Source organism: Nyctereutes procyonoides, unplaced genomic scaffold (genome assembly GCF_905146905.1).
Source record: "Nyctereutes procyonoides isolate TBG_1078 unplaced genomic scaffold, NYPRO_anot_genome, whole genome shotgun sequence".
Taxonomy (NCBI): Eukaryota; Metazoa; Chordata; class Mammalia; order Carnivora; family Canidae; genus Nyctereutes; species Nyctereutes procyonoides.
The window spans coordinates 26,968,905-28,122,337 of NW_026575134.1; the positions used below are offsets into that span (position 1 = coordinate 26,968,905).

The 1,153,433-nt window shown below is 39.8% G+C and overlaps 2 protein-coding genes and 2 long non-coding RNA genes across 4 annotated transcripts; 1 reads left to right on the forward strand and 3 right to left on the reverse strand.

The window, feature by feature from the left end:
* Window positions 1-655,767: 655,767 nt before the first annotated feature.
* LOC129494319 (uncharacterized) lies at window positions 655,768-667,870 on the reverse strand. The gene is made up of 4 exons (XR_008661327.1): window positions 667,453-667,870; window positions 662,672-662,799; window positions 657,914-658,220; window positions 655,768-656,779 (listed from the first exon to the last, which is right to left on the reverse strand). It is a non-coding gene; the product is annotated as an uncharacterized LOC129494319 (long non-coding RNA).
* A 247-nt stretch (window positions 667,871-668,117) lies between these two features.
* On the reverse strand, window positions 668,118-671,289 carry LOC129494320 (uncharacterized). The gene is made up of 3 exons (XR_008661328.1): window positions 671,133-671,289; window positions 669,282-669,515; window positions 668,118-668,966 (listed from the first exon to the last, which is right to left on the reverse strand). It is a non-coding gene; the product is annotated as an uncharacterized LOC129494320 (long non-coding RNA).
* Window positions 671,290-887,636: 216,347 nt separating this feature from the next.
* LOC129494111 (ATP synthase subunit d, mitochondrial-like) lies at window positions 887,637-888,083 on the reverse strand (the record flags this gene model as incomplete). Its single annotated transcript, XM_055300819.1, has 1 exon — window positions 887,637-888,083. A coding segment is annotated over one exon (447 nt), but the record flags the coding sequence as incomplete, so codon positions are not given.
* A 236,161-nt stretch (window positions 888,084-1,124,244) lies between these two features.
* Window positions 1,124,245-1,124,430, forward strand: LOC129494069 (ubiquitin-like protein 5). The gene has a single exon (XM_055300776.1). It carries the CDS (start codon window positions 1,124,245-1,124,247, stop codon window positions 1,124,428-1,124,430), a length of 186 nt encoding a protein of 61 aa, XP_055156751.1.
* Window positions 1,124,431-1,153,433: the final 29,003 nt, after the last annotated feature.

A 1,153,433-nucleotide genomic window follows, 5' to 3' on the forward strand; every position in this document is an offset into this window, starting at 1 on the left:
ATTACTTGGGGATCAAGGGAAATTTAACTACTGGCTTCAAGATGAGCTGTAAGATCTTAAACATTCTTATTAGACTCTCTAAGGCACATATATTAAAATTTGGAATTAAAACAAAAATCCTAGTTTTCAAGGCTAATGTGAGAATTACATAAGATCATGTAAGTGAAACTACATAATATAGTTCATGGCATGTGATCTATAGATCAATATGGATTTCCACTGGAGATTTAAGGGTAGAGGTGAGACATTATAGCAGATTCATAAAACTTTTGCTTAAATGTGTTTCTTTAAAACTGCTGCAGTCTGAGTCATTTGAGAACTAAATTCTAAGACATAGGTTAGTTTGAAATATATTTATTAAGGAGTTTCCTTGGGTTAGACACTCACAGAAGGGAATAAAACAGGATTGGGCAAGGGGGACAAGTTATGTTGATATGTAGGTGCAATCCAGCCTTCACCAATCCTAAGGGAACTCTAGAGCTTGAATGACCCCTCAAATCTGTTGCCTGTTTGGCCCACATGGCCAAGCCTTTAGAGTCCCATATTGTTCAGTCATTGACATGACCCACCATGAGAATGGGTGTGGCCTTGAGCTAAGCAGTAGTTTGCATCTGAGTCAATCCCTGAAGGTGCTGCTGATAGCTGAAGGTAGGCTGCTGACAACATTCCCAGGAGATGGGGTAAAAGGTTAAAAGTAGCCCAAGAGATTGGTCGCCACAAATCCTAATACATTAGAAGAAAATGGAGACCTCTACTCTTTCATTCAGTCACTCACTCAAGAAATATCTTTTGAGCCCTTATGTATTTGGCACTGTGCTGGGGCCTGGAGAGATAATGAGGAATAAAATTTGTCCTTGACCTTGAACAGTTGGTGGTCACTGTGGCAGAAGATTTGTATGTAAACAAATACATACAAGCTGGTGAATGCTATTTCAGAAGTAAGAAAAAAGTGCTATAGGAGCATAAAGGACAGAATAAACAACTCAGCAGGGGAATTTGGGGAACACTTCACCTTGGCTTCACCACTCATTTATGTCTAAGTAGCTGAGCTGTTTCTACACATAACTACAAAGAAATTGCTTGCATAATATATCACTTTCAATAGGTGCTCACTGAAACATTTTAAACTGTTGTTTAGAGCAAGGCTTTGTCTCCAGACAAATGTGTGCCCCAAAGTATCCATTTAGCTTATGGCATATAGCAAATCAAGTTTTTGCTCAAAAATTACAGAGATTTAGGTGTCTGTGTCAAGGGATGTGTATTCTTTGACTTGAGGAAGTTTTAAATGGCTGAAGGTAGCTATTCTTAGAAAAAAAAATAATAAAAGCCTTATTTGGGGGGAAAGAAAGGGAACCTGCACAACTTACTGTCACACTGGTTCAGCCTGGTGTTCGGACATAAGTACTCAACAACTGAGTACAAAGTACTGATTCACTCAATAATCAAATGCATATTGAGGGCCCATAATGATTAGAAATTCATGATATTATATACCTTTACATTCATTAAAAGCATAAGCCAGACACTAATGATGTGAGTCTTTTTTTTTTTTTTTTTGATGTGAGTCTTGAGACTATGATTTGGTCAGTCTGAACAACATATATTTTATTTTTTTTAACAGCATATATTTTAATTACTAATACCCATTTATAATCTGAACTTTTGGAGATGCCCTAAAATAAAAACCTAAAGAATAAACCAGCTGAAAGTTGAAAGAAGCAGAAGAAAACTAGAGCCTGCTTTGGAAACTGGACATGGAAAAGCACTGCGAACCCACAAAGTAGGCTTTTGAATCGCAGGGACCTGCAACTTGTTTCTTAACCTGTTTGAGCCTGAATTTTTTTTTTATCTACTAGAAAAAAATAGTATTCTCCCCAAAAATGCATTGTAATGTTTAAATAAGTTAATACATATTAAGTGCTTGGCTCAGAATAAGTACCCACAAATGTCAGTCCCTTTGATTTTCCATCCCTTGGAAATACTTTCTAAGAAAAATCACAATGGGAGATTACAGTGTTTAATAGGACCAGCTCCTTCAGTGAATGAAAAAGACACTTTTATTTCAGGGTTCAGAAAGGTTAATGTCAATAGTTATTATAAATAACAATTTCATCAGTAATGGCCCATACTGTCATTTACATAAATGCTTGAGAGTAAAAATGGCTTGTGTACATAGAAAACTTTGGGAGGCCTTATAAAACATTAGAAAGACAATGGGCATTGCTGCATGTAGACCTGAATTTTAATTTTAGCATCCCTGCAAACAAGCTGTGTGACCTTGTAGCAGTGGTTACTTAACCTCTCTGAGGTTCCATCAGTCACATAATATTGGGGATTAAATATTCCAACTCCATAGGATTTTTCTAAGGATTACCTAAAATAATATGCATTAACTGTTTGGTGTAGCTATAAGTTTTAGTCAGTAAATGAGCATAGAATCTTGCAGAATCCTCAACAATTTCACACCTGTCCTACCCTTTGGGTTCCCCTCTTCCACCTCTAATCTCCTTAGACGTCTGGCTCCTTCCTACTCCGTGTCATGAAAGTTTTGAAAATAATTTCTCTAATGGCGCCAACCTCCTTCACAGTTGGCTGTAAGCCCTTCCACTAAATTTTATCCCAGTTTATCAAACTGCACCCAGTACTGTGGCTAATAAGATAGAAATGGAGTTTCAGAACATAAACATTCATAGGATTGCAGATTGTTAGAGCAGGAAGGGACCTCAGAGATATCTATTCTCCTCACCTCATTTTACAGATGAGGAGACTGTGCTCTCTGCTGGGACTTAGAATGTCCTTCAGGTAAATCATTGGCTGTAGACAAGGTACAACTGACATCAGCTAATGGTGACTTTACAATTACCTTTAGAATTTACCCCTTAAAGGTAATGCTTATTTTTTCTTTGATCTCTAATTACTTTAATGTTATAAGGGTTTCCTACAATCTATGACTTCAAATACATCTGTATTTGGATATTTGAATTCCATCCTGAGAGCCTGACCACATTCTTCTACGTTTCTGACCCTCACTGCAAAACGAGGACAATCATGACTATTGTGAACTGTTACATAGGCTTCACTCTGTACTACAAATCAACTTCGTAATTTCTCCATCCTTTATTTCTGGCATATAATAATTTCCTTGATGTTAGAGACTTTGCTTATATGTCATTGATGTCCCAGATAACTTCGTAAATGTCGGTAGATTTAAATTTTTTTTTAACAGTTGGCAAAATTTATAGTAGCTGGCTACCACAATGATTATTGAACAGCAACCGGCATTTGTTGACTGTGAATGTCTTGCTAAGCACTGTTCTCTGCGCTTCAGTTATTAACTCTTTTGCCCTTCATATCGAATCTCTGAAGTAGGTGCTCTTATTGTGATCATTTTACAGATAAGGAAACTCAGTTACAGACATTACATAATTTGCCAGAATTCACATATGCCACAAGTGGGAATACGAGGATTTGAATTCCGGCGGACTGAGTGCCCACTGCACTGAATGAATGTTTTAGTCACAAGATGATTTTTTGAAGATCAGGAGTAAACTATCTGGATGTGTTCTGATCAGTGTTGTTGTTGGTTCTAACCCTTTCTCATTCTTGGGTCTCTGTTTTGTATGCTACATTATTGGAAATTATGGTAATGTAAATAGATCACATCATATGACTCGTGTGCAACGTTCAAAGGAAAAGTTCCTGCCCTGAACTCTCTAGGTCTCATAACATTTTACTCAAAGTCCTTCCTGCCCTTGTCAGCAGCAGAATCAGCAGCTGTAGCCAGGAGTGTCAGTAAAGAGGCTTGATTAAATATAAATACATCTATGGAGTCATATTTAAGGCAAACTTTTTAGGTCACTGCTGTTGGGAATAGAAAATGATTTTGGATTCTGAGTGTGAGATTAATTTCTAAATAAATGAGGCTGAAAAAATAGAGTACATTGCACCTATGGGTACCCTGAATCTAGTGACTGAGGAAAAACATTAAGAACAGTTTTAAAAACCACGTGGGGGTAGGCTGTAATATCTTTTGTTTATCTTCCCTCATAAAAAAAAAATCCCAGCCAGGAAGATCATAAGTGAAAAATGTATAATAACTTGCACTAGTGGCACCACTTAAATGAAATAGAAATTTCTTCCTTCCACTCATCTAATTCTCTAACTATAGAGGAAAATGAATAATATAAATATAATGTATTAAACTCAAAATTTATGCTTGAAGTTTTCTGAAAGCATTTGGGCTTGAAAGATAATTTGAGAAGATTTCTGGTTCTGACCCAGATGAGGCCTCCAGGTCCTCCTCCTTACAACTAAAGGACCTGTGCATAACCCAACAAATGAGCACAGAAACATGTAAAGGTGGAAAGAAGTTGGGCTGCCTACAAGCCTTGGAACTTGAGGAGCAACATAGACCTTGAGTTTCCTGTTTCCTCATTGGCCCCCAAATATTCAAGTCCGGGCCTTCAATTTGGTACAGTCAACAAATCAAGGGAAGCTTTGAGAAAGCCTGTCACCCATAGTCAGTTGACTGGGCAAGTGGTGACCCATGAGAGCCAGAAACCTTCTTGGCGATACTTAGGCTACTCAAGCCAAACACCCACACAGAAACCGCCGCCCCTTCCTCCATATTTCTAGGAGGGTTGAGTGAGTTGTTAAGGTTCCCCTCCATCAAGCCAACCCTAGGAAGCAGATTCACCCACATTGTGAGGATACAGTGCCTAGCAACGAGCTAATCTCCATCCCAGCTCAACATACACAGGCAGGATTCGTCTTCTCTAGCCAGCCATGGTGGTGTATGTGGTGTATGTATCTGAGTGGGGAGTTGGTCTTCATCCCCCAGCCAGCAGGAGGCTGTGGATGTCATATAGTAGAGCCCAGTGGTTAGCTGAATCTCTACCCTCTGCCCCATGACGAGACTCCAATAGATGGTGAAAGTAAGAGGAAACCAGTACCTTACTTTCCTCCACCTCTGGTGTCAGTGAGATCTAGACCTCCCGAACCTCCTCCTCTTGGCACCTCCAAGAGTTACCTAGGAGGTGTGAGGCAGTGGGGCTTAGCACACCACTCCTGGCCATATCCAGCTCCTCACCTCTGTGACAGAGGTGCAGTGGGGAGCTGAGTCTCCACCCCTAGCTGGCATCAATGAGGTGAAATGAGGTGGTGCCCAGTGCTGCTAGTTGAGGCTCTTGATATCATACCCTCTATTAACTGCATTTCTTCCCCCTTTTTCAGTTTCCCAATGTTCTGCAGATGATTTTTTCAGCTCCCAAATATTTATCCCAAATTCTTGCCTCAGGGTCAACTTCAAGATAAGACATCATAATATTTACTGAGATTTTTCAAGTCAAGAGCATTGTAGGAGTGGCTGCATTTCTGAAAAAGTAGTATCAAGTAAACTGCCTCTATTGTCATGGAGTCAACATTTCAGCGGAGACAGATTCATCATGTTAGAAAGAAATTAAAATAGGTTAAGTGTTATGAGGACAAATGAAATGACATAGGGACAATCTAATGCTAATGAAATATATAAGGCCCTTTGAGTTTAATCATAATTTCATGTCATTAAACCCAGGCTTACAAATTCCTTCGCCACTCCAACTCTTTCTAGAAGGCTTATCAACTAGGATGAAAGCAACATACATTTATTCATTCATTCATTGGCCAAATAAAACTTTATTAAAAATTAATATGGGACAGGCACTGTATTACACAGCTGACATTATGCTGGGACCATGATTTATTGAATCAACCAGAACATAATATCAGAGAGTGAAGTGTTGGCTTAAATGGAAGAGAACAGAGGAAGAGAGAAAACTCCTTCCTAAGGAGAAGAATAGGAGGTTTTAGCATCGAGGGAAGCACAACCCCTCTCTCGCCACCCTCCCACCGCCCTCCAGAATAAGACAGAAAATATCAGGATATAAAGATAGGTGATTCTACTCTGAATTTTCAGTACCACATTTGAAAAAGCTGAAAGGTTCATAGGGGGAAGAAAGGATAAAAGCTATAAAAACGTACTTGGAAAGTACATTTCAATTTATTTCAGTTCATTATTCTTTATCTACCTCATCTAAATAGTTCCTTTAAGTTAAAAAGATGGAATTGTGGAGTAGTCAATAGGGACCACAGAGGCAGGGACTGTACCTTGTTCGATGATGGAATCAAATGTCTATGCCATTGTGTCTCTGCGTGTGCCCTGTTTTAACCTTCAAGTCTCAGCATCCAGAAATTTCTGCCGTGATTAGCAAATGCCAGATCAATTGAAGAATTGTTGCACTGGATAGCAAGGGGTTAAATCATCCCTTGGAGACCGAAAATAGATTCTGATATTGGTTTTATTGAATCACTTAATTCTATTTAAAGACGGAAAGAAGCCTAAATGTGACAAATGTCTGGAATCCAGTAGTGCCATTTTACACAGGCCTTTCCTTCTTGGATTTGTCACCTATGAAAGGTCATCCCCTGGGTTACACTAGCACCAAATGAAGGATTTTGTTTTTTTTGTTTGTTTGTTTGGAGGGTTTTTTCGTGGCTTCTATCTAATATATATATATATTTTTTTACTTTTCTCATTTATATCATCACATCACCAAGATAGAACAGACATTGGTTTCTCCGGCATTTGTTCTCAAATACCTACAAATATTCTTGTGCCTACTTTAAAAATGTTTTTATTTAATCAGTTGCATACATCACTCAGTGCTTATAAAAAATTTTATTTAAGTTCAATTTAGTTAACATATAGTGTATTATTAGTTTCAAGGGTAGAATTTAGTGATCCATCAGTTGCATATGACACCCAGGGCTCATTACTTTGAGTGCCCTCCTTAATGCCCACCACCCAATTACCCCATTTCCTTACCCACCATCCCTCCAGCAACCCTCAGCTTGTGTCCTATAGTTCAAAGTCTCTTATGGTTTGCTTGTCTCTCTGTTTTCATCTAATTTTATTTTTCCTTACCTTCCTCTGTGTTAATCAGTTTTGTTTCTTAAGTGCCACTTGTGAGTGAAGTCATATGGTATTTGTCTTTCTCTGTCTGACTTATTTTGCTTAGCGTAATACCCTCTAGTTCCATCTGTGTCATTGCAAATGGCAAGATTTTATTCTTTTTTTTTCTTAAGATTTTATTTATTTATTTGACACAGAGCGAAAGAAAGAACATAAACAAGGGGAGTGGGAGAAGGATAAGCAGGCTTCCCAAGGAGCAGGGAGCCTGATACAGGGTAATCTCACAACTCTGAGATCATGACCTGAGCTAAAGGTAAATAGTTAACTGACTGAGCCACTCAGGCACCCCAAGATTTTATTATTTTTGATGGATGAGTAATATTCCATCAAATATGGAATTTTATTTGATAGAATATGTATATATATGGCACATCTTCTTTATCCATTCATCTGTCAATGGATATCTGGGTTCTTTACATATTTGGCTATTGTGGACATTGCTGCTATAAACATTGGGGTGCAGGTGCCCCTTCAAATCCCCATGTTTCTATTCTTTGGATTAATACCTAGTGCAATTGCTGGGTCATAGGGTAGTTTCATTTTAAACGACTTGAGGAACCGTCATACTGCTTTCACCAGTTTGCATTCCCACCAACTGCCTTTCTCCACATCCTCACCCACATCTGTTGTTTCCTCTCTTGTTAATTTTGGTCATTCTGACTGGTGTGAGGTGGTATCTCATTGTGGTTTTGATTTGTATTTCCCTGATGCCAAGTGATGGTGAGCATTTTTTCATATGTCTATTAGTCATTTTTATATTTTCTTTGGAGAAATGTCTGTTTATGTCTTTTGCCCATTTCTTGATTGGATTTTTTGTTTTTTTTGGGTGTGGGGTTTGATAAGTTCTTTATATATTTTGGATACAAGCCCTTCATCTGATAAGACATTTGCAAATATCTTCTCCCATTCTATTGTTTGCCTTTTAGTTTTGTAGATTGTTCCTTTTCTAGGCAAAAGCTCTTTATCCTGAAGAAGTCCCAATAGTTCATTTTTGCTTTTGTTTCCCTTGCCTTTGGAAACGTGTCTAGCAAGAAGTTGCTGTGGCCAAGGTCAAAGAGGTGGCTGCCTGTGTTCTCCTCCAGGATTTTGATGGATTCCTTCCTGTCTCACATTTAGGTCTTTCATCCATTTTGAGTTGATTTTTGTGTTCCTGTATTTATTTTTTATTACATTGACCACAATTAATCAAAGAAATTATTGTTTAATATTTTTCTTCACTGCTGAAATTTACTCAGTTTCGTAAGGGTAGAACCTGTCTTGTTCATCACCATCAACCACGTTGTCCAGTTTTCAGGAAAGTGCTTTGCACAAAGTAAATATTTGTTGGATGAATAGTGGAATGCTAAGAAAGCCTTTTTTAAATGGATGTATTTTAAACTTTAGTACATTTAAAAAGTCTGATATCTCTCCCATGCCCTCCCCTGCCCATTTTGATTCATTAAATAGGGTCAAGGCTTATGCTTTTCATTTCTAACAAGCCCAAGAATGATAATCAGGCTGCTGATTTGGGCACCACACTCTGGACAGCATTTTTCCACATAATGTTGGATCACTGTATGACCTAGGTAAGGAAACCAATGGTAAGGTTCCATGTCCACACTTAAATCATTGTGGCCTCTGCAGACCATTTAAGATACTGAGCACAGAAATCAGGGATTTCTGGTGTCCTCATATAAAGAATGAAACTCTGTAGCAGATCACTGTCTCCTATATTATGATCACTATCTACTTAGGCCCAGAGCAGAATCAGCCCAAGGGATTATGAGTTCCTTGGATATTGATACTCTGGACTATCCAGAGCACATCACTCTATTTTGGAGGATGAAAATACTCACATCATGGTTTTATATTTCTTCCTTATGTATCAGTTTTAATCAAGCTATTGACCACCACTATCTTCCTTCCTTCCTAGCCACTAATTTGTTTCTGAGTTTTGAAGGACAGTTTTTAAGGAACATGGAGTTCATATTCACCTGCCCCTTTCCTCACCATCTGAGATTGATTCCTAAATACCACATGTTAATTCGTGCCTAAGAGTGCGCAGAGCTATATTGCTTACTGGCATGAAAAATGGCTTATCTGTCTACTGCCACTTCTTGTAATTCTCATAATTTCCAGTTTCAAAGAAATTTAAATTAAACTCAGCTGTGATATTTTTACAATGACTGACATGTTAGTAGCTGTTTTGAATTGAATGAGTTGCAAATTACTGTACCTACTACTATCTTGAGGAATGGTTGTCTTAAGTTTTGAGAGAGAGAAAGCAGTGAGTTAATCAAGGAAGTTAGTGGGGAAAAGGTAATAACGTATATATGGGGAACTCTTGCAATTGCTACATGTTCCTGGTCCCATTCTTTTGAGGCAAAAGTAGGCTGCAGGCCCTGCACTTTGAACATTAAAGAATCTTTTCTGTATCCTTTTCTGGAGTTAGACTGTGAATGTTTGCCTGTTTTAGAAAACAAGGAAGACAACGGAATAACCATCTTTTCTTAATCTGATCTTCAGCTCTTTAGCTTCACTGATTTGGAGCTCTACAATCTGCCATTCCTCCTCATGGGGACTAGGGCCTTATGGTCAGTGCTGTTCTTCCCAGTCATAAGCTGATTTCCCTGGTCCATATAGGGCGTATTTCCTGCAAAGCATCTCCAAGTTTCCAACCTTCTATAAAAAGGAAGAAAGAAACAAAGAAAAAAAAAACATACTTTAACCAGTTTGATACTTGGCAAATGACTATTGTGAGAAAGTAGATTTTGACTTTCCCTCCAAGGTTCTAGTTTGCCTCTTTGTATCACACTGTGTTCTTAGAAATCACACATTTCTCATTCCTTCAATAGAACTGAAGAAGTCTCTATGTGAAAGATTATCATGAATCCCAAACTCGCATCATTGAACATTTCTTATTCAGGGTTCTGAACTGAGAGTGTATCTCCTCTCTCTTGTTTATACTTCATACTGGAAGAGATTGTCTCTTCTTGTTAATCCTCTAGCTTATTTTGTTCTAAATTTCTATGCTCCTGTCTATTAGTAGATCTCGTTGGCTCTTTATAGAGACTTCGGTAAGTGGGATTTTCCTACATCAATCTTCTCTTCACCTCCTACATTAATCTTCTTACCGCTTTCTCTTTTGGACATTGACAAATTAATGTCTCCCCCACCCTTGGTTCCTTTAAATACACAACCCACCTTCTTCAGCTAAATAGAGCCAGGATATCACCAGCTCCAAACCAGTGAACTTGAAACAAATGACCCTGACTTCCTAGAGACTTTGTATTGAATAAACAGCCTAGATTTCTATTTCCCCATGTGATTCACTGTCTCTGAGAAATGTTTTAGAAAGGAGCCATAAGGAGAGCAGTAACAACCGTACTTGGTATCTGTAAAGAGTCCTCGCTAACCAGTGTCATTACCAATGTAAAGCTTTTGAATATATTTTTCAGTAAACATTTCTTAGTCAAGGTACATAAGTGTTCTCATCTAGCAAAAAAAAGACAGACAGTGATGCAAAATATAAAAGACCTTGGTTGAAAAAGCACTGGAATAGAAAATACATCACATGTAGATGCTCAGAAAATATTTACTGACTTGGATAACACAGCAAATCAACTAAGTTCCTTAGAAAAGTACATGGATATCCAGCTCAATGTTTCTCTCCAAAAGTTCCCACTTGTGTATGCCTGTAGCACAAAGTACAGTTGTACTTTATACACAGGAGTGGGGGCTGAGATGCCTTTATTTCTTTACCTTCACTCCGTAGAAGCGAGAACACCTCTCCTCCTTTGTCTAATGCACTTGTATGATGATTTGGAAAATAATACAAAGAAGGTTGCTCCTTGAGGCAAGAGAATATGTCATATTGAACTCCATGGCCACAGCACCTAGCAGTATGTCCGGATTGTAGTAGCTGTCTGATGGATACTGACTGGATGAGAGGAAGACTGGAGGGAAAATAAGCAAAGCCATAAAAGAACTCTCCAAATCACACCCTCTCCGTTCAAATATTCATGAACTGATGAGGCGGAGAAATTGTTCTGCTCTGTTACAATATCTGTCCCCGTTCCCTCTTCCACACATGTAAGCAGCAAGCACTTACTGTCAGATTGTGACCCTGGGGAAGTCATTCATTTCCACTTGAACCAGCTGTTTCAAATAACTTGTGCATGTTGCGTTTACCAAAGGAAAATTATACCTTTTTTTTCTTTGATTTACTGAGGGATTTTTATTTGGAAAACATTTACTTGTATCTTTTAGCTGTTGTGATAGATTTCACAGCAGGCTCCTCACTATGAAAGAGGAACCCCTACAAATTCCTAACCTTCTTCAAGGCCTCTTGGGGTGCCTGGGTGCCAGGCAAAGGGGAACATGGAGGGATGTGTAAGGGGAGCACATCGTTCTGGAATCACTTGTGCCACGTCTGAGCATATGTATTGGAAAGCAACCTGTAGGAAGGGAAACAGTCAAGGTGGGGTTCAAATATTAGATTCAAAATTTTAAGTTATTGGGTCTTCCTATTCCACCTCTGTGAGAACAAATGTGAATAAAATACACCTCTATACAGCATATGCAATGTTTCCAGTACATAACAGGTGCTCAAAAATTGTAGGTACTATTTTAATCATTCAGGAAAAAAAAAACAAAACCCTACCCTTTTAAATGAAGAAACATTAAAACTTACATATCACTAGGGACATCATTAGGGAGCACTTCAGATAGTTTTTCCAAGAGAGGTGATGGAATTGCACCAACTTAGTAATACTCCACACTACACATTCTCTTGCTAGGTCCAACTTGTAACAAATAATTTGCATTTCTAGGGGGCAATTTCTTTGCCTGTGGTGTCAAAAAATAGTCCCAGCATACAGTAGATATTTAATAAGCATGTGTTTATTAAAAAAATGTGTACACTAGGAGAATGGACTGTGATGATGATAAACAATAGTGCAACATTCTTTAGTAGGAACTGACTAGATGCAGAGCTTTAGGTGTTATAGAATATAAAAATGGATAATGGAGACACTGCCTTTGCATGAATTGGTAGTCAGGGTATATAGGACATGTTCCAGGAAAAGTGAGTCATTTTGTGATGCAACTTCAGATTTGGGGAGATTTGAGATTTAAGGTTAAATATATTTGGAAATGTAGAATGATACAATATAATAAATGACCTTGAATTCTCAGAAGCCCGGCAAAAATGTTTGATCCAAAGGAAAGGCTGATCAGATGGGAGCAGTTAGGGGAATATTAAAATAGTCAGGTTTGCTAGTTTTCCAACTATGAAGTACAGGAAATACAGAGAGATGAGTGGCAGTGCTCCGTGATCCATACCCTTACACTGACCAGACTTTGTCTACTTTAAAATCAGTTATATATTGAAAAATAAGTAGTCTTTGGAGGAAGAGAGGAGATGACCAGCTCTGACTTAACATGTCAGGGGAAAACATAAGTCAAATTTGTTAGTTTTTGGACAATTTCAGTTCAGAGTTTGGTGAGTTAGAGTGAAAATCAAAAGATGGTCATAAGAGTCCATGCTGGAGTAAAGATGAAATTAATCCAGAAAAAAGCATGCAAGAGGAAGACTGGCTTTGATGAAAAGATGAAAAATTCTAGATACAAACTAAAGTGAAGCCAATGAATTCATAGGGAGTAGAACAAGGGATTTCACAAGCTAAATACTGCAACACAGGGATTCTCCAAAAGTTGCCCATAGACGTCTGCCAAATTGAATTGATCAGAGTTGACTTGGCAGCTTTAAAAAATTACACATTCTTGGGCCTTTGCCTTTTGAGATTCTAATTCTGGAGATCTGGGGTAGATCAGGGAAAGCCGTAATTTTTCTTTTTTTTATCTTTTTATTTATTCATTTATTTTTAAAAATATTTTTTATTTATTTACTCATGAGAGACAGAGAGAGGCAGAGACACAGGCAGAGGGAGAAGCAGGCTCCCTGCAGGGAGCCCGATGCAGGACTCGACCCCAGGACCCCGGGGTCATGCCCTGAGCCAAAGGCAGACACTCACCACTGAGCCACCCGGGCGTCCCAAGCTGTATTTTTCCTAAACATGCTTCTGTTTTCTGGTAGAGAGCCATTGGGCAGAATCACTGATCTACTTCAGCATCCTGAGATGTCCACATGGATTTTGGCCTAATTTGGCACCTTAGAAATAAACACTAAACAAATAACTGAAGGAAGAAAATATAAAAATGAAATCCACCAGTTTTTTTTTCCCATTGACACTTTTTTTGTTGTTCTCTCATAATGATTAAAAAAAAAAAAATTCCAGTCCTGACAAGCTGAAGTTTTGTTTTGGTGAATGTGGTCCTTTCAAGGAAGGGAGTGATACTCCATTTCTGTCATGAAAAACTTCCCTTCCCCTGCTGATGCCAAGATACTAAATTTTTTTCTTGTAAAGGAAATTAAAATGTGAAATTAAGGACACTACCATTTTAGCATTTGAGGTAACTGTAAGTATCACATGGCCCAACTATCTCATTTAAGGAAGTTGAAAATGTCAAAGGAATTATCTGGTTTGTCTTCTAGGTTAAAAGCTACTTAGAGGCCAGGATGATTTCTTACTTAATTTTGTATTCTCTGTACCTATTACGTTTCAGGTTCATGGTAAATATATATAAGTTTTATGTGCTATACCGTCTTACCCAAGATGTTTATTTCTTCTTTCCCTCTCTCTCCTGCATATGCACATATATGCACACATGTGCCCACACACACCTACATCACATATCGATCACTGGCTATGGTCCATTTGCAGTCAGTGTAATGTCAAGATTCACCACCTTCCAAAGTGTGGTTTCACTAGACAGAGCTATCATCTATTTCTTTTTTCAATAGACTACTTTAAAAAATTTGTCACATAGAGAGATAATGAAGAATTCAGTAATTTGCCATTTTCAGAGAATGTTTTCCTATTTTCAGTTCTTTCTCAATATGGGATGGGATGAAAATCTCAAGGTTGTAGAATTTCACACGAGGTTGTCTGTGAAGTCAGGCAATGGCTATGTTGAAATTACAACTTAAATAATAATCAGGACAATAGCTGAGCAATTTTTTACCCCAAGTGGAATTAGAAGGAGAAAAAGATTAACGGGGATTCAAAAGGAGTAGGGAATGTTTCAGATTTTCCTTCAGACTTTGAAGATATTTGCAGGGTTTTGATTGAATGATGGTGAACAATATAATAATCCATACATTTATAGAGAACTTTCCAATTTGCAAAACACCCTCACAAATCTTATCTCATTTAATTCACAAAGCAATACAATATTGTGATTCCAATGGATATTAGTTTCTTCCATTGGTAGATGAGGAAATTAAGACACCAAATGATTAATCAGAGACATTTGGGCTGAGTTACTTTTCTTGCACTTGGGAAGTTTTTTTATTCCTCTTGGTTACATAAAAATCAATGTGGGAGAAAGAAAGGCATGCTTTGCCACTTTTTTTTAAATGGCCAGGAAAGACCATCTTTGAGAAGATACCATGTGATGGTATTACAAGCAACACACTGAGCCGTGCCATCAAAAGTGATTCTGGATGGGCTAATAACTGACTTCAAGCAACTCCATTTTGCTTTTGAATTACATTTTTATCTTGGCGAAGACAAAGAACACAGCATTTTCAGTCTTCCTTAGCAGCTCTTAGATCCATAATAGCCCAATCCAATTAAAGGCCTATTCACTTCCACCATTACCATTACACTAGGTTGCTCTGCAAAGATAAAAGTAAGTTGAGCAAGGCAAATCCCATCTGAAGATGAGCAGTTCTGCCCATTTATTGACATCATCCTTGTCTTTTGTAGATTGGCTTGGCATTCATTTCATGGGGCTTTCAGGAGTGATTGTTTGCTAAGTGAATGAAAGAAAAATTGAAAGCATCAATGTTTACCTGACCTAAGACTTACATGGCAAAAGCTACGACCAAAAGCAAATTAATGAACACATTGGTCACAAACCATAGAGGCAAATGTTTGGAATGTCTGAAAAGTTTAACACTTATTTTACACTACATTGGGGACATTTAAGAGCTTTGACCTTAGCCTATAATAATCTGGGAAGAAAAGAAAGGAAAGGAAAGGAAATCTTAGCTACACATCTAACAAACTGAATTTGTATCTGATAATGTGAAATATTTATTTAAGCCAGCACAGCAGAATATGATAATCCATAGGCTAAAAATGCAGGACATGAGTTCTAGATGTTACCAGTAGTTATCAGTGTGCTTATCCTAAATCATTGGAGCTCTGTTGGGTTTGATCTAGAAGACCAAGGCAAAACAACTGTTCTGTAGTGAGAAAACCTAGGACAGGATTCTAAAATCTACAAGGAATCCCTCACCCTGCTGAATGTAGATAAATTATGCACAGACCCAAACATTGATATTATGCCTATGACCTAAGGCTGAAACCACAAACTTTATTATTAGCCCTTTCTCTGGAGACTTCCTAGACCAAGCTAATTCCTAATTGAGAGATAAGCTTAAATCTCATTTATCATAGACATTCTGGCAACATGTGAAACCCAGGTTCTCATGGAGGCCAGGAAAAATGCAAATTCTAAGTTACAAAATCCTTCATCATGTCAAAGTTCCGGCCTCAGTGCACTCCCTTGTTCTTAATCTTAACCCACCCTCTGGAGACAAATGAAGATGAAGTAGGAGTAGAGTGGAATGCATGTAATAAGAATTATTGAAATTTTATAAAAATATCTGACAAAATGCCAGGCATATAAAAACATTAAAGTTCAGTTATTATTATTATTATTATTATTATTATTATTATTATTACTATTATCACCAGCAGCAGCAGCCACAGCAAAACCATCTTAAAGGCTAAAAGCAATTTTATCGACTGAGTTAGCAACTTTGAATGTAATCGCTGTTCTCAAATGACACAGTATGAACTTTGCATCTATAGGACATAAATTAAAGGCACAGTGTCTTTCAACTGGGTAATCCAGGACATATGATTCCATCAAACAAGACCTGAACCTTCTCTGTGCAAAATATCTATCAAAACGTCAAGATAGCTGTACATCTGCATTCCTTTAACTGACACCCAGTTTTTCTGAAGCATAGATCAATGCCACCCAGGTGTGGGTGTGAACAAGCAGAACAGGCTAAACTGGCTGTCTTCAAATAATTTCCGCAAAAAGAAAGATGAGACTCGGTTATTCAAACTGAGCTAGGTACCCTATAGCCACCAGTTATCTTGGAATCACTGTCAAGCTATACCCTGCAACTCATATAGGTCCCACCTGGGGAGAGGGCAACAATGGTAAAAAAACAAAAACTCTTCCCAGGGGCATCATATGAACCCTTGAGAGTGCAATTTTTGTGTAGAAGTCAGACATTAACTTGCCTTTCTTCTAAAAACATGGTGACTGCCCTTTAGAGGCCATAGAAATCCTTAAGAGTTTAAGGAAACAGTATCAGCAGGTCATGTAGCCCTCAGATGACTACAGAGATTCTTTCTTCTTTCTTTCTTCTTTCTTTCTTTTCTTTCTTTCTTTCTTTCTTTCTTTCTTTCTTTCTTTCTTTCTTTTCTTCTTTCTTTCTTTCTTCTTTCTTTCTTTCTTTCTTCTTTCTTTCTCTTTCTTCTTTCTTTCTTTCTTCTTTCTTTCTTTCTTTTTCTTTTCCTTTTTCCTTTTTTTCCTTTTTCTTTTTCTTTTCTCTTTCAGAGATCTCTTTTTAAAGTAAAAGTACCCTGGTTTACTAAGGGAGTTTCTTGGAGGGAAAACCAAAGGTATTGTTATTTTTGTGTACCCTGCAAGCATTTATCTTGATGGGAGGGGCCATCCACTTAGATAAGCTGGTCAAAATGTATCCCTGAAATGCATAAAAGTCAAATTCAACTCACTAGCCAGAGTTGTTAGAGTGATCAAATTACCCTAGAATTTCTCCTTGCAGGCCAATCTCACACAATCACTAAGAGACATTTCTGTACTTGGCTTAATGCCATGGGCCAAATGGACAAGTCAATGCAGACTCTTAAGGAGAGAATCACCTGTTTCTAAGGTAGACAGTGATAATTTTTTGATTTGTTCAACTTGTTGGGTCCAGGACCAAAGGAACATGGTTAAAATCACCATTGTAGGATGACCTCATCCTGATACCTGGAATTCTACTGATACGAGCCTTTATTCAATGCTATAAGAGAAAATTTGAACTGATTTATTTCCAGACAAATCTTTTTGGATTAACTGGAGTGGTGATGGATTATCATATTCATGGGAACGTTTTCTAGAAGCCAAGACAGTGTAGGAAAGAGGTGTAAATATCTTGGGGAGGCAATTTTCCATGTGCTCCTATTTCTACATGTCTTACAAGCAGAGCCATTGACTCCTTTTGTTCTATAATATCTTTTCAAGGACATTTGTAGAGCAAACAGCCTTAGAAGATAGAGATAATATGTCCCTTTAGAGAATAGTGCAGGTTTGTTTGCCGTACCATAAAATAAAGATTTTATCTCTCTTGGGCAAAAATTAAGTAGCTTCATTGGCTATTATCAAAGATTTGGGTTCTCTAAGCGGGGATTCCTGTGGTATAAACATACATTGCATATGTAGATGTCACTTGGCTTTTTCTGTGTTGTTCTACAGGATTTGAGGTTCCAAGAACAGCAGAAATGCTGATACTCTAGATGCTGCTATTGCTGTGAGTAATAAAGTTCTTCTCTGATCCAGGAGTCTTCTCTCTTTTGCCACCTTCCGTTAAATTGTGACAGGCTAACTTCTTATTTTGCAAGTGAGGTCCAGAGTTCTTGAGAGGGTTGGCAGGGTGGTAGAAGTATGGTGATACGTGTTCTTAGTTTTTTTAGACTTTTGCATATCATTTCATTTTGTGTTAGCTAATTTTTTTGTAATGTTAATTACCAGATACTCTCTTAAAAAAAGATTCAGTCTCCAATGTGGAGGCTGATTTACCCTGAGATCATCAAGTGCAGCTTTTGTATCTCATTGGGAAAATAATTGCATTAGCAAATTGTGACTATTTCTTACCAGTCTTAAAAGTAAATTAAGTCAAGATCATGTACCACTTACTAGGGACAGATTCATAAGAAAACATGTGATATCTGTAAATATTCTACTAAAACTCCTTTGTTTATAAAACACATGTAATTTAAGGGTGGAGTAGGCTTATGCTGAGGCCACAAATAACCCTTAAAATATTAGTGGCATTAATATGTAAAATTTATTTCTCATTCACACACATTTTGCTAGCACACAACCACCCCCAGGAAGAGTTCCTTATGCAGTGAACTTAGCCATCTAGGTCTAGGCTCTCCATTTGTGCCTCCACACTCACTTCAGGGGGTAAGAGTGTTGGAATACTACATATAAGTTTTTCATTGCCTCAACATAAAAATGACACATGCCAATTCCACCCACAGTTCATGGGCCAGAATTATTCAGATGATCCCAAACAGGAAACTGAGAAGTGTAATCTTTCTTATGTTTATAAAAGATAGTGCTTTCTAATTTCCTATATAAAATTAGCAAAAAAATTACCTTTATACCCCATTAGCAAAAGAAAGTAAAAATTGAGTCTTTATCAGTTCCCACTGTCTACACAGGGAAAATAAACATACATAACCAAAAAAAAAAAAAAGAAAGAAAGAAAAGAAAAAAAACACCCTATAGGTAGAATGGTCAGCTGGTTATTCCTGAAGGGGATGAGCTGCAGGCATCACGTAAGACTCCTCTTACACCTTTCTATGAGATAATCTAACAAATGATGGCAACTGTCAGCCTCAGAAATGTTTGTATGAAAATTTCAGAGACCACTTTAAGTATATTTCATATACATTATCTCATTAAATCCTCATAAAACCCCACAAGTAAAGTTTTATTATGATTTTTATTTTTAAAATGAGGAAAAGTAGTTAAGGAGAGGTTGCCCATGGATTTAAAGCCAGTGGGGAATCCTAGCAGTTTAGCTCTTGAGTCCAGACTCTTCACTGCCTCTATCTACTGCCACTTGTCATATCAATGTACTACTAAGAAATGCATTGGACAAGGTCTACTAAGTGGTTGCTGTCTCTTAGAATCCTACAAAGTCTGTCTCACTGTTTAAAAGAAATGAGCTAAATAAATTTGGGTCTAGTTCCAAGTGTATCACATTTTAGCAAGTGAATATGCTAGAATATAATTTTGAGCGTGAAGACTTTGTGCCAATCTGGGTTAGTTTTGTGCTCCATTTTGCTTTGCAATTTGTATCACGAAGACTGATGAGACACTTTGAGGTCTTGGTTATTGGCTGATGTTTGCCTTATTTCAAGAGTACATAGGAAACCTATCCATATTTTAAAACCATCTTTCAAAATATGATTGTGTAAGGCATGATTATATTTGGGGTAGTATTCACAAACTAGTGAATTAAACTGGCAACAATGTTTAAATTTTACTAATTTAAAAATACAGGGTAAAATATTGGCCATATGTTAAATAATAATGATTTCTTATAGCATATAGTATATTTTCAAAGGAGTTTTATGTCTACTATCTGACTTAGGGTTTCAAACATCTGGTTAGTGAGGTAGAAAATATATATTGTTATCACCATAATAGGAATGGAGAAATTATGGCAGAAGTTAAATGGCTTTATTTATTTTTAACTATAAGTCAGGTTAGGCGACAACGAAATGAGATCTTTCTTAGATGTTAAAGAATGTGCAGTCTCCAAAAGGTAGAACAGTGAGTCAGTGATGGGATTAAACTGAATCAAATATAATTTGGTTAAGGTCCCATCAGGATAATATTCTGATGCTCTGGTTCTGACCTAGTTCAATTAAATATGAACAGAGAGAAAAGTGACAATTCAAACTGGTTTGGTTCATGGTTTGATTAATTGTTAATATCTTTAGACAATTAAATACATTCATGATCTTTTCCCCGTTGTAGACACATGGCTTGGTTGTAAGCAAGTTGCTAGTTGAGTTGGAGCACATTTAGGAAGGAAGTAGTGCTTAATTTTTAAGAGCTTATGATGTGTATGCTTCTTTATCACTTCATCTCTATTAGCTCTATAAAATACCTATCATTATTACCACTTACAGATAAAAAACTTAAAACATTAAGTTGGTTCAGTCACCCATTTAGAATTGGTGGTGAAAATTAGAATTGTTCTAATTTGTTCATTTTTATGACTTGGATGCTCATATGACTTTATCATACAGCATATGACTTTTATGTGTATGAGAGTGTGTCCATTCTTTATGGGGAACTATTTCTGATTAACTTTCTATTTGTCTGCACTTAATGAGAGTATTCTCTATGCAGAACTTCATGTCATGTTTCATGTACCCAAATAAGACAGACTGAAGACATTATCGAGAAACTTTGTAAAAAAAAAACAAACTATATTTTATGATTTTAACAGCACAGTAAACTGTTTTCTGTTTTTTTTTAAACAATGCTCACATCTGTATACTCTGGTAAATTCATTCCAATCATATCTGTTTACTGTCATACAAATATGGTCCAGATATTATGGACGATGCCTGAAGTCCCTAGGGAAAATCAATTCAAATTCATGGAAGAGTGATTTAGAATAAGAAAGGAGTGTAGAATTCATAATTCTACATCTGGATTTGGGAGAATTACCATTTAGATTCAGTGCTGACCCTGACTCAGGAGATTTGTCTTGATATTAAGAAAGCTTTTTTTGTATTACCATCATCCCTTCAAGCTAGGGTATTATTGCATCTTTGAAAACAATTGCAAACTAATAAAATCTGGGGGAACTCATCAGGTTTCTAGAGAGTTTGAATTCCACACGTGCAAACTGTCAGCTTTGAGTAAGTCATGCAAAACTCTATTTAAATGATTCAGCCTTTCCCTGAATATGGGAAATGGGAAATGTTATTCGGTAGTTAGAATAAAATTATTTGAATGGCGAGGAATAGATTAAACCTGCTCACAGTCACTGAGCAGAGATAATAAGAGATGATTTGAAAGTGGAAATAGTCATTTGTGATGGGCCTCGCCGTTAACACACTAGCACGTGTGAAAGCGTTAGAGAGCATAGGTGAAACCAGTGAGCATCCCCATCTCAGTAAATCAAGCTTTCATCATAGGTGTCTTCCTGCTAGAGAACATCTCCTACCTGCCCCGAGTTTCATCCCCAGCCAGCCCAGGGGGGCAGGGTAGAAAGAACAGAGATCCATCGGTGGAGGCAAATCTAGGAACTGTGGGCAAGGTCCCCTGAAGAGACCTTAGCAGGATGATTCCTGACAACCAAAATTCAGATGAGAGAACGCCAAGGGCATGTTACGTTAAATATGTGTGGCAGAGAGGTTTGGTGTGCGGTTTGGGGTTTACTCACAGCTGAATTGCAGCCCTGCTTCTGTCCCTTTCTAGCCTTTGTGTTATCCTGATTAGACAAGTTACTTAATTTCTTGGAGTCAGTTTTCTCATTTGTGACTAAGTGATAATTATATATATATATATCATGAACTGAATTAGGCCATATACACAAATGTGTGCTACGCTCTCTGGTCCATAGTAATGTTTAAATGTTATTTAAAATTCATGATCAAAAACATTATCAGACTTACAACTATTTGAATACAGAAGCAATATGTTTACCAGTATTTTTGATAGTTCATTAATCAGGATTTTTAAAAATCTTAATCAAGTTCGGTCCTTCATATAGCTGAAGCCCTGAAGTCCCTAGACAATCAAGAGAAGATACACTTCCCTAGAAAACATCTAGTTTTCCCTATGCCATAAAACCAATTAGGTTTCCACACCCGGAGGCTTTTATATCTTACCATTTGCAAAATATGGGGCTTCTCTGACAGTTCCCCAAGCCACAAGCCCCTCTCTCTGCTCTACTTAGGGGAGAAAACCATTTTGCAATTGCCTTTTTTTGTAATTCTCCTTGCCTCTTTTAGACTACCTTTAGTGTAAAATGCTTCCTGTGATTGATAAATTGTTCTTGTCTGTATTCACTGGTTAATTACTTTCCAAAGCATCTGTTGCTTGTCAGGCAAATATGTTCCACATTTTTGTAAAAATGGCTTTTCTTTCTGGAAAATTCATTCAAGACATTTTGTAATACAAGGAATTAGAAGATAAAGTCCCTCCCACTTGTTAGGCACATATTACCTGTCAGCCACTTGTCTAACCATTTCTTTTAATCCTCTTAGTGCCCTGAGAAACAGGTAGTATTATGCCCATTTATAAGCAAAAGAATTGTAGAAATTAAATAATTTACCATACACATTGAACTTGAATCTAGGTCTATATTGCTCTAAAGTTCTTGGAGCAATGTTTTCTGATTTGATATTTGGAGTGTGGGAATCATATCATGGAGACATGTTGTTGCCTTGCATAAAATGACAATAATAGCTATGGGTACATTCTCCATCACAATCACCACTTAAAATCCAAAATAATTTTACATCACAGAATGTCACTCTCAAGGAAATATTCTGTATGCAAGAAGGAGGTATGGGGGTAAAGGAAGTGTGTTAGGCAAAAGTCAGTGGTCTCCAGGACTCCCACTTCCCTGTATGATCCCCTCACCTTGCATGTGGGTGGGACTTGTGAATACGAGGAGTACTCACACCTGTGACTATGTTACATAATGTATCAGAAGGGATCTTTCAGATGTAATTTAGTTCCCTAATCAATTGACATTGAATTCATAAAAAGAGGTTACCCTAACCAGAGGTATTATGCAAAGCAAAATAAGTCAATCAGAGAAAGACAATTATCATAAGATTTAACTCATATGTGGAATTTAAGAAACAAAACAGAAGAGCATAAGGAAGTGGGGGGGGACAAAACAAAATGAAATTAGAGAGGGAGACAAATGATAAGAGACTCTTAACCATAGGAAACAAACAAGGTTACTGGAGGGGTGGGGGTGGGGGGGCAGGGTAACTGAGTGATGGGCATTAAGGAGGGCATGTGATGTGATGAGCACTGGCTGTCATGTAAGACTGATGAATCCATGAGCTCTACCTCTGAAACTGATAGTACACTAAATGTTAATTCACTGAATTTAAATTAAAAAAAATTTTTTTTAAATTAAAGAGGTTATTCTGGGTGGGCCTGACTTAACCAGATGAGTCTTTAGAAGAGATCAGATAAATTCAAAGTGCCAGAGACTGCTCCTGCTTGCACTGAAGTAGTAAACAACCAATGTTGTGAGCTGAACATGAAGAAAGCCATGTGGCAAGGACAAAAGGTCAGCCTCTAGGAGCTTAGGGCACTCCCTAACCAATACCCAACAAGAAAATGGAGACCTTATTCCAATAAATGCCAGAAACAAAATTCTGCTAATAACCACTCACTTTGGAAGGGGACCCTGAGGCTTAGGTGAGGTTATAGCCCTGGTTGACACTTTAGGATTTCAGCCTGATGAAACCCTGAGAGGACCCAGCTAATCTATGCCTAGACTTTTAACCTAGAGAAATTGTAAGATAGATCAATTTATCTATCATCTATCAATCAATCAATCATCTATCTATAGATTTAAACTGCTAAGTTTTTGTAATTTGTTACATAGTAATAGAAAACTAATACATTAAATTGAATGCCAAATGAGGGATAGATGGTAGGCACTACAGATGGGAAGTTCCATAAAGTAGAAATAAATCTGTTTCTGGGGAAAAGATGATAATATTGCTGTAGAAAAATCTTCAGCTCAGTGGGGACTGATGCTGTATACCAGACAGTTCCACTCTACTTTTCTCTGTAATTTATCATTTTCTTATATGATATATTGGTTTCCCCAGAAGCAGACTCTAAGACAAAAAAATTATGTGAAGATTCCCAGGAAAAGCTAGGTAGAGAAAGAGAAGACAAACAAGGGGGAGGTTTCAGGAAAAATCTTAGCAGTACTTGAATCTTACACAGGTAAGCTGGAATATAATTGCACCCTGAAGTTTACCCTTACTTGGGACAAGAAATGTGAGCTTTCATATTTAACAGTGGTCAGTCGTTGGCTAATTGCATCATGATGCTGGCATTGCCAGCTCATTGTGAGTGTGAGCAAAAACAAGCAAGTCCAGTAATTCAAGAGCATTCCGTGAAAGAGAGACATAGATGAGAATAGTAAAAAACAACAACAACAAAGCTGAAAGAGGTGGACTGCTGGCTTCCAGTTCAGCATGTAAGAAGCTTGAAAGTTACCATTCGGGGATCCCTGGGTGGCGCAGCGGTTTGGCGCCTGCCTTTGGCCCAGGGCGCAATCCTGGAGACCCGGGATCAAATCCCACGTCGGGCTCCCGGTGCATGGAGCCTGCTTCTCCCTCTGCCTATGTCTCTGCCTCTCTCTCTCTCTCTCTCTCTCTCTCTCTCTGACTATCATAAATAAATAAAAATTAAAAAAAAAAGAAAGTTACCATTCTGTCGTAACAAGAAGTGAAATCTGAACAAACGGAAAAAATCAACAACTCTTCTTAGATCCATAAGAGATATAAGGTCATAAGGCAAACCAACACCTTCAAAGTTGGAGAAAATGATAGATACAGAGAATTACAATTTACCAGAGCAGAAACTTCTGTGGGGACTACTAATGTCAGATTAAGAAACCCAGAACTATAATTGATGAATTTCTGCCTATTTCTATTAAAGAAATTGAATCAATAATGGATAGTCCTCCAAAATAGAAAGCACTGGGCCCAGATGGATTCCCTGGTGAGTTCTGCCAAAAATATAAGGAAAAAATTATATCAATTTCTATAAGTCTAAACACATCAAAATGCATATATTAGACATGTACATTTTTAATACCAGTTATAACTCAATGAAGCTTTGAAAAGATTGTATACTAGTTACATTAAATAAAGAAGCACAGGGAATACTTCACATATTTTATGAGGACAGCATTATCATAATATCAGAGCTAGACAAAGACATTGCAAGAAAAGAAAACTACAGACCCACATCTCTCATGAACATATATGCAGAAGTCCTCAGCAAAATACTAGCCAATAAAATACAGTGGTGCAGAGAAAGGGTTATTATAGACCACAACCAAACAGAATTTATCCCAGTCAGGCAAGGCTAGTTCAATATTTGAAATCAATTAATGTAATACATTACATCAGAAGGCTAAAGAAGAAAATTGGGCAGCCTGGGTGGCTCAGCAGTTTAGTGCTGCCTTCAGTCCAGGGCGTGATACGGAGGCCTGGAATCGAGTCCCACGTCAGGCTCCCTGCATGGAGCCTGCTTCTCCCTCTGCCTGTGTCTCTGCCTCTCTCTCTCTCTGTCTGTCTGTCTCTCATTAATAAATAAATAAAATCTTTTTAAAAAAGGAAGAAAATTCACAGGATCATATCAATAGATGCCGAAAAAGCATTTGACAAAATCCAACACCCATTAATGATTTTACACCCAGCTATTATAAAAGTTCATAGAAAACTAGGAACATAGGAGAATTTCTTCAACTTGATAAAGAATATTTACAAAACCCCCACAGTTGGTATCAGACTCACTAATTAGAAACTCAAAATTTCCCCATCAAGATGAGAAATCAGGCAAGGTTGCAGGATGCAAGGTTAATATACAAGAGTAAATAACTTTCTTATATACTAGAGAAGAACAAGTGGAATTTGAAATTAAAAACAGAATACCATTTACATTAGTATTGCCCACAAAAGAGCAATACTTAGGTATAAATCTAGCAAAATATGTATAAAATCTATGATAAAAACTACAAAACTCTGATGAAGGAAATCAAAGGAGAACTAAACAAATGGAGAGATATTCCATATTAATGGATAGGAAGGCTCAGTATTGTTAAGATGTTGGTTTTTCCTAACTCCATGTATAGACTCAGTACAAAAATCCCAGTAAGTTATTTTTTGAATATCATCAAATTGATTCTAGAGTTTATATGGAAACCAATGATAGCTAGAATAGCCAACACAATATTGAAGAACAAAGGTGAAGAACTGACACTACTCAACTTCAAGACCTACTGTAATGCCACAGGAATCAATACGGTATGGGATTGACAAAAACATCAAGAAATAGATTAGTAAAACAGAATAGAAAGCCCATAAACAGACTCACATAAATACAGTCAACTTATCTTTGACAAAGGAACAGAGGCAATACAGTGGGGAAAAATTGATGCTGGAATAACTGCTCATCTATATGAAAAAAAAATCTGAAAAGAGATTTCAACATTCTTCTCCAAAATTAACTCAAAATGGATTAAAGATCTAAACATAAAACACAAAACTATAAAACTCCTAGAAGACAACATAGTAGAAAATCTAGATTACCTTGGGTTTGTCAATGACTTTTTAGAAACAACACCAAAGACATGATTCATGAAAGACATAAATGATAAGCTGGAATTCATTAAAATTAAAGTCTTCAGCTCTGTTCCAGGCAATATCAGGCGAATGAAAAGATAAGCCACAGATTGGGAGCCTGCTTCTCCCTCTGTCTGTGTCTATGCCCCCCTCCTCCCTCTCTATGTCTATCATGAATAAATAAATAAAATCTTTAAAAAGTAAAATTAAAATAAATAAAATGGTCAAAATCTGGAACTCTGAGAACATGAAATTTTACTGAGAATGCGGAACAAGAGCTCTCACTCATTGCTGGTGGGAATGAAAAATGGTGCAGCCACTTTTGAAGACAGTTTGACGGTTCCTTACAAAACTAAACATACTCTTACCATATGATCCTGTAATTATGTTCCTTGGTGTTTACCTGAAGGTGTTGAAAGCTTATGTATACATAAACACTTGCACGTGGATGTTTATAGCAGTTTTATTCGTAATTGTCAAAACTTGGAAGGAAACAAGATGTCTTTCAGAAGGTAAATGGATAAACCGTCGTATATACAAACAATGGAATATTATTCAATGCTAAAATGAGTTTATGGGTTTATGGGTTATAAAACCATGAAAAAACATAAAGAAAACTTAAATGCATATTATTAAATGAAATAAGCCAATCTGGAAAAGCGACAAACTGTACGACTCCAATTATATGACATTCAAAACTATGGAGACAGATAAAAGATCAGTGGTTGCTAAGGGTTGGGGCAGGGAAGGCTAAATAGGCTGAACACAGAGGATTTTTAGGGCAGTGAAACTATCCTATATGACACTATTATGGTGTATGTATGTTACTGTAAATTCATCCAAATCTATAGAATGTACAAGAATGAACCCTCATGTAAACTATGGACTTTAAATGATAATTAAGTGTCAGTGTAGGTTCATCAGTGGTAACAAACGTACTAGGCTGGTGGGTTGATAATGGGATATAAATAATGAGGGACACAGTGCCCATATGGGGGCAGGTGTATATGGAAAATTTCTCTACCTTCTTCTCAATTTTTCTGTGAACCCAAAACTGTTATTTTAAAAAAAAGTCTAGAAAAAAAAGAAAAAAAAAGAAAAACAGAGAGGAGCATGATAATCCACTGGAAATTTGTCAAAGGATTCAAGTGAATCATAGGTGATGTACCAACGTCTATTATAATCATGAGCCATTGAAAAGATTACAGTTAAGAGCATAATAACTATGGAGTATTATTATGAAAATTTTTAAAAAACAGCAAATTAAGAGAATGTGTCTTTTATTTCTCCTATGACTTCCATTCATTAAATGACTATTATGTTCCAGATACTATTTCATTTAATAATTAGCACAACCTTATGACATTAATTCTACTAGAACCTCCACTTTACACATGAAGAAATTTTGGTTACAAGAGATAAAATTAGTTGGCTGTTTGTGCCTTTTTCGTGGGCAATCTGAGATATGACTTCTCTGAGTGAAATTGTGTGTCTACTCCAGTACACCAAGCCTTTACCACTTTGAGTAAGTTTAAGGTAAGGTGTTGCCACCTGTGGTCAAATAAAAACCATACAAAGTGTTAATATGTACCAGGGGGTCTTTATATGGATTAACACACTCAACACATACTTCAAAAGGAGTACATCTTTATCATTTTTGAGGATGAGGTGTGTGACTATGGTCTGCAAATATGACACAATAAGAAGTGTTTTAATACATTGCAAACATGGTTATAATTTCTCTTTCTCCCTTCCAGTCTCCTTTCCTTAGTCTTCTTTCCTTCCTTCCTTCCTTCCTTCCTTCCTTCCTTCCTTCCTTCCTTCCTTCCTTCCTTCCTTCCTCTATTCTTTAACAAACTTGCATTAGACATGACATTCATGCAAAACTCACTGTGGTATTAGTTTGTTACAAAGGATCAATTAAATATGACACTTGCCCTCTAGAAACTTAAAATCTATTACCCACCCCCCCAAAAAATCAGATGAATACATAAATGCTTGCAGTGTAACCTTGAAAGGGCTGGGGGTGGTGGGGCAGAGAAACTACTCTGTAGATATTTGAAGAAGGAAGAAATTTTATTCATTTGACAGTGTTGACAATTAAAACTAAATGGGATTCAAACTTATTGCAATGGAAAGACAAATCACCAGAAGTGGAAGGAACAGTATGAATAAATTCATTAAGACAGGAAGGAACAGCTTTTCTGGTATCCAGATGGTTCAATTTGGGTAGTAAAGGGGGCAGGTAGCATGCAGGTCAGGCCCAGAGTGTGGGCTCCAAACCCCAAGGTAAGAAGTTTAGGCTTTAACTTTTCCTCAGAGTTCAAAGCTCCAGTTTCTAAAACCCAGTTGGCTGAGAAGAATATCCGATTTTGAACAACCTTAAATGTGTGTTTTTACCCAAGATAATTGCCCATCCCTTGATGCAAAACCAAGGGCTATTTTAAGAGTTAGTTTATTTTGCTGTTTCACTAGATACCAAAGAAGATAATGTGAGGTGAAGCTTCTTTAAAATATTTTCTTATGACCAACAAACACCTGCTGTGAGATTGTGTTTATCTTTTATGTCCTTTCAATCTGTTTACCAATTTGCAGTTAGAAAACAAAGCAGCTAGAGTCGTGTTAAGTCTGGAAGCACAGTAATCCTCACCTCCCTTTTAGATCAGCATTAGTTCTATTGAATACACTTACTTGGTTTTTCGTTTGTTTTCTCAAGAAGGGGGCAAAAAACCTTATTTGTAAAATTTGCATTAATTATCTGAAATAGCACTACAGAGACGGTGGGTTTTGCTTTTTTTTTTTTTTTTTTACATTTATTTAAACAATCTGTTATAGGTATGTGGAATTGAGCATAGAAAGTAATGGACAAGTATTGGGGCGCCTGAGTGGGTAAGTGGTGGCTAACTCTTGATTTTGACTCAGGTCATGATCTCAAGGTCATGAGATTGAGCCCCACATTGGGCTCTGCTCGGTGGTGAGTCTACTTGATATCCTCTCTCTCTCCCTCTCTCTATCCCCCACTCACAAGTGCTCTGTCTCTCTCTCAAATAAATAAATAAAACTTTTTTAAAAAAGAAGAAAATAACGGATAAGTACTATTAACAGTTTCATTGTAAGTCAGTAGATGTGAAATCTCAAACCGAATCTCATCATATCAAACTACAAAGCACCCAAAAGGGTGGGTTTTTGAGTGCCTCCCAGAACTTAAATTACCCAAAGTAAAATTTCTTCACTGAGAAGGTTAACAGAGAGTATTACCCACTCTCTCTGCCTGAATGCTTATATGCAGGGTGAACATGTAATTTATTATCTAAAGAGGAATGGTTTTAACAGGAAAAGAAGGAGATATCCATAATTACAGCAGGACAACAACATACACACGAACCAGGCTAACTGGAGTACAGTGTCACCTGATATATGTACAAATCCAAAGAAGCTAGAGGATTTAGTGTAGATGCCAGACCCATTGTCAACATTAGCAGTGGCTGTGACTTCTCACTTCTTCCTATACTGTGAAAAAAATATTCTGAGTAGGACTCATTGATGGCAAAGTAGTTTGTGAGCTCCCCAAATTCTTGATTCTGGTCATGACTCAAATGGCCTAGAGAGATATTTGAATTTCATGGATAGATAACTTTTCCTTGGAACTCAAACTCAAGGGTCATATATTATTATTCCAGATAATGAAAGAGTTACATTTAGAAGGAATTTTAGGGGCACTTGGGTGGCTTGGTCGGTTAAACATATGCCTTTGGCTCAGGTCATGATCCCAGGGTTCTGAGACTGACCCCCACATTGGGCTTCCTATTCAGTGAGGAGCCTGCTTTTCCCGCTCCCCCTGCTTATAATCTTCTCTCTCTCTCTCTCTCAAATAAATAAATAAATAAATAAATAAATAAATAAATAAATAATTTTTTAAGGAGAAGGAATTTTATAAAATTTCCTGTCCTGAGCACTTCATTTAAGAGATATATTGATTTTGACTCTAAATGTGAAAGTGACTCATCTCAACTCCCATCTCGTGGTACTTACATGATTTATGAGAAACACTTCTTGGCTAATGATACAGGAAAGATATTTCTCAGGAAATGCATCAGTGTTGGTATCTCTCTGTCCTTTAACATTTAGAATTTCAGGAAGGAAGCATAGTGTGGAAAGATATTTGTGGGTAGGCAAATTGTATTTCAATTCTAGTGCTGCACTTACTAGCCAAGTGATTCTGGATTAAATACTTACCCTATCTGAACCTTCATTTTTTCATCACCTCATAATACTCCCTGTGAGTCAAGCTTTCTGATAAGCACTTTTATGATTCATCTAATTCTAACTTGTCACAGCAGCTCTTTGAGGTAGGTATTATTAATATCCCATTTGCAGACAATGAAGCTGGCACCTCTGTAACCTCTTTCCATGCTTTATTTTTTTGTTTATAGCGTTTTCATTTATATATTTATATTTCCAAGTAGTGCGTAATTTCCAAGGGACAGAAATTATGCCATTTTTTTATCATGCCGGACACATAATTTGGTGCTCAAAAATATATATTTTATAAGAAAGAAGGAAGGAAAGAAAGAAAGAAAAAAGCGAAAGAAAGGGTCAAAGAAGAAAGGAAAAGGGGAGGGAAGGACAGAGAGAATAAGGAAGGAAGGAAAGTAAGAGGAAGCTAAAGAAAAGTGATGTAGCTTTTCAGGATTTGAATTAGGAGTTGAACCCAACTAATCTGAACCCACAGTCCAGGTGCTTCACTACTGTATACTGTCTCTGCAGCTCACAGTGCCACTGTGAAAATTAAATGAGGAATTTCCTAAAGTAGGAGCTCAACGACTATGAATTCCTTCCCTTTCCTTCATCTTTGATCTGTGACTGGGCAATCACGTGTCAGAAAATAGAGATGCATTGCCTTGTCCAACTCTCAAGGGACTCATTCATACCAGAGAGCTCATTTAATGATTTAGAATGGATGAATATCTTTTTCCTTGGCAGAAAATCTATTCGAAAAAAAACAAAAACAAATTAAGATCAGTTACTTGATGCATTTATGGGACCCGATCCAAGAAACCCCAGAAAGGAATTACTTTGTCAGAGTCCGTCTCTTTCAACAGTCTAAGCTACTTTTTCAGTGTTTTTGATTAGAGTAGACCCTTGATGTATATTGATACTCTTATTATCATTATCATTACTATTAATGAAAATAACATTAGCACTTTCAGAGATGCATGAATGAATAATGATATATAATTTGTAACATTTCCAAAGTGTGAATTTGAATTTTCCATGACAGAAGACTGGTATTCACAGTAAGAGCTTAAGCTATGAAAAAAATAAGCAACATGAGGATGCAGAGAAATGGGATCCCTGTACGTTGCTGGTGCAGCCACTGTGGAAATGATTTTAAAGTGCCATAAGAAGCGGAACACATAATTAGCATATGGCCCAACAATTTCATTCCTATGTGTTTGACCAAAAGAATGAAGAACAAAGACTCAAGCAGATACTTGTATGCCAGTGTTCATTGAAGCATTGCTCAGTATTTCTGCATAGGGTGATAAGGAAGTTTTGGAAATAGATAATGGTGATGTTGCACAATATCATGAGTGTAATTGATTTCACTCAATTGTACATTTAAAAGTGGTTAAAATGACAAATTTTATATTTTATGGATTTTTACCACAGTAAAACATAGAAATAGCAATGTGACTTTTCAGTCCTTTCATGCCAAATGTAGTAACTCTCATAATGTAAATAGAGCATTTTTTTAATAGGAGAATTTTCCAAAGAGCAGAACTCTAAATGGATGTGAAGGGGCGTTGGACAATGACAAAGGAAATACATGAGTATCCATGGAAATATGATATGGAGACAGCTTGGTGAGAAATATTTTACAGCCAAATTTTAAAATGTATAGATTTCTCGGGAGATATTTCTGGTGAATGTTGTGGGTCTGTTGTCCCACCTAAGTTCCCAATGTTGAACTGCTATCTCCATAATGATATTTCCCAGCATGTAAAGAGAGAGGTCTCAAGATCAATAATTTAGGCAAGTTGGGGTTGATCATATAGATATTATTATTAGGGCACCACTCACTTTATTTGATATCCTCCTGTATATAGCAAATTGCCACAGAAAAGATCCTGTCTTCAGCAGTTCCATAACTCACTTTACCTAGAATTTATTCAGGCACGTTATCAGTAAGACAAATATTTACCACAAACTACAGTCTTGGGTAGTCTTGGGGGTTTAGTCTTGGGGCTACCACCTATAGTATCCATTCCCTCAAAAAATGGGAGGTCAGGTATGATAAAGTATATTTTTGATTAAAAACATGCCCATATTCTTCCCTGCATAATGATTTCTCTTTTCCTACTCATCTAGGGCTTGCCAATGTGACTTGCTTTGGCCAATGAAATGTGAATGGATTTTCCCGGGTTGAACCTTTAAGGACCGGTGTGTCGCAGGCTTCTCTATTCCATGCTATGGGAAGTGCTCCACACAGAGGCTGTTCTGTCAGCCAAATTAGTGATGGACATTTTCTGAATCTGGGAAAGAAGACGGGTAAATAATTGCAATCAGGAAAGTTAACAGTGATAGACCATAGCATTGCTTAAAAAATATCATCTCCTTTTTTCCTGTAGAAGGATTATGCTTCTCTGTTCCAGTCCCGGGCATGGCTATGTGGCTCATCCCACCAGTGGGAGCAGAAGTGGTGTATGTCCTGTCTGGTGAGCCAGTGTGTGGTGTTCCATGCGTCTTTTCTCTATTCATGACCTATAAGTATTCCATATGGAGGCTGTTTAGTCTGATTGTGTCCTGTGTTAACAATGACACGGAGCAGAACTATAGTTCATCCAGGGATGGACTACGGCATGCACGACAAAGAAGTTAGTATTTTTAAACCACTGACATTTTGAGGTTGTTTGTTGCCCCAGAGAGCCCAGCCAGACTAATAGATCAGGAAACCTAGGATATGCTAATTAATTATCCCATCTCCCTGGATACTGTGGATTGCCTTGGAATAGGCTCACAGGTCAAACCAGGCTAATTAACAATCTCTCCTAGCATTTGTCTTATTTGAAGAGTTGATTTCAAGGCAATAAATATTTAATCCAATCCTTCTGGGGAAAGTTGCCCTTAGAGAATGAAGCATAGAGAAGCGATGATGGAGGGGGACAGAGATTCCGTGTCATTAATGTCAGATTGTTAACAGGTATAATTGTTTCAAGCCAGTTACTCCTCCCAAATTTGGTTACATGAGCCAATGGATTTATCCATCCCTCAACTCACCATTTTTCAAATTTTTGTATATATTTGCATAATTTTTCCATTACTAAAAAGGCAAAGGTGTGTTAGACATTGCAGGTCAGAAAATGTGGAGCAGGTTCCTTAGCTACAGGGCTTGGTAAAGCTCTGTCTTTTTTTTTTTTTAATTTTTATTTTTTTTTATTTATGATAGTCACAGAGAGAGAGAGAGAGAGAGAGAGAGGCAGAGACATAGGCAGAGGGAGAAGTAGGCTGCATGCACCGGGAGCCCGACGTGGGATTCGATCCAGGGTCTCCAGGATCGCGCCCTGGGCCAAAGGCAGGTGCCAAACCGCTGCGCCACCCAGGGATCCCAAAGCTCTGTCTTGTACTAATGTGCCTTTTGTTTCTTCAGGAGGGGTCATATCATACGTAGCTATTCCCCGACTTGCTTTTGTCACAGAATCCGTCTCTGATTAATGCTTTGTAAAATCTGCTTTGGAAAACTCTGCTCTCTTAGTAACCTGTGGCTTCTGAGTGTCTTCTGTCCCGGAGGGCAGATCTGCAGCTCCGTGTAACCCAAATAAATGTCGACACAGGAATTCAACATACTCAACAGAGATGCGTGTTCTGACCGCCCTAAATGAGTTCACGAGGACATAATCTGCCAACACCCACCATTTGGAGAAATCATGAAAGATGATGGAATTCTGATGGGTGCCAAGGAAATTCTGATGGGCGCCTCGTTCTCTGAAGCTCCAGAAGAGCACCTTACCTACTCTGTTCTTACAGCCACATGAAAAAAAATGGTATTTTCAAGGATTTATGCTGACTGCACAAATTTATTACTATATTTAGGGGATACCTTTCATAATAGAAATCTGTAATCCTCCCATCAATTCTCTGAAGTCTTTCCTCTCCGTACAGTTCACTGTGTGAGCCCACACATCATCCCCACAACTCTGTCATGGATGGGGCCCGCCTGACCTACAGTGGACCCATCCGATTCTCTTTCCTTAAAAATTGTGATTAGGGTTAAAAGTCTGCTCCTGAATGTACTAGAAATGTAATACACACACTCCAGGAGATAAGCACAACTATTTTCCACTCTGAATGGAAAAATGGAAAAAAAAACAGGGAATATAAAATCTGCAGAGACGGGGGAGATGGGAGCCATATGTTCCAGGAAGAGCCAAGTTTCAGATGACCCTACATTTTAATTTCTGGTTCCTCCTGAGATAAAGTCGTACCAATGGACACTGGAGAAAATAGAACACAAAGAGAGCCTTAGATGTTTTCTTCTTGTTTTTGCAACTAACACAGATGAGTTTCTACCATTTCAAAGCACCTAAATGAAAACACTGGAAAAGAGCTCTAGAGAGAAAAGTTAAATTTCTGGACAAATACGGAGGGACAGTTGAAAATACTGATTCTCTTGTTTTACTTTATTTCTTTAATCTCTTAACTATTTGATAGGCAATATATATTACTTATGAGATATGCATACTTTGGTGCATTATTGAACCTCACCTTTCATCAATTTCCCCTTCTATAAAGTAGGGGTGATGAGAGGGATACCTGTATCACAAAATCATACTGAGGATTAAATGAGTTGATACATATAAAGTACTTAGATAAATATCAGGGATATACTAAATGCCCAGTCCATGTATTATTAATGTATTTTCTGCAGGATGTGGAAAGCTCTGGAATACCCTTTGTTTTATTCTCTGGAAGATATTAAAATTTTGTCATCAATGCTTTTAGGCAATTTTATTATGATACGGCTTGTTTGGGTGTGTGTATGTGTGCATGCTTAGGGATTATCTGTCTCAAGTTTATTGAGTTTTCCATTCTATGACTTTAACAGTTTCATTAAATTTGGGAAATCGTTGGCCATTATAACTTCAAGTATACTATGTAGTTACTCTACATTATTTTCTTCTGGGGCTTTCATTACAGATATGCTGAACCACTTCATATTTTCCAAGAGATGCTAAGGTTCTCTTTATATTTTTCCATCTTTTTCTTGCTTCTCTTTGTACTTCAGCTTTGACAGTTTCTATTTTTCTATTTTGTCGGGTTCACTAATCTTTTTTTCCTGCAGTCTCTAATTTGGAGGTTAATCTCATCCAGTGAATTTTTCATTTCAGACACTGTATTTCTACCTCTAGAATTTCCCTGAGCTCTATCACCTTTATATTTTTGATGTCCTCTAAATAGATTATTGAACAGATTGTTATAGCTCTTTTGAAATCCTACTCCGTCAACCCCATCACTGCTAACACTTCTAGATCTATTTTTATTTACTAATTATTCTTCTGGATTGGGTCACATTTTCCCGCCTCTTGGAATGCTTAGTAACTTTTTATTGAACGCAGGAATCCTCATTCCATCCCAATGCATTACATTGTTATGTGTCTGACTTTACAGCATTGTTTTAAAAAATGTTGAGCTTTGTCCTGTCAGGTAGTTAAGTTACTTTCCTATTGGCTCAATCCTTTCTGAACGTGTTTTTAAGTTTTTTAAAGGCATTTTAGTACAGTCTTTAGAGATAGCTTAGCCTTAGCACTGAGGCATGGATGGCATTGCTAGGCTCCCTCCCAAATGCTCTCGGTATTCAACAAGATTGGCCATTTTGACAGGTTGGAAGTCAGATATTTTCAAGCTCTGAGCTCTCTGAATTGTTTGGTTTATTATTCTTATTTTTTTTTTTTTTTTTTAACCCAGGCTCATGGAGCTTCACAGTCAAAGCTCCAGGGGACTCCTATACCGGCTGTTTTCTGCATAGCTCCTCCTTCTCTAAAGATCTTTTCTACAAATTCCGGCTAGGTCATTCTCTGCACTCTTATCTCTGTCCCCTCAACTCACCGAGACTGCCATTTTCCACTTAGAAGCATTCTCATGGAATCATCGTCCAGAAATTGCTTCCAGGCAAAAATCTGTTGCAAATTTAAAGCTCTTGTTTACTTTTCTCCTCTGAAGTATTACAGTCTTGTGCTGTCATCCACTGTCAGGAAAAAAATTTTTGAATATATAGTATTTTCTGTTTTTTATAATTTTTTTACAAGAGAAGGGTAAGTCGATCCAACTTATTCAGTTAATGCTGGGAATGGGATTCCCATCATTTTTATTGGTGGTTTTATAAATGACAAGTGGAAATGCATTTTGTTCTGGTAGTTTTCACAGTTAACACCACCGGTAGGGTTTCTGATACCGTCTTGCCACTGCTATTGTTCTTGGAATAGTAACTATTTTAGTGATTTCATGATCTTTTCTGGACAAAAAATTGTGCTCATTAGTAAATTACCTTGGCCATAAGTTAAATCAGAGATATATGGGCTCTAAACTTTTTTAAAGATTTTATTTATTTATTTATTTATTTATTTATTTATTTATTTATTTATTCATGTGAGACACAGAGAGAGGGGCAGAAACACACAGGCAGAGGGAGAAGCATGCTCCCTGTGGGGAGCCCGATGTGGGACAGGATCCCTGGGACCCTGGGGTCACACCCTGAGCCTAAGGCAGAAGCTCAACCACTCAACTGCGGAGCCCACCAGGCATCCCCTAAATAAACTTTCTTTCATAGACTTTACATATTGATATTAGTTACTCTGTTGGGTACCTACTATGTGTCACATTTTATATAAACGACCTTTAATTTACCTAATAGAGTATATATAAGGTAGGGAATTTGGAAAATTTTTTTATTTAAAACATTTAGTTGATTTACATGGCTTATGTAGCTAACACATATGCTATAATTTGAAGTCATAATTCTTCATCTTTGTCTAGCACAAGAAAAAGAAGAGGAGCTAAGTTAGGAAGTAAAGGTTCCACTCATGTGTCTTCAAATGATACTCAAGATGTAGTCTGTAAAGTGCTTCTGTTTTAGACTGTTAATTCTCCATGAGATTAGACTCTGACTTCCTGAACAAATTAAGCCACTAAACAGTGTTACACTCCTACTGATGATTTCCATAGCAAAACTTTCTCAAGGAAGGAAGCTGTGAATTATTGGTTTGTTTTTTTTTTTTTTTAACATCCTGTTGCAAGCATATATCATCATAAAATAGTAACAAACTGTTCATGTACTGGCACATGGGGCAGCGCAGTCTTACACCCTCTGGCTTCATAACACTGTATGACTCATGTAACTTCTCTCAACTGAAAATAAGAGATTTGAACAAAAAGAGCTTGCATCTTTTTTCCTACTCTTAGCATAATGATAACAAACTGTTTAGGGATAAGCACACATAACAGGGACAGGATGAAGTAAGCAAATTAATAAATATATCTTTTATTTTTCTCATGAAGGCACTGAGAAGTATCTGAAAAAATGTTTAATTTTTCTTATGGGTATGTTAGACCACTAGAAGACTGAATCTCCAGATAGCATGGCATTTAAAACACAGGTTCTTTTACCAGCTCAACCTTGGGTCACTTTCTCTGTGTCATTTATTATCGGTGTGGTCTCGAGCAATTACTTTAATCTCTGAGTTTCGGTTTCAATTATTCGAAAAATAGAGATAGCAATGGCCAGACCACAGAATTTTTGTGACTGTTAAATGACTACATGAACATAAAGGGGTTAGCTCAGTGCCCGTTATGGTATAAACAGATGAAAAAGTGGTATTGGCTATTAAATCAATTATTTGTACATATATTTTTCTGGCATCAGATGGCCTTTTTTTTACTTTGCCTATCTTATATCGCTCATATAGCCTTCACTTATATATTACTTATTTGTTTATGTTTATCCATAGAATTACGGTATAAATGTCTTTAGACCAGGTAACAGGGCTTAGTCATAAATATGCTAATAGCTCATGCACAATTATGATTTAATAAACACATGAATTAGTTAACACCCTACATTTATAACAATATACTAAGCTTTGCTGAGCTACACAGTACTTAGTACACTTAGTACTTAGTACACAGTAGTGCCACTTTTGGAGGTAACGGCTTGTCACCTAAGCACAGCACAGTGCCTTAGAGAATGACTGGAATGCTTAAGACAAAAAAACCTCATTTTTTTTCCTTTACTTTTTTTTTTTTTTTTTTCTGTCTGTATTCGTTGGCTGGGGCCACTTACAGTGGTACAAAATACCATAGACCTGGTGGCTTAAACAACAGAAATGTATTTTCCCACAGTTCAGGAGGCTAGAAGTCCAAGATCAGGGTGTTGGCAGATTTGGTTTCTCCTGAGGCCTTGCTCTTTGGTTTGCAGGTGGCCACCTTCTTAGGGTGCTCTCCCATGGTTTTCCCTCTCTGTATGTCAGAATTTTCTCTTCTTATGAGGTCACCAGTCAGATTGGATTAGAGCCCTCCCTACCAACTTATTTTAATTGTCCCTTTAATGACCTATCTTCAAAAATAGTTGTATTCTGAACACCCAGTGATGAAGTTCTGGAATATAGGTGAGGTCTGGAGCTGATGACCAGAAAACAGTTCTTGAGATGTCTGTGGTGCAAAGTGGTGATTTTATGAAACCCCCGGGGACAGGACCTGGGGGCAGGAAGAGCAGCTGCCCCGGCCTGGGAGGGGAGACTGATGATGTACCTGGGAGTTGGGGGGGGGCTTGGGGACAGCGTGCCCTCTGAGGAATGTTGGGAGCAAGGTCTCCAGGACCTGGAAGGGGCTACGAGCTGTTGTTGGGAAAAGGGCACTGATTACCGTCTAATAAAACCTGAGTCATGAGACCCTGCAGATGTGCATCATGGGCCATGTGCTGGGGGTGATCGTCAACACCGATCTCGGGGTGGGGGGGTAGAGATAAAGGACAGTTCTAAAGGGATTTTTATAGTTAAACTAGATTTACAGGCTCCTGGGGGTCGGGCTGAGATTGCCTTTTGCCCTTAGCAAAGTATTAACATGGAGGCAGCTGAGTCCCTAGAGGAAGGTCCCTCTGCCTGTTTCCAGGATTTGTCAATGAGCTGCTCAGGGCTTGTGCTTTGTCCTCAGCCAGCCCTGTTCTCCATCACTGGGGGTTAGGACTTCAACATATGAATTTCCGTGGGGGGTGGGTAGGATACCATTCAGCTCATAACATTGCCTTTTTCCTCTCTGCCTTGATTAAATTTCTCACTTAACTATAACGAGTCGAATGATAACCTGCTGGCCAAGTGTTTCTGTGTTGTGTGTGCACCTGTGCGAGTGAGTGTGTTTAAGGCCACACACTTCAGGATACAGGACATTCAAAATAAAAAAGTGAGGAAAATATAATACTCTTGTATTATATTTTCTTCGAGTCACCAGTATGTTCCTTCAGACTTCTGAAAAGCTGTATGCATGCCTTGGGAAGGGGATTTGCACTGTGGGTACTATAAAATCAGTATTCAGTGGGGGGTGCTTAAAAACTTTAGGATGGTATCCATTTTACACTTGAAAATTTATGTCAAGAAATTTCACTTCTCTCCAAGGAGCAAATCTCAAGTGATAGTTACAGCTAGGGTACCTTCAGTCCTTTCATTTTGTGCCTTAAGGGTGCACTGTCTTTCCAGCTGACAGACCTTTATGTCTCTTCTTTCGAATTGCATTTTACACAACTCTCTGAATCACCACAGAGAATCACCGTGATTAATCAATGAAGGCCAGAGAAATGAGAGAATAACCACTTATCTGTGCTCAGCTTCCTTTGATGCAATACATACAGTGAGCTTGAGTTTTAGGAGTTTGAAAGCTACATTTGATTATAAGCAGAACTTTTTTTTAATGATAGGAGCTGCTTCGTCTTTGCATTTAGAGTCACAAAGAAATTTATTCAAAGTATATAAGAACGAATCAGAATTAATGACAAAACTATAAAAATTTATTTTTATTTTAAGAGGGGCATGTGGTATTTGTATTGGTACTCACTTATTTTATGGAGTTTTTTAGTGAGTGGGAGTATTGACTAACATTTTGAAGGGTGCGGGAATATGCTACCCCAAAATATATCTTTTCAGCATATGGATTATTTTGAGCCAGGCCTTTAAGAACCAGGAGATGCAGGAAAAGCTCTAAAAACAGGTCACATGTTTTCCTTTTGTAAAGGAAACTGACATTTATAAAGGAAATTTCCATTTGTAAAGATGTATCCTTCTCCCACACCAGGAAGAAGAGGGCTCTTAATAACTTGAATCTTTGGAGAAGGCACCTATTGAAATCTGCATAACAAGCCCTGTTAAAAACCCTTGTTTACTATACTTTTCTTGGTCTTCTTCCCACAACCTGCCTACCCTCTCCAGAAGCCCCAAGCCCCTGTTTCCTTTGGTTAGCCTAAGATGATATAAAAGCCTAAATTCTAAGGACACTTTAGGGTTACTCATTTACGGGCGTTCCCCTGTATACAAGCACAATGCACATGTCAATAAATTTAGGTTTGTCTTGTTAACCTGTCTTTTGTTAATCTAATTTACAGTCTAATCTCCAGCTGGAGAATCTAAGATGGGTAGAGGAGAAGGGTTTTTTCCCCTCCAGTACAATGTTATGACCACCTCAGTGACAGAAGCTCACCTATTGGTGCTTTGGGATTTTAGCAAATTAAAATAACATGTTTGCTCACTTCTGAAATGTTCAAACATATTTCTCATCCAAGTAAATGGAATCTTTATGACATAGCAGTACTTAAAATTCTGTTCCTGAGTTTCCAAGAATAACTAGGAGAGCTTTCAAGCAATCATAGGGGAGAGAGAAAGAGAGACAGAGAGATGGGTAAGTAATCCATACCATTAGAAGGGATTCAGAACTAGGTTCCACAAAACGTACCTCTTTGGCATGTGGATTATTTTGAGCTGAAGACAATCAAGGCACAAAAGAGTCAGGAAAAACTTTTTCCCTCCCCCTTAATTGCCTCTAAGACTTGAGATGGAGGGCCTGGTCCAGGATGAGAGGTATCACTAGAGATTGAAAAAAAAAAAAAAAAAAAAAGTATGGTAGGCTGGGAGTAGAGGGGAGCTCAGTAGTGTCTATTTTGTTTTGTTTTTCAAATTTCTCTCCCTGTCCTATTTCTCTGCAAAGCATGTGCTTACCAGGCATCCGCTCTCCCCATCTTCCTGTGAATCGTCTTCCTTCCCATTGAAGCCCTAGAGCTCTACTCCCTTCTCTTTAGCTCAGGTGGCACATAAGCCTCAATTACCTCACTGTCATCGAGCCTTTCGTATCTTTGTGGGGCTCTTTTATTTTGGAATTAAATTTGTTTTTCTCTTGTTAATCTGTCTTATAGCAATTTAATACATTGGTGAAGAGAATCTAGAAAGGTAGAGGAAAAAAATTACTCTCCGACATTGTACATAGGTTGTCCCCTTCTTCAGTTATAGTTAATGATGTTTCATTCTTAACCTATTTGTGATAGTCTTTTATCATAGTTTTACTCATCTTTAGATGCCATCTGAATCCCTCTAGGTATGCAATAGTAGTAGCTTTTATAGAATACTTACCAGAGTTTTATTAGATTTTGATGAAATCCAAGGAATATTTTATTTTTTTAACCTTTTACTTGATTAAAGGTGTCCTAACATTACCAAGTTTGAGTACAGCTTGAGTATAAACTTCTGGCCCCTTTGGGTCAAATGTTATTCCATACTTATTATTCAAGATTCTGTCCTCCATTAACTTCTCAAATTGTGGTACAATGCAATTTTGCAAAAACATTGAAATAGGAATGCTTCACTTTTAATTGAGTGAGAAACCATTTGGAGAATCCTAAAATGCTATGACACTCCTCTCTGGGGAAATGTATATAGGTATTGACATGTGTTTTGTATGTAAGTTCAGGGTAATGATTGATACCCTATCAATGATTTCAAGTTTAAAAAAAAAAAACGCTTCTTAATAAATTAATTTGGCCCTAAGAATTTTCTGGAATCACTTCTTGGGCTTGGTTTGTGGAATCCCAAAACATGAATATCTCTGTTTAGTTTTGTTAAAAAGTTTGTTCATTTTTATGGCTTCTGCTGCCATAATTGTACCCTATCTAAAATATCTTAGATTATGAGGTAGTATTTTTTCTATCACATAATCTGCTCACCTAAATATTTTCAGTCATAGCTATCTTGGTTAAAAACAATTACTTACTTATCTTAGTCTGCTTGGGTTGCCCTAACAAGGTACCCCAGACTGGGTGGCTTACATAACAGGAATTTGTTTTCCCTTAGTTCTGGGGACCAGAAATCCAAGATCAAGGTGCCAGCAGTGTTGGTTATGTTAAAATCCCTCCACTTGGCGTGTGCCCGCTTCTTTGCACACATATGAAGAGAATGAGCTTTGGCATCTCTTCTTCTAAGGACACTAATCATATCCATCAGGACCCTACCCTTAAAACCTTATTTAATCTTAACTACTTCCTTAGAGGTCTCATCTCCAAATATAGCACACTGGGATTTAGGGCTTCAACAGAAGAGTTTTGCAGAGGGCAAAAACATTAAGTCCATAAAGCCACTATTAAGTAAGTAAAACTGAAAGACATAGGGAGAGAAAGAGATTTTTTTTTTAAATATACAAAAACATTCAAAGATGTAGAGAATAATAGATGTATCACACTTCTGTTTCTTTAAAAGTGGAGAAGGAAAATGCTAATTGGAGGGAGGTACTATTTGAAGAAATAATGCCTGAGAATACCCCTAATTTTTTTTTAAAGCAAAACCCAAATTTGTATAGTTTCAAAGAACACCATGCAGAAGAGATTAAAAATACACTGTCAAATGAGAGAAGACTGGATAAAATTAAATTTATTTTTTTTAAATATCAAAAATGATTTGAAAAAAAAAAAAAAAACTCCAGGAAAACGAAGCAGATTACATGCCCCAAAACAAGCATCAGGTTAACATTAGTATTTATCATCAGCTATGCAGTTGCAAGTAAATGAAGTACAAATTTTAAACTACTAAAAGAAAAGACATAAGAAACTTTAACATACAATTATATATCCACCTAAATTATCATTTAAATGTGAAAATGAAATATTAAATATTATCAAGTAGATAAGCCTTTAAAATTTTACCACATAGGAATGCTATTTGAAATTATTCTCAGATGAAGTAATCTAGGTATCTGTAAATATTTTCCTTAAGTCCAAGGTATTCCATATTTTCAGCTTTGTAGGTCACATAAGGTCTCTGCATATTCTTTGTTTTTCACAGCATTTCAATTATATAAAAAACATATTCTTAGCTCAGGTGTACACCAAAATAGGCTACAAACTAAATTTGGCTCATGGAATAGATAATATAATGTGAAGACCCCTGAAGGAATCAAATGAAAAGAGAAAAGCAATCTAAAGGATATAAAAAATAAAGAAGATCAAATAACTTAATAAAAAAATTACCATAAAAAAAACTTAGAGCCAGAATTAAAAGGATCCAAACTTCCTAACATTATGGTACATATTAAAAATAATAATTGAATGACATGCAAGGATAAATGGATGAAATATTATCTGGCTAACCCAAATCAACCCAAAATAATTTAAAATTAAATATATAATATTTGAATCATTAAATTAAAAATAAATCTTCATAAAGAAACAATAGTTAAAAAATATGAGATAAGATGAAAAAAATTTCCTGCTGTTATACATTTGTGATAAAAAAGATCATGATATAGTAATTATTACCATACACACTAGTAACAATATAGTCTCCTAATAATAATGACAATAACTAGTAAACCTGAGCTCAAGACAATAAACTGAAAAATCAACTTTTTAGTAAGCTGTTTTAGCACAGTTCTCTCAGAAAATAATAAAGCAGTAAGAAAATAAAATCCAGACTGTTTAATACTGTGATTAACAAGATTTCCTTCTCTGTTTGCCAAATAGTCCATAAGCATGGGACTGAAGACATGGTCATAAAACATGGAACAGAATCAACACAATAACCGTATGATCTCTGACAAAATAAAATAAGACTTGAAATAAGAGAAAAAGAAATAGTTTTAAAAAACTATTTGGAAATGCAAAAACTCTAAAACTAGGTAACTTTTGGATTAAGGAAGAAATCATAACTAAAACATAAAACATTTAGAACTGAAAGCAATTTAAGATCGTAATCAACCTTATTCAACCTGACTAGTAAACACGGAGCTCCAACAAACAGTAGGATATAACTTTATGCTTATGTAACAGGTCAAAATTAGCAAGTATGTAATTTTTAAGTGTTAGCAAGAATATAGGTAAATGGAAGAGTAAAAAAAGTGGTACAAAAATTCTATAGATCAATTAGGTAAAACTGTATGCACCCAATGACAGGGTAATTACCACTTTTAGAAAATATATCCACTCCCATCGCACAGATTTCAAAGGAAATGTAGAAGCTGGAGCATCTTGGTGCTGATTTTGATGGTAAACATTGTAGTTACCTTACATACTTTTCGTAGAGGAAGTAGGTAAAATGGGATGGATACATACCATGGGGTACTTATGCAATAGTCATGAGCAGCAAATTAGGTGTTCATTAAACCAATATAGATATATCTTTAAAATATGAGTTACATAACATAACATTTTATGTAAATAAAAAAACATGTGCATACATGAAATAATTTATATGCTTAAAAGATGCATTTAGAAAATTTTATAATAAATGCTGGTGGATAGGAGGAGGAATGACATACAAAAGAAAACGATATCATGGAAGGGAACAAAAACAAGGAGGACTTTGCAAGGAGCAATAATGACGGTTTGCCATAAACTGGTCAATATACTTAATTCAGCTCTCTGAACTTTAGGTCTAAGAATTAAAAAAAAATGAAATTATAGGCTTACAGTTAATTATGGGAGAATTAAATTTGCTTTCTGACAAATAAAAATACTGAAGATTAGCTAAAGGAGTAATGGACTGAACAAGAGGTAAAAAAAACCAGATACCCGGAAGAGCGCCCATTAGGTAGTTTGAAGTTTTGGGGTGTTTGAGAGGCTCCGTTGTTTGAGAGTCTGACTCTTCATTTCATCTAACTCATGATCTCCGTGTCGTGAGATTGAGCTCTACACTGGGCTCTGTGCTCTCCCCTATGCCCTGTTCACACGCATATACTCTCTCTCTCTCTAAAAAGAATATAAATAGTTCAAAGTGTTGCCTTAAAGTTACTTGTGAGACTAAAACCTGATAAACAGGGAAGAACTTGGATTTTTAGAATGGAAAGAAAATAAGCAAATGCGAAATACATCCAACACTATCATTTACTTAAATACAAAGATTGTGTAATTAGTTACGTATATAAGATTTTGTGGCTTCTCCAGGACAACCTCTACAGCCCTATGGCCAAAGCAGAAAGAGCAGGTAGGTGAGATAATTTAGAAGCATAGATAAGATTTATAAAATATTCAGAGGCTTAAATGTTCTTGGTTCTAGGGATAGAAGTCATGAGTGAGGAGGAAGGCCTGCACTGCAAAGAGTAGATTAAAAGTCGTAGAGAAATAGGTGGGAAATAAATGATTTAAGGATTTGATAATACTTCCAATGGAACGGCCTTAAAATATCTATTAGAGCTTATATAAAAACTAGTTCATAAGTTTGTGATTTTTTGATCATGTCAGTCAGATTTTGCTAAGTTATGCAGTGGTGACACTTTAAAAATCTCACTGGCTTACACACACAACAGTCCATTTCTCTCATTCTTGTTACATGGTGGTGGCTCCAGATCAGCTGTCATTCTTCTCTCCCGCATAAGTTGTCTTTGTTCCAAGATTCTGGGTGAAGAAGCGGCTCCTACTTGAGACATGAGCTTTTGCATCGCAGAGAGAAAGAGCAAGATGGCTGGCTCTTAAATCTTCCCTGGTTCTTAAAGCTTGTGCTCAGTCATGCCCAGGGTGTATCCAATCACATCCCGGGGCCAAAGTACGGCACATAGATCATCTCCTGCATCGGTAGGATGGGGGCTGTATATTCCTCCCAGTGGAGGCCCAGTAAATCTCACAACATCGGGGGAAAGTTCTTCAAGCCCTGACTCATCTTTTATAAAGAGAAGGTGGGAAGAAAAAGCAAGACTTTTTTGACTCACCTTTCATTAAAAAGTAGGCTCTCTCCTCACTATCTGTGAAAATGTCTGTCAGTTACGAATCCTTGCTCCTTTACTCTCTGGACACCTATTGGAAACTAGGAACGACAGACCAAGTAAGTAGCAGCATACTGATAAATTTACAAATTATTTGCGAGTGAATAAAGCTAAACAGAGGAAGTGGAGCAGTGGGAAGTAGTGGGGGTTGAACCGTCATTGCAAAAGTACTGAAATAAAAGGAATCTGCCTGTTTCTCGTGGGGTGGCTGTATGGGCTCCATTGAGCAGGACACCGACCTCATTGAATCATGAAGGACTCCGCCTCAATCTGGCAGTTGATGTGATCTGACTTCTTTTTCTGAATTTTTAGTTGGCATATAGAACATTACATTACCATGACTTTTCATTTCATCTTCCTGCTATTGATAGTAACACCATTAACCGTAACAACACTAATATTGGTGTGTGTTAGCTCATCATTTAAAAACACTCTCCTATAATCCAATTTCATTCTCACACAAATCCTGTGTGATACATTGGTTGGTTATCCTCTCATTTTACTCTTCCACCCCATCCACTGTCCCCCTTTATGTGCCATTTTGTGCGTTTCCTAGGACGGGCTGGGCTGATTCATACTGTTTTACCTGGACTCCATGATCTTAGACTTACAGTTGGGTTCGGTCAAGGGGAGAAGGGGGAGGTAACATGGCTATGGAAAGAAGTTTGACCTTTATCAAAGGACTTTTTTTTTTTTTAATTCCAAGAGCATCCTGAGAAGCTGGCAGGAGGCAGAGCACGTTTCTGTACATCCAAAGGCCTACCTGTAAGAGAGGAGTTACAACCCAACCCCTTCCTTGAGCTAAACAGGGAAAAGATTATCAATAATTTTATTAATAAAAAGAATTCTTCTGCTCTGCTCTTCAGAGATTATGCATTCTCTATAGGGAAAGAAAGAAACACCTAAGCAAGTATTTCATGAGGGCTCCAATGATACAATCTCTATTTCCAGTTACTCCAGGTAAGATTCTTTCCCCACATCCTTGCTATGCCATCACCATCACCATTATCATCAATGCCGTCAATAAATGGCATGCTCTAAAGGGAAGTTGTCAGTTGTTTCAGTTTAATGCAACATGGAGTTTTATAAACCTGAAGCCTCAGCATGTAGATGATACAACTGTTATTCATGACCCTTTGGACATACAAAACATGGGCATGGCCACCAAACCTTCTGAGCATACCCCAGCTGCCCTTCTAGCTGTCTTCGATACCAATGTCACAGTCACAAGGTGGGCCTGTTGAGCTCAGCCAAGGTCTACTCAGATCATGGCTTGGCTTTATCTTAAGTTAATATCCTAATGGAACCCTTGCTGTGGAATTTGCAACAATCCATTTGGGGAGGGGGGAGGAGGGTTACTTATGACAGCCTTCTCTTTTATGCCAACCAAAGCACTGCAATATAAATTAGTACCTCCAAACTGCTTACTCCCCGTAATTAACTCTGCTCTCGGAATAGCTGTTTTATAACTGTTGCAAATCAAAGTACTATGCCACTGAAGTATTCACTTGCCAGGAGACCGTGACATCTCATCCATTAAAGGGATGATGTTTAGAATGATGTTTAAAAGCAGACTCTTCTCCTTTTCTTTTTGAAAGATTGCTTTACTGAAGGGATATTGCCTTGAGTTGTACAGAGAGAAATGGGAGTTGAATCAGCAGCACTTGTACAATGTGTATACCTGCCCCCCCCTTACTCTCCTCCCAGGAGCTTTGGAATTTGCATGGCTTAGCCAACTGGAGGCTGTACTGATAGAACTCAGAGTGGGTTGGCAGCACTGGAATGTCTAAGAATGTACTAGGCTCATAGTCTCCATTTTTTTTCAGAATTTACCTCTTAAGAGGCAGACAGTGCTTTTGAGGACATGGCTAATAGTCCCTAATTCCTTGGGTGTTCATTGCGGAATGCTATTATCCTTGCTAAGGTAATTTGCTATTAATATGGATGTAATCCACAATGCTATCAAAATTTTCACTGTAATGCAGTCTTCATAAATGTCTATTACTGTTTGAACAGCTCCTGATTCCGGAGTTTGAATTAACCCCCTTGAAGATGAGTCATAGTTATTCCGCATGGTGCCACAGTGCATAGTTAGTTGCAAATTGAGCGGGGGCCAGGGGAGCATTAGTTACTCATGTAGACCGTACCTTCCTCCCACGGTCATATGGGAGAGGCCCAGATGGTGTGTATTACACAAAGGACGTCTCCTAGTTATGAGAAACTCAATAGCAGAATAAAACTTACGCCCCTAAAATCTGCCTCATTATTTGCTTCAAGTTAATGCTATCAATGCAATATGATGGATATACCTGGTGAGGTGTTTCTGCCTTTTATGCCTCTGAAGAAAGTGGCTTTGCTTTGTCCCATCATCAGCTGTTACAATCAGGAGTTAAGAAATTTTCTGTGCTTGAGACACAAGATCGAGTTGATGATAAACTAATGTTAAGAAATTTGAGGGATTTGAACATGGGGATTTGGAAGAGAAGAATTAATCTTTGAATAAACACAATTTCAAGATGCAGATAATTAAAATTTTATCTTTGATTTTGCAAATAGATTTGAAAATGCAGGAGGTCCATGAAAAAGCAGTCAATCTTGGCAAATGGCTTTTTTTTTTTTTCCTATTTCTTATTTGGTCAAAAACCCTTCTTCACAGTTGATTTTGTTCTTCCTATTCAGGGGTCCACGTTTCAGCTCCTTTATTGGACTGTGAGCTGAAGGTAAGAAAGGAAGCTTGGTGTGACTCTGTGCCCCCTCCAATGCCTAGCATATTTCGCTGAGTAAGTATTTAAAAGCTGTTTGTTGAATGGAAGTATGATTTAAGTGGTGGTGAGCTGCACTGGCTCAATATAATCCAGTCTTAAAACAAAGAAGTAAACACATGCTGACTTCTTCCTGACAAATCCCCTGCTCTATTTACAGTAGACCTCTCTGAATTTCCTTAAGGTGTGTTTTCACCAATGTTAGGATGTCCGCCCCTATAAGTAGTTCTGGTGACTCCTTGCTTTATACTTATCACTCAGAGAAGGTTGCATAAAATTTTCCGTGCCGAGTCTGCAAAAGTTGGTCAATAAACTAGAAGATACTTTGCACGCATAAATCTAATATACCAGCATTATCCGATTTCCAATATGCAAAATATACTTACATCCCATTTGTTTTTTTTGGAAAAAAAATAATTCCTGGCCTGAAAAGCAATGCAAATAGATGTCCTAAATTTGCAAATATTTGCCTGGCATTGACACTAGATTTATTTAATGCCATGACTTAAACATATCTTAATAGATTCCCAACATAAAAAAAGACAGTGAAAGAGCTTGGCCCGCTCAAATAAAATGATGAGTAAACAAATATAGCAGCTAATAATAGAAAGAAATATGACATAAATTACGGTAAGCTGGAAAGTAATTGTAGAAGTTTATGGTTATTGGGCTGAATCTAATATGATGTTAAATTTCTACTGGCATTTCAAGAGCTGTCCTAATTAATCAATTGATAATTGCAGCTATGATTACTGGCTGTGATTATGATTAATTGCCAATTTTGATTGATCCTCCAATAATTCCGGCATGTTCTTCAATATAGAATCTCTGCTGCATTAAGTAGGATTTTGGAGGCAGAGTTATTAAAAGCAAATAATCAAACCCTTCACTCTCATTATGGATCTGTCCTCAGGGGACAAGATTTGTGACGGTGGAATCATGGATAGATTCACAGTGGGGGAAAGCCAAGAGAGAACAACATTATGCTAGAGATTATTTTAATAAAATAGACTCATTGTGGAGATGGAGTGTACATTTTATAATGATTCATTCACTTCAGGCTTACATTCATTACACCCCCTACTAGTTGAGCTTCCTTCATTATAACAGTATGATCTCTTCAGCCCAGTCCAATCACTACTACCTTTTTCAGTCCTATGAGGAGTGGAAATAAATATCCCTGTGCTTTTCCAACTGTCACATAAAGAAAAAAAAAGTTCATTATCCAGTTCTTTGGGCAAGTACCGTGAACCTAAGGTCACAAACAGAGGAAAAATATTTCTGGGATTACATTATAAATAAGAAAGTCTTGAAAGTCACTTTCTCTAATATGTCCTTAACCTGGTGCCAGTGGAGGTGCACAAGGGGCAGTAGCGCTTCTGCAGCGGAACGCGGTAGTTTGTTACCATGAGAGCTCCCCCAAACTACTGATCGAACGTCTCTTTGAAGAGCCTCACACTTTAGGTTAAAACAGTCACTTCAGGAAGGTGAGCTTATTGGAAAATCAGACTCATTTTCAACAAATAAGAAAAGGGAATCAGAATATATGTGCCAGAAGGGCAGAGTACGTATCTTTTATGCTCTGCTGCAGCTTGAGTACTTTAAAAGTACCTATACTGGGGTAGAAATCCAAGAAATAATGAATACATGAAAACATGAACACTTGTACATTCCCTCCTCACAAGGGTGGAGACGTGGCATGTATTGAGAATTGACTCATTATCTCATTACATATAATTTATATTTAATTTGTATTAACTGCATTATATTGCATTATATATATTTCATCCTCCTAGCAGCCTCCTAAACCTTACTTAGAACCATGAAAACATTAGAAAGGTAAATAACACAGTTAAATCCACATAATAAGTAGTTGGCAGTCGAATAAAGGACTTGAGCTAAGCTCACTACAGCTCCAAAGCTCATGCTTTTAACTATTACAATTTTCTGCCTAATTTTCAGAAGTGCCTAGAAGGTCAGTTGTTTCGTCCCAATCTTACAAAACAACGGGCCAGGTTACCAGAGTTGATAGCGGACTTTGGACTTGAATCCATCCGAGTGTTGCTGAAACCCTTTCCTCCATGCCCTGCCTCTGCCCCATCTTTGCTCTTTGTGGATTTGCTTCCCCAGAGCGCTCTGCTCACAGAGGCTGATCTTCCAGTGATGTGTGACGCCACCCTCATCCCTAACTCTGTGGCCAGGATATGGACTTGTATTAGATTCCTACTGCTACTCTGACAAATTACCACAAACGTAGTGACTTAAAACAACACAGATTTATTATTTTGCAGTTCTAGAGGTTGTTAAGTCCAAAATCAGTCTCATTAGGCTAAAGGAAAGATGTCAACAGGGCAGGCCCCACCCAAGGCTGTTGGAGATAATCTGTTTGTCTTTGCCTTCTAGAGGCTGTGTGTGTTCCATGTCCCACGGCTCCACCTCAAAGCCAGTAGGCAGCATGGTGTTATCACGTCTTCTTGACTGACTTGCTTCTGTTTTCACAGCATCTTCTCTGACTCTGACTCTCTTGCCTCCCTTTTATGAGGAGACTTGTGATTATGCTGAGGCCACCCAGATAATCCAGGAAAGAATCTTCCCATTGCAAGATCTTTAATTTACAAAGTCTCTTTTGCCACGTAGGGTAACATTTTTAGGATCTGGGGATTAGGACACAGACCTCTTTGGGGAGCCATTATTCATCTGCTGTAGACCTATGTGGTCTCATCTGGAATGTCTTACCCTTCAATTTGCCTCAAGCATACCCATTTTCCTGCTTTTAGACTTGGGTTAATAATATATCCCTAACCTAAAAAAGAATAAGAACCATCGTTCAGAAATATCCATCCGTTTATGCTTGGCAAGTGTTGGAAGCCATATTAATATCATTTATTAAAGGCTCCTAGTTATTGAAATACTGACGAAAACAATGATAGAAAATGAAGACTTGCTTATATTTTAAGTAAAAGAAGGAGGATACAAGACAGTGTCAGCCTTGTAACATTTATGTATTCAAATAAGTTTAGAAGAAAATACAGGAACTTGAGTGTAATTTATGGGAAATTATTTTCATTAAACCTTCCTTAGTATTGTTATCTTATTCTCAGGCTTTCATCTCCTCCATGTTACTTTCACTAAACACCAGCCTTCACTGATATCCTATCTTTTCTAAATTATGCTTTATAATGTGCACCTGAAAATTTAGCTTACTTAGTATTGCATGGTGCAATCTTTTCTATCCAGCTTGCCTGTGTGTTTCAGAATCCCAGGCCACTTAGTGTGTAACTGAACATTCGACAAAGGTCTATAGATGATATTACATTCAACAAATACATGTGGAATGTATACTATGCACTGTCACCAGGTGTCCTACTTTGCCTGGACTAGAACCATTTATGTCTGTCTTCCCGTAGGAATTACTTAGAGGGCCTCTTTCACTTGCAAAAAGTATCCTGATTTGAGTGATAAATTATGTAATTCCTCTAGATACGTAGCAAGTGTTATGAGTCAATCTCGGTAATAACAGAAAGCTGAGGCTCCTATTGTCAACAAAAGAGCCCTCAACAATTTGAGGCAGTAGAGCCAGCAGAACAGTAGTTCTCCCAAATGCCTACATCCCCATCTCGTGAGCCTGTGACTATGTTATACTACATACACAGCATAGAGGGGTTAAGGTTGCATATGGGATTAAATTTGCTGTTCAGTTGGCCTCAAAATAAGAGGATTATCCTGGATTGCTAGGGTGCACTTAATGTAATCACAGGGGTCCATAAATGGAGAAGGGAGAGGTGGAAAAGAATAAGAGGCAGACGTGACTATGGAGGAAAGACAGAGAGAGATGCAACATTGCTGGCTTTGCAGGGGGAGGCAGGGTAGTATGACCCAAGGAACACGGGCCTCCTCTGGAAACTGGAGAAGGCAAGGGAGCAGATTCTCCCCCAGAGGAAATGCAGCCCTGCCAACACTTTAATTTTAGCCCCATGATACCCATGATAGACCTCTAGAACTGCAAGATAATGCTCTTGTGCTGTTCTAAGCCACTGCACTTGTCATAATTTGTTACGGCAGCAATAGCAAATTAGTGCCTTTTTACAATTCTGGGGGTGGGGGTGAAGAAGCCCAGTGGTCCTGGGGAGAGCAACCAGCCCGTGTTGAGAAGTGGACCTACGGCATCCCCCGATGTGCTGAGGGTGAGCCCGCGGCCAGCAAGGCTGTTCCAGCAGGCCAGGCCGATGTGCCAGGTTCACCGACCAAAGGGTGGATGCCTCTTTCCTTTGCCTGCTCCTTCATAGCTTTAAAATGATAAAACTGTCAATCAGGTTTTTAAGAATTCTCCCTATTTCCTTCCTCAACAAGATGACTGGCAATAATGGTGGCCAACCCTCCTGGTCTGCCCAGGACGAAGGGATTCCCCAGGGTGAAGTACTCTCAGCGCTAACATCAGGACAGTCCCAGGGTAACTAGGGTCGTTGTTTACCTTCCATATGGCACCATATTCCGTTCACCCAAAAATATCTCCAGGTAGGAATGTGTAGCATAAAAAAACAATAAAGAGAAAATAGAAATAAGCAAAAGCAATTGTTGATTATTAAAGTTTTAAAATTTCGGTTCATGACATTAAAATATATAAGGGGATACTCTTAGACATTCCCATAAAAATAGAAACTATATAAACTCAAACTTGAGGAACAATGCCACGTTTAAAATTTTGTGGGCTGTCTTCATCTAATAGATGTCACAGAAGGAAATGAACCAAATTAGCATCTTTCTTTCTTTCTTTCTTTCTTTCTTTCTTTCTTTCTTTCTTTCTTTCTTTCTTTCTTTTCTTTCTTTCTTTCTTTCTTTCTTTCTTTCTTTCTTTCTTCTTCTTCTTCTTCTTCTTCTTCTTCTTCTTCTTCTTCTTTCTTTCTTTTTCTTTCTTTCTCTCTTTTTTTCTTTTTTTTTCTCATGGAATCATGAAGTTGTATAATTGAAGGGACTTTAGATTTCTCAAAATTTGTTTCTGAGAAGTCCTAATGTCTATGGGATGCCTCAAAGATCATGGTCAGGAGCAGAAGGAAGATTGAGGGATGCTTTTCCCTCTGCTCCTGCCTGGACCAAAGCCATCTGTAGTCTTTATTTGACACTTTTCTTTGCAAAAGCAGTCTTTGGTTGGAATATAAGTGAGGCCACTGTTTTCATACAAACCTGTTTTGTCCCAAATGAGGAAACAAAATCCCACAAAGAGAAATTATTAGTCCAAAGCCACACGAGTTAAAACCTCAGGCTCCTGACCAGATCCTATTTCCTTTCTACAGGCACCTAGATGTCTTAGGAAAACACGTAGACGTGTCTTCTGTGAGAATATAGTGTCTGATAATAAAACAGATACCAACTAAAATGATCCAGAAGGTTAGAACTTGCACAATGTTTTTTTTATTGTGTGAAATCATAATATCACTAAATGTTAGAGCCAGAAGGAACGTTTTCAATTGTCTCATATTAGTTAGGATCCATGATCCATGGAGGTTAAGGGAGATTTTCTAAAGTCACTCAACTAATGAATGGCAGTATCAATACTGAAATCCAGAGGAATTCCATTGTACCACACTTTTCCCTTCATATTAGTTGTTATTCTTTTAGTTTCTTAAACAGTCATCCATAAAATTACTCAAGTCCAGCCTTTTCTTTGGACAATAACTATAATAAATATTGCCGGGATAAAATATTCAAGTAGTGAAGATTTAATTGCTGAATAATTTAGAACTGAAAAAGGAAAACAAGGACTAAATTTACTTACCAAGTGAGTCTACAAGGGTCCTCAAAGACATGTGATGATTTTCAGAAAGAATTAGTCAAATCCAAAGGCTTGCTTTGACTCTGTGTCTCCATTTCTCTGGATAGAAACAGCTCTGAGTTTAGTTGATTTGCCAAAGTAAATGAAAGCTATGCTATTCAGGATTCTGGGAGAGGAGATGTGCCACATGGTCTGATAAAAGCACTTGATTCCGATACAGTTGTGGCTGAAAATTAAACATGAGATTGCTGCTTCTTGAGGTAAGAGGAGCCAAAGCAGAGGAAGGAACTCTACTCACTGAGGAGCCCCCTCATCTTGAACCCTTCCTGGATATGCCAACAGCCTTCTCCTTGAGTGAAGTGTTCTGGGCCCTTTGATCTCCATCCAACAAGATAGGTCACCCACTCTCTCAGTGAGCTTGATCAGTAGTGAAAAGGAGTGAGTACTTCAGATAAGGAAAAGAAAGCGACGAACATTTGGAAGGTGTTACGCTGGATGCTTTATATATTATCTCAGTCAACACACAACAACACCCTAAGGGATAGATTTTTGCATTAAGATTCTTTGTATTGCAACTGACAGAGTCATAATGAAAACCATGTTAAAAGTATATGGGAGTTGAGGGTCTCATGCAGCTGAGAGTTCTAGGAATGTCTCAGGCCTTAACAAATGTGAGTCTCAGATACTATCCTTTCTCTCTCCCTCCTTTCTTCTCTCTTTCTCTTCATGTTGTGGCATCATTTCATGCACAGCAGGATGGAATACACAACTAGGCCTTCTGGGCTTAAATCACTTGAGTAACTCAGAGGATGTGGTTAACCTGGCATGGGCATGTGACCATCCTTGAGCCAATCTTCATAGCTAAGGAGATGGAGACTAAGACTGATCAAGTCTACATCACACGAACAGCCCTGGGGCAGGGGAGGGGCTAGAAGAAGACTGAAATGGAGGTCGTGTTAAGTTGGCGGTGGGTGGTGGTGGTGTTTCCCCAATAAAAGAAGACTTCTGTCAACAGAAGAGGAGGGCTACTGAACTAGCAAATGTGAAGAGGTGTCCATTGGAGTATAATTTTCCCCACGTAGAAATGAGTAATAAAGATTTCATGTGTATTTCAAGGTCATAGGACTAATACATACATGATAGATGGGACCTGGAGCTGGTTTACCTTATTCTGAAGTCTGTACTGTGTTTGCTGTAGGCCCTGTGCTGCTCCAGTATTCATAGACCCTTGAAAGGGATAGGTTTTTTTTTAAAATAATATTAAAATTACTATATTCGATTTAATAATAGGACTAAAAATCGTGCTATTAAGTTATAGAAATTATTATTTTGGGAGAATATAAATGTTTCTCTGGAAATTGTTTAGCAAGGAGCTTGGCTTTCATTGTCATTTTAAAATGTTTTAAAAGAGACATTACAATCTCTTAAGACCACTAGAAGAGTCTTTTAGTGGCTTAAAATGATTTTTTACATGATTTGAAGACTTTTCTCACTTACACAGCTCATAATAAAAAAAATTACTATCTTAACTGTTCAAATGGGGTAAGACAAATCTTTCATCCCTCTATAATGCTAATAGGATTTCAAAATGGCCCACCTTTTGGGCATGGGGAAATGTGGCCAGAAGAAGCAAAGTCCTAAAAAATAGAATTTTTTCAGTTAAAAAAAAAAAATTTTGGAATTTACATTAAGGGATTTATCCTACAGAAATAATCAGACAAGTACATAAATTTGGTTTCACAAGGATTCTCCAGTGTTAGAGATAATAGAGAACATGGAAACAACCCAAACATAGAGAGGATTGGCTAAATAAATTATGCAAAAATGCTTAACGTTTATTGAACCCACACAATGTGCTAAATATTGTACATAATAATAATCAAGGCACTTATTTATGTCTTTTCACTTTCACAATCAACAGTTTACAAATTATATTATCTCTATTACCTTCCTCTTCAGTTGAAACAAAACAAAACAAAACAAAACAAACAAAAAACAAAACAAAAACAAAACCAGAACAAACTGATTTGGAGAGAGTATGCTAAATATGAAGGATACTTATTTTTTAATCAGCAGAGCCTGGACTCAAATCCAGATTTATCTGCTTCCAAAACTCTTGCTCTGAACCATTATATAATATTTATCTATTCAGTGGAAAAATAAACCATAATTAAAAAATTTTATAATAATCTTTATAAATATGAGAAGGTATTTATGAAAATTATTAGGTTAAAAAAGGTAACAACTGAGAATGCCTATTGGGACCCTCATAATTTTTTAAGTTAGCATTTACTTGTAAGTATGGATATGCACTAACTTGTAAGCATGATTATTGTTGTGTAATGAATACAGGCCATTTTTACATTCCTGATTTTATTTTTTTTGTAATGAATTAATTATTTATAGTAAGCATGAAATACTTTCCTAATTATGAGAGTAAATTAATCACTTCCATTTTGGAAAAGGAAAGAAGTATTTTGCTCATCATTTCTCATCCCATTCCATCTACCTTTGTTAATTCATCCTGTCAGATACTCTAGTCCTTGAGATTTAGATCATTCCCTCTTTGTGTCCAAAGCTTTCCTGTTGGTAAAGGTTTACAGGATACCAGGTACCAGGTTAACAGGGTAACAACACTGAATTCCTAGGGCAGAAGGCTGCAGCTTATAACTGAATCTTTATGCTTCTCCTTGGGAAACATCAGCAAGCGCTAAAAATAATTCTTAAAAAATGAGTTCATCAAATATTTTCAACCTCCAGAAAGATTCAGGATTTGTTGGACTCTGGGAAATGATTAGGCTTTCTGCTTAATCCCCTGCTGAATTCCTATCTTGCTAATCCTGTGCTGTTCCGTGAATGATTACAAAGCTCTGACTCACTATGCTCCAATATAAAAAATAATCATTATTATTCCCTTGACCAAGAGTACTTTTGAAAAACTGCAAAATATTCCTCTGCGATTTTTATTTATTTATTTATTTATTTATTTATTTTATTTATTTATTTATTTCCTCTGTGTTTTAAAAATGGAGGGAAAAAAACTATAAAACTTAAAATTGTTAAGAAAAAAAGGGAATGGCTTTAATTGAATAATTGTCTTAATAAAGAGGCAATTTTGAAGGATCGTCTGTCTTCTGAAATTGCAAGCAGAAGTTCGGAGTTGTTTCTGGCCTCCTCCTTTCAATCGTGGTAACACTGGGAAGACCAAACAGAGGTTAGAATCACATCCTAGTTCAACACCTTCCATCGACAGACAACTAATGGATAGGAAACATGTTTTTTTCATGATGTAAGAAAGCTTTCAAACAGGATGTCAAAACAAAGATGGGTCTTGGATGCTACAGTGACATTCCACAACACCAGTCCCCTATGACTTCAGTCCATTTTTCTCCCTCTGATATTACAAGTGCACAGGGAGCCTTGCCCCAAATCTGTGAATAACAAAATAGCTTTTAAAATGCTCTTGAAGTTTTTGGCCTAATTGTTAAATCTGCTGCCATCATATGGTGACAAGTGAAGAGAATAAGGTCATCTGTAGCTCTCAAAGCTGAGATCCTAATTATAAAGAGCCAGAAAAATCCCCCTCTGACGGTGCAATTCCCCAATACCAATACACAGAATACATATCTTTTATTTTACAGAAATATAAGGGCTCCCACCAGAACACCAACAGAAGGAATCCTCTTCTACTTTGAGATTCATGGTCAAATTCAAGATATTTTGAGAAAAGGGATGCACAATGGACTAAACTGACAGCTTCTGCTAAGACAGAGGTAAGAACAGAGGTTAGGATCAATATAGGGCAGCTTTGAAACCGGACAGGTTTGCAAGTATTCTCTCCACGTGTGATTTTCTGCCCACAAAAGTTCCTCCTGACTCATGACTCTCCTACCATAGACATTTCTTTGCTATCTAGAAACGTCCTGACCTCACATAGGCGACCCTGGGAAAATAGTTCCTTGTCATAGGGCCAAATCATGATCACCTCACAGATGATCAAATCTCAACGGAATTTTGGTGATTACCCGATTTTAGGGATATCAACACCTATAAATGGCAGCTACTGTCTCCCAGCTATTGATAAATTCGGGACTACAACCAGCATCTCCTGCTCTTCCTTCCCACTGCCCTCTTTTGTCTGCTCCTTGTCCGGCTGTGGCTCACAATCAATATAATGATACATGTCCTATATCAGCCTAACGATTGACAACCCAAACCAAGTACAGCTGGCATCCACTTAAGTCCAGTCTTCGTGTACAGCCAATCCGAAGGAAAAACAATCCAATAGAAAACTACTGGCGACACAATTTCAATGTTTGCTTTGTCTCTGGAAAAAAATGGCAAAAGGTGGATGGTTGTGTAGGGGCCGAGGGAGAGAGGCTAATAAGCAGAGAAAAGGGGAAGAGGCATTTTTTTTAAATTTAAGCAGTGGTTCTTGGGACACCTCGGTGGCTCAGGGGTTGAGCATCTGCCTTCAGCCCAGGGCGTGATCCTGAGGTCCTGGTATCGAGTCCCCCATTGGGCTCCCTGCAGGGAGAGAGCCTGCTTCTCCCTCTGCCTGTGTCTCTGCCTCTCTCTGTGTCTCTCATGAATAAATAAATTAAATCTTTAAAAAAAAAAAGAAAGAAAAAGAAAAAGCAGTGCTCCTCAAATAGGGAAAATTTTGCCCCTCAGAGAATATTTGGTGTGGACTATAAACATTTTTGTTTGCTACAACTGGGAGGCTGCTCCTGGCTTCTAGCAGAAAGAGGCAGGGATGCTTCTTAGCATCCTTACGATGCCCATGACAGTCCTCCACAGCCAGAAATCATCTAGTCCAAAATGTCAATAATGCCGAATTTGAGAAAATCTGTTCCTAAGTATATCTTTGAAAACTTATTTCTATCCATATCAGCTGTTGGGCTCCCCCAACTTTTCTTCCCTTCACTTTCAGTCTCCATCACCAATTGTCTTCATGCTGAAAAGACATCTTTTCTCTTACAGCTCTTTCTTTTAGCTTTCTATGCATTTTTATTTGAATCTTCGCCTTCATATGCCTTATCTGCTATTTCCTTCCTTTCCCATTATACCCCCCCCCTTAACTGTGGTACAAAAAGCAGAAAGCTTCTTGGAAAGACAAAGATGGGATTATTGTCAGGAGGCAAAAGGGAAGGGAGAGAAGGTTGTGGACATTTACGCATCCGTGACATCTTTTGCTTCCGTCTATCAGCAAATTTACATGTCGTCATATACATCTTAAATGACAATGAGAGATCTCTGCATTTTTATATTTCAACTCCTGGTCGAGGGAATGAAATTACAGACTAATGCCAGAATTTCCCAGCATATAGAAGAAAGGCATTTTTTTCTATGTGTTTATGGCAGAAACCAGAACGTGAAAAGAAATCAAGTTGAGGGAGGCCGGGATTTACAGGGGACTTCAGACATTACATCAGGACATTCCATTGGTTCCTCGGGTGACCCCTCACTGACCTAGCTCTGTTCCCAGTCCCACCTGGATCAGAATCAAAAGTTATCATTTATAGGAGTAATAAACTTCTTGATCCTACTCTCACAGAACATGAAAACAAAGGGAATGTTATGAATTGATGCAAATGGACAATTGGAGGGAGAAATAAAACTTTATTTCTAGAAGACAGGTATGTATTCTTTGCCGTTATTGTTGCAATACAAAACACTATGAAACGAGGATCTTAAAATGATTGCGAACCATATGGCCCCACCGATAGGTAAGCATTTTATGTGACCATTTTACTATTTGATGAAAAATGTGTTAGAGAAAGTTTGGTTTATCCAGAAAAATGATAGTTTAAGGAAAAGGATATAGATGAGTCCATTATTTCTTTTCTTTTCTTTTTTTAAGGATTGAAAGATTGATTGATTTGAGAGAGAGAGGGAGAGAGCACAGTGGGGAGGGGCAGAGGGAGAGGGAGAGAGAGTCCCAAATGGACTCCACACTCAGCGCTTGGGGCTCGATCCCATGACCCTGAGATCATGACCTGAGCTGATACCAAGAGATGGTCAGTTAACCGAGTGAGCCATCCAGGCGCCCCTAGATGAGTCCAATATTTGTGAACCTGCCAACTTTTTGATATATAAAATGTTCCAAAATGTATATTCATGTTACATCAATACAATTCTAGATCAGGGCTTTGCTTTTTCTCTTATTCTTCTTTGTTATAAAATATTTCTTTATTTACTTTAGAAAGAGAGAGTGAGGGTGGCGGGGGAGGGACAAAGAGAGAGAGAGAGAGAATCTCAAGCTGACTCTCCACTGAACAGGGAGCCAAGGCAGGGCTGGATCCCAGGACCCTGAGATCACGACCTGAGCTGAAATCAAGAGTCTGAACCAACTGAGCCACCCAAGTGCCCCCTCCTTAATAGAAATTTTATAATTAAGAATTTTTGGATAGATTATGGATTACTTAAAGGTGAATATATAAGTACAGACACTTACTTTTGAAGAGCCCTTTATAAATAAACTAAATATTAGGAGATTATAACAAAATGTTTAATAAGCCATTGTACAAGTATTTAACTGATTATCTTGCAGACATTAAAAATAACATTTTTGGAGTATTTTAAAGAACACAGGGAAAAGCAGCATACACAAATTGTCTCATTCTGATTCTATTAAAAATAAACTCAAGATTTTCTTTCTTTGGAAAGAGAACTTTTATAAAAATTCCAAAATGGTGATTTTTATCATCATTTCTATGATCATGAATAATTTTTACTTCTTTCTTTATTGCTATGCTTCCTTTTTTTTTTTTGCCATGAAAAGACCTTACTGTTAAATAAGGGGGAAAATGAAGGCTAGTTTTAAGTGGGTCCTATAGAGAGATTTTTCTTTTTCTTTAATGCATCGCTAAAACCATTTCCATCCAGTCTATCTCGGAAAAGAGGGAGGAAAATGCATCTGTAGTAAACGAGGACCGCAGACAACAAAATGTGGCCAAATCTATAAACCCTCTTGCTTAGCAAAGCAATTTTTGCGGCTGCAACAGTAGGAATCAATTACTGTAGAACTTCAATACCGTGGTGTCGACAGAGTCTCAACTTCTGGAGTTGGAGCTTGGGAAGGAGTCACTTGCACTGGGCAGAGGGGCTAAGAAAAAAGACCAATTTGATAAAAAATGACATCATTTTACAAATCATTATGCTCTTACCCCATGCTCAAGGATAAGCAGTTAGGCAGGGTCATGGGATAGCCGTCTCCTGCGACCCTGCTGTCTCCTAGCACGGCTCTCAAAAAACCGAGCTCAGCTCCCATCTCATTGGGCTGATAGGAAAGGAAGGTGTGTGGTGCTCTACTGTCAGTGTTATGCTGGTTTATCGGTCCTGTGTTCTGTGTGCTACAAATGGGAATTTACGTGGACGGAAATTCGGGAAAGAGAGTATCTCCAATAGAGTCAAGAATAGCACAACTTAAAAAAAAAGAAAAAAGAAAAAAAAAGAATAGCACAACTTTCTAACGCTCAGAATCCAGGAACAGCGCATTCTCTGGTAGGTTAGTTTTGCAAACCTTGATTTGCATTGCTTTTGCAAAGCAGCACCAGGGCCTGTCAGGGAGTCCTCAGAGTGCTGTCATTGCAGAGGTCACTTGGTCCTTTGGATTTTGAGAAATGTTGCTTCCAGTAGTGGTTGTCTTATCATTTTTTGGAAATACGGAGGAAATTAGGCATAGAAAACCTACAAAGAACTGCTTATAATGAACCAACCCATATACATGACCAGCACAGAGTGCAGAGGTCTCTTTTAATCGACAAACTTTGGTGGCCTACTAGCAATCTCCATTTGAATGACAGCCTCATGCACAAGTCAAAATAACATGCTAAACGTTGAACTTTTTGTTTTTCTTCTTTGCTTCTGTCCCCCCACACCCCATTTTATTGTGGTATGAATACCTAACCTGAGAACTACCTTCTTAAAACATTTTAAGAGCACAATATAGTCTAGTTAACCATAAGCACAAGGTGGTCCGGCAGACCCAAGACCTTACTCATCTTGCGTGACTGTAACTTTATGCCCAGTGGTTAACAATTCCCTGTTGAACTCTCCATCTCCTAATCTCGTGTCTTACCCATCCCAGTGAGAGCTGTTTATTAACACTGAAGCAAGAAACTGAAATTCTTGACCACTTCCCCTTTGTTAGCACCGACAACTCACTCACGGGCAAGGCTTTTTGGTTCACCCTCCTAGGTCCCGCCTTCTTTGGCTGTGATCTAGTGGCTTTTCCACTTCCCTCTGGTGCTCCTTTCACCCCTTGGCTTGTGCCATCATCGTAGCTTCTCTGGCTGTACGTTGGACACTCATTCTGCCCACATTCCACTCATTCCCCATATGCCAGCCAAACTGCTTCTTACAAATCATAGTGCAGATTCAAGCTCTCCATGGGCCAAAACCTATCATGTCCTCACTACATGTGGGTTAAAACTCAGCTCTTTAAGATATGGCCTATCGACCATATCTATGGACTAGATCCTTATGCCCTTTTAAAATTCCCCTCTTGCTACTTTCCACTTTTATGATCCACACTCCAGTCATCATCAAATACAGCAATGTTTTTCCAGCATCCAGGCTCTTCTCCATATAAGTTTACCCCACTTAGTTTTTCCTGGCTAAATATCTGCGTGTTCTTTAAATCAGAGCTGAAACATTACAAGCACGTAAGTGAGGACTTCTCCAGGTTGCAGATTGGAGAGCTACCTTGGCATGGAGCTGCTCGGAGGTCCGCAGGAGCAATTCAGGAGCTGACCCCACATGGGAAGGCCCTGCTTAAGCTCGGCCAGTTTCCAGCACTGCGACACCCCAGCTTTGGTCCTGACCATGCTCTTGGGCCTGTTACCCTACCAGGGTGGTTCACATATGACTCCACTTGGTGTTGGTAATAATTTAAGACTCCTATTACACCATAAATCAGAGCTGGCTGCTCAAGAAAAGTATAAACTTTGGAAACAAAGTATGGGTTCTTTTTATAGGGTCCTTATTTTTTCAGAATTGGGGCAGAGTGTTGTTTGAATGGCTCCGCTCCTACATTTAAGCGTAGGAATAAATATAAATTGTGCTTTAGCACCTGCTGAAATTCAGGTCATGATGTTACCTAATATTTGATTCACCATCATAAGTGGTCCTCATCGAAGAAGCTGCTTTGAGTTATATAAGCTGCAGAGACTTACGCGGGCAATGCCTATAGACACAAACATATTTTTATAGTGCGTTTCCCTCCTGTATTATTTCAACTCCTACACTACTCACATATTTATAGAAGCCTCTGGTGATTCTTAACGATGTTGTTCAGTTTAGTTTCTTAATAATTTCCTTGGTTTTATGCTAACATTCCTGCTGTTGATTGTTCTTTTATTTTAATTATGCCGCATTCTAAGCAGTGCTTCTGGGAGCGGGTTGGAGTTTACGCCGCAGCACATTACAGGTGACTCTAACTTTTAAAATCCCATTAGGAGCAAAATTCCTACCCTTTGCACTTTGGTGGGGGTAGGTGGGTAGGGCCCCATCAATACTAAAAATATATATATATATATATATATATATATATATATATATATATATATATATATTACTTGACCGTAGGGGCCAATGGCCACTGTAGTAAGTCAGCAAATAAAAATGATGGTGGCTAACACGGATTGGCTAACATGGATTGGATGGTGGCTAACATCCAATCCATGGATTGGATTGGACATACACATCTGCAGAGCCCGGGTCAGGTGCTTGATGTTCCATCTTTCATTCACCCCACAAGCCTATGAAGCAGGTGTTATCAACATGCCCCTTTGCCTCACACAGACCTAGAGCATCTCACTGCGGCCCAATGCGCCGGGTGGTGAGGAAGGCAGCCCTCTCTGACCCCCACACCCCCAGAGTCCCTGCTACTCTTCTACTTTTTTACTGTAAAAGTAAACCTTGCTTCATCCTACAAGTAGGAAGAGAAAAACCACACCTGGTCATCCAAGCTTTTCCTTGCATAGGAGCACCAGGGGTTTTAAAGAATTGTCTTGCTGTTGAGGGGTTAATCATTTAATTGATATCTCCAGTTTAAGAAGTAGAGCCTGTGTTCTCTTGGGGCTGGTGACTCGCTTTTGATAAGTAAAAGCAGAAGTGACAGTGTACACCTACAGGGACGAAGTCATAAAATGTGTTGGGACATAAGAATGTTGTTCTCAATCGAATCTTTTTTTTTTCTTTTTTTTTAGATTTTTATTTATTTATTTATTTATTTATTTATTTATTTACTTACTTACTTACTTACTTACTTACTTACTTATTATAGACAGAAAGAGAGAGAGAGGCAGAGACACAGGAGGAAGGAGAAGCAGGCTCCATGCCGGGAGCCTGACGTGGGACTCGATCCCGGGACTCCAGGATCGCGCCCTGGGCCAAAGGCAGACCCCAAACTGCTGAACCACCCAGGGATCCCCTCAATCGAATCTTTTCTTTTAAAAAAAATTATCCCACCTTTCACATATTCATGTTTTATTTCACCTCCTAAACCATAAATCCCTTGAAAGGATAGGCCTTGCCCAGTTCTCCAGTGTGTGTCTGCCAATATAACTTGGCAGAGAGGAAGCACTCAACCAGGGTGTATTTGATTGGTATCATCATCTCCCTGTTTTTTTATGAAGCTCTTCGTGATTAGAAAAACAACTTCATAATTTGAGATAATAATTATTATTATTTTTTTTAACCATCGTGCGGAATTTTACTGGGGCTAAAAATAGAGACTTGGAGAAGAATGCCAGAGGACTCAGATGGGATCTCAAAGGCTGCATCTGTAGATGTGACCATGTTCTGATCAATTCAACATTGAAAGAATCATCCAGCTGGTGCACGATGTTGAGTCCATGAGCATGGTGATAAAGAGCATAAGACCTAAGTCTCAGCTTCTTGTCCTTTTAGATACGGATGATAAAAATGGGTTAGCTTGAGGGAAAACGTAAGATCATCTCTGTGGAGTGCTTCATAGAGGTCAACAACTATTGTTTTTATTTTCACCTTTTTTCTTTTGTCCCATTTCCTCCACTGAAGGACAGGTACCGAACTGAGATGATGTTCTAGACATTTTTTTAGTATTTTCTGGTACACAGAGAGAGCCTTAAATATATGCTGTGTGAGGAAGAAAAGAATAGAGATAAAGGTCTTCATATCATCCTAACAAAGTCTGTGAAACAACACAACCAAAAAGAGGATATTTAATGTAATTCCAAAGCCATAGACTGGAACACACCAAGATGGGACAGAGAAGAGAGATGGCTAGATGTGGAGAGCAATTCCGGTGCGGGGGAACAAAGAATTCTTGTGCAGAGGTTCATATTCACGCAAAACTGTAATCCTCCGGTCATCAACATCACAGAAGGATACAAGTAAACATGCAGCACACTATGCAGATATTTGCATTTTTATACGAACAATTTTTTAATGATGTCACAGATAAATGTTAACTAATTTCATTTTTAATTAGTTTTAGGGTGTAGAAGAATTAAAAGTGGTTATATTTAGAACTTATTTAATTAAAATGGATAAACTATATTTCAAGTGCATAATATAGATAATCTCACTAGGTTCTACTCCTGGCTATACTACCGACTTAATTAATAGGAAGAATTGCAGCATATTAATGAGAAGAAAATGGAAACCATTGCCTTCTTCCTTTATTGTGATTGCAAGTCATTCCAGTTCTGGGTAAGCGGGTAGTTGATATCGAAGGCAGGAAATGTTTATTATTCAGTGCAGTAGGCTGCAGTGACATTTCTTATCATTTCTGCATAACTGTGCCAGAGGGTCTGTAAATAGTATTTGCCAAAGGCAATTTTACACATTCATAATATCCTTTGATGTCTGGGCTGGGCCCCACTCACAGAGCCCCCGAGGCTATCTTTCTGCTGCTCCTGCAGGCCGATAAACCGGTGTGGGGGTTTACAGAGAAACAAAACAAACTCAAGAAAATTTCATTTAGTGATTTTTGAATTCACCTTGAGGAAGCCCATGCCTGGCAGAGAGTGGCCATTTAATAAGTAGTTTTCGGGAGAGGGGAGGCCAACGTGCGTCGAGGGCACGGAGAATAATTTCAAGAGAGCAATTTTACCTTCTGGGTGGCTTTGACTTGACACTTTTTCAGCGTAGGAGAGAGAAGATGAGGAAAGCGAAACCCTCATTCCCTGCAAGATGAATAATATTTAATAATGAATTAACAGTTACTGATGAGCTCTTGCTCTGCTCACTGGCTGAAGGGACTTCTGTCCGTTTCCTCATTTATCACAGTGTCAGACCTCTAAGGTCGACGGGGAAACTAAGACGCCTAAAGATCACCCAAGAGCACACAACTAGTAAGTGGTAGGAAATTAAAGGAAAAAAAAAAAAAAGAAGGTGAAGAAGACGACACTACATGTATTTCCTGTTATTTACCAATATCGCTATATCTTAAAGCCCCAAATTACCCTATCTACCTCCCCTGACCAAGCAACTACCCCTAAAATGACCCTGTATGTTTTCTTTCAAAAATCTATGATTTTCAGAAATTACTATATTTATGTCATTCTGTTTTGTTTTTTTTTTGCTTAGTTTTTCGATTCATGCTTATTATTTGTCTCTAAGAATATAAGTGATTCACAGTCTCATCTACCATTTATTTATTCTCTACACCTGCACAAGGCTCATTTTTTTCTTAAAAGTCCAACATCTGTAATGAGGTATATAGCTCTGCTTTTTTTTTTTTTTTTTTTTTTTTTTTTTTGCTTTTTTGAATGATGTTTAGCGTCTTCAACCTGGCATTCAAGTAAGTCACTCTGTCAGTCTGTCTCCCCCGGGTCCACAACGGCCTCTAGGTCACTGTAGCCTCTGCCTCCTAGTCCGTGACACCCGGGCCTGCTCCCACCTGCGTGCTTGAAGCTGGCTCTGCTCTCACAGGTGTAGCCACACGTAGGCCCCGCTGCTATCCCTGTGGACCTCATTAGCATCCACCCGCATCCTCTCCCTGGGCCCTGGCCCCACGTTTCCTGGCCTTCCGCCACCCCTTGGTGGCCCTGTGCCTGGTGGCCCCTCTGTGCCCAGCTGGAGTCTCCAGCAGATGGTCCCGTGCTGGCGAGGCATCCTCTCCGGCACCGGGCAGGCCAGGTAACGGGGAGGTAACAGGTCCTGGCTCCCTGTGGTGCCTTGGGTGGCCCCTTGTTGCGCAGGGAAGAAATGGATCCTGCCCAGATCTCCCTTCGGGAGCAGTGGCCCATTTTCCCCAGCTGCTGAGAGTCACGGTGGGCAGAGAACCTTGACTGTTGGCCCATTTCACCTATGGCCTCCACCGAAGGGACACACGGTGCCTTGTCCCCAGGGCCCCCTCCCGGGCTGCCAGTGTCCGTGACTGCTCCACACGGGACAGGCCAGGAGCCTGACCCCCAGACCCCTCCAGCAGCTCTGCAGGGCCACTCAGCTGCAGGTCTCCCGAGAGGCCCCTGTGGCCACCACTGCGCTGGTGGCCCCTCCTGTCGGGCTCTGTTCCTTCCCTTCTGGGTTGTCCCAGGCCCACTCCTCAAAGAGCCTCCTACATCCTATTGATTTCCTTTTAAAGGCTTTATTTGTTTGTTCGAGAGAGACGGAGATAGTGACAGAGGTGGGGAAAGAGCAGGAACAAGGAGAAGAGGGAGAAGCAGGCTCCCTATGGGGAGACCGATGTGAGGCTCGATCCCAGAACCCCAGGGTCACGCCCTGAGCTCAAGGCAGACGCTTGGCTGGCTGAGCCCCCCGGACGCCCCAAACCTCCTAAGTGAGAGACTCCTCAGAGTCCTCCTCGCAGAGAACCCCGCCAGTAATACTCCCTGATCATACACTGTGTGATCACACGTGTCCCTTTTCTCACCGTGAGGATGACGGGGGATACGGATGAAAAAAAGGAGCAAGAAGAGAGACAAAGACAATCAAAAGGGACAATTAGAGGGAATCAGTGAACTCGTCTTTGCATTTTGCGGAAAGCTTTTGTTTTGTTTTGCTCTATCTGTTGCACCGTTGGTCTTAGACGATTTTGTCCTGCTCTTTAAAAATCATCGTCCCTATGAAGGTAGAATTATGACCATTGTCTTTAAAAAATGATGGGTAGGAATGTATGAGAGGAAGAAAATGACAGTCAAGGTGGAGTTGCACAGCCGCAGCGGACAGATAGCATGGGGACACGCTCGCCAGGCCATTTGCTCTCCAGCCTCAAGGAGAAATAAATAATTGTCATTTATTAAATAAATTACTTACTTATTTATTTATTTAATAATATAATAATAAATAATATAATAAATATAATATAATAAATAATAATAATAAATAAATAAATGCCATTTATTTCATTTATTTCATCCAAGAAAAAGGAGAGGACATCTCGGAATTGCCAAAGAATGCTCATGAACGTATTTTGGAAACCCCCAGAGTGAACACTCAGACTGTCCTCAAATACCAAGAGCACGTCCTCCCTCTGTCTGGGCCCTGCACCCCGGCCGACGGGGAGAGCCTGCAGCACCCCCCATTGTCCGTTTGTCCCTCGGGAGCTCGGCCGTGGGCCTCACTCTGGCCGCACCGACCCCTGGGTCAGCCCGCCCGTAAGCATGCTCGCCAGCGGTGCCACTCCTGCATTTCACAAACATTCAAAAATATTCAGGCAAATTGGCTAGCTTCTTAGCAACCATCTTCATAAAAATGAACAGCTTTGGTAGTGAGAACAAGCATTTCAACCCCTTGAAAGTAACAGCAGAGGTGTTTTGCTTCCACTCTGCCTCCCCGATGAATATTTAGCCTCTTTTTCTTGAAAGGAAAGAACGAATCAAGCACAGAATTTTTTTTCATTTCTCAACTTCATGTTAGTGGCAGTGGCGGGTTGGCGTGCCTTTGGGGGCAGCCTTGATGCTTGCTTTTCTTCCTGAGAAAAACTGCATTAGACCCCCCCCAAAAAAAATGCCCCTGAGATTTAATTATCTTTCTATATTATTTTTCACTACAAAGACATTTATTCTTTTATTGTGTTGCTCTGTTGAAAAAAAAAAATCTTTAGTAGATGCACTTTTTTTTTTTTCCTAATGGTAAAGGCAGCATGACTTCAAAGATGGACTGCTTGCCTTTCTTGTCTTTGACAAAAGGAGCCGAGCGCTTTGAATGATTTCAAGGTGACATGAAGGCTTGTGGTCAAGATGGGTATGGAAAATAAAGGAATACGGAATCTGGGGTATTGCCCCTTGAGATGCCTCATACTTTTTGCCTCCGTTTAGGGGTCTCTAATGATGGCTGGTAACACGGAGTTCGTGTATTTAGGCTTTTATATAAAAGTAATAAATCGTTTTCATGGATGTAGAGGTTGGGGTTGACAATGGACATCAAAAACAGACAGAAGCCAAGGACTCTAAAATAATAGGGACCCGCAGAAATCCTCCTCGGGTCTTTGATCTCTGCTTCTCTTGGCACACACGTTCTTGTTTTCATTTCCCTTTCTTACCAGGCGTCCCGGTGCACCTGGCGGGATGCACCTGCCATCAAACGTGGTGAGCTTTACGGTCTTCCCACTCAGCCACACGGAGACTCTCCCATTCTTTCCAGGTCAAATTTTTAGGGAAGACTTGTGCTTGACCCAACCAACCTAGAGTGTCTGTTGTCTCCCCATTGTCCAGAAATCCTATCCGAGTCCGTCATCCTGGAAAGTCGTGGCAGCTCCCTTCTCAATCACATGGATAGGGAGAAGGGGAAGTGTAAAGAGAACTAATCAGGACAACTACCTGAAAACAGGGGTTGTGTCCATGTTACGCTTTGGGTCATGATGGTCAACTATTCATCTGAAAATAGGAAAAAAATAGGAAGGGAATGTTTTGAGCATAAGGCTAAATGGCTCCTTTTTTTTTTTAATTTTGACTAATGTATGTTTGAATCTGGCATTTATTTGCCTATCAGGAGAAGCATCTGGATACTTCATTGTTAATGAATTCATTTTGTGTGTCTCTGTTTATTCATTCATCTATCTTCTCCGTCAAGCTGAAGGTCCTTTTGTTTCTTTATTGAAGGGATATAGAATTAGAAGCATATAGGCACCTTCAGGTAAGGAACACATGCAGAACAAATCAAGGATCGTTCCAGAATGAATCAAGGATCGTTCCAGAACGAATCCAGAATCTCAAGGACGGTGGGTATGTGGGGCTGAGTACGCCCACTATTGACACGGACACACACACACTCATGATGGCTCAACACAAAAACCCTTTATTCAATACTGAGAGGAGTTTTCCTTCCTGCTGATGCTTAGAGACTCAAGCTCCTTCTAGTGACCAGTGACTAGGCCATTCCCTGGACTGCGGGTGCTCTTCCGGTCCTCTGCATCTGATCGGCTGGTGAATGAAGAGAGGGAATGGGAGGATTTCATGAAAATCTTCGTAAAGACCAGGCCTAGAAATGGCATGCTTTCACTCCTTCTGCATTCCTTAGGTAGCTATACCGGAGCCCCGGGAGTCTATGGTGTGCAATCGCACAGCAAGAAAAAGGAAAAGTACTGCTTTAAGGACCTGAGCAAGAGGGGGCCTCTGCTCTGGGCTGAGCCTTTTACACAGAGAGTCCCAGGATTTCCTCCGGTTGCACCACTCCCTGTAGGAAATGAGACCACGGGGCCGAGATCCCAGGGGGCCTGGGATGCTGGAGTTCTCTGGAAACAAAGTCCTTCTAATCATTCTCAGGTGCAGCTTGGTGCTCTTTCCTGGGTTCACCTTCTCAAAGGTCCCCTATGTGCATCCTTTTGTCCCAGGTGTAGCCAAGGACTGGCTCTTTGTGAGGAATTTGGATGAAACTCACAGGGGCAGACCCGGTGTACATGATGCCCTCATCGTGCAGCACGAAGCTCAGGTGGACTGGAAGAGGGGGACGCCCCGGGACAGGGCTGAGGGCCCGGGCCAGGCCTTCCCATGCTGTTCCTAGCATGCAACTCTCAAGAGTTCCAGAAGTCTAAATTCAAACCTATGCTTCCACGGTTTTGTGAAGGTATTTGGTAATGCAGGAAGCTGCAATATGTTTTATTTAGCAGGTTGTCAGCCTGGCTTATAACTCGTAAACATCGAGGTGTGTTGTGTGTAGGCCTCCACCTGTATTCTTGCCCTGAGCCTGGAAAGTACTAGGGATGGTGCTTGTGGCAAGCCGTAGCAGCCTCTGACCTAGTGCATGGCCAGTGTGACTTATGCTCCACTTGGTGTGCTTCTGAAAGGAAGGGGGAAACTTAAAATAGTTCTATTAGACAAAAATAAAAATTTCATTGCTGTGTTCACCAAGCCTTATTCAATGGGCCATTTCTGCTTCTATTACCTTAAGCACTAATAAACCCTACAAAGCTACTAATGAACACTTTGGTTTCATTTAATAATAGCTACCACCCCCCGCCCCGCAACTCTCAATATGTGCCAGACACTGTGCTAACAATTTAATGTGCTATCATGTGTCTAACGGTTCTTCTTCTTCTTCTTCTTCTTCTTCTTCTTTTTTTTTTTTTTTGGTTCTTTCCATTATCATCCCTATTTGACAGATCAGGAAACAGAAACTGAGGAAGGAAACTGCAGATCTAGAATACAAATGCAAGTCGGCCTCGATCCAAAGTCTCTCTCCAGTGATGGCACACAAACGATTCAGGTAGCAATGCATTGTAGGTATCAGAGAGGCCAGCCCCCAACTTGCCCATTGGGATTCTTGATCTGTCTCTGTCACAGTCCAGACAAGTATGTGACCTGTCTGGACAGAGACACTGCCCGTGACACGTGCCTCCATGTACTAATACACCAGGAACATTAGCATATTAAGGCAATTTTTAACTTAGAAATTGTGATGCATTTGCATGTTTATAATAAGGAAAAAACGGGTGACATTACAGCCAAGGGACCAGGGCTCCTATGCCAGTTGCAGCCCTTCTGACTTGTATTGGGTATAAAATTTTCTTTTTTTTTTAAGATTTTATATTATTTATTCATGAGAGACACAGGCAGAGGGAGAAGCAGGCTCCCTGCAGGGAGCCCGATGTAGGACTCGATCCCAGGACCCCAGGGTCACAGCCTGGGCTGAAGGCGGCACTAAACCGCTGAGCCACCCGGGCTGCCCATGAAATTTTCAATATTCCCATGTCAATGAGTCATGCACATAAATGTCAGTTTGGGAAAGATAATTGTACTCAAAATTTAAAGATCCAAACTTTCTGAGTTGTCTTCATGTTTATTTTGTTTTCCTTCCTATTGTGTGGATAGAGAGAGATTACAGTGATGCTTGAGCAGAACTTGGAGATTCTTTTTCTTTTTCTTCTTTTTCTTTTCTTTTTCTTTTCTTTTCTTTTCTTTTCTTTTCTTTTCTTTTCTTTTCTTTTCTTTTCTTTCTTTTCTTTTCTTTTTTCACATGTGGCCCAAAGCCAGTTCTCTGGGGAAATTTGTGTCTGTCTGTGTGTTGTCACCATAAGTAGCAGAATCCTCAAATGTGTTATCCGGACTGAGACACTTTTGAGGATGCAATGGGGCGCTATCGATAAGGATGCATCAGTGGAAACAGTCCCAGGAAAATGGAGCTCGGCGCTGTCACAGGGCGCCTATTTGTATGACATTCTCGAAAAGACCAGAGACGGCCACAGATGGGAAGCCGGCAGAGGCAAGGAGTGGAGTGAAGGATTAATGGCATGGGGGCATAAGGAAATTTTTGGAGATGATAGAATGACGATTGTGTGTTCATGACCGTGCGCACTTGTCAGAACCCACAGAACCAGGCACCGAAAAGTGGGTTTTACCCTCTGTACATCATACCTCAATCAAAAAACAAAACAAAACAAAAAAACAAAAACAAACAAACAAAAAACACCACAAAACAAAACAGCAAGTGTAGGAGGTCCTATAACAGGAATGGCAGAAACACGATTTTAAGGATCCCTTCTTCTGTACTTTTGGCTATGACACAAACATTTAAGCAGCCCACAGCTGTCAAGAAGAAGCAAAACGAGCAAAACGATTATTACATCTGCTTTGTGACAAAGTTACAGAATCCATCACTTAGATCATTCGGAAAGAGTAAAATCTGAAAAGAGGAATTTTCTTCCTCTATCACCCCCCACACCAGGTAGGTGACAGCTCAGCCACACGGCAGGGGCCAGAGTCCACATGCGCCGTTGTCCTTTGTGGCGGGTGGGACAAAAGTGGGGGGGGGTGTTAGCGAGAGAGGACCTGGGCGGGTGGCTGTGGTGAACCCCGGGAATAGATGGCTGGGGATAGTGCTCAGGGAACCAACGACAGATTGGAGCGTGCCGGGGACGTCCCCTGGGCAAGGGCATGAAACCTCAGGAGGACCAGCAGGTAGTAATAAGGCAGCGCCACACAGGCTCTCTATATTGATTGACGGTGGGGACGCTGGGGGCTCAGTGAGTCGAGCGTCCGACTCTTGAGTTGGGCTCAGGTCACGACCTCTCAGGGCTGAGAGTCAGCATGGGGTCTTCTTGAGAATCTCTCTTGCTTCTGCACCCCCCTCATGCTCTCTCTCTCTCTCTCTCAATAAATAAATTAAAAAATATATATATATATATAGGTTATCTTGGTGGGATGGCATTGATACCCAGGGATTGGTGAGGTCAGCAGAGCTGAAGTCCTGCAACCTTACGCGGACGTCAGTAGGAGCAAGCTAATTGCAGGACATCTTTCTCAGATGCCAATGCCATTTTCATATTGGCGATAACACCACTGTTCAGTTTAAATAAGTTCCTGGATCCATAAAAAAAAAAATGAAAAATGCCTGTGTGTGATTAGCATTGGGTAGGTCGTAACCCGTGATTGCCTTAAAAAATAAATAAATAAAAATGCCCGTGTGTGATTAGCACCGACTAGGTCGTAACCCACGATTGCCTTATCCTGTATTTTGTCCTATGTTTTGACTTCAAAAGACCCGTGTCATCGACTTTCCCAGAATGTTCCGAGGTCTCCGAGACCCCCCACAGCTCCAAAACCCAGAGGCCCCGCGATTGCAGTCTTGCCCACGGGCCCAGAGCAGCCTGGCACCTCCAACCACGTTCGTGGACGGCAGCGCACACGGTCTCGAGAAGAGCTTTGAGTTCTTGCCTTGACCTGCACAGTTTGCACGTGCGGTTTTTAAAAAAAGAGGGAATTCCTGCGGCTGCCTGGTGTGTGTGGGGCTGCGGCCGAGCCGGGGTGGGAAACCATCGTCCGTGGGAGCATCAGGGGCTGCTGGGAGCTCAGCAGAGGGTGGACCCGACACCAGGACCGAGCGTTGGCAGTGGTCGTCAGCCCGAGGCCAGCAGGGCACAGACGATGACAGGTGCCGTGGGTCGCGTCTCCGAGCTCGGGCAGCTGGCAGCTGGCCGCCCCCCCGACCGCAGCAGGATGCTGGGCCAGGTCACCACCTGGCCTCAGGCATCAGGATCTCACCCTTGCACGATTCTGAGCCCCCGGAGGTGGACGAAGCACTGCGGGGCACACACGACTGTGTGTGACATAGACACACATTTTAGCGGATTCACTGTGAGATCCGTTGGTGCTTCCCCAAGACCGTTTGGGGGGGGCTAACCTAGAGCCCGGCCCCTACATTCCAAGGACTTGGGGAGTACGTGTGAGGCCCTTGGGGGGTCCAGACCCCTCCTTGGGGATCTTGGCACATCCCCTGCCCAGACTAGGATTGAAGCCTGGGAGGGGATTGAAGTGATCTCCGGAGAGCCGTGGTGAGCTGGGGCACCACTGCACCCTGCGGGGCTTCTGCAGACCTTGGGTGCCCTGGCCTCGCCAGCCCTGAATACGGGGTGGGGGGTGGTCTGGGCCCCAGCACGAGGCCTCCGGGGGCATCTCACCTTCCACTCTTGGCCATCGCTTGGCAGCGCGCCTTGGCCCTGCTCCTCGGGTGGGCGGCCACCTGGGCCCTGCAGCCCTCGAGGCGAGCCATTCACGCTGACTAAGGTGCCCTAGAAGACCAGACTCCGAACGTCTGTGTGGTCGCCTTACCAAGCACGCCGCTGCACAGTCACGTCTGGCATTTCAGTTCGTGTTGGGCCAGGGTCTCTAACTTAGGGACCCGGAGTGCGGGGCGGGGGGCGGGTGGGGAGAGCTCTGCAGCCTGTCTGTCCTTCCAGCGTTGGCTTCATTGCAGTCACTGCATTCATTCACGCCTTCATTCATTCTCCCAGTAGATACACGTCAAGATCCTTCTTGGGATAAGGCTCCTCGTTAAGCCCCGGAACGTACTAGAACCTGATGTGACCTGCGGCATGGGGTGCGGGCTCCGCCAACAGCTGCATTAGGGTCAAGTAGAGCGTGGTCAAGAATACAGACCCGGGGGCCACAGCTGACGTGCGGAATCACAGTCCCTCTTGCAGGGGCCGGACGGGGCCTGGGGCGTCGGGTCTCCCTGTGGGAGAAAGGAGACTAATTAGAAAAGTATCGTAATTTTTTTTTAAGATTTTTATTTATTTATTTATTTATGAGAGACACAGGCAGAGGGAGAAGCAGGCTCCATGCAGGGAGCCTGATGTGGGACTGGATCCCGGGACTCTAGGATCACGCCCTGGGCCAAAGGCAGGTGCTAAACGGCTGAACCACCCAGGGATCCCCAAAAAGTATCATAATTAGGACAGTTGTAGGGGTCTTGGCCAGAAAATCCCAGAAGCCTAGAATGAATAGCAGAACTGAGGAGTTACCTAAGAGGAGATGGGACTCAGCCAAACTGGTGACAGCGGGAGGCTGATGAGCAAGCGCCTTAGTTTGGAAACTTCCAAGCCACCGAGTCTGGGCGGGCACGGGGGCCAGGCGGAGGCTGGCAGGTTCACCCCGAGAACCCACCTGCCCCCCAGGACTCCGGGGAACGATCCTGAGCTCAGGTTTGCCAAAGCACAGGGGGGCCGTCCGCTGTCCGCTGAGGTGACCCCATCAGGTCCACGGCCTTCCTGTTGAGGCCAAAGGCAGGGAGGGAGGGAGGAGAGTTCAGAGAACTAGCTCGGAGAGCATCACCTACCTGCTGCCTCTCGGGCGAGACACCTGAGCCTTGTTTCCACTGCTCTTTAACAGCTGATCCCACCTTGGCGGTGAAAATATTTCAGGGACTCCCTTGGGCTAGAGAAATCCAAGTACGTTAAACTAGATGCCTTTGCAACATCAGCCACCGAAAAGCCCCAGATGCTACAAGCCGCGCTGTCTCCCGGTTCCAGGGCCTTCTTGGTGGCCCTGGGCAGGATGGGAGGCACTGGTCTTACACCTCCGTCGGGATCTTTGCTATTTTTACTTTCTTTTCGGTGACCCTTAGGAAGGGCACAGTTCACCACGAAGCCTCAACGTTGCTCAGCTGCAAAATTCGGCTTTTAGCAGAATGCTGTTAGCCACGTGGAAATCTGCACGTGTCACGCCTGGGCTAGGACACTTCCAAGGACTCTCCCTGCCTCCTGAACCGTGTCCTATCTCCTCCTGCTGCAATAGAGAACGTCCTGTGATGTAGTCGGACGCTGCTTTGCCAGGCTCACCCCCGCCTCACAGCCCAAGCACCTTTCCACCTCCAGCCAGACGGCGCCCGCACCACTGCCCAGGCCTGGTTTCTCGAATTCCCATCCACGCTGCGCTCCAGTGCACCTTCTCTTCTTCCAACTCTGCACATCCATCCCCCGGGGTCTTTTCCAAGCATCACCTTCTCGGCCCAGCCGTACCTGCATATGGATATCTCCAATCCATAAGTTCTCATAATGCCCTTTACATCCGTCATCTGCTTCTAAGGACGCAGGCGGCAACTCGACAAAGCCTTCCTTCCGGATCCTGGTCGTGTTCATCTGTATTGACCCACCAGGTCTGGATCGATGTCTTTCATGTACTAGCTTCTCAATACACATCCCATTTCGTTGGATGTGATTTGCTTCTCTTTCTTTGTGACCCTAAGTCCTCTTTTTGTCTTTTTTTTTTTTTTTTGCCTCTTTTCTATGCTGACCATCAAGTCCACTCTAGGTCCAACGAAAAAAGTGATCCTCAAACAAAGGCCAACAAACCCTACTGGAAACTTCAGAGGAATAAAGTCTGCTTCTCCCTAGGAGGATTAAGGTATATCTGTAGAGCACCCGGGAAGGGAAAAATCTCCTTGGTCCTGTTAATGGCTATTATTATTGCGGATTTCCACAGATGCAGGCAGTCTTAGAGTCTTGACTAACACTCACAAGGGAGTCTTAAAAAAGAAGACTTCTTGGGATAAGGCTCCGTGTTAAGCCCCAGAACATAGCTAGTGGAAGCTCCACTTAGCTAGTGGAAACAGGGGATGAAACCTTAAATGGTAAAGTCTCTTTGGGTTCTGAGCTTAACCCTAAAGATAATTAATTTTCATCGTAGAAATCCGGCCAATGGCTGCAGCATCTGCTTTGAGGAAGAGGAAAGCTTATTATTACTAGTTCCGACCTAGGCTCCATTTTTGCTTGCTTTCACAAAATTAAGTTCCACGTTAGTGGCTTTTCTTTTTTTCCAAGTTTACCACCCTTTGGTGCTTAATGGACACTTTTTGTTTTTCTAACGCCAGTTTTCAAAAATGCATAGTGATAAATGCGTGATGTGAAAATCTTACCTCTATCTCCAGACCTACTTGTAACCGGCCTCAGGAGGCCATTCTCTGGAATTGTGCAGTGCGTGTTGATTTGCAAACGGCAGAGCCTCCTGTGCGCTTCCAAGGGAGCCAGTGCTGAAACAGGGTTGAGGGCCCTTATTTATCTTCCACAAAGACAGTTAAACTGTAGGCATCAAGATGAGGAAAATGCGACTGAAGTAAACCATGAAAACACGCTTTCAGTTCCTTTAATCTAACTCGGGAGATTTCGACAGTTGAACACATAGCAATAATCTTTCTCAAAATATGATAATTCCTGTCAGCATGTATTTTTACAGAAACTTAAGAGCATAAACAAGTGAAAACACAATACTTTGGGGACAACGAGAATCCAGACAATAGAAAAAAAATTATGAAGAAATTCAGTTTTATTATTTTTCTACGTACCCACACTTGTATGAGCGCCACATCCAAAATATATTTGATTCTAGATTAAACAGGGCCCAACAAATAGATTTCATTTATAGTTAGGCCTTCTTTTTTTTTTCTAGTAATTGTGTCTAGAATGCTAGATAATTGTTTATCCTTTCGAGCAGAATGTCCCCCTTCCCAATTTCAAAAACAATATCAATTTTTGTAGAACACATTGTACTTGAAGTGCAAAAATACGTGTCGTATGCGAGCCAGTTTCATCCGCTACGTTTTACATTTAAAGATCTCAGTCTAGTTTGCACGTTAATTTACGTATTTAATTACATTAACTCATTAGCTTATTTAGCAAATATACTGTAACAGTGCGCTGGGTATTCAGATGGCCAAAAGGAAGAAAAAAGTACTAATCTTGACCCCAAAGGATGCATTCCACCTCTAATCTTAAACCCAAGCCTCACTTTTACATCTGTCTTACCACACATAAACGATCTATCACAAGTTACAACAATAACATTCAGCAGAGAATGAAGAGCAAGATACAGACCTACACAAAGCAAGGAACGCCTCCTGGGAAAGAGTTTTGTATGTCATTTACTAAAATAGTGGAGGATTCCAAAGTGGAGGGAGCCAGCCACAGAGGAGCTCGGGACAATTCACTGGGGTATTAGAGGAAAAAATAAAGAATAGTTTATTTTGACCTTGTGGTATTTATTTTGTGTGCGTGCTTGCACTGGTGTGATTTCTGATGTGCACGCTTTATGTCACGCCGAGATATATAACTAGTAAATAGATTCTGAGAGCGCTTGCTCTTTTTGTTTTTGACTTACGGTGCCAAAATATATAAAACATATATAAAATTGCAGACCACTTGGAATCGTCCAGCCACTGGACGATTTTAAGCTGGCAAGAATATAGACCCGTTTTGTGTTTTAGGAAGGCTGCTTGGTGACAATGTGGAGAGTAAACGCAGGGGAGTGAAAACGGACAAAGATGTTGGCGAAAGATGATGCATTTCTGAGCTAAAGGAGAAGACTGATAGGACATCTATCAGGGGAGAAGGAATGAGTGAGAATTAACATAATATGAGGCAAGAGGCTTTCCCCGTTTGGTTGTCTAGAGAGGGTCTACCTCCAAGATTCTAAGTTTAGTGATATAATCCACGGTACATCATTAATTGAGATATTTAATACAAGAATGGATTGGGGCTGATTAAAATAAGAGGAAGCATGAGTTCAGTTTAGCATTTGTGTTGGAGATGTGTGGGGGGCATGTTTCTAAGTCGAAATGTTCAGGTAGCAGCTGCATAATTAGGTAGTTTACTGAAAAGGGACCAGATGGTGACTAGATTTATGAGTGCTTTTAAACATAGATAGTAGTAGAGTTGTTTATCTTTTATAGAAGGAGGCCAATTTTAGATTTCTTGGAAGTACTTAAAACCTTGTGCATGGACGGAATAAATAGTTGCTTCCGTAGCATCACTTCTTAGTGCTAATTTTTTTTTTCTGAAAAAAATTATTATTGTATAGGCCCTACATTTGCAATCCCAAAGGTAGCAATCTTAGACTTTGCATATTTAATAGAATGAACATGGCTGGCCTAGCCCTTAGGATGGCTGCGGAGATCAAAAAAGGGCAAATGTAATTGCAAGATTGCAGCAAAGGCCAAGGATGGAACGTGTTACGAACGGTCTGCATCAAACTGAGACCATGATAAAGAGTTAAGGCCAAGAGAAATATAAGAGGTGTATCTAAAAAAATGAGAGGAAAGAGACAAACTTTGAATGTTAAGTGTCCTGTACTTCTCTATGCTGCCCACATTTTGCTAGGGCAAGGATTTTTATTACACTTGATGTAATGAAAGCTGAAAGAATTGTACATAGGAGAAAATAATATGATATCAAATGAGAAGCCGAGTTCTTCTGAATATTGTTAATTGATGGTCATTGGATCTTGAATCACAGAGTCATGTCTGTTAGATCTTCTCCCTCTTATAACTAAATGTTATATTAAGGGAGTATTATGGCAGATTCCAGTAGCTTTAAACATTTTTTTCATACAATTAAGCCTTCAGGTCTGATGACTATCAGTATATTCGTCTGGTACCTCCTGGACCTGGATGATGCGTGTACGTGTGTGGAGTGGTGAACATGTTTAATATGAACAGATATACATCCTATCCTATATATATATATATATATATATATATATATATATATATATATATATTTAAAGTGGTATCATACAAATTTAAACTAACATATAGTCTTCATTTACTGTTCACTGATTCATTCTATATATTTCTCATTTTTAAAAGCTGTGTGGTATTCCACACTAGGGGTATTGTGATTTACAAAAGCCATGGCCATTCTTGTAAGTCTCCAATTCTTTCACCATGATAAACAGTTTCAGTGACTCAAAGGGTAGTATTAAATTATAATTTCCCAAGGAATAAAGCCTATTATATGAAAAATACCTTTAAATTTATGATCATTGACATAAAACACTTATAGTATAAGAGGACTACAGATGAAGTCATCCAAGGGACTAGAAGACCACAACTGTCATCTCATATTCATTCTAGGACAAGCAGGATTACCCGAACAATTTATATTTTATATATAAAATGTGTATTGTGTAAGAGTGTGCCTGTGGGTGTATGTATGTCTATGTGCCAGTAATTGGATCTGTAGAAGTCAAATGCATGGATGCATGTCTGATATGATTACTAAGCCTTTCCTCCTCAGAACCATGAGTTGGCGTGAGATACAACTGAATTGTCTGAACAATACCTAAGCTCAAGAAACTTAAGTTTGGAAAACATATTATATTTTTCAGATGTTTTCTTTGCTGCCATTAACAACTCAACAAATTATCTTAGATAATAGAACCTGGCTCTCACTGAAGTCATTTCTAAAGTCTACAGTTTCTATTTACAGTTTAAGTGATGCTATCAGGCTTCAATTTTTCTTTCAGTTTTCATCTCAGGGAGACTTTCCTTTTGTGGTATGTAAAGCTTGGCCCATAATAGGTTCTTTGCAAATATTCTTTGAAAGAGTGAGTGATGGCGAACTCTATTATCCTAAGAAATAAGGAAAGCGATTCTTTTTGCCAACAATTCTAACAAAAATCCCATGAGTAGGCCTCATAGATCCAGTGTGGGTCACTGGTCTATCACTGAACCAACTTTGTGATCAAGAGACCAGAATGCACAGGGGCACCTGGGTGGCTCAGTTGCTGAAGTGTCTGCCTTCGGAAGCGTAGGTCATGATCTCAGAGTCCTGAGATTGAGCTCTGCATCTGGCCCCCTGCTCAGCGAGGAGTCTGCTCCTCCCTCTGCCCCTCACCTTGCTTGTGTAGTCTCTCTCCTTCTCTCAAATAAATACGTAAAAGCTTAAAAAAAAAAGAGTATGAAATGCACAGATGGGCCAGGTATCAATCTCTGAGATATGATACAGGAAGGATATAATTTGATCCAAGGAATCTGTATTGTGAAGCACAGATTTATGCCTGATAGCCTACTAGGTATTCTGAAAGATCTCAAGATGTGTACTGGATCTTCTCTATCTTAGAAGAATTCACCACTTGGTAAAGAAGCTAACCATGCAGGTATGGACTGGTAGACTTGATATTATCTATCCCTTTACTTCTGGGATTTAAAGGACCTTCTAACTTGTGCACATCATATAATCTGCAAATGAAACTCCATTAAAAGGCATTGTCAAATTATTATTATAAAAATAAAGTGTTCGGAACTTAGTAGTAAAGTTTTATGTGTATATAAAACTAGATCAGTCATTACTACATTTTTGCAAACTTCTTCAAAAGAAAGGTATCCCCCAGAGCTAGTATTGTTTGTTGTATCCAGAAGAAAATATAAATTTTAAAAAGTCTGTTTTTTGGAGGATGCAAAAATAGCACTGCAATGAGATATTTGAGTCAAAGCTGTGATCATGTACAGAGAGCTATGTTATAGTTTATTCTTTATGGTGAAGCCATATGTTCGGACTTCACTAAGAGTTACATGTTGTCTCTCGCTATTGAGGCCAAATGTATGCAGTTATTTTGGAAAGCCAAGTGGAATTTGATTGCTTATCCTGTCAACTTCTCCATCAGTTAAGGTGTTGGTTTAGGATGGTTTAGTGATAATGAAAGAAAAATGTATCAAGACTGTCACCAGCTAGAATGAATGAACAGAAAAAAAAAATGTTTGGCCTATCATCAGAGCTTTTGTACTGAAAGGATTAGAGCTTTTAAATTGACCTACGTGGAAAATATCAACATATGATCCTATCTAAGTTGTAGGCAAACAATAGCTCTTCAATGCACACGAATAGAGAGGGCACGGTAAAAACAGATTTAACTCATTTCCCCTGTGTTGTTTCTATTCCTGTGTAGTGTAGCCAACCCTTTCTTCACTGACAGTGCAAGGTAGACTTCAGCTCAAACACAGATGCTGCATCACAAATATTTAATTAGGCCTAAATTAATGAGGTTGAGGTTCTGCTGTACTGCCTTCTGAACCTCACATGCATTGACTTCTTATGGGCGAGGAGACTCACATAAGGAAATCTCTGCCTCCACCCAGTATTCCAAATTCAAATAATACTGACTTCAGCGTCTCATCATGGGAAATTGACATAATTAAGCACTCTTCAAAGAAAAATAGACTCTGATGCCTCTAATGCTATTAAATATTTACTGTGCACATCATTGCTGTAAATTCCCTGACAGAAAGTGGTTCTACCAAAGTAGATCAAATGGGAACATCACATCGCCTTGTAGCAACTGTATCCAGCTTTATAAATTATTAAGGAATATATATCTATATGCATAAAATATAAATGTAGTAGCTGCACAGTGTGGAGGCTGAAGAGTCTATAAAAGTATGTCTGGAATATGTTTCCCTGTATTCCCAATTCTTAGCTCAGACATGAAGCTTGCTATGCTTATCTCTGCAGGCAGGGATTCCCTCATAGTGAATGTTGGCCTGATGCTGCAATTAGAATCAAAGAGAAAATAATTATAATAGTGCAGTTCCTTGTGCAAAAAAATAGGAATTTTATATAAAAAATCATAAAAAATTGTATATATATAAAATTATATATATATATATATATATATATATATATATATATATATATATAAATCAAAGGAGTGAAAAAAAAACTTACTGAATTAGAAGACCAACCCAAATTATGTCAGATCTCAAATCAGCCTTTTCTGATGCGGAAATCGAATAGGCAAAGGAGAGAAAAACATCTGGGCTATGTCTGTTAATATGTTCTCACCATCCAGAAAAACTGGGGTCATCAGGAAGACTGACCTAACAGGAATGGCAAAGCTATCTTTTGGTAAAATGCCATTAATTTTAACTTTTGAGTGTCTCTGGATTCTAGATGGGAGAGCAGATGTGCTAGACGCTTTTCAAAATGACTCAATTAAAAAAATAATTATTTGAGAAAGTTAAGATATTTGGTAATGACTACGAAGAGAATCTGTAGTGAGCTAGTTCGAACACCTCTAAACTATATTCTGATTACTCACCTGGATAAGTATCACCTCAACCATGCTCAAAGAGAATGTATTGGTTATGAGGTTAACTAGTCACTGGAATCATATTTCAGAAAGTATTTCTTTAGAGCACCAGATAAATACAAATATATGTGGAAAGGGTGCCTGGGTGGCTCGGTCAGTCGAGCATCTGACTCTTGATTTTGGCTCAGGTCATGACCTCAGGGTCCCACTGCGGGTTCCTCGCTCAGCAGGGAATCTGCTTCTGCCTCAGCCCCTCCCCTTGCTCGTTCTCTCTCTCTCTCTCTCTCTCTCTCTTCCTCAAATAAATAAAATCTTTTAAAATAAAATTAAAAACCTCAAATGTATGTGAAAAGGAGTATTGAAATCTAATGAATATTGACCTCATATCTACTGGATACTCTCATAGGATTTTGCTTGACTTACATTTTTTTGGTCATGAAGAGGAATATGAAGTTAGTAGTAACATAATCACTTTTTACATGAAGCATTGAGGTTTATACAAGGGAGAAAATTTCAGGCCTTGAATTCAAATCCAGATCTGATTCAAAGATTCATGCTCTAGTCTCTACATAATGTTGCTTCTCTAAAACTACATTGAAACAGTACATAATTCAATGGTAAAATAGCCTATTGCAAAGTCGAGATAGGAAGATACAAAAAGGAAATAATAAGCAGGAGTTTGTAGGATCTTCTTCCAAGCGATCTCTTACTAGGATATCATTCCATACATTTTACCTTTTATCCCCCCCCCCATACTATCTGTTTCATCACAGGGTGCAGGCAGAGTTAGAGGTACAAATGAGCCAATAAAGTTAAGATACTCTCTTTTGCTTGTTCGCTGTTTCATTTTGTTTTGTTTTTTAGTTTTAGAATTCTAATCTCAAAATAAGACTGAGCGTCTTCTACTGATTATACTGAGATTGGCTCTATTGTATTTTTTCAATATAATCATGATATGACCAGTTCTATAAATTTCGTTCTTAAAAGAAAGCATTTACTAATAATGATGCTTAAACACTCTAAGAAATCTCCAAGGATCTGAAGAGCTTTATGAAATTCTTTGTGAGATGGTTAATTTTTTCTTCAGCTTACTCTTTAACTTTTATGATAAGCACTTTCAAAAAGAAATGTTTTGTAGACTCAAGATAAATTCCTTAAATCAGTTAGAAATCATTTGCCTTGGTAATTGCTTGCTCCCTCTACCAGTTATCAAATAAATGCATGTGTACATATTGGACATTTTGATGAGCAAAGAGTATAAAAAAGCAGAACAAAAAATACCCATAAAAATGTAATTGTCAGTGTTCGGTATGCTTATTTCTTATTTTTTCTATATTTACTTTTGTAAACTTCATATTGTATATATATATATAATATACATATAAAATTTTATATGTGTTCATATACTTTTGTAAACTTCATATTATATTTATGTGTATATATTATCTATATACATATAAAATTTTTATCTAGCATTTTCACTAAATGTAAGGATTTTTCCCATATCACTATAAATTGTTCGTAAGCATAGTAATTCAAGGTTCATTAATGTTTACATTCTCAAGCTATGAATTATCACCCTAAAGTCAGGCTTTTATTTTATTTTATTTTATTTATTTTATTTTATTTTATTTTCCCTAATGCATATAATGCTTTGATCAGTACCTTTTTGCAAAGTTATTTGTCCACACTTTTAATGATTGCTATAGCATTGCTTCCTGGAAGGTAACTAGTTAAACTAAAGGATGTGAAATTTAAAAATAAATCAGCCGTTCATTCTTAAAATTTTTAAATACAAGTAAGAGTAAAAAGAACAGCATAATAAACCCTCATTAGCCCCCCCTGTTCATATACCAAAATTATTAATATTTTGTTCCCTTAGATTTTAATCTATTCCTTTTCTCTTTTTTGTTATCTTTTAATCAGTTTTTCAAGAGGCATTTTATCCCAAAATATCATTATTTTTCCTCCACTAAATTTTTCAGTATGCATTTCTAAAATATAAAGAACACCACTTTACATAATGGCTAAATCATTTTTGCACCTAAAAATTCACACCTAAATTCTGAAAATTAACAATTGCTTTATGTCATCAAGTACTCAACCCATATTCAAATTAAAAAAAAAAAACTTTGTTATTCAGTCAGTTGAAATCGTGATCTATCAAGTCTCCCCACTGCATTTGGCTTTCCTCTGTCATTTCTTAGATCTCTCAATTTATGAGTGTCCACTTTTACATCTTACTTCCTGTGCCAGTAATTGTTTTAAGGAAACAAGTCTGTTTCTCAGTAGAGCTTCCCACATTTAGGATTCATTTGATTGCTTATTCATGGGTCCTTCAGCTTACCTCCATATTTTTTGTTCTTGTAAACCGGAAGTTGGGCCCCCAAATCTTGGCAAGATTACTCTCTAAATGTTGTTTTATCCTTCATATTACATCACATCAGGAACCATACAAGGTCCTGATCTTGGCGATGGTTAAGATGATTGCTTTTCTAGTGTCAGGAGCTTGACTCTATTCTAAAGTTGCAAGTTTTCCAATATGATCAGTGCATCATTCATGGAGTCATACTTCATTCTCTGCAATAAGTTCTCTGTTTACCTTTCCTCTGGAGGCTTTAGCAACCGTAGATGAACTTCACTTAAATCAATGATTTGATTAGAGATTGCAAAATGAAAATACAAGTTTTTAATTCGTGTTGCTTAATTGTTTTCCTGAAAGATCTTTATCAGATTAAACACTCATATCGATATATAATTATATCTTTACCAACATGCCTTTGCCGCAGTATTGTTTTAAGAAAAATATTTGCTTGCTTGATAGATAGATAAAAATATACATATTCTGTTAATGATTTCTTTCTGGTATTTTTTTTTCTTTCCCTGCCTTCTATTATCATATCACAATTTAATGCATTTAAACTAGGGTAATAGACAAACCTTATGAGAGAATTGTATTTTTACATTATATATCAGGTGCCTTTCTTGATTTGTGTTTGCTGTTGCATTCAATCTTCTAACCATAGGTTATTTTGTTTTTTCTAAGAGAGAAAGCATGTGAGTGCGAGGAGGGTGGGGTGAGGAGGTGATCAGGGGCCGAGGGAGAAAGAGACAGAGGACCTTAAGCAGGTTCCATGCCCAGCCAGGAGCCCGACACAGTGCTCATCAGTCTTATGGCCCTGAGATCGTGACCTGAGCCAAAAATCAAGAGTCAGATGTTCAACTGACAGAACCACCCAGGCGCCCCAATAGTTAAATAATTTACGATAAACTGGATGTTGATCGCAGTGTTTCATGCTCTTAAAGATTTTTATGTGATGTATAACCTTAAAATTTGAGGTGTTTTTGTTCTTCTTTGGCCTCTTAATAATAGCTAATATGTTGAGAATATGCTTTGTGCCACACATGGTTCTGAGTCTTGTATTAATTACCTAGTTTAATATTCAAGGCAACTTTACCATCAGCCACAATTTTTAAAGATCATTTATTTATTTATTAAAGAAAGAGAGAGAGGGCATGAGTGGGGGGAAAGGCAAGAGGAGGGGGAGGATCAGACTCCCCGCTGAGCTGGGGACCCCCCCCCATATGTGGTGGTTGATCCCAGGACCCCGAGATCATGACCTGAGCTTAAGTCAGATGCTTAACCTACGGAGCCAGCCAGGCACCCCCCCTATCAGCAACATTTTGAGCATGAGGACATTAAGGTCCTTTAGACATGACAGTGTAATCTATACCTCAGAGCCAGACTGTCTCTAGAACCTGTGTGTGTAATCAAGGTACTGCAGTATTTCCAGCTATGATGCATCTTTAAGTTGTTTTCCTTGGGGGCTATTTAAATCAGAGACATAAAGTATCAAGTGATGACTTTTTTTGTCACTTTCACAAATAAGTGAAAACAGATCTGGGCATAAATTTCTTAAATCACAACTTTTTCCCCACTCAAAACACCATAGAAAAGTATTTTTATTTTTTTAATTTTTTTAATTTTTATTATTTATTTATGATAGTCATAAAGAGAGAGAGAGAGAGAGAGAGAGAGAGAGAGAGAGAGAGGCAGAGACACAGGCAGAGGGAGAAGCAGGCTCCATGCACCGGGAGCCTGATGTGGGATTCGATCCTGGGTCTCCAGGATCACACCCTGGGCCAAAGGCAGGCGCCAAACCGCTGCGCCACCCAGGGATCCCAGAAAAGTATTTTTAAATAATGTTTCTTGAAATAACAAGTATCAACAGAAAATATTGTATATTTTATGAGCGATTAAAGTAAGGCATTAAGTAGATTATCTGCTTTTGTTTTATTCAGGTTTCAGTGAACTTTTCCAGAAAAGGACCAGCTTAGATATTTCCAGCTATGTAGTCTTGGTTGAAACCACTTTATCATAGTGCGAAAGCATCGTGACAATCTATGAAAGAGTGAGTGGGACTGTGTTCTAATAAAGTTTTATTTACAAAAATAGGCAGTGGGCCATATCTGGCTTGTCGGTAGTAGTTTGCAGATCCCTGATTTTATTTTTAACTCCTGGGTATTCAGAGCATTCCGTCTGTTACCATATATTATGGCTCTTTAAGATGTCTCCAAGAGGCCACTTATTTACAGATTGCATAATGCTCTTAGCTGGAAAGAGAGAGGAACATAGGCCAACAGACGTCATCTTTCTAATCTCTGCTATCAGTTCCCTAACTGCTCAATACCTAACCCCGAAGCCAACGTCATGTATTTTGGGTGTTATTTATTGATCTATTTATTTATTTTACAGTTCCCCATACCTAGGTACAAACTTCTATTTAGTCACTTTTGCTTTATTGACAAATGATCTCAAAATCTCAGGGACACAAAAGAAAAAAAAAAACAACAACCATCTAATCCTCATGTCATAATATGTCGGTTGAGGGTCAGCTCTAAATTCACCCCTACTCAGTCCTTGTTCTCTTCCTTTGGCAGCAGAGTATCGTTCTCCACAGTGTGGCTGCCTGGTCAACAGCATCTCACTGCACAGACAATCTGGGGAACGCGGCTGGCTTGAGAAGAGCCGAATCTTAGCCCTCACCCACTCGCAACTGATAGGTAACGTGGGTGAGAAATGATGCTTCGTTGTTACAAACCACTGGGATTTTGTGGTTATTTGTTACTATGGCGAAGCTTACAAATATCTAGTCTCTTCATAGATAACGTAGCGGAAAAAAGGAGCCTTTGGGAAATGGGAAAGGTCGTCCGGGGCCAATGGCAAAAGGACGTACGTCTGGCTCTTCAGTTAGTTTCCATGCAGTAGAACAATACATATATGAGTTTATGTGTGTTTGTGTGCACATGTGCATATGTGTGTACATATGCGTGTGTGCAAAGATGGGAGGAAGGGGAGGGGGAGGGGTGGGAGGTGGGGAGAGAAGGAAGGAAGGGAAGGAGAAAATAAAGAATTGTTTTAGGGAAGCTCCCTCACCTCAGACTCGGGAGCAAAACTGTGGGACGATGTCAGTGAATCAAATATTTTTTAGTTTCTTATGGCCATCTGGGCTATTCTGGCTGAGATTTAAAAAAAAAAAAAATGCGGGATCCCTGGGTGGCCAGCAGTTTGGCGCCTGCATTTGGCCCAGGGCGCGATCCTGGAGACCCGGGATCGAATCCCACGTCGGGCTCCCAGTGCATGGAGCCTGCTTCTCCCTCTGCCTGTGTCTCTGCCTCTCTCTCTCTCTCTCTGTGACTATCATAAAAAAAAATGCATGCATAGTGTAAAAATATATCCTTCTCGGCCCATCTTTAGTGGTTGTGTTGTCATTGAGATTTCCCTCACACCTTGCTCTGTGATCTTATTTTTCAATTGTCATCTGGTGGTTAGCGTTTCTAAGTATTTTTAAGGAAATTTATTGGAGAACCTATTGAGAATTATTAGTGTTCTTCAATATTAAGCCAGGTTTAGTCTTCTAATATTTTTGAGCCGGTGTTCTCTCTCTCTCTCTCTCTCTCCCTTTCTCTCTCTCTCTCAATATAAATAGGACATTGCATATTTTCTTTCCCTAATGTTTGCTTAGTTAAAAGTACAAATCAACGTCTTGGAAAATAAGGAGATTGCAGTTTGGTGAGATTCGTTCGTGGCCATCATCACGTCTGTTAATTGTCAGCATGTTTGGGAACAATTGAGGAACAGGCTGCTGTAGCGGGGGGGAGGACGGGAGCCTTGGTGTCATGACTGTCCCTTCCTCCCCCCAACACACGTCCGCTGCATGGCAGAGAAGTGCTTTATGTTCCCTTAGCCTTCTCGTCTACCAGGAGACAATATCATACTGGATGTCAGGAAAGATTTATAGCCTGTTGAATTCACCTTTTTTTTTTTTTTTGCTCTCTTCTCTAAGAGTTAATGTAAGCAATAAAGAACACAAGCTCATGAAAAGACATAACTCTTTTTGTCAGCGGTGTCACTACGATTCAATACATTCACGTACGAGAAGCCAGTAGCGTCTGCTACAGTGCTGCAGCTTTACGAACCCTCCCCTCCCGCACCTCCACCTTCCCAGAGAAAGAACAGGGGAAATCGTATTTTGTCATATTAAAATTTCACCACAACAGAGGCCGTATTAGCCGAGAAGCTAAATCTCCCACCAAATCCGATGCTGTCATTTGTTGATTTATAGTCTTATTTCAGTATTAAGCTCCTTTTCTGCAGGTTGGGGAGGAGGGTTGGACTAGCCTCCTTTATTTTATTTTTATTTGTTTTCATTTTTTAGACTAGCCTTTTTAAAATTCACTCTTTTCAACCTGTTTATAGTTGCCACTCAGAACAAATGGTGGTTTCAGCAGACGAAAAGCACAAATTGTTTTCTTTTTCTCCAGCAGGTGCCTAGAAAAATCACTTACTCACTGAGGGAAAAGTGTATTCATTACTGCCTCCTCTCTCCTCCTCCTTCTCCTTCTTTTGGTAAATATAATTAATTTTTTCTAATAAACAGACTCTTTTTTAACTATTGCTACAATAGTTGTTTGAGTAAGCCTATACCCCCTCAATGGTAGTGCAGGAAACGTATCAATAAGGATCGGGCATTTATAGAGAAAGAACTACATGATTTCCCCAAAGTTGAACAAGTTTCTTTTCTAGTAATCATTTGGCTCTTCTGCATCAGATTTCACGGTGACGTGTTTAAAATTAAATTTTAAAAATCTATGATACAAATAAATTTATTTGGCCCTTTTTTTCCCTTAATGTCCCCCAGAGTAAGGAGTTAAGGGATCAACTATTATTTATAGTAAAGGCTGAAGTTGGGAAATTCATGGAAATATTACATACTAATGATAAGGAGGAGAAAGAGAAAGTGAAGAAATTATACAGAAATGAAGCTGAGCAAGAATTTCTGGTATTTAAAGAAGTATTTATGAATCTCAGAGCACAGGGGAAGTGATCTATAGGTGTGTGCCACGTAAATAGATAAAAACCCTCCTCCTCTGTACCTCTGAGCTGAGTGGTTAGTGAAATTAAATCAAATAGCAACATCTAATTGACATTAGGAACATTGTTCTTCCCTTCAGTCTGGGACAGCAGTATCATTAGCACATTGGAAGGAGTTTCTAATTTTTCCCCCTTTTCACTTCATCTAGACAGGTCGTCTTGATGAGGATGAATCATTGTACATGTGTCCCTCACTGCATACTGACACTGGCACATTTTTCACTGCTTTTTTTGTTTGTTTGGTGGCAATGAGTGAAGCCCCTGGTGTTAGCACAATTGCTTCAGTTTTGAAACACCAAATGAGATAATGAGACCCCAAGAGTCACTGATATAGAGGAGAATAGATCAGATAAGGTGATGGCTCTGTCTCCTGAGATTCCCCGTCGCTAAAAGCTGCTTAAATGTTCATTGCCTAATGAGTCTGATTGCCCTGAGTCTGAGCTGTGAACCAAGAGCAAATTTGGTACTTGATAAGGTTTATTAGAAGGCAGGGCATACGTTTACAGTAGGAGAAACGAACTTGATCTTTATAAGTGAAAATTGGCCAACCATGAGTGTGTGGTAGGGTGACAAAAGCCACAGAGAGGGAAACGTATGGTTTTACCCAGAGTAGATTGAACGGTCAAGACACTGACATGGAATTAGGTCTCTTACCAGCCACTAACTACAGAGAGGCCTTTTCGAGACTCTAGACCGTTGCATAAATGAACAAATACCGTGAGTGGTGGTTAATGTGTCATATTAGAGTCGCCATTCAGTGCCTCCCAGGCTTAGTTAACGGCTGAAGAATCCTTGTCCCAGCACATTACAGGTGCAAACTGTGCGAGGCTGATGTCTGGAAGTGCACCCAGGCCCTTGTTGCATACGGTTGTTCTTGGATACCTAGAAAACGTCTCCAACGTGCGCTGGGTTATGGATTCAGCCGTTAGGGATGTTCGGGATGGGATGACCAGTTTTAACTGGGCTTAGTCCTGGGTTTAGACTGGCAAGAGTCCCGACTAGCTCAGGAGGTGGGTACGTCAGGGACAGACGTCTGCAGTGAACATGGCACACGGTCTTGGCAAGAGGCAGCGTGATGTTGTCTTCCCTTCTGACTTTGGTCACTTTCGGTCATGTAGCTTTAGACCTCTGCATATCCTCGTGGAGACTCAGTCATCTTGCCAAGATGCCATACCCCCCCCCCCAGGAATATCCTCAGGATTGAATAAGGTGATGATAACTGTGAGAGCGATCGCCCTGCCCGCTGCGAATAGTGGACATGCAAGGGTTGGTCCTCGTGATGCATTAACTGGATCGTCCTTTATTCAAGCTGCGGAGTGTCAGGCTTGGTAATAAGAGCCGGAAACACTAAGCTCACTGAGACTCCGTGTCTGACCTCGAGGGTGGATACGTAATCATTAGTAAAATACTCCGAATCCAAAGCTAGTTTTTGGACATCTCACTTGGCATCGTAAGGGCGAGAAGGATGACAGTGGTTTAAACCCTTGGAGCGTTCGGGCGTCCTCCCAAGCTGGGCAGCTGCAGGCCCAGCCAGCTGCCGACAGGCCGGGGCGCCGAGGCGGGTCCCGTGTCCCTTCTGCTGTCCCGGCACCTCGGGAGCCGCGTGTGTGCTGTGCCCAAGCTGGGCCACAAGGTCGGAGACCCCTGGAGGCGGCGACATTAAGAGTACCCGGTGGCTGGACAAGACCCAGGGCTAAGCCCTCCGAGGTGCCCCTGGCCCCAGTCCCCATCTGAGGTCACCGTGGAGCCTTGGCAACAACGACAAAGCTGGAAGGTTCGGGGGCCGCCAGGCCAGCACCTGAAAACAGGGTGCACCTGCTGTTCTGGTCTTGCTAGACTGGGTGCCAGATGGCAGAGCCTGTCGTTCCCCGAATGGGGACCCCACGCCTGTCTGTACCACAGCTCCGGCCCCCAGCCACCCCCTGTGCTCGGCCACAAGCCCCACTGTGGCCCCATCCAGCCACTGAGCTGGCTGTTCCCACATGGACCTGTGGGGCCCCCCTGAACCCCCAGAGGTCCTCCCTGTCACCCTACGACCTTCTCTCTCCTAGTTACAGTCATGTCTCCATTCTTCTTTTCTTTCTTTCTTTCTTTTTTTTTTTTAAGATTTATTTATTCATTTAAGAGCAGGAAGGAGAGGAGCAGGGTCCCTGCTGAGGACGGAGCACAATCACAGGACCCTGATCGGCCTCATGACCGGAGCCACCTCCACTTACCAGTTCTTGATATTTTATTACTACTTTTGACTTTTCCTCCTCCATGTGGTGCCCCCTACCCAGGACTTGCTGTTGCCACTTGGGTAGCATGTGGGCCCTGAGGCCCGTGGACCTAATAGAGTTACCCCCCACCCCTGCTTAGCTGAGACTGGGAAGTTGGCTCTGAAAAACTAAGCTGACCTCGTCAGGTGGCTTAGGACTTTGTAACAGGTAGGAGAAGCAAAGTGGATTTGAATGGCCTTGGTAGTTTTGTAGATTGTTTACGGACTAAGTATAAACTTTTGTGTCATAGACCCAAAGCCGACTCTACTTCAAGGTCCTCTTCCCCCTCGGGGCCCTAGCAAGTACCCCCTCCCACGGCCGGAGCACTCTGACCAACCTCAGATGTGTCCTTTACACGGGCACGTAATCCCTGAGATGAGAAGATTATCTCAGCTTTACAGATGAGAAAACTGAGGTTCCGGAATGTCCAGTCACGCGTTGTAAGGCAGACGGGGGAATCAAGACTTGGAATCCACCACTCCGTGATTTCACAACTGCTCCTCTTTGAATTATGCGGTACTCTTGCTCCCCTCTTCCTACTTCAGAATCTTCACATAGTTCTGGCAACCCTCAGATAAACCACCCGGATCGCTAGGCTAGGGGCTGGCTCTCCAGGATCCCATATTTAAACACTAGCCCTGAGCAACTTTGGGTACCAGTGGGGCCGAGGCCTTTATGCTTCAGATGACCCTGCATCAAAGAGGCTTCCTGGACGAGGAGAGGGAGAGGATGCCTTCCTTCCCGCAGTAGGATTTTGTGCAGATGTCATATTGGTGCATTTGTGAGGTGCTCGTTTTGAAACTCTACGTGTTTGTCTGGCACACGACCCCTCAGTCAACGTTAATGAAAAAAACCACTAACAAAACAGTGCGGTGCCTTTTTGTTGTCTGTTGTCCCTAGATCTCTAGGCCTTTTATAAAAATTAACCAATTATGCCTAACCCTTCTACACAGTAGCCAGTATTTAACTTACTTAGTAAGTTGGTAGACTGAGGCAGAGTGGCAAACGACATGATACACCCACTACCTGCATCCCCCCAAGGGGACGATCAGTACCTCTCAGTAAGTGCTGACATTGCCCATCTAGGACTGAGCAGAAGTCTGCGCCAGCAGGACAGCGCTCTTCTCCCCGCCCTGATCATGACGGTAGAGGCCTTAAACATGGAGAAGGATCACAGGTCAGTAAACACGCATTTTGATGAATGGCTATGTGCTCTCCCAACAGAAAACCAGCTTCAACTCTAATAGTCACAACAGAAGGCTGAACCCAGAGCTCCCTTGATGAGTTCAAACCAAAGTTGTTCTTTCTACTTAAGACAAGTTGAGGTCGGCATAAGTGATGGGAGAGATTACCAGAACTGCTTTCTCCAGGGAGTCTGAGTTAGGATTTAAAACCTTCAAGAATGGGCAATAATAGATGAGGTCCCGCACACCTTGGGTTGCGCATGCATGATTCACCACCCACTCCCGTTAGCTTGCTGCCTAGTTTTGGACCCTATCGATTGGAAGCTGCATCACCAATGTAATGAGAACTTTGAGAGGAGAAAGTAAAAAAGAAACAGAAGAGTACTAACTCATTAAATGAAAATACCGACCGTCAGGTACAATTTGAGAAATGATTTTTTTAAAGAAATCTGTGCATCTTAAAAATCAAGGAAGTGCTGTGTCAATGCCTGATTAAAACTTCTCACAAAGATCCTCAGTAAAAACTCTAGGAGAATTGGCAGTTGCGTCTTTAATTTTTCCTGAATCATAACGCCTCTCTATGAAGAGTCATTTTAGTTTTGGTATACATATTAGCCTGCAACATTTATTGAGTATTTACTAAAGGCCTGATACTGCACAGACACCTCTTAATCTAATCCCTGTGCCAATTCTACTTGGCAAATTCTTTTATCTCCATTTTGCAGGTGCAGAAATCGGGGCTTAAGATGAGCAAAGAACGTGCTAAATATCATGTGACTAGTAAACGGCAGAGAAATATGTACGTCTAGATATGGAGATTCTGTAGTCCTCACCCGAGTCCTTCCTCATCAGTTAAAAAAATCTCAGTTGTAGGCAACAGAAACTGGCTATCACCAATAAAGCAGAAAATGACTTCCTGGAAAGATTAATATAAAGAAAGACTTGAGAAACCAGTAAAACTCTGGACATCCAAGTTGCGGAAATTGTTGGACAGTGTCTTTGGTTTCAATCGTTGCTGTGAACCCACTTCAAACACCTTAAATCTTTTGGTCGCTGTTGACAAGTTCCAGAGGAAGATTAGTTCTTCCTCTGGAAGTTCCAGCTGTCCAACGTTGGGTCACCTTCCCACACTTTAACTATTGATGGGCAGTGTCCATACCTAATAGTCCTTCCCAAGTGAATCCAATGGCGGGATGCAAGTGACCCCCAAAGCAAACAGTATACTGTGACTGCAAGAAGAGAGAATGGGTGGTAGACAGTAAAGAGCAAATGACCATTAAAAAGGTTTGGTCGGAAGGGATCTCTTTTTATGACAACAGAATTACATTTTTTTTAATAGTAGGGGAATACAGGTTTAGATTTGAATTAAAAAAAAAAAAGAGGCACATTTTGATCCTAAGTCTTCATATCATGTTAACTTGATGACACATCAGGAGGCCAGTCATCCTTCCTCAGTCCCAAAACCTTCTTCCTCTCCACTTAATGCTCTGGTTCTGCCTTCCTGTTTGTATTTGGACCTCATGGCAGCGATGACTGCCTTATGAACATACCCAAGCTGTCCTTTAGTGTCTCCCTTAATTCCTTTTTTTATCCACTAATTATTGATGGTCTAGTAGGTACTAAGCAATGTACTTGGTTGTGAATACATTTAGCTCCTGTGCTTATGGAGTTTGTATTCTGAAGACATTGGATAAGAAAACCCCAAATAAACATACTATTTTATTTTTATAAGCGTATCATTTTAAATTTAATTATTACAGTGACTATATCAGGTGATGGCCCAATTAATATCATCAGATTATATCATTCTATCCTTAAAATAGTTTGAATGTTAGCTTTTTCCCCCTTTTCTCGAATCCAATGTTTCCATTTCTGTAATAACCTATTGACCTTAATGCTAACCTCTGGAGCATATCATATATGTATACGTATCCCTCATCCAGGTAAAGGCCTGTGGATAATAAAGACAATTAGCAAGCTATAGGCACTCCCAGAGTCACATTTTATAAATACATATTTTTTTAAGCAAGCCGTATGTAGCATTTAACAAACCATTGACATTTAATTCAGGTCCAGTGCATAAAATGTATCACCATTTCTCATGAAGTGTTTTGTCAGACTTTTGACTGGATGACCTGCTGAAGGCCTCTGAAATGCTAAAATCATTCTACAAATTGGAAAATCGGGATATTGAATCAGTCGACCTTTAAGATCTCTTCAAGTTTCAGAATTTCATTATCATTATTTATGTAATTGAGTGACTTAGCAAACTAAGTTCCAGTGGAAGACCACATATTCCATTGTGGAATATTCCATATTGTCAGCAATTCCTTAATCTCACAAGCCAAGGCAATAGAATGGAAGAGCACTGTAAGTAAATAAACTAATCCCTCTATTCATTCAGCAGCTACTTATTGAGTCCTCACGGTTTGCATAGTTTCATAGGACATGCAGTATGAGTGGACTCACACATAATTCCAAGAAAGGACAATTCTGAAGAAGTGAAGATGGTTCATTAGCCAATATCCAAATACAAGGGATCAGGAGATATTTATATTTTACTTAGGTGTACGTACAAAGTTTGGAGGAGTTTGCTATTTTTTCATCTGATTTTAGTTAATGTTGCTAATTGTTTTATCGCCCTTATCTTTTGGAGGCTGTTCAGGTCTTCATAAAGACCTCAGGGATGACATTCCCCTTCCTTTCTTTAAAAGGACACTATAACTCTTCAACACATGGTGCTGGGAAAATTGGCCAGCGACATGTAGGAGAATGAAACTGGACCGTTTTCTTACACCAGACACAAAAATAAACTCAAAATGGATGAAAGCCCTAAATATGAGACAGGAATCCATCAAAACCCTAGAGGAGAACACAGGCAGCAACCTCTTTGACCTCAGCCACAGCAACTTCTTGCTAGACACGTCTCCAAAGGCAAGGGAAACAAAAGCAAAAATGAACTATTAGGATTTCATCAAGATAAAAAGCTTCTGCACAGCAAAGGAAACGGCTGACAAAACCAAAAGACAACCTAAAGAATGGGAGAAGGTATTATCAGATAAAGGATTAATATCTAAGATCTATATCCAAGATCTATAAAGAACTTATCAAACTCAACATCCCCAAATCAAAAAATCCAGTCGAGAAATGGGCAGAAGACATGAGCAGACGTTTCTCCAAAGAAAACCTACAAATGGCCAACAGATGCATGAAAAAATGCTCCACATCACTCAGCATCAGGGAAATACAGGTCGAAACCACAATGAGATACCACCTCACACCAGTGAGAATGGCTAAAATTAACAGGTCAGGAAACAACAAATATTGGTGAGGATGTGGAGAAAGGGGAACCCTCGTACATTGCTGGTAAGAATGCAAGCTGGTGGAGCCACTCGGGAAAACAGTAGGGGGGTTCCTCAAGAAGTTGGAAATAGAGCTACCCTATGACGTAGCAATTGCACTACTGGGGATTTACCCCAAAAATACGCACACAGTGATCCGAAGGGGCACCTGCCCCCCAATGTTTATAGCAGCAATGTCCACAATAGGCAAATTATGGAAAGAGCCCAGATGTCTACCTACAGATGAGTGGATAAAGATGATGTGATTAGGTATAGATATAGATATAGATATAGATATAGATATAGATATAGATATAGATAGATAGATAGATAGATGATAGATAGATAGATAGATAGATAGATAGATAGATAGATATAATGGAATATTACTCAGCCATTAAAAAATTGAAATCTTACCATTTGCAACAATGTGGATGGAATTAGAGGGTATTATGTTGAGTGAAATAAGCCAATTGGAGAAAGACAAGTATCACATGATCTCACTCATATGTGGAATTTAAGAAACAAAACAGAGGATCATAGGGAGGAGAGGGGAAAATAAAATAAGACAACATCAAAGAGGGAGACAAACCATAAGAGACTCTTTAACTATAGGAAACACACTGAAGGTTGCTGGAGGGGAGGGCGTGGGGGGACGGGGTAACTGGGTGACAGGCATTGAGGAGGGCACGTGATGTGATGAGCACTGGGTGTTATATGCAACTGATGAATCACTTGAGTTCTACATCTGCAGCTAATGATGTACTATATGTGGCTAATTGAATTTAAATAAAACAAAATTTAAAGACATATATAAGGATTAAAATAGAAGGGTCAGGCTATATGTGTTTTTAAATGTTCCTGACTTCAGATTGACAACCAGCGAGGTAAAAACATAAACTAAGTGTTATCAATTATTACATAAAAGAAGAATGAGAATTTCTAGTAAGATGGCAATATATCTTCAGAACAACAACAACAAAAAAATAAGAGAATGACTTTTCTTCTCTCTGAATGAGACCTTTAGCCATAGTATCCGGTATTTTTGCAGTTCCTCTAATACACTCTATAAGGTAGATTTTCTTCCTCTGAGAGTTTAGTTTAGAACGAAAACTTGCCCCCGTGTGCAGTATGTTTTTTTTTTTCTCCTTGAAAAAAAGTATGACATATCCCACTTAAAACTTCTTCGTTCGTCTCAATAATGACATATTAGCTAGGGTAGCAACAAACAAGTGGGCCATAAATAAGCAACTTTATTTAGCACCGGATACTGGCTGCTGCTTATGTTGGTATCAGGGCCAGGGATGGAGTCCTGGGGTCCTGGAGTCTAGCTATGCTTTCTCTTCTTGTTAAATCACACTTGGCTCTGATGTGAGCCTAAGATGTTGGGCAGATGTTATCAAATATGCTTCAATGAGAGGGGATCATAAAGCTCTTAAGTCATTTATCCATCTAAATGTCAAGTAACTAAATTGATATTCCCATCTGCTTAAAACCTTACTGGGAAGAAAGGAAAATGAGGAATGGAAATTCTAATTTTCTTTCAAAATGACTTCAGTGTGTTATCATGCCAGGGACATCTATTTTTGATGTTTCAAGTTTAGAAAAGAGGGATGGATAACTTTAGCGACTCTTTTAAATTTTATTTCTTTGAAATGCCAAATAATTATGTGCATTCTCTACACCCATGATTGAAAGCAACAGGGTTGTCCTTTAAAGAAAAAAGTGATAAAATGTTAGGTTAAAAATGGCAACCGGCCTGCCATTGTTGTGAGCTCCTTACATAGTTGTTTTTCTTTCTTTCTTATTATCACAGCTGAGAGCTGTCTTTTTACTTGACTCTACCTTCCCTATCAGCATGACCTCAATTTTCATCCCCGGGTGTGAGCTCTACACTCTATCAGCCGTCCTCCAAGTTTATGCAACAAACAGTCTAGAGATGTAGACGTGCCTAGCGTTTCATGGTCGCACATTTCCATATTGCGTCTCTTGTAAATAAGATGCAGCATGTAAATATGTGTTTATGTATTTATAAACTGCATTTAATCACAAATTGTGTGTTGCCTATTTACAGCATTAAAAAACCCAAATCACAGAGACGGTTATTGCTGGCATCTAAGAAAGTGCTTATAGCTAATGTATATGAGGGGAATCGCCATGAGCTAAACACCACCCTTGAGTGACTAAGCTTTGCATCCACCCTTTTAGCCCCCTGACACTGCGAGGCAGGCAGTATGATTATTCCTATTTCACAGATGAGGCAGTATTAGTATTATTCCTATTTCACAAATGAGGAATTATTATTCTTATTTCACTTGGAGTGATTAAGAAAGCTCTCCAAGATAACAGAAATGGCCAGTGGCCGAGCGGGAATTAGAACACAGGCCTACTGGCTCTTAGCTTTTCTATCAGTTTCCTATTGCTGCTATGACACATTTGTACAGCTTCAGGGGATTAAACAGTACAGTTATATTATCGTACAGTCCTGGAAGTCAGAAACCCGAAATGGGTCTTACTGGGCTGAGATCAAGGTGCTAGCAAAGCCGTGTTCCCTCTCAAGGGCCTAACCAGAGGCCCCTTGCTCTCCTGGGCTCATGGCCCCTTCCCCCGTCTTCACAGCCAGCAACAGCAGCGTCTAACGGAGTCCTTCATGTCTTGTCAGCTCTCGGGTTTGCTCTGTCTTTTCCTTCTTCCACTTTTAAGGATCCAGGTGATCATACTGGGTCCACCCAAACCATCCAGGATAACCGGCCTATTTTAAGGTCGGCTCATTAGAACCTTAATTCCACTCTTGCATTTTAATTCCCTTTTGTCATGTAATGTAGTGTATTCACAGCTTGCAGAGATTAGGACGGGGACCCTTTGGGGTGCCGTTATCCCACCTACCGCAGTGCTATGGACTGAAGATCTATGTCCCTACAAGACATTACATTGAATCCTAATCCCCGATGCGAGGGTATTGGGAGTTGGGGTCTTCTAGAGGTGGCAAGGGCTCTGGATTAGTGTCTACAGAAAAGAAACCCAGAGTGCTTCCTTGCTCCTGCCATGTGAGGACGCAATGAAAGGATAGCTCCCTATAAACCAGGAAAAGAGAGCCATCACCAGACCCTTGAACCTCCCAGCCTCCAGAACTGGGACAAATGGATGTTTGTTGTTTATAAGCCGCCCAGTCTATAGCATTCTCTTACAGGAGCCCAAATGAACTAAGCCGTAAAGCTTTTGCCATTATACCACACCGCCTTACTAAACATTGCCTTAATAGTATTAACTACATTTTATAGACCAGATTAGGTTGTTGTTGTTTTTTTTTTTTTTTAAGATTTTATTTATTTATTCATGAGAGACATAGAGAGAGAGGTGGAGACACCTGCAGAGGGAGAAGCAGGCTCCATGCAGGGGAGCCCGATGTGGGACTTGATCCCAGGACCCTGGGGTCATGCCCTGAGCCAAAGGCAGATGCTCAACCACTGAGCCACCCAGGCATCCCATATTTATTAATTTTAAGGAGAGAGTGGGTGGAGAGAGGGGCAGAGGGAGAAGTAAGAGAATCTCAAGCAGACTGCGCCCTGAGCACAGAGCCTGATGCAGGGCTCTGAGCTCACAACCCATGAGATCATGACCTGACCCCAAATCATGAGTCAGACACTTAAACCTACTGAGCCACCCAGGTGCACCCTTGTATTATGATTTTTAGATTAATACAGTTATTATGACCCTTCTAAAAAATAAAATTGTTGCCAGTCTTTCTAAAATTCAAGAGCCCATTCCTTACTTTGGTAAACATAGTTGGCTGAAACTGTTATGAACTATTCTAAGACAGTGCCTAGTATTTTTTTTTTTTTTAAGATTTTGTTTAGGGCAGCCTGGGTGGCTCAACAGTTTAGCGCTGCCTTCAGCCCAGGGTGTGATCCTGGAGACCTGAGGTCGAGTCCCACGTCAGCTCCCTGCATGGAGCCTTCTTCTCACTCTGCCTGTCTCTCTGCCGTTCTCTCTCTGTCTCTCTCATGAATACATAAATAAAATATCAAAAAAATAAATAAATAAATAAAGATTTGGTTTATTCATGAGAGACACAGAAAGAGAGACAGAGACACAGGCAGAGGGAGAAGCAGGCTCCATGCAGGGAGCCCGATTAGGGACTCGATCCCGGGACCCTGAGATCAAGGCCTGAGCCGAAGGCAGATGCTCAACCACTGAGCCACCCAGGCATCCCAATGCCTAGCATATTAAGAGTGATAGATAAGATTGGGTTTTTCCCTTGATGATGCAGGAAACAACACTTGAAGCTACACATGTTGGGACCAATGTCAAGGTCCTTAATGATCATGGCGTAGTAATGGAAACATAGCTCTGAAGACTAGAGTACATTAGGCCCTGCTTGTCCTTACGTATCCCTTGTTTTTTGTGTGTTTCCTCATCTCTGAGATGATAACATGTACCTTGAAGGGTGGTGAGGATTATGATTGATATATTTAAAGGAACCTGTCTGGCGAAGAATTGACGCATCATAAATGGTTAGCAATTAGCGGAATTTTGAAAAGTTGATCTCTGGTGTCTTGGCTTCTTGCGATGACGTATGCCTTCTGACAGCGTATTCATAAAACCTCTAATTATTGCAAAGACCGAATTGATCAAGTTTGGGTTAAATTCTTTATGAGCAATTAACCATCCAGAAGACTCAGAGGAGGGATCCAGGTAAACCACGGTAGAGACAGTCTTATTAAAGGGTTTGTGGGGATGGCAGAGACCAGTATTCTGGGAGACCTGTGGCTCAGGTCCGTGTGGACTTCTGTTTGAAGTGATGTATGGTGTCATTATTGTTAGACGTTCCTTCCCTACTAAAGTCTAACAGCTGCTTTGATATCTCTCTTCAGGCACGGAAACACCATATTGTACCAACTAAACCTTTACCAAATCAACTCTTCTCCATCATCCCTTACCTCAGAAAGGAGTCTCTTAGGCATTAATACCTTTGGGTACTAAAGCATCTCTGTAGGGGTGGAGTACTCACTCATACCAAAAACTTTGCCATTATCTTTTGACCTACTCCCAGGGTCAACCTCATCTCATTCCTCCTCTGACTCCAGAGGCAAATCCTGACACCTTCAAAATACACCAGAATTCTTCCCCTCTTACCATCATACCCCACTCTTTGGATCTATGCTCTTTGATAGAGTCAGTTTTATTCAGAAGACAATTGGAAGTCCCTATGGACATTTACAAGTCTACGCAGGACGTGGTCCCAAGTCACTGCTCTTGGGACCTCGGTTCATATTCTTTCCACTCTCTCACTGTGCCGCAGCCACACTTGTCTCATCCCTGATGCCTCAGGGCCTTTGCATTTGCTGGTCCATCTACTTATCATGATCTTCTCTGTATATCTGCATGGTCAGGTCCTTCACTTCCTTCTGGTTGTTGATCAAATGTCACATTTTCAGAAAGCCCTTGCCCTATTTACATGTATCCTTTCCAGAACTGTAACTCCTTCCTGTATTTGACCCCCATCGTACACCGTATGTTATCGTCTTAGACACCAATGACTTGAGGGGCAACATTTGTGTATTTACTACAAGAAAATCAGATTAACACGTACTTGATTGTAAGATGCATCTTGATTTCCAAGATATTATAAGAGTGCATTTTAGGATCAACAAAATGCAACTGTACTCATTTCAGTTACTTATTTTGATTATGGTATGTCTCCTTTCATGATAAGATAGGCTTCATTAGGTTAAGGATATCTTTATGGTTTTATACCGTTGTTTTCCCCAGCCTTTGAATTAGTGCCTGAAACACAGTTAATGTTTAATAAATATTTGTCAAATGAATGCCATTTGTCCCAATTTTGCCCTCTAAGAGTTCCTCATATACTATTAAATGATGAAATACGGTGTGTGTAATAATAAAGTTAACTTGCATATAACTTGTCATTTTCTCAAAGTAGATAGACATAGATTTTCTCCCTTGCCTATCACCTCCATGTATAAAATAGTGTAAAAAAGAAAAGTACCATGCCCAGGCAGGGCTATGGTCAGATAAGGACTATCCTCTCCCAATACGATACATTATTGAAAATTCCTATGAGAAAGAATTAAATTGAATGAATTATGTTGGTGAATTGATTGCTTCATTGATTTACTTGGGCCAGTCTGCCAAAGTGGGCCGATGCTGGTGGATTCAGGGACATGACTGACAGCGGTCCGTTGTTATAAAGTGTTGACCCTTGTGCCTGTCACATAAAACTGACCAGAGAATTGATTAGACAAAATGGGCACGAAAATCATCACATGGCAAACAGAAAAATTAAAGCCAGGGCAGGCCTATAGGAAATGTTGGAAGCAGATTGAAAATTAAACGACAAGAAAAATTAGATTGATGATAGGTACATAGGTGGGTAGGTAGATAGATAACACATCTATAGGTGTATTTAAAACAAAAATGCATATAAATATATGCTATGGGATAAAAGTACACATAAGAAAATAGTATTTTTCTACACTTGAACATATTTTATTTTATTTTTTTTACTTAAACATATTTAAAAAAGATTTTGTAAAAAAAATTGAATAACTAAGTTCCCTATATCTTTCCTCATGCCCATATTTTCAGCAGTAACAATGATCATTAACACTTGGTTGTCACACACATATTCTAAACCCACTCATATACATATAAATGCAATGTGACGTGGTTGTTTTGTATTTAACAAAAATAGCATCCTACTATACATACATTTTCATAAATTGTCTCAATCACTCAACTGGATCCTTCCACAAGAATATATACAAATTACACTTCTTTTCAAAAGTTACCGTATTGGGACCTAAGTTGCTCAGTGGTTGAGCGTCTGCCTTCAGCCCAGGGTGTGACCCCAGGGTGCCGGGATCGAGTCCTACATAGGGCTTCCCTGCAGGGAGCCTGCTTCTCCCTCTGCCTGTGACTCTCATAAATAAATAAATAAATAAATAAATAAATAAATAAATAAATAAATTCTTTAAAAAAGAGTTATATCTTACTGAATAGTATGGCTGTCTTATGATTAGTTAGCTAGCCTACAGTATCTCACATGTGTGCGTTGCTCTCATATATAATACACAAATGTCGTGTATTTTTTATATTTACCTCTTTCCATTGTTTTCTTATGTAGGTCTCTTTTCTTACATATTTCGTAGTTGTGCATTGTATATTTACGTCCTGAGATGGAGGATAAAATGTACAAGAGGGAGGGGTGCCTGGGTGGCTCAGTTGGTTAAGCCTTTGACTCTTGATTTTGGCCCAGGTCATGATTTCAGGGTCCTGGGATCAAGCCCTGCTTCAGGTTCTGTGCTTAGTTGGGAGTCTGCTTGAGGATTATCCCTCTCTTTTTCCCCCTTTGCCTTCCCCCCACTCATGTGTGGCTCTTTCTGTAAAATAAATAAATAACTCTTTGAAACAAATGTACAAAAGGTAAAATACTTAGCGGTAGTAAATGTGTGTTTCACTTGAAAACAAGCTTTTTTTTTTTTTAAGCTATCTTTGTATATTTGTTTGTTTTTACATTGATAAGGCCTATTTAAAAATATTGAATAGTCAAATCTTAAGATTTGGGAAATGCTGAAATGTTAGCCAGTCTGACCTCCCACCTCATGGGAACCCTTCAATGTAGACCTTTATACCTTCTCATTAGCTTCATTCTCTGCTTGATGACCTTTTGTCCCCTTCCTCTAAATAGTTTCACCCTTTAAAACTCAGCTTGTGACACCGCCTCCAAGAACCATTCTCTGCATGTCCCAAGGAATGAAGATATCCCTCTAGTGTCTTGAAAGTACTACAAAGTGTTTGCTGATCAGTGCATTTTCCAATCACTGTTGTAATTGCAGATGTGTTTACCTGTTTTTTCTGCTAGATTATAAGTCCCCTCATTGGGAGCAAACCCATCTTCTTTATTCACTTCTGTGTTTATAAATGTGTAAAATGAGGTCTAGAGAAGCACCAACACTTTGTTTGTTTAGTAGAATGGCTGAATGAATGAACACATGCATTATCCTTTTTTTTCTATGATCAGTTAATATGTATATTTGATATTTTAATAAATGTATGTGGTGTGTCAGTTTGAGGAGAGGAATGCTGCTTGGAAAGATGGCACTTAACTTGATATGACTCTAACTGATAAGAAGACATGTTGTGAAAAAAGGAGGAGAGAGGTGGTTGTTTTTGCAAGGATAGCTCATTTGCTTTAGTTTATTGATGGAGAGAGGTAACATAGGTTTCGTTCTGTTTGCTATTTCTGTGGGAAACCATGCAGCTCAGCTCTGCAGTGTCTGTCTCTCATTAAAGAGTTGTCTTAAGGAAACGATTCAGCAGCTGTCAGGGCAGTGCCAAAATGAGTCATTGATTTGCGATCAGGATGACCAATGCTAACGGATTCACCAATTCCTCAGGTCCTCTTAGAGCTCACCTTCTTGTCACATAGCCTAGCACTCTGGCAGCTGGCGTTCAAGTGAGGAATGACCCTTCACGGGGACCCTGGCTGTCTGCCTCTCTGTCACCAGGTTTCAGCCTCTAAGATACGTTTGTACCTTTCACTCAAATGTGTCTCACTAGAGCTAAGGGTTAAAAGATGCATCTTGATGTTCATGGTAAAGACATTCTCATGTGAGCAGCTGAGGTTCCATTTATGCGGGTAAATGAACCCATTCTACCAAATTCCAGGTGGTTCAGCACAATCCATGATGTTACTATTTCCTGATTATGAAATAGCCAAGGGACCTGAGAAGTCATCTAATTTTACTTTAGTAGAAACTGAAGCCCAAAAGGCTAAGAATTTCTGTTGTCTCAGCCAGAATTGGCTGAATCAAGGTTCAAATCTGAAACTGATGCCCTTGCTACTTTGCTAGAAACAGATCCTGGGGCACCTGGGTGGTTAAGTGGTTGAGTATCTGCCTTTGGCTCAGAGCGTGATCCCGGAGTCCTGGGATCGAGTCCCCCATCAGGCTCCCTGCATGGAGCTGCTTCTCCCTCTGCCTGTGTCTTTGCCTCTCTCTGTGTCTCTCATGAATAAATAAACAAAATCTTTAGAAAAAGAAACATCCTTTTTTTTTCTTCTTCTTCTTCTCCATTATAATCTGGTCCTGGAGATAAATATGACTGGTTGGTGAACAATCAGGGTGTTCAGTGGTTAGGGCAATTAAAAAAAAAAAGCGATCCTGGGTCTCTTTTTTCTCCTTTTCTCCGATTTTCACTTGATCTTAGCCAAAAGGCCGAGAAGCGATCTTCTCCTATTTTCAGAAGCAATGCAGTACAGCCTTTGGTGTAGAGTTTCTGAAGCCAGACTATACGGGCTAGGATCCGTGATTCATATGGTATTAACTAGAGGAATTGAGCATGTATCCTCAGTTAAAAAAAAAATGGTATAGTCCTAGCATCTACTTCATGAGGTCACTGAGTTTAAAAAAGCCAAAGTCATGTACATGGAACAGTGACTGACATGAACTAAGCTTTCACTAAATATTGCCTGTGCTTATTTATAGGTGTATGGGAAGGGGATGGGAACTTCCTATGCCTCCCTTCATATCTAGAGTGGGAGTGAGCTCTCATTTCGCCATGTATTTCTCAGATTTTCAGCTCCATCTCCTTTGTTCCATATAACCTTATGCCTCTGCTCACCTGTGCTTTGTAAAGGAATTAAGATAGGCTGGGGTGGAGGCTGATAGCATGGCTTTGAGTGTTAGTTGTACTGAATTTTGGAATGATTGGAAACCACACACTTCTTTGCCAGAACTACTGTCTAAGCGACTACAGAATGTTTTATGTATCAGCGTCGTAACATCAAGGGACCCACTTTCTAGCAAAGGTTGAGTGAAAGAGTATGGGATCGACTTGTGCCTTCATGCACCACACCACCCAGAAACTGCTGGCCCAGTAGAGCGGCAGACTGAGCTGCTGAAGACACAGATGGGGCACCAACCTGGAGGTAACACCCTGTGAGGCTGGAGTGTGGTCCTTTAGGACATCACATGCTACACATCCATTATGTGGTGCCACATCTCCAGGAGAGAAAATATATGGGACCAAGAAACAATAGCTGGGGGCCAGAAGGACTGCACTGCGCCTTCTGTTGGTTCCAATGATCCACTTCAGGAATTTGTGATCCATACCCCGCCCTCGACTCTGCACTCTTCTGGATTACAAGTTTTGTTTTCCAAGGAGGGAAATGCTTCCACCAGGCAGCCAGCCAAAGAGCCACTGAACTTTGAGCTAAGACTACCACTCACGTATAGGATGGTCTTCTGGCCATGGAACCAATAGGGAAGAATAAATGCCAGAGTCCTAGTGGGGAGACTTGGCCTGGACCATGAAGGAGTGCTGTGACACAGTGGAAACACGCAGAAATATGTTAGGAACCCACTTGGTTATCTCTAAGTGCTCCCTAGCCCAATATTGATCATACATGGATAAGTGCTTCCAAATTATATGGGAAGCAGAAATACAGATGACTCAGGACTGAAGGTCTCATTCACCCCATGTAGTGAGCCACCAAGACCAGCAGAGATGTTAGCTCGGAGCGAGGGAATCTAGAATGGGTAGTAATGGATGAAGATAAGGATCATCTGTTGGGACCAGTTATGACAGTGGGGACTGCAGTTCATCCTACCGTCTCCTTTTTGTGAGTTTTTTCCCCAGTAGAAGAGGCCCATCAAGGCCTTGAGTTGATATGGTCCATATCATGGCATCAAGGCCTTGAGTTGATATGGTCCAAGTGGATTTAAGTGGCATAAAGGGGAGACTGTAATAAGTGCTGTCTCTTTTAGGTCTGATAAGAGTCACCCAACTGCTGATTGGGTTGCTGGCTGAAAACTTTAAGTTCTCGGGTAAAAAAGGTTGACTAACCCCAAGTCAGACACCTTTGCGGGGTATCTCGTAAACAATTACTGATTGTGGCCGGGTGATAAAGCCGGGAACTTGCAATCTAACCTGTGACAACTCTAAAGGACTATCCTGACTCCAAAGCTTCTGGTTGGATTGGCTGGGGCCTGAATACTGTGCTGGAGCCTGCTTCTCCTTCTCTTCAGCCGTGCTTGTTTTTCATTTCCCTCCAGATGTCGACACCAAGAGCAGTCCCTAATACAAACCTAAGGCTGACTGCTAACCTAGACCTGGATTCTAATCTTTATCTCGGAGTTCCTGGGCACTTGCACCGGTGATATTGTCTGAACATACACCTGTATAAGTCAGGGACAGGATAGGCACGAGTCATTCCTTTCAGGAGTAGCCGTAAGAATAAAGTTTCACTAACAGTGCTGCTCCTTTTCCTTCTCATCCTCCTTTCTCCACTTCCTCCTTCCCTCCCCAAACTGGCCTCAAGTTGACATTCTTATCAACCCTTAATGCCTTCTGCAGAGAAAGTGAGGAGGATGGGTACCTTTGGTTCTGTTTAGTTGTTCGGTGGAGGAAACCTGACCTTCTCAATGTATTAGTTGTACTTTGCAGATTGAGAACTGATTATAAAAATCATTTATAGTCGGGCCAACCGAAGTCTTGTAAAAAAAAAAAGGAATATTTGTTAATGATGATAAAAAATCAGATTTTTAAATGTAATGATTTCTCCACAATTGGACTTTTTTTAAAGATTTTATTTATTTATTCATGAGAGACACACAGAGAGAGAGAGAGAGAGAGGCAGAGACAGAGGCAGAAGGAGAAGCAGGCTCCATGCAGGGAGCCCGATGTGGGACTCGATCCCAGGACTCCAGGGTCACGCCCTGGGCCAAAGGCAGGGGCTAAACTGCTGGGCCACCCAGGGATCCCCACAATTTGGATCTTTTAAAATGGACTTTCAAAGTTTGGCCCGGGAAGAAAACGTAAATAATTCTGAATTTTTTCAATTCGGAGTGGAAATTATCGAGGCAAGAGTATGTGACAAACTTGGGATGGTAATATGTCTATTTGGGAAAAAGGAGATAGAAATAGAAACGGACTAAAAAAAAAAGAGAAAGAAATAGAAATGGATTTGCTTTAATTGGTCTAAAAGAGAAATACTGCAGTATTTTTTTAAGATTTTATTTATTTCAGACAGAGAATGGGTGGGCACAGGATGTGCAGGGGTTGGGGGAGGAGCCGAGGGAGAGGGAGAGAGAGAATCTCAAGCAGACTCCCCCCGAACCCCCCAGCATGGAGCCCCATGTGGGGCTGGGCCTCACAACCCTGAGATCATGACCTGAGCTGAAATCAAGAGGTCGCTCAGTGGACCCAGCCATCCAGATGCTCCAGGATTGACTGTTGTATTAACTCAGATCGAGTCCAGCACCAGAGTAGTCACCTTTTAGTCCTGTCAGCACTGTGATAACCCCTGGCTCCTTGTACAAACGTAGGTGCTTCTGCTTCGAGGAGGCGTGTGCTTGTGCAGGCAGACAAGCCTGACACGCATTGATTAAAGTGCTTGGCATCTGTTAATAGAATTGCAGATGGGGACAGAAGTGTTTTAACTCAATTATGCCTCAAGACCTAAGGAAGTGGCTTGTATTGATTCTCCCAACTGACACTTTTAGTCTTCAGCAAATGGAAGGAGAGAGAAAAAAAAAAAAATAACAACAGCAAAAAACACCTTTGCTCCATTGTTGGATTCTTTCGTGATTACTGTTTATTGAGTGAATGCCCACTGTGTATCAGTCCTTCACGTTTATTCTAATATATGTTAGAAATGTTAGGACAGGGCAGCCCAGGTGGCTTGGCGGTTTAGCCCTTCCTTCAGCCCAGGGCCTGATCCTGGAGACCCAGGATCGAGTCCCATGTTAGGCTCCCTGCATGGAGCCTGCTTCTCCCTCCGCCTGTGTCTCTGCCTCTCTGTCTCTCTGTTTCTCATGAGCAAACGAATAAAATCTTAAACAAACAAACAAAAATGTTAGGACATTAGCCATGTTAGAGGTAGTAGATTGCCAAGGATGGAGGTCATATGTTTCCTATTTGACAAATAGGGGAAACGGAAGCTCTAATTCATGAGCTAGCTCCGTACTTCAGCACAGCAGATGGTGAAGGCTGTGTAGGAGCCTGGCCCATCCCAGGGCTACGGGGCTGCCTCACAAGGATGCTGAGACAATGAGAGCTTTGAACTCAAAACCAGCCATGATACAGGGTGGGTAGGACGAGCACTTCACAGGTGACGGGTGAAGCTCTTGCTCTGAATGACGAGAAGCAACTACATACTGCACATGATGCTTGCAGTAGAGTAGATAAGGAGTTTGAGTAAAAAAAAAATTTTTTTTTGAATTTGGTATTTTTAGTTGCAAGGCTCTCAAGGGATTCAAGTAAAAGTAACTCAATTTGTGAAATTATAGCATGTTGGAAGTAAAAGGGCTTTGAGGAGACTCTAGCTCTGTGGTAAAGGGAATAAAACCTGGTAGAGGGTGATGATTCTTTGTTACAGTCAACTCACCAACTTAATAGAATGCGCTTTTATCGGACAGTTCTATGAAGGTGCACGATTCACGGAGTGGACGTGATCTAAGAGGTCATGGGAGGCTTTCTAAGGGAAGTGTAATTGAATGGACATCTGTAAGAATATTGAGAGGGGAGCAGCCAAAGGGAGGGTAGAGATGGGGAAGACTATTCCAGGCAGATGAACAGAAGGCCCCCATGACAAGAGTGAGTAAGGAACGTTGAAAATATAGAAGGTACGAAACAGCTAACGAACGTGAAACCGAAAAAGTAGTTTGGAGTCTGAACACATGGGTGCTCTGGACCAGGTAGAGAATTTAATCCTTAATCCTAAATGCAATGACAACCCTTCGAAGTGTTTTTAGGTATGGATGGGACAAGGTCTAATTTGCATTTCAAAATGATTGATCCCTCTAACTAAGGTTGACTACATGGCGGGCACATCTATGGTAACTGCAAAGAGGTAAAAATATATCAATAATACTGGGGAAAATACTGACAATTTGAACAGTTCTGATATATAATCTATACAAAATAAATGCCCATGTTTTCAGGGCTGTGACAATGTAGCCACTATTATAATTAATCAATATACAGACCATTTCCATCACTCCCAGGGTTTTTTTTTTATGATATCTGTCGATCCATCCTTGGCACGTTAGCTTCTTCAACATTCTTTCATCTGTGTTTTTTTTTTTTTTTTCATCTGTGTTTTTTATAGTTTTCAGAGTATGGATCTTTTACCTCCCCGATTAAATTTATTCTTAAGTAGCTTATTTTTTATGTTATCGTAAATGAGACAGGTTTCCTGAGTTCCTTTATGGATAGACCATTGTTGGTGAAAGGAATGCAAATGATTCTTTTTCTAATGCAAACGATTCTTGAACATTTATTTTGTACCTTGCAACTTTACTGAATTTGTTAATTGCTTCTAACAGGTGTGTGTGTGTGTGTGTGTGTGTGTGTGATCTTGAGGGTTTTCTGCGTACAGGATTACGTCCTCTGCAAACATAGATAATTTTACTTCTTTGTTTCCAATTCGGATGTCTTTTATTTCTCTTCTTGTGTCTTCTTGCTCTTTCTTATACTTTGGTACTATGGTGAATATTGAATAGAAGTCATGAGGGTGGACTTCCTTGCCTTGTAGCAAATCTTACAAGAGAAGTTTTCAGTTTTTTCCCCATTGATTATGATGCTAGCCCTGGGCTGTTCATAAATGGCCTTTATTGTGTTATCCAATTTACTTACACATAAATTGTTTATAATAGTTATTTTTAAGGCATCATTGATAATGCCTCATCTTTCATTTCTGATTTTATTAATTTGAGTTGTCTCCCTTCTTTTTCTTTTTCCAGGTAAGGGTTGCCTGATGTCATATTTTTTTCAAAAAAAAAAAAAACAACTCTTAGTTTTTTTAAAAAAAATCTCTATTTTTCTATTTTCTATTTGATTATTTCTGTTCTGATCCTTATAATTTCCTTTTGTTCTGCTAACTTTGGGTCTAGTTTACTATTTTTTTATAGTTCCTTGAGGTTGTTAACTTGAGTTTTTTTTTCTTTTATAAGCTGAATGTTTATTGATATAAACTTCCCTCTTAATGCTGCTTTTCCCATAAGTTTTGGTAAGTTGTGTTTTGTTTTTATTTCTCTAGAGAGATTTGTTCATCTCAACACCATTTGTTGGAGAGATTGTCCTTTCCCTGTTGTATATTTATAACACTTTGTTGATTATCACTTGACAGTATATGCATGGATTTATTTATGGGATTTCCATTGTTCCAGTCATTTATATGTCTGTCTTTATGCCAATAAAATACTGTTTTGATTACTGCAGCTTTGTGATATATTTTGAAATCAGAAAATGTGATACCTTATAGCTTTGTTCTTAAGAATCATTTGACTATTTATTAATGTTTGTCTGTATGTGTGCATATCTGGGTTCTATACGAATTTTAGAATTGATTTTGCTATTTCTGTAAAAAAACAAAACAAAACAAAACAGGCCATTGGTATTTCAAAAGAGATTGCATGGAGTCTATAGATTGCTTTGGGTAATATGAGCATTTTAACAATATTGTCTTCCAATCCAAGAACACAAGACATCTTTCCATTTGTTTGTATCTTCTTTAATTTTTTCATCAGTGTTGTATAGTGTTCAATATACAAGTTTTTTTTTCACCTCCTTAAGTAAGTTTATTTCTAAGTATTTTATTCTCAGTGCCACCATAGAGGAAGGCTTTCCTAATTTACTTTTAGGGTAGTTTGTTGATAGAGTCTAAAAATGTAACTGATTTTTTTACATAGATTTTGTATCCTGCAACTTTACTGAATTTATGAATTCTAATAGTTTTTTTAATGGAGTCTTTAGAGTTTTTTTTTTAAGATTTTATTTACTTATTCATGAGAGACACAGAGAGAGAGAGAGAGAGAGAAAGAGAGAGAGTCACAGGGACACAGGCAGAGGGAGAAGCAGGCTCCATGCAGGGAGCCCGATGTGGGACTCGATCCCGGGTCTCCAGGATCATGCCCTGGGCTGAAGGCGGCACTAAACCGCTGAGCCACCCGGGCTGCCCTAGAGTTTTCTATACATTAGATCATATCATCTGTAAACAGGAAAAGTTTTACTTCTTTCTTTCCAATTTGGGTGGTTTTTAGTTCTTTTCCTGTCTAATTGTTCTGGCTAGAATTTTAAGTACTATGTTAAATAGTGTCAAGAGTGAGTATCTTTGCCTGTTCCTGAGCTTAGAGGAAAAAACTGTATAATGTTTGAGCAAACATTGAGCGTGATGTTTGCTGTGGGTTTTTCGTATGTGGCTTTTATTGTGCTGAGACACATTCCTTCTATACCTAAATTATTGCTCACTGAGAGTTTTTAATCACTAAAGGATATTGAATTTTGCCAAATGAATTTTTTTGTGTCTGTTGAGATGATGATATAGTTTTCATCCTTGATTCTGTTAATGCACTGTAGCACATTAATTGATTTTTGTATGTTGAACCATCCTTGTATCCCAGGGGTAAATCTGGTTTGATCGTGGTGTATGATCCTTTTACTATGCTGTTGGTTTCAGTTTGCTAGTATTTTCTCGAGGATTCTGCGTCTATGTACATCAAGGATATTGGCCTATAGTTTTCTTGAACTGGCTTTGGTTTCAGTGTAATGCTGGCCTTATAAAATGAATAGGGAAGTTGTCCCTCTGCTTCGACTTTCTTAAAGATTGAGAGGCATTAGTGTCGTTAATTTTTCTTTAAATATCTGGTAAAATTGAGGAAGACAAACTGTGAGAGACTCCTAATTCTGGGAAACAAAAAGGGTTGTGGAAAGGGAGGTGGGCGGGAGGATGGGGTAACTGGGTGATGGGCACGGAGGAGGGCATGTGATGGGATGAGCGCTGGGGATTATACTATGTTGGCAAATTGAATTTAAATAGAATATTAAAAATATATATTTGATAGAGTTAATTAATGAAGCCATTTGGTCCTGGGCTTCTTTGGGTTGAGTGGGTTTGATTACTGATTCAATCTCTGTACTACTTACTTTGAGGTCTCTTCAGACTTTTCTATTTCTTACTAGCTTAGTCTTGGAACTTTCTTTTAATGGAGTCTTTAGAGTTTTCTTTTTTATTTTAATATTTTATTTACTTATTCATGAGAGACACACAGAGAAAGAGAGGAAAAGGAACTTAAAAATTTATAAATTGGCATTACCTAGTAAGTTTTAAATCCTTTAAAATTATCTAGAAAGTTTAAATATACATCCTGGAATTCCACATTAATGTATATGACTTACAGAAATGTTTGCTGGTGGGCCCCAAGGGTTAAGTTCAAAAGTACTCAGTTATCATTCTTTACAATAGCCCCCAAATGGAAACAATCCAAATGTCCATCAGAAATAGAATGTGGTTTATGTATACAATGGAATATTCCTCAGCCATTAGAAATGACAAATACCCACCATTTGTTTCGATGTGGATGGGACTGGAGGGTATTATGCTGAGTGAAATAAGTCAATCGGAGAAGGACAAACATTATATGGTCTCATTCATTTGGGGAATATGAATAATAGTGAAAGGGAATAGAGGGGAAGGGAGAAGAAATGTGTGGGAAATATCAGAAAGGGAGACAGAACATGGAAGACTCCTAACTCTGGGAAACGAACTAGGGGTGGTGGAAGGGGAGGAGGGCGGGGGGTGGGGGTGACTGGGTGGTGGGCACTGAGGGGTGCAGTTGACGGGATGAGCACTGGGTGTTATTCTGTATGTTGGCAAATTGAACGCCAATAAAAAATAAATTTATTATTTTAAAAAAAGAAATAGAATGGACAGATACACTGTGATTACATTCATACAGTTGAATCCTAGACAGCAACTAAAATGAATAAAACATAAGTCACGTGACAATGTGGATGGATTTCCCAAACATTGCTGATCAAAAATTCAAACATGCAGCAATTCCTACTGGATAGTTTTTTATTAAATAAAGTCCAATGAGAAAGAACTAACCTGTAGTCTTTAAGGATACATAAACATGTGGTATAACAAAATAAGGAGCAAAGATTAATTACTTTAGATGCCAAGATAGTAGTTTTAGTTTCGTGCATAGTGAGGAGCTCTGATTGGGATGGGATGAGAGGGAAGTGGCTGATGGAATGCTGGTGGGAGTTTTTTGACTGGGTACTGACTGTGTGTGCCGTGTGTGATAACATGGTGTGGTGTAGATGAGCGTTTTTCTCTGTGTATGTGATAGTGTGTAATTGACATTTTTATTTCATATTAAAATGCAAATTAGGGGCACCTGGGTGGCTCAGATGAGGTTAAGCATCTGCCTTAGGCTCAGTTCATGATCCCACGTCCCTGGATCAAGCCCCACGTTGGGCTTCCAGCGCAGTAGGGAGTCTGCTTCTCCCTCTGTTTCTGCCTCTCCCTTCTGCTCATCGCTTGCTCACTCTCTCTCTCCCTCTCTTTGTCTTGAATGAATAAATAAAATCTTTAAAATAAATAAAAACCAAGTTAAATGTAGGAAGGACAGTTAGGAGGCTACTGCCCAATTTTTCAAGGGAGAGAAGATGGTAAGTTGAAGACTAGAAGTTGAAGGGTTAAAGGGATATCAAAAGGCATTTAGAGGGGATAGGGGATAGGGGGAGTACATTGAATTTTTGTGTTTTACATCCAAGTAGCTAACACTTATAGAGTGTTTGATATATAGGTCAAATTTCATTTATTTTTTCTGTATGGATACCAAATTACCCTAGCATCATTTATTAACGAGTATTTAAACTTCGTATCAATCCAATGGGGTAGGATTTATGGGTGAACAATCAGGATTTATGCCCTGATTTTATGGTGAGCAAACTGAAGCAAAGAGCAGTGAAGCAGCTTTAAAAGAGCAGGATAACCTAATATAGCAACTTAGGACTAACAGCATTTACTGAATAGCAGTGTTTTGAGGTATGAGGAGAAGTGCCTTAAATGCAGGTGCTCATTCAATCATCCAACCACCTGTGAAGCCAGCCCTACAGTGATCTCCATTTACACTGGGGGAAGCGAAGAGCCAACTATCTGTAAGGGTGGAACCAGGTCTCCCACACAGGTCTATTACTCTCTAAAACTCAGGCTCTAAATGACTAATCTGTCCTGCTTTGGCAATATGCTAAAAGTGATCATAGATTTGAAGTTGTCATTTTGGTTGTTCTATTGCAAAGCATTCACAGGTTTTCTTTGAGGATTTCAGCATACATAATCCTTGCTCCACATATCTTCTAAATCATAGAAGGGAGAGATAGGTTGAAAACGATGGAAGAGCCCCAAATTTATACTATTTCTTTTTTGATGTTAGCGTTTTATACACTGTCTGTAACTTTGACAGTTAACACCATACTATGGATCTTTAATATTAAACTGATCTAAATTCTTTCACTTCTGATTTTTCTCTTTGCTGCAAAATTTCCTATCACGGCTCAAGATGCAAATTTACAGTTAGCAGTCACCATGATTTCACTGTATGCTTCAGCTATGGGACATTAATATGCACAACTAGACTTTACTGTTTTCTATCTCCTATCTCACCGGTTCTGTTCTATAACAGGCTTCTTTGCCTGTTTTTCCCACAGAATAAATACTTGGCATTCTGATAATTTACTGATCATAATTCTTTATCATTAAATACGTTTGTTTTTTTTTCCCCCCAAGTGATGTTTCTCCTTCTGGAACTCTGACCTTTGAGACCTTGCTGAGCTCATTATTATTGCCAGTAGCAGATACCCAGCCCTCATCGGAATGCTCTGATAGACACTTCCTTCTTTGCTTGACATCAGACGTTTCACTTCCTGACATCTACAATTTTGTGAGAATTTTAGTGGCTGCCACAAGCCTGAATTTTATCCCTACTGATAGCATCATGCGAAGCATGCAAGAATGCCTCTCTCTGTATCATTAATGCATTAATGTGTCTATTAAATACATCTTTGCTGGCAATGTTTGACGAGCCAAATTAATTTCACATAATTACTTATGCTGCAACATTACTTTTCCTGTAATATTAGATTACTTTTCCAAGGTGTCCATATATATAAAATATTTGTGTTGCATATGTCCCCTTAATTTATATCTATTTATTCCTTCAGCGAATACTTTCTGAGCCCCCTTGTGATATAGCATGAAAAGTACAAAAAATGGGAATTTTCAACAGGAATAACATAGTAGGTACCCTAAAAACATTATTAAATGAATAAATGAGTGAACACAATAGTGACATAAATATTGAATAATTGCACACTTTGTCAAGAGTTTGCTTGAACTTCTCATGGGAGAAATCCAGAAATCCATCAGTTCAGGGACATTAGTTACTGGCAGTGATAAGAGAATGGGTACCACTTCCCTCTGGTTCAGGACTAAGGAGCAAAGGGAATTTTTTTATTTTATTATTTTATTTTATTTTATTTTATTATTTTATTTTATTTTATTTTATTTTATCTTATTTTATTATTTTATTTTATTTTATCTGAGAGAGAGAATGTGAAAGAAGGAGAGAAAGGAAGGGAGAGAGAATCCAAAGCAGACTCTGCACGGAGCACACAACCAGATGTAGGGCGATCTCACGACCCTGAGATCATGACCTGAGTCAAAACCAAGAGTTGGCTTCTTATCCAACTGAGCCACCCAGGCGCCCCTAAAAGCAAAAGTAATTCTATCTGAACCCTTGTTGAGAGTGAATTTCACTGTGTACGATCAAAGAAGTGGAAAGAGAATAAGACAATGAGCTACTTGAAAAATCACTAAAATAGAACAGGAAAAAAAAAGGAAAAAATTCTGAAATTATCTCATGATGGTAAGGTGTGCAGAGAGAGTGTTAGTAGCTGGCGGAAGAATAATAACTGCTAATGTGGAAATGAATTTAGACAAAAGCAGCAAATTCCACAGCTCTTATAGTTTCCCAGTGTCCTTCTATGCCATGTAACCCTCTTTCTTTGTTTTGTATGATGGCAGAGGGAGTGAGCCATTGCCAAGATGGCCGAGGCTGGACAATTTAAAATGTAATTAGAATAAAATAAAAGGCCCACAAAGCACAGTTGATTAGTGCACAATAAGGTGGCGGGCGTTACTCATAGTTTGAGCACTAGAGATCCATTCCCATCACTGATTCTTTTCCCCAGAGAGCCTGAGCATAGCAATCACTTCTGGGCAATAGGGCCAATTGCCTGAGGGTTGATGAAAATGAAATATGGTATCATCCCACTCGAAAATTTAATCAATAGTCAGGGAGACTGTATTCACTGTTTATGGTACTTCCTCTGGTTGCATCCATTTCTAAACCTGCAATATCTAGCCCCCGATCCAGCACTCTGCTGAAAGAGCTCTTATAATGGGTTTTAAGAACTCCCTATTTGCACAATTCAAAAGCATCATCTCAGTTCTCATTTGCTTTAGCCTCTCTCTGCGGTGTTTGGCACAAACACCATTTCATTTTTCTTAAAACATTTGCTGTGTTTGGCTTCCAGGGTCCCAATGATATTCATCATTCTTCTTGGCTGGGTGATAACTGGATCTCCTTCCTCTGTTTGGGGAAGTTTCCCTTTTTGGAGATAGTGCCCTTCTTCCATTTTGGAAACTGAAAATGCCATTCATTTTATCAGCTCTCATGGCAGCTAGGAAGCAAAACCATGTCCAACTTCTAAATTTTCACCTGTATCAGCAATAGGCCTTGATTCAGAATCAGTGATACAAACCAGCAAAGAATACAGAGTCAGTCCAGGTGACCAAGGACAGCCAAGGTAGCCTCTCTGTGACAGTTCCAGATGCAGTAACTGTAGAATTTCTAGTGGTGGAGTCCAGTGGCCTGTGCTGAGATTTTGTTGGGGTGTCTATGCTCATTAGGATTTTCCTTATGGTGTCACTATAAGTCTAGTATAATGGTAGTCATTCTTCATGGTTCTTCTCCCAAGTTATATGCTGCATGTCATGCAGATTACCTTAATGGACTCCAGGTGACAGAATGCCAAAGTACTCTAGAGCATGAAAATAATTGCATCTGAAAAACTATACAAAGAGTGAAATTCCCCCTTCTTTATCTCCTATTCCTCCGCCCTCCTCTCTCTTTCATAAAACATTTCAACTATATTTTTGATGGTAAATGTGAAATGGTCTATTATGCCTTGGTCAGTGACTCATTAAAGAAGGGATTAAGAGGGGATCCCTGGGTGGCTCAGCAGTTTAGCGCTGCCTTCAGTCCAGGGCGTGATCCCAGAGACCTGGGATTGAGTCCCACATCGGGCTCCCTGCATGGAGCCTGCATCTCCCTCTGCCTGTGTCTCTGCCTCTCTCTCTGTGTGTATCTCTCGTGAATAAATAAATAAAATCTTAAAAAAAAAAGAAGGGGTTAAGAATTTAGTTTGGGTTCAATCAATTGAATTGTAGAGTTAGAAAAAAAAAATCCCAAAGTAAATTTAATTCTATGTCACATTTGGTGTTTCACCTCCAACATGCAGCAGTCTATCTTCTGTGCAAACACCTAAATTATTATAATTGAAGTTTTAGATCGTGGAGTAAACCTAAAAACCTATGCTAATGCCACACTTTTTCAGAAGAAAACCAAGGCCAAGGAAGGATGAATGAGCAGCCTATGGCCGCATATTCATTAGTGGTTGATCCCTGTCTCTGGGTTCAGTGGTTTCTTTGCTGTACCTCTGTCCTCACTCTTGAGGCATCTCTAGCTGACCCTGACTCTTAGGACATTTTTCCTTATAATGAGCCCAAATTTATCTCTCTGAAACCTTCGTGGTCCACTGATTCCTAAACATGTAGAGACATAAAGAATGAGGTTAATCCCTCTTTGAGAAGACTGGTATTTACTTTGCTCAGAGTTTCTGATAAGTGTTCTCCAGGGTAAGAATTTCCCTAATTCCTACAACTTGGTGTTCACATATTGGCACCCTCCGAGTCACCCTCCCCTCTCCTGGCAGACTTCTGGGCACACTCCAGTTTATTTTATTGGGTAGTAGCTAGAACTAAACATGCTCTTTCTGCTGTACTTTCGCCAGCTTACAATTTGTCTCATTCGTTCTTATGAATAGGGAACCATGTGAGTCTGAAGTGACTCATGGAATCTTGGAAAGAATCTTGGTGCGTTGGAGGTGGTTTGGTAAACATGGTGTTTGGAGAACTATTTCAGAAGGAGGATAGTGAAGGCAGACTGTAAAATACCAGCTGCCCAAGGCATGCCAGAAAGCCTTTTCTAACAACTTACAGACTGCAGGGAAGTCATTTAAACCCTTTAGGTCCATGTTTGAACACGTGTAAAATAAGCCATGTGACTTAAGTGATTACTAAGGAATTAGCACTTGCTGGAGTGGAAAGAGCAAGAGGGCTTTGATTCTGAGGGTCTGATCCATTCACGTCCGAGCTCTGTTATTCACTAGCTACGTGAATCTGGGCCAGTAGCTCCTGTTTCTGGCCTCAGTTTCTTCCTCTTTAAAAATGTATACGTGAATAAAGGGAACTGAAGAGAAGAAAGTTACTGGAATTTTTATGGTGCTTAAGATTCTATTTCAATCAGCAAACAAACAGAAAACACCTCTCTTCTGCTATTATGCAATCCACATGCCTTACTCAACTATGATATCCTCAAAGCCAGAGCCTCCAGCTTGTGTAGAATAACTGAGGTTCTGGTTTTGTGAAAAGCAGTCATTTATATCATAGGTATTCTGTTCTTCCTTGGTTTAATTAGTCCTTTATTATCAGAACTAGTGGAATTGTATATTATGCAGCATTTCAACAAGCTTGGGAAGAGAGTCCCTTGAGCTGCTGTCATAAAGAGCCAACGACCAAGACTTCTCAACATGACCTCTTCCAGTAATGAGCTGTTTCTAACTTTATCCACATCATAGGCACTCAGACCATTAGCTGGTTTTGAAGAGCAGGTTGGGATACCAAAGACCATTATATGTGATGATCGATTTTTGTAAAAGCTGCATCTGGGGATTACCAACCAAACAAGTAGCAAGCAGACAGCACTGGATGCCTTTCTTCAGTTGAACATCAAGATGACCTAGCTTGTGGCAGACTCAGTCAGCTGGAAGAGGGTGTTTTTGTATTTCTTAACAACTCAAAGCAACCTCCTCCCAATCATCTCAAATTATCTGCAGCACAGGGGAATGAGTGGTCCATGAATTAATTATTTACAAAAAAGCACATGTACCACCACCCCTCGTCTTTTTCTTCAGCTGTGATTTGCCGTGCTCCTTTCCTAGGAGAAGTCAGAGGATGAACAGGTTCAACAATTTTGTATAATAATATCCTCCAGGGATAGCCTTATTTTTTTATTTATTTTTTTAATTTCATTATTTTGTGCTCTGGGGAAATTGACCAGAGAGCTAAATCTTGAGCAAATATTGCCTTACTAACTTGTAGTTGCAAGAAGATCTTTAACAAGGCATGTTTTTTTGATGGCTGGTGCAGTTATATGTTTCTTTGAGCCAAAAATTAAAAAAAGAAATCTCTGATGGAGATTAAGGTACGGTACACATTCCAAAGCACCGATTCTTTAGTAATCATAACCCATTGAAAATGAGAACTGGTATTAATTCAGTGGAGACTGTGTTCCTGTTGCCATACTAGGTGTAAGGTGCATTGCATGTTACAATACATCCAGTCTTCATAACCTTGACCTCACAACTAAGCACTCTTTACTCCCATTTTAAAGATGATGAAATTATTATCAGAGAGGTTTTCTGACATTTCAACAGGGCCTGCTATTTTACAATGTACTTTAATATAAATGATCAACTACTACTCTTTTGCATAGTCTTCAATGCAGGCTTAAATGGCCTCATTTTCTAAGTGAGCAAACAGACTGAGAGAAGGTTGGCCTTGGTAGCAAGGCTGTGCCTGGGCATCTCTAATGCAACGGCTTTAGTGACTATTTGTTGGGAAACTTATTTACCAAAAATTATTCTGAGGACCTTACCTATCTCATTTTACAAATCTTTCAAGCAATCATGCCAAACAGATACCTCCATTTTATAGATGAGGCAAGATGAATTATTTTGCTCAAGGGTATCCAACTAATGTATGTTGGGACCAGGGTTACGATTCAGGTTACCTGGACTCACTGCCTGTGATCGTTCTCCAAAAAATACACTGCACCACATTGTAGGTGATGGTGTATTCCTTGGCTTCACCCATGAATTCATCCTCTTGAAGTTAATGACACATTCAGGATACTGTCACATTTGCATTCTCCTGAAGTATACAAGCAGATAACAACACCAGCAACAACAACAATAATAAATACTGCACAGGGCTGTTGTGAGAATTAAATGAATTAATACGCCTAAAACACTTAGGACGGAGCCTAGCAGATAGAATTATTGAATAAATGCAAGCTTTTATTTTTGGCCAGTGCTGCTGCTGTTGTTTATTTTTTTCTAAGGCAACATAGGCTATGCTAAAAGTCTCATTTTCTTTCTTTTTTTTTTTTTTAAGTCTCATTTTCATCTTTGGCTCTAGTTAGAAGTGTTATTCGTGTACATGTTTCAAGTGTGGGATCAAAACTCATTATATTCCTGTGGACAAATGTTAGGGATATGACCCACATCCTCCAACTTTCCTTCGTGATATTCCCAGGTGCTCAAAACATAGAAGTTCTCAAGGTGGCCTTGTTATCTGCAGCTCTTCTTTTGCACAGCTCCTTTCTGAGTGTCCAGTTGTCACAGTGACACTGACAAGCACTGACAGGCTCGTAGGCTTCCCCCGGGAGTCTCTGCAGCCAGCCTGGCCCCACCATTAATGATCACCGCTGTGTGTTGGCACTCGCCTGCTGGTTATAAGTCAGACAGGCCCTTGCCTCACAGCCAGCATTCCCCGGAGTCTGCAAACTGACACGAGAGAACAGAATGCCTCTCTCTTGCCATAGCCTAATCAAGCCAGAGGCCCTAACTATCAAATTAGGATTCTTCAGGCCTTCAGCAGGAGAACTTATTTTTCTCTGCTCACTCTAGGGCATTAACCTGCCTGTCACATTGATCTGCATATGATATTTTTACTTAAGTGTCAGGAAGAGTCTTTGGGAAGAGCTGAGTCAAACTGAAGGGAAAGAAGATGAGTGTTGGGGATGATGATAGTCAAGATGGAATCTCATTTACCTAGGGAGGTAGCGGGTTTTGATCTTAAAATCATGACGTATCCTGTCTAAACCGGCCATTGTTGATGCCATCTAGAACTGGTACATTGTGACATAGGGAACACGAAGTGTCAGATTTTGTAGGTATAAAGGGAAAATCGAATGCTTTCCCTAGGGATAGTAGGGAAAACTTTTTGCGACATCTTAATCAGTGCTATGCAATTACTCTTTTTACCTGCCCATCATCACATGGACAAAGTTTAAGATTTAGCATAAACCAACCTGAGATTGAATCTGGTTTCTTTCTTTTTTTAAAAAAGATTTTTTATTCATCTATTCATGAGAGACACACTGAGAGAGAGAGGGAGAGGCAGAGACACAGGCAGAGGGAGAAGCAGGCTCCCTACAGGGCCCGATATGGGACTCGATCCCAGGACTCCAGGATCATGCCCTGGGCCGAAGGCAGGCACCAAACTGCTGAGCCACCCGGGAATCCCCTGAATCTGGTTTCTACCCTTCATAACACAGTAACCTTGGATGAAATATTTTAGCCCTGGAAGCCTCAGTAAAATATGAATTACTCATACTATTTTGAAAGGTTGTTTTGAGAATACAAAACAAAATCATCGACTTTGATAATTTCAAAGAAGTTAGAAAATGCTATATCCTCACCTGACTAGCTCAAAATCCCCTCTCCGTAGAGCCTTCCCTGACCCTACGTCATGTTGCCCCTTCTCCTTTACTCTGTTATCTCTAATTTTCCTGTTTATGTAGCTCATGAGAAGTATCACTATCTGAAATACTCTTGTTTTACTTATATGTTTGTTCAAGCTGGCTTATCATTCTCTCCACATGGCATCTCTTTTATTTCCTGGCAGTCAGAGCAACCTGTTACTTATTAGCAATAAATAAAAACTGCAAGTGGCTAAATGACTGTATTAGTTTCTCATGGCCGCTGTAACAAATTACCACAGACTTGATGGCTTACAGTAACACAATTGTTTCCTTCCTTTTTTTTTTTTAAGATTTTATTTATGAGAGAGAAAAAGAGGACAGTGGGGAGAAGCAGAGGGAGAAAGACAAGCAGACTCTGCACTGAGAATGGAGCCCACACAAGGCTCTATCTCATGACCCTGAGATCATGACCTGAGCCCAAACCAACAGTCAGATATTTAACTGACTGAGTCACCCAGATGCACCAACACAAATGTATTCTATTAGCGCTCTATAGGCCAGATGACCGAAATCCATATCACCAATCCCCAATTGATGTATAGGCAGAACCATGCTTAATCTGGGGCTTTAGAGAAAAATGTATTCTTTGTTCTTTTCATTTTCTTGTGGCTGCTGACCTTCTTTGCTTGTAGCCACATCATTCCATTCTCTGCCTCCATGGTCACCTTACTTTCTTCTACCTCTCTGTGCCAAATTTCCCTGTATCTCTGTCTAATAAAGATACATGTAATTGCATTTCTGGCCCCACTGATACTCAACAACAATCTCCCCATCTCCAAATCCTTAACATATTTCTGCAAAGTCCTTTTTAGCCATACAAGCAGCACTCACATGTTCCAAGGAGTAAGATGTAGATATCTTTTAGGGGAGGATATCTTACATTTCTACCACATGACTATTTTTTATTAATTTCTTTTAACAACCCTTCCTTCTATCCTTTCAATTCTTACGTTTGGACTTTCTGCTGTCTGTCAGTACTTATCATCTCTGCTCTTCTCTAAAATATTTTTTCAAGTCCTTATTTGGTCTTAGTACTTTCCAACATGTTGTGTAAAATAAAACAACGTATAATGTATCCTTATCAAAGCCCTCACTAAATTTGGTGGCAGTTAGTTGGACTTCCTTTTATTTCTTTTGATTTTAGGGCTATAATTACCATTTGATTTCAGCCTTTAAAGGCCTCTTCTTAATAGTGCTCAGCGAATCCATAAGTAATTATCAAGGACAATCTATGTTTTGGTGAAGAGGGCCAAAATAATTATAACACTAATCTAAGATGCCAATTGCTAGGTAATTATTCAGCTACCACCGGATAATTAACGTGTGTTACTTGTATGCTCAACCAGCTAACATTTCAGTTAGAACCTGATATAGGTCACCTAATGTCCTTGAAAGCTAGAGCAAAATACAAAAAGCCTGCCTACCCCAAAGAGTCTTCATTAATATTTAATTGATTGATCATATTGGACTTGACTCTTAGGACTCCAGGTTATTTGGACGGCAGGTATCTCAACTGATTTCAATTATTTTGGCACTTTTTTAACCTTGGGTAAACACAACACGGAAGTAGAATGTAATCAGCATTCTAATAAATATGGCAAACTCAAGACTATCTTTTGCATTTAGCATGCTGAAGCATTTTTCTCATATGGAGCGGTGGCAGGGAACTCCTACATGAAAATCCAAGTGGTCCCAATATAAATGCTGCTCACAAGTCCTCTGGCCACGATTTCTGGGAAGGTGGCATCATTTAATGGCATATAATTAAGTCCACAAAAGTTTCTGAAAGGCAGCTTAATGTCACTCAACAAGACTAAGCTGAATTGGATTTGTCTGTCTAAACACGGGGCTTACAATGAAAGTGCTAATCAAGCATCTTTTAGGTAAGCACCCCTTTCTCCTGTTTATTTTTGCCTGTGGGGAAACAGAACTGCAAAAAGCAAAACGGAAGAACTGTTGTTGCTTGATGAAATGTCAGGGGCCCTGAAGCTGCTCTCTTGTTAATCCAGTGTACTTATTTCCATTATAAGGGACTTTCTTGGGAAGAGTAGGCAGTGAGAATGGTCAGAGTGAAAAATAAACTTTAGCCCAAGGCAGTTACACTGAACATAGAAGAAGTGGAGGCTTTGGGTTTGCTGGAACAGAACTCTGAGAAGGATGAGACAGCCCTCATTTAGCTAGTTCCTGACTATTGCCTTTGATCAAAAGAACAAGAGGAAATGCATTGTTAAGGTCACACAGAGGGTTCTAAGGAAAATATGAGCCTAAGATTATTATCCAGGCCATGCAGGCCAATTTTCCTCTTGAGTATTATAAATTAAATCTGTTTAATTCTATTTCTTCCTCACCCCTCTTTTAAAATAATATCTAGCATGCAAAGCAGAAAATAATAGTATCTATCATGGTAAGTGGAAAAACAAAATAAATGACATCAATAACAATATTTACAAGAGTACAATTAAACATCCCTGAATTCTAAACACAGAATCCTAGATCAAGGAAGGCGATTTTGTGTATTTTACACAGTGTCTCTGAGCCTTAGTTTCCCAAGCATGGGTTCTGGAGCTGGACCACAAGTTTCAAATGCCATCTCTACCTTTTACCAACTGTGTGACCTTAGATAGATTATTGAACCTTATAGTTTCCTCATTTATAAAATGTAGATGATAAGAATACTTACCTCACCTGTTACCGTGAGGAGCAAATTAGTTAATGTGTAAAAAGTTAATGTGTGAGATCCAGTTAAAAAGCGTAAAAGTGCTCAATGAATGTTAGCAGCTGTTGCCATCCTTCTTATTACTGCTATTCTTTTCCTCATCTGTCAAAAAGGGAGCGATTTCTACCTCCCTGAATTATGACATATAGGAGAAATATCAATTCGGGTATCAGAGAGCAAGAGTTTAATCCATGACATGCACTATATTTACTGACAAATTTATACATTTGTCCCTCCCCACGTATGCACCTTTCTCCTGCTTGGTGCCCTCAGTCCATTCTCAGAGAAATTATGAATCATTTTATGGTCAGAAGTATAGGTACAGTGTCCATCTTTTCTAATTTTCTTCACCTTTCTTGAAAGAGTTTTTCCATAAAAACTTCCCAGAGAAGTTCGATTGATACAGTGATCTGGAGTCACCTTAAAATGCCTGGAATCCTTAAGACTGTATATTACAATATGTATGTTGAGGTTGAGAGGGGAAGAGTTGAATAAGGACTTCCCATTCCTCTTCTCAGTAACTATAACTCAAAGTATACCCTGCAAGTCCCATTTGCTTGCAAAAAGAATTGCTGATGGCCTGGAGAAGCAAATAAAAGAGTAAAGCAAGACAGAGGTGATCTAGCCCTCTCTCTTTGCTATAGCCCAAGAAAACACAGTAACTTTTCCATTGCTCCAGACTAGCTCTAAAATAGGAACCAAACAGCTGTGGAGACCCAGAAAAGACTCCAGCTAAGTCCATCTGGGAGAAAAATGGTGATGTTTGAACTAGTCTTTAAAAAATCCAAGCTAAGAAGAGAGGGAGGATATAATGTTTAGTGGTGAAAACACCATAGTCAAAGCATCGAGGGCACAATGATGCCTTCCTTTTTTCCATCTTGATCTTGGAGAATGTGTGATTTTATTTTCAACTAAAATGTAATGGAAGGACACAGAGATGTTCCTGAAGAAAGCCCTCCTGGATTAGGTATCTGCCATCGGATTATATGGACACCTTGGAAAACCGTTTCCACAAGCCCCACTCTCAAGGAGTGTACAGGCTAATGTTGAGTATAGGTAGGCAAAAAAAAAAAGAAGGAAGAACAAGAATGGATTTGTGGGTGTTCAGAGAAAGAAACTATAGTGAAACAAGAGAACCAAACCTAGGCTACATGTCAGGCAAAACTTTTCTGAAATAATTTATTTAAGTCAAGACCTTATTAAAAAGAAAAATTAAGGAAAACCTTGATCTGTTATTGATCAGCCTGGATGATATTTCTATACACTTATTGATACATTAGGTGTTATGTGTGAATATATATGAATATATATATAAATATATATACATATATACCTACTTTTTTAAGTTAGAGAAGTGAATTGTGAATTCCACCTAATTTGGGTGGGCAAACCTCTAAAAAACATTCTCGGAGAGCTCAAAAACTAAAAGTGGACTTTACTGATGTGCTCATTGGAAATGGCTGGAATAAGCAGTCTCTGAAGTTTCTTCCAACATTAAAATTATACAATTCCTTAATTAGTGCATAAAATGTGACAATCATTCATAGTCATTTATATATCATTTTATAGGGAATGTCTATTTTTTTTTCTTTTTGCTTGATTATTCCTGGAAGTCCTCTCGCCATTAGTACACCTCCTGCTAGTTGTAGGGAATGGCCAGTGAGATTGCTCACTTAAGCAGATGGAGATGGTATTGCAGAAGGATTCAGCATCTCTCTCCAGAGTCAGGCTGTGTGGCTGGAATCCAGGCGCAGACACATCGTCATAAGGTCTCCAAGCCTGTGTTTCCTTATCTATATAAAGGGAATGCTAAACATATAGTGGATAACAGGGGAATCCATGTAGAGCCCTTATCCTATGGGGTAGCAACTTTCTTTCAATCCCCACGTCACCTTTGAGCTAAGTGGACCCGTCTCCTCTACAGATGAGGAAACTGACAGTCATAAGTGGTTCAAGTTCCGCAACGCGTCTGCAGTCACAGAGTGCAGGAGGAGGGCTGCAGAATCCCGTCTCCTGGCACCAGGTGCATCACTCCTGTCTCAGAACAGCTGTGCCTCTCCCAGAGCTTCGAGGATGTCTGATAAGATCAGGAATGCAGGAGCAGCCCCAGCTGGATTCTCGTTGTGTACGCCTCACTCTGTAGTGTTTTACTAAATTAGATGAAAAGAAGAACCTCTTTACTTGCCTTGAACTCTTGGGAAGTGTGTCCAGACAGCTCCTTCCTGCTGACAGCTGGAGTAGTAAAATTTATGACTGTCATGCATTATTTTAAAGGAAGCAGATTCAAGGTTATCTACCTGAAAGCCTCTCCCTCCCTCATCTGCATTCAGATATACTTTCTTGAGTGGTTGCAAAGGGTGGTGTTTGAGCTAATTTGGGAAATTGCAAATGAGCACCCCTGATACAGGCATCATCTGTCAGTTGTGTCTGATGGAGAAAAAGAATGAAGCATTACGGATCTAAACGGTGGTGAGTGGAGTCAACCTCTCAGCACTCAGCCTACACCCAACAAGTCTTTTTTACTACTTCTCTTTGCTTTTTGGGATTAGCGTCCCCACCTTTCATCTTTGCTCATTTACGTGAACCCTCAGCAAAGCCGGGGCTCTGGGCTGCTCACTCTGGTCAAGATGCTGCTGGGTCTACCAGAACGATGTCCTTGTCAAAGCTCAGCAGGATGGGCACTCCCTGAAGACTCCTAAGCCTTCAACCCCTTGGCTCCCCCCAAGTCTGAGCTACAATGGCAGAAGCCTCTGGAAAAACAGCAGGGGTGGGGAGAAGAAGGGAGGAAAACAGAGCGTTATACAATCTGCACCAACTCAACTCCTTGAAATCCTGCTCGCAGGTTTCCAGAACGAGATTGAAGTGACGAGGAGGCTGTTCTGACATGTATCCAGGAGGTGCCTTGATGGTGACTGACAACTTGTTATGCAGAGGCTTAATTGAACCCGACGGCCTCATAAATGAAAGCCAGGTGCTCCAAGCCAAAGGGAAAGGAAGTGGCTGTTGGGCTTACTGTCTTCATTTCCCCAACAGTGGCCGACAAATTGCCATTTTACAGGGGCACCTCCTGCCAACTAGTTTCCTGGGTTTGCTGTTCCTATAATTAATTCTTGACCCTGGAGCCTCTGGCGTTTACTATGCAAGGTTCTCTGTGAGAGGTATATTATATTAAATAAAGCTATAAGGCCAGGGGGCATTGACTACAGCTGCTTTAAGGGACTGCGCACGAAGAATAACCCAGATCAGTAAGGCGTTCCAGCTTCCCGAACCAGAGTCTTCTGAGGAGAGAGCATTTGGAAATTAGAGGCCTGTAGGGAAATCTGGGAGGTATCTTTTCTTCTCCCAGAAGAGCTACCCAGAATTTATTAAATAATTGATGGAATTGTGTTAGGCGCTTTGCATAAATGGTCTTTGCTCTTCATCACAAAACTGGAACCGAATCATTCTCATCCCCATTTTAGAGATGAGGAAACTCAGACCTAGCGGAGATGCCAAGGATATTTACCCAAGGCTAGTGAACCGTGGAGTGGGGACTTGAACCCCTATCTGTTTGAGTTCCAAAGCCATGCAATTTGTTTTTAACAAACTGACAACATTTATAAAGTATTGCTCCGGGCTGAGGATTCTGAGAAGAAGTGTTAACAAGGACTCAAAGATTCCAATGATTGTATCAATAATAACTGTAAGGACGAGGATAAGAGGATGAGGGTAACGATAAGCACAATGATGGTAGCATAATGTTTTGAGATAGCAACTCATGTTAGTTTTACTCTTCTTGAATTTCTTTCCTTTACCCCTATTCCATCCGGGAGCACCTCCTGTGCTTTTACCTAATGTGCTGAAAATAGCAATCTTGGCACCTTTCGTTTTAAAAACCAAGAACCAGAGAGGAGAGAAGATTCTTAGATACAGATAAAAAAAATGTTTTAGATAGAAATGGGGAACAAGAAAATGCCCCATTTTATTCAGGAAGAGGAAGAAGAGGGAAAGCAGAGAGTCCCTGCTTCAGGGTAGTGATGGTGGTAGTGGGGGTGGTGAGGTTGTCAGTGAGACCTCAGAGAGTCAATGGCCACTTAGGATATGTAGGTTGTGGGAAAAACAACAGCCTTGAAAAGAGTTCAATACACTCAAGAATGATCTGGACATTGCAGAGAGCAGACTAAAGACTCATAGCACATGTCTCAGTGATAAATGAGTAACCAATGACCGGGACCAAATCACCTCAACTACCTGTTTAGAGCCATGGTCCAACCATGGAAGAGGATTGTGAACACAAAGTCAGCTTCAACCCTGCAAGTGAAATCTAGAAAATAAAATTCCATTGTATTATATTTTTTGGTATAAAAAAGAAAAAAAATTGTATTTGTATGCTTTGCATATCTGAGTATATAGACTCACGCTGCTTTAAAAATAGCCCTAATTACATTCTTATTGATCACTTTTAAGTGTATGACCACCTGTTATCCCTGTATTAAGTACTTTATAAACATCCCCTCCTTTATTTTCCACAAGTCTGTAGAATAGATACTTTTATTTATTAATTCCCTTTTATGAAGGTGGAATCTAAGGCTCAGTAACCTGCCTAACATTATACCGATGCCACATGCCCTTATGGCGGCAACATTTGCCACTTGCCATAGCCTAGTGATTTTCCTTCCCGACTAATGATTTCAATATGGACAGCACCATCTTTACTGTACCATAGTTGTCCTGGTTTTATCTGCAAAATACATGTGAACCTGGGGGGTATGCAGTAAAACAGAGATAAGCATATCGAGAACAAATCTCAGTGGACTGCTAGAAGGGGCAGGAGTGTGATTAAACTCTAGATCAGTTTAAAGTAAAAGAAGGATTTTAATTCACTTCACACTTGATTTTTAGCCTAACTGTTGAAAGAAAGGGACCAAGATTACATAAATGTGATGATAGAACTAGGGAAGATCAGATCATCGTCAGCAAGCGATTCTCTCTCTCCCATGTTCATGAAAGGAGTACATTTCCGTGTCTATTGGTCCACTGATGTCTGACTCCATCATTTGTCTTTCTTAAGCCCATGGGATATAAGCAGTCATGCTGCAAGCTTGCGGCATTGGTTCTACTATCTTAGATTTCAGTGATTTTTCCCTGAGAAGAAACTGCCCCCTCCTACATCCAGGGTAACCACTACCCCTTGAGCTGGTCCCAGAATGAACAAAAGCAGAATGAACCAATCTCTACGCTAAACTGAGCCTGGATTAACCTTCACCCTAGGGGCATCTGGGTGGCTCCCTCGGTTAAGTGTCTGCCTTCAGCTCAGGTCATGATCTCAAGGTCCTGTTTGCTCTCCCTTCCTCTCTGCCTCCTCCCCTCTACTCATGCTCATATTCTCTCTCTCTCTCTCTCTCTCTCTCTCTCTCAAATAAATACATAAAAACTTAAAAAAATAAATTTAAAAAACCTCCCCCTAAAAGTAACACAACCATGACCTCTAGATATATGAGCAAGAAGTAAATGCTTATTCTTGTATATTGTTGAGATTCCACTGTTCTATGTTACACGGCAAAAGCTAACTGATGCAATGACCAATATGAAAGATTGTCTGGGTGATCATATCTTCATTTTTAGCTCATCTATCAGAAATCAAAATTTGGTGAAGTCAGTCATGAGGATGATGTCCTCTAACATGCTGATATAATAGCTTATTTCTGGAGTATGATGTACTTCATGAACTAGAAGTTAGAAAAGTTTGACATAGAAACCAGAAACAATATGTAAATCTGTGTCTCCCTAAGTGAAGTCTCAGAGAAAGAGAGCAAAGAGATCTTCACTCTGCAATAATTGTGAGCATTAATTTCATCTAGTGGGTAGACATTCAGAATAAGAAGAATGGAGACAAGTATTGGTGCAGACATTTTTTTGGGAAATGGTTAAGGTACTCTTTAGGCTTAAAATTCTTCATCCAGAAAATGCAAATAATTACAATGTCTACTTTATGGAAGGGTTTCTTATTCATTCATTTTACAAATATTTATTAAACATTAATATTTATTGATTCACTAGTCACTGTGTGGAAGGTACAATGAGGGATAATACATAAAAAAAATAAAATAAAAGAGAGAGAGAGAAATTGCTTGTCTCGTGGAGTATATTGCCTGGTGAGCTAGACAATACTCATAAAGCCAAATATTCATAATAATTAAATAAATGTATAATTAAAAGCTTCAAAGTGTCATAAAATATTAAAATACATAGTGCACGTAATATATTTAGTATAGTGCTAAATTATTAATATTTTTTTTACATATTAATGCTTAACAAATGGTGATGGTAGAGCAGTGTGGCAGTTCTGATGGTCAGAGTGAAATTCCTGCATAGGTCCAAGTTCTCCTGAACCTTGGGATTTTTTTATTTCTCTCTCACTCTCTCTCTCTCTCTGTCTTTCTCTCTCTATTTTGGTGTCACTCTTGCTCTCTCACTGAGTTTGCTTCAGTTAAACAGAATAGCACTGACCAGGTTTTTCACTGCTGTTAGTTAATGATGGACTACATGGTCTTATCCATCTGAGTCTGTCCTTGCTAAGGCCTCCCCAAGAGGTCTCTACCAAACATGGTGGTGATCTGCATGGGACAAGGCATCCATGTAATCACCTCAAGGCTGCCATTCCATTTTGAGCCTAAGGAAGGGGATCACTAGAACCAGGGTTTCTGGTGTGTCTCTGACATTTCCGTGCCATTGGTGCCTAATGGAACCCAGGGGGCTCACAGAAGATGGTTCAGCAATGTCACAGAATGTAGATTATACTCAACTATCATGGGTCTGATTAATTAATATATTATGATAGAGGAGCACTGAAAAGGAGTAGCGGAATGCCTACATTTCAAGGTACTATTTCTATTCCTACTCTTTATGCACAGGTCACTGTGTTTGGTTAAGTCACTTAGTATTGCTGGGGTGTTATTTTTCTCATCTGTAAAATAATGAGGTTTAAGTCTGGATGAACAGTTAGATCCCTCCTCTTCCAACCATTCGTGATTGCACGAATCTGTTTCAATAACCTCTAAACTGGCCATATATGTACCAGAGACACATATTTTAGATAATATTTAAGATAGGTAGAAACCTACAGATTCACACACCATGTCTTCCTAATGTATTTTTGCCATGAAGGCCTTGATTTACATGATGATATCGATCTTAAAATTTCCCAAGGGGAAGAACTTTGAGTTAACCTGCTTTTCTAAGTTTAAGGCTACATACACATCCATTATAGAAGCTATATTTCTGTGGCAGCTGAACTTCTAAGTCTAAAAATCAATGAGGCAAAGCTGTCTTTATTGAGTTATTCCAATAATACCTATTTTCTTTTAAGAGGGACTTTGTCTAATGATAGAATTGTATAGCTGAAAAGAGTAATAGACTTCATCAGATTGAAACCATTATTTCACAAATGGGAGCATTCTTATCTCCTTTTATCCTGTGCCAGCTTGGATTTGGTTTAACTTGAGATTGTCCTACTACACTGCTGTCACTGTTATTATAGGATGAAGGGAATGAGCACTTATTGACCACGTACTATGTTAACTACTGCGACGGGCAACTGCATGTCATCACATTTGTACCTCACAATTTCAAAGCAAAGTAGATATTAATATCACTATTTACAGATGAAGGAATTGAGATTAAAAGTTCATGTCAGTTGAATGAGCAAACCTACTTTGTTGGAAGCAGAGCCAGGGTTTGAAGCTGTGCATGTTTATGTTATCTATTTATTTGATCTCCGAAACCAATGCTCTTTACATATATATACATAATATATATAAATTTATATATTATTTATGAGATATATATATATATATATATTTATTTATTTATTTTACATTCTCACTGGACAGAAGAGTTTTTAGCTTTGATCAATTTTTCATCAGGGTTCATGACCTGCACAATATTCAAGACCCTTGAACATTCATTCGTATTATTATAATTCTTAATACCATTATTAACAATCTACCTAATTGCAAAAATAATTTGGATACTTTTCCTGTGTGCATCAGTTAGGCTGGCCTGGATGGTGCCTCCCATATGCCAGTAACTTCAAATAACAAAGGTTCATTTCATACCCAGTCTCCATGACCATGTGGAGAAGGTGATAGCTTCTGGGTGGCCTGTATTCAATGAGCCAGAGTGATTTAGACTGCTATCTGGGCTATCACAGGTCGGGAGGACATAAAGAATGGGGAATCATGTAATTGGCTCCCCCATGAACCCATAATCTCTGTTCACGTTTGGTTAGCCAGCATTAGCAATATGGCAACAGATCCACAGGTGAGTTTGTGGGGTGTGGGGCCATAAATCTTTCTGGATGTCCAAACTAGAACAGCTATAATAATACCACACTAGAATTCCTACACCTAAATAAAATAAAATATAAAGAAGGAAATTAAAAACAAAGAATAAAGGGAAATTGAAAATAGAAAAGAGGAATATGTATTACAAGCTTCTCTACAACTAACATTGACAAGAATATTTGACTGAGTTTTCCCGCAACTAAAGCACAAGGAATATGTAATCATTTTAAGATTTACATTGTCTTTAGGGATTGGCAAACTTTTTCTGTAAAAGCCCAGAGAGTAGTTTTTTTTTTTTTTCAGCTGTGTGTGCCAGTCTTCTCTGTCATAACTCTTCACCTCTGCTGTTGTAGAGTGAGAGCAGCCATGGACAAGAGATAAATGAATGGAAATGATGGTGTTTCCATTTGGCTTGAGGGCTACAGTTGATGGGTTCCCCACCTATATGATCAGTACGCATCAGTTGCTTAACAATATTAAAGCTTTTCCTGGGTTAATGTTAGAGACAAATTTCTCCATTGGCTATGCAAAATGGAACTTTGGTGATGAACTGAGCATCTTCAGTAAAATTCCCATAATCACTGTGTTATTGCAACCTAAAAAGCCTTTCTATATGCAAGGTAAGGCACAATTCTTTGAGGTGAAAAAAGTGCTTGAATTCAAACGCTTCAGGTAGCCTTGCTTAATCTAGGAAAAATGTCTGGAATACATAGAAGATGGATAGAAAATCCTTAGCGTTCATTGATACATCAATAGTGTTTCTCATAATTTAACATTTGACTAAAAGCCAAAAGTGGGCAGCTGGTATCTAGAAAGAGTGTGGAATACAAAAATTCCAGGTGTAACCATAACATAAAATTAAAGAAAAATTAAAATTTCCTGTAAAGAGTGAGCTGACCTGCTTTAAAGAAAATTGGAGATCCTCTCCTAGGCTGTACATGACTGAAAGAACTCAAATACCTCATTAGGAGAAATGGTAATCTACAACCTAGGTGTTCCTACTCCCACGTCAGGCATCTTTCTACCCAGTGCATGAGCTTCCCCATAACTTCATGGGATTACATATGAGGGAATTTCAAGACTGGTCATCTAGAAACAGGCACACCTGTTACACTTAGTTTTGTCTTTATCGTAACTCCCTCACTTACGTGCCCTGTGACCTTGGGCGAGTTACTACAATTTTACAAACCCCAGTTTCCTTACTGGGTGATACTAAGATAATAATACAACCTCCTACATAGACTTGTTCTTAGTATTCAAAATGATAAGGCATATAAAATTCTCAGCACAATTTCTGGCACATAGTAACTGCTCAACAAAGCAGAGCTGCTGTATTTTACTCTTACTCATCCTTATAAAATAGCATGTGTTTTAATGCAGTTTGCAAGCTCTCTGCACCACGTTCATGCAGATTGATTCTCCCTCTCATAAACACACACTGTGCTGCCTGGATTTGACCAAACACTTTTTTTTTTAGATAGTGAGGATCTACCTTTTTTTTAAAAAAAATATTTTTTAATTTTTAATTTTTAATCTTTTTAATTTTTAATTATTTTTTAACTTTTTTGATTTTTTAATTTTATTTTTTAATTTTTATTTTTAATTTTTAATTTTATTTTTTTAATTTTATTATTATTATTTTTTAATAATAAATTTATTTTTTATTGGTGTTCAATTTGCCAACATACAGAATACATACAACACCCAGTGCTCATCCTGTCAAGTGCCCCCCTCAGTGCCCGCCATCCAGTCACCCCCATCCCCTGCTCTCCTCCCCTTCCACCACCCCTAGTTCGTTTCCCAGAGTTAGGAGTCTCTCATGTTCTGTCTCCCTTTCTGATATTTCCTACCCATTTCTTCTCCCTTCCCCTCTGTTCCCTTTCACTATTATTTATATTCCCCAAATGAATGAGACCATATAATGTTTGTCCTTCTCCGATTGACTTACTTCACTCAGCATAATACCCTCCAGTTCCATCCACGTTGAAGCAAATGGTGGGTATTTGTCATTTCTAATGGCTGAGTAATATTCCATTATATACATAAACCACATCTTCTTTATCCATCATCTTTCAATGGACACCGAGGCTCCTTCCACAGTTTGGCTATTGTGGACATTGCTGCTATAAACATCGGGGTGCAGGTGTCCCCGCATTTCATTGCATCTGTATCTTTGGGGTAAATCCCCAGCAGTGCAATTGCTGGGTCATAGGAGAGGTCTATTTTTAACTCTTTGAGGAACCTCCACACAGTTTTCCAGAGTGGCTGAACCAGTTCACATTCCTACCAACGGTGTAAGAGGGTTCCCTTTTCTCCACATCCTCTCCAACATTTGGGGTTTCCTGCCTTGTTAATTTTCCCCATTCTCACTGGTGTAAGGTGGGATCCCATTGTGGTTTTGATTTGTATTTCCCTGATGGCAAGTGATGCAGAGCATTTTCTCATGTGCTTGTTGGCCATGTCTATGTCTTTCTCTGTGAGGTCTCTGTTCATGTCTTTTGCCCATTTCATGATTGGATTGTTTGTTTCTTTGCTGTTGAGTTGAGTAAGTTCTTTATAGATCCTGGAAACTAGCCCTTTATCTGATACGTCATTTGCAAATATCTTCTCCCATTCTGTAGGTTGTCTTTTAGTTTTGTTGACTGTATCCTTTGCTGTGCAAAAGCTTCTTATCTTGATGAAGTCCCAATAGTTCATTTTTGCTTTTGTTTCTTTTGCCTTCGTGGATGAATCTTGCAAGAAGTTGCTGTGACCAAGTTCAAAAAGGATATTGCCTGTGTTCTCCTCTAGGATTTTGATGGAAACTTGTCTCACATTTAGATCTTTCATCCATTTTGAGTTTATATTTGTGTATGGTGCAAGAGAGTAGTCTAGTTTCATTCTTCTGCATGTGGATGTCCCAATTTTCCCAGCACCATTTATTGAAGAGACTGTCTTTCTTCCAGTGGATAGTCTTTCCTCCTTTATCGAATATCAGTTGACCATAAAGTTCAGGGTCCACTTCTGGGTTCTCTATTCTGTTCCATTGATCTGTGTGTCTGTTTTTGTGCCAGTACCACACTGTCTTGATGACCACACCTTTGTAGTACAACCTGAAATCTGGCATTGGGATGCCCCCAGCTATGGTTTTCTTTTTTAAAATTCCCCTGGCTCTTTGGGGTCTTTTCTGATTCCACAAATTTAAAATAACTTGTTCTAAGTCTCTGAAGAAAGTCCATGGTATTTTGATAGGGATTGCATTAAACGTGTAAATTGCCCTGGGTAACATTGACATTTTCACAATATTAATTCTGCCAATCCATGAGCAAGGAATATTTTTCCATCTCTTTGTGTCTTCCTCAATTTCTTTCAGAAGTGTTCTATAGTTTTTAGGGTACAGATCCTTTACCTCTTTGGTTAGGTTTATTCCTAGGTATCTTATGCTTTTGGGTGCAATTGTAAATGGGATTGACTCCTTAATTTCTCTTTCTTCAGTCTCATTGTTAGTGTATAGAAATGCCACTGACTTCTGGGCATTGATTTTGTATCCTGCCACACTGCCAAATTGCTGTATGAGTTCTAGCAATCTTGGGGTGGAGGCTTTTGGGTTTTCTATGTAGAGTATCATGTCATCAGTGAAGAGGGAGAGTTGGACTTCTTCTTTGCCAATTTGAAAGCCTTTAATGTCTTTTTGTTGTCTGATTGCTGAGGCTAGGACTTCCAATACTATGTTGAATAGCAGCGGTGAGAGTGGACATCCCTGTCTTATTCCTGATCTTAGGGGAAAGGCTCCCAGTGCTTCCCCATTGAGAATGATATTTGCTGTGGGCTTTTCGTAGATGACTTTTAAGATGTTGAGGAATGTTCCCTCTCTCCCTACACTCTGAAGAGTTTTGATCAGGAATGGATGCTGTATTTTGTCAAATGCTTTCTCCACATCTAATGAGAGGATCATATGGTTCTTGGTTTTTCTCTTGCTGATATGATGAGTCATATTGATTGTTTTACGAGTGTTGAACCAGCCTTGAGTCCCAGGGATAAATCCTACTTGGTCATGATGAATAATTTTCTTAATGTATTGTTGGATCCTGTTGGCTACTATCTTGTTGAGAATTTTTGCATCCATGTTCATCAGGGATATTGGTCTGTAATTCTCCTTTTTGGTGGGGTCTTGTCTGGTTTCAGAATTAACATGATGCTGGCCTCATAGAACAAATTTGGAAATATTCCATCTCTTTCTATCTTTCCAAACAGCTTTAGTAGAATAGGTATGATTTCTTCTTTAAATGTTTGATAGAATTCCCCTGGGAAGCCATCTGGCCCTGGACTTTTGTGTCTTGGGAGGTTTCTGATGACTGCTTCAATTTCCTCCCTGGTTACTGGCCTGTTCAGGTTTTCTATTTCTTCCTGTTCCAGTTTTGGTAGTTTGTGGCTTTCTGGGAATGCGTCCATTTCTTCTAGATTGCCTAATTTATTGCCATATAGCTGTTCATAATATGTTTTTAAAATCATTTGTATTTCCTTGGTGTTGGTAGTGATCTCTCCTTTCTCATTCATGATTTTATTAATTTGAGTCTTCTCTCTCTTCTTTTTAATAAGGCTGGCTAATGGTTTATCTATCTTATTAATTCTTTCAAAGAACCAACTCCTGGTTTTGTTGATCTGGTCCACAGTTCTGGTCTCTATTTTGTTGAGTTCTGCTCAAATCTTTATTAACTCTCTTCTTCTGCGGGGTGTAGGATCTATTTGCTGTTTTTTCTCTAGCTCCTTTAGGTGTAAGGTTAGATTTTGTATTTGAGTTCTTTCCAGTTTTTGAATGGTTGCTTGTATTGCAATGTATTTCCCCCTCATGACTGCTTTTACTGCATCCCAAAGATTTTGAACTGTTGTATCTTCATTCTCATTAGTTTCCATGAATCTTTATTTATTTATTTATTTTTTTGTTTTTAATCTACCATTAAGTCACTTTCTCTCTGGACAGAGACAGCAGGGTGACTCAAAGCATTTGTTTCAGCACTTCTCATGGATAAATGAACCACATTAACATGAGTGTTAACTTTTAAGTTTCCGAACTCAGCATCTATTGCTGGTTTTAATTTCTTTCCGAGAAAACACAGGTTTTCACCCATATGCTCACAAGTGGACATGTACACACACGCACACACACACACACAGCATGGAAGTCAGAGGAAAGGTCTCAGATCCTTAAGTCAGCTCAGCTGTCCTGTGGGGCAGCCCTGCCTTCGCTTTATGAGTCTGTAGAGCAGTTAATGGGTGCTGTGGATTTTTGCTGCTGCCCAGGAGGTTAGACAGTGTTTCCATTTATTGTGCCTCACTCTTGACCCTGTGTGTGTGTGTGTGTGTGTGTGTGTGTGTGTGTGTGTAAATGTTAAATGAAGACCCTGCTGCAAAGGAAACAAAGTGCTCTTGTATTTCACATAGCAATTGAAGGCCAGATTTTTCTTTTCTCTAACAGTGGGTTAATCACTTTCCCAACGGAAAATGTAATTGGACACACAGAGCAAACTTCAAAAGTTGTCTTTGCCAAATACCATTTGGTAGGTACAAGGTGGAAACAGGTTTTCTTTCCCTTCCTCCCTCCTTCCTTCCCTCCCTTCCTTCCTCCCTTCTGTCCTTCTTTCATTTGAGGAAAAAATAGAACAGAAGATGTAGGCTGATCCTCTTCAGTGTTTCCAAGTCCCCTGTAGTATTGCCTCTGCCTGCTTTTCAAAATTATTACCCATTTCCCCTTCTCCTGGAGTTGCCCCTCTTTCCAAGCTGAACTACTTCCTATTCCTTTGTTTTCTTGCTAATACCCCCTCTTCGTGGACGACTCCTCCCCCTGCCCCTAGCACCCCCTGGATGGATCCTATGCATTTAAAACAGTGGGCTAGGACTGCACAAATAGTCAGATAGTCACAAAGCAGCTGTATGCTGGATGCACAGAAAGAGGATAATGAGTTATTTTCTCTTCTCCAGAATATATGCTTGAAGCAAAGGATCACATGCTTTCACTGTAAACCACATACTTTTTAGAAGAAAATACTTAATAATTGATGGGGGATTTGAAATAATTGCCCTAAAGAGTTCAACAGTGAGAGTTCAGGAAGTGGGGCCTCTGATTTGTGGAGCCTCCCTAAGTTTTAGGGAGCCCCATTCTGACACCTTCTCTGGTAGGTGAGAGAGGCAGAGCCAGTTGGGGTGAGGAGGAGAGTCACCTAGGTCTGATTCCAAAGTGCCCTGCACTCACCACCTCAGTGGCCCTTTTCCCAAGCATGACCTCCCCAGGGTGGGTTTCACTGCTGATGTGGACACCCTGGGCTCAAGGGGTGGCCATGAGACTGCTGTTTGCAGGAGGCAGGATGGGCATGGATGGGCAGGTGGGGGTGTCCACATGCGTACACGTGGGGCCCTTCTTGCTGCAAGTCAGAATTATGGATAAGAAGAAAAGGAGCATGAAGCCCTAGGAGTCAATCATTTGGTTACTTTGCATGTTGTGGCAAAAGTATAGGGACAAAAAGTAGGGACAAGGTGGTTTAATTCCATTTGTTGACGAGATGTATACCTACGTGGCTTTCCTTTTGTATTCTTGCCTCCGGCCTGCCAAAGTTAGGGTGGGAGGGATAAAATGCCTTGCTCCCCAATGGCTCTTTCTTGATCTTCTCAGCCACCCCAGAACTCCCATGTCTCTAGGTATTGGCCCTGCCCCCTCCAGGGGCCACCTGTACTAGTCAAATGGGGGTAATTATTGACAGACATTTCCATGGCAGCTCATAAACTTTTGAAAGTGAGCTGTACATACAGATTCATCTTTGTGTCTTCACTATACCCATGGCAGTGTATCTTACGAATTATAGATAATAAATGTGTTGACTTAATAGAAAAAAAAATGTCTCCAGAAACACATCAATTTTGCCCATTTCTAGAATGTACCAGGCACATAAAAATTGCTTTTATCGAGGCCATTTGGTTACAACAAACACATGCAAGCAACACAATGAAGAATTCAAGGAGGGGCACCTGGGGGACTCAGAGGCTGAGCATCTGCCTTCAGCTCAGGGTGTGATCCCGAGGTTCTGGGATCGAGTCCCACATCAAGCTCCATGTGGGAAGACTGCTTTTCCCTCTGCCTGTGTCTCTGTCTGTGTCTCTCATGAATGAATAAAATAGAATCTTAAAAAAAAAAAAAGAATTCAAGGACACAGCCACAATCTCAAGGGGATGGACTGGGACCGGGACGCACAGGCACTGTGAGAGTGAGTAGGATGTGAGTGGGGTTTCTGTTGGGCTGAACGACTGCTCTGCTTGCTGCTGCTGCTGGGGCTGCTGGTGCTGCCCTCTAGACACTGGTTTCTCCTGCTCGCCAGGTGTCTGCTCCACGTGTTGCAATGCAATCCTCGGTCCTTTGGTTTGTCTCTACGGGTCAGCCTTCACCCAGAGAAATAGAAGCACTAAGCGATACATATGGAGACATGTACTGCCTGGAACCAGCCGACGTGGTGGTGGGGCCTGGGTGGGCAAGTCAGCAATGTATAGCGCGGTCGCTGCGGAGGGGTGGGCCGAGGCTGCAGTCCACAGTTTGGCTCTGAAGGCCTCTCAGTGGATTGAATCAGGCCCGCCCAGATCATCCAGGATACTCTCCCTTATTTAAGGTCTACTGATTTGGGACTTTAATCACATCTACTAAATACCTTTCTAGCACCAACTAGATCACTTTGATGGAGTAATTTGGCCTGTAGTTTAGAGCCACGTTGAGATATAAAGAGCACAGTTACATGACTCCTGGCTCTTAACTAGCTGGACCCTTTGCTTAGCTTCCCGCATGTAGACAGTCTTTTTTTTTTTTTGAAAGATTTTATTTATTTATTCATGAAAGACACACAGAGCAAGGGCAGAGACACAGGCAGAGGGAGAAGCAGCCTCCCTGTGGGGCCCAACGCGGGACTCGACCCCAGGACCCCGGGGCTGACGCCCTGAGCTGAAAGCAGACCCTCAAGCGCTGAGCCCCCCAGATGCCCCTAGACAGTCCCATTCTTATAGCTAAAATAATCAAAAGAAAGGATTATATTAATTTCTAGAAACTAATCGCGTCATCCGTGGTGACATGAAAGAGGCCAAGAAAGCAGCACGTCGGTCTGCTCCTTCCAGATGCTGTCATGGGCAGGCTCGTTAGAAGAAGCAGCATGCATGGCTAGCAAGAAGCCTGTCTTCTAGAATGTCTGCGTTTCCTCGGCTTTTTCCTTAATATCGTGGAAGTCAGGGGGCCAGACTAGGAGAGACAAGGCATAGCCACAGTTTCTGGCTTTTACAATGAACATCCTTGCCCAAAATGGAGTTTCATATTGATGAAATAAATTTGAAACATACACAAAAAATACATTCATGAGAGATATTAAATATAAAGGCAAGCCAATAAAATGCAGCCTGATCATAAAACTCTTAATTTGTTTCATATGTAATAATAATAATAATAATAATAATAATAATAAATATGCAAGTGAATCCTTGGCTATATTTTTTCCCCATATGTCACTAACACAGCTTACATTTATCAGTTTTTCTTTTCATCCAGAATTATATTTATTTGCAGGGTAAATACCAACTTGGCTTCATAATTCTGCAAGTATGTAACTTTGATGGAGATGATAAAATTTTACTCGTTTACCAATGGCAGCTCTCTCCCTCAATAGATCCAATTAAGTTTTCATCCTAAAGCAAAGTCTTCCAGATCACAGTGGAAACAAACAGTTGTCATGGGCTATGGATGAACTGAATGCTAATCATGGCTGGCTTCCTTATCCATGAAATGTTGTCTTCCAGTGACATTCAGAATAGTATAAATGAGCCATAAATTACATTTTCATTCTCTAGGCTCCATTCTGAAAATTCTGTAAATGAGTCATGCATCTATTTAGTTTGCTTTTGATGGCACAGATTGCTGCATCCTGTGGTTTTGGATGCCCAATATCTCTTGCTGATAAGCCTCCTTGTCCTCAGTGGAAGACAGAAAGGACAGACGTACGGAGGAGAGATTCTAAAAAAAACATTCAGAGAGGGATCCGTAAGAGAAGATATTTCGGGTGTGAGTTCAGTGGCATTCACTTCTGGACTAATTTGTAAGGAACTCCTATTTTTTTTTTTTTATAAAAGATACCAGGTTGGGTACTCTGAGTCCTCTATATAAAATATAGCTCAAGTTCTAAAAACTCGCTATCCAGCCTTAGGATAACAGCGCTCCCAGGGAGTATTCCAGCATCATCTAAAGCAGGACTAGTCTGAGGAAAAGCAGGCGGTGTTTTCTGGCTGTCCCGTGGAGGCCAGGCTGCAGCCCGGGGAGGGGTATCGTGGCGTCGTGGAGGAGTTCTGAGGGAGCCTGCCCAAGCACGGGCACACGGGTGCTCTGGGCACAAGAGATCATCCCGTGTGACTGCAGAGCAGGGCACAGCCAAGACGGTCAACGGGGCCAGATCGCCGAAGACCCTGGGTGCGAGGGTAACGTGTGTCTCCACGCCAAGGCGTACAGAGATCACCTGTGAACAAGTGCAATGAAGACTTTGCAGCAGAAATGTATCCAGGCAGAAACTTCCCTTTGTGCCCAGCATCTTCCATCCTGAGAGTGTGGTCGGTGGACCTTTGCCAGTTCTGTTCCCTGCTGGTTCCTACTGAGACAGATGCAGGAAATGAAATGAAATCCTTAAGATTAAAAAAACAAAACAAAACAAAACAAAACAAAAAACAGTTTGCTATGAGGCACATGATTTTGTGTTTTCTAATACATAATGGACTGAAAAAGGATTGATTCTCCACCAGAGGTAATCTGAGCAAGACCTCAGGGCTTCCCATGCAGGGTGCTTAGCCTATAGACATTCATTTTACAGTGGCAGCCAGAATTTTGCATCTGTTACCCCCCCACACTCTGGTTCCTAATTTCCCTCATCTCACTGGACATCTTCCTTAACTGCATTTGGAGCTTGACATTTTGCTATATTGTGTCTTTTTTTTTTATTTTTATTTATTTACGATAGTCACAGAGAGACAGAGAGAGAGGCAGAGACACAGGCAGAGGGAGAAGCAGGCTCCATGCACCGGGAGCCCGACATGGGATTCGACCCCGGGTCTCCAGGATCGCGCCCTGGGCCAAAGGCAGGCGCTAAACCGCTGCGCCACCCAGGGATCCCGCTATATTGTGTCTTAATCACGACATGTTAGAAGGAAAACTGTCAGAACATAGAAATTCACTCCATGTAGTCGAGAGTAGGGGTTGGAAAACCATGGCCCACAGTCTAAATCTGGCTCTCTATTTTGGGAATGAATCTTATTTGAACACAGCCACGGCCGTTTGTTTTCATTTTATTTGTAGATGCTTTTGTGCTACGACAGCAGAGACAAGTAGATGTTACAAGGACTGTGCAGCCTTCTAACCCTGAGACATGTACTAACCAGGCCTTTATGGTAAAAGTTTCCATGGAGAATGATTGAGTCTTGGAAGAGAAATTATTCACTAGGTACCCCAAATTCTTATTTTCCTGAAGGGCTAGCCCGGAAGAACTTTGGGACTCTGCTGAGTTTCAGGAAGGCGTTGAGAAAGAAGGCAGCCCCCAGATCCCAGAGTTGCACACGAACCTGGGAAGGTGTGAGAGGAAGCTCAGAGGACAGGCTGCCTTAGGTCGTCTCTCCTACCAAGTTTTCAGGTTAACACAGATGAGGATGCAAGCTAATGACATTTGATAGGACAGATGTCCTCCCTGTTAGCGATTTTAAAAGACCGTGTCGGGAATATATCCCAGAGGTATAACACCCCCCACATAAACACACGGGTGAAATCCAAGTTATTTCCATTAAGACTTTCTGCAGAAATGGGTTTTGGTGTTTGCTTGAGTTTCTAGGAGCATCAGGACAATCAGTAGAAGATTTTTGGCCTGTAAGGAGCAGGTTCTTGCATTTGCATATCTGGAATTATATAAAAAGGAAAAGATGTGAAGCAAAACTATGTGTTTTGTTTTTGTTTTTGTTTTTTTCTTCTCTGCATACTTCTCGCTACGTATCTGTGCAGCGGTTATCATCGTGGAGCGCATCCACGCTGGATAGTCTGCTCCATGGCACACATTTCCATATTCAGCTATATTCTCAGAGGCGAAATCACTCCAGAACTAAGAATAAAAGGAGGAGAACTAACTCTGCTTCAATCCTTTGTAAAACAAGAAAGGGTATGTTGTAAACCTGCACAACAAACCTACGCGGTGGGTTGGGTTACCCCTGCGGTGCAAATCAAGACACCGAGGTTCGAGGAGACATACATGTATCCTTGAGGATCCAACTCAAAATTTAATTAATTGGGAAGGTTTTTTTCTGAATGATACCCGCACCCAGGCCCCGCCACACACACACACACACACACACACACACACACACGCACATACATGCCTCCTATGTCTGCTTGCTTGGGTGCATCTCTGTATTTTTACCTCAAAGCAACTGGCATTTGCATTAGCTTCCTCTTGGTACAGATCACGGCACATGCACTGGTTCAATATAGCAGACGCTGATTATCCTTCATTTCTGGAGGGCAAGATTCTAACATGGCTCTCATTGGACTAAAACCAAGGTGTTGGCAGGATTGTATTCCTTCTTGAGATTCCAGGAGAGAATCCATTTCCTTGCCCTTTCCAACTTCTAGAGTCTGCCTTCGTTCCTTGGGTCCAGTGATGGCAGGTCAGATCCTCCTCACATCTTCTTACTCTTGTTTCTTCCTCTTCTACTTCTCTCTTCCAGTTAAGGATCCTCCTGATTACATGTAGGCCTATGTGGACAATCTAATCCTATTGTGAGGTCAGCTGATTAGCAACTTTAATTCTTCCTGCCATTTAAATTCTGTTTTACCATGTAAGATAAATACTCATAGGTTCTGGGGATTAGGGAGTGGACTTTTATTAGTGGAGGGGAGATTATTCTTCCTACCGCAATAATTGTGTTTACTTATCCATGAACACTGTCTCTCATGCAGATCACATAAGTGTAAGTTTGGGGAGGAAGAGGATGGTATGTGTCTTCTTATCAATGCTTCAGTCCCTAGCAAAGTGTCTGGTATGTAGTAGGTGAGTTTCTATCTTGAGAGACTGAATCAGAAGGCCTATGGACCATTTTAGTTCTGTACCAACTATCTTGATGGGAGACATCACTTACTTTATAGAAAAGAAAGAAGTGTGTATGGGTGCCTTTAACTTGCACCAACAATGTTATACTCCTGATTATTGAAGTATTTAAGTGTTCAGCTCCAGAGGAAGAAGGGCAAAGATCTCAATGGTAAGATAAATTTGACTTCTCTGCAGCATATTCCCCAACTGGATGAAAAGGAATAGTTTTCTTTTCCTTTGTTAAAATAGAGATGTTGGTGATTGTGAGACAGCATTATTCTGTGAAGTTGAGAGGAGCACAATCTAACCAGGCCCCCTTGCCAGTGTTGGATCTCTACCCGAGCTATGACATCTTAAGATTTATTTCTGATACCTATTAATGAAAGTTTGAAATAAATATAGTGTGATGAAATAAAGCAGTGACCCATATTTCACAAATAACTGGGTTTTGTCTACTGTCATATATTGCGTGGATTCTCAACTTTGGCCCTGGTAATATCTTGGACTAGATAATTTTTTATTAGAGGGGAACTGTTCTGTGCATCGTGCAATGTTCACCAACATCCTCGGCTTTTACCCACTAGATGCCAATAACATCCTCCTCGGCTGTGATAGCCAGTAAGATCTCCAGATGTTGTGAAATGGTCCCATGAGGTGGTCGACAAAAATCACACCAGTGGAGAAATACTGATAGAATGGGTTAGATCATATTTAAAGCAGTTACGTTATTTCCCCCTTGAAGGCTCTTGGATATTATGCTGGGAAGGAGAAGCTTTGATAACGTGTGTGTGTGCACGTGCACCCAATACACCCAGAATTTTCAAATGTGATTGGGGTGACATAGTTTCCGAGCCCCTCATCGAGGGTGCTTTGGGTGACCACAATAAGCATCCAAACTGGAGAGCTATGCCTCTTGTTCCTTTTTTTCCACTCTTTTTCAAGAATAAGAATTCCTTTATTTCTTCTAACTTTTTTCAGCTCTTAGAACCATCAGTTGCCTGTGCTTACTGTATTGTGGAAGCTGTTATGACAGGTTTGTAGGTGGGGCTCTTCTCTTTTCCCTCCTTGTACCTCTCAGTGTGTTAGTGAGGGAACTTGATGGCCTCTCACAGGAACACATTTTTGTGCATGCATTGTGTCAAATAGCAGCTGCTTTCATTTTTTAAAATATTTTTTTATTTATTCATGAGAGACACACAGAGAGAGGCAGAGACAGAGGCAAAGGGAGAGGCAGGCTCCATGCAGGGAGCCTGATGTGGGACTCGATCCCAGATCCTTGGATCACACCCTGAGCCGAAGGCAAACGCTCAACCACTGAGCCACCCAGGTGTCCCAAATAGCAGCTGCTTTCAAAAGCTGACCCAGAAGAGCCAGGCCTACCCTGGGGTGGCCCCTCCTCATCCTTGTACCACCCTCCCTGTACTTCTAGGAGAAGCAGGTGATTGATTCTGGACCATGTTATTTGCTTATGCTGATCATCTAATGAGCAACACAACTGCCCAGTAATTGGTTTTATTGGCTTTTCTGAAGTGCTGCGTGGAGTGTAACCATCAGAGAGTGTCTCTCTGTTTCCAGTGCAAATTGCTTTTAATTTTTTGGTTGCCTGATAAGCTAGTGAGAGAGAAATCTTTTAAGCACATAATCCTAGAGCCCATTGTTAGGAGTGATTTTATTTTCTTATCTGCTGGCATCCATTTCTAAGGAGTTTGTTCCCTTTAGTCAATAGTTTATAATTCCATAGCGAAGAAAAATCAGGAAGATTTTTGTTCGTTTGTTTGGATCTATCTATTTCTTCGCAAGATAAGCTTGCTGGCTTGGTCTTTGATTTACATAATTTCTGGGAACTACAAAGAACTTTGACCTCATCTTACCCCCAATATTTTTCTAATGTTCAACTTAGAGATTTATTTCTTTGGCAAATGTTTTTTGAAAATTAATCAAATCCAGATGGTCTGTCTTGACTTAATAACAATTTTGCAGAGCAATGTGTAATCAATAGGAGTAAGAAAAGAGCATGGATCAATTATTGGTAGAAACAGAAGAGAGAGTTCTGGAGAATACTGGAGACCATCATTACACACTTCTTGTATTAGACTACTTAGATCTGTAGCTCTCATAGGTACAATTGAGTATCAACCATATACCTTTAATGGATGGGTATGTTTAATGTGAAAATTATATCTGACTACTCCTACTAGAAAATAGAAAATTATCCATAAAAGTAAGTAATTTGTCTATTTCTTCTCATTCTTTTATATTTAATATGTAGAGTTCTTAGTAAGTTTATAATAAATGACTAAGTTAATAAGTGAATAAATGGGTGATAACAAAAAGAGATACAATAGTTATTCCTCTTTATCCTCTTTAAATTGCTGTTAAATTTGGGAGATACCCTGCCAGGAGGGTTGTCCATCAAAATTCCGTTTCAGATACATGGTACACCCACAAGACTTTATTGGTTTTTACCGTAGTCTCTGTACTCCAGGGATCTGTGTTGTGTTTGACATCCTGGGCCTGTAGGCATAAAAAGCTGTTTGGAAAGTAGAAAACATATAGGCTTTTGCATCATTTGATATTAGTCTGTATCCTATATCTTTTTCTCACTAGCTTCAGGACCTTAGACTTTCTGAGCCTCCATTGCTTCCTGAAAATATAGAAAACTAGCACAAACTATGGATTCCTTCTTCCAAACAATGTCAGAGAAACAACAGGTCAGGGAAGAAAGTTTGGATCTAAGAGTTTTTGTGCAAAATCCCTGGGGATACAAAGCACTTGTAGGAACTGATGTATGGCAACTGGCAAGCTTGCAGCACTAGGGATGATGTACCAAGAACAGAGAGGTTGTGGAGATTATTAAAGGTCTTTTTGCCCCCCTCCTTACCAGCTTGAAGGATTTCTGGCTTTCCTGATTCTTCAGAGAGTCAATAGTCAAGAGCTGTTGCTTGGGCTACTTGGTGTCAGTGATGCTGAAGCCAAGCTCAACCTGATGGGATTATATGGACAGTTTTACTCACCCTAACACTCCTCCCCCTTCCAAATCCCCTCCCCATCTAAAGAGAATATTTCTTCCTTTAGTTAGCTTGATGTTCAAAGGATTAAAAGGAGATCCCATGATCATATTATCTGTCTAGTGGAAAGGCAGCAAAGGAGGTGGATGACCGCAACTCTGAGGTACAACCCCTCTCAACTCTAAATTCACAGGAAGAACCCAGACTACTCGAGCCTTTGCTTCAGCTACTTCTCTGTACCTAATCCACCCAAAATTTTTAGAGACCTTCACCAAAATAACTAGATGCTTGGGAAATACAACATTAAAAGAAAACAGACAGAGCATTATCTATTACATGAATTTTCAAAAAAAGAAACCAATGATTTAAATTAATTTTAAAAAGTATATGCAGGGACATAAGGGAGAATATTCATAAATTAATCAAAAATGGACAAATTAGTCATAAAAAGTATGGTAGTTATCACAGTCAAGAGAACTAAAGAGACTTGATGATTAAATGTGATGTGGTATTCTGGATAGGATCCTGGATTAGAAAAAGGAAATTAAGTAAAAACTAAGGGATTCTGAATAAAGTATGGACTTCATTTAATAATAATGTGTCAATATTGACTCATTACTTTGGACTAACCTATCATATTAATGTAAGACGTTAGTGAAAGGGGAAACTGGACATGAAGGGTATGAGAATTCTACGTACTATTTTTGTGACAATTCTTTAAATCTAAATCTATCCTAAGATGTTTATTAAAAATACATAAGAATTTATGGTTTTAAGTCCATTATGCAAGGAGCTCAGTAGCATCTATCCTAATAGTAAGTAAAAAGCTGAACAAAGTGAAAAATCAACAACTCTATTTAGATCTTTTAGAAAAAGCGAGATTACATGGCAAACCAACGGCTTTAGAATCAGAGAGACAAAGAGAAAAATACAGATAATCACAATTCACTGGAGCAGAAACTTAGGAGCAGACTTCTCTGTGAGAACCAGGGGCATGACAGGAACACATCAACTATAAGTGGCACATTTCTTGAGGCTCAATGTGGACAAGTCTGAGAGTAAAAAATTCCAGAGCATCCCAGTTATAGGAGGGCCTCCACACTTCTTTGAATTTTATCTCCAGGAGCTTGATCAGATTATTATAGCAAATACTAGAGAAAAAAAAATCCCTTGTGCATTTTGCAGAGAGAGGAAGAAAGTAATCATTTATACATGCACCAGATCATTCTGTGTGTGTTTACTTGTTTAAAGGCTTAGTCTCAGAAGAAACAATTTTATCATAGTTTAAACTATTGGAGTTTTATCAGAGCCTAACCAATCTAGGGGAAGGGGAATATCCAACTCATGCCCCACTCCAGCTATTTTGTCCCATTGAAGGGAGAGAGGGGCTGAAAAGTTCTTGTCAAGTTCACAGCACAAGGGCAAAGTAGGTCTTAAAAACAAAGACTTAATCATAAACAACAGAATGCATCCATTCCCCCTATACCTTACTGCCATATTACTAAGGGCCTATTTACAGCAGTCTTTAACCCAGTATATAATATCAAGCTATCAAGAAAATATTACAAAGCATTCTAAAGCCAAAAATCACAGTTTGAAGAGATAAAACAAGCATAAGAACCAGACTCAGATATGGCAGGGAGGTTGAAATTATCAGACCATTAATTTAAAACAGCTATGATTAATATGCTAAAGGTTCTAATAGGTAAGTAGGCAGCATGTAGGTAAAGATGGGCAATGCAAGCAAAGATATCAAAATTCTAAGAATAACAAATACTAGAGATAAAAAAAAAAAACCACTGTATCAGATATGAAGAATACCTTCAATGGGCTCATTGCACGAGAAGTGGCTGAGAAAAGAATCTGTAAACTTGAGGATAGGTCAACAGAAACTTCCAGAACAAAATAGCAAAGATAAAAAAGTAAGACAATGTTCAAAAACTGTGGGACATGCATGTAATGGGAATACTAGGGGATCCCTGGGTGGCACAGTGGTTTGGCGCCTGCCTTTGGCCCAGGGTGCAGATCCTGGAGACCGGGATCGAATCCCACGTCGGGCTCCCGGTACATGGAGCCTGCTTCTCCCTCTGCCTGTGTCTCTGCCCCTCTCTCTCTCTGTGTGTGACTATCATAAATAAATAAAAATTTTAAAAAAAGGAATACTAGAAGAAAAGAAAGATGATAAATGAACAGAAGAAATATTTGAAATTACTGAGAATTTTCCCAAATTAGTGTCAAATATAGATCCAAGAAGTTCAGAGAATATCAAGCAGGATAAGTGCCCCCCAAAATCTACACCCATGCATATCTTATTCAAACTACAGTAAATAAAAGATAAATATCCTGAAATAAGACAGAGGAAAATAACACCTTACCTATATATAGACAAAGGAAAGAATTACTTCTGACCTCTCCTCAGAAATCTTTTTTTGTTTGTTTTTGTTTCTGTTTTTGTTTTTGTTTTTGTTTTTGTTTTGTTTTGTTTTGTTTTTTTCTTCCTCAGAAATCTATGTAAGCAGGGAGAGTAGAATGAAATATTTTAAATGTTGAGAAAAAAATCCAACAACGTAGAACTCTGTACCCTGTGATATTATTCTTACAAAATACAGGCAAAATAAAAGCTTTCTCTGACAAACAAAAATTGGGGGACTTTGCTGCCAGTAGACATTCCTGCAAGAAATGTTAACTAAGTTCTTCAGAGAGAAGGAAAGTGATATAGGTCAGAAACTCAAATATACATAAAAAAGAGCATCAGAGATGGAGTAAAGAAAAAATATTTTTAAAAAATATTTTATTTTTCTTATTCTTAATCAAAATAATAATAGCAGTGATATATTCAATTTTACACATGCACACACATATATATGTATACATACATATGTGTTTATATATGCTCAGGTATGCTTATTTATTAGTGAAATAAATGACAACCATAATGGAAAAGAAGGAGGAATCAGGATTATTTTATTATTATAAGATACTTGCACTACTCATGAAGTGGTATAATGTTATTTGAAATTGGATTCAGTACGTACCATTTACTTTGGCATGGATGGAACTGGAGGGTATTATACTGAATGAAATAAATCAGTCAGAGAAGGACAACTGTCATATGGTTTCACTCATATGTGGAATATAAAAAGTAGTGAAAGGGACCATAAGGGAAAGGAGGGAAACTGAGTGGGGAAAAATTAGGAAGACAAACCATAAAAGACTTGTAACTTTTGGAAACCAAGGCTTGCAGAAGGGGAGGTGGGCAGGGGGATTGGGTGACTGGGTGACAGGACTGAGGAGGACACTTGATGGGATGAGCACTGGGTGTTATACTATATGTTGGCAAATTGAATTCAAATAAAATATTTTAAAAATTAATTAATTTAAAAATCTGAAATTGGATTCAGATTAGTTGTAAAGGTATATTGCAAAATTTAGAGCAACCACTGAATAAAGAAGTAAAACTGACATACTGAGAAAGGGGAGCAAATGCAATCATATAAAATACTCAGTTAAGACCAAAAAGGCAGAAGGGGAGTGGGAAACAAAAATAGGAACAAAGAACAGGGCAACAAATAGAAATCATTAATAAACATGGTAGATATTCAGCTATACCAATAATCACTTTAAAGGTCAGTGGTCTAATTATACCTTTAAAACCCAGAGGTTGTCAGAGGGAATCAAAAACAAGACCCAGGCATATGTTGTCTACAAGAAATCACCTTTGGATGTAAATACACATAAGATTAAATGTGACAGGATGACTGCGAACTAACACTAATCAAAAGGAAGCGAGGGGAGCTGTATTAATGTTGGTGCAGAACGATGAAAGTCATCCGGAATAAAGAGGGGCGTTCCGTAATGATGGAGTCAGTTCTCCAAGAAGCTACAACAATTACTGACGTGTCTGACCGAACATCAGGGTGTCATAAAACGTAAGACATAAGCTGATTGAACTGCAAGGAGAGATACATGAATCCACCATTATAACTGGAGAATTCAATGCTCCTCTGTAAAAAATGGCAGAACAAGGTAAGGACATAGCTGAAGCTCTGTAACACACCATCAGTCCATCGTTTGTCATGAACATCTATAAACTGCGTCATCCAACAAGAACAGGATGCACGTTCTTCTCAAGCTCACGTGGAATATCCATCAACAAAGGTTATATTCTAGGTGCCACGACACACCTTAACAAACGTAAGAGCATAGAGCTCATACAATGTCTGCTGTTAGATCACCATCGGATTAAACTAGAAATCATTAACAGAAAGATATCTGGAAGACTCCAAAATAGTTAGAGATTAAATAACACATTTCTAAATAACAGAAGGGGTTCAAGGAGAAATCACAAGAGAAATATAAGAAAACATTTGGAACTAACTAAATATTGAAGCAAATTGTGTGGCATGAAGCAAAGACAGTGCTTAGAGGGAAATTCATAGCATTGAATGCCTATATTGGGAAGGAAAAACATCCACAGTCAGTAATATAATCTCTCACCTTAGGAAATTAGAAAAAGAAGAACAAATTAAATCCAAAGTACGCAGAAGAAATATTAGAGCAGAAACCAATATAATTGAAAATAGGAAATCAATAGTCTGAATCAATAAAACCAAAAGCAGAGTTTCTTTTTTTTAAAGATTTATTTATTATTGTTATTTTTTTTTTTTTAGAGAGAGAGAGCATGTGCAAGTGGAAGGAGGGGCAGACAGAGAGAGAGAGAATCTTAGGCAGACTCCCCACTGAATGAAGAGCATGATTTGGGTTCTGATCTCAGGACCCTGAGATCATGACCTAAGCCAGAACCAAGAGTTGGCTATCCAACCAACTGAGCCAAATAGGTGTCCTTGTTGCATTTTTTTTTAGATCAATAAAATTGATAAATCTCGGGACAGGCTAACTAAGGAAAAAAGAGAGAGCATTCAGATTACTAATATCAGGGGGAAAAAAAGAGAATAAATCATTACATATCCATTGAAAGGATGATAAAGTTATATTATGAATCTATCTATGCCCATAAATGTTATAACCTAGATGAAATGGGTCATTTCTCTGAAAAACATAATCTGGCAAAACTCACACAAGTAGTAGGCAATTTGAATAGGTTAATATCTATTTTAAAAATTGAATCAATAATTAATAATCTTCTGGGACTCCTGGGTGACTCAGCGGTTGAGCGTCTGCCTTCAGCCCAGGGCATGGCCCCAGGGTCCTGGGATCAAGTCCTGCATCGGATTCCCTGCATGGAGCCTGCTTCTCCCTCTGCCTGTGTCTCTGCCTCTCTCTGTGTCTCATGAATGAATAAATAAAATCTTTAAAAATAATAATGATCTTCCAAAACAGAAAGTAGGAGACCCAGACGCATTCACTGGTGAATTCTATCAAACACTGAAGAAAAAATTGCGCTAATTCTTTAAAATCTTTTTCACAGACTGGAAGGAAAAGGAATACTTTGTAACTCATCCTACAAAGCCAACATTACTCACCACCAAAACTAGAGAAAGACATAAAAAATCTTTAGACTGAGGTGCCTGCGGGGCTCAGTTAGTTAGGTGTATGCCTTCGGCTCAGATCATGATCCGGGGTCCTGGGATTGAGCCCCATGTCGGGCTCTCAGCTCAGTAGGGGGGTCTGCTTTTCCCTCTCTGTCTCCCAAATAAATAAATAAAATCTAAAAAAAAAAAACAAAAACAAAAACAAAAAACTACAGACCAATATCTTTCATGAACGTAGACATAAAAAAAAACTTCAAGAAATTACTAGCAAATAAAACCCAGAAATCAATAAAAATAATTATAAACCACAATCAAGTGGAATTTATCCCAAGTATGCAAAGCTGGTTCAACATTTGAAAGTCAATTAACGTTAGCCCATCTTATCAACAGACTAAAGAAGAAAATCACAGGATCAGGATCGTATCGCAAGAAGAAAAGAAAAGAAAACAATATTCGACAGAAATCAATACCCATTCCTTCTTTTTTTTTTCACTTTTCTTTTCGTTTTTAAATTTTTTTTATTGGAGTTCAATTTACCAACATATAGCACAACACCCAGTGCTCATCCCGCCAAGTGCCCCCCTCAGTGCCCGTCACTCAGTCACCCCCACCCTCCATCCACCTCCCTTTCTACCACCCCTAGTTCAGTTTCCCAGAGTTAGGTCAACACCCATTCCTAAAAAAATTCCCAGTAAATTAGGAAGAGAGGGGACCTCCTCAACCTGATAAGGAACATTGCAAAAGCCCTACAGCACACATCGTACTCAAAAGGTGAAAACCTCCGAGCTTTCCTGCAAAGCTCAGAAAACAACAAGGTTGCAGAATAGAAGTTTAAAATTAAAAAGGTCATTTTTCGATGTATCTTCAATGAATGATTGGAATTTGCATCTTAAAACACAATACCATTTACAAGATAGTCTTCCCAGCAAATGGTGCTAGAACAACTGAACATCTACACACACACACAAATCTAGACACAGACATTATTCTGATCACAAAAATCAGCTCAGGCTGGATCACACAAACCTAAACATGGAACGCAAAACTTTAAATTCTTAGACGATAACAGAAGAAAACCTGGGTGGCCTTGGGTGTCATGATGACTCTTCAAATGTGATAAATCTGAGAGAGATAATTGACAAGCTGAACTTTGTTAAAATTAAATGCCTCTACTCTGCAAAAGTCAAGACAAGCCACAGACGGGGAAGACATATTTGCGAAGGAAAACTCTGATAAATGAGTATCATCCAAAATATCCAAAGAACTCTTAAAACTCAACAAGAAGAAAACCAGCAACCTGGTTAAAAAATATATATAAGTGGGTAGAAGACCTGAACAGACATCTCATCAAAAATATATATATAGATGGCAAATAAGAATATGAAAAGATGTTCGATGTCCTATGTCATTAGGGAGCTGCAAACTAAAACAACAGTGAGATTCCACTGCGCAGCTCTTGCGGCTAGAACCTGAAACACTAGAAACAGCAAATGCTGATTAGGATGTGGAACAAGAGCCCTCACTCATGGCTGCTAGGAATGCAAAGTAGCACAGCCACTTTTGGAAGAATATAGATAACCAAAATGGTTAGAATTTTACTGAGTAAAGACTATTAAGGCAAATTTAACCAAGTCATATTTAACCCAGGATTAAGTCCTGCTTTGTTTTGTTTTATCCATTAGATAACGAGCATGAGTTCATGATCTAACTCTGGGAAAGGCTTTTGACAATAGTGATAATAGTACAAAAGAGCAAACTGTGGCAAAAATACCGTATTGATTTGATTAAACCCAAAATTAAGAATTTTGTTATGTTAGGGAAATGTGAATAAAGTTAAAAGGTAATAGATGGGGAGGGGAGATGAAATAAACTTATAAACATTTACATCTAGAATATACTAAGAACTTATTAAAAGAAAAATACAGGGAACCCAATAGACAAATGCACAGTAATATGGTATCTATTGAGATCAATTAATGTACGTAGATAGAATATGTAAAGGTTTTAATTTATTTGGTAGAAATGTCAGGGGCTTTACCATCAGACATAATTGACATTCTGACTCTGGGTGGATCAAATGCCTTAACCTAACTATGCTCCAGTTTCCTCATGAGTTACGTGGGTACAATAAGAATCCACCATCTCGTGATTTTGTTTATTTGTTCTGGGGAGGAATAGAGCACACCATCTAAAATACCTGGCCCAGTACATGCTGCTCATGAGAGCTCAATAAAAAAGAGCTCAATATTGCTATTATTACATCAAAGAGGTTTGATATGTTAAATCTTTCATCCAGAGAGTCTGTAAAATTGTCTTTGCATGTTTTAGAGCCTCTACCTATGAGAGGGAGATCCTCTGATTTATCTGATGTTGAATCATTTAACAGAAGGCCTGTATTGGAGTCATAAATTTTGAAGTTGTAAATGTTCCAAGGGGAGGGAAAAAGAAAAGGCTGTAGTTATTTTCACTTTATGCACAAGGCAATTGAGATGCAAAGGGTTCTTCACAATTTCAACTCTGTAAATTAGAGAGAAGTCTCTCTCTAACTCCGATGTGTTTGCCCTCTAGTGTTGTGTTCTTTCTGTTAATATTTATTGTCATTATTTCAGTTTTGTTTAGGGTTTTTTTTTTCATAGATTCTATGCGAGGCATTGCAGGTGCATCAGACAAAATTAGACAAAGTGTCCTCCCATGAACAGCATGTTAACAGTCTAGAAGGATTAAAAAGGTAAGAATTCTAAAATACAAAGAATTCTAAATACAAAGAATTCTAAAATTAGACGAGGGATTCTAAAATAATACAAAGAATCCTAAAATAATAAAGACTTAGGTAAATGCCGTAGGAAAGAGGTACAAAGGTCGCATACAGACTCAAGTGTTTGCTAAAGGCTCAGTGGGAGAGTAAATACATCAGATGGCTTTAGAATTAGAGAGTGTTTTGGGTAAAGACAATGTGAGCAAGGGCACAGAGGTTGAAACGAATGAAATATGACTGGGGTATGGAAACTAGTCCAGTTGAGCTTAAGAAGCACGTTTTAGACACTAATAAATGTTTTACTGAGGAGAGAAAATAGGGAAGGGAGGAGTGAGTGACGGGGAAGGAGGAAAGAATGATGGAAGGGAAGGAGGGAAGCAATGAACAAGCGAGAGCAACACCGTGAACGGTCTCAAATACCAGGCTGCGGCCCTAACGTCAATTCAATAGGCAGACGGGGTGTAACGAATGTCGTTTTCTTTTCAAGGTTGTGCGTCGGCCTCTTTCTAGCAAACTAGTTCAGAATCGGTGGTTGTGGGTGTGTAAAAGTTTGGCTTTAGTCACACGGATTTAAGATTTTTGCTGTTCTTTCCTCGGGATGATAATCTGAAAGAGCAAAAGCAAAGGCAACATGAGAGAGAGGAAATACACTGAAAGTCCAACCAGAAACCAAGCAAAATAAGCAATGTTTCTGAAACACAGTCAGGACCAAGAAGGATGGATGAATTATTACTCTGGCATTTCCTTTTGTTATTTGTGTCTAGAAATCAATCAACAGCTGAAGAAACTTGAGTAATTTATAAGTCAGGTGCCATCAAGTACTTGTTGGTCTCAAGTGGTGTAACCCGTCCGTGAATTCCTACGAAACCTGGTGACCAAAGGACACAATCTTATTACAGGCCTGACATCTATAATCTGGGACATGTTGTTCTAATGTGATGTAAAAACGTAAATTAAAAATACAATAGCTGCTGGAGATAGAAGTGCCCACTGACTGTATAAAATCTTCCCTCCGGCCTCACCATACCTTGTTTAATAAAAATAGATGTAGGTGATGGAACATTTATTATGGAAACAAGTTAACCAAAAAGACCTGTCAGTTTGATGGAGGAGGTTATTTGCTCAACAAATATCCAAGCACATGAGGCAATCTGGAAGTCCAATAGGGAAAGCAGGGGCACCCCTGTTTTCACTTTTCCCGACCTGCCCTCTCACCCAGAATTAAAGGTCTGAAGAGCTCTGGTTAGAAAAGTGTAAACATAGTTCAACTTCATCTGAGTTGGAAGGACGAAGGGGCGGTTGGTCACCTCGTGAGAGCAGAATTTAAACGAGAATCTTGTTCAAAATAGCCTGACCTTTCCCTCCCTGTACCCGTCGTGTCTCCCTCACTGCCTCCCCAACTCCTTGTCTCCTCATCTCAGAAACAGTAGTGTGACTCCCCAACCCTGTTTTAGCCCGTGGGGCCTATGCTCATGTGGTCAGTCTCTTGGCCAGTGCTCCATTGACCGAACTAACAGAAATCTGATGGATAATTCGGGGTGCCAAGGAGTTAGTTTGACAATGAAGGTGTAGAATTGACAGGCAATGCAGATGTTTCCTAACAGCCAATTAGTGTATCACGTTCCTGCAGGCTACACGGTAGGAAACATCCTCACTGGCAGCTACATCGGAGGGGATAATCAGGTAAAGAGGAGTCCATGAGGCAACGTGAATGGCTCACGGCACCGAATGATTACTGATGGAATTATTTCCAATCCTTGGGTTGACCTGAGATGGGCGCACTCAGGATCCTCTGCCTTAAGTTGTGTCAGATTGGATTGATTTTTTTTTTTTCAGGGAAGGCTGTTTTCAATGAAGTTCAAACTATCTCCAAACGTCAGTAGTTCAAAACAACATATGTTGATTTCTCACCAGTACCTGGTGTCCACGTTGGCCACGGTGGTTCTCATCAGGGGCCCAGGCCCAGGCCAAGGGCCTCCACCATCAGGATCCCCACCGGTGGTCGTGGCAGTCAGGCGGGCTGGGTGCTACCTCTTACCTGCCTGCTTCTCAAAAGTGAAGCACAGAGCTTTCTTTCAGGTTCTGTTGACTAAAGGAAGACACACGGTCACGTCTGACGTCAAAGCACAGGATATGCCAAACATGGTCCATGCCCTAAAGATTGAGAATTGGAATATTGTGAGCAGCCCTGAGGTCTCCCAAAACACACGAACAAATTCATACTCTTGAGTTCAGCTTTTCTCCATGTGTTATTCCGTCTGCACATCAAATGTCCTCGATTGTCTGCAATGTGACTTGATGTCCCATAACATCAGGTGTTCAGCGTCTCCTGGGTCCCATTCCTGTAACCCACACATGGGGCCTAGGCGTCTATTCCTTGCTTAGTGCAGGTGGCTTCCTTGGAGAGCAGAACTCGGTCATTACTCTTTGGCTCTTCCAAGTGCCCGTTCTTTGAGGGGCGCCAATCTGATGGCTGGGGTCACTCCGTGGACCCACGCCCGAGAACTACCCCTGGGCTACACTGCTTAGCAACTGTGTGGGCCCAGGTGCCATCGTTCTGGAACTTGAAACACGCTAAGATGTTGTGATAACTATGTGTTGGTTGTTCAAAGCTCTGGTTGAGGGGATCCCTTGGTGGTGCAGCAGTTTGGCGCCTGCCTTTGGCCCAGGGCACGATCCTGGAGACCCGGGATCGAATCCCACATTGGACTCCCAGTGCATGGAGCCTGCTTCTCCCTCTGCCTGTGTCTCTGCACCCCCCCTCTCTCTGTGACTATCATATATAAATAAAAAAATTAAAAAAAAAAAACAAAGCTCTGGTTGATTTCTCAGGAGGCAAAACCATCCTTGCCTCAGTATAGATTGGCTACGAGGCCTGTGATGTGGGGGGCAAGGCCTGGCATGTTCGCCCCAGCCCTCGGCCCCGTGCCCCGCTGCTGTAAAGCTGCTTCCTCTCCCTTGGGCCACACAGAGTGGTGACGGTCATCTCAGTGCAGTCCTCGGGGCACGGGCAGCAGACACGGGCACCAGGACACGGCCTCTGTGCAGACCATGGAGCACGGCACTCAGGACGCAGCTGGAGGCCCAGACCCTTCTCCCGCTGCTGCAGGGCCCAAAAAACGCTGAAACACGGGTTTGTGGGCACTGGGCGACGTATTCCGGATGGGAAGCCTGCACTTGCCCACTGTGCCCCTCGGTGGGGAGTTGAGGTAAAGCATAATATCTGCGTAAATTAGTATTTGTCCCCCATGTTCAAACTGGGAGGAAATCATCCACAGAGCGAAGCTCAGGTGTTTATTGCTATTTGTGGGTTTTTACACTGGACCAGCAAATTAGGCAAATGAGTTGCATGGATACGAGGGTTGGGGTGGGAAGCTGCCACCTAACAATCAGCGTGAGCCCCGTGGGCTGGAGCCGAACACCCACGTGGGTTGATGCAACTGATGTCAAATTACAAGATTTGAGGGACAACTGGTGTCGATTGAACACTTGCAGTTCTCTTTGTCTTCGTATGTTTGTCTGAAGGGAGGTGTGTGTGTGTATGTGTGTGTTGTTTGCTTGTTTGTCAGTAAATTGTTAATCGCCTAAAATGAAACAAAAGCAAACAACTCCTATAACTTCTTTTCCTCATCATTACCACATAGCCACAAATGTTTGCTTCTTCCATTGGGGGAAAAGAAGGGGGCTTTTGGTCTGAGCTTTTTCAGAAGTCGGAGTTTTATCTGTGCTTTTTTTGATATATGTTAAAGCTCTTCATGTCTCCCTCTTGGACATGAGGAAGAAATTTATAAAAAATTTCTTATAAAGAAATGTATAAAAGATAATCTCTGAATTGCTTTTTTTAGAATTTAAGATCTCCCTCCCTTTTTTTCTCTCCTTCCTCTCTCCCTCCTTTCTTCCCTCCTTCTCTCCCTTTCTTCCCCTTTGATTCTTTGATCAAGTATTTTTCCGAATGTCTTTTAAGCATCAGGAAGTGTTCTAAGCACTAGAAATACAGCACCAATATGTTGCCTTTCAAGGGATGGGAAGATAGATTATTACCTGGATGCAGCAAGTGATAAGAGCTGTGAAGAGACACCAGGCAGGTGGCAAGCAGGAGGTCTCTATTTTAGACCAGTTGGTCCGAGAGGTTGACATCTGAGAAGAAATCTGAGGGAGGCCATAGAGGAAGCCCTTGGAGTTTCTGAGAACGAACGTGCTGAGCAGAGTCAAGAGTAAGCACTGTGACTCTGAGCAAGAACTCGTTTGTGGGCAGAAGCCCAGTTTGACTGATTACAGTGACTGAGGTAGGACAGTGAGCCCAGAGGAGTGACCAATGGCCAGAAGCCAGGTTGAATAGAATCTTGTGAACCAGGCAAAATCCTGGATTTTATTAAGAATGCAAAGTGAAACCATAGAGGGTTTTGAGCAGATGAGTGAAATGATCTGCTCTACTCTTTAAAAGAACCCACCTTAGCTGCTCTATAGAAAAGGGACATTAGGGGGAACGCTATACTGTATGTTGGCAAATCGAACTTCAATATATATATATATATATATATATATATATATATATATATATATATATATAATAAAAAATAAAGAAAAGAAACATTAGGGAGAACAAGAAAGAAAGCGGTGGGACCAAGCAAGGCATGACCACTTCCATCCGGGCAAGGAATTAGGATGACGTGGACTAGAGTGCTGGCCACGGAGGCAAGAAGGAGACACTGGATCCTAGAACCCAATAGGACCGTGGGACCTGAAGACGCCCCAGAGGACCTGAAACAGAGGAGCATGGTCCTCCAGTGATTTCATGACGGGAAATCCCTTCACAGACTGAGATGCATAAGAACTGCATCGCTGGTGGTCGATCCGAAAGGAACTCCTTGCCCTTTCTTCTGCATTTCTCTCTGCCTGTTGAGAATATACGTGAAGCGTATATTCATACCAAACTCAAATTTTGAGTCTTGAAGATCTGACAGGTTAATCCAGATTTCCTTAATCATTGCAGAAGATAACATTTTCTAGCATAAAATGTAGTTTCATCTCCAAATGGGGAAGGGTAGTGACCTCCCATACATTTCATTCATGGTAAACAACTAATGACAAATATCAATTATTAGGACGTTGGCATGCAGACCCAGAGGCTTGACATATAGGGCGTTGTCTAGAGCCCTTGAAATCGGGGATCAGTAGTAGCTACTGGTCTAGTTAATATGAATATTCTCATTGCTGATTTTCCAGAGATAAAAACCCCACAGTCTTGAGGGAGGTAGAAATTAAATCCTGTTATAAATTATGTGCTATCTGAGGCTGTATTCCGCTATGATCCCACCCAGGCTGCCAATAAATAAATAGTTATAACACAGACTCTGTCAGAGACACAGTTCTATTGCCTACATCCATTCTCTGTTCGCTCCTTCTCATTTTATTTTTCTCTTGAGTTCTTCAAAAGAGAACAATCCCTGTTGAGTTATTTTTATCGCCATCCATTTCTTTTTAGAAGTTAACAATTCATGCAAAATAGGCTGTAATTTTTTTTTTCCTAAAGTATTTAGCAGGGCAACTTAGCTTGATTTCAAAAAGCTGTCCAGAGTGTTTTTCCCTTTCCCATCAGTCTGGACAGATTTAATTGGTAACTATGGCATAAAAATGCCAGATTTTGCTTCTAGATTGGTATGCATCTGGAAGGCATTTCCCAGCCCTTGGGATCACCTCTGAAGTCCTAAGATTGAACGGTGGCTAGATTTTTATACGTGAGGTATTTAAATCCCAGGTATTTTTCTAGGGAATTTCCCTCTATTGCTCTTTGAATTGCCATCCCCTGATTTCCCTCTCATTCCTGCTCTTTCTCACTTATGTAAGACAGTGAGAGCTGCCTCAGTCCACCTCACTATGATTCGTCATCATCCTGCGTGATTTTGCTACCTACATGTTGAATACTTTTAGCACCCTAACCTCTTATGCTTTTAAATCTTCAATACTTCATGTTGGGGAAAAAATTGCTACATATGAGACATCATTGAGTATGCTAAGAATCCATGTGCTAGAATCCCTACAATGGAGAAATCCATTAGGCAGATGTTTACGTTTTACAAAAAGAAACATGGAAGATTCTGATGTGTTGGCTAGATCAGAAAACCTAATATACTTCCTAAATGAGAATGACGATTTGGATTCAGCTCAAGGTTGCTTTGACTTCAATTTATTACTGAAATAAGAAACGGTACAAAGGAAATCCATGTGTTAAGGATAGGAATAGATGTGTTGTTCCCCAGTGCCTCCCTGGGTCCTCAGAGGTGCACCTGAAAATCAGCGGTCAGGGCAGCCTGCCAAAAGTGGGGAAAATGCTTCTTAAGGACATCAGAGCCTTGGATTCACTGTCTTTTGCACCATTTGTTTGGCTTAGAGGCGACATTAGTACTCAAGAGTCCATATTTTTACCATAAAATGCATTCCTCATGATGCACAGTTACATACATCTGCATTGGCCTGGTTATAAATTTCTACTTTGGGCCATAAACTTCCAAATTTTTGAAGATATTAGGCAGCAATCTATGATAAATTACAAAAATTCTCATAAACCATCAGCATTTTGGATGCATGGTAAAAATTTTCTACATCAAAGCCCGGTTCCTTTTGTTTACCACTGAAACCATACTACTTAGCAGTGCCTTGGTGATAGGTAGCGCTTACTAATAGTTTTAATAAAATGAGAGAAATCAGGCCAAAATAGAATTCATTTGCATTCTGAAAAAAAATTTGCTAGTTCGATCATATGTTATTAAGTTTTATTTTTTTCACAAAGGCATTTAGAACAAAACTTTCCAGATATCCATGGATGGAAGATGAATAGATGTGTATCACTGACTAATAAGTAGGCTTGTAATCTGACATTTTCCAAAGTATGTATATAAAGTGTGCTATGAAACATGTTCCAAAAAATAAAAGAGTGGATACAAAGAAGTTTTTATTTCCTTAGCAATTATTTCAATTTTCAGTTTTTAATAGTTTTGTTATTATTTAGGTGGGTTTTTCCCATTTTTTTCTATCTTCCTCCCCTCTCTAGAATATAAGTTCTATGAGGTCAGAGGTCATATCAGATCTGTTTACTGTTGATTCTTAGTTCCTAAAATTCCCCATAGTTTATAGAAGGTAGTGAATAAACAGTTGTTTAAATGGATGAGTAAATTCCGAGTTACACCAAATATGAGAGAAGGCAATTCTCAAATAATTTAATATGCTAACATGGTTTAGGAATCTAGACAAATGGGTATAATAGGTAATATCTTCTGAATTGTCCATCATCTGATGTGATCCACTTATAAATAGGAAGAAGAGATGAAAAAGATTTGTATTTTTGTAATATCCAGAGGCTCCAGTGAATGAAATTCATTATTAAACCCATAAAGGAGAATGAAAATTGAAAGGAGTTGATGGAGTTTTGCCAAAGAAAAAAACAGTGAATGGCTGCCATGATGTTCAGGCCTCATGAAAAGGTAGAAACGAGATGGATCCATTCATTCAACAACTATTCATCAAATTCCTGTTATTGCCCACATTTCTCTAGGATCTGGAACCACCTAGATAAAATCCAGACTTTCTACTCTCAAGAAACTTATATTTCAGTGAAGAAACAAATGGATAAATCTATGTTTATGCAAATGAGAAAATTGCTCTTTAAATAAAGGTTTCTATAAAAAATATATGTAATTAAAAAATCTACACCCCCCCAAACCTCATTTATATATGTATCAACAGCTAAGGCCAAGAGAAAGAAAGATAGGAATAAAAGAATGTATGTGGGAAGTTGGTGACTCTATGAACTTTTTAAAGAAAGTATAGGGTCATGAATACATATAAGAAAAACAAGTTATACTCCTGGTCTAATTATACCATTTTGGGCAAACTACTTCATCTTCTTCATCTATAAAATTAGACATTAGGCTAAATAATTTACTAAAATTTCTTAGTTTCCTACGATCTTTGTTATAACCATTACTTTTAAAAACCTAACTAAAAAACTAAGGCCAATTGATCCTTAATTATTTTTTTTTAACCCCAGAGGCTTTTACCCTTATAAACCAGAAACATCTAATCTTTCAGTTGGTTGATGTGCATGTTTGGGAAGTTTAACAATTTAATTCAGTTATCAAATGCTTTATTACATATCAGATTGACAAATAGAAATAAAAATATAACCACCTGCCATCTCTGAGACCTCCTTTCTTAACATCTCCTGTTGATATAGGTGGAAATGACCCTGATTTCCAAAATGAGAAAGAGAATAAAGAGGCAGAGCTTTAGTACCTACTGTCAGCATCCTAGGAAAATCCCATAAACTATGTCAATATTACAGGAGAAGAATTTAAGGCAGGTTGAAAAGTTACATGCATCTCCCCATAAGAGAGTGATAGCTGCTATAATTGAATATGGACAAGGCAGCTGGGCAAAGCAACCAACTTTCTGATGAAATTTAATGGGATGATTACTTAAATAGGAGGAATTGCTGATCTGAAGATACAAACCCCGCTGAGGGAGAGCAGCCTGTGCTCTGAGCTGAAGCAAAGGGAACTTAGAAGATTTCTCTTCTATAAATTAAGAGGGAAAATATAATACCTAAATTTTGACTCTTCTCTCTTTTTCTATTTAGGATTCTTTTTTTCCCCTCCTTTTCTGTTTTATGTTCAAGAGAAATATTTCAGTGACAACGACAAAAAGGAAGTGGAAAATCCTTCACATCTCCAGTAGTCAGGATAATTTTAATTATGCCTTTAACTCTTTTTAAATGCTAAATTATATCCAACGCTGATTGTAGGAGAAACTAGTGAGTTTCACCCCATCCCCCTCCTGTATCACTCCTTTCCTATTTAATTTTCTTTCTTTAAGTAAGTCCTTTGGACTTTTCTCCAGTGTGTAGAACTGTTCTGTTGCTTCATGCTCTGAGTCATCCCTGTCTTTATCCTCCATCATTTGTCTATTCTGTGATCCATTCTCACCAGTGAAGCCCCCTATCCAAAGGCACGTCACCTCCCTCCCCTGCACTCATCACCAGACCTGGCATTTTCAGTCATTATCACCTGCAGACATCTAGCCTGAGCTGCTTTAAGATTGATTGTCTTCAGAAGGAGTAGAGTGTTGCAGATAATGGGTGTTTTTGAGTTGGAGCAGGCTGCCTCTGAGATGGAGCATGCTCATCCTCCCCTTGCTATTTCCACCATCCAGTCATGATTTCCATTTACTTGGCTGCAGTGTTATATGGTAGAGAGTGTAGACTCCTTCCTACAAGATATTAATGGCATGAAAATTAGTGTGGCAGCAAGATAATAGGGTCAAATAGTAGAAGCCATCAGATACAATGTGTTAGAGTGGAATTCACTCAGAATTACGCAAATGACTTTATGTTCTCTTCTTAAGAATCAGAGGCCTGCAGTTATAGGTTCTTCAAATTAGGCAATATTAGCGTCTTCTATTTTACATTTTCTTTATAGTTATCTGTGTGTGTGGTATGAACACTTAAGATCTACTCTTTTAGCAAATTTCCAATGGTGAGAATGGAAATTGGTACTGCCGTTATGAAAAACAGAATGGAAATTCCTCAAAAAATTAAAAATAGAGCTTCCATATGATCCAACAATGTCACTTCTGGGTAAATACCCAACGGAAATGAAATCAGTATCTTGAAGAGCTATCTGTTCTCTGACATTCACCGTAGCCCAATTCACAGTAGCCAAAATATGGAAGCAACACCTAAGTGTCCATTGACAAATAAATGGAAAAGGAAAATGTGATGTCTCTATCTATCTATCTATCTATCTATCTATCTATCTATCTATCTATCATCTATCTTATCATCTATCTAGATATAGATATATATCATGATATTATACTTCCTTTAATAAATAGATCTAGCTAGAAGTACTACGTATAAGATGTGACTCTTCTACTTGTATGTGACAGAAACTTAGTTCAAACTGGTGTGAAAAGAAGTTTAAGGGGCACCTGGGGGGTTCAGTTAAGTGTCAGACTCTAGATTTCGGCTCAGGTCATGATCTCAGGGCCATGGGACTGAGCCCTGTGTCAGGCTCCATGCTTAGTACAGTCTGCTTGGGATTCTCTCCCTCCCTCTCCCGGTGACCCTCCCCTGGCCCATGCCTCTGCTCATGTTTGCTCTCTCTCTCTGAAAAAAGGGAAAATAAAAGGAAGAACTTCAACAAATTTCTAAAGCCATGACTGGGTTCAGGGGCTTGAGCTTGATTCTGATTTCCTGTCGTGTTTTCATTTTTAGGTACATTCTTCCAAAATGTTAGTCAAGACACTTAACCAAAGGTTCGAGTTTATGCCCTCGCTTTTAGCAAATGCCTTATTATTGACAGCAGTTTTGCCCCATTTGGACCCCACACCAGGGAGAACAATTCATGTGGTTTACAATATCTTTGGCACAACTTGGAGTCATATACGGCAGTGTTCTGTTCCTTCACCTCTTTCAGGTCCTTAGTCAAACATCAAGAGTTCAGGAGAGGCTCCCCCAACCCTGTAAACCTACAACACCAGTCTCCCCCACCTTCCTTGTTCTGTTCTCCATAGCACATGTCGCCGTGGGTGCACACATACCTCAAATGTCCTAGTCTGTCCATGTTCCGACACATGCCACTGGAATGTAAACTCCACTAGGAGGGTTTTTTGCTGTTTTGTTTTTTATTTTATCCACGTACCTAGAGTAGTGCCTGACACTAATATGTTCCAAACTAATAAATGGATTGATACTTCTGAAAAGGTCATTCAGGGCTATCAGCATATGAAGGAGGAACGAATGATACACGGGCTACAACAGTGGTTGTATGCTCCAGATCTTTATTCATAATGTCTTAGAATTTAATTGGGCAGAATCCATATAATTCTAAGTACTTCTCAAGCAAACCGTTACCTCTGAACATTGCCAATCCTTTAGATCTCATGCATAAAATGTTATAAGACATCCATCTCTTAATAAGGAAAAACATGCATATTTCTGCATTGAGGGCAAAACTGGCGGAGGTAAGCTGATTCATCTCATCCTTTAAGATAATGCCTGTCTCCATACAATGCAATTTGAGTGCTCACCTTACCATCTTAGAGGAGGACCAACATTTGAAAATCACTTGTTCGTTTTTTTCTGTAGTAAAAAGTGTGCGTGTGTGCGTGTGTGCATGCCTTTGGAATACATTTTAATCATGCCATTATTCGTGTGCCAGTTAGCTCTCTGACTCCTCCCATTATTTCAGACCATGATGGTCTTTGTTTTCTTCCAAGATAAGGGGCAAGAATTGGGGCCGTGAATCATAGATCCTGGCACAAACCCGATTGCCCTCCCCTGACAAGAAACAGTCCTAACAGTTTTCATGCTCTCGTGATTCCTCTCAGCTCAAGGCTGAGTCTGTTCCTGTACCAATGTAGCCCCACTTGGTGCTAGTCTGAAGAACATCTCCTCTGAGGCAGCCTTAGTTGGTTCTCACAGTGGTATTTTATATACAAAACATTTTATTCTGGCACCTAAGGACTCTTGATTTGAGGAGAGACACACATTGACAACTTATTTTCCAATAAAAAAAAAAATCCTAATTAACTTGAGAAAGAAGAATTAACTTATAATTGTTTCTAAGGTATCTCCAAAGACCAAAGTATTAATCAGTGAATAAATCACCTGACCAAATGTGTGAGCCAGCCTATTATCCTGTACTCATTTTTGGAGATAAAGTTGTGCTTTTCTTACCCTCTTAGCCACATTCTCTCTTTTCACCAATGTCTTAGATGAAGGGGGAAGGGGGACAAGAAGACCATAAAAATAACATGGGCATACAATTATTGAGAACTTGCTAAACACCTGGCATTTTTTTGAATGCTTTAAACAAATTAACTCCTTTAGTCTTCATGAAGACCCTCTGCAATAAATACCGTTATTGTGTCTACTTCACAGATTAAAAAAATGGAACAATAATGGTTTTAAATAACTTACCAAAGGTTACACAGTTAGTAAGAAGAAGGGCTTACTTACTTAATAAATATTTACTTAAACTCTGTCTAGGAGTCAAATCTAATCCTCAAAACCATATTCCCATTTATATTCATTCATTTATTCCTTTAACATTTATTTAGATTCTACTATATATTATATACTCTGTTGGGTACCTGGAATCTAGCATGAATAAAACATTTTGATCCCAGCCAAAATGACATTTACTTATGGACACTATCATCTAAGCGGAAATATTTTAGACGCTCAAAATGCCCATCTGGTTTCTCCTCGTATTTAGTTGACTTGTGAAAAATAATCACCATTTCATGATCTTTCTAAGTGCCCGTGGAAGATAATACTTCCATGCACTAAAAAGTCTCCATTCCTCCAACCTTCTTTTCTATAGTATCATGCACACATGCAGTTAGAAATCAGTGACATAGTGTGTATACATATGCATGTGTACATGGCACATATATGATAGTATATGTATATGGTTAAAACCAATCAAGTATAAAAGTATATATTTAACATAATCCATATTTCTCCATCAGACTTTTATCCTGGTCCTCCTCTCACCAAAGATACTTGCTAAGCTTTAGTTCTCTTGTTACCAAAAAAAAAAAAAAAAATTGCACATAGGTGTGCTATTATATCTTACCTGTCCTAATGACTTCTTCTTGTACACCTTTTTTCTCTAAGCACATTTAACTGTGGCCTTGCTCAGTGAAATAAGTCGATCCAAATAAGCCAGATGGAATGGGGATGTTAATTTATTCTAGAAAAGATGTGTCAGTCACTCTCAAAAATATGTGTTGTCTATTTTGCACATGATTCACATCAACCTTTCCATTTAATACACTTATAGGCTGTTTAGACTGTGTCTGTGCACACAGGAAACATCTGAATTTTGTTTCTTTCGATCTTTAGAAATTATGATTCTGATTAAATGAAAAACAACCTCTACATGTGGATTCAACCTCATATCTGATCTCATGAAGCGTGAGCTCTTGCTGTGTATATCATGTCCCTCCCCAAGATTTATCACTGTGTTAGGCACACAACCAAAAAATAAATACTTCTCTGAAAAGAAAATAGGCAGCAACACAATGTTAGTAAGATAATATAACACATGTGTTATAAAGCATGAATGAAACAGGGAGAATGTGATACTCATGTGTCACAGTATTTAAGATTGACCCTTGTGAGAAAGATGATTCACTGCTAGTGGAAAATGCCAGGATGCTTACACCTTATTCCTTATGACGAAAAATGGTGGGTGCATTTTGTTTTAGAGCGGTGCAATTTAAAGAATAAATATGAATAATCTAACCACTGAGTCTAGCAGACCTTAGGCCTAGGGGTAGTTCCACTGGAGGCCTGAGGAAGTGACTGCAGCCTGAAATACAAAGTCCACAACAGAAGCATAGTAGCCATGAGATAAAATTCTTTTCTTCTTCCCCTCCATGTCTTCCCTTCTCTTCTCTTCCTTTCCCTCTACCTCCCTTCCTTTTCCTTCTTTTCCATTCCTTAGAAGATCCAATGGTGCTTCAACGTTAATGGCAGATAGAGATGCTGCTTGGAGTCTTTGGTGGGTTCTTACCCATGAATTGCAGCACAGTTCTTTAGAAGTTTGGGCAAGGCCCTGCCATCATCCAGAGATAACTAATCTTTTGAGAATCAACTCTTGGCCCACTGCTGGGTTTTAATAGAGACTGAATGCTTACCGTGGCCACCAAGTAACCATGCATCCTGAGCAGGCCTCTCATGAATGGGGTTCTATCTGTCTCGCCAGACCATAAACCTGAGCGTGCACAGCAAGACGCTATCATGAGATGGAAGTGGCATAGGCGTGATTAGACCAGAGCTGGCTCTGAAGGCACAAGTTAATTACTGAAAAAAATGCCCTACATGCCCCTGGTCCCCACTCCTGCCAAACTGCCTTCTCTCTCCCAGCCTATGCCTGTATCCATAGGCATGGGATTTTATGGGTTTTATTTTCTATGATCAGGAGACAGAGAAAGGAGAGGACTTGGGCCTGATTTACAGATTATTCTACGTGATGTGTAGGTACCACCTGAGAGTGGACAGTACTACAGACCCTTTCTGGGACATCCCTGCAGGATGATAGTGAAGGAAAATTCCCTTAATGGGCATAACATCATACAGTGCCCCTAGTTGTTCACTTGGCTTGGAGGGAGAAGTGTTCAAACATGTAGCTATTACATGAGCCAATTCTTCATGATAATTATCTTTTTAATATTCAATCAGGTCTGTTTCTCTGAGAACCCAGGCTCATACACCTTCCTTTCCCATTCCATCTGGTTTTTTTTTTGTTGGCTTAAGAAGTATGTCCAGGGAAGCCCAGGTGGCTCAGTGGTTTAGTGCTGTCTTCGGCCCAGGGCATGATCCTGGAGACCCAGGACTGAGTCCCACGTTGGGTTCCCTGCATGGAGCCTGCTTCTCCCTCTGCCTGTGTCTCTGCCTCTCTCTCTCTCTGTGTGTGTGTCTCTCATGAATAAATAAATAAAATAATAATAAAAAAAGAAGTATGTCCAGTGTTTATCCAAGGTGGAAAAATTGCTAGTTGTGACTTTTGTTGTTTTAACCGATAATATATTCCTTATATGAATAGTGGGGCTCTATTTAGATATTATGGATAGATATTATTCTTTAGATATTATTAGATAATTATAAGCTCTTGATTAGATAATGTTGTTAGATAATGTTGTAACATTAACATGATATAAATACTATATAAGTAATTGATAAATTATTTTAAAACATTATATAAATTTTATAATATTAAGTGATAATTTCTTTGTTAGATGTAACAATCCTAAAACTGCTTCTGATCCTAAAATTGCTGTCTTTATCAGATTCTCTCTGACCTCCTTTGGACAGCTTTGGATTCCAAATGCTTCCTTCTCTTTAATTTTCTAATGTAACCAATGGAAGCTCCACTGCTACTGCTAAATTACTACAGGCAGAAGACTGACCAGATTTAGCATTTGAGATGGGGGATACAGTTGTCTTTCCACTTTTAAGGAGCCAGATTATCTTACAAAAGAGCTACAAGAGCTACAGGGTGGTCTTTGTCCCTTAGATCAGAGTCCAGAGCAAAACAGGAGAACCAGAATTCTAACAACAATGACTAGCATGGCACATAGCACATAATAGATGCTTAATTTATGCTCAGTGAATGACTCATTGACAGTGTGAATGTTCATATTCATGATAGCATAACTGACTGAATAAGTGAAGGAAGGAAGGAAACAGTTCAGGGACTGCTTGAATTTCTCCTCTCTTTTCTCCCCTCCAATAAGAGAGTGGGAAAGGCATGGGCAGGAGAATTTGCAGCATGACAGAAATAGCGTTGGGTGGACACAACACTGGTGGATATATCATAGTGCAAGCTCTGCGCAGCCATTAGGTCAATAGATCTTTTCAAAGAATCATCTTCTGGGATCATCCTGAGCACAGGGCTCCTTTTATATATAGGTGTTGGTATTTGTTGTATTTTATAGCAGAATAGGGACTCTGAGTTCACTAAAACCCTACCTTCATAGGAAAACTACTTTTCCTAATCTCTCTCACAATTATATGGGGATTTTTCACTGAATTGTAGTTGATTGGAATGTGGATAAAACTGAAGTTTTCTTAAGCTTGGTCACTTAAAAACAAACAAATAAAATCCTTCACTATAGCTTCTCTCTTGTCCTTTACTTCCTGGCCAGTGGTAGACTCTGACACAAACACTGTGGAAGGAACCCTCGTCCCAAAAGGACCCTGCAAGGAAGAAACAGCATTCACTCCAGTGTCCAATATTGCATAGTTTATGTGAACAGGGTATAAGTTTTCACTGTAAAGCCACTGATATTTTGAGCATGTTTGTTACAGCATGTAGCTTATTCTGACTAATGAGAATCAAGGATGAAACTGAACATCATCCCTACTCATAAATATGCCTTCCATCTCCTCCTATGCATGTTGTTCTTAGGGCCTGAGGTATCAGGTTTTTTTTTAATTTATGATAGAGAGAGAGAGAGAGAGAGAGAGGCAGAGACATAGGCAGAGGGAGAAGCAGGCTCCATGCACTGGGAGCCTGATGTGGGATTCGATCCTGGGTCTCCAGGATCGCGCCCTGGGCCAAAGGCAGGCGCCAAACTGCTGCGCCACCCAGGGATCCCCTGAGGTATCAGTTTTAGTGTTGTTTCTTGATGACTGTGTAGCAAGTTTATTGATGCATTATCAGTGACTGGTTTATATTCTTAGAATACTGGGAGCTGGGGCAGTTAGCACAAGGTTCATGGCCCTTGAGTCAGTAAAAAGGAAATATAGTTAGTGTGTAGATGTGGAAACAGAGAAACACTCAAGACAAGTCTTGTGATTTATGTTTTCTTTCATCCAAGAAATATTCCATAATTTTGCAGTGTACTTCTCCTAGAATTGCCTGGTAAGATTGCTCAGAACTGTTGTGGCCCAGGGACCACCGCCTGCCTTTCATTCTCCCTCTGTCCAACCAAGAGTCTGCATTGTGCCTAATCTGTCAATACTCAAACCCTGTATGTTGAGTATGAGGGAATGATAACTCTGTTGTTGTTTGAAAAGTCTCATGATCAAGAGCTATGTTGTATAAACCCCAGTAGATCATGATACCTGGAATTTAAGCTTGATGACATGAGCATGTATAAATCGTAAAATATCCTCCTTGGGAAGGGTCCATCACCACCAAAATTTTGCAGCTTAGACAATAATAAACACTTATTATCTCACACAGTATGTATTTGAGAGTGACTGAGCTGAGTGGTTCTGGCTTGCAGTCTTCCTCAGGGTTGCAGTCAAGAAGTCAGCTAGACCCGTAGTCATCTGAAGGCTTGACTAAAGCTGGAGGAGCCACCTCAATGACGGCTCATACACAGGACTGGCAAACTGATCTTGGCTTTGTCAGCAGGTCTCCATTCTCATCACATGGACTTCTCTGAAGAGCTTCTTAATGTTCTCATGATGTTACAGCTGGCTTCCTCTAGAAGCAGTTCTCCAGGAGCAAACATCTGCAGTGTCTCTCATGGCCCAGCTCAGATGGCACACACCATCCAGTCTGCAACGTCTTAATTGTCCATACAGTTCAGCCCTATTTATCTATGGTAGGAGGTGCTATACAAGGGAATAAATGGCAGAAAGTGGGGGTCATTGAGAACTATTTTGAAGGCTGGATAAAGAAGGTTTTGGAATATTTTGTGTTTAGGAAGGAAATATGTTTGTGGCTAAAGGGAGAGACTGGTAGATTGTATTATTTTTTTCCTTAAAATCACTCTCTGGACCTGTATTTACCAGCATTGCTGTAAACAAACCACAAACATCATATTTCTTTCTTACATTACTTCTCTGGCTGTGGGTCAGGCCACTTTCTCCACTTTATTATGTTCTGCTCTGCTCTGAATACTTCCTTACACTTCAGAGGCTAACAAAGTCACATGCCCAGGCCTGATAATAGGGGATGGAAAGATGTTCTGCCTACAGAGCATGTAAAGGGAAGGAATACAGTCTTCCTTATCACCTGTAGTAATAAGGTTCAGATGGAATTGATGTTGCAAATCAATTGACTTTAAAATAGGGGAGATGAACCTGGGTTATCCAAGTGGGCTCGTTGTAATCAAAACATCCTTAAAGGTGGAAAAGCCAAGCCAAAAGGAGATTCAGGGAGAGAGCAGGATAAGAAAGATGAGGCCCAAGTTTACTGGCTTTGAATGTTGAGAAGGGATACAAAGAGCTAAGGAGTGTAGGTAGCATCTTGAAATTGAAAGGAAAGAAAAAAAGAAAAGAAAAACAACAACAAAAAGCAAGAATATTGATTCTTCACTAAAACCCCAGGAGGAATTACAGCCTTTAACAACACCTTGATTTTGGCTCAGGAAGAGCCATTTCCAACTTCTGACGTCCAGAACCATTAAAACATTTTAATTAATTAATTAAAAAAATAAACACTGTCAAATTAAAAAAAAAAAAAACAAATCTGGACTTAGTAAGAAGAGACTGTATTCAAAAGGATTTTGAGGAGGGATCCCTGGGTGGCGCAGCGGTTTGGCGCCTGCCTTTGGCCCAGGGTGCGATCCTGGAGACCCAGGGTCGAATCCCACGTCGGGCTCCCGGTGCATGGAGTCTGCTTCTCCCTCTGCCTGTGTCTCTACCTCTCTCTCTCTCTCTGTGCGACTATCAAAAATAAATTTAAAAAAATTAAAAAAAAAAAAGGATTTTGAGGAGAGGTGGTGAGGAGAGGAGGTGAAAGGAGCTATTGCCGAGAGAGAAGGCTATTGTCATAGGGAGGCCACCCTTAGCATAAACTGCAAGCCTCTCGAGGGTCAGGCAAAAAGTGTTTTCTTCTATGGGGAGGAATAAACCAGGCTAAAAGGAAGTGGATGTGTGGGGAAATGTATGAAAGAGTATGACCTGAGAGGATAGAAAATTTGGAATGTTTTACCTTGATGTCTTTCTTAGAGGACCATTTAAGGAGGGCCATATGCTGCTCAAGCTGAAGATGGGTCAGAGTTCAGGGAGCAAATCTTAAATAGTCTTTAATAAGCATTTTATTCTAGTTGACGCGTGAGGACAGTTTGTGTAATCATGTGCGGGGCAGAGAATGGAAATCTGCGGGGTCTGTATCAGTCTTTGTCATAGGTAAACAAGTGTGGGGGTAGGGGCAGACATCCCTGAATCTTATCTAAGTCGTATAGGGAAGGATGGGTTCTTGTAGCAAATCCATTCCCAGAGCATGAAAGTAGGGGGAGGGAGTTCTTTATTTTTATGCTTTCCCAGGATCACAGGGCTCAGGCAAAACTAACATTTTCAAGAATAAATTTGTATTGTTTAAGCCATTAAGTTCACAGTAGATTTTTTGTGGCAGCAATAGAAAAGTAATATACTTACCCTTTGCCATGTGACTTGCAGTGCTTTGTTCGTGTCATAGCGACAGCTGACCTATAAATATCAGCATTTAACATAAGTAGGAAATAAATATCTCTTGGTCTAAACCATGCTGATTTCTTTTTTTATTATAGCCTTATGTTAAGGGCTGACAAAACATTACCTCACACAAGTCTCAAACCACTGTGCCACATGCTTACACACAGATACATATATGATATATGACATTGCCTGGAATGTACTAAGTGCTGAATGTTACTAATTACTAATTTGTAAAGTATTCTTACTTTTGTCATTGTCAGGAAATTCAAGTGGAGATGCCAAGTCATCAGTTAGATTCGTATGTCGTAGTTTAGGGGTGGAAAAAAATCTGAGTCCGCAACATATAGAGACTCCATGAGGTCACCTGAAGAGTTAAAGTCAATGAAATTTATGAGGCAAAAGAAAAGGATCGAAGAGTGTAAAGATAAGGGCCAGTTAAACAAAAGGAGCAGCAAGAGCAAATAATGACCCAGAAGCCAAAAAAAAAAAAAAAAATCAAGAAAAGAATTATCAATCATTTCAAATGCTGCTGATGAGCAAGTAAGACAAGAACTAAAAATGTACCATTGCATTTAGCAAAATAGAGATCAGTGGTGATCTTGGCGAGAGATGTTTCACTGGATTGTTAACGTCATGGTCCACCTGGAGTGGTTACAAGAGAGAATGACAAAAGAAGAACCAGAGACGTAAATATAAAAGCTTTCGTAATGATCTTTGTTGTAAGATGGAGGGAGGAATTGAGGTAGTTGTGGGAGAGGTATGTGGAGTCAAAGAAGTCTTTTTGTATTTGTTTTGTTGTTTCGGTATTTTCTATGGAAGATATATAAAGCATATTCAGACAGAAATGATCTGGTAAAGTGGGGGATTTTGATAATGTAGAGAGAAGCATGGAGAACTGCTGGGAGAATATTCTTGAATGGACCAGAGGGGTATGCAGGTGTCAATGCAAATATAGTCAGTAATTTGAATGTGGGTGCTCATGACCATTTTCTTCGAATTGTGTTTATCTTCTCAGTTGAGAGTGAAGACGGAGGAGGGAGTGCAGTTGTGCAGCAAGTCAAAGGCAGAGACTGGTCACTCGGGAAGGTGGACTAAAGAGGCAAAGAGGGACCTGCAGTGGGATTGCTGGGTAGCCATAAGGACCCACCTGGAGTTGGTCTCCATTAATTTCAAATGAGACCAGTCAGTTGTTTCTCTACTGGTAGATGTGTGGGTAGGGTTAGTAGAAGATACAACATAACCAGGATTAGATTAGATAAATCATCATTAGATCAGTCATCAAAAGAAGAAAAGGGAAAGCAAGTACACTATTCAGTGGTTACAGTGGAGCATGTTATTCACGCTGTGCATAAAGGAAGTGAGGACCTACGGGAGAGACCGCTGAAACCTGTGAGCAATGCAGTGCAGCCCTCAAAAAAGTGTAAAGACGTGTTGAAGTTGTGGTACTAGAAAGAATGTATTAGAAAGATGTGAGAGGGACGCTTGTAAGTGAGATTATGGAGACAGGCTGTCATTGGTAATGACAAAGGAATGAGCATCGGAGGCGAGGGGTACGTAAGAATGTTGGAGAAGGAGGTCATGGCATGAGAGGCCAGGACTCGGAAAGAATCATCCATTTGAACATTAAGATCTTCAGGAATCACCACAGGAGAGAGTGATACTGAAATGTGTCTGCTGAGATCTTACTCTACTCACTGTCTTGGGAGGGATGAAGCTATAACCAAATAAACAAAGATAAAATATCTTGCCTTGAGGACTTCCCAGTCTTGTCCTCAGCTGGTTCTTCCTGAGGAGAAACAGACAGGTACGTCTCAGCTGTGATGGAAAAAGGATTTCTCTCGGTGGCTCTTTATATGATCTAGCTAACTATTGGGCATCTTTATCAGCTCTCTCTGTTCTCTGCATTACTCATTTCTTTTAGTTAATTAAAAATCATTAAGTTTTCTTTACTTTCATTTATACAGAGATTTTATTTTTGGACATCAAATCCCAAAGCATACTGTAACTGTAGTCAGAGTTTTATTCGATAGCCTATTAAAAATTTAGGTGAGAGGGGAGGAAAGGAGTAGTGTGCAAAGGACTGACATGCTTGTGCCGCTCAAATTCATATGTTGGAATCCTGACCCTCAATGTGATGGATGTTAGGGGGTGGAGCCTCCGGGCAGTAATTAGGTCATGAGGGATGGTGCTCTCATATATGGGATCAGTGTCCTTAGAAAGGGACCCTCCAGGCAGGACTCTCTCCTTCTTCCATGTGAAGATATGATGATGAGACGTTGGCAGTCTGCAACCCAGAAGAGGGCTCTTACCAGAACCCAACCGTCCTAGCAGCCTAATCTCAGGGTCCCGGACTCCAGAACTATGAGAAGTAAATTTCTGCTGGTTGTAAGCACACAATCTATGGTGCTTTGGTATAAGGCTCACACAAATGAAGACATGGCCCTGGTGTCAAAATCCCACATGGGTTAGGTCAGTAGTCTCTAATCCTTTATGGGTCACAGAGTACTATAAGCAATGAAGGCAGATAATCCATTTACATGAGGGATTTAAAAAATAAAAAAAAAAAAAAAAAAACGTAGGCTTCTCCTAAGTCTTTCGTTTAGCTAAAATGTGTGCTTGGTAAAAGAATAAGCTACAGGAAAGACTTACTGGGTGGTATGTGCTTAAGGCATAGCTCTGGGTGATGTAAGTAAAGTCGAAGCGCACACTGGAAGAAAAACAAATAACAGCCAGATAAAATACTTAAGGAAATAAACAAGAAACATCTGTCAAAACAGAAACAAAAACGAAAAAGAGATGCCCAGGGCGTATAGGCTCCATCCAATTGAGGGAAACAAAAACAAACGGAAACAAGCCATTGACCTCAGATAGGTATTACCTGGGACAACTTCTCTATAAGTCGCTGTGAGGGACAACACCTTCACCTCCCTCCCCCCCCCCCACCATGCACACACTCTTAATTCAGTCCAATTAATAGCACACAGAGCCTGGGGGAGAAAAATGGCAATGGGGTTTTTCGATTTGATCTCCCTTCAGTCCCTTGTGTGCTGGTAAATGTGAAAAATAAAGCCATGTGTGCATATCACAGTATCAGTGATAACGGAGGCTTCCTGATAACCAGATGAAATGGAGTCACTCCTGTCCTCTACTGGGAGAGATACCACTCTGATATTAATTTCTGACATCACTCAAGGGGTTGGGTACTTCATGCCAAGAGTGACAGTGAACGAAATCACACATTAACTTGCTTGATTAGAAAACCTAAAGTTACTTACCCCTGGGGAGCTTCATGATCTTTTGCTACAAAAGCACAGAAGTTAAGCAGAGTAGAGAAGACCAAACGAAAACCCACTGTCTTCTCAATAATAAAGTTAAAAATCGTGGAAAGACATTACATGCAAATCCACCAAAACTAATGTTCTGTCCGAGATGGCTAACTCAGGATGCCAAATTAACTTTTTAATAGTATGGAAATCCATGCCATGGCTTTGGTCGGTGGGAGGGCTGGGGTACACGGGAGGAGGAGGACAAGGACTGTGAGAATGCACAGTCAGAAGGAAAGGTTTGTGAGAATCACTACTTAGTGAAAGAGTAGAAAACCATCACTTTTTTTTTTTCTCAGTCTTGCTTTGTCCAAGCCACATAGATGTGTGTGTGTGCATGTGTACGCCTAGACGTTTAGTATCTATTGTGTTTGTGAATATATGTGTTTGCATGCAAACACGTGAATATTCACATGTGCACATATGTCTGTTTCTTCTGGCCGTGTGAATATTTTTATGGTGCTTATTGTTGTGCTTGGGTTTTTTTCGTTTTTGTTTTGTTTTGTTTTTAGCCAAGTGTAAAGAAAATCTCATCACACTTCTTTCTTTTTTTTTTTTTTTTAAAGATTTTATGTATTTGTTCATGAGAGACACACAGAGAGAGGCAGAGACACAGGCAGAGGGAGAAGCAGGCTCCATGCAGGGACCCCGATGTGGGACTCGATTCCAGGTCTCCAGGATCATGCCTCTGGCTGAAGGCAGGCGCTAAACCGCTGACCCACCCAGGGATCCCCTCTCATCACACTTCTGATCAAGCCTACCATGTGCCAAAGTTAGACTCCTGACTCTGGGGCAGGTGGATACGGTCACTCATATAGAAAGGCAGTGCTTTTGACACACAACAAAGATGGCATAGACTTCAAATTGCTATCCTATAAGATTTTTCATGCTTTTATAAGCTGGTGCATGTAGCTTAACAGTTAAAGTTAAGGTCAACCCCAAAATAAATTGACCAAGTCCTCATCATAACAATAGCTAAGATTTTTTCAGACCTTGTAGTAAATGCATGCATTATGCTGACTTCTTCAATGTGATTATTTTATTTGATTCTCCCAAGAACTTGGTGGAGGAACTATTATTATCTCAATGTTATAGGCAAGAAAACTCAAGAGAGCTTCGACAGCCTCCTATGATGACACATGTGGCTAGAGAGTGGCAGCGGTGTAGGCCAGTGTGCCCTCTTATCCCAGAGCCCATTGTTAACCACTACACTGCACTCCAGATGACCTGGGGCCAAGTGCTTACTGAGATTAACCTTCATTAAAAACCTCAGGTACATTTGCTAACATATTCAGATCAGGATAAATAGTTCAGAAACCTACTATTCAGACAAGAGAAAAAAGAAGGCTTCATATATTTATATCTATAAGCATACAGCATTCGCAGCAATGCAATGACATTGCTCAGGGGAAAAAAATGGAAAACCCTCATCAACATTCACAAATTTCCTAAATATAATATAAAAATATATTCCTTGTCACACTTAATGACTATCTGCTGCTACTTGGAGTGAATGGAACTTCATTTGCAGACTTTTTTTGTTGTTTAAAACTGCTCTCTCTCTCTCTCCCTTTTTTATTTTATCAAACCCCTCAGAATCCACAAACAGCACTAGATCCAGAGCACCAATGTGGAGTCAAAACATGATTGACCAGCAGTAGCGAAGTAACAAAGGCAAAAAATCCACCACCCTGAAATAGCAGGCAGATACACAATGGAAAGCAGGCATGCTCCTCTAAGACATAGGTTTCTGGAAAATCTGGCCACTGTTTGAGGAAATGCAGCACTTTTTGAAACCCTACGTGTGAACGTCAATGTCCTCTAAGACACTGTTTATGAATATGTTATAAACTATGGGCAAATCTTGACTGCAATGACTTTCTCTAATGCTGCATCAGAAAGCCTGGTTTTGTAACCTCTACATCTTAAGACTATGGCTTAACTCTTTTCCTACCTCCAGTAGGTATTTCTCAGTCTACGTCTGCAGTGGGCATTATTTCCTTCGTAGCTACCCAACTCACATCACTATTTTTCTGCACTATATGCACATGTATGTATGTATGTGCATGTGGGGATATATGTATACACGTGCCGAACTGGCCATGGGTGTCAGTGCTTTAGAAAAAGGAGCATGCCCTGACTTTGCCACTTTCCCTTTACACATTTAGATCGCTTGCTTGGGTAACCCTGTAATCATACTTGAATCTAGAACTGTGACTTTATATATTTCTCAAGTCATTTTGGTTGTACATATTTTGTATCCTTAACTGGATAAGTTCAGCATAGGCATTGTGTCTTTTATTTTCTTCAGAGCACAGGTATATCAACTCTAGAATTTGAGAGCATATTTTGTGTGCTTATACATTTTTAGAGAATTTATCAGGTCCTCAAAGGAGTCCATTACCCAAGGAGATTTTAGAAGTCCAACAAAAATCTCCCAAGTTCACAACCATTATTTTATAACCTCCGTTAATTAATAGCTAGAAGAAAAGGAAAGTGTTTTGGTCAAAATCTATGCTATAGTATAAACTATACCAGTTAAAGCTAGACTGAACAAAAACGAGGTCACGTGACTGACAGGCAAAAATGCCATTTCACCACATCAATCTACGTTTAGATTCTTAATCAATATTTGCTTCAATCTCGTGTACCCTATAGTTTTTGAGAAACGTGTGATAAAAGAATGATTGAAAAACATATTCTCCAATTTCAAAAACATGCAAATCTGAATTATTTTTCTGAAATCTATCAGAATACTGAGACTGTGCGATTCTGTTCTGGATGCATTAATCTGGGATCATAGAATAAATAAATCTTCAGTGGTGATGATGACAATATCTCAAGGAAATGATGCTAGTTTTTAGGAAGTGATGTGAGGGTGTACTTACTGCTAGTGTTTTGCTTAGGAATGCTTTTCTTCCTCCAGCTATGGTGGCCAGTCCCATCCTAACTTTGCCATAAATAAAAATACAATTTGGGAAAATGAGAGTGTAGGAAAAAGAATGAGGACCGCTGTCCATTTTAGAGACCATCTGGTGCAATCCCAGATGCCATCAAATCTGTTGACTTAGAATTTTTACTTCAAGTGTAGTTTTTTTCCCTATAAATCTTTTCCTAAGTTCCACTTCATTCACCTTAGATTGCATGTACATTGGATTGCTCCATGTGCTAAGGCAGTATTTTCAGGAAGTAGTTCTTTTTCAGCACTTTTAAATCCCAAGATGAAATAAACTCCACTTCAGTAAGCTTCAATCTTTAAGGCACCAGATAGTTTCCTAAGTGCAGAACCTTCCTTTCTGAGCTCTTCTTCTCACTTAAGAAAGTAGTTTTGGTTTCACAAACCCCACCCACCTATTGTGTTTCCTTGAAAAGCACCAAAAATAAAAAAGTAGATGATCTCTTGAGAAAACTGTGAGTTTGTAATCTATTTCCTGCTGAAAATTACTTCAAAAGTCAATTTGAGTCGATTTTGAAAAGCAAAGAAAAAGCCCTCTGTTCGTTCTCAGTCAATATTACTTGTGACTTACTATCTCTTATCTTATGCTTTTCTTACTTTTCTTTCTTCTTTCACACTCTGCCAACCTTGAGGATCAAACTCCAATCAGTCATAAGCTATTAGGGAAAGATACTTGACAATTCCAAAAGAAAAAATATATATATGTATATAAAGACGGAGAGTATTTAGAGGTTAGAACTAAGACCAGATGAAGCATAGTTTGAAAGACTGTAAAGGTGATATTTCGCATATTAGCAAGGAAAATAAGTCTCAAATGTATTTCATTAAAAAAAGTAAGTGGGGCAATTTTAAAGCACTCAAGAGTTTTATTGAGTATCTACTATGATCCCTGCTCTATAAATGTATTCAGAGGAAAAATGCAAGGAAATAGAGAGTAAATCCAACGATTAAGTCAGTTACCATTTATAGGTAAGAAACAAAACATGGGTTTTGAAAAGTAAACTGACAACAAAATACCGATTGCTATAGATAAGGAGAATTCCAGAAACATCCCTGCCTGGGGAGTGTGCAGTATATTTAGTATTTGTTTTTTCACTTACACAGGTTTTTTCCACTTACATAACCTTTAAAGTTATGGGAGATTTTCATATCCGTTATCGCCTATTATCCCTGGATTAACATGTTAAAGTAGATAAGTCTCTTTGTGTAGGTGGGTAAAATGGGGCTCAGATGTCTTAAGTAACCTTCCCAATGTCGTATGTTCAGAGGACATGAGAACCATGACTTGAAACCATAAATCTTGTCTTGTGAACATTGGTCCTAAACTGATACGGGATGATCAAAGTAAATAAAATGCTGGAGCTTAAAATAGGAATTCTAAATTAAGTAATTTGCCATTTATGTACAGAGTGATCAAAATATTTCAGCCACTTTGCTGGGCATGGAGCCTATGTATGTGACTAAGACATAGCCCCTACCTTCCCAGTGAAGGCTGGGCAATACAAGTAACAATACCTGTTAACTATGATACGTGAAATGATTGAAGGAATGATGATCAAATAGTAGGGCTGAAGTGGCTTAGGAACATCAAGGATTTGAGGGCCTAGGAAGAAACAGGTACCTTGCCCTTAAGAGGGTCACCACCTGAGAAGAGAGAAGCTTACCATTTGAGAAAAAGGAGACAGTGCCACAGTCTGGTTAGGAGCCCAAGTCTTCAAGATGGAACATCTGCTTTTAAGTCCCTGTGCTGTAATGTTCTAGTTGTGGGACTTTGAGCAAATCTCTACTCACTAATAATGAACTATTGGAAAGAAAAATTGAGAAAACAATCCCATTTGCAAAAGCATCAAAAAGAATAAAATAGTGGGGCACCTGGGTGGCTCAGTCGGATGAGCGTGTGACTCTTGATTTATTTAGGCTTTGGTAATGATCTCAGGGTCATGAGATCAAGCCCCGTGTCAGGCTCTGTCCTGAGTGTGGAGCCTGCTTGGGATTTTGTATCTCCCTTGCCCTCTGCCCCTCTGCACCCCCCCCCCGCCAAAACAGAATAAGATATTTAGGAATAAATCTAACCAAAGGCATGAGACATTTGTACCCTGAAAAAAAAAAAAAAGAAACTGAAAAAAAACACACAAATAAATGGAAACTTATTTCATATTCATGGATTAGAAGAAATAAAATTGTTTAAATGTCTATATAACCCACAACAATCTACAGACTCAGTGCAGTTCCCATAAAGACTCCTGAAGGATTTATTACAGAAATGAGAAAAACAATGAGTAAAGAACCACAAAACACTTTGAATAACCAAAGCAATCTAGGGAAGGGAGAGTAAAGATAAAGGCATCACTTCCTGATTTCAGACTATTTTACAAGGCTGTCATCATCAAAACATTATGGAATTGATTTAAAAAAAAAACAGGACTCATAGATCAAATGGAACAGAAATAAAGATAGCCCAGAAATAAACTCATGCGTGTGGTCAATTTATTTCTACAAAATCTCCAAAAATTAACAATGTGGGGCACCTCGGTGGTGTGGTTGCTTAGGTTTCAGCTGGAGTTGTGATCTCGGGGTTATGGGATTGAGCACCGTGTCAGGATCTGTGCTCAGCTTGGAGTCTGCTTGAGAGTCTCTCTCCCTCCCCCTCTGTCCCTTCGACTTGTTCTCTCTCTCTTTCTCTCCTCAAATAAATAAAACTTAAAAAAATAGAATTAACAATGCAGAAGAGATAGTCTTTTTAATAAAAGATGTTGGGATGACTGGAGGCTCACATGGGAAAGAATGAAACTGGACTCCTATCTTATACCTACACGAACATCAACTCAAAATGAATTATGGACTTACATATAAGCACAAAACCACAAAAAATCCCAGAAGGAAACCTAGGGAGTGTGCTCCTTCATGTTGGTCTTGGCAATATTTTTTTTTTTTGAGTTGACAACAAAAATGAAAGCAACAAAAGCAAAAATAAACAAGTGATGCTACGTCAAGCTGAACATCCTCTGCACAGCAGAAGAAAGCCATGAACCATTGAAAAGGCTACCTACAGAATGGGAGAAAATATTTGTAAACCGTATATTCAATAAGGAGTTAATATACAAAATACAGAACAAACTCCGAGATGCAGGTAAGCTGCACGAACAGTTGGCCCGGATCCCTAATGCATCCCCATTGTTGCCCTATTGCTGCCCCCTCAGCTCAAACCCAGGGCTACAGGAGCTGCTCTTTTGACCACACGAGAGGAGCTCGATTCACGCATAGATAGTACTGGTGTGTAGTATGAGCTTCATCATAGTTCCCCTTAGGGGCCTCCCTTAGAGACAGCAGAGATGGGAAGTCGCCCCAGTGGGCAGGGCGTCCTGCAGTGCACCCTCTTATCTGCTTTATGTAGAAAAAGAAGTGGCCAAAAGTAGGAATAAATATGAATTCACGAGCAGTGGCAAGTGCCCTGGCTGACTGGTCAGCTGTCTGAAAGGAGTAATAATAACAGGGGCAGGAAAGTCTGGGGGGAAAGCATGTAAATAGGCCACAGAGTGAGTATCGGACGTGAAGATCTTTATTTCACGTGCACACATTGACTAGAGAGCATCTCCCACAGGAGAAGCTTTAAATGATTAAGAAGTTAGGAAGTCGGGGTGATTTGGCAGGGTGACTGCAGTCAGCTCCTGTCATCACCCTTCCCAGGGCTGGCACCATGTGTGCATCGAGGGAGTAAGTTATTCTGTCTATGGTGGGGATGGAGACCATCCGTAGACCCAACAACACGGGCTCCCCCGGGATCAAAGCCAATAAAGCCACCTCTGCCACTGAATGTGTCACCTGCCACACAGAGCGAACACTAGGCTCTCGAGACAGGCATCAGCCTCTCAGAAGCTGTACCCACAGCATTTAGGGGGCGGTGGTTACCCTTACGGAGGCAGATTCACACCCTGGATGGGAGCCTGTCTTTTCCACCTGCAGAGCCTCAGCCAGCACATCTACCCAACGGCTTACAGCTCCAACTAGGGGTTGCTTAGCCGAGCCAGGGAGGGGGTGGGCTGTGCACTTCTGGCAGAGAGAAAGAATGCAGTGACCAGATAGACTCTGATCGTCTACAGGTATCAGGGGCTTACACCAGAGTCGCTTCTTTATGAAGGATCATGTTTCCAGGATGACCAATGCATTTTGGATAAATGAAGAGAGAGCCTGTCCTAATTATTTGGGGGCTTGAAAAACTATAGAAGGAGAAGATCCATACATCCTCACAGGTGAAAGACAGAAAGGACAAAATCTTGTTTCTGCCCTACTCTCTTGGACTCGGTAAAATTTCAGAGGAACGATATAATCCATTGAAGAAAAATCCAGTTGGGGGCACCTCAAGATAGTCACTGTCAAAAAAAAAAAAAAAGGTATTCTCTGTCATCATTTTCTGAGTCCTACTGTGGGACATGGCACTTGTGTCATATATTGCTTGGCCTATTTTTTTTTTTTTTAGATTTTACTTATTTATTTGAGAGACAGAGAGAGACAGAGAGAGACAGAGAGAGAGAGAGAGAGAGAGAGAGAGAGAGGATATGAGTGAGGGAAAGAAGCAGAGAGAGAGGGAGCCCTACTCAGGGCTTCATACCAGGACCCTGAAATTGTGACCTCAGCCAAAGGCAGACACGTTACCAACTGAGCCCCCAGGTGCCCCATGTACCGTTCAGGCTTAAAAGGTGGTCATGGGTCTCATGGATATATTTGTTCGTCGGTGATAAATAATGATGGACCTGACCCCACTCCATTTCCTTTACATGTATTAATTCGTTTTAGTGTTATCTACAGTAATTAAACTATCATCAACTAAACTGCATAGCACAGGGAGCTGAGACACGGAGAGGTGACGCAGTGTAGTCAACTCAAAGCGTAGACATCTGGGGCACTTTCAGCAGTCTTCCAGAACCTTCCGAGTCCTTGACCTTAGCTACAGAGAGAGACCGTGTCTTCTTCAGGATTTGGATGGAAAAGAGCAGCGTCCCCTGCAAGACCCACCTAACATCAGCTTGCGTCAGGTTCCACACCTGCCATAAACTCTGCCTGACACAAGTCGGAATCTGAGATGTGGAGCACCGCTCAGTGTCCTGTGGCAGGCCAGGCCGCGCCTTCGGGAAGGAACTCCGTATCTGCTCGTTCTGACTCCATTCATTCCCTCGTCCAACCTGCGTCTGTACTTGGACTGTCTGACTCCTCCCCAGAGTCTGCTTCTCCTCCTTCCTCAAGCTCACATTTCCTCTTTGATCCTCTGGGCTACACGCACGACAGAGCTTACACACCTTCGCCAGACATTCAGGATGCTTCTGTCTTCACCACATATCGGAAGTCTGATTCATTGACCCAAGTCCTCTACACCCACCTTACTTTTTTTTTTTTCTTTTTTTCTTGGCCTCCATACTTTTACCTAAGCAAAGTCACTAAGCGAGGACACTTTGATTTTGGTTTTGTTTTCTTCTCTTCAAGCTTACACGGCTTATACCCACCTTTCAAGATACGGGTTAAAATACTACTTCTATAAAGTCTTCCCTCATCATGAAGGCACACCGTGACCTCTACCTCTTTGAAAAGACTGGATGACTTATTTGACATTTTTGATGTTTATCTTAATTGGTTTTATTTATTTTTTTTAATTTTTTTTTAATTTATTTATGATAGTCACAGAGAGAGAGAGAGAGAGGCAGAGACACAGGCAGAGGGAGAATCAGGCTCCATGCACCGGGAGCCTGATGTGGGATTCGATCCCGGGTCTCCAGGATCGCACCCTGGGCCAAAGGCAGGCACCAAACCGCTGCGCCACCCAGGGATCCCTCTTAATTGGTTTTATACACACACACACACACACACACACACACACACACACACACTAGCCTTCAGCAATCATGTCTCAAGTCTTTTGAACGATACTCCTACATTTGACATTCTGTATTTTGTTTGTGCTAAATATCTGGAATCTCGGTAGTATTGTTACATGTGATGTTTTAATCATGCATGGGCTTCGTTATTCCATGTTTCTCCATCACAAAACCCTAAGAGCATATTTGGTGCCTCGATTTAAGATGGAATACGTGAATAATGTTCGTTAGCTCCTTGGCCCGGTAGGCGACCCTTCCTCAAGGTGAGGCACTGACTCTTACTGGGTAGACCCAGGCCTCACATAGTATGCCCTGAGAGAAACTGAGTCACTTCCCCCGGGGCTTCTTTCAAGAAGGAAAAATCATTTCCACAGAGAGGAAATAATCAACTTCTCAGCGATGAGGTTATTGAGCTACTTTGGCTGAATAAATAGCTGTGTGCTCCACGGCCCATCTGGAAAAACCCCCGTTCTTATCATAGCTTGATGGGGCTATTATCTCTTCCCAGTAACACAACCGAAAAGACATATCTGGAATTTCAATCCCTTTCCAATGTGGAAGCTTCCAGCATGGGGCTTTCCCTGAGCCTCCTGCTGGGTGAGCTCGTCTCCCTGCTCCGTGGTTTGCCGGTGATGAACCGTAAAACAATCCATCTAACTCCTCTCCTCTTCTCTCTTTCTGCCCTGCCCTTCCCCAGTCTCTGCGTTTCCTGTTGCAAACCAAGCTAAACTATGCTAGTCTCTTCCAAGTCATCATTCTGGTGTGTGACCCTCCAGTCAAGACGCCTGTCAATACTTGCACGCAGAACCCTTGACTCTGGTTGCAAGTCAGCGTGTCCCCGTTGCACCTGCCCGCCCGCCCTCCACCGAGGAGTTGACACTTCCCATGCTCAGATGCCATCCGTGGCTCCCTGTTACTTAAAAAGTGGAGTTGCCATTCAAATTAAAACTGGATCAGGGATGCACGAATACTCCTCATGTTGAGATCTCACTGTGTCCCAGGGGACACCAGACTATACCTAGGAATAAACCTCCGCTGTCTATTTTGCATCATTGTCTTTTTAGGGGTCTCTGTTCCTACACGTTTTAAGGCCTGGTTCTCCAGCCTCCCAGGAAACCGTGAGCTGCCAATATCCTTCCAAGGATGCTTGGACCTGCAGTCAAAGAAACCTAGGATAACGAATAATTCTCAAGACACTAGATACGATTCCACATTCCTTTCTCTTCCAAGAAAATATATCTAAATTCAAGCGAGAGAGAAATAATTTCAGGTACGACTTTGAATCTACTGTTATTCTTTTTGAGAAGTAAGACATTCCTGGGCTTCATTACTTGACTAGCAGGACAAAATAGATTTTTTTAAAAAAATGGTGTGTCATTGATTACAATAAATCTGTGGTGGAATGGTTTCAGAGAAGGTTTCCGTTCCTCCCGCCCTCGTATAAACATGACTTTGCAATTTGGCTTCGGCACACTTCCCATCAGGAGAAAACATTTATTTCTCCAAACTTGGAATCTGAGCTTGGTCATGTGATATGTTGGCCAATGTGGTATCAGCAAATGTTCCATAAACAGAGGTTTGAAAGCTGTTTATTGGGACCTAACCTCTTTTGTTTGTAGTGGCAACACTAGAACCAAGATGACAATGAGCCCGACCCAGCCAGCTGGAAATGCAGAGAACAGAGATGCCATAGACAGCTTGACAAAGATCAGGCTCGTGGGTGTGTGGTCGTTGTAGATTATCTACTGGACAATGAGTCAGCAAATAAACACAGCCTCCTAAATAACCCTAGGTGAAACCAGCCAAAAACCCACCTGGCCAAGCCCAGCCCAAACTGCTAACCCAGGGAATTGTAAGTGAATATAATAGCTGTGGTCTTATCTCTTGCTTCTGGGGTGGTTTTTCATGGAGCAATAAGTAATTGATACGTAAACTAGTACCAAAACTTTCAATGACTTTGAGACTTCTTGGCAAGAAAGTTTTGCACAATTAGCAAAGGGTGGAAAAATTCAAATTCCTGTTGGAAGCTGCACAGCTATGCTTGTGAACCAGGTGGTTAACCTGTTGGGTATGGTGATCTTGGATTTGGAAATACGGACCCCATTGATTCCATCCATCTCTTATGCCCGTGGTCCTCTTTACATCAAAAACTGGAGTCTAACTCCTTTCTCTTACAATATTATAGCTCTCTGTGTTAAGCTCTATTGAAAGAGAGAAGCAAGCTGAAAAAGGTACTAATCAGTTTACAAGCAGAGATTAGAGAAAATGTGAGGAGCCAGGACTTGTTGGGTTGGAAAATGAAACTGTTCACAAATCCGCTCTCCCTAGCCAGAAGAAGGTTCTAAGAATAGGATGCCATCTGAAGACTAAAGACCAAAGCAGTTCTGTGACTATGAAAGCTTTTTCAGGACAAACACACTTGATTCAGGTAAATATTTTCATTTCCAGTTTGGAGATGATTAAAGCCAGATTCTGAAAGACAAAATCAGTGGTTTTCAAACTTTGTTCCTTAGAGCTTTCCTTTTCTGGGCCCAATGGGCTACAGGAAGGATAAAGAGGAAGATCTAAATGGGCTGATATCTGGGTCCTTCACCTTGCTCTGAGGAGAAAATTCTACCCTTGTCCATCATAAATATTTGACTTTCCAAGTAAGATTTGGATTAAAAAGTGCCTTTCAAAGGCAGCAAGAATCATGGCAGGCCTTAACTAAGGAATAGAATGGGGATTTGAACCTAGGTCTCTTGGATTTCTAAGGACATACCCTTTGTTTCCTTCATGTAGCTTCAAGCCCTGGAGTTGAGTGGTCTTGAAGACCTCCCACTCAGCCCCAGAGCTTGAAGCTACAGTTTTCTCTGTGGGTTGTATGAGGTTTATACACTGTATTTCTATTTCTAAAGCCAGAAACTGAGACATAATTTCTAACATCAGATGCAATAATCATAGAGAACATTCAAAATCTGGAATGTTCTGAAAAACTTAAGATGTGTAGTTGCCATATTATCTGACTCCCTAGAAAATACTAATAAAAAGGTCATATGATCTAAGCAGAACTGTTCAGGAGTGATTATAGAACATCTTAAATCAATTCATGAATGGATTAATTTAAAAAATCATTAATCTGTTGAAATTAAGCATCTATGCTACCAACTGGAGAAAGGGAATAAAGCAGATGAGCAAACCTGGCCTTTGGCTTTCAGGAACTCACAGTTTAGAAGAGTAAGCAGAGCAAATTCATAACGATTCAAAAGGACGTCTGGAAGGAAAAGGCTTGGACGGAAAATAGAGTAAAGCCCACGCTTCTCCAAACCAAAGTATCTCTCAACTAATTGGGGTTCCTAATTGTAGAAATTATAAGATAAGTAATGCTACATAAATTCCATTTTTCTTATGACAAAAAAGAGATGTCTCTTTTCTCAACTTCAGAGGAAGGAAATCATACATTTATGGATCGATGAGGTCTCAAATGATTATTATTGCTATTATTATTTTCAAATGTGAAAGACCATGGACACTCCTTTGCCCCAAGTGCCCTGATTCATGATCCAGTCATTGTTTTCAACATGAAACCATGCTTTCATTTCAAGTCTCTAAAAGCTAACCTAATGTGAGGGTGCCAGCACCATGTCACACGAGACCAAGTATGTGAAATGCCCAGAGAGGATTCCTGAATATACTTGTTTGATGTACATTAGCTTCTCTTTCTTCTGTCTTTCCAGCCTTAAAAGTAATGGCAAATGAGTTTTGTTTTTTTTTTTTTCAAAATGAGTACCTTTATTGTTAGCACCGTTTGATAGTTTTCCAGAAAGATGGCCACATAGACCATTCTGTCTATTGATGTGGTTGTGAGTACATCTAGGGCACCTGGGGTTGGCTGGTAGCAGGAAAACAAGAGCATGGGGTACCAGACAAGTTGGTGGGGTGTTACCCACAGAAATGCTCGACCACATTCACAATCTCAGGGGTGGGCACTCGTGTTTTGAAGAGGAGCAGCTGATGAATTTTTTAAAATATATATATTTTTTAATTTTTATTTATTTATAATAGTCACAGAGAGAGAGAGAGAGAGAGAGAGAGAGGCAGAGACAGGCAGAGGAAGAAGCAGGCTCCATGCACCGGGAGCCCGACGTGGGATTCGATCCCGGGTCTCCAGGACCGCGCCCTGGGCCAAAGGCAGGCGCCAAACCGCTGCGCCACCCAGGGATCCCTTAAAATATTTTTTTAATTGAAGTTTGATTTGCCAATATATAGTATGACACCCAGTGCTCATCCCATCAAATGCCCTCCTCAGTGTCCGTCACCCAGTCACCCTATCCCCCTGCCCACCTCCCCTTCCACTACCCCTTGTTCATTTCCCATATGAATTTCATCTTTTGTGAAAGAATGTGGCTGTCATGACCATCTTGTAGATGCTCTGGGGTGGGGAGTGGAATGGGCTGCCATCTTTGCAGCTGTATATATGTCTTTATAGAAAAGTAGATAATAAATATATAACTGCTCTCAGTTTTGTCTCTTAGAACTGGTTTCTTCTTAGTCATACTAAGGAAATTGCCTATATTCATATGATTTCTTGTAGGAAACCCTTTAATAGAATGCGTTCCATCAGACATGAATTGCTAATGATGACAGATTGGCAAACATTGATGGGTAGTTATTATATGCACTGTTCCATGAACTGTATGTGTATTCATTTAATTTATATAATCACATACTCGTAATCCCTGTTTTATGATTAGAAAACCAAATTTTAGAAAAATTAAATAATTTGATTAAGATCACACAGTGAGAACAGGCTTTAAACCCAGGATGTCTGGCAATATTGTTTATTGATGTGGTCTTTAGGCAAGTCATTTTTAATTTATTTTAATTTTTCTCAGCCTTGAAGGAAAACCAAAAAAAAAAAAAATCTGTTTTAACCTTTCTCATTTATGTTGATAACATCTGTGGCAAAAGTTCTCATTTATCTTGAAATCTTCATTTGAAAAGGAGGAAGCAGTTATAGTATGTGACATTATAATGTGGCTTAGGAAACCCATTCTATGAAAGAAAGCACAAAAGGTGAATTTGCACTACAATCTGCTAGTCTGTTAAATAAATATATAAAATGGGGCTTAAAATATGAGCCTAAAGTCAAATACCTTATGTCGCAAACAAACTTGTCGCATCAGTGAAAACGCCCAGCTGTTCTCCCTTTTCCACTCTTGACACAACCCATCTGTTCCGTCCAGCCAGGGGTTGTTCATCTTGCTGTCCGAGGGAGCATTTCTTCAAGACCCTGAGGTATCAATGAACCAAAGTCTGGCCAGTGGTTAAAGAAAGAGCTATGTTGACCTTTAGAAAATATTTTTATGCTTTTTCTCTCCATTCTCTTACCCCTCATCTCCCACCCCAGGGCCCCATATTCAGCTATTTCTATTAACCTTCGGTTGAGTGGACAAAATGTATTTTTAACAATAGCTAAAACCGTATTTAGGGTTTGCTTCTATACATCAGGCACTTTCTATATGTTAACCCATTTCATTCTCACAAAAGCTTACGATGTACAATGTATTAGTGTCGTGATCCTTTGACAGGTGACAAAACTGATATAAGAAGAAGTTAAGCTTACAGCACTGAGAAGACAATAAATGGGGATTTGAGCACATGTAGTGAGACTCCAGCCTTTATATCCCAAACTACTCTGCAATACTGCTCCATGGAACATCAAATCTCTTATCTAAATAGGAAAAGTTACTTAGTGAGTCAAAATTTTAAAGTATGGAAAAAGATGAGCATTGTTTTAATGAAATAGCCACAGACTCACATGAAGTTTATTTGTCTGTTTGGGGGAAAAAAAAGTGATTGGGGGACTATATCTTGTGCTTACGTTTCAGTGCAGAGAAATGTTTATTAGAATCTAAATTTTATTGTACTGATACCATTTCCTTTCTTGTGAAATGTGATTCTCAATGAAGTCCAGTTCCCATCGGTTACTTGACAGCCCTGTGCTAAGTTGTGACAATCGTAATATTCAGACTCATCCATACATCTTGACTTCAAATATTCTGTGCAGTTACCCCACAACTGCATTCATGTTGGTCATCCCCGTGGTGGGTTCGTAAGGCAGGTTTGTGACACTCATACTCCCCATAAATCTGAATCTTTATTACAGTGGTCTTCAGTTTTTATTTGAGACGTAGAAATCATGATTTAAGCCAACACTTACATGTTGGACATGCATTTCATTTGTAATAAATTATTTTATTGCAGAAAAAAAGTTTGAATTATGGTTACAGCATCATCAGGAAATGTGTCCTACCCAGTTGGCCCCAGGGCAACAAGTCTGTGTCCCACTCTGGAGTCATGAGAGATACTCAGTAATATTTGTTTATTAATTGGCTAATTAAATTATACTGAGATGGCATCTCATTGTGCAAAATAATAACTATACATCTGTTGCCTGTCTCATAAATGGTAGAAGATAAAGCATCTTCTTACCTTATCAGTCAGAGAGATGGCTCAGGTAATCAAGTGTGTTCAGGGCCTTAGACACCTGAGAATAATTATGACATGGGCTCTAACTATACAGGTAACATGTGGCATTGGATTCATGGGGGTGATTGAGTTTCCTCTCTATCGAACCCCAGGTGCCTGGGGAGAAGAAGAAAAAAAAAGCCAAGAATGAGGAACATAAGTGAGAAAGTAGAAAAATTTTAGGAAAAAAAAGACTTCTCTCCCCAATTTCCTCTGACGATGGAACTTTTCTACCCCTTCTTTCCTCCTTTCCTTCTTACCATCTACTTCGAAAATTTGAAAATAAGGCAAAAGTAGGAAGGAAAGAATGACCTAAAAAGTTTTTTGCTTTTGAAACTTTCTAGCCTTTTTTTTTTTACTTTATTTGTTTAATCAGATGCTTATTATCCTAGGACTGTTTTTGTCATTCCCTTTCTTTAGACTTCTAAATATTTAACTGCTTATCTTATATGTAAGAAGGAACAGAAATATACTGCCTTTCATGACCAGGAATTAATTTATCAGTTTAGCTCTTCAGCCCTTTGTAGGATGAACAGGGATCTGATAAGATGAGTAAAAGAAAAGGTTAATTTAGGGTGGAGATAGGGAAAAGGAGAGAGAATAGTTAAAGCAGAACAAAACGCTGAGGGACAACCCAGCCTATCCCTCTAGAAACACACTTGGCATTTTTCTGAGCATGAAAATAATAAGTGACTACTTCATATATTCCCCTTCAAATAACTAGTAAAATTAATTATATAGAATTTGAAAATTAAATAAATGGCAAAATCAGAAATTCTCCTTTGCTTTGGACACTGTTCTGTGTTCACTCTGTGAGTCAAATAGCAATATCTAAACAAGACATATGTTTCCTTTTTTAGAAAATAGATTATATTTATTCATTTGAGAGAGCGAGCAAGAGAGAGCACAAGCCTGGGGCGGGGCAGCAAGGGGGAGAGGGAGTAGCAGACACCCCCCCACCCCGGGGCAGGAGCCCAAGGGACATGGGCTTGATCCAGGACCCTGAGATCAGGACCTGACACTTAACCGACTGAGCCACCAGGTGCCCTGAACTTTGTTTCCTGTTTAATAGCTCAGTCTTTTTAATTCTTGCATTTTTTTTGTCCTGAATTTTTTGTATTCAGATGTTTGGATCATTTCACAGGGAATAGCAAATTAAAAGAGGACTTTTACCAAAACCAAATAACCATTGTTAATCGGTTTTATAATTATCTCATTTTTCCATTACGTCTATTCATAAAGTAGGTTATCTATGTACTGCCCATAATTTTGGTAACTTCCTTTCATGAAAAAATTGGGGGTAGCACAGTCCAAATTATGTGATTTCATGTTTTTAAGCTATAATATATAACATAGGTCCTCTAGTAGTGCAAAAGGGCGTATGGGAAAAACGAGGTAGCAATTACATTTTCCTGTGTCATGCAACCAACAGCTCAGTGAGATGGCCTTGGTCCGGGTCTGGGCTCTAATATTTACTTGTGAAGAAAACATGAGCAAGTAGCATCAATTCTCTGTGCCTGCCCTGGGTCACTTCTTTATTCATTATAATAGTTTATTATATATTTATTATATGAGTTTATAATAATAGTAATACCCAATTCGGGTTGTTGTAAATTTCCTATTCTCTTACAGAATAGGAAATACACCTAATTATTCTCAAAAGCCTTCTGGAGTTCAGCTACATATAATCTCTTAAAAAATATTTATTTGTTTGTTTGAGAAAGAGATAGAGAGTGAATGAACATCTCAAGCAGATACCCTGCTGGGCACAGAGCCCAAGGGCTGTGGGCTCAATCCCAGGACCCTGAGATCATGGACTGAGCTGAAATCAATAGTCAGACACTTAACTGACTGAGCCACCCAGGTACCCCGATTATCTACTTTTTAGAGCAGCATAACCTTGTGTAGTTGCAAGGTAGTTGCCTCCTATATCAGTTCCCGTATACAGACGCACTCAAGAAAAATTAGTTATTATTCTTTTGCACCTGGTTATAATTAATAGTGATTAGAGTTTTGTCAACAGTGGTATGAATTATGTCAAAGATTAGATGCAAACTGTAATAGGTGGCTTATTCACGTAGTAGTTCAGTTTTTGTGTTTTTTTTTTTTTTTGTTGTTGTTCTTAAATAATGATTCTTCAAAAAAAGTCCATATTGTTAAAAAGCAGGGAATGAAACTGGAATTTTCCTGGGTGACCTGAGGCAGCAACAGGCATTCATACCTGGTTGGGGACCTCATGGTAATTTTATTGCCCGGATGAAGAAGAGAAGAACTCAGTGCTCGTGAAGGCTGCTCCAGAGTCTCTATTTTCTGATCGAGAATTTCTTTCACAGAATAGGCGAGGGAGCCCTATACTTCTTGGAATAGTTAACATTCTCCTATCCCTGAAAAAGATGATTTAAACTGAATACAGCAGATCAAGGTGATTAGATATGAATCTGGAAGCAATACTTTCTGATTAAACAAAGAGAAGATGCTCATGCCGCTTGGAATACATTTTCCAATTTTCGAGTCCAGCTGACCAACCCTCTGATCAGGCCCCCACCTGCCATCTTTAAAACCAGTTGTTCTCACTAGCATCTGTCTCAAAGAAATAGCCTTTCTTGGGCTATGGTGGGCACCTGGGGCCCCAGTGGCCTTAAGCATTGCACAACTGAACTATGGAGTCACCACCGAACAATCTCCATGGCCCTCAGCACACAAGGTGGTTTCAGCCACCTTCTATCTAACCCTCACAGCACGTTTTACTATATGCATTCTATAGATGGAGATGTTTTTTGCAACCTAAGATTAAAGACATCACATGCAGCCACTTAGAACTGATGGTCTTCAGGCTTCCAAATAGCAGTTTTCTTAGCTCCAAGGTCTATTCACAACAGCAGTGTCTCTGGGTATCAAAAGGAGAATGGAAGCATGTAACGAGAGAAAGAGTTACCTGACCCTTTGGTGATCATGTACCACCTATACTCAGCTTTCATAAGCTTTCATTTCAGAACACATTACTGCTTCATTTCTAAGAGATCATAAACACAGCAATAGTATGGCAAACAAGAGCATGCGTGTTTTACTGACACCTATTGGGATTCAGAGTCCTCGTGGCTCCATATACTAAAATTTCCTAAAGCCCTGACTCCACAATCAGTACTTTGTTGCAAGAATTGCCATGAAAAGTTCTGAAATTGCCTCACAGTGCTTAGGATCTCAGTTTTATGGTGTCTATTCTTTTTCGGCAGCCCTCCTATTTTAAAAAATAGTTGTGTCTCTAAAAGCCCAGAGTGTGCAAGTGCACAGAAGCACAGATATGGTTTTTGTTTTGTTTTGTTTTGTGTGTGTGCAAATATAGGTAAAGCCTGTCTTGGTGATGCCTGATAGATGAAGGAGTTGGTGCTCAGATACGATTTTTCATACTTCTCTGAATGTTGAAAATCGAGGTGTTTGGAATCCAAAAGCATAATGATGATAAGAATCTTTGGAATGTTTGTTTCTCTGTGAAGCAGTTCATATGGCTTCTCTCAGCTTAGTCTAATGTTATGCTGGCTACCACACAGTCAACGCTCGGAGCTTACCCACTCTACGTGAGGCTAGCGTGTCATGTGTTTGCACCACTAGGTGCGGGAGAGGAACACGATGCCATAAATTCACAACAGAATCGTTGGGCGACGCCAGTGTTTTCAGCAGACTCTCTAAGGCAGGGAAGATGCAGTATTATGCTGTGTGATGGCTTTGGTGTCACAATACCTGATATAGGAGGCAACTACCTTGCAACTACACAAGGCTACGCTGCTCTAAAAAGTAGATTATCGGGGTACCTGGGTGGCTCAGTCAGTTAAGTGTCTGACTATTGATTTCAGCTCAGGCCATGATCTCAGGGTCCTGGGATTGAGCCCACAGCCCTTGGGCTCTGTGCTCAGCAGGGTATCTACTTGAGATGTTCATTCACTCTCTATCTCTTTCTCAAACAAACAAATAAATATTTTTTAAGAGATTATATGTAGCTGAACTCCAGAAGGCTTTTGAGAATCATTAGGTGTATTTCCTATTCTGTAAGAGAAGATGTTGCATTTCCAATTTGTTTATTTGATTAAATTTTCCATAAGACCCACTAAGATTTTGGGGATTGCCAGACCAGGTATGCATTCCGTGATGATATACCTTATCATTAAGTTCTCCCTCCAGGTTGAAGTAACAGAAAACTCAATCCAAATTAGCAGCAGTAAGTGGATTTTACTGGTTCACACAACTGAAATAGTTTGGAGGTAAGGCTAAGGCCTGTAGCAGCAGCTTAATATCATCCTCACCAAGTCTTGACAGGGTGCATTTCATTTTCAGGCTCCAGATTATTTCCCACACCTACCCATGCAGTGCCAAGGGAAGAGATAGGAGAATTCCAGCAGGCCTCTGCTCGAATGTTTAGATTCAGTCTCCTTTGTTAGCCCAAACTAGATGGTGCATCCATTCCCGAACCAATTACTAAAGATGGAGGAAACAGAACCTCAGGATTAGCTTACGCCTGAAGCTAGGAGTGGGGGTCAGTCCCACCAAACTGTGAGGCTAACACAATGGTGAGGAAGTAACTTACCAAAAGGAAATCAGAGTGCTGCTGGTGGAAAGAGGGGAACTAGAAACTAGGGAGGCAGGGATAAATAAATGCCTTTTACAGGTGCAATCTCGGGTTTCCTATGAGAGGTTGAAGCATTCGCCAGAACTGGAGCATAGATGGCATCCCTGTGGAGCAATGACCCTGCGAATGTTCAGAGTAAAGACAGCACCAGAATGTCACAGAATCCAAGGTCCAGATCTAAGGAGAAAGGGTATCGATGTTTTCTGCCTGGCGGAGTACCTTGGCCATATCAAAGGGCTTTGAAGATGGGGACTATTGTATTATTTTTATCATGACTCTGTTACAAGATTCTGTTTTTCTGGAAGAGGGTTCCTTTGGGCAAAGGTCAGGGAAGCTCTGGTTATTTAACTTAATGTCATGCCCTGACCACCCATGTTGCCTTTCCTCAGAGACTGAGACTTGCAGGCGAACTAAGGAAATGGAAACACTTTCTCTCCTTATTCTAAGTAAAGGACAAACCTAGAATCTGAGTATGATGAGATGAGTATTCCAGGGGTAAACTGAATATCATCAGAGCAGATAGGAAGACATTTGGAGCAAGTCTGTGAGTAGAAAGATCCAGGCTTTGAGGTTAGACAGACTTGAATTCTGATGTTAGTTTCATGTGTAGTTAAGGTGTGACTTTCTTCAGATTCAGTTTTCCAATTTCTAAACGGGAATCATATTACATGCATCATGGAGGTGGAAGATTAAATGTGGCCTATAGATGTAAATGTATATGGATTGGGACAATATCCATTGTATAAGAAATGAGCAGTACTCATTTCTTAATCTTCCTTTGTCTTTCTTGGTTCCTAGGAAGTGTTTTGACAGTATCCTCATTTACCACCTCTGCCTTAACTAATAACAGTAAAAATCATGCCTGATATGTGTTGAATATAGTTAGTACAATGGTTAAGAATACAAACTATTCCTCAGCCATTAGAAATGACAAATACCCACCATTTGCTTCGACATGGATGGAACTGGAGGGTATTATGCTGAGTGAAATAAGACAATCGGAGAAGGACAAACATTGTATGGTCTCATTCATTTGGGGAATATAAAAAATAGTGAAAGGGAATAAAGGGGAAAGGAGAAAAAATGAGTGGGAAATATTAGAAAGGAAGACAGAACATGAGAGACTCCTAACTCTGGGAAACGAATTCAGGATGGTAGGGTGGTAGAAAGGGAGATGGGTGGGGGGTGGGGGTGACTGGGTGACGGGCACTAAGGGGGGCACTTGATGGGATGAGCACTGGGTGTGATTCTATATGTTGGCAAATTGAACACCACTAAAAAATAAATTTATATATATATATTAAAAAAAAAGAATACAGACTATGAAGCCAGACAACCCGAGTTTAAATGTAAACTCTTCTTCTGACTCATTGGTAACATTGGGCAAGTTGCTTAACTTCTCTGGGCCTCAGTTTTCTCATCTATAAAAGGATGATAAAAAAAAAAATCTGACATCTATTGAAAGCTGACTCTAAGTCAGGCAGTCAGTCCTATAAAGCTTACTCAACCATCTTCACAACAACCCTGCGGAGTGGTGCTGTTACCATCCTGTTTTACAGACAAGGAAAAGGAAGCAGAGAAAGGTGAAGTAATTTACCCAAGTGATGGATCTGGGATAAAAATCCGGTCAGAGCGGGTCCCTGGGTGGCTCAGTTAGTTAAGCATCTGACTCCTGATTTCGGCTCAGGTCGTGATCTCAGGGTTGTGAGACTGAGCCCCGAGGTGGGCTGTCCTGGGCTCCGTGGGGCTACACAGGATCCCTCGCCCCCTTTGTCAGACTCTGTGGGGAGGCTCCATTGGGAGGCCCCATGGAGGCAGGAGGGCTCATCAGGAGGCCCCCTCCTGTGCCTCTCCTTAGGCTCCCCCTGTGTGTGGAGCCTGCTTCAGATTCTTTCTCTCCCTCCCTCTCTGCCTCTCCCCACTGCTCATGCCCTCCAGGTCTCTCTCTCTCTGAAAGTTAAAAAAAAAAAAAAATCCAGTTGGGGAAGCCCTGGAGTCACTTTGTTAACCACTGATTCTATTATTCTAAGAGTCACTTGAAAACCCTTCTCACATGTTACCTCATTGAATTCACTCAACGGTGAGACAACCTAAGTCATTGCTTCTGTAGTACTTACTCCTCATTTCAGAGAAAGGCTGAAATAAACAGATCACATGCACAAAGCAACCATGTGTTGCACCTGCTGTGAAACCTCTATTTTTGAAACCTCAGCCACTCTTTAATGATACTCGGAGACTAAGAATTTTGCACAAATATACAGTCTCCTGGTCTAACTGGAGCATTTGGTGGTCACAGAATTTTCTTCTCTCCTGTACAACTCCCCTCATGTGCCTTGCTACCTCACCTGCCTTTCCTCCCTGGATTCCCCCTGCAGGCCCCACATTGCCACTTGTCCTGGCCCCTGGGCTCAGAGGGCTCTTTGCACAGCCTGATTGGAATGATTGGCAGAGGGTGGTTGATCACCGGCAACTCCCCAAGTCATCCTGTGTCAAGACTTGCCTGACAAGGAGAAGTTTTAAGTGGTTGTAAGGAGAAAATAATACATAGCTGTTTTTTCTTCTTAACCTCCCCAATGAACTACATCTTTTGTAGTCACCCACTCATAATTTTTATAATTTTTTCACTGCCTTTAAAATCAACTTACATAAAAATATTTTAAAAAATTAAATGAATAAATAAAATAAAATTTATATATATATATATATATATATGTCATGGAATATTGGAACATATAGAAAAATTCGTCGAAGATAGTAAACACTATTTATGGACCTTAGCCACCTAAAGATAGCTGCGGCTAGCATTTAGTGTTGGTTGTTGTTTATCCCATCTCTTTGATATATGTGCATTCATGTATGATGTGTATAAAGTGGGGTATTCTAGGTTCTGAGTCAGTTCAGACAGAAACATGAATTGCTTGATTTTAATTGACTTATGTCAATTCTTTCATCCCCAGAAGATAACACATCCTTTATTTATTTATTTATTTATTTATTTATTTATTTATTTATTTATTTCACATCCTTTAATAGCACCTTGAACAGTCTGCATCTTTGAAATATGTGATGAAGGTCTGTTTAGTTTACAGGCTCCAATCTCACATTCAGCCCTCCTCCTCTGGCCAGGAAGGGGAGAAAGAGGGAGAGGATAAAAAAGTCTCTGAATACCCTGACTGTTGTAGTTTTCTGATGGCCATCACCTGTTGACAGCTTTTTGTTTATAAACAAAAAATTAAGAACAATTTGCTAAATAAAATGTACACATCGGGATCCCTGGGTGGCGCAGCGGTTTGGCGCCTGCCTTTGGCCCAGGGCGCGATCCTGGAGACCCGGGATCGAATCCCATGTCGGGCTCCCGGTGCATGGAGCCTGCTTCTCCCTCTGCCTATGTCTCTGCCTTGTCTCTGCCTCTCTCTCTCTCTCTCTCTCTCTCTCTCTCTCTCTCTCTCTCTGTATGACTATCATAAATAAATAACTTTTAAAAAATTAAAAAAAAATGTACACATCATCTTTTTCAATTTGCCATTTGCCTTTTGAAGTTGTGCAATTATTTTGTAATATTTTAAATACTTTGTAAACAAATCTAGTGAAAATTTTCCTATAAACCCTTCCTTTCCCTTCCTAAAATGAGAAAGTATAACTCCAAAGTCATATCCTTAACAGGTAAGTCTATCATTCTGTGTCTCTCAACTTCTAAATTCCTTCCAGGTATTATCTCATTTAAACCACTCAAAATTAATCAACACAAATCATTGCTTCTGTTAGTAATTCTAAAAACCTTCTAGGTTTTTTTTTTATTATTATTTTTATTTTAAGACTTTTTTTTTTTACAGCTAGCTCTTTTTTTTGTGTGTGTATTTTTTTTATTGGTGTTCAATTTGCCAACATATAGTATAACACCCAGTACTCATCCCGTCCAGTGCCCCCCTCAGTGCCCGTCCTTTAAACATTTTGGATTCACAGTGTACGTGATAAGAGTGGTGGGTCTCAATTTTTGTTTTGTTTTATTCTCCGAGTAGTTAATCAATTCTCCCAAAAGTCATTTATTTTTTTAAAATTTTTATTTATTTATGATAGTCACACAGAGAGAGAGGGAGAGAGGCAGAGACACAGGCAGAGAGAGAAGCAGGCTCCATGCACCGGGAGCCCGACACGGGATTCGATCCCGGGTCTCCAGAATCGCGCCCTAGGCCAAAGGCAGGCGCCAAACCGCTGCGCCACCCAGGGATCCCCCCAAAAGTCATTTTAAAAAGCTTTTCTTTCTCTGGGAGATTAAAGTGTCAATTTTACCTTCACTAAGGTCTCATGAGCTTTGTATTTTCTTTCTTTTGTTTCCTTGTTTGTTCCTGAGAAATATCACAAGTTTAAATTATTATAGAATACACATGTATAATTATTAAATACAAATAGTTAATTTAGATTTATTTGTTGCCTCATATTAGTCTTTTTTTAAAAAAAATCTTAGTAACGTGTTCTATAAGACAACTTTGCCAAATACTTTTAAAATTACATGGGATGTGATTTCAACTGACATCATTCTATAAGTTTATTAATAGGTAATTGAACATCTATTAATTCTTTTAAGAGGTAACTAAAATACTAAGGCCGCTATAGAGAAAGTGATTAAGTTTTCCCCCTCATTTATTTAAATGGAAAGTTTTATCTTTCAATAAAATGCGTTTTAATAATATTACACTGTTTATTGTCTATGGTGTTGATGGTGGGAATCTCTAATTCCTGACTTGAAGGGAATAACATCAACACCTATGTTCTCCTCCTTCATGTGTGCTATTGCTTCCTTGAGTGAGAATGTCTGTTTTACTCTATTTAACTCTGCTTTTATTTATAAGCAATAGCTATTTAATTATGTCAGAGGATTTCATGTGTGAGAAATACATTTATTTTAATTCTAACATATTTATTTTATGTGAACTTTTGATATTAATTTATGTGTTTGTTATGTTGTACCTCACTTATTGAGACTTCTGTGGGGAGGCTCAGATATGATCCATTTGTCAAAATTAAATTGGTTGCAGGGTAAATTGTCAATACATAGTAATAAGAGCAGCGATAATTAATAATTAAAATATATTGCACTCCTTCTATATACCGAACCATGCAAAACATTTTTTTCTGTGTTATATCACTTAATAGCACAACCACCCAAAAATCTATTTATTAGTTTCCATGCTATATGTACGAGGCCACTAAGTATTCCAGAGACAAACGAACCTGACCAGGGTGCTTCTATTAAAATTTATACTTATTGAGCTGAAAGCTGGGATTTTACCAGATAGTAGCCCCTTTGGTTCACTATGAAGATGCCAGAGATATAGGGACCAAAGAAAAATTGAAAACTGAGAGATTTTTAATATTCTGGATGAAAACAAATATTAGCTCAATAGTGGCTTCCACTTTTGCAAATATTAAGGGTTCATAAAGTAGAATTATCTGGAAGGTCATTCTACGTGAAGAGATACTATACACAGCTACACATTCCCCACCAGACACATAGGAAATAAGCAGACACAATCTACTGATGAAAGAGTCTTTCCAACTGAGAACAAGCTCACAGTGGTGGTCTCCAGAGAGACCTACAATGATTGGCGGCATCGTACTGCAAGGAAGTATTTCCCTGTCCACCCACCACCTCTCAGGCACCACTGAGTGACTGCAGGAGACTTTGGCAACATTAAATGCTGGATTTCAGGAATAAAAGATCCCTGGATAAACCATTGCAGATGTTGGGAGTCAACTTTTTCTTTTCTTTTGGGAGTTGGAGCTGTGTTTGGATGATCTTGTCTGTCCTGAGATCACTTTGGACTCATGAAAGAGTTGACATGGACTTAAACTTCTACAATCCTGAGGATTATGATCGTATAGACCAAATTGTGTTCCCCCTAAATAAACATGTTGACATCCTAACCCCTAGTACTTCCAAATATATGCATTTGGAGATGAGGTCTTAAAGAGGTGATTAAGTTGAAATAAGTCATTAGGGAGACACGTGGATGGCTCAGGGGTCAAGCACCTGCCTTCAGCTCAGGGTGTGACCCCAGGGTCCTGGGATTGAGTCCCACATCAGGATCCTTGTAGGGAGCCTGCTTCTCCCTCTGCCTGTGTCTCTGCCTCTCTCTGTGTCTCTTATGAATAAATAGATAAAATCTTTAAAAATAAAATAAAAAGTGTGGAGGGTTGGCCCTAATCCAATATGACTGGAATTCTTATAAGAAAAGGAAATTTGGGCGCACACAGAGACATCAGACATATGCACAGACAAAGGGACAGCCTGAGAGGACACAAGAAAAAGGAAAAAGGCCTCAGAAGACATCAGACCTGCCAACACCTCAATCTTGAACTTCCAGCCATCAGGATTGTGAGAAAACAAATTCTGTTGTTTGAGTCATCCAGTCCAATATTTTGTTATGACAGCCCTAGCCCTAGTAGACAGACCTGTTCTGGTGGAAGACAGTGACAGGACTGATGAATGCCAGGCTGCAATTCCACTTGGGCGCAAGGAACTCATCTAGCTAAGAGAAAGCAGAATATAGAAATTGGAATTTAGGGATGCCTGGGTGGCTCAGCGGTTTAGCGCCGCCTTTGGCTCAGGGCATGATCCTGGAGACCCGGGATCAAGTCCCGCATTGGGGTTCCTGCGTGGAGTCTGCTTCTCCCTCTGCCTGTGTCTCTACCTCTCTCTCTGTGTCTCTCTGTCTCTCATGAATAAATAAATAAAATCTTAAAAAAATTAGAATTTCATTTTGTTGGACAATTTAAGAATGTTGGATTATTTTTGTACTTTACAGAAACAAGATCATTTCTTTTTTTTTTTTTAACAAGATCATTTCCTTTGGACTTGAATTCAAAACAGCAAAGAGACCTAATGTTGAATTTATTTATTCCCAATAATTTGATTTGGGGAAGGGATTTAATGCCTACTTGGGGCACCACTGCGTTGTTGGCATTTTATAGTAAGAATTATCTTCTCTTATCAATTAATCTTGCTGTATGATCTCTGAAAGTCTTCGAGATGATTGTGACTGGATTTAATTTGGGGTAGGAAGTAAATAGGGTATACATTCTCATCTTTGAGTTTAGTGTCAAATTATGGGTGATTTAAATAATATATATGGAGGGATCCATTCCATAGCTTTCTGGAGGCAAAACTATACTATGTCGACCAGTCGTCCTAGAAGGATGTCCAAAGGGAGGGGATCAGAAGGATATACACACACACTGGAAATATCACAGAACAGACCTCCTAAGAATACTTTCAAATGGTTGGAAGGACTACGTTAGTAAGCCGCGCGCTCGGTAGGGGGAGCATTAGTAACATTCCAAGTTGTCTACCGAGAATAAAGACTGTTATAATTTTATTTTAAGCTGTATCTAGTCTTTATCTTGAGACTAGATACGGTTAGCTGTAGGTTTTTTTTTTTTTTTTTTAGCTGTAGAGTTTTTGATTGGTTAGTGAGTTTGCACCTTTGGGAACTGAGCTGAATTTCTTCTGTATAATAAAAGAGAGCCTGTAAGCTATGGATAATGATCCTTCTTTGCCACCTCCTTTACTTATTCTACACAGCATTTATCTTTTTCTATAAACAAACACTAGAAATATTAATGGAATATAATTTTAAAGGGATGCCAGACTGCTAGCCTGCCTGGGTCCCAGTACGGACTGGACCTTCCCTGACCCTGAGCCTGCACCAGATGAAGAGCTCTGGTGGAGGTCTTTAGATACGAAGGGACCATGTGGTAATACCATGACGTCTAAACACAACTCCTGTAGACTGTTCAGTACAGAGGTAGGTAGCTAAGGTTTGCTGAGTTTGAATGCTGAGTGTAAGGATTTTTTTCTTTTCTTTTTTATGAATTTCCAGGCGGAGGATCCAAGGTAGCACAGAGTCTAAGGCTCTAGGGGAGTATTACAGAGATGGACAATGGGGTGAGCTATTTAAATTCAAGAAACCTATACCTTGTCTGATATACTGGAAAATCTAAAAATGCTAATGTTTAGAGACCTCCGGTATTATGTAAAAGGTAGGTCCTGGGCCGTCTGGAAGCAGTTTGTCTAGCAGAGGGACTCCATTTAGGTCATGGGGGATTTCCGGCTGCCTCTAGGCCATGTCAGGATCTCCATGTGGGGTTGTTGTACCAGAACCAAAACCTGCACTCTTCAGGGTTCAAGCCACTGCTCTGCTGAGGTCCCACTTTGTCAGTCTTCCTATCAACACTCTGAGAGGAGCTCATCCAATGTGCAGACTAGAGATGAGAAACCTGTGTCTGAGGAAGTCGAATCTATCTAAATTCATGCAATAATTAGTAAAAGGCATAAAACTCACACAGGAGCAGCACTCAAGGGAAAAACCTGTCTCAGGCTTTACGTGTGTCACTTAGAAGACGCTGCTCAATCTTCCAGTGAAAGAAGGGAGACAAAGCCAGGTTTGCGTTGAGTATCAGTGAATGTGGGGAGGAAGAGTCCCTGAGAGGATAAAAATAAAAAAATAATAAAAAATAAATGAAAACTAAATAAAAACAATGTTTATTAAAAGGATGATTCAGAAACCTCATCATGTGTCAAGGAAGAGGGAGAAGCCAGAGAGGTAACGGAGGCATCGGCAGCACTCACGTACGGCTTTGGTTGAATGCTGCACTTGGGAAAGAGCGGTGTGCATTCCTGATTTATCTGGAAGAAGTATTTTTTTTTTTTTTAGGAAGTCTTATTCAGGAAAAGTTGGAGGGCACAACCTTAAACTGGTCAGCCCAGTGGTATTTATTTATCTGTTGAGTTTCTCTCTTGCTTTTCCTATGAAAATCTCAGGGTGCGTTCAAAGATCCCTTTTTCTTTCTCCTTAAACAAAAAAGTATGCCTCAAACATTACAATGAAGAGGAAATATCAGGAGAACAGCACACTAAGGGATATTAAAAAAATTTTTAAAAGGCAAAGGGGGCTTAGAAGAGGTCATTTTGATTGATAATGATAAATTCCAGTGGGATTAAATATAATCTAATTGAACTCTTTTACACACAATCTAATATTGTGGCCACACATTAATTGAGAATTTTAATTTCAATTTGTACTGTGTCCTTAGGGTACCTAATAGTCCCCCCCCTTTCCTTTTTCCTTTCCTCTTCCCTTCCTTCTCTTTCTCTTCCTTAATTCTCACCCCAATGGGCCATCCAATGTTACCTGTTGGAAGGGCATGAGAGTGATCAATCGTGATCGATCTTATTTTAACCTAGGAAATCTCTTGGCTTGGCGCCTGGACCTACACTTTAGAGGTTATATCTTTAAAATCTATAATCCATTTTCCAGCGTTTTATATGTTCTTCGGCCATTGACTATTGTGTGGATGAATCTCAGACCCTTCTGTGAGAGGAAATTTTGGCAAACAAAGCCTCGTCCCATGCCAGGCATCATTGCAAGTTCTCAAGCTGCTGCGCACTCTGGGATGGAAGCAGCCGATGGGAATGTCTGTCATTCCCCTCCCAAATCAGGACTCAGCTCCTCTCCTGCAAGACTGGCTTCGATGTGTCTGGGATGGACGAGTTCCATCCCGGCATCTCCGGGCATCTCGCTGTTGAAAGTTGAGGAAACACATGTGCGTGTCACCAACTAGTGTAACGCTCAGCTTCTGCAGCGAGTGGGGAATGACCCCATGAGAGCCTGGTACGTCCCAGTGGGTACGCCAGTGGGTGACGGGAGGGGACAGTGAGAATAAAAACTAGAGAGTAAGAGAGGAGGGAGGGATGGAGGGAAGGAAGAAAGGGAGAGAGGAGAGAATGAGAGAAGAGAGACAGAGACATAGAGACAGAGATGAAGGAGGGTGAACATTAGCAGAGGAGGGCACAACTCAACCGAATGAGCTGGTTTTTGTTTTGTTTTGTTTTGTTTTGTTTTTGTTTTTGTTTTGTTTTGTTTTGTTTTTCCAAAAGTCTTTTGAATTCACACCCTACAGTCGGTGTCCCCTGCTTTGTAAAAATATCCTGGGACAGTCTTTCGGCTTCCGTGTCATTGATGACCCCCGACGATCCTGCAGGCCCATCTCAGTCGCGTCTAATTCCTTAGAAAGTTCCTTGTGCTTTATTTCGTGTCCGTTTTCTGCTTTAAAGGAGGAGTGTCCAAAGCTCGGGATGTCTCCCTCCTCTCCTCTTCTCTCTCTGACATCGCCCCTTGCCTTGCGGAGACAACAGTGGGCTCCGAGCCAGCAAGGCCTGAAAAATGCTTAAGAAGCAGCGCAAATGGAAGGAGATACCTTCCTGTGACGTTGTCACTACGCTAAGTAGCACACCGGGACACTTGGCGTGGAGATATTTTGTTATTTCTGTGCCCTGTGCCATCGAATGAATATCAACCAGCAAATTGGTTTTGGGATACGGTGCATCGCAGAGGGGGGCGGAGGGTAGAGCGGGGGACAAGGGACAGAGACGAGAAGGAAGAGACACAAAAGCAGAGGAGCAAAGTCATGCAAAGCCCGAACCGTTTCCCTAGCTGCTCCGTTGTCCTTGTTGGCATCACCTGCTCAGAAAAGAGCACGTTTTTCTCCTGTTACCCAGGCTGCAGCTCATAAGTCGTCTCCTGGGCCTCAGTTGTCTTGTTTTAAAAACCGTGGGTCGGACTAGGTGAGCTTGAGCCCTGAGCCACTATTCAGGGGAGCCTGGTGCCAGGTTTCTGTGCAGCCGCTGTCCTGGTCGGAAAGGAGTTGTCACAGCCAGGCCTGGCCACCCGCTCGGCAAGGCCCGAGGCTCGGTGTCCCTTCTGCCCCTGAATCGTCATAGTTTGGGCACGGCCCGCTGCAAGGCCCGAGGAGTCCATCTGTTGCCTGAGATGCCAGCAGGCGGGGCTCCTGGCTCCCCTTTAGGGTGAGGCTCCCCTGTGCTGTTTCTAGATCAGGTTTGTTGTAAGAAAAAGAAATGCATTATTTTCATTTATCCTCCTTTTGGTCGATCAGCAGTGTCCTCACATAACAGTCAGAGTCCCCCAGATCCTCGAGGGACCGCTGGGCCCTGGGCAGCAGGCCACCCGGCAGATGCTGAGCGGCCCTCCACGGCGGTACTTCCTGGCAGCTCCGGGGTTGGGCCCTTGGCCTTGTGACAGACGAGAATTGGGCGGGGAAGATTTCCCATCACTCAGGAGAGCACATGCGCAGGCCAGCAACCGTCCCCTGTGGCCCGCAGAGAGGACATGGGTTGCATCAGAGCACGTGGCGGCACTTATTAGACACTTGGAGAATACTTGTTGACAAGGGAATGAATGACCTTTTCACGTCTTCCTTTAATTTTCTTGAAGTATACATAAACTTTTTAAAAATTTATTTTTATTTATTTTTTTCAAAATATTTTATTTATTTATTCATGAGAGACACAGAGAGATAGAGAGAGAGGCAGAGACACAGGCAGAGGGAGAAGCAGGCTCCCTGCAGGGCCCGATGTGGGACTCGATCCCAGGACTCCGGGGTCACGCCCTGGGCTGAAAGTGGTGCTAAACTGCTGAGCCACCCGGGCTGCCCTATTTTTTTTTTTTAAGATTTTATTTATTTATTCATGAGAGACCCAGAGAAAGAGGCAGAGACACAGGCAGAGGGAGAAGCAGGCTCCATGCGGGGCCCGATGCAGACTCGGTCCCGGGACCCTGAGCCAGAGGCAGATGCTCCACCCCTGAGCCACCCAGGTGTCCCCGTAAACTTTTAAAGATAGTAATAATACCCATACGACCCCTCTTCCAAAGACTGAAATCAGAACCCAGATTAATTCCACTGGGAATCCGTCCCAGGCTCTACCCAGTGTGATGTTGCCCCTCCTGGAAGTCACTGCGGGAAGAAACAGATGTCTTGCTGTCTCATTTGATAACACGCTACTTTTTCGGAAGAAACTGCAGATTCATGCGAGCAGCCGAGCACTTTTGTGGCTTGTTCCCAAGCGATGCCACCCAGCACCGTGGCTGGCATGGAACCGCTTTGCCAGCGCCCGGCGTCCGAGCCTGGGCAGGGCTCAGCTGCTGTCCCACCTGCACCAGGGAGGCCACTCACGGGAAGAAACAGAAGAAGGGACATAAAACAGGAACAAGAAACTGAGGTAGAAGCTGGGTGAGGAGGAGTGAGCCCAGGGGCCGGGAGAAACGGAATCTGACCTCTGCTTTGCCCATTGTCACCTCCCCCTCCGGGCCCTGAGAAAGCAGTGGGCTCTTTTTCATCCTTTCCTTGCTCAAAAGGCTCCTACGATGGAGGGAAATAGAAAAGGAGGGAGATGTGGGTGCTGTGGGAATATCAATCAGGCTGACTGCTAGCTTGAAAGCAGATGGAGTTAGGGAGAAACTTTGAAGAGGTGAAAGGTCATCCTCCCCAGGAAGAGGTCGAAACCCCGGTCCTGCCACCTTCCCCCTTGCTGCGTGAGGACCCTTTGGTTAGGAGGTGAAATTTCAGAATTTAGAGAGGAAGAGGAAATTCAGGAACGTTCTGACCTGGAAGCTCCTTGCCCTGTACCTCCCAGTGTCCGACGTCCTCGAGGGTCTCTGTTGACCCTGGACCACCCTGAACCACGCAAAGCAGAAACTAGAGCCAGTTACAGGAAGACTTGCTCTCTCTCTAGGAGGGAAAAGGAGACAAAGGATTAAATATTGTTGAGGTAAACCAGTGCAGGGCAAAAGGAGCAAAAGAGCTGGCAAAAGACTCCTGAAGTCACTACCTTGGTGTTGCGGGAATGATCATTATCCAGGTTTGTGGTAACAGCTCTATGGGACCGTATGTGTGTGTGTCAGTTAATAAAACTCCATATATAGTCAATAAAACTGTGTATATTCAAGCCTTTTATGCACTTTAACATCAGTGTATAGTATTAATAACATTTATACACATACAGCAAAACCAGAAACAAGTATATCTGCACATCAGAGTGAAACACGTAGGAACTATTTTTGATCACCTTTATTGAAATATAATCTACATAAAAGAAAATTCACGTGAAAAAAATATAAAAAAAGAAAAGAAAATTCACGTGGTTTAAGTATGTAGGCCATTGACTCTTTGAAAATGCAGATACCGCCATAACTAGGCCCCAATCAAAGTGTAGAGTCTTTCGATCTCCCAGACGGTTTTCCGTCATCACCTTGCAATGTGCCTTCTCTGTGCCACCTCCTGAACACAGAGAACCACTGAGGATTTTTGATCATGATGAATATTTTTCCTGGTTTTGAACTTGTTAGAATTGGAGTGTCTTGTGATCGGCTTCCTTGTTTCAGCAAAACACCCAAGATCCGTCCATGTTATTCTGTTTAGAGTATTACATTCATTTTTATCTCTGTGTAAGTTTTTCAAAGATTTTATTTATTTGAGAAAGAGCGAGCTCACGTAGGTGCCCGTGAGTGAGCAAGGGGAGAGGCAGAGCAGGTGGAGAGAAAACCTCAAGCAGACTCCCGGCTGAGCTCGGAGCCCCACTGGGGCTCCATCTCACTCCTTGGAGATCGTGACCTGAGCCAAAATCAAGAGTTTGATGCTTAACCAACTGAGCCACCCAGGCGCTCTTTCGTAATTTTTTATTGTATGCGTATACTCCAGTCTGCTTGATGGACATTTAGAAGCCTGCATAATTCCAAGAAAAAATATGCATATATATATATATATATACTTTTTTCTTGAGATATAGATGGATAGATAATAGATGATAGATTAGATAGATTAGATAGATAATAGATGATAGATTAGATAGATGATAGATTATATAGATAGATGATAGATATAGATAGATAATAGATGATAGATGATAGATTAGATAGATGATAGATTAGATAGATGTAGATAGATGATAGATGATAGATAGATAGATAGATAGATAGATAGATAGATAGATAGATAGTGAAGTCCTTCTAAAAAGGCATATGCTTCACCAAAAATAGAGAAGAAATTAATAAACACAAAGGTGTGGGGTCCGACAACAGAAGAGATGGTTAGAAACACTTCTCAAGATGGTACTGAGGTAGACTCCATGACCTGGAGCTTCCACAGGGCTTCAGGGGGGCTTGTAAAACCACCTCTTTCTCCCATTCAATGGCTCTAGCAACTTTGTCAAAAATAATTAGAATTGGCACGTGTGGGTCTATCTCTGGGCTCTTCCCTGAGACACTGACCTCTAAGTCTCTCTCCGCGTTCCGACCACATGTCTTGGTTACTAGAGCTGTGTGAGGTAAGCCTCAGGACCAGGGGGGAGAAGACCTCCAGCTTTGTTCTTCAAAGTTGCCTTATTTATTCTGGATTCGCAGCGGTTTGGCGCCTGCCTTTGGCCCGGGGCGCGATCCTGGAGACCCGGGATCGAATCCCACGTCGGGCTCCCGGTGCATGGAGCCTGCTTCTCCCTCTGCCTGTGTCTCTGCCTCTCTCTCTCTCTCTCTCTCTCTCTCTCTGACTATCATAAAAAATAAAAATTAAAAAAAATATTAAAGTCGCTGTATTTATTCTGGTTTCCTTACATTCTGGATTCTTTATGAATTTTAGAGTCACTTGAACAATTGCTCTAAAAATTCCTGATGGAAGTGAAATTGGAAGGGGTGTTTTTTGGGGAAGGATCCTTCCAATTCATGATCATTGTGTCTCTCCACTTAGTTGGGTCATCTTTAATATCAGTGACTTTTTGTTATTTTAAGTATAGTAGTCTCAGACACCTTTTGTAGACTTAATCATAGGTGTTTTATGTTTTTAAGATTTATTTTCCAGTTGCTTATTGCTTGCATGTTAGAATACAAATAATCTTTTTGTAGATTAACTTTTTATTTTGAGAACTTGCTAAATTTATATATTAGTTCTCACAGGTGTTTTTTTTTTTGGTATATTTTCTGGGATTTTTTATGCAAGCGATTATATCATAGTATTTGAAAATAGGGAGAGTTTATCTTTCTTTCTTTCTAACCTGTTTTTTAAGTGGTGAAAATAGGCATCCTCACCCTGTTCACCATCTCAGGGAATTCAGTGATTCCAACGATTCAGTTTTTCATTATTAAATGTAGACTGTAATGTTGTTGTTATTGTTTTAGGTGCCTTTTATCAACTGGAGGGATTTCCCTACTATTACTGGCTGCATAACAGTTTTTGTCATGACAGTTTTTTAATTTTGCCAATAATTTTATACATTTATGGAAATGGTAATATGATTTTTTTCTTCTTTATTCCATTGATAACAATACTTTACTGATTTTTGAGTATTGAACTGTCTTGCATTCCTGAAATAAATCCTACTTGGTTATGACATATTACTCACATATTCTTACATTCAGTGTTAATGTTTTAGAAGATTTTTAGATCTAAAGATCATGAAGAATATGGTTCTGTAATTTTTAAAATGTCTTTATCATGTTTTGATATTAGGATGATGATGAGCAATCATCATTACCTCTCCCTTTTTTGAAAAGACAGTTTACATAAGATTAGTTTAATCTCTTTATGAATATTTGGTGGAATTTATTAGTGAGTGAATTTATTTATTAGTGAAACCATATGAGCCTTCTGTTTTGAGGGGGAAGGTTTTTGATAGAAACTTCAATTTCTTTAAAACATATAGCACTATTCAGATAATTTTCTATTCATTTAAAATAAATAAGTTTTTTTTACCTAATGAGGCATAGTTAAAATAACTTTAAAGTTTTTTGTCTGATCGTTTCTATATCAAAATATCTTAGAGCGAACATACATTGGTTGTCTAGCCTTAGACAATTAGATACCTGGCTCTTTACACACTGAGTAATTTCAGATAATACCATGGACTTTGTGAAGTTTGTGTTGTGTAGATTCTGTGTCCTGTTAGTATCCTCTGGAGAATGTGGATGTTTTTGTTTTTCAGCCTCATTAAGTTTAGACTGCGAGTTATGTCTTGCACCCTCTGCATGGTAGTTTGGATTGTATTTCTCAGCCTTTGCCGTGCTGGTCAGGATCTGTCCCATAGATGTGGAGCTCAGGAGTTAGACTAAATGTTGTATAGATTCTATTTTCTTCATTCCTCTAAAGCAGAAATATGGGGTTTCATAAGACTTTTGAGATGCCAGGCTCTGGACTAGAATTTCTTTTTAAGACAAAGCCAGAAGACCAACAACAGGTAGGAAATTCATATCACGTGGGTTGCATGTACATTACTTCCTCAAGTTCCAAACTCTTCTTCACAATCCACCTGCTTGTGTCTGTTTTCACAACACTACCTAATTGTTGTTGCTGTTTTTGATGGTATATTTTGTTCAGAATTTTTAGTTGTATTTGGTGGGAGAGACGGGTGGTAGGGGGAACTTACACTGCCATCGCAGACTGGGAACCCCCCCATCTAGCCACCATTGTGTTTTGGATATGGATTTTATTACATTTAGCAACTTTGTATTCTTTGTTCCTTATGCACATTTTCATATATTTTGAATGAAATAACAGTTTAGTTTTTGTTGTTGTTGTTGTTTCAATTCTTATAACTTGATGTTTATAATTCCGAAGACTTTCATTCAGCACAGCGTTGACTCGAGATAGTGGTAATAGCATCCTTGACTGATTCCAGAATTAAGAGGCAATGCTCTAAATTTTATTGTCCACAAGTATTACATTTTGTAGTGATATAGGGTAGTTAAGAAACTTATTTTGCATTATTTGCTTACTAAGATGTATTTTCTTTTAAATTATGGGTGAGCATAGACCACTTTTCTGAATCTATTACTATGATCCAATGATTTGGCTCTTTTTAACTGGTAGTTTGGTGAATGACATTATACAATTTCTAATTTCAAAGCCATATTTCATGGCTGGATTTGGTTGGGTAATATCATATTTATGATTTTTGCACCTGCATTTTTTAATGGATGTTGACCTATAATTTTTACTCATCATATAATTCTTGCCTTACATTAGAATGAAGGTTATGATGGTATCATGGAAGGATTTTGAGAATACTGTCTTTTTCAATTCTCAAAAGTCTTCATACAATTGAAAATACCTGATTTTTAAATGTTTCCTAGATAACAACAATAATCTGGAGGCTTTTATTGAACTTTTTTTCTTTTTCCTTTTTTCTCTAAACTGACTAAATATGTTTTAGATCTGTAGGCCTGTATAAGCCTTTAAAAATGTTTTGAAATGTTATGTTTTATGAATGTTTCAAACATTCATCCAAGTTTCCAAACTTACTGCCATAGTTTCCTATCATACCATGTCTCTCTGTAATTTTTTCTCTTCATTTATATTATTATCAACTCTGCATTATCTGTTTTTCTCTTGATCAGTCTTAACAGAGATTTGTTTATTTTACCAGCCTTTCAAATAATCAACATTAAATTTATTACTCTCCTTTGTATCTATTTTTTCATATCTACCAGTTTCTTCTTTCCATCTCCTTTTGGTTGTTTCTGTTTTTCTTTTTCTTGCTTGTGATGTTGAGTGCTAGTCTCAATAATTTTAAGATTTTTATTGGGTTTTTGTGGTTCTAGTGTGAGTATTAATAGCTGTAAGATACCTCTAAGTTCAGCTTAACAGAATTTCATATTTGAGATAAAGGAATTCTTTAGTTTTTCATTATAGTTTCCATGATAATCTTATTTTTAACTCACATTACTTAACAATGTATACTTTTACTTAAATGTCTTGTTTCACATTTTTTCCCTCTACTTATATTTCTGATAATTATATCTAAATTAAATACATTATCATTAGGGGACATAGCATGCAAAATAATTGTTTAAGGGCTACAATATTCAATTTTTCCTTGAGAATAATATTTTTAAACCATTGAATGTAAGGCTCAGTATATGTCTAGTAGCTCAGCCACTACATCCTTATAATGTTATATTAATTGCTCAAAGAAAAGTGTTAAATTTTCTGAAAGTGATGAAAGATTTAACTTTTTTTCTTGTAATTTGACAGAGTTTTTTTTTTTTTTTGCCTTCCATATTTGGTTGCAAAATCAGTGACTCCATATGAGATTTGAATTCTAGATTTCCAGTTGAACCTCTTTAGTTCCACAATATTCTTTGCCTTAAAATTTACTTTTCTGATATGTGGTTATCCTACATTTATTTTACCTATTAATTTCCTGTTTCTATCTTTCCATCTTTTAAAAGTTTTAATATACTTCTATCCTTATGTTTTAAGTGTGCTTATAGTAATAATATAGCTGGGTTCAAAAATCTAATCTGAGGATCTCTTTTAACTTATTAATTGTATAAATAAAATTTCATTTATTTCTTTAATCACTGAAATAAGAGAATGGATATTTAATTTAACAAAGTCTAAATTTATTCAACTTCAGCACCCTGCTTCCAAATAATAATGAGAACTTTGAATACCTAAATGTCAGTCTTCTGTTACTTTCATACCTGCTATTTTTGGTGAATACTTTTTTGTTTTTGTTTTTTGTTTTTTTGGCTTTTTTACAGACTTTTAAAATACCCAAAGTAGACTATATTGCTATAATTTTGCACAGCCATTATATCTCACTTCCAGTATCATTTTTCTCTTGTTTCATGTTCCAATCATATTTTAGCTGAACTTGTAATTCTAACTTAGTAAGAGTTATTTTCTCTCAGCAATTAGCTTTATTTTACTCTTTGATTTAAAATATTTCACCTGAATGACATCCTTTTAATTGTTTGTCATATACATAATCATATTTTTCTCACTGCATGTAAGAGTTGACCTTTGTGTTTTGAAAGGTTTTTTGCAATAAATCTTTTGTGATTTTTTTTTCATATTTTAGAGTTCATTAAGCCTCCTGAATTAAAAGATGTTTGACTTTCCTGGGTTCTGGAATTTTTTTCTTTGATTTCTTTTTCTTTTCTAACACTTACTTATATGATTGGATGCATATCTACATTTGATTCACACTAGGCCTCATTTTATCCTTTTTGTATCATGACCTTTCTTTCATATTTCCTATTTCTATGCTTTAAAATCCACAATAGAGCTTAAGTATTTAATTATGAATTTCAGGAACTTTCTTTTCTTTCTTTTTTTTTTTTTTTTATGACCTTGATTGAAGAAACCAGGAACCAGAAAGAAATCTTGAACCAAAATGTCAAAGTTCAGGTATACAAACCAGGAACTCTGCTTTCACATCACAACACAGCCAAGAAGACAGAGGAGAAACTTGCCTGAATAACAATGCAACGTAATTACTAGATGCACGCATTCTATTTGGTGGTGAAATGAGAAAGACTCTTTCTCTGTACAGAGAAAGAGGTATATACGAGGTGAGTGATTTGGGGTGCATTATTTAATCTTTCTACACAATTTTCTGATCTGTGAAAATGGATAGGATAATAACAACTCCATGGTGCTTTTGAAAGACGACGAGAATGTTTTTAAAGCAGTGAGTATTGTACCTGGCACATTGAAAATAGCAATAAGTGGAATTAAGTTGGGGATTATAATACAAAAATAGTGGAAAATATGCCTGGAGATGCAGATGAAAGGATTCATATGAGAAAGATGAGTCGGAGTTTCCTGCAGGAATAAGAGAGTCCCAGGAGGAGAGAACAGGAGAGTTCTAAAGGTAGAGAACTGGCAGGTTCATAAAGAGTTTACATTTCTTAAGCACTTATTATATGCCAGACACGATACCAGTGATCAGTGAACTATTGCACTTGGGCCAATTCCAGCCTGCTGGCCATTTTTGTAAACAAGGCTTTATTGCAACACAGCCATGATCATTAGTTTACATATTGCCTATGGCTGCTTTTGCATACAGCAGCAGAATTCAATAGTTGCGACAGTGACCCTATGGCCCTTCTTATAGATAGAAATGTTTACCATCTGGCTCTTTGCAGTAAAAGTTTGCTGACCCCTGGAGTAGACTAACAACTAAGGGCCAAAGAGTGAATTGCCTCATTTAATTATCACAGTATTTAACATCAAGAGGTGTATGGTCAGTTAAAGAAAAGCAAGTACTAAAAAAAAAAAAAAAAAAAAAAAGAAAAAAGAAAAGAAAAGCAAGTACTGGAAATTGGCTCAAGTACGATATCGGGTTGGACACAGGGTATGTGGTGAAAGATAGGAGTTGAGGCAAGGGTCAAATTATAGGGACCCCTTGGTGGCTCAGTGGTTGAGTGTCTGCCTTCGGCTCAGGTCATTATCCCGGGGTCCTGGGATTGAGTCCTTCATCGGGCTTCCTGCATGGAGCCTGCTTCTCCCTCTGCCTGTGTCTCTGCCTCGCTTTCTGTGTCTCTCATGAATAAATAAATAAAATTTAAAAAAAAATAAAAAGAGAGTCAAATTATAGCCAGCTTTTAAATATTTCATTCACAAACATTTGAAAATAATGGCAAGGAAAGTGGGAGACTAGCTGATCCCATAGAGGATACGTTTCTAAAAACAGGTGTGTAGCTACCTACTTAGGTGGCCAAGAACAGACAGAACCTTATCTGCTACTTCTTCCCATCCTAAGTTAGTTTCTCCTCACCTCTTTGCTGCTTATGTATCACACCTTTTACTCTTTACTTCATCCAATAAGAATTTAGCTTCAGAGAGACTACCTCACCTTTATCAATACTTTCGTAGTACTCTCTCCTTGTTCCCCACCTCACCCATCCTCAGAATTTTGGGGTGTGTTTTTTTTTTTCCTGTTGCCTGATTACGTCTTACCTGAGTGTCTTAATTTTTAAACTGCAGTAACCTACACAGACTCTGACTTTCATTCTGTCTTGCCAAGATTTTTCTGAGCTTGTGAGTCAGTGTTTAAAATAAACTGTAGGAATTGGTCTGTAATGATCTTGGGATAGTTCACTCTCAGGAGAGGGCTGCTGTTTCTGAAAGTGGCAGACATACCTAAGTCATAAACATCAGCTCTAATTCCCCAAGGTAACTCTGTTTGTGTTGCAGTTCATTTTCAAGAAGGTGCAAGGCGTCTACCTCCAGGGGCTCCCAGAAAACAACGGTTAGCATAATTCTTGAGTTCTCCTGAGTGAAATGACATCAGTATTTGAGGTATGCAGATTGTGCAGGTTTACAGGAAGGAAAAACAAGATGGTGTGACCTGGTCAGTAAAGGCTTCTCAAATGAAATAATTGAATGTTCCAACTGAGACGGTGAAAAATACATGAGTTACAACGTACATGAGGGTACATGGCCTTCTGGACCAAACAACTATGATGTGTCATCAGAATTATTATTATATGTCACATTATTATTATTATACATCAGATTATTATGTGTCATCAGAATAATTCAGTTAGGGCAGCCCATGTGGCCCAGCGGTTGAGCGCTGCCTTCAGCCTAGGGCATGATCCTAGAGACCCGAGATCGAGTCCCACGTCGGGCTCCCTGCATGGAGCCTGCTTCTCCCTCTGCCTGTGTCTCTGCCCCTCTCTCTCCCTGTGTTTCTCATGAATAAATAAATAAAATAAATTTTTAAATAATAATAATAATAATTCAGTTAACATTTAGCCCTTCCAGGCCATTCATTCATTGATTATTTCATTCATCTACTTTTCCTTCAGCAATCATTCCAAGCACTGTGCAAGATAACTGGGATTTAGAAATAAAGCGCTCGAGCTCAAAGCTCAGTGTGGCCTAAGTATATATAATACAAATATACTCATATCATATATATGCATATATATATAATTCAGCTTACGTATGCACATGTGGAAATTGCACAATCATTTATGAAACATCTTGTATTGGTCGCCATTCTTAAATCACCTATAGTTTGGTAACAACCAGGCAAATTTGGGATTCGAGTAGCCACAGAGGTTCATAGAGTTTGAACAAATTATGGGAGGACACATCGTTTATAAGGGGCAGAGCTGGGAAATTTAATCCAAGGTTGTTGGTCTTTAGAACTGACTGTATGTTCCTCTCTATGTCACGTTGTCCCTCCAGGAGGCATGGGAATTGCAATGGCAGAAACATATTCAATAAGTAAGTCAACATAGGGGAAGACGTGACCCGCAGTGGGTGTTGCGATATCTAGGAACGACCCCTCAAGAGCTCGCGATTCTGTTGGAGAGGAAAACACTTTGTGCATGATCACTTCGCGAATGGGCCTTTCTTTCGCTGTAGGATAGTCTTCAACTGTGATCTAGAATTAGGGGCTCTTTAAGCAAATGTGCTTTCCACTGTTTTTTAATCCCTGGCCCAGTTCTTCTTACCCTCTAATAGAAAGTCTGCCCACAGAGATCCCGGGGCATGATTCCCTCCTAACCTCAGAGGGAGGTTAATATGAGATAACCGAATTTGCCTGTGTTAAATTGGAAGAGCCCAGGGTAATTCACATCTGAACGTTTTCCAATTCGAATTCCAGGCAGGCACTGAGGCTTCCTCTCGTTCTCTTCAAGGATTTCTACCACACGAGGAGCAAAAGGATGCTGAGAATAAGTTTAGAATCAAAATGAATTGAAGTTAGGGGTTTGGGTGGGCACTGGCATCATTCTTTGTGAGCTGAAGCCTTGACTAGGTGTTGGAACGACAAGGCATGCATGTGGGTTGTACCTGGTTTTTAGCCATCTTACTTCCTTTTGCCTTGAATACTATTAGTCAGGGTTTTCTAAAGAAACAGAATCAGTATATATTATTATTATTATTATTATTATTATTATTATAACCCATATTTTATATATATATATGTGTGTGTGTGTGTGTGTGTGTGTATGCATGTGTGTAGAGAGAGGGAGAGAGAAAGAGAGAAAAGAGAGAGAGATTTATTATGGGGACTTGACTTTGCCCATTGTCCATGAAGTGGAGACCTAGGAAACCTGGTGGTATAATTCCAGACTAAGTGTGAATGCCTGAGAAAGGGGAGGGGGCGGGGGCACTATGGTTTAAATCCCAATCCAAGGGCAGGAGATCGATATCTCAGCTCATGAGTCAGGCATGGTCAGGGGATCTACTTTCCGGGGTCCAATTCCAATGCTAATCTCATCCAGAAACACCCTCGCAGACACGCTCAGGATTAGTGTCTAATCTGGGCACCTCATGATCGAGTCAATTTAAATGTTAGATTATCTATCACAGGCCATCTAGGAGATAAAGTAAAAAATTATATAACATATGGAAAATATCAAGTGTGAGGATAGCAGGTTTTTCAGAAACAGTTTTTATTGTATTTCAGGGCACACTGAGGAACTACAGGGCTGGTTACAGGACATTCCGTCTTCTTGGCAGTGTCTTCTCATTGCCTACATAAGGACTAATTTCTCCTCCCATTCTGTATCAGACCGGTAGTTCCTATAAGACAATAAAAATGAAGAAAGACACGCAAAATATGTTTAAAATATGAGCGTAAGAATTTAGATTCAAATGACACTAAAATATCCATTATATTCCTATAGAATTTTCCTGTGTTAAGTCTCAATTTCTATAATTATCTCCTCCCAGACTGCCTCAATATGCAGACCCCCTCTTGAACAGCATGGCTCTAGGGAGGGACGGCTCACCAGGACACACGCATGAAGGCCTTTGTCACGGGGTTACGGTGACGGGCACGATGCTCTGCGTGCCCTGCACACTTACCACCTGCCTGTTAATTGCTTGCCGATGATTCTGGGTCCTTCTCAGGTGAGTTTAATGTTTTCATATTCTGTATTTTCTTCCTATTTAAATTCCTTCAGTTTGCTCCCTCTGGCCTTTGGTTTGTCTTTTGTTTTCTTTGTTTTTTTTTTTTTTTTTTTTTTTTTTTTAAGGCATCTTAAACAGCCTCCCTGTTACTGACTTCATGAAGAAACGTCAGGTAAGACGTGGCCCTTCTCATGGGGGGCACCACAACAAAAAGACTGCTTTTTCAGTAAAGTTTGATAGAGTCAGCAGAGTTGTCTGATGGTGACTGAGTTAGGAAGTTTCTTTTTTTGTTGTTGTTGCTGTTTTTGTGTTTCTTCATCCTGAATTGAAATAAATACAATGAAATGACATAGGAGTAGGGAATGTGATGATTTCAGTGACTCTGTGAGGTCATTGAAATACTGTTAAAATAATCAGAATGTATTGTTTTCCAGCACTGGAGAAATAAAAGACAGAAGGGATATGGCTGTGCAATACGAGTGAAAGATGAGGACACATTTTAATCTAGAATGGACAGGAGAGGTTAAATGGCATTGCTGATGCGATTACCACATCCGTGGTGAGAGATGCGTAGAGAAGGTGAAGAGATTGGATGTGTCTCATGGTACAGCACCGACGTGGTACTCAGACCCATTATCAAAATCAGGAGGAGGCAGTGAATTAAGAGCAGTAGACTGGAGACAGTTCTCGAGAGGTCATCTTTATAAAATGTGTTAAATGGAAAAGGTGTAAACACACTGCTGGTTTGGACACTTGCCTCCAAAGTGCCCAACCCAATCCGTGTTTCGACGTATAGAACTTTTCTCATTGAGGGCCTGTTCTCCTCAGCTGAAATGCAGCCTGAAATAGTTGGCTCCTTAAAGTGTTTCTTTTAAAAGAAAATTATTTATTTATTTATTTATTTATTTATTTATTTATTTATTTGAGAAAGAGACAGAGAAAGCAAGAGACAGAGCAAGAGTAGGGGGAGAGGGGTTGAGGGGGACGGAGAAGCAGACTCCCCACCGAGCGGGGAGCCCAATGCAGGTGCAATCCCAGGACCCAGGGTTCATGACCTGGGCCCAAGGCAGCGGGTTTAATCCACTGAGCCACCTGGGCACCCCCTTAAAATATTTAATTAATGTGCAATGAGCTCCTCTGAAGCAGCACACCTGCTGTATTAATATGAAATGAGAATAAATAAACTTTTTCCTTTATAGCTACAGAGACTTTATGCCCACAGGCAGGACTGAACATATTTGAAGCTTGTTTTTTTTTTTTTTTTTTTAGTCCTGTTTCATTTTCACTCAAGCTTTGAGAAAAGTGAATGCATCGTGATTTGGACAATTGAATAACACATTTATGCTAAGAGGATTCTTCGGGTAATCTCCAAGACCTAAAAGTCTGAGGAATCGAGGCACCTAGACTAGCCTTGGGTATTCTGGTCTTATTAAAAATGTGACCTTTTCATTCAGATTTCTTGGTTTTCTTGGGATCTTATGCTGATGTCTGCAAGTGTTTTTTTTTTCAGACAACCATAAATAAATGTCTTTGTTAGTGGTTGGATGTTAAATAGTATCTGCTCACTCTGGTTAATGTGTTAGATAAATTCCCCCTAGACAGTTACTAAGCGTTTCAGTCTCTCTTTGGCATTCTGCTCCATAGCCAGGTAAGGGACGCCGGGGTACCATTCACGGATTGCAAAATTGAGTATCTGTTTTTCCTAATATTTTTCCTAACAGTATCTATTTGGGGGTTCTTAAGCTCCATTAATTTATGACATGAAAATTTGACAATGGAATACACCTTTTAGAATGAATGACCTGTATTCCATCCAGATGTAGATAATTCAATATGCAGGTATGTATGTATTTATATAGTATATGCTTGTGCTGAGTAGATGTCAAGGTTAAAAGTATTGGGGTCCATCAAATTCTGACCCCACTCATTCCCGGCTATGAGACCTAGAGAATGCTGCTTGACTTCTCTGAGTTTTAGTTTTCTCAGCCTCAAAATGATTATAGTGAATGAACTCGCCTCGTGGAGTTTTCCTGAGCATGAAAAATGACAGTGTTTTTCAGATTCTTAGCACAGGGCCTGGGATATAATACTCAGCAAATAACAGCACTACTTCTGAACATATATTTAAATGGTTTAGAATTGAGAGGGAATTCCAGAACTCCTATGAAGTGGGCGGCATTAATTCCTTTTCTGCGATAAGGAAATTGGCTCAGAAAGGTAATTTGTACATCACACAGCAGGTTAATCCAAAGACGAAACCGAATCCATGTCGTTCAGTAAATAATCTATCCTTTGCAATTATGTAGTTGGGTATCTCTTGTATCCAGCGGTGTTGTTAGACCCTAATATCGCCTGTTCCTCCTGTACTCATTCTGTTGTTCGGGTTCTATTCATAGGACTAATATCTGCTAATATATTTGTACAAGACAAACACGCCCCTACGTTTTTTCCTTTACTCTCATCCTACTGCCTCACAATACTTCTGGCACCAGATTTGTGGGGTTTCCACACATTAAGCACTTCTCTGGTACCAGTCAAGTGTTCTACAGTTCAATTTGGTTCTGACACTGTCCCTAAAGTTAGTGTCAGAGCCCGAGGTTCAGGACTCAGTCCCCATTTCAGACACCAAATCCGAGGCTGTTCTGTGCTTCTGACATGCCAGCTGTAAATCAGGATCTCCAAGACTCCTTTCTTGGGTTTGATGGTTTGCCTGAAATGGTTCTCAGGACTCAGGGACACACTGACTTACAGTCACCAGTTTATTATAAAGGATATAATAATCAGTGACAGGCAATGGCAAGGGCACGTGATGGGATGAGCACTGGGTTATAAACTGTATTATGTTGGTGAATTGAATTTAAATAAAACATTTAAAAAATAAAGGATATAATAAAAGATATGAATGAGGAGTCAGATGAAGAGATCCATAGTGTGAGGTCCAGACATTTCCTGAGCATAGGGGTTTCTGTCCCTAGAGAGATGGGGTATGCCTCCCTCCTGGCATGTAGATGTGTTCACCCACCCGGAAGGTTCCTTGAAGTAACAAGACATAGAAATAAAGATCAAAAAAAGAGAACTTAAAGAGAACCTGATAGTGAGAATCGATGATTTTTCCCAACAATTCTCTTCTAAGCCTAGGTTGTTGGCAGCAATTAGAAATGACTGACCATATAGTGGCCGAAAGGCCAAACAGTAGCATATGGCAATGTTGCCAGTGTTCAAATGTCAGCAAAAACTTCGTGTTTGGAAACTAAGAACCAAAGCAGAGCTCAGAGCAGTTATGATTTCCCTTACTTAAAAATGAGCCCTTAATCTGAGTGGAAGGGCATTTGTTCAGTCAGGACCAGAGTAAGGCAATCCAGATAGTTCAAGACCAAAATACTAGAAAACATAAAATACCAAACTTCCTTCTAGGGCAGCGTTCCTTTGGCAATGGCTTGCCCTTTTATGATTCCTCTTGGGATTGGACAGTGGTGCATTGACTCTCGGAAGGATAAGCAAGGCTATTTTTGTCACCGTCGGTACAGACTAACATGAAGCTACATACATGGTAGCACTAGGAGAAGGGACCCAGGCCTATATGTCTAACAATCTGATAGATGCTGGGACTTAATAAATTCTCTCTCCCAAAATCCATCTCAGCACCAATGTGCCAAGGAAACCTGGATTGCTTTTATAAACTCAGAAATCCCTGTTGCCCTTCCCTATAGTAAATAGTACATGACTTTCTCAATCCTCCCTGAATGATGCCAATTTTTTGTATCTACTGGAAGTCAACATTGTTCCCAGCAGTAATCCTTAGAAATTAAGTGTGGAGACTCTAGTCCGGAATTCCTGAGTTCAGCCCCCACTAACTCTGGCCCCGAGCAAATTACTTAACCAAGTAATGCTAACCATTGCTTAACTCAGTTTATATATTTGAACTGGGGATTGCAAGACCTCCTGCCTCAGATGACTGCTATCAGAGAATAAAATGAGATAAAACACGTGAAGTGTTCAAAATGTTGATTGTCATCATTCATATTATGAGGGGAAAGCACAGTATTCAAAATAGATGAGCCCATCAGGAATAGGCAGGGGAGTTGGGAACTAGAGGGTCTGGGGTATTTGTCTTCTGAGAATTACCCGTGGGGGTGAAGCATTTTCTGACATCAGAGTACAAGGCAATCTCACATGAAATAGGTAAATGGTGCAGTGATCCCATTTCTAAAGTGAATTTATCCTGAGAAAGACACTAAGTTATAAAAGAACCAACGATACTTTTTTTTTTTTTTTTTTTTTTACAAAGTGAGAAATTGGCCAGATTCCGAAGCAGAGTGTAAGACAGAAGAGAGCCGATGGCCCTTGGCCAGAAAAGAACCAGAAAACCAGTTTAAAACTTTTGCTAAAACACTCTAATGAAACCATCCCATTGTGTCTGTATAATCATTTTCTGGTACCACACTTGGCAACCAACTTCTCTAGAGTTTAAGAGATAACAGTGTTCTGTTGAGAGGAAGTTTCATACCTTGAGTAAGACTGGACATTCAACCTATAAATAGTTTTTGTGAAAAAAAAATGTGCTGCTCTTACAATATTTCCAAAACCCTTCATTTAGAAAATTCAGCCTACAGAAACAAGAACACGGGTACATCAAGATTTATATACAAAGAAATTTATTTCAGTATTTGCATGGCAGCAAAGTTGTGATTATACAAAAACTGGGGAAATGTGGTTTAATTATCTATTAATGCATAATGATATAGAATAGCGTGCAGCTATTCAAAGCAATAAGTTAGATCAATACGCAGTTATGATGGAAGGAAGAAGGAATCAAAGAAGGGAAAGAGAAAGAGGAGAAGAAATAGGTAGCCCTAAAGTTCTAAATTTGACAAATCGGTCAGCTCACTTCAGCTAATGGGGGAGACCATCAAAAGTTTTCCCCGGAGTTTTTGAAAAATATCTCGAGTTATTTGTCTCTTAGAACTCATAACCGGATTTAACACCCGGCATATCCTTGATTTCCTACCCACGTCACCCCGACTGGTAATTGAATGAGAAGCAGCATGCCCACCAGACAACTGTGGAGCTTATTTCTTTAATATCAGCGCAACATCTCTTTCAATTCACACATAGTCCCCATCTTCAGATCTGCAGTCCTTAGACTTTTGAAGAATGAAGGCCTCCTTTGAGAATATGATAAAACAAAGTACATGGCACATTTGCACAAGTGTAACCCAGAGCGAGGCTGAGGATTGAGCCCTGGTGCCATTGTGGCATAGGCTTGTGATAAATGCCAGCTCTGTCCTCAGATGTTCCGATAAATAAGCCGATGTGTTTGGCTTTGAGCAAGATTGAGTTGGGCTTCTGAGACTTCAGGTGGATACTTTCTGTATCTAATGGGAGATAAAGAAGAAAAAGATAGGTGAAGATATGGTTAGGGGTAGGTTAGGTGGCAGAGAGTTGAACTAGTGCCAGTCTGGTGACACCAATGTTCTCTATTAAAAGAAGATTATTTCTGAAAGAAGAAGGATAGGATTGGGGGCATCGGACGTGTGTAGAAGATTTGAGAGAAGCGGGAGAATGAGTTGATCTGTATACAGAAACACTGTAATGTCCCGGATCAATTAATTTCTCAAAGTCTAATGTCGGAGGGTGCATTTAAAAAAAAAATCATTCAAAAAGATAAAACAGTCAAATACTTAGCAAAAATTTTAAAGAAAGAAAGTTCAAAAGTACTCCCAAATCCTACAACCTTAAGATCATTCTCTTTGGGGATGTTATCATTCAATGTCTTCCCATGTGCAAAATTTTTCTGCATTTCAGAGTCTGTCATTTTGTGGTCTTCCTTTTTTTTTTTTTCCACTTAACTAGAACTCATGTCTGTTTATTTACTGTCATTATAGGTAGATAAATTAAGATTTTTTAAAAAATCCTAATGATTCCTTTAATTTCTAGAAAAGAGGAATAATGTTTCCTTGGGTATATCATTATAATTTTCTGAATGTGTGTTTTACTCTTTTTGATGATACAATAATGAACATTTTTATATACAATGGTAAATAAAGAAGGAATTTCACTTGTTTTCCTTTCTTGAGCTCTTAGTTACTTCAAAAATATTTTCAATATATTTAGACACTTTCTTCCTAAACCACTTCTTCAAAAGACTCCACCAGCAACTTGGATTCTCTTTCCTAGATGTGTGAGTCATTCTTCTGTGTGTCATGAAATCCTGATAACGAAAAGACACTTGACAAGAAAGAAATCAAGTACACTCTTTCCATCAGGTTCTAAAATCTTAACTTATGAGACTGCGGTTATCTCAAAATACTAGATGGTATTTTTAGAAAGCTTTCCTAGACTCTTGTTAAAAAAAATAATGTAAAAAAAATGTTTATCAGTTACCGATACAATACAACTGGGGAAACAATTCTTTTTTTTCCCACTTGGGTCCATTTATAAACCCTGCTGCAAATACTGGTCCACGCAGAGACAACACATCCTTAATCTCTAAATAGGATCTCCTTCTTGTTCTCTGCTTTTACAGTGAAAATGATAGCAAGCCTTTCTACAGCCCATTACAATTTCCAGGGCACCGCTAACCTGCATCTTCTGGGTGCTTCCTTAGAGCCATCCTGGGAGGCAGGTCTGACTATTCACCTCCTTACGTGAACACTGATGCACAGGGAATTCCGTTGATACCTTCCAGGTCACATGGCTGGAAAGTAGGAGAATCCAAACTCCGCCCTTGCTGGGGTGCTGGATTGCTTAGAGGTGACTCTGAACAAATTAGTATCTTTTCTGGGCTGTTTTCTGACATTTTGGATGACATTATCTATTCTGCAGGATTTCGTAAGGTCACTCTGCTGAGATCCCTTTGTGTGAAGTCAACCGCCGTGTCATTGACCATGATGATGGGTCTGTTTCAACCCTTCTACTGTCTGTCCTTGTTTTCTTCACCTTTCTGGTGAAGTGTCCTGTTCCTTTGTTTTTTTTTTTTTTTTTTTGTGACCCCCTCAGTCTTGTGATTGTTTTGCCTCGGCCTTTTTAAATATTGCTATCTCCCTCAAGGTCTCCACTCCGCCCCCAAATGGTGCATGTACTCTCTCATATGGTCTCGGCCACTGCTTGCCGTGCTGTGTGTGGACATCCCACGGTAGCTGGCCGAGCTGTGTCCTCCAACACCATCCAGCCCCCAGTAACGCCCTCTCGTCCACCCGTAGCGGACCACTGCCAACCATGAAAGCACACCGTGCACGGTTCTGAATCATCCCTCTCTGAAATATTCTTTCTCCTGCTCTTAGATCGGTCAAGTCCACCATCCTTCATATCTCAGCCTGTCAATTATTTTCCTGGGAGGGACTTTTGTATCCCCCCACACACACGCACCCTCCTAGACTAAATCAGGCTCACCTATTATATATTCTCCTAGAATTTTTCTTCTCTTGATTTTATATACATCTTTACAGAACAAACATTTATTTGCATAGTTATTGGTTTAATATCAGTCTGATCCTCCAGAATATGGGAATGTGCTTGTCTCCCTTCTGGTGTATCCACGGTGTGTCACCACAAGCCCGGCTAAAGGAGAAGCTAAATGATTTCTCGGTACGAGCTGTAGAACGAATATTCCAAATGTCCTGTTTGGTGTCCATGTGCAAACATGAGCCCACTGGCCGCTGTCTCTGCAATGAGAGCTTTGGTCTATAGGGATCCTTGGAAATACCGACTTCTCTTTCAGAGCTGGAAATGAGAAGTTGATTCAGGCAAGATGAGCTTGGGGCGGGGTAGCCCAGGGAGGCCAACAACCCGAGATCCAGTTTGCTGGGATTCAGCCCCCCTCAGCCTCACTGCCCTGGAGGGTACCGGGAAACTGAGTCTGTCCATGGCTTCACTCCTGATTTATGGAAATGTTCAAGACCCAAGACTGCTTCTGTATTTCTACCAGAGAGATATTTATTACTGTTGGTGAAGGGAAATGCATTAAAAACAATTATTCAAAAACCAATTTCCCTGGCCCGTTCTATGTACGTAACACGCTGCTGCTACTGTCACAGATATTTGTGTTTTAAATAAGAGCTTTTTCACTCATAACACTTCATACTGCTGCTCCATAATTTAAAAGCTGAGAAAACCATGGTTGCCTGCCCATATTGATGAGGAGGCCCAATATGCCTTCTTGGGAGCTCTTATTTCCAGGGTGGTAGACGGCCACGAGCTTATGAAACAAAGTTCCATCGTGCATATTGATGTCGTGTTCTCTTTCAGAAGATAAAGGGCCACTTAATTTTGGGCAGAAGGTGAACTTAAGCATCTGATTAAAATTAAGTTATAAAATGTAGGGTCCCAGGGAAAGAATTTTATCATTCAGTCATGCCTGAAAATGAGTAGGCCAATTTCTTCACCTGGTTTTATTGAATTATCCTGGGGAACAGGATTCAAATCCTGACCCTGAGTTCTGGCTCTGACAGTTTTCAGCTATCAGGTCTTGCCGACTCCCACTTTACCTTGACTTCTTTTCTCTCAGGTCTTTCATGGGACAATAATCACAAGCCTCTTTCTCTCGAGAGACTCCGATTTGATGCATCTCTAATTTGATAATAAATGTAAAGATATAGGGCAAATTATCCAACAGTACACATGCCTGTAGTTGGGTTTTATTACTGTTATTAAATCTTAGTGAAGCTCCCTCTTTATCTTCCCAATTCCTATGTATACATTACATTTCCCCTAAATACATTTTCCGCCTGAGAATATCACAGATCCTCGTCTCTGATCTACCTTTAACGCCATCTGCAGCATCTTACTCTTCTAACATAACATCATAACCCTTATGGTAATTGCTCCTTTTGTTTCTGTCGTCTCCACTAGACAGAGAACCCCTTAAATACAAAGACCCTTCGGGGCTGCCTGGGTGGCTCATTGGTTAGGCGTCTGACTCTTGGTTTTGGCCCAGGTCATGATCTCATAGGCCATTAGATGGAACCCTGTGTGGGGCTCTGTGCTCAGTGGGGAGTCTGCTTGAAAATTCTCTCCCTCTGTCCCTCCTCCTACTTTCCCCATCTCTCAAGTAATAAAAAAAAGAAATCTTAAAAAAAATTACAAAGACCTTTCCTATCTTACACACTACCACCAGTGTCCAACAGACTACCTAGTATATATTCAGCACTCAATACACATTTTTGGATGAATGCATAATTACAGAGAACAATAGAAACTACAAGTCTGCAAAAGACACTATTTAATAAAAGAACATGAAATAACGTGGCCAAGAGAGCTATTTTCTTTTTCATGTTCAATGTGTGCAGGAGAGAGGGTTTCAATCTTGGCAAGCCATTAGCAGGGATTAATGAGTCTCGCCCTTGAATAGCTATACCTGTGGAGCTATTGATCTGTTAGTACCCAAACAGTGCTCTTCCCTTATCCACAGTAACTTATACCCTGTTTCTCTAAATACAGTCATTTTCCTCCAAGGAATTCAAGGAATGTTGCCTCTGCTCAACTGGTAACACGGTTCATTTGTAGTCACGTTTGGCATAACTGTGGGGAGCACTCTCTCGAACCCTCCAGATCCTGTTCCGATGCCCCCCCCCCAATGTGAATAGATATATGGTATTGCGCCTTCATTTCAGTTGCCTGCTCTATGCACAGAACAGAGCGGTGCTTCTCTCCAAATTGTAGAAACCTACACCAGGGAGGGAAAGCTTTTCAATAATAGCTTTGAAATAAGTTTCTTTGAAATAGGTAAAACTCTAAGAGTGGTTGTGGCTAAATAAAAAGCTGACTCTCACTCTAAGTCAGGATCACAATTCCCTCCTACTGCACGTTTCCCTAAAGAACCAGAAGAAAATAAGCACAGCCGCTATAGAGCTTTGGACTTCATTAGGCCGGGGGTGGGAGGTTATTTCCTTTTCTTACGAAGACTCTGCCTCAGTGGTTGATATGAGAGCTCCCCGCCTTGACCTCAGCCAAATCCTCCCTTGATGCAACCAGGATGTATATTTCTGGAGCTGAAGCAAAGCAATGAAATGACAGAGCATCATCTGCAATCTTTCCTTCTTCCTTCCTTCTTGATTTTCAGTATTCTGTTCTTCCTTCCAGAAGTCCTACTGAGTTCCTACCACTTTTCAGGCACTATCTTAGGTAGGGACTTGAGAGACACTGTATTAGAGAAAGGGCTTCTTTTCTCCCTGGGTACCCAGGCACTCATTGTGATGTCCAGGGTTCTCTTTTTTAGGTTAAATCATGGATTCATGAAGACATAGTATACTTTGATCTAAGAGAAACTTTGGAGAACCTTATTTAATGAATATGGAAACTGAGGTATGTATGTGAGGGTATTGTTACCAGTACCAACACTACCACTACGTCGATGATGATGATGATGATGATGATGATGATGATGATGATATCAAACCCTATTTACCAAGGGTCTAGATTTGGGGTAGGAATCATTATTTCATAATTCTTTATTAAGAAAGCTCTTTCCTCCCTCTGTGGGAAGATGTAGCCCTTCTGAAGTACATGCCATCAGATTACACTATCTAGTAGGCCTCTTTTGTGAAGTCATCTGTAGACTTCTTGAACATTCTTTAATCACTGAAAGTTTCAGCATTTGGTCACTACCCTTCTTGATGCTTGAATTCTATAGAGATGATCCATCTAGCAATTTCATGTCCCAGGTTTTGATTGCTTCAATCCAAACTCTATTTTCTTCTCTATTGCCTTAGCTATTTTTTTCAATAAATATAGTCTAGACCTTATAACTACCTATAGGTATACCACCTCCCAAATCTTGGTTTCAAACATCAACATTTATGATAAAGCTTCCAACTTCCAAGCCTCCCAGTCCAGTAATTATTCAGTTCCAGTTTTACTCAAATTCATTGACCTTACCACTTATTTTCCTAACCATGAACTCCATCAGGTCCTCAACTCTCCCATTTCACAGTTTATATGCTCTCAACCATCCAGAAAATCATTCTCTTATATACACACGAAACTCCCACCCCTCAGCCTCTTTGTCTTCCATCCCTTCCCCTCCTTCATCTTATTCACTTGGCAAAATCTTAACTTTCTACTGAGTCTTCTCCTATCACAAAACATAACCGGAGAAAAACACATAACATGCTATGCAATTGAGATCTCAGGACTCCTGGGAGTCCTACCAGGCAGTTGACCTTCTTACTTTCTTGCCACAGTTGACTGATTTGTCTTGCCTCTTATTTCAGTGAGAAAATGGAACCAATTATAAATGGACTATTTTATCTTCCAACCCCCAAATCTTTTAATGATCCTACATTTGTACCAATGCATTTTTCTTCCTTCCTGTTACAGTGAATGAACTCTACATTCTTATCAAGGGTATTCCTACACTTGCTCACTGAATTTTATATTGTCACCTATGCAAAAGCTTTGCTTCTGAAATTAATTGTCCCCTTTTCCTGTATTACCATTTTTTTCTACTGTGCTATGTCCTTCAGAATGCAAGCCTGCCATAATATGTTTTATCAAAAATAAAACAAAACAAGATGCTTAGAACCATTGTTCCATGAAATAGCACAAGTATCTGATTGTGTTTTTTCCATTTTACAGCAAAACTGCTCAAAAGTATAGCCTAGGTTAATTGTCTTCTTTTATTCACCTCACATTTTTTCATGAACCCACTCTCTGCAGGTTTTCTTCCCCAAAATTTCACTTAGAGACCACCATCTTACCAAACTCAAAGATCAAGTCTTAGTCTCTGTTCACCTCTTAACCATATTTTGCACAGTGAATGTCCTTGAAATCCTTTCTTTATTCAGCTTCCAGGATACAAAATTCTCTTGATTTTCTTTCTACTTTATGCACAGTTTCTTCTCCCTGGCCTTAGGTACTCTCTGTTACTTTTCCTCAATGATAATTGTTGATGTTCCAGGACCCAGTCTTACAGCTCATCTATCCTTATCTTTAGTAGTCCCTGAGGCGACTTTATCTAATTTTATGGCTTTAAATATCATCAGGATACTGAACATATCACTCTAGCTGTGTCCTCTCTCTCCAGCTTCAGGCTTCTGTATACAACAGCCCACTCCCTAGCCCCTTGCAAGCATAATGGACCTCCCAAATATATCATTTCCCAAAACGAGCACTTGATTTCCAACCCCCTTTCTTTTTATTCTCAATGTTTCTCATTTTAGTGTTGAGGACTACCATGTACTTAGCTACTTGGGTCAAGAACATTGATGACCTTTTTAATTATTCTCATTCCCTAACTCTGAAAATTCTGTCAGCTTTATCTTCAAAATACATTCTGAATCTACTTTTTCCACCATAAAATAGAAGCTATCTTTATCTTTCACCAATAGTGGTATGAAGGCCTCCAGTCTCCCTGTCTTTACTGCCTCAGTCCATTATCCTCAAGGCAGCCAAAATGAACTTTAAAGTTTGTGATAGTTCATACCACTCCTCTCCCCAAAATTCTACAGTGACTTTCCGTTCTGAAAATTGAGTATATACGTATGCTTGACATGTTCTGTATCACCTGGCTTCTCTGTGTGTCTCTAATTTCATCTCCTACTGCTTTAGACTATTAGCCCTCTTGTTGTACTTACTTCTAAGCACACTAAGCTCATTCTTGCCTCAAAGATTTTGCATTGTTGTTCCTCCTGCCTCCCACATTGTTTACTAGAGAAGTCTTCATAGGCCTCTTGCCTCTTTCCCTTGCTTAAGTCAGATATTTTCTCCAAAGCCATCTCTTTGGGAACTCTAGTATGACTACCGTAGCCCAAAACATGCCCCTACCAGTGGTTCTTCATTCTCATGAGGTTGTATTTTTCTTCATAGTATTTACTATGACCTATTATTATAATATAGACTTATTTGTTACTAACAGCTTTCTTATCAGAAATAAGGCCCATGATGGAGGGACTTACTTTTTTATACTTTATATTCATTTCTGTAACCACCTAGAACAGTACCTGGAATGTAGGATGCTCTCAGCTAATTCATGAATCTCAACAGTTAGTCCATCAGTTGCATTACTTTGACAATAACTTCTGTGAATTTGCACAGATCAAAGTGAATTATCAGTGAATTACATGATCTGTTCTTAGATCCTTTCAGTACCTTAAGGTTTTTAGAGCAGGTTTTCAATATCTTAAATTTTTAAATTGTAGGTTACAACCTATTTAGAGGATGGATCATAAAATCCATTTGGTGACCGTGACCCGTGTTTCTGAAAAATGAAATAGAATAGCAAATACTATGTGAGATCATGCATAGTAATGTTTCATGAAATATTTGATTTGTTTCCCAAAATACTTCCTTTAGTTACATACCTGTGCATATGTGTATGGAATAATGATATAAAAATATTTTTATTGGGGTTGCAGTCCAAGGGTTTGAGAGCTACTCTGCTGAGATTCCATTGTAGCAGGAAATAGAGTCTTTTCCCTTCTCCAAGGTTACAATGAACCCAACCAGCAGGGAAACTCAGACTTTACGAATGCAGGAATGCAGTGTTGTAGTCCGTAGCAGAGCTCCTGATGTTGAATGACTTGCTTTAATTAGTCTCTCTCTCTCTCTCTTTTATTTTTTTTCTGTCCCAAAGACTCAAAGGCTTTAAGCCCACTGAACTTGTCTTGAGACTCCTGCATTCTCCCTTTAGTACTTCCCCCACATCACCTTCTGAACTCATCCTTTTGTCAGAATCTCTCTCAGTCATCTTTCTTATCATTCTCCCTGTGTTTTGAAAAATTGATAACAAGGAGCCTGATCTTGTCCAATCAGATCTTTCTGATAAGTATTCATGGAGGTCTCAAGAAAAAATCAGGCAAAATCTGACTCAGCCCAGCCATGGCCTCCGTGTTGGAGCTCCTTGATGGGCAACAAAATGGGTCTACCAAAAAATTCACTTTCTTTTTGGTGCTTGTCTTTGTTTCTCAGAAATTGACTCCCTTTCCGCATTGCTCAATCTCAACTCTCTTGAGTGTCCTTTAGTATTAGCTTCAAATTGAAAGGACAGGAAAAGAAGATAAGAAAACGCAAGTGGTTTCTATTCCCAGACCTCCAGGGGAGCTCTCCAAGTTAAATGATATTCCTAATAAGGCCACACAATTTTACTATTTCCTGAAAGGAAAGGAGTAGTAACATTTGTTAAACAATCCTTATGTCCTAAGACCTCCATATAGGCAGTGTAAATTAGCCCTGATTTTCTTTATCTGCAGAGTTTTGTCTTGTAGTATTTTAAATAAATTTGACTTAATTGCCAAGATTTAAAAATCAGGTCTTACATAAAATCCAGGTTTCTGATTTCTCTGAAACAATCTGATGATGTAGTAAGAAAACAGATGATAGCTCCTGTCTTAGTTTGCTAAAGCTGTCATAATAAGATACCATAGACTTGGTGACTTAAACCACAGAAAATTTTTTTTTTCACAGTTCTGGAGGCCAGAAGTCCAAGATTAAAGTGTTAGCAGGCTTATTTTATTTATTTATTTTTTTTGAGTCCTCCCTTTGGCCTAGGATGGCTACTTTCTCACTTGTTCTCACCTGGTCATCTTTCCAATTGTGTCTGTGTCCTCATCTGCATTACATATTATATATATCATTATATTACATCAGCTATATTGCATGAAGGCCCACTTTAATTACCTTAATTACCTCTTTAAATGTTCATATTCAAAATATCATCACATCTTGAGGTGCTAGGGATTAGGACTTCAACATACGAAGTCAGAGAGAACACATTTCAGTCCCTAATTTTCCCCATGATAATAATTGACAGGTTCTGAGGTGTAGAGGTTTGTCCTCAATTTCACCATAATCTCCACGGCTCCCGATTGTCTACCTGAACCTGGGGCTGAGTATTAGTAATTATTTATCATTGAAACGGCTTGTTTCTAGTATATTAAATGCATTTAGAAAATATTCCAATTTTGGAACGCAGTTATAGAATCCCACTGGCCTCTTTATTGAATTCCAGCTTTATCCCTTCCTTTGAGAAAGTTGTTTAACGAATCGGAAGCTTAATTTGCACACCTCCAAAAACAAGACAAAAATACCTATTATTGTGAGAACTAAGTGGTTCAGAGAAATTTTTCAACCTGTAATCTTCCTTTTCCTTGCTCATATTACTTTAAAGTGCTTAAATATGCTTAAATGCCTTAATATGCTGAACAGGGTGGTTTAGAATAATTGTTTCCCTTTAAAAAAATATTTTATTTATTTATTTATTTTGACAGAAAGAGAGAGTGAACACAAGCAAGGGGAACAGCAGAGAGAGAGGGAGAAGCAGGCTCTCTGCTGAGCAGGAAGCCCAATGCGGGGCTCGGTCCCAGGACCCTGGCACCATGACCTGGGCCAAAGGCAGACATTTACTCAACTAGACCACCCAGGCACCTGAATAATTGTTTTCATTTTGAGATTCCCCTGAGCAGCAACATCAACATCACCTGAAAATTTTCTAGAAATGCAAATTCTAAGGCCTCATCCCAGACCTACTGAATCAGACCCGGGACCCGGGACCCGTGAATCTATGCTTTAACAAGCCTGTCAGGTAATTTTGAGGCATATCAAATTCTGAGAATGAAGGATATAGCTTGTAAATTCCTATAGTAAAGTCACTATGATTTCTCATTGGTTTGTACATTTATTCAGTAATCAAAAAATAATAGGTACAAACACCGAGAAATTCCATTTCTGCATCTGCAAAATGGTTGCATTATAACGACCTGTGTCGTAAATATTTTTATAAATATTCATCACCGTGTTTGTTTTGTTGGTATTAATGAACATTAACAGAAATTAGTGATGAAAGACAACACAAATGAACTTGTAATGAAAATAATTATTTACAGGTATTTTGAAATGGGAAATGAAAGAACATTTATTCACTCTACTTGGTTTTCCTTGTTAAATGATTCACTGGGTATCCAAGCAGCTGCCGTACCTTAGAGAGAGAGAGAGAGAGAGAGAATTTTTCCATCTAAATGACTTATCAAAATGGACAGCAAAATGGCATTTTCATTTATGTTTGAAAATAGAACAGTTCCAGAAGCCCAGCCACATTTAATCACTGTCCAGTATTGGAGTGGAGGGGAGAAGTTTTTAATAAGGGATAATGAAATGATCTGGAAATTTCAGTAGATGGAGGCAAAGCCTTGTCCTGATGGATTTGCACCACCACCAAGTAGAGAAGGCTCTTCGAGCTCAGCTTCTGTTGCAAAGAAGAGAAGAGTCTGACCAGGGGAAGACCTTGTTCATACTCTTGTCACGTCTCGTAATCCCAGCTACACAGCCTCACTCCATAGCTCAGTGCAGAGAACAAGGGCTTTAAGCAACCATGTCCCAGCTTTGTTTACTTTAGAAACAATTGTGGTTCTTAAATGTATTGCATATTTACCTTCAGAAAAGCTCTAAGGAGATTTCTATGTGTCATTTTGTTTATTCTTTTTTTTTTCATTTTGTTTATTCTTAAAAAAAATACACTTTGATGAACTTTTGTAGATAATGAAACAAATTGAGGGAAGTTATGTCCAAGGTCACCCATCTCACTCCTGCTGGACTCAAAATTCCACCTAGGCTCTTCTCATTTCAAGTCCTCGGATATTTCCACCATATTCACTATCTCTCCACATTTTTATTTTTTTTTATTTTTAACTTTTTTATTTACTTATTTACTTGAGAGAAAGAGAGAGAGAGAGCATGAGCAGGGGCAGAGGAAGAAGCAGACTCCCCACTGAGCAGGGTGCCCAACGTGGGGCTTGATCCCACGATCCCAAAATCATGACTTGAGTCGGAGACAGATGCTCAACTGACTGAGCAACCCAGTTGAGTTTCATAGACTATAAGGCAACCTCCTGACCCATTATCTCACCTAAACTTGTAAGACACATATGCTTGTATAAGATATAAATATATTGACCCCTATCTTCTATGAGACACAGTTTCTTTAGTAAAGAGACTATATATATATATATATATATATATATATATATATATATATAGTGTGTGCTTAGGGGACAGTCATCCAGTGGTAAGTGGTGAAACTAAGGCCTGAAACTAAATTTATCTAACTATGGGAAATGTGATCTGTGACATTATCACTCCCAATTCACTAAGGTAAGAATTTTTAAAAGTACACTGAATTTTTAAAAATCCTTACCGGATTACACTTTTACAAACAAATATGCTCACTCCTTTTTTGTTCGGTCACGGCTTTGGTATTATTTTCACGATGATGATGATGATGATGATGATGATGACTCTCTTTAAGGCCGTTGCTTCCAAAGTGAGCAGTTGCAACACGAGTTTCATCCAGGGCTCAGACAACTCCTTCCCTGGTGATGAAACTCCACGGGCCTGCACCTCAAACGTAAAAGTTGCTTCCTCTGAAATAGGAGCTGGTTTAAAATAGAAAGGCAGGCAGGAAGTGACTGGTCTTCAAACCCAACAGGAGGATGGACTCATGACTGGGACAGGGGAGATCCAGTGGTGGCAGTGTGAGGATTCATGACTGGGGATCTGACCTAGTTCACAGGCTCCACCTGAGCCGAAGGAGCCCTGGGCCATCATCTTAGTTGAACACTGACATTTATAGATTTGTCAGATATCAGCCTCAAGAATATGAATTTTGAAACTGCCTGACGAGGAAATAAAGGAGTTTTATATATATTTAAAGATATACTATGTTTTCACTGTGGGTCAGGTGCAAAGTTATAACTGCCTCAGGACCTTGAGAGATGAACCACCCCTGGCTTTTAAGAGACCTGAGTTAAAAAAAAAAAAAAGAGAGAGAGACCTGAGTTCAAGTTCTGACACTACCTATGGGCAAGTAAGTTTCTTTTCCTGTGACTCCCTTTGGGTATCTATATAATTATATGTAAAATAATCATTACTGCTGCCGCGTACACTGTGCTTAAAGTTGTGTAGGCACTGCACTAAGTACTCTACTTACAGCATCCCATGGCCTCCTTTAACTAGATATTAGAGTGTTCATTTTATATGGGAGGAAACAGGGCTCAGAGAAATCAGATGCTTTGGTTAGAGTCATGCAGATATCAAGGGGCCATTAGGTATTTGGACAAATTATTATTAAATCCAAAGATGGTCCTTTTGACCATGATGTATCACCAGCCTTGGCAGGAACCTGAATGAGGTGCTATAGCATGGCTTTAGAGTCAGATGTCTCTTGGCTAAAGTCCTACTTGTTAGTTAGCCCATCTGTGCCTCAGTTCCTTCTTCTGTTAATTAACGACACATCCAGCACCTCTGACATAGGATTATTTATAAAATAGAAGAACGTATGCCTTAAGTTCTTTAGCACAGTTCCTGTGTTCCATAAATATCATTACCATTGTTATTTTATTATTAATGTTAAAGTTTCCACCCAGCCCTCAAAGTCTATGATACAAAGGAAAGAGCAGAGCTTCAGGAGTGACCCCGAAGAGTACATTTGTTAATAGTAGCGTGGATTAGATCACAGAAAGGCGGCTTTGAAGAATTCTTTGTAGTGCCTTCCTAACTACCAAGATTGGAACTGAATCCATGAAGTCAAGAGCTCTGTGTTAACCATCTCCATAACCACAGAATCTCAGAGATTCTATTTAAAAGTGGCACTTAAAAAACAAAACTACTTGAGTTGTATTGAATTCAGTGCTTTAGTTGCACAGAAATGATTAGATTTTACAAAAACGTTCAACATGCATTTTGGATTAAAAATGCAACCACAAGGGGCACCTGGGTGGTTCAGTCCATGGAGCGTCTGCCTTCCACTCAGGTCATGATCCCGGGGTCCTGGGATTGAGCTCTCGGTTGAGCAGGGAGCCTGCTTCTCCCCCTCCTGCTTGTGCTGTCTCTCCCTCTCAATCTCTCTGTCAAACAAATATATAAAATCCTTAAAAAAACAAACAAACAAACAAACAAAACACTAAATACAAGAGCCCTTGGTCTTAAACTACAAAATACAAACTTATACTTCCAGACAAAAGCAATACTGAAGTGAAAATCAGTGTAGAATTTTTCTTCTTTGTTTTCAAAAATACCATCTGCCTTCATTAATATTCAAACGTAGATGAAGAGTATTTTTCATAGACTCCTTGAAATCTCAAGAATCAATAACTACTCCAGTGAAAGAATCAAATGCAAATTCCCTAGTTTTGAAGTGTTGGTTTTTTAAATGTTTCCTGTAGATGTTTTCACTGGACTTGGTCTAAAACATGATTTAAATGCTGTTAAAAGTCTGTGGTTTTTCAACTGTGCCAAATTTTGCTTGTCTTCAAATATCCACTCTATTTGTACAAGAATTCTCTCATAAGTATCTAAGCCATCTTCCACTGTCGTTAAAGGAATGAAAATGGCAAATAAAATATGAGTCTTTCCCAGTTATCACTCAAACCTCAGGGCAAAACTGGGACTTTTAAGAGGTCAAGAAAAGTGCAGCAACATTATTTCATAAGAAAAAGAAAATCACAACTTTAAGATTTAGGTCTATTCTAAATATCGTTCCTTATTTTAGGTACGGAATTACAGTCTCATATTGTCTAGCTAAAATAATTTTATTTTATAATTACAAAGTTAACATTTATATTATAAATAAGTGAAATCTGCAAAGGTATGTTTAAAAAGTGTAAGTTCTATATAGTGGTACTCCTCACAGATGCTGTTGTTTGTTCAAAATATATTTGTAAAGATCTTGCACTGCCTGAACATTTATGCTTTTCTATTTATTAATTTTATGGATCTAGTTATATTTTAATCATATATATATATAATATAGTCAAACATATCCATCTCTTCTTTGTACAATTTGTTATTTTAGAATCATTTCTCTCAGATATGAAAAATATTCTTCTTTCTATATGTGTTTTTCTATTATTTGATCAATTTAATCCTTTTATGTATTATAATTTTATATGGATGTGAGATATGCTTAAATTTTCCTTAATTGCTACCCTTTTATAGCTCCATGAATTATTAAGCAATTCTTTAACATAACTCTTTTAAAACTTACCTTAATGATACATCTATACCTTACCAAAGGCCATCTAATTCTGAACAAAGAAAAGAAAAAGAAAAATCACGGACAATTCTTTCTAAAAGGAGGTAAATGTCAAAAATATCACCCCTTAAAAAGCAAAAAAATTATCTCTGTTAAAAGCATAACAAATAATTTACTGATTTTTTTTTCCCTTCCAACAACACAGAAATATATTGATTGAACCAAAAGTCAGGCAGTCTGGTTGCATTTGGAGGGTGTGAGCATGTTTTCTGATGGACCTTATCTAAGCTGGAGAGACGAATATGCCAACTCCGCATGCCACCTGACTTCTCTGTATTAAAGCCAGCACCACAACAAACTCATTGATTTACGGAAGAAAAATTAAAAGAAACATGACCAATTAAATCAGTAATGGAATCTAGGCAATGCTTTCAATAGAACCTTTTCCATGCACAATAGGAAAAACATAAAGACCACAATATAGCTTAAATTGAAAAGTCGTATTTCAAGCGGCAGCTTGACTGTTTTAAGCAAAATCTGAACTCCTTTCCCGGATGGACTTTGAAATCTTGTAGTTCTGGCAATCTGGAATTTGCAACTTGGTGCTGCCCATGGATATGAACGGCTTCTGTGGTTTCAGGAGCACCTTAGTTATCCATCCCCATTTGCCATTTTTCTGTGGTGCAAATGTTGGCCAGATGATGGTTACTCATTCTCTTGTCCTCTGACCTTTGAGGTTTGACACCAAGGAGCAGGAATGAGCAGATAGGAACAGCCTGATGAGAAAGAAACCAGAAGTGAAATTAATAAACTTCCTCCTCTCTCCGATTAACTATTTCTTTGGGGATATCCTCAGTCTTCCCAAAAGGGACAAAGTAACTACCTCTTGACTTTACAAATGCTTTATAGGTAATAACCCAAATTATCCTTGCCCATGGTTCCCCAGTTTCAGCCACATTGCTGACTTGAACGAAGCAAGCAAGAGATCCAACATAATACTAACTCTATTAAGGAATCAGTCTTTTCTTTTTTCTTTCCCCTTGTGTAAAGAGGTGGCTAAAATCATCTGAAATTCTAGGCAGATTAAATATGCTTGATAATAAATTTGAGAACATTTCAGAAAAAAAAATTCAAAGCTTCAACTACCTGACTTTCTTAGAAGAACGTCTCCAATTTCAATGCCTTTTATCATCTTTCTTGAAAAACCGTTGTATTGTGATATGATTGACATAAAAAAAAACCTTGTATATTTTTAATATACCCGATTTGATGTGTTTGGAGACCCAAATACATCCATGAGGCTGTCATATCCTGGAGATGGGCAGAGTGTATATAGGAAGTGGAAACATTTTGAATCATGTCTCTTTTCACCCTAGGCGCTGAACCGGCTTTCGTTTTTATAGGGTTTCTGTGTTTCATATGTGAATCAGTACAGGAGAGTGTTTTTGTTTATCTTGAAATCTGTTCCTAATTCCTGTTTCGCCAAGACCATAAGAGATGTTTTCAAACAGGGAGTCCCTTTGCATATGTTGTTTTTAGACAAACACCAATAATCAAATCTGGTTTGTAGTAAATTAACATTGATCATAGTAATCACAGATGTGCAATTAACAGTTGGTCTCTACCTTTGCCCATATATGCAAAGAACTTTAAATCAGTAAGGAATTCACACTTTCTCTGCTTGTTCAGTTGTTTAGGGGAGTGGGTTGCTGATATGCATTTGAAATAAAATTCTGGCCTTTATATAAACATCAGTGTTTTGGGCTCCAGTCATCACTTTTTAAATTTGCAGTTAATATGTAAATTCATAATCTTAGCTACTTGGGGAGGTAATCTTGTAGAGAGAAATGCCAGGAGAAGTTTCTGAGCCTGTACTGATTTTACTTTATGGCAAATGTGAGCCATAGGACAAGATCCTGTGTACAAACATTTATTCACATTATTTCATTTACTTCTTAACGGTTCTGTGACAAGGGTTATTTTATTTATAATGAGGAGCTCAGGATCTGGATTCAATAAATTGTCTGGGGTACCAGCAAATGACAGGGTCAGGATGGTAACTTTAAAGGCTATCATTGTCTCATTGCATTTCGGATGTCTCTTTTCCCAAGCTTCTATTAAGGAATTGAGGAGTTGGCTGGGATTTGGCGCCTGACCATCCCCAGTGGTCTCCTTCACCTCAATGGCCCTAAGTTTACTGGATGGGGTTGGATCATCTCTGGGGTGGTGTCCGGCAAGATAACGTGCCTTATATTTTCTAATGAAAACTTACTATACACCTCTATTGTCTGTTCTCCAGGAACCAATATGCCAGTCAGATCCTATTCCCTCTTTGTGTAAAAGCCCCTAATATTTCAAATAACAAACTAAAAAACATCCTAGGATTCCTTCTCTTGGGGAATCCATCATGAACCTGGAGAAATAAAAGCAGAGGCCCAAATCAGACCTGGATACATAGATCCCAAACTGTTTGTAGCTACCCCCCATTCCTTTCATGGGCCTAACAAGATGGAATCTCTGAGCTGGTTGAACAGGTTTTCCATATGGGATCCAGGGACATGTGAGGGCCAGCCTCTAGACCAAGCCTCTGGATTAAAGAAACCAATAGCCTTGTGATCCTGTCTACAATTGCTAGGGATGCTTGGGTTATTGCAGTTACAGTTCTGATTGGTGCTCAAGTTACTCCTGCTCTTTCAAAGTAAATTTGAAATATTAAAAGTAGACTTATGTTCTAAGTTGTGACTTCTAAAATATGGGTATGCTCTATCCTGCCAGTGCTAGGCTGGAAATCTGAAAAACTCTGCGGGTGGTCTTCTCAACACCGACTTCGCTGCTCCTTCCACCTCCCTGGATTCACTGCCTTCCACCGGTGAGGCCACTTTGTTTGCTGCCTCCTAAGACCCAGGGAGCATAGAGTTCTGATTTAGACACTAATTCTCATGTTCTCTTTCTCAAAGAAGCCAACTTCATGATCTTCACTGTGACAACCATTTTCCTCAGCTGCAACTTTTTGCTCAAAACCTGTTTCAACCTCAAATGCCACAGACAGTGGTGCTGCATTAGCTGAACTGGTATCGTGCAAGCTGAGCACCCGGACATCTTGGGCACTGAAAGACTGGTCAAACATGATAGTCCTGTCTTCCCAGTTGTTGGTGGTGACATCTGATTCAAGATTGCCTATGGGAAAAGACCTCCCAGGAATGAAGTTGGATGGCTCACACTGGTTTAATATGTGAAATGGCAGGTGCATCCATGGTAAATTGGAGGTGCTGTCTGGCTCCCTTCTGCACAGACTATTTGTGCCTATGAAGGCATCTAATGGGAAGGGTGCGTGATGGCTCAAGTCACTGCACGCAGATGAGCTCACTGATAAGCTCCCGGCAGTTGGCTGCTGTTTGCCATCCTGGCTGGGGCTGAGAGCTGAACTTCGATGCTGCACCTAAATGGGTTCTGTGTGAGGGTACTATGCTCCTCGACCTCCTCACTGGGAAAGACAGGGGCAGAGTTCTTGCCATTAGGTGATGTAGGTGAGAGGATGTTTGGATGTAGGTGAAAGGATGCTGGAATACATCCACAGTGTCCCTCTCCTCTAGCATGAGGGTAGAGTTCACACCGTGTGATTTATATCAATATGATTCAGTGTGGCAAAGGCCTCTACTGTCAACACCTTGCTGCCAGGTGAATCACATTCACAGTCGTATCTTCCTTGGCCACTAAGAGCAGGGCTCAGTATTGTGTTTTTCATGCTGTCAACACAGAGCAGAATCAAATGGCAGAGTTGAAGAGCTGACCATCGAAGTCTCTGGTAGTTCAGGTCCTCAGTGATCTGTTCAAAGTGTCCACGAGAGTCACACTCTCTTCTTTCCTTACTGGAGGAGGCATCGACCCCACTTGCAGCCAGATACAACAGTATGAGAGGAAGTGGATATATCCATGATGGATTTTTTTCCCTCTTCTTCCAACTACACTACCTCAACCCTTATTTTCTATTCCCCAGATGGTTCATGGAGGGACTCTCACTTTTCATTTTTGGAAGACATTTTCAACAGATACAGCATTCTTTTTATTTAATAACAGAAGGATGTCTCCCTTGTTTGTTTTTTGACATGAATAGTTTCTGATGAAGCCATCCTTCTTAACGTTGCTCTCTTGTTTCCTTTCCTTTATGACTGTTTTTATCTTTTTGTTTGCCTGTTTTATCACTGGTGTTCAGTGATTTGATCATTCTCTGCCCTAGCTTCTGTTTCATTGACCTTCTTGTCTTTGTGGTTGCCTAATTTTCATATATATATATATATATATATATATATATATATATATAGTCCTTTTTCTTCTCTTTTTGGGCCCTCATTCCACACATATTTAGCTGCTTGGTTTTATATTGGAAGTGGTTTTTAATTTTTGTTCACTCTTATTTTTTACACTATACTTCATCTTTAATATTTCTATTGTTGTAACTTTAAGTTCATTTATAGTCATTACATCTTCAAGGTATTTTTCTTTTCAGATATTTATTTTTCAATTTCAGAAATTCCATGGGGATGGCATATGGGTGGCTCAGTCAGTGGAGTGTTCAACTCTTGACTTTGGCTCAGGTTGCAATCTCAGGGTCATGAGATTGAGCTCTAGGCTAAGCTCTGCACTGGGAGTGGAGCCTGCTGAATATTTCCACTCTCCTTCTGCCCGCCTCCCCGCCAATTCTCTTTATCTCACTAAAAAAAAAAAAAAAAAAAAAAAAAAAAGAGAGAGAGAGAGAGAGAGATTCTTTGATGTTGAGTTTAATAAGTTCTTTATAGATTTTGGAAACTAGCCCTTTATCTGATATGTCATTTGCAAATATCTTCTCCCATTCTGTAGGTTGTCTTTTAGTTTTGTTGACTGTATCCTTTGCTGTGCAAAAGCTTCTTATCTTGATGAAGTCCCAATAGTTCATTTTTGCTTTTGTTTCTTTTGCGTTCGTGGATGTTATCTTGCAAGAAGTTACTGTGGCCAAGTTCAAAAAGGGTGTTGCCTGGGTTCTCCTCTAGGATTTTGATGGAATCTTGTCTCACATTTAGATCTATCATCCATTTTGAGTTTATCTTTGTGTATGGTGCAAGAGAGTGGTCTAGTTTCATTCTTCTGCATGTGGATGTCCAATTTTCCCAGCACCATTTATTGAAGAGACTGTCTTCCTTCCAGTGGATAGTCTTTCCTCCTTTATCGAATATCAGTTGACCATAAAGTTCAGGGTCCACTTCTGGGTTCTCTATTCTGTTCCATTGATCTATGTGTCTGTTTTTGTGCCAGTACCACACTGTCTTGATGACCACAGCTTTGTAGTACAACCTGAAATCTGGCATTGTGATGCCCCCAGATATGGTTTTCTTTTTTAAAATTCCACTGGCTATTTGGGGTCTTTTCTGATTCCACACAAATCTTAATTTGTTCTAACTCTCTGAAGAAAGTCCATGGTATTTTGATAGGGATTGCATTAAACGTGTAAATTGCCCTGGGTAACATTGACATATTCACAATAATAATTTTGCCAATCCATGAGCATGGAATATTTTTCCATCTCTTTGTGTCTTCCTCAATTTCTTTCAGAAGTGTTCTATAGTTTTTAGGGTATAGATCCTTTACCTCTTTGGTTAGGTTTATTCCTAGGTATCTTATGCTTTTGGGTGCAATTGTAAATGGGATTGACTCCTTAATTTCTCTTTCTTCAGTCTCATTGCTAGTGTATAGAAATGCCACTGACTTCTGGGCATTGATTTTGTATCCTGCCACACTGCCAAATTGCTGTATGAGTTCTAGCAATCTTGGGATGGAGGCTTTTGGGTTTTCTATGTAGAGTATCATGTCATCGGAGAAGAGGGAGAGTTTGACTTCTTCTTTGCCAATTTGAATGCCTTTAATGTCTTTTTGTTGTTGATTGCTGAGGCTAGGACTTCCAATACTATGTTGAATAGCAATGGTGAGAGTGGACATCCCTGTCTTGTTCCTGATCTTAGGGGAAAGGCTCCCAGTGCTTCCCCATTGAACTCAACACCAAAGAAACAAACAATCCAATCATGAAATGGGCAAAAGACATGAAGAGAAACCTCTCAGAGGAAGACATAGACATGGCCAACATGCACATGAGAAAATGCTCTGCATCACTTGCTATCAGGGAAATACAAATCAAAACCACAATGAGATACCACCTCACACCAGTGAGAATGGGTAAAATTAACAAGGCAGGAAACAACAAATGTTGGAGAGGATGCGGAGAAAAGGGAACCCTCTTACACTGTTGGTGGGAATGTGAACTGGTGCAGCCACTCTGGAAAACTGTGTGGAGGTTCCTCAAAGAGTTAAAAATAGACCTGCCCTACGACCCAGCAATTGCACTGTTAGGGATTTACCCCAAAGACTCAGATGCAATGAAACGCCGGGACACCTGCACCCCGATGTTTCTAGCAGCAATGTCCACAGTAGCCAAACTGTGGAAGGAGCCTCGGTGTCCATCGAAAGATGAGTGGATAAAGAAGATGTGGTTTATGTATACAATGGAATATTACTCAGCCATTAGAAAAACGACAAATACCCACCATTTGCTTCAACGTGGATGGAACTGGAGGGTATTATGCTGAGTGAAGTAAGTCAATCGGAGAAGGACAAACAGTGTATGTTCTCATTCATTTGGGGAATATGAATAATAGTGAAAGGGAATATAAGGGAAGGGAGAAGAAATGTGTGGGAAATATCAGAAAGGGAGACAGAACCTTCAAGACTCCCAACTCTGGGATACGAACTAGGGGTGGTGGAAGGGGAGGAGGGCGGGGGGTGGGGGTGAATGGGTGACGGGCACTGAGGGGTGCAGTTGAAGGGATGAGCACTGGGTGTTATTCTGTGTGTTGGTAAATTGAACACCAATAAAAATTAATTTATTAAAAAAATAAATAAAAATAAACTATAGAAATCCAAAAAAAATCTTCCATTTCTTTTGTTGCCATTTTTATGTTTTACACTACCTGTCTGAACAAATGCAGATATATCATAACTGTTTTAATATGTTTGTCTGTAAATTCTACCATAGTTGTTCTTTCTAGATCTATTTCTTTCTTTTAATTTTATTTATTTATTTATTTAATTTATTTATTTATCTATCTATCTATTATTTATTTATTTATTTATTTATTTATTTATTTATTTTTAGAGAGAGAGAGATTGAGAGACACTATGCGTGTGCGCAAGTGGGGGGGACAAGGCAGAGGGAGATGGAGAGAGAGAGACTCTCAAGCAGACTCTACACAAAGCACAGAGCCCAACCTAGGGTTCAATCTCATGGCCCTGAGATCATGACCTGAGTAAAAATCAAAAGTCAGATGCTCAGCCGACTAAGCCACCCAAGTGCCCCATATTTTTTCTAGGTCCGTTTCTACTAATTTTCTCTTGGTTAAATTTCAAATTATTCTGCTTATCTGGATGCCTGATTTTTTTTAACTGGGTGCCAAACATCTTAAATTTAATGTAGTGGGTGCTAGATTTTGCTTTGTTCTTTTAAATAGTGGCAGATCCTTTTTTTTTGAGGGGTACATAGTTAATTTACTTGGAATAAATTCTACTTTTTTGAGTCTTGCTTTTGAGCTTTATTAGAGCCGACAGAAAGCCTACTTTATTCCAGGATTAATTTGACCTCATTATGAAAGTGATACCCACCTGAAGCCTTTACCCCATGCCTCATGAACTACAATGAGTTCCCACTCAGCCAAAAAAAAAACAAAAACAAAAACAAAAACAAACAAACAAAAAAAAAACATGAGCTGTTCAGCTATGTTAGTTTTTGGGATTGTTTTGGTCTACTGCTCTCTGTTTACTCTCCCACTGTCTTAGGTAGTTCCTGATGCTTAGACACATTAGCACTTAGCCAAAGACTTGAGGGGACCCCAGGAAGCATTCTAGGCTTCCCCCTCCATCTTCCTCATCTCCAGAAATCTAGCCATCTTGTTCTCTAGATACTCCACCCTCTGGTTCCTCAGTGCAGCATCCTGTCTTGGTCTTTGAATTCTTCTAATCTCACCATGGGCCTGGAAACTCCTTCCATACATTAATTTTGACCAAACATAAGGTGAACCTTGTTTACCTTTCTCTCAAGTATCACAGTTTTATGCTGCTTGTGTTCCAATGTGTGAAAACTCTTGTTTCATATATTTTGCTGCCTAATTTTCTAGGGATTTTGGTTTTTTGTTTGTGTGTTTTCTTAGTAGAAAGACAAACTCAGTCTCTCTTACTCCATCATGGCCTGAAGTAGAAAATTTCTAAGTTATTTATTTTCTATATTGTTTATCTTACAGTGAAATGTAAGCTTTATAAAGGAACAGATACCTCAGAAATCTAAGACTGATATCTCTATTCACTAAGGTACATCAACCACCACCTAGAATAGTTTTTGGCATAAAGTAAATTTTTAAGAGTATTTGTTGAATGAATGAATAAGGCAATATTATTTCACTGTCTGAGCTTTTCATCTTTTATAGTTCATTATTTTTGTTTTTCAGAGGAATCACTGATCCAACTGGAAGTTTTGGGTACCTGGCCAGTTTCTCTACTGCAGTTCACAGTTTGTCACTGTTTGGCAAAATCATATAAATTACACCTAGGAGGTTCTAAAAATTGTTAGACCTTAATGGTATTTATGAAGAGGAGGAGAAGAATAGCACAAAAACTTCAAGTGTTTCATAACACCTACAATTAGCAAATGTGACGTTCAAGGTCAATTTTCTAGTACAAAGTGATAGACTTGAATATTTATGCTCAGATAATTTTGAAAGCTCCCCTCCCCTCACTCCCTACTTCCTACATCCACTTACAGCAGGTATTCTTCAGTCAGGAATCTCTATTAATATGGAAACTCAGCTGGATGAAACTTAATCAAACAGTCAGTCAATTTTTAAATTAAAAAAAATAATAAAACACCTCTAGCCTTAAAAATTACTGTCATTAATCAGTACTAGGAACAGCAGCAAATAATAAATGAACCCCGAGCACCAATTGCAAAGAAAAAACTTTATGACCCTGTTCAGGGAGATTTGTCCTGGAAAGGCCTCAACTAACATAAGGAAGTGTGCCATTTGCCTCAGGACTTGAAAAAGAAAAAGAAAAAAGAGATAGAAAAGAAAAGCAACAGAGAGCATGAGGGGAAAAATTACCATCTTAAATACATTCCTACACATGTCAGAAATGAACTGACTTTCGAAAGCTATTACCTGTTAATTGGAAAATCACAGAGCAGATGGAACCAATTAATCTACAATTACAGAATCACCACAATCCAAACAAAAATAATTAACTCGTTTGCAAGATATGATTTTTTTAGGAAACTCTTCCTAATATCTCTAAAATTAGACAAAGACACACAGCATTTTATTGTCATGGGGGAGCTTAAACCATTCCCAGGAGCTAAATTTCCCTTCAGAATAAAAAGCCTTACTGTGAAATGTTCAGTTCTAGCTTCAAAAGAAAGGGCACAGAGGTGACGGTGACGTGTGCTAAGAACACTCCTTTAAGAATGTTTACTTGATATCTACTCTACATGAGCAACTGTGCTAGTTGCTGATTACGAAGTAGCGCCCAACAGCAGATAAGGATTCTATCATCCTGGAGCTCATAGTCTAGTGTGCAGCCAGACAGATGTCAGAATGCTGTCGTGATTGATGCTGTGAAGAGGGCTTACCTTGTATAGTATGTGTTGCAGACCGAATGGTGGTGTCCCCTCAAAACTCATTTGTTGAAACCTAGTCCCCAGTGCAATGGTATTTGGAGGTCTTTCAGGAGTGATGAGCTCATGAGGGTGGGGCCTTTATGAAGGGATTAGTGTCCTTATCAAAGAGGCCCCAGAGGGCTCCCTTGTACCTTCTTCCAGGTGAGGAAAATGTAACCCAGTCAGTAGATAACAGAACTCAGATTATAATGCTTACTTACTGAACAAATATGTATTGAATGCCCAGCACATTCTAATGACTGCTCTTGATTTTATTATTTATGATTGTGTCAATAAATAAAAGAGAAAAGAGAAAAAAATAGTCCTTTCCTATTGGAACTCTGACCCATTTAATGGAAAATACTTGATTTTATCACTGTCTCCTATGGGTTCCTCATCAAACAGAGTTGACACTTTCCCTTTCTAATTTCCCCTAGAACATGCCTCAAGGGCATATTCAACATATTGCTTAAGCAAAGTTATTCTGAAAGAACAATAATGAACAATACCTTAAGAAAATCTACTGGAATAGTGAAAAGTCATGTGGTCACAGGATGAAAATGGAGCCTGACCTGCCAGCACAATGAGGGAGTGGTTGTGCGACATGATGTGCCCAACGTTTGTCATCAGTCCTGGGAAATAGATGCCTGAAATTCTACCATAAAGTCTATTTAGTATTTTTACCCTTGATTTTTTTTCTTTATTAATAACTCATGAATGATGATTCCTAAATCTGTAGTAAAATGGGTTAGTCCTGGAGGATTGTATAGCTAAACCAAACTTAGGAGAAGGAGCTCAGGAAAGAGAGGTTGAAGGTACAGCAAAAATACTTAATCTGTGTATTGATGAATTTCTTCTGAGTATAACGCAGCCAGAAGTCCAAGGCAAACCATTTCAGAAACAAAAACTTACATTTCAGGTCAGGTGTGTTCCAGGTTCTCTTACAATGTCAATCACATCTTGTTCTGCATTTATCCTGAGTCAGCTTTCTTCTCTCTGGTCCTATTTTGCATTTAACCCTCTATTTGAAAAGATATGGCCGTTGCTAACCTAGGCTAATGTAGCAGTTATAGCTTTTACTCTCCAGGGAGAGCATGCTGAAATTTAAACTTTATAAGGGAGACTTAAACTGAATATAATTATATATTTTGTTATTAATGTAAATATTTAAAAAGACTTGAAAATCTTAAATATTTTTTAAAGTTGTTCTTTTTTTTCCTCTTTATTTTTATTATCATTTGCTTTGATTGTTCTATTTATTTACTTACTTACTTAGCACTAGGATATTGGAGATAGCAGTACTTATTGGTATTTCCTTCCTGTAAGGAACTGTGATAAGCACTTACCTGCATTAAATCACATTGAATTGTCACAGCCACCCTCTAAGAGAAGTCCTATCATTACAAGTATTTAAAATGAGTAAACTGAGTCTTAAAAGATACTGCAGGTCTATGTGTCCAATAAGCTGCCAACCTAAGATGTGGCCCAGAAGCGTCTTCTCTTAGGTGCTCTGCTGCTTTGCCTTTCTGACGGTATAGCAGGGGAAAATTAAGTAATACGACAGTGCTCCCTCAAAATTGAAATCCTAGATCTTTAATTCTTACTGAAGACTGTATTTTAAGAAATGATGTGGTGTAATGGAGATACCAAACCCTAGTAGTAACATGAATTCAAATCCCAATTCCATCACTGACTAGCTGTGAAAATTGAGGCACTCAGCTCAGCATCCATATACACAAGTTTCTTCCAATGTGAAAAATGGAATAATAATATCTACAGCAGTATATTTTGTGAAGATTAAGTGAAATGGCCTATTGCTTAGATAGTGGGCAGACTGCAAAGTAACCAATAAATAACATGAGAGCCAGGTAAAATATAAAAAGTGTTTATTTAAAGGTATTAGAGTGCTTCTGAACCAAGACAGAAATTGCCTCTACTGGGATGTAAAGCAGTATAACCACTTAGGAAGACTTGCTGGTGATTTCTTGAAAAAGGAACCCAGAGGTTCTACTTCTAAGTACCTAAAATAAATGAACATATGTTCATTCGAAGAGTTGTACATGAACATTTATAACAACTTGTCTGTGGTACGCCCCCTCATTGGAAACAACTGGGGTTCTTACTTACAGGTGAATGGATACATAAATTATTTTATGTCCATAGAGTGGAGTGAATAATGCACATCAGTGTAGGGAACTAACTACTGATGCCCACAACATGGATGAATCTCAAAATCAGTGTCCTGAGTGAAAGTAGTTGCGTACAAAGGAATACATACGATATGACTCCATTTATTTAAAATTGTGATAAATTCACAACAGTTTCTAATGACCAGAAACAATCCGTTGTTGTCCGAGGCTAAGAGCAGAGGCAGGAATGGATTGCAAGCAGATGTGAAGATCTTTACCAGGAGACAGGGATTTTAGGCATCTTGATTGTGGTGGTGGCACATGGGTACCTACATCTGTCAAATTTAGCGCGTTGTACACTTCAAATGGATGCAGGTTATTGTATGAAGTTTTACCATGGTAAAGCTAACTTAAAAATGGAGATGTAATGTGCATGGATTACAGGATTCAATATTTTATAGATATAATTTTCCCCAGCAGGTCTATAGATTAAATACATTTCAAATAAAATTATCCGTAGGGTTTTGTGTGTGTGTGTGCGCGCACCTGCATGTCGGTGCAAGTGCACTTTGTAAAAGTTAAGAAACTAAATCTATGCAAAGAACACAGAATAACTAAGACACTATTGAAGAATGACAAACAAGTGAGATGACTGTCATAGTGAGGCCTGTTATATATAACACCTTTGTCATTAAAACAATGTGGAACTGGCATAAAGATAGGGGCACTGACCAGTTGAAGTACAGAGAAAATCCAGAAATAGACCTACACACACATAGTTACCTAATTTTGATAAAGGAAACACTACAATTCAGTGAGAAAAGGATGGTCTTTGTGATAAATGATGTAAGATTGACTAGATATTTATAGAGATAAATAATAAATATTGTTCTGTTTCTTGCAGCGTATAGGGGAATTGATTCTAGATAATTTGGAGATCTACATGTGTAAGAGAAAAAAAAAGAACTTCAAGAAAAAAGATTGAGAGTATCTGTATTAACTTAAGGTAGCCAAAGATTTCTGAAACAAGAACAAAATTATTCATTGTAAGAGAAAACTTGATATAGAAGTTACATTAGAATTAAGATGAAATTGAGAGATGCCTGGGTGGCTCAATCAGTTAAGTATCTGCCTTTGGCTCAGGTCATGATCTCAGGGTCCTGGGATGAAGCCCCAACTCTTGGAGTTCCCTGCTCAGTGGGGAGTCTTCTTCTCCCTCTCCCCCCCACCCCGCTCAAGTCCACTCTCTCTCTCTCAAATAAATAAAATCTTGAAAAATATTAATTTTGAGCAGCCCAAGTAGCTCAGTGGTTTGGTGCCACCTTCAGCCCAGGGCGTGATCCTGGAGACCCGAAATCGAGTCCCACCTCGGGCTCCTTGCATGGAGCCTGCTTCTCCCTCTGCCTGTGTCTCTGCCTCTCTCTCTCTCTCTCTCTCTCTGGTCTCTCATGAATAAATAAATAAAATCTTTAAAAAAATAAAAAAAATAAAAATATTAGTTTCAAGATATGACTAAAATGTGGAAAGCAAATTCAAGTAGAAAATATTTCTACTGTGTTTATCTATCAAAGAGATAATATTGTGAATGTATAAAGAACATTATAAATAAGAAAGAAGAGAAAACAATAGAAAAAATGGACACCATTCTTAGACATTTTTGTTTAATTTTATTTTATTGTGGTAAAAACACTTCACATGAGATCTGTTAACAAATTTTTAAGCACACAATACAACGTTGTTGGTATAGGTACAATGTCTTACACCTGGATCTCTGGAATTTACTTGTTTAAATGAAACAATGCTCACTCATGAGTAACTCCCCTTTAATCCTCTCACTTAGTCCTGGCCTCCACCATTACACTCTGACTCTATGAATCTATCTTAAATAACTCATGAATGTGGAATAGTGCAGTATTTATCTTTATATGACTGGCTTATTTCACTTAGTGTCCTCAAGAGTCATTCATTTTGTCTAACATTACAAAATTTTGTTCTTTTTAAAGGCTGAATAGTATACCATTGTATCTGTAGATGGACATTACGTTTGTTTCCACTTTGGGGCTCTTGTGAATAGAGCTGCAAATGAACACAGGAGTGCTAATATTCAATTTCAATTATTTTTGGTAAATACCCAGAAGTGGCATCGCTGGGCCATGTGGTAGATCTATTTTTAATTTTCTGAGGAACATTCATGCTGTTTTTCCATAGCAGCTGCACCATTTTGCATTCTCACCAACAGTGCAAAAAAGTTTGAATAGACATTTCATTTAAAAAATCCAAATGGCCAATAAACTTAGGGAAATATGCTTAACTTCATATGCCATCACGGAAATGCAAATTAAAACTGCCAGAATGACTGAAACGAATAAAAAAAGTTTTATAATCACAAATGTTAAATGAGGATGTGAGGCAAATGGGATGTTCATACTTTTCTGGAGAAAGTAGACATCGAGATAGCCACTTTCGAAAACACTTTCTCAATATCTACTAAAATGAAACTAGCTTGTGACTTAGGACCCAGCAGCTCCATTGCCCAGTGTACACTCAACAGGGCTGCATGCTTACATTCATAAGCATTAGGCCAGTATGTCCGAGGCAGCATTATTTGCAATAGATTGGTAGTGGACACGAGCCATCAGTCACAGAAAGGGTGAATGCAACAAAACACTACAGAGTAATGACAATAAGTGAACTGCAACTCCATAAAGCATATGGATGAGCTTCAGGAATACGATCTTGGGAAGAAGTCAGACACTAAAGGAGTACACACAAATGATCCCATTCACATGCAACTTAAAAATGGGATTGTTCCTTTATGGTATTGAAGTAGGATCGCAGTTCCTCTTGTGCGGCTAGTAACAGAAGTGGGGCTGAAGGTGACTCTTGGGACGCACTTGATTCTCTGTTCCTTGATTCAGGCTCTGATCCCACGAATGGGTTCCCTTTGTGAAAATCCATGGTGCTGCATACTTAGGATAGCTATCCTTTCCATCATGTGTGTTATACTTCAATAAAAGGGGAGGAGGGATAGACCAAAAAAGCAGCACACATACGTCAGGAATTCACTTTATTTTATTTTATTTTTTTAAAATCACATTCCAAAAAAAATAAATAAAAATAAAAATAAATAAAATCACATACCATTTCATGAATGACTTAAGCTCATTGCTAGAAATTATCTGTAGAAACTAAGGAAACTCAACTTACAACTATTTCATCTCTGAGTATTTAGCATAAGCAAAACAAGACACTGAGAAAGAAGGAGGAAGCCAAAGAATGGGTAGAAATAAATACCCAGATATAAAAGAAGCATTTCTACCTCCAAGTTCTTTAGAAGTCCTTTGGAACTAAATTAGTGCCACATTCAAGAGTGATACCAACATAACTTTCTATCTTGGAGGAAGATAAATTGGGATCAAAGAAAAGAAGTACAAAATCTCATTTTTCTGTTCATACATATATATTCACATGTGTATATACATGTTTAAACATTTTTTTTCTTTGCTTCCGTCCTTTGTTCGTTCCTTCCCTTTTTCCTTCTTTCCCTCCTTGTTGTCTCCTCCCCCTCTCTTTCCTTATTTCATTCTTTTTTTTTCTCTTCTGTGATTATACAAATCCAAAAACACCATAGTTGAGCACCAGCCTACCTTCTCATAGGAATATCATTATCTTTTAGCTGTCATCCTCCTTTCCCACAGGTCAAGGCAAACTTACTTTTGCTGTGGTTCGTAATCCATTAAGTGTTGTCTTCAGAGGATAACTGACACCAAGCTTCTCAAACATGCTGGTGCCCCACGAACCACTGTTTCTCTTAAAGACTTAATAAAGTCTGTTAGACCCTTGATACTACAAGTGTGGTTCTCACACCAGCAGCACAATGTCATGGCCAAACTCATCATTTCTGGGATGCCTGGGTGGCTCAGTGGTTGAGCGTCTGCCTTTGGCTCGGGTCATGATCCCAGGATCCTGGGATGGAGTCCCGCATCGGGCTCCCCACAGGGAGCCTGCTTCTCCCTCTGCCTGTGTGTCTCATGAATAAATAAATTAAATCTTAAAAAACAATCATTTCTAATAGCCTCAACTTCTTGAACTTCTGGCCTTCTTCCACATTTTTCCTACAGTATTGGTACTTCCACCTTATTGACTATGAAACATTGTCATGTTCAAGTTTAAAAGAACTATTCTAGTAAATGTTAAAAGTAGCTCTAATTGTTCTTGACATAATACTAAATCCTAAATCCAAATTGATTTAAATGGTTTCAATGAATGCTCCTATCCATGATCCAACCCTCCCCACAACACCCACAACATTTGACCTTGGTTCGTTCTGATACGCATCAGTCAGGTCCTATACATTCTGTAGTTTGTGGGCAAGTTCCACCCAGAGCAAAGTTCACATTTCCTTGTTTAGGTTAAACTGACTCTGCTTTTGGTTCTAGAAGTAATGAGAGATATTGAAAGAGAAACTTGAGGGAGGCAGACATTATTTTGAGAAGCACCTATTCCAGATATAGGACTGCCAGATAAAATGCAGGCCACCCAGTTAAATTTGAAATTTAGATGAAAAACAAATTTGTTTTAGTCCAAGTGTGCTCTAAATATTGTATGGGCCATACTCAGACTAAAAGCACTTGTTGTTTATCTGAAATTCAAATTTAACTAGGTATCCCGTTTGATTTTATTTTAAGTAACTTTTAATTTTAGAATGGTTCTAGACTCACAGAAAAAATTGCAAAGATAACACAGTTTCCATAAGCTCTACTCCGTTTCCCTTCTTGTTACCATACTAAATTTTGTTTTAAAGATTTTATTTACCTATTCATGAGAGACACAGAGAGAGGCAGAGACACAGGCAGAAGGAGAAGCAGGCTCCATACAGGGAGCCCCATGTGGGTCTCAGTCCCGGACCCCAAGGTCACAATCTGAGCTGAAGGCAGATGCTCAACCACTGAGCCACCAGGCGTCCCTAGTTTTCATATTAGTCTAGTGCATTTGTTACAATCAATGAACTAATATTGAGACATCATTATTAACTGAAGTGATACTTTATTTGGATTTCCTTACTTTTTGCCAAAAATCCAGTTTCCATTCCAGCGTACCATTCAGGACACCACATTACATTTAATTGTCGTATCTTCTTAGACCCTTCTTAGCGGCGACAGTTTCTCAAACTTCCCTTGTACTGGGCAGGTATTTGTAAACTGTCTCAATTGGGATTTGTCTGATATTTTTATAATGATTAAACTAAGATTATATGTTTTTAGAAGGAAGACTATAGAGTTAAAGGGCTATTTTCATCGCATCATATCGAAGGTAATACTGTAGCAACATGACTCAACTTTGAACCTTATTTTTTAAGGGGTACATTTGGAGTCATTGCCTCCTGAAAATACCAAAAAACACACAACAACAACAACAACAAAACAAAAAAGCCCCAGCACTTAGATCTCTTTACATTAGATCCTAAAATACCTCATCCATCTCAGTTTGTCCCAGCACCTTAAATTTAGTAGGTACATATGGTCTGTTTGGGAAATGGATCATCAATGGACTATTTCTGAATCATACTATAGAAAGTACACATCTGAGAATACATTATTCATTCAGCTAATGTGCATTAAGGTTTCTTTCATTCAATGGAAATCCTCAAAAGGTGAATTTTCTATGAACTTTCTATTTCTATGATTTGATCTGCATTATGACAAATTTCTTTTTTCTTTTCTTCTTTTCTTTTCTTTTCTTTTCTTTTCTTTCTTTTCTTTTCTTTTCTTTCTTCTTTTCTTTTCTTTTCTTTCTTTTTTTTCTTTTCTTTTCTTTAGCTGAAGAATGAAGGAGGAACAGATGGCCCTGGACATTGGCTGGCAGATTTACTATATAACACAAAGCAATAAACACCTATGAAATCATGATTATAGAGAACATCCATAGTGAGTTTCCCAGACCAAGTAAAATCCATTTTGTGCAGGTTGCAGTTATCAAGGTCAGAGCCTAATTGGGTCTCCTTGGGAAACTGCTGGGTCTGGGTAGATTTCTTGAATGCTAATATTGATATTCCCTCTTGCCATTTTGCCATAAAGAAAGTGTAATTGTATCCTTTATCAGTTTAGCAAATACATATCTTCACAAATATCATTGTCTGAGTGTTGTCCAAAATCACAAAATCCATAATATTTTATGCATGTTATTTGCCAATCACTTAGAAGATACGGTATTTTTTACTCTGAGAAAACACTATCTTCTCTCAGTTTGTCACAACTTTTCAGAGGCTTTCACAGGTTTTCCTTGTGTTTTTGTTGTCTCTAACTTTCTGCTCTTGTCATCATTAAAACACTCTGTGCCCACTGTTGAGGAATTATTTTTCTAAAAAAAAATCAAAATAATTAAAACAATATTTGTTAAAACCCTATCATGTGCTAGTCATAATGGTGGGCTACCAGATAGCAAAAATAAGAAAGAATAAACAGTAATATTTACAAAAAAAAAATGTGAAAGAAGATCATGGTATACCTCAGGAATGATAGGAAGTTTAATTAATGGAAATGTAATGTACAGAGATGGAAAGGTAAAAGATAAAACTGTAAACTTAATATCAGGTTAGATCGTAAAAGGCCTTGCTCATCTCCTAAATGTCATGAACTTTATTTTAAGCACCAGTGTGCTAAGATTGAATCTGAGCATTTTTTGAAGACGTCACTGGTGCCTGTAAGAAGAAGAAAGAAATAAAAAGTAAATGGCCTACCCTGGAACAGATGAAAATCTACTTGAGAAGGCAAGACTTACGAACACGCGGTAAGGAATAATTCGAAATGGAGTATGGTCAAGTCATACTGGCCTAGAAAATATGTGATCCATAACTATTGGTGTTCCTTTAATCCATTGTCCTCATTCCACCAGGTTATCTTGTTAAAACATAAATCCAATAATTTCAATCTTTGCATTCCATGGCCCCTGAAAGTCTTCACAGATATTCTAGTGCTTGTGTAAAAAAAAAAAATTAAATTTCCTTAAAAAGTCTGAAACATCTCTAGCTCATGTGTATAACCAAGTTTCCTCTTCTTTTGCATTTCAACCCCACTGGCTGGTGTAGGCCACATGCAGCAATAATTAGTCCTACTACAGGGCTTCTCCTAACTTCTGGACCACCCTTCCCATCCTGACCCTTTCACTCTAATTCCAAGCATTTCACCTCAAGAGATATCCTCAGGAAAGCTTTCATTGGTCTCCCTAACTTGTACAAATCTTCATTATTCAGTTTTATACTGCTTTAATCAGGGTTCTGCAGAGACACAGAACCAATTGGTTGCAGAGAGATATATTGAGCTTTATTATGAGAGACTGGCTCACACAACTATGGAGGCTGAGGAGTCCCATGAGCTGCTGTCTACAAACTGGATGCCAAGGAAAGCCAGTGGTATAGTTTCAGTCCAAACCCAAAGGCCTGAAAACTAGGTGCACCTATGTCTCTGAGGGCAGAAGAAGATGGATGTTTGCCCTTCCTCACCTTTTTGTTCTCAGGCTCTCACTGGTTTGGAGGATGCCCACCACACTGGTGAGGGTGATCTTCTCTCTCAGTCTACGCATTCAAAGTCTAATCTGTTCTGGAGACACTCTCACAGACACACCCGGAAATAACGTTTTACCAGCTATCTGGGAATCTCATAGCCCAGGATTGTTGACACCTAAGATTAACCAGCACAGTAGAGTTCACTTCATTTGTGTCTTAGCTCTCAAGGATCAATATCCTTTAAGCTATTCACTCTTTCTCCTCCTACCATCCTTTTCTCTTTCTCTTTCTCATTTTTAAGTTCACATCAAAAAGTATATTTCTCAATTAAAGAAAATAATAAACCCCTTGACTCTATATTATCTTCTGACAACATGCCTATTTTTCTACTTTCCTTTACAGAAAAACTCCTCAGAAGAGTTTTATACCCATTGTCTATAGTTTTACTCTTGTCATTATTGAATCCATTTCAGCCCTGAACACTCTTCTAAAATAGTTCTCATTAAAGCAACCACTGACATAAATTCCTAAACACATGGACTAAACTCAGTCATCATCTATACTTGACAGATCACCAGCAATTATATGGTGCCCATTATTTCCTCCATGACAGTTTCTTCATTTGGTTTTCAGAGCACTACATTTGAAGTTTCTTGTTTTATGGGAAGCAGTCTTCTCAGTCTGTTTACTGGCTCCTCTTCCTTTCTCTGAGCTAATGTGGGACTGCCCAAGGACTTGGTCTTTAAACCTCACCTGAATTCCATCTGTATTCCCTCCCATGGTGATCTCATCCAAACCCATCCCTTAGATACTACTTATATTCTTATCACTCCCAAGTTTTATACTCCAAGCCCAAAGGTGGCTCCTGAACTCTTGGACATGTATCTAAGTCAAAATTCAGTATATTTACTTGTGCTCAAGTCAACTCAACTCAAACTTAAAATTGCGCTTCTGATCTCTCAACTCAAAACCTTCTCTTCTAGCTACCCTACGACCCAACAAATACACTGCTAGGTATTTACCCCAAAGATACAAACATAGTGATCCAAAGGGGTACCTGCACCCCAATGTTTGTAGCAGCAATGTCCACAATAACCAAACTATGGAAAGAGCTCAGATGTCCACTGACAGGTGACACACACTGGAATATACTACACAGCCATCAAGAAATGAAATCTTGCCATTTGTAATGATATGGATGGAACTAGAGGGTATCATGCTGAGTGAAATAAGTCAATAAGAGAAAGACAGTTATCATATGATCTCACTCATATGTGGAATTTAGAAACAAAACGGAGGATCTTAGGAGAAGGGAGGGAAAAATAAAATAAGATGAAATCAGAGACGGAGACAAACCATAAGAGATTCTTAATTATGGGAAACACTGAGAGTGGCTGGAAAGGAAGGAGGTAAGAGGATGGGGTGACCGGGAGATGGGCAGTAAGGAGGGCATGTGATGTAATAAGCACTGGGTGTTCTGTAAGACTGATGAATCACTGACCTCTACCTCTGAAACTAGCAATACATTATATGTTAATTAATTGAATTTAAATTAAATTAAGTTTAAAATAAACAACATTCTCTTCTTCCAGTCTTCCCTATTAACTATAAAATAATCCCCTAAGTGATATGGTCCCCAGACTCTGAGGGCATATGAAACTCTTGTCCCTTATACAGTTATGCCATACCTTCAGTCAATTAGCAGAGTCATCTGACATACTTTTAAAATATTTCGAGAATCTTACCAATTCAAATCACACCTCTTGTTATCACTTTGGACAAACTTACTACCATTTTCTTGTTCAAATTATTGTTATTGTCTCCTAACTGGTCTCTATAATTGATTCTTTTCCCTCTTTAGTTCTCTAAACAGAACAGTTGGAATGATCCTATTAAAAGTAAGATGAAGTTATGTTTGTAAAGAAAGTCCTTCAAGGGTGTCTGATCACGTTCAGAGTAAAGATAAAGTTTTTATCACCCATGAGGCCCTACACAATCTGGCCTTCCTCTGACTCTTTGATCTAATTTCGTGATTTTTCTTATTCTTTGATTCTGTTTCAGTCACACTGTTCATCTTGCTGTGAATTTTTTTTCTTTTTATTTTTTTTTTCTTTTTAAAGTAGGCACTCTCTCACTGTGGGAGTTCTTGGCACAAACAAAATAAGCTGCCAGTACTCAGTTAACAAACTGAAAGAAGGGCTCCTATTCTAGTTGGTATCTGAATTGTTAAGGGTCTGGGAAGGGGTGCCTATAAGCCTGTGCTTAAAGTAGACCAATTTAAAAGAAGGCAGGTTAATGGACACAAAAACCCCCTGAGCCGTTCCACTGCCTTGCTGTCGCATCCTCAGAATGACAAGATCTCTTAAGCTGACTGATCTGAAATTGATGATTTACCAATATCTGTGCTTAAAGAATGATGCAGGAACTGAGAAGTACCTGGTAGGTCATTATTATATTGTGTTTGGGAAAATACTGATTCTCTACCTTGTTGCAGTCTTATAGAATAGGAATGTCTAGATGATGGAGCTGATGAACCAGTGTTTTAACAAAGTTAGAAGTTATTATATGATTTTTAAGCTTATCAAAGTGCATTCCTTGTTGCAAAAAAAAAAAAATGTCCCTAGTGATCTTAAAGAAAAAAAAAATGTGCTAATAGGCTTAGCCCAGAAATATGCTTTAATAAGCAGCAGGGCTGAGAATCCATGGTCAAACAGTTAGAGATCAGTATTTGTTGAATGAATAAAATGAGTGAATGATTAAAATTAAATAATGAGTAAATAATTAAAATTTAATTATTATATGCTTGATGATTCAGATAAGTTCTTATTCTCCTTTTTACTGTCTTTAGCTCCTCACTGTGGGTTGAAGAATGAATTCCTCACTTCTGCATAATGGTTAGGACAGCTCTCATAATCTCTTGCCTGAAATTTCTGCCCTTGTTTTGTCTTTTTCTCATACTAAAGCCAGAGCTATCTAGAGGGGATCCAACCAATCATATGATGTGCACATATGAAAACTTGTAAGTGGTTGCAAGTGACAGAAACTCAACTGAAACCAGTTTAAATGCCAAAAGAAAAAAAAAAGAAAAAAAAACACCAAAGTCATTTATCAGCTAAACAGAACAGAGTTGAATCTTTGATTCCATAGGATTCTATCCATTTCCATTTTTCAGCCTAATTTCTCCCTTTGGCTTAATTCACCATCACACTTGACAGGCATAACCTATCTCTGCTTAGTGTAGTGTCAACCTCAGCAGTTTGGAGAGCTGGGGGGCTGGCAGGAAAGTCCGCTTCAGTCATATATCTGAGGCATCAATCAATTCTCATGGTCAACTGTGTGTTCAGCTGGACCCATTCCCAAGGGGAGGTTACTCCGCCTCTATATGGTTTGGGCTTCTCATAGCAGCTAGTGTCCAAGGGGAAGAAGGAAAAGCTGCCTGTCCTCGGAAGGCTTCTGCCCACACAGCTGCATTTGCTTGCTCAAAGACACACACAAGGTCAACTAAGATTCAGAGGTAAGAGAAACCAACTCTCTTCCTCATATGAGTTATGTGAGGAGTGACGTGCACATTTAAGAGGCAGTAGGATGGGGGCTTATATGGCTCTTCTTTGGATACCGCCCACTACAGCATAAATCCAGCTTAATTATTTCCATTGTTTAGTAGATTGTCACATCTGAAAGACTCCAGGCAAACTTAATAATTTTCTTGTCTCTATTCAAGAAGAGGGTTTCTGCTAATATGTTCTACAGACTTGTTGGGAAGCAAGTAGACCCTCTAGGAAAATGAAAAAAAAAAAGAATTTTCTTTAGACAAATAAATTTGTAAAGGATTACGCTAGCAAATGAATGTTTTCATTTGTAGGGATTCTTGGAGTTTGTAATAAGCTGATGTGCATTGTAAACCTCTCAAATGACAGGGGTCAAGAAGTTGAGTAGGCAGTGGGGAAGGTTACACAGTAGAGCATTTATTAATATATATGACTTGGAATTCTTTAGATGGAGCAATTTCTAGGATGGCTATTCCATAAGTTAAGCTTCCAAAACTCTGTCTCAACATTTTTTTTATAACTTCTAACAGTTCACTTGTCACACTTTATTGTGATTATTTGATTGTCACTGTGAGTTCTTCAGTTGTGGGAATTTTGTTGTCTTGTTACCTATCTCCAGCAGTCCCAGGGGCTAGCACATCACAGACATTTATAAAACAGTTCAGGAAGAAGAGATTTTTAAAAAGAGAGTGAGAAAGGAAGGCAGGGAAGAAAGAGAGCCTTAAAACTTTTCATTCTGTAAGTCCAGCCTTGATACACAGTCTGGCCGTTTTTGTCATGCCCGATTCAGCTGTTGGAAATCAGTTCTTCTGTGAAGATTTTTATGGCAGATTTATGGTGATTTCAGATGGGCCAAAGCCATGTTGTTCCTGCATGTTTCCATTGTAGTAGGAAGAAGAATGATCCCCTGAATGATGTCCACATCCTAATATCTAGAACGTGCAATAGTTAGGTTACCTGGCAAAGAGAATTAAATTTGCAGGTGGAATTAAGGTTGCCAATCAGCTGACCTTCTAATAGATTATTTTCCACTATATGGATGACTGCAGTGTAATCACATGAGACCTTAAAACTGGAAGAGGGAGGCAGAAAAGAGAAACAGAGCAATACAGCATGAGAAGAACTCAGCCAGATGTCGCTAGCTTTGAAGATAGAGAAGGAGGCAATGGGTCAAGGGATGCAGGTGATTTCTAGAAGCTGGAAAAGGCATGGAAATGGATTTTCCCCCTAGACCTTCTAGAAGGAACACAGCTCTACTGATACTTTAATGTAGACCCAAGTGACGCATTTTGGATTTCTGACCTCCAGAACTGTCAGATAATAATCATCCGTGTTGCTTTAAGCTACCAGGTGTGTAGTAATTTGTTACAGCAGCCATGGATGATTGTCATATTTTCTGGTTGACTAATAAATAAAAATAAATTATGTAGAAGCAAGAATAGTGCAGCCCTGGCTTCGCTTAATTTATTTTAATAGATTTAATTACCTTGATGCCACTCTGCAGCACGTTGGTAAATACACCATCGTTTATTTTGTAAAACTGACTAATCTAGATTACGAGATACTCTCAGTAAGGTGTTTGGTCCTGGGCTAATTCCACTATAGCAAAATATGCATGAGTATTCATAGAACAGGGAAATGGTTATTCTGTAGGTTAGAGAGCTCTGGGAAACATTGTGTTCTGAGGACGGTTTGCAGTTTACAGAGGCACAACAGATAATATCTTGTACGGGGGAAATAACATAAGCATTTCAAAAGAAGAGTATATAAATAATTTACTCAAAGGATGTTCAGGTATTTAAAGTTCCTTTCCTCAAGGAGCCAGTAAGCATCCCTTCTGCATTTGTTTGGTCTCACATAATGGAGATACATTGGCAAGTTAAACCATGGGCACTTGAGGATCATATCTTTCATTGGAGGAAACTGAGAAATAAAAATTTAATATTGAATCAGTGTTGAGTGATGCTCAACGATATGTACAAAATACTATAGAAATTCAGATCGAGAGTCTATCCACCAAATTCAGCAAACAAAAACCAACTTTACCAAGCCAATAATATTGCACTGTGCCTTTAAAGAGTTCAAAAGAACAAGTTGGAAAAATAGGTTCCAGAAATAGGGTGAAGACACATATAAAAGCATTTATATTCAAAAAATGAATTCAGTTTTAATGCAAAGTCATCTGTGGCACTGGGATAGAGACTATACTTGGAGGACATGCTGGAAAGGAAGAAGCATCTTGAGAACTTTTCCTTGAAAAACATGCAGGACTAAGAAGGTGAGGGTTTTCATAAACATACCAAGAATGTTGGATTTCACCCTGAAGCATGCGGGAAACCACTAAAGACATTTTGTTGTTGGTGATGGTTTGTTGCTGGTTTTTAAGCAAGCCTATAACATTGCAGATTTGCTTCAGAGAAATCTAAGGATGTCTGGACCGTGTATTGGTGAGATATTACTCAAGTGAATCAGAACATGACGAAAGCTGGAACTGGGAAGGGAAGGAAAAGGATTATACGGAGATGAGGGAATGGGATACACCTAAGCGACAGATTCTGTAGGATTTGGGGACTTGGGGATTGAGGAGGGTGGAATAGAAACCAACTCTAATGGTTATATTTAGGCAGCTAGTGACAGTTCAGACGTTCCTGGCTTATGATGGTCCAAGTTACCATTTTTCAACTTCACGATGATGCCCCCAGCACCGTATATCCAGGAAACACCCAAATTTTGGATTTTGATCTTTTCCCGTGCTGATGATATGCAGTAGGATGCTCTCTCCTGGGCAGGACGCTGGCCACGTCCCCTGTCAGCCACACATGATCAACAACTTATACACTTGCAACCATTCTGCACCCAAACAACCATCCTGTTTTTCAGTTTCACTATAGGGTTCAATAAAGTAGATGAGATATTTAATACTTTATGATAGAACAGGCTTTGTGTTAGATGATTTTACCCAACTGTAAGCTCATGAAAGTGTCCTGAGCTTGTGTGGAGTAGGCTAGGCTAAGCCGTGATGTTCAGTAGGTCAGGTGTGTTACATGCATTTTTGACTTTAACAGTATTTTAAATTTACGATGATCTTATCGGAATATAACCACATCCTAAGTTGGGGAAGACCTGTACTCTTCTTTATTCAGGGAGCATAATAAAGAAAACATATATGTCATCTCTCATAGTTCAGATTCTTTGGGATGACAGTAATAGAAAAAGCAAATCAAACTTGTTTTAAAAGATAAGGAAATATAGGGGCACCTGGGTGGCTCATCTTCCTTCGGCTCAGGTCCTGATCTCAGGGTCCTGGGACCAAGCCCTGTGCCTGGCTCCCTGCTCAGTGGGGAGTCTGCTTCTCCCTCTCCCTCAGCCTCCTCTCCACTGTTTGTGCTCTCTCTCAAAAGTAAGTAAAACCCTTTTAAAAAAAGATGAGGAAGTAGTCTCACCTATCTGAAATTGGAGTAAGAACTTTGAAGAAGCTTGATATAGTGAGTCATATAAATGATTCCAAAACATTTTATATCTCCTTTCAACTCTGCTTCTGTTGTCTTTTCGCATAAATTCAGAGCGCTGGCTTCAACAAATGTTTTTATATGACAATGCTTATTAAAAATGTGTCTCAATGATTGCTTTGAATATTTCACTAGGTTTATTTTTATTTTTTTGTTTCACTAGATTTAGATGATAAAAGCTATAGGTCTTCTCAATCCCATTCCTTTTCAGAAACAGAAAATAAATGCTTACAATTAAAAGTAAGAGTTCCCTGAATATATGCCTTCTAAAGTTGAAATAGTATAAAATTAACAATAGAATTTTAATATTAAATCCTGCACGCTATTTGAGCTCTCACAATTAATTTGCTCAAATGCTCAGTTACTTTTGTGAGAACAATTTCAATGTTTCCCTGTTCGCACGCTTTGTTTTTAATAATTGCAAGTCATTAAATATTAGGAAGCTGAAACGTTTTTTTTCCATTTCTTGAATAATTTGATTAAAGATTTTCAACTGATTTTAAATAGAATGCAACCAAAATTTAAAGATATTGTTTTCAAGACAAGTCCAGTACCACTGTAGAACACTTAAGTTGAATTTTCAAAGTAATTCTTGAAATTGTAAAATATTGGGACGCCTGGATGGTCCAGTGGTTGAGTGTCTGCCTTCAGCTCAGGGTGTGACCCTGGGGTCCAAGGATCCAGTCCCACATCAGGCTCCCTGCATGGAGCCTGCTTCTCCCTCTGCCTATGTCTCTGCCCTCTCTCTGTGTCTCTCATGAATAAATAAATACAATCTTTTTTAAAAAATAGTGTAAAACAGTGCTAAGATCTAGCTGAGTATGGTCAGAAAAGAGAAAGCACAAACTCACATTGAAATGTTTTTCTAACGCACCATCAACTTAAATTATACACACATACAAACACACACATTAAGTTTTTTAGAACTCTGTACATGAAGTAATTATAAATTTTAGCTATAACATATTTCAACACAATCATTAATTTGTGTGCCACAAGAAATTCCAAGTATGTTTCTGGTCAATAGCTTTTTGTCTTTTTTTTTTTTAATTTCAATAAGACCATTGTTTTTACCACAATACTGTAGTCTAACAAATTAGTATTTCATATTTCTTATCCTTGCAAAAACCAAATATTTTAGCTCAAAGGTTGAGCATTTTAATAGCATTCACATCACTTATACACTTCAAGAAAATGAATTGTACAACTTTCCCTTAATCTTGCAAATTGGATGATAAAATGTAATTCATTACTAGAATTAACTGATTTTCTTCTGAAGTATCTAATAATATTGATATACCACTTGGATCATTTAACTGAGCAGTTCTGCTCCTAATGGGATCAACAGTGTCATCTCTTCCTTTACTTTTCCTACCGGCCTGAGAAAACTTGGGTTCTCTAAGGAGAAGTCAGTTGATCTAAACGAAAAGTCATATTTTGTGGCATTTACATTCATGTCCCTTCTGAAGCTGGACATATCATTTGTGGTTCAATAAATGGATAACACTTTTAAAACAAATACTGAAGCTTCTTCTGCAGATTCATGTTCTCTAGCTTTCCTTCCCTGATAGTAGATGGTAAGCAATATGAAACCAATATTTTACTCAAGTTAAACATTTACCAACTTTTTGAGAAATAGAAATCTATGAAGTAATTTTTTAATTGCCTAGCTTATTGCTGCCAAAAGGTTTATTGCAATAATAAAATACCATACCACCAAACAACAAATTAGGTAAGTATCTATAGATTTACAAAATCCAATAAATATCAAAACCACTTAGCAAGAATGTTAAGACTATTCCACAGCTATTGATAAGACTATACAGTTACTGTTTCTTGTACATTTCTCAAATACACATCAACCTATAATTTCACATTGACTTGACTAACTGAAGGCCTCATGAGTTCCATCAAAGGTCATGGCAAAAATCCTGTGATAAATGGCTGATATTCCAAGTGGCTAGCAGGGGACACCTGATTAAAGATTTCTTCCACTCCCTCTCTAGACCTGAAAAATGTAACTCTTTCCTAGATGTCTTATCATAATCATTTTATTTTATCAGAATCTATGATGCAATGTGCTCTTGAAAGGGAGATGTTCTATATTCTGGAAAAGGAGAGTGAAAAAAACCCCTGATAATCTGATAGTCATGTGTTAAAGTTAGAACTGCGTTCAGTGCACATGAGTTTCATCCATTATTGTAGAAGATCATGGCAGGAGCTGGAAGTAAAATTTTAATGCAACTATTGTTAATAATACATTACTGAAAAATGGGAAACCTAAGACAAATGTCGAACTGAACAGGACTTGAAACAATAGGCATATATTTCAGACAAACTTGGATATATGTTCACCTATCCATCATATTTGTTGTGATTATGAATTCAGACTATGCAAAATATATTGCAAAGGTTAAATTTTAAAAAAAGCCATAAAGCACTAAATCTCACATTAATGTTGACAATGCCTACTTTTACTATTTCTACTGTGCTGACATAGTTCAGGTTTCAAGCTTCCAGTTCAATCTGAAGTAGATATAATGGCAAGAGCATGTCACTGAGTCTTATGGAATGGAATCAAAATCTGCCGATGCCAACCTCTGGCGCTGACACTGTTTCTCTGAAATGCAGAATATTGTAATCTGGGGATGGTAATGCCTCCATTGAATAGTTTTTGTAAGAATAGCATTAGTGAATAATGATAAAATTCTAATATTATTGTATTAGTTTGATACGTTAGTGTCCCTCTGTCTGCCCGTCTTCCTTCACTTCACTTTAAGTCAAGACTTTGATACTACCCACCCAACCACATTAGAAAGACTAGCTTAGAGGTAGAGACTATCTATATAAAGTCTCCCTTCTCCAATTTTCACTGGAATGGGAACCCAGTGAAGTGTTGGCAAAAGTATTTATAATCTGAATATAACAGTTAGTGGATTTGAGGAAGAAATGAAACTGTTTAAAGGCTTAATGGTGCATTTTAGATTCTGGGTCTCCCCATGTAGTAGTCTTGGCAATGTCTGGGACATTGAGGGCAGGATGAGTTGAAGGCCAGGTCAGGGAAGGAAAATAGTGTGCATCTGAATGTCATAATGGGATCCTTTGAAGAAACTAGCAATCAAGAAAGAGCAAAATAACGGTGCCTCTATGTTTCTCCAGAGTTGACTTCTGTTGAATCTAAATGGCCTTGTACCCTATATAACAAGTGAATTGCCAGATACAGGAACGTGCCATAAAAATCATTAAATAAAATAACTTGAATGTAAAAACAAGTATTATAAATCTGTCATTCATAAAAGAGGAACCCTGAAGTGTCCTTAGCTGTATGAAAAAATTCTCAACCTTGCTGATCTAGTAATTGCAAACAGGAGACAAACAAAAAAAAAAAAGCAAAACACAAATGTGCCACACCATTTCACACCCATCAGAGAAATAAAAATAAAGTTTAACAGTAGCAAGTGTTGGCAAAGATGTGGGAAAACGGAATCACAAAGTGATGTTAACACTTTGGAAAGCAATTCGACAATGCTTAGTAAAATTGATAACGTGCAAAGCCGATGAGTAGCCGTTGCATTTAACGGTTTATGTCCCATAGACATTCTCTAATGTGTAGAATAGAAAATCTGTGGAAGCATATTTATGGCAGCCTTGTTAATAACAGCAAAACACTGAAACTGACCAAACTTGAATACTGAAAAAATAAAAAAAATGGAACGTGATACGTTGCACAATTCAAAAATTGACATCGATTGAAAGGAATGAATTAGGCTTTATACTGTACATAACCTCAAAAACAAGTTTTGAGAGAAATAGCAATTTGAAGAATGATATATAAATTAAGTATATTTGTAAATTTAAAACCATGTACAGTACTATAAATGAACTCATATTAGTGGGTGTTGCCCATCTATTTACCCATCTCTATCTATCAGGAATCTTTGTGCATTCATGACTCTACCCTTCTGTGAGTCCAGAGGTACATCCATCTATGTTTTTTAACAGACGAGAATAATACCCCTACTAGACTAATATACTAAATAAATAACCAAATTTATAAACATAGTTAGTTGCCTGGGGATGAAGAGGAAATTGCCTGGAGTGAGACGGAGCTATAGGTCAAGCAAAATTCACTTCAACTATATTAATAATATATAGCTTTTTACAATTAGAAAAATAGACAAAGCAAATTTCCTGACATATAACTAGTGTCTATTTTAGGGAGCACATACAATGATAAGTTACACCATTTTTATTTCTATTTTAACCTTCTTTCTTATTTTCTAAAAACAATGCTCTGATTGAAAGAAATTAGTATGTCATGCTGGATTTTTAGCTCTTGAAATCTGAATATATTTTTATTGACTAAGAAGGCAAATATGGGCATGTGTGTGCAGCATCTGTAATGTGCAAATGGAACAATTCATAAGGGGATGGAATTTGGTATTTTTCCAAAGGACCCAGATCTATACACATCTTTCCCTGTTCATTCTGTCTGCAGTGAGAGAAGTGGCTCTAGGAAATAAGGTAATTATAGCAGATCAGAGGTAGAAGAGAACTCAAGAAATGAACTAAGATGATCTGTCATTTGAGTGATGAAGAAACTTAGGCCCAGGTAGCAGAAGCAGCTTGGCAAAAATTACATATTCTCAGTTCTCTAGACTTCTAGGTGAGCACACCATGCAGAATTATATGTGCTCATCCTGGGAACTCAAATTACTTGTTCCTATTCCAATGACTTTTGCTTCTGGGCAAAAGCAGTGAAGTCAGTGGCAATACTAATTAGCCATTCCTGTTGTAGTCTACCCTGAGCCAAATAACAGGGGTGGGGACATTGGCAGGGATTACCTCAAGGTCTGGCTTTCATCTATCAGCTGCCAGGTCAGCTCATGGGAACCACCCCCCCTCCCCCCGCCCCAGCCACCTCCATCCCCAATCCCTACATCCCCATGCCAGCTGTGTCTCCTGTGGCTTTGGCTTCACTCTCATTGATTTTGGGAAAGCTCAAGTGGCAAAGTTTCTTTTTGAGATATGCAGTTTTGCAGGGCTTTGGAGGCTTGAAATGGGCTTATTAATGAAGGCTGCGATTAGTTAAGAGAAGGTCAAGAGGGTTTAAACATGTATTGCTCTGGAAGGACAACATGGCACCAAATGAGTGACTGTTATTGATTAAGCATTTTGATTGTCTGCTTGGATAGTCAATCGATACTAAAGAGTCAGATTCCTCAAAATATTAAACAGATGAAGACAAGGATTTTAGTTTGGGGTCTGAATTCCTAATGTTTCAGTAAAAAGGAAGAAAGCTCTTTGCTTCTAGGTGAATTGCAGGAAAAAAAGTGAAGGCGGAATGATGGATTATTGAGCTACTTGAAAAGCAATAGTTAGTGCCTGTGGCTCTTGTAATTCACCCTGGAAACATGTGTCATGAGGCTTGTGGTAAGAGCACATCAGATGTAATGGGTACTTTTTTAGCATCAGAATGTGAGGGATATTTTTCTCTCAATTAAGGATAGGAAAGCAACCCCTTATTGAATAATCTATTTCAAACATTAAAATAAAGTAGTAACAATTTATTCTTCTCATTTTATAATTGAAAATAGCCCAACAATCCTAAAAATAGTGCTTCTAAGGTCTAAAAGGCTGTGTTGGGACTCAAGGATAGTACCATTTCTACCTCTTAGAGGTAAAGAGCTTGCATTTTTATGGTGCTTAGTTGGAACCAGGCCATGTTGACTCATTTATTTCTCACAATAAACCTCTGAGGTAGGTATTAATATTATCTTCATTTTATAGATGAGGAAACAATCACATAAAGATTATTTTGCCTAAAGTCAGTCAGCTGTCAGTAGCAGAGCTATGGTTTGAACTGAGGAAGTCTGTATTCCCTAATCCCTAGGCTGGTGGTTTTTAAATTTTAACTCACATCAGAATCACCCTGAGGGCTTGTTAAAACAAAAGATATTGGACTCTATCCCCAGATTTAGTAGGTCTGGGGTGGGACCCAAGAATTGAATTTCTAACAAGGTCCAAATTAATGCCATTACTGATGGTGTAACATTTAGGCTTTGAGCATCACCACACTAGACTCTATCTGCCATTTCTTGACTCCCTAAGATTCTACAGTATTGCAGTTCACACTGCAAACGCTACATATGTGTGACTCTTAAAAGCTCAGTTCCTTTCAGCTGTGGGGGTCTGTGGGGTCAGAATTAAATCACCAAAACATAATGCCAGGGATATTTCAAACCTTCTGATCAGTAGAACAGGTCAAAAAGAAATACAAAAGCATCAATCAAAGTGTAAGTTTACCATGCATCTTAACTATGTTTGAGGTCTAGACATGATATATGTTGTGACCAAAGAATATCATTTGTGAATTGAGTTATGAACATAGCTGTGTATCATTTTATATCATTTGAAGGTAATTATCCTATGCTCAATTATTTGGAGATGGTCCACAAGGTATATTTTTATACCCTTGGGTTGTTTCCTTTGATTGAAATGCTCCTTCACTCTTCACCGATAAACAGACATCCTATTTACACTTCAAGGCCTGTATTCAGCCTCTATTGTGAAGTGTGAAGTTTTTCATGTTTAAGAATGACTTGAAATGATAACTGTTCTCTAGACTAGTTTGTGGCAAAAGCTGACTGAACAAGTCGATAGCTTGAGATCTCATAATCTTTTTTTTATCCATTCCTCTCTACTGCCATATCAAGATGTCCTCAACCAAATCGTTGCCTTTTGCCTATTTACTCACTTTTCCTTGGCCTTGGGTCTGAGTGCCTCTAGTTCAAATACCAGAAGAACGTAAAGAATATGTGACTAAGGACTTAACTTTAATTTTGTCCACTGTGAGGTCCCAGGAAACAGATAGCTACATCAGTTCATCAAACAATTCTAAATTTCTATGAACTTCTCTAGAAAGTTCAACTAATGATGGGAGGTCTCAATTACCTTTTTAAGTTCAAAAACCTTCAAATGTCTGGCAAAATCAAAGCCATTGAAATGCATAGAACCCCCTAATACAACTTGCTTTATCCTTGAATCTTCCATGGCCCCATTTTTATGGCCTTAGAGAAATACTATCTAGCTTTGGAAGTTGATATCAAAAGAACATGAAGATAACTCCTAAATCTTCTGCAAAAAGAATGAAGGTTGGGGCAGCCAGGGTGGCTCAGTGTTTTCACATTGCCTTGGGTCCAGGGCATGATCCTGGAGACCCATCGAGTCCCACGTTGGGCTCCCTGCATGGAGCCTGCTTCTCCCTCTGCCTGTGTTTCTGTCTGTCTCTCTCTCTGTCTCTCTCTCTCTGCATCTCTCATGAATAAATGAATAAAATATTAAAAAAAAGAATGAAGGTTGACAATGTTGCTGTTTCACTCTGATTCAGACAATGGTTAGAGAAAAGTGAATCTCTCAAGATGTAGGGAAGGAAAACTTTTCCCTTTTAGGTTCTTTAAATGGTCAGTTTAATAATAATTAAGTTGACATTAAAAAAAGATTAACAGGAATTAAAAAAAAAACAAATTTAATTTTGTTCATAGGGGAACTCCAAATATATGAGGCTTTCCAGTAATCAGGCAATTGAAGCTTATGTGCCATCCTGAGCTAAGGAGAAAGGGGAGGGGTCTGGGAACTTAAAGGGAAGCCAATTCACAGGCAGATAGGAGTAGCAAATGTTTGGTAAACCAAATGTTTGCCATGCCATGCAGATAAGTCTTTCTGGTGTAAAAAGTTAGTTCTGGTAAAAGCTCTCTTCCTGGTATAGGCCTCCTGTCTAGATTATTTCAGGCAGTTAAGGGAGCAGTAAAAAAGCTCTTCTTAAGTCTGTTGGGCATTGGTTGTCTTCTTAAAATAATACACATGCCAAAGTAGCACATACTGGAGTGGCCTACCCTGAACCCCCAACAAAATCTACCACCCTCCTTCCTTAAGGCCCATATGCTGCTTTGGATCTGATAGAATTTAAAGTCAAAGTCAGAAGGAAATTATCCACTTCTTCATCCCCTGGTTGGAAGCTAGTCTTACTTGTGTAATCTGCAAGTAACTAGAAAACTGGTAATAGACTACCCTGGTATTTAGATGCAGAAAACTTCATAGAAGGAGGTCTTGTGTTAAACATCAACCATGGCAAACCCCAAATGTAGGTTTTACAGATAAAGACATCTGAAGCTTCAAGTGGTCAAGACAGCAGAGAAGCGGTAGAGCCAGATTCCAAGTTAGGTAGCTCAGATTCCAGACTCTTATGCAGCTTCCATTTGGAAATCAAACCAAACCAAATCACAACAACAGCAAAGCCTATACATTGTGAACCGTGCAAATTGTCCTGAAACACTGTATTAACCTCAGAGCATTATTTTGACTTTTAGAGAGGGCTCTTGTACTTAGATGATTTTTTGGCAAAATTATATGACCTTCATGGACTTCTTTCTCAAACCCTTGCTAATTCACTTAAGAAATGCCCATCTCCCATCCAAGTACTAACCAGGCCGAATCCTGCTTAGCTTCTGAGATCATACCTGGTTGAGCATATTCAGGTCATTATAATTGTCTATGCCACCTAGGGCAATCTATACATTCAATGCGATCCCTATCAAAATAACATCAACTTGTTTCACAGAGCTGGAAAAAAGACTCCTAAAATTTGTATAGAACCAGAAAAGACCCTAAATAGCTAAAGGATTGTTGAAAAAGAAAACCAAAACTGGTGGCTTCTCAATTCCGGCCTTCAAGCTCTGCTACAAAGCTATAGTCATCAAGACAGTATAGTAACAGCACAAAAACCATCATAGAGATCGATGAAAGAACACTGAGAACCCAGAAATGGGTTCACTCATTGAACCCAACTCTATGGTCACTAATTTTTGACAAATTATGAAAGAATATCCAATGGACAAAAGAAAGTCTCTTCCACAAATGGTGTTGGGAAAACTGAACAGCCACATGCAGAAGAATGAAACTGGACCATTTCCTCATACCGTACACAAAAATAGATTCAAAATGGATAAAGACCTAAATGTGAGACAGGAATCCATCTAAATCCTGGAGGTGGACACAGGCAGCAACCTCTTTGACCTCAGCCACAGCAACTTCTTACTAGACACGTCTCCAAAGGCAAAAATCTATTGGGACTTCATCCAGATAAAAAGCTTTTGCACAGCCAGGGAAACAGTCAACAAAACTAAAAGGCAGCCTAGGGAATGGGAGAAGATATTTGGAAATGACACATCAGATAAAGGGCTAGTATCCAAGATATATAAAGAACTTATCAAACTCAACACCCAAAGAACAAACAATCCAGTCAAGAAATGGGCAGAAGGCATGAACAGACATTTCTCCAAAGAAGACCTACACATGGCCAACAAGCACATGAGAAAATGCTCCACATCACTCGGCATCAGGGAAATACAGATCAAAACCACACTGAGATACCACCTCACAGCAGTGAGAATGGCTAAAATTAACAGGTCAGGAAATGGCAGGTGTTGATTAGGAGGCAGAGAAAGGGGAGCCCTTTTCCACTGCTGGTGGGAATTCGAGCTGGTGCAGCCACTCTGGAAAACAGTGTGGAGGGTCCTCAAGAAGTTAAAAACAGAGCTACCTTATGACCCAGCAATTACACTACTGGGGATTTATCCCAAAGGCACAAATGTAGTGATCCGAAGCGACACCTGCACCCCAATGTTTATAGCAGCAATGTCCACAATAGGCAAACCATGGAGACAACTGAGATGTCTATCTACAGATGAATGGAATATTACTGAGCCATCCAAAAATCCTGCCATTTGCCTGATGTGGATAGAACTAGAGGATATTATGCTAAGCAAAATAAGTCAAGCAGAGAAAGACAATTATCATATGTTTTAATTCATATGTGGAATTTAGGAAACAAAACTATCATATGGGAAGGGAGGGAAAAATAAAACAAGATGAAATCAGAGAGAGAGACAAACTGTAAGAGATTTAATCAAAGGAAACAAACTGAGGGTTGCTGGAGGGGAGGTGGGTGGGGGGATGGGATAACTGGGTGATGGACACTAAGGAGGGCACGTGATGTGATGAGCACTGGGAATTATATAGGACTGTTGAATCCCTGAAACCAGTAATGCATTATATGTTAATTAATTTAATTTAAATAAAATTAAAAAAAAAAGTGCCCATCTCCGAATTCCTCTTTCACTTTGGCCTTCCAGACTTTTATTGTTTGACTTCTGTAAGTCCTACACTGTGGCAGGTTTAAAAAGAGGTAAAGTAGTGAAAAATAACAGGCCTGTGGGGCCGCAAAGCTCTGTTTCAGTCCTCCCTCTGCCCCTCTGAGGAGGCTTGCACAAAACACTTCCTCTCACTGATCATTAATTTCCTCTACTACTGTGGTGATACTGAAATGAGATAATACATGTGAAAGTATTTTACGGATTCTAGAAAAAAACTGATGAATTCCACTTTATGAGGGCAACTGCTATTACTAGTCCTCCTGGCAAGAGAGGACCCTCTTTCACAGGAGGCATTGTGTTTGAAGAGGTAACTAGAGTATTAATGGAGGAGGAAGTGAGCGGCTTCTTTAGGCCAGCTCCCTACTGGGTGCAATTATCCAGAACAATTAAGCAGAGCTGTTACCCCAGTGGCCAGGGAGCTCTGGCTCACAGCTGTTCACATCTGTGACATGGATTCCACTGACAGGCTTTGGAGGGAAGAGGATTACCTGACACCGTCTCCACCAAGGACTGAGATAACAAAAGCTGCAGCGTTTGCAACAATGCCCTTGAAACCTTGAGCCACACCTCTCTCCAGCCTGGGCTGAGCTCAGACACTTGGCTTTATTCGCTTCTCAGGAGTAATGAGACTCTGGGGTGTTTGGGGGCATCATTAGCATCCTTAGGGAGCTGAGAATCTTTAATACTCCAGTCTTGGGGCAGCAGCCAGGACCGATCAGTTCCTGACTACAACTCCTAGGAACTGAGTACCTACTATGTGCACACTTGACTTCTGGAATTTTCTATCTTCTTAAGGTTAGACTGCAAAGTTGACTTCTTGTTTATGGCTCCCCAGTATGAGAAACTCGTTGGAAACATAGCCCACGACTAAAGAAATAAAAAGGCTCAGATACTCCGTTTCCCCATCTGCTCTAGGTTCAGTGCGGGCATATGAGCTGGGCTTGGTCAACGGGGTATTTCTTTCTGTCACTTTGAAATGGAGCCAGTGCTACAATAAAACATGTTCAGTACTAAAAACAAAGATGCATCCAGCATCTGTGGTGCCTGTGGCATCTGGACTGGTGGTGTCTCCCAGTATTAACCGTGTTGTCGCCATGCTTGTGTGACCACAGCCATTGTACTAACCCCTTTAGCTTCCTCAACATTCTGCCCATTTTGTACTTTCTAACAACCGAGGAGCTCTCCTTGATTCCTGACCATTCTTGATTTTATGGACTATCCAGTATGCTTTCGGTGGATTACCTTTCTGCTCACGTAACGTGGGTCTGTCCTCCAGACTTACCACCAAGATTGATTGATATAAATATAGTGATACTGAAATAAAGAATTCCAACTTAAAAACAAAAAAGAAAATAATGAGGTGAGGGGAAATTAAGGAATGCTCCCATTGATTTAAGCCTGACAAATGAAGTATATGAGTGCTTTCTCTTCTTCTAATTCGCTTCTGCATTCTCAACAAAAATATCTCACAGATTCATAGAATTTATAGGGCAGAAGGAAAAGGCCGTCTTGTCTAAATAACCTACTTTAAGGGAAGGGTGTGCTGCCCTGGAGAGGATAACTATAGCAAAGCTACTGGCAAAGCCAACACTAGACAAATACAAGCCTCCTTCTCCCTGACTATGTGCTCCTTCTGATGCAGACCTAGCTTCTTGAATCTGAGAGGAAAGACCCAAATTTTACAAGAATGAACGGTTGATATGGAATGGTACTTTTTTTTTCTGACTGTATAAAACTCTGTCCCATTCCAGGATCATGGAATGAACATTGAGATGATAAATAGAAACAATCTGGAAGGATCACTTTAGCCTGTAGGCAGTGGTGATTCCTGAAGGAACAGGTGAATGAATGCTCTCCTCATCTCCAAACTAATATTTCCCGGCCACGTGATAAGCACGTGTTAGCTCTGTGTTAAATGAATGAATAAAGAGTGAATGAATGTTAGAGGACAGATGGTCAGTCAAGTTGACACATAAATTAATCATCATAGCCGCTGACTAGCAAACACGCAACGTCTGATCCTGGTGATAACAGCTGTCTCTCTCTCAGTCCTGACTCTCTCTCCTTCTATGTGCTCCCCTCCCAAGTGCAGATCTGTTCCCATTGTCCTCACTATCTAAGGTCATGTCCCTTCATATTCCAGTCTCCTGCCCTTCCCAGCCCAGTCAATCTTTATTTAACTGTCCTTGGACATAATTAACCCTTTATTTCTCCCCCAATCTATTTATAAAGCATCTACTCTGTATCTTGCTTCCTGTGGGAATTTCATTTTTGTTTTTCAGTAGACTTTCTAGGTGTTTTCTCAGAAACACCTGCCTCATGCAAATCAAATCCTTTGACTTTCAAAGCTATTGTTTCTATAGGGCCTTTGACAGCCTATATTAAAAATTAAAAACTGAATCTATTTCCCTTTGCCTTACTGATACAGTAATCTTAATTCTCCTTGAGTTTTATCAGTGTCTAGTACATAAACACCCAAGAAATGTTATCTATAATAAATTATTATTATTACTAATATTACTATTCTTACTGATGAAGGAAGATCTTAATCTTAATTAAGATCATAATCTTAATTCTCCTTGAGTTTTATCAGTGTCTAGTACATAGATAAACACCCAAGAAATGTTATCTATAATAAATTATTATTATTATTACTAATATTACTATTCTTACTGATGAAGGAAGATCATAATCTTAATTCTCCTTGAGTTTTATCAGTGTCTAGTACATAGATAAACACCCAAGAAATGTTATCTATAATAAATTATTATTATTATTACTAATATTACTATTCTTACTGATGAAGGAGGATGTCACAATATTTAAGAATAGAGGAAAAACATAAATTCAGATTTATTGGTGCTGAGGTCTAGCAATCATTCAAAAAGAATGAGCTTGTTTTAAAAGGATTGATTTGTCAAAGGGATGTTACATGGACAAAAGGAAATAATGAATTTGAGAAACATCTTCATGTGGTACCTGGTATGTAAGAGAAGCTCAGTAAATTTGGAATGAATAGACAAATTTGTGCTAATGAAATAGAAACACTAAAATAACGTCCAGTGGGGGTTTATGTGAGATGTGAGAATAGTATAAATATTTTAGACTCACGTGAGAGAAAAGGCAAGTTTCAGTTACAGATTAGCATAGACATACACATTAGCACACACATGAAAAATGGCTTTATGACAGGCACAGAAGCTCTTGCGCCCAAAAATATGTATGCAAAAAATGAGGAACGGGAGATTGGAATGACTGAAGGATAGAAGAAAAAAAAAATAAAAGGCAGGAAAAAGGAAAAAGAGAGATGAGAGGAGGAAAGAACTAGACGAAGTAATGTGACTAAATGGCTGCCTAGGAAAGTCTCATAGAAATAAAATCTCAGTTCTGGATATTGGAACCTTCGGAATCATACCGATGATCTATTTATAGGAGTGTCTCCTCCTCTCTCCTAGACTACAGCTCCTTAAAGGCAAGCAGTAGCTTTGTGGGCTGATCTTTATCACTTCCTTAATGTGTTGCATAGACTTTGCACTTTATCAACTGAATGAGAGAATAAATACAGGAATAATTGATTAATAAATGAATGCACGGAAAGAAGCAACTGACTAGAAAATATAAGGAATCAATTTTTTTTTTTTTGAAGAAACTATTACCAAGCAGGGATAGCTACATGAGTAGGGCCAGAGGCCTTTTAGGTGTGATCTGACTGCCTAGTGCAAAGTTCTCCAGCTCAAAAAATAACTACTCCACTGCCTATCAAAAAGCCTGAAGTTTTCTAATAGAATTCATTGCTTTGGCCTCAAGGGCTTTTCTGCCTTTAAGGGTTGTCTGTTAAATTACAGATATCTCTGGGATATATAAAATGTGAAGCTATTATCAGCTGGAACCTCAGGGGGGATTAGTTGATGGCTGGTTGTTGGGAAGGTCTGTGCCTAGGAAGAAAAAGGAGAGAAAAGGAAGGGACCTAGCTTTCCTGAACGTTTCATATGTCAGCTGTTTTACATATATTATCTCCTTTTATCCTAAAAACCAAAACAACATCCAAACAAAACACCGCATAGTTGCTATTATTATATCCATCTTTACAGAGAGGAGTGGAGTTTATAGAGGGTGACTGGCCAGCCTGAGATAACTCTGTCGGTAGGGAGCAGAGCTGGGATTTGAATGGAGATTTGTCAGGCTGCTTTCTTCTTGGTAGGCAGAGCCCACTCCCCGAGGCCAGAGGAAAATTCCAGGTCCTGAAACACGGTGGTTTTATTTAGTCCTTGAAATACTGTGACATTTCCCAGCTTCCTTTCCAGAAAAACAACCAGCCATTTGTATTGGTTTCCTAGGGATGCTGTGTAACAAAATACCACAAACCAAGTGGCTTCAAAGAACACACATTTATCGGTTCATTCTTCTGGAGGCTAGAAGTTTAAACCAAGGTGCTGGTGGGGCCACGCTCCCTCTGAGGCCCCCAGGGAAGGAATCTTCCTTGTGTCTACTACCTTTTAATAGCCCCAGAGATTCCTTGATTTGCGGCATCGATATTGCCATCTATGCGCCCGCCTTCGTAGGGCTGTCATCTCTCTCTGCCTTTCTTCGTCTTCACATGGTGTTCTCTTTCTGGTGTCTCTGTTTTCTCTTCTTACAAGGAAACCAGATATGTTAGCTTAGAACTCACCCTATCAAATATGCCTCGTTTTAACCAGATTACATCTGCAAAGAACCTATTTCCAAATCAGGTCACATTCACAGGTCTAGGACTTCAACCTATCTTTTGGGGGTACACAATTCAACCCATAACATTATTTTACTTGATTTGTCCTGAAATTAAAAAAAAAAATATAGGGGTGTCTGGATGGCTCATTCCGTTAAGTGTTCGACTTGATCTCAACTCAGGTCTTGATCTCAGGGTCCTGAGTTCAAGACCCAAGTTGGGCTCCATGCCCATCATAGAGCCTACTTACAACCAAAAAGCAAAACAAACAAATAAATATATATTTATTATGTATATATAAATATACATTTTTATAATATATACATTATATATATTATGTATATATAAATATACATAAATAAATATACATACACACACACACATCTTTTCACCAAGTGGATGTGTTTCAATAGAAGATAGAGAAAGGAAGAGACAAAATAGAAAAAAAAAGGTTAGGGTTTGTTTCTTTAAAGAAGATAATTTAAAAAAATAAATAAATAAAAAATAAAGAAGGTAATTTTTTTGTCATGCTGGAGGCAATGGTATCCTGCATTTGCATTCACTCTAGGAAAAGAACTCCAGAGGGATTAGTGCCTCTAAGAAGCTTGACTGTGTATACTGTATGAATAAAATCTTGAGCAAAGCCTTCCTGGCCATATTTCCAAGCAAAACAGCTCAATACGTTGCCACTTTGGAGATGAAAATGCTTTAAATGAGATTACCTTTGCATTGAATCTGGGTTGCAGTTGGATGTGATTTATCCTTTCAAATGGCCAGTGGATTTGCAAGACCTTCTGGAGTGACTGACTTCTATTGCATATTTGCTGTTTTCTTATTTAGGGGAAGCAAAAACTTTAAAGATCAGAGCTGGAGCAAAAACACTTTCAGTTTTGCAAAAGATAGTCTTAAAGAGGACTGCATCTCCTTGAATTTGTTTGTTTAGCTTCTTTTCTATTTGTTTGTTTTTGCATTTGTGGTGCACAGATTTTTAGGGTCTCTGACTACCAACCCTGGCTTTATTACTTCAGGGCAAATCATTTATATTCAGCAGCTTTGGGGTGTAAACTAGAGGGGATAAGCCGTATAGGAGTTCTTTCCTACATAGTCCTTTAGATAATAATTCATCACAGCAAACAATGGAGGACTTACCTGTAGGCTCAACACAGCCCCTGTCCTGGACACGTTTCCTTGCACAGGTCTCATTTCTAAGGCTGACATTTGAGAAGATGGTGGAAGGCCTGTCTTCTGGTCAAATTAATTCCTTGCTATACAGATTTTCTTGCTTTACTTCCTCTTTTGACAGAGCCTTTCTGTGAGGGAATGGCACCTACTTCCAAAGAAATGTCAGCAAAATAGGCAATTAATATTAGTTGTCAACACATCTCGGTGGCAGAAGATTTGGGAGAGTTCTTCAAGCATTATTAGAATTCTATATTGAACACGGCTCGTGATGGAAGGCAAATGATTTCCTCAAAAGGGAGAGAAATAGGCTGAATTTAGAAAAAATCTCTACATCAACAACACACACACACACACACACACACACACAATTATCATTGCCTAGTATTTACTTTTATTCATATGTACTTTATTATTACCTTTAATTACAATGCCCTGCGTAAGACATAAAAATGGCAGCAATCAGAATTTAGGTCCTCACAAAGCTCAAAATGCAATACATGAAATATGACAGATGCATAAATGGTTCTGAGCAGAAGAGAGCACTGACGGAGTTGGCCTTCCCGGTTCCCTCAGCTTGCCTGAACTTCAGATAGCTTCTTCGGGTTTCCATGCCCTGATGTGCCCTCTGCCCTGGCCTTTATAGAATCCAGATGGCCTAATCACAGAAATCTTTCCTGTCTTTTCTTAGAGCATTTATTTTTGTAAATCTGTGATTGTAAATTATTTTTCTACTCCTTTACGATGTAACTTTTTTTTAGGAGTCTTTCGCCAGTTTTGTAACCCTTGATTATCTCAATGATTTAGGGGCCATCTCTCTGAAATAAAATCATCAAAGAAGATAATGTCCCTATCTCCCAATCTCTATGAGAACATAGGACCCTAACTGCCCTGTTCCATTTTGTAAAATCCCTCTTGTGATAAAGGTGAACATTTTCTTTTCTTTTGGGTAAGGCCAATTAACAAACACAGATGGCCTATGATCTGTCCCCTCGACTCATTCTTGAAAAGCTCCTATGCCTTTGTTTCAGAGACGTTGAATTCTAAGTGCATTCCAAGCACTAAGGTACATTCCCTGCAAACGTATGTCTTTTTAGGGGAAATCACTGAAAATTTCAAAACAATAGAGGAACTCAACCCAAATCTTTGACTTTTAATGAGTGGTGTTTTCAGAAGGAAAATAAGGGAAAAATAAGAGAAAGCCAAATAAGCAAACATAGAAAAAAAAAATTCTCACTTGCTTGAATACCAATTCAACAAATGATTTTTGCCAAATGAAAAAATGTATGAAAGCAAAGTTTTGAGTTTCTAGCCATTCATAACGGAGGAGTGCATGATGCGGATTGCTACAAGGATTTTGGGCTCTCTGTTCTCCTCATGATTCTTTTCTAACTTTCAGTCTTTCTCCTAACCCTTCCCCATCTCCATCTCTCTGCATCTATTCCCTTTTTCTATCTCCAACCCCTCTCTCCCCACTCTGCTGAAGATGGTGAAAAATAATGAGCAGAGAAGAAGTGGGAAACTGAATGATGCTAAGTAAAAATATTAAAGGATGGTGTTCAGTAAAGAGAGAAAGATGGCAGTTTCACATGAGAATTATTTGAAAAGGCTCATAAAGAAGGACAATTTCAAAGGTGTTGAATGTGTGTAGGGAAACCACAGAGAACAGTGTAGTATCCCAGGGCTTGTACCCCATGAGTGGAGTGCCACCCTAGTTTTGAAACTTTGAGAGGAGGGCAAAGTTTCTGGAATTGATAGATGAAAGAGCAATGTGTGGAGAGCCATCTGACAGGAGCTACAACTTCTGGTCTGTGGACAGTGCCGGCCGTAGCTCTCACAGAAGAATAAGCATTCCAACCTCTTTCACTTTCTTTTACTTTCTTGCTAATGGTTCCCATTGGCCTGATCCTTCTGAAGGCCAGGAGGCTGAGGGAGCCCATCGATGCCATCCCTACAGGTCAGTCTCAGAACTGAGAGGAGAATGGAGAAGAAGAAATTTGAATCGGAAGGGAGATGTTTGGCACAGATAAAAAGCAGGAAAACTGAGGCAATGGAGAAGGAAGACCCAAGAGATTGAAAACCCAGAGAAGGCAGGGAACATCAAAGAGCCAAGAAAAGGTGCATAAAGGACAGAGAGAAGGAAAACTGGAGTGTGGACCTGAGAGAAACAGGTAGGGGGTTCCAAGTGCAACCAAATTCTGCAGCCCTTCTGGGATCTGTCAAAGCATTAAATTAAAATTCTCATGAGTGTTTTTAATAGAAGCAAAGAAGAAGCAAGTCTTCAGAAAACAAGTCTCTTTTGGTGAATTTGGCACATTGTCATTGACAAATCGATCTTTTGGCGATTGGGACAGGCTTTCAGTACATTGATTTTCCTGACGTTGGATTGCCTCCAACTTGTATGATTAGAGAAATTTGGGCAATAGCAGGTTTGGTTTGACTGAATATTTAGTATCTGACAGGAAATGTCAGAGAGATTGGGGCCCACCTCGAGAGGCTATCAGCTTCTGAGCAGCTAAGCTATGCACAGCCTTACTGCTACCTTGATCACAGCTGATTGGATCAACAGTAAGTACAGAATTTAAACAAAGTAATTTTTGTAGTAGTAATAGCTAGTGTGTATTGAGTGTGTACTATGTGCCAGACACTATGCGAAATCTTTTACATGGATTTCTTCATTCACCTCTCATAATAGCCTGTGCTTATTATTTTCTGTTGGCCTCCCCCATCTAGACTCATCCTCCGCACTGTTCTGTTACCCAGATGACTTACTTCCACAGGTTTCATTCTTGGTCCTAATTCTGAGAATCACTGGTAGGAGATGGAGCAGTGGAAGAAGAGTTCAGAGAGGTAGGCTCCAGAGACCTCACCACCTTTCTCGTAGCGCCTGGGCTTTGGCAGTTCTCACGGTGTGGCCACTCACCCAAACTTCCAAACTCTCCACCTAGCTGGGTCTGGGCACAACATACCCTTAAGGTTAGAAAAGGAAATGGATACAATGGAATATTCTTCAGCCATTAGAAATGACAAATGCCCACCATTTGCTTCAATGTGGATGGAACTGGAGGGTATTATGCTGAGTGAAGTAAGTCAATCGGAGAAGGACAAACAGTGCATGTTCTCATTCATTTGGGGAATATGAATAATAGTGAAAGGGAATATAAGGGAAGGGAGAAGAAATGTGTGGGAAATATCAGAAAGGGAGATAGAACATGAAGACTCCTAACTCTGGGAAACGAACTAGGGGTGGTGGAAGGGGAGGAGGGTGGGGGGTGGGGAGTGAATGGGTGACAGGCACTGAGGGGGGCACTTGACGGGATGAGCACTGGGTGTTATTCTGTATATTGGCAAATTGAAGGCCAATAAAAAATAAATTTATTATTAAAAAAATAAAATAAATTTATAGCTCTGAAAAAAAAAAAGAAAGAAAAGGAAATGGAGTGGTTAGCTGAAACCTTGCCATCCTTTCTAGTCCCATTCTCTGCTGACTTCCTTAACCTTGCCCACCCCTTCTTAAGTACTTTATAGCCTTTCATTTGAGTGTACAATTTACATTCTTCCAAGACCTTGAAAGATACATAAACCCAGTTGGGAATATATTATAGAGATCTTATTTTACATATGAGGAAACAAATGCTTAGATGTTTACCATGTTTTTTTTTTTCCTACTGCTAGTAAGTGATAGGGTTCAAATTTAATAAGTATATTAGCTTTTAGAATCTTATATAATAATTATATTACATTTCTTCTCAACAACCAGGTCTTGAAGTTTGGGGATTCATCACTATTCTACCTGGCTTTCAACTATTCACCAGGCCCATGTGGCTAATAAGTAGCTAGGGTCACTTTTTGAAATGATAATACTTTAGATATAATAGTATATCTGTTTCTTTTCCCATTTTCAAAAATGGGGCTGCTAAAATTTTTAAATCACATATGTAGCTTGCATTATATTTCTATTGGCAGCATTGAAAGGGCTACCTACAGCCTTTCTGATGGCTTGGCATGGTGATTATCCTCTCACGTGTGAATAGTCCAAATTAGAAATTTCGTCAACTAGATCCTGTCTCAGAGTTTTGTGTGCATGACACACAGAATGTAACAGAATTACCTAGAAGTGGAAGTCAAAAGACACACAGAGAGAAGACAATAAGCAAGTGTGAAAATAATTGTGAATTACTAGAGGCATAAAGGAGCGCCATCCATGCAGTAAAGGGAGCAAAGAGAACTGAATTGGTAGAGTATGATTAGTAGGAACAGATGTGGAGATGAGTTACTCACTGTAAATGATGAGAACACTGTTGGAATGGAACAATTACTCAAGTAAGAGAAAAGATAATGGTTTATTAATAAAATCAACTGAATTTTTTATCTTTCATTTTTATTTTTTTGCTGAATCGTATTCTGACTCTCTATAAAGCCTGCTCTTTCAGGAAGCCAACACTGTTTTCTACCATCTTTTACTTCCTACATATTCTATTAAGCCCCAGTGATTAAGGGGCCCTCATTATGTGTTCATCTATTCTGGGAGAGCCTACATAACCTATTATGAGGATACAAGTTTGGGAGTCCTAAGACCTTCCTCATTCTGACACCAATTGCCGGTTCAGGCCTCTTCAAGATCACTGTGCAGTTTGGTAATTTGCTAGAAGGACTCACAGAACTCAGAGAGCAGCAGACTGTGCTTACTTCTCCAAGCAATGATGTGAAACCATATGCATTGAGTATTGCCAACCAGGGAAGTTCAACCAGGCTGTGGTGTTCAGAGTTTGAGCTGACAACCATGGTCCAACCCACCCTCACCCCACACCCCACCCCGCCTGCTAATAAATTACATTATGAGCATAGACTAGTGTGGCCTCAAGTTAAACAAAGATCTTCTTATCAGGCAGGATATATCAAGGGCTCAGAGATTATCTCTAGTAGTCAGGACAAAGAGCCAAACATTTCCCTGGGAGAAGTGAATCCTTTATCGCACAGTGAACCAGGAATTCAATGACTTTTCTCTGCACTCCCTGGGAGAAGTGGTGGGAGAATCATTGAATAATGGCTTTTTCTCAGCTAAGAATAAAATAATGCTTTTAGCCTGCTGTGTTTTCTTCTATGTATTTTCTTTTCCCTTTTATTTTAGCCCTATTTTAATTGCCCCTCCTCTTATCTCTATTTCCCTTTTGTTGATATCCCTTCAGTAACCTTGAACCCTTTGTGGTGACCCAGTAATTTAGGCAGAGCAAAGGCCAAGCTTTGTCTTCCTTGCAGAACCTTAGAAAATGCTTTCATCTTGTGCTTTTGACCAATATTATAAGAAGAGGAAATACAGCCTTTCAACTGCAGCTCAAAGACATAAATTTTTTCCATTTATAATGGTTGATTCCTTTTCTAAAAATGGTGATTTCTCTTTCCTGAAGAAGATTCATGGTATTTGAAGAGATGGACAAATCCTCCTCTCCATTTTCATAATATTTTATCGAGGAAATCATCCATTGATATAAAACAATCAGCATTAAATAATCTTTGAATCAGAGCCCTTTGGATTTTTAGACTCCAGATATTTTGCTTTGAGTTGGAAATATTTCCCCCACCCTAAATTTCAGAAGCAATAGAGAACATGACCAGAAGTCTCTTATACTCTACATGGCAAATAAAAGGAAGACAAACTGTCAGCCAAGAAAAACTCGCCCACGGAACCTATAAGATACTGTGAGATAAAAGACAATGCAAAATATCACTGGGAATGCTAGATAATGAAAAAGGGAAGCAAGAGAAACAAAGGAGTCCGGAATAATGGGAGCCCTACAAATCAGCAGCCTGAGATAGACCCTACACTGCTATGTGTTCATTCCATGGTAGGGCCACCATTTTGAAATTGTCTTAACCTCTTTATCCTTCCTTCTTTTTAAAGTTATAAACTTCATGCAGTCTAGTTACTAACGGAGCTTATTAACCATTTCTCCCTTGTCACTTCCTAGCAACTGGATCAAATTATCTTTCTCGGACTGTCTTGTTTGTGTAGGGCAAGTGACAGTCCTAGCCAGTGTATATTGAGCAAAAGTAATATCTATCACTCTCAGTGGGAGAATTTATTTGCCTGTGCAAAGGCCCTCCAGCTTTCTTGTTCCCTCTTACCAGCTTAGGTTTCCAGACAGTGGTTCCTCCACCAGCCTGGAATGCAATGACAATGAGCAGAATGAGCACCAAACCAACTCAAGATCTATCAGTAAGTGTAAGTGAGGTTTATTCCATTGTTGTTTCAAGCCAATGATATTTGGTGTTTTGTCAGCAGTATAACTTAGCCGGCTTTCACTGATACTCACAGCTATGAGAAATGAGAAGCAAAGTGAACCTAGCAATCATGAATGAAATTCACTTTTTTCCCCCTAAACTTTAAGCCCGAATATGATGCTGGCCCCTGTATGCATTATGGATGTAGAACCCTGCAAGCAGTTATTCATTTTGTGCTGACAATGCTTCCTAATGGAGAAATGTGAATCTTATCTCATTCAAGTGGACTCCAAAAGTTTCTGTGGCTCTAAACTCACAACTTTCTGCATATTGGTTGGGACTACTAAAAGGTGTGGAGGGGTGCCTGGGTGGCTCAGTCATTGGAATCTTGATTTCAGCTCAAGTCTTCATTCCAGGGTCCTAAAATTGAGCCCTATATCAGGTTGTGCTCAGCGTGGAGCCTGCTTGTCCCTTTCCCTCCTCCTGCTTGTGCACACACTCTCTCTCTCTCTCTCTCTCTCTCTCTCTCTCTCTCAAATAAAGGTATTCTTTATTTAAGTAAATACTTTAAGTATTTATTAAGTAAGTAAGTAAATAAATAAATAAATAAATAAATAAATAAATAAATATTTTTTTAAAGGTGTGGAGATATGATTAGTATATCTAACTGAAACATTTCAGGCCTCCAGGAGAGATGGTCAATTCAGGCATATAAGCATGCTATTGGATGTTTACGTTTACTGCAGAATGAGTGTGGCTGGGTTCCTCGCATTTCCCATCTTCCATCAGCTTCTGAATGCCATCTTAGGACCTTATTTCACATTTTTTCCCCCACTAATTCCCTTGCAGTATAATTTTTCAGCATGTTTTAAATGGTCTGACATTTAAGTTGTCTATACTTTTAACCTGTAAGAAGTGATGAGTCAAGGTAGCTGGGAGCCATTCTTTTACTTATCCAATGGTTGGTCTTTAATAGGATGATCCTTGGAGGGACAGCCCTGGAAGCTCGGATATAAACCTGGTGAGGTAGACTGAGAAGAGAGGCGATGTAACCAGTCAGGTTACACATTTCTTAACTCCAGAAATGTTCAGAACACTAGCATAGCTTTGTGCAGGAAGGAGTATGTGTGTGTGCAAAGCAAGATGTGGCCTTTAATATGAATCAGTCAACAAGATAGAATTTATGGAGCTCCATGTGCTATTTGACCTCGGATAATGGGAGTTCCATTTTAACCTGTGTAGTCATCTAGTGAAATATTTAAATAGTTATATATATATATTATTTTTTGCTGTCAAACCTAGAAGGCATCTGTTACCACAGTTTTATATTTGTAGATGCCAAGGGGAAAATCTGCATATGCATTACTGCCGAAACAGGTCTCTTTTAAGGCTCCCAAGGCTTCACTATTGTGACCCGAATCAGGCATTTAATGAGTAATAATGACAAACTGTAGATTTAACAGGTGAGCTTTGGAACATGCTACATGATTAACGACAGGATTCCCGGGATTGGTAGAAAACATCTTTATTAAGAGACTGTCAAACAGCTCAGAGACCATATGTGTGCTATCACATCTGTTTACCACGCTGTCTAAAAACCCATCTTGTAGAGTTAAAGCGACTGTTAGAAGTAAATGAGCAAGAAAACAACAATAGATTAATTGTCATAGTGAGTTTTCCCATCGCAGCCAGGGGTCCTGAGGTCAGAGTTGTCATTCTCTAACACTAAGGCACGAAGCTAGTTCATTCAGTTAACAAATATTTATTAAGCACCTATTATGTATGACATTTCTTCCCTCGGGCATTGGGAGTACAGAGTGGAAACCGACAAAAGAGCAAGAGGCATGGTTCCTGCTCTCACTGAGCTTTCAGACTAATACAGGAGAGGCAACATCAATGGAAGAATCAACAAGTAGATGGACAGTCTCAACTGCGATAAATATCACCAAGGATAATATATCATGGAGGAAACTGACCTAGTTATTCTCGTCTCTGTAAAACAAGAATGCCATGGCTGCCTGGCCCCCCGTATTCCTATGACCATTTGGAGATACTGTATATACTATATATAAGCTATGCTAGTGTTCTGAACATTTCTGGAGTTAAGAAATGTGTAACCTGACTGGTTACATCACCTTTCTTCTCAGTCTACCTCACCAGGTTTACCTCCCAGCCTCCAAAGCTATCTAAGGATCATCCCACTGAAGACCAACCATTGGATAAGTATACTATATATGTATATATTTTAAATATTTTATTTATTTATTCATGAGAGACACGCACACACACACACACAGAGAGAGAGAGAGGCAGAGACACAGGCAGAGGGAGAAACAGGCCCCATGGAGGGAGCCCGACGTGGGACTTGATCCCAGGTCTCCAGGATCAGGCCCTGGGCCGAAGGAGGTGCTAAACCGCTGAGCCACCCAGGCTTCCCGAGATACTATATTTTAAACAGACCTGAGATAGTGGTGGCATACATTTTTTCCTCATTTCTGTTTTCTTTAGACTTCTAAGCGCATCTAAATGCAGGGCATTAATCTTCAGATAAATTTTCCTGCTTCCTGCTGTATCTGAAATATAGTGAACAGTCTTATTAGCAAGAAATGCTAGCAGCCGTGTTGGCTCTACGTACTGGCCTACCTCTCTTCGCCGGTCACAATCCTGGCAGCTGCCTCCTCCCCTCTCACTCTATCCCCAAAGCTGTATTTTATTCCAGAAGGCCACCATCGGGTAAACTCATTTCCCCATCCTCCCCAGACAGTAGCATCCACATCTTGCCTGAACGCACCTACGTAAAATCAAAGAAACCTCCAATGAAAGTTGTCACAAATATATTTTACAAATAAAATACCTCAGACCATCCAGAAACCGTATAATAAACTTCAGCATAAAAGAAGAGAATTGCAACTATGGGGAAAACAGAAGAAATAAAACGGTGAAAGATGAACTGAAACAGTGGCAGACACAGAATTCTCATTTAGACCTTGCCTAGTTTGAGGTGAATGAATAATGAAACACGAGCAAATGAAGAAGCTTAACTCCCTTCTTAGGAATACATGGATGTTCCTGTGGAAGGCTACCAGGATAAAAAACTTGCTTTTTAAGGTCTCCTTCATACTTTTAATTCTGAAATAGCGTAGGCCTCCTATCATGTTGGTCTAATGGACACACTCTGGAAAGGTGGATAAGATGCTGACGCCTCCTACCGAGTGGTGCTTGGAAAGATGATGTCATTGGGTGTCCTTTGGCTTGTAAGAACTGAGGGTTAAATCACCCTCTTTGTTATTGACCCTTCCTGTTTAGGAACTGTGCTGTGATTTATACCTTATATTTTCAATGGAGACATATCATCTGAGGGGGCGTATCTTTGTTTATTTGTTTTTAATGATTTATGTATTTATTCTAGGGCATCCAAGCACAAGGGGGATATGGGAAGTGGGACAGAGAGGGAGACAATCCTGAGGCTGACTTCCCACTGAGCCCATTGCCTGAGGACTTGGGACTCAATCTCAGGACCTTGAGATCATGATCTGATCAAAACCAAGAGTTGGCTGCTTAACCAACTGAGCCACCCCGGTGCCCCTGGGTGGGGGTGGGGGCATGCATTTACAAGATACTTGGCTGGGGAAGAGGAAACAACACTGAGTTCCCATTTGTCATAACCTCATTGCCCTCACAGGGTGATCAAATGGACCTTGAGAGCTTGTTGGGAGGTTCCAGCAGGGTAGCGTCGTGTACCCTTGACCAAAGAACGGTCCTCCTCTCCCGGGGATGGTCATCCTCTTCCACTGAGTGCCCAGCTTTGGGAAGGATGCACATGGAGCAGTGAGGGCGGAAGGGGACACCTGCCTAGCCAGCCACATCAGCCGAATCAACCCTGGCAATCAATGGGGTGACAGATGTCGCAGCCAGATAGCCCTCACATCCTCACAAGGTGATTAGAATATAGGACTCAAACCTGCAACTTCGCTGTCCGATCCATACATGGTAACATGTCGTGAATGTCCATGGCATCAAGGCCTATCTGGTGATTACCACGGATGTAGGAATCAAGCCTACACCCTAAACAGCTTCCATACCCATGTCTTGTTCAGGCTAATTGAACTAAGCAGATTTTAAAGCTTACGGTCCAAGGAAAAATATTTTAGACTTCTGGTCAAGTGAGGCCCTTGGGAAATAAGTGAGCCTTAAGCTACCATCTCTCCTTCCACTGGTGGGGAAGGAAACATAGTAACTAACCCAAAAGAGCTGTAGATCAAGATTTCTGTTTTCTATTGCAGTGTCCCCAAAGTGTGGTATGCCTTAGGGAAAGGATATGAAACATAAAGCAGGAGAGAATGACTTTTTATGACTCTATGGTTTAAAATGCTCAGGCTCCTAAGAGAATCTAACTGTTGGCATAGAGAGAAAACTTGGGGAGAAATGGTATGAGAAGTTCAAGTTAACTTATTCCCATTTGCAATCACTCTGACCTTCACACTAGGAGAGGATTCTTTAGAATCAGAGAAAAATGAGATTCAGGGTGAAAAAAGAGGGGGAGGGATTGGAGGTAAGTCCTGAAGAAAAGAGCATTGTTTCCACTCCCTGTGCCAAGTTCTAGGCAGTGCTGAACCATTGGATACACTTATAGGATTGGAAGGCAGGGAGTGTGCCCTGGAGTGGTTAGCAAAGGTCCTTGCGGGAGGAGGAAGGGTCCTGTGTGCCCTGGGCACAGGCAGGAAAGGGGTTCATTGACAAGGATTCAACAGCAACAATAAAACCAACTACAAGTCTGCTTTTTATTATCCCCATGTGCAGGCTGTTCTAAACAAACTAATAAAATGCTTCTCTCAGATAAAGATATTTTCTAAGTCCTAAATAATTGCTGCTCTTAATGTTGATTTTCAATTATCTATATAAGCCTATACTTAGTTCATACTTTTAAGAAAAGTTATCCTTTAATAAATTTTTTATTCTACATAAAATTTATTTAGAGAGCTCCCAGTTTTTCAATTGAGTTTCAAGTGAGTTAATAATGTCCCCCGCCAAAGATATGCCCACATCCTAATTCCCAGAACCTCTGTGAATTCTGACAAATGGTCTCTGCAGATGTAATTAGGGTTCTTGAGATGGGACCATCCTGGGTGAACGAGGAAAGGGGACCCTACATTCAATGACAAGACTTTTAGGAGACACACCAGAGAGAGACACATGGAGGAGAGGCCTTTTGAAGACAGAGGCAGAGATGACAGTGATGCAGCCGTAAACCCAGGACCGTGAGGCCCATCTGAAACTGGAAGACTTTAAGGGGCAGAATATTGTTAAGGATGTTTGGAGGGAGCACGGCCCTGTCAACACCTTGATTTTGGATGTCTGGGCTATAGAACTCTGGGAGAAGAAATGTCTATTGTTTTCAATCACCAAATAATTTGACACAGTGGCCCCAGGAAACGGTAAGAGCCTCTACCCACCTGCTCAACTGTAAGTAAATTCATTCGTAGAGTAACTGTGTTGAAGGTTCAGGGTCCTTCCAGCTTCCTTCTGCAAAGTTAATGGCTCTCTACACCTCACTTAAGCAGAATATTTGGAATAAACGATGATGTTGCAAGGATCGTAAAGACAAGGAAACAGAACTTGAACTATTTTGCTTCTGCCATAATGTATGACTAATGAAATGTTTATTTGTGCTTAAAATTTTAAAAAGTTAAACAGAGCATGAACTGTGAGGTACAATACTTTTGGTGGGTGCCTATATATTTTAGCTCATGCATGAAATATTTTATCGAATTTAACTATCTTTAACATAGAACTTTTTGTCTTTTCATTGTAATCATTATTAAGTTACAACGTTATCACAGCAAGGGAGCATTATTTTTTATGTTTTCTATGAAGAAACATTAATGCAATTAAAGAGTATAAATTCATTCCTTCCTCCCTTTTTTGTATTGTTATGTCTATTATTTATTTTTTAATGGTATGATTCCATGTACAAAGTTTAATAAAAGAGGATTTTCACCAAAAGCATTTTTTCTGACCATAATTATTATTCACATCATTTGATAATTTTTGCTGACAATAATTTTTGGGACACTTAGGGAAGTTTCTTTAGACCTAAGTATATTTTAGTTTTACCTCTTCTAATGAGAGACATAACAGCAAAATGAAAAGATTAGAAATTGCCAATAAAATACATCTGGATTTCAGGAAGGCATTACAAAATAAAGCTATTCTGCATGTTTGATGTACAAGGGAGGAGTTTGAAAACAAGGTCTCTGGGATACAAGTATGCTAGGCATGCCCCCTGTTGGCCTGTAATCCTAGTAGAGCCCAATGGAAGGGCAAGACCCTACAGGAGAAATGGCAAGTGCTCTACTGGATAGATGAGATTGTGGCATCACAGAGGATCTCTTGTCCCAACATCTCTGGGAATCAGAAAAATTTCTATGTGCCTCATAGAGGTAATAATACAGCTAATTAGGTTACAAGATCTGTAGATGGCTCTACGGTGACCTTCATGAACCTAAATCTAAACACAACACAAGACGACACTGGCCTCAGTGGATGTTGGTTGAGGCGGATATCCGGAACCATTCTTTCCTGTTCACCGTTACCTTTGTAAGCCTTCTCGAATTGCTTAAGGAAGGGAGTAGGGTGGGGCATCCAACTGACCGAGATGTTTTTCTTCCTCCTTTGCAGGATGAAAGTCAATGATAGAAATGTAGCTGAGTTGAGAAAACTGAAGTTATGTTCTTGCTCACTTTTCACTGTGGACTGATTTCACATTACACAGAAGAGTAAACTGAGGTTAGATTTTGTGCCTGATGAAGGTCTTCAGGGCAATTGGAGAACTAAAGGTCTAACATAGGTCCATTTCATTCTAAAACCTCCACCTCTTCTTCCTATTACTTCAGGAACTATGAAGTAGTTCCTTTTCCTGATCTGTTGGAAAAGAAGAAATTGGACTATTGCAGGGGTGAGGCAAAGTGTTGGCCTCCAAGCTTTAGCACCCTGTCCTCCTAAAGTGAAGTCTGGCTTACCCTGGAGGAGCAGGGTGGCTCAGTGGCAGCTGGATTCATCCACAGATGGCTTTGAATCACAGCTTCCCCTCCCATCAGCTGTGGGGCTGTGAGGAAGTTTCTCCACCTGCATTACCTTTTATCCTCATCTCTTATATGAAAAGAAAAATAACAGAGAGGAATCGGGAGATTCGGAATGCAAATCTAAACATCTGGATCCTAGTAGGGCTTTAGAAACTAGAGTGATTTTATATGATCTTTTTAAGACATGACATTCTAGAATCGTCGGAAATGGCATTACCGTTCCACACACAGCCTCTGATAACTAATGTTCGGAAAAAGGTGTCTGGTAGCTGAGGACTACTGTTTTTATTTATCCATTGATTTATTGTTTATTTTTGCTGACAATGTTGAGTATCCAGGCCTGCTTGGTGGAAACAAAAAGGTTCAAACCTGATAGGGTATTAATTCCCTTAAAATTCTCTTTCTGTTATAACTTGCTGATCCTCTCAGCATGAAATTGATTAAGAAATTCACATCACTTAATTCTTTTCATAATCACCTAGTGCCAACCTTGCAAGGGAGAACTTTTTTTTTTTTTTTTTGTATGGGTAATGAGCCAAGTGAGGCATGCAGGGAGATAGAGTTGGCTATTCAAATACAAGTTTCTCCTTTCCTATGAACTGCCCAGATAAGCAATATTCCCTGCTGAGCTCCACAGATTGGAATTTTAGAAGTCCAGTGAGTTCCTAGAGACAGAGAAAAAGGGATAAGAGGTAGAAGAGGGAAGACAGGTTGGGAAAAATGGTAAAAATGAGCAAAATATGACAATGAATAATGAGAAACCTTTGTAAAACGGAGTCTACGGGTTTGGCAGAGAGAGCTCTCGGGCTCTCAGGTAGCTGAGGAGCTGAAGGTAGTTCCCTCATGACTTTCAAGGTGGGCAGCCAATGAATGCTTTTGATTGTTTTCTTAGAGTTGTAGGGTGGACAATGGACCTCGACAAGAGGGTCTCAAGCCTTCACATGCTGCTCTTTGGAGGGTCCGCTCTGACTCTCCTCCAGTCACAGCCTTCCCCACATAAGCAATGCGTCCTCAGGGCCCCAGAAATAGGCCCACCCGTAGATCATGCCCCTTCTGGATGACACAGTGGCTATGAGAACACAGGAATTCCCTGCCTCTGTTGATCCTAATACATACCTTCTGAGGCTGGCTCTGCCCTTAAGGTTGAAGGCTGTTTAAGAAGGAGCATGTGTACAGGGCTAGGGACTAGGGGCTGAGCTGTACCCCCTAGGGCAGCAGAGGTCCTCCGATGGTGTAGAGCGAGGTCCAGAAAGAAGACAGCTGAGCCCGGGCTGGGTCTCCCAGGCAGCCAGGTTCTGGCACAGAACTCTGAGGACTCTGACAATTCTAAATTCAAACCTGACCTTCAAGGTCATTATAGAGGTCATAGAAAGAGCATTTTTTTTCTTTTTTTTTTAACAGCTTGAGTTCCACTTCTTACATATGTAGACCCGTGGCAAACAATTTTCCCTTGTATTCTTGCCAGTATTAAGGGTATTCCTCGAGAAACCCATTCCTGCCATCCTCGTTTTGGAGACAGAGGTAGGAAGCTGCACTATATGGTCTGGGTGATCATTTCCAAATCACTCTAATAACCGTTTCTGGAGGGATCATCTCACTCCAAAGAGGTTCATCCCCTGTGTTTTGATCCTCTGTGTTCACTTTGGGCCTTTCTCTTTAGCGTGGCTTTTATGTTTGCCAAGCAATACTTGGCGACACTTTGAAAGATACCCAGGAAAACACCATGGTCTACTCCATGGGTCAGAACTCTGTAACCCACACTAAAATAAGGAAGAGTCAAAGAGCGGAGGAAGCCACACAAAACCCAGAGACCTCTACCTCCACATAACCCTCCTAGGGATGTTCAAAAGCATGATGGATTGGACTCAGGATGGTGGGGCTACCCAAGAATCACTCATTAAGAAGCCAGAGCCTTAGAGTCAGAGTATTATCAATGCAGTCTAGAGGCTGATGTTCAGGTGGAAGGCTGGAGTACAGGAGGATGATTTGTCTTCATGTTCCTATACCAGGCATAAGAAAGAGTGAAAACAGCGCTCTGGGAATTCAAGCTTGTGCCAGACCAGGACCGAATGCCAAGGGCTGGAACTGGGCATAGAACTTGGTCTCAACCTTGTTCGGTGAAAGGGAAGGATAAGGCCAGGAAAAAAAGAAAATGTATATTCTGGGTTTAGAAAATGTTCAAATACTCACATTTGAAGTTATTTGAAGTCAGAAGACTTGGGACCTTAATGGTGTGGTCAGATCTTTGCACCTCTCATAGCCTTAGCTTTCTACTTCCTGGAAGTGCTGGGGGAATTGCTCTCAGCAGGTCCCTGCAAATGACCTTGACAGCCTTCAAAAGCTTCTAAGTTGGTGGCCACATGAATAACAGGGTTGGTTATTAGTGAAAAGTTAGTGATTAAGAATGGTCTTTTTTAAGAGTTTTAGCTTCTAGATTGGTGGTTGTCTATATAACTAGTTAGTCTTATCTGGGATTTAAATTGTCATAGCAAGAGGTTTTGTTGCTCACGTGTTATATGCTTTTCTTGTCAAATTTGTTCTAAGAAAATCCAATATCCTGAAGTTAACAGAATGATTTTCCTCATTCTGCGTTTGGATCTTTAAAACATTTTAAAACAAATCTGAAGAGCACACATCCTAACTCCTCCCAAATTATTAGATCTAACATACTTCCGGGTGACGAAGAGTTTTTATTTCTGCTGACTCGACATAAGGGCAGATCATGGTTAACAGCTGAGGGGGCAAAGGGCCAATAGTAAAGTCAGAAGGCCAGGAATTCAATCATGTTTTTGGCGTCTGGTAATTGTGTGTCTCCTAAGAAAGCTCTAACATTTCTGACTGTGATCATTCTTTTTTTTTTTTTTTTTTTAGATTTATTTATTTGTTTTAGAGACAGAGAGAGCAGCATGGGAGGGAGGGGCAGAGGGAGCGAGAATCCCAAGTAGACTCTACACTGAGCACAGAGCCCGACTTGGGGCTCAATCTCAGGACTCTGAGATCACGACCTGAGCCGAAGCCAAGAGTTAGAAGGCTAATGGGCTGCACCACTCAGGTGCCTCTGATTGTGATCTTTCTTACTTTAAAACAATGATAATTGTTCTACCTTATAAGTCATCCAGGTAATTTTGAGAAGTATAAAAAATGCTTTAAAGTGCTTTAAAGTCAGGTTCTAGGGGGAACACAAACCAAAGAAAGAGAGGAGCCTAGTTGTAAGCACATTATTATGAAATATTGACGGTTTGCTTGAAGTGTTATAGATGAAGGAATTTCTGTGGAATATAATCCACAGATTAGTGCAAATCCGTTTCCACAGGTACACAGAATGAGGGTAGGTGAGAGAATATGTGACAGTAAAAAAATGATTCCTCAGATTTAAGTGCTTCATTTACATACTCTACATTGCTACCAGAATGTTTTCTGTAAGCACAATGGCGATCATGTTACCCTGTTACTAAAAAAGTTCAAAATTTTTGAGCTGATAGCCTAGTAAATCAAGATCTAAGGTCCTTCACCAAATAGGTCAAATTCCTCTTGCTAGCTTGGGGGAAATAAAGAATAATTGTTCATGGATCCAGAAAATGTCCTAGAATTTGATTGTGTTGATGGTTGAACAACCATCAATATGGTAGAAAAATAAGCAAAGCAAACAAAAACCCACATTAAATGCATATTTTACATGAGTTAATTTTGTGGTACTGAATTATATTTCAGTAAAAGTCTTATTTCAAAAAAATCTTTTTCATATATTCTTAAAACTTACTGATGAATCCTTATCCTTACATAGTCTACTACATAGTAGCACCGAGGACTACTTATTTTTCCCTGAAGACCATTTCCCCTTACTCATTTATGCTTCATTGTGGGGTTTACTCTCCGACCGTTGTGCTACCTCTGGTTCCTGAAGTCCTGTACATGCCCGAAGCTAGCACTGAGCGCTGTCTCTTCCAGAGAATCTCTTTCACCATCACCTACCATAAAATTAATATCTTCTTCCATCAGGTCAATATAGCACATTTCCCAAAACGTTCTTATTTACAAAAAAATAAAAAATAAAAAAAAGCACCTGATTTCAATTTTTGGTGCATTTTAAAATAAAACCAAACTCAACCTGAGAAGAATTTCTCAATATGTGTCTGTGATCTAACTCCTTTATTATTGTAAGATCAAGAAGCCATGATACTCTATTTGCTTGTTTCCCCCAGTATCCATCTCGCCTGTGCAATTCATATAACATCCATACAATAGCATTTCTTACGTTAAATTTAAATATTGTACTACAGAGAATTCTCTACAGAGAATTTCCTAGGGGAAAATATATACTCTCACCTCTACATTGGCCTAGAGAATATGGGTCAGATGTTAAATATGTGAAATAAACTCTTCTCAAAAAGTTTCATTCACAGCCATTGATGCCAAAGGATGACAATCTCACTAAATACTGAAGAATATACTTTGAAAAACACATGCTAACATTTTATTCCTCAAGTTTTTCTAAGTCCCAATATTCCTTGTTCTTCTTTCCTACTGTCTCTAATTTAAAAAAATTCCTGTTCTCCTTTAAGATTTTTTTTTTTGACATTTTATCTGGGGCAGATTCTGAACACTATCCTATATTCATTTAAAAATGAACTCACTTTAGAAAGAGAAATATAAGACAGGGTGTAACTCACACTTATTTTTTTGTAGGTTATTATTCTAAACCATTCTTATAAATGGGCTCTAGAGTATTATTGATTTTGTATCATACTGCACTTCCTAAAATGAAGAGTTTTTATTTTCAATTTTCCATCTCATCATCTATTGAAGAGTATCACTTTCTCACAAATTAAAAGTTCATTACATTTTATGTTTCTATGCAGTGTTCTCTTCCTACTTCGATACATTGCTCTCAATGCACAGTTGGAATCGTCAGCCTTTGGGATCCTGATGTACTTAGTAGAGTTCCTGGCTGCAGGGGCTCAGCTGCCAGCAAAATGTCAGAAAAGGGAGGAGAAGTTGCTCTGAGGGAAGCAGACTTTCTCCAGGAAGTAAAGATTGTGAGTTGATACCCGGTTACTTATTTTTATGTGTATAGAAATGGACCTAATAGTCCATAATATGCCTAATTCATGTTAAGATGAACATTATTAATAATAATGTAAAGAAAAGAAAATAGACCCCATGGAAGTAAAATGACTTTGTCTGAGTAACAGCTTGTGAGTGAGAGAATTAGGGTTAAAAACCCCAGCTCTGCACAGGGTGTTATGCCATATGTCGGCAAATCAAACTCCAATAAAAAAATATACAAAAAAACATTCCAGCTTGTTTCCAAAGCTGGCGTATTTCCAACTTGCTCAAACCTTGAGTTCTCTGCTAACATATTTTTCTCAATGTCCAAATCTAAGTTAGATCTAAGTATTTATCAAATCCCTCTTTCCAATTACTATTATATAATTATTAAGACATTTTGCTATTGTCTCAGGGTCCTTTTGCCAACTTTCTACTTGATTTATTTTGTACAGCTCATTAAATCCGTATTTAAGTTAACTCATATGCTCAGGAATGTTCATGAAAAGTAAAAAAAGGGTGTGTTGCTGACATAGGCATTCACATTTGGACTGTCTAGAAGAGAGAAATAAATATCTTTGTTTTTATATTATTATATTGTTGGGCCTCTATTATAGAATCTCAGACTTTGCTTAATGAAGAAACAATCTTTATCCCCCTTTCTCTGTGCTTTGCTTTTATATCTAAGTTTGAATATTTTGCTTGACAAACCTCTCAGTCTCAGGAACCTCACCTATGTTCTTCCAATGGTATCTAGTTCTGAAAAAATATTACCTATGTTCTGATAAATATTAATATTTATTGAACCTATGCTGTCTGTCAGTTATGATGTAAAGCATATATATGTTATTCTATTTAACACAATAATCTCATTAAATATGGTATTAATACAATCTCCACCTTACAGATGAGAAAATAAAGTTACAGAGAGGCTAAGTATGGCTGTATTTTCTAAAAGAGAGCCACAACAGTGCTTATTTTTTTTTAAATCCCATACACCGTCTTACAATGTGATTTTAACAATTCTCCTATTGAGAGAGGGGATCTGTGTTTCCCACCCCCGAATCTGGGGAGAATTGTGACTGGAGAAGAAAAGGCACTCCCCAACGTACTCTCTTGGGACACTCACTGTTGGACCTCTTAGCTGCCCAATAAAATATCTGAGGACATCATGCCACCACGAAGTCTAGGTTTCACGGACTGGCGTCCTGTCCAGAAGCCACTGATGCCAGTGGAGACTTCATCTACTGCAGGATGTGTGAATGAAGAAGCCTCCTGATGATTCCAGTCTTGAGCCTCTAGTCCCCTTGAACTTCTGAGTCTTCTTAGATGAAATTTCATGAATATGGAGTAGAAATAAATTATCATTATGTTCTAAGTCTATGATCACAGAATCTATGAGTGTAATCAAATGTTTTTAGTTGCTAAATTTTGGTATAACTAGAACATTGCTCAAAGAAAAAAAAAACACCAAAAACCAAAAGCCAAAAAAACCAAACCCCAAAAAGCAACAAGAAAGTAAAAGATCTAAGATCCAAGCTTTCAAAAGTTTGATTCTAGAGCTCTTAGACACTATATCCCTTGTGCTTAGTTCCTTATGTAGAAACTGCCTGTTTATTTGTCTGCACCCCTACATGATTTATAAACCACATTAGAGCAGAGAGGTCCTTTCTTTTTCATCCAAAAGTGCAAGATTTTTTTTTTAACCTGTTTTCTTCATTTCTCTACCCCATAGCCCAGCATGTAGCAGATACTTGGTAGGGACTCAATAAATGTTTGCTTGATGACAGAATAAATGATAGGGTCTATGATGGGAAGTACTAAAAGCACTGATTTCCTCTTGTAAAATTCCATGAGCACCTAATATAAGTTGCTGTTTGCTAAACATCTACCTTTTGTACTATACTAAATGGTTTAAAATGTTCTTCTTTAGTCTTTCTATCTCCATAATGGATGTGTTCAAATTCATAACTTACTCCAGGCCACATAGTTTTTAAAGGAAAAAATTTGGATTCAAAATTTGACCCCAATATATGCTGGGTGCTCTTAGTTTCTTGCTTCTTTTTCTCTACCCTTCTGTTCTGCACTGTAAGCTGGGAGGCTGTACTCTATGGATTGTATCAATTAGCCTGTCTTTCCATCTGGCTTCTGATTGGCTTTTTCCAATAGAAGGTACCACCCGGAGCTGAGAGAACAAGAAGAGAGAGTTTGTGGTATTCATTTACCCTTATCTTTCTGTCAAGCTGTGGGTTGTCAGTAACTACATTTCTCTATTGAAGGCTACAACTTTTGGAAAGTGTTATTTTTAGCTGATTTCTCTCCAGGTTCCATTAACAAATCCCTTTCTTGCCCTTAGGTAGTAGATTCCTACTATTACTAGTAACTGATTTCTCTTAACTTCTCTTTTTTTTTCTTTTTAAGAGAGAATGTGAGAGAGAGCAGCAGGGATGGGCAGAGAGAGAGAATCATAAACAGTCTCCACACCCAGCAGAGAGCATCATATGGGGTTCAGTGTCATGACCCTAAGATCATGACATGAGCCAAAATCAAGAATTAGACAGTTAACCAACTGCACCACCCAGGTGCCCCTCTTAATTTCTGTAACACCTTTGTAAATATTCTCATTAAACTCTCTCTACTGAGTGTGCCATCTGAAGATCTTCTCTAATATACGTGGGGAAGGGCAGGGGAAATTGGGACGCACATATTATATGATTAAATGCTTAAAAGATTAAAATCCAGGACTCCTGGGTGGCTCAGCGGTTTAGTGCCTGCCTTCGGTCCAAGGGTGTGATCTTGGAGTCCCGGGATTGAGTCCTGCATTGGGCTCCTGCTTGGGGCTTGCTTCTCCCTCTGCCTGTGTCTCTGCCTCTTTCTCTCTCTGTGTGTGTCTCTCATGAATAAATAAATAAAATCTTAAAAAAAATTAAATCCTTCTACCAAACTACTTAGAGAATGTTCCATTCTCCCATCTTGACAGTGTTTTATTACAAAGAACCAGGAAGACTAAGTTTGAATACAGAATTATTGGAAGCCTTAGAATTCCAAGCTGAAACATGGAGACCCCTTCTGTTCCATGTGAACACTATCTTGCACCTTGAAGGTCCTTATGCACATACGTGTAGGACGCCTCAGACCATGTATTCCAGCTCCATCTATAGACACACAGTTGCTCATTGAGTGAGCTTATGGATCTGCATACTGGTGGTGTATTTTGTCAAGCCAAATCTTTTGAAGAGGTCCTTGTAAAACTTCCAAGTGGATACAAGTCATCCGAGTAGTAAATTTAAGGAGTACCACATACCTGAAGCATGATCTAGAAGAGTAAACGTGGCTCCTGGAGGACACAACTCCTTAAACTACAAACTCTTTTTCCTATGGGGAGGGATATGGGCTGGAAGAGGACTAAGGAGCATTCTCTAAAACAAGCGGCCCTTGTTTGATAATCTATGGAAGAATAAGTCATTCCTTCCCTTTCAGTACCCTGGCTAATGTATTATGTCTTATTTAGTGGGTTTTATAGCTCAAGAATGCAATTAATATGTATTAGAGAAGTCATGGTTGATGTGACATCCAGATCTTCTGGGAAGAAAGTTTAAGATTTAAAAGTTGGTATAGACACAAAATTTTTCCTTTTATTCTCTTTGAGTTTGGGAGTTTAGCTAATAGTATCATCATAAATGTCTAAGATAATGCACCACTTGCTGCAATAGTAATTTTGTGCCAGACAGGTAAGTCTAATCTATTCCAGATGAGTAGCTCTCTCTGCGGTAGGAAAATTCTGCCAGAAACTTTGTCAGGATTCCAGGTGACAAAGAGAGAACACCTACTCAACTAGCTGGTAAACTCACTCTGGTTTCAGAGAAACCCTGACAAAAACAGAACAAGGTTTAAAAAAATGTATATGACTATTCCTAAGATATAGAGTCCTAAGGTTTGAAAAACTGTTTTATTAGTGATTTGAAGTTTTGGCTGATAAAGGATTCCCCATATAAAGAGTTTGGTGTATGTATCTAGTTAGATATCTTCCTGACAAAAAGAGACTACCAGCAGTTACTCTTAGGTTAGTGTTCAAACTGGGAAACAGGTCATCTTTTGCCACCACTTCCAGACGGAGAATGCCCACTATAACTCATGATAGCTGAGCAGACAAATATTAAAAGGCGAAGTTCATCAGCATGGCTGATCTCTATTTAAGGCTTATTTTGTGGTTGAGGTGGTCCCACTCAGAAAGGCAGAGAAAAAGTAGAAAAAGGATGAACTACAGTTATCTCTAAACAAGGTTCACTGTTCAGGTTACAGTGTTCAAGGCAAATGAAGAACTTAAATGGCAGTGCTTTAGTATATGGTTTTTTTTTTTTTTTACTTTTAAGATCAATTATTTAAGCTCCTTGTCCTGCAAAGAGATCGGTTTTATTCCAGAATCTTAGGATGGATGGTCAAGATGTAGAGATCAGTGCTATTCAAAGCATGGTCCATGTACTAGCACCATCACCAAAGTGTTGATCACTGGCTTTTGATGACATAAGTGTAGTTTTCTGCTTCACAAAAGATTGAGAAAAATCAACTAGTCTTTTACCACAGAGAGTTTGAAGGAAAACAGCTCTTGATTACATCTGATTCATTTAATCATTTATTCTTCAAATCAGAAACTACTTTGAGCATCCGTGATACACTAGCCATTTTATTAGAGACTAGAGATAGATTGATGAACAAAGCCAACCATGATCCCTTACCCTCAATAAAGTTCAGTCTAATTGAAAGGACAGATATTAATCACATTTTTTATACAGATTCAAAACTGTAATTTTGGAAGGGAAACATGCTAAGGAAGGATTTCCTAAGGAAGAAAAAAAAATCTAAGAACAGATATAAGGATACTGGGTAAAAGAAGGAAGGAAAGAGCATTCCAGACAGAAGAAGCTGTACATAAAATAGTCCTGGGGAAAGAGGGAACATGACAGACAAGAATAAGAGAAAATATACTTTTTTTGGATTAAACACAGAACCGAGAGGGGACAGGTTTGTGGTACAGGAGGTATACTGGACCAGACTGAGAAGTTCCTTGTGGGCCATGTCAAAGAAATTTTGTTTTTATCCTAAGACTAGTAGAATGGCATGGAAAGATTTTAAACAGATAAATGAATTAATCAGATTGAACTTTGAAAAATTTGCTCTGGTTACTGAGTAAGAAAATGGAACTGGGTAACCTGAAAGAGTCAAGGAGACCAGGTCCTGAATTGTGCCCTCCAGGATGATATTTTGAGATCCTAACCTCTAGAATTTGTACCTCAGAAAGTGACCTTACCTGGAACGAGGGCTTTACAGAGATAATCAAGTAAAAAAGAGGTCATTAAGATGGCCCTAAACCCATATTACTGCTGTCCTTATGAAAGAGGGAAATTTAGACACAAAGATGACATGTAAAGAGAGGAGACAATTTGAAGACCCAAGGAGAAGAAAACATGGGACTAACATGATGCCAAAAAATGCCTATAAGCCAAAAAATGCCTTGATTACCAACAAATACCCAAGCTAGAAAAGCAAGGGAGGATTTTCCCTCAGAGCCATCACAGAAATCATGGCACTGCCAAGACCTTGGTAGTGTAATTCTGGCCTCCAGAATGATGAGACAATAAATTTATGTGTTTTTAAGTGACCCAGTTTTTGGTACTTTGAACCTAGGAACCCAGTACAGATGCTATTGAGAAGACCAGGTAAAAGATGAAGGTAGCTCATACTAGGATGGGAGTGGCAATAAAGTAGAGAATTGTTTCCTAATTCTCCGATGGTCTAATGATATACACTTAAAAAGGTAAAATTGACAGTGATAGACGACTGGATGTAATATGGAGGATAAAAGAAGAAGAAGGTATCAGTGATGACACCTAAAGTTCTAGATCATTCAACCAGGTAAATGGCAGTGCCAATCACTGACTTTGGAAACGTTGGGAAAGTATCAGATCAGTGGAGGACGATGACCTACTCATATTGAGCTGGTAGTGTCTTTATTAAATCCTAGAGGTAGTGGGAAATAAGGTCTGAAGCTCAAAGGAAGGGTCTGGGTGAGAAATAGAAGTTGAAAGTCACCTTCGTGGAAGCAGAGTAATGGAGGAAGAAAACATAGAGAAGAAAAGAGAAGACAGTTTAGGAATGAACCCTTGAGGAATATAAACCATTAACAGTTACATGCGAAAGTGTCTGTATATCATCCAAACTCTACCAAATCTTAAGGAGAAAGCTTGACTGTATAACACACACATAGATACACACATATTTCCCACCGGAGATAGTTCAACCATCTAGTCACATCATATATATATATGTAAATACATGTATATGTATATATGTATGTGGATATGAATTTATTACTGTGGAAGTTGAAGGTTGAAGGATTTTCCCTATTGCAGGAAGATGTGCAGAATTAAATAAAATCAGTCAAATGAGAAGAGCAAAGGCTATTTATTAAGAACCTGCTATAGCCAGAGTCAGCCACTGTGCTTGTGTTTTGGCAGAGACTCAAAAGCAGGCAGAGGGGTGGGGAAGCTTTATGGTGGAAAAGGGAAGGCTTCGAGTGTGTCCTCATTGGAAGCTGTGGCCCCGGGGAAGCCAGAAGCAGGCTAACCAGAAGTGGAGCATCCCACATGATTGGTTAGGGGAGTATATTTAATTTTTTCTGGCCCTAAGTTGGAAGTAGGAACAAAAATAAGGCATCTGTCAGTTATTAATCAAGTCCTGGCCATTTGGAGTCAGTTGTTACAGAAGTTATTGTTTAGCTTGAATTGTTCCTGGGGATACCAGCCTGGCCTCCTGGAAGTCTGACTTTCACTAGGCTGGCTTCCTGGGCTCTTAATTGTAGATAAAGGATTGGTTTCCTGGGCAGATTGTTGCAAGTTGCAGGTCAGCATTCTGTTTTTCTAGATGATCTAGCCATTGTTGATAGATCCAGTCTCTCAGGTGTTATTCAGGTAACCAAGGCACCTCCTGAGGGCACTGTCTGGGGTAGAAGCCTGAACCAGAAGCCAGCTGAAATGGATTTCTGGAACACACATATAGCCAAGGTTGTGGGTCCTGAGAATTGACAAAAATCATCACTCTAACTTAGGGGGCCAACTGGTGGAATCAATGCTGTGGCCTAGAGGGGTGTAGTCAGAGAAGTTCACAGGGGACTTCCTTCCATAAGATGTCAAGAGGAGTTTGTTGGGAGGGGCATATTGCTCTGTCTGGTGCCTCACGACCCCACTGATCCCATTTCTTCTGATTTCACTTCCCCCAGCCCAGCCGACTCGCAAGGAGCTCCTGGCTGCTTCTCCAACATCGAGGTGTGTTCTTCTACTGGGGCTTTGGAGTCTCTGCCTGCAAACCCCTTCCCCTAGCTATTCGCCAGGCTGACTCAGAACTCGGCTCCAATGCTGCGTGATCAGAAAGCTCTTCCCTACCCCCAGATGTAAAATCATCTTTTCCCTCTTTATCAGTTTCTTTCCCAATTATTTCCTGCTCTGCTATTTCCATAGCACCTCCTATGCTGGAATAGAAATGCATTTTTATTGTCCATCTCCCACAGTAGAATGCACCCTCCGTCAAGGGAAAGGCTTTGTTCACAATGATATCTCCAGAGCTGGAAACAATGCCCAGTTCTCAGGAAGTTGGAAGCAAATAGTTAATGAATGAGTGGAAAGCATGGAAGGAAGGCCCAGGAGTCCTTGCAGCTCTGTAGATGAGTTTGTATTTGGAGAAATCCTCTTTTGTTACTATTACTTTGCCATGTTTGCTTTCTAATCTGCTATGGCCTGGGGAAATTTGTGCAAGGATGGTAAAAGACAGTGGTAACTACAAAAAAGAAAAATAGCCAACAAGTTAGTAATATTCTACCCAAGGTAGTTCCTTCTGATCCTGGCAGTGTGATTGTGCAAAATACTATCATTAGGGATATATAAAACTCTGAACCTCTAAACTGAGTCCAGCCAGCTATAAATCTAAATATAATTTTTTTGCCATAAAAAAATAAAACTCTGAACCATTTTTTGCCACTTTTTTGTAAGTTTAAAATTACTTCAAAATTAAAGGTTAAAAAATCTTCCTCGTGGGCATTTATGATAGGTTCCATGGGATTGAATTGATTTATACATATTTCTCTGTATTTTCCATATTTTCTTGAGGGACCATTTACTTCTCTGGAAAGAGAAAGATGTTATAAGTCAAAGTAAAAAAAAAAAATTCAACCGAGATATAGGAATCTTGTGCACTCAGTCTCTGATTTTCAAAGTAATTGCACGGTCAAATGATTAATCAAGTTTGATTTGAGGCTTATGTAACGGGAAATACAAATTCAAAATCTTGATTAATTTTAAAATGTGATCATTCTTGAAAAATTTGCCATGATATTCCTTGAACAGTAATTGTAACTGTCCCCAATTGATAAAAGAAGGGATGTCTATAGAATGACTGCACTGTGATAAACGAAGACCCATACATCAAACTAGACCATAAACCAAATAACTCAGAATATTGGGAAGTGATAAAGGCTTAACAATTAAAAAAGGCACAGAAGAAAAACACTTGATGACGCTGGGATTTAGGAACAGGTGTATAATCAGCGGTAACTCTGAAGTAGCGTTGATCAGGACATTATTAGAACACTGTATACTATTATGGAAATTGCATTTTGAAAGCAAGTAGTTGAAATTCAACTGGGAATTGTACCAAAAATAAGGTGAATACAGGAGGTTTATGGGAATTAGGATTCAATATGACTTAGAATCTTTCCAGAATGTGCTAATTATGTGGCATGGGAGGCCTACGGGAAACATAAGGCATAATCCCTGACTTCTAAGAATTTAACAGATGTGTTAATAAGGCAATATGCACACGAGACCGAGGAGAAACTGCGCTGCAGAAATAAATTAAGTCTGCTAACATATTCTGTACAATTAGCACCATGGGCAGTCAACAGAGTGAGAAGTCAGAGTGGAATAGAGTTATCAGGAAGGGTTTCATAAGGAAGTAGACACCAGTATGTCCACACACGTTCCTCTGTTTTAGCTGGGAAAAAAGAGGAAGAGGGTGATAGAAGTCCAAGTGTGGGTCTTCAAGCCTTGGTCTACCCCATTTTGGATCAAAACTTTTGTGGGAAATTTGAATGTTATGCTAAAAATATTCTGTCCCAGTTTCGGAGCATTGGAGTCTAAGTGATTATGTACCATATTTAAGAATGTTTCCCCTTTTTATGATAATAATATCTATAATTGACATTATGGAGTATAATTTAATATTAAATGCTATGCAGATGATGCCATAAACATTTTCTCCATCCTGACAATACCCTTCAAAACAGGTACTATTATGATTTCCATTTTAGAGTTAGTTTTATCTGAGAGTCAAAGAAATTACTTGTCCAAGATAATAAGCTAAAAAATGGTCGCAGTCTACATTTGTCCATTACTAACACTTGAACTCTGATGTTTTATACTGCCTTTCCACTATTTTGAATCTATTACTACGAAGATGGAGGCAGGAACTCAGTCGTGTATTCGGTCAAGGGGAAGGTAGGAGGCGAGTCACATGATACAGGTGTTTTACCCCAAATCTGACTCTTTAAGCAACCTGACTTAAAAACAGACCCACTCACCGGTAAAGATCAGATTTCTGTGCCAGATACTGCTTGGTGTTGTGATGTAAGACCCCATGTCCCCTCCCACCTTGCTGTCTCCCTCTCCCTGGGCCCTTACGATGCGGTACTCGTACGAGCTCTCTATGATATGGACAACTTGTCTTTATCATACAGATTTTATCTTGGCTTATCATGATGGTCGGCTTCTGAAACTCTATGTGGGAAGCCCCGAGTGATACCGTCCTGGTCGGTGGGTGTGTTGGAGGGCACAGGGAGTAGAGGTCTTATCTTAAATCTGCATTTACACAGCAGGTGCATTTGCACAGAAGGAGTCATTTTAGACTTTGAGTGTACACATTACAGAAAATTGCATAAATATTGCCCACATCAACGATTATTGTTATTATTCTTTTGTGTCAGGTTACAATGGAGAAGGCTGATTATTTCACAGTTATAAATTGTCCCTGACACTGATTCTGTCTTTTGACTCCCAGCACCCGTCTTCCCACAGATGACTATCCATGTCCTGCCTGTAATTCCTCAGAACCTAACATAGTTCTGGGCCTGGGCTCTTACCAACAGTGAGACACTATTAATCAACACAAAGTGCTTTAAGTCTCAGCAACTGAAAAAGCACTGTGTAGGAGGCACTTATACACTGGAAAACATTTTTAAGACTACATTTGGTTAAGGGACATTATTAATGCATTCATGAATTCTATACTTGTATCTAAATATGTATATCTAAGAATATTATTTGTTCAAAGTGCTTTCTGTAATGAAAAAGAACTTGCCGAACTGGGATCTTTGGTGTAGAATGTAAAATTGGTGGAGATGCAAATACACTTTCATGTACCAGTGGCCCTTTGGTGCTCTAAGTGCCAACACAGCACCAATTGTTAGGCTCATGATGTGCTCAGATCTGCATAGAGCACCTGCCTTGGCCACATTAAAACTGTGTCCTATGGGGATCCCTGGGTGGCTCAGTGGTTTAGTGCCTGCCTTTGGCCCAGGGTGCGATTCTGGAGTCCTGGGATCGAGTCCCATGTTGGGCTCCCAGCATGGAGCCTGCTTCTCCCTCTGCCTGTGTCTCTGCCTCTCTCTCAGTCTCTGTGTCTCTCATGAATAAATAAATAAAATCTCAAAAAAAAAACTATGTCCTATGACTTGTTTTTTTTTCTGTTAAATGTCAAAAGTACTTTGAAATTATATAAAATATTTATTGATAAAATAAACCATGTATTTTATGTAAAGACGTCAACCGAAATGTTTAAGTTCTGTTGTCTACACTTTAAGGACAAGATAAAATAAATTGAAATATGTGTAGGTGGATGGAAGATTTATGGAGAGATGAGGGGGGAAGAGAAAGATGATAGAAAATTTGAGCTTCAAAAAGGACTTTCTGTAAGTTTTTACATTTGACGTCCATGGAAAACCTTTAAAAGGAGTAATTTCCTATTTCAAAAGTAAAGAAATCATATAGTTCAGATAAATGAGTCACATTACCCAGTTTGTAGAACCAGTGTTTACCACCGGAAATCAGGCCTACCTCTTCTCTGTCCCATCTCGATACCAGATAGTACGTCAGACTCAAAAGAGACAAACTTGATGAGGAGACAAAGAGTCATAGGCCAGGGTTACCCAAGAAAAGGTAAATGATGTAAGGATGGTTTCACAACTCTGTAAAGGGACTCTGGAAAGTGAAGGTCACTTCTGGGGAAAAGTCGATCTAGGTAGTATCAAGATTTTCTAGCAAAGTCTAGGGTGAATGCTTATCTGTAATAAGAATAAGGAAACCTAGAACGTGTATCCTGTCACGTCAAAATACAGCACGTTCTAGTATAACATACCACATATGGCATGGTATTGTGTTGTGCGATAATCCGGTTTTGTGGCTCTCTTGCTTATGAAATGTTTGCCTACTTCGTCCCATGTTTTCCTCCACTTCCACCCCTAGAATTGCCTCTCTTAAGAACCAGTTTCCCTTTAGTGAGGATTTATGATCATTGCTCTAAAGTGGTCCGGAGGGGAGCCCTGGAAGCTCATTTTCCCTGACACATCGAATATGTACATGCCACAAAATCAGCTACCCAGTGAGTTAAAACCCCATAATTGCAATAGTGAAAGGAAAATTACTCAAGCAGATTTGGTTAGCCACAGTAACAAGACTTATAACCTTTATGAAGGCCTTTGGGCCCTAATTATTCAGCAGCTGCTGCCAGGGCAAAAAACACCCACGTCTACAGGAGTTAATTTGCATTTTCCTTCCCTTTAAGCAGTGTCTTGTTGTACCTGACCTATTTTCGAAGCCCTCATCCCCTACCAATAACGAAAGTCCCTCTCTCGTTCTCCAGCTTGAAGAAAAATTGTGATTAATAAATTAACAAATATCCAAGGGACTTTAAAAAATGAGATTAAAAAATCATGGAGAAGGATAGACTCTGGCTACTTTCTAGCTGAGTAGTAAATACATCATGTCATCAAGCAGTTCCTTACTGGGCCAGGTTTTTAGGGAGACTTCACAAAAGCCACTGTCATCTGAGGAGCTGCCACAATCCATGATTTATCAAAGATGATTCTCCAAACATTTTGGTTACGATCGTGACCATCTGTTGGTTACTTCTTAACTGTGGGAATGTCGGAGTGAGATGAGTTATCTGGCTTTTGTTGTCACCTCCATTAAACATCAAAGAGTGAAGCTTTAAATTGAGCTATCCTTTCTAAGAAATTAGAAAGAATTAGCTAAGAAATTAACCATTTCTTTTTGTTTTCTTGGTGGTGGCGGTGATGGGGGGTTGGTGGAGTTGGGGGGAGGTAGACTAGATCCTTACCCAAATCATCCTGCGGATGTTTTCTTGAATGATGGCAAACTCCCACCCAAGGCTAAATGCTTGTTAACACCCATTGTCCCTAAAAGGATGATCAGTATAGTCTGAACCATAGAAAACTATCCCTAGGGGGTCAGGAGACCATGGGAGTCCCAAGTATAGCACGCGTCCTCCTTCTCAGATGCTTCCTCAAGACACAGATGTTCTGTTTCTACTCACTAGCATCGTTTTCTTTTCTAATGGACCAGGGGAAAGAAGAGGAAAATGAATTTGTTTGCTGTTCGTTTTTGTTTCCTTTGGAGGAGCTGCAGCAATAAGTCTGAGTGTGGAGGTATCCGCTGATGCATATGAGTGTGCGCGCACACACGCGTGTTACAGGTGATGTAAACATGGTGATACATACGTGATATATAAGACGGTGCCTAGTATACATGCATTACATATACATCATATGCATAATAATGTGAATATGTGTCATAATATATGTCATAATGATGACATGCACATATCAGAGAGAGATATTACTATTTTTTTTACATCTGTTGGCAAGACTAAGTGCATGATTTATGAAGCCTGATAGAAAATTAAAATGCGGGATCCCTGGGTGGCGCAGCAGTTTGGCGCCTGCCTTTGGCTCAGGGCGCGATCCTGGAGACCCAGGATCGAATCCCATATCGGGCTCCCGGTGCATGGAGCCTGCTTCTCCCTCTGCCTGTGTCTCTGCCTCTCTCTCTCTCTCTGTGTGTGACTATCATAAATAAATAAATTTAAAAAAAATTAAAAAAAAAAAAAAAGAAAATTAAAATGCAAGGCCTCTTGCTCCAGAGTTAAGAGTCGACCATGCTGAGAGCGGAGCTTTGCACCCAGCTCGGGCCGCGCATGTGGCTGTGCTGGCCACAGGTCGGGGCCGGCCCTGTCTGTGGGTCTCCGCACACCCTAGCTCCAGGGCCTTGGTCAGGTCAGCCCTGAGCTCTTCCTTAGCTTCTTCTGAGAGAAATGTTGGGAGCTTGAGTAAAAGTGAGACCCGTCAGCAATCCAGCTCATTACTAACATTAAACTAGGACATTTAGAGACGGAGGACAAGGGAAATAGAGGTCCTTCTCTAATTTGCGGGGAGAATCTTTTTGTTTGGCAATTTGTAAGCGGAATGCAAGAAGAGGGAAAATGAGGCTGGTGCCATCTTGTCAGTGATTTAATTATTTTCCCATCTACACTTGTTTTTGAAGCTTATCAGAGCAAAGTACTGTGGGCAGCCCAGCTGTCACTGTTATCATTGTGGCTCCGAGTGCTGTCGTCCTGATTCCCATTGTAATGCAATTAATCTTTTGCTTTGCACTAATGGATGAACAAGCATATTTACTGCAGCATAAAATCCTAATTATTTTTTGAACAGATGCATAAAGGGAATGTAAATTAATGGCAACTGACAATTGTGATAAATGTGTTCTATATCTTTAAATGTCAGGGTTCCTGCGTGTGTAGACTGGGCCGGGGGTGGGTACCGCCCCACTTGCCTTTACCTGCGTGAGGGGGAGCACTCATCGTGCTCACAGTCTGTTCTGGAAGCTGACTTGTACTCTCCACCATGCTGATTAGAAGTTAGAGCACGCTGGTGGGGCTGTCCTCAACAGAGTCGCGCTCCTCACGAGTTCTCTTGAGCTGTCGCTACTAGGAGATTGTTTCACTTATTATTACTAAGAAATCATAAGAAATCATTGCACTTATTATTACTAGGAAATCATTGCACTTACTATTACTAAGAAATCATTGCACTTATTATTATTGGTTCTAACCTAATACCTATAGCGATAACAGCAATTTTTAACTCAGCTTTGTTCCTCCTCCATACCAAGCACTGCCCTATTTTCACAAGCATTCCCTTATTAAAAATGCTCATAATTGCAACATTATGGAAACTCTGATAAACACAATTTGAGCAAAAAAAATCAAATAAAAAAAGAAAACAGCACATAATATGGGATTCCAGTTACATAAAGTCTAGGTATAGTAAAAACTGGTCTATTGTGCGAGGAGTCAGGAGACCGACTCAGGAGTCAGGGGGTTCCCATGGACTGGGGGAAGCCCGAAAGGGGCCTCCAGGGTGCTGGTGGTCGCCCGAGCTCCAAGCAGGTCCTGGCTACACAGACGTGTTCCGTTTGTGAGCATCTGTCGAGTGGCACAGTTGAACGCATGCACTTCTCACGAATACTGTACTCCAGTGACATCTTTAAAGGAAAGCCCTTCTTCCTTGCATGTCTTATCCATGGTATTCATTTTAAAACTGAGATGCAGGAGGCCCTGGATGGCTCAGTGGTTGAGCATCTGCTTTAGGCCCAGGTCATGACCCCGGGGTCCCAGGATCGAGTCCCACATCAGGCTCCCTGCATGGAGTCTGCTTCTCCCTCTGCCTGTGTCTCTGCTTCTCTCATGAATAAATAAATAAAATCTTTCTTAAAAAAACAACAACAAAAAAAAAAGCCCAAACCTGAGATGCAGAACACTTAAATAGAACAAGGTGGAAAAGCGAAAAAGGAGCAGAACATCAGCTGCTGGAGTTCAGGGTCCCCCACCCCCAGGCCGGCCTGGGTCGTCCTGCCCCCTGCCCCACACGCAGCTGGGTGGCATTGCGTCCTGTGTTTTGCTTGCAATTGCAGGGGAGCTGGGTCTGCAACACCCCGCACCCCAACTCCAGCTCTTCCGTTCTGTGTGCCATGGTATTTCCAACTTCGGGAAAACAGATGGATGTAGGGGGGGGCAAGGTTGTTTGCACGACCACGTGCCGGTTCATCCCTCCTGGGCACTTTCCGTCCATCACTGCCCTGTGTCCTGCAGGCGGCAGCCTGGGTGCTGCACTGTCACTAGCTGAAGCTGGTGCCCCTGCAATGCACCCGGAAGCTGCCAAGCATCTTGTTAGGAAGGACCCAGGCGCTGGTGGCCCTGACCCAGCAGATCCCTAGGTCCCAGGCCACTTTCCATCCATCACTGCCCTGCGTCTTGCAGGTGGCAGCCTGGGTGTTGCACTGTCCCAGAGCTGGTGCCCCTGGGATGCACCTGGAGGCCGCCAAGTGTGTTGCTAGGAAGGACCCAGGCACTAGTGGCCCTGACCTAGTGGGTTCCTAGGTCCCAGGCCGCTTCTGTCCGTCACTGCCCTGCGTCCTGCAGGTGGCAGCCTGGGTGCTTCACTGTCACTAGCTGAAGCTGGTGCCCCTGGGACCCACCGGGAGGTTGCCAAGTGTCTCGCTAGGAAGGACCCAGGCGCTGGTGGCCCTGACCCAGTGACTCCCTGGGTGCTACTGCTGCACAGGCCTCGGGCCAACCCCCGTGTGCCCAGGGCGTGAGCCCACTCTTGTCTCTGCCCTTCTCAGCACCTCCTCGGCCTGGAGGGACCCTTCTCAGCCCAGACTTAGTCTGGGAGTGACGGAAACGGGCACCCACAGGTTCCTGGAGGTCCATCCTCATTCACCCATTTGGTGGGTCCCTGTGTGTCATGCCAAACTGTGAACGAACCTGCCTCGGTTAAGTTACCGGAAGATTCCAGGGAACCGTGCTGGACCTTTCCTTCTACCCGCCTCTACCCCCTCCTGAACTTTGTACCCTCCGTCCTTGGCCCCTTCGTGTCCCAGTTTTCCCTTCTTCCTATTTATTTTGTTTCGCTTGAATTTAATCATCCGGCTTAAGCACTGTTCCCTTCATGTGAGCTCTGCTGTCCCCACCACACCTCATTGCAAACTAGATAAAAAAGACACCCTTCTCTTCCTTCAGCAGACACTCCAGCCAATGAACTAACACAAGTGACAGTGCTTGGTGCGACAATGGGGACAGATTTTTTTTTTTTTTTGCAGGTTTTCCTTCATCTCTGGTTGTCCCCTTCAATCTCGGGGAACCTTAGCAGCCCTGGACTAGTAGGTGGAATAATAGGGCCTGTCCATGAAAAATCATAGAGCCTCCAAGGGGAGCTGGATCATGTGTGCTCCAGTAATATTGCTGACAACTGGCTGCTCCTGCAGGGACATTCCACTCCGCTCAGGAAAATGAGCAGGGCAGAGACGAGCGGGTTGCAAAAATGCCTAATAATGCCCTGGTCAAATGTACAAAAGAAAGTGTCACATTGGGATGGACATCATTTCACAAATAAAATGGCTCTATTACATTTCTAAGAGTTCTTGACTTTTCAGCCTTTCTACGGAGCACTCATTAGAGTGGAAATAAATTATTTTATCTGCTGCCTTTTAACAACATCTCGAATGAATTTAGGACTGCCGAAGAGAAATGGGAAATTCTCTTAGAAAAGTCCTGCATCGGGACTCTACTATACCAAGAAAAACACAACTAATATATATTATGTGTATTTTACATTCTTTGATACATTGTACGTTGACAGTGTGATTTAAAATGTAAAGCACTGGCTTTTTAGTTAACAACGTAAATTCATATGTAACAAGATACTGGAATATACCAACATAGCATCAAATTAGATGAAATATAGGAGCGCTTGATATGCTGTTTATCTAGAGTTTTTAAAAACAAGGGAGATACTAAAACTATAATGTTAAATGAAAATTGCAGGGCAAACTGTATATCCAATTTGAGCATACATTAAGACATATGTCCATTGGAGTAGACTGAAAGGAGACACACCAAATGGTAGCAAGTTTTGCCTTGCATGGTGTGATTATAGAGGGAGATTTTTTTTTCAACATTCTTTTTGCCTTTCTGTGCTTTCTAAACTTTTACAATAAGAATGCATTACAGTGATAATAAAAACAAGGGGAACAAGCAAAAAAAAAATCATTGCTTTTAATGTGTAAGAATACAAATGTTTATTGCCGACTCCTAGTTACTCCATCATCACAGAGAAATATCAGACTGTGTTTGGATACTAAACTAAGTTAAGTATTTCAGGTCCCTCAGATAATTCCTGGATACACAGTGAAGAGCTAATCCCCTGAATTGTACTGTCCTCTTTTAGTAGAAGTCTCAGAGGTAAATTAACCCTTTGTAAATCACGTCTAGACAGAGGACTGTCCTGATACCCAATTGGAGAGCCAGGACTCAATAGCAAACACAGGCCTTCTCCCGGATAAGATCACATAAATATGCTCTGTGTTTTAGAAGCATAAATCACTGATCCTAGTACCTAAGTGCTTATCAGCCCCGTGTAGCTGGTGTCTAGCCTGTACCCTAGGTGAGAAAGAAGGAGCTGAGAAACGAATGCCATCTAATCCTGGACAGCAAAATCTCAGCTGAATTTCCTATGTTTCTTAGGAACTTTGGCAAAATACTTTGAAGGGGTGGTTGTACTTTGGTGGCGATGCTTTGTTTTGTTTTGTTTCTTTGTTTTTGGAGAGAGAAAGAAAATGAGAGAGAAAACCTCAAGCAGGACTCCATGCCCAGCCCAGAACCTGACAGTGGGCTTGATCTCACCACCATGAGGTCGTGACCTGAGTTGAAATCAAGTCAGATACTTAACCAACTGAGACACCCAGGCGGTTACACTTTGATGGAGGCATCCTGAGAACCTCCTTTGAAGGAGTCTTGTGTTCCTATAGTGAGGCATCTCCCTGAAATAGATACTTTGCTTCGATGAGACATATGTGAAATCCCAAGGATGGATTTTAGCTCCCCAAGTGAGGGGTAAACCATGTGCGCCTCCACGTAAGTGTCTTTTGCCAGGTGGTTAAACTCATATAGTCACAATGAAGTGGCTCATGTTCTCTTCGGTTCTGTCCAACTGGAGTGCCCAGCTTCTAATAGAAGAGGACGGATATTAGAAAATTCAGTAAGAACAAATCTCATTGAACAGACGTTGTTAGATCATCCTGTTCCCAGGTTCCTTTTGCAGAAAGAGTCCTTTGCTGTGATAAGAATGAATTGTGACATAGTTTTTTTTTACGTTGGGGGCTCACAAATTTGGTTATTGCCAGGCTTGGTTTTGAGGTCTCAATGCTTCCTTTTCTCTAGCAGGAAACAAAGAATAGTTTCATTCCTTAGGCAATAAAAGGAATCTCTTCTTTCCAAGCACTAGAACTAAAATAATGAGTGAGAAGATACGGTGTGGATAGTGGTCTTCCTGAAACATTTCTTGCAGGGAGAAGTATGTCAGAATGATTTGACTGCATAGTTTCTACATTAGAGACTTTGCCGTGAGACTCTAATCACTGAGAAATCAAGACGAAGCTAAGAAATGATGGTCCCTAGGTAATTAAAAAAAAAAAGAACAGAAAATAAAGCTTCTCATATAATCAGAAGAAATTTGCAATTTAGAGTAGAGAAGTGAATAGTAAGTGGGAAAAACGTAGTTTCAATAGGTTTTATTTATTTATTTTTTTCAATAGGTTTTATGATTGATGGGGGAAATCTTAAGCTTTATTTTTATTGTGTGTGTGTTTTTTGTTTGTGTTTGTGGTTTTTTTTTGTTTTTTTTTTGTTTTTTTTTTTTAGTTAATGCCGATCATTCAACTTGAAACTACGAGAATGTGCTTGATATGATGTCCGGGAAGAGCACTGCATAAATGGATCTACTGGGTGGTGTTACTCATTTTATACATATCTATCAGCTGTTACTATACAAGGAACTAGTTTTCCAAGTCTCAGAACCCTCAAACGTATGGTAGGATAACAGATTTGCTGCCCAATGTGATGATTTACTAGATAGGGCAGAAAGCTTCCTCCAGAAACACAGAATGGGAAGTGACAAAACATTCTCTATGAATTGAGTGAAAAGATATTTCGTAGTATTGCGCATATTTCTTTAATTTTGCAGATGGCTCTGTGGGCCCATGCCAAATTTGGAGAGCCTTACGTAACAATTTGATTAACTAAGTAGACCACTCTCATTGAGCATTGCCTTTCTGGTTGGTTCTAAATCAGATTGTAAGGATTCTATGAATGAGTAAAGAAGAGCTCTTGATCCCAAGGAGCTTAGAGCATGGCGTAGTGCCAAAACCCTTAGCAGAGTGTGTACCTGATTGCTTCTGACTTGATCTGTGTTACATTCTCAAAAAGGTAAGCATGCAATGAGTATATGGTAAACCCCTCAGGACTATTCAGTGTAGTTTTTTGCAGAAAAGTGCAGCTGTCTTCAAATGGGTGGTTATCAATAGAAAAGGCCATGTCATAATATGAATCATGTAAAGAATATTTGTTATACCTTTAGGGCTTCTTAGCCACTAGTCAGTACTTTCAAGTAGGTGCAGTTATGATCTTGTTAAAAAGAAGTGAGTGGTATGAAAATTTTGTCTGAAGATCGGTTGTTACTGTTTGATTACATTTTCTTAATTACCTAATACAAGCTATGCCCATAGTCTCTGTTAAATGCTAAATAACAGTCTTTATTAATTCTTTTACATATCAGCCCTCATAAAACACAAATTTTAGATTAACTCTTATTTTTTTTTTCCCCTTTTCCTTACTATTTTTCTTTATTAGAGTGTTACATCTGTATAAATGAGACTTTAAGGGAATGTCATCTTTATTTCATCACATACGATTCATATGTTCCAATTTCATGGAACCCCTTAGGATGTCTACTTTAGAAAGATTATGGCAATATCAAAACATCTATATTCCTCACATCCTATGAGTTTAAGACTGAGCTTTTAAAATATCACCTCCAGAGCAGATGTCAAACACCAAGGCCTAACCTCAATTTCATATAATGGAATGACTGTCAATGGATTATGTTAGGGGAACAGAATCTGTCTCTATTTTTGTGACATTGTGATTTCAGAGGAATCTTTTTCCACTCCTTCTGTAACATTTTGTCATCCACTGTCTCTCTTTAGAGCTGGGTGTAAAGAAGAAATATTCTTGCCTTATAGCTCTTTTCCTTTGCCTCACTCTCAGTGATACTTAACAAAGTGGCATACAGAGAAGAGGTTAAATAATTTAACTGTGTGAGACGAGTGTTCATGTGGGAATATTACAACACTTAAAATAACTCTTCCAGAGGAGTTTTACTGATGTGGGTTTTGGAGATTTAGATATGAATTTTAGACTTGGAAATAACATACTGAGAAATCATTTATGAAGTATTATTGAGTTACTGAGGGAATAACAAAAGGTTTGGCCATTTATGAGACTAGTAAGTAAAGCCATATATCTAGATTGGCCTCCGACAGAGCCATTCAGGTACAGTTTACTAACACTGATCACATGAAAAAGCTATTTCCTTTTCCATTTTTTGCTGTCTCATCAGCTCTTACAGATATACAGTAAAGTTCATTAAGGCATTTGGGAAAAACCCACATAGGTAACTCACAAACAAGTCCATCATTCAGTTTCTGAAATGGTTCCAATTAAAAGAGCTTATCTAACAAAGGTTAGATTAATATAATTAGAAACATGCCTAATTTGTAATGTTGAGATCCAAAGAAACAAATTGGACATTTCTGGGAAGGTGAATCGGATAGCTTTTTCACGTAACATATGCGATAGATACATGGAGTCATTTGCAATATGTTGAGTTCCTATTATCTTTTCATCCATTTTTAAAAATTCATTCATTAGTTCAACAAATGATCTACTTTGCACATCTACTATGTACTTAAGTACTATGTTAAGTTCTGGAATACCTGTTGGCCATGAGCCAAGACCAGCTTGGTCCCTGATTTCATAAAATTTATAGAGTCTCCACTAAAACCTTAAGAAAGAAAGAAAGTCATGTATATGATCCTCTCTGTGTAGCATGGGAAGCAAATGCAATAATGATAATGTGATGCTATGTTAGAGGGATATAAGAGATTATATGAGTTACAGGGCACTTGCTCAGTTTGGATTTCCAAAGTATCTCTGGTTGTATCTTTAAAAAAATCTTGAGAAACTATACTGTACATTCACCTTTTCATTAATAAACATTGGCTGCTATGTCAAAACTATTGTGCTAGTCTCAGGATAACATAGGAGAGAATAAAGCAAAGCATATACCCTTAGGAGTTTCATAGCCTAATATGCCTAGTTTATGGAGACAGTCATGAGAGGAAAATAAATTGCAATAAAAGTGCCTGGAAACCTATGGAGAAAAGAGTATCACCATCAAGGGAAATGTAGTGGTTGGGAAGTTTTACAAAGGAAGGGTCCTTATATTCGAGTCTTAAATGATAAAGAAAACAGACTTTCATTCTCGAAAGATGGAAAGATGGGGTATATGTCTTCTTCCATATTTATCCCTCTATGTAGTATTAAATACCTTGAAAATTATATATAACAAACATAATAATACACTGAAAGAAGTGAAAAAAAATGGAAGATGGGTTAGGGCCTCTGGCTCCAACAAATGACATGGTGGTGAAATTGTTAAATTTTGTTTCTTCCTCGTATATCCTATACTTGGAACTAAAGAAGGTGACAACTCAGAAATACCAATGGATATTGATTAAAATAATAATAATAATAATTAATAATAATAATAATAATAAATGAATTTAAAACAAAAAATTAAAAGCCTAATAAAAGCACACTAGTAAAACCAGAGTCTTTTCAACAGTAAGTGCTTTATTCTTTATTATTCAGAGAAAACTGTTACCCTTCCCACTCCCCACACGAGTGAAGTGTGAGAATGGAGCCAAGACCTCCAATCTCCTCAAGTTGAAACAAGGTGCCCCAACACCTGCAAACCAAGGTGGTGTCAGAGGAGGCTAAATAGAGAACTGAGACATTTGTCCTTACTTTCCCTGCTGGATGATGTCAAAGGAAGCCTAATATAAAGTCAGGACTTTTACCGCTAACAAGGCCACCCATTGTGTCAGTGAAGGTTGCAAGGGTAGCAGTAACGAAGCTCTCACACCCTTCTCAAGCCTTCTCCCCTAAGCAGAGATATGGTGAGACACCAGCACTCTGAGTTACATGCAGCAGTAAGGAGGAGCTCCCCTTTGAATGTCAACAGAAGCTGAGTGGAGAATCTTGGCTTCAACCTCCACATGGCTATGGATCTTCTTTCCTAGACCAACACAATGCTAGAAGAAGCCAGTGGCACAGTTTCATGGAGTATGAAAAGCAGACAGGCTCTAATTGGCTAATAGTCTGCTTATTGGGCCTGTGTTTTAAGTAATTGAATATTTAAATATTTAAGATTGGTGCTAGTGAACTCTCAAATGAACAGGACCCAGACTGCTCTGAAGAAGTAAACAACATTGGATGGCTATGTAGAGGTGATCTTTGACCCATTTATATAACAGGCTGCAAGAAAATATATAAAGAAGAATGGAATGAAAAATTTAGAACTGAAAAATAATAACTACAATAAATAACGATGGATGGGGATAAAAGAATAGAAAGGATGGAGGGGGGAAAACAAATCTGTCAACCTGAAGATAGAACAATAGAAATTAACCACCTGAAAGGCAGGTAGAAAATAAACAAAAAGGAATAGACGATCAAGGACATGTGGGACTATGACAAAAGATCTAATGTTCATCACTGGAATTCTGGAAAGAGATGAGAAAGAGGGTTGGGATCATAAAAAAAAAAAAAAAAAAAAAAAACCACAAACAAACCTGAAGATTCGAGTGGCATCTGGGTGGCTCATTTGTTGGTTAAGCATCTAACTTTTGGTTTCTGTTCAGATCATGACCTCATGGATCCTGAGATAGGACTCCATGCTCAGCAAGGAGTCTGCTTGAGATACCCTCCCTATGCCCCTCCCTTCATGCATGTGCAAGTGCTCTTTCCCGCTCTCTCTAAAATAAATAAACTTAAAAAAAATAGTCAAGAAGCTGAGCTTACACCTAAGATACTAAATCCAAATAAATTCATACCACAACACAATATAGACAAACTTCCGAAGAGTAAAACAAAGACAAAGTCTTAAAAGCAGTAAGAGAGAAATTACATTTTAATTACAGGGAAAAAAGCAATTTGAATAACAGTAGATTTCTCACCATACACCACAGATGCCAGAAGAAAGCAGAGCATTTTTCAAGTGCCCAGAGAAAAGAATTACCAACCCAGAATTCTATAGCTAGCAAAAATATCCTTCAGGAATGTAGGGAAAATTAAGATTTTCTCAGATGAAGAAAAACTAAGGGACTCCATTAAGTAGCAGGCTGACATTAATGAATGACTACCAAAAGTTTTCCAAACAAAGGAAATAAGGAAGCTTGGGACAGCAAAAAGGAAGAAATCCTAACAGAAAGAGCTAAAAATGTGACATAGGTATTTCTTCTCCTCTTGAGTTTTCCAAATTATGTTTGGTACTTGAAGCAAAAAGTATAACGCTTTTTATTGTGATTCTCAATGTAGAGGAAATATTTAAGAAAATTATATTACAAATGGGAGATGTAAGGTGCATGAAAGGAGATGGATTTTAGTACTTTTCTCTTTTACAGCATCAACACTAGGAGACTGATAAGTTTTGTATTTAAAATGTAATAGTGAACATAATCACTAATAAATCTATATATAAAAAAAAAACATACAGTCAGAAACGCTATAGAAAAACCAATACACAGTTCAAGTAATCTGCAGGAAGGTAGGAGAAAAGAGAAACATAAAAGCAGATAAAAAAAGAGGAAAAAACAATCAAATGGCAGACTTAAATACTAATCTATTAATAATTACATTACATGTAAATGGTCTAAATGCAGTAAATAAGTAGAGATTGGCAAAGTGATTAAAATATTTAACTCTATGAAGAATATAAGAATTTTTTTTCAAATAAAACAATATAGGAAAATTAAAAGACAAAGATGGGAGAAGATATTTCATGCAAGCATTAATTAAAAGAAAGGGAGAGTAGCTATACTGATACCAGATAAAGTAACTGTCATAGCAAAGAAAATTACCAGAGTCTGATAAGAACATTCTAGAGTAGAAAAAGGGTCAATCTACCACAAAAAAACATATCCTAAATGTGCATGCATTAAACAACAGAACTGTAAAATATATGAAACAAAAATCAATGAAACTAAGAGGAGAAACCCACAATTATGAGTGAAAGCTCTAATATTACTTTCATAATTAATAGAAAAATTAGGAAATCAATAAGAATATACAAAATCCATCAAGCCACTGAATTGAATTGACATTTATAGAAAAATCACCTAAGGGGCACCTGGGTGGCTCAGTGGTTGAGTGTCTGTCTTTGGTTCAGAGCATGACCCTGGGGTCCTGGGTTCGAGTTCCCCATCAGGCCCCCTGCAGGGAGCCTGCTTCTTTCTCTGCCTGTGTCTCTGCCTTTCTCTCTCTCTCTGTGTGTATCTCATGAATAAACAAATAAAATATTTTTAAAAAGAAAACTCACCTAAAAATAGGATAATATACATTCTTTTCAAGTGCCCATAGATCATAAACCAAAATAGACTATCTCATGGGCCAATAAACAGAGTCTGACAAAATAAAAATCACGAGATCATACTGAGTATCTTTTCTGACCACAATGGAATTAAACTAAAAGGCAATGACAGAAAATAACAAACATCTCCCAATACTTAGAAGCTGCACAACAACTTTTAAATAATTTGTGAGTCTAACTGGAAGTCTCAAGGAAAAGGAAAAATAAAACAGACGTTAAACTGAATGAAAATATAGAGATAGCATAACAAAATTTGTGAGACAGAGCTAACCAGTGCAGAGGAGGGAAATAAAAAGCACTAAATGCTTATATTATTGACTCAAATCAATAATTTAAGTTCCCATCTCCAAACCCTAGGGAGAAAACAAAACAAAAAACAAAAAAAAAAAAAAAAAGGAAGAAGAAGAAGACAACCCCAAGTAAGGAGAAAGAAGGAAATAATATAGATAAGAACAGAAATCAAGAAAGCTAAAAATTTTGGCACAAGCTAATGATAAGGATGAACCTTGAAGATATTATGCTTGGTGAAATAAGCCAATCACAAAAGGATAAATAATGTATGCTTCAGTTATATGAGTTCCCTACAGTAGTCAGAGTCATAGAAGAAAAGTAATAGGGTGATTATCAAAAGCTGGTGGAGAGAGAATGGGGAGTTACTGTTTAATAGGTATAGAGTTTCAGTTTAAGAAGATGAGAAAGTGGCCTTTTAAAGAGGAAAGAAAATGGTTATGGCTATAGAAGGGAACATGAGGGATCCGCATAATGATGGAAATGTGATGTTTTGCAACATGTTGCTGTTGGGAGAAGTTGGTAAAGGGTATGTATCTCTGTATTATTTCATACAACAGCTAGCAAAGATATAGTTATGTCAAAATATAAAGATTAATTTGAAAAAGTAAAAAAATAATAACAATAAGGAAAACATGTCTGGCCCAAGACATCCCAAACAGAGGTAAAATGAAAGTGAACAGTTTAGAAAGGATTTGAAAGGCATGGTGGACTAAATAGTGAGATCATTGCTTAGTGTATGTTATGGGAGAGTGGTTCCAGATGAAAATTGGGAAGGTGGAACATGGCTTGTTCTCTGAAATACGACACTGGCTAGCAGTGGGCAGAGCAGCAGAAGTAGGAGAAATAATGCTGATATTCAAGTTAGTTTTGTTTAGAAACTATAAATCTGAAAATTAGAAAAAAGTCAACAAAGTGTCCTGTGTTATCTTGGTAACCTTCAAATTGATTAATCTTGGAATGATTGGCTATTGGTAAAACCTGCCGAGCTAAAAATCAATGTTTAGTCTTCTTTGTTTATTATCAAAAGCTACACAAATTATATACCATTTTGATATCATTTTGTATCATTCTGAACCATGAGATAGTGTACGAACCAATTATCTAACCTTCTTCTAATGGTAACAGTTAAATTAATGATGCATGAGAAGGATGGACTAATTTGCTTATACTAAATTGTGATTTAAAAAAAGAGAGAGAGAGATTGTGACTGATGGCTTTTAAAAATGTGCTTTTAAATGTGTTTTCTGGCTTTAGAAGTCCAAATAAAAATGATGACATTGACTCTGTCTACATCTAAGTGGAAGCACTCCATCCACCCTTAATGAGCTGAGTTTGCAACTCAGAAATTAGTCTTCCTATGTCACGAGGCTCCTTACTTCACAGAGAAGCTGGCCGATGAGGTACCTCTGGTCAAGCTGCAGAGACTCCGCCATCAGAACTGTGCTGACAATTCTAATCCAGAGCGGAATTCTGTGTAACCAGCCCATTGCTCTTTAGAATTTGCAATGCTAGCAGGAGCACAATGTACTGCTGTAGGTAAAGTCAGCAATTGTAGCACTAAACTGCACTTTTAGAGCAAATAGGAAAGTGGCACTTTTGAGACCATAACTGCATTTTAATGACATAACTTTCTGCTCTCTAAGCATAGGTCAAACCAGAGAATCAAAACCAGAGGGAAATATTAGGAGAGAAGATGGTGGCATCCATAAATTTCATGCTTATCTGACAATAAACTTTCAATTAAATCTTATTTTATCTATGAGAGAAGACTTTCAGGATTGTATATATATATATATATATATATATATATATATATATATATATATATATATTTCAGTTATATTTGTAATAAATATAGGGCCTAAAAGAACGGATTGGTAGATAATTATTATTTTCATGAAAACTTGTGGTATGTGTGAATTAAGAGAACTAAATGGTGACTTGCTGTGGGGAACACCTGACACATATTATCTGAATACCCGAATGTGATCTGTGCATCCTCCTCTTATTATACACTGCATTCAAGTTGCTGTCCTTGGACCAGCAGCCTCAATGTGTCTGGCAGGGTGTTAGAAATGCAAATTCTATTTAAAAAAAAAAAAGAAAAAGAAATGCAAAGTCTCGGACCCCAGCCCAGACCTACTGAGCCGGAATCCGCATACTCACAAGATCTCCAGGTGCTTTGCCTGCACATGAAGTTTCCAAGCCCAGCTCCCAGTTGCATATTCTTGGCCCTTGTACTGGAGATAGTACCTTTATGGCAGGCTACTCTTGAGTGACAATGTGCTCAAACAGGTGGAAGTGCGTTTTCAATTTAAGGAGGGGAAAAAAACAGGATTGAAATTATTACTCAGCCATTAGAAATGACAAATACCCACCATTTGCTTCAATGTGGATGGAACTGGAGGGTATTATGCTGAGTGAGGTAAGTCAATCGGAGAAGGACAAACATTATATGTTCTCATTCATTTGGGGAATATAAATAATAGTGGAAGGGAATAGAAGGGAAGGGAGAAGAAGTGTGTGGGAAATATTAGAAAGGGAGACAGCACATGAAGACTCCTAACTCCGGGAAATGAACTAGGGGTGGTGGAAGGGGAGGAGGGCGTGGGGGGGTGGGGGTGAATGGGTGACGGGCACTGAGGGGGGCACTTGACGGGATGAGCACTGGGTGTTATTCTGTAAGTTGGCAAATTGAACACCAATACGAAATAAATTTATTATTAAAAAATGAAATTAGCAACAGAGAGCAAAGTAAAGGTAAACTAAGTTTGTCTCTATTGAAGGGGAAAAAAAAAAAAGCAACAGAAAGACTCGAGCAGGGATGAGGTTAAGGTAATAAACTGTCCTCTTTCAGCCCTGAATCTCTGCTGCCGGGCTCTTCCCTGGCCTGCTGGCTTATTCCAAGTCCCCGCTGTTGCAGAGCCCTAGTGGGGAAGGAGAAGGCGGAAAGGACTGGCTTGTTCTTCCTTTGGTTTTCTTCCTGTCATCATCTTCCCAGCATCTCAGAGATACCCAGCACCTGAGTATCAGCCGTTGTTCCAGCCTCTCGATTGTTCTTTCATTGCCTTTTCATGCTTTCCTAACTCCAGCCACTACCCTTCATTTCCCAGCCTTAGGGATGCTAGTTTACTTCCTCCAGTTATCATCTCTGGCTGATTTCGTGCTTTCTTTCATTTCTCCTCTGGCAAATGCATAAGAAATTGCCTACGTTAAATTATATCTGTTGAAATATACTGCAAGGCCTCAGTTTTCTTGAACGGACCCCAACTCATATGAAGGTCAGTGGAACTGAGTAGCTCAATTATAATCCCTGGTGTTTAAACATGTATTTTTTTTATTTTTTGGTCCAGAATGCCTTCAAAGGTATGAAAATTTTGCATTTCCATAGGATCTGCAGCTTTTTTTTAGGCTTGTAAATGTTCTTCATTATATCACATCATATTTTAAAACACTCTCATATCCCCTATTTGACTCTTTCCTTTGCACTCGCTAATAGGGTAACGGTAACAAGAATCCGAAGAGTAATGATTGACATTTATTATGCACTGATCTTATTCTGGGCACTTTCAACGGATTTCATGTTTAATCCTCACTCTAAGCCTGTGCTGTAGATTCTGCTGTAATCCTAATTTGACAGATACTGAGGTTTCTCCAGGTGAAGTACTTTGTCCGAATCACATAGCTAAAAAGTTGTGAAATTGAGGTTCAACCCATTTGTCTCACTACCAAACCATAAAATCCCACAGCCTTCTTTCCCAAACGAGTCATCTAGTTCTATTTGTCACTCTCCCCTGTTAGTCTCCTCTTGTTTCTTTTTTTTTTTTTTTTTTTTTTAATTTTTTATTTTTTATTTATGATAGTCACAGAGAGAAAGAGAGGCAGAGACACAGGCAGAGGGAGAAGCAGGCTTCATGCACCGGAAGCCTGATGTGGGATTCGATCCCGGGTCTCCAGGATCGCGCCCTGGGCCAAAGGCAGGCGCCAAACCGCTGCGCCACCCAGGGATCCCTCTCCTCTTGTTTCTTACTCCTCTGTTACTCTCCCATCACTCTTTAGCATGCCGCCCAGCCAATGCTGAAGCAGTGCCTGTTGTGCTCTGGGCACTGGAGATAGGGCGATCAATTAAATACGATCTCCGCCCTGAGGAATTTACTGTTTATTTGGAAGGGATTTTATGGTAAAGGGAGAAGTGTGAAAGAGCAGTAGGATTGCTCATATACATTTCCACTGGGTGTACGGTGGAGATAGGGCTGTGCGAATCATGCTTCAGGAGAAGGTCAGTGTTGCTGGGCATTGGGTTTCCACAAGAACATAAAGGCAGGGGCAGAAATATTCTTCAGAAACTCCAGAAGATGGACTCTGTGTGTCCTTCTAGGTGCAGATATCTCTTTGCCAGCATGACGTTTTTGGTTTACAAACCAGGACAGCCTAATGTTAGTAGATTTCTTTCTTAGATGGAAACTTAACAGGTTTTTTTGGTGTAATGTAAATGTTAATAGCATACTTAATTATAGTCCGGGCAGTATTGTAAGTTTTTCTGTGTATGCACTCACATTGCTAAAATATTTTTATTTATTTATTTGAGACAGAGACAGAGAGAGAAAGAGAGCACAAATGAGAGGAGAGAGAGAAGCAGGCTCCCCGCCGAGCAGGGCTGCATTGCAAGACCCTGGGATCATGACCTGAGCCAAAGGCAAAAAGCTTAACCAGCTGAGCCACCCAGGTGTCCCATTTTTAGAATTATTTTTAAATGAAAAGAGGTGCTTTCCTTATTCTATGGACAAAGAAATTGAGGCACATGTAGATTAAGAAAGTCATGCAGTCATTCAGCTAGGAAGGGCTACTAAAGCCACTCCTCTTAATCATTACTTATTTTTTTCAGAACTTTGAGATCCTCCCTTTGAGGTGGAAAAGAATAGGGCCATAGGAAGTACTGAGAACTTTAGGAGTGATTAGATCTTACCTTTTCTGGACGGTCTCACTTGCAGCTGCTTATCCCTGTTTGGAACTTGAAAACAAGGGGAGCTTTCCTGAGATAGTTGATTTATCAAATCCTGCCCTACATCTGTAGTCTCTGTGCTTCCAACAATATTGTATGTTTGGCTGATTAAAGTCAGAACCAGATCTCGAGTGCGTGTACGTGTGTGTGAGTGTAACCTGTACTTAGCCAGAAATAGCTCATTCCTACCCACAGCTTAGGCTGAGCTGTGCTCTGTTCTTCTTTTCGAGCTATCGCTTCCCTGTACCATAGCAGCAACCTAGCTTAGCTACCTTATGACAAAGAGGTTAATTGAATGGATTCAGTTCACCTTCAGGTAAGCTGGCAAAGCCACTCTAAGTCCAGCAGCCTCCTCCATCTCTGCCTCTCTCCTGTTCTCCATGTCCACCACTGAGGCTCCTCCTTCCTATTTTGGTACAATTTTGTGTATTTTCTAAACTGGCTCTCAGAGGGAGCCAGAGACTTGTGCAAATCTTATTTGTATCATCCCAGTTTGGAGGACCCTTTTTAGGCAGGCCGCCTCATGGGTCACCTAGACGTCTACTGATAAGTCTTTGAGGTGGGGGTCCAGGACTCATCTGTGGGGTGGTTCTGTGAGCTCTGGGAAGCCATGGCCCTCTTGGTGGCACAGCTCCTAGTTTCCTAACTGGGATTTACTTAAGGATCTAGAGCAAATTCAGAACCCTCATTGAGCATCTGTCTTTTCTCCCAGCTTCTGGTACTAGCCAGACCTTGTCACTTAGTTCTTAGGCCTGTAGCGTCTAGTGTTTAGCAGGTAAGCATCTCCTCCTGTGGAAGGCAAACATCATAATTGGTATGAGTAGTGCACCCTGGACTCCTCCCAGCTCACATGGGAATCTCATTTCTCCCTTATGACTCCACCCCAATGCCACATCCACCACGAAGATGCTTGGTGAAAGAGTGCCTAATCTTCCTATTCCACAGAAGAGGACCGTACACAGTGCGATGCAATGTGGTTTGTGTTCTCAGAGTCTTGGGACAGGGACCAGAATAGCTTAGGAACTCAAAAAAAAAAAAAAATGTTGATTGAAAAAATTCGATGAGTGCAATGTCTTGATTTGGTTTGGTTAATTTATCTGAATGTGTTTTGTTAGGATTTAGAGAACATTGTCTTATCTTGACTTCTATTACCTGATTAGAGAATCTAACTTTGGTATTCTTCTTATTTAAATGTTAAATCAGAAGGAAAAACAACATTTATTTGGTAGTTTGTGTCCTAGTGAATGCATGTTGACCTTTAATGATCATTATTTTCCAGTTGCATGCAAACTGTGGAACTAATAATCCATTCCAGGGACTAATATCAGGCTGTCATTTGTGGCAAGATCATCCAAAGTTATCTCCATCACAGAACATCATAGTAATATTCATAAGGCACATTGAGGTAAACAGAGGAATGTGTTGACAGTAATAGCTCCTTGCGTGCCCAGGGGATGGGGCAAACAGTATGTCAGTCATCACCCACTGTACAAGCATATTGAGCAGCCAGTTGGGGACATTTGATTATGCTATAGATAATTTAGAAACCTGCCTTCTCATTTTTTTTTGTTTGTTTCTAAATCAGGGACTACTGTTTAGCCACCTTTAAAGAATATTAAGTCTCAAAATTCAGATAAATCCTTTCCTACAAATAGTGAGTTTCCAGAAATCAAAAGCAATGGAGGAGCCAAAATGTTAGAGGAAGACAAATTTCGGAATGGTCCCTAATATCTAGCAGAAATCGTTATGGACAATAGATGCTCAATAAATACTGGCTGACTTAAAGTACACCATTTGCCCTAGTGATTTCCTGTCTTTTTCTCCCCCTCCCTCCTTTTCTGCAGGAGAAGAATTGTAAATATTATTCACATTGGCCCCGGCACATTGCAGATGCCTTCAGGTATGAACCACTGATCTCTATCGTAAGGTGCTCCACTCTCATCATTTATTCCTGCCACTTTGAAATTGTTGTTTACATAACTCTTTTTTCCATTTACTAAGTATCTGTGACCAGTACTAGTTTCATTACCCTCAACAAGCCCCCCCCCCCCGTGTCTTTTAAAAGTTACCCACTTTTTTTTTTTTTCTCAGAACAGGTAGGCTTAGTTATTGGTCTAAAGATAGGAAGTTAGCCAATGTGACCAATGGGACATAATAGCTGTCTCCTGGGGAGTCCCTTAGGGAGAACTTAGGCTTCTATCCTCTTAGGATACTTCTCAGTATCCTGGGGATTGAAAACCAGCTCAGTGCTGGCTGTAATGGGTGACCTAGGTGGCCACTTGTCTGCACTGCATTTTCCCATCCCTGTCCCCAAGAGAGGCCCCGTGGGGCCGGGGGAACCTGGAGGTGCCCATTGTGATAAGCTACTGTTCAAAGAGAGTGAGAAGAAGGTGACTCTCTTTTGAGAGTCAAATTTTGAATCATCCTCTACTTTCTGACTTTGAATACAATATGAGAACAAAATGTTCGGATGATACTATTCCTATCATCCTGCTGTCATGACCCAACGAAACTTCACAAGCAGTTGTCAGCCTCCAAATGTTTTGTTGGATTAGAAAACGAAAGCCCTATTTTTTAAGCCATCTTGGTGATATTTTATGTTACTGGGAGCCAAACCACATGATGATTAATGGATGACCTGTGGTTAGCTATACAGTCATTACACTATTTCCTTACCATCTCCCATGACTCTTAGGATATTTTCCATTTTAGAATTCTTCAGATTGTGGTTTCCTGATAGGTATTGACCACACATTTTAAAATGTAATTCAGCAAATGCTTGCTATCTCACTCCTCCATTAGACTGTGAGTTGTTCAAGGAAGATGTTTTATTAATCTTTGCATGTGCAGTATTTTTATGAAACCTATAATAAGTATTCAACAAATTCCTCTTTGATGAAGAATTCTTGAATTAAGTTAAATTTTTCTTACTGTGTGCTAGACATTGTGTTAGATTCCAGAGACACAAACATGAATATAATGTGCTAATTTCTCTTAGTGATGCATTTCATGATTTAGATGATATTTGGATTTTTTTCCTTCCAAAATACTAAAAAAAAAAAAAAAAAAAAAAAAACCTCCAAGGGCATAGTCTACATCTGCTTTACTTACTTATTTATTTATTTACTTATATTATTTATTTATTTACTTTATTTATTTATTGTCGTAGGATTTCTAACAAATGCTCTTCTATCTCTAAGATCATAAAAACCCAATGGAATTTAATAAGTGTCAAATAAATATTTCCATAACTGTGCACCCCATTATTATATCTGAACTCTGTGGCAATTACCTTAGGCAATCGTCCTTATGATCTGTTTGGGTTACTTTTATTATACTTCTCCAATATTTTATTTTTATATCTTCTTTCCTTTAAATCCATTTAAAAGCTTGCCACCATTTTCCATACATAGTTTCAATTTCTCTCTGTCTCTCTGTCTCTCTTTCTTTGTCTCTGGCAAGGACAAACTCTTCTATGAATAGTATAAACCTATTCTTTAAAATCTTGGCAGTTTTAGGTATTTGTCTCATAACATTTCACAAGTACCTCTTTATAGTCATCCTTTGAAATCAATATGGGAAAATTTGGGAGCATGGTTTTGTTTCCAGCCCTCTTCCTTGGGTTTTTACTTGAACACCTTTCTCACATTTTTTGTTCTTTTGCCAAACCCATTGCCCTTTTCAGTCAGTAAGAAGTGAGGCTAGAAGTTGTCATTCGTATGCTGGAGAATGACCAGAAGTGGTTTCAGATGACATTTGATTACACTTGTCTATGATAATAAGAAAAAATATAAGTTGTTCTTACTAGAAGATGATTGTACCTGACAAGCAAAGCTCGTGGTTTATTAATAATTAAAAATATCGCTGTGTTCTGCTACTGATGGAATAGTTAATCGCTTGTTCAGTCAATACCAATGTAGCATTTATTATTCATTAAAGATAAATGTAGTGAAATGGCCTTGAATTGCAATGTATTACAATGAGATTACTAAGGGCACAAAAAGTTGATTTATTATTTAGGAATTGATTAAACTTCTCTACTGATCTCAATGACTAGGATAACCCACCAGATCCCATAGTGACACAGAGTTTTAATTAAAAACAAAAACAAAATAAAATCCAGCTATTTAACTAGCTGGGAGCTAGTTGTTTTTTTTTTTTTAATTTTTAAAAATTGAAGTGTGGTTGACAAAATTAGCTAGGGACAGGATGCTCAAGATCGTGACAAAAGTGAAGGTTTTGCTTCTAGGATTAATATGGATTTCTTAGAGGTGATATGATACCCAGAAAGGATCCCACATTTTTCCAGGAGTACTTTCTTGATTTCTAGTGTAAAAACTGTCTTAGGCTCTTGCTTTTCACACATGCTGTACTGGGTCATTATAGCTCAGCCAAGTTTTATTCAAGAGCTTTATGTTCAGGTGACATTTTTTCCCCTTTCAGGTAGAGTTGGTTGAATTTTTTAAGGGCTTTATGAATGATTTATTCCCCTTTCTCTCTAGTTCTTCTAAATCTTCATACTCAGATCAGAGCCAAAGATGGACTTTTCTCCAATTCCTGTTCTACATTTTTTTTTCCCTGCTTGCAGCGTGACCAGAAGTGGAAACTCTCAGCTGAGGACTCACCTGTCCCTTCTTTTCAGGACCTAAACAGTCTTTTTCATTATAGACTATGCTACCTGCATACTTTAGAGGCCTTCCATTTCTTTCTAATGAGGTGATGGCATAAAAAGTAGGGAGATAGAGGAAGAAAAAACATCTATTCTAAGTAAGGATGGTCTCCATGATTTCTCCAATGGATTTGTGTCCTGCGTGTGGCTCATCTAATAGGACTGAGTTTTGATTTAGGTCAGGTTGCTACTGTCTTCAAGAACAGATGGACTTGAGCCTTGGTATGCAATAAAGAGGACTTCTCAGTATCCTGGGGTATTTAAAATTCATAGTAACAGCTGCAGTCAAGAAGCTTATGTTCTGGTGCATAAATAGTCATATGTTTGTTCCTTGCTATAGAGAATCATTTGTGTGTGTCTTTGAAAAAAAAGTTCAGATAGCATCCTGATATGTAAAGATGATACTACGGAAGGGGATTAGTATGCCAGTTCCCAAATTGCCCCCAAACTATAGCAGTGATACATCAGATCCAGGGATGGAAAAATAATTATTGACTTAGGACTATTTATTGAGTAAATACTATGTACCAGACACAATGTTAGACTTCAAGTTTTGGGATAAAGATATAAGGTGATGGGAAGAAAGAGATATAAATAAATAATCTCATTAAAATCTCATTACAATAGGACAGACTCCCTGTGACAATTCTCCAGTGTTAGAATATAAACTATTCCAAAATGAGACAATATTTAAAGATGTTCATATTTGCTGGGTTTTAATTTTGCTAGATTTAGGAAATTGTAGGTAATCTTCACTCTGTCTGGCCCTACACTACCAAAGCCTTGGATAACGCGAGAGGGAAATGCACTTTGGAACACCCTAAGTTCTCACAGCGATTCCTTGAAAGTGATCAAACTTGAGTTTGTTTCACAACCATTTTTCTAATTTTCCCAGATTGGATTCAGAGAGCTTTAATATCTGGCATGTGAAACTACTTCTCCTGCATCCTACATTCATTTATTCACTTTAAAGAGTTAATTAACACGGTGGGTTAGTCGTCTCTAGCGAAGATTACCACCTGGGTACTCCAGCTGATGACTCAAGTTCCTAAAGCCATTTTAAAAAATGTTTTTGTGGGGATCCCTGGGTGGCTCAGCGGTTAAGCATCTGCCTTCAGCCCAGGGTGTCATCCTGGAGTCCCAGGATCAAGTCCCATGTCAGGTTCCCTCTGTGGAGCCTGCTTCTCCCTCTGCCTCTCTCCCCCTCTCTGTGTCTCTCATGAATGAATATATAAATAAAATCTTTAAAAAAAATGTTTTTGTGTTTTTTAGGTTTCCAAATATTCTCTGAACACTTTTGGGGGGATTGACTCAGTTGCTTCACCTGTGCCCATCTCAGAAACAATGGGCACGCTTTCCAAAGATAAACTTTATTTTCTACCTATCTTACATTCATTGCCTACAATTTTCACAATTTCTAGTAAATGTAGGATTTTCAAATCACAGCCCTTCCCCTGGCTTGGATTTATACTTACTCTTTAAACAATAGGTACCATGTCCTTTCAGGTGCCAGATACTACTGTTCTAGGTGCATGGGAGCATCAGTAAGCAGGGAGAAAAAGGGTTCTATTCTTACGGAGATCATAATCCACTGGGAGTTGACTAGAAGCAGAGGGGAAGGAGAGATAACAAACACAGCAATCAGACACAGCAATTAGAATTATTCATAGAGTTATACATGGTACAAAAATAATTAAAGCAGAAAATGTAGTGCAGAGTGCTAAGGCATTTGTTTAGATTTTGTAGTTGGGGGAAGCTCTTCTGGGGTATTGATATATTGAGCTGAAGTCTGAATGCTGTGTAAGAGCCGTTAGTGCAAAGACCTAGGGGCAGACATATAGCAAGTGGAGATACCCTGGGATAGGCACCAACTTGCAGGTTCCAGCAACAAACAACAGGGCAGTGTGGCTAACACAATATGGGTGAGATGGAGTGCCTCAGTGTCTGATCCCAAATATCAGGCCCTGAGCCAAAGGCTATGCACATGCATCTATCAGAAAGTGAAAACCCAGGGAGAAGGAAGGCACAAGGGGAGGGGGGCATAGAAGGTGGGAAGGTAGGAGAGCCAACATGAGGATGCATTTTCAAGCTGGTGCTGAGACTGACTGCTTCATCTTAAAAGCCATCCTCTGCGAAGTCACTTGAAAAAAATGGAACTGGAGGACAGAAAGGGAGAGAATTATTCATCAGCTACACTTGCCAGTTGACCAAGGGTTTGTACCACAGGGTCTGATGGCTCCCTGAATTTCTGGAATGTATATGCTTTAGGGAGAGAACGCTGTTCTTTCACACTTGAGCATCATTAGAGAAGCCATGGGGCAGGAGGTGTGAGGCACATTGTGGGGCCTGAAGGAAGTTGCCATCAAACTGTGGCCATGTGAATTCAGTCCGGGCCTACCGCAAGCTGGTGTCCAGGGTGGTGGTTGGAGCAAAAGACCAGGAAGATAAGAAATGGTGTATAAACCACTTCTTGCAGAGTGACATTCACAGGGCTTAGAAAAATTAATCAAGAGCCAACAACTTGGAGGGCATGGTACAAGGTCTTGGAGGTCTAAGAAATCCTGGTACCAAGGGTAGACTTTATCCTGAGCATGTCGGAAAGACACTGGAAGTTACTGATCGGGGTTACGGCATGATGTGTTTTATATTTTAACTAGATGACTCTGACTTTCATGTGGAGAATTGCCTGTCAAGGAGTAAGATTGAACAGTTCCACCAGAGCAGGAGGTGGCAAACTACGACCCGTGGGTCAAATCTTGCCCATCTCCAGTTCTTGAAAATAAAATGTTACTGGAACGCAGCCATACTCATGCATTTCCATATTGTCTGTAGCTCTTTCACTCTCCTGTAACGGATGTTAGTAATTGCAGCAGAGACCATATGTCCTGCAAAGCCTTAAATATTTACTATTGACCATTCCTGAGAAGAGTTTACTGAACACTGTGTTAGAGCGGCCTTCCTATAGCCTCGTCCGACAATGCCGCAGTCCCGCCCGGCATCCTCAGTGGCTATCTGCTCTCTTGAGGACGTATTCTTACAACAACATTGGCTAGTGCACAATACAACTTTGGGAAGCAGATCTTTCTTCTTTCAAAATACTTGTCATGTTCAAAAACTGTGGTGTTTGTCTCATCCAAAGTGGAACAGTCTGCTGGGCAATACAACCAGTGCTTTACGCACGCATGCTAAGTGCATTAGTCAACTTTTTTGGACTTCAAACAAAAAAAAAAACGAAGAAAAAAAAATCTCAGTTGTTTCTAAGAATAAACGTCTCTTTTCTTTCACATGACTTGTCAGCAGTTGTGGGTGATGTGCTGAAACCCTGCCCCATGGAGTTTCTCAGTTTGGGATCCAAGCCGAAGACATAGTCCCTATTTGAGATATTTTATTTTTCTGGCAGATGAAAAGAATAATGACTTCTGGAAACTCAGAAGGAAGCCTTTGCTCTAATGAGGTGTGTGTTCCATCTGCCTGTGTTTCACTGGCAGGTGCGTCACAGGACCACACCCAACATCAGTAGAGGGAGATGGACACTATTCTGGGGGACGTGGCAAGTTGCATCTGAACAACCAAGCTTGTTACACACCATTAACAAGCTTGTGGGAGAGGAATTATCAGTTTTCCTATTCTCAGTGTGACTCTGCTCCAAATCTGCATTTTCTTGACTGACTGACGATAGCAGAGCTGAACCCTGTGAGCGTCTGTTTGGCCAGCGGGCTGCACCATGGGCTTTGTGGGTGGAGGGCGATGGAGGGATGTGGCAAAGCCTTGACAGGTGCGGAAGGTCTTGCTCCCTAGTTAAGGTGGCCAGATTCAGCACACGAAATAAAGGATGCCAGGTCAACTTGAGTTTCAGACAGATAATGAAATTTTTGTCACTGAGATATATACCAAAAATTGCAGGAGACATACTTCCACTAAAGTTTCATTCCCTGGCTATCACCTGGTGAGATCTGAACTTTATCTGCCCCTGTTCGGGCAGCCTGGTCCTCGTTCCAGCGTGATGTTCTTTGGCATAGGAGTCAGAGGATCGGGTGTGCGGGAAACACAGCAGCAGTCACATCAGAGGCGCACCGGTCAGCTGCAGCTTCTATCCTCCAGCAAGTTCCTCTGCCTCCCAGCTGCAGGTCAGACCCTCAGACAGGCGTCTTCACCACCAGGAGGCCTGGTCCTGTGCTGGGGCCACACCCTCTCCAAAGCATCTGAATCTCAGCCATGAGGGGAGGGTGCTTCTCACTATCCCCACCTTACGGGTAACACAGGCTCCCTGCACTTGCTACTCGTATGCCCCTTACAGTCCCTGTGCAGCCTTTTTCATAGTTTGACTACCTTTTACTAGTTATATTTCTTTTATTAAAATTCTTAGTTACTGGTTGGTTTCTCTGCCCTGGCAAGACCCTGAGTCACAGACTGGGGACATACTGTCTACCACAGGAGGTAGTGTAATGGTCAACTGTCCTATGAGGACGCATTGTATCCCATTTTACAGATAAAGAATCTGAGCCTTAAGGAGTTCACATCATGAGTGAGAAGTCACAGACTTACTGAGTAATGGAGGCTTGATGCAAACGTTTGATTCATGTTTATGGCTTCATGCCCTTAATTGGGCCCAGCTCTCTTTCCAGCCGCTAAATGGAAGATTATTTCAACATTTTCTCCAAATAACTAATATATTTCTTTGAAATATCAGCTGGTGGAGTGATGCCGCTTCTCTGTTCATGACTGTTCAGTGTGATTAGTTCGTTGTTTCAATAGAATGGTTTCCCCATTTTACAGGCAAAGGATTCGGGCAGAAAGAAACAACTGTTAGGGGAAAGCACTGCTATGAGTTGGACTGTGTCCACCCCCAATTTTATATATTGAAGTCCCATCCTCAGTACTTCAGAATATACCCTTATTTGGTGGTAGAGCATTTGCAGAGTTAATCAAGTCAATGTGAAGTTGTTCGGATGGGCCATAGTCCAATATTACCGGTGCCCTTAATAAAAGGGGACATTTGGGAACACAAAATTATACATAGAGGAAAATGATATAAGGAGACATAGAAAGAAGGTAGCCATCTCTGAGCCGCAGCCTAGAAAAATCTTCCCATATAACCCACAGAAGGAATCAACCCTGCAATACCTCAGTTTTGGATTTCTAGCCTCATAGAACTGAAAGATAATATGTTCTGGTGTTTAGGGCACCCAGCGTGTAATGCTTTGTTAGGGCATCCCCAACAAAGTCATGTGATTACTAGCACGTGTTGTCTTTTGATAGGAAGATGCTGTTGAATTTTCTCTTCTGAGGTTTTTCTAACAACGAGGAAAGACAACAAAGTTGTCTTACTTTTCTGTTCTTTTTGTAAAAATGGCACAGGTGACAGTTGACCTGGCTGGGAACATCTATGAAGCAAGACGTTGCACCAGCACGTAAACTCAGAGTCTGAGACAAGGATTGCGTTTTTACAGCCTGCTAATCACCTTCTCCGTGCTTTGCTGTTGTAAACGTGGTCCATAGACCAGTGGCATCTGCATCACCTGGGAGTTGGTTACAAAGTCAGAATTCCAGGCCTCGTTCCAGATTTACTGAATCAGAATCTCCATTTTAATAAAGTCCTGGGTTGACTGATATGCACATTGACATTCAGGATCCTGAGCATGAGACATCATTGTCCACTGGATAAGACAGATAGACAGACAGACAGACAAAAAAAACGGTAGGACTCATCCTTCTTTCTTTGTATTTTTAGAAATGTCTCAAGTGATTTAGATTGCTGAACTAGCTTTTTGGAGGCACTAGAAATGTTTAGCAGGTCACAAGTATATCTATTTGATTCACAGCTGGTTTGAAACCAATTACCTGAAGCTGAAATGCCTCTCAAAACTCAATAATGCGATAATTGCTCTTAATTGTTTCACTGTGACTTTTTCCTGCCTACTTGTTACTTGGATGCTAATAAATGAGCTCTCAAAACTAGGAAGAGCCTTTTGTTTTACCATTGCCAGATGTAGGAAGACATATGTGACATAAATTCAGCTTGTTGCTGTAATATATGGGTATTATGACACTCTCAATCATGAAGTGAAATCTATTAAAAATGATGCCAAGCAAAGCAAAAAGAGGAACGTCTAGCTACATGAATCTACCTTTGTTACTCTCAGATAGATACACCTTAAATAAAGTTGGTCATCAGCAGAATTCTCACAAAGCAAAAAACATGTATTTTTCTTTGGCTGAAAGTGGGATTTTGAATCACTTGCATCTTTATCTTAAATTATAATTTTTCTAATAGGAGATGAAATTTATTTTTTTTCATTGAAGTTGTACATTTTTTGTTTTAATTGGGAACATGAGAGAGCTATCCTTTATCTTCTGGCTAAGAGACAAACACATTTAGATCAAGAATTGAAAACCTTACCATTTTACCTGTGGCATTTGGATACCCAAAATGTTGAAAAAAAAAAAAAAGACACTCTCATTCACTCCTAGTTGACATGCAAATTTGTAAGAAAAAAATAGAGTCGAGCTGGCAATATTTACTAAATTTATAATTTTTTAAAAGATTTTATTTATTCATCCATGAGAGACACAGAGAGAGAGAGAGGCAGAGACACAGGCAGAGGAAGAAGCAGGCTCCATGTAGGGAGCCTGATATGGGACTCGATCCCGGGTCTCCAGGATCATGCCCTGGACTGAAGGGCAGCGCTAAACCACTGAACCACCGGGGCTGCCCCTACTAAATTTATAATTGCAACTATCTTGACACAACAACTAGAATCCTTTAGTTTATCCTAAAAAGGTTCAAATTACATGTGAGCAAAGTTGTTCATTACAGTGTTTTTTGTAAAGACAAAAATGTAGAAACACCCTAAATGACTATATTTCTATATTCGAGTGAAAAATAAAGGTTCAAAAAGTGTGTTTTGCATATCACTGTTTTTTATAAAAAAGAAAGTGATTGTGTCATTTTGGCTGCATATATATAATGTATATGCACAACTATGTGTCTATATATGTGCATAACTATGTATATACATAGTTATATATATATTTAAAACATACCTGGAAGGATACATGAGAAGCAAAAGCATGTAGGGAAAAAATATGGATGAGGATGAAAATTTTATCTTACATTCCAATTTGCTTTTTGGTTTCAGAAACATTCAAAGTGAAATTCAATTTACAAGTAATAGCAAAAGCAGCACCTGGGTGGCTCTGTCAGTTAAGCATCTGCCTTGGGCTCAGGTCATGATCTTGGTGTCCTGGGACTGACCCCTGCATCAGGCTCACTGCTCAGCAAGGAACCTGCCTCTCCCTCTCCCTCTCCTTCTGTGCTTTCCTCTCTCTCACCCTCTCAAATAAATAAATATATATATATATTTTTTTAAAAAGTAATAGCAACAAAAAAAGATAATGTCCCACAGTAAGGGCAACAAAACCAATTGTAACATTCTAGGATATTGGGTCAATATTGAAAAGTTCTAGAATAATATTCTGGTTGCTACTATGTGGTCTGCTAACGCCGATGCCAACGTTCCTTTAATTTTACTGTTGGAACCGTGCAAGGTATTTGTTTTGATCTTGTGCGTGGAGTAGGTACACGTTGCAAAATGTTCCGGGATGACTTTACACTTGTTGGGAATTATAATGAACATTGCTGTCTTAATCTGTTTTTCTGCTTGGGTCTTCCGACGTTCACTGTTTGCACTACCAAGCTGTGCTGGGCAAATTCTGGTGGAATAAACTGCGTGTATAATGAGAGACTCCCACTGTCCCAAAGAACCTAAACATGGTTCTATTTTATGTCTCGGGGCTTCCTGGCCACTCCCTTCCCTCTAGTAATTACCTTTCCAACACGGTCACTTTTCAGGATAGCAAGCCGCAGGCGTGGGCCACCCGCTGCACACCCTCCTGCTGGTGACTGGCCATCGCTGGCTTCCGGTAAGAACATTCTCCCATAGAGAATGCAGGTTATTAATCCAGACACAAATGTGAGATTCTCACTGGAGAAAAAAAAAAAAAAAAAAAAAAAAACTTCCTAATCATGTCTGAGTATTTGGAGAAATAAATCAAACACAGGGCAGAGATACATATAAGAAGTGGGTTTTGTGAAGGTGCCAGATAGAGTCTTGGGTTTGTCCACTTGTGGCACCAGAGGAGGCCCTCTCCTCCCTCTTGCTCATCCAGGCATAAGCTCACACAGAGCCACTCCTCCTCTCGCCCAAACACACCATTCACCGTTCTCAGCCTTTGAGCATTGGGTTTCCTCTGACAGCAAGACCTTCTCCCCACATCTGTCTTCTCAACTCCTACTTCTCCTTCAACACACAGAGAGCCTTCTCAGTGAGGCCTCCCAAGAGGCCTCCGTGTGTCCCATACGGCGTGATCCTCCTTCATCAGTGCTCCCGCTGGCTGAACCTACCCGTTTCTGCAGTGATGGCACGGCGTTGAAATGATTCGTTTGCCAACCTAGACAACGCATTCTCTCAAATCTCTGTATGTGTGCCAACAAAAGACGTAATTCTCAGCTTTGCACGTTGGATTCTTTGAGAAAGGCATAGGCTGTAAAAAGGAAATCACAATGTTATGCGGGTCATGATTCATTCTTCTTGAAAAGTACACTTGCCTGACATTGGGACCATCCCATAAAACCTGGAACTGTAGCTTACGGATTACAGATAGCCTGGAGAGGGTGTGAAGTGGTTGGGTTCACATCTAAGAAAGGGATTGCTCTCCGGACCTCCTGTGTGTGCTCCTGTCTCCACTTGTCTCCAAGTTGGGGAAGCACCGTCTTGATGGGGGAGCCTCAGGACATCGACTGGACTGTGTTTATGAAGGAGTGGAACCCCTGGACCACAAAGGGTCAGCACATAGCAGTGGATTTCTGGTTCTGGCTTTTTCTCTGTTGGAACTGGCAGGCAGTGTGTCCCTAGATTCTAATTTGGGTTTATCCCCTTGGCTCATTTATTTAGCCTAATCTGGCTCACCTGAGATTTTCATTAATTCTTGAGGCTCAAAAAGAACTTGAGAATTGACATTAATTTGCTTTAATTTCAGGACACCTGGGTGGCTCGGTTGATTAGGCATTCGACTCTTGGCTTCAGCTCAGGTCATGATCTCAGGGTCATGAGATCAAGCCCCACTCTAGGCTCTGAGCTCATTGTGGAGTCTGCTTGAGATTCTCTCCCTCTGCCCTTCCGCCTGCTTGCTCATGCATGCTTTCTCTCTCTCTCACTCTCAAATAAATAAATAAAACCTTTAAAAGTATGCTCTATTTTTTTCTGTTTTTTTAAACATATTTTTTAAAGATCTTATTTATTTGAGAGAAAGAGCACAAGCAAGGGCGAGGGAGAAGCAGACTCCCGGCTGAGCAGGGAGCCTGACATAGGACTTCATCCCAGTACCTTGGGATCATGACTGGAGCCAAAGGTTGACACTTAACCAACTGAGACCCCCAGGTGTCCCTTGTGTTTTCTGTTTTTGAGAACCTCGTGAAGCTAAGGATCAAAACAGCCCAAGGCAAGGATCTAGAATTTCTGGCTCCCTTACCATAGTATATCCCAACAATACCTTACCTCAGCTTTCCTTCTGAAATAGGGATACCCTCTAATCCCTTAACTAAGTGTTACAATGGAGCCTTATTATATTTGTCTCTTCTTTAAAATACTTCCATGCCACCTACCTGGATATGTATTTGGACATTTCTAAAAAGTTTGAGTTGACCTGAGCACCTTCCAGCTAGGAATGTTGACGGAGCCTATCACTGTTCATTAGTCTATGGGTAAAATTCCAGTATTCACAAGTGTAGGAGTTCTGAGTCAGAGCATTAGTGTGGTCAGAACACCGAGTTCCATGGTTGGAACGAGAACAGGTGGGTGTAGACTCCGGAGATATACATTATCTGCTAAAGAAATTCTAATAACCTTTCTCAAGGGTTCAAAGGAGTTGAAAACAAAAATAATATCTTAGATCCTAGTGCAAGCTGAGCACAGAATTTTCTAGAGAATCTAGGGAATTTTATTGCAAGATTTTGGAGAGAGTTTGTACCACCAAGATTGAGGTTGATTCTCTTCCAAGAAAAATATATCATCAGTGAGACCCTGACTAGAATTTGGAACTTGGTAGGATGTGAAAGAAAGACTTGTTTAAGACTTTGGTCTTGTACGTAGTCTCAGAGGCTTTGACGATAGCATTGTTTCACCAACCAAATATATCACATATATATATTAAAAAAAAGACCTTCAAAGTCACTTTAACAGCACCCAGGCTGATCTGTGTAACTCATTTTAATAACAAACCACAGTTGTAAAAGCACAGTCTTAAGCAAACATCTAACAACAAGGTGCTTATAAACAAATCAAAATGTAAGATGGGTTAATAAAAATATTCCTTCGGCAAGAAACGGCCTTGTTATGTAGAACTCAGACACACATACTGCAGATTTTCTTAAAGACAAAGATGTGATTGTATCCTTGACATGCATGTCCCTGGATTTACAATTTAGAATTGTGATTTTTTTTCCCCAAAAGCATATATCTGTGAGTATTCACTTGTAGTGGGTATGCAGAGTATACATTGGATTTAGCCCATACAATTTTTGCTTGGTCTGCACAGGGTTAATCTGCTCAATGACTATTAAAAAATAGAAAACATTTCTAATCAGTTGCCAATATTTAAGAATTGAGAGGTATCACATTATTTATAAAAAACAAACAAATTAAAACAAAAACACCAACATTTCTGGCTACTTTTAGAAAAAAAAAAAAAACTTTAGAAGATCTAGGCACCCAGAACTTTCATCCCTTTAGGACTTTTCTGTTTTACCCCTTTAGGATGACTATCCTAAATAATAAAAAGAACTGAGTCATTCCTGGTTTCTTCAGTCTCATCACTGTCCACTGACTCCATGGCACTAACGTTTACAAGTTGTTGCACTTTTCATGAAACGGGGCCATTGCTTTTCTTATGATTCGATTAAGAGGAAATGAAAATAATTATTGACCTCAAGCTTCTGTCTAAAAACAAACAAACAAACAAACAAAAACAACAAAAGTTTAGTAGAGAGAGCAATGGGCTTTTAACACGAAGCTGATTTCATTGGCTCCTCTAAACAAATATGTTTGCAAATTCCTGGTATGGAAACCTTCAAGAATGTGTCGGTTATAAAGAAAAATGCAACCAACATATTAACTACATCTCCGTAGTTGTTTCCACCAGAGCAGCCTTCAAAGTAGAGGGATATTGTAAGGTGGCCATCCCATGCTGCAGTTAGTACTGTTCTGATAGGAAAAAAAAAATCACTAACACAAAGGTATGCTTACTATTTCTATTGGTCTAGAGCAAGCTAAAAATGTAATCTCATGGTGGACAACTGGGAATCAGATAAAGGCACTCTTTCCTTGAAGGAGTTGATGAACGGTGGTGATGCCAGATATTGTTTATCGATGGACCTCATGCCATGGTTTCTCTTGGGCTTTACTCCTACCTTATTCCAGTCTAAGCCATTGAGACCTTGACGCGCTATGCGTATGACCTTGCTAACCATTTCACTCCATCCTTTGACAAGTGGCCTCAAAAAGACATGCTGAAGGACTAACTTTGGGTGCCTTTGAATATTACCATTTCTGGAAATAAGGTCTGTGCAGATGTAATTAAATTAAGAGTTTCTAGATAAGATCATTCTGCACTTAGGGTGGGCTGTAAATCCAATCATAGTGTCTTTATATGAAACAGAAATGGAGAAGACACAGACACAGAGAAGGCGGGGGGAAGACAGAGGCAGACATTGAAGTGACAGGTCTACAGGCCACAGAATGGCATGTATTATTGCCAGCTACTGCCAGAACCTAGGAGGCATGCATAGAACCGATTCTCTTCAGGGCCTCCAGAAGGATCCATCCCTACTGATAGCTTGATTTTGGACTTTTAGACCTCTAACCTGGATTTTGGACCTCTAGAAATGTGACGGAGTGAATTTCTGTCATGTTAAAATACCCAGTTTGTGGTGATTTTTTTAGAAGCCCCGGGAAAATGATACAGATTCTTAGGGACTTTATCATAATTAATACACTTCCAAATGTTTTTATTTTATAAACGTTCATAATCATGTCATCGAATTAAGAAGTGCATTTTTAAGTCTACCTATAAATTTAGAGACTTTGGAGAGACATTGACTAACAATTAGCATTGAAATGGATTCCTTCAACTTTGGGTTGTAGGAGCTGCTCGTTGCTTGTCTCTTGGCCATTCTCTCACTTAACTCATGGAATCTCTCATGTTGGCCATGCAACAGAGTTTTAATTAATGAAATGCAGTCATGGGTCTGGACTTCTGGGAAATCTTTAAAGTGGAGCATGCTTAGTTGTCACACCCTTTGAATTTTTGTTCCTTCCCTTCTTCTTGCCTGGAATCTGAACCTGATGCTAGCAGCCATCTTGTGACCATAAGCTGACAAGCATGGCTCTTGAAGAAGCACAGCAGGATTCCCAGTTGTCTCACTTAATATCAGCTCTGAACTGCCTATCTCTGATTCCCTCATTACAGAGAGGGAAAAAGAAGGATATCTTTCTAACATCCACTATTTTTTATGGGTCTCTATTTTTAGCAGCTAGACTCAATCCATGATATTCTCATCTAGCCTCTGGTTACTCTTATCATCTTAAGAATTTGTTTTTGAGTTAATACTATTAAGTCCTTACCATATGCCACACAATTTGGGTACAGTTTCACATTTAATCTTCACCTGAATATTGAGATATTATTATATCCAGTTCAGAGACAGAAATTGAGGCTTTAGGAACTTGAAGGCAGGTCTGGTCTAAGGAAGAACCTTGGGAAAAGTCTTTTATCTCTTCATGACTCAGTTTCCTTTGTAAAAGGAAGATAACAGTACTGAGCTACTTTATAGGATTGTAGTTAAGATTAAATAGTCTCATTCGTGTAAGTACTTAGAACACTGTGAGCTAATGAGGGCTAGGTAAGTGTTAGACATGATTAAGTTTTCAAATATGTCTGACTGCAAAGCATTTTAATCATCATACTACACAATCTGTTATCTTTTTAGAATTCTCCATGAAGAGGAATAAATAATCTTGATTCATAATGGGTCTTTGCCTTCACTTTCTGAGGGAAAGATATGGAAACTATTATTGCCACAAACCAGATTCAACATTAGGTACATTTATATCTTTCATCACATTATACTTCTCAGAATAACAAAGTAGGCATTAGAATCTCCATTTAATGTAAAACAAAGCTTATATAATTAAGTTTTCTAAGTACTAGTAATAAGGAGTGGCTCTAAAACCAAGATCTGCTTGTTTTGAGTTCAGCGACTTTTTTCCCTCTATACCACACCACAGTTACCTTAGCTCCTGTACATTAAACTCGGGTGTGTATGGATGGCGTATGTGCCCACAAAAAAATCAGGTTTTTTTTTTTTAAATTTGTGACTGTGATTTAAATGTACCATATTTTAAGGGTAGCTGACAGTGGAGCATGTGACCCTTGGTCTCAGGGTCCAATTAGAGCCCCATGTTGGGACTAGTGTTTGCTTAATTAAAAAAAACAACAACACCATATTTTAGAAGTAACTCTATTGTAGCAATTTCTAAGGCAACCAGTATCTAAATTACCTCCATTAAAGTCTCTATAGTCATAAAATTGTTTTAGGTTTTGAGTTCATGTTGTCAATATCCTTACGACTATCATTATGATTCCAAATTATTTCACAATGTCAAAAATCCTCTATCATGTCCATTATTTTAAATTTCTATTTATCTTATTTTCCATTCAGTGTCTGTAAGCAGTCATTTTACCTATTTTACCTCTTGGGCATATCACACGATGATATGCACATACATTTTCTATTTTTTTTTCTAGTCAAGCTATATAGCTTGTATGAGAAATACCAGTTTTTGGTTTAGAAAACCAAGATGTTATAATTTATCAAGAATGGACCCAAGAATTTGCTGTACTCTGATTAACATGTATTGGTGCTGGTGTCACAGATAAGAAACCATGCAGAAAAGATTGCCTTTTTACTCATAATCCGTGGTTTCCCCAAAGGACCATGTATTTTTTTTCCCCTAGTGGGGAGGCCAAGAACCAATGTAAATTTAGTGTCAGCATAACCTTGTGAGTCCTCTGAAATTTCACCGGCAACTAGCTTCCCATTTGTACTTGGAGTGAGATCTAGATGTCATTGTGCTGTAGTCAGGATCCATGGAGAATTGCTATTCACATTGGAGAGGAGTTTCCTCTCATTAAGAGCAAAAGAGACCAACTGTAAATGGCAAGGCTGCTAGGGACAACCAGGTAACATCAGCCCTGTAAATCCCAAGAGCTAGTCTCTGGTTCCAAGGTAGGTAGAGGATGGAACAGGAAGAACATCTCTTTCCTTTGGCTATTAATATCCAATTCATAGGGGGCCTTAAAGACTCAAGGCTCAAAACAGAGGTCTCTGATGACAAGGAAAGAGTACACTGGTCTGAATAATATTTAGATAAGATAATATGGGAAATATGTCAGTAGTCACCTTCACTTTAAAATAACTCTTGGGGTGCTTGGCTGGCTCAGTCAGAAGGGCATATGACTCTTGATCTCAGGGTTGTGAGTTCAAGCCCCATGTTGGGTGTAGAGATTACTTAAAAAAAAATTAGATCTTAAAAAAAAAAAAACTCCTGTCTTTCTATATTTTCCTGTGTCTAAAGACTTACTCTAATTCATAAATACAACTACTAGTTGACAACTTTTTATATTTTTGACTTTATAGGCTTATCCCATTTAATCACAGGCATAACAGGTGAGGAAATGTTACAATATTTAAGAGCTTGGGCATTAGAAGTAAACTTGTGAGATTCAGATATATGCAGTATCTTGGCCCTGCTTATTTGTCCACCTTAATCTTTGTTTTCATTCTCGGCAAAGTTGGTGTACTAAAGGTAGTATCTTATACCTTAGAAGGCCATGATAAGTTTTAAATGATATAAGCCAAACAAAATATATAGAACAGTGCCTGGAATAGATTGGTCACTTAAATGTTAAATTATCGTCATTATTCCCATTTTATAAATGAGGAACTCATACAGAGGAGTTCAGAGAGACCCAACACTTTCCCAAGATGAGATGGTGAGTTGGGCTAGATGGTGGTTTAAACACAGTCACTCTTAGCTATTTTAAATTCTATTTTACATTTTCATAGGATTGTTGTGATGTTTAAAAGATGCATTGTACATTCTAAGTGTTCAAAAGAATGCGATTTTATGATGTATCTAGCTGAATTCAGATAGACTCTCTCCCTAGGTTTAAATGACTTTTTTCATCTCAAAAGATCATGTTTTCATATTCATCTCCATTGCACTAGTAAAAGCCGGCAAATACAACTTTTCCTATGGTTTTAGTAGATACACCAAAGGTCAATAAAAACAATAGGTGCCAAGTTTCCCCACATTCCATACTGAACTTCCATTGAGAACTTGCAAAGGAGAATCAGAGCTAGATCTACAAGTGTTAATCATTTATACATTTCCAGTGTCTATGCCAAAATGAAGGGGCAATTCATTTCTTAGCTGAACATCAGAAAGCCTTTGGGACCACTCAAATATTTCATTCACTAGAACAAGAACAACTAGTCCACAGAATGAATTTGTAAGAACAGTGAGAGAAAGACCAAGGCTATTTTCTGTTAAAATTCTTCTGAAATCAGCCCATGTGATAAACTAGTAATATAAGCATAGTTTTTGGGGGGAGGGGGTTGTTTGTTTGTTTGTTTGTTTTTTGTCTTATATTCATCATCTCCACTGAGGTGTAAGCTCTTTGGGACCAAGATCATGCCTTCTTTTCCTATTGATCCTCAAAGTTTATGCCAGAATCTGTGCTCCATCGATATTGCCACCAGACTGGAGATATGATTAGTTATTCATAGTTGTCTAGACAGTGATAAACTTGTGAAATTAGACTATTATTGTGATCACTGAAAATAAGACTGCTATGGATTATAAACCACCATGTACATACCATGATATCTGCTTCAGAAGCTCTCAGGACCAACTGCATATATTCACAAGCAACTCCTAGTGTCTGCAAGCCTATGCATAAAACTAATTGAGGGCAGAGTCTTGCCTTCAGTATCATAAACTGGGTATTATGCATTCCATGTGTTTCATCCTTAGATATTTATTATGGCACTTAATTATATAAGCTTGTAATTGCCTTTCATATGGGGAGAAGTGAAATGGTGTTGGTTAACATCGGTGTTGCATAATGGGTGAAATTGCAAACTCTGTAGAGAAAGCACATCGGCAGCAGCTTGTGGTTCAATGATAGTGCAACTAACGTGGTGAGAAAATTAATATAATCATGTGCATAAATATTAGTCAATGTTTAAAAAGTGGGAAATTTCACATAGCAATTGAGATATTCAGCTTCAGTTGAAAACAGTGGTAGATCTGGGAACGCTGCTCTGGTATCTTCTGTAGCCACCATTTGCTTTGACAGTGGGACAGCTGAGTCCTTTAGACTGGAACATGAGCCCTTCAGACTGGAACAGTTCGGTGCAGTCACAATCTCTGACATTATCTATGCATCATCACCCCTCACACGTAACCTGTTTCACCCCTGTTCTTTACCAGTCATGCACTTTACAACCTTTTGTCTATGGCATTGGTCTTGAGTGTAAGAGTTTATGTATGGAACATTTCGCTTATTTTTTTCTGACCTCACAGAGTGTGAATTAGAGTGGATGGATTATAAGTGTCAGGAGTACTACTTCTCATAAATGTGCTCACTGAAAACCACTAGTACTTTAGGGCGTTTATTCTTATTGAGACCACATGTGGCTTCAGAATCCTCCTTAACCTCAGTGATCCAGGAAATCTAGCTAAATGCCCAGAGTTGGCGTATGCTCTGTATGAATTATCTATTAGTGTGTAACCACATTATTATAAACTTTATGACCTAAAACAATGCACGTTTATTATCTCATAGTTTAAGTCAGGAGTCTGGGTAAAATGTAGCTGGGTCTTCTGCAGGACCTCACAAGACTTCAAGTAAGATACTGGCCCGGGCTGGGTTCTCTGAAGAAGGATTTGCTTTCAAGATTAAGTGGTTATTGGCAGCTGTCCATTTTTATGGATTTTTGGACCGAGATCCTCAATTTCTTGCTTTTTGCCCAAGGCCACCATCAGCTCTTTTCCATACATCAGTTCTTCCCAACATGGCAGGTTATTTCCTCAGAGCCAGCAAGGGAGAGAGACTCCCCTCCCAAGATGGGTATTACAGCTTTAAGTGATGTACTTACGTACATAGTCATGTATATTCTGTTGCTTTTGACATATTCTACTGGTTAGAAGCAAGTCACCGACCCCATCACACTTAAGGAAAGGCGATTACACACAAAAGTAAATCTGAAGACACAGAGACACAGGGACCACCTCATAAACTGGCCACCACACTCAGGTAAAACCAGTTACCATCCCTGACTAATGCTCATTAATGACAGTTATAAAAACACAGCTGCTGACTTGTGTTGAGGCAAACATTTTAAACAATTAGAGCCACTTGTGAGTTAAATATGCAAAAAAAGGATGATTCAAATAGAAACATGAAACAAGGAGATCCAAGCATTTAATGAATATAGTGGGGTTGAGATTTGACTCCTAGAAGTTCCCTTCAAGCCTTAAATGCCCTGCAACTTATGAGCATTAGAAAAGTAATGCATATTTTGTGTTAAGCATGGGGGAAAGAAGAGAATATGTTGTAGACACTTGATACTGATAGTGTTGTGTTTGCTCCTCCGTGATATTGAAACTAAATAAATGCATTTGATAAAATACACATAATCATAGAATCCTAAGAATTGCCAAATGGAAAATATCACTTTCTAGAAACATTTATTGGACATCTACACTATGATTGAGACTGTTTTTGCATTGAAGAATAGAGGAATTACAAAAGGAACTTTTTCTTGCCTTCATCGAGTTACAGTCAGAACTATTGAAATGGGTCTCACAAGCAACATTAAAATAAAGTAAAATATGAGAGAAAATTAAGTCAAGTGTCACACTGTGGTTAGAGTCTGTCCCAGTTTTTCCCTTCTGATTGGGAGAGTCAAAAAGTATTCAGAAATCAAACTCCAAATATATGAATATTTTCTGCTACTACTGATACCTTAAACAAAGAGTCACTAAAATAGTTGGGAGAGATGCCTTTAAACCTTCACTTCAGAAAGAGAGCATTCAATTGATGCTTGATGGGAGACACCAGGAAAAAAAGACAGAAGACTTATTCCCATTAGCCCATTTATTTTGGTTATAAAACACACAACTGTTGAGATTCTAGGAAAGAAAAAAAGAAAAAAGAAAGAAAAGAAAAGAGAGAGAAAGAAAGAGAGGAGGGGAGGAGAAGCCAGGTGGGGGGGGGGAAGAGAGAGAAAAATAAAGGAAGGAAGAAAAAAGAGAGATAAAGGTGAAAGGAAGAAGGGAGGGAGAGGTATTAGAATTTTTCAACATAAACACATTTTGACCCCTATGCATTGTGATACCAATTTAAAATTCAACTAACCACAGGTTAGTTGAACTAACCATCCAAAATTAACAGCATAATTAGGAAGATGAAAGAACATTCAGTGAAGATTTTAAGTAGGACATATGCATCATAAAGGAGGAACCTACTTCTACTGTTTGCTTTTTGTTTTTGTTTTTCACTGATGTAGTCTCAGAACCCAGAATGGGGCCTGGCACAGAGCCTTGCTCCATAAATATTTGTTGACAACAGGCTGAGATTCTCTAACTTCTCTTTCTCAGCTATAGGCAACACTAACCTCTTTGCAAGAAAAAAAAAAGCCATAGATTAGTGAAATGGAGAACCTGGAGTGGTTTTATACTCTGAGGGTATTACCCTGACTGTGATTCAGGATCTGTATTTGTGTTGGCAGGTGCCTGAAATGGGATTTGCTCCCTCGCAGAATGTACTGAAACCTGTGTTTCTGAGTCTATAATTAAATGTGCCACTTATCTTAATGAGCACATGTCACTCCTCTGTGCAGAACCACTTAACACAGCTGAAATAGCCCAGTGATTGCAAAGAGCACACTGCAACAATCCTGTAGCATCGCTGGATAAAATTAGTTTCTGTGACAGTGTAAAAAAAAATTTTTTTAAGACTGTGTTTATCTTTATGATGCAGACAGTGGGCATGACAGGTGACTCTGTGACATGCAAAATGGTTCCAATCCAGGATGTCATTTGGAGAGGGATCAGTGATCACAAAGAGGTTAAATCTTGCCTGAAACTAAAGAAGTCCAGGTTAATCTTAGGGATTCCTTGGACTTTTCTCTTCAGAACAGCTCTGAACCTAGGCACCCACTTTTGCCCTGGAAGTCATCTGATGCCTGGTGTGCATAAATTGTGCTTCCCAAAAATGACATATTCAAGTCCTAACCCCTGGTGTCTGCAGTTGTGACCTTTTTTGAAAAAAAAGAGTCTTTGTAGATGTGATCAAGTTAAAGTGAGGTCATGAAAGATTGGGGTGGATCTTAAATTCAATGACTGATATCTTTGTAAGGAGAGAGAGGTTCGAACACACAGAGGAAAGCAGGCCATGCGCCGAAGGGGGCAGAAACTGGGTTGATGCAGCTGCAAGCCAAGGAGTGCCAAGGATTGGTGTCCACCACCAAAGGCTAGGAATTGGCCAGAAAGGATTCTTCCCTAGAGTCTTCAGAGGGAGCATGTCTCTACCAACACATTGATTTTGGACTTAATGATCTCCAGACTCGTGAGATAGTAACTTTCTCTTGTTTTTAGGCACCTAGTGTGTGATGATTTTTTGTACCTCTAGGAAATTAATACTGTGCCTTATTTGGGAAATAACCTCTATACTCAGAGGCACCTTCTCTCCTAGCCCCTCTCCTCTCAGTGCTTCAAACCTACTTCTTTTTAGTGAGAGTAAACTCCGACTTTGGGGTGGAGTAGTGCAGGCCTGCTTGCAGAACCAGTGCTTTCCTTCCACTTAAAAATTCTTCAGAACAAAATGACTCTATCTTGAAACACAGTATTCTGTGATGAAGGCCTGTTAACATTAAAGTACACAGTACACATCTGGAAAGAGAATTAATTGGGATGACCTTTTTTTTTTGGAGAGGATGCAATTTGGCATAATGTGCTAATGGACTTAAGTACTTAAAAACCTGTTTATTTGGGGGTGGGGAGCACTTGGTGGGCTCAGTCAGTTAAGCATCTGACTCTTGATTTTGGTTCAGGTCATGATCACAGTGTTGTGAGGTGGAGCCCTGCGTTGGGCTCTGTGCTCAGTGCATAGTCTGCTTGAGATTCTCTTTCTCCCTCTTCCTCTGCCTGCCCCCTGCTGCCATGCTCTCTCTCTCTCTCTTTCTCTAAAAATAAATAAATAAAATCTTTAAAACAACAACAACTTTCTTCTGGGCTCTTGGGTGCCTTAGTTGGTTAAGCACCTGATTCTTGGTTTCTGTTCAGGTCATGATCTCAGGGTCATGGGATTGAGCCCTACAATGGGCTCTGCGCTCAGTGGGAGTTTGCTTGAAAGATTCTCTCCCTCTGCCCCTCCCACCACTTGTAGACACACCTCTTTCCCTCTCAAATAAATCTTTTTAAAAAATAATTTAAAAAATTAAAACCTTTCCATTTTTTAGAGAATATCACTAAAGAAATGAACAATGGGCACAAAACCTTAGCTACATAGTTGTTTAGTCCATGTTATTAATAGTGAAAAAGCATAAAAGATTGAAGAAAAAGTATCAAAGATTGAAATGTCTGGGAATATCAGATTATTAAAATGAGCTACAGCTCAGCTTTCCCATACAATGGCTTAGCATATAGCTTTAAAAAATGGGGCTGTCCAATAGCCATTTTTAAACTGTGCTTTAAGGAGAATGTACATGTCTTGGGGGGATTTCACTGGCTATTTGCAGAGGTGAGGTCAGGCTCTCCTATGCCTTGCTCCCACCACTTAACCAGCTCTGCTCAATTTTATCTGTTTTATATATTGCGTTCCTGGGTAAAATGCCATTTGAAAAAATAAACAAACAAACAAAAAACAATAACCCCCAAAGCACTGTTCTTGCTATGGTTTGAGTTGTGTGCCCCCCAAAAGATGCTGAAATCCTAATTTTCTAGTACTTGTGAATTGAACTTTATTTGGTAATTGGGTCTTTGCAGATGATAAAGTTAAGATAAGGTCATTAGGGTAACCCCTAATCCAATATGATCATGTCCTTCTAAAAGTGAGAAATTTGGACACAGAGAAGTATGTGCAAATAAGGAGAAAGCTGCAGGAAGATGAAGGCAGAGTTTGGGGTGATTCCTGAGCAAGCCAAGGAATGCCAGAGATTGCCAGCAAACCACCAGGAACTAGGAGACAGCCGTAGGATAGACCTTCTGTCTCAATTTGAGGAAGGGATCAATTCTGTCAACACCTCGGTCTTGGACGTCCAGCCTCCAAAACTTTGAGAGATAAATTTCTGTTGTTTAAGCCCTCTAGTTTCTGGACTTCACCATGGCAGCCCTAGTATAGTCCTGCTGCTAACAGGGTGTGAGACTCATTTATTGGAAGCAGTACATACACTTAATATATTCCTTAGGATAACTTCATAAAGCCTCCCTGGTTCCTAAGGCTCGAGGATATACTGCATTGGATATGCTGCATTAGCTAGTTCCCTAGCCATGAGGTTCAGAAAGAGGGGGACTTGGAGAATCAGGAGGCTTCTTCTGTGTTTCTCAGAAAGGGGATTTTTTTTTTTTTTATAGAAAGGGGATTTGAACTGTCTTTTCCTACAACACCAACCATTCCTTCCCTGAGGAAATCACCACCTCATAAAGTACAACAACAACCAGATGTACCCCCCAAATGAGCCAGTGATGAAAGATATTGATATTTTTTAGAATAACAACCAATCAGATGAATCGAACTAATAGAAAAAGTGAAATAGGAGTGCTGAACAAGAGAAGTGAAAAGTGAGTGAGCCAATAAGAGTCAGTGATGTTCATGTGCTGCAAAAAATATTAACTTCTGAAAAGGGAACCAGGATTTCCAGTGCTACACTCATGGCCTGAAAGGTGAAATGGAACAAGCATCTTAGTATAGAAAGCAAAATTGCATAAAGACATAAAATATGAGAGAAAATGTGAGAGACTTGCGGGATAGACCTAGAGGGACTCAGCAGGCCAAGCATGTGAGTTTAAGGGTATCCAGTAGGAGAAGCTCCCACAAAGGAAGAGATGAGAAGAGGCAACCTTGAGATATGTAAAAATATATCCTAAGTTGAAATTATTAAAAATTATCCTAAGTTAAAATTAAATATGATTTGTCAGATTAAAAGAGCTCACATGGCAGGTTGAATTGGTGATAAAAAAGATACATCTAATCATAGCTTCATACAGTTCCTGAACTGTAAAGATAAAGAGAAACTCTTGAAAGTGCCAAGAAAAGTAGAAAAGACCAAATCCCATAAGGCATATAGGCAGATGTTGAAATTTAAAAAAAAAAATGTAGCCCTAAGGAGAGAACAGGAAAAGATTTCTAAGAATACGTGTTTCAGAATTATAAGCAAATTCTAGTTTTTTTCTTGTAATCTACAGGCTCCCTTCCACACCTTACCAACACACACAGTCACATACACAGAGACATATTACACAAATACCCTCTTATAGGGGCTGAGGTGATTCTAAAATGTTGCATGTAAAACATATTCCTATTCATGCAAGATCTGCACAAAAATATTCTGCTTTGTGATAAACTTGGGATATAACATTGTTGTACATGTGGACACGTTAATTTCACAAGGGTAATAAATTCACTCAAGTTCCACTTGCTGATGGACATGATCATCACATCCGTGCGGACCGCAGGGTCATGGCTTCCGAAAGGGAATCCTGGTATAAGTAAGAAATAGCTCAGCCAACAAGCTCTTTCCCGTTCTGAAATTTTCAAATACTTTTTCAAGTACCAATCTATGATGTTTACAAGTATTCTTGTTGACTTTGATGTCTTGAGTGGGTCGTCTATTAATGTAAGTCTTGATTCAGTCTTCATCAAAGTTCAGTGGTCTTCAAAGCATGGCTTATTATTTTGTATATACTTTTTCATTCATTTCAGAATATTTTATTTTTTATTTATTTTTATTTGTTTATTTTTTCATTTCAGAATATTTTAAACAGAATGAGTCAATGATAAAACTGAAGGGTAAGTTACAAGAAACCTTCTTTTGGTTGACATTTACTACACTCTACAAACTTTATTGTTCAAAAGTCTCAGACAAAATCTTGCAATTCCAGTTCAGCACCTAATTCTAAGCGAACCTTGGAAACATGTATTTTTAAGCAACTAAGTGGTTCCTTGTAGGTGGTTCTTGTACCCAACTTTGTGATTTATTCCTGGAAAGGGAAGTACATTAGATCTAATGTATGAATCTAAAGAGGCAGACATCCCTCTTCTCCTTCACATCATCATATCTACTACCACACTATTCACTGCCCACGTTTTTCTGAAGATTTTCTTTCTCCACTGCTCTTGTGGAAGCTCATTGTTATTTTTTTCTTGTTTTTAGCTTGCTTTCTAATTGGTCTCTAAAATTCACATGCCCACTAGAATGTACTGGTGGTTGAGAAGCATTTTTTTCATGTCTGGATAACTCTGCTTGGGCTGCCACAACAAAAAAGTCACAAATTAGCTGGTTTAGAGAACAGAAATTAATTTTCTTACAGTGATGGAGGCTAGAATTACAAGGTCTGGCCCCAGAGTAGATCAGCTTCTGATAAGGGGTCACTCTTCCTGGCTTATAGACGTGTCTTCACATGACCTTTCCTCAGTATGTGTGAGCACAGAGAACAAGCTCTCTGGTCTTTCTTCTTATAGGGACCCAAATCCCATCAGATCTGGACTCCTAACCTTATGACCTCATTTAATCTTAACTATTTCCTTAGCTTCTCCATCTCATAGCCAGACTGGGGATTAGGGCTTCAACACGTGAATTTTAAGTGACATAAGCATTCAGTCCGTAACCATGCTGCTCACCTTTTCCTCTGTTATCCCCTAGCATGGAGCCCCCTTACATCTATGGAAACCACAATAAAGTCAGGAAGTAAGTACGTCGTATGCCACATACGCTCGCTATAGAATGTACTTTCCTGGTCTCAAACTTTTGGACATTCAATGAATATTCGTTATGCATTTAATGTCTTAAAAAATGTCAACATCTTTCACTATCCTAACAATTACCTTGATTTACTTCTGGACACTTGAAAAGTGTCTTAATTTCAGCAAACATACTTGATCTCTAATACCTCTGTCCCTTTTCAGTGACTGCAAACCCTTGGCAGATTCCCAGCAATTATATTTATTTCACCAGGTGTGAGTTTTAATAAGAGTTTCTAATTAACAGAATATTATATTGACTAAATATACACCTCAGCTGCTCCATTTAACTGAATGTGATCTTTGCTTGCATATATGTATGGATATTTATAAACCCCAGTATTGTATTTTTATTTTTCACAAGTGTTGTCATGCCAAATCCCAAAAAAGTACCAGCCAACAAAATTAATGTCACACATAGGTGAGGCAATCATTTATACACACCCACGTACACAGACACACACATTGGTCAGCAAAATAAGTCACAGCTTAGATCTTTTTAATACAAGAACCTGAGAACATTCAGTGCCAAGTTAAATTATTTTCAAAAACTGTTGCTGCCACCAAAAGCATTCCCGAGACATACGGTCCCCTCCCAAGGATGTTGGTCACCAAGAGAGTCATCTGGGACAAATTAAAAATTCCATTCTTAACTTACCTCATCTGTAAAATAAGGGTGTTGCATTAGATAGCCTCTAAGTACTTTTAAGCTTTCAATTCTATGCTTCTGTGATTTTATTTTATGAATGATGTATCTATTTTAACTGACCAGAGAAAAATCCGTAGATGAATTTCTGCGTACCCAACAGAATTTACCAACCTGCCTTATACCATAAAGGAAGTAAAGAGAGAAAATTAATCTCTCTAGGAATTTTTATGCTATAGAAGAAAGGGTATAAGCAAAATGCTACAACAACCGTAGACTTCATCTTTTGAGAGGATAAGATGCAGTCTACTTTCTGCTTGGGGGGAAAAAAAGTAAATCCAAGAGACATCCCAGGAATAAGATAACCTGGGATTTTACAACTGTGGGTCATATTCTGAGGCTTTTCTGACCCACAGTCCTAGTGAATGGTGGGACGTACATTCTACGATAGAACTCTGCTCCGAGGAGGACAAGGGCAGAGACTGGAGAGGCTCCTGGCAGCACTGAGAGAGAAGGCATTCTGGGCTCCAATTTGAGGCTACGGGTCTGTTTGGTCACTATCAACACATTAGTGACTTTGCTATGTAAAGAGGGACTGTATTTCTTTTTTTTTTTAATTTTCTCAGGAATTATTACTAAAATGTGTTCCTATGAAGAAGTGGCTATGACCAGCTCTTGCATAGTGTGGTTTCAGGGATGTTACTGAAAAAAATTACTCTCTCAGGACCAAATTATGTTTTGATTATTTCTGGCCTTGAGATTTTACAGCAAACCTTCTAATGGATTTGTCTAACCCTGGTCTCTACTCCGGTACCTTCTAAAGCCAAGTTTTGATCAATTTAAAAGCTGCAAAGAAACCCCATTGTCTGATTGAGAAGGTAGGAAGTCCAAACTGCCCAAACAGCATTTTTATACTTGTCTCCCACATAGAATTTGTTAATCAGTTGATAAAATTTGTATTAACTACCTGATATATTTAGGCTGGACTCACCCTAAGCTTCTTGCCACAATAAAATACCTTGAGTAGGGACGCCTGGGTGGCTCAGCGGTTGAGCGTCTGCTTGGTCCTCAGGTCATTGTTCTGGGGTCCCCGGATTGAATCTCACATTGAACTCCTGCATGGAGCCTACTTCTCCCTCTGCCTGTGTCTCTGCGTGTCTCTCATGAATAAACAAATCTAAAAAATAAAAGTAATAAAAATAAAGCACCTTGAGTATATTTAATACAAATTATATTTTGTGATTTCTCTGTCTTTCCTAGCATTCTCCCTCTTTTTGTAAAGTTTTCTTTTTTTCACCATCTTAATACCAGATATATGCTTACGTATCTATAAAGCTCAATATGAATGTAATCTCTGTGTATGTGCATCAATTTCTTTGCTCCATCCAAGAATAAATAACTCAGTCTTTTTAATTAATTTTTTGAATGGTAAGGTAATAATACTTTTTTTTTTTTTGCAGCAAAAGGAGAGGTAGCATGTGAAAGAAAAATAGAATGTCCCCCTTCATTAATCTTCCCACAGCACTTTTAAGGTGAATTTTGTTTATGAATAGCACATATACAGAAAAAAACATAAATCAGGAGTCTGCAACTTTGTAAATTTTCACAAAATGAACATACCCAGAAATCACCTCCTGGATCAAGAAACAGTACACTTGCAGCAAACCAAGAGTTCCTATTTCTCCTACTGGCACTTCCCTTGAAGGGTAACTGCTGCCCCAGTTTCTATGATCTTAGATTAGTTCTGCCTCTTTTGAGATTTTGGAATCATACATTACTAATTGTCTTGGGTCTGGCTTCTTTTTGCTTAACATTATTCTTGTGAGATTCATCAATGGTCTTGCATGCATTTGTGCGTATATGCATACATACATGTGTACATACATGCATATGCATTACTTTGAAGTCTGGTCTAGACTTCAAATAGAAATAGAAACGCTAGATATACATATGGTGAATTTAGGTGAATATTGCCAGTCAGCAGTGGTTGAACAATTTATAATCACAACATCAGTTTTGCGTCTCAAATTGCTGAATGTTGGTTGGATCCAGGTCTGTTACATAAATTTCTTAGCCGTATTAGATCAGTGGACTACCGGGGACATTTTCTTCTTAAGACAGTGGAAAAAAAATACATAGTTTCTCAGCCTTCTTTGAGAAGTAGCATACTGTTACTTCTGTCCATATTTTATTGGCTAAATGAAATCAAATGGCCAAGCTCAACATCAATAAATGCCCCATCATTAATGGAAAGAGCTGCAAAGTCATATAAGAAATATGTGGATACTGAGAATAGTAAAACGTTGAAACAGGTATCAATGCAGTCAATCACAGTTTGCTCTCTCCATGGCATTTATTTATATCCCTCCCACACACAAAATATATTCACTCCCTAAGATACTCCAGAGGTCTTATCTTATCCTGGTTCAAACCCGGAATTTTATGCTTTATGTCAGGTCAGTATTTTTTTCCTCCTGTTTGAAATCTTTGGGGGAAAAATATAATTCAGCCCTATACATGCTAACACAGGGACAGAATAAATCACTTAGAAGGGTGGTGAATAGAGAACACATAACAATCACTGCATCTTAGAAATTCAGTAATCTCAGCGGACAAAATGGACAAAGTCGCTGTATCTGGCTATCCTTGGAACTTGAATGTTTCTTTATTGGGTTCTGGATCTGTTCACCAGGATTATTCCCAAGTCTGTGTGATTCTTGGATTTCTTGGATTCACTGTTGCGAGATTCTTTCTTCCCCACCATTTCTGTTGGCCATCACTTAAGAGACATTATAGAATATATCATTTTTGGAGATGGAGATGGTTTCTTAGGCTGTTCCCTGGCTACAGAAATTTATCTTATTTTATTTTATTTCATTTTATTTTTAAGTAGTCTCCATGCCCAGTATGGAGCCCAGTGTCTGGCTTGAACTCATGACCTTGAGATCAAGACATGAGCTGAGATCAAGAGTCAGATGCTTAACTGACTGAGACTCCTGGCATCCCCCAGCTACAGAGGGTCATTTTGAATTTGCCTAGAGGTCGTCTGAACTTGAACAGTTTTAGTCTTTTTAACTTTTCAAAATCTTTGTGGATTTTGCATGTACTGGAATTCAGTACACTCTATGTGAAAAATCACACCTATAGATATTAAAACATGACACTGTTTTTAGATTAATTTGTGATTTGTTTTTATTTTCTTAGGGCTTTTATGATCCTTACTGAGAAGGGAACAGTCTCATTTTTGTTCCTTTGATGATAATTAATTTTGTTTTCCTAGCAGCTTTTAAAATTTACTCTTTGTCTTGGGTTTTTAGTAGTTCTGTTATGATGAGTCTGTGATTTAGTTTTTGTTTTATTTTTGTTTTTTGTTTGTTCCTTTTGTATTTATTCACTTTGAGGTTGTCAAAATTTACTGAAATTGTACATTGATGTATGTCATAAGTTCTGGATTATTCATTTCATCTATTTCTTCCATCTTTTCCTTGATTTTTTTACACATATGATTTAAAAGTTCTTTTCCATTAATTCCAATATTTTGGTCACCTATGGATCTACTTTTATAGCTTCTTTTATCTCCTTGTGTCAGTCCTGTGTTTGTTTGTTGGTTAAAAACTGTAGAGGATGCAGATAATATTATTTTTCTCAGGAATGAGTTCATCCATTCCTACACTAGACACACAGGGTAGTGACTGATTATTTTAATCAAATCTTGTGTGGTGCTAGTCAAGGCTAAGTTGACTGGTAAGATTGAATCAACTTTGGTTTTTACCCTGTCTTTCTAGGATTTTTGACTAACCTACTGTATTCCATGGGACTCTGTCCTCTGACAGATGACAAGCTCTAACCTTTCTTTATTCATTTTTTTCTGCTTACGTTACGGTCTTCCCTCTACCAAGCAGAATTGGAGTTCAGAAAATTTACTAAGAGTAAATTACCAAGTAGTAATGTACTTCTCATCCCTTTAATATATGTGAAAGCTCTATTGTTTTTCTCTTGCTCTTCTGAGTTTTAACTCAGATTCTTGGCCTCCTGCTTGTAGCTAGAATCATTGAATGACCCTAGTTTCAAAGGATCAGTTTCTTTACTTGGAGTTATTTCTCTAATAAATCTTAGTCATTCTTTTTCATGTTGCTGCCTCTTCATTGCATTCAAACAGATGATTTATGTATTTTGTTCAACTTTCTTTTTGCTATAGGTGTATGTATTGGTGTAATACCAGCTACATTTCATACACAAGTAAAAAGCTTTCCTTCTATAACATGTATTAAAAAGTCAATTTTATCATACTGTGTGGTGATCTTTCTATGTATATCCATTTCTTTGAAGAGACTATGGGGATATGAACTTCTTGAGGGCAGAAATTGTCACTAATTGAATATTTTATGGTATGCATGACTCCCGATAGATTAGATATTTTACATATATGGGTATGAATCATATTTGGGTATGAATAATATAAATATTATTCCCTTGGGAACATAGTAAGTCATGTGAACTTCAACTAGAAAAAAAAAATAAATTCACAGGCAAACACATCTTCAAATATTTGGATACAACTAACTGTTACTGGTTCAACAATGCCTCAGTCCTCTTCATGAACTCTAGGTTAAAAACCTTCGAATGAAGGTAATGACAAATCAGTCAGTGGCTTCCCTATTTCCTTTTATCATGCTGTTAGAGCCCTAGATCACTTTGCAAAAGCATTATGTTTCTACAGCTATTACTTTGAGATGAAAATCCAATGAGTGGTAAGATAATAGATTTAATGAACAGTTGTAGGTTTTGTGGGTCATTCGTGGGTCATTTTTCCATGGTAAAATCAGCTTAATATACCTTGGAGAAATTTTATCTTTATTAAATGTATAGTAAATACAGATGCCTGATGCTAGCATTACAAGTCAACAAGTATCCTGGAAGTGCCTTCTGCCATGTGGGTCCTTTGTCCAACCAGTACTGACAAGAAGTTAGACCATAACCTTTGTTTCATTAGTTGGATAGTCTCTTCCAGAAGTCTGATACTTTACCTGAATAAGGCAAGAATACAAGTAATGGTTGGAGTTTGTTCATTCTGCTACTATTGCCTGGAAGAGATAGAATAATTCCTGTTACTAAGGCTTTCTAAAGTGTCCTGGTGGAATTCACTCCATAGCTTCTCCTCTAGACTGAACAGCATCCCTTTGTATCTTCTTAATAAATAAATTCTCCTTTTTGCTTAGTCAACTAACATGCCCGGATACACCATTATCACATTATCATTCATTATCCTCCATCCAACCATAATCATAATTCCTCATTATCTACTTCCTTCCAGAGCAAACAGAAATAATTATAGAGCACACATAATAGGACAGGGATATTTTAACTAGTAGATGGGGAGATGAACACTGGGAGGATAGACATATAGCATACCACATGAGGGCAGCAGATATTGCTGTAAATTGAAGAGATTGCCAAAGTCTATAAGCTAAACATTTACCCCATAGTTAATTTTGAGGGTGACAACATCAACATCATCATCTTTGTCATCTCCATCCTTAGTATCTGAATAAGGCATAGTGGTTTCTAAACAGTTTATTGCACATTAATATAATGGTTTTAATTGGTGGTACTAGAATTCATTATTTATAATAGAGAGATGTTAAGACATAAATTTTACAGTCCAGCAGCCATGTAAAGATTGAGTCCTTGTGACTTTCTTTTCAAAACTTTAGATTCTTTATCTTTGAAAAGAGATTACTTATGTAGTATTATAAAGACTAAATGAGGGACGCTTTGTGGCTCAGTGGTTGAGTGCCTGCCTTAGGCTCAGGTCGTGATCCCAGAGTTCCAGGATCGAGTCCCACATCAGGCTCCCAGGGAACCTACTTCTCTCTCTGCCTATGTCCTGCCTCTCTCTCTCCGTGTCTCTCTTGAATAAATACATAAAATCTTTAAAAAAATAAACATTAAAAAATAAAAAACAAAAAGACTAAATGAAATGGTATGTATTATACTTGCTATGGAGCCCACCATGTGTTAAGGACTCAAAAAAGCTTGGTACTACTATTTTTAAAAACAATTTTCTCCAAAGCAAAATTTGAAAACTAAATAAATCAAAGCTTTAAAATGTGAAAGACCAAATAAATAAATAAATAAAAGTAAAATAAAATGTGGAAGACCATCCAAATTCACAAATAAGGTATGTAAAAGAATAATAATATTTTTTTGACTCTGAGTTCAGAATTTCACCATTATTCCTTAAAATGCATATCAATTGATTGGCTATCTTCAGTGAATGAGTAGAAGCAGCAAAATTGTATTAAAGGATAGAATATTGTCCCATGAGAACTATGCTATTATTCTCATGTGGGAAATCACCTGAGAGAGATGAAGCTTTATGAGAGACATTGGTCTTTACATCTTTACTCTAAATAGTCTCTCAGGAAAAGACATTATTGAGTGTTGCTGAATATATCTGGAAATCCCTGCAAATGAAATCAAAGCCTTCTAGAATAACTGTATATTCTTGGAAATATGAAACAAGCCAGAACAGTCCCACTTCGAATGAATGGTTTTTTAAATGCTTGAGAGACCACAAAACAGAAAAGGATTTCTTAATATGAGAAGGAAGATGTGTCTAGTGCATGAAAAACCATACACTCAATTTACTGTAAAGAAGAAAATTTTAAAGATATTAACCTTGTGATTTGAATTGACTTTATTTTTTTCATTTCAAAGAAGCCATTCAAAAAGTAATACACCCTTGTAATGAAAATAGAAGAACAGCATGAACAGGTGAGGTGTAGACTGTGGGTAAGGAAAGGGAAAGGAGAGGCTCTGAGTTTGTGGAAAATGAGTACTATTTTCATGAAATTTTAGAGGCAGAAATAATTGTAGAGGTGTCAATCCATTATTTTCCTTTAAGATAAGAGGAAATGCATAATCAGAGAGGTTCATGACATTTTCAAGTTTGTACTACTAGTTAGGGGCAAAACTAAGTCCAGGCCTTCTTTTTCCATTATCACCATTTTCCATTTTTCAACAGTGGTTCCTCTTTCAAACTACTTATCTGTTAAATTTGAATACTAGCTATAAACACCCAATAGCTTTTTAATAGCTTCTTCATGGATTTTTTAAAAGCTTAGTGAGTATTTGTTCGGAACAGGTCCCAAATATGTCATATGTTATATGCTTTCAACAAATAAAAACATTACAATAGAAAGTTCAAGTATATCTGGAAACACATACACAATATGTAGAAGACCAAAAGTGTGGTCTAGCATGTATAAAGTACATAATTAAAAATTCCAAGGCAGTTAGGAAAGTGGCACTTACTGGTGACAGCTAATTTCCATTGCTACTTAAATCCATTTACTGTCTCCCAATTCTGCACAAAGTAATAGTAGACTTATTGAAAAGTCTGTATATTAAATGTGTCTGTATCGTCCCACTGATAAGTCCAGAAAATATATGCTAGGTGAATTGAAGAATGAAGATGTATCTCTCACACCACCTCCGTAGTCTAAGGCACCACGATTGTTCACCTGACCCTCTGGTTCCCCTTCACCTGTCCTCCCCTCATGTCTCTTTAGCTAGTTGTCATTTTTTATCCACTTTTTTTTACCATGTTTTTTTTTGTAAAAACAAAACAAAAACATTTTTAAAGCTCCTGTTGTTTTTCAGATATGTATTTATGTTCCTACTGCCTAGAACATTATATCATTTGATCAATACATGGCCAGATTTTTCTATTTATTCAGCTCTCAACTCAGAAGTCTGATTAGTACTTGCTTAAGGACAACTTCATCCCTATAGGCACCTATATATGTTGTGAGGAAATTGAGCAAGCAGTGTGGTTTGACTACCTCATGAAATCCCCTTGATTATATAATTATGAACTCCTTGGGCTTTCATTCTGGTTAAATTTATTTCCTTTTAACATCTACTGGTAATGGGACTGAAGGACATTTTTAATTAAGATGATAGTTTTGAGGAAATACAGAAAATAGGAAAGAGTAAATGGGGTTTGACTGCTGTTGCTTAATCTGTGTTAGATCATCCATACCTGCATTTGTAAAGATTTGGGAGTCATAGTACATTAATCTTCTGTGGCTGCTATATCAAATTATCACAAGCTGAGTGACTTAAACCATCAAAAATGCATTCTTTCATAGTTCTTGAGGCCAGAAATCCAAAAATCAAGGTGCAAGCAGGGTTCTGCTCCCTTTGGGAGAATTCATTTCCAGGTTCTTCCAGCTTCTGGTAGCTGGTGGCTGTTGACATTCCCTGACTTATGGCCGCTCTACCTGCTTTGTCTTTACATCTATCTTCTCATCTTCTCTTCTCTGTGTATCTGAGATCCTTGTGTCCTCCTCTCATAAGGCTACATGTGATAATATTTAGGGACTCCTCAGATAATGTAAGCTAATCTCCTCATCTCAAGATTCTTGAATTACAACTGCAAAATGTTACCATATAAAATAGTAGTTACAGGTTTTAGGAAATAAGATCTGGTGTTCTTGAAGAGGACCGTTCAGCTCACTACACAGAATGAGAAGGTGTTATGTTAGAAGTCTGCTAGAACCCTTTCCTGTATGAATGTTTACAATGGCATCCTAAGTAGATGGCATGTTGAGAGTTAAAGCTACTCCATGGTATTGCTGCCTTGGCTTCCATCTTGTTGGCCAAGTGGCCTTTGAGAGCCATAAGTTAACCCCGGCTCCTTCATGCATCTACTTGCCCTGGATAACAGCCTGCAGAGTCACAAGCAAACATCAATTCCAAATATGATTTCCCCAATAGCCCTTGTGATCAACACCCTCCCCTGCCTCCCAGGGCCTTTTCCTTACCCACCGTGTAAGATGCCCATGGAACTCACCAAATACCACTCTTTTTTTTCCCATGAGAGACACAGAGAAGGAGGCAGAGACATTGGCAGAGGGAGAAGCAGATTCCCTGCGGGGAGCCTGATATGGGACTTGAGGGACTTGATCCCAGGACCCCGGGATCATGACCTGAGCTGAAGGCAGACACTTAACCACTGAGCCACACAGGAGTCCCAAAATACCATTCTTTTGGTTTGAATTGAAAAATCTAGACTTAACCTGGGAACCTCAAGGCATTCCATCCATAGACCCTAATAAAGTTATGGCCCCAGATCTATTGCTCTCTCTGCATTTTCCTTTGACTTCCCTGTGTGGCCTCTCAAGGTGTGCTGTGTACATTCTCCAGGACCTGTGAGTAATAAGCTTACTTATTTCAGTTTCTCTTATAGTCTTTTTTTTTTTATTTCTAAACGCCAATACAGCAACTGAGTCTGCCTTGACTACTCTGTATTGGGTCAAGACATGTGATAGGATTTCTGCCTTGGTTTCTCCAGCAGGGACTAGAGTCCAGCCTGAACCCTAGCTTACATCAAAGACATCTTCATTCCTTCTGAGCGAGTATCCGTGAACTTTCTCCAACAAATTGACTCTTATTCCCCATGTATGTGTTCCCACATGCTTCTTAGCTACTGATGGATCTTGATCTGAATAAACAAATCAGTTCTCTTTCTAGGAGTGTGATAGCATCAGAGCCCTGTAGACTGTGTCAAACTGAGCATCTCTCAGGGTGACTGAATTTTGAGGGAGGATTCACAGTAAGTTTTTATCCTCTTCTGTAGCAATATTTCTTTTTTTCTGATAGAAACCTTCTCTTCTTTCTTCATAGCTCTTTCTATATCTTTCCCAACTAGCATAATTTCATTCTAATCACTCCAACTAAACTAGCAAGTTTCATATTTGCATATCTATCTGTCTGATTAAGAAAGGCTCTTCACTGTGTTTGATTTTTAAGGGAGGACTTTTCCTAATATGCTATGGTGACGTTCTTTCACCACTCCCTAAAGGAACCGAATATAATTAGGTAAGTCAATATTCCTGAGGTTAGAGGGATTGAGAAGAAAAGGAAAGTTAAAGAAAGATGGAGACAGCGTGCAACTCAATTTGTCTGCATTCATATATTTTGTGTCTCCAGCCTGAACTCTAGACATTATGTCCAACATGATTTAGAAGTCTAGTAGGCAACCCAAGCATAACTAGACTCTTGGTTCTCCCCACATAACCCTTACTCCAGTTTTTCCTTTCTTCTCAGTAATGGAAAATCCATTTTCTGGCTGCCTAAACAAAAATCTTTTTTTTTTTTTTAAAGACCAATGGCATTTTTAAATTTTTTTTTGTTTTATTTATTTATGATACGCACACAGTGAGAGAGAGAGAGGCAGAGACACAGGCAGAAGGAGAAGCAGGCTCCATACACCGGGAGCCCGACGTGGGATTTGATCCCGGGTCTCCAGGATCCCGCCCTGGGCCAAAGGCAGGCGCCAAACCGCTGCGCCACCCAGGGATCCCCATGCCTAAACAAAAATCTTAAAGTCAACTTGACTCCTCTTTTTCTCTCATACATACAATTTGTCCATAAATTCTGTATACTCTGTCTTTACATGCATCCTGGTGTTAAGCCTTCTCATCACCTCAACTGCTACAACCCTGCTGCCTTTTACCACAATCTCGTACTTTGATTATGTCACTTGTCTCCCAGTTGATTTTTCTGCTTTCACCCTTCAACCTTTGTGGTTTATTCTCTACATAGTAGCAGTAAACAAAGTCATACTATGTCACTTCTCTGTTTAAAACCAGTAGTCTATCATACTAAATAGAATTTCCACAACTGACAAATTATTGAACACTACGTCTGAAACTAATGATGTACTATATGTTGGCTCATTGAATTTAAATTTCAAAAATATACTTAAAAATAAAAATAGATAAAAATAATTTCCAACTCATGGCTTATAAGGGCCTACTTTATTTGACCCCAGATATCTTTTTGTCTTAATTTACTGCTTTTCCTCCCTGACTGCAAACCAGATTCAAACCCCCCTTTGTTCTTCCTATAACAGAACAAACTCAGACATTCGAAATATACTCCCTTTTTGGGTCTTTGCATTTGCTGCTACTTTTGCATAAAATACTTATTATTATGCTCAAAATGGCATGGCTTATATATATTTCTAGAAGTGCATCCTTCCACTCTGTGCTCAATTCCACTGTATCAGGGGCTTTCCATGACAGTCGTATTGAAAATACAATGCCCTACCATACTGTACGCACCAGAGTTTCTTTTATTTTCTTCGTAACACTTACCACCACCTAATTATAAGCCATTTTGTTTTGTTTTGTTTTCTGCCCTCTCTATGAGAATAAGGAATATGTTTGTTTTATGCTCGGTTGGATCCCCCCTTCTAGAACAGTGATAGCGCACATTAGGTGCATTTTGTCCAGTGAATGAATGAAAATATAATAAGCTTTTATGAAGTCCATTGCTTGAAATTGGAGTGAGGCAGGAAGAGAACAAAAACAAGGAGAGCTTGAGTCTGAATCCTTTCCTGTTTCTGCCCACCTTACCTTTGGCAAGTATGTTAATTTTCCTGAGCCTAATTTTTCTCAAGAGTAAAGCTTGAGAATATATATCTATATACATATATACATATATGCATATATTTTAAAGGATAATAAACTGCAGCCTGTGGTGGCATTGACACTCTCACACCCTTCTACCATTATGGCTGCAGAGGGATTGGTGGCTTTTGTTCTTGGGAGCCCAGTGATTGCTCACAGTTATTTATTGGATTTCTTTGGAGTAGTGGGTAAATTATAACGTGCTATATAGGAAAATGCCTTGTCTTGATAACTTCATATATTCAATAAAATTTTTTAAAAGATTGTTTATTCATCTGTTATACACGATACACACACACACGTGTGTATCAGAAACAGAGAGAGATTTTTAATTTTTTTTTTAAATTAACACATATGAACCACTTGGCCAGGACATAAGCCCTGGAACTCGGTAGAGATTACTTTTGGGTCTGCCCTTGTGGCCCTCCCCTCTCCATGCATCCCACTCACCTTGCCTAGATGATGTCTCACAGAAGAACTTCATTCCTATCAGAAAGAACCCAGTTGAGACCCATAAGGCTCCCACCACCCAGGTAATTGGGGTGTCTGCGCCTGTGCTTGTTTGTCAGCTTGGCTTGTTACAATCTGTACACATGTTTTTCAGCAGATGTTTGACATCATTTGTCTCCTAGCACAGACGGTCTCTACCTTGATTTGTGGTGAGATGCAGATTTGGGCCGGGAACTGCCATTCCAATCAGTGCTGCAAGAGGCAGTTTACCCGCAGCCTCATGCTGCTGCTCCCAAAGGATGACTCAAATCCTCACACTGTGTGTGGGAGGGAACATGACAGTTTAATTTAAACACCTCTGCCAATGCACCACCTTCTGAAAGATGCATTCTCTGCTGTACACTTGTGTTCCTGTTGTGCTGTCACTCTAGCTGGGCAGTCTCAGCCGCAGTTCCCCAGAGAGGAAGAGATGGCCTGTGTTCTTTTTTTTTTTTAAATTTTATTTATTTATTCATGAGAGACACACACACACACATAGAGAGAAAGAGAGAGAGAGAGAGAGGCAGAGACACAGGCAGAGGAAGAAGCAGGCTTCATTCAGGGAGCCCGATGTGGGACTCGATCCCGGGTTTCCAGGATCAGGCCCTGGGATGAAGGTGACACTAAACCGCTGGGCCACCCGGGCTGCCCATGGCCTGTGTTCTAACTCAACACGCTGCAGCACCAGGATTGTGGTGAAGGGGTTGGCTTCTGGAAGCTACCTGAGCTTGAATGCTGACGCTACGGCGATAGCTATTTGGCCAGGGACAATGGACTTAACCTCTAGGAACCTCAGTTTCCTCCTCATCTGTAAAATCGGGATGACTTAAGGTAGTACCTCTTTCCTTGAACAATTGTGAGTATTAAATGATGTCTTTCAAGTAGAACACTGAGAACACTCCCTAGAGTATAGTTCTTAGTAGATATAAGTGATGGTTACCAGGCATATAATTAAGAACAAGTTGAACAGTAGCTCAAAGAGCAATCAGAAGAGACCATTTAGAACCCCGGGACGCCTGGTGAAGACAGGCACGTAAAGAACATTAGCGCAGAACAACACGGTATTGGAAACCAAGCGGACCGAGGCAAAGACGTGGGCTAAGGGGAGTGGGGGGGGGACTCAACGGAGGAAGAGGATATCACTAGATGATGTTCATGGAGAAGGAGCTGATTTCATCGAGACCTGGAAACTGAGTCAAATTTAAATAGAAGGAATCAGTAGTTGACATTTTAATGCAAGACTGAGATGCCGTTAAAACTCTTTTTCTTACCAATGGGAAACCCTGAGTTTGGAGCTTTTGTTTCACGTGAAGGGTCTTTCAGACTTCGAAGTGAGGCAGTTGCACTCCCACGGCCCTGGTCACGGTGATCGGGTGATCGGAGGAGGGCAGGGGATGAAACCACACTTACCAAGTACTTACTATGCACTGAGTAATTGGTGCCAAGCAATTAGCTTTGACCCTGACCATGAGCTTCTGGGGCGGGGGGGGGGGGGGGGGCGCTGTATGCATCTTACAGGTGAGAAAGCAGACACTCCAGGGGCCTAGACAAGCCAAACCTCTCCTAGTGGGCAGACCCTGGAAGCTACGCCCAGGTTTAAATTGCTGTGTATCCTCAAAGAATCTTCTCTCTGCTTGGTCTTGCTACTGCTCTTAGAGGCTCAGAGTCATCCCCTCGGATGAATGAACATTCTGGACCCCCTCGGATCCATTAGCTCTCTCTTTCGACTTCCTGGCACACGTGAGACATAGCGGGATTCACTGGGCACACGGAGGAAACCAGACGAGGCTCCTTCCAGTCACTTCCACGGACCCTGCCGGGGCTGAGACATGTGTACAGAGACCACTCCTGACCTTGGCACCCCCGTCTGCTGCCTTTCTGGGACAGAGCTGGGAAGGGTGTAAACTGAACCCTCTGGGCGTCTCTGGCCCTGTCACTTCCTCTGGATTTCACTCCACCCCTGGAAATGGGGGGTGCCAGGGGATGGGTGGCAGCAAGAGCCCTACCAGGAGTCCTGTTTAGGGAGCCACCGGCAATTGTCCTTTGCCACCTGGGTGCCAGCTCTGTGCAGAATGCGTCTCGGAAAACGAGCGTTCTCTGCCACACCGCCTCACAGTTGGACTGGGCCACGAAGCAACATATGTATTTGTATCACACCAGTGGTAATGTTTAAAAGAGAAACCTTTTAAGTCAGTTTTCACATTATTCCAAATGATGGAAAAAGATCATTCTGTTTCTCTCTCAGGGGCTCGGAAGGCAGTCTCGTGATTCCTCACCAGTCATCGAGAGGATCTGGGGCTTCTGCACCCGTGACAAGCATCCTTTGGGATGCGCAAAGTGTCTGAGACACATCTGGTCAGACCCACAGTCCCGTGAACTAGCCTCCAAGTGCTGCGGCTTTCCTTTCCCTGCCTGAGCACTCGGAGCGACCCTTCCACCTTTGACCATATTTATCATCCTGTGGGCGGTTGTGTTGGAGAATTGTTGCACGATCTGCTCACCGAGTCTGCTTACCTCATCGGGCCTATTCTCTAGGGTCAGTCCCTCTTTTTGAATCCAGGTGTTAGTCTTTGATGCTCACCTGCCCTGAGCATGGACTCTTAGGTTCTAAGCCTTCTTTCATCCCAGACTTGGAATCTTGTTCTGTTTCATGAGTTTCAGACATACGTGAACACGGACTAACATACACACGTCCGTGCCTGGCAAGTTGCCTTGAAATACAACCTTGTCAGAGCTCTAGATCCTCTGATTACCTGCGTGAGAGCCACTGGAAGAAGCAGGGTATTTTTATCTGACTCTCTCTCTCTGTCACACACACACATTATGTTTATGTATCATCAGTTTTGCTTTTGAGAAAAATGAGACTCAGAAAAGTTAGCAAACTTGCCAAAGGTAAGGACAGAGAGGACAAGAAATCATTTCAGTTTTGGCAGCTGGGTAGACATTGTGGGAGGTAAGTGGGCGGATTCCCTATGTGTCACAGCTTCTGACTCAAAAAAGGAAAAGATAATTTAACTTTTATACAACATGTTAAAAATTTGTACAGTGCTTCTTCTCTCCTCCTATCTCTCCCTTTCGAACATGAAGAAGTGAGTTTTGTATCCATATCATAGGGATTCAAGGAGAGTACCTTCTCCACTCTACTGGTTCTGTGAATTTAAGTACCCACCAAAGGCTGCAGTCTTAAGAAGCCAGAATTCTAGAAGCAATAGTGTTGTCTCATGCATTATCATAAGCTTCTAGGAAGAGGGGTTATTGTCTAAGCTAAAAGAGTTCACACAAGGACCAAGATTGTCGTTTGGCAAGTTCAAGTTACAGAGGAGGTTGAAAGGATATTCTCGTGACAGCTGAGGGATGAAAAGGGACTGAGGATCCAGAGGGGCTGTTACAGAGGATGAAAATGCAGATCATCTGGACATCGAATGGGGGAAGTGGAGGAAGCTCTTTGGTGTTCTTGTCAAGAAAGTCAATGATGGGCTAAAGGTAATCTATGTCTTAATAAAAGATACATAAAGAGGGCAGCCCGGGTGGCTCAGCGGTTTAGCGACGCCTTCAGCCCAGGGCGTGATCCTGGAGACCTGGGATCAAGTCCCACGTCAGGCTTCCTGCATGGAGCTTGTTTCTGCATGGAGCCTGTTTCTCTCTCTGTCTCTCTCTCTCTCTGTGTTTCTCATGAATAAATAAATAAAATCTTTAAAAAAAAAAATAAAAAAAAATAAAAGATACATAAAGAGATCAGATATCTGTGATCGTAGTCTCTTACGCTTCAGGGTATGGAGTCACAGATAATATCACAATATCCAGTATTGACTAATGATTTGGTAAACAGCAGAGTTCTAGCGTAGAGGAAGAAATGCCATGCCGGAGGCCATTTCCCACTCCTCTCCTTTTTTTTTTTTAAAGATGATTTATTTATTTTTTAAAGATTTTATTTATTCATGAGAGACAGAGAGAGAGAGAGAGGCAGAGGGAGAAGCAGGCCCCAGCAGGGAGCCCGAAGTGGGACTCGATCCTGGGTCTCCAGAATCATGCCTTGGGCCGAAGGCGGCCCTAAACCGCTGAGCCACCCGGGCTGCCTTCCCACTCCCTTTCTGAGTGAGAAGGGAGAGTAAGAGAGAGGTTTGTAAGAGCATAAGCCATGGCTATGAGCATCCTGTTGGTCCCAGGAGGCTATGTGGACTATCGAAGTCAGGAGCAGGGGTGGGGAAAAGATTCATTATTATTAGCTATCCTTGGCCAGAAGGCTAGAAAGTGTTAGCTTTTAGTCTTATTGGAGAAAATCTATCCTTTCACGTAATTCCTCCCCACGTAGGGCATAGGAAAGCAGTCTTCTGGGAATATAGTGTCTGCTTCCCTCTTCACAGTGAATCCACACACAGATACAACACACACACGCACACACACGCGCTTCTCGCTCACATAGACCTCTATAGATTCCTTCCAATTTCTACAGAGAGATTTCCCATCTCAGACCCTCTAGCCTCTCAGTAGCCTGGATTCAAGGTGAGAGGAACAGGGACTTCCATATCCCCCGGATCTTAGATTGGTTAGAAAGGGGGGAAATGCATAAAAAGGTAGATGCTATTCCGAATTACAAGGCCTCACCCATTTTAAACATCATAAATGTGTGACACCACTAGCCCAGCCCCAATATCAGGAGGCAAGAGGAACTCAGAGCTTTCACAAGAACTGGAAGGAACCCCAGTCTATTTTTCTCTCGCTTTTTAGGTCTCCATAAACTTTCCCTATTTTCTTTTATTCTGTGGTGTTCTTCCCAAGCTCAAATTTTATGGTCGGTCATTATAATCACTTTGTGTTCATCTTCAATTCCCTTGACTCTTTCTCAACTATTAATAGTTTTTAACAAGCCAAACACTTTGGCCAAATCCCGCTCCCCGCCTCCCCAGGGCTCTGCCCATACAGTTGACTGTGTCTGCAACTTCTTGATCATCCTGGTTGACCCCACTTTAAATTCTTGACCACATATTTTAAGTGCACCCTGAAAGGTACTCAGCAGCCGTACCATTTAATGTTGGTGACTCACTCTCTTACTTTCATACCTCTGTTCTCTGTGGATGACTTTGCTTCCGAGTTCACTGAGAAAATTGAAGCAATAAGAAGTAATTTTCCACCCACCTCCACCCTACCTATGGACTCAACCAAGATATGAATCTCGTTACTGTAGCTGAGCAATACACATCCCTAACTAATAATCAGTCCCTATTTGCTTGCTGGATTCTATCCCCTTTTGCCTACTCAAAATATATCACTTAGGCAATTACGCCCTGTCTTTCCAACGTAGGGGATTTTTCCATCTTTGCTGGACCATTTCTTTCAGTAGCTAGGCATGCCACTCTTTTTCTCCTTTTGAAGAAAAAAAATCTTAGGCTCTTTCCCCCACCAGTTTTATATACCATTTCTTCTCCTCCCTTTGCGGTCTGTCCCTAAAACCATTGTCTGTGCTGATTCTTCTTTCCCTTTTCTCTTTCAAGCTCACCATCTTCCATCCCCTTCAATGACAGTGTTCTTGTCAAAATCAGTATGATCTTAAAGCCAATGTATTCCTCTTCTCAGTCTTCATCCTTCTTGATGTAGGCACTTGCTACTCTAAGCATGATGGTGTCTCTGCTCCTCAACACATCCTCATCATTTAGCTTCCAGGACAATATTTCCCTTGCTTTCCTCCTATCTTACTAGTCATTCCTCCTCAACTCTGCTTTGCTCCTTCATCCTCTCTTGCTGAACCTCCTGCAGTTGTTCTGTCCCAGAGATCATCCCTTAGTACTACTGTTTTCTTCATCCCCATTCACTTTCTCGGTGATCTAATATGATCTCCAGGCTAATGCCCTAGTCTGCCAGATTTATGCCTCCAGACTGGACCAAGATTCTGAACTCCGAGCTGATAGGTGCAACTCAACATCAGTTGAGTGTATAACAGACCTCTCACGCTTGATGTTTCTAAAACTGAACTTCTGGTCTTCCTCCCAAGTTCTGTTCTATCTCTAGGCTTTATCAACTCAGTTATGAAAACTCTAGCCTTGTAACTTCTGAGATCAAAAGTTTTCAATGATCCTGGATTTCATTTTTTTTTTTCCTCTTCTCAAACTCTACATCTGATCTCAGTGGAAATTCTATTTGCTCCACCTTCACAGCACATGCAGGATTTATCACTTGTTATCACCTCATGTGAGCCTTCTCACAGGTGGCTCTATTCCTCCCTTTCTCCCCTACACTCTGTTCTTAATATAGTAGCCAGAGCGATTATTCCTAAAAGTAAGTCAGATAATGTCCTTTGTTTGCTCCAGAGCTTCTAGTTTTTCCCATCTTCTGCAAAGTCAAAGTCAAATTCTATCCATTAGCCCACATCACTTCTCCAAGCTCAGCTTCAACTATTCACCGCCTCACACATTCTCCTCCAGATAGATATGCCTCTTTGCTGTTCTTGTTTTTCAAGAATGCAAGACACCCTCCTGCCTTATTGTCTTTGCGTGAATTGTTCCCCTTTTCTGCAGGCACTTTTCCTGTGGTTTCTACCCATCAAACTTTTGTACCTTCTTCAGATATTTAAGTATCACCTTTAGAGTTGGGTCTACCTTGGCCCCTCAGCTTAAAATTCTGTTCAGCCCCCATTAACCACATACACACCCTGTGTACCCATCCCCCTTACTCTACTTTTCCCCCCTCCTAATACCACTTACTGACATGCTACATATTAATTTTTCAAAAATTATGTGGATGTGGAGGTTTTACTCTTTATGTCTTTTCTCTATAATGTGGGCATCATAATAGCAGAGATTTTATGTTCTTTCTCAGTGATATATCCTGATTTTTTAGAATAATCTTTGACATACATTAAGGGCTTAAAAAATATCTGTAAAATAAATGAATGATTGAATGGGTACATGTGATATGGGAAAAAAAGGCAGAAGGAAATGCTGATAAAATTAAATGGCCATTTGACCTGCAGCCCATTGACATACTGAAGGCAGCCAGAGTATCCCATTCCTCCAGGAAGCTCCTGTTTTAATATTCATGTCTTGCTTGAGGGGAAAGCAACCTTAGTTTGACTCTAGCAAGCCCTCCTGTATTGGTGCATCTTCTTTTGCATGTGAAAATCCTTTTGGAACCTCCCTTAACTTTATTTCCCCCAACCCCAAAGTAGATAATCTGTTGCCTCAAAATCCTGGGGCCACAGGGAGCCTCAGGCAGCAGCAGCTCTTCCCGCCCACAGCTTCTGTCCTTGTGTTTTAATATAACCACCATTTTGCACCAAAGGCATCTCAAGAATTCTTACTCTGCATGGGCTCGAGACCCCCCAACCTCACGTCTATTCAAAAACGACATCTTGTGGACAAGCAATTTTTAGTTGTGCTAAGCAGCCTCACATGTAGAGAGAGGATATAGTCTTTGTCATCTCAAAGGACTGGGTTTGACTAGACCCCTCTACTACCATTTTTCATGGTGTGAACTGGTGTAAGTTATTTAAGAAAATCGGCGTAGTAGTATACTGCTCTTAGGTTTGTTTTAAGGAGGAAAAAAAGAAGGAAGTCAAGAACCTTTCACAATACCGGATCCATAATAAGTGCTCAGTAAATGGTGGCAAATACTATGTACCTTGTAAAGAGTAGCTGCTTTCATTTTTCCATCTCTTTTTGGCTTCAGAGAGAAGTAGATACTAACTGTGCTCCTTTGAGATACAAGTCAGCATTTGTGAGGCATCTGGGGCTAAGAACAGCTTCTTATCAGATTGTGTCAATAGTGCGCCTGAATTTAATGGGTGAGCACATTGTTTGCACAGAAAAAAAAGCAATTGTCTCTGTGTGATAGTTGTGTCTGATTAGCGACAACAATTGCTTCTCCATTTTCAAGCTCTGGTTCATATCAGAGTAATGTTTCTGCAGTGAATATTAGATGAAAATGAGATTGGGTTTTCTTTCTCTGACAGGCTGAGTACAAGCCTTTTAAGGCAAGAGCAAAATACTCCTACACAGGACATGAGTTCCATTTCTTTTAAATAGGTTGTCACAATACTAAGGACATAAAGCAGCTCCAGTAAACAAAGATCATTTCTTACAGTGGCATGGGATAGACAAAAGTGAAGGAAAGTTTTCAAAATGGAAAATGGGCCAAATGGAGAGAACTCTGCTAGGATTTCAAGATTTCAAGTAGAAATAGTACTACTTCTAAGGCCTCTCTCCTTCTCTCTTTTAAAATTTCTAATTCAGAAAGATGAATTGAAAAAGAAATAAAAGATAGTAAGATTTTTTTTTTTTTTTTTTTTTTTTTTTTTTTAGAAAATTACACAAAAAAAATCTCACCCAGGTCTTAGATTTTGGTCATGTCACTGTGTGAAAACAAATTTCTAATGTAATGAAAATCTGAAGGAGACTCATATATTTATTTCTCTGAGTTTTGCAAAGACAATTTCGTAAAAAAAGGACTGAGGCAGGGAACTGGAGGAAGTTTTACAATTGAAGAATATATCTTTAGAACAAAATTTTTTTGAAAAATTTTAAAGTAAAACCAATAAAAACCAATAAAAGGACTTAACAAAAAAAGAAAGGTATGTTTTCTCCTGGAACCATAATAAATTAGAATGGGAAGGGAATCTGTTGAATCTTATTTGTTTGTTTGTTTGTTTGTTTGTTTGTTTATTGTTTTGGGGGTTCCATTTTTAGGTGAAGAATGTGAACATCAGCAGTTATAAATGTGTTGTCCAGTGTCACACGGGAGTTATGCTAAGCACTAGTATCCACTCATGTTTCCTTCCCTGATGCATCATAATAAGATAGGTGGTGACATCAACTTATTGACTTCTGAAATAGACCAAACAATGGCTCAAAGGGAAAAGTGCCCTTGAGTATGTACAAACTCCGTAGGCATTGGTCATGAAATACAGTTAAAGCTTAAAAGGAAAGAAGGAAATCATACTCTGGAGAATTTTTTCCAAAGCTAAACTAGAATCTCAGCCCTTAGAAGTATTGCAGTGTGATGGCGGGACACTTATCATGAAATGGAGACCAAGCATCTAGCTCAGATGATCGATGATGTGATTCATTCAAAATCATTTAAGCATGACCTTGATACATAGGAGGTACTCAGCGCATGCTCCATGGCCTTCACTTACATGCTGTTTCAACTACACTATACCTTGTCTTTCACCAAGGGTCTCATCTGAGAGCTCAAGGCCAAGCCAAGTGAAAAGCATCTTTATATTTATATCATTCAGAGTCTTGGGAGGAAACAAGTGGAGTAATGCTTTAAAAAAAAAAAATGTAGTATTAACAGGAGTGCCCAGGTGGCTCAGTGGTTGAGCCTCTGCCTTTCGCTGGGGTTGTGATTTGCATAGAGTCTCACATTGGGCTCCCTGTGGGGATCTTGCTTCTCCCTCTGCCTCTCTCTGTGTCTCTCATGAATAAAAAAATGAAATCTTAAACAAAAAATAAAGTAATATTAACAAGGGTGGGGGCAGGGTTAAAGGAAACTAATAGGTAACGATGTCCAAGACCAATAATAGCATGGAACTGTTACCACCTGTAGGCCTGAAGGAGCAAATGGAATCAACAGTTAATGTAATCCAGAGAGAGAGGAACTATAGCAATAAAGTAGACCTGGCTAAGAGGAGACATACCTTTTTTATTGTCTAGTTAAACTTTTTGTTCTGAGATAATTGCAGATATGCATGTAGCTATAAATAATACACAGAAGTCTCACGTGCCCTTTTACCTAGTTTCCTCCAATGAGGGCATTTTGCAAAACTAGTATAATATCACAGCCAGGGTATTGACCATCAAGAGCCCAGACATTTCCATCACTGTAAGGAACCGTGATGTAGACTTTAGTGGCTCTGCTCACTTTCTTCTCCCTTTCGTCACTGTACCAAATCACAAGCAACCACTCATCTGTTCTATAATTTCTATAATTTCATCATCTCAAGAATGTTATTTACTGGAATTTTATAGCATGAAAACTTTTAGGATTGACATTTTTTACTGAATAATTCTCCAGAAATCCATCTAGATATTTAGGTATATTAATAATTTGTTCTGTTTTATCGCTGAGTAGTGTTCTGTGATTGAGGGTGGGGGGGGATATGCCAAAGTTTGCTCAACCATTCATCTGTTGAACAACATTTCTGTCTCTCTAGTTTTTGACCTTTAATGGATAAAGCCACTGTGAACATTCGTGTATAAGTTTTTGTGTGAACATAATTTAGTGTGTCTCTGGGATAAATGCTCTGGAGTGCAATTGCTGGTCATAAAGTAGTTGTATGTTTAGCTTTTAGAGAAACTGTCAATCTGTTTTTCAGTTTATATCTCCACTAATACACGAGTGATCCAGTTTATATCCTTGCCAGCATTTCATGCTGTAACTTAAAAAAAAAAAAATTTAGCCATTCTTATAGGTGTGTGCTGACATGTCATTGTAGTTTTACTATGTATTCTCCAATACCTAATGACGTTGGACATCTTCTAGTGCGCTTGTCATTTTTACTTCCTCTTCTCCATCTTCCTCTTACTCCCATCTCTCCATGTACATTTGCTCGTCTTGTAATTAGGTTATTTGTTTGTTTAATGGAATCTACATATGTTTGTACACTAAAACCCCAAGTCAACTGGAACCAGATCCATTTCATTTCATAGCTGTGTCAGACATCAATCCAAAATCTGAGGGTTTTTTGTTTGTTTGATTTTTTTAACCGGGAGTCCCTTATCTTCTTATTTTCTAAAATACTCGACTTGGCATTTTTCATAGTTGTAACATGAATCAAGCTCTATTCAATGCCAGGGGAATACTAGTACAATTTACAGAAGGGGAGGTGTTCCCAGAAGTGAAGCACCTGGGAAATTAGAGCTCTTTTTTTTTTTTTTTAAATTTAGTACTTCAGTGAGAGTCTTACAAATGGAATATGATTTTCAAAATGTCCCAGCTGAAAAAAAGAATGTTCCTTGCTATTGTTTAAGTCTGTTTCGGATGTTGCTTACTCTCTCTTGATTGAGAAAGATGGAAAGAACCTGTCAAGTCTCCCAATTAGTTTTCCATTTTATTTTCCATTTGCATTAAGGAAAGACATGGAGTAATGCATCCAGTGCAACATGTGCTTAATCATGCAGGGCCATTACCTAATTCCTATGATTCTTTAGGAAAGTTGTTTAGGGACGTAATTATATGAGAGTTTATTTTTGTAGGTGCCATAAATAATATTGGGCATTTAAAAAGGAGGTCATGGCTCTTTCTATATAAATATACTGGTCTTCCTTGATGTATAGTGGGGTTATGTCCTGATAAACCCATCATAAGTTGAAAATATCAGAAGCTGAAATGCATTTGATATGCCTTAATCTACAAAACATCACAGCTTAGCCACGATTACCAGAAATGTGCTCAGAGCACGTATATTAGCCTGCAGTTGGGCAAAATCATTTAGCACAAAGCCTATTTTCTTTCATTCTTTTTCACAAAGCCTGTTTTATAATAAAATATTGAATATCTCATATAATTTTCTGAATACCACACTGGAAGTGAAACACAGAATGGCTGTATGGGTACAGGATGGTTATAAGTACATCGATTGTTTACCCTCCTGGTCGCATCACTATCTGGGAGTTGCAGCTGCCGCCCCGCCCAGCATCATGAGAGAGGATCATAGTGCATAATCACCGGCCCAGGAAAAGATCAAAATTCAAAATTGTAAGTTTGGTTTCTACTGAGTGTGTATCACCTTTGCACCACCGTAAAGCTGAAAAATCCTAAGTCAAACCATCATTAAATTGAGGATCATCTCTATTTATAAAAGGAGCCTCAAGAGAAGGTGAGGGTGATTTCTTTTATCTCACAGAAAGGAGAAATAACACTGAAGGATGTTCTGTGGCCGACCTGCTCAATCCTTCCTTAGTACAGATGATTCAGTTATTATTCTAAATCATAATGCTAGGGGAGAATGAGGAAGTTTCCCTACTCAAAGAGTTCAGTGACTGTAACTTGCCTGCAGGGTGAAACCACTGCTCCCTAACGGGGCCTGCAGATATTGCACTTTGGGTCCATCCTACCCTTGAGGTATGAGAAATGCTCAGACTGCATTTCTGTGTCCTCCATGTCTGACTTCTTACCTATACCTGTATGCATTTGGTCTCTGCCTTCTGTAGATGCTGCTCGGTAGCATTCCAAGGACCCATGGAACTATGGCCACAAGGCAGATCCTGCAAGTTTTTCCTTTTTCCTCCCATTGTTATGCAAGATGGACTTTGAATACATAGATTATCTTATATATCTATGCATATTTCACAACTGCCTGAATTCAATCTTAAATGAAGTAGAATCAAGGCCAGAAAAGAACTACATTCCCTTCTTCTTTGTCACTGCCTAAATTATTTTTTTTTCAAAGATTTATTTATTTATTCATGAGAGACAGAGAGAGAGAGAGAGGCGGAGACACAGGCAGAGGGAGAAGCAGGCTCCATGCAGGGAGCACAAAGTAGGACTCGATCCCAGGACTCCAGGATCACGCCCTGGGCCGAAGGTGGTGCTAAACTGCTGAGCCACCCAGGGATCCCCTATAAATTCTTAACCATTGTCAATGATTAAGGGTGATTTTCCTTCCACCCTCTGAAGTAAGCTCAGAATCTACGAGAGAATCTAAAATATTTCCTTCTTTGTCAGCTAATACTTTCTCTGAGCAAGTTTATACATCTGAATCCTTGTCTGAGTTTTCATCTAGAGATCAACACTGTAATGTGAAGACAAAGAAAAGTGCTTTGTGTTTGAGGTTGGTTTATAGGCAAAGTCCTTTTCCTCGGTTATTTTCTTGAAGAAAAAATGTTATGTATTAACATTGAAGACATGTTAAAAAGTGTATATAGGGCACCTGGGTGGCTCAGTCCATTAAGCGTCTGCCTTGGGCTCAGGTCACGATCCTGGGGTCCTGGGAAGGAGCTCCACGCCGGGCTCCTCGCTCAGTGGAGAGCCTGCTTCTCCCTCTCCCTCTACTGCTCCTCCTGCTTGTACCCTCTCACTTTATCTCTCTGTCAAATAAATAAATAAATAAAATCTTAAAAAAATTATATAGATGTCATATCTCTATCTATCTATGATGATTTACATGGGAAGGAAAATTTAGGGAGATTACTTTGGATAAATACTGAGATATTATACTACGCTATACAATATATTTTTTACTGGGATAAAATCTTCTCCCCTTAATGCCCCTAACTGAAGGCTTCCACATGGAAGAGTAAAAGATCATTTTTTTTTTTTTACTTTAAAGATTTATTTATTTATTTGAGAGACAGAGAATGAGAATGGTGAGGGAGGGGCAGAGGGAGAACCTCAAGCAGACTCCCCACTGAGTGTGGACCCTGACACAGGTCTTGGTCTCACAACCCTGAGATCACATCCTGAGCTAAAACCAAGAGTCAGACACTTAACTGACACTGCCACCTGGGTGCCCCAAAGATGATCAGCTTTTGAGTGAGATAAATCTGAGTTCAAATTCCTTCTCCATCACTGTCCTAGGACAAGTGTTTTAACCAACTTAGTCTATTCTTGTTGAAGAAATAGATGACATTCTTAGAATACTAGCTTGGGGTTGGGGAGGCTAGAATCTTTTTAGAGCAGTTGGTTTCCCCAAGTCTGCCATGTTGGAAGGAAGCCCAAGCAAGCCATGGCAGAGGCCAGGTGGAGAGAGATGGCTGACCAGAATCCAGCTATGCTTGCCATCCAGCCCAACTGCCACACAGGAGTGAAGAAGCCGTCGGATGACTTTGCCAGTTGCCACTAACTGCAACCACATGAAAAGCCTCAAACAAGAATTGTCCACTGAACTCAGCCCACAGCTGATATACATATATATATATATATATATATATATATATATATATCTTTAAAATATTTTACTATAAATATAATGTTATATATATTATATAATATAATGCTATATATGTTATATATAACATATATGTTTATATAATATATATATAACATTTTAAAGACTTATTTGAGAGTGATAGCAAGAGAAAACACAAACAAGGAGGAGAAGGAGAGGCAGGCTTCTCTTGAACAGGATGCCCAATGTAGGGTTGGATCCCAGGATTCCAGGATCATGACCTAAGCTGAAGGCAGACATTTACTTAAACCTTGTGAGCTACTCAGGCATCCCTAAAATACTTTTTTAAATTTGTTAAAAGGACTAGAGATAGGATATAAAAAATCTAAGACTAAGCTCAATAAATGGCAATTGCCCAAATGATGCACAAAATAAACATAAAATACAAATACCGATTTAGATGGTACATAAGTTAAGAAACAATGAAAATTAAAAGAAAAATTCCTTTCTAAAAAGTGCTCTCTACTTAATATGAGATTACTTTCGGAAAGTGACAATTTTTTTTTTTTCCAGTCTCAAAGTCAGTTCCAGGATTTAAAATCACAAGGGAACTACTCTGTGCCTTTGTTTTCTCATTTGTAAAGTGGGAACAATAATAATACTTAGCTAAAAAGTGTCACTGTGATTATTAAATGAGTTAATATAGGACAATGCCTAGTATACGGGAGCACTACATAAATGTCTAATATTATTAGTATTAGTCATTTATCAGCACAGTCATTTATCGGCCCCAGAAACTCCAGATAAACAATACTTTTCTTTTACCATAAGTACCTCAAATATTGCATGATACATACGTACATGAAATTCAAATTTAACTCAGCATGCTACATTATTATTTGGTCAATCTGTCAATTTTAGACCTCACCAGACCACTTCCTCATGCGTAAAGTAGGGAAATAACACTGACTTCACAGGGTAGTTTGTATTTAAATTGCATGGTAAAAAATAGCTACTCATTTTCTCTAGGTCTTTGCTCAAATGCTACCTTCTTGGATTATCCTCGGTTAACTTATCTAGAATTTTGATAATCCTCCCATGAACTCATAACCTCCTTTTCTACATGTTTTGTTCCTCCTTGATGCTTGTCTAATCTAATATCCGATGTATTTTTCTACTTTATCTGTATGTTATATGTCTACCCCAGAGACTATAGCTCCATGAGGACAGAGACTGTTGTCTGTTATAGTCTGTTGCATCCCCAGTATTTGAAAAGTGCCTGGTACTTGCAGGCATTCAACAAATAATTGTTACTTGAATGAATGAATGAGACTATCAACTAATTATTGTTCATTTTCTTGTGCTCACCTTTCTATGCAACATAGAAACAAATGCAAAGTACTTGGCTCAGTAAATATTTTGGTCCTGTGAGCCCTGGGACGTTTGTGGGCAGAAAAGCAATGAGCTAATAGACATTGTCATAGGTGGATCTCTCTGACAGCCTAGGCACAGTAGCGTGAAGGGAAGAAACCAGACTGGCAGATAAGGGGGGTAAGAGGATATGGGTATAATATCAGAAACGTAGAACTGAAATTACCATGGGCAAAACCAGCTACAGTTTTAGTCAGAGTCAGTCATGTGGTTCCTCTTTCCTCAGTGGTGAAGGGTTATCTAGGAGATATGATTAAAATACACGTACAAACAAAACATGAGAGACACCTAAATCTGGGAAACGAACAAGGGGTAGTGGAAAGGGAGGTGAGCGGGGGATTGGGGTGACTGGGTGATGGGCACTGAGGAGGGGACTTGGTGGGATGAACACTGGGCGTTATGCTATATATTGGCAAATTGAACTCCAATAAAAAATAAATAAATAAATAAAATACATGTACAACTTTTCAGTTGAAGAAAATGTGGATAAGACTGAAATAAAAGACTCAAGTTCACAGCTTACACAGGCTCCATGTCCACCCTTCCTTCTACGACAGCACAGCCACTTAAACCCTGTGGGATTCTGAGACAAATTTGCCTCTAGCTTTGGGCAGATTCACAAGTCTACATTCTATAGAATGCTTACCCATAAAATGGGATAATGCCACAATCTGCCTCCTAGGGGATATTAGAGAGATTTATTGGTCAGGTTTGCTAAGTACTTTGAGGAGGGAAAGTGTAGTGCTGCTTGGGCAGGAGTTGTCATTTTGCATACCCTAATACCTGAAATCCTCAGGTTCCAGTCAATTCTTCATAATTGTTTGACCAATGAGCAGTGAACTCCATCCTTTCTCCCTGTCTCCTGGCAAAATCATGTCTGAAAAACTCAGAATTATTTATATCTGAAACTTAGCTTTTCTGGGCCCTTCAATGGCATGAATCATTGTTGTGTATACGTGATTACATATATTTATATATCCAATATACAGTAATTTCTTTGGGTTCTCAATTTGATTTATAATCTTCAGACAGTTTTATAAATGTCTCTGTCACTTGTCTGGAATGGATAGCCTCTTTGGGACCATTCCTGGTTGCTGAGATTTCCCACTGACTCAGGCCTTCCTTGTTTGCACGTATGCCTGACCATCTTAATGTTCAATATTTAATCAGAGTGAAATTTCTTTTATATGTAGGGCTACTAAAAAAAATGTGCTATCCATAATTGAATGAAGAAGCAGAAAGAGAGTGAAAAGCTGACAATGCATGGTCAGGCGATGGAAAAGCTGGTCACGTTTTTGTACTTATGAATGTTATGATTAAGTAAGAAAGAAGGATCATCATTTCAGGTCTGTTTGCCAGGATTATTTTCTCTATCTCTTTCTTTTTCTTTTTCTTTTTCTTTTTTCTCTTTCATTCAATACACAGAAATTTGGCCTCTTGGGAAAAAAAATGTTACATCTGCCTCCAAGAATAGTTGTACCCATTCGTGTGAAATAGGTGTCGGGGAACTTAACCCTTTACATGTCATAATTCATTGAGTAAATTGACTGCTAGGAAGTTGTAGAAAATAGACTTGATTGTAAGGAAGGGTATGTATTTGCCCTGAGTGAATTTTACAAGCGTCAGACGAACAAGCTTGGTAAACATTAATGTTATTAGCCAACATTTGTGTGGTATGAACTGTATGTCAGACAATGCCCTATGTACTTTCATTCATTACATCATTTAATCCTCTGAACAACCACGTAAGTTAGAAACTTATCATTGCTTCCATTGTACAGGTAAGAAAACTGGCACAGAGCAAGTTAAGAAGCTTTTCCGAAGTTGTATATCTGACAAAACATAGAACTGAGGTTTGAATTCGGGCAATCTGACTCTGATTCACTGTGTTACACGGCTTATACCATAAACAGATACTAACAGGTAGACTCCTGATTGCCCTGCTAACGCTCAGCCCAAAGATGTGAGGGTATATTTTATGAGACCTTTACTCCCAGTGGCCTTCATCAGGTGAAATTCTGAATTTTGGGGTAGCCACTTACTAGTTTGATCAGTCTTATATGTATTTCTAAGGGAAATAAACTACACATGAAATTAAGTCAATCTATTTGATTTGGCATTATTTGCTTTTTATAATAAAGCCATGGAGTGATTTTGCTAAATCACTACTTCAGGGCAGATAATTCACTCAGCATCTTCATAAGAGTATTGAATAGACTTGTCATAAAAGACTACAAAGTAACATACATAAAGTTTAATTAACTTGCCCAAAGTCACACACCAATTAAATGCCAGAATTGGACTTGAAACTATGTGTTTCTGGCTCTGGGCCATGTTGCTTACAATGCATAGCGCCTCTAGTAATACACTGCAAAGAGCTACAAACATGTAAATGTGCATGAGTATATATTTGTATAACAGACACTAAAACATAGAAATCTTGAAAAACATGAAAATGTTTGTTTTCCGATCACTTTAACTAGAACCTCTGCATTCCTATGGCTTATTTTCATAGGAACTTGTCAGGGATGAGGGAAGTAAGCTATTTTGTGACTACTGCATGGCTCCATTATGTCATGAATCCTTTTCCATTTGTGATTACTTTGGAAGAGAATAAAAATGGAGAGTCACAAAATAGAGCCATTCCGAAATCCCCACTAGGACAGTCTATTCAGACTGGAACATGCCTCACAATTATGTCAGTAGATTTTGCATTTTCTCTGTTTTCTTAAGCCCACGCTTGCTCATTCTTAACCATGTTAATTAGTGATTGGTCTATGCCTGTTTGCAATGACCTCTCATCTCATTTGCTCGTTTGCATTTTTCCTAAAATCTCCTTAAAAGGTTTTAAAAACATACCCTTTTCCACTAAATATTTGAAATAACAGCCGATGAAAATATTTAAACTCATTATGTGGTGATTTTTTTCCATGTGATGATCTTTCTTTGAATATCCATGTCCCCACCCCCCCAAACACACCATGCCTCCAGCTTTTTTCCTGGGATATAATGTGTGGCAGGATTCAGCTAGGTCTCTTTGGGTTCATCATCTTCAGAAAATTTATTATTTGTAGTCCAGTTTGCTTGGAATGTGTTATACTAAAAGGATAAGGGAGTTTCACAAATGTGCTCTATTATATCAAAGGAAAGCGTATTTAATAATAAAATGCTGAATGCCAGTATCTATATCTGAAACTTCAGAGACTTCTTTGCAGGTCTAAAATAGTGATGGCCAAGTTTTCATCTCCTGTGTCTACTCTGATCTATTAGTAATATGCCATTGAAGCACAACATTGAGAGTAATTCTATGGCCATGCCTGGGCTCAGTAGGATTTCTGAGCTCAATTAGTGATGTCTGTCATGATTAGGGAACTGGGGAATGATGGAACCGAGGCTAGATAGTTACCCTATTCAGGCCTAACACTTTCTACACAGTGATTTTCTGTCAATGTATTCCCAAGGATGGCCTGGATAATCCTATACTGTCATAACCTTGATCCGTGTCCAACAAGAGTTTTATTATTTGAGGGTTCTTACTAATGTCCAACCTGCATAGATTTGGTGTAATTTAGAGTTATTTCCTCCTGTTCAGCTCTATTTAGAAGTAGATTTGCCATACAATAGCTCTTCTTATATGTGAAGGCTGTCATTAAAGCATGGCCCTGGAGATTGTCCAGAGAGGGATGGTGGCTACAAATTGGGACATCCGCAATTGGGATGTGCATTGTGCTATATCTCCAGGCTGAGAAGCCAGTCTGTTTTCATGGAAAACAGACCTTCCTGTTTTATCACAGCAGGAACCAGAGGAGCTTTGTGAATAGAAGAGAGAAGTACGGGACAGTACTGACTTACACAATGCAGACTCATAATGGAAAACAAATTTGACCCATTTTATAACAAAGAACCCACTCTCCTTGGTGCTTCCATGGTCCCATTAGCTGTCTTTGGGCTCACAGAAATTAACTACACCATATTGCCTGATTGTTCTTCACCTTTTCTTTCATCCAGGCCTGTACAGTGTGGCAAGAGTTGACAAACCCTCATTATCAGTTGGGCCCAGATTGTGTAGATGGACAGAGAGATTTGAAAAAGTGCACTCAAGGAGTTTGCCAGAGATAACTAATGTGTTTTTTTAACCTGATGACATGAAATATAATAGAAGGAGTGGGGAAGAGTTTGATTTTTATCCAGCTGAATAGTCCTTAAATCATATGCAAGGGGGTGGGGGTATGGAAAAAAAATGGTCTTTGAATCTGTATGATAGATGTTTCAGCTTGAAATGGAAGACAAGATTCATTAATTGCCTTCCCTGTGACAGACACTGTCACATATTTTCTCCATGTTACTGTTGGGGTTGAAGGGGCCTGATAAACAACACCCCCCTCTTTTCTCCACTTGAGTTCAGAAGCAACTGGGGGACAGACATAGGGGATTGACAGCGAGAGGTGATAATGTCAGCTTCGTGACTGATGACGCTGTTGGAGAATGTGATTTAGACGCAGCCAAGTGTACCTGCAAACGCACTCCACTGATGTAGAACGTAAACTACAGGTCTATTTTATGGAGAAAAGAGATGAGAAAGTAAGATACACAATGAGAAAAAAGATAGTGAGAAAAGGAGCCAACCTCTTTAAGCCCAGCTGATCTTTACAAACTTAACAATCAGAAAAGTAAGTAGCCTTCACGCAGGAAAAAATAAGGAAGGGCATCAGTGGTGTTATGCAGATGAGAGCCTCCCCACCCCCCCAACCCCCAAGAGGGCAGAAAAGTGTTCCCGGCCAACGTTTTCCTTTACTGTGACAATACTATGAATGTTTGTTAGAGGCAAACATTCTATTTCCCGAGAGCCACTTCATCATGCATGGGTGAGAATTTCCACCCCACATCCTGGGACAGAAAGTGAAGACTATTTCAGGTGTCTCTTGACTCCGTCCTTATTCCCAATTCTTCCCCAAAGAAGAAGAGGCAACTATCTGATGGGTGAATTTAAGAGCAAGCACCTAGCAAACTTAGTTTACCCTCCCCTGACTTTTCCTTCTGTCTCTGCTTGCCTTCAGAGGTATCCGCCTTGGCAACAAACTGGAATGTGTATGCTCTTCCTTCTGGGGAGGGCTGAGCCTCCCCTCTGTGCTAAGGACCAGGTGGGTTAGACTCAACAGTTCTGAGGTGAATATAAAAAGCCCATCATGACCCCGTATCTAAGTACACCTCCCTTGTGCTTAATCAGTAATCAAACTGGCATTGTAAGCATTTTAGCATATTAACTAGAGGGCTTAACTCTCAATCAATTCTTAGGAAGACAAGAAAGGGGTATTTATGTATTTACGTACATCTTGGGCCTTAGTCTGCAGCCTTGGGAAGCTGCCATTTGGGGAGCAAATTGGCACAGATTGGAAGGCTGCTGATATAACCTAGAATGGTGACTTGAGTCTTAGGATTTGGGCATGGGTGACACAAAACCACCCACTTGCATAAGAAACAGCCACTAATTATGTCCAGTTTTTGAGATGCAGAGAGTATTTTTAACAGGAAGCCAGGTTTCTTGGGCTTTTGTGAGAAGCAACAAGGCATCGGTGAATAAAGCTGCTCTGGGCAGTCTTGACTGACCCAAGAAGGGGGAGCAGATTTTATATGAGCAAATGAAACTCGAGGCTGGAATGAAAAGTAATACTTTTATTACTAGCTACAATTATTTCAAACTAGCAGGAGTTTAGCATATAGGTCCCTTGGTCTGGCCTCTTGGAATGGGAAGGTAGAGCATTATTTTGCTGCTTTTATTTGGTGATTGAGCTGTGTCTGCAAGCGGGGATATGACTCTAAGCTTCCACAGAGCACTAGAATATGGTTTGTGCCAGGCAGCGTAGACTAAACCAAATCCCATGTCCCAAGTGCTCTACCTTTTTTATGTTGTTTTGAGCAGCATTTAAAGCCAACAGGGAGAATGGCAGGGAGGGCCTAAGCTCCTTGACTCACAGGCTTTGTCATAGCTCAAGATTTAAAGCCTTACCCACCGATCCCACATTGGCTCCAGATAGGTTAATTACATAATCTTTGAATATGATTGAAAATATCAGTGTTTTGCACTGTGATTTTACTTGTTGGAGGGTGGAACATTTTATATAAAGGAATGAAGGTTCTTATTATAAATAGGCTGTTGGCCCCCCTTCCCCCCCTTTTTTTTGAACTTAGGAAAGTAACTTCACATATTTTTATTCTAAGCCCAATGGCTAATAAGCCAACAAAGAAGGTCAGAAAAGTTTGCAGTCAGAACACTCTCTCAAGGAATCCATTTTGCTCAGGAAATCAAGTAGGAATTAGATGGCTTTGGGAAAAAAAAAATCTCAATTTCACTCTAAGTGCCAGGATCAGAGCAATCAGGTGATAATATGAAGGGGGATGGGGAGGACACACAGCATAATTAAGCTGAAAGAAGAGAGATATTTTGAAAGAGAAAGATTGATACATAGACTAGATGGATCTACACAGGAAATTAGATATTGGAAGGCAGGCTAAATACACTTGAAAGGGAAAAGAATGAACTCAGGTTGAACTGTTTTTAATAGGGGACTAGACAAAGGGCAGACATTTTCATTGTCTTTAGAGAAGAAAGGATGGCCAGAACCGAAACAAATCTAAGAGCACAGGAGAGACAATATCTCTCCCCTCCCAAGAGTCCTAGGGGAACCATTCAGAGGTATCCTCTTAACATTGTGGATAGAGGCTGTAAGAGCTATTGGAACCATTCTCTGAAGAATTGTCTAAATAAACAACAACAAAAAAGGAAATGAAGAGATTTGGGAGGGGAGGAATGGGGGGGATCGGTGTAGATGGGCTCAAGCCCTTTGCGATGACCACTAAGTTGACATGGATGGTATTTATTTAAACGGTGAATTCTATTGGCAGATCCCAAATTATCACTATCTTGTCTCTTTGAAACGGAGGATGAAACAGGATGAACTCTAGAGACATAAGCTCCTGAAAATAGAAATAATTTTAAAACAGAGGCCAGAAAGCAATGCCAAAAGGGAGAAAGAGTGGAAGTCCTCAGGTTCAACAATTCTTAGGGTGGGAGAGAAGGAAAGGGACAGGATTACATGTAAAATCCCAGCTGAAGTTCCCCTAAAGGGAAAGAGTCCACAGAGGAGAGCCTTAGAAATCCATTCCTCTTTCACTCACTGTGGGCAAAGATGTTGAAAATATTTTGATAACCATTGAAATAGTGTAAGTTAGTCAAGTCCCAGGAAATTTTAAAGTCAGGGAAGGGTAGGGTACCTGAAAGGGAAACATGGCAAAGGTACCCATTCTCGTGGTGCCACTGGGGGTTGAAATAGCACACTTCTGTTGGGAGTGATCCTTCACCAAAGGAATGAAGTGGAAGCCTTTCCCATGAGGGGGGCTTTGTAGGGTCAAGGACGGCCGCAGTGGGGACGGGAGGCAGAAGGCAGCCACGGGCCAGCCTGGGACCGGCTGCCTGAAAGTGGCCGTGCAAACCATGGCCCTGGGCTCAGTCCTGGGGTTGCAGTGACCTGAGGCTTGCAAGGAAAGGGGGCATGAGAGAGCCGTGGAAATCCTGGGCAAGGAAGAAGGAGCCCATGATGATCAGGTGTCTGTGAATGCCACCACTCCAAGGCTTGAAAATGCACCAAAGAGGACAGTGGGCAGCACCCAGGGGTCCACTGCTGGGTCTATATGTGGGTTCTCCCTTCCAGAGCCCATGGAAAAACCACTCTTCATCTCTCGAGTAGAAGTTTCTATAGACTGGGTTTAAACTCACACCTCAGGGACGGGGACACCGCTTGATTAGTACCTTGCAGAGCGAGAAAAGCAAGGTGTCCTTGGTCTCCCCAGCTGGCTCCGATGGACGTGAATCTCTGATCCACAGCAAAAGATGGGTCTGCATTGTACAGATACCTGGGGGGTAATGACAGCGAGCTGGAGGGGGGTCCTGGGGGACGGGGCAGTGCTTCTGCTGCTAAGTGGGGTAGACAGACGCTGTGGCCAGGACAAATGTGTTTCCTGTGATCACTGAAGTAAGGCACCCTGGTCGGATGCCCTGAGAAAAATATAGGATCCCTATAGGGGATCCCTGCCCCAAATGTATAATCAGCATCTAACTGTAAGGAAACGTCAGGCAAATCAGACTTGAGGGAGCGTCCGCAAGATCATTGGCCTGTAATCTTTGAAACTGCCGAGGTCATGAAAGACCAAGATAAATTTGAAAGACAAGAAACATGAAAGACAAAGAGAAGCTGTGCCAGACTGAACACATAACTGGACATGACAGCTAAACGAAGTGCGTGATCCTGGGTCCAGCGCAGGAAACAGGATACTCACTGGTGGGACAGTTGGTGAAGTCTGAATAGGGCCCAGATAATAATAGATAGATAATAGATAATACTATTGTATAAATGTTGACTTCCTGATTCCTAATTTTCCTTACTGTGGTCATGTCAGAGAATATCCTTTTTATGCAAAGACGCAAAGACACATCATGTTTTCAACTTACACTTAATTTTATTTTCCTTGAGAGAGAAACAGAATGATGAAACAAGACTGGTAAAACGCTAATATTTGTAGAATCTGGAATGAAGAGTGGACAGGTAGGGTTGCCAGATTTTGCAAATAAAAATACAGAACACCCAGTTAAGTTTGAATTTCAGATGAATAACATATTTTTATTACAGATTTTTCCTACATACTGAATGGGACATATTCATATTTTTCTAAAAAAAGTCTATATGAAACTTAAACTTATCTGGGTGTTTTGTATTTTATTTGCAGTATTGGGTACATATTTATACTGAAACAATTATTCATCATTTACATGAAATTCAAATTTAATTGGATGCTCAGTATTTTTCTGGCAACCCTACATACAGCATTTCTTCTAACAGGTTCTCAGTTCTTTCAAAGCAGAGTTTTAAAAAAAAAAATCAAAGGCCTATGAGATGGGGAGTCAAATTCACTCTGTTTTAGTGATTTTAAGACTTTCATCTGTCACAGTTAAAAAAAAAAAAAAAAGCCCAGGTTACTACCCTGGAAGGAGCATCCCTCTACCTGGAAATGTGAGTGAGCATCCTACCCGAGGCTGGGTGGAAGAGAAATCAAGGGGGCCGCTGGGTGGGTCAGGGGTGGGATGTCTGCCTTCGGCCCAGGGCGTGATCCTGGAGACCCAGATCGAGTCCCACATCGGGCTCCCCGCCAGAAGCCTGCTTCTCCCTCTGCCTGTGTCTCTGCCTCTCTCTGTGTGTCTCTCATGAATAAATAAATAAAATCTTAAAAAAAAGAAAAGAGAGAGAGAGAAATCCAGAAGGACCATAAGACATGTGGTATTTCATCTACTTGGATCTTTCCATATATATTTCTTAATCTCCACTAGAAATTTGATAAGGAGGGGGAGGTTTTTTTATTCTGATGGCATCATCCTACTGGAGTTCTTGCTATCACTTTAAGTCATTGTCTAACCTCTGACAAAACACGCTAGACACCTTGATTGCATATTTTGAGATGAGAAATGGAATCAAGTGTTGATTTTCAAGCTGGAATTGAGTTATGTGCTGTTGTGAACTCCTTCTGAAGTTTCTGGAGACACGTGGGGTGCAAAGTGGACAGGAGAACCGTGCGGGGAACAGTGGACAGCACTGGGGCAGGACTAATGCTGCACAGGCTGGCAGGGAAGGCGCATCTGTCTCACTGGGGGAGAAATGCTAACAGGTCAACTAGAGCTGCTTAGCTGCCTCCTCCGATCAGCTTTATCAGTAACAAAGCAGAATTTTCATATTTACCTTCCAAATTCTACAGTCTATCTTTCACTTTGAACAGCTTTATCAATGTGTAACTTATAATCACAAATATGTTTAAGGGTTGCACAATCTAACAAGGTTGCACGTACACAATACACCCATGATCGTCTCTGCACGGTAAAGCTAACGAACGTCGTCCTCATCTCAGCAAGTCCCCTTGCCTGCTACAGCTCTCACCTGTGTTGGGTGGAGAAGGGCGTGCTGGATGGTGTGAATGGGAACGATACCTTCCCAGGCAGGTCCCAGGAAATTCTTGGCAAACTAGCTGTAATGCTTCCAACCGCTTCTGTCTAACTCAGGATGGCGTCTTGGAGGAGCCGCGGAAGTGAGAGGGATGTGGTCTTACTGAGACGCTCTCGAATCTACCTTAAGATGTCCATAAAAATAACTGTTCGTTGACCATCGGTATTTTAATATTGATCTGCCCGACAGCCAGCTCTGACTTGAGGGGACTGTGATTCTAGTGGAGAACCAGCTCCCCCGAACCTCATCCTCCTCTTATTCTGTGCAAGCTTACTAACTTCTGCCTCAGGAGTTGAAATCTTTCCCTGCCCTCTTGTCTTACCTCTCAGGGGTCTTCCAAGGAAAAAGACATCATATTTATTATGCAAAACATTGGGTTTGACCCCCTGAAACCACTTTTTTTTTTTAATGATATGATCTCATAACCTATTGGATTTTGTGAAGGAAAGGAAACCCGTGACAGCTCAGTGCACCAACTGCTCCCCTTTCCTGGTGCACACTGAGCCCGCTCGTGACCCCTCACTCCAGGATCAGCACCGGGCAAATACTTCCAGTCATTAAAACAGACTCCGTTCAAGGGCCACGACTTGTCTGGTCTATTTAAAGACCGCCTCTTCATGCGTTCCCTACAGTGCTTCGGTTCCCCCAGGGGGACCTTAGGCCTGTGGTCCTGGTCTAGGACTTGGAGGGCCATGTACCTCCTGTCTTCTTCTCTTGTTGTACAGGGACTCGCCCTCTTTTCTGCATTTGCTTCCCTGATACCACAGCGAGGAAGAGAGAGAGGGAAAGCTGGTGCTATGTCCCGTCAGGTTCACTGTCTCCTTCCCTCCCAGGAGTGAGGGCCGCGCGTCTTGGTGGCTGTGGGCTCTGAGGCTGATGCCACTCCCACCCCCACACCACATGGCTGCCCTACTTTCCTTCTGTGCAGAAAGTGCTCAATTTCTGGTTCCTCCTTGGGCATAAGTTTGTCGGTTCGCTTACATAGTTCTTGTGCTGGACCCCTCCTCCTGGTCCCTTGGTCCCGCTGACTGGCTTCAGCTTTTTCATCCTTAATTCCCCTTAGCCTTGATTCCAGTTGTTTCCTCAGGCCTTGGTTGTGATCTAGTCCAGAAGATGCCCCTTTGGCGAGGCAGTGTTGTGTAAACCCCAGCCCCCTGGTACAGCCACAGGCAACGTGTCACGCCAAATGGTAGAGGTGTAGGCGGCTTCTCTAGCGCTTCCTCAACTCGACCGTGCCCTTCTCACGGATGTTTGTTTGCTGTGGTCGCATGAGGGCAGGTCCACAAACCCTGTGGCTTAATGACATTGTGTCAATGAATGAGATGCTAGGCTTTCCTTCTTATAAGATTTCTGACTCTTCACTCATTTGTCTCTTCAGGTCCTTTTTTGCTTCAGCTTCAGAGAGTAGAATCAAAGTACATGTCCTAGGGTCACATTCTCCCTCTTAAATTCACTTTTTCCCCTCACACCTATCCCTGTCTTTAGAATATGCAGACAAACCAATCAATGCCTTTAGCACTTGAAGCCAACCTGGAATCTCAAGTGAAGAACCAAACCCAGACACCAGTGCCTGGGTTACCAGTAATCACCTTCTCAGTGGTGCGTCATCGCAACCATAGCAGAATATATGATGGTTTAGCAAATATTCTTCTCCCCACTTCCGTGGAAAGAGTATTCTCATCCCCACCCCACCTACCTTGGGTTTGGTTGTGTGATTTTATTTGACTCCTGAAAAGTGAAGAGATGTGACTCAGCACCGACTTTAAATACATTTGTATGCTGTGGCCTGTGCTCTTACCGAGGCCATGAAGGGAATATGCACAGGGGGCTGCTCTTCCAGGTTTGGTTTTAGAACAGAAGGTGTAGAGAGCATGCTGGAACCCAAGCCCAGGCAAGCCACTGCTGACCCATTGACTGAGGGGCTTGCAATTACTGTCATTTTTGGTGTTTTTTTTTTTAAGATTTTTATTAATTTATTCATGAGAGACACATGCAGAGGGAGAAGCAGGCTCTCTGCAGGGAACCTGATATGGGACTCTATCCCCAGAACCTGGGGTCACGCCCTGAGCCGAAGGCAGATGCTCAACTGCTGAGCCACCCTGGTGCCCCTGGAATTACTGTCGTTTTAAGCCATTGATACTTTGGACTTGTTCACTGGTTAAGCAGAATCTGATTAATATGTCAACTCACATGTCTACACTAGTCCATAATCTATCGATGCTTCATGCTGCATCTATTAAACATTCAGGGCCAGCATCTTAGACGTGTGATATGTGTACACCCACATGATCGGACACTTGGTTTAATGCTGTGCTGTCACCATCATGCAATTAGCAATAATTTTTGAACAACAGACCCCATATTTTCATTTTTCACTGGAGCCCATTAAATTGTGTAGCTAGTCGTGTATCTGATTTAGGCAATTTAATGGAATTTGGCTGAGAGCAAACAGCAGTCTTATCCAGCAACATGATAACTCTGGCTTGTGCTTTCTGGGAAGATACACACACGTGTGTACATACATGCACATGATGTTGGCTTTGCTGGCGTAGTACTTTTCAATTATGAAACTTAGTAGCTATCGAGTCTTGAAAAGTTGCTTAAATTCTCTTAAATAAAGTTGATTTCTTTGTAAATTTTTTTTAAAGATTTTATTATTTATTTCTTCATGAGACACACACACACACACACACACACAGAGAGAGAGAGAGAGAGAGAGGCTGAAACACAGGCAGAGGGAGAAGCAGGCTCCATGCAGGGAGCCTGACCTGGGACTCGATCCCGGGCCCCCAGGATCACACCCTGGGCCGAAGGCGGTGCTAAACCGCTGAGCCACCTGGGCTGCCCTGTAAAATGGTTTTTATAACGACATTTCTGTTGTGGGTATTTGATACAAAGCTCTTGAAGATCCCTGATGGATGGATAAGGCTAAGTCAACAAATAAAAGGCAGTTCAGCAAAATGGGAATAAAACAATTGGAGAATAGAAGTTCATTAGCTTTTGCCATTCAAATGATGTAAAATGTCTCTACCCCTTTTACATGTAAAATAATTGTCTAGTTGTCTTTGAGGGATTAACCAACTTAGTCATCAGGACATTAAGTATTATTATTATTATTATTGTTATTGTGGTTTCTTATATTTTTACATGTCTATTTTTGCCAAGAGTGAGGTTCAAATTACGACACTTCATGGATAAGGAATACTTTATGTTAGATTAACTCTGAAAGAAGTGCCCAAGATTCAGACCAGCAGCAATCTCTTTCACGAATATGATCAAATAGATCAATTGTCGGTAAAGCAGAAAAGATCAAAGGCATGATATTTTAACTTTCACATTTATTCACTAATGCATTACAGTCAACAAAATGGACTAAAACATACTTAAAAATGTTTTTAAAAAATTATTCCTCTAACACTTTAATAGATTTAGACAATAATCTGTATGAGAGCATAGGGTTGAAATTTACCTTGATTCTTCCTTATTTAAGGAACATGTTTATTAAAACAAAACAAACTCACAACATTTTTTTTTGATAAGTAATAAATTAAGGCTGTAGCGGCCATGACTGGGAAAAGTGTGCACACAAATGCTTTTGCTGGACTCAGAATTCATGTGAGCCATTTAGTTTATTTTAGAGCTGCTCAGATCATTGTGAGTGAGCCATTTCGTGTCATTTCTACAGCAGGTTCCATTAAAGATTGCCAGGAAGCTGTTGGGCCTGTGAAAAGTTTATTTAGAGCTCTGGCCATCCTCTGTTACCTCCTCCAAGATGTGTGCCTGGGTGATTAGTGTGCAAGACTGAAGGAGTGAGGTGCACCTGGGTGGCTCAGTTGGTTAAGTGTCTGCCGTAGACTCAGGTCATGATCCTGGGGTCCTGGGATCAAGCCCTGTAATGAACTCCCCACTCAGTGGGGAGCCTGCTTCTCACTCTCCCTCTGCCCTTTCCCCCTGCCCATGGGCACCTTCTCTCTCTCAAATTAAAAAAAAAAATATATATATATATATATATATATATATATATATATATATTACATTTAAAAACAAAACAAAACAAAACAAAAAACAACAAGACTAAAGGAATGAGCACTGGGCTGAGAGAGTCCAAGGAAAGGTGTGTGGAGACACAGTCCATGGACATATGTGTGTATAGATGCATAGACCTAGCACACACCCACATATATATATATATACACACACCTAGAGGAAATTTGGTTCTGTCTCGTGGGTTCATTCCATCTACAGATATTTACTTAATGGCAGGCCCTGTGCTGAGCACCAACACTAGATGGGGAGCAAAGCAGGGCCCCGGCTCTGGGGAGCGTAATCTAGTAGTTAATTTGGAAGGAGCGGGGAGGGCAGTGCTTAGCCTGGAGCATAAGAAGGAAACCTGTTTATCACCCCTCGGCTAGTGAGTAACTATGTACTGCGCTCCTACTACGTAGTAATAAGTAAACTATTTGTGACATTATAGTTTACATCGTACAGTGTCTATTCATATACACTTGGCCATGATCTTTTGTGAACCTCTTTCAACGGCTTTATAGATGAGAAAATTGAGGCTGGGTGTGCCATAAATAAGGAGCTGTTACCTGGTAGGAAGATGAAATTTATCTTCTTGGGTAAAGGAAGAACCAAGGGGAGGGGTGCAAGCCACCCACAGACAGAGGGGGGGCGGTCTTAGAATGCTGTGAGTGGTCCCATCTCGGGAGTGTGTCCAGACGGAGGGTGTATACAGTCAAACATCAAGGAAGCAGGCGCCCTCTCAGATTCTTTCTGCCCTGGGATTCTGGTCCTATATGTGTCCTTTCCACTATCCCAGTGGTTTTCAAACTTCGTGTGTTTTACAGTGACTTTGGAAGCTTGATTAAAACAGATGCCTGGGCTGAGCCTAAACTTATGGAATCGGAATCTCCATAGTAGGATCTGGGACTCTGTTATTTCCATCAAATCCCACATCAAATCCTTGAAGTGAGCCAGTGTTTAGAACCACTGTACTACACCAGATGTTCTTATTTGTGCTTTAAGAAGCACTTTATGTATGTGTGTATGTATGTATGTATTATTAAAATATTTTCTTTTTAAGTAATCTCTACACCCAGCAGGGAGCTTGAAACTATAACCCAACGTCAAGAGTTGCATGCTCTACAGACTGAGCCAGCAGGTGCCCCAAGAAGCATTTTCAAGTAGTGGATCTCAAGCTTTTAAAAATCTGTTTTCTTTTTTATTGGGCTCAGAACACTTAGTAGGAGCGTCTACCCAGTTCACCAGTTAAGTGCATAGTGTTGCCAAGCAATTAACACAATGTTGTACAGGAGACCTCTAGTGAGTTCTCTGATTAGGAAACAGGTAGAAGTAAAGTCCACATATAAGTAAATAATAATAGAATAATAATTTCCCACAATACTTGTTTATACTACATATGATGAAACATGATCTTTTCTTTTGCATTTTGTAAATGCAGATTGAGCCTCAATAAATTAACGTCACTCTTTACTAATGGAGCTTGACATGCAATTTGAAAAGTACACTTTTAGGGGCACCTGAGTGGCTTCGTTGGTTAAGTGTCTGCCTTCTGCTCAGGTCCTGATCCTGGGATCCTGGGATCAAGCCCCTCATCACCTGCTTCTCCCTCTCCCTCTGTCCCCAACTCATTCTTGCTCTCTCTCTAGTGCTCTGTCTCTCAAATAAATAAAATCTTAAAAAAAAAAAAGAAGAAGAAAATAAAATAAAAATACACTTTTAGAGATATGGCCTCAGGGGCAATTCGGGTTGGACGTGGGAGTCTGCAGACCCCATTTGAACCAAGGCATCTTTCTCTCCTTTTTACATTCTTCGATTTTATATACTTTTTTGCCTAAAATTCCATATAAGAAAGTATTCTTTGGATTTAAAAGAAAACATTAAAAACAAAACAAAACAAAACAAAAAAACCTCCTTTAGCAATAGCAGGCTGCCTAACTCAGCCTTGACCCTAAAGGAGATAAGAATGATGAGTAAAATGCTATCTCTGACCTTAAGTTGCTTATCATATAATTGATGAGCTGTGACTAATCCATGTGAAGCAAATAGTAGATAATTAAGGACTAGAAACACACTGTGGAATACGAGCAATAGCTCAGGCCTGGGAGTTAAGGCATTGGATTACAAATATTTATTGAACTTTCACTGTGCACCAGGCTTTGTTCTGGGCATTGTGAATATAATGATGAAAGAGACATGGTTTCTACCTTCAAGGAGCTGACAGTCTAGAAGGAAAAGGAATCTGAGAGGCTTTTGCACGAAGATGTGATCATTGCCATCAAAGAAATACACTGGAATGCAAAGGAAGGAGCCCAAACCAGTCAAAGGGGTAGGGAAGAAGGAACTTCTGACCCTGGCAGTGTAAACTTGGGCCTCTGAAGAGGAGGTACCCAAGCAGAAGGAGCAGAGGACTGGTCAAAGGGGCTGCAGAGCAAGAGGTCTGGTCCTGGGGACTGTATGCAGCTCAGGAAGGCTGCAGGGTGGGGCAGGAGAGTACGTGGGGGCAAGTTATCAGGGCACAGAGCACACAAAGCCCTGAAGGTCACGTGCAATCATTTTGACCATATACTGAGTACTTTGGGGGAGTCATTCAAGTGTTGCCACCAGCAAGAGTGTCAAGATCAAATACGTGCTTAAGGAAAGTCCACCTGGACTCATGGGTAGAAAGGAGAAGGGACAGTGGGTTCAGGGAGCTAGGATCGGATCTTGCTGCAATATTTAAGCAAGAGGAAACTAAGACATAAACTGAGCCATGGCCAGTGTGAATAGAGCTGATGAGCAAAGTCCTAATTCTAATTTCGCTACTAACTAGAAGGAATATCTTGGGTGAGTCATTTAACTTCATGTCCAAAATGAGAGTATTGGAAAATGCGCTCTCTGAGTGTGATTTCCCTGCTCTCTTTTCTGAAAGTATCAAATGATGTCATAAATATTTTATCCTGGTTAAGGAGAAAGGTGGGTGGGTAGTTAATGATCAAGAAGACTCGGACTAGGTCAAATGTTTGGTCCTGAAAAATGTTGCGTCATATTTTAGATTTGCACTGAGATGAGTGGGAGACCCCCCCAAAAAAATCAGGTTTAAAATATATTAAATGTAACTTATTAAGTCAACTTCAATGGTCCGCATTACATACAATTATAGACAGAAAGAAGCACATGCTCTCTCCACTCCCTAGCTCCTTTCCCAGAGCTGTCTGTAGAGGCTGCTTGTGGGCAATTGGCTTGAGCGGTGGAAACACGAAGAAGACAAAAGGGCCCACAGTGACCACCCAGCTGGGCTGAATGCAAACAGGCTCATTAAGTGACCCACCTGGAAATAGCCTTAGGCCCTAACTAACCAGGGTGCCACTTACAACCAGGCACGGTTATCAGAAGAGGGAAGCCCCACAGTTCCCATACCCTGTGGCTCCAGCCTGTAACTATGGCGCCTCACCACCACCACCCCATGGCAGTCTCTCTCTTGCTGTCCTGCCCTCTGCTCCCTTGCAGTGTATTCAGTCAACTTCTATCTCCACTCTCCTGCCTCTGGTAAATCCTTTCACTGCCTGAGCCACTGGCCCCCACCCATGTGGGCCGCCCCATACAGTCGGAGCCCAGTTTTTTCCCCATTGGAAGCCAGTTGTAGCTTGAGCCTCGTCCCAGTAAAGTCTGATTTTCTGTGCTCTGGTATTTTCTTCTAAAAACATGTGTTGTGGTTGTTGGATAATTTGTAGCTTGCTGTAGATATTAACATTGCTTGTCTCTGGTAGCTGACTAATGTGCTTATTTTAGGTAGCTCATTCCTTTGATGGTAAAGATTATGCGCTGAGAGATATTGAGTGCCAATTTTGTGGAGAGATATTGCTTATGCTAATTCTTATGCCTGGGCATTTAATTTGGTGCATTTACAGTTCAGCAAAATTGCTTGGTTTTTCTTTTGTGGCACAAGGGGAAATAGATTTCTATAGAGTTTTGACTATTATTAAGGGTTATGGGAGCTAGAAGCTAATAATCATAATAATCACAACTATTCATCAAGTGCTTACTGTGTGCCCGGAGTTATTCCCAGTTTTTTTACTGTGGGGGGGGGGTAATTTTTTTTTTTTCCTTTTTGCACACTTTTTTTTCGTATAATCTTTTAGTCACACTGGAGGGTAGATATAATTTCCATTTTAGAGATGAGAAAACTTGAGCTCCAGGGCTCCCTTTCCAATCTACTTTGTTCTGTTTCAGCATCTGAGAGTGCTGACTCTCCTTTATGCTCCCCAGCCTCCTCCTCTCCCTCTTTCTCTGGTCTCCCCTCTCTCTGCCTGTCTCATTCTCTGTCTCATCTCTCCCTCTTTCCCTCCAGCCTTTCATCTTGCTCTCTCTCCTTCTTTAAGATGAAGACAAACAACATACAATGGCATAGACTAGTTATGGTGAAGTAATTAAAAGACACAATTAAAAATGAAAGGAATTCAATAGCCAATTTAAGTGACTTTCAGTATATATCCTGTAGATGAGATTCCCCAGGGTTTCTTTCTCTTTCTCTCTCTCTTTCCCTTTCTCATCTCAGCTGGCTTTGTGTTCAAGAGTAGCCACATTGCGGTACCCATCACCCAGTGGTCCGTTGTATAATGCCTGTCCCCACAGGGCATTAAACCAATTAGCGACGATGCTGGGAATCTCAGGGTATTGAATGAAGATACACAGGGCTATTTTGGATACATAAAATTGAGTCCAATCAGCAGACTTTTACAAACAGCTCTGAGTTTTCATTTCCAGCCTCTGCTATCTTCAGGTCAGACCGTGTGTTGGTGCAGGCCCATGGTTCTCCACCCTAGCTCCCACACCTGGATCCTCCAGCAGAGATCCCCATCTCTCTCCTAGGAGTAAGAACACAGGCTCTGAACTCACCATGTTGTCTCCCTGGGATTGACTCTCGATGCTGAGACTATTAGCCTCCACTCCACCCTGGTCACCACAGCTAAAAGTCTACCATTGGATAAATGTATTTGGCCTCAACTGTAAAGAGATTGATCTTTCTTCAGATGCAAATGCGCCAGTGTTGAAGGATGTCACAAGCTGAGAATATCAGGTCCAGGCAAGCCAGTGGATTTAACGGAGATTCGTGCTAATAGGTGGAAACAGAGAAGGAGCAGGGATGGGGGGTGGGGGTGGGGGGTGCAGTTTGCTGCTGCTGAGAACGAGAGCTGCCTGGCAGAGAGGCTGTGCCCTGCCACTCGGGGGGGGGGGGCGGTGAGGGAAGGAGCTCGCCAGCCAGGCCACAAACTTGCCAGTTACCCAAGCCAGCTCGCCCAGAGTTGCCTTTAAGTCAGGTTTTTGTTTGCTTTTAAAGGGTCACATCAGACTTAACAAAAGAAAGGATCATTTCATTGGCAAGACTAACACCGAAGCCCTGAAAGTGGATCACTGTACCTACTGGTAGTGTCGGAGGGAGCTCATGGTCATTGTTGGGCAGAAGGCGGTATTGATAGTGGATGGGGTGTCGATGTTGGGGTCTGTCTTCCTCTGCTTGGGCTGCTGGAGCAAAATGCCACAGACTGGGTAGCTTAGAAGAACATTTTTTTTCTCGTAGTTCTGGGGGCTGCGAGTCAGAGGTCGGGGTGCCAGCAGGATCAGGCGAGCGTCTCTTCCTGGCCCAGGGCTGGCACAGCCTCGCGTGGTGGGGAGTAGTGCAAGCGAGCTTTCTGGAGGCTTCTACACAAGAGCAGGGGTTCCTTAAGGGGGCTCCATCCTCAGGACCTAGTAAAGGCTGCACCTGCTAATATTATCACTCTTGGGGGTTAGGATCTCGATGCACAAACTGTTGGGGAGCACAAACATTCAGACCACGAAGCAGGCAGCTGCTTGGATTCAAGATCGAGCGCTGTGACTTACAGCTTTCTACCACTGAACCGGTGGCTTAACCTCTGCAAGCTTCGGCTTCTCCATCTGTAAAATGGGACTAAGACTAGAACCTCATCTGTAGGCATTTCAGCAAGATTATTAATGTAAGTGGCAGGTGTCATGACTGAATAGATGCTAGTTTTTCTGTTTTCATTAAACTGTTGGGCTCAGAAGCCAAGAGGTTAGGAGAGTTGGCTGAGTTGGAAATAAAAAACCGCAATCGCCCTGCTGTGTAATGTGCCTCACTCCGAGGAGCTGTGATCTCTTAAAACGAGTTACCACAAAGCACCTTCACTTTCCTTTGAAATAGGATTTCAGATCTCAATGTAAAGGAGATTTTTTTTATGCAAATATACCCTATGTACAGCATCTTGTGCCCTCTTCTGGCTCCTTTAAGAAATTCAAGCACATGTATAAGCTGCGTAGAAAATGCATTGCTTTTAGGAGGCATTTCTAAATGTGATTTCTCCATTTCTGGATGAGAAAGATGTATCTGTAATATGTCGTATGAAGACAGGAGTTATCAGAAATCTTTGATTTTTTTTTCCCCCAACAACTTGTTTTTGAAACGGAGATTTCATTCTGCTATTTTATTCAATCCTTCTTTATTCAACTCTTCCAGGGCTGGTTCTGCATATCATAACTACTAAATAAATAATTAAACTGTGCCAAAAAATGATTGCGGAGACTAAAATCTGAGGTCATTATAATTCCTGAGATAATTAATCAGATGTTTAAAATAGAACCAGCATGTGAGATCCTTTGATTATAGAAAAAGCCTTGGGCTAAAAGTCCCAGTTCCATTAAAGATTATATTGGATTTTAACTTATTTTACCCCAGCCTTCAAAAAAAATAAAAAATAAAAAATAAAAAATAAATAAATAAATAAATAAATAAATAAATAAATAAATAAATAAATAAAAGCGTGATTTTTTTAAAGGTGAGGCCATTCAGGCCAGCTGCTGAGCCTCCGTTTAGATTTTCAGGTGTGGTATGGATCAGCCCTGATGAGGCGAGATTGCTACACCTTTGAATAACAGTATCTGTGGGTACCTGCACTGTTTCACATCCCGCCAAGGTTGGCACGGCATGGCCAAAGGTTTCCTATGAGAGTGCGACACCAAAACAGAAGTCCACGTTGGTGAAGACAAGGTGGGCAGAGGACGGCTTGCTGAGATGGGGACGGTCACGGTCAGCAGAGGTCAACTTGTCCAAAGATCTATGGCGGAGGAGGGTCTCCTGCATCTCAGGGCTTCCTGCGGTGGGAAAGGATTAGTTGGACAGAAGGAAAGCAGCACTGGGGGGTTAGCCCTGTTGTCATGAAGAAAAAAGAGGAACAAGGAACTGAAGTTGAAAGCAGCGAGGCATTTGTGATGCCAGATGCAGGTTCTTTTATATCTTATGCTGTATAATGCGGGTGTCGCCCAAGTTGAAGAGTCATCATTCAGACTCTCATCTTCCAACCGATCCTGAGTTGCTAATGTCTAGAATTTATTTTGTCTCAAGATCACCTCACCCACAAAGAACTAAGAACTTCTCCAGCAAGAACCCTTGCTTAGTCTCTATCACTCTATCACTCAGGAGAATAAGCAGGTGCAAATAGACTACTCAGTTTGGACAAAGGAAAGTCATGGGAACATTTCCTTTACCATGTTTTAAAATACAGTAAGAGGATACGGTGCTTAAAATTGTTGTATAAAGTCCAAAGGCTACAGACTGAATCATGGAATTATTAGAAGACCCAAAGGCAAATGCTAGACTCGACACATATGATAGACGTCTGGGAGATAGAAGCATTTTTCAGTGATGGTGATTGAGGCAACTGCTTAAGTATCTGGGAGAAAATACTAAAGCTTCAAATAATATTACATACCAAAGTGTATTCCAGGAAGATTACCTGCAGCATTGACTCTTTAAAAAATGGAGAATGAAAGAAGAGTTAAATGTATATTGCTGCATATTTGCCTTTAAAATCATATTTTTACTGAGAAGTTACTGACAAAGGAATATAGTTGTGTCACTCAGAGGTTTTAGTTACCAAAACCGGAAACCTCTTTAAGTGCAAAAGGGAATTTGCTGAAGGGTGTCAGCATCTAGGATCCCTAGGATTGCTACGATAGTCAGATGACTATGCCTGGAGGCCATGCAACTAAGAGCCGGATGGTGGGGCACAGGGAGGCTCAATGGTTAAGCGTCTACCTTTGGCTCAGGTTGTGATCCCAGGGTCCTGGGGTTGAGCCCCAGGTAGGGCTCCCTGCCCAGCGGGGAGTCTGCTTCTCCCCCTCCCTCTGATCCTCCCCTGCTCGTGTTTTCATACGATACTCTCTCTCTCTCAAATAAATAAAATCTTAAAAAAAAAAAAAAAAAGATGCCGGATGGCAATAGAGATGACATACATCCCTACGTGCTCATGGTATAAATAAACAATGTGTATAAATACTTTATACATGATCCAAACCCCCTTTTTTGCAAAACAAATTATATATGCATGCAGAGAAATAAAGAAGACTCTGAAAAATAAAACCGAAAACAATAATGTTGGGTCCAGGAGAGGCTGGCCGGTAGAGTTTGGCTTATTTTTTAGACCATGTTCAGACATCTGCGTTTCTTAAATTCTGCATCGTACGCATATATTCATCTTATCAAAAAATAAGAGAAATAAACAGAACCAGATACCCTCATAGCCAATGTAACACGATGCCTGGTTTAGGATTAAAAGGAAGAGTAGACGATTTAAGACTCAAGGGCCTCTTTTTTCATGAGAAACCAGAGGACGAGTGAGGACACAGAGGCTCATCCAAGTGCTTGAGCAGAAGGCAGTGAAGCCAGGCCAGCAGCGCACGTATCCTGGATGTGTGTGTGTGTGAACATTCACTCATGGGTGAAAGCACAACTGTCGCCCCCCCCCCCCCCCGCCTACCACAAATTAGACACTTGAGTTTCCCTCATTTGGGGAAATCGCAGGGGGCAGCACATCTCGATTGTGGTGGATAAGACCCCCCTGGGAAAACCAGCTTCAGGATCATTGTAACCCCCTGCGCCCCCACGAACGCTCCTCTGTCCTCCTCTGTCCTCTTGCTCGGTACTTACTGTATTTGAAGACCTTTGTTTTTTTCTGTTTCATCTTGGGGATTTGTGTTTAATTTGTGACAACTGGACAATACAATACAGGTGATTTTTTTTTCTTCATACTTTCTGGTGAGTAGATGTGTAATTCTGATCCCATGAGGCTTCCCAGTTATGTGGGGTTTCATCACTGGGCACAGAAGGGAACATGGTATCTGCTAACGCAGCCTCTCTCATCGGTCTCCCCTTTGATTCGGCTTCCGAGGTAGTCCCACGGCACTAAGGCCCCTTGGAAAAGCCCTTTGAGATATTTTTATGAAAGAACCACGAGCTTGGAATTGCATCCAAATCAGGATGCTTACTTGCTTAGAAAGATGAGATTAATTCACTGTGAGAATTGCATAGAAAGAACATCTCTTTTGAGTTGCAAAACATACCAACGTTACCACATCTCAGAAAGAGTCATCATAAAGCACGGGATTTGGGGGACCGAGGAGAGATGGACAAGGCAGTCACCCTGTTCCGTGTGACAGTGAGCTTCACAGTGGCCGGGACCATGGTCACCTGGCTAGGTTGAGCACAAGCCCAGCATCGAAACCGTAATACGGGGCTCAGGGAAAGCTGGTTCAGTGAAGGCATAGATGTGTCTCTACATGTCATCCTTGCAATTATCATGGCCCCTGATCCAATGCCTGCTATTTGCCAGGCATCGTGTCAGGTACTTTACATATCTTATTTCTGTTTTGAAGGCTTTTTGGAGAACAATTTCGAGACTGACTATAAGCTTACAGTGCATCTGTTCAGTTCACAGTGCTTCTCCATCTGGAAAGCCTGTCTCCGGCCTAATCTACAATCCCCTCAACAGTTGCTCTTGTGATACGTGAGCCTGTCCTCTGGTCACTGTAAATTGGGCCAGGATATTTACTGAAACCAGGATATTTAGATCCCCTCTCCCATGAATTTGCAAATGAAGCTTAGACTCAAGAGATAGGAGGTGGTTGGAAGAGTAATATGCAAACTCCAGAATTGTGATTCTCTAGCAAAAGAGAATGGGGTATAAAGCAGGTGCAGAGAAGGAGGCAGAGATCAAAGATAGAGTCTTGACATTTATTCCCAGTATCTGTTTTTACTTAAAACTTAGCTTGAGATCCCTGAATTCTAAAGCCATCCTCTCGTTGCTTAAACTAGCTAGAATTGGTTTTTGAAAGTTAGAATCTTGGCTATTATAGGGTATAAATAAATTATATATACATGCATACCTACGTCCTTAGAAACATGTTTTCTAAGCCTCATGGCACATCCCACAGTGGATATTATCATCCCATCTTCGAGATGAGGATACAGGCTTAGAGGGTGGAAGCCGTCTTCCCGACACAGCCTACTTAGGGTAGTTAGAGTTGGTATTGCGCTGAGGTTGGGCTAGCTTAACAACCCCGTGGTCTTGCTGGCCTGAATATCATGCCTCGTGTGGATGCATTCATTCTTTTTGCATGCATTTGTGGAGGTCCTTTTAGGTCAGCGTTTCAATGGTTCCACCAGGGTTGCCAAGTATTTGTAGATACTTACATGGTGTCACATCCGTATTTGTCCATGTAGACTGCCAAAGGCCAGCTGCTCAGCTCAAGGTTGAGGAATCGTCTTCGAGATTCCTATCCATACCCCATGCACCATGCTCTTAGGAAAGATGAAATTAAGGAGAGATTAGCTTTCAAAAGACAGAGAAAGTGTCATAGGTTTCTGGTATCACTAAAACCTTTCAATGTTAAGCACTTACTGAGCTACTGTGTATGTTTTACCTGGATCAGATGCCCCCTGGTGTGATTTTGTCCCTGGCCTTCAGGCAGAATGTGGCTGCGATTGTCAGCGGAGTGGTAATGAACACCTGCTTTCAGAGTTGTTGTTGTCTCAGTGGTGCCCTGAAGAGGATCCCATGATACGATAGGCCAGAACAGTCTCAATCTTACTATGAAACACAGAGAAGTCATGTGATTTTCCCAAGGTCACAGAACTAGTTGGTTGCAGAGGTGGGGCTTGCCCGCTAAGAATGTACGGCCAAAAGAAATCATTTAAAACAATTTACATTATTTTTCTTTTTATTCCTCCAAATCACAGCACATGTTGATTAGATTCATGTCAGATCCATTATGCATGCTGCCCTCACAATCTGTCTTTTCCTGAATTAATGAAACGTAAAATGGGAAAATTATAGGTTTTATAGTTAGAATCTAGAGGGCTTAGGGTTCAGTATAAAAGCCCATTGTTAATTTCATGTATTCTGACTTATTTTATAAAATTCTATCTTTTTTTTGTATTAAAACTTAAAATTTCTCTAAATATGGAGGACTAAAAAAAAAAAAAATCACAATCACTAAGTCATTCTCCGAAGCCATGATAGCCTTAAAAAATGACATGAGTCATGTCATAGCACCTTAATTTATATAAAATTTATTCTTTCTGTATATGGTAACATACAAAATAGATGAAATGTAGACAATACGGTTGATACCTCTGGAAGTGGAAATTATTCAGGTTTGCTAATGCCCAAGAGAGCTTCTAGACATTATCTTAATAATGGTAATAATTAGAACAGAGTCCCAGCTAACACTTACAGACTATTTACTGTAACCCAGGTAATGTTCTGTTTTATATGCATCAGTTCTATCTTCACAACCACCCATGAGGTGGGGACTATTGGTAGCCTATTTTACAGATGAGGAAAATGAGGTTTCATTTGGTCCTGGCACTTCAGAGTACTACTTTCTAGGTAGGAACACGGTCTGTCCCATTCTTGGTCTTAAAATTCAGCCCACGTGTATATGTAACATTTATCTGGCTGCAACTGTAGTGTGACTGTGACTGTTTCCCAAGTGAACTCTTCTTATTGAAACATCAGGGTTCATAAAAATTCACCCCTTCATAAAGTTTTTTTCTTCTAAGGAATTTTCATGGTTTCTTCATCCATGTTCCCTTGACCTCCCCCACCCCCCCCAAAAAAAAAATAATCAGCCACTCTACTTTGGAACATCATTGACTTCCTAACCAATTCAAAGGACAATTTTTATTTATTAAGTTATTAATCGCTTTATGACACTTGACATTTTTAGTGATTCAGGGCCTTAATGACTCCTGAAGTTCTTAAAGCATTTCCTGCATGGACTTGCAAGGCACCATCCTCCACAGCTCCTCCTCCTGGTTTTCTGATCATTCAAGCTCTGTCTTCACTGTATTCCCCTCTTTCTGTTTGCTCATTAAATGATGGAAGTCCATGGCTTAGATCCTAAAGCAAGATCCACCATACAGAATGACATTTGGGATAACAAAAGATCTCAATAAATGTTAGCTGAATAATTTACCCCTTGCCTGTGGTTTCAATTATGACTCATGAACTAGCAAATGTGAAAAACAGAGCTCTTAAGTTTAGGAGCTTCTGATCCACCTCTAATGCCAGGCTTACTGTTACTATACCCTATTTCTCTCTCTCCTTCCTTCTTTTCTGGATGATTTATTCCTTTATTGCCTGTTTCTCACTTATATACACACACACTGAGGCCAATGGGATGTTGGGCATTGGGCTAGATGCTGTGTCTGTGGTGGTGCCTTCATGACAATTATTACCTCGGGGAGGCACCAGCCCTTTATACTATTTCCCTGCCTTTTTTCCTTTACCCTCCATTTCATTTTTCACATTCATGCTGGAGTATTCTTTGGAAAATACCTGTCACTATTTAAAATCCTTTGATGGCTCCACATTCAATGTACAGCAGAGTTCCAACACCTTTGATAGCTCAGAAGACCCTTTATAATTTGACTCCTGCCTCCATACCTAGCCCCAGTTCCTCCATTCTTCCACTGTGCCCTGTATTCAGACATGGCAAGGTCTTTGGTACTTCTTAATCATGCAATGGTTTTCTTCATGTAGGCACCTTTTTGCATATCGTCTTATTGGGAGTTGGTAGGGGAATGAGGGGAACCAAAAATAGCATTCCTCTTACCTGCCTGCGTTCAGATTTAATTTAGGGATAAACACAGAGTAAGATAAGTATAGAGAGTAAAATGCCACCTTCATCCTGACAACGTTTATATTAGAGTTGCTGTTTATACTACTAGGCAAGCAGACCCTCTAAATCCTAGAATAAACACCCTTATGCCATCTTCTAATCAAGGGCAGCACAGGCAGATATTAGTTGCACCATATGGGCAGAGGGTCTTTCCCCCTAAACTGATGGCATGGTCCAGAGAGAGAATACCAGCTGTCTGTGGGTGGGCCAGCTCTCAGGTGCAAGAGAGCATGCACAGCCCAGCTCTCCAAAATCACCATCTGAAACTGCAGAGCTCCTCCAAACTCTAAATATTTTTAAGTGAATAATGACATTTTATATTTTATTTTACTTTATTTTATTTACTTTTTTGAAGTAGGCCCCATGTCCAGAGTGGAGTCTTATCTGAGGGTTGAACTCACAACTCACAGCTCAAGACCTGAGCTGAGATCAAGAGTCGGAAACTTAACTAACTGAGCCACTCAGGTGCCTCTGGATTTTTTTTTTTTTTTAATTTTAAGTGGAGAACAAAAGCACCTCACTTTGCCTTAAATCAAAGAATGGAATTGATTAGCCACAAAACTGAAGAGCATGGCACTTGATTTTTTTTTTTTTTTTTTTGAGTGTGGTTGATTCCAGGTAGTGTTAGAGAACTTGATTTGTCTTCATCTTTGCTTTCCTCTCTCTCTCGATTCCAGCAGTCTCAGGCAGGTTCTTTCCTTGCTGGCTCCGTTACTAAGATGGTCATCAGCACCTGGCAACTATTCGAGAAGCTCATCTATCCCAATGGAAAGAGAACTCCACTTTCCAGATAATTCTAGCAAAAGGCCTGGAATGAATGTTATTAGGTCATCTAAACCTATGAAGTAAAGTAATGCCCATTTTTGATCAGACTCATCCCTCCACCGCCACCGGTAAGCTTCTAGGAACTGTGGTTAAAGTCGGGATTAACTGAAGGACTGAGATGAGGAAGGCGTGTTTTATCAAAGGGGTATTGGGGTTCTGTTTCAGAAGAAAGAGGATCTATTTCGGGCAGGCAGACACAGTAAACGTCCACACATGCCTTGTTCTGTGGGTGAGTGGAGTAATGAACCAAGGTAGACAGGTTGTTTAGCATCAGGGACACCGAGTCTAGGTGACACAGTCTGTTCTAGATTATGCACATTGTTAAATTATACTTCTCCATGATTCTGTTGCAGCCAGCCAGGAGACTATATTCATGTTTTGCTAAACTGGAAATCAGACTTTGTTGAAATAAGTGAATTGGGAAATCTCTTTGCTTATAAAGAAAGTACTGTTTCTCTGACAATTGTTGAAAAAGAAGCCTGTTGGAAATGAGGCAGGAAGCAGAAGAAACAGTAATCCTAGGCCCTGTTCTCACACAAAAGGAGGGTACATGCACCTCGGAGTTTTTCTAGTCTAGTTTCTCCTAGAATCTCTCTCTCTCTCTCTCACACACACACACATGCACCAACACACACACAGACACACAAGTACACTCTCAAAGGACAAATCACTATCTCGCCAAAAATGATAAAACACAAAATAAATACGCCAGCTTCCATCCAACAGAAATAAAACTACTTCCAAAATTTCAAATTAATGGTATGTGTCAGATTGTATTGACTCACTGTGAGAGAAAAATTGCAGTATTACTCATTCTGATTTAAAATATCATATTTAGAGGTCTCCACGATACGCGATGATCAGCAAAAATGGACCCTTTGTGTTCAGCCGCACGTGGGCAGGGGGGTCTGTGGCAGTTTTGCCAGGGGCCTGCTTGTGCTCAGTCCAATATGGCCTAATTTTATTTTCCTCACTGTCTCTCTCTGTTGTGTTTTTCTTTCTTCCTGTTTTTTTTTTTCTTAATGTTTGAAAAATACAATAGAATTGTCTTCTCAGCATGGGGATATCTGCATGTGTTAAAATTACATTTTCTATTTTAAACTCACTCCCTTTTTAATTTAAAAGGACTTGTCAGAACATGCAGTGTTTCCCCCCCCCCCCACCCCCGCCCCGGGAGAGAACAGGAAATACATAAGCCTGAGATCTCAGAAGAGGCAAAAGCCAATTTGTAGGGGAAACAAACAAACAAAAACAAAGAAAACAAAACATGGGACATTCTGGTTGATTCTATTTGGATTGGAATCTCTCTTGGGATTTGACACGAAGACCCTCAGCACAAAAAAGCAACAGCAAGGACTTGGATTTTAGAAAAAGAATCTCCTTGTCTGCGAGTTGTTAGGCGAGGCACTAACTCCCTTTTACCTCAGTTTCCTAGGAGACATTCAAGGGAAATTGCTCAATTATTAGTATCTATACACAGGTATATTCTGTGAAACTTAATGACAACAACATTTATTACACATCTCCCATCTCAGCCTCATAGTGTGGTTTATTTAGGGGGCCCTCTCCCTCCAAGGTAATAAACCACTCTACCATCTACGAATTTGGATTGGGTTATTATTTTACAGGTAAGAAAACTCACATTGATTGAAGGCACCGTGATGAATGCTGTGCTACATCTCTCAGAACCTCCTCAGGACTGTCTGCCCATTTCCCTAGCTGCCTGAAGTGTTGGTTGCTGAGGCTCACAGCTGAATTCCACGGGGGGAATTTCCTCTACCAAGGAAAGCTTACCCGTCACAGGCTACTCTAAGTCCCCGGGGGAGTCCTCTTCCCCTGACTAGTTGGTGGGTAGGTAGCAAAGTCCACTCTTGCTTCAATTATGGGCATCTATCTAGGGGCTGCCTGGACTCCAAAACCCCCTGAGGGACTGGCAGGGCCTTTGGTGCCATCAGATTGCAGGCAGCTTCTCCCTCTGACCAGTCCTCTTTCTATCACCAGTGAAGGGTGTTGATCAAGAGTACATGCTCTCCTTGATGAACCTTTACACAAATCTTCCTCCTGTGGTCCGTTTCTAGAAACCCCAGCCCAAGGCAAGCACCCAGAATAGGTGGCAATTAAATGTTTGATATTACGGTATTTACCAGAGACACTTAGATTAACAGTATGAATTGCTCTACAGTCAGTTAAGCAAAGGAAAAAAATGTAAACGCTTTGCCATTTTATGCTAATTCTTAGTGCATTGCTTGAATATTCATAGCTATGTATACATAATGCCTTATCAATTAATCTATAGCCACCCTATCTGTGAGATATATGAATGTACAATAAAGTCAACCCTGCTCCGAATGCTGTTGGCTCACTATAAGTAGGACCAGTGATTTTATTGGTCTTTTTTTTTTTCTCGTGTTATGCAATGTATAATAAGGGAATGTGTGGTCGTCAGTGCCTGAATGCCACTTTCAGTAATAGAAACGCCTTCTGGGGAAATAAGATTGGTGCCAGAACTAGAATATGGAAGCAAACTTGAAATTATTTCACTTCTATTTCAGAATTTTTTTTTTTTTAAAGGAAAAGGCAGCAAGACCATTTCGAGGGCTGCCAACCACACTGAGGCATTTGAATGAGAATTCCTCTATAGCTTTCTATAACCTACTAAATAGAAATCCAGTGTTCTTAGGTAGGTTATCTCAGCCTCTGTTCAATCTAGTGCCAAATTACCTTTGCACATTATCACCCACAGTCTCCCTTCATGAGCACTCCACATTTTTGGCCAAAGTAGATGGAGCTATTCCCTGAACAAAAATAAAAACAAATATGTAACATAAAATAAAAAAATAAAATGTCCCCTCCAAGATAGAGGGAGCCCACTCTGTGCCATTCTTTCTTGCTGATTACAACCGCAAATTCTGGACAAAACAAAAATAAATTGAAAAAAAAAACTAACTGAACTCTCTGAAAATTAAAAAAAAAAAATCAGGCAGGTGGAGGAGGGTGGTCAAACTGAAGAAATACCTTGAAAAGAGATAATCCTCTTCTCTTTTTTTCCCCAGTTTTTCCCCCCCTGAGCTGGAGCTATGCTAGTAGTGGAGGAAGCAGTAAAACTCTGAAAGAACCCCATATTTTTGGTGAGAGACACAACCAAGGAGCTATGTCTGAACCTGCAAAACCTTTGGGTCCCTACTGACCTTCATGTACAGGAAAGATGCAAATTAGTATAGAAAAGTTTTTAAAAACTAAATTGACATTGGAAATAGCACCTAAAGAAGGTAAGTAGAAGTTAAAGTTAGAAGCAAATTGTCAAATGCCTGCCAAAACAGCTACAACAACAACAAAAAATCAATATTCTGCAGTGGATGTTAGCAGGACCCAGCATCTATGAAATCTAATTTTCAAGTGTTCAGGGTACAATCCAAAATGAGTCAATATGCAAAGAACCAGAAAAATGATACAAGTTCTCAAAAGAAAAGACTATCAATGGGTGATACCCATGAGATGATTCAGATTTTGGAATTCTCTGTCAAAAACTTTAAGGAAGCTACTATAACTATGCTCCATGGTATAAATGTAAACACAATGGAAATAAATTAAGAGACAGAAAATTTCAACAGAGAAAGAGAAACAATAAAAAACCCACTAAAAATGTTAGAACTAGAAAATACAATACCTTAAATAAAATTTTCACTAAAAGGATTCTAAAGCAGAATGGAGATGACAGAAGAGAGTTGGTAAACTTGGAGATAGAATTTTTTTTCAATATGAAAAAAAAAGAAAAAAAGAAGATTCAAAGATGAACAGAGCAGGGACCTGTGGGGCAATGATAAAATGTCTGACATAAGTGTCACTGGAGTTTTCTCCCATAATGAGAGTAGAACTATATTTGAATAAATATACCTGTAAACTTCCTATATTAGGGGAAAATCATACATTTACAGATTTAAGAGCCTGTGAAAACCCCAAACAAAATGAATTTGAAAGTGAAAAATCACCCAGACATATCAAAATGAAACTGATGAAGACCAAGGATACAGAGAAAAACATCTTAAGGTAGCTGGAGAAAACGGATATATTACATTTGAAGGAACAAAGATTCACATTACCTCTCATTTCTCAGAAACTATGAAGGCCATTAAGAGAGTGGAATAACAAATTTAAATTGTTAAAATAAAAGAACTGTCAACCAGGAGTTCCATATCCAAAATATCCTTCAAGAAATAAGATGAAATAGAAACTAAGAGCATTATTACCAGCAAAATCTACTCCAAAAGAAATGCTAAGGGAAATATCCAGGCTAAGGGAAAATGTTACTAAATAACTTGAAAATTCAGAATAAAGAAAGCAAAAAACATAGTAGATATCTGGGCTAATTTACAAGACAGTTTTCTCCCTTGAGTTCCATAAAGTATAGATGACTATTAAAAGTGAAAATTATAGCAGTGTCTGGGAAGTTTGTAAATATAGATGTATGTATGACAAATATAATGTGAGAAGGGACAAGTAAAGTAACAAATGATTGTATAACTTCTACATTTTACTTGAAAAATGTTAGGTCTCTATATATTGTGAAAAGAGGTAGTCTCTGGAAAAACTACTAGAAAATAATACAGTGAAATATAGCCAAAATGACAATAGATACATAAAAATTAGGTACAGATGAAAATATATGAAAAAAATGTAATATCCATGATAAAAACTGTTAGAAAGGTAGGAATAGAAAAAGGTTTCCTTAACATGATAAACGTTAGTACAAAAAAATGTACATAGTGAAGAATGAATGCATTCCTTTGAGATCAGGGACAGGTCAAAGATATATGGGCTGATTGCTCCTAATCAGTATGATACTGGGATTCGTAGCCATTGCAATAAAACAAGAAAAAGTTATGAAGGACATACAATTGAAAAGGCATAAAATTATTAGTTGATGCCATTGTTGTCTAGGTAGGAAATCATAAAGAGTCTATAAACATGCTCTCAGAACTGGAAAGTAATCTCATTAAAGTTGTAGAACAGATCAATATGTTAATATCAATTGCATTTCTATATGCCAGCAACAAATAACCAGATATCATCATTTTAATAGTGTCATTTACCATAGCACCAAACAGCATGAAATGAGCATAAATCTGAAAAAAATACATGCAAGATCAGCATGCTGAAGTTTACAAAGCATTGAAGACAAGATTAAGTAGAAAGCTTTATCAAAAAAAATAAAAAATAAAAAAAGGAAGATATATCATGACTCAATATTATTAAGATGTTAGTTCTCCCTAAATTGAGTTATAGATTCAGTGAAATCTCTCCAAAAATTCTAGCAGGATTTTTAGACCGCTCGGCCATGCTACCGTGCTTCTAGCAGGATTTTTTATAGAAATCAACAAGCAGATTATTAAATGCTTTTGCAAAGTCAAAGGAACTAGAATAGCCAAAAACTTCTGAAAATTAAAAACAATGCTGTAGGACTCACATTAACTGATTTTAAAGCTTATAAAGTCATAGCGATCATAAGTGGTGGTTTTCATGGGAGGATGCATACACGGATTTTTGGCAAACTTGCTAAGATAATTCAAAGAAGAGGTAATCCTTTCAACAAATACTGCTAGAAAAGTTGGACATTTATATGTGAAAAAAATTAACTTCAACCCATATTATAGATCTTATACAAAAAAAAATGGGTAATACCTCTACCTGAAAAAACTGAAACTTTCAGATTTCTGTAAGAAAGCAGGAAAAAAAAATTGTGACTATAGATTTCACAAAGAATTCTTAGACTGGTCACCAAAATCCCTGCCTCTAAAAGAAAAAAAAAAAGATAATTCAAATACATTAAATGAAAACTTATGCTCTATGAAAGATAACAATAAGAAAATAAAAAAGACAAGCCACGGTATGGGGGAAATGTTTTTAAATTACATATCTAAACAAATAATTTGTGTCTAATATATATAAAGAATTCTCAAAATCCAGTAATAAGAAACCAATCAACCCAATTTAAAAAATGGACAGAGGAACTATATAAAAACTGCTCTACAGAAGATACTGTTTGACAAAGAAGCATATTCAAAGATGCCCACCATCATTTGCAGATGGATTAGTTTCCTAGGGCTGCCATAACAAATTACCATAAACCAGGTGACTTAAAGCAACAGAAATGTATTCTCTCAGAATTCTCTAGGCGAGAAGTACAAAAACAAGGAGGTATCAGGACCATGCTCCCATTAAAGACTTCAGATAAATTTTCTTGCCTCTTCCTGGTATCTTATAATTGGCAGTAATCCTTGTAATATTATTAATAATACTAATCTTAAAAAATTCATATTGCCATATTTTCATGTGGATGCCGGGAAACTCAAACTCCTACATGTTGTTGTTGGCGATTCAAAAATGGTACAGTTATTTGATTCAAACAAAAGACAGTTTGTTGGTGTTTCATATAGGTGAACGTATACTTCTCCATCTATCTCATTTTTTCATACCCAAGAAAATTGAAAATTGATGTTCACACAAAAAATGTCTACTCAAATGTTGATAGTGGCATTATTCATAATTTTCTAAAATTGGAAACAACCCAAATGTCCTCCTCGTGGCGAGTGGATAAAATCCATGATGCATCTACATGATGGAATATTATCAGCAGTGTTACTGATATGCACAACAATATGGATGAAACTCAAGATACATTATGCGAAGTGAAATATCAAATTCAAAAGACCACGTCCTGTCTGACTCCATTTTTATGGTATTCTGGAGAGATAAAAATCACAAGAAATAACAACAGAAATCAAATCAGTGGTTGCTAGGGGTGTGGGTGGTAGGAAATGTAGACCACAAAGAGGCGCAGGAGAATACTGGTGTGATTCAGTTGTATATCTTGATTGTCAGTGTCTCTAGGCATTTGTTAAAATTTATGAAGCTATACATCAAAACTGGTGAATTTTACAGTATGGAAATAAATACAATCCAGCAAATAAAAAGCTGGTGCCAGTACCTTGTGTGGTGTGTGTTGGGAACATAATAGTGTTAGTTCCTTTCTTCTCTTATGTGTCAAGGACATCTATTCTTACTGCTCTTTTATTTGTTTGCTAATTTTACCTATTTACAGTTTTCTTTTTCTTTCTTTCTTTCTTTTTTTCCCTTTAGAATGCTTGTCCCCTCTCCTAGCAACTTGATAAATCATCTCATTAGGAAATTCTTGCCGTGCCTGTTACATTCTTTGCTGCTTTGTCATATGCCTCAATCTGATCTTGTTTGGCCTTCCACACATGCAGCCATAATAACAATGTCTCTTGTGACCTAGAAATTGCCTGGTGACTTTCCATCCCTTGAAATTTATTTAAGAGGCTCTTTTTTTTTTTGTCCTAATTTCAAGTCCCATGAAACTCCCAAACCTTGTCAGTTCCCAAGGGCTTACACCCTTGTGTTCAAGAGCTTCTACTACTACCACTGGAGGTGTTGTATCTTGAGATAGAAAGTTGAGGCCCACTCCCTCTAAAAATAAGATTTTATTTATTTATTCATGAGAGACACAGAGAGAGAGGCAGAGACACAGGCAGAGGGAGAAGCAGGCTCCACGCAGGGAGCCCGACGTGGGACTTGATCCCAGGACTCCAGGATCGCGCCCTGGGCCAAAGGTAGATGCTCAACTGCTGAGCCACCCAGGCATCCCTAGGCCCTTTTTTATTTGACCTCTTCTTTGTTTTATGGCAAAAGCCACTGATGTGACACGTCTCTCAGTCAAGCAGACTTTACTAAAGATTTGTGAGAAGGAACACTCAAAATGTTAAATGCATATTATTCACTCCCATACTTAAATGTTTCGGTGGCCCATATCTGAGGTACCCTGCAGCCACCCACAGATAGCCTGGTTTCTATCTCTTCTGTACTTTCAAGGCCTATTATCTCTTCTCTCCTCCCACCTCTCACAGGAGCATAACCAGTTTCTTTTCTGTTCTCATAAAATGTAATTTCTCCACTAGTTTCTGCTTCCTTGCTTCCCATTGGTACCCACCCTGAGCAGCTTCTCAAGATCACTTCTCGAAGCCAGGTCTTCCTTAGAAGGGAATTCTGTTGTAGGGTGTTTTGATAGTAAAATGTACTCTTTTTTTTTTAATAAACTGAGGCACCTATCCCTAAATCATAAACATTTATCTTCATGTCCATTTTTCTCACTGTCCCTGAAATCAAGAATGGGTTTCAAAAATAAAACAAACAAAACAAAAAACAAAAAAAAACAAAACAAAACAAAACAAACAAAACAAAAAGAATGGGTTTTATCCCCCTCCCTTTTGCCCTGAAGCTTACACAGTGGTGGGTATATAGTAAATATTCAATAAGCAAATGAAAGTCCCTTAGTGCATCCAGGCTGCTATAAGAATGTATCACAGACTGAGTGGAACATTGTGGAATAAGAGAAAAAAAATATATATATAGATATATATATATTGGTCTCTACCTGGGGTTATTGGCACAGAGCTCCTAAAGCTGTTGGAATTTCCTAAATGATAGGAAAACTAGCAACATCTTTTGTGCATATATTTGGTCTTTGACCTTGGGTCCTGGCACGGAGCTCCTAAATCCCTTGGAATCTCCTGGGTGATAGGAGTGATTGGCATCTCTCAGTGGGTCCCCAGGTAGGAATTGGTCACCAGAAAGCTCAAGCCATGATTAGAAGCTTGGAATTTTCAGCCTCACCCATTCTCCCAAGAGAGAAGAGGGAGAAAAGAATGCAGTAATAATTGGTCATGCCTAAGTGATGAAGCCTCCGTAAGAATCCCAATAGCTTGGGATCCCAACAAGGTTTGGAATAGCTTCGGGGTTGATGAACAGGGGGAGCTGTTGAGGAGGTGACATGCTCCTGGTAGGCATGGAAGCTCCACACCACTTCCCATGTACCTTTTCCTGTACATCTCTTCCCTCTGGTTGTTTCCAAGTTTTATCTTTTTATAACAAACAAGTGATATAGTAAGTGTTTTTCTGGCTTCTTTGAGCTGCTCTAGCAATCCTGAGAAGGAGGTACTAGGAACCCGTGGTTTATAGCCAGTAGGTCAGAAGCACCCAGCTGGCATTGCAGAATTGCTTAATATGTGGAAAATCTCCTGTGTGGGTGACCAGAAACACCAGAAGTAAAGTTATATGTGAGTAGTAAAGGAGAAACACACAGGAGTGTTTATTTTTCCTTTATGTTTGTAAACAACAAACATATATTTGCTAGGTTCTGTAGGTCAAGGAGTTCAAGAGCAAGGTACCAGCGGATTCAGTGTCTGGTGATAGCTCACTTCTTGGTTCACAGATGACATTTTCCCCTGTGTCTTCACACGGTGGAAGGGGTCAGGGAGCTATTTAGGGCTTCTTTTACAAGAGCACTGATCCCATTTACGAAGGCTCCTACCCTCATGACCTAATCATGTCCTAAAGTGCTTATCTCCAAATACTATTACATTGGGGATTAGTATTTCAACATATGAATTTGGGGGGGTATATTCACCCTATAACAGAAAGAATAGCCAGGCTTTCTTTTTTTTTAAGATTTTATTTATTTATTCATGAGAGACACACACACAGAGAGAGAGAGAGATGCAGAGACACACAGGCAGAGGGAGAAGCAGGCTCCATGCAGGGAGCCTGACATGGGACTCGAACCCAGGTCTCCAAGATCACACCTTGGGCTGCAGGCGGCGCTAAACCACTGAGCCACCTGGGCTGCCCTAGCCAGGCTTTTTTTGCACATCTTTACACTCTTCCCCAAACCTGCAACATTATCTCTACTATTTCTCTATCATTTCTTCACATCCTTGAAGCTCCTACATCCCGTACCTGTGCAACTGTGGTGCCTTTCTTCACCTCTCCAGATCTTGATCCTCTGAACTCTGAATTTTATTTTCACTCTCTTCCACATCTCCAGTGAAGGCAAGAGTTGTGTTTAGTGTACTTACATAAAGTTCTCCAGTATATTATCATTTGATGAGAAGTTAAAAAATGCATTCATATATTTAATCACTATTTATTGAATGCTTACAATTTGCCAATCTCTATCCTAGGAGCTGGGTATATAGCAGGGACTCACATTGAGAAAAGCCATCCTCCGGTCCCAAAGAGCTTACATTCCAGTAGTGAGAATCTCAGAATAAGCATAAAACAAATACTTATATAACACGTATTTGGTAGTAAGTATATGAAGATAAAGTAGGGTTAGGGGATAGACAGTGTATGCATGCATGCTGGGGAAAGGGTCACTTAGGAGGAGGAACTGTCATTTTATGAAGATCATTGGGCAATATCTGATAAGATGAAAGTTAAATAGAAACCGAAAAGAGACAGGGGGAGGGCCATGCAGATATGAAGGAATAAAGCACTCTAGCATCCCACATATCTTGGGATGAGCGCCTTATATTTCACAAAGGAGAAAAGGAAAAGGAGAGTGTTATGTAGATGGAGAGAAATATCTCAAAGTACAATAGACATTCACTAATCCTATAGGCGGCTTAGGGGATCTGATAAGTGAGAGTGGGAAAAAGCCATTGTTTGGGAGCACAAGGCAGTGGCTTCTTTCACCTACTGTTGCAACCAGGTAGGCTGAGCTCTGTTAGAGCGAATCTGTGCAAGCGGCACCACAGAATGGCTCTCCTAAGTGCTCCACCTAAAGACGTATCCTGCTCATTCCTGTCATATCATCCTCCATCTTTGTCTCATAGACAGTTTTAACTGCAAAATATACCACTTAGGCTTTGAGTTTTGCAAAGAGGAAATATCAAAAGTTGTCAGGGGATTTGATTAAGGTGGGATCTTCTTTGGTCACTGAGAAATAGTACTTGATTTCCTATTTAATCACAATGACAATAAAAAATTTAGGGGGCACCTGGGTAGCTCAGTGGGTGAAGTGCCTGACTTTAGCTCAAGTCATGACCCCAGGGTTCTGGGAATGAGGCCCATGTTAGGCTCCATGCTCAGTGGGGAGTCTGCTTGTCCCTCGTCCTCTTTCCCCACTCCTGTGTGCTCTCTTCCCCCTCACCAATAGATGAAATCTTTGAAAAAAAAAATTAAGTAAACATAGGAGGTGACAACCTTAATTCTTTCGCAATTGAGAAGTCTTGGTAATCTTAAATAACCTAGGGCAGGATAAAGTTAGCATGAAGCATGGGAACTTTTTCTTACAAGACACAGAATTTTTGCCTTCAAGGCAGATTACTTAGAAGGTAAAGGAAAACCTTTTACAACCTCCTAGAGAGAGCCATACTCTAAGAAAAACGTAAGCATAAACTCTCATTGAAAATATTATAAATAAACCCATTATGTAAACCTTAGCTAGAACTGACCAATACAAATAAAATCCCATTTTCATGAACCTTCTACGGTTTTCTATACGGTTTTTTCTTAAGCTTTTCTCCAGGTTTTTTCCTTAAGCTTTTCTCCAACTTATTCTGGAACATTCAGTCATTTTACTTTAAGACAAATCAACTCTCTTTTTTATCTTAAAAAAAAAGTCTCTTAGAGTACACTTTCACAAAATGGCCAAAATGAACACATTCATTAACAGATAAAAATATATAGAGCTGCTCTGTACCATTAAATGTATCTCTTATATCTCTGTATCTCTTAAATATAAGAGGAAAACAATTATATAAACTTAAAATTATGCTTTGTAACTAATGTTACAGTATTCTTAAAATTTTTCTAGTTATTTAATGACTATTTGTTAATGAGCTCAATTTGCAGCAGTCTAAGATTTTAAATTACGTAAATATTTGGAAATTATCTTCAAACTTACATACTAAAAATATTACTGTTTAAATAAAGTTTGTCAGAGTAATGATTCAATTTGGTTAAAACCAGATTTAAAATTTTCATAATCATATTTTATAAGAAATAATGCTAGCTCATTTGATCAGTAAACATGTTTGGAAAGAACATACTCAAGTAGAATAAAAATGTGTACTTACATTATACTGATGACACTGATAACTCAGATAAAATATCTGAGTCTTTGTATTAAACCAAAATTATTCAACTAGTCTTACTCATTAAAGTTTTACCTAAGTATGTGAATATGAATTCTTAAAATGTTTCTGAGTTTCTACAAGAATGTCTCTTTTTCACACTGAAATTATTTAAGATTTAATTTCTTTAATTTCTGAAATATCAAGAATGGCCAATTATATAAATGCTTATTTATCTCTTTGCCAACCACACTAGAGTTCCTTTAACATAAGGATTTCAAATGTAATTGATCAGTGCTATCCAGAGATAGGAAAATATGACTTATTCACATAACTAGAGGAGATACTTTCCTGACTTGCAGAGGGAAAAAGTCCTAAACGTACAGACACAGAGAACTTCTAGTTATTTTTTTTTAAGATTTTATTTATTTATTCATGAGAGATACACAGAGACACAGGCAGAGGGAGAAGCAGGCTCCATGCAAGGAACCCTATGAGGCGCTCCATCCTGGGTACCCGGGATCATGCCCTGAGTCGAAGGCAGGAGCTCAACTGCTGAGCCACCGAGGTGTTCCGGGAATTTCTGGTTCTAATTCAAAATTTCAATCGTGAGTCCTGAGACAAGCATAAACAAATACAGATTCACAGGCCCGTTTCAAAGACCTGGTCTCTTCTCAGTGGGTGTACATTCTTAATTTATTTAAACTCAAAATACGCAACCAGAAAAGAACAACAAACTAGATTCTCTGTCCCCTTTATCCAAGAGATAAAAATCTCTTTAAATCATGAATTTCTTTTATAGAGAGATCAATAAATGGTTGATCCAGGTAGAAAAGGGAGTCTTCTGGTGACCTTATGGGAATCATGAGGAAGGATGGAGTTGAGTGTGATCTCACAATCCAGAGGGCACCATGATCCTTTGGAATTAGCCATTTCCCAGGACATGAAAGGATGGGGGAGTTTTCTTAACCATTTCTGCCTTCTAGAAATACAGGTTCAATACTGTCGTAGCTCTTTTAGGTAGATGCTATAGTAACCCTCATATTCTAGATAAGGATACTAAGGCATAGAGAGGTTAAATCTGCTACATGGTGGAGGGGTAGGAATCAAACTTTAAAGTCTCACGCTAGCGTCCATTCTGTTAGCCAACTTCTGCACCTACTCTGTTCCCTAAGAGCTTTCCACAAGGTTAAAGATGTTTTTTCCCTAGTCCATCACTTTTAACCCACAGAGGAAAACCCAGTAAATATTGGTGGATGAATAAACAAATAAAATAAAATAAAATAAAATAAAATAAAATAATAATAATTATTATTAATAAAAAGAAGAGAGTATGAGGCATCAATAGTGAAAGAAAGAAGAGAGTGAGGCAGGAAACGAACACAGTAAAATGGAGTGTGTGTGGGGGGGGGAAGACAAAGTAATTCCATTTTTCTGCTCCCTGGTGGTACACATTTTTCCTGCCTCTGCAATCTATAAAGGGAAAAAGTTCTTACTTAAACCATTTTCCCCAAATTCAGTCCCAGGATTTTTTTTTTCTTAGTCCCAGGATTTAAAAAAAAAAGAAATTATTTACTTAAGTAATCTCTGCATCCAATGTGCAGCTTGACCCTGAGATCAAGAGTTGCACCCTCTTCCACCCAAGTCAGCCCTGCACCCTGTCCTGGGAAAATTTTTAATCATTTAGGGACATACATTAATTACCCCTGAAAATGGAGAATGTAAATAATCTGACATTGTTACTAACAAAAAGTAGAGAGCATTGACCAAGTTGGAAGTTTAACCACCTATCTTCCTATCAATAACTACTTGGTATAACTATTTCTTTCTTGATTTGAGTCTCATTAAAGACAGACATTCTATCACATTTGTCTCTGCATCTTCATCACTTTACAATAGCCCTTGAGACATAGTAGATAAACAATAAAATGTTTAATCGAATAGAAAAAAAAGACTGTGAAATTACCTCTCCTTTTCAAATAGGAGGAAAGGAGAATTAATTCCAGTTAATATGATGTAAATATAACCAAAGTAGACTGACAAAATGATATGTTTGTTATAACTTCCCAGATAAAATTTGCAGTGACTTGCAGTTTGGAGTCAGAATTTATATTTTATCCTATAACCCACATAACACATAATAAACACACATACATGTACATAGGAGTCAGACTGAATAGAGCTGATAAAATATCTTGATACTGTTGATACCAACCATTTTCATATTTCATTATTGTACACTGAACAGAATTCCGAGAGAGTTTTTAGCTAAATTTTGAAAAAAACAAACAATAGAACTATTAAATGTTGAGTTTATTGTCATGATTAACATGTTAATTGAAAAATTTCAAGTAACTATTCAAATGACTATTCTTAGTTATTGTTGATATAGTGGGATGACCTAATTATTTCTAACCCTAGTCCTTGTCTAGGCTATCCATTGTGCCAGTATTTATTAGTCAGTTCCTTCAGATCTCCTCAGATTTAGTTGAAAATATTTTAAGGTTATTCTTACAACTTATTTCAGTGTGAAAATAGTTCTCTTAATAAAATAGTTTGCATGTTATTTCTTCTCATAATAGTAGTAATATTTATATTTTTTGCTAGTGGTATTTATAAAGCTTGTGTACATATCATTATGTTTGATTGTTACCATAAGCTTGTGATACAAATAGTTCATTATGACTGTTTGGCTTTTGATAAGGGTGTGTGTGTGTGTGTGTGTGTGTGTGTGTGTGTGTGGTGGGGTTGGGGGAGAGAGCTCACGTAGTATCTACGTCTCACAGTTACTAAGTCTTAGAAACGTGACTCCTAGTTCAATGATCATATTAATATAATAACCCAGTTGGCTTATACTCATACTTCTGCAAAGCTACAAATTAACAAACCAGCTAGGGATTATTCTGGTAGAAAAACATATCTATGACTTGAAGAAATGATGTTATTTGTGACAGACAAAGGCTTAGTTGTCTATACCTATTGGGGGTGGCGGTGTGTGTGTGCATCTTCCCTCTGATTTTCTAAAAATTAAAACCCAAACTCTATTAAAACCACGTATTCTAACCTGTGACATTTTTGCTTATTCTGAAATGGTTCCCAGAAGCAATAATGTCCTTAGAATTCCTTGGTCACTTGTATCGCAAACAATTCTAAATACCTTACACTCTTCTATTAGAAATTATTAACCAATATTTTGATGAGAAAAATTTACACGTTTGGCTCTTCAGAAGCACTGGGAAGTGGCAATCACAACACCAAAGATTGATATTGAAGAATGTATTTTAGCAATAATCAGCTTTTGGGATTTAGTTTTTAAATGGATCTTTTGGAATAAGCTGAGAACAAATAGTTGCCTAGCTAACCGGGACAAAGGAAAAGCAGACAAAAGGTGTTCCAAATTCTTTTCCACAGCCACACCACTGGATGAGCATGGTAGTCACAGAGGAGACTTTTTCTACTCATCATTGACCAAAGCGCAGTTCTTTTTTTCGGTGACTAAGTACGATCTTCCTCACTTTATGATAGGGTTCCATCCCCCTTAAACCATCTCATAAATTGAAGATGCATTTAATACATTGTAATCTACAGACCATTACAGCTTAGCCCAGCCTACCTTAAGCGTACTTAGAACACTTGCATTAGCCTACGGTTGGACAAAAATATCTAACACAATGGATGTTTTTAAGTAAAGTGTTGAATCTCACGTAATTAATGGAATACTGTATTGAAGGTGAAAAACAGCATGATCTTCAGGTACGGGATGGTTGTCAGTGCATTGTTCACCCTTATGGTCTTGTGGCTGACTGGGAGCTGTGGCTCCCTGACCCTGACCGACATCATGAGAGAGGTTCAGGCTGCATATCGCTGACCCAGGAAAAGATCCAAGTTCAAAATTCAGAGCATGGCTTCTACTGAATATATATTGGTTTTGCACCATCCTGAAGTTAAAAAAATTGTAAGTTGAGCCATTGTAAGTTGAGGACTGTCTTTACAGACCTTGAGTTATTCAAGCTATCACAGGGTCTTTTCATAAACACTAGTTTTGAAGATGAAAGATGTGGACAGAACATTATAACGCACCTATTCTTCTGGAAACTGCTCTTGAAGGAGGATGACTGAATGAGCATGACCAGAGTACTGAGGACCATTCCCTGTGGGTGGTGATGGTTACATACAAGGAGAAAGAGTCTGTATTTACATAGGTGTGTGCAAGAGTTCGTGCATGAATGTGCACAGACGCAATTCAACCTTCTTGAGTTAGAAGACAGCATTTCCTTCTTAACAGGTTTTTCTAAATTCTAAAGTTTTGTGCTATTTGAATTACGAAAAGAGCCAGAAGCATATTCACATTGTAAGTACTACTTTTTATCGAATATACTGAAATGGTTATGATACTAATGGCCAGAAGTTTGCCCCTCAAGCCAGGTGCCACAAAGTCAATCTATGCTGCATTAGAATCTATGCCGAATTAGGAGTAAATTTAGGATAATCTCTGAGAAACATCAGACTCCCTGGTTAGGACTATTATCCTTTAATGCCAAAACCCTGTGAAAAATCCCCTCAGAGACTTGATGAGGGTAGTGAGAAGGGGGTTCATGAGGTTCATTATCTACTTTTGGTTCTTTTGGCCAAAGGTCTAAATTAAATCAAGTTAAATGGTTTGCCTTCTTTTTTTCTTATGGTGAGGAAAAGCTACAAAAAGAAACCCCATGGGGATCCCTGGGTGGCGCAGCGGTTTGGCGCCTGCCTTTGGCCCAGGGCGCGATCCTGGAGACCCGGGATCGAATCCCACATTGGGCTCCCGGTGCATGGAGCCTGCTTCTCCCTCTGCCTGTGTCTCTGCCTCTCTCTCTCTCTCTCTCTCTCTCTCTCTCTATCATAAATAAATAAAAATTTAAAAAAAAATTAAAAACAAAAAAGAAACCCCATGGAAAGGAGTACCAAGAAAAAGCATGTTTCTCACTAAGGCCTTAAAAGATACCGATTTAAGACAACCACCCAAAGCCTGGAGTGAGGCGAGGAGAGATCTATCCGTTGTCAAGCAAGAAACATCATTCCAAGATGAATCTAAAGTGGAATAGAAATCCAAAGACAGAAAGTTATGAGATACTCCGTACATATGTGCATATGCTCCAAACTGTAGCATCATAATTAGTTTCCTGGATTCAAGTACATATAATTTTTCCCCCCTTGGGGAGAAGTAAAGGCAAAGACACCTGGATTCTAGTAGTTGGAGGAAGTTCTTAAAAAAATTTTTGGGTCTAATTCAATGCTTAATTATTCCTTAGATCCAGTGTTTCTTTGCTCTTAGGTGCGTATTCTTATTGAAGTATTTCAATTCACAATAGAATCCTGAAACATTCTAATACTGACTTCTTGTAAATGTTGCCTTCTAAAGAAATGTTTTATATCTTAAAAGTTAGAAATAGCCTTTTTTAGGTGTCACTATTTGTTCTCAAACCTGCTGGAGCTTTTCTTATAGTTAATCATCACCTTTATACTCTCTCTCTGTTTTGGAAGAAAAGTAGCAGGCCACTTTACCAATTGGGCTTTGTAAGAAATAAAGGGGATATGGAATATACAGGAGTATATGCCTAATAGCTGATCTCCTACTCAGTGAGGGATGCTTGCAAGATGAAAGAGTAAAAGGCAAACGTCTAGTTTCATTAGAGGCATAAGTACACAGATTCCTTGGTAAAGGGTGTGGTCATCATTAGCCGTGTAACCAACTATTTATGGCTCTCTGTATTCCATGAATGTAGTGGAATGGTGCTTCTCCACCACTTCAAAGTTAGGTGTGGTAATATAATTCGTTTTTTTATAAACAGAATATGGGTGGAAGTAATATGTGTCACTTCTTGGCAGAAACTTTTGAAAACAGTGTGTTATTGGCCGTATTTTTCTTGTGCATTTAAGGGTAGTTATAAAATCACCTGTCAAGGTGAAGTTTTTGTCAGCTGAGCCTTTGAGTGATTACAGTAAGATGTGCCCTTCCGCCAACCTGCAGAGTATACACTGTGTGAGCAAGGATTTCGGGGGTGCTGTTTGGCTGGAGTTTGTTACCACAGTGTAACCTAGTTTACCCTGACCGATGGGAACAGGGAATAATCTAAAAACTTTTCTCAATAAATAAATAAATAAATAAATAAATAAATAAAATAAAATAAAATAAAAACTTTTCTCCGTACAACACCACAAATAAACGACAATATAAAATATGGACTTTGGGTGATAACGATGTAGCACTGTAGGTTCAAGTATAACAAACGTACCACTCCGGGAAAAGATGCTGATAATGCAGTGGTTATGCATGTGTGTGTGTGGTGAGGTGTATGGGAATTCCTGTAAATTTCCCTCCATTTTGTCATGAACCTTAAATGGGTCTAAAAAAAAAAAATTAAAGTCTTAAAACAATATAAGTTGTCCCCAAATGGGTCTTAAAAAAATTTAAAGTCTTAAACCAATATAAGTTGTCTCTGGTACCCAGCATCATGTTAAAGTTGGCGAAGTTCTTGAAAATAATTTCTGGAGGACAAAGTACTTGCTTTGGACATCTGTCCACGATCAACAATAAGCCAGGTCAGTGGCCTTTCTCAGGTTTTGACTTTACACATCACATAACAGAGACAGAGTGTGGAAAAGAGTAAACGACAAACTAGCTAATGACGAGTTTTTAGTTGATGGAGCCAGCCTTGCTCCTGATGTAGGTCCTTTGTTTCTGCACTTTGTTCTGCTTGGAATGTATTTCTGCCAGATGTTTGCACGGCTGACTCTTCATCATTCATATATCCACTCACATGTCACCCTCGAGAGTAGATTTGTTGACAGCCTTATCAAAAATAGTTCCCTGTCCCATCATTGTCTATCATATAAATCTTTTATTTTCTTCACAGCTCCTAAACCATCTAAGGTATTTCTACATATGCTTGTTTACTGGTTCATTGGCTATAAGATGCTAATAAAATAGAGGTTCCATGATCACAAATATGCTGTCTGTCGGGTTCATTACTGTGTTCTCAGACCAAAGAATGGTGATTGGTATAAAACAGGTTATGAAATAACTTTGTGTTTGAATAGGTAATTAGAGATGTCTACTTCTGACCAAACCAGAGCAAGAGGGAATGGATTTTCCTTAATCCTTCCCTAAAGCAACCTGGAGAAAATATTGAAAGAATATTGGACAACAGTAATCACCAGATGGTCATCCCTGAGGGCAGGGAAATAAATGAAAGAACTCCTACCAGTTTTCTGGTGTACTGCATAGAGAGTTTCCAGGCCATATCACAGGTAGGGGGGCCCAAGTGGGGCCCGGCAGTCTCCCTGGGTTGAAGAAATAGAGGCTATCCCATCTAGAATTCACAGGGCAGAGTGTCAAAGAACTCCACTCTACAGAGTGAGAAAGAGCTGTAGATCTGCAGAAGGTCCATATTATTTTTCAACAGAAAACTGATCAGAACATGTGGGTGAGGGACTGCTAATACCAGAGCCACATGGAAGGGGGAGGTGATCAATCTCCAAGGCTTGCACAGGGCCAGGAACATTTTATGTTCCCACCAGTCAGAGTGAGAAAAATCCCATAAACAGGGACCACCAATTAAACAGGAGGGCATTGCCTTGATAGGGGGGATAAATGATCCTTAGACTAAAGGTTCCTGTGGTCCTGCCTAACAAGATGATGAAAAAACTCAATCTTCTTCTAAATAACTGTGTTCCAGAACAAATGTCAGGAACAGTTGAAAAAAAAAATCATTCTCCAGCAAGATCAAATTAAAAATCCTGGACATACTATCAAAATTACTAGGTGGGCATGGAAATAGTAACCCACAACCTATAGTGAAGGGGAAACTGGGAAACTCAACCAGTTGAAACCAATCTGAATTAGAAATAATTCAAATAGGGGGCACCTGGGTGGCTCAGTTAGTTAAGCATCTGCCTTTGGCTCAGTTCATGATCCCAGGGTCCTGGGATCAACCCTCGCATCGGGCTCCCTGCTCGGGAGGGAGTCTGCTGCTTCCTCTGCCCCTCTCTCTGCTTGTGCTCTCTCTCTATAATAAATAAATAAAATCTTTAAAAAAATAGAAAGAATTCAGATGGAAGACTTAAGTGGATAAGATATTAACTATATAGTTTTGAATTATATTTTATATTTTTAATTAAAGATAAACATGTGAAGGAGAGCTGTGGAAGATATAGAAAAAGACGCAAAATGAACTTCCATAAATGAAAACTATAATATCTGAGATAAAAGAGCGTACTATATGGGACTAATAGTATATTTGATGCTATAGGAGAAAATATTAGTGTACTTGCAGACTTAGCAATAGAAACTAAGTGAAACAAAAAACCTTGAAGGATGGAGAAAATTAACAGGGTGTTGGTGAGATGCAGGACAGCATCAAGTAGCAAGCTACCTAATATTCATGTAAAGTGGTATCATTAAAAGGGGTGGGGACACAAAAACTATGCAGAAATGCCTAAGATTTTTCCAATGTTGATGAAAACCAGAAACTCACAGATTCAAGAAGCTTAGTGAAACCTAAGTTTCTGAAGAAAACTACAATAAACTACACCACAGTCAAATTACTTAAAATAAAAATAAAGATTAGTTTAAAAAAATCTAAATGTCACCAGACTGAAAAGGACCATTACGCACAAAGGGACAATAACGGTAGACTTGTTTTGAAATAATGAAGGTAAGAAAACAACGGATCAAAAATTTTTTAAGAGTTTATTTATTTATTTATTTATGTATTAGAGAGAGCGTGAAAGTGCAGGGAGAGACAAAAGCAGACTCTGTGCTGAGCAGGGACCCTGAGTTGGGGCTCGGTCTTGTGACCCCTGAGGTCACGACCTGAGCTGAAATCAAGTCTGACGCCTAACCAAGTGAGCCACCCAGGCGCCCCTCAGATAGTTTTTTAGACATACAAAAGCTAAAATAATTCATCATCAGTGGCTCCAAAATACATTAAAGAATTGTTTCCAGCAGAAAAATGATACCAGATAGAAACGTGTAACTACACACATAAATAAAAGCACTGGTGAGAATGGTAATTAGGACGTACGTAAATATGTTTTTTTTTTTAATTTTAAAGTCATATTACACGATCAATTGACTTTAAAGAAATATAATATCAATTTATTGTTGGGTTTCTAACAAGGGTGATAGTTAATATATGACAGCAATAGCACAAAGTCCAGAAGAGAGGAAAGTAATGTATATTGTTATGTATTTGTAGTATAGATGAAATGGGGTCATATTACTTGATGGCTCTAACTTAAAGGTATATACTGTAAGTTATAAAACAACTAAAGAACTTCTTTCTCAGAAAGAAAAAATAGTAAAATAAAACAAATTTAGAAAATAAACCAAGTGAGATAAAATGAAATTATTAAAAATATTAAATGCAAAAGAAGCTAGAAAAAGGAGAAAATGGGAAAGTGGCAAATATGTAAAGCAGAAGTGGCAAGAGAGATTTTAACTGAATCTTATCAATAATTCCAATGAATTTAAATGGTTCAACTATCCCTAATTAAAAGTCAGATATTGGGCAGGCCTGGTGGCACAGCAGTTAGGCACCGCCTGCAGCCTGGGGTGTGATCCTGGAGACCCAGGATCCAGTCTCATGTTGGGCTCCCTGCATGGAGTCTGCTTCTCCCTCTGCCTGTGTCTCTGCCTCTCTCTCTGTGTCTCTCATGAATAAATAAATAAAATCTTAAAAAATAAAATAAAAACCTTTTAAAAAAATAAAAGTCAGATATTGTCAGATTGGATGGAAAAAGCAAGACACAAGTATATCTCACAAGAGGAAAACTGAGTTATATATAAAGACACAATCCTAAGTGTGAAAGGATGCGAAAGGTGATATACCACTAATACTAATCCAAAAAACTGAAATGGCTATATTGATGCCAGATTAAAACACGCTTTATAGAAAACAACAATACCAAGGATAGAGTCATTGGATAGAGATAAAGGGTTAATTCATCAGACGACGTATTAAATCTTCAACCTGTATTTATAGGGACAGAGCTTCAAAATGCACAAAGCAAAAACAGATAAAATTGGTAAGTACATCCATCATTACAGTGAAGAATTTCAACAGTAGAAAAAGTAGGACAGGATCCCTTAAAGAGCAGAGACAAACTGAATAACGTCATCCAACAACTTGTCCTAATTGACGCTTACAGAGCACTTCACCCAACAATGGAAGAACCTGCTCGGCTCTTAAGAGCACACGAACATTTACCGAAGGAGGCCATAAAGCAAGCTCCTAAGTTTCACAGGATTCAAATCAAACAAGAAATGTCCTCCGATCACAATGGAATTAATATTAGAAATCAATAACACAAAGACATCTGGAAAATCCCCCCCCCCAGTACTTTTAAGTTAAGTAACGCATCAATAAACCACGGGGTAAAAACTATTTTGAAAACAATGGAAAATGAAAACACATGTCAGATTTGTAGAGCGCAGCCTAGGAGGTTTTTAGAGGCAAATGTATTGCAGTAAATGCTTGTGTGAGAAAATAATCATCTCACAACAGTGGCCTCTCTGTGAAGCAGAAAAACAAGAGCAAATGAAACGCAAAGTACATAGAAGAAAAACAGTAAAGCGCAGAAATTGGTGAAATTAAAAACAAAGCTAGAGGGATCCCTGGGTGGCGCAGCGGTTTAGCGCCTGCCTTTGGCCCAGGGCGTGATCCTGGAGACCCAGGATCGAATCCCACGTAGGGCTCCCGGTGCATGGAGCCTGCTTCTCCCTCTGCCTGTGTCTCTGCCTCTCTCTCTCTCTCTGTGACTATCATAAATAAACAAAAATTAAAAAAAAAAACAAAGCTAGAAAATCAGTTGAACAAAGAGCTGGCTTTTTGAGAGGATCAATAAAATTGATAAACTTCTAGCCAGACTGATATATTAAAAAAAAAAAAAAGTAAACGCACAAATTTCTGACATGAGGAATGAGAGAGGGGATCACTATAGACCCAGATATTAAAAGGACAAAAGGCATTATTATGAATTAGTCAATAGCTAAGACGAGAGTAGTTTACACCACAAATAATAGTCAATCTACACACAGGCTATTGTGAGTTTATTTAAGGCTGGAGTTGAAAGGAAGAGCCATGATCAAGGACATACTGAGTTGTTTCCTCCAACATATTTTCGTTAACAACAATGACAAATTACCTAGGACCAGGGATTTGAAAGGAGCTGTGTTAGACTTTCTCCCGGGGGGTAAAAAGACCAAGGAGGTCCTTCGAAGATGCAGGTCATGCATGTAAAATAATAAAGCATAAGTCTTCCATGATATGGGTCAAATAACTCCTCTTTAGGTTGACAAAAGGGAGGAATTACAAAGGACCAAGCAGACCTCTCGGAGAATTTTGACCCAAATGGCTCGGCATTTTTGCCAGAATTACCCAAGATTACAGTTTCTGGGTGTAACTAAGAAGGCTAAATAAGTTGAGAAACATAGCCAAAGCTTTTTTTTTTTTTTCATATCCAAAGCTTAATCACTGGTTGAAATATTTTAAATAAAAGAACCAAGCTAATTTCAAGATGTAATTCATAAAAATTTAAAGAAGATGCAATAATAGAATGTAATCTTTTCAGCTAATAAACTAATTCAGAATCCTTGGTGTTTTTTGTTTTAGATTTATTTATTTATTCATGAGAGAGGCAGAGACACAGGCAGAGGGAGAAGCAGTCTCCACGCAGGGAGCCCGACATGGGACCCGATCCCGGGACTCCAGGGTCACGCCCTGGGCCGAAGGCAGGTGCTCAACCGCTGAGCCCCCCAGGTGTCCCAAATCCTTGGTTTATAGACAGACAGACTTTCCAATGGGCTAAGGAGGGAACAGATACTCTATTAGGTTCTTGTTCTGTGTTATGGCATGTGACATGGAGAACGAACACAAGCATGGAGACGTGCTGTAAATAAACCATGTTTAGTGGGAAAGCCGACACTGAAGCTTTCCCATAAGAATTCTAAGAGGGATTTGCTCACGGTGATGCTGGTGGCATCCTCCCGTACTCAGTATTGACTCCCAAGAAATAAAACCTATCCAAATTAAAGGCCTACATTTATCTCCTGTTGATGGTAGTTGTTGCTGACTCACTGTCCCAGACCCATTCTGGGAGTTTGGAGTTTTCCAATTTAGGATTTAGGCGCATTTCCTCCCCTTTAATCCAAATACACTGCAAGTCCCAGAGGACTGGGACCCTTCTTAAATGTTCACGTATTCTAATATGAACCTCTCCTGGGAGAGAAGCCTGCTCTCGCAGTATCACAGGAAGGGCCCGCAGGTGCCTGCCCTCCAGCAGCTCACACCAACCACTTGTCAGGTTCCCGAAATACACCACCTTTCAGGGATCCTTGGGTGGCGCAGCGGTTTAGCGCCTGCCTTTGGCCCAGGGCGCGATCCTGGAGACCCGGGATCGAGTCCCACGTCGGGCTCCCGGTGCATGGAGCCTGCTTCTCCCTCTCCCTCTCCCTCTGCCTATGTCTCTGTCTCTCTCTCTCTCTGTGACTATCATAAATAAATAAAAATAAAAAAAATACACCACCTTTCAGGGTTGATTAGGGGCCACTGCTGATACTAAGCCTCCTCGGAGGGAGGGAGGGAGGGAGGGAGGGAGGGAGGGAGGGAGAGAGGGACGAATTTAACTTTCAACAGAAATCAGATGTCAAAGAAACTTGCCATCAACTTCCTTATAAATATCCAAGCCACTCTGGATTTTCAGGATGCTGGAGGAAGAACAGCGGGCAGGCAGTGAGCTCTTTAATTGTAGGACTCCCTTATTTTTGATCTGAAACATTCCTTCAAGAGACCCAGGAAGAGGTGTCTGTGACTGGTGTCCTGTGGTTGTGGGAGGAGGTCATGTGGACCCAAGAGGTGAATGTGGGCCATCTGAGGCTTCCCCAATGTGCCCCCCTCCTCCCCATCCTGGGAATATCCCATGGCCCGTAGTCCCCACAGCTGTAGCCACCTCGAGGACGGAGCCTTGAGGGAGCGGTGGGTGTTGAGAGCACCTGCATGGTCTACACACCTGAACCCAAGGAAGGCCTCTATATAGGCCCTAGGACCCTGGCCCTCGGGCATGGGGATCCACTCCTCTGGCTGCTAAGTCCCTCTGCTTGTGAACCCGGCCACCTACCATGCTGGCGTGGCCTGCCCCTTTCTCGGGTCCCTCCTCTCCCTCTGTGCTCCTTGTGTTTAGGGGGCCAGGTCAGGGTTTCACCCAGGAAACCCCTGTGGTGTCCAAAGAACAGCAGCCGCATTTTTGGTATTTGTTTCCTATGGCAAAGTAGTTTATTCAATACATCACGGTCGTTCAGTGAAATGCGATATCTAGACACCCACTTACAAATGATAATCTGATGTAGTCTTTCGTGGAATCGCTAATTTAGGAACTATCCTCATTTCCTGGGGTCTTTTCTTGCATCGTTAAGCATTTTCATGTGAGCGCTTGGTGGTGTTCTGTTGGCTTCACAGCAAGTCTTGATGGGGAAGCTGTAAGCGGTCTTCGGGTTTTCTTTCTAAATATGCTGTTCCAGTCAAAGTGATCTCAGACAATTAATCAAGGAAGCAATTTCTCTGTTTTCATGAGCCTCGGAGCACATGGATGATTGCGGAAATGTGTTTGTGTGTATAATAAACTTTAGAAAGTGGCCCAGAGTTACTCAACAGTACATTTACAAAAACAAGATCAAAATAACTATCCGTAAAAGCACATTTACAAACAAATAGCTCAACGTCGAAAGAATCGGTTAAACGTAGCTACTGGTTGTATCGGTGGCTCACGAAGACACAGGCATGGGCTGTGTAAGGCCCGCGTCGTACTTCTAGGTCACTTAGTATGTGTCAGGAAATATGCCAAGCACGTAATAAATATTCATTCATTCCAGTCCCCACAATAATCCCATTAGGTAAGGAAGGACGTCCAGATTGCAAGTGAAAGGGAAAAATGAAGAGAAAGGAAGGGAGGGAGAGAGCAGGAGGCAGTCCTGGAGACTAACCGCCTGCCACGAGGAAGAACTAAAACTTGAACCGGGGTCTGCCTGGACTCCAGGGCCCAAACTTTTAAAACCACCTCTTACCAACATCTGGGCCAGTTAAGGCTGGGATTTGGTGGGCACTAACGATCGCCTCCAGATAAATAAAGGCTAAGATGATGTGCCGGTGTGTTAAAAGGCCTTTTACCCTGTGGCATGCCTGGAATTGTTGATCGACCATAATTGTTCATGCACTCTCCATGCTGGGTTTTTAATGCTCCACTCCCAAACACGAATAGCTCTTTAATAATATTGTTCATAGGGATCCCTGGGTGGCGCAGCGGTTTGGCACCTGCCTTTGGCCCAGGGCGCGATCCTGGAGACCCGGGATCGAATCCCACGTCGGTCTCCCTGCATGGAGCCTGCTTCTCCCTCTGCCTGTGTCTCTGCCTCTCTCTCTCTCTGTGACTATCATAAAAGAAATAAAAATTAAAAAAAATAATGTTGTTCATAAGGTGTGATCAAGGTGAAACAGAGCTACCGTTCTTACGTGGAAACCTTGAACATTTTTTTTATGTTGACTTTTCATGACCAAATTGACTTCCTCCCACTGATCTGGGGCGAAGTTAAATCTGGTAGTTGCTCTACGATGAACAAGGAGATCTTCAGAGGCTACATTTTATTAAAAAAAAAAATCCTAACTCCTAGAGATAACAGCGGCAAATCAAATGCTGGGGCCGTAGTACATACGATTCTCCTTTCTGATATCTGTAGCTGATGACTTTGAGTTTGTAAGATAGTGATTTGAGAGTGACATTTGGGGGCAAAAACACAAGTTGCCCTCCACGTTCTTATCGGTACCTCTAAGCCTCACAAAACTCTAGGGTTGATTTTATACTTTTGATGAGATTAGATGCAATGGTTTGCAGGTGTTGGTAGCAATCTCTTACCTGCACCCTCGTTTGTGACATCTGCTGACGGTTCCTGGTATTGCGGGGCTTTCTCCAACTGCCCAGGACTCACCTACTCAGGTGATACACCCTTAATTTACCTTAAGGAACTTAGTGAGCATCCTTGGCTAAAGAAGTACTGGGATAGGAGACCCAATCCTAGAAGGGTAAGTGGAGTCCTCCAGAGGCTGAGGGATTATTCACGTCACCTGTTCATGTATTTTTTTTTTTTTATCATTGCTTGGGATTAAAAAGAGATATCCTACATTTTCCCCCCTCTAAACCCCAAACTCATTCCATGTAAGGATATCCTATAGAGTGATATTTACTATTAACAGTTGCCAACCAGTCCCCCTAATGATGTAATGTCACTCAGACATTCTCCACAATGTGAGACATTCTCCACAATGTGACAGTTATGTGATTTAAAAAAAAAAAAAAAGCTGTGCATGAGAGTAAAACTGTTTATTTGCAGAGGACAGAGTCTAAATCCATATTAAAAATGGACAAGCCGAACCCAGGTCACTGCGCACATTGGTGGGGGCTGCAAAGCCGGACGCAGGAGCCAACCTTCTGTATTCCCCGGAGCCCAGGTGTCCCTAGTCCCATCACTCAAATTCGGATACTTGTTGCCAGCCCCGAGGTTCAGGGGCCAGAGCTGGATTCTTGAAATGGCTTTGCACGTCCGCTGAGCGGCCAGGCCCGCAGCGCCTACAGTTCCGCCTCGGTCTCCTTAGAGCCTATTGATAAAGCTAATTTGTCTCCCTGGACATTTTCCCCTCCTCTCGCCTGCCTTGGGGTGCCAGCTCCAGGCTTCTGAACCAGTAACCCCCGCCCCCTTCTTCTTCTTCTTCTTTTTTTTTTTAAATCCCAAACAGAATAGTGCCCTGGGCCGCGCCACTGCGGGACTGGGGGGATCCGGATCAGGATCACGCAGGTGCAGCCCTTCCCCGCAGGCCGCGCTGCCTCCCGGGCCCTGGCGCCCAAGGCCCCCGAGGCGCACACGCGCACACACGCGCACACACACGGGCACACGCGCGCGCACACACACGGGCACACGTGGGCACGCGCACACACGGGCACACGCGCGCGCACACACACGGGCACACGCGCGTATACACGGGCACACGCGCGCGCACACACACGGGCACACGCGCGCGCACACACACGGGCACACGCGCGCGTATACACGGGCACACGCGCGCGCACACACACGGGCACACGTGGGCACGCGCACACACGCGCGCGCACGCGCGCACAGCCCCGGGAGGCGCGCGCCGGCGGTCCTGGCCGCCCGGAGGAATCGGTGGCCGCCACCTTATTAGTATTCTTGCTCCGCGAGTGTCGCCTGCGGCCTGAGCGGCGGAGCGGCTGCGGGCGCAGCGCATCCCGCCGCCCGCACCCCTCTAGTAGCTCATCCTGCATCCCCTCCCGCAGAGCATCCCGCCGCCCGCATCCGTCTCGTAGCTCATCCTGCATCCCATCCCGCATCCCTCTCGCAGCGCATCCCGCCGCCCGCCGCGCATCCCTCCTCCTCCCTCCCGCGCATCCCTCCTCCCTCCTCCTCCCTCCTCCCTCCTCCCTCCCGCGCATCCCTCCTCCTCCCTCCCGCGCATCCCTCCTCCCTCCTCCTCCCTCCTCCCTCCCGCGCATCCCTCCTCCCTCCTCCTCCCTCCTCCCTCCCGCAGCCCCAAGCCGGGCCACCCGCGAGCACACGCCTCCGCCGCCGCTCCCGCTGCCGACCCGCGGGGAGGGGAGGGGAGGGGAGGGGAGGGGGGCCCTGGGATCCGGAGCCTCGGGCCCTGGGCCGCCGCCGGAGCGCCCTGGGAGGCCCCGGAGCCCTTCCCTCCAGCCGCCGCGGCGCGTACCCCGGGGGCGCGGGTGTCGGGAGCGCGGCCCGGGGCAGGTGCGCCCCCCTCCCCCCCACCCCCCGCAGGAGCCTGGGCCGCGCGCATCTGCCCCCGGGGCGCACCTGCCGCGCCCCCCCCCGCCCCCCCGCGCCGGAGGACTTTCGGGCTTACTTTTTGGCGGAGTCTCTTGGACGCGGTTTTGCCGGAAGATCAGATAAATGGAACCTTTGAAAACTGCATGTTTCTCCTCCTCTGCGACTTGACACGGGGAAGAAGGAAGGAGCGTGGCGCGGGAGGAGCGGGCGATCCCCGAGGCCCCGGGGAGGTGAGTCCGGGACCCCGGCCTGGGCTCCAGCCTGGCCGCTGCCTCCGAAATCCAGGTGCAGCTTCCAGGTGCGTACCCTGAGCCTGGGATGCTCCCGGGACCTCAGCGTGCGGCATGTGGGGCTATTTTCATGCCAAGGAGATCATTTCCCTGGGTGTCCCCCTCCCCCCATCCCTCTTCCTCTTATTTATCTAACATTCGCGCAGTGAATTCTGCTTCTGTGAAATCTGGAGAAAAAAAATAATAACGATTCTAGCCTTCTCTGTCCCTGAAATACTCTCTAAATTTTAAGGGGGAAACAAATCAGGAAAGCAACTGGCAGCGGCTCTGAGTGAGAGCAAAGTGTGTCTGCTCAGACACCAAGGGAAGGGGTCGGGGTGTAATCTGGACTCTTAGGATAACTTAATAGTAGACTTCCCCCCTCCCTCCCATGGCACTGTTTTTTATTTTATTTTATTTTATTTTATTTTATTTTATTTTATTTTATTTTATTTTTATTTTTGTATTTATTTTATTTTATTTTATTTTATTTTATTTTATTTTATTTTATTTTATTTTATTTTATTTTATTTTATTTTTCTGGAAGAGTTTGTCTGCTCTGGAGAGTCGCAAATGTGTGGAATACAGAGAAGCTGCTGCAACAGCTCTTAATTGGAACAAATGAGAACAAAGTGGAAATTGTTAAGTGTTTGGAACCTGCCTTTTTTTTTTTTTTTCTTGCACTGATTCTCTTGCAGTTGCATGTCATTAACCTTCCCGAAAGCTCCGTCCCCTGATGGAGGCCGGTGTCTCTCTGTTTGGGAAGCTCCCCTTCCCCTACGTGGTCCCCCAGGGAAGGGGGTGCACTTGCAAACTGCTCCTGAGGGTCCACCCTTGGCTGTGAGGCACGCAGGAGGCCTTAGGGATGCAGGTGACCTAGTCCAGCCTTTTGCCCCGCTCCGTCCCCTTAGTGTTTCCGGGCGGTTAGCTGTCCCTCCCCCCCCTTCCCTCTTTCCTTCAAAGTAAACCGCAGAGTGTTTTACCGATTTCCATCCCGAGGTGACTTAATTAAAGCAAAGTAGCATTTCACTGTGTTAGCATCTGTACTCCCAGGGTGTAGTTTTCTCTCTTCCTTGGCATCACTTAGCTTCTCCCACGAAGGGAGAATCACTTGTAAATAGATTTCTAAAATGCTGAGAACCCCCCCCCCCCCATAGAAGCAAAAGGGCTTCTATTCAGTCCTCAGTCGTGCATCTGGATGGGTGACCCTAAAAGGAAGGTGGCATCTCATGGAATGTCGGCCAGCTCGGGCTGCTGGCGTGAAGGCTGTCACGGAAGAGCTGACAGGTACCCTAAGTGGGCAGCTGAGCGCACCCCGAGGTGTTTCTCCAAGTGTGGGTGTCTGCGTGTAGGTGGAGGAATGATGCAAACTGTAGCATGAGCCTTCTTCAGAGACCGCCGGGGTCAGAGATTTAGTGGGGCCTCCCACTTGAGAGGCCACGGGGTTCATACTCCAGACATGAAGACTCTTTTCTCTAAAAAAGAGCCCCCCACCCTCGCCCCCCAACTCTGGCACTAAAAAGAAAGAAGGAAAAAACCCCTTTAGAGATGAGCTGATACCCTGGTCTTACCCTGGACTGTGCCCTCTGTCCCTCTGACGTTTTTGCCGAGTGGTAGGAAAGAAGCCCTTTACGGAGGCCAGGGTTAGGAGAGGCCCCCGCCCCCCAGCTGGCACTTCCCCCCTCACTGCTCTTGGTGCAGGTGCCCGGGAAACCGGCTCCTGCAGTAGCCTGTGCGATCTGTGGGTCCTGCCCACTATTTCTGCTCAGGATGTTTTCATCTGGCACTCGCAGCCCCAGTCACATTTCCTTTCTCAGAGAGGGGCCTTTTTCCTTTTTAAATGACTTGAGACCCGGGAGAAACTGCATCTAAAATCTCATTTCCTTTGTGGAGCAAACAACCTGGGACTTGTGGAACCTGAAGGCAGGTGTCAGACGTGTGCCCAAAAGGCAGAGTGCAGCGCCCTGATGCTCCAGCACGGGGGTGGGGGTGTGGGGGCTGGGGGGGGGGGGGCTGTGCACTGGGGTCGGGAGTGCCCCACACTCCGCCCGGACCAGCACCATTCCTTACGTTGGGCAGCTCCCAACGTAAGAGGGAATGGGGGGGAGGGAGCTTTGGGTATCCGGTCCCAGGTGCAAAGGACAGCATGTGACGTCTTCTGTTCCCTGTGGGGACTGACTGCTCTGAAGAAGGGGAAGCCCCATGGAAATGTCCTTCTGGAAGTTGGCAGATTAATGCCTCTTCTTATGGAGGCTGTGTAATGCGGACTGCTCCCCTCCCGTTCACATTCACACCCCGGGTGGGTGTGTTTAGCCTCGGGGTGTTGGTTTAAGGAAAAAAATAATTGCAGATTATTCTCAGCACCGTCCTGAAAATAACGATAGCGTCTTGGCTTTTGTGTATTTGAGATTTAGTTAATTGTAATGAGTGAATCTTCTAGCGATGCACACTTTCATTATCGCTACTTTTAGGCTAATAATAGAAGTGGGGTGCTAGCCAACTCAGGGGTTGCTGATTACAGCTCCTGCAGTGGGTAAAGCACCTCCGTGGTAGGTCAAGGTTTCCTGATGGGGTTTGAGCAGTGGTAACGTTGCATCTTTATTAGCAGAGGTAAGCAAGCAGCTTTCAATCAGAATAGGCTCCAGATCTACAGCTTTCTTCCTTGTTTTCTGGTTTTGTTTTGTGTGTGTGTGTGTGTGTGTGTGTGTGTGTGTGTGTGTGTGTGTGTTTAGGTTTATCAGGATTTGTTTTCTTAGTTTGGAAAAGAAACGGGAGGGAGGGAACTTTTTGCATCAGTACAGGTAACCTACCAGGGCTGCCAGAGAAAAGGCCGGAGTTTCCTACAAGGAATATATGCAGAGTTATTTATTTATTTATTTATTTTGGTAAAAGAATCAATGCCTTGAGTTTGTTTATTTGGGGGAGAATAAAGGAAATCCCAGTTCCTTCTCTATTTAGTTCCAGTCAGTTGGCCAGCCTTTCGGTGGGTCTTTGCTCAAGTGAGCCAACCAGGCCCAACATTCTCCAGTGTGTTTCTGTGTTTTTAAGACCCAGGGCACTTAACACATGAATGGCTCTTTCCTTCTGTAACAAACGGAGCTGACAGCTGGAAAGTCAGCCACTGAGAACCTTTAAAGGAAGCCAGAAAGCTCACCCAGTAAACTGAAGAGCTAAAGGGGGAGCTCTTGGAGCTCTAGCCCTGGAGGTGGGTGAGGACCAGGCGGGCTGGACTTGAAGTTTTGATTGCTGAGTCATTACAACAGCCTGGAGCTGTGTGTTAGCTCCAGGAACTGAGGCTGACATTGGGGCTCCTGCTAATAGAATGGTCTCTGGCACCAGCCCTCAGCAGAAAATGCAGACCCTCCTTGGGATGGAGAAGATCTAGTCTCCGAGGACAGATGCATGCTTGTGTATTCTTGCTATTGCTCTTCGTGGCTTAAAAACATCTTCTCAGGGCTCCTGCATTGAACTGCCAAGGAAATGATGGGTTAATCAAAGTGCAACTACAACAGGGGCTTTGCAACGGGCTGAATCAATCCACTTAATGATCTGAATCCCCGCTGGGGACCGCTTAATAGTCACAGGTAAAATGGGGGTTGGGTGGAGACTCGGGTTAGAATCCGGAGAAGGAGAGCCTTGGATTGAAAATTCAGTGTCAGTCAACGTGGGCAGTGCTGCTTGCTGGTCAGTAAGTCACTCAAAGTCTCGGAACTCTGCTGGCTTCCTATGCAGGTTAGCAATAAACATCCTTAACTTGGTGCTGTTGTAAGGATTATGATGAAATATTTTTTTAAGATGTATTGATTGATTGATTGATTGATTGATGAGAGAGAGAGAGAGAGAGAGAGAGAGGCAGAGACACAGGAGGAGGGAGAAGCAGGCTCCATGCAGGGAGCCCGACATGGGACTCGATCCCGGGACTCCAGGATCGTGCCCTGGGCCAAAGGCAGGCGCTAAACTGCTGAGCCACCCAGGGATCCCCAATTATGATGAAATATTACGGAATAAAGGACCTGTAATCACCCATTGGCGTGGACATAGAAGGTATTGCGGTGATGATGACTTCAAGAAAATAGTTTCTTTTGTGTGATCTTTCAATTGATTAAGCAGAGCTGGTCTTCATGATGGGTGATCGATATTTGTGGTGCTAAAATTGGTGTGTTTCCCAAGTGTGTTGACTGTACCTCATCTCAGTAATTTCTGTGGGACACTCTCAATTGTGGGTTTGTGTATGTGTGCACACACGTGCATATGAGCTTGTATCCGTGTGCAAGTGATTGACCAGCCTGTAGGAGGTATAACTTTAGATTCATGAGAAACAGGGAATGTGTCTGGAAGGGACAAAAAAGACTTTTGGGCAGTTAGCCTTTTCTGGGGGAATACACAGATTATTACAGGGTTTGTGGATTTTTAGAAAGCTCCTGTCCATAGTGAGGCCATTGACTGGAATTTGAGTTAAACTTGCAAATTATATCAATAGGATATTTATTTATAATGATAACATAGTCCATGATGAAGATTGTCACACTAAATTTGGGGGACGGATAGACTAGGATCAAAGGACTGAGTTAGACATCATTAGGACATGAAAATGTGATGCACCCCGGGTTTGGAGTCGAAAATGTGATGCACTCCGGGTTTGGAGTCGGACAGACTCAGGGTGAGTTATCTAATCTCTTCGATCCTCAGTTATCCAGTCTGTAACATAGGGACAATCAGTCCATCAAAAGGTCTCTGCGATGCATGAATAAATGAGCGTATATGCCCTTGACCCTTGAATCATGTGCGGATTAGGCACGCCGCCTTTCAGGCAGTAGAAAAATCTCATAACTTTTGACTCCCCCCAAAACTTAACAGCCTCCTGTTGACCAGAAACCTTACTGACAACATAACCAATTAACATAGATTTTGTAATATGCATTATATACTTCTTACAATAGAGTTGGCTAGAGGAAAAGAACAGGTTTTTAAGAAAATCCTAGGGAAGGTGTATTTGCTGCACTAAAACATCCGCGTGCAAGTGGACCCGTACCGTTCAAACCTACGTACGTACAGTACTTGGTAAAATCCTTAACGCTGAACTGGAACTCTGTAGGTAGTTCACATATATTGTCTCTCTCTTCTTCACCTGGCTTAAGGACTGGAAGACCACTCTATCGAGCGCACTTATGTGACTTACGTGGGTAGGCAAAAGCCCCAAATGTAATCAGAGAGCTAAGTAAAATTGGAGAGAGAAAGCTATATTTCTGTAAAATTAGCTCATTTCATGTACCATGATTTCATCAGATCCTTTCTCAGAGCAACCAGAGTGCCCTTTCCAGATGTCACCTCACTTACGCTCAGAACTTCCAAAACGATACTGAATGTAAGTAGCGAGAATCACGTGCACCCGTCCATATGTGGTTGCAGAAACACAATTCACATGTCAGCAAGCGGTGTTAACATGGCTCTTTATCTAACATCTCGTTCTGTTCACAGTCAATGAGAGGATGCATATTTATTACACACCTTCCAGGTACAAGCACTGTGATCGCTATGGGAGGCCTCCCTGGGCCCAGGCTTCTTTGCTGCAATTCCTGCACGTGGATGGGGCGACGCTGCAGTCTCAGGGCTGTCCCCTGGAATTTGGGCTCCGTAGTTAAACAGGATTAGGATCCCCCTGCAAGAAGATGACCTATGTGGGGCTGTGTCATTGTGTGTGACCTTTATTTAGCTCAAGTACATATTGCAGCAGATGTAAAAATCCTTGCTCCTGTTGGAGCTGAGCTGAGCTGTCAGTGATGAGTTCAATTCTGCTTTGCCAACTAACTGTGCACGGCTGGTACCACTTGACCTAGGTATTTCTGTTCTGCAAAGTCAGCCTTTCCCTATGCACGGAGGCAGCAGGGTTTTGTCCTTCAGGTTGTGGGTTTTTCTATCCTTATAACGAATGGATCGAGCTTGTTTTATGGCTTGCCGAGAAGGGAGACAAGAAGCATGTTCCCTGCATTTTTAAGGCCCCGTTTCTTAAAATCCAAATCTAGTAGCATTAGAAAGGGATGAAAGATGTCAGCTCGTTGAAATAGTAAATGCAACTTTACAGGCCTCCACCACAGCCTTGGGCATCGGGATTTGTGGTTAGGGCAGTGCACCGAACTAAATAAATTCCCCGAGCAATGTGCTGTAGGTACACACGTTGAGGGGACGTCATAAATTATAGCTAATTCTCTCATAGTCAACAAATCTATGTGCCAGACACTGTGCTCGGTAGGCTATATTATTCATACCTCTCAAAAAAAAGGTACGATAACCTTCCCATATTACAGATAAAGCAAAAAGTGATTCATTCCTTCGCCTAAAGTTCTGACTTCAAAACTTTGTATACTCTTCTACGTACACATAAGGACACTCTCTCTATATATACCATGTTGGGTTTCTTTTCTTTTTTTTTTTTTTTTCGATTTTTAGATTGAAAACCCAATGTTTCTTCATGTAAATTCTTGATCATGGACAGTCGAGAAGTAAGCCTTCTCTTAATGCAACTCAGATTATCCTGTTGTCCTCATAGGGCTCACTCTATCCTAGGAAAGATGTGGTCTCTGTCCCTCAAGCACCTCTGAAGGATCATCTCCGTAACCAATGGCTTGCTGATAGGAGTAAATCATCAGTGCTTTGAGGTAGAGCCCACCTTCGACAATGGCCCAAATCTCATGGGACCGTTTGGTATCCTGTGCCGCGTCGGCCGTTGGTGATGGCAAAAGTACCTACAGTTCCAGGGTGTGGGACTAAGAAGTGCGCGTCCTCGGGACCATCAAATCAGAAGTAGCGTTGGGCAATATCTGCAGAATGCACGTGATGGGCAGGGTCTCGCCACGTTCTCCTGCTCATTGGGTATGTTTGTACCTTTTTCCTTGTCTTACCTTGTGTGGTTGTTGTAAAACGATAAAGAGAAATAATATTTCTAAGGGACCAAGAACAGAGACTGGAATTTCGTTGGTGTCCGATAAAAGATATATCGTAATATTCACTTCCTTACAATGGTTAGCAGTACTACGATGGTCTGAGAATCTCAGCTTGTGTATGAACTTTGTGCTCCGCCGTGCCCGAGGCTATACAAATGGTTACCTCCCACGGGGGAACAGAAGAGTGAGCATCCAGCTCTGTGGGGCCACGGCAGCACGAATGAGAGGAGGAACATTACCCTGCAGCCGCATTGGTGTCGGTGGACGACCTGCTGATGGAACAGGTGATTTGGTGTGGAGCATCCAAGGACACTAGAGAACCAACCAAGTCAGTGCTTCGTGTGCTGAGGAATGAATGGTCTTCCTTCCTTCTTTCTTTCTTTCTTTCTTTCTTTCTTTCTTTCTTTCTTTCTTTCTTTCTTTCTTTCTTTCTTCCTCCCTCCCTCCCTCCCTCCCTCCCTCCCTCCCTCCCTCCTTCCCTTCCCTTCCCTTCCCTTCCCTTCCCTTCCCTTCCCTTCCCTTCCCTCTCCCTCCCTTTCCCTTTCCCTTCCTTCTCTTTCTTTCTTTCTTTCTTTCTTTCTTTCTTTCTTTCTTTCTTTCTTTCTTTCTTTCTTTCTTTCTTTCTTTCTTTCTTTCTTTCTTTCTTTCTTCCTTCCTTCTCTCCTTCCTTCCTTCCTTCCTTCCTTCCTTCCTTCCTTCCTTCCTTCCTTCTTCCCCTTCCCTTTCCCTTCCTTCTCTTTCTTTCTTTCTTTCTTTCTTTCTTTCTTTCTTTCTTTCTTTCTTTTCTTTTCCTTCCTCCCTCCCTCCCTCCCTCCCTCTTTCTTTCTTTCTTTCTTTCTTTCTTTCTTTCTTTCTTTCTTTCTTTCTTTCTTTCTTTCTTTCTTTCTTTCTTTCTTTCTTTCTTTCTTGTTAGACCCTAAAATTCTGTGAACTTGGGAATGTAGCTCCACGCTTGTCTATAAACAGGAAAAGGGGTCACGTCTTGAAAGCTTTCTTGATAAAGAGAAGAGGTAACAATCTTGCTTTGACTTCACGGTCTCAAAGAAAAAAAAATTCAACTCTGTCTTTTCTCTCATCCATGCAAGATTTTTCTACCTTTGTAGAAAGGTAGAAAGGTCATCTTAGATATATATATTTTTAAATCAGTGTTTGGTTGTAGCTGCTCCTTTTTAAAATATGTGAGCAAACCAGAATTCTGAGTGTTTGGTAAGCCATTCTAGAATGGGAGATTTAAATCTTTTATTTAGAACATCTTTATTTTTTTTTTTTTTTTTAGTATTCATGGGATGGGTAATGAGTCCCAGGAGCAAGACCAAGTGATGAGCGCACAGTGGTTCAGGGTATACTTTGGAAAAGTATGATTGGAATTAAAACTTCTGATCCTATGTGCTGGGAACCTTGTAGATAATGTGGAAGAAACATTTCAGTAAAAAAAGTTGTTTTTTTTGTTTTGTTTTGTTTTGCAAATGGGGACAAATACTTAGATCGCAGTAAAAATGAAGTACGAGCAGTTTGAACCATCCCTTCAATAAAGTGAAGTTGTACCTGAAAACAAGGGAGTGATTAGTAATACAAGCCGTGGGTGGATGTGCCAACCTTTTTCCCATTGGGCGCCTTCCCTATGTGTAGTGATCACCATGCCAAGGAGATAGAGACACACCAGGACAGCCTCCCACTCGCACTTCTTCTAGATGAAAGCCGTGTTTACCTGTGACTTTTGCTCAGGATCCTTCTTCTACCAAAGGACCTGGACTATATGAAATATGAAATGTTTTATTAATTACCTTGTTCTGACTTCAGTGCCCCAAGTAAAAGCATCCAGAGAAGTAGTCCTAAGTTTTTCTGCATTTCTCCTCACTGCAAATACTTTCGCGAACCCGAGACTTTTATTTATTTATTTTTGAAAATTTATTATTTTTTTTAAACCAGAGACTATCCTGTGGCTGAGTTCTTGTGTCCATCTGATGGATGCTTACCTCCTCTATCCCTTTCCTCTTCTTTGACCTGTCTTGCCTTACTGTGATTCTCCTGGATGTGCATTTGGCCCTTCAAGTTTTATTTTTATTTCTCCCATCACTCTAGGTGCTGAGGCATTTGGTTTTTCCCCTAAGTTTTCACTAAACAGAATTCTATGTTTCCTATCTAGTGCATGTATTTTGTTCTGTTTTTTCTTTTTCCTCTCCCAAGACTCATTTGACTGGAAATATATGATCTATATGTATATTATTCTACTCCTTAATCTCAGAACTATGACCTAGATCTAGATTAAGAACACTTTTGCATAAGTAAATCAGAGTTGATCTCAATGACTGCTTTTGTGTATAATATCCTTTTGCATCTGTGGCCATTTCAATGGTATCATTTATTGATCTCTTTCCTGAATGTCCACCGGGTTCACTACCAGTTGCAGTGAGGAACACAAAGTTGTGAGCAGATGACTTTTCTCCGCCCCCGCAGATACATCAATGTATCATGGCTAGGGTTCCATTAGCAAAAGGGAAATGAACTTGCTAAACTAGGCAGCACAGGGTTTAGAACCAAAAGATGGGGTTGATACAAATGATTGACAGGATAAGGTTATCACTGGGGAGGAGTTTGTGGTTGGGGAGTTCTAAGGAAGAAAGCTGAACGGAGCGGGGGTAGGGGGGAGTTAGCCCGAAATATAATGTGAAGTGACCATTTTTTCTATAGAGGACGTGAGAGAGAATAGGGCTTCCTTGTGAAGAGAGTAAGGAAATGTCATCAAGTAGTTGGCGGGTTAGAAGAATAAAGACATGGGGTGGGTCCTGTGGAAGGCCTTGGGGGGGAAAATCACAAAATTAACCCAGTAGCTCTCACACATTTAGCAGTATGATATCCCAGGTGGTAGGCCAGGAGCTTCAGCTGTGAAAAGGGAGTGTGAGGATTCTCAGGGTACAGATGAAGACGCGCCACCTCAGACAACTCCTGATTCGCCCAAGCTAATGAGTCGCCACATGGGGTGCATGATGGGCGCCTGCATGCGTCTGACTGCAGGGCCCAGACCTCCTGATCCCTCCCATCCTGATCTTTATCCTCACAAACCCTTACAGCCTTACAGTGCTCTGCATTTTCCCCTACTACCTTTCAGATTGCTCTGTACTCTGTACTCTTTTGGGTGAAAACTCCTTGCTGTAACTTTTTTTTTTGTTTTAACCTTAATTTTCCTGGAATCTTTTCTTCCAGTGATTGCCAAAAAAAAAAAAAACAAAAAACTTGGAAACAAAGATAGATGTAAAGACTCCTATCTGGCATCCTCACTCTGTCTTCCTTGTCGAGATCTGAGTATGTCCCTTTTCTGTTTTTCTGGAAGGGGAGCGAGTGCTTTATACAGATGGTCTGTCGGACAGACAGATGGTCCAGGCTTCTCTAATGGTATGTTCGAGAGAGAAACATGCCTGTGAACTGCCAGCCCAGAATGGAATGGCACTTAACACAAGCACGAAGGGTTGAGAGAAGAAAGTCTGTTCTCTGACCTTCCAGACTTTAGCTCAGTTCCTTAGTTTGGGATCCTGAGAGCCAGGACAGAGACTTTTTCTGCTGTGAGTAGATGCAGTTTCTTTTTCTCTCGAGCCAGAGGGCTGACGGTTCTACACCAGTAAACTCAGGAATTTACCAGGCGGTTGCATGGGGGCCCGTTTTTCTTGGCTTAGGGGCTGGGCCTGAGAGAAGGATCCAGGAGACCGAAAAGGCAGACTCTGATTCCGACTGTGCCTTGCGCTGGGAAAAGGGTAACAGCCGAGGGTTTTGCTCATCGAGAGGAAGCCACTAATCACATTGATTCTTTGGTCGTGACTGTCCATCTCTGTGGGCCCAGTGCACAGTCACCTGTGGGCTTCTGGTAAGTAACCCCTTGACTCTCTCCCCTGATGAGAGCGGAGCTAGGGAATCCCAAAACAGAAAAAAAAAAGGCTGATTCCCCCTTCCTGGCTGGGGTCTGAGCACCATTCCAGGAAACCCAGCCCTGCTCAAGGTCTGTTCTCCTCACCTGTGCTTCCTCCCGGAGTGGCCGGAGATGTGAGGGTCCACGGTGGAAGGACATCCTTCCCCACTCCTGGCTCCTGTTCCTGTCCTTCCTCCCGAGTGAAGGCCACAGAAGATGCGAGCAAGTCCTGTCCAGCCACAGCCCCTGTTCCTGGCCTGTGCTCGGACTGTCCTCCCACCTCTGGGCTTGCTGGGATTCCCCATGTCCTGCTTCCTCCTCTCCAGGTTTTTAAAGCCCTTCAGTCTTACACTCCAGATCCAAGCTTTCCAGCATCTACCTCTTGGGCCTGCCTCCTTTTTGGTAACATCCTTGCTCTCAAATCTGTAGCCTTTGTTCTAGTCGCCTTCTGCACACTTCACACTTGCAGGCAACGTAGGGCTTCAGATTTAGAGGCATCGCTTCTGCTTGCCCCTGTTTGCAGTATCGAGGTGCAGTAGCGGGCCCTCCAGCCCCCTTGCTAGGCACGGGAGAAGGTGCTGCCTTTGCATAAGGGCCTCCAGGCCTCCCAACCTGCGAACCCTAGTTTCATATTTGCCAGTTATCTCCCTCGTCTGCCATTTGACGTGAGCATCTTTTAAAAAGGACAATAAGGGCCTCCCCGGTGGCTCAGTGGTTTAGCGCTGCCTTCAGCCCAGGGCATGATCCTGGAGACCCGGGATCGAGTCCCACGTCGGGCTCCCTGCGTGGAGCCTGCTTTTCTCTCTGCCTGTGTCTCTGTCTTTCTCTCCTCTCTGTGTCTCTCATGAATAAACAAATAAAATCTAAAAAAATAAAAAATAGAAAAAAAGAGGACAATGATATTGCCTGCCCACTGGGGTTATAATAACTACCATTTATCCAGCATTTACAACTTTATACTCCTTTTCAAATGTCTAATGACTCCTCCCACCTCCCAACAAAGAGACTGAAGCAGATAGTATGTACACAAAGTTCAAAGAAGGAAAAGAAGGAAACCTTTAAGCTCAGAGAGTTTCAATAAATGGCCAAGGTCACATAGCAGCGATCTAGATGGATCGAGTCCCTGTGTCTGGAACTGTCACAGTATGCTGCCTTCTAAGTCCTTTAATATATATATATATATATATATATATATATATATATATATATATATACACACACACACACACACACATATATACATACATACATATATTATTTTAATATAATATATAATATTTTGTATTATATTTTATATTTTAAGGTATATATGATACCTTCTTTCAGAGGGGAAGATGTGGGATTTTTGTGTTTGGGTCTGTAAGAGGAAGCTTTGCAAACTTTAAAGCTCGATGCAAACGTTAATTGTGACTATGTTCCACCCTGAAATTATTTATGGATGGCACTGCATATATTTATATAGCTCCGTGTAACAAATAGCTGATTAAAGAGCAATCATTTCTCAATTTTAAAGCAGAAATATTGTGGATGCTTATGAAACAGAGCCGTGGAAACAGATGTGTGCGGCGGCCTGGTTGGTGTATCTGGTGAAATACAGTAGAACCTGAGTAAATTACACTAATGAGTTGGAGACCCGTTACAAATGACCACATTTGCCCAATTAGTGAGGGAGTAGCCTAGAGAACATGACTACTAAGGAAGCAAAGCTGGGAGAAAGGAAGGGCAGAGCCTCAGAGGAGCCTGGGAGATGGTAATGCACACCCACCCACCCACCCCCACCCACACGCACGTCCCAGTAGGTGCAGTCGCTCAATCTATCCTGGAATCCGCAGACACACGTACACTGTGCATCCATGTGCACCATGCTGGGCTGCCCGGCTCTGTGCCTCCCCTGGGTATCTCGGCCTTACAAGGGTGAAGAAGGAATAGAAACTCATGGTTTTGAGGTCCCCCCCCAAAAAAAATAAATGTTTCTATGAACTTTGAATTTTGCTACAGTTAAAAAAACATCATCATGTGGTAGACTGTGGTGCCACATGGTGTAGTCACGTTTTATGACAGGTGCTGAGGGTTGTCTTGGCAGCCTGAGCGCACCCACGGGGGTTAGCACCTTGGAATCGTCTGGGTCACGGTGCTTCCATCTACATTTGTCTTCGGACTCGTCCTTTACACATTCTCATGGGACAGGGCCCCTGACTCCCAGCGTCTTTCCAGAAGCGTATTGGCAGGGACCAAATGGGCGAGTTACCCACCGTCCTCCTCGGAACCCTAAGGTCTCAACACTAGAGCTCACCGAGCCATACACGTTTTAAACCTCAAGCATCTTTCACGGAGTTTCAACAGTTTCAAGGTGGACTTTGGTAGAGTCACCAGCCATCAGGCAGCTGCTTAGCTGCAGCTTTCGTCTCTTCCTACTGCCCACCGCCCAGTGTGTCACTGACGGTCGCTCGTAAGTCTTAGGTGGTTCTCAGTACGGACGCATACGCACAATAGTACTCCTGTGTCTCGGGTACAAATGGGGACACCAAGGCACAGAGACCTTAAGTAGCTTGACAGCAGCGCCAGAGCTAGTGATTGTCAGCACGAGGATCTGAGGACGTAGGGGTCACGCCTCGAAGGCTCTCACAGTCCACTCAACATGTGGCCGCGTTCCCAGCAGGCCTCCTGCTAAAATCAGGGCTCGCAGGCCCAGCTCTACAGAATGGAGATCACGGCCTGTCGAATTGCCTGCGTTCTCCTTCCTTTCTCAGCCTTCCCTTCCTGCTGGGCTTGGGTCAGATGTCCCTCCCACGTGGCGTCATTTCTTTGCTTAGGCTTGGGGCTTGAGACTGTCTCACGCCTCCTAGGGGTGTGCGGCCTGGCCACAGCGTGCTGCGGCCTGCTCGGGCCCTGGTCCTTCGTCCAGTCATTAAAGGCGAGGAACCTGGCCACAAGTCTGCAAACCCGGCCACGTGCACCCCCGGGTCCCAGGAGCGGTGGCTGCACCCTGGAGGCCTGGAGGCCCAGAGGCCGCAGGAGCCGAGCAGTGTGGCCTTAACTGCTCCACAAGCTCCTCCGCGCCCTCGATGCACCTGGAGGTGGCGAAGGACCCGTGCGTTTCTTCAGTTGCTGCCTTTATGCGTTTGCTTGGGAAAGAGCAACTGGGGAGCACCAGGGGGCTCAGCCGAGGAGCACCTGCATGCAGCCCAGGCTGTGGTCCCGGGTCCCGGGATCGAGTCCCGCCTCGGGCCCCCTGCACCGAACCTGCTGCTCCCTCGGCCTGGACCTCTCTCTCTCTCTCTCTCTCTCTGTATTTCTCATGAATAAATAAATAAAATATTGAAAAGAAAAGGCAAAAGAGGGACGCGGTAACCCGGCGGCGCCGATGGCTTCAGTGAGGCCTCAGCCTTGGCCTCTGTTCAGCTCTGTCCGTTTCATGCTTGTGAGTCACTATTCAGCAAATATTTATGACCTACCGGGTGCCCACCCTGCTAAACGTAAATAATGTAATATTTCAAACAGCTTCAGTATAGAAAGTTTGCCCCGCACACCCAGGGTATTACGTGTTACACACACACACACACACACACACACACACACACACACACAGAGTTCTTCATACTCCTATGTTACGATTCCTTCTTCATGCTCAGGTTTTTATTTGAAGGAAAAAAAAATTGACCCTTTCTGAGCCGTGTTTTAATGATTTGGAGGTTTACTCACATGTTCACATTTAATTCTCCCAGAGACTCTTTGAAAAAGGTGTTATGTTCCCATTTTATAGATGGAACTACTCAGGCTAAAAGGATGACGACATGATGGGTGGTTCAGCATCCTATAGCTAATGATTCAAACGTGTGTTGTCTGGCTTCCACCCCCAGGACCTTTGCGTCGTACCAGACCCCCAGCTCCAGCTGGGGCCGTGAGGTGCCCCGGTGCCTCTACTTCCTCACCCTGTCTCTCCTTCTATGGCTCCACCTCAACCTTAGCCCGTCCCCTAACTGACTGGTAGTTGACCTTCCCCTCTACTAGGTCTATGGAGCCCTTTTTGCAAGAATCGAACATTATTGCCCAGATATTGAAAGACACTTGTCTCATAGGGGCCACCGGGTGAGCCTTGGAAAGTCCTTTGTGTGGGGACACAGGTCTGGATTTGCTTTTATGGTCCATTTATTCAGCACTAAGGTGTCAAGAGCATAGGCTCTGGGGAAAAGGAATTTTCTCATTAACACCTCATGAGTTATTTCTTGGGAGATAGAGAGTATTTTCTTTGCATCGCATCTTCTGGGAACATGCAAAGAAAGAGAGATGGTGGACTGGAATAAGAAATCTTACTTTCCACCAGTTCTGAGGTGGATATAGCTTAAATATTTTTTTTTAAATATATATATATTTTTTTAATTATAGCTTAAATACCTGACGTAGAGCTAGCTCACGGCCAGATCTAAGCAGGAGGGTAAAAGTGAAGTGAGACTCTTTGCAGCCAGATCTACGGGGAGGGGATGGAAGTGAGGAGAGACTCCTTGCCTGCACCAACAAATTTGTCCCAATTTTATTTTCTTCCTTCTGTTATTGGACTGGATTTTGTTGTCCTCTAAATTCTCATCACCTTACTTGCTTGTTGTGCTCAGGCCTACGGAGCCGCTACCTGTCTTCACAAACGTCTGGTTAACGCACGCTAACTGGGAAATACTCACGGATACTTGTAACCTAGGAGATCATGGAGTTCATCTTCAACTTTATAGCCATCCTGGTTCGATGGCTAGTCTACGGGATGATCAAGGAGCTACTGTGTAAAGGCATTACTCATTATTCCTACTTTTTTTTTTTCCCTCTTCAAAGCCCCTAGCTCCTGGCCTATTTTTAGAAATATTCAATAGCAATATATATATTCAATAGCATTAGGGTTTACCAAATTGTTTCTTGTCTATGGAATGTACTTTTGCTCTGTTCATAAGACTCTGCTCTGACGTTTCCTTTACCGTCCCTGTGTTGTTTCATGCTGTAGTTACAAGTGCAGAGGGAAAGGTAATATAAAACAAAGGCTCACTGTGTGAAATTTGCTCCTTTCCACTAATTAGCTTCCTCTAGGCCTTTGTTAATTCTTATGATTGGTCATGCAAGTCGGAGTGGATATTGTGAGGTTTACTTAGCATCTATATTGAAGGGGAAAAGCAAAACAAAACAAAACAACCAAACCATGCTGAACTAGAAAGAGCTGTAGACTTGAGATTAGAATCATAAATCCTTCTATTTCTGAGCTCTACAACCTAGGGCGAGTCCCAGGACGTGCACTTTCTCAAATCAGCCTCATCCTTTTGTTGAATACGAATCCTACCTGTCTCAAAAGCCTCTTCTGTGATGCAGAAGATTGTGTCTATGAGGTATTATAATTTTTAGGTAGCATTTTGAAGATTAACTTTTTCAGATTATACAGTATGGAAATCAAATGGTTGGTTTCCTTTTAGCAAGAAAGAGACGGCAAAGGGAACAGTGTCCAAGCAGGTCTTGAGGAAACATCACCACTTTTTAAAACTGTTGTTTCTAAAATATATATATATATATATATATATATATATATATATATATATATATAGTTTCTATGAAACCAGCAGTTGTTTCTTGATGTTCACATTGGTGTAGAAAAAAATGTAAATCAACTGATATGTTCAGACATTGTGGATGGCTGTGTATATTCACAGAACGCTTTTAGAAAGCAATTTGACTTTATGGTCGGTCATAGATTTGTTCATTTACTCTGATCCCTTTCTGGAAATGTATCCCAAAGAAATATAAAACATGCAATATACACAAATATGCTAATAAATTTGTTCATGACATTAAAAGAATGTCATCAACCCATATGTCAAACCAAAAGCGATGGGTAAGATAATTATACATGGATATAAGGCAGCTACTAAAATTTACAACCTGGAAGACTTTGTATAATGACGACTATATAAAGAAAATAGGCATGCATATGTAAGTTTGGAAGACTGCGTAGCAGTACAGGCATGCCCCATTTTATTGTCCTTTGCTTTATCGTACTTCCCAGATACTATATTTTTTTAACGCATCGAAGGTTTGTGGCAACCCTGTGTCGAACCAGTTGATGGGCACCATTTTTCCAACAGTGTTTGCACTCTTTGTCACAAAGTGACATTGCGTTTTGGTAATTCTCAATATTTCAGACTTTTTCATTGTTGTTGTATCGTGACCTATGATCAGAGATCTTTGGTCACTGTATCGTTTCGGGTGTCGTGAACTGTCCCCACATAAGATGGCCAACTTCATCGATAAATGTTCGGTGTGTCCTGACTGTCCCTCCGACTGGCGTTCTTGTCCCTCCTCTCCTCAGCCCTCCCAGTTCCTGAGACCAGGCCATATTGAAAGTCGGCCAGTTAATGACCCTCCAGGGGCCTCTAAGTGTTCAAGTGAAAGGAAAGACTTGTACATTCTCTCACTTTATTTCAAAAGTTAGAAATGATTATGCTTAGTGGGGAAGGCAGAGCTCAGATAGGCAGAAAGCTAGGGCTCTTGTGTCCAGTGAGTCGCCAAGGTGTGAATGCAAAGGGGGAGGTTCTCCAAGGAAATTAGAAATTCTGTTCCCACAAACACGTGAGTGGTGAGAAAGCACAACAGCCTTATTGCTGGCGGGGAGAAAGAGCGAGTGGCGGAGTGGAGGTTCCGAAGAACCACAACATTTCCTTAAGCTGAAGCCTGATCCAGAACAAGGCCCTAACTCTCTTTGATCTCATGAAGGTTGGGAGAGGCGAGGAAGCTGCAGAATTGAAGTTTGAAGCTAGCAGAGGTTGGTTCATGAGATTTAAGAAACGGTCTCTCTAATATAAAGGTGCAGGGCGAAGCAGCAAGTGCTGATGGAGGAGCTGTGGCCAGGTATCCAGAGGGTGTGGCTAAGATAATTAATGAAGGTGACTCTGCTGAACCACAGATTTGCAATGCACAGGAAACCACCTTTTTTTTTTTTTTAAGATTTTATTTATTTATTCATGAGAGACCCAGAGAGAGAGAGAGAGAGAGAGGCAGAGACACTGGCAGAGGGAGAAACAGGCTCCCTCCCTGATGCGGGACTCAATCCCGGGACCCCATCCTGGGACTCCATTCCAGGACTCCAGGATCACATCCTGGGCCAAAGGCAGGTGCTAAACCGCTGAACCACCCAGGGATCCCCCATTAAATCGCCTTCTATTGGGAGAGGATGCCACCTAGGACGTTAATAGCTAGAGAGAGGTCAGCGGCTGGCCTCAAAGCTCTGAAAGGCCAGCGGACTCTCTTGCTAGGGCCTGGTGCATCTGGTGGCTTTAAATTGACACCAGTGCTCCTTTCCCACTTTGGAGACTCCTAAGGCCCTCGGGAATGATACTAAGGCCTGTGTTTTGTAAATGGAGCAGCAAACCTGGACGACGGCACAGCTTCTCACCGCATGGTTTGCAGAACCTCCGAAGCCCGCTGTTGACACCTACCACTCAGGAAAATGAATTTCCCTTCCCCAGTATTATTGCTCATGGACAATGCCCTGGGGACCTGATGTAGACGTACGGTGCGATGCATGTTGTCTTCGTGCCCGCAAACCCAACATCCATTCTGCAACCCAGGAGTAATTTTGACTTTGAAGCCTTATTAAGAAATACATTTCATGAGGCTATCAATGCCGTAGATAGTGATTCCTCTGATGGACCTGGGTAGAGTAAATTGAAAACCTTCCGGAAAGGCTTCATCATTTTAGATGCTTTGAAGAACATTCATAATCCATGGGGAGAGATCAACATATAAATATTAACAGGTTTTTGGAAGAAGCGAATTCCATTCCATGGATGGCTTTGAGCGGTTCAAGAATTCAGTGGAGGCAGTAACTGAAGATGTGGTGGAAATAACAAGAGAACTGGAATTAGACGCGGGATCTGAAGATGGGACTGGACGCTGCAACCTCATGATACAACATTCGCATGAGGAGTTGCTTGATATGGGTGAGCAAAGAAAGTGGCTTCCTAAAACGGATTATACCCCCCGAAGATGCTGTGACGATTGTTGAAATGACAATGGATGGTTGAGATTATTATGTAAAGTTTGTTACTGAGGCAGCAGCAGGGAGAGAAGATGGGACTCCCAGTTTTGAAAGCGGTCCTAACATGAGTAAAATGCCAGCAAAGACCATCCCATGCTACAGAGAAATTGCTCGCGGAAGGAAGAGTGGCCGACTTCATTGTTGCCCTGCTGTAAGAGCTTGCCACAGCCTCCCCAGCCTTCAGCAGCCCCCACCTCGACCAGTCAGCAGCCGTCACATCACCATCAAGGCGGGACCTTCCACCAGCAAAAAGTTGACTCGCTGAAGGCTCAGATCATTAGCATTTTTAGCGATAAAATATCCAATTAAAGATGTACATTGTTTTGGCTTAGATGTAATGCTGTAACACATCTAATATAGTATAAATATAACTTTTATATGTGCTGGAAAACAAAAATTCATTTGACTCTATTGCTCTGCTTGCTTATTTATTGAGGCGGTCTGGAACCACAATCTCTAACTATGCCCAATACTGGAATACTAATAATGTGACTGCATTATGAAATTTTTATTTTACTTTCCTAAGTTTTTCTTTTTTTAAGTGGTTTTTATTTCTTTTTTAAAAAAATAAATTTATTTTTTATTGGTGTCCGATTTGTCAATATACAGAATAACACCCAGTGCTCATCCCGTCAAGTGGTTTTTATTTCTGAGGGAAGAATGTGTTTGGACCAGTTAATATAACTCTTGGCTACAGTTAACAGCAATCTGACTCTGGAAGCCTAGATTAATTGGAGTTTTTTTTTTTTTTTTTTCTATTTAAGAAGTCCAGAAATTATAGGCAGTGATTCTATAACGTAATAGTGTGAGGGCCAGGGATTCTGTTGGTGTTTATCAGGTGAATGCTGAAGTTTTCATCCTGTCTACGTTCAAGGCATAGAGAGGAAGGGGAAAGGTACATGTTAACGGTATCTATCTCTTTTTTATTTGGAAGAAAAAGACTTCCAGCTTAAGTCTCTGAATGAGGACAGAGAGCAGATGGCCATCCCTACCTGGAATGGAGGCTGAGGGAAAGCCTGAGAGATGGGAAGGAAACATAAATTTGGAATTTACTTTGGAGTGGCCAATAAGCCATGTCTCCCACGATGGCCAACTGTGTCTCAGGGGTCCTGGTGGCCCCAGTATGAAGATTTCTGTAGGCCTCCTCTCTAGAGGGGTCCCAGTTTTACTACCTGTGTTTGTTTCTGCCACCTTCTAGCCATCTAGTCTGTAAGACCAACGCAAAGAAAATACAAAGGCTGGAAAGGGAAGTGAGTTTGATCCTTAATCCCTCATCCAGGATGCTGGACTCTGGTCAAAATCTCAGATTTCCTTAGCACGTTCAGCAGGAGTCCTGGGAAAGCCTTATCCAATTCCATTGACCTGAGTCTCCACTCCAATGTTGAGTTTCTCCAGTCATGCATATCAAGTAGTCATGAAGACAAAAGAGCCAGAGCTCTTCTTTTCCTCTGCCCCTGAGAAGCCTGGCTTTTTATGACTCTTTTGTTATCTCTGTATTATCATAACAAATGAGTGAACTAGCATCCTTCCACTAGATAGCATCTTTGGGCTGGAGATGAGTCCCTAAGACTGTACTTTCTTTATGTGTAGCATGTCACTCTCCTGGTAGCTTTCATTGGATTTCTGAAAGAAAGGTTTACAAAGTTCTTTTCATGTTGAGGAAAGAAAGAAAAATGGGGAGGAGACCATAGCTAAGATCTCTAAAATACATCTGGGATATTTCTTTCCCTGCTGTCACTGGCCCCAGTTGACCATCGTTAGTTGACATGATCAGTGGTGATCATTCTTACTTCCCCTGTCATTCTTACTTCCCTTTTTTTTTAAGATTTATTTATTTATTCAAAAGAGATGAGAGAGGGAGAGAGAGAGGCAGAGACACAACACAGGCAGAGGGAGAAGCAGGCTCCATGCAAGGAACCTGATGGGGGACTCGATCCCGGGACTCCAGGATCACACCTTGGGCCAAAGGCAGGCGCTAAACTGCTAAGCCACCCAGGCGTCCTCTTATTTCCCTTTAATCCATCCTTTAGAGTGGGGAAAAACGATTTTTTTATTCCCCTCCAAATCAGTAAAACAAAAATTTAAAACCTCTGGTGCATCTCTTTGCATTTAGAATAAAATTGGGATCCTTCCCTATGGTCCTCAGGTGTTCATTCAATAAAGGAATGAATGATGAAATAATGAGAAAAGTAGGTCTGTGTGGCCAGAAAGATAAACCATACAAGGTTGGTGCTAAGGTTTGAAAAGTTGAGTTGGAGCCAGAATTTAAGCAGCCCTGAGTGGTATGCTAATTGATTTGAAAGATGCTTGTTTCTCTACACTTCATCTGCTGCCATTCTCTTTCTGAGGAGTTCCAGCGGTATCCTACCCTAGGAGTCTCTTCCCATTGCTGTCTTCTTGTCAGTGCTGGATCCAGTGCTGGATCTCAACTTACATATTTCCTTTTCAGAGAAGTTTTCCCCATCTGTGCTAACTACAGTAGGACTGTACACACACAGCTACCATTGCTGTGATATAGCTTCCGTCTTAGCTCTTTGTTGGGATGTTTTTGGGAATTTGTTATATAGTAATTGTCTTGTATTGGGTCTGGCGATACCATGAGGATGTGAGATCTGTAAGATCAGGGATCTTCTGCACCTGGTGTCGAAATCTGTGCTGAAATATAATAGGCTTACTGTCAATATCCATCTAATTGATATGAAGAATAAAAATAATAAAGCCAATCTAGGCAGGTACAGTATCTGCTCCATGATATTTGCTTGAGAAGTGTTGATCTTTTTTTTTTTTTTTAAGATTTTATTTATTTATTCACTAGAGACACAGAGAGAGGCAGAAGGAGAGGCAGGCTCCCTGCAAGGAGCCTGATGCGGAACTCGATCCCAGAACCTGAGGATCATGATCTGAGCCACAGGCAGATGCTCAACCACTGAGCTACCCAGGTGCCCCAGGAATTGTTGATCTTTATCTAGTTCCCCTGTTTTGTGTCCATGAGGCTATGAGCTCTTCTAAGTCAGGTACCATATTGTAAGGATCTTTTTTTTTTCCTATGTCCAACATAACTCTCTGCCACAAAGAATTCGGGGGATTTTGTTTAAAAAAATGATGGAAGTAATGAATGAATGAAGAGATGCTTAACAAATAGACATTGGATTAGGGAAAATCATGTTCTAGGGGATAAAGGGTTAGGATGGCCAACAAGGTCTTGGAGGTGAATTTATAAAAGGCTTGTAGGATCTATGAACTCCTGAATCCCTATTGAATCCCTGGCGCTGAGGACAGTTTGTGGACTGTGTGTGTGTGTGTATAAATAGAGGGTGGAGGGAATCCCTGGGTGGCTCAGCAGTTTGGCACCTCCCTTTGGCCCAGGGCGCGATCCTGGAGTCCCAGGATCAAGTCCCACGTTGGGCTCCTGGCATGGAGCCTGCTTCTCCCTCTGCCTGTGTCTCTGCCTCTCTCTCTCTCTCTCTCTCTCTCTCTATGTCTATCATGAATAAATAAATAAATCTTAAAATAAAAGAAAGAAAAATAAATAGAGGGTGGGAGAGAGATGCTGTGTGATTAGAAAGGAAGACAACAAAAGTTTGAGGATTAGAAAAAGTAAACATTAGTTTTAAAGGGCCTAGACCCCAGACAACTAATTGGTTTGAGATTTATCAGCAATGAGTACCATATATTTTTTTAAAGGATTTATTTATTTAAGGATTAATTTATTTGAGAGAGAGAGAGAGAGAGGGAGGGAGAGAGAGAGAGAGAGAGAGAGAGAGAGAGAGGCAGAGACACAGGCAGAGGGAGAAGCAGGCTCCATGCCAGGAGCCCAACGTGGGACTTGATCCTGGGACTCCAGGAGAGAGAGAAATTGAGAGAGAGAGAAGAGGGGCAAAGGGAGAAGGAGAAGAATATCAAGCAAACTCCCTGCTGAGTGTGGAGCCTGACATGGGGTTCAGTCCCAGGCCTCTAAGATCATGAACTGAGCTGAAATCAAGAGTTGGGTACTTAACCAACTGAGCCCCCCAGGTGCTCATGGAACATCTTTATTATACTGGTAGAGGTGAGTTAATTCAGATGCTGCGGTAGTGTGGGAGGGCAAGAGTTTGGTGTCAGTTCTCATAAAATCCAATCTCTAATGACCCCCATTTTGGAAGCTCAGCTAGTATTTGCATTTGTCCTATTATTTCACCTTTAGGGATAATGTCTTTTCTGCCAAAAGCTTGCGTTCAAAGGTTTGATTATTTTAGATTAGAATGAAGAAATGTAAAATGTTTGCAGGTAGCATGATGCCTTTTATTAGGTCGTATATCAGATCTTGAGATTTATCAGGTTTATTGGATTATAAAACTGAAACCCATTATAGGAAAAGTACTGGTGATTGTTTCTTCCCTCTTCCTAAATGTTTAGGGACTCTTGAAGGATAAGCAGAGCTATCTTTTCAGTTCATGGAAATATCGGTGTAGGTCATTGGGAGATACAGTGTGGTCTGGAAGGGAAGATGATTTGGAGAAATGGAGTTTGGAACCTTAACTGGTTTTGCTTTTGAAAGTGGAATTTAGTGCTATAAAATAGTCTCTCTATGATGATTATGGCCATATATAAAAGGTTTCTGTACAACATCAGGCAGTGACTCATCTCTGTAAAAGATTCTCTGCTTTGTCTGCCTGAGTTCATAGACATCACTGTCACTGTAGGACTTGAGCAAGGCGAGGGTTTGTTTATTTAGGTGGTTTCTCCATGGATGGGCCTACTCTCCCATAAGAAAGATCTGACAACTTGGGGATTGGTTGTATAAGAAAGAGAAAATTTTAAGACTACATGGATTCTCCGTCGGGGACTGACTGCTTAAAAAATAGTGTTAGTTGAGGTTTGTTGAAGTCTTGACCTCACCTACAGGGACAGATGCCAGAGTCCGGTAGGGAGGCATGGATTCTCACAGGTTCAAAATGAGTCTGGACATCTAGCCTCTGTGGCATTAATTTTTTTCCTTAGTCCTTCCTAGGCTTGCCAGAAATCCCATTTTTTAAAAATTCTATATGCCTATCAAAACAGGAGAATCAGGGATACTGAATGTGTTATAAAAATAATGGAGTAGCCCTACTACTTTTGGCTTCTTTTGGTGGGGGTATGCCCACCTTACAGAGTTGTTGTGAAATAATACATCCAATAGATTTTCAAAAAGCAAGAGAGTACTCTGTATTGGGAAAAATAAACAGTTTTTAGGTTTTATGTCTTGGGGAAGCATGCCATATATATATATATAATTTTTTTACAATATGTAATAATTAATTATTTGGAGAGTTCAAGAAGTCTTGTATTAAACAACCATGTGTGATTTTATTTAACTCCATGTTTTCCAAAACTGTTTGACTGTGGAGCACTATTTTTATGGAGCATCTGTCAACACTTGGCAAATTATCAGTGCTCTATGAAACCCATTTGGGAATTGATGAGCTACATAATAATTATAGTATTAATAGAAATATAATTATTGACAAATACCCGTGTGAGCTATCATGTAAATATGAGAAGAGAAAACACTTTTTGGTGGCATAAGCTTCTAAAGAACATAGGATGTAGGTACCTCCTCATTTTAAATAATATATGAGAGCGTCTGGTTGAGTGCTTGACTCTTAGTAGATACTTCATGAATGTTAACCACTGTTAAGTCAGTAAATCTGCATTGAGAAACCAGTACCTTATTATCCTGGTACAGATAAACGTGTTCTCTTTCGTAATGGAATATAAGGTCTTTGGTGTCTAATACTTTGTGAAAGAATGAGAGGGCCACGATTTTGAATCTGTGTCAGTTTTGGTTAATATTCCACTTTCCACAGTAGCAGTAGTAGTGTCTACATAGAACATTACTGGAATCACATTCTGATATCCGATTGCATCTACAGCATACCATATACCATAGTTTCATCTTAGAATGTTATCTTTAGTCCTGCGAAATTCTGAGTGTTTTAGGCGATGGTGATTGCAGTAGGGGGGCAGCATCAGTATCCTGTCTTTGAGTGGAAATCCCGGAGCCTGGGCCTTGTGGACTTCTCACTTCCATTCCGTCTCTCTGATGTTGGCTGCCTCCCTAGCAGATGGGGCCAGCCTCTCCTCTGCAGAGAGGGCTGGTGAGAGGATTCTTCGGTTTATAAAATGCAGGATAACTGGGAACCGCATTCAGATACCACTTCTTTCCCTAACACCTCAGCCTGAAAACAAAACAAAACAAAAAGCAGACAAGAATAGAAAGAGTATTCTTAGCTGAGCCAGCATGATATGAATGCTGTATTACCAGCTGCTCTCGGAGCCGCAGATGCGCAGATCTCCAGACTTCAAGCTGCCCCACATCCTTCTCTTAACACTGAAGGGAGAAAATCCCCGAGTACTTCCCAAGTAGGAAGTCTCACTTAGCCAAGCTGACTCTCGAAGACAAGGAAACTCGTTCCCAGGCTCCAAAGAGTGGAAGCTACTAGGACGCAGATGGTAGGAATATCCTTAGGCATATCAGAATAGTAATGAATTCTTCTATTTGTAGCTTTTTTGGGCATAGAAATCTTTCCTGGGCATTGTATCATCTGGGACTTAGACAACTCTGGGAAGATTGTTTTCCAGATAGAAAAGTCGGACTGAGGGAAGCTAAAGAATTTGACCATGCATTATCAATCTCAACGTCTCAGATGAGCAAAGAGGAGGCGGTGAATAAGGTTTCCAGACTCTGTCTGTTTTAGTTATCTGGGGAGCTTGTTAAGCAGATTTCTCCTCCACTGTCCCCCTTACCCCCACAAAGATGATAATTCTTCAGGCTGTGCTTTCCAGATTTTAGCCTACTTACAAATAGCTCTGGGATCTGGGGAGGAGCCTGAGAATGTGCATTTCTAGAAGACCCGAGGTGATGGTTGCCAGTGCTGCAGGTCTATGGACCATCATCTGAGTAACTGAATCTAAGTGATTCTGATGGAGGTGCACACCTACAGAAACTATGTCAAGGATTTTTTAACCTATCAATTATTTAAGAAGTTCAGTAATTGAAATAGCAATTGGATCTGGTATGCTTTTTTTTTTTTTTAGGCTAAGAAAGCTATTAGAAATGTAGAATTATGGGGTACATGGCTGGATCAGTCAGTAGAGCATGTGACCCTTGATTTCAGGGTCATGAGTCTGTTGGATGTAGAGATTACATAAGGAAATAAAAATAATACGTAGAATTACAGTTGAGTAAGGGCAACTTTCAGAAAATAAAAACAGAAGCCCAGTTTGGAATTTGTGTTAATTTTCTTCTCATAGGATCACTAGTTTTGGCTTAAACATATCGTGAAAATTACATAGAAATCAAGAGTGGCAAGGCATGACTAAAATTATTGAGGGAAAGACGAGTCCCATATACTGTGTGGTATGGAGAGGTTTTTGTTTTGTTTTGTTTTGTTTTGTTTTGTGAAAAATCCAACCAGTTTTTTACTGTTGATGAGACAATAATACTGGGATGTAGATTTCACAACAGTTAATTTTATGAACTTCTCTATTTTGTGGTCTCGTGTTTTCTGAAAGTTCATATTATCCCCCTCCTCTGAGATGTTCAGCTATTATTTAGGGACATCAGACATTGTACTGGGGCATCGAGACTGAAGACACAGTGAGACCTCCTGGAGAATCTCTCCTTGCTCCCAAGCCACCTTTCCTCCTTCTCCTGATCTCCAGTCTCATAAAGCAACTGAGATATATAATTGATATTCCACTGTTTCTAATTTGCAAACTCAAAAAGTTTTAGGTAGAGCTGGACAACTTCCCACAGATTAGAAAGTGCTCTGGAGAATATTTATGAACGCCACTGGGTTTTATTATACTTCTCCCCCTACCGTAGGGGGAAAAACATTGATACCAGTTTGGACTTGGGGCTCAATACAGTAGGTTTAGGTTTGTTGGTTTGTTTTTAGATTTTTTAAAAGATTTTATTTATTTATTCATGAGAGACACTGAGAGAGGCAGAGACACAGGCAAAAGGAGAAGCAGGCTCCATGCAGGGAGCCCGAAGTGGGACTGGATCCTGGCACCCCGCCGTCACGACTTGAGCTGAAGGCAGACCCTCCACCCCTGAGCTCCCCAGGTGTCCCAGTAGGTTTAGTTGTTGTTTTTTTTTTTTTTTTTTTTTTTTTTTTTTTTTTTTTTTTTTTTTTTTTAGGTTTAGGTTTTGATGAAGCAGAAGTATTGAATTTTAAAACTCCCCCAGAGCATTGATCTTGAAGATATTAGAGGCAGGCTCCATGTTTGTGTGCATGGGTGTTTTATCATACATTTTCCCCCTACCTCTTTCCTTAGTTATTTTTTTTTTCTCCAGCAGTTTCTCCACTTACAGAATTAAAGAATCGCCTCTAAATCAGTTGTCAGCTACTACTCTCGCTCCCTCCTAGACCTTGACCAACTGCTTCACACTGAAGTGGCAGTGACTGATACAGATCATGGTGTCCCTTCTCCCAGAAATGCGTGCACTTTGATTTAGAAATAAAAATCTTTTTTTTTTTTTTTTTTTTAGAAATAAAAATCTTACGTCAGAGTTTGCAATTCCTACTATGGCGTTCCTGACTTAAAATTGGTTCCGTGGTTTGTCTCCTTTTGAATAAAGCAGGAATCCTGAAGTCCTACCATAGGAAGTGATTTACTTAATCCACGTTGGTTTCTGTTTTTATCTTGGTATTTATTTACTGTGTCCTTTATCGTCATCACAAAGTTTTCTAAGTTCCAAAAACAAGTTAAAATCATTAAGCCTAATGAGCCATTTCAGCCCAACTTTTCCTGTTGGCGCTCACTGTTAACTGGCACACAGCCGATGGCCTCTCTGGGAGAGGGGAGTACATTTTTGCATTGTTCTTCTAGATTTCATACTCCTGGACCCAGCCACTAGATGTCTCTGTAATTACATGCTGGACCGAATCAGAGAGCACACCCACCACAGAAACAAAGGAGGGCCTCAAGGACTTGGCCCCAAAATTCAGATCCTAATTATCATTAAAGCCAAATGCCCAAGGTAGTGCTAGTAAACAATATGTTGCTTGGTTACCTGCATGTGTTTATGTGGCTTCAGGTGAACAGAGCGAGGTCCATCAATCCTGAAGAGGGGCTCTAGGTAGGCAGTAAAATCCTGTGTTTCAAACGGGCGTGTATGTGTGTGAACATTCACGTGTGTGAGCGTGCGCGCGCACACACACATGCACATCCTCCTAGAAATGCTAGAACTTGCTGCTTGCAGGTAGATGGGGAGACGTGATCATCAGTGTAGAGCCTTGCAGTCAAATGCTTCCTATAAGAACATGTCTGTTACGGGTTTAGCTTTCAGAATGGAGCAGATGGATGATGACTGAGGGCCATACTGCCCAGAGAGCTCTGAATCCAGCTGCCCTTCACGTTACACCTTTGGTGATGGGCCAGCTAAGCTCCTACGGTTTCCTTCCGTCTTTCTTTCCTCCCTCCCTCCCTCCCTCTCACCCTCCTTTCTTTTTCCTCTTCTCTTCCTCCTATGTCTCTGTCACAATTAACCTTATTTCAGGAAAGTGTCCAAGATGATAAGGCCAATGCCATTTTTCCTGTTGTATGTTATGTTGGAGACTGAGTGAATGCAGGATTCTACTTGTTTGGTGTTTTTCTTACCCTAATCCTTCTTTTCTCCCCCTAGTTCTTAACTAGTGCCTCACCTAGGAGATCTCAAACACATATTGAATGGTGAATGAAGAGAGCAGTCTCTTTATACATAGAGATAAGTAGAAAAATCAGATTATCGGTGCAACAATATGAATAAGTGATTTTGTCTATATGTATAACAATATATAAAGACAAAAATATATATAAAGACACATAAATATTTTTAATAGTTGATAAGCATGATTTTGTGTCTAAGTTTATTAATTCAAGTTGTTTGACGATGCACGCTGTGCTCAGGTGAGATATACGCCATGACAAATTCGTTAAACTTCAAGAAAAAATTATGTATGAATCCGTCTATGGGAATCTATGCTGCATGTGAATTCCATGCCTCATTTCTGTAATGATGGGGGAAAAAACGAGATGAGGATAACTAGTAAGCAAATGCCCTTAATGACTCGCTCTCATAGGTAAATGACAATTCATGTACAACTACAAGTACACTCAAAGTGTTTGAAAAGTGTCTTTAGAGCAATACATTCTCATTAAGATCACTTTCTAGTTATTTATGAACAAGCCATTTTCTCCCAAAGCACAGAAAAACGGAGTTGAACCTGTTCCTGTCCAGCTCAAATGGTTGCAGATTCCACAAGGCGGGGGGGAGGCAGACGAAACCTCTCCTGTTTATCCACTGTCTTTGGTATCGGCGGTTCCCCACGCATCTGGTCAGTAGCTCAGTATGTCGCCATGAGCTCCCTTGAATTCCTGAAATACAACCATTTCTTGAGGGCAAGGACAATAGTTGTCTAGGAACTGGCACTTAGCAGTCAGAGTTCATTCTTTAGCTATCTGAAAGTTGCTAAAATTTCTCAAAGTCCATTTTACTTTCCTTCTTAGCATAAAGGGAAAAAAAACAAAGGAGAAATATGATATTTTTAATTCCGAAGGGTATAAAAATGGCTATAATTGCTAACGATTACCAGCCACTTAGCATGAGTGGTAAATTACAAGGTAATGTGGTTTCTTTGAAAAATAGCTAGCATTTATTGAGGGCCTCTTATATACCAGCTAGTATTCTTTGAGGTTTGCAATAATTACAATATTTAATCTTCAAAACCAACCCTATCCCTGTTATTGGAAACTGAGGTACAGGACGGTTAAGGAACTTGTTAATAAGTATAGACATTGGGCTTGAACCGGGACACATTAGTTCTAGGAACGCTGTGCCCTGAACAGCAATTGCTTCCTTACTGGTAGTCCAAGAGTTGTGTTGTGTGTCAGTGGTGTGGTTGCTTTATTTGGTGTGACTGACCCCATCTCACTGCTTACCGTACAGACCCCGTCATGCTTCAGAATGCTGAAGAGTATGTAGGATTTCAGTCCCCTTCCTTCAGGGAGATGCCCCGTACCGCTTAGGGACAGCTCACCTTCTCCTCATAGGCCTTTGTACCAGTAACCGTAGTGGCCTTGGCTACATTGCCTACATCTCACCTTTGTGGCCCTGGGGACCATTCAGTTGCACCTGCTGCCTCAGTTAGGCTACAAGCCACTGTCCTCCTTGTCTAGATTGATCTCTGGTATAAGATAGGCGACTGGGCATTTGTGGCTGGCGGGGAGTGGGGGGTGGCGTGCTGGTGCTGCTCCGTGTACGCTGGAGGTCGTCTTTCCTGGGGAAGACTGTTCAGCAAGGGGAGGACGTGACTGTTCTCCTCACACGTGCACCCCTGCGAGGGGCTGTGCACACCTCTGTGACTTTCCTGGCTCTCCAAGGCGATGCCCGTTCTAACAAGAACAGCCTGGCCTCGCTAGAGATTTCACAATTGTTACGCAGAAAGCAGAGACTCGCAGGGGCGTTAATAAACGTCAGAGATGGATGCCATATGCTGTCCTTTCCCCAGTCCACTCAGATGCAGTAAACAGCACCATCATCGACTTCGTTGTCCAAGTAAGAGTCTGAGCGTTAACCTTGATTCCTCTCTTTCTCACCTCCTGCAGTCCAAACCAGTAGCTAGTTCTCGGAGTCGACCTTAGGAACACAAATTAGAAACACGCTTATAAAATTCCCTGGTGGCTTCTACCACACGTGGAATTAAGAGTAAACTCTTGACAACTGCCCACAAAGCCCTGCTCTTCACACCAGAAGATAGAATATACGTCGCCTCTTCCTTCAATTCGGGCTGACCCTTGTTGCCTTGGACCCAACAAGTGCAGCAGCATCAAAAGTTCTGGGACCCTCGAGCTCAGTCTTGAGACTGGGAGCTTCTGCTTCTCTCCTGGGCTGGACGGTCACGGCTGGACAGCAGGTGGAGATGCTCCGGGGGACGACCGGCCATCGTGGGGGTCCCAGCCCCAGAAGAGCTCCCCGCTGACTAGTGAGGAGTAAGTACCGCCACTCAATATAACGGGAAGCCAAGAACTTTCTGGATGAGCTCTACCAGCATTCCTGACCCGGAGAACCTTGGGAAATTGTTTGAGCCACTGCATTCCACTGCAGTTCGTTATATAAGAGCAGACGACTGACACGGAAAGCTGGTACAAGCACGGGCATCAGGAATAGTCAGCAACCTAGGCGGGGCGCTTGCCTGGCCAGAGAGGACGGAGGCTCTGGCCTAGTTACAACGTCTGTGCCAACACGAGGTGGGCCGTGTGTCCGAGGAAGGCTGCCCACGTGCTGCTCTGGCCATCAGAGGGACGGCTACTTTGGGGGGCATTTGCATGGTGAGGTGTTAGCCCCAAACTGAGCTGGCACAAGAAATTCCAGGTGTGGACGGTGTCAGCTCCAGAGAACAGCGAGCAGGCTCTCTGTTTGCTCAGGACACCAACTCCAGGAAGCAGCCTGAGAAATCCCCAGGGAACATGAGGCCCCCGAAGCTATAGTTTACGGCAGGCACCAAAGAATAAGAGAGAAGTCAAGGTGCTTAAGAGAAGGGGGATCTGGAGAGAAGTCACCGGTGTGTCTGCATCCTACCTACTGCCGTCTTCACGGCATGGTTCCCTTAGCTGTCCTGATGGAACCATCCAGAATGTGTCTCTTGCTATCAAGGTACACATTTCCCAAAATGTGACCCCACTTCCTCAGATTACAGAGCAGCGCATCTGTGAGGGTATGCGTTAAAACAACGTTCAGTTTTAGAATACTATTTCCAAGGCGGAAGGTTTAAAAAAGATGTGACCATATTCTCTGGAGGCTTGAAAAACTGGAGACAGAAAGCTGTTGGTCTCTGCGCCCGTGACAGTCTCCCTTCCCCGCCTCGTCCGTCACCCATGGCTCCGCTCCTGGGAACAGCTGCTTGAAACCCAGGGACCATCCTTTCTAGATTGACTTCTTGACTTGAGCACGTGACCCCTCCTGAGAGCGCAGCTCCCCCACTTACAGAGCTGAAGTAGAAATCCCTTCATCAGGAGGCTAGAATGTAAATTAAATAATTAGTAATTTGTTAAACACTTTGAAAATGAAAATGCTAAGTATTGTTATTATTTCAAGGGCAATTTACTTCTTCTGATTCATTTGTAATTATTTCATCAAAACAACGTTCAGTAAGAACTGTTTGATGTGTAAAATGCCTTATGGGCCTTCCCTATAAGACTTTTGTTATCAAAATTAGTTGAGGCTCTTGCCAGCTGGAACTTGCTTCTACCCAAAAGGTTTGCGGTACTGTGAGTCTCACATCACTCCCTTTACTGGGCCTGAGCCTATTGAAAAAAAGAACAAAGCCCAGAGCAGCGACCCATCTCCAGACTATAGGAGTCCCTTCTTGGAAAATCGGACATGGACCAAGGCCAGACCCAGGTAGCATCAGGTATGGTGGTGGCCCCTTTCCCTGACCTTTACCGTCCTGGGAAGTCCCACTTCAATTTCTGGTGCCTAACTCGGTCTTTCTGGAATTTGCATACAGCTCTATGTCATATTGGAAGGTTGATGGGATACATCAAGTCCCTTAATAAAATGAACCATGGTGACCCCCAAACGATATATTTTTTTCAACTTTTCCAAAGTATTTTTGAGAGCAGGGGGGCCTAAATGGTTAATCTTCAGCAGGTACGGATCCTAACAGGAAACAGCCAGTGTGTATAAGTCTTCTTGAAATCTAGTTTTGTATCTTAAAATCACATAAATGTTGACTTTTCTCTATATTATATTCTTATTCAATATAACATTAGTGTTGAGGATTTATTGGCTGTGTTACATAATTTTTCCCCTTTCTACTTTCAATTACTGGTTTTAGAGATTTAGCAACTGTCTTTATAAATCTCCAAACATAGCAAGGGTATCAAGAAGGGGAAGCATGATGTTAAAGTGTCATCAGTCTAAAAAGACTTTTTAAGATGTGTGGTTACCTTTCTTCAGGCTTGAAGATGGATTAAAAACCATGTATACTGCATTACCAGCTGTCTATTCTATGAGCATCTAAAATCAATACATCTAAAACCCAAACTGGAATTTTCTCCCAACCCCCCTATCTGCTCTTGTATACCCCAGCCTTGTACATGGTCATTGCCCTAGAGAAACCATAAACTGACTGGGAGCCCTCCTGAGATCGGACCTCCCTCTCATGCCAAATGTACTCAGTACCATTGATCCGCTAATACTTTCTTTCACCTTACTTTATTTTTTTTTATTTTTTGAAGATTTTATTTATTTATTCATGAGACACACACACACACACACACACACACACACACACAGAGAGGCAGAGACACAGACAGAGGGAGAAGCAGGCTCCATGCAGGGAGCCCAACATGGGACTCGATGCCCAGATTCTGGGATCACGACCAGAGCCGAAGGCAGATGGTCAACCACCGAGCCACCCCAGGCATCCCTGTTTTTATCTGCTTTAATATTTTTATTTATTTATTTATTTATTTATTTATTTATTTATTTATTATTTATTTATTATTTATTTTTATTTTATTTTGCTTTAATATTTTAGATACAATTTTGTTTGAAGGAAAAAGTTTGAAGATAAAGAGAAGTGTAAAAGTTAGGGATCCACAGAATAAAGTTCAAGTTCTTCACCTTGAGCTTCCATGATCTGGACTCCTACCTTCTCTTTACCTTAGTTCCTGGTTCCCCAAAAAACCCTGTTACATATGCTAGTAACAGCATATGTAGGTCATTTGTGGGTCTACAAAAAATCTGTTCCCTCTACTTTCCTTTCCTTTCCTCCACCACCCGATCTCCTCTCCATGAAACCTCTTAAAAATCCGTCTCAGCCATTGTTACCTGAAGCTCCAAACTGTATGGGTCACTATTGTTAGGTATCCTCACGCTGCATTGTTTAGTTACTGTTAACGATAATAATACAGGGGTTACTATTTTTATAGTAGCATTTAATATTATCTCTGGCATCTCAAAACTGCTAAGTCTAATAAAGTAGCAACAAATGTGTTTCCAGTGATAAAACTGGCAGCACGGCCTAGTACAGAGAACACAAGCTTTTAGTTCACCTGTGGGCATTCATTCCAGCTATGTAGTTACTCAGTGGGTCTCTGCTGTAAGATCATTTATTTTCTTTGAGCCACAGGTTGTTGATTTGTTTGTAAAAAGGGGGGAAGTGCCCACTTAAGAAAGTTGGCCATATGAATTAATTGAATGGGGGCTTTCTTTTACCTTGAGTAGAACATTTGTTAAGATGATTTAGCGATTAATAGAAAACTGAATAAAATTGCTTTAAAATGAGAAATTATTCCACAAGCTGATGGCCAGGGGCGGAGTAGTTCTAGGTGTGGTGATTCAAGGGATACACCTGAGTCTATTATGCCATCTATGTGTTTGTCCTGCCATTTTTAGCATTTTGACTTTTGACCTCCGGTGTGTACCTACCTGGCCACCAGATGGCTGTCGTAAATCCCAGATATCACCTGCCCACGGTCATTTCTCTCCTGCATCAGTTCTGAAAAATGAGGATGCTTTTCAAGACATGCACCGGACCAATCTCCCCGCAAGTCTCAGGGAGAACAACTGTGCCGCAGACCTTTCCTGAACCAGGCACGGGCCAAGAGCGCGCATGCTCAAGTTGGTCTTGGTCAGTCATTATTTGCCATGGATCTCAGGAGAGCTTGGCCTCCTCTGAAGACAATGGTCACCAGGTTATCTGAACACGATCGCTTCAGTCAGTGTGGAAGAAGCAGGGAGATGGTAGCGGGGCAGACAGATAACTAGGACCTCTTCCTCCAGATTTGTACTTATTTCTCTAATAGCTCCTGCCTGGGGAAGAGAATACTTTCTCGGGAAGGCAGCTTCCTTTTCATTGACTCACTATATTCAATTACAGTTGATTTCATTATCTTCCCTTAAGTATCCTTATGGGGTCCGGTAATTTGGAATATTTATTTCATGAATAACACGAAACTCAGGATACAAAGAAGGACAAGGATCTGCTGCATGTGGGCCAGTTGCCCGTCTCACTGTGCTGTCTGGCGCCCTTGAACGCCTTCCTGCTTAATTAACATGGCGGGAGGACAGCATCACTGCGAGTGGGTTCAGCTTCCCGGATCGACCACGATGCTGATTCCACATTCATAATTAATTCTCCCCAGGGTTAAGGATGGAGATGTGGCTGATTAAGGATTCTCGGTGGATTATTGCAGACGTCTGACTCGCCGAAATGTTGGGCAGCCATACAGTGTCTTTTGGATCTACATAAATGTGGGATGTGGAGAAGAAAAGAGGCTTTTTTTTCCCCCTCCAGAAATCTCACTTGACATTTAGCAAGGGACATTTGTTAGAATGTCAGTTTGATAAAACTGTTTGCAGGAGTCGCCCAGCATTTGCTACTGAGCTATAACAATTGTTAAGAGCCATAATTACTCTAGGCGGGTTTAAAGAAAAAAAAATGTTATCAGAATATTTGGGCAAAATACCTCCAAGCAAGTAGCTGGGCTTCTTCTAGCTTCCTGTTGAGTTATGGTTCTTCTGATGCAGCCCCGCTGAATCCGAACTCTGGATTAGTAGCAAAGTCACCAACCATTGTCATGGCAGAGGGGAGCGTGGCCGTGTGTATCAGTGGTACGGGCTGCAGAAGTGTCTTCCAATAAAGAGGACATAGAGCCTAGGAGTCGAATTTTATATCTGGTTATCATTACATTAAGTAATAACAATAATAGCAAAAACTTGTACTGGCCTTACTATGAGCTCCTCAGTCTTCAGAGAGCTTTCCGTATAGGAGTTCCTTACATGATTTCAGTGCTGTGGAGCAAGGAGTGTTGCCTCTGTTTGACTGATGAGGAATCTTTGGCTCCAAGAGTAAAAGAAAGTTATGCAAGGTCATATTCAAATTTGAATCCTAGAAGATTCCAGAATTTCACTCATGGCTATCACCTTATCTCCTGATAGATCCCGTACATTCACGTGCCTTGTGGTGTGTGTGACTCTAGGGAGGGCTCTATATCCATCCCTTATCTACTGAATCGTTTTTTTTTATTATTTAAATATTTTATTTATTTATTCATGAGAGAGAGAAAGGAAAAGAGAGGCAGAGGGAGAAGCAGGCTCCATGCAGGGAGCCCAACGTGGGCCTTGATCCCACGTCTCCAGGATCACACCCTGGGCTGAAGACGGTGCTAAACCTGGGCTTTCCCTACTGAATCATTCTAACAGAAAAGCTAATGTTGATTGAGAGTTTACTATGTGCCGGGCGCTAGGGGGCACTTGTTATGGCCTTGGTTAATCCTCACAGAGACCTACGGGGCAGGTGTCATTGAGTCTTTAGGGAGACTCTTAACCCAGGAAGCTGGGGAAGGGAAATGTTAACTAGTTTGCTTGTAAGTGGTGAAGCCAACGTGAAAATCTGAGAAATGTGGCTCAGGAGCCCAGATGTGAATGCTGCCTATCTTGCTGAATAATTGCAAAATTATATATATACATACATATTTACCCACATACACATGCATTTTCGATAAGATGAAAAAAAAAAACCACCCAGATTAAAGAATGCTCGTATTTTTGAGGAAAGTGGCTATCCTATTAGCAATATACTTTGTCATTCCTTCATTTGTTGAAAGCCATTTTAAAACATTATTTTCCATGTGCAGTATCCTTACTGGGCACTGTTTGTAGAAAGGTAAAATTGACCTAGTCCTTTCGTCTAAAAACCTTAGAGTTGAAAGGAAACAGTCTTGGAATCACACAACCTATAATACAGTGGCTACTAAGCGCAACAGCATCTATTATCCCCTCAGAGGTCTTTCGAGCGAACCACTTTGGGTCACATTTTTCCTCTGTTTGTGGCATGGGGAGGAGGGGATGGCTGTGTTGCCCCTAGATCTCTTTGGAGAAACGATGTAGAAATTTATAAGAGGATTCCTGTGGAGTACTTGGAAGATTCTAAGAAAAGTTGCTTCATTACTATTTCAAGGTTCTATTATCCCCAAATGCCACTTCAACAACTATCAAAGGCTGATCTTCAGAAATTCTGTCCTGCTCTGTACACAAAGCAGGATGTTCTCTGAGAGGAAAAGGCAGTTCTCCTGCTGCATGGAAGGCCTATAGTCTTGCTGACCTCCCACATCCTTTGTTTGAAGCTGAGTCCCTGTCAGGTACAAAGATGCTGTGTTAGTTTGGTTTCTTGCTTGTTGAGTGAGTTAAAGACTCATTTAGACTACTTTAAGATAGAGATGGTTTCATAAGGGTACAAAGGGACAACATTAGAATATGAGTGTTACAAACATAGGCTCCAAAGCCCCAAGGCTTGGGTTTGGATCCTGGCTCCCCGAAGCAGTAGTCTTGAAACTCGCACACGTCGCCTAACCTCTTTGTGTCTCAGTGTTCACATGTGTTAAATGAGAGAAACAACTGTAATGAGCTCGTGGAGCTTCTTTTTAACGATTACCTGAGTTATTATATAGAGAGTGCTATGAGAGTAACTAGAATTAGAACAGAGTCAACATTCCAGAAGAGGTAGATTTTATTATTGTCCCAGGAATCTGAAGCTCTTGGCAATCTCAGGCTCTCTTAGCTACATGACATTCATGATTTTCCCTGTATAGCCTTTGTCTGGTATCTCATCATTTCAGTATCAACGTGGCCCCTCACAGTCTCAGCCCTACTTCATGTATCCTTCCATTTCCACCTCCCGTTGCCAATTGCAGTAATATCTCCTTGATTCTTAGACCAGATTCTTGAGAAAGAGACTCTCTTGACTCTGCTCGCTTTCTCAAGGAACGGTATTTCCCTTCGAGCAAGCGTTGTAGATCCGATGCTTGGTGTAATTGGCCGTGTGTTGGGTTAGTTTCTTAGTCCCTCTGGGATGCTGTAATAAAATACCACAGACTGTGAGATTTATTAAACAACAGAAATGTATTTTTTACACGTCTGAAGGTTGAAAGTCCAAGATCGAGGTGCCAGCATTGTTGGGTTCTGGTGAAGGCCCTCTTCTGGGTGGAAGACTATAGCTTCTTGCTGTGTCTTCACCTAGTGTAGGGACTAGGGAGCCCTATTGGGTCTCTTATAAGAATAGGAATCTCATTCGTGTGGACTCCATCCTCATGACCTAAGCATCTTTCAAAGGCCCCGCCTTCTAACCCATCATCTTAGAGGTTTGGATTTCATCCCATGAATTTGGAGAGACATACTCATTCAGACTACAGTAATTAGAGTTATTTGGGCCTGCTTGCTCATCGAGAGGTTCTATGGGTCAGGGTCCCACACAAGGGGACATTCTGCTGAGGCATGACCTGTCTAATGCAAATAGAATCCAGTAGAAGAGTGGAGTATGGTGCCAGGAAGGATGAGCTTTATAATATTATACAGTGAATTGTCTTACCATCTATATGTTCCTCATTTCTTCACTTCTACCTTTAGGCTAGGACTAGTCCCTCTTTGTATCTCCTGAACCAAGCATAACACTGGGTATACTGGGTGTTTAAACACTGATGTGTTATTTTAAATAGTTGGTAAATGAATGAAGGAATAAATATCAGTTATCCCCTCTATTTTCACTTGTGAAGATATTGCTTAAAATTAATACACTACTTACAATGAAGTTATTTTAATTTAATTCTGGATTCTATGAGCTTAAATTATGCTATATAATTTAAATTTCACAATGAACCCTTAAGATAACATTTATTGTTTCCATTTAAATGTGAAAAGAGAGCCCTTGAAAGAAATTTATCCGGACCCACATAGGTATTAAGTTGTAGAACAGGTATTTAAGTCCATATATGTTTTACTTCAGAGATTATGTTTTTCATGCTATATTATCATATGGCTGTGATCATGTCATTGATTTTTGGCCCACTTTTCTAGTCATCAAGATCTCTTTGAATGTTCTAACATTTGTTATCTAATTGTGCACCTTTTATCTTGGACAAATCTACAGGGTACACATTCTGTTTGGTTAACATTATAAGGTCAAGTATAGAACCCAATGACCCAACAGTGGAACCCTTCCTAACGATTGATGCCAAAGTAATTTGATTTACTCTCTGGGTGTGGTGTTCAGATAGTTACCAATGCATTTAATACTACTGTCAATCAGCTCACAATTCTTTGTCTTGACCTGAAGAAGGTTATGAGACACCCTACCAATGCCAAGGGGAAATGAATTCACACTTGCACAAAAATTCCATTTCCCTACAACCATTGTCCAGGCATACTTGCCTCTACAGTGCACCTATTCCTCATCACCTTATTTTAAAGGAAGCTTCAGTATTTACCCTCAATGGCTCATTACCCTCAATGGCTCAAAGGTGAATTAAAATCACCTTTAAAGGTGATTAAAAGATCACCTTTTAAAAAAATCTTGTCATTGGAAATTTCACATTTTCTCATTGTCTCGGAGCATATAATTTATTCATTGAGAGCTCTAGTTTTGTTGGAAAAAGGGAAGAAGGAAGAGAAAAAGGGAAGAGGGAAGAGCCTAACTTGAAATGCATGTTCTATCTTTGAGGGCATACACATCTCTTTCCTGTGTTTCACTATTTGCAAAAACTGATTGGGCCCAGACTCTAACCCCACATAGTAGCAAGGCAAGACTAAGGGAACAGTGTTTTGCCTTTGACTCTTGAGATTCTTTGAATTCACCATAGAGGTGAGGAACATGAATGGCAGCCCTCTAAAGCAATATTATTGACCAGATGGTATTTGGAAGAGTGCATTTTATTCCATTTAAATATTTCTTACCTTTAGAAAGAAGATTATATATTGGGCTACCATGCGGAGACAGAATAATGACACATTTTATAAATTCTATAAAGACTGAATGATCATAGACGGTTTATCTGTGGTATGTACCCTTTTGGGAAGTCACAATGACATAATGAAATCTGAGAATGTAATACAAGCAATAATATTCTCCCCAGAAATTCCCCCATAAATAAACACACACAGTAATAGATCTGACTTCAAGGGTTTTCACGAGTGAATGAGTCCTGCTTTTGGAAACCAAGTCAAGGGCCCTTAGGTCAAATAGTATTTAAGAAAAGAGGTAACGTTGACTTCCTCACCAAAATTGGTGGAGTAACTAAATTACAGAATTGTGTATTAAAAAGTAGATATTCTAGAACCCTTAGTTGATTTGAGTCTCTGGGAATCACTCTTTATTAAGACAGCTACGAAGTGTGTATGTGTGTGTGTGTGTGTGTTTGGATTTTGTTGCTCAGTAATAGACCTGAAAAACTGGCATGCTTCCCCACATTTCTGAAGAAGTTAATATCCGATCCCAGATCGGATTTCAGATATGTCTATGTACATCCGGTAGTTCTTGGAAAAGGTACATTCCTTAACATGGCATCATTAGATTGTTCAACCTAGGTTAGCACAGGAATGAAACTGGGATTAAGTACAGAGGAACATTTGAACTAGTCAGATAATAACTTATCAGTAAGAGCTGTGACCAAGCAAGTACATACAGTCCTTGAGAAAGGAAATATTAGGGATGCCGTAGGAGTGGAAAGAAAAAGGTAGAGATTAAGCATATTAATACATTTCTATACAATGTCTAGAAAATTGGCATTTGGAGCCCTTCATTTGGGGCAAATAATTTATTTGGGGAGGTGGGGATTGAGGGAAATGGGTGAAGGTAGTCATAAGGCAAAGACTCCCAGTTACAAGATAATTAAGTTCTGGAGATATTAGGATATTATGCACAACATGGTGACTGTGGTTAACTGTACTGTATCGTGTATCTTGGAGTTAATAAAAGTGGATCTTAGAACTTCTCATCACAAGGAAAGACACTTGCATCTGTGTGAGGCAATGAATAATGAGCTAAACGTATTTTGGTAAATTTGCAGTATGTGCATGTATCAGATGCTGTGCACCTTGGACGTAATATTTTGTGTCACTTTTTCAACAAAACTTAAAATATGAAGTCTAGCATTGGTTTTGCCTAAATTGGTATTTGATAGTACAGCCAGATAGAGAATGAGGCCCCTGGATCTTGGTAAAACCAACACCATGGATTCCATTAGGAATAAGCTTGGAAGCCTTTTAGGGCAGGGTTTATATTAAGTTCCAATCCTGATTGGAAGACCTGTGCCATTTTGCTGGTTTTCGGATCGGTGTTATTGCCAGTGACAACTGAGAAAGTAAGCTTCAGGGTAGGCTAAGATCTTGTGTAGTGTTTTTTAGTAAGAAATGTACTCTTTCAAGAGTCGCTCGATATAATCAGAGGCATGAGATTCATTGCCATATCCTGCATTTAAGCACCTTTCTGCTCCTGACTCTAGGCCTGTTGAAGAAGGGCAGCAGTTGACAATCAGCAGTTAACTTTTGCCTAGGCCAACCAGTTTAAACTTGTGCCATTAATTGACGCTCACAGGCCCATGGTTGCTTGTTAGACCCACCTTTTTTCTTAGTCAAACCCAGAAACTTCCCTGGTATCTATCCTGCAGCTATAACTTACTATTTTTCCCTTATATCCTATATAGGGGCATTAAGGTTGTCAGTGAGGACTCCCTGTGAACGTTGGCTTTGCAAGAACAGTCAATAGTATTGGTGGCTTTTCCCTCACAATTTTCCAGATAATTGTGCTATTTTAATTAGAGTGTGGATAGGTCTATAAACGAGTTGCTAGACTTTCAGTGAGGAGCGTCTATTTCTGTTTCAATTCACTATGGTATTCTCTAAGGAAATGCCAAAATGCTTTCCATCTGGAATTAGGAATCCTTTATTTTCATTGGGGAAATCTGTGCTTCTGGGAAACTCTTTAGTTTGGCTCATTACTCAGTTGCCATGCTGCAAGAGATGGAAAACATCGGAAACTAAAACATCTTACTCGACACTGGGGGTAGGTAGAGCAGTTTAAAGCAATTTTGATGCGTTCCCACAAACAGTATGTTAAAATCTTCTAAATGCGCTATGAAGTAGTAGTCGGGTAGGTGTTGATATTTACACTCTTCAGTTTAAGAAGCCTGGTAGCACTGTTAAGACTGTGGCCACTATGAAGACCCCCCCTGGCAAGTTCACGTCCAGGCCAGACGCCCGACTTGAGGCCGCCTCCTCCCCGCGGGTGCGCTGTCCTTCAGCCTTGAGAATCTGCAGGCAGGACAGGTAAGAGTAGGAAGCAGCAGGTAGAGAGAGCAAAAACTTGCCCTGATTGGACTGGGAGTTCGTGCTTTATGTTCTAGAAATAAGCAAGTGGTTGAGTGATGTGAGACAGTCAGGGGGGTTGGATTCAGAAGGCCTTGTCCCTTGTCGGCTTTGCCACCCAAGCTTTGGGATTTTGCGCACTCACCCTTTTAGCCTCAGGTTCTTCATTATGCAATGAACAGTATTGTCTGTGGGGATAAGTGGGCTGGTTCTACTCACAGACTAGTTTGCTGGAGTCTACCGTCAGGGAGGGTTTGATTCCTGAAAGCTGCCTAGATTCCAGGAAAAATGGGGATGAGCGGCCGGTGTTAGAGGGAAGATTATTTGCCTGAATCCTTCCATTTATTCCCCTTCTCCGGGTCTCTGGATCATAGTGTATATACACTCATAAGTCAGAGGAAAGAGACCAACAGCTTTATAGAAGGTTCTTTGAAAATGCCAAGACTGGGGGGTTATACTGATGCTCCCTATCCTTCCCCAACCTAAATTTGAGGCTTAGATGATCAGAACCAAGTAGCTGGGGGCAAGTAGAGAAACTGGAACAGAGAGAGCAGAGACCTGGTGGGGGTCTCTGTAACACCTGCCTCACCCACGGTAGGTTCAGATAAATCAAAGAAAAAGAACCCTGACTTATAGTGATTTACGGTGAGTGAGCGAGACCTTGGGAGCGCTGGCTTGATCTTCGGCTCTTCTCTGATCCTAGCAAGTTAAGCTAATGTAATGAACATTTCCATTGAACCATATCCTATATTCTTAGGGGTTGAGAAACAGTCATAAAATCAGAGAATACCAGAGTTGCAAGAGAATTTAGACAGCATCCATTCCAGTGATATATACATTTTTTCTTTTAACACAATTATACATGGGACTCCTCGGAGCTCATACAAATCCAATATCCGAAATGAATTATAACGTCACTCTTCTTCCTGAACCAGAGCAGCTCAGAGCTTTGGCCTAAGCCCCGTCGGGCACCCACAGTACTGAAGGTACATTCTTTGGAAACCATGGAGCTACTCGGAGGCCCGTCTCACATTTAGAGACTGAAGGCATGAACAAAGGAAGTTACTGTCCCGAGTCCCATGATGAATCAGTGGTGAAACTGAACAAGGACTTACGTGTCCTTACTCCCAGTTTAGAGCACCTCGTAACTCAGTGCACCATCCCCTTTGCTCAGTTATTCCAGGATCCCTTTTTGGGAGTCAATCTACTGGGAAGAGGTGAGCCCGGGATGGGCCCATTCGTCCCTGGACTGTCCACCTTTGTCACCCGCTGTTCTCCTGCATCTGTAACTGGCTGCCACTAACAGCAAGTGTTCGCCCGCACAGAGTTTGGGGTGGGCAAGGATTAGGGTGTGGGGAGATCTACTTCTGATTTAAACGCCTCCAATGCTTCTAGACCCAGATCCTTCTGAGATTAAGTTCCCTGGTTATTTATGGGTATCTTGTTTTCCTGCAAGCATCTTTTGCTTTGAAAACAAGGCGCCAGAGTCATTTCCAAGCAGATGCCCTGTATGTGGAAGGAAGATTGTGTCTAAATAGGCTACTTTTTCAAGTTTTAATTGGCCTAATTACTTCATGTTTGTAAAGTGCTTTGAAGAGGAAAGGTGCTGTATTAGTGCTGCTTGTTATTATTTTAGTTTCCCCAGCGGCATTTGCCGGTTTCTTAAATTGCCTCTCTTGAAGTGACCTAATAATCAAATTGCCAGGGAAGATTTCTTCCTTTTAATTTTTTTCCCTGGCTTTTTCTGTTTTTAGAGTACTATTATTCAAACATAAGGGAAATTGGGAGACTAATGATGTATAGCATAATTTTCTCTTTTGACTAATTCAACTTTCCTAGTATCTTTCTAGAGTCGAGGATGAATTAGGCCTTTTCTCCCTGCCCCTCTCCCAGATTCTGTCTCTGTGTTAGAGCTGGTTCTTCCAGAGGCAATATCTGCCAGTAGACTGTGATGCTGGGAACCTCTCTAAAGACCCTCAGGAAGTCTCACCATTTGCAACAACGTGGATGGAGCTAGAGGGCATCATGCTAAGTGAAATAAGCCAGTCAGAGAAAGACAATTCTAGGGTTTCACTCAGACGTGGAATTTAAGAAACAAAACAGAGGATCATAGGGGAAGGGAGGGGAAAAAGAATATGGAATCAGAGAGGGAGATAAGCCATAGGAGACTCTTAATCATAGGGCACAAACTGGGGGTTGCTGAATGGGACGGGGTGGAGGGATGGGGTAACTGGGTGACGGGCACAAAGGAGGGCCCGTGATGGGATGGGCAGTGGGTGTTATATGCAACTGATGAATCACTGACCTCTACCTCTTAAACCAATAATACACTGTTTGTGAACTGAACTTAAAGGGAAAAAAGCCACCATCAGGGCTCCTAGGAGACATAAGAAAGCACCGCAGCCCCTTGATAGTAGGGGGCGGGAAGGGAGAATGAGCAGCTCCTGTCCTAGAGGATCCCCCACTGGCAGCAGATAGAGGAGAGGTGGAAGGGCTGCCGGAGGAGCACAGCGAACCTCTTGGTGCTGTTTGTGAAGACAAACACCAACGGGATATTTCCTCTCTTGGGATGTCAGACTTTTTCCTCTCCCCACAGAACGGATATTTCTTTATGCCCACCTGTGATATGGGTAAGAAGTGGCTTAATTTTTGAGAAAACATTCCTGACTTCTGAATTAGATGAGAGAATAGCTTGTTTGTGGGGCATGAGGAGGATTCCTGCCCATTCTTCTCCACCACCACCCACTCCCACCCCGTGCAACACAATTCAGTGAGTTTAACCTCAGAAAGCACAAACTGGTGCACTTACCAATAGCTGTCGTGTATTAAGGGCTTCCTACATTTCAGGCAAAGTCCTGGGCATTACTCATCGTTTCACTAGACACAAGCTGTTTTTACAAGTGGGAATGTTAGCGAGTCAGAGACAACAAGCACTTGCTTGAATCCCACAGGGAGGAAGATAAAGAGCCAGAACTGGAATCCCGGTGTGTCTGCACAGCGCTAAAGCAGTCTTCTTCAAAGATAAGCCCTGAACATATTCAGGCATTGCCAGCAGGTGTAAAGCCCTCTATCTCATTTAATTAGCATCCCAGCCTCAATATGATCCTTGTAAGTTTCTCACAGACTTTGGTCAAGGAAACAAGCTCACAGATATCAGGTCACACGATTCAGGTTGCATCCACCAAGCAGTAGCGCCTCAAATTTAAATCAAGTGCTATGCACTGTTTGGATTTTCAGGTGTATCACAGATTTCAGTGGCAATCATATACTTTTATGCCATAGATATGTTTGTTTTTGGACCAGTGTTAGTAGCCAAAATCCAAGGATCATATTACAAGCTAGACCAAGTTGTCTGTAAAAGAGTAAGAGGCTGAACAAGACTTACTCTTGCCCAACGTGGGCAGGTTTACCTGGCTTGTTGATTAAATTGCCAGAACTGTCTACACTCTGATTCTTTTGAGGTTAATATCAGAGTTATTTATGTCCTGTTGTCTTCTTGAATATCTTTTGTGACAATAATAATCATCACTACAATAGTAGCTAATTTTGAACAAGTGCTTATTCATTGTTCTAAGCACTTTTCATGATTTAACTAATTTAATTCTTAGAATAACTCCCATAGTTGGTATCATCATGAACCCTACTTCACAAAAAAAGGAAATATGGTCAAATTTCAATGAATTAGAAAAGACTGGGAGCCTAAGTGTAAGATGGATTCTAGAGCAGTGGTCTTTATGGGAGAGAAAAATCCCTTTGAGGATTTCCAGACTGTATTTCCAGGTTCTTTTTTTTTTTTTAATTTTTATTTTATTTATGATAGTCACACACAGAGAGAGAGAGAGGCAGAGACACAGGCAGAAGGAGAAGCAGGCTCCATGCACTGGGAGCCCGACGTGGGATTCGATCCTGGGTCTCCAGGATCGCGCCCTGGGCCAAAGGCAGGCGCCAAACCGGTGCGCCACCCAGGGATCCCCTATTTCCAGGTTCTTATATAAACCGTTGTATTTTAGGATTTGAGGTCTTGCAGTAACTCAGACGACCTCATTCTCTTCATCCTGTACAGATTCTACTCTAACCAATTGGATAAAACTGAGCGGCAATGAAGCCAATAAAAATAAACGAAAGTTAACATAGAAAAGAGCAACAAAAGCTGAAGGGTGATATTAATAAGGAAGGGAGCTATCGGAGGTGGATTGTGCGGACCTGTAAAGAATCTTACCTCTCTTTGAGAGTTCAGTCCTTTTTTTTTTTTTTTTTTAAGATTATTTACTTATTTATTTTAGAGAGAATATGTGAGAGAGTGGGTGAAGGGGTGAGGGAGAGAATCTCCAGCGACTCTGTGTTGAGCAGGGGCCCTGATGTGGAGCTCTGAGGTCATGACCTGAGCCCCAGGCAAGAGTCAGATGCTTAACCAACTGAGCTACCAGCTGCCCTGAGAGTTTGGTCCTTTTTGAGAATTAGTTGCCTCAGCCTGTCCTCCCAGCTCGTTCTTTTCTCCTTGAGTCTCTATCGAATTTCTTGGTGTCAGAGAAGTTTAGGGCTCCTGGTACAGAGATGGAGTTTATACAACTAAACAGCTCAATCTTTTCCCCTCTCGGGCTGACTCTGGAAGGCAGGTAGCCTTAGGTAGTTTTCCGATACAGGAAAGTAGTTGTATATCTTTTATTGACTTGTGAGCAAGTCAAGGGGACATTTAACAGTTTAATGAAAAGAAAACTGTCACATTTAATTTTCCCAATTAACCACCATCCATCCATTGCGGAGTGCTAGATAATTCAAAGCAGTGTATTTTAATTGATCCATAGGATTTATTGAAGTTTCATGCAAATGAGGTTTTACAAATGGAATTTTGTTTTCATATGGACTTAATCTGAAGTCCAATCACTTCTAAAACCGGGTTCCTAATTTCAAGTTGATCCCCCCCTGGTTTTTGTCTCTGACCTCTCTTGTCAAATTTACCATTTAAAATCTTTGTGATCTTTGAACAAGCGCGTATATCTGATTTCAGTGGAGAAACCATTTAAAGATCTCTGATATTTTTGCATACGTGATTGATAATTGGTGCTCTGTACTTCCTTTAGGAGGCATATAATCTCTTTTTCTTTGAGGCTCTTAAGATTGATCCATGGGTTCAGGTGGTCCTCAGACAGCCCCATCTGTTTGAAGAGTTCCCATCCGCCATTCACCTAATGGATTTCATGTGATCATTGTCTAGATCGGCTATTTCTTTAGACGTTGAAAAATTATGAATTTCTCATTCTGTCAACCATTTGGCATTGATTAGCTGGTATTCTCCTATGAAGAGGGACATTCCCAGGAGGAAAGGGCATTTTTAGAACTGAAAGGGACCGAGAGATTCATGCTTCTGCTCATTTGGCTGGTAAGGAAACCTGAGTGCTGAGATGGTTTCAGAAGAAATGTGGTACTTGCTCAAGGCCACACAGATACCTGCCTTCTGGCTAGAACAAGGACCTAGTACCTCAATATGTAATAAGCAGTTTACCTGATGAGACTGTACATCTCCAGTGCCCCTGCCTGTAGGGGCCAGGCAGGTGCTACGTGGGTGCATCAGGCCTGTATGATACCTGGATGTGATGAGGCTTGTGACAAAAGTCAGGCTCTTGTGAAAGTATTTATTTATTTATTTTTTATTTTATTTTATTTTTTTAATAAATTAATTTTTATTGGTGTTCAATTTACCAACATACAGAATAACACCCAGTGCTCATCCTGTCAAGTGTCCCCCTCAGTGCCCGTCACCCATTCACCCCCACCCCCCGCCCTCCTCCCCCTCCACCACCCCTAGTTTGTTTCCCAGAGTTAGGAGTCTTTATGTTCTGTGTCCCTTTCTGATATTCCCCACACATTTCTTCTCCCTTCCCTTATATTCCCTTTCACTATTATTCATATTCCCCAAATGAATGAGAACATACACTGTTTGTCCTTCTCCGATTGACTTACTTCACTCAGCATAATACCCTCCAGTTCCATCCACGCTGAAGCAAATGGTGGGTATTTGTCATTTCTAATGGCTGAGGAATATTCCATTGTACACACAAACCACATCTTCTTTATCCATTCATCTTTCGATGGACACCGAGGCTCCTTCCACAGTTTGGCTATTGTGGACATGGCTGCTAGAAACATCGGGGTGCAGGTGTCCTGGCGTTTCCCTGCATCTGAATCTTTGGGGTAAATCCCTAACAGTGCAATTGCTGGGTTGTAGGGCAGGTCTATTTTTAACTCTTTGAGGAACCTCCACACAGTTTTCCAGAGTGGCTGCACCAGTTCACATTCCCACCAACAGTGTAAGAGTGTTCCCTTTTCTCCGCATCCTCTCCAACATTTTGTGAAAGTATTTAAATTCTCAAACTTTAAGACACTATGCTGGCCAAAAATATGTGCCAGTGCATACCTATTCTGAGTAGATGTTTAGACCATTTTCTAGGCTGTGCAAATGGATCTATCTCATTAGAGTGTGACAGAGAAATGGAAACTGCAAGCATTGGTTTCTGGCTGGCTTAATTGGTGGAATATGTGACTCTTTGTCTTGGGGTCCTGAGTGCAAGCCCCATATTGGGTTAGAACTTAGAAAAAATGGTGCTAGAGTCAAAGCACCTAATGACTGACCTATGACATCTAAAGGTAACAGTATGGCCTGTAATGCAGTCACCCTATATAGGGATATTATTTTCCTCAGTTTTTAAAGTTATTAAAGGGCATAGTCCCATCTACCAAAATCAACTTCCATAGACACGTATATTATAAACATGATGGGAAAGGTAGTAATTAACAGACCCTGAGAAAAATGGCGCAATCCTGAATTTGCATTCCATCTTCCTTGCGACTGGTCTTGTACTTCTTTTCCTTGCCGGAGAATCCTTTTGTAGAACTTTGGCATTCTACTCTCCCCTATTTCTCATCTCTTATATCGTTTATTCTAAGTCTTAGAAAGAACTTTTCGAGAGTTAAATAGTGTTTCTTACTTGGGCAGGGATATTATTATTATTATTATTTTTGCAGTTATCTGACAAGTATAAACCATAGGTAAATCGGTAGCAGAGATGTTTTTCCAACTTCAACAAGATAATGGAAGGATCCGGCAGTTGCATTAATTGGAAAAGTCGTATGAATCCCCGTGGTACAATGAAGGGTTGCCTCGGCATGTGTCCTGGGGAGAGCAGGGAGCCAGGGCCCGGGGACAGGGCAGCAGTGCCTCCACTACTCACTCTGTGACCCTGGGGTCTCAGCCAGTTGTTCTGCAGGTTGCCCGAGTGGATGGCGCATTGCTTTTAGTTGTACTCAACTCACCTGTGATTATAAGGCAGGTGGTCTACCTAAGGAAGCCTCCCAAGCCTTTCAAATCAGTTAGGCCCATGCCTGCATGTACACACACACACACACACACCCCTAATATTTGCTGAACGAATCGATTGCTACTAGGAAAGTGTTGCTATATAAAAATACCTTTACCGCATGGCGGCCATAGGATTCTCCCTTCCCCTTCTATAAACAGGCTTTCCTTCCTGGAAATTATTTTTTAACACGCCTCTAAAACGTGGACGCTTAAAGTTATCAATCAGTATAGATTAGTCACAAGGTCTTTTCTTAGAATTGTCAATTTTAACATTTATGGTAAAGAAGAATGTTGCGTCAGATGCCTTTAAATTTTAGATACTACTGTACCGAATGCCTGAGTTATTTTCTTCGAGTATGCAGATGTGTGTGTGGCGGATGAGGCGGGGAGGAAAGAGGAATACTTGGTAGTTTGGTGGAAGGTATGCTTGATCAGGTCCTAGCAACACCACGTAATCTGAGACAAGTGGGCCCTACCAGCCAGAGAGAAGTATCACAGTGATCCTAGGAGGTGGATCATACGTAGGGTGATGGGAAGCCACAGAATTCCCTTCAAACTGTGAATTCCCTGAGTTTCAAGGCCCTGTTTTCATCTCTTTGGGCTTTACAACAAAATACCATGGACTAGGTGGCTCATGAGCAACAGAAATTTATTTCTCACAGTTCTAGGGGCTGGGAAGTTCAAGACGTCTGCAGGATTCAGTTTCTGGTGTGGTCACGCTTCTGCATAGACACTGTCTCCTCAAGGCTATAACCTCGTGTGATGGAAGGGCGAAGGAGCTCCCTGGACCCCCTTTGTAAGGGGCCAGTCCCCTTCATGAGAGCTCCTTCCTTATGAGCCATAGGTTTCAACCTAGGAGTGTTGTCAGGACAGCAATGTCCATCAATAGCAGGCCCCTGTCTTATTCTTTTTTAATACTTAGGACCAAGCACATACACAGTCCTAAAGCAACATTTTGGGAACTGAAGTGAAAATAAGCTTCTTTTTTTTTTTTTTCTTGAAGATTTAATTTATTTATTTGAAAGCAAGAGTGAGGATGAATGGGGGGAGGGGCAGAGGGAGAAGACTCCCCGCTGAGCAAGGGGTCCATGCAGGACTGGGTCCAGGACCCTGAGACCATGACCTGAGCCACAGCAGACACTTAACTGACTGAGCCCCCCTGGCCCGGCGCCCGGGAACATAAACTCTGTGGGTGTTTCCCAGAGTCAATCCCTTAGAGGAAAAGATCTAAATCCAATGACTCGAGATGAAATCCTACCTTTTCTAGAGAAGGAATCTGTCCTTGTTAGAGTTCACATCCCTCATTACAGATTTTGGCTCCCCTCCCCCAGTTATGCCAGACACTTTACCTTTTCTGAGTCCCCTTAGCTCTCCTTACAGTGTCTCGTTGGTGTTAATACTGTCAAAATATTTATAGACTGTCTAGTACATCCTCACTTGGGCAAACAATACTTGTGTAGCTGCTTTAATCTGACCTCCTAAGTCTCCTCTCTGCCTCCTTCATCATATTCACTGCTCTCCTCTGGACCATTTCCAGCTTCACTATATCAAATCATCAAAAAGCTGCCAAAACGGAGCTTAGGATTCCTGAGCTGGAGGACAGCTGTGCTGTGAATGAAATGCAGTATCTGTGTTTGTATCCGGAAAGCACCACGTAGAGCCTTATATCCTTAGTTTTCCTCCTTTATTTACGTATTCCCTTTTGTATTTATTTATCTCACTGGACCGAGAGCTCTTTCAGGGCAGGATCAAGACTCCTTTTTTATATTTTCAGACTTGCAGTGCTTGAAGCGTAATAGGTGCTCAATAAATATTAACTGAGTCCAGTGATCTAAAGTATCACTGTCTTGTCTTCCCTCTCCCCCATATTACTTAAATGGAAACATTGGGTTTGGTCCTAAATGACATGGATTCCTCCTTTTCCTGGCTCCTGTCTTGTTTATGCCTTAAAATAGAACAAAGCCAGGGTATGTAATGAAGAAAAAAAATGCCCCCCTCTAGGGTAAGGTTAACTTCATTTTTATATCTTTAGTTTCTTTTTCTTTTCCTATCCAGTGCTTAAATTATTTAGATGGCAATTGCTTTGAAAATGGTTCTTGTTTACTTTTATTTTCCCAACAGCCCAAGAGAGTCTGTAGAAATCGGTGCAGTAAGCTAGGAAGATTCAGTAGTAATCAGTTTATACTTTTGTACTATTTTTTTTTTCCTGCTATGATATGAAGGAAAAACATTTTGGTGTTTTGTTTAAATAAAACACTTACTCTCGTGGTGCTTTTTATTGTCCTTATTTTGTGAATATACTACATTTATGAAATAGACATTCTCAGGTTTTTATCAGGACTATCAGGAGCAATGATAGAATGTTTTAAATGCCACATTCTTGGATTCGGACCCCTGAGAACATTTACTGTTTTATCTATTCAATTACGAATTTATTTTGTTTGAAAACTTCAATTTTTGCAAAAAGCTACGTGCACATTTTTACTTATCCTTTAATGCCTTAGGTGACACTACAGCAGGTTGCTGGAGCCCATCTAGTCCATCCTGCTGATCCATGTCGCTGCTGGAGATACTGAGGCGCTAGAGATTTGCATCTCATATAATAAAACGGTGGCACGTTCTAAGCCCTTTCTGAGTGAAGGGATGGAATGTTTTCTTTATTATCCAAGTGGATATTCAGTAGTTACCATAAGGACGCCCTCCTAGTGTTTCGAACCTGGTGAACCTTCCACTCTTCCATTGCCTCCTTAAATCACAGTCGCTTACTTACCTGTTACATTGCTCCTATGTCTTTTGCTTCTGCTTGCTGGCCTGAAACGTTCTGGGGATGGATGTCTCACTTAAGTGTGAAAAGCACATACACTTCTCTGAGTACGAATTTCCAGCTGGTGTCCGAGCTAACAAAATAGCTGTCCTTGCTGTTGTTAAAACCACATCCTTGTCTGCGGTGACATGAGTCCTGATGGATGGGTGGGTGGATAAATAGGTAGACGGCAGATGCAGCACAATGTTCCTGTAAGCTCCTTACACACGCACCCATATACCCATTGTTTTTATTTTTATTTTTTAATTATTATTTTTAAAGACTTATTTATTCATGAGAGACATAGACTGAGAGAGAGAGAGAGAGAGAGAGAGGCAGAGACACAGGCAGAGGGAGAAGCAGGCCCCTTGCAGAGCCCTGATGTGGGACTCAATCCCAGATCGCGGGATCAGGACCTGAGCTGAAGATGGGTGCCCTTCAGCCCCCCAGGTGTCCCTATACCCGTTGTTTTTAGAGATCTCTCCCATTCTGCCTGGACTAACTCTGGAGAGACCCCAGCCGTCTCTACCAATTCCATAATTAGTCACGTGTGAAAGGTACTTTGTTTGGGTGGCAGCTTGTTAGAAAGCGACCATGACCTTTATAGATCTCCACTCTATTAAGGACAATTAATAAGCTCTCGCCATAGGCGTGAGCTCTTTGCTTGGGGGAATTTTGAGGAACTTGTTGGAAGGGAACAGAAGATGATGGGATGGCAGGGAAGAGAGAAAGGTGGGCATCGATCAGTCAGCAGCCTAAGCAAATGGCAGGGCTGGATTCCTTTTAACTTGCTGATAGTCAGATATTGAAACGAATGACCCTGCCACTGTTGGCATCTCCAAAACGTGTATTCCGATTCCTCGAGCAGTTTACCTCTCGACTGTGTTCCATGTATCACTTTCAGTCTACATCAGGGATCTCTTAGTCCTGTGGCAGGGTTATTGCCAATGTGAGTATGTACACAGTGGGTGTACGTGTGAGCACGTGGTTCTTTTTTTAAAAAATGACAATTTCCACAATAAGGACAGAACTTGACTCCTAACTTCTCTCTTGGAAGTCTCAACTTTGATGTGAATGAAGAGAGGACGAAGAGGATAAGAACACCATCAACGCCGAGGGGAAGTTCTGCTCTTCTCAAGGGAGGGGGGCGCATGGGAGAAGACAAAAATCAACTCTCTTGCTATGTGTTAATTTTCATGTTGTAGAAATGCAATAACGTGTCCTGGCAACAGCGCCTTCAGGAAAGAGCCAAGTCTTGGTCGGCTGGCCAATTTGGTGTTTATTGGTTGTTTGTCACTGCCTGGCACCACGGTTCGCATAGATCCATACGTTTATTTCTCTTCGTTGGGATGTTGGGGGGACACTTGCTGCCATGATGGGACACCTGAACTTCACGAAAGGAGGCTCTTTGTCCTCTGCTTTAAGCCTCAGGGTTTAGTTGGTTGCAGAACATGACATTTCCACTTAAAAATAAACATATGTATGTATATAGTTACCTGCAGGAATTTGAACTCAGCAACTGATTTTTCTGTCTTTCTTCTGCCTCCTTTTGTTAGGTTTTTACTACAGGCTAAGACATCTGAGAAGTACAGTTGATGCTTGAACAACATGGGTTTGACCTGCATGGGTCTACTTATGTGTGGAAGTTTTCTGATAAATACAATGAAGTACTGTAAACGTATTTAAACTTCGTTAAGATCTTAGTGACATTGTCTTTTCTCTAGCTTGTTTTATTGTAGGAATGTAGCATGCATTATATATACAAAACGTGTTAATTGGTTGTTATTGGTGAAGCTTACGTTCAATGGTAGGCGGTTAGCAGTCAAGTTTTAGGGGTATCAGAAACCACAGATTGTCAAATGTGTCAGAGGTCACTGGCCCTAACCTCTGAGTTGTTCAATGGTCGAGATATATATATATATATATATATATAATTTCATTGTGTATATATATTTGCATATATGCCATTATATACATTATTTTTACCATTGCATACATAACTTTACATATTTTATAAATAAATATAAATACATATAAATATGTGCATTTATTTTAAAATATATACATTTTTATTTATAAAATATATAAAAATAATGGTATAGTGTATAGTGTTTCATTATATCAAATCTTCTGAGTCCAACTTATGAAGTATGGCTGAAATAAAGTCGAGTTATACTTACATAATTTTTGAGGTATTTAATTTCTTTGAAATAATTAATTGCGATATTTAGGTATATCGAGCTTTCTTCGTACAGGCTTTAGGTCAATTATCTGGTTTGAGTAGACTTTCCAAACATGTTTTTGAGTATCCCCTTCAGATAACCAGCTAGGCTATCTATATTTCTAACACCTAAGTGAAAAGACTTGAAGGTCACCGTGTTTTGAGTTTGAACCATGGCTTCAACATGCAATTGACTCTGAATTCCCACCCCCAAAATCTTCCCATTTGTTGATAAGGGATTGATTGCTATTTGATGGGTTATAAGTAAGTGCGGCTTTTTTTTTTTCATCGAATAAGTGTGTCTTGACATAGTGTGCAAACTTTCATTGTTTGAAGACAGATATGATGATCGATGAATAATAGATCATAGATCATTCTATAGATGAATAATGGGGCAAACTAACTTCTTTAAGTGTTGGTTAGGTCTCCCCCCCCCCCCTTTTAAACCCATAGACCCTGCTGCCCATACCTTCATTACACTGGGTTGTTAAGATTTTTCTTTCTATATATTTTTAAGGCAAAGGCCACGGTGTTCACATTTATGTTTTTAATGTGGCTCCTACTATAGAGCAAGGGTTTCAGTAATGTCTGTTGAATGATTGGATGAAAGGATAAATGAGGCAATTTTAATGACAGAGAGAGTCCCTTAGGATGTAATCGACATGAAATGAATGAGAAAACAATGACATTCATTTAGAGAAAAATGTAATGGATCAAATGGGATGCATTTTAACCAGACCTTACAATGGCTGCATGTATTCCCAACCCTACATAACATACATAAAAAAACACTTGAGGTATTGGAAAAAATCAAGGAAAGAAGGCAGTAAAAACTGAATGAACAAATGAGCACGTGAATTAAGGTCCACTAAACTTACCTGCCCCCAACTTCATAGCTAATGAAAGGCCCAGCAATGTTTCAAAACCAGATCCCTTCACAGTTAAACATTAGTTTTTACTCTCTCCTCACTGTTTCCTTCACCTTCCTTATCTTCAGTGATTAGGTTATTGCCTTGCTGCTATTTGCTGATTTTCATCCATTTCACAAACTGGACTGGAAACTCCATGAGAGCCAGAACCTTGCATTAGTCACCTTTCTACAACTTAGCATCCAGAGGAATAAATTATGCCAGATAGTCACTGGATAAATCATAAACAGAAACTTCCTCCTTGTATCTTGACAGAGAACTGCCCAACAGAACTCTGTAGTGATGGTTGTAGCCGATCCTAGGTCAGCCACTATCTACCTCCGGCTGTTGAGATCTTGAAATGTGACAAGTGTGAATAAGAAACTGAATTTTAAATGTTGTCTTAGTTTTATTTAAAATAAAAAGCCATGTGCGGCTACCTTATTAGACAGCCTTTTGCAACACTTGCTTTTTTGCTGCCTCAGCTTATCTTCACAATGATCCACTGAATTCCCTTTCCTTCTATTACCACGTTATCAACACAAAATGAAACTTGCTCTTCTAGAACCATTTCTGCCTTTACTGTATCACAATATTTGCCTTTTCCTCCTTATTCCCAGCATGATGCCTAATTGTCTCAAACTCCAAAATATTTCTTTATTCTGTTATTGACCCCATTAGAGACAATGTTTTTCATAATTATGTCCCATTTCTTTTTCTTCCCTTTGTTTTCCGGGAGTCTTTTTTCCACCTGATATCCATAGGAGTCCCAATGTTCCTATGCCTGAAATTGAGAATTAAGGTCACGGGAAGATAACCAAAAAGAATTTTCGTCAAAATCTTGTTACTGGTTGGACAGAAAATAATGAAGGGGGTGCAAACTGCTGAAATTTATCATAGAGCAGGAGAAAAAACACTGCAATGGGGAAAAAGAAGTACCTGGTGAGTACTTATATCAATTGACTCATGAGTGTTAAGTGTCAGGCTGTGAGCTCAACGTATTACATATACTTTTAAGTATAAAAGAATGTCTTCTTATGAGAATTATTTCTACCTGTATTTATACTTTTACTGAAACTAACACTCGACTCACAGTCTCAGGTTATCCAGTGTGCAAATGCCTATCGGGATCCCTGGGTGGCGCAGCGGTTTGGCGCCTGCCTTTGGCCCAGGGCGCGATCCTGGAGACCCGGGATCGAATCCCACGTCGGGCTCCTGGTGCATGGAGCCTGCTTCTCCCTCTGCCTGTGTCTCTGCCTCTCTCTCTCTCTCTCTCTCTCTCTCTCTCTCTATCATAAATAAATAAAAATTAAAAAAAATATTTAAAAAAATGCCTATCTAAAGATTTGAACTAATATCTACCTGTTTAATCTCTTAACCTATGGACTTTTTTGTAATTTTTTCATGAGACTTTCTTCAAAATGGACACTGAGTCTGTAATGAGTCCTGGAATTTTACCTCATGGTTAGCTAGTAAGTCTCAGTGCATTCTTACCCTTCTAGATCCTTCTGAGCTTAATCTCTATGATTTGTCAGTAAAAGCTCTTTCTTTTCTTTTTTGGTAGCATAGGCCAACTCCGCGAAAAAGGAAAATTGTTATTCTGTGCGGTTTGCATCAAATAACAACTCTTCGGTTGATGCAAAAAAATTAGTCATTAAGTATCAGCCATCTGCTTCTCTAATCTCTGTAAAGTGCCATATCAAATTGGCAGATACCACTGCATTTTAAGGAAAAAACCTTTAGTGTGAAAAAGTGACATTAAAGGTTTATGTCCTCTTCTTGTGGCCCAATAAACAATATTAATGGCAAAGCATGCAAAGGATTAATAGGTCCTCCCTGCAAGAGGCTCAGTTATAGCAATCCTGAGGAATTCTGCAGGCTAAAATATGAGCCCTACAGTACCTCCACAGGCATAAATTATTTGGTTTTTCTTCTCCTTGAAGGAGAGCCTGTCACTCTAAAGGCAATTTTTCTCTTTGATCCTTTCTACTGTAATTTCATGTACTCATTGCAATGCACCCTCCCACATGGAGCATGCTCCCTACCCTTAGCTTTGCACGCCATCTTTCCGCACCAGCCAGTCTCATGAAAATGAACATACTTCTTGGAGAGGTAGCATTTACCCCCCTCTTGTGTGTTCAGGGTATGTTCAGAACATTTTAGGAGAAGAGCGAACAAAATTGAAGCAATATTTGAATGAAGAAGTTTCTGGAGGAAGTGCCAACTTAAACTTGACACCCTCAGACTCAGTCTCTGGGAGGAATATTAGCATTCAGTGACCTAGCTGTACTGCTTTTTATAAATAAGGAGACTGGGCTCAACCTAATGAAGAAAGGCAACTAATGATAGCGGTTGGAATTTGCAAATTTTGGGTGCTTTTTCAGCTTTTTCTAGAATATTCTAGATTGCCTATTCCATATCTTACTATCCAGAGACATTCATCCTCTGCCTTTGGTTAGACATGAACAGGTTCAATTATAGTCATCAAACCATTTAAGAGAAGTAGGCAAATAAATGGCAGTTGATCCTTTTTTGGGGGAGGATTTAAGAAGGCTCTCCATATAACATTCCTACAAAACATGGTATCCTAAACATTACCCCTAGAAATTCAGACATTTAAAGACTGAGAAGTTAGTGTTGACCCTACTGGAATTAGGTCTCCATATGGTGGTTGTTATTATTAACTATCATTTTCATTAACATTATTGTTGGCAAATTATTTAGTATCTGTAAATCTCAACTTCCTTGCTTTCAAATGGGCATAATAATAGCAACAATGGAAATTAAACCAGTGAGCTCACTTAAGTGTCTAGCATGAGTCGAGCAGAGTGATTACCAACCCTCATCACCAACAAAGGGAAGCCATTAATGTTTTCATTCCTGAAACATTACTGTTTCTACTAGGACAGTAATGAAATGTTCTGGGATGGACTCTGTAAGTTTTCCATCCTTCAGAAGATTCTACTAAATAAGTAAAATATAATGAAGATACATCGTTCGCATCTGAGGAAGCTCCTCAGGAACAGTCCAGGGAAGACCTCTAGAGTAGGGAGAGTATGTCAGAGGACTTCCATGTCTGTCACGTACTTGTTGTTGAGATTGCCTTCACACACGTTAAGGCCGAGCAATGTGAGTAAATGAAGATGAAAAAAGTTGGGCAAGACATCACTTGGTTGGCTTTGGGGACCTGGGTCAATGCCCGTTGAGCAAGTGCAGTGTTACCCCTGAGAGTGTTTGGAAAAGTGTGGGAATATCTGTAATTGTTACTTGGCATTTGATGCCTCAGTCAGGAATTCCTAAAGTCCTGTATTGCATGAGACATTCACGCACACTGAAAAATTACCCAGCCCCAAATATCCAAAGTGCATTGCTGTTGAATAGACTGTTGTGATGGTGAGTGGCAGGAAGAGGTATGGAGAAATGTGTGATATCAGGCAACTAGGTAGAGCTGAGATCAGACATCTTTTTCTAAGCCATAAATTCATGAAAACTTAAAGTGAAGAGAGAATGAGCTAGAAGGTCATTTGTATAAAAAATACATATGATAAGAATTTTCAGTCTTTTGGGCTGGTTCAGATCTCTTCCCTCCCAGGAACATATCACTACCTCTCCATGTCCAAGTAGAGATAAAAATTTTATATCAGCAAGAGCTAGCCTTAGTCTTATAAGAAAGAAAACATAACTTTTGAGATTATAAATGCAGAAACTAGAAGTTATAAATATGACTAATTAGTTTTTGTCCATATTCTATATGTTCCAATGCAGTTTAGCACAGTGGCTGAGTCTGGGCTCTGGATTGAGACAACCTTGGTTTGTATCCAGACTTACTGTTTATTTCAGTGATCCTGATAACTTACTCTTTCTGTGCCTTATTTTTTTTCTTTTTTTTTTAAGGTTTTATTTATTTATTCATGAGAGACACAGGCGGGGGGGGAGAAGCAGGCTCCCTGCAGGTAACCCAGCATGGAACTTGATCCCAGGTCTCCAGGATCAGGCCCTGGGCTGAAGGTGGCACTAAACCACTGAGCCACCTGGCTGCCCTGTGCCTTAGTTTTCTTAAAAAAAAAAAAAAAACATTATAACAGTTCCTACACCATAAAGGTGTATTGAGTGTTCAATACACATGTTGCCCATTGTTGTTATTAGTGAATATTTTGAGTGGTGCATACTATTAAGAGAATTTGAGGAACATCTGCCAGATTATATTGCAAACATCAGAATATGGAGGAGAACCCTAAGAGAAAAGAAAGGAAGATCCTACGTATCATTCAAAGATTTAGACATCATCTAACGCATAATGACAGTTTGAAATTCATGTTTTCATTCAGCATTGGAAATTAGGCAGCAGTTAAGAATTTATTCTAATGCCTATCTTAATTTTGTAGGCTACAGTTTCACGCAGAGTGGGCCATACCTGTTTCCAAAGGCATCCTAACTCCTAACTTCCTTCTTGGAGTGCTTTAGACTTTTCCTTCTCCCATTTTCTCTTCCCTGTTTTTTTTTTTTTTTTTTTTTTTTTCCCTAGCCCCTGTCTACCTTAGTTCCTCTGTTACCACCTCTCTGTGATCCTACTTTAATTATTCATGCCACTACTCTTTGTTCACCACTGTGCAGTGCTTTTTGGTTAGATTGGTGTTTGTGTGTGTGTATGTGTTGAAGAACACAGGCAGTGAAAGACAAGGGATGGACCTTTGTGGGAGGGAGAGATTGGACAGAACAAGACCTTTTGATTTCGCTGGACCAGAAACCAGTGACATGGTCAGAGGGGTCTTAGTTTTTTCTCAATTCAACTTTTGATGTAAAATTTGGAAATTTAGTTACAATTCCTTGGTCATAGTATTTTACTCTCTGCAAAATGGGTGTTACAAGTGACCATATGTTTTGACCATACTTTTGCCACAAGTGAACGGGTATTGGTGTGCCTCTGTATAGTTTAAGGTGCTAATTGTTTCTTACATATAATTATTCAATTATTAAGGTGCAGTAAAGAAGGCTGAATTATAGTGATGGTCCCATCATGATCTGAGCTGCCACGGCTGCTGTTAAATTGCCAGGATGGCATGAAAACTCCTGTGTGACCCAGATGTCCCCGGGCCTGGTTACTGGCTGGGGAGGAATGAGTTCCCGTGGTGTTGCCACCCACACCTTGGTGGCTTGCTGTCCCGTCCACTGGGACTCAAGTCTGTTTCTGAGGAAGCACCTGCTTCAAGCCTAGGAGCTTTTCTTGGTGTCCGCGACAGGGGTGTACCTATGTCGGAGAGTGGGTTCTTGTTTCTTCCGTGCTGGCGTGGAGGCACTCCGTTCCCTGCCTTTGCTCTGAGAGTCTGGCCGTGTCCTCAGCTCCTGTGGCCGTCCTCGGCCGCGTTGGTCTAGCTGGCCTCCGGGCCCGGCATGGAGAGAGGCAGGCCTGCAGCGGGCCGGGGGCACCGCGCCTCCTCCGCCCTCCTTGGAGCCCAGCTGCCGCGTGTCCCCAGCAGGGGCAGGGGAGAAGGCCTCCTGAGAGGTCGGTACGAGTGTGACAGTCATCGCCAGGTGGGCACCGTGAGCCCCGAGGGCCCCTTCCTTTCCCTCTGTTGCTTCCCGTCCAGAAGCTGAACACAAATGTCGCACCTACAGGTTTTCTTCCTGTCGTTGATGGGAAAGAGTCACCGTCCCGCTTGGTGCCAGTCGGAGAGTAACAGGGATGAAACCGCAGCAAGGGCGGTGGTGCCCGTGACGGGAGCAAGGGCCCTAAGCCGAGCAACCGTTGCAGCAGCCAGTGGCCGCTGGGTCCTGGGCCCCCAGCTCTGCGGCCGCCTCCCATTGGGCTCTCCCAGCCCACCTCCGAGGCCCTGCTGCTGCTTCCAAGGATCAAAGAATCTTTCTCTCTCCCCAACCTGATTTCTTTTCTTTTCTAAATATGTATTTATCCACAAGACACAGAGACAGAGGCAGAGACCCAGGCAGAGGGAGAAGCAGCTCCCGGCGGGGAGGCTGAAGTGGGACTTGATCCTGTGACCTCAGGGTCACGGCCTAGGCCAAGGGCAGACACTCCACCGCTGAGCCCCCCGGTCCCCCATCTGATTTCTGATGAGCTGATAGAGACACTCCTGTGGCTGCGTGAGGCCGGCTTGTCTGGAGCCCACCTGTGAACTGCAGGGCGCCACACTCAGGTTGGCCAGCCAGCTTCAGCTCCCCCTCTGGGGATGGGGGCCCAGGCCGCCCTGAGTCCAGGGAGAGAGAGAGGGGGGCTGCTGCAGCGTGCCCGGTTCTTTCCTCTAGGCCCAGCCCATAGCTGGGGCTGCCCGGGGCCAAGGTGGAGTGTCGGGAGCACCCTCCTGGGAGCATCTGCACTGCCTTGCATGCTGGGGTCCACGTCCTCCATCCCAGGTGCCCATGTCTACTTTGCAGGTAAGGAAATGAAGCCTCTGAAAGTGAATCCAGCCTCGGGGACACATAGGTCAAATGTGAAAGGCCGAGGACCCGCAGCCATGTCCCCTTGGCCAGCATCTGCGCTCTCAGCCCCAGGTGGACTGCGGCCTGTATGGGATTCAGGGGGCAGGAGGCTGAGGGAACTTGGGCTCGTTCCCAGACTTGTGCCAATTACCCCTTTTAGAACTATCCCTGGGCTAAACACCATGATTGACAAGCGTGTAAGCTAAAATGGTGAGGAGTACATCCTCCGGAAGACACGGGTTCTGGAATCCCCTTGTGTATGCTGGAAGCACTAACACTACTGAAAACGTGGCCTGTCGCTGTTATGAACGTGTGATACCGGGTTTCCTGAATGCAGAATGCGCTGGAACACGCCACGGGAGCATCGGGGAGAAATGTGGCAGTCTCAGTTACACGAATTTTGGCAAGGCCTCAATATTTCCCTTCGAGTTCATCGCCTCTAACTGCAAAGCGTAACAACCCATAAGGTGTGCAACGTCAACTGTGCTCAAGCTCTTCTTGGGCGCGTTCATGGTTTTAAATTTAGCCTTGTTCCAGGTTGGGAGCCGTGATGGCCCTGGAGACAGGGGTGGTCTGTTCCCGGGAAGGGGGGTCTGAGAGAGAGGAGCAGCCTGCTGTTCACCGCTTCTTGGCCTTTGACACACGCCTGTGCCCACACACGCTCACACACAAACTCACCGTCTCTCACACGTTCATGCACACTCATGCGCACGTGGACACACATGCACACTCACGTGTACACGCATGTTCCCCCCCCACACACACACACATTTCCCTCTCTCTTCATTGAATCAGCCTACAAGGATCACTCTGTCTTCAGTATCACCAGCTTTGGGAAGGAAGCTTCTCGAAAGATACTCGTGCGAAACTCACCCATCGCACTATCCAGAGCTTGCTTGTATCCCCAGCCTCACCGTGAGAGTTCTTCTCTATTATGAGGAATCCCTGTGCCATCCCGGCACCCGTGGACATATACTTGGGCGACCTTTTTCTTTTCTTTTCTTTTCTTTTCTTTTCTTTTCTTTTCTTTTCTTTTCTTTTCTTTTCTTTTCTTTTCTTTCTTTTTTTCTTTTCTTTTTTCTTCTTCTTCTTCTTCTTCTTCTTCTTCTTCTTCTTCTTTTTTCTTCTTCTTCTTCTTCTTCTTCTTCTTCTTCTTCTTCTTCTTCTTCTTCTTTTCTTCTTCTTCTTTCTTCTTTTTTTTGCCAATTCTCCCAGAAGGCTCCCATAAACAACATGAGCAGTGCTCATTTTGGCATTCTCATTTGGCTAATGGAATATTATTTCTAAAAAAACAAAACCAAAACACTTGGAGGGGTACCTGGGTGGTGTAGTCAGTTAAAGCATCTTGGTTTTGGCTCAGGTTGTGATCTTGGGGTCATGAGATTGAGCCCCACGCTCTGTGCTCAGTATGGAGTCTGCTCAAGATGCTCCCCCGTACCCCCACCTACTCTCTCTTTCTTCCTCTCTACCTGTCTCTCAAATAAATAAGTAAATCTTAAAAAAAAAAAATCTTGGAGTTTTTTTTTGCAGCTTTTCTTTATAAGCTCCTCAACACCAGTGTTAGATTGCTTGTATGTATGCAGGAGTTACTATTTAAGTGACTTTGCGATTGTCGTGTCTCCATTATTTGAAATCTTATCAGAAGAAGTTCCTTTGGAGCAGTTAGAGAAGCATAACGATACGGTAAGTACGTCGCCCTAGAGCTCTATGCCAGAGGGTTTCTCAGATAAAGTCCTGTGTTACTTTCCCAGGGCTGCCATAAGAAATCATTACAGACTGAGTAGTATGAAGGGACAGAAAAATGTTCTCAGGGTCTTGAAGGCTAAAAGTCCCAAAGGTGGGTGTCATCAGGGTCTTGGTCTCTTGGAAGACTCCTTTCTGGCCCCTCCCTGGCCACTGGGGGCTCCAGGCCGGCCTCGGCTTCCCTTGGGTTGCGGTGCATCCTCCTCACCTTCATGTGCGTCCTCACCTCGGCATCCATCCTCGCGTGGCCTTCTCTCCCTGTGTGTGTCTTCACATGGCCTTCTTCGAGAGACAGTCATTGGATGGAGGGCTCACCCGCATCCAGTATCGCTTGGGCTCAATTAATTACATCTGCAAAGTAAGGTCCTAGTCTGAGGTTGCAGGTGAACAGGAACCTTGGGGGAACACTGGTCAACCCAGTATAAATCCTAAATGCAGCCGGTATCCAAAAAAGTCTTGCTCCTCACTCTTTGGCGGCCTCGCAGTGGTGGTTCTCTGAAAAGAAAGCTGGTGCGTTACCCAACTATATGGAGCCCGGTGGAAGACTGTTCCTGCTGGATGCCTGTGAGCGTAAACTCCGTTGAACACAGGCGTAAGAACGGGTGAGGTCGATCCTTGCAAAATAGAGAAACCGCTTCGACAACTGCAGGGCGTATGCTGTACACGTGAAACAGGCTGAGGTGGCCAAAATCCTTTTCCAGATCTTTCCATGAATAAAAATAGTGTCCTAGGTGAAACTCCCCTTCGCGAATTGCACGAGTGTGCTGGCGTGCTCATACCTGTTTTTGTATCTTTCCGTCTCAAATGGTTTTCTCCTACTTCTGTTTCTCTGTGGCTCCAATGGTTGTGTGACACCCACTGCCTCCTCCTCAAGCTATTTACAAGCATTTATTTTCCCCTTTTATCCTTCTTGATAGCTAGGTGACCTTGAACAAATTACTTAATAAATGATACTTGCTTCATAGGATTCCTATGACAGTTTAATGAAACGATCAATAAAAAAAAGCACCTCACACTGCTTAAAAATAGCAAGAACTAAAATATTACTTTCAGAGCCTGAATAACTGTTCATAAACATACCTATTTGAAGACACGTAAAAATGTTTATCAGTGCTTGATATTTGGCAGATAGTCGATAAACAAGTGACTGTTTCTTTTCTGCAATATCACAGGAATGGAGGGAGAGGGAATGTCTACCACTTACAAGCCTTGGGCTTTAGGGGTCATCAGGGAATACTCAATGGAGACACAAATAAGTGGATTTTATCATTGGAACCCATCTGGAATTCACCAGGTGATCATTACTGTATTGGCTGCCAAACGGGGGCATCATCCGCATCTCCATCATCTCATGCCGTGCCTGGCACATGTTAGGTGTGCAACACGCCTTTGCAGAGTAAGTCCTTTTACTGACATTCCTTGAGGGGCTTGTTTATTGCAGGTTCTTAGCACCCACCTCAGGCTTCCTGAATCTGAAACACTCAAGGAGGGAGTGGGGCCAAGAAAAATGTTCTGTTAAACATATTTTATAAATTATACTCATAAACCCCAGAGTTTGGGAGTTACTAATCTAAGGTTATTTCCCTTTCCCTTGGAAAAAGTTCTAGAACAAAGGATCGTTTCTTTCATCTTTCTCGTTTTGTTTTGTTTTGTTTTTCATTTCTTTAAACCTTTTACAAAATGAATGCTCTCATGGCCTGAGGTACCTTTTTTTTTTTTTTAAGGCAAATCTCAAGTTTTCATACTGCAGTTCTGTAACAAGTTCAATGTTTTCTCTTAAAGTTAGTTTCATTCACTTGTTTAGTCAGTAATTACTTAGTAGTAGTTACTATATGCCAGATATTTTGCTAAAAACACAACGGTGATGAAGACAAGCTTGGTCATTGCCCGTATGGAGGGATGGTGTGTCCATGGGGGGCATTCGTTAAACAGATCCTTCCCCAGATGACTGTGCATTTTTATGGTACTAAGTGCTGTTGGGGGAAGCCTGCAAGCGCTGGAATTCATAGACTGGTCACGTGACCTAATTTAAAGCACAGGTGAGCAGGTAATGCTTTTCCAAGGATATGACGATGATTTTGATACCTGAGGAGTGAGTAGGAGTTAGCCATAGGAAGAACGAGAGAAATGTGTTCTAGGTAGAGGGTTAGCAAATATAAGGATTCAGGAACAGGAAGGGTTTAGGGATATTCAAGGAACTTAAGGCCAACATGTCCTAGTAGAGTGATCCAGAAAGACACTGGTGGGAGGTGTGCATGCTGAAAGGTGGGCGGGAACCAGATGGTGCAGGAGCCTCTGGAGCTCATGACACAAGGGTTTTGGGTTCATGGCACTCTTCCCTCACACTGATATGCTGTAAACATTTCTAGAACCCCGAGCCAGCCCTTAGAAAGCTGTGGTCTGAGTGTCCCCCCTAATACTCTATCCCGCCTAGCGCCCTGCGTTCTCTCTTTCTTTAAAGGGCCCACCAGCTCAGTACGTAATGCAGCTGAGCACCAGGACGTTGGTCCTCCCTCCTGCAAATCCTCTGCAAACCAACTAACCTCAGTCACCTTCTTAGGCCGTTTTGTGCCTGTCTCCATTCTCTTAACCGCCAGCTCTGGATGGACCTACTTAGGATAGGACAGCAGCTGGGCCAAGTAGGTCCTTGCTACCTTGGTAGATAGTGTGCATTGTGCATCCCGAGTGCAGTTTCTTCCTTGGAGAGGTTTCTCTCATTTAACATAGCACAGCATATTGTAATGTCTTAAGAACGTTAATTTTGGGGTATGCATTAAATATTCACGGCCAGGGTTAGCGCAATCAGAGACGCTCACTGCGTCCTTCAGTGCTAATTGTGGAAGGGTGGGGAAGCAGACTCTAATGATCAGAGTCCTGCTTCTGTGCTGCCGGCGTGTCTATCACAGGCCAGTGGCCTTCATCGCAGGCAATTAGAGATGAGGTAGGTGCACCCCTTCTTGAAGTTTTCCTTTGTGATTGTTTGCTGCGGTTCTCACACTATACTAGGCTGGGTGAAGCCAAACTTGCAAAATCGGGACATTTTATCTTTGGTGCATTTCCATCCTTCCTCTAGAGGTTTCCCTGGGCCTCCGCAACTCAACTCTGACACCACTGCCCACACCCTAGCTCTTGTCTGCCTGTACCAAGCATAGCATTGTCCCTGCCCTGTATTTTACTTGTTCCGTGGTTTTCTACTTCTTTCCTAATAAGATAGCCATGATATCAATGATGGAGCCTTGGGACCGGAGTCAGATCTGTGTGCACATTTAGACACAGGCCTCTAATTCTTGGAAACTTGAAGTTTCCTTATTTGTGAATTAGAGTCCTAATAGTACATCATAGGGTTTCACAGTCCCTGCATTGATGTAACTGTGTTTTGTAAGCTGTGAAGTTCTTTATATCCCAGAACCCTAGCCAACCTTTTGAAAGCTGAGGTCTGGTTGTCTCTTCTAAATGATTCATCCCTCTTAACTGAGTCTATGTGGGTATGGATTAAACCAGTCATTGCCCATAAGTTGTCTTTCTTAAAATGTAGCAGAAATACCGTTGCTTCAGAATCTAGGTCCTAGACTAAATGCAAATTCCCAGTCCTGCTAAAGATAAATTTGTAGGTGTCGGGCTTGACAATCTGCTTGACAACGTATCTAGTGATGTCACACACTAACATTCGGGAACTGCTGCCTTTTGGGTTAGTTTCTCAGGCACAGAAGCATCTTTGTTGGCTGGTGTTAGTAGGCTAAAGTGGCCTCTAGTATTAAAGATCCTACAGTGGGGACCTGGGTCTAGAATTTGTGCTACTTCTGTGGTTTCAAAGGGGACGAAGGTGGGTGATACTGAGTCCTCTTTCTATAAGAGGACTTCCAGCCTCAAAGATGATAGTTGGGTCTGTGCGTATAGTAAATTATTTCTGCAGAGTTGTAGAGCAGTTCTGGTCTTTTTCAGGTTCATAGGGATGTATCTGGGGGAAAAGTATGTAGTCCAGGGCTAGAGGGACCCAGGAGCTATGACATACTGCAGTATTATAGCTGTTGCCTTACTGTTATCGATTTATGGCTTCTACCTTCTGGCTCAAGAGGTTATTTGAGCCCCAGACACCAAGGTTTTATTTTATCCAGCAAGAAGAAAGAAAGGCAATGAAATTTATACTCCAGGAAAAGGATAATATTGCACACCTCCCCTTATGTCACACTACCCGGAACTTATTCACATGAACATACTTAGCTGCAAGGGAGGCTGGAAATGTGGATGTCATTACAAGCAGCTATGTGCCCAGCTAGGGAAGAAGAGGGGGATGGATACTGAGGGACAGTCAGCAATCACCATCACAGGACCCATTATAATACACTGTCTGGTATCACAAAGAAAATAGGCCAAATTAAATCCCTGATCTAATAAGATAATTTCCATGGCATTTGATTGGACGTGCATACACGGATGCATATTCATATTTCTAGAGGCAATATAATCATGCAGTGCTCTTTTATTTTCCAGAAAGCAGGTAATTTATGTCACTTAAACAGTAAGATCATACAAATTTGTAAGCCAAATCTACTAATGGGCTACCTCTACTGGACCCTTTAAAATAACTTTAATTTTCTCAGGTTCTAAATATTACTGATCTTAAATATTTCAAATTGTTACCAATTTCTGCCTTAGCTAATTACTTCTCATTAGCAAGGAATAGAGTCACCTAGGTACCCAAAGTAGGAATGGGCTTATTTTGATACCGTATGTTGAAATAAATTAGGGATCACAGTTGCTGGATCTCAGGATCAGCCCTGGAAATGGGCCCTTGGAGATGAGGGTATGGTTGGAGAATCAGAAGATGGTTCAAAATTAAAGGCAGCTCCAGAGATTCCATAATCCTTTGTGACAAAATTTGTTGTCATGGGGCCGTTATGTTAATTCATATTATCCTTTCGTTTTTGTTTTATGTTATAGTGTCTGATCATTTTCCTTCAGTCTTTTGTGTTCTCAGATCATATATTTGTGGGGTTTTTTTTTGTGGAATTTCTTTCCATGATTATTTTTTACTAGTATTCACATTACTGAATAAATTAGTATTACTGAATCTCCTAGTTATACTTTAGCGAGAGACTCTATTTTTCTCAGCTAATTTAATGTCTTTGTAGAGAGTTTTTTTGGGTTTTTGTTTTTGTTTTTTAAAAAACTATGCCACTTTATTCATTACTGACAAAATTATATTTTGGTTACATAGAAGCTATTATGGTCTGAAATATCTGTGAAAAAATAGGTACGCTCTTACATTTAGAACTATACTTTTCAAACCTAGCTACACATCAAAATGACTTCTTAAATTAATCATTGAATATTAACTTTGGGTGCATAGCAAGGTTTGGGAACTATGATATGGTTATTGATATTTAAGGGACCACTTTAGTCTATTTTCCTTCATCAAGCAACTATTGGTAAGGAACTTCTTGGGTCTTTAGGTGTGGTGTGGTTTCCATGGCTTAGGATCATTCTATGATTGACTATGCTTGTTTCTTGTCTCTCACTGCTGGTCAACCAAAATGATTTGTAATTTATTGATGTTTTTCCTAGTTAGACAACCATCTTCCATCCATTTGGCTAACTCAGTGCATTCATCAAGGCACAGTTCAAGCATAATCAGCATTTGTAGCTCTTCCTTAGGAAGATGGGTTCAGTGACCCTTTCTGTTTTCCTAGAGTATTTATTCCATGCATCCTTTTGCCATTGTACTCCCCACACTCTACCATGATTGTTCTGGACAACTTGTAGGCAGGTCATTTGAATGGTTTTTAAATAGGAATATGTTGGCATATGTATGTTTACTCATATGACCGGATTATCTGGCCCTAGCAGCTGTATTGTCTTAAGTATCAGGCCATAGCCCACATTTTCAATGTCTTGCCTGGGACTCAGTACTTTAACTTAACACTATCACCACCCCCACAAGAAACAATCAAAACTCCTAACTGACCTTTCATTTCTTTGAGTATTATTCATTTCTTCCCTTTCAGTGTGTAGTAAAACAAAATGAAACAAACAAAACACACAGGCTGTGGGAAGGCCTAAGCAAAAATTTGCTGAATGGTTGTAAAGCACATATATCTTTTTCACATACCAGGAAAAAAAAAAGCTGAGTTTGAAGTACATATTATACTGTTCTGTAAACATACATCTATTTCAATTTACTCTCTACTCCCTTAACCTGATATCTTTTGATGCCTTTCAGAGCAAATTTGATGTATTTCTCTGTCGGGTTATAGAACAAGAAGACTTCAAAAAAATATCCAGGTGAAAGGGATTGTGAGAATAAAACAGATGTATCAGTTCTTGGACCATGATTGGAAAGTGATCTACTAAGATTAACCTCATCCCCAAGAATGGTTGGGAACTTGACTGGTAGGCACTTATCTTGGCCAACAAAGAGGTTTTAGATCTTCGGCCATTGCGACTGCCAACTAGAACTGTGTGGGGTGGTGAGGGTGGAAAGGCGTCTAGGAAACCGCCTAGCAAATTGTAAAGGGTTTTTAACCAGGGAATTACCCATGATATTTTGCCTAGAGTGATAGGGTGATATGACTAGTCAATTGCTTCTCGGGCATTTCCATTCTGAATTTTATCAAGCACCTGCATTCAACAAACACAAAGCAGAAATCACAATTTCTATCTCTCTCCTCCAAAGATACTCTGTATCTTTAAAAATTTCTTTGAATGATGTAAATAACATCTAGTCTCCTACAGATGAAATGTCATCTTGCTTGTTTTCCACCTTGGCTTCTCTCTCACTGTCTCACACTCTTTTAAACAGATACCACAATCTGTTGATTTTCCTTCCAAAAAAACAAAACAAACAAAAAACCTCTTTGTTTCAGTCACTCCTCTCAAAACTCACTGCCACTGATTTAGCTCAAGTGCTCCTCGTTTCTCGTTACCAGCCTTTTAACAGCACCCTCGACCCCTACCCCATTCTAGGCTTACCTGCCCTCTGAAGTATCTCCCCAAAGTATTATATTATCCTTCTATATTAAAAAAATGTGTTATCCCTTACCATAAGATATTGTCTAGTTTTCTACAGGGAAAAAAATACACAAATCCTTTTATCAGTCAATAAAGACAGTTAGCCCCCAGAGTCTGTTTTGCATACAGTCATAAAATCTTTATATTCTTGAAGGAAAACAACATGATTAGCCTAATGCTACTGTAAAGTAGTACAATGTGGACATGATACCAACTGAGAATTTACAGGAAATGAAACAATCCTCTATAGAACCGAATGCTATCATGTTGAATTGTTAATTTTAAAGCCTGTATTAGTTCACGAAGCTCTATTGTAAGGGTCATTTTCCTGTTCCACAAAAGAAGACAGATAAAGGAGTAAAGAGTCACAGCATTTTGATATACTAAGGTGATTTTTATTGCTTCCCTAGAAACTTTGTCAAGATCATAGAACATCTTTTTTTTTTTTAATCATAGACCATCTATCTATTCTAGTGTTTTTTTTTTTTTATATTCAATTGGTCTGTGAGGAACAACAGCATGTTCTAGACAGAAAGGAAAGTGTATACAACATCGGAGTAAGGAAAAGCTCTAGAAATGGTACAGATTCAGGGTAGCTGGGGCATTTAAGCATCTGACTTGACTTTGGCTTAGGTTATGATCTCAGGGTTGTGGGATAGGGCCCCATGACGCTCCATGCTCAGCAGGGAGTCTTCTTGAGAATCTCCACACAACCCCGATGCTCGATTGTTCACATTCTCTCTCTCTCCCTCTCTCTTAAATCTTAAGTTTCTACCATTTCTTTTTTTTTTTTTTTTCCCCAAGACTAAAGAAACACTTCCAGCCTGTGGTAGGCACAATAATTATGTACTTGATGGAAGGAATGAAACAGATAGTCAAATTGCAAAGGTATCTCTGTGAATGTTTTAACAAATGTATTGATTTTTTAAAATTAAAACATGAATAGAACAAAGGGCACAAAGTCTATAATCCAGGCAATAAGATTGTACCCATGATGACTTCTTACTTTTAATCATTATACCATGGTCATATATGTTCTTTACAACAGGGAAATCTGTGTGAGGGCTTATATGGGAATTCTCTAAATTGTCCTTGCAATTCCTCTATAAGTCTAAAATTATTTCCAAATAAAAAGTTTAAAAAGTAAATCTTGGAAAAGCACCCATGACATCACCTGCCCTTCCTCTCAAATCTCTGAGTATAATCTTGAGGTCGTCAATATGTTCTGGACGTGATTTGCCTCCTGTATTGTCCCATTTTGTCTTTTTTCTTTTGAAGTATTTAATTGCAAAGTAATTGGCTACAAAGTTCAGTGAAGAGCATTTTTATTTTTGCTGTATTTTTTTTTAAGACTACGGGGGAGTTTGTCATCAGTTTCTTTAAAGCTAAATGTGATATTTTGAACACTTCTAAAGAAAATTGTAAAGGCTTCCAGACCTAAGATCACACCAAATATTAGAACACAGGATTTTTAATCAGTTGACCCTGGATATCATTATAACTTAAAAGTTTAGGAAACCACATAAAATAATCTCTTTTAGTGACTCCTCAAGGCTGGTTTAAGATCTGGTACTGGCTTCTGACAAAAATTCAGTGGCCAAGAAGAAAATTATCTTCCGTATTAGATGTTTGGTTTTTATTTCATTAATATTCTTTAAATATCCTTCCTTTAATTTTCTTTCATATTTTTTGCTTATTTCTTAACTTCCCATTTTTTTTTCAAATTTTTAAATTTTTAATGCATGCTAGACTATAAATGTATCTCTAAATAGCATTTAACTACATCTCATAGATTTTTAATAGGGTATACTTTAATAATCATTAAGTTTTAAATATTGTCATTATTCTGTTTTTATTTCTACTGTGCCCAATGAGTTATTTATACATGTATTTCTGAAATTCCAAATATTTTTCTAGCTAGTTATTTCTACTTATTAACATAATTGAACTGTGGAGAAATCTTTGTAGTCAGGATCTTACCAATAATTTGAAATTTGTTGAGACTTGTTCTGTGGTCCAGTAGGTCTGCACATATCATAAATATAATGTGTGCTTGCAAAGGAAGTAATAGTCCACAGTAATTGGGTGTCTTATTCCATAAAATCCATTAAGAAACTTTATCCTGTTCTTTACACTGGGCAGTGATCAAACATGGTGCTCTTTGATCTGTCAGTTATTGAAAAAGGAAACTAAAGAATCTCCCACTTGGAAGCAAATTTGACTACTTCTCCTTTTAGATTCATAGAAATGTTTATATATATTCACATGTATATGTGCATGTGCGTTAGATTCATACTTTAGAGTTGTTAACACTTTCTAGGCAACTCTATACTGATTCTTTTTAGTTCTAGTAATGCTTTTGCTTCAAAATATTTTTTGTTTTAAAAAAAACAAAACAAAAAATTAAAACTATTTTGCTTAATCATACTATAAATGTGTATGATTTTTAAATATTAAAATGCATATGCGTCTGTTTATAATTCTAGTAGATAAACACTAGCATTTTATATAATATGAGTAGGGCTTTTTCAATCAACTGATAATAAAATCATTCAATAAACATAAAGTGCCTCCTGAACACAAAATGAGTGCAGCATATACACATTTTATCCCCTCTTCAAAAACTCCTCTTTAAGCCTTGCTATTAAATTACAATGCCACACCAATCTAACACAGATGTGTTCTTGATAAAATGTGTCCCCCAACCAGGACAATGAATTAAGAAAGGACAAATCTATTGGTGTGTTTGAGCTATAAGAATTGAGACAAGGGTAAGGTTTGCTATTCTTTTTTCTTAACATCGACTTGTCCATTTTCCTAATTGTTAAGTTTATCAATGTATATTCTATTATTGTATGAGATAGTGAGTAAGCCATGAGAAAAAAAATTAATATAATATCTATTTATTCTACTCCTTGAATGAAATGGATAAGATAAAAATCTATCTAAATCAAAGAGACTGGCATACTTTATATTATTCTTAGGTGGGCAGTAGTTATTTAGGACAATAGTTACTACCTCCTACTGAAATACTGATAAATAAGTATACATGAGTAGGATCGATCCAAAGCCCTCAGTATCCCAGTGTTAGTCATGAATGTATCATGAGATATGTCATGTCGGTCTGATGTTCAGACTACAACTGTACATATAAAAATAAACCTCTTGGAGAGTTTAGTTGGTTAAGCGACTCAGGTCATGATCCCAGATTTCCAGGATCAAGTCCCACATCGGGGTCCCCGCTCCGCAGGGAGTCTGCTGCTACTTCTGCCCCTCACCCTGTTCTTGCTCTCTTGGGTGGGCACACTCTCTTTCTCTCTCAAATCTTAAACAAACAAAACAAAACAAAACCTTTCCAGGTCTTTCATTTTTGAATAAGGTCCGTAAATAGCAGCAAGACAATGAAGGGTGGATAAAGCAGGTGCAAGGGCAGAGGAGTCAAGGTCAACAGGCACCCAAAACCTGACCTTCTGTCTGTGTCTCTCCAACCATATCACAAGCCTTGTTTTGTTTATGTTTGCTTGGCATCTCTTCTTCCCTTCTTGTACTTTGAAACACATCCATTTTCTTATGTTGTATATGTGTCTCTTGTAAACAACACAGAATTGTTTTGTTTTTTTTCTAGTCTAGTTGTCTGTTTTTTTTTTTGTTTGTTTTTTGTTTTTTTTGTTTGTTTGTTTTGTTTTGTTTTTTGTGGAGATTGAGTCATTTTACATTTGTTGCAGTTTCTTAAATGTTTGAATTCTAACCAGGTGCTGTGTTCTCAATTTGTTCTGTTTTATGTGTGTATATTCTCCTCTCTCTTCCATTGTTTCTTTCAACTGATGCATTTTCTTTTGGACTGATTTTTTTCAATGGTCATGATTCTATGCTTTCATATCTGTGATATTTGATTTTATGTGGTCTGTTTTTTTATAATGATTATCTTAGGAATTTTAAATTGTGCACCTATCGAATGTGAAGCAATTCAATATCTTTACTATTCCTCCAAACTGTAAAAGACTATAATATTTTAACTCTGGCCAACCGTATTATGATATACAATTATGGCTATAAACTTCAGTTTTATCGTTTTATAATAATTCTACAACACTCATATTTTGGCTTTATATAATTATGTCTTGTTAGTTTTACTTATTTCCATGCTTGGTCTGTATATCTTCATTGAAATCTCAGATCTGGGCAGCCCCGGTGGTGCAGCGGTTTAGTGCCGCCTGCAGCTCAGGGTGTGATCCTGGAGACCCGGGATTGAGTCCCACATCAGGCTCCTTGCATGGAGCCTGCTTCTCCCTCTGCCTGTGTCTCTGCCTCTCTCTTTCTCTGTGTATGTCTCTCATGAATAAATAAATAAAAAATCTTAAAAAAAAAAGAAATATCAGATCTTCCATATAAAATCATTTTCTTTCCACCTGAAGTTTATTATTATCACTTAAATATTGAGTTTATTCCAGCCCAAGAAATATAGCCATTGTGTATGTAGCATATGAACAATTGAGATAAAAATCTTAGTTCATCCTTTAGAACATTTAGTGATTATCTCCTTGTGGCAAAATAGGTATTAATGTGTCTAAAAATGTTAATTTTTCTGACCTTTATTTTCAAAAGATATGTTTGTAGGTTCTACAATCCTAGCTTCATTTTGATTTTCTTTCAGCAATTTGAAGGTAGCATTCCACTTGTCTTTGGTTCTGATTGTTTTTGAGACGTCAGCTGTTCTTCTTTCCAATCTGTTTTTAAACTCTAGAAACTTTTAAAATCTTTTGATCCTAAAGTTTTTGGTAATGGGCAGTTTCACCATAATGTGTTTATATGCCTTTCCTGCTTCAAATTTGTTAGAAACTCTGTAGTTTATCATCTTTCATTTGTTATGAAAAATTATCAGGCATTACCTATTCAAATATATCAGCCTCATACTCTTTCATACCAGTGTTTTTTCAATTCTTCACTAATTATGAAATATACCTTTATGTCTTTCTTTTTTACTATTTCATTTGCTGTGTCAGTTTAGCTCTCTCTCTGTGTGTGTAACACAGAGTCCGATTTTATTTTAGAAAGTTCTTGATACCTTTTCAAATATTCAGTCATTTTATATATACACATATGTACATTGGATTCTTTAAAATTTCAGTTTTTCATATTTTTTGACATTGTATTTAAAAATAAAGTTGTACTTGAAACTTTTCAAATATGCTCATAAAACTTAGAACTGCTTATTACTTTTTTCAATATTTTTTTTCTTTTTTAACCATATTAAACCTACTTAGTATTTGGCTTCTAATGGTTATAATAACTAAAGTCTCCACATGTATAATTTGTCTATTGTTTTTGGTCTATTTTTTGATGCCTTGTTTTCATGATGCTTTCTTTTAGGGGAGGTTTATAGGTTTGACATTGAGATTCTATTTCTTAAACTTGATTTGTTAGAAATTTCAAGGACTGTGTTGTAAGTGGGTTGCCCTGAAAACTGTGTGCTTGCTTCTAGTATATGCCTAGGGACTCTATGCCCAGAAGTACTTTAAATTACATTTGTGTCTTGAGGTTTTCAGATCACGCAGGTAGGATGATTTTCCATTACAATAGTATCTGAAAGTTGACTTATGATTATGACTTCTTAGAGAAGACGTTGTTATGGGCTGCATATTTTTTGTCCCTCCAAAATTCACTTATTGAAATCTTACCCCAAAAAAAGATGGTATTAGAAGATGGGGCCTCTGGAACATAGCTAGGTCCCAGGATACTGTTTCTCTCTCTCTTCCTCTTCTTCTAAAAAACATTGATCCAATTGTGAGGGCCTTGGCTGAGTAAGACTGATGTTTTTCAGGGTGGCTGGGTGGCTCAGATGGTTTAAACATCCTATTCTTGATTTCAGCTCAGGTTATGATCACAGGGTTCTGGGATAGAGCCCCATGCTCAACAGGGAGTCTGCTTTGGACTCTCTCCTTCTCCCTCTGCCCTTTCCCCTACTCACACACGCTCTCTCTCAAGTAAGTAACTCTTTTTTTTTTAAGTGGTATTTTTCTACTTCCTTTTTAACTATTGTTCATACTGATAAATTTTTATGAAATCACCAGAGTCACTTTGTGTCTAATCTGTCTTAATGTTTCAGACATAATCCTTGTGTTTCTGTGTGTGTGTGTGTGTGTGTGTGTGTGTGGAGAGAGAGAGAGAGAGAGAGAGAGAGAGAGAGAGAGAGACCCACACATACTTCTCTTGGACTCTCCACAGTAAGTACAAGACTCTGTCACCTGTCTTTGGCTCCTTGCTGTGGTCTGAGTGTTTCTATCTCCCAAGATACATAGGTGAAAACCCTACTCCCAGAGTGATGGTATTAGAAAGTGTGAGTTCTTCTTTAGAAAGTGACTAGGTCACTAGGTCTAATGAAAGGAATTAAAGTATTTTTAAATTTAAGGCCCAATAGAGTTCCATAGCCTGCCCACTGTATGAGAACACAGAGGAAGTTAGTGTCTACAACTCATAAAAAGGCCTTCAGCAGAACCAAAGCACACTGGCACCCTGATCTCGGACATTCACCCATCTCACATCAAAGGCTCTGCTCCCTGAATGATGGCACCGTGCTTCTCCAACAGACCCTGGTGTAGTATAGTAACTCTAGCAGAGAAACTCTTTGGGGGCAGCTGGGTCACCACACACAGAAAGGTTTCATTTGGGCTATTCCAAGTGGAGCCTCAAGAGTAAGGTCATCTCCTTGACCCAGGCTGGTTAGAGCTACTATACAATTGTAGCCCAAGACACCCTGAAGCAGACAGCTCTAACCCAGGAACACTGTGCAGTAGGCTGAGGCCAGCAAAGCCTTGTAGGTAGGACAGACAAAAGCCATGGGGGCAGGGTCTCCACCACAGTGGTTCTTAAAATTTTGCACTTGCTTGGGACCTGTTACCCCTTTCTTCTTTCCTGTTGCTCCCTTTTGGAACAGGAATGTCTGTTCTATGTTTGTCCCACCATTACATTTTGGACACATATAATTTATTTGACTCTTAGGTTCATGGCTAGAGAGGAGTATACCTTGGGTGAATCTTATCTTGAGTCTCACACATATCTGACTTAGAAGCTATTTAGATAAAATTTTGGACTGAGACTTTTGGGTTGATGATGGAATGAGTTAAGACTTCTGGAAGTGGGATGGAATGAATGTGTGCTGCATGTGAGAAAGACATGCAGTTTGGGACCTACGTGCAGAAGGTCATGGCTTCCATTCAAGTTTTTAAATGCTCAACCCCCAACATCATGGCCTTAAGAAGTGGGACTTTTGAGATGTGACTTGGAATGGGATTAGTGTTCACCTAAACGAGATCCTGCTGAGCTCCCTTCTAGCCCCCATGTCACATGAGGACACCCCCAGAAAGCATGGACTGTGGATCCAGAAGGAGAGCCCTCCCACAATGAGAGCATATGCTGGTGTCTTGATTTTGACTTTCCAGCCCCCAGAAATGTGACAGGTACTTTTGTTGTTTATAAGCTGCCTCGTGTGTCATATTTTGTTACAGAAATCCAGACAGCCTAAGATACTTCCCATGAGGTTGTGAATCTGGGCCTCAAGTTTGTTTGTTTGTTTGTTTGTTTATTTGTTTGTTTGTTTATTTGTTTGTTTAGGGACTCAAGGTAATGAAGCTAAAAGGTTCCCTCAACCCAACTTCACTGGTTTATTTTTTCTTTATTGGCTCTTTCATTTTTTTCTTGTTTATATTTCTGCCAGCTTATTGATGGATTTTAGTGGCTGTTTCTTATAATTTACCCAGTTCCTATTAATTTCTCTTTACATAGTTAAGATACCTGTCTATGTAAAGGATTAAGGACAAGGAAAACTTCCTTGGTTCACTGTAAGCTTCAGCATTCCTCAACAGGTCCCACTGAAGGATAGTTTCTATCTGCACATCATATCACCTACAAGTGTGAGAAGGGATATTAAAGCAGATATAGAAGAGGAAGACTTTGTCCCTGTAATTACTCAATACACACAACAAATCTGCACTCCAGAGGAAGGGATTCATCTCTCCCAGTTAGCTGAACTACACATACAGCGCCGTTCTCCTCTTTCTCTCATTCACTATGATATAGGTTGTTGCTATCGACGACAAAGCCAAGTACCTCGTCTCTTCTATTCAAAGAGACCCGACTGCAAATGCTCCCTCTGTTCACAATGATCCAATTTGAAATAAAGATTTTATTTTTTTTAATTGTCTAACCTAATGCTGTGCTTCCTGAGCCATGAACTACCTCTTGTCAACCTTGCCCCTCAATTAACTTTATTAAAATCTCCCAGGGCACAGTGGCCTTATCTTACCTGGTGAGGTGAGCAGCCCTCCAGAGCAACCCCCCCCCACCATGTGTGTGTGTGTGTGTGTGTGTGTTTAAATGGTGAAGCATGGAGCGTTGGGGGTGACTGGTTTCACCTTGCACTTCACAGCTGGAAGACAGGAAACCCAGCTGGTTTTACACAGCAAGACCACAGAGAGAAAGGAGTTTCATACTGAGAATAATTAGGGGGATATAAATCTTATTTAATTATTTCAACAGCATATCTGTATTTCTGCACAGCATTTACTCTGCCTTTTGCATCCCTGACCCATTCGTCTCAGCCTCCTGCCTCCGCTGTAGGGGTGGAGGCCAGAGGCTCTGAGGCAGGAGCCACAGGAAACCACAGCAAAGCGACCCCTCATCTTACTGGTGTTTGAGACCAACCAGAAAACTACAAAGCAAGACCTCAGGGCTCAAGTTCGGCAAGAGGATGCACCTGTTTTACACCAACCGAACCTGCTTCTGTGCTGCTTGTGTGGATGCTTACCCTCCGGCCCGGGCTGAAGGCTGCCTGGGAGGAGCAGCCCCCTGCAGCTGCTGACTCCCCACCACTTACCAGGACCCCCGGCACCACACTGGCTTCTGGAACCCCACTCGCATTCCTGCCCTTTCCCTGTGACTGTACCACCAGTGAATGGGAACACCGAGCGCTGCGGGAAGGCCCGTAACCATGGTGATGGGATGCGCTTTCTGCAGTGGCTCCACTGTACAAAGTAATTTATGCGGGAATGTAAAATCACAGATGTTTTGAACCATATGCAGGCTATATTTAACCACAGTGCCAGTGACAAGTTACTTGGGAGTTACTAATCCAAAGGAGGTGAGACCCAGTCGAATAATAATTATTTCTTCTCATTGTCTTGGTAGAAACCTCCCAGGGGCAGCCCCACCCCCGTTCTCCCCGCTACCTCCCCCATATGGGGAGTAACATCTGAGCATAGACAAGATGTGTTAGTGTGACTGTGACTGTGTGCGTGTGTGTGGTGTGTTTATAAGACGGTGGCACATATAGAAGGGGATGTACAACATGCACGTGGAAGAGGTAACGAGGAAAGAGAAAAAGCAAAATCAATACGGGGGGAAAAATCTTCCTGCCACCCTTCCTTTCTTACAGTGTCTCTATTCTTAAGAGTCTTGGTTCCATAGATGTTGAATTTTAGGCCAATAACTGAATTTTCAACTTGAATTTAGGAAGGAACATAAAGATTTCTTTCTTTAACTTTTAGGCTGGGAGTTACAGTAATTCGGAATAGCCCTTAGGTTAGTCATGTTTGTGACTCAATGACATCAATTACCTTCGTAGTCATCATCTAAAAGGTTAAATTGTCCCGAGTGTGATCCCAAATCCAAGGACATGTTTAATGTCTGAAGTATCTGTGTGCAAAATCACTAATCTTTTTGAGCCTGAGTTTTTAAACTAATAAATCCTCGGTGACCCCAAATCTTGCATTGAGTTATCCCACATGCAGCTCTTAAATATCAGAGTTGGTGACATGGATTATGCAGTCTATCTGTAAATTCTGCTCTTCACCTGTAAGACCAAATGCTGCTTCTGGGACAGGTTTTCAAAAAAGTGAAGCCCTTAGAAATCACGACGTTAATGCAGTACTTCGTGGCATAGGGCTACGTTTGGGCACTGCTGTTCATTTCGTCTTCAGAAGCGAAAGCAGGGAATATGAAACGGAAAGCAAACAATCTGCACTGTAAAAATTCCATTTCCCCAAGGCCCTTGGTGGTCTTGGTTGCGTTTTCTCCCTTCATTCCTGTATCTTCAGCTCGTAGTAGAATGTTTTGCATCTGCCTCTCTTAGGATAAAGTCTTCCCAGACTTTTGCCCCTTACCCTACCTCTTTGCTTACTGCTTTTTTCTTCTTTTCTTTTCTTAATTGTTTCTCCACTCATTGCAATCGAAAATGCCTCGCTGGTAATGAAGCGCATTTCCTTAGATCCAGGGGAGTCTCACCTTAGCAATCGTTTCCCCCTTCTTGGTGCCCTCCCCATTTCTGAAGCTCTACTGTGTAGTTAAGCAGTAACAGGGAGCCTCACTTTGACCCACCTTTCATAAAAGGGGTTTACTCCACAGTTCAGAGGGCAGCTGGCTCTTGGCACCTCCAGTTCTGCTCTGACTGTTGGTGGGATGCTTCCACGGGAGAAAGAGCTGAAAATCTGTTTTTTATAATAAAGCAAACTGAGTGGCATTAGAGACAATTGCCCTTGACTGTAGTAGATGGTTCTCGGCAGCCCACGCCACAACATGCACAAGACGCCACAGTTGGTTTAAAGATACATATATATCAGGGTTTTCCACATGGCCCTGACAACTTCCGATTTCAATGCTGTATATTTGAAGAAATCACTGAACTCTTCCACTCTAACTTGAGAAATCCTGACTAATGTCACTTATTCTTGAGATTCAGTTTTGTCTGTCCTCTTGAATGATTGCACACCATGCCATGGAAAGGAAGTGAAATTGCAAATATTTAGCAACAAGCATGTCTCTCCTACTTAGCAATGAGCGCATCTGACTCTTCATCCTTTCCCTCTTAAGAAATGTGAAGGGGTAACGGGGGTGCTGCCCCTGGAACTGTGAATCGCAGTGCCGAGAAGCAGTTGGTCCTTGCTATAGCCCAGGCTGTTGATGAGATCATTGAAATACATGCTCTTCTGGTCTTGAGAAAGATGACCCCTTGTTAGTGGTCCAGGAGGCAGAAAGCTCCCTTGGCGGGGAGAGGATGGCTCTGTAGCTCTTGTTAGCAGTTTTGGGCCTTAGCTAGGTGCCTGACACACAATATTTATTAAAAAAAAAAAATCTGTTGGAAGAATGGAAGGCAGAAAAGAAGAACTTCTGGGAAGTTAATTGAAGAGAAATGTCATTTTGCATATACTTCCCCTGAAACTTGTATGGCTCGTAATTCAAAGATCTAAGCAAAAACCTCATTCCCTGGAAAACTGCAGGTAACATAGGAGCCTATCTCGGACATGTGGTCCCCTGAACTAACACACTATCAAGATAACCACTGAGAATTCAGAAAGCTGGAATAGTAGATTTAACCTATTTTAGTCTAATTGAACTCCTCTTCCCTTTCATCATTTATTTCCATTGAAAATTGCCTCTGTTCTTCTATCTTCATTAACCCCTTCAGACTAGTCTTTGTGTCTATTTATTTGACAAACGCAAATTATAAATTAGTTTAAGAAAAATATTTAAATTATTCATAATTCCACTACTTAGAATTATCATGTATATATGTGTATAATTCTATATTCTATATATATATATTTTTTTTTTTTGAGAGGAATGGGGGTGGTGGTGGGAGGGAAGCAGGAGAGAGACAGACTCTTAAGCAGGCGCTCAGCCCAGCATAGAGCCCAACATGGGGCTTGATCTTAGGATCCTGAGATTATGCCCTGAGCCAAAATCAAGAGTTGGATGCTTAACCAATTGAGCCACCCAGATGCCCCTAGAATTAACCAATATTTTAAATCATTTTATTAATTTTGTGTTTTTTTTTCCTGTGTATATGCATATGTTGTATATTATATGCAAATATTTTAAAGTTTACAGTAAATGATTTTACATCAGTAATACTTCATAAATATTCCTTAGAGTGTAGGTAATATGCTCCTTTATGGAGAGAACGATTTATTTTATGATCATTTTATTGTTGGTCATTTTAAGTATCCCCAGTATTTAACCATTATCCAAGGTATGGGACTGATAATTATTTCCCGGGGGCCAGCCCTGGTAGTCCGGTCATTAGTTAAAGAGCTCTCTGTACCCAGCTGAGACTTGCATATCACCTACTTCAGTTAACCATCAGCCCCATTTACAGACATTTGGGCAATCTGTGAGGCTGCAAGGCATCTCAGACTCGTTATTTCTTTCTTTAGCAAGCCCCAATTTGTGCAGAGAAGCAAGGCTGGCAAAGTGACATATTCTTAGTAAATCCACTCCCCTGTGGCCAGGCAAAGAGGAAGAAATAAAGAGTGCAGTGGGTGTTTATATTGTAATTCTCCTGGGAATTCAGTCCATTTTTAGAGTTTAAAATTTTTGTTTGCTCTCTCTGCAGAGTGAATTTCTTTAGGAGGAGAAAATTTTACACAAATAAAATTAATGCTAATCTTCTTATTGTTAGATGTCTACAACATCCACTGTAGTTTTGAATATCGTGTTAAAATAAAATATCTAATTTCAGATGGATTCCTCAATCTGACAGACTTCACAGTCTGATCCAAACTTTCCTATCCAGCATCCTCTCTTAAAGGTCTGTCCAAATCCTATACTAAATTTCTGTATATCGAGTCTTGAGATCTCCTTGCTTACCTCTAGATATTTTTGTATGTTATTCCTTTGTCTAGGACATGTTCCTTCCTTGTCAGCTGATAATTCATGGGACACTGAACACATGCAGGTGCACGTGGTTACTCCCTCTTCTCTGCCATCGTAGTTTTCATTCATATTTCGACTCCAAGACTTGTGTAGAACTGTGCTGTATCACTTTGACTGTCTTTCTGCCCTCCCGACGTGGTGTAGGCAGTAGCTGTCCTAATATTTGTATCATGATAGATGTATGTTAGGAACGATACTCAGATATTTGTTGGATGGATAAATAGATGAACGAAAGGCACCCTGACTATTGGCTATAATGACCCAGCGTAATAAATGAGTCTCCTGATGCTCTGTATGCCTTAACCTTATATCTGAGCCCCACACAGTACTTTTTTGCCTTCCTAAGCACCCCATCCCGTAGGAGCCACAGTAGTTCAGTCTACAGGTGATGCTTCTAGCAAATGTGTATCTCCTCCATTCCCCAATATAAATAAACATCATTGGCAATAGAAACCTCTTTATTACAATTCCTGATTTCCTGTTAATACCTGGCATTAAACTTTCCTTGTTTTTTTTTTTTTTTTCTGTTTGGTTATGAAGATATTCTAATAGATAGAATAACAGTAAATGTCAATACTTAACCCCAGCATGTATGTTAGCAATTTTTGATATTTTACCGTATTTGCTTTGCTAATTCTTATCTTGGAATAGCTTAAAGGAAACTATATATATCAAACAGTTATCCCTAAATATTTCCATATGAACCTTGCACAAGTAAAAGCCTCGTCCTATGTAATTGTTATAATATTTTACACAAAAATCAATAATTTCTCCAAATCATCTAATGCCCTATCCATATTCAATTCCCTCTAGGTACCTCCACAACATAGTTTACTGTTGGTTTGTTTGAACTAGAATCCAGTAAATGTCTACACATCACATTTAGTTAATGTCCTATCTTTATTAATCTAGAACAGTCTTCCTTTTTTCCTTTTATTTGATGTTGATGTTTTAAGGAGATCATATTCTCTTCCAAGTTTATGATTATTTCTTCTTGGTGTTGTAACTCATTCCTCTATCATCATCTTCTTCTTCTTCTTCTTTTTTTTTAAATTCTTATTTATTTATTTATGAGAGACACAGACAGAGAGGCAGAGACACAGGCAGAGGGAGAAGCAGGCTCCCTGTGGGGATTCCCATGCAGGACTTGATCCCTGGGATCATGACCTGAGCCAAAGGCAGAAGCTCAGACACTGAGCCACCCAGGTGTCCCTCTCTATCTTCTTAATGCTCTATCAATTGGAAATTAAATCTGGAACATGATTATATTCATGTTAAGTGTATCAGGTAAGATTTTTTCATCTCTATTAAAGAAATATTTATTGCTTTATTTTCTTCTCCTGAATATGCATAAAATCAGTAGATCCTCACATCTGATGTAAGATTGTACCACATAGGGTCATAATATCACATAGTGTGATGATTCTGGTACATCTGGCAATATTGCAGACCGCTCAAGTAGAAATTAAACGGTAGAAGAGAACATGAAACCAAAAATATCAATTCAAACCTTAGGGCTATAAGATGTTGGCTCCAATAAATCTCATTAATTAAGGAAGGCCATGCAGATGGTTCAAAGCAATTCCAGTCCAAAGTCTAGAGGGTTTAAGGAAGTCATCAAAATCACCTATGTGATATGATGCTATTAACGTTCTACTTTGCTACTACTTGTGGCAAAAAAATTGGGAATTATGAAATTTGACTACAGGCTAAAAAAGGTTAATGCCATGATACGGACTATGGTGTATGACTGATAAAATGGGCCAAATATTGATATAAGTACACACACAAACATATATGCACATATGTGTGTGTGTATATATATATATATATATATATATACATATATATGGTCATTATGAAATTATTTTTATAACAATAGAATATATATATTCAATTTAGTATTATCCAACATTCAAAAAGCAGTGTTTTCCTCAATACTGAAAATATGAGCATATCAAGTAGAAATATGCTTATGCTTTTACTGAAGTTCTATTTGTTTGAACTTAGATGCTAATCCATAATTCTGATAAACACCTGCTACTGCTTATACATTTTTACTGAACCTATAAATTTGTGGCCTGAGTTTTGTAAAAGGAGTTTTGTAAAAATATTTTTGTATTTCTACCCTTTGCAAGAGATCATGGGCATTGAGATGCCTGGATTCAAGTCCTAGATTGTAAACTGACAAGGGATATTCTCAGCAACGTTGTCTGTAATGTAGCAATGTAGGAGCAACCCTACAAAGATGTAAAATTTGTTTTCTGCCAATAATGGGAGCAACAGAAAAATCCAACCTTTTTGATATCTTTAATCCTCATAAATGTGTATATATTATATATATATATATTAGTAAATATATATGTGCATGTGTAATATACACAAATTAATTGCATTCCTTTTTAAAAATACAGATCCAAAGGATTTTTGATTTATCAAATATAGTACTTCTCTGCTACCAAAAATGCTGAAAAAATTAGTAAAATATGTAATTGGGGATTCACTACTCACTGTGAATGCAAGTCCAATAGACCATATTGTGGCCCAAGTAGACTTCAGTCCCGTCAAATGTTTCATATGTATTCCACCCCCATAAATATGATTGGCCCAGGGAAAAGAATTTAGTAAGCTTTTAAAAGATTTGCTAAATGAAAAAGAAAAAGAAAAAAATTGCTAAATGAATAATGAGGTAATGTGATCAAAATCACAAAGAGGAAAAGGTATTTTTCCTCTAGATTTTAAAATAAGAACAGAATAAATTTTATTACTAAATAGCTAGATCTATTTAGTCATTAAACTAATTTGAGGTGTAGACCATAAAGTTACAGTTAATTTTTTTAGAGAATGAATATTTTACTTGGAGTGATTTACGACCCTTTCTGGAATATATTAGCGCTGTAAATATATAACTTCATGACGTCTTTTTAGCTGCCCTCTTGCTCACAAACCACACCTATCTCGTACTCCAGTCCTTTTGGCTACCTATCCTGTGTTCAAATGCTACACCAGTCCAGATTTACCCTAGAGTTGGGTGTTGTTGGTACAATGGTGTAGGCTCAGAAATGAGTAGGAATATCTGTTTTTCCATCCTCATAGTGATTAAAAAATAATAATGTTTAATAGTTCATAGTCTGGGTAATATTTAAAGCCCTACATTTCAGAATTACCCTTGTCAAATAGGACACATCAACTATTCCTGTTTCTGAAATAGCTTGCTGAATTAAGAACATTGATTCAGGGACGCCTGGGGGACTTAGCAGTTGAGCATCTGCCTTAGGCTCAGGGCGTGATCTTGGGGTCCTGGGATTGAGTCCCACGTCGGGCTTCCTGCATAGAGCCTGCTTCTCCCTCTGCCTGTGTCTCTGCCTCTCTCTGTGTCTCTCATGAACAAATAAATAAAACCCTAAAAAAAAGAGACTGGTTCAAAATGCTTGTACCGATATATGTGCTGGGGCATATTCTGAAATCACACCCACCTTCAACTTTTTTCATATGTCAAAGGGCAAAATCATACTCAATCATATGATTATTACTTATTATTACTCAATAAGTAATCATACTTACAGACAATAGTCACCTGAAATGTTTGTGGTGGGGATTAAAACAACGTTTGCATCAAGAGCTCAATAAATATTATCCTTCTTTTCATTCACTGTTATTCGGCTACCTCTCCCTGGACGTAAACCAAGTACAACCCTCCTAAACCTGTCCCAGGTAGGTGTACAAACTCTTGTTAGCTTCTATCTCCATTTCCCTGGAAATCAACGTGGCAGGAGTGAAATACATCGATGTGTTGTAAGGCTTTCTGCCTTGCCCAGCAAGGTCTTTCAAAGGGCTTGGGTGTATAGGAGCTCGGTAGAGTTATGATATATTCTTGGTACATTCTTCCTCATGAATATTTATAACTATGCTTCATTAGTTTAGAAAAAAATCTCTTTGAAGGGGATTCAGTTTTAGTAACCTTTAATGCCAGGAATCATCCCCATTTGCTAATCTGGGTGATTGGGAAGGTGCAGGGGCATAGTGTGTTTTCTTTGTCTTCTCCCAACTTACTTTAAGGTTATTATTTCACAGTCGAGATGCAAGGTGGCTTTCCACGTATCACATAACATGGATTTTACTTTGACCCTACAAAACCTGCCTTGCATTCACCACATTGTCAAAAGAACCAAAGCCAGAGTTTCTCTGTGTCTCTAGACATTGGAATCTGGCTTCCTAATATGAGTGAAATCTGAATCCCAAAACTTGGAAGACTTTGGAAAGTTTTATCTTGTGCCTAAATCTATCCTCCTATGGGCCTAAGTGGGAGTTTCCAAAATAGCACAGCTCCTGAAGCAAATGCAATAAATTGTTTTAGACATTTTATCAGCAACTATTCCCAAGAGTGATTGTTAAAATGACAGGATCCCTGCCCAGATTTCAAGACTTGAGAGAAGATGATGGTGGCAGGTAAGGTAAATTAAAGATATCAAAGAGGCTTGAACCTTTTGAGAAATAATATGTATATTTCAGCAGAAGTAGGTCTTATTTTTAATTTTATTTATTTTTAGCCAGCATGGAAATACTCCTCTTTCTCAGCAAAGAAAGTTTCATTAGGTCCAAGAGCAAGCACAAACATTTTAGGAAATGAGGAGGAAAGCTGGCATTCTTCTTACCTAACAGAGGTGAACAGAAGAAGGGACAGCAGCATGCAAATTGCCCAAATACAATTTGTCCTTATTTGTTATGACTTAAAAAATGAGGAGTTATCCAGGCAATCTTACTGAGAGATTATACCAGAGAGGTTTCTTAAATGTGAATTTTAATAACTGTGCCCTGTCTATCTTAATGCATATAATAAACCTGTAGCTATGCTTTTCCATCTTAGTGGCTTGTGTTCAGGAATGGCTAGTTTTAGGGGGGAGAAATCAAACTATTTGTTGAAAAATGTAAAACATTTCTATATATTTACCTCTCTGTGGAGGAGTGAAGTCCTCATGAGTTCCCTCAAGTACTTGTAGAGCCTCCTAACTAGTCCTTTTGCACCTCCTCCTTCTCTCTTTGGAAATCCATCCTCTAGATGCAGAGACCAACTAGACCACAAATAGGGTTATGTCACTCTCTTGCTTTGAACTTTTCTCTGAATGCTCATCATTTTGAGGAAGAAATCTGTTTCTTACACCAGTGTCCTACCCAGTTCCATGGCTCAGATATGGAATCTCGTCATCTACTGTTCTGTTCTTGGGTCAGCAGTGTTTCTACACTGCCCAAGTCTTATGTGCCTGTAGGTCCACCATGGATCCAGAACCTACCCTGTTATCTCCAGTACATGCTCCCCATCTCTTATCACCACCCTATTTTTTTTTTTTTTTAAGATTCTATTTATTTGTTCATGAGCAACACAGAGAGAGGCAGACACATAGGCAGAGGGATAAGCAGCAGGCTCCCTGCAGGGACCCTGATTCAGGACTCAATCTGAGGACCCCAGGATCAGGCCCTGGGCCACCCAGGAGCCCCCTCGCCTCTGCCTATTTTTTTTTTTTTATCTTGATAAATTAACTTTGAACTCAAGTTCTTTTGACATTTTCCCATACTCACCCTCGCCTGCCACCAGGTTGGGCTTAATGTTCTTTTGCTATACTTCTATAACATTCTGTATAAAACTCTAAAACTGCTCCATTATATAATTTTTTTTCCCTGTGAATTTTCCGCTGGTTATAATGCAAATTCTATAAGGAAACGACTTTATTTATCATGTTTTATTCAGGGCTTAGATTTTTGCTTAGCATGTGATTGGTGCTCAACCAGTATTTCTTAAACAAAAATGACCTCAAGTTCTACAGGAAAGGATGTTTTACATTTAAATGACTTCTTTGGAGAAAAATGCATGTGGGAATAGAGAATAAGAAGGCATCCTTTAAAAAGTAGTCAACTTTCTCTGCTATTTAGAAGTGAAAATGCAGGCTGAACAGGCTTGCCTACATATGGTTTCTTACAATAGATGTTTAGCATGCAGAAAAAAAATGCATCCAGTAACAGATGATAGACAGAGGACAGCTTCCAAATCCTGAAAGTGCTATGGAGCTTTATGATCCAGCAGCAAATATAAAATAGTCTCTAAGAGTCCCTTCCTCTTTCTCCTTCTTTGCCTCCCCCCCCCCCCCCAAAGGAATGTTGGATGAACTATCTCTGCCCTTAGGTAGTGAGGATTTTTCCATATGTTTTACTGGCACAGCCATTCATGGTTGTTGGCAGACCAACATTAGATAATGACTCATCGCAACATAAAGTGTTCAGAGCCCCAGCTGAAAAAAAAATCATTCTCAGAGTGTAATTTAGAGTTTTGGGCTCATTTGGTTTAGAGAAAACAGCATTACCTAATTCTGTTTGGTTGATAAGGACTCAGTTATTCTGCTTATTGATCTCTTGTCCCTGGGAAAGAATTTGTTAGGAAGAGATGCTGGATGTCTGGGCATTTAATGGGATTTTTGTCCAAACAGGTGTTCTATTCAGCTCTTATGGGAGTGAGAAGGATGCCACAAAGGGGGGACTGAGGGACAGGAGGGTTTTAGAAAGAGCTGAAAGGCAAACAGATTGGACTTTGATTGTTCAGGATAAAGTGACAGAAGGAATAATGGGTGAATCTCATTCTGTTTGGTTGGCAATTTATCGGAGGGTAGGATTGTCAAGCTGATTGTGGCTTTCAACTGTCTGAAACAAAGAAGAAGAAACTTGCCATGATTGGTACTTAGATATCTGCTATGATTTAAGGCCCGGGATCTGAGTACCCTGAGACATTTCTACCAGAAATAGATGAAATGCTAACTCAATATGAGATTTTGGCTCATCACATTGAAAGTAATTTCCTAAGCACTTTGTAAAATGACTTGGCACATTTTGGCTGCAAACTAAGGGGAAGGAATTGCTATTGGTCCAGAAATCTGGTTCACATGATAATCTGACTGCCCTACTGGGATAATTTTCTTCCTGAGCTGATAACCTTTTGAAGGAGGGATCATGAATCATTAAGCCAAATGTGAACCTGATGGCCTGGGTAACTGGGAATCCATATGGTAGGGAGGCCTTTGGACGTGCTTACAGCTAGAATTGCCAAGGTTCAGGGATCAAATACAAGTCAGGTTGCTGAGAGTAGATGCCTCAGTCGGATTTCCAGAGAGCCTGTCCCCAGTGTTGAAAAGAAAACAGGCTAAAGAAAAATTCTATATGTACAGTATAGACGTGCAGATGCAAACCTAGATGTACATATACAATCGTCTGCATTGGCTACGGTCCTTCATTTTACATCTGCAGAGTCTAAAACTCAGAACTGTTAAGTAAATTATAATGCAGAGTGAAGATTCAAGTTTATGTAGGTCTGGTTCAAAACTCCGTCTTTCCACTGTATAGAGCCAGGTTTATGAAATGTTGCTTGGCTATCTGGATTATGTAAGAACTTTCTTAAAAATTACAACTTATTCTGTGCAGCCATCTGCCTTGTTCACAATTCCGTTTTATCAGGTCTTAGATGAAGGGCCTGGATATGTTTTAAACATTTTCCTGAGAATAGGGATTGATATCCAGGTTTGGGTACCCCAGTAGGACATATGTGATAAAGACAGGGGGCATGATGTAGGAAATGAGACATGTAGAGTCACAATTTTATTACCACAACTCAGAAGGCTGACTGTGTGCTGAGCAGATGCATCACTCCTAGGAAGCCACCACCCCTGTGTCTTTTTACAGGAGAAGCACTATAGTGAGAGGTGAAAAAAAAAAAAAAAAAACCCAGACTGTCTTCAGAAATGCTGATTCAGATTCTGACTTGGAAAATTACTAAATCAACAAACTCACAAGTTTTTCAATCTCTGTTTGCCTCACTCTAGGGCACAATCCATTATATTGGTTTTCTGGGCTGCCATAACAAAGAACAATGGCCTAATTTTAATTTAAATACCTCTTTAAAGACCTTATCTCTACAGTTACATTCTGAAGTACTAGGGGGTTAAGACTTCAACATTTGAAATTTGGAGGGGACACTATTCAGATGGTAACATCCCTATTCAATGTGTAAGTGGTTATTTAATTAAAGATTTTATTTATTTATTTATTTGACAGAGAGAGAGAGAGAGAGAGAGAGAGAGAGAGAGAACAAGCATGGGGAGCAACAGGCAGAGGACAAGCGAGAAGCAACCTCCCCCCCGCCCCAAGGTGGGGCTTGAACAAAGAACCTTGAGATAATGACCTGGGCCACCCAGGCACCCTTAAGTGGTTATTTTTAAAGAGCCAATCAAGTAGCATGCATCAACATGACTTGTAAGCCAAAAGATATTATGTAGAAGTTGTATTTTATTTAGAACCATCAAATTTTTTTTTCGTTGGATTACTATGTTTGTTTCGACAGACAGCCGTAGAGCACATATATCAAATCCATGTTGCATTTGCTTCAGGCTAAAGTATTATCCCCTTTTGTCCAAACAAATTGTGTTTCTATGTATTCTTTTGTCTAGAATTACAGTTGGTCAGCAACCAAACAGAGCTGGTAGAGAGGACTAGTTGGAACGAGTCAGTTGATGTGTGGCCTTCGTCAGGATCTACGTGAACACTGGAGCATGTACCTGTGTATGTGCCCATGAGAACACACATCCCTTCATATGATTTACCAAATAACATAGCCAAACATTTCTAGCAGCTCTTTTTAAAAAATATTTTATTTATTTATTCATGAGAAACACAGAGTAGAGACACAGGGAGAGGGAGAAGCAGGCTTCTGCAGGGAGCCCATGTGGGACTCGATCCTGGATCCTGGGGTCACGACCTGAGCTAAAGGCAAATGCTCAACCCCTGAGCCCCCCAGGCGTCCCTCAGCAGCTCTTTTGAAAGCACAAATGTTAACCAGGTGGAAAAAAATATATGTTTTATTGAGTACTTGTTTTATATGAGGCATTATTATCCTAAGCATGAGGCCTACCTCAAACTCAGTGAATAATATTCTATACCCATTTTAAAATGAAAGAAATAGCCACAGAAATGAAATATTTCTCTCTTTCTGATTAGTAAGTGATAGAACTTGAATCAAATCCTGTTTTGCCTGATTGCTGAGCATAATTTTTATCACCTAAAGACATCATCCCTCCCCAGATGTCCCATCAGCCTCTGTGTGTTAAATCCTGCATTGTTCTGTTTGAAATTAGCTCCAGTGAGAACGCTGGCTCTTCAGTGTCTAAGGGAACACAATTTTGTGGTAGCAGGTTTTCTTAGTCATACTCCAGAAATTGAATGTACAGGACCAGAGCTTGTGATGAAAACTCAAACCTCAGACTCTGCTATTCTGAACATGATTACATAAAGGGCTTATAAAATGCTATTTCACATTTATCTGTACTTTGGAACAGAAAAATAATATACGTGGTAGGGCCCAAATAGGGCACACACACGCCATGTCCTTTCATTCTTTAAATAATCCTGAAAAAAAAATTGAAAAAATTTTGAGGGCACAGAGTTAGTTAGATATCTACCTGAAATACCAGCCATGTCTAGGGTTTGAATTGGAGCTCTTGGTGAATTTTTATTTGGGGATTTTAATTCAGCAGGTAATCTCTTCTCCTACCTAGGTGGGAGAGACTAAGATGAAGAGAACAGGCTTCATTTTGACTCAGACATATTATTCAGAGGATTTCTTAAAAACAGAGCCTAATTTATTGTTTTGAGTGATTTGAAGTGAAAACAAGCAATCAATTTTGTTGTAGGCACTTCTCCCTCTGGTAACTAGCTTATATCATAAAACTTTATTTCACCTGAATTTTCTTACTGCACTTGACGATCAATCATATAGTCTCAAGTGTATTCTTCTCTCTTTTGTACTTTTTTTTTCCACTGCTATTTTTTTTTTTAATACGTGGTTCCCTTAATTCAGCTTTTCCCCCCTTTTTGGTTTTGCTTTGGGATTCTTAAATTTAATTCTAGTGAACAATACCTGACTTGTTGAGTGTATACTATGTGGCAGGCAAGAAACAAAAGGCCACACATGGCCTAATGTGGAGAGTAATGAACTTCTCATATAATCCAGTGGAATCTTAGAGGGTCAAACTCCATCCCGTGAACTGTTGATCTCTTTCTAAAAAGGGCGTCTATTGGAGAAAAACTCCTAGTGTCAGTATGGATGTCACTCCATTGCTTTATATAACTCCTTACGGGATTTTGAGTGGGATCCCTTTATAAATATTTACTTTATGCGTTTTCTCATTACGAAGGCTAGCATTGATGTGATCATCACAACTTATTAATTGAAACTTGTTGATCAGAAGCCCGACAATCTGTTTGGTAATGGATGGTGCTTGTACAGCCAAAGTAAAATACCTGTTTTGATGGGGCGGGAAGGTCATGAACGATAATATTGAAAAATGATTCTTCAAGAAACCCCAATCAAGAAACGCCAAAACAACAACAAAAAAAAGGAAACCAAAAGTCAGTTTACTTTCCTCCTTTTCTTTACTCATGATGCTTATGGATCCAAAATGGTTTTGAAGGCACTGAAGTAATTTTAAGAAGGAAGCCGCCAGCCCGGGGTGGCTCTCATGCCTTGGTGGCCTACATAAGCCAACTGAAACCTGAGCCAGAGTCCATTCCTGTAAATGCACCTCGGCCAGGAAAAACACATTTACAACAACGGGTCACGAACAGGCAACTAGGCTCTCCCAAATATGACAGTTGCTCACCCGATGACCAGGTACCTCATTCCCTTGCTTTGCTTCTGCGACTATCCCGTGAAAGCCTTTCCCTTCCCTGTGGTCCGTGAGCACTCCTGCCACTTTTGGTTTGGCCCTGCCTAGTTTAAACCTGTGTTTGCTCAAATAAGCTCTTGAAAAATGTAATGCACCTCTCAGCTTATCTTGGAACAGAAGGCAGCATGATTTGGATAGGAACGAAGCAAGTGATCCCTGTAACGGTCAAGCACCTACTTGGTTTAATTCATGTGGTCTTGACACCTAGGAAGGCAAATGGATCAATTCAACTGGAGTGTTCAGAATAAGAAAACTGAGGGTAGAATTGAGGATTAGTTGTGTAGGCGTGTAAAGATTCAGGTGGCACTTGCTATCAGACTGCTGGAAGGTGTATTGATTGGGGTTGTTTGTCTGTCTGAAACCCTGAGAGTAGATATTTTGTTTTTAAGAACTTGATAGCTATTTTGAAGAGAAACCCAACTAGAGTTAAAGACATGAACTACCTGATGCCTAAAGTTTCTACCCTACTCTCTGGTTCTATGACAAAGTGCGATTGCTCCCTGGAAGACGCCCCAGGTGAACTGAAGAAAATGTCTGCCCCTGTGGTGGACCCCTGAAGACTTAGGTGAGAAGGTGGCCCATTTAACCCTGGAGACTTTGAGGCCGTGAGGGGAGAAAAAGACCACCGTGGGCTCCAGGGAAGGAGAAATAGCAGGGGGGGACAGCTAGAGAAGCAAAAGGGATCCCTTCTGTTCACCTGTATTACCAGCAGGCTAGTAAGCAGGGATGTTAATCACGGTGCATGAGACTTGGACAGGATCAAGGAGACCGTCCACTTCCCTCCCTGTGACAAGATGGATAACAGCTCCCCAAGATATCCAGGTCCTAACCCCCATGCATGTTACCTTACGTGTCACAAGAGATTTTGAAGCTGTGATCTGGAGTTGGGAGATTATACCTTGGAAGACAAGTCCATGTGATAGACGCAGAGGGAAGCGGAGTCTCCGGAAAAATCTGTCACTGCTGCCTGTGAAGATGGAAGAAGGAGCCAAGAGCCAAGAACTCTTAAGAATGTAGTTCTAGAAGCTGGGAAAGGCAAGGAAATGGGTTTTCCCCTTAGAGTCTTCATGGGAGCATGACCTGCCGGCACCTTGACATTCATTAGCTCAGTGACACTGACTTCAGACTCGTGACCTGCAAAGTTGCAAGAGAATACTGTTCACTTCTTAAGCTTGTAGTAATTGGTTATGGTGCCAACAGGAAACCGGCATATCACGTATATGTCCATCGTAGAGAAGATTAAGTAGACGATCTCCCCGCTAGTGATCCTGAATGATTCTGTGATACCAGTCCTGACCTCAGATGGGCAAGGACTTTACGTTGGGTACCTTTGAGAGAGAAGGTGGGTGGGGGTGCCTTTTATAGGCACTGAGATTCTCCATTAAAATCAATTTGCACTGCAGCTATTTACAGGCTGGCATTCAGTTCGTTGCCTTTTTTTTTTTTCTTTTAACCTCCATAAATCAAGAAAAAAAAGTTTGTTTGACTATATATAAAGCACAAAACTTGAGAAAATTCTAGTATTCCTAACAAAAGAGATAGGATTTGTGAGCAAGCGATTTTAAAATGTGTGAGAGGGAATCCCTGGGTGGTGTAGCGGTTTGGTGCAGCCTGCAGCCCAGGGTGTGACCCTGGAAACCCGGGATCGAGTCCCACGTCGGGCTTCCTGCATGGAGCCTGCTTCTCCCTCTGCCTGTGTCTCTGCCTCTCTCTCTCTCTCTCTCTCTCTCTCATGAATAAATACATAAAATCTTTATTCATGAGATACACACAATAAAATAAAATAATAAAATAATAAAATAAAATAGAAAAATAATAAAATAAATTAAAATAAAATAAATAAAATAAATAAATAAAATAATAAAATAAATAAATAAATAAAATAAAATAAAATAAAATAAAATAAAATAAAATAAAATAAAATAAAATAAAATAAAATAAAATGTATGAGAGACCAATCATGGAAGAGTTGTGAGATGTTGAGCTTGCAAGGAATGGCCTTCCCCGGGGCCCTCGACGTTGGATCAGTACTGTTCTACCTGCAGGATCCTTTGGTTGTCCATGTTACTCATTTAAATAAAAGCTATGCTTTACTTTAGTGTAAACTGTGTTTCCTAACTTTTTATAGACGCTGATAACACAAAGATTGTAGAGAACAGCGGGTCTATGTACAGACATACACACCTATGTCCATACATATATATGGGGGGGGGGGACTTTACTTAGACCATGGATGCTATCAAGTACTGTTTATTTCAGTTTTTATTTTTTTATTTTTTATTTATTTTTTAGTTTTTTAAATTTTTTATTGATTTTACACACATTTTATTTCCCATTTGGATACCAAGTATTATGGCAATTTTTTTCCTTCTTTTTTTAATATAAATTTATTTTTTATTGGTGTTCAATTTGCCAACATATAAAATAACACCCAATGCTCATCCCATCAAGTGCCCCCCTCAAGTTTATTTCAGTTTTTAATGAAATGTATTTCCTGTAAGATTTGTCTTTTGATTATAATGATAGTGTCTCCCTTTCAGGAGCTCAGATTGAATATGGGGCCGAACATATTAGAATTAGATTAGATTAGATTAGAATTAGAATTAGATAATAATCAGATGGCGATTAAAATAAAATTGTGCTTGTAGAACTGTATTCAAGAATCACCAGGACTATTTTTTTCTAGTGACACTAAAAATATGTTTAGTCCGTAACTTCATGGACATAATTGGGATCACAGCAGAGTTAGCCTGTTCTAGGCAATTAATGACCGGAACCATCTGGATAGTGTATTTAGAAAAAAATATGCAAGATGCTCAAATGTAAGACTTCTGGTGTTCCTGGGCAAATCATGAATGGAAAGATCCAAACTTTCTATCATTTCTGGTAATACACATAGATGCTTGTGTATTTGTGGTAAAGAAAGTTACTGTGCAAATCCTCTAGCTCCTGCCAGAGGATGAAGATGATGGAATGCGTTATGCTCTGGATTTGACCTCTTTTTCTATTATAACATTAACGAAAATGGAAACCATGGACAAGGTGAAAGCAAGATGCCTCTTTTCCAAACATGATCCAGTGACCTGGAGAAACATTCTGCTGCGGTGATATCACCATATCCATAAAATGAACATCCAGTCCTGCCTAGTGGAAGTGATAACTGTCAGGCTATCTTCTTGTTTTAAAGCCAAGGCTGTATTTCCTGGAAAAATGCCTGGTAATAATACTGTCCAAAATTTTAACATAGACTCTTTGATTTAAACTCAAACCATTTTTATATCCAATAGTAGTGTTGCAATTGATTTAAAATTTCCTTTTTGCAGATTTTATTTATTTATTTGAGAGAGAGCACACAGAGGGAGAAGCAGACTCGCCCCTGAGCAGGGACCCCGACATGGGACTGGATCCCAGGACCACGAGATCGTGACCTGAGCCGAAGGCAGACCCTTAACCAACTGAGCCCCCCGAGGAGGCCCTTGCAATTGATTATTAATATCAACTCTTTTAATGCTATTGGTACCTAGCATTGTGGTGGTCTCCATGGAGGAGAGAAGTATTTAAATTTATCTTGTTAGGAAGTGTATCATTAGAAATAAGATTTATGTGTATGGAGTAGAAAATAATGATGCAAAACAAAAGAGCTTCCCCATGAGCTTCGCTTGCTCCATCTCTGCCCTCCTCCTGAAGTACATTCTAAGTCCTTCTCTACGCTCCAGCAACATAGGCCTTATTTCTTTTGTTCAGTTGGCTTTGCTTTTTCTAATTATAGGTTCTTTGCATGTACTTTCCCCTCTGGTTGAATAGCCTTCTCGTTTTGCCAATTCATGTAATTAACTGCTTCTCTTAATTCAGTCTCCACTTAGGCATGGCTTCTTCAGTGCATGCTTTCATGAGCTCCCTGCCTCCCCATTTCTCTTCTCCTAAAGCCATGTAACTCTCTGTTGCAGTTCGCCAATTGTTTGTTGCCCTCGCAAGATCATAAGATCCATGCAAGTGGAGACTGGGCTTGTTTCTTTTCCATTTGACCCCAAGCTTCCTTGGCTACAGGTGGGTGAAGAGATGTGTAGATAGAATGACTGAAGTCCAATAGCGTTAGGGGAAATCTGAACGTGGAAGCTCCACGCACACGGTGAGCTCTGAGGTGGTCCAAGAGGATGGAGAGGAGATGCCTAGATAGTACCCGATCTAGGGGTGGGACTTAGGTTTTAGAAAAGGTGTGGTTGAGGAGATTTGCAGAGTTATGAGGTTGTGCGTGTGAAGTTAAGCATACAGGCTCTGGAGTCAGAAAGCCTGAGTTCAAATTCAGCTGGGCCAGCCAGCTGGTAAGCCTCAGGCATTTTATTTTCCTTCTTTAAGATATGGTTTCTTGGGAGGCCCTGGTGGCTCAGTGGTTGAGCGCCCACCTTCGGCCCAGGGTGTGATCCTGGGGTCCTGGTATCGAGTCCTGCATCGGGCTCCCTGCATGGAGCCTGCTTCTCCCTCTGCCTGTGTCTCTGCCTCTTTTTCTGTGTTTCTCATGAATAAATAAATAAATAAGTAAATCTTTTTTTTTTTTTTTTAAGATTTGGTTTCTTTATAAAATAGATCTGCTAATGATGTGCTTTGTGGTCTATTACAAGGCAATATTTTCCAAGTTTCAATCATTTGCGTTCTGTCTTTATGATTTTTGAATATCTGTGTTTTACTAGTATGCATTATTATTTTTTCCTTAGTTTTGCTTTCTCTTCCCACTTTAAAAAGGAAATGGTCTCTGGAATTAGAATATCTATAAAATCATGGTTTTGTTCTGCTAGCTATAGTTTCTCTGGTATGTTATTAAATTTACACTTAGCAATTTGAAACGTTCATAATATATCTGCAAACCACCCATAATTATCTCTTGTGCCAACAACAACATAGAACAGGAACACCAAAGCAGGGGGCTTAGGGGAAAGTCGGGAATACAGAGAAGACTCCTAAATCTAATCTCTCTACATTCCCAGAGTCAAGTCTTTTAGGAGACTTTGTCCTCTTTCTCTGTATGTAGGTCAAAGGGGAAGCAGAGACAAAGAAACGGATGCTGGTCACTTTACTTAACTAGAATTTTCAAAGACAAAATTCTCTATTATTTAGAATTCTTAAAAGGAAGGGCCTGTTCATCATGCTCTATTTTACATTTAGTCATGATCTTGATTTTCCAGCTTGGTCATTAATTGCTACTGCTATTACCACTGCTGGCTAACCTGTACGAAAGAATTAAGGACATGATCTACATCATAAACATTAGATAGGTTATTAGTTTTGCCAGTAATTAAAATGGAGAGAGTTAAGCTGAGAGAGATTTACATAACTTGTGCTGATTTATTACTCTTGGGATGGCTGACAATGAACTTAATGCTGTCTTAAGTTTCTTTCCTTTGATTGGCCTAAAGCCACAGTACTGAAAATGCAGGGGTAAATGAGTGCTTGTTAAATGCTTTTTGGAAATTTTGGGTTAAACATAAACATGTTACTTTGATTCAGGACTTTTTAGAGATATTAATATGTTAACGTGCTTTCACCCATCTGTGGAGTCATCCTTTTGGTTGAGTGATTTGTAAAATATACTTGGGGGGAAATGGTGACCTAGTTGGCTTCTTTTTTGCATTATCTAATCATCAAGTATACTAATCTAATAGCATAACTCTCCCACAAGAATATGTGGAAAATTGGCATGCTTTGAGTGCTTGGCCAAATGGTTGAAAACCCAGCGGAAGTAGATCGGATGTTGTGAATGCAATATTCACACAGGACCAGGACAGTTTTCAAGAGTGATATCTCAGCACTTAGTTTAGAAATGTGAACGATCTTAGTTCAAGATATACAACATGCCCGATGCCATTGAGGTTGGAGGACAGAGGATTAAAGTCACTCCAGAAACAATGCTAAAAATCTATGATCCAAAAAATGATAGAAGAAGATTTAATATAAGACTAAGATTTAAGACACCTGGTCATGACGACCCAACAGCGCAACAGCTATGTAGCTTGTATCTTACACACAATGACGCTTTTCTGAAAATGGTAAATGGGGCCCCCAACCCAAGAGTCCTAGTGCTGTAGTCCATCTGGACACTGGAGAAAGGGTATGTCTTTATAATTCATCTGCCTCCAAGAAACTCCTCTTCATAATTGTTATGAAGTCACAGTATGAGCTGCCAATAGATATGGAATCAAGAATTGAGGAATGCCTGGGTGGCTCAGTGGCTCAGGGTGTGATCCTGGGGTCCTGGGATCCAGTCCCACATTGGGCTCCTTGCAAGGAGCTTGCTTCTCCCTCTGCCTGTGTCTCTGACTTCTCTCTGTGTCTTTCATGAACAAATATATAAAATCTTAAAAAAAAAAAAAGGAATCAAGAATTGAAATCATGAGGATAAGTAGTTTGAGATCATACATAGTGGCTAGAACATCATCCATAATGTTCAACATGCTTTTGTGTGTTTTTTTTTGATACATGTTATAGGAACAGGTCTAACTTAACTAGGACAGGAGTGGTTGCATTAGCCTTAGTATCAATTGCGTATTCTATGTGATGTTGGGGACTATTAATGTTCTGGATGTGTTTTCAGAAACAAAGCTCTGTTTCAAGGTAGTAGGGTGAATGTTAAAAATTTACAGAATTGTCTGAAGGTTTATAAAGGAAGCCTGCTTGATTTTGATATTATTTCTGGTCATTTAAATACTTGAATGTAAATAACATAAGTCTTCCAGCTTGATTTATATTAATTAGGATACATTTTCAGGTCTTGTATTACAGTAGTGCTTTTGTACAAGTGTATTAGTTTAAGAAGTTGGGTGATGTTTTCTGACATGTTCTTTTCTTTGTTTTAAAACACGTGTCACCTATAGATTGAACCATATGATATTGCAGATATTTAGCCATATTTAACCTAAAAATGGGTATTTCACATGCTTGATCTAATGGAAAACGTTTGGGAGGGTCACGTGTGATATTTCTGCTTTCAGTTATCACCATTCACCTGAGGAAGTACCAACACTACATTACTTTGGAAGGACAAAAATATGTCATGAGTGTAAATGAACCATGCAACTATCTCTGGGAATATCATGTTGATATAACCACAACTTAAAATGTTTTAATTTAATCCCAGTTAGTTGACATACAGTGTTATTATCTTCAGGTATGTAATACAGTGTTTCAACAAGATGTATTCCCAACTTTGGAAGTATTAACAATATGAGCAGTGTCTTGATTCACGTTTTCTTCCAAGATTTTAAGTAATCTCTAGACCCAACATGGGGCTGGAGCTTACAACCCTGAGATCAAGAATCACATGCTCTACCAACTGAGTGATCCAGGCACCCCTTGATTCACTGTTAACATAGATTCTGATCACTTTTAGGATAATACCTATTTATGCAGAGAGGAAATTCAGAAGTTCATATCTTACAGAGCAACACAACTATCTGTGTACTCACATTTTTCTTTTTTTTTTTTCTTTTTTTTTAACTTTTATTTATTTATGATAGTCACACAGAGAGAGAGAGAGGCAGAGACACAGGCAGAGGGAGAAGCAGGCTCCATGCACTGGGAGCCTGACGTGGGATTCGATCCCGGGTCTCCAGGACCGCGCCCTGGGCCAAAGGCAGGCGCTAAACCGCTGCGCCACCCAGGGATCCCTGTGTACTCACATTTTTCAGCTTCATTTCACAGAGTACACTTTCCGGGGTATAATTTAGACCCACATTTCTGTTCATAATAGCTCTGTGAAGGATAAGGTACATTTATTTTCTGCCTCCTTCTTGTTCCCAAATTATTAGTCAGAAAGATAATTATAAGGTGAAGATGAACAATCTAATCCTCGTCCCTGAATCCCCCCTTTCCTTTTTTTTTTCTCTCTGTCTCTTTGCATTATTCATGTTTCACAGATGAGTTCAGTCAACACAGAACAAATACTAATGCTAGCGGTGTCATTTGCTGTATCCACTACCATATTTCCCACAGGAGTTTCTCTGAAGTGGGTACCTTTCTGCAGCCAATATCCCAGGAGGGATATTGGAACTTAGAGGGAGCAGCCTTTAAATTTCATATGCCCTCTCTGCATTATGTCTAACCTGAGCAGAATAAAATAAATGGGTGTCAGTAATAAAAAGAAGGTCAAGTTTACAGAACTCTGATGACTCAAAAGAGAAATGTGCTATCGTTTTTTTGAGAGTAATACTCTTTTCTTTCCTGTTTAGTTCACATCACCCTAATATTCAAAGCCCTCTACTTTCCTGGGATGGAGCAAGGAGGGAGATCTGGAGGGCATTCAGTCTCTGGTAGAGGAATGATGTAGCTCTGAGTAGTTGTTTAACATATTTATTTAATGCAGGATACCTCACTTATTTCTGGATTCCAGGAAGAGAGAACCACTTTCTAAAATCTCTGAACACATTGAAATGTGTTTGGGCTCTTTTAAAATAACTCCATTCTATTTTTTTTAAGTGCAATTGTGATTTGAGAATTAAAGGCATTAGGCCAAAAGTAGTTTAAAAAAAAACAAAAAAGTGTCTTCTCCAAAGCTTGGGCTTTCTATACCACTTCTGAGAAATCTCTTAAAAACTTGGGTAGGAAAATAAATAAATAAATAAATACATACATACATACATACATACATACATACATACATACTTCGGTAGGAAGTAGTGGGAAAGGCTCATAGACCTGGAATTCAAGAGCAATGTCAGCTATAGTCTTGGTTCTACCATTAGTGAAAATATTCTGGAGGTTTCTATGGAATGTTGAAGGGTTAGACTTTGACAGTTAGTGATCTAGTGGATGATGGATGTCGGGCAAAGCTCTTCATTTCTCCTGACTTCATTTTCCCCGCCTGTAAACAATTGGAACCAGTGGTTCAAAAACATATTATCAGCGCCATAGAACCTTTGTTTTAATTGCACATAAAATCTTATGTGATATTCCTAATATGAAAAATATTAGAAGTTTTCATTCAGAGGGGCCCTTTCTGGAATGAGGATAGCAGATCTGGATTCTTACTGTTTCCTACCCGTGCTTTCTGCTCTAAGATACCAGCAGCCTGAGGCTACTTCAAGCTGCACATTTTAAAGGCCATTTAAAAAAAAAAAATCTTTTATGTAGCCCCTTAGATTTCACAAGCCTGTTAGCTCATTTGTAAAATTAGAGAATCTAACTTGCTATGCACAATACCTTTAGAGTAATCCATTGATGCAGATTGATTCTATCCATGAAGAAACATTATCTATGAAGTAATCTAAGTACTTGGATATTTTATATTTTACAAAAAACAAAAAAACAAAAAACAAAAAACAAAAAAAAAATTAGACCCTTTAAATTTGAAAAATTGAACACTTACAGCCTTTCCTATTTTTGAGCCACCTATTCAACGGCTATTTGTACTGTAGGGATTCAGGATTGTCATAGGTGTGTTGTGTGTGTACACCAATGATGGCATCCAGTCACTATCCCACTCTAGCTTTTGAAAATGTTTTAGTTTTCAAATTCTCCTTAGACGGCCATGTTGAACAAACAGTATTCCATGAGTAAACTGGAAGGGGGACATTAAGGGAGAGAGAATGGAGTCTAAATAATCTGTTGATTATAAATGAGTAACAATGACCCTCTGCTGTAACTCAGGCCTTTTGGTCAGTTTCCTCAGCTAGCCCCTGCAGGGCCATGTGTATGAACCTAATATGTGGCAGATGAGGTGTAAATGACCCTTCCCTGTAGATCTATATGGCACCCTTTCCATTAATTAGGGACATGTGTACTTTTCAAAGCAATATCAAACTTTTTTTAGTCTTCCCCAGGGTGACAGTTACGAAAATGGGGACGGAATGCTCTGCATTGTAGACATTTGCACACATTATGACATTGTCTGGCATTAAGTATAAACTCAATATTTTACATTTGGGAGCAGATGATTAAGAATTTAGCATGAAAATTTTTGACCATTATCCCTTAAGGCCTCTTCTCATATCCTTAACTGGGTTGACTAGTCTGTACTTCAGTTGTGAATCAGTATAATATGAGAAAGAGGGCCATATTCAGCCAACTTTGCAATGCTGTGCTAAAATTAAATAGGATTCTTTGCTGTAGAACTTTTAAGAGCCTTTCAAATTAAAGTACAGTGTAAAATTCTAAGAGGGAAGTATATTTTGCAGTATTTTTGTGACTTTCTTGACTACCGAGTACTGGTTTTCTTCTAGGATATCTTGTGCAATTACCATTCTGAAAAAAAAAAAAAAAACATACTTGCAATACACTGGCTTAATCACTGTCAAGGATTTATTTTAGGACATCACTTTTTCTTAATTCACTCTGATCCAATTTCACTAACGTGGAAACAGAAAGTGGAATAAGCAGAGGTCTGTTTTGTGATTTTTCTCCTGGGGGAATGAAAGGTAGGAACAATTATCCTAGCAGGAATTCACAGGGAGAAGAGTCTTTCCATGTTTGTTTAATCATTGTTTCTTTGAGGGGAAAACCTCCGTGTGCAGGGTCTCTGATTGCAAGTGCAGGACGACTAGAATGGATTTAATTTTTCATTGGAAGGGTGAGCACTCTGTGTTTTGAGGAACACCGACTTCTACATCACATTAAATATTAATGACTAACTGCAATTCCTCTCTCTAATGTGCTTTGTTTTGGTGTTCGGCCAAGCCAGGAAGATGAAAACCCCTATGGGACCTGATATAGAATATAATTTGCTCTGCAATTTTGGTGGTAAACATGGTAATAAATTAGAGGGTTTAATGAATATGCATGCAAGAACCTAGAATCCTCCTCCTCCCCCTTGTGTTCCTCAGAATCCTTATTTTCTCAGATAATTTGTAGGGGTGACAAACACTATGGACTATGGTCATCAGAGTGACTTTAAGCTTGCTCACATCTCTTCATTAAATGTTTTCATGTAAATGTTTATTTTAAATTGTTTATTCTACCAAAGCCTTTTGCAAACACCTAGCCATTCTAGAATCTACCAGCCAACTCTTTTTATTTTTTAATCTGGAGTACAAAATCCTCTGTGACTCTGTTTTTATTGTTTATGGTGCAGAGATCGTGAATGAGGTCAGAGAAATCTGCAGGGACTATATCATGTGGGACCTCCGAAGCTGGGATAAAGAATTTAGACTTAAAAACAATTGCAGTGGCAGGTCCATTGGTTAAAGAAGGGAAGTGGTTCTATCTGATTTGATTCTTAAAGCATCATTCTATTTTCTGTATAGAAAATGACATGAGGCGAAGCAAAATAGGAAACCAGGAGAGCAGGAAAGAAGCAATCACTCTCCCTAGATATGATGGTAGTTTGGATTGGACCCCACCAAATGGTGATCACCATAATGCCAGAATGGCAAGTTTCTGTTTTATTAACTTATGCATATCCAGCAACTAGAACAGACTAGATAAAACTAGAGCAGAATAAATTAATTTCTTTTTTAAAAATACAGAAGGGGCATCTAACCAAATAATGATGTGGTACTCCTGCTACCTATCTTCCTCCATCTTCACCTTTCTGAGTCAGAAAAGAGTTTGTGCCTCACACTGTTATAAGTCTAGGGATGTAGAAATTAATAAAATAGCCAATTTGCTTCTTGGATGCCCAATCTTTAGTGACAAAAAGGTAGAGCTAGAACCTAGTATAGCTCTCGTTCATGAAATTTGAGCTCCTTTCATTATAATCTTTGCCATACTTTTGCCCAACATCTCTGTTTCTGTTGGAGAAGTTCTATTTCTGGGTCAAGAGAAAAACTCAAGCCATCTGGGGTTAATAGTCAATAGTGATTATTAGTTCAAGTTTCTGCCCAACTTTCAAAGCAATGGTTATGAGAAGCAGCAGTTAATTGTGTTTAAATTATCCTCCCTCCCTGCTCCACTTGCTCCTGATTTTCAAATATATATTTTAATTTGCAATTGAATGTGTTCAAACAACCACTTATTCAGGTGGGATTAAATATCCAGTATTTATCGAGCAATTTTTATTCAGTGTTGTTCAGTGTGGAAGCTGATTTAAGATCTGTTTTTAGCCTTTAGCTGGGGGGAATAAAAGTAAAATTCTGAAGAAAACTGTATTCATGTTTGTACTATAGACTTCCGTGAATATAGCTGATGGTCACTATGCTTGTTTTATATGTTTGTCTTGGACAGAAAACATCAGTGAGCAGTATAGAAGTTGAAAAGAAAGGAAACTCATTAATGAGAGCAGGGGTCAAGATAGAAAGGCTTTACAGAAAAGCTGAGGGTGAATTGGTCATAAAATAATCACTGGGATCCAGAAACTCTAAAAAGACATGGCTATACTTTCAAGGCAGAGGAGAAATTTATGAGTTGAAGCTGGAGTTGGGGTGGTGGGGGAGGAATACTGAGATTATCAAAGATTGAACCAAAGGCATTTGTTGCACATCAGAGGAACAGGTTTTGTTTGCTCATTTAATAGAAAGCTCTGAAAAGACATCAATTAAATGTGCTGAAAATTCAAAACTCATCTATGTGCTCTGACTAGCGGAAAGGTCTATAATTTGGTTCAATTAAATTTAAAGTATCTTCAATAAGATAATAAGACCTATTGTAGACCTGGTAAAGATTCTGATATAAGAAACCACCTGGGTTTTGCACCCATTTAAGATTATTAGCCAAATAGCTTGGATAAGAGATGTCACTTACATCTAATTTTAAAAGAATGTAAGACAATTCAATAAGATTAAAACTGAATACAGTTTTTTTTTTTATTGGAGCAAAGTACAAATACCTCAAGACTTAATATGTGATTGGCTGTTGAATAATAGTTGACTGTTATCTAAATTGGAACTTCTTGGAACATAAAACACCAAAATCTATCATAAGACGTGAAAAATAAATATGCAATTTTGTAAACATTTCTTACATAAGTAAATATAAAATAGTATTTAAAGCTTCACTGTAAGTATTCCCTTTGGAAGAGGTTTGTTCTTTCTTTCTTTCTTTCTTTCTTTCTTTCTTTCTTTCTTTCTTTCTTTCTTTCTTTCTTTCTTTCTTTCCTGGGCTGAACCAGCAAAGCTTTTAAAACCTTAGACTACCATGGTTGTTGAAGGCTTCATTTCCTGACTAAACTATCTATTGGATATTGGAAAAACATGTTCTTCATTACTGAAAGTATATTTTAATTATATCCAAAATTAATCTCATTTTCCTTGAAATTTTTGTTTGAGTATGTACATATGGCCCAGAAGATGCTGGAAAAGTAAATTTTGCTAAACGAGGATAATTTTCAATTTTTTTTTCTCTTTAATCATCCTCAATCTTCCATTCTAGTTGAAGAATCAGTTAATTACAAGTCATTCTTTGCTTATCATGTGACTTGATGCAGAGATGTTTGTAGTTGTTAGGCCTATGGACACATGCATTTGGTTCATCATTGGTGTCCTGGGTTGAATTATGGTCCCCAAAAGATACACCCAAATTTGAACCCTTGGTATCTGTGAATGTGACCTCATTAGGAAGAAGGGTCTTTACAGATATCATTAAGTAGAGGATCTTGTGATTAGCCCTTGCTTGATTAATTGGGTGGGTCCTAAATTCAATGTTCATAAGAAGAGAAGAAGTACACAGAGAAAAAGGCCATGAAAAGACAGACACAGAGAACCACCAAAAACAGGAAAAGGCAAGGAAGGAGTCCCCTCACAGAGCCTTCAGAATGACCCTTCTTGACACTTTGATTTGGACTTTGGCCTCCAGAACTCTGAGAGAATACATTTCTGTTATTTGAAGTCACCAAATCCGTGGTAATTTGCGACGGCATCCTAGGAAACAAATACAGATGGAGAGAAGCTTCTTATTTATAATAAAAATGGCTATAAATAAGTTTGTAAACCAAGCTTTTAAGTGGAGGGTCATTTGTAATCAGTCCCAGGAAGAGATTAGAAAGACTTTCTGTAGGGAACAAAGGGCCTAAACTTGAATGATTACTGGGGAGAAGAGCCTTGAATATCTAAATGGGGCTTATTTAGTGCCTCCATGCGACGAATGACATAATAAGCCTCATCTGAACTAAAAGAGGCTATGAAAATAATAACTATACTGACCTGAAATAAAAACTGTTATTATTTAAAGGAGTGCTGTCATTCATAGCGCCCAGGGTCAGTAACAGTGGAGGTAACTTCCAGGATTGATGCTAACTGCCATTATCGTGGTGATGGCAGAGGTGGTTTTGGAGGCCGTGATAATGGGTATCATTCCTTGAGACTCAAGAGTAGTCATAATCTAACCTCAGTTTTCTTCTCTGAAAAATAAGGGGGGGATGAAAAGTTTCAAAGTCTCTCCTATTCAAAAATGTCTTGGGGATGTGACTCTTTTGAGAAGACCAGGCATTGGTGTGCATGAAAAAGATCAATCAAGATGATTCTTCAAGTCCAAGGTAATCAGAATAGAACACTCAGTCAATTCTGAAGTACACATATAGCTTAGAGATGTTGCAAGTTGGTTTCAGACCACTGCGGTAAAATGAATACCACAAGAAAGTGCATCAAATGAATATTTTGGTATCCTGGTACAGAAAAGCCTCAACCCCTACCTCACTTCATATACAGACATTAATGTTAAATGGGGTGTTGATCTAAATATAAAAGTTAAAACCATATATCTTCTGGAAGACAACACAGGAGATCATCTTTATAACCTTCAGAAAGGCAAAGCTTCTGTAGTCAGGAAATAAAAAGTGCAGTCATAAGAGGAATGATAAATTTGTTTTATCAAAATTAAAATTTTCTGCTTATCAAAAGGCAGCATTAATGAGTGAATCACAGATTGGAAGAAAATATTTTTCAATACACATTCTATAAAAGATTATATCCAAAACATGTTCTTAAAATCTCATGCTTTAATAATCTCATTGAGATATGAAATCTCAGTAATAAAAAACACAACCCGATTTTAGAAATAGGCAAAAAACTTGAATAAACATTTTATGAATGAAGCTATACAAATAGCCATGAAGCTCATAGAAATGTGTTCCACATCATTAGTCGTTAGAGAAATACTAATTAAAAACAATGAAATGTCATTCCATATACTAGAAGAGGTAAACAAAACAAAACAAAACACTGGCAATAACAAATTCTGGCAAGAATGTGAAAAACTTATAACCATGATAGATTTTAAGTGGAAATGAAAAGTCTACATCCATATTGGTAACTGTTTGGCAATGTCTTATTAAGATAATCATACACCTATCCCAGCAGTTCTCCAAGTGTGATCTAAGGACCGTGAATACGTATTATATGACCTTATTATGTGAAGTCCAATATCAGACAAAACTGATCTATGATGATAGAAATCAGAGAGTGATTACCTTCTGAGTTAGGGAAAATTTGGTTTTAAGGGGATAAGAGAGAACTTTCTAGCATTTATTTAAGATAAAAACAACTATTGAAATCAGTGTGTATTACGGGCTTTTGTCGATTCTGTAAGGGATGCCTCTTCATGAGGCAGATAACTGAGAATTCATATTATTATTTTTAAAGATTTTATTTATTTATTCATGAGAGACACACACACACAGAGGCAGAGACACAGGCAGAGAGAGAAGCAGGCTCCATGCAGGGAGCCTGACGCGGGACTCGATCCCAGATCTCCAGGATCAGGCCCTGGGCCAAAGGCGGCACTAAACTGCTGAGCCACCCAGGGATCCCCATGAAAACATGGGATTCTTTTAAGGAAAGTGCTTAATAAATAAAGATGCCACTAATTCGGGCAAATAACAGTGAAAGAAGGTATGATCCTTAACTTAATGGACTTTACATTATTCTGGGGAAAACTAGTAGTCATTATTAAATAACTACAATTAGAGGAAGAGTTAAGAAGAAAATGGCGGGTCTGGGAGAGTGTGGAGCCTACCCCAAGAGTGGGCATGAGATATCCTTTTGTCCTTTTTAAGGAGCGTCTTGATGAGCAGATAGGATCCATGGTGGTGCTGATAGCCCGCCTCTCATCTTTGAGCTGTTTTTCCACATTCAGAAGCATTTACTGCATATTTTAGATTCTCTTCCACAGAGCTAGGTCATTCTAAGTTCACTAAAGAGAGCTGTCAATCTTTTCCTCTGGCATTTGTGCTAATTCTTCACTAACACCTCCACACCTAGCCTACTCCAATCCTTGGTGCAAGATGTCACCAGCACTTCCAGATACAGGCAAAACTGCTCCTTTTTACCTCTTTTACAGATCTTTTTACACTCCACCTTTCCATTTATTTCTCTTCCCTGAGAGCTTACCTTCTAAGACATCGACTGAAGACACAGTGCTTAATGAAGAGAGAGACACCATCCCCACTTCAGAGATCCTCGCTTGCTTTTATTTCTCCTGGAATCCTCAACCATAATGACTGCATACACCAGAGCTAGCAGGCAAAAGTCTCCGAATTGAAAGAATATAGATTCCATCCAATATTAGCCACATTTACTGAATGCACATTATAAAATACTCTCCCTAAAGAATCTATAAAATGTCCCATTTATTCTCCACAGCAGTACTATAAGCTATGTTTTTACTCTCATCTTTATTTTCTAAAGGAGAAAGCTGACTTACGGGCTTGAAATTACTTAGGTTTCATTAGTAATAACGAGCACAGAAAGATTTGGTCCTGAGACTTTGAGTTTGTTTGGAAGGATTCTGAAGACAAAAATGTTATAGCCCACTGCCCACTGCTTCCTTATCTAAATTAACTGTCTTTCTTACAAATCGATTAGTTCAATCCAGAAGTTTAAACATAGTCCCTTAACCAAGGTTAGTGGTAAATTGGAACTAGAGCCCAGATCTGATTTTCTTTCTTTTTAAAAAAAAGATTTATTTATTCATGAGGGACACATAGAGGAAGGCAGAGACACAGGCAGAGGGAGAAGTAGGCTCCATGCAGGAGCCCGATGCGGGACTTGATCCTGGGACCCCAGGGTTGTGCCCTGAGCCAAAGGGAACTGCTCAACCACTGAACCCCTCAGGTGCTCCCTCTTTTTAAAGTCTTTATTTAATTCCAATTAGTTAACATACAGTGTCATATTAGTTTCAGGTGTACAATATAGTGATTCAGCACTTCCATGCAATACCCCCTTGGTCATCACAAGTGCATGCCTTAATCCCTTTCACCTAATAACCTATGCTCCTAGCCCCTTCCCTCTGATAACTCACATTGTTCTTTATAATTGTCGGTTTCTCTGGAAAACCTTATGGAGGTTCCTCAAAAAGTTAAAAATAGAGCTCCCTTAAAATCCAGCAATTGTACCGCTAGGTATCTACCAAAGATAACAAAAATACTAATTGAAAGGGGTACATGCACCCTGATGTTTATTGCAGCATTATCTACAGTAGCCAAATTATGGAAACATCCCAAGTGTCCACTGACTAGAAGAAGAGGAGGTGCGCGCGCACACACACACACACACACACACACACACACACACACAGGATTATTACTCAGAAGTCAAAAAGAATGAAATCTTGCCATTGGAATGACATGGATGGAGCTAAAGAGTATTATGCTAAAAGAAATGAGTCAGAAAGACAAATACCGTATGATTTCACTTGTATGTGGAATTTAAGAAGCAAAATAAGCAAAGGGAAAAAGAGGCAAACCAAGAAATCGACTCTTAATTATAGGGAACAAATCTGACTTCCTATTGAGATCTTCTCACTTGTGATTAAGGGCTTAGAGATTCAAAGTAGGTCTTATGCCTCTTATATTTTCTTGTAAATAATTTTCCCAATGTGTTTAAAATGCTACAAAAAGGCCAACTGACTCTCTAGGATTTAGTTTGTGAATTCCTCTGCTCTCATGATTTAATCAAGTCTAGGGCTTTTTCTTGATGGAGAGTCTTTGTAAAAGCAAACATTTATAAAAATAAGAACTCTGTTTTGCCTCTAATATTTTAGCCACGTAAGATTTGGAAGACCAGTCAATCCTTTGATCCTCAATTTTCCCTTTCTGTAAAAACGATGAGCATAAAATCTACTACACAGAATTATTATGAGGATAACATAAGATAATGTAGCTCATTAAAGTTCTTAGTTACATTGGAGTTACCTTTGCCTTTTAAGCTTCTTCCTACTATTTAATAAATATGTGGGGAGTATTTCCTAAAGTTCTGGAGCCCTTCATTTATGTTTAGTTTTCCATTAGAACTTTTTTTTCTTTTTATCCTCAGCTTCAGCTTTTTGCTCAGTTAAAAGCCATTTGCTTGAACTTCACTGAGACTAGAGACCAGCTGGTTACCTTTTTGGAAATATTGCTCAATAAATAGGAAATGCCCTGCATTGTTAGATGCCCTCTGATGCGGGCTGTGAAATTCTGAGTTACATATTTTGCACTTAGAGTTTCTGTAGGGAAGAGAGCTGCGCATACTCTGGTAAAAGCACTTAAACAAGCCATCACTCCAGGTGCAGAGTACACTTGCATAGCTCAAACTGTTAGGAACATGTGTTGTTTAAAAAATAACTTGCTTGTGGTTCCTTTATTTGCTGCAGTGGAAGGGTAGAGCGAGTCTTTTCAACAGAAGTTTGGGTCATGGTAGCATTTCACGATGTCAATCCCTCATCTCTTTGATGTTGAACTAGGAAGCAGAACTGATGAAAAAATCCTTGTTCTTTGGGGGCCACCACTTTTACCTGTTTAGCTTCTAACAGATCTTTGCATTCATTTGGCCTCTTTCCTGGTAAAGTCAGTCATAGGCCATACTCAAGAATTTTAGCAGATGGACATCTTTATTTATAAACTACATTGTAGTATTTATAAAATACAGTACCTGTTCTAAAGGGTTGGAATTTATTAAATCATGACCTGTGCTTTCTTGTGAATTATCTTAATCTCATGATTTATTCAAGGACACAGCTATTTATTTATGTAGAATCTTTGTAAAAGTAAAGATTTATACAAGCTCAATTAAGAATGTGTGTTCTTCCTCTAATATTTTATCTATATAATGGTTGAGCAAGATCAATGAAGTGGAGAGCGATGAAGTGATTTCTGTTCATGTCCTTTGATAACTTTGTGAAGCAATTCTTTATATACAGTAGGTACCTTTGCCATTTTAAAACATGATGCCTCATTTTAAATATTCCAGTCTATCAGAATCTTGATATTAGCCACAATTGATTCAACATTTGCTCTATGTCACATACTCCTTTGTTTTACATGTATATTATTTGGCTTTGTTCTAAAAACAAGCTTTGGAGGTGGTATTGCTGTTCCAATTTTACAGTTGAAGAATCTGAGATGTCTGAAGTCATTAGCTAGATTTTAGCAGAGTTGGAATTTAAATCCAGAAATATCTTACTACACAAGCTATACCTGTTTGTTTTCCTATTTTGTATTCAAAATAGGCATTCTGGGTGCTCAGAACAATGCCAAGTGCTTAGATGGCAATCAGTTAAGTTTTATTGCCTTTAAGATTTCATTTTAATTTCGTGTGAGATTTGCTTCTGATATCTACACTCTTCCTTCCACACTGCATATATTCGTATTCTTATTGTGTCTTAGTTCCTTTCGTCCATTTGCACCGCTGCACTTCTATGTATAATGTGGCCGTTGCATTGAATTATTTTAAAGATCCCATAAAATGATGTTTGTTGAAGGCCTAGCATGGGACGCAATGCAAAGGCTATGGTCGATACATGCCAGAAACCTTCTCTTTCTTTGGTTTGGGGCTAAGGCCATTTTCAACAGCCCTACTGCCTGAAAACCTGGACCAGCCATGGCAAGGTCACAGGGGAAAGGAGACATGAAATTGGATGCTTGGAATAATTCCTGTCTACCTTATAGAAATAAGGCCTTCACATTTCTTTCCACTACTAACAGTCTCTTTTTGCAATCTTGTTGTATCTGTGAATTAGGAAGCGTGAATAAAAACTAGAGGATAGAGGACTGACCAGTGCAGAAATTCCCAAATGATGTCAAACACTCATGCCTGCTTGTTGAATTTGGCAAAAATAACTTGTTTCTTTCTACTGTAGTTAGCATTTTGGCGGTAGCTCCTGGCCCCTGACATATTTTTCTCTATGGAAGTCCTTGAGGAGACTGAGTTTGGAGGAAAAGATTTTACATATACACTTACTTCAAACAACCTCTTATGTGTCCTTAAAACCTGGGCAAGAAAATAGTTTTACTTTGGTAAGTTGATACATATTTAGATTATACTAGAACATCTTATTTAAAGGAACAAAATCTGCAATTCACAGTGACTCATCTTTTTAAGGGTAAACCTTTTTAAAACTGATTAATTTCCCTCCTTTCTATTAATTCTGAGTTTTATGCTTTGGATTTGCTTCAGTAAAGGCTACATCTAAGCTATTCATAGGGTCATGCTTTTGCAGGGGGCACTGGGGGCTCCTTATGCCTGGCCATTCATTGCTACTGCTAGAGTGTCAATGAACTAGAAATCATGCAGAATTGCGAATTTGAATGGCATGCTCCCTCGTCTCTAGGACTTGTGATTTAGTGAATAAAACATATCCGTGCAACATTAAAAGAAAAATACAATACCAACAAGAAGTTTGGAGAGGAGAAACAAAGATCAATGGAAGAGCAGAGGAGAGGGATATATCTCAGGGAAGCCTCAGTCCCTTATATATTCCTTCATTTTTTAAAAAAAATCAAGAGCTTACTGATGACCTGTTATGAATCAAAGACTCTTGTAAGCATAGATTCTGGGGATAAAGTGGGGAATGCACAATAGGTACTTAAGATGTGCTTGTTGAATACATGAGCGAATGAATAAATACAGAATCTGTGTCCTTATGAATCTTGCATCTATGAAGGAATCATAAAATAAATAAGAACTCGTACAACAGTTTCAGACAGAGGCAAGTATTGTGAAGAAAAATAAAACTCGGTAAGAAATGAGAGACCAAAGATGGGGATGGATAGCATTTTGACTTCTTAACACAGTTTCATGGTGTCTTAAGCTTTCAGCCTGGGCTTGAAAGTTAGATAAAATTTTGTCAGGTCGAATTTCTCTGTACTTTTGCTGCTCTGAGAGTTTTAATTTGCTGGTCTGCCTTTACCAATGACAGCCCATTAGAATAAAGACCACATTTGATTTACCTTAATACTCCAAGTGCTATGTTTAACAATGTATTAGGTTCTAATAAATGTTTGTAACTCAAACAGTTTGTATATAGGTAATGGGATAAAATAAGCAGAGATACTGATATGATGGAGGGTGCATTTGGGGATTTTGAATAGATACACATGGCTGGACTGTGGGTGTTTGGAGGGGACACCGGATGGTCAATTACAGTATTCATAATTGAGTAGGTGGTTGCCAGAGAGAAGGCTGACGATCTGTTAGGCTGGAAGGTTTGGATTTGAGAGGGAAGGCATTGGGTAAAGTCTTTGGAGGAACACACTCAGTCTTACTGTATTTGATAAGTATCAGAGTGTCTAATGCCTGTTAGGCACTGAGAAGTGCTGAATCAGGAAGTCACCAATTTTATAGGATTTGCCTATTGTTTGAAAGGCGGAGGGGCATGGGGGCACATGTAAATGAGAAGGGAAATCTAAAATGGCCTCAATTGTCCATCTGGCCTGACAGTGAGAATGATAAGGCATTAACTGGGGTGGAGAACACAGGTGGAGGACAGTGATCCTCAGGGAAGATGTTCCAAAAGCTCCCTGACCTTAGGAGTTCAAAGTTTTCGACCATTATGCAAAGCAAGCAAACAAAGGCATTTGGGCTGTGCTAGTAGAATGGGTGAAGCACTGGGTGTTTGGAGAACTAGAGTGGCTTCCTAGAGGCTCCCTTTAAATTCTTATCTCACCTCCTCTATATGGTAACCTCCTACTTAGTCCCGCCTCTAAGCTCTGCATCTTTACCTTATAAAGGATCTGTTAAGAAAACGTGAAAGGAAAAAAAAAAGAAAAAAGAAAAAAAAAAAGAAAACATGAAAGGAGAAGATTTCTGAAGAGGGGGAGGAAGGTGATCGAGCATCAAATATGAAGTGTTCTAGAAAACAACTCTGAGAAAATCTTGAAACATGGAAGTGGGAGGGAGCATCTGACTAATGAACTTTTTTTTTCCAGAGGTATTTTTTTCTCTTGCTTATTGTCATAGATTGACAAACAAAACCAACATGCCTAATTAGCATTTGCAACCGAAGGCATGATGTCAACCAAATAAAAGCAGATTAATGTTGATCTGTAAAAACAAGTTAGGCCACAGAATGTGGCATGTAAATAGCTGCCTTTTATTTCTGTGAGGAGTGGTTTTAATTTGTCTGCAAAAGTATTCTCAAATTAAAGGTCTTTTAGCTCACTTGCTTGAATGCGGGTAATAGAAAAAGTAAAGCTCTTAACAGCAGCCAGCTCCAGACATTCAACTTTTTGAACATTTCCATGCTCCTGAGTTTAAGTTGGGATATCTATTATTGCTGGTCATGTGCTCCATACATTTCCTAATTGGGTGCCCAGTATTGAATCTTGAGCCCAGTATTGAATCTTGTTATATACTTGAATAACAATTCTTAGAATTTGCAGGCATGTACAGCAGGATGCCCCTGTCATTCAGCTTGTTATTATTATTGTTTTTATAGCTTGTTATTATTGATTGTTTAATGATTTGATGGGTGTTCTAATTCATTCTAGAATAAACCAACAGAAGACTGAGCATTCTGTATGTTTAAGGGAGAAAAAGATGTAGGCCTCTGCAGTATTTTGCTCAAAAATTTATTTTGACCAGTACTTTAAAAATCAGTAGAAGCCATGCCATGCCTGGAATCCTAAATTATAAAGTATTTAGGTAATACATTTTTCTTTTGATAGAAAGAACCATTCTCATTCGCTTAGCATGGCCTTTTCCTGTTAAAATGGTTTATCTTAATTTACAAATGCATAGTAATAGGTTGTCCTTTCAAATACAATTTCCACTTCAGAAACTGAATAAGATGTCTACATTGTTTTATTGGAAAACCTGTTTACCTTCGTTTTTCTTTCTCCTGAATCCAGAAACTTTTTATAAGAGAAACTCTTGCTTTCTGGAAATCAAATATAGTTTCATAGATTGTCCCCATGGAAACAGCAATGTGATTCCCAAGGCTCAAACTAAAGTTCATTTTGCCTTCTTACCTTCTATGGGCATGTTGCTGTGGGTCCTACCATCACATACTGTGCTTCCCCCCACCCCCCAAAAAATCTGGTTACTTTAGAAGAAACGAGAAAACCCATTCTCTCCATTTTATTTCTGCTTTACATTTGAACAAAAGGGAGGAGAGTCTGAGAGTCCCATTATCTGGAATTTATCCAGAAAATCGAATAAACTTTAAGATTACTCTTTATCACGTTTACAGTGACACGCTGACAGTTTACGTCTAGAGTAAGGCAATCTAAAACTTGTATTCTGAATAATTCGGGGCTCATGTGTATGATTGTGCCAGTGGACCAACAGCCCACCTGGCCCTTTGGTGGAGGTTGACTGGGTTATCTAACAGCGTAGAGGCTAAGACCAAGACTCGAGCATGTTTCATAGCCACCCTGACTTATGTCCTGCAGTGCATAGGCGAACCTGGGAGGCATGTAGGGAGAATTTACTTTGAGTCATTCAACTGCTAAGAAGTAGAGTTGAGATGTCTATTCATTCTTCCTTACATATTAGAAGAATCAAGATTTCCTGTGTCATTGGTTTGACAAAATATCTTGAGAGTCATAAATATGCATCAATGAGTAGACCCCAAATGGCTAGAAGAACTTTGGATTCAAGAACAAACCCATCAGTCATTGGAAGAATTGGCAGAAATTAAAAGTGTTATTTAAAAAAAAAAGTTTATTTATTTATTCATGAGAGACAGAGAGAGGCAGAGACACAGGCAGAGGGAGAAGCAGGCTCCCTGTGGGGAGCCCGATGTGGGACTTGATCCCAGGACCCCAGGATCATGCCCTGAGCCGAAGGCAGACTCTCAACTGCTGAGCCACCCAGGTGCCCCTGAGATTATTGTTTTTAAAAGGAAGGCTAGGGTCACCTGGGAGCTCAGTTCCTTAAGTGTCTTTGACTCAGGTCTTGATCCAGGGTCCAGGATCGAGCCTCACATCAGGCTCCCTGCTCAGCCTCCCTCTCCTACTCCCCCTGCTTTGTGCTCTCACTTTCTCTCTCTCTCCCTCTCTGTCAGATAAATAAATAAATAAATAAATAAATAAATAAATAAATAAATAAATTTTTTTTAAAAAATAAAAGGAAGGCTAATTTTATTCCTTGTGGGGTAAAATAACCAATGAAACATGATTTCTTAATAGAGTTTTACTAAAAGTGTCATCTTTCTGTACTGGAAAATATAAGCAAACACAAGCTCAGTGTATTTTAGTCTGAAACATGAAAACACTCCAAGCCATATCGGAGTTGGAGCTTTCAAGAAATACATGCTCATGGCAGGTTCCTTCTCTGCAGAATGTGGTGGTTTGTTCAACTGATACAATATAACTTAGAGAATCAGAGAAGCAAAGGTAATAAGCCTACTGATTTGACAGAAAAAAAAAAACTTGCACGTTGCAGATTTGGCTTTGGTCATGCTGGTAGCTGGTCAATTATAGAGCAAGTCATTTCCAAAAAGAACCCCATGATGCTAAAGTACTATATTATTTAAGTTTGCCGTGCCGGGAAGGAATGGTCTCATAACCGGAATACTTTGTTCAGGGCCTGAGTCTGAAATGGATGAAATCTAATTTTTGTTTTTCAGATTTTTGTTTATTTTTATTTCCTCCCTTCAGCTCAGGATTTGAAGCCAATCATTTTCAATAGACCTAGGTTGGATCCTGAGCTTATTTCTTTAGCTAGTGCAGTACCCAGCTCCTGACTACAATCCCAGCAGACTTCATCCAAGGAGGAATAATGCTGCTGTTAGGAAGGAGAATGGATGTTGGCTAGCCAGGTTCAGAAATATTTATTGTAATTTACCAAAGAGAATACTAAGCATATAAAACATCCATGCGTGCTTCACTTTCTGCGAACAAAAGGCTTTTGGTAAGTTTGGGGATAGAAAAAATAAATAGTAATGTCATTTTAAACAGAAAGATTAGCAAGAGCAAAAAAGAAAAATCTACACTTGAGCAGAAACTCACAGTGTTTATGGGGAAATAGAAGGAATGAGAGAAGTAAATAGGAACTAAATGTTGATCTCTCATGCATGCTACATCTATGTTTGGTAAATTATTTTCAACCAAAGTGGACTCAACAACTCTATTTTTATAAACTATTTTGTAGCACTCTTTAATAATTTGAAGTTAACATTCATAAATTTACACAGGTGACTAAAATGAAGTCAAAACTGTGCTTTTAATGATAAAGAAAAAATAAATTTAATGAAAAACAAAAGTCTATCCCAAAAATACATATATTTTAGTATAGGTCCCTAAGCACAATTACAGAGAGAATTTAATAGTCAGATGCTCTCACCTGTGCTCAGGAATGCCACAGCTACAGATGTGAACTGACACAGGCGTGTTGCCTGGTTTCCTCTTTCATTACAACCTACATGAGGTAGTTTTCCAAACAACTGTTATTTTTTTTTTTTTTAAGCTTTTGTTGATCTATGAGAGACAGAGGCAGAGACAGAGGCAGAGGGAGAAGCAGGCTCCCAAGGGAGCCCAATGCAGAACTTGATCCCAGGACCTTGGGATCACGACCTGAGCCGAAGGCAGATTGCTCAAGCACTGAGCCACCCAGGCATCCCAGAAGTGTTCCTGCTTAGTTCCCAAATTCCATTTTCTCTCAGTTTCCATCAGGTAGTTGCATTTCTGGAAAATTTGGTGTATAATTAATTTAATGTGGGTTTTTTTTTGTAAAATGGGACGAAGGTCCAGTATTAATAATGTATATGTATATATATATATATGTGTGTGTGTATGTACGTGTGTATACACATATATAAATATATATAGAGAGAAATATTTTTTTATTTTCACTTACCCAATGTCCGGTGGGGTTTCTAAAGCTGTGCAGAATTGGTGTAACTCGTCCTCATGTGAGACTGTCCATGCATTGCAAGATTTCTGTCATTTCTCCCCATCAAAGGTCCATACAGTCTCTCATCACTATGACAACAAAGCAGCCCCACATTTCCAAACTCATATGGATGGGTGGGATTAGATTCTTTGAGAATTTTTTTTTTATTATTTACTTATGATAGTCACAGAGAGAGAGAGAGAGAGGCAGAGACACAGGCGGAGGGAGAAGCAGGCTCCATGCACCGGGAGCCCAATGTGGGACTCGATCCCGGGTCTCCAGGATCGTGCCCTGGGCCAAAGGCAGGTGCCAAACCGCTGCGCCACCCAGGGATCCCCTCTTTGAGAACTTTTAAGTGAACACAGTGAGAGAATGGGCATAACTAAGTCGCTTTTATTATTACTGTCAATTTGGAAAATAAATCACAAGGAATGAGCCATCAGGGCAACTGGAATCAGGAAAAGGAGATGTATTTGAAAAACATTACAGTCTGGGGACTGATTGGCAATGAAAGATAATGAAAAAGAAGAAGAGTTGTAGACATTGGGGTCGTGGTTGTATTTTGCTATGGGGTGGCGGGGTGATGTAAGCCAGAACTGGTACCATGGAAGGCAGCACGTTGCAAGAAGAATCCTGAGCATAGTCCTCCTTGACCGATGACATCTGATGTGTATCTCACATGGGCGTGTCAGTTAGGTAGCTGGAAATTTTGGTCCGGGACTCGGGTGGAAGATGTTAGCTGAGATTAGAGACTTGAGATTCTTCAGAGTATGCACACAACGGAAGGCTATCCAGCCGTTAGGAGAGGACAGAGATGCGGAGCCAGTTAGAGCGAATGGCAAATACAGGAGGACATGCTAGGCTTCTGAATTATATCCTGAGTTAGCAGCGTGCAGCCCTGAAGAAGCTCCCAGAAGTTGAATAGGCCAATGCCATTTAAGCAAGATAATAGCATTTGTTTGCTTTGGTCCTGCGTGAGACCCCTACTGTTCTTCAGTTGGATACGGTGGGGCCCATGATTCGAAGCACATCCAGGCTCGGATGCAAACTTGAGTTCGCATCTTACGGATGTTTGTTTGGACAAATCACCTAAATCTTACAGGGCTCCATTTCCCCAGCTTTAAAATGAAGATAGAACTATCCAGAGGGCAAGATAATTCGGAAGGCCTGTCTCGGGTATCAGAGGTACCCACGCAGCTGACAACCAGGGAACTCGCTGAGGCCACCTGGCCATGGGGATGGGGAAGACAAGCAGGACTCCTCAAGAGCTGTGTTTGGCTGGGGGAATTTGCTCCACGGAGGTATCGTATGGTGGCTTTACCTTGATAGGTCCTTAACCCTAGCCTGTTCCAGGTACACACACATGCGTGAGCTAAGGGGGCGTGTGGGGCTCAGAGAACAATTCGAAAGAGCTATTCTATAAATAAACAGTGCGGCCTAAAGAGCACTGCTTTGGGACATATCTCAAAGAAGTGATGGGAAGGGGTGGTCTTCACCAGCAGGCAGGGACTAAAGTGACCCTGCTGTTCTTGCAAGGGAAGGGGCTGTCCCCTGTGCCTGTCTGCGGAGGGGCAGGAAGGAAGGGGATGGAGGGACCCAGCTGGCCTATGGGAGAAGTCATGACACAAGGCATGGCAGCCATAGTCATGGCAGGAATCGGTTTGCTTCTGGTCACACACGAGGCACCCCTGGGGGCTCCCAGAAACGCACAGAGAACCACCTGTCAAAAGGCAGGCATGAGACCCATAAGGGAGGGAAACATGAAAAATATGACTTTATGCACACGAATATTCCTACTGAATACATTTTATAAACTTAAAGCCTATAGACATTAGTTCAGGCCCTAATACATAGTAAGTAAATTGGAGTATTAGAAGCCAATTTATGATTAAAAATCCATTTTTACCCTATATTCCTTGATGAAAAACAAATGGTAAGGGATAAAAACGAAACAAAAAAAATCACATATTTTGACACTAACATGTCAAAGAGAGATGGAAGGTCATGTTTCATTGTTTGAAGGACTATGGCGATGCCGTCAAGAAGCTTCCAGCTGTCCCCCACCCCCCATGGCTCAGGCTGCATATTCTGAGAGGCAGCGGCATACAAACTACCTTGTAATTGAAAAATCAAGGGAGATTAGGCCTAACTTTTCTTAATTAAATACTAATTATAATACCCAGACCATGAAGAAGGCAGGTTGCCTTCTCCCCAGAATATGTTAACATATAAAGAAAGAGAATGGGGTTTGACGAGGTCTACTGCATTTGACCCAGTTAAATCCTCAGTCTCCTGTAGCTCAGCCTTAACGTGGCCTCCGAAGCTCTTGAAAAGTTCCTGGGGTCCACTGGCTGCCAAGGCCACTGTAGGAAGCGGGTTTCTGGCCTTCTCCGCGTAGTGTGATTGACAGCGTGTGGTGTCAGGAAGGCCATGGTGCACGGGAGGTTTCTATATCGTCAGCCAGCTTCTCTTCACTGTGACAGGGTAGCAAGCCTTACAGTTCCTGACGTGCACACCACGACATGGAAGGGTTAGGCCTCGCTTGTGAAGGGTTTGTCGCAGGTGTGTGTGTGTACGCGCGTGCACATGTGAGCTCGAGTGTTAGGTCACAGTGTAAAGTCTGTATCTTACTGTGTAGGGTGGCCAAAACTATTGAACAGGACTCTACGCCTTATCTACGTTATTCATTCCTAAGTTTTGTGTGTCCCAAAGCTTTTAAGGAATCGGAGTACAATGGAACTGCTTCTGAGAAATATATATACACTCAAATATTTGCAAACAGTCTCACGTAGGGGCTGGACCCCTCAATAAACATCCATAACACAGGCCAACTCTGCGTTTAATAGGTGTGCGTGCACATGTGCACGTGCGTATACACACACCCTGAAGATAAGAATTGTGCAAGTAAAATGTCATTTTAGGGGACAATGGTCATCACTTTTATAGGTGAGTACATTAGGACTGCACGATTCTGAGATCATGGCAGTTGACCAATCAATACTGCGGATTAAATGAAATCTTGAACTTATTTTAGACACAAAAATCAGAATCCCTTAGCAGATTCCCGTGTGGCTAGCCGTCGCCATGACAGAAACTGTAATCTGGCACCAGTGACATTCAGTTTCCAGGGAACAGGGATAGAGTGTTTCTTCTGGAGAAAATAACCCATTCACAAAAGTAACTGAGTTTTATGTTTTGCATAAAGCATAGGCTTTTGTTTTCCTCATCCTCTTTGCTCATTTTCCCCCTGACTTTTCCCCATCTTATTATTAGTTTTTTAAAAGATTTATTTCTGTTAGAGAGGGAGAGAGAGAGTGTGCACACACAGGCAGCAGGGAGAGGTGGAGGGAGGGAGAGACTTATGCAGACTCAGCGCTGAACATGGAGCCAGATGCAGGCCTTGATCCTGACATGGTGACCTGGGCCAAAGTGAAAGTGTGATGTTTGACCCACGGTGCCACCCAGGTGTCCCTCCCCCGTTATCATAAAAGGGACTGTAAATGCTCTTCTTAGGCAAAAGTGATTCCTCTGGGGAAAGTTTGGGCATAGTACATGGGATGTATTTCAAATCTTGCAACCAGGCGTGACCCAATCCTGTCTTTACTTACATAAGGTACTGTGGGGCGGTGTTCATATGGCTTCCACTCAACACGGATGTAAGACATCACCATTAAAGGAATTCCATCCAAGCTCCAGAAAGGGATTTAGCAAAGTCTTCCAAATTACGCACTGGGCATGCGCTCTCATGCACTGGGCATGCTTGACTTCTGTCAAGCTGGTGACTTAAATTCATGATACGATGTAAAATTTCAAGATGTTACTACAAGGCCTTTCTAAGGGAAAAAAATGCACAACAAGATGAAGGGAAGATTTGAGTAAAGCTGCGCTGATAGACATAAAAAGCTTACTCCCTTCTGAACGTATTCTTCAAACTTCATTTTTATTTTCCCCACATCCCTGACTATCCTGATAAAATACGGGCTCACTGAATCTCTTCGCCCCGTCGATGTTTGGCTTTATGACAACTTTGGGTCCCGCAACAGAATGCCAGCTCTTACTATTTGGAGGACACTTCAGAAGGCACGGGCATTTATCGAGTGTGTGTGGTGCTGTTGGGAGCACTTTACAGGTAGCTTGTCGTTTAAACCTTACAGAAATTCCCTAGAGTGTTATTCTTCTGATACTCACGTCTTTACGGATCTTGGTGTGATTTCAACTCACTTTCCTCCTAAGATAGTATTTCTAACATCAGCATGAAAACCCCTTTCTTGAGGATGTTGAAATTTGAAGATAGGACCATGGGGTCTGCCTTTTATATTCTCCAGGAATTCCTGGTCCAGGTAGTCTACAGACCACAATTTAAGAATCTATATTTTAATGCTAATGGATACTTAAGTACTTTCTTGGGGAGGAGAGGTGGGAGAGAGACAGAGACAGAGAGAGGGGTAGAGGCAGAGGGAGAGAGAGGGTCCTAAGTAGGCTTCATACCCCGTGTGAAGCCCCAGGTGGGGCTCCATCTCAGGACTCTGAGATCATGACCTGAGCCGAAATCCTGAGTCAGATGCTTAACCCACTGAGCCACCCAGGCGTCCTCTTCAGTACTTTGGCTGTTTATCAAAATGAAAACCTGTTTGATTTGCTTTCTACCCTATGGCTGGTTCAGAACTTTGCTTACAATGAAGTGGTCCGCTCTTTAAGATCCAAGAGAACACTTGTTTTGAAATTCGCCTTTAAATATAAAGTAGACTGCAGCATTTTTATTTCAATTCCTTTACCAGAACGCCAAGAATTCTTTTAAATATTTTCCTTGGAGTCATTCACCACGTTCTAGTGATAGTAATCCTCTCAGATGAAAGATGTGCTTCAGTCTTGGTAAGGCAGCTGGGCTACGAGGAAAGCTAAGCGATCCCTTACGGTTTTCATTAGGTATATTGCTGGCAGACAGCATGGGGGGTGGATGAGTAATGTTAAGCAAATCCATTTTCCTTTTGGTGGATATTGTAGTATTTTTCACAGTTGGAAGAGATGAACTGGTATCCCCATAAAAAAAGTGTGTTTTTTCCTCTTCATTTAATGTTGATCACAGTGCGAAATGGCATTGCAGTGTGACACTATATGGTGTCTTCATCTAATTTCCCTTTTCTCCAGTGCTTCATTATTTCAATCAGAAAGCTTGCATACATTTAGCTTATCCCATGATGTCCTCTTGGAGAGGCTTAGGGAGTAGCACAGCAGTCTGCAAGGCATCGTCGCCTGGAGATCTCTCAACTGGTGGCTTAAGGGGAATATGGCGGCTTGACCACTGTCTTCAGTACTGACATGGTCCTGGGCTCTGCAGATAGAAGGTGGCATTCAGATCCCAGAGAGAATGGAGCAAAGAGAATAAGAGATTATGTAGATATTTTTTAAGAGTATAACATTAGGGATCCCTGGGTGGCTCAGCGGTTTAGCGCCTGCCTTCGGCCCGGGGCATGATCCTGGAGTCCCGGGATCGAGTCCCACATCAGACTCCCCGCATGGAGCCTGCTTCTCCCTCTGCCTGTGTCTCTGCCTCTCTGTGTGTCTCTCATGAATAAATAAATAAAATCTTAAAATAAGAGCATAACATTATACACATTCTATCATTAAGAGTCAGTAGTATCTTTATGGTAACATAACTTGACTTTTATACTGTTGACATTCTTTTGTTTTATTTATTCTAGTTTTCATCTTTTGGGGTATTTGGATTGTACTTGTATTCAGACTCTCAAGTTAGGCAGGGCCGTATAACTTGCTTTGACTAATGCATTTGAACAAAAAACAAATGCGTATATGTGAATGTGTGTGCACGTAGGCACATTTGGGCTTGTGTACGTGGTGTCATTGCCAAGGAGGAAGCTTTAAGTAGCAGTATAAGACTCTACTACATGTTTTTTTTTTTAATTTTTATTTATTTATGACAGTCACAGAGAGAGAGAGAGAGAGGCAGAGACACAGGCAGAGGGAGAAGCAGGCTCCATGCACCGGGAGCCCGACGTGGGATTCGATCCCGGGTCTCCAGGATCACGCCCTGGGCCAAAGGCAGGTGCTAAACTGCTGCGCCACCCAGGGATCCCAGAAAAAATTCTTTAGAAGAAAATGCTCAAGAATCATTTTGAAGATGATATCCAAGCTTTTTCTTTTTTTTCCTGGTGTATGAATTGCCTCTTCTTGATAATCTATGCAAGTCTTCCTTACCCCCAAGGAACGTTGGCCTACTTACAAATTCAAATGAGTAGTATTTCTAAAAATCATGGAAATTCAAAGGGAAAATACTTTTTTTCTAGTAATTACAGATGCCAAAAATCACCATAGAGTCTCTTGTGAGTGGAATTTACGGAAATGGCTGTATGACCATGAGTTATAGCAATAAATATTTGATTTGTAGGCTCTAGAATGCCTAAGTATAGTAGTGGGTTGAACCATATACTACTAGGTGGATGATCTTGGGGAAAATACTTAACCATTTTTTAAAAAAATACTTAATCTTTCTATGCCTAAATTTCCTCAAATATAAAACAATGTTGGCCATAGCAGGGACATCTATCTTAGTTTCTTTGTGGGGATTATGAGTGAAATCACTCAAAATACTGAAAATAGGGCCTGGCCCCAGGTAAATCATCTTTTTTTTTTAATTTTTAATTTTTTAAGAGCTGTTAGCTATTTTTTTACCATATTCCAAAAGGAATTTGTAGATTGCAGGTTGGTTAAGATAATTAATGAATTCTACAGTTTCTTTGAACACAAACTCTTTCTTGGTCTTTGAATAAGTGGATCATACTGTAGTGATAGACACTAAAATCTCTCACATCTATCATGTTGGGCAAACACTCAAAAAAAGTTACCCTATGTCTTAGAATTGTGTAAAACTGCAAGGATTGTCTTCAATAAAGTCAAATTCACTTGGCTTTTCATTCATTACTGTGGTAGGCAGAGTTCTGAAATGACTCCTCCACCCTAATTGATAGGCGGTGATGCGTGCTGTAGCCCCTCTGGGTACTCTACAGTTGTTATTGTTAGGTTATGTGACAAAAGGATCTTGCAGATTTCATGAAGGCTTCTAATCTGTTGACCTTAAGAGAGGAAGATTATTAGGTTGGCCTACCCTAATTACAGGAGCCCTTAAAAGCAGGGAGTTTTCTCTGGCTGCTTGTGAAAGAGGAAGACAGAGTTTGAAAATGTAAGAAAGGCTTTGCTGGAGGGATTTTGCTGTTGGCTGTGGTGTTGACATGTGCTCGAGCCAGGTCCCACATTAGGCAACTATGAGCAGCCTCTAGGACATGCGGGTTGCTAAACAGTCAAGAAGAGAGGACCTCATGCCTACAACCACAAAGAACTGAATTGTGCCAACAACCTGAAGTCTTTGGAAGCAAATTTTTCCTTAAAAGTCTCAGATGTAAACACAGTCATCTGGCATTTTGAGGTCGAGAGTCTGCTGTGCTGGACTGTGGCTGTACGGACTGTGTGGGGTCATAAACTAATGTTGTTTTAAGCCACTAAGTTTGTCTGCACTCATGCAGCATGGAGACTAGTGCAAGTTACTAAAAAGGGATATTGGGAGGTTGGACTGCTTTGTGAAAAAGAGTCATTTTTCATATGGCAAAAGTTAACCGGAGCACTTGTTTTGGCAAATGTGTGTGTAGAGCTGAGGAGAAGGACAAGTATAATGCACTATAGATGTCTAATTAGACAGAAATGGAAATCACCATTCTATTGAAAGCAATTTTCACAGAATCAAGAGTGATTTACCATCTGAAAAGACCTTGACCTTTGACTGTGAACTGCTGAACCACTTTTCCACAAGATTTGTTTCCTCATTGAAGCTTTTCTTTCATCATAGAGGGATAGGTTAACGCTCCCCACAGTGTAATTAAGGTCAGTTGTGAATCTAAACTTTGAGGATGCTTTCATGTGAAACACCTTTGGTTTAAAACAAAATTGCAGTGTAAGGCTATGGAGATGGACAGAAATCTTTTTTTTTTTTCCTTGAGAATATTTGCCAAAAATAACGATGCAAATTGGATTTTGTTTGTATTGTTGATGCCTGTAGAAAATGATTGGGTAAAAGTAAAAAGTAAAACAGTAAATATAAAGTAAACAGTGTATGCAGTCTTTTCACTAAAAAAAAAAAATGAAAAGATTGGTTACTGTAGTTGAAACTGCATACTTTTCAACTGCTATGTCTTAGAAAATAAAAGTTCCAATCAACATTTAGTTGGCAGTGACCGTATGGAGTGTGTATTTGAATTTATCCAGCTTGTGTTAAAATATGGCTTGTGTTAGTGAAACGTGGTTGCCTCATTCTGGACAGACCAGGTACTTTCTACCTACAGATCCACTAAGAATCTACCTACCTACATGAATCACTAATTCGACAGGGAGATTAATGCTTGTGAGTATGAATTGATTTATCAAAGTTATTATGTAGCAGATTTAAATCCAGAATTTATTTTTTAAAAATTTCAGTGTTTTGTTTCTATTATGCAGTATTTCATGTCTTTTTGACACAAATGTTATGGTAATGCTGAGTTAAAAGTATTTTGTTTCTTATTCAGTAACAATAATTAGCCTGGCTCATGGGTAATGTCATTTGGCATCACGTGGCCTCGGGGTCTCCCTCTTATGCTGCTACTCAGTCAATTTCAAGACTGCAACAGAAGGTGTGAGATCTGAAACAGGTGCCAACCAAATCTTCGGGTTATTTTGGCTCCAGAAATCTGTGGGAGAGTGTAGGAACTCGGTCCAAAGTTGGGGTTCAGTTGTATTCAGGCCCTAAATAGATTGCTTGGTAAAATATGGGTGCTCTGAAAGAAATATAGTGTCCGTGGATTCACATAGAATATGAAAGAATTGGCAACAGAATCTGAGTGTTCAGTGTCAGTGAGCTACCGTGTGAGGTCGTGTGTGACAATCCCTACACTACAAGCTCACCAGCTCCTTTGCAGAACTTCTATCCTCTGGAAAGGAAAAGCGAGTGAAATAAAACACACATACACAATACATAATCACAAACTCACACGGTGGAGAAACCGTCTGAAAGAGCTAATTAGGACGAGCTGAAGGGAAAAAGGTATCAGATGTTTATTTTTTGGGGGAAGGTCACCAGCAGCTTGAGGAGCAATATATAGGCTTCAGAGCAAAAGTAGATAATGACATTGAGGGATGATGAGAGAAGCAGACAGCAGAGAATAAGGACATAGTGCTGCAAATAGCAGCTCTGATGATATTTGAAAATCTGCACCCAAATCTCTTATGAGAAGAGGGAATAATTGGGAAGACAGATCTTGAGAGAATACTGAAAGCACTGCTAATTAAGTCTAATGACAACTGAATTTGCTGCATTTCTTTTAATGTGAATCATTTGTACTAGCAGGTGAGGCTGAAGGGTACATGCTATGGCATAAAAGCTATGCTTTTTGTTTCTAGAAAAATCCCAAAAGTTATACATAAGTCATTAGAGGAAGATAGTTACAACAAATCTACACCTAGACATTTATAATGTTAGCACATTAATATATCATCTTTATGGCTAAATACTGTTTATCAGTGATTATCCTTTATTGGTAAATATCCAGAATGGGATTCTGCTCTATATATTGTTTTATAATTTGTTTTTTCCAACAATATAAAAGGAGCCTCTTGCTATGTTGCTAACCATTATTTTATGGTGTTACTGTAATATCTGCATTATGTTTTGTTGAAGGCATATTCTATTCTTCACTAGATATACATTCCCCCTCCCACTTTTTTTTTTTTAATTCTACGGACAGTTCTATGCCACATAAACTTATAGCCAAATCTTTGAATACACATTTAATTATTTGGGATAAATTCCTAGAAATGGACCTACCATTTCAAAATACTGCTATTCCAGGGCTTTTGACAGGTGAATACCTAATTTATCTTCCAGCAAGATTGTATCAACTGATGATTTATGAGAGCCCCAGACACTTTAAAAATTAAGGGTATCTGGGTAGCTCAGTTGGTTAAGTGTCCAACTCTTAATCTTAGCTCAGATTTTGATCTCAGGGTTGTGAGTTCAAGCCCTGTTTTGGGCTCCGTGCTGGGCATGAGGCCTATTAAAAAAATAAAAGTAGCATATAATTCTTCACGTTTTTCCTACATGAATAAAAACTCCACTCCCTGTTGTGTTGCTTAATCTTATTTCCCTTCATATCTCTTGTGCTTAACAACTCCTGAGTATTATTCTGTGTATACTGTAAAGGTATTTGCAGCATGCTGATAACAGTAAAAATACAAATAAAATAAATGCATTATTATAACTATAGGGGAAAATTCTAGAAGAATATGCACGGAGCCCTTATTAAATTTAAGTTAGATATGGAATGTGGGCGTGAATAGAGGAGTGGAGGTGTAAAAGTAGGGTGACACTTTAAATTTTCTCTTAAACCATTTTTGTATAAGTAAGATTTTTTTTTTTTTTTTTTTTGCAATTAGCTCATTTCAAAGGTTAGTCGTAGGGCAATATTGTGGAAATAGAAAAGAAGGGAAAGAAACTCTTACTATACGCAAGACTTGACACTTCTAGTTAATGTGTAGGATTTATTTTAATTTCCATTAACCATTGGAAATCGATTCTATCCCTCCCCCATTTGCAGATGAGAAAGCAGTGGCTTTAGCTGGGTTGCATGACTTTTTCCAGGCCAAACAGCAGTGCAGCAAGGGAACTGGAGGTGAACTCAGGTTTGCTTGGTCTAGACTAATTTGCACTGGATCTGGGAGTTTGGTACAGAAACCTATGTTCTTTCCCGTGTGCTAAGCTGTCTCTCAGGAGGGCTGTGAGCTGACTTCTGAGATCAAGATGTCTGTGAGCAGAAAAGGGAACTGTTGGCTCCTTTGCAGAATCCTAGTTCTGAAGTTAATGAGTTAGAGTGTCTGGGAGAACCGGCTTCCCACCAGGTCACACAACGGGAGTCAGTGTTTTCTGACTCTCTGCATATCCAGGGCAGTTCCTTGCCAGTTCTCTTGGAACCAGCCTTGTGGTTTCATTTCATGCTGACAAGGACAAATTCCAGAATCTGATTTCAAGTGAATGGATGGTATTAAAAGAACGAAAAGTGGTGGTGAATTCTCGTATAAGGTGGCTGCTGTCTTTCAAGTATTAAAATAACTGTCTGCTTGCTTGCTTTTCTGAATAGCAAGAGTTGTTTTTTGTCGTTGTTTTGTTTTGTTTTGTTTTATTTTTTGCTACAATAAATGGCAGGGATACAGGGAAGGAGATTTAACAAAGTGTAATTATGATGGAAAGTCAAAAGAGTAGAAAACAATAGCTCTAAATGTGAGGAGTCCTCCAAAATGAACCATTATATAAAATCTGTAATTCACAATCCAGTAGAACTGAGGTTCCAATAAATGAGACTTGCAATCCTTAAACTCTTTTTGATTCCTATAATGGTATATCAAGATAGGGGTAATGAAAAAATAGAATTTGCACAAATTATCCTTACATACTGCTTTTTTTAAATGAAATATTTGAATCAGTTACTATTGCATTGGACAATAAAAAGGAACGCCCTGGCTCTCATAATTGGAAAGCCCAGAGGTAGGGCAGGCTTCATGTCTAATTGATTTAATCAACAAATCCCAAAATTTCTGCCTATTTTTTTCTGTCACTCAGAGACCCTTCATCATCCAATGACTCTCTGCCTTCATAGTTAAAGATTTTGTTAGCCACAGTGTATGCTATACATTTCTGCATTGAGTTATAGACAAAGAGAACACCACTACCAACATTTCAAGAAAGACCGGATTTCTCTTTGTCTCTTATACACTCTTCAGCTGATTACTGTTGCCAGAAACATTCTGCTAGAGCTGAAAATGGGGTCTATTGTTCCTGAAAATCCCGGACTCCGAAATGTAAAGAGGATCCACAATGACATCCCAGGATGTTATTTAAAGGAAAAGAAAACTTCTTTTTGGGGGAAGTATTTAAAAAACTATAGTTCATAATAATTATACTAAAGTGAAGGCTATCTCGGTATAGTTTATAGTGAAGGCGCAACACCATAGAATACCTATTTATTGAGCTCTTATTGTATATAGAGACACAGCATATAAATGTGTAGAGAGAAAATTTCTCTCAGTCTATAAGTTAAAGTTACTCTCTAAGGCAGGTTTGCTTCTCCATGTTGGTAATCTCTGTCTAATCAGCAAATTAACTCAAGACTTAGTGATTTTAAACCAATAATAAGCAACCATTATCTCTCATGGTCTCTGTGTGTCAGAAATTAAGGGAAGCTTATATAGGTAGTTCTGGCTAGGAGCTTCTCAGGCAGTTGTAGTCAAGAAGTTAGCTAGAGTTGCATTCATCTGAAGTCTTGGCTAGGGTTGGAGGATCTACTTCTAAGGCGTTGGTGGTTGGCAGTGTACCTTGGTTCCTCTTCACGAGAGTTATCCCTTAGGGCTGCTTAAGCGTCCTCCTGACACGGCAGCTGGCTACTCTCAAAGCGAGCAATTCAGGCAAGCAAATTGGAGGCTGCCTAATCTCTGAAATAACCCACAGTCACATTTGTAATATCCTCCTCATTGCCCTGGTCCATCCTATCTAATATGGGAGAGATCTGTCTCCTCAAGGTCATGAGGATCGTTGGGGATCTTTGTGGCAACCAAATGTAAATGTTGCTCTTTTTATACTAGAGATTCAAAAAATAAACAGGCTCAGATGGTTCAAGATTGTAGATAACCTCAGTGTACTATGCTTTCCACCACTGAGCTAATGAAGGCAGGGCTAATTGCTTCAAAGAATATTTTTCTCCTAGTAGAAATTCTCATTCCACTTTTCACAAAACTTTAAGTTATGTATAGCAACTACAATTGGTCTTATCTTGTAGATGATGAAGTCTTATTAGTGAGGCATCAATTACTTGTTCAAGGTCACTCACACTTTGGCAAACTGTTGACACAGGTGACCATCAGCATGCTAAAGACCTTAAAAATGTTTTTGAGATGAGCTCTCCAGGAACGTTAAAATTCAGCTAGTTTTATACTATATTGGGGTTTTCTCTTTTAATTGATTTTTTTAATTCAAATAACCCAAAAGCATCTTTTAAGCTTAATTGTAGTCGTGAGTCTCCTTACAGCAGTTCCAAAGAGTACTGTATTATACACTTAATACAGTTACTTAATACACTTAATCATGTGTGAAACTGACATTATGACGTCAGCCTAGAGGTTTGATTATGAACTTTATGTAATATGCATGCATAGAACTGTATATTATTATCTAATTGTATAACTTTCTCAACTAGTACTGTGCCTTGAACATATAAGGTGTTTAATAAACATTATTATAACAATTATTTTACTTTACCTTATAGGCTAAATTTAATTATATATACAACAAAACTGAAGTTTAGACATTTAAGGAGTATTTTGGAAACCTGGTTCTAGGCTCGATAGGATAAATTCAACACTTAATCTATATCTTTTTTTCTCTTTATTGTATATCTTAAACATCACTCCACCATTCCCTGCTCCCCATCCCAAACCAATTCACAAGGACCCTGGACTTCAAAGAAAAATAATCTCTATCATGGCCTTAGTGTCTCTCTAGGTCAGTCTCCCTAAAAATAGTCATATAGTGGAAAGATAATAAAGGAGAGAAAAATTATTTATGTGAAGAAATGAATGGATAGGATGACAATTTCTGGCTAATGATAGAATTGCAAGAAAAGGAATTACAACAGCTATTTAGAAATAGGAGGATCTTCCTTGTATGTTTAGATCACTGAACAACTAATCAAATTTTTAGTCATATGGTAAGAACTGTTTGGATTACAGAATAAATCACAAATATACTATTTCCTAAATCAGATGATTTGCAGGCTCTAAACATACTAGAGTATTAAGTCCATCTCTTAATAGTAATATTAATGGGATCAGGTAAAGCCTCTTCAACAATGCTTTTAGACATACTTGAGTGTATCCCAAACACTATCTCTACAGAGAATTTCTACAGAAATTCTGAATTCAATCAATCCTAGAGTTGGCCTACTGCCAATTGGATGAACTGAAGGGTAAGATATCTCTGTGTCTGTGAGTTCTGAAACATAGTTACACAGAACCCCATACTTATCCAGAGCTTGCTTTACTGCTAAAGCTCTTTAAGCTCAGAAAGGGAGGTAAAGCAAATTACTGCTTTTATCATAGTTCATCGGCTCAGCACCATTGCAAAGTGGCCCCAAGATGAGCCTGGCATGTGGTAGGCCAGAGAGCTTGAGATGTTTAACAGGGACTCTGATCAATGGAATTATTAGGTATATGATGTTAAAACAGCCAGACAAACCCAAATCTGGTCTCTTTCTTTGAAAAATATAAATGTAGGGCTGAGGCCTGCTTTATCTAAGGAAACCAAGGGTTTTCATTCCTGATACCTGAGAACGTGCTTTCCATCCCAAATTTAGGAAAACTGGGGCCCAGGATGACTCTAGGGGACCTAAAACTATCCCATTCTGCTGCTTGTTCCATTAGTGTATTCTTCTCTTGTTTCCTTGGGACTCTGGAGGAACATAAACTATAGTACAATAAAGAAAGCCCATCTAGATGTAATAATAAGGTTGCGTTGTGCTGGGCACTGGTCTTATCAATCCATGTGTAATGAACTGAGAAAATCCTCACAGATATAGGGGCGCAGAGATGTTAAGCAGATTTCTCAAGATCAGTGCTGCAGACTGAACATATGTGTCCCTTACAAATTGAAGTGTTGAAACCTAGTTCCCAATGTGATGGTATTTAGAGGTAGGACCTTTGGAAGGTGATTTGGTCATGAGGGTGGAGCCCTCAAGAATGGGACTAGTGTCCTTATAAAAGAGACCCTATAGAGGTCCCTTTCTCCTGTCACCATGTGAAGGAACCCTGAGAAGATTATTATCTATGAACTAGGAAATGGACTCTCACACATAATGAATCTGTTGGCTCGTTGATCTTAGACTTACCAGAATCTGGAACTGTAAGAAATTAGTGTCTATTCTTTATAAGCTACCTAATTTATGTGTTTTATGCTGGACTCAGCCTATCATTAACAAGTATTATGGTTGGACCAGCTCTTGGGATTCTTAAATGATTTCAAGATGCCTCAGTGAATAACCATCAGGGAACCTTGAAAAAATAAGTGTATTATTTACAGAACCTAGAAATTACACAGCACACCTAGGGCCACACAGTGATGTCACAGGTAGAGAGAGCATGCACAGGCCTGGAGTTCTGCTTTTATTGGGGTTGTGGGTGGGTGCTAAGGGTTTCTCGGGTTCATTCTTTATCAGTGAATTTAATATTCCCCCATAAGAGGGGAATTTAAAGAGAAAAAAAAAACAAGTGGCCCAAATAATAGTTATAAAAATCAAACAAGATCTCTAAAACAAGAGCCTTAGGATGGGGAGGTAGCCTGGCTCTCTATTGAGTTGTGTGGCTGGCAGTGTGTTTACTCAAGATAGTCATCTCTGTTTGAAGTGTACCCCCCTCGACTGAAGTTTCAGTCAGGTACTTATCATACAAAACAAACACAAAAACCTGCTAAGGCTTCTGCTACTCTGTGATGTTCTGTTGCAGCCGCTCGAATGGACAAAGACGGTCACACACTGAATAAGTAGCACATGGGGATTTGAAGGCAGGTTGCTTCGTCGTCTGAACTCCCAAGCATCACCATGGACCGATGCGTATGCTATAGGACCGCCCGCTGTGTGGGTATAAAACTGTTCTCCTGGGAGAGCCCGTGCAATCGGTGTAACCCTTTTCATTTTTAGAACGTTTCATGGGAAGGTATCTCGGCGCGTCTCAGGAGTTGTGAAAGCTGTGAATGAGGGATGGTGTTGGGAAGGGCCGAGAGATACAGGGGACCACTTAAGAAAGTACAGGACCCAAAAACTTAGGCGGAGGGTTTGGGAAATACAGAAAACCCAAGGAAGAAAAATAATCAGATTTTGGGTAGTTGGTGGAGTTTATGGGTGGGGGAGGAGGGTTTGGCATAAACTTAGTCAAAAATCGGGAACCAGGTCTTCTATGTTGATAGGGTGGCGTGATACCAACTAGCGTTAACATGAGGTGGCATGAGAGCTTCGGTTGACTTACAAGTTGTGTCCGTCTACGTTTTTCCTGCCTCAGTAGATGGCTGCCCTCCCATTCCAGTGTCTGCCGGAGACACTAAGGCGGTGTGGGGTACTATCCCCGGAGACTCATGCTATAATGAAGATCTGGAAACCCGACCTTCCGTTGACTGCCACAAGGCAGGAAAGGTAGGGGATGGACAGCGCAGGATATCTGTGGCATCTGATGGCGAGAACTGGAGGCCTGGAACGCCTGCGTGAGACAACTCCTCCAGCCTCATGAGCGCTACATTTGCTCTTACAGTTTAACATCATTTAGTAAATGATTTATTGTAGTGGGTAAAATAATGAGTAAGAATTGGATCACTGCCTCTACGAAGAATTTCTCCAAGAGTTTAGACAGGCCATTTAACTCTTAAGTGCCAAAATATATTCCCTGGTTAAATCAGCACATAACGGCTGACTTTCCACATGAGTTATTAATAATGCTTAAAAAAGAACATGGAGCATGTGTTTTATGCCGTAATTGAGAAATATAGTAAAGAGCGTATATTTATCTTGATGAAAAGTTGACATGACCTACCTACAACACTTTAACTACCCAGCAATCATAAAACAGTGTTTTGTCTACACCCTCTCCCCCTTTCGAATCTGCTCTCATTTGTTTCAATAAAATGATGGAGAAGCCTGAACGCCACTTTCTTCTTCTCCCGGTTTCTGCAAGAAGTGCGACACATCAAGAACGGGATGTGTAGGACGTGAGGAGTGAGTGTGCAGCTGTAGGCCCCATCAGCACAGAGAACTGACCCCTGAGTTGATCATGCCCCCTGAGCCTTCGAGAATCACCATCCAGACTGAATATAAAGCATGAGAATCCAAGGCATGGCATCGTTTTGGTGCCTAATATCACAAGCAGATCCGTAAGTTGAACTAGAGGAAGCTGCTAGTTCCAGAGTTATTTTAAACACGGGGTCCTCAAAGAAACTCCAGAACTGAGCTCCTTTGGTTTCTCACTGAAAAGCCCAGCTGGGATCAAATGCCCAGTCACTTGACTACTGTTAGAGATAATATTTCTGAACACGGTTCGTTACGGTGTTACACTGTCTCCTGGATTTATCTGCGGCCTATAGCCGAAGGGGGGGAAAGATATTAGAACCCCTATACTGAAAGGTTTTACAAGGCAGGTGCAAAATTGTTTAGATAGTATACAGAGTTCTATCTCAAATTTTGTCTGTATCTTAAAATTGAAAATATTTCCAATCCATGTCAATGTGAAAAGGCATAAATACCGTGTTGGAGATATATATATATATATATATATATATATATATATATATATAGTGAGTTTTTATATATATAGTGGGTTTTTCCCAATTCCTACTCCTTTTTTAGACTGATTTCTGTGAATACTTTAGTAACTTAAGTTCTAACTCCTTTAATTTTCACATTAACCCTGGGGAGCATATGCTATAATATACTTGGTTGATAGTTGTGTAAACCGAGCCACAGAGCTTGTTTGGATTGATCCAGATCCTATAATAAAGAAGTGTGGTGGAGGTGGAATTTGAACCTAGGAGGTTTAGGTCTTCAGTCCAGTTTCTTTAGCCTTATTTGCACAATTTCTACGCAGAAAGAGAAAAGTCGAGAGTCTGAGATATTTATGCGGTAGATCTTTGGTGTCCCACTGTGATGTAACAGTCACGATTCTCAGAGCACTTGCTATCTGGTTGTGTTCCCTGGACCGCATGATACGCCCTGAAGACAACATTGAAGATGAGCTGTGTAATCTGGCCAGTGCCCAGTAGAGCCAAGTGATCTCCCTCGAGACGCTGTGCCGCTCGCTACTCCTGCAGTGTAACTTGCTTTAGATCTTGTTTGCTGCTCTTAAGTGCCTCAGATTAAAATCCTAAAGTCTCCCCATTAGGAGGAATCCCGAGAGGAAGCTCGTTGAGAGGAAGGGGGGAGAGAAGCTGTAGAGACGGGACAGTAAGGTTCTGGAGCGTCGGTAGGAAATGAACACACCAAACACGGTGGAAGATTAGGAGGAGCAACCCGAGGTGGCAGCAAGGGTCTGCTGTGGTGGCCCAGAAGGGACAGACACTGATCTTGCTCGGCCTGCATTCTCCTAGGTGCTTCCGTCTCCCAAAAGCAAGGGAGCTCAGCGTGAAACTAGGGTTTTGAAGTGTGTGTGATTTTTTTAAAGAAATAACTGCTCTGGGAAACTATAGCGGGGAGTTAGCGTACTGGTCTTTATCTCTACTCTCTGTGTGTTTTGGTGAGGTTGCCACAGCAACGCTGTCATCTTGTAGCACACCTCGGTTCAGGTTTGACAGTAGGGTGGGGGAGAGGGTGCCGTGTGCATGTGGCTTTTCATTAATCTCATGGTTGATGGATGTAAAGTGGGAAGGATCTGTGTGTCCCTCATGTTTGCCTGCCTCTTAACCACAGTTACGTGTTCCTGGTAGTCCCCAAGGAGGGTCTCGTGGGTGCCCACGAGGAAATGGGTCAGAGACCGTGGAGCATCTTTTCCTTCACACTTCTGGCCTTCTTTGTGAATAGACATTGCTGCTTGCTTGGTCAGTGAGCCCTTCTCTTCATGGACGTTGGTCCCCATGACAGTGCACTGGACTGTCGCCCAGGTGGCTTCAGGGCACACCACCCCCAAGAGTGCCAGTGTCACTGGAGGTTACCTGACTGACCACATTTTAATCCCAGCCACTCCTATGAGGCTCCCCCATCCACCAGATGCACTGCCACCCATCGGCACAGGTGGGTCTTGCCACGGTGAGGGTCCAGGAGCCCGGGGTTGTGTCCTGTAGAGACGTTGTGTCTCTGAGACCCTGCACTGTTTGCTTTTGCCCCAGTGTCTTCTGTGAAACGACTTTTTCTCAAGGTTTTGCTCTAACAGCCCTTTGCTCTTCAGAAAGCTGAAGTCTGGATGCACGAGGGTCTGGACTTGGGGACGAAGCCAAGTAAGTGCCGTGCCCAGTGTGTCCCTTCTGCTCCTGCGGCGTGTAGCACCCTGTCCTGCTTCCTTTAGGACCAGTTGGATTCCCTTCTGTGTTTTAAGGACATTCCTCAGTGTCTCACGCGGGGGGCAAGCTCCCCGGTCAGGCCTGTCACAACCACCCCGGAGACTGTGCGCAAGCTCCGCCTGGAGCCGCCTCCACGGTGGTTTGCTCTGTGCTGCTTAGAAAAAGGTACGTGGTGAATGGAAGGTGGGCCCCTGGTACGCCCCTGCTGCAGGATATTGTGGCCTCTAATCTATCCCCACGTATCTATAAGCCCCCAACGTTACATCTGCTTTTTTCTATTGAGGAAAACGTACTTCCCCAGAGTTTTGACCTGGAAAGTTACCTCTGTCATTTGTTAGTGGCTGAGAAGAGGTGACAAAGTGACAGCAGGCACTTGGTCTACCTCAGTATCATTTACTCAGGTCCTTTATTGCCTGCTCACCTCCTGGTCGTGCTAGCTGGACATCAGGCTGGTGTCCCACAGGTGGTGAGGATCGCCCAGGTCTCCTAGAGGGGCTGCATGCGGGCAGGAGGTCGCGGCTGAGGACCCTCGGGCCTATGGAACACTTGTTTGCAGGACCCTCCCAGGAGGCAAAAGTTCCTACCTACGTTGAGTCTTTTCGGTTCCCATGAGAAGGGTACGTAGGGTAGCCGGGCTCCCGAATTAGAATTGTGTTTCAAATAATGGGAAGAAGAGGGATGGAGAAAGACATTTCTATGCTAAAGGATTTCAGATGGTGCCTCCTATTGTTGCTGATCTTCAGGATGCACATGGGAAAGGACGCAGGGGCTGTGGAAGGGTGGGCTGCTCTCCCGGACCCTGTGGAGGCCAGGCCCAGGCCCCGCTGGTAATGAGATGCGCCGCGGCAGCAAACTGCACTGTCCATTCATATTTCTTTTCCACCTGTCCCCACAATGGTGTCTGTTTGCTCGGCCCACACGCAACAAGGCTGTGTTTGTGAGTCAGGGCCCATTCATTGGCTGTCTATTTAGAAGTCTTGACAGAAAATCCCATGAAAAACTCCTCAATTCAAATTCCTCTTTAATGACTTGCTCCATTCACCAGAGATGGCCGGGGGAGGGTGTTTGGGCCTCGACTTCTTCCACTATGGGAGACAAGAAAGCATTTTTTATAAAGCTCCTGACGTGCTAAGGGTATTAAACAATAAGTCATGGTAAAGTGTTGAATCTGAGGGAGAAATCTCTCTCTCTCTCCCTCTCTTTCTCTCTCCTCCCCTCTCTATTTTTTGATAAAACCTTTATCTGGTTCACAAAATAATCTAACTATCCTTGACGTTTTCAACTTGAAAAATTGAGTCGCTCTGCATGCCTCCCTTGTGGCGGCCCTCCCCACCGTCAAGGGGGTGTCGGTGGCTCGACTGGTTCTCTCTGGACGTGTTGGGAGGATCCCATCCGTAGGTGCTCTGGTTAACAAAATGAAAGGACAGTTAATGATTTTCCAGAATTTTTGGCAAAGATTGTCGTTTAGTTAGTTGAGGTATATGGAACATGAGACCATCTCTCTTGGTGTATCCTATTCTCTCTTTTTCTTCCTACTTTATAGAAGAAATCCATTTGGTTCTAGGTAACCAACTCCTCCAACACTCCCTGATACGTGCATGATGTATGAGGACATCACAGTAGAACAAAACAGCTTTCCCAGCCTGGCTCCAGGTGTTCTCTTTCTTGGGTAGCTTTGCTTAGGCGCTCACTGTTGAAGGACTTTCACGGAGACGTCCCCAACAGTGTGTGCTTGCTATTGCTTAGTGCTCACTGCAGTCAGGAACAACATTTAATTCTTGAATTTTCCTCCTTAACAATGCATCATCCGTGAGCTTGGGGACTGTGCCTGACACGTTCATTTCTAGATACTCTCTACTCAAAACAGCGCATGGCATGTAGTATATGTCTAGTTAGTATTTTTTTTTAGATTTTATTTATTTATTCATGAAAGACACACACACACACACACACACACACACACACACACAGAGGCAGAGACACAGGCAGAGGGAGAAGCAGGTTCCATGCAAGGAGCTGGATGTGGGACTCGATCCCGGGTCTCCAGGATCACACCCTGGGCCGAAGACCATGCTAAACCGCTGAGCCACCCGGGCTGCCCCCCTCGTTAGTTTTCTTGAGTGAATAAATGACCGATTCACAGTCTGCCAATCTTTATTTTTCTAAAGAGCCCTTGCAAGAGTTTCCTAAGTAGAGAACAAATTGAAGAACACTCAGTGAATTCTTGATTTGCCATTAAAATGTTTTGCTTCTTATCTTTGGTTTTCGACATTAAATCTGTGCTGGAGATCGCTAAGGGATGAAGGTAAAAATAACAGTAGCTTCCTGTCCTCCATGAACTTAGATATCAGGATGATGACGGGAAAAAAAGACCCGTTCAGTGTTGTAGGAGAGAGAGAGAGAAACTCAGTGTGCTGGGATTTCAGACAAGAGAAAGTTTACTTTTTGCTCTGGGAATTAGGAAGTTTGAATGAGGAAGCTTCCAGGGTGAGGCAAAGGTGGTTTGTGCCTCAAACACAAAATGTAAGGGGGTGTCCAAAATCTCAATAATCAAGATTAATCCTGTTTTAATGTAGCATGTTACAAAATCAATATTAATGCCAAAAAAGTATCATGGTGAATAAAATATTATTATTATTTTTTTTTAAATTATTTATTCATGAGAGACCCAGAGAGAGAGAGAGAGAGAGGCAGAGACACAGGTAGAGAAAGAAGCAGACTCTTTGTGGGGAGCATGATGCAGAACTTGATCCTGGGACCCTGGGACCACCACCTGAGCTGAAGGGAGATGCTCAACTGTTGAGCCACCCAAGCTTCTTAAAATATTATAATTTAAAATATGATTGTTTTTCCCTTGGCCTTAGACTCCTTTACAAGGGGGCAAGGTCAATGTTTTGTAAACAGAGGCTCAGGAGTTGCCCATCCCCATGAAACACGGACAGAGGAGATGTTTTGGGGAGCCTGGAGTGACTGATAATGACCAAACAGATGACAGAGTCCACGCTAATAAGATTCTGGCCATAAGCCCAAGATTTGAGCCGTAAGTGTAGTATAAGACTAAATTATGAGCAACTTAGAATCTTTGGCTCAAAAATTAACATTATTATGCAAACAACAAGGAGCTGTTGAAAATTGCTAAGTGGAGAATGTGATACCATATTAAAAATACTCATGACAAATACACTTTCCAAAGTCCTCTGGGGGCTCTTCTATTGTTCTTGTGTCTTTGCCTAAAAGGCAATATATTAGAAAATTGCATCATCGTGTGCCCTTCAATGAGCATCAGATTCTAAAAGGGTTTACTATTTGATCTGAAGATTTTCCGACTTTGCTTAATCCACCCTACCGACAACAGTGCCAGTGAAGCCCTGTGTACCCTCACATGAGAGCATCACCTCTGAGACCATGGCAAAAGAGCCCTGCTGGAAGCTCTGTCTCTTGGTTTTGCTCTTCTAAGACTGAGCAGCTTCTCCTCCCTCACCTCTGAGGGACGCATTTATTCTCCGGGACGTATTGATGGTTCCCATAAGATTGCAGTCTCTTCTTCCTCTCTTCATAACATTGGTTTCCTTCTGGTGACATCCTGGTTCTCTTACCTAATATGTGTTTGTTTCAAAGTTTAACTCCAAGAAAGCCATGACATTTGTTTCAAAGTTTAACTCCGAGAAAGCCCTGATTTCCAGTATTTAGTCACACCCTATTGTCCAACCCTATTTAAATAGATTTTGGTTGAATTTAACAGTGATTTCCTAAACGTCCAACCCTATTTAAATAGATTTTGGTTGAATTTAACAGTGATTTCCTAAACGTGACTATGAACTGATTAGAACGCTATAGGATGGGATCCAGGCCAAATTTTCTGAATTTGGTAGAAGTAAAAGGGCGTTGATGTCTGTAAATTAATTGCAAATAGTTTAACCCGGGGCACCTGGGGGGCTCAGTGCTTGAACATCTGACTTCCACGCAGGGTGCACGGAGCCTACTTCTCCCTCTGCCTGTGTCACTGCCTCTCTCTGTGTCTCTCATGAATAAAAAAATAAAATCTTTAAAAAAATAATAAAGAAAACAAAATAGTTTGACCCAAAGAAATAGGCACAAGTAACTAAAAATAATGCTATAGAGTAAAAATCAGTAGAAGTGAACAGTGTGAAAAATTAGGAAAGCTAAATTGGCAAATGCCAACAATTGGTGAATCTAGATGAAAGGTATAGGGGAGTATATTGCTCTTGTCTTTCAAATTACCTGTAAATAGCTAAAGAGAGAGAACTAGAGTATCCAAGGAGATTTATGGGAAAACATTTTGGAATTTATGGTAAATATTCAGTGAATAAAGAAATTGGCAAGAGGGAATATAGAAAACTTGTTCAACATCCTTCTCTAATCTATTGTTCCAGCACCATGCTTTTTCTTGGATTTCTTTGTTTTAACTACCGTGGTCCAAGTCCTCATTCTTACATAAGCCACTCCTAGAATGTAACACTTAATCCCCTTTCCAGTTTAAACCACAGCAAGCAGTTTTAAGAAGAAAAAATTGCAAAGCAATTCAAGAGCAAAATTCATTTGTTTATTTTTCAGATTTTTTTTTCCCTCCACATTTTAGAATTTTAGGATCTTCCCACCCACGTCTATTTGACAATGAGGCTTTTCGTGACTCACCAATATCAAGTCTTAACAAAGCATTCAATTTGGTTTGCATACAAATGGGAATTCTTGAACCTTTCACCTACCTTTCATCAGGTTATTTACTATTTAAAATATTATAATTAATGCTTAATTCCAGTTAACTGTAATTACAGGTACATAAGATTAGAGCACAATGCACTAGGCACTTGGCAAGGTTGCATCCCAGTTCCTGGGAGCAGAGGGCAGGTCCTGCTAACGCGCATCAGCAAACATGCAGCCTGCTGTGGGCACAGGTTGTACTCGCAGGGACCTGAGAATACCAGGTAAGCCCGCAGTGCCATCAGGTCGAGGACACTCAAAAGGCTTCTCCTATATTTCAATTTTGTGTAAATTAATTTTTTTTACATCAAAGAGTTTTAAATTGTGGCTCTTTCAAATGCTTTTTGTTCCCAGTCACTCTCTGCCTCTCTTCTGCTCTCCACTCCACCTCAAATTAATAGAATGGGATTGAGAAATTGACTTTCGCTTGAGGTGTACCCGTGGTGTGTTTTGTGTGCACGTTGGAAAGGAGAAGAAGGTACTGATGTACTTGGGCTTCCCAGGGCGAGCGCCCCCGCAGAAGCTGCTAATTGGGTACATGGTAGCTGACCTCTTATCCCAGTTGGGACTGTTGAGAAATTCTGGCTAGGTAGAGTGACGACTGGTGATCGGAGGAGGACTGTGGGGGTTGGGGCAAGGGATGGACCGGTCTCTCGCCCCCAAGCCACTCTCCTCCTTGGAGATATGTAGACCTAGATTAAGGAAGGGATGAGGGATGGAGAAAACTCAAGAACTGTTTTCATCAAGATGGATGTACCATTGTGACCTCACTGAGCAGGGGTGATCGGTACTAGATTCCAGGGACCCATCTGAGTCAGGGACTGTGAGAAAAGTTTGGATTCCTTGCTTTTGAGAAGGACATAGAATTCATAGAAGAAAACAGGGATGATTCCAGTTCTCCATGGATGTGAGCGAGACTATATTTATCCCACAGGAAGAAGTCAAGTAAGTTAATATGAGCATAAACTAAAATCCCGACATGCTAAGATTTGGGCAAGTTGGATCATTAAGTTTCATATTGGATGCTTCGAATGAAGTTCTCCCATAAATACAAGCATCCTCCCAAATTCTATTATGTGATTAATACTGCAACGTGTTAGAAAATGGTCTCCCTCATGACTCTTCAAATTCCAAATGTTAAATTTAAATTCTAACCCATTACTTTACCCGTACTTCCATTGTGGTTTCATTTATCCGTGTTACCTGGTTTTTGTTCATGGTTCCTATTATTTGGGACACACATTTTTTTTTATTCCACCTAAATATATATATAAATATAAATATAAATATAAATATAAATATAAATATAAATATAAATATAAATATAAATATAAATATAAATATAAATATAAATATATAAATTTACAGTGGCTATGTACTCATTATGTCCTTCGGAAATGTATTCCATTTTTATAAATTTAATCAAATACTGTTCTTACATAAGCAAACCAGAATCGGCTTCCCTGTATTCATCAACAACCAGTCCTACTTTTCTTGGTCCAATAAAATTTGTTCTTTCCCATGTTAGTCTCTTAGATATATGAAGTATTATAAAGTTTCCATAAACATATTGTTGTGGTATCTGAAAGAAATTATGAATTTATTTTTTCTGGAAAGCTTCAATCCCTTAACACCATTACGTTATTTGAAAAGTTTAATGTTTATCATTCGAAGTAAGGATTTTTTTCAGCCTGTCTTCGCATATTTTTAAATGCTTTTATATTTCTAAATTTGTGATAGACCGAGAATTGACTTTATTTTTTAAATGCCTTCTCTCCTAATCTTATGATTCTTTGTCTTTTTATTTATACGTAGCAGACCACAGGAACTGATGACTCGTTGGTAGTAGGCTATAGAATAAATGGATATAGCAGTTACTAGAGAGTATCTTAGATGATATGACATTTTGATGCAGTTCAGATGGTTGAGAGAATTAAGAACAATGAGGTGGATTTCAAGTGCAATTGTTGAACAAATAGATGAACAAAAGTTGGGCAAGGTTTGGTATGATATAACTTTAATGAAAATAGCTCTGTATTTAGTACTCTAAGGAAGTCTTATATTCTTTTATCTTCTTCTTTATCTTCTTGCCTATTTTAATTTTGCTGCTTATAAGATCTCATTCTTTTATGTTTAAGTGATGTTCCCTTGTAGATATACAACATCTTTATCCTTCCACCTAACCATGGACACTTAGGTTGCTTCCATATCTTGACTATTATAAATAATGCTGCTGTAAACATAAGGGTGCACATATTTTTTCGAATTAGTGTTTTTGCTTTTTTTGGATGAGTACTTCATAGTGGAATTACTGGATCATATGTTATTTCTATTTTTTTTTTTTTTTTAGCTTTTCAAGGCACCTCCATACTGTTTTCCACAGTGGCTGCACCAATTTACATTCCCATCAACACAGCGTATGACAATCCCTTCTTCTCCACATCCACACCAAAATTGTTATTATTTCCTGTATTTGTTACTAGTCATTTTGACTGGTATGAAGTGATATCTCACCATGGTTTTCATTTGCATTTCCCTGATGACGAGTGATGTTGAATGTCTTTCATTTTTTCTGTTGACCATCTGTATGTCTTCTTTGGAAAAATGTTTATTTAGATACTCTGCCCATTTTTAATTGGGTCATTTGTGTGTGCACGCATGGGCACGCATGTGTGTTTCATGTTTTGTTTTTGGGATTTTTTTGGTGTTGATTTGTAGAAGTTCTTTCTATAGTTTGGCGATTAACCCCTTATTGGGTGTGTCACTTACAAATAACTTCTCATATTCAGTAGGTTGACTTTTTGTTTTGATGATGGTTTCCTTTGCTGTGTAGAAGCCTTTTATTTTGGGATAGTCCCTATAGTTTATTTTTGCTTTCGTTTCCCTTGCCTGAGGAAACATATCCATGAATACATTGCTAAAGCTGATGTCCAAAAGATTACTGCTTATGTTGTCTTTTAAGAGTTTAATGGTCTCAGGCCTCACATTCAGGTCTTATTTGTGTACCAGGACTGTACTAGTTTGATAGTTTGATTACTACAGTTTTGCAGTATATATTGAAATCTGGGATTGTGATAGCTCCATTTTTGCTTTTCTTAAGTTTTTTTTTTTTTTTTTTTTTTTTTTTTTGTTACTTGGGGCCTTCTGTAGTTCCATAAAAAATATTAGGATTATTTGTGCTAGTTCTGTGAAGAATATTATTGGCAGTTTGATAGGGATTTCTTTGGACCTGTAGACTGCTGGGTGGTATAGACATTTTAACAATATGAATCCTTTGAGTCAGTGAGCCTGAAATCTCTTTCCAGTTTGGGTTATTTTCAGTTTATTTCATCAGTGTCATATAGTTTTCATAGTATTTGTTTTTTTCTACTTGGTTACATTTATTCCTATTTATTTTAGTCCTTTTGGGGTGAATGTAAATAGAGTGTTTCCTTAATTTCTCTTTGTGCTACTTTGATGTGTGTAGAGATGCAACAGACTTCTGTGTATCAATTTTGTATCCTACAACCTTACTGAATTCATTTATTCTAAGAGTTTTCTGGTGATATCTTTAGAGTTTTCTACATAAAATATCATGTTGTCTGCAAATAGTGACAGTTTTATTTCTTCTTTACCAATTCAGATACCTTTTATTGCTTTATCTTGTCTCATTGCTAGAACTTCCAGGACTGTCATGAATAAAAGCAGTGAGAGGGGACATCCTTGTCTTATTCCTGACCTTAAGGGGAAAATTTTTCCATTTTTCCTTATTGAGTATGATATTGCCTGTGGGTGTGTCAAATATATGTTCATAATATATCTTTTATTGTTCATTTGTAAAATTTAACTCCTTTCCAAGTATCAAAAATAACTTTTTCTATTAATATCATAACATATACAACAAACATGCAGAGAATATTTTCCATTTATCTCTGAATTTGGGGAATTATCATCCAGTATAAATTTGATTAATATATTTCAGCAAAGGTAAAGGCATTATTTTATATTTTCCCATAAATGCTCATTTCCAGTTGTTTAAAAAAAGAAAATCTCAGTTCTTATGCAATGGCAAGCTGTGTACCTCTTGTTTCATACTCCTCAATAAGTATATTTGTTTTTCTTGGCAGATGACTCAGAAATTTTGTTAAAATTCCATTGACAAAGTTACATGTATTATCTCATATCTATTATCTAATATTACTGAAAGGGTAAGAATAAAAATAAAAATACCATGACACTTACTACCTTGATGTTTTTGGTAATTTTTCTAGAGGTAGATCCAGAGTTTGAAAGAGTAGCTGTATTTGTGTGAGGATTTAAGAAATGAGGAAGAAGAAAAGACTATACCAAAGAATTTATTTTCTCTAGTTTTTTGGCTGAAGTCCCAAACTGAAAGAAGTTGTTTTGGATTTGATCCTACTTCTCATTTGAAGGCCTCAAAAAAAAAAAAAAAAAAACACATTATAATTTGTCACCAGGGATAACACAGGTGTAAGAAACAGAAACACAGAGCAACCCCCAGGACCTTTTTGGAAAGCAGAGATCTTACAAAGATAAGGCTGCTTCTGCAGTGCAAAATCAGCCTCTTAGGATCTGACCACTGCATTTCTGTCCCTCTGAAACTTTTAAAAGTATTTGTCATTTAAAGATTGATTGATTAGTTGATTGATTGATTGATTGATTGATTTGAGAGAGAGAGCCCATGTGCCTGGGCACAGGCACAGGGGTAGGGACAAAGGGGGGAGAAAAATCCTCAAGCAGATTCCCTGCTGAGTGGGGAGCCCCAGGTGAGGCTCAATCTCACAACCCTGAGATCATGACCTGAGCCAAAACCAGAGCTTCCCCCTCCCCCCCATGTCAGGGTCTGAAACGGAGTGATCTACAATCTTGCAGGAACCATGGAATTTTGAATTGTTTACTGACTTTGCTTTGGGAAACACCTAGCAAACATTAGAGTAAGGATTGGCAGGTAAACTAAACCTGGATCAGGTGTTTCTTATCATACGTCACCACTCTGGTTACCCATTTGAACAGGACTTAGAGAAATTGGCATTCCACCTTGACTGTGGTTATCTATGAAATCATTCAACCCAGTCAATCACAAGACCTTCCCTTCCATAATCACTGGACTTTAATAGAAAAATTGACTAAGCACCAGGTAAACAGGTCCAATAAAAGGCAGCTTGAAACTGGTAATAGTGGATGTAATGTGATTTTTGATATTGTGTCACTGTACAGTAAGTGCTGGTAGAAAGTCATGGAGAACAAAGTTCCCAGGGTCAAGGTTACATACTGAGTCCTCAGATCTATTCTGTTTAACATATTTCTTGTTCTGAACATATAAACTTGAAAATAGCTGTGTAGTCTTTCCTCCAGTCCAGTTTTATATAATTAGAAAAATAAAAATAGAATACTATGCAGTTTTCTGAAAGAAAAATAAGCCATCTAAAACCCTACCAAATGACACAACTGTGATTCCAATTAAGCTTCTTCCCTTTCTCGTCTTTGCCCGCACACGTAGGTGTTCTACATCTCAGAAATGCGACACAATATCTTAGGTTCTTTCTTGTTTCATCTCACATCCTATGACCTGTGTTAGACACTCAAATATCAAGATGGATCATATATGTTCTCCAGTGTAAATATAAATATAACTTTACTTCGAATGGTCACAAAATGTACATAAAATGTGGTAGTCACGTTATGATTTTTAACTATACTCCTGTATTATCGTATACTTATCTTGGCTTTAATTTTCTACTGCTTTAGATACTGCTACAATACTGCCCCTTCCCATCAAAATAGTTCTTCTTAACAAATCCACAGGGAGAAGGAATGTGTCTTGAATTCATGGCTTTGAATACACGTGATTCATATGTGTGACTCAATTTGCAGTGTTGACAGCCATGTCTACGTGTCCCATAAGCAGCGAGAGGTGCTATTTTTAATGCATTTGTTTTTGTGATTACTGATTACTACAGGGAAAATTTAATGTCATAAGAGGGATTGTTATCCTCAGACCTTAACCTACTCAGAACCTCTAAGAATTATATTCCTTTAAGTCATTGCTGCATTAATGATGCTTCATTGACTGTGCATTATGACTCAATTACCCTTATCCTTGTTAATTCTCTTCCTCTGCCATAATAGATTTATTGGGATACTTTATGAAACTTGTAGAACCATAAATAGTCATGGATCATATTGCATCCTGAAAAGAGTGAATTCCGTTGGAATATAAATCCCACTGAAAATGAAACATGCACCTTTTAACAATAAGGAAAGCGGGGGGTGGAGGGGGCAGTATTATGTAATATTTTTTTCCCTCTGAAAGTCCTTTTACTTTGTATGTTCTTACAAATAAGCTATATTATGCTTTAATAATCAAGTGGAAGACATGTTTCTTTAGGATATACCATTTTATGACTGAGTTACTCACACATTCTTGAGCGAAAATGTACCTTGTGTGGAGACGAATGAAATTAAGGGTCAGAGTTGGCCAATGTGAAATCACAGGCAGAGCAAGTCATTGAGAAGCCTCAGCCTTACCTCTGTTCCTCTGTGTGAAGTTGTTTTCTCTCACGCTCTGTGGCCTGGATTCTCGAGACAGGGGCCTTTGTTTTTTTCCTCAAGTGATTTTTGTTTTTGAGGCTTACACGTTGGACCAAAGCCTGGGAAATGTGGGTGTAACCAGTACATTCTCTTTTGGGAAATAAATGGGTAGATTACTTCAGCATAATACCAGAGCTAAGAATAACTCCAAAGAGCCTATGGAAATTGGCCTGGATTATAGTCTTTTACTCTACCTTGAAGGTTTTGAAAACTGAATAACTGTGTCTCTGTTCTATTCAGTGAGGACATCTGACCAGGACAGTGAGGACACCAAGTTCAATGGTCTCTCATTTTACAAGGCCCGGAATGTGTGTGTGTGTGTGTGTGTGTGTGTGTTCACGTGTTTGTATGTTTAAAAACGTTAGTGAAGTTTTTTTTTTAATAATGAATTTATTTTTTATTGGTGTTCAATTTGCCAACATACAGAATAACACCCAGTGCTCATCCCATCAAGTGCCCCCCTCAGTGCCCGTCACCCATTCACCCCCACCCCCTGCCCTCCTACCCTTCCACCACCCCTAGTTCGTTTCCCAGAGTTAGGAGTCTTCATGTTCTGTCTTCCTTTCTGAGATTTCCTACCCATTTCTTCTCCCTTACCTTTGAGTGAAATAAGTCAATTGGTGAAGTTTTTAAATTATAAATAAATGCTTTTAAAAAGTGTGTGTTATTAAATTGTATGAGGCATGAAGTCAAAGTTATCTTCTCACTTGCCTTCCACCAATATTTTTAAAGTTAATATTAAGAATTTTCTATATGTTGTTCTAGAGATGTATTATGTGTGTATTTCAGTGGAATTTTGGTGTGTCATGCCAGTCATGTTTTTTCCCCATTCAACAGTGTACCGTAGAGCATTATGATTACTTCATTATAATAATACAAAGTTGTAGCAGATAATTTTGAAATACATGGATAAGTATAAAAGAAAAAAAATTGCCTGTTTTTACATTACCAGAATTTTACTCAGTTATATAATTTGAACAACATTTGGATCATACCATATATATTATGTTAAAAGATGATTTTTTTTCCCTCGGTGTATTTTGAGCATTTCCCATAGGTTTAAATGTTCCTCTATGACATGATATATTTTTATTTTAAAAGTTTATCAGAATTCATTTAGTTCACCTTCTGTTGTTGGATACTCAGATTGTTTTCATTATTTTTTCCCCAATATTATAAGGAATGCTTTCGCAAAAATGTTATATATCTGTTTACTGATCTCATGGTTTCCTAAAATTGAAATTACTGACTCACAGCATTTGAAACTTGTCAAAATATTACCAGATGGTACAAACGATCAATTGTGATGGTACCTAAACCATGCGATCAGTTGTAATATGTTACTGAACTACCAATTTAAGATGAAATGGTGATAATCAATTGGCATGACCGTGGTTAACAACCAGTTCCTTGTCAAAATTCTAATACAATAATATTAAGTATGAAATATCCTTAAATATTATATCATATTTAAAAGATAATATTGAGTATACAAAAATATTTTTATGCCTTTCTACCATCTTCTCTGCCATTTATGCTCTAGTAACTTGCAAATCTCAATGACTTAAAGCAAATTATTACTTCTCTGGTTTTGTTACTATTTGCTGTGGAGACTAGTCTGCGGCACTGCTTTTCTTTACGTTCACTCCAGGACTCAGGCTGCAGAAGCAGTCCTTATTTTGGCTGTAACTGGGTCTGGTGGCATGGGGACAAAGGGGGTGGGACCACAGATAGTCTTGAGCTTGAGCTCAGAAGAGACACACATTACTTCTTCACAATTCATTAGCCACAATGAGTCAAATTGCCATTCCTCACGTCAGTGGGGTAGAAAAATATAATTGTCCCACAAGGAGAGGCACTATAAGCTACAGGGTGAAGCTTGCCACAAATGTGGCAGGAATGTTCAATTCTCTCCCCTGGAGTAAATATTTTAGACCGGAGGAGGCTCTACCAGCATCCTAATTCTGAAAGAGGCTTAATGCTGGGAAGGGACTTTGACGTGATCCAACACTACACCGCGATACTAGTTCAGCCCTCTGCTTGGAAGCCTTCTAAGCCCTTGCTCTAGAGGTGGTAACGTAGACCATGTGTGATGTCATAGCACGGAATCTCTGCAGTATTCAGTATTGAAAGTACGCAATCCTTGGTCTCACCCACAGACACTCTATAAATTATAACCCCCCTGTCTTTTTTCCTCATTGCTACTGTGCAAGAAAGCCCATCCCATTTCAAGAAAGGTTACAGGGTGACTCTCGTCAAATGTAAGACCTGTACAATGTCTCCTCTGTGTGCGAATATGTGTCGAGAAACGCTCTCTGCAGTTTGTAGAAGAGGAGGGACAACGTTTTTATAGACCTCTACAATGTTTTATGATAAAAACCCTTCCAGTGTGTGTTGATTACAAAACCATCTCTTTCTACAAAATCCATTTTCTCTGTTTCCTCTCTCATCAGGGGCAGCCTCAAATAAGACTCCTCTCTGACAAAATGTTACAGCCCTGAATTTTGCAGTTGAAATGTTTCATCTTATATCAAGCAATTCAGTATGACCCAATACTAAGTGGGTGGAAGCCCTGAGATCCCTGGCATATCTTAGGAGGTAAAATGGCTCGGTGACATGAAGACGAAAGTAGACTATCTAAGGTCATCTGTGTATATGGCATGGTTGCCGACTCTCAATTTGTATTTATCACCCTCGTGTGACTCATATAAAACAGTAATCTATCCAATTCCAGTGTCTGAAATCGTTATCCCTCATGTCCTAATCCTCTCTCCTTCCTAGGTGGTAAATCTTATTTCTTGACTCTTACTGTGTGCTGTGAATACTGGAAAATCTAAGACTTTAAAATCATGTTTTTAATGTGCTCATACCTTACTGTTGCTATCCATACAATTATCCTTTTCTCTTGCACCAGGGACATGTTTTCATGAAGGTAAGTTTATCTTAATTTTAGCTTCATGCCCACTGAGCTAATGGAAGACAACATTGTAGCTTACTCTCTTTTCTCTTTGCTTGAGTTTTCGTGACGTTGACATTCCGGATTTTCTATATCACTTGTTGCTTAAGATAATTGAACTTTGCTGATTGGTGGTGTTGGCCCATATTCTTCCCAGGGTCCAGGGAACACGAAATCCAGGAACTTCAGTGCCAGAGTCTTGCCATCATCTAGATGGGAGGTTATTGATAATGCTTCTTTTATCATTGATTTAAACTAAGGTCTTTGTACATTTTAAGCTTTGTCCACCAACTGAGCTCCCTGGTCATGGAAGATTAAATATAGCTACAGTAATATAGTTTCCTCCAGGGAAGGCATCTAATGGGGAGAAATGAAAAAGTTCTCATTAGGCTTGTTCTGCGGGCTAATGTAGACAGTAGTAATAGAAACTTCATTTCTAGTGTTGGAATGTGAGTTAGTGGTCCTCAAGCTCCCTGCCCAGGAGTACGAATGAACTCGGAACATGTGTTCATGAGTTTGCCTGCATGTGAATAGTATATGGTCAGGAGCAAGCACAATGATGGTCAGTGCTCCACAGGAAGAATGGAGACATTTTGTCTATTTCCAGGATAGAGATGCCTTACGTCACTTCTCTACATGTCTTCTGGTCACTGCTCTCCCTCAGGAACTTGCTTAACTTACTGCCTGTTTCTCTTTGGCTCCTCAAACTGTTTCTTATAACTGCCCAGTACCACAGATTTATACTGAAGGGCTAGGAGTGGCCTTGCTTTTCTCCATTTCCAGTTTTTACTCATTATTCCTTTAGCATTACATTAGAAATAGAACTCCTCTGAAGCTCATACGACATTGTTAAGTTAATCTCTAGTTCCTCATTTGGGAAATCTTGTTTACTTATTTGCTTATTCACTGAATTTTTGGGTATATATGGTCCATTGTCTCCCTCCACTGAAACACCGTTCACTATTCTGAACAAATTCATAGGGTGTTTGTGAAAAACACACAACACCATAGCTACACTGTTATTCAATCTCCATTATTATAGTAAAGGAACCATGGACATATTTTGGTGACTTGCTCTCATGAAACATAGTAAAACATGTGACATAGTCTCACTTATAAAACCTAAATATATGAATGTATAAAAACAATTTTGTGTTGTCGTAGTTACCTTTTTGTTTTACTCTTAGTACACCTGATTTTAAATGCCATTTCTACCCATTACTTTGTCTTAACTTTATTTCTGTATTTAATTCTGTGGTCTACATTCTGCTTCTTAAAAATACCTATTTCTGTGGCTTCTATAATGTCATTTACATGAGTCCATTCAGGCTGTCATAACAAAATACCACAGACTGGGTGATTTCGACAGTAAACATCTGTTTTCTCACCACTCTGGAAGCTGGAAGTCCAAGAGCAAGGTGCCCTTGAGGCTGGTTTCTGGTAAAGGCAGTCTTCCTCTCTTGTAGATGGTCATCTTCTTGCAGGATCTCGTGTGTGTGTGTGTGTGTGTGTGTGTGTGTGTGTGTGTGTGAGTGAGAGAGAGAGAGAGAGAGAGAGAGAGAGAGAGAGAGACTAGAGCTCTCTCTCTCTCTCTCTCTCTCTTTTTAAGATTTGCTTATTTATTTTGAAGAGAAGGAGAGTGAGAGGATCCAGAGGGAGAAAGAAAGAGAATTTCAAGAAAACTCTGCAGTGAGTGGGGAGCCTGATGTGGGGCCTGGTCTCACAACCCTGAGATCATGACCTGAGCCAAAACCAGGGATCCGGTGCTCAACCAACTGTGCTACCCAGGCGCCCCTGGTGTGTCTCTTCTTGTGAAGAAGACACTACTCCCATCAGATCAGGGTCCTGCCCTTTATTAGCCCATTTAACCTTAATCACCTCCCTAGAGGCCCAATGTCCAAATAGTCACATAGGGGGTTAAAGCTTAAACATAGATTGGCGAGTGGGGGAGGGGAGGAGCATAATTCACTCCAAAAGGCCATTCTTTACAGGTTACAATACAAATTTCTTAACTTCCTGTGAGAGTTACACAGTTCATTATGCTTCTTTTAAAGATAGGAAAATTGATTACATAAAGACTATGACTTAAGGATAGCTCTGCCCAGCCAACCACGGTAGAGGTATGGTGTTTGTTTTCATGGCTGGTACCTCATGGGACACAATGTTACCAATACCTCAATAGATGACTATTGCACTGTTACATCATCTACAAATGGAGACTCCTTTACTTCTTCCTTTTTTACGTGTATTCCTCTTATTTCTTTTTCTTGCTATATTGCATTGGCTAAGACTCACAGTACTGTATGAGATCAGAGTGGAAAGAGTGCCTCCCCAGTTATTTAAAACGATAAAAACTGATTTTGAATCTGTTATTTTGGTTCTGATTTTGCCATCACTAACTTATTCTCTTTCCCTTTGGGATCCAAATATATGAAATTTGGGTTATTGAACCAAAAAATTATGAAACTCACCATTTCTGCAATTGTACCATGTGGTGTTTACTCATCAAAGAATCACCAAGTGAAGGGCCCCTGGGTGGCTCACTTGGTTAAGTGTCTGCTTTCAGCTCAGGTCATGATCCCAGGATCCTGGTTTCAAGTCCCATGGTGGGCTCCATGTTCAGCGGGGAGTCTGCTTCTTCTCCCTCTGTCCCTCCCCCCACTCTTGCTCTCTTTTTCTCTCTCTCAAATAAATAAAATCTTCAAAACAAAACAAAAACAAAAATGATTCACTGACTGAAAAGGCATTGTTTTCCCCTGGCACTGAGGTGGCAGTAGTGAGACAGTTAGATTAAAAACAAACAAAAAACAAAAAACCTAAAAATGGTGGTGAGAGTGGGAATCCTTGCTTGTGCCCAATTTTAAGGGAGAAAATGTTAGTCTTTCATCATTACATATGATATTAACTGTAGGCATTTTCTTGTAGATTAACCCTATCAAGCTGAAAAAGTTCTCCTCTATTCCTAACTTTCTGAGAGTTTTTCATGAATAAGTCCTAAATTTTGTCAAATACACTTTTCTAAAGTAATTAATATGATTATGTGATTGCTCTTACTTGGTGTGTTAATATGATAGATTACACTTTTTTTTTTTTATGTTAAGCCAGTCTTGAATCCCTACAATATACCCTAATTGGTCATGGCATAAAATTATTACTGAATTCTATTAGCTAATCTTTTGTTAAGGATTTTTGTACCTATATTCATAGTGGATATTGGTCAGTAGTTTTGTTTTCCTACTGTGTTTGTCAGGTGTCAGGGTAATACTGGCCTCAGAAAATGATGTGAGAAGTATTCTATCTTCTATTACTTTCTACAAGAATTGTGTAAAATGAATGGTAGTTGTTTTTTAAAATTTTATTAGAATTCTCCATTGAAACTAGTCCAATTTTTCTTCTTAATGAATTTTTAAATTGTGTATTCTATATTTTTTGTATTATAAGCTCTTCAGATTATCTATTTCATAATTGGTGATTTGTGTTGGATTGTGCATTTGAGGAAATTTCTCCATTTTATCTAAGTAGTCAAACATTTATATGTGTAGAATTATTTATTGTATTTTCTCTCCTTTTTTTAAAAAATAGTATTCTCTTATTATCCCTATAATGTCTACATGGTCTGCAGGGATATTCATTGTTTATTACTGATTTTGGTAATTTGTGTCTTTATTCTTCAGTTTTGCTAGGGGCCTGCCAGTTTTACTGATCTTTTAAAATAACCAGTTTTCTGTTTCATTTGTGTTCCATATTTTTCTGTGGTTTAAGATTTTATTTATTTATTTGAGAAAGAGAGAGTGAGCAAGCATGAGCAGGGAGAGAGAGAAGGAGACTCCCAACTGAGCAGGCAGCCTGATATGGGGCTTGATCTAGGGACCCTGAGATCATGACCTGAACTGTAGACAGATGCTCAACCAATTGAGCCACCCAGACACCTTGTACTTTTCTGTTTCTAAGATCACTGATACATGTTTTATCTTTGTTATATCCTACCTTCTGCTTTCTTTTTTTTTTCTCTTTTTCTTTTAATTTCTTAAGGTGGTAACTTAGTTTCTTAATTGGTATTTTACTTTTTCCTAATAAAAATATTTGGTTAGAGAAATAAGGTTTGTGCCCTATTATTTTCCCACCCAGACATATAAAACATTTTAATCAATTTATTGGGAGTGCTAAATACATATTAAAATGTTAGTGAATGTCCTTTTGCCATATTAGGTGAAAAAGGAGGTTAATAGAAGGAAGTCCTATACGTAGACCTGGGGATCTGAGGTGTTATAGGACAGAGACAGTATTTTCACTGGAACATTTTCATTGAATGCGGACTAGAATTGCAAACTCAAATACATGCTAAGGTCAGTATTGATCAGAAATGAGTAAAGTTGGTCCTGATTATATAGGAATGAATGAATGGGTTTTTAAATAACAATGGCTTCAGGGCATTACAGGTGGTAATTGACAGTCAGCCCCTCGTTTTAGCATTCAATAACTTCAGAGAACCATATGGAACATTAAGAGGGGGATTACTAGTACTTGACTCAGCTACTGTAGTGTAATGCTGTCAGGGAGCGGATGCAGATCCTGGACTACTGGCAGATTATGAACTGTCCCACATGATTCCCATCTTCTGATCTAGGTGCCCTGTGTACTCTGGAGAATGGGTAGGAACTTTGAACTAAAATGGGATTTTATCCCATGATTAGACTGTGTTATGCAACAAAGGTGAAGGGAGTTAGCAGAGGCAGTTAAGATCCCTAATCAGTTGATGTTGAGTTAATCAAAGGAAGATTGTCCTGGATGTGCTTCATCTAGTCAGGCTAACTCTTTAAGGGATTCATCCTGTCCCTATAGAGATTCAAAGTCATAGAGATACTCCCCTACTGACCTTGAAGAAGCAAGTGCTCTGAGTCCTACAGCCACAGGTAAATGTTTTTTTCAATAGCAGTGTAACCTTAGAAGAATACCCCCAGGCTCTGATAAGACCCCCGTGTGTAGCTAACATTTTTATTTCAGCCTCATGAAACCTCCCCAAAGAGAACCCATCTAAATTATGCCCAGATTTCTGACATACAGAATTTACGATATCGTTCAGACATCTGACTGGAGGTAATACTTTGGGGAAGTTCAGCCTCTTGTTAGGAGATGAAATACCTGGGAACAACCTGTCTGCTAACTGGTGATGTAATCTGGAGAAAGGATTATCGTACAGTAATCCTAGTTTCCTTCTTTGTCTCCCTTCATCTGTTCTTTTAACCTGTTGATCTTTGCTGACCTGCCAAATATTTCACCTTGAGAGGCTCATAGTCTATCCTCAGTTGTTGAATAAACTCTTCTCCATCCAGGCAGTGTGAGAACTTCATTTGCAGCCATTCTTATGGAGCTTGTATAGGGACTCGTACATTTTTTTTTTTAAGATTTTATTTGTTTATTCATGAGAAACACAGAGAGGAGAGAGAGAGACAGAGATACAGGCAGAGGGAGAAGCAGGATCCCTGAGGGAGCCCGACGTGGGACTCGATCCCAGGTCTCCAGGATCATGCCTGGGGCTGATGGCGGCACTAAACCGCCAAGCCACCTGGGCTGCCTGATATATGAGTGTTTTGAACTAGAATCATATCTTTGACACAAAGGCAAAAATGGAAAATAGACATTGTCAACCCTGGGTCCTTATTCCTCGTCTTTGAATGCAATGCATTTCCTTTAGAAAACTATGACCAGTCATAGTCATTTATTCGCCTGCATCTTTATTGACTGTGCCACCTCATAGCTTGTATTGTCCATGAAGACAAGGAGTTTGGCTGTTTTGTTCTACCAATAAAAGCCTATGAAAGGACTCAGCACAGGGTAGCTCAATAAATATTTTTTGAATGAATACCCTATCATTTAATGTGCCTGGTGTGTGTTCTGGACCTTCTTTCTCTGTTGTGTTTCTCCCCTATGTAATCAAAAGGTTGCTGAACAAGTACAAATCATAGCCTGAGGCTTAAGGTATTTATAATTTAGTTGAGATGAAGTGGAAGTCATTAATTAAGAATCATTCCAAAAAAAAAAAAAAAAAAAGATACATGCAGTCCAGAGAACGAGTACTAATGAGCCAGGGGAAGGATTTACTCGTGTGAGCTGAAGAAGTCAGGGATGGTTTCCTAAAGTAGGGAGAAAAAAATGGACTCAGAATATTAGAGAAAGTTTTAGGAGGAGAAAAATATCTGGAGCAGAAGACATGATTTTATCACTTGATACACCAATGGTTTGCAGTGGGTGAACTCCCGTCAGCTTGTGTATTTATGCGGGTTTTATTATTATTGTTGCAAATAGTTCCCAGGTATTTGTGGTTACATAAAAATCTAATCATACATTTATGAAGATAATGTTCTATTTTTTTTGAAGAGCCAACAATTCCTATGATTTTCATGCATGAGCCAATTTCTAGACTCTTGTTTTTCATCTTCAGTATAAGATACCTCCCTACACACACACTCACACACACACACACACACACACCCCTCCATTGTCTTGTGTTTTGGTCTGACTTGAGGGTTGTATCCTTTCTCAAAAGCACAAACATGACACACCAAGTTCCTATTTGATTTTCCTTGATGTTATTCTGTTTATGTAATAACCAGACCATGACCGACTTCTTTAATGAGATTTAATGAGATCCTATTGGCTTAGCTTAGACCTATCAGAAACACTGATGCCTTATATTAATAAAAATTATTAGGAGGGTTTTTTTCCCTCTCATTAATTGGATTCCCATTCAATTGTTGTTACCATTGTTCATAGAACAAAGGGAAATTCTTCAAAATATTAATTGTCAATGTTGCCAGGCTCTACTGGTATCTAGTAAATAAAATGCTTAAGTTTTATTTTACTTTGTTCTAGTTCCTTATACTACTAGAACTTGTGTATGGATTTTCTATCTGGTGTGATCATCTCCATATATATATATATATATATATATATATATATATATATATATATACTTGTTAATAGAGGAGAAGAGTAATGACAATTATAGAAGCAAAGTAGGATTAATCCACAAGACCAAATGGCAGCCAATCTTTTTTGTACCAATCCTATTAGAGCTCTCACTGGAAGGTGAAAAATATAACCCAGGGATTTCCTGAGAAGATTCATCCTTGTAGCCTATAGATTCCTTCTGCTTGGTTCTCCGTGCTGGGCCAATGTCTAGTTCTCAATTTTCTTATCTTCAAATATAAAAGTAAATATATTTCTATATCCATTAAAAGGTCATCTTCATTATCTTTTGGTGATTTGACTCAATTTCAAATTTAGCAGTTGAGTCGAAACTCAACCAAATAAAATTAAGGAGTACTTATTTATTCTTTGTGTAGTATACCTGTTTTAGAGGCAACTCCTTAAATTAAGAAAAAGAAATACTACGGGATGAGAGAAAGTGAAGCAAAACATGAATCTGGTTGCATGAGGGCAAGCCACTTTCCCTTTCAACTGGGCCTCTTGCTCTTCAAAAGAGATTGATCATATGGTGATTGAGCTATATAGGATCAGTTGCATGGTTTACTCCCTCTCATAACAAACTAAAATACGCATGAAAATTCATCAGCAAAGTCACAGAGAAGCAACCCGGGAAAATCTGCAGGAAACTCAGCATTTCCCACCTGGGAACCATGTCTCTCATGTAGGACATTGGTCTCCAACCTCCTCCCCATAGACTATGTCACTTCATCCTCTGGATCTTAGGCCTGCTATTATCGTTGCTCTTGCTATATTATGTTTTATTTTATTTTATTATTATTATTATTTTTGCTATATTATGTTCAGTGTACGTGTCTACCTGTCTGTGTTCCCTACTAGACTGTTAGCTCATTGAAGAACAGGACAGATTCTGATTAATTTTTATCATCAGTATCTTCCTTAGAATCTGCCTCTATAGTAGACATCCCAAAATAAACTGTGCTTGTTAAGAGGTGACACTACTGATCTACTTCCAGTAGTCTGTGAATTTAAACGTTTTACCCAGTTTTATATGTGAAGATATGCATGTGTAGACCAGTGGCTGGCTGGATGGGTGAAGGGATGGATGGATCCATGTAAGATAAAAAGTCTAGATGAGGCTCATGGTGTGATGACTGCCTGCCACACATTGTGCTAAGTATTAGAGTTACACCACACAATCTGATTATTTTTCCTGGGGCCTCTCACATTTATTCAGCATAAGCCCTAGAGTATAACCTGCCATTTGGGAAAGGAATACCTTCCCGGTTAAGTGGAACTGAATATCTTATTTAAGTTCAAATCCTCTGCCTTTGCCATGAATTCACACCAAATGGAATTGACTTGTTCAGAGATATTCACAACTTTGTGTTTTAGTGCTATTTTCAGATGCAGTAGAAAATAAGAAATAAAATATATAAATTGCTGTTTCTCACAACATAGTATTGGAGGGGAGGGAATCAGTGGTTTTAATAAATTATGACCAAGGGTTGGTGTTCAAGTAACACATATGCACACCCCCTCCCCAGGAATTCAGTCACATACCCTGAGCTGACCTGATAGCTCTCTGTTGTTGACAGATTGATGCTAAGAATGAGGAGAATTTAATACAGAATAAAAATGCAACTGTCTATGGGGAGGGCTGCTGGAGACAAGTGCCTGCAGCAGAGAGGCTGGGGAATGAATTTTTCAATGTGGATAATGAAGTGTGGTGTCAGTGGAAGCCAGTGGTAATTAGCAATGTGTGTAATAGGATGAACTTGGGTAAACTTGTCACCTCAACACTTCCAGGTGACCAGCAGCACAAGTGAAAGGCGAAGTGCATAAATGTCACTCTTACCCTTTGGTAGGAAAAGAAAAAAAAAGGTGAAAGGTGGTGGGAATCGATGAAGCAGCTGGATGAGAGCCTTTGGAACAGAGAATATTCATTACTTATGTTTGTATATTCATTCCTCATGTAAAATGTGCTTTCACAGAACTGTTTCCATAGTTATAGCAGGCTCCATCGTTTTTTTTTTTTCCATGATTGTTTTCTCATTATGTAGGTAATTTGAGTACATGTAGTAAACTTGGGAAGAACAGAGAAGAAAGTAAAAATGCCTCCAGTTAAAGAGAGATAATCATCGTTAATATTTTGGCATATTTTCTACCAGACAGCTTTTATGTGAAGATTTTACTAACAGGTGTACTCATACTATATTTACAATTTTATCTGATGTTCCATCTAACACTTGAGCAGTTTTGAGCAGTTAGTAGAAACGTCGTAACTTCAGCGAGCTTTCACTGTGCTGACTGCGGTCTAAGCGCGGTATATGCATCATGATGCAGTTACAGCAGTCCTGGGGGCGGGCGCTCTTACCACCTTCATTTCACAAGTGCGGAAGTTGAGGCACAGAGGGGGTATCTTTCCTAGTGTCACATGGATAATAGATACCAGAGTTGGCACTTAATGACAAGGAGATTGATTCCAGAATCCATAATCTCTTATCTCTTATCAGATCAGGGGTCAGCAGGGTTTTTCTGTAAATATTTGAGGCTTTGTAGGTCTTATGTGTCTGTCTCAACTACTTCGTTATGCTATTGAAGAAAATGACTGTAAGTGAGATATAATATACGATAATAATGAGATATAATATACAATAATGAGATATAATATATGATGAATAATAAGATGTAATATACGATAAGTAGAGGAGCATTTCTGTGCTCCAATAACATTTTATGGATGCTGGAAATTTGAATTTGCTCTAGTTTTCATGAGTCACAAAATAGTATTTTTATTTTTATTTATTTATTTTTAAATATTTTATTTATTTATTCATGAGAGACAGAGAGAGGAAGAGACACAGGCAGAGGGAGAAGCAGGCTCCATGCAGGGAGCCCGACGTGGGACTCAATCACCGGCCTCCAGGATCAGGCCCTGGGCTTATGGCTGCGCTAAACCGCTGAGCCAACTGGGCTGCCCACAAAATAGTATTTTTAAATGTGTTTTCAACCACTTAAAAATGTAAAGACTATTTTTAACTTGACACCTAAACAAAACCAGGCTGCTGATAGTAGTTCCTGGATACTTTCATTAGATAAGCTGATGCTTTATTCACTATCAGGAGCATCTCCAGTACTTAAGATTTAGGTTGTTTCAAACATAAAATGTTAAAATAAATAAATAAATAAATAAATAAATAAATAAATAAATAAATAAATAAATAAATAAAAATTTTATTTCAAAGAAAAATTGACCAAGATAAATGGTGCTATGGGGGATCCCTGGGTAGCTCAGCGGTTTAGCACCTGACTTTGGTCCAGGGCGTGATTCTGGGGTCCCGGGATCAAGTCCCACATCAGGCTCCCTGCATGGAGCCTGCTTCTTCCTCTGCCTGTGTCTCTGCCTCTCTCTCTCTCTCTCTCCCTCTCTCTGTCTCTCATGAATAAATAAATAAAATCTTAAAAAAAAAGAAAAAATGGTGCTATGCTGAATGTGCATAAAACTTTCACTATTTTTATAATATTTTCTTAGGTACTTTTTTATGTAATCACCCAGTGCTCATCACAACAAGTGAACCCCTAATCCCCATCACCTGTTTTGTCCATTCCTCCAGCCACCTCCTCACTATTAGCCATTAATTTGATCTTTTTAGTTCAGAGTCTGTTTCTTCTTTCTTTTTTAAAATATTTTATTTATCTATTCATGAGAGAGAGGCAGAGACACAGGCAGAGGGAGAAGCAGGTCCCCGTGGTAGGGGTGGGAGGAGGACTGATGCAGGACTCGATCCCAGGACCCCAGGGATAACCCCCTGAGCCAAAGGTAGACACTCAACCACTGAGCCACCAAGGTGGCCCTTTTCCTTGTTTCTCTCCCTTCTTTTTCCCTTTTCTCCTCTGTTTTGTTTCTTAAATACCACAAATGAATGAAATCCTGTGGTATTTGTCTTTGTTTACTGACTTATTTTGCTTAGCATTATACTTTCTAGCTCCATCCAGGTTGTTGCATTATGTGTATGTGAAAATATACATTGCCTTCCCACCCCCATATCTTCATTTTTATATTCATCATGTTGAATGCTTAAAAGTGGGCTTTGAAATGTGTACTGCTTACTATTTCCATCTCTTTTTTTTCCCTACTCCCCCCATTTTTAAGCCCTGGACACTGTTTACTCAGCTATCCAGTAGAGTTGCAACATGGCCTTTCTGAAAAATCGGTATGATGTAACACTAACGTGGTGGTGTGTGTGCGTGTGTGTGTTCTGATTACCTGGTCATAATAGGTATACACCTTAAAGCCTTTACAGCATCTTCCTGTATTCCTTGCAAGATTGCAAAAATGGAATGTTACTATTTTATCAGCAAGGTATCAAAATGCATTTATAAATCATTCTCAGCTTCAATCATGAATAAATCATTTAATCATTTGCTATTAGCAATTTAAAAACTATTATATATTATAAATATAGTTTATATTATATATAAGTATATAAATACAGTATATCTTCTCCAATTCCATAGGTTGTCTTTTTTTTTCCCCATAGGTTGTCTTTTTTTTTATTTTTTAATTTTTTTTATTTATTCAGGAGAGACACAGAGAGAGAGGCAGAGACACAGGCAGGAGGAGCAGGCTCCATGCAGGGAGCCAGACGTGGGACTCGATCCTGGGTCTCCAGGATCACACCCTGGGCTGCAGGTGGCGCCAAACCGCTGCGCCCCCGGGGGCTGCCCCATAGGTTGTCTTTTATGCATTTATCAACATTCATCAATCCATGCACACACGGGCTGCTTCAATATCTTGATTATTGCAAATAATGCTGCTATAAACATAAGGGTTCATGTAGCCCTTTGAATTGGTGTTTTTATATTCTTTGAGTAAATACCCAGTAGTGCAATTCCTGGATCTTAGGGTAGTTCTGTTTTTGACTTTTTGAGAAACCTCCATACTATTTTCCACAGCGACTGCCCCAGGTGGCAGTCCCACCAACAGCACACGAGGGTTCTTTTTTCTCTACGTCTCTGTCAACACTTGTTTCTTGTGTTGTTGATTTTAGCCATTCTGAGAGTTGGGAGGTGATACCTCATGCTAGTTTTGAGTTGCATTTCCCTGATGACAGTGATGATGAGCATCTTTTCACATGTCTGTTGGCCATCTGGATGCCATCTTTGGAGAAATATCTGTTCATGCTTTCTGCCCATTTTTTAATTGGATTATTTCTTTTTTGGGTGTTGAGTTGTCTAAGTCCTTTATGTATTTTGGATACTAGCCCTTTATCAGATATGTCATTTGCAAATATATTCTCCAATTCCATAAGTTGCTTTTTAGTTTCATTAATTATATCCTTTGCTCTGCAGGTTTTATTTTGATGTAACCCCAATAGTTTATTTTTCCTTTTGTTTGCCTTGTTTCTTTAAAAGTTTGGTAAAATCTGCCTATGAAGATATTTAGTCCTGGACTTCTGTTTGTTGGGAGGTGTTTTTTTTGTTTGTTTGTTTGTTTTTTGTTGTTGTTTTTACTTCTGTTCTTTTTTAAAAAAAACATTTTATTTATTTATTCATGAGAAACCGAGAGAGAGAGAGATAGAGAGAGAGAGAGAGGCAGAAACACAGGCAGAGGGAGAAGCAGGTTCCATGCAGGGAGCCCGACGTGGGACTCAACCCTAGGTCTCCAGGATCCTGCCCTGGGCTGAAGGTGACGCTAAACCGCTGAGCCACCAGGGCTGCCCTCACCCTATGTCTTTTGATTGGAACATTTAGTCCATTTACATTTCACGTAGTTATTGATAGACATGTATTTACTGCCATCTTATTACTTGATTTGTGGTTGTTTCTGAAGATTTTATCTGATCCTTTCTTGTCTTTCTTTCATGTTTTGCTGATTTTCTTTAATGATATACTTGGATTTTTCTCTTTATTTTTTTTTTGGATATTTATTAGTGATTTTTGATTTGTGATTGCCATTAAGTTTGTGTATACCATCTTCTGCATATAGCAGTCTATATTAAGTTGGTGGTTAAGTTTGAACCCATTACCCCTCCCTTCTCCCACATTTTAAGTTTATGATGTCATATTTTGTATACTTTTAATGTGAGTTCCTTGACTGATTTTTTACAGAATTATTAATTTTTGCTGATGTTGTATTTCCTATCTTCCTACTGTAATTTTTGGTCTCTGCTTTCCACTCAAAGAGTTCCTTTAATAAGTATATGCTGCAGGGCTGGTTTAGTGGTCATGAATTCCTTTCATTTTTGTTTAGGAAAGTCTTTATTTCTCCTATTCTGAATAATAGCCTGGCTGAATAGAATATTTATGAATAGAATATTTATGACAGTGAGTTTTTCCCACTCAGCACTTTGAATAGATTATGCAGTTATTTCTGGCCTGGAAAGTTTCCACTGAAAAGTGCACTGAGAGGCTTATGGGGTTTCCTTTGTATGTAACTGTCTTGTTTTGTCTTGCTGCTTAGATTTTTTTCCTTATCACTATCTTTTGCCATATTAATTATGATATGTCTTGATGTGGATCTACTTTTTTTTTTTTTTTTTTTTTTTTTTTTTTTGTTGGGGGTTCTCTGGGCCTGCTGGATATCTGTTTCCTTCCCCAATACAGAGTTTTCAGTTATTATTTCTTCAAATAACTTCTGTGCCTCTCTCTCTCTCTCTCTCTCCTTTGTCTAAGACTTCTATAAATGAATGCTGTTATGTTTCATGGAGTCCCTGAGTTTCCTAACTCTATTCTTGTTTTGCATAATTCTTTATTTCCCTTCTTTGTTCAGTTTGATTATTTTCCATTGCTCTGTCTTTTAGGTAATCAATTCATTTCTCTGCTTCTTCCATCCTGCTGTTTATTCTGTTGAGTGTGTTTCTCATTTCACTTATTAAGCCTTTTATCTCTGCTCTTTATTCCTTATCTCTGTGTAATGGTCTCACTGATGTCCTCCACTGTGTTCTCAAGTCCAGTGAGTATCCTTAGGATCATTGCTTTAAATTCTCCATTAGGCATGTGACTTATATCTGTTTTTGCTTAGATCCCTGGCTGTGGCCTTGTTCTGTTCTTTCATTGGATAAATATTCCTCTATCTTCTCATTTTGTCTAAGTCTCTGTGCCTGTTTCTCTGTGTTAGGAAAGTCAGGTATATCCTCTGTCCTTGAGGGAATTGGCTTTCTGAAAAAGAGGTCCTGGAGTACCCTGCAGTCTAGTGTCTGCTGTTCCCCAGGGGTGCCACTTCTTGGTGTGTCTCTATTGGGTGCTGTATGCACTCTGCTGTTGTGTCCTAGGTGCTTTCTCTTTCAGGCCTGTCAGTTGCAGAGGCTCTCTTTGACTGCTGTGGTGTTGTTTTCCTGGCCCGAATGTGGATGTTTTCACTAGGGGTGCTCCGTTTGGTTTGTAAAATAAGACCTGCCACTGCTGCAGCCAGAAACACGGCCTCACAAAACTCCTGGATCATAGATGAGGCTCACAGGGGCTTGGGCTGGTCTTCTGTGGGAGAGATTGAGGCAAGCATGGCTGGGAAGGTAGGTTCTTCCTGGAAGAATGTCTTAGCATAAACGAGTTAGGTAGGGAATGTAGGTGCTGGTTCCCACACATGGCTCTGTGTTTATGCAGAAGGGTGAGGGAGGGAGATGGTACCTGCAGGTTTCTTTGTTCCCAGTTGAGTCTGTTCCTTAACTCTGTCTGTCTGGGACATACGTGGAGATGAGTCACTAACCTCCCCACTGTGTGCCCCAGGTATGCTTCAGATTGGTGTTTTCACACTGTATGTCCACAGGCTGTTTGCCTTGCCTTTCCTCCAAGAGCCATTCTGCTGTCCATAGAGCTGTACCAGAACCAAGCACATGGACCTTTAAAACTTGAGGCTTCAAGACCCACTGGTGGCATGAAGGCATGAAATTTGAGCTCTCTCACTTCCTAAGCCAATTGCTATTGGGCTTCATTTTCCCCCGTGCACCCCCCCCCATGTGCTCGTGTGTCTCCTTCCCTTCTCCATGACCACAACTGCCTCCTCACCACACCAGCCAGGATTTGTTTGTCTCTCAAGCTGCACCTTTGCATTTTCTACCTTCTTCAATATGGCTTCTTCTCTACTTTTATTTTTTTTTAATTTAATGTAATTTAAATTTGATTAGTTAACATATAGTGTATTATTAGTTTCTGAGGTAGAGTTCAGTGATGCATCGTTGCATATGGCACCCAGTGTTCACTATATCACATGTCCTCCTTAATGACTGCCACCCAGTTACCCCAACCCCCTCCCCTCTCTTTTCTACCTTTAATTGTGGAGTTTGACTATCTCCAGATTGATTTCTGGGGTATTTAGGATGGTTTGATAATTATCTAGTTATATTCATGGTATGAGGCAAGCCTAGCGTGGTCCTATGCTGCCAGCATCTTCTCCTCCTCTTATATACTTTTGTAGGCTCTGTTCTGAGACTTGGTCTGCTCAGAGGAAATGAATACCTCTATTACAAAACAATATCAGGGATATACCAACATAGACTCCTACAGCTATTCTAAAAGGAGAGCATGTTTTGTTGCTGCTGTAGTTGAGCAGATATTGAATTAATGTATTGGCATCATGGGAAAGAAAATATTTTTTTAATATAAGGTAACCACATTTAAAGATGAGTTAAGGCAGTCCAGTGCTTTCCTTAATAATGTTTAAGAAAATTCTTTTGAGAAATTTTCTAAAATTTATTATCTAAGGTGTTCTATGTGTTTTGTATCTGAAGATGACAAACCATTGGAGAGCAAGGAAACAAATTAAAACTGTAAATTTAATTGAGCATTCTTTAATTTTATCCATGCCAAACACCTTTTCCTCCATTGGCTTTGATTTGATTTCTCTTAGAAATTGGTTTTATAGAGGGATGTCTGTTTTCTTGAATATTGATTTTTTAAAGCATTAAATAAATGCTATTTTATTACTTTCATTATAATAACATAGACTTGAAGTCAAAAGATGCTGAGATTTCATTTAAAGTCTTGGAAATGAGGGGTGCCTGGGTGACTTAGTTGGTTAAGCATCTGACTTCAGCTCAGGTCATGATCTCGGGATCCTGGGATCCAGCTCATTGCTCAACAGGAAGTCTGCTTGTCTCTTTACTGCTCCCCATGTCCTATTCTGTCTCTCAAACAAATAAATAAAATCTTTAAAACCAAAACAAAACCCCCTGGAAGTGGTTTTCCCGGTGACAATTTAAACATGTGCCACTAGACGGCGATGTGGCTAGCAGTTATTTTGCCCCCTGGTTTTAAAAATTAAATTTTCTTGAAGATATAATTAACATAGAACATTATATTAGTTAGTATTGCTTTTAAAAGCCAGTGAAATTGAAAAGACAGATTGAGTGCTGCCCAGATGGACAGTGGTTGTCACTGTCTGAGAAAGCAGAGTTGTGCCAGCGTGGTTGGCCCCTATGGAAGCCGGGGATTCAGAGACCTACATCTGTAGCTCCATGTGCTCTTAGAGGCCACATGTATTTGCTCAGCATCATGCCCTAGGTGGGCTCCCATAGTACCCTGGTCACTGCTGCTAAATGTAAGGAGAAGTGAGGAACCAAGCATGGAAAGACCTGGGCAAACCGATCAACGCCACAGAACAAGCAGCCCAAAGCTTCCATACACCTGTTAGGGGTGTTTTGTCCACGTAAAGATCCAAATTTGTGAAGCAATGAACATGTGTTTGTTGGTAGTCTTCCAAAAGCTGGCCTTTCCCCTACTGGAATTGATGGGTTCAGGCACCATAATGGAGCCCCAAGAGACTTTAAATCATAAGTGCAGTTCCGGTGTTTAAAGGGGGTATTTTAAACTCCGCAGGGATTTCCTTCTACATTCTCCAGTACCTCAGTGGTGAATTTCAAAGTTTGATATCCTCTGAACTGACTTCCTTTCTTCTTTATCACCATACGATTCCACATGGAAAACTAATCTCCCTTGTATCTCAAAAGAACTCTGATTTTCTACTTTTCATAGCATACTTAAAATCTCTGTCCAGCAGCCAGGGCTGTACATTTTACATAATTACCAAGAGAAAGAGGCAGTTCCTTGCTCTAACCATGTCGGTCCACTTACATGTTACGGATGCCCCCATTCTCTTAGGTCAGCACATCTTTTTGAGGGTGATATGTTCTTGGCTGGAAATTTCCTTTTGCATGACCATTCTACATCCTCTCCAGACACCTGTGAAACAAACCTCCATCACGGCCTTTGGGAAGATTTTCGAGAACCTCACTCCATCTATATGAAATAGAATGACCTAGTCGCCCAGTCCCTTTTTTAATGCTCCACTGTATCCTAGAAGATGTTCTGTTATAATATTTATATTATAGGGCACCTGCATGGCTCAGTTGTTGAGCATTTGCCTTTGGCTCAGGTAGTGATCCCACAGACCTGGGATCGAGTCCTGCATCCAGCTCCCTGTGGGAAGTCTGCTTCTCCCTCTGCCTGTGTCTTTGCCTTTCATGAATAAATAAATAAAAATATTTTAAAAATATTTATGTTATGTTGATTGCAGGGTTGTATTTTGTTTTGCTTCCTATTTTCAGGATTTTTTTTTTTTTTTTTTTTTTTTTTTTTTTTTTTTTTTTTTTGGTATTTGCGATGCCCACAAACTGAAGTCTGTCGGAGTGGCTTATTCTGTACTGTCATTAATCGAACCAGTGGGTCTTGACCCAGGCTAAATTTGAGAATCACTTAGAAAATTGTTTAAAATGCCAGGGGCTTGGCGATTCTGATGTGTGGCAGGTTTGAGAACCTCTGTCCTAAGCCATAGTCAAGAGGCCTGCTTACAGATCCAGCTGTGAAATTCTTCTCGGACATAATCATGCCATTCTTTTTTCTCCTCCATTGACAAGCCAACTGTATCATTTTTGAGACTCATCTCCAGCCCTATTTGATGTTCTGCCCATTTCTAACGGAAGACTGAGCACTGCTCAGTCTATTTCCAGAGCTGCCATGAATATTTATACGTTGCCTGCATCTTTACAAATTAGAGAACAGCAAGATGAATGAGAGTAGTGAATCAGAGAAGACACACAGTGTGATGCGGGCAGAAATTTACTATCTCATTTCTATTTAAAACCTGATGACTCAGAGAAGGAGGCAGTCCGCTTCCATTTCAGTAAATTCCTTAATGCTCTCCAGCATGGCACTTCGGATTTTAGCACGACTGGGGGTGACTTGATTTATTCCCAGGAAGAATATGGCTCTATGGGATGTGTGTGAGTATGTGTGTGTGTGTGTGTGTGTGTGTGTGTGCATGAGACTATGTAGTTAAGTTAGATTATTTTAAAATACAATAAAAAAAAGACATCACTAAGCTAATTGTTAATTATTTTTGTTAAGCCTCATTATCTATGTTGCCTTGGTGATGGGGATGTACCTCCGACCCCTAATGAGTAATTCTTAAGTCTGACAAAATGCTATTTGTTTCTAAATTGACTTTTAATGCCTTTGGTTTGCATTTTCTTCACTTAGTTAGCTTCCCAACAATTATTCATTAGATTTTCTTGCCTTTCCATCTTTCTCGTGCTCAAGTTCAAAATAGATTTTTATAGGAGACAAGTGTCGAGATTGATTGTGGTAATGTAACGATTTGACACTTCTGTGCTGGAAGGGCACAGAGACAACAATAATATGCATCCTTTTATCTTAGCTTTTGATGATCTAGCAAATGTGGAACCATTTAAACATCGCACATCGTAGCATCAAGTAAGGGAAGTTTTCTCATTATGGTATTCACATGCCTGTACCATAAATGCAGTGGTGAAGGCAACATAATTTCAGCAGACAGGAGGCACAGAGGGGTTGAGTGTGGTCTGTGGCATAAAATCACAGTTCGATATTATTCATTTCAGACTTAAACTTCAATACATCACCAAGAATCATGAAGACAGGGTTGCAAATCAGTCTTCTGGCTGCATAGACCCTTACTTCCAAAACTTCCAATTTCTCTCCTCACTTTTAACCACTTGGACAGGTAAATGTTGCTCGCTGTGATCTAAGAGCTCAGGGTATCCTTCTTCACCGTGGTCCAAACTGTCCATCTTTGCCAGAGTCATTGGAGTGAGAAAGTCTGACTTTACAGCAAAAACGTGGAAGCTTCCCACTCTTTCAAAGCTAGCCATTTCATTAGGCATTTATTCTTAACCAAATAGGTAGCGTGTGCATACTTTGTATTAGGCTCCATACTAAGCATTGAAGTTAAATCATTTCTTACTTATTTGGGAGAGAGGGAGACTTATTTGTCTAGCAGGGAGACAAGATACTAAATTCAAACATATTATCAGATATTCACTGAAAACCATGATAAGTGCTATGCGGTTGAGGCTTTGGAAAATATGACAACCTTAGACAGAGAAGTCAGGGTTAAACTGAGGGGTCAGACAAAAATGAATATTCGCTGAAGGAATAATGTTTGAGTTCAGATTTGAAGGATTTTAATACACATATTTTTGTAAGAACGGATGTGAGGGGGTTGAGAAATTATTATGGCTGCTTGTACTTCCTCTCTCAAGGGTCCTCGTGTTGTACAAGGGACATTTTACTCATGTTATGTTCATCGTTAAAGATGTTGATTGTAATTCTGGTGTCCAGGGAGCCAGCTGGTCTTTGATGTATTGGGCCCAGCAGCCATATGAGCAAAAGGGAAATAGCAGAGGTCTGGTTGCAGGAAGCCAAGGCTGAGGGGAGCATTCTTGAGCTCCTCTACTGAGGACAGGCTCTCAGGGGAAGGGGAGTGGGGGAAGCAGAACAAGTTGGGGTCAAAGGAGCTGAAAGCGCAGTTGAGCTTTAGACCCCTGGAAAGTCTTGGGGTTGGAATTGCACCACAGAAAGGTGGAGGGCAAAGAAGTTGACTCCTAGGATCCACTGCAAGTGTCTATTGGTGTGTATCTGTGTGTGTCTGGAGGGCCGGGCTGTGGAGTGAAGGAGGTAGTATTCCTGTGGCCTCCCAGGAAGGAGACTTCCTTTAGCCAGGGAATTCTTTTAGGAAAACAAAACAAAACAGAAATGAGAGCTGCTGTCATTAGCTGATAAAGGAGACCTGGGTGGGACACCACCAGCTGCCCCCCCCCCTCCAACACCGATTCACTTGGACCAGTAGCAGCATCACCTGGAGACTTGGAATGGGATTTCCAGATCCCCGCTGAAACCCACTGAATCAAACTCAGGGGATGGAGCCTGGCAATCTGCAGTCTAACAAGCCTTCCAGGTGGTTCTGGTATATGCTAGTGTTTGAGAGCCATGACACCACGGGGAGCATTTTAAATGTCTAGTAAAAAATAAATTAAAAAATGTCTAGCGGAAAGTTCACACTCCTCATTAAACTGGCTCAAAATCAACAAAGGGAGACCGTGGTAACCAAATTTCCAGTTCTAAAAAAAAAAAAAAAAAAAAAAAAAAGATTGATAGGATTTTAGGCAGCATCTTAAACATCGCAAACCAATTCGCAGGCATTGGATTGCCCCTTGCATTTTCTGTTGGCATTTGATCCTCCCCCGAAGCCCGGCTCAGTCATCAGAATCTGGGCTCACACCGTGGACCTCCCTTCTCTACGTGCTGTTGGTGAGCTGACCAGGGAAGTCGATCAAAGCAGCGACAAAGCTTATTGGCATAGGATGAACATGGCAGCGTGAGGGGGTGACTGATCTTACTTCTTTTCTTTTGGCTGGCAGTGTGGAAATACAGTTCTCAATATTGCATTCTTCCTAGAAGTTCTTCCTAGATCTTCCTAGATCTTTGAAAAGAATTACTTCTTTTTCTACCAAGACATTGGCTCTTAAAGCTGTGTGTGCATTTGGGACCATGTTTTTAAATTGAGTGTAAAATGACACATGGTTTTCAATTTATGTGAGATCAGTCATATATGGAAAATTCATGGAAGTGATTTAGTGACTGCACAGAATTTTTTTTTTTGTAATGTTTTGTCATTTACCACTCTCACATTTCTCCCTTTTTAATTGGGAAAGTACTACATCCAAACATCCATTTGTTCAAGTGTTTACAAATCGCCTACTATGTGCAAGGCCCGTTGTTAGATGCTGTGCATATATTAGTATGTGGATAAAGTTGTGGCTTCTCAAGCTGCGTATCCTCTATGTGAGTGTCCCGTTGCTGCTGTAACAAACTGCCATTAACTTGGGTCAAGCGACACAATTCCTCATCTTGCATTGCCAGAGGTCGGAAGCCTGAAATGGATCACTTGACTAAAATCAAGATGTCATTAGGGTTATGTTCCTTCTGGACTCTCTAGAGGAGAACCCATTCCCCTCGCCTGTTCCTGCTGCTACAGAGCCCTACGTTCCTTGGCTTGCAGCCCCACACCACTCCCTCCTCTTCTGGTTCCTGCGTCTTTCCCTTATCATGATTATTGTGATTACACTGGGTCCATCCAGATGGTCCAGATGACCTTCTACCACATGGTCCTTAATTGAGTCGCACCTGCAAAAATCCCTTTTGCCATGAAAGGAACATGTGCGTAGGTACCCGGGGTTAGGATATGAATGTACTTCGTGAGGGCAGAGCATTAATTTACTTACCACACCATCTAATGGAGAAGATTTAAAAACTATCCTGCAAATAACATAAAACGGCAAATTTTGATAGGCGCCAAGAAGGAGTCATAGGTCAGTCATTTACTATTGGAGGAATCAAGTAATTCTTTTGCAGTAGAGTGAGATTTAGACCGACCGGAAGGGAGTAGGCATTCCTCAGTTGAGTGGTATAAGGAATACTATCGAGACAAGAACCTGTGCCAATAATCTGGGGTGAAAACACGATTGGCTGATGCCAGGAATTAAGACCAACCTGGCTCGCCCAAATGCTGGGTAGCTGGGAAGGGAGGCCCCTGGAGACTCTCTAGATTTAGGGGCACCAGCTCATGGAGGTGCCGGTATTTCCAGGATTACGCTTCTCATCTTAATGATATTAATTTGTATTTCTGGATATTGTGAATTTTGTGATTAATAAGATGTCTCTTAGTGTCAGCTGCTCCTAAATTATAGTACCACCTGTAGCAGGTGGGTAGAAAATCCTGCTGATCATATTTTTAGCCTTACAGCTTCCCATCACACACATTCTTTTTCTTTATTCTTTCACCTCCCCACTTTAAAAATAACATTTCATCGTGGAGCTTTACATTTTTTTGTCTTATTTTTTTGTCTTATGAACCCGTGCATAAATTTTCTGAACAAGTTATTCCACCATTTTCTCAGTGCAGGGTAATCACTTTTAATGATCTGGTGTGTGGACAGTTTTCTTATGCAGATGTGTATTTATAGAGAGAATGATGTTGTACACGCGCTTCAGTAACCTGAATTTTTCCTTGTCACAGTCTATGTGGACAACTTCCTATGTCAATCACATACAATATTAGTATTTCAGATTTCATCGTAGTGATTTTGATAATGTACAATGACTACTTTGTGTCGTTTCCCATCTTTTCCTACAACAAACAGTGTAGCAGTAAGCACCCTTGTATTAGCCTCACACAATACATGATGTCTCCCCTTGGGATGAATTCCTAAAGGTAGAACTATAAAGCCAAAGGCCATTTTTGTTCTAGTTCTGATTTATGCTATCTTGACATATTTTCTACTCCCAGAGAGTGGCCTTAAGATCACTCTGAGCAATGTAGGGTAATTAAAGAAAACAGCACAAAAGAAAATATGTCCCACTGTTCTGCTTCTGTATATGAAGGGGACAGTAATGGTGGGGAGAAAACATGCATTTAATTATGTTTTTAAGATGTTATTATTTATTTATTTATTTATTTATTTATTTATTTATTTATTTATTTATTTATGAGAGACACAGGCAGAGGGAGAAACAGGCTCCATGCAGGGAGCCCGATGTAGGATTGGATCCCAGGACCCCAGAATCATGCCCTGGGCTGTAGGCAGATGCTCAACCACTGAGACATCCAGGGATCCCAATTTTTTTCTTTTATTTTTGTTTTAATAGAGTGGCAAATAGTTCCATTTAGGAAAATGGCATCGTCTTCTGTTTAGTTATTCAGAACAAAGATCTGTTCATCATCCTGGTTCCCCCTCCCCCACTCTCCCCCTGCATCCAGTCCATTAGCCAGCCCTGTCTAATCTCGCTGCTTCGCACCATCACCTTTGGTTCTCCCACCCTTGCCCAAGCTACTCTCATTGGACCATAACAATGACCATTCTGATCTTTTGTCTTTCACTCTTGAAACTTTTCAGTTTATTTGCAACACAGAAGCTAGAGGTGTGCTTTAAGAATGTCACTCTACTCTTCAAAACCATCCACTGGATTTCCCCCAGAGATGGGAGGAAGTCCTAGGCTCTTCTCCTGCCCACTCGGGCCTTACCCGTGTGCAAGGCAGGCTGCCTCTCCAACCCCTGTTCTCTCTTCTCTTCCTCCTCTTGTTCCTCTGCACCCACCCCACCTCCCAGCTGCTGCTGGACCTGCCAAGGGTGCTACCATGTTAGGGAGTTTATGTTTCCTGCTCCTCTCTCTCCCTTCCCTCAATTATCTGCAGACCTTGGTCCCTCACTTTTCCAGATCTCTGCTCAAATATCCTTTGCCCCCTCACCATTGCTCTCTATCTCCTCAACTGTCTTACTTTTTCTTGATAACATCAACTCCCACCTGGAATTGTGTTTTCTGTTCACTTACATGTGTGTTTACTATCCGTTGACTTTAATAAATATGAGCTGTGGGGGGCAAGTACCTTGTTTATATTGTTTGGCCAGGTGTTGGTTCATACAAAGCCTTTATAAATATTTGTTGGGTGGAGGCATTTATGTATGAACCAAGTGTGAGGCTCAGATGTAGGGCTAACCAGGTTCTGACCTTAATTCCTTCAGTCATCTGGTCACAGATATACTGGGGAATTGAATAATCTAGGTCATGCTTCTGACTTTTAAATAATGGTTTAAGAAACAAATGTTCTGCAAATTGTTAACATTTCTGATTAAGCGTGGCTCAAGTGTCCAAAAATCAGGTAGGAGGGGATGCCTGGGGGGCTCAGCGGTTGAGCGTCTGCCTTTGGCTCAAGATGTGACCCCGGGTCCCACATCGGGCTCCCTGCAGGGAGTCTGCTTCTCTCTCTGCCTGAATCTCTGCGTCTTTCTGTGTTTCTTATGAATAAATAAATAAAAATCGTTTTTAAAAAAAATCAGGGAGGAGGAGAGGAGGGGAAACGGTAACAAGCATATCTTCTTTCTTGAAACAGGACTACGGAAAGCATCTATTTTCTCAAGGGACTAGTTTCATTCTAATTCTTTAAACTATTGTTTCAGCATTTAATTTTTCCCCCTTTTTATAAGTGCTATGAAGTATGTGTGTGTGTCTCATTAACAAACCACAGCAGCTTAACGTGATTTGAAAAGGCTTTTCAAGTATATTGTCATCCCAGGTACCAGGAGATGATAGCTTTTAACCGCAGATTATAGACTTGAGGAAATACTTTATTCTGCTCATCTTAAATTTAGCTTTATTCTCTGTGCTGGTTCAACATTCTCTTGACTGAGGCACCTGAGACCCAATTTCCTGTGAGTGTGATGGAGATCAAAAGCATGTTTTGAGAAATGCTAAATGTAGCCCTGGATAATTTTGTATAGCAGCCAGAGGAGGTCTGCATCGGTTCCTAGCCACCCACAAAGCTAATTAAATTTACCCAAGTGAAAAGCAAACACCCACCCTAGTTATTTTGAGCTAACTTGCTGAAACACTGGTTAGATTTTAATGCACCCTGCACTTCCCCCACCCCAAAGCCAGAGGAGCCCAGTGCTTCCCCAAGAGTTCAGTGTAGACCACTGCTTCTTTTAGAAACCACTTTAGAGGAGTAGGACTGAAAACCTATGGCATTTTTTCTCACCAAACTACTTCGACAATATGTTTTGATGCTGTCTGAAGACTTGCTTTTCTTCTACCTCTCCTCTGTGGAGTAGAATTAGTTGAAAGTCCTGGAGCCCCGAAGTCAGATAGATCTAGGTTGGGTGAAATCTTCATTTCCCTCCTTTTGTGACTTTGGGAAAGTCATTTAGCCTCTCTGCATCGCACGCAGGAGAAAGAATAGAACCTACATCATAGAAGCTGCGGGAAAATTCAATCAGCTAGTATATGTAAAGAAGATAATTAGCATGTTGTAGTTGAGTATTACTTCCTTCCTCTCTGCCCCGCTTTTCTTAGAGACGCAATTATATTATTCTTTCACTCATTAAACAGTTTTCTTTAAGATTTTATTTATTTATTCATGAGAGACCTGGAGAGAGAGGGAGAGACACAGGCAGAGGGAGAAGCAGGATCCACGCAGGGAGTCCAACATGGGACTCGATTCCAGGACCCAGGGATCACTACCTGAGCTGAAGGCAGACACTCCACCACTGAGCCCCCCAGGGGCTCCAAAGTTTATTTTTGAGGACCTATGGTGTTTTACACACTGGAGTTTCAGTTGCTGCTATCATGCCTCATGTTTCTAGTGAAGAGAGACCGTGAATATGCAAACTAAAAGAGAAGGTAATGTTATATTGTGACACATCCTAAAGGATATAAAGCCTGGTTTGGGGCAAAGAGTGACCGTGAGAAGTAGGAGTTAGTATGGGTAGCTTGGTCAGAGACAGTTTCTTTATGGAAGTGACATCTGACCCAAAATGTGGATGCTGTGAACCTACTCTGTGATGAGCAAGAACCACCATTGTCAGTATGGGAGAAGAGAAGTCCATGAACAGAAAGTATAAAACCTTTTGATGTCTTCGTGGAATAGAAAGAATGTGAGAGAGGAGGAAAGACAGTTGTGGAAGGTGGGAAGGAAAACTTTGAGGTTAGATCCTATGGGCCCTAATCTATGGAATAGGACTTTTGGCGTTATTCTAATCTGCAGTGGAAAGCCTTCAAGGTGGTTTGAGCAGAAAAGTGATAGGATCACATACATACATACATACACAGAGGTAGATATAGATATATAAGATTTAGTTATTTATTTGAGAGAGAGAGAGCAGAAGTGGGAGGGGCAGAAGGAGAGGGAGAGAGAATCTGAAGCAGACTCCACTCCCACTGAGCATGGAGCCTGACATGGGGCTTGATCTCATGACTCTGAGATCACAACCTGAGCCAAAACCAAGAGTTGGACTCTTAACTGACTCTGCCACCCAGGTGTCCCAGGATCACATTTACATTTTTAAAGATCCATAGGTTGGACTTACTAAGAATGGACTGTGGAAGGACAAGAATAAAGAGGCTGGTGTGAGTACCTGAGGCAAGTGTAGTGGGTTGAATGGTGTCCCCAGAAGGACGTGTCCTACACCTAATCTCTGACCTGTGACTCTGGCCTTGCTTAGCGGTAGGATCTTTGCAGATGTAAATAGAATAAGAATCTCAGAATGAAATCCTCTTGGACTTAAGATGGGACCTAAGTCCAGTGATTGGATTTAAAAGAGAAAAGAGGAGGAGGGTTAAGACACAGAGACACACAGTAGCGAAAGCCAGATGATGATGGAGGCAGAGATGAAGTGATAGGTCTACCAACCACAGAACATCAAAGATTTCCAGCAGCCACTGGAAGTTAAGAGAACTGTATGGAATGAGTCCCTCCAAAAGAGCCAACCTTGCCAACACCTTGATTTTCAACTTCTGGCCTCCAGAATTAGAAGGGGATACATTTCTGATGTTTCTAAGTAACCAAATTTGTAGTAATTCTGAAGATAGCCCGAATGACCAGTGAGAGATTATTTATAGGAAGAAAAAGTGAAATTCCCATTGGATGGCTACAGAGGGTAGGCTGAAGAAGAAGAAACTGTCTTCTGCAAGCTATGATGGAAAGGAGTGTTTTTATTTGGCGCCGATGTCTATTTCTCATACTTTCAAAATCTCCTCTGTGAGGTGGGGGGACGTCTGAGAAGCAGGCTGCGTGAACAGACTCTGCTTCTCTAGGTGGGTCCATTCTATTCCCAGAGGAGCTCCCCTCCCTGCCCTCCCCCGCCTCGCTCTGTGAGGGTTGACTACAAGCTGCAACCAAGTCTCTCACTCGCGTGTGACGTAGTTATCTCCAATACTACTTTATCGTTCATTTCTAGCATATTAGCAGTAGCTGGTAATGAGTGCCCGCAGGAGGCCTGCTTTAATACAGAGAACTTCCTCTGGTCACCTGTAGAGCAGCAGCAGGCACCGGGATACCAGTGGGATGTGTACAGAGGCGTATTTTGTAATTAAGTAGAGTGAAGGTGATTTGAGGATGAGGCCCTTATTTGCCCTTGACATTTCCTGGGTGATGATAGGGAGTTAGCATTGACTTTTTTTTAATATCTGTAAGTCCTACACTACCGCTGTGCATGAGCCGAGTCCATCTCATACAATAGTACCCAAAGGCAGATATTAATAATATTAGAGATGAGCAGGCTAAGGCTTAGAGAGATCCAGCCCACCACTGGCCATGTTCTTACTCCCGCATACGGCAGGGCTGCATATTTGGCCGTCCTGTTAGTAACCAGGGAAGCTAGGGCCTGAATGTGGTTCTGTCTGAATCTAAGTTTTTCACATCTGTGGGTTAGCACAGCGCTGCCCGAATAATCGAGCCGTAGGCCTCCCGGATGGGTACAAGACTATTGCTTTTCAAGTTTGGGTGATAAAGGTCAAGCAGGTCATAGAGGATGATGCTGAAGCCTCTCAGGCGCCGGGGGCACGTAGGCCACTGTTGTTACAGGACAGGTTGGGGGGAATGGAGGGAAAGTCAAGGTTCTTCTTCCTCCTTAATTTCTAAAGGGAAATCAGCATGGGTCCCTCACTCCTGCAACTGGCTCAAGAGAGGCAGACCTTCAGGACTGACTGGATCATCTTCCCCGATTTTTTTCTCTCCCTCCAAGCCCACCTTCTCCCCGCTTTCCAGAGCTGACATTCTGACTTGAGCCCAGTCATTCAACACTAATTAGATGGGTACTTTGTGCTCTTTCTAGTTTGTTTTAATAAATTGTTCCCTCTCTGTTTTTTTTTTTTTTTTTCTTGAAATCCAGACAGGGTCATTTCCTTCTCCTTTCCATGACTTGAACTCTCAGCCTGGCTATGTTCTGGCTGTGGGTATGGCAATTTAGATGAAGGGTGGGAAGAGCCAAAGCACCTGGAGTAATGAACCCATTTCTTAAAAGGAAAATAATAAAATAAAATAATAAAATAATAAAATAAAATAAAATAGTAAAATAAAATAAAATAGTAAAATAAAATAAAATAAAATAAAATAAAATAAAATAAAATAAAATAAAATAAAATAATAAAGTAAAATAAAATACAAAGAGAAAGCCAGACCCACTTCTCTGACACTGCCCACTTGCACTTTGGATCTTTGGATCTTACGCATTGAAACTTGGTCTTTAAAAAAATCAGCAGTGTGGTCTGTGAGCTCAATTAACTTGAAAATATTTCTGAATGAATCACATAGATATTTTTTTATCTTTTGCCTCCAAGATATCATCAGGCTTCAACCTCTACCATTTGTCTGGTACTATTAGCCTATCCTACTAATTTGGTCCCAAAGTATGTTTTCTGTGGATTAAAAGAGAATAAATTTATGTCCCACACCTTGGCCATGATTAAACTCTGCTGACACGATAGTACAAATTTCCTTTGTAAGGCTAGATATTTTCTGCATGCCTGGCTATGAGTATTTTCTTTTTTTTCTTTCTATGGATTTTCTTCGATATTTGTAATTATATCAGAACAAACAGCAGATAGGCATTTTAATATTCTTTCAAAGTGCAGATGAATCTTCATGTCACATTATCAGGCACTGAGGAATTAAGGATACCCACGTTGCACTTGCACATCATCTATTGCATCAATAACCCGAATTCCAAATTAGTTAGTATTAATCAGTTGTGATTTGCTGGTGTAAATTGGAAGTGGCATTGTACACCAAAATTACTTATTACCAGTAAATCACTATGTGGATAAAGGGATTATGAGAATCAAAGACCAATTTTTAGTCTAGAAAAAAAATAAAGCACTACTATGCATTGAGTACTATACAGAGTGATGTGAAGAATTTAAAATAAGAAAAAAAAATAAAATAAGATAGTTTACCGTATGTAGAGCCCGATAGATTTAAGAAAATATGCAAGTGTTATCCCAAGCGCACCCTGTGGTATGCTATTCTCTTTTGCTTCATAACAACATTACTACAGCTCTAGTGGCTGAAACAGCACACATGGAAGGCCTCACAGTTTCTGCAGGTCACACACCCAGGCAGAGCTGAGCCCAGTTCACTGTTTCAGAACCTCATGGAGGCAACGGTCTAGGTGTGTGCCCAGCCTGAGGCCTCATGTAGGGTTCACCTGGGGAGTGATCCAGGCGATGGTCAAGGTGTGTGCCTGGCCTGAGGCCTCATGTAGGGTTCACCCGGGGAGTGATCCAGGTGACGGTCAAGGTGTGTGCCCGGCCTGAGGTCTCATGTAGGGTTCACCCGGGGAGTGATCCAGGTGACGGTCAAGGTGTGTGCCCAGCCTGAGGCCTCATGTAGGGTTCACCTGGGGAGTGATCCAGGCGATGGTCAAGGTGTGTGCCCGGCCTGAGGTCTCATGTAGGGTTCACCCGGGGAGTGATCCAGGTGACGGTCAAGGTGTGTGCCCGGCCTGAGGTCTCATGTAGGGTTCACCCGGGGAGTGATCCAGGCGACGGTCAAGGTGTGTGCCCGGCCTGAGGTCTCATGTAGGGTTCACCTGGGGAATGTTCTAGGCTATGATCAAGGTGTGTCCCCGGCCTGAGGTCTCATGTAGGGTTCACCTGGGAGTGATCCACTCCCAGGAGTGACCAGGCTTAATATGCACATTGTGAAGAAGGCTGGGACCCTGTCTCCAACGCATGACAGGCCCCCAGCAAGCTTGGGGCTCTTTAAGAGAATTGGAGGAACCTGGCCTCAGAGGAAATCCCACACAGCCCGAAGAAGCCTGGCGTGCTGCGTGCGGCGGGCGTTCCACAGTAGCATGGCACAAGTTTCAGGAATACACGTGTCTGCACAGCTGCGGTGACAGGAGCCCGGGGCAGGCTTAGGCCGAGGTAGTGAGTGCAAGCGGGGTGGGTGCAATGCTTTCAGAACACAGTTTGTGGTGGGGGGGATATTTGAAGATGATTTATATCCCTACTCTTCCTCGTGCTCTTGAAAATAACTAAAATTAAGTAATTACAGCATTCCAGGCAATTAATTATCAATTATTTTATCCTGATAAGACCTAATTATAGGAGTTCTGTTATTATCCTTTTTTCATAGACTGATGGGGTTTTGAAGCTCACTTCAGTTCACACACTGAGCAAGGGGTAGATCTGAAATTCATAATATATTGCAAATCTTAACCTGTGTCATGACAAAAAAAATTGATGTAATTAAAAAATATATATATATATTTTAATATATGCGCTGTTTACTGGACTGTAATTAAAATATATATATATATTTGGCAGACCCTAAAAGTAGAGCTGTTGGTAGCAATAGGTCTTGCACATCAGTCTTCTCGCTGGGCCGTGGATGTCTGTGGAAGGTGTGGGTAGGCCCTGCGATGCAGGTGAGCTAGCTGTTTGACAGATGTCACTTCTCTAGGGTTATAGAACACATTTATAGGGTATCTGTATTTTTTACACTTCACCGGGCCACCCTCCCCAGTCATCAGGGGAGCGAAGTGAACTCTAGCCAACACGTGGGCACTGTGGCCCCGCGGGGCAGGTGCCTTCCTGGGCTCCCGTGCGGAACAGGCAGGTGCCCTTTGCAGCGATCAGGGTTATCGGTACGTCCTGCTAGGTTACAGCGATTTTACTGCACGTCTCCCTCTTTCCTTCCCTTTGTACCAACGTTGCTCAGCGTAAAAGTATTGGCCTCTAGCAGTGGATGCTCCCATCTTGGGCGCTGAAGGGAATGCAGAGCGAAAACCAAAAACAAATGGAATTTTCGGTGGGGCCCAGTTAGCCTCTGCGCTGTTTACTGGACTGTTCCAACTATCGCCTTGGGTGGTTCTTACCTGGGGAACAGGAATGTCATCCACTCTCTTTCCCAACGGGTGATCTCCTCCTTGAAGCAACACAACAACATGCATATATTTCATATCAATCATTTTTCACTCGGTCATGCACTTGCCTAAATCAGATCACTACTAAGCACAGGGAAAACAGGAGAAAGGAGACTTGAGCCTACGCGCCACTGACAGGGGGGCTGAGGCTGCGCTAAAAGAAGCCTGTCATTCGCGTTCTGCCACGTGGGGCTTAAAGCAAGAGATTCAAATGGCATTAAGAGGATTTTAAAATCAAGATAAAGCTTTTTCTTATGCACCTCTGTCTCTGGCAATAAATCACCAGAGAACCAATAGAATATTAAAAGGACGCCTCATCACAGTTCATTTTTAATTTTGTCTGTGTTCCTCCCATTTCAATTGTTCTGTCACTGTCATTCTTAGTGAATAATTAAAATAAATAGAAGTTTCAGAATTTTCCGTTTTTTTTTCTTTTTTTCCGCTTTGAACAAATGTTGCCCCCGCCCCGAATAAAAGTGGGAAAATCAGAACCATATACCCTGTTAGGGTTTTGTTTACAAGAATTGCTGATATTGATAAGCCTTGTAAAGCGACAGGCATCCACACCCAGCATCAGAGGTTATTTGTCCTTGGCTAATTACAATCAGCACTTGATAATTTTCCCATGAGTTAAGTCTACTTCTATCATTTCCCTCTTCATTATGGATGATGGGGGTGTGGTCACAGGAATGTGGAGGGGATCAGTTAAAGAAACCTGAGCAAACTTTGTCCCCAACGAAATAGCGTTACTTATGTTGGAGTTCATGAATAATCTTATTGCCATTTTTCTTGACTATTTTTCCTAGCCACTCTGACATAAATTAAGCCGTAGGAAAAGTAATTGATTTTCTCAGATATTGTACCTCCTACCCCAAACCTTGTAAAAGAACAATCAACTATTGAAGAACATAATAATTAAAAAAAAAAAAAAGGCCTACGCCTGATACATCTCTGCTTCCAGAAACAATAATGAAATGGTATTTTCAGGGAGGTTGGTGATGTCAGAAGCTGGTGGGGAGTCTCTGCAGAGTCCCCAGCTGGAACTGTGACTCGTCGGGGGGTATGTGAGTAAGAGGACTGCTGCACTTCTGTGTGCCAGGACCCACTGAATCTAGATTCCAGGACGTTACCTAAAGGTTGAATGCCCTCCATGTTCCATTATGCTGATGAAAAACTATAAAGTTGCTATTTGTTTTCTGACAACTAGGTTTTTTTTTTTTTTCTCTCTCTTTTGCTGTTTCTTCTCTCCTTTCTTCTTTCTCTCAGTAAAGCCAGTGAATAGTGTCTAGGTGTCTAGGTTGAGCTGGTCATGGGTAAGACTCTGGCTTCACGTATTATTCTATGAATTTACATAGAATTCGGGGTTTTCTTGTGCTTTGAGGGAAAATTATTATCATTATTTTTTTAAGATTTAGAGAGTGTGTGCATGAGCAAGGGGGAGGGGCAGAGGGAGAGAATCTCAAGCCAACTCCTTGCTGAGCATGGAGCCCAGGTCTTCGCCGGGGATGCTCCATCTCACCGCCCAGGAGATCATGACCTGAGCAGAAATCAGGAGTCCATAGCTCCACTGACTGAGCTACCCAGGGGCCTTCCAGGCAAAAGTCTTGATTTGACTTGAGGGTTCCCTCTCCAATCCCTCTCCAATCCCCCCATCAGCACAGCTTCAGTCAGCCCCATTTTCTCTGCTGCAGAGCATGCTTTCAATAGTGGCCTTCCCAGGAAGAATGGATATGACATTGTCTTAATTTGTCATTAAATATTTCCTTGTAAGATGTTTAGTTGTATTTTGACTGTTCTGTCCATTCATTATTCAATCCTGGAACTTTACATTTTGTCAGTCCCTGTGGTGAACGCAGGAGAACAGTAAACCAGAAACAGAGTTAAGTCCTAACCTGCACCATATTTACCTGCTGTTTTACCGAGTAGCATGAGGAAAGCAGACTACTGTGGGTGACCGGAGCCCGGCATTCTCATCTCTTTTGTTACACGTCTCTGTGACCCGGAGCATCCCACGTCCAGGCAGTTAGATGTCACTTCACGTCATCTCACTATTCTATTGTATAACAAAGGTTTGCGGTCTTACGCCTTATATGTGGTGGGTGGCATGTAAGTGTCCCCCCAATTTGAATGTGTCGTTAACTCTAACAATGTAGGTCTTTTCTTTCCAATTAGATTGTAAACTCCTTGAGAGCAGAAGACAAACCTTAGAGTAATGTAAAGCCCTTGCCCCTATCCCAAGCCCTACTGGGATGTCCAGCCCAATTTCTGACACTCAGAAGGTATTTCCTGCTTGATTGTTTCTCACCTCTATGCTTAATTCATGAACCATTCTTTCAAGTGTGTTGATAATATCCTAAGGATTTTTGTTCACACGCTACGACAGAGCTTGAGAGTGAGAATGTGGGTTTGTAGGTACATGGCTTATTGTATGTGTGTTTTTTTTTTCTTGTTCAGAGAGCATATTCCTTGCCATTAATCTCCATACATCAACACTTTGAGCCATTTGACACCATCCTAGGCGCCTATTACTCGATTACAACTTGTCTTTAAAGCACAACTTATATGTACCTGAAACTATTTAGTTTTCATTTTAAATTGACGTGGAATTGATATAGAATGTCTAGTTCTTTAAAGTGCACATAATAGTGATATGTATTTTTTAAGATTTTTATTTATTTATTCATGAAAGACAGAGAAAGAGAGAGGCAGAGACACAGGCAGAGGGAGAAGCAGGCTCCACGCAGGGAACCCGACGTGGGACTTGATCCCGAGTCTCCAGGATCACACCTTGGGCTGAAGGAGGCGCTAAGCCGCTGAGCCACCTGGGGGTCCCTAATAGTGATATTTTTATGCTTTGCAAAATCATCTCAGTAAGTGTAGTTATCATGCCACCAAATTTATCATAATATTACTGACCATATTCCCATGCTGTACATTATTACATCCCAATGACTTGCTTATTTTGTAACTAAAAGTTTGCACCTCTCAATCCCCTTTATCTACTTCTCCCACCCTCTAGGACCTCCGACCTCTAGTAACCAGCAGTTTGTTTCCTGTATCAATGAGTGTTTTTTTTTCTGTTTTGTTTTCTCATTTATTTTGCTTTTTAAATTCCGTATAAGTGAAATCATATGGTATTTATCCTTCTCTTTCTGACTTATTTCACTTAGCATATACCCTCTAGGTTTACCTGTGTTGTCACAAACGGTAAGCTCTTTTTTGTGGCTGAGTAATATTCCCATTGTGTGTGTGCATATTACATATCCTTTTTACATTCCTTGATGAACACTTAGGCTGCTCTCTATCGTATTATGAATAATGCTACAATAAACCTAAGAATACATATGTCTATTCAAATTGGCATTTTTATGAAGCTGTTTAAAAATAATTTGCTATCTCTGTATTATTATACTAATTCATGAAATATTGTCACATAGGTAGATTCTGGGTGATAGAGAAAATATGAAGGTTATGTGCATAGTATCTTTCTAACTCCTAAGCTCATGTGACATGAGCTCCAAGGCCAACTTTAGGTCAACCTCCCCATTTTGCTGCATTTCTTCACCTTATCTATTCAATCAGTCTAGAGTACACTGATCTAGTCGTGCATGCGTTCATGTGTTCAACATTTATTGAGTCCCTACTGTGTTGTTAGGCACTGTGGTCCGTCTTAGTCAATAAGCACCTTTAAGTATGCTTTGAGCAAATGGTTGGCCATTACCTGGATGGATACTCTTGTGTTGACTGACCTCCTCTCAGGCATCTCCTTTGCCATGTATTAAAGTTTCATTTCTCTCCACATGCTAGCAGAGAATAATTATTTCAAAAGATCCAGAATAATAAAAAAGCTCAAGCCAAGAGGTGTTTTGCTTTTATTTTTATACTACTTTATGTAAAACAACCTCTTACCAGAGAGATTTTACTCTAGCTAATATCAGACTTGGTTTTCAGAAAAGGAATAATGCATTTTTAGACTGTTTTTATTGGGAGAGCACTCGCCTGTGCACAACTCTTAAACTATGGATGTGATTTTATGCTACCGAAGGTATAGATACTTATTCTTTAATGAGTTCTTTTTGATTCAAAGAATCAATAATAAATGATGACATGGAAGGGTGTAGTTATTCCCGAGAGTTTAAGTTTCATGTGCTCTGAAAAAACTTATTTTTAAACCCAACAGTTTTGATTAGTAAATTTCGCTTCTACCACAACTGATGTTTTGAAACTTTAGGTAGAGGTGAGGAAGAGAAATCTGCTGACCTCTTAAGGTGTTACTTTCTGTGACCAAATATAAATCAGGAAGTTATTTTTTTTCCCTTGTTTTAACCTAAGCAGTTCATTAGGAGCATTTTAAGAAACATGACACTAAGAGACAATGCAACATGTTAAGATGATATGATGAAAAAGCAATCCAGCAAGAAAGATGCTGATAGAATTCCATGCAGCATTTTTCCCCAAGGAAAACACTTAAACTCTCAGGCTCAGAAGTGAGCTCTGGGCTGTGTCACTACTGGGTTCCTCTGAGAGCCACATTTCCAGGAAGGCTTTTACCTCCTATTTCATTCTTGCTAAGAAAACCTGATGAGCGGGTGCACAGATGTCTTATAAAATATTTTAAGAAAACTTGTATATTTTGAACCAAATAGACAACTGAGCAAAACCTGCTTTAATATGTGAAGTAAAATACTAATAACAATAAGGATTTGCTTTGCTTAATTTGAAACCTAGACCAGCCACTGCCTTGGATATACCAACTGTTTCATCATCCTGGCAAGGATGAAGAGGACAATCCACAGTGATTTAGAAGAGGAAAATGTGCCAATGCAGAGCTCCAAGAAAGAGAAGCCCTGAGTTTTGCTCAACTCATCATTTTAGGGTGTAGAGGCATTCATTATTTAGAATATATTCAGTACCTCTATGTTTCTATTTTTTTTTAAAAAAAAACTATGCATGCTCATAGTTTATAGTAGTGGTCAGAGGTTTTTTTTTTTTTTTTCTGTAATGCTACATAATAAATATATTAGGCTAGGCTGGCCCTATGGTCTCTCCTGCAACTATTCAACTCTGCAGTTGTAATGTGTAAGCAGCCTCAGAATTATATAAACAAATGGGTGGGGAATCCCTGGGTAGCTCAGCGGTTTAGCGCCTGCCTTCAGCCCAGGGCGTGATCCCAGAGTCCCAGAATCGAGTCCTGCATAGGCTCCCTGCATGGAGCCTGCTTCTCCCTCTGCCTGTGTCTCTGCCTCTCTCTATCTCTCTCTCTCTTTCTCTCTCTCTCTCTCTCTCTGTGTGTCTCTCATGAATAAATAAATAAAATCTTAAAAAACAAACAAACAACAAAAAATGGATGTGGCTGTGTCCCTAGAAAATGTTCTTTTATATAAGTAAAGGAAGCTGCCAGACAGATTGGGCCAGCATGCTGTAGTGGGCCAACCCCTGCTTTAGAAGATCAAATAGTTGTTATAAAAAAAAATAGCAGTCCTAGTGTCTATCTTTTTCACTTATTTTAGTATCATTTTTAAAATCTGAACTCTGTATTTTGAAACAGCATGCATATATCCTGAATTTTCATCTTGAATTTTTATCTTCAATTTTTAGGTATCATCTATTCTGTCCTTTGGGATATATATGTATGAGATCTATCATCTATCTATCTATCATCTATCTATCATCTATCATCATCATCTATCTATCATCTATCATCTATCTATCTACCTACCTATCATCTATCTACCTACCTATTATCTATCTATCTATCTATCTATCTATCTATCTATCTATCTATCCATCTCATATTGTCCTTAATAGTGCCCCGAGTGGGTTTGGGGAGGAAGCAGAGGATTAATGCCTGCGCTCTACCCAGCAAATTTAACTGGGAAATCATACAATTGCCATCTCTCTATCTTACTGCTTGTCTCTAGTCTTCACGAGTGGAAGGAGATGATCACCATTCCATCTCCTTATCTTTATTTCCAAAAAGACATTTTTAGTCCCTCCCTTACTTGTCTACTATTTCAAACAACCCAGTTCCTTTCAACTTTATTCACACATACTATTTTCCAAGCCATTAACCTTGTGATTCTTGTGAACTTTCCTGAGTTCTTCTTAGTTTCTAAGCTGTAGTATCTAGAAAAGGCAAGGTATCTTTGCTTCATGTATTTTGGGGGAGGAGAACAATCTAAGACATACACAGGGCAATAGTTAATGGTAGATGGGTGACCACCAACTGAAAAGCATTGTATCCCCCACTTAATACAGAATCAAACTGTCCTCCAGCGGGGTTACAAAATTTGCCCAAGTTTACATAGGTCTGGAGGAGTAAGCCTGGGATTTGATCCCAGGTGGATTAGTTGTTGACATCAAAGTATCCAGTCTTTTTACCGCCGCATTGGTAGACTGCATGTTAGTAAGTGGAGATGATGGGACTCCTAGGGACCTGTAGGCTTGTAATCGAAGAACACTTAACCAGTTACAAAGGTATATATTCTTGAAGTCATTTGAATTTTTCAGAACACCATGCATGAGTCAGTAGACTTATTACACTTAGCAAGAAGTACAGTGAACTTTACAGGTGGGTGAATTGTTCAAGACTACACAGTAAGTTTTAGAGCCCAGTCTGGAGCCTAGTTGTTTGACTAGCTCCCTGAAAACATTCTGCAAATCTCAAAATAGGCTATACCTCACAAATCATAAGACATCGTGTCTAGTGTGGTATAAAATAGAATGATGTATCTTACCCAGTCTGGCATACGTGGGTAACCAACACTTTCCTCATCTCTACCCCAGACTGTCAGACTTAAGGTACAGAATTTGAAGGGGGAAGAAAATAAATCCAGGCATTCCTTGAGGTCAAAGTTCCAGATAGAATTATTTATCAAAAGACATCTGGAGATAAAAATAAATGAGTTTGGCTATGTACTTATTTCCAAAATCTTTAAGGAAGTAAATGTTACGAGAATAATGTAATTGCTGGATAGTTAATGTAATTATGCCCACCAGGAAATAACAAAAGTTACATGTATTGGTATGTTTTTGTAGAGAAAAATAATACAAAGTACTAGAAGGGAAGTCTGGAAATATTCTTTCTATGGTAAAGATAAGATGGGTTTGTGACCAACGAAGGGTCTCTGAGTTATGTCTACTTGAGAAATTAGAACTCCCCAGGCTTTCAAGATGATTTTCCTATAAACTTTCACTACCTTCACATAATTAGTTGTTCGCCACTGGTCAATTTTGTGCTCAGTGTATGATTGGGAGAAAGGCTGTATCTCGCTCCTATGGATGCTTCTTGGTAAATGATTTGCTTTAGTATCACTTCTCTTTATATAAATGGTGAGCTTGCAAGTTCTGGGCCATATTGCTATATTTACAACCCCCAGGAAATGAGAGATATGCTTATTTCTAGATTATTTATACCAGAAGCAATGGGAGTATTTGTAATATAGCCAGCCCCAGTACAACCCAGTTCTCTGAACTAAAGACATCCCTAATCTAGCACAGGGCATTCTAATTTCATGTCGAATATATGACGTCTTCCACTATGTTGATGGGCAAACTTGAAAGTTGCTGTTCATTAGTTAAAACTTGTTTTATTCAATCACAGTGAAGTGAGTTGATTTTTATGTCAATTATATCATTACATTTTTTTTTTTTTACTTAATTCAGTTTAGCCAACATTTGCTGAGCTCCTTCCTTTTATAAGGGACATTTTATAGTTGGGCTATAAAAATGTTCTGGCCCTCAATGGTTATATATTCTATTGGGTTTGATGTTATAAATGACTGTAATAAAAATATTAAAGTAGATTAAGATAAAATTTAGTTTAAGATGTATCAGGATGTCCTCTTTGGTTGCTTTCCTCATGTCACTGGATTATATAGATATTAAAACATATAAAACATTTTAAAGGTGTATCAGACCTTTTCTACGTGTTGGCCCAGGCTATACAAGAAAGAAAGTTGATTGACAAGTAATAGGTTGCCAAGATCTTAAAGACCTGTGGAGTCTAACATATTGTAATGTCTCCTTCCCTCAAAAATATAATAAACGTTCTTCAGCCCCTTCCCACAACTAAAATACTAACTCCACCTAAAATACTTTTTGGAAGATGCATTGACTTTTCAAACACTTAATTATATTAGTTATATTTTAAATAATTGCCTTTGACATCAAGGATATATATAGTCAGGTTAAAGTCACCACCAAGGGGATCCCTGGGTGGCTCAGCAGTTTAGCGTCTGCCTATGGCCCAGGGCACAATCCTGGAGACCCGGGATCGAGTCCCGTGTCAGGCTCCTGGCATGGAGCCTGCTTCTCCCTCTGCCTGTGTCTCTGCTTCTCTCTCTCTCTCCCCCTGCCCCAGGTCTATCATGAATAAGTAAATAAATAAATAAATCTTTAAAAAAATAAATAAAGTCACCACCAAAACTTAGATATTTCAGGATCATGTGCTAAAAAAATGCATTTTGTTGTCCACTTTTAGATATCGACTGCTGTTTTTTGCTTGGTCCCCATTCAACCTTTTCTTACTAATCCAGAAGTCTCATTTTACAACTATATATTCTAACCAACCCATAAGCTTTCCCCTTCTTTTCCTAAATAATATGATTTTTTTGACTATAGAAACCAAGAATCAACACATTAGTTTACAGATAAAAGAAAGGAAATTCATACATACAGCACACTCCCCAGAGGGCAAGTCTTGACTAGTTAATTCCATAAGGGGAGAAGTCAGTAAGGTTTCCTGGAGAAGGTGAAAGCTGAAATGGCTACAGGGAGGTGGCAAGAGTACATACTTGGCATAAGGAAAGTCAAGGAGGCAGCAGCAGAAAGACATTTGGAAATAGTGTTTAGTACCTGTGCACAAAGCTTTCTTTTTGTCTCCCCAGATCTATACTCCTCTGGCATTTGACTTCTGTGTCCTCTGGCATTTTCTTGGGTTTTCCCAGCATGGGGCCTCATTAGCAGGGAATGGAAGGAAAGGAGGAGAGCACGATGGGGATAAATCCGTGCTCTCACCAAATCATAGACTTCTCTTTGTGTTCTACAAACCCACTGAAGATAAGTTGTGTTCTTCTTTTATTAGCCTAGGTACTAAACCATACCTTGTGGCCTCCTTGTACTTGGCTGCACCATTGTAAATAGTCCCTTTATTAAACACTCCTCAGATTTGCCTCCGACATCTATTTCCTGTGGGAAATGTGATTGAGTTTCAGCATCATGGAGACTATGCATTTGGAACTTTGTGATTTTTTTTAAAGATTTTATTTATTTATTCATGAGAGACACACACACACACACAGAGAGAGAGAGAGAGAGAGAGAGAGAGAGAGAGAGGCAGAGACACAGGTGACAGAGAAGCAGGCTCCATGCAGGGAGCCCGATGTGGGACTCGATCCAGGGATTCCAGGATCCCGCACTGGGCCGAAGGCAGGCTCTAAACCACTGAGCCATCCGGGGATCGCCAAGAACTTTGTGATTTTGTTGCTAACCATCAATGCAATTTTTTAGGAATATACTTACCATCTTCAAAATTCTCCATATTTCTCACTTCTTTTCTACTTATATACCTACAGAATGATTGGACTTTATTACACATACACTATTTTGTTCTTTGGTGTTTCTGGGCTTGTGGTTGGCTGAGCTGACTTAGAAACTCTTTGTGCATCAGGACTGTTTTATCCACAGCACCACCAATGCAAGATCAAGCCCTGAACATGTCATGGTGTTCATGGTTGCTGGGCTATTTGATAGTGATGAATGTCACTTGTAGATTGGTCTCCACCTCTATCTCAACTTCTGAATAATCTATCACTCTATTCAGCTTCTTAATGGAAAACTTAAGGTGCCAATAACCCATCCAAATTTGAAAATTTTATTTGGTATAATGAAGAGTGATTTGTTCTAAGAAGCTCTGGGATTAGGTATATATGCTTCCAATAACTAGCTAGAAGTCAAAGGAGTTGAACTTTAATTTCTTGATCTATTTACATAAAGAAATCTTCAGTTCTCTGAAATTTTATGGTCTGTACACTTAAATTGTGGTGGATTTTCAGGGTGATCTAAACAGACTTTCACCAGTTCCTCTCAATGTAAAACAGCACATGCCACTATGAGAGCTTTTTTTTTATTTCAAGATTTTGTTCAAATTCCAGTTAACATACCGTGTAATATTAGGTTCAGGTGTAGAATGTAGTGACTCATCACTTACATACAACATGCTCATCACAACAAAGGCCCTCCTTAATCCCCATCACCTATTTCACCATGCCCCCCACCCAAGTCCCCTCTGTCACTCTCAGTTCTCTGTAGTTAAGAGTGTTTCTGGATTTGCCCCTCTTTCCCTCCCCCCATTCACCTGTTGCTTTTCTTAAATTCTTCATGAGTGAAATCATATGGTATTTGTCTTTGACTGTCTTCTTTCACTTAGCATAATACTATCTCACTCCATCCTAACCCAGTTAAAAAATGGGCAGAAGAGATGTACAGACGTTTATCCAAAGAAGAATACAGATGGCCGGCAGACATATGAAAAGACACATCACAGAAATAATGCTCAACATCACTTAGGAGGGAGCTGTAAATCAAAACCACGATGAGAGACCACCTCACACCTCTCAGAATGGCCAAAATAACATGGGAAACAACAGGTGTTGTGGAGGATGTGGAGGAAAGGGAACCCCCTCACACCACTGGTGGGAAGGCAAAGTGCTGCAGCCACTCTGGAGAACAGTATGGAAGTTCCTCCAAAAGTTAAAAATAGAGCTACCCTATGACCCAGCAATTATTGGTTAAAAATACGGATTCTAAGGGACATATGCGCCCTGATGTTTATAGCGGCTTTATCAACAAAATCCCAACTATATAGAAAGAGAGAAGGTGTTATTTTTTAAAGTTAATGAAATACTTCTCTGTTGTCTGGAACTGGATAAGCCTTATTTCTATTTATGGGTTAATCTGCATGGGTAAATGCTGATTATGCTATTAATACCATTTTCTGATTTCTACTAATCTTTGGGTTTGCTGGAAGATTTTCCTTCCTTTTTTTTTTTTTTTTTTTTTTTCGGATGTCTCACTCAATGCAACAGAACAGATGGGGCCTTGTATAACGTGGTGGGTCTGGATGCCACTTAATGGTTGGAATGGTTGACTAAACAATGCAATTATTATTTAATCTACCCACACTGGTGGTAGAGTGGAGTAACTGATTGGTTTACTGATTTGGATAGAGTTTGATAGAGTAAAAACAATAGTGTGTTACTTTCCCTAGGAGCCTGCTGGGTGAGACTTGCTCATTTTCCTGGATTGATTGATTGATTACTCTGTACATAGTACTTAGTTATGTTTTTTCCCAGGATGACTGAGCTATGCAGGAGTGTTGGCAGTGATATCGTGTTCCTGTGGAAGACGAGAATGGTCTGGAGAAAGAAACAAACCTACAGGCGCCAGCCTTTTTAGAAATCAAGCCACTTTCTACTAACCTACCATTTAGAATTTGTTGTTAAGATTTATTTTATCAAGTGCTGAGCATTACTCAGCTGCCCTTGCCTCCCCACCTAAAATCAGCCTTCAGTTTGGTATCTTTGATGTTATCAAGCTACTCTGTTTCTTGAAGAAAAGAGAGAAATTGTATTGGCTGCCTGTAGTCAGGTTGCTAATGTCAACTGATTGCTTGGAATGGCCCAGTCTATACCTAATTAGTAACACACTGGGATTGAACAGAGCTGTTGAATTTGTGTTCTAGAATTCCTTTTTACCATACCTATGGTTTTTCAGGGTTTCGGGAGGAGTGAGTAAGTACCAATGGGAGGAAAAACAGCGGCTGTGCTCCCAGTATTCTTTTACAATCTTACATTTGGCTAAAACAACGATTTTGCCTGGTATGTGATGGGCTTCCTGGCCCAAAAAGATGAATACAGAAAAGGATCTGGGAGATTAAAAGGTCAATGGATTATCCATTAAGCAATCAAGTCCCAATATACCTCAATTTGTCTGGGTCATGATTTATTGCCTGGGATAAATGGACCAAGATCTGTTAGTTTTCCCTTGGGACTATTCTCTTTCAAATAGCTACTACAGCCATTTCTTTGAGCCCTGATCACTATTGTGAGCCTTTTGACTAGTTGACAGTATTTTAAAATGACTTTTAAGTATCACCCAGCTCAGATTATTTTAGCTGATAAGGGCACAAAGCCTTTTGAAGGTCAACGGCAAATAACTAGGGGAATTTAATTCCATAAACAAGGGAAGAAGACCTCTCTATATTGTGTTCCATGCACATGGCAGGTGTCCAGATAGTCTGTTCATTGGAACAAACACTATTGGGAAGAAAAGGCCAAGCTTTGCTGAACTTGCCGGGAATAGTATGGTATGTTGATTTGCATTGCATTTGCATATTTAGTTTCTAATGGGTTAATTCCACCCTGGCATCAAACTCAGGAAAAGAAGCAGTTTCCTGTGCATACTAAACACAGAGTAGCTTTACTCCAACTGTTTTAACATTCTGAAATGTTCCCAGGCTCAGATGTCCTACAACCTTGGTTTTCCACTTGGGGAATGAGGAGCGTGATAGGATCCGTTGCTCGGTCCATTTTATTTGGCAGCTTTGGATGATAAAAGCTTTATTGATAACCAACAGTACGCAGAAACAAAGCCAGGGCGGTTAAAAGCAATCCTAGGGAAAGAGGCCTTGCCATTCCTAAAGAGCCTGCATTTTAAGGAAAATTCTATGCCACGGAGCATGTGGAGTTGTCAGCGTTTTCTCTAGCAGTTCTCGGCCGTGACTTTGCAAAGAGCCCCACGCCTGAATTCTAAGGCAGGGTTTCTTAGGAGGACACGGTCTTACAGTAGGAGAGGATTAACAAGGATGAGTCCTAGATCCTGTTGACTGTCCGCCATGCGTCCTGGTAACTCCCAGGCCCTTCCTTCATCTCACTAGACACCAAGTGGCCAGTTACACAAAATTCTAAAGGGAAATATTCTGGTCCCCTTGGGTAACCAGCTAAGAGCACAGATTGTGAACTGTGGTTTCATTCAGTGGAGCAATTCTGACTCTTGGGTAAATCACAAAGGGTTTCTTTCTTTTTTTTTCCTCCAAGATTTTATTTTAATTCAAGTTAGTTAACATACAGTGTAGTATTAGTTTCAGGAGTAGAATCCGATGATTCATCACATATATAGCACACCCGGTGCTCATCCAAGTACCTCCCATTTTGACCGTCCCTCCACCCTCCTCCCTCCAGCAACCCTCAGTTAAGAGTCTCTTACAGTTTGCCTCCCTCTCTGCTTTTCTCTTATTTTTCTTTCTCTTCTGCTATGTTCACCTGTTTTGTTTCTTGAACTCCACATATGAGTTAAATCCTGATATTTGTCTTTCTCTGACCGACTTTTTTTCACTTAGCAACAACCCTTAGCTCCAGCCATGTCATTGCAGATGGCAAGATGTCATTCTTTCTGATGGATGAGTAATGGTCCATTGTATGGAACAGATGTATTCCATATATTAAGCATCTTCTTGATCCTTTCATCAGCTGGTGGACATTTGGGCTGTTTCTGTACTTTGGCTGTTGTTGATAATGCTGCTATAAACATCGGGATGCATGTCCCCCTTCATATCAGTATTTCTGTATCCTTTGGATAAATACCTAGTAGTGCAATTGCTGGGTTCTAAGGTAGTTCTACTTTTAACTTTCTGAGGCTCCTCCATGCTGCTTTCCAGAGTGGCTGCACCAGCTTGCATTCCCCAATGTAAGAGGGTTCCACAAAGGGTTTCTTTGTAGATGAATGAACCCTTTTATTCGGTTTGGCTGTTGTATTTATATTTACCATGGTTTTAAGTAGTAACCTATGTAGTATTTTATTCCTGTGAAAACTCCCCCCACCACAGAGAGCCAAACTCAGGATTGACCGATGTATGTAGACCAGTTATTCCCAGCTTTGGAAAATGGAAGAATTGGGGACAGTTGTGGATTTACTGTGAACAGGTTCTTCATTTTATGTGCAATCCAGTATAATATACCACTTAAATAAGTAATATTCTTCTTAAGCATTTCATTTACTTTTCTCATATACATGAAGATGTTATCACAACATATAAAATATTACTCTAAAGCATTAACTTAATTCATAGTATCTTCTCTTGTATATTTTTGCAATAAATGGATATTGGTAAGTATTTTATGAGGTTGTAGGGTTTTTTTTTTTTGGTTAAATACTGTGGAGACTGTGTAGTTCTTATAGAAATGAATTAAAATGACACTTAAAAACTCAGCTGTTAGGATAAGAATTGAGGCTTGGTAACACGATCATTTCTAGAAACTCCCCAAAAAAAGGAGTTTAGGAAAGTTAAAATTACCCTGTGGCTGGTTCTCTGCTGAGTGCTTTTTCTGGGATGATAGGTCTTTATTCTAAAACTGCCTGCTAATATTATTCTTTGCCTTCCTGTGGGGTGCAGAGTTGTAGATTTCTCCAAAAAATTTGAATAAACATAAACTAACTTCTATTTCACAGTGATCTTAGGAGATAATAGAATCAGAATCATAAAATTAGGGATGGAAGAGATCTTAGCAATTTGGAGCTTAACCCTTTCATGTTACTGATGTGTATCTGTGTTGTCGGCCAGGGTCATGACAAGATTTGGTCAGCGCTCTGTGCCTATTCCACGGTGACACTAAGGCAAGACCCAGCCCTCTTTATTCCTTGGTCAAGATTTTTATGCTGTTACCACAATAGTACATGGAAAATGAAAAGCAGTTCAGCTTAAATGATTCTGGGCAAGCGTGATAACTCTAAAACCCTGCCAGGCTCACAATTTGGATAAGTTTGGACTATAAAGTCAGAAGTATGTGTTTAAATACATACAGTTAACTTAGGGTGACAGGAGCTACTGGGAGAAGTTTGTTTAGTAAGAATTGAAATTTTCATGGGAGAGGTAATTGAAGGAAATAAAAAAGAACCAGCTAAGAGATTTCTGTGGTCCCTTGCCTTGATTTTAATGATCACAATTTACCTCAGAGCCATGGAACAATCTGATACGTTAGTTCCTGAGGAAGGAGAAAGCTAAAAGCAGTGGCAGCGGGAATTCTCAGATTTGTTTCATGGGTGCCTTGAAAGCTGCTCTCCAGTAGGGACTGTTATACTTAACCAACTTTACAAGATTCTTTTGAGAAATAGGCACATGGGTGATAGGCTTGACTGTTTTTGCCCAAGGGAACATTTTGGTGGGCTCAGAATTTATTAACTGGGGTCATTTTTGTGACGTTTTAGACTTTAATTGTAAAAATAATGTTTCAAAAACCAAAGGCAGTAGAAAATATCACCCATAATCCTTGGCCGTGAAGGCCTCAATGCTCCCCTTAGCTGGACTAAATTTTAAGCAGGTTTCCTTCTCATCATCGGCCCCTGACCCTCTTTTCTTAGAGCATTTACTTTAGAAAACTTGAAATTATGATTTTCTTCTCTGCCTCTTTGGGATATAAATCTTCTTCCAGCGTCTTGCCAGTTTTACAGCCCAGAAATCTCTTTCCAAGGACCTGGGGCCATCCCTTTGAAATACAATCACCAAGAAAGAGAACGCCCATTCTCCCAGTTTCTGTGCATGGGGGAGGGTAGGAGGCCTACCTTCTGTAAGTACCAGTTAGCAAACATGTGGCCTAATCACACAACCTTCCCCCTGATAGGGGTCAGGATGATAATAAGAATAATGTGAAATTTAAGGTTTGATGAAGCAGATACCTTTATGCCTTGGTTGCCACGGACAAAGGGAAACTGAGCAACCACTGCCCTTAGGCTTGGCAATGAAGGGTCTGAAATAAACCAGGAATGCTAATGTACGCTGTATTAAAATCTTATAAATTGAACACCAAAACCAACCAAACAAATCTCCAGCCTCTCCATGAATTTCCTCTCCATTCCTTTTCCACTCACTCACCCAAGTGCTTAAAAACTCTCCTGCCTTGTGTTTCAGTGGAGTTTTCAGTCTCTTGGGCCCATTACTGGAGTCCCTCTCCTCTTTTGCAAGTGTCTTGAGTGAAGTCTTACGGGCCTGTTTACCTCCACCTAGTGCATTTTTTTTTTCTTTGATATCCTACAACTCTTTCTTCCTTCATATCCCTATTCAGTCTTTTTTCCATAAACATCTGGCATTGCATACGCTCAAAACGTGTCTACATCTTTATTTTCATTTATCCTAAGCATTTTTCTGTGTTGCTCTATAATGGTCATCATTGTCACAGGATACTCTTTACTATAATGCGTGTATTATTTTAGTTTTTTCTGCTTGAGACAAATGTTAGCTAAACAGGGTAGCGGCACACAATTACAATGTTTGTACAAATGCTCAGTCTTTCTCATCATATGGTAAGGCCACAAGAGTGTATTCATCTTTGTGTTATTTTGCTAATATTAAAGACATGAACATTAAACTCAGCTGTAGTAAGGAGGCAGGGTATGGTAATTAATGTTCATTTTTGTTAGTCAATTCTGGTAGGTTAGCTCTAAATTAATCCAGGCTGTTTCACAGTCCTTAATTGTGCCCTACAAAATGTGATCATGCACATTTGGCTATATATTATTGAGGATATTGTTTCCAAAAATACTTGTATTAGGCTGTGAGTGCTAAATGAGTTGGAATAATACAAAAAGAGAAGTAAGTGATAAGTAAGGGGAAAAGGGACAGATATTTCACTATTAATGAGCATACACTGTTCATACAAGGACATATTAGGGCATGACAAATAGGAAGAGAAAGAATGGTAACTTGTGGGAGAAAGAATGTAGAACAATCAGGGTCTCAGGTGGTAGGTGTAGGCAGCGAGCTGTACAAAACAGAATTAGATGTTAGTGATGAGGTTTAGAGGAGAGTTCATGTTGTGACATATTCTGTTTGTGTCCTTATTTGTTGCATCTCATGAAATGAAACCGTTTTCTTAATGATGGAGCTGAAATACTCCCTTAAGACGTTTTGAATTCGAAGGTGGTAATATGTCAACTTGCTCTTCAAAGGGTAACCAGAATGCTCTTTGTGAAATGAATACTAAATGATCTTGAGGTTTTTTGCTTTTTCTAGATATTTGGTTTCTTTGTTGGGGAAGGGTGGTAAATCTAAGGTCAAGGTAAAGACTAATAGGTATAGTAGAGATGAGTAAAATTTGACAGCTTTTTTTTTTCCACTATAGCCTACTTAAAAAAAAACACACACAAAAGAAGTTCTTTATAAATGTCTATGGGGGTAATATAAGAAACACTGTAGAATATTTAAAAGAATTTGCTGAACTGTGAAGACTGACATTTGAGTCATAAAATCAGATGTTGTTTAACAAAGTTAATACATTTTAAGCTTCTGTGTCTAGAATTCATAAAATGACAGTGATTTGTGATTGTGGAATTGGAAACATATTGGCTTGCATTTCGAACCATGTCAAGTTTAATTTAGCAGAGGTATTAATTCGAGGTGGTTTTACATTAATAGTTATAGAGAAACATTATTGGGACCAGAACACTCAGCCAGATGTACTAAGCATGTGCCCTATGGATTCACACAAGCTAAAGATGGATTCAAGCAAGATAAAAAGATGCCAAGTCATCATAAGCCTGTGATTCTTGGCTCTCTATCCCTATATCTCAGAAAGCCTGAGCCATCTGATTTCCCAAATCAATATTTCCTAATTATTATACCAGGGCTCATTATTTATATTATGTCAAGGAGAATTTTATTTCAAACATGCATGACCTTTATAAAGTGTCACAAGGTGTGATTGACGTGACCCTGTTCTATCTGGTGAGATTGCCTCACAAATGTTATATATTTGAAAGTCAAGAGTTCCCAAACTTTGTCATTCTTAATCACTTTTTAAGTATTCTTCTAAATCAGGCAAGTATAATTCCATTTTGTTGATTCTACTGATTGTTGTGAAGTAACTATTTAAGTAATTCTGAAACTTACTAAAAAAAAAAAAAATATTTTATGTGCCAGAAACCCTTCTATTCACTCCAGATATAGAAGCAAGCAAAAGAAAGTCACATTATGTTCGAGGTTAATGAGGAAAGAGGGCTAGTGACAAAATGCAAAATATGTCATAAAGAAAAATAAAGCAGGACAAAGGGATTAATTAATAGTAATGGGCCCAGGATGCTATTTTATATGAATCATGGAAATCTTTTCTGATAAAGACACATTTGGACAGAGCCCTAGTGGAAGCATGAGAAGGAACATCCTGAGGACAGAACATTCTTTTTTAATTTTTAAAAAAAGATTTTATTTATTTATTCATGAGAGACAGAGAGAGAGAGAGAGAGGCAAAGACACAGGCAGAGGGAGAGAGAAGCAGGCTCCCTGAGGGGAGCCTGATGTGAGAGACTCGATCCCCAGGATCCCAGGATCATGCCCCGAGCTGGAGTGAGGTGCTCAACCACTGAGCCACCCAGGTGTCCCAGGACAGAGCATTCTATACAGTGAGTACAAAGGCCCTGAGAAGAGCACATGCTGAGGTGGGTGTAGGGGGGTTGGTGTGAGGAACTGTTAGGTGAGGTGTGGATCTAATAAGGGTGCTTAGGTGGTGGTAGAAGCAGAGTCAGTGAAAGATATAGTGGGTGCTGTGAGTCATGAAAAATTACCAGGATGTCACCCTGGATAAGATGGGAAGGCATAGATGGGTTGTGAATATAGGGAAGATTTGATCTGACTCAAGTGTTCAAAGAATTACCTTGATATTTGTATGTTGAATAAAATCCAGGTGAAAATAGGAAGGATGGTTAGAAGTCTCATAAGAATTTAAGCATGGATGGAACTGGAGGGTATGATTCTGAGTGAAAAAAGTCAATCGGAGAAGGACAAACATTATATGGTCTCATTCATTTGAGGAATGTAAAAAATAGTGAAAGGGAATAAAGGGGAAAGGAGAAAAAATGAGTGGGAAATATCAGAAAGGGAGACAGAACATGAGAGACTCCTAACTCTGGGAAACAAACAAGGGGGGGTGGAAGGGGAGGTGGGCGGGGGGGTGGGGGTGACTGGGTGACAGGCACTGAGGGGGGCACTTGATGGGATGAGCACTGGGTGTTATTCGATATGTTGGCAAATTGAACATAAATAAATATAAATAAATAATAAATAAAAAGAAAAAAAAAAAGAAAGAGAAATAGGCTACCCATGAGGAGGGAGCACAACATGGAGCGAATCCTGAACATGGGATCATGCCTTGTTCCCACAGTGGATAATTAACTCTTTCCACTAGTACCCTACAAATCAACTGTGATCATCAAAAATAGTAATTATTTTGAAACTAACATTTGTATGTTAATATAGTGTAAAACATTAGGAAATGAAAATCTCTTATTGTTTTTAATTAATAGATGGTGTATTACCTAGAATAAAACTGATCTTTACTACTCTGAATGACTTTAGGAAAAAAAAATTAAAAAAGAATCTAAGCATGAGAAGACGGTTCCTTGGACCAGGGAGGTGACATTGTCGATAGTACAAAGCGGGCAGGTTCAGAGTATATTTGAATGTAAAACAGCAGGATTTGCTGATGGATTGGAAGTAGAATGTGAGAAAGGGAAGTAAAGACCAAACAAGGTCTTGGTTTGATAGGGTAGAATCATCAGTTAATGAAGTGGAAAAGATGGCACCTTGGATTGCAAACACATAGGAATTAAGTGAGTGTTTGGGAAGCTTTAACTGTAAGATACTCATTAGATATTTATTTGCAGTTGTTTAATAAAAAATGTCTGGATTATAGGAGACATATTGAGACTAGAGATGCCAATGTGGTCATCGGCATATGGGTGGAACTGAGAGCCATATTGGATGAAAACGTCTAGTGAGTAGGTATGGATGAGTCAGGAATACTCCATCAACTACGGACTGGGACCATGAAGCATGTAGCCTCAAAGGCAGGTTTGGAAGGTTTGGAAGAACCTTCTAGGAAAGACTGTCCTAGAAGCCGAGTGAAAAACACCTTCCAAGAAAGAGGGAAACATTAATCTCCAGTGTTCTTAATAGGTCAAGGAAGCTAAGGACTAAGCGATGATCATTAGGCATTTCAAAATGAAGATCAGTCGTAAATTGTTAAGAATTATTTCTGTGTAATCAGGGGGGCAAATGCGTGTTAGGGGTGGGTCCTGCAGAATAGAGGAAGGGACACGCAAACTGTTAGGATAGACCATTCTTTCCAGGAATTTGCTGTAAGGAGGGGAAAAAAGATGCTATGGATATTGTTGGGGAAGGTGAGGCAAATTCTCCTTCTTTGTGTGAAAAGAAGGAAAATTTATTATCAGAGATGAACCTAGTTAGTTTAGGAAACGATGGAATTCTAGTTTTAGGTACTATTATTTCTGCCACTACCTCCTTTCCTTTTGCCTTTGGGTAGATGGTTCTTGGTGCAAGTATATTCAGCTGAAATGAAGTGCATCCTAGCTGCACACCATCCTGGGGCTCGCAGACATCTTTTGACACTGAGTTGGGCAACAAGGATCCAAAGAGCTTTCTGCCAAACAGAAAAAAAAAAAAATGTGTTGTGCATTGTGATGCAATGTCCCTCAGCCGCAAAATGGGCCAGCTTGGAACTTCAAGTTGATTAAATTGGAATCAAATGGACTCATAATTCTGCACAGCAGCTTTCTGCACAATGGAGTTAAATTTACTACTACTCAGCCAAGGGTGGCACATGCCATATAATTTCACCACTCGTACCTCTTTGGGTTTTGATTTACTAGGAAGTGGCTTGCCGTTGACTGGAATGCAAACAAATGTTCCCTTTACAAAAGTGAGGGTAACGATGGCACTTTTCCCTCTTTCTCACATATGCACTCTCTCTTTCTCAAACTTTAGTACCACTTCTGTGACAATTAAGATAATTTGGTCATTTAAGTACTAACAGCCACAGCGGTCTTAGAACTACTTACTTTTTTAGTACTAAAATGCAGTAAAAGGACATTATTGCTTATTGGAATTTTAATGTCTTTTTATTGGGCTTGAACTATAAAGACCATGGAAGTTGACTTTGTATTTGTTCTTAAGTAGACATTGAAAAGCGGAAAGAAAGGAAAGAAGTTTATTAAAATTCACCTCAAATGACTCAAGTTTGAAACTACCTTGGCAGCGTCTTTTGAAAATACTGTTTTGACTTGGACTGAGAGGATTGTGGACAGCCGGGGGGGGGGGGATTTTTTAGGGGGGAGGAAGGAAGAGTTTGAGGCGAAGAAAACACAGAAGCCTCTAGCCCTTTCTTTCCAAAGGTGTAAAACTAATTGTGTTCATTATGTGGGTGAAGCCACTAATAGCTCAGATTCACACCAGATAACCCTTCATAATGTAGGTAGGCTGCTGGAAGCCAGGTGTGCCTTGTACTCTAGGCTGCAATGAGAGGTGAGGAGGGTCAGCTTCCTGTCACCTTCCCTGTGAAGGGCATTTTCAAGCACGAGTTTTGAGGAGTGAGCATTCTGAAAAGTTGTCTTTGCACATTGGGCATGATCACTCAATTAGAATGAGGCATCAAAGGGTTTCTTGGAGTGATGACTACTCTAGAGTTAGCAGCCCCAGGGTTTAATCCTACCTCTGCCACTTATTAATAGGGTGGAGTCTCTGAGCATCAGTTTTCTTCTCAGCAGTGGGGATGAGGGGGACACTAAGAACACTAAGAACAGCAGATAGTGAAGCAGTATTCGAAATCCTTTTGATTTATCAGCTAACTTAATTATCAACAACACAGATAGGTGGATATAATTTTATCCTGGTTTTGTAGATTAAGAAACTGAAGCCCAGGCAACCCGGGTGGCTCAGCAGTTTAGCGCCACCTTCAATCCAGGGCATGATCCTGGAGACCCGGGATCGAGTCCCACACTGGGTTCCTAGCATGGGGCCAGCTTCTGCCTCTGCCTGGATCTCTGCTTCTCTCTCTCTCTCTCTCTCTCTCTCTCTCTCTCTCTCTCTCTGGGTCTCTCATGAATAAATAAATAAAATCTTAAAAAAAAAACAAACGAAAGAAATTGAAGCATAGGACAGATAAATGAGCTTTGCAAGATCTTAGGACTAGTAAGAAGCACAGACTAGGTCTTACACCAGGCAGTCTGCTCCTTTGACCACACTCTGATTCTAACAGGGACCATAAAAACTAAAAGAGACAATGTAGGCAAGCTTCCTGGCATGTCGTAGGTCTTTAAGAGATGCTGAGTATTATTGATGGAGTTCAGAGATGCTATCTTCGTCTATTTCCAGTCAAAATATAGGAGGCCGGTATGGTAAGAAATAGAACTGGACCAACCTAGGGAAGGAAAAGTAAAGAATTTAGGGCAAGTATCTAATAATTTCAACTGAAAAATAGCCAAATCCAAACCAGGAAGATGAACACCACGTATTGTACTGAAATGTTGAACCACTAGATTGTATGCAGTGTACTCCATAAAATATACTGTGTGTAAAGTGTGTACTATATCATCATATTGTGCACTGTATGTTAACTGCGATTTAAATAAAAACTTAAAAAAAGTCTGTAGGGCAGCCTGGGTGGCTCAGCGGTTTAGCATCTGCCTTCAGCCCAGGGCGTGATCCTGGACACCCAGGATCAAGTCCCACGTCGGGCTCCCTGCATGGAGCCTGCTTCTCCTTCTGCCTGTGTTGTGTCTCTGCTTCTCTCTCTCTCTGTCTCTCATGAATAAATAAATAAAATCTTTTTTTTTTTTTAAGTCTGTGATTCAAACAGGATGAGACCCTTTCCACTGTCATTACCTTGATAAAAGTGCCATCTTCATTCCTTATCATTGCCCTTTGTCTTCATAACCATTCAAAACCTTCACTGTCGTTTCTGTATCAGCGGCTCCATCAGCCTCCTCACTGGCTTCAATCTCATCTTTGTTTCACTTTCTTTGACTTCATCTGACAAAGCTCTTCTAAACTTTTAGAAAGATGCCCTCTGCAACCAATAAAATGGGACTCTACTTTCGTTCGTCTTGGAATAAAGGGTATCACGTCTATTTGTTTATATCTGGGTTTACAAATTTCCAGGTAGTTAAGAACACCAACTGCTTGACATTTTAAAAGTATTATTTCTTTCTCCTTTTTCCTCTTTTTCTTATAACATAATAGAAGAGTTTCTTGAAAATAACATGCTGACTTTAAATGAAGGCCACTAAACTCTTAAAATGAACTAATTTGGCCTTGTTAGTGGGATTATCCATTGTCTTCTCATAATCTGACTATAAACTGAGAGCTTAATTAAACAGTGTCCTCTTTAGTTTGGTAAATAGGCCAATTTAGAGGAACCATTATTTAATAGAAAGCAATCTGAAGCTGTCCTAGGAAATGTGATTTAAAACCTTTTGTTATGGCCTTCTGTCAATCATTTAATATCCCTGAAACTTTATATCCCTCTTTGTAAAATACAGATATCGATGCCTACCTCAAGTCTGAAGTATTATATATGTAAATCTCCAACATTTTGAGGCCAAAAGTCAGCATTGAATTGGTTATAAAGCTGCTCCAAATTCTTTCAGAACCCATTTCTTCAAGCTCACTGTTTCTTCTTCTCCAGGCTGTGCTTGTAACCCTTGTGAGCCAATACGCTTGCTCAGACTCCAGCCATCATATCCAATTCCAGGCACCATGATACAGAAAAAGGGTTAAAAAAGACAGGTCCCCACTAACTTTCAAGGTGATTTTACAGAAGTCACATGCATCTCGAGACTTAGTCATATGGCCACACATAGCTGTGAGGAGGAATAAATGGGAATGTCATTTGCTTGGGCAGCACAGAACCTAGCTTAAAATTGGGCTGCTTAATTTTAAGAGAGAAGGTGATATTTGTTGGTAGGCAGCAAGATTGTTTGCCACAGATGGCAATGGTACCTATAATTTTATCTTTTAAATTGAACTAAAAAAAGTGAAAATCTTTACTGAAATGTGTTTCTCTTCTGATGCTTTATCTTTTAGCTTAATATAATGGATATGGAAACTATTAAAAGGTGTAAAATGACTAAGTAATTGTAAAAAGGGATGTTTGTTTCCTTTTATGGTGAGTGGATTCATAAGTGCATGTGTATCAAAAGTACTTGTATATTAAAGAATCATGAGCCAAGAGATAATTTAAATAAGGGTCAGAGATGTTTACAAAGCATAGGTAAGTGAAACATCAAAGGAATTTGAGATAAACTTTGATGGTTGAAGGAGGCACTTTTTGAGGCTAGCATAGGGTCACAATCTTTGATAGAATATGATTTTATTTTATGAAAACATGTCTATTTTGTTCTTACAAAGGACTGACTATTGAACTCATTCATATAGTATATAAGAAAAAATAATTAACAAAATGGCAATAAGTACATACCTATACTTTAAATGTAAATGGACTAAATGCTTCAATTGAAAGACATAATGTGGCTGAATGGATAAAAATAAGCTCCATCTCTATGCTGCCTATAAAATACTCACTTAGATCTTAGAACACACACAGAGTGGAAGTGAAGGAATAGAAAAGGGGATTATTCCATGCAAATGGAAATGAAAAGAGCTGGTATAGCTATACTTTTGTCAGACAAAACAGAATTTAAAACAAAGACTGTAATAAAAGAAAGAGATTACATTGTGATAAAAGAGTCAATCCAAAAAAAAAAAAGGTATAGCATTCGTAAATATTTATATTTACCCACCCAACATAGGAGGACCTAAGTATATATAGCAAATATTAACAGACCTAAAGGGAGAAATTGGCAGCAATATTGTAATACTAGGGGACTTTATTACCAGACTTATATCAACAGATAGATCACAGACCAAAAAAAAAAAAAAAAAAATCAATAAGGAAACATTGTGTTTAAATGACACATTAAACTACATTGACTTAATAGATATATTTAGAACATTCCACCCAAAAGCAGCAAAATACGTATTTTTCTCAAGTGCACTTGGAACATTCTCTTCAGGCCAAATTACATGTTTATGGCAGAAAGCAAGTCTCAATAAAATTAAGAAGACTGAAATCACATCAAGCATCTTCTTTGACCACAATGGTATAGAACTGGAAATCAGTTACAGGAAGAAAACTGGAAAAATCACACATATGTGCTGACTAAACAACATGCTACCAGACAACCAGTAAGTCAATGGATAAATCAAAGGGGAAAAAATAAAAAAAAACACACTGAGACAAATGAAAATGGAAATCAAAAATATGGAATATAGCAAATGCAGGTCTAAGAGAGACGTTCATAGCAAACAGGACCACCTCAAGAAACAAGAAATATCTCAAACAATCTAACTTTATGTCTAGAAGAAACAGAAAAAGAACAAAGTCTACAGTTAGTAGAAGAAAGAAAATATCAAAACGTAAGTACAGAGAGACTAAAGAAAAAAATAGAAAAGATAAATAAAACTAAGAGCTGGTTCTTTGAAAAGGTAAAACTGACACACCTTTAGCTAAATCCACTGAGGAAAAGAAATAGGATCAAATAAATAAAATCAGAAAAGAAAGAGAAGTTACAACTGATGCCACAAAATCACGAAGTATCATGAGACTACCTTGAACAATTTGTAGACCAAAAAAATTAGGTAACATAGTATAAATGGATAAGTTCCTAAAAACATACAATCTTCCAAGATTGAAATATGAAGAAATACAAAATCTGAATAGACTTATTACTTATTACTGTTAAGGTCATAGAATTGGTAATGGAAGAGCCTCTCAACAAACCAAAGTCCAGAATGAGATAGTTTCACTGGTGTATTCTACAAACAAAGAAAAATTAATATTTTCTTCAAACTTTTCCAAAAACTTGGAGAGAGGGGAATAATTCCAAACTCATTTTAAGAGGCTGGCATTACTCTGATACCATAATCAGACAAGGACACCACCAAAAGAGAAAATTACAGGCCAATATTCCTGATGAACATAGATGCAAAAATTTTCAACAAAATATTAGCAAACCAAAGTGAAGTGGGATTTATTTCAAGTTGGCTTTATTTCAAGATTAAAAAGATGGTTCAAGATCCACAAGTCAATCAACATGAAACACCACACCCACAAAGGATAAAAAGTATATGATCATCTCAAAAGATGCAGAAAGAGCATCAATAAAATTTATTTATAATAAAAACTCTCAACAAAGTGGGTATAGATGGAACATACTTCAATATAACAGAATTCAGGTATGGCAGTCCTGTTGCTAACATCAAACACAACAGTGAAAAGTTGAAGACTTTCCCTCTGAGATCAGGTACAAGACCAGGATGCAGATTCTTGTCACTTCTATTCAATATAGTATCAGAAGTTCTAGCCATTGCAATTAGACAAGAAAAGAAATAAAAGACATCCAAATTGGAAAGGAAGAAGTAAAGCTGTCACTATTTGCAGATGACATATTATACATAGAAAACCCTAAAGACTCCATCAAAAAGACTACTAAAATAAATGAATTCAGTAAAGTTACAGGATACAAAAGTCAATGTATAGAAATCCTAAGTGTTTCTATATACTAATAAACAATAGAAAGAGAAATAATCCCATTTACAAGTGCATTAAAAAAGAATAAAATACCTGGGGATAAATTTAACCAAGGAGGTGGAGGATCTATACACTAAAACTATAAGACATTGAAGAAAGAAATTGAGTAAGTCACAAACAAATGGAAAGATCTGTGCTCATGGATTGAAGTAATTGATATTGTTAAAATGTCCCTCCTACCCAAAATAATCTACAGGTTCTATGCAATCCCTGCCAAAATTTCAATGGAATTATTTTGTTGTTGTTTGTTTTTGTTTTCACAGAAGTGGAACAAATCTAACATTTGTTGGAACTACAAAGACTAAATAGACACGACAATCTTGAGAAAGAGGAACAAAACTGGAGGTATCATGCTCCCTGATTTCAAACTACACTATAAAGCTGTAGTAATCAGTACTGTATGGTATTGACATAAAAACAGACACCTAGATCGATGGAACAGGATAGAAAGCCCAGAGATAAACCCACTCCTATGTGGTCAATTTACCACAAAGGAACCAAAAACATACAGTGGGGAAAAGACCATCTCTTCAGTAAATGATGGATAAACTGGACATTCACATGCAAAAGAATGAAACTCAACTACCATCTTATGACACACACAAAAGTGAACTCAAAATGGATTAAAGACTGAATGTAAGACCTGAAACCATAAAATTCCTAGAAGAAAATGTAGAGGCAGAGCTTCTTTACATTGGTCTTTGTGCTGAACTTTTAGATTGGACTCCAAAAGCAAAAATAAAAAAGTACAGCTACATCAAACTAAAAAGCTTCCACACAGCTACGGAAGTCATCAACAAAATGAAAAGACAACTTACTGACTAGGGGAAACTATTTTCAAATTATATATCTATCCTGGTTAATATCCAAAATATATAAAGAACCCAAACAACTCAATAGCAAAAAAAAACAAAACAAAACAAAAACAAAACAAAACAAAAACTAATTAAAAAAATTGGTAGAGAATCTCAAAAGACATTTTTCTCAAGACATACAAATTACCGTCAGACACATGAAAAGATGTTCAACATCACTAATTATCAGGGAAATGTGAATTGAAACCACAATGAGCTATCACCTCACACTGATAAAAATGGGTGTGATCAACAGGACAAGAAATAACCAGTGCTGGCCAGGATGTGGAAAAAGGGAACCCTTAGACACTGTTGGTGGAAATATAAATTGGTGCAGCCGCTGTGGAAAACAGTAAGGATGTTCCCCAAAAAGTTTAAAAAGAGAACCACCACCTAACCCAGTTTTTCCATTTTAGAGTATTCATTCAAAGGAAATAAAAACACTATTTTGAGAAAAGATATATGCACCCTATGTTTATTGCAGCATTATTCACTGCATTCCCTGCATTATAGCAAGATATGGAAATAACCTTAGTGCCAATAGATGGATGACTGGATAAGGAAGTTGTGATACACACATGCGCATGTGCACACACACACCCACACACGCACACACACTGAATACTATTCAGCTATTAAAAAAAAGTAAATCCTGCCATTTGCAACAACGTGGATGGACCTTGAAGGTATTATATCAAGGAAATGTGTCAGATTGAGAAGGACAAATAGCACATGATTTCAGCTATACATAGAATCTAAAAATCAAAGCACAAGAAATCAAAACTCCTAGATACAGAGAACAACTTACTGATGGCTCTCAGAGGAGGTCGAGGGTGGGTGATGGGTGAAAGAGGCCAATGTGTAGTGAGGAACAGTCACTAGACTCCTGTGATGATCCCTTTGTAGTGTATGCCGATATTGAATCCTGTTGTACACCTGAAACAAATGTTATACACTACTTTTGCCTCAGTTTAAAGAAAAAAAAAAAGAAAAACAGATAGTTAGCTGTGTATATCATGACAAACATCATTAAATAAATACCTATTAGGTTCTACAGAATAGAATGTAACTTGTTAGGTAGAGCTTGTTCCCGTAATTGGAACTGGCATCCTGGATAGTAGAGGTTTATCCCAATACTTCATCTGTAAAAAATAAGACTAATAGTAATTGCCTATCCTGGCAATAGAAAATTCTACATTTAAGGTCAAGGAAGAATAATAAAGACATAGATAGATAGCATTAGCATTTTGAAGATGTTTGAGGGTATTATTTATAGGATGCTTAATGATTGATTTTTTTTCTTATTTTACTTTGTTCACCAGTCTGTTGATAAACTTGGCAAACAAATATACAGGATATGTGACTTAGTAGATGAAATATCTGACCCTTCAGATTTCCTGCATCGTATGGGTGCTCTCTATGTTTTTTTGCAGGCTTGTAGACTTTTCTACACAGATGGGTCAGCAGACCCAGGGCATGCCTGTAGAATAAGTTGGTGTGATTCTTACACAAAATTGCAGAGGGAAGAAGAAAATACATATAGATAAAACCAGAGTATGTTAGAAAGTGTAAAAATTTAGTTTGTCTAGAAAGGTGGTTGTACCCTGGAGATCATTATTCAAGATCTAAGGTTATAGGTATGGCTAAGAAAAAAAAAAAATCAAAACTGAAAAATTAAAGTGTTTTTTTTTTTTAATTTTCCTTATGCTAGTGTATCAACTTAAGTGGGATGACTTGAAAAAAAGCAAAATACTACACCTTAGAGAGTTAAATCGGAATGGCGTTTCTTTAGAAGGATTTTGAAAGGGAGGAATGATTATGCTCAGGACTAAACAATTTGCGAGAAACGTAACCAGAGAAAATGATAAAGTTGAGGCATGTTTAAACATCTCTTTCCTCATTAGCCAAAGGTGGGCACCTACGTGGCAAAGTCAACATAAAAATCACGTAGGGGGTTTAATCTGGAATATTTGAGGAAAGTCTACTGATAGTGAAGACACTTAACTCTCCTTTTTGCTTCCTGTGGTCTCACTGAGCACAACTGAGAAAATGGGCCATTATTCTTCCTTTAGAAAGATCCTTTCCACAGATCACATAGAAGAGAGGAGGGAGAGAAGAACAAAGTTAGGGTAAAACCCATCCAAGTTCTGCCAAAAGAGAAGTGATGCCTACAAAACTTCCCTGAAGAGTATCATCCACCATTATCACCATTGTCATGTTCAGAAATCTCTAATTATTATTATTATTATTAATTATTATTATTATTTAGAAATCTCTAATAGTAGGCATTTGAAGAATGCTTTAATTTGTGGAAAAATGGGTTCTCTAATGTACTTTCTCATTTTTAGAGAGACCACATTCAATACCATCAACACTAAGGTACTTAGGATAACCCCTAACCTCATTTAACAGCTTACCAGAATTAAAAAAAAAAAAAAAAAAAAAAAAGGTAATTAGACAACCTGGGCAAAGACACAGTTTTCATAAATTCTGGTCCATGACTCTCCATAGCAACACAGTGGCTCCTTTTAGCTTCCCAGCCAATAGTTATGGAACAGAGAAAGTGGATCTCATTGCATATATTTTAGGGGCTGTTTCCACCAAATAAGGAACAGAGCCCCATATTTTAACTCTGGTATTTCAAAGACCTGAACGTTTTTTTTTTTTTTTTTTTGGTTTGTTTTCCTTCCAGTTTCATGAAAGTGCTCCCCTGCAATAATCATACATGCATATCTAGGGAATTACTGAGTCTTTCCAATAAAATAAAATGCTGTATATCCATCCCAATTACTCAGCAATGAGATCATCCCTGTTCAGGGTCCTTCATGATCCCTAGTAGTCTCAATTAGAAATCCACTGCACAACAGTGGTATGGAGAAACCCATTTTGGCTTCTAATGCTGGTTTTCCATAGAAAGACAGTCTTGTTTAGTGCAGATTCTCATATATATAAGATCCGAGTGCTTTTAAAAACAGTATTCCATTACATAATCAGAATAAAAGTCTTTTTCTCTTTGTTGCTCTCCTTTAATATTTGTAGAGAAGAAACCTCCCCTTCAGTGATCTGTGGGTTTTATTTTTTTTGGGGGGGGGGCTGTATGTTTCTAATTTGATTGATCTTTCTCAGAGTCTGGTCTACTCATGCATTTTATCATTGTGATAGGAGCTCCCTGCATTTCTCTGATTTCTTTATATTTTCCCCAAAGTATGGCATCAGGAATTAGATTCGGTAATGCTTGGGGATGGCTGCAGTTACCTAAGACATCCTTCAGGCAACCGGAGCTAATTTAGCCTAATAGCCTGCAAATCTCATGATATACAAAACCCTAAATTTTTCCATTTTTCTTTGTTGTTTGCGGCAACACAAGACTGATTTCAAGGACACACTTTTAAGGCTGGGGTAAATGTTCAGAGTCTAAGTTTCGACACTCGGTTTCTGTTAAAGGAACAACCCGCTCTTTATTAATTTAGTAAATGTTAATCATTTTCACATGGACACATTTTTAGTGGCCAGGATAGGTGGAGTTATGTGAGGTTTGGGGAGTTTCAAAATTCATTAAGAAGAGTTCAGCAGCAAGCATTATGCCCAACAGTCATCAATTAATAGAAGTTCTTTAGATGAATGGATGAGAAGAAGAATAGAGGAGTAATTTTTAATTAATCCAATCAACAATGTCTGAGGGCTCATGCTGTATGAACTCCTGTGCTAGGTGCTGGGGATATATTGAGGTATGAAAACACACAAGATCCTCATCTTGGAGCTCATGTTGTAGTGGGATGAAAAGGAAAAAAAAAACAAGTTAATTATGTAGAAATTAAAAGAAAAAAATGGGGTTATCAGGATGGAGTAAGGGTATGCAATTTTAAATAGGATGGCCAGGGTAAGTCTCAGTGAGAAGGTGACATTTGAGGATGTGAAGAGAGTCCTTTTCCTACATGGGAGGAAGACTCCAGGTAGAATGATTAGCCAGTTCAAAGGCCCTGACTTAAAAGCATAGCAGCAAGGCCACTTTAGTCCGAAGGGACTATGACAAAGGGAAGAGATGGGAAGTACAGGTGAATTCTTGTGGATCATTAGGATTTTGGCTGTTGCTCTAAGTACGGGAGAATTTTGGTGGATGAGAAATACTTTTCTAGGAGAACCTACCAGGCTGGGGAGACATTTCCTCTCTAAGACCTAAAAATATGTCGTAGGTGGATAGGCATTCTGAACCCTAGAGTTCCAGTCTATTCTATCGCTGTAAGCAATCATACAGGTTAAGATCATGCAAGTCAAGTGTCCTATTTCATAGGTGAAGACATGGCCTAGGAAAAGATTTAGTCTGTGCAAGAAAGTATAGTTCAGTGTTAATTGTTTTGTTTGTTTTTACACCCATTCCTGGATCTTCATATGATGATTGTAAAAAGACATGAAGAAAGAGAAAGTTCTGAACGTTGATTTCATTTGTTAAGGCTAAACCTTTGTGGCAGGACACATGTGCTTCATACCTATATTCTTTCATTTCTATATTCTAACCAATATCCATAAAAATTAAATATTATTAGTTCATAGTTTCTTAAGGAAAGGGGCACCCTACCTAGTGGCTGAAGTTTGGGTTCCTATTGCAGCCCAATTTTTAAATCTTGATCTGTAACTTACTAGTTGTGTATCTAAGGCAGGTGGCTTGATCTGTTCAAGGCTGTATCTCCTCATCTGTAAAAGAGCAGCATTAATAGTGACTACTGCATAACTCATGTGAAGTTGAAATGAGTTAGAGCTCAACAATCTTATGTAAGTTTTTGATATATTATTTTAAGTATTATTAAATATAGGCTAATTAAATGAACACTTGTTGACACCTATATGGTTTCAGGCACTTGGACACATTAATGAATAAGCATTGCCTCTACTCTCAGAAGACCCTAGCCAGTGAGAGATGTCCTAATTTCAGTAATTTTTAAAAGATTCTGTCTATCATCTATCTATCTATCTATCTATCTATCTATCTATCTATCATCATCATCTATCATCTATTTATGAGAGAGGGTGTGCACATGTGAGAGTCAGGGGTAGGGGCAGAAGGTGAGGGAGAGGGACAAGTAGACTCTGAGTGCTGAGCACAGTGCCCCAACAGGGCCTTTATTCCATGATCCTGAGATCGTGACCTAAACTAAAATCAAGAGTCCGGCACCTTATTGATTGAGCCACCTAGGCACCTCTCATTTTAGTATTTATTTTAATTATACTAGCTAAATTGTATTAAAAAGCTACACGAAATACAATGGAGGGCAACGGGAGAGAATGTCCCTAATATGTATGTTAATGAATTAAATATGCTGTTTTAAAAAAAGAGTGGGAATTAGAACAATTTGAGAAATAAAAAAGTAGTACAGTAGTAGAGTTTTAATTTTTGGTGAGAAGTTCCCCCCCCCCCCAAGAAACTAAGCTAAACCATGAGTTGCTGGTGGTATTTGTACACCTGGAGTTAAGGAGGGGCATTCAAGGTGAGGAAGCTTGTTAGCAAAGAAGCAGAGGTAAGAAAATAAACGTTTTATATAAAGAACACATCACTAATTTAAATTACCAAAAATGCAAATTTCTACATCTTACCCCAAATATTCTGATGTAGTTGGTCTCTGTTGGGACCAAGGAATTTTTCTTTTCTTTTCTTTTTTTTCTTTTCTTTTCTTTCTTCTTTATTTTCTTTTCTTTTCTTTTTCTTTTTTTTTTTTTTTTTAGTAGTTTCCATGCCCAGCAAGGAATCAAACATGGGGCTTGAACTCACAATCCTCACAATCCTGAGATCAAGAGTCAGAAACTTTAACCCACTGTGCCACCACCCAGGCACCCCAGAATTTCCCTTTTTAGCAAAGCACCACAATGGCCAATACTGGTGATCTATGCAATGCCATTTAGGAAAAACTAAACTAGATCTAGAGTCCTTGAAGGGTTTTCTGCGAAGGTATGTTGGAGTTTGATTTGTGGCAGGCTTCCTAACAGCTTTAACTGAAAGCTAATATTTCAGGTAATTAACATTTTTTTTAAGACAGTGAAGTGATAAATAAGAGAAAAAAGCTTTGAAAGCACTGTTGACACTCTAGTAGAATGTAGACATTAAAAAAAAATCAGTGAATGGGGCTAACACCTATCCTTCACACCATCAGCATTCCTTAAAATGATAATGTTCCTCTGAGATATTGATGGTGCTTTTGTTTCTTGCAAAAGAAGTTCTCTGTCTTGGAGGCTGATGTGTCATGTGGCAGTTGCTACGGTAACTAAGTTTAAGGAATGCCATCGAGTTACCAAGTAAATAGTCTTGTAAGGCAGATATTATAGCTGACATGTAAATTAAGGCTGCCCTATCTCTGTCAGCTTTTCTATTGTGAATTCCCTTGCTTTCCATATTTAAGGGAGAACTCTTTTCCCTTGCAGAGATCTCACTTTCATAACTAGTAGAGCATCATTTGAATGCACAGTTGACATTCCCTTGTTTCTTATTTTAGGATTCCATACCTGGGCATTGATTCCCCAATCCTACGCTGAGCGGATGATAGTAGATAATTATGTTGGTCTATGTGAGCCCGATAAAAATTATTTTTGGTTACCAAGATTAGCAAGTAGTAGTTTCTGCTCTCAGAATTCATATAGGCCAAAGTCTTCTCCATGCTTTATGATGCTAATCTGTATGACTTTCATGTAAGTATTTATTAAAGCATTAGAGTAAACTCCAAACTGCGTTAATAAATGTCTTGGTCTTACTTCCAGAAGCTCTCTGGCTTCACACTGGGATCCTCCTCTTTCTGAGCAAGCACTTGAATTTTATGACTGAATGGCCACAGTTGTCAATTCACATCCCAAATTAGAGCACATGTGGTCACCTTTTATTTACTAAAATCATGCTAGCGTTTCAGGCACTTCACAAAAATGTTAATGTCAAAATTATTGATATTTAGCTCAGGGTGTAGCAAGCCTCCATTGATTTATTTTAGAAGTGTGCAAGATTCATTCAAACTGTTCTTTCTTTTGCATTCTTGAATTTCTCCTTCTAAATCAGGTCATACATTTAGAAAATGATGTTTTCACGATCCTATAACGTTTAACATTTTCCTTTTTGTCAAAGGTCACTGTAGGAAATAAACACATGAAGATTAATTCAGAGCTTCATAAAACTATAAAATATACAAGTCAAGATACCATGTGCTCCCCTTACATAAAACCCCATTGAATGGTTCTTTTGGATTCTAATGACTGGAATACATTTGGCAGTATATAGACTTGGATTTTGCTTTTTTTTTATTAATACATTCAAGAGAACTTTATAATCTTACATGATTTCATTGTGTTCCTTTTCCCTGGCCGTTGGAAAGTTACAGCTCAGCTATATGTACATGCAATAGGTTGCTTTTGACTCTTTTCATGATTTGGGACAACTGTCTCACCTCTATTAGTTAAAATTTTTGTTTAACCATGAAGTGGTTCAACAGAAAGTAGCCAAACTCCACCGAGAGAGGAAACAAGAGGTGGCTGTTCAGGCCCATGCGACACTTCAACACTTTGTTGATATCAGAGATCCGGGCTCTTTCTCTCTTTCTGCACATATTCTTAGTTCAGAGCTTCCATATTTGAGGTCAATCCGTAGTTAGTAGATGCTTGGGAAGGCTCCCACTGGCAGCCTATGTTCCAGGAAGAAGGTAGGAGAAGGCTGAGAGGTAAAAGTCATATCTAAGTTGAGCCAGTTTCCATTTTTCAAAATGCTTTCCTAGAAGTTACATCTAGAAAATTATATTTCTGTTCCGTTGACTAGAATTTAATTAGCCACTTCTACCAGTGGGTGAGCCTGAGAAGTAGAACCAGGCATACTGCCCCATACCAATTCCAGATTCCATTAGAAAGATGTGAGGAGAAGTGGTCAGAGGATAGTCAACTAGAGTATCTCAGAATATCTCCCCTCATCACCCTTCACTCCTTGACTCAGAGATGTTTTTACTAGCTTTAAATTTGTCCTTTTTATTTTCTTCAAACCCTGTTTTTGAAGCAGGTGGTATCTAAAAAGTAATAATTTACTAAATAATAGCACTAATCGCTCACATATGCTCAAGAACTGTGCTAAATATATTGCCTAAATGTTCTCATTTTATTATTTCAGAAGCGGGATGAGGTGAGTTCTAATTTTATCTTTATTTTTACCGATGATCCATTGATATATAAGAGAATTTAAATACCTTGCTGATGTCACCTGGCTAATATATAAGAAATACAGGTTTCTAATTCTTATATTTCTTTACTGACAGATTTGTCTGTTCATTAGTTTATATATTCTCTCATCCTACATATGAATGAGTTGATTTATATGCCCTGACATCCTTAGCTGGGGGAGGGAGTTTATATTTTTTTGTTTATCCCCCACCATGGCTGAGATACAAATTTTTCAGCAATTCTTCTACCTTTCTCTCTACCTGTACCTTCGTTTCATGTGAAAACTTCAAGCCCTGGATATCTAGGGGGTGATAGACTGAATTGGAGATACCACACTGTCCTGTAGCATATTTGAATCAATGCTTGTAAACTCATCCTGTTGATAATTGTTCAATACCTACCCTCTGACCGTAATGGAAACTCTCTGGCGGTGGTGTTTGTGTGTGCCACGTGTGTTTATGGTCCCTTTTTTATGTACATAGCTAGCATTTATTTCATGATTTCATTCATTCAACAAATTGTCGTTAAACAGCTTGTAGGTTTCCAGCCCTGTTGTAGGAGCAGGTGTCACAGCAGTGAACAGAGTCTTTGTCCTCATGAAGGTTATTGTCTACTTTGTGTACAGGTGAACTGTAAGCTTAAATGTAATATTGCAGATGATTGTAATGATAAGCATAAGAAGAAGGGAAGACAGAGAAGGCATTGGGGTGGGGGACAGAAGAGATGGCTGTCTTCTCATTATTAAGATGTCCTTGGATGAGAGACCACAAGGGCAGGAAGGAACAAGCCATATGGACTTCTGAGAAGATCATCCCAAGAAAAGGGAGCAGCAAGTGTAAAGGTCTTGTGTGTGTTGGGGGGAGAAGGGTATGTGAAGCTGTTTCAGGAACAGCAAATAGCGTATTCTCAAGGACTCATTAATAAACCAGACTAACAGATACAGAACTTTGAAGAATAAAGAAGAAATCCAATTGTGAGGTTATTTTCCAGTTCAAGTCTTCACATAGACTCCAAATCTAATTTTAGAAATAATGTAAATGATGCAGAAGCTAACAGGCAAATGGAAACACACACACACACAGAAATTCTTGTACCTGTGAATCTGCCCTTCAGTCTCACGTTCTCAGACAATCATTGCTTCCTCTCCGCAAGTGTCATCTTCGGCAGTGAAGGCAACATTCCCTGCATGATGGCTTAGCAAATGGGAATCACAGTGTTGGTTAGGCGCTTTACATGAAACCACTATCTTAATAAATCGTTTGGACCATCCTACAAGGTCACCCATCTCTTTCTCAGATAGATTCAGGGAGATTGTTGCTCAAGCTTCCAGGAAACTAATAGCCAGCAACCTTTGACCTTTGAGCAGGGACCTGAGTAAACATAAACTCAAGCTCTGCAATAATCAGGGGAATCCTGTTCCTGCAGAGAACAGCAATTATGCTGGTCTCAAGACAGCTGCCTGGTAGACATGATAGGTGTTTGGAAAGGTTAGAGTCCAACGAAACAAACAAACAAAAAAAAGCAAAAAAAAAAAAAAAAAAATCCAAAAAAACCAAATACATATTTTGAACCAAAGCGTCTTGGAAAATTTTTTGGGAAAGTCTAAACCACAGAGAAAGAAATAACTTCAAGTCCATGGTATGCTGTTGTAGTTAGAACTCCAAATTATGCTGAGACCACAAAAATTTATTTTATTGCTTTTTGTTGTTTTGTTATTTGTATAAACCAATTTTCTTTCTCTGTAAATACATTCTTTCAAATATTTATTAAATACTTACTGTTTCCTAGACACTGGCTGTTTGCACTTTTTTTAATTCCTGAATTTAGATAGTACCTGAACGTGCATTTAACTCAAGGGGATTGAATCTAAAGAATAAGTGATTCCATTTGAATACTTGAGACACTCCGCTTGGGAGGCAGACCTGTAACTGCCATATAAGAGAGGGATGATGTGCATCATCTAAATAAGGATGGCATCAATATAGACTCCAATGATACCAAAGTCCTTTTGGAAAAAGAAGAATTGGAGCTTTTGTACATTTGGTCTCCTTTCTCCCAGTTTTTCAATCTCCTAACACAAGTTGTAATCAGTGTCCCAAGATATGTTGGTTGATACGGAAGGAAGTTCTTTTTAAGAGGTGAATTTTGAAGGAGGCAGGGAGACAAGGACAACCTTAACATGGAACACTTCAAATTAATTCTTAATTTTACCTGCTTGCTAAGTTACATTCTACAACCATTTAGCAAAGTATAGAAATAAAATTTGACTTTTTTCCCTTGTATCTGAAACTTCTGTCAGAATAATATGACTACATGGTGAATTTAAAAAAAAAAAAAAAAAGAAGAAAGCCTTGCTATATTCTCAAATCTGCATAGAGTCACAGAATAAAACCTTTGTTTAGCTTATCATTTATGCATATGTATAATACTCCATGAAGATTGATGATAAATTTAAAATACTGAGGTGTCTAAAGAAGAGATCATATGGTCCCTGTTCGTCCTGCAATCCAGAAATAATTGTTAGCTTTGTGACATATTTTCTTCCAGGTTTTGATCCTTATGTAATTCATTTTACACGTCAGTCTCCCGTAACTCAAACTGAATGCCGAATTCTGTTTCCTAATGTCGTTATTTAAATATAGAATACATGGCTTTGCATATTATTGCAGAGTTTTCAGGACTAAAATTTGCAAATGGAGGTAATTGCTCAGCTGATAGTTAATGTTAATAGTTTTCCAGGGTTTTTTTGGTGTCATATTATAAATAAGTCGGATATTAACAACATTTTTTCCTCTAAGGCTGAAATTTCATGATGTCTTTTTATATGATTCTTTGTTTTTTTTTTTTTTTTTTCCAAATGAGAGGAATGGCTATTCACTTGGATATTGTTAACCTTTTGATTTTACTTCTTTATGTTATTTGCAACACAGGAATTACTTATTTCAGTAAGGAGTAAAAAGATTTTTGAAAATATTTTTATTTCCTTCAAATATTTAGCACATTCTAAGTATTCTCTAGATATTTATCAAAGTCTAAGGGAAGAACAGTTAGGAAGTATGATTTTTCTTTTGTTTAGCTTTTATTTCTGGGACTCATTGTCAATAGTCTCTTGTTTTGACAATTGCCTGGGAGATTATATTTGCTTCAGGTTAAATGCAGAATTGTTGAAATTCAAACATAAGCTCATTCAATGAAGGCTCTTATAATTGGCAGAAATGGACTTAACTAAACAGTAGCCTTGGCAAAATAAATTTGAACTGGCAGCCAATTCATAAAATTGCTAATTGTTCTCGCTTAACTGTGTATTTTAGTTGGCATTTGGTCCTTCATTATGACATGCATATATAGAGCCAATCTCATGTCCTTTTAATATTATTTCAACTTGAGCTCTCCAAATTACTCAGAAGTGCAGTTCACAAGTTAAATATTTTATGTGTTTTAAAGTATAACTTACACTAACATTCCAAAGAATGAGAAGATCTCAGTCCCCATGTCTCTGGCTATCTATATACACACATGTTATATATGTGCATACATACACACTTACTATCTGTTGGTAACTATTTTTTTTTTTTTTTAGTTTGAATATCACTCATTCAGTCAAGTGATATTTCCAGAACATAGGTGGTGGCCTTGGACACAGGGCTTTTGAAGTACAATTCCTATCTGAAAGCAGTGGTTCTCAGCTAGGGATGATTGTGGGCTTCCACTCCCTGGGGACATTTGACAATATTGGGAAACATTTTTGGTTGTCATTTCTGATGAGGCGTGGGTTGGACTAATATCTGGTGTTTACAGGTCAGGGAAGCAGCTCAATATCCTGAATTGCACAGGACAGCCCACACAACAAACAATTATCTGGTATAATACATCAATATTGCTGAGGTTGAGAGACTCTGTCTTAAAAGATCTCATAATCTCAGAGTAGGAGGCAAGGTATATTATTACATCAATGGAATTAAAATTGTAAGTGCCAAGAAAAACTATTTGTGGCAGAAATATAAAGGAAGATGTTGTCAACTTTCCCTGGAAAAGACTAAAAGACTTGAGAAAGTGATATTGAGTTAAAGGGTGTGAGAGGGGTCAAGGAGCAATCGTTTCAGGGAGAGAAATAGCTGGAATGAAGTCATGGAAATATAATATTACAACTACCTTAATTAAGCTGGAATTCAAAATGGTGTAATGAGGGATCCCTGGGTGGCGCAGTGGTTTGGCGCCTGCCTTTGGCCCAGGGCGCGATCCTGGAGACCCGGGATCGAATCCCACATCGGGCTCCCGGTGCATGGAGCCTGCTTCTCCCTCTGCCTGTGTCTCTGCCCCTCTCTCTCTCTCTGTGACTCTCATAAATAAATAAATAAATAAATAAATAAATAAATAAATAAATAAATAAAAAAAAATGGTGTAATGGAGCCCTGTGAAAAGTAAGTCCAACTAAACCAGTTGTCAAAGACTCAGTGATCAAGATTCATTTGTACAAGCTGAAGAATTTAGATGTCATCCTATGGTCAAAAGAAATCTACTGGAAAGATCCATGGGATAAAAGACTATTGATTAGTTTTGTTTTTGTTTGTTTGTTTGTTTTAAATAGAGAAAAAAATACCTCTGGCAGCCAAGAGAAAACTATATGAAAACAAAAATGATTAGAAGGATGGATATCAATTAAGTATAATACAAGTTAAAAGTCCAGAAAGCTGCCCTATCTCACTAAAAGTGGTGTTGATTGTAGCTGCTGTGTAATGATAATGTGTTAAGGAGGCTGGCTGGATGGAAATTACCTCTCCACCAAATGTGGCTGTTGAGATATCAAATCATTATTTTTTTTAAATGAGTTATTTGTAACACTGGTAGTAGACTAGTTCCTTTAAGGAGATGATCAGAGGAGAAAACCAGTCCTCTGAAAATGCTAGTATTTAAATTATTAAGCAGAGAAAGGGAAAATAACTTTTGTTTGCTGTGACAAGTAGTCAGAAGAGATATGATGGGGACAAATAAGGTGGCATATTGAGATAGAGCAGAAGGGTATCTGGTCACTATGTGAAATTAAGCTGATGCAGAATAATGTCCTTTCCACTATCAAATCCACCAAATTATAAAGGAAGTAGTTTTGAAATACTTAGCCAGAGTAAAGAATCAAGAAAGAGGACTCCTAAGATCCCAGGGGGGAAGAAAGAAATTCAAGGTAATTCTTTTTTTTTTTTTTTTTAAAGAATTCAAGGTAATTCTTTAGCTATAATTAGAGGTCCACATTCTCACAGAGTTACCAGAACTGGGGAACTGACCCTAATTGCTGAGTCTGATGCTTTCATACCCTCCCAGAGGAGCCCAGGACACAGGGTCCATATACAAGGACACTGAACATATATAACCTGCAAGATCCTTTGAGACAGGAAGTTATTTTGCTGCATTCTTGAAAGTGGAACTAGGAAAATGCCAACTGAAGTTGAAATGAGTCGTTTTGGGGAAACTGGCAGTATGAAACAGCTCTAAGCAAACTCAGAGTTCCAAATGGCTACTGCTTATGTGGTGGAAGAATGACAAGTTGGGAACTTAACAAAAGTCCTAATAAAAATTCAGTGACACCAAGGACACAATAGGGGGAATATGAGCTGCACTTAGGTGGGGGTTGCTGTGTACTGGGGCTCCTGAAATACCCCTGTGTCACTGTACTCAAGGTGCCATAACAAAATAGCACTGCCTCCATGGCCTAAACAACAGATACTTGTTTTCTAGCAGTTTTGGGGCTAACAGTCCAGATCAAGGTGTTACCAGGGCTGATTTCTGGTGAGACCTGTCTTCTTGGGTTGTGGCCATCTTCTCTCTTAGACTCACTTGAGGTTTCTACTGTGTACTTTCTTCTGGCGACTCTCCCTATAGGAACACCAGTCTCATTGGATTAGGGCCCCAACTCTGTGACCTCATTAAACCTTAATTATGTTTTTAAAGAGCCTATCTTCAAATGCAGTCTTTGCGGGTTCAAGGTTTCAACTTGTGGATTTTGAGGAGACAGTACAGTCCATAAAAACCTCCAGGAATAAAAAAAAAAAAACTCCAGGAAGATGACTTAAGAGTAAAATATTAAAGTCCCCTATGAAAACTCAAAAGAGAGTCAGAACATGCAACAAACAGAATTCACAGCCTAGAACTAGAGATAATAGAACTCTCTGGAAGAGACTTGAAAATATGTGTGTAAAAGCTTACATAAAGAAAGAAAAAGTACAGACATCAGACCCGGAGAAGGACCCTGATCTTGAGCTGTGGAGCACTGGAGCTGTATGATTTGAAGGTTGTGAGCAAACACATTGGTAATGATGTAGGTAAGTGTAAATAAGCATTAGTAACTTGGAAATAGATTTGATTAAATTATCCAGACATGCAGCATAGGTGCAAAGATAAAAAGAAAATAACATAGCCTACTTTGGAAGACAGAGAAGAAAAATTTTCAGAAGAGGAGACTAGAAATGAAGACATGATGGCTCTCAGTATTTTCCTGGACTGAAAAGGGATGCCAGTCTTCAGAATGACTGAGCGTACCACGTCCTTGACAGGATGATTAAAAACAAATCTACACCTAGATACATCGCAAAGAAACTTCAGAACTCACACCAACAGAAAATCTTGGAAGCGATCAAAGATGAAATATATTTTGCAATCAAAGGGATGAGGATTAGAATTACAGGTGCTGTCCTACAGTCATGTGGGGACAAGTAGCATCATGGAGGGATAACTTCAGAGGGTTGATGAAAAGTAATTGTTAAGATACAATTCTGCACTCACCCAAACTATAACTCAAGAGTAGATTTAAAGTTTTTTTTTTAAATACTCATAAAAAAATACTGTGAGGATTAAGAACTCAATCTCACTGAAAAACAAAACAAAACTATTGCAGCATGAAAATCAGTAAGAGGCAATCGAACCCCTCCTCTGAAAATAAGGATGGGATGGTGAATGGAACACTTCGATAAACATTTAGATGAGTGGGAAGTAACCTTAGACTGTAAAAATAATATGGATGGTTGGATAGATGGATTGGTGGATGATACATATTACTAATTTCTTTGTCATTTAAGATGAGGTGTCTTACAAGGCACAACCAAGACGACGTGGTCCATTAGGGGAACAAGTTTGGTGTGGATCTTATCTGCAAGGAGATTAGATTTACTGATTAATGTCAAACTCTTACCCATATATGTTTAAATTTTATGAGTGAACACCAACAGAAAAGAAAGAGAATATGTAGTCTCTAGATAGAAGGAAACGGAAGGGCGGGATAAAGAAGACTGCATGACTTGAACAGGATAAAAATGTGGACATAAAGGATACAGATGAACTAGAGGATAATGGTTTTCTCTGGGAGGAAAGAGTGAAATTGGGGAGGATTGCAAAGTGGTCTCCTATTCTTTCTAAGGTAGTGTATTTGTTAAAAACAAATAAACCAATAAAGCAAAATATTTAATGTTAGTTAAAACTGGACAGATGAGATTTGTTGGCTGTAGCTACTTGGCATGTTTCTTTATTATCTTTTTTTTTTTTTTTTACTTAACTATATTAACAAGTTTCTAAAAAATGTGCATTGGGGTTGGATACAACCATGCTCTTACTGCATATTACTGTGTAACTTGGTTGAATTTATTCAATTTCTTTAGGTTTCGCTTGCTTCATTTTTAAACGTGTACCATGATACAATATTCTCTACCTTCTGGGGTTGTTTTAGCAACGTAAAGTGTGTGCACGGTACCTGGAGGAAATATGCGTCCAGTGTATGGTAACTGATGTAAGTAAAACCGCAGCGAGAGCATGAGACCAAAGGGGAGTCTTTAAATCGAGAAAGGAGGTGTCACCCGTTACATGCTGAAGCAAAATGTCCACATAACTGACCGTTGGATTGAACTCTTACGAGGTCATTGGTGAAGTTTACCTGGGCAGCTTGGGGGGATTGGTGAGAACAGAAGACGGTGGGCCGGAGTTGAAGAGGGGAGAGGACGGATGAGAAAATGCTTGCAGCACATTGTGTAAAAGAAGGAGGCAAGGAAAAATCATGTACTTATTTATAGAAGCAGGAGAGAAAACAGATTTAAAAATGGGAGACTGCAAATGTGAACTATTTCAAGTAGTTTGGTTGTGGAGGAAAATAGGTCAGTGACTAGAGGTAGACAGAGGCTCGTGTGTGTGTGTGTGTGTGTGTGTGTGTGTGTGTGTGTGTGTGTGAGGCAGTGGTAAGGATTTTGGCATGTTAACGGACTGAAAGGAGAGATCCGGTGGGAAGAGGCAAGGTGAGGAAACAGGAAACGAGGTAGAGCACTGAGGGGTCAAGTCCCAGAAGGGGCAGGAGGGGTTGGGGTTCAAGAACACTGACGGAAGAGTTGGCCTTAAGCAAGAGAGAAGTAGGTGTTCTGAGATGAAAAGGCAGTGGACTGTGATGCTGCCGGTGGTGGTGTCTGCATCTTCCCTATTGAGGGTGAGAACTCAGGCCTTGAAATACTCCATGTTTCCTATGATGGAAAAAGTGGATTCAGACCCAACTCCTCTTCTCTCAAGAAGGGTTCTTTTTTTCTCTTTTTCTTTCTTTCTTTCTTTTTTTCTTGTGAGCAATCATCGTTTGACACTTCAAATCAGCACACGTGTTTCAAAAATTCTCGAAAGTTCCACAGAAGGGATGATGTGTCAAAGTTACTGGCTAAGCCTTTGGGAAATAAACAGGAACCAAGACTCCACATTTCCATGCCCTCTACAAAATCAGCTTTCCAAAAATAGCCTCATACAAGCGTAGTCACAGTTGAATGTCATGTTTCTATTATTGTGATGACATAAAATCATTAAACCACTGCTAGTAGTAAAAGCAGTCACATCTGGTAATAGAACTGCTCTGTGCCTACGCGAAGGGAATTGCATTTTAAATGACACATGGAGAGCAACGTCCTCCGGAGGGGAGTGGCATGGACTGAGGTTTTACTTCCACAGTGATTTATTAAATGTCCTCTCTGCTATTTCTGTAGTACTTAAGCTCTTGGTTCTGATGAGCGGTGTCAAAATTTCAAAGAAGTTCTCGAAAAAAACATTTAGTCATTTGCTGAACTTTTGTGTATTTCTTGTATTTAACGTAGCTGGAAAAAAATATTAAAAGTTTCCAATATCAAGACCCAAACCCACTCCCTCATTCTCTCAAGGCTCTTGGTCTGGACCTCTCATTACATCTTCTCTTAACTCCTATCACACAAGCAGAATTATGACCACGTACTACATACGGGTCCTAATGCTCACACAACCCAGCGAGAGAGAGGTGGCCATGGGGAAATGAGTACAATGGACATTTCAAGACTGAATTCAATCTTCCCAATATCAATTGGAATTCAAATTCTGGTCTGAATTTAAAAAATGAAAATAAAAAAAAATAAAAATAAATAAATTAAAAAATGAAATTTAAAAGAGACATTGAATTAAATGTCTCTCTCAGGTTCTGAACCTATTACAAATGGACCAGGAAGTTTTGACTTCCTCAGGCATTCAGACATCAATGCCATCATTAGTAAAGCTGAACTGAGAAATACGCTTTGTATATAAGCCAAAAGAGACTTCCCATCATCCCCCTAAAACTGGGCCCTGCAGTACCTGGTGAGAGAGTCTAGTTACAGAGCCAGTTCATTGCATGTAGGAATAGAAACCGCCTCTCACCTCTCACGAGTAGTTGGCACAGGTGCACTGACCTTCTACAGTAGAGCCCTCTTCTTATGGGGAAGGGAATGGTCAGAGGTGAGGATTGGCATCTATCTAACTCTTCCAAGAATGCCTATCAGTCCGGGGAATGGATGACCTCCCCAGACATAGCGTGTCCTCTTCTCCATGGCCTCTCATTCTATCAGTTTTATTAATTTAATACACTGAAGAGTCTCATTCTCTTTTATGTAATGAGCTTCTCAAGAATGCCAGGTGTGTCGATCAAAGCCAGGCCAAGACACCAGTGAGACCACACACTGGGACTGATAAAGGACATTATATTGGAGGCATTCACCAGGGGAGGGGTCTGGGCTCTCCAATTGCCCACTGTGCTTTGGGGACAGAATGCAAGGATTCAGCAAATTGAAGCATTGAGCTTCAGCTGGATTTCATGAAACTTGATTAGGAAAGTAGGGGCCCCCCCACCTCCCCAGCATGGTTAAGAGCTGGAATCCATCAACAGTGTCAGCATCGTCCTAGCGCCAAGTCATGTTCTGCCAAATTGGACAGCCATAGTTGTGAGGACATAAGCCTCTTCTCTGACAGGATCAGTGTGCTGGCCTGAGAGCCTGAAGGGTTCCAGCTCTTTGACATATTTGACCATGACCAAATTTGCTACCTCAGCATCTCAGCAGAACTGATTGCTTAAGCACTTTCCCTAGCCGACTTCCACGTGCTCTGCAGGAGGCCACATCCTCCTTTGGGGGACTGGCAAGCAGGGCGTATGGTTTAGACAAGCTAATTCTTCTCAGTGTTGGCCTGACTTGTCTTCTCATTTGGCACCAGGGTGCTGAGTGTGGTGTATTGTAATATATCACTGTTGAATAAGGAGATAATGCAGAGAGGAAGGAATAAATGAATAATTAGGTAGGGAGACAGTATCGTCACCGGGCTAGCTTTCCCTCACACCACCCCTCCATTCTCCTCTTTGAAAGGTGTCTAGGGCCTAAGCAGGAGTCTTCTTTGTCTCTTTTCCATGAGAAATTTCTCTGACCTGGAGCGAAGATTTAACCCGGTCATCAAATGATGCCGATCACATTGGTGACAGAGTTGCCGATTATAGAATAAGGGCTCTCTATGTCTCTTCATGAAAGCCCTTGAGTTTATTTTTTAGTTCCTTTTAAGATGTGATATGATCTCCTTATTTGTCCTAAAAATCCCTTGGAATTAAATCCTAAATTTTAATAATAGCTAGCGTTTTTGGATGATCACTATGTGCGGGTGCGGTGATAAACACTTGACATAGATTATCTCATTTAATCCTCACAGAAACCAAATGAAGTGTTTACTGTCATTATCCCTATTTGATGAAGAGGATACTGAAGCTCACAGAGAATTAACTTGTCCAGAATCATCTAATATCGAGTAATCACGAGTGAATGAGCTGAAAGCACACACAGAAGCCGGGACCAGACTTTGACTGAGGGGAGAACTTACAGAGACAGAACAGTAGCAGGTGAGCAATCGTCTCGATGCCAGTTGCACAAGGGAACCGGGCCACCAGTCGTAAGACTCGGAAGGGACCCCAGTCTTGAGCCGTGGGGCCCAGAAGCTGCGGGTGGAGGAACCACCGCCCCTTCTCTAGGATGGTTTGGAGCTGAGGTCCAGACTTTGTATTTGCTGCTCTATGCTGTAGCAGATGTGTAGCTTCCAGCCCGAATCCTCGACCTCAGCATTCATGACTGAGAGTTTACCACCCCAGGTCACAAAGGTTAATCCTTGGCTATGACCGAGCCATTAATTGGCAGAACTTTTATCCAAGTACCTTACTCTGATGAATGCCAGAGTCTCCCCAGTCTGATAAGATGAACAAGGAGAACCTGAGATAACGCTCCGTATGCACATTTCAAGGGGCAGCACGGTCTACGGTACACACCTTTCCTGCCCTGTATTTTTGTCTCTTGCTTCTAGTGGACCATTTGAAATATTTATGTAGTGTGCACCCACGTCTGGCCCTTACAGCTCACCATCCTGGTGTTATGTGCTCCATGAGAATGTGAAATTTAATTTGTCTATGAGTCACTCTAGGAGGATATGTTGTTGACCATGGATTTGATAGGCTTATCCTCTGGGATTTGAGGGGGCGGGGATGAGTGGGGACAGGAAAGCGCCTAAGAAGTAGGGTTTCTTGGAGGAAATGAAGTCACAGATACGGAGTTTGCGACTTCTGTGCTGTGAGTGGGCATGTTTAGGAGATTTTATACCAGAGTTGATGATATTAAGGAATTTGTGTCGTTTAGGTCATGCAGTTTGAGTTATTTGTCACATTGAATTTTATTTGTATATGTCTCAGCATCTAATTTCATGATTTCCAGTGTTCCTCAGTTTCACTTTATGAATTTATAAGCTTTATAAAATCTTGAGCTAAGAGAAATTGTTGGTAATTTAACAGTGAAAACACCCTTACTGCTAAGTAAGAGGTTCATGAGGTCAGGGCTGCGATCTGTTTTGTTAATTGCTGTGTGTTCCCCGTGCGTAGACGCCAGTCAGAGCAAAGTTGTCACTCCATGAATATTTATTGTTTGAGCAGGAAAGTAATGATGACTCTTTGGCTATGAAAATTGATTATTAAATCATTTGAATTCTCTTGGAATATGAAAGTTTTGCTTTTAGTTACGTGTATTTATTAAAATAGGTAGAGGTGAAGGGAAGGATTTTTCATACCAAGAATTCTTTACGTGTGAATATAATGAGATGGAAAAAGTGATCACCTTTTCTTATCTAACACCTCCAAATCATTTGGTTTTCAGTGGGAAGGGCCAATATTTCCAGAATATATATATATTTTAAATCTTGTGATTACACATACTTTCAGATGTATAGAAGTATGTATATGCGTGTGTGTGGTGGAGGGTGGCTCATGATTTGAAAAGTGTACTCATCTCTGGTGATCATCCATTGCTTTGTCTATATAACCTCCTCCCCTGCGCAAAAACAAAACAGGAATGTCCAATAAGGAAGGGCCAAATAAATCCTTAGTTTCAAAGTCCTACAAGTAATCCCAACTCGGCAGAGTATGGAACGGACAAGGTGAGGGAACCACCTAATGTTTTCCCCTGTGAACATTTCCAGTCTAATCTTATAGGCACAATATGAAGCCGTCATGTGTGAGGGTTCTGCTGGGCATCAATGCTGTGACAAGTAAATAGAAACTCCTTCAGGCCACGAAAAATGTCATGGTTCTAAATATAGCTGCACCTTTATGTCAACAGAACTTCAAGAAGATGTGAAGGTTTCTGGAGTATTAGTTGAAGGCGGTCTTCTGTTTTGACTTCTGTAAATTTGCTTCGGGGTGTGTGTGTGTGTGTGTGTGTGTGTGTGTGTGTGTGTGTTTCTTTTCCTGGCCCTTATCCATTTGACTTTCTTACCGATGACCCTCTCTCTGACTTTTCTTTAGATAATTTGAGAATACTGACTGTAGAGATGCCAGGGGTGAAAGGGATCTTCATCCCCAGTGAACTCCAAATAGCAACTTTCTTGTCTCATTCCCAGAGGAATTTTTTGTATCTTGTTGGAAGCATTCTGCTGTATTGTAATGTCTACAGGAAAGAATGATGAACAAATCCTCTCATTAACTACATTTTAATGGGCTTTGTTAAAATCAGCTCACCCCAGTCTCAAAGTGAAAACAGAAACAAAAATCCTGACCTCACAAATGAAATGTAATGAAAACAATATAGTAAAGACAGTGTAGACTCTATCACTGAAATTTAAACTTTTTAGATCCTAGTGGCTTTTTTTTTGTAAAAAATGCTAAAGAATTCTATCCTTATAAAATAAATATATACATAAAATCTGCAAAACAAGTTACAGCTACTTTTGAGAGATGTATTTGAAAAAGTCTTTTATTGTATCCTATAGAAATATCTTGATATCACATTAAAACCCCCACATTGTCGCAGTTTATTGTCAGACCGTTGCAATGCATGCATCACAAGACCATGCCATGCATGTCATGGGTTGAATGGGTTACAAGTGTGCTGGGATCATAAACCTTTTCTGCTTTTAGGCAGAAAGATAAGGTCAAGGGCAACTAAACCTGCAGCGTCTTTCTCCTCCCATTGTGAGTAAGCATGACAGTTTTCCCTTTTCCCTAGTAAGCCATCCAAGCCTTATTTTCCACATGATCCTTAACGTGAAATGGTTTGAACACACTGCTGAAGAATCATCCACTTATTCTTTCCATGGATGCTTCTGGAATACCTCCTATTTATGAACCAGTGAATTTGATAGGAGTGGGATAATAAAGGTGACTAAAGCTTATTTTGTGACCTTGAGGAAGTCATAGCCTACCACTAAACATACTACCACCCACCATATGTGTAGACTTAACTGGAACACGGAAGAGAGTCAGCCTAATTTAATTTGGAATGAGAAATGGGCTGAAGACACACATCACCAAAGAAATGATACTTAACCGAAGTTTGCGGGTTAATTGGAGTTTACGAGGAAGGGTGTATGTTGTGATGCTACTGTTTTTCCAATAGTTTTCTATTACAAGATTTTTAATGGTTGCATACTATTAGCAAGGTGTGGATAGAACACAATTTAATTGAGCTCTTTTTAGGCTAATTCCATTTTTTTGGCAGCTGTAAATGACGCTGATATAAAGATTCTTACAGCAAAATCATAGAACATGCCCTTCATTCCCTTCATAGGATAGAGTCCCAGTTGTGAAATCACTGGTTCAAAGAAGCAACACTTTTTAAAAGCTTAACTACATTTTATCAAGATAGCATCATAAAAGCGTGTGGCTTTGAGGTCAAACTTTCGTTCCAAGTATAAACATTTTTTTTTCTGTTGGTTATTTGACCTAGGTGACCTTCATTACTCTTAGTTTCTTGCTTGAAATGAAAATGAGGATCATAATAATTACCTTAAAAAGCTGCTTTAAAAACTATAGTGGAGGTTAATAAATACCTATGAAATCCCTCTTGTGTTTTTGACAATAGGTACCTTGGCCATAAAATCCAAGTGTCTTAAATATTGTAGGTTAGCATCATTCATGTATTTCCAGCAGGGAATGTGCACGTCTAAAATAACTGTGTGGTGTAGTTACACACAGTTCATCATATGGCCCAAATTTCAAAAAAAAAAAAAATCTGACCCATTATCCATATAAATAACTTTAGAATTGCTGGACTGCGCTCAGAAATTTGATCTGAAAAACAGAAAAGTTCTAGCCCTCGATGAAAAGACAGAAGCCCGGAATAAAATCCTCTTTCTTCCACTTATTTCCTGTGTCACTTAATTTCTCTGACTCTCGGTTTTATGACTTAGAAAAAAAAAAAGCATAAGGTCAAATTTTCGTTCTGCTTCAAAGAATAAAATGAGCAATGTAAATAAAAAAAAGATAGATAATAGATAGATCTCTAAATTGCTATTCTGATATAACCTATTATTCTTATTGGTTTTTAAATTTACCGTGAATCTTTTTACTGATTGGGAGAGAAGAGGCAGCAGGCAAGAGTGTACCCTTCCCTCATGCTTGTCAGTGGGTTACGCATTTTTCATATTCTATTGATGTGGGGCATTGACTGGAAGGATTGGGATTTATTTTTGAACTCCTGTCAGCACTCCATAATTAACATTGCCCAGAAGAGAAATGCTATTTTGCCTCCTGCATCATCAACACACTGTCAGCAAATAAGGAAGGCATCGTCTTTGCCATTATTACTGCTAATGTATGAAGCAGAAAAGAACAGCTGGATTTTCACACACTGGGCTGTTGGAAGCACTGGCATTTAGAGAGATTTATTTTCAATTTCTACCTGCTTCTATTTGCCTAAAAACGTCTTTAAAGGGGAAAAATATCATTTTTATCCCAAAGCTTATTTTTAACCTCCAAATTTAGGAGTTTACTGATTTCAATTTACTGATCTCAAAGTTGTTTATCTCAATGTCATTTTTTCTCCTTGACATAAAAATGCAAAGCTAATTGTTGATTGCTCACTGGCTATTTTACTCCTCTACCTTTACTCTTCTATTGTCTCTGTGTCCTAAATTTCCTGTACTATTTTAATTCTCTCTCCGGTCTCCAGTTTTGCTTATATTCATAGTGGCAATGAGTAGGGATAATCTTTTATAATGAAAGAATTGAAAAAAAATAGAATGAAGAATTGTAGGGGCTAAATCTTGCTGCAATCAGATGGCAATAGTGAGCTCAGAACTTTAAAAAGGAAAATCAATCAATCAATCTGTAGCCTCCATAGTTACAGTGTCCTAAAATTAAGTAGTCTAAGGTTATTTTCTTTGAGGTTTTTGTTTTTGTTTCTTCAGTGACAAAATGGGAATGTGAAATAGTACAGCCATCATAAAGCAATTTGATGCTAAAAAGCTAAATGTAGTTTAATGTTAAACATAGTTACCATTCTGATCCGGAAATCCTACTTAAAGGTGTGTACCTGAGAGAACTGAACATACTGTCAACCAAAAACTTGTACGTGAATGCTCATAGCAATTTTATTCATAATAGCCCTAGAGTGGAAACAACCCAAATATATGTCAACTGATGAATAAATGAACCACATAGAGTACTTCATACAATAGAAAATTATTTGCCACTAGAAAGGAATGAAGTGTAGATGCACACTTCAACACGTGTGAACCGTGAACTCATGGGCAGGAAAAGGGCAGATACAAACGGCCATGGATTCTATTATTTCTCTTACATGGTCTGTCCTAAAAAGGCAAGTCCACAGGAACAGAAGAGTAGATTACTGGTGGCTAGAGGTAGGGGACAAGAGACCCTGAGGGGAGATTGCTAATGGGCATGGGATTTCTTTATGAAGTGATGAAATATTCTAAAATTACATATCTATAATCATTGCACAACTTTGTGAATGTACTAAAAACCACTGAATTGTACACGTTCTTCCCCAACCCCCTCCACCAAGGATCTAAAAACGAAAAAGGAAGAAGCGGATGAATTATGTACTTTAAGCGAGCAACTTTTTGGTATGGGAATTGCATCTCAATAAAGCTTCTACAGAAAAAAAAGTAACACATCCATTAATAAAACATAGAAACTGGGAATGGCGGAAATGAAGGGGAAATGATGACTAAACAATTTATCATCATAAGCTTTTCATGTTAAACATTCTTTATAAACATTTCTATTTTTAAAAACCCCAGAATATCTTTTCACTAAACAAACCATGATTTACTTAAATATTTTTTTGTTTCAGTTGTAGGTCTTTGCCAACTAACTATTCACTAGTCTAGATTTTTTTTTTTTTCATTTTTATTGAGAACCAAGCAAAGTGTCTGTGGTCACTGATGCAAACCTGGTATTGTTACTCCAGAAGTAGTTACCAACTGGCAGCCTGGTAATCTAGAGCTGCTTGTCCTCTTACTTGGACCACTGCTGTCACTAGAACTCATCGTAGGAGTAGACTCCTACAAGGACATGGCCAACAGTGATTGAGGGTGTTCTTCATATACCCCTTACTTGGAGGAAAGTGGGAGGTCCGTTTTCCCTTCATTCAAAACAGATTTCAAGGCTTCACCTAGCTAAATGCTGCAGGCAGGTAATTCGTGAACCAGTAGACCACAGACTGACGGCCCAGGATGGAGACTAGAACAATAGGGTAGTGGAGAAGCTTCACGTGTCTTTTTACTAATGCAAGATTTAGTACATTTAAGGATATTACAATGAGATCAAATCAAATTTATTCCAGAATAAACAAATGAGAGTAAGAAATGGAGGTCAAATTGTGCTTTCACGGTTCTATATACAGCAGTTAGATCTCCGGGAAGGAACTTAATGCAAGTTGATGTGTGATTGTTCCAGTTTTAAAAGAATGTAATTCCGTTTATGTCTGGTTTCATTAAGGCTGTTGGGAGAGCACTTGAGTAATTCAAAGAGAAGAGAAATGTGAAAGGTACCAAGTGTACGTACAGAAGTGTGTATTCATCCTACATTCTCCTGTTATAACATGCGTGAGTCTGTCAACCTTAATGTGCAAAGTCTGTTATGATTTCATCTTGTATAACTGAGAGCTAGCAACTTTGCCACTCAGAGAAGTAATATGATCATTCTAAATTTGTCGCACGGAACCTTTGTAGTTTGTGACACGCTCACTACGTGGCAGAGACGATTCAGGGAGTAGATGTAAACAGACAGTCATGTGACCTGTTGGTTAGTGATGGATGCTTAAACTAGATTAAAATGAATGCGCTAACATTTTCTCTGTCGGTTTTCATCTCTTCAGCCTCCCAGCTATTTATGAAAGGGAGATATTTGTATGAGAAAAGATCCCAATTGGGGATTAATGCCCAAATCCCTACATGATTTCACACAATATAAACAACTGTTATCATAGGACTTTGTATGTCACCAAGCCATTTAATGGAGTGATTAACACATATCCTTTCATAATCCTGTGCAAACGTTTCTCCCCTATTTAAAAAAAAAAAATGAGTATAATTGACACGTGATGTTATGTTAGTTTTAGGTGTACAATGCAATGATTCGACAACTATTTATGTTACGTTGGGCTCACCGCAAGTGTAGCTGCCATCGGTCACCATGCAAAGACATTAACAATGTATGGAGACTGAGCATCAGAGCGATTTGAGCTTTTCAATAACCAAAGGATAGAAACAAGTACTAGGAAAGGACATAAGAAAATCAAATCACATTTATGAAGCCCCCATCCTAGTGCTATTTGAGAAGGTTCTAGAATGTTAACGCCTTCACTGCTCCAGAAATCATAGGAGGTAGACTGTCTTCTCTCTGAAGTAGAGAAAATAAAGCTAAAGCCCCCAAGCATAAGCCTAGTTCCTCACAGATTTTTTGGTGCAGTGCCATACATTTTAGAGCTTACTTTTTTTTTTTTTTTTTAATTTTAGACCACGTGTTCTAAACCCAGTCGTGATACTGGGGAGATGTTCAGCTGTAGCTTTTGTTGTGAAAACTGTATTATCACTGTCTGACAGCCCTTGATTAATTCCTTCATGCTGTAGTCACCTTCACCTTTTATTTGATCCACATATGTTTTTAAAAAGGCTGCAATTCACTCTTTAGTCAAGGCATTGGAAAAGCCCAAGATCAAAAGTAACCTCGATTGAAAACTTTGCTGTGGATAGACTCTTCTATCTTCAAATGTTCAAAATTGTTCTTGGAACAGGACCAGTTATAACCCTCCTAGACCCTCCCTCCATGCACGTTGGTCCGACCCCAAATGAAAGTATAAACAAACACAAAGCAAAGAGTAGTTAGTTGGCCTCGTAGTAACTGGAGGGAGGTGTGGACTCCGTGACATCTGGTAGGGAGCGATAGAGAGGAAAGAGCGCAGTCTGCGCTCACCCTGCAATGAATGAGGAAAGAAGTAAGAATATTGAGAGGTAAGCCCCATTCTTAGAGAGTTCCATCCTGTGTCTTTTCTCAATCATGCTCCTTTCCATTGGTGTAGTTTTTGGAATGTTGGTAGGTTTGGTGGAGTCCATGGCTGACAACCAAGAAGGATTTCTCCTGAGGTCTTTGGTGCAAAATGGTGGTTTTATCAAAGCATGGGGACGGGACCCATGGGCAGAAGAGCTGCTGCACCGGGGCTGGGGCTGAGGGGGGGACTGATTATATACTTGGGAGTAGGGGGTAAGGAAAAAAGGAGGGTTTCAAAAGAAGTTTCATAAGCCAGAGAGGACCTACAGGATACCAGAGGCCTTGCCATTGTCAACCTAAGGTGGCTCCTCCCTCTGGTGAAGCAGTAACATCAAGACACTTGGAACTTTCCTTCTGTATGTTAGTTTATCGCTAAGAATGCTTGTTCCTAGTAAATCACTAAGACTTGTAAACTGAGGGAGACTCTTGTTTTGCAGGACTGTGATCTCTATGAGGTGGCCTTTGCTTTGCCTTCCGTTTAGCCTAGGAACAGCCAGGAGCGCCTGAGGAGTGTCGCATCCAGCTCACCTGGGAGCAGGGGGCAGGGGGCTGTGGGTGTCAGCTTGTTCTTAGTCCTCAGCTCGCCTTCTGCACCATCGTTGAAGGGTCTGCAAACAATAACCTGTGAGACTCAGTTGCTCTCCAGTGAGTGAAGCTCCTTCGCTCTGCTCACTCCCTTCCCGGGCTGGTTGCCTGGAGGGCAGGAGGCCTGAGGCCGTGGTGCCTCTCCTCCCATCGGGCACTTGGGGTCCTGCCTCCAGGACGTGGTAGGCGGGGTGGCCTAAACAACAGCAGCGTGTTTCCTAGCAGTTCTGGAGGCGGGAAGTGCAAGTCTAAGGTCAGGGTGCCTGGCTGGGTTTTGGGGAGGCCCCCCTCCCTGGCCCCCCGACGGCCACTTTCTTGCTGTAGTCTCCCTCAGGTGGTCTCTCCCCTGTGTGCCCCTACTGGGTCTCTTTTCTGGGAAAGACACCAGTCCTATCAGCATTGGGGCCCACCCCTTTGCTCTATTGTATTTACCCTCAAGGATCTCCTCGAAGCTCCTGTCTCCACACAGTCCTACTGGGGGCTGGAGCTGTAGGGTGTGAGTCCTGGGGGGACAGTTCAGTCTGTACACGTAGGTTTACTTTACCTGGCTCAGAGCAGTTTTATTCCACCCCCGAGACCTTAATAATCACCAGAGGGATGGACAGGGGAGCTTTAAAAACCAATGCCCAGGTCTTAGCCCAGAACAATGAAACCAGAATCCTCCAGGCCAGGAAAGGGCATAACCAGCGCTTTTTAAAAGCTCTCCATGGGGATCCCTGGGTGGCGCAGCAGTTTGGCGCCTGCCTTTGGCCCAGGGCGCGATCCTGGAGACCCGGGATCGAATCCCACATCGGGCTCCCGGTGCATGGAGCCTGCTTCTCCCTCTGCCTATGTCTCTGCCTCTCTCTCTCTCTCTCTCTGTGTGTGTGTGTGTGACTATCATAAATAAATAAAAAAATTAAAAATAAATTAAAAATAAAAATAAAAGCTCTCCATGTGGTAATTTGTATATAGGATCGGAAACCAGAGACTAAGGTGTTTAGGGTCTGTTGGCCTGATCCATGTTGCATAGCATGTTGTGAGTCCCACTGGGGAAAAGGAAGGAGGAGTTAGTGCTGGCATTGTAAGCAGTTTCCAATATACTTAGGAATATATTCCACATATCGTGTTTATTGTAATCCATGCACCGTGTTATGTATGACCTCGGAAAATAGACATTTATACTATAGACCATGGTATCCTTGGGAATGTAAGTACGGTTCAAATTCAGATCCCACGACCTGGACATTTCCAAGAAAAATAAGAATGACACTACCACCCTCCTTGGTTATGAGATGAAATGAGATTTTACTTGCAGAGTCTCAAGGAGTCCGTCGGTATTATTGTTAACAACAGTTCAAGAAATCAGGTGGAAAGAACATAAAGTGTGTATTTTGTTCATGTTTTCCCTGATCCACTAAGATCCTCAGGCTTTGGAGCAGGAGTGTGAGCAGGTATCCCTGTTCAGCCTCACCGAGCTGAATTTTTTTTTTTTTATTTTTTTTTCACCGAGCTGAATTTTGCATATCCAGGTGGTGAGGCCTGGGACGGTGGTGGGCCGGGTGTAGATAGCGAGTCTTTCTGAAGCAGGTGGTTAGGGTCACGGCGGAGATCCGGGGGAAACTGAGTCAAGGCCTAGCGATTCCTGCTGCTTTTTGAGCTTCGCGAGGAGCAGAGGGCCCCGGCGGAGAACAGAGGCAGCCCGTCCTAGGCCGTTCCGGTTCTGTGGGATTATGAGATTGTTTTGTGGTACATTTTAAGAATCCACAACCCTGGGCAGCCCGGGTGGCTCAGCGGTTTAGCTCTGCCTTCAACCCAGGGCGTGACTCTGGAGACCCAGGATCGAGTCCCATGTCGGGCTCCCTGCATGGAGCCTGCTTCTCCCTCTGCCTCTTTCTCTCTCTCTGTCTCTCTCAATCTGTGTCTCTCGTGAATAAATAAATAAAAAGTAAAAAAGCCAATGTCGTTTGCCTCTAGAGATGTTCCCTTGTTGTCAGGAGGCTTGAGGAAGGCCTGGTGGTCTGATCGTCTGCATCTTGATGAAGTTGCCTTGGAAAGCTTTCCTGGGCTCTGTGCGCATCCGTGTCGTAGGTGAGCGTGCAAGGGGCTGAGGCGGGTTTCCTGGGCCTGCCTGGCCTGCACCAGCTGTGAACGGAGCCACTGGCCGCCGGGAGCATTTCCCTGGCCTGCCTGGTAGTGCAGGCCTGGAGCCCAGGGTCTCCTCCACAAGGTGTAGCCCCCAGGAGCCCAGCCACGCAGGTGGGTCATGTGGCCCTGTTGCCCCGGGTGCTGGGGCTCCTGGGGTAGGCTCGCGGCCACAGCTTCCCAAGGGCCCACAGCTCCCCCACACCTGCAACCCCACTGTCCCCACTCGCCAGTGGCCTGGCACCTAGAAGCTGGGCAGCAACCACCAGCCTCCGACGGGGGACGGCCTCCTTCGGACATCGGGGGAGCCTGATGACCTTGCCCGGCCTCTGTCCCCGGGAAGCCACAAGCGCCTGCCCCCCTCAGGGCCACCACAGCCAGGCAGCCTCATGGAAGCTTCTCCTCTGGCCACTTATGGGCCCAGGGGCCTGCAGGTCTAAGCGGTTCAAGCCAGGGGTGAAGCCACAGTGCTGCCCCTTTATTTTTCTTTTTTTTGGCATACCTTTTTCAATATGTGGCTTTGTGTTGCATTATTTGGGGGCAAAGGGCCTTGTGACCGTGGCCTCCGTGGCCTGGACAAGCCCTCTGTGCCTCCGTCTCCAAGTTTATCTCAAACCCTCCCTCGTTCTCTACGTTTCAGACACACTGGCTTTTTTTTTTAAAAAAAAAAAAAAAAAAAAAACATTTCAAAGTCATTCCTACCTCAGGGCCTTGGTCCTTGGTCATGCTCACAAAAAAGCCTCAGATCCAAGAAAGGATGCTACTCCCATCTAGCCCTGCGTGTCTCCTCCAGGTCATCTCCTCGGAAAAGCCTTTCTTACTATCTCGCCTAGAGCAGGCCGTCCTCCAGGGGGACCCACAGCACAGCCCATCTCTGTAGTATATGTTGTTGCAGTTGATGATTTTCTTGTGTGTTTACTTGTGGAATTTTTTTTTTTTTCTCTTCCTCAAGACCTGCAGGCCAGGATTGTGTCTGAATCGATCTTTGTATTCCGTGCACCTGGCACGCAGCAATTTCAATGAATATCGTTGGGAGGAAGGGAGGAAGAAAGATCAAGAATGAAAACACATACAAGGCGCTCGGCATATTTTAGCACTATTAAAGAACACCCGTGGTACATCCTAAGTATACATAATTTTTGTCAATCCCATCACAATAAAGCTGGAAAATGAAAAAAAAAAAAGGAGCAAGTATAAAAACAAAACAAAACAAAACACATTTTGCTGTCAGTTAGATGATGCCATTCAGCACAGTCTTAACTCCGGGAGTTAAGTTCCCAGCTTCCCAGAAGCTAATTTCCAAGAAGGGAAGCTAGGGTAGTTGGGTTAAAGCCATGAGTCTGAGAATGTTCTCTTCCCCAGTAGGCAAGCAGTGGCTCTCTCAGAGATTGCTTGGTGGGTGGTCTCTAGACTTGCCCTGTAGGTGACTCCTCGGCTTGTTGGAGGTGGTCCCCTGCGTGAGGATTTGGGCATCCAGCCATTGCTGCCGCGGTCATGCCACACCCGGGATGTTAAATGTTCAAGGCAGGAGACGGTGCCCAGTCAGGTTTGCATCGCTTTCAGCAGGCTAGTTGGCCAAGTTGGAATTTGGCAGGGCCATCCCTGCCTGTATCCCTCCCATCATTTCTTCTTTTACGGGGAGCAGCGAAATGCCTATGTGGATAATCTTAATTCCTTGCAGTCTGCATCATGGCACTTCTATTTCTAGAAGGCCAAGATAATACTTTCTCTCCAAATCTGTTCTCGAAGGCTCTTGTCTCACTGAAATTGCTTTTCCTGTCTCCACCAGCTGGACACTCAAAAACATTATCTCAAGAGGACCTATTTTAGTTTTGCCATCCATCATCTGAAGAAAAAAAAATGTGAAGACTTATTCTGATCTAACAATTGTATGTGGCTGCCTCAAAGAGAAAGAGATTGAAAGGGAGCAAAAGAAAAAAAAAAAAAGGTGCGATGCCTCCTACTTCTCATAAACATCACCTGTCATTGATTTCTCCGGGAGACGTGCTCCCACAGCCTGTGGGCTGAGAGGTGAGATTACAGGGGTAGCGTCACAGCGCTTCAGAGACTTCACTTACAGCTTGGCTTGCTTGCCTTACTCCAGGCACCGTTTTAAGAACCTTCCCTATATTATTAGTTCATTTAACCCTCCCATTCAACAGATGAAGTAAGTGAGGCACAGAGAGGTCAACTGTGGTGTCTGAGGTGACTCCTAGAGCTGGCTACGCTGGCTTCAGATGACTGACTTCAAGCACTACAATCTGCTCCCTCCATGGCAGTAGCTTTGTTGTCTCTGTGTTTCTGATTCTAGGTCTGTGGGTTACAGGGACTCTTGCACATATGGAAATAAACCTTGCAATTTTATTTAAAATATATCAATCATCTAAAACCCATAGCTTCAGGGGAAAAAATGCTTCCTGTTTGCTTTCAAGTGGAATTTCAGTCTTGCAATTATGATTCTACGTCTATGGCTGTCCAGTGTTTGAATCCCAGTTACCAAAGATGCAGTCTTTTCCCTCAGCATCGTAGAGGAGATTTGCAAAACCAAAGGGTTTATATTCAGAACCCTTTAGATTTGTGTTAGGGGTGCTTTCAAGTGTGTTTGATCAGAATGAAAGCCATGGAGAGTAAGCCACCCATTTTGTCTGCCCCAAGTGTAGGTCTGTATCCCATCCCCAAGGAGAAGGGAGGAGCAGAAGAGGAAACAGGGGATGGGGGCTGAGTTGAAGGACCTCCTGAAGAAATCAGGCCTTCCATGGTGAGCACAGCCCAAGAAGCTGATAAAAAGGATCAATTTTCAAAACAGGAGTTTCCAGTGACTTAGGCTCAAAGTATTATAACATCGGACTCCTTTAATGCATTATCGACTATGTGTGCATATATGTACGTATCCTGAGTCTCTGAGAGACTCGGTTTATTGTTAAGTAGTTGTGTGTGTGGGATTGTTGTTACACTACAGAGCTTCCATTTCCAACTCCCAAGGATTTAGAGAGAAGCTCAAAAGAAGTATATCGGAGACAAAAGCATTTCTCAGTGCTGCTATTTACAAGCAGGAAGACATTAAGTCACTAAGCCTCAGTTGTCATAGATCTAAAATGGGAACCAAGCAGCTCACTGTTTGAAGGCTCATTTGAGGGTTTGCAAGAAAGGATGCAAAAGGGTTTTAGTGCCATGTCCGATACGAAGAGGACACTCAGTAAATGACAGTCAATAAAAGGGAATCATCAGCTGAAAAGTACAAAAATCCTTGGCTTCAGGTTCATTGTTAACTTGGGGGGGGGCTGCTGCAGAATTAGCTCCCTGGTACCTGGTAAGCCAGTACTCATTCCATGGAGATGGACGATACAGTGATGGCAGGAAGCTGAGTCATTCCCTGCAGTTTTCCCCACTGTCGCTGTATGTGTCGATGTCAGCAGAAGGCCAGTTTGGACGAGCCCAGCTCATCTCTAAACTTCGCAGTGTAGGTCTTCTCATGAGGTCCTTAGTGCTGACACGATTGATCAATTAGGACGGTAGAGAGGGGATGGAGGAGGAGTGCCCAAGAGGACATGAGCAAACGCTAGAGGTGGCCCAAGATGATGGGCTGCCAGTGATGGGGCAACGGGGGCTTCTAAAAGGTGAAGTATCAAACCTATTTCCCAGCCATTTTGGCCAAAAACTATAGCACGCTTGCTTGCGGAGGTGGTGGTGGTGGTGGGGTTGTGTAGCGGCCATAGCATCTACAGGGCTTGAAGAAACTCAATTTAGAATCTAAAAATAAAAAAACAATAAAACCGAAAAACAAATACCCATATGCAAACAAAACCAACATGGCTTGTATAAACACTTTTGAATAATTAATTTTTTTTTTTAAGAAAAATCACCGGCTAAAATCTTTCAAAGGAAACCAATGCGTAATCTCCTTCTGAGATATTTATCAATTTTTAACGTGGAAAATTATTAGTTAGAATACCATCAAAAGGGCTTCTGTCCTTTGAATTTGTAAGTAGGCCAACGTTCCTTGGGGGTGAGGAAGACTTGCATAGATTATCAAGAAGAGGCAATTCATACACCAGGAAAAAAAAAGGAAAAGCTTGGATATCATCTTCAAAATGATTCTTGAGCATTTTCTTCTAAAGAATATTTTCTGGGATCCCTGGGTGGCGCAGCGGTTTGGCGCCTGCCTTTGGCCCAGGGCGCGGTCCTGGAGAGCCGGGATCGAATCCCACGTCGGGCTCCCAGTGCATGGAGCCTGCTTCTCCCTCTGCCTATGTCTTTGCCTCTCTCTCTCTCTCTCTCTCTCTCTCTCTCTCTCTCTCTCTGTGACTATCATAAATAAATAAAAATATTTAAAAAAATAAATATTTTTTTCTGATTTTTTTTTTCCTGTAAAATCAGTAAGTTTTCCTCCCATAGAAGTAAAGTTGGAGCCCCCAGGACAGGTTTTGAATACCTTGGAGACTGGGGATCTCCGTCAGGACCTGAAGGGGTAAGCCTAGAGCCGCCACTAGGTGTCACGTTGAGATCACTTTTGGGAACAGAAGCTCCCAAACTGGTTCCAAACAACAAGAGGCACCTTCTTGGTTAATTTCAGCTACTGTTTAGTTTCTTTAAATAGAGACTCTTACCCTGCACATGTCAAATCTTTGGAGTCTTTTGCTTTGTCTTACAGGTATTTACAACCATTTAAACTTTTCACCCCACCATGCAGGCCTAGCAGGAGGTAGACTTCAAAAGAGGGGAGGTTTGATTTAATGGGGCCAGGTTGTAGAGAGAAGGAGAGGTCTTTTTATTCTTGGATCCCCCATAATCCCCTCCAGGTCCCCCTTCCTAGGATACCTGAAATTAACATACAAATTGAGAAATAACCTTACTCTTACTATAAAAACTGCAGCAGGGATGCAATTGATTGCCACCCTAGACAAGTCCCATATATGGAAATTCTGGAGTTCCCACTGGTTTTCATTATCGCATCTCCTCATCATCAACCCCGCCACCACCCCCTCTTTTGGGCACCCCCTGCCCAGCTGAGGTCTCCAGCATTCTTCTTCCTGAGTCATTTGGTTAACTTTGGAAGGAATGTGACAAATACCAGTGTTCAATTTAGGGTGTTAATCATGCAGCAATTTGCTAATTCCAGAAAAAAAAAAGTGTTTTAAAAGAAGATAACTTAGGAGGGCAGCATTGTGACCACAGAGAAGGGAAATTCAGCACAATGAAGCTAGGTGATGGTGGAGGGAAGAGGATGGTTTGAAGCCCAAGGGATGGTGATTGCCTTCTGTTCTGGAAATTATTTGTATGGCTACCTATTCTGATACGAGTAAAGCAAGCCCTGTCTCTAGGCATGTACAGTATTAGTACTATAAATATATATTATATATTTTTAAGGATTAGGTAGGTTAATTCTACCTTAAAGAAAAAAAAAAAAAACAAGTAAAATAAAGAAATTGTGTTTAAAAATACCCGTAGGAGATCCCTGGGTGTCTCAGCGGTTTAGCGCCTTCCTTCGGCCCAGGGCATGACACCGGAGTCCCGGGATCGAGTCCCACGTCCGGCTCCCTGCATGGAGAGTGCTTCTCCTTCTGCCTGTGTCTCTGCCTCTCTCTCCCTCTGTGTGTGTGTCTCTAATGAATAAATAAGTAAAATCTTCAAAAAAATAATAAATAAATAAATAAATAAATGAATAAATAAACCCGTATTTCTGCAGGAGAACAAATCTCTGTGTAAAATGTATGAAAGCAAATCATAAGAAAAATTCAGAACCAGATTACATCCTAGAGTAGTCGGGTGTAATGAGCAGGCACAGATTGCTGGGATTTGAACACCTGTAGAAAGCTTCCTTATACCATAAAAAGACCGTCTTTTCACTCTCTGGAAATTTTCTCATTTTTAACACATTTCAGAATAACTCACTGAGGGCAGCCCGGGTGGCTCAGCGGTTTAGCGCCACCTTCGGCCCAGGGCCTGATCCTGGAGTCCTGGGATCGAGTCCCACGTCGGGCTCCCTGCATGGAGCCTGCTTCTCCCTCTGCCTGTGTCTCTGCTCTCTCTCTCTCTCTCTCTATCTGTCTCTCCTGAATAAATAAATAAAATCTAAAAAAAAAAAAAAACTCACTGATACATACCTTTCTTCAAAAAGTATTTTAGGAGTACCTATGGATACCTGCAATTATTCTAGAAACTAACAGCACCACGGTAAACAAGATCAAGATGGGTGATGTCTCCACCACGGCGAAGCTGGCATCCTAATTGGCAAAGCCGGAGTCAAAGAACCTAACAAATGACTTATGTCACAAGTGAGAAGAGTAGGAAGGGTGTGAGGTAGACTTAGGAGCTGGAGACTCCCAAGAGGCAACATGGGTTTTCTATAAAAACTTTCAGAGAAGCCAACAGGACCATGGAGATGAGCAAGAAGAGGTAGGCTTATTGGCCATATAATCTTGAGTAGATCACCGAGGCTTAGCTTACTCATCTTTAAAACGAGGTTGATGCTAAAGCAAAGTGTTCAACAAGCCAAAGCGAATGTTCAACAAACCTGTCCTCAAAGTTGCTACTCTAACTGGAATAAAATTCAAACACCTTGACATAGCCTTCGAAGCCTATCGATATTCACATCCTAAGATGACGACTTGCGTACGGAAGTACCCAGAAATGTTCTGTTCAGTTGGTTTGCAAGCCTGTGCGGAAGAAGAATCCGATGGTAAACCCTATTAGTAGCCCCACAGACTTTTCTAGCCACCTCTCATTTGTCACCAATCCGTTCAGCATCCTGTTCCCTTGCTGCCAAACCTTGGCAGGTAACCAACCCAGTTCTAGCTGATGAGACCTAAGAGAACATCCGAGAACATTCTTGTCCTGATAAAGGGACACACTGGAAACCTGCCAGTCCCCTCCTGGCTTTGAACGTGGGGGTGTGAGGACCTGCTACACTACTGCCTGATTGTCAAGGGAGAAGCCATCGAAAGCTAAGGATTATAGGAATATGGAAAAACCCTAGATCTTTGGAGACATTATTTAACCGTCGAATAACTTGGGAATAATCATCTCGTGACTTACCGTTTAGGAAATTACTAAGTGCTTTACTGTTGAAATCTGGGTTTATTTTTGAGGGTTCTCATGCTTTTACAAAACGGATCATAGCTGATGCAATTGTCTTTGATATTGCTATGTCGTCAGTGCCGTGGAAGGACCTGAAATCCAGACTAGTAATCATTTGTTGGCCAAACGAACTTCTTAAGACTTAATTATTCACTAAAGAAAGGCCCCTAAGACCTTACACTTTTAGAGTAATTTTGATCCAGGGTTGAAGTGCTTAAAAACAGTAGTCAAGACACCTGAGTTCTAGATTTTACTCAATACCAAAGTGACAGTTGGGAAGAGAAAAAAAAAAAAAAAAACTAACAGTTGAGTAAATACAGGGCTCCCAGGAGACTTGCTTCTATTCTTTATACTTATATAAAGTTTGAACTATATGTTTGTTTCCTGATTGTTTTCCTGAGGCTTTTATTGCTTTAATGAAATCACCCTCCTCAGCAATGTATCAGCCGCCAGTGTATATTGAAAAAGAACTCCGTGAAAATTGACCGTCTTTCCTGTAGACCAAACTTGGACATTTTATTTCCCATGACTCCCCTTTATATCTTTTGTTTAAATGCTCTTTTCAGAATGGCTCATCTTGCAGAGAGGACGTACGTGGGCCTTCTTTGTTTGGATTCTGATTTGTAGTTAGATTCTCAAATCGCTTGCATTACTTTTTCCTTGAAGCAAATGTTTCACTTTGCATTCAGAGTGTGTTGGCATTATTCACATTTTATGCATCCTGAAAATATTGCTATTCATAATAGATATTTAAGTATTTTTTTTATTTCTCACTTCCTGAAATTAAAAGATTCTTTTCAGTTACACCTGGAATTATGTTTTGAACCTGGATAGACTGTCATATTTATGGATATAGGTTTCTGTCATAATGCTATTTTTTAAATGGAAGACAAATAATCCTAGAACACGATGTATAGTATATGAACATATTCCATTGCTAGGAATCAGATATATACAATGGGTAAATAGTATAAATTTAATAATTCAAATACCTATGGATTATTTATTGCTGAAAATTGTTGTTATTCCTTCATTATTTCTGTCAGAAATCCTCAAAAGTAAATTACATATTTTAAGTTATTGAGTATTTTATTTTAAAGATTTTATTTATTCATGAGAGACACAGAGAGAGAGAGAGGCAGAGAAACAGGCAGAGGGAGAAGCAGGCTCCTGCAGGGAGCCCAATGTGGGACTCGATCCCAGGTCTCTAGGATCATGCCCTGAGCCGAAAGCAGATGCTCCACCACTGAGCCACCACCCATGCCCCCAAGTTAATGAGGATTTTAAATCCTGCCCAACATTTTCACAGAAAGTTTTTACCTCTATCTTTCTAAGTAAGGGGGAAAAATGACAGAATGGTTTTGAATTCAAGATGACCGGTGATAACAGCAGAAGGGATGCTAGTGATAGTGGAGGTGGTGGTGAATTTTAATTGTACTGATACCATCTCTCATCTCTTGAGCATTAACTATATGCCAGGCATTGTGATGAGCTGTTCGCTTGTAATACGTCACTGTTATTCCATGAAGTGAGTACTGTTATCCCCGTCTTATCCATGCAGACGAAGGCCTAGAATGGCTAAGTCATTTCCTTAAATCGTCTGATGAGAATACGTCTTGCAAAAAGTAAGTTGGAAGAGGCTAGGAGAGCAGTGAGCATCTGTGATGACTTAAGAATTCAGCACCTGTTAGGGTGAATGCTACAAAGGGAAGTGTCCCTTGCCAGTGCGAAGAAATTCCATCTCTATCTGGAGAGAAAATAAGCTCTATATTTTGCAAGTAAGGAGTTCGGGGGAGCCCTACACATTTCCCTCAAAACAGGTGTCGTTCAATGTTCTTTGAGTATTTCTGGGAAATAATATCACACCTGCAAATCCTCTAGAGAAACAGAATACAATGATGTGTAGGACAAGCAAACAGATTTCCCTTTCTTGTTATTTTCCAGAAGTTATTTATTTTATTTTATTTTTTTAGCATGGTGCCATCTGGGTTGCAGAGCCCAATAAAATGATAAGCCTATCTTCCCAAATGTCAGGATAGACGTCAGGATCCACCACCTCAGGCATCTTCTAGAAATAGAAAGATTGAATCCGGGCTTTATCAGCTGAAGGGCTTGTTTTCTAAAATAGTGTTGTCTTACGTTGTATCCATGAAGGAGTGCTCGTGTATACAGAGATCTATAGATGAATCCACTGCCAAGTAACAACAACAACAAAAAATTCTTACTTTATTATTGCAGTTATACCACTTGGTATAATTAAGTATAACTGCAGATTGTTTGCTGTCCCAGCAGAATGGGGACTCCATGCGCAGAACGTCCTTGCTGTAGGTCGCTGGCTTGGCTTCTTACCCTTAGGGTTTCGTCCAAGGGAAACCACGGGAGGAATTTCAAGCAGAAGAACAGAGATCAGTTTTAAGACTCAAGTGCATCATCTTTTCAGTCCCCTGTGGTTAACACAAGAGAATGAAGGTCTTTTATGGGACAGTTAATATTCTACTTGCAGGAAACTGGGGATAGGAGTTAATAAAAATTTTTATCCCTGAATGACTAATTAGATCCTGGCCTTAAGGGAAGTGTCAGCCCCTGCTTAGGTGGAGTTGGGGTCTCAAATCATCTGACTTGTTGAAGAATCGCAAGAACAGACCTGTGTCATCCTATCCACCGCCCTTCCACCCATCCACCCATTTATCTCTGCGTTAGTTCATGCATCCATTCACCCTTTATAGAACAGCCCCAGATGGAGACCTTCTAGTAAGTTCTGCGTCATTATTGGTCAACAGATGCTGATTTTGCCCCCTACCTCACAAAATGGGTTTAACCTTTCAATCTCCCCACGGTGGCCCAAGAGTGGAGTTCAATGAACTCAACCTGAAAATGGCAAATTGTCACTGTGTAAGCTTCTGGTATGGATTCCCATTGCCGCTACCACCAGCGTCTTATTGAGTGTCTTTTTTTTTTTTTTTTTAATATTCCTGAGTGTCTTTGGATGAGACATTTAACTTTTCGTCATCTAGAAAATCAAAGAGCCCCGCCTTTTAAATTTCCCACAACTGTCTTTATTTTTAAACGCTGTTGTCCCTGCCCTTTCCTCAAAAGAAAGCGAGCTGCTAGTAACCTCAGGTGTGTTTCTCTCTCCGAACAGAATGTCCCAGGTCATCAAAGAACATGTACCCTTCACTTGAGAGAGACGTGCCTTTCAGTGGACTTCAGATACAGCACATTTTGAAAATGTTCAAATCAGCATTTACAAATGTCATGGAGTTAATATTACTGGAGTGTAGAGCAAATGCAACAGATATTACTTTAAAAGCTCGGGGAAGAAAAAAGCTGGCTTAAGTGAGCAAATCAGAGTATCTAGGAGAATTAAAATAAGGAAGCTGAGCCAATCTGTGCTAGAAAAACATACGTACAGATATACAGCTTGCTGGTATCTATGGAGAGGGACTTACCCCTTTGGTCCGTTTTATGAATAAGTAACAGATTAGGAGGCTTGTGGCCTAAGCTTGAGAAGTGAGAGAAATTTCCCTCCTCTTCACGTCCTCAGACTCCATCTAAATTAGAAAGCCCAGCTGAAATTCTGACTCCCACAAAAAAATATCTTGGGAAACATGCCCCCTAAAGGAAATATATGTGTCTAACATTCATGTGTTGAATTTTTAGTTTATATTAGTGCTACTTTGCTCTTCCAATAAGGTATTTTACCCTCTTCATAGAGAAAGCGTTTGCACTTATTTCTGCTGCTATACTCAGGATAGCGCTTTGCACATAATAATTAGTAAAAAAAAAAAAATTGATTCGTTGTCCTAGTTAGATTATTGCCAGAATTGCACTCCCCATAAGAGATTACTCATAATGATAAAATTATTTATCAATAATTTTCCATGTATATCATTGTGTCTCTGTGGATTCTTCAAAGATTTTTTTTTTTTTATGGACAGCTTGGGGTACGTATTTCATATCTGCATCTAATAGGAATCGGTGTGAGATTTATTTTCTAAACTTTGCCTTCCTTTCTGTGCTTCTTTGGCTTCCCTTCTACATTTTTTGTACTTTAGGATAGAAGATTCGCAACATAAAAGCACCTTAGCGTAGGGCTGGAAGAAGTTTCCGAGATAACCTCTCTAGAGGAGGTGATGAAGTGCTCACCGAAGAGTTGTTTCCTTCCCGTAGTGCAGAGTGTTGGTGGAAATATCTGCTCAGTTTGCAACGGTTTTTCAGGCCCAATTGAGGCTCACTGGCCATGTGACTTATTGCCACTAGTAGGATTTGAGCAGACCCCATGGGTATCACACTTCGATTGAAATGGTTAGTAAGTGGGACGGCCTGCCTTTCCTCCTCTGCTGGCTCCGAGGACCTGAGGCCCTAGGAGATGGTAGGAATACAACACGAGAGGAATTTAATAACCAAGCCACGTGTACAAGGGGATCCACCAAACACCCTCATAAATTATTGGGTGAACAAAAAATAAACTCATGTTGTTACACTGCTAAGAGTCCTAGGAAACTTCTGCTATAGAAGTTAGCATGACCTTACCTAACTTAAGGACTTTAGGAAGCTGAGCCTTGGAGATGTCAGCAGGTTTAAATAAATCACAACTGTGATCGGAGCTTGGAACTGCTGGAACGGGCCATCCTTAGGAACTTGGATAAGCAAAGAAAGAAGCAGGTTGGGGGGGGGGTTCAAAAGATGTCAAAGGATGGAAAGAAGGGTCAGAGAACTATCCCATCAGTGATTTTTGTCTAGAAGGAGTCCTTGAGCAGAGAGTAGATGGGAGGACTCTCGTCCCTTCTCTTCCTCATCAAAGGGAGTAACTCCTAGGTTGGTTAAGTTAGGTTTGATGCAGAGGGCCAGCCTCAGAGCTGCTACGTGTGATTGCATGTGTGTATGAATTAATTCTGTGTATACTTTAACTTAAGGGAGGACACAAGAGAGGAGACTTGAAAGGATTTGCTGATTTAAAAACAACCCAAAACTCTGCTCCTTTCACAGGCTCAGACGACTTGCGTAGTTTGTTATCCATCCAAGGCTCCCTTCCGTTCCATGTAATGCCAGCCTTCCTTCTGATGTTATTCTGTTATTCTGCATCTGACTTCATGGAAATATAGGCATTTATCTCTAATCCTATGCCTATCTCTATCACCTTGCTATTGTTAAGTTTTATGTATTTTATTTTTTGGGGAAAAATATCTTTATCCAGAGAAGTTTCCTAAAGTCAAAGACAGAAAGACCACTGCGAATCTTCGGGCTGAGTATCTTCTCCATGTGCTGTGGGTTTCTGAAACATGTCCTACTTGACAACCATAGAGAGAACTGACATTTTGTGCAGCGCTGATAATTCTGATTTTTTTTTAATATCTTCATCTTTGGACTAATTAATGGTACATTTCTCGATGGCTAGATTCTGATTACTTATTGGTTTATATTTTGTCAAGCCAGCATTTGTGAAAAGACCAGGCCAAGTCCTGGCAAGGCTGATTTAAATAGTGTTTACATTGTCAAGCAGTTTGCAAAGGGCATGTTCACACAACGTGATTTGTTTTGCTAACCTAAAGAGAAAAAAAAATTTTTTTTGATAGAGAATTGGTATCTGGGGAAATGAAGTTGGAAGAGGAGGGATGGAGGGGCCTGTAAGAAAAAAAAAATAGAAGAGCAAAAGTGAAACTGTCTGAAATACATTCCTTCCCATTCTATAGTAGTCTTGGGGGGGGGTAATGAAGCATTGGTTATTTGTGTGTGTGTCCCAAGGAAGCTTACTTCTTCAGTGATCTGAATTGGAAACCCTGACTGCAGAGGCATAGCAAGCGCCTTCTCTTCTTTGGTATCAGGCTCCGCATATTTGATAAACGTGCCATTATGGCAGAGAGAATATTTTGTATCTGTATCAGTTATCCGTCATTGCACAACAACATCACTACAAATGGAGCGACTTAAGGCAACTCCCATGTATTATATATAGATTTTGTGACTTGAAAGTCCAGCATGACTTAACTGGATACTTTCTTACAAGTGTACAGTCAAGGAGCGCGCGGGGGGCTCAGTAGTTAAGCATCTGCCTTCAGCCCAGGGCGTGATCCCAGGGCCCCGGGATCGAGTCCCCCATCGGGCTCCCCGCAGGGAGCCTGCTTCTCCCTCTGCCTGTGTCTCTGCCTCTCTCTCTCTATGTGTCTTTTGTGAATGAATGAATGAATAAAGTCTTAAACAAACAAAAACAAGAAAAAAAAAAACAAGTCTGCAATCAAGGTCTTGGTTGGCTGGGGTTGAGGTGTCAAATGAGGATTAAATGGGGAGAATCCACTTCCGAACTAACGTGGTTGGTGGAAGCATCTAGGTCCTTGTGGGCTGTGGGACAGAGGGCCTTACTCCTTGCTAGCTGAGGGTCTGAAGGAAGCTCTGAATTCCTTGTCATGGGAGCCTCCCCAGAGCGGCCGTTTGCTTCCTGAAAGCCAGCAAGTGAGAGGGTCTCCCAGCAGGATGGCCACTATAAGCCCCCGCATGTAGGATCTGTATCCCATCACCTTTACAATATATACTGTGGGTTAGAAGCAAATCAGAGGTTTCACCCGCTTTTAAGGAGATTACACAGGATATGAAAACCAGAAGGCAAAGATAATGGGATTTATTTCTGTATAATCATAATCATAAAATCTCAGCACCTGACTTCCCTCAATATGAATATGTCCAAACAGGTTCAGAGAGATGAACTGATTAGCCAAATGGTAGGCAGTGCACTAATAACAAAACAGTACTGGAATCCAGGGCTCCTCAAGATACCGAAAAACCACCTTTCCCTCTTTTTTTTTTTTAAACTTATTTGTTAATAAACGCCTCGTAAGATTTTTAGAATAGGAGGTGCTCATTCATTCACTCAGTAAATATATATTGTCTGCTATGTGCCAGGCACTATTCCAGTCCCGGAATAAATCAATAAAAAGGATAAATCCCTGACCTCCTGGAGCTTACATGAAAATGTGAGAAGACAACAATGAACCAGTAACAAATATTAATGTGCAGCAAGTCAGGTGCTGTGGGGGGAGATAAATCAAAGCAAACGACTAAAGGCTCATGGGGTAGTGCTCTTTCAGGCGAATGTCTGTGTAAGGCCTCTGATAAATTCAAACTGAGGTAGAAATGTGAGTGAAATGGTTGAAACTCCATGTGGCCATCCGAGGTCCAAAGGAATAATGACTGTAAAGGATCTGAGTCCCATATATTATATATATATGACTATATCTGTATTGTCACATATTAATATATCATGTATATTTCTATATTTCTACAATAATATATTACTGTAAAGTATATATACTATATATATGTGTCTGTATATATATTTAATATATATAAGTAATATATAATACATTAAATACATATATAATACACATATATAAATACATATATTAAATACACATTTAACAAGCAAATTTCACCTATCTTCTTAGGCTTCAGTATGTCCTTGGGGGTTGACATCTTCCTCTGATGCAAAGTTAGATGCAATTTCCAAAGTCTGACAGCAAAGAGCTGCCATGGCAGGTTTGAACTTGGGTACCTGATTCCAAAATCAGAGTTCATGCCCCAGACGAGGGGTTACTTATTTTAAGCTGCCGAAGCCTTTCTAAAATACATCTCATGCATCAAGAAATATAAATGGATAGAGGTGGTGCTGCTTACTGCAGAAAGTAGGTGGGATGGGACCCCTGGGGGGCTTGGTGGTTGGGCACCTGCCTCTGGCCCAGAGTGTGACCCCGGGGTCCTGGGATGGAGTCCCCCACTGGGTTCCCTGCATGGGGCCTCCTTCTCCCTCTGCCCATGTCTCTGCCTCTCTCTCTCTGTATCTCTCATGAAATAAATAAATAAAATCTTAAAAAAAAAAACAGAAGGAAGGTTGGTGGGAGAGGCCTAGGACGCCACGCTAGCCATCCCAAAGCTCGGGGTTCCCAGGCAGCAGCCCCTGTGGGTTTAGAGCGCGGAGCTCAGCCCGTGAGCCGCCCTATCACAGCCCCCGGGGCCCCCTTCGGAGTGAGTGAGGGTTGTCACCCGAGCTCTTTGCAGGGTAGACAGTGGGGTGGGATGGGATCAGGGGACTACTGCATCTGCTGTGCAGGCCACTGGGGGGTGGGCGCCTGCAGACAGACAGACGGACGGGCATCCTACTGTGGGAACAGGCAGGAGGATGAGGGGGCCGTGTTGCATTGGCCGAGCACCCTGCTCCAGGTAGCACACCTGGGCCCATGGAAGGGGAGGCCATGTTCCATAAGCCAAGTCCCCTCCTCCAGGTGGTCCACCTGGGCCCATGGAAGGGGGGGCTGTGTTGCATCGGCCAATAGCCCTGCTCCAGGTGACCCACCTGGGCCCATGGAAGGAGGTGGGGGGGCCGTGTTGCATTGGCCGAGCACCCTGCTGCAGGTGGCCCACCTGGGCCCATTGAAGGGTGGGGCGGGGGAGGGAGGATCCATGGCCCAAGTATAGGCGAGAAGCCCCTGAAGGCCCCGGGCTGCTATGCAAGTCGCAGCTGAACCGTGGGACCCTTATCACCGGGAGGGCCTCCTCCTGCTGCCCCAGCGGCATTCTGTGGACACAGCGTGTTTGAAAACAAAGCGTGGCCAAGCTAGCGCCAGCTCGTCTCAGATCTTAAGCATCGAGCCTCTGGTGTGCTGCTACATGTATGTGAGAGTGTAGATGGGTGGCTTGGTGGTGGAGCCTCTACCTTCGGCCCAGGGTGTGACCCGGGGTCCCGGGATCAAGTCCTATGTCGGGCTCCCTGCATGGAGACTGCTCCTCCCTCTGCCTGTGTCTCTGCCTCTCTCTCTCTCTCTCTCTCTCTCTCTCTCTCTCTCTCTGTGTGTGTGTTTCTCATGAATAGATAAATAAAATCTTAAAAAGAAAGCAAACAACAATGGCCTCCATGGTGTGTGCATCACCGGGAGGCTGTTCAGCTGCCACGTCTACACGGCCCCGGGGCGGCAGGTTCAGGGACGCTCCTTCTCCCTCGCCAGGCCTCTTCCAGGAGGCGTCCACATCCGCTTCTCGCTTAGCCCCAGACGACGAGCCAATTGTCTGTTTGCCTCCATGGTTGGCCTGAGTATAGGGCTTGCAAGGCCGTTAGCAGATGGGGCAGGTTCCGTTGCACAGGGGAGCCCAGGGTCACCTGTCTGGGCCTCTGGTGTTGGTAGGGGGTGGAATGAGGGGTTGGGGCAAGAGGATGGGCTCTTTGTTCACATTTATGTAAAAATAAATCCATGCAGCACTGGATCCGACCCCACTGATGGCTCCACATGTTAGCTTTCACCATAAACGTGGCAGATGTTCCCGTGGGCCTGTTAGGTCCCTGCTTTCTGGGGCTGGCGGTCTAATGGGAGGACAGCAGCCTCAGGAGCTGGTTGGTTGCGGTGCCTGGTCAGCTGCCACAAAGAGGCAGACAGTGGCGACGAGGCCTGGAGTGAGGCCATCCTTGGACCCCCGAGCAGTTGGAGGAGGAGCGCAGCGGCGCGGAACCCTGCAGCCACTTTGTGACACTGCGGACCTGAAATGGGAGCTCACGAGGCACAACTGAGCTGGATCAAAGGTTGGGAAAAGTGTTTATTGCCTAATTACCCGTGTCGCCTTTGTCATCACCATCACCCCCTTCTTTTATCCTCTTCTTGTTCAGATTTCAAAATATCTACCTTGTGTCTCTCGGTGGTTCCCCTTCATCCCTTTTACCACCACCTGGGTCCAGGCCATCATCTTAATTAAAATAGCTTCCTAGTGAGCTTCCTGTCCTTGATTCTTTGCCGGTTTAAGCTTTCCGCTGCAATCTTAATACTGCAGCCAAATTTAAGAAATGTAAATGAGATCACATCATTCTTCCTTTCAAACCTTCCCTTTGCACATAAATCCAATCTGCTTATCATGGCTGGCAGGTGCCCCATGGACCTGGGCCTCTACCCTGCTCTCCCAACGTAGTTCCTGTCACTTCATCTTTTTTTCCAGACATTCCAGCTGCACTGGCCTTGGTTCCTCAAACTCATGAGCTCCTTCCCATGTTGGAGCCGATGTCTTTACTGGAAAAAAAGAAGTTTGTAATGTTATGTGCATGATGATACGTAAAGACCTCAGGGGAGTCAGGATTGCTGAGCGTATTTTGAAATTATCAGATGGTAGAAAATTTTATCTACACCATACACTGCAAGGACTTTTTGAAGGCACAATAAGTGACTCCGCTAACTTACTCAGCTTCCGACTGAAAGCTCTAGAAAAAAAAAAAAAAAAAGCTCTAGAAATCCTTACAAGATGCTTTCACTTTCTTAAGATTCTCCACCATAAAATAGGCGATTGTTGTCATTAACGTACAAATGACAAAACTGTGGCCCAGAAAGATCAAGTTGCTTATGGAGGATGGCGCACCTAAAGTAGTGGCTAGAGGCAGACCTTACTCTGAGGTTTTCTGACTTGAGGATACGGTCATTTCTCGCTTGGGTGCAGGCCACGTGTATTAGAAAAAGTGATGATTTTTACCTGACCTGAAATTACAGGGATTCAGCTTTCTATGTGTCTAATGAAAGTTCACCTCTAAAATCTCATAGATTCAGGTCCTTTTGTCTAGGATGTACGATTGGATAAATGAACGCAACCAGAAACTCCTTTCATAGTTACTTTTGCAAAGTAATCGTGATGGCTGTGAGTCAGCTGGATGATACCAATGTTTGTTGAATATGAATAGACCTTGGCCCCTTATTGTCTATCAAATGCTAGTTGGATATGAATCTTCACTTGGTCCCTTATTCTCCATCAGATGCTAGTTCAGTCTCTTTGGTCGATGGGTAGCGTTGCTTTAAACGTGGGTTTTCGACATGACTTAGTAAGTGGCTATTTAATTCTAAAAGACTTGATATAGCAGATGGTCAGCAAGTGTTAAGGCTTTGGGACTGTGGATGGGAAGCAACTTGGTCACACTCATCCTGAAATCATCACTGTAAACATTTATTTATTTATTTATTTATTTATTTATTTATTTATTTATTTATTTTTATCACTGTTAACTTCTTTGAGAAAGTTCCAATAGCTGCTAGAATGGTAATATTTAATTAAAGGTTGTTTTTTAAAAAAATAAAAAATATAAAGGTTGTTTTTCTTTTTTTTTTTAAGAACTTCATTAGCATATGCTAGACGAGCTCATCTACAGTGTAGATAAAAATCTTATAGAACTAAACTTGCATGGGGATCCCTGGGTGGCTCAGCGGTTTGGCGCCTGCCTTCGGCCCAGGGTGTGATCCTGGAGTCTGGGGATCGAGTCCGGTGTCGGGCTCTCAGCATGGAGCCTGCTTCTCCCTCTGCCTGTGTCTCTGCCCCTCTCTCTCTCTATGTTTATCATGAATAAAAATAAATAAATAAATAAAATTTAAAAGATAATTAAAATATAATTAAAAAAATAAAAAAGAACTGAACTTGCTTTCGAGCAGAGCAAAGCAGTGAAGGGATAGTGATTGGTTAGTATGTATTTACCTCATTGGTGGGAGGTGATCTTGGAGAATGAGGGAGGGGGGCAGGTTGCTATAGCTCACTTGTGAGTAATGGCTCAAGCAGAACCGCATGGGGCCTAAGTAGACTCTTTGCTCTCCTACAATTCTCTACCACACCCCGAGGGTATCCATTATGAAGGCCAGACATTGATCCTTGGCATTTCAGTGATAAGCTCAGCTGTCCCTCTTTCTAGCTTACTAGGTTCATAGCAAGAGTACTTTCCTGAAGAAGCCAAACAGAGTTTGCAGATTCTACATGGCAGCCGTTGATTCCTGAGTGAAGGGAGATGTATTCTCTGAGGGTTCTTTAATGAGAACGGTGGTAGTTCAGGGAAACAGATGAACATTGGGAGTATAGGGTTTTTTTTTTTTGTTGTTGTTGTTGTTTGTTTGCCTTTGCCTTTGCCTTTCAATATGCACCAGATTCCTTTCCTCCAAATTCAACGTCTATAAAAAAGAATCCCTGAAAAATCTCATGCCTGTTGGGGCAAGGTTGTGCGTATGTGGCTGCACGGGGGAGAGGGTAAGGGTAGAAATCCGAAGAACCATATCAGGGGACAAGAAGGAGACACAATGTCATGCTTTTCATATGGCCACAGCAGAACGTATTTTGAATGAGAAGGGGAAGTTACTTCACTCATGGGGTGGAGGACAGTTCGTTCTCTAACTACTCATGTTTTGTAATTGATTAATGACTAACATTCTTAAAAGTTCTTGCAAAGATGAAGACTGATTCCTAAGCACGTGTCTTGAGGGTGACCAGTCATGAGGATGTGGAGCTGAGGTCTAAACGTTATTTTTTTCTCATTGCCTCTCAATTTATCAAACTGGAAGGTGATTGTCACACCCCTGTTTTGGCTCTCGTTGCAGGGATTTTCTGATAGCAAAAGCTGTCTCAAAAGAAGGATAATAATAGCCATTGGCTCAGGGATCTGCACATGGGCAGTGTTCCTGTGGAAAAATAGGAAAATTGTGATATTACAAGATGCCAGCTCAGGCCTTGAGTGATTTTCATCAGGTTATTAGTGCTGTGCAGTCGTTTTGAAGACTTGGTAAATGACGTAGTAGTAGATCAAGCACTCACGCACAGAAGCCACACAAGCACACACACACACACACACACACCCAAATTCAAATTTTGTTTCTGATTGAGAAGGGAAGACAGAAGCACATGGTCTTTCATCCCAATTTACTTTAAATGGGACTTAGTCTTTTTCAGGGGGTTCCTTTGGATTCAAAGTTCCTTTCTCTTGAGGTAGGAAGGAAACAGCATGTTTCTTTTTTTTTTTTTTTAAGATTTTATTTATTTATTCATGAGAGAATAAAGAGAGAGAGAGGCAGAGACACAGACAGAGGGAGAAGCAGGCTCCATGCAGGGAGCCCGATGGGGGACTCGATCCTGGGTCCCAGGTCCCCAAGGTCATGTCCTGGGCTGAAGGCGGAGCTAAACCACTGAGCCACCCGGGCTGCCCAAAACAGCAAGTTTCTACATGAAATCTATCAATTTAAAAAAAAAAAAATGCTTGTTGTTTGGATAGGTGTGAAAAGTATTTTGGCTTGTCTTAAATTCTTTTCTCAAAAGTTACCTCACTGATGCTAACAGCAACCTGCTGGCAAGTTGTGTTATGTCCATTTTACTCAGTAGTACATAGGGTATCATGACCTGGGCACTCCCTTCTTCCGGGGGTTCCTGGCGTCTGCTTGCTCCAGCTCTAGTCATACTAATCTTTCAGTCCATCCCTCATCTCAGGAAGCTTGCATGTGCTTTTAGGTCTGTCCACAGCACTCTATCATGTCCCCCTCTTCCCAGGTAATTCTTACTCAGCTCTCAGGTCTCCACTTCAGTGTCATTTTCTTCAGGAAGATTCTCCAGACATCAACCCCCCTTGACTAGATTTCAAATTCTGTACCGATAAGCTTGCCCCACAGTAGTCCTTGGTTTTTCTATAGATCCCTTATCACAGTTGTTAATTCACTGTTTAACGTCTGATGTTTTCATTGACCGTGATGTCCAGGACAGAAGAAAACATGGCTGCGTTGTTACCAGTACCTAGCAATGCCATCACTAAATCATTGTTCAATGAATGAATGAATGGTGCCCATGCCATAAAGTTAATTAGTGTCACAGTTATGACTGGAGCCTTGTTCTCTAGATTTCAGAAGTCATATTCTTTGCATTGCAGGGCATCGCTACATGCCTGTTACCTGGAAATGACTTCCTACGTTGGTGGGAACAAAAAAAACTAGTGTGCAGCTGTTGCTCAAAACAAGGTGAAGTGAAGCAGGGACCAAGTGTATTGGTTTTAAATGAATGCGAGTAGAGAGAGGCAGAAGAGGAAGGAATCAAATGTTAGGGAAGGAAAGAGGTAGAAGACTGTTATCGAGGTGAACTAGATAGTTAATGAGAAGGAAATGAGAAAGTTACTGAAAAGAAACCACAGTCCAGTTGGCATTTCCAGATCAGGTCCTCAGGCCAGAAATGAACTGCGTTAGTGGGAAGGCCGCTGTATCTGAAATTCCTGTTGGTGACATAGCCACGTCATGCCACCTCTTTGTCCTCAGTTTCCGGTTCTGCAAATGGTTAGCTTACACAGATTCTAAAATCTTCTTCATCTGTGGACCTCATTTATACACTGAATGGTTTTGTAGTTTGCAAAGAACTAGACTTCAAGACCTTAACCGCATCTATCCAAGGAAAAAGAGCCTTGGGAATTGCTTCTTTTCCTAAATGCCATGATTTCATGGTGCTTCTCATCCCTCAATGTGCATGTTCAATGGCCATGAATTCAGTTCTCCATCCTAGTTGGACGAGTGCTTTCCAAATCTGTCAGCCCCTGTACAAGCGGGTTCTGTAGGAAGCATATTAAAAACAGATTCCTGGGCCTTCCTCTTGAACAATTTGATGTAGAGAGTCTGATATAGGTCCCCTGAATCAGAACATTTATTAAATTCCCTGGTGAATCTAAGGCAGCTGTGTTAGGGGCCAGCTTCAGTGGTTCAATGAGCTGGGTGGCCCTGCAGGGATTAATACTGAGCACTCGCACTACAGATATCCTGACTGATTCCCAATTGGAGTTACAGCTGACTCCTCAATCTACCCTCTTACCCACCCCTCACATTTAGCAGTGGCATTTGCCAAACTGTTGTTCTTTATTTCTTGCTGTGTTGCTGTTTGTTATTAAACAGTGACTGCATTTTCCCCCTAGACATGACTGTGTTTTAGTGACGGGCGATGTGATTGCCTGTATATAACTGTTAAGGCACTTTGGAATACTTCTGGAGAAATGTGTCTCTATAAGTGGAAGTCATTATCATTGTGCTCAAATTGGAATTTCTAGTTTGAGTTTGAGGGCCTGGGATGGAACTTACTTTTGATTGCAGGGGAATCAACATTTCATATCATTAGTGGGTTGACTCATCCAAATGACGGCCCTGATTCTGTACATTGCTCACTGAAGTATCAAAATATCCATCCAGTGGTGAAGACGGGGAGGGAGGAGCACGTATGCAGATGACAGTACAGAACATTGAGTTCCACCATGTTCACTAGTGTGCCGGGTGTGATCATGCACAGACCTCAGCAGGTCAGTTGGAGTGACGTTATCGCCTTCTCCGGAGGTGCTAACGCAAGTACCAAACTAGACTGCTCAGGACTCATAAGCAAGGAAAGCACTTCCTCTTTCAGTGGAACACATTTTGATTTTGTCTTAAATTAGTCGACAAAAATACTTCCACACATGTACAATTTGTGCTTTTGCCACCAGCTTAGCCCCCTACAATGAACACAAACTCATCTTTTACTACTCCCTCTCGTCCAGCCACACCATTGTCCTTATTAGAAGTCAACTATGGGCCCTCCTCAGGAGACTTGCTCTTTCCTTTACCTACATTTTCTTCCCCAGAATATGGTGCCTCACATCAGCAAGGCACCATGTCATGTCAGGTCCTGGGCCAGTTGCTGGTGGGGCCTGACTCTGACTCTCCTACTTAAAACTGTCTTCCCATTGCCCCACCCCTGGCATCTCCCTATCCCTTTTCCACCTGTTTAACCTTCAGAGCATTTATCATTATTATACACAGTATAAGTATCACCTGTTCATTGATTATTACCAGTTTCCTATGTGAAACATAAGAACAGAGGTTTTGGTCTTTATCGACTTACTCCTATAATATGTTCAGTATCTAGAACCATTCCTAATATTGTGTAGTCACTCAGTAAATTTGCTGAATGAATGGATGCCTGATTGATGAATCAACCAAAGCAATAAGCTGAACTGCATGTAAAATAATTGACAGGGACTTAGCAGAAATAAGAGAGAAGAACCTGCTTAATTGACCTTAACTTTAATTTAGAGTTTATTTTAAAGACACTTATCTTCAGATGATTCTTTCTGTTATCTTCTTGTAAAGACCAAAGAAAAGTTCCTTCGGGGTCTAGGTAGTCCCAAAATCTTGGCTTAAGGTATCATTTGACTCTTTCAGAGATGTGCTTCTAAAATTGCCCATATTAAAAACAACAACAACAGCAGCAGCAGCAGCAACAAAAAGAAAACAACAGGCATGCCTGGGTGACTCAGTCAGTTAAACATCTGCCTTTGGCTCAGGTCATGATCCCAGAGTCCTGAGATTGAGGCCTCAGTTCGGCTCCCTGCTCAGCAGGGAGTCTGCTTCTCCCTCTTTCATTGCCCCCACCCTCTTCCACCCATGTTCTCTTTCTCTCTCTCTCTCTCTCTCTCTCAAATAAATAAATAAAACCTTAAAAAAAAAACTCAGCTTCATAGGAAATACTAGGTATTCATTCCAAAAATATCAGTAAATGCCCACTTTGTGTCATAGGGACAGGTTATGCGAATATAGTGGAATCCGGTTACGCATCTACAGTCCCTGCTATTGTGACTTTAATTTTTCTTTGGTGAGATGGACAGTTAAAGAAGCAGTCAGTGTGAAAGGAGAATTCCAGGCTACTCTGGGTGTGCATAGAATGAGTACTTACCACAGAAGGTAGAGTGCTTCTTACAATGAAACTGGAATGGGGAGTAAGAGCTGGACAAGCTGAGGAGGAATAAAAGGATCCAGGCAGAAGGAGAGCACATGGGATGGTGGTCATTATGTATCCAAGAGAGAATAGAGCTGCGAGAATGTCAGGTGAGAAGACAAGATGGCAGGAAAAGTGGCTGCAGACAAAGATCTGGGCCTTGAGAATTATGCCAAAGTATTTGGCTTTCCACCCAACAGCAATACAAAGCAAATCCTTAAGGCATCCACAAAACTTCTTTCTTCAGCATTTGAGTAGATTGCCCTTCCCTATCCTATTTGAAATTAGAGGTGGCCATTGACTTGCTCTAGTCAATTAAATGTGAGCGAAAGTGCCATGCCTCACATCCCAGCAGATTGATTTAGCAGCCAGTACAGTTGCCCTTTGAATGACATGGGATTGAGCTGTGCAGGTCCACTTATGCATGGATTTTTTTTTTTTGTCACTACGATTTAGACCATAAATTTATTCTCTTTGTCTTATGATTTTCTTAATAACATTTTCTTTTCTCTAGTTTACTTTACTGTCAGAATGCAGTATATAATACATATGACATACACAATATGTGTTAATTGACTGTTGACATTATCAGCCAGGCTTCAAGTCAACAATGGGTTATAGTAGTTAAGTTTTTGAGGAATATAAGGTTACATGTGGATTTTTGATGGTGTGGGCAGTCAGTGCTTTAACACTCACATTGTTCAAGGGTCAGCTGTATTTGGAGTCTTCCCTAACACTGCAGTGATTCAGAGTGATCACGGAGGCCCCATCAGCCTGGATCCTTGAGTACCAATGATGAGCAGAACTTCCCTGCTGACCCACAGTAGACATGCAATGTAGTTTGGTTTGTTTTATTTGGTTAAGTCACTGACATTTGGGGACTGTTGGTTCCTACAGAATAATCTAGACTCTTGGGAATGATAAAAGAACCACTAGCAGGTGTATAATATAGGGACATGGTTTTTTTCAAGATTACTTTGGCTGCGGTGAGAAAAAAAAAAGGGGAGGGGTTGGAGTAAGGAAAACCAGCGGCCTAGAAACCGGTTTTGAGGTTGTTATGGTAATGGAAGTGAGAGACGTTGCAGGAGTCACATGTATGTTATAAATATTAAAAAGGAAAAGTGGTGGCTGGGAGCAGGATTTCAGGCATCCATCGTGAGAACAGGGAAAGATGGGCAGATTCAAAATCTGTTTGGGGAGTAAAACCAACAGGATTCAGTAGCTGATAGGATATGAGGATGTGAAAGAAGAAGAAGGACATTAATGAGATTCCAAATTTCTGGCCCATGTAGCTGCATAAATTGAGCAGGATACAAAACCTTGAAAAGAGGATACAGTCTTTGAGACTCTGAGGGATAATTAGTTCAGTTTTAGAAATGCTGAGTTTGAGATGCCTCTCCAAAATCCAGATCTAGGTATAGGTAGGCAATTGTTTTAAAATTGGAGCCTGGGAGAGAGGCTTAAGCCAAAAGTACAGATCTGTGAAGCCCTAGGACATAGATATAAGGTACAGATGATAATTTAGTCCATAGCTGTAGGTGAGATCACCCTGGAGGTGTGCATTCTATGACAAAATGCAATTGGGCATGTCACTGAATGGCCTCGTATAGTTGGTAAGAAGATGCATTATGACAGAAAATGTCACGACTACATAATTCTGAAAAACAAAGCAGGTAACAAATTAAAAGCAGATTTGATTCGAGACAACCAACACGGAACTGGGGAGTCCAGAACAATACCTACATTTTTATTTATTATTCTTCTTATACCAAAGATTGGCCCAGTTATAAGAGAAATTATATATTCACTCTCTAAGGATAGCAGAGTTAATGATCTACTATTTTTAAGCTGTGGATTCTACAAGGAAGTGTATTTGCATCTTTATTTTATTCTGTCCTTTAAATCAGTAGCCAGGAAATAAAATGTAGAATTTTTGTTGGCAACAAGCTCCTCTTCCCATTTAATTATTTTGAAGGAATCCTAAGTGATAAGCTTATCCGTATTGCATAGCTCATACATAAATAACTCGATAAATTCAGTCCACAAAATGAACTCGGTTATGATGTTGGTGTTATATGTTATATGTTTATTTGCCTCTTCATTCGGAACCTTTTTTTTTTTTTTTTTGTGCCTACCATAAGCTCAGCAAAATGGTCCAATGGTCCATTTGGTTTTGCTTGTCATCTTTGGGGAATAAATGATATCGAGGTGATGCTCAGGTGTTCCATGGTTCATAAATCAATGGTTACTTATGATGTATTCTTTTTGTGTATTTAAGAAACAAAAATTTATCTCAAAAACTATGAATTTTACAATTTGGTCATTTTCTGAGACTAGACTTCTTTTTTCATGTCGGTTTGGCTCCCTTCAAAAGGCTATGGAAAAGTCCTCTGGTATGATTATCAAGTAAGAATAAAAACATTGATCCATGTGCTGACCTGAGAGTCACTAACTTTGTCTAGAGAAAAGAGGAGATTCTTTGCAGTAAAGTGATTTTCAGCTTGTGTTTTGAAGGATGGGTGTGAGCTACCCAGACAAACAAGGGAACAGTTATTTCAGGGAGAAACTTCAGGTAAGGTAGCATGTGCAAAAGATCTAAAATACCATATGGCCGGTCCTTTTCAGGGACACAGTGAATGTGGTGGAGAGGTAAATAAGGAGGCTGGGCGTGCCAGTGCTCACCACAATTTCAGATTAGCTCTAATTTTAACTTAACTTGACCTCCTCCCGCCAGAGAAACGATTGTGGAAATGATAATTTTGAAATCCATAGCTTTTAAATTTCAAGTTAATCATGTTGGCCAGCCTCAAAAGAGCTGTGAGCCAGTCGATACAATCACCGCACGGCAAAGAAGAGGATGTTTTATGATCCTACGTTAATTTGCAATTCCGGGATTTCTCGTGGAAGGAGCTGATTCTCCCAGTTGGTCCCACTGGATCATTTAAAATCAATTCAGAATGATGCCCAAGTGACTGTGCCACTCAGGAGAAGTTGTAGGAACTGCACGGATTCCCCATGTATCAGAGAGGAGAATGCAATTTTAGAAAACTCCCTGGAATGCCATCTTACCCGTCTAGCTTCTTCCACTAAATAGCTGGGAGAAGTTGGGTTTCTGGACTCATCTCAGCATTTCAGCCTGTATTTATATTATTTATTTATTTTTTACCATTTATAATATATTATTTATTTTATATTTATATTATTTATTTGTATATGTATATCATTTATTTTATATCATTTATTTTCATATTATTTATTTTTATATTATTTATTTATATTACTTATTATGATATTATTTACTTATATTGTTTTTTTACCATGAAGAATTTGGGGGAAAAAAGCCAGTATCCAGGGCCCCTTTGGCTTCTGCACTATACAATTTTACGTATGGTTGTACTATCCTGGGGAATCTTACCTCTGCTGGACTCTGGCACATAACGACAGAAACTGTGTAAATTGAATCCATCAACTTTTCAGTCCATGTTTTGTGTTAGGTTCAAGAAATGTAATTCCGAAGGGGCAGCTGGGAAACCCGATCGGTTTAGCGCCCAACTCTTGATCTCACTCAGGTCATGATCTCGGGGCGGGGTGGGGGTGTTGATCCCACATCAAGGCTCCAAGCTCAGCAGGGAGTCTGCTTGAGATGCTCTCCCTCTGCCTCTCTCCCTGGTTCGCACATGTTCTCTCTCGTTTTTTTTCTCTCTCTCAAAGAAATACAAAAATCTTAGAGAAAAGGGAAAGAAAAGTAATATTGCAGAGAAAGAAACAGCAGAATTAATCCCTACAGGCATGAAGCTCACGCTCCCTGGTGGGGAGGAGTGACCTCTGGGGGACCCAGGTGGCCCGGCCTTCTCAGAGCAGCTTCGGGGCCGTGGTCAGTCGGGGGGCACCAGCAACCCCCTCAGGAGCACAAGGCCTCGTGGTGCGGGAAGGTCAAGAGTGCGGATTCCAGTGCAGCATTTTACATGTTGGCTCCAGCTGCACAATTTAAGATGCCGCAGAGGTTTTATCTCAGATTGTGAACATTGATTTGATGGCATTCAGACTTTTTTTGATTAAGAATATGAATGGAAAATTGCCTTTTTTTTTTTTTTTTTTTTTTTTTTTTTGTAGTTTAGCCCCTGGAGTCACTTCTCTAAAGTATGTTCCTGGATAGCAGGTAGGGCTGTGTACCCGGTCCACCCTTCCTTGGTTAGCACCCGCTGACTTAGAGGCATTTCAGAGTGATTGCAGTTTCTCCTGCTTTTCTCTGTTGCTGCCGCTTGCCCATCTGCCGTTTGCCTCTGTGCAGCAGGTCTGGGTGCAGATGAGACAGGACACGGGGGCCTCGTGTGCCTCCCAAGGGTGCTGGTCACAACCGGACCTAATGGGGTGAGACGCCACAACTCTCGTTCCTGGGACTGGCCTGGTGGTCGTTCATGGCTTTCCCAGGGATGAGAGGAGAATGGGAACATGGGTGGGGTGTGGGGGGGCTTTAGCCTACGTCTGAGCATTGGAAGCATCCAGACTAGGTGGGGCATGGGTTGAGGGGGATGGTTTTAGATAAGTCAACCCACCAGCTTAAGGCTCACTAAAAAATATTTTCTTGCAATTTCATTTAGAATTTTTTACTCTGTGCAGTTTGACATACTTGTAGGTCATGCAGATAAAAATACCTAGTGTATAAATGGGTATGGAAATTAAACCCAAAAAGCTGAGTCTTGTTATCAATTAAGGAGTCAGCAGTACATATGATATTTGAAGTTAGGAGGATGGTTGAGATCACCCAGGTAGAGTGTACTCTTCTTCATATTTCTTTCAGAAATGATCCCACCTTGGGTACGTGTACCTGTTTTTCATGGGATGGAATTACCTCATATTAAATTAAGAGAAAAATGCCTTCTGTTTGACCATTTACGGATGAACTGAAAAAAAAAAATCCTCAAGTCTTACTGGTGATTTATTTTCCGTGAAATATCTTGTCATATCTTCCTATACTCATCTGAAGGTGGGATTGGAAGGAGGACATTGAAGTGCGTAGTATTTACTTACTTCCATCACATACAACACAATAAAGCTTACTGCTCTTAAATCGCTGTCTGGGAATCTCTTTATTAAACTTTTTTTAAAAATTTTTATTTATTTATGATAGTCACACACACACAGAGAGAGAGAGAGAGGGGCAGAGACACAGGCTGAGGGAGAAGCAGGCTCCATGCACCAGGAGCCCGATGTGGGATTCGATCCTCGGTCTCCAGGATCGCGCCCTGGGCCAAAGGCAGGCGCTAAACTGCTGCGCCACCCAGGGATCCCTGGGAATCTCTTTAAAGGCGATGGTCTTGTCTTGTTTATTGCTGTGACTTCACTGCATTTGCTGTTGAACATCATTTTTAATTAAAAAAAAAATCATGCCAAAGGGTTTTTTTCTCACCATGCTATATAATGGATCAAATTGAATCACAGTAAACTAACAAAAAAAAAAAAATTGAATCACTGTAAATAAAGTAGTATGCAGCCAAACGTTGTGACTGTAGAATCGAATCTGCCTCACATTCTCTCCCATATCCCCTTAATATTTACTTATATTCAGTGCTCCTGTCCAGCGTATGCTATAAATTCATCATGTGGGGGCAGGCTAGCGATCTGCTGGTTGCATTATAGCACAAGCCCCTGGTATTTTATGACACTGGTGGGCTCCTATGGATTGGTGTGCAATTACATGTGGATGAACTAAATGAAATTGCTATAGTCATGGGATAGAACTCTTCAAAGAAAAGGCGGACGCTAGCAATTTCCTAGGCTGTGTTTTAATTTGAGACTTTTTTTTTTTTTTTTTGAGACTTTTCTTTTTAGTTGCTTGCCCTCAATGCTGGAAAGATGTTAAAGAATTAAGGAGAAATCACATAAGGAATACGTTGATAAAACTTAGATTCTCTTAATCTGGAAATTGTTAGAACATTTATAAGTAGGGCTTGGAAACCACACTCTACGTAACTCCGAGCAAGGTAGGTAACATCGCAGAGTTGACTTCCTTGTTTGTAAAATAGAGATAATGATATTATTTCTTAATGTCCTTGTGAGGAATGGTGATTAGGTATGTAAAGTATCCGGATAGGGGATCGTTATGTGGGGCAGTTACTTCTGCCTCGGATTCACTTCGAGTGGCCTGGCATTTGCAGTGATGAGAGCAGAGGTTTAACTTCTGTGATAGCGATGGACTTTAGCCTAAACGGAGGTGTCCCCACTTCAGACACCTGCTAGAGGGCATTTCTGCTGATGGTTTAATATGGACTACCCCGCTGCACAGTGGCCAAGCGAAAATAAATCTCAGTGATTTGCTCAGTCGTTTCAGTTCTGAAAGGAAGCAGATCAGATGTGTAACTGAACCTTCCCTCCCGCTTCCAAGCACTCTAAATTTGGGTTCACGTATTTCTGGATCAAGAGGCAGCCCGTGACAAGGACCTCCCTTACCTCCAGTCTACACTAGTCATTTGGTTGATGACAGTTCCCAAAGCTAAAGCTGTCATGAAGTTGATATTGAAGATTAGATCCAACTCTTCAAGGCAGCTTTCCTCTTATAACGAACTGAGAACATCTACTGCATAAATTCAGCCATAAGTACTTAAAGATGGAGAACTGTAACCTAACTTAACGGTAGAGACCCTAGATTTTGGAACCGGGCATCTTAGGTCCATTCTGGAATTTGCTGCTCTTCAGATGTAAGCTGTTAGCTAAGTTTCTTAAACTCTCTGTTCTTTACCCTCTTATATGTATATATATTTTTAAAGATAGCCTTGTATAGATAAACTTAAACTCTGTAGATGCTTTAGAGGAGTGCCTAGCTGTAGGTGGTGTTGGCTAGCACTGAAATGTAAGCACGTTATCCACAGGCTGTCAGACAGTCAGGGAACCATGATGGCCTGACATCCATCGATGTTCAGTGGGGCCACTGTCCTAACCACTGGACCACTTGATTTGCATTTTTCACAGATAGTAAATCTCTGGTATCTATACAGGCAGAGCTGAGAAATAATCTCCCGTTGATTAGCCAGTCAAATTACTTGAATCACCTCTCCACATCCCATTCAGTACATAATTAGTGTTTATTTCAATTTTGCTGTTCATTATGCAAATTCCTTGCAAAAGCATCACAACTGGGGAGTGTGTGGCTCATGATTTTTTTATTGGCGGTCATTGAGATGAAAGATGGGCAGGTAGTGGGAAGCTTCTGCTGAGTTTCATTTGGTGACACTGTTCTGCATTTTGGCCAAAGTATCAGCACCATCACATTAGTTTTATTATCACTGTTAATTAGATGTGGGTGTCAGGAAAGTATTTCTAGTTGTGGAGTTGATTAGGTGATGAAGTGGTTCCCCGTGGTTTGCTTTCTTAAAGCCAGATCGGACAAGGGTTTGGAGTCAACATACCCCAGGGAGGAGTGGTGGGAATTAGGTGACAGAGTAAATGTTTTCCATTTCCTGCTATATTATTTGATAATGAAATGTGCTGATCTGCTAGTGCTGGAGGCGGCCTGCGTTCTCTCTGCAAATGAATGAGCTGTTCAGGTGCATCATCGCAGCCATTGTCCAAAAGGGAAAGCACTGTCAGCAGCTATGGCCTGCTCAAAGGGATTAGCAGAAGAATTAACCTTCTGTGGTGCGTAATAGTGCTGGCAGAGGGTTTTGTTTTCCTCCCGAGCACACCAACAACTTTGCCCACTTGGCTGTTTGAAAGATCTAGTAGAGTGTCGGGTGACAGAAAGGGTTTCACTTACATATTCCCTTCCAGAAAAGAAAACCTACATCTGTCTGTCTGTGTATCCATCCATCCATCCATCCGTCCATTCATCCATCCATCCATTGAGCAAAACGTACCTCACTGGTTGTGCTGCGTTCATCACATAATGGTAAAAGTCATGGCATTGTCATAAAACATATCAGTCTCTGGATTCAGAATCTGTTGCTGATAAGCAGTTGGTAAACTTTAGGCGTGACACCTAACCACTCTAAGTAAGCCTCAGTCTCCTTTGGCGCAGAGGGCGGGTAACTCTGGGTGTCACATGGCGCTGTTAAGAATTGCAGGTGTGTTTCTAAAATGCCTCACATAAAGAAAGGGTCCTACGCATGTTGGTTTGCCCTCATTTCTCTGACGTGAGGTGGATCATACTCAACCAACTCAATTTGACAAATAGTGATCATGTCCCTAGAACTGTGCTTGAAGCTGGGGAAGCAGTGCCAGACAAGACAGATATGACTCCAGTCCTGTGGGGCTAACGAATTATGACGAACACACAAGAACAACAGGAAAACCTGTTGGGTGAGCACAGAGCAAGTGGACTCAGGGTCCAGTGATGAGGGACCAGCCTCCTTGAGGGATTTCCAGTTTGGGAAGGGAGCTGAGGTTGGGGAGTTAGCCAGGAGAAAGAAGAGCAGGGCTCGGGAAAAAGCATGTGTAACAGAAGACGCAAACTCAAGGCCCCTTTGAGTAAGTGAATTTCTCAAAAATAAAAATCTGATATTTATTTTATGGAGGCATGCCCACCCACCAGTGACAATCCCGTGTGCATTGTGCTGCACCTTAAAGCAGGGGAAGCTTGAAGGTCAGATTACAAATGGGTCTGTGACCGAGGGTTGTAAGCAGTAACATTGGCTTGATAAATAAACTAAGTATTTTTTACCAAATCGGCTCATACTGAAGAACAGCAATGCAGTCTCATCTAGGAACTAGGGGAAAATGGAGCGAAACGTATGTGGCTTCACTGTCGGGCTTTGAGGACTAAGCGGACTTAGTAGATGCTTTCTATGTGCCAGTCTCCATGCTGAACACCTTACATGCAACGTCTTGTTTCACTTTATGAGGTCAGGGCTGTGTTTTGCTTATTTTTGACACTTAAAAAAAGTGGAGTCTTAGAGTCCATATATTATGTGTCCAAGGTGACAAAGCTACAATCGTATGCAAAATAAGAGAGACTTTGCAACCTTCATTACTAACCATCAGACTGTTCCAAACTACTAGACATCTACAGGCTTGCACAGAGCTCAACTAGGTTAAACATCACAGGGTAGAAGGTGTGTCATTTGGTTTTCATAGAAATTCCAAAGAACGGGCGCAGAGGGTGGAGAGCCTGGGTGGTGGGGCAAGGAATCCAGGAGCTGTGTGACGTGGCACCAGTCACTGAAACTATCTGAGCCTCGGGTTCTTTTGAGAAGGCAATGTTAATAATTTTTACCCTCATCTGTAGGTTATGAGGAAGCAATAAGACATGGTAACTGCTAAGGATGCTACTTGACACAGAGGAAGTGTCGTTTCCTGTATCTACCCAAGCATTCGAGGTTGTTTTTTTGTTTTTTGTTTTTTGTTTTTTGTTTTTATGGCGAGGTCGGGGGGGGGGGGGAGCTCTGTGAGATCCTCCACAGAGCAACAACCCTGATCCATTACTAAAATTATGGGGCTCATTGAGGAGGTTGAGTAAAGAATATCCCTCTTCTCCGCCTAGGTTCTGAACTAATTGAGAAATAAGTAAGAGAGAGAGAGTAAGAGCAAGAGTGAGAGAGAGAGAGACAGAGAATGCTAATGCATTTGGAAGGATAAAATAATGCCTTCACTGGTGATAAAAATAAGATTGGGGAACATAGCTTAGTCTGGGGGCCAAACGGGCATAGTAGCTGAATCCCATGTTGGACAGACTTACTGTCCAAGGACATCGCTGGGTGAGTAAAATACACAACGTGGAGGAGCAGAGGAATACCTGCCCCATGAGGTCAGTTTGCTCCCAGAGGGTACAGGCTAAACATTTTATTCTTCCCCAGTTTAGCAATCATTTAAATCTCCTATTTCATGAGATGCTGAGTGGTCAGAGGAGGTCAAGACAATCCATGGACTTTGTCCTGACTTTCTGTCCTGTAGCCTCAGGAGTGGGGTCAAAGCATTCCCCTCACTGTAAATCACAATGTGACTCACTTTGTTTCTGGATTGATGTCCCATTGCTGAGACTGCCCATCCAGGAGACCCCTGAAGCCTCCCAAGTTGAGAGCAGAAGCCCCTGTGTAAACTTCCTTCCTGACAGATCAGAGGGTCTGGTGTAGAAACGTGATGTTGGGACTGCACCTTCCCTGTGTGGCCCCTTGCCTGTGTACTGACCCCCCTAATGACGGATGCAGACTTCAGCCTCCAGGGATGACCCTCACCTCAAGCTCTGAGCACCTTCATTCGGTGACCGTTAGTCCAAGGCTGCCCGACCGTCTATGTGTTTGGCCCCATGCCCCGTGGCTCCTCATCACCCTGAGCTGCTGACCCCTGACCTCAGATCCGAGTTCAGCCAGCTGCCAGTTCAGTGACCACATTCTTTGAATGGCAACCAAAGTCATCAGCAGCCTACACTGGATGCCCCCCTTCCTTTTGAGGGCATCTTTCAGACTAAAGGGAGAACTGTGGGGCCCTGGACTACCCCACGTCCACCCGCTGTCACTCCCAGCTCACACACCACTGCAATCTGGGCACTGATGGGGCTGCAGGGCCACCTAAGAGGACTGGCACCATGCTGGGTGAGAAGGGCCTGTCCCATGGGATGGGTAAGTAGCTACCGGTGGCTGCGGTGGAGAGTGGTCATGTCCCACTCGAGTCACACAGGAGGCCGCCAGTACACCCAGTGCTTAGGACTGACAGTGACATGAAGGCCAGTAGGCGAGGGTATGGTAAGGAAGTTCTGGCCACGGCCTGGTGGCAACAGAGACCGAGAGGGTGAGGGGTGGCCTTTGCTGCGCAATAGTACTCCGACGCTCGGGCCACCCTGTTGGGTTGAAAGGGTGAACGCTATTGCTCTGGCAATCACCTCCCTCTATAATGACAGAACGACACTGGTTATTCTCTTACACGTGCGTAAGATGTACTCTGTTAGACTCAAATCGGGAGCTTTGGGCACAGCCAACAATGAGACGTAAAACCCATGCTGGACCCGGCATTTAAATAGGGTTAACTTTCACAGCCAGAACTTTTTGCAGGTGACTCCAGTGTTTCTGGCATGATTTTAATAAAAAGATATTTAATACCTGTAGGTTTCATGGAGATGCCTGTAAGAATCTTGTGAAGTCCGGAGAGGTACTCCATACCCTCAAGAGTAGATAAGGGTGCCATTAGGTCCAGTATCTGGATTTAACAGTACGTGTTTGAAGATGAATATTGTCCTATTTGTCAGTACCTGCTAATGGCCTGTGCCACAGGTGGTCACAGCACTTGGGAAAGCAAAAATAAGCAGGAGACGCTCTTTGTGATCAAGTCAGTGTAGCAGACGTCTTTGCTACCAAATTTCTCAGTCTTTACCATGTTAATGTTCATTGTCAGTATGCAGGCCAGGTAGAGGGGGCATTTCTATATTTATTGATGACTGAATGTCTTTTTAAAGAGTCTCACCCCACAAACCATTGGTTTTACATGGGATAACCAATCTCCTGATGACAGTGCTCATCGACATTTATTTTTCTTGCATTTTTACTATATATACGAAACACAGGTGTATTAGTGCTCTACAAGATGGCTGCCCCACTTTGATGACCTGTAGCACATGGGAACCATATGCTTAAAACTTAAATCATCAATTCTTCCCATTCCTTTGAAGCCAAAACAGATTTAATTCTCCCCATCTCAACTGATGGAAGCAGCAAGCTGGTTTTTGCAAGGATGACGCCGGAGAGCCACCTTCATCTCTACTCTGCCTCCCATCTCCCGTCCATGCAGTTGGCTGCCATGTTGCGTTGATTCTATCTCGACAAGGAAACTGAATTTTTTTCTTTATAAATATGGTGCTCCTTTCTTTGGTTCAGGCTCCTAATCTCTCTTTCCACTACTAGAATCTTCTCCTCCTTTTTCCTCCTCTGTAGCAATTTGTGCAAACTTTTTATGCACTTCAAAATTGTACAATAGTTATTGGGGTAGGTTTCCTCTGGTAGACAGAAAATTCTGAGAGGGAAAAGGCTATGCATCATTATTTTTTATTTATTACTGTCGAGCCACCTGCACTACACTCAATAATGTTATTTGAATAGATGAATAAAGACACACATGCCATTTACATCTTTTCAAGTCTTTTAAGATTAATTGGAAATAAACTACTGAATCCCTATTTGGACATGTGGCCATTATCCCTGGGATTGGCAACTCATATTCAGCGCAGAATTTTCTAGTTCAAATTGCTAAAAATGTTGAATACGTTTGGGGGAAAAAATCTATATTGAAAAAATGTATATGAAAATCTTTACTTCAGTATAATCTGTATTTTAGGTTTGTATTTTGATGAATGCCACTTAAAAAGGTCTCATAACAGAAATACCTTAGAGTGAAATTTGCAAATTCCAGTCATCTAAGGATGAAGAGAAAATTCCAGAAAACATAGAGATGCAATATTATTCTCTGCATATAAAACAAGTGTGAGCACACTAACACACAAACCCACAGACACAGATGGAGGTAAAAGGATGAGAAGAGTGTCCTATAAAGAAAGAGTGGTTACATTCAGGGAAGGAGGGTGATGAAGAGTGTGAGGGAGGCAGTGAAGAGAGACATCGCAGTCAGTTTCCCACCTCTCTAGACTTTTCTCTGACCCTCAGCACTCTGGGAAAGCAGTTTTATTCCCTTCTCCAGCTCCCTCGTTTGCTTATCAGCCTTGTCCATTCTGTCATCCAGCCCAGCTATCGAGCTTTTAATTGCAGCACTCTTGCTTCCAATTCCAAATTCCCTGTGCCATCCCCACACCCCTTAAAAAAATTCCATAAAAACTAGTTTTTGTCATACAGATATGATCGACCTCTTAATTATTGGAGAATACAGTTTTAGCCCTTCAGAAATCTTCAGTTTGCTCTGTTAGCTCGGTGGTCTTGTGAATCATATTTGTTCCTGTGCATTGGGTTTGCCAGTGTTCATGGTGCTGTGTTGCAAGTGTTTGATCGTTCTAGATCGCCTACTTCTCTATAGATTGGACAATAACTGCTCTCTGTTGTTGATGTATTTATTTGCCTCTGGGAGTGTGTGATGGCCTGAATGTGGAGCAGTGTGTATGTGCACGCGTACGGGGTGGATGAGGAATGAATGGTAGCTTTTGTTCTGCATGGAGGTAGCTTCCCATTCATGGTTCCTTCCCCCGCCACACTCACTGCTTTATCCTAGGACAAGGATGTCTGTGGCCCCTTCTTTGTATACCTTTCAGAAATCCCTTAAAATCCTTAAAAACCTTCTATTTTTTTAGATTTTATCTATTTATTCACGAGAGACAAACAGAGAGGCAGACACATAGGCAGAGGGAGAAGTCTCCTAGGCTTGTGGTGGGAATAAATGTGTTAACTTGTGTAAACAGTACCTGGCACACAACAACCACTCATCCCATCCTCTTAAGAAAAAAAACAAAAACAAAAAACAAAAAAACAAAAACAAAAAACAAAAATTGGGGCAGCCTGGGTGGCTCAATGGTTTAGTACCACCTTCGGCCCAGGGCATGATCCCGGGGTCCCTGGATTGACTCCCACATCGAGTTCCTTGCATGGAGCCTGCTTCTCCCTCTGCCTGTGCCTCTGCCTCTCTCTGTGTCTCTCATGAATAAATAAATAAAATCTTAAAAGAAAAAAAGGGAAAAAAATTACTTTCCTTTCATTTGAAGAGATTTTAGAATTGGACCTAGTTTCCTGGATGCGGTCTACCGACCTGAGGCAATTCTCTTTTAGTCTAATATTTAAATTCTCATTTGCTGAATGTACAACAGAACAAGCATGTTTAAAAAACCATATCGAAGCCCAGTGAGGAAGTGAAGGAAGTGGTGTGCTTGTTTTCCCTTCTGTTGAGGTGATGGTTTTTCCCTGCCCATGATTATAGATGTCATAAACAGAAGGCTTTGCAAGATGTATGGGCTTTTGGTGCAAGATTATAGGAGCCCAGACATATTTTTCATTACGTCCAGCCAATGGTAGCTTTAAGGAGAGCATATCCTGCTTAGGAAAAAAAAATCGCAGTTAGGTACAGACACTAATGTATAAATATTTGTGTTTAATGAATTTGATGTGGCTCTTGGCTGTATCCATATAGTTTTTATGTTCTGGCCTCCTTTATTTTTGTAATTTATTTTTTATCCTTCAATCCCCCCCTCTTCTTTTTCCACAGTTCCATGAACTTGTTGGGCATCCTTCCTTTATATGGGCTTTGATTTTGCTCTTCCCTGGCCTGGAGTCCATAGGCTAGATGCGCCTGGCTGATGACCTTGCTTCTCGCAAACTTTAGCTCAAATCCCACCTTCTCAGTAAAACACATCTTGATACCCCATTTATATTTTTTATTATTTAAAAAAATGTATATATTTTTTGAGTTCAATATGCCAACATATAGTATAACACCCAGTGCCCATCCCGTCAAGTGCCCCCCTCAGTGCCCATCACCCAGTCACCCTATCCACCCACCCACCTCCCCTTCCACCACCCCTTGTTCGCTTCCCAGAGTTAGGAGTCTCTCATGTTCTATCTCCCTTTCTGATATTTTCCACTCATTTTGTCTCCTTTCCCCATTATCCCCTTTCACTATTTTTTATATTCCCTGAATGGATGAGACCATATAATGTTTGTCCTTCTCTGGTTGACTTACTTCACTCAGCATAATACCCTCCAGGTCCCTCCACATCAAAGCAAATGGTGTTGATACCCCATGTAATACTACAACTGTGACCCTGACCTTTCTCCCCTTTCCTTACCATACTTTTGCTTTTCTTAAAAAAAAAAAAAAAAAAAAAAAAAAAAAAAAAAAAAAAAAAAAAAAAAAAAAAAACTACCACCTTTATACCACACTGGACAATTCACTTGTTCGCTGTGTTCGTTGTGATATAAGCTCCACGAAGGCTGGATATTTGCTCTGTTCGTTGATTTACTCCCAGTGCCTAGAAGAGTTCCTGGCCCACAGTAAGTATTCACAAAACGATTTGCAAGTGACTGAATAAATGTGTAGATTAATGAGCACTTCACTAGTGCCAGGTATGATTTAAAAAAAAAAAAAAAAACCAGAAAGCCCTATCTGTAGAAAAGGACAGTCAAAATGTTGACAATGGTGCCAACGCTACCAACCATCACATTGTGAGATATTAAAAGGACCAAACCATCTTTGTTTGCTTCTAATAAGTAAAATATTTATTCGATGCCCAGGCATATTGGCAAGAAACCTAGTGACACATTACAATTCAGGGGATAGGACCTACCATTTGTGGTCAGGTTCAGGGGATCGTGTTGGGTAATCATGTCTATTCTCAGCTTAAAAATCTCAGGAGATCTTCCATCGCGCAGTTGCGCTGATGCTGGGGCAGACACGCATGTGCTATGTTCTTTCTGTTGCTGTGATCTTTTCTAACAAGTCTGTTTATTTTTGCTTTGCGTAGATGGATCTGTGGGTTTTACAAAGAGTCGATTCAGATCATTAAATCCTACACAAGACTGAATAACAAAACAGAAAAATCTGTCCACAAAATGCTAAAATCCTTCCTCTGACTCAGAATTTTGCTTTTCTCAGTCTTTGAGTCATCACGTGGAAGATGGCTTTATTTGTTGAATTCCAGATTTATGGTGCCTTTATCCTGAAAAGGATGCGCGCGAGGAGGAAGCATTTATTGGGTGAGAAAGACCAGGTTTTAATTTGGAAAGCCATAAAAAGCTTAAATGGTTTTCTCAACTTAGGATGAAAAAGAGAGAGAGAGAGAGAGAGAGAGCAATGAGTGATAATAGGTATTCTGGTGTTCTGTCTTAAAAGATTATAAGAGTCTTTACAAGAGTCTTTACCAAGCCAAAACCCATCCATAAGCAATGCCTAATACTGGAATAGAGAGAGTGGGGCAAGGCAGGGGAGCGGTGGCGCATGGTGTGCTGTAGCTCTGCGAGGAAGGGGTAGGTCTCCTGTCGCTGTCCTCCCAAAGCTCTGAGCGGCTCAGAACCCGCCATTAGAGGAGGGAGAGCAAGGAGCTGCCACTAGGAGTGCAGCAGGAGGAGGGAGGAGCTAAGCATCCCCCATAGGCTTAGGTCAGGCCACCCCTACGCCTTCATCAGACCCCCTGAACGCCCCACTCCGTGCAAAGTAAGTGGAACACGGTGTGCTCCCTGCGAATGGAGTCTCAAGATAAATGTCATCCCAATGAACATATAACCCGGGCAAAATACTCTTGTTCTTGAGCGGATATCAAGCGGAGATCCCGAGCCCTGTTTCCAATAAGCTTGCAACCCCTAGGTTCGCGGTGATGGAAGACGTTCTGGACTATGAGTTGCCTGATTCCACCGTGAGGCACATTCTACGAAGATGTTGGGAAGAACCAAAGAATTCCCCAAGAAGTGGTTGTCTTTGGTGTAGGAGCCAGGTCTGGGGGCTCCCCCTGCACCCCGGTTAAAGCTCAGGAGATAAGATTTGTTGAACCAGCACCACCACACTGGAATCGGCTGCTATGCTTGTAATGCAGCGTCCAACACCAAGAAAATGATTGTTGCCACCTTCTCGTGCCCTACGTCCTTATCCTTCTCCCAGACCATGGAACCACGCTTTCCAGCTGGGGTATCTCCCGGCCGAGGTACTCCTGGGCCGGCCATTGACTATATAACCATGCCATGCTGCCAAATCATGCCTTCTAGGGGGAAATTTTAGAAAATTCTTCAGGTACAATCTCTTTTTGTCTGCACTTTTGGAACGTCCCTTCAACAGGAAGAGTAGTCCCAGTGAGCAGCTGGAAGCATGCCGTGCCATTGTGTGAACACCTCTTCAGATGATAATGGCTTGCTTCTTTTTTGCCAATAATATCAATTTGTTCTCTGGTGTGTAGTTTTGAGTGTCTGAACGTTTACTAGAATGCTATTAATATTGCTTCTTCCAGGAAAAAGAAAGTGTTCGTTCGAAAATAATCATTTTTAATTTGCCTTATTTGGAGCCGCACACAAAAAACACCTTTTATCATTTTGAAAAGGTGTTAGTGAAACTTTATAATTCAATTTGACTTTAATTCATCAGGTATTTTCTGAACACATAAGGTCAGCTAGACACTGTGCAGTGTCCTAGGGAAAGAGAAATTAATGAAAAAAGTGGTCAGTGTACCTGGGTGGCTCAGGGTGTGACCCCGGGGTCCTGGGATCCAGTCCCGCATCGGGCTTCCTGCATGGAGCCTGCTTCTCCCTCTGCCTGTGTCTCTGCCTCTCTCTCTCTGGGTCTCTCATGAATGAATGAATGAATAAATAAATAAATAATAAAAACTTTAGAAAAATGAAAAATTGGTTTTCTTGAGGAATGAGAGATATAAAAACAAATTTAATATATTACAGTGATAGGGACCATAATGAAATTAAGTACAAAGATCAGGGGTCAGGATACCTGGGTAGCTCAGCAGCTGAGCATCTGCCTTTGGCTCTGGGTGTGATCCCAGAGACCAAGGATCGAGTCCCACATCAGGGACCTGGGCAAAAATATTGTTGTTCTTGATGAATGGAGCCTGCTTCTCCCTCTGCCTGTGTCTCTGCTTTTGTCTCTCTCTCTTTCTCTTTCTGTGTGTCTCTCATGAATAAATAAATAAAACCTTTAAAAAATGAAAAATTGGTTTTCTCCAGGAATGATAGATATTAAAACAAATTTAACATATTACAGTGATAGGGACCATAATGAAATTAAGTACAAAGACCAGGGGTTGTACAGAGGAAGACATGGGAATTAGACCTGGTAAAGGAAGGCGGGCTGGGGAAGCTTTACAGAAAAGTTTTTCTCGTCCATGCCCAACGTCCAGAACAGTGCCTGATACATAAGTAATTATGAGTTGGCTTTGAAATCAAGGTAAAAACCTCACCTTACAAGAGTGCTAGTTTCCCGTGGCTGCTCTATCAAATCACCACAAACTTAGTGGCTTAAAATAGCAGAAATTAATTCTCCCACAGCTCTGGAAGCCCGAATTCTAAAATCAGTTTGAGCCAAAAACACCACGTTGATGGGGCTGCGCTGGCTCCGTAGGAACAGACAACCTGTTCCTTGCCCCTTCTATCTTCTGGTGGCTGCTGGCACTTCTCAGCTTGTGGTCAGATTATCCCAAATCTACTTCCTAATCACAGAGCTTCCTCCTCCCTCCATATCGACAATCTGCCCCTACCTCTCTTGCACAAGACGCTTGTGGTGCAGTTTCAGGGCCCATGCGGTTAATCCAGGATGATCTCGTTGCAAGATTCTTAATCACAGCTGCAATGGCTCTTTTTTTTCCCCCCAAATGAAGTAACATCTGTAGATTCCAGGGATTAGGATTTGATATCTTTGGGGGCCACCATTCAGCCTGGTGCACTGGAAAAAGGAGACCTTGACTACAGGCCTCAGGGACGACCGTGGTGCTAGGTGTGGTGTTAGTAAGAGAAAAGGGATGCTATGCCACAGGACACCACTTCTAGTAAATTAATTCGGTCATGATGGTGAGTAGTTAAACATAACGCTCTTCTTAGCCTGGGACAATCCCATAGTTTTTTGTTTTTGTTTTTGTTTTTTGCTTCCTAGAAATTCGTTCTCTATTTGTTGCAAACCCTATATAGCTTCAAAACTGTACTTAGTATTGGAGGTTGCTCATAGTTTCTCCTTCCATTAAACAGTGAAATCTCCCTGCGCTCTGTTTCAGGCTCTTTAATGATTCACTCATGAATTTATTCTGTACATATTTATTTATTGAGTCAACAGTGTGAGCCACGTCCTAGGTTCTAGGGATGCAAATATGGACAAAACAAAAACAAAAAACAAACAAAAAAAAAAACTTGAGCATCCTGCTCAATTGAGCAATGCCTGCAGGAATGTAGCTCTGGTACGTTCCCTGGTAGCTCCCAGTTTGGTGTAATCTAGTGCTGCTGTTACAGAGACGACAGCTTCAGCAGATTCTGGAAGGTTAGTGGATGGAGGTGACAAGCTAGCCTTGAGTGGGCAGAGAATCCCAGGCATTTGGAGCAGCATGAGCAAAGGGTGCAGTTACTAAGAATCATGGATTTGCCAAGGTACAAGTATCTTGATTCACCTAGAGTATAAAATGGAATTGGTGGAGAAAGAATAAGGTGGAGGGGCAGGCAGGAGAGGATGTGAGAAATCTTATTTTTTGTGGATAGGGATGGATCTTGGATATTAGCACGTAAGGCATGCCCTAACCTTATCCTTACCTTAGTTTTCTGGTTGGCTAATGGTGTTGGTTTATTGATATCAGAAGTGCCCCCCTCTTTCTGGACAGGCGACCAACAGCCTTCAGATGGAGTAACCTTCCAAAGACGGCCCATTCGTAGAGTCGTCCTTTGACTTTGGTCACTTCTCTCTAATTTTGCACAATATTATGTATGTATGAACCCTGATGACTCTCTAGGCATCCATTAGTTTGGTTTCCGAATGTTAAATCACGGAAATTTCTTGAAACATTCTCCCTCATATTTGAAGATACTTAGTGGCACAAATGGGTGCATTTTAGAGGTGAATTACCATGTGTACATTTGTAGATGACTTTTATGGCACTTTTTTTCTCTGCTAACTAGACCTGGGTCCATAAAATTATACTTTCTCCTGCGGTGGCTGAAGATATTACTAATGCCTCCCACTGACCCAGGAGTAGTATTTCTCTCGTTGCTCTGTGGGCCATCCGGCATCAAGGACTTCAAAGAAAACAGGGATTGAAATTTGGATTTTATGCACCAGAATAAGAGTCAGCAACAATGCAGCCAACTGGTGCGGGCTGTGATTTGATATAAGCCTGGATTTGAACCTGTGCTTCTAGCACTGTGCTACCTGTGGGCCTTTGGGAAAGGCATCCTCTCTCTGCATCAGTTCCTTATCCAGGGACTCTGGGATATGTGACCCTGCAGGGCGGGAGCGGGGATCCCCACGCCCCAGGCGGGCCTCTCCTTCCCCTCCCCATGCTCGGGTCCCCTTGGTTGAGCTCACCTGGAAGCCCTGGGACAAGGCGACTCAGGCCAGCACATCAGGGAGGAGGATGCAGCCCTCCCCACCCTGCACCACTGCTCCCTGGGGTCCTCCAAGCAGGGAGGCCACAGCACATGGGTTTGCGCCCTTCACTTGTTGGGCACCCTGAAAGTAATAAAACCTTGGTTCCTTCCTTGCTAGATTTTTCCACTAAAAATGTTTAGGCCTTAGTGTCCTGCAGCCACCCCTCCCCCCAAACATCCACACTTCCCTGTATCCCTAACTGTCCACGGGGAGCGTGCCCTCTGGGGCACCTGCGTGTGAAGGGGGTCACGGAACAGGCCTGCACCTGGGGTCGCGGCTCCTGGGGCCCCACGGGCGGAGGCCGCCCCGCAGCCGCGTCTTCGGGTCTCGGAGCAAGGAGGCAGCTCGGCGGGGCCACCCGAGGCTCCCTGGGGCCACTCGCACGCCTGATCCGGGGCCTTCCGTGTCCTTCCCCACGCGGGCCCTGCGCTCCCTGCCCGGCCGCACCCCCCGGCCTGCACCCCCCTGGTCCACCCCCCCAGGTCCACACCCCAGGCCCGCACCCACCCCCGGCCTGCACCCCTTTGGTCCACCCCCCCAGGTCCACCCCCCAGTCCACCACTCCCAGGTCCACACCCCCAAGCCGCACCCCCCCCAGTCTGCACCCCCCTGGTTCAACCCCCAGGCCTGTATCCCCCGGTCTGCACCCCACCTGGTCCACCCCCTCTGGTCCATGCCCCCAGGCCGCACCCCCTGGTCCGCACGCCCCCAGGTCAGCAACCCCCAGGTCCACCACCCCCGTCTGCAACCCCCTGGTCCACCCCCCCAGGCCCGCACTCCCCTGTCTGCACCCCCCCATGGTCCGCACCCCCTGGTCCGCATCCCCTGGTCCGCACCCCCTCCCATCCACCCACCCTGGTCCGCATCCCCTGGTCTGCACCACCCGGTCTGCAACCCCCGGTCCACCCCCCCCCCGGGTCTACACCCACCCTGGTCCAACCCCCCAGGCCCGCACTCCTCCCCGTCCACCCCTCGCCGCGCCCCCCACCCCGGTCCACCCCCCGAGGCCTTCACCCCCCCCCCCCCCGTCTACCCCCGGTCCACCCCCCGCCATCCGCTCCTCAGGCCCGCCCCTCCCCGTGGCGCAGAGTCGGAGGCAGGACACCTGCGTCTGGTGCGCGGGGTCCGGGTCCGAGGAGCTGAGCCGCCTGCCCGCGGGGCTCTCTCTCCTTTGACGTCATCAAGGGTGATAGAGATCGTGTGTTGGAGTCGGAATTTCGCGGAGGGCTTGGCTGAGAGCAGGTAGGCTGCGGAGAGACCGGCTCTTAGGAGGGTGTCGGTGGAGCGAACCCAGAGCAGGGGCGCGGTACATCAGCAGGTGTCTTAGAGACCCCAGCTCCCGGGCTCTGCTCCCTTAGGAGGTAGAGACCCGAGCTTCCGGGCACTGTTCTATTAGGAGGTAGAGACCCAAATTCCCCAGAACCATTCTATTAGGAGGTACAGACCCAAACTCTCCAGAACTAGTCTATTAGGAGGTAGAGACCAAATTCCTGAGCACTGTTCTATTAGGAGGTAGAGACCCAAACTCCCAAGCACTGTTCTATTAGGGGGTAGAGACCCAACTCTCAACTGTTCCATTAGGAGGTACAGACCCAAACTTCCCAGAACTAGGCTATTAGGAGGTAGACACCCAAACTCCTGAGAACTATTCTATTCGGAGGTAGAGACCCAAACTTCCAAGAACTATTCTATTAGGAGGGCTGTATCTGCAGCTTACTGGTGGTGGGACAGCTGCTTAGGTGGTTCTGGCTTTGTGTGTCCTTTTTGGGGCCAGAGGGAGAGCTCCGGAAAGACCTCCACCAAAATATGAATGGTACTTGTGCTTAGGGATGCTTCCTTTCTTTTCTTTTTCCTTTTTTCTTTATCTGAATATATTCTGTCTCTCTCCTTGATTTAGTAGCAGGAAGAGAAGTAATAAAAATCATTTCACTCTCAGTTATGCTTTTACAAGAAAAAAGATCAGAGGATATACTCAAGACTCAAGAAACAATAGGAGATCTCTGAACAAGTTGAAGTCCAAGTAAAACTTACCTGTTCCATCTGCAAAACAAAAAACAAACAAACAAACAAAAAACACAATAGGAGAGATGTAGATTAAGCTGGCAAAAATTATCTCTAATTTTTGAAAAATAATTGAGCCCCATGTTCAAAATATGATATAGCATCATTTTTCTAATGAACTTTTTTTCTCTTTCTTTCTTTCTTTTTTTTTTTTTTTTTTAGAACCTACCATCAGCTTGCTACTAGAGCTGAATTTAAGTGGGCATTTAGACTTCTGGACAAACCTTTACATCAAACTGGCAGTTTTTCCAACTAAGTAGAATGACGTGAAAAAGGGACACCATAATGAACTTTTCTTGAGTGGGTCAATGGAAAATGGCATTTTTTGGTGGGGGGTGGGGTCTTGAAGTTCCTGTTTGATTTTGGGGGCAAGAGTGGGGAATGAGCACTTTACTCAGAGGAAAGACTGCCAGCACTACGTGGATCATATCTGAGAGAACGATTCACTTAAGATACGTATAGTCTGTTTTTTTTAATTTTTTTTAATTTATTATTTATTTATGATAGGCACACAGTGAGAGAGAGAGAGGCAGAGACACAGGCAGAGGGAGAAGCAGGCTCCATGCACCGGGAGCCCGATGTGGGATTCGATCCCGGGTCTCCAGGATCGCGCCCTGGGCCAAAGGCAGGCGCCAAACCGCTGCGCCACCCAGGGATCCCTACGTATAGTCTGTTAATGAAATTTATAACTACTGACTTTTGAGGCCTGTATAGACAAAAGCAGTGTTCAAGGATGACTTAAATGTAGTCTTTTATAAAAGGAAGACAGGAAATTAACATCTGCTCTGTTGCAAAGAGGACACAGAGAAACAGAGAATTATATGATTTTGATAACAATGTTCAACGGACCTCACCTTAGCTGAGTTAAGAATCTCTAGGTGGTGCTTTTCTAACTACACTTAGCATCTCTTTCCTGAGTTTTCCCTTTACTTCTGATACTCCTTTATCCACACCACGCCCCCAAAGTTTCAGAGTGCTAGCTCCCTCCAAGAAATTCCCATGCCACCATAAGGCCAACTTTGCAAAACTCTACCTTCTTCCCTCTTCTCTGCCCATCCCACATGTTCCCAGGGAGACTCTTTCACCCCACAGATTCCCTGAACTGGGATCAATTTTTGCCTTTCCCAGCGCTTCATTGAAACAACATCAAACATCAGGTAATTGGAAGTTTCCTTCAACACTTTAGGTATTTGTCCACGTATTCTTTGAGGATGGGCTCAGGACCCGAGTTAGCGATGCCAGGGAGGGATGGAGATCTAGCTCATGCTCGTGGTGTAACTGCGTGGGTAGTAGTGACAGCTAGCCTAATTATCACTGTGTGCGAGACACTGGCACCATCTTGGCAACATTTTGGCATAGAATGCCTCACTTTCTCTCACAGGAACCCCGTGAGATAAATGTCATTATTTCCATTTGATAGATAAAGACTCAACCAAGGTCACATGCGAGTGAGTGATGGGATTAGAAGTCAAACAACAGCGCGATGAGCTCTTTCACAGTGTGCTGCACTACACCTCTTGTTGGCCAGAGAGCTTGTGCAGCGCTAAGTCCTCTTGTTATTTCTTGAGTAGCTTCCTGATAGTGTATAGTTCAGAAGAAAATGAAGACCATCAAGGTCATTTCTGCCTTCAACTTTGTGTACAGTTTTCCAAAACAAGATGTTCTAGACGGTATTGACCATTAAGGGCTCAGTCCACACCTCATCTTGCACACCTGCAAATTGTTTCATGTTTGATTCGGTGTCCATTTCTTCAAAAATAGATGATCTTAAGCATCTTTCATGGGCTTATTTGCCATCTACATACTTTTTTTAAAATTTTTTTTGGTGAAATGTCTAATTCTTGGAGCATCCAAGTGTTTGTTACGTCTAGAGTAGTAATAGTCTAAAGCCAACATATTTGTAGGGTTAACACTGAAAGATCTACTGTAAACATCATGTCTCTGGCATCCTATGGCTTTATTTCTCTAATTCTCTCCAAGACTGTGGGAGAGGAGCAGCCAAACATGGAATAGATGAGTATATCAAGCATAATATTGCTCTATCAATTTTACCAGCCAAACGCTGACCCTAATACTTGCCGCTAAGTGGCTTTTGATTTTTTTTGTGCGTGTGTGGCCTTTGATTTTTATTTAACTAAGTGCATTCATGATCTTTCTGGAGGTTTTGTTTGTTTCTTTGTTTTGTTTTGTTTTATTTTTTTTTTTAGGGGGAGCCCCTGTGAAGGATCTGAGTGCTAAGGAATTCATCATTTCCATCCAGCAAATAATGACATCATTTAGGGAACTACAGAAAAAGATATATTTTGGCTAAAAAAAATAAAATAAAATAAAAAATTTAAAAAGACATAATCAGAAGATGAGAAACACCAGAATGATAACACATTAATTTGTACAAATGCAAATTTATTCCCACTGGGACAATTACTAGGTAATTGTTTAAAAGTTGAAATCGCCCACAAGCTGTAAAACAGAATGAAGTGAGGGTTTGGACGGGATCACTCAATCTTCAGTTTGATGACTCCATTTTCAGTCATAAACTCATACAGGTTTAGGAGTCGGTGAATTTGTTTTATGGAAATTCCCTTCCACAGATGAGATTTTCCCCTGAGACCACCCTGATCTGTGGCCTTGGGCTAGTCATGCAGTAGATTGCCATATGATGCCTGAATATCTCTTTGTGTTTGATTTTTTCCCCCCCTAAGGGGAGTGTTCTTTCAAATGCATCACTTGGGGAAAGAAAAAAAAAAGTTTGTTTACAGACTGGTTTGTCCATTCTGGAAGGATGAATTTGAAGGTAGTAGACATATTCCAGGATTTAGCACATTTCTTGTTCCAGATCAAGTACTGAATAAATATTTAAGTGAATGGGCTGAGGAAATATGATGATCAAATTTCTTTTCTTTTCTTTTTTCTCTCTCTCTCTCTTTTTGAGAGAGAGGGGTTGGGGAGAGGGAGAAGCAGACTTCCCGCTGAGCAGGGAGCCAGATGTGGGGCTCAATCCCAGGATCCCAGGGTTATGACCTGAGCGGAAGGCAGACACTTCCGACTGAGCCACCCGGTGTCCTGATGATCTGGTCCCTTAATCTTATCCTTCCGTTGCTCCTGTGAACAATACAAAGAATCAGAATGGTGGAATTACTGGGTTCATTGCTTTTCTCTTTAGCAGCAGACACCTGGTTAAAAAGGAATTCTAGATTCAGTCAAGGAAATGTTCCCCAGTGTTTAGAATAAAATGTTGCCTGAGGTGAGAAGGGAATGAGTCTGTGTCATCCACAAGCAGTGTGGTCAATCAAGCACCCAACTCCAGGGTGGACTGATGGGGCTCTTAACCTTGAGAGTAGATAAGGCAATATTATGTTTGGTGGTTAAGTTAATACAGAGGAAAGTTAAATGACCCAGGCTAATGCTAACAATGAGCATATTCTTCATTCATTCATTCACTTAATGAATCTTTAATACAAGACCACTATTTTCTGCATGCTGGAGGTGTATTAAAAAATACAAAATAAAGTATCTGGTCTAAAGAGGGTCATATTCTATTAGGCAGGACAGAGTTACAAGTTGTTAATTATAATCAGCAATAATTTTGTAATGTTGGTAATATTGTTTTTTCCAGCATTTTGTGATATACATGGGGAGGCAGGGGGGCTGTTTTGTTGGCTTGTGAAGGATATGGATTTGCAAAATGCTCTCAAAAGATGTGTGGCCTTGGAGGATGAGCATAATCTTTTGCCAGGAAAGGAGGAGAAGACTTCATTCAGGATCAAAGCTTTTGATGGTTTTCAATCACTTCAATTTTCTAAATTTTATGATTCTTAGTGATACAGAAATGACATTGAAATGTTCAGTAAACACCAGCTCTTTGCCAAAACTGTGCTAGGTAAAGGGCTCACAGGGATCAAAGTGCTGTTCCTGTGTTTATTTTTTTATTTTTAATAATAAATTTATTCTTATTGGTGTTCAATTTGCCAACATACAGGATAACACCCAGTGCTCATCCCATCAAGTGCCCCCCTCAGCGCCTGTCACCCATTCCCCTCCATCCTCCGCCCTCCTCCTTCCACCACCCCTAGTTCATTTCCAGAGTTAGGAGTCTTTATGTTCTGTCTCCCTTTCTGATATTTCCTACCAATTTCTTCTCCCTTCTCTTCTATTCCCTTTCACTATTATTTATATTCCCCAAATGAATGAGAACATATAATGTTTGTCCTTCTCCGATTGACTTATTTCACTCAGCATAATACCCTCCAGTTCCATCCACGTCGAAGCAAATGGTGGATATTTGTCATTTCTAATGGCTGAGTAATATCTCATTGTATACTTAGACCACATCTTCTTTATCCATCATCTTTCGATGGACACCGAGGCTCCTTCCACAGTTTGGCTATTGTGGACATTGCTGCTAGAAACATCGGGGTGCAGGTGTCCCAGCGTTTCATTGCATCTATATCTTTGGGGTAAATCCCCAACAGTGCAATTGATGGGTCGTAGGGAAGGTCTATTTTTAACTCTTTGAGGAACCTCCACACAGTTCTCCAAAGTGGCTGCACCAGTTCACATTCCCACCAACAGTGTAAGAGGGTTCCCTTTTCTCCGCATCCTCTCCAACATTTGTGGTTTCCTGCCTTGTTAATTTTCCCCATTCTCACTGGTGTGAGGTGGAACCTCATTGTGGTTTTGATTTGTATTTCCCTGATGGCCAGTGATGTGGAGCATTTTCTCATGTGCTTGTTGGCCATGTCTATGTCTTCCTCTGTGAGATTTCTCTTCATGTCTTTTGCCCATTTCATGATTGGATTGTTTGTTTCTTTGCTGTTGAGTTTAATAAGTTCTTTATAGATTTTGGAAACTAGCCCTTTATCTGATATGTTATTTGCAAATATCTTCTCCCATTCTGTAGGTTGTCTTTTAGTTTTGTTGACTGTATCCTTTGCTGTGCAAAAGCTTCTTATCTTGATGAAGTCCCAATAGTTCATTTTTGCTTTTGTTTCTTTTGCTTTCATGGATGTATCTTGCAAGAAGTTACTGTGGCCAAGTTCAAAAAGGATGTTGCCTGTGTTCTCCTCTAGGATTTTGATGGAAACTTGTCTCACATTTAGATCTTTCATCCATTTTGAGTTTATCTTTGTGTATGGTACAAGAGAGTGGTCTAGTTTCATTCTTCTGCATGTGGATGTCCAATTTTCCCAGCACCATTTATTGAAGAGACTGTCTTTCTTCCAGTGGATAGTCTTTCCTCCTTTATCGAATATTAGTTGACCATAAAGTTCAGGGTCCACTTCTGGGTTCTCTATTCTGTTCCATTGGTCTATGTGTCTGTTTTTGTGCCAGTACCACACTGTCTTGATGACCACAGCTTTGTAGTACAACCTGAAATCTGGCATTGGGATGCCCCCAGCTATGGTTTTCTTTTTTAAAATTCCCCTGGCTTTCGGGGTCTTTTCTGATTCCACACAAATCTTAAGATAATTTGTCCCAACTCTCTGCAGAAAGTCCATGGTATTTTGATAGGGATTGCATTAAACGTGTAAATTGCCCTGGGTAACATTGACATTTTCACAATATTAATTCTGCCAATCCATGAGCATGGAATATTTTTCCCTGTGTTTATAGGCAAACGTATATAGTCCAGAAAGGGAGTGGGATCCCTGGGTGGCACAGCGGTTTAGCGCCTGCCTTTGGCCCAGGGCGTGATCCTGTAGAGACCCGGGATCGAGTCCCACGTCAGGCTCCCAGTGCATGGAGCCTGCTTCTCCCTCTGCCTATGTCTCTGCCTCTCTCTCTCTCTCTCTGTGTGTGTGTGACTATCATAAATTAAAAAAAAGAAAGAAAGAAAGGAAAGAAAAAGAAAGAAAGAAAGAAAGAAAAGAAAGAAAGAAAGAAAGAAAGAAAGAAAGAAAGAAAGAAAGAAGAAAGGGAGGCAGTGATGGGCAGGAATAATTACTATGGAATAGGGTCAACAGATTTATTTGTTTGTTTGTAAAGACTTCAATAGGAAGGATTTTAGGCTTTGTGAGACATATAGTTTTTGACTCTGTCATTGTGGCACGAAAGAAGTTGTAGACAACATGTAATGAATGGATGCGACTGTTTTTCCAATAAAACATCATTCATAAAAATGAACAGCAGGCAAGACTTGGACCATAGACTATAGTTCTCCAGTTCTTGAAATACAGTATAATAATTTCATAATAGAGACAAGAAGGAAGGAAATCCAATTACTAATTATGAGCATTAAAAAACAACAACAACAACAACAACACAAGTGCCCAGTAGGTAAGAAGAAACGATCAGCTTTGTCAACCTAAATAAAGAGGTGACCTGAGGCAAGCTCAAATGATCAGAAATTGAGTTTATTTGGGAATAGCAGAGGGATTGCAATTCGGGAAACTCATGCTGTAGAGCAAGCTTGAGGCGAATCCTTGGGGATTTGGGTAGACCGTATTTACAGGCAAGGAGAGCAAGAGAAGGAAGTCTAGCCATAGTCCATGCGGTATGTTCACCGGCTTGATGGTGGGGAGAGATCCTTGGTAGATGTTCATTGGTCAGGAGATAAACCTCTGTCTTCTGTAATTCAGGAATTTAACAGAAGTCACTGTCTCCATGCTTAAAGTCAGCTTTTCTGTGACACATGCGGGAGATTTTGTGTTTCATTACCTGTGGCTCCATTTTAGATGGCAACCCCCTTTCACAGCTTCACTAATAAAGAAATTCAAATGGAAACAACCTCGTGGTATTAGTTTTCACCTTTGGGATGCGTCGAAGGTCTAAAAGTGCGCCAGTGCCAGAAACTGGCAAAAGCGTCTAAATTTGTGCAATTCTTATGATCCATCTGGCAAAATGGTAGATGAAACTTTAACATGCATAGAGCTCTTGCTATGATTGTACACTTCACTCAATATGTTACCTACTCCCCCCCCCCCGCCTTTAGGCCTCACAATTATTATGTGGGTGATGTTATTACCACTATTGCACAAAAGAGGAAACTGAGATTCCAGCTTGCTACGTTGCTCACTTAGTGAGCATCACAGATAGGCTTTGAACCTAGGCAACCTGCCTCTAGTCTTGGCCTTGGACACACTGCAACGTAGCAGCACTGCCCCCCGCCCCCCCGCCCCCAACGAATCTGAATGTGTGCATTCTTTAGATTGCAGTGACGGTATAGCCAGACATTTATCCAGAGAAAATACGGCAGGTGCACGTGATTTAAGTGCAAAGGATGCGAGACTCTGTAAACATACAGCATTGAGGGATGGCGTCACGGAGGAGTAACACATCCACGCAATTACATACAGTATAGCTTTGAAATAGAGCTTTTGGTACAGACATGAAAAGGTGAGTGTGTTACAGGTTGAATAACAAAGCAGGCTCTGCGTTAATCTGTGTTGCATGGCCTCCTGTCTATATAATTAATATATAGTATATTAACGTATGGATATGCTGGAGAGCCTTGAGATGCACAACAGATTCATGCCACTGTTTACGCGGTGGCTGTGGGGTTCATGTGTGACTCTCTACGTCTCAGGATACATGCAAACAAATGTATGTGAATTATTTATTTATTTAATTTATTTATTTATTATTTTTTAATTATTTTTTTACTGGTTTAGGCTAGTTCTGTTTAAGAGGAAAAATTAGAGGTAAGCTCCTTGTTTCCCATTGTGTGTCATTTCCTTGGACTCTGAACTGGTGTCTGGAGTTTTGTCCTCTGTTGAATCACATTTCAGTGCCCGCTTGCTGCTTTGGGGCCACCTTGGAAAGCAATCGCCATGCACCCCTGCTTACAGCCATCCTATTTCCAGCTGAAAGCTAAAGCAGGGCAGTCTGACCACGACACTCACACTCCCTCTCGAGCAGCTCTGGCTTATGGTTTCATCCACTTTTGCTCAGCATCATTTCCATCTTCCCTTATGCCTCGGTGGGATACAGGGGAGGTGATAGAGTGGAAATGTCCCTGGGTGTCCTCTGGTCTGGAAATAGTGATGATTGCAACTGACATTGAGCAAGTGGCATCCCTTGGGTTTTCGGATTCTTGCAAACTCTAGAAAGTATGCTTATTAAGCTAAAAAAAAAAAAAAAAGAAAAGAAAAGAAAGAAAAGAAAAGAAAAGAAAAGAAAAGAAAAGAAAAGAAAAAGAAAAAGGATTGCAAACACGTGAACAATTCATTTGGCAAAGCTAGAAGTGATGACAGGATGTCGGAGAATAACCTGAAAAATACACGTTACCTATGATGTACAGAGACCAGTCTTGCCTCTCAACTATTGTTCCTTAACCTGGGCAGTACATTTGTAACAACTAGAATTTTAACACATTTTGATGGTTTCATACCCAAAGAGTTTGATTTCATTAGTCTGCGGAAGGATCCAGACTAATGGTGTTATGATGGCTCAAACATCTCCCTGGGAGTTAAAGTGTGTAGTTGGGAATGAGAAACACCATTCCAACTCCTTTATTTTGGGGATTACATTTAGGGGGAGAGATTTTATTTTATTTTTTTTTATTTTTATTTATTTATGATAGTTACACACACACACACACACAGAGAGAGAGAGAGAGAGAGAGAGAGAGAGGCAGAGACACAGGCAGAGGGAGAAGCAGGCTCCATGCACCGGGAGCCCGATGTGGGATTCGATCCTGGGTCTCCAGGATCGCGCCCTGGGCCAAAGGCAGGCGCCAAACCGCTGCGCCACCCAGGGATCCCAGGGGGAGAGATTTTAGAGAGCAAATCTCCAACTTCGTGATGGGTTTAGCTCTCATTTTCAGCACTGGAAACATCACTGGGGGTACCTCTGTTATCAGTGTTTTGAACCCATTCACTTTTGTCAGATTCAATAAAACAGTGGAAAAAAAGCTTTGAGTGGGAGTTGATATCAGCCACTCTTCTTTTTAGTTTTTTTTTTAATTTATTTACAGGTTTATCAGACCATGCTTTATTCCCTAAGCAATTGAAGGTCACATAGATACTTGTATTAGTACAAAGTAGGTGGCATTTATGATCTTCCAATGGAGAAAGTTCCATCTTTCAATGGAACTTTCAAGTGCTTACTAGTTCTAAAGAACTCGTCATTTAAAAAGGATGCCTTCTGATTGCCCAAGTACTATATGCATTCTCTTATTTTTTGAATTTTGCTTAATTTTTATCACATTTGTCAGAGTTCAGAAGCAGTCTTTTAAACCTGTTATATTTCACTTTGGCTTTGGAGATATTATGGTAATATTTTCAATGAAACAACAACCTTCCTTCTTTATCTCAGAATTTGCCCTCTGGGTCTCCTCTCCTGTAACCGAAATAAAAAGACTTAAGGTGGGAATAAGAAAGGAATAGGTCTTACATTCTTTGAAACACAAAGATTTAAATTATCCTTATGGAAAAGATCTATTTTATTATTCTACCAATAATCAGAACATATTTCTTGGCTTCTGAAATAAGTGACACAGACTCTGCTTTTCTGCACTATAAATGGAGGAATGCTTGTTTTTTGTTAAACTATATCTGTATAAGTCATTACCATAGTAGCTTAGCACTTTGACAAGCACATGATTTTAACACAAAACAACTCCAACTCTGCGAGTTCAATTTTAATGTCTTTCATATCAAAACAGAGCGCTTTGATTGATTTTCATTTGAGAGCCGTTTTTTTTTTTTTTTTTTTTTTGTTATCAGAGGTAATCTAGAGTTTATCAGGAAGGCCCACTCAATCTCTGTGCAGTTAGTCTTTGAGCATGCACAGAGCTCAGGAGCATGTTGGAATCTCATTCCAAAGAGTAGCAGGTCTCGGTTCTCATTCTGACAAAGATGCAGTCAGGGAGTTCCTAAGGGCATCTCTAGTAAGCACCAGATTATTGGTTCCTAAAGAATAGCTCCCAGGCCAGCAGTATCAGCATCACCAGGAAACTCATTAGAAAAGCAAATTCTTGAGCCCCACCCTAAACCTACTAAAAGAAAAAAAAAATGCAGAGAGTGGGACCCAGCACCATAGGTCCTAACATGCCCTCTAAGTGATTCTACTACCTACACCTTAAAGTTTGAGCACTGCTCTTCTCCAGACTAGGAGCTCCCTGAAGGCAGGGGTCATAGGTGACCCATCTCTCCTGGATCCTCAGTGTCTAGTATCAAGAGGGAATCCGGGAGTAGATGGAAGAGCCTGCATCCCTACTGGGAGCCGCAGAACGTAACCAACAAGCAACTGCTTGCTGATACCTGCAAGATCTGTGATGGCAAGACCTGAGGTTGAGTTTGCTTGGGGCTTTCATGAATGTTAATTCTACCCATGAACGAACCAAAGAATCATGCCAGGTCTTGATTGGTTATCAGATGCTCTTATCTTTTGTGAATCTTATCTCCGTCAGTGTCATTTTAAGGAATGGTTAAGGTAGACTAATCCTTAGCAGCCAGTATTTGACTTGATATTGTACTTACATCATGGCCAGTGAGTTAAATTCCTTTCCAGTAACCTGTCTGATTAGGTGGAGAGGAATTAAAATTATTGTCATTTATCAGATTGATATAATCAAAGCCTTAGGTCAATACTTTTCAAACCCTTCTTCTTCTTCTTCTTCTTCTTCTTCTTCTTCTTCTTCTTCTTCTTCTTTCTTCTTCTTCTTCTTCTTCTTCTTCTTCTTCTTCTTCTTCAAGTTAGTTGGATCCTTTTCTTTAAGTGAGATTTTACTACCAAGTTTTATATATCAAATAGTTAAAACAGTGACTCTGCTCAGAGCGTGGTGAGGATTTCGCCGGCAGCCTCCCTTGTTGGCTGTATTGGACACTTTATGTGGTCTTGGCTTGGAGTCTGGGGTCACTGAAGATGAAAGAGGCACACTTTAAAATGCCTTGTACGACAAAAACACTTTCTGACCCGTGCAGTTTCAATCGACATTTATATAATGCTTTATACTTTGCAAAAGCACTTTTGCTTTGAAATCACTTTTAACTGTTGTTGATAACCAATGATTCATGTCAATTGTGACCCTACTAGGCCTACTTTTAGAAATCTGGATATCAGAGATCGTATTCCTGAGAACTTTCTGACCTTTAATGTTCAAATGGTAAAAATATGTTGTTTTTTTTTCCCCCTCCTGGATTTTTCTATCCCCCAACAACTAAGGGAAGACTGTCTTGCCTACACATTTTGCTGCCTATTTCATTCCTTAGCAATTTCTTTTGTGTCAAATGCAATACAAACCCTGACTTAGGTAAGAGGAGACTTTAGGGAGAGGAGGGCCAGAACAAGAGGGAGCTCTGCAAGCATCTCAAAGTTAGAGAGAAAGATGATTTCCTTTTAGAGGAAGGAGTGAACAAAGCTGTAAAGAACTGAGGTGTGTGAAAGGTGATGAATGAGGTGATCAGTTGGAAGTCATCTGATCAAACAGGGAATCGGGGAATATTTTATCCTGAAATAGGATTCTTAGGAGTGGTTGTTAAAGAAAGCTTGTGTGTGGTTACGCCTGGAGGTGGACTGAGGTTTAGGGACCTCAGGGAAGGAGAAAATCTTAACCGAAGTTTGGTTAACAAACATTTTGTTCCATTTGATCAGCGTTAACAAAACAGTACAGCTAATCATTTATGAGACAAAAAAAAAAAAAAAGAGAGAAAAAAAAAAGGAATTTGGAGTCTGTCTGACTTTGTCATAAGTAAACATGGGGGCATCCTTGGATCTTCCCTAAGTCTCATAGGGAAGGGCGCTTCCGTACAGTAAGGTGTTTCCCAGAACACAAAGCAGGTGGAAGGTGAGATTTCTTAAGGTCATTGCTTTACAGGATCCCAGGGCGTGGATAAAATTTTACCTTGTTATCTGTTACTTCCATCATCTGAGTTACTTCTCATTGAGTGAAATAAGGTATTTTTTGTTTGTTTTTATTTCTGTTTTATAGGTAAAGACACTTAAGCACTATGCTTGACATCCCACGCAGACATTCAGATGCTGAATCTCAGTGTTCGTATCTGAATTTGGGGCTGGTTTCACTGCCCTGTAATGTGAGGAACAACACTGAGATGAGGGATTTGGGTAAAGGGTCGTCTTATAGCCCCGGAGCTTGGAGCTGCATAAATCAGGAAGCACTTGCCTAGAAGGGGGTCATTTGGGTTATGCTCCCCTCAGTCCCGATGCCCCAACCAACCCCAGCGCACACAGTCTTCCCGAGAGCCAGAGGGGAGGCTGCAGGCCGTATCCCCACCCACTGCAAGCAAAGCTGCTTTGCTTTAACTGAGCAGCATGTAGAGTTTGTGACCAAAACTTCAAGAAACGGATCCAACTTCTCAGAAACTTTTTGCAAGGTATTAACCTAAGGCTTCACTCTGACCCAGAACATTTCCTGGATTAACTTGAGGATTCTGCTGGCGAGATTCCTAGATTCTAGAAGTTTAATGGACTTTTTGGTGCTTGGATAACCTATTGATCAAAACTCCATTTTCTAGGTCTACTTTGCATTTACTCCTAGACTTACACTTTCTTACTTGCCTATATTTCTCCAGTCTCCTCATTACCATTGTCATGTGTGCAGCTCCAGCTTTTCATGCTGCTCCTGGCCAGTTATACTGCATAGACGTCTCCTACCTGGGTCGGAAGGTTCTAGAATATTATGTCCCAGAAAACAAATGTCACCTTGTGATGACTGGTATGAGCAAGTGTATTAGGTAAAGACACAGCTTCATTGATAAAACATATAGATCGCTTGAAAGTACCTTGCTCTAAGTTAGTTCTACCTCTGTAACTCTTGTTCTCTCTGGTTGTTATCCCTAACTTAAAGATAGAGTTGATTCCAGCTACAAAATCTTGTTTATGTAATTATTTTCTGCTTATTTTTAGAAACAGGTTGTAAGTGCTCAACCAAATAAGAAAGTAGCATATTGTATATGGCTTTTAGCCATGTCTGCTTTTGCAGAAGATAAATGCAGCTGTTACCTACTCCTTTTCTTAAAACAAAATAAGCAAACCAGTCCCAAATAGCTTCTTTTTTTTTTTTTTTTTTTTTTATAAATTAATTTTTATTGGTGTTCAATTTACCAACATACAGAATAACACCCAGTGCTCATCCCGTCAAGTGTCCCCCTCCGTGCCCGTCACCCATTCACCCCCACCCCCCGCCCTCCTCCCCTTCCACCACCCCTAGTTCATTTCCCAGAGTTAGAATATAGCTTCTGAACATAATCAGATGTAGAAGGCTCCGTTCACGTCTAACATGGCTTTTAGAAGGAAGCAGAGCGTCCTCAAGATTTAGAAGCTCTAAGAATGTTCTTTGTTTTGTTTTAAAAGGAAGTTTAATTACAAAGAAAAGCTCCACTCCTCCCTTGGGGGAATAGTATTTTTATAATGATAATAGTCTTTTCTTGTTGTAATTCTTTTGTAGATAAAGAACACATGTACTTGAAGCCTGTTGGAACTTATTGAAATGCATATGTCCCCGGTGGGTTTTCAGAATATCTATTTAGGGAGGAAGATTGATATAATCATGAGAGCTGACATCTGGTACAATTGGATATTTACAGTTTAGCCTTCACAGAGGTCTTTTTAAAATGACTTCTAGAGATTGCCTTATACATATTTTGTTTACAGGAATATCCTGAATTTCAGATATGATTTTCATGTCCTGCTTAACCATATCTCTTTTTCAGTATTCAAATCGAGTGATGCCATTTCCCATTCCATTTTAAGTCCACCATGCGATCAAGGTGTCCTTACCAAAGGAGTGTCAATGAGGTTACTGAATCTATCCTCACCTGTCACCTGCTGGCACCTTAGGCAGGAGGCCTGGGGACTGCACTGATTTCCACCTGCAGTGATTGCTGACCACTCACGATCGGTTTCTCCCCATGCTGTCCCACCACCATCATTGCCTATGCCAACTGCAGCTCATGGATCCTTGCTTGGATCCCCTCTACCACGTGGAAACTTGTTTGCCCACCTGAAGTCATACCTGTGTTCAGAATACCTGCCGTGAGGTCCTGGAGAGGTCAGGGCAGGCTAGGGGCCAGCATATGGATCTGATTGCTTCAACTACAAACTTGTAGTCCTTCTCTTGGGTTCCTAGGGATTATGCAATGTCTCTTTAACCCTAGAAACCATTTGTGGAGTTCAAGTCACAAAATGTGAAACAAGTAAGTGAATGAATGAAAGAACCAGTATAAGCCCTTCCTAGAGCTCTAATGTATGAGCTTTATTTGATTAGCAATTCTACTTTATACAACCGTCTTCCAGATGGCTATGCTGTGGGAGAAAAGGGGAAGTAGTACCCACACTAGCCTTTCTAGCCTCCTACATGGGTTCAAAGACTAGAGGTGGCTCCTCACACTGCTAATAACAATTTTGCCATAATTTTGCTCCAGATTGATGGACAGACTGTCTTTAAAGTTCTTTCTCGAGACGTTAAAGACAATTTACCAGAATATATTTCACACTTTGAGAGAAATGTTTGAAGGCTGACAAAAATGACAAAAATCGTTGGTAGATACCTTGTTTGTTTTATTTATCTTGTTTCTTCCACATGTTTCCATGAGTCAACTTTCTTCTGAGCAGCTCTAATTATATATTTTGGTTGTAGTTAATTTAAATCTCAAGATGCCCACCCACTAGCATCCTCCTTTTCATGTTATTAACAATGGGGGAATATACTCTTTTCAGCTATTCTAGGACTCAAGTAAAGTCATTGTCTCCTCAGACTTTTCTTTGGCAATGAACAGAAAATGTTTTAAAAGCAGTTGGATGATTCGAGAGAAGACAGTTCTTGTGCCATGGCTGTTGTTAAAAATGATGGCTGTACAATATAAAATATGATCATTTGCCCAAAACGCGTAGTATTATGTGTGATATTAGTCTTAAGTATATGGTCATTCCCTGTATCCATCCTGGGTATTTAAGTTTTTGGAAGAAGGAATTCAATGTGCGATGGTCCCTTGAAAGAGCTCTTCAAGACTGTCAATTAAAACCAGATATTTTATTCCCATTAGGACACAAAATGAACCCAACCAATGGCATGCTCAAAGGTAGAGCACTGGCTTGTGGCAGAGGGGGCAGGTGTTGAAGCAACAGTTCCTGGTAGGCGATGTGTAAATACAAGTTCTTAGATCCAAGAATTAAGCTGAGTCAATAACTGGCTTGTGGGGATTAGAAGGAAGTATGGAAAATCAGAAACCAGAAAGGGACCCAGGATTCAAAAAAGAAATGGACTGATGTGGGAAGAATTGAAAAATCCAGAAGCCAGGATGGAAATACTACACGTCCGAGTAATATCGGTTATTCTTCAAATTCGTACCTTTTCATTTCAGACTTCTGATTTGAGTAACTGTTGTTAGAAAGACAACATTAAAACACAGGCTGAAAAATGCCCTAGTTAACATTTTTTCAAATGTGCCCCCTTTCCTTAGGATACAGTCCAGATTCTTTTCTTTTTTTTCTTTTTTTTTTTTTTTTTTTTTTGATATTTATTTGAGAGAGCAAGAGAGCAGGAGCAGGGGCACATGGTGGAGAGAGAAGCAGAGGCACTGCTGAGCAGGGAGCCTGACGTGGGGCTCTATCCCAGGACTCTAAGGTCATGACCTGAGCAGGAGACAGATGCTTAACTGACCGAGCCACCCAGGTGCCCCCCCCCCCCCGCCGGTCCAGATTCTTTTTTTAAAGATTTATTTATTTATTTATTTATTTATTTATTTATTTATTTATTTATTCATTTATTTATTTATTTATGTTAGACATGAGAGAGAGAGAGAGAGGCAGAGACACAGGAAGAGGGAGAAGCAGGCTCCATGCCGGGAGCCTGATGTGAGACTCGATCCCAGGACTCCAGGATCACGCACTGGGCCAAAGGCAGGCGCTAAACCACTCCCGTCCAGATTCTTAACATACTCTTCAGAACTCGTATACTTCCTACCCTTCTAACTGCATGTCTGGCATTCCCCACCCCTTTTATTTATCTGTACAATCTAGTCTGAGTTGCTGTTTAGAAATGTAACATGGATTTTACTTCAGGGTCTTTGCACTTATTGTGTGTATGTGTGTGTTTCTTTTTCCTTTTTTTTTTTTTTTTTTTTTTTTTTTGTGCCTGGACCACTGTAGAACACCCCAACACCTAGAAGTATATTTCTAGTGCTTGGTATAGAGGCCAAGAAATCACAGGTCTGGTTGATATTGTAGCTAGACTATTTCTTGACTTATTTTTACATAAAAATGATCCTTTCTCTGGAGCTTAAAGAGGAACTACGTGTTTCTAAGTAATGAGAACTCATTGTGTAGTGAGATAACCCTTCATGGAGCAAGAGAAGGAAGGCATATACTCGTATTCTCATTGAGCATCTGTCATCCGTCAGGCACTGCTTACGGGTTTAGTAAATATTCTTATCTCCTTGTCATCACGAAGCATGTATTATTAGGATTATTATTTCAATTTCATATATAACACTTACATAGGTATGATCCATGTGGGTCAGGAATGTAATACCACTGAGATTGAAGTCCTATCCCTGAAGTCCAAATGATGTAAAAATATTTCAAGTCTTTGACTTCTATATTTCAGACTCATTAAAGGACCAGTTAATTGAAAACTATACTTGTTAATATTACTTTTTTCTTTTCTTTTCTTTTCTTTTTTTTTTTTTACCACATACCTTGGATTGTCTCAAATGCCTCGCTCTTTCTTTTCTCTCTAGTCTCGCTGCTAAATTTCATTTTCTTTCTCTAACACTTCTGTTTCTTACTGTCTTCCTCTTCCTCCACTTTTTTTATCACAAAGGCCCAAAAGAAACTACCAGCCTAAGCAGAAAAGGGACATAGGTGAAAGTTTGCAAAATTAGAGTTTTTTAGCAGATTGAAAGAAAGGAAAAACTATTTTCTTTACTGTCACACAGAGATGAAGAAGCTACAATTCTTATAGTCACTTGTCTATGTTAATCAGCCATGAAGTATGATTAGAGTCAGGAGTGTGTTTCTGTGTGTGCATGTGCACATTCACACATGAGATGGCACAACTGTTTTCCATGTATCACAGTGAGTCATTGATTTATGGATTTTCATGGTGAGATGATTTTATCACCTTCTCGCTAGCTTTCGAATAACAAGACATGCCTGAAAGGAATGGACTTGGCCATTCATGGCAGTTTGTTGGTTTTGTTATTATTGCTTGGGTGGAGGATCTTTCTCTTGACCCAGCTGTTAGGGGTTGACTATTAGTCTCTCCAGAAAGATGAATTGAAGTACTAACCCCACTTCCTCAGAATGTGACCTTACTTTGGAATGGATTATTGCAGATATAATTAGTTAGGATAAGGTCATACTGGAGTATGAGGGTGTCTAATCCAATGACTGGTGATCCTGTAAGAGTTGGCAAGGAAGGCTCTTCTTCTCAAGGCATCAGAGCAGAGACTTTTAACACCTTGGCTTTGAACCTCTAGCCTCCAGAATGATGAGATAAAAGGTATATATTGTTTTAAATCAATCTGTGGTACTTTGTGGCAGCAGCCCTATGACACCAATGTACCCCTTTTTAAGACAGATCACTTTGGCATATTATTGACAATCCCACGGTGGAGATCCGAGGTTGATCACTAAGGTGGACACATTCAAGAGGACTCTTAAATATTTCTCAAAAATTCAAGGAAATTCTAGCTCCACTGAAGTTGGTCCTTCATCTACGTCCTGTCTCCTTAGCTGTTCTCTAAGTTGTTTGGAAAGCCCTGCCCCTGCAATGGTTCAGCGGTCAGCCTGGGAAGGGTCATGTTGCAGTGGATGAGAGAACGTCAGAGGTCATTGAGATGGCCTTAATCTCTTCACACTCTGTGTCCCAGGTCACATTTAAGAGATGAAAAGCCATAATCTTTTGCTCTTATGTGTGTTTAGTTTTATTTCTTATCTCCCAGAGACTCTGTGAATTTAAATAGCAGATATGTAAAAATTATTTTAGGCCCTCTCATCCACCTGAAGGGAGAAAATAGTATTGTTACCTTCTGAGGAGGTATGTTAAAAATTGTGATCTTAATCCTGTAGCTTTTTTCTTGTTGATCTAATCTTTGGATTAGAAATTGAAAGTCAGGCGCCTTTTATTTTGAAAATAGATCATTGCCATTCTCATTTGTATTTCAGGAGCTAATAATAGTGCTATGATTTGCACTGTGCTTCTACCCACACTCTCCTTTTTGTATTTGCTGATAGCTATTAATAGAATAATTGCTTAATAAAAGGAGATAAATTCAAGTTATGAAAATTGAGCAACTTTCTTTAAAAATACAAGGCACATGTGATCATAAAATTAAAACACACTCTCAGTATAAAATCTGAAAAAATAAACAATGACGGAAACAAGCCACCCAGAGTTGCTCTACATGTTTGTCTTTTAATTTCCACTATTTTTCCACTAAAGTTTAATAGTTGTGTTTAACTATAGCTTTAATTCCACACTTGTCATTTAAGACATTTTTCCCTTTTAATACGAAATATTCCTTGCAAACACCATCTTTAATGACTGCATAATATGCCTTCATTAGGATATATCAGTTTATGTTAATTTCAACAAATTCCTTTTAATGTAAACTTAAAAATTAACAACAGCAAACTTAGAAATGACCCATTTCAAATATACTCATCTGCAAATTAAGATATCTAATGAATGGACACCTATGTTCAAACTGTGTCCACTTTTTGGGAATATTTTATATAAGCCCTCCCATTATCTCTTCTTTCTCCAAGCCCCAGTAGCCAGTGAGCTGGCCTGGAGATATGATGCTGATATATTCATTTGCCTGCTTCATGCCAAATTCTTTGGAGCATACCAGGATAATTCAGTAACAGCAACTACGTTGCAAGCACTTAAATAATAGAATATGCAAGGTCATAGCCATAATTCTAAGAAAATATTATCCTACAAAATTCACATAGACAAATGATACTGTAATTTAAACAGGAAATATTTCAGGTAGGGGCATCCAGGAATCATACATGGAGAAGATGGAGTTTTGTTTTTTTTTTTAAGATTTTATTTATTTATTCATGAGAGACACAGGCAGAAGGAGACGCAGGCTCCATACAGGGAGCCCAATGTGGGACTCGATCCCGGGACTCCGGGGTGACGCCCTGAGCCGAAGGCGCCCCTTAACTGCTGAGCCACCCAGGTGTCCTGAAAAGGTGGAATTCAAGTTGGAACTGGAGGTCAATATGCGTAAAATACTTGTAAATTTGAGAGGGCTGGGTGGAGAGAGAACTGTGGGAAGCAAAGGTCAGGGCTATTATTTTTAATAGCATATCTCCTTTAACCAGCTTCAAGTTGCTGAATTACCGATGTCTTCCCTCACTTCTGTAAGGTATTATTCTGATGCTCATAGCATATTGAACTCTTGGACTGCTAAGCAAGTCTGCAACACATTTGTGCATTTCTGCTTCTACAAATTATATTCTTAACAGGAGTCACTTGCTTTTGTTCCTGAAACTACTCCTGCCAATGGTTCTCATTATTGTAAATATACAGTAATTTAAAAGTGTGTGTCAGCCAAAGAAATAAAAGCACAAAAAAGAAAGGTAGTTATTTTTTCTGTGAATGCTAATAAGTCAATGCTTTGAAAAGATACAACATAGATGAATCACTTAAAAATAACAACAGAACTTGTCATTGGAAAAGTCAAATATAAGAGTTTGGAGGAACATTTTAAAATGTGTGTTCAAACTGCTTCATAGGTATCTTAAGAACTTCCTCTATTCAATGGATACTAAAACTGGAAAAGTATGTAATTGATTAAAAGATTTTCATTTATTTATTCATGACAGACACAGAAAGAGAGGCAGAGACACAGGGAGAAGGAGAAGCAGGCTCCCTGTGGGGAACCCGATGTGGGACTCGATCCTGGGGGTTCGGGATCATGCCCTGAGCTGAAGGCAGATGCTCAACTGCTGAGCCACCCAGGGGCCCAAAAGTATGCAGTTGATGAATCCACACTAAAGATAGAGAGAGAGGGAGGGAGATGGGAGGGAAAGAGGGAGAAAAAAAGGGAGGGAGGAGGGAGGGAAAGAGGGAGAGAGAAAGGGAGGAAGGAAGGAAGGAAGGAAGGAAGGAAGGAAGGAAGGAAGGAAGGAAGGAAGAAGAATAAAGAAAGAAGGAAGGATGGAAAAAAACCCTGGGGGTGGGGGGGAACCTAGGCTTTGCTTGACATGATTGACAAATGAATGCATATTTATGCATTTTTTTTCTTGGATCAAAATGTTTAAAAATTGTGTATTTTAAACAACCCACTTTTTAAATTAATTGCCTAATCAAAGATGAAAAGTAAATACATACTGAGTAAAAGAAATGATTGGATCATATAAAGATAGGAATTCCAGACTAAGAAGTAGTGAACAGTATTTTGGGGACATTTGGAAGATATTGACTGATTTGGGGCAAAGTGGTGGTATGACAGGAGCGTCATCTTACATGAACAACCATCTGGCCATCTTGCTGTAGTTGAATTCAAACTGTCAGACATTAACGGTGGGGATAATAGTAAAGAGTTTGATAAAATTGGGTGAGTAAATTATAACTATGATCTTAATTACTTGCTGGTTGTGAGAATGAGGACAAAGGTTGATAGTTTCAGGTGATCACAGGTCTTGGCAATTACTTACATGTAGTCTCAAGGAGATGATCCTGAGGTTTTAGGTTTGAAAAACTGGATAGGTGAAAGTGACATCAAGAACCATGGGAAACAAAAACAAAAACAAAAACAAACAAACAAAAGAACCATGGGAAACAAAGGAGGAGAACCAGTATTGAGGCATTAAAAGTTGCATTTCATTTAGATTTGTTCGGGGCTGAGCCTGAGTTCCATGCCCCACTCCCTCCGTCCAGTCAAGACATCTTACCTCCTATGCAGAGCAGATAAATTAGAGACAGAATCCAGAGCCTGGTGATTGAGACTCATTTACAGAAAGGAGAGATTGAAGCTGTAAGATGAAGATGCCGTCAGAAAGCATTTGAGCCTAGTGATCCCATCGTTTCAGAAGTAAGGACAGTTGAGAGGTTCAGTAGGAAGAGTATGTTAAGGAGAGAGCGAAATGTCTCTGATCTTAGAAGACTAAGATATTATTGGTGACTTTGGAGAGTCAGTTTAATATAATGGTGGGAATCTTCAGGAGCTAAGGAATGAGTCTATGGGAGGGTTATGAAATGGAGTCAGAGAATGAGCCCTTGACAAATCTGCCTTGAAAATTAAGAATAAAATAAAAGTGGTAATTTGAAAAAAAGAATATTTTTAAGAGTAGGAGGGGTCTTAGGAAAGTATTAAAGTGAGGAAAATAAACCTGCAGTTGAAGAACCCACCTGAGTTTTGACTTGAGAAAAGTATTTCATTAGGCAATTACGATAACACATTTTATGCATGAACTCTAACATTGAGATAGGTTTGTTTCATATCATGTGAATAAGAGTAGTTCATTGCGACAGCGTCTTTGCTAAAATAATGTAGAGAGTTGAGTAAGACTTACCTACAAATACCCAAATCTGAATATTTAGGACAAACTTAAAATATGAAAACAAAAATAGGAGAAAGAACATATACTTCACCAGCTTTGGGGAAGCAATACGAGTTAGAACAGTGCTGATCTTCTCTGTGTCGTTCCAATCTTAGTGTATGTGTTGCTGAAGCAAGCACTAGGGCGATGTTTTTCAAATTGCTGAGCATGTACTATATGGTTGGTACTCAAAACAAATTAATTTTAAATAATGCTTAAATAATAGTGGGGCACATAATTATAAAGAAATCCAATTTTCAGTTTTATATCATTTCATCTAAATATGTCAAGGAGAAGGTCCCAATTTGATGTTAATAGGTCTCCCACTTGCTAATCTCTTATATTAAAAGAAAATGGGCCACTATCTCAGAGCATTTGTGAGTCAATGATATGTAGCATAAACCTAATAATTTGCTTTAATTAAATTAATTTCATAATTGTCTTTTATGTATAGCAAATTATATTAATTGTCCAATTATTGTAAGATATAAAGCCTTATTTAAAATAAGCTCAAATAAAACAAGTGAGGTAATTAAATATATACTCAGTAAATGATAGTACAGATGATGGGGTTATAGCCTCACAGCAGTGAAAATGCTCCCAAAAGACAGGTGCCTGGGAAGCACTGGCTTGGAAAAAAAGTTTTATTCTGAGCATTAGAAGACATTTGATCTGCCAGTGGTTAATTTGTTCATTTTTGAGAAAGTTAGAATCATTCAGAGCTTTAGTGTCTTTATTTGGTAACTAGAAACACTCATTAGGGATGTGAGGAGGTCACATGAGCCAAACCCTGTTAAACTAATTGCATAATTCTCAGCATTAGATCTTTAAAATACATTAAATATTTGCTAGCATTTCTGCTTGTCATGGAACTTGTAATTTGTCCAAGAAAAGTGCATTCTAGAGGAGAATCTCATCTACTGATTTAACTATTTAATGAGCTCTTACTATCGGAAGGCACTGTCCTATCTTGTGAAAAAAAAAAAAAAAAAACACCTACATCTGTTCTCATATAGCTTATAGTCTTGTTTGAATAGAATCAAATAGCCAGTTCAATTCACGCATTAACACCTGTAGTTGGAGGGTTTTTGCAGACTCATCATAGTACCAAGCTCAATTATTTCATTTTGGCTGCTAGATAGGTTTAGGGCTGCCAAATAGAAAGAGATGTTTCTGTTGCATATATAACACACATTAAAGGTTTTCTACTTCCAAGATGATATAATTATTCAACTCATTTAGGATAACAACATCTTGTCCTAAGGAAATTCAAATTTAAGATCAGGATGATAGTGAGAACAGCTTCCTGACTAATCATGATGGTCTCCTCAACATTTAGCAAAAGCAAACACGGCTTTCCCTTTTAGCCATTGTAATAAGCCAGTGATATAAATAATGCAATCTTCCAATTAGAGGACGTAACTAGAACACATTCTTGATAGAAGAATCGGGAGTCAGGGTAACAAATTTGGGGCAGTGGAATCTTGGCTTGCTAAACAACGGTGGTGCTTAGGAGACAGGATATTAGGTGATGCCATGGAGCTAAATGATTTAAGATAATTCCATTGGTATAATTGGCTCCTCAGCTGGGACGCCTCGAATGGTCTCTCTCACCATGTGTTATTTCATCTCAACTTCTTCACCTGGGAGGGGAAGCGTTCCGAGAAGGCGATCTTGCTATGTTGGCACTTATCGAACCTCTGCCTGTTTCCTGTTCGTTGATGTCTCATGGACCAAAGTGAGTTACAAGCCTAAGGCAAGAATCAGTGTGGGAAGGGCTGCACAAGGGCGTAGGTACCAGGAAGTGGGATTCTTTTGGGGCCTACCACAATAATCTACTGTGGACCACCATTGCTTTTTTCTTTCCCTCACATGGAAAAATACACTGAACATCATTCAGGCTTCCCAAGTCCCATCAGTCATGGCATCGGGCTCGATGTCACAATCTTGTAATTTGTTTCAGGTTCAGATGTGGATAATGCGTCTCTGGTGCAATCCCTTTTGATCCAGAGACCTGTGAAAAGGATTTCCTAGGATTTAACAAAAAATTTTTTTCTATCTCATTCTTCACTTTGTCCTGAAGCCATTTCTTAATTTGAGATTCTTTTAGGGATGGTGGTAGACAGACTTAAAGAATATGAGAATTTTTTTTTAATACTAACAAATAAGTCTTGGCTATCTTCTATTTTTTTCTACCTTCTGATTTTTAATGAAAGGATTTCCTGTTTACTGCACTTGTTGTTTCTCTACCTTATCCTATGTTGATCACACAAGGCAAATGGCATTTTCAATATTCTGCTTCAAAATTACCTCAAACAAATATACAAATTCATTTGGCATGTTTTCCATTATTCAAGTTACTGCAAGTGACAGGTTTGTCAAGGGTTTTATAATCATTTTTTCTCCAGTTTCCAGTAGTAATGTCCTTATTTCACTTACCATTTCAACTAAAGAGTCTCCTTGCTGCCTGTCATGGGTTGAATTTTGCCCTGCTATATTCTATATTGGTCTGCTATATTCTGTAGGTCAGAGCAATTCATGAGGTCATGACAGATTAAAGTTTGTTTAAGCAGACTTTGCCTTGATGAGAGGAATTACAAAATAGCTTGACTGAATTTTTCAATCTACCCCAATCTTACCACATGGTTGTTATGATAATGAAATGACTATGTTTGAAAAGCACTTATTTGACATTAAAAAGCAAATATTTTAGTTTCTTTGTTCATTATATATCTTAACAATAATAATACAATAATAATAATAATATTTAGTGTTGTTTTAGATGAAAATAGTTATTGCCAAAATCTAAACTTGGAAACTCTCATTAATTCTTGGTTTTAATAAATGAAGAGTATCTTTGGGCAAAAGGGATTTTTTCTTTTTTTTTTTTTTTTTTTTTTTTTTTGAGGTCCTCCTCCTGTGGTCACATCTTAACTATTTTTATTCCATTATTCAGTACGGGCTTTTACTAATAATTTTATAGAGGCTATCATAAAAAAAATGATCTGCTTTCATGGGTGGTCACTCTAGATCCTAATAGGCCATGGTCTGGAGACATGTGGCCTCAGATACCCACCTTCCTGTGCATATCTTTGTAAGTTTTGATAACTCTGGAGCAACTCTGGGCTGTGGTTGGGACTGTATAATAGTTGTTTATTTTCCCTATGTTTTTGAGACAGTGACTTATTTTCCCTACACTCCTGTGTCCTGTACAAATACCCTGACAGTCTCTTGTTTTAGATGGAGAATGTGTGTGTATATATATATATAGAGAGAGTTAATAATACTATCTTATTCTATGCCTTCTGTGATCAGGTGCCCAGCCTTGGATTGTGATCTCAAATGTCTTTGTCTTACTTTACTTATTATTTTAAAGACATCGTATATCTGTTTCCAGTTCTTCTTCATCAAACATGAAGGAAAAAGTTCACCCTAGCTCCTGAGGAATGGACTTGATACAAATGTGTAAATATTTTACAGCTTTCATTTTCCAAAATCATGAAAACTGTCAGACTGAGTGAGTGAATGGTATAATGAAGAGAGAGAGCATATTTTTTTCTTGGATTTTTAATACAGAAACAATATTTTTATTCATAAATAATCACTGCTAAGGATCCCTGGGTGGCGCAGCGGTTTGGCGCTTGCCTTTGGCCCAGGGCGCGATCCTGGAGACCCGGGATCGAATCCCACGTCAGGCTCCCGGTGCATGGAGCCTGCTTTTCCCCCTGCCTGTGTCTCTGCCTCTCTCTCTCACTGTGTGACTATCATAAATAAATAAAAATTTAAAAAAAAATAATCACTGCTAAAATACAGCAACTAGCATGCTTGTTTAATGACTAAATGTCTATGTTCACAGATAGGAAATCAGATTTTTTAAAACATTTCGAAAGAAACAGTAGAATCTAAGAATTGAAGAGTTTGCTGTTTAGCAATCTCCACTTCTGGACATGCGTGCCTACCTTTGGTTAAGTTCATGGTAAATTAGTAGATGCTGCAGAGTGGAGAAGACAGTTCCCCTGGACCACTGGCACTGTTGAATGGAGCATGCTAATGATTTCTTGGGTTCATAGGACTTGTCATATATGTTCTACTAAAAAGTATTTGGGATAGAAAGAAAATTTGGATTGGGGCAAGAGACAGCACTCTAAACCTATGTTCTACTTACTAGACATATAAACATCATAGGACAGTATCTCTAATGCTTCAGTTGCTTCCTCTCAAAACTAATGCTAATATCCACTGTCTCTATCTAGGTTATGGGGATAAAGTGAAATACCATATGTTAAAGCCCTCTTCACACTCTAAGAGGCCATTCGGTTGTGATTTACCATTTTTGATATTGTGCTGCTCATGGCCATTGTTATTATCTCGAACTCCTCTGAGAGTAAAATTGCATTAACTCACCAAAGGAAGCCAGTAGGTTGTTCCTAATATACAACTGTGCAAAACTCAGTGACGGGCATTTAGATTTCAAAAGTCAATTGCTTAAGTATAGGAGAGAGAAGACGTGCTGTGGCAGACATTCACATAAAAATGTCCGGGGCATTGAGTTGATCTCAAGCGTAATATGAATCCTCTGTGTGATGTGATGGACAATTTCTGGCCTTATCATGAAGAAACGAGTTTACATACATGGGAAGCTGTAGTCTCATACCTTTCGGCATTGATCCAACCTGCCCCCCGCCCCAGTACTGTGATTCTTAGCTCAGCATTTTAAAGGATTTGAGGATAGAGTGATTCCAAGTCGATAGGTTTATGAAGAGGTCTAGAAAAGATGTCACGTAGGCAAAAATTGAGTGAACTCAGGGAAGCTGAGAAAGAATGAATAAATTTGTTCTGTCTTCCTCTGAAAACAAAGCTAGAATCAGTAGTAGAATTTATAAAGCACCAGATAGCATCTCGGTATAAGAAAATGTTTATAAAATCTATAGTTGCTTGAGAGCAAGAAACGATGCCTCATTGGGTTGAGAATTTACTGTCCTTGGAAGCACTTCAAGAGAAGCTGTATGACCCTCACTAGCACTTGTATTGTGTGAGAATTTCCAATTTTTTTTGGGGGGAGTTTTTTATTTGAGGACCTAGAGGTCTTCTGATACTTCAGTACACATATGGCTATCGTACTCCTGAATGCTGCAAAAGATTTAGAACATCCAAAGCCTCATTTTCTGAAACCCATAGAATCCTAACTTCAAGAGATACCATTCCATTAAAACTATAGCCTGCCTATAAAAATATAATTAGGGAGCCCCATGTATTATAACTCAGCTTAGAGAATGACAATACACATTGGCAGATCGAAAACTCTTCTAAAATAAACATAACTATTACATATGTTTGGCTAAATTTTCCCTTAACTTACTTTGTCATGCAATTTTATATATTCCATGTTTATTTGTTTATTTGCCTTTTTTTCTCTATTTCCAACTTGTGGAACTAATTATTGGCACAAGAAACTATATGGACATATGAAAATTCTTAATAATTTTCTAAAGAAATGATCCAGATCCCTTCTTAAAAATAAATATTGGGATCCCTGGGTGGCGCAGCGGTTTGGCGCCTGCCTTTGGCCCAGGGCACGATCCTGGAGACCCGGGATCGAATCCCACGTCGGGCTCCTGATGCATGGAGCCTGCTTCTCCCTCTGCCTATGTCTCTGTCTGTCTCTCTCTCTCTGTGACTATCATAAATAAATAAATTAATAAATAAATAAATAAATAAATAAATAAATAAAATTTAAAAAAAAATAAATATTTATTATTTTTTATATTGAAGTATAGATGGCATACAATATTATATTAGTTTTAAGTATACAACATAGTAATTTGACAATTCTGTACATTACTCAAAGGTCACCATGATGACCACAGTTACCATTTGTCAGTATACGGCGTTACCATGATATAGTTGACTATATTTCTCTGCTGTGATTTTTATCCCCATGACTTATCTATTTTATAACTCAAAGTTTGTGCTTCTTAATTTCCTTTGTCTTACCTGTCTCCCAATCCCCTTTTTCTGTGGCAACCATCAGTTTGTTCTCTGTATTTATGAGTCTATTTCTTTTTGGTTTTGTTTTTTGATTCCACTTTATACACACGAAATCATGTTTTTTTTTTCTGTTTTTTTAAGATTTTATTCATTATTTTGAGAGAGAGAGAGCCCATGAGATAGAACGAACATGAGTGGGGAGGGAGGCACAAATGGAGAGGGAGAAGCAGCTCTCTGCTGAGCAGGAAACCCGTTGGCGGGGCTCGATCTCAGGACCTGAGGACCATCACCTGAGCCAAAGACAGATATTTAACTGACTGAGCCACGCAGGCACCTCTATAATTGTCTTTCCTTGTTGAACTTATTTCACTTAGCATAATACCTTCTAAATCCATCCATGTTGCCATGAATGGCAAGATTTAATTCTTTTTGATCGCTGAGTAATATTCCATTGTGTGTGTGTGTGTGTGTGTGTGTGTGTGTGTGTGTGTAAAATACGCTATAATGGTATATTATGTATATTATATAGCATATTGTGTGTGTGTGTATATATGTATTTATATGTATAAAATCTTCTCCATTTATTTACTGATAGACACTTAGGTTGCTTCCATATCTTGGCTTGTAAATAATGCAACAAACATACAGGTGCATATATATTTATAAATTAGTTTTTGGTTTTCTTTGCAGATTCATCTTTTTAAACTTACATATAATTGAAATTCAGAGTTATTGTTTGTTCTCAAACAATAGAGCAGGCTGCATTATTAACTGAATTAATCTAGCTTCTTGGGGTGGGGCAAGAGATGAAATAAAGCAGGATACAACCCTCTCTGGCGTCATTTCCTATATTAGCAATGACTTCTAAGAAACTCAAGAGTGGACTTTTCAATAGAACCAATAGCAAGTCAGTCCTTCTCACCCTACTGACTATAGATTTAAGGGTTCAACTGTCACCTGACTAAAAACTGAAGTCCCCGGATATGTCTACAGGAAGCTCTGGTATTTTCCTGATAACTCACCTCACTCATTTCCTTCATCACTCATCCCTCAGGTACCACAGCTTTCATTTTTTTTTCCCTCCACTGGTTCGTGAGAGGAAGGTGATTGCCACACCGTGCGCCACCGATCCGGCATTTGTTCTGTCTTTCTTCGTCATGTAAGCCAGCTCTGGGTCATTGTTCCCCTACCCTTTGTAGGCTTTTCTATATGAGACCATTTGCTACGGATGCTGGCACCACCTCTGCTATTTAGTTTTCAGGCAGACTCTTCTTAAACTGTTGGCTGCTTAGAGCCAGAGATCACTGACCTACTTGGACTTGATCTCTGTCTCTTTTTCTGAGTTGATGGGATTTGCTCTATGACTAGGCTAACATCTGCCATGCTAGACATCCTCCATGTCTTCCTTTTTATTGTGCCCTCTAGTATGGGGCTAGCCCCCCATGGCAGTGTGTTCTAACTCCATCCTGTGATCTCATTCTGACAGGGCCAGCTAACGTGGTGAGGTTAATAAAGATCCTCATTAAGAACACATCCACTTAGTCTCTTGTTTTGCCTTACATTCCTTTCTCTGTGTGATTATATTCTAGGTTGAATTAGCTAACGTTCAGTGGTATAGCAAGCATTTAATTATATAGTACAGGCTACTGGGGTAATGAGAAGGGGAAAATCCAACGACAGATTTAAAATACGTATTTTAGGGAAAAAAGGACACAACATGTGTATTGGAGATTTGTCATGGTGCCTGAGTAGAGAAGTAGCCATTTTCAAATTTTGCTATTGGAACATTGATGTAGAATATGCAGTGCTTGTCAAACTTGCTCCTATTTAGCGTGAGAGAGCTTCATGGTGCACAATAGTCAGAGCTTTGTGAAACTGTAAGTACAATAAGATTAAGAACTAAATGACTTAATGACTAATGTATCCTATAAAATCATCATTCCTGCAACAAACAGCACTCTGAAAAAGGGCAATTGCAGAGAGTTTTAAAAAGGGAACCTCAGTGATGAAGCTTGGAGCAAGAGAAACCAACAGGAGATGGTGGTGACTCACCTGTAGGCTAGCAACAGTAGGTGAACTCTACTATCTCTAAGCCAAAAGGGCAAAGACAGTCAGTGGTTGTCACAATCCGTGAAAGCTGTAGTTTTAGGTGACACTGGGTAGCCTGATAGGACCTATGGCCTTCCTAAAGTAATATAGCCACCGCCGAACAATGGTCCAGCAGGAAGGAGCATGAGGAGTAAATAGTTGGCTCTCTGTCCTCCCAACCTTCGATCTATGCCAGTGTCCCTGCTATCAAAACTCAACTGGAATTTGGGGGCAGTGGAGCCCAGATAAGGCCATATATAATGATCTGCCCTCGAGGCACATAGTAGAGTGAGAACAGTGGGAAAAGGCAAACAAAAAACAGCCAACACATTTCCTAGGCCTTAATACCTTGTCTGGAACTCAGTAGGTATTTGTTGGCCACCTGACTGGCTGGCTTGGTTGGCCAGAAGAATGGATTGCTGAATGAATGGAAAGAAAACAGAACTTATTTATTTGTTCATTTTTACAAACATTTCTCATTTCTTGGCAGTTCAGTCTCTGAACCCACTGGTATGAGGAATTTATAATTATATGAGTTTTAGTACCCAGCAGGGCTCTTCTTTCCATGATGGAAGCTTAAGAGGCCAGGCCTTGGCTGCATATTATCTGTCATTAGGTAGCCCAGTCAGTCTGGGGGGACCAGGAAGATAAATTTTAGCACTGATTCTAGCGTTGGCAGTAGGACCGAGGTGGCTGTAGCGGTAGCAGTAGCAGCATCAGCTCCCAGTGTCCACAGGCAGCACTAGCCCTTTGTTGTCCTAGACGTCAATCTTCCCTTGCTTTCTGCTAATTTTAGGGCTTGCTTTCAGTCTCCTCTTGATTCTCTGTCTGTTCCTTCGCCTCCTTCTAATAAATGTTTTGCCTGCTTAAGTTCACTGGCGATTGTTTCCATTATTTGCATGTGAAAACATAAAGAAAACCTTTTATATTTGTCCAGGACCCAAAGATACCAGATCAAAGTTTGCCTTTTTCCTTTAGAGCTCTGTAAAAGGATCCTGCTACTATCTTTTGGAAGGTAAAAGTTTCTATACGTTCCTATGCTGGTTGATTTTTAAGAGCTAATTTGGAAAATTCAGCATTGCAAAATGCAACTGATACCCCCAGCCCCTTAACACAAAACTAGTTTAGTTTAATAGTTAGGACCTGTTAAGCATAACTGTGTTTAATCGAAGTGAGGCAAGATCACCTTTTCAAAGGAGATCTAATCTGAAAATCCCCACAAGAAGCATAGGTTTTGGGATCCTGAAAGTCAGGGAGACCGTGTAATAGAACCTATTCCTCTAGTTTGCATATGCAGAAACCCTAAACCATGTAAATTCTAGATGCTGAACTAATCTCTTGAGATTTTAGGGAGGGCTCTTAGTGCGTGAAATTTGGGGTCTCCTCCGACAGGTTATCAAACAGGACAGCAAAATCATAGCGTCCCTCAGGCGTTAAGAGCAATTTGGCTACCTAACATAAGTAAAAAGTGGGATTACCTTCATTTTAGGTAAATCATCCCCACGACTTGCTGAAGTGCAGCAAACTCTCCTTTGTGGCTTCTTCCAGAAGTGATTTATCTTCAACTAACTCCTCCCCTCATTAGCTGTGTCACCTTAGGGTAGTCTCTCAATCCTGTGGCATCTCACTTCTTTTCTATCTGCAAATTTGAGATAATTATAGTAGCTCTCTCATACGTAGGAAAGGAGGATTAAAATGACTTAATTCATGCAATATATTTAAAGTACTGCCAGGCATAATGAGCGCTCCATAAATGTCAGCTAAATGATACATGGATATGATCAGCAAGTAACAACAAAAATACAGAGGGAAACAAACAAAACAGAAAAAACCAAGAGTGGAGGCAAAGAGGGCCGTGGACAATAATACATTGCTAGAGCATGATAAACTCTACAGATTCCTTGAGTTAACCAGCATCGTATTGTTTACACAGTTCACAGTGTCCTTGATAAGTAAACAAATAAGCAAAAAAGAAATAAATGTGGGCCAGATACTTAAGGAGAAGCACAGCTATTCTTTGTATAAAGATGAGACCGGGGTTTCTTTCAGGAGTCATCCTAAATAGGACACTGTATGATGTAATGGGCGATGTCCTTGGCAATGCCCTCACAATGAGTGATGAGTTCCACGGGCCTGTTTATTTTTTAACAACCCCCAAACTAGGTCAATGGCATCACAGTACAGTTTGCTTTACTAAATAAGATAGATCCTGCCACGTACCAAGTGGAGGAGGTTCTGGATGTGGAAGAGAGAGAAGAAGGGTGGAAGTGGAAGGTGGTTTTGTCTTCCCAGAGGAGGGGGAAGCTACTGAATGGCTGGCGGACGGGCCTGAAGACTGGAGGAGGTGAAACTGAGTTTCTCAGTTGGGATATGAATGAAGTGGTCGTCAGAATGGGAAATGTTAGGGTTACAGGGACACATCAAGTGTGGCTGATAGAGAAAGGCACGGGCACTGACCAAAATCTAAATAAAGAGCAGATTCAGTTCTGAGCTCTCGGCTTCTGCAAGAAAGGAGCAAGACATGCGTGCTGCTTGCTCTCTTTGACTTTGGTTCCCTCCTCCGTGCCTTCAACTTCAGACTACAGGGCTTTTGAATCCTTAAAGTTCCTTCTGCTGCATGTTGGACGGCTGACAACTTTTGGGGGCTGAGGAAGCTGTCAAAATAAATTGCCATCATAATGCAAGAAGGAAGCCAAGCTCCGCGTCCCTCTTGATGCAGCAAATATGCACACTCAGCTAGAAGAGCAGCACTGTGCTTCGGCAGCCCACTGGATTAAGGAGATATATTGGTCAAGGGTGAATTTCCAAGGACATGCCTTTGGAGTTTCTGTGCAGTTCTTTGGTTTTTGCGGATAAGTCAGCTTCATTTTCTTGGGGCGATGCTTTTATGATGTGCGCATCTACATTTAGTAAAGGAATGAACCATTCTAGTAGTAGTAATTTTTAGAATTATGGCTGAAATTGGTTCTTTCGTATCTCAGGCCAGTCACCTTTAACACTTAAATGCCGACTTTTAGCATATGAGAGTTTAGCTGTTATCAATATCTTTCACTATTAAAATGGGTTTTATGATCCATGGAGTATTCAAATCCCCATTTTTATCTTAAATTCTAACAGTTTGATAATGAAAGTAAAATGAGCTAATGGGGATTTTCCTTTACTTCCTAACTAATAAAGAGATTTCCTTCCACTTTTGAAATGTTCCTATTGGTCCAGTTTGTTCTTTTTTTTTTTTTTTTTTCAATAATAATGATCACTGGGGAAGGCAGGCAAAAGGGCTTGGTTTGTACTTTTCACTGATTTAATAATGTTACAGTAAGATAGCCCTACAACTTGAGAATGCCTTTGACTTTACGTCCTACAAATATTTTCATTAGAAAATATAATATAATTATGTTAAAGGACACAAAAGTACCGACAGCTTGATGCTTAGGCCTACCGACATTATAAAGCAATGTCTTTTTTTACACGCCACTTTTTCCTTGCATGCATAAATTTGCATAATTCCAATCACAGTATACAGACTAATATTTACATTCCGCTATTTTCACTCAATATTATATCATAAAATATTCATGATTTTACTGAGACATCACCATTGCCATATTAAAGCTTGGCTACTATTTTGTTGTGTGATGCCTAATATTTTGTATCGCTAAACATTTGTATCAGCAAACCATTCCAAAACTAAGTGGGTCAAGATAAAACCATTTATTTCAGTTCTCAGGACTGCGGGTCAGCAATCTGAGCTGAGCTTAGCTGGAGAGTCCTGCTCTCAGCTGGGCTCTCTCGTGTGTGGGTAGTCAACAGCCGATCTGCTAGATGCCTTTGCTTTGGGGGGCTGGCTGGTTTTCAGCTAGAGCAGTGAGGAGGCCTGCAGCACAAGTTTCATCCTCCAGCAGGCTAACCTGGGGCTTGTCCACATGGTGGCTGTCAGAGTTCCAAAAGGGGAAAACGAAGCACTCAAGATGGAACTGGAAAAACTCATCCTTGCGGTTTTCTGTTTAGCCGAAGCAAAGCTTGAGGCCAACCCGGCTTCCAGGGGTGAGGAAGTAAGTACGGTCCAGCCTCTTGACCTGGAACTGCAAAGTCATGTCGCCAAGGGCATGACTACAGGGAAGGCTAGAAACATTCGGATGTCTAGAAAATTAAATATTTCTGTCGTGTTTAACACTTCAGTGTACATCATTGTGCTTGCTGCTCTTGTGTGTCTGTTTCTGTTGAACAATGTCAATAACATCTGCAAAAAAATTAAGATAAATTCCTGGGAGCGGAAGCATAAATGGGACGTAAGGGTATCATTATGATGACATCAAATGAATAGAGGGGTTTGAGTCCTTTTCCTCAGTTTCGACAACTGTTGTTCTCGCCTTTTGCAGTGTCTCAGCCCCTTTACCCACTGATCACTGTGCCTTTTCTCCAAAAGGAGTGTGTGTGTGTGTGTGTGTGTGTGTGTGTCCTTCTACTGTGTAATCACTGGGTAACTGAACTTTGCTAAATTCTATATGCATTAACTTAATTCTTCTGGAACCTGGTGATGTAGGTTATACTATCCCAATCTTATAGCTGAAAAACCTGAAGGTCAAGGAGGCTAAGTGGCATATCCAAAGCCAGACAGGATGCAGGCAGTAGAGCTGGAACTTGAGTCACAAGAGCAGCAAGCACAGTGATGTGTCATTTCATTTTCTTTCTTTCTTTCTCTTTCATTCTTTCTTTCCTTTCCTTTCTTTCTTTTTTCTTTTCTTTTCTTTTCCTTTCCTTTCCTTTCCTTTCCTTTCCTTTCCTTTCCTTTCCTTTCCTTTCCTTTCCTTTCCTTTCCTTTCCTTTCCCTTTCTCTTTCTTTCTTTTCCTTCCTTCCTTCCTTCCTTCCTTCCTTCCTTCCTTCCTTCTTCTTTCTTTCTTTCTTTCTTTCTTTCTTTCTTTCTTTCTTTCTTTCTTTTTTTTCTTTCTTTCTCTTTCTTTCTCATTTTTATTTGAATCCAAAGCCTACAGTATTAAAGACTCTGTGTTTGTCTTTCCTCCTAATGATATATATTCATATTCATATCCATTTAAATCTAATATGACTGAGCACATGCTAAGGTATTAAATAAATAAGGACAAGGGAGAGCACGTGAGTGCAAATGAAAAATCACAACAGAGAGATGCAGGGGAACAGGGTTTATAAAGTTGTAGGGACATAGGAGAGGGCTTGCTGTGGGCCCCCAGGCTCACCGTGGAGCCCTCACCCAGCTCCCTGATTGCTCGGGCGCCCAGCTGCACACGGACAGGGTGAGGGGCTACGAGACCTGCACGTGGCCTGCATGCAGCCTGCACGAGGCCTGCACATGGCCTGCACAAGGTCTGCACACGGCCTGCACGCGGCCTGACCACCTGGGCAGCAGCGGGGGGACCCACTGTCCCAGTGCATTGGGCTGGAAGTTAGAGTGCTGAGATTAGAAACCAGCCAGGAAGGCTCCACTGGTTTCTGTCACAGACCCATGGGTGTCAGGACCTGGCGACGCAACCTCCTCTGACGCAGGGCTGACATCCTGATACCTTAGCCTGCCAGAGTCGGCGGGACTATGACAGCTCCGGGCCCGGCATCCCAGATCCGCTCACTTCCAGGCTAGTTAATGCTGCAAATTATCCTTGTGTGATGAATTTCTGCTTATGTTTGTGATGGTCACGGGGCCTGTCACTCTGAATGAGATGATGCATGGAGTATTTCTAGTGCTCTTACCCTTACCTCGCAACCTGCTTCTTGCTGGATCTCCTCTACTAGAGGGATGTTGCCTCTGGTACCCGATGGGAGAACCCCGAACTTGGGTAGATTTCAAGGATCTGTAAGGAGCAGAGCGTTTTTTTGTTGTTGTTGTTTTGTTTTGTTTTTGTTTTCTGTAAAGTTGACCATGATGGATGGGCCGCACCAAGGGCACTGATGAGCTTTACACCTGTGTCAGCATCACATGTGCAGAATCCGTACAAGGACAGGCTGCTTTCACTCGGGCTCCTAAATGAGAGGTGTAGGTAACGGGGCAGGACAGGTGCTTCATGGCCGCTCTGAGTTCAAAGCACAATGGTGCACAAATCTTCAGGATTTTAAGGAGGAGAAGAGGGGACTTGGGCTTCCATCACTCCTGCAGAAATGCAGTGGATGCATTTCTGTGACTTTCTTTTTTCTTCTTCTTTTTCAATTATGGAAAGGCCAATCAGATTTCAATAGGATAAAATAAAACCCAGAGATGTTAGCCACTGGTCATTTGTCTAGAGTCATTGGACGCACAGAGAGGCTGGTGGTTATGGATTCCAGTTGCGATGTGTTGACGGCTAGCAGCATCGATGGACCCCTGGCCGGGCCGGGCACATTGCTGTGTGCACCCGTCCCCCTGTTACATGGCATGGGGCTCGCACCAAAGCCTTGTGGGCCCATTAATGATGAGCCTCATCACTTACAGCTGCAGGGGAGGCAGACTCGAGGAATCATCCAGCATATGCAAGGCCTTCGGAAGCAGCTTGACTGCTCAAATCCCGACTCCACCTTTTACTACCTTTGTGACTTTGGACAGGTCACTTAAACTCTCAGTCCCTCACTTTCTTCATTTATAGAAGGTAAATATCACTCCTATGTGAGTGATGAGGATTAAACATAAATCTGTTTAGGGACAGATGGTGGCTCCATTGGTTAAGCAGCTGACTCTTGGTTTCAGTTGAGGTCATGATCTCAGGGTCCTAGGATCAAGTCCCGTCCTAGTGCTTGGTCTCCATGCTTAGGGTGCAGTCCGCTTGAGATTCTTTCCCTCATCCTCTGCCCCTCCTCCCATTTACATTCTCTCTAAAATAAATAAAATCTTAAAAAAAATAGATCTATTAATATAATGTCGAGCACAGGGGTTCTCAAATTAGTCCCCTGAGCATCAGTTATTGGCAGCTCCGAGAATTTTTTTTTTTTAGAAAGGTGCTTTCTTGGGTCTCAACCCAGACCCAGTGAATCAGAAACCCTGGGTGTGGCTCTCAATTAATATGTCTTTTAATAAGTTTCCCCAATGTATTTCTGATGCTTGCTGACATAAAAAAAAAAAAAAAAACTGGAATAGAACAAAAAGCAAGTAGTTAAAAGATATTAGGGGAAAAATGCCCCTTTTTAAAAAAGAAATCAGTCCTGACCTGTATATTTAGCGAACGTTTCCCAACATTTGTATTAATAGAAAGTGACTGAAGAGTCAAGAAGAAATGAAATATTGACATTCAGCACCATGGAAAGATATTTTTAAATACTGGATTGTTAAAACTTGCGAAAAAGGAACAATGCAAAGTTTTGAGCACAGCGTTATACACAAGGAAGGCTGCAGGTCCTCACCCACGTGTGGACTGATTTACTGCCTTCAGGTATATCAGGGATGGTAACAAAAGCTAGAATGTAGCTTAATATGTAAGAGTGCAGCTTAGGAGTCACACGTCAGCTCCACTATTTATCGTATTGGGTGAATTATTCACCTTCTCTTTGTCTTAGGTTACTCGTTTGTGACATGGGAATGAAAAGTCCTAGGTAAGCTTGTTGTGGGGATTAAATGTAAAGTGCAAAAAGAAAAAAAAACAAAAACAAAAAACAACAACAACAAAAACAAACCCATAAAGTGTAAATAACACCTCTCAACACATTGTTCTAAAAAAATTAGCTCTTATAAATCAGTAGTAAGCCTGTCTTTGGTGCTTTATATGAAATCATTGAATCCTCCCGATGACCACGCCCAGCACCATCACCACTGTCCTCACCCGACTGGTGGGGCATCCGAGGACCAGGGAGGCTGAAACAAGCATTGTACCTGATGTGTCAGAGTGAGGATGCAAACTGGAGAGTCAAATTCCAGAGCTATTTTCTTAAGTAAAGAGAATACAGTTCTTGATATTTCTTGGCTTCCCCAGGAGCAATTACAGACATTGAGTGGGTTGCAAAGAACCGTCGGAAAACACTGGGCAAGGTTCCCCCCAACGAGGAGATGGCGTTGCCTTCTGTCCTTGGTCTACTGTGTTGTAGCAGAGATTGGGATCTCAAGAACCGATCTTGAAGAAACGAGTAATGTTAGAGGAGAGAACACGGAGGACCCCACAGCTGGGGGAAGTTCTCCCCGCCTTGAGCTCGGTCTGGAGGAGCTGAACGAAGGGGCTCACGTTGGATTGGGTTGGAGAGCAGAGTTTCCAAGAGGACAGATGGTGCGACGGATTCGACAGTCCCTCTGGCAAATCTCCTTCCCTGGCCTCGGTTTTTCTTATCTCTGAAATGTGACAGTTGAACTAAATAAATACCGAGGTCTTCTGCAGTAGTCGTACAAAATATTCTAAAGTAGTTTTCTAGGTATCAGGATGAAGGTGCAGGATAAAAGAGGCGATATTCTGAGAAAGCCGAGAAAGAGACTTGCCAGTATTTGGGGCTCGTCGCTTGAGTAAATCATAGCTCAAATACCCTGACACCTCAGAGTTGGGACCCCAGGAGCAAAGCAGTGTGGATTTATTTGCTTCTGGCTTCATCTGTAGCTTCGTTTCTCTTCCTGAATAAAACGTCGATTATTTCCCTACTGCCATCTCTATCGTGACAGTTTTTTTTCTACTTCATAATCATTTACATTATTTGATTTGTGATTATAGGGACTTGCTTTAAAAAGAGCGTAGGGAGGGCATGAAGCTATCATTTGTCTGTTGAGATCTATCGGTAAACAGTTTTCACCCTGGATCCCAATCTCATCGCTCTTTTTTTTATTTTATTTTTAAGATTTATTTATTTATTTTAAAGAGAGATTGGGGAGGTGAAGGGGCAAAGGGAGAGGGAGAAGATGCTCAAGCAGACTCCCTGCTGAGCGCCTGTAATGGGCAGGGTTGGATCCCAGGACCCTAACATCATGACCCAAGATGAAACCAAGAGTCAGATACTCAACCAAGTGAGCCACCCAGGTGCCTCCTCCAGTCCCACCATTCTCTAACACGGGGTTCTCCAATCCCATAGTGGGAAGGTACACGGTAACTACATGAACCAGAATAATGTCTTATGGTGAGGATGGGTGGGAACCAAGGAAGAGGGAGAAGATGTAAGAAAGATCCCATTTTGATGAATTTTTGAAAAATCCTACTTCCACAAAGTACTACATTCTCCAAACAAAAGAGAAAACTTCATGTCAGAAAATTAGTGAAGCCAGGCAAGGACGTTGAGGGCCCCCCGTTCCTGGACGTAATGCTCACCCGTGTTTTCCGGAGTTGAGTTTGGCAATGAATGTGGATGTGCTCGTTTTTCCTAGCAGCTCTCAATGCATTAAGTGTACCAGACGTCCAGTAAATAAATACATTTTCTAGTATTCTGGATAGGTTGTTAATTTTTATGGAAGTCGGTGACGATGATGATCTGGGTCACTGTGGAGTACAAGCAGGGTTTGCTTCACAGTCAAAATGAATGTTTCCAGCAGAAATAATCAGAACCTTTTTTTTTTTTTAAATCAGAACCTTTTTAAATGAGAATATGTTCTGTCAAGAATCAATAGTTCAGGGCAGCCCGGGTGGCTCAGCGGTTTAGCACCTGCCTGGCCCAGGGCGCGATCCTGGAGACCCGGGATCAAGTCCCGCATCGGGCTCCCTGCATGGAACCTGCTTCTCCCTCTGCCTGTGTCTCTGCTTCTGTCTCTCTCTCTCTCTCTTGTGAATAAAAAAAAAAAAATCAATAGTTTTCCGAATTACCATGATACTAATGAGTTTGTGAAAATGTTTTATACCTTCCACGGCACATAATATACAGATTAATGGACAATGATATATTTTGACGAGTAGATATGCTTATGGGCCTGCCATGCGAGTGAGCCTCCTTAAAGTGTAAACATAAATCCGACCAAAGGGCCCCCAAAATCCAGACTCCTTGGAGAAAAAGGTATTTCTCTGCCTTCACGTGAGATAATAGCACCACAGACAGAATTTGGATCACAACCCCCTAGGGAAGCCTAGTTTGGAGATTAAAAATCTCCAGTGCCTGGGGCCTCTGGGGGCGCTCAACCAGCTGAGTGGCCTGACTCTTGCTCTGGACCCAGGTCCGGATCGTCATGTGGGGCTCTGCACCGAGCAGGGAGTCTGCTTGAGATTCTCGTCTTCTCCTTCTCCCCCTCTGTCCCTCCCCTGCTCGTGCACTTTGTCTCTCTCTCTCTCTCTCCAAGATAAATAAATCTTCTAAATAAATAAATAAATAAATAAATAAATAAATAAATAAAGCCCGTTCCCAGCCCCAAATTATGGTGAGGCTCTAAATGACAGGATGGGTGAGTAAGCCAGAATTCGCCTAGGCTGCATCCAAGACATCGGACAAGCACTGCAAGTACCGTGAGACCGAGTGGAGCATGAGGGTGTAGACGTGTGTGTGAGCCTACGGGGCTGCCGGGCCGAAGGTGGGGCTAGAGGGCAACATAATGATGCAGCACTTGTTTTACTCAATAAGAATCATCTGTAACTAGTGCATTAACGCTTATCAGGAAACGTTTCATTCTCAAGTGTTGTGTTGAACATTTGCCCTGAAATTATGTTTGCACTTTTAATTGTCTTAGAGAACATGTTTTTGTTGTTGTTGTTGTTGTTGTTGTTTTGTTTTGTTTTGTTTTGTTTTTCCCTTGCTCTCATCCCATAAAGGTAAACTTAAGTTCTTTGGTGACATAATCCAACCTTCTCATTTAAGTGGTCTTCAAATTCATGAACTTGATATACTCTATTTATTCTCTTTCATCCATTTCAGAGGTTACAGTGTAAATACTCTTTGAAGAGCCACAAAAGGGCATCCTGGGTGGCTCAGGGGTTTAGCGCTGCCTTCGGCCCAGGGCGTGATCCTGGAGACCTGCATGGGGCCTGCTTCTCTCTCTCTGCCTGTGTCTCTGCTTGTGTCTCTGCCTCTCTCTCTCCCTCTCTGTGTGTGTGTGTGTGTCTCATGAATAAATAAATAAAATCTTTTAAAAAAATCTAAAAAATAAAGAGCCACAAATGACATACTTTTCTTTGCACAAAATTTTTCATTTTAAGATAAATTGTTGTAGCCAAATGCTTTATCAACCTCTGTATCTGAAATGCTAGTTTTTTTTTACAGTTTTATAATTTAAAAAAAAAGCCTTGTACAAGACTGTTAGAGAATTATATCAAATGCCCCCAGTTAAGTAACTGCATTGGCGTTTATTGATATTCTTTGACGTTACTGTGACTGTCACTACAGAAATGTAAGAAATACCGTTGAAAAGAATATAAACCAAAAAAAAAAAAAAAAGAAGAAGAAGAAGAAGAAAGAAAATAATATAAACCAAATGCTGAAAACAGAAGCAGTGGACTCTGAACAGTAGATTGAGGGCAGTGGGTGATACTATCACTCATCAGTAATAGTATAGACTTTTGATCATGAGGTTCTGGACACCACCTCCTACTAGTTAGAAGGCATTCAGTGATTTTCTGGGCTCACCTGAACCTCAGTTTTTATTTTTTTTCGTAGATAAATTCTTAAGGGGTTGTTATGCTCCAAGGCAATAAGGAATATGGAATATTTGGCACAGCGCCTTGTGCCAAATAAACACTCAGCAACACACGTTAGCCCTTGGCGTTGTTACACATGGCAGGTGTCCTTGGCAAGCTGCTGCCCCCGCATCGCCCACACCCCGCCTCTGCTTTTCCACAGCACACACGATGCACGCGCACTCGTGTGCACGCTTGTAGTCGCAGGAAGGGGAAGCACGGCAGTAAGGTGGCAGGACTGTCAAAGCAAGCGGAGGAGGCCTGGACCAGGGACCCAGGGACCAAGGTTGATTCTTCAGTTCCTTCACCGACTTGCTGAATCAGATCCGATAAGAAATTTTCTCTCTCTAGCTCTTTCCTTGCGGTGAAGATGACAGCTAGCTCTATTTCTCAATCAAACAGACGGCGAAAAAGTTAAAATGGCACACACTTCTTCCAAATAGGCACAAAAAAAGACAAGGAACCCGTCGTCATTCTTTTATTGGATGCTTTCTAAAAGGAAATACAGATCCTTTTTTCTTTGTATTATTATTATTTCATGTTTTAAAGACTCTCTTTTTTTTTTCTTAATAATTTTTTTTAACAGTGTCTCATATTGTTATTCCTCTCCCTTGGCATAGTACTCTGCGTTATTATTATTATTATATTATTATTATTATTATTATTATTATTATTATTATTATTTTAATGTTGGGCAAACCATTTCTTCAAAACTATCTTTGCAACAGGAAGCCGCTTCTCTGTAAACTTCCAACTCCGTCCCTCCCGGTAGAGATAAGCTATAGCTGCTTCTCAGTACGGCTTGCTGCTTCCATTACCTGGGCATCTCTTGTGTATTCATCCCATTTCGGTCATCCTAAACCAAGCTGTCGAGTCTGTGTGCCTTCACTGTATCTAGTTCTTCCTACTTTCCTTGAATTTATCCCACCTTACCACATGAATTTTATTTTATTTTATTTTATTTATTATTTATTTATTTATTTATTTTATTTTTTTACCACATGAATTTTAATTCAACGAATATTTATTGAAAAACTAATATACGCGCTTAGCCCTGAGGACAGGCACAACGATAAATGAGACAGATTTCTTTTTTCCTAGAGAGCTTATGGTCTAATGAGAAGATGGAAAGATAAACAGATAAACTAGCACAATAGGTTGAGTATGTGGGTATTTATGAGGTGCAACGGGAGCTTCTAGGAGGGGCATGACTTTGGGGTGGAGTAAAATTCTTCTGGATGATGGGATGCTGGAACTGAGTTTAGAAGCGTGAATAGAAGCTATCCAGGGGGGAAGACTTATCAGATATATTTTCCAAGCAGTCTGATCATCAAGAATGAGGTTGCAAGAGACTATAATGTATGCAGAGCTACAAGCAATAATATATGGGGCAAAGAAATAGGGAAATAAGTTAGAACAATGAGGATCGGGTAACAGAGAGTCTTTAATCCTGTTTAATAGCTTCATTGAAATATAGCTTATATATCGTAGAATTCACTTACTTTAAGTGTATGGTTCAATGCTCTTTAGCAAATGTACATAAAGAACCATTGGCGCAATTTAATTTTTGTTGGCATTTCCATCACAGCCACACCACTGCCACCAATAAAATCTTGTGTCCATTTGTAGTCACTGCCCATTCCCACCTCCAACCCTAGGCAACCTCTGATCTGTTTTTTGCCTTTACAGATTTGTCTTCTCTGGATATTTTGTATAAGTGAAATACATGATCTTTGTTTCTAGGTTATTTTACTTAACATAATGTTTTTTTGAGTTCCATTCATGCTGCGCGTGAGTCAGCACTTTGTTCTTACCAAATAGTATTGTGTTGTATGGACATATTGCCTTTTGGTTATTAATTCATTGCTTGATAGATATTTTCAATTGTTCCTACTTTGTGGCTATTGTGAATACTACTGCTATGAATAATTACCGTGCAGCTCTTTTCTTGAGTAAATACCTAAGAGCAGAAATACTGGACCATTAGGTGATTCTGCATTTTTTTTTCTTCCTTAAGGGTTTTATTTTTTTATTTTTATTTTTTTTAATAATAAATTTATTTTTTATTGGTGTTCAATTTGCCAACATACAGAATAACACTCAGTGCTCATCCCGTCAAGTGCCTGCATTTAACATTTTAAGAAACCGGCAAAACTGTTTTCCAAGGTGTTTATACCAAATTTTATATTCTTACCTGCAGTACATGAAGGTTTCCGTTTCTCCACAGCTTTGACAACATTTTAAAATCTGTTTTTATGATTACAGCCATCTTAGAGGGCATGGGGTTGCATCTCATTGTAGTTCCAATTTATATTCTCCAATAATTGAATGATGTTGAGACTATTTTCATGTGCTTCCTGGTTGTTTGTAGATCTTTTTGGTGAAATATTTATTCAAATCTGCTGTACGTTTTTAATTAGGTAATTTAACCTTCTAGTTTTAAGATTTTCTTACCTATTTTGGACACAAGTCTTACTACATGTGTGATCTGCCTACATTTTCTTCCAATTTGTAGTCTGTCTTTTTACTGTCATGTTGGTAATTTTTTAGGTATAAAAGTTACTAATTTTGATAATGTTTGACTTATCAAATTTTTCTAACATGGTTTTTGGTTCTTGATGTCAGTTCTAAGAAATCTTTGTCCAACCCAAAGACACAAAGATTCACTTCTATTCTTTCTTCTAAGAGGCTTAGGGTTTTAGGACCTTTATTTAGCTCTATGATCCAGTTTTACTTAATGTTTGTTATAGAGTTTGAATAAGGACCTAAATTCGTCTTTTGAATGTGGAAATCTAATCGTACCAGTACCATTTGTAGTAAAAACTATTGTTCCTCTATTAAATTGCCTTAGCACCTTTCTCAAAAATCAGTTGTAAAGGCTATAATGTAAAGGTTTATTTCAGAACACTTAATTCTATGCCATTGATCTATGTCTATTCTTATGCAAGTACTACACTGTCTCGATTACCATAGCTTTGTAGTAAGTTTTAAAACTGGAAAATGTTAAGTCCTCCAACTATGTTCTTTTTAAAGATTGTTTTGGCTATTTTTTTTATGCTGTTTTAAGAAACATTGGTTTATCCCTTAGGCAGCGCTTATCACCTCTACCAGACTGTAAGCTTTTTTAGAGAGGGAAGTTTGTCTTACTCATTTCAGTATCCATAGCAGCTGGCACATTGTACATATTCAAAATATGTTTGTTGGAACCATAATATTCACACCGTGCAAGATGACATTCTGACCACCCACTGCAATTGTTTAATATATGCTGGTGAGATTCTATAGGCTGCATTAGAAAGAGCACCGAGCTGGGAGATGGGCAACCCTGACTCTAGTCCCTGATTTATGATAGACTCAGAGTTGACCCTAACAAAGTGAAGAGCTACTCTGAGCCGGTTTCTGGATCTGTAGAGATGAAGTTAGTACTAACTGTTTTCCAGGATATTTTCTTGCTCTAAGATTCTCTGTGGGTATATGATATCTTTGCCAATTCAGTAGTTCCCCTTCATCTGTGGTTTTGCTTTCCACAGTTTCAGTCCCCTGCAGTCGACCATGGTCCGGAAGCAAATTGTCCTCATTCTGACATACGGTCAGAAATCCAGTAGTAGTTTAATGCTCCGTTTTAATGCTTGCATCATTCACGTCACGTCATCTCATGACGTAGGCACTTTATCTTCTTATGTCATCACAAGAAGAGGGGTGAGTACAGTACAAAAAGATTGAGAGAGAGAGAGAGAGAGAGAGAGAAAGGCCACTTTCCTAGAGCTTTTATTGCAATATAATTATGCTATTTTGTTATTAGTTGTTAATCTCTTCCTGTGCCTAATTTGTAAGGTAAACCTTATCATAGGTATGTATGTATCAGACCATCAGAATGTGGTATATGTAGGGTTTGGTGCTATCTGCAGGTTCAAGCACCCACTGGGGGTCTCGGAACACCCCCCTGAATATAAAGGGGGACTACGGTGGTAGGAGAATGCTTTTCTAATCAATTGCTAGGCGACAAGTAGTATGATAAGAGGATAAAAGAAATGTAAAATATGGACATTTTTTCAAGGAATCTGTAATCCAGACAAAGTTGTGGGTTGTACACAGTTAAAATAATGCCTACTCTTCAATCAACTTTCATAAGCATCATTGTTATGGAATATTACACCTTCTTTTATGCCTTCCCCTCGATACGGATGGCTTGCTTTTACATTGACATTCAGGTATTGAATATAATTCTGAAGAATTCCAGTTATATTTGGCAAGTCATCAGCACCTTTGTTTTTAACACACTTTGAGTTTTCTTGTTACTCAAGCTTCATGCATCAAGCACAGGGATTGAGATGCATTAGCATTCTTTCCTCCTGTGCCTTCCTAACTTACGTGGCAGCACAATTATCTCACCTGCCGTATTTGAGACTTTGGAAATGAGCATGGGGTTGTTTAAATCCAGTGCATTTCCTCTGCCCTGTGGTCAGAAGTGTTGCATGCAATCTAAAAATGTTAGAGGAAGAGAGAAATGAGATGAATAACCCAAATATAGTAGCTTATTTCAGAGATCATTTACTATTACAGCAACCAAAGCAACCATTTCTCAAAAATTGCAAGTAGGCAGCTCTACTTTCATGCATTATGATTTTTCAATGAGTTTAAAAGCGACATTTTAGCCCAAGGTCCTGTGGTTCGTTAGAGTGTATTTCTATAAGAGTTTGTGCCTGGCATCAGAAATTAGTTATTTTTTAATTAATTAAAAAAAAAAGCAAAAGAAAACCTCCATATGAGCTATTTTTCTTCTTTTAAGAGAGTTATCCTTCTGTGGACATTCAGCCACAAGACAAGAACTATAGACGGGAAACACAGGTTATAGGAACCAATCAATTTATGTATTACCCCCAAAGGGTAAAGGGCAATAAGTAAAATAAACATTTTAGATTCCAAGTGGTTTAGATTCAACCTTAATGATAGTAAAGAATGTTTTTTTTTTTTTTTTTTTTTTTTTTTTTTTTTTTTTTTTTTTTTTTTTTTTTTTTTTTCTGTAAGGGAGAGAGTATATAGAGTAATAACCAGAATTACTTGTTTGGTAAGGAGGAATTTGGTCTGTTTAACTAACTTATGGGAACTGCCTTAAGGGTTTTACACTAATACCAGTTTTTATTGAATATGTGTTTTTAGGTCACTAGGGTGCCAGCAAAGATTCATGTTCAGTTTTATTTGTGAGTGTTATGGGGAAGCAGAGGTGGGCTGGGGGGAAGAGTGTAAGAGTCTTCAGCATCCAGACCAGGTACAGGTTTGCAAGCCAAACCAAGCAAAGGGTTTCACTCTATCCAAAGAACAAAAGGAAGCCATTGAAAGATTTTATGTAGAGGAATGATGTACTCCAGGTGAAGATCACCTGGACAAGAGTGAGAATATATTTGATGGGGCACGACACAATTTCCAAGATAGTTTTATTCTAACTCCCCATACAATCTTCAAAAGTATGAAAATGGGATGGATATCAACGTTTAAGTGGCTTAGAACCAAGGCAAGTCCTAAATTCCTACCTATCAAGGAAGAATATTGCTTTTCCCCTAAACGACAGGGTGGATTTTCATGGGTCAAGCTGGGGACAGAACTTCTCGCAGAACTGCAGAAGGTGCAGAAAGCACAGAGGGGTCAGGATGCTCATGCATGTGTTCCAGGCATAGGGTCATGGCTGCTTTCCCCCTTCCTCCATGTAATATAGCAAGAAATATTTAAAAAGCCTGAAAGCTACTGGAAGAAGAGTAACATGGTGCACTTGAAACCTTATTAGGGAATTTTCAGAGAACTTTGAGTCCTAATAGATGATTCCATATTGCATAACCTCTGTTCCTCCTACGGAGCCTGTTGTTCGGATGTCTGGTGACATCAACCTGACGAGTCTCATACACAAACTATGAAACCCCTTCATTGCCAGGGTCGCATGCCCATCCCTGCACATTGCAGGCTTGGGGGTTGGGGGAAGGGAGGGAGGTGACAAGCAGCACCACGTGGGTGTAAATGTGGACCCTGAAGCAAGGCTCACCCTGTCCGGTCTCCTCTTCATTTCTAGAGCCTTCTGTGCTTTCAGAAATGGTGGGAAAACCAAGACAGTTTGAGCAGTGTACCACAGGGAGAGGTGTTTAAAGAAGGGGAGGATGCATTGTCATTGATACAAGAAAGCAACAAGGGATTGGGTTAGATCGAGACGCACAAAGCACTTTTAAGGATGTAAAATCACAAAGACTGAACAGACTTTCCCACCACGACTCATTTCCCTTCCTCAACCATTTTTTTTTCTTCCTGTCTTCCTTTCCTTCCTCCCTGACTCCTTTTCTGTTTCTCTTAAAAAGTATTCATTATAAGCACAATAGAACACTGACTCAATTGCTGCTGATGACACAAATGATCTTGGAAAAAAGCATATAGTCTTGAAGATTACCCCCAGAATGCTCCTCGTTTTTCATCCCATTCATTGTTGCTGATTAAAGTCTGACTGATGACTCGTCTCCTGGCTTCTCTGATGGGATTGATGGCTCTGAAGTGATCTTTGTTATCTGCTTCTGGATTACTTCATGCTTATTTGCTACATGTGTATTTTTTTTTCCTTTGAAAGGGAGGGATATTATCAAGATTTAATGGTTTTGAATCACATTATCATCCTTGACCTAAGAGGCCTGGGTAATAAGGTGAAGGACCACAAGATGGACAAGAATATTAATCATCTAATTTTTGAAAAAAAAATAATCCTGTGCTTTGCATATTTATTCCAAGTAGCGTGCCCCTGGTTGTATCATATGGTCAATTAGAAATAGAGATGATTTGAGGGACCAGTAGAATATTAATTCCCATGAGGTCAATACTGTATCTTCTTTGTCCCTAATATTTCATGGAGGTTGCTGTACGTAGTAGGTTTTCATTAAATAGTGAGTGACTATCTCCATAGTGAGAAACACGTTAGCACAGAGGGAGTTAAGATCAGTGTGTTTTGGTTTTAGGAGTAAACATTAATCATTGCCCTCTCCTCAGTCTGAGGTCTGAAGCAACTGGGAATTTAGACACAGAACTCAGGCATGTAGAAATTCAAATATCAGTGTTTTCACTAATAAAACTGATTTAGAGACTATATCTCGAACTGAAATCAAAATCTGATTTCCTTAGAATTCTTTTTTTAAGATTTTATTTATTTATCCATGAGAGACACAGAGAGAGGCAGAGACACAGGCAGAGGGAGAAGCAGGCTCCCTGCGGGGAGCCCGATGCAGGACTCGATCCCGGGACCCCGGGGTCACGCCTTAGGCCAAAGGCAGGCACTAAACCGCTGAGCCACCCAGGTGCCCCCAAATCTGATTTCCTGATGCAAACCCCTAGACCCTTGAATTATAGACTTAGTCTGTTAGAAATGGGATCACATTTTTTTCTCTTGAACCATCCAACCCAACTCCCACTTCTACTCCAGATCTGAAGATGGGCTCTACTTCCATAGGAGAGAAAATCTCAGATGAACTTTAATTTAGAGAAAAAGGGAATTCCATGTGAGTGAAGCCTGAGTTCACTGAGCTACAGGGGGGCCATGTTCCTTTTCCCAACCTCTTCATCTCTACTCCCATGGAGAAGAGTTCTGGTGAAGGAGACCTCATTTGTTCTTTCCCATCTATGAAATACTTTCTTCTTTATGAAAACCTAGGAAGTAGGAATTAAGAACCCCCCCCCCACACTTTCCTGCTGAAAAATGTAACAAAGAGGAAATCTGAAATTTCTTAATGGACTTGGAAGATACCAGAGAAAGGTCAAAGTCGTACTTTAAGGCTGTGAAATTTAGCCTGTAAGCCTTGAATGAAGTAGAAGTGGGAGCCACTTGTAACAAGCTCTCATTGTTTTTGACCTATTTTAAGAAAGTTATTTATTCAACAGATAAAAATTTACTGAACATATATACTAGTTTCCATTCTAGGTCAGAGAGGGGGACCTTTGAACAGAGAGAGAACTGCTTTGATCTCCTATAGACTTTATATTTTAATGTAGAAACCAGGAAATAGAAAGAAAAAACAAGTACGTGATGCCAATGAGGTCATGATTAGTACAGTAAGTACTATGAAGAAACATCTGAGTAGGTGATAGTTGAGCAGGAACCAGAATGAAATAAAGAGTCCAGAAGGCAAAGTTCTAGGACAGGTGTCCCAAGTAGGGCTAACAGGAAATGCAAAGTAACTTCTGAAGGAAAAGGGGCTTATTGGGAATGAATAAGAATAGATAGTTTTGAAACAGAAGGAAGAGAGTAAGACTTGGGATTCTGGATTTTAAAACAAAAGAAAACAAAATTCTTTTTCCTCAAGGTAGTAGAAAATCCCTCAGTCATTGGAACATTAAGAATAACATGATCAAATGTAGTTTTCAAAATATCTCACTGGATGCCTGCAGTAAAATTGCCACAACAGTGTCAGATGGAAGCGACCAGCCTCCCTCGAGAATTCTCTAGGGGAAAATGTGGCCGGTGCCATCGAGAAGCGTTTGTGGACAGTGTAGTCCTGTGATGTGCCATTCAAAGGACCTGGTGTTTTCAGGAGAGGGTGTAGAGACATAGCCTCAACGCGGCAATAAAGAGCAAGTAGTGCACACACTGCTTCCACGTCCTTAGAGTAGAGAAGAGAGGGGGAAAAAAAACAACAAAGGAAAAAAGAACAGCCTTAAAGATAATAAGAATTTAAGGCAGTTAATCACCGAATAATTGCTGTGCTCCCACGATAAATGTGAAGCCGTTGTGCTCGGCTCCCAGTTTTCTGCCCCAAGTTGGACTCATTTTCCAAATGCAGTCATAATGTATTGACTTTCAAAATATATTCAGGCATGTTACCGACAAGGAAAAAAAAATCAATGTAGGCCTTAGCTCTACCCCCAGCTACCTATGTGAGTGTTGGGCAGATAGATCTCTTCATTACCCTCTCCTCCTTGTGAAAGATGAATGGGAACATGATTGAAGCACAGAGAGTTTCAAAGTTTGATTGAGATGAAGTAGTTTTGCAGAGCTGATATTACATACTCCAGAGGCGCTCAGATGAATAAATGATAATCACTGTTATCAAAAAATTACCCCTACGGATGTGTACATACTTTGCAGGAACATAATATCACGACTAATAACTGTTTATTCAGGCACATTCCATATCCTGGAAACTGATGAAATACTTTCTATACATCAGTGACTTTTATGTGTATCAAAAATATCACGGAGAGCTCCAGTCACCCTGTGACGCATCCCTGTCTATTCTGGAATTAAAAGAACATCTTTGAAGTTATGTTCATGTTAATAAAAAATGCATCTCTTCATTGCAGGCACGTGCCATGAGGCACTTCAATAAGCATCATTCTGATCTGCTCTGATCCACTGCTGCCCTAATTATAGGGCTGGCTGTCAGCATGTTCAATAATTTTATTGTTAGAATAAGCAGCAGGATGTTGCACTGAGTTCTGCGTAAAGACCCAGGACGGTGCACTTTGGCTACAAAGTTGGGGAGTAATTCAATATTGGCAAAATAAATGGGTTACAGGAACTGCGTCATTCTCTTGTTTCAACTGTTACCCCCAAGGAATCCCTGAGCTCGTTGGCTCAAGAGAATACCCGAGATGCCTCTTCTCTGGATTCAGAGAGGCCACACCATCGATCCCCAGATTCAGAGAGTCCAGATGAGGTGTGGATCACTCCTCTCTACATATTTGTTGAGTGTTTACTGCAGGGAGTAGCGCCCTGTTCAGCCCTTTGGTTGTGTCACTGGCTCAAAGCACTGACCAGGTTTCGTGGGGAATTAGTAGAGACTAAATAATAGTAACTTGGGGTGGAAAGCTTCCTCTCTCAGGGGCTGTCTTATTTTTGGATACTTCATGCCACTAGAATAACAGAACAGTCTGAGTGAGCTCAGAAATAGACGTATAATACATGGAATTTACTGTGCACATATAATAAATGTGTGTATATAAGCATACTTATGTGTATATCTGTGTTAAATGTGTGAGAATATTGGGACACCTGGGTGGCTCTGTGGTTGGGCATCTGCCTTCAGCTCAGGGCGTGATCCTGGGGTCCTGGGATCGAGTCCCATGTTGGGGTCCCTGCAGGGAGCCTGCTTCGCCCTCTGCTTATGTCTCTGCCTCTCTCTGTGTGTGTCTCTCATGAATAAATAAATGAAATCTTTGAAAAATAAATAAATGTGCGAGAATATATATTCACACATATATATGTCTATTCACACACCTACATGTCATGTAAATATGTGCTTTAAAAAAACAGATCTTCATTAGAGTTGGGTTGAACCATACAAAGAATGGCAATTTTGGATACTGCAAATATTTTTCAGAGTTAACCTAACAGTACGTTTTCATTGTAGGAAAATAGAAAAATACTTGAGAGAATTGAACACGGAGATATTTAAAATCCCACTGTGCAGAGGCTTTTGTTCTAATCACACTTGTATAACTCATCCCAGTCTTTATTCTGTGTATTTCTGGCAGTTGTGATCCTACAGGCACCATTATACCCCACTCATTTATTACACCCTGGTTTCAAGCTTTGGCTGTTTTCCAGCTCTGAGGACCTGCACATGTTACCAAGTTCATCTGTAGGATAAGCCCAATGAATGAATCCAACTCACAGGACACCCATGGTATTCGAAAGAGAGAACATGGAAAGTGCTTAGATATGCCTGGACCCAGGTTAGTGCTCAAAACCAGAGTTGACTCTTAGTGATAAAGGAAACCTAGCCGTGTTTAAGGGCTACCTGAGATCTCATCAGATGAACGTTTCTGGGTATTACATTCTTATTTTCGGACACTTAGATCTTTTTCTACGTTTTGCTCAAACAGTAGCCAAAGTAACTTCATCATTCACTGAGAATGGCGCAACACCTGCTGCGTACTGTCTGTAAAGGAGTTAGAACCTGTGGGAATGATACCAAGATGTTCCACTTTTCTTTTTTTTTTCTTTAAAGATTTTATTTATTCATGAGAGACACAGAGAGAGAGAGAGGCAGAGATCCAGGCAGAGGGAGAAGCAGGCCCCATGCAGGGAGCCCGACGTGGGACTTGATTCCAGGACCCCGGGGTCACGCCCTGAGCTGAAGGCAGATGTCACACCCCTGAGCCCCCCAGGCACCCCAACACTGGATTCTGAGTTAACAATAAATTGCACATCTCTTCCCAAACCAGTCAGCCTACATTTGCAGTATCATTTTTTTTTAATATCCAAATACTATTCCCATAAATAAAGGTAGCAGAAAAGCTCCTATCTGTGGACATTTAGGCTGTCCATGAAAACATTTTGAGGGAGAGGGAATAGAATAATGCATTCTTATTTTTTAATTTTGTGTCCAATCATCTTATTAACTGCAAATATTTGTATCTACTTGCATAGTATTTATATTTCTAGGGTTCACTTATAAATACATAATGTTTATGGCATAATTATTCATATTTCTAAAAGTTAGAAGTATATCGTTTCTTTCAATATCCCTGGTGACTTCGACAGAACGTCTGTTGTTGTCTTAACATAATTTACAGCCAATTCAGATGGTGGATGGATAAGGTATTGGTGGTTTACTAGAAATATCTAAAAATCTATGACTCAAATTTTGTAAGTTATGTGTCAGGTGTGCATTTATGGATATTGGATGCTGTATTAAGAAAAGGAACATTGAATCTACTGACTCCAAGCCAAGTGTCTTTGTAAAAATGCACCAATATTTTTAAATCATTCTAGATATCTGAACTGCACTTCTGTTTGAATAGAAGATTGCTTGAGCAATGATCCTCTGAAAACTGGCCTTTGCATTACCTGGGATTAATGGTCAGTTCCTCAGTAAATGTCCTGAGTTTTCTGGACCAAGGCAAAAGTCATCTATACTCCTACTCACCAGTCATTAACTGGAGTAATGATGGATTTTGTGGAAGCATCATTGCTGCCATGACAATAATTGGCACTTTTAAGAACTATCTTGCTTGCTTTATTTTTCTTGATTGTTTACATTTGGCTACTGATCAAATGGCCATTTGGAAGAATTACTTGTTTTTAGCTCCATAATTACCAAATGCCATTTATCAGAATATAAACAGACGAACCCATATATTTAAATTCTTGTGTCTGCCACGTGAACAAGAAAGTGTGTAAAATCTATACTGACTGGATCTAGGCTGATGTTATTCCTTATCTCTGTGGATTCCAAGACTATTTTCTGAGGTGGTGTTAAATCCTAGGAGAAATGGGGGGGGGGTTCACGTTCAACATATGGATACTTGTACAAGGGGTGGTTGTATAACCTATTTTCAAAGGTGTATGTGTGTGTGAGATTGTTTTTTGTAGGTAGCCAGATTGTAACAATCAGCTTGGGAATAGCATGCATCTTTAAAATGGTTTCCTAGGGATCCCTGGGTGGCACAGCGGTTTGGTGCCTGCCTTTGGCCCAGGGCGCGATCCTGGAGACCCGGGATCGAATCCCACGTCAGGCTCCCGGTGCATGGAGCCTGCTTCTCCCTCTGCCTGTGTCTCTGCCTCTCTCTCTCTCTCTGTGTGTGACTATCATAAATAAATAAAAATTAAAATAAAATAAAATGGTTTCCTATATTTTAATCATTTAAAAATCCAAAAGAGATTTAAAAAGAGGTTGATTTCTTACCTCAACCTTCAAACGAGAGCTGTTGAGATGGTCTCGTTTGGTGGATAGTCTCTTTCAGGACTGAGTAGTAGTTATAGTTGCAGTTCTTAGGTCTTATTTTCCTCTGACCTATTTAATTATTACTTTTTTAGACTTTGCGGAAAATAAGGAATAAATTACCAGTGCCCTCTTCAAAGTTACTGTTGAATTTTCTTTTTCTCTTCCTCCTCAAATTATCAATTTGGTGATGGAGCAAGTTCTTGAGTCAAATTTTCTTTCTCTTTTTCATTTTCTTTTCCTTTTCCTTTTCTTTCTTGTCTTTCTTATTCCAGAATAGTTAACACACAGTGTTACATCAGTTTCAAGTGATCAATATCAGTTTCTTTTTTTTTTTATAAATTAATTTTTATTGGTGTTCAATTTACCAACATACAGAATAACACCCAGTGCTCATCCCGTCAAGTGTACCCCTCAGTGCCCGTCACCCATTCACCCCCACCCCCCACCCTCCTCCCCCTCCACCACCCCTAGTTCATTTCCCAGAGTTAGAAGTCTTTATGTTCTGTCTCCCTTTCTGATATTTCTCACACATTTCTTCTCCCTTCCCTTATATTCCCTTTCACTATTATTCATATTCCCCAAATGAATGAGAACGTACACTGTTTGTCCTTCTCCGGTTACTGTGGCCAAGTTCAAAAAGGGTGTTGCCTGATGGATTCTGGGATTTTGATGGAATCTTTTCTCACATTTAGATCTTTCATCTATTTTGAGTTTATCTTTGTGTATGGTGCAAGAGAGTGGTCCAGTTTCATTCTTCTGCATGTGGATGTCCAATTTTCCCAGCACCATTTATTGAAGAGAGTGTCTTTCTTCCAGTGGATCGTCTTTCCTCCTTTATCGTATATTAGTTGAGCATAAAGTTCAGGGTCCACTTCTGGGTTCTCTGTTCTGTTCCATTGATCTATGTGTCTGTTTTTGTGCCAGTACCACACTGTCTTGATGAACACAGCTTTGAGGTATAACCTGAAATCTGGCATTGTGATGCCCCCAGATATGGTTTTCTTTTTTTAAAATTCCCCTGGCTGTTTGGGGTCTTTTCTGATTCCACACAAATCTTAAAATAATTTGTTCTAAGTCTCTGAAGAAAGTCCATGGTATTTTGATAGGGATTGCATTATACGTGTAAATTGCCCTGGGTAACATTGACATTTTCACAATATTAATTCTGCCAATCCATGAGCATGCAATATTTTTCCATCTCTTTGTGTCTTCCTCAATTTCTTTCAGAAGTGTTCTGTAGTTTTTAGGGTATATTTTGAGAACCATTTGAATGGTAAATGGTTCTCCAACCTTTTATTTTCAGGTTGTAGGTGTCCTTCTGTCTAAAATGAGTCTCTTGTAGACAGCAAATAGATGGGTCCTGCTTTTTTATCCAGTCTGAAACTCTGCGCCTTTTGATGGGGTCATTAAGCCCATTCACGTTCAGAGTTACTATTGACAGATATGAGTTTAGTGTCATCATGATATCTATTCAGTCCTTGTTTTTGTGGATTGTTCCACTGAACTTCTTCTTAAAGGGGAGTTTTAAGAGTCCCCCTTAAAATTTCTTGCAGAGCTGGTTTGGAGGTCACATATTCTTTCAGTTCCTGCCTGTCTTGGAAGCTCTTTATCTCTCCTTCCATTTTGAATGAGAGCCTTGCTGGATAAAGTATTCTTGGTTGCATGTTCTTCTCATTTAGGACCCTGAATATATCCTGCCAGCCCTTTCTGGCCTGCCAGGTCTCTGTGGAGAGGTCTGCTGTTACCCTAATATTCCTCCCCATGAAAGTCAGGGACTTCTTGTCTCTTGCTGCTTTAAGGATCTTCTCTTTATCTTTGGAATTTGCAAGCTTCACTATTAGATGTCGAGGTGTTGAACGGTTTTTATTGATTTTAGGGGGGGATCTCTCTATTTCCTGGATCTGAATGCCTGTTTCCCTTCCCAGATTGGGAAAGTTTTCAGCTAGGATTTGTTCAAATACATATTCTGGCCCTCTGTCCCTTTCGGCGCCCTCGGGAACCCCAATTAAACGTAGGTTTTTCTTCCTTAGAGTGTCATTTATTTGCCTTAATCTGTCTTCATGGTCCCTTAATTGATTGTCTCTTTTTTCCTCAGTTTCCCTCTTTGCCATCAACTTGTCTTCTATGTCACTCACTCGTTCTTCCACCTCGTTAACCCTCGTCGTTAGGACTTCTAGTTTGGATTGCATCTCATTCAATTGATTTTTAATTTCTGCCTGATTGGATCTAAATTCTGCAGTCATGAAGTCTCGTGAGTCCTTAATGCTTTTTTCTAGAGCCACCAGTAGCTGTATAATAGTGCTTCTGAATTGGCTTTCTGACATTGAAGTGTAATCCAGATTTTGTAACTCTGTGGGAGCGAGGGCTGTTTCTGATTCTTTCTTTTGAAGTGAGGTTTTCCTTCTAGTCATTTTGCTCAGTGCAGAGTGGCCAGAAACAAGTTGTATTGGAACACGGGGGAGTATCACTGGTCCGTCCAGCTGGTCTTCTGGGGGAGGGGCCTGTTGCGTTGACTTTCAGGTGTTAGCACTTGGGGGAGCTGCTCTGCCCCTGCCTGCTGCAGGGCTCAGCGGGGGTTGTTTACCCCGCCAGGCCCCAGGAGGAACAGTCGCAGTTGCTATGGCAACTCTGGAAGCCTGGATTCAGCCTCCGCAGGAACTACGGGGCTCGGGGCTCTCGGCTCTCCGTCCGCAGGGCCTGGAGGCTCCGGGGCGGGGCCGCTGATCTGCTCAGCTCGGGGCAGGAGCGTCCTCGCTGTCTCGGGCCCTCCCGGCCTCTGCCTGTCCCGGGGGAGGCCGGATCCTGGGCTGTGTCCCGGCGCCCTGTGCTCCGGGGCCTGCGCTGGTGGATTCGCGCTCCCGCCCCGCAGCCCCCTCCGCGGAGCCGCCGCCCGAGCCCCTCCGAGCTGCTCCGGGCCCCGCCGTGCGCGCTGCAGCCCTTAGGGAGCTCGGAGCACTCTCCGGGGCGCAGGTGCCTGTTAGTGTCCCCGGGAGCCCGAGGGCATCCCCGCCCTCCTGGGTCCTGCCCCAGCTCCCTGCGAGCCCCTTTCCGCCCGCCCGGGAAGGTTGGTGCAGCTCCTGCTCCTCCGGGACGGGGCTCTCCTGTCCTGGGGACACTCGCCCCGGCCTCAGCCCGGCTCCTCGCGGGGCCCCTCCCCCTCGGAGGCCTTTTGTTCCTTTATTTCTTTTTCCCCGTCTTCCTACCTGGATAGAAGCGCGAACTCTTCTCACTGTAGCGTTCCAGCTGGTCTCTCTTTACATCTCAGGCCGAATTCGTAGATTTTCAGGATGGTTTGAAGGTTATCTAGGTAATTTGGTGGGGACAGGTGATTTGGGGACCCTGCTCTTCCGCCATCTTGCCCCTCCCCTCAATATCAGTTTCATCAGTTACATCAGTTTCAAATCACAATATCATGATTTGACAATTCCATACGCTACTCAATTGAGCCAAATTTTAAAACCTGAGGATAATCTTAAAACACTTCACCCTCTTGAAAAAGCCACCTGGTGATTATACACAAGGAAACAGGTTTCGGTAATAGGTGTTGTCAGTGTCTATGGAGCAGACCAACGGTGATTGCCATTCTTTACTGACAGCATAATATATGTCAAGGCACCATATTAGACATTTTACACATTCTCTTCTTTAATTTTCACCAAAAAAACCCACAAGAAAAATAGGCATTATTGTTCTATTTTTAGATGAAGAAAAATCAAAATTATTCAGTAGTTTGCTTTAGACTCAGACCTGGGTAAGTTCATTGCTTTGATATTCACTTGTTGGGTGAGCTTAGCCAAATTATTTGTCTGGTCTTCTATTTTATATATATAAATAAATATATATATATATATATATTTATATATATTTTATTGACAAAAATAGAGTATCAGAGGGTTTCTATAGAGATGAAAATAAATAATATTTCTGAGATACATATAATAATAAATAAGTAATTGTTATTCTTACCCCAAAGCATGCAACTAGTTAGTTTATGGGAAGGGACTACAAACAAAAACCCATTTTTTCAGAGAACTCATTAATTCATCATGGAAGCCATAAAAAGGAAAAAATTAAAGATAGTGCAACAATGAGTATCCAGGAAAATAATAAGATGCATAAAGGCATGGTGATTTAAATTCATGTAGTCTTTCAATAATTGATGAAGTAAATGTAATCATAATCAGGTTATGGAGGTAATGGAGATAAATTCAATATATAAATAATTCTATTTCTCAATGGTCTTCTGCTTCTTATGTTGATCAACTTTTTTCCTTGTAGATAATGAAATGACGTCTCTGAATTTCTCTGTTTTGCTAAGTTTGCCTAACACAGTCCTAGGATATTAAGTATCTGTTAAAAAATGATGATCAAGGACTTTTAAAGTATCTAAATGACAGAAATCGTATGTGCAGAAAAGAGTTAACAGAATTAAGAACTACTATCCTTTACGCTTCCCTGGTACCTACACTTAGATATTGAGAGAATTTCCACCATTCTCAGAGTTGTGAGGAGTGTATCACTGTGCCTAAACTGTTTGTACAAATAATGTGGTTTATGCTGAATGCCTGCTTCCATTCTGGGAGTCTGGAATTTTAGTGCATGCCAGGCAGAGAGAGGACACCTAAGTGATCAGTTCCTAGGAACAAGCCCAGGCACTGAGGTTGTAATGAGCTTCCCGGGTAGACGGCATTTTACAAGCCTTGTCAAAAATGATTGCAAGAGAATTTAAGCACATATATATATATATATATATATATATATATATATATACTGTGTGAATCCACTAGAAGAGGACACTTGGAAGTTGTCCCCCACGCCCCTTGGTCTGGGTCCAATGTGTCTTTTCTCTTTGCTAATTTTGCTTCGTCCTCTTTCACTGTAATGAATTATAACCATGGGCATGACGAGATGCTGAGTCCCATAGGTCCTCCTAGCACATCATCAGATGATTTGGGGATGCTTTTGGGGATCCTCAACACACCTTGGTTCAGAGATCACCAGGCTTTCCAAACACACCACACTGCCCACCCAGAAGCTCTAGGCACTACATTTGGCACGCAATGGCCAACCTCCAGGGTATTGAAAAGGAGGCTAGGAGTGGAGTGGGGTGGGCTGAAGTGGAGTAGGGGTTGTGGCAGAAAAACCACTGAGCATACGAGATAGAAAGGATAAATGGAAATACAAGGAAGGAGAAGGTTATTAGTGCCTTTGAATGATTAAATAATTATCTCTTCTCCCTCTAACCTGTTTCAGAACCAATTGAGAAATAAGGCAGAGGCAGAAGGTAGAAGCCAGATTACTATCTCTATTACTTATTAAAGCCCGTGTTTGACTTTATAAAAGCATAATTATTGAAGTCCCAGTGGGCTTGCTATTAGAATTAAATGAATTCACCTAATCCATGAGATTATTTATGGTTTGCTCTGTCCCCTTCCGTTACTCTCGTTGAGCTCCTTACCAGCACAAGGGAACCCCAGTAATAGAGAAGCACGATCACTCGACAGTGGAGACCGTGGCAAGTGGAAGGACCAATACTGACTTCAAATGCTATCCAATTACTAAGCAAGATAAAAGAGAGGTGGAGTTCAGTAGTTTGGAAAGTCAATGCTAGGAATTCACAACTGGTATGTGAGGGAACAGACGTAGTCCCAGAATAAGTTGTTCCTCAAGCTCTGAGACACTTTCAAACAGAAGTTGGAAATTTAGTCAGTTTAGAGATAAATCTATTAGCAAATTAGAATCTTAAAAGCAAGAGGCAAGGATTTTGGTACAGGTGGGCCATGTGAATGTCTCTGAAATAGCCTCTGAGGGTTTGGAAGTCTTTCTACCATAGCACTACTGGTGTGCTGCCAGCCTCATTAGTGAGGGTAGAGGTTGAGCTGCTGCACTAGAAACCCAAATATCAGTGATTTAAAATGTAAGTCTGTTTTCAATCTCACATGGTGGTTTAGGCCAGGCAAGGTCTAGTCTACCCAGGTTCTCGTTCCATCTTTTCCTAGGATATTGCCATCCATGCATGGTTGGAGATGGCTTACCATTTCACATCTGTTCTTGCCGACAGGAAAGAAGTATAGACCCCTTCAGTCTAAGAATATTGCCTGCAAGCTGCACATTCATTTTTCTCACCTCACATTGTGATCTTAGATTCATGACCGTACTCATCACGTCATGATCTTAGCTGAAAGTCAGGCCAAGGTGTGTCTTTTTTTTTTTTTTTTTCCAGGAAGCCATGTATCCTGCTTTTAAAAAAAAAAAAAATGGGGGTTTCAAAAAAAAATGTGGGTTTCATTCGTATAGAAAGAAAGACTTCTTATTGGAGACCAGCGTTTAAACACCCCAACCCTTTGGCCATCTATCTGGATTCACCAATTGATCCCTTTACATTCAAATACACTTACCTACTCCTCTAATTAAAAAAAAAAAAAAAAAAAAAAAAAAAAGCAAAAAAAACCTCTCCTCTGGGATATCTGGTTTTATACAGCCTTCTTCACGGTCCTGGATGTGATTTAGATTTTTGCTTATTAGGTTTGTAAGGCCGACGTGAGACCTCGGTCCCACCATGCAGGCAGTGGCTCCGTAGGCGTAGAGGATTTGTTTTGTGGATGCAATCTGCAGTAAGTCCACTTTAGCAGCTGCAGTTCACTGAGTGATGGCAGGGTCCCCGCTGGTGGCTGTTGGATGACTGAGGTCTTGCTATCAGTGGTAGCAGCGACGGTGCCATTCGGGAGCTCGCAGCTGTGGTAGGAACTTCCCAGTTCCACAAGCAGCATCTTGATGATTAGGGATTCAGAAACTTCCATGAAGTCTAGATCCCAGTGTTCTAGCTCTAGGAGTAATTTCTCAAAGCATAAGTGGGTCTATTTTTTTGCACCTTGCCAATGATCCCGTAAGCCATCTAACACCCGGTAATATCTTATTTCTGCTCAAACTGGCTAGTGTGAATTCTGTTCTTGGCAACTGAACCCTTCTGACAACTCAGTAGAGCTACCTTATAAATAAGTCATTCCACTTCTCTGTTTATTGATGGGAGCACAAGATAAAATTCCCCCAAGCAACTTACAACGTCCTCATAGATAGCTGATATTTATTGACAATCTCCATGCATTGGCATCTAAGAGGTTTTCCAGCACCATGATATTTGATGTCAGTGATCATTTATGTATTAGGAATTACCCTCCTTGTTCTGTAATGAGAAAACTGGGTTTTAGAGGAGTTAAACAGATCCTCGTAAAAAAACCTGCTTGCGGTTCAGAGAGCATTTGAAATCAGACCATCTGGTGTCACGGTTCAAGCACTAGGAAGACGTTCATTAAAATGATCATGAAACATATACTATATTGATTGACATTCTGATAAAGATGAAGTAGACACACAGGGTACTGGGACAAGGTGGACGCGTTGAGCGTGTTGATGGGTGCCATTGAACATTCTAGGTGGATGGGGGGGAGCGATAGCTGAATTGCCTTTGCATTAAAGAAATCATTCTGACTGGTGAGTAGAAAATGGTTTGAAGTATGGGCATGTCTAGATGTTCAGAGACCCGTTAGTTGGATTACGTAGGCAAAACCGGAATGGCCATGGTGTCAGCATGGCAGTGGTGGTAGGAATGGAGAGAAAGGTGAAAATGTGACTGACATATGAGAGGAATATTCAAGAAACAGTGATGATTAATTTGTATATGGGAAGTGAGAGGAGGGAATTGGTAGAGAGTAACATCCAGTGTTCTGATGGAGAAAGTAGTTTGATATTGATGCCATTTAGTTCATATTCATGGACTACAGTTCACAGAGGCATCCTCGGGATATAGGAATGATTCCTTGATGAAGGAGAATTGTACTAAGAATTTTGTCAACAGGATCCCTGCCTTAAAAAACTGATTTTTTTTTCCTTTTTCTTTCTTTCTTTTTTTTTTTTTCTAATCAGTGTCGGTGAGTTCCATAATATTGATCAAAAAAACAAAACAAAACCAAAACAAAAAACAAAAAAACAAAAAACAAAAAACAAAACAAAACAAAACCGATCTCTATTTCCCCAGAGACTCACTAATCTTGTTTGGGCTTTTCCACACATCACCAGTGATGAGCATTTAAGAGCAATCTCTTTTTAATTATTATTTATTTTTTTGAGTAATCTCTTTTTGAAAAAAAACTTTTAATAACACCTTGTGAAGTTACTCTTTCACAGAGGGAATAGAATTTAGAGGAGTAGCTTTTAACTGCTTTCAACTGCATTCTTTTTGTCTTAGCAACAGATCAAGTCAACAGGCCATTAAGAAAACACAAAGGAAAAAAAATTAAGCTCTTTTCAGAATATGTAACTGTCCTTATTATTAAACTAAATATTTTACATCACTAATAGTCCAATTAAAATAAAGCTGACTTTTTTATAATTTGAATTGAGGTAGCATACTATATGAAATGTGGCCTGAAATTAAAAAAAAATAATAATAAATTTCTGGAAACTCATATAGCAATGCTTAATCACATTTTCTCACTAATAAGTGCCATGACTTACAAATGTTTGTTTCTTGGAAGGAGTGCTTCTATTAGGTAAGAACAGCTTAATTTTACTGTTCTTTTATCACATAAAACATTAGTGTCCAGAGAATGTTAATGAGCACCATGATATTTTATTAGAATACTAGTAATAAAATTTTAGCCAAATGAAATAACTTTGGTATTTTATTTCAGGAATGCAAACTAATTTTATTATGGATCTGCTGTTCTTTAAAATATTGCAAATCAGGGGTACCTGGGTGGCTCCTTCAGTTAAGTGTCTGACTCTGGATCTCAGCTCCAGTCTTGATCTCAGGGTCCTGAGTTCAAGCCACATGTTGGTCTCCACCCTGGACGTGGAGCCTACTTAAAAAAAAGAAAAAAAGAAGAAGAAGAAGAAAAAAAGAATCCTGAAAATCAGACATAAGGCCATTGTTTGTGTATTTGGTTCATTTTTATATATTGAAAAGTAAAATTGAAATGCCACTTTATTCCTTTAACGGGGAATTTGGGATTTGATATACAGAGATTCAGAAACTGTTGATTTGGAGGAGAATAGGTTCTTTCATTCAAGAAGCAGAGAAACTTTCTTTAAGTTAGAAAGTAGAGAAGAAAAATAATGAGTGGTGTGCTTGCATTTAGTTTGATGTGTCTTAAAATCTCTTTTCTGAAGGAAAGGATCCCCTTCCTCCGAGGTTACTCGACGATAATGAATCAGGAACCCTGCTTGGTACGGAGGTTGCCAGTTGTGTCAATACTCCTCTCCGAGGGCTTGTGTGCACACCTCCATGTCTGTTACCACCTGGACTGAGTGCAAGGGTGGGCCCGAGAATTGCCATCTCTGATGCTCCTCCGCATCGAGCTCCAGGTGATCCTTGCTCTCCTGGAAGCATCCTGCACCGCTCCCGAAGCCTCCTAGGGAGGCCTGTGAGGAGGAAGGGTGAGGCCTCTGTCTCAGGCGTCTGGGTGAGCCCACTGCAAGGCACGTTGGGCCTGTTCTCCTCACCACACCGTGTGCAAACCCCGTGGCTACCCGTGTGTCCTAGACAGCTTAGAGAGGGCAAGTAACTCGCCCAGAAACACACAGCAAGCAGAGGTAGAAGTGGAATTTGCATCTGAATCTCTGAATTAAAGGCTCTTAAATAGGATGCAACCCTTCTGCTTGATGGCTTCCTTTTTCACAGCCTGATAGTCACAGTTGCCTCTAGCAACTGACGGTGACTACTCACATTTCTGAGCTTTTTATTTATTATTTTATTTTATTTTATTTTATTTTATTTTATTTTATTTTATTATTTTTATTTTTTAATAAATTTATTTTTTATTGGTGTTCAATTTGTCAATATAGAGAATAACACCCAGTGCTCATCCCGTCAAGTGCCCCCCTCAGTGCCCATCACCCATTCACCCCCACCCCCCGCCCTCCTCCCCTTCCACCACCCCTAGTTCATTTCCCAGAGTTAGAAGTCTCTCATGTTCTGTCTCCCTTTCTGATATTTCCCACTTATTTTTTCTCCTTTCCCCTTTATTCCCTTTCACTATTTTTTATATTCCCCAAATGAATGACCATATAATTTCAATCGGAGAAGGACAAAAATTATATGGTCTCATTTCTGAGCTTTTTAAAAGGCAACTCAAATTTCTGATATTTTAGGATCTTGAAATTTCACTTGCTCAGATCATCTTCACCACACCTCTCTCTGTGTGTCTCTCCTGAATAAACAAATAAAATCCTTACCAAAAAAAAAAAAAAAAGAAAAGAAAGAAACAGCAATATATTTGTGTGCACAACGTTATTTAGTCTGTCAATACATAATATCTGGTGATGTATGAGTCACAAAACTTTCACCATCACTCTGGAGTTCACAAACTAGAACTAGAGTTCACAAAATATTAAGAACCATTTATTTAGTAGGAATTTTGCCAGACTTCTTTAAGGAATAGGATTGTATGCCCAAGTTGGCCAGTAGTAAGTAGTGTTGCCCTAAAACAGTCACTCTCATCTTTGTGTTCATTTTGTTGAGAGGATATTTAAAGGTCATTTCTTAAATCTGATTCCATGTTCTTTTATTCTTAAAGTTTGCTTGAAGTCAAATTTCTGAATATAGGGATGGAGTAAGGTGAAGTCACCTTCCAGAAAAAACAAGGGTCATGACAGCCAGTATTGTCTTAACCTAAATTATTAAAGAGAATGTGGTCCAAGTGACTTCATTTTAAAACAAAACAAAACCAACAACAACCACCAAAAATACTTTCAGGAGAGTCACAGGACCACTGAAATATCGGTACCTGAATACAGAAAAGATATTTCAAAGCTAATTTGCCTTTCTAAAATATGTGTTTAAACACAGAATTGGAAACAAATTATCATAATCTTCTTAACATCAATGAATGCAGAGTTGTAAATAATTTGTATTTTCTAATAGCCATTGTGAATGAATTACCTGAAGGGAACTGTCATCTTCGGGGAAGAGTTTTATAGAAAGGAGTTAAGGAACAATTCTGAATCATCATTTCCTCAATGCCTTTTGAAAGAAGTAATTCCTTTATGGAACCACTGAGAACTGGATTGTGCTAATCACATACTTACCTACATGAACACATAAACACACTTTTTTTTTTTAATTCAAGAGCATACCATCTCAAAGTCCAAATCTTAAAATATTAAAAAAAAAAAAAAACAGTAACTCTGAACTTCAGAAAAACAAGTGGATATTATATATCTATATCTATCTATCTAAATCTATAAAATATATATATATAATATCTAAAATATTATTAAAGTAAGACACCATCAATTTAAGATGCACTATTACTTTTGTCCCTATAGGAAAAGAAAATGCCAACTATAATTTTATAACACCCTTGATGAAAAGATGCTTACTAATTTTAGAGACATGTGAGAAATAACGTCAATCTTAAAAAAAAAAAAAAAGATAAAATATAACAGTACTGTTTTGTCTATGGAGGCAATACCTGTTAGGGTGCCCCATAGTTTATCGTCTATACCAAAACTTGGAACTGTTGGGTCACTTTATACTGTACTGATTGGCAAGATTTACCTTCCTGGTTGTGATAAACTGACCTCGTGGCAATGTGATGAAGATGATCTGAGCACGTACATATAAAGCTTGTCGAAGAATGCACGGTGTTGTGCCCAAGATTGCAAATCCGAGAAACCACCAAGGAGCCAACACTGATGGAAGTACATGAGGGTTTATTTACAAACTCGAGCTTGGGTCCAAGTATACTCCATACAGCAGAGCAGGGACTTGGACCCCGAGACTAAGAAGCACAGCAGTGTTATAGGGGCCAGTGGCCAATGAGATTGTAACACACATAGAAAGTTGCACAGTCGTGTTGGTCCATACGCAGGTGGCCAATTGAATCACAATTTACCCTATAGCAACCATTTGAACTAGCCTATCACTCTGGTTAGAATTGGCACGCAGGTTTGGTGGGTAAAAGACAGGGTTTACATTTTTTTTTGGGGTGGTCAGAGGTTCCGCGTTCCTATGTGGGCTGGTTTCCGATAAGAGTGCTTAGTAGTTAAACTAGGGTTTGGGAGTGCCTTAAGCAATAGGCAGGTCAGGTGGGGGGTTTTACATGAGATGGCGGGTGTAGCACAGAATGGAGTTAGTCCTACTCTGCTTGTCCAGGGGTAGGGGATTTTTGTTACATTTCCTGGGTCCCACACACGGCACACAGCAAGTGCTCAATCAACATTAGCTCTTACCGTTGAACCATTGCCACCATTACTACTTCTCCTACTATTTCAAGAGTGATACACTTACATGAAAAGGGCAAAAACTAGTTATGGAATCTTTTCTTTTCAAAAGTCCCAAGGTGATTGGCTTGGGCAGCTGAGTATGAGAACCCAGGATGAAGATGATGTGACATTTGCTTTTTTCCTGGTCCAGATATTTATCAATGTTCAAGAGAAGTTGAAAATTAAGAATGTATTTGTCATTCTCATTCTTGAGCATTGGATAGATACCTTGATTTTACCTTTTTGCGTATGGAAATACCCAACTCTTGAGCTTCACTGGCTTGAAAATTAAAAGAAAAGTGTCACTACTAGACGTATAAGCTAAAGTCTGGGTGTAATACATGCAAATAAAATGCCTGAGTTGATCTTTGCTAACATCAAGACTTTAACTCGTAACTAATATTTACAGTATGCTCATCACTTTGATGTGGAATTCTAAGTAATCTTTCAGAGAATTAGGTTTCCACTACAAAAATGAGGATTAAAATAAAGGATATGTTTGTTTTGATTTTTTAAGCTAGAAATAAATTAGAAAAATACTTGATTTTGGAGTAACAGGTAGAAGGAGGCTGGAAGTATTAACAGCAGAAATAGTGATATTAAGCATGGATATTTGCCAGGCAATATGTCTAACACTAGTAAAATATAAGATTTTTAATCCTTGCAGCCACTTGAAAATACAGGAACTATTTGTGTCTTTAAGATACAGCCAAGGACACAAGCTCAGAGAGATTACGTGATTTTCCCGAGATCACACCCCTAGTAATAAGAAGAGCCAGTGTTTGAAACCAGATCACTTTGACTCCAGTGTTCTTTTTCTTAATCGCTACACCAGATGGTGTGTGCTTTTAGTTCACATTTAGAAGGGGTTAATTCTCTCTTTGCTGTTGCTGGTTCCACTGTTTCTTTTCTTGATAAGATCCCTTGATAATGTTCCTTCCTTGGCAACCCACGGAGTCCCCACAGGCATGAGCTTACATCAAGCCCTATGTTTTCCTTTGGAAAATGTTATTCAACACATATCAATTAATATGTGAGTTATTGCATTGCATACTTGAGAGGTTTGCACAAAGAAAATGCGGGCACAATAATTCAGGAGTTTGCAATTTTGCTAAGCATCAAAAGCACATGAGAATATGGAGCCTTGCAAATTTAGATATTCCCCACAGATTCACCGAATGAAAGTACATGTTTTAGTCTCTTACATTTTCCCCCTGGCACACATCACATCATTCCAAAGTTGGACCATCTATAATCTCTCTTGCCGTCTTGTCACAGTAGGCAAGTAGGGAAAATATGGCTATTATCTCTGCTTTCATATGGCCTGCCCAAATTCTGGTACCTGGGGGTCTCTACAATGTCCAATGCTTTGGAACATGACAGTGAGGTCATTCCTTGTCAACAAGTTGTTTTTTTTTTTTAAGATTTTATTTATTTTTTCATAGAGACACACAGAGAGAATGAGAGGCAGAGACACAGGCAGAGGGAGAAGCAGGCTCCATGCAGAGAGCCTGACATGGGACTCGATCCAGGGTCTCCAAGATCACACCCTGGGCTGCAGGCGGCGCTAAACCGCTGCGCCACTGGGGCTGCCCAACAAGTTGTTATGTAGACTAAGACCCCCCCCACACAACCCCGCCAACCCAACCCACCCCACCCCGCCACCTCTAGACAAGAGTCCCTTTTTTGCCATCACAGTGGTCCTGGAATAGATCAGAAGTATGATAAGAACGAGTACATCTTCCTTCACAGGTGCATCGTTTAGCCACTCTGAGGATGCACGATATTCTCTAGACACAGCATATGGGAACGGGAAGCACAGCGCTGGGAAGGCTGCTGAACGTGAGTTAAGAAAGTCAGTGGAAGGTTTATGGTCTGTGCTACACCCTTAATCCCATTTCATCTATAAGCTTAATTGTTTATAAGAAAGGTGCCAATCACAATCCCCTTGATAAATAATTTCCCACCTACCTGCTGGTGGATACGTAAATTGCATTTGACAACTTTCTGTAAAATGTTTCTCTTCCCAATCTGTTTGCGATTACAGGTTGAACAATAAAGTGACTACTATAATCAGATAAATAGCATGTCGTGGGCTAGCTAGAATTTCTCGGATGTTGTCAAATCTTTTAAGACTCGCCTCGCAGACTGCTAAATAGTTTTATAAGATTTTCTTAGGCATATCTTTCTTTTTTATCTTGCACAGCTGGTGAAGAAAGCGCCCCGACATCAGTAGGCCAATGTGACTTTTCTCTCATACGTTGTTTGATTTTGATGCTCCGAGACGTGAGATGTGGGCATTTTGTATTTGAAAGGGAAAACATATAATTTAGCAGCCAAACCACTCATTGGTGAAAAGGTATTTTATCTTTTGTTCAAACGTATTATCAGTATAATAAGCACCTAACCTAGCTATTTTTTGAGACCTCTGGTTCAAGGAGAATATTTAATGGGAGAAGGGGGGTGGAGAAAATCAGCCATAGGTCAAAAGGAAAGGAAAAAAAAATGACAAGACAGTATATCAGAATATGAAAGCCAAAGAAAAAAGAGCAAAACGGTAACACAGAGGATAAAGAATGAAGAAATAGATAAAGCAGCAGGTGAGAGCACAAACTTCGGAGCAGACTGAATTGGCAGCTATGCCACTTGCAAGCTGTGTGACCTTGGACAAATTATTTTATTTTATTTTCCACATTGCAAAAATGATAATGATAATCCCTGTTTGTTTTTCGTGTCAGTGTGAGAATTCAGTGGTGTTTTGTACAAAGCACAGCTCAATGTTTGGCACAACGTCACCGCTCAATCAATAGGAATCTGCTCTAAGACTGAACTCTCTAGAAAAGGAAGGACATGAGCCTTATAACCGTATTGGGAGTGGTAGGCTGTCCGGCATTGCTGTCTCTAATACCCTTCAGGGTCGCCTGTACTACATTCTGGTAACCCCCTCTGCTAGTCTCTAATTTCCTGATTATGTGGATCCAATTGCAAATTTAGAAACCCAACGGGAAGGATGGTCTGTCCCACTGGCCAACATCTGAATGTTCCATGCCTCCCAGATGGGTCTCCCCAGAGCTGATTCCACTGTATGTGTTTATCTGAGCTCCTGCAGCTTTGTGGCATTTCATTCTTCATGGACTTCCTGGGAGCTGATTTTAGGTGCACACATCAGTCAGAGCCTAATCAAGCTCAAAGCCAGCGGCTTCACAGGGGATGAGACACACGACCTTTGAGACCAGTTCAATCAAGGTGGCCCTTGGGTTCAGAGGCCCCGACCTGAAATAAATCTGGAGAGTGCCTTTTAAATTCAATGAACATTGATGAAACAGGTGCCCATAGGGAGACCTTGACTGTACGGAATAAATACATCTATCCCAGAGCAGCCATAAATAAAACCCTTTGGTTTTTATGCATAATTAATAGTAGAACCTAGTAGCTTGGCTGAATTATAATGACACATTCTGCAGTTACTCTTGTGTGCCCGAGCTTCAGTATAAATAGTATAAAATCATGAACCTAGACACTGTGGGGTGTGCGTGTGAAAACACGTTTTGTTTATTGCTTTATCTTATTCTTCATAGGCCGGTTAAGTGCAACTTTATTTCTGTGAAAAACGTTTTTGGATCGCCCTTTGGTGTGTGTTATTTTAAGCTGAGGTCTCCCTGCAATAGGTAGAAAATAGGGTGAACTGAAACCAAGATTGTTCCTCTTACCCTGTGGGATGTGCTGAAGAAAGGACCAGAAGCTCAGTGGGCAGAAATGGCTCCTCAAATACACAGCCCTCGCGAAGCCAGCAAATAATCCCGATGCTCAGACGTGGTGGCAAGGGGTGAAGGGGGCTGAGGGGTCTCTGCTGCGTTCTTGTGGGACCTTTTCATTCAGTGCCTTCTTATCTATGTAAAATAAGAACAATTGTCTTTTATATTTACTTGAAAAGGTCCATTGGCTCCATTAAAATGAGACAGATTTAAGTGTAGTCTGTTTCATATGGGATTCCTCACGTGCATTCAGGTTCAAAGGTCACTTTCCTTCTTGCCTTTTTTTTTTTTTTTTTTGGTGACACATTTGAATTAATGATGTACTTTTTGGATAGTTGCAACTTCTTACTTAAAAAGCTTGATTGAAAAAAAAATAAAAAGCTTGACTGATAGATAAAGTAATTCAGAGGTAATAATGTCATCTTTCTTATGACTTTCCAAATAAGCTCAGGGGCTGATGACCTCACGTTTCATTTTAGGAGACAGTTACTACTTCAGGAATCCTCAGAAAATGCAGCTGTGTCCAAGGCACTCAGAAGAGTATTCACTTTTTACTTTCCGACAGACGTCAATAGCGTTACGGTGAAACAATGCAGGGCTTCAGAAGGTAGCCCATACTCGCCTAGGTAGGCGACTAAAATAGAAATTTTAGAAGTATTTGGCCATGAGAAAAAGAAAAGAGAAAATGAGCAGGAATGCCTATCTCAGGGCAAGAGTACCTGTAAATGCAAAGACATTGTCCAATCCAAAGTCCAAATAAGAGCAGAGACTTTTATTTTGTATGTAAGCATTTGTGAAGATTTTTTTAATCTACTAAAAGCAAACACTGGAGCGACACAATTTAAAATTAAGTATTAAACCTTTTGATTCTTTCACATACTTGCCTCTTATATCCTCCACAACTCTGAACTTTTGTGTTCATGGCTAGCCACCCTCACTTTTGTCTCTCTGGGGGATACTGGTTTTTCTGTTTTGTTTTGTTTTGTTTTGTTTTTGTTTTTTCCTAGTAAATATACAATGGAGTCTCCTTGCAACTCCAAAACAACGTCCCTAACTGCATTATACAAAGCAATCTGACCTTCTCCAGAAGCTGTGTTTGGTCTCAGTTACAAGACTGTGTCTACACAACCAAAATGTGGTAGGAGGAAATGAATTGTGAGAGATGACTTACGCCTAAACATATGGGCCCTTTAGACCAACGTAAAGACGTTGGATTTTATTTCTGGCAAGTTAAGAAGCTAATAGGGGATTTTGAATATGGACAAAGAAACAATCCCCTAACATATATTTTAGAAGTATCGCCTTGGATGGCAAGTGGAGAATTAACTGTATGGGAGAATAAATAGAGGGGGCAAAGAAGTAGGAGGTGACTGCATCCATGGAGATAAGATATAATATGTGTCCATTAGCCATAGAGGTGTGGAGAAATGGTCAGATTTTGGAAATATAGTGACGGTGCAGCCTGTAATACTTGCTTATAGACTATAGATAGCATGTGGAAGGGGGAAAAGAGCTTTTTCAAGATTGTGTTTTTTGTTTTTGTTTGTTTTTACTTCATCTGCTGGAAGGATGGAGTTGCCCAAACTTCCAGTGGACACTGCTGTAGAAAGGCAAGTTGGGACAATGGGTGAATTAAAAGTTTGGTGTCAGACATATTGAGTTTCAGATGTATTAGATACTCGAGTAGAAATGTTGAGTGGGTCCTGACCTGAAAGATGGGAATTTGAAGCTTAGACAGTCGATTCAGACTGAAGATTGAATGTGGCAATCATACTGACACAGGCACTATTTCCAGCCGCAAGTTTGGAGAGAGGAGATCCTTCAATGAAGCCCTAGGGCACTTCAATACTGAGAGACGATGGGATGGATGCTGGGATGGGGCAGCAAGTGCACAGGGGAACCAGGAGACACTGGTGAACCCAAGTCAAGAAAGGGCTTCTAGAAGATAAGAATGACTTACTGATTCAGAAGTTGCTGAAGGGTTTGTTAAGACTATGACCAAGATATAACCATTGAGTTGGTAAGCTCGTGGCCTTAACAGGAGCAAACTGTAGAGTTGTAAGCTGAAAACCTGATTAGAGTGCATGTAAGAGAGAACATAAGGGGACCAACGGCAGATGATGCATATAGACAACTCTTTGGGGGATTTTGCTATATGGCGGTGGCGGGGAGTAGAATAGATGGTGACTGAAAGGGAATGTGGAATTGTGAGAGATTGGAGATTTTTGATGATTTTGGGGAGTGTTGGTAGGTTTGATGAAATGTATAACATATTTTTTAAAAGATTTTATTTATTTATTTATTTATTTATTTATTTATTTATTTATTTATTTATTTAGAGAGCACATGAGTGGGGAGGGTAGTAGCGAGGCAGAGGGAGAAGGAGATGGAGAATCTCAAAAACACTGCATGCTGGGCAGCCCCAGTGCTTTAGTGCTGCCTTTGGCCCAGGGTATGATCCTGGAGACTCAGGATCGAGTCCCATGTCAGGCTCCCTGCCTGGAGCCTGCTTCTTCCTCTGCCTGTGTCTCTGCCTCTCTCTCCCTGTGTCTCTCATGAGTAAATAAATAAAATCTTAAAAAACAAAACAAAACAAAACAAAAAAAAAACACTGCATCCTGAGCACGGAGCCCAGTGTGGGGCCCAATCTCTGGACCCTGAGATCATGACCTAAACCAAAATCCAGAGTCAGATGTTCAACCGACTGAGCCACCCAGGCGCCTGTGGGACGTATAGCATATTGATAATGGTTCAGGGGAGACTGAAAATTTGATTTTGTAATTGAAAGGGGCAGTTGCAGGAAAGGACCCCTTGCCTGAGTAGGTAATGATGGTACTTACTTCTCAGTAATGTTTGTGTTACATGGAGGCAAAGTCCAAAAGAAAAACAGGAGAGGGAATGTATGGCCCATCACAGAGATGTAATAAGGGCTGGCTGTTACCATTATCATCTGGAAACTGGCACATATTACTTATTCACATTCTGGTAATTTTATTACAACAGTGTTTTCCTACTGGAAATTGAAGTTGTTGAAAATATGGTGAAAAGAAACTTCTGAGAGCCATTGGCAATTGTCGCTCTCACCTTCACTGCGGGTATTGATTCGCTGGAGGAGGAAATGAAAAGCGAACAGCCTACAGCAAAGTGATTCTTGAGCCCGAACACCTCCTGCAAACTGGCTTCCCCATGGCTTCCTTGAAAGTTGATGGAGGTGGGGGGGGGTGCCAGATCCTGGAACACGCAGCACAATTCTCCTCTCCAAGGCCAGACCTGGATTTCCATGTCTATGGAAGCCCATTTGGGGAATTGGCTTCCATTATAAGTCTTTTTTGTTTGTGGGTCTAGTTTGTAGAAGGCAGTTCCTGAAATAAGCTGCTTAACCTGCAAGGTAGGGAGCTTGAAATGATGCTTCTCCATGATGAAGGTCATTGCTGATGGACAAGCAGGGAGTTGGTTGTTAAATTGCAGAGTTTTCAAGGACTTTCTATGAACTCCAGCTGTAATTCCAAACTGGTATTTCAGTAAGTCAGAAAGGATTTAAAATGGCCTATTTCCCCTGTTCTTTCTGGCAATTTGCTCTAAGCACTGATTATTTTGTCAAGCCTTTTGAGTGCAACGCTCTGCCTATAATATCTGCATCCTCTGATGGACTGTGGTTAGGGCAGTAAGTGTTGGAAATGAAATGTCTTGTTTATTTAAGAAAAGAGTTGAAAGTGAAACAGGGTTTGCTCTGCTTTGGGGAAGACTGAGTAAATGCTAAGGAGAAGTAATTGGGAGTCTTTATTTTAATATGAACAATCAAGTGCAGATAATCCCTACACGCCCAGAATGGCGAGGCAAATGATTTCATTATAGAATAAGGAGCACGCTTAAAATGAAGCGATCTCTGTTTATATTTTATTCAGGAGTTTTAAGAAGAGTCACATATTAAATATAAATCTATCATCCTTCATGCCTCTGTGGTTAGGAAATGTATTGACTCTTAAGGAAGAGAGGTTTTACTTATTAGCACTCTAGGATTCTTGATCTGAAGCTTCTTTTGAAAATCTAAATAATAGATGTTTAAGACATTGGAGTGAGGTCAAAGGAAATCCTGACAATTTGTTAGCAATGACAGCGGATCTGAAATATATTCTAGTAATGTTTTAAGCATTAATTTATTTCAAAGTTATGTCTGAAGTATCATTTAAAATTTTTTAAAGAAGAGCCCAGTGCAGAGTTTGAACCCCTGATCCTGAGATAAAGACCTGGGTTGAGATCAAGAGTTGGACACTTAATGGGATGAGCACTGGGTGTTATTCTATATGTTGGCAAATTGAACACCAATAAAAAATAAATTAAAAAAAAAAAGAGTTGGACACTTAACCAGCTAGGCCACCCAGGCACTCCAGCATTTTTCTTTATTTCTTTTTTTTTTTTTTGAGATATTATTTATTTATTCCTGAGAGTCACAGAGAGAGAGAGGCAGAGACAGAGGCTGAGGGAGAAGCAGGCTCCCTGTGGGGAGCCCGATGTGGGACCCGATCCCAGGACCCCAGGGTCACACCCTGAGCCAAAGGCAGACACTCAACCGCTGAGCCACCCCAGCGTCCCCAGCATTTTTTAATAATATCAAATCCCAGGGGAGAAGGTGTTTACATATCCTGCAAAACTAATTACCAAAATAAAGCAGGATACCATGGGTCTCCCTTATTATGAGTATGTATGTTGAGGCAGGGCTGTTTCCATTTCATAAATATTCTTATGCCCCTTATTGTATGCTCAGTAGTATACCAGGTTGGCACCCAGAGGGAACAAGGAGGGGGAGGAATGAAGGGGTCAGAATTACTAAATAAATAAATAAATAAATTACAAAATAAATAAATTACAAAATGTAATTACAAAATGTCATACGCATATGATCCATTTTTTACTTAAAGACCTAGAAGCTCACAACCCAGTTTTGGGGAGCTAACAGGTGTTCGCCATAGGACGAAGGGCCACCGATTCTATAATCAAAGCGCTTGATATAAAACAATAACAATCCGAATAAAAATGATCAGAACAGTTATACTATGTTGGATTTCTAATTGATGAATCTGACAGGGGATATAGGACTTGGCACTCTCCATCGAGCATGCAGGAGGGTAAGGCTTTGAGGGTCATTTGATAGAACGGGCTAGAAGGAAAAGCGAGGCTGTGCAGGTATGGAGACAAGGACAAATACATCAAGATTACGTGGTAAGCACTTCCCAGCCAGACGTGTGGTCCTCTAAGCCAAGAGGGGCTTGGGGAGCAAACAGACGCTCTTAGCCCTGCTCTTCTCCGCCAGGCCCAGCTCGAATGCACGCCTGCCAGCAACAATCATGTAGGGACCAGGGTCACTTGTCCTTATATTGTTGCCATTAGGATCTTGTCCTCAGCCAGACGAATGGAGTTTGAATAAAATATTCTCCTATATCAAGAACTGACGGTTGGAACCCCTGGGGGGCTCAGTGAGTGAGCATCAATTTGGGCTCAGGACATGACCCTGGGGTCCTGAGATCGAGTCCCACGTCAGGCTCCCTTCATGGACCCTGCTTCTTCCTCAGCCTGTGTCTCTGCCTCTCTCTGTGTGTCTCTCAGGAATAAATAAATACAATCTTTAAAAAAAACAAAAACAAAAACAAAAACACGGATGCTCTCATTCAGTACTAAGCCTCAGAGCTGTCCGTATGCATAATGAGTGCTGCGTTTCCGCACGATGGGCTCCTCTCTGGGTGAATTAGTAAAGAAACAGAACAGTTTTGGGGGTTCAAGCAACTGAGAATCATGAAATGTTTTTTTTTGTTTCTTCTTTTCCCCGAGCTTTCCTTCGGGATGTAGAGAAGGCAAACGGTTTACAAATTAGAATCAGTTGGGTATCTGACCCTGAGATGCAGAGCTGCCCTTTCCCCCTGCAGCCACCCCCTGGGACCCCACCATGACTCTGACCCAAGGCAGGGGCGGCCTTGCCTCCTCTTACCCTGTCGCGGTTGAGCCTTCCTTGCTTGTCCTCTACGCAGCAGCCACAACAGTCTTCTGAAATGCAGTTGTGCTCCCGTGGTGCCCCTGCACCCAATCCTCCAGGGTCATTAATAGCCTTACACGACAACCAAGGTCTTCATTGTGGCTTCCAAAGCTGTTCCCTGACAAGCTCTCTCTCCTTCCATTCATCCCATGGGGCCACCTCTCTGCCTGAGATGTGACCAGCTTACCCTCTCTTGCAGGGCCTCTCCCCTCCCTCCGTTATCTAACTGGAGCATCCCTCCATGACTCTTCCAAATGGCAGCTCCCATCATGCTGTCAGCTGCTGATTTCATGGGGCCATCCCTGGCCCCTCCACCCATTGTCTGCTCTCTGTGCCCTGGCACGCATTCCATCACTCCAGACCGGATTATTTGGTCTGCCCCTTAGCACTTGTCACTAGAAGAAAGAACCTTTATTCTCTGTCTACTTGATGATTCTGTGTCTCTTGCACCCTCAGCTAGTCCCCTTAGCTCAGTGAAGGCAAGGATCATATTTATTTTATTCAATATGAAATCCCCATCCCTGAGAGCAATGCCTAGCGGTATTATTTACTGAGTAAATAACAAAGGGATACTATCTCTCATGCAAAACTGGGAAGTATTTACTTCACAGGATCCGAGTGCCAAAATCATGTGCCTGGCCTACTCTCTGACTCAGCATGGAGGCTGCGCATCAAGGATGAATCCCTTTTTTGCTGACCTCTCATAATGTGGAAATATATTCTGCTTTAAACTACTGCTGTGGGTGGTATATTAGTTTTCTTGGGGCGTCATAATAAATTACCCAAAACTTGGATGATGTAATGTGACCAGTGTATTATCTCAATGGTATGAGCCTTTTAGAGGCTCCAGGTCTGAAGTCAAGGTGTCAGCAGGTCTTCAATCCCTATCTAATGGCTCCGGGGGAGGATCCTTTCTTACCTTTTCCCAACTTCTGGTGGTTGCCAACAATCCTTGCAGTTCGATGGTTTATAGCAAGAACATTCTAATATCTGCTTCTGTATTCACATGGCCATCTTTCCGTGTGTGTGTGTTTACCTCTGTTTTCTCTTCCTATAAGAACACCAGCCCATCCAAAGCCAGCATGACTTCATCTTAAGTAGTTACATATGCAGGCTGTATTTTCAAACCCAAGTCACATTCTGAGGTTCTGGGCACATAGGATTTCATAAGGAAATGATTCAACCCAATGCTCGCTATTGCCCATCATATTATGAATTTCTTAAGGGCAGGGGCCATGGATTTCTGTTCATCCTTATATTTCCACAACATCTGGCAGAGTGATTTCCTGGATTTAATGCGACAGATTTTTATTTATCCTTTTGGAAGAGGTTTTGGTGGTCAAGCAGTAAAAGAATGCTTTGACATTGAAATACGTAACAGAAACTTTCATCATACGAAGGAAAAGACAGTAAGCCAATCAGAGCCACTAGTCACATGACAGATTAATTTCTCCCTGTAGGTGGGTGTGTGATTCAAGACTTAATTTCTATGTAGTACCCTCCAAGCACTAACAGAATACATTAATAACAAGAGCTATTACCCCTGAGTCAAATCTGGGGTATTTCCATTCATTTTGGAAAACTTAAGCATGCTTCTCCTTCCGTATTATTACTTAAGATACATCGATCTACCTTGTTATCTATATTGAGTTTATTTTCCTAGACTTATAGAATCTTTAGGCCTGAAGGAGAACTTTTTAACACCTTGACAAAACTCTTTCACTTACCTAATTCTTGAATCCCTCTATGTCACCTCAGGTCCTTATCCAGCCTAAAAATAACAACGGTTTCTTCCCAGAATAAGAATACCTTGATAGCAGGGATTATGTCTCCCTTATCATTCATTTCATCCCCAGCACCCAGTATAGTGAGAGGGACAGGGTGAGTATACAACAATCACCTGTTGAGTGAATAAATGTACATCAAGTCACAGGCTTTTGGAGGATGCTTGGGAGTGGTTGGGCGCTGGACCAGGTGATGTACGACAGAGATTGATTCCAGGATTTATTGTTAATACCTTTCCTTCTGCGCTGTTTTGGCCACACACACACACATACAAACAGATGCAATGCACAGTTGCAAGCTGCAGTGGCCTCTAACTCTGACCCAAATTTTAGAACGTCCATCCAAGTAGGCAAACTGAACTTTTACCCAACCTCTGTATTTGCAGCTTTCCTATCTACAGTAGCTCCTCACCGAGGTGACCTACAGTCGAGTTTAATGGTCCTGTGTGCCTACAAGGACTGCCTGGGTGGAGAGTGACAGCAATTAAAAAGGGATCAGAGGCCAGTGTGACTCCCAAGGAAACACCTGGACTTAAACACCATATTCACTCTGTGCTGATGGCACGTGAAATAGTCTCGTGGTGCTCACAGGACGCCTTCCCTTTGGGATGGTACTAACATTGATGGCATTTTCAGTAAATGAACAAAATGAACAAAATTCACAATTCCCGTGTGAGGTTTCCCTCACACATGAGAGCATGTGACATGTCCTTCCAGCATGCTCCCACGATACCTTGTGCTTCTCTTTTTACAACACACTTCACGCTTGTGATTATTTTAATAGCTGCCTTCCTTCTGAAGAGTCCACTCCATGGGACAGGAGCCATGAAGGTCTGTCCACAGCCTCATCCCCAGTGTTCAGCATTGGACCCGGAATGGAAAAGATAACCATATGTTTTGTGGAGTTAAATTTAACTGGACATTGTTGGTCCCAAAAGGCAGGCTTCCCTCACAGATGAATCAATCAATCCAAAAGACAAGTTGCCTTCCAAATTACAGTAGAAAAACACCAACTCCAAATTCCCTTAAAGTGGTTCCTTAATTGGGCCTTTTTGCAGCTTTTCTGCAGCTTTTCAGTCTTCTGCAAAGTATGTTTTATGTTGCTGTTCTTTATGCATCTTGACAAAGAGTCACCCCAAATCATGTATCTTTTGAGAAACAATTTTGTTCGGCTCCTCTCCTTATAGATTAGAAAATGGCTTTGATTAAGACAATAAATAGTAAAAAAAAAAAACGAAACAAAAGAGATTCAAATGATCTATTAGAAAGTAAAGAAGAAGAGGCATTCAATCAAATCATTTTAATTGATTTGATGGGAGACAATTGGTTATGAGTTAAAACTGGGTTATTTAGGGTTTGGGACTAAAAATGGAACGGTTTCTTTCGGTCGTATTTTAATCAGCAACTTTGGCCCTGTAGGCTAGCGTGGAGATGTGAGGAATAGTCACATTGAGTATCTTCCAACACCATCACTGGGTATTTAGCATTTTCAAAAGACTGATTTATTTGTAAAGGAACCAGGAAAAAAAAAAATCATGTTCCTTGAAAACTCCCTTCTCTGGAAGTCTTCTATTGGACAGGGAGCCAGTATTATGCTCTCTGTTCAGTTTTCTCTCTTCTCCTGTGCATAGTTACAAGTTGCCCAAAAATGTTTATCAAATTCTGAATCTCTTTCTCTGCAGAGAATTGCAGTGTTATTCATCTTGGAAATATGAGAAAAAATAGCTTTCCTTCCTATTCCAGTCAAAAGTCACCATGAGGGAATGGGTGACTGGGGGTGAATAATCAGTCATGTTCATGGGGATTCCAGAACAAATGAGGATCAGAAAATGCATAGGAAGAGATTTGATTCAGACCGATGATTCAAAATTAGATTAGCAACTCATACTTGTGATCACACATTTTCGTCTGATGACTATTCTGATCTTAACTAATGAGTAGTTCCAGTCACGCTAATATATGACTCAGTGAACAGTGGTAATGACTTAACATGACAATTAAGTTCTAGAATCCCCTAACACTGGGGTTGCCGAAGTATTTCCCCACAACACAGGCGACAAGTAGAAATTATTGTGCTCAAAACCGTTTCAGTTAAAATGCACTAAATATCCTTTTGAGTTAAAATGATTAAGACCGTTGAAGACTTGAACATTTTAAATAGGAAAAAAGCATGAAAAGAAACATATTAACTCCTTTTAAAATCACCTCAGTGCAGATTTTTATGAGCTGAGTAACCCGAGACTTTCGAGTCTAGAACTTCTTCAGGGCTCTCCAACTCTGTCCTTCATTTAGTTTCTACCACGTTAGTTAATCTATTACTACATATAACAGTATTGCAACAAATGTAGTGGTTTAGAAAACATATATTTATTATCTCACCATTTTTTTCTGGGTCAGGACTCCAGGCCTGGTTTAGCTGTACCTTCTGCTTCAGAGTTTCACAAAGATGCAAGAAAGGCATCAGCTTGGTCTAGAGCTTCGTATGGCTTTGGCTAAGGAAGGATCTGCTTCAAGGCTTACACAGTTATTGGAAGAATTCAGTCCTTTACGTTTTATAACACTGAGAATCTCAGTTTGGTGCTGTTGGCCTGAGGCCACCCTCAGTTCCTTGCCATGTGGGCCTCTCCATGATGGCCCCTTGCTCTATCAGAGTGGGCAAGGGAGAGTGTCCTAGCAAGAGGGGCATTTAATCTTGTATCATGACATCAGGAGAGTGAGGTTGTTTCACCTTTGCCATAATAGATTGATTATGAGCAAACTTATAATCCTTATACACACTCAAGGGAAGAGGTGGCACAAGAGTGTGTTGTGCCTAGACGCAGGGACACTGGGAGTCATTTTTGTCCTGTGCCACACCTGTCCATGAAGTGACAGTCAGTGACTCTTGCCTGGCTTGTGGCTCTGAGCCGAAAGAGCCCAGAAACATATTGCTTGATTTTTAGAGGGGCAAATTTTCAGTCTAAGAGTGTGTTTTTAGTGGTTCCTAGAATTAGATTTCATGGATTGGTATAATTTGGTTGGGAAGAGAGAGAGAGAGAGAAAAAAAAAAAACAATGAGAAAATGATATAGAATTGCCAACTTTTATTTCACTAAAAATATGTAAAGGAAAAACAAGAAGCTATTACAGTTTTTTTAGTTATTTTTTTATTTTTTATTACAGTTTTTTTTAAAGAATGACCAGATACCAACTAAACAGTAAAGACAAAAATCTCAAAATAACGAACTTTCGTTTTTAACAGATATGTTTTTATTTATAAATTACAGATTTTTGTTTTTCTCTTTTCACCACAGAGTGGTGAAAAGTTGGTGTCTGCTCTTCACCATTTTTCAGATTGGTGTTTGAGAACTATTGTGGAATAGAAATGAGGTTTTTTTTTTCTTTAATAATTTAAGAAGTATAACGTTCTTAACTCTTAAAGAAATTAACTAGATTTATAACTTAAATATGGAACAAAATGAAACTTTTAGATATGAAAGTGAACAGAGACCATTAAAGGAAGCAGATGGAATAGACGATAGCAGATGCCAAAAAGAAATGAGCAGAAAGTAGGGCACTGAATTTGGCTCTAAGGTCTTTGGCCATCAAGTTTCCTTATGTAGATGACAAGTTTGGATAAGAGAATGTGTGACTCTAACTAAGAAGAGTGGGGTTTTTTTTTGTTGTTGTTTTGTCCCCCCCCCCAATTGAACTCAATCAGAATTTAACCCATAAGTTCTTCTGGGAAGGACTCATCTTTCTTGTAGTTTTACAGAATTTTAAGCAAGCCTTTTAAACAGAGGAAGTAGTATTTCTTCCAACTTCTCCCTTCTTATTTTCACCCTTTCAGCATTGTAATTGTATTACTCCTAGTAGGAAAAATGGGTACAAGAGGAAAGGCTGAGCAAGTGCTCAGAGACAATGTCTTGTCCCAGGTAGACCTGGTCTCTGGTGATCTTCCCCAATATCAAGCAGAACCTAGGGGATTTAAATAAAAGGTGTTAGGGATAGAAAGTAGTTTAATTGATCGTGATTTCCTTGGTCTCTGTGAAATATGATAGAGAAAACTTATTGAGGTACAGTTAGCATATGGTAATCTTTTAGAGGCTTATTTACCTTCCTTTGTTTGCTTTTAATGTATTATACTGGAGAGAAGAGCGTGCTATGCTATTGGCCTTAGATGAAAGAAGAGGAGAAAGATTCAGTGATGAAGAGGCCGGTAGTTTAGAGTGAATGGGAAAGACAAGACGAAAAATTAACAAAGAGGTCCAAGCAGGCAAGAAAAGCACAGCTAGAAAAACTCTCCTGGGAGAAGAGAAGAGGGAGAATCAGAAAATCACAGCATCTAAACATCAGTCACCAAAGAAAGAACGGAAGCGTGGAATTCAGACAGTCTTTGAAAAGCGTGGTTTGCAAAGGTGTTATAGGGGTCAGCTCAAAATTGTGTTTAAAACAAAACAAAACAAAACAAAACAAAACAAAACAAAACAGGTTATTGGAATATAATTCATTTTTTTCCACCCCTGAGACTCTTGGAGGGGCTGTCTTCCAGATGCACTCTTTGATGAGCTGAACTCTTTGTGACAGAGGTAGTTGGGTGAACCATGTGATAGCTGTAGCATTTTAGAAGTTAGTCTAGAAGTGGGATGACCTTTGTTCCATTACTGTATGAGTGGAAATTGGATTTGGTGAGGCTAATAACAGTAGTAGTGTATAAAAGACGTGATACTGTATTCATTGTTCACTTTCTGTGTGGTCCACACATGCAAGGAAACCCAACTAACTAGTGAAAGATCATCTCCATCGGTACAAATCACTAACTTTGACATATTAACTGTTCCAAGAGAGCTTTATGAGGCAGAACAACAGAGTATTCTTGGAACGGAGGACACAGATTTTTATCAAGAGCTTATGAAGCCATAGTCTCAAGCTTCTGGATGCATAACATGTTGTGGGAGCTTGGAACTCTTTTTCTTTTTCTTTTTTTAAGATTTTATTTATTTATTCATGACAGAGAGAGAGAGAGAGAGAGAGAGGCAGAGGGAGAAGCAGGCTCCATGCAGGGAGCCCAACGTGAGACTCAGTCCTGGGTCTCCAGGATCATACCCGGGGCTGAAGGCAGAGTCAAACCACTGGGCCATCGGGGCTGCCTGCCCTTGGAACTCTTTTTCACATAAAGAAGAGCTTCATAGTTTCCAGCTCATTCAGCTAGGAGAAGCTCTAGAATATAAACATGTTACAAACTCTCAGGGTGAGTCTAATGAGTGTTGTCAAAGGCTCACACTCTGAGAGGCATTTTCTTAGAGGAAATATCCATCTTAAGTTCGCCTGGAGGTAATTATTGGATTGCAAATTTCTAGGTAGGCAAGGACTCTAGAACTCCTTTTAAGAACTGTTATTTATTGAGTGCTGCTATACTTGGTATTTTTCATATATTTATGTGCAGTTGGACATCAATATGTATGTTCAAGGAATGTAATAGTATATTCATTTTTCAGATGGATGCACAAGCTGAGAGAGGTTCAGTGAATTTTTCATGGCCACAGAGATGAAATTATTATTCAAAATTAGTTCTCATTCCAAACAACGTATCCTCCTTTTTACTATGGAGGCTCTGATGCCTCCAGAATGCCACTGATACTAACTACATTTATAAGTACATTTGGAGTTCTCAGAGAAGTTGGTAAAAATAAATCTGTAAATTACCATTTACCCCCAGAAAATAGAGTATCCAATCTGATGGGTTAATCCCATATCCTGCTGTTATGGGTCATTAGTAAATTCTATTTCATCCACTAGAGACTTATTGAGTGTCATCTATATACAAAACATTGTTTTGGATACTGTATAGACCAGCAAGACAAAGTCCATGCCTTCTGGAATCTTCCACAATGCATTGATAGCCTTTCAGTCATTAAAAGCCACCATCCAGATCTCTGGATTCCCAGTCTTAGTTTATGCGATTCTATTCAGAACCTCAGAAACATTATGTTAATGACCAACAAAGAACACTCTTCCATCTTAGTAAATGACCCAGAAATTCTATTACTTCTAAATACAAAATTCATCTTATATCCGTACTTCCACTTGGTCCATGCCGCCATTATCTCTCACCTGAATTAATACAGTAACATCTTCCCAACCATTCTTTCTGATTCCACTTTTGCTTTTCTCCAGAACATTTCCTACATAGCAGCATACTGAGTTAACAGAATTAATGTTCCAAGGGATAAATTGACTCTGGGTATGTAACTGCTTCAATCCTTTCAATGGTTTCCCATTGTTCTTAGCTGAGGACTTAGCCTCCTTACAAAAGCCTATCAAACCCTGTATAATCCAGCATTCAACTCTTCAAACTCCTTACAAAATGTCTCCCTATTGCTTGCAATTCTTTGGTAATTCCAGCTTCTTTATTTCAGATCCAACAAGCCAAGCCCTTGTCTGTTCTTAGGGTTTTGGACTTATTTCCTCTGCCCGGGTGTTCTTTGCCCAGCAGGATCCAAGTTCCTCATGCAGAGTTCACCATAGTCTAGCCCAGGGTACTCAGAACAATGTCTAACACATAGAAGGTACTTGATTAATATGTGCAGTGTGAAGGAACACAAATTCAAAATTTTAAATTATTAATATAAATCTGTATTCATCACCAAATGATACCATGGTGCTCCCTGAGATAAATGAAAAGGGAAAATGTCTCCAGGTAACTTATTAATCATTATACAAGCAATGCTAGACATTTTCAAAAGGAGGTATTTCAAGATGAAAAAAATAAATAAATGAAAGAAGAATTAAAGCTAAACTGAAAGTCTTGAGTATAACATTTCCCTTTTCCCCATTCCCAGCACACTATGCAAAGTAGCTCAATTTGCAATTTATACACCTGCTCAGTCGCCTACCTTTTCATGAATGCACTTGTTTACTTGTTTTTAGTATCTACATCTTAAAAAGAGAAGGTTGAGAAAAGTATCTGCTTTGTAACCAAGGATTTCTTTTTTTCTTCCAAGGATTTTAGCATGAAGAAAAGTTATGACAGGGACAAAAATAAGTCTCAGTACAAAGTTGACAGGCAAATGTACCATGTGAGAGATCTATTGATAAAATGCTTTGAGAGGTCGGAAAGGGGAGAACTCTACAGAGGAGATGGGGGTTAGTTTTATAATTTGATCTCAGAGGAAAAAGGACTCAAAGAGCAGAGATGGATAGATCCCCAGGAGAGGGACACATGAGAAATGTAAACAAGAAAGAAAGTCTCAGCAAGTTGGCTATTTCTGGACTAGAAGAGGTCAAGAGGAGTTGTGAAAAATAAAGACAGATAAGGATTGAGTTTGATTATATACCATCCTAACAAAAATTACTGGGAACTGAATTTGATTTCTGTGATTAAAAAACATTATTTTGAGCAAGGAGTGGGGCTATAAAAGCTCTGCTTGCCGGAGATAAACCTGGGGAATCTCTCCTAATTAAAATATATACGCTGTTATTATTTTTTATCGACATATCATTCAAAAATATGGAATTCATTATTTTAATATGTATGGTTTGGTAGTTTCTAATATATTCACAACCATTACTATATCTAATTTGGGAACATTTTTGTCATCCCCAGAAATCCCCGAACCCATTAAGCAGCTACTCCTCATTGCTTCCCTCTTCCCAGCTCCTGACAAACACTAATCTGCTTTCTGTCTCTATGACGTTGCCTCTTCTTGGGATTTCATACAAATGGAATCATATAGCACATGGCCTTTTGTGACTGGTTTCTTCCACTTAGCATAATGTTTTAAAGCTTATTCATGACATGTCTTGGACCAGAGCTTCATTCCTTTTAATGTCTAGTTCTCCATTGTGTGAATAGCCTACATTTTAATTGTGTATTCCTCAGTTGATGGACATTTTTTAACTTTTTGGCCACTATAAGTGATACAGCTATGAATATTCATGTACAAATTCTGTATGAATGTGTGCTTCCAATTCTCTTGGGCATTTACTAGGAGTATGCTGTGGTCACCATGCAGAAATGGGATGGACACCACCCACCCAAAATTTGGTTTGCATATCAAGATTGATAATGCAACACATACTGAGAAGATATAAGATGTTTATTATAATGAGACTTTCTAGGAAAAGCAGGGCATATCTCTCAAGTTGGTCCAAATACTGCTCAAGAGGGAAGAAAAGGCACTTTTTTTTTTTTAATTGTGCTTGGGAAGTGGAGCCAAGATGATAATTTCCACAGGAGGGAAGGAAGATGAGTCATTTGAATCTCCCAGTAATGCCAGAAGAGAGACTAGTCATGCCTTCTTATCCATTTACGCAGATGTGGGGTACAGGTGGAAGAGGAAGGGGTTAAGACTTAAAAGCTTTCAGCAAAACTTAAAAAAAAAAAAAAAAAGGAAGACTCTAGAGTGCAGTTGCTAGGAGATAGGATAATTCTTTGTCTAGCTTTTTTGGCAATTGTCAACCTGTTTTCTAGAGTGGCCACACAATTTCTATTAGCACCAGCAGTGTTGAACAGCTGTAATTTCCCTAAATCCTTGACAACAGTCGGTACTATCATTATCATCATCTCATCATCACCATCATCCTAGTAGTATTAAGTGGGATCTAATTGTAGATTTTGATTTGAAATTTTTCTAATGACTAGTGATATTGAGCATCTTTGTATGTGTTACCGCCTTTTGCTTATCTTCTTTGGAGAAGGTTCACTCAAAGCCTTTGGCAATTTGTAAATTGAGTTATAGATCTTTCTGCTGTTGTGTGGTAAGTGTTCTTTGCATATTATAGATACAAGACTGTTATCACATCTGTGATTCACAAGTATTTTCTCCTATTCTGGGAGTTGTCTTTTCACTTTCTTTGTAATGTCCTTTGATGCAAACAAGTTTTAATTTTTTTTAAGTAGAAATATTTTTTTTCCTGTTATTGCTTTTGGTGTCATATCCCAAAAGTCATTGCCTAATATAACATCCCTAAGATTTATACCCATGTTTTACTCTGAGATTTTTATTTATAATACTCATTCTTACATTTTGGTCTTTTATCCATTATGAGTTATATCTTGTGTGGTTTCAGTTAGGGGGTCCACATTCATTATTTTGAATGTAACTATCCAAAACCTATGTAATCTTGATATTCATGAGGGTTATATTGTCAGTTTGCATATATTATTTCTGTGCTGGTCCCTGGAAACCATTACTGACCCCTTAAGATCTGCCAAATGGAAGTCAGTTATAGAGAGTTTTATTTTGTTTGCTTTCATGGCCAAGAATAGTCACATTATTAGGGTACTTAATTTTATCTGTAGTACAGTAATGAGGATGGGTAAGTGGCTTTGTTTTCTAAGCCACTTTTCAACATGAAACTAAGTTTGCCATTTCACAAGAGTTTTGATCACAGCAGTGACCAGGAGAGAAGGACCACCTATTCTGAAGTGCCTACACTGGGTGTTTCACTAGTCTTGCTCCCAGCTAACTGCTTCATTGATGCACAGTGGTCAGCCTAAATATGTGTGCAATTTAAATTCTTGTTGAAGCAAAATTAAAAATACCTATAAGCCAGGGATCTGTAGAGTTGCTTTGGATTGTTAGAACCATGATTGTTCTATCCCCCTTGCCATCGCATTGTAACAAGTGATTTCTTTAGTCTCCTCTGTTCTCTGCCTTGGAGTCAGACACTTTAATATCAGTAGCACTGGTCACATAACACATACAAAGTCTCTAAGTAGCGTCCTGTTTCCATATTCCCTCTAGGGCCCAAGAATTAGAGTCAGAAAAACATAATAAAGGGTCCTTCCACTTATTAATTGTATGATCTAGGTTACTTAGGTTAATTAAGTCTACGTTCTTGTCTGTTAAAAATGGGGGGGGGCAGCCCTGGTGGCACAGCAATTTAGCACTGCCTTCAGCCCGGGGTGTGATCCTGGAGACCCGGATCGAGTTCCACGTTGGGCTCCCTGCATGGAGCCTGCTTCTCCCTCTGCCTGTGTCTCTGCCTCTCTCTTTCTCTGTCTCTATGAATAAATAAATAAACTATTTTTAAAAAGGCAATGATACTTTCCTTACATCATGGTTATAAAGAGAAAAAGAGATGAGCCATGGTACAAAGCACCCAACCCAAAATCTAACTACTAAAAACACAGTAGTTAGTGTTAAATTCATATTGTTATAAGGACAAAACATAACTTTTACTTATTAGCATTTCTAAGAGCAAATCAACCATTAAAACTTTTTGAGGTGAAGATGTTAACCATAAATGTAGCCAGTTCAAGTATCATAGGAATAAAGCAGACCTAGTTTCTCTGCTCTTTTTCTTCCTACTCATCAGCTTGCTGGTCTTTAGATCTTAGGAACCAGGTTAAAAAAAATAAAAGGGATTTGTGTTTCTGTAAATTGTGTGTTTATTACTTCCTTCTATGAGAAGCAATGGCTACAAATTGAGAAGGTTGTTGTGCATTTTATATATACTTAAAATTTACCATCTGGAAGGTAACATTATTCCCTGGAGTGGAAAATACCCACAGGGTGCTCTTTGACTCACCTCATCAAAGGCTCACATCTCTCTGAGCTAGGAAAATGCTTTCCAGATGGAAGTCAGCACCCTGCAACAGCTGTTCCTTCCCTGCATTACATGGAGATTGCTAATCCAGTCTGGACAGGGAATCCTTGAGCCCTCACATCACATGAGATAGTTGTTTTTTTTTTTTCCTACCAAAGCTTTATGAACTCATCATTTGGCTTCTCTAATCCGTTCAACACCAAGGAACATAAATCTGTACTTGAAGTTAGCAGGGGCTCCCAGAAAAGGAGGGACGTTTGGACCTGGCAGATTAAAGACCCCAGCATCCAACCTATCTCTCTGTCTCCATGGTCTGGATTTCTCTGTCCATTCAGTGACACATGTTGAGTAGTAATTATCTTTCCACTAACTTGTTTCCAAATGTCTGGAGAGTGTACATCTTCCCATGGGAGTGCAACAGCTTGGAGAAGTATAAAAGGAGGAAGGAAAGAATGGGTCTCCCATGATGTCAACCATTAACTAAGCCATATGGACTTGCCAGTTAACCAATCGAGCTGCCTCACGTTTCCTCACCAACAAATGAAGGAAGTCAAGTAGAAAACCTGTAAGATTTCTTTCAACTCTAAATCTGTTGAGTAATTAAGAAGCAATAGCCTTTGTCTTAGCATAGAACTTATGAGACTGAATGACATCAGTATACAGCTTGGCCAGTAAACGGCAACCAAAATGGGGAAACAAATCAGTGACGAGTCATGATTTTCAGGAAATGTTTGTTGAAATGGACGACAGGAAGCATCTAATTAAAGCTCGGGAAAAATGAATTGTAACTATAAAGAAGGCTCAATGGTAAATATTCAAGGGAGAAGAACAATAGGCTTCAGGTGTTCTTTCTTATCCCACATGATAAAATGCCCCTGTAGCTCTTCTGATTCAGTAAAGATGTTCCAGAAGAGATTTGGCTTACCACAAGTACTGAACCACAAAATAACATGAAATTCATAGGCAATTTAAATGTCCGTTAGCTGGTAGTTACATTAATTTCATTGGAGGCATCTTGAAGACAGTTTTTCTGTACCAGTGTGTCATGTAATTGCATTTCAAGTAATTTGTTATGAAATGAGTAAATATTTACTCTGTTCTGAACTTTGGACATCTATTTAGCACTATTATATCTGAGCATGTTTTATATGTGTGTATTGTCACCATATACATTTGTAAGTTCCCTGATGGCAGTTAACAAATTTGATTCTACTGTTATTCTGACTGAGAACTAGATCCAGTCTGGTCAAAGGGTTATCACTCTAAAAACTATGACTGATTTTCTCTCATTATTTGGGAGTCAAGAGACTCATCAAGATAAACAGTGGACAGTTGGGGAAAGACTACTCCGATTGTGCTAATTTCCTGAATTCTTCCTCATTCTAAACTGTCGTCCGGATGATTTTGATGAATTCTTTGGCAACAACATGATCCTGGGCAGCCCGGGTGGCTCAGCAGTTTGGTGTGGCCTGCAGCCCAGGGCGTGATCCTGGAGACCTGGGATCGAGTCCCACGTCGGGCTCCCTGCATGGAGCCTGCTTCTCCCTCTGCCTGTGTCTCTGCCTCTCTCTATGTCTCCCATGAATAAATAAATAAAAACTTAAAAAAAAAAAACAAACAACATGATCCTACATTTACACCAAATGGGTTTGTTTCATATACTTCCATCCCTGTGGCATGGTGCAAAGTTTGTCTTCAGTCCTTCCTTTTGTTAGTAAAAAGTATATACTTCCTCTCACATTTATGCAATGTGCCACCAAGAACATTATTCATCATCTTGTCCAGTTCAAATTTTCTGGAAGACATGTGACACCTATAAATTAGCTTGTAAGAGATCACCCACAGGAAATGACAGTTCACAGATTATCAAAATGTGGGAGTCTCCCTTCTACTGCACTATGTCATGTTTGCATGATGATGGGTGGAGGCGTTCCCTATATGTTTTGTCAATTCTTTTGACCTATGATTTCAAGGTTCTCATCCACCAAGTGGGGGTTATTAAACCTTATCTCTCATTCTTGGTGGTTGTGAGGTTCAGGTAAATAGTATCTTAAAAAGCCATGGAAACCATATAACCCTGAACAGTGTCCACTAATGATTTAGATTCTTGTTATACCTGATGACTTAGTGTCTATATGATTTTGCCTCTATCATGTCATAACGGTAAAAAAAAAATAGATGTGATAGTTTAGTGTCAGACAGCTGTGGATATGATGGCTCATTTTATCACTGTTTGACCTTGGGTGACTCACCTCGCTTCTCCAAGCTTCAACTTTCCCATCTGTAAAATGGACGTAACAATGAGTAAGCATTCTGGAGCTAGACCTGGGATAATAATGCACACAAAGCACTTAGCCTGACACAGAGTAAGGACTGAAATATTAGATATAGAGATCTATGTAATAGATATATATCAATAATAGACTTGGAAAGTAAGAGGGGAGAATAAGCTTTGACACAAACTTCCTTATACAGCAAATTTGAAGAACATGAGTGACACTTAATGTTTTCAATTAGTAAAATGCCCTACTCACATCTAGCATCTTACTGGGACGGGGAAGAGCTGCTTACAATTCAATAACATGCTTTCTAGGCATGTCGACGGTTTGGTCTGAGGCCATAAAGTGCAAGAGCCAAGAGGGTCTGTGTGTCTCTTCCCAGAACTTGCCTATTTGGGGATCCAAGTCAACCTCAGAGAATCACGTCCTCCCGTGTCCTTCCTGGGCACTGCAGAAACATGAGAAGGAACAGGTCAAACCTATCAAATCCAAACTCCCAAATGAGATCCCTTCCCTCATATCCCTTCTTATCATGCCAGAAGGTTCTATTCGGTGTCATCCTCCTGGGTTTCTCTGAGGCTGGGATAAAACAAAGAAACAAAGAAAAAGAAAAAAAAAAACAGGTGGCAATAGTTCATTGGAATGCAAAGGTATAGACCAGGGCATTCTTTTATCTAGTAGTTGTTTCATGGCTCACAATTACTATCCATGCCGATTAGAGCGAGATAAATGTCTTTCCATGTGGCAAGAACTGAGAGACAGCTGCTCCTTTACTACTAGTCGTTTGTGTCCGTGATTTGTCTGAGGATTTTCATCTATTGTTTCACCCAGGACAGAAACATTTAACAGAAAAAGGAGGTATCCCTGTGATTGACACAAATTAACGCGTGGAATATGGGTCAGCATGCAACTCCGGCTGTTATTCTATTGCCCATTAGCAAACTGGAGATTTCATTACCCGGCACAGCTCCCTGAAGATCTAAGAGAAAAATGATGTGGGTGAACTACAGAGAAATATTAGAGAGAAGATGATGAAGAAGGGAGCTTCAGGGAGGTGGAGAGAGCAGAGTTGCAGCAAGGAAATGTGCATTAGACAGTGAATTATGCTTCAATTTTAATCTTTCCACCTACACTCCGTATGGTCTCTCCATGTGGCTCATTTTTGCTCTGACTTTTTTTAAAGTAACTTAAAATTACAAATTGGAGAGTTTTGTTTTCTGAAGGGACACAAAGTTAGATGCCTATAAAGAGACTGAGAGGTCAGATTTGGGAGCTCGTTCATTGTATCAAACGACAAACAGACCCACAGACCTTGAAGCCCACCCTTGTTCCCCGGGGTCCCATGCCTACGTGCTATCCCTGCTGAGGGCCCCTGCCTCCATCTACGAGCACTGGAACTGCGAGTCAGGGCCCAGGCATAGCAGAAACCCAACGGATTTTCTGTCGTTTGATGAAGACATATCACCATGGAGCAAGTAGCCTGCCCTTTACCAAAGAAGAGGCCTTCAAGGTATGGAAAGGTTAAACAATCGACTCTCCGAGTTACAAATCTTTTTGTTGGAAATGGATTGCAGTGCTCTTTCTTCCTCAATTTAGGGACTTAGGCTAGAGAATTTAGGTGGGCAAGTTCTTGTCAGCATATTTCGATTTGGGAAGCAAATCTTAGTACGGTTGTGGAAAGCCAACAAACGAGACCCCTCCAGATATCAAAAGCATCCACCTGTGTGAGCATATTGCACGTGTGACTGTGTTCGGGAGGCTGGACCTGCACATGATTGTGAGCAGGTGTGAGTGTGGAGTGCAAATGTGCAAGCGTGCATGAGTGATGTGCGTATCCGGTGCCCGGGTGTGTGAGCCGTGCGGGTGTGTGTGTGGGTCTGTGAGTGTACGTGTGTGTCTCATCGTGAATTATAATTCAGTCCCCGACTGTGACTCCTCTTAGCTTGTAACAGTCACGTGGCAGACATGATTTAGAGGATAAGGCTTTGTGCGATCCACGGGGCTGCACATTTCGTTATGACACAAACCTGCGTGAAAACACAATTTTAAAATTTAAAGAATGGAGCAGCACAAGCCTATCGCCCAACCATCTGAATGTATGTGGTTAAGTCCCATCTAGAACATTGACATATGTACACGTATGGACTAGAACATGTTCATGCTTTCCATCCTTCTTTGCTTGTGAGCATTGCTTTCTTGAATATTCTGAATTAGCATCTCTCGCAACATTAAAAACGAACTCCTTTGTTTATTGATCGCCTATCCCAACTTGACCTCAGTGATTGTGGCCATTCTTGCTAAGATTTCCCCCATTAATATTTTTAAGTTCTGGAAAAAAAAAAAAGATACTCCTCTCTGTGCAGAAAACTGGATATATGAAGGTGTTTCGAATGGGATGGTTCTCATTTCTCAAAACCTATTTGCTGTAATAGACCAGGAAAGCACATCCTTTTGTTGGTGACCTCTTAAATTCTCTTAAAAGATAAAACTGAGGTATATTAAAAATTTTAAGGGTTTATTTAAGCAAAAATCAATTTGAATGGAGTAACATTCAATCTAGCCGACAGGAAGGAGCTCCGAAGGAGCTGTAGAAAATGAAAGACTTTTATAGCCAGAAAGGAGCAGGAATAAGGAAGCTACTCTCATTTTTTTTTAATTTTTATTTTTTATTTTTTATTTTTTTTATAATGGGTTGGATCTTGCAAGCTTACTTTCCCGTAGAAGATGGTGGAGGTTTATCAGGAAGGTTACCTAACTAGTACTGAGCAGGCTACTCCTTTCTTTCTTTCTTTTTTTTTTTTTTTCTGTTAAAATTTTATTTATTCGACAGAGAAGGAGAAAGAGCACAAGCAGGTGGAGGGCAGGCAGAGGGAGAGGGAGAAGCAGGTTCCCTGCTGAGCAGGGAGTGCAACATGGGGCTCAATCCCAGGACCCTGGGGTCATGATGCTTAACCGAGTGAGACCCCTGGCGCCCTGATCATGCTACTCCTGATGGACTGATTTAAGATTCCATTTCTGGGAGAGCGAGAAGTGTAATTGGTGACCTGCTGTTAAGCATAGGCGACTTCACTGGGGCCTGTTGTCTTGTTTTAACGACTCTAAAATTTATTTCAACAGCAATCCTTTTCAGTGCGATGAAAAATTTCCCCTAATTTTAGCAGATCTTCAATCCGAGTGGTGTGAACATATCTGCACAGAACATAGACAGACCTGGCCTGGGGTATATGCCACTTACTGTAAAATATCAAGACGAAGAAACAACCCCCCCCCCCCAAAAAAAAAAAAGTTTTTAAACAAAGGAAAGGCTCTAGCTTCTTAGGACATTTCTTAGGAAATTTCATCTGGCTTCAAGGGTCCTTAAATACCAAAGAAAGTTCTTGTGTATTTAATCAGAAGAAATACTTTGGATTGAGTTGAGTCAATATTAAACTCTTTGATTTTCTCAAATGTCACACTTTGTATAAATCACAAGTGTTTAGAAAGAGGATGGCAAGCAGTGTTTGGAATTTTAGTTGTAGGTCGGGAAGTTCTTCATCCCAAGCCTTCTTCTTTACTTGGATTCCTTCTTCTTGGCGGACGTGTGGAGGCCAAGAGTCCATCAGAGACCAAGTAAACTGCTGCAGTGAAATGTGTGCTTCAGTTGACGGGTAGTATGGGGAGAGAACCATGGGGTTTGAAGTGCAGCGTTGACTTCAGTCCAGGTTCCTTTGAACCTCGGATTGTTTGGCATGTGTGCAGTCTTTGTTAAAACCAGTGTGTGCCCACATGTGTGTAGACACCTACGTACGTAATTTAAGAAATTTAGGTTCTGAAGGACCTGGGAAGTCTTAGGACTCTGCATTTGGTGGCTATTCCCTAAATGTTTGCTCAATGAGTGTCTGGTCCCACGGTTCTTGAGTTTTTGTTTGTTTGTTTGTTTTGTTTGTTTGTTTAAGATATGCATTCTTTAGAGAACATGATAAAACTGTTCATGAGAAAAAGCCATGTATAAACTCATAGAGAATTTTATATAAAATGGCCAGGGAATTAAGGATCCATGAAAGTGTCTGTCTGTGGATATGTGGACATTACTGACCCTCTTGATATGCCTTGTACTTGCTCCCAAACCAATTCATTTCCTTTTTTGCACAAGCAGAAACTGAGAAACTGACATCTAGAGGTCAAATGAATAAAGGAGGCCTGGGGTAACTAATAGGAAATAGAGGGGGTCTGTGGCAAGGTGAAGAACACATAAGCCTCCTACAGTGGGGGCTAGGAGGTCTTCACTCGAGCCTGTAGCTGGCAGGTAGGGGAGCGGACCCAGTGCCATCAGATTTCCCAGTGAGGCAAGAGAAGTCTGTAGGAAACATTTGCTTGAATGTACAATTTCTTGATATTTATTTATTTATTTATTTATTTATTTATTTATTTATGAGAGACACAGAGAGAGACAGAGACACAGGCAGAGGGAGAAGTAGGCTCCCTGCGGGGAGCCCAATGCAAAACTCGATCCCAGGACCGGAGTCACACCCTGAGCTGAAGGCAGATGCTAAACCACTGAGCCACCCAGGCGTCCCAAATTTCTTAATTTTTAATAACAACAACTAATTCTAATTGTTAAAACAAAACAAAAACACTTGACCTGGCATGCAGTGGGGTTATACCTCCTGTAACATCCACAATTGTGCTCTCTTTGTCTGGCCTGAAGCCTATGTACTGTAGACCGTTATTGATTTAGTGGTGGAACTGGGGAGGGATGCAAGCCCATCTGCTCCTGTGGATGAGAAGCTCCAAGGAAAGATACTTGACAGGAAAAAAAGAAAAAAAAGAAAAGAAAAGAAAGAAAAGAAAGGAAAGGAAAGGAAAGGAAAGGAAAGGAAAGGAAAGGAAAGGAAAGGAAAGGAAAGAAGAAAGGAAAGAAAAAGGAAAGGAAAGGAAAGGAAAGGAAAGGAAAGGAAAGGAAAGGAAAGGAAAGGAAAGGAAAGGAAAGGAAAAAAGAAAAGAAAAGAAAAGGAACTAGTCTTCAATGCTCCTTTCCCCCCTTTTTTCCCCTTTACCCCAGAGCTTGATGGTCCCCTAGAAGCTGCAGATGCTGAGATTCCCCTCCAGCCAGAATCTTCACAACAATAGTAGAGCACACACAGATCATTCTGCAAATGAAAACATCCCATTCATTCATAATTTTAAACTGACAGTATATTTAAATCCAACTCTGTAACGTCTGCCTACACATGATTATTAGAACAGGTATTTGTGAGTGGACTTTTTTTTTTTTTAACGTGGAATGGATCATATATTTAGGCGTGTGTATGTGCGTTTCCTTCCATGTTCCCAGTTTAAGGAAGTAAATGCACATTTCTTTCCTTGTTTTCTTGAGTTTATGAACTTGAACTTCTACGAGGCCCCCAGAGACCGTCTACAAATGTCCGTGTGACCAAAGGTGAGCTCAGGTGCTCTACATCATCTCTTCTCTGTCATTCTCCGTCATTAGGAAAAAAACCCCAAGACCTACCTCTCACCTCGTGGAGCGCATGGTAGTGCCAGATTTAGGAGTAGGCAGCAGGAGAAATTGTGGCTGGAATTAGAAGGATTGGGGGAGGCAAAGACAAGAGAAACAAGACTGGGGAAATATCTCATCCAGGGATTTTAGAACCTGGTGGGAAATTAGCATTGGAGATGTAAATGAGGTTAGGGAAATTAAGAGGATTAACTGGCTTACAGGGATTTATATAAAAATAAAGAGAAGATCACTGAAAACCTTTGGGATCTGCTCCCCCTCAACAGAACTAAAGCTGGTTTTGTTCTAGGTAGGGGTGTGCGTGTGTGTGTGTGTGGGGGGGGCTCCTCCTGTTTTGCCACTACTTCTGATTCGAAAGCCTTGGACCAGTAACTACAAATTGTTCTCAGAGCCTGTGTTGGTTCTCTCTTCCTCCGTGTGCTCCCTCTGGCCCGAGGCTAGCACCCGGGGACACCGGTCTGTCCCATCCTCGTTGGCGCTATGTTGTAACTTGCATCGTCGGTTAAGGGGCCACTGGCTGGAATCTAAGGAGAAGGTGTATCTAACAGCCTTCCCAACCTTTTTAGATTTTTCTACGAATCTCAAATGCAGACACTGCATTAGAAATAATTATCGTGACATGCAGGTCCTGTGACACGTGTCGCAGAGCTCGCTGTTCTTGAGTCACGGACAAAGGAGGCAGCCGAAGAGTAATCGAGCTTTGGATTGTATTGTCTAAGATATTTTAAACCACACACCCCCACACACAAAAAACAAAACAAAACAAAACAAAACAAAACAAAACACTTTAAACCACCAGGTGGTGAGCCACAACTTGAACAACTGGTACACATTGTCAGTGCCACCCCAAGAAAGCCTCTGGTGAACGGGGATGAGATGGTGATGGTGGGTCCCTCTGTGTGGGGAACCCGAGGATGGCCGAAGTCTCTCCCTGCTGTTGTTCAGTGCACAACCTGGGCCCTTCTGTGCTCTGAGCCCTGCATCGGTCACCAGCCTCCCCTGTGTCCCTGCTTCCTCTGCTCAGTGCTCCCACCTACCTGAGGTCATGTAATGAGGCCGCCCTTCCATCTTGGGGCAGGAGGCTGGTTTCCTCCTCCCGTGTCCTAGTTTCCCAGGCCAAGAACACTCTAAACTGACCTCCAACTTAACCCCAGAATTCTCCTACCCTCATCCACGCTATGAGTAACCTAAGCAAGTGCAACAACATGGCAAGGTCCTATTTGCCTCTGTGGACTATCCCTTGGTTGACTGGACAACCCCAAAGGATGCAGCTTTGATTGGGGACAGAGCCCAGCAAAATAATCGATCAAAAATAGATGCATCTGTAACATTTCATCATATCCAGCATATATGTGTGTGTGTATATATATATATATTTTTTTTTTTTTCTAGTCCAGAGGATGGGGCATAGACCTTCTTAGATACCACCATTATGGAAAATGAGGCTTACCTGTAGGTTGAGTATGGCTGAATGGTGATAATTTAGTGTTCTGCTTTGATGGAATTATCTTTGTAAATATTTAATTAAAATGAGTAAAGCAAATGCATTTACCATAACTAATTTCAATTATAACCCAGATGTGAAAACTTATTGCAATATGTTATATATGTTATTACATTATTTTTCTTTTTTCTTTTCTTTTCTTTGTTTTGTTTTGTTTTGTTTTGTTTTCAGTTACTAAAGGACAACTGACATGTAGAGTGTGTTGAATGAAAAGAACTAGGTTTTCTTCTTGGGCTAGACTCTTTCACCACTTTCATATGTGTGCCCTAGAGTGAGTGACATTGGATCTGTCGGGCCTACTGATGAGCTGTTTTAGGAGGACACGATGAACCGTGTCGAGGAGTCGACTAATAGCAGACAATACTGCAGATTTTGTGACACGGTTTTTATCATAATGGAAATGTTAGAACAACTGACAGGAAAACCAAGTGCCGCGGAAGGTTTCAATCAAATCTTTCTCTTTGGGGGATTTACAAGGGGGTTTTGGTTTGGAGCAAGATTTTCAAGTCTGTTTTAGGGATCCTATAGGTGGGTGGGTGTTAATTGCACAATAGAGAAAGAAGTCTAAGAGCTCTCACTTCTCCCCAGAATTTTGATCTGTATTACTTCAGCCTGAAGACCCAGCTCCCTAAGCATCAAGCCTGAACATTTCATCCCTTGTCAACCCAACAGGAGTTGTGGAATGAATTTCCTGCCAAAGGCTTGAGGGGTTTTGAGTCTGGAGTTGGCTTTTCCCAAAACTCCCACTGTATGTCTCACCTGCCCAGGTTATCTTTCTCTTGTTTTTCGTCTCCATCTCCAGTTTCCTACTGGAATTAAAGATCTTCCTTGAATCCCAGCTCAGCTGGGGATCTGACAACCTGCCTGACCCTGGAGCCAATTTGCCCTCAAGGAGATTTTCTGAAATCACGGGTTCTCCTTTCACACCGATGTACTTCACTAACCAAAGCAACAGTATGGCCCAGCGGCATCACCTGTGCTCAGAGATGGTGCCTGGTGTGTTTCCAGTGGAGCGGCCTCCTTAGAGATGGCCTAACCACCCGACTGACGCTGTCACTGTCTGGAGCTTGGCTGCCAATCTTCCTAAATGAGGTGTGTCGTTAGAGCCACTTGGTATCTGAATCCCACTTTTGCCTGGTCTTCGCTTTCTTTCCCTCTTCCGACTGGACTTCCTGTGCACCCAGCTTGTCCGAACACCGAGCCCATCCAGGATATCAGGATGGACCTTTACTGGTTTGTCTGGTGGCAAGCTATCTGGTGGGCATAGAGTCACATCCGGAGAGGGCCTCGGGCGTAGTGCTAGATGTAGGATTGTTTATCTGTAGAACCATATCAAGTTATTTAAACGCCATGCTACTTTTTCTTCATGCTTGATTAATCATCATCATTCCTAGAAAGTTTGTTTTACTAATTTAAAAAGTGACATATATAAATAGCCCTTTGTAATCTGCATCACCTATTTCTTTTTTATTTAGGAAGCATATAGTGGATGCCCACAATAGGATAGGTACTGCTCTGGTGCTGGCAGTGAAGGGAAGTGATATGATCAGAGCCCAGAGAGTTTACCACCTGGAAGGGACACAGAATGGTGATGGTGTTGGTATCCGTGTATAGCAGCAGCTTCTGGGGTAACTGTGAGCCGTTGCTTGATCTTTGGCCCCTTTGGGCACATGGTACAAGTACCTGCAAATCTTTTTTCAGCAATCAACCTCAGGTAGGGAGCCCTTTGGCTCTAAGGAGCTTTGTGAAAAGTGATGATATGATTTCTCTTAAAAGCTACTTGGGGGGATCCCTGTATGTCTCAGCGGTTTAGCGCCTGCCTTTGGCCCAGGGCACGATCCTGGAGTCCTGGGATCGAGTCCCACATTGGGCTCCCGGCATGGAGCCTGCTTCTCCCTCCTCCTGTCTCTCTCTCTCTCTCTCTCTCTCTCTCTCTCTCTCTCTCTGTCTATCATAAATAAATAAATCTTTAAAAAAATAAATAAAAGCTACTCGGTGTAAGCAGTATTGTAGACCAAATTGTGCATTGGTCATTTACACCAATGCATCTTCCGTTTCTTTTAGCTGGACGGAGGAAAGTGAGGTAAAGGAAAAAGCAAAAGAAGGGCATAGGATTTTCAAAGACAGAAACATTTTAGGAATGCAGATGTATTTTTAAATGTTTTCAGCCTAATAGCTGGCCTTGCATATAACAGGAGCTGTAGAGTGTATATATCTTCTCTCTCCTTACCTTCCCCTGTACACCCCAGAAATGTGTAAACACGCCTGTGCGTGCACACACAGGCACACACACACACTTTTCCTTTCTCTTACATGCCGGTGTTAGCCTCATTCCAAGAGCTCTTATGCAAGCGGAATGTAAGCAAGAAATCTGTCTTGAGATCATAAGTGATGATAGAAAATAAAGTCTCCTGTTTGGAAGGTTTCCCCAGGGCCTCATGGGTTAGCCTCATGGCCCATGTCTTTGTAGCCTTCGATGGGGAGAGAAAAGTGATGAGTGTCATGGGGCACGTTGTGTGACGTTTGTTGGGAGATTTGCACAGCATCGTTGGTTCCATGGGCAAGCATCCGCCTGAACTCTGTCCAGGCTTTTGATAGTGAAGGGAGGTCCATCCCTAAGGGCATCGCAGAAGTTACGATACACAATTGGTCTGAACATCTGAACACATCCAATACAACGTCGCCAAAGTCTCAAGGATTCCTTTTGAGGCTGTTGGCACTGGTTGACCCTCCCATCTTCTCCCTAAGGTTCAATGATTTAACTGTTTTCTTGAGGAATAAATAGCTGCGTACCTAGTGTAGCGTGGCTTGCACAAATAATTGTGTAAAAACTTACAGAGAGCGTGGCCCAACATCTTCGGCACATCCATGCTTTTTTCCCTGCTACGCTTTCCACAGTTGAAGTTGCCAGTATCAACAGCTATTTATTGCGAAATTTAATTATGCATGTTTTTTCCAGCCTTTATGATATACGGCAATTTCAAAAGACTTGTGAGCGTTGAGTTGCAAAAAAAAAAAAAAAAGACATACCAAGTTATAGTTCTTGATGTTGTTTCCTCTTTCCCCCTTCCAGACCCCAGCTTTTCCCCTTAGCTTGACAAAAATCTCTTACTTGTCCTCAAGAATCCTCGCTCCCAGGAACCAATTTTATCCCCTCCGTCCCACCAAGTGTGATTTGTATGGCTCTCCTCTGTGTTTCCAGAGCACCCCATCCACACCGACATTATTTATTCTTTTGCTTATTCACTCACATATCCTTTCCTTAAACATATATCAAATGTTAACAATGACCAAAAACAATGACCTAGAGTTTTCTACATTGAAATTGCCTATTTACAATAGTCTCTGGCCCTGCTTTATAATCATCTCAACGCAGAGATCAAATCTGATTTATCTTCTAATCCCAGGGTGCCAGACCAAGTCTAGAGGCAGTAGATGCTTAACAAATGTGTGTTGTACAGAGACACCGATAGAAGCTTGGGGCAGTTTTCCCAAAGCTAATCGAATTACAGGGGTAAATGAGCCAATGTCCTGGGCATTACTCTTAAATCATTTGATCATTTTGATTCGTAAATATATTCCGAATTGTTCTCTGTGCTTTCCTTGGGATAGGAGGCATGCTTACCGCAGAAGGCGAAAGCCAGGAACAGTGAGCAGCCTGAATGAGAATGCAAAAGTCGGGGGCTCAAACCTGCAGTCGCTGAGGCATCTACTCCTCAGAATGTATTTCATCTGACTGTTTGATAGGCCCACGTAGTGTTTTAAAGGACATGAAAGTAGGCAGGTGTCATGCTTACAGAAGCGTACAAACAGCTCAGCACCAGCTGCCTCCCTGGCTGCAGGTGTGCAGCCTCCGTTCTCTGCAGGTCTTGCGCTTGGGCCCTCTCTGGCTTACGGAAGCGCTGCCCCCAATAAGACACGTCTACTCCATCAGGATGCAATGGCCTGGTTTGGGCAACACCGTAGGACCAAACGCAGGCTTTAGGGTCAACTTTGCAAATGATTTTCCAGCTAACATCTCTTTAGGGTGAAAGATTCAGATCCCTGGTGGAGAACCTGCTAGCATGTCTTGCCAAGGCATGTACCCACCCCCGGATCCTGTGCCGTACTTGCCCCTCTGCTGTTCCCTTCCCAGGGGCTCAGTTGCCTGTAATCGCAGTTGCCCGCACCCAGCTTTGGTCTGGGAGCAGGGGGTCTCCTGTGCTTTCAGATTGTCAGTGTCGTGGCCTCGCAGTCTGGCCAGCGCCCACGTCCTTCCCCTCACCCGGGCTCCCCACGTGGGCACTTCATCATCTCATGTCATCAGAAACTCGGTGCGGGTGGTGCAGTCAGAACTTTGGAGAGAGAAAGAGCACGCTCGCATAACTTTCATTCCAGTACTTTGTTATGATCGGCCAACTTTATTATTTGTTATTGTTAATCTTTTACTGAGCCTGATTTATGAAATAAATGTTATCGTAAGTGTGTACGTAGAGGACAGAGCACAGTCTCTGTCGGGTCCAAGACTATGTTCATCCATTGGGTCTTGGAATGGATCCTCTGTGGGGAGGAGAGACTACACTATGTGAATGCATATACTTATATATACATGATGCCGATTATCAAAACATGATACATTATCCATTTATTGTATGACCTTATGTCGACTCTAAATCTTCTCTATATCAAGAGAGGGTCTTTTGAATCTCATCAGTCAGTTCCTATGAAAACAATCATTTTTTTCAGTTTAAACAATCAAGTAATATATAGGTACACACAGAAAAGGAAAGAAGCAGGGTGCTCGGTGGCTCGGGTAAGGAGTCGACTCTTTTTTTTATATTTTATTTATTTATTCATGAGAGACACAGAGAGAGGGAGAGACACAGGCAGAGGGAGAAGCAGGCTCCATGTGAGGAACCCGATGTGGGACTCGATCCCAGGACCCTGGGGTCACGCCCTGGGCCAAAGGTAGATGCTCAACCACTGAGCCACCCGGGCATCCTTTTTTAAAGAAAATTATATTGATATACTGTTACCAGGTTGGTTATAAAACATTTAAATATTTATATTTCAATTACATGATTAGTTTTTTTAATGGTTCTCCCACTTCATTATTTTTTTTATTTTTTTTGTTTTATTTATTTATTTATTTATTTATTTATTTATTTATTTATTCTCCCACTTTAAGAAATGACATTCCTAAGAGAGTTTGCATGTGGTTAAAAGTATGTGAATTGGTTTTGTCAACAATGAGCATCTCCTTCGTGCTAGGAAAGTTCTAGGCCTTCCTTTGTCAACAGAAGTGATTAGGAATTCTCACTATTAACTTCTAATATGCTTTCTTGGATTTCAAACCAAGGCTTTAATTTCTTTTTTTTTTTTCAAGGCTTTAATTTCTATACACTGTAAACAAAGACTACCACCCCAGTGGTATTTGGATGTGAAGTCAGCACCAAACAAAACTAAATAATTCAAAACTGTTTCAACTCACTGTCAAAAAAGTGATTGTGAATGAACAATAAAAAGCCCAAAGCCCAAATTATTAGAAGAGCAAATGCCAGAAGCCTACGGCCCTCAACATTATGCCGATTAAATTATTGATATTTTAATTAATTGTACTGAGTTTGACTAACTTAAATCTTATGCTATCTTTAGGAAAACCCTTAGAGTCTCCTTATGACTGTCTATTTAAAATAGCTGTCTGCCAAAGGGTGAGTTATAATAAATAAATAAGCTAATTCATGTTCAGTATTTGGAGAATGATGGTGTGCAACGGTCATTGTGAACACATAAGAAAAAACTTAACATTGAAATTACTGTGGCGATTCAACGCTTCTTTCCAGCCGTTCTTTGTTTGTGACCTTATTAGCCGTCTGTGTGGTAGGACATGTGAGCGCATTATTTCATAACCTTCTGAGTGCTAAGTTTCGGATTGTTTTTTAATTAGCATTTTAATTGCTCATCAAAGTAATTGAAGACAGAGTCAGAAAATGGAGCATTTGCTAATCCCTTTGGTACCAGTCAACGCTAAGTTTTCTCAAGGTCAAGTGCCTTGTGGTAGTACTAATGGAAGCTTGCATTGCTCTGAGCTCCCTGACACACGGTATGACAATTCTGGAGCTGGCGTCTTTGAGAGCAAGGGATTTTTTTTTCTTCCTTTTTCCTTTCTGAGATTTTAGCTTATTAAGAAAGAAAAGGAGGGGAAGGGGAGTTGATCTCTCTACAATGAAAAGACAAGAGACCAAGGGAATACTCCTCAGGGCCAAGGTTAGGTCAGATTAGGTATTTGCTACCTTAGCTGAGGTGTGATCTTGTTGGATCAACGCTGGGCTGTTTGTGAGAAGAGAGATTTGACATGACTTATTCAATTTTTTTTTTTTTAAGAAAATGTTTAGTACCTTCTATGTTGCAAACACTAGGCTGGTAACAAGCAAGATATAAATTCTAATTACCAAAAATAAAGAGCAGTAATTTGTGTTGTTGTATAGACTATACAGGGAACTGCGCCCACCACCACCAAGTGGAGGATAAACAAATGGAAGGCACACCTACAAATGAATCCTAGGAAGACGAGCAGTGTAGGGTGGTAGCTATAGCTATGTGCTTAGAGACTGCGGAGGTCTGAATTCAGGATTGCCATCTACTTGCTATGTGCTCTCTCTGTGCCTAAGTTTCCTCACTGATGACGTAGGGATATAGGGATGTGTCTCAGAAAACCATTGTGGGGATTCAGGAATTAATGTTCATAAAGCTTTAGAACCATCCCTGGAACATTTCAGTGACATTTTATTCTATTATTTTGACAATATGAACACAAGGTTAGTCCAGCGTGATGCCCATGGTATGAAGACCAAGATTTCCTGGCAAAATGTCTGTTAAAAGCTAAACATCTAAAAAAATAATAATAATAAAAATAAAATACTAAAATAAAATAAAATATAAAATAAAATAATAAATAAAATAAAATAAAATAATAAAATAAAATAAAATAAATAAATAAAATGGTAAACATCTCAGTTCTTAAAATATGATCCAGGTCATTCTTACTGGTTTTAAGCTGCTTGGTTACTCCTTCACTAGGATGTGACATTTTTTTTTCTCATTCATACACCTGTGCTTACCTTCTGCCTAATATTTTGGCTAATATGTCTTTCCAGAGAGCTTTAAGGAGACTAATATGCCAGCATCCAGACTCGGGGAGTAAATAAATTAGGGAATAATTTGGCTTTCGAAAAGGACTATCTACTTTACCCAAGGTGGGTGTTGAGGAAGATAGTCACGAACAAATAACTGAATCCAAGCCCACATGGAAAAAGAAATTAATTGCTTATCTACTTTAGATTATGTCAATTTCAAGCCAATCGTTTTACAAAATAACAGGACAACTGATGAATGGCCAGTTTGCCCCGAACAGCAGATCCTTCCATCCTTTCATTCATTTTTAAAATACAAATACATAAATATATTAATAAATATATATAATTAAAATATATTATTAATATATTAAATATATAATAAAATAAATGTGTGAATATATTAAATATATACTAAATATATTTATTTTATTTAATTAATTAATTAATTTATTTTTAATTCCTGTTTTTCTTTCTGCTATTCTGGCCAGATTTGGCCTTTCTGCTTCTGATCTCCTCTCTCCATGTACAACCCTAACAATAAGTACTCTATATATTTTTTAATATAGACAATTCATAGCCTCTCAACCCTGTGTTAAGTGTGACTTAAAGTGTTTTTAGAAAACTTCACTATTTTTTTAAGATTTGTAATATGCAATCCTTATTCAGTCTGCCTGCTATGTAAACACAAGTTAAAATATTCCCCTAGCTCTCTTCTCCAGCCTCAGCACTGTTTTTAAACTTCTTATGTCTAGAAATTCTAGATTTTCTCTGCTTATAATTTTATTCTGTTGAGTGAATAAAAGACCTTTAGGGATGCTTTTGAGCATATATCTTTTCACAGTTACATCTTTATTTAGTTTTTCATCTTTTTAATTTAGAGAATTTAAATAAAGTTAAATAATTTAAATTTAAACACTCTTTTTTTTTAAGATCTTATTTATTTATTCATGAGAGAGGCAGAGACACAGGCAGAAGGAGAAGCAGGCTCCATGCAGGGATCCCGATGTAGGACTCCATCCTGGATCCTGGAATCATGACCCGAGCTGAAGGCAGATGCTCAGCCACTGGTCCACCACCCAGGCATCCCTAAATTTAAACACTCTTCACCCCACTAAATGCTTTTATCTTGATTTTATGTGATATTGTTGCTTTTTTTTTCTCACTTGGTTGTTTTCAGATCCTCACTTATTTTTGTATTCTTAGTCTTAATATATTTATTTGGGTATGAAATAAACTGCCTATAGTTGCGTATTGGTTTGACCAATATGATAATCTTTGTCTTATTATTATTTATTTTTTTACTGTTTTTTTTAATTTTTTATTTATTTATGACAGTCACAGAGAGAGAGAGAGGCAGAGACACAGGCAGAGGGAGAAGCAGGCTCCATGCACCAGGAGCCCGATGTGGGATTCGATCCCAGGTTTCCAGGATCACGCCCCGGGCCAAAGACAGGCGCCAAACCACTGCGCCACCCAGGGATCCCTCTTTGTCTTATTATAGGAGAGTTTACTCCTAGTTAAATTTGTTGATATAATTGATGTATTTGGTTTAATATCTTTCAATTTTTAGATTTCCATTGCAGATTCCATCTTTTTGTAAAAAGCAGAACAGGGACTTAGCATTATGTTGCCTACTGATAAGAGCAGTTCTCGCTCTCTTTTTCTTCCATGTATTTTATCTTCTAATAAATCAAAATGTATTTTAGTTCTATATAGTTAGACTATAGAGTCAGGTTATATGACTTTGTGAAAAGCCAGACAGAGAAATCGATGAATCATACAGCACACGAGTACAGTACATTCCTGAGAGAAAGTGCCCTGGGCCTGACCCTTGATCCCAAGAGAACTTATACTGACCTGTGCCTTCTGTGGTTTACTATTTTTCCACTCTGGTAAAAGAATGCAGTTTTAATTTTGAAGCATTTGCAGCTTCTAAAGTGTATTGTCCTAAAAAAATAATAATAATAAAATAAAATGTATTGTCCTTGGTTGTCAAGTTGATGATGGGAAAAGAGTTGCATTTCTGCTTTTAAAGTCACAGTAGAAAATCCCTCCAGTTGTTCTGTTAAAGTAGTATCATCTCCTCCCAACCTTTGAAGTGTCCATTATTTTAGACCAAAGCCAAACCAGTGTGTGCATTGACAGATTACACACACATACGAGACACTCCGTGGCCTCTGATGAAAAGAGGAGATGCTACTATTGTACCTGGGATTTTTTATTTTTTCCCTCTTGGTACCAGCGAATGCCCTAACGACCCGACATAGACTTAATTCACATAATGATCTACCGTCCATGACCTGACACGTGTTTTAAAACAAAGCCCGTGGAGCACCACGGACCTCTCTGTTGCTCTTGCAACACTCAATCTAGTTCTCCCAAAGGTCCGTGCAGAGGACAATTATCTTTGCTTGCCTATGACCCTGGTACTTCCAAGCACTCGTGATTTTTCTCTAATTGAAGGCTTCACTACAACCCCAAACTTGGAGCACCTAAAGCCAAATGATGTTCATCTCCGTAATTTGCTTCTACGTGTTGTAGTGGCGTATACATTTAAGTGCTGTATGGATATATTTAGAAAGGTGAACTGCTTTCGGTGTGGTTACACATATACTAATAAAATCCTAAGCTCATAAAATAGAAGTTAGCCAAGTGCTCAGGCGGGCGTTCCTGTGGCGCGCTAAGATAACATATGGTGCATATTGATTCAGTCAACATGGATTGTCTAAGCGTATACTGTGTGCTCAGCACCGTACCAGCACCATGGAGATAGAAAACAGGAAAAAATTGATTTCCTTTCAACTTTTTTTCAATGGAAAATATTGATGCGAGCAAGTCTTTATGAGGGAACATACAGAACTTTTGTTGAAAAGATTCTGTGTTTATGATTTTGTCACAGAATTCATTACATCAGGGTGCACATGGCGCCTTTGCCGACTTAGAAGGCTGGGTGAAGGGGATGCTTTCTGAAAAAATACTCACTCCTGGGAGCCTGGGTGGTTCAGTTGGTTATGTGTCTGCGTGTCTGCCTTCGGCTCAGGTCATGATCTGGGGGTCCTGGGATGGAGTCCCGCATCGGGCTCCCAGCTCAGTGGGGAGCCTGCTTCCCCCTCTCCCTCTGCCCCTCCGCTCCTGGTGCTCTGTCTCTCTCACTTTCTCTCAAATAAATAAATAAAATATTAAAAAAAAGAATACTCATTTCTGAGGTCACTTAACTAGAAACAAATTATGTTTCTTGGCAGAAAGCAAGGACTTTAAGGAATAGCCCTTATTATGTAAAGTGTGGGAATCTTAGTTCCCTTATCTGGGCCATGGTGTTATTTATCATCCTGCCTGACATAGACTTCCCACAGGGTGTTTCTTCTGATAGAGTTAAAATACCGAGAGTGGCGGTTATAGGGTAGGTTTGAGTTATTGGATAGATAACTAAGCACTTTGTGTATCAGGCTCTCAGGAACCAACTATCAGGAAGTATTAAAATCTCGTATTCCCTTAGGGTCTGGTAGAGTCTTTGAAATAGTCCAGTGCACCTCAGCAGTGTTAAGGGAATCCAGGGTAGGGTGTTGTCTTTCTTTTTGCTTGTATTAGAGCTACGGGAAGGGTGGTTGGGGGACGGTAAGCATTCTAGGACCAGGGATAGAGTTGGCCATGATAACTGAGGTAAGAACCTCAAGGGTCAGGCTTTCCTCATTTTTTCTGAAAATTTTCTTTCTAGCAATAAGAGCTTGAGACTCAGGAATTAATTTTCTTGATCAGATGCACACGCATACACACACACACTCACACACACAGGATAGGGAATACTGCAACATGGGTCTGGTCCTCGCGGCTTACAATTTATTGTGAAGAATAAACAGTAAATAAATAAGTCAACAGATCTTTGATTACAAATCGAAATGAGCGCAGCAAAGGAAAAGGTCACCGGAGCAGTGCAGCTCAGCCTAATTTATTTTAAGGGATCAAGGAATGCTCAGGAAAATGACATTTCAGCTGAGCCTTGACAGATGAGCAGGATTTTAAGCAGGCGGAGGACAGAGGAAGGGGTGTTTCTGGAAGAGGGAAGAAGCTGTTTGAAGCCTTTGAAGTGGAAGAGACGCAAGGCCTTGGAGTTGCTGAAGACCGGTCCTGTCAGAGGAGGGCCCACCCTGTTCCCGTGTGGCCTCATCTGTACTGATCTCCTAGTTGTGTTTGCAGAGATCCTGTTTCCAGAGAATCTCCCATTCACAGGCCCCAGGGGTTGGTGCTTCCACATGTTGTTCCGGGAACATAAGTCAACCCATAGGAACAGGGTCTACAGACTACAGTGAGGAGTCACTGCCATTGTTCCGTGGGAAGTGACTAGAACGGCTCAAGCAGAGGACTGGCGTGTCTGATGTATTTCACACCATATGACACCATGTATATGACATGTAAGGAAGGGCAAAAGTCAGCCCAGTAGTTGCCAGGGGTTCGGGTCCTGGTCAGGGGATGGGCCACAGCAGGACTCCAGGCCACGTGGCGCATGGATGGAGATGTCCTATCATCCTGATGGGGATACAGGTTGGTCACCTCGTGTGTCGTGGCCCTGGACGGGGAGCATTGGAGGGTGTGTCAGTGATTACATCGGCGTCCATGAGGACGGACTCAGGGGGACCTGCCCTGGTGTGTAGTGGGGCCGAGGTTACCGCCGAGGTGAGACAGGCCCAATGCTCTCGGACTCCACCCCACGGACGTGCAGAGTCGGCCTGTGGAACCAGGTGTTAACTTGTCACCCGCTTCCCACTGTGGCAGCTTCACTGAAAGGTGAAGAGAGAGGTTGAGAACTTGGGCACCTGCCGGGCAAGGGGGGTGGTGCATGGAGGTCAAGGGGGGGGGTTCGGTGTCAACAGGAGAGAGGACAAGGATGGCACTGCTTCCCCAAGGGCTGTCCTTGCTCAGAAGAGTCAGGAGGAAAGAGAAACGAAGACCCCGAGCAGGAGGGTAGAGAAAGCAGAGGGCTTGGGGTGATGAGGTGAGCCCACCCAGGTGTGTGGAGGGGCGCAGGGGGCCGGGCCTCCCATCACCTAATGATGCTGCTCTATCAGAAGCTCAGCCCGCCACCACCATGCTCTGCGAATCCTCCCCCAGGAAAGGTGCCAGGGCTGGGCCAGCAGCGCTCAGGTGCCGGCCACAGAGCAGACAGCTACAAGCACACAAAGTGGATAGAAAGATATGGTTTTCTTATCGTAGTCACTTCCATTCCTGGCAGATTTTATGTGGGGGCAATGAAACATTTCCTTACTTGTTTTTGTTCAACAACGATACACGCTTCCCCCTTTCCTCCCCCCATTTTCAGTCTCGTTAATAGGAGAAATGATCAATTAACATTCTCTGCCTATTGTACTGCCATTGTGGATGGAAAAGGCTAAACGCTAATAAATCTTAGCAGAGATAATGTTGTGCCCATGGGATGGAATATCATTTTGAAGGCTTTTTCCATTAAGAGAAAACATATGATAAATACATTAAAACTCACGCTAATTCCCGACGTTGACATAGTAGAAAGCCGGAGTTTGATTCCAGCCCTCTGAATTAACAGTCCCAGGATGTTGGGCCAGGTACTATGACTCTTCTTTTCTCTGTTGTTTTTGTTGTTGTTGTTTGTTTTGTTTTTACTATGGCTCTTCTTAAATCAGATATCCTCCTGTGCAATCTAGCATATAATATATTATATAATATAATATATAATATATAATTATATATATTATATATAATATTAATATAATATATATAATACAATATAATATATTTATAAATATATTTATTATATTATACACAATATTAATATAATATTAATATGATATTATATATAATTATATATAATACAATATAATTATTAACATAATATATTACATATAATTATATATATATAGAGAGAGAGATTATCTGCTCCTTAAATTTGGGTATTGGGATTATTCTGTGTAGAGCACTTGGTAATGTCGGACACTTATTTTTCACTTCATTGATCCATACCTCCCTTCGCTTTTCTCCATAGCACTTATTATATAGCAAATATTAAAGCTTACTTGCATTCCCCCTCTCACCACAAGAAGATGTAGGAAGTATGAAGAGAAGAGTGTTTTATTTACTGCTAGAAGCCCAGTGCCTAGACCGGTGCCTGGCAGGTGACAATAAATAACTGTTCAGCTCCTGAACAAACGATTGTTAGCGATGATACTATCCCCTTCCTTTGTTCAGCATCATGTAAGTTAGCAGAGTGAAGTTTCTTAGCAGCAGGATTCCCTAGCTGTTTCTTGGAAACAATCAAAGGCTTTGCCTTGGGTACAAGTGCAAATAAAGGCTTTGCAGCCTTAAATTGGATGAAAACCCTTGTTCTTGCCCAATCAGGTGAAAATAACAGAAATTCAAGAAGATATCAGTAGTTGAGAACAGGGAGCCCACCCTGGGAGATCATCCTGACCCAAATGTTTGTTCAGCTACTTTACTCTGGACACTGCGTGACCCTCCACGATATAGAGATATTCATGAATAATGGAATGGAAGGAGGAAGAACTTTCCTTTATTTTTATCCTCGTTCACCATAAGAAGCAAGTGTTCTCAGTATAAGGGTATAAGGCAGGGTGAAAGGCTCTCTTGATTATTTTAAATTCTGGCTCCGATATCTACTGATCCTGTCCCTGGAGCAAAAAAAAAAAAAAAAAAAAGTTTTATTCATTCATTCCTTTGATTGATCTAATCTAAAAATACTCCAAGTTGTGTGAGTTTGGCACGGCTGAAAATCCTTCGCATTCCTTCAAACGTAGCCGTGACTTATGGGCACGTCTAATGGCACAGCACCTAATGATGCTGCTGCCACCGGAGAATTTTAGGGGCAAAGGTCTCCTCTGGAAGGAAAGTCAAGTCACAGGACCACACGTACATTTCTGGTGATTCTCACACCAGCGAAATTGCCAGGTGAGCTGCTAAAGGGGAGCCGTGGGTTTAATCCTCTGCTTCTCCAGTCCGAAAACCTCTCTCCATGCTCAGTCACTGGTAGAGTGAATAGAGACGGTGTGGCCTCAACATCATTGAGGCCACGCATCCTCTAGATTCACCACGGGGCAAGACTCTCCTGATTCCTCCGCAGCATTGCACTGCCACGGAAAGGATGGTGTGAAAGGACCAGATCCTCATATTAGTAAGATCATAAATCTTGGGAAGACATATGTTCACAGGAATATTAATTTGCAGTTTGGAAACCAATTGAGTCCAATTCTGCTCGTCCTTGTTCTTTTGTCTTATCTTTTCTAGTTGCACAGCATCCGAGATTGTGCTTATTCAGAAATACGTCTTTCCCCTTCTCCTAAGCACTTCTGCTCTTGGGGTTTTGTCCTCAGCAGAGCCACTCTTGAAAGTCTATACAGTCTTCCGGAAAATATCATCTCTACTCTTGCCTCAAGTGGTTTGAGAGATACAGAAATGGGTGAAGCTGTTTGATTGTCCTTGTTCTTTTTTGGGGGGGGGAGGGGGAACTGCCCTGACGTGAACGGTATGAGCTAATAGTTTCTTTTGTTCTTTCCTGTACTAATGTGAGTATGTACATTATTATTTTAGGTCTCTTTTCTTTGTATGCAAACACCATTCCATCTATTGCTACCCCTACACCTGAGAATGTAGATTGTGTCTACACCCCATCTGCAGATTCTTGAAAGTTTTTAAGGAGAAAGAGATTCACATCACTAGTTCCTTTTGATTGGAGCCACTCCAAGGGATCCCAGGAGAAGGACGGGTATGCAAGGGTTTTGGGTTTTTTGTTTTTTGTTTGTTTGTTTGTTTTTTCCTATTACCTTCAGTTTCCTGCCTTGCCCTAGGAGTACAGATACGGCCATTCTGAGTCTTTAGTGCCTCCTCCACTGACCATTTCAGTGGTCAATCTCCCTATGGTTCACTCGTGCTACTATTGATTTTAAATTTGCAGTAGGATGTCTCCCTGAATTTCATGCACTACTTTGGCACCTTCTTATTCCCCCCCCCATCAAATTTAAATGACACCAGTAATATCCCGGGTCACTCTCCTGAAATACATGTGCACTCCCTCACTGACAGAACCACCTAAAACCTGTACAAAAGCGTCTTTTAGTAGCAAGTTATTATCAAAACATTACTTAGATGAAGTGCAGGTAAAAGAATGTATGTGTCACACCGTAACAGGAAAAACATGATTATTGTTAATTCTCATAGAACTGGTAGGCTCCTGACCTGTTCGTTCTATACCTACCCTTAGAAAAACAGAGAAAATCGAGTCAGAGCAGGAGTTAACTGTTGAAATATTAATATTTGCTCTTGGGCAGCCTGGGTGGCTCAGTGGTTTGGTGCCGCCTTCAGTCCAGAGTGTGACCCCGGGGTCCTGGGATCGAGTCCCGCGTCAGGCTCTCTGCATGGAGCCTGCTTCTCCCTCTGCATGTCTCTGCCTCTCTCTCTGTCTCTCATGGATAAATAAATAAAAAAAAACTCTAAAATATATATATATTTGCTCTGGCTGAGAAAACTAGATTACTGTGCTAGTTTATCGTATCATATGAGGACATTCATTTAGTTCCTTGTAATTGGAGATTTTCCTACTTTACTAGAACAAGTTGACCTTGGTCATGTGGCAGATTGTGTATTGGACCTTAAGTAAGATAATAGCCATTGGGGCTCCATGGATTAAGCATGGGGGGCTCAGTGGATTAAGCATCTGTCTTGGGTTCGGGTCATGATCCCGGGGTCCTGGGATGGAGCCCTGCATCTGGCTCTCTGCTCCGCAGGGAGCCTGCTTCTCCCTCTCCCTCTGCCTGCCGCTCCCCCTGCTGGAGCTCCCTCCCTCTCTCTCTCTCTCTCTTTCTCTCTCTCTGTGTCAAATAAATAAATAAGATGAAAGAAAGAAAGAGAAGAAAGAAAGAAAGAAAGAAAGAAAGAAAGAAAGAAAGAAAGAAAGAAAGAAAAAAAAAGAAAGAAAAGAAGAAATAATAAAAAGAAAAGAAAGAGAAAAGAAAAGAAAAGAAAGAAAAGAAAAGAAGAAAGAAAAGAAAGAAAAGAAAAGAAAAGAAAAAGAAAAGAAAAGAAAAGAAAAGAAAAAGAAAAGAAAAGAAAAGAAAAAGACAATGCCAGCTGATGCTTTGTGTCCGCCAGGTGCCAGCAGTGTGGCTCCAGCCTGGGCTTCTCATTTATAAGATGGAAACGATCCTCTGTCCAGGGTAGACCACGTGCTTCAGTCGCCCGAGATCTTTCACTGGTTTTAGCCCCAAAGGTCCCATGAGAGGCCTGATTCTCTTCATTCCCAGGCGGACCCTCTTTGCCCTGCTTCACAGACTTGGGGTAGAAATAAGGATCTAAGAAAGCATTTTCGGGGAACAGGACTGGTCTCTACACGTGGAAGCAGTTCAGGGCGCAGTTACAATAGTGAAGGATTTTTGGTGGGATTTATGGGCCTCCAAGTGCATTTCCTGCCGAGCGAGTATGCCATCCACGACAGCGCGTCCTCCAAGTAAAACTGCAGGGAGCCCGGGTCCCGGACCAGAGTCTGGGGTAAGACAGGCCATCTCCCTTGTGTGCAGCCACACGTGTGTGCTGCCCTCCATGTCTCCCATCCGATGCACACCCTCCTCTCTGCGGGGACGGAGGCTTCTTCGATGCAGCTCTGCCTGGATTGCGATTGCTGGCTCCCCCATCCCAACGCGTATGACTTTTAAGAAATCTACATAAATCCTGTAAATTCTCATGTCGCATTTGTGAAATTCAGGGCTTTTTAATGTCTATCAAAGACGGTGTCTATTAAGGACTTAGCACAGCCCTGACTTCAGATTAGTTTTATTAGAAAGATGTCTATGCAGCACGAGTAGTCATCAGTACGACTAGTAGTCCGTAGTTGAGTCAGTAAGCAAGTCCTAGGAGTTAAGTATTGACACTTGAAGCCCAGGTGAGAAGCCAAGACCCAGGAAGATAAAGGATAAAAAAAAAAAAAAAAAAGCTGGACATTTCCAATAAGTCTGTTTTCAAAGCTAAGATGGGAACCAGGTTTAAAGAGTGGAATACGTACAAGGAGTCACTAGATGTTGAAGATGAACCGGGGACTCTGTTGAGAAATAGTTCAATAGCTCAATTGCTGGTTCCTAAAGGGTTGGCTCACTGTCCCAGTTGAATTCCGCCGAGCAGCCCCATAGGACTTCCTGTTCCCCAGAGGAGCAGCGGGACACACTTTACCTGCACAGCACTTTTCCAGGATCGCCTCACGTGATCTCAAAGCAGTCCTGTGAGTCATGCATTCCTTTTTCAAGTGCAAAATTGAGGCTCTCGGAGATTAATGACCCACCAGGGTGACAGCTTGCAAAGGACAGAATCTAGATCCAGATCCAGGCTTACGTCTGGATAACCAGTGTGTGGGCCCCTGTGTCCTCAGAGGCATTGTGATTTGCAGCACGTGCCCCCTGTGTCTGACACGCCAGAGATATACCCACGCTGGACAAATTTTCTGCGATGCCTGGACTCTGTCTTGAAAGACACGTTAGCAGCGACCCCTGCTTCCTCTTTCCTAAAACAGTACATGTTTAGGGGTGTTTCATTGCTAGTGCAAATCATAAAAACACAACGATGACAAGTTTACAGAATCAGCTGAACAACTGATGCTGAAAGACCCCAACAGCCGTGTAATATTAGAACCATTAAGCATTTGTATTTCACAGACTGTTATCGAATGACGTACGATGCGGCTCTTCAGTTTTTCTATGGCTCTGAGGAAAGCCTAAAGTGGGGAGTTTCACATAAACTTTTAAAAATTGACCTTCCAGTGGATAAAGGCGTTAAGTTCCATTAAATACATTTCCATGAAGCAGTAGTGATGATAATGGGGATCATGATGCTGAGGACGACGGCAACAGATAATGTCAAACACCCTTCTGTGGAGTTTATGGATCAATTTAACGCATTTTCTTCGGTTGAACCCGTACGCAGGAGAACAGATGGGTGTCCTATTTGTAGCTTATGCAGGTGAAGCCCCACGCCGGTCGGGTCATGCACTCAAGTCAGTAACAAAACCAGAGAGTTGAATAAAATACTGGCCTCGTAGCCGTCCACTTCGTGCTAGTTCCACGACTCCGCTCCTTCCTTCTGGCCCTAACGTTTTTGATCCTTTCCGCTCGTGAAGTAGTTACACTTGCTCATTTGGCGACTTTATCTTGTATTTTCAAGAGTCACCCTGTGACTGTGTTTGGAACATGTGCATTGGCTCTCCACGAGGCGGTGATGCCACCAGCCGTGGCCCTGTGCTCACAGCGATGGGGAGGCGGGTTAAGCCTTCCTGGTGGAAGAGTGAACTCTTCATGAAGTGACCACTTTTTTTTTTTTTTATCATCCTTTCTGCTCTCTCTCAATAATAGGATTTTGCATGCTTTCTTAACATCCTCGTCTTCACATGAATCTGGCCATCGCAGTACCTTAAAAATAGTTGGGAAGATTCTTTTGGAGACATTCTAGGCAAAGCATCGGTTCCCAGCGAGGGCCCTTCTAACTACATCTTTGTTGCCAAACCAACCCCACCGTCTTGCTCCACTTATACAAACTCACCCAAATACTTTGCCTGTGTAAAAGCATTGTGAGGTTGGTATTTGAAAGCCTGGTGCATTGTCACTGCTGATTTTAGGATGCTGTCTCCGAAAGCGACTTTTCAAGTCAAATTGTGGGAAAACGTAAATTATAAAAAGCAAAGAGGAGGCATGAAATTCATCGCGCCTAAAGGACAAGGCGCTGAAACGGCTGCAGGGGCGGGACAGGCCATGCAGGTGATGAAGGGGCATCAGGTGGGCACTGGGATTGTGTTGGTTTCCCAGGGCGACTGTAACAGAGTGCCAAGCCTTTAGGGGGCTTACAACATGGGTACATATTGTTCTGCAGGGCTGGAGGCAAGGAATCCCAAATCCTGGTATCAGTAGGGCCACACTCTGACAGCTTGTGGGGAAAATCCTGCTTTGCCTCTTCTAGCAGTAGGTGTTGGCTGACCGTCCTTGGCATCCCTCGGCTTGTAGCTACGTCCCTCCAGTTACAGGACTACCTCCTCCCTGTGTGTCTGCGTCATCTCCCCTCTTTGCACATCTGTCTCTGGGTCGACGTTCCCCCCTACTTGTATTGGATCAGGGCCCGTTCTAATGACATCATTTTGATTTGATTACCTTTGTTAAGACCCTTTTTTTCCCAAATAAGGTTAACGTGTGGAGGTACTGCGAATTAGGACTTCCAACGTCATGTCTTTTGGGGAGGGACACAGTTCAAACTGCAACCGAGGTAAACTGGCGTGTATACTGTCTCTATAAGGGCGGCAGCCACTCAGTGCCAGTCTATTGCTCAAATTTCAAAACTTATTTTATAAGGGAAACTGAGAATCTGAATATTTTATGGAAAATATAGGCACATTAATCATCTCCTTTTGTGATGACTGAATTAAGCATGTCTTCAGGTCTGATTGAGTCTTCTGCAAGCCCCCAAACTCTCTGACTGTGTGTGACAACAGTGGCCCGGCTGGCTGCCTGGCCAATTTGCCTGTGGCTGCCTTGCTGGTATAGGAGAGCACAATTCAAAATCTCCTCCTAACGTGGTTTGTTTTGTTTTTTTGGATTTTTTTTTTTTTTGGACAAAACAGCAGTATTTCTAATCAATTCCTACTTCTTAAGTAATCAAACAGGCTTCCTTCTTGCACTCAGCTACATTCAGTCCTCTCTAGAGAAATTTTTTTTTCAGCTTCCCCTAATTTTGCCAGATAATGATATAAAAAAATTTAAAAGCATCTAGTACAAAGTGGTGCATATAAATTATCATATATATGGGACCCCTGGGTGGCTCAGCAGTTGAGCAACTGCCTTCGGCCCAGGGTGTGATCCTGGAGTCCCAGGATCAAGTTCCGCATCAGGCTCCCTGCATGGAGCCTGCTTCTCCCTCTGCCTGTGTCTCTGCCTCTCTCTCTCTCTGTGTCTCTCATGAATAAATAAAATCTTTTTTTAAAAAATTATCATATATATTATATGGCTGTATCTGTAATCAAAGAAGCTATTTAGCTTTCCAAATATCTACCGGAATCAGAAAGATAAATATATTTTTTTCCTTTTTGCTATTTTGGTATATCAGTTCTCTTTCTCTGTCTTTTTAAACTTGAGCTCATACTGCATATAAAGTTTTAAACTGTACTTTTTGTTGAGCTTTTTCTCCTTTGTAAAAATAGTTTAACTGAAGAAGAAACAAGTGCCTAAGGTAAAATATTTTTTTTTAAAAAAAGGCAAACAATACCCAGAATATACTGTGGTTACACTGAAAAGGATTTGGGAGTGATGAAAGAAGCTGTAAAAGAGTTTATAAATCTCTCATAAATCCTTTTTCTTTCTTTTTTTTTTTTTTTAAGCAATTTGGTCAGAAAAATCTAATACTGCAAACGTACAACTCACCTAGGCGACAGGGTGGCCTCCACATCTCAAATACGAGTGGGTGAGGGAAACCATGATGGCTGCAAACCCCCGGTGGTGCCCAATCTGAGAGGGGCCCCTAGAGCCAGGAGGGGTTCCTGCGGGATATGCGTGTGCAGGGGTGCAGGAACCAGGATGGACACGGGCTAGGTTATCAGTTCTGGAAATTCAACATCTCAAAGTAGCTCTTCTCTGAATCACTGTTACCCGATTTCTGTGTTTGCAGTAAATTTTCTCAGCCTTAGCAAGAAGGGAGTTGAGGTCACAGAGACAGGCAGGGGCCAGATGATGGGCTAGTTAACGAATCAGGCTTTCATTCCCAACATGATAGAAAAATATTAAAGGATTTAAGGCCAGGAGTGTCTTATGTGTGAAGCCATCGCTCTACCTACTGTGGGCAGTATGGACTGTAGCATATGAGACAAACATCTCTGGAAGAGAGTGATGGCTTGGATTGGAGAATTGATGGAAAGACACCAACGTGGACGGTTTTGGAGACTGAGGCAGTAGAACCTGCTGACTGATTGGAAATGGGAGAAGGACAAGATGGAGATTCGGGCCTCAGTATCCTCCCTTGAATCCTAGGACTGCTAATTATTGGGAAGGTCTCAGGAGTAGGTTTTGGGAAGGAGGGAAATCACGTGTTGTGCAATGACTGTGGAAAGTTGGATATAGATCAAGTCTGTCTTCATTTCAGAGTCATCAGCATCCATATGGGATGGAGAAGTTGTTTTTTACACAAAATGGAGACTTGGTTAAAACAGTGTTCTATATATTTTTTTTTAAATAACCTATTTGGAAAGATTTCCATAACAATATCCTTGTTAAATATCATTCGTTTAATGACAAGGGATTTCCATTGTATTGTACTGACAAGCATTTCATGTCTGTAGCGGCCGGCTTTGTCCCTACTTCTCTCTACACATGTGGGTGTTTATCTGTAAGAGAAATTCCTAGAAGTGGGATTGCTGCATTCAAGCATATGTGCATTTAACATTTTGATAGATATTGCCAAGTACTCCCAACAATATATAAGAATATCTGTTTCCTCACACCCTCTCCAAATTTCATAATCTTTGCCAATCTGATAGGTTAAAAAAAAGTATTTTTTGTTATTTAATTTGCATTTTACAGAATAATTAGTGAGGTTGAGCATCTACCCATATGGTTTTAAGCTTCTTGAATCTCTTTTCTTTGAGCTGAACTGCCTGTTTGCCTGTTTTACTCTTTGCCTATTTTTTCATCGAGCTGTTGTTGTTTCCTTCTAGAATTTTTTTTCCTTTCTTTATTGTTCACAGTATATTTCCCAGATTTTCACTTGTCTTTGAACTTTGACATTTTTTTGAAACATTTTTGTTTTTTAATACAAGTTTATGACTTACGTGATCATAGTCATCTCTTCAGCATGACAGCACTAGAGATGAAAGGATGAAAGTAGTAGGAGTTAATATATTACAGTTCTTATTCCGCTGCAGAGTCGCTGGGTGCCACTGGGACACTCATTTAATCATGTGCCTTAGTTTCCTTCTTGTAAAATGGAAATCACAATCTCTGCCTTAACTTCCAGAACTTATTTAAAAAGAACTCTATGAATAAATATAATAACTCTCTTTTGGGTTTTAAATACTCTCAACATATGAATTTATGCATGTGAGATAGATTCAATAACATATTGAATGTGCAGCATTACAAAATGCTAGAGTTTCCACAGTGTCATGTAATCTTTAAAGCTACTTCTTCTTTAGCTTGTCCTTCTCCTTGTTTCTTATCGTCCTTTTTTTTTTTTCTCCCCATTTTCTTCTCTCTTTCTTTGTTCCCTGTGACGATATGTTTGGTTGCTGTTATGCTGGTGGAGACCCACGGTACATGCCCATCTGGATAAATTTGAAAAATTATAAAGGAAATAAATGCTTAGTGATCACTAGAGGCTCTGTCCTCTGTGTCTTTTTAATGATATCTGCATGATACTTAAACATGCTGATGAATTGGGCCAGCTAATTTGGGAGTTGTCAATACATATGAAAAGAGGAAGGATGGGTTCATAACCCCCTGGGAAGTGGTGAGACTATGGAGCGGAAAGAGCACTGACCCAAGGGTCTGCAGAACGGAGAGCAGGTTCAGATTCTCTTAGTAACTGGCTTGACAGTGATGATTTATGACTATGTCTTTTTATAAAATAAAAAGTTAAAAAAAATCACATTTCAGAACTCAATCAGAAGAATGTGGCTGTTTCAATGAACAAAAAATAAATTAGGAATGAGGATTGTGGATGATAGAATCAGTCATGCTCTCATCGTCTACAAAAACAAAATAAGACACCAACAAGGAAGTTTTGCAGAGTACTTAGAGAATCTTTGCGAAACACACTTTGAAGATCCTTAATCTGAATTATTGTTTCTTAATTCCTGACTAAAATGTTGAATTTTGTGACTCCTTTGCTATAAATAGCTGTTAAAAAGGAAGGGAAAAAAGGAGGAAAGAGGAAGGAGGGAGGGGAGGGAGGAAGAGAACAAAAGATATCATAATCCAGCCTCTACCCTGTACCATAAGGGGACTAGGAAATATTCCCAGAAGTCTTTTCTCTCTTACCTCACAGCAGATTATACATCCATATGATACTCATGTTAAATAATGAAGTGCCTGACGGGATGAGCACTGGGTGTTATTCTATATGTTGGCAAATTGAACACCAATAAAAAATAAATTTATAAAAATAAATAAATAAATTTGTACTAAGTGCCAAGAATTCTTATGTATATATAATTTGACCTTCACAATAAACCTATTCCTGGATCCTAAAAATAAATAAATAAATAAATAAATAAATAAATAAATAAATAAATAAATAAATAAATAAAAAATAAAAAAAATAAAAAATATAAAAATAAATAAATAAATAAATAAATAAATAAATAAATAAATAAAAATAAAGAAGTGCCTACAGCACTGCAGGGGGAGATAGGGGCCGGCCAGATTCCTGGGACTCATTTTGAAGGGTTTCTTATTTGACTGTGACTCTATGGTCCTGAATTCTGCAGAAAGTAAGTTCTATAAAATTCCTTAATGAGTGAACCCATTTCCCTAACATGTTTCCTACCTTTTATCTTTTACCCATGATCGCTAGGGTTGCATGATTAAAATGGCATGCAGTTCTACTAAGAAGAGAGCCATTGATAATATGCAAATGTCAGGGCTTAATTTTGTCCAGAAATATACCAGGTATAGATGAGCTTGGACACTGAACTTCTGCGTCCATCTACTTATGGTTTATCTACAGTATGTTAACTCCTCTGCTGTGTAGGTCATGGTGTTATGAGAATGAATAAGGCATGGTCCCTTCTTCCAATGAGTGTGCCCCCTAAGGAAAGAGATAAATATGTAATTTTTCACATCTGAGGTGATCCATCTCATATGGTGGCTGATGGGGGCTTTTTCATTGTTTTAACCTGCTTCCAGAATCAATAGATGTCGATAGGAGTCTTAACCCTTTCACATATTTCTCTGACATGGGAGTGGGCGCAGGGGGAAAAGAGCACTTTGCTGATAATGCTCATACTTCCTACCCAGCAACAGAAGACAGATGGCCTTGTTACAGCAAAAGTTCAGAAAAAACAGAGAAGGTCACCGCATGATGAGAAGTAGCAGCAGATATAGGTTTAACTTGGCGCTGGTAACAGTTTTGGCTTTTGGTTGGGAGGCACCTGAGGCTGAGAGGGAGTGTTGAAGACACCGAAAAGAGGACATTATTAAATGTGAAGCATCCTGCCTTATCTATCTTTTAGCTAATCTGGTGTGTCAACTTCCACAGACTTATTGACTAAAGAAGTGAGGAATAAGTGTTCTGTGGCTCTTTATAACCCTAGTCTCTGCTAGACAGCTCCCTGTTTGGTATTCACCATCTATTTATCTCATCCTTGTCCTTGACTCCATTTGCTGCATGTAGGCACCCTGGCGTCTCTGTTCACTAGGCTTTGGAATGTGATCTCTTGAGTGGTCATTCTGATGAAGTTCTGGAATATAGGTGAGGTCTGGAGCTGATGACCAGGAAAGAGTTCTTGAGACTCTTTGGTGCAAAGTGGTGGTTTTATGAAAGCCCAGGGACAGGACCCGTAGGCAGGAAGAGCGGCTGCCCTGGACCTGGGAGGGGAGGCTGATGATGTACCTGGGAGTTGGGAGGGGTTTGGGGACAGCATCCCCTCTAAGGAATGTTGGAAGCAAGGTCTCCAGGACCTGGAGGGGGCTGGCTATTGTTGGGAAAAGGGCACTGATTACTGTTTAATAAAACCTGAGTCATGAGATCCTTCAGATGTATATCAGTGGGCCACGTGCTTGGGGGATGATGGCCAACACGTATCTTGGGGGGGTAGAGATAAAGGGAAATTCTAAAGGGATTTTTATGTGTTAAAGTAGACCCACGGGCTCCTGGGGGTCGGCTAAGATTGCCTTCTGCCCTTAGCAAAGGATGAACATCGAGGGAGTTGAGTCCCTAGAGGAAGGTCCCTCTCCCTGTTTCAAGGACTTGTCAATGTGCTTTGTCCTCAGCTGGTCCTCTGTTCCCCCATCAATTCTTCCAAGACTTGATTCAGAGTCAGCCTACTGGTTCTTCCCACTTAGGAACCTCTCAATGTGAAATACCCTGGTGTAAGATGTCGCTCAGAGCCCTGCAGTTCCGCTCGGTCTTCAACAAAAGAATGAAAGTATATTTTGATCGCCAAGGGTACTTCAAACCGTGCTTAACGAGTAATATTTTAAAGTATTTATGAAGGCATGCCAGATGACCTCATGGTGCCTCTCCCCTCCCTTGCAACTGCTCACAAAACCGAAAAATGTGCAAACAACTTCCCTTTGTGTTGTGTCTGTTTTTATGTGTTTAGTGAAGCATATCAGAAGAATTGGATATGGGAAAAAATCTTGCCTTTTTATCTTGTCAATCCCTCCGCTGTGTTGGTTGACATAATCTCAAATGGATCTCAAATAACCTTCTTGTAGCCTCCCTGCCTCACCAGCCAAGGTGCCTGTGAATGTAGCATTTCCAAATGAGTCAAAGTCAAACTAGAAGATTCCGGATGTCCTTTACCTTGCTTGCTTTATATGACTCCTAGCTCGTCAGCATTTAGCATGTTATTTTGAAATACAGTCATACCTGCCTACTTGGCTGTTTTGGAATTTGTCTTTCTCCCTTCAGCCAAGAGTGCCTACAGAGAGACCTGCCTTTTTGCATTTATTAATTTGAATAGTGATTATTCCCTTGGGAAAGGTGTTATGTAAAGTTATTCGGATATTAAGAAAATACTTTAAGAAACTATAACCTATCTTTAAACTGGTTGTATTTATGGAGGTAGCACTTCTCATGTAAAAAATGAGAGAACTTCGTTGACAAAAGATCATCTTTTGCATGTTATTTTGTTTTGTGTTTGTCACTGCTTTTCAATTCTTTCATTATAGAAGTAACCTATCTACATAATAAGAGTTTGCAAAAAGGGTATAAATAAATCATTCTTAGCTCTGTAGCATTAATGCAACGTCTCAAATTAATATTTTAAAGTATTCTCTTGCATCTGTTTTCTTATGCATATTTTAAAGGTTGTAACCATAAAAGGCATATTTTTTCCTGCTTTTTTTTTCAACTTAATACATATCCTGAGCATTTCCCCATACTATTATGTAGTCATCAAACACACTGAATATTGAGCGTTCTCTCCCTTTCTATGATTGTAAATGGCCATAAGGTTTACTTTAAACATATATCACTGTGGCTCCTCACCCCATGCACTGAAATATTAAGACATGCCATTATTTAAGGCTATGAGACTAAATTGTTCAGCATGAATAAAATAAATACTGTTTGTAATTCTGGCCTTAATTTGATGGTTTGTAGCTCCTTCTCTTTACCTACCATGTAATGAGGTGCTTGTTGATGAAGTTGGCAGCAGGAACAGAGACACAAGTCTGTGACTCATGACGCTGTCTGATGACTACCCAGACTTACAGCTTGGTGTTTGGAATTTGGCTTCCCTTGAGATTTGTTCCAATTTTAATAGAAGCTGCTCTGCTCAGGCTTAACAAAAGCAGGCAGATCCAGTGGCAAGATGAATAATGGGCAATCTGAGAGCAGCACTTGGATAGACCTGTGGCAACCTTATATTAACAGGGTGTCCTTGAATTTATTAGGATAAAGAACCACCAGCAAGACAGGGTCACGCAAATCAGTCACATCTATACATGGGTCTATGTATAACTTAGGTGTGCATTTCTCTTTATCCCTAGGACTCTGTTTATTCAGAGTCTGCTACTTAAATTGAAGTGGCTATTAGATGACAATTGTTAATTTGTTTGTGATATTGAACTTCAAATTGCAGAGAGGAATTCAAAGAAGAATTAAGGTAAAGCTCTGTTGCCCTTCAAAGACTTTGCAAAACTGCTACCCGATTATGGAATAACTGAAAAAAGGAAAAAACACTCGGAGCAAATCTAAGCATTTGCTAATTCCTTCATTTAATGCAAGTGCATGTTAAATAGAAGACAATTTTATCTCAGCATCACAAATATCTATATTTTCCTAGGAATCCTGGTTGTTCAAAAAAAAAAAATTCCCATATATCCTCAGAAGAGGTTTGAGCCTACTGACCAGCAGAAAGATGTGTGAGGCTGGAAAAGAATAGAGTAAGATTCAAATATGGCATTGCTTAATACATGTCAGAGGTGGAAAGTAGCCAAGCCAAGCTCTGCTAAATCATCTCTTCTATAATCTAGGTCTTTTCCAGAAATCTCATTCCATTTGATTAATACCTTGGGTCAAGTAAGGGTTACATTAAAACTCAGAAGATATTTGCATTGTGGGTACATTTTTTTAATTATGTAGAGCCCTCTTAGCTTGTCAGACAAAACATTAGACCAGATTTAAGGGAGGCCAGGAAGGGGATGCCGTGTTGGGCGACTTTCAAATGTGGTCTTACAAGGCTCCCGGTAGTCTGACTCCCTTATGTTTCTCTATGAACTTCACTTATCACCAACACACTTATTTGCATGTCTTAAGAAGTTAAGAAGTTTGTCTTAGTAGAGATAAATAAATAAATAAATAAATAAATAAATAAATAAATATGGTAACACATAAAAGGATTTAGTTAGAAACTGAATTAACATATGACAATAGATTTTTCTTCCTGTTTTATGTCAATAAATGAGGCATGTGGCTGACTGAGGATTCACTTCAGTGAGAAGGACAGAAGGACAGGCCAGTACTGGTCAGTGGAAACTCCTAGGTTCTGAAGGCCAGCAGGTTGAACTTAATTATAGTTCAAAAATTTACTACCTGTGTGACCTTGGTCAGAGCCTCCAAATGTCAGTTTTGTTGATTGCAACTTACCTTTAATTTAATCAATCAAAAATACTTATTGGGCACCTCCTTCATAGCAGGCATTCTTCCAGCGACTATAAATTTGGCAGTAAAAGATCTCTGCCCGTCACAGAGTTTATCTTCTAATACTTTTAGGATTATTAAGCTGATTAAGTGAGAGCATGTATTTAAATCTTCTAGCATAGTGCCTGGTACAGGGCATTCAAAAAAATGTTCAGTTTTCTCCTATTTCTTCTAATTCATGAGTAAAAGTCTCAAGCCAGCTTAGTTGGGACTTGTGCACATGTTGACTTAACCTTTTTCTGCCAAATGTAGTCTTATTAAACAACATACAGGATTAGTCTTGTCCATTTCAAATATAATATCCTGTAACCATTGACCACACGCTCAAATGCTTATAGTGCCCACGCAGAGAAGGAGATGAGTGAGTCGAGTTACAGCAAAGAGAACAGGCAATGTGAGGATTGTGTAGCCAGGAGGATACATGGCCAGGCCATAGGGACTTCTAGCCAATCATTGTCATGTTGATAAACGGGCCCAGTATTGCCATTTCTGCTAATTTTGTAAGGGAAGTAGGAAATCCAGTTTATTATGTAAATTTCCAGATTGTGAAGTATAGGCCCCTCATGAATACACATCCATGCACATGGAGTATAGCGATTCCGTGCACACCTAGTAAAACAAATTAATTGGCCACAAGTTTGTAACATCTACCCCGATAGGTATTTTGGTCATACAGCTACCTACAGGATTGATGATTATTAAACCCAGATTAGATTGAATCTTCTCCCTTCCCGTGTATCCTTCAGAGTCTCTGTTTTCTGCCCTGGATGAGGTTCAGATCTGGTGAGCATCACAGTCACTGCTGGAACATCTTAAAAAAATACAAGTTTTGCAAACTTGTCTCTTACTTACTAATTAGAATCTCTCGAAATATAGCAAAAACAATTTGCACTTTTAGAAAACTTTCCCAGATGACTCTGAAGATAAGCCAGGCGTGGAAAGAATGGATGTACAGAATGAAGATGAGTCTTTTAGCATCCAAGGTGCTTCACAAACTTACCTTTTTTTTTTTTAAATTTTATTTCGTTGCTCTGTATTTTTTCATCCTCACATGCAGCCACTCCATGCTGCTTGCATTTCCATGAAGGTAACACCTCTTTCAGGCCGGATGCATCTGCATAGAGAGAGCCCACTTCATCACCCTTCTACTTTCTCTTGCAGAAAACCCGTCTTGAGCTTTCAACCACTGGTATCTCTGGTGCCACCTATGTCCTGCTGGGAAAACCTGGATCTTCCTTCTTTTGCATTTCCCACACACTTTGGACTTACCTGAATTAATGATACTTGCTGGGATATATTTTCATCATTTGTTCCCATGTGGGTCTTCCCTCTTATGTGTTGTGATAGCTTGAGCGGCTCTAACAAATACCTTAGACTGGGTACTTTGAACAGCAAACATTCATTTCTCACAGGCCTGGAGGCCGGGCAACCCAAGATGGAGGTGTCAGCAGATTCATCGTCTGTTGAGACCAAGCTTCCTGGCTTCTCACTGTATCTTCACCTAGCCTTAAGAAAACCCATCTGTCGTGTATCTTCACCTGGCCTTAAGAAAACCCATCTGTCGTGTGTCTCTTCTTAAAAGGGCACTAAATCCTTTCATGAGGACTCCATCCTTAGGACCTATTTACTTCCCAAGGCCCCATCTCTAAATACCACCACGTTAGGGATTATAGCTTCAATTTACAGATGTGGTAGGGGTTCGGGGGGGGGGGTAGGAGGGAGAGGCATGAACATTTGGTCAATACCATATAGTATTCAGAGTATGGCAGTGTTCTACCAAATGTTTGATCAATCAATCAATCAATCAATAAATGAGAAAAAAGAAAGAAAAATTTGGTGTAACAAGTGTAGCAAATTTGGTTTATTCTTCACTAAGTTCTCATTTCATCAACTTACAGGAGCTGTTCCATTAAGGAAAAGAGAGAATCAGAACTGATCCATTAGGTACTTAATTTGCAGAGCTTAACATTTTTAAACTGTGTTATTTTCATACATTAATATTATAGCAAGGACCAGGCCCACATTTATTATATATATATATATATATATATATATATATATTTTTTTTTTTTTTTTTTTTTTAAGAATTCTGCTGTCGCTTTCGAAATACACGATTTTGGCAATGCTGCAAATGACCGAAGACCCATGGTGGTGCTGTAATTTTTAAAGATGTCTATCCTTTGGTCAGAGTTTCTGTCCCAATTTAAGTGAACCCTTCGTAAGGACTAGAAAACTCTGTGAAGGCGAGAGCTAGACAGGGTGGCAGGGAGACAGGCAGAGAATCCTGTTCAACAAGACTAATACCAGCAGACATTTACAGTCTGTAACGGTAGCCAGGGACTCAGACAGCTTTATTGATGTGTCATCAGGCTGAGAAGAGAAGGCACCACAGCAGGGTGACAAGGACATGTTCTGTGTGTTCATCGATCTGCAGTCTCCCATGGGAAACTCCACATATTTCTGAATGTCTTGAGTGGTTTTATTGATGCAGCTCCTGCCAGCTGAGTGGGGAATTGGAGTCACCACATTTATTTTTCATGTCGTGTTAGCACTGTCATTTAAAAATTTAATGTGTACATAGATGATGTGAGGGAGAGGGGCTGTTGAGTATCTCATCTGATCATTTGGGGGAGGGGGTCTGCCGTGGAGAATTGCAAAACTCCAGTAAGTGAAAGGAGTACAAAATCTGCCTGAGATGTATTGTATGTGGCTGCTATTCTGGAATTTCTGCAATCCTTTGTTACCGAAATCCTGTATTGCTGCGGGTGATGAATCTTGACCCATGAACCAGCCAATGGAGCAAAACTGTCATCCAAGAAGATGATAGGGAAAGCTGATAGAACTTTAATACATGTCTAGTTTGTGAGTGGGTATATTCATGGGATAGATTGAATTAGGGCATGTCAGTGGATCATAAAGTCATAGGCCTAAGAAGGACTTTGAAAGGTTATGTAATCCATTTTTCTTATCTCCAAGCTAGAAAGGCTTTCTCTTGTATGGAGAAAAGAACAAAACAAAATTAAAAGAAAAAAAAAAATCCCGCAGTCAGTTTGGGGCATTAATTTCAATTTTGAAAGACATTCATGCATGCTATTTGCTTATAATTCCCTTTTATCATTAAATATTAAATTCATAATTAGTTTCTCATAAAAACAATAAATTCTGAAGCCTTTGTTCCTTGAATCTACTTTCTGACTTCTCTTTTCTGTAGTGTACTTAATTATTAATTTATCAGTTACCTGAGCCAACTTACTATATACCCAGGTATGATGCTAGGAATGATGTTCTAAAAATGTTCATCACAATTAAATGGGGAAGGAGGGAGCAATCCTTACAAGTCAGGACATTTGGAGAAGTCAAAGGAAAGCCTGCCCAAGCCTGGGTTGGGGTTGGGAGAGTGTGGGCGACATTAGTGTAGGTTTCTTGGAGGTAACTGAAAGTGTGTGTATTATTATGTACATATTTCACAACTAGAGTGTTTCAAAAATCTTTAAAACCATTGGTCACGGTAGAACGGGCCTTCCTATTTTTATTTAGAATGTTTTCTTCTGTCTCAGAGTCATGCATCATTCCTTGCTCTTTGTTAGGAACCTTACACTTGTAGCTTTAAAATATTTTTTTTTTCCATCTCAAGATATAACCCAAATCACAGCCTTCCCCTCATGACCAAGTTTTCTGAAATAATTATACACAACCCCTCACTCCTTAACCTATTAATATCTTGGCTCTGTCCCTACTGCTCCTGAGAAATACCCGTAGCAAAGATTGTTTAGGGACACCAAGGGGTTTTGAAAGTCCATATCTCATTTGATGTCCAAACAGCCTATGGCCTCCTCCCCAGCTATTCTCGAGTTAGGAAACCTGAACCTTTGGCCTCTGAAGACCTTCACTCATTCTTCTTCTGTGGTTGCCCGCCATTGTCTCTGGTGGTTTCTTTTCTCTTCCCTTTCATTCCAAGTGATGCTGATCACTGTGGTTCCATTTTTATCCTTCTTTCTTCTTTCTCTCTCTCTCTCTCTTTTTCTTCTCACAACAAGTGGTCTTATTTATTGATTTTATGAGCATGGGCTCTTCAACGATCCTTAACATTCTGGTAATTCACAAATCTCTGTCTCCCACACAGACGACTTCACACCAGGCGCATATACTGCGAGCCTCTGTAACGTGAGGGTCCAGCCCTGAGCTCCTCATCCCACTCGCAGCTGCTCCCTTCTCTGTCTCCTGATTCTTGACCATCCACAGAATGGCACCACCAATCACAGTCTGTTTGGCAGTCTTCACTATTTCTTCTTCTTCAGGAACCCCATCACTTTGCTCCTGATTTTACCCTTTGATATTCACCCACAGTTGAGAAGCATCAGTGACTATTTCTAAGGCCTTGACAATTTTTTTTCCCATTCATTTCAAGACAGGCAGTGTGAAATCTTGCAAGTAGAATCACCAAGAATTGCTAGATAAGGACCATTCCCGGTTCAAGGGCAGAGAAGATTGGGGTCCGCTGTCAGAAAATGGGTAGAGTAGATGATAGCTATTATCCACCCTCATAACTTAGCCATTCCTCTTTCCATCCCCTGGAATGCCTCTGATGCCATTGGGCACAAGAAAAAATATATATATATATCACCCATGGATTATTTTATTTTGTTGTAACAACCACCATTGTCTGCATTTTTAAAAAGAATGCTTCAGAGTCATAAACACAAAGAAAAGTATTCCTATTGTGAGAATCATAAGAACTGAAGTTAAGTTTAGCATTTTTTTCCCAAATGCATTGGGAAGCCTCCTAGGCTTTTGTAGCTGGAGCATCATATAATTCTATCAGCTGTGCGAATTATGTTTTATATAAGCAAAACAAAAGAAACAACAAGGATCAACATATGATAATATCTAAAATTAGGTTGTCAATAGACCATGGAGAGAAAACAAACAAGCAAATGATTGGAAATACATCTTGAAATTAGCATTACCAAGTCTTTTTGATGGATTGGATTAGAAAGTATCAAGTGATTAGATTATCAAATGATTGGATTAGAAAGTATCAAGGTTCTTTGCTTGACAAGTGGGTGGATACCTTACTAATTTTCTGAAATGAGGGAGACTAAGGAGAAATAGAATTTGGAGAGGTGCCAAGAGTTCTGATTTAGCGGAGTTAGGTTGGAGATGCCCATTCAATGGCTAAGTGAAGTAAGCAGTTGTGCATAGAGGCATGGAGGTGTATCAGCTACTATATTGTATAGGAGGGGTGCCCTTGCCTATTCAGCTATTCTTATACGAATATGAATCAGGTGTTTCCTCTGTGTTGACACAATTCTGTAGATATAGACACCTACAACCGAATGATACAGCATGGGTTGTGTTTCAGGAGCCTTCTCGCTGGGCACAAGCTGCATGGTCAAACTTCACTCTGATTCCCAGTTTACTTGCTTGCACAACTTTATCAATTAAGAGAAAAGGAGAGAATCAGTTCTCAGGAGCTTACTCAGAGTTGTATTCCTAGAATGTTCCTGAAGGATGTTGGAAGGGCATCAACAAAGATTCCTAGCTCACAGATATCGGTCAGTCCTCAGAACTTCACTTCTGGCACTTTTGGCGTATGTCTTGGTAAGAGCCCCACTTTCTGGTGAAGTCAGGTTTTTGGTCTATTGGTTATGTTAAAGAAGCTGGCATGGAGGTGTAAGGGGAAGACAAGGTGCTTAAGAATTAGAGATTGCTGGGGAAGAGTGGCAGGTGATATTGTAAAGGAAGTATAATGGAAAGAGAAAAGTTAGAGTGAAGGGAAGAGAGTGGAGTTCCAAGCTGGGTTAAATGATTTATCCTTTTGGCCTCTAAATATTATTTTGTAATAATTTGGTGGAAAATAGTTGCTATGAAATATGATGATTATCCTAAGGGATGAGGATTTAGAGAGCTGCAGATGGGGAGGGGGGTGGATTCTCAATGTGGAGGAAGCTTCGGCAGCAGGGGAAATTATATAATATACCTCGCCAGGGTTTTCAACTATGGGTAGGAGTAATACCCAAGACTTAATGGTGGACCTCCAAGCCAGAAATTCTGAAAGGCTCTCCCTCATCCCATGTTAATTGCCAATTAACATATCTCTAGCAGAGGGAAGCCCTCACTTTGTCAACATCCCCCGCTGCTACAGTGCAGCCAGTGTTTATGCTTCTGGGTTGAGTGTTGCCAACTCTCTTCCAGAGCAATGCTTGGGTTGCCAATTGGCCAGCAATGTCACGTTGCACCTCACAGTTAGTTAATAAAAATGCTGAAGAAAGAGTGCTTTCTTTGAGTAGAGTAATGCTCTGTGCTGCATTCATGAATTTTTTGGTAGAAGAGACTTACCTGGATGTTGGTAAGATTTCATGATTCTGCAATGCACTAATTATGCCAAAGTGTGTCAATGGTTTTCCTGGAAAATTGAGTAACACTCTATAACATGTTGAACTTTAAAACAAACAAACAAACAAACAAACAAACAAAAAACAAAACAAACAAAAACAAAAAATCCAACCACTTTCCAATGGTTAGAGGAAAAAGGAGCCAGAAGCAATAGTAATACACTTCATCCAGTTCCTGTTCTCCGCAGCAGAGGGGTGATAATAGCTTTTATAAATGCTGAAGGCCAGTGTTTCCTGCTATTGGGATCACTTTGAGCTTCATACTCCAGCTTCTGCACAGACTTCCTGCCCTATCATCCTCAAATTGTTATGTTCAACTGATGCTTTTACATTGTCTTGCTGCTGCTCTCCTAGTTTCTAGTGTCAGATTCTTGACTTGGGATTCACAGTTAAATGAACCAAAATGTAGAGTCATTACTTTCTGCCTTTTTGTCTCCAGTGACTTGTGTAACTCTGTGTTTTTCTCTGTGTGATGTTTGTAATAGAAATATTAGATGTCAACAAAGAAAAGAAAAGATACAAATGATGCTACGAAGATTTCTGAAGAGGGAAAAACATTCAAATCTGAAGTTTTAAACTGCAAATCCCTTTGTCAAAAAGGGAGAAGGAAAAAAAAAGGAATCAACAGAAAGTCTCAGAAGTTCTAATTCCGCAGCCTTTTCATTAAGAAAGGTTAAAATATATTCTCTCATAAGCCAATGATTTTAGTGGGTGCTTAAAAAATCAAACAGGCCCTAATTCGTCTGGAACTTTTCTTAATCTCTAAATTATTATGGATGGAGTGTACATAATGTACGGACAGGGTCAAATACGATACTGATGGGGCCAACCAAGAACATCCAACTCAAGATTTTATTTGATAATTCCGCAAATTTAAAACCAGAGAAAAACAATTACACATGCCCCAAATTTCCCACTTCTGAATAAAGGCAGGGCAGGGGGAGCTTCCCTCCAAGACCAACGATTCCCTCAACAACTCAGTAAAAGACGCTGCCATGGTACCTCTGCATCACATAAATTCATATACACAAAAATGGAACTTGGATTCATAAATACTTAGTCAGCTGAAATTATTATTATTTTTTGTTTTGGTTGCAATAGTCCCCTAATAAGTGTGTCAGATTTCACTCAAGCATGAATAGTTCATGAGCAGTTAGGACAGATCATGGTGGGGAACTTACCTCATAACTTCCTTCCTTTAGGGTTCCTTCATTGGCAGATGAGGAGAAAATAATTTCTATTTATGTCTGTGTCTCAGAAAGGCATCTGCTGGTCTCTCAATATCCTTATGGGAAAGAGAAATAAATGTTAGTTGAGAACACCAATTGGTAGATCCATAGTTTAAATTTATATTATAACTGTCTTATACTTTTTAAGGTCTGTTTTAAAGAGGAGGGGTTAGCTCTCCTTTGTGTGATATCAAAGCATGCTCCAGGACAAACGTGCAAAAGCCAAAGATATAATTTGCTTGGCTTTAAAATGTAATGGGGTTTCTTAAGCGTAGTGAATTTCCTGTTGCTGGGAGTTGAACACTCTCAACAAAAGAGAAAAAAACCTACATCTGACACGGTTGGATGTGGGTACAATACTTCTCAGGATATTTGTTGTCAAGACCCATGTATATTATAAAATTATTGGGAATTAAAATTGAAAAAAAAACTTCTGTTCATATATTTTATTATCAATAAAATGAAACAATGTTTTATTCCATTTTTATGTATTTGTCTTGAAACAAAATTTTAAAGCAGTTGTGAATTCACTAAAAATATAGTAAGCTTATCACATGTTAACACAGATAACATAGTTTTATAAGCCTATCTATGATTCAATAAATTTTAGTGAGAAAATGGCATTGTTTCACATTTTTGGGAGAGAGTTGGATTTGCATATCGGTTTCTCATTCAGCCTATTGAGATACTCGGTTTCATTTGAAGTACCGAGAACAACCTGCCCTCTCATGGGTTTGTAGTTTGAAAGGAGGTGGTGGTGGTGGTATTTTAATCACCTTTTCAGATAATTGTGCAAAAGTGCACATGAGAACTCAACAAGTAGAAGTCTCTCGAAGGTTAATTGCAATGTGGAATCTGAAGCCATATTGCTTTTTGTATTTGTTATATTAAGAGGCATTGGTCTAGCTCGCACTTTGATCTTTCACCAATGCATGATTTTGTAACATCGTGCATTTGGTCGTGTAAAAAAACACAAGATGGCTAAGATATACAGCAATTCTGAATACTGGTGGATTTTATTATCTCATATCAAAAAACCCCACATTTATTAATATCACTCATCTAATCAGAAAATTCTTCAAGTATTGGGAAGCGGTCACACTCACTGGGATGGATGCAATCAAATTTCAGATTTGTGTTTGAAAGACAACATTTTACCATAGGTCACAATGCAGGCTGTTGTTTTCTTTGAAGTGACAAATTTCTCTTTGTTAATTTTGGGGAAAATAGCTACCAAGTAGCTGAGTGTACAAAAACACAGTGTGTCTGTCAGTTGATTTATCAAATGAAAATGGAGCTCCAAGGAGCAGCGTGTGGTTCAGTTTACAGCTTAGTCACACGAGTCCTTTTCCTTGAGGCGGCCGTCGTACTTCCTTATGTCGTTGGGATTGAGTTAAATTGAGGAAAATTAGAAGTTTCTACTGCTTCATGGAGGAACATCTTAAGTGAAATGGGTATTATCTGGCTACAGTGTGGGTTTGAATACAGTAACTGCCAACTTGGTTTGTGCCGCTGCGTAGGTTACTGCTAAGGCACCATCACTTGGATCCACCGTTGTTTCTGAACCATCATTGGAAATATCCTTGCAGCAAAAAGGCAAATAACATCTTCCCATCGTTATGAATATGCTTTTGAATCGGTGGGGTCCCTTTGATGGCCTAGGGGCCTCCCAGCGTTCGGTGACCCAGGCTTTGAGAATCGCAGGCCGTGATTAATAGCACTGGGTCTGGATGAGATACTCTGTTTTGATTTCCGGCTCTACTACTTACAAGTCAGCGGCTTGGGCAAGTTAAGAAAATCTCTAAGCCTGTTTCCTTACCCCTAAAGTGGGGGTGACCATGGTACCCGCCACATAGGTAATTGTGAATAAAGACACGAATTTATAATCCAAGCAATACGTTCCTTGACTATAGTTAACATATTTTGACGTATGTCACCAGTATGGTGATGATGACCAAGCTGTTAAGGTCGGTTGTGTGATTTGGACCGGTTAGAAGTTAGGATGAAGGACCTTCAGATCGCATTCGATACTGAGATTATCTGATTATTTTTGACCTCTAAAAGCTATTGCCACCACCACCACAAAACTTAGGATTCAGCTACATCGATAATTTTTTTTTTGGGGGGGGAAGTTTTATGTCTTTCACTTCTAAACAGAATCAACCCAAATAAACATACCAAGTGAGTGAAACATAGCACGTGAGTGCATAGTGTGCAATATAAGGACAACCTCAAGCCTCCCCTTTCCCGTCAGAATAATTGTGCATAAATCTCTTCTGTATAAGTGGTAGCAGCCTTTTGCCTTATTTCTAGCTTTTTGCAGCATAACAGCGAGGTTGAGGAAGACCTGAATGTCTGGATTTGAATCCCATCTTAGTCTCCTTCTAGAAGTGCAGCTATGGGCATGTCTTTGAAGCCCTCTGAACGTCCATTTCCTCACCTGACAACTGAGGGTAACCCTTGCACTACTTCATGGAGCAGGTATGGAGGTTCACATTTGTAAAGTCCCACATACAGAAGAGGCATGCAAAGAAAAAAAAAAAAGTTCTCAGGTTCCTTTGTCAGAAAGGCTCTACTCCTGATGAACTTTTGTATGTGTCAGTTTATATATTCCATGTTTTGTGGCATCGCCCTACGGTTGGGATTGCCAAGGCAAATGAGCTCATCATATGTCCTTTGAAGCTCTTGAAGTCAAAAGGTGAAGTTGGCTTTTTTTTTTTTTTTGCATGAATTGTTGGTGAGCATGGATGACATGACGACATGGCAGGTATGGGAGAGACAAGGGTGATGCATTGAAAATATTTAATAGCTAGTAAGCCATGAGTACCATTCCAGAAAATGGATGCACAAAAAAAAAAAAAAAAAAAAAAGACCAAACAAACAAAAAACCAAGTGCTAGTCCTGACCTGGAGCAGGGACCTGCATCTTTAGCAGGCATTAACTCCTCATTTGCTGGGTGCCAGGAGATGCACCACATCCTATGACCGACACATTTTCTGTGGGCTCAGTGTAGCTGGACTCCTGCGTGTCAGCTCATTCTTTCCTGAAAGTTGGTAAGCCCAATTTCCCTGGCAGCAGGTGAGTTTGTTTCATCCCCTCTCGATACTAGGAGAATAATTTCCCAAGTGAAGTGACGTTCATGGGACTGAGCACAGGAGTTCTATTCCTAACTAGCTTCTTAAGAACTTGAACAGGTGGAGTAGCTTGAAGAACCAGTCCACGGCATCACCGAGCAGAGGACACGCTCCCCTCGCGCGTGACCTTTATGACTCCGGGCCAGAGGACCCAGTTCACTGTGCAGCTGAGACCCTGGCGGTCAGAAAGAACGATCATAATTGGAGCCGATGACGAGGAACTAGCATCACCTTACTCTGCATAACTGGGGCCTTTGAGTCATCGCTGATAACTTCCCCTGAAAAAAATAAAATTTGCTTTAGTCCTGTGAGCAGACACTGCAGGAGCCAATAGATCTCCGAGGAACCAGCTGGACTCGATCCTGTCCTGCAACTCATCAAAAGCCTTGCGAGGTCGGTTACCCTTTGCAAAATCTCCTAAGCATTGATCCTCACAGAGGCGGAGAGAGTTCAGCTGGGTTCTTTAATCCCACAAGGAGTCAGAGGCATTGGCACTTAGCAAATCCTCTTTTAATTTGCTCGCTGAGGAAATTCAATTGAGACATCATTAAAAGAAAAGAGGCCAGCATGGCAGCTTGGGCTGGTCTGGCTTCGAGCTGTTGCTGTGTTCAAGGGGTGGCGGTGATGGGCAGAATGAGATTTTCTTGCTTCTGGATAAGCTTCCGTCAAGGAGCCCACATTTCTTTCTTAAGCCAGAAACCAATACAAATTATATATGGATTAAAAAAGAACTAATAATAAAAACTATTATTTTTAATAATAAATTATTATTATAATAGTAATGGACCTGCTGGTCCTGACCTGGACCCGCTGGGTCCTTCTCCCAACAGTAGATAACGAGGTGATACCCCAGTTCTAGGCTCAGGTACCAGTTTGGAAACCCCTGGGGGGCATCAGATCATCAGATTGAAGGAGGCCGGTTGAAAAGCAGGGACTTCTGAAAAGTGGCTGGAAAACAGAGCAAAACTTAGGATGAGCGTTGAAGCCAGACGTGTGAGGGAGTAAATCAAAACTTAGACTTTTGTTGTTTTAGGCAAGTTATTAAACTCTCTCTGAATTTCTGTTCTCTGATGTATAAAATTGGAATAATACCACTTCCCAGGTGTTTCGTGATTAAATGCTCAATTTGCATCAAAAGTCTGGCAACTCGAAGGGATTTCCTGACACTGAGGTCCTCTCGGGGTCAAGTTCAGAGGCTTCGTCACTGAGCTCCTAGGGTTGGAGCCCACCTCCCCCATGTGCCTGACCCAGGAGAGGCTACTGGGTATCTTCAATCCTCTGGCCGGACAGAGCTCTATATGGAACACGCATCCTAGGGGCACCCGGGGGGGCTCAGGCGGTGAAATTTCTGGCTCTTGATTTCAGCTCAGGTCATGGTCTTGGTGTCGTGGGATCGAGCCCCACATTGGGCTCCACACTCAGTGGGGAGTCTGCTTGAGATTCTCTCTCTTTCCCTCTGCACCTCGCCTTACACCCTCTCTCTCTCTAAAATAAGTGAATAAATCTTAAAAAAAAAATGCATCCTTTATCAGAGGGTTTTTGTGAGTATTATGCAGAAAGGGCTTACAGAGTTCCCAGGGAAGAGCCAGCACTTTCTCTATCTTATCACAGCACATTAAGTATGTACTCAGGAAGCCGAAGGTGACCACAGGTTTCACCTTTGCGCCAGGATATTTGTGACAAATCATCAACTTTCTCATGCTTGCGGTTTTAAATTTTATCTTGTGTTCTTCTATTTCATTACTTTTGTGTTTTGTGATGAAGACTGTTCAAAGGAAATATTAAATGTTGCTCTACAGATTGCACACCTTTGTTAAAATTTTTCTTGATTAACCAAGTATCTCTGTTCTCAAGGCTAATGGTAAAGATAGCAACTACACTTTTGTCCTTGTTCTTGTTTTATTGTGGTGGGGCAGTAAGACTGGAGAACGTTTTTTTTTTAATATATTTATGAATTTATACAATGGCATTTCTATAGTTTTCCCAACCCTAGCTGCATGCCTGATTCTATTTGTTTTTTTTTGTTTGTTTGTTTGTTTGTTTGTTTTGCCTGATTCTATTTGATTTGTACGTTTCACCATTCATAATTCTAGGTCAGGCGTTTCTTTACCAACTGTGTTTTCCACCCTACCAACCATAGCCAGGCTCTTCTCACCACACCCAAAGCACCATGACCTAAACCTCTTTTGTGCTACACCTATCGGTTTTCCTTTTTATTTTACTTTTTTCTTTAAAGATTTTATTTATTTATTTATTTATTTATTTATTTATTTATTTATTTATGAGACACAGAGAGAGAGAGAGAGAGAGAGAGAGAGGCAGAGACACAGGCAGAGGAAGAAGCAGGCTCCATGCAGGGAGCCCGACGTGGGACTGGATCCTGGGACCCCGGGGTCACACCCTGGGCCAGAGGCAACGCTCAAGTACTGAGCCACCCAGATGCCCCTTCTTCTTTTTTTTTTTTTTTCCTAAAATAACTCGATTTCTAGAAAAGTTGCATAGATAATTGAGGAAACTCCCATGTACCCTTTAACAACATGTACTAATTTTACTCATTTTTGCTGCATTTTAAAAATAATATGAGTGTTTATATGTGTATGTGTGTGTGTATACATATATGTTGGTAATTATATGTGTTTAATTTTTTTAATCATTTGAGATTAGGTCACGTTCATCATGCTTTTTTACCACTTGATGCTTAATTACCATACAGTAGTAGTCATGCCCAGGATATTTAATATTGACACGATGATATTATCTAATGGATGATGACATGCTGGTTCAATTGTTCCAAAAATGTCATTTATAGTATTTTTTTTTAAATTCCCATATTGGATACAGTCCAGGATCATGAACACATACTGTGTTTAGTTGTCATGTCTCTTTGATCTCTCATACTGATTATTTTTTACTGAATTCCTACTGGCTTGCAATATTATATTGGTTTACATGCTTAAGATAGTGATTCAGTGTTTTTATACATTACAAAATGCTGACCATGCTAGGCCTACCTACCTTCTGTCACCATACCGAATTATTATAACGTTTTTGACTGTTTTCCGTATGCTGAACACCATAACTCTGTGGCTTGTTTATTTTATATGTGGAAGTTTGTACCTCTTAATCCTTGTCACCTGTTCCATGAGGCCTCCACCTGTCTCTCTTCTGGCCACCACCAGTCCTCTGTACTTGTGAGTCTATTTCTGTTTTGTTTTGTATGTTCATTGGTTTTTTTTTTTTTTTTAGATTCCACATATAAGGAAAACTAGACAGTACCTGTCCTTCTCTGTCCGACTTAATTCACTCAGCATAATGCCCTCCGGGTCCACCTGTGTTGTCATGAACGGCAAGATCTCATTCCTTTTTCTGGCTGAATAATATTCCCTTGTATGTATGTGTGTACATATATGCGTGTGTATTGTGTGTGTTCATGCACATGCATCTTTTATTTTAAATTTTAAAATTTTCTTTGGCTTTTTAAGTTTTTCTTTAAATTCCAGTTAGTCAACATACAATGTTACATTAGTTTCAAGTGTACGATATAGTGATTGAACGATTCCACACGTCATCTGGTGCTCTTCAGGACAACTACACTCTTTTACCCCCACCACCTCCCTGACCCTGCTGCCCTTTGGTAACCATCACTTTGTTCTCTATAGTTAAGAGTCTATTTTTTGGTTTGTCTCTCTCTGTCTCTCTCCTTTTTCCTTTTATTCATTTGTTTCTTACATTTCACATGAGCATGATCATATGGTATTTGTCTTTGATTTATTTTGCTTAGCATTATGCTCTCTAGCTCCATCCATGTGGCTGCAAATGGCAATATCTCATTCTTTTATATGGCTGAATATTTACACACACACACATACACACACACACACACACACACACATATATTCTTTATCCAGTCATCAATCAGTGGACACTTGGGCTGCTTTCACATCTTGGCTATTGTAAATAATGCTGCTATGAACAGAGGGGTACATGTATTCCTTTGAATTAGATTTTTGTATTCTTTGGGTAAATATCTAATAGTGCAATTTCTGGATCAGTGGATAGTTCTATTTTTAACTTTTTGAGGAATGTCTGTAATGTCTTCCACCATGGCTGCACCAGTTTGCATTCCCAGCAACAGTGCACAAATGTTCCTTTTTCTCTACCTCCTTGCCAACACCCGTTTGTTGTTTGTTTGTTTATTTTGTATTGTTGATTTTAGCCATCCTGACAGGTGTGAGGTTATATTTTACTATAGTTTTGATTTGAATTTCCCTGATGGTGATTATGAACATCTTTCATGTGTCTGTTGGCCATCTGAATGTCTTCTTTGGAGAGATGTCTGTTCATGTCTTCTGCCCATTTTCTAATTGGATTCTTTGTATGTGTGTTTGTGTGTTGAGTTTTGTAAGTTCTTTATATATTTTGGATACTAACCCTTTACCAGATATGTCATTTGCTAATATTTTCTCTCATTCAATAGGTTGCCTTTTAGCTTTGTTGATTGTTTCCTTTGCTATGCAGAAGCTTTTTGTTTTTTTATAGTCCCAATAATTTTTTTTGCTTTTGTTTCCCTTGCCTCAGGAGACATAGCTAGAAAAAAAGTTTCTTTGACTAGTGTCAAAAAAGTTACTGCCTGTATTCTCTTCTAGGATTTTTATGGTTTCAGTTCTCATATTTAGGTCTTTAATCCATTTCAAATTTATTTTTACACATACATATATCTTTGTCCATTAATTTATTGATGGACATTTGGATTGCTTTCGTCATGTTGATTTTTAATTGTATACTTTCTAGTCTCCTCTGTACTAGACTTAATCATTTTGAGGCAGTGCTATTGTCCATTTTCTATTAGAATTCTTTCATTACCGAGCATGGTAAATGATATATGAATGTACTTACTATATATTCATTATGAATGAATAAATGAATAAACTAATGAACCAGGTGGATTGGAGCAATAGTTTATTTATTTATTTGAACAGACTTGACAGATGTTCATCAAAACAGTAGCATCAACCACAACTATACAAGCAAATAATACTACGGCACACACTTGGGATTCATTGGGAAATCACACAGGGATGTATGTGAATAATCATAGCTTTTTATTCCTGTATTTCTCTCATTAGAAGTATATCAGAAGATGAGAGGGTGAATGGACAAAAACACATGGACAGATTAAGTTGAAAATGTTGAATTGATGTACCAACTGGATAACCTGTGTTTGTCCCCCAGCATGAGCCTTATTTGTTTTTCTTGTCATGGGCCTTGAAAGTGGCTTAAGAGAATTGAAACTGAAAATATGAAGACTGTGGATGTTACCAGTCTATGTTGTAAATGCTAACTAGAGTAGATAGTGCAAAATATATGAGGATGTTCCAAAGAACGCTGTTGGAATTATATGGAAGGATAGCTGTGAGATCCAAGAAGGATGTATGCAGTGATATTTGAGTTAGAAATATGGGACTAAGGAGTGAAAGGGAAATACAGAGGAGAGAGAGAAAATGAGTTTAACCATTTAGCTGTAATTGGCAAAAGCAGGAACATAAGCATGGTAGGGGCACATATTGAATATGGTTAAGAGTTCTTTTAGGTTTCATAGTACAGTTCTAGGATTCTTGCCTGGGAATAGAAGCTAGGCTGTCTGGATTTGATTGATAAATGATACAAATTGTTGAAGATTTTTAAATAGGAGTCTGTTTGATGAGAGTTGTGCTAAAACTAAATGGAGATGTATCTATCTCCCAAGAAGCATGCAGCCCATCTCCATTTCATAAAAGTTAAGGCAAAATGAATGTTTATTGAACCTTAGTGTACATTACATCAACATTCCACATGGCTGTGATGTTATTCTTCTAATGGATATTTCGTAGCTATTAAAACTTAAGAAGAAAATCGTTTGGGGTTTTACTTTTAATGACAAATTGGTTAAGACCTTTGAGATTTGCCACATCCCAGAGTTGAATATCTGCCAAACTACAAGAAAAGAAAAGAAAAAAAAAGTGTCTTTGTTACCATAGTTACAATGAAGTACTTGTTTCCTCCATTAACTGAAAGACAATATAACAAAAACAAAAAAGGAGACAAATTTATCTTCTCCTACTCAGCAACAATTTAGGGGAAGAAAAAGCAATGGACTCAGAACTGTGTAATTTTAATGACTGGCTCACTCTTTCTGAAATGTGTACAAGGGGGAAAAAGTGTTTATTTCAAAAGATGATGTGTATTTCAGAAGATAGTGATGATGATACTGAATATTATTGTTTTCATGACAAACTAAACCCATTAGGAAGGAATCCTGAGAACTATTAATAAGCCGCATAGACCCTTGTATTGCTCCCCTCCCTGTCTTGCTTCTCTCTCGTTCAAAAGCAGGCACAGCTGGAGTTCCATTAATGAGTGTCAGCGAGATCAGATGGGTTTTTTCCAGACCACAGACCGTCAGTTGTCATGACAATTTGATGTGGTTCTTTAGGTCAGATGTTGCCTGTAACTATCACACCAACTTATTTCTTCCTTGGGATGGGGGAGTGTTGGGTGTCAACCAGCTTTTCCTATGATCGTTCGTGATTCTGTCTGTTTTCTCAGAGAATTTTATCACCATCCAATTGGTATGGAGACAGCTCTTCATCTAGACTTTCTAACTAAAGACATAAGATTGCAGTGATATGGCAACTCAGAAAAAAGTCTTTTCCTATATTTGGAGGGGTATCCATGATTAATCCAGGCCTCGGCAATGTAAAATTCATGCCATCCTCTTCTCCCGTCCACCTTCCTTTTATTGTTCCAACCATATTCACAGGCTGCAGATCCCTTGCCTTTGAGCTCTTAGGAAAATTGAAGACCAGTTCATTCAACTGGAACATGTTGATACATCATGCCCCTTCATTTCCTCCTCTTCTATGCTTCTGTGTCATTCTGTTAATAATATCATTATAGAACTAACATACCAACAATTTGTTTAAATATCTTCTTCTCTATTAGTCGTGAGTTCTTTTTGATGAGAATGCACTCTCCAATAATGTAGCTGCTAGCCACATGGGGCTATTTAAATTTGAATTTATGTAATAAGGGTAAATCAAATTAAAATTTCTTCAGTCATTCTAGTCATTCTAGCCACATTTCACATATTAAGTAGTTGTATTGGCTACTGGGTACCATACTGGGCAGAGTTGATATAGAACGTTTCCACTATTTTAGATATACTAGTTAGGGAGGCCTGGGTGGCTCAGTAGGTTAAACATCTGACTCTTGATTTCAGCTCAGGCCATGATCTCAGGGTTGTGACAGAGACCCACATGGGGCTCTGCACTGGGTGTGGATCCTGCTTGGGATTCTCTGTCCCTCTTCCTCTGCCCCTCCCCCCACAAGTACACACATGCACATGCATTCTCTCTCTCTGAAAAGAGAAGAAAGAAGGAAAGAAAGAAGAAAGAAAGAAAGAAAGAAAGAAAGAAAGAAAGAAAGAAAGAGAAAGAAAAGAAAAGAAAGAAAAGAAAAGAAAGAAAAGAGAAAAGAAAAGAAAAGAAAAGAAAAGAAAAGAAAAGAAAAAAGAAAAGAAAAGAAAAGAAAAAAGAAAAGAAAAGAAAAGAAAAGAAAAGAAAAGAAAGAAAAGAAAAATGAACGAACCAGTGGGACTATTGTGATCTAACTTGCTACTCAAAGAGTGGTCCACAGACCAGCAGCCTTGGCTAGATCTCCTCTACAAATGCAGAATTGTAAACACTACCCCAAACCCAGTCTGCACTTTAAAGTATTACAGAGTCATTTCTCTGCATATTAAAACATGTAAAGCATGGGCCTAGTTAATAAATGTTTTTTTGAATGAATAAGCAAATGGATGAAAGAGCCCTCCCTACACAAGGGGAGGCCGGAAGAAGCCCTCAGAGTTTGGTGATTCCGTTTTAGATTAGGATCACCAGTTTCTACTCAGCATCCTTATTTGCCTTTCAACATCATTCTTTAGGGAGAGTAAAAGAAGGATTAGTCTATGTAAAATATGCAGTTGATATATGACTGAGTCAAGTATTTTACATTTTTCAGACACTGTTTCAGGGTACCTTATTCATCAAAGTATATTAGCATGTCTCCATAATCTCTGTCTGCCATTCCTTAGCTGTTGGTTCTAGGGGTGACAGTCAGCGATGTTTCTAGGTGCCTTAAGAGAAACATTGAATGATTTATCCAGAAATATTTATGGGAAGTTAGCCATAGAGAATTTAAGTTTGATTGAATAGAAAACTGCAGGTTATATCGTATTCTCCTTCTTTTGGGACCTTGAGGGGAAAAAAGACATGTCAGGGAAATAGTACCTTTCTTTGGAAATATTATAGATATTAATCTTTAATGTTTTGTTGTATAAATTCTTTGCTAAGCTGAAGAACCTGGCTTAAGATAAAGATTGGTAGGAGGAAAATCCTTGATACTTATCTGAATTGGTATTATCACCTTGGCCAATGGAATATTGTACCTTGTGGATTTTTTTAATTGATTTTTGTTTTCATACTGCTTAATCCATCTCCTTCCATTTGTTTGTGTTTATTGGGTTTATCTGTACCATCCCTGGAGTTTCACGGAGACTGCCAACTTCCTATATTCCAAGGAAAGATCTCCAATGGCTCATGTGGATACCGCATGAATGTGTGTGTAAACTCTGCCCTGCCCTAGGAAACACATAGTCTACATACTATCCTTGTCCCAGCCTGAGCTGGAAAAGATGAGAGGTACTTTTGGGGGTGCTGAGGCTCTGGGGTAGAGAGGCACAAACAGAATTCTCCAGCTGGAAGTGAAGAAGGGATATAGATGCTTGCCACAAATGAGCTGCATAAACCACAATATGTCAGATAGTTTGAATCTCAACTCTACTCTTCACGGGCTGTGTCACCTCACTAATGTCATTTAACCTCTTCTGGTCTGTTTCGTCAGATGTATAGCAAACTAGATAATAGTACCCTTCTCATGGGATTGTCAGGGTATTATTATAAGGATTAAATAATTTAAAGGGAGCCCGGTTGGCTCAGTTTGTTAAGCAGCCGACTTTCGATAATCAGCTCAGATCATGATCTCAGGGTCATGGGATGGAATGCCATAACAAGCTCCTGGTCACCAGGAGTCTGCTTGAGATTCTCTCTCTTCCTCTGCCCTTCTCCCTACTCCTGTGCTGTCTATTTCTCTCTCTAAAATAATAAATATTTTTTAAAAAAATAATTTAATATGAATTAGATGCTTTATGCCTCACAGATATAAGTGTTGCTTTTTTTTTTTTTAATTTGGACTGTGGTCACTAGGAGCACAAAGCTCATATTAATAGAATTTGCCTAGGTTAGTCATTTACATAACCTTGAAGATATTCGTTAGCTCAGCCCCTTTTGAATATGTCACAAGAAACTATAAAGTATGAGTAACACCTCTTTCCAAAGAGGGTATTCCAAACTACTTAGTAGTTCAGCAGTCGGGGATCTGTCATAAACTGCCACACTATACAAAAGATTAGGCTCTCTGTTTCCTCCTCACTTGGAAAACTCAACCATAACTGACAACAACTCCAATGAACGGAAGTCTCTGTTCTTGATCTGTCTTGATCCAGTTCTTTTTGCCTCATTTTTGTTTGTTTGATGTTTACTGAAGTGTTTGCCTGGATTCTGAGTTTTGGTGTGTACACCCCAGAAGTGGCTACAGAGTGTGCAGTTCAGTCTGTGCTAGGGAATTTCCCCTCCTCCTCTCCATATGACCGACTCTGAAGCCGCTCTAGCCTGAATTTGTTATAGCCCCCTTTTAATCTACTCTACAAGTTGTCCTTTCTCCCTGCAGCAAGAGAGGAGTACAGATGCCCCTTTGACAGGAACACACATTTCCTGCCCAGGAAGTGTTTCTCCTTCACAGTTGGCCAAGTCATCATTTCCTGTGTGGTTCCATTAAATGTCCTTTTGTTGAAAGAAACTGGTGTCATTCCCATTTCAATATCTGTAGACCCAATATTAATTACGAAGGATGCAGATTGTTCCAGTCACAATGGTATATACCCAAAAATACATCATTGTATTATTGTCTGCAGCTTGAATGAATTGCTCCATGAGCTGAATTTATGTCTATGAAAGCTGTAGTCAGCCACTTTCCTTTCATTTCAACCAAATGGGGCTTTCCTTTGTGATCAAGATATTCAAATGCCACCTACTCTCTGTCTGGAATTTTGAGGAAGCTAGTGGCTTATGGGAATTATGGGAATTTTTTTTTGTCCTGAAGAAATCATATAAAATTACTCATTGATTCCTTTGCAATGGGAAAGTGTTACTTTTATCCAGAGAGAAGAAGTAGGTAAATATATATGTGACTAGAACATCATGTCCAAGAAAGCATTGTTGTTTTAAAGAGATGATGGTAGGAATGGGTATTTTAAAATCCAATTATATGTGGATCTAGGCAAGAGATTGGTTTTTCTAGGTGAAACATAAAATGGCACCACCTTTTATTATGATTGCAAGAGAGAAACTTTTCATCTCTCATTGATTTCACAACATTCTTGGTTATGGATTGTCAGAGGCTTTTACTGTCACTAAATGGTGGTAAGGATGGATTTAGGTTTTATAAACTTCCATGTACAGTGAGGACACTTGAAATCATACTTCTAAGATATAGAAACCACCGAATGTTCACGAATGTTATTAGTTAGCCTGTGGTCTATACTGGGAAAAGAATGATGCTAAGGGCAATTATAAAACAGTCGCCTTCCACATAGGCCAACTCTAATTTAAGCCAAGAGCTGGTTTGCCAAAATTGTATAGTCTTGGAATTCTAATTCATTGATTCATTCATGCTTGCAGGCACTTATTCATTAAGTGATTACTTTAGATATATTTTGAGAGATTACTATTAGGTTCTGGAGTTCAAGTCAATGAGGCTGACGTGTCCTACCCTCAAGGAATTTATAGTATTGTGGGAAAGCCTGACAATAACGGTGTATTTATGAGGGAAGATACTGGGTGTCTGAGAATATATGGGAAAGGAATCCAATCTAGTGTGATGGTTCAGGAAAGGCTCCCCTGCATAGGTAACTAAGCTGAGAACTAAGAATGAGGGGGAGTGAGTCAAGTCAAACGTTAGGGGTTAGAGAGGAGAATGTGCAGATTATTCCAGGAAGAAGGAATACCATACTGAAAAATTGAAGATGTGGTTAAATACAGTGAATTCATGGAAATGAAAGAAGCAGGGAATAGCTGAAATGAAGGGAGTGAAAGGGAAGAGGTGCATAAGATAAGGTGAGACCAGGATTTATCAGTCTCAGCACTTTGACATTGCGGGCTAACTAATTCTTTGTTGTGAGAAAGCTGTCCTAGTAATGTAGAATTTTTTGCAGTATCTAGAGGTTCTGTAAACTAGAAACCAGTGCATACTCATGACCATTACGACAAAACTAACTCCAAACATTTGCAAATGTCCCCTGGGGTACAAAAATCTATGCACAATTAAGAACCAGATGGTAGGATCAATGAAGAATCAAAGCCTGTTCTGGGCTGCCTTGTCATAGCCTTGCTAGGAATTTAGATGTTTATTTTTGGGACAGTGGAAAACCTAGAATAGTTTTAACTTGGAGGATGATATAAGATTTACGCTGAAAAAAAATTGCTTGGATTATAAATGTGAGCCTGTGGATTATGGAAAGATAAGAGGATTTGGGATATCAGAGAGGAGACCAATGCAGTAATAAATTGACAAAATGATAGTAGCTTGGACTACAGAGATGGGGAGAGAGAAATGAAGATATTTGAGACCTCTCTCAGGGATAGAAAAGACTGAGCTTAGTGATAGATGCAATGTGGGCACTGGGATAGGAAAGAAGTAGGTGCCCATTCCCATACCTTATGACAGATTTCATTGTTTGTTTTTTACTTCTGCACCTTTCTCCTGTACAAACTTTATTCTATTTTATGCTTTCTCACAGTCTTTCCAGAATGCTCTCTGCATCCACTTGGGTTTCTGACTTGACCAATAGATAGAAATATCAGCATAGTAATAGGCCCTAGAATGGAAAAAAAAAAATAGATGTGTTTGTCAAGAGAGCAATGACTGAGTTGCATTTGGGATTTGATAAGTTGCAAGGGGCCTGTGAGATGCTCAAATAGAACTACAGAGCATTAATAGAAGACTGGCTTGGCAAAGTATACACAGAGGCACATCCTCCTTGGCCCCTAATTAATGGTACAGTCCTGAATATGTTGTAGTCACTGTGTCCCCCTAGAAAATGACTTGCACACCATGTAGAAAATATTTGGTAGAAAGAGAATGGAAAGAAGTCTTTTGCCAGACACTCTAGATATACTGGGAAAGAACCAAGTTCAGTAGTGGATATTTGACACCAAACTAGTGGTATATGCACATCCCAGACTTGGGAATCTGAATCAGTAATCAGTGCCTTCCTGGTTTGGTAAAATGATCTCATCTAGGGGGATGATTTGCCTCACAGTCATCCAGTCCTTCCTGGAATCCTTTTCTACTTCCTATTTTATCATGCCCTAAATTTTATAATTGGAGAAATAAAGCAACACTCCACTCAGTCTGTGCCACTCCATTACATTTCACTGGATGTTGAGCTGTCTATGAGCTGGATTTTGAAACATTGTAGTTGGCATCACTAGTTTTAATTAGTGCCTTTCTCCACATCCTAAAGCTTCTCCCTACCTTATTTTCTTTGTGGACTGTTTTTGATAACCAATGGCATCATGCTGGTTACAGACATTTTGTGACTGGTGTGCACAACAGGAATGCTTTGCTGACCTGTCAGATCACTGAATATGCCCTCAAGCCAGGATCTTGTTTTCTTTGAAACCATTGTTTGTTAATATTCAAGGGCCCCATAGCTGTTTTATGAGTGATTAGAATGGGAAATCTGATCAGACAATTCCTCCAATAGCCAAGGTAAATTAGGAAAGTAGCAGATATAACGCTGATTGTCAGTTCACCTCTTGGAAAAGGAAGAAAGAAGAAAGAAAGAAAGAAAGAAAGAAAGAAAGAAAGAAAGAAAGAAAGAAAGAAAGAAAGAAAGAAAGAAAGAAAGAAAAGAAAGAAGAAAGAAGAAAGAAAAGAAAAGAAAGAAAAGAAAAGAAAAGAAAAGAAAAGAAAAGAAAAGAAAAGAAAAGAAAAAAAGAAAAGAAAAAGTCTCTTTCCCCAATCTGTTTTAGTTGCAGAACTGTGGGAAAGCAAAGTGAGAGGTGATAGCATCACTTTCATTAAACAAATGCATATGGGATGTCATGTGATAAAAGATCCGTGAAGAAATATGATCTGAGCCAAGGAGCATATAATTGGCTGGATGGCTGTGATCTTCTTTCTGAGTGAATGTATAGTGATTGCTGCCATTCAAGTTCATGGAGGGCTTTACAGTCCCCACATTTTTAGAATCCCTTTGAAAACCAGCAACTTCCCAGATGAGACTCCCCTGTTCCTCTCAGTAGCTGTAGTGGAGACTGTGTATACCCTAATATCTTTGGTTCAAATCCACAAATACTGAAGGACCAGGACATTTAGGGAGTTTGCAAGGTCAAGAGGCATAGTATATGCAGCCTCTGGAATCTGTCTGCCTGGATCCAAATCCCATCCAGCTCTGCAACCTCTTTATGCCTCACTCTCCACATCTGTAAAATGGAGATGACAATAATACTTCCATTCCATCGAGTTGGAAGATGAAGTGAGTTTACATATGTGAAGCATCCTTGCCACACAAGAGATGCCGTGTTGAGTTTTCTATAGTCATGGAGGCAGGGCATATATGCAGTCATAATACAGTGGAATGCCAGAACAAAGTGCACAGCAAACAAGTCACGGAGAGGTGGGGCTATTTTACCCCATCATGTAAAACAGTGCTGGCGCTGTGTTTTATAGGATGCGGAATTTACCATGTTGGCAACTGGTGAAGAGAGCAGCCATAGAAATGGAACAGCATTTGCAAAGATGTAACAGATCAAGCAGCATGGGATTTCTTCTTTTTTTCTTCCGTATCATTATTTTTAATGTCCAATGTTTATAGTATGAGGGCCAGGGCTTTCTCCCCAACTCAAGTTTATAAATTTTTGATTGGCTTGTGAGACCAGTAGGGATACTTCTTATCTAATTTGGTTTCTGGGAAGACTTCATTCAGGTCCTCAATGGTCATCCGATCAAATGGAGTTATGTTCTTCATCTTCTCCAGCTCTTTTTCATATTCTTCTATCTTGGCCTTTGAGAGAGACAAAAACTCAGCACAGCTTTTCACATCTTCTTTTCCCTCAGCATCCACCTGGACAGTGTATTTATCCTCTGGCACAGGAACCTTCAGGGCATTAAACTTCTTCTCAAAGTCATCTACCAAGCAAGGCTTTGCCACATTGGCCTTGTAGTAAGCCCAGTCAATAGCAGGTGGTTTCTCAGGAAAAGTAGCCAACCTGGAGGTAAGCATCTTATTCCAAGATTTCAGGGAGTTAGCAATGGCCTTCCAGTTTGGGGGTATGATCTCCCCAAAAGCTACCCAGTCAATGGCTTTTATTTTTTTTATTATTTTATTTTATTTTTTATTTATTTATGATAGTCACACACACACACACAGAGAGGCAGAGACATAGGCAGAGGGAGAAGCAGGCTCCATGCACCAGGAGCCCGACATGGGATTCGATCCCAGGTCTCCAGGATCGTGCCCTTGGCCAAAGGCAGGCGCTAAACTGCTGCACCACCCAGGGATACCAGTCAATGGCTTTTAGAGCAAGTTTTCACTCAGCCGTCTTGAGATCCTTCACCGACACCAGCGGCCCACACTCCACAGCCCAGCATGGCATTTCTGATGAACTATGAAGACTGTGAACAGGATTTCAAAGCTGTAGGTCGTGAGGTAATGGGACACACAGCAGAATTTATGGACTGTAGGGCCATGCTTTACATATCAAAGAATTTGAACTTTACGGTGAAAGGATAAAGATTCTAGTTTGTAATTGTTCTAGCCTAGGGATTATATTGTAATTTATCTTGGCTTTGTTTATTAATCCAACATTCACGTTAGCCTGATGCTGCAAGCATTTGGCACCAATTTAACGGTCATAGAAGGGAGCTACCCTGTGTCAGAAACAGTGGTCACCGAACGTTGAGATTCATCAGCTCCTGAAGCATAATACTGTGCTGGAAAGAGAAATGTACTGAACTTGGAGCCAGAAGGCAAAGAAGATCTTCATCCGGTGGAGACTAAACTAAATAAAACTTAAGAAGTAGAATGATCGTTTGTAAGCAAAAGTCCCCCTGAAAGACAATAATTCATGTCAAATTTATAATTTATAAATAAGTGGATGGTATTTCTTGAAATTATATTTCTCCAAAGACCCAGATTAGCCCTCAGCATATCAATGTATTCTATATTGGATGAAACAGAAAAAATGTGAACACTACAATGAAAAAAAAAAACACTATAATGTTCACAAGTACAGAAATATTAATAGATCCTTTAGAGTAGCTCATTTTTTTAAATATTTTTTATTTATTTATTCATAGAGACACAGAGAGAGAGAGAGAGAGAGAGGCAGAGACACAGGCAGAGGGAGAAGCAGGCTCCAAGCAGGGAGCCCAACATGGGACTCAATCCGAGGTCCTCAGGATCACACTCCAGGCTGCAGGCAGCGCTAAACTGCTGCGCCACTGGGGCTGCCCTAGAGTAGCTCAGTTATTAATAAAACTCTTCACCAGGTGTTCAAGTTCTAGGCCTCCTGTTGGGGCTGGTTGACCTCCATGGCCTTGATGGGTTCTGAAAATTCTCCAACAGTGACTCAGAGAACACTGAGGGAGTTAGGGGGTAGGGTTCCATGCTCCCTTGTCCATCCTGAACTCAGCTGTAGGGACTCTTATCTATTGTGTATGAGAAGACCACCTAAATAGTTGCTTGAAGAAAGGAGGTGAAGCAGAAAAGGTTTTAAAAACCAACAGTTGGATTGAGTCATTTCCAAATGTCTTCCAAATTTAAAACAATTCTAGTTCCAGTTTTCATCTCTGCTCCAGTAGCCCTTGAATTCCTCCGGCACTAGCTGTAATGCTAAACTCTGGATCTTTTTCCCAGTAGAAGAATTCACACATATTTTAAAAATAATAAATAAACCAACCTTCTGTAATTTTGGCTCATTTGACCATATTACATTTTCCAGATCCTTCCTTTGGCCAACTCCAATGCCTTTCCCCCCCTCTCTGCATCTTTCCTGTTCCAGGGAATTCTTAGACCTTCTGCTGAGGTCCCAGAGGCAGCTTTGGCTACCCTCCTGGATCATCTTAGGGTTGCTTCGAGGAAAACAGTTCACATCTCTAGACAAGGCACTGTTTTGCTTCCTCTGTTAATTTTTTTTTAATTTCTTTCTTGCATCTAAACAGTAACTTGTCTTCTTGTCCTCTTACCAAGCAGTTCATCAACTTAAGTGAGCCCTGCTTTTTTTAGCAGACACCCACAAAAGCTCAGTGAGCATATAACAAGCATCTATTGGTTTGGGATCAGCTGGAAGGTTATGCTGACTCTGACCTTCTCATTCACATGTTCAAGGTTGGATGAATGTTGGCTGGTGTAGGCTGGCTTCAACTGGAGGATCCAGGAACTTGGGTCTCTGCCCTTCCTGTCTCATTCTTTACCACCTTCACCAAGGCATGTTCTCCTGACACAGAGCCAGAGGAACTCTTGAGGCATAAGTTTGGAACTGGCAGACTGTCGCTTCTGTCTCATTCTAGAGATCAAAGCAAGTTTCTTGGCCAAACCTCGTCAGAGTGTGGGCAGGTCACCCCATCCACAGGAAGGCACTGCAAAATTATAGAGCCAAGGGAGAGTCAAAGAAACAAGTCTCTTATTTCTAGGTTTCTATGCAGAGCACTAGGAGGTATTATGAGCATCTCTCAGGATTATGTAAAGTGTGTAAATGCATTGTGTCTGTAGAAAAGTGCTGGGGAGAATGGGGAAAATCTTATTACTTTTGCTCATACAGTTTTGACATCAACCATACAGTAGAAATCAAATCTCTGTCTGATTTGTTTAACCTTTGCATTTACAATAATACATGGCTAAATATAACAAGAGCATGCAACCTGATATATTAACTCTCCACATGTAATGATTAAGGACGCTCAGAGGCTACCCAATGTGCTAGCACTTTCCGAAGATGATAACCAGGTTCTGAGTCATGTTAAATTAAGCCGCTAAATCTCCTCCCCTTGTGTCTATGTTTATAAAAATGATGAGGCCATATTTTCTTATAGCTCTGTCGACAGTCAACCTGTAAGTGTTCTCATATTTGGGCTCTTCTCTATGACTTTGAAATGGCTGAGATACCTTGAATTTAGAGAATTTTGTTCTGTAGCAGATAACAAAAATGTAAACATATTTTTATGTATGTATATATAAATATAAACATGTGCACACATACGCACACTTATGCAAATGTACTCACATGCATATATTCATATATGATGTAAATGTATATATTATAGGCTGTATACATTATTTGACCTATATTTAACGTTTATAAAATACTTTCACATTCATCTCCTGAAGAATCTGCCCAGAGAGACGATCTGCTCAGAGGAGGACCTCCAAAATTGTTGACTGAATGAATCTACTACGACTCTCATTCATTTTCAATCAACACGTATTGATTACAAGGTTGAGGTCAGATTCTACAGTCCAAAATATACTCGTTCTGGGAGTTGTTTAACCACCAGGATTCAATTTTTCCATCTATAAAATGAATGTATACTTGAGAGTTCAATATGTTTATGCGTGTAAGTTACTTAGCACACTGTCAGGCACCGAATAAGTTTGAAGAAAGGGAAAGGAAGAGGAAGAAAGCAAAAAGAAGAGAAAAATGTCACCAACGGAAACATTGGTGGCAACAAAACCTAGAGGGAAATTCCACTGGAGAAGCCTTGTGTGAGGAGAGTGTCCAAGGGTCTGACGCCGAGTCTGAAGGGTGGATGCAAAGTGCATTCGGGGAGGGCAGGATGGGCAACAGGTTGCTCAGAGAAGGAAGGCAGGATCAAGGTGCACGACTACGGAGCAGCCACTGCAATCGGTTTCAAATATGGGAATGGACAGTAGGCCAGAGAACCATTGATTAAGCAATAATCCACACAGTAAGTAAAACAGATGGGTGCCTACAGGGCCTGGCAGTGGCCAGGAGAGCAATCGAGTCACTGGAGTGCATTTTGGAGGGTGGCAACCTGACCAGAAAGAAAATTCAGAGTGGAGTATGGGCAGGATCAGGAATCTGGCAGCACTGGGGACAACGGGAAAGGATTTTTCAGTTCACATACAAACTACTGAATAAATTTCTGTTATGCTTATTATGCACTCTGTAAAATTCTGGGCTACAAGTGATTTTCCTCTGCTTCATCGATGCCCAGGAGTGCTGAAAATAAAGCCACCACCACAGCAAAACAGTAACAAGGCCTCTTGTGCCAAATTCTGTGTCCCAGTGACTTCTTTCCTGTTCCCCCCACAACAGACTTGGTGTTGGATATGACCATCATTGTTTCAACGAGTGAGGGAGGTGAAGCCCGGAAAGTAAATTCCTCTACATCAGGCCTCGCTGCTTAATGTGTTGAGCAAACAAGGGAGTCGGAAACTTCTCAACTCACAGCCCTCAGCCTGCCTGCTGCCTTGAGGTCACTAAAGGCATATGGGGAGAGTCTGAGAAAGTGAAAGTAATTTACCCAAAGTCACACAGCCAGGACCTAGAGACTAAGTTTCATTAGTGCCAGGCTTGCAGAACTTGGGCGACGGCCTCAGGGTCACCTTCAGTGTAGTGAGAGAGACATGGACCCCGAGAAGCTAACACAGCTGTGGCAAATCGAAGAAAGCAGCGTCTGGTTGAATAGTGAATTTTAACAAATGCAGAGTAAACACAGAGATAAGAAACAAGTGTACTTATGTCTGTGGAGAAGAGGCAGGGCTTAGTTAGCTTTTTGGGTCTTTTCTTCCCTTTACTTCGGCATTTCCATTTTAATTATCCTTGGACACTTCCTGGAGGAGAAGGTCTTTAAGAAAAGTACTTTCTTAAGCACACACTTCTCTAGAAGCTGCAGTCATTTTACTGAGGACCCTTAAACTCTAGCAGTTTTGTATGCAAAGCACCAGCCCCAGAGCATCTTTGCTTAGGTCTCCTCCGTGACCGGTGAAGAAGAGACCGGTGTCAGGCAAACGTAGACCAGGTCCCAAGTCCTCTGTCCCTGACAGACCTTAAGAGTTTAACCGATGGTAGGGCCCCATCTGGAAAGTTTCTCTGCTTTCCATCCCATCCCCGGCAATAAGAGAATCCCAGGTGAGTTGGGGGGCAACTTGGACTTCTCCAGCTCTAACTCCTCCTCTTTCTTCAACTCCAGTCTGTAAGCTTTAAGGATTTTCTCATTCTCTATTTCTTAAAACACATATATGGCCGCAAACATTAATATGGGTAAAGTGTACGTAGGTGCTTTAATGCAGTATTGTCCTGTGTTGCTTTTGGTTAAGGATGAATCTATGACATCCCCGTTGCCATGCACCTACTCTAGGGCATCTCCTCTCACAAATACTTCTATCAGACTCTAAACACACAGACTAGCTCTTCAAAGGCAAAGTCAGTGGTTTGTTTTTGTTTTCTTTTGTTGCCGTTGGTTTGTGTGTTTTTGTGGTGATGGTGGTGATTCATTTCTACCACTTGCAGCTTCTCAGCACAGCATCTGGGGTGTCTGGTCTAGAGCAATCATAGAAATGCCAGCCACCACTTCAGGCTTCTCTGCCGTGCGTCAGGTCCTAACCTAAGCGTCTTGCCTGTGTGGTGGCGTTTCATCCTCATGGTCTTCTTATGAGGTACATTCCACCATAGGCTGATTTTACAGATGAGAAGGAACTGAGATGCATTAAGGAATAGAAGTAGGTATTTGTAGTAACTCTCGTTGACAGTTGATGGGAACTTAGGTTGATGGGAAACCTAAGGCCCAGAGAGGTCAAGAAATGAGTCAAAACCACAGAGTTAATAAGTAGAGGAACTGAAATTCAAACCTAGACATTCCCCCTTTTCATTGATTTCTAAGGATTTCCCAAGTATTGGCATTTCTACATTTTGTGATAATAAGACTGAGAAAACATTGCCTGTCACATTCCTTACAGGTAGACAAGCCACCCCTGCACATGCCTAAATATGACCGAACACTTAAAGATACAATTTGGGTAAAAAAAAAAAAATACTATTTGTGTGTGTGGTTCTCTCTCAGAATGCCCCATATTTCTCCATTGTTTGCTTAATGACGAAAAAGTGTTTTTGAGCTATGGTATTTCGTGGAACCCCGCATGCTTTTTGGGAGCAGAGCTGTACTCTTCAGAAGGAGGATTCTTTTCTAAGTAATGGATTTCCAATTGTATATTAGCAGTATGCCCACAAACAAATAATTATTTATAGTTTACAAAAACCCTTTCGTTTTCTATGGTCTCCAATGATGTTGAAGCTGTATCTCGAGGTAGGCAGGGGAGGACTTCTCAGTGGAGTTCAAAGCTCATCTCTCCTACTCACTATATGACATTAGGAAGTTGTTTAATTTCTGTGGGACTCACAAGAATACGCACACTGGTGTCTGAAATAATCTATTCCATTTTGAGTTTTGTATCATCAATGAGACTTATTTGAGAAATTAAGTTCATGTGCGCAACCAGAGCTCTGTACACACTCGGTCTGCACCTGTACGCTGCTACCCAGAATAGTGTAAAATTGAAAGACCTAACAGATGTTTACTGTGGTGGCATTGCACGATTCTGAAAGTATATTAAGGAAGGCCATCAAACCTGTGTGAACATGGCACAACGTTTGGTGGATTTTTTGTACATCAATTAAAAATGGTGGTAATCAGAATAATAATTGTGGACTTGGAAAATTAACCTCCCTTGATGCCTAAAATAGCACTGCGATTATTCCAGGCAACCGACCTATTAATCTTTTGCATTTGTAAAAAGTGGCGAGGTGCATCTTCCTTATCACACAACTGAGCACATCGGCCTCTGTATCCTGGAATAAGTCCGCATAGTTTAAATTCAGAATTAAGTCTTAATAGGTTTACTCTGCTCTTCAGTTTGCTAATAAGGCCTGTTATTTTCTTCTTCCTGGCCTGTTTATCTCACATAGTATTCCTGCAGCGCTGTGAGACTATTTCCAGCTACCCTCTCAGAAACAGTGAGTTAATTAATTAGAGGCAAAATGAACCTGCCCAAAAGTTCGTGGTGACTTTTTAGAATTCAGCCAAGTGAGTTGTCTCCTGTTGGGATAGATGGGAACATACGTAGCGCTTTGTATCTGTTGAGGATCAGAGCAACACCCTATATATTTGCAGAAGGATTAAAGTCCCTTCATTTAGCTGGCCTGGCTGGTGTATCTTAAATGCTTTAACACAGATTTAGTCGGGTAAGTTATTTGGCCAAGAAAACACAGAAAAGGGACTTTATTGACCTTATCAGAATTTGAATTCCTTGCCCTGGCTGAAGGTTTTTGTTTATTACAGCAGATTATTATTCTGGATACACTAAATCCTGGGTCAGGGGTCAGCACACGTTTTCAGTAAAGGGTCCTGTTTTAGATTCCTGTTGCTGTAACTCATAAACATAGTGGTTTAAAGCAACACATCTGTCATCTGATTATTCTAGAAGTCAGAAATCTTGAAATCAGTTTCACTGGGCTAAAATCAAGCCGTGAGCAGCCCTGCTTTCCAAACTCTGAAGACACTTGGGGAGAATCCATGTTCTAGCTTCTCGAGGCTGCCTGCATTCCTCAACTCATGATTTCTTCTTCTATCTTCGAGGCCAGCTGTGTCTCATCCTTTCTCCTTTATGGCTTCTGCATCTGCTGTTGCATCTTCTCTCTTTGACTTGGATTCTCTTCTAAGAGAATCTTGTTATGGTTCACTTTGTTATGGTTCACTTAATCGCATCTGCAGAAATACCTTATACAATATAAGGTGATGGGTTCTGAGACTCTTCTAAGGGACATTACTCCACCTACCATAGGCCAGTTAGTAAATATTTTAGGAGCCGCTGACCTTGGCTGTAGCTAATTTGTGAACAAAAGGACACAGCTGTGTCCCAATAAAACTCTATTGACAAAAAGGAAGCAACTGCCAGGATTTGGCATGTGGGCTATAGTTTGATAGCCTCTGCTGTAGACACACAACATCTTGTATGAATGTTCCTAAAAGATATTTCCTGTAATATTTTATGAAGTAAATAAATAGGCAGATAGATAAACAGTGGTTTAGAAGACATCCTTACAGATTTTTGAATTTGATGCTCGAAGAAAAACTCATAAAATAGGATTTTTTTCTATTCTTTTCACAGCTTCTAAATCCTGATCTCAATGTGAAATGAACTTTTATGCTGTAAATCCTTCCTCTTCCCATAGATCCTGTAGAGCCACACTAGTACGGATGGACCCTGGAAATCACCATTGACTTCCTTTATATTTTTGCATAATATAGACCTGCCTTGAGAATAGTAATGCCTATTGATAGACCAGTTATGCATTTTTCAAAAGGCATGAAAGATATAGGTAGGAAGAAATTATGGAATTGGTATTAAAAAGTTTGCTTTCCCTTTATTTCCTAAACTCCGAAAACTAAAAGTTTGGAACACAGCACAGATAGATACTGCGGAAGAACTGTTTGGAGCCCACTTTTTTGCCTCCTCCTATCAAAATGGAGACTTAATGTTTCAAGCAAAGTGGAGCAACTCATCACTTGTGCTAATCATCTTTTGATCCTTGCCATGTGAATAGATTCATGATCTGACATTTGCTATTCTAGTCACAATAGCTCTTGTCTCAGCAATTCAATTTTCAGTGTCTCATGAATTTAATACCTGCTCTTCTGATAAGAAGACTTGTAATAACTTATACAGCTGAACCTTTTCCAAATTTCCTGCTCATCTTAACATTTCCACCTTTCCATCTGGGTGTAGAGGATGGCCGCATGAAAAGGCAGATTTATCCAACATACTTTTCTCAAGCGCTACCATGTGCTAAAGTTGCAGTGTGACCCAGACACAAGGCATCAGATGCATCTGAGATGCGACAGCTTCAGTTGGATTTAGGCAGAAAAATAGGAAGCCACAGGCAAAGAACATGCATATAGTCTAAGCTGTATGAGGACCTGCCCCAGAGGAAAGAGTTATTATGGGCTTTTCCTTTGAATCTCTGAAGCTGGTTTTCAACACAACAGCACCCTCCAAGACCTAGCAGCAAACTCCCCCATCTCTTCCTCTTCCAAAATCTCTGCTTCTATTGGGTAAACAGCCAAGCTTCAGAATCTAACCTGAGAGACACTCCCCATCTTAGCAAATTTGCAGGCAACTGAGATCTGCCTTCAGCCCAGTGAATATATGCAAATTCTCTGACCTGGGTGACCAACATCTTAAGCTTTCCTCTGTGCTAGAACCTGCCCCATCAGGCAGATATTACAAAGGGAAATATGGAACTTAAGTACCAGGGACAGATAAGGAACGATCAACCATCTCATGCATCTAGAGGCCAAATTATGTTATCAAGCCACCAAATAATCCTTTGACTTCCCCAAAGAATAGTTCCAGAAGGATTAAACTGTAATCATAGAAAATTAATTTTATGCCTTGTTCAGGTCAATGTCACTTTAGCTGGAGAACAGTTAAATATATATACATATACATATACACATACACACACATATACACATATACTTATGTTTATATACATGAAACTATAAAAAAATAAAAGTAGCAATTATAGAATAAATGCCACTTGTTCATATCAATGTCATTACCTGGACAATGCTTTGGATATATATGCATATGTATGTGTGTATGTATACATATATGCAAATATATGATATTATATATATATGATATACATATATGTCTATATATGAAACTACAAAATAAAATAATAAATAAAATAAAATAAAAATAATAAAAGTAGTAATTATGAAGTAAGCGTGCCTATAAATTCAAGTTTATAGTTCTAATAGAGAATAAAATTTGAAATTGACGTTATTTTTATTTTATCTTGGCTATATGTCAGAAAGGAAACCTGAACACCTATAGAGGTTTGGTAATAATCCTTTTTTTTTTTTTTTGGTAATAATCCTTCTAAAAAGATTTTACAATATGATTTTAAGGTACTTTTAAAATAAATAGTATAATCCAGAACAACTTGTAGTAAGAACTCTAGGAAAGTCAATCTGCCCCCTCCTTCTATGTCTTTCCTTCTTTCAACTCTTGTTTATTTTACACGTCCTTTTTGTTGACTTACTAGGCATTGGCCCTTGTTAATAATGCAAAAATAATTACCATGATTACCTTTGTTCCTTATTGAATATAGAAATCACAAAAAAGCATGTAAACTTAAAGCCTGAATGTCTGTAAGATGATAGTGCCGTATATTGCTGTGTATTTACTCATCCTCTCATAACAGGCTCCGAAGCCATTAGAAGAGCCGTCACGGGGCAGATGTGCTTAGACCTTCTCAGCATTTGCTTGAACGTGACACACTTTTGCTAGAGTGCTGTGCTCACTGACAATTTTATGAGAACAGATTGACTCAAGAATGAATTAAAAAATAAAGTGCAGGGTAACAGTCTTGCAAACTGCAAATACCTTTAAAAAAATGTTTAAATCTAGGCACAGAATGACAGTTGTCATTTCATCATAAAGTCAGATACATACGCTCAAACACAATTAAATTCAACGAAAAAAAAATAATAGGTTGAAGGCTTCCATTGTGTTAAAATTTGGCATTACAGAGAACTGATTATGTTTATTGATTGGTGGTGCATTTTAATACCAAATATTGCACATAAAATAGATTTTTTGGTCTTTTTTTTTTTTCTTCCTTTTTGATTTGCCTAGGATGACCGACCGTCTTGGTTGGCCTGGGACTGCAGGGCTTTGGCCGATGTTCCAGGGACGTGGAGGTTTTAGTGATAAACCTGGGAAGTTCTGGGCGAACCAGGACAAGTCGGTCACCTGTGTGACACAACTGAACCAGGTAGTTACACGGGAAACAGTCTTATTTATTTATTTATTTATTTATTTATTTATTTATTTATTTATTTATGGAAACAGTCTTAGAAGCCAGTGTGCTAAGCTCCACGTCCTTAACGTGGCTGTCGTGGTCTGCAACAAGTTCCCCTGGTCCCTGGGCTTTGGCTCGGCCAGGCAGTAGAATTCTGTACGAGGCCTTTGAGAGAACGGATGCTCGTGGTCGCCCAAGTCCAGGTGCATCAGAGTCGAGTCAGCTCGGTGCCAAGGCTCCCGGGGTGCCAGGGAGAGCCAGTGCCCCGGGGCCCATCTGCACCAGCCTCTGCCCTCCCCGAGGTAGCAGGTGCCATGGCTGCCCAGCACAGGGCCAGCTCCTGGCCCCGATTGCTGGCCCTGCTCCTGCTGCGTCCCGCTCGCCCCATGGCCATGGAGGAGGCAGGCCCTCATTGTCCTTAGGAAGCCCGAAGCCCTCCTCCTCCCCGGCCCCTGTGCCCTCTCCGCGTGGCCTGCTGTGCTGCCAGCTTCTCCACATGCTGAGAAGTCAGGATCGGAGATTGCAAGGATTGAAAGAAAGGACTGTTTCTGGAGAACAAGAATGGTGACATGGTGACTGGCTCAGCCGTATAACCCCCCGGGGTGTGCATGTGATAGTCAGTTATTTGTCCACTCACAAAATTTGCCTGTTCGATATCCTTTAGCCAAAGAAATGAGGGGATTTATGCAACAAATTCATTTATTTATCCAACATTTACCAAAATTTATTATCTTGTGCTATTTCATGCGCCCTTCATGGCATTCACAGAGCTATAGGGAATATTAAAAATAGAATCATACAGGACACTCCGGGTGGCTCAGTCAGCTGAGCTTCTGCCTTTGGCTCAGGTCTTTTTTTTTTTTTTAAGATTTTATTTATTTATGAGAGACACAGAGAGAGAGGCAGAGACAGAGGCCGAGGGAGAAGCAGGCTCCACGCAAGGAGCCCGACATAGGATTCGATCCCAGGACTCCAGGGTCACGCCCTGGGCGGAAGGCAGGTGCTCAGCCGCTGAGCCACCCAGGGCCCACCCCCCCCTCTTTTTCTGAGTAACTTTTGGAAACAGGACATCTCGTACATTTACAAACACAATATACTCAAAATAGTCTTTGACCTGCAAGCCGGACTCCTCCTGCGCCATAGGCCATAACCATGGCCAAAGAGATCATAGTGAAGGGGAGATGCCCCTACCCCCTACCTTCTATTTGACACCTCATAAAGTACCTTCTTCCCCAGTGTCATGAGGGGACCAACACAACATCACCGTACAGCATTTTGGAGAAAGAAAACGCTAAAAGAAGAAAATGGAAATGATCTCGTATTTCCTCCTAGACAAGCCAGCATTCCATTTTTTTGAAGCTCTTAGTTCGATCCCCGTTAGTTGATGTATAGTGGACTACTCGGTTGTGCGACATGGCGACTCAGCACTCGCCCACGCCACCCGGTGCTCATCGCAAGCGAGCACTCGATTTTTATTTTTATTTTTATTTATTTTTTATTTATTTTTAAATTTTTATTTTTTTGCTGGCTCATATGGTAATTCTATTTGAGCACTCGATTTTTAAAGCATTCTGTTCCATTTTCTCATCACCTCTATCTATGGTCACATACACGGTGACGCATATGTACATTTGCTCCCTGTTTTCTTTTTTTTTTGTTTGTTTTTAATTTAATCTCTCATGACCTGTTTCTATCAATGAATAGTCTTCAAAATCATGACTTTACACTGTTATTTTTTTTTTTTAAGATTTTATTTATTTACCTGCAAGAGAGAGCACAAGCAGGGCAGAGGGACAGAGGGAGAGGGTGAAGCAGACTCCCCCCTGAGCAGGGAGCACAAAGCAGGACACGATCCCAAGACCCTGAGATCATGCCCTGAGCTGAAGGCTGACACCCAACCGACTGAGCCACCCAGGTGCCCCCACGGTGTTTTTTAATATGCACATAACATAAATTAAAACCTCATGGCAACGTAACATTTGATGTAATTTCACCTGGAATTATTTTGCATCTTCCGCACAGCCCTTGTTCTGAAGGAGGACTGGCTGGAGGTCTATCAACCTAAAACTGTCAGGAAGCAATGACGAGGCAAAGCACTTCCTGGGATCACAGAACTGAGAGTCAGGCTTTACAGATTTGAACAGCAACCCCGCAGTGTCCCACTAGGGAGCAAATGTCAGGAATCTTGACATGGGAAGGCTTGTCTATGTTGTTGATGAAGGACTTTGATTGGTGCTGGAGGCAGAAAAGGCATCTTGGCTACACAGAATTGGTTACCAGGGCTATCGCTCAGCAATACTGAGTGATACACATGGTTACTGTGGCCACGTGCAGGTGTTTGTGTGGGGTCCTTGGGGGCATTTGCTGCTCTTCGGCCCAATTCAAAGCTTCCTGGTTCCTGCCGGTGAGGATGTGCGTAAGGCCCATCTCCTTAGTGGCCTCTTGGCATCATTTAAAACCCCCTTCACATAAGAGACCCTGTTTTATTTCATCTCTTACAAGTCATACCACCCAGGATGGAGGAGGGTGTGGAATCAGGCCACGGTGTGGTCCCTGAGCCCCGTCTCTGGGGAATCAAGCTGAGGAAATGGTGGCAACGAGTCCTTCCTGTTATCCAAGAAGCTGCAGGCAGTCCAGTCTCACAAATCATCCTCAGTGATATTTAAGCTGGGGAAGAAATTGCAGATGATAGTTCCAGGTCACGGTCAATATTTGGATGCAGGAGGGGAAACCCAAGACCTGTTAGCTTTCTAGGATCACTCTATTATTGGCCACACAGTAACGGGACCCCCTATGTTACATGATTGAATTATTTGGGCTAGTTTATTACCTTGAGACAGGGATGACCATACTTGAAGTAGCTTCATTGGGTCTCAAAGAGGGATGTTAGAGTATTGACACCCTTGTGTTACCAAGAATCCAAGGTACTAATGCTACCTACAAAATAAAGGTGCTCTCCAGGTACTTAAGGAGGGATAAATTTTGTTCTCTGTGATGGGAATCATGCAACTGCCTCAATTCCAGTTTATGGAGTTTCAAAATGGTGTTCTAGAAGACAAAGTAATGATAACTTTCCAAGTCTTTCATTTATGCTAATTTCCAAAGCTGTGGTACAAAATGGATTATAATGGCAAGTCCTTGGTTGTGTCTTGTTTGGTGCAGTTGTTCTATCCCAAGATTAACAAAACGACGCCTGTGTTGTTTCTTGTGTTTTAAAGATGCGGATTCTGTCTAAATTTACATATCAGTATGGTTGGCGCCAATGGGATCCTATGCATAGAAGAAAAGTTCTTAAGCAATTGCTGGAAGAGAAATAAGAGTAAAGAAAAGCCCCTTGCATTTGGTGGCCTTAGTTTTTTTTTTTTTTCTTTTCTTTTCTTGCCATATTACCCTGATGTTACATGGACTGAGAGGAGACAGCTTGCTAGCTTCTCACCTGTGTTATGAGGCCTCCTTAATTAATTAATGCTACCTTTATGTAGATCCTTGTTTTTTTTTCCCCCCATAAGATGAATTCCTGAGACTCGTGATCACATTGCAGTTAAGCATTATTGAAGGTACAGTAGTAGCATGCAGCTTTCACCTATGACGTGATGAAATAAGGTGGAGAATATAAGAAAATTTGTCTAAAATTATGAAACCCGTGTGTTATCCTAGGGTTAGCTTTGACTGCTACTCTGGAACAGGAAAAAAAATAGTATTAAAAGGACAAAGAGAGATGCCCAGGTGGCTCAGTGGTTGAGTGTCTGCCTTCCACCCAGGGCATGACCCTGGAGACCTGGGATCGAGTCTCACGTCGGTCTCCCTGCATGGAGCCTGCTTCTCCTTCTACCTGTGTCTCTGTCTCTGTCTCTGTCTCTCTCTCTCTCTCTCTCTCTCTATTTCTCATGAATAAATAAATAAAATATTTTAAAAAATGAAAGGGACCAAGAATACTCAAAGGTTGTTGCTATGCCCGTGCTTCTAGAAAGTTCCTTGCTGCTCTCTGTTCCTTCTCTTTAGGCCACATTTCCCAAGCCATTCAGGAGGGTAACATCCTTGAAGGTTGAGCCAGTGGTTAGTTTTTATCCAACAGACATCAGTTAAGTATTGACTGTATCCAGTAGCCCAGGCACGATGTTTGAAAGCCTGAAGGCAGGTGCGTGAGCCATACTGAAGCCTCTCAGACGTACAATATCTAATGGGGGGAAGATGCCTATGACCTCGCACAGAGCTTTGCATTTTTATAAAGGCCAACAAGACAAATGATCGTGGACTATCGTCAGAGGATCAGAGGGCGTGTGCATTGCCACATTAGAAGGATCGAGGAAGCCTTTCTTAAAGAGATGGGCTTGCAGTTTGGTACATCCATTTTTGCTACTGACCATCTTGTAAAAGTCAAGAAAAGGAAAAACCTCTATGTTAAATTGTAAAACTCTTACTGTCCCGTGACCGGCCTCCAAAATATCTTGTTTTTCTATTCTTCCTTTACTTTACTTCCATAAAAGTCCGTGTTCTCTAGGTAGGATCCTTCTCTAGAGAGCTTTCCTCGTGAACTGTGTCATGAAAGTGGGAACCCGGCCTCACACCTGAAACAGGAAAATCATTACATCTAGAAGAAGAGACACACCTTAGAAAGATGTTATCTCATGAAGCCGTCCTCGTTAGTAGTTTCCTACGCGTACTAGTACTGTAGTAGGCAGCGCACAGTACCGACCTGCCTCGAGGAAGCTGACTGCCCAATGGCATAGGCCTAAGGCGCGTGAAGCACATGTGCACATGGCTGTGTACTCTCACCTGCGTGTGTAGGTGGTGGGGGAAGGGGGAAGAGACATGTGCCAGGTATACACAGACTCGTGCAGAGATGCCTCGAATAAACTGTTGACTTACATGTACGAGAGGAAATGCAACAGTTGTGGCCTCCTTCTTTGCAGGCCTCGCTGGCACTTCGGATCACGGGCAAGTGGTGTCTCTCGTGAAGCTTCTAGAACCTCCGCCCATGTGCTCTGCTTCACCCAATCATGCATGTGGCCAGCGGGCTTCATGTTAGGGCCCACTGGGTAGATCGTTTACAGGCCTTCCATGTGCTTTGCCAATGGGCTACCTCTCACTCACAGCAGCACCTCGATTCAGGGGCAGGGAAGGCGGCGGGATGGCCGAGGGAGGGCCCAGAAACAGGACAGGCTCCGCCAACAGAGCCATCGTGTTAGAACCGCCAGGCCGGCATCTATTTTACCGTAAATACTAATATGGGATGAAATGGGACTTTAGGAAAACTAAGGTCTAAAGCCAGCCTCCCAAGCCAGTGTGTATGCTCTCCAAGTCCCCAGAATGAACCCCGAAAAGGTTTCCTCCCTGGAGAAAGCCTTCCAGGCAAAGGAGGCAAGGCCTGGAAGACACAAAGGCTTTGGCCCACTTCCTCTCCTGTGACTTCCTAGCTGTTTTACGAGTATCGCTGATTCCACCAAGTTGTTAAAATCAGAAAGGCCTCGGCTACCTCGTAACAGCACTGACAGGATAAGGAGACTAGCGTGCAAAGCCTTGGGCAACGTGTGCATCCCACATATAAATTTGATTAACAATAGTCAACTTTCCTAAGCAATTTGTGATTAAAAAATATATATATATATATTTTAAAATATAAATAATTTTATATATTAAAATATATAAATAATTTTTATATATTAAAATATATAAATATATAATAAATTCTTAATATATAAATATATTTATAATATATAAATAAATATATATACACTATATATGTGTGTGTATATATATATATATAGAGAGAGAGAGTAGGACCTGTATGAACTCATTTAGTCTCAGAGCAAATTTTAAAATAGTCACTTTTAGTCCCATTTCAGAGATCAGAAACCTGAGACATGAAGAGATTAAGTGTCTTTCCCAGGTTAAGGAACCAGAGGCAATTGATCCAGAGCTCAATCTGAGGCAGTCTTCCTACAGAGACTAAACTTCCAGACCCTCTGCACTTCTCACGAATGATGTCGTTACTACTACCTCTGTCTCCTCCTACTGGGGTGGTGATACATGTGATGCTCTTCTTAATTTTACTTTACTGGAAAAAAAAATCCTTAACCTAGTACCTTCTAGTAGCATTATCACTTTTTTTTCTCCAAGATTTTATTTATTTATTCATGAGAGACACAGAGAGGGAGGCGGAGACACAGGCAGAGGAAGAAGCAGGCTCCCTGCGGGGACCCCGATGGGGGACTCGATCCCAGAACCTGGGGTCACTCCTGGAGCCAAAGGCAGATGCTCAACCACTGAGCCCTCCGGGCAACGCGGATTATCACTTTTTTAATGATTGCTTCTGGGATTCGCTTATCATAGGCCTCGTTGCACACAATTATTGATATTGTCCGAATTCTCGAGAGATGTAAGATCCAAGTTAAAAATATTTAAATGCCAACATATTAATTTTTCTATAACTCTAGGGAACAAAATGGATATACGCACAATTTATGTACCTAATAAAATCTGTGTAAATACTTGCTGGTGTGACCTACTTTCCTCCAAGCCCATCTCGTTTTCTTAAATCTGCACTTTTTGCATCAGGAAAACTCTCTCTCTTTGTTTCCCTCTCCCCTAGTTTCCTCCTCTTTATCAATGGGAACTAACAAATGCAGTAGGATGCAGTTCATGTCACACAGTGTGGGGTTCAGGATGGAACCCGATTGTCTCATCCCAGGCAAGGAGTCTCTACGTAGTATCCGTTTCTTCACTGGGGAAGAGTTTTGGAAAATAAGCCTTCTTTTTGTAGCCTTTTATTTGAGAGTTTAGCAGAAATAACACAAAATAACTCACCATCAAAGTATCTAGACAATCAATGCGCTGTCTCTACCCTCCATATTTTATTAGGTCGTTCAATGCCCTTATTTCTATGGAGAAGAGTGCTGCATTATTTCCATTACTTTCTCTGTGTTCCGACTAATATTTCACCTAAGTAGAAGGATACTGGGTGCCTGGAACTCATCTGAGTTCATCCTACATAAATCCTTGCATTTATTCATCCAGAATATTACACAGCCATTAAAAAGGATATGGTTCTGTATGTTCAGACATAAAAAGGTGCTCAAGATATATTAAGTATATTTGAAAAAAGTGTTGTAAGACAGTATGTTTATTAGAGTCTTTTTTTTTCCTCGAAAGAAGTAACATGATTCTACGCATATATGTATGTTTAGAAAAATCTCTGGAAGGATGTATTCTAAGATGTTAGCATTAGTGACCTACCTGTGAGGAATACTTGGGTGTAAGGGCAATGAGGCGCAGGACGAAGCATTCTTTGTTATTCATACACTGAACTGTATTGTTCGGTCTTGTGTGCTTGTTTAATATTAAATAGCACTACTCAGGAATCAGAAATCCCCAACTCGCATCACAGCTGTTATTATAGGATTCTGTGCTTACACAGAACCAATGGGACATTTCCTAACTTGGTGATGTGACAACCTTAACACATGGGAAAAGACAAGTGAAAACAGTAATTATAACACAGAAAAGCGTAATTGGTTCCATAAAAGAAGAGCACCTATATTTGAGAGTAGGGGAAAAATACATCTTATTCTACATGCTAAAGAAATTAAAAAAAAAAAAAAGATGAACAGCACCCAGCTGACAGTGAAAAGATGTTGGCCTGCAGATTGTTCAACTTGGAGGGATGTCTGTCTTTTCTCCTTTCTGTTGCGAGTGCCCAGAGTCTAAAAGGTGCTTGGTAAATGGGGCTTGCGGGAAAGAGGCGAGGAGGAAGGGGTGAGATGGGAAGTGCACTGGAATAATCACCTGCTCCCAGAGAGTCAGAGCTGGGGGGATACAGAGATTATCTCATTTCACTCTTCAGTGCCCTCCCCGAAGAACGATACGATTCCAGCATGGCACCCTGTGACGGATGGGACCTCACCCAAGTTCCCCCCAGAAACTTTTACTTCGTCTGCTTTTATTACTAGAAAGTTAATGACCTGGTTTAACTCTTATTTTAGCAACGAAAGACATTTTCCGATGAGTGAACTGTTTTCCCCGTTACAGGGATAGGTAGTGGTACGTGGACTTGAACCCAGAATTTCTGAATTCTTAGGCGTTTTCAGTAGTGTTTCTTCAGTGAATATGACCCCGGGCAAAACAGCTAGCTCGTCCAATGTAATGGGGCTTGAAGTATATTTAAACATAAGATGTGTTAGGGAACAGTGAACAGCTCAGATTGAATAGAACACATGACTTACACTGGGGATTCAGAAGAGAAAAATCCAAGCTCTGCTTCGGAGCCCTTTAAGAAGAGCTACGAGAAGTTTACGCATCCGGATGTGTCATGAGATAGGGGCAGGGGTGACTTCTGCTTTTCACCCAAATGAAGGAGAAGACACCAGATCCAACCTGCCTGAAACATCTAGAAAAAGTGCAAGGCACCTGCCATCGCGGTGCTCAAGACGGTGACTGTGGAGCAGCAGAGGGCAGTTGCCATCCAAAGAGAATGGGGGACGGCTGAGAGCACCAGGTGGGAGTTGTGCGGTGGCCCCGGCTGGGAGGCCAGGGGAGCTGGGTCAAGGAGGCCGGGGAGCGCCGGAATGCAGAGAGCCGCAGACAGAGACAGCAAAACAGGACAAGGAGAGCAGAGGATTGCAGAGGCCTGTAGAGAGGGTTCTTCTCGGCCTTTCCGCGGAGCAGTACAGGTGTGTGAAGGAGTGCTGGGCCCCGGGAAACCTGCTAAGGCCTACAGGGAATGCTGTCCCGTGCTCACCTGTTGCCACTGGCCAGGGGGGAGGACCTCACAAGTCCTGAGGCCCCTAATTCCTGAGTCTAGAAGAGGAGCTCAGCAGGAGCAAAATCAGCCCTCAAGGGGCCTCTGCTGTGTTGCCAACGGACAGAAACTAAAGGCATGATTGGAAAGGATCAGATTGTTTCTTTTCTTTTTTTTTAATATTTTATTTATTTATTCATGAGACACACACACACACAGAGAGAGAGAGAGAGAGAGAGAGAGAGAGAGGCAGAGACACAGGCAGAGGGAGAAGCAGGCTCCATGCACGGAGCCCGATGAGGGACTCAATCCCAGGACGCCCAGGGTCACATCCCAGGACTCCAGGGTCACGAAGGCGGCGCTAAACCGCTGAGCCACCCGGGGATCCCATGTTTCTAAGAATCTTCACCGCCTCCCAGAACAACAACAACACATCTGGAATCAATTCTGATTTTCTTAGTAGCCCTCATGTCTCCATTTTTAATCATAAAGATTGTGTGGTCATCGTGTGCATTTTACAGTTGAGGTGTTAAATGTTTTTACAAGCACAATTAATTAGGAACCAGAAAAACTAACATAAAAATAGTAATATGTGATCATAATGCAGTTTCTGTGACCCCGATTTCACAATTCCCCTAATTTTAAAAAATCTCACTATTTGCCTCTTTTTTTTTAAAGATTTTATTTATTTATTCATGAGAGACACACAGAGAGAGGCAGAGACACAGGCAGAGAGGGAGAAGCAGGCTCCATGCAGGGAGCCTGACATGAGACTCGATCCCGGGTCTCCAGGATCACACCCTGGGTGCCAAACTGCTGAGCCATCCAGGGATCCCCATCTTTTTCTTTTCCCCACCATAATTAATTGATAAAGAACTTGCTCTGATAAAAAACAGCCTGAATTTTTGAGATCAGACCCATATATATTGATGGCTCAGTCTTCGGGCACCAACCACAGTTACTGGAACTCTCCTTTGGGCCGGACTTGGAGGCACAGGTGACGCGGTTTTGCGTCTCTCATGAATCTGTCCAGAATACACAGGAGAAACCCCCTTCCCCGTGGAGACTGGGTTGCTTCGTACAACCACTGTTCTCCCTCCCTTGAACAAGAGAGGGTTCCAGATGCTCTTGCGGATTCCGCTGTAACAATAAACGTTTGCCTTGAAAGGGCTTCTGCAATAATTTATATTCACCTTCACGCTTATGACTGATACTTGCTTCATGAGTTTTAAAAATTGGGGTCACAGGCTTTCTGCGGTATATTAGGCATTAAGGGATGGCATTGGGTTTAACTGCTTATTATTTTCCTGGGTCTACATAGTCTGTGTAAGAGGTTATTTGCTTTAGTTCTGTGGCAAGTTAGCCAGAGCTGCTTGGTATCAGATTATGAAAATAAATAAGCAAATAAATGCTTCCTTGGCTAATTTGGTAGAGTACGGCCAGCTGAGAAGAGAGAGGGCAAAGGTGAATGCCACCGAGAGGGAGGGCATGGTTATTAAAACAGACTAAATGAGCCTGATTGCACAGTTCAGCTTGCATGATAACACTGAGACTGTACGAGCTGAGATGAATAGGAAAGATGGGAGAGTGTTTTTTTTTTTTTTAATTTGCCATTTCTCTTTATTGACAAGCATCCGTCAAAAGCGAGGTATGGTTTAAAGGTTAATATATGGACCCACGTTATTACCAAGACCATAGAAATAGCCTTGACTTATGCTTCCAAACTATCCAGAATGATCTTTCCTGGAGCATAATTCAGGGGAAAAAAAAAAAAGTGAACCAATGATGGGGTCTGACTTTACCAGGTGTTTGCAGAGTCGTCCAGGAACTGAGAGCCTAGTACCCTGGAAGCTTCCCCGTGCATGGCTCAACTTAGAGGTGCCAGAGAGAGGCAGCCACTTCAAGAGCTCAGGTCGCTCCCCCAGCAGAGAGTTTTTGGGAGATGGAGGCCCTAGCTAAATTATCTAAACCAGGCTTTTGTTAACGGAATCAGCAAGCTTCAAGTTATTTCAGCCTTTGAGTCTCTTAATGCCAGAGGCAATTCCTTTGCCTCTTTTCCAGTGAAGCTGGAAGAACAGAATTGCATCTGTTTTTGCAAGTCTTGCAGATTTATAAGTTTTTGTACTGAAGGTGAACCCCCTCATAAGAGAGTCCCACAAAATTATTCTTGAGAATAAAAATCTCACAGTTGATAGAGGAGGATGAAATATCATCTCCTCAAGCTGGAGGGTGAAACCCATTGCTGAAGCATCTGTGAATGGTGACTATTTCTAGCTTTTTTTTTTTCCTTCTTTCTTAGTAGGAACACTAATAAGGAAAATGTCAACTCTTCTTCGCCTAATGTAAGATACCCCCTTTGTTTACTGATAGAATTATCTTCCGATAATCTGGGGATTTTCCAAGTTGTTCTTTACAGTTTATCCAAGGGGAACTCACGTTTGTGGAGTAATAGGCCCTGGACACAATCGTGAGTGTCCACAGTACTTAAGGCCATCTTAAGATAGTGCTATTTTTGGCTAAGGGGACTGAAGTTGGGTGAAGTTAAGCATTTCCCCTCATAAGAAATATGCCAGAACCTGGATTAAAATCAGATCATTCTTTTCTCTCAGAGTAAAGCGGGGAAAGATGCAGGGCCTGCATGGAGGAGGGCCTTGCACCTCATCTTTTCAGACCTAACCGAGTAGGTCAGAGTTTTATGGCTTTTGATCATCTGTAATGAGGCTGCTGTTTGTCCAAAGTGAAATGTATTCCTTACTAGAGGGAAGAGACTACTGTATGTTAACATGCCACAGACGTCTGCTTTCATCATGTTCGTACCCGCCTTGCCCTTAACCCCCCCACCATCACCACCTCACCATCACCATCACCATCACCATCACCATCATCAATCGAAGCCAGTTTCAAATGGCGGGACACGGATGATATCAGAATCAGTGTGATGTCTGTACAAGCCCATCTAAATGGTTTGGATAAAACCTCTCTTGGGTCTAACCAGGAAGTTTTGTTTCAATGGTCCCTAACTCTGTAGCGAAGCCTCCTGATAATACGAGGAAACCCAACCGTAGCCCACAAGTGAGTTCTTAGAATTGCATTTCCCTTGGCAGGTAGATGGTTTTGCTCCATGCTGGAATGGAGGGTAATGGAGAACAGTGGTTAAGAATATGGGTTTGGGAGTCAGGCAACTGAGAATTGTAACCCAGTGCAGCCATTTGCATGATGGTGAGCAGTTATTTAAACTCTTCAAGCATCAATATGCTCCTCACAACTTGGGGAGAAAATAGCCTGCCTGCAGAGATGCCGGGAGAACGGAACATTACACTTGTGTGCAGCACCTAGCACAGCACCTAACACTCAGCTGCTGAGCATTTCCTCCCCGCAAGGAGTCAGCTGAGACTTGGCGCGTATCTGCTCGTAGAAAACAGTGCCAGGACGTACATGTGATCTTGCTGCCATTTTACATTTAAGAAAGCCAAGGTTTACAGAAGTTGATACGGAACGTGCCTCTCGTCACATAATGATGCCAGGGTTTGCATGTAGGCTTATGTCTCCTGTCGACACCTGAACTAAGCACGATCCTGTTCATTTTGTACCCGTGATCCTCATGTCACCATGAAACAAGTAGATGCTTAGTTGCTGACATAGGGAGTCAGTAATAGAGGCCCTGGCTTGTTAAATGACTCGTTTATGGTCACGTGGTTGGCAAAGGGTGGAGTGTGGATTAGAACCCAGGTCGGCTGGATACTACTTTGTCTTTCCTATTGGCGTCTCCCTCTCCTTCACCCCCTCAATTCTCCATCTGAGTACATTGGATACCTGATGGGACTCTTTCTACCGTGCAGAACCCATACCATGTCTGCCCAGCGTTACTCCCTTCGGTGACTCTGGATTACTTAGAGTCAAATCAAAGGTCTTTGTGGAACTTACCTGACTCTACCTGGTTGGAATCCCGTCTACCTCTCTGGTCTCACCTCTTGGCTGCCTGCCACCCCCCTTGGGTATATCCTACAGGCACTGCTTCTAACTCCCCCGCACTTTTCGTGGTGTTTTATGTCCTTCTGCCTTGTTTCATGGCTGGAATTGCATTTACCCATCCACCTTCTCATTTTCAAGACCCTTTCGGAAGTCCTGGTCCGTAAGTAAAGCTGAGCACTCCCCATGGTGGTGGCCATTGTGACTGACTGACAGTCCTAATGGCTGCTTTCACTGCTCACCCAGGCTTTGGCTGCTGGGCCGCGTCTCCGTTGACTGCTCCCAGCCAAGGCTGCTACTAACTCAGGGCTATTTCTGTGAAACGCTCCTCTAACAGGGCCTCTAGCTCAGGGGTGTCCCATTGGCCTAGTGGAATCTTACCTGAAACTGTGTAGCAGTTCCAGACTCTTTCCCTCCAAGCTTCTCTCCTTCCATTCTCCTCTACCTGTATCAGACTTCTACCATAGTCTGATAGCTATCTTTTCTTTCTATTGATCATTCACCCTTTATCCTTCACAGACGTTTTCCCCAATAAATTTCTTTTATGCCTATTTCCATCTGGAGTGTGCTTCTTGATGGACTTGAATGAACATAGCCTATGGGCGCCCTTCTCGCTCCTGTACATACACCGTCACAAACAAAATAATCACATTTATTACTTCTCTTTCCTAATTAGATTATGAAGACAGTAAAACCAGGGGGAAAAAAACCCCACATTTTATTACTTCATTTATTTTTAGTACTTAGCACATTACTTGGTACTTAGTAGATACTTAATAAGCATTTGGGTAAACGTGTGCTAAAAATATGGTCTTAACGGACATGAGCTTATTTAGGTGAAAACAAGCAAAGACTACATGCTGACTTCTCAGCTAACACCACCAACCAGTGTGAAGCTACCTGGAAGTTGGTTAGGATCGCGGATGGTCGGCTTGCATCTCAGAGTGTTGCATGTGGCTTCCATATGCCCAAAATATTTTCTTGAGTTCAGATGAGTTTTCATGCTTATGAACTTAATTTAACTAAACTGAAATCTTGAAATCTCACTGAATATCTCTCATCACTAAATGAAGCAGCCTTGATTAATCACTCTGAGCATTTCAAAATATTCCGTCAGTTAACCTATATTTAACATAAGCATCTGTAAAATCTATATGAGAGCATTCATTAGAAGGAAAGCGTATTCTTGGAGAGCTATAAAATCAGATAGTAATTCTTAATATTTCAAGTGAGGAATGGGGTATAGAATATTTCTATTTATTACTAGCAAATGTATTACAAATGTGCTCTAATCTATACAATGATAAAACTTTTTTTTGGTCAGGTTGGTTTATATATTTACATATATATATTTACACATATTTATATATATATATATACACACATATATACATAGACTTTATATATAAATTAGTCTATTTATAATTGAATTTTCTCTTCGCAGAAAATTACACTGGTTTGGCAACCTAACTGCAATACTATGTCATTGCTTAATACCAGCCGATTCTACTATTTATTTCTCTCCATTTTTCACACTTGGGATCTCTCTGTTAGAATTTTTTTTCCACGTGTGATCTCTTAAATATGGTTTGTGCTGCTCTTTCCCCATGGATGATGATGATACTAATAAATACCACTTACTAAGGGTCTACTATATGCACCCCCCCAAATTATGTGTTAAATGCTGTTATCCCCATCTTTCAAATGAGATACTAAGGATCAAAGAAGTAAAAGCACATGAAAAACTAGAACTAGATCGCCAGTGCTTTGGACACAGGTTGGCCTGATTTGGGACTATCTAATCTCAGCACAGTTGTTTAATGTTTTGACTATAAGGTTGAACATAATGTATTGAATATATATATATATTTAAATATTTAAAACATAATACAGTGCTCTTCTTAGTCCCTTGAAGTCTATCCTAGAAGCAACAGAAACTACTTGGGTTTTAATACAAAGGAAAATAATACAGTTTGCTATGTGGTCAAGCAACATGTGGAAAGTGGATAGTGTAAAAAAGGCAAAGGGTGTTAGACGAGACTAGAAAAGGGAGAGACCTGGAAGCCAATTATTGACATGTCTAAACAGGAAGGATTTACAGTCTAATCCAAGAATATAGGCAAGGGTATGGACAGGGGCAAAGATTGGAGAAATACTTCTAAACTAAGTGGCCTAACGATGTATGAACGGGGGCCTTTGGTCAAATCATGTAACCACAGTGAATCTGTTTGCTTCTCTGCAAAATGGAGATATCGAAATCAATTTCAAAGTGTTATTATGAGGTTTAAATAATAGTATAATAGCATGTACTTGGATGGCACATGCTATGGATCCGGGTACTTTTATAAGTACTGTAAGCACTTAGAATTCATTTCTATTTCTCACAGCTTTAATAGTTAAGTAGTATCATTGCTGCAGGATTGAGGCACAGTGAGGTAAAGGAAAAAGTGATGGAGCTGGGGCAATATAAAAATTAAAGTAATAGGGACGCCTGGGTGGCTCAGTGGTTGAGTGTCTGCCTTTGGCTCGGGGCGTGATCCTGGGGTCCCAGGATCGAGTCCCACATCGGGCTCCCCGCATGGAGCCTGCTTCTTCCTCTGCCTGTGTCTCTGCCTCTTTCTCTGTGTCTCTCATGAATAAAAAAAAAATAAAATCTTTAATAGCAATAATAATAATAATCACAGCACATATTATATGCCTGGCATACAGTGTTTTATAAATGCCTGCAATTAACCACGTTGATCAATGTCCTGAAGAGGTAGAACCAAATAGGACTCATTTCTGTAGCAGAATAATCTAGCAGTTGGTGTGAACTAAATGGATTGGATCCTCGTGGACACAGTGCAGGACCTATTCTCCATGCTGGGGATATAGCAGGTGAATTAAATAAGCTCCCACTTCATGGCATTTTTTTTTTCTTTTTCTTTTTTTCTGGTTGGAACAGATGTTCTGATGACTAGGTGATTGAGTGAAGGAAGCAGAGTTGGAAAACTATTTCTAAATTATTTTCTGCAACATATTTTTTTTTCTGGAAACATTTGCTGAAAAGCTGCCACAAGAAGACGACTCTGCAGCCTCTGTCTACTGCATTTCCAGGGAGGACAAGGGGACCAGGCTGGCGTCAGATTCTTTCATGAGCCCTCTCCCTTTTCATAGGGTTTACTTTAAACGCCACACGGATACAGGTCCAGACCTAGCTACAACCTAGCTTCTCCTTATTTTTCTGGTAAATCCTCAGCTCTTAAAATAGTGCCTAAAACAGCAAGCACTCAATCCATGTGTGTTGACGTAGCGGATGAGTGAATGAATAAATAAAGGGAAAATATTTTTTTTTTCACTTCGTAGACCATTCATTCCATACATAGAGTAAGATGATTTCTCAGGGTGAATGGAGTACTTAAGAATTAATTACTAACTGGCACGTGTGCTAGGGTTTAGGGTTGTGCAGAGAAGATGCGACAACTGGAAAAGTGGTTCTTCAGAGTCATTTATAGCAAGCATTGAGAAGATAATTTGGGCGACATTTATGTGGGCACCAAAACCACAGCATTTCTTTGAATTTAGGGATTGTCAGTATGGCGTCTTTGTGATTTTTTCTTACTTTCAAAATTCATGTGCCCAATCTTACTTTCAAAATTCATGTGCCCAATATAAATTGTCATTAATAAAAACATCAAAAACATTAATAACAAAATTAATCATTAAAACATTCATAATGCCCAATATAAATGTGTCATTCAGTGCTATATCATGCCCAATAAATCATGAGAAAACTTTCCTGTGTCCTCTACCTGGACACGTATAGAGCACATACATAATGATAGAATATATGCTATTTAGAAATTTCCTGTTTTTCACTCGGTATTGTATCAGAAGCATGTTTCTAGAGCACTATGTAATCATATACAATTATCATATTCCTCTGTGGATGATATTCTTTCTCTTTATCCCAAACCTATGTGGCTGCCCACCCTCCCCGTTAGTAGAGTTGTGCAGTTTCGTCAGTTCCAAATTGTGTCTCAAAACAGGGATTTGTAAGATACGTTCATTACATTGTCTCATTTTCTAGTTGGAGAAATGCTTGAGATTCGTATAACTAAGCAATTCCTTCCATTTAAGAGTAACGATACGAAAACAGTAGGAGCCAGAGTAGCCTGGTAGGAAGAATGGTGGGATGCCAAGTGGATATGAATTGTATGATCTGGGACCATCTCCTACCTCTTTTGGACCTCAGTTTCCTTGAGTCTGTCTCACGTAGATTGAATCCTTAGGGATGTCATGTTTACCTGCCTAAAATGTCCTACCCGCCTCAATCTAGCCATTGACATTTTTAAGCCCGTCTCTACAATACAGAATCAAAATCAATCATGTAATGAACTTACCCTACTATCAAGCATATTGTCTGTGTTCAACATATGCTACCTATGGCTATGATTATGATTATAATGACAGTGTTTATACCAAATCTCTCCTTGGTGTGGGACAGGTATATTCTGAAACTGTCCCTTTGTCTGTTGTCAGGCAGAGTGAATTATCTACAGGGTTTCCTCACCCTTTGCTTGGAACTCTTTCCTGTGACAGTTCAGAATCATTGTAGTGTTCTCATCCAAATGAAGAAAGGTCAGAGAAGATTAAGTTTTTTTTTTTTTCTCCCCTTGCCAGAATAGCTGTTTATCAGAAGGAAGTGAACTGTCAGAACCGGAGGAGGACCAAGGCTTGTTCATTTATCTTCACCCCCTTCTGCCAATGCAAGCTAACTCCTGATAGAACATTCTCAAGTGATTCTTTTTAAGCAACTTAAGCAATATCAATTAGACTGTTATTTGTCATAACTATTTTACTGGCTCTTGGTAATCATAGAGTGAATTATTGCTGTGACTCTCCAACATTACAATGAATCAGCTCACAGAAGCAATTACAAAGAAGAGTGAAGTACTCTTGAGAATACTGATCAAATACATACCATAAAGTAGCCAGGTCCTAAAGAGTCTTACCAGAGTATTAGTTACTCCATTTTTTTTAAACTCATTGCTAGGCTTCCAGATACTCACTAAACCTCCCCAGGTATAAAAGCAACTCTGCTATATTGACTCCAAATTATATATTCTGGGAATGACTCCACGATGATTATAGTTAACAATATTGCATTGTATGTCAGGAAATTGCTAAGAGAGTATATTTGAAAGGTTCTTATCACAAGGAAAAAAAAATAACAATGTGAAGTGATGGATGCTTACTAAAGGTATTGAGGTAATTCCGTATATTGTAGATACCTATTAATCTATCTGTCTATCTATAAAATCTTGGCTACCTTGAACTCATACAATGTGATATGTTAATAATATCTCACTAAACCTGGGAAAATGATTTTTAATTAAAATTGTTTTTTTAAACAAGCAAAAACTGAAACAGGCCCATAGATACAGAGAGTAAACTGGTAGTTACCAGAGGGGAAGGAGGAGGGTGGGCAGGCAAAATGAGTAAAGGGGCATGGGAAGTACAAGCTTCGAGTTATGGAATGAATAAATCACCAGGGTGAAAGTTATAGCATGGGGAGGGGCGCCTGGGTGGGCTCAGTTGGCTAAGTGTCCAGCTCAGGTCATGATCTTTGGGTCATGAGACCGAGCCCTGCATCGCGCTCCACTCTCAGTGTGGAGTCTTCTTGAGATTCTCTCTCTCTCTCTCTCTCTCTCTTCCCCGCCCATCCCCCCACCAGCTTGCATGCTCTCTCTCTCTCTTTAAATAAATAAATAAAATCTTAAAAAATAAAAGTTATAGCATAGAGAACATAGTCAATGTTGTATGATGACAAATGGTAGCTATACTTGTGAGCGTAGCATAACATATAGAATCCTCAAACTGCTGTGTTGGTCACCTGAAAGTGATGTAATATTGTGTGTCAACTATACTTCAATTAAAACAACAAAACAAAACAAAAAACTTTTACAATCTAGCTACCTAGATTGACATCTGTTTCACCATTTACTAGCTGTGTCCTTGTAGAAATTACTTAATCTCTCTATGCCTGTTTTCCATTTTCAATGGAGATAATTATTTTCAATGGAGATAATTATAATAGCAACCTCATGGGGTTATTTGAGAATTAAATGAAATAATACAGTAATCACTTAAAGCAGTCCTGATGTATAGTAAGTGCTCCAAACTGTCAGATATTATTGCTATCATTATTGACTTTATTATTAGAATAAGACATATTTTCCTAGCTCAATAAATCAGGTACATATAAATCACCTATTTTTTAGATGTTAATAATAGTTATAGTAGAAAATGGCCTACTTTGAGATCAAAAAAATGAAGTCTGATACTGAGTTCACCACAGATTAACTTTATAAACTAAGTCATATCTCTGAAAATCATTGTAATGCGATATACAATTTGTATCAGGATTGAAGTAAGATTCAACTATGTTGTATATTCAAGTTGTCATGTCTTATTTAGTACCTTTTGATACCCAAATTACATTTTTTACTGACTGTTTCATTTTATTTACTCAGCTCCCTAGGGAAAGTGATTGAGCTGATGTTATTATGTTAGTCTTATTGCTAAGGATCTGGGACTCAGAATGAAGTTTTACAAGCAAAATGTGGTGAACAGGAGGTGGACCCTAGTTTTTCTCCCATCAAAAGAATAAACTCCTTCAACACAATATATTTAAGCCCCTACCATGTACCAACCATAATTCAAGGCACTAGAAGTAGAACAGTACATAAAATCAATGAAAACTCTAGTCCCCATAGATTTTACTTGTTTTTAATGGGAAGAGAAGAATGATTTTCATTTATTTATTCTTTTAAAGATTTCATTTATTTGAGAGATGGTGGAAGGAGGCACAGAGGGACCAGCAGACTACATGCTGAGCATGGAGCCCTACGTGGGGCTCCATCTCGTGACCACGAGACCATGACCCAAGACGAAATCAACAGTCAGATGGTCAACTGACTGAGCCTCCTTGGTGCCCTGAGAAGAATGATTTTTAAAAGTCTATATGTGAAAGATATAGTTTATTAGATGGAATAAGCATTTTAAAGAAAATTAAAATATAAACAGGGATAGGCAGTATCAGGTGCAGGGTGTCCCTCTCTTAAATAGGGCAGATGAAGTTTTACTGAAAAGAATGAATGAATATCAGTAAATACCCAATGGAGGTTTGTAAGAGGTTCACCTGGATCAGCAGAAAAACATTTCTTGGAGAATGAACAGGAGAAGCAAAGCCCAGATGGTGAAACATACCTGGGATTTTGGGGCAAAAGCCAGGAGGTCATGGTGGTGTGAGCAGAGATGTCTGAGAGCTAACATAGGAGCAGATCTTTTAGGATCTTGCCAAACTTTTGGTGATTTTGGTTTTTATTAGAACAAAACGAAAGCTACTAGAAGGTTTTGAGAAGAGAAGAGACTTAATCGGTTTATCTATTAATATAATTATCCCGGCCACTATTTTGAAAATAAACAAAAGGAAGGGATAGAATAAAATAAGATTCCATTGCCAAAAACTTAAAACTATCTATAGTGGTTTGGACCATGATTTTAGAGATGAGGATGGGGAAAAGTAGTCGTGTTTTAGACACATTTAGGATATCTTTTGAAGTAAGCACCAGTGAGACTTGTTAATATACTTGGTGTGAGGTATGAGGGTAAGGGTAGAGGCAGGGTGACTCCACGTATGTTGGAATGAAAGAAAAAAAAATGGCAGGATAAAGTCGCCCTTACCTAAGAAGAAGTTTTAGGAGGTACAAATTAGAGCTCAGTTTTAGATGTGCTAATTTTAAATTGCCTATTAGCACTCTAAGTGGGTCTATCAAGTTAATAGTTGATATAGTATGGCACTCATGTCAAGGTATGGGCTAAAATAGAAATTTGGGTGTAAAGATATTTAGAGTGATGAGCTTGGATTAGCTCTCAGAGGGAGGTAGTGTGATAGAAAATAAGGGATGTTGAAGATATGAGCCATGGTGCATTGTATTATTACAAGGCTGGAAGAACAGATTAGAGAAGGAAACTGGAGGGAATGATGCTCTGGACGTCATTTAAATACAGTGTTTTAATTAAAAATCTGTGGGTATAGTGTAAAGTCCTGAGTGTAGCAAAACTCTATGCCAGATTTATACCAAGATAAAGTAAGAAGCCATTGTCCATTATATTTGAGTGTCCATTTTGTGCACAGGGCAGACAGTGATTAAGGGAAAACCAACCAAATAAACAACTTTCACAGATAAATCATTCTTCCTGCATTTAAAGCTCAAAGGCAAAAAAAAAAAGTAAAATAAAATAAAAAATAAAGCTCAAAGGCAAGGAAGATAGAATTAAGAACACTGCTTCTCAATCTCGTAATAAATGACAAGAAACACTGTGGGACCGTAGATAAGATATAGGTTAAGTTTGATAGGCAGCTGCAGGGGGGAAAGTCATATTTGAGCTGGGTATTAAATAATATCTAAGTTTTTTGGGTAGGAAATGGGAATGGACAAACAATAATGATATTTGCAGGCAGATAAGATTGCATGAGCAATGCCAGAGAGGCAGGAAAAGGCAGAGCATGTTCAAGAATGAGTAATAAATTCATTTGATTTTGCAAAGAAAGAAGGGAGTAAATGGCAGTAGACATGCCTTTTCGCCTTTATGGAACATCTTGGCCAACAGTCCAGTAAAAGAAAAATTGGATAAAGTGAGATATTTATCCACAACTAAATATTATGACTACTGTCATGCTTTAAAAGGCCTTTTATATTCTGGGAAACACCCATCAACTTCAAAAATAAAGTAGCAAGATGAGTTTATTCGAGAGTAGCAGAGGAGTTGCAATTCAGGACAGGCAAACCACGGTGAACCACAGGCAGGGGCGAGGAGACAATGGGACCATCATCTTTAATTAGGCCTTAGGAGGAGATTGGGGAGGATGGTTTTGCGGGAAAGCTGGGTAGAGAGGAACGAGTGTGAGCTTGTGGGGGTTTCTCCTTGGCTGCAGGCAAGCAGGAGATGAAACCCGCATGTGAAAAATGTGTTCCCTTACAGAAGTAATTTTCGTCTTCCGTCCTTTTTGCTGGTCACAGGCGAGGTTGGGGGGGGACACCCCCATGAGAACTCCTCTTCCAGGGTTTCCCACCTCCATCTTAAATGGAGGTACTTTTACTGATCTCGCCAACTTAGAATACAACCTATTGCACAATGAACATACACCTGGAAAACAGAGAAATAGAAATTCTTCCCTGTAAGTGACTCCATCTGATAGCTTTTAATTCAAATACTTTTTTTTTTTTTTTTTTACTTGGTCTGTTTTCTAACCTCTGGAAGTGTAATGCTGTGTTTTAATTGTAACACCTTCCTAGAAATGGTTCTCCGTCCTGCAAGGTTGCAGGCTCACCCAGTGCGAGTGGGGCCCAATCCACTGGAGCACCTGATGCCCTGAATGTATGTGAGTCCAACAGTAACAGACTTTTTTTGTTTTTAATTTTTAATTTTTTAAAAATATTTTTATCCATTTAATCATGAGGGACACAGAGAAAAAGAGAGACAGAGACACAGGCAGACGGAGAAGCAGGCTCCATCCAGGGAGTCCGATGTGGGATTCGATCCCAGGATCCTGGGGTCACACCCTGGGCCGAAGGTAGATGCTCCATTGCTGAACCCCCAGGTGCCCCCAACATTAACAGCTTTTAAAAAGTGAGAAGGAGAAATGATCTTGAATGTGATTTAAAGCGCCTCGGGGGTCCACTGTGCCCAGGTGTGCTCAGTCACGGGGTCCTGCTCTGGGGGAGCTCTCACTGGTGACAGGGGGGTTGTGGGTGTACCTGTGAGCGGCTTGTATTCTCTTCGGAGCACATGCACCATGGTTCCATCTGGGGACACGTTGTGTCCTAACGGCTGTGCCTCCAGTAGAACCTGGGGAGCCACGTGCTCATACCTGTCGCCCTTTGCCGCCTTTTGCCGTTCCGTCCTTCTGGCCTGATGCCGTGCCCAGCTGTACTCGCCTCCCCGACCCTGAGGTCCTGGGGCTCTCTCTCACCATTCTGTTCTCTCTCAGCTTTATCCCCTCTTGCCAGTGGCCTACAGAGTGTTTGCGTAGGTAGTTTTGTGAATCTTATGGGTCTTTCACTACATCTGTGCCCCATGCAGGCAAGGATGGTGCCTGTTTGCTGAGCCATCACAACTCTTCAGCATTTCCAGGCTGTCTGACCTGGAAAAACAAGTGGGACTTGACCACCCCGAGTATCTCCACACGTTCATGGCTTTTCCAAGTAGCTTCTTGGACTCCTCTCTTTCCCACACTTGCTCAGTTTCAGATGAAAAAGCCTCCTGCTTTCTAGCAAAGATAAGCACATCCGATGGGAACATTACTGAATTTTTCTTCATGGGACCTTAAAATACCTCTGTTTCCATCTCTAGGGTATTTCCTGTTTCCCCAAAATAACCTCTTACATTAGACTTCCATCCCAACACTTTACATTTTTTATCAACTTTATTGAGTGAGCTGTTCATCCCTCCCTGGTTTGCACCTCCCCACTTTCCAGGTCCTGTCCACACAAACACCAAATGTGCCTATGTTACCCTGATGGTGGAGAAATTCAACCAACTAAAACCAAATCAAAACAAGCGTCTTTCATCTCACTGCTCTCTGTCCACCCCCACCCCCCATGCCCAGCTAAGCTCCTTTTGGCCCTTCTGACTTCTCTATACAACTGTCATTGTCCTTTGCCAATTGATGGTAAATTCCACAAGAGAAGGGGCTCTTTGTATCCTGTTGTGCAGTAGAGCTCCAGTCTCTAGCACATCTAAGACGGTAAGGGCTCAGTGATTACATGAGTTAATTTTAGCTACCCTTTCACTTCCCACTCTCTACCTGAGTGTTAAAATGTTGCTTCCAGAGCTGCTTGAATTACTCCCACCGCAATAGTTCCCTTCTCTGTCATTCAAAACGCGGTGGCACTGCCAATACTTCTCTTGCATACCCTATCGTAATCTGTCTTAATTCTTGTTAACAGTAGGTGCATCATCACTTCCTCCGAATCTCAGGAGGTCAGGACAATCCTTTGGTTATTTCCTTGGCTCTCACATCTCTTAAACAAAGGGCTTGCCAGTCAACAATTATTCATGAGTGGAATTCACATGTTAAGCCTTAAAGGATCCTTTAACGATGCTCCGACCACGCTAGTATTACCTTTGATAAGATATTTTTGTCCCAGCGATAAAACTATGAACATGAGCTAGTATAGCCTTTTAAAAAGACATTTCAAATCATTAAGAATTTTAAAATGCTGTGCTGAAGGAATCATGATATATGTGCTTTGTATCTATGATCTCTGCATTTAAATAATCAGAATTCTCTATCCATATATATGTCATGGACACATATACATGCATTAGAAATGTGATTGTGACCACTTGGTAAAAGAACAGCCATTGATTACATCATCTGTAAGAGAATAAAATCTTCCTCTGGGTCCTTTAAATGCACCCAGTAAGTGCCCACAAGATGGAAAATCCTTAAGAAACTATGTTAGGCACCTGAGCAGAAACTTAAGAATTACCCCACACCCACCTTCTCTCTGTTTTCATGTTTGCCTTTCCAGAATATGTTCTCATGTTTTTCCCTGTTTGCCTCTCTTCTTCCTCCAACTCCTGTAGATCAGCAGTTGAGTATTTTTGCCCCAGGTCTAATCTTCTAAGACTCCTTTTTGAAACACAATTTCCACTATTAACTCCAGGCTGCACGCACTTAGGCCCATGGATGACATTTTCTCCACCGTGCACCTTGCTCAGGCCTTAGGAGACCTCATGGTCTGTGGAAAGGGATCATGCAAAACCAAAGTGATCGTTCGGTGGCTTGTGGGCTAAATAATTCATTGTTTAATTAACTGTTCTGTTTTCTCATTAGCTGTAACTTCGTGTAAAGAGAAATAATTTATTTAAGAAAAGTACGGTGGATTTAATTTGTTTTTCCCCCAGCAAGAAGTGGCCCAGGTGCAGACTTAAAACTTGAATTCTGTTGCTTGTGTAATGCTCACTCATACGATCAGTGTTTATCATGGGGGAGTCTGAAAAATCTAAATAAACTCCCAAAGCAAAAGCATTTTAAAAATCTAGAATCGTTAACAATTAAGGGGGATCTATAATGACTTAATTTGGGATGTCTCTCAGTTTCTGATTCAATGACCTGGATGACTCAATGGTCTATGCCTCCTCTCTATTTGGCACATGCATTAGGTTAATCCCTGAAATCCGATATGTGTAAAGGATGTATCACAGACACTTACCAAGAAGAACCTCAATTTATTCTCTGGGCTCCACTTAGTTGTTCAGTTTGATGTCCTTTGTTTTCATTCATTTTATGCTGCCCTCTGCTCTGGAGGCCAAGCTGTAAATGCAAGATCAAGGGCTCTAGAACCTTCTTTGGCCAACAGAAAGTACCAGCAAGAGATAATAAAAAGGAAAAGTGAAATCAGCGTACTCCTCATTCGGTAGGATCCCTTTCGGCACGTTTATCCAAGACTGGCTAGATCCTTCAGCCACAGATCTGTTCCCATCAAAGCTACCTTTGATGGGTGAAACATGGGCACACTGTCTACATGAGCAGTTCCCCTAACTATTCCCATCTGACCTTGAGGTATTCACGACTCTTTCACTCTCAGTATCCCAGAGCTCTGCACTCCAGTGGGTCTACACCCAGGTTACCTCTTTATAAATAGCTCCCTTTAAACTGTGCTCTCCATGACTTCTCTTCATCTGAATGTGCCCAGTATTTCCTATCAGGACTCTGGTATAATGTCTCTCTTTGAGATTCTTTAATTACTGTCATATTAATTAAAACTCTGCAAAATTGATCACTAATAGTAGTGAGCCACAAAATAAATGAAAATATTTAGGTAATAGGCACAAACTACATGTTAATCCAAAAAGAAGTCTTGGGAAAATGTGAGAAAATATTGCATTAGCCACGTTTGTCATTTTCTTCTATACATTGAGATTGGCCCCTAAAACACATTCTGGAATTGAATTATTAGAAGCTGGTACCATTCCCTGTGTACTCCCCGCCCCCTCCCATGAATAGATAGCATTGAATTTCTGCTGAATCTACAAGGGTTATAAATCAAACTTTTACCCATTTAATTTTTCCTTTTAGAAGGTGTAAGAAGGTAAGCTACTGATATGGCCAGTAGTTGAGCTCTTTTAGATCTTGATAAAGCCATCAGTTTGGTAGTATGGGTGCCCCTATTTACAAAAAGAAAGGAAAGAAGAAAAAGAAAGAAAGAAAGAAAGAAAGAAAGAAAGAAAGAAAGAAAGAAAAAAGAAAGAAAGAAAAAAAAGAAGAAAGAAAGAAAAAGGAAGAAGGAAGGAAGGAAGGAAGGAAGGAAGGAAGGAAGGAAGGAAGGAAGAAAAGAAGGAAGGAAGAAGGAGAGAAGAAAAAGAAATAAATAAAGAAAGAAAGAAAGAAAGAAAAGGAAGGAAGAAAGAAGGAAGAAAGGAAGGAAGGAAGAAGGAGAAAGAAAGAAGAAAGAAAGAAAGAAAAAAGAAAGAAAGAAAGAAAGAAAGAAGAAAGAAGAGAAAGAAAGAAAGAGAAGAAAAGAGAAAAAGAAAGAAAGAAGAAAAAGAAAGAAAGAAGAAAGAAAAGAAAGAAGAAAGAAAGGAAAGAAAGAAAGAAAGAAAGAAAGAAAGAAAGAAGAAAGAAAGAAAGAAAAGTCTTGGCTATCTTGGTATTTTTTTGCATTCAACAAGTCAGAGTTTTTTTTTTTGTTTGTTTTTTTTTTTAATGATTTGCTTTTTTTTTTTTTTTTTTTTTTTCATTTTGTTGTATTTTTTAAGAATAGGTGTCTCAGGGATCCCTGGGTGGCGCAGCGGTTTGGCGCCTGCCTTTGGCCCAGGGCGCAATCCTGGAGACCCGGGATCGAATCCCACGTTGGGCTCCTGGTGCATGGAGCCTGCTTCTCCCTCTGCCTGTGTCTCTGCCTCTCTCTCTCTCTGTGTGACTATCATAAATAAATAAATAAAAATTAAAAAAAAAAAAGAATAGGTGTCTCAAAGCAGCAGAACTGAATCTAATAAGAGATTTTATTTAATGAAACAGAGTACAGAGTACAGTTTTAAAAAGATAGACTGTTTCCGTCATAATGGCATTCTCTGAGAAGCACCTGCTTCCATATTGTGAATTAGCAAATTCCACATTTTAAGATGCGTTGTTGTTTTCAAAGTTTTCCAATTTTACAACTGCAGCCCATCTTATAACTGTGTAAAATAATTTAGTTTTCTATGTATTTTTCTTTTATGTTACATAAAATAGCAAATGTTCATAATATTTTAATGTATCAATTTCTGAGGTGACCAGACATTGGTGTGTGGGTGTGGATGTGCGTGTGTGTGTGAGGTCAGATGCGTAAGTGAATTCTGATAGATCATACCTCATCACTTACATGCCATCTACTTTAGAAAGGAAGTCCTTCCTATTTTAAACCATAAAAATTCCTGCAAAAACCCATAAAATTTAGATAGTGAAATAAAAAGGGAAAGTCATTAATTTCACTGCTTCAGGACAGGATTTACAAAAAAAATTTAGTGCATTTCTCTTTTAAACTTTTAAATGTTTGAAGTAAGTCATGCATGTTTTAGATCTACTTACAAAGAAAAAAAATATTTACCTTGATTCCTTAGAAAGAAGTACTAAAAATAAATGAAAAAGATTTCCCTCTCCCTGAGAGAACATATTTTTCTTAAAAAAAAAAAAAATGAGTATCTAGTGGTCTAACACATACACACACCTCTCCTCCCGGTAATTCAGGGGAAATCAAGTTCTGTGTGGAACACCAGAGTGAGCTATATATAACATGTTGTAAGGATGTTTCCCACTTGCGGGCAAAACTGTCATTTAGTTACTGTAGAAATTACATTTTAATCAATATGCCCTTTGCTATTAATCCATTTTTTGACTGTCCTAAGAGATTCTAATAATATGTCAGGAAAAATCACCCAGCTAACGAGTAATTCCAAGGAGAAAAAGGGGATCTGTTTCCTTTCTAATTTACCATGTACAGAATTGACATGTGTATTTTGTGTTCTTGATACTCTTGGAAGGACCTAGCGTCCCTTTGTGTACTCGAGATGCCTTTCTTGGCAACTTAAAAAATGTGGTTTTTGTTGGTGATGTAAATCCCATCAGCTATCAACAAATACACATTTCCTTAGCTCTGCTAAGGACCTGATGTTTGATGATATTCTTTAGTTGTCAATGCCTGCTGTGCTAGGGATATAAACTGGGTTTTAATGCGATCTAAACTGGTTTACTTTATTTATTGATTTTATTTACTACAATAGCAATACACATTCACTTAAATATCAGAATATATATGGAAGACTCTTAAGATCCTTGACACTCAGGATACTCCCTCGCTATAAATACAACCTCTGTTATCACTCATGCATGTTCACTTGGGCATTTTCTATATTCACATACCTATTAAAAAGGAAACATTTACAGTAAGTTTTTATCCAACAATTTATTGTAAATCCTTTCCTTTTTAATAGGTATGTATGTAACATTTTTTATAAGTTTCTATGGTATTTCTTTGTAGATATCTATCTTGATTTATTTAACCAAGACCCTAGTGTTGAAGGCATGTATCCAAATTTGTACTATTAGAAACAGAGCTGGAATAAACATATTCATAACTTTGGGTGCTACCCTTCACTGTTTTAGTAGAATATATTCCCCCAAATAAAATACTGGAGTGACACTCATAATTTGAGTGTTTTACATTCTTGCTAAATCTAGAAAGTTCTTATCAGCCATGTAGGAGAGTCATTGGGTATTAAAAAAAAATTAATTAAATTGCCTTAGTCCATTGGAGCTGCTATAACAAAAGGTCCTAGATGGGGTGGCTTAAACAACAAACATGTATTTCTCACAGTTGTGGAGGCTGCGGAGTCCAAATTGAGGAGCCAGTGGATTTGGTGCCAATGAACAGCCCCCTCCTGATCCACAGACATTTGTCTTCCTTCTGGGTCCTTACTTTGCTTAAAGTATCGAGAATCTTAGTGGAGGCTCTTTTAAGGACACTAATCCCACTCCGAGAGTTTCACCCTCATTGCCTGAGCACCTCCCAAAAGCCCCACTTCCAAATACTGTCACATTGGAGATTTGGTTTCAACCTACGAGTTTTGGGGAGGGGGGCACCAGCACTCAGTCTATAGCAGATGGCAATGCTGTTTTCTATTATTCTGATTTTCCTTTATCGTTAATAAGCACTAACATTTTTCATACATCACTTGTCCATTTTGGTCTGTCCCTTTATCACTTGCCCATTTGTGTTCTTATCTGGGTCCTGTATATGGAGGACAAAGTGAGGGTAAGAACATAATGTACAATATAGAGGTCACAGGGAAGAAGCAAAAGAGGAATTCTCCCCAGTAAGCATCACTGCCTGCTGGAAAGTAATCTCTTCCCCTGGAGACTTGTGATGAATTTGGCATTTGTACTGAATGCCAAAGCAAACATGCAATTTAGCAAAACTCTAGACTGACTGTTCTTGGCATTTATGTTGATTAAAGGAAAAACAAGTTAGACTTTGACTTTCTTTTTTTAACCACCTGTTAGCAGGTGGTATCAGCACTGTTAACAGTAAAGCTTAGGCTCATTCTACCTCAAACTTAGTGTTCAGAGGAAACCAGGAACACTTATCGACGATTGTTCTCGAACGTGGAGTACGAATTCACTGTTAAGTTCATTGTCAATAGACTTGTGAATTTTCAGCATCCATTTTATCCAGCTTTATTCTCCAGGGCCCAGAATAACGCCTGGCATATAGTAGAAGTTCAATAGGTGCATGAGTGTCTTCACTTTGCAGAGGTTGAACACTGAAGATTGTAGAGATTGGGTAATTTTTAATATGGTAATACAACTAGGAAGAACTGGTCTGGGGAGTCAATATCAATTTGTTCAGACCTAAACTCTATGTTCTAAATATTTCCTGTAACATCTTTTCTTAATTTTCCCCTTGCTATAATTTTTTTGGCAAGATAGGCTAGATTATACTATGAAGCAACACAATAATATCAGTAACTTATTTTTTTTAAGATTTTATTTATTTATTCATTTGAGACACACACAGAGAGAGGCAGAGACACAGGCAGAGGAGAAGCAGGCTCCCTGTAGGGAGCCCGATGTGGGACTCGATCCTGGGTCTCCAGGATCATGCCCTGGGCCAAAGGCGACGCTAAACAACTGAGCCACCCAGGGATCCCTGATTTCAGTAACTTAAAACAGGGAGGGTTCCCTATTGTGCATACTGGGTAACAATTGCTAGTTAATAGAGGACTCTGCTCTGGAATTTCTCTCCAGAATCCAAGGTGAGGTAGTTTATAGTCCCTAGACCATTTACAATTACCAAGGCTAAGGAACAAAGCGTTTGCAGGATTTTTCTTGGCTCATTCAAGCTCCAGCCAGAAGTGACATCTGCTCACATTTCACTGGTCAAAGGAGGTCATTCAATTTCTTGAGTGTCATGAAACTCCACAGAGCCTCGAGGGTGGGAAAGCACGATTGGGTGGGCCCAGGGAAATTATACACATACACGTAAGTGAGAGCATAGCAGGGGAGGCAGATACAAGAAGCTGATGTGAAGGTGGTACACGGGAGGGAAAAAAGTTAAAAAGTTGTGGTTATAGCGCCTCCCTCTCATCACCAAGGGCTCAGATGCCTCTGTGATAGTTAATTTTACGTGTCATCTGGACTGAGCCATAATACCTGGGTATTTGATCAGATAGTATTCATATTCCTGGGAAGGCGATTATCGGAAGGAATTGACATTTAAATCTGTGTACATTGAATAGCGCCTGCTACCTTCCATAATGTGAGTGGGCCACATCCAACCAGTCAAAGCCTTTTTTTCCCCCCAAGATTATTTATTTATTTATTTATTTATTTATTTATTTATTTATTTATTTATTTAGAATCCCAAGCAGACTTTGTGCTGAGTGGGGAGCCCAACGCGGGCTTGATCTCACGATCCTGAGATCGTGACCTGAGCCAAAAATCAAGAGTCTGACTCTCAACCAGCTGAGCCACCCTGGTGCCCCAAGCCAGTCAAAGCCTTAATAGAACAAAAATGGATTTCCTCTGAGCAGGAAGGAATTCTCACTGCAGTCTGTCTTTGTACTGGAACTGCAAATCTTGAATCTCTAGTCCCCACGCTTACTCTCTCTCTCTCTCTCTCTCTCTGTACACACATGCACAGCAGAGCAAATCCTTCATTTAAAAGAGATCATTTTTGAATAGGTGAAAGATAATATCCACCAGCATTAGTGCCACTTCTAGCAGGCAGTGAAATCTTCAGGCAGATAGAGTACCAAGGCTAATACGGAGAGGGATGAAATGAGGTCCAGGAGGGCCACAGATACGTGCACACACACACACACACACACACACACACATCCTGTTGGTTCTGTTTCTCTAAAGGATGCTGACTGATACAATCTCTTATCTCCACGCGGAGCTCACTGACTCCTTCTGCAAGAGACAACTCAGAGGAGGCAACCCGTTGCTGTGTCCAGCTCAGGGCCTCAGATCCTGATGGAGCCTCTGCAGTTCCTTGATTGGCTCTGGCTGAGGAACTTCTTGGCCTGGAGACCTACGAATCAAAGGGAAAATTGTGATCAAACACCGAGGAGAATAAACTCTTCCTGAGGGCTAGATACATTTTCTTTTCTTTCTTTTCTTTCTTTTTTTTTTTTTTAATGTTTTCTGATTAGATATAATTCTGCTCCGTCAGAGAGGTCAGCTCCTCTGTTTACGGATTCCCATCCATATTCTTTTGGTTTATCCTTTTAGGGGGAGCCATTTTGTTGTTGTTGTTGTTTTTTGTTTTGTAGTTTTTTGTTTTTCATTTTAACCGTTCTCCTGGGTCACATCTGAAATGCACCTGAGAGGCTCTGCTTCCTAGGAGGGATGAGCAGCCTTTTAACTCGTGGGTCTTTTGAAAATTTTAAGCATTTGGAGTCTTTTTCTCAAAAATTCAGTTAGCTTTGGAGATTACCTGTTTAACTCTGGTAGATGCCTACTGTTAGGTACTCTAGTGGTGCTTTTTAGTTCACATTTCTTAGCTTTTGATGTATTTCTTTAATTTCTGACTCCAATCACTTCTTTCTCTTTCTAGACTGAGCTATGGGCCCCCAGGGAGGTCCCTCTAGGTTTCATTGGGAGAACCACTCCGTTGGCTCCTTAATCCATAACGAATGGATTTAATTGAAATGAATTACAGGACAGCCAGATCCTTACCCTGAGACACCTTAATCCCTTCAGGGCTTTTCGCAATGGGTGTGATGGTCACACTTTTTATTGCTACATCTTGAGTTTCAGTGGACATTGCCCCTACAGGTATTGTTTTATATATCGTGCTGCAAGTCCCTGAATCCATGGACTGTCTGTATTCTCTTTAATTACTAATTACATGCTGTTTAATTATTTTCTGAGTTCATCTCTCTCTCTCTCTTTTTTTTTTTTTTTTTGGTGTTTTGCCAAACATCGACAACATAAAAGATCAGTATTCTGTATTCTAATTTTGCCCTGAAGATACAAGTGTATTATTTCTCTGGAATGCTTCCCAGCTTAAAAGAAGTGACACCTTTACCAAATGCTTTGCCATTACATAAGACAGGTTATCATTTTCTCCCTATAATAATCTGTTCACTATTTGTCATCTAGCAAGTCATGGTCACACATTTTAGGTCTTGATACGTCAGCGCTCTACTTTTTGGTATCAAGTTCTTTATGAATCTGACTAGAATAGTTTGGTAAAAAAAAACTTCAGGGCAGCCCAGGTGGCCCAGTAGTTGAGCGTCTGCCTTCAGTCCAGGGCGTGATCCTGGAGACCCGGGATCGAGTCTGGTGTCGGGCTCCCTGCATGGAGCCTGCTTCTCCCTCTGCCTGTGTCTCTGCCTGTGTGTGTGTGTGTGTGTGTGTGTGTGTCGTGAATAAATAAATAAAATCTTAAAAAAAAAAAAAAGAACTTCAACGTTATGTGCGGCTAGAGTAACAAAGGCTTATTAACTTTTTTTGACTTGCATGGTGTGCCCATGGTAGATCTGCACTATTCTGTGTCATCCTTATTCTAGACTGCGGGCTGAGGGACGTTACATTTCTACACTTTCATGGTTGCTGAGGAGGATAAACAGGAATGTGAAAATTGCACACCAACTCTCAACTCTTCCACCCAAAAATGACATGCATTCCTTCTCATGTGTTATTGAACAAAGCCATGCATGTGGCCACATTTAACTCAAAGGAATAGGAAATCCTGGCCTAGGTCTAGAAGGAAACCTGGAAATATGGAGCGAATGGTACTCATGGTTGTCACATCTTCGTACTCACTACTCCTTTATTTTTGAGAATCCCAGACTCTAACCTTCAAGAGGGCAATGTTATTTTTTCTCTGGAAAATTAATGAACTTGAGAAATTGAATTGATGAAATTGAATTATCTTAAGAATTAATGAACTGCCAGGAACTATCCTACGGCAGTCACAGTGAAGATTCACCAAATTAAGGACTTTTGTTTCCCGTTGGTAATATTCTTCTTCCTCTGTTCCAAATATATTCACAGGAGTCGTAAACACTGATCACACAACTCTACAAAACTAGTAGCTGGGGTTGAAGAAACTGCTTATTCAGTTCTAAGATGAGGGAAGTTAATCATGTTCTGGGAGCCAAATACATTCTCATCACACAGTACAATAATTTTTCATTAAAATGATAACTTTTATCTCTACTCCAAAAATCTGAAAACTTATGTGATGTGGTGTTGGGTGTGGGGAGAAAAGAAAGGAAGGTGGAAAGAAAGGAATGAAAGGAGATAGAACAAAAGAAGCTTTTATTGTTCTTATATTTCGAATCGTATATATCTACCTTTTTTTCTGCAGAATTAAGAATAAAAGTACTTTATCATATACAAAACTAGTCTGCAAAGTATCTGATGACTGAGTATTCCCAAACTTTGAATTTGTTATACTTAATGAGATGCTGTGCCATATCTCTTTATCAAACATGAAAAAGTGAGTTTACGTAGGTTTGCAGGGAATAGCACAACATAGAGGACTCTAAAAATACAATTCTGGCTTATGAGGAATCTATAACTTATTGAACTCTATCTCCATCAGAGCATTGGTACTAATTTACAAGGATCCAGACTGTATTAGGTTTTTCATTGCTGATGCTGCAAATTAACACAAATTTAGTGGCTTAAAATAACAAAGTTGGTATCTTATACTTCAGTATGATTGAAACCTGACGCTGGTCTCGCTGACCTAAAATCAGGGTGTTAGGAAGTACATGTCATCCTGGAGGGTCCATTTCTTTGCTAATTAAAACTTGGTTGCTTGGGGACACCTAGGTGGCTCAGCGGTTGAGTGCCTGGCTTCTGCTCAGGGTGTGACCCCAGGGTCCTGGGATGGAGTCCTGCATCGGGCTCCCTACAGGGAGCCCGCTTCTCCCTCTGGCTGTGTCTCTGCCTCTGTCTGTTTCTCTCATGAATAAATAAATAAAATCTAAATAAATAAATAAATAAATTTGGTTGCTTGAGGTTGTAAGACTGAGATCCCGGTTTCTTTGCTGCCTGCCAGCCGAGGGTCACTCCCAGCTTCTAGAGCCCATTGAGGTTCCTTAGCTCATGGCGTCTCCTTCTGCAAAGCTAACAATGGCAGAGCTAGTCCTTCTCACAATTCAAATTTCTCCAACCAACCCATTCTGTCTTTCTTTTCTACTTCCAAGGACTCATTGTGTTACTTTGGGCCTCTCTGGATAATCCAGGATCATTTTCTCATCTCAAAATCCTTTTCTTTTTTTACATATTTCATTTATTTACTTGACAGAGAGAGAGAGAGAGAGAGAGAGAGAGAGAGAGAACGCACAAGTAGGCAGAGCAGAGGCAGAGGGAGAGGGAGAAGCAGACTCCCCACTAAGCAGAGAGCCTGACGTGGGGCTCGATCCCAGGACCCTGAGATCATGACCTGAGCAGAAGGCAGACACTTAACCCACTGAGCCACCCACCCAGGTGTCCCTCAAAATCCTTAACTTTAATCATATCTTCAAAACACCTTTTGCTATATTCTCAATTCTGGAAATGAGGACATGGACATTTGGGGAGAGGGCATATTACTCTGCCTACCACAAAGGTCTAAGTGTGATATCTATGTGGTATCTGAGGTAAATGAGTGAATGGAATCATCAGAGTTTCCTGTTAGAAGGAAATGTGAGACTAGCCACTCAGATTTGGAAAAACCTAAATCTGGTTTACCCTATCAGCATGAGGACAACAATCACATGACTTCCTCATGCCAAAAGTCTGGAAAATTCATTATGCTTAGTCCAGAACTGTTTTCTAGCTGAGGCCCCATAACCCAATGCCTAAAGGAATATGCAACCAGGATGCTATCTCATTAGGAACGTGAAAGTGCTTTTTGGGCCCATAAATAATTATAGAAATAAAATGGGTTCATTTAATATCTTCACTATGTTTTGACTCTGAATGTGTGGCCATATCTGTTGAAAATGTCCTACACATGTGACTACAATTAGGGATGTGGGATTAAACTAACTGAGGTGGAGTTAATTAACCTAGAGAAGAGAAAAATTAAGGAGTATTTGAAAAGTGTCTTTATTTTGATAAGGGGCTAATACAGGAACGATAATTAGAAATGTGCTGCGCGTTCTTGGGCGTTGAAGTGGTTCCAGTGAATGCTTGCTTCCAGGATACGGATTTCTGTTCAACGTAAGGAAAGATTTTTTAATAATCTGAGCAATCTAAAACTGTATGGAAGTGCATCATGAGATGGTAACCTTCTTATCATTAGAGGTCAATTAAGCAGCAGCAGATGAGCCCTTAGCGGGGATATTATGGATAGATTTCAAACACTGAAGAGATGGATTATATGCAATTTTTAGTAATGTGGCCCTGTTTCCCTAATCAATTATCCAATTCTTAGTCCGACAGTATTTTTTTTCTGGCTTTTCATGTTTTGTGAAAATGTAAATATTAAATCCCAACTTATCTGAACTGATTGACCATAACTGTAAAGGAGAAGGGTTACGTGAAATGTGTAGGTACTTATATGATAAAACCGATCAGTGTTAGGATAAGCAATTAGGGATTGACTACGACACACAATTCCTCTGTTGACATTTATTTCCTGTGAAGCCTTATCCCAGAATGGTGATTGATTTTGTGGATACAGACAGACCCAGACCTCATGGAGTTTACAGATTCGTGGGAGAGAGAGAGAGAGAGACGATCAACTAATGAACCAAAGAACAAAATCGATAATCACCGATTATGATATTAAGAAGATAAGCAGGATTATAGGTTAAAAAAAAGAATAGCAAGGAGACCAATTTAAATAAGGGGATTTATTCAACTGAACTTGCAGCCTAAGGAAGGGCCAGGTCCTTCATGTAACCTTATGAGTTATTCATTCTTTCAATAGCCCTATGCGTTAAGAACTACTATTGTCTTAATTTTCTTAATTTCATAGAGAAAGAAACTGAGGCTGTTTAACAAAGATGTTCCTTTTCAAGGTTAAAGGCCTGAGTCTGTAAGATCCCCGAAGCTTATAGAGCTGGGACACAGGACATTCGGTTGTTTGGCCCTTCCTGACTCTGTGTTTCTGTGACTGAAGCGGACTTGAGCAACTTGGAGAGCGCGAACATGCGGGGCCAGCCTGTTCCCTCTCTGTGGGCTCGTGAATCAATGCTAACCTCAAGAATCCTAAACTTTAATGAAGTTTGAGTACCCAAAGGCAGCTGGAGCTAGTTATCATTTTTATTATGGACATAGATTGTGGGAGACACAGAGATACAGTAAAATGCAGTCAATTTCCCACTTTTCTATGCTACCATTTTGATATTACTGGGTAGCGAAAGTACATTGGTCTAATAAAAGTGATTTAACTAATGAGGAGGAGTATTCCTGTTGAAAACAAGCGGTTCCTTCTGTTGGGTTTAACTCGCCATTCAGGGTGGAACTACACGAGGTGGCAAATCCAGGTGAGGAAGAGTCCTGTGCAGTAGTCCCACCTACCTCGGCCATCGTGGAACATTTGGGGAAGCCACTTCATTTCTCTGAAACTCAGTTTCCCTGTCATGTTCATAGATTTTCTGACAGTGTCAGTGGAAAATCCATTAAGGCCAGTCTCCTCTTCACATTTAAAAACATTCATAGAAGCAGCAAATGCGAGTTTGGGAGTCAAGAGTCCTGCAGAAATGCATCTGTAGGAAGGAACGCCATGCCCAGATGAGGCTGCTTAAAGGGAACATAATGTGCCTTGCAGATGCTCAGCAAATAAGGGGGTCAGCAAAACTGATATAGGCAGTTTGGGACAATATCATTAGTATAAACCTCCCCACAATGTAAGTTATGAAGCCAAATTGTTAACTTCACGAATCAGATTTTATTTCCTTTCTTTGAATGTTTGCTGAGGTTTCTTTAAGTATGCCTGTGCCTTCATGCCAGCATTATATACAGATCTTCTTTGGCTTATGATGGGGTTATGCCCCAATAAACCCATCAGAAATAAAAAAAAATAAGTATTTTTCCAAGTTGAAGAAAAATCACAAATTGTAAATGAGTTTGGTAAACCTAACCTATTGAACATCAGAGATTATCCTCGCCTACAATTAAACGTGCTTTGAACACTTACAGCCTACAGTGAAGCGAAATCATCTCACAGAAATTTCTCTTTTCTGAGAAATTGTTACCTGTCTCACGGAACTTATGTAGCCCTACATGGAGAGCGACAAACAGAATGGTTGTGTGGGAACAGAATGGTTGTCTGTGTATCTGCTGTTGACCCTTGTGATTGACGCCTGGCTGGGACAGGATCATCTGACGTATCACCATTCTAGAAAAAGATAAAAATTCAAAGTTGAAAGTGCAGTTTTTACTGAAAGTGTATCACACACCATCGTAAAGCCAAAACATCGTTAAGTCATACTATCTTAAGTCAGGGACCATTTTTATTATTTGCCAAGCGATCTACTCTCTCTCTCTCTCTCTCTCTCTCTCTCTCTCTCTCTTTAATGTGAAGGTCTAATTTGAACTCCTTTATTTATTTTTTATTTATTTTTAAATATTTTATTTATTTATTCATGAGAGACACACAGAGAGAGAGAGAGAGAGAGACACAGGCAGAGGGAGAAGCAGGCTCCATGCAGGGAGCCCAATGTGGGACTTGATCCTGGGACTCCAGGGTCACAGCCTGGGCCAAAGGCAGTGCCAAACCACTGAGCCACCCAGGCTGCCCGGGCCTACTCTTTTTAAATGTGGAACACACACATGCACGCACAGACACACACACACACACAATAGTATTCCTCCAAGTTTGAGTAACCCATCGTGTTTACCATTAACACACATATTCTTATGATAAAAAAATTATATATATATATATATATATATTTATATTTATATCACAAAAGCTAAGCTTGCTTTATGAAGCGAAAGAGATGTTTCTCCGAGCTCACATGTGGCTCTGCATAAGCTCCTCGGGGATTCTTACCAAAGGGTAAAGCTTTGCGAAGGGCTCTGACCTACCATCATATGAGCTCAGGTGATCTTCATGCAGCCCACATACTGAGGCCAAGTGAGTGATTTCTGTGAGCCAGGTGGTGACCCGGGCCCGGGCAACCCGAGGCAGGCATGCACACCTGCTGCTGTGCACAGTGACCAAAATGGACGTGCAAAGTATGTCGAGCCCACGCTGTTTCCTTTTGCAATGGCATCAAACCATGTGGATATTGAATATCTATTCTGCGTGTCACCCTGTGGCGGGGGCTTTGCACTTGTTCGTGCAGCCTGCTGGATTCCCCGATGCCAGTGCTCCCATGTAGCGCAAGTGGTGACTCGATGGTGGAATGCGGTGGTTCTCCATGATCCTGCTTAATCATCACACCCATCAGATGGGTGGTTTTTCTTATCTCTTCTTTGAAGATGAGAACAGTGAGTCTCAAAAACATTAGAATTACTTAACTATCAAATGGAAGAGCTGGGTTGTGATTTGGATCCGACGAACCCTAAAGCCTGAGTAAGTTGATTATTTCATGAAGCCTGTTGTTCCAACACTATCATGTAACCCAGAATTAATAACCTAAGTCCCCTAAGATTCTTTTATAAGTGCAAATCATACATCAGAGGCCATTTATATCGTTTATTTAGGAAAATAGCGCCTCATAGCTGCTCTCAGCTCTAGGTATATGCAGCAGCTGGAGGCTGAGACTTTTTTTAATTTTTATTTTATTTATTTATTTATTTATTTATTTATTTATTTATTTATTTATTTTTGAGACTTTTTTTTTTTTTTTTGAGACTTGTTTTTAAAAGGGGAACACGCAAAAGCTGAGAGGCAATGTAGAATGTTCTTAAACTTCTCCTTAGGGAGAGTGACCTGGGAAATCTCTCAGGAGTACCCTTAGTCGCAAATACATATCTCTGTCTCTTTCTAGCCGCATTGTGGAGATAAGAAAAAATGACCTGATGGCAGGTGTAGAGCCGTCACCCCAAAATTTTAGAATTTGACAGCTGAAAAATTGTACCGCCTATTGAGTTTGATAAACAGAGGTATGCATCGAGGTTAATGTTTGTTTTGTTTTTTGGATATTTTTTTTCTCTAAACCATTGCACTCATCAATTCTTATTGTAGTCGTTTCACTTCTTTCACAATGAAACAGGATTTTTATGTAGCCACCGTAAAAGTTTATGTAAATATGTATTTGATGATAATAAACATCAGCAGAGTGGATGGGTAGAGGTTAAAAGGACCTAAGACACATGAAAAATTTAAAGAAGTGGATTTCAATGTCATGAATCACAATTTATGTTCTAGAATGGGAAATGGAGTGTGCAGTGCTAGTTGTGCTACGCCGACATTCTCAGATTTCCCACCCACACAGTTTGCACCTTTGAATATACCCAAGATAGTTCATTAATTCTGTTTCTTTTTAATGTTTAATATATAATAGAAGCTGTGATATCTCAAAAAATAGGGGAAGTTGATGCTCATAATTATTCTGCAAGGAAAAATCACCATTATTTAAATACAGATTAATGAATATGCGCTACCCAAATGTTAATACAGGTATTTAGCAGAGAAAAAAAAAAAAAAAAAACAGCTTAATGAGTCCAAAAGTTTTGTTCCTCATTTGACATGGTTGTCTTATTTTGTTTTCATTACCCTGGTTTTACATTTCTGCTGCTTCCTTTCTCCACTTTTATATTCCATCGAAACTCAATGCAAATATTCTTGTTTGTGTGAACAGACTTGACAAATATTATTGGAAGAAGCTCATTACCACTTTTGGAGAACATTTCAAAGTATGTACCATGGTGGGTCACTGGCTCTGTCGTTCAATTGGTATATGTTTTCACTACAAAATATAAACCATATGGGGACGCCTGGTGGCTCAGTGGTTGAGCGTCTGTCTTTGACTCAGGGCATGATCCCAGGGTCCTGGTATCAAGTCCCTCATGGGGCTTCCTGCATGGAGCCGGCTTCTCCCTCTGCCTGTGTCTCTCATGAATAAATAAATAAAATATTTTTTTAAAAAGAAATAAACCATATGACATAGTTTAAAATATATTAGAAAATGTTATAGCTTTCCTCTAAAATAAGGCTTCATTGAATTTTGTCCACTGCAATTATCTACATTCATCTACAGTTGACTTTGATATACAGATTTCATGTCACTCTTACAAACTACACTTTATAAATCCATACATATGGATATCAACCAGTTTTCTACCTTCAGATTAAGGCTGATTAAATGTCTCAAATAATCTTGTGTTACCAGAGGGTGGGTGTATATGTGTGTGTGTGTGTGTGTATTTTTTTCCTGAATTTCAATTAACATGTCTTAGGAAAACTTAGACTTAGTCTTGCCTCAAAGGATTGCTTTGCTTTCTAGACCTAAACCTCAAATGGTAATAAGACAACATTTTCCTTGAATTGCTTCACATGTGTTAGTTGTATATCTAGAACCAGATTATATACACGTCTTGAATAATAGCCTTAGGTCTTTTTCACCTAGATATTTGTGTGTATTCATATTCAAATTCTTCCTGATTCCTAAAGCTCCCCCCTTTCTCTTGGGTATTGTATTGAATAACCTAGATGCTCAATATATATTTGCTGAATCAAATCATATCTTTTTTATCTCCTCTAGTAACCATGACATTCTAGATCATATAGAAGGGATGCAATAAATGTTTGTTAATCAATGAGAGATGTTTCATAAACTTACATGTGAGAATCTTATCCTCAGTAGAATTGCATCAATATTCCTGTCAGATTACATAATCTCTCTCTCTCTCTCTCTCTCTCTCTCTCTCTCTCTCTCCCTCTCTTCTCTCTTTTTCTCCTTATTTATTTTAATTTTTTTTTTTTAAGAGAGAGGGAGAGTGTGTGCACCATCAGGGAGAAGGGCAGAAGGAGAGAGAGAATCTTAAGCAGGCTTCATGCCCAGCGCAGAGCCTGGCTGTGGCTCTCATGACCCTGAGGTCATGAACTGAGCTGAAATCAAGAGCTGGACGCTTAACTGACTGGGCCGCCCCAGGTATCCCTGCATAACCATTTTTAAAGGTTTTATTTTGATCTTTGATGTGTGTGACTCAAAAATAATCAGACTCCTGATTTTTAAAGTAAATTTATAAAAGGAAAGAAATAAAAATAAAGAAAATTTCCCATGGTTACTTAAAATAATAGATTCATAGTTGTCTATTAAATTTTCAGATTGTAATCAAGGCAGCTAGATAGACTAAAATGAGGATTATTTTTCTGAGATCCTAAAAACTCAGCTTGTCATTCAAGTATTGACCTTCAATACTTTTGTGAATTCAAGCAAACCATTAACCTTTTTGAGTTTCAGTTGTCTCCTTTGAACAAATAGTGTAATGATTATGTCTACCATGCAAAATGGGTCTGAGAATTAAAAACCAAACTATCCTATGTAAAAGGACTGAAAAGAATATCTAACAAAGACAGAAGGTCCAAAGGTGTCAGTTCCGAGATTTCCTCTCTTTCTGCTGTGCTTGCAGAATATAATTGATGGAGAAAGTATAGTAAATCACTAAAATAAGATACATAGGGTGAGTCTATTAACTTCATTAGTAGGAAAAAAGATGATATGCTATGTTTGAAGTTTCTGTGGACACTCTACTTTGAATGTATGGAATATGGAAGCAGAAAATTTTCATTGCGTTAACTGCTTGATTGCTGTGTTTTCATTTGCTTGCTTTTTAAAAAAATATTTTATTTAGAGAGAGAGAGAGAGTCAGGGGAGGAGCAGAGGGAGAGAGAGAATCTCAAGCAGATTCCCTGCTCAGTGTGGAGCCTAACGTGGGGCTTAATCCCAGGACCCCAAGGTCCCACCTGAGCTGAAGTCAAGATTCAGATGCGCAGCCAGTTGAACCACCCCAGTGCCTCTTGCATTTTTTTTTTTATAGATGTCTCCTTTTCACAGCTTTTCATCCTTTTCAATGTACTTTCTATGACTGTTTTATGACAATGGATCATATCTCAGCTTCAAATATTATCTGTTGAAGTCTATACGAAGGTAAATTCAGTGAAAGCTAGCTGTAATTCATCAACTCATTTAAAACTGCTACCTAAAACATAAAACAAATATAATCTTACATTAAGGAGAATCGATTCAAAAGTGGATAGATAACACATAGCTGACACAGAAAATTTACTTATTTAAGCAAGAAGGCAAGCATAATAAATTGTTTTTAACCCATAACCCCAAAGCTTCAATGGTGATGTTTACAGGGATGTCCACATTAAAAAAACAAAACAAAACAAAACAAAACAAAAAGACACCTGCAAAATGTTAGTTGTTCCATGTGTTATCTCATTCTGCATTAACTGCTAATATGGTTATAATGTCAGGAGCAAAATTAGAGTTTATTCTGCTGATTTCACCTTATAAACTTATGTTCCCTAAATGGCATGGGTAATGTTCCCATAATACGCAGCACAGTACTTTACTAGGAGTTCAATAAATGTTTGTTGAATTGAATTACCACATTAACATGTAAATTGTCAGATTGCAGGGTTTACAGCCTGTAAATCTTATTTTAAAATCCAGGTTTACACAAATTTGCATATTATTTAGAATGAATAAATTAAGCCCAAATCAGTGTCTAATTTATATGCATTTCCACAAACTCAGTGTAATAGTTTCAAGTGTGAACACTGACCAACAAGTTGGCTAGGATACCAAGATGACCTTACTCATTTGGGAACTTACAATGTTCAGTAGATTGCCCAGAATTTTGTTTCTTTACCAATCAATATTTTTTTTTCCAGATGAACTTTTTTGGAGATTTTTATTTTCAGTTACTCATTTACCAATTCTTGAATCCTGTTGCTTCGTTGATTGCATGTGTTTAGTTTGACAGACATCACTGCATGCTTCTCCAGTAAGTAAAGCTGATCAGGCCTTATAGGTAAATGATAAGTAGCCCCTGCAGTTTAGAGAATAACCAGCACCAGCCCCTACCCCCAGGGGCCCCTGGTGGTTCAGGGGTTGAGGGGCTGCCTTCTGCACAGGTCATGACCAGGGGTCCTGGGATCCTGTCCCCACATCGGGCTCCCCTCAGGGAGGGGGATGCGTCTGTGTCTCTCACGAATAAATAAATAAAATATTTAAAAAAAAGAATTATCCCCCCCTTTTTAAAGATTTACCTTTTTTGTTAAGTTCTTTTATTTTTCATTCAAGAAAAAGCACATGCTCTTGGCTTATAACGTTGCAAGAATATGCACCTTTTCTTTTGACAAGTTCATATATATAAACTTATGATAGGGGTTACCCTCTTTATTTGTCAAAGAAAAAAATAAACTGACTTATTCTTGGTTTCCTCTTCCCATTCTTTTACTCAGGTATGTAAATTCTGCAAATTTTTATAAAAAGTCTGAGGGAGAAACATCCAACATAATGTTTATCAAGTTATAGCACCAATTCAATATGCAGAACAACACCCCCCCCCCAAAAAAAAAACACAAAAAAAACAAAATCAGTTTCCTAATGCAGTGCCTCTAAAGTTAAGTTCTCTGTCTAATCAGGTGAAAACAACTCCTATATCTCTTCTCTTGTAGCACCTAATCCCAGCTTCCTTTATCTGCTCAAATAATTTTAAGTGAAGATACAGGAATTATTTAACAAGATGAGATTTAGCAAGACATTGTTTCCCAGGGTTTCCAAGGAAACAACAAAACAAAAGGGCAGCCAATTTTAAAACATTCAATTTTTTAAATGATGTAGAGAAGTATCATTGGTACTTATGATCTCAAAAATTTTTAAGGAGAGCCTAATCAGTCAAGACATTGAATAACATATTTCAGTTAGGAATAAAGAAAGAAGGAGACACTATAAAAAGAAAATGCTGTAAGGAGGAGGAATTGTATTTTAAAGGCTACAATGCTTCAAGGTGTTCAGTTGATGAAATCTTTGTCTTGTAGTCACCAAGCTTCCTTCTGTGTTTCTATAATCACAATGCAGTTTTTACGCTCTGCAATTATCTTTAATTACAAGGATACACAACCCCTTATTAAGCTAAAAGGGAGATAGTAGTTGTGCATATTAAAGAATCTGTGAACTCCAATAGCCTATTTTGATTTCTGAGTGATTTTGACACTCTTCTGAAGAGCGCTTGGCCTATTTTTTCTCTGCTTTTGGGGGGTCTGTTAAAGGAGAAAATGTGGAGGATATCCTCTTAATACCTGACGACGATCTGGTCCTACACGGGCAGCTAGAGGGACACGGAACGTGACACCACAGATGCTAGTTACGGTGGCTGGAAGAAAAAGGGGGTTCTATAACATTTCACTCAACCATGACTGTGGATTCAGCCAAAGACCTTGAACTGTTGGTGGAGGGTTTCCTTTAATTTGCAAGGGATTACTAAATTGGTAAGGTAGGAGTAACTGAGATATTGGCATATCTCTAGCTTGTCATTGTGGAGACAAACCCTTCCCCTGCCCAACAACGAGAACACCACCACCAAACACACATGCTCAAACGCACACACACACACACCACACACACACACACACACGCAAATCACCACCATCACTAACCTGTCTAGTCTAAATTTTTGTATAGTGAAGCCCTATTGTTCCAGGTTCAGCTGAGAGGCCCTTATTTTTAGCAGAGCTATCTTTGTTTGCTTTGTTTCTCTGCTTATCCCATACATCAAAATTAATCACCCCTTTCACCAGTGTTGCCATTATACAATATTTATAACTCTGTTTAGCCTGTATCTTATGCTGCTTCATATCCTTGTATTAACATGTCTGTCACCCTTAATGAATTGTAAGCTCTTTGAAAGCAAGTATTAATAGTTTTTACCCATTTCACTCGTTTTCCTCCCTTTCTGTGATATATATATGTGATATATCATATATGATCACTATATATATGATATATATCAATATATAAAATATAAAACACATCACATAGTTATATGGAGAGTGTAAATATGTGCACATAGTATATGTTGTATATTCATTAATTTTAAAATTAAAATATACAGATTGCCTTGTATATTGGGCTATGAAAAGGCAGTAAAATCATTCCACTTGCCAGCAAATTGTCTGTATTTCAGCAAGAGTATTAGATCGGATTCTTTTGCACATTTTATACATTGTTAACACTTTAACCCAAGCAGGTAAATTTAGTCCCTTCTCCTGCTCTCCAAAAAAGAAAAAAAAAAAATAAATGACTTGAATCAATCCAATTGATAGGATATTTCAGTATTTTCCAGTATCATATAGGGTTCTCTTACAAGATACTTGGGGAAGACAGCATTGTGTTGCTTCCTATCCGCTTTCCTTTCTGTGACTCCTCCCCGTAGACAGACAATGATCAAGCCTCTCTTTTCCTCTTCCTTCTCACATTTTGGACCCACTTAAAGAGTTTCCTTAGAGTATCCATTAATTAGGCAGTGATTTTTTTAGGTTGGAGAAAATTGGTAGAGATGCACGACAACTCTAACAAATCCTTTGAAAAATTTCATATCATGTAAGGTCACAATTTTACTCTCAGTGTATCAAGACATTCTTGTATGGCTGCATGGATGTTTACACATAATCACATTTGAATGTTCATGCTTCCTAAGGAGGATGAAAAGCTGGAGTGGCCAGTTTGTTTTTATCAACAACATACAAGCTGCATGGCTCTGAGATTTTACTTGTGGCCTTTGGAATTATAGTTCATCCTTTGGATTCCATTACTTTAAATGGTTTTTTTATTGCATGGTTCATAATCACAATTAAAGGTAAGTGACTTAAGCAAATGCATGTTTCATTGCCATTAGAGCATTTACACTAGTTGTGAATTCTGTATATAGAGGCATCCTTACATTTTTCTTATTAGAAGGCAAGATTTATGCAGTTTGTGAAATTTGTACCCTATTTCAGTATCTTTGAGAAATTTTTGCATAAAGAAACTACTTGTCAGAAAAATCTTTTCGAAGCACTATACCACACCAAAAACCAAGCCCAGATGGTTCTATAGGGACTTCTACGGAAACTTCAAATACCATACTGTACCCAAGCTATATAGATTTTTACAGAATATAGAATGAAATAACTTCCTTAATCTCTTTGTGACACAACTATAACATTGATACTAAAGCCCTGTAAAGATAGGGAAAAACCTGCAAATTAAAATCACTTACAAATGTTTATGGAAATATCTTAAATAAAATAGTAGCAACAGAATTCAATACCATATTAAGATAATTACACAAAATGGCACACTAAGATTTATTTCAGGAATGCAAGATGTTCAGTATCAGAACATCTGTTAATACAATCATCACATTAATAGATCTGAGGGAAAAATCACACGAATATTTCCATAAATATTGAAAAATTCTCCAACAAAATTTAACACCAATTTTCCACAAGCATATTCAATAATAAAATAATGTATGGATACTTTTCTAACCTAATGAAATAGGAATACCTCAGTCCTAAAGCCATTAACTTCCTTATTGGGGAAATTCTAGAGGCATTTCCATTAAAATCAGGAATTAGGCAGAGATATCTACTATTTCAACAGTTATTTGACACTAGTGGATTTAGCCATTGGAATTAAGGTAACACATGTAAAAGTGTAGAAATGAAGAAATAAATGTATTTGTAAGTGATATAATAGTATACCTTGGAAATCCTACAGACTCAATGTTAAAAATAATTCAAACAATATAATAATTCAATAAGTTATAAAACTAATGTACATTGTCAATCAGCTATTACTGCATAGAAAACCACCTAAAATGTTGATTTGAACAAATGGGCAGGCATATATTATTCTTAGATAGGATTTCTCAAAAGGTTGTAAGTTTTCCCTGAGTTAATGTATAAATTAGCTGATTTCAATAAAAAATATCAAGTATTTTATTGGGGCCAAATTATAAAAAGCTCATATAGAAAAATAAACATGCATACATAGCTCAAAAAATGGATAAGAAGAGAGATGAAATAGACCTATTTCATGCAAATTATATACAATTTGCTTTTTATATAGTTAAAGTGGCATCTCAAAATATTGAAAGGGTATTTTAAGTAAAAAGATAAATTTGCATTTATACCCATTCTTGTATATAAAACTTAACACCAAATGCATCAACATAATACATTTTTTAATACATCACACAAGTACTAGACACAAACATATTTGAATTCATTTGCAATTTGGCTAACTCAAAATATTTTAAATTGATAATTTGTATAATATAAAGAAATGTTGTATGACGAATATTAACAAACCAAAGTTAAAGGACCAATGATGAACATCAAGAAAATACTTGCAAATTATGTCACAGATAAAGGGCTAAAATCTTTTAAAATATCGCTTTTTAAAAAATAGTAAGAAAGACCAAATGCCTGTAAAATGAACAAAAGACAAAAATAGTCATTTGACATAGTAAAAGACATACTAAAGGCTCTTAGATGAAAAAGTAGTTAAATTTGTTCATAAAAAAAAAAAAAAACACAAATGGAAAAAAAATCCTGAAGTCTATTTTTCACCTTATCAACTGGCAAAAATTTGAAAGCTTGACCATACACTCTGCTAATAGGGCTCTGAGAAAATAGGCCATCCCATTCCTTTCTTGTGGGAATGTAAAATGATAACATCCACATTGGAAAGAGTTTGGTAAAATCTTAACATTCTCTCTATGCAATTATTTGACCCAGGAGTCCTACTTCTAGAAACATACCCTGAATACATACTCAAAATGGTGAGAAACCTATAAATGAGTTTATTCATTGCAGGATTTTGTATAAAAGCAAAAATAATGAAACAGATACACATTCAGTGGAATCCTATGTAGTCGATCCCTCCTTCCCCTAAAAGTATGGATAAATCTCCACTAAGGGATAAATAGTGATTTCTAGTGTATTTCTTTTTTTTTTTTTAATCTTTATTTATGATAGTCACAGAGAGAGAGAGAGAGGGGCTGAGACACAGGCAGAGGGAGAAGCAGGCTCCATGCACCGGGAGCCCGACGTGGGATTCGATCCCGGGTCTCCAGGATCGCGCCCTGGGCCAAAGGCAGGCGCCAAACCACTGCGCCACCCAGGGATCCCCTCTAGTGTATTTCTTAAAAGACAAGGCAAAGTTCACAATATTATATATAGAAGATATCATACTTAGGGCACCTGGGTGGCTTAGTTGGTTAAATGTCCAACTCTTGATTTCAGTTCAGGTCTCAATTTCAGGATTGTGAGATCAGATCCTACATTGGGCTCCATACTGGATGTGGAGCTTACTTAAAAAAAAAAAAAAAAAGATCCTTTACACATGCAAACACATATATAATCATATATTTGCATATTATGAATAAATATAGAATACATATCAATATAGTATTGTATCTTATATGGACAGGCATTAGTAGTGTATAAAAATGAGAATATTTACTCATATTTGCATATTTTATAAACAGAAACTAATAGTGAATAAACCAGAAACTAGTGAAGTAGTCATCTACAAGGGATAGACTGTTGTTATGAGGTTCAAGAATTAGAGAAGTAGATGGGACTTCTCTATATCTTTTTATATACTTGTGTCTTTTGCTCCATAATAATTTTTATTCTTTCAAAAAATTGACAATAATGGAGTAAAGAAAACATTAAGATTGAAACAAATAAAAACCAAAGCCTAACTTTTTAACCAAAAGTAGAGTAAAAGACGTAGTCTAAATGAGTTTCAAACACAGTGTTCTGTTGCATACTTTCAATGGGATTATAATCTAAGGATAAAAAGAAATGTTCTTCATTTAGTAGGCTTTGTTGGTACTGGAGTAGCTGTTTCAAAAACTTTTATGTGTATTGTAAGATTGGCAAATATGTTATCATTCTGGGGAGAGAGAAATAGAAATATGAAATTGGGCAAAGTGGAGAAGAAATCCCTGAATTAACATGAAATCATGATTTAAAACATCTATCATCTATCCCTTTATTTTCCTTTATAAAGATATACCTCTTAAAATCATGATACCCAGTAGCATTAGCACTTTTAGCACCAGGATCTTGGTTTCTAAGCACTGTTTATCATTAGAAGGAACCATTGGTCGTAAGAGAAGTGTTTCATTTCATGGCTCAGTTGGGAAGCTACAAGTTGAACCTGGAACATGTCGATCCACCAAGTAAGGAAATGCTGAAAAGTGATGGACACATTTCAAAACAAGACAGAAACTAACCTGAGGGTGTTTCAGCTGGCCAAATTTAGGACACTTGATACATCAAAATGAATAATGGAAATATTTAATACAGACTATATGAGTCTGTATGGATCCTAATTTTTTTTTTTAAGTGAGTGTGAAGAAGGAAAGTTGCCATTAACAGAAGAATGACATCTGATATTTTATGGACAGAATGAATGAAATAGAAAGTCAAACATTTCACCCCCACTACAGTCATAATTGATTCAGGCAAGAAGTACCAATAGATACTACAATCACTGGGGCAAATTTTATGAATAGGACATTCACACAATCTCTAGGTATTAATTTGCAGTTTAAGTTTTGTCTACCAAATAAGCAAGTATCATCAGTAATGTGACAAGCAGACATCATGTTCTTTAATCCATTAATTTCTCCTGATCCTGAATTGTGTTTCCATCTTTTTTTCCTATAGTAATGCTTTTATCCCTAAAAATTAATCACTTGGGCCTCTCTACAAAAACTGCTCTGTGTGCAATCACTCTGCAGTCTACTTGTGCCTCTGTTACGTATAGCTCTCCTACTCAGAAATACTTTTCATTAAGACACGGTTCTATAAAGAACACAAGCCTATGTTGAGAAGAGACCAATTTTATCTATGATAATCATAATTAGAATCATGCTAGCTTTTAAAAAAAATGGACACAGAATTCCAAGTTTCAAGAGAACAGTTTATTTCTCTCTCAAGAAATTGCTTATTATAGGTGTTCATGCTGAGAACTCCTGGAGGCATAGCCTCATCTGCTCTTAGCTAGTCATGACCAGGGGCACCGAGGGTCATAGCATGAAGGTTTTCAGGGGTCAGACATCATTCCAACTTGCATTCCTGTCGAGAAAACTTAGTCATGTGGCCATTCTTAGTGCAAGGGAGGGTGACAAAATGCAGTGTGAAGGCGCAGCCAGAGAAAAAGGAGAACGGCTTTAGGGGTACATTTAACAGTCTCTGAAATATGGCCCATTCCTTCGGGTCAGGCATCTGTAAATGAAGGTGCTTGGAATGGGGTCTTTACAAAATAAAATAGCTTCTGAAATGGCTCCATCCATGATCCGTAAAGAGAATTCTATATATTTGATTATATGCGATGAAATACAATTAAACCATAAAGAATACAGAGTGTGTTCTGTTATCCATCTTCAGGAACTTCTTAAAAAGAATTCAGTTCTTAATCTTAACACATGTATTTAAGGAAACAAAATAAGCTGGTTCTAAAAGCTATTCTGTGGGTGCCGCAGGGCTCTTGTGCTGCAATGGCAGGTCTGTGCTTAGGCCGCCACTGCCTGAAGGCCCTTATTGTTGAATGGGGAAAAAAAAAATCCAGTGCAACTGGGATTGGTTGTCGGTCAATTTTTTTTTTTTTTACCACATTACAAAAAAAAAAAAAAAAAAAAAAAAAAAAAAAAAAAAAAAAAAACTAAATAAATAAATAGATAAAATAAAACACATTACACAGGGAATTGTTAAAGGTGATAAAATTCATGCTGTAAACATTCCACGTTAAGTTGGAGCTTACTAGTAAACATTATCTTGCCAATGTTTCAATCCAAGGACAAAGTCTACCTAATGGAATGCTACTTTCTCTAACATTTGCAAACCAGACCTCAAAATGCATCTATAATTTTTACTTTGCAACCAGACTCAAATGCATCTATAATTTTTACTTTGTTTTTTGTTTTGTTTTGTTTTTTTATTTTTATTTTTCGATTTTGTTTGTTCTTTGTGTGTGAATTGGAAATTAGATTCCTTTTATATTTTCCTAATCTTTTACCAGTCTTACACACAGCTAGTCTCCAGCGAAACATTTCACTAATTCTCCTTATGGAAATTTTTATTAAAAAGTCAACTTACATTTTGTGAAAACAAATTTTTCTTTTCGCAGACATAATTTTGTAAGTCTATAAAATATTAAATCCTTTATGATAATAAAGGCAAAACTATGTAAAACTTTTGGAATCAAGCAAAACCTTATTCTTGCTTACCATACAGCTCAGCTGGGGAGTAGAAGAATACGGTAGGCCGTGGACTCGCCTATCTGCTGTGCTTGGTGAGCAAACTGTGGACATCAGTCAGTAGGCTTTATGGAGAAATCAGGGCGCTCTGATGAATCTGGCCAAGTCGGTTCAATGCAGGTCTGTTCAGAGAGCTTGGGTTGTGATTTCTGTACTCGGTATCTTCCCCAAGATTGATATCTGCCTGCTGCTATCTTTCCATCTCTCAAAGTGTTTCCTCTGAAAGATAAGCTTTATTATGTGATCCCTGAACTTGGGATAAGATTTTTATCCATTTTGTATGGGAAAAATCATTTCTTACAGAAGTCTAGAAGTAGACTCTTGATTTCCACAATTTCTTGGCTCTTCCTGTGAATTTTAAATTTTTCTCCCTGCAGTGGTGGATTGGGACATTTACTGTTTAATTACGGAATCCCTGCTATCATTTGGATTACATTTGAATCTATGATGAATTCATTAATGAGACGGGCCATTATTATGCATTGCATGGGCTTGCTTTCTCCAAGTCATGGTTCAATTAACTCTTCATGATTTTGTCCAGGGTTTCTGAATTCCAGGAAAACCACTCCCTGTGCTTGCTAAAGTCAATGCTTAATCCTCCTGTTTTAAAACAAACTTAGAAATAAAAATGTGCGTGGCCCTTGGCTTTGCTTTATTACATTTTTCTTTTGAGCTCAAACACCTGTTGTTAGGATCCTGAGTGTTATTTCTCAGCATGTCAATATATTTCAAGTTCCTTCTGTAAAACCTAGGTAGAGGGGAAACAAAGTTAAAAATTCTTAAATCTGGGCACCTGATAGTCTTCCCAGATTTCCATTTTATCAAAAATACGTGTAGTTTAGACTGTCAGAAATTTTCCATATTAGTAATTTCCTCTTACCTTTCTGGGCCCATAATTATGACTTCTCTTCCCTCATAATAGTGTTAATACTTTACATACTTGCTTTTCCTTTATTAAGCCCTTAAGAATTTCTCCTTGGGGGGGGGTGTGTGGAAGAGATTTCTCTTTCGAATTGCATGTATCTATTCCACTTCTGTGATCTCAGTGAAGTCAGGGGTGTGAATTCCTCACATCTCCTTCATGGGGCCTAGCACAATGCCTTATATTGTAAGTGAATGAGCATACTCCCTCAAGTGAAGTTTTTCTTAAGTATACTATCAATAATTCCTTTCATATTTTAATATATTCTTCTTTCACAATATATATTTTTGTTTTCATCTATATGTTCGCATGTATGTATTTATATGGATATATATACACATTCGTGCATATATAACTTTGCCCTATGTATATATGTCAAAAGAAGGGAAATGCCACAATTTAGAGTCCCCAGGCAGCAGCTTTCTTGAACTTCCAGTGTGTTTTGAAATCCGGTTTAAAGAATATGGATATTTTCTAATTGTTTGTACAGGCTCTACTTTCTATAATTTGCCATGACCTTAAGCTACCCGACATTTATAAAAGGCCTTAAAAATATTAATGTACAATCCACTGGATTTGAGGTGCACTTGTACTAATTGGAACTAAGATTCATCAGTGAGAAGATGTGATTTTCCTCTCTTATAAAGAGCTCAAGGAAATCTTGAAATGATATATTTCAAGGTAATGTCATGAGTGTTTCCTTTCTGCTTAGAATGGCTATTTATAGTTGTTTCAATTAATTCCTAGAGTGTGCAGGGCAAAGAATCCCTTTATCCTGTCATCCTATGGAGCTAAGGGTATGGTCTGTGCTGAGCTAGAGCAAACTTTAAAGCTGATCAAACTTCTAAGCAAAATCCTATATTATGATTAGTGATGGACCCAATCCTGTGAAGTGAATAAAGGTGAAGGAATCACAAAAGGTTCCAAGGTTGGAGTTGGATGAAAGAATCCAAAGGATGAACTGTGTATCTAAGCCTTATCTAAACCCCCTTGGTGGCTGGAATTGGGTCTGAAATCTTGTTAAGACACACCTTCTCTGGAGATTTTATGCCTTTTCTCATTTTAGTCAGGTCAGATGAGCCGAGAGCGTAGTTTTTTGGTTCAAAAGCACCAAGGGAAATGTAACAGAAATTGCAGAGGCAGCTTCCAGGATTGGGGAGCAGGTTCAGATGTCAGGACCACTTCAAAGCCTAGGGGACTATTTGGACCTAATTATTAACAGATAGCAATATATTAAAAAAATCATTTTTTAAGCTATAAAGTCAGTTATGTGGACTCAGAGAAAGCTACAGAGTAGCCAATGGCCAGATGAATTTCACTTTTGCAGAACAGAGAAAAGAATGAAAGAGATGAAAGACAGTTTTTACTGGCTTGTGCTCAGAGGGGGAAAAATGCAAAGCTGAATGTTTTGCATATTTTTATTTCTAAGCATCTTGAAAGATAAAAGAATCAAGCATCAATGTTGTCAAACACAAGATCATTTGCCTGGGATTCAAACGTGCTAGGGCTGCTTCAGGTGCTTTTCCCAAGTTGATCTAGGAGGACATTCCTCTGTGAGTGAGGCTGTGGAGTACTCACTGTTACTGTGATGTTTCTGGTTATTAACTCCTTGTGTATGTGTTTTGTTGGCTATAACTTTACACAGCCTTCCTAAAATTTGAGGAAAGTGATATTTTGTTCCATTTTATTATCTTAAAATATATGGATTATGGAAGTGCTCCCTAACTCAAATTTGGTTAGAAATGCTGTCTAACACACTCAGTTCTAAAGTGTAAGTATCCCTTCAATAAAATTTTATGTTTCATTAAAAACAGTTCTAGCAATTCTCATAAGTTTTCAATTTACCGTTTTCCCTCTGAATAATTATTTACACCAAAAACTCTGCTAAGTACTTCATAGGATACAGAGGTGATCAAAGCATAAATTCTGCACCAAAAATATCAGAAAACAGTTATCTAGCCAATCAACAAATATTTATTACAATTCTAATGTTGTAAAAGAGAGTAATATGGCCTAGAGGGATAATTATGAACAAAACAAATGATATACACATTCTTATGGCACTTACTTTCTAATGGATAGCTTGTATGAGAACATATATGGTGATTACAACAGAGTATGATACACACCAGAGTTACAAAGGTCATAAAAGGATCATATCTTAAAAGAAATAAATGAAAAAAATTAAAGGAGTGGTGGGTGATGAGGTATGGGTAGATTGTGGGTGGGTTGGGAGAAGGGTAGTCTCCAGAAGTAGCCATTGCAGACATTGTAATGCAAGTTAACATACTTTATTTTTTGGTTGGATAGAGGGCTTCCCTATCAATAAGGTAAAGAACTTAAGGAGTTTGCATATCATTCTGTTGTTGAGAAATACTGAAATTCTGGGATGCAGGAAGTGCTCGGTTCAGAGCGAGCATTGGAAAGTTTCCGACAAAATCCTGTAATTAAGTTGTTAATATTTTGTAAAATTATTTCTTGTTTCCTCCACCCAGAGAAAGTAAATAATACATGGTCACTAATATCTCTGTAAAATGATTGTGCTGCACTTGTAATAGATTTATCCAGAATATAGACTGCCCACAGTTCTAATGAGTCTCCTAAGAAAACCTACTCCATAAGATCTCTCAGAAACTGGTGAAATAAGTCTTTTCTTAGCTGTGTCTTTAAAATTGATGCATCATTAATAATAAGATACTAATCTGGGGGAGATTTATAATATAAGTAAATTAATTTATTAGTTACCAAAGAGTTTTAGAAATATTTATCTAAATGTTTCCCATCTTTGGAAAGACTTATAGTCTTACAGACTATAAACTGAGTTTAAGGTGAAATTATGGTTTGTGAATTGAAAGCACCTAACAGTTTTAGAACTAGAGAAATTGGTCAGGAAAAAAATTGATTCGGCAAGCATCTATGAATTCAATTAATGAATTAAACCAACGATAATTTGCAAATGATTTCATGGGTATTAGTGGGTCAGATAATGTGCAGATTTGTAATCTTGAGGTTAACGCAAAACTACATGTGTATTCCCTGAAAATTCATGATGCATGTCTTGATATTGCTATCAAGAACCAAGGTAGCTTGAATTCCCACGCTTAGATATGCAAGCCAGTAAGCAGATGATGTGTGTATGTGCACATGCACACGTGTGTGTGTGTGTGTGCGTGTGTTAGAATATGTCACTGAAATACATTATTTTTGGTCATCCTTTCAGCCTTTGAAGACAGTGCCTTCAAATCTGAAACCATATAGTATATAGTGTTTGGACGTCATAACATTGCATCTTGGTCATAAATCGATATACTTTCTATAGACTTAGCTGAAAGATTATGTAAAACCAGGGGTCTTATTACCTGTAATTGTGCCCCTGAGAATAACCAATCTAGTTAATCTAGAGAGCAGAGAACCATCTCTTTACATAATAAAAGTAGTACCTCCAGGATTACACTGAAATGGTTCCTTACCCCCCCCCCCCGTGTCCCTTATTGTTGTGGCAGCTTGAGACATGAGGAAGAAAGCTTGCTGTAGAGTTGAATTGATTAGGGTTCAAATCCTGATTCCTCTTCTCCTAATAATATTTTGATCTTGTGCATGTCTCTGAATTTCGCTGAGCCTTCTTGTCCTTACTTTAAAAACTGAGACGAAGATATCTAGGGTAATTTTGAGGGTTCAACATGTTGCAATAAGAAAAAGAAACTCTAGTTTGCAATCCCTTGAAAGCTTGGTAGATGTTGGGCATTCCATTCTGTATTTCTACTTCATACCAAGCTATCCTACTTCATTAGGTGGATAGTCTCCTTACTAGTGGGAACACTATTCTAAGTTTTTGATCCAAGTTATGAGGACAAATTAATTATTCAAAGAGTTATGCAGCACTTTGTTTTATTTTATTAGAACACAAATGTCTATATTTTATATTAAATTCTTTGATTAGAGCTTTTTGAAATCTAAATCCCTAGGAGAACTATGATTTTGATGATTTTGACAGCATAAGGATTATTTAGTGTGTGGTGTTTAGAATAAGAACCTAAATATTTAAACTCCCTACTGCTCGTAAATTGAGAAAATACAGGACATATGTCATACACTATGTTCTATTAGATTTTTTAATATATACTGATTATGAGCCAAATACTATATAAACACTATATTCCTTAACATATTAACTTATGCAACAACTCTATGACATAGATATTAACAAATTTGTTGACATCCAGAAAACCTGAGTAACTTCTTTAAGGTTAAACAAATAGAAAGTTGTGATGTTAAATCACAAACAGATTCTCTGACACAGTCTTACTTTTGGAGTATTAATATAGGAATGCCTAAATGCAGAACACCCAAAGACGACAATGGACAGATTTTTTATTCATATTAGCTTGAAGTATACACAGTGTGTATTATGTAATAGTTTTTCAAACCACATATGATTCAATATATTGTATTTTATGAATGTTTATTTTTCTTACATTGTAAAGTACTCTGGATTTTTTCCTTCTGACTTTACTTTCATAAAGAATAGCTGTTAATGGTATTAGAAATGCGTATAAACAGCAACAACAAAACAAAGAACACAGATGTCATGTACACTCACACAATATAGAAAACAGTTGTTCACATTTTTATATATACACTTGTGATACTTTCACGTGGAGGCACATACACAGTAGATATGTTATTCATAAAAATAGAAGCATGCCATGATGCTACTTTGCAACCTCTAATTCACATTAAATAATATATAATATATTATAAGCTTTTTTCCTTAACAAGGAATTTGCTTTCACAAAACTGAGCTTTGTTTTTAATGATAGTGTAGTTTGAATATGGATGTTCTGGGACATACCTTATCCTTTCGTTAAACATTTAGATTTAATGCTGCAGTGAACATGCTTTTTAATGAAATCTTTGTGCACATTCTAAATTATTTCACTAGCATATGTTTTTACAAGTAGAATATCTGGGTTATGAGGTACACTAAATTTTATAGCTTCTGATAGGTAGCTTTGCCAAATTGGCCTCCAGGAAGGCAGTGTTCTCTATGAGTGAATATTTGGTAGTTGTATTAATAATGGCTAATTGCCTTAAATAAAGATATTTAACATGTTAATTTAGTCCAAAATTCCTGAAGGAGAAAAAAAATAAAGACAGATAAGCATTTTGGTGTGAAATTACACTTGCTCTACAGGACCATTGCTACTTCATAAACATTTACCTTGGAAGACATAAATGTACACGCAAGAGTCTTCAAGTATCTGGAGAAGATATTTCATTATAAACATTCACCATAGCATGCCCTAAAAGTTTAAGATTTGGTTAATCAGAAGAAATTTACATATCTTAATGAAGAAATTAGCATATGGTTTTTATTACCATGAAATAAAAGAACTTTCTCCAGTTCTTTTTTGAGAAAGTTGATGTTGTGGATATGCTACTTAGTTTCCTTGAGGGAACAACATTTCCAAATAAGTGAAAATTGTTTTTCAGAAGTACTGCTTCCAAGTTGGTTAAAACCGATTCAACATTCTACCTTAATCTTATATTGAATGCAAATATAGAAAAATATATTTTCATGACTAATCTTTGGACATACACATGCAATAGATTGAGTACTGCCATTTAGGTATAAAATTTAGATACTTTAAACAAATATACATTCTGCTTAGGGAAACAAGCATCTAGAAGACAAAATACAAATCAAGAAAGACCATACAACACAACATAAAATATGAATTTTAATGTAGATGATTATTAATAACCTTCACATACGTATGTGTCTCTGTGTGAGAAAACAAATCTTAAAATTCATGGACACATCTGTTTTCAGGACACAAAAATACGTGCATTTATAATGTTTTAGAACCATAAATCTTTTGAATGTTGTTAGTCCTTTAAGTTAGTTCAATGACAGAACCTGGTAATGAAATGACATTTCTGTTGATCTGAAATCCATGGAGACTCAGCCAAGTAGGTTCTGATTATTAGTACTGAGGTCTAATTCTTTGTAAAAATGTGTATTTCCTTAAAGATAACATCTACATTTTAAATGTTATAGTAAAGGAGAAACATGGGAAAGCAAGTTTAATGAATAATTTTCATTAAAATGATAATCAATTTTTGAGTCAGTACCTTAATAAGGAACCATAAGGAGATAGGATGCAAACAAAGCTATAAAAATGGGCACAACATCGTTAATATTCCCAAAGAATTGGCAAAGGTGCCATTATTAATTCAAACTTTGCAGTGTACTCTTGTAATGCTTTGCATACAGAAAATAGATGTTATATAAAGCATACCTTGGGGAGACAGTAGACCTATCTTTTAATTTCTGTTGCAACTAAATAACAAACTCTATAAGCTTAGCAATGTATTAGTCACTCTAGGCTGGGTTATGCTGTGAGGAACAACTCCACAATCTGTGTTTTTATCAAAATCAAGTGTATTTGTTTCCCTGCTACAAGTTTAAAATGGGCCATTTGCTTCATATCTTACTCAAATACTTAGTAATTTTTATAAACTGAAAGATCTAAATAGTTGGCTGTAGTCAGGTTTAATAGCTTAGCAAAAATATTTTCTAGATGGTGCTACCTAATTCCTATTTCAGCCTATTAGAAAGCACATCTGACTGTCCTATTTTAGGTGATACTAAGTTTGATTAGTTGGATCAACAAAGAGAGTCAGATTTTGCTGTTTTTCCAACTAGATCTAGAATCCACTGAGAATTGTTGTCTGAATCAGTTATCTCATTGTGGTTTGCAAAATGGTAATTTTTCTAATTCTGTTATTCTGTAATTATTGGCTGGAGGACTTTTGTAAAGGACTCCTCAACAACTAGTGCTCCCCCTGCCAGATTTATTGAGATATAAAGGTCACATGACATTGTGTAAGTTTCAGACGTACAATCTGATGACTCAATACATGCATATATGAGTGGATAAAGAAGATGTGGTATATACTTACACATACTCACACGATGGGATATTATTCAGCTATGAAAAGGAAGTAAATTGTGCCATGTTTGCTTGATGGGACTTGAAGACATTATGCTAAGTGAAATAAGTTACACAGGGAAAGACAAATATATGATCTTAATTACATGTAGGATATAAAAAAAAAACCTCAAAGTCATAGAAACAGATGGTTTCCAGGGACTGGAGAATGGGGAAAATGGGGAGATATTGTTCAAAGGGTACAAACTTCCAGCTATGAGATGAATAAATTTTGGGAGATCTAATAAATAGCATGTTGACTATAATTAACAATGCTATATTGTATACTATATTGTATAAATAGTAGGTCTTAAATGTTCTCAACACACACACACACACACACACACACACACACACACACACCAAGGTGTGTTGTGAGGTAATGGAGGTGTTACCTAACCAGGAGTCTTTAATCGAGAAAGTCAATTAGTACAGTGTCAGAGAAGGATGTTTCCTTAATTCTCTCCCTTTATTGCCAGTTTTCAGACTAAAGACTTGGTGCCCTAGTTACCTCTAATGGCAATAATTTTTATCAGTTTGTGTATTTTTACATTGTAGAGGGAAATCAGAGAGGAGACAAAGGTAGGATAAAGTGCATTAATGATCAAGGCTATTCATGTAGTTTTTAGTCCTTTTTTTTTACTCATTTCTTCACTTAGTATAGAGTTCATAGTGTTCTAATATTGATTTCTTTCTGACTTTCAGAAGTTTTCTGTACATATTTAATAAAGAGAGATTTCTGCTGACATAAATTTGAATAACAAAAGATGTTGAGTATCTTTGGTAATTAATTTGAATCAGGACACAGTCTTAAAAAATCAGTAGTTGAGGATTAAGCTAGCCTAACAACTAGAAACACACGTTGTTATAGATCAGTGAATAAAAATAATATATTAAAGAATAAGCCATATTTCTAATCTATTCATTACTATAAAATCAAATTTACATTAAGAAATGAATAGTCTAAAGTCTGTCCTCTACGAACTCACAGAACAGATCTACAGGAGATTTAGAAGCTGGTATGTATTTCAAGATTGTGCTTTCTGGAGAGTCGGTCTGGACTCTGTAGGTGTTACTTCAATATGTTTGAAAATTAATATATAATATATTTTGAGTAGTAAAATTAAGATAGTTTCCGAGTTTGATCCACTTCATTTCTTTTATGTAAATTAACATTCATCTGTATGGATTTGTTGGAATCAGAAGTAGCAATCCTAACCACCTGTCACGTAGCACATAGCTTTTAAAGCAAGGCAATCTCTTTTCAGAATGAATGCCGTATTTATCAGCCTAAATAAAGATAGAGGGGTTCTTGGTAAATTGTTTTTCTATTCCTGAACATTTGCTTTTCAGTTTCTATATTCCATCACCGTACCTAGTTTTTTTGCCCCTGCTGTGTAGCCACTAAAGAGAAAATGAAAACTAACATCATATCCAAAAGTGAACCTTCCAGCCATTAACTCTCATAGCTCGGTTTAAACATTTGTCTAGAATTGAGATGTGGACATTCAAATGAAACCTGGCCACTTATTATTTACCTCAAATGCCTAATGCTATTATGCCTCCAATTTGCATCTGAGTTAGATGTGAACGGTGAAGCTGAGTAAGGGCAGTAAATACATGGATTTTATTGGTGTCATCACTTGGGCTTGCATCACAGATGAGAATCTTGGAAGCAGACACATGTTAAGAGCCTTTGTATTATTTAATAAGCAAGGTATATCCGAGGATTGACTCTATCTTTGCTCTTTATTTTTTAAAGGAAATTTCCCTGTTCTCTGCACATCTGAACAATAAAGAAAATTAAACATACTAATGAGCATATTGAAAATCACAAATGTAAAGTTTGTGAGTTTAGCAAATTCTGTTGCTACCTCAACAGAATTACTCTAGGCCTAAGAGATATCGTGAACATGAGTTTCACCATTGAAATCTCTGGCAGCAGTTTGTATTCTAAATGAAGTGACATCAATATTTACTTATGTATTTGATTAATAAATACTTGATATAATTTAGATAAATAAATGTAAATGCAATATTTATTGTTGATTTATTAATTACTATGTATCCTGAGCTCCGCCTTCCAGTGTGTGGAAGGGGTAATGTTCAGTTGACAGTTTCTTCCATCCTCTGCCCATCTCTGGATATAAAGGATTCTACCCTATGCATTCTGCATGGTGTAGCCATCCAGACTATAGGGTCATTCTGAAAGCAGTAATGCCCTCAGGGAATTCGAAGTTGATGGGAAATCAATAAGGGCTTTGATAAATAAATACTTAACATGGAACCTAGTACGTAGTAGATGCCAAATATATTTGTTGAATGAATGTGTTGTTGAGTGATATGCACTCTGGCCAAGTAGACTCAGCCTTTTAGAATTACTCACCTTGTGAGAACTGCAGTGCTTCAAGAAGCCTACCTTTGAGCATTGTTGATATATTTTTCTTCACTAAGATACCTGATAATGGCATGAAATCTGAAGAGTTTGCAAATGAGGTTGCCTGCTTGATAGTGGAGCTGTTTACAATTCCATTTGGAGTTTAAATGTAGCTCCAAAATAATTACAGAACTCATACATCAGAGGATTCAAATAGATAAAGCAGCTTTTTCACATGTCCCAGCTATAAGCCCCAGGATCCTTGGCCTTTGAGGATAAGCATGGATAATAGGAATAGGGCTGCTGTCTGCCATCCTGGGCATGGTCTGGTGTTACGTAACCATGCCTCTCTGTGCCACATGTTGAAGCTCAGATCTTCCATTTCTTGCTCCTTGTAAAGCCCACATTCACTTCCTCTAAGAAGATGACTTTAGCATTCCAAAAAAGTCAGTGTTCATATATTAGCCGGATAAGTTCTGAGTGATAATTTTATTTTATTTTTTAAAAATATATATTTTTAAGTAATCTCTACACCCAGAGTGGGGCTTGAACTCACAACCCCAAGATCAACGTTGCATGTTGCATCAACTGAACCAGCTGGGTGCCCCCTGAACAGTAATTTTAAATCTAGCAATTACATTATTCACTACTCAATAGTGCATTTGTGTATTGGATTGAGGTCTAGTAATAAATTTATTTATGACATGAAAAGAAGCCAAAATACAAATACATTAGTATGTACTTAAAAGATTTTTTTTTTATCGGAAAATTCAGAAGCAATTCAGTTAACAGCTACAGTCCCCCCCCACCCCAGGAAACTAAAAATTGTATAGTATTGTATACATCTTCTACATATATAGTATCAGAATCAAATTTTACCTACAAACAGAATTATGAAGTGCCTTTTAGAACTCAGCATGTCCCAAAGTACAGAAGCATCTGTACAGTCATAACTATTTCTAACATGCTGTCTACTTCTTTATCTTTAGAACATTTCTTTCAAAGAGCTAGTTCATGGTCCACATATAAATATTAGTCTAATTATTTAATTTTGGAGACAGATGTGTGATTTAAGCCCAATATTTTGAATACCATAACAAAAAGGTCACTTTCTGTAGAAATCCTCTATCAACTAATTTGAGCTAATTATTCAATGTCTACAACATGTTTTTGCATAATTTCCTCTCAGGAAAGAGGTATTTTCTTTTCTTTAAAGTAAATTTGTGGGGTACCTGGATGGCTCAGTCAGTTAAGCATCTGCCTTCAGCTCAGTTCATGATCCCAGGGTCCTGAGATTGATAACTTAGCCACAATGGTTCCAAAGGCTTTCAGATTTGTTCCTATACCTGAGAGGCATGACTCACAGACAAGGAAATACCTCTAATGTAATAAACTCTATTTCATTGAAGCATATTTTAGATGCTTTTGGATTGGTATTTTGCATATCCTATGCAACCAAAGTAGTGTTTTCTCAGAAGTGGATGTTCATTAACTACTGCATATCTACTAGCTTCTCAGCTAAAAATTCAGAGAAAAAAAATGTGACACAGTAGCCCCTCTGTCACTCCAGTGTCATCCTATTTGGAGGAGGAGGAAGACAATGAGGAGAACTGGAGGTAAGCGTAGTTAGTAAGTAGTTGCATCACATTGTGTTATGCCCTGGAATAATAGTAAATGTTAAATTGTGTAAGCGAGGACGGAGTTTGACACGTTGGGATGTACTTCACAACTGAACAGTCTTGGGTAAGTAGGACATCAGTGGGCAGAGAAAGGGGAGAAGGAGTTTCCAAGGAGGGAGGGATCAGTATTTAAAAAGATACAGGAGTGGGCAGGAAAGTGGAATGCATACTGGGACATAAGGCTGGCAAGACAGAGCAATGTCAGATGTAGAGGCCTTGAATTCCAGCCTAATGTATTTGGACTGTGTCCCGTAGGTAGTGTGTCCCTATGCCTTGGTTTGCCAGGAACAGTTCTAATTTATACCTGCTATCTTGGCATAATTATCAATAGTACCTTCTTTTCCATTCTTAGAAGTGTCAGGGTTTAGACAATGTAGTCTTTGGTCACTATTCCTGTAGGGAGCTTTTAAAGACTTTTGGCTGGAAAAATAACATGAGTCAATTTTTGTTTTATACCTCCCACTCTCAGATTGTTTAGAGCTCCAAACTGAGGCCTGGTCTGGTCAGTCCAGACCTTGTGGTCTGTTACCGTAAATACAGCTTTATTGAACCAGTCATTCCTAATTTTGACTTATTCTCGGTGGCTCTTTTCATGCCTCAATAGCAGAGTTGAATGGTGGCAATAGGGATCATATGATCTGTAAAGATGAAAATATTTATTGTATGGCCCTTGGCCAGAAAAGTTTGCTGACCCTCACTATAGAGTAGAGATAGAGAAGCTAAAACCAGAACCAGATAGATTGAATTATAATGTCTTTGTTTAATGTAATAGGATATGCCTTCTCCATTTCAAGTAATGTTTGAGTTTTGGTACTAGGGGCAGATCTACTAAAATACAGACATTTGAATATGACTTTTTTTTTTTTGACATGTTCTTCATATGGACAGAGATGTTTTACAAGAAGCCTTAACAAACCCCTACAAAGGTGCTTAAATTATAACATTTAGAAACAAAACAAAACAAAACAAAACAGCTATTTTAAGATCTTTTTCGTTCCAAAGCTCCTTGCCCAGGAAGAAGATTCCAACTGCCATTAAAAATCCAAAATAACGGAAGCCCCGGTGGCTCAGCTGTTTAGCACTGCCTTCAGCCCAGGGCGTGACCCTGGAGTCTCAGGATTGAGTCCCATGTCGGGCTCCCTGCATGGAGCCTACTTCTCCCTCTGCCTGTGTCTCTGTCTCTCTCTCTCTCGCTGTGTGAGTCTGTCATGAATAAATAAATAAAATCTTTTAAAAAAATCCAAAATAAATAAACCTCAAATATGAAAGTAATTCCATAGAAGGTCACACACAATGAGTATAAACAGTTCAGGCTGAAATGGCCTCAGTAGCACAGATCATAGGAAGAATAAATAGCAACCCCACCCCTTCCTTTATTCTTGGGAAAGAAGGACATTTGGCAACTGATTGGTTTTTATTGCTCTGAGCCAAAGCACCCAAAGCCGATACCTCTTGTTCCTAAATGATTTGCAAAGAAAAATAATCTGTGTATGAGTTGCCACTGTCCTGAGAAATGAGAGAGACATGTGTCCAGGATTTTTGTTATGTAGGATATACAATAATCAACCAGACTGTATTTAGTAAGATTATACATCAGAGAGAAGAGTACTTCTTTACATTCGAAGAAGGCTGTAAAATTATAAAGGGCTGAGACAGTATTTTTTTTTTAGTTCTACTAAACCATGTGATATAATATGTACTAGACCAGATTCTTTGTATCAAGCGGTTATCATATTATTTATAGAGGGAAAGACTGAGTCTCAGAAGGATGATATGATTTTTCTAAGTGCTTGTAACTGGAGCAAGTCTATGACCTCAGGCTTTTAGAACGCAAGTGCAAGGACCTCCCATTGTCTTACTTCTTAAACCTTTCCTTAGTACTTGTGATAGAATTCAGGGGTTCTGGATCTTGAGATATAAAGAAATATATACTTTATTCAAACCAATATCTAAGTGAAGTTACTGTTTCTGTCAATTATGAATGGAGATAATAAACTCTAGTCACATTAGTGGTTCCTGTGACTTTTTCATTAAAAAAAAAAAGACCTGTTTTAATAGCCCATTAGAGTTGTGTCAGATACCACAAAACATCATTTATACTCATCGTTACTTTGAAATCATTACAATTATTAGAATTACTATTAGATGTGCTCATTTGATGCCTGAATGAATAAATATGTGCATATATTCTTAAATCAAACAAATTTAAAAATTGATAATGGTTTAACAACATAATTTATTCTCTCTGCAATGCTATGTATTGTATTTTTGGGGAACTGTATAATATATATTATATTTATATATAATATATTATTATATATAATTAATATATAATATATTTATATATAATATATTTTATATATATTGTATAATATATATTGTATATGATTATACAATATATATGGTATATATATACAATTATATATATTGTTTAATATATATACAATATTTTATATATAAAATAATATATATTGTATACTATATATAAAATATATATTATATGTATATTATGTATTTAAAAACATTAACCTGAGATGGGGCATGCTAGGTGTCACCAAGGGAACTATGGCATCAGAAATCAAACTCCTCCAGGGTTTACAAAGTCTATTCAGGTACCTACTACTGTATAATGAATCACCCCAGAATTGAATAGCTAGAAACAACAGCAATTGTTAGTATCCTTTCTCATGTTTCTTGGGTTTGGGATTCACCACTGTTGTAATTACGCAGGGTCTGTCCTGCAGTTGTATCCAGATGTTGGCTGGAGCTGGCCTCATCTCAAGCCTTCCCCATTCTCAGAAGTTTCTCTTACAGGAGGCTGTTTGGCAATCTTGAAGTGTGGTACCTGGTTCCAAGAATGAGCATCCCAAGAGATCCAGGCAGAAGCCATATTGCCTTTAGGATCTAGCTTCAGAAGTCATGTTGCATCACTTCCACGAGAAAAGATGACATAGACCCCAGCTGTCTAAACGATGAGTCGCAACGTCAATCATAAATTAATGTACAATAGGATATATTTGGGTAGCCTCCTTGAAAAATATAGCCCACTGAATGTTCCAAGATTCTCCATGCTACCGAATCTTTCACACACTGTATCTTCTGCTTTAAACTACTTCACCTAATTTCTTTAATTTTACACTCCTGCTTTCCCTCTAAATCTAAAGTGAAGCACAGATTCTACTGCAAATCTCCCCCACCAATTTCTTTGCCCCTGTGTGTGTATATGTGTGCTGCTATTTTACCTTAAACTTTTCTTTGTGAGTTCACTGAAAAAATTCTAGTACTTGTTTTTTTTCATAGGCCTTTCCTCTTACTTTATTATGAGTTTTTTTGAGATTTTTATGTATTTATTCATGAGAGACACAGAGAGAGAGGTGGAGACACAGGCAGAGGGAGAAGTAGGGTCCTCACAGGGAGACCGATGTGGGACTCGAACCCAGGACCCCTGGATCACAACCTGAGCCAAAGGAAGATACCTAACCACTGAGTCACCCAGGCATCCCTCTATTGTGAGTTTCTTAAGGATAGGTTTGGAGATTTTCCTGGTTTCCCCTACATGACTTCCTACTAGTTACACATTCATAATGAACTAATTGTTGTGGAATCACTGCTCTTTCAAGTTCATCTGCCTTTCAAGTTCATGCTGCCTATTAGAACAAATCAGTCACCATCAAAAGAGTTAATATCCACCGTATTGAAAACTGTGAGACTCATAAGTAGTTATGGGGTAGCAACAACTTTATTAGCTCATTCCTTCCATAGCTAAAAAATGAGTTTCAGGAGACCACACTACCTGAAAATAACCAAATGGCATCACTGATTTTTACAGACTTTATGTGAATAACATCATCCCTGCCTCTAACCCAAATGCAAAGTCCCCACAAAACATTGCCGAAAACTTGAAAACATAATTTCTTCAAAAGAGAACAAGGTACTTGGTTAAAGCAGATGAAATATTGAGCCATAAATTAAAGGATCCATTGTATGAGAGAATTTTAAAATGCAGGTACTTAAGTTGTGTGGTTTTCTGACACATCAAATGACATGTTAAAAGGGACCAAGAAGTTCATGGAGGATTCATTTCAAATCCTGGTAAAGCAAGAAAAATTAACTTTGGAGAGCACCAAACCTGTTCACATTAATGTTAAATGGGGGTAAAAAAATTGTATCATTTTAGAGACTTATGTGAAACACGCAACTCTGGCCATTCCACAGGCTTTAGTTTTTTTGTTTGCTTGTTTGTTTGTTTATACAAGACAGAAAAGTTAGACAAGCTCACTGAGAAAATAATAGGAAATTCATAGCATTTGCTATATTTAGTAAAAAAGAAAATGAAAAAGAAATTCAGACAGAGGTAAGCGGTCTTCTAGGTTTTACTACAGTGAGGTGATACCCAATGAGCATCTGTGGTTACATAGAAACCAATGATGAATCTCCCATTTGAGAAAGACATATTCACAGAATGGGCAGAGAAGGTCAGTTTGGAGAGAGAAGTTTGGCTTAAACTCACCATCAATGAATAACAACAGATTTTGGTGAGACCGAGATGTGCTATACTACCATCCTAGAGGAAATGCCAGTGCATCTAGCTCCCTTTAATTAACTCATCAAATGAGTGTTTCGTTTTTTCTTTTCGTCGAATGAGAGTTCTGATAAGCACTTTTTATTTGTGCTGTGAAGCTTATCACAATGTGCACTTCATTCTATTATTTGAGGATTTAAAAAAATATAGTTCATGAGAGACACAGAGAGAGGTAGAGACACAGGTAGAGGGAGAAGCAGCAGCCCAATGCAAGACTCGATCCCAGGACTTGGGCTCACAACTTGAGCCGAAGGCGGATGCTCAACCACTGAGCCACCGGGTGCCTCTTATTTGGAGATTTTTTAAATCTTGACTCAATGCCTCCAACAAATGAGAAATATGAATGGATATCCAAATGACCTCATTTGTAAGTTCTAGTAAGAAATTATCTATTGACTTTATCTTCTAAGGAATTAGACTGTTGGGGGTGGAAATATTTTTGAACAAACCTAGATCACCCTGAAAATACATCCTTTGTGTAAATATTTGTCCTGGTTCTGAGAAACTTTTAGTAGATTATTTTTATCATTTAATTTTATGCTTGTGAATTTAAATTATTGTATACATTTCATCATTTTATACTAACAAGCCTATATATTGATTGTGTTAGTTATTAGGGTGAATGTGAAAGGACTTGCGGTTGGAGAAATATGATTCAGGTGACTTCCCATTATTATTTATTTAACACACAAGTTAGTTCTGAGAGTAACTGACCCATTCTTGCACGCTCTACGTTTTTATTCACCGATCACACACCGAGAGCAGCATCCCCCTGATATCCCCCCTAGATCCAGTGCCACGTTGCTGGAGGAAACAGATAACTCTGGCCCCATTGCACACCCAATGAACCTCAGTCTCAAGAGAGGAGATCCATGCGTCGATATTTTACAGAGGCTTCCCAAATGATTCTAAGGTGCAGCCAGGTCACAGCACCCTGGAAAGCATACACAGGCTTATTTCCAAATTTTTGCACTTCCTCTACAATTGCAGCGTTTAGGGTGGATGTTGTTCTGATGGCAAAGGGGAAAATGATATGAAGGACGTCATTTCCCAAAATATGGGAGGCATGATGTGACATTGAAGCCGAGGAAATCATCCCTGAGCTTCATTCTTCCCATACTGGGCCTATGTCTCCTCGTTTTTCATGGCCCATTTCAACAGGGCAGCTCACAGGGGCTACATCTGGGCCAGGTAGGCAGAGAATAATCTTCCCCTGCCTTACAATATTAAATGATAGGATGAGGAGTGTTATTGGGAAAAAATGCGTCAAAACCCTACATGTTTGTTTAAAAGAGGCTGTGGCAAAAACTCCGTATGGAAGAAGGCCCCGTGCAGTTTGATTCTGAGCTATGAGATTTATTTGGTGTTTAAAGTGTGGGGCTGTGATAATAAAACCCCAGTGTGATAAATAAATCTTTATCAACTAATACAGAGCTATCAGGAGATACTTTTCATTCCTCCGGAAAGAGCCGCGTTCTCATATTGTGGATTTCTCTATGCTTTGACTTCCTGATCTTTAATCTAAGAAAGACCCCCTGGCCTTCCCAGAGCTTGTGCTAGTCCTTCTGGAAGGAATTCAGTTCAATAGCATGCACAGTAGTGCTGCTACATACATCACAATCGGTCCCGTCACGTCGGTGGTACCAAACCTGCTTATTGCAATATGGGTTTTCACAAATATTCTATTTCATGATGGGCAGTGCATGGTCTTGGAAACACGAAACATGAGTTAGGTTTATTGGAGATGCATGACTCTGGATGAGACTCCAATGAAGGCAACGAAGTTAAAAGGAATTAGCATTAAGTTCTCCCCCTTTTTTTTTTTTTCTTTACAAGCTTTAGTTCACTTTTATTTTTCTTGTATAAAACTATGTGGTCGCCACAGCTGGAGCCTGGGTCCTCTGCACAGAGACTCTGGTGTGGGTTTTTAGAAGATGTTCGGTGAATTCCTGATGGGGGGACTCGGTGAATGCACTCTCTTTCCAGAGATCAGGGATGAGATAGCTGTAGGCCTTGGAGAACGCATCTAAAATAGCCTCGGCCAAGTTCCCCAGGGTGACAGTGCAGACCCTGGCCAGGGTGTAGCAGTCGTCAGGACCGCCCATCATGAGTCTTTTCTGCTGTTCAGGAAATGGAGTTAACTAAGCACGTGAACCGAAGGTATGGTCTGAATTGTCCAGTTCATGCTGGGTAGGTGACCAGTACTGAGTCAATGTACTGGAAAGTGAGAAAGTGACCCACAGTTTTAAGAGAAAACCCAGTATTTTTTTTTTTAATTCCTATTTGACTTGTTCTAAAAAAAAAAAAAAAAAAAATGTTTCTTTTTTAAAAAGTAGCTATGCTTGGTGGTTCTTCTTTTCCCCAAAGTGTACCAGATGCTTTATTCCTTGCAGTGACTGGTTGTCTCTTATGTGCAATGGGAGAGAAGGGAACAGAGTTCATTTGCAAATTGTGGGTACAGCTATTTTGTTCTGTAACTCAGAACCATCTTTAAGCTTCTAAAGCTACCACCTGAGAGATTCCATCTAGTGTTAGGGAAATTTTGGATACAGAAGGTCTGAACATCCAGATCTTAGGCTGGTGTTCCAAGCAAATATACAGAGCGCTAGCCATCGCTAAGGAACTCCACTAGCCAGTTGCGTGTCTCAGTTTGTGTGATTAGCACGACACCAGGTCTTGGTAATTCTTTATTATTATTATAATTAATAATTATAATTCCTTGCTATTCCCGTTTTGCAAAAATATAAACTAAGGCTTATTTGGAGTAAGAAACTTTCCCAAAGACATGCTGCTATTAGATAGTAGGATTTGAACACAGATCTTTCTTTCTAAACGTAAACATGAGGACAGCACTAGGCTTCTAAACTGTTAAGTGCTTTTATTCCCAATACCGTATTTTCTGGTGAGTAGCACTGAAATATCTTCTCATCTGCATCATTACGATTGGTCGTCCATTTGACTTACAATGAATAATAAACAGATCTGAAGATGAATTTTATTTTAAAATTTGCAATTCTAGGGCAGCCCGTGTGGCTCAGTGGTTTAGTGTCCCCTTTGGCCCAGGGCGTGATCCTGGAGACCCGGGATCGAGTCCCACGTCGGGCTCCCTGCATGGAGCCTGCTTCTCCCTCTGCCTGTGTCTCTGCCTCTCTCTCTCTCCCCCTCTCTGTGTTTCTCATGAATAAATAAATGAAATCTTTTTAAAAAATTAAATAAATAAAAAATAAAAAAATAAAATTTGTGATTCTAGTTCTGGTTTTTATCTATCCAGTCGACCGAAAACACTAATAAAAATGTTGTGATTCTGATTCTTATGGAGAGATGGTCAGAGGAATCAAAGTGAGATATGTAAACTGAATGTTTGTATGTGTGTATTTCATAGAAAGTATAGGAAATAGGTGTTAGCTTTTTCACTGTCCGTGTAAACAACTAGAATATAAACTGTATGACCTAGTATATAGGCCTCCCTTGATTTACAGCAAGTCCTCAAGCTCATAGAGTAGCTGGCATTTTGTACAGTTTCAGTATATAGTTTAGGATCAGTAAAGGTATGTGACCTACCAACTATGGTCTGAGTAAAATATTGAAACGGTGGCCTATGAGAAGAATCATTTTAATAGCAGAGATCCACAATTATTCCCATTACAGAAGGGAGTGTATAGAAAAACGCTAAAAAAATAATGAGAACAGTACAAAATTCTTGTCATCATGGAATAATTATTTTTTATTTTACAAGTGGACCAATCATGAGCTTACAGACTTTTCTTCCAACCATGCAATTAAATTGTTTATGCTGGAATATATATTTTAGATTTGTAGTCAAGCAGGAAAAGAAACCGTCTGCACTGTGCTTTTGTAACTTTCGGCCACTGGTACAAATGCGAGAGCTGCAGCATCCTCACAGCATGACACCCACATATCACCAATCCACTTACTGCACAACACCCTCAAAATGGTGGCCATCTCTGGTTAAGACTGTTGATTGTCAGATTGTAGTGAGAACTAAATGAGAGATTGGATTTGGAATTATTTTGAAAGCGATAAAAAAACACTGTCGATTAAAGAGCTATTAATTATATTTTTTATATAACTTTAACATTCTTGAACTGCCTTGCGGTTTTCTTTTTATTTGACCTTACGTGCATTTGAGAATGGGAGCTCCTCGAGGATTGGAACCTTGACCTGGTTTTCATTAGACAGTGCCTGGTACATGATAGGTCTTCAGTAATAACAGCTGGGGCACCTGGGTGGCTCAGTGGGTTAAGTGCCCAACTTTTGGTTTCGGTTCAGGTCATGATCTCAGGGTTGTGAGATGGAGCCCCGCGTTAGGCTCCATGTCCAGTGTGGAATCTGCTTGAGGTTCAGCCCTTCTCCTTCAGTCCCTCTCCCCTCTCTGAAATCATAAATAAATCTTAAAAAAAAAAAAAAAAAAAACAATAATGGGCAGCCCCGGTGGCTTGGTGGATTAGCACCACCGTCAGCCCAGGGCGTGATCCTGGAGCCCCAGGGTCAAGTCCCACATTGGACTCCCTGCATGGAGCCTGCTTCTCCCTCTGCCTGTGTCTCTGCCTCTCTCTCTCTGTGGGTCTCTCATGAATAAATAAAATCTTAAAAAAAAACAAAAACAATAATAATAGCACTAGATGCCATTATTGAAAGCTGATAAAGATCTCAATCTACAATTCATAAATGTGTAACTCATTTGTTTTAACTTTTCATCTCCTAGAAAACATGGCGTTGTACTTACTTCAGGTAGTCCCACCATGTGCTCAGAAGTAATTTTTTAAACTTGTTTCCATATTAGTTTCCTTAATTCTGAAATGGGGATAGTCCATGATGTGGAAACGTTGGGGTTTGGAGCCAATGGCCCAGAAAGAATGCTTGAGATGTCTTTGATGCAAAAAGGTATTTTTATTATAGCACAGGAACTATGAGTAGAAAGAGTTGCAGTGGGGTTGGGAGGCACGATTGATGATATACTTGGGAGATGGGGGAGGTGAAGACCAAGGGAAGTTTCCAAAAGGACTTTCATATGCTAAAGAAGACTCAGAGCATCCTGGAGTCCTAGCTTCTGTCAAGCTAAGGTTGTTTTTCCCTCTAGCAAAGCATTAACATTATGACTGAGAGTTCCTGGAGGAATGCTATAGTCTCCCTGCCTCAAGTATTTGTCAATGGGATGCAGGTTATAAGGAAATTTAATTTTGTCTACATTTCTTTCTGCCTTTGGCCTCCACATCAGTCCACACCCCCACAGGTTTGTTTTCACGGATGAATGAGATAATGTGTTTGAAAGTGATCTTAAGCTCTCAAGAGTCCATCAAATATTTTTAGTGACCCTAAGTAAGCTAAAGTTATATAAGGGACAAAACAAATGTCATGTCTCTGGGACCAAAATACTTTCTTAACAGAAAGTTATTTCTTCTATATCACTTACATAAGTCCGTATAGGGAGAAGGGGACAAGATGGCCCAGAAAAACAGTCTCTTAAAAATCATTATGAGTATTATGAAACACAGTTTTGATTTTTGACTTTAAAAAGCTGTAGGGGAAATCATGTCCAGCCTTTTTAATTGCAACTTTTATTATATATTATTAAGCACAGAAGTAATCCCAAGAGATGATCTATTACTTAACATTTCAAGTGCTGACTAAGCATGGGAAGTAGGCAGTCCTATTTTCCTGGAAACTTGTTGGTTGTGCGTGCATAGTCCTCTGAGGTTGAAAAATAGAAAAAAAAAAAAAAGTGGGGGGGATTCTCCTTCTCTAGAGCATTGATTTGGATTCAAAGCTGCAGAACTAAATCTCTTAAAAGTTTACAATGAAAACCTCCATCTGAGGTTTCATGCTGACTCATCTTGAGACGGTGTGTTAACAGTGTGGGCATAGCAGGGTTTTCTGGCATAAGAATGAGGACAAAGTGGATTCCCCAACTGTTTCTGTGCAGGTAAAGTTCTAATCTTCCGACTTCCTTCTTCCACCAACCTGGTCGGATTGAAATTTTCACAGTTGAAGCCTGAGCCCAGTGACTAGAGTGATGAAAACCCACTTCCCTGTTGCTTTCTCTGAATTATAGTGCTAAGAAGTAGCTTAGAGAGGCTTTATTCACTCCTCTCCCCCACCCCCATAATCTTCATAAATATCCATCAGTCAGTCCAGTACAGATATAGTTTAAGTTAAAACATTATGCTTGCCGTGCAAATGCTCTCAAGACAAGCCTCATAGGCTTCCTTAAAGCCAGATGACTATTCCCAAGTGTTTCCATACAAGTATTCTGGAACTTTCCATAGGTCTCCTTTCTCTGGACTTCGAACAACAACCAGAAGATGCACAAGTCATGAACTAGTGTGAGCTTCTCTCACCGGATCATGCAAAATGTCACAGTCCTTTGGGTTTTCCCAAACCATCTCCCTGGTGCATTGCCAGAGTGACATTATCTAATGAGCATGCTGGATGGGGTGAGGCAAGCTGAGGGATGCATCAGGTGCACTTGTCACAGATGCAGACCTCTGAAAGACTGGCTTTCAAGTCTGACTTGCAAATTGGATATGCCCTTCACTTTGGATTAGCCTCCAATTTAAATTCAACTGTTGTCATTTCCGTCTCAGCATCATATGCATTCTGATGGAAGGCCTTGAATAAAATTTCAGTACCAGAAAATTCTCTCTGTGAACATAATCCTAGGGAGCAACTTCGATAGGGTAAAATGAAATATACGCCAAATGCATTGCCTTACCCAGAGAACCTGCCTCTTCTTTTCCAAAATTGATGTATTTGAACCTTTGAGTGGCCTATACTACCAATTAGAAAACTGAATATGTTCTTTAGCTCATAGGACAGTAATAGTAATACTAATAATTATAGAAGGTAAGAGCTCTCTTAATTTTTTATTCAACCCTTCTAGTCACACCCAGAGGCAATGCAATTGCAAGTTTATAGGTAAGGAAGTGATGCCTGGGAGACATCAACTATCTGGCCCAGACTTTAGTCTGAGGTCTACTGTGACACAGGTCAAGGTTCCATCATCTTACTCTAAAGTCTCATTTATCTGTCTTACTAAATTGCAGATCTATATGGAACACAATGACTACAACGGCTGTAAGTTATTCAATACTTAAAACATCGAGAAAGCAGTGTTGTGTTTGTGAACAAGGCAAATACAGTCTCCAACCGTAGCCACCTTACAGTCTAACTGGGAAAACAAAACGGAAAAGCAAAAAAAAAAAAAAAAAAAAAAAAAGCTATTAAAATGCCATTTATCATACAGCAGGAGAATCCAGCGTGTTGTGTGAGGAAATGCATGCAGTCAAGACTGAAAATCGAATGCTAGAATTGGTCCAAGTGAAGATGGGGAATATAGGATGTGAGGTGAGATGGGGGGCAACTCTTAGTAAAAGGAATAGCACAGAGTTGGGTTTGAGGAAACGCACAAGTTAGTGAAGAAAATTACAGGTAGGTTGTTAGACCTGAGTGGATAGTGATGGAATAGAAAGAGCTTTCGAAGGAAGCAGGGGCCACAGTGTAGAGCTGATTAAACGTTTATTATCATACTAAATGCTGTGCTGATCACGTTATTTATTCTGACCTTTGCAACAGTGATACAAGTTACATATCATCACACTGAAAGGGTTCAGAACAGGTCTCCCCAAAAGGTGCTCCTTTAGCTGGTGGACTCTTTGGAGCTGAAGGCAGTAGAGATGGTGTGAGGTCAAAAGAAACTTTCCTCTTTCCTTAACCTAGAAGAATCTAATTTGGGGGTCTTCCCCAGAATAAGAGTTATTGCCAGAAATTAATTTTGTCTGAGTGACTCATCTGTATGACAAAGAAAACATCTGTTTTTCTTATCTCCCCATGAAATTCCCTCTTCCCCTTTGAAGCCCCGAGCGCCTACACCATGTCTTATTTCAGGATGGCATGTATGCCTCATTTTACCTTCCTGGCTCTGCACCTCTTATGAATGGGGTTTCCATAGAGACCACATTAAATTTGATCTCCTGTCAATCTGTCTCAAATCAACTTAATTCTCCGATCAGTTGGAAGAACCTTTGAATGATACGGAATTTTTATTTCCTCCCCGACGACACCATTTTACCAGTGGAGAGACTAAAGCTCACAGAATTAAGGTACCCACAGCACTAGCTATACCAGTAGGGGGACATGAGGAATCAAGTCGTCTTCCTGGTTGGTCTTTTCTGCACGTGTGAAAGAGGATCCCAACCCAAGTCCAGTCAATTCATTCTGCGATGATAAGGGGAATCATGTAGTCTTAATTATGGCATAATTGAAAATGTACGTGATTTTTGTGAGACTTTGCAACCAAGGACATCATTAACATTTAATGCTTTACCCACATTTATCCAACTTTGTAGATTTGACCTTTTATACTTTGCTGACCTTTTTGAGTTGTTAAAGGGAAATATCTTTTTTGTATTCCCTTCCCTCTGTTAGAGGAAAAGAAAGCCAAATGTATTAGTATTTATAGAAAAAATAAATGAAGAGAAAAAAAATAAAGACCACATTTCTTACTACTTTTTTTTTTCTTTTAAAGTAGAATTATCCTGGGCTTTCAACCAGAGACTTTGGGTTGCTCTGTTATTGATCTGTCTGTTCTATATAAAGATCAGACCATATGCATCTGTCCAAATTGGCAAAGATTCATTTATAGTCTTTGCCTTTCATACTTTTATTTGTTGCTTACTGCTACAGTCTCACACAGAAAATTTAATAGAATAAATCTCCATATTTCATCCAATAGATTAAAATAACTACAGTTTTTCCAAACACATATTTAACATAATGTAATTATCTTATGATCTAGATAGCTTTCATTTCTCTGGAAAAGTGGTTATTTCCCTATGTCCCTGATCATGTATTTTAAATTAACCCCATGAATTACTAAGGTTCTGCACACAATTATAAGTGTGTGTGTGTTCACGCGCGCACATGTTGGGCAGGAGGGCGAGGTCCCCACACCACCAAGCAATTCTTAGACAACAGCTGGCAGTCCTACAATTCAGTTCAGTTTTGACACTATTGACCTGGAGATAGCACCAAATTGCAACAGGTTAAGGGTTCAGTCCTACAGGACTGCCTCCCTGCCCAGACTTCAGATGCCGATCACGGGTCCAGGTTGTCATCCGCGCTTCTGACCAACCAGCTCCTGATTGAAGTTCTAAGTCCCCCTTCCTTGGGGTCAATTAATCTCCTAGAGTGGCTCACAGACCTCAGAGAAACATTTTACTTACTACCTCACTGCTTTATTATAAAAGGATATACTCAGGAACAGTCAGATGTCAGAGATGCATAGGTCAAGGAATGGGAGAGGGTGCAGCATTTTTATGCTTTTTTTTTAGCACCGCTTAGCCAAATCTCCCTGTGCTCACCAACCTGGAAGTTCTCTGAACCTGGTGCTTATGGGTTTTTATGGAGACTTCATTACATAAATATGGTTAATTAAATCATTAGTATTTGGTGATTGAACTCAATCTCTAGCCCCTCGCCTTTTTGCCATATGGACAGTCACTCAGATAAAACAGATTTCTAGTAATATCTTCTCCTGTGGCTGCTGTTTCTTAAAAATAACCACCTCAAGGTAAGCCATATGCAAAAGAGGCATTTTTGGGGTGACAAATTCTATTCCCCTTCAAGACCAAATACATATTTCTTCTTAGATCACTGTTAGTCTTTTAGTTTTCCTTCCCATTGCTACTGCAATTTAATCTTCTGCTTATTCTTTGCCCCTGCAGTTCCAAGGGGCCACCTTCTATTTGCTAGGTAGGACACTATCTGAATCATGGATCATGCCATAAAGCCACTTAGATCTTCAGACTTAGCTGAATATTGTCTTGTTTTGTTTCTGTCTTTGTTTGGACACTAGTATCCTTCTTGGAGTTTTATTTCTCTGGAAGAGAACCACAGTATGTGCTTTCCTCAAAGGTAGCCCACCTATTGGGATTTTAGGGATTTTTTTTAATTTTCTCAAATCACTGTTTGAGGTTACAGAGTTACTTAAGCCAGATGGTGGTTTAAACAGTGATCACGTGTCCTTTTGCATAACACTGGATAATGTATCTTTTATACATGAAAGGGGATAAATGCTGAGCATAGAGATTATGGAAAACTTGTTGAGAAGCCAAGAATCTGAAAATATGAATCTATGAAATATCTTAGTCTGGGGAGAATAAAGATATCTCAGTACAAGGCTGATTAATTATTAGTGTCTCCCTAGCACAGTAGCTAAGAATTTGTAGCCACGTATTTGCATACTTTGAACGAGTATCATGATCCATTGGGGATGTCTGTCTTGGGCAGAGGTAAGCCACATGGTTTTCAATTTTGCCTCACTGCATGAAGTCGGTCTAAATCAGAGGCCAGCAAACTTTTTCTGGGAAGGAACAGGGAATAAATACATTACAGGACATACTATCCCTGTCACAACTACTTTGCTACTATAGTCCTAAAGCAGCCAAATAGCAATACACAGGTGAATAGATGTTCTGTGTTCCAATAAAATTTTACTTACAAAAAAGGTAGCGGGCCAGATTTGGCTCACACACTCATCCAGGTTGCTGACTCCTGGTCTGAATAGTACGTCATGTAGCTTCATTTGAATGATCCTCCTATCATGATTTTTGAGGACATGAAACTCTTCATCTGGCCATATATTTGGTGGCAGTCTTGTATGCCTGTGCATTACCTAGCAACAAAAGAATCCATGACAACCCATACCTTTCCAGTTTGCCCCCATCTCCAGATGGGTGAACTGAGGCAGCACTTGTACATATTAAGGTATAAATTAGTACCTGTCGTATGCATTGTTTTTACCAAGGCAAGTGCAGCTAATCAGCACCAGACCTGGATGACCTGTGAGGCTCCAAGATGTGTTCTCATGAAAGAGATTTTGTACAAAGGGAAGACCTTGAGTAAGGGGCACATTTTATTTGCTGGCTTAGAGAGAGGATGTCTTGTCTTTTAAATTCTTAGTTGGCATAGTAAATTAGCCTCTCCATTTCCTTGAAAAATTTCCTCAAAGTTGAGCACTACTAAGGCACCTGGCTTCTGAGTATTTGGAAACATCATGTGATGTTCTTGGTGAGTAGACCAAACCCACGTCCTTGATGTTTTGAAATGAATGAGTCTGTGCTTTGTTGTTGGGCCAGAGAGCCATAGTCTGAAAGGTTACTCAAGTGAGGACAGCGGAACTGAATGCAAAGGATCTGATTAGCTCTGCTTGCCTTTTTGTGCTCTGTTTAAGCTATATAATAATTTCATCCTCTTCCTTGCACCGTGATGATAACTTCCAGTGCCTGAATCTCAGACTCTATTGCAAGTAGCAAATGATGATCCAAAATAATGTGTTCCCTATTGAAGGACCTCAAAACACCAATGACCGTGTCTCAGAAGAAATTACTTGTGTTCCAGGCAAATTAAAAATGTCCTTTCTGTGTGAAGGTAAACTGCAGCCGAGTAACTGCCCCTCAGGAAGGGACAGCATTTTGGGATAAGGACATTGGCTCATAACACAAGTGCTGAAGAGGTATGCGTGGCTTTTCTCCCATGCTTCTCTAGAAGCAGGACCCGGCCCACAGGAGACATGAAACTGATTCTAGGTGACAGGATCTGGATGTCAACATAGAAGTGTTTTATTCATCTTCTGTGCTGTTCCTTCATTCCTAAGGGATTTTTGGTCTGGGGAACGCTCTCAGAAGAAAGCTTAGCTAAGAAATCACTTTCTGAGTGATGCCTGGAGGAGATGGGCCATTGTCAACCCTCGTTTCTATCACCAAGTTGTTTGGGATTCCACACAGTGATACAGAGGTTCATATTTAAAATAATAAGATATTATGAAAACGGCAAAATATATATTTGGATTTGTTTTTAAGTTTGCTCATTTAGTAAGTGATTTCCATTTTCCAGAAAATACTCTGAAGCCATCTTCTATTTTGGTTTTAGCATTTCCATGTAAGTTACTAACATCTAAAACCATAGACTTCTGTAAGTAAAGACCCCACCTTACTCCTCTTTCCCATTCCCTATAGGAAGGACATAGGCCTTCCCAGGACTGTTGTGCCTTCTTGGGGACATAATCTCTCACGCCTTCTCTTGTTGCTTTTTCGTATTCACACCGTGCTCTTGACCACACTCCTGGATCTTATTCTTTCATTCACGTCTTCATTCTGCATCCTATTCCCATATTGTACCTAAACCTCAATCACAATTCAGGTTTTTGTAGTAGGATTTAACTGAATTTTGCATAATGTGGAAATGAATAATAAATTTCACACATTCCCATTCTTAATAGAACTAGAACTTTCTTGGCAAGAGTTTCCTTCGGGGCTGATGTTTCTCCTCAGGCCCTAGCTTTTCCACATTACTGAAACCTTTACCTCTCCTGCATATCCAAAGATCTTAAAATGTATTTTACTTTAAGGCAATTTAGCGTTTCCTTTTTCTGTCTTCACCCATCTCGGATATGCTCTGAGGGTGTTCTTTATATAATTGAAATGGCCCATGAAAGTGTCATAATATATAAAGACCTTAGAATTCTTCATCCCCTTTAATGGAGCACCTTTGTTTGCATCCTATATTAAAATGTTCTTATATAGTTATGAGATACACTGCATTGTTTAAGTTGAGGTGAAATCTATATGACACAAAATTCTGTGGCATTTAGGACACTTACAATATTGTCCACTCATTTCCATTTAGTTCCAGAATATTTTCATGGTCCCAAAATAAAAGTCTACTCATTAAGCAGCCCCTCCTTGTTATGGGTTGAACTGTATCTCCCCAAAAAAAGATGTGTTAAGGTTCTAAGCCCAGTATTTCAGAATGCAGTCTTGTTTGGGATAGAGGATTATTGCAGATGGGATTAGTTGAGATAAGGTCATCCTGGAGTAGGATGAGCTACTGATCCAACACGGCTAGTGTTGTTGTAAGAAGAGAGCCACGTGAAGATACCGCCTGAGAAAAGGTCTGTGATTACCAAGGCAAAGAAGGAATTATGCATCCGTTGAGCCAGGGACACCAAGGATCATGGGCAAGCCTGCAGAAGCTAGGGCGGATCAAGGAAGGATTCCCTCCTGGTTTCAGAAGGACCATGGCCCCTCCGACACCTTGATTTCAGACCTCTCACCTAGAGAACTGTGAGATAATATGTTTTTATTAAATCTCCCAGTTGGTGGTTCTTTATTATGACAGCCCTCAGAAACTGATTACACTCATGTTCCCTGCTGCTCTTGGCCCATGGCAACCATAATAATTCTGCTTCCTGTCTCTATGGCTATACCTGTTCTGGATATTTCATGTAAAAGAAATCATGAAAATCATGGCCCCTTTTGTCTAGCTTCTTACATGTAGCAGAACGTTTCTGAGTTCCATCATGCTGTATGTGTATCAGTATTTCATTTCTTTTTATGGGTAATAATATTCCATAATAGACGTATATCATGGTTTGTTTATCCATTCACGGGCTGATGGATACTTGGGTTGTTTCCATGTCTGAGCTATTGTAAATAGTTCTGCTGTGAATATTTGTGTACAAGTTTTGGGAGTTTTTGTTTTCTTTTTCAGTGCCTATTTTCAGTAATTTGGGGCAAATACCTAAGGGAGAAATTACTGGGTCATATGGTAATTTCATGCTTATATTTCTGAGGACACAAAGCATTTTTTGGTACCTTTTCTCTGACACTTATTTTATAAACAGTCTTCACATTTCATTTATATTCTCTCCATGAGTATAATTTTACTAAATACCCATAAAATAATAAGGTAACCAACCTTTACTGAATTTCTACTCTCTGCTGAATGTACTAAATATAAAACCAGGAGCCTTTCCAGCATCAGTCTCATTTCATCATTACAGCAGCTCAATGAAGCAGTCACCACTGTTCTCCCCATTCAGAGGAGAGTTTGAGGGTTAGGGAGTATAAATAAACTGACTCAGGTTTCTCAGCAATCTGGTGGCAAAATCAGGATGCGGAACTTTTGTGTTGGGCTCTAGATCCTATGCTCTTGTCTATCACACCATGTTCTACATCTCCACCTTATTGATACACCTGAATTAATAAAGGATTCCCTATTGATCTTGTTCCCAATGATTTGTTATATTCTGTGTCCCTGCAGGAAGTAACCTCTTCTGGAATCTATTTTGCTGCCGTCTATTTTTGGGCCTCTAGATAGTGTATGATCCCTTCTTTGTTACTACATGCTCTGGACCAGTTCTATCCAATAAAACTTTCTATAATGATAGAAAGATTTTACAATTTTGTACTATCAAATACACTGTCTATGGGCCACATGGGACTACTGAGCAGTTGAAATGTGGCTGACGTTACAGAGGAATTAAATTTTCTATTAAATTTAATTTAATTTTAAATATTATCTGACTAATGGCTTACATACTGGATAATGTTGCTTTTGACTTTTTCCATCCTGTGAAGACTCATTCGTCCTAATGGTCTTCTTCATGGTGCCAGCCTAGTTAAGTATGTATTTTCCTAAAATAAAGCCCACATTTTGTTTTATGGATAGTAATTTCTTAGGTAGCCCATCTTCAGTGTGGTGCCATAACCTGCAATCAAATAAAAATGTGTTGTTCTGAACAAATAATCCTTTTTTTTTAAATTTTTATTTATTTATGATAGTCACACAGAGAGAGAGAGAGAGAGAGGCAGAGACACAGGCAGAGGGAGAAGCAGGCTCCATGCACCGGGAGCCCGACGTGGGATTCGATTCCGGGTCTCCAGGATCGCGCCCTGGGCCAAAGGCAGGCGCCAAACCGCTGCGCCACCCAGGGATCCCTGAACAAATAATCCTAATATAAAATTTTTCATTACATTGTAAGGCTTTGCATTTGCAACATTTAAACAAATAGATAAATGTGACTGGATAACCTGAATAATAGAAAACCTGAGTTTCAGTTCCAGATTTTTTTTTTTTTTTTTTTTTTTTTTTTTAGTTCCCAGAACTCACTCTTCAAATCTTTGTTTTTAAGCCTTATCTAGAAAGCGAACAGTTTGGTCTGGATACTTATTTAACATCTCCAATTTAGGAAGACTTTTTTTTCTCATCTTTCTTGTAGTGATCATATGATACACACCTTCAGTCTTCATCCTAAGAAGCTCTGAGTCCATACACCTATGTCGTTTTAAGGATGATACAGACACTAAACTATGGTGTTCGGCTCTGGTTATTGGGACAGCTGTTTTCTGCATTAAATTCCTATGCTGAGGAAAGGGAGACAAGCTTGTCTTGATCACACACTTTACTGAACATTGCAGGATAAAACAATTTCATTGAAACATCTGAATCAATTAGGAAAAATGGTTTGTGTTTTATTTTGTTTACTCCCTTAAGCAAAAGCAGAAAATATGTTGCCTCTGCAATGTCAATGCCAGAAATATTCCATCTTACACATTTTAATTCTGTTAGGAGATGTGCTTAACCGAGGCTGTAAGCAGAGAATCTTTCATAAGGGGAATTAAGTATTAAAATATATAAATATATTAAACAATCTCAGCTAATTCTGGAAACACAAGATTAAAAAAAATGTTTTTAAAAAAATGTTTCTTCAGACAAAAGAAACATGGACAACTGGACTCTCTTTCCCAGGAATGAATATAACAACACATCCTGTGTCTTCCCAGAATTTTAGATTTTCAGCATAAAGTTGTTTAAGGTTTAAGATGGATTACAAATCGGTATCTAGTTAGAATAATTTCTATGAAAGAATTTTCTTTCATGTAACTCTATATTCATAATGCTTCAGAAACAGATTGATTTCTAGACTGCTTGCATTTTCAAAGAATTTTAGGAATTCACACCCTACAGACTTGATGAAGTTCCCTTTAAACCCAAGTTTTAGCATACAGGAATGGATGGCTCCCAGATATTTTAGAGTAGAGGTTTCCGTGTAAACTGGAGATATGAAACCTCTATGATATTGGAATATTTACCAGAGAAAGACAAAGTGAAAAAGTAAATAACTCTCTTTGTTCCTATATCTTTGTCCACCTAAGGAAAAAAATATATATATAAAGTAGATAAATAACAATCTAAAATAGAAATAATACTCTAATGCAAAATATACTAGGGCAACATAATATCATGAAACCAAGATAAATAAGACTATCCTGACTCTGAGTGTTAACATTGTGAAATGGGAGTTATAGCTATGGCTTCTGTTGTCAGCTTAAATTTTGTACCTACAGATTAAGGTTTCGTTTTGTTTTTTTTTTTAATGATTCATTCGAAGAATTTCTCAAGAAGCAGGAAGGCATGGTGGCCACACCCAATTCACAGCTTCATTTTTAAACATAGTCAGGTAACTGTAAAATGTCTTTTGAAAAACTTGTAGGCTGACACCGTACTCTATAGTTCTACCCATGCAAGATTCATAAAAATAAAGGTTGTGTTAATTAATTTTCCATGGAGATTTTAAAGCATTACTTCCTTCTCATTGGTTACTTTAATGCTGTGAAATAATCCTAAGACACACATCTCAGAAAGGCCCCAAGCAAGGCTATGCATAACAAGTATGCCAAACCTCTTCTACCCACTGCATATGGATGGTGAGTTGATTAACATGATATTAAAATGCAAAATAAAAATTGGATCTTCACTGTGCCCTTTCGGTTACTATTTTAAAGGTAGGGAAGGCATAAGGGATGAATAATAGACCTAATAAGAAACATTTCATTGGGTTTTTCATTATAGTAAAAACATCTCAGTGGAGAGATAAAATGCATTTACTAAATTCGCCAGAATGGAGATGTGATTGTTGGAACAGTTTAGGTACTTTATAATTCATTTTGCACTAATCTCTTTTCTGAAATCTGAGCACAAGGAAGAAAAGAAATACTTACTTTCATAATACAGTTGGAGGACACAGAAAATGGTCTTTATTTCCAGATATTTTAGATTATGAGTTTTATTCTGACAATCATTTTGAGCGAAAAAATGGAAGTATCAGCTATTAAAAGGAAATTAACTCCCAAATTGCAATTACAACAGTAACTTTAGTTAGTATGTCAATAGGGAAAGAATCATTTTCTAAATATTCATCTTTGGATGTGTCTTTTTTTTACATTTAGCCAATTTAGCTCTTGCCTTCAAATATGAAAGTGATCAATGGTTGTTTTTATCAAGGCTGAAAAAGTCATGTGACTGACCAGTCAACCTAAAAACACAGAAAATAGATAAACTCAGTCTCCAGTTGATTAAACTTTTTCATTACCTAGTTCTGTTTGGTCGCTCGGAAGTGTTTAGATGGTTTATAATGTTGCAGGTTTGCTGTCTGCAGCAGCAAAGCACCACTGGGAATCAAGCATTGTATGAAAAGAGTATTGCAGCTATTTCTAGCTAAAAGGTTAAGAGCTGATGGGAATTGGAAAATGGCAAAGGAAAATTCTCCATTATTGTGAATCACCCAGGTCAAGACACAGTGAGGGACCTAAACCAAACTCACTCACCCAGGTGGGAGGCCAGTAGTGGGCCCCCGCTTGAGAGCACAGAAATGCAGCTCTGGTCTCCGGACTTGGCCCTTCTCTTTTCAACCAACGCAGCAGCCATGCCACCGTGGAGGGTGACTGTTTTTGGTAAAGTGTTGTAGGAACCTGGAGTGATGAGGAAGCTCCTACTCCTGTTAGCAGCTATTTCACAGCCTTTCCTTATCAGGAAGCTGAGAGTGAGCATTAGTGGAGTGATCTCAAAATGCTAGTGTTTCTTGGCTCCACAAGATAAGTGCCATAAAAATCGACTACCCTTTAATCAAATACTGATGCTATTTGGGTAATATCTGGTGTTGCCTGGGGACATTCTTTCCTTAAAGCCAAGTGGTTCCAAGAGGGTATCGTTTGAGAAGCAGAGCAGTGTGGGATGAGAAACGGTATTTTGACAGACTCGAGGGTCAAGAGATTGCTCCAGAGAAATGAGGAAAATTGCAGAGTGATGAACAGAGGCCAATTAGCTACAAACAGAAAGGTACATCTTGTTGCCGCACAAAATCACCTTAGGTACTTTTGGTTCAGTTGTGATATTCTTGATCTCTCCTCCAGGTAATGTTGAGTTGGTGGTGTGGGCATGAACTGACCTAACCAGCCTGGGGAAAGATAAGTCAAATCCATGAAATGTGTCTTCTACACCGTCTCACCACTTGTCTTTTTCCTCCACCCAACTATCATCTGTCTCCACATCTGGCTGTTGGTTGTTATAATGACCTTACATTTTCTATCACACAGTTCAGTACTCTAAAGTTAATTTTTCCTTTTTTCCATACCACAGCACACTCTGTTCATTCTTTTTTTTATTTTTTTAAATTTATTTATTCATGAGAGACAGAGAGAGAGAAAGGCAGAGACACAGGCAGAGGAAGAAGCAGGCTCCATGCAGGGAGCCCAACGTGGGACTCGATCCCGGGTCTCCAGGATCAGGCCCTGAGCTGAAGGCTGCTCTAAACCGCTGAGCCACCCAGGCTGCCCCACTCTGTTCATTCTTCTAATCATTGCTAAGAGGACAAAATTGGGTTATGAATGATATCCAGTGCCTAAGTCCTCAATGATCTCTTAGATATTCATAAATTAAAATTGTTCAGTAGACAATCCAAATGATCCCCACCTTTATCTTTTCTTGTTTTTGACCTTTGGAGCTTTCCAAGTGTGTCTGAACAATGGTGGGACTTCAGGGAATAATTTTCAGATTGACTAAAGTTTGTTGCCCTTGCTTTTTTCCCCTATAACCCAAGTCAACGATTATGGTAATTCCTCAAACTGTGTGAAACAATGACGTGAAAACAAGCAAAACAAACAAAAGAAAACAAGCAAATAAACAAAAAACCTTGATGCACATTCAGCTGTTACCCTTTATTGTATGTTTCTGTGCCAGAGAAGTCATAGAATCATTCTTAAGTCAGACTTTCAGGCAACCGTTAATGGATCATCAGCAGCTGCCACCCTATTTATAGTTGGGGGTATGTGTATAGTTGAGTGGTTGAGGCAAAGAAATGTGCCGCTGTATGTCCCCTAACTTTTCCTTTACCTCTGACCAAACATCACAACCAACTGCAGTATCAGCTCTATTATGGAGATATTTTTAAGACTAAGCTAACTATATGGATATGATTTCAATATCAGGATACTGCTTCCAGGGAGGAGTAGGATAGAATGTCTATTGATCTACGACTGAGGCAGAAAGAAATGTTATGAAATAAGCCTCTAAATGAATTATTCACTTCTCTACCCTTGATCAACAGAATGATGCATGGTGTATTAGTATGCTTGATATATTAGCTCATGCCAGCTTTTCTTCAAATCCATATCCTATAACACACCTATGTTTACTCCTTAAGCTGTCCAAAATAGAAATGCAGTTAGCGTATGCATTTTTTTTAAATGCTTCCAATTCGTTATGATCTAAGTTTTCTGTTGGTACCAGAAAGTTTTGATTCTGGCCTCACTATTCTTAACTGACGATACTAAGTGAAAAATGATGTATGAGAATGTGGAGTTGTTTTACTCCTGTTAATTATGCTATCATATTGTTGTTCCTGACTGATGGCTCATGAGGATGTCTATCCTTTAATTTTATTTTAAGATTTTACTTATTTATTTGAGAGGGTGGGAAAGAGAGGGCAAGAGTGAGCACGAGTTGGGTATGGAGAGGGGCAGATGGAGAGGGAGAAACAGACATCCCGCTGAGTAGGGAGCCTGATGCAGGGCTCCGTCTCAGGACCCTGGGATCATGACCTGAACCCAAGGCAAATGCTTAACCAAACTGACTGCTCAGGCACCTTGTCCTTTAATTTTTATCATAAATTATTATTAGTATTTTCCAGTCAAATAAGCCTTCTTCCCCAGTTACATCATATCTAAGCCTTAAAGTGTTAAAGTGTACATGAAAAAACAGAACACAGGAGATCACATTTACTGAATTTCTCTTTTAGGGCATAATGCTCAACACTACTAGTATTGTTTCATATTATCTTGCTTAACTTTTATTTTAAACATCTTTGGAGTCACATTATCCCAGCTCACAGGTAAATAATCGATGGCTTAGAGAGTTTTTAAATTATATGCGCAAGGTCACAATTTAGTACATGAAGGGAGTGGTTTGGAACTGAGGCCTGACTTTCTCCACAGACCAATCAATAAGAACAGATCTTAGAATACATAATTTCAACTCTCGTCAGGGACCTCAGGTTGTGTGATACTTAAGTACTGTTATGATTTTTAAGTACCATTTAGAAATGGAGAGTTTCTGTAGAGATTGTAGTGGATAAAATGAATATCTTTTTTTTTTTTTATCTGTCCGGTTGCAGCAGCAGTTAACAGAAAACTGTGATCAAAAACTGAAATTTTAACTGTATGTCTGGGTTCAGGATTGGTTGATCCAGTTGTTCAATCACATCAAGAGCAGAATTCTTTCCATCTGCCTGATCTATTTTTGTTTGTGTTCCTTTTATACTCAGATCAGTACCAAGATGGATGTAGCACTTACAGATCTACCATTGTCCAGTGCAAAGGAGGGACCATTTCTTTCCATTCCTTTTGTTTTTGTTTTTGTTTTTGGAGTATGGAATGATCCTTAGCAGATCATCCCACTTTGACTCATTATCAGAGTTATATCACATTTCTATTCCTCTGCCACTAGTTGAAATGGAAATTAGATTACTGGGGAATCCCTGGGTGGCTCAGCATTTTAGTGCCTGCCTTTGGCTCAGGGCATGATCCTGGAGACCCGGGATTGAGTCCCACATTGGGTTCCCTGCATGGAGCCTGCTTCTCCCTCTGCCTCTCTCTCTCTCTCTCTCTCTCTGAGTCTCTCATGAATGAATAAATAAAATCTTAAAAAAAAAAGGAAATTAGATTATTAGGTTTGATTTAGAGCTAGCAATCAAAATTTAAACAAATAAATGTTGCAGAATCAACCGTATAGTTGCAAAGACACAGCTGTCTCCATACCACATATAGAGCTTTCAAGGGCCAATTTTCATCTCTCTGCAGACTCTCGGGCCATTCACTTATTGGATGAAAAAAAAAAAAAGTCATGAGCATTAATGATAAGTCTCAGTATTTATTTCATGTTATACAAATTTGTAGGCCTAAAAATCTACTATGCTTTCCTCTGCTTATTCACTTTTACTACTTATCTAAAGCTCCTCATACTTCCAAACACTCAGTTGTCTCAGCTATCAAAAGATTAAGGAAATGGTATTTAGAGGGAGGCATGTGAAATTGCCAATATTTTACTATATTGAACTTGCAAATATAGCGATATAAAATAGCTAATATGTGAACATCAACACAAAAGTGAGATAAACACTTGAGTGTAGTGCTTGGCAAACAACTCTTATGGAGTGAATGGTTTAAGAATCTTCAACCTGATTTGTTTTTTTTTTTTTAATTTTTTTTTAATTTATTTATGATAGTCACACACAGAGAGAGAGAGAGAGAGAGAGAGGCAGAGACACAGGCAGAGGGAGAAGCAGGCTCCACGCACCGGGAGCCCGACGTGGGATTCGATCCCGGGTCTCCAGGATCGCGCCCTGGGCCAAAGGCAGGCGCCAAACCGCTGCGCCACCCAGGGATCCCTTCAACCTGATTTGAATGGGTGCATGTAACCTTACCCCAAAGGTAAGAGCAGATTCCTGAGGTTTACTACCTAGAGTAGTTGACGGTAGAGAGTAGAAAAATCCCTCTGCCCTTTAGTTGATAGAAAATTACAATTTAGCCCAGAGAGAATCAAAACTCTCATTTATTAATTAACTTGGGTATTTTGAAAACTGAAAATAGGGTGTTATTTATAAATATCAACCAGTTGGGAGGCAAATAGTACAGGGAGTAGAAGCATGGTTCCAAGGAAGGGGATTTTAGAATCCCTGAGATGGGAAGTGTTCCTAGGCAATGAGCTGGGAGATAGGGTTGCTGAAAGCAAAGGGCTAAGAGAAAGTTCAAACTTCCAACAAAAAAGAGCAGAAGATGGGGATCCCTGGGTGGCTCAGCGGTTCAGTGCCTGCCTTCAGCCGAGGGCGTGATCCTGGAGACCCGGGATCGAGTCCCACGTAGGGCTCCCTGCATGGAGCCTGCTTCTCCCTCTGCCTGTGTCTCTGCCTCTCTCTCTCTCTCTCTCTCTATCATGAATAAATAAATAAACTCGTTTTCTTTTAAATAAATAAAATCTTAAAAAAAAAAAAGAGCAGAAGAATGATGTATTCCAGAGAGTACAGTGGCCTTCTTACTGGGGATAAATACAGGTAGTGGCCAGCCACATCCCAGGGTCACCCCCAAATAAGTGATTCTCCAACCATTAGAATCACCTGGAGTGCATGTTAAAACCCATCGCTGGATTCTAGCCATAGGATTGCAGATCCATTCGGTCTGAATGGAGCCCAAGAATTTGGGTCTCCAAGAAATTCCTACTTTATTCTAATGTTTCTGCTTGAGAGCCACTCTTCTACCACTTGGCTAGACTGTAGGGTAACAAAATCAGACTTTTTGATCGAAACAAATCTGTGCATCAAGAGCTGAAGGTGGCGGGATTTTATTGCTGTCTATAAGGACATTCTGTAGAATATGAAGAGCAGTGGCTTGGACATGAGAACATCCATGTTAGGATCCAGGAGACCAAAGGTACAGGAAGATGAGTGAATTGGAACAGAGCTGCAGTGTTCAAAGTTCAGCATCAAAATCTAGCAATCGAGTTGATGTATTGGATCTGTAGGGAGCCCCCAGGCAAACAGTGCTAACTGATCAGTAGCATCAAGAATTGTGGTCCAGCCACATAAGAGCCTTACAGAGTGAAGCACAAGGCATGGGCAGTGATTTATGACGTAAATCTGAACCAGTACAAGAGACGTTACAGCCACAAGGTCTTGACTCCTAGCCACCTGGCTGCTCATTTGACCCCACTGTGTGCTGGACAATGGAGCAGACATGGGCCACTTAGAGTAGATGTTGTATTTGTGCCTTACCCTCTGTAAGCAAGAAATGGGAGGCTGCAGGGTAGCTGCCGGAGGACCGGGTTCATTGTCCACAACCCTCTAATGTGGGTAAATCATTGTTTGCTATGAATATGCCCTGTGTTTAGTAATCTTCATTGGCTTCAACTAAGAGACGACGTTTTCTTAGACCTATTATCTCCGGATTTTTGTTGTTGTTGTTGTTTTTTGCCACCCAGACTGTCTCAGTCTGCTCTTTCCCACACTGGGTGGCCTAAACAACAACAATTTAGTTCTTACAGGTCTGGAGGCTGGCAGTCCCAGACGAAGGTGGTGGCAAGGTAGCTCTCACTCTGAGGCCTCTTCTCTTGCTTTGTGGGTGTCTACCATCTTTGTGCTAACAGGACCACTTCTTTGGTATAAGTAGGGATGGAGAGTAAGCTGTCTGGTATCTGTCGGAAACTAATCCTGTCAAATCAAGGACCCACCTTAATGACCTCATTTAACTTCAATCATTTCCATAAAGGCCCCATCTCTGGATATAACCACCCTGTGGGTTCAGGATTCAATATATGAATTTGGGGCATTGAGAGGACACAGACATTAGTGCATGACACAGACCATGGATAAACATAAGAAAAGTCTTATCACACAAAAACTAGGACTGAAACTAAAAATGATATAAACTGTACTATAAATCCCATACGCCATTGGTATACTGATTTTGGTTTAGAGATTAGGAAGAGTATTCTATTTCTTCTGTTAAAACAGACAAACTGGGTTTAAAATTCAACTGGAAAACATTCTAAAATTTTAGAAATAATATTTTAAACAGAAACGGTGATAGAGATGTAATGAATATTTACTTTAAAACCATGGTGATCATTAAGATATTTTATTTTTATATTTTCTAAGTTTGGATGACTCTCATACATAATCAGTGTGAAGAGAACAAACTATCTGTTCCTATGAAGTTGTGAATGTTGTTTGTGGCCTTTGCTTGTCCATTAATTCTAATGAGGAGAAGAGAATTTGATTGACGAATGGTAAATAGAAAAGATGAAAGTCTGTTCGATTCCCAGAGCATGAATGTAAACAAAATCACTAATATTAAGAAATCTCTCCAAAGCATATCTGATTTTTTCTTTTCCCTCACTGTTCTTTATAAATCCTTAACTTGAAAGTGAATTATTTTCTAAAACTTTCTGATCTTTTTTTTTTTAAGTCAAAACGGCTCAAAAGAAGAGAAATTTGATTTGACTAAAAAGAGAAATAGCAAACGATCAAAATGTTTTTACCAGTTCAAGGAAATCAGAAGCACTGATATATCACCAGATGGTAAATGGATTAGTGTTACCTCTAATGGTGTTTACTATTTTCAACTCAGTGTTATTCACAATTTTTATGTTATTTGGATTTTCAACTATTTCATTTATTGCAAAAATTCATTAGGTACAACACTAAAATCTGCTTTTTATATTCTATTCCCTTCAGTGCAGATTTATAAGAGTGCTGAAAAATTAGTTTCGTAGTTAGAAAATGGGGAGTTGGAGTAGATTATACAATCAAATGCCTGGTAGTAAAATAAAGAAATAGAAATAACATTGGTAGCATGAAGGCTGGTGGTTTGGGAGATGCACTAAGTAATAAATGGAAACACAATATCAGTGTGAGTCTATCTTTTGATATATATTTAAATTTGTTTTGCTTTTATAAGAGACTTCTCTGTCTTAATACTATTGTGTTGATTATTGTCACTGTAATATCATCCTGAGGGTTTTATCACTTTCTGCACTTTAAATGTTGATAGAAGTGATATAGGTACATATATTTTAGGTTTTAGGCACTCTTTGGAAATTCATTTTAGTTTCTGTGTAAAGTGATTTTTTACTTTCCGTACCTCCCCTTCTCCCCAGAGTCAATTACTTTTTATTCTTATTGTATGCCTATTGTATAAAAATATCAAAATAGCTTTTGTGGATACCAGTGATTTATATAGTAAATATTAAGTTTTGACAATTTTATATCACTTTTAGCTATCTTCAGCTTAACTATTAATTCATTTTTGAATTATTTTAAAATCAATATTGAATTGTTATATTTCAGTATGTCTCTCAATGTGCTTGGATATAGAGATAACTAGGCTCACTGATGGACTGCATGTGGAAGGTAAAATAAAGACAAAAAAATGATTTTATGATTATTACTTGTTGATGTTATTTTGCCAAAGCTCCTTGAAAGAAGAAAATTGCCATTTATTGAAATAGGGACTATCAGTTTGGGAGAGAGAAAAATGAATCACAGTATGTTTGTTTTAGGGTATCAGTGTATTTCTCTATCACCTGTGTGAGTCATGATTTTTTTCCAGATGTTTCAAACTTTTCGATTTGAAATTGAAATCATTTTTTGTAAGATAATTAGAGAATAGACACCATCAACATCATGTCTTCCTCTTCAGCAGTGAGGACATGCCTTTGCTTCCCACATTCTCCTTGGAAAGGCGCTAATCCTGTAAGTTACTGCTTTAGTATTTAATAGTTTTAGAGATCAGTTAACTAGAAGGATCCCTTCTCCCTCCAGACAGTTAATAGCCACAAGACAGTCAAGAATAATGAATACCCTTCTTGGGAAATTCAATTGCTTGCTGCCTCTTGGCCAGTTCACTTCATCTTAAATCATGCCATGGTCTTAATTCTAGGTTCAGTGAGGTTTGAGATAGGTGATGAGTGATTAGAGCAAATAATATCTTAATCTGAAAGTTGAACACACAATAGAGAAACTTTAGTAGAAAATATGTGAAAAAATATATCAGAATTTAGAGGCAATTCTACACTTGTATATTTGCCAGGGATAATAGAAGAAAGTGATGAAAAATCATATATATGCAAATGTAGCACAGTTTGACGGTCTCTCCTACTCATTTGCCCTTTCTAGGAATATATATATTTTGGGGACTATTTGAGTTAAAGTACATCTTCATTCCTACTTCCTCCCTTAAAATCTTGAGAAAATATAGATTCCTTCCAATCACCAATGAAGAGATGATTGGATTAAGGAAGAGACACTTATCCTTTTGTAATACATAAACAACAATTTTAAACATAAATAGCTTCCGGGAGGTTTCACTGACATTATATTCTTTCTGTATTTTCAGAGTCAAACATTTTTTTTTATTTTTTCTTTCTTTTTTTTTTTTTTTTTGAGTCAAACATTTTGAAATCAGAAACTCCGAAAACAACAAAACACAAAGACCTCTAAGTGTTTGAATCAGTAACTGCTCCTCATATGTGTCTCTCTTATATAAACAAACAAACAAGCAAATAAGCAAACTTCTTAAACCAACAGAGCAGACCCTATGTGTATAGCAGGTCTGGAAAAACTAATACACGTTCATTGCCAAGCTAGCTTACATGAGGGGAAAAACGAGAACACTGGGGATGTCTGTCTTAGCGGAGTCCAGGTGGTCGCTACCTAGATAGATGAATAGATCAGATGTAATTTTGAATATACATTTTTCATGAGTTGAGTGGCCCGATCCCAGAAGGAAATATTCTGAGACAAAACATTTTCATCAGGGTTGAAAATATTGAGAAAACTAAAAATGCCAAGTAAATTTTCAACAGTTGTTTCAATTAGCCAAAGCCATCTGAAAACCTTTTGGAAAACAAGAAAATAAAAACATGTGAAAATACTTCTCTCTCCTAATTCCATTTTAGAATTCTAGAACTACTCATTGAGAAAGATTTGAATGTCAGAAGAAGTAGGTTTTTTTTTTTCAAGTTTTTATTTAAACTCTAGTTAGTTAATATATATGGTAAACTTGGTTACAGGTGTAGAATTTAGTGATTCATCACTTACATATAACACCCAGTGCTCATCACAACCAAGTGCCCTTCTTAATCCCCATCCCCCATTTAGCCCATGCCCCACCCAAAGAAGTAGACTTTCTAGTTCATCTGGAGCTCACAGAAAAAATAACATTGAAAATACTGGCGGGGCTAACTACTGTCATAGTGTCCTTTTCACAATAAATCCTAAAAGCAGACAGTGTTTGAGGTTGTTTTGGCACTTGTAGATATAGTTAATTAAATGTGTCATTTTCAATAGTACTTGTTTTTGTTTTTGAATCTAAAATACATTCTTTTCAAAAGAGCAAATGAACAACTGTGTACATGAGTGTGTATATGTGTTTCACAGTCATTGGTCAATTTTTCTGCTTAAATATTAGGGATTTCAGTAGTTATGATCATCTTCACTGTATGCAAATTTGTTTGGTTATCAAATGGGTAAAAGCGTTTCTTCGACTTTGGCTATTATCTTTCCTATAATAATAAATAGAATTGCTGCATCTATGGAAGGAGTGTTCCCAGCATGACTTACACTAGATATAAAATATAACCACTAGTATCTAAATAAGCATTATAACATTTCATGGACATCATACTATAGTAAAGATTGATTTTGTGTATGTATGGATTAAAATTGTGGACCCAAAATAAGGTTTTGAAGTAGCTGGCAGAGTGGTCACCTAACTTTAGGTCATGCCTGCCTAGGAAGATGAGTAGACATAAAACATAGGACTGTGAATTCCTAGGCATACAGGGGAATTGTATCAATTAAGCACAGCTAAATGTATGGCTATTAAATGGAGGATCTTGCTTTTATACCAAAAAATATAAATCCAAACAAATCTACCTCAACTCCCTTCTTTAAAATTTTAGGAAATGGAAGTTAGAAAAATCAAGGGACTTCAGAATATGAAGCCATGGTTGTCCTATGATGACAGGAAAATGGAGAGATAGAGATGACATAATAAAGATGATGTTGGTGGATGCGATAGTAACAAATAATGGCCATTTATGGAGACCTTTGAGTAGTTTATCTCATGTAATCCTTGCAATCACCCTATAAGGAAGGCATTATTCTTAGAACACAGGGAGGTAAAGCTCGGAGAGAATACATACTTTGCCCTAGGATGTATGGCTGGTAAACGTTGGAGCTAAGAGTCAATTTTTGATCTGATCTGAATATAAAGTCAATGATTTTGAAATGTTTTCATTATTTTTTAGCACATACCCATTCTTATTCTGAGGGTTGTGTTATAAAATAAGGTTTTCTAGGAATCTTAAATGGATTTCTATCATATTAGGAATATTTGACCTACAGAGGAGAACATGAAGCAGTACTTTTAAGTCTTTGATGTTCCCCAAATAGTGCATAGAATCAATTCTAGAACCTTCCTTTCATACATATTTTATTACTGACATATAATTTCAGAGCATATGATATACCTAATAGCTCTCTGTAGGTGCTTAACCTGCTCCTACATAATGGGCCAGAACTTAGGGCAAATATAATTTGTATTATAAAAGTGGATCATCTGCTCTTTCATACAAAGCTTTCCTGTCATAGGTCATGAGATTGAATTGTTTTCCTCAGTGATGAAACCAGGATGGCATGGATTCACTTACCCTCACGTAGTGGAGACCTGCAGAGAAGGTTGGTTAGGCTGAGAGAGCAAATGCATGCCCCAGAAGCCAGAATTCTGTGTAATCGTTAAAGAACTAACTAGCAAGTCATGTGACTCTGGGCTCCTAAGTGTGCTATTTTTGTAGTAACTCTTTCCTTTTTAGATTGTTCCACTTTTTTTTTCTTTTCCTTTTGAACATACAATGACTGGAATTAAGTTGTAGAGACACACTTACCAATGTTGCAAATGAAGTGCTATGAATATGAAATATGTTGGATGACAAATTTAAGATCCAAAAATATCTTTACCAAAGGGAGCAATGGACCGAATCTAACAAGATGAGATGTAGTAAGAATACACACCGGCAAATTTAACTGCCATTATATTTTTACTGCTTATTGCTGATATAAGGGAACGCCATTGATGTTTTATGATTTAATCTAGCCAACATACTAATATTTCTCTTGTATTTTATAGTGAATTCTTCAATATTTTCTAAATATATAACCAGGCAATCTTCAAATACTAATATTTTTATGTCTTCCTTTATCTTTTATGCCTTTATCTGTAACTTTCATTCACGTTTCCTGCTTTATTTTGCATTTTCTGGAACTTCTAAATGGCTTCTTTTCTAATAAGTGGATTTCTAAAATCGAGTGTTCTTTGTCCTTAGTCAGTTCCATATCTTTGTAAGGATCATGGGTGGCATTAGAAACAACATATACTCTGAGAGATAGTTTAGAGATATGTTGGTCAAAGAAGTATGGACAATGGACCAGTGACAATCTGTGAACTTAACAACAATCCCTAAAAGTATAAGTACAGAAATGGAATGTCAGCGTTTAGAAATTTTATAGCGATTTGATCAAATAATTTTGTCTTTTGAATTTAGTAATAAAACCCATAGTCTTTTACTTTGTGTATCTTTGTCTTCATTTTCATAATATTTTATATAAGTGTCAGTCTGCAATAATGGGAAACATAAATTGTCCTTGATGGGTTTAGGAGCACTGCTCTATCAGGGATAAGAATATTGGGATGGTGTTTGAGCTAAATGAATTCTATGTTTATATTGCCTTTAAACTTCAAAAATTTCTGTATATAACTATCCCTATTGAAAACTATAGTTCTACTGTTTTGAGATAGTTCATATGACATTTCTAATCAAGTAACCAAAGTTTTGAGAATAGAATTAGAAAGTGTATATACTTATTCAAATTCCAGAATCCTAAGCTGTGTTAGTCATTTTTCTGGTTATTGTTGTTGTTTGGCTTTGTTTTCTTTCCATATGTTTTGTTGAGCCTCTTTCTTAGTCCAAAATCCAATCCACAACACTAAAAATGGAATATCAATGTTAAGATAGACCTATCAAGGAGCAGAGCTGTTGGCATTGTGGTTTACTAAATGTCTGAATTAATTTGATTCATATTTCCAGGAACCTTGTTTATTTAAATGATCTTCAGGGGATGTGAAGGTCAGGACAGGAATGACAGCTTCATGTAGAAACCTGCATCCATTAAGCCATCTCAGTAACAAAGATATATATATATATATATATGTATATATATATATATATACATATATATATATATATATAAAATCATTTATTTTAATTTTTGAATGCATGGCATATATGATAAATGGCATGCATATATGAGATATTTGTCCATGAATGGGCCCTAAATATACCTAATTTCCAGTTGCACTTATAACTCTCCTTCCTTCTCATCCACTACAGGTGGTATACTCGATTTCAAGAAGATATAGAAAATATTACTTTTTAAATTAGTATTAAATACATTATTTTCCTAGCTTTAGATCTTTATAATTTTAACATAGATCATATATATATATATGTATATATATATATATATTTGTAATTCTGTTCTATATTATTTTTCGTCTTACACATTACTGTCATGGGCAGTGTGTCACAATACTGCAGTTGTGATCTGCTCGTTATATGTAGAGCACACACATAGACACATGAACACACCTATATAACAGTTTTCATAAAAGACTATAAGGTAGAGAGTGATCTTTTTACTTAGACCCAATTCCCTTATGTGACAGATGACGATATCAAGTACATATCAACAGAGATGAAATTGTTTCCATAGTCATTCATCTGTAGTCTACGTAAAACAAGCTTTCTTGCTTAGCAGTGGTCTCTCCTTTCTCTCTTACTCTCTTTCTCTTTCGTGCAAACACAAACAGAACCGTTCATTCACATTTCAATAATTATTTCTAGAAACTCAGTATTACACACTTATTGGGTTTAAACATTTTTTAAACATTCTCTATTATTTGGGAGATAAATAATCATTTACAAATTGCTATATTTTCAGGGCACCTGGGTGGCTCAGTTGATTGAGCTTCTGAATCTTGATTTCATTCAGCTCAGGTCATGATCTCAGGCTGGCGGGATCAAGCCCTGCATAAGGCTCCATCCTCAGCAGGGGAGTCTGCTTCTCTCTTTTCCTCTCCCCTGGCCCCTGCTTATCCTCTCTCTCTCTCTCTCTCTCTAATAAATAAATAATTTTTAAACAATTGCTATATTTCAGGAATCACAAAGGATATATTCAGTTTATAACTTTGCTGATCATTATGGAAGCCAATACTCATACATGGCCATTGAGTGCTTGAGATGAGGCTGTCCAATTTGGAATATCCTATAGGATAGATATATTCCGAAGCTCAAAGTTTTTTTTTTTTTTCAAAGCTCAAAGTTCTAATTTGAAAATAATAATTTAAAATATCTTAGTGATATTTTTGTATTGGTTTTCATGTTGATAATATTTGAGATAGGTTTGTCTATATAAAATACATTAAAATTAATTTCACCTGTTTCTTATTAATGTTACTACTAGAAAATTTAGAGTTGCATACATGTCTCCCATTATATATATATATATAATATATATATATATATATATATATATATTCATTAAGTAGCCTGGTTTAGAATCTTCCATATATCTGTAAATATTTTCCATTTTGCTAACAATGCCCAGCAGAGACTTTATATTAGAAGACAAGTCAATGACAAATTCTGAGCCTGAGATTGGTAAATTCCCTTTATAGTTAATTTAGATAAGTATCAAGCCAAGATCTGCTATGCCTTTCTAAATATCATCTAACATTATAACCACACCCATGAAGTAAGTTTTACACAGCTTTAATTGAAATAGAAAGGTCAATAGAATTTTAAAGATTAACGGTATATGTTAACATTTTACAAGGATACAAAATATGCCAAGGTCTGTGAAGCCCTCCCATGCTTATGTTGAATTACATGTCATCACAATCATGGCCAAAATGCACCAGCTCAGAATATGTACAAAATAAGTGAATTCATATGATCTTAACAATCATTAATAATTATAAATATTCCCTTTTTTTCTATGTGATAAATTGTCTACTTCCTCTGTACTGCCTCTTCCTAGGTCCTTTAGTAGTTGTATTTAAATCATATCTAATTTTTGTTTTGATATTTTCAACATTTTATAAATTAGAAATGTACCCAATCAAAAAATAGTTTTTCTTTCAATATGTTGTGCCAAAAGTAAAAAAAAAAAAAAAAAAAAAAAAAAAAGACACTAAGGAAACAGAAGAACCAGATTCCAACCTTTGTTTTTATGAACTTGCCTTTCAATTTATCAGAGTGTTCTTCATTGTTAACTGAGATTGTAGTAGGTATTTTCAAGCCCCTTCCACTTCTGCCCATGATTTTGGGATCCTAATTATGATATTTCTTAATGAAACATGATGGTTCTGTGTTGTTCTGATTTGTGGTAGTAACTGTTATATCTCCAGTGCCTAGAACAGAGTCTGGCATATTAAAAAAAGTGTTTTTAAATTTGTTTAGCTATAATGCCCAAGCAGGAATACTACAGAAATTCTAGATATTAACCGGTTATTTTTAATATTTTAAATGTATATTTTCAATAATTTAAAATCTTCATTTATATACAGTTGGCCCCTAAACAACATGGGTTTGAACTGCGTATGGGTCCACTTCATGGATTTTCTTTTTTCATAAATATAGTAGAGTTCTGTAAATGTATTTTCTCTTCCTCTTGATTTTCTTCATAACATTTTCTTTTCAACAGCTGACTTTATTGCAGGAATACGGAGTCTTCCCATATTGCAGTAATACGGGAGTCAAAAGTTATAACTGGATTTTTTTATTGCACATGAGTCAGTGTCCCTTTATTCTCATGTTGTTCAAAGATTGGTGTGTTTTATGACTATATAATTTTAACTGTATATATTTTATAATTTTAATATTAAGTTTATATTTAATTATGAATTTAAGGTTTAAAATCTAATTACTTATTTTTATGACAGGACTGTTTCACCCTATGTGTCCTGGAGATGAGGGGCAGGAAGGCAGCTGCACCACATATGTCTGCTTGGGGCACTTTGAGTGGGTCTATTTCAAAACCTTAATCTAATTCCTACCTGGTTACTAAGGGATTAGATTATATTACAAATATTTGAATCCTTTCTCTCTTCTACTAGAGGATTATGAGATTCAATTTTACCTTTTATGCATCTATCAGAAATCAGAAGTAATCTTTTCAAGATTTATTTATTTTAGAGGGAGAGAGACAGAGCGAACATGAGTGCGAGGGGCAGAGGGAGAGAGAAACTCAAGCAGACTCCATGCTGAGTGTGGAACCCGATGTGTGGCTCCATATCATGACCCTGAGATCACAATCTGAGCTGAAACTAAGAGTCGGTGGCTGAACTGACTGCACCACACAGCTGCCCCGACAGCAAAAGTAATATTATAAATATTTATTTTATGCTTAGATATTATTCCTTAGAAGCCAATGAAAAGTCACTGTGTGTAACATTTAACATTCCAGTCGTGCATTCCTCAAGCATTTCTGGCACTGCTGCCCATTGTCTAGGATGTAATATCTGACCTCTGGAGAGACACCATAAAAGAGAATCAATATTTAAGCTTCTGGGGCACATGGATGCTTCAGTGGTTGAATGTCTGCCTTCGGCTTGGGTCATGACCCCGGTGTCCTGGGATCAAGCCTGGCATCCGGCTCCCCTCAGGGAGCCTGCTTCTCCCTCTACTATGTCTCTGCCTCTCCGTCTATGTCTCTCATGAATAAATAAAATCTTAAAAAAAATAAAAAAAATATATATATATATATGTATTTAAGGTTCTACTAACAGAGTGACATGAAAATACTGTTGGCAGCATTGGTGATAGCAACAAGTTTCTTTTGATGCTTCAGATCAGACACTGTAATTTATTTCTCAACAGCCATTTCACTGCAGCAGATTAGCTGACATCAACTATGATAAGTTCATCTTCTTTGCCATGGATTGGTTCAGGGGCTTGGGGGTATTAGGGAAAGAAATGTCTTGTTCTTGGGACCAAAGGGAGGTTAGTCATATAACTAAGGATGGATACAGATCATCCATTGGTGACCAGCTTACAAAGCAAGATGAATCAGCCTTGTCTTAGGCCACAGATGGGGGCTTAAGCAACAAAAATTCATTTTCTCACCGTTCTGGAGGCTGGAAATCTAAAAATCAAGGTGGCAGCAATATCGGTTTCTCCTGAGAAGCTCTCTTCCTGGCTTGCAGACTGCCACCTTCTGCCTGTGTCCTTACGTGGCTGAGAAAGAGCCAGAGTGAGCTCTGCAATCCCTTACTATAAGGGCACTAGTCTCATCATGAGGGTCTTGCCCCAACACTTTATCTAAACTAATTACCTCCCCCAAAGCCTTATTTCCAATACTTTCTTCATATTGGGGGTTAGGGCTTCAATATATGAATTGAGGGGAACACCATTCAGTCCACAGGAAGCCTCACATTGTGTACGTCGGTATGAAGGGTGAAGGGAGACTCCTGTATCAACCAGTTCTGAACCTGCAGAATGTGATTCCTTCATCTGTGAGTTCTCATATCTCCCTTTTATTTTGCATCAGTTTGATTTGTATTTTCTTTCTCCCTTCCTCCTTCTCTTCCTTCTTTTCTTCCTTCCTCTCTCCCTTCCTCCTCCCTCCTTTCTTTCTCTCTCTCTCCCTCAGTAAAGTGCTTACTAACTAATGAACTCTGTGTATAATCTCATTAGCACTAGAGGGCTACCATTCAGAATTGGCCCTGGGCACTGACTCTTGGTTCCGTTGAGCAATTTCTCTTCCAAGAAAACTTGGAACAGTGATAGGAGAGGGGAAATCTGCCCTTGGCAGGACTTTGGACATCAGGGACAGTCAGGAGTTGAGTGCTTTCACTGCAGCTTTATTCAGCATCTAAAGCAAGAATGGGGACACAATGAAATGCCAATTGGTATTACGTGTATCAACAGAGCAATGGAAGGTTGGGGGAAAAAAACACATAGTTGTCCCTAATATTTTGACACATGAGTTTATATCCATCCACATTCAAATCCATTGTTGAATATGTGTATGTATCTTTCCATGAGAAGCTACCTTCAGCCTAGCAAAAGCACGTATGCCATTTCCTCTCTTACTACTGCAGTCACATTGTAGTTCTGAATAGCCCATGCTTGTTTTTATACCTTAACAGCCCAAAACATGCAACTTATTCTGCTATTTGTCTTGCTTGCAAACACGTATTCATCCCTTAGGACTCTATTCAACCATTACTTCCTCTGTCAAGTCTTCTTTGAATGAGCACTGACCCACACATTTCCAGAAGCAATAATAATTAATTTTCAGTGTTTTTAAGACCTTTGTGGGTAACTCTTAAAAGCGTCTTACTGTGTCTGTATTATTAGTTTATCTGTACATCTAATCACGATATGAAATGGTATCCTGAGCATAGAGATTACACCATTTTTTTTTTGTTGTTGTTGTTTTCATAGCCGAGAACCTGACACAGAGATTCATTAATCTTGGGCTCAGTATTAATGTACATTTTTTGATTCTATGGAAAATGATTAATGATTTGATGGCCAAATCAACGGCCAGAATGATTTTTTTAAATCTTTCTATAGCACACATCTGAATTTGGACAATATTGTTTCAAATGGCCTTAGTTTTGGCAGAATGAATATTCTTTGGATTTTTTTTTTACACAACTTTCCAAAATGCTTGGTGTTAAATATCATCCAACAAAGTAATTCGAACAGCTTTTAGCTATATTCAGGAACAAGTCTGTAGCAATAGTCTTTGAGTTACTGTATTGCCAAAGAAATTACTAATATTTCTAAGCAGCTCTGTAACCATATGTTCCTCTGCAATAGCATTCCAGAATGTTTCTGTGCTACAGTTCCAGGGGCTGCAAACCTTTCCATCTCTGAGACAAGAATAAGAATTCATCCAGAGTTTCAACTTGCTTTATGGTTGTCCGAGCATACTATTTAAATATGGTATGACTTGATGATCGGAAGGAGTTTTCTGAACTACCTCTTCCTTTGTTTTTCCACCCTCAATATCATAATAATGCCCAAGCATGTTCTACATATCATATGACTTTTCATTTCATTTTCCAATGAACCAATATTTCCATCAAAGCAGAATTCAGAGATCTTGTTTATGGAGACATAATCATTTCTAGAGAAACCAATTATGATGTAAACAACACTGAGACTTCAGGTAGGAAGATGAATGGCAGGAAATACTGAATTCCGACTAAAATTTTTGTCCGTGCATTTTTATATTTAGAAACCAGGGTATGGACAGAAAGAAAATAATTAAAAATGTGTTGAGTAAAAATATGAACTATGTGTTAGAAAATAAATAGTTTTAATAACTATTCTGGTATAGTTTTGTAAATATTTAGATTTATGGCTTAGGTAGTTTGGTGGCAGACGGCAGTAGAGAATAGGAAGAATGGGGATTTTGTCATCCTAAGACTTTTAGTAATATTTCACAAGTACAGTTTTAAAGACTGATTGTCTAGTCCAAACCATTAATTTTGCCGATGAGGAAATGCAACACTGTAAGGTATAGAAAACTTGCCGTGGGCTACAGAAGTAGTTAGTGGCAGAGCCAGAACAGGAACTAAGCTTTTTTTATGACATTTTTTCCTATCAGTAATTTTCTGAGTTTAAAATATGGCAACATTCATTTGCATATATATTTTTTTCTGTATCCAAACCATTAAATGCTAAAAACCTGAACATTTCCATTCAGCATAAAGCTGGAAAATGTAAATCTGAGATTAAAGCACAGCTCAAAATCTCACATTGTTTAAATATATATGAAGAATTTGTTCATAGAACATGTCGATGCTTGTTGCCATTAGCTTGGAGACCTGGGAATATTCTTCACCTTAGTGAACTACGACATATTCTTCATGGAAATCAGGCAACTAGTTAATATGGTCTTTTGCATTTATGTAGCTACATCATCCTAGTGAAGTTCACTTATTTTCACTATATTAGGAAAAATACTTTGGCTTAATTCATATGGTTAAATCAAGAAAATCATGCAATATTTATGCATATAGGTGTTTGTGGATACTGTATACATTTACATAGCATATATTTCATTCTTTTTTAAGAGTATGTATGTTTGTGTGTATATACAAAATAAATATACACGTGAAAATTTGTTCAAGCATAATTTTGGCTTTATGTAATTTTTGTCATAGTCACTGCTTTTAGGAACATTTATCAATTAATAAGATGATGTCAATCTGTTGTATTGATGGACTTGTAAATTTGAGGGGACTCTAAAAAGGAACTGTGATGCTTTCTATCTTTTACGAGCACAAGGACATCTTGTAAAGCCTATAGAGCATGTTCTCTGGAATTGGAATAATTAATAATTCATATTTAATGACATGTATACACACATATATATGCACATTTCATTGTACCAAAAAAAAAGAAAAAGGAAAAAATAAAGAGAAGAAAAAAGATCCAGGTAGTTAGTATTTCCAGTCTGAAATATCCTCACCTTATTTATCAGCATTCTTTCTTTATTTTTTTTTTATCAGCATTCTTTATTGTCCAAATTTTCCTTTCTCTCTGGGGAACCATGAACTGGAGTTTACATGTAGTTTGTATTTATCACTGTATTGTGTAGATTTTACTGGTATTAGTTTTTAGTTCACATTAAAGAGTCCATGTATATCTATCTAGAAGATGTTTACAGGGATTTTTGTCTTTGCTTCTGGCTTCAGGCTCAAGAACTTTTTTTATTTTTTCCTTAACTTTCTGCCCATATAGCAGCTATACTTTGATTTTCACAGATATGTGTAATAATGGACAACAATACCTGTCTGAGACCTCAGAACATGTGGCTTCATTCACAGCAAAGAACTTCAGCTTCCTTAGGGAACATAAATTAGTACAGGCCCACTGTTTTGCAACTAAAGATGAAAAAAAAAGTAATTTATTAGCCTACAATGGATTTAAGCAAATAGGTTCAGCAGCCAATCTCCCAGACATGCTTAATTGAATATTCAAATTGCTACAGTCTTTAAACACTTGTATTATAATAAAACTGAGTTTTTGTGGGGCTTGAGGAAGTCCGTGCTCTTTAGATATTGCTTTTAAATCATCAAGACATGGTGACTTTATTGCATACATTATTACAGACTGAGTTCTTCGTGATCTATCTCAGAATGATCATGTTATCTAAGGACATTACATAATTTTTTTAGTAAAATACAGCTTCCAAAGAGAGTATCAATCTTCAGAACCCATGGAAGTTTTTGTTTCTGCTGTTAGTTTTGCTGGGTTTTGTTTTTACTAAAGGAGAATTAAACCTTCTCGATACTATTGTTCTCTGTCTGTATGGGAATATTTCAGCTAATGGACTGAAATCCTTCAAGTTCAAATGTTGTCCTGAAACTCAGCTGGCCTCTAAAAGTACATGGGAACATTTAAAATATAGGATAACATGGGGATTCCTGGGTGGCTCAGGGTTTGGTGCCTGCCTTCGTCCCAGGGCGTGATCCTGAAGACCCGGGATCGAGTCCCGCATCAGGCTCCCTGCATGGAACCTGCTTCTCCCTCTGCCTGTGTCTCTGCCTCTCTCTCTCTCTCTCTCATTGATGAATAAATAAAAATCTTTTTAAAAATGTCCTATGCACTCAAAGGATAGAAAAATTAAAAAAATATATATACATATATATATGTATATATATATATATATATATATGATAACATGAGTTGTCATGTCTCCATTCTCTCAACTGGTGTGAAAGGTAGTCAGGTGGTTAACAACCATCTCAAATACAGAAACCACTGGAAATGAGCTTGATGTGGGAAGTTCTAGCCTTTTTAATGTATCATTTCAGTAGGTCAGTCCAATACCATTGGACTTATTTACCATTTAGCATCTATATTTTAGATGTTTTAAAAGGAAAATACCTTATTTTTGTATGTGGGTGTAAAATACTTCAATTTTTAAAAGAGGGGGCATCTGACAATACCCTTGGGCAGAATCTTTCTCATTGCAACTTTGTGCTTCTGCTTATTATCCTCCTGCCTCAAAAGTAGCGGCAGCTCATCAGAACTCTGTTCGCAGTAATTGGTGAAATCTTTTTGGAATCCTTCAGGCTGTATAAATGTCAAATGCTGCTGTTATTGCCATTATTAATGGGGCTTTGGGTAGAGAGGGAGGAGAAAGGAATAGCTTGACTGTATTAACATGCATTGACTACATATTGACTGCAAAGAAGAATTGTATCTGCAGGAAGAAAGTTCAATTTCCATGATTTAGTAAGCAATTGAGAGATAGCAATCTGGCTAAGTAGAAAGGAATGATTTGCTCTTTAACAAGCAGTTAGTTATACCTGGGAGGGAAAATAACTCTCTCCTTTATAAATCCGCTCCTGGTTTTGTGCCTGTGGACACCGCAAGTAAGGGTGTGCCCCACAGAAAGAAATCTTCATAAACCCAGCAATTTTCTAATTTTACTCTCCTGTACCCATTGAATATATATGAGTCCCAAAGAATTTCAAAGAATAGAGATACATGAAGTGAAAGAAAAAGAAAAAAAAAGTGCTATTTTCATTTCTTTTTTCTTGGAAGGCATACACCAAAACAAACAAACAACCCTGTGCAATTGGCTTCTTTCGTTCTAGAAATCTTTTAGCTTTTCCTGGCTGCATGGCCTGCATCCAACACGTGTGGATGCTGAGTGGATTCTGGCAGGCTCTGTAACAGGATGAGTCCTGTGTCAGGACGGAAAGGAAACGCCCCCATATTGATCCACTTTTCTTTAAAAGACATAGAAATGGGAAAACTGAAGACCAGGTTAAAGCCATCTATGTGTTGTGACATATGCTTCAGCTTTGGAGCACTTTAGGATGTTTGTATTACCCTGAATGGCATTAATTATTATTATTCTTTTTAAGGATTTATTCATTTGAGAGAGAGCGGGTGCAGGGGCACACACAAGCTGGGGGGTTGGGGGAGGAGCAGAGGGAGAGGGAGAGAGTCTTAAGTGGGTTCTGTGCTGAGCAGACATAGGGCTGGATCGCAGGACCCCGAGACCATAACCTGCTCTAAAATCAAGAGTCCTTGGCTCAACCAGTGGAGCCACCGAGGCGCCCCATGAATAGCACTAATTATTTAAAGTGACTTTTACCTTATTGTTATGGCCAGTGAATGATTGAGTTCTTGCTGTGAGTGCCAAGTTGTATTTCAGAGAGGACGGAGTGAGTTTAGATGTGGCTTGAGATGTCAGAATGTAATTTGACAGGGAGAAGGGAAAGAGGCGTATATTAATCACCCATATCTCGGTGGCTTGGAATAGTGACAGCCTTTTTTTTTTCCATTTTTTTTTTCCTGTGATATTTCAATGTATTTATTTTCCCATCTGGCTAAACACAGACTCCTGTGGGTGATTCTAAAGAAACTGAGTCCGAGCGATCTCCTTTAAGAGAAGACGTGATGGAGGATTCTTTCTGGCTGCATCTGAATCATCTGTATCTTGGGGGCTGGGCATAGTGAGAGCCATTGTTTTTATGAATGGAGGTTTTAATCAGCGCTCCCAGAAACTACTGGGAGACCTTGAATAATCTAGTTGGCTTTTCGAAGTCTCATTTTCTCTGTATATGGGAAGGAAATTTTATTTATTTATTTTTTATCGGTGTTCAATTTGCCAACATATAGCATAACACCTAGTGCTCATCACATCAAGTGCCCCCCTCAGTGCCTGTCACCCAGTCACCCCCACCCCTCACCCACCTCCCCTTCCACCACCCCTAGTTCGTTTCCCAGAGTTAGGAGTCTCTCATGTTCTGTCTCCCTTTCTGATATTTCCCACTCATTTTTTTCTCCTTTCCCCTCTATTCTAATGGGAAGGAAATTTAAAAATCAAGCTGAGTTTTTATGAAGATTAAGTGATCTGGTGTGTGTGGAGGCACCTATAGAAGGTCTAGTCCTTAGCAGGTACCGGATAAATACCAGTTTCCCTCTCTTGCAGCCTGAAATGTCATTATCTCCTCTGTAATAGCCACTTCAAAGCACAGACCCACTCACCGGAGAAGAGCAGTGACCTGACCCAGCAGTGGAGCAGGAGGTGATGGCCACATCTATGTTAGTCCAGATGTCGTGAGAGGGCGTCCCTCCCTTTACCAGATCCCCTGTGACCTAGCATGTGAGACTGTGGGCGATTGAGTAGCTAGGATTAACAAGAAACAGTGAATACAATTCGAGTTTTGACTGGGGGCAAGGGACCCTGGGTCTCCCCCCATAGAGCCATGTGGACATTTCTAATAATGTAATATTGTGACTGGCAGGCCAGTTTCGAAATATGTATTAGATATTTCAACGAAGAAGACCATTAGCATGATGAATGATGCCTCAGACGTTCATGAATTTAGATGAGTACTGATAGAATGGTTAGAAAAACAAAGCTTGGTTGGAGTGAATATTTAAATGTGGAGATTTCCAGTAGCGGGAAGATGAATCTGGAGATTGGGGGTGATGGATCTTTGTAAGCGGCCCTACCTTGCTCCCTATTTTACATATGAAGCAAACTGTTTAGGAAGTAATCAAGGGGACTTTCTACTTTCCTTTTTAATTTTCATTTTTAATTTCATTAGTTTTCATTGTAATCTGTTTTTATTTTTTTTAATTTTATACGAAAACTATACATTTTTAACAGCTTTATTGAAATGTAATGCCATAAATTTCATATGTTAGAAATGTCCAACATTACGATTTTAAATAAAATCATAGAGCTGTAGAACTAGTAACAATTTCCAGCTTTAAAATATGTCAGTTTCCCTCCTAAATTTCCCTTATGCTTTTTGCAGTTATTTCCCACCTGTACCCTCAGCCCTGGGCAAACACCGATCTGTGTTGTGTCTGTAAACCTGCCTTTTCTGTGCATTTCAATATAAATAGAACCATGCACTCTGCAGTCTTTTGCATCTGGTTTATTTTACTTACTGTCAGATTTTTGAACCCCATCCCCATGGAAGTCCATCAGCAGTGCTTCAGTCCCATTGTACTGCTCAATCTTATTTCACTGTTTGGTTATACCATATTTTGTTTATCAGTTTTCCAGGAAATAGGCTTTGGATTGTTCCTCATTTTGGCAATTCTGAGTGCTGCTGCTGCTGTGACTTTTAGGTAGTTTTTCTTGTATGAACACATATTTCCATTTCTCTTGGATAGATTCTTAAGAGAGAGTGGAGTTGCTAGGCCACATTTAGGTTTATATTTAACACTGTAAGTGGTGAACTGTTTTCTAAAGTAGCTTCACCATTGACATTCCTTCCAGCAATGTATGAGGATTCCAGTTTTTCCACTTCTTTATGAACACGTACTATTAGCTTTCTTTTTCATTAGAAGGTATGCTGTGATATCTTCTTGTGGGTTTAATTCCTACTTCCCTAATAACTAGAGATGTTGAGAATCTTTTTTAAAATTTGCCTGTTAGCTATTCACATGTCTTCCTTAGTAAAATGTCTCTTCAAATCCTTTGCCAATTTTTAAATTGTTTGTTCCTTTTCTTATTATTGAGTTCTAACTATTTTTATTCAAATTCCTTATCAGGTATTTGATTATGAAAATATGTATCCTACTATGTTGCTTGTCTTTTGTTTCCTGACTGGTGTCATTTGAATGACAAGTTCAACTCTTTTAGAAATTATAAATTTGCCATCCTCTAGTGTGTAGCCTATTGATTCAGATCTTTGTAATAATAATTACAATAGATTTTTAAGTCATTATTCCAGACATGAAATCTCAATATGAAATAATAGAATAAAAAAGAGAAAGCAGAGAAAGCATATAGGATATTAGTTTTAGAAAAATTACCTTAAAAAATGCCTGTGTTTTTTTTAAAGTTAATCCTTTCTGTTTTTTCCCCCTCTCAAAGAACTTGAATGAGAGTAGTAGAAGTAGTTAAGCTAATTCTTAATAATAGCAATAATAATGAAAATAGAGCTTAATGTCATTAAGCATCTGGCAGTTAAAAAAACAAACTGAACTGTTACATATCTCAGCTTATTTGATTTAATCAGTAATTTAGTATAGCAAGATAGAATAATCAAGTAAGTTTGTCTAGTACCTACTAATACATAGAGCCAAGTGTTGTGTACATAAAGGTGGAAAGAAAAGCACTTAGCATCCCAGGAACTCATAATCCTTGAGGTGAATAGAGCATTAAATGATAGCTCAGTGAGTTGAATGCCATGAGGGAGGTTTTTATAGAAGGCATGGAAATAGCACAAGGGGATCATCCTAATCTTGACTTCTTAAACAAGGTGCCAGGATATAATCCATCCAGGTAAGATGTGTAGAAAAGGTGAAATAATGAGAAAAGTATACTATTTTGCATCCTGCAAATTAGCTGTTAATGAAGGCACTTTATGTAGGTATTTCCATAGTCTTAAGGAAAAGCAAACCACCAAATCCTGAGGCCCATGTGGCATAATTAACTTGGCTGAGTTCCTGACATGAGCACATGTGTGTACAAAGATTTGCAGACAGCATGCATCATTATACTGTCAGAGGGCATGGCAGTAAACACTATAGCCAATTACAAGGATATTATGAATATTGTTATAATAAAGGTGAAGAAAGTTGAAGGCCTAACTGAAGACACTAACGGGGGGAATAGAGAGGAGGATTCGGTTCTAAGTATTTCAGAGCAAACGTTGGTAAAAGTTGGAGAGTTAGACTGGATTTACAATGTAATGTAAAAATAAAGAGTCAATAAGGATTCTCAGGTTTCTAACTTGGGCAAATTAGTGGATGATGGTGTCATCCACTAAGTGAAAGAGCATAGGAGAAGGAGCAGAGTTTGGTGGACACGAGTGTTATCAGGCATCAGGGACCAGAAACTAGAGCTCCTCACTAAAACACCAAAGGTCTTACTAAACCATGCAATCCTTGCATCAAAGTGTACTTCTACTAAGAAGAACAGATTGAGTCCTGCCAAAATAACCCTACGGAAGCAATGCATCATATCTATCAGTCACTGAAATCCAGGTAACCTCATGAGTTGAAAGGATCTGAAAAATGATTCTCAGCACTCCTTATATGGAAAACCAGTCATTGGAGAATCATGGTCTCAGAAAGTACCCCTCCCCCTTCTTTCATTAGTGCAAAAAATAGTAATTGAGGAGCGGGATATTTCAGATAGCTGCCACCTGGATTTGCCTTCAGCTACATAAATATTGTGTCAGCTTCCTGCCTTGTACAGATCCACTGGGAGGCAAGTTTTCTGAATGAGGCAGAAACTTGATCAGGTTGGCTGTTCTAGCTCTTGATCGTCATTTATTATACCACTATGATTTATCGTAGAACAGAGACAGCTGTCACTATGCTAGTCTTGGATTAAGCTAACTGTTGTAGACAAGGCTCAGAGGGAAAAGGAAACAGTAGTCTATCAGCTTCTGCATTTTTGTCCACCCAGTATTCTCTGCCTTTTAAAAATAGATGTTATCAGGAAGGAACCACAGGTATTCCATCTACAAGTGGAGAGACATTTAAAGACCTTCACGATCACCTCTGGATATAATGTTATTTAGCAATAAGTTTGATGATAAAAATGTCAATTTGCCCTATGGAAACTAGTTTTGGTGGACTTCTTAACTTTAAATCATTTCAAAGTTGTTTCCTAAGCCCAGAAATCTCCCAGGTATTGGCAATTGCATGGTCTTCTAGGACTTACTTTTTTTTTTTTTTTTAAGATTTTATTTTATCCCATCACTAGATAATTGGCCATATACCCTTTTCAATCCATGAGTATGATGCTAACAATGATAAGTCTACATAAGGATGTGGCTGAAAAATATAGTCTCAATTTTATTAGCATATGGGTTATAAATGAATCGGCATGTGGATCCAGTGGCTACCATTCTGAACTCTTGCGTTGCATGCCCCCTAACACTCCCCTCTCAGATGGGAGAAAAAAAGGCAAAAATTTCAAGCAAAGTAGTGTGTGAAGAGCTTCCTGATATCCGTTGCGACTCTGTGACAAGATAGGACATCTGGTTTTGGTTTTCACATTTGCTCTTGGGTAACTTCTGCTGTGTTTGCTGCTCTCTGATCTCAGTGAAAAGCTGAGAGTGAAATCCAGGCAATCTGTTGGCACACAGATGCAGAATGATTGTGATATTCTTGCTTTTACATTCTGGTTTATCCTGGTTGCCTCTAGTGGCCTAGAGATAAGGAGCTGCCATTTTCCCCCCCTAAAGGAGCAGATGATGTAGTCAACATGTCTAAAACTTTTAAAGTGACAGCAAGCCTCAACTTTGATCCCTTTGAGCTTTATTTCCTTGTTCACCAGATGGACCCAAGTCTCTCATCTAGTCCAAGTGGGCTACTCCTTTCTCTTTGTAACAGGAGGTCAAAGAGGGTCCACCCAGATTTTTACTTTCACTGTTAACTCACTTTGTGAAATTGCATTACATAGTTTTGAGTACTTATGCGGAGAGCAGCTATATTCTAATAAGGAAGATATTTAGTTATTAGTTTCATTGCTAGGAAGTAAAAATGTAGGTCATTTCTCTATTAGGACACACATAATCAAATAGTACTGATAACAGTGTTGCCTTTATAATAAGCTCCTTTTCTTGATGTTTATCTGACAACCAGTTGGACTAGAGTTAAAGAGGAAGGTGCAGGTCGGCCAGTGCACTGAGCTGATGGCATTCCTGCTGAAATTGTCAGAACAGTAGCAACAGGAGTCAATTCTAATGAGGCCGTCATTGCTTGGGAAGGACACGGGCCATAATCATCAGCTCTACGAAGAAGAGGCAAGAAGAAAGCCACAGAGGATTATGGGTGACAGAGTATGGCCCCCTATGGAGAGCAATCAGGGCTCTTCTAGAAAAAAAAAAAATCTGAGAACTGCAAGCATAGGGGCTACTGACCCCAAAAGATAATCAGAATTAAGCATATATCAAGAATGATTAGGGAAATGGGGTCTGAGGGAGGAGCATGCTGTGTAACATAAGACAGAGGAGGATGGTGTGGATTCCAAAGTTCGCTGGGGTGACCTGGGCAGTTAGATTGCATCCTGACCATGGTATTCTAACCACACAAGTTGACCAATCTTTACTCTTTGTGAGGTGATGAATTCTGGGAGCTTGAGCAAATGCTTTGAGAAATTTTATGGAATTTTTAGATTCAAAGATCTATTTCAAGAAGTTCTCATGAAGAAATGTACTGTGTATGTGAGGAGGATATAATATGATGCACTATATTAAATAGATATTATATAAAATACATATGTCCTCCGTGCCTTTCCAGAATCTATGTGTGCCTTCTACACTTCCTATTTTCTTTCTCGCTTCATTTCCTTCTCCTTTTTTAACCCAAAAATTTTGTAGAGAACAAGTTCCACAGATGTGTTGCAAACAAATAGCTACTCTTGAATTGAAAGCTACTCTTGCCCTTTGGTGCCTTAATCTTTGATTATCCTAATTTTGGCAATGGCAGTTTCCCATTATCCACAGAACCTGCTTTTATGATGAATGAAAATTAAATTGTGCGCTGGGATATTTGCCATTGGAGCCTTATTCTTCCTATAGAGTACTTATCACCTATACATTTTTGTGACCTAGATCATAGAACAAAGATATTTATTTTCTTTTCCCATCTGGATGCTCTGAAACCAGCTTTTTGAAAGTACTAAAAAATCTGTAACGCTTTAACATAGAGAATCAAAAGCAGTGGTTATATTGGAAATGGAGTTTCTTTGCTGAAGCCTAGTTCATAAGATATTATAATCATTCTTTTACTGTTATTATTAATAGTGTGGCTGCTACTTATTAAGTGCTTATCTTCCATTAGTATATTCAAAAAGTGTATATATATATATATATATATATATATATATATATATCTGTTTCCATTATATGAACAAGAAGACTGAATAAGGTAACATAAGTCGGTGGCCTAACTCACTTAACTAGTAAAGTTTGTGAAACCTGAACAAAAACCTGTTACATGTGGCTTAAAAACCTGTGTACTTTCCATTATATTCTATTGCTCCAAATTAGAATTAATAATAGAAGTGAGCATCTTTTCCACTACATTTAACATTTATTGAATTGATATCCTTTGGAAGTCATAACATAAGCTAACAAGAAATACAAACAATTACATGTTAAACTGGGCAATACTTATGATGCAATAGTAAGAGAAAGGGTGATAAGTGAAATAAGAGAGAAAAGGTACATGGGGTTTGGAATTAAGCTACGACTCATTAATAATTATTGTTCTGTTCTGAAAGAGCCATAGCATTTGTACCGGCTTCTATATATTTTAATTTTTTGGTGTCCTAGCAAAGTAGCTATTATTCTCTCTGTCTTACACACAAGGACATGGGACCCAAGGGTGAAACCCAATATGGCGATTTATATATTAATTCAAAACATATTTGATAGCTTCCATATGATGTGAATAGGATAGGTCAAGGTTCTTGTCCTCAAGAAACTTCCATTCTTGTAAGAGGACAGTCAGCAGTTACTGAATGGGCATGACCTCTTGAAGCCATCTTAGCTGCTTTGAAGGAAATGAAGTAAGGAACTGTAATAGTGACGAGACCTAGGGCACAAAAAATGAGAAGATGGGATAGTGCTTTAGACAATGGGGTTAGGGAAGGCTTCTTTTAGAAGGTCACATGTAGAGTGAGGTCACTGGAAAGAAAAGAGACATGTAAAAAGCTTGGGAAAGCACTTTCCAGATGAAGGAAGCTCAAATATACAGGGGAAGGAATCAGAGTGCCCCTTCAAGGTACCAGGAGAATTCCAAGACTTTTTTTAAGATTTTATTTATTTATTTATTCATGAGAGACACACACAGAGAGAGGCAGAGACACAGGCAGAGGGAGAAGCAGGCTCCATGGAGGAAGCCTGATGCAGGACTTGATTCCAGGACTCTGGGATCATACCCTGGATCAAAGGCAGATGCTCAACCACTGAGCCACTCAGACGTCCCAAAAATCCAGGATTTCTAGAACATAAAGAATAAGGTTAGAGACCAAGGCAAAGGTCTCATTATGGAAGATCCTTTCAGAAAATGAGAAGAGTTTGGATTTTATTCTAAGTGAATTAGAAGCCAATGAAGTATTAAGCAAGAAGGTATTATTATCTGATACAAATTTTTGGAAAGATTTGTCTGGATTATAAACAGATGTGTAAAGATACAGGGGGATCATTTAGGCAACTATGGTAGCAATCCCAACAAACCATGGTGGTAACTTGGCCTAGGGTTGCAGTGGAATTGAAGAGAGTTGAGTGATATGTTTTTGAAAATATAATAAAAAAGGCATGTTGATTGATAGAGTGTGGAGATGAGGGAAATGGGAGAATGAAGAATTATTTATGTGTTTGGTGTAAGACACCAGATAGGTATTGGCGCCATTTACTGAGATGAAGAAGGCAAGGGAAGCAGGGGATTGCAGAAATGAAAAGTAAGAACCAGGAGCTCTATTGGGATATACTTATTTTTAAATGCTTATTAGCTATCCAATGGAAAATACTATGTTTAATAAATGAGTCTAGGCTCACATGGGAGATCAGGGCTGGAGATGGAGATGGAAATCTGGGAGTCATTAGCATATAGATATTATTTTAAACCCTGGGACGAAATGAGATCATCTTGGGAGAGAGTGTGAGTAAAGAACTGATGAAGACCCAAGACCAGCACTGGGTTGCTCCCACATTCAGAGCTCAAAGAGAGAAGGAACTAACAAAGGAGGCTGAGAGGTTGCTGTTGAAAAAGGTGGGAAACCCACACTGACACAGAGCCAAGAGAAGAAAGTATTTCTACAAGGAGAGTATTTACCTATGTGAATTGCTGCCAAAGGGTCAAGGAAGATGAGGCCGATAAGTGAACATTGGATTAGCCCACACAAAGGTCACTGGCAGCCTAGACAACAGTGATTTTAGTGAACTAGTTGAAATGAAAATCAGTGCTGAGTCTGGTACAAAATAAATAGTAGGTGAGGAAATGGAAGTGAGTAATAGGGACATTATCAAAGAGTTTTGCTGTGAAGGGGAATAATCAGATGAAGCAGTAGCTGAAAAGGATATGGATCAGAGGAAGAGTTGTTTAATTCTTTATTGTGGTGGCACCTAGGTGGCTCCATGGTTGAGCATCTGCCTTTGGCTCAGGGCGTGATCCCGGGGTCCTGGGGTCAAGTCCCACATTGGGCTCCCCCCAGGGAGCCTGCTTCTCCCTCTGCCTGTGTCCCTGCCCCTCTCTCTGTGTCTCTCATGAATAAATAAATAAATTTTAAAAAACCCTTAGCATGAGCAGTCTTAGGACTTCAAACCGTTACTTACATTTTAATCTTTCACAGTCCTGAAGGTCCTAAAACTTTGAAAAAAAAAAAAATAGAAGAAAAAGTAAGACCTCCCTGCGTTAGGAAGATAGTAGGAACATATCTCAACAAATTGCCTAATGGCCACCATTGACTGGTGCCATGTGTTTTGTAAGATGACACACCAGGATCAGGGATAGAGAGGTAAATGCATTAATTTATTCAAAGTGTAATGTGTAATGAGCACCTACTGTGTATCAATTACTCTCCCAGGTGCTGTCATTTCAATAGTGGAATAAACAAACAAGCAGAAAATGTCCCTTTCTTCAAGCTGCTGTTATTCTAATGAGGAGGAGGGAGATACATAGTAAATCATTAAATGAGTAAAATGGTCCATAGCAAAAGTGTTATGAAGAAAACTACAGCTAGTAAGAGATATTAGTAGGACTGGAAGGCGGGGAGAAGTAAAAGTCTTCAAAGCTATAGACAAGAAAGCCATAGTAACGAAATAGCATTGGAACAAAACCATGGAGGGCAAACAATGCTGAGAAATACAGATATCTCCGTAGATATCTGTGAGGCCAGGGCAGTAGAATCTGTGAGGCCAGGGCCCTGAAGTAGAATCTTCCTAGACCAAGTTTAGAAAGAATTTCAAGGAGAAGAGACAGAGGAACTGTACCAGATGCTTCCACTAGCTAAGCCCTGTGGAACAAGGTCATTTCTGATTTTGAGAAGAACAGTTCAGTAGAATGATAAAGGAGCGAGCAAGGTTGGAGTAGGTACAAGAGAGAAAGGGAGGGTATGAATTGGAGATAGAAGATACTGAAATCCTTTCAAGAAGTGTTGATATAAAGAGAAGCAGAGAAATGGGATGGTAGCTAGAGGGCAATGGGGTCCAGAAAGGGATTTTTTTTTTTTTTAAGATAGAACTATAATCTTGTGTTTGAACACTGAGGGGAATCCTCCAGCAGGTAGAAAATTGCTGAAGCAATGTCCCCTAAGAGGTGAGAGGGGATGGGAAGTGGAAGGTTTGGTGGTGGATGCAGAACCATCGACATAACCATGTTGACAAAGGTGGAGGGTATGGGCTCAGGCGCCTGTGTGTCTATGATGAGAGCTTGGGAAAGCTCTTTATGATGGATCCTCCTTAATGAAAGAGGAAGCTTGAGTTTTCAGCTGAGAGGTAGGAGAAGGAGATTTGGGTGGTTTGCTGAGCTAGAAGGCATGAAACAGTGATCTAAACTGAGAAAGGGTTGGAAAATAGGATTTCCAGGAAGCACTGGTGCCCCTGGGGATCAGTGGCTATGCATTTTAATGAGACTAGTCAGGGTGGTCCCATGAATTTTACAGCTCTGCTCAGTTGTGCAGGGGAGGGGGCAGGGGGGCCAGAGAATATCCCTTCCTTCATAATAGCTCAGGAAAAAGGAAAAGAAAGCATAAACAGTAAACAAAAATTAGAGAATATCTATTCATTGCTACAATCAAATTGCAGCAGTAATGGGAGTCGAGGGTTGAAAGCAAGCACTCTTGAAAAAAAAAATGGGGGTATCTGGGTGGCTCAGTTGGTTAAGCATCTGCCTTTGGCTCAGGTCATGATCCCAGGGTCCTGGGATTGAGTTCTGTGTGGGGCTCCTTGCTCAGTGGGGAGCCTGCTTCTCCTTCTCCCACTGCCCTCCCCCCTGCCCTTGCTGTCTCTCAAATAAATGAATAATTGAAAGAAAAGAAAAGAAAGAAAAGAAAAGAAAAGAAAAAAGAAAGGAAAGGAAAGGAAAGGAAAGAAAGAAAGAAAGAAAGAAAGAAAGAAAGAAGAAAGAAAGAAAGAAGAAAGAAGAAAGAAAAAAAAAGAAAGAAAGAAAGAAGAAAGAAGAAAGAAAGAAAAGAAAGAAAGAAAGAAAGAAAGAAAGAAAGAAAGAAAGAAAGAAAGAAAGAAAGAACTCTAGTTGACTTGGGTGCTAGTTAAGGGAAGACTATATAAAGAAAGAGGCTCAAGACAGGAGTAAGTAGGTAGGGATGAGAAACACATATTTCTTTTTTTTTTTTTCCAATATGTATTTAGTTATTTTAGAGAGAGCAGAAGGAAGGACCAGAGCGAGAGGGGGAGTGAGTCCCAAGCCGACTCCGCACTAAGCGTGGGGCCCTACGTGAGGCTTGATCTCATGACCTTGAGCTTGACCTGAGCTGAAACCAAGAGTCAGTTGCTTAAATGACTGAGCCCCCCAGGTGCCCCAGGGAACATATATTTCTGAAGATGCTGATTAATTCTTCATCTCATCATTTTTATCATCCAAACCAACATAGACTGTGAATCGGGAATTGTCTGAACGATGACATGCAAACACAGTATATGCTAATATCATAATGTAAAATATTGTGATACAGCATGCTGTAACCTACAACGTGATATTCAGTATAACTTGTAGTTTTATTATTTTTATTACTCTCATTTAATAAACCATTACTTAGTGAGCACTGTGTTGAGTTTTCATTAATTACAGCCCCTCACTCTCGCCGATTGGCACAGCAGCTGTTATTCTTCTTCCCATTTTATAAGAAGGACACCAACACACTTGTGATTGAGTGACTTGCCCGTGATCCTAGAACCAGTCATTCACAGAAATGGGATTCAGAGCCAGAGGGGCCTGAGGCCTATGTTCCTCCGGATAATCAACAACAGTGCCACAAGCCAGGGTGTTGAAAGCTGCTTGCGCCCAGGCGGAGTCAGGACCGGAAGTTGTTATTGGGACCTTGGAATGTTGTGTCCCACAATATGATCATTTCTAAGTGATAGCTTCCCCTAAGGTCCCGTACAAGTATCCTATAATTTTCTATTTCCTGCCACCTGCTCGTTCTCAAAGATGAGACTGGGATGTTGAATCACCGTGACCATGTGATACTGTATCTGAAAAGCAAGAGGTTCAAACGCCGCCATAAAACTCAGGTTAGAGACCTGCAGTGCCTACTGGTTTGAGAGTATTTACGACTTTGAGGACAGCTCTGTTTGCTCCTCAGAAGAGAGGTTAATTGTGTCACAGACAGGGATGGTACCGTCCTCAAGGCTTCGGCCCAGTCGGGGGAGCTCAGGAGTACACAACTGGTTTCTTAAACAGCAAGGTCAACAATGGAGTTGTCCCTCAGAGTCAGGCCCTCGATGCTGAGAGGGATCTGAGAGGATGAAATAAACACAGGGCATGCTGGCCCTTTGTTTTGTCCTTCTGTCTTAAAAAGATAGACTTAGGATCCTGGGGTTCGGGGTGGTGATAAGAACCAGGAGGTGAGAGGAATCCCTGTAGCCTGTCATGGAATGAGTAGCACCAGCCCATTAGTGTGAAAAGGAGATGTCCTGTTGGCTTCCAGACATGTTGGAATGTATCTCTGACAGTCTGTGAAGGCGATTCCTCTCCTTATTGACAACTTGTCAGTGTATTGGAGAAAGCGGTGTGGGGGTGGGGAGAAGTCGCTGAACAAAATTGGGGAAGGTGCCCAGAAAGTTAACCGAGTACTTTGAAAGCAACCGCATCCAGTTTTCTTAAGGGGGCGAAACAAAAATCCCAAGAAAGTATCTTACTTGAATCATTAATAATATTACTGCAGCTATTTCTGATGAATTAAAGAAAAAAAAAAGGAGAGATTTTTTTTTTTTTTTTATTCTGCTCAACTCAAACAAAGGCGGAAGGCCTCTTTAATTTTCTGTAATGTGGGTGATTGAAGGACATTTTCAGTTCAAGGTTGGCTTCACTCTGGCTTAGGACACAATTGGGGTATGCCTTTCTCCCTACCTGCATAGGGCTGTGTTTTTTTTTTTGTTTGTTTGTTTTTTTTTTTTGTGTGTGTGTGTGTGTGTGTTGTGTTTTGAAAAATAATGACCAATTCTAGTTTTAGATCTAGCAATCAAAAAAAAAAAAAAAAAGATCTAGCAATCAGATGCAGGCATTTCTGGGACTAACGTGAAATAAAGTGACCTAGTGACCTAACTCAAAACATACACATGCACGTGACTCACAAATAATTGTGTATTGTGATTTGGGTATTTGTATTTAAAAAAAAATACCTGCAACATTATGATATCTTACCTGCTTTTCCAGAATCATGTCCATCAAGAGACAGATTTTGTCATTCTTCTAAAAGAGGAGCAGATCTGTGTCACTGTCTCAGTCTCCAGATAACAGTGGATGGGACATTGTGTGATTTTTGAGGCCTGAACAAAACAGGTGCTGCAGCTTCTGCTTGCGAATCTTTTGGGACATGTGCCACGGGATCCCTGGGCTGATGTGCAAGAAGCCTAGCTTCCCTGAATTTGTGTGGCTAGAGAGCTCGGTGATGGAGATGATAGAGTTGGAGCTGGAGAGCAAATCGAATGGAGACAGAGAGAGAGAAGCCCAGGGAACCCCAAGTGTTATCCCTTCCCTCACCCCACTGTGGTTGGAGCCTTCTTGTCCCAGGTTCCAGACAGATGAGCATGTGACCCCCCAGATGAGTCTGGCTCCCTTCTTCAGGCCACTCCAGATGAGACCCAGTGAAACAAAATAAGCCCTTCGTGAAATGGAGCTTCACGAGCAGAATAAATGTGTTTTTATGTTTAGACCATTATAATTTGAGGTGGCTGTTGTACCACACCAGATAATAACAACAGTGGAAAGGCCCTTTCTCTTTAATTAATATAAATAAGAGAAGCCCGGTGCATCTAGAAATTGTCACTGTACAATACCAAAGACGAGCAGTAGGACATCTGAGATGTCGTAGGGCGCGGACTTTCCTAGCATTGCACTTTTCATCGCCAAGTCGTAAGGCCAGAGCAGGAAATCTGACTCCTAGGACCGTGGTCTTTCTGGTGAGCACCGTGAAACTATTATTTGTTAAAAAAGCAATCGCTCGCTGTACTGGACAACTGTACCTAATATAACACTGTGTGTTAACTATACTAGAATTAAAATAACTTAATTTAATTTAATTTTATTTAATTTTTTTAAGATTTTATTTATTTATTTATTTATTTATTTATTTATTTATTTATTTATTCATGAAAGGCAGAGACACAGGCAGAGGGAGAAGCAGGCTCCATGCAGGGAGCCTCATGTGGGACTTGATCCCAGGACCCCGGGGTCACGCTCTGGGCCGAAGACGATGCTAAACCGCTGAGCCACCCGGGGATCCCCCAACAACTTAATTTTAAAAAAGAGAAAACTCAAAATAAACAATGACTCTGACAATTGCATGAACACTGTGCATTTCACATCCCTGAACTGACTGGGCAGTAGCCTGACCAAACTGAAATTAAATATTGTTTGTCTGAGACTTAGGATCGTGACGGCTGTATCCATGGTGTTTGTGCAGTTGATGGGAGAAAGTGAAGAACGCGCTTCCCAGGACTGGGCATCAGCAAGAATCCTGGGCAAGAAATTCTTTGTAGATTGAGGATAGAAATAATGTCTTAGTTATTGTCACACTCCTGAAGGTAGTATTACTACACTTAGAATTTCTAGTTTCACGTATGGACGTATCTATCGCTCAAATATTCATATAGCCTCAGAGTTGCATGTAAGTGGAATATTACTTAAGATTTTTTTTAAACAAGAACCTGAAGAACCAAGTCAGGCTGGTTTAAAAACTGAAGGGCTCTCATAATTGAAAAGTCCAGAGGCTGAGTCAACAGTTCAAGTGAGGTGAGCAGACCTTATTTCCTCTTTCTCTTTTTACTTCTGAGCTTCAGTCTGTGGGTTTGCTTTATTCTCAGCATGCTTTCGCCCTAGCCGTCCCAAGAATCTGAAATCTGTAAGATCCCTAATCACTCTCTTCTCCCAAGTCCCGAACAAAAGACCTTGTTTTGCTAGATCAAGTTGGAGGATTTATATTTCACTAATCCATTTCTGGGGGCCAGGTAATGGGATTGAGGGTTAGCTTGGCTCAGCCCCCAATTTTGGATGTAAAGAAAATGTCCCCTACAACACGGCCCGAACTGAGGGTGGGTTCCATATTCCCCACCCCATTAGAGTGTTATTATCATAAATTGGGGTGTGTCCAATCACAGGGTAACCAGACACAGAAATGTCTACCTCTGGAAGTGATTTAGGAGTGAGTATATCTGAATATCCAGAAAAACTAGCACTATCTAGTGGGTTAACCCTGTGTTTCTATGGATTACCTTCAATAATGTTTTCGCCCAATGCAATGCAGGGCTAATTATTTGTGTGACTTTCTGCATAGAAGTTTTTGCCCTATTATAGCTTTTAGAGAGAGAGAGAGAGAGAGAAAAAAAATATATATATATATATAACTTTGAGTGATCTGTAATATCCCCAGTGTTCTCTGCTGCAAAATCTTTGGATGAAGTAAAGTAATAAGATGGGGAGACTTGACAATCTACTGGCTTATGATTTATCCAACTGCAAATTAGACTAGTTCAACTGGGTAGTAAGAATAATAATAATACACGCTGAGGGAACGTAATATACACGGGAGAAGAATAAAGGGAGCATTTCCCTCTGTTCCCATGGGCTTCAGAGAATGCTTATTAGCCAAGTGACTAATGTTCTCCTCTGAGTTGTGTCACTAAACATGTAAAGAACACGGGTGGTTATGAAACTATTTCAGTTAGGTGGTGCACATCCCGGGGATGTGAGGAGCTTAAAGAATATTTGGGTCGCTGGAAAAGTCACATTTCTTGGAACCATGTTTTTAAACTAAAGCTTTAGAAATATTCTTATTCTACTGAAATATTTCTTGTTCTACTGAATGTGTTTACATTTTAATTCAGGGTAAGGATGAGCTCAGTGTATAGACACATTCATCAAGTTTATATGCAAATGGAGCCCATGAGAAGGCTAATATTCTTAGTAAAATTAGAAAAAGACCATTGGGAAGGGGAAAGAGAAAGAAATTCATATAATAATTAAAGTTAGGTTTTGATCAATTACTTGATTTCCTTTAGGTTGCAAGAAAAATGTAGCCACCATCTAGTCAATCTATAATTATTTCTAAAGTAAGAATTTACAGATAGGGAAAACATGTCCTTGCATTTATTATCAGAAGGTTTTGTGTTTAACATGATGAAACCACACCTGATGGAGGCAGTAGTTGTGTGGCTAGTGGTTTATTTTTGGTTAAAGTGCAGGATGTCAGGTTCGGGCCATGATTGGGGTTTTTTTAAATCCTGGTTTTCCCACGTAACACATGATCTTAAACCTTTCTGTCACTCCGTTTCCTCATATGTAAAATGAGAATAATGATAGTACCTACCTTTTTTAGGACTGTTAAAGAACCAAATGTATTACTGTGTGTAGTGGGTTTTTAGCAGCTCCTGCCACATAGCAAATACCATAGAAATATTAGGGCCTTAACTGGTAGTTTGGTTAGAGTATTTCAGTTTGGAAACCTTCTAAATTTTGAAGGCAGTTACCCATTTTTTTTTTACCCTAGATTTTAGTGTGTTACTGAATTCCAATTCCATTATGATTCTGAATCCTTTTTTTGTATTCATTGATTTTTCTCTTTAAAAAAGGTTTCTTAAGATTTTTCTTCCCCCCTCACCAATATTTTGAAATTCACAAAGATGTTCTTAGGTGTGAGCCTGCCTGCCATCACCATGATGGGTCCATGAGAGTCCATTAAATCTGGAAATGTATGTGCTTATTTTTTTCTGAGAAATTGAATTATTATTTTGATCATTTTCTCCCCTCCATGTTTATTCTTCATACTCTCTGCAACTTTTATCATCAGGATATTAATCTTCCAGGACTGATTCTTAAATTTCTCATCTTTTCTTTCTCATTTTCTATGTCTTTTCTACTCACTCTCTATTCTGAAATGCTTAGTCCACTTTATTATATAATCCTCAGTAGAAGCATGGGGCTTAGGTATACAGTGAGTGCTAAGGACATCATAGCTTTCTCCTCTTCTCTTCTTTCTCTCCCTCTTTCTCCTTTTCTTCAACTATTGCTTCTTTTTCTTCTACTTTATTATTACTACTTCCCAAGCAATATATTCAGTTTCTTGGTTTTTGATTAAACTCTGTTTTCTGTGTCCTGTCTCTGCATCTAGTATATGTGGATCTCTGTTCTCATTGCAGGGAAATATTAAACAATGTAGAAGTGAACCAGGAAGGTTTTTGTAAACTATCGTTTATTAAACACCCCCCGTATGACAGAGAATCTGCTAAATTGTCTTCCTCTAAAGCATTATAATAGCCACAAAAAGCTTTCATGTAACTTTAGTCTTAAATAATTTTAGAAACAAGGACACGAAGGTGCCGGGAGATTGCAAAATTTAGCAAAAATTACAAAATGGGATTTGAATCCTGTTATTTCAGCTTCTAAACCTCATGCCTTAATTTCTCCACGATGCTGCTGTGGCACAAAGATGAATTCCAAAAAGGGCTGTCAGTACCATAGAGGGGAACCCAGCCCATTAAAGCATCCGGCTAATGCTAATTTAAAAGTGTGGGCAATGCATACCCTTTATGTAACCGCTGTGTACACGTCCCGGAGCAAAGGCAGTCTCCTGGTGTGTACAGTGGGTCTGGCCTCTGAGCCCTTGTGATTTCCTGCAGCTCCAGCACTACTTTGACAATGGAGTATAGCAAAATGACTTCTCCTAGCTGCAATTCTCACCAGGGAAGGACAAAGAAACGTGCAAACTTGTTGTTTTACTCAGATACAGGGATTTTTCATTTTGGTGAGCACAGAGGAAAATGAATGTGGTGGTAAAAGAGCCTGGCGGCTGTGTAGCCTGGCCTGGTCCTCCCTTGGCTAATGATGTATTTGAAATATGTTTTCTTCCATGTGGGAGAGTGACGTACTTTAATGCAAATTCTCCCTCCCTGACCTCCCAATGACTTTCCATCAACTGAAATAATATTTCTATTATGATTTATAATACACACATGCCATGACTTACAACTGTGGGGAGTTTTCATTCACTTATCTATCCATCACCCCATTCGCTCCATAACTTTTAGGTTGAACCAAATGAAATTGCATATATACTCAACTGTTTATGACCTGAGGAATGGTAATGTCTTATGGTCCAAAATAAGACTTAACTGAATTCTGAGTAAAAGTAACTGTGAGAGATTAAAAAAATTATTAGACCTAAGCATAGATGATTTGAACAAGAAGATTACATGCTTCTCCATACATGCAACAAATCTTTGTTGAGTGCCTACTGTGCCTTGAACTCTGAAGTTACACTGCTAAACAAAATAAATGTAGCTGTGCCTACATGAAGGTTCAAATCTTTTGGGAAAATGAAAATATACTCAAACTACTGTAGCATAAGAAAGAGGAAATTGCCTTAAGGTGGTATTGGAATTCAAAAGAGAATGATATGTCTCTCTAATGGCATTTAAAATGGGTTTTATGGGGAAAGGGGTTTTCAGCTGGACCTTGAACATTGGATAGGATTCAGTGAGGAAGGACACACCAGGTGAAGGGAACTGTAAATATGCCGAGGTAGGTGTTCGGTTCTTTTTTTTTTTTTTAATTTTTTTTTTTTTATTTATGATAGTCACAGAGAGAGAGAGAGAGAGAGAGAGAGAGGCAGAGACACAGGCAGAGAGAGAAGCAGGCTCCATGCACCAAGAGCCCAACGTGGGATTCGATCCCAGGTCTCCAGGATCGCCCTGGGCCAAAGGCAGGCGCCAAACCGCTGCACCACTCAGGGATCCCGAGGTGTTCGGTTCTTAAGGGACACAGTTATGAGTCTTGCACACAAATCGTTTCCAGTTGGTCAGGGAGGCAAAATGTAAAGAATTTTCACACAATGGAGAAGAATATGTGAGTTCACTGTAGGTATATACGTATCTGTTTTTCTTTGTGCAAAAGTAGTAATTCACTGTGGCTACAGAAATTAGGAAGGGCCTCTCGGTCAAGGTTTTATCTACTTTGCTAGAAAGAAGAATATCATGTAGATGGGTGGATGACAGAGGAAAGTTATCTCTGAGTCGAAGGAAAGCCAGTAGGGAGGGCATGGCCGTAAAGAAGTGCATGGCATATTTAAGAGACATAGTCTGATTAGAATGGAGCTCAGACATGACAGAGATGAGGCTATTCACAAATACTGGACTAGATAAAGGAGACGTTTGACAGCCATGTGGAGCAATTTGTGTTATATTCACTGTTCAATTACTGGAAATATATAAAAGGTAGCTAGCTACTTTTTCTTGCAAGAGCTAAGACCAGAGCTAGAGGAAGATGTGCTGGCCAGATCATTATTTTCTTGTATTATAATACAGTGACAGGGGATCCCTGGGTGGCTCAGCACTTCAACGCCTGCCTTTGGCCCAGGGCGTGATCCTGGAGACCCAGGATTGAGTCCCACGTCAGGCTCCCTGGATGGAGCCTGTTTCTCCCTCTGCCTGTGTCTCTGCCTCTCTCTCTCTCTCTCTCTCTCTCTCTCTCGCTCTCTCTCTATCATGAATAAATAAATAAAATCTTTAAAAAAATAAAAATAAAATAAAATACAGTGAAATTTGGCATGATACAGTAGGAAAAAAAAAGGTGGACTTGGCACTGAAAGATTGGGTCAATCAATTAATGCTTCTGAAGCTACTTTTCCTCAACCACCACCCCCCCCCAAAGAATTAGTGATTCCTTTGTCTAATTCACAAGGCCATTGTCAAGACTATATTCAAGACGAGGATGACCTCCTTCAGACAGATGGGAAAATCTGGTTGTGACGTGGCATTTTCAAGGATTTTGTGTGGCCCCGGATGAATGTTGTGGAAGTGAACACCTCTTAGGGACCAGCTAGCCGCCACCCAGGCTCACAGAGGGTATTTATTGATCAAGGGTGTACCAGCCGTGGTCACAATCAGATTCCCCCCTCAGTCGTAACTGCTGTCATGGCTGAGTGTTGTCCTCAAAATTTCCCCAGAAGGAGGAGACCATCAGGTAGCAACACACTCAGGTTCTGCTGAGACTCCTCTTAGTTGTTTATATGGACTTTGCCAAAAGTTTCTCAGTCGTTGTACCACGTGGGGCAGAGAAGATAAGGATACCTACCCTCACCGCCAGTGGGCAAGGAGAGATGATGAAACGGAGCCTGGGAAGCTGCAATGCAATTAATTAGAAAAACATTCACCTGGAATCTAGAGGACTTGGTACTTAGTCCAATTCTGACTTGAAAGCTCTGTACTTAGACTTAGTTCTCATTCCTCTTCCTCCTTCTCTTAGCTATAAGTTTTGGAAAACTTACTTATACCGTTTAAGAAAGATAACCTCAAAACCTTAGTTGTGTAGGACTGACCATCATTTTTCGAAGAGGAAATATGAGATTCAGAGAGAGGTTAAGTGTTTGGCCCAAATGCACTCGGAGAAGTAGGTGCTTTACTAGGATTCAGATCTAGCTCAGCCTCACTGCAAAGTTGGTCTCCTAAGCCTGCTATGCTGCTGTTCATATTTAAAATAAATGGGTAACATCGAACTTCGCTGACTCTATTTTAATCCACATTTATAATTATATAATGATGTTAGGATGTGCAAAACTAAACATTACGGAATTTCTTGGGACAGGAGAAAATAGAGAAAAACATAATGTAAAATGCCCATTAATAGGGGACTGGGAAAATAAAGTATAATAATTCTATAAAGTGAAATCCTACATGGGTCCATAAAAATAGTAAGGTAAGGCCATATGGGTTGATATGCTGCAGATATTCCAGCATCCATTGCTAATTATAACCAGCAGAATAATGTAAATCATGTGATTTAATTTCAGAAAAATGGGGGATCCCTGGGTGGCTCAGTGGTTTAGCACCTGCCTTCAGCTCAGGGTGTGATTCTGGAAACCCGGGATGGAGTCCCACATCGGGCTTCCTGCATGGAGCCTGCTTCTCCTTCTGCCTGTGTCTCTGCCTCTCTCTCTCTCTCTCTCTCTCTCTCTCTCTCTCTCTCGAATAAATAAATAAAAATTTAAAAAAAGTCCTTTAATTTCACAAAAATTATATGATACTATATTTGTTTATAAGCATATAAAATGAAGGATATAAAAAACTTGCTAATACTGGTAACTTCTCTGGTAACTGGTATAGAGAAACAAAGAAAGACTTAATTTCATTGTGCATCTATTATATATTTTGATTTTTATTACACACATAATGTCACCTATTTTTTTTAGAATTAAAATCAGACCACAGAAATTGAGGCAGTATCTATGTTTACTCACAGTTTCCAAATTCCATGTTTGAAATCAGAAAACTAACTCGTTTTGAACAACTCAGTATATTATTTCTGAAGAAGGCTCCCCGGTGGCCAAAATCCGAGACACTTGCACGTGTATGAAAAATGCATGTGTGTGCGATGCTACTTTCAGAGTGACGGCTGGGTGGGGGAAGCTGGTCAAAGGCTGACTCACAGCATATGGCCTCGCAGGTTTCTTGATTCCTGCACACAGAGCATTCTCGGCAAGGTCAAGGGCAGGCAAGAAAGTGATTCATTAAACTTCTGTGGTTGATGCGCACTAGATGTATACTGCAAGTCAGCATCTTGTACATGCAGGCCTTTGTTTAGAGGACAAAGACTTTTTCAAGTGAGGGACTTGAAGACTGCATGTGTAGGGATGAAGAGCCAACAGGACAGATTGTAGGCGCAAGAGGAATCCCATTGTTCAGACTCAAGTTACATTTTTTTTTTTTTTTGGAAAAGAAGACATTGTCATTAATAATAGTATTTCTCAGTCTGAGCTTCACTCCTACACACTTGAAGGAATTTAGCTAAATAACAATGGTAATGCTCCAATCTGTTCTTCATCATTTAGATGTAATGTGGCATGCTGTACTCCTTTGTCTATAGCCGACAATTACTGATCCTCTATCCCCAAGAAGCTTATCATCATATAAACACTTTTTTTTCTTTTGGGGCAAGCTACATGGAAATCAATCTCCAAAAATTTATTTACAGATAAGGTTAATATTAGCTATTGGAGCAGGAGAAAGTCTCAATGTCCTGGGGAAAAAGACACAATAGCCTCTTGGAGTAGTATAAAGTAGTTTTTCATCTGGTTATTCCCCTTTTACTCATTTTTCATATAGGTGAGTTACAGAAAATTGGATAGGTATTTTGATTTTGCATCAAAGTCACCATGTTAGTCTATCTAATAAGATATTCTCTTGTTTTTCTTTTCTGAACCTGCTAACTATAGATAATCCCCAAGACTCGTGGATCTGTTTTATGTAACTCTTTGCTTTAATGGTTTCATTTATGGCCAAGAGTCCCTATGACTTCCAAAGCTACTTTTTTTCTTTTTCTTTTTCTTTTTTTTTAATATTTTATTTATTTATTTGAGAAACAGAGCACAAGTAGGGGGAGTGGCAGGCGGAGGGAGAAGCAGGCTCCCTGCTGAGCAGGGAGCTAGAGGTAGGGCTCTTTCTCAGGACCCGGCAATCATGACCTGAGTCACTGAGCCACCCAGGTGGCCCCTGAAGCTACATTTCTAGATTACTAGATCACCCAATATCTCTCCAGGACTTTACCTTAATTTTCCATAGAATATATCCTATCAGATGTCTCATATTAAGCTAAAACATAAATTTTTTTTTTACTTTTTTTAAAGATTTATATATTTATTTGAGAGAGAGAGAGGAAAAAAAAAACATGAGTAGAGCTCAGAGGGACAGAGGGAGAGAATCTAAAGCAGATTCCCCACTGAGCACGGAGTCTAATTCAAGGATCCATCTCACAACCCTGAGATCATGACCTGAGCCAAAACTAAGAGTTGGATGCTCAACCGATGGAGCCACCGAGGTGCCCACAACTATACATTATTTTCAAATCAGCATATCTTTAGGTGAACTTTTGTGAAATTTAGTTTGTCCTATAAACTTGGCACGTAACTTAACAAAATGTGTGGACGTACTATTTTGGCATCTGGTTCAGCTCTCTTCTTGACTTGAAGCTCCGCTGGCGATGAGGCATGTATTCTTTTCTCTCCTTTACTGTAGTGGTTTGGCCCCAACCAGGGTCCAACCCCCTACCCAGGGCATGCATAGTGACTAGAGAGGTTTACCTATTTACTATAAAATAGAGCCCCAAAGCCTGGATTCAATACCAAAGCACCCCTATTTCCAAGTTCCATAAATACTTGAAGAAAATCATCATTTCGTGGACCTACATATTCTCAACGTATGATGATATTAAATTTCAAGAATAGTATATTGGCATGTTATTATTTTATGAACATGGGAGGAAGGAACACATTTTTTCTTTGAACTACCAATTGTCTTAGGCAAGTTTTACCTCATTTATTTTGCTACTTTTCTCCTAAATGAATGTGGTACAATTATTTCTTAAAGTGCTATAGATCTATTTGGAAGATTTTAAACATTTTTTTCTATAATCAGAATTGGCCTTTGATAACCCAAGAAGAAAATATATGACTTCTCTTTTGAAAATATTTGCGATTGGGATCCCTGGGTGGCGCAGCGGTTTAGCGCCTGCCTTTGGCCCAGGGCGCGATCCTGGAGACCCGGGATCGAATCCCACGTCGGGCTCCCGGTGCATGGAGCCTGCTTCTCCCTCTGCCTATGTCTCTGCCTCTCTCTCTCTCTCACTGTGTGCCTATCATAAATTAAAAAAAAAAAAAAAAAGAAAATATTTGCGATTATATTACCTCTATTTTGATAATTAATGATATAAGAACTGTCCCCAAATCAATATGCTAATTTAAAAAAGGACAGATGACTTTATTTTTTTTAAACTGCTTATGTCAAAATTTCTACCTGACACAAGACCACTCTGCTGTGACTTTCTACATAATTACTAAATCTGCTTTTTCCTACCTGACAATAACAAATATGAATATGGAGATTCCATATCTGGTTAATTGCTACCTATATTTTGCTCAATGCTCTGGTGAAATGTAAAAACATATATTTGAGAATGTTTTATTGCTTTGTAAGACGACAGGTCACTGAGTGCTATCAAAGGAAGGGACCATTGTGAAAAACTCAGATGAATAACTACAATCTGAATTTAGGTGGGGAGAGTTGGGAGTAGAGAAAGTATCTGCAGTAAAAAATGTGTTGTTTAATCAAGGATTGAGATGTTAGGGGAAGAAAACAGGAGCTATTTCAAGAGAAGTGAACCAGAAGCACTCATGCGCTTATGTAACTTGTCCAGTACTTGGCCCTAGAACAGATACTAAGCCTCATTTATTAATATTGGCACCTTTATGGCATTGGCCCTAACTCATGGTTATAAGACTTTGGAACAGGATCTGATTTTCCTGTAGGTCTGGCTTCCCTAGATTAGTTGATGGGTTTCACTAATGTTCTTATAGAACACAACTGAATGTTCTAACAGCATTAGAAATAAGTGTTACAGATTTTCCCAACAGTCCCCAAGAGCCCTTACACGTTAGTCCTTGTAATCCTTGTAGTATAGGATCCTAATACTTGGAATTCCCCAGTCCAGCAGACAGATGGAATTTGTATTCTCTCCTTCCCATTCTATACAAAGGAAGGCATGCTCTTGTTGTTCTTGTTGTTTTAATAGGCAAACCTTCTACAGAAGTGTGAGCCCTTGGGGCGCGTTGGTGGCTCAGATGGTCAAGCATCTGCCTTCAGCTCAGGTCATGATCCCAGGATCCTGGGATCAAGCTCTGCTTCTTCGGGCTCCCTACTCAGTGGTGACTCTGCTTCTCCCTCTCCCTCTGCTAGTCCCTATTCCCCTCCCTCTTCCCCTCCTCCCTCTCCCCTGCCCCACACTCTCTCCCTCTGCCCCTCCCCCCTCCTGTGTGCTCATGCTCTCTCTCTCTCTCTTGCTCTGCTCTCTATTTCAAATAAATAAAATCTTTATTTAAAAAAAGAATTATGAGCCCCATAATGGATAACCAGAGACATGACGACTAGTTAAGTCTCCCTGGACAAGTAACATATCCCGACCATTTTTCCATCCCTAGCCCTTATAGGCCACTGTTCATTAAGGTTTTTTTTTTTTTTTTAATTTGTATAAGTAGCATGCAATATTATGTTAGTTTCAGGGATACAACATATTGGTTCAACAATTCTATACATTACTCAGTGTGTGCCATGAGAAGTGTAGTTACCACTTATCATCATATGGTGTTGATATCATCACAAGACTATGGATTATATTTCCTATGCTGTACTTTTCATCTCCATGATTCATTTTATGAATGGGAAGTTGTCCCCCTTAATCCTTTATGTAACCCACCCCATTCCCTACCTTTGGCTGGCTTTTATGAGACTCTCTCTAATTTCTAACTTCGAAGTTGTACTTTGTATGTGTTGAATATATTTTCTTGTCTTCATGATTATTCCCTGAAGCCCGCTAGTCGAGTCTCTCTAATTTCTTCATTCTGAGTTTCTTGGCATACATCAGTTTCCCTTTTCTGTATTCAACTAATGCAAGACTTCTGAGTCATGATTATGCCTCTATAGGGGACCGACTTGTAAACCACTTCCTGATGAAGGCTATTCCGAAGCTTTGTTGGTTTGATGACACAGGACATTACTATAGAAAGTAGGCATATTTGAAAAAAAGACAGTTTACTTTTTAAAGTTTTTCATGAAGTTTATGTGAGAGGTGTGGGAGCTGCTAAAAGTACCTTAAACATATATCAAAGATGCTTTATTCCTAATTATAGAAGTATCTGTATTCATAATAGATGATGTGAAAAGTACATAAAAGCACAAACTGAAAATGACCAAAATTCTACCACTTATATCCAATTTTATAACATTTTGGTATGTAAGTTTTTAAATATATCCCACGCTTGCTGGTTCTTATCATAGACTCTACTTCTAAACTATCTTGGTTTGAACCTTTGCTCAGTCACTAAGAGTATAGCTTTGGGCAATCTACTCAACTTCTCCATACCTCAGATTCCTGATTTGTAATAAAGGCAGGAGTAGTACTGACCTATTTATTTGGTTTTTCTTAAGAGCATTAAATCAGTTCATACAGGCATGGCTTTTCAACTTGTGCATATATTAATGCAGTTTGTTGCTGTTATTGATAATGCTGGTGTTACTATATAGTAGGTCAAAGGACTTGACAAATTCTGTGCTTCTCTTCCAATTGCCCAAATAACTTTCTTTGAACAGCTGGCAGTCCTTTTCTGAACTGAGTAGTTTAATTGTTAGAAACTACCAAACCTTACTGAGGACTATTTATTAATCAATTTTTTGAGCCCCTCAAACTTGTAAACAACAAGAATGAATACATGATCTTTTAAGTATTTTTGAGAAACACTTTGCTGTTAGGCATTTTTGGTTGATTCAAAATGGAGTGAAGTGAGATATCTAATAATTCAAATATTTTTAAACTTCTCCTTTTGTACTTAAAATACAACAAAAAAAAAGGGCATTATTTTCTTTGACCATTGAACTTCTTCTCCCTTTAGCTGCCACGTCTACTTACTTGGCAAACTTAACATCATTCATGAGAAATAAACTTCACTCGACAGAAAAATCTTATCTCATTCTTTTGGAAGCATCCCTGTGGATTTTATAATTATTTAAATGGATAAAAATAATGAAAGATGTCACTTTTCCCCCCCAGTAATCAAATTAAACAAGTGCTAGAATAGGGCTGAGACTAGAATATCTTTGGCCACATGTTAGAGAAGTAGCAAAATTTGCAGTTTAATTAGCTAATGTCTAATTCTTATGTAAGTGTAAACTCTGAAAGTGTTTAGAGTTTCAAGAGCTACTTGGCGGAGTAAGGGAAAAAAGAAAAACTCCAGTTCAACAAAGCCATCAAAGCGGGGAAAGAAAAAGCCAGAGCCTTTCTACCAGCTGGAACAAAACCCTGGAGTTTTCATAGTTTTACCTCTGTAAATTGAATCATCACATTCCATTTGAACATGAATACAAAACTAGCCAGATTAGTTTATTATCTTATTTATTATCTGGGTTATTATCTAGGAGACCTGACTGATCCCGATTGCTTCTCTGTCCCAGAAAGAAGAGAAGGGAGTCTAGTATGAGAAGATCATCTCTCTTCACGAGGCAGCTTTATTTCTCCTCCTGTACCGTCCACCTGCGGATATCACTGAAATAGCAGAGGGACTTCATGAATTTTGGGTGTGTTGCATTACAAAAGGTAAATTCCCTGAATATTCACTTTCTGAATATTTTTTTCACCTAGAACATAACCTTTCTGTTGGTTGTGAACCTTTTGCACAAATAATATTTCTTCTAAGTGTTTCTGAACGTGATTTTATGGAAACCAGGGAAAATCTGGATCTAGATGAAGTGCCCGTGTGTATGGGATTATGCATTCCAGCAGTGCTAGGTCTGGTTCCTATTCTATATGCTCAGAAGCACCTCTATTTCTCCATATTTTCAGAGGCAACACATCTTGGACTCCCAAGACATAAAATCACATAGGAGAAATTAATTAGTCCGATAAAGTAACTTCATAATTTTTTTAAATGTGAAAGAGACAAATACTTTCCATGGGAGGTTACTGCAAAACCACTGGAGTCTATTATCAACACCATGCAATGCCTTCTTACACCAGGGATTTTGCTTATTACCCAAAAAAAGTAGCCACATGCACTTTATTTCTTTATAACAGGTTGCTCATGGTAAGGAAGATCTTTAAATAATCCTCATCTGGAATAAGGAAAACAAAAGGACTCGCAGCCTTTCATCAAATAGGCCCTGAGTGACAAAATACAGCTCATATTGTGGTAATTTTCCAAACAAATCAAGACCTCTGATTAAATAAGTTGGGCCTTAGGCTTCCTGCAATTCTAAAGACTATCAATAGAAGCATTGTGGCACAGTCTTATTAGACTCATTGGAGCTATAATTAACCATTGGAGAGAAACAAAAATGTAAAAAAAAAAAATCCATTATGATTAATTTTCACAGGATGTCTTGGAAACCTTACAGGAGGAATTAGTAGTCTGCCTATTTATAATTAACAGATCGCAAACACTAATGCATTTTCCCAACAGGGACTATTTAAATGGAAAGCTTTGTTGATGTGAGACTTAAATACATAGGCTTGAGTCCCTGAAAGATGTGTTTTACAGAGATTTTAGGATGATGCAGTTTATTCTCCTGATTGAGGGTTCTTGTCATGGCTCCTGTTCGAAGTGGTCATAGGAGAGAACCCCTTGGCTTCCTTTGGCTCAGGCAAGCACGAGTCAGCTGAGGATTAGGGTCTCCTGTTCACATTGCAGAGAGTCCTGCAGCCAGTGTGGACACAGCAGGAAGGAAGGAGCTCTTCAGTTAAGTGTTAGAGTCCAATTTCTAACACGCTCATGTTTGGAATTTTGCGGTCATCTTGGCCAATCAAAATTGACAGAGGAACTCAAATTTGTATATATGGGATCAGGCAACTGTCAGAGTAATCATTACAATATTTGAGCTGCCCCTGCCTCTAATTTTGTCCAGACCATTGGAGGAATATCCACGCCAGTTAACAACCTAGTGTTGTTACTCCATATCATGAATTCCTTCAATGACGACCACTGCTTTCTTTATTATATGGTTAAGAGCCACTGTAATCTAGCCGGCCCATATGGATATCATCTGAATCCTTTATATTTTCTTTCTTTCTTTCTTTCTTTTTTTTTTTTTTTTGAATCCTTTATATTTTCTAAGGCTGCTCCAAATTTATAAGTTACTTAAGACTTTAGGACCTTACCATATTCTTTCTTCCTGTCTGTGCTATTTTCAATCTGAAAACATTCTTGCTCAACCTTTAAATTCCTTAAATACTTCAGGCACCTGTAGAACTTGTACTTGAGTCTGTTTTGGCCTATCCTTGCCTGTTGCTGCCTCTTGGGTTAATAATACATCCCATCTCCATGCTAATATGACATCTAGCGTGTGACTATTATCACGTCTATAAATTTGTACTGTAACACTTGGTGGACGTGGATTATGTGTCCTCAACACCCAGAGAATGTCTGTCCCATGTATGTCATCACTTCAGAGGGTAAATGTTGGATAAGAAGACTCGTCAATGTATTTAGTTGATGAGTATTTAGTATAGCTGTTTACTTATCTTGTGAAAACATTTGTGTGTTTTCTATGCTCCCTTTTAACATGGACTCAACAAAGTATTTTTTTTGTTTTTTGTTTTTTGTTTTTTTTTCTGAATTGAAACTTGAGCTGACAAGTAGCCACTAAATTCTAGAAATATGTCTGCATTACAGAGGAGTGGAGTAAACTTATTTTAAAAGTCTTATTGACTTACCGAGCATAACAATTAAGAGAGAGAGAGAGAGAGAGAGAGAGAGAGAGAGAGAGAGAGAAGTTACTAAAGTAAAATTACAACCTTGCATTTGTATTGTACTGCACCTGAAGAGCATGCAAATTAGGATAGGGAGAAGCCCAACCCACTTTAGATATTGATGTGTAATGGACCATGTACATTTTGGATGGCACAGACTAGTGATCAAAGAGAGACTAAACAGATTGCTGGCTCATACCTTACCTAAAGTAAACATTGTATTTGTTACAACCAAAGTTTAATTTTTTTCCAGTCTCCTAACTAGACTAAATTATTTATAGCTATAGATGTTAAATAATGAAAGAGGATGGTCTTAGATATCAAACTTTCTTTCATTTTCTTACCTGTAAACTCCACTCATCCATGAATTTATAATCTGCTTTTTTTTCTTTTTGATTTGCATTTTTATTATTTTTTTACTTCTTAAAGATTTTATTTATTTATTCATACGAGACACAGAGAGAGAGGCAGAGACACCGGCAAAGGAAGAAGCAGGCTCCTCTAAGAGAGCCTGATGTAGGACTATATCCCTGAACCCCAAGGTCAGGCCCTGAGCCCAAGGCAGCCTCTCAACCACTTGAGCCACCCAGGCATCCCTTGATTGCAATTTTATTTTATTTTTATTTATTCTTATTTTTTATTTTTTTGAATTGCAATTTTAAAGGACATGTTAGTTCCTCTCAGATTACCTTTTTCATACCTAAATAGGCATCTTATATCCATGGTATTTTAGGAGATTTGAAGAAAGAAACATTATAAGTTAATCAACTATTTTTCTAAAACTCAGAGAAGCTCTCATTGTAGGCAAATTAAATGGGCCTTAGAGGTCACAGAACAAATTAAAGGCAAAAAAAAAAAAGAAAAAAAAGAAAGAAAGAAAGAAAGAAAGAAAGAAAGAAAGAAAAGAAAAGAAAAGAAAAGAAAAGAAAAGAAAAAGAAAGAAGAAAAACTATATCTTTGCCCATGAATTTGATCCCTAACCACAATAGCAATATCACTTAAGCTGCCTGCTAGTAAATATGGCATCCTTGGTAGATTTTCTCATATTTGAATGTGACATTTGCAGCCAGGATTCAGGTTCCATTTGTCCTCAGAGATAAGCAAGACTCCAAATCATCAAAGTGTATTCAGATGACCCACCAAGTCAGAAGCAAAATCTTCAGAAGGGAGGCATGCCTGGGTGGCTCAGAGGTTGAGAGCCTGCTTTGGGCTCAGGGCCTGACCTTGGGGTCCCGGGATCCAGTCCCACATCAGCTTCCCTTCGAGGAGCCTGCTTCTCCCTCTGTCTGTGTCTCTACCTCTCTCTCTCTCTGTCATTCTCTCATGAATAAATAAATAAAATCTTAAAATAAAAAAGACTTCAAAAGGGAGAAAGGAGGAGAAACAAATGTTCAGTTGCTTGATTAAAGCTGAATATACACCCAGCTGCTTTGAATGCATCCTGGGGAAAAGGAGAACTCCACACGGCTCAGGGGTGTGCATGGGGAGGCACCCTTTGGAGTAGCCTCAGGGCTCTAGAATGAAGCCCATCAGCAGGGAGCATAGAAATCAGGTTCAAACTAAGCTCTGAGTGGCTGTGTGAACTTCCACAAGTTATATAACATCTCTAGTTAATTTTCTCATTTGTGGGGGCATCTGGTTGGCTCTGTGTGACTCTTGATTTTGACTCAGGTTATGATCTCTTGATTTTGGCTCTGGTGAGATTGAGACCCATGTCGGGCTCTGCTCTAAGAGTGGGGCCTACTTAAGATTCTCTCTCTCCTTCTCCCCTTTATCCAGCCTTCTCTCACTCTCTCTCTCTCTCTCTCTCTAAGGAAGAAAGAAAAGAAAAAGAAAAGCTGTTTGTGGGGAGAAAAACCTTGCTTATCCTATTTTTTTTTTCTCATTTGTAAAATGGAAATAAGATTACCTGGATCACTAGGTTGTAAGGAATAAATGAGATAACATATATAAAGACAGTGTTTTTCATGTTACAGGATGAGATAGGTAGGTAGGTAGGTAGGTAGGTAGGTAGGTAGGTATAGAGTGATCGAATAATGTATCTAGCAGTCTCTTTTCTTCCATGGAAAGAGTTCTGTGTCCTGAACTGGCTGCTGTAATTTGTCCTGCCTTCCCTCTATTCATCCCTTCTTTTAAATCCCACATGTGAAAAAAAAAATCATAATACGATCATTTAGACAAAACAAAACAAACAATAACAAAAAAACAAACAACAACAAAAAAATGGTTTGACTTCATGCTCAACTAGTTCAATCCCTGTTGCAGGGTGCTTTTTGTTTTTAAGTAAAAGCTAAATTATGTGTCTCTAATCAAATCTTTGTAAATTGCCAAACTGACTTCTGGATCAAAACGGCAGATTGAGCACCTGCTTTTTTATATCCTCTCCATTTACGTTGAAATGATAGTAAAAGAAGAATAGATCTACAACAGGGATTAGCATCATGTGCCATTAACAGCCCAGGTGTTTTGAAGAGTTTTAGAGGTAGGAGAGGGCAGGGATCACACTGATGGTGGTGAAGAGCCATTCTTTCCCACGTAGTTGCACAGAGCCTTCTAGCTCATTGTCAGCAAGTATGAAGAGCAGGAGTGGGCTGTGGGGATAGACATTTGGGTTATTTATTAAACACTCCAGAGTCAGAGCACCTGGGTGACTCAGTAGGTTAAGCCTCACTTTGGCTCTGGGGTCATGATCCCAGAGTCCTGGGCTCCCTGCTCAGCGGGGAGTCTGCTCCTTCCTCTTCATCTACCCCTCCCCCTTGCTCGTACACTCTCTCTCAAATTAAAAAAAAAAAAAAAAAGAATTGTAGAGTCAACAGCAAGACAAGTCTGATCCCTTCTTTCCTGCCTTTATCCCTCTATTCCTCCTCCTGACCCCATTCAACAACTGTTCCAGAGCACTGTGTCAGAAGGGATTTTGTAATCCAGAGAAAACATTTAAAATTCTCTAAAGAAACTGTAAAATATGGAAAGGTTGGGTTTTCTTTCTTGTTCATGCTGGCACCTGCAGGAGAAGCCCAGCAGAGACTGAGGCATGGGAAGAAATACTCTGAGGCTCTCCGGTGCCGAGGGAAAGCCTCCTCATTTTGATATGGAAGGAAGGGCCTCATATGGCCTTCCTGCCTCCCTGCTAGCAAGGATAGTACCAACATTTCTGTATAAGAGAAACATGGGGTGTGGGAGTTGTTCATCTCAGTTCAAAGGAAGGCCCATGCGACCTTGACTTGGAGCCCGTGATGCATAATGAGTGCACAGTTTTGACTTAGATTGTTTGCTGATAACAGATGGTTTTTGGAGGAATCCTAATGGAGACATGGGAACTTGTCCTCCAGTTATATCCCTGTAGCAAGCATGTGCTATCTTTGACATGTGTGTTTATTTGGGGTGGCTAAGAAAACAGTAATGAAAATGTGGCATAGGGAAAGTAAAATAACCCCAAATTTCTCCCTGTTGATCCCAGTTACCTATACGAATGCTGCCAGGTAACAAAGCTTTACTTCACTTTCAGAGTTTTTGATCAGTTCTTCCATTTAGAGCAGAAGTCAGCTGGGGTAGATATTAGCTTTTGCTAACAAACAATTTAAAAAAAGTCAGAAAGGCATATAATATATGTTCTTATCTCACAAATCTGCATATTGGTTGGGGTGTCTCTGATTCAGGTTCAGTGTCTATAAGCAGCAGCTGTGGTGGCTCTAAACCTCAAATCTATTTGTGGAGCCCAAAGACTGTGGCTACTCAGGATATTTTCTTCTCATGATGATGGCATAAGCAAAGATGACAACCTCAACCCTACAGGCTATTTCAAGCATGTGCTCAAGTCATTTCCACTAACATCTGGCCAAAGCAAGTCACAAAGTCAAACCTAAAGTCAACGGTTGGAAAAGTTTACTCGGTATGCCATGAGGCCATGACCAGGGTGTACATGTAGGACACAACTCCAGGGGAATGGAATATTTGTAGCAAATAATTCAAGTCGTCACAGCAAGAGACCTAAACTCACATTTGACACTAAATCAACCTTCAGAACCATTTAATTTTGTCCTTTATCCTTCAAGTATGTAAGTTCGGATCCAGGGATCAACATTTTAGAAAAAAAAAAATAGTAGGAAAGAAGAAAGGACACCAATATCCACATAGAAATTTGGTAGAAGTCATCAGATCCTATAGGAATGAGGACAAACAAACCTGATTTCCTGTGGAAGTTCCTTTCTTCTTAACTCATTTTCTTTCCACCAATGTCCACTGCTCCTCTGCTACCTACACGGGGCAGTGTGCCATAGGATGGGAATGTGTGAGGGAGGGATTTGCAGAAAGATTGAAGTGAAATTTGTATTGTCCTAAACATATAGGCCTACCAATTTTGACAGAATGTGATAAATCACTTGGGATTTAGTGAAAAATATCAGAGTAGCATTTGAAGCTGTTTTCATAGGAACATGTGAAATTGTCTGGCCTTGAGTCATTTGAGAAGACAGCACCTTCCTGCATCCCACTAGAGGATAGTGGATAGTCTGGGGGCTTCCAGTGAGCACTTGTTTTCCCATCTCAAGCGAAGACTTCTTGACGGTATCTGTGTCCAGTGTACAAATGCATTTTTTTAAACAGATTGTACCGTGACAAGAAAACAATTTAAACTGTATATTTTGAAAAAGAGAAAATGGCGATGATGGATCATTTCTCTTATAAACTCTACCAAGAGATACCATTTCAGAGACATCGATAAGAATGCTAATAATACCCTTTAGCAATATCACTCCTCTTAAAGTAAAAGTCAAATTAACTGTTAAATAATTTATGATAGTTGGAATCTAATGAAAAGGACTTGCAAATTATGAGGCTGGGAGTTTAAAAGTTGAAGGACACTCTGTAACTACAGGAACATGATGGGGCTGGAATTCACACCCAATTTTTGTTATTACTCATACATCTCGTCTGACATTAACAGAATTTAGCCTGTGAATCACAGAATTGTATTCATTCTTGGGCACCATCTCTTATCTTATCCAGACAAAAATGTGTTAATTAGCATAACAACGTGGATTGTGTAACTGTGATAATAATAAAATTGCAGCTGATTTCACTAAATTCTAAGTCTACAAATACATTATCATTGCAATTAATGGGGAGACTCATCGTTTTTTTAAACTTGACAGGTATTTTTTAAATGTTCTTTTTCTGCAAGGTGAATGTAACTCTCATTTCTTAAATCTCAGATAGTCTAATTTCATTCCTCCCTTCCTTGTTCCTTTCTACCTTCTTTCCTTCTTCCTTCCTTGCTTTTGTCTTCCTGTTGTTGGTTTCTCCTTTCTAATGGGTTGAAACCTAAACAAAACAAAACAAAACAAAACAAACAAAAACAAAAAACAAAATAAAACAAAAAAACGTAGTAAGCCTTAAAAACCATACACTATTTTAGTTCCTGTTTAGCCTAAAGATCAGTGGTATTGTAGACACCGTCTAAGGGTTTTCAGTTGTGAAACATTCGCTCTGACTGTCGTATGGAATAGACTGCAGCATGTACTATTATAGGCCAGACCTTTCAAGTTAATCTACTTTATTTAAAGCCAACACATATATTTCTGTAACAGAAATAATCTGTCAGCAATCAAAACAAGAACAAGGGAGAGACAAAATGGAAATGGTTGTGAGGCATGAATGAGTTTAATGAAAAACACTTAAAATGGTTTCCTAAAATGGTACTATTATTGCTTGATTAATTATAGCAGAGAAAAATGAGATCTAAGTCAGTTCGTCTCTACCGCGTATTGACCATTTCCATTTTGTTTTTGCTTTTCCAGTCCCTTATCACAGCTGAGCCCAGCAGCAGTCTGATGAGCAGCAGGGCCGTGTTTTATTAGAGAAGTCATATTTCCTTGGTCCCTTGACCCACTTTATAACAGGATTCAACTCTTCAACTTTCTCCAGAGTAAACCTGGGCAGTTGCTTAGGGACTGCTTGCCAGCTGCATGAAGGTTTTGGATGAGATTTGAAGGGGTCCTTTGTCGTTTCTACATTTCTCTATGAGACACGGAGGTAGACATCGTGAGTAAGGTAGAGGCCCCAGACAACAAAGTGTTAAATAAATATAATGCATTGGACTTGGCTTTAGTGGATATAGATCTGTTTAGGTTTATCTTTAACGGATTAGAATCTTAATAAACCCTTCTTCTTTGAACTAAAAGATGCCTTGAAATGAATCCTATGACAATACAAGAGAATCAGCTTGGTTAAAATAGCATGATCTGTCCAATGAATGTTGTGCTAGCAACTTGCTTGTAAGATACTTCTTTCAGGAACATGGTCTTATCGCAGTTTACAAAATAATTCTGGGATTCAACGTTCAGAATTACTTTTAGAATTGATGTACAAGACATTATAAAAACATGGGGCGCCTGGGTGGCTCAGTCCGATGAGCTTCTGCCTTTTGATCAGGCTGTGATCCCAGGGTCCTGGGGTCATGCCCACACTTCTAGCTCCCTGCTCAGTGGGGAGTCTGCTTCTCCCTCTCTTTCTGCCCCTTTATTCTGACTCCCCCACCCCTGTCCCACTCCAGCTCTTTCTCAATTGCTCTCTCTGAAATAAATAAATAAAATCTTAAAAAAAGAAGCAACATAAAAAAACATATTATCCTAAAATTGGAATATATTCTGAACCCAAATGAATTTATCTAATTTGAATACTTACCTTCCTCATTCATTACTCTTAGGTTGTTGAGGGTGATTCTCCATTCAAATTTTCCCCTGATACTATATTAAAGATAATACTATACATCTCTTCCACACAGAATTCCAAAAATGTTGCAACCAAGAGTTGAAATCCTGGAGGAAGATGATAATCTCCATAGTAGTTTTATTAAGAAAAGAAAAAAAAAAAAACAAGCTAGTTCCTTTGTACAAGTACTTTCTTGTAAGATTATTGAACAACCTGGAAACTCACACATTCTCTATAGACTTACACATACACATTTGTTTCCTTGATGTTGTATTTTGCCCAGTTATTTAAACTTGGTGCCATTTAAGTGAAGATCTTTATTAATAGTAGAACTTTAAGGTATATATAGAGTTTGGTCAGCATTCCTGTTTATGATTTTGAAAAAATAATAGATCATTTGAGGATACTGGTCTTCATTGTAACAAAATTATTATGTTAATGTCCAAAATAATTTCTATTTTTTTTCCAAAATAATTTCTAATAAAAGTAGGGACACTGGACAGCCCAGGTGGCTCAGCGGTTTAGTGCCACCTTCAGTCCAGGCCTGGTCCTGGAGACCCGGGATAGAGTCCCATGTCGGGCTCCCTGCATGGAGCCTCCTTCTCCCTCTGCCTGTGTCTCTGCCTCTCTCTCTCTCTCTCTCTCTCTCTCTGAATGAATAAATAAATAAATCTTAAAAAAAAAAAAAGTAGTGGCACCTGAGAGGCACAATTTGTTAAGCATCTGCCTTCAGCTCAGGTCATGATCCCAGGGTCCTGGGATGGAGCCCTGTATCAGGCCCCTGCTCAGGAGGGAGTCTGCTTCTCCTTCTGCCCCTCCTCCCCTTGTGGGTATGTGCACACACACTCTCTCTCTGTCAAATAAATAAATAGAATCTTTAAAAAAATTTAAAAAAGCAAAAAAAGTAAGCCATTGATCAAAACTAGCTAAGTGGATGTGCGTATGTGTGTAGTAATTAACAACACTGAAGTCATATCTAATGAACAGGAATAATAACCCAGCTTTATAAGAGATACACAAATTCTATTCATAGTCTGTCACAAGGAAGGAACATAATAGCAAAGGCTCTAAGTAAATTGATATTCCCATTTGTTTGCCTACACTCAGTCTTCTTGAACTGAAGCTTGTGACAATTTACTGATTGTGACAAGATACCCTACAAGAAGACAAAGTTTGAGATTGAACTTGGTAACATTAGATTCACTTGGGCATGGTAGTCTTATTCAAGTCATTTTGCTACCGCTAATAAAGATGCTATGATCTGTTTGTTTGTTTTTTTTTTTAAGATTTTATTTATTTATTCAAGAGAGATACAGAGAGAGAGGTAGAGACCCAGGCAGAGGAGAAGCGGGCTCCATGCAGAGAGCCCGATGCAGGACTCCATCCAGGGACCCCAGGGTCACACCCTGAGCTGAAGGCAGATGCTCAACCTCTGAGCCACCCAGGTGCCCCTAAAGATGCTATGATTTAAAAACAAAACTGTGGTTGGTGGGGGTGAGGCGTGAGCCAGAGAAGGGCACAGGTAATGTCACAGTCATTCTCTTCCAACTGCATTGAGAGCCCCCAGAGCTTGGGGCAGAAGTGGGCGTAAATACAGCCACACGCAGTCAAAGCTGCGCCAGGGGGCAGTAGTCAGTACTCCCAGGGATTGGACCTTAAAATAGAGGACCTGACAACATGTTATTGCTGTGTGGTAAAAGGTGTTGCGAGTAAATATGCCAAAAATATAATTAAGGGAAATGAAAGTGTTTATTAATGAAACAAATTGAAAAGCTGACAGCAGGAAGAAAGGGTTGAGAGGCTGTTGTTTGGAAGCGAAATCAGTAATGCCCATTTTAAAGAATAAAAAATGGTTAGGCACGCAGGCTTTTGGCTGGAATAAATGAAAGTAAAGGATTGTAAATCAATAATGCAATGAAGGGGGCAGAAAGCTAATGGTTCTTTTGTTTCAAATTGTAAATGGCATTTTTGTATTCCACTGTAAACCTTAAGTGATGGCTTTGTCTATGACCATATAGAAAACCTGCCGTCTCACTTTCCTGACTTACAGCAATCTCTACAAAAACTTGACTTTATTTACTCTGCATTTGGGTGCATGTAGGTGTGAGCTAAGAGTTACAGCTCTTTTGGCATAGAGAGAACTACTTTCTCAATATAAGATTTCCACCTGCAATGATTAGGGTCCAATAGACTAGAGTGAAAGACATGAAGGACAAAATCCATAAATTGGAATATTGGCAAGAAGTGAAAAGCTAAATATCTTAAGATAGTTTGCTGTGCTGAAAAGTCATATCCATTAGTGGTTAACCTTTCTGTTTCTAAATATAGGGAATATTATACCAACTCTGAAAAGATATCCTTATGCTAAAGGTGAGGTTCTATTATTTGGAAAGCTGCCCAAATCTGAAAAAGGTCAAGAAGCCATCCCAAACTAAATTGGAGAATGCAGAATGTCATGCTCTAGTCGGTCGTTCTAGAGTGAAGGCTCGGGGTGTTTCCTGAACCCATTATGAGTTGGTGATCAACTGGCAGTTGGTTGATCCTATTTTATATATTATATATATATAATTTTATATATTATATAGATATATAAAATTACATATATACATATATAATTGTATTTATATTTGTCATGTATATATGTATATATGTGTGTGTGTGTATATATATATATATATATATATATATTCATTTTACAAACTCTCTGTATCTTTCACTGTCTCCCCTTTTCCCCTTCTTCTTTCCCTTTCCACTCTCTAAACCTTTCTACTTCCATGAAATTTTACTGGCAATCTGCATGTTCATTAGTCTTCCTTATATTGAAAAAAAAAAAGCCTCTAATCAATTTTCAATTTGTAGCTCTCTGATTTCACGGAGTGTTCTTTTACTCTATTACACATTATAAGAAATGTATATGAGGGTCAGTTTCAAAGAACAGTCTCTGAATGCCATTTGTTATAATGGTGTTTAGGAACAGGACTTTGGTGATGACCCTTTTTATCTATTTCATATATTTAAAGTAGGTCAAACAGAAACACTTACCCTCCTGTATGCCATTCATCATTAATGTAGCTCTATTATCTTGCTTGGTATCTTCTCCTTTTCATATTAAATAGCTCTCGTCCTCTGAAACTCTCTTGTTAGGAAATTGCTTTATAGTAATCACATCTCTTGCCCTTCGCAAGATCTTTTCTATTCTTGCTTTGTCATCTTAGAAATTAAATGAGAAAAACGGAATGTAGTGTATAAAATGAGCGCATCCGCTTACTGTTATATGTTTCTGAATTTTCTTTTTATTCTTATATATGTGAGTCCACAAAGAAATCTGCAGTGCCATAAATGCATTCAAAACATTGACACTTCTAGGATGATAATAAAAAGGTATCTTATACTAGTAGTTACTGAGAAGCAGAAAATAATTTTTATGTAATCAAATACCACATCTCTTGCCAAAACATACTCGAGATACCTTTTATTTGATGGATGTCTATGTTTTGAGCTTTTTCAGAGTCAGCATGTTAGAACTGGATATGGACCTAAGGAAGGGATCCTGTGTAAGCTTTATTTTACAGATGAAGAAATCGAGCCATTTTGCTAATAAAGATCAATGCCGCATTGCTTGACTCTTAGACCTACACTCTTTTCATCACATTCTATTGATGTCTATGTTATTGCCATGATATATTGATATATATAACCATTTATAATTTAGAAAATATTATTTTCTCAGTCAAGTGTTGCACAAGCAACTGATGCCATTATAGCTCTAAGGTAGAAGGTGGGAGGAGGTGGAAAGAAAGCAAAATAGCCTTTGCCTCTTAACTATAAGTTATCATCTAGACTTTTTTCTGATTGACACATTGCATTTGATCATAGCATTCTATTTGATTGACATCTTGAGTCAATCTTAAAAATTTGAGAGCCCTCAGTTTTAAGAACTTGAAGCCTTGGAAATACTTGAATAATAAGTATGATAAAATAATAACCCTTTCAATATATACATATATATTTTATATATGAATTTATATGATACAAACACACCTCTTTATCAAATTACATACATAATCTGATTTGATTTTCACTGTAACCTAAAGAGATTGAAAAATAATTAAAACCAACTAATTCATTTTTGAGGAAAAGAAAGAAGCTTTGGGACATATTAGTGACTTACTAAAAGTAGCGATGTTAGTAAATAGTTGAGATGATAATGTCTAGAACCCGCTTTGCCTTGTCTCCCCTGCCTGGGTCTTCTGCTACACCAGACAATCTCCATTTGATTTCTCTTGCTGCGCCTTTATATACCATCATATATATTATATAAATACACGTTTATATTTAATTGAAAATAGCCATTTACATGTAACCATCACAAGGGTACACAGCAGTCGTGGAATGATTCCTGAATGAATATAATTTCAGATTCCATGCACTTTAGCTAATGATCACCCAAAAGTAGCCACTCGACAATGTCGCCCTCCTCGTCCACCCATTGTAACAGAATCTGTCATTGTCTCCACGTAAATATCCATGATATTTTTACAAACTGCCTTACTTTACCAGAAACCAGTATATCTTAACTGTGTTGGGAAGTTTCAGAGCAGTAGACTCTACTCAGCCTTAATTCCAAGGAAGCTTCCTATTTCTACATTTGTAACTCTGTGTAATAATACCCTCCATGAACTTTTGTTTTAATGTGACCAAGAGAAATATAAATCTTTAGAACTCCCTTGAATTTAGCAATAAACTTAATATCATGTACTTGAAAATATCTTGGACTGTATAAATCAGACTAAGAGTTGAACAAATACAATAACATTTTAAATTGCTCTTTTCATTGCTTTCTTTGTTTTTCCATTAATGAACTATGAAAGTAATGCAAGTGAAATGTATAAGGGAAGTCCATGTATTATTGAGCAAGTCCATGATTTACTGTCCATCTGTACAAAATAACTCCAAATCATTTTACCAAGTTAAAAAATTATTTTCATTCAATTTCTGAGTTCCTAAGTAGTAACAATAATATTTCCCACAAGTTAAGTTTTTATTATCTTTGTTGTCTTCAAAAGGTTTTATAAATTCTTCCTATGACTTTTGTGCATTTATTTGTACATATATTATTTTCCAGATACTATTTTGTTTTGAATATTTTTAATTCAATTTTTAAAATTTCATTGCTATTTTCTAAATGGTTATTCTTGTACAGTTCACATACATTTCTGTTAAATTACCTCTATATGTACTGGTTTGCACAACTCATTCTAGGAGCCAGGGAACAGATGGAATGGGTTTAAATATAAGCAGCACTTGCTGGCTCTCACCCCTGTTGTAGAGGCACTTGGAAGAGACCCAACACACATCAACATCTAAGTACACATTATATATATATATATATATATATATATATATATATATATATATATTGCTCTCTGTCTTCAAATACATATATATATTTTTTTTTGAAGGCATGGCTTTCAGAGAGTTTTCAGATGGCCTTACTTTCACAAGTGTCTTTCCTTGTTTTTGAGCCAAGTCTTTTACCTTGTTAATATGCAAAATTTTGTGAGATTAAATAATATTTACCTGGGAGTTAAGTCTGCATAGAAACAAACTCATTATCTTACCTCAAAAATACGAAGTTTAGTAGGAGATCAGGAATGAGCTTCAAAATAAGTTAGTGTAGAAGATCCAACCATGAGAGGAAGTAAGGGAGGAAAAACAACATAAAACAGAGGCTGAACCAGCGTAAAAAAAAAGAAATCTGCATTTTAGATTACAGGTATGCAACAGGTAGCCAAGCAAATTTACCTCTCATATCCCCTTCTTTGGCAAAGACTGATGGTCCTGAATTATATATGTAATTCAAACAAACATCTCCTTTTTCTTAAAAATACATTAGACTTGGGATCCCTGGGTGGCGCAGCGGTTTGGCGCCTGCCTTTGGCCCAGGGCGCGATCCTGGAGACCTGGGATCGAGTCCCACGTCGGGCTCCCGGTGCATGGAGCCTGCTTCTCCCTCTGCCTCTCTCTCTTTCTCTCTCTGTGACTATCATAAATAAATAAAAATTAAAAAAAATACATTAGACTTGTTTTACCCATGTTTGCATATACTGCAGCAGAGGAGCAGCCCAGAGTAAGATTTGTCAAATCTGGATTCCCAAAACTAGCAAAGAATATTCTCATGAGTCACATGTGTGCAAGGGAGCAAGTTAACATTATGGTGTCTCTTCCTTTCCTATTGTAGGAAGTCACAGGATCAAACTCTTGCTTGCTCAATAAACATGTTTAATTTCTTATATTTTTGATATTTTAATATTTGCTAGACCCAGAACATACTGCAGAATATATTTACATACACATATAGACTCTGACACATTTACCTCTTCATCTTCTTTTCTTTAACTGTATCATCTTAGAATAAAATATCTTTGACATTCCTAAATGAAATGTGCATATGTCTCCCATTCCATCTGTGTGGTTAAACTGATTTTAAGAAGAATATTGAGGTTTCTGCTTCAGCCATAATGAAATAATTGGAATGGATTTTTCTTCCTACCATAAACAATTAGAGAATTGAACAAAAATTATGAAACAGCTGTTTACAGATTTTGTAAAACAGGAAACGCAGGATTGTGGTCCATGAGACAGGAGAATGAGATAACGCCTATGAGCAATTTGGATTCACTTTGGGGATGGTTTTATAAATAGAACACATCAGCCTTACTGAGTTGAGGAGAAAAAGATGAGGTTGCTTGACTTAGTAGGGTGAAAACAGAAAGGAGAGAATTTTTCAGAGAAGGAGTTCCAGAAATCTGTGGCAGAGTAGCCTCACATCTGTTGTAGGATATCAAGCCAACACGAACAGACTGAAACTGCATGAAGCCAGGCAAAGATTGACCAGAGGTCATAGGCTGAATAATTCCCAGAGCACAAACAGGTCTAGAGGCCTATGTGGAGAGTCTCTCACACCTTGTATAGTCTGTATAGACATTAGAAGGTTGTTCCTTAGTGGTAGGGCTTAATACACTCCCCATAAAGGATACACTAAATTTGAAAAAGAGATCTTATAAAAACAAGCCTCAGAAAGACTTGTACCTAGCATGTATAAAGAACTCTTAGAACTCAAAAATAAGGTGGCAAACAGTTCAATGAGAAAAAAAAAATAGGCAAAGAATTTGAACAGATACTTGATTAAATAAGATGGCCAAGAGACTTATGGAAAAAAAAAAAACCTGCTCAGCATTATTAATCATTAGGAATATGCAAATTAAGGGGTGCCTGGGTGGCTCAGTACATTAAGCATCTGACCCCTGATTTCAGCTAAGGCCATGATGTCAGAGTCATGAGATCAAGCCCAGAGTCAGACACTGGGCATGAAACCTGCTTAAGATTCTCTCTTTCTCTCTCTTTTTCTCTCTCTGCCCTGCCTCTACTCTCTCAATCTCTCTTAAAAAAATGCAATATGAAAATTAAAACCCAGAAAGAAAAGAAATAGTACTACATACCCAGTAGGAAGACAAAAATTTAAAAATAAGTACTGATAATATCAAATGTTCATGAGAATGTGGAGCAATGTTGATGTACATATAAAATGGTTTGACCATTTTAAAAGAAAATGAGGCAGTTTCTTGTAAAGTTAAACTTCTATTTGCCATATGACCCAGAAATGTCAAACCTAGGTATTTATACAAGAAAAATGAAAGCATATTTATACAAGAAAAATGAAAGCATATGTCAACAGAAAGACTTACATAAACATTCATAGCAACTTTCTAATAGCCTTCAACTGGGAATAGTCCAAATATCCATCAATGGGTAAATGAGGAAACAGACCGCTATATAGTCTTACAGTGGAAAGCTATTCATCAATAAAAGGAACGGACTTACTGCATGCACCAGTATGAATCCATCTCAGAATTACCATGCTGAATGAAAGAAACCAGGCACAAAATGATGCAAAGTGTCTGATTGTGGTTATATGAAATTAGAGGAAAATTAAATATAATCTTAGTGACAGAAACCAGCAAATCAGTAGTTATCTGGGACCAGGGATGGAGTAGGTAATCATCTGCAAAGATACATGAGAGAACATTATGGTTATTTACTTTTGGAGTAAAGAACATGCTCTATATCTTGATTGTGGTAGCAGTTACATGGATGCATGCACTTTTCAAAATGTATCAAACTGTACATGCAAATACACAGCATGGCATATTTTAATTTAAAATTATACTTCAAAAATAAAATTACACTTCAACAAACTTGATTTGAAGACTGTAAAACCTATTAAAAGTCAGACAAAATAGTAGAAAAAAGTTATTTCCGCATTAAAATAGTTTTTGCCTATTGGAAAGAAGGAATGACTCACCTTTGGTGGTCCCATATTTTCATTCATTTTTGTTCCAAACTAGGAAGATGAGTCTTGGATTGTTATGAATGGAATAGAACATTTCACTCTTGAGACCAGGGTCTGCTCTGCAAACACATGTGAATACTGTTAATCTTATCATAGCCTAAAGAATGATTTTAGAATGCAGAAAAGTATTGGAAATGGTATAATTGTTTTAGTTTTGTCGTTTCTTTTTTTTTTTTTTAAGGACTTTATTTATTCATTCATGAGAGACACAGAGAGAGAGGCAGAGACACAGGCAGAGGGAGAAGCAGGCTCTACGCAGGGAGCCCGATGTGGGCCTCGACCCCGGGTCTCCAGGATCATGCCCCAAGGCTGAAGGCTGAAGCGCTAAACCACTGAGCCACCCGGGCTGCCCAGTTTTGTCGTTTCTAAATGATAACTTACTTAATTCTATCTTGCTCATAAAAGAGCACAAAGAGGAGGAAGGAACCAGTGACAACTTGATTGTACTACATAAATGCCTCGTCTACACCATTGGAGTCTTTCAGATATTTATAAATTGTAGCAGTCACGTTAGGTACCCTAAATCATTATAGTTTTGTTGATTATGTGAGGAAATTGTGTTTTGAGTCAAAGTCTTTGGTTTGCCAGATGAGTGGGTTGAGGAATTGATTCTACCTGAAAACCTTACTGGAAAGAAAGAAATGTCTCACACTAAGTGATTATGCCATAATTAGGTTCTCCTAGAAATTTTACTTGAGATCATTGTGTGTGCTACACAGCATGACCAGCCAAGCCGTGCAATACGATTGTTAACATTTCTCCATGGGCCAAATTATAAAGCCAGTGTCTTCCTCGGAGTCGTAGCCTTCCACTGTGGTCTTTGTGCTTCCTTCCCCAAAACTACAGAGGATAGGCAACCCTCGGATCAATCACCAGTTGTAAAAGTCTCTATATGCCCTAGAGAAGTCCTAAAATGAATATGATTTGTCATTATTAGCTCGGTCACTGCACATCTAAGTACCTTATTGGTTGCACATATGAAAATGTAATAAAGTCGTCAGGTATGGAAATCCACAAAATGGTAAAGAACTCCCAGTCCCAGTTTTGTTTTTTTTATTTTAAGATTTTATTTATTGATTCACAAGAGACACAGAGAGAGATGCAGAGATATAGGGAGAGGGAGAGACAGAGGGAGACAAGGCTCCCCATGGGGAGCCCAATGCAGGACTCAATCCTGGGACCCCGGGATCACAACCTGAGCCAAAGGTAGATGCTCAACGGCCAAGGCACCCAGATGCCCTGCACTCCTAGTTTGTAAAGGTCTTCTCCAATACCAAGGATGGAATTTCTTTACGAATCATCACAACACGTACCTGAGGAAGATGATGGTTTAAAAATGGAATCACCTAAGTATGAAAGAAAGCAGAACCATGGTGCTCTTTTCTAATGTATTATTTTAATGTATGGCGGCTGACCAAAAACTGGCTCTTCGTCATACCTGAAAAGGCGTTCCGGACAGTGCTCACCAGTCCAGTGCTATGTGAAAATGTGACTCGGTTTTCCATGTGGAAGCTAACAAGTGTATCTTGCTGAGCGCTTGATATAATGTGATATATCTGCAGTAGAGTCTGGGAAACTGGTCAGCTTGCTGTCTTCATAAGGAGATCTAGGGCCATATTGTCTTTTTTAGAAATCCATGTGTAACCAACTTCAACATCAGTTTCAATGCCCAAGGTCAGCAACAGGAAAGCTAATGCTGTTTATTATGTTCCCTAGCCCCCCCCCCCCCCCCGCCACCACCACCACCACATATCAGATGAGGAATCTGGTCAATCGCTTTCTCAAGGTAAAACACCTCATCACAGGCTTCTGGCACATTGTAGGTAGTGTGTTAAATGATTTCCATCCATTTTCTTGTTTAATCCTCTAAAAGCTTGACGCAAAATTCATCATGACTTATGGTCTCCTGGACTAGCAACATTTAAATAACCAGAAAATCATCACTAAGGTAAAATATATGAAGGTAAAGTGAAAGGTGTTGTAAAACACGTAACAGGGATATACAACGTAGTCTGAGTACTCATGGAAGTCCTCCCCACGGAAATTGCATTGGAGCTGAGATTTGAAAGATGCAGAGAAATCACTTAGCAGAAGAGGGGGTAAGAAATCACCGCAGCAGGACAAACCAGCATGGAGAAGGCTGCTGGAGGCCCTGTAAACAACCAGGGGAAGTGAAATGTGGAAACCAGCGGGGAAAGCAGTATGAAGCAAGGTTAAGTAGTTACGTAGGGAGCAAGTCATGTAGTGCTTTGTAGGCTCTGTTACGCAGGTGCATTTTTTGGGGAAAATAACTCTGGTCGCTGGTACATATGGATGGTGAGGTATATGAGTGGGATGGGTAATTTTTTTTATTTTTATTTTTTATTATTTTTTTAAATTTTTGGAATGGGTAATTTTATATGTCAACTTGCCCTGACCACAGGATGTCCAGACATTTGGTCAACCATGATCCTGGATGCTTCTGTGAGGGTGTATTTAAATGAGATGAACATTTGAACTAGTAGACAGAATAAAGCAGATTCCCCTCCCAAATATGTGCAGCCCTCTCCTCATCAATCCTTTGAAGACCTGAATAAAACAAAGAAAAAAACCTTACTGAGAGGAAACCTCCCCTGCCTGAAGGATTGAGCTGAGACATTGGTCTTCTCCTGCCCTGAGACTGAAACTTTTATCACTGACTCTATGGGTTGGTTCTCAGGCCTTCGACTAGGGATTAGAACTACATCACTGGCTCTCCTTGGTCTCTCGCCTGCCACGTGAGATCTTGGGACTTCTCAGCTTCTATAATCACATGAGCCAACTCCTTAACACAAGTCTCTCCCTCTTTTTCTTTTTTTTTTTTTTTTAAGATTTTTATTTATTCAATTGAGAAAAAGAGAGCACAAGCAAGAGCCTGAATGGGGGGAGGATTAGAAGGAGAGAAGGGAGCAGACTCCTGCTGAGCAGGGATGCCCCAGGCCCATGTGGGGCTTAACCCCAGGACCTCAGGATCATGACCTGAGCTGAAGGCAGCTACTTAACCAACTGAGCCACACAGGCACCTCCTCTATAATAAATCTCTTTATATGTCTTAAAATAATATAGAATAAGGAAAAACATATATATATATTTGTATATATAAATTTATTTTTTATATATTTCTATTTAAACCTTGTGCAGAAAGTAAATATAGGGAATTCAATTAGGGAATAGTTCATTTGGGAAGTCCAGATAAGGGGTAATCATCACTTGGAATTAGCCTTATCAACTGATACGGAAGATAATAGAAATATTAACTAAGTTTACAGAAACTAGAATATGAACATAAATAGGTGATGAATTGGATAGGGTAGGCCATAGACTAAAGAAAAGGCTTATATTGGGGATGGTTCACAAAAATGGATGGATGGTGTATGTACTCATTTAAATGGTGAATACATATGTGGCCTGAGTTTTCTGAGGGATATGTGGGCAGATCATGCTGGAGTTTTGGACAGACTGAATTTATTTATTTTATTTTTTTGATTTTATTTATTCATTCATGAGAGACACACAGAGAGAGGCAGAGACACAGGTAGAGGGAGAAGCAGACTCCATGCAGGGAGCCCGATGTGGGACTCGATCCCGGGTCTCCAGGATCATGCCCTGGGCTGAAGGTGACGCTAAACCATTGAGCCACCCAGGCTGCCCAGACAGACTGAATTTAAAGTATCCTTTCTTTAGGTTCCTAAATATCATCTAGGTAGATAGTTGCTTGCATAGGGGTTCGAATCTGATGGATAACTTCCGGGTATAGAGATACAATTTTAAGAGCCATTGGCAAGTAAGTGGTCAGCTGATATACTATAATGCAATTGCTTACACAGAGAATATTTAACAAAAAATAAATAAAATAGAATGGCATGAGGCTGAACCATAGGAACTCTGATATTTAATGATCTCCAGGAAGAAGAGGTGCCCAGGAAAGAGATAAAAAGTGGTAGCCAGGATTAATCAGAAGTTTAATGAAGCCAATGTTTCAAGAGGAGAGAACAGCCGGTAGCACCGTGTTGGTCCTGAGAAGTGAAGTAAGAGGAGGACTAAAGACAAATCCATAGCATATCGTGATATGGAGGCCACTGATGACTTTGATGAGAATTCTTTGGAATGAGTAATGGGCAAGAGACTCAAATGCATGAAATTAGAAAATGGATATAAAGTAATACTTTGCTTAGAATTCTTGAGAGGTTTGGCTGTGAAAAGGAACTAAGACACAAGGCAGGAGGTGAGGAAACAACCAATGGTCTGATGCAGTTAAGAAGGAGACGCCGAATATATAAGACCCAGAGAGATGCTGATGCTCAGTGGTAACTGAGCCTGTGCCTTCTTTCCCTGAGCCTGAATTTTCTTGTATGATTTGTAGGTTGATTACGTGAATGAGTGTTGGTATCAGAAGAAGATGAAGGGAACTTGTTCTGTATATTCAGGTTTGTGTTAGATGCTCTAAGTGGGGAGTAAAAAATAAGCAAGGCCGCAAGGACTCATCTAAGAGCCAGGTTGATTCTAGCCCCTATTGTACTGTACGCTCCTGAGTCCCAGCCTCTTCACCCATCCCAAGTATCTCTACACCCTGTGCTTCCTTTTTCCCAAACCTTAGAAATCCATCAAACTCTTCATTCCATGGTCTTGCAGCAACCCATTCTATTAAAGGCACTGCTTGCAAAACATTGGTTTTTAACATATTAATCCAAGCAGGAACAAAATTCCTCCTTAGGGCTCCTAAGGCCCTTAATTTGCCTTTCACTGAAATCATATTGTCTATTTCTCCAGCCGAGAAGGCATTTAAATTCATTAAACCCCCAAACCAGGAACTCTCTTTCTCCATTCAAATTGCCATCCAAATGGCCAACTCATCCACCAAACAAATAATACATAAAAGCAAAGACTCCTGAAGAGTCAGAATCATTGATAAGGTCAACCACTGGAGCAGACATAATTTTTTTAAGCCAGTTTACTCAATAAAACAGAGCTCCTCAGAGGCAAGGATCCAGTGTAATTTATCTGTACCCCCAGAGCAACTTAGCATAGCATGGAATAGGAAAGACGCCCAGGAATGCTTGCCGAAAAAATGGTGAATGATGTTTGTTCTCTCAACTCAGACGTGCACTTTGCCGGAGATATATTCTCTACCATAAACTTCCAACCACAGCGCTGCACTGAAGTTCCTTTCAATGTCATTCTCCAGATGTCATCATCAGCACATAATGCATCCTTACTCTCAGAGGCTTCAAATGTGAAACATTTAAGGTTTCTGAGGCTCAAAAAATAAAAAAATAAAATAAATAAAATAATTAAATAATAAAATAAAAAAAATAAAAAGTGTCTTGTCAAGGTATGTTTTATCTTTGAGCCTTTGAGGAAGCCAATATTTCTGACTCTAACTCTGTGACATAGAGTGTTGCTATCTGTCAATGGCTTTCAGCAGGTGTGCTATTATCATTTTGGACTAGACATTTCTTCTATGTGTGGGAACCACACTGCAGATGGCGGGGTGTTTGGCATCCTTTGGCCCTACCTTTTATTCCCACAGCACTTGCTTCCCTGGTCATTGTGGAACACAAAACATATCCCTGAAACCAAAGGGAAAGTCCTAGCCGAAGACCCCAAACTGCTAAGAAGGAGGTAGTAAAAATTGAGGTCAGTGAGGTTGCTGTGATCCACCTGGCTAATTCAGGGGGCAGACAGGGGATGTGGGGTGTGATTAGCCAGAAAACAAACAAACAAACAAACAAAAAAACATGCAATGGAATTTATTTTCTGCTGAAAAAGTACAAAAACAGCTGTAGATTCTCTGAGCAATGTAACTTTTTTTTAAATTTTTTCTTAGTAATGCATGAACTTTTAGGTGATGAGTCCTGAGAAAACCACTGGGACAGTTGCAAGCATCACAGTGTAAATAGGAGATGGCACAGGACCCTGCTCACCCCCTGCTCATGCGCGCTCCTGCACGTTTGTTACCCAGAAAAGTGAATTGAAAGGAACTGAGACACAGATTGATTTCTAGAGTGTTCATAGTGTCATGGCTGGGCTTAGAGACCCCATATCCATCGTAAATGATCTACAAGGAACAGTCTCAACAGGAAGTGGATAGAATGAAAAGGTGACAGGGAAGTCATGTTGTTAGGTTGTCATGGGAAAGAAGAGTTTCAGGAGCCAGGCTCTGTGTGTGTGTGTGTGTGTGTGTGTGTGTGTGTGTGTGTGTGTGAATTTGCTTGTTTCATCATATGAACAAAGGACGCTACTATACCTATAAAGAAGAGTATTAGGGAAGCACTTTTGTGCACGTGTATTTTTGCTATTGAACTACAATGACCTCTAGCAAAGCATGAAATAGAGCCCAATGGAAGGAAAAGGGCATTAAAGCTAAAGCCCAGGTCTTTCTCTTGCTTGAACCACACTCATCCTTTGGTTTTCAAACTGTTGAAATGAGAAATGCTAATTTTGTTAATCAGCTTCAGAATGATATCAGAGAAAATGCAAAAAAAAAAAAAAAGCATTGCTTAAGATGCTTCATTACATCTCATATTCGCAAAGCCAAGAGTTTGCATTTTTGAGGAGGTTTCATTTGAACGGTTTAACTTTTGAGGTAAGTGATTTGTCAACCTTTGAAAGACAGCAGCTTTGAAAAAGTATCCAAGTACCAAGGAGTCTTTTGCATATGGAGAAAAGGCCCAGGCCCAGCGTCACACAGCAAGGTCACTGGAGCAGGGCACTTGGACGTGGGCTTTGAAGACCTTCAGAGTCTCTTGCAGCCTGAAATGGGGAGCAGAAAGTGGATTTTGCTACAAAAAAGGAAATTAAGTTAACAAAGCGCTGCATAGTGAATGAAGTGAAACACCAGGTTTACTGAAGAGTTGAATCATTTTAATTAGCATAGCAATAGACTATGTAAAAATTGCTTTAGGAGTGTTCAAGTTATTCGAAAATAGTTTATAGCCTTAAGTCGTATATTAGCTAGGGCCACCCTAAGGGAGTAGAGCGGACCAGGGGGTTTAAACAACAGAGATTTATTTTGTCACGGTTCTAGAGGCTGGGAGTCCAGGATCAGGGTACAGGCGTGGCCGGGTCCCCTCTCCTAAAGGGAAGATACTGTCTCAGAATTTTTCCCTCCATTTGCAGGCGGCCAGCTTTTTGCAACCTCTTCACATGCCTTCACCTCTGTATGGCTTTGATGTCTGTGTGTGTCCAAATTTCCTCTCCTGTTAAGGACACTTGGTCAGACTGGATTATGGCCTCCCCTCAGGGCCTCATTTTATCTTAAATATGACTTGAAAGGCCTTATCTCCAAACGTGGTCACATTCTGCAATCCTGGGGGTTAGGGCTTCATGAATTTTATGGGGAGACAATGACAAATAACTGAGACAGAAGTCCTGGGTTCCTGTTGGGTTGTTTGTCCATCTGTTTTTTTGTGAGGTTTTTTTTTTTTTGTTTGTTTGTTTGTTTTTTTTTTTTTTGCCATTTGGCTGCCAAACAATGGCAAACGGACATTGTCAGTTTCCCTAAAGCAGATGCTCAGCCTCTGCACTATGGACATTTAGGCCGGATGATTCTTTGTTGTTTGGAGTTCTTGTCTGCATTATAGGATGTTTGGCAGCATTTCTGGCCTCTACTTATGAGATGCCAGTAGCACCCCCACCCCACCCCCCAGCAGATGAGACAATGAAAACATCTCCAGACATTGCCAAATGTTCCCTGGGGTACAGAATTGCGCCTAGCTGAGACTCACTGCCAATGTGAAGGGGATGAAAAAAATATGGGGCGGCAGCAATGAGAGTGTTGAAAATGAATGGAGCTTATTCTGAGTTTTCTTGGATGAAACCCTATCACCTTTAGTGCTAGATGGGCCAGGGTTTACATTCTGGCTCTCATAAATGCTAGTTGTGTGGTTATAAACAAGTTTCCCCTAAAACGTAGACCTCTTTATATCTTCATTTTATAATCTGTAAAATGGCAATGATAACAGTAGTTTCCTCCTAGGATTTTTGTGATAATAAATAAAGGACTGGCACTGTGCCTGGCACACAGTAGCTATCATGGAAGTCTGTTTTCATAGCAGTGGTTGTAGTAGTAGAAGCGGGAGTAGGAGAATCCTAAACCTGTTAATAGTCAGGCCTCCATTCTAAAATGTGCCAAGAAAGATCCGGGTCTGAGCTGAACCTTACCTTGCAAACTTAACTGATTTGTTATTTGGCAATACTTGAAAAGATCCATGACGAATGGATCCTTCTAATCGAAGATCCATGAATGAGTATAAATAAACTCCCTAAAATCTGCAACTTTTAAAGAATGTGTGAGCACGTGTATCTTCCTGAAGACAGGACTGTAATTTTTCATCATGTTCACCAGGAGACCCATAAACTACAAAAATGTAAAGAAATGCTGCTTCATAGATATTAGTGAATCAAAATAGAAAATTCAAAAGCCGATCTTTGGGGGAAAAGTTGTGAACATGATAAACCATTAGCTAACCTAGTCAAAAAAAAAAAAAAGGAGTGAAACACAAGTAACGCAAAATAAGAAGTAAAAACAGACATATTAATATAAAAGCGGAGGAAATTAGAAATAACTCCTATGAGACTGCTTTGTTCAGTTCTATGCTAATAAATAATCATTATATAGATACACATATTATTATTGGGAATCATAAGATATATAATAATGCTTACACCTTGATCCCTGGCATCTTTTTGTGTTCATCCTCTAACCATGTGTGGCCTTGGGAGAGCCAGGTGGCCTCCTGGCCTGGGACTACCACCTGGACCCCTCAACAGGTCGCAGGCTGGCTCTCTCTCTCCATTCCCTGGGGCCGGAGTCCAAGGGCCCAAATAGCCTACAATTCCTTGAGGACTAGTCTGAGCCACACTATTTTAGTCCCTGTTACATGAAGTATCTGTCTGTCTCCCTATCATGTATTTATTGTGTATTTAAAAGAAGACAATGTTCTTGTTTCTTCTTAGAGACCAATAGTGCTGCTCTTCAAGTAAGGATGACATCATGCTTTGTAGAACTCACTGGAAGTATCCCCATTAAAATATTAGAGTCAGGATTAAGCCAGTGTGTCCTTTTTTTTTAATAATAAATTTATTTTTTATTGGTGTTCAATTTTTGTGTCTCCTTTATCAACAGGAGTATTTAGCGTAGTCTTGATGTAAAAGCTAACAAAATCTAACAAAGGAATGAGAATTATAAAAATTGGAAAGGAGCATGTCAATGATCACTATTACAAATGATGAGGTTGCCGTGCGTGCTTCAGCAGCACATATACAAATGATGAGGCTGTTTGTGTGGAAAGCCTAAGAAAATCAACTGAAAAACTTGCGAATGATAATTCAGTCATTTAAAACCAATGTGCAGAGTGCATTCAGATTTACATATAGATACAAAATAATCACAGAATATAATGGATATGACCCACTGTACCATAGCAAATAGGAAAGTATTTTTAAATTAAAGCAAAACATCAAGAACATGTGTGCATATATATGTGTGTGTGTTATATATGCATATGTACGTACAACACACACATATGTATACACACATACACCTACATATACATTATCTGTAGGAGGACGTATTTAAAAATGCTGCTTCTGGGAGTATGAACTGAATAGCTTAGGATATCGGAAGGGAACTCATTTTTCACTTTACATCACTACAATTTTGAGTTTTGTACTATGTGCATATATTGCCTTTTTAAATTGCTTAACTAAAATATATATTTTAAATAAGCATTTATTTTGATTAATAATGTCAGTGTTTATAATACCTTGAATTAAACTTTTCTTCCAGGAACAACAATAAGCTTAATCGAGAATGACTCAAACTCCATACAATGCAATGAGAACCACATATAATTTAAATGGAGTTAATGTAAGCAAAATTATATACAATAAACATAAGTGATATTTATTATATTTCTAATGTAAACATAAATTTCCTTCCTGGTAAAAATTATGGGAAACTTTTAGTAAAAATATATTCTAAAATAGTCTCTCTTAGGCTGGCTTCTTTCAGCTTACATTGTCCAAAGTGTCCTCTGCTATCTGTTCCAACCAGAAGTTATTCCATGCTAATTCATTTATTATTTTAATCATGGCCCTTATTCATATGTTTAAACAGTATTCAATGTCTTTCAAGGTCCACTTTACATCACAACATCTATCAAAGTATTTCATAGTCTACTCATACCAATACACATTGCACATTTGCCTTCCAAAATATTCTTTGTTTTTTTAAGATTATTTATTTATTTACCTATTTATTTAAGAGAGAGAGCAGAGTCAGAGAGAACATGGCGGGGTGGGGGGAGAAGCAGACACCCCACAGAGCAGGGAGCCCAAAACAGGGCTCCATCCCAGGACCCTGAGATCACGACCTGTACTGAAGGCAGATGCTTAACCAACTGAGCCACCCAAATGCCCCCCAAAATATATTTTGAATTCCTGTCTCCATCTCTCATGCTCTCTGTTGAAAACCACTCAACTTCCATTTCTTGATAGATGGTCTACCTTTCCTCCCCACCGTGCTATGGGATAAAAGATAATCCACCCCTTTTAGAGGGAAGAGCCCTTTCCTGATAGGGATGTGAGCTGAAAAAGAATAACCTGCCATGAACACAAGTGGACGCTGTAACACTCACTTTCTGTGTAACATCATGAAACTTTTATCAAGACCATAAACACATTAGCAGATTTTCTACTTATTCATTCCATGTATAATACGGTATTGGCCCCAGAAATATTTTACCATTTCCTTGTTGTTTTCATGTTTATCATCCTATGCAATGTCGTCTTCTTTAAATACACTTTTAAGGTGGCCATTAATCTCAGTGTTTTATGAGACCAAGGCTCTAAGCAGATATGTCTCTGTTCCTGTTAAAACACGCTGTCATTGATAACACTACTTGTCTGTCTATTCTAAGTCATTTTCCTTATCGAGAGAGAATTGACATTAAGCATCTCCAAAAAAAAAAAAAATTAGTAGATAATAGATAGAATGGTTAAGAACATAAACTATGGTATCAGATAGTCTTAGGTTTAGGGCATGGCTTTGCTATTGATTATTTATATGACCTTGGAAAGTTATTACAAATTGTAATCCTCCATGTCCTCATAAATTAACATTAGAGATCAGAATGACACTTTGTCGTAAGATGGAGTCCTTTATCTGTTCATCCAACAAACATTTATGAGGGTCAACAGTATGACAAGCAGTATGATTAAGATGGTTAAGTAAAAGCAGAAAAAGTATCTTCTCTCATGGATTTGAAGTCTAGTTGAAGAGACAGAGGTCAAATGATGACAATGAAATGGAAAATTGACACCCTTACAGGACAGTGACGTAGAATTCTGGGACCAGTATGTCATAGGTGCTCCTCCTCTATTGGGTCTTCACACATACCTCTTCCTGGAATGCTCTTCCCTCGAAAATCCACAAGACTCACTATCCCCTCCCCATTCCCATGGTTCCTCAAATGTCATCCGTTATAGAATCCTTCCCTGACCTCTTTGGCTAACGTAGCTCCCACGCTCATTTCTCTCATCTCCTGGTCTGATTTAGTTTTCTCTCTAGTATTTGGTCTGCCGGACATATGGAGGGTTTGCTTATTGTGTATCATCTGTCTCCCATCCCCAGAACATAAGTTTCACAAATGCCAGAGCTTTGTCTGTTTTGTTCCCTGCTGTATCCTCAGCACTGGGAGGAGTGTTTGGCACAAGGTGAGCACAAAAGAAATATATGTATATAACTAAATTAATAAATAAGTTAATTAATTAACAGGAGGAAGATTTGGAGTTAGTGCAGGCTTCCCTGAGGAAGCGATGCTTGGCATAGGCAGAAGAATAAATAGAAGTTAATTATGCAAAGCTGTGTTGGATGAGCATTCCAGATGGAAGACAGCAGGTACTGAGCTTGGAAAACAGGAATGTGTATGTTAGGTCACAGGTCCAGAGCAAGGCTAGTGCAGCTAGAGGAAAGACAGTGGGAATGATAGGGAAAAATAAGGGGCGGGGGAGTAGGCTCTGCTGGGTCTTGAAGGTCATGTTGGAGGATTTTGTTTTCATACCAGTAACAAGGAGCTTGAAAGGATTGAAACAAGGAAGGGATGGTGACAGGCAAAAATGTGATTTTTTTTTTAAGATTTTATTTATTTATTCATGAGAGACACACACAGAGAGGGCAGAGACACAGGCAGAGGGAGAAGCAGGCTCCATGCAGGAGCCCGAAGTGGGACTCGATCCTGGGTCTCCAGGATCATGCCCAGGACTGAAGGTGGCACTAAACTGCTGAGCCACCCGGGCTGCCCAATGATCATTTTTTTAAATTGTAATCTGAAATTCTCACTTTCCTTGAGATTGGAGGGTGTGGTCGGCAGGATAATGACCCTCTAAAGATGTCCAGGTCCTAATCCCAGAACCTGTAAATATATCAGGTCACATGGAAGGAGGCCACAAGCAAAGGAAACCCCTGCTCTCTAAAACTGCCCTAGGCAAGAGAACGGATTGTCCGCTAGAGCCCCCAGAGAGGAAGGCACCCCTGCCAACACCTTGATTTTAGCCCAGGGAGACACATGTGGGATCTCTGACCTTGAAAACTGTAAGATAATAAAGGTGTATTTTTTTTAAGCCAATAACTTGTGATTTTTGTTTGTTGTGTGTTTGTTTTACAAGAGCAACAAGTAACCAAGAGGGGGTTGCCAATAATGGTTTTAAGAATGATGTAATGTTACACACGTAAAACACTTAGCAAAGTGCCTGGTTCTACTACATGTTCATGTCATGTGAACTTCTGTTGTGATTGCTGACCTTATTCTTAAGGCTGTTGATATCACTAAGAAATATGTGTTTATGGAATACAAGGGTCTGTCCCCATGTACCTTTTCCTATCCTGAAAATGATCAATATCTTGATATTTATGGGTCCTCATCAGAGAACCTAGTGGACCTTCACTGACTTTAAGGACCATGACCCTCTCCACCTTCGACAAGTTATAGATTCAGATGAACAGTGCAGGGCGATAAACTGTTTAAGAGTCATTCTGCATCCCCTTTCCTGATGCTAATATGATATTTGCACCATTAGGCCCTGCTTGCTGACATGAAGGAGGCTAGGAGGGAGGGGACGGGCTTCTCTGTACTCACACATTGTAAAAATAATTCCTAATGATGATGGCTTTTATATGACCTCATTACAAAGAGACCCAAATTAAAAACAAATGGTGTTCACTCAAATGTATAACAATGTCGTACTAGTCAGTGGACAGACAACTGTCACAGAGTGGAACAGGAAATTACAGATCCAAGTATTAGAGCATTAAAATACTAAATTAATAGACAAACAACTGCACTTTCACTTTACTCCAAGGATTGTAACCATCAGCTGCAAAAGATAATTAGGCACATGTGAGGGTAAATTATTGCTTTCTGAGTTTCTCTGAAGCTCTTCAACTGCCCAATCTATTAGGATATGCCATCTACTTGCTCTCCATTCTGTCTTTTTGATGACACTAGCATATATCTCTATTCATTATTTAATAGGTCCTAGTGCAAAATGTGATAGAATGAAGAGGAATTGGTAGCTTTTGACAAAGGAACCTGCCTTAATTACATAGGACACCAAGCCTTAATTAGAAAATTGTAATGAATCTGAAGAAGAAGAAGAAAAAAAAATATTTCAAGACACTCTACTTGTGGTTTTCATCCCCCTGGAAATGGGAAGAATGGATTTTCGCTCTCTGATGCAGAAGTCTCCTTTCTTAGGGGTCTAACTCTACTAGATGCTATCTATTTAAAAAGTCTCAATGATGTCTCAAAGATGACTTTGAAAACCACTCCGTACAGAAGCAATTCTGATGTGATTTCAAAGCTAGAGAAATACATTATCATGGAAACAGGATCTTGGCTGATTTGAATTTCATCTGTTCCTGCTGCTTATCCCTTCCTTGTGAAGTGATAATACCCCTTTATGACTTTAGTCTTTTTCTGCTTTACCAAAATGTATTGTCAGAAATAAAATATGGTGATTCTAGCTGGAAGTAACAAGGGCAGATGGAATTCAAAAGTACAAAGATTCCGTATTCCTAGATGAGAAGACCTTTCTTTATTCCAGTTTCAAATTCTATCTTTGGCTTTTATGACATCTAATAAAACCAAAGTTTGTGAAATTCATCTTTATTTGGTTTGGTAATCAGTAAAGTTTTCAAGAGAGTGATAATCAGATCATTCTAAATCATGGATAGATAACAAAAACCATATTGTGTACAAAATCCTGTTGAGAAATCTTTGTGTGGAGCATCAAAAGTTTAGAAATAACAGAAGTAGAGCCAATCAATCACCTAAGCGGTAATGGGTAAAAGTTTAGGGTACACACAGTAAAGAGGAGCGTTCAAGCCAAAACATGGAATGAGACTCAGGGATATCTTGTTATAAAGCAGTTAGTAAAGTAAGAAAGTAGTGATTGTTTATTCTTCACAGAAAGGGGGTCTAATAGTAGAGTTTTTCTTAAATGATAGGGAATCAGTCAGTGTGATTTATTTATAAATTTATTTATTTATTTATTTATTTATTTATTTATTTATTTATTTATTTATTTATAACCTTTATAAATTTCAAGCTTTGCTTATGATTTTCAGAGGCCTAAGCAAGAAATAACACAGGTCAAGTTAGCCTTGCAAAATAAGGTAAATTAAGCATTGTTTATATGACTAAACTTGTTTTGTCTGCTCAGGGAGTTTTCAAGGCTAGTCTCCGTTTGTGATGTCAATAGGGAACGAACCTAAATTCTGATTTTGATGCATATCATAATACATTGCAAAGGGGCGCCTGGGTGGCTCAGTCAGTCGAACGTCTGACTCTTGGTTTCAGCTCAAGTTGTGATCTCAGGATCCTGGGATCCAGCCCTGCATCAGGCTCTGTGCTCAGTGTGGAGTCTGCTTGAGATTCTCTTTCTCTCCATCTGCCCCTCTCGCTCTTGCTCTCTTTAAATATATTTGTGCATACATATACTTGTGTGTGTATGCATATATGTATGTATACATGTGCAGCATTGTATGTTAATATATATATGGGTATATGTATGTTTATGTATATATGGAGCAAAACTTATAAGGCAGTATTTGTTTTGTGCAAAATATAAAGTCATAGATTAATGTGTACCCCTATAAGAGGGTGACTGCTGTCTTTGCATCAACAGAAAAGTTAGGGAGGGATAATTGTGTCACTTCTACAATTTTAAATAGTCTGCACACAAAGAGTGTTGAAAATAGGCCTTGGTTCCATTTGGATTTATGCTAGGGTGTGCATTATAATGACATTAATCCATATAAAATGCTGTTCATTCAGGCATCCTGTGGATTTCTAGGATAATGCTGTGGAATCTAGAAGGCCTCAAGTCTTAGTGTGTTAAGAAAAAAAAAAGGAAAAACTGGAGTAATAATGTGTATTGAAGGGATGGGGGATGATCATATATTACTGCAAATTATTTCAATTGGGTTGACAAAAGATTGATAGTATTGTTTGGACACACTACTACTCAGCACTCCAAATGTGTTATTATAAAATCTTGGCTCTTCTTCCTTCTACTAATTGCTTAGGATTCAATGTGTTGGATTGTTTTATTACACTTAAGATTGTATGGACAACCTATCAAAGCTCTTGGCTCTGACATTATTTTATCAGCTAGAAAGGTCAGCAGTAAATTCCATTTACATGGCTGTTGAATAAGAGTCAAAAGATTAGTGAGAGTGGGTGCTGATGGTGATGGCCTTAAGAAAAATGTCAGCTAGACTCCACTTAACACCCAGGGAAGCATTCATTCTTTCCTCGTGAAGACAAATTTATCTTAATTTTTAAAAGACTTTTGGGAGAGAACACTTATTAATTGTCTCATAATTGTCTATGATTCTGTGTCTTCAAATTATATATCCCTTGCCTCTATTATGAACTATCTTGAACCTTTTCCCTTAACCTTTCTAAGCTAAGCTTTGGCTCCCACGTGGTTGATCTATAGTGTTGGTTTCCAGGTGTCCTTGGAGATGATCAAATTGGCTTTCAGATATTTTGTGGCTTGTGGAAGAAATATTGTTTTTGTTTCCTAATTCTAAGAATATTTGGCTGTTAAATTTTTTTCTCCTATTTAGTCATATAGTAATTCTCTCACATAGAGACATGGAGTGTGTGTGTGTGTGGGGGGGTGGCAATGAGTATTTAATCTCTGTAATTGAAATGGCCATTAGAGTAGGGGAGAGTTTTTAATAGTTTCTGTTAAATCTCCTCTACAGATGAATTTACCAACCCTGTAGCTGATGGTAAGGTGTATTTCTTTCCTTGAAAATGGATGTGTATTTTTGCTGACTCTCTTGTGGATCAGGATGGGGATGGAGGAGGGAGGAAAGAAAGAAAGAAAAAAAAAAAAAGCTTTGACCTCTTAATCTCTGCAAAGGATTTAAAGAATATCTGGAAGATATATTCTAGGAATGAGGTTAGTTCAATGTCTTTGAACATTCTATTGTATATTGTCTCTGCCAAATGTTATAGTTGCTTTTTTTTCTCACAAAATATTTAAGAATGATAGAATTCCTAATCCTTGGACTCTAAGATAGAATCAGAAATTTCTTCAATTTGCACAGCTCCCTATATTTTTAAAAAAGTATCATTTTTGATGGATGCTATAACTAATTCTCTAACTTTCTTTCCACTGGTTGTGCATTCTTATAAAAGATTCAGTTTCTCTGTAATTGCAATAAATCAATTCTAATAATATTATTAGGAATTCCATGATGTAGAATATATGGATCTCTTCTTAGTACCAAAAGTTAGAGTAATACTTGTTTCCCAAGTATGCCTATGGTGACTCATGTTCCTTCAAAACCACCTGTGATGGCTCATGTCCCTTAACATATGTTAAGGGTTACTCTAATGTGATTCTTGATTGTTTTTCTCTAATAAACTCAAAGAAGATTGGGTTTTATCATTTTCTGAATAAGTTTGGATACATTTTAGGGGCTTGGGGATCACAATACAAATGGGGAATGGATATTTGAAATGTCTAGGTCTTAACTTCTCAATTTTGAATTATCTATGATCTATAAGGTCAGGTCTATTTAGAGAAAAAATTACCACTCAGTCAATGGATAATGGATAAGACCTTATCTCAGTTTAGAACTGAGATTTCTAAAACCTGGCATAAAACTTTGGGCTTTCTACTCTTTGCCCGAGATATAGGAGTCATATCTTTAGCTATTTGCTTCATGAGTGAGAGCAGTCAGGGTATGATTCCAAGAACTCATAATTTACAAGCCAAGCCCAGATAACTCTTTGAATAGAGTTGCAGGCTAGGTGGCTTCAATCAGCTCTGAGTTCAAAATCAACTTAACAGTAAACTGGACTTTATAATAACATAATATATGCCCATAAGTGGTTTTAGGGCCAGGTTAGAATAGACCCAGCTTCAGATCTTCATGCCACCAGTTAGTAGCCTTGGGTAAGGGAGATATTCTTTTCAACGTTCCCACTTTTAAAATAGGACCATTGTGGTTGATGAGAGGGTTCAATGGAATGAGAATGCGTTCACCTAATAAATGCTCAACAAATAGTTGAAATAATCCATAAACAGGTATAGTAGAGCTAGATAAAGTGGTAGGTACTTTGCATAACTTTGTTTAATATTTAATAAAACAATTCTGAAAATTAGGTGTCTCAAATGCCGATTTTTAATTTTCATAAGGTACACTTCAAAGGGATCAGGTAACCTGCTAGTACTTGAAACCCAGAAATCATTGTGGTAAAAGTGATGGTGATGGTAAAGATGGTGGTAGTGACCATGATGGTGGAGGTGACAGTGAGGACTCAGAATATGGATAGAAGTCAGACCAAATCATCTGTTACATGTGACCTCTTTCTCCCAGCATGCCTTCTGTGGCTGTATAGTCTTCCCTAGATCCCAGTCTCAGTACATGGAAGGAGAAAATTCAATTATGGCTGGTTGAACTTGCATGTGGTGTCACTTTAACTTGTGGGAGACTGAGACTGAATTAGCAAAGCAAATAGCAGAAAATGAACTAGAGAGACCATCATTCAGGAAGAAAGCCAGAACTTAAACCATTGAGATTTTTGACAGAGGCTTACTCAAGTATTTACTCTCTAGAAGGATTTTCATCCAGTTATTTTAATCTTCTTGAGTAAGCTACAATGCAAGATAGCTGAAAGATTATTTATTTTCTACCAGCGCTGAGTGCCATACTTTTCTTTTGAAAATGGTTGCTCAAACTGTTTAGTATTTTTGAGCCTAGGTAACCTTTACTCAAACTTTAACTGCAAGAATATATATTATGTATATTTAACAGAAGAAACCCAATTATAAGGACTTCTATTGAAAGTAGGTATTCCATTTTTGTGTTGTATCTTATTATTTTGTTTTCCATAGGAAAAAAGTATTCCTAGGGTAGAAGATTAATTGCTTGATTTTTTAGAAGAACTTCTCATAAAGTTAAACAAAAACAACTAACAAGGTTTAGTGCTGACCTGTAGTTGTCAGAAAAAGGATCCACTCAAGGAGTAACAAAGCTCTTTTCATTCAATTAAAAAAAAAATGCTGTTTACTCTGGCTTATGGTGGCCCATTAATGAGACATTTTCTTTTTTTTAATTTGATGCATTTTCTTCCCCAGCACTGTGGTTCCTCATCACATGCTTTGATTTTAGCTTCTAAAGCTCTTCTGTTTCTAGCACATTGTAATGGAAGATATTTTGTTGTTTGCTTCCAATTGTGATGGATATATTTTCACATGTAAAGAAAATGAAAGAAACATGTAGAAGGCAAAGAGGTAACGAAAAAATGATCTGGTAAAGGGAGTGAAAAATAAACATAGTATTAATCAAAAAATTATTGGATCCATTTTAGGTAGAGATTGTGACAAATGTGAATGAAGGCATTTAGTCTGAAGCCAACTCTCAATTGTCTGGAGGGATTACAAATCTTTACAATGACTCATAGCCTAAATCAGGTTAATTTCATTTTTCAAATATTATTATTATGAAGTCTGAAATCAAATAACAAAATCTGTGTAAGTCGGCTGTAATACACAAAGGAAACAGTGAACTAGACTTGAGGGTACTTGGGCCCTTGTACTATTTATTTTTGCTAATTTTCTGGGTGAATTTATTCACCATGTGTTTTCTTTAGGTTTGTTTATTTATCTAAAAAAATGATAACTGATTTATATGTTTTTCAGTCTTTTCCGTTTCAAGATTTATCTAAATCTATATTTCTATAGACATATATTCACCATTTCTTTATTCCTCAAGAATATATTGTGACATCATTTTATACATAATATCTGGGGTTCTACAGAGGCTAAATAACAGAAGAGAAAACGATGGAAGGGATACTCATGTTTTTTGACATTACAGGACCAACAGTTGACAAAATACTCTAAATTAAATTTCTACTAAAGTAGAAAGGAGACTAAAGTAATTTCCACTATCTCTATCCCTGCCGTTTCTCTTTTTCTCTGTTTTACAGCCAAGTCCACAGATAACTGAAGGATAATTATTAAATTATCCATAGGCTGGGCATCTCATAATATCTCATTGTGCTACCTTATCCATGTATTGTTTGAATTAGGCAACCAAAATCCCATTCTAAAGTATTCCCATTATCCTTGAAAACATTTACAAGATAAACATTGTACTAGATACTGAGTACATACAGTTGGGGGGAGGATCTCGAAGTTGCTTATAGTCTGGTTGGGAAGACAGAGCATAAAGGAAAATAATAAATCAGTTTATATTTACAAATGTATATTTTATATATGTAAACAAAGTGCTGTAATTGTATAAATAAGAAAAAATGAACTATTAGATAGAAACTTCATGTCAGTGATATTAAAACTGAGTTTTGAAGGATGAGATGAGGTTTACCATGGAAGTGCAAAGGGAGGGATAGAAGAATCAAAAATCAGTAATTCCAGCAGGTGGTATGAATAGGAACGTGGTGTAAGGGGAGATTGGAGAAGCAGTGAGATGATAGTTGGGCAGGACTTTGGAGACTGTGGGTTTTCTTTTCTTTTCTTTTCTTTCTTTTCTTTTCTTTTCTTTTCTTTTCTTTTCTTTTTTTTCTTTTCTTTTCTTTCTTTTCTTTTCTTTTCTTTTCTTTTCTTTCTTTTCTTTTCTTTTCTTTTCTCTTTTCCTTTCCTTTCCTTTCCTTTTCTTTTCTTTTCTTTCTTTCTTTCTTTCTTTCTTTCTTTCTTTCTTTCCTTCCTTTCCTTTATTTTCCTTTCCTTCTTTTCTTCTTTTCTTTTCTATTCTTTTCTTTTTTCTTTTCTTTCTTTTCTTTTCTTTTTTCTTTTCTTTCTTTCTTCTTCTTCTTCTTCTTCTTCTTCTTCTTCTTCTTCTTCTTCTTCTCTTTTAGTGCAGTGGAAGTTTTTGAAGGACAGTAAGTAGAGAAATATGATCTTACTCTTTTAGAAGACAACAAAGATCAAATCTATACTGTGGTGCTTGGGCCAGCCTTCCAGTTTGCTCTATAGCTTTGCCCATTGTATTGATAAGAAAACCAGACTTCAATGCAATTAATTCATCCAGAGTTTCCGAAATTGGAAAGTTGGAAAAGCCAGAAAATGAGCAGTTTGGTTTGACACAGAAGCCGATGCCCTTTCTGCTGTGCCTCCCTGTAGTATATACCCTTCTCATCATACAATGAATTCACCATAGATTGGTGGAGGTCATAGATTTAGCTACTGATAAAGGTCACAAATGGAAGTCTAATCATTCAGGGATCAGATACATGGTCAGAAATAACCTTAGAGAAGGTGAGTTTGAAGAGTCCAGAGGTTAATACCAAAAGATTTGCAAAGAGGAGGGGCTGTGATTTCAGGGAACATCACCAGGCCTTAAGCATCAATCAGAGCCCAGGCAAGCAGTAGGAGGGAGAGAGTGCAGGCTTTTGGGTACAGGCTTTGTGGAATGATCATTCTGGAACATCATACGGCAAGGCCAGACACAGAAAACATGGAATTTGGGCAATACCAGGAATCTCAATCTGGCGTGATGAGGACTAGGCCAGAATAGGAGTCAGAAAAAGTCTAGACAAAAAAAAAAAAAAAAAGTGGGAAAGAACAAAAATATATCACATCTGTGTTATTCCTGTCTTGACACCAGAAGGCCGACTATTTAGCTTCTTGTAAATCTTCCTTAGTCCTTCATCCTTCCATCTGGGCCTAATGAATCTATGAAATATTTATACAGCATTAGATATTAAAACAGATGTCAATGTGTGTTAAGATACATTAAACTTAGACAAAAATATGTCCATAATGAGTAGAATCAGTTGAGCATGCTTTTAAAACTTTTTTTCATATTTCAGAAGTAATATGTGTACATGACTACCAAATAATACGAAAGGCACATAATAAAACAAAAACAACAAACAACACCCTAACTCCGAGTTCTTCCCTGCCTACACACATGCATTACCTCAAAATGGCTACTGTTAACAAGGCTTACGTATATTGGCCTGTGGGTTTTCTAATTCACCCCGATGCTAATCTAACCAGGGTTTCCCCATCTCCTCTGCTGTTGTCTCTTGAGAAGTCAATTTGAGTAATGATGTTATCAGTATTTCAAACTTTTTCACTTCCTTATATGGACCTCTTTTGCTGGTGACCACAAGAGACCTCCTCTGTCACTGTTGCTCATTTGCAACCTTGCTCCTTAGGTGGCCGCCATGGAAAAGAGAAGAAAGGATGCTGTCCCAGTACCATGGCCTCTTTCTGTCTGAATCACCTGGATTATATGATTCCCCTGGCCCCTTAGGCATGCTCTTGTACTGCTAACTATCCTTTTATGAACTTATATATCTTGAGCAACCTGAGGTATGTTGACAAGGGTCAGGTAATATCAACTGCTCTTGAAACTCCAACCAAGTGATGGTTTCTTACATGTTTCTGAATCACACCCTAAAGCTCTCTCTGGAAAACAGCATTCAATGGCTTCTTCCCTGAATGTGACTATAGATAAAAATAAATTCCCTTTATAGAGGGTCAGCTCTCTCTCTTGCTGTAATCAATAGTCTCACCTCCTGTGTCCAAGTCCCTTGCTAACAGCAGGGGCTACCGATTTAAAGTCTTTTTTTTTTTTCATTTTAACAAAATGAATCCCCTCTTGCATCACTTGAGATATCACCCGTGAAGATATGATTATACTCCTCTACTCATGAATAGCACCTATATATCATACTATAAATCAGAGAGATTTTATTGTATGAATTAAACATGAGGCTTATCTTTCATGATTGAGCAATTCCTTTGAGGGAAAAATGGGGAAATTCTGATTCTCTGCTGTTTTGAGATCTCTATCAAATAACATAAGATTATCCCTTCCCTTGCCCTAAACAAAGATCATAAGCAAATCTGTTACCCAAAAGGTGATGATGCAGTGATTCTTGATTTCCCAGTGCCATGCCTTCTCGCCGTGTTGGAACCCCCTTGTTTATATAATTTTTCTGATTCATTTGGCCCCTTAGACATTCTCTTATACTGCTATTTTTTTTTTATGAACTTAGGTCTCTGAAGGAACCTGGAGGCCAAAAATAAGTCCATTAATTTTTCAACTGTTGTATTTTTTTTTTTTTTTTTTTTTGCAGAAGATGATGTCTCTATAGTAGAAATCAAACTAGAGCTGTCTTAGTTTTGTCATTCTTTGGTCTCCTTGATAGCTTTGGCAAGCCATAGATATCCACAGTCCCCTCTGATAGCTTGAACTTGGCTTCCTAAGTGAGAAATAAAGGAGGCTGGTCTGAGTGTGAAAGGACCAAAGAGAGGTTATTTCTGTAAGACTCTGGTGTAATGAAGGGAGCTTGGATTTTGTTATTCCGACGTGTGACCTTTCATGAGATCAGGTGAGAAAATAGCTCCACAACTAAAGAGAGAGGGAGACAAAGTTAGGAAAGGGGCGAGGGGAAAAGTGAATTTTTTGAGAATAGTTCCCAGTCTGAGCATCAACGCAGAGGGTAAGCAGGTCAGAGGAGAAAGGGCAGGGCTGAAATGAGAGGAGGGATTCACCAAGATGAAACCATCCACTTCCCAATATTGCCTCCGAACTCTAGAAATTAACCAGATTAAAATTGTGTTGTTGTTGTTGTTGTTGTTGGTGGTGGTGGTGATGGTGGTGTTTTCCCAATTAAACTCAGTAGCCCATTTTAATAGAATTGCCTGCCTTGTTACAGGGAAGGGTTGTAAAGACCACAGAGTATCCACAAAGCCCTACCACTGACACCAACAATTTTCATTTAAATGGTGATGATGATTCCCAAATGACAGTGAACACATATAATTTCTTACTGAAAATGTTCCTGCATAATTCTCCATTGGAGGATAGGGAGCAATAGAGGAACATGGCAGTTTGCGTGGACAAACAGAAGTTTGCTCTCTGTAATTACTGCAGCCAGTGTCGGGGTATTCTCGGTCGTAGAATTGTCACCATCCAAAAGAAGCTTTGCTTTCCTCAGTAATGTTCAGGACAGATGGAATGGAATTGCTCATTCTATGCCACTTTGGAATATTGCAGACCTCGCATCGACATAGTTAGAGATGCCCACAACCTAACGAGAGCAAAAGTTTACTTGAGAGAGGACTCACTCATTTTATTATGGTCACTTTTATAACTTCAATCACCCCTTTTAGTTGGCTTTAACTAAACCTTTAATTGTCTGGTATGAAACAATCGACCTTTATCTTCTTCCCCGAGAAGACTAGAATTAAAAATATTTACGGTTTGCAGTAATGTATTCACTTCTATGGCAAAATGTTGCCAATTGGTGTTTTTCTCCTCTTTTTCAAAAGATGATTACATGTTCACAATTTATAAGGTATTGTACACATTTCAGCAGGAAATTGTAAGCCTTTATCTTTTGACAGCAAGAAGGAATAACTGCCCCCCCCTTTTTTTAAATAGCCTCCCTATTTTGTCCAAATAAATGATTCATGCTGGAGACTTCATGATGCCTTTTGTTGGTTTCTGTGAATTTCAACACAGGCAGTCAAAAGGGAAAAGAAGTAACGCATTTCTGAAAATTTCAGAAAATTATAGGTTTTATATGGGAAGGAGGATGCATTCAAATATCTTTAGTCCTGATTTCTTCTTCCTTCTGTGCTTTATTAATGCAAAGCTTAGAGCAAGGGAAAGAAAATAAATGAGAGGGTAGGAAATGAATATTTTCTTTCTCTCTCCAGTGACTGCTCAATGCCCAGTCACTTTCCTTAGCCTCATAAGAATAAAAGAAAGTAAGGGATGGCTGTAGCCATGTTGATGAACACCTATCACCAGTATCAGAAAACTCCTTATTTAAAAATAAGCAGCCTGTCTTTGCTAATGTGGCTTTTTCCAGAAGTTTCTAAATGTACCTTTTTTTAAAGTTAAATAGTGAAAGTTATATTATCATTAACTTTATGCGGTGATATTATTTTTAGTGCTATTTTACCTGCGGTTACCCAGAATCTTTCATCGCTTGGAAATACATAGCTGGAAGGTGACTTAAGTGTTCTCTAACCTCAAAAATAACTATCCCCTCGCTCATAGCAAGTCCCTTTGTAGACCCAGCTAGTGGACAAGTAAGCAGTGGTGAAAAGCTTTCAGTACTTTTGCTCATGGTCAAATCTTGGCACTCTGCTTCTAACTCTTGTTTGCCTCAGCCCCATGGTTTCTCAACCTTAATAGCATTAACATTTGGGGATGGATCAAAGTAATTTGTTGTGGGGGGGCTGCCTTTGTATATTGTAAGGTGTTCAGAAGCATCCCTGGTTTCTACGCATAAGATGCCTGTAGCACCTCCCTCACTCGTGACAACTACAAATGTCTCCAGACATTGCCAAATGTCCTCTTGAGAACAAAATCACTCCTAAGAATGACTCCCTTAGACCACACATACGTACTGATGTATTTGAAATTCTTCAGAAATGACGAAGTCATCTCTTCTCCATGGTATCTGGAGATGAAAGAAAATTGGGGAGGTACATATCTATTTACAGATCCTCTATTGCCTAATCTGAAAATATGAGGTGCCCGTTGCAGTACATTTAACAGATGCACGCACAGACCCCCACATGCACTTGCACATGGGCATCTAGAGTGTTAAATCTCTGTCTCTTCCATATCAGTTGTAGTAAACAGAGTAGTGATTTTGATATGTATTTGAGTCAGCCCTGCATTTTCAGAAACAGTGTATGTCTCTGTATCTTACATAACTTGGGAGCCAGGTGTTTTCATAGCAATTAGGTGCTATATTTAGACAGAATTTGGTTTAAAAATTCCACTGCAATTTAGTTGTTGTATGTCCTGTTGGAATCTGAACTGTAAAAGTGACTCATGTTGCAACAACAGCAACATGTCATCATCACCATCATCATCATCATCATCAGATCAGATGGTTGAAAGACAAAATGGGCAAATGTAGATGAAAATACGTAGCACAGTGACTGGCATCTAATATGCACTCAAAAAAAAAACATTGCTTTTAACAGTTTCAATCATGAAGTGTAAGTCAGCACCCAATGAAGGTATAATTTTCCCACTCCTCAAACCTCTTCATCAAGGATGTGTTTTCAAGACTTTCTAGGATTTGATGGAAGAGGCTTGAAGCTCTGGGTCTTCGAAAGACCTGGGATTGACTTTTAGCTCTGATTCTTATTTGGTGTTAGCAATCTTAAAAATTGTTAACTACTTGGAGCCTCAGATTTCTTGAAAAAGATGGAAAAGAAACATATTTTTTGAAAGTCCTTCTAAATTGTGATGCATGGCTAAAGTACATGGTTCTGTTTCTTGGACTAGTAAATAATCAAGGAAGACAAACAGTGGAAGGATGTTGCCCACTGAGTGTCACGTTCCTACTCACGCCAAATAAGCTATGAACGTGTAAACCCCTAGAAGACTACAGAGAACCTGGTGGTGCCTGCAATCAAAGCAGACAGACTGAATGAGCTTGAATCTTCCAGGGTCAGGACAAAGCCGTCCAAAGGGTCAGGCCTGCAGAAAAAAGGGCAAAATCATGGCTCATTTGTCAGTATGAGTGGCAGCAATCTTCAAGTTGGAGCTCCTGGGGCAGATTTCTGCTTCCCTGTGGGTAGCCACAGCCAAGCATCCGCATCCTCATTCTTATTCTATGGGTCACTTCCCTACACTCTGTGAGCAGCAGTTCTCCACCACCGCCTATCATAAGCGCCTTCTTGGCTCTCTGGGTCTACAGGGGACTCATTCCCTTTAGAATACAAAGGTTAATGGGTTTGGCAAATTCTCAGGTGGAGACAGGCAGAGGACGGATGTTTTTTCAATATGGTTTTAAGGCCGTTATGAACTGTGGTGTTGAGACTTTCAGGAATCCATGACCTCTTGGATATTGCACATTACTGCTTTTCTTTATATGCTGACTTTAATATCCCCGCCAGGGTGCGAGCAATGTCATAAGCAACGCTCTTGGCACCCACCCAGTTTCCCTTCAGCTCATTGCAAACATCTGCTGTGACCCCCTGCCCAGAGGCCCAAATGTGAAGCACAGTGCTTTTATAGGACCTGCAGTAAGAATTACTAGCATGGAAAATTGCTTCCTTGATGACCAATTCCAAGAAGAAAACTGATGACATAAGGTTTTCTTTTTTAAATTAATTATTATTTTATTTTATTTTTTTTTTTTTTTAGCATCAAGTAGATGTAAGGGAATATTTGCACCATGTGTGAGATACAAAGAAGAGGGATACCACAGTAGCTCATGGATCTACTACCCAGGCGCCTTTCCTCAGTCCATGCGTATCCTTTCCCCACAGAGAAAATCAGTGTTCTTAATTTTGTGTTTATCATTCCTTTTTTTTTCTATGCAATAACACATATATTGGATGTGATTTTAATTTTTGGCATGCTTTTGCAATTTGTAACAATAGGCTACGGTTGACCCTGAACAACACAGTTTGAACAGTGTGGATCCATTTGTCACTTTTTTTTTTTTTGGTACATACAGTACAGCACTGTGAAAGTATTGTCTCTTCCTTATGGTTTTCTTAATAACATTTCCTTTCCACTAGCTTACTTTATGGTAAGAATACAGTATATACTGCAGATAACGTACGAAATATGTGTTTAACCACTTTATGTTATAAGTAAGTCGTCTGGTCAACAGGAATCTATTATGAGTTAAGTTTTTGGGGAATCAAAAGTTATCTGCAGATGTTCATCTCCATGGGGGTGGGGTCACAGCCCCTGACTCCTGTATTGCTCGGGGGTCAACTATATATGATTTCTTCTAAAATCTCTTCCTTTATTTTTTTAATTTTTATTTTTTTAAACCCATCCCTTTAAATCACTCTAATGTGCATCTAATAATACATGTGTATGATTGCAATTTATTCTCCCTGCTGTATGCGATCCTATTCTATTCCTGATGTATTTGTGACATTTTAATTTTTTGCTGCTGCAAATTGTGCTTACAAACATTTTTGTCAGTGACTGCGGTGCTCACACAGGAAAGTTTTCTAGATTATAGATTTAGGAGTGCACTTGCTGAGTCATAGGGTGGGCACACATTCAATAGTTTTAGGTCATTACAATTATCTAGAAAATTTCCAGTACTGTTTTTCACTTCCAACAACTCTGGCATTGTTGTCCCTGCTCTATGTATGTCCTTGCCAATATTTGGCATCATCTGACTTTTTAAAAATGTCATATGCCATCTGATGAATTGGCACTTTGTTTTGGTTATGAATTACGATTCCCTGGTTACTAAGGAATAAACACTATATTTTTGTAAGATTATTGACTATTTGGTTTCCCTTATCTTTGAAGAACCTATTTAATATTTTTGCCCCTTTTTTTCTACTTGGAGTTTGTTTCATGTACAATGGTACAGCTCTTTATATGCTTCGGACAGTGGTTGTGGAGAATAGTTTATGTTCCTTATCTCTATCTGTGGCTAATCTTTGCACTGTTTTGATTTTTTTTAATAAATAGATCATCCTCATTTTAATACAGTTGAGCTTATCCACCTTCTCCTTTATGATCTGTGCTTTGTATGTGCACATGTGTGTTGTTAAGAAATTCTTTCCTGCCCATGGTCATCAAGCCATCCTATTGTAATACCCTCTATTCATTTTTTTATAAAGATTTTATTTTATTTATTTATTCATGAGTGACACAGAGAGAGAGGCAGAGACACAGGCAGAGGGAGAAGCAGGGTCCATGCAGGGAGCCCAATGTGGGACTTGATCCTGGGTCTCCAGGATCACTCCCTGGGCCAAAGGCAGGCGCTAAACCACTGAGCCACCCAGGGACCCCACCCTCTATTCATTTTGAAGTTTGTCTCTCAACTATCAATCTATGAGCCTCATGGAATTAATTTTCCATGGTGTAAGATAATGACAGTATCATTATTTCCATCCTTATAATTAATATTTTTAATATAAAACTTTAATTAAATTATTTCCCCAGGAACCTCTACGGAAAATTTTTAACATTTCCCAGTGAAAAATACCGGCTCAGTCATAATAAATCAAATTTTCTTGTAAACATGTATCAGTTTCTGGTCTTTGTATTCTGGTCCATGGGTCATTTGTCATGTTCTCCTACTGGTACTGCACCTTCTTAGTTAATACAGTTTTATATTAATTATGGATCTCAACACCACCACCACCCCCATGAATTTGTTCTTCTGGGGGGGGGGTGTAGTCATTTCCATCATTTCCTCTTCTAGGAGCATTTGAGGTTCAGCTTGGTAACTCCCATGAGAGGTCACAACAGCAAAGATTATATACATCATTCGGCTTTTGCTATTGTTACTAACAACCCCAGGCTATTGATTTGCAACAACCACTTATTCAGCTCCCAGTTTAATGGTTTGTCAAAGTGGTCTGGGCTCAGTTGGATGGTACTTCCGTTCTAAGCCAGAGTTGGCTGCTGTTGGGTAATTAAGAACAAAATAACACAGATTTTATTACCAGATGCAGGGTTAAATCTTTATCCGATATATTTAACTGCATACAAAACCTCTCCAAAACATGTGGGCATAATAACAATAAGCAACATTTATTTTCTCCCACGATATGATGGTCAGGGATTTGGGAGGGGTGGAGGTGGATGGTACTGGCTCAAGAGTCTCTGTGAGATTGCAGTCACAGTGTTGCTGGCCGGCGGTCACCTTAATGCATGACTGGAGCTGCAGGATCTGTTCCCCTGGTGGCTTACTCACCTGGCTTGCAGGGTGGTGCTGGCTGCTGGCCACTCGAGATCTGTATCACTCGGCGGCTCTTTAACGTAGGGCTACATAGCTGTCCTTGTGATCCCAGGATGGCCTCTGGCTTCCCCAGAGCAATTAATCCAAGAGAGAGTGAGGTAAAAGCTTGAATGTCTCTCCTTTCTCTCTCTTTTTTTTTAATGCAGTCATTTTGAAGATTTAATTTATTTAATTTATTTATTAGAGAGAGAAAGAGAGAGCAAGCAGGCAGAGGGAGAGGGAGAGAATCTCAAGCAGACCCACACTGAGCGCAGACCCTGACACCGGGCCTCATGAACCTGAGGTCATGACCTGAGCCAAAACCAGGAGTTGGATGCTTAACCAGCTGAGCCACCCAGACGCCCCACTCAGTGTCTTTTCTGCAGAAGCCGTGAAGCTGCCCTCCGTCTCTTCCACAATATTCGGCGAGGCACACAGGCCAGCTCTGTTCAATAGGGGAGGAGACTGAAGAAGAGCCTGACTACTAGGAGGTGAGAAGGATGGGGAACAATCATGGAGACTATTTTCTGTGGTCTTTTTTTTAAAGATATTATAGTAAATCTACATATTATTACCCACCCACCCCCAAAGTCTTTGGGTTTTAAGTACAAATCTATTTAAAGATAGATTTACATCAGGTGGTAAAATAGGTTTATATTTTTAAAGGTCTTACTCAGGGATGCCCGGGTTCTCAGTGCTTGAGCATCTACCTTTGGCTCAGGTCATGACCCCGGGGTTCCAGGATCGAGTCCCCCATTGGGCTCCCCGCAGGGAGCCTGCTTCTCCCTCTGCCTGTGTCTCCACCTCTCTCTGTGTCTTATGAATAAATAAATAAAATCTTTTAAAAAATAAAGGTCTTACTCAGGTTGTGGTTTTAAAATAGTGCCTATTCCAGAGCGACTTCTCTGTAAACGTTCTTCCATGTTATGTATGTTAATCCTTATAACTACCTTTCCCCCCTTTTAAATAGGTATCAATAGTCTCATTTTAAAGTTGAAGAGACAAATTCAGAGCACTCACATAACTTTTATAAATGTAGATTGCCACAGAATGCCAGAGGTGGGCTTCTCACCCTGGCCTATTCCATGTCCACGGCCTTGGGCTTTCCACGCAGCTGCACCCAAATATGCAGGAAGAGCTGGTCAGGAATCCCCGATGTAAGAATTGGGAGTAGTGCTTCAGGTGAGCATCTTTAAAAGAGCATGCTTATTCGTTCTGCCCAAATTTCAAATACGTAACAGACGGCAAAGATCCGTAATCATCTATTTTAGACACTCTCCTCCCTCAACAGTACCGGAACGAAACTGTTTAGATCAGGTATGTAGAAGAAACAGCAAAATGTTCCATTGAAAGAAACAGAATCTCAGGATAGACTGCTTTCCATGTTTTTTCCACTCTTTGTATTCAAATATATCAAACACTTAACAATATAAATAACTTTAGTGGATTTATAGGGCAACTAGAATCTCTCTTTTAAGGGAGCGGTGAGATGGTGCCCTAGTCTTGCTATGTTTACTCTTCCTTCCTTATAATTTTGCTTTTATTTTCTACACTGACCCCTCACTGTCTGGGTGAATCCTTTAGATGAAGGTGAACATAGATATGCAGCTGGGATAATCCTGACAAAATGAAATATTCCTCTGAATGTTGTCTACTTGTGAAAGTTTTCTAGGAATAGCCTTGTGTGAGGATTGTTTTTCTGCTGCTTTGGAAGTTGTTCAGAATGTCAGCCCTGGGCTCAGCAGAGAGGTAATATTTGGGGGCCTAAGTGGTACCTTTTTTTTTTTTTTAAGATTTTATGTATTTATTCCTGAGAGACCCAGAGAGAGGGGCAGAGACACAGGCAGAGGGAGAAGCAGGCTCCACGCAGGGAGCCCGACGCGGGACTCGATCCCAGGACCCTGGGGTCACGCCCTGGGCCGGAGGTAGACACTCAACTGCTGAGCCACCCAAGTGGTCCAGCTCAGTGGTACCTTAAAGAACCATGTCAGTTATTCAAAAGTTCTTTTTCTTTTAATCGAATCTTACTCTTACCCCCATAAATAACTTTGGCTGCAAAAGCCCATGTTATACTTCTTTCAAAAATATTTGTGGCACCAGTTTTGACTTTTACCTTTTTAAAGCCTCCTACATATGGAGTATACATATGTATTAGCTGTGGGATGCTGGAAAAATCCAGCAAGTGAAAATCAAAGTGTTAAAAAAAAAAAAATCAAGGTGATGTTTGAACCACAACGAAAATACAATATATCCAAGATGATAATAATCTTAGCAACCAAGGAAATGTTTATAATGGCTTGAGATACATGGCTTTTCAGAAGATGTCCATTAAGTAAAGCAAAACAAATATGCAGCATTTGTCTTTGATATTACGGCAAACTTTAAAGTCAGTAACTTCATCAAACCTTGGAAATTCCTTCGTAATTTTAAGGGGCAACAATTTTTCCTTCCCTTTAGCCCTCCTGAGTTATTAGGTGTAGTTATTTTGTACAATTACCACATTACTCTGCAAGGAAGTTTGCATTTTACTTTTAGGGTTTTAACTTTTATTGCAAATGTTAATGCAACATTAAAATTCAGCATTTAAGTTCCCAGGAGCAAGGAAATGCAAAGGGCAAGGTTCTCCTAATGTGATTAATTCGTTATTCTATCTTAGGCTTCTCATTAGGACATGTATTTATGTTTCCAACTTATAAATTAAAAGACATTAAGCACAGTTCTTTCATGGTTTTACGCAAAGGGGAGAACATTTTCAGTTACTATCCTTGATAAAATCTGATTTAAAAAGAAAAAAAAAAAAAAACAACTCTATGTCCACCAATTACCATTCCTTACCCCCTCACAAATTTCTATGGTTCTTCATTCAGGTTATGTCTATATAGTATAAACCAAACTAATCCAAAAGAAAACATCCAGAAAAACATCCTCTTTTATATCCATAAAATAACGCATAAATGCAATCTTAATCTCTATTCACGAAACATCTACATATTCCTCATAAATGCTTAGATTGTCACTTCTATAAAATAGCCTACCATAACCTACATTATTATTATTTCTAATAAGCGGTTTTCAGTTTATAACATGCTTTATAATACCAAAATTTGACCAATAACTAGAAGGTACGATAGGCCCTACTTTGGGTATGAGTAGAAAAAATTGAGGTCATGGCTTTAGCTCTTAAACAAATCTGAGATTCAAACTTGAAATCAGCTGAATGATTTTGACACCGTGGGCCAATTATTTTATCTGACTTTCTCAAGTATAAAACAAGAGTGCTGTGGACCTTAGGAAACCATGTTGTTATGAGGATCGAATCATATATGTTACATGGGTGTATAAAGCGTTTCACCATTACTACACGCATACCTATGTCCACATATATTCACATTAATATTTCTTTGAGCTCCCATAACAGGTAATGATCATGTCAAATATTTGAAATTATATAATATTTAACGTGTGTCTTCTTTTCAATAAAATACTTAAGTTCCTAAAAAAAAAAAAAATGGGTTTTACATGTTAGCATTTGATCATCAATATTCAGTTGGAACCTACAATGTTGAAGTAACAATTATGGAAAGACTATAATGCATCCACACACACAGACACACAGTAGTGTGTACACAGTAGTGTGTACTTCTAGAAAGAATTGGATACATTTTAATTCTTAAAACAATGTAGGTTCCTCTCCAAAGTAGATGTAACATTATTAAAAATGATAGCTAATGTTTATTGAGCCTATACCATGTACCAGCCACTAGTCTAGAGCCTGTTTTCCAGCAGGTGGGACCGACAGCAGAGCTGAAGGAAGTCACATCTTCAGATACTGGGCACTTTCCACGCTCTGCACGGGGCCAAGCAATTTGCCCAGCGTACCACCATTGACGCCTCACGAGAGGGCCAAGAGGTAGATGCTAATTAACTCCTGCATCGGACAAACGAGGGCCTGAGGCTTACAGAAGCCAAAGCTTGGCCAGGGTCGGAGAGCTGCCCCCAAGCCTCAATCCCTCCTCCTCTATTTCACAAGTAACTTTATGATGTCACAGGCCCCCCGCGTGGCTGGCAAAAATGTCTCAGAAATAGCAACAGTGCCTTTCCATAAAAATTGTGTGAGGTTGTTTAAAAAAAAAACCCTGTATTATTTTATCCTCATATAACATCCCCATGATATAGAAATTATTAATATGTCTCATTTTCAGTTGAGGGTACTGAGCCCAGAGAGATGATTAATCAGTCAAAAATCATAGGATCTGTGTTTCGATTTTCTTGCCCTTCCCTGCTATACTTTAAAACTACTACAGTAAAAATAAATATAAATAAATAAATAATAAATAATAAATAAATAAATAAATAAATAAATAAATAAATAAATAATAAAACTACTACAGTTTATGTGCACAGTTACCTAGGGTATTAGACCAAAGAGAAGACTGATTGGAGATGAGATTGTAGGAGGCCTTGTACAACGTGATTACACAATGAGCAGATGAATGAAAGAGCTGGCCGTGAGTCAGACGTCATGGCTAAGAAGTTGAGTTTGTTCCTCGTTCCTTTGTAGATCTTTGATTCTGAAAGTCTCTCATTGAAATTCTTAAATATAAATATATAAAAGCATAAGCAACTGAGAATTTAGATACCAGATAATTTTTTTTTAATTTTCTTATTTAAATTCAATTCAGTTAACATATAGTGTATTTTAGTTTCAGGAGTAGAATTCAGCGATTCATCACTTACATGTAACAACCAGTGCTCAACACCTCAAGTGCCCTCTTTAATGCCCATCACCCAGTTACCCCATCCCCTGACCCATCTCGCCTCCAGCAACCCTCAGTTTGTTTCCTATAGTCTTTTATAATATGTGCCTCTCTCTCTGTTTTCATCTTATTTTATTTTTCCTTCTCTTCCCCTATGTTCATCTATTTTATTCTTAAATTCCACAGATGAGTGAAATCATATGGTATTTATCTTTCTCTGACTTACTTCGCTTAGTGTAATACCCTCTGTCTAGTGCCATCCACATTGTTGCACATGACAAGATTTCATTATTTTTTGAGGGCTGAGTCATATTCCATTGTGTGTGTGTGTGTATATATATATATATATATATATATATATATATATACGCCTCGTCTTCACCCATTCATCTGTCAATGGGCATCTGGGCTCTTTCCATAGTTTGGCTACTGTGGACATTGCTGCTATAAACATTGTGGTGCGTGTGCCCATTTAAATCCCTATTTTTGTATTATTTGGATAAATTCCTAGCAGTACAATTGCTGGGTCACAGGGTCTATTTTTAACTTTTGAGGAACCTCCAAACTGTTTTCCAGAGTGGCTGCACCTGCTTGCATTCCTACCAACAGTGCAAGAGTGTTCCCTTTTTCTCCACATCCTCTCCAACGTTTGTTGTTTCCTGAATTGTTAATTTTCCCCATTCTCACTAGTGTGAGGTGATACCTCTTTGTGTTTTTTTTTTTAATATGGATTTTTTTTAATTTTTATTTATTTATGATAGTCACACAGAGAAAGAGTGAGAGGCAGAGACACAGGCAGAGAGAGAAGCAGGCTCCATGCACCGGGAGCCCGACGTGGGATTCGATCCCGGGTCTCCAGGATCGCGCCCTGGGCCAAAGGCAGGCGCCAAACCGCTGCGCCACCCAGGGATCCCCCCTCTTTGTGTTTTTGATCTGTATTTCCCTGATGGCAAGTGATGTGGAGCATTTTCCATGCGTCTGTTAGTCATTTGCATGTCTTCTTTGGATAAATGTCTGTTCATGTCTTCTGCCCATTTCTTGACTGGATTTTTTGTTTTGTTTTGTTTTTGGGGTGTTGAATTTGCAAAGTTCTTTATAGATTTTGGATACTAGCCCTTCATCTGATGTTTCATTTGCAAATTTCTCCTTCCATTCTGTAGGTTGCCTTTAACTTTTGTTGATTATTTCCTTTGTTGTGCAAAAGCTTTTTATCTTGATGAAGTCCCAGTAATTCATTTTTGCTTTTGTTTCCCTTGCTTGTGGAGACATGTTTAGCAAGAAGTTGCTGTGGCTGAGGTCAAAGAGGTTGCTGCCTGTGTTCTCCTCTAGGATTTTGATGGATTCCTGTCTTGCATTTACATCTTTCATCCCTTTTGAATTTTTTTGTGTCTGGTGTAAGAAAGTGATCCATTTCATTCTTCCACATGTGGCTGTCCAGTTTTCCCAACAGCATTCGTTGAGGAGACTGCCTTTTTCCCATCAGCTACTCTTTCCTGCTTTCTTGAAGACTAATTGACCATTAAGTTGTAAGTTCATTTCTGGGTTCTCTATTCTGTTCCATTGATCTATGTATCTGTTTTTGTGCCAGGACCACACTGTGTTGATGACCACAGCTTTGTAGTACAGCTTGAAATCTGGAATTGTGTTGCCGCCAGCTTTGGTTTTCTTATTCAACATTATTTTGGCTATTTGGGATCTTTTCTGATTCCATACAAATTTTAGAATGTTTGTTCTAGCTCTGTGAAAAATCAGGATTGCATTGAATGTATGGATTGCTTTGGGTAGCAGAGATATTGTAACAGTATTTGTTCTTCCAGTCCATGAGCATGGGATGTTTTCTCATTTCTTTGTGTCTTCCTCACTTTCTTTAATAAGTGTGCTGTAGTTTTCAGAATACAGATTTTTTGCTTTTTTGTTTTGGCTTATTCCTAGGTATTTTATGGGTTTTGATGAAATTGTAAATGGGATCAATTCTTTGATTTCTCTTTTTGCTGCTTCATTGTAGCGTATAGAAATGCAACAGACTTCTGTGCATTGATTATATATCCTGCCACTTTGCTGAATTCCTGTATAAGTTCTATCAAATTTTTGGTAGAATCTTTTGGATTTTATACATACACTATCAGGCCATCTGCAAAGAGTAATAGTTTTGACTTCTTCCTTGCTGATTTGGATGGCTTTTATTTCTTTGGTTATCTGTTGAGGCTAGGACTTCCAGTACTAAGTTGAACAACAGTGGTGAGAGTGGACCTCCCTGTCATGTTTGGGACATTAGGAAAAGCTCTCACGTTTTCCCTGTGAAGGATGATATTAGCTGTCCTTCATATATGGCCTTTATGATATTGAGTATGTTCCCTCCACCCTCTATGCTACGGGGAATTTTAATCAACAAAGGATGCTGTCTGTATTGTGTTAAATGCTTTTTCTGCATCTATTGAGAGGATCATATGGTCCCTCTTTATTTTCTTAATGTGGTGTATTACATTGATTGATTTGTAGATGTTGAACCACCCCTGCATCCCAGGGATAAATCCCACTTGGTCATGGTGAATAATCCTTCTAATGTACTGTTGGATCCGATTAGCTAGTATCTTGTTGAGAAGTTTTACATCTGTGTTCATCAGGGATGTTGTCTGCAATTCTCCTTTTTAGTGGGGTTTTTGTCTGGTTCAGGGTTGATCCTGAATGCTTTTAATGCTGGACTCATAGAATGAGTTTTCCTTACATTTCTATTTTTTGGAACAGTTTCAGAAAAATAATTATTAATTCTTCTTTAAATATTTGGTAGAATTCTCCTGGGAAGCCTTCCAGTCCTGGACTCTCGTTTGCTGGGAGATTTCTGATTACCAATTCAGCTTCTTTGCTGGTTATAAGTCTGTTCAGATTTTCTATTTCTTCTTGCTTCAGCTTTGATAGTTTATATGTTTCCAGAAATTTGTCCATTTCATTTAGATTGCCCAATTTGTTGGCATATAATATTCTCTTATAATTGTTTGTATTTCTTCAGTGTTGGCTGTGATCTCCCCTTTTCCTTTCATGATTGTATTTATTTGGGCTCTTTCTCTTTACTTTTTGATAAGTCTAGCTAGGGTTTATCAGTCTTGTTAACTCTTTCAAAAACGAGCTCCTAGTTTTGTTGATCTGTTCTACTGTTTTTTGATTTCTATATCATTGATATCTGCTCTAGTCTTCATTATTTTTCCTCTTCTACTGATCTTTTTCCAGCTCCTTTAGGTATAAGCTTAGGTTGTGTATTTGAGACTTTTCTTGCACTTGAAGAAGGCCTATATTTCTATGTACTTCCCTCTTAGGACTACCTTTGCTGCAGCCTAAGGATTTTGATCTGTTGTATTTTCATTTTCATTTGTTTCCATGTACTTTTTAAATTCTTTTTTTTAATTTCCTGGTTGACCCATTCATTTTTTTTAGTAAAATGCTCTTTAGCTTCCATGTATTTGTGGTCCTTTCAATTTTTTTTTTCTTTTGGTGGACTTCAAGTTTCATAGCATTTTGCTCTGAAAATATTCATTGTATGGTCTCAAACATGTACTGATTAAGTCCTGACTTGTGACCCCGTATGGGATCTATTCTGGAGAATGTCCCATGTGCACTCGAAAAGAATGTGTATTTTGCTGCTTTAGGATGAAATGCTCTGAATATATCTGTTAAGTCCGTCTGGCCCAGGGTGTTATTCAAAGCCCTTGTTTCCTTATTGATCTTCTGCTTAGATAATCTATCCATTGGTATGAGTGGGGCATTCAAGTCCCCTACTATTATTGTATTATCATCAATGAATTTCTTAAAGTTGTTATTGATTCATTTATATATTTGGCTGCTCCCAAGCTAAGGGCATAAATATTTACAATTGTTACACCTTATCAGTGGATAGACCCCTTTTTTATGATAGAGTATCCTTCTCCATCTCTTATTTCAGTCTTTGGTTTAATATCTAGTTTGTCTGATATAAGGATGGCTACTCTAGCTTTCTTTTGATCTCCATTGGCATGATAAATCGTTCTCCAGCCTCCCTCATTTTTAATCTGGAGGTGTCTTTGGCTCTATAATGTCTTATAGGCAGCATATCAATGGACCTTATCTTTTTTATCCTTTCTGATACCCTACGTCTTTTGAATGGAGCATTTAGTCCATTTACATTCCGAGTAATTATTGAAAGATAATAATTTAGTCCCATTGTATTATCTGTAAAGTCACTGTTCCTCTAGATTGTTCCTGTTCCTTTCTAGTATTTGTTACTTTTAATCACTCTTTCTGCTTAAAGGGTCCCCTTTACTATTTCTTGCAGGGTTGGTTTAGTGTACACAAATGCCTTTATTTTTGTTTGTCTCGGAAACTCTTTATCTCTCCTTCTATTCTTAATGACAGCCTCATTGGATAAAATATTCTTGACTGCATAGTTCTCCCATCTAGCATGTTGAATGTAACATGCCAGTCCTTTCTGGCCTGCCAGGTCTCAGTGGACCGGTATGCTGCCAGCATTATGTGTTTACCCTTGTAAGTTAAGGACTGCTTGTCCTGGAGCTGCTTTCAGAATTTTCTTTTTATTTTTGTAATTCACAAGTTTCGCTATAATACATCATGGTGTTGACCTGTTTTTGTTGATTAACAGGGGAATTCTCTGTACCTCTTGGACTTGAATGCCTTCTCCTGATTAGGGAAGTTCTCAGCTATAATTTGTCCAAATAAACCTTCTTTTTTTCCTTTTTATTCTCTTATTCCTACTCTCTTTCTTCTGAGACTCCTATAATACAGATATTATTTTGCTTTATGAAATTGATGAGTTCCCTAAGTCTACCTTTCTGATATAATAGTTTTCTTTCCCTCTTCTTTTCAGTTCATTATATTCATAATTTTATCTTCTGTATTACTGATTCACTCTTCTACTTCATTCATCCTCATTTTTATGCCCTCCACTTGGGACTGCATCTCAGTTACAGCATTTTTCATTTCAGCCTGCATAGATTTTAGTTCTTTTATCTCTACAGTAAGGGATTCTCTAGTGTCTTCTATGCTTTTTTCAAACCCAGCTTGTATCTTTATAATCATTGTTTTAAATTCTAGGTCAGACATCTTCCTTATATCTGCATTGATTAAATCCCTGGCTGTGAATACTACCTCCTGTTCTTTCTTTTGGGGTGAATTTCTTCGTCCTATCATTTTGTCCAGAAAATAAAAGAAGAAAGAGAAAGAAATAACAAAAACAAGAGCAACAACAACAAACAACAACAACAACAACAAAATTAGACACTGGTGTGTTTGTTCTGCTTGTTAGAAGAAACAAGATCCCAAAATAAGAAAGAAAAAAAAAATATATATATATATACACAATAAAATAAGAAAGGAAACAAAAATATATAGTTTATAAATGAAAATAAAATTTAAAAATAATTTTAAAATATTTGAAAAAATAACTGGAAAAAATAACCCTAAAAGTCTAACAAATAAAAGCACAAAGAATGCTAGATACTCTTTTCCCTGAGAGCTGAAGCTCTGTAGCTCCCTCTGATCAGTAAACTTAGTGTGAGTTGTTTGTGCGGGTCTTCTGGGTAGGAGCTTATTGGGCTGATTGTCAGGTGGACTTGCCCCACTTGGGCCCCAGTGTGCAGGGAGGTAGGGCTCGATGCAAGCAGCTCCAGACCCCTCTAGGTGGCATTGTTTTGCTCTCTGAAGGCTGTCAGCACTGATGGGCAGGATAAAGATGGAGGCCCTCTGCTCTCTAGCCCAGGAGGTGAAAATTCACACCATCTTCTCTTAGTGAACCCTCACAGAAGAGCCATCAATCACTGTTGTCTCGCTGGTTTCCATTAGAACTCTGTGTTCACCCAGCCTGTGTCAGAGTTTCTTTTTATCCCAGCCACACACCTGAGGTTCAAAACTCCCTATTTTAGGGACTTTCAGGGTGCGGACCTATGCTGTTCCTCCTGGGGAGGGTCTCCTCATTCTTCTGCCTTTTGCTGGAGTCCTTCCAGGAAAGCCATCATCCGACTGTGCAGTTGTTTGCAGTTTATGAAAACACAGAGCAGAAAGCTGGCACCCAGACCTGCTATTCACAGCCAGCTTGTGTGCTCCTATGCTGGGAACGGTGTATCACTTAGGTGTCGTCCTTTCTTCTTATGACCCTGGGGATCTTCAGATCATGGTGTCACACCTGGAATTCCGCTCCGCCTTGTCTCCTGAGCACCTCTCAACCAGGCATGTCCCCACTGCAGCAAAGTTCTGAAAGTTCAGATTTTTTGCTCTGCTGATTCTAATGCTTTGCAGTAGCCTCCATAAGCAGGCCCCTGCCCACTGTCTGATCCCCTCAGCTCCGCCACACCGGATTCAGATCTTCACACCTCCTACCTTCTGAAAGGTAGAAGCTTTTCTTTCTTTTTTGTAGATTTGCAGTATTTGTTTTCTCAGACCTCCAATTGATTTCTTGGTTGTTCAGAATGATTTGATAACTATCCACTTGTATTGGAGGGGGGAGAAAAACTTAGGATCCCCTACTCCTCTGCCGTCTTAACTCTCGGCCAGATAAATTATCTAATTGGTTATTTTTAAAGGTTTTAGCTCCATATTAAACATGGATGATTAGTTGCTAAAACTTATAATATAAACAAAAATATAGCAAAAATAGTTTATTGACTGTCCTCCATCATGGCTTAATTTAGACTTGGCTCATCTCCAGGCTTGAATGAAACATGTAGTCGAAGCCATAAACCAGGTGGGTCTTGTTTTTGCCTCGTTGGGCTGTTAAATTTAGAGTTTGACTTAAAGTACATGTTTTCTTTCTTAATTAGTTAAACACTACGATTATCTCCATCACTCTTGAAGCCTGTAAGGCTGTGAACCGCCCCATCTCCTTACTAAAAGAGAACTTTTCCTTCGTCCTTTCTCCTCCCCTTATTATCTCTTTCACTTGCTTCCTTTTTGTTTGGTTCTTCCCTTCCCCTGCCCAAGCCTCTCCTCTCCCTCCTTTTACTAATATTCTGCATTTGAGTAATAATGAACAGGTAAGGAAATTGCCCTCTAAACACCATTTCACTAATCTTACTGCTCCTTGCTGGTTGTTTGATCACATATTATCTTTTTAGACTGAGATTTTTAATTTTTTTAAAGATTTTTGTTGTTTGTTTATAAAGGGACATTTCTAGCTGCTTGAGCACTTCCTTGAATCCATATACCTTGTGGTTGAAGTTAGACTAGGGCTCCTCAAGCCTGGTTTTACATACTTATGGACAGTTAATTATTTGTTATATCATGTGCACTGTAGGATGTTTATTGGCAACCTGGGTCTCTACCCACTAAATGCCAATAGCACCTTCCGCCTAGATATGACAGCCCAAAATGTCTCCAGACATTGCCAAATGTCCCCTTGGAGTATGAAATTGAGAGCCACTAAGTTAGACATTTCTAATTTCTATATTTCTTCATTTTTTTTCCAGACTGTAAATCTTATATTCCTAAAAAACTATTGAGTTCTAACTTTCAATACTGAATATTTGGCTCAGAAGTTGCTAATGTACAGCCTACTCAATCTCATAACGTTGTAAAATACCGATTCGTAACATATTCCCACACAGGGGATGTAGCTGTAAGGCTGCAGATTTCAATGTTAAGAAACTTCCAGATGAAGGATATCAAAGTGGAAATGTCAGCTATGCATATGCAGATACATTTAGGAAGCAGGTCAAGGCTGGAGATGCAGGTTGGTAAATAGTCTTGGTTGTGATATTGGGGGGGGGGGTTGTTTTATTATTATTATTTTTTGGGTGATATTGTTTAAAGACATAAGAGTATGTGAGGTGACCGAACAAAAGTGTGTAATTAGAAATGAGCAGAATGCAGAGGTTTCCACTGGGCGGATAGCTAGAGTTAAACGATGCAACAGGGAATTGGATCTGAGAAAGAAAAGGAGACGTTAAGGATGAAGAAAGGGAATAATAAGCCAAGGTAATAGATATTGCTATGGTACTGAAGTAATAATCATAGTAATAATAATACAATAAGAACAACTCACATAACATTTACTGTGACAGAAAACAGAATAAGAGTATTTACATGTATTCATTTAATCTTCATGGCACCTCCGTGGCTATTATCTCTGTTTCATAGATGAGAAAATTGTATCTTTATCTATAAATATCTGTCACTCTGCCTCTGTCAGTTCCGTATAGCTTCGAGGTCGGTGAGGAAATGACCAAATCTAGACCCCGACTGGTATTCAAAGCCCAGCTCTGTGACCTGCTAGTTCTGTCCTTTTGAATAAATCATGTAATCATCTGTGCTTCAGTTTCTTCATCTATTGAATGGCAATGATTGAGAAGATGATACGAGTTAGGGCTCTGAAGAGCTTGTCATCTAGTGAGTGATTGTATCTTCCATTATTTTATGTAGGTTGTGTTCAAAACATTTTTCTGCTCTGTTGAATGGTTTGAACTCATGAGAAACCTCCTTGACTCCAGTGTGGAATATCAAAAAATTTCAATGATATTAGTATAGGAATAAAATGGGATCTCCCAAAAATAATCTGAAGTGTATAGTGATAGGTATTAGCCCTTAGTGAACACTAGGTATGCAGGTTTAGCAGGTAGAGTCCGTGTTTTGTAGAATTAGAGTTAAAAAAATACAGTTCAGCCAATATTCCAATGCTTTTAATAATTTGGCTACAATACTAGCTGCTAAGTAATGAGGAGTAGTCGTAGCCAGTTGTGAACTGCATCTTTAGAAAGTAGGAGGGAAGGACAGAGGATCGTATTTTTAAAAGACAATCATTTAACAGTTCAGCCGCCTATTAGACTCTATTAGACATTATGCTAAGCTGTAGATGCATTCTAAGATGGAATAAAATGTATTTTACACACAACTTTAAATTACGTTGAAGATAATCATATTCATGTGAGCTGAGAATTTCCACAATAAGGGAAAACATTCTTCATCAAGAGGTGGTTCGGTGACAATGTGGGAGAAAATATTTATAACATAAATATTTTGATAGGTAGTAAATATTTTTATTAAAGTCAGAATTTAATTGTTGATAGGAAAAAGGAATTACCCCTGAGCAGAAGACACCGACAGGCAAATAATAAAAATAAAATATGAATAGAAAGCAACAGATATTCCTGGGATATTGATATATAAAATATGTTCAACTTCACTAATAAATAAATGAAAATTAAATTAACAACAAGATTTCATTTGTCACCACTAAGCTTGATCAAGACTAAATTGTACTGACAAAGATGTGGAGAATTGGCCGCATTTTGCTGTTGCAGAAGGATGAGCGTATCCAGTCTTTCTTCAGAGGATGTTTTTGTTACATAATTTGTATGATTAATAACAAACATTTGCAATTTTAAAGAAGGAAAGAATAATGAAGGGAGAGAAACGTGAAGAAGGAGGTGAAGAGGGAAGGAAAGAAGTGAGGTAGCCAAACTGTCTTCAAAAATTAAGATAAGTCTCTAAGTTTGGTAGACAGCTTGTTCTTCCTGCAATGTCTAGACTGATTATTTAACTGAATTAATTGATTCATTGGACGCTAGCCAAAAAGACATATTGTTTCAGTGCTGCATAGAAGCATCTATATTTTATTTTATATCTTATTTTATATCTTGAATAGCTGTTTGATAGAGTAACCAAAAGCAGTGAAGCAACAACCTTGTTGTGTATTTATTTGTGTTTATCTTGATAGCTTCCAACAACCCCAACTGCATATTAACCTTGCTTTCTCTGACACTCTTTAAATGATAGTAACGTGTTTTGCCGAACAAATGTGGCATACTTTTGTAATTTTAGTTCTGACTGTTGAAATTGAATGCACATTTTTAAAAGACCTGAGTGTATTTATTGGGGCACCTTGTGGGCTCAGTCAGAAGACCCCACAGTTCTTGATCTCCGGGTTGTGGATTTAAGCCCCACGATGGGGTAGAAATTACTTAAAAAATCAACTTAAAAGAAGATATGGGTGTATTATTTTTACCAATTATTTCCACTGTGTCTATTCAATAGTCTATTCAATAGTTATATTATCCAGTTTCCCTTGATTGATTTTTTTTTTAATTTTTAGTTGTGGATTGAACACTCAAGTTATTTAGTATGTGTTTTTTATGAAGAGACAAACCAGGAAAAAAAATTCATATTTAAAATGAAAAAATGATTTTTAAAACTTCCATTTGATTCATCCAAATAGCAAATGATTAAATGGAGTGAGTCCTTTATACAGACTTTGCAGTACTGAGTAACTTTAAATTGGAAAGGATAGTTCATCCTGAAAACACCAATTCCACATTTCTAAGAGAGCAAACTTTCTTGAAAAGAAAAATAAAACCTAAATGTTCATATTTATGTGAAAAATCTATGCCCATGAAAACATAAAAACCCACACCACAATGCATCATCTACATTGTAGGGAAGGGAATGTCCACATGTTTACAATCACATAAGTACAGACTAAAGTCTTTAGATTTCCAGGAAAAACAACACTTTTTTGTTTTGTTTTTGGCTGTTTTTTTCTACCTTCATTGGACAGGCTACAGGAACTCTTTCTGGCATATTTTTCATGCTGCTCAACATTAACATCAATTGAGAAAAGAAAAAGCTAGTGCATCTTTGAGTCTCTTTTAAGCTTTTCTTTTACATGGTGTGTCACATTAATGCTGCCCTACAGGGAAATAATCAAAGAATTTTACTATAATACTGTGGTTCAGAAAGGAAACATGACAGCAGTACATTACTGCAAATTGAATTTAATGAGCTTCTTAGCACTGGGAGAGTGACTCTTTGAAACAGAAGCTATTCAATTGAGATCATTTTGATTATAATTAAATCATTTTACATTTACCACAGAGACAAGTTTAATCTTAATTAGACACTTTTATGGGGGAGGTGAAGCCACATGATTTATTTTCTTGATCATATAGTGAAGGATTTATAATGTAAGGATAAAAAACAATATGGTGTCCCTTCCGAGGGAAAACAAAAATAAGTATTCTCAAAGTTCTTTGGTGGGGGATGAGTTGGGCAGAGCAATGGCACTGACTTCAGTTGGATGGATGTGGATGCGTGCGTACTGATAAATGGATGAATACACAAACATGGTATTGATTTCATTTTCTATTTGGTGGCTTTTTCTAAAATTCAGGAATTGTGCTTTGCTGCTAAAGGTTATCAAATTAAACAACAAAACTGCTAATCAAGATGAATTTAGTATATAGATCCTTGTTTTGGTTGCAAGCACACTTGAATCGGATTCCCAAGACAGTCGAAGCATTGATTCTGTCCTTTGCTAGCTTTTTAATCAGGCAAGTAACTTAATCTCCCTGTACCATATTTAATTCCCCCTAATGTACGACTTACATCTCCATTTTAGAGCTGTATGATATTTACATGAGGTAAGAATGTGAAATTACATTGCAGAGTTTAGATTGATATATAAATTTACCTTATTAATATTAATGGAAAGATTGGGATTTTTTTGACATTTCTATAATTTGTGCTACAGGATTCTAAGATTTTTACCTTCTAAAAACATCCTTATTTTGCACATTATATGCATGTAGGAAGGTAAGTAAAAATTACAATAAAAGGAAAAGAACAATAAAAATCAATGTGTGTTTCTATAATTGATGTTTTCCCAACCATGAAATATCCAAAGCCTGTCTCATGTTTAAACAAAATGACATGACAGGAAAGTGGATGGCTTGAGGGATTTCTTGAGGATTAATCTGTTTGGCATTAGGCACAAGCTGTAAGTCTAAGCAAGTTATCTTCAGTCATCTAAGACATTCACTCATCTTCCAGAAATTGAAACATTGGAAGAGCGCCCCTCCTGTTAACTTCACATGGGAAAAATGGCCGATTAAAGAATACCGCGGAGGGCATCCAATAGGAGATCTTAGATAATGCTCTGAGTTTTAAAGCCATTTTAACAAAAATGAATTTTGCTAAAAAAAAAAAAAAACAAAAAACACTAATTTTTATAAACTAAAAATTTTAAAAAGACTTTCCAAGTAAATTATTAAAGATCCTTTCTCTTTGAGTAGGTGACTGGATGATTCAGTTGGTTAAGTGTCTGACTCTTGGTTTTGGCTCAGTTCATGATATGAGGGCCATGGGATTGAGCCCCGTGTCAGGCTCTGAGCTGAGTGTGGATTCTGCTCAAGATTCTCTCTCTCCTTCTCCTTCTGCCCCTCCTCCCTGACCGCGCTCTAAATAAATAAATGGATAAATAAATAGAAATTAAAAATAAAATCCATCCTTTTTAAGCATATTTAACAAGGGGCTGTTTTTATTCTTAGACATTTCAGTAAGTTATCTTTGTAACAGATATCTTTGGCACATGTGGTATAAATATCCTACAGACTAAAATATTTGGATTATTTACTGGACTGTCACTCATGCATGTGGATGTTCACTCCATCAGTATTCCTTTCAATTTAAATGATCTTACAAAATTTAGTAGGTTTCCTGGACCATGTGGGGGCACTTTTTCTGCTAAGCTCAGTCAATCGTTGTTTAGCCATTTGGCGGGTTCTACTAGAGATGACGTGACTTCTTTACTTATGAATTTCTTTCTGGGCAGTTTTGTAATCAGTCTATGATTATGGAGAGAACAAAGACAATTCACCAAATATTTCCTAAAATTCTTTAGTGTAAGATCCTCCTGTAAATACTTTGAATTCTTCAAAAATCAGATATGCAGTTAGGTAGAGTAGGGAAGCCAGGCCTTGGCTTTCATGTTGTGCTGAGCCATTGTATGTTCCGGTAGGTGGGGCAGATGGAGGGGGGTGCCTTGGGGGAGACTCACCCATGAAAATCTGCCTCTGGTACTAGTATGTTCAATTTCCCCTTCCTCTTTCCATCGTACCTCCCCCCCCCCCATTCTCCACTTGAAAATAAGGTTTGTGTGGGAGAAGAGGGGTGATTAAGTGAGGCAGGATTGGACAAAACTGAACAAAGGGAAGAGGAAAAGAATGAGACATTGGTTCTCTTCTTTGGCCAGAATAGGATTCTTCTCCAAAAAACAAAGAACTGCGGGTATAGAAAAGACATAAATGTTAAGTAATGATCATATGTAGAAAGTTCATCCTCGGTGTCAATATAGGAAATGCAAATTGTGCTAATGAAATGATACTTTGTAATTGTCAAAAGAACAAAGCTTCTGAAATAACAATAAATGTTGGGAAAAATAAAGCAAAAGGGGAATTCCCTTGTACTGCACTGCACATCTGTGTGGAGATACAATTGTTAGAATGTTCATTTGTTTTGGTATTCTTAAATACTTTATTACGAGTATGGCCTTTAACATCACATATATGGACAAAGATCTATGTTCAAGGGCATTGCAATGACTTTATGAATAATAGCAAGAAAAGGGGAAATAACTAAGGTCAAAAGGAGGAGAATGGTTACATTTAATTGTATGTTCATATAATAGAATATTATGCAGTTATTAAAATGATATCCATAAACAGTATTTAATGGGGGAAATGATCACTCTGGACTATTTATTTTTTTTATTTTTTATTTATTTATGATAGTCACAGAGAGAGAGAGAGAGAGAGAGGCAGAGACACAGGCAGAGGGAGAAGCAGGCTCCATGCACCGGGAGCCTGATGTGGGATTCGATCCCGGGTCTCCAGGATCGCACCCTGGGCCAAAGGCAGGCGCCAAACCGCTGCGCCACCCAGGGATCCCACTCTGGACTATTTAAAGGTAAAAACAGTTTTCAGGTGTGATCCATAGGTGTAAAATACAGTCAGTGATCAGAGAATTAGAGGAAATATACCGTATGATCACAAACCATCATCTCAGTGTCTTCAGATTGCCTGTGATTTTTTTCTCTCACTTCTTTTAGTATTCTCAAATTTTTTCTTTCTTTTTTTTTAAGATTTTATTTATTTATTAATGAGAGACACAAAAATAGAGAGAGAGAGAGAGGCAGAGACACAGGCAGAGAGAGAAGTAGTCTCCATTCAAGGAGTCCGACATGGAACTCGATCCCGGGACTCCAGGATCAGAACCTGGGCCGAAGGCAAGCACCAAACCGCTGAGCCACCCAGGGATCCCTTCAAATTTTTTCTATTATTATTTTTTCCCCTCATAAAAAGAAAATGTTATTAGACAATTACATGTCTCTTAGCTAGCAGATAGTGACAATGTACACCCAAATTATACATTGTCCTAGGAGAACCATTTCCGTCGACACCAATTAATTTGAATCTAAATTTAACCACTCTCCCTCTTAGTTCAGTTTGCCCTGTGGTGCTCACCTTACTTCTGAAGGCTTAGTTCAATGTCTTTCTTTCATGCAGTCTCTGCTGAACCTCCCAGTCACCCCTTCCTAGATAATGTTTTACTCATCTCTATTCTACAGAAGCATTTGCCACATATATATTCATTGAACAAATAAAGGATTGAATAGCCCAAGTGCTATCAACTGAATATTTGTGTCTTCCTCCCCTCGAAATGTGTATATTAGAGTCTGATCTGTAGTGCAATGGTATTTGGAACCAGGCCCTTGGAGGGTGATTAGGTCAGAGGGATGGAGCCCTCATAAATGGGATCAATGCCCTTAAAAAAGAAAAAAAAAAAAAAAAAAGAGAGAGAGAGAGAGAGAGAGACCCAAGAGAGGTCCTGCTTTCTGCCATGTGGGGTAACAGCCAGAAGAACCAGGAAGCAGATCTCACGGGACCCTGAATACGCTAGTGCTTGATCTTGAACTTCCTAGCCTCCGGAATCCTGAGAAATAAGCATGTATTTGTTTAAGCCAGGCAGTCTACGGTATTTTTCTTAAAAGGGTGTAGACTGAGGATTACGTCAATGAGCAAGTGTTTTTCATATGAAAGGTGTAGGACTGATACTATTTTCTTCACTTTATGGAAGAAGAATTGAGGCTCAGAGAATTTCAGTTTCTTTCCCAAATGTCATAGTAATTAAAATCAAAACTAAAACACAATCCTCTTTAAATTTAGTGCTCTTTTTGATATTCTAATATTTGGAACCCTGGGACAATGAGAGACAACAGGAAGTTACAGAATCATCAAGTTTATCTCCATATTTATCTTAGTCTGGGAAAACTTCTTGGAGTTTGTTAATTCATACAGGTATTTGGAATCGTTCCCCATGTGTCCTTAAGAAAGATGTACAGAAACAAAAGTCGGAAAAGGGTAGAAATCTGCTCCATTCTTTAAATGCTTGAGGGAAAGGAACTAATTGAAAGAGGTGAATTTGGATAAAAACTGAGGAAATGTAATGGGGTTATGGCAGAGTAACAGCCCCCCAAGATACTCACTTTCTGGAAACTCGGATATATTTGCCTTACATGGACATTGGGACTTTGAGGGTACAATTAAGGGCCTTGAGAAAGGGAGATTATTGTAGATTATCCAAGTGGGTCCAATGAAATTACAAATATCCTTCTAAGTGAAATAAATGGGGCACCAGTGAAGGAAATACGAGGGAAATAGAGGTCAGAGGGTTGCAACTGCTGGCCATGAAGATGGAAAGGAAGCATGAGCCAAGAATGCAGGAAGCTTCTAGAAGCCGAAAAAGCAGCAAAATGTATTCTCCTCTGAAGCCTCCAAACAGAAATGCAGCCCTGACAACACGGTGGCTAACCGCATGAGACTCGTTTCCATCTCTGACATCCAGAACTGGTTGGATTATCTGTTGGATAATACATTTTTTGGTTGTTTTAAGTCACTCAATTTGTGGTAATTTCAGCAATTAGAAATTGCTGGGGGAGGGGTGTTCCTTTATCAATTCAGGGTTTTTTTTCTTTCTTCTCTCTATTCCAGGCTTTACAAATTAGTGCTGTTGACATAGTAGCAATCAAAAACAATGAGGCCTCTGCTTTCCTAAAACTTCTATTCTGGCAAAGACAGATCATAAACACATAAAAATACATGAATATGTGCAGGAGAGCAGTGCTATGGAAAAGGTGGAAGTAGGCAGTCAAATCAGGCTGAAGAATGACTAGATGATTAAATATGTGAATGGAGCCAACCTACGGAGATTCCCTCTCTGGTACGATAGCTCACCAGGACCTGTCTCGTTGCCAGCAGAGCGGGTCATTTCCTTCATAGGATTCACTTAGCATTTTGTTCTTCCCTCCTAATGAGGTTAGTCAGTGAGTTCTTCACCTATGGAGGACAGGTGTAGTATTTAATTGTACACTGGGTCTAGCACACAATACCTACACAAAAGATAACTTGTAAAGATTTGCTTATTTATTTTAGAGAGAGAAAGAGAGAGAGAGCATGAGCAAGGGGAGGGGAGGAGAGAGAGAATTGCAAGCAGACTCCTCATTGAGTAAGGGGCCAGACTCGGGGCTTGATTTCAGGACCCTGAGATCATGACCTGAGCTGAAATCAAGAGTCTGAGCTTAATTGACTGAACCCCCTCACCAGAAGCCCCTGCCCAAAAGATATTTAAGAAAGAGGGGCACCTGGGTGGCTCAGTTGGTTAAGCATCTGCCTTTGGCCCAGGTCATGATCCCAGGGTCCTGGGATTGAGCCCCACATCGGGCTCCCTGCTCAGCAGAGCATCTGCCTATCTCTCTCCCTCTCCCCTTCCCCCTGCTTGTGCTCTGCCTCCCTCATGCTCTCTCTTGCTTGTGTGTTCTCTCTCTCTCGCTCTCTCTCTCAAATAAATAAAAAATCTTTAAAAAAATATTTAAGAAAGGAAAATGATAGGGACAAATGGGTAGGAATAAAGTTAGGAAAGAACAAATATAGAAGAAAAAGCAGGAAAGGTCGGAAATACGGGAGAAAGGAAGAAAAATAGCTAAGAAAATGATGGAGGAAAGGAAGGAAGGAGGACTGATATTTGACAACAGTCATGCTGGTGAACTCCATACCTCTCATTGCCCCAAATAAGCCAATCTACACAAATCTGTGCAGTGTGACACTTGTGAGGTGATACTTGCGTGCTGCCCTAGGTAGGTGCAACCTTAGGTATGTTTTATTGGCTGCGGGGACCAGGCCATCTCCTTAAACCAACTGTCCCCACCAGCCCAAGTCACCTTGCTGCCTGGTGGCTCCGGAAGTTGACTTCTGTAGTGTTTCCATATAGCCGTGGGAGGCAATAAAAGAGAAACAACGGCCACACACCTCTCTGGCACTTTAAGGATAATAAGTTACGAGTGCATAAAATACACAGGCAGAGGCACGTAGCTGCTATTACCTCCAGCAAACGGGAACTCGGTTTCTCTGAATTATCCTCATCGGTGGACTGTAATTGATTGCTGCTCTCGAATCATTTATTTTATAAAACTCAATAAAAGAAAGTGATGAAAATGTGCCAGATGATTTCCACGGAGGGAAGGAATCAAAGAGCTGAGAAAGAATGCAGCCTGGATTCATCGTCACTCCCTGTTTTCTCAAATGCTGCCCCAGTCCTGGGTGGAAGACGGTTCATTTCCCCTCGGCCACCCCAGCCCTGATGGGTGAAGCAAATTTCCCTGATGTTCTGTTTACCTCATTCTTGCTCTTATTTCTTTTGATAAGAACCTATTGGTATTAAAGATTGCAGGGGGCTCATTTTACATTGAGACTCTGGTTCAATTACTCCAGGCTACATGGGTACCCTGGCGAAGAGAGCTTGAGAAGAGAACAGAGCTGGTATGCAAGGCTTTCCATCTCCCAGGTAGCAAATGCAATTGTTTTGTTTTTCACGGTCTTAAAATGACTGGATATCAGCAGCTTACACCCCGCAGGGCAAATCAGGATACGACATAAAGTGTTCGGAATTGCTATGTTGGCACTGATAGCAGAACGGTAATAACACAGTGCGTCTGGACACAATAGGGCTTTTGGCAATGTCAACCGCTCATTCCCTGGTGGAGAACAGACTGTGTCATTGTGTCATTCCGACTCACCTTTTATTTTCCCTCCTCTTCCTTGACCTGGGGAATTTATTTTAGGATGAATTAACTCCTCCTTCCTTGCCATAGACACACGTTGGATTCAAGAGCTGGCTCTGCCACTGTATCTCTTGTTGTGGGGCACAAAGATAACTCTTTCCAATAATCTCTGTTCCCGAAGGAAACAGAGTGTGCTTACCTGGCTCACCTCTGTTAAGTCGTGGTAACCTCCTAGATGTATTGAGCAACCAGCAAAGACTTGGGCGTGTATCCTTAAGAGTGGAAGAGGGGAGCTGTGTGCAGAAGGTTGTAGATCACCTACCCAATCCTCATGGGCAGGGTGTGCACCCCACACACACGCACAGCTTACTTCATCTGCAGCTATTCCACAACTGGTAGCTAAGATTTCCATTCTATTCAGTAATTTTTAGCTGGAATTGCTGCCTTTGAAAACTCAATGTCTGTTATAGCCACCATTGTGTAAAAGAGTGATAATCTCTCTATACAGCTATATTCTTTTTTAGTGTTCTCTCTGCCCAAACCTCATTGTTTGCAGTGTGATGAGTTTAGTCAGCCATCTAGATTTTATTTTATTTGCTTGTATCTTACCTCTTTATAAAACTTATGTGAAATCGCTAATCAACTTTTTTTATAATGTCACACAACCAACCTATATAATCTTTTAACTGAGGTTTATATATATATATATATATATATATATATATATATATATAGAGAGAGAGAGAGAGAGAGAGAGAGATAATTTTACATATATAAAATTTAGGTTTTATATATATATAATTATATAATTGTGCAACGGTGTGTGTGTATGTGTGTGTGTTGTAGAAAACAACAACAATCATGACACTGATGGGGAGAAAATATTTTCCTGTACCCATCAATGTTCTTTTGGCTGGTCTAAGAATTAAAATGACATGAGACAGGTTAAAAGAAGAAAAATTAATTACCTGTGTGCAAGGACTCCATGAGCATAGGAGGCCACAGGTGGTCATATGATTGAGGCTTATAGACCACCCAGAGCTAAGGAAAAGCAGGCAGGGTCTTCCCTCAAAGAGAAGGAAGATAATTCATAGGAAGATGGAAAAGAGTAAATGTTTCATGAACAGATGGTGGGCAATATAGAAACAATGGGACCTGGAGAGGACCTTCAGCAGACAGACTTTGCTGGGTTCCTCCTGTCTACTTTGTCTAGCTTCTATCATATTCTAGGTATTTGTGGTGAAAGCTCCCTTCCTGGGACAGGTCCTGTATCTAAGCTCTTTTAGACAGTTGGGGGTATGGAGGGTGGGGAGGAGTGTAAAAAGAAAAGTTCTTGAATGTTCTGTTTCTTAAAAATAATCAACCTACAGTGATGCTACATGCCAAAGAGACACAGCTTGGGCTGGCCATTTAGTCTCCCCACAATGTGTTCCATAAAAATTTACTACCGGATAGCCCAGAGACAATATTCATTGACTTTGAAGTTACGGGAGGGCTTCCAATTTCACTTTTTGCATTAATCTCATAGATTTGCCATGTACAAGGTGTTAATTTTCCCTCTATTTCGGATTCTCCACAAAGGATTTATATTTCTACCTGTTTTACGCTTAAGATTCATAGATAAGGTTCTTTCCATACGGTGAAAGTGCTCATAATGGAAGCAAGTGTGTGGTGTCATAGGATCATCATCAAACTATGCGTATAATCCAAGCAGGAGCCCATTTTATTTTATTAACTCATGGAAATCTCAACAATTAGCAAAGAAAAGGAAAGCTGGGATAACACGGCCCAACAGACTATTGCTTAGAGTGATTGATCTGCCGAAGTCCCTTTACTTTCTTAAATAGTGTCGCTATCAACCCATGAATGAGAACTCTTCAAGCTTCCCTGTTTAGAAATAGTTTCTGCACTAACGAGCAGAAACTTTCCTTCTACCTTCCAATCCTCTAGTGATTTGCAGTTTCTTTGTTTCCCTGCCTTATTTCCCCTTCTGCATTGTTCAATGTTCTCGTTTTAAACTCTTTGGACCGGGACCTGAACTTTTTAAAAAAAAATGAACTACAAGAGTTTAACTTTCAAAATAATAGGACAGTGTGCTAGGATAAATTGCCCACCCATGTGTTGGAAGAACGGGTGGAGAAGTGGAGAGCAGAGAGAGGCTGTTCTTTCCCCCCCTTCCTTTCTGCACTCCTCTGCCTAGAGATTGAACACCTCCACTGACATTGTCAACAAAGCTATTATTCCACTCATTGGTCAATACAAGCTCATTTTCTGCTGAATGCCTGGGGAATTGATGCATTGTATGCTGATCTTTCTCTTGGGTTTATTTTCTCAGGGACAATAATGCTTAATCTGTATGATGCACATCCCTGATTCTGAGGCTGGGGGCTGGGGGGTTACATCCTAACTCACCTGCCTGGAAACTCAGATACACAGAAGCAAAAGGAAATGATAGGCATCTGCTTTGTGGAAGGAAAGGGGCCGGCCACTTCAGTCTTCAAAGACTAGTAGATTGCTGTCTTATCTTCATGGAAATCCCTACCTGTCCCTGAAGTCTGGTAGTGCAAGAAACAAAAAAGTGTCAAATATAACAGGCTCTCAGATCAGAAAGTCATCCATTTAAGTTGCCCGTTATTCAAAATGGGTATTTTCAGCCTCTGGACTGAGGAAAGCGTTTATGTGGAATACATGAATATTTTGGGAGAACTCTGTGTAAGTTCAATTACAGTTTTTTTTTTTGCTAGGAATGTCAGCATCTGATGGCAATATATAAACAAATTCTAGTTCTTTTCCAGTCTTGTAACCTGAGGCAAACGCTAAATTTACCTATTCAAGTCACTTTCTTTGACGAGCTTCCTCTAAGCTCCCTACCTCGCAGGAGAAGTAATCAACTTCTCTATACACGGATTGTTTCTTCCGTGTGCACTTCCTCTGCGCACTGGTTGGGTATTCTCATACCCTCTGGTACAGTTGGTTGTTTGCATTTTGTCTCTGGTTTCATGACTGCCTGAAGGCATAATAATACCTAGCTCACTGAGTTGCTGTGAAGTTTATGTGAAAGAACATATGTTGATGATTGCCATCTTCTGGTCCTGCTGCAGCTCTGGAGATGCCGAGGAAATTGGATAGTTGGGAAAGGGAAAAGCTCAGGTAACCTGCTTAGCCCAGCGGTTGGTAAAGGAGGAGCTGCTGTCTCTGTACTTCCCCTCTGAGCAGTCTGATGTCTTCCTCTAGCCACTGGTTCATACTGGTGGCTGATGGGCTGGAAGAGAATCATAGACCTGATTTCTTTGGTTGCCATCAAGTGTTTCTCTAGTTTTGGTAGGCTTTATTTTGCTTTATAAAATACCTGGTTGCAGCATTTCAAAATCAAAAGTTTTGATCTAAAAATCTAAATCTCCTGCTACACTTGGCTCCGGTCCTATAGGACTGGGGCTGAATAAGAACATACCTTTTATATCCATTCATTCATGCATTCATGCATTTATTTCTTTAAGAGAGACCGCATACATGCACTAGGTGGGGGGCAGGGAGAAGGGGCCAAGGAGAGAGAATTTTAAGTACGTGGGGTTCAATTTCACCACCTGGAGATCATGACTTGAGCCAGAATCAAGAGTCAGAGGTTTAACTGACTGAGCCACCCAGGTGCCCCAAGGACATAACTTTCAGGTGGGTGTTCTCACCTTTTCACACTTGATTTTCGCCCACTTGTTTCATCCGTTAGTGCTTGTTAGTGCTTCTCGCTTGGCCTCTGGAGCCATTTGTGGTTGACACTCTCTTCCAGGATCATAAGTGCTTCTAAGACTTCATGGTTTTGGATACGACCATACTTTGCCCACATTGTTCTTTCCCCCCAAACTCCACCTTCAACTCTATGTGTGTGCTTTCCTCAGTTAAAAAGAAGTATGGACATGCAAAACAGGTTGTACTCCTCTTTTCTTCAGTATTTTTGTTCACTGTTCTGAATAAGTATACTAATTCTATAATGTCATATTCAGGTATGATTTAGAACATGAGGTTTGAAGTAAAAATTCCTTGGACCTGAGAGACTGAATCTACTAATCCACAAGGACTGGACCACATAGGAAACTAGAAGTCTGACCCACATGCTGCAGCGACTAGACCAGAAAGCCAAACCCCAACCTCTGTAGCAATTGGCACCCAGTGTCCCTAATTTTTGCCACCCCCTTCCAACTTAGGGCCAAGCCAAGAAAGCCAAATATGCTCACCTGACCACTCAGGTAGGATACCCCATTGCTAGTTAGCTCACCTCAAGTTTTGCTGCACCAACAGTCTCTGATCAGAGAATACTTGGAACCTTTCCTCTTTCTCACATTGTTTTCCAACTCCCATGCCTGCCTTTGAGTCTCTGCCAATTGCAACTACAAGTGATGGGGGCTGACTCCTTGCTATAGCAAGTTCTGAATACATGGTCTTTGCTTATTCTTATTGGGGTGGTTTTCATTTCTTTACACAGTTAAATTACCTATTACTGCCACTTGTTAGTTATATAGCCTCGCACATGTTTCTTAGCCTCTGTAAGTCGTAGCTTCCTCATTCTGAAATGGAGATGTTGGTGATACCTGCCACATAGAATCAAGTCAGTTAACACAAGAAACTGAATGGAAGATGCTAAAAGTGTCTGGTACATGGTAAGCCCATAATAGCGCTGTTTTTTTTTTTATTTGTAATTATTTATTTTTAGACAAAAGGTTAAAAAAAAACACTAGAGAGAACAAAGGGCTTGTATGAAGTTCACAAAGAAATCTGAACTGGGTGTAGATTCTCCATTGGGTTCAAATCTAGTGTTCTTTCTCCTACTTTACACACTTCTACTTTGCATACAGAGCAGAATCAGCAAATGTTTTCTAAGTGAATGCATGAAAGAAAAAGTAAATGAATGAGCAGCCTAAATTGTTACATCAGTTGCAAATACAGCTATGGGGAGGAAAGGGGAGGAAATCATTCAATCAACCAAAAAAATGCATGTGTCCGGAACCAAAATACGTAAAATCTTGTAAGGGGGTAAAATGATTTTAGAGCTGGAAAGTATATTAGAGATCATTTAGTTCTGTGCTTTTCAAACTTTTTCAAACACCAAAATCATAGAAATTCAAAATGGAAAAGGTTTTACAGAAATATCTAAATATCTAAACTCTAGACATAGGTCTTCTATGGTTATACATGAAAGATGGAGAGACATTTTCATTTTTTTTCTTGAACTTGATTCTTCCTATAAATACTGTTTGTGAATAATCTCTAGTGTCATTGATTTTCAGGAAATGGATAAATCATGACCTGAAATAAGAAGCTGCTGAAATGCTTTAATGTGTTTTAGTTTGTATTCCCTCAAAAGCAAACCATGAGACATAGATTTTGGAGAAGTAATTTATTGAGGGACAATCCCAGGGAATACATGATGTAGCAGGAAGTGAGATAGGGAATGGAGGAGACCCAATAAAAAGATGTATTGATAAGTGAATTACTGTTATGGGCAACTGGTACTCAATTAACCCAGTAGAGAGACAGTAAGGAATCATCTACAGAGTTGTTCCCATGAGGTGTGAGGCTGAGGTTTCCTCCGTCTTGAATCAAAGGATCAAGGGTTAGGATCAGGGGTTAGGATCAGGGGCTAGGATCAGGACGGACTAGTATTTGCCATCCGAAGTCTTAACTTGAGAAAGGCCTGGTTAAAATATTAGTTTTAGCTTTGTATCTTTATCAAATTAGTGGGATCATAAAAGGCAATGATAAACTGAAGAAAATATAAATATGACAAAGGATTTTATTTTTCAAACATAAATAATGCATAAGGAAAGAGCTAAAAAATAAAAAAGGCCTGATAGCGAAATGGGTTATAGTGATGAATACTAACTCATAAATGATAGACTAGAAATGATAGAAACATGGGGAAGTCACTGTTCATTATTCCATTAATCTAAGGAAGTTTTTTAAATGTGAGATCTTGATTTTTTACATCAGCTGCCAAGGGTGCCGTGCAAGGGGACTCGCATACACTGCTGATGGAGACCAGGTTTTGGAGGCAATCTGGTGTCTGTGTCAAAGGCTTGAAAGTTCTTCATTCCCTTTGCTTCAGTCATTCCACTTTCTGAAAATACAGCCTAGGGAAAAATGAAAGTAGGGGGAAAACATCCACAATTTCCATGAAGCATATGGAGTAGTTTAAAACAGTAAATACTCTACGTGGACAATATCATGCAGATAACTAAGTACAGAATAGACCCATACGAAATCTATCGTGTAAGCCCTCTGCAAGGGCTTTTCAGGAGCAGGGTGTGTTAGCCTCATTCATCTGAAAGCAGCAAAGAATCATATTAAACACATAAAACCTGTAATAGGAGGACTTGGCTGCACCGCTTCCTGTCTTAAGTACTTTTATATGTATTAACTTGCTTAATCTTCTCCAGGGCCCAATGACTGACTATTCTGACCAACCCCATTTTATAGATGAATAAAGATGAGGCCAGTAGGCCCGTTAGGCATATTGTCCAAAATTACACAGCCAGAAATGATGGAATGGGGATTCAGACCCAGACTTAGTGGATGCAAAACCTGCAAGACTCTCAACCGGTCCTTTACTACATTTTGCAGGAGGCTCCAAAAAGGATAAACTGAATTTGGGATACTGGTAGGCCCCGGGCAGCAGAAAGGCCGTGTCACCCTAGTGCATGCTCGTGTGCTCTCCCTCCTTCTCTCTCCCCGCCTCCTCTTACTGCCCCCTTCCCTTTCTCCTTCTCCTCTGGCCTCCTGGGGCACAGCCCTCTCTGCCAGGAGGTACCAGATGGCTCCGGGAATCGAATGCGCAACACAATTCTTGATAGGTACGCACTCTGCTTCAGTTCATGCCCAGCCCCGATGAAAGCCAATCAGGAGCTCCCTGAGCTAATCACAACCACCTAGAGAAGTCACGTTTGTCATTAGCGATGCTACGTGTGTATCATATTTGGTGCTATGAATGACGATTACTCTAAGATCTTATGTTTGCGAGGTTTTACACACTCCTGTTTCCTCATGTGATCAAGATGACCTTGTTTCAAATTGAACACCAATAAAAAATAAATTTATATAAAAAAATAAGATGACCTTGTGAAGCATGTAAAGCAGACACTGAAATCCCGTCTCTTATTTCCTTAACATTTTTATTTAAATACACGTCAGCAGGTGCTTGCCTAGTGCAGCTAGTGAAGCCTGCTCTCAGGCCAAGGTTTCTTGACTTTGGTGCCACTGATGTTCTGGGCTGTGAAGTATGTATGTTCTCCTCTGCATTCAAGCATCTTCAGCAAAATCCTTGGCCTCAACTCACTAGATACCTACAGAACTGCCCACCACATGCCCGTCACAATGACTAAAATTATTTCTAGGAATTGCCTAGAGTCCCCTGCTGATGCCCACTGGTGTAGGCAAGTGCCTTCACTTTACCAGTGAGGAATCTAAACCCCAGAGAGTGAACTTTAATTGCCCAGTTAGCTAAATTCAAGAGAGACGGAGGCCTAGAACACAGGTTTCTGCTATTTCTAATCCAGGGCTCTTTTTAGATTTTGAACTGGGTGGGGGCGGGGAGGGAGCTCAGAATTTACAAGAATGATAACATCATCCTCTACTTTGACTGGAGTAGCTGTAGGCAAAAGTATCCAGAACAAGAGGCTTTTGTTCATTTTCTTATTTCTACCTCTATGAAGAAGGCGCCTCTTCTACCTCTACCACATCACAGCCATGAAAACTATGGAGTTCTGGGCCAGCTGGGTTGCAAGGTTTAATCTCTTCTGTTTAATTGGTTCCTTATGGAAACACTTGGAAATCATCGTGGTTCTTTCGGCGTGAACCTATAAATTAAGTCTTCCTGCAAATGAACTTAACCCATATGTATCTGCCCGGTGTGCATTGACCTTCTCTGTAACCTTCTGTGTCGTCTCTTGTAAAAAGCTGTCCGTGCATTGCCCTCCCCTGAGCTCCCTCTGGAGATGAGGGGGGGTTCCGCGTGGAGGTAGCATCCATCCTGTGGCTATTGCAACTGGAGCACTCAGTCATCTCTCATACTCTCCTATTCTTGACTGACTTCCCCTTTTGGGTCTTGATATGTTTCAACATTTGATGCCTAATTCTTGCATTCTTAACCCAGGATATGTTTTGGGAATGAATGGATCAATGGATAAGTGATGAAAAGCACCCAGATGGGGAGTTACGTGCAACGGATGAAACACTGAACTCTACCTCTGAAACTAATGGATGTGCTATAGGTTAATTAATTGAATATAAATATATTATATATATATATATTAAAGCAGCCAGATGACTACCAGGAAGATCATTATAAAAGGAAAACTGTGTTTTGTTTTGTTTTTTTCTTATTCTCTAGAAGTTTGCTGTGTTCCTTACCTAATCTTAACTTCTCAGGCAACGTTAACAGGAAAGTGTCTTGAAACATTCCTAGCAAATCAACTACTTTTGCAAATGTCCTGGGCAGGTGTTGAGTCCCATCCTAAATGCAATGGAAGCAGGTCTGTATGATACCATCTAAACTTAGCAGTATCTCATTTTACCTTTTGCTCTGAGCTTTAAAAGCTTGATCCTGGGGTAATGAATTTGTAATGCAGCTCAGGAAAAGCTGTTGCTGAATAACTGACAAAAGTAATTACAATTCCTTTAATAAACCCCATTCTCTCCATTGCCAGGCATTATTATGGAGCAATAATGATTACAATATTCTCAGGGAAAAAAAATCTGTAAAGCAGGACTATGCTTATTTAAATATTGTTTATCCAGGTATTTATTATAATAAGATAATGATCTTACTGTGAATTAGCTATCAAGTGAGATGTTCTGGCTGTTTGTAAAGTTTAATTCTATACTAAAAAATAATCTTGGGATGTAGTCACTGTAACAGCTAATGAATAAATATGAAGCTTATTTTCAAGCCATTTACACATTAGGAAATTTAGGTTTTAGCCCTCATTATTTTATCATATTCAATATAAAATTATAGACAGGCTTTGTCTCGATAAGTGAAATAATTTGCATGCATCAATCACAGCAAGAAAGACAAGGTTTAACATTCCTCATAGATTAATACTGATGTGTAATTTGAGTTTTAGCTTGAAAGGGTGAAGAGGCATTTCTTCGGTACAATTAGCATAGATCTCATTGCTTGAATGGCAATGTGTATTAATCAAACAGTATTTATTAAGCAATATTTACTTAGCACTGAGCTGAATGTCGGAAGATAAGAACCTGTAAATAATTTTAAAATATGATCACGACCATCAGAAACAGTATACTCTTATTGAAAAGACGATATATAGGCATAATGTGTTAACTGATATTTTTATTTGAACTTGAACATTGCTTGAGTCTAAGAGTTAGAATTCAGGAAGGGCCCTGGTGCAATGGCTCGGGAGCTCTGGACTGAATCCCAGCTCCCTCTTTACCAGGGGTGGGCATGCCAGCTAAGACATATTATTACATGCAGTCTCTAGCCCAGTGGTTCTCAAACTGCTGCCTATCAGAGTCACCTTAGGTAGATTTAAAAAACCCCAAAGCCCAGGCATCAGGACTCTTTAAAAACAAAACAAAACAAAACTTAGGTTTCAGTGTGATTTCAGGGAGCACCCCTGGTTGTGAATGATTAACCTAGTTGGCTAGTTCTCCGACTTTAACCTGAATGTCACTTGTCTTCTTCATTATAGAAAGTGCAGGTTCTCATCCAGGAGGCTGGGTGTGGGAGCTGGAATTCTGTGTCTTCCACTGACTGGGGGGGCGGGGGGGGGGGTGCAGAGGGAGATTGCCGGTTCCCGGGCCACACGCTCCGTGGGAAAGTTCTAGCCCACCACTTTGTTATCTTTAAACAGTGATACCTCTTGGAGGGTTGATATAAAGGCTGGGCATTAGACGCCGTGCAAATCAAATAGCATATGTACCTTCTAACAGCGGTGGTTATCATATTGATTTCAACTCAACTTCCCCTAAACTATTCACATCACTAAGGAGAGTCCTCTCTTTATAGGATGCATTATATCTGATTAAAAAACAAACAAACAAACAAAAACCTTTAAATTCCTTTTTTTTTTTCCCTAAGTAGGCGAAGTCTAGTTATTGTTACGAGACCTGAAGCTTATGCAACCCCTACAGCCCATCCTCATTTTTCCTTGGCTCCATAGTGGAATCACATGGAAGGATTTTACAACACTTCCAATGCTTGGGCTGCCCCCAGACGGGTTAATCAGTGTCTCTGGTGGGGGTGGGAGGGGGGTGTGGTTCACTGCAAGAGTATTGTTGAGCAACACAGCTCACCTAATTTTCTGCCTTCCATTTACTTGACCTTTTGTCCAATTAGCATGCCTTGAGCTTCTAAGACGTGCCAGCATCCAGCTGGATGGTTGGGCAGATACAAAGAGTGATAAAAAGCAAAGTATTAAGATCTTGGTACTAATAATCGCTTTACTGTCTTAACAATAAATCTGTGGGGTAGATATTGTCGTTATTACATCATATGATGACCCAGTTCTCTAGGAAGTTAGAATATATCATAAGATAGAAAAAAGAAGCCTGTAAAAAGAGCTGCGGGGACATAGATGTAGTTTTATTTTTGGAATGTGTTCTTCACAATTCCTCACCTTGGATTTTTTTTTTTTTTTTTATGACTATTGGGTTAATCAACTCAAGTATAGTCTAAAATCCTAAGGTCAAGGACCACATTTTATAGTTATTTTTTACCCTAGGGCCTAGCACAAGATTGAAAACAAAGTCTGGGGCAGCCCGGGTGGCTTGGTGGTTTAGCACTGCCTTTGGCCCAGGGCATGATCCTGGGGTCCCGGGATCAAGTCCCACATCAGGCTCCCAGCATGGAGCCTGCTTCTCCCTCTGCCTGTGTCTCCGCCTCTCTCTCTCTCTCTCTCTCTCTCTCTCTCTCTCTCTCTCTCTCTCTGGCTCATGAATAAATAAAATCTTTAAACAAAAACAAAAACAAAAACAAAAAAAGGAAAGAAAAGAAAACAAAGTGTGTTTTTTCTTTCTCTTTTTCTTTCTCTCTGTGAAGATACATATATGTACATACATACACACATACATATATGTACACAATTTTATATATTTAGACTTTTAGATATTTATTTTAGTTTTTTTCTTTCCAATATTCTCTGCACTCCTTAATCTGGGTATGTATGCCTCTCATCAGTTGTGGGGAAATGTATTCATTCACTCTTTATATGTTACTCCCCGAACCCTCCCTACAGCCCCATTTATAAACTCCTTTGAGGCATATGTTGGCTCTTCTCATTGCAAATTCTGAGTTTCTTAACTTTTCTTCTAGCATGTTTCATGCATTTACTTTTTGGGGATGGGTTGTAAATTACTTCATCAGTGGCACCTTTAGTTCATGAGCATTACTTTCCGTGGCATCTAGTTAAAAATATAATGCATCATTAAGGATTTCTTTTTTTTTTTTTTTAATTTCTAGGTTTTTTTTTTTTTTTATAATCCTAATAGTTCTGGTTATTTTTCAACTTTTCCTGTTCCAACTATCTGATTCTTTTTTTATGTTTTTATTAAATTATTTTATGTTTGTAAGATTTACAATAGTCTTTTATTCAGTTATTTCCTCAGTTTTAAAATATGTTGGTTTTATTCCACCTGTGTACTATGTCTGCTAAATATTCATTCATGATGAGAACATTGTATAAGTTTTTTTTGAAATACTGAGTTTATTTCTACTGTATCTATGGGGATCATTCCAGTGTGGTTTTGCCAATACTTATAATAAGAGCTGTACCAGCAATATCATTAGACTTGGCAAAGATTTATGCTAATTTTGCATTGTAAGGCCAATGATACATTTAAACTCACTATATAGAACATCAAGACTAATAATTCAGCAGAGTCTCTTCTTGCCTCTCCCAAATTTCTGTTGTGACATGTTTTCTTACTGGCTTTCTGTATTATAGGTAGATTTTTCTTTTTTCTTTTTCTTTTTTTTTTTTTTTTTTTTTTTTTTTGAATTCAGAGTGAAGCCCTTGTGGGTTGCAGCTACATGCAGAGTCCCAAAACTGTCCCATGCAGAACCAAAATTTTTCTACTTTTTATATATAAGCCTTAATACACATCTGCTCACTTTCTTTACCTCAAAACCTCTATACTTATCTGGAACAGCTGTAACATTACTACATATAAATTATTTCTCTGTGATTAATTTCTTTTTTGTTTTATGGTATCTGAGAATTTTTTTTCTTGTGTCAATTATTCATTTTCAAATGACAGTATTTTATCCAGCTTTCCCAAATATTTGTAGTAGAATTTTCAAGTGTTTTTCAGCCATTTTGCCAAATATAAAGCCATCTCTGTAAGTAATTAGTATAAGCTTTACAAATAATACTGTAAAGTGTTTTAGGCAATAGTCCTTGTTTTCTATACTTAAAAAAAATGAAACCAAGAGGCACAATAAAACAAAGTAATAAAAAGAATCTTTAAATAATAGGACTGTTCTTTCAATATTTTGACGGCACATGTGTGTTGGGGGAGGGGTGTAGAATGCAAAGGTAATGCCCAGTCTACCTATACCTTTGTTATCCAGTGCTTTCTAGCACAAGGACAGTGTTGCCCTAATTTTACCCCATTGCATCAAACTTTTGAGTCTTTCCTGCATGGGAGTAGCATGAGACAATGGGAAGAAGAGGAAGAGCATGGCTAGAATGGGCTTTCTTGAATTATCTTTCTATATGTCACCTATATTGCTATGTTCTTGGCCAGTGTCGTTTTTCACATTGAGTTCAGCCATCCTCTATTTCCCAAATTTCACACAATTCCATCAGTTTTCCTCACTCTTACATAGTATTCTAAACCTTTAGATGCAAAGAACAGCCAATAAACCAGCTAGTTCCCCATTCGGTTTAGAATATCTGAAATATTTGTTGATCACTCAATTATCAGAAGATAGATTGGTGACTTTATCAGCAGTTAGTCATAAGGAGTATATAAACCAGGATACCGTTAGGTAAAAGATGTTACATGATGGGTAACTATTGGTGTGAGGCACCTCACAAGAACCACATTTGACAAAAACTTGTGAAGTAATGTTTCCATGGAAGATATTCATTCACTTATCCCTTTAGTAAGTATTTATTCAGTAATTTAGTCTGTGTCCAGTGATGCCATATGGAGGTGCTTTTAGGCTCAATTTTCAATTTTGTTTATCCCTTCCCTATTCTTTGAGCTAGATGATTAGGTTACTCTAAAACTTACACACAATCCCATGCAAATAAGTCTTCACAGCCTGCCATTCTGCGTGACTGCAAGTCCAAAGACTTTTTCACATATGGAACGAGAAGCACTGTATTACATGTGCCCTTGACTGTGTAAGTTATTGGGTTACAGTGAATCAAAACAGGTAGGGCCCTTTTACAAGAAGAGTCTCATATACTGGGGCAGATAGTTATCAGAGGGATCATTAATAACATTTGTGACTTGTTTGTTTTCTTTTCTTTTGAAAGTATACACTGCCAGGGCTTATATCCAACCTGAATTTATGTTCTCTTGACTGATTGTTTTGAATGATGTCGATTCTGATGGGACCAGTGTCTATTTTGATTTGTCAGCGCTCATGCTCTGCTGGCTATTAAATGATTTCATTATCTCCTCTGTAGACTGCTCTGAGAGCTCAGGGAGGCATCACTTGAGATTTCCAGCAGTTGTTTCTTGTCTACCCCTCCTTATTCAACAGAAGAATGTGGATGATTTTCCGTAGATATGTATTTCAGTGCCTAGATTGTATTAGACCTATGGGGTCCAGTACTGTGGCCACAAGACCCTTGTGGCTATTGAATGCTTGAAATGCGGCTTCTTCAAATTGAGATGTGCTGCAAGTGTAAACTGCATATTTTATTTTTAATTTTTTTGACTATTTTCAAAGACTCTAGAATTTAACGTATCTCATTAATTATTTTATATTGACTGAATGCTAAAATGATACTATTCTAGGTATGTTGGGTTAAGTAAGATATATAACTAAAATGGATTACAACTATTTTTTTTTACCCTTTTTCAATGTGGCTATAAGAAATTTTAAAATTACACATGTGCCTTATATCACGTCTATTTCAAAGTATGGTTTTAGAATTTAGATTTAATACAAAGCAATTACATATAAATGCCCCCATTTTTGTAGCTTACCAAACGAGGTCTGGTAATAGGAAATGAGTTACCCAAGGACACAGAATGGAACAGTTTTGGAATTATGCTTGTGGCCCATACTTAACACTGCCTTTAAAGTTAGCCCTTACAGCCTTCAAAGGAAACATATTAGTATAAAAATTGTTTTGGAGATATGAAACCCTATCTCTTGAACATTGAACATAAAATGTTTTATATGAAAGAACACTGGAATTGTACATGTGTTTCTGCTTCTTACTATTTTATCTTATCCTAGGTTTCAGGAAATAGAACTAGCTAGCTAACAAAAACCCTTTTTGATTTCTTATGAAAAAGCAAAATTTGGATACTTAATAATTCTATAGTTATCGAGTTGTATAATTGAAAGGAACCAGATAGTCAAATAACCAAAACTGCAGATAACCTCAAATTCAGTTGTAAGTTAGTGATTTTATATACTTTTTGGGAAGATGAGAGGAGAGTGTTTTCTTTCATGATTATTTGTTATATATTTATAATTTAAATGAAATTGTATATTCTAGGCCTATATTCATTCACCACCAAGTCCGTAGACTATAGGCATGATCAGTGCTAATTAATATACAATTTATGGAAAATAGTAGAAATGATATGTGAATAATACTGTTGGCATACTTTGTTTATAATATACTTACTTGAATGAAATGAGATATAATATATATATATATATATATATATATATATATATTTAAAACCTTTTAAAATTATTGTGGAGTTCATAGATGAGAAGGCAATAATCCTTCAGAAACACCTCAGAAGGTTATTTACAACATTTGCAAAGTGCCATGTGAGGAATTGTACTCATCTGGGATTAGCAAAACCTCTCTCACCCCTCAAGACAATGATTTATATCTCATGGTGTGATCTTTTTTTTCCCCATAAAGAAAGGTACACACTGGTGGTACTCTTTACATCTGCTCTGGCAGCTCCATGATGACATCAGAGACCAGGCTACTTCCAACTCCATTTCGCTATTCCTGGGTTGTAAGCCTTATCTTCATGATGTAAAATAAGGGCTGAAACTCCAAATATCAAGGCTGTGCCTCAGAAAACTGTCTGGTCAAAGCATAAAGAAGTGTGTCAGTGCTTCCTTTAAAGAGATGTTTTTGAAAGCCCAAAAGACAACCTCATTTATAGCTCATGGACCAGAACTCCGTCATGTGGACACATTTCCGTGCACAAAGCCTGGAAAACGTGTGTTCCTACCCCCAACTCTCCCTTAACTGAGCAACAAAATAATTCTAAAGTTTGCTGGTTTTGTCATTAAAGGATATGAGAAAATAGATTCTGGGGCTGGCCACAAATAGACCATACTATGATCTACACATTTGCTTCCCAGATATTTATGCCTACCCTTCCTCCTTAAACCTCAAAAATTTATCTGTTTACTGAATTCACACATCATCATAGAAATCTGAGTGATGGGCAGTCCTTTCCTATAGGTTCAGATACATATTATGTGATCTGAAGACCGATATACTAAACATGTCAGTTATTGGATATTAAAAGTAAAGAAGGAAGAACACTAAAAGTTTCTTTTCAGAAAGGGAGAGAATTTTAACTCAAGGGTAATCATCGGTGGATCACAACCATCAAATCTGCTGGACAGAAATAATGAAAGCTCTTTGTTCTGGTTCTGGCTCCAGAAGGTCTTCATTATACATTAATTTCCATATCCATATTTTAGGGGAAGAATTAGAAAATAAACCCTTCTTCAGGAGCTATACCTTTTGGTATGAGATTGAGAAAACAGAAAATGTTTTTAGGATTATGTCATAGGCTTGATATTATTTTGAGAATTCCCCCCAAATTTGTTAATTATCTGTATCATCGGCTCATAGCCCATCCTGTGTATGAGTAAATCAATCATACGGAACAATTTTGTGTAAGGTGTATTCAGCCAAAATTGGTCAAGATCATCAGAGTCTGGAAACCATGTGAAACTGGTGGCAAATTGAATGAATGTAGCCAAGAGAAAGGTTGAGAAGAGGCCTGATCATCATCTTGTAATGCTGATATGCTGTCATGAAGCAAAGGGGACTATTTATTTTGTGTTACCTCAGAAGGGAAAGCAATACCTAGTAGAACTAGTAGAAGTAAATTACAGGAAGGCAGGTATTGATGAAACTTGGAAGAAACAAAACAGAATAAAACAAAATGAACATTCTTTCCAATAGTTGGAGCTGCCCCATATCTGGAAGTCTCACTCCGGAGGTTCCCTCATTAGTTTTTGGGACTCCTTGGAAGGAATTTATAGTGAGGAAAGTTAAATTAGATAATCTCCAGGGATCCATCCTATTCTACTCTCCGTGTTTCTATGATTCTGTGAAACCAAAGACAAAAACTGGACAAGTTGATTCAGAAGAGGCATGAAGCGACTACTGAAACATATCAAACTGTCTCACAACCTGCCATAAAAGATTTATGCTATTCCCCTAAGAGCAGGCAAAAGATGAAGACAGTTCAATCTTCCATCTTCCAGTTGGCCCATTTGATCGACTGGAATCCCTGACACAAGTTTTTGTGGTCATTTGACCCACTTTGAATTCCTGACACAAGGGAGTTGTCATAAAACAAAAGGTCACTGGGTGTTATTCTGTATGTTGGTAAATTGAACACCAATAAAAATTAATTTATAAAAAAAAATAAAATACTTTCACTGCAAAAAAAAAAAAACAAAAGGTCACTATAAGTTACATTTTGTTCTCTAGGAAACACCTTCTGTTTCATGGGAAATGTGTTCATTTCTTGGTAAGTGTGTTTAGTGAGTCATGGGATTTGTCTTTGTGAGAATGGGGAGGGCAATTATTTTCAGTGACCTCTAAATACATGTGACTATATTTTAAAGTTGTCTTTTTCTATTGCTTTGATTGTTCACATGAACAGTGTTTGACTTTTCTGTCTGCACTTGTCTTCAAGTTCAGAGATATGGACTGAGTTCTTTAGTAAGGGTATATTGCTATTGAAATTTTTAGGTGAGGGACACCTGGGCGGCTTAGTCAGTTAAGCATCTGCCTTCAGCTCAGGTCATGATCCCAGGGTCCTGGAATTGAGCCCCAGGTCAGGCTCCATGCTCAATGGGGAGTCAGCTTCCCCCTCTTCCTCTGCCCTTCCCCCAACTCACATGCTCTCTTGCTCTCACATAAATCTGGAAAAAAATAGAAATTTAAGGTGAAAAAATTACATTTTTCAACAAGGTATGTGGAACATTCAAAAAGCACATGAATATATATAAGCAAGGAGAAAAGCATTTGCCTATTCAGTAATTATTCACTGAGTTATTACATACCTACTTCGTGTCAGATGCTGAACTTGGTATGAAAGACAATGTGGTGATCAAGTCAGACACAGCCTGTCTTTGAGGTACATGCAGCCCATCAGCTGGGGAGTAACATAAATTGTGACACTGTTAAAATAGGGGAAGACATTGGCTTTATGGAGGTCGCAGACAGGGAAACTAACGTAGACCTAGTAAATCAGAAATTGATGATATATTGGCTCAGAAGTGTGAGTGGCGAGAGAGAAGAGTGAGAAAACTGGGTGTAGCCGGTTTCCCAAATACTCTACTGTATTTGTCCTAACTTAACACAGTGACCAGGGCAGAACTTTTCTGGGGGAACCCAAAAAGTCCTATATTTTTAAAGACTTTAAGGAAAAACCAACAGGCAAATTATAAAAACATAATTGGGTACAATAAGTGGTTATTTCAAATGAGAGAAATCATCACAAGCAAATTCTGAAATTTTAGAAATTTAGAATCTTTTCTTCTGAATTCTTTTGTAGGCCATTTTCCAGAAATGCTTATGTAGATATGCTTCTGTATGCAACCTGGCTTTCCCTCCCCACCCCGAATACTCTAGGACTGGTGGGCTGCTGTGCAAGGGGTGGGGAGGGGGGATCTTGCAGCTTCATTAAATACAAAGTAAACCCACCTTACCAGCTACTCTAGTTTAGAAGCAACAGAAGATAGCAGGCTTGTTTTGCATATGTTATGACTTGGAAATTTACTGTGAATTTTGGTAAAAAATCATACCTCAGTTACTCAAGTGATGTTGATGCACTAGCGTTTGGATTCTTGTTCTGGCATGATTAGCTGTGCAAGTTTAGGCACGTGAATTATACTCATTGAGCCTCAGTTTTATCATCTCCAAAACAGATCATAGTGATACCCATCATTTAGAATTAAGTGGGTAAAAATCAAATAACTATCATAATCACCATCATCTTTGTCTTTCTAAATACTTGTAGCACTGAAGTTCATGGAGAACAAGATTTGCAAATACTAAGCTATAAGTAAGCAAAGATGTACAGAATTAAAAAAAAAACTAGTGTTATGATCACCTCTAACTTTAGGTAGACTTCGTAGTTAACAAAGCATTTCCATGTTTACTGTGCCAACTGATCTCACCAGATTCTTCCAGGATGATCACACCTGGGATCCTTCAGTGTTTGCTGTCCGCATCTGTTCTGATTGGACAATGTACTTAACATTCTAGTAGCTGGATATTTTGAATACTACTCTTCAGAATAACATAATTAGGATTCACAGTTATGCTAATCTTTTGGATGTGAAGACTGAAACTGAAAAGAACTGATTTGCACAAAGACTCACAGGGAGATGGGTTACCTTGACTAGAAATGACTGTCCAGCTCCAACCCTGGTGCTTTTTCCATGATATCAAAACTTAGTAGCTCTTTTGACATGAACCCAACCTCAGATTTTCTTGGAATTAATAATAAAGGCAAACCAGTTAGGTAGAGCTAATTTCACAGATACCCTAAAAGGAAGTACTTACACTTACGTTGCTTTCCTTCTAGTAGAAGGATCACTGATGAGCTGTTGCTGGATTTAAGAGCATTAGAAGTATAGCATTCTGGTTTATGTGACATTTGGGGATGTGTTGGGGCAAAGCTTACAGAGGCCTGGGTGATGACAGAGTTAAAGTACCTGGTGAAGCAAAGAGGGAAGAATCCATCCACTTACACTTAAGAAAGCTCTAGTTGATGAACATACAATTAATGCAATGAGTCCGTAACCAGCATTGCTATCTTGGTCATTATCATGAATTCCTTTCCTTGCAATCTTTCAGCCTCTATCTATGATATTCATCAGTGGATTTCAAACTGTGCAGTGAGGAGCTAAAGTGTTTCCTTCAGAGCTCCTTCAATCACTTCAGCGGAGGAAAGAGTTGAAGGGACTGGCACGGTGTCTGGCATCTTTCATAACTGATAGTGGTAAGTGCATATTTATTTCCATTATATGTTGAACTTGTGCTTAAATTGTCCTTTGTAAGAGGGTTGCTTACCTTAGAAGTAAGTTTGGAAACTGCTGTACAGGACACAGGACCAGAATCTAGGTAGAAGACCCACTCCACCACTTTTTAACTCTGATGTTGGGTAAGTGACTTCACAACTCTGAAATTCAGTAAAAACTGATTTGGGGGGAGGGAGAGAGGAAGATTATCTTCTCCCGGGTAGTTGATAAGTCAGTGAAATCATATGTGTGTTGTGGTCATTTAATCTGTAGGATAAGACATCAGTTTTCTTTATCACTATTAAAATCTCATCTGTGGTACATTTGGTGGCCAGTCAGCATACCTGACTTAATCGGGATATAAACATTATTGGTAAACAAAGGCAAAAGGCAAAATGTATTGGGTGATTAGTCATGAGAGTTATTACCAGCACCTATATATTTTGAATTTGATCCCAAAATTTTGCCTGATGTTGATTATGTAAGAAGGGTATAGGCTCTACCATTATAAATCACTTGGATGACTTGACTCCAAAATAGGCCTTTAGCAGGACAACATATCATGCACAATTCCATTAAATAATATACATAATCAGGTCTTCACCTCTTGCTACTTACGTTTGTTTTTCTTTTTAGGAGTATGTTTGGGTACAATGCAATATCAAAAAAAAAGAAACAATTTGATTTAAAAAGTGGTCACAGGATCTAAATAGACACCCCCCCCCCAAAAAAAAAAGAAAATGTACAGGGGACCAAAAGGTACCTGAAGAGTTGCTTGGCATCACTAATTATCAGAGAAATGCAAATAAAAACCACAATGAGGTATCACTTTCCATCTGTAAGAATGGCTACTCTGACAAAGACAAGAAATGGTAAATATTGGCTGGGATATGGAGGAAAGGGAACCCTGGTGCACCTTTGGAGGGAATGTAAATTGGTGCAGCCATTATGGAAAACACTACGGAGGTTTCTCAAAAAATTGAAAATAGAACTACCAGGAGCACCAGGGTGGTTCAGTCAGTTAAGTGGCTGACTCCTGATTTCAGCTCAGGTCATGATCTCAGGGTCTGGGGATCAAGTCCCACATTGGGCTTCATGCTCAGGGAGGAGTCTGAGGGTTCTCCCCCTCTCCCATGCTTGTTTATTCTCTCTCCCCTGCTTGCTTATTCTCTCTCTTTCTATCTCTGTCTCTCTATCTCTGTTTCTCCCTCATAATAATAAATAAATAAATAAATAAATAAATAAACAAATAAATAAATAGATCTTTTTAAAAAATAAACAGAAGTGGACTTGCTGGACCATATTGTATTTCTAAGTATTTATCAAAAAAAAAAAAAAAAAGGAAAAGAAAAAAGAAAAGAAAAGAAAAACAATTAAGACACTAATTTGAAAAGCCCTGTGTATCCCTATGTTCATCACAGCACCATTTACAATAGCCAAGAAATGGAAGCAATCTTCCTATCCACGGGTATGTGGGTAGATAGAGAATATGTGGTATAAGAGTATTAGTCATAAGAAAAATAATGAAATCTTGCCATTTGCAACAGCATGGATGGACCTAGAGGTTGTTATGCTAAATGAAAGTAGTCAGAGAAAGACAGATACTGTGGAAGTCCATTTATATATGGAATTTAAAAATGAAACACAAAATAAAACAGACTCATAGATACAGAGAATAAACTGATGGTTGCCACAGGAGGAGGGGCTACGGGTATGGACAAGATAGGGGAATTGGATTAAAAGTCCGTTTCCAGCTCTTAGAGTCCACCTGACCCGGGCTTGGCCCTGGAGTGAGGAGTTTGTGCAGGGACACATGCCAGGTGTTTGGAGCTCCAGACAGGATGATGGGAGCTGCTTGCAACTACCGTCTAGGGAAGAAGGTCCGTGTTAAGTACAACACTGGTGACACCATCAGGGGCCTTCAGAAGCTGATCACCTCCCGTCCTGGCACCTGTTTGAACAAGATCATCCTAAAGACTTGGTACATGATTCTTAAGGACCATGTGCCTCCGGGGGATTATCCATGATGAGATGAACCTGGAGCTTTGCTGCCAGGAAAGCAGAAATCCCTCCCTCTCCCTGCCCTCCTCTCCCTTCCTCTCCTCTTCTTCCCCCTCCTCTCTTTTCTCCCCCTCACCTCCACACCGGTATGCATGCTTGTTTTTAAAACTCATGATAATAAAACCTTAGAAGCTGCAAAACAAAAAACAAAAATAAACAAACAAAAAAACCCAAAAGTGTCCCTGGAGCATTGCCCAGCCATGGTCTGTGAAGAGACCCGGAGAGCCTGGCTAGGTGGACGCCACCCACTCCTTAGAATGCTCAGAACATTTTGTGGGGTTTTGAAGTAACTTCTTTTTCTTCCCCTGAGGAGATAGTTGCTCTTGGAGAAGGAAATAAACACATCACGTTGTTGGTGATGAAAATGAAGAGCCCTGGAAAAAAAAATATTCTTCTTAGCAACAGTTAAAGCTATCATCAAGGGAATTAAATGTTCTAGTGGCAATGAGAATATGGCACGGTTGGTTGGGTTTATTATAAAAGAAGAGATATCATATCCACTGTTCCCATAATTAGTTCAACTGTAAGAGACCGTATCCTGGGGAGAGATGTTGGATTGTGTATCATCATTAGAAAAGTAAGTTCAGTTAGTAGTGATTCAGATTAAACATACATATTTATAAAATAAAAAAAAAAAGCACAGGGAAAGGTGAGCCCTCCTTGTCAAAGTGCCAAGTGGCACAGCCCCATCAGGATTTGAAACGTGAGGCCACATCTGAAGTGGTTGAGTTTTTAAGAGTCAAGGATGAGTTGAAAACAATAAAGTGCATTGTTTGTTGGGAAGCACGCAAGTGTGTAATAAAGGTCGATCTTTGTTCCAAGGGAAGCTTCAACAGGACGGGGCAATAGGACTTGGGGTAGGCAGGGGTTGATAGATAGTGCTTGAAAGAGAGGAGAGAACAAACCGCAAGGCCACCACGCCTTCTGTGTGAAACATGAGCTGTCTGAGGATTCCCAAACTCAGACCCACTGACCTGAAATCTAAAAGCAGGAAAAAAAAAAAGTCTCAAAATGTTTTGACTTTGAAGATGAGATTGCAAAATATTTTCTTCCCCCTTTTCAACTTTTTTTTGGATTATTGTTACATTAATAAACGGAAAACTGCTCACACCTCCATCAGGCTGCCTTCTTAGTCCCGAAAACTCAATCAAGCCCGCTGTGTGATTAATGGAGTTTACAAATTCTTCATGGGGATGATTAGAAGAGGAAGAGAGAGGATCTATTCATTCATTCATTCATTCATTCATTCATTCATTCACTTTCTCAGCAGTATGATAAATCACCTTAAAGGAAATCTGCCAAGAAAGTAGTTTGACCCCATTTGAAAAGAGGGAAGCCCATAATGAACCACTTATTCAGGATTTATATTTGCCCTTAGAAACTCAACAACCATAAAGCCTTGACTGAGGATCAAAACTGAGGCACGTGCCCTTATATGCCACCTTGTGATACTTTGTCTATTCCTGTTATTCCTCTTTTTTGAAGACAAAAACCAAAAATCAATTCATCTAGCCCCTCAACTTCTCTAGCTTTTCTTCACAGTACGTTGGCTTAGGACAAATATAAATTAGAAGTGAATAGAAGGAGGAAGAACTCTGGTCTCTATTCCATGGGACCATCACTTTTAAAACATAAGTAAGATCGAACTTTAATTTATAGCTGAGAGTTCTCTAAGGTTTAGCTTTTCCTCTCCTTACCTTGTTGTCTTCTCTCATTATAGACCGATGATGGGGAGCATCAGAGCTTTGCTCAGGGATTGGTACAAAAAAGAGTCAGTAGAAAATATGAGATTTTTGCCCAGCGGGAGTTGGGATAGAAGGGAAAGTTCTGGTTTTAGAGACAGGAAGAGGAAAGAGGGTAATAAGAGGTGCCTGTTCCCACTCCCTCCCCAAACAGGCTTCATTTGTAGTCACTTTGTGTGCAGGGGTCATTTAAAATGGTGCATGTGTATGTGTGTTGTGTGTTTATCTCAATCTCTCTCTTTTAAGAAGGGAAATAAATGACCACACACTGGTTGATGACATATCATCCTGGAAGATGGCCAAAGAGAGATCTATTTATCAAGCACAGCCGTTTCCATGTTTTAAAAATTGGTCCTTGGAGCTACAGCAAATACTATGTGTGATTTACTGTACAAGAAAATGAGAGGAAGTAGACTTAGTAACCTTTGGATGCCAAATGTCATTTGTAAACATATTTATAACCAGAAAGGATCTTAAGGATCAGATCCGTGTCATCAGGATCACCTGGGAATCTTTACACAATGAGTATAGCTCAGCCTCCTCTCAAAATTCTGATCAACCACTTGCTTTGAGGTACCGACCTGTGTATTTGTGTAAAAGGGAGGAAAAAAGGTTTTAGGCAATCCTGATGTGCACTCAAAACTGAGAATTTCTGACAACCCAACATTTTGGGTTGGGGAATCATTTTAATTGTCCATTGCTACGTAATAGATTACCCAAACTTAGGTGCCTGACGCAATGTAGTTTCGGACCTCAGAGCCTCGTGGGTCAGAAGGCCAGGCACAGCTGACCCCGTTCTTTTTCTCATTGTCTAACAAGGTCGCAGTCAACACGTGGGCAGGGTTGTGCTCCTTTCTAGAGTTCAGAATCCTCATCCAAGCTCTTACGGGTTTGGTATCGTAGGACTGAGGTCCCCATTTGTTCCTAGCTCTCAGTTGAGGGCCCTCTGCTACTATCTGCCACCACAGTTTCTCACCTTCCTCCTGAAGGTCTACTCATAAGCTCCCTTATAGACCAGCTTACAGTGTGAAAGCTCCACGTCCAAGCCAGCAAGGGAATCTCTTGCCACAGCCTAAGATACAGGCGGATGTAAGTGCAGAGCAACTGTCCCGTTACCTTGGTCACATTCAGTTGGCTAGAAGCAAGTCTCTGATCCTGCTCACACACTCAAGGGAAGTGGGTTATGTCAAGACTTGACTCCCTGGGGTCCACTTCACAGTTTGTCCACCATGAGGAATTCTAAGGAGTTCAACTGGCCACTTGAGCGTATACAACGAATTGCAGAATGTTAGTTTTCTTATTAGTCTGGGGAAACTTCCGATAGATAATTAATTGCATTTCACATTTCTTATGTACAGTATCTAGGGTTAAATGCTGCTATAGGGAGTGTGTATTTCCACGGTCTTATTGATCTCATCATAGAATGTGAAAGCCAATTTATGTTTGTTAATTTTCTTCGGATCATGTAGGTAAAATATTTGCATAAAAATAGTTAATTTAAAAAGAGCCTTTGGCCCTAACATACGGTGGCTGTTTGGAACATAGTCATTTCTGCTAAAGCCTGATTTTCATGGTGATTGCAACCACCTTTTGAATAGTCTGCAGTTGTAACTAGAATCATGCATGTGGCAAATGTTATGGCCTAAAGGAAAGTGAAGTATTTGGCCAAAACCACAGCTGACAACATGAGTTGAAGGTGTTTTCTCTTTCTTAGCATTTTTATAGCTACTTAAATATTTTTGGAGTTAACATCACCTAAACATGTGAAGTACCTCAGGAGAAAGTTGGTCATTTTAACTGATCCCTAGCTACGAGAATGTGTACGAGTCTGAAATTTAGTTGATTACCATCTGTTTCTAAATCTCAAACGTCTGAATTTCGTGGTTGGGAAGTTCTTTCCAGTATCTTTTTTTTTTCCTGTTCAATTTAAAGTTATTCCATCTTGATACACGTGTAATGACCGTGGGCATATGTTGAATGTGTTTGGGGAGATACCAGCTTTTCTTTTGCATTATTAGTGCATTTTAATACAACTGCTATGATTATAATTAGTTGTAATACTCCTCTTGCCACAGAACACTTCCTTAAGCCAGTTCACCTGATTTGATTAAGAAATTACTTTTGAGATTTCAAACACTCAGGTATGCCAGTGCAATATCATCAGATTTGTTTCATGTCCCTCTTTTGGAAAGAAATATAATTTTATACTTAGAGCTGATTCCTCATTATCCCAATCATGATCTGCTCTCCTGGCCGCATAAAGATAACCGGGCTGGAGGTGACTAGTATCCTGCAGCATGTGTGTGTCCTTACCATGTATATTTTTATACCTTCACTCCATATATCTATAAAGGATATAGATGCAAATGTTTTTCATTTGCATAAATTTTATGGATGTACTTTCTCAACGTGCTCTTTATACTCAATATTGTGAAATTTGACAAAGTTATTCATGAAGGGCTAGTTCATTTATTTTGACTACTGAATAGTAGTGCTTTGTTATATAAGAATACGATTATTTATTTATTTATTTATTTATTTATTTATTTATTTATTTAAATGATTTGATTTATTTATTCACGAGAGACAGAGAGAGAGAGAGGCAGGGGGAGAAGCAGGCTCTATACAGGGAGCCTGATGTGAGACTCGATCCCAGGACCCTGGGATCATGCCCTGAGCCGAAGATGCTCAACCACTGAGTCACCCCAGGTGTCCCTATTTATCCATTTTTAATTGAAAGACATCTAATTGTTTCCCATTACTCATGGCTATAAAAAACGTTTCCATGAACATCCCTGTAAATGTCTCACTGTGCTTCTGTGGGGGTGTTTCTCCAGCAAAGTTGTGTTTACATTTTTTGGACTGTAATTCACAGAAGGAAATACACTTTTTTCTTAGGACTTGCGATCTGCACACGTGGACACATATCCATATATGGAAGGATACTTACCTTTACCTTTTCTATATTCACATTCATATGCACACACACATACTGGGAATGTGAATGAATACAATTTATTCTGGCTTTTTTTTTATTCTATCGTAATAAACTAAAATGGATAAAGACCCACCAAATTGAATGGGGAATATTTTAATGGGCTTTAATTAGCACTTTGAAAAATGATGCTCCAGGTTATATGCTTAATACCAGAAATGTTACAAAAAATAAGCATCTTCAAGTTCTTCATATCGCTATCTTGCTCTTTAGAGAGTTTGAGAAAATTTACACTCTCGTCAGTGGTATAAATGTTCCTATTTCAGTTCCTATTTCCCTTTGTTTTCTTTTCAAGTCTTCACATCCTGTAGTATAATTTACAAATAAAAATTATATATATTTTAAGATCTACGCTTGATATGTTAATGTGTGTATACATTGTGAAGCGATCACCACAAGGAAGCTAATTAACGTATCCATCACCTCACATAGTTACTTTTTTTCTTCATTTCTTTCTTTTCTAACTTTGAGAACACTTTAGATCTACCTTCTTAGAGAATTTCAAGTATACACTACAGAATTGTTAAGTATATCATCATGATGTGCATCAGACCTCCAGAATTCACTTATCTTGCAGAACTGAAACTTTAAACTCTTTGACCAAGATCTTCTCATTTTCCCTGGCAACCAGCATTCTACTGTGTTTCTATGAATTTGACCATTTTAGATGCCACATCAAGTAAGATCATGTATTATTTGTCTTTCTGTGCATGGCTCATTTCCTTGTCTGGATTTGGAGACATGATCAGGGATATGGATATTATCTGAAATAATCACAGTAGCTTTGGTAAGACTCATTGCGCTGAAATGGTACATAAATTTTATAACATAATAGGAGATAGAATGTGAGATTATCTACATATAGGCAGCAGGTATTTCTTTAGATGTGCCTCCCACTCTTCTCATAACATTAAAGAAGATGGAGCTCTGGGTTCCTCCCAACCTGTGGCTCCTTTCCTTTTATAGAAGTACTGAAACCACCAATTTTTTCCCACAAGTAAAACAGGGGAGGTTTCAGGAATCTACATTAATTTACTTAGACCCTAGATCTGCTGAATATATTTTACATGGCTCATTTGTAGAACCGTTGTTGGGTCAAAATGAAAGCACCCTACCAGAAGTCAAATCATCAATCTCACCAAACTTCCAAAACAGTAGCTTTTTCTTACCGAATAGAGTTATTTGTCATTATTTATTCCTTGTTCCATGAAGATTTAGAATAATTTGTCTATAAAATCATTAGGCTTGATTTTTGTGTGGATTGGGGACATTGTTCTAAGGGGGCAATAAGGTAAGTAGAGTATAAGGGGACGAAGAGTATATTACTTTTTTTATTAAATAAAAAATTTATTAAATACATCCAATTTATTTAATGGACTTTAGTTTCCTATCCATTCTTTTAGTCAGTCTTGGCATTTAATATTGTTCTTAAAAATTCTTTTTTAGCAATTCTTTAACAATTCTTTTATATATTTGAGGACTATGTTACTGTTATCAAGTGCATTCAGGTTTAGAAACAGCATACCTTACCGTGTGGCTAATTGCTAGTATTATTCAAAACCTCCTTTCTGCTATTAAAGTTTTCTAATATTTTGTCATATTCTTTTTGTCTAAAATTATCCATGGTACTCTACTACAATTTTTAAATATCAATTTTATTTCTGATGATAGCCTGTTTTTAGCCATGATTTTAATATTGTTTCTCTCAATTATTTCAAATGATTCCTTTCGTTTATTTATTTTTTTCCTGGAACCAGCTTTACTTTTGCTGAAAATTTTTGTGATCCTTCTGCCAATGTTGCTGTTTTGGTTAATTTTGTATCGATCCCAAACTTTTCTTTTCAATTTGTGTTCACATTCTCCATTTTAAAAATTGAGTTTCTTTAGTTAAATACAAAGCCCACTAATATGCTATATTTATTCTTTTATAATATATACATTTAAAGCTTAAATTGTTATGAAAGCTAGTCCCGTCACTGCACCTCTTATATATTAAAAGGATCCAGTATTCACTGTCATTCAAGTCCAAACATTTCATAATATCAAGTATAGTTTCTCTTGTTTTGGGGCCTCTGGGTAGCTCAGTAGATTAAGCAGCTGCCTTTAGCTCAGGTCATGATCCTGGGGTCCTGAGATCAAGCCCCATGTCTGGCATCCTGCTCACTGGAGAGCCTGTTTCTCCTGCTCCCCCTCTCTCTCTGTATCAATAGATAAATAAAATCTAAAAAAATTATTTTTTCTCTTACTCTTACATGAATCATTTAGTTGAGTAAAGTATTTTATATATGTCATTGGTTAAGTTTATTTTTTTTAATATTTTATTTTTTCATGAGAGACACAGGGAAAGGCAGAGACATAAGCAGAGGGAGAAGCAGGCTTCCTGCAAGGAGCCTGATGTGGGACTCGATCCCAGGACCCTGGGATCATGCCCTGAGTCGAAGGCAGATGTTCAACCACTGAGCCACCCAGGTGTCCCAAGGTTAAGTTTATTTATTAGGTTCACCTCTTCTCTAAACTTGGTGTTTTGTTCAGACAATATCATCAAGAGAACTGAAACTAGTTTCAGTTTTGCTGAGAATCTTTGTTTCCTTTATAGTCACTGTCTTTGTTTTTCTTATTTTTTACAATCATCTTGATGTTTTTCTGCAAGTGACTAAATGAGGTGTATTAAAGTCTTCCACCATGATTATGGAATTGTCTATTTCTCTTTTTAGTTCTACCTTCTTTAGCTTTATGTATTTGGGGACTGTGTTACTATTATCAAGTGCATTCAGGTTTAGAAAAAGCATACCTTACAGTTGTGTGGCTCACACCTTGTAGAAGTTTCCTCTGCTGCTAGAGCCTTTCACCTGCCTCTATTCAGGCATGTATGATTTTATTGAGCTCATAGTACCAGCTAAATTTCCTTTTTTCATTTCTCACATCTGGCAGTATTTCTTCCACTTTTTTTTTTCTTTTTCCTTCAGAGCTGTGTATCTGTTGTTCTCTTTCTTAGATTCACATTCAACATTTCTGTTTTGTAATGGGAGATAAACCTAGGTTAGTTCAGTCATGTGGCCACATTCAGAAATTCAAATCTTAATTACTTACCCAGAGTAAAGACATATTCTAGCTAAATAAATGTTATCTCAGTGACCCTTATTCCAAACAAAACAAGACAAAATAAAAACCTGATTACAACTTATTGCTAGGATTTACTATATTATTTCAGTACTAGCAACTTATTATTATTACCACTACTAACAATATTACCATTACTCATTTTACCAATAATTGTAACAATGATAGCTAATTGCTAGTATTATTCAAAACCTCCTTTCTGCTAGCTACTCTCAAACTGCTTTGTGGGCCTTAACTCCTTACTTAATCCTCAGACAAATACTATGAAGTAAATGTTATTCATATTTCACAAGGAAACCGAGGCATAGAGGCTAAATAACTTGCCTGAGAGTACTTAATTGCTAAATAACAGAAGCAGAGTCAGAACACCAATGGCCTGACTCCCAAGTCCTGATTTTGCTTTTAGACTCAAGCATGAGAGGTCCCTTCCCTGGGCTCCACTCTTTAAAAACATCCACATGGCATTTCTTCAGTCAGTTATCTTTTATAGCCATGGACTTCATGTAGTTAAGGGGAGGGTCCCACTTATAGTCCCCAAGAAACCTTTAGATCAGGCCTTAATGTTAGTTGGGATCTGGAATTCCTACTCAAAGACTTTTTTTGGGTCTCCATGGGGCTCTTCCTTTAATGTGTCCTAAGAACAGGTATCATTACTGCAGTGTGTACCTAGAAACTCAAGGTGGCTCTGTATAAGATATGTGGTTGGAGCTTGGACAGGCTGGCTGAAATGTTGACATGCATGAGGGTGAGGTCCCTCCTATAAAGCTGGACTTAACAGGGGGTAGGAATATATTTACGGCTAAGGGAGAGGGCTGGGCACCAAGGGCCACCTCTTCCTATGCCAGATCAGTACAGTACAAAATGCTGAGCCATCTGAGAATTCCAAGTTTTAACATAACCATTTAGGCCATTTTAAAGATGAATGAATGATGAAATGGTTTTATTAAAAATTTGCTAGCTTTATTCTTACCTGAAGTATTTTTTAAAGATTTTATTTGTTCACTTGAGAGAGAGAGGGCAAACGAGTCAGGGGAGGAGGGGAAGAGGCAGAGGCAAATCAGGTAAACAGCACAAGTGTCAATCAACTGGATAAAGATGTGGCAATGAAATATCATTCAGCCATAAACAAGAATGAAATCTTGTCATTTGCAATGATACAGATGGAGCTAGAGAGTATTATGCTAAGTGAAATAAGTCAGAGAAAGAGAAATACCATATGATTTCACTCATGTGGAATTTAAGAATTAAAACAGATGAACATACACTGTGAGAACATATTCCCCAAATATTTCTTCTCCCTTCCCTTATATAAAAAAAAAAAAAAAAGAAAAAGAAAAAAAAAAGATTTTATTTATTGTCTCTCTCTGAGAGACAGAGAGAAAGGCAGAGACACAGGTAGCAGGAGAAGCAGGCTCCATACAGGGATCCAGATGTGGGACTCCATCCCGGGACCCCAGGACTATGCCCTGGGCTGAAAGCAGGCACTAAACCACTGAGCCATCCAGGGATCCCCAATCTTTTCCTAAATTCTTAATGAAAACTTATCCATTGACTCCACATGTTTTTATTTTATTTAATGACTATTTGACAAGCTATCAGTTGCCCCCTAAGCACTACTCTAACTGAATCTCACACATTTTGATATGTTGTGTTCTCATTCTTTTAGCTTAAAATATTGTTCTTTTAGTTCAAAAAGTTTTCTAATTTTTTGCATTTCTTTGATGCATAGATTATTTGCTTTTTATGGCTTAATTTAAAGTTATTTTGATGATTTTTCCAAATCAAGATAGTTTATGTTATTATTATTTTTTTTTAGTGATTTAAGAAGATTTTATTTTTTTGGATGTTGTCAGAAATTACAGCAATATATGTTATTAATTTTTAATGTAATGCTTGTGTAACTGAAGAATATGATCTGTATAAGTTCAACTTTTCTATATTTGAGATTTATTTTATAGCACAGCACATGATGTATTATTAATGTTCCATGTGCTCTTGAAAATAATGTGCATTGAGTGTAGTGTTCTATGTGTCAATTCGTTCAAATTGATGGTTAATATTGTTCAAATCTTCTGTTAAGCTCTTGGGCCTTTGAGATCATGTCTTCTTGAATGGTTGGTTCTCATCATTTTGGAATATACCTCTTTATCTTTGTTTATATTATCTTTGTCTTGAAGTCTTCTTTGTCCAATAATAATAAAGTCATTCCAGATTTAAAAAAAAAAAAAAAAAAAAAAAACAGATGAACAAAGGGAAAAAGAGAAAGGAAGAGAAGCAAATGAAGAAACAGCCTCTACTACAGAGAACAAATTGATAGTTAGCAGAGATGAGATGGTAGGGGGATGGGTGAAATAGGGGCTGGAGATTAAGGAGTGCACTCGTCAGGAGCCGCAGGGAATGTACAGAAGTGCCAAATCACTATATTGTACACCTGAAACTAATATGAGACTATGTTAACCAACTGGAATTTAAATGAAAACTTAAATAAATGCATGACTCCAGAATGTGCATTCCTTCCTTACTGCTCTGTGAGAATGCTCTAATTTCTTTATGTTTGGGATTTGGGGTTGAGTTGTATGTGACAAGGTGGGAGCATAGTTGACAAATATGTCACCTGGATGTTGCCTAACAAAGTAGGTAACATTTAGTAGGCATTTCAAAAATGTCATGGATAACTGAAAAAAAAAAATAATTTAGCATTTATCATATGTCAGAAGTACTGTCCTTTTGCTTTCTGTACGTTATCTCATTTAATAATAAAACAAGGCTTTTAGTTAAATATCATAATTATACCCTGATATAGATGAGGAGACACGTCAGAGAGTAATCTGAAGGCAATAAAGCCAGTGATTGACAACCTGGGTTTGAAACTGAGGTCGTATGGCATTATGAGTGCAGATGCTTATAATGTAATTTTGCCTTCCTGAGAATGAATGAATGGAAAAATACCCACAATTTTCCTAAAAGTCATATTTATCTTTAAAACTTAGCTAAAACACGGGACGCCTGGGTGGCTCAGTGGTTTAGCATCTGCCTTTGGCCCAGGGCGTGATCCTGGAGTCCCAGGATCGAGTCCCATATCAGGCTCCCTGCACGGAGCCTGCTTCTCCTTCTACCTATGTCTCTGCTTCTCTCTGTGTGTCTCTCATGAATAAATAAAATCTTTAAAAAAGAATTCCTTTAAAAAAAAAAAACTTAGCTAAAACAAACAAAAACAAAAAACAAAAAAACAAACACCTTAGCTGAAGCAGTTGGATGTGACTTAATCAGATGCACTGCACATCTTATTTTGAAGTGTTTCTAGGCAGGTTGGACTTGAACATCTGACTAGAGTACCATAATCATGTTTAAACTTAGATTTTGTTTCAAAGTTTATTATCAGAGAGACTGTGGGAATGAATGAAAGATATACACTGGCATCAGATCTTTTTTTGAGATCGATGTATTAACACATTATTGAGTTATATGAATTGTGATTATTTATCATGCTTCTGATTGAAGGCACCAGCTAGGATATTATTGTTATAAAAATAATAACTCAGCTCTTGATTGTATGTTTATGTCAAAAGCCCCATTGAGATTTGGAATGCTGATGACCCAAATGTAATAAAATAGCCCTTTATTCATTTATATCCAGTAAAATAGTATTAGAAGATGATGCATTCCCTCTTCCCTATTGTTAGCAATTTGGGTCTCATGATTCTGTATCAAATGTATTATTTGTTGGGATATAATTTGCAAAGATTCTGTATTAAGCATTAGTGTTTCTGTTTCAGCTTGTATTATAAATTATGTGTTCACACTCAAATGGTGAAAATATATACTCTTGGAAATAGTCACAGTAAATGTGTACATACAGAGCAACTGTTGGGTTTGAAAAGGGGCTGGTCACATGGGCAAGAGATGAGAACACTTACTGACACCAGGGCTCGACCCTCGAGGGCATATCAGTGTCTGCTGGTCTCTAGGACTGCATCTAGAGGGAATCACTGCATCTATACTTCCCTTAACTCTTGCTCTTGTGTTGCACTCTGCACAATTAACAGCAGCATGTCGCAAGGTGCACAATTGGAGCCAAATAATTTGACCTCTTGTTGGAATAGATCCCTAAGATAGACCTGGTGCTGAATGTGGAGATAAGAGTCCTAATTATTTTATTTTATTTTTAAATATTTATTTATCTGAGAAAGGGTGAGCAAGTGAGGAGGGACAGAGGGAGAGGAAGAAGAAAATCTCAAGCAGACTCCATGCCCAGCGCAGAGCCTGATGTGGGGCTTGATCTCACAACCCTGATCATGACCTGAACTAAAGTCAAGAGTCAGCCACCTAACTGACTGAGCCGTCCAGGTGCCCCTAAGTGTAGATATTTTAATTCTCATATCAAGCCGGAATGGTGGGCAGGGTTGAGGGTAGATGTTGTGAATGCTACATTAGGGTTCTGAAGCCACATTCACCCACTGTTAGATTTCAAAAACCTTGCCTTTCTTATTATATGTAGAACACATATAAGGAAGTTGATATTTGTCTTGGTCTATTGACTATCCCAACTTCCTCTCTTTTGTTAGCTGGAAATATTTTTTATTAATTGGAAATACTAGCTCTTTGATTTAGGTGCATGGAAAGCCCACAGGGATAGGGTGCATTTATGGAAATGTCAACTCACATCCTAATTCCAAGTGAGACCTCTGGCTTTATCATTGAATGTATCTTAACAATAGTCTTTGCCCCCCATCCAATTTTATTAACATTATAGATATAATTGGTTATAAGACTGAATGGGAGCCTTCTTATTTTTCCTCAATGGAACATCACTCTCTTTGAAGATCTCACTCTGCCTAGACCATATGCACTTTAAACATTTAGATATATTTATACAAGGAAAGGCCAGTTTGGACCAATTATAGGTCAACATGTTTACAGTGAAAATCCGATATAAGTGGAAAAGAACATGGAAACTAGTAGAAGGTCTGAGTTTTAACACTGAAGACTAGCAGTGTGGCCTTGGCCATATCAGGTAATGTCACTAAAACATCAATTTCTAAATGTTTAACAATGATGCATTCCAGGCACATTCTTTTAAATTATTTTGAGGATTATATGGGACAACGCATGAAAAATATTTTTGTACTGTTTTCCTGGCAGCTCAGAGGAAGCCAAACAGAGCTTCTGAAATGGAAACAAAAGCAGAAATTTTTAAAATTCACAAAGGTAGGAGATTATGATTAATTAAAAAGTTAAGTTTCTTTAGAATGTTTTCCCATCCCTCCATTTTCAATACAAGCAGCAATTCAACGTTGCTCAATTCACGAACCTCCCCAGGGGGATCTTGTTTTCCTGGCAGCGGTTTTATAAATTTGGTGGCCTCATGATAGGGGGATTATATTTTAACAATGGGATCAACAGCTCATCTGAGTACCTTTGACTCTAGAGGGAAATAACACTTTTAGGTGGAAACCTGCAATGTTCGTGGACATCTGCATAATGATGGAAATTAGCATAGGTTTACATAGTACACTACTCCATTAGAATTTTGATGACTTGGAAAGGAAAGGAAGGTTGTAAATTTCCTAAGGGAAAGTCTCTGGAGGGTGTGAAGTCTTGAAGCAAAATCAGCTCCATGGAAGAAGCATGGCATGAATGCCTGAAAGGACAGAAAAATGACAAATGTGTTGCATTTTTTTCCTTCCAAAAAAGTGACCTGTTGCTGCTGGGGCGACACAGTATTCGGAGGGCTGCTAGTAACAGGTGTCCTTTCTCTCTGTTATGCTTATTGAGAGGTGATCTAGTAGAAGCCTGTTCATTAGATACCTACGACCATAATTTCCTCCTAGCAATACTCGTGTGGAGGGAGAGGAGGAAAAGGAGGAACAAGAAGGAGACAAAAATGGTAAATGAGCAAAGAGAATAGAGGAGGGGATGAAAGCAAGAAGAGTTGGGATGAAGTGGGCAGAAAAAGAAGAAAAGCAGGGAATCTGTTTGGTGCTAAGTCTAGTAGTCCTGAGGGCGCGGCCCTAAACGTTTCTGGTCTGTGGGACCCTAAGTGGATGAGAAGTGATTGACTCTGCCAGAGATTCTGAAATTCACCCAAATTTTCAGCGACACTTTGCAAATGGGGAAAGAGATCACTCTTGCCCCCCGGTTGGTGCTGACGGGGGGAACATGTGCTTGAACTTGCGAGCAAAGGCTTACTGAAGCATCAAGCCATCCAGGACCGTGGTTTTCTGTAGAGGTATTTAGAATCCACAGGCAATGGCTGAATATAGAAAAATGATTCCCAGAATTTGGGCCACCAAAGACCCCTCTCATATTTTCTTACTGTTACATGAACCTGTAACTTGAATCTTTTTTTTCCCTGCTGAACAGAGTTCGTTTTTTGATGATACTTGATGTGTTTCTCATCTTCTTATTAATCTAGAAAATATAGCCATCTGTCAGTTCAGACTGGTATTAGTCCTTTTTTTTTTTTTTTTTTTTTCCTTAGTGATTCCCTCCTTGAGTTGCTTTAAATCTAGCCATAAAGAGACCGGACGATTCAGGTGGCTTTTGTCTTATTGCGGATGATGGCAGTCACTGCCTTTTTGGAATATTTAAAATAGCTCATAGCATTGCTTATGTAGACTCATAAACATATACAATCAAATATTAGAGTAGAAAGGGAAACAAATTCAGACGGAAAACTTCAGATTAGCTGGATAGATAAATAACAAGGTAAGATGGGTTGGAGAGATCCTGGGGCCTCCTCACAGCCTTCAGCAAGTTTTAATAATTTACCCCTCACTTTTTCTGCCGGCTTTGACAGATGGGTGGCCCATTCTCTTACATAGCTAGACCCCGATAAATGGAAAGATGCAGAGAAGCTAGAAGCAGGGGATGTGGAGACAAGCCCTGCTCGTAGCTGAATAAAAGATTTAAGAGAATCACTCTATTTCCCTGAGCTCTGCTTTTCCATCTATAAAAAGAGGACACTGGGCTGTGTGATCTTGCTATCTCTTTCTATTCTAAAGTTATGTGATTTTTTTTTTAACATCACTCTCCCTGAGCCTCATTTTTCTTATCTGTAAAAATGGGAAGAATGCCTACCTCACAAGGTGACTTTGAGGATATAAAGATAACAATTGAATGCCTTTTCCTATACAAACCTACTTGATTTCTGAATTCAGTTATTAAGAGTTTATAGAATGAGTTCAGATAGTGAGGCGTATAGCACTGTTGGAATCTCTTTGAGTTTGGTGTTTCCTGAAGCAAGTGGTGAGTTTTGGATAGTGAGGATTTATCATGTGTTTTTAGTTCCTGGATATCTATGTAAGCACCTTGCATATAGCCAACACTCAATTAAGACCTACCCTGGTCTCCTTGACCTTGAGGATAAAGACAGCCTTGCTTAGCTTTGCACCCTGAGCCTATAGCACAATGGCTACCAGTCGGGGAGGTCTGTCTGTCTGTGTTTGTGGCCCTCAGGCAAATCATGGGACCCTGCTGAGTCTTGCAGCAGCTGAGTAAAATGTACCTAACAATGTATACGCCCCGTGGTTGGAGTGAAGAATGGTAGAAGGTTATGTCAAAAAAAAAAAAAAAAAAAGGGCAAATCAAATCATGACTCCTCATACAGATATAAAATGAACAGGTATTAAAGATTTTATAAAACTGGGTGAGTCAGGGAGGGCACCAGGAGTGTTATAACCAGTTAAAAGAAAAATCCAAAACAAATGCGCTTATAGGTTAGGAATTCTGAAGTTGATGTGCAAATGTAGGTGAAACTAGCTTCTTTCAGAGTGTGCAGAGAAGTTCGCTGAATCTGTGCAAGACAGGATAAAACTTGTATGTTGGTAGAAAATAATTATCTCATTATTTTATCTATTTTGTTTTATTATTGTTATTGCTTGTATAAAAAGTACTAGCACAATCCCAGGCCCATGGGTAACTTCTCCAAATGTTGAATTCCTCACCACTTCCTGAGGGCCTGCAAATAACAGGCCAATTTTAGTCAAATCTATTAAATTAAGTCTCTAATCAATAAATTTTTATTAAGATTGTGCCATCCACCTGCTGCACTTCTGAAGTTAGGTGTAATTATAGATACCAAGCCACATTAACAGGCAGTATAGTTTTTAAGACCCATCACTTCCTACTAAACCAACTTTTCTATTACAGATAATAAGAGCGGCAAAAAGATTTTAGTGTGCATTATGGGTGCTAACATATCTAAACTCTCAACCAGTAGTCATCTGGTATTTAAATTCCAAGGATATTCTTTAATTCCGTGTGTGAGTGCGGGTGTGTGTATTTTTACAGGAGTTGCTGGAAGAACAGAGCTAACCCACGCAGATTAACAGTATGGAAACATCCTGAAACTACTCTGGAGTCTAAATAAAACGACTGGATTCGAGTTTCAAGAACAAGGAGACTGGTCCATGGATGATTTGCTACAGGTAAGTGAGAGGTATAATTTACTCTGCTAGAATCCTTCACACGTTCATTGACTGCGGGCTTGCTAATTGCGTTTCGGATGATTATAATAATCCTTTGGTACAGCTGACAGCTTCTCTTCCCTCCCAAACACACACATGCGGATGCCGACATATGGTTAAATATCTGGCCATTTCATCTTGCTCATTTGGGCTTCCGTCAGTTACACAAGGAGGAAGCAGGGGGGAAACAAAAGAACCCACCCCATAAAACTTTTACTAGCAGTGATTTCTGTGGAGGGGCGGGAGTCAGACTGAGTGTTCCTGGAGCAGATGTTCTTGGCGCTGCCTGGGAGTGGAAAGAGTGGCAGATTGGCCTGCCCAGGGTTCAGAGTGAAACAAGCAGACAACTGGGGATGCCCCCTCTTTTTTGGAAATGGGGGCAGAAGTTAAGTCATTAATGTGGAACAAAGTGTTTGGGAAAGGTAGCCAGCTTTTTCGTCTCCCTTTGCAAACCTGGGAAGACTGGAAAGCTTGAGGTGGTAACAGCATGAAAGTAGTTGCTGTTGGGCTATTGGGAAAGTGGAACTCATCTAAATGGACCAGTGGGGGAAGCAAGAAAGTCCAAGCGACTCCTACAAGTGGCAGTATGTGAGGTGTGGGGCACGTGTCAGGGCATCTCCTTGAGCTGCATCTTGTACCATCAGGGGTCAAGGCTACCTGAGCCTAGAAGCAAGAGCCGTTCAGCTCGGTTCAATGGAAATAATCTGTTCATTCATCTGTGGTGTTTCACTCTGTGGAACAGATAAAAGATCAAAACTTGAAGCTCCATCTATGGCAAGCGAGATATTTGTACTTGCCATTTTCCTTGGCAAACACTTGGTTGAATCAGTCATGCTGTTCTAAGGGGGGAAAGTAGAAATGTTGCAAGAACCTGAAACCATAGTCAGAGAAGGAATTGCTCACACATTTTCCTGTTAATATTTAGTCTCCTTGGGTTGCATGTATAACAGCTCTCTGACCTAAATTCATAACTCAAGAGCTTCCCGGAAGACAACTCTTGTTTCTTGCCACCGAATCTATCACATTGTGTAAGATTAAGCTACTAGAGGATATGCTATCTGTCTCTAGGGAGACCTCGTTGCTTTGAGAGTCACATAAGAACATAGAATAAGGAGCTGTTTTGTAGTATGGGAAGTGCTCGCAAAAAGGCAAAAAAAAAAAAAAAAAGACAAAAAGGCTACGTTCAGATGAAGTCTGGTAGAGGAATATGAACCAATAAAGAAAGAAAAGATTTGAAGCTTTTTTTTTTTTTTAATTGTACTGATTTGTTTGAGAGAGAAATAGAGACTGCATGCATGAGCAGCGAAGGGGCAGAGGGACAAGCAGACTCCCTGTGGAGCATGAGGCCTGATGCCTGTTTGATCCCAGGACCCAGAGATCACACCCTGAGCCCAAGTCAGATGCTTAACTGACTGAACCACTCAGGTGCCTGGTGAAGCTCTTTTGCACTCTCTCTCTCTCTCTCTTTCTTTTTTAAGTATGTATGATCGTCCCTTTTCTTTGGCTTTCATTGGAGTCCTATCTATTCAGTAAAATGAATGCTGCTTTCATTTAGTTAGTATCTTTTGTTTATAGAGAAGAAAGACCCGTGTAGGTGGAAAAAAAGATTATTCTGGTAACATATGTCAACAGAAGTGAAGTAAAATTTGAAAACAAGGGGTTAAAGGGCAATACTGTCCTCATCAGTTTGTCCTCTTCTCAAAAACAACAGAGCTCTTACTTCTTTGCGACTCTGCTTCTCCCCGAACTCCTGTCCACCTCATACCCCACTTCTCATTTCTGATTTTCTTAGTCCTGTATTTGTTCAGCTCATGGTTTTGCCCCGTGAAGAGCCTTTCGTGGCCTGTCCAGCTACTTTCCCTTCACTAGGCTTCGAACCCTGTTCTGATAATCTGCACCTGTTAGGCCGCACTCAGGAAACAGCAACCGTGCCATGGTGATTTTAACAGATGAGATTGGAGAATGATTCACCAGGTTTTTGGAGAACGAAAAAGGTGAAAGGGGGACCCTGGGGAATTCTAGAAGGAGCCACTAGAGAAGTGGCTGTCCTGGGTACGGGGACAGTGGGCAAGTGTTTGGGGGTGATTAGACTTTTAGAATCAGAATCCTGAAGGAGGGAGTTTTAAGAACTGGAATTTCAGAGTCTCGGGTGAGGGTGTTGCCTGAAAAGTAGAGGAGCTTTAGAAGCTCAGGGGTGGGGAGGACTCCACATTGCCAAGATCCATGTCTCTTAGAAGTTAGAGCAGCTGGCAGGTGCCAGTGCCTCAGGAGCTCCGACTGGGGACCATGTGGACCTGGGACTCAGAATTTTATGAGGGATCATGTTCAGTCAGGATTACAGGCTGAGAAACCAGAAGGGGATCCACAGACAGAGCCGAGTGGCCAAGGGAATGTGCTTTGTGGTGACCCATGCCCCACCTCTCAAAACAAACTAGCGGAGGAGGGTCTTGAACGAGAGGTAGTCACTTCTTACTGAGCACAACAGAAAGCATCGGCCCTGAGGTAGCAGGGCAGTAAACCCGACAGTTTTCCTTAAAGTCAGCTAAGGGCATTTCTGTGACGGCCACCTGGTCCAGATATAAAATATGTACATGTGACATTATTGGTGACTGATTTCATTTTATTGCTTTAATTAAAGTATTTTGTGGCGACAATTGTAACATTGTGACAACTGTACATTAATGTGTGATTTTAAGCAATGACATGGGGGGATTCTGTGAAACCCCTCCCCCTGGCCGCCCTAGTGATAATTATCTCACAGAACTCAATGGCAGCCAGGGTTTGGCCGGTCATGCAGTCACTATGCAGAGAGCATTCCCCTCACCATCAGGGGCCCTCCTGCCACACCCACTTCATTCCCACCCCCTGACCTTTTCCTTCAGTAGCTGGCAACTATTGATCTTTCAGTTTCTATCACTTACTCACTACAAGAATGTTGTATGAATGGAATCATATGTGACATTTGGAATCAGCTTTTTTCTTTAAAAAAAAAAAATTAAATTCTGTTTGCCAACATGTAGCCCCCAGTGCTCATCCCATTACGTACTCTCCTCAGTGCCCATCACCCAGTTACCCCAACCCCCCTGCCCACCTCCCCTTCCTCAACCCTGTGTTTGTTTCCCAGAGTCAGGAATCTCTCATGGCTTGTCTCCCTCTCTAGTTTTACCCCACTCATTTCCCCTCCTTTCCCGTATAATCCATTTCACTATTTCTTATGTTCCCCAAATGAATGAGACCATATAATGTTTGTCGTTTTCCGATTGACTTATTTCACTCAGCATAATATCCAGGTCCATCCACATCAAAGCAAATGGTGGGTATTTGTCGTTTCTGGTGGCTGAGGAATATTCCACTGTATACATAGACCACAGCTTCTCTATCCATTCATCTGTTGATGGACACCGAGGCTCCTTCCACAGTGTGGCTATTGTGGACATTGCTGCTGTGAACATTGGAGTGCAGGTGTCCCGGTGTTTCACTATCTTTGGGGTAAATCCCCATAGTGCAATTGCTGGGTCATAGGGTAGCTCTGTTTTTAACTTCTTGAGGACGTGCACACTGTATCCAGAGTGGCTGCACCAGCTTGCATTCCCACCAATGGTGCAAGAGGGCTCCCCTTTCTCCACATCCGCGCCAACATTTGTGGTTTCCTGTCTTGTTATTTTAGCCATGGAATTGGCTTTTATGGTGAAACACAATGCTCAAGAGGCCCATCTAAGTTATGGGTGCAGTAATTTATTCATTATTTTTTCCGACTAAGTAGTATTTCTGGTAGGGATATACAACAGTGTGTTTAACCATTCACCTGCTGAAGGACATCTCCATTGTGTCCGGTTTGGGACTGTTATAAATAAAGTCACTATAAAAATTAATGTACAAGATTTTTGCATGAACCTAGGATTTCATTTCACTGCCTAGACGTGCACTGCTGGATTATATGATGGTTGCATAGTTAGAGATTTTTCCTGGCTTTATTATAACATGGCTGGCATATAACACTGTGTAAGGTGTACCAACCACCTGATGACTTGATACAGGTTCACGTTGTGGACCGTTTGCCACAATAAAGTTCGTTACCAGCTTGCTTCATCTCGGATAATTACCGTTGTACTGTTGGGGGGCGGGGGAGAACAGTTGAGAGCCTTTCTCTTAGCAACGTTCAACTGTACAAACAGTATCATTGCTAACTGTCGTCATCGGGCTGTGGGTTAGCTCTTCAAGGCTTGTTCACCTTCTCACAAAAGTGATGCCTTCGGAGCAGTGCCTCCCTATAACTTCCACCCACAGGCCTTGGTAACAATCGATCTGTGTTTCAGGGTTCCACATTTTCGATTCCACGTAAGTGACATCTTACAGTGTTTATCTTTCTCTGTCTGACCTATTTTATTTAGCATAATGCCTTCAAGTTCTACCCATGTCATCACAAATGGCAGGACTGTTTATGACTGAATAATAGTTCATATATATATAGTTTTCTATTCATATATATATAATTTTTAAAAATCCATCTATTGATTGACACTTAGGTTGCTATTGTGTCTTGGTTATCGTGAATAACGCTGCACTGAACATGGAAGTGCAGGTATCTGCTCAAGATAATTTCATTTTCTTTGCATATATATCCAGAAAATTACTGGATCCTGTGACAGTTCTGTTCTTAATTTTGAGGGACATCCCCATGCTGTTCTCCACAGTGGCTGCACCAATTTACATTCTCACCAATGGTGCACCAGCCTTCCCTCTTCTCTACATCCTTGCCAACACTTGTTGCTAGATTTTGTTTTGGTTTGGTTTGGTTTTTGATAATAGTCCATCTAACAGGTGTGCGGAGCTATCTCATTATGGTTTTGATTTGCAACAGGAAAGCTAGAAAAAAAATCCTCTAACCAGGAAAGGGAGGACAGAGTGAGGAATGAGCTACCCCAACCTTAGGGACACTGCATGAGGGACTCCCGGGGGCGTGACCCCATCCAGGGACTGTCAAAGTTAACATGTTAAGAGGTAGCTGAGAACAAGTAAGAAGGGCAGGGTCACCCATATCGGCCATGTGGTGGGAATGACAGTGGCTCGTAGTGACCTGCTCTGCAGAGGACCTCATCAGCTTTGGTCACTAAAGAAACTGGACTCAGACTGCCTACAGATTTTGCAAGATTCAGCCCACAGGTTGTTGTGTTTGCAGATTCCAGCCAGCCTGAGAACAGCTTCCCCTGTTTCCACCCACAGCATCCCAAGGCCGGGGCCCCCAAATCCCAACTGGGCCTTGGTGGCTGTGCAAGTACAAAATGCAGCCTCCTCATCCCACTTGTTGATTTTCGCCTTTGTTGCTTGTGCTATTGGTGTCATACAAATAATAAAAAAAAAAAAAATGTTGCCAAGACCAATGTCAGAGAGCTTTTTCTCAAATCATCTAATTGTGTTTTTATTTTCATTTGCCTAAAAACTAGTGATGCTTAACATCATTTTCTGTGCTTATTTACTATATGCATATTCTCTTCTTCTGGGAAATATTTGTTTGTGTCTCTTGCCCATTTTCTAATTGGGTTGTTTGTTTTTTTTTTTTTTAAGATTATTTATTTATTTGAGAGACAGCAAGAGAAAGCATGAGTTGGGGGTCTGGGGGCAGAGGGAGAAGAAGAAGCAGACTCCTTGCTGAGCAGGGAGCCAGGTGTGGGGCTTGATGCCAGGACCCTGGGATCATGCCCTGAGCCGAAGGCAGACACTTAACGGACTGAGCCACCCATGGGCCCCCATTTTTAGTTTTTAACTGTTGAGTTTTGAGAACTTTTTGTATATTCTAAGTACTAGTCCTTGCCAGATAAATAGTTTGCAAATGCTCTCTCCCATTCTATAACTTGTCTTTTCACCCTCTACTAGGAGTTCACAAAACAAAAGTCTTGAATTTTGCTGATGTCCCATTTATCAGTTTTCCCCTTCATGGATCATGCTGTCAGCGTCCAGTCTAAGAATTCTTCCCCTACCCCCAGGCCTTCCCAGTTGTTTTCTTTTTTTTCCCCCCTAGCACCTTTATAGTCTTACATATTATATTTAAGTGCAGAATCCATTTTGAGTTAAGTTTTGTTTAGTAAGAAATGAAACTTAAGTCAGATTTAATTTGATTGCCTGTGGATGTGCAGTTGCTCTTCTTCATGTGGGCATCTGTGAGCTGTCTTTTTCATTTCACTTGAAATCTTCCTGGTTACTGGTGTAATGAGTAACTTGCAATTGGAATCTGGACATTTTGAGCATTTTAGTGTGAGACTCTATATCTTTTTAAACCTTCCATTTTGGCTGACCTCTGATTTTGCGCCAGCAGGGAAGCAAAGGTAGAGTTAATATCAGGAGTAGAATTCCATGTTCCTTATTTGGCCTTTGTTGACACTTGAGTGGATGGGAGCTTCTCATTACTTCTGGGCAGGAGTTTCAACTCCTACTAGGCTGTCACTGATATTTCCAGTGCATGGAACGGCTACCCACGTGGCCACCACTGACAGCACGGGCCGGGGGTTGGCCTCATGACGGCTGAGTGGAGGTGAAAGCCCCAACTCTCCATGTGGCCAACTCTGACATCATTCTGGCATGTCAGGGAGAGGTCCTCCTATGACTGTTGGGTGGAGATAGTAGACCAGGGTCCGTCCCCATGTCATTTCTGCTGACAGGGCGAGGGTTGGAGGATGCCTTGTTGCTACGTGGCAAGGATACACATGCTGGTGTCCTAACTGACTTTTTCTGGTATCGCCTTAGTGGAGAGTTTGGGGGACCCTTCATAGCTTGGTGAAGGTGAAAATCTAGGTCTGCATTAGATTTTGATGGTCTCTGGGAGAGAGCCGCAATTTTTTTTTCTGTGATGTTTATCTGGATGAGAGTAATTGTCTCACAGTTTTCTTTCTTGCTAAGCTGGCTTTTCTTTGTCTTTTGAATAGAAAGAGCAGGACTTTATTGTTTCTCTTTTTTGTTGGTACTTGTCAGTATTTCTCGATCTCTGGTCTCTTCTACCTTAAATCTGGGGTATATGAGGCAAAGGGAAAACCCAGAAACTCCTACCACCGTGTCATTACTTGGATCTAAGCTTCCTAGATTGTCTGCCTCATTCTCATCACCTTTCAAGGTCTTCTTAAGCAATTCATATATATATATGAATTTATATATATATATATATGAATTTATATATATATATATATATATATATATATATATATATATATATATATTCCAGAGTTTTCAGTGTACTTAATAGGGTGAATAGAAGGAGAATCTACTCCAACATCCTAAAAATGGAAGTCCCTTGGAAGCATTTTTGAAGATACTGTGATGGATCTATTTTCATTACTAACTGTAAAATACAATCAAGGCAGAACCATAAAGATGTAAAACAAACAAAGAAGCAAGCAAGAAGACAAGGCAAAACAAAGCACCCACCCCCCACACAAAAAAAATCCAAATTTCACCAAATCCATTCTCCTGCATTTTGGTAGGGATGTACGCAAAATACTATCTCAAAGAGATGATTGGTTCACATAGGAGGGATTTAAAAATAATTATTGAATGAAGGAATATTTACTAAATTGAATTAACAGTGTGCCAACTCTGACATGTTAAAGAATGTTTTAGGCACTAAGGAGTATATATATATATATATCCTGTACCATATACATATCCTAGCCTAGAGCTCTAACGATCAAGTTATATAAAAACCATTCCCAGTGCTAAAATCGAAAGACTAACATAACTACAATATCTGTTCGAAAGTTGTCTTTCATCTCCTGACAGTAAGACAGTGTCTTGTTCATCTTTGTCTGCTGCTAGTGCCTGATGCAGCATATTACTCATCATACATGACTTGCTATAGGAGTTTAGCAGAGGGAGAGAGTGTGCTTTGAGATGCCAGGAAGTAATCTGTCTTATATTTTCCAAAAGTTCTGCAGAAAAAGTGTTCTGTAACATTTCTAGATAATGTATTCTCACATTTCACATTTCTTGAGCAAGTCAGAGAATTCTTAATGTGAATCCTATGCCTACAAATGAACTCGGGTGCTTCTTGCTGTAGCCTCAGTAGAAGCAGAAGAAAGATAAGCACCTTTCTTCACACGTATACTTTAAAATATCTAAGATCTGGTGCCCTTCTATTTTATGATACATGCTTTGACCCCAGATATTAATTAACTGCAATCGCCTCTTGTTTTGCGATACATGTAGACTGGTGTCTATGAGTCAAATGTCAATTCCACCCATCCCATTACACACAAGAAAAAATAAGTAACTATGATGAATAAACAAAAATAGCAGTATATGGTAACAACATGACAACATCACTGCCCTATTTTTTGAGGAAAAGTCAGATTCTTCATTCAAAATTTGTGTATTGTAACACATAAGGAAATATTACATTACTAAAATTAGAGGTACATTAAATAATTAAATGTACAGGATTGATAAAAGAATTTCCAAATTCACTAAAAGTTAATTGTACAATTTAAAGTATACATCATTTGAACTGGATTTAACACGTTTTGACAAATATGTTTTTTTAATTTAAATTCCATTAACCAACATATAGTACATACTTAATTTCAGGTGTTCAGTAATTTATCAGTTATGTAAAAACACCCAGTGCTGATCACATCATGTGCCCTCTTTAATGCCCATCGCCCAATTATGCCCCCACCTACCTCCCCTCCAGCAACCCTCAGTTTGTTTCCTATAGTTAAGAGTCTCTAACGTTTTTTCTCCCTCTCTAATGGCTTCCCATTCAGTTTTCCCTCCTTTACCCTGTGATCCTCTGCACTGTTTCTTATGTTCCACATATGAGTGAAACCATGTGATAATTCTTTCTCTGACGGACTTACTTTTCTCAGCATAATTCCCTCCAGTTCCATCCACACTGATGTAAATGGTGGGTGTTTGTCCTTTCTGATGGCTGAGTCATATTCCATTGTATGTGTCCCTTCAGATCACCGCATCTATTATCTTTGGGGTAAATACCTATGAGTGTAATTGCTGGATCACAGAATAGCTCTATTTTTAACTTCTTGAGGAACCTGCACAACTGTTTCTCTGAGTGGCTGCACCAGCTGGGATTCCTACCAACAGTGGAAGAGGGCTCCCCTTTCTCTCCGTCCTCACCAACATGTCTTATCTTGTTAGCTTTCATCATTCTGACTGGTGTGAGGTGGTGTCTCATTGTGTTTTTTTTTTTTTTAATTTTTTTTTAATTTTTATTCATTTATGATAGTCACAGAGAGAGAGAGAGGCAGAGACAAAGGCAGAGGGAGAAGCAGGCTCCATGCACTGGGAGCCCGACGTGGGATTCGATCCCAGGTCTCCAGGATCACGCCCTGGGCCAAAGGCAGGCGCCAAACCGCTGCGCCACCCAGGGATCCCTCATTGTGGTTTTGATCTGTATTTCCCTAATGCCAAGTGATGTGGAGCATTTTTTCATGTGTCTGTTGACCATTTGTATGTCTTCTCTGGAGATATGTCTGTTCATGTTTTCTGCCCATTTCTTGACTGGGTTATTTGTTTTTTGGGTTTTGAGTTTGATAAAATCAAACTCAAACATGATCAAACTTGTTTTATAGATCTTGGATACTAGCCTTTTATCTGATATGTCATTTGCAAATATCTTCTCCCATTCTCTAGGCTGCCTTTTAGTATTGTTGACTATTTCCTTTGCTCTGCAGCTTTTAATCACAGTGAAGCCCATATAGTTAATGTTTGCTTTTGTTTTCTTTGCCTTTGAAGACATGTCTAGCAAGAAGTTGTTGTGATCGAGGTTGAAGAGGTTGCTGCCTATGTTCTAAGATTACTGTCCTTTAACACAGGCATTAATTCTGACCTTAAATATAGCCCATGGAGGGGCTCTGAATTTCATGAATTTATTATAAAGTCTGTCAGGGTAGGTATCACAGAGACAATGGCTCTCCAGTTTCCTAAGGAAGGGACTTTATCCACAAATACAAAAAGAATCTTCACAGAAAGTCAAAAGTACTACTAGCAAATAGTCTAGCACTTCACTTCTGGACTAGTGGATGCTAGAGGCTTAGAGAAACCAGCAAGAACCCTGATGCTCTAAGAACCTTGATGGACCAGAAACACCATATTTCATGAAAGCAAAGGGCTTGCTGCAAAAGCAGAAGAGTTTACTCATTGAATGCAGTTGAAAAGAGATCTTTGGGGCCTACATCATAGACACTTAGAGGATATCAGCTTTGACTTTGTGTATTGATAAAGCAGGAGGATATATAGGGGGTTTTCTAAATAATGAATATATACAGGACCCTTTAAAAAAAAAAGCATCCTGGTTTTTGTTTATTTGTCTTCATCTTAAAAAGCTTGTTTTTTGATTGAAAAGGTTTCCACGAGTGCGTGGTGTTACAAAATAAATAGGAAGAGTGAATTTGAAATATGGTGAATTCCACTTTATACAATTTTTCAGTAAAGACTACGAGTAAAGCTAGCATATTGAAATAGACTATATTTATGCTCGGTATACCTTGTTTCATGGAAATTCACTTTACTACTTTCCCTACACAGAAAATTAGACTGAGACCAAGAATTTGGAAATCTCTGAAAGAATCTTATTTGTCCTTTATACTTCATAGCTGCCACTAATTGAAATGATCAATATGCCATACAGTACTCAGCACAGAAAATAATCCATAGTAATAGAAGACTACCCTCTTCTGTGGGTTTCAGTGTTTACAAAAATATTAGGTTTTAAAAATTTGCCATGTATTAAGTAATCACTTCCTTTCAAATCGATTTTATTACATTGAGAATTAAAATACTATTTAAAATATATCTAGGTACTACCATAAATATAACTAGCTTTATTATTAGAAACTTAGAAATAAAGTAATAAGATAATCACCATTTTGTTAAGGCAGAGAGATTTTTGTGTTAGAACCTATTTCAAATGTTGTAGTTTTTTTCTTCTTCTTTTTTAAGATCACAAAAATAAAGATTTGGCTCATCTCTGCCTCTCTAGATCTTTAGAAGCTTTATACCTTGAAGAAATGTATTACATCCCTTTTTGAGGGATTTCTCATAATGGAGGCAGTAGTTTATGGGGAAAGACAAATCTAAAAAGTCATGGTTCAAAATCTTGCTTCCCAACTGGAGTAAAACAAGAGAGGATTGGATTAAAAGGAAATTTGGCTTGTGATAAATGGCCCGTAAGAAATTCCTTAATAAAATATTAATTTTATTCTCAAAGCTAAGGTCAAAATATAAAAACTAATAAAGAAATTAAAGGCATCAAAAAGTAGGGGTAAAAGAGTGGCAGGCACCTTTTGTTGCCATCCTCCTGAATATGATTTTGCAGTTTTTCTGACCATGTTATACAAGATTTAGCCAATTTTTCTGAGCCACCTTCACATGACCTAGTTGAGAGCTTGAGAGGTGATAGGTAAGCAATGCAGAGAACACAATCAGAAAGATTGCATCTTCTTGCCACATTCCAGCTTATCAAACATAATTTCAGAAGTTTCCAGGTGTATTTGAAACAGCTTTTGAAAGAAAAATCGGTCCATGTCTCTGAAGTCTCCTGCCCTGCCTGTCCCACTAGGTAAAATGATTGTATTATTGGCAGGACCTCAATTTTCTCAACTTTTCCCCCAGTGACAAATAAGCTCAGTATCATGGGGATTCCTTATGCTTGATTTATCACAGTTTACATCTTTACAGCTCCATATTCATGTTACAATACAATGAAATATCTCTGCAGTAAAGCAAAATGCTTCACAGTGCACATTTACCATTCAAGAAACCAAACCAGAAACCAGAAATTTCAATGCAGTAAAACAATTTGAGGCAACCATTCTATTCAACTGAATGATATGCATCTATTTCAGGGAGCAGCTCCTAAATCCAATGTCTTGCACAGAGAAGGCACAGCAATAACAAAATTTTGAATGAATGGTTGTTTATTTCAAACATTTGGAAATAACAAGGTAGAACCAGTGGTGTGCAGGAAAACCAGCTCTCTGAGGAGAAAAAAAGAAGAAGAAAACCATAAAAGCTCTGGTTTCTAATGTTTTCCTGTTTCTGTGGTATAAATCCTCCCCCTCTGGCTTATTTCAATAACCAGTGTGATGTCACTGAACACAGAGGAGGAAAGAGATGTGCAGAGTATTCCCTTGTAGACCAGTGCAGACTAGCTCCAGTATTCCTCCAGTAAGATACTTGGCTTGTTTTCATGTGATTTCGCAACAAAACAAAACAAACAACATAGCACCAGATTTCCTCTTGGTGAATTAGCTGTCTTGATATTGATGAAAATTGGCATTGAGTCTTTTTCTCAGTAATGATAAGAAAGTGTTACTTTTCTCCAGTGGGTTACCTGCAGGAAGAAGGCTGTAAGAATGCCTCCCCAGGAGCCCACATGCTTTTGATAGCAAATAAAAACTAACAAAGTCCTTATGGATTTTCCTGAGGTTGAAAAAGAAATCTCTTTAACAAGGGCCACCTACTTTGGGCCAGGAAGCTGTTAAGCATGCCTTGAAGAATCCTTATTCTTAGTCACTGCAAGCTCAACAACTGACTAGGAAAGCCTTAGGCAAAGCACTCTTTTAGCAACATAGTATATTAAGTCTTCGAATTTATAAAATCCTTCCAGTCCCCATGATGCTGTACTACTTTTGAATTAA

What these genes read in the sequence shown, in the direction of transcription:
- LOC129494069 (XM_055300776.1), top strand. Translation starts at nt 1,124,245, where the DNA reads ATGATGGGAGCTGCTTGCAACTACCGTCTAGGGAAGAAGGTCCGTGTT.